The 1,065,894-nt window shown below is 31.4% G+C and overlaps 20 protein-coding genes, 3 long non-coding RNA genes, 6 other non-coding genes and 1 pseudogene across 53 annotated transcripts; 15 read left to right on the plus strand and 15 right to left on the minus strand.

Moving 5' to 3' along the window:
* Positions 1-85,346: 85,346 nt before the first annotated feature.
* Positions 85,347-85,418, minus strand: TRNAE-UUC (transfer RNA glutamic acid (anticodon UUC)). Its single transcript has one exon. It is a non-coding gene; the product is annotated as a tRNA-Glu (tRNA).
* An 882-nt stretch (positions 85,419-86,300) lies between these two features.
* Positions 86,301-86,372, plus strand: TRNAE-UUC (transfer RNA glutamic acid (anticodon UUC)). The gene has a single exon. It is a non-coding gene; the product is annotated as a tRNA-Glu (tRNA).
* Positions 86,373-90,649: 4,277 nt separating this feature from the next.
* On the plus strand, positions 90,650-90,721 carry TRNAE-CUC (transfer RNA glutamic acid (anticodon CUC)). Its single transcript has one exon. It is a non-coding gene; the product is annotated as a tRNA-Glu (tRNA).
* A 1,003-nt stretch (positions 90,722-91,724) lies between these two features.
* Positions 91,725-91,796, plus strand: TRNAE-CUC (transfer RNA glutamic acid (anticodon CUC)). Its single transcript has one exon. It is a non-coding gene; the product is annotated as a tRNA-Glu (tRNA).
* A 414-nt stretch (positions 91,797-92,210) lies between these two features.
* On the plus strand, positions 92,211-92,282 carry TRNAE-UUC (transfer RNA glutamic acid (anticodon UUC)). The gene has a single exon. It is a non-coding gene; the product is annotated as a tRNA-Glu (tRNA).
* A 19,180-nt stretch (positions 92,283-111,462) lies between these two features.
* On the minus strand, positions 111,463-111,534 carry TRNAE-UUC (transfer RNA glutamic acid (anticodon UUC)). The gene has a single exon. It is a non-coding gene; the product is annotated as a tRNA-Glu (tRNA).
* Positions 111,535-262,872: 151,338 nt separating this feature from the next.
* Positions 262,873-731,247, minus strand: tio (zinc finger domain-containing protein tiptop). Of its 2 annotated transcripts, none has more exons than XM_076397391.1 (3): positions 730,673-731,247; positions 267,284-267,470; positions 262,873-267,195 (listed from the first exon to the last, which is right to left on the minus strand). In XM_076397391.1, exons 1-3 carry the CDS (start codon positions 730,710-730,712, stop codon positions 263,925-263,927), a joined length of 3,498 nt encoding a protein of 1,165 aa, XP_076253506.1. In that variant the 5' UTR covers positions 730,713-731,247; the 3' UTR covers positions 262,873-263,924. The 2 variants fall into 2 exon arrangements, with proteins under 2 accessions (XP_076253506.1, XP_076253505.1); XM_076397390.1 differs by lacking the exon at positions 730,673-731,247 and adding an exon at positions 345,671-346,045.
* On the minus strand, positions 371,191-372,441 carry LOC143191951 (uncharacterized). The gene is made up of 2 exons (XM_076397392.1): positions 371,344-372,441; positions 371,191-371,281 (listed from the first exon to the last, which is right to left on the minus strand). The coding sequence occupies exon 1, from the start codon at positions 372,312-372,314 to the stop codon at positions 371,382-371,384; it is 933 nt and encodes a 310-aa protein (XP_076253507.1). The 5' UTR covers positions 372,315-372,441; the 3' UTR covers positions 371,191-371,281; positions 371,344-371,381.
* Positions 372,328-373,524, minus strand: LOC143191953 (uncharacterized). Its single transcript, XM_076397395.1, has 2 exons — positions 373,427-373,524; positions 372,328-373,324 (listed from the first exon to the last, which is right to left on the minus strand). Exons 1-2 carry the CDS (start codon positions 373,443-373,445, stop codon positions 372,459-372,461), a joined length of 885 nt encoding a protein of 294 aa, XP_076253510.1. The 5' UTR covers positions 373,446-373,524; the 3' UTR covers positions 372,328-372,458.
* On the minus strand, positions 373,524-374,813 carry LOC143191952 (uncharacterized). The gene is made up of 2 exons (XM_076397394.1): positions 374,206-374,813; positions 373,524-373,921 (listed from the first exon to the last, which is right to left on the minus strand). Exons 1-2 carry the CDS (start codon positions 374,704-374,706, stop codon positions 373,529-373,531), a joined length of 894 nt encoding a protein of 297 aa, XP_076253509.1. The 5' UTR covers positions 374,707-374,813; the 3' UTR covers positions 373,524-373,528.
* Positions 569,754-571,132, plus strand: LOC143191992 (uncharacterized). The gene is made up of 2 exons (XM_076397453.1): positions 569,754-570,344; positions 570,629-571,132. Exons 1-2 carry the CDS (start codon positions 569,844-569,846, stop codon positions 571,130-571,132), a joined length of 1,005 nt encoding a protein of 334 aa, XP_076253568.1. The 5' UTR covers positions 569,754-569,843.
* LOC143191954 (ATP-dependent DNA helicase Pif1-like) lies at positions 573,084-574,116 on the plus strand. The gene is made up of 2 exons (XM_076397396.1): positions 573,084-573,223; positions 573,286-574,116. The coding sequence occupies exons 1-2, from the start codon at positions 573,211-573,213 to the stop codon at positions 573,918-573,920; spliced, it is 648 nt and encodes a 215-aa protein (XP_076253511.1). The 5' UTR covers positions 573,084-573,210; the 3' UTR covers positions 573,921-574,116.
* LOC143190946 (uncharacterized) lies at positions 721,098-721,506 on the minus strand. Its single transcript, XR_013004357.1, has 3 exons — positions 721,391-721,506; positions 721,267-721,341; positions 721,098-721,215 (listed from the first exon to the last, which is right to left on the minus strand). It is a non-coding gene; the product is annotated as an uncharacterized LOC143190946 (long non-coding RNA).
* An 8,373-nt stretch (positions 731,248-739,620) lies between the features above and the next one.
* On the plus strand, positions 739,621-841,366 carry LOC143192033 (uncharacterized). The gene is made up of 22 exons (XM_076397490.1): positions 739,621-739,708; positions 785,510-785,629; positions 785,688-785,813; positions 785,864-785,980; positions 786,044-786,151; positions 786,210-786,392; positions 787,518-787,703; positions 787,759-787,884; positions 787,940-787,996; positions 788,049-788,108; positions 788,159-788,215; positions 788,272-788,577; positions 788,637-788,836; positions 790,145-790,857; positions 792,090-792,224; positions 792,279-792,499; positions 792,572-792,680; positions 794,339-794,506; positions 833,653-833,838; positions 840,380-840,533; positions 840,594-840,856; positions 840,911-841,366. Exons 2-22 carry the CDS (start codon positions 785,512-785,514, stop codon positions 841,179-841,181), a joined length of 3,864 nt encoding a protein of 1,287 aa, XP_076253605.1. The 5' UTR covers positions 739,621-739,708; positions 785,510-785,511; the 3' UTR covers positions 841,182-841,366.
* A 23,264-nt stretch (positions 841,367-864,630) lies between these two features.
* Positions 864,631-869,058, plus strand: LOC143191956 (uncharacterized). The gene is made up of 3 exons (XM_076397398.1): positions 864,631-865,305; positions 865,590-866,085; positions 866,188-869,058. The coding sequence occupies exons 1-3, from the start codon at positions 864,805-864,807 to the stop codon at positions 867,051-867,053; spliced, it is 1,863 nt and encodes a 620-aa protein (XP_076253513.1). The 5' UTR covers positions 864,631-864,804; the 3' UTR covers positions 867,054-869,058.
* LOC143191957 (uncharacterized) lies at positions 867,198-869,058 on the plus strand. The gene is made up of 2 exons (XM_076397399.1): positions 867,198-868,168; positions 868,231-869,058. Exon 1 carries the CDS (start codon positions 867,198-867,200, stop codon positions 868,128-868,130), a length of 933 nt encoding a protein of 310 aa, XP_076253514.1. The 3' UTR covers positions 868,131-868,168; positions 868,231-869,058.
* A 6,868-nt stretch (positions 869,059-875,926) lies between these two features.
* On the plus strand, positions 875,927-880,138 carry Myd88 (myeloid differentiation primary response protein MyD88). The gene is made up of 9 exons (XM_076397400.1): positions 875,927-876,062; positions 876,118-876,271; positions 876,331-876,530; positions 876,604-876,898; positions 876,960-877,051; positions 877,123-877,312; positions 877,367-877,411; positions 877,464-877,664; positions 878,423-880,138. Exons 2-9 carry the CDS (start codon positions 876,141-876,143, stop codon positions 878,676-878,678), a joined length of 1,410 nt encoding a protein of 469 aa, XP_076253515.1. The 5' UTR covers positions 875,927-876,062; positions 876,118-876,140; the 3' UTR covers positions 878,679-880,138.
* A 2,721-nt stretch (positions 880,139-882,859) lies between these two features.
* On the plus strand, positions 882,860-914,482 carry Drep2 (DNA fragmentation factor-related protein 2). 7 transcript variants are annotated; one of them, XM_076397417.1, is made up of 8 exons: positions 882,860-883,000; positions 887,537-887,807; positions 887,894-887,985; positions 893,741-893,944; positions 896,114-896,375; positions 896,518-896,780; positions 898,495-898,679; positions 908,994-911,249. In XM_076397417.1, the coding sequence occupies exons 1-7, from the start codon at positions 882,989-882,991 to the stop codon at positions 898,657-898,659; spliced, it is 1,269 nt and encodes a 422-aa protein (XP_076253532.1). In that variant the 5' UTR covers positions 882,860-882,988; the 3' UTR covers positions 898,660-898,679; positions 908,994-911,249. The 7 variants fall into 7 exon arrangements, with proteins under 7 accessions (XP_076253532.1, XP_076253533.1, XP_076253528.1 ...); XM_076397413.1 differs by lacking the exon at positions 882,860-883,000 and adding an exon at positions 883,111-883,286; XM_076397414.1 differs by lacking the exon at positions 882,860-883,000 and adding an exon at positions 883,111-883,286 and having other exon boundaries at positions 887,897-887,985.
* Positions 914,483-915,918: 1,436 nt separating this feature from the next.
* On the minus strand, positions 915,919-919,988 carry LOC143191959 (uncharacterized). 10 transcript variants are annotated; one of them, XM_076397405.1, is made up of 16 exons: positions 919,760-919,988; positions 919,542-919,709; positions 919,283-919,484; positions 919,128-919,228; positions 919,015-919,032; positions 918,721-918,827; positions 918,525-918,668; positions 918,320-918,453; positions 917,993-918,228; positions 917,772-917,940; positions 917,534-917,717; positions 917,262-917,478; positions 916,967-917,126; positions 916,801-916,914; positions 916,409-916,747; positions 915,919-916,296 (listed from the first exon to the last, which is right to left on the minus strand). In XM_076397405.1, exons 1-16 carry the CDS (start codon positions 919,873-919,875, stop codon positions 916,210-916,212), a joined length of 2,496 nt encoding a protein of 831 aa, XP_076253520.1. In that variant the 5' UTR covers positions 919,876-919,988; the 3' UTR covers positions 915,919-916,209. The 10 variants fall into 10 exon arrangements, with proteins under 10 accessions (XP_076253520.1, XP_076253517.1, XP_076253521.1 ...); XM_076397402.1 differs by having other exon boundaries at positions 918,320-918,468; XM_076397406.1 differs by having other exon boundaries at positions 918,320-918,468; positions 919,283-919,481; positions 919,772-919,965.
* A 230-nt stretch (positions 919,989-920,218) lies between these two features.
* Positions 920,219-923,069, plus strand: LOC143191961 (uncharacterized). Its single transcript, XM_076397420.1, has 6 exons — positions 920,219-920,575; positions 920,625-920,882; positions 920,937-921,050; positions 921,103-921,327; positions 921,427-921,578; positions 921,633-923,069. The coding sequence occupies exons 1-6, from the start codon at positions 920,438-920,440 to the stop codon at positions 921,829-921,831; spliced, it is 1,086 nt and encodes a 361-aa protein (XP_076253535.1). The 5' UTR covers positions 920,219-920,437; the 3' UTR covers positions 921,832-923,069.
* Positions 923,070-926,584: 3,515 nt separating this feature from the next.
* LOC143191968 (caspase-3) lies at positions 926,585-931,411 on the minus strand. 2 transcript variants are annotated; one of them, XM_076397432.1, is made up of 9 exons: positions 931,344-931,411; positions 928,351-928,407; positions 928,222-928,283; positions 928,071-928,166; positions 927,727-928,008; positions 927,427-927,566; positions 927,124-927,371; positions 926,934-927,022; positions 926,585-926,873 (listed from the first exon to the last, which is right to left on the minus strand). In XM_076397432.1, the coding sequence occupies exons 1-9, from the start codon at positions 931,379-931,381 to the stop codon at positions 926,668-926,670; spliced, it is 1,218 nt and encodes a 405-aa protein (XP_076253547.1). In that variant the 5' UTR covers positions 931,382-931,411; the 3' UTR covers positions 926,585-926,667. The 2 variants fall into 2 exon arrangements, with proteins under 2 accessions (XP_076253547.1, XP_076253546.1); XM_076397431.1 differs by lacking the exon at positions 931,344-931,411 and adding an exon at positions 928,487-928,702.
* On the plus strand, positions 928,758-939,614 carry NSD (Nuclear receptor binding SET domain protein). Of its 3 annotated transcripts, XM_076397427.1 has the most exons (24): positions 928,888-928,954; positions 929,013-929,064; positions 929,157-930,373; positions 930,455-930,682; positions 930,748-930,875; positions 930,936-931,046; positions 931,152-931,300; positions 931,532-931,901; positions 931,954-932,047; positions 932,126-932,330; positions 932,390-932,707; positions 932,770-933,039; positions 934,697-934,902; positions 934,951-935,053; positions 935,182-935,337; positions 935,404-935,609; positions 935,748-935,875; positions 935,940-936,126; positions 936,184-936,293; positions 936,353-936,606; positions 936,668-936,806; positions 937,684-937,917; positions 937,970-938,127; positions 938,783-939,614. In XM_076397427.1, exons 3-24 carry the CDS (start codon positions 929,166-929,168, stop codon positions 939,062-939,064), a joined length of 5,244 nt encoding a protein of 1,747 aa, XP_076253542.1. In that variant the 5' UTR covers positions 928,888-928,954; positions 929,013-929,064; positions 929,157-929,165; the 3' UTR covers positions 939,065-939,614. The 3 variants fall into 3 exon arrangements, with proteins under 3 accessions (XP_076253541.1, XP_076253542.1, XP_076253540.1); XM_076397425.1 differs by having other exon boundaries at positions 928,929-929,064; XM_076397426.1 differs by having other exon boundaries at positions 928,758-930,373.
* Positions 939,615-941,503: 1,889 nt separating this feature from the next.
* Positions 941,504-941,914, plus strand: LOC143191969 (uncharacterized). Its single transcript, XR_013004680.1, has 2 exons — positions 941,504-941,642; positions 941,703-941,914. It is a non-coding gene; the product is annotated as an uncharacterized LOC143191969 (long non-coding RNA).
* A 4,678-nt stretch (positions 941,915-946,592) lies between these two features.
* Positions 946,593-952,460, minus strand: trbd (ubiquitin thioesterase trabid). 3 transcript variants are annotated; one of them, XM_076397428.1, is made up of 13 exons: positions 952,239-952,460; positions 951,752-951,987; positions 951,556-951,676; positions 951,335-951,506; positions 951,146-951,284; positions 950,860-951,094; positions 950,597-950,796; positions 950,392-950,542; positions 950,198-950,311; positions 949,947-950,142; positions 948,661-948,903; positions 948,452-948,600; positions 946,593-948,272 (listed from the first exon to the last, which is right to left on the minus strand). In XM_076397428.1, exons 2-13 carry the CDS (start codon positions 951,870-951,872, stop codon positions 948,194-948,196), a joined length of 1,920 nt encoding a protein of 639 aa, XP_076253543.1. In that variant the 5' UTR covers positions 951,873-951,987; positions 952,239-952,460; the 3' UTR covers positions 946,593-948,193. The 3 variants fall into 3 exon arrangements, with proteins under 3 accessions (XP_076253543.1, XP_076253545.1, XP_076253544.1); XM_076397430.1 differs by having other exon boundaries at positions 948,392-948,600; XM_076397429.1 differs by having other exon boundaries at positions 951,335-951,497; positions 952,239-952,425.
* Positions 952,461-953,344: 884 nt separating this feature from the next.
* On the minus strand, positions 953,345-966,193 carry LOC143191964 (CD63 antigen). The gene is made up of 5 exons (XM_076397422.1): positions 966,025-966,193; positions 961,965-962,153; positions 961,742-961,912; positions 959,096-959,341; positions 953,345-953,608 (listed from the first exon to the last, which is right to left on the minus strand). Exons 1-5 carry the CDS (start codon positions 966,085-966,087, stop codon positions 953,549-953,551), a joined length of 729 nt encoding a protein of 242 aa, XP_076253537.1. The 5' UTR covers positions 966,088-966,193; the 3' UTR covers positions 953,345-953,548.
* A 4,915-nt stretch (positions 966,194-971,108) lies between these two features.
* LOC143191971 (23 kDa integral membrane protein) lies at positions 971,109-996,322 on the minus strand. Of its 2 annotated transcripts, none has more exons than XM_076397434.1 (6): positions 995,962-996,322; positions 990,690-990,878; positions 977,490-977,669; positions 976,117-976,200; positions 975,864-976,058; positions 971,109-971,833 (listed from the first exon to the last, which is right to left on the minus strand). In XM_076397434.1, exons 1-6 carry the CDS (start codon positions 996,019-996,021, stop codon positions 971,723-971,725), a joined length of 819 nt encoding a protein of 272 aa, XP_076253549.1. In that variant the 5' UTR covers positions 996,022-996,322; the 3' UTR covers positions 971,109-971,722. The 2 variants fall into 2 exon arrangements, with proteins under 2 accessions (XP_076253549.1, XP_076253550.1); XM_076397435.1 differs by having other exon boundaries at positions 971,109-972,001; positions 995,962-996,318.
* LOC143191972 (uncharacterized) lies at positions 980,546-983,093 on the plus strand. Of its 3 annotated transcripts, none has more exons than XR_013004683.1 (5): positions 980,546-980,788; positions 981,223-981,723; positions 981,800-981,917; positions 981,976-982,489; positions 982,624-983,093. It is a non-coding gene; the product is annotated as an uncharacterized LOC143191972 (long non-coding RNA). The 3 variants fall into 3 exon arrangements; XR_013004682.1 differs by lacking the exon at positions 980,546-980,788 and having other exon boundaries at positions 981,071-981,723; positions 981,976-982,190; positions 982,284-982,489; XR_013004681.1 differs by lacking the exon at positions 980,546-980,788 and having other exon boundaries at positions 981,071-981,723.
* Positions 996,323-1,008,894: 12,572 nt separating the features above from the next.
* On the minus strand, positions 1,008,895-1,028,925 carry LOC143191974 (leukocyte surface antigen CD53). Its single transcript, XM_076397437.1, has 5 exons — positions 1,028,751-1,028,925; positions 1,024,555-1,024,743; positions 1,020,844-1,021,014; positions 1,009,585-1,009,818; positions 1,008,895-1,009,522 (listed from the first exon to the last, which is right to left on the minus strand). The coding sequence occupies exons 1-5, from the start codon at positions 1,028,829-1,028,831 to the stop codon at positions 1,009,463-1,009,465; spliced, it is 735 nt and encodes a 244-aa protein (XP_076253552.1). The 5' UTR covers positions 1,028,832-1,028,925; the 3' UTR covers positions 1,008,895-1,009,462.
* A 10,027-nt stretch (positions 1,028,926-1,038,952) lies between these two features.
* Positions 1,038,953-1,040,334, minus strand: LOC143191973 (transmembrane protein 120 homolog pseudogene; annotated as a pseudogene).
* Positions 1,040,335-1,048,944: 8,610 nt separating this feature from the next.
* LOC143191975 (superoxide dismutase [Cu-Zn]) lies at positions 1,048,945-1,055,943 on the minus strand. The gene is made up of 7 exons (XM_076397438.1): positions 1,055,803-1,055,943; positions 1,054,450-1,054,519; positions 1,052,647-1,052,752; positions 1,052,501-1,052,583; positions 1,050,220-1,050,400; positions 1,050,072-1,050,141; positions 1,048,945-1,049,509 (listed from the first exon to the last, which is right to left on the minus strand). Exons 2-7 carry the CDS (start codon positions 1,054,498-1,054,500, stop codon positions 1,049,422-1,049,424), a joined length of 579 nt encoding a protein of 192 aa, XP_076253553.1. The 5' UTR covers positions 1,054,501-1,054,519; positions 1,055,803-1,055,943; the 3' UTR covers positions 1,048,945-1,049,421.
* Positions 1,055,944-1,065,894: the final 9,951 nt, after the last annotated feature.

Below are 1,065,894 nucleotides of genomic sequence, written 5' to 3' on the forward strand. Positions count from 1 at the left end.
TAGTAATGTGACTCAATAATAATATAAATATTAGTTCGTAGACACAAAGAAAGTGTTAGTAAGTTACTAAAGCATGTGTAATAATGTTTGTAAATGCCATTCTCCACCTGAAATATAAAAGATGTAAAAAGGACGAATATTTGTAATTTTCAACAAATGCATGTGCATAAACCACTGTTTAAGAACAAATATAAAGTTACGCCAATAAATAGAACCGAATTAGAAACCCAACGCTGTTAAAACACTGGAAAATCTGTTAAAACAAAGTTCTTCGATGAACGATTCTTGATAACGCTAAGCAATGAACACACAACTACATGACGATCTCGAAATCAAATTTATTCAGGAAATTGTATAGGATTTCGCTTTGAAATATTGAAAAATAGTTATTATATCATAGAAATATAAAATAAATCAAACTGCTAGAAAACACGTAGGAAAGCAGAAGACTGAAGTGAGACAAACCACACAAACTTGTATAAAGTGTTTAGGTGTTACTATCGACACTTAACTGTTACTATTGAACTGTCATTTCAGGGATGAAATCTATAAATTAGAGCGAAACCATAAGATCATGTTACTTTAACAATCGACAAAACTTACATAACGACCTGATATATTTAAAAACGAAATCTAAGAATTAGCCAATTGCCCATACATAGAAATTCTGCATATACAACCTATTTTTTCCTAATCCCTTCAAATGTAACAATTATGGAAAGTTTTCTAGGGAAAATATTAGTAAATATTAACATTTTCCGAAAAGCATCTTTAGATATATTTCTTGGATTTTCAAGAATTCATTTCAGTTTCAGTTGTTTTTATGCAACATCTACATCAACATCGTTTTTGTAAGTAAAAGTTTAAATAGTAAGATTAAAAAGTATTGTTCTGCTCGAATCAGTTATAGAATTAGGTACTTGCAAGTCAGCGATATATTCAATGGTTTTGACATTCCACGACATAAAATGACAGTTTCCCATGTAGTGTTATATTATTTACTATATACAGATTCTAACCATGGAACGCTGAAAATTACATTTTCGTCTTTCTTTTCTTTTACTGCTTGATTTAAACAAATTTATATACCATTATATCCGTATTGCTGGTTTTGGTTTGCAGTAATCCCAGCAATGATTTAATAGTGCTGTTTTTAATGTCAATAGCAAAGAACAGTGAAGATATAAAAAAATTCATCAGTTCATCAACAATGAATGCAAAATCTTACCAAAAGAAACTGACCTCAAATTCTCAAAGAGCTTTCAGACACCCCAGAAGTAATTAATGATTGAAGATGAAGTTATTTTTTCGAACATAAAACATTCTTAATAAATATGCAAGATTCTTAATATCCTGAAATCATACATATTTGTTAACAGTGATGATATCTATAGTTTATTAAAAATAACAGTTAACTCACATCATCAAGATATTTAATGTATTGCCTGCCGCAATTTGTAAATTCGTTTTAGAAACATACAATTTTTTTCTTCTCATTTTATTCTAGTTGAAAAGTGAGACAACGCTGTTTGATAAATTCGAACATGTAACCGAACCAGTCTTACAAAGTCGTCCCATTGTCAAACTTCTACAAAATTCAAAATATTAGTTTGAATAACTATAGGCTATAAACTGACAAACTAAGAATATGATCCCCTCTTGCCAGCACAATTTGTTAGAGAGGAAACATTTCTACCATTAAATATTAAGTTGCTGCGGTTTTTATTAAACATATTTTTATGTTGCAGCTGCCGTGAACATTAGTATGGACAGGGTCAGTGAAATATATCAAGAAATGAAAAATGTAATCTTGAATTCGCCGAAAAGGAACCCTCCTCATACGAAGCGGGTTAGCTCTACTAGAGATCAAATATATGAAATGTATAAAAACAATGAGTATTTTTTTCAATATAAACATAAAATAATAAAGTTATTTTAGAGGAAACTGTTATAATGAGTATTCATAGAAAGCTTTCATGCACCGTTGGGTAATATGAGATTTAAAAGGTGTAAAAATAACCCACGAAGAGGTCTAATGCCATCTCCAGACATTGCTTTTATACAAAATTATATATTATAAAAAAAGGTAAATGTTGGAATAACAATTGATTATATTTTATTAGTCATAACATTTAGTAATAATTCATTACAGATATGTTGTTCTCGATGCTACAAACAGGAATGGTTAATAACAGCTTCGATTTGGATGAACTCGATCAGACACATTGAAGAAGAAATTGACAAATGAGGGAATCGTGAACAAATATTAGATAGATTGGAAATTAAGAGGTTAGTTATTCACTTGCTTGAAACTTTCTGCATATGGAATTATGATTCAATTGTGACAATTTTCAAGGCAGGGTGATGAGAAAGGAAACAGCTAAAGGTATATAAATAATAGGTATATAATTAAATACGATAACGAAATCTTTTGTAGAGTGTGAAAGATTTATGTGCACAGGTATGGGTGTGATTATTAGAATATACATGAGCATTTGTTTAAAATGTGTGAGGAGAGAAATAATACTAACTGTTTTACAGATATGGCAAATATACTAGGGCGCATGCAATTATTAAATCTAGTTTTATCAAGGAAATGTATACATCTAAGGAGAAATGCAGTGGTATCAAAATGACTTTACAAGGAAACACTGTATCGAAGGATACAAAAAGTAAGCGTTAAGGACAAATGACTACCCAGTCTAATGAAAGCAAAATACATTACTTGGATGTACAATTTTCCATTAACTGGATCAAGAGATACCACTAAATAAAAGAAAACGCGCTTAGAACTCAAACTCAGTGGTGGTATGGAAAAGAGTTCAATTTATATATAACAAAACACAGTGCAAACCTACAAACTATTATAACTTTATAATTAAATGTAGTTTTAATATGCATAGTATGCATTAGATATACTATAATATGAAAATAAATAATTTTTGATAACAGTATAATTGTTTATTTATTTTATTTGGATTAGACTTTGTTGTATGTCAAGGCCAAAATGAACTAAAACTCGGCAACATTTCGACCTTTTGAAGTCATGAATTCAGATGATGTGAGTTCACTGTTTTATTGAATGGACTGTATGGGTTGTATCTATGTCTATGTAGATTTATTGAGTGACATATTTGTTTCTTATTGACAATAAGTCGAATTTCAAAATTTTAGTTCATAATTTGATTGAATTTATCAGTGTAATTATAAATAATTTTCAAAGAGAAGCAGAATATATGGGTTACCTTCATAACAGCAGCTCAAAAACATAATAAGGAAAAATAAATCAAAACACCTATCGTACAGCATAATCGGCAAGATGGCATCCACGGTAACTTGCCTTTAATCTAAATCCATTTCGAGGTAAATATAATCTAATTCAAGGTGGCAGCACTCGCAGATTACACGGCTTCCTCCAGGCGACCTTTTGCCTGTCATTTTCCACCTTCGACGTGTGTAGCTCAAAAGAAACGACCGATCGCTGGGGAAATATGCCGTTGCGACGGAGGCGTCGAAGGCAACGGAACGCGTTAACAGGCCCTTATTGCGGTCCTGTACAGCGGCGCACGATACCGGGACTACTTCAAAAAAATAATTTTAAATATATTTCACACCTTTTGTTATTATTAATATAAGTAGAAATTTCAAAAAAAATATGAATCAAAGAGATAAAACGCCTTCAGATAGGAACCTTCTTTACATATCAAAACGAATGGTAGTTCGAATGGTCTAGGTCGGGATTATAATGCTTATAGTGACGTACAACATGACGTTGTGAAAAATTATTTTAATCTGCCCCTTCTTTATTAAATTTTCAGTTTCATTTAATAACTTGTTGTCATTAAGTTCATGTAAATGTGAAAATCAAATAGATTTCAAATATAGAAAAGTGATTCGTTGATCAATATTTAATGATTCTACGAGATTTTCTTGTCTTTATCAAATATTTTTAACAAAAAATTTGAACCGACTTCAAAAAATAAATAAGGAACTCACCAAAAATTAAAAAATAATTAAATTTAAATTTAATAACACAAAAAAAGTTTTAAAATAATATATGTACATAATAATCATTGTAATAACTATTTAAAAATAAACAATTAACCTTACTTAACCTATCTACTACACGTACTTTTTATTCTACTATATACAAACAATTTGGCTTAATAGCCACCTAATTCTAATTATCTAATTACAATCTTATTTTAATCACTACCAACTAACTACTTTGAAGTCGGTGCGGAATCCAAACGGTTAAATTAATATAGATTTGTTTTGTGGGTAATTTTTTTTATATATGTGACATTTTGTATATGTGTACTGTATTATTATTTTTGTATTGATTGGGACTCAAAGTGATGAGTTGGTAGTAGTTAAGATAATATTTTAAACATATGAACATGTTTAGGTGGGTATTAAGCAAAATTGTGTGTATATAGTAGAATATTAAATACGTGTACTGGATAGGTTAAGTACGGTGCTCTTTATTTATTTATTGAAGTTAATTTTTTTTACTAAAATTATATTATTTTTCTCTTTTTGGTGTTAGATATTTACATAGTAAATTACGCAGTTATTTTGTCAAGTATTACAATGGGTAGGCTAAATAAAGTTGCAATCAGTATGAGGAAAAATAGGAATAAATAAAGAATGGTTGAAAATAAGGAGCGCTTCAGGCATGGGGATCTGCTACCTAGCCTAGGTGATTTGACAAATGTTGTAACCAAACGACACCAAAATGTTATTGTCCACGCCTGGAATCGAACCAGCAACCTTCGATTGGGAGTTAAACGCTTAAACCATAACACCAAAGCAGCAGTTGTACACAATTTTTCTACGGCTTCTCATATGGTGGTGTTAATGCTCAGACAGCAAACTGACTGTCGGCTTTGCTTTGAAATCGGCTTTTACACTGTCGATTTTCCGTCACGTCAGCTCAACAATAACATTACAATTAAATGCATTTTCAAAATCGGCCCACAATTGACGGAAAAATATATTAAAAAAATATATATACAGCCGAACATAGAACCTACTCCTTTTTCGAAGTAGGTTAAAAATTGATCATTAATTTGTCGATGTAGTTTCAGATATTATTTATATCCCGTAAAATTTTGCTATGATGAGCTTCTGCAACCTTTATAAAATAATAGTAGAAAAAATTCAAGGAATACGCTTTTTTAACCACAAGAACCGACATATTTATTTCAATAAAAGACTATTTTCTTTTGAGAAACAGCAGTCTTGACTAAAATATCCACTGTGATGTCCACCGTTTATATGAGCAAATCTCTATATGTCCAATAATAACGTAGTTAAATGGAATCAGAATTAATCATGTAGTATGATTTTTTGTCATAAAATATGTGTTTACCTCTTCTACAACAGATATGTCGAAAATGACGAAAAAAGTTTAATAAGATTTTGGTATTTAATTGTGTTAAAATAATAATAATGTTAAGGATAAAATATTATAGCAAGTTAAAATATACTGGAGAAATGTTAGAAAATACTTTCATTTAACTACTTTCATTTTAAGTTATTCTTCCATTATTATTATATTCCATTCCATTTATATATTATTCTTCCATTATATATTATTTCCATAATGTTTTATATAATTAGTTTAAGCAATTATTAAGAAGGATTATATTTTAGTTTTGAAGCTGTCATAATTATTTTAAATTCTTACTAAATTTAAATTACCAGCTTAAAAACTTTTTATTGAAATGAAATATATATATATATATATATATATATATATATATATATATATATATATATATATATATATATATCATATATAATTTGGTGAAATTATTGACTTAAATTCAGTGCATCTAATTATTTTATATTAAGTTAGCACTGGTGGAATAGCATAATATATTATACCTAGGTCTAAAAAATAATCAATACTTTGATATCAGACAAGTTAAAATTATCCTAGCCATAAATTTAACCATAACTAAAATAACCCTTTGTAGCATTGATTAGGAGCAATAATTGAGTTTAAGATATCACGTTATACTATAAGCTATCACCAAGAAAACCAAGAGTAACTACAGCCAATACAAAATGCTGTAAGAAAATATGTTTTAATAAACCCGTTTATTAACATTTTCTTATTTCTATCTTATAAATATATATATATATATATATATATATATATATGTTAGTCTAAAATCTGACCTAGCTAATAATCGACATTACTAGCAGAAAATGATTTTCATTTTAACATACAATATGTCGATTAATATATATTTGTTATTTTGATTTAACATAAATAAAACTTTAAGGTGTGAATTATTCCTTTTACCCCAAGAGCCCTGCCCATTTCTGCTGCACTGACAACTCCCAAGAACTAAATATCTTCAAATAAACGTATAAAATATTTACTGTAGTACACGTCTTCTTGACTATGTATATTGCTTTGTTTCCTACAGATAGCTTTTATATACTTCCAATTTCAGTTTAATAGAATTTAAAGTTTTATCCTTCTATTCCTATTTTTAATATATATGCAATTCGAATTGCCAATTATAAGGAACTTCAGTTAGATCTGTTGTACTGGTATTATTGGAAACAAATTGATCTATAAAATAAAGCATTAAGTTATCATAAACATTTTGTTGACACTTTTTAATTTATTATGCACGGTTGTCGGTATTGCATTTTATAATCTTTGATCCATCATATCTCGTCCACTTAATTGCAAAAAAATATAAGTTCATAGTTTCGTTTTTGTTAAGAAATGATTATTGCCTGGAGAAGTTAATGTATTTTAATAAAAAATTGCAGCATTTCCACTCTTGCTTTGTATGAATATTATTAGTGATTTTCTAACAGATAACTTTACTCTATGGGTAAAGATTCAGTCAGGGTAAAGGTTTTTACCAGTCACATTACGACGCAGCCAGATGACATCGTCTAGAATCATTCTCATTTTAGTAGTCATGATATAACAGATAACCAGTCAATTGAAAAATCCCCGGCCTGACACATAGATGGCGCTACTAGAATTAAATACACAGGTGTTTTAGTGAGCCCTAACCCTCGAACGTTGCGTTTTGCCACGTTTTGGATCAGATTAATCGTGTGCAGTCCACTCGGATGACTGTCGATTGGATTTCGGAGTGAAATTATAGATCCGTGTTTCATCCATTGTCCCATATCGATGCAAAAACTCGGGTTTACTACGCTTGATCGTCTTCAAACACTGCTCCGAATTATCAACTCGTAGTTGTTTTGGGTCAAAAGTAATGTCGCGGGCACCCACTTTGCATAGATCTTTTTCATACCCAAGTATTCGTGAAATATATGATGTACACGTTCAGTAAACATCTTTAAAGTGTCTGCCATCAAGCCCAAGTTTTTTCTTCAACTGTATTTTTTCCCCTTCAAAAAGCAATATTTTATCAATACGCGAAATTCCTTTTTATACATTTTTTTCTCAATAGCAAAAGTTGTTTCAATCAAAATGCTATAATTCACAAACTAATGATCCGACAACTGTAAAAATTTTACACTTATCTTTCGAGGGTTAGGGCCCACTAAAACACCTGTGGATTTAATTCCAGTAGCGCCATCTATGTGTCAGGCCGGGGACTTTTCAATTGACTTGTTATTCGCTTATGTTGTAAGCATATGTTCGATAATAGATTGTGAGTCTCCTCTACCAAAGGTGCACTTTATTGAAGAAAGAATAGACTCTACATAAAGCTTTTGTATGAGTTCTCCATAGTTAAAAGAACATTTTATAGTGTAGCTACCTTGAGGCATGTCGAATTTTACATCATGGAATGACGGTCTACAAAAGTGCAAAATCCCCGGAAATGTAATCCCAAATGTTGAACATAGGCGGGGTGCCAGCAGCGACAGCTAGAACACGTTAGCGAATAGCTGGCAACTCCGAGACGTTTATCTGGGATGTTATTGAAAGGTATTTCAATCATTGAGTAACCGACCATCGTTTGGTTTAGATGTGCCACCATCGACTGCCCAATTAACCATATTAACACCAATTAACGTATGGTAGATTATATAAATTTTAGCATCTGACTGTGTTATACTTCACTGATTATATACCACCAACAGTTCGCTTCACTGTTGGATTGTGAGCATAACAGCTTTGTCCAAATTTTTAAGAATTAATACTCAGCATCTGGCAGTCATAAAAGTACTCATAGAATGTGAAAATTTGTTCTTGTCTCTCCATACATTTAAAATTTTGTTAACTTATTTTGTGATACAAATTTGAAATTACGTTTGAAAATTACCTTATTGGAGAATGATTGAGACGTTTTGGTGTGATTTCTAATAGATAAAAAGCCTCACTATCGCTTTGAATCGCCATTCAACAAGTAGTATATTCTTTTCCGTAATAAAAACAGATCTTAAAGTAAATTAATAGTCTTTATTTACTAATCCTTTTCACAAAATATAATTAAAGCAGTCGGTAGGATTCCGAAAATATCATAAGGCTGTTCTCTTTAGAATTAATTCAATCAACTGGAGTCAAATTAACTATCAAGAAAGGAAGGGAGGTTGAGCTAGCTTCCGAAGCAGTTCAGTGCTAGCTTCCGAAGAGAACGGTCGTGTCCGAGCCTACCTACACTTCCGAGAATTACCCGCAGCTGATTGCCAAACGATCGACTCGTAAACCGCTTCCATCAGCATCTTCGCCCAAAACATCATAAGCGTTTGTAAACGCCGGAAAGCGCCCAGAGTCATCACCTCCTACAGAAAGTTGCCCAAGCCGTCCAACAACCGAGAAATCTGCCGACGATAGCCCTGACGATGCCCGGATGATGGGCCTTGGACTTATCGAGTATCTGCAAAAAGAAAATGTAGTGCTCAAAATTGAGGTTATTCAACTTCGAGTATTGCTAACAAGGCAAGGAGACGAGCTTTCCGCAATGCGGGTGCTGCTACAAGACGCCCTTGCTAAACACACCTCGCCCCTGTCAGTACATCAACTTCCTGAGGCACTAAATGCCAATGAACTGAATGGAATTACCGTGGTGGGAAAGTGAAAGAGAGATCCCATCACCCCGCCACAACCTAGTCAGTTGTCGAAGGCCGTCGATAAGGCTAGATAGGCAGCTGCAACCAAGTCGCTGCCATGCCGTCTGCTCAACCCATCCAGCAGAGAGCCAAGGCCAACTCGCAAACACCAACCTCCAGAAATGCCATCAGATCAGCGTCCACCAAGCCGATAACTACGACAGCTACCCAGCCAACGCCCAAATCAGCGGCCGCAAGACGACCCAGCCTACTCAGGTAAGTAGGTAGGCTATTAATTCATCAAACACTTCTCTTCAAGCAACGACAGTTCCAAACACTTCGGGTACTGTCTCACAAACTCCAAACCCGCTACCTATGCCAAGTCTTTCGACGAAACCAAATCCAACCGCCGGTCCTAAAAAGGAAAAAATCCCTCCCATCGTTCTTCGTGACATGAAGACATATTCAGATATCCTTCGAATAGCAAAAGATAATTCCATAGAGATTACTGCAACTTTAAGCTGAAAGGGCGGAATTATATACCAATTATTTATACGTTTAGGCGTATATTTATATATTATCGCGATATTTAGGCGCTTATTTATACCAACTTCAAACGACTTCCGCAAACTGACCAAGCTTTTTGAAGACCGGAAATATGCCTTTCACTCCTTCTGCCCTCCTTCTGAAAGGGCAATACGAGTCATCATCCGCAAATTCCCAACGATATTAACGGTTGACGAAGCCAAAGAACACGCAAGGTTTCCGTTTCGTTGTTCTTAACGATGAAAGGAACATCATTAATCTCACCAAAATAGGCCTGTCAATCGTGAAAGTCAAACTCCAGCGAGGCCGCCTGTGCAGTGCTACAACTGCCAGCTACTTGGCCATTCCAGCTCTCGTTTTAGAGCGCCTCACTGGTGTGTCAAATGCGCCGGTCACCATGAAACCCATTCGTGCACCAAGGTACGCGAAGAGCCACCTAAATGCAACAATTGTGGAGACCCACACACAGCTTATTACACAGGCTGCAGCTGTCGATCTGCTCCCAGGAATCTTAGATCAATCCAATCCAGACAAACCTCCGGCAACACAAACTCTGCGTGGAGCAACCAGTGGGGAAGGAGGTTAGATCAAAAGCTGGCCTCCTCCAATCGGGCAGATCCCGCCAATATTCCAGCCCCTGCCCTAATGCAATCTCCTGCACTGCCAGCGAGTCTTCCAACTACCTTCACACTGCAGCAGCTGCTCAGCATCCTGCAGTGATTTCAATCCCAACAATTCTTTTCCAATTTCAGCAGTTGTTTACTCGTTGAAATGGCTGCTTCGAAAATGCTAAAAATCATGTCGTGGAACGCCAACAGCTTACGTGATCAAAAAGTGAAACTGGAACTCGTTCTTTCGTCTTCAGGCATCGATGTAGCACTTATTCAGGAGACTCTCCTAAAACCCTCTCATCGTTTTTCCTTCTAAACTACACAGTTTACAGGAAGGACCGTGTCCCAACTCGCGGTGGCGGAACTGCAATCCTAGTCAAAAAGGGAATCAAACACAACTTTCTGCCTTCAATTGTATCGTCGCCAAATATCGATGCCACCTCTATCTAGGTGGAAACTCAGGATCGTCCAATCGTGATCACCTCCTCGTGCAGGAAATGCTCCACGCATGACTCGTCTGCCTTCAAAACGCTCTTCGACGGCCCAACCTCAAAAATAATCGGTGGAACGCTCATCATCCCATGTGGGAATGCGAGCGTGCAAATCGAGCAGGCAACGATATCGTAGCAATGAGCGCAAACTTAGGACTTGGTCTCGCCCTGCCGGATGACCCTACTTATCACCCCGCTATTGGACAACGGGGCTATCCACGCATTCTGGATTTTTTGATTCTCCAGAACATCAATCGTCCTTCTGATGAACAAGTTCTCGACGACTTACATTCGGATCATCGTCCGATTATATTAACTCTCGGGGATTGTTGTGAAATCGAAATTCCTCGCTTCAAAATCAGAAAGAAAACCGACTGGAAGAGATATCAGAAAACTCTCTTGGAATCCTATCCAATCCCGAAGATTGATCGACCTGGTCAAGTCGAGCGTGATGTGTCGAATCTAACGCGAGACATTCCATCCGCCTATCAGAATTCATTATTCGAAGTTCCAACTTATTCAAACTCTCAAACTGAGCCAGTTCCTGAAGGCATCAAGTCACAGTTCCGACTCAAAAATCGTCTCTATCATAGAGCTCGTGCCACCCTTAACTCGGCAGACAAAAGGGAGGCCAACAGAGTAAAACGAGAAGTGAAGGAAACCATTAAAGCCCTCAACTTTCTGGCAACTTTCTAAAAGCCTCGTGGGGAAGGCGCAAAACGTCATAGCCCCCCTAAATTCAGCGCAGACAGGAACTTTCGCAGTCACCGACCACGAAAAGGCCGAGCTCTTCGCTAAAACCTATGAGGCCTAAATGGAACACCTCCCTCCTGCTACAAATATAAACGCTGTTGAGAACGACGAAATCATTAGGAATGCCAACTCCGTTCGTTCTCAAGTGTCTCCGAGTTATCTTTTAAACCACCTAGTCACTGCTAAAGCCCTCATGCAAATGACCAGCAAGATTCGGAACAAGAAGGCCCCGGGTTTCGATATTTCGATAGCTCAACTCAAAAATCTTCCCTACAAGCAGCTCGCCGAACTAAGTAATATCATCAAATCCATTCTGGGGCTGCAACACCTTCCATCCACATCGAAACATGCATTCATCGCAGTTATCCCCAAAAAAGCAGCTAAGCAATCACTTTGTGACTACAGACCTATCAGCCTACTAAGTTCCATTTCCAAGCTTGCTGAAAGAGCAATTCTTTCAAGACAAACAATATAATTTCAGATGAGCAATTCGGGTTCCGCGTCAAACACTCAGCCGTTCATCAGACCCATCAGTTGGTTGCAAAAATCAACCGTGCTTTTAATCGACGTGAAAGACTTGGAACAGTCTTCTTGGACGTAACTAAAGCCTTTGACAAGGTTTGGCACGAAGGCTTAGTGGCGAAATGCATCCGATTAGGTCTACCTGATGACCTAATAGTTCTTTTCAAATCATTTCTGTCAGGACGATCGTTCCAGGTGAAGATTAAAGATATTCTCTCCAGCCGGAAAACCATCGACCTGGCATCCGCCCTATTTAATATTTTTCTTTCAGATATCCCTAGGAGACCAAAAGTTGAGGCAGCTTTTTACGCAGACGACACTGCTTATTTTGCTTCTTCAAGAGTAGCACCGTACATCCGAAGCGGACTCCAAAAACAACTCGATGAGACGGTCCAGTGGCTACATTTCTGGAGGTTGCAGGTCAACCCACAAAAAACCCTGGCCATGTTCTTCCACAAAAAGCGTTTTGTACCGAGTATTTCGCGTCTTACAATTGAGAACGCCGAAATCCCATGGTCAGAAGAAGCCCAGCTATCTCGGTCTTGTCTTCGATCGCAAGTTTAGGTGGAATTCCCACATTCAAAGGTCCCTCCATAAAGTTCAAGGTATTCTTAATTTGTTCTCTATAAAATCTCTCCTGTACAAGATGCTTGTTTGATCAGATTGTCGTTATATACGGCTCCAGTGTCTATCTAAAATACGTCTCACCTAGCCAGGTGGAACGTCATCAAGTCTTTCAAAACAAAATTCTCATGAGAATAATCAATGCCTCCTGGTTCGTCAGGAACAATCAAGTTCATAGAGAAATGGGCGTCCCCAAGTTCACGATTTTATATCCGAGGTCTACTCGAGATATTTTTCCACTCTTCGTCTCTCGGACAATAGATGTATTATCGAGCTGGCCGATATTTTAGGCCAATAACTCATTCGGCTCTTCGTGGTCTTATTCTATCACAGCCGACACTTTCCCGTCGTACTCTAATTCCAAATTGTCTTTACCTTCTCATTGGATCAGCTGATAGGGTAGCGTTTAGTGGGTAGCCCAGAGGCAGTCTAGACATAACCAGTCCAACTCGCATATTCCTGCGGGTCTTCCCGACCAGGTATCCGTAACAGGATTCCCCTTCCCGATTCCAGGCAAAAAAAAGACAGGTTGACGACGTTGGATTCGATCGTTCCGCAATTACTCAAAGCATTTCTTGGTGTAATTTTTTTAACTGGAGGAAGGTAAATTAATAAATTGAGAAGCAATAAAATATTTAACAAAAAAAACGGTCTTCAAAAAATAAATAAAGAGCTCACTAAGATGTAAAAATAATAAAACTGAGATTTTTAACACAAAAAAGCTTTAAAATAAAATATGCACTTAGTAATAGTTGTAATAACTAAATAAAAATAAACAAAACCATTATTAGTTATCTATTACATGTATCTTGTGTTCTATTATATACACAAAATTTACTTTATTACCTACCTAAACCTATTTATCTATTTACAATATTATTTTAAGCCGGCTTGGTAGTGCAGTGGTAAAGGCGATGGGACGATCCTCCTAGTGTTGCGTTAGCGGCGGGTTCGAATCCTTCTGGGGCATGGTCGTAATTTAATGTTTGTAATTGTTTAATATTTGTGAATGTTCTAGGCAAGAGTGTAAAATCCGACAAGGAAAATGATCCCAGTCACACCAGTAACCAGTCTGGGTAAGACTGGATGTCTTCTGGGATGATTTCTAAAGTTGGTCATTCGCCAGTCGTTAGGCTTAATGCTGAGGACCATGGTTCGGAGCCCACGTTAAACTGTAGATCCAGTCCAGATAAACCCACAGTTGGTAAAAGGAGACTTTAAAATATATATAAAAAATATATTATTTTAACTAATACCTGCTACTAAAAATTTAGATTATATATATATATATATATATATATATATATATATATATATAAAATCTAAATTTTCTATTTAACAACATTATGAATTTCTTAGAAAAATAATTTCAGTTGCGTCAAGAAACTAAAATATTTTTCAATAGAGGCGTCAATATTTTTACGGCGTAACTAATAAGTAAACTATTAAATATTATGCTAAAATAACTAAAGTGTAAATTAGTGTTTTCACTTTGATGTTAGTAGTAATAGGTAGCCATTCACTTCAATACCCGTACATTTTTTCATCAAAACTTAATGAAGAACTCGTCAATACCTCCTCGTAAGTAAGGAACAGACCATATGTTTACGTTGGAAATGATGCGCGAACGACAACTACATGGAATTAAAACAGGCCGTCGGTTTAAATCAGACCGTAAAATTGCAGAAATTAAACACCCCGTCAAAACAAAGTAAAATATTGGTTTTTCTAATTTTAAACAAAGCATTCTGTTCCGAATGATTGACCCATAAAATTGTTCGATACGTATTTACGACGGCCTAAAATAATAAGCTCACAATAAATTCATATATTTTCTATTTATTAATCATTCATTTAATGATAATTTATAATTATTGTTGTTTAAGACTGGCTTTCACAGTGCGCATCCATAATTCCGGAATTATTTGACGGATATTTTATTTTAAAAGTGCCGGAATAATTTCGAAAAGTTTCCACGCAACGTCCATTATTTATGAATCGTAATTTATTCGTTTTGTACCGATGCGACCGGTTTAATTATAAAAATAAATTTTGTTGCGTTTAAAAATAAATATAATTTTATATGAGGGTGGGGGAGGTCAGACCCACCTATTTAAATCAGTCTTTTAATGCCACCCTTAAAATATACTGTTATGTAAAAATATCGGATATTTGGTATTAAAACAGTTCTGATTTAACATTTTAATATCTTTTAAATATTTTGTGCATAGAAGTTACTGTACTAATATTCAGACTCAGTTGAAAGCTAAGTAAGTCCTTGGAATATCTATTTAGAGCAATAGGAAATTGAAGCATTGTCTGAAATGTATTTTTTTGTTATATTTCAGCAAACGTTTATATTGTTTGGATCTAATACTATATTTTGAACCACTGTCGTTGCCAATAAATCTACCGAATGAACCCGCGACTATGACAGTAGTAGTAAAAGGACCATCCCAACAGTGAAGGCACGAAACAGTGAACAATTGGAAGACGCACCACTGCGCCAACCAATCCGGCGTTTTTCTTCTTTTATTATAATGTTGTTGACCGGATGAATTTCTTATCACCTACATCTTTATTGTAAATTTTCTCTGGCAATAACAATAACCGCTTTGTATATTTTCAGTGAACTTAATAGTGTAGATAATTACCTATTAAATTATAATTTATTTTGACTAACATTTAAAAATTTTGGCAGTAAGAGGAGCTTAAGCTCAGTTTTTGTTTTTAGCATCAATATTTTGAATATAGTAAAATGTCATATGATTTTATAATATTTTAGATGATAATATTTTAGTGAACGTCATATTATCTACATCTAATGATTGTCGGTTAACTAAATCTTCTGGTTTGCTCACCCTCAGGTGTTTTGTCAGGTCAGATGACGATATTATGTCAGATGTGATTCAATCCAATACTATTTGGAATATTTTGACTTCATTATTGTTCTGTTGAAGTAACTTTTTTAGTTCTTGGTTAATAGCTCCCTTCAATATGGGATTGTGAGTACAATGCCTATTAATTTCCGTATTTAGATTTTCCATAAAATAAATGTGTAAAAATTGATGATCTGTATTTGGTAGTAGTTACAACGCTCATGGTGTGCGATAAATTTGTCTTTGTATCTGCAAACTTTTTTTTGACACAAATTTGAATGTTACCACAAATCTTTAAAGATTATATTATATTATTAAATTATTTAATGATTAAATCTTTATTGAGTTGTTTTTGCGATTTTTTTGTAATTACTTCGTCCATACCATTACTTACTTTACCATTACCATTCCATACTTCGTCAGTGTATATATATCTTCCATGAAATTCGATAAAAAATTTAAAAATCCTCCTAGCCGTTCTTTAAGTCTTCTCTTTACCAACTAGGGTTTATTTGCACTAGTGATCTGTTGGGCCCATTGGACAGAAGATATCTAGTCTGGTTGGAATCATATTCCTTGTCGGATTTTGTACTGTTACAATATATACAGACATAAAGCCCATTACCTTACTGTGGGTACAAATCCGTCTGTTTAAAATGTAATTATATCTTTGAACACCCTTACGTAGCGTTTTAAAATATTGAACTCTTTATCGTGTAGTTATTAATATTTAATAATGTGTTCTTGGTGGTTTCTAATACCGTAATTTAATGTTATTAGTTCATTTATCGACAAGGTTATTATTCCATTATCATACATGACTGATAAGCTAACTTTTGCTCGTAAACATATTTATTTTCTGTTAAAAAGAGTTATTGGAATGATTATTCAATTTCTTAGAAACAAAACAAAACTTTCAATTAATTTTAAAAGTTGCTTCTAATTTTTTGGCCGCAAAATATGCCACTATTACTTCTTCATTATATTATTGGGCGAGCCAGTGTGTTATCTGTGTGGAAAACGTCTTTCTTTGTTTCGACCGTGTCACAATTTTTTTCGTCTATCTAAAAGGAACCTATAATATTACGAATGGGTAATGATTTTATAACTCTGGTGATTATAACCGAATAAAATATATATGGAACAAGGATAGTGATAGAATTATTGAATGCGACGAATAATTTTTGATAATTTTTAAACTCACATTCTAGCATGCACCTGTTCAATTGTTAGCGAATACTTGAAGCTCATTTGACGTGGAAAGACTCATATTGAAAAGGTATATAGATTGATAAATAGTAAATTTATGTCTGTAAATCGATGAGATTCCAATACAGTTCCTGTGTTTCAGTGATTTTTCTGATATTAAGAGAGCTTTTGGATGTTCTTAACAAGGTTTTTCCATGTCTTCAATATTGTACAGGTGCTCACCCAATTATAAACCCTTATAAATCGAACTGACCTCATTATAAACCATTGTTTTCGAAGGAGCAGAATTGCCCAGCCCATTTCCCACTTTGTTATGAATTACTCTATATTTTAAACGTTTTTAAATAAAAACAAATAGTTTTAGAACTATGTTACTTCTTTTCTTCTTATTATGAAAGCAATTCGCGTAATTTACAAACGTTATAAACTCAAACAGGCAACTGCGATATTTCCCTAAAACATGGGAACATACAAACATAATCATAATTACTAAAAAAGGAGCAAATTCATCGCTTTTAAACTATACACTACTTTCAAAGTACTTTCAAACTTTCTACTACTATTTTCAAAAATTGTTGAAAGAGCGATACTTTTTGCGCCCAATAAATTTACTGAACAAAACAACATCATACCACATGAACAACGGGGGTTCCGTGCAAAGCACAGCACGTATGCACCCATCCGCCATTCATTTAGCTGCCGAAATTCAATATTAATTAGCAACAATCGCAAGTTCTGTGCAGTATTCCTAGACCTAAACGAAGCCTTCGTTAAACTCTGGCATGATGGTATTATACACAAAGCCATTTAAGCATGTGTAACCGAAGACCTGATTATTCTTCTACGATCATTTTTGGAAGTTTCTCAAAGTTCCCCATTAGCCTCAGCCGTTTTAATTATATTTCTGTCCGACATGGCAATGACGAAAATATTCTCAAAGATAAAAATACAGACTAAATTACGCGCCACGCCACAAAATTCTGGAGGTCTTAAATTAACCCACAGAAAATATAGGCCATTATATAATACAGAAAGAAAGACATTCGCGTGGACCACCTGAAAGTGGAAAAAAATCCAGTACCATTGAGGTTGTAGGTTGATGAGTTCTCTACGCATATAAACCAAAGGCCACGGATCTGCAGAAAAATCAAAAAACAAAAGAAATTACTAAAAGCTGTCTATAGCAATCAAAGTTCTGATGTATAAGTCACTAGTTAGATCTATATATTTACACTCATCACACATCTGGTCCAAGTCAGCCTAGAACAGATGGACGGGCTTCAAGTAGAGCAAAACAAACTTCTAAAGCAATTTTTGAGCACCCGATGAATACCTCAGAAATACCCAAGTACAACAAAAAACTCACACACAAACGGTTCAGGATATATCAAATCCCCTTTCAAAAATTGGATAACAGACGCAGCCCAATCAAATCATTATGGTGATCCCTCAAAAGTGGTGAATTAATTCTTCATCTAAGGTCCTCGTACCCACTAAAACAACAAAAATACTAACCATATACCAGTAAGGAACACATCAGCTGTTCAACCAGGTTAAAGACATCTGCCTCTTTCGAATGCTTATCTTGCTAGTCCTTCTGTATGGTTCCGAGAATTGGACACTCTAATCCTAATGTATTATGAGATCGTAATAGAAATGAAGCCATTTGTTTAATAATATATTTAAAATATTTTTTCGATATTCCAAATATTTTCGATTGTGTAACTATTTTAACTTGGCATTTTGTAACACCGAATTAATTGTTATACAAAACGAACAGCTGATACTTTAGAGGATTATAGGTCGAATAAGACAAATATTAATAGAATATTTTATTATCAAGTAATATAAAGTAAATTGCCAATATTTCAACTTATCTGAAAAATTGCGAAAAGCCGAAATGCATATAAAAAGGTCTTATTTTTCAAATTTTTGCGAAAAATAAAAAGTTTTAAAAGAAACTGTCCATAGCTGCCTCTTCATTAATTATAAATTTGCTTCTTTATATAATTAGAAGGGTTGAAATTAGGTCAGGTTAACTTCCGGCTGTAACCTTTTATGTTTTGAATGTTTTTATTTTTTCTTTGTATACTCAAAGCTTCATATTCAAGAATCAACATGTACCTGGTAAAGCACTCTTGTTTGTTTTTTATTGCTTCAAAAGCACCTAAAGCTTACCCATCGAAACCAGAATAACCCCTTTAGCCATTTTTATAAACTCTTTAAAATTAAATTTCTAATATTATTCTGTTTTCGCTTAATTATATTGGACATTTTTATTCCATTTCTCTCCCACCTAACTATAGTCCTTCAGATAAAACAGCCAATTGACGACATCAATTTAAGTCGCAATATTGCCGGATCAAATTTAGTTTTTGGGATTATTTTGATTTTGACATAACGAACATGCAATGAGAAAACAATGAAACAAAAACAACATTTTAAAATATAATATATTTTAACATTATAGTACATCTAATGCATATTTTATCAAAGAACTTAAACTATGTTACAGTTAATTATACAGACATGATACCTTATTGGTTAGAGTTGTTTTATTATATTTAAACTGGTTAATTTTCCACACCACCTATAAATTGAAGTTCTAGGTACGTTTTTTATGTAGTGGTATTCGCGTTAATCCACCTAATCCACAATTGTATATCCAAGTAATGTATTTTTTTCCATTAGAGAGCATATTTATTTTTTGATGTTCAGCTTACTTCCTTTACATATTTCCTGTGTTTCTTTGTCAAGACATTTTAATATCACTTTATTTCTGTTTCGTTCGTTATATTACTGTCTGTGTTTTTATTTTTCTTCATAAAATTAGATTTAATCACTACCATCTATCTTATGCATTGCCTATGAGCACAAATCTTTCACATTCTATAGTTAATCTATTTACTATTTACGTTTTCTATTTACGGTTATCCTATATTGTTTACTACTATTGGTTAATATTAATTTAATACTCATATTTAGTTGTTTCCTTTCTTATCACTCCGTGTTGGCAGGTGGTATTGGCCTAAGCCCATAACAAAAAGTTTTATTCACTCACTATTACTTTCACTCCCAGAATTACTATATAAGTTAATTATCAAATTGTCAGTTTCTAAGCTATTAACTGCCTGTCTAATGGAGTTTGCCTAACCTGAGCATGTTATTGCAGTCAATGATTATTTCTACTCTGTCTTTTTCCAGACTTATTTCTAAGAAAAGTAAATTGAACATTTTGAACAATAATATATCTGCAATGAATTATTATAATATTATATATTATATATTAATAATATTATGTCTAATAAAATATAATTCTAACTTTTTGCTTTTACTATCAACTTTTGTTTTTTTACATGCTTTATTAATATTTTAAATGAATAATCTTTGAAATATCCATGTTTTATGTAGATACATAAATATTTATGATAAATTATGTTTATGTAGAACATAATTTCTTAGTGCTTATATAAATCGCCCGCTTAGGTGCTTAGATATGCACGCTTTCCTTTCAGTTAATTCAATATTATATTGTTTTTTACATATTGGAAGATTTTAGCCACAGTGCTTATATTAATATTAAGTTCCGCTGCAATATGCTAGAAAATATTTATAATAAAATCTCATCTATTTAATATTTAATAACATAATTACGCATAATATCTCTAACGCAGGACCTTTTACTGACAAGAGGAGGTTAAAGTTTTAGTTTTAAGTTTACTACCATTATCTCGTTTGTGTTGGAAGTACTATTGACTCAGACTATTTAATGGCTTCGGCATTTTCAACCTTAGTAATCACAAATATTGAACAGCAATTAGAAATGTATTAAATTAAGCTCTAAAGTAAAATTTGCTGTAGTGACTAATAGTCGGTAAACTTAGGTAGTTTCCGCCTGATTCTGCGACGTTGCCATTTATAAGCAATCGAGAGCCACTGCAGCAGCCATTTTGAATTTGACACTGGTACTGATAAGATCTGTTTTATAAGGTTAACAATTTTACTATTATTTATATTATGTCTATTATGTTATATGGGATGAACATTATACCAATAAACTTAGATAAATTTGAACTTGAGTTTCAATAAAAAAAGATTAGGTTAATTTGTAAATTCGAGTATAAAAAGATTAGGTTAATTTGTAAATTCGAGTATAAAAATATATTATATTCTTCAAATGTACAAATAATATACAAGAACTGTAACTTTTTTGCTGTAATGTTTCATTTACTGTAATTAGATATTGTTTGATTTTCTCTTCATTTATTTCCAAACTGTTTTAAAACGAAATATGTTTATAAAAAGTTCTTCATTTTACCTTTTCTTATATGGTAGATCAAAGATGTATCAAGAAGATTTAATTTGAGTCTCAAAGGAAATGTTAGGTTAATTAGTGATTTCAACATTATTCTATTTATATTATATTCTTTATAAATACGTATTATTTTCAAGAACTGGCAATGTTGCAAATTCAAATCCTACGTACTCATGCCATGATTCTCCAGATTTAGACTCTAGTAACGTTTGCTGGTTAATAATCTCTAAATATTTTGGTTAATACTTTGAATAATTTTGCAAACATCTGACAAGTGTCCATCAGTATCAACACAAATCGAATATTAAAGACAAATTCGGCTCGTTCCGACACATCAGACAGCTTGCTGTCTCTTTTTAACTAGAATAATTCGAATTAATAAAATGAGAAGGAAAAAGCCACCTACATCTTTAAAACAAATTTTACGTTTTTACAAAATGAATTTCGAAGTACATTCGACGTCATCTGTAATGTGAATTGGCTGTTTTATTACAAGAATTATACTCTATAATTTTTAAGGTTTTGTTTTTTTGTTCTACCTCGCCATTTTTTATAGACTCTACTGCAATTTCAACTATCGCAACTGAATTAGAGCGTAGAACTCAAACAGGTTCGGAAATCGCATTTCGGTAAGCGAGCGGAGACAAAATCCGCGAGAAAAAGCAATTTTTCAACTGTCGCCCGGAAATATTCCGCTGATCTGTCGACGCTCCCAGCGAGACCTGTCGACAATAAAAACATCTACTTTATTACCGAAACAACGGATCACGCGGAATCCAATAACGATCGTACTTCGTCACCGCTGAAGAGTGATTTCCATCCTGTTTTACATACCAATCGCGTCGCGATGACGACGAAAGTCTTTGCAGTAAAAATTGACTGATCCATCGTCGAGAAAAATGTCTTTTCTATGCTGTTCTTGGAGCGTAATGATTAGCCCTATAGACGCATGGAGAGATAACTCGTCCTATATAACTAGATTTTATAGGATTGTTCTTCTTTGTCAAATATATTTCGCCGTTTTTATCATAAATAACCGATTTTCAACGAATTGTAAAGATTTGCTTATCAAAATGCTTTGTTTCTTTACCAGTAATATGCTTCAGAACTAAATAAATATATTGTTTTAATTACTGAAATAATGTAAACAAATGCAAACTTATTTTTAACATTAAAACATTAATAAATCTGTATGAACTGTGGTTTCTGGGGAAATATTTTAACCTTACGAATGAACAAGACTTGTTTTGACATATTGGAACGTGAACTGCGAAACATTAACTTCTACCCTAACAACCCTAACAACAAGTAACGTTTATTTATTTTTACTTGTACATCAGCTACTGGTCAGTTATTCCTCCACCGGTTTCCAAGAAAATATATGAAGGCTGAGCTAGTCGACGGAGCACCATTCCAGCTTGAACTGTTTACAAAATAGCTGAAATATTTCATTTACATAGTGAAACCATCTAAAGAAGATCCCATTGTACTGTTATTAGATAGTCATTACGCCCATACAAGAAATTCAGATATAATTGACATTGCACGTGCTTATGGTGTATCTATAATATGCCTTTCCCTCATTTAACTGATCATCAGCCTTTGGATGTCTCATTTATGTTTCCTTTTAAAAGGTATAATACTACGCCCAAGAGAATTGGTTGCTAAATCATCTAGGGTGAATTGTTACTTACCAAGTTAGAGGACTAATATGAATACAGAAAAGCAGCAAGAAAAAAGTTTTCACAAAAAAGGACCATATTTGGCTACCATGCCTGATTTAATTGCTGGCTTGGTAGCCGCAGTAGTCAAGAGGGCAGGACGACTCCTCTATGGATATGGATGGATGTAATTTATATTTATTGTTGTAAAAGCAAATGCATCTAGACAATAATGTAAAATTCGATAGTGGATAACCATCCTAGTGACCAGGTCGGGTGTGACCGGATACTTATGGGGATGATATCTAATGGTGGTCATTGGCCGAGTCGAGAATGGAAATTCGGAGCATACGTTAAGTTGTAGTTACCGTTACTAAAAGGCTAGACTAAAAAATGTAAAACATACTTAAATGTCTTGAATGTATGCCTTCTTCAGTCACTGCCTTCACATTGAGTTGTTGAGTTGTTGAGTAGTTCAAGTTCAAGTAGTTATTATATTTAATAATTTCAAAATTTGCCAATTTTTTTGAAACATTTTTTTCAAGAATTATTTAATTTATAACATTCCTGATATCGTAATTACATTACAAATAAATTAATGAATATAAGTCATCAAAAAGCAAACGAAAAATAATAAAATGCCCACACTCGCTCTAATTACTGTCTCAAATCAGTAGGCGAGATTGAAATTAATTGAAATTATTCGCTAGTGTCTCGAATTCCCTATAAAGCAGAAATTATTTCTTAAAAACATTTTATCAATTCATTCTGTTCAATTTTCCACTTCGCAACAGTTTTGTTTAACCATAAATCGTGAATAAAACTATATGTCCCAAAGAAATAAGTCTCATATAAAATGCAACAACTTCAGACATAATAGGCTCCGAAATAAACAAACATAAACGCTATTAAAAACTTTTAAAGGTATACTTTATAGGGCATTGTCAACATCAACAAAATGAATGAACTATCAATATATCTCCTGAAATGAACTTTGATAATGTATTAGTGGAACAAATATTAACTTTATACAAACATGACCAAAAGAAAATTGCAAAAATTCAATGGGAAATAATTGCAACATATTAACATTATCTCAGTTTAAAAGAATTTTTGTATTATTTGGTTACTGGTCATGTGTTCCATCAATTTAAATTGCATCATTTTTTTTTCATACATATAACTTACTAAAGAACTCTTCATCCTTCAGCATATCACATTTTCCAGCTAAAATACACAATAAAAGTAATTAGTATATCAACCTTTTTTTAACAGATAACGTATTTACCTATATTCTTCAATAGAAACGATTTTTTTTCCTTATTTCATCTTGTTCCACTCTTTACTTATTTTACATTAAAACCATGTGAGATGATTTAAGGTAAGGTATCGGTCGTATTGCTAAGCTCTATATTATATTTTTTTCATTAAGTATCTCAAATCTCTTCTTGTTTCTAGTATTTTTTATTTTTAATAATTATTATAAAGCTTACAGAATTATATAAATACCTTTTTATTATTTGCAGTATTTGGTTGGTGCTTTGTGCATTTACTTAGGAAAACTGAGATGAATTTGAAAGTAGTTCTAATATACTATGTCTTTGTGTAATTCCGACTGCTATAATTTTACTTATATAAATTAGACTCCTTAATATTTGTATTATGAATCTGGAAGAGACATTGTGGAAATAAAAATGGGTGAAGATATTCCTCCCTTATGGGCGGGGAGAGTAGATGATATATTCTTATTTTTCAATTTAGTCAATATAATTTAAACATTTTTGCAGGCTTACAGTCGGGTTTTAGAGAAGGTATTGGCTGTGGAAACCATACGGATGTGTTTGTATTAATTTTTGCTCCGCTTTCAACTGTATGCATTTCACCAGCCTCATTCTGGACAGTTTGGAAGCTGATCATGTCCGCCTTAAAGTTACTAAATTCTTTCAGACCCCTTGCTCTGATTCCACTAAATATGTTCGAATGTAAAATGATTTTATAAATCCCTTTGAGGTTCCAGTCGGTGTTCGCCAAGGAAATATCGCCTCTCCGCTGTTTTTCAAGAATTAAATTGATATAATTATGCGAAACGTTTTTATAGTCAAACATAAAATTCAATATAATGTTATACATCCCTTGAGCGATTTAATGTTCCCTATACAGATGTTGCAGCTTCTAGCATTTTTCACGATATAGTTCGCATCGTAGAACTACCTACCTTGAGAATAAATAAAGAAAAGACTAAGGTACTAAGAAGTGATGGATCACCTGTTATAGTAAATCTCAACTGAATCCAGTTAAAGCAAGTGCTGGAATTCAGGTATTTGGGATCTGTAGTACAGGAGTAAAAAATAGCTCTTGGTTCTCTAAAATGGTGCGTGTGGAAGAGAAGAAGCATTACAATCAAGAATAAAATCCGCCTCTCTCAAACGTTTATCTTGCTTATTATTCTGTATGGAATCTCTTACATTTACCTCTGACATATGCAAGCTTGAGATCTTTAAAAGGCGACACTTAAGGCAAATATTTTTCTTCAACATCATATTAGATAACAATCCGTTTAAGATGTGTTTTATCTAGATGCTAAGTCATGCTACAATAAGAGCACAGTTGAGGAATAAATCAAGAGGAACAGTTTATAATGGACCTGCCTGGATATGTCTGTCGAATAAAAGCTTAATTAATCCCTCACAGACTTATATGACAATATCGAGCTTCTGGGTTGAAGACGCAGTGGACAGCTCCGAAAGAGACATGAATTAAGATCATTGAAAACGATTAGAATAATAGTAGACGGACATTGTCCGAGACCCGAACATTTGCAACCAATCGCCAAAATTTTCAGAATTTAGTGAAGAATGTTCAAGGGCTGATTGATTACGATGAGGAACTATAATCTGAAATTTCAAATTGCTTCGTTTTTGAAAAGCTAGACACAGTTTTCGCCTTAGGATTATCTACTCTATTATGACAAACTATTAGCACTATTTCTATTTCTTGCCAACAAGTTCTTTTCACAACAATTTAAAATAGGTATATTCCTATTAGAACCTTATTTGCTGTACTTTTTCTCAATATTCAACAACTTTACAGAAAATTCGATGTTATTTTATAATAATTGTTCCTATATTAACTAAGCGTAGCTACAATAATTCTTAGGATTTAATTCTTAAATGGTATCTTGTGATGCACCTTATTCATTTATTTATTAATTTTTTATTGATTCATTTATTTGACTCTAACACTATAGCTGCGATATAAGAGTTTAATTAGCTGATCTATTCACTTTCGTGATGTTTAAGAGATCTAATGGATTCTACATCAGAGTGTGCTTTCATAAGACCTTGTCGAAAGCTTGGCCTATCTCTAGTTGGCCTATACATGAGCAGACTATTTCCTCTTCGCCAGCTTGATTCTTTTCGACAATTATTGAGTGCTTTTTTTTACAACTTTATATCCCTATTCCTCTTCTCTACGGCTAATTTTAGTTTTAGTCTGAAAATATATGGGAAATGTTTTGTTTGCGGATGTTTTAATGGCTACGTTAATCTAATTCTGTAGAGAAAAATTCAAGAGTTATAGACCCATAATTAATACTTCTTGAGATTAATAGTTCCACGAAATAACACATAACAGTCAAATAATATTGTTTATTAACAGTTTGGCTCAACGAAACTATTTCATTATGAATAAAAGTACGATTTACATAATACTATTTTTATATCATAGCAGTGTGTTTTATCACACTTACTCTATTGATAAAAAAGTTCGAATTTTTCACACGAACGTTTCATTCTAAGACGCTGTGCTCGCCTATGCTTTCGAGACAATCAATTTGTTGGTTATTCGAAAATCGGGAACGACGAAAACAATTTTCATCTCTCGTTGCCAAACGGTCGGCGTCTTTTCGCGGCGGGCGGACGGCTCCGTTAATATCTCAGACAAAGTGTCGTTCCATAGATCACGGGACGGGACAGCGCGCCCGTACGTCATCCCTATATGGACAGCTTTACTGCTTCACAGAAAACGGTTTTGAAAGATGGCCGCCAGCAGGTCATGAGTGCGGAAAAGTTTATGGCGTAATGCGTTTTTGGTGCAGTTTAAGGGAAAGATTCATGGGCTTTTGCCCTTAACCAAGGGGAGAGCTATTGGAGGTTATTGTGGGGAGTGGACTAGATAAGCTTAACATCTAGCTAACACGGGTTTTAAATTAATTTTTATAAAATATTGATATATATTTATAGATTTAATGTAATACACATCCCGATGGTAATTAATTTGTGTTAAAATTAAAATTATCGTAAATTTCAGTATTTTTTTTCTTATACTTCAAGTAACATAATGACGCTGTATCGAACGAACGATGTTGGTATAGCAGCGACATTAATTTCAATTTTCACAATTTTCGTAGTATTTCGAGGAGTGTACCAGTCAAGCCAAGTGGCATCGATTAGAGCAAGTGGAGCTACATCTGGCGATCACGATTGAGTGGGGCGAAACCTAGACCGGCGTTAATATATCCTTCAAAATATCCGCAGTGTATGGTCGAGAGTTGTTATGTAAGATAAATTTGTGTCTGTTACTCACTAGTATTGCTGATATTTTGTATAGTGCAATCGACACTAGTATTCCATATTCTAACCAAGACTTTATGGACGTGAATATCCCGGAGTTAAGCCATGAGTTTTGTTCATGAATGTTTCATTTAATCACTGTCACTTTCTGAGACACTTTTCAAGTTAATATCTAAACTGTTAATTTCCAATCTAAACCTAGTTCACAATTTCACCATTTTTCAATATCAAGTAAACGAAGGAAGGAAGATGGTACTTGAAAGTTTCAGATGATACATTCTGTATTCAACCATGTGATCCAGTGTGTATCTTTTTTAGATCTATATCTAAAAAAGAAAATTAAATAAATCGCAATTGAATTTATGTTTACCAAAATTTACGAAGAACCATTTGAAATACTTTACTCGTTAACATGGTATTTTCAAAAGTTAATTTATGTTATGCATCCCTTAGTTATAGCCTTTGCAGATCCACTTGTTGGGATTTTTTTGTTGGATTCTTGTTTCTAGCATGTTGAAGTGTGCTAAAGTATGTTGAATTATCAATGACAATAACTGATGGTTCCTCCAAATTATTCAAAATCTGATTTATGAAACCAGTGCAATAAAGGTATGCTTAATTTTGTTTTAGTTGTCATACTTGGAGTTGGAGGAAAATTCTAACTCTGCTTAAGGAATAAAACCAGTCATATTTCTACCACGAAGAGCAATATAACTGCAATAAATTACTTTAAAAGTAGTATGATTAACAAACCTTAATCAAATTTTATTTTAACATTTATCTTTTTCGATCAACTTTTATTGTCTTTACACTCTTCTTATTAGCGTATATAAGAGTGACCTCATGTTCCATTTTCAATACACAAAATAAAATAAGAAATCTTATTACCTAAATTTTATTACATGCTATTAAAATTTTTTTCTTTTATAGCAATTTCTGGAAGTCTCCTTAGACCTCTTCATGGGTTATCTTTTCACTTCTTATTTATTCTAAATCCTATGTTTCCTAACATATGATTCATAAGATTATTCATAAGAATTAGGTGTATCATAACACTCACATTCTCCAAAGAGCTGAATATCCCTAAGCTCTCTAAGGATAGAGAGTAACAGTTATAGAGTAACAGTTATCTCTGAAATAATTGTATTAAATAATGTGTATATCGAAAAACTGCTCACTGTTTTTATACATTTTATAAATTTTATCTCAAATAGAACTAGAGATGTAGACTTCTTTTCGGTGAATCCAACGTTCTAGTTTTTCTTTTTTGAGAGATTTTAGTTATAATATTCAATGAAGCTGCAACACAATAAAAATATTTAAAATAAAAACTCCAATAACTTAATATTTAATAGTATTCAATTCTTTGCTAACGAATTTTATTGGTAAGAAGGGGCTGCTACTGTCTCGTCCCTGTTCGAAGTTATTGTCTAGAAACGTAATCTGTATCTAATTGACTATTTATTGGCTTCGCGTATTAAAAAAATAACAAGGAATATATTGTCTGATATCTGTATTATACGCCTTGATAGTGTGAGTTTATTGCTATTTTAGATAAACCATATTTCTCGATGCAAGACTTACATAACATACATACCAAGGATGCTGTTTTGAAATGTCTGAATCTTGTTCTGAAATATTCGATTTTTTTCCTATTCTGCTATATTGTTGTTTGTAGTTGCTTGCAAATCATGATCTTATTAATTGACTTCGAAAAAGTTGCCGTTTTTATGTTCGGCTGTATATATATATTTTACTGTATATATATATATTTATTAATGTTCGCCGATTTCTCCGTCAATTGTGGGCCGATTTTCAAAACTCTGTTTTTATTCGAAAGAGTGCATTTCCGAAGTGGTCCCATTCAGGATGTCAGGAGGATTCAGGAGGTCCCATGGAACCAAATCAGGATCTGTTGAGGAGAAAGGAATAAAATCGAAGGAAATGCTCCAACTTCAAAGGCACGTACAATGTTTTCACTTTTCGGTACCGACTTCAGGGTGATCGGTTGGTAGAAGTTAAAATAATATTGTAAATAGATAAGTAGATTTAAGTAGATATTAAGCTAAATTGTCTGTATATAGTAGAATATAACATACGTGTAGCAGATAGGTTAAATAGGGTTTTAGATTATTTTTATTTAGTCATTACTATTATTATATTATATGTACATATTTTTTTTTAATACTTTTTTGTGTTGAAAATCTAAGTTTGATAATTTTTTATTTTTAGTGAGTTCCTTATCTATTTTTTGAAGACGGTTCAATTTTTTTGTCAAAAATAATTTGATATACTAGCATTTCATGTTATATTTTATTTTATATATAATCTATTATTTATATTTATTTCGGCTAATTCCTATTTACAATCTCCTTACTTTTCGGTTGGACATTTAATGTCATCTAAATATTTGTAAGTAAAATAGTTACAATTTACATTAGTGTGTAAAATGTAGTACCTTTTTGATAAGAATATAATTTATCTCATTTAGTTTAAATTAAATTAAAACTTGTAATTGTTTACTTCGGTCTATTATTTTAGCGTTAGCTGTCTGAAGTTTCTTTATAAATTCTTGTTGACTCTTATACATACGGATGATGAGCTGCAAATAGACGCAAATGTGGCTATTGTAATTCTTGCCAGTTTGCTTATATCTCAAAGCTCAGATTTCAGGATGCTATCATATCTTCTGTTTTGTTAGATATTATTTTTTCTCATCAAAGCCACGGATCCTGTGGATGTCGGACGTCTGAATAATAACATTGTTTAATTTGGCTTGCTTGAATATCTAGAGTAGAAGCAAGATTTTTAGTGTGAAAAACCATTAGAGTGAAAGCATATTTTTTGAAAAAGTTTTCTGTTTATATAAATTGATATTTGATCCGAGAAATTTTGTTATCCGTTTCTCTCTATTTCGAGATTTATATATTTGAGATGAGCTTTAGCGAAAAACACGTATCAAGGACAACTCCATACGAACTCAACGCATTCGGATTTCAATTAATCAATTTTCAACTGTTTTTCGAAAAAAATAAATAAATCTATCGCAGCCTCCCATGATGCGTGCGTACGTCGTCTCGCTGTATACATCAATGTGTCATCCCGAGAACAGATAACGTATAAATATTGATACGATTAATCAGTCATCAGGATGGGATGATAGACAACCACGACTTTTTCCAAATAATCTTCGGGAAATCATTTGTTTGGAAACTGTTGTAACAGTGGCGTGCTACTAATATAAATTGGAATGCTCTCATGAATAGTTATTTTATGTATATAACAAGTAAATTGTTTACTGTTTAAAAAACGGAAATTTTCAGATACCATTTTTCTGGATTCTACAGTTAGCAACGTTAGAGGATACCTTGCAGTTTCCTTTTTATTATATAACTTCGTTAACTCCTCGGTATAACCTTGACATAACCTAATATCATGTCTATCCTCCCGTCGACCACATGGAGTCTGAATCGAAATAAATAAGTTTTAAATCAATCGGTATTTTCTGTTCCAGAACAAATTCCTTCTACAAAATAATGGGGAACAAACAAAGTCAAAGCACAAGCAACAAACGAATATTCTTCCACATGTATTTTGGACATATATTTAAGAGAATGTTCAGTATAAATATAAATAACTGTGAAATTTGTTCATATGTCAATTACTGGTTTTGGTTTCAAACATTTAAATATGGCGATTTTGATACCAACAACAAAGAACGACCAGGAGGGCCACAAAAAATCGTAGAAAATAATCTACAAAACTTAGAAGGCGAAAAGCTAGCTCAAGCTCTTAAATAAATTTCAGGTAGCTTAGGAACTGATGTAAATTGATAAATCTACGCTTTCGAGACGTTTCAGATAGGAATGATCTAAGAGGAGGGAAAATTCCTGAAAATATTATTTTAAATCGTTTCAACATCGAGATTGGCGAAGAAAAGTGGATCTACTGCAAAAATATCAAGCTTAAAAATTCGTGGGTCAGTCGAGAAAAACCACGTGCATCAACGTGCACGTGCCAAAGTGGTATACAGAGGGTTATATAATCTTGCTGTGTATGTGGTAGAATCAGCAAGTTATAGTGTATTACGAGCTACTAAAGTTGAATGAAAGGGTTACAAAGGTGAACAGATCAGTTAACGTATTGCAGCAATAAAAACTGCAATAGCGAATGGCAGGCGTAAAACCATCCTCTTGCTCGACGATGCTCGGTCAGATATAGCCCCTTGTGATTGCTAATAGTTCGGATCGATTAAGTATTGCTTAGCTGGTAGACGGTTTTGAAATACTGAAAGTTGTATTAATTGATGGAAAATAATTTGATTAATGTATTCGTAATAATTTTTCTTATTAAATGCCCTTTATAACAATTGACCAAAGTACATGCAAGTGTCTAATATTTGTGAAATACGCGTTCAAAAAGAAACAAAATAATTTTTATTAATTCTACACATACCACACGAAATAAAAAAATACTCCCTTTTTGAAAGTTTCTTACAAAAAAGCATTGAAAAATTAGAGCGGTTAGAAAATATTACTCTTGAAAGAGAGTATGTTGAACAATAAAGTCATGTTTCTAAAATATATATTACCTGCTTAATTAGACCGGAAATTTATGCAGTGATGTGTTATGCCGTATAAAACATTTTTAATAAATCATTATATTAATAATGTAAACCCCATTTTCATGATAAATGTGTTTACGTCTAGGTATTTATATGTTCTATAAACCTACAATAACTTTACCGAAGGCATCTATCTGTTCTAAAGTGGATATTCGTACAAAAATTGACGAGATTTTACATCCTCCTCCCATGGTAGCAATGCGTGCAACATTTTCCATCGACGAGAACATAAATAAGTCGATAGCAACCGCGATTTATAACGCCTTTCCAACATTCTAAATAAATCCGGCTCTTTTTATAAATACCATAAAATATATTTCACTTAAACACTTCTATAAAATGTAGTTATTTACGATGACGGATTCTATAATTTACATTTTTTGTTCGTCTTAATACTCTCGGCTCGGAGTGATATGGACCAGGCATCCGATTACTGATGGAGGAGACGGGCAAGAAACAATCGACCAGCTGTCAGGGTGTTTGGTAGGAAGCTGCTTGCAACTATGCAGACAACCGGGCTAAAAACGTCTTGTTTAGTAAATATTTTGTCATTCGAAAAGAATTCATAAACTTAAATCAAGTTTGCAATAACAGGAAATAACATTATTCAGATGCTGCTAAATAATAAGAAAATAAAGTCTTGTTATAATTAATAATAGAATAATCTATTAATAAAAATTAAAAGAGGTTCGGAAATGTCAACCTTACTTCAGAGGTTCAACTTGGGCGTTTGATTTGCTATACCCTCAAAATAAATAACGTAACATATAAATTTTAAATAATACAATTATGTAACTCTATTCAATATTCAAATTCAAAACTCTGTTGTTCTGCTTTTTGTTATGTGCTATATTGAAAAAATATAAAACAAAGTCATTACAAGTGAGGTTTTATTAATCTTATTTAGCTTAAATGAAAACCTTATATAAAATATTTTGTTCTATATATAAAGGCTAGGTTAAAACATAGGATAATAAGCTTTATTAAGAGAAATTGATATATGTATTTTACTCAATATATTCTCCATTATTAGTTATGATTTTATATAATCTTTTCTTCAAAATGTATCTTGTATTTGGTATTTCAATTACCTGATATTGAGGTATTTTGTATTTAATATTTCAAATATTTCAAAATACATATGAACACAAATACATTATAATTTAACCCAAATCAACTGATGTTAAAATACTCTCTTGGATACTAGTTAAAATGGCCCTCGACGTTTATGGCTCCCCTTACGTTTCTATAGCCCAGCTTGTGAAAAAGTATATATTAAATGATTTATTTATTACTATGACAAACTTCTGCCTATTTTAATGTCTGTAGAAGCCAGATTAAATCGGTACAGGATGCAATTTGAAACAAAAACAAATTTTAAAAAAAGAGGTTAAAAGATTTGCTAATTTTTTTTTAACTGTTACTTAGAATAAAGAGATCCATATTAGCGTTATTCTACCACCCTAGTTACAAAATGGGTTAGTTATAAGACATCGTCACAACAGATAAGAGGCAAAGGACTAACAATTTACAATTCATGCCTTAGAGGCAGATTACAAAAAACATTAAATAATGCATGGTAGTAACATGAGTAGAAGTACTAGTAAAGAAGATGATAATTTCATGGTTTTTTTTGGCGTACAGGGACAGTGATCTATCACATACATAAAAAATAATGATATAATAAATGAGCTTCCTAAACGATCAAAAATAAAAGCTTACCCTCTTTAGTGAAGTACGTTGGGTGGTAAAGTAGATTGTTTAAGCACTTTAAACTTCTGCTTTGATAATATATTTTAAAATTGACTAACTAACTATTAAATGTTTATTGGGACACCTAGATCATTAATCAGTTATTATCTTTTCTATCTTAATTTCCTATGTAATCTTTTCTGACATACTAATTCATTTTAAATCCAAAAATGATGTTCAGTATGAAATATGCTCTATCAATAAATGTGTAAAGAAATCAGAAAATGTAGGAAAGCGATTTATTGAAAAGAATGAAGGGAAAAAATATTAGACTGACATTTGGGATCAGCTAAGATATTCTTACGTTTTGCAACCATTGTTTTGCATTAACTGTTAACCGGTAGTATTGGGGAAACAATAAACCTGAAAAAATATCAAATGTTCTCATTCTCAACATATGATTCGTATAACAATCACCCCATTTGTTTTAATAATTCAGATTCAATTACACCAACGAAAACATCAACAAATAGTATATATGTGAGGATTCATCCTGTCTCAGAACATATAGCCATAATAACAATCTGAATTGGTTTTTGCAAGTAGTATGATATCCAGGAGTCAAAAGCTTTTTAAAGAATTATGGAAATCCCAACAGTAAAAGGTAAAACACCCAAGTTCCGCCCTCAATCAAGGACCCAAGAATGGAGCCGTATTTAATATAAACCACGACATAGATACTCCAATTCAATCCCCAGAAAGCGACTCTGTATAAGATGCTAGTCCATCCAGTCTGCCTTTACAGAGTACATGTGTGGTACAGGTATGTCTGTGAGGCACAACTTGCACTACTCCAAGTGTTCCAGTATATAAAAATGCGCGCGTTACTCCATGATCCGTGCTTTATGAGGAACGTGAACCCTCATCTCGAATCAGGCATTCCGTTAGCACGAAGCACATGTTATCAATTAAAATTAATGCTTCATTGTGAATTTATTCATTCTAAAGAACATTATTTATCTCCGCGACAAGAAATAAAGCTAACAATATTTTGTATATGAAAGCATTATAATAAACGCTGTTTTTGAAATATTTTTTTAAAATGATTTATTCCATTTCGAATTGTATATTCATAGATCGGACAGGGGAATGTCCGTTGAGCTAGTATAACATAAAAATTCTAGGAAAAATCAGTTTTGGTCATTTATTGTAAATATCCCGAAGCTATTTTTGGATAAATGTTTATATTAGTATCTTATTGCAAGCCTTCCAATAATTTAAGAGTACACATATAGTTCGGATAATCGAATCCCACTATGAGGGTATGTCCAATTGAATAATAAACAGAACACTCCCTTGCCCATCAACCCCTCGGGTGGGAAAAAATCGAAAACGCACATGGAAACAATTACATTCGGCCGAAACCGGTCGACATCACCCTTCCTCCGCGATAAATAAAATTAGAGTGTCCCGTCTTCCGGCAGCAAAAACTCCTCGTGACGTTTGTTGTCAGCACTAAATCAGTGACCGCAAAAAGGGGCCGAGGAGACGGTTGACGGCGCCGCCATCGCCGCCTCCATCTCGCAGAGCTGACTTATCGCGACTCTGCCGACTCTTTGTGCTAAGGAGATTTATGTTTTTAATAAAATCGAGGCCGCCATGTTCAGTTTTTAGTTTTATAGGGCTTAAGACGAGAATTATGCGTTTTTTCATTCTTAGTTCGGCGGAGGTTGGGCGGCTGGGTGCTCTTCAATCAAACATATCCAGAAGAGAATTATTTCGTCATTTTCGCTAGAGCGATTCAGAATTGTCTGGGTTATTAAATGGACTCACGAAGTTGGTAATGCATTTTAAATTTGCTGGGTTATATATTAGCTTGGTGAATTATTTTTAACGATTTTATAATAAACTAGATGACCCGTTAAATTTCATATGACCATCACCATCTGTCAAGTTTTCTCCTACGATAGCAACGGTCAAATTTTTTGTAGCCACCAGGTGTTTTATCAGATAATATTCGATCCAATATCATTTGAGTAATGAAGAAAAGTTTGTACTTCTTAAACAATAATTCGCTTCACTGCTGAATTGTAAGCACAACGCCTATCAATTTCCGCATCCCGAATGCCCATAAGATGAAGTTTTGATTATCTGCATCTGGTAGTGGTAACTGCGCTCCTAGTAAGTATTATTTTATGATTTCCGTTATATAATATAACTATCCTGACATGTAGAAGATCACTTCAGTAAGTGACCTGCTATAGAAATTATAATCTAATTTTTATTCGAGATAATATTCTAACTTATTCTAACGTCCATTCTAACTATTCTAAAGACTATTCTAGAGATTATCTCACTATTAAATCTCAATCTATAGGTCTATTAATCAGTTCCTATGGTAATTTGCGTTTGAACCTACACACTACACTGTCATCGCGAATATTTAACTGCTTGGCGAGTGCATTGGGATGAACTAATAGTCCCCCTAACACTTTGAATCACACTCGTTATGGGTTTTAAGAGGATATCGCGCTGAATCAGTTTGTTGGAGACGTAACACGAGCATCGACAATGACTCATACCATATTATTCTGGAACCTCTCGAGGATATCTATATTAGATTTGCTAGTAGTACCCTACAGTTCAACACCATAGATCCAAATGGGCCTAAGTATTGACTTATACAGCAAAACCTTGTTATCTAAAATACAATAATGTTCATATTTACGCCCTATCAGCCAAAAAATTTCAGCTGTTTGCATTTTGTCACTATATGTTTTTTCCATGTTATACGTCGACCAAAATGTATTCCCAGATATTTAAAGTCTTTTATTATTTAATTATAATAATATTAATATTTTCTCCCATATGATTTGATACACCACGTTTCCAACCACAATTCGACTTTGGTAAGATAAAGTTGTAGGTTTCTTGTAGTTGATATTGGATCCTCGTGTGATCATAAAACCGCTGTATCGTCAGCATATATTGAATCAGTAGTGTTTCTTGAGGTCGGTTAGTCAGCTGTATACAATAGATGTAACTTAGAAGGAATACCCAAATATATAGAATGTAGGTCAGTGTCTTCGTCACCTTGTTTTATAATAAAATATCTGCCTGGGAGGTATTATTTTAGTAGTTGAAAGTACGTATGGGGCAAAAGCTTTTTCCAGTCCAGTCCAGTGTGTTCACAGTCCAGTGTGCCACACCTTGTCGAAGGCTGAGATATATCGAGAAATTCAGCGCAGCAATATTTTTTGTCATTTGGGTTTTTATTAATTTTGTTGGCCAATCTATGTAATTTTTCTGTTGTTCTATGTTTAATTGATGCCAAAGCCAAATTGATGGTCCGGAGTAATATTTCTCTCTTCAGCGATTATTTTGAGCATATTAATGTATAGTTTTTCAAAAAATTTAGAGATCACAGGTAATAAGCCTATAGGACGATAAGAAGTGACGTCTTCTGATTTCTTCCCGCTCTTAATGTTAAATAAATAAAAAATAGTTCTTGACAATATGCGTTGTACCAAGCGGAGCCATTTGAAATAAACTATTTTATTTTAGAATTTTGGTCAAGAAATGTTTAGAATTATTTCTCATCCTAGAAATTAATGAGCGTAATTGATCTGGTTGGGGCCAATTGTGATAATTTTAGTTTTCCACTAGTACAATATAACCCTGTAGATTCATCGCTATATTTAGTGCCTTACAATATTAACAAACGATTGGCACTTTCCCAGTAGTAATTAATTTGTTGCCGCCATAATCTTGTTCCAGATTGTTGTGAAATGTGCTTATTCTTGGATCACAACCATCTCTCGCTGGTTATCAGTGCGGTTATCACGTAAGGTGGCTGGTTGAACATTTGATTGACTTTGACGACCAAAATCAGGTCGTCTTCTCTTGGTTAGTAATAACAGTAAAGAAATGTTGGCATGACCTTGATTAGAGTACAATTCTAAATTACCATTAAGAACATAGTCCTATCATATTTTACATATATGTATTATTTTTTATTTGATTTTAATGTTATCGAATGCATACACTATAAAAGTTACCTAAAAGAAATATTATTTCGATACAAACTGACAATAACCTGATTTAGCCAAAGAGTTCGATGAGTATTAGTACACTCAAATATAATGCTGTCATGAGAGGTCATTATTTATAGCGATTGCTGCCTTTCAACCGTTATAATATTAAATATAAAACCGGTCACCAATACACCAAAATGTGATATAATATATTGTACAATAAAACTGCATACCATCGCTATGCAATCTAATATACAAGAATGAGATAAAATTTCTCGCACTGCCAATGCAAGACGCCGATTCTCGGATCATTTGAAAACTCTTGGTTTACCTTTTCTCCAACGGTATTGTTTCTTCTCTAATAGTCTAGAAGAGTAAAAATATGTATACAGTCTCCTTAACATCATTACTGAAGGCAAAGTTTTTTCAGAAACAAAGTTCTCCAAGTTTGGGAATAGACGAAAATCTAAGGGCACCAATTCGGAAATTAGGTAAAATGGTCAAGCTAATTGTACCACAAGTCTCAGTATATTCCCATATCTTATGATTCTTTTCAATTCTCAATTCTTTTCTTGTGATATTGAAAGGAGATTTGTTATTCTTCAAGCAAGTCTTATGAAGGTTGAAGTAACATTCGCCTGTAACTATTCAAAGTTATCAATTAACATTATCCCTTTCACATTCCAAAATACCCTTTCCGACAGTCGACTCGCCAATTGGTAGGCTGATGAGGACCGTGGTTGGGAGCCCACCTTATACATAAATTCATTCCAGATAAACCGTAGTTGCTATAAGGGAGACTCTCATAAAATTAAGAAAGCAGATACCAGTTTTATTTATTTAATACCTTTTCATAAAATATAACGTACGTAATAAAAAAATGCTACCTTCTAACTTTAGCAATACATATTAAAAAAAAGAATCTTATGTTTACATTTTGATACAATAAGTAATTTATAGAGGAATGGTAGATGAATGATTATTTGAAGTTGTCAGTGTAACAAAAAATAATTTAAATAAAGATCAACAAATCATTATTATGTCAATATTCAAGAGAACATTCTTCACATATTAGACTAAAGGTAAAAGTAAAGTAAAATTGTCCGGCAAAATAATCAGATCCTGTATGCATCGTATCTTGTCGTGTCTTATTCTCCGTCGCACATTAACTATAACAAATTTCTGACCAACTCAAACTCATTATTTTTCTCGTTCATGAACCCCTCCCGCTCTTTGCTCTTCGAAGGCGCTAATCCTCAGCGAAGGACCGTTCATTAGAACGGCCGGCAATGTGTCACAATTAATTGTTAAATATCGCTTATCGCCCGGTGAAGTAACGGGGGATGACAGCCGTAATTAATCTGCGTTATTTCCGCCAAGACGGGGATGTCCCTCAGGAGTTGGCCGGCCGCCGAGATGGACCTTCACCGAGAGGCAATCCGTCGGGATCGACCAGCGAAAGAAACGAATAGTGGGGAAACGGGCATATGGATATGCTGCTAAATAGTAACAGATGGGCGGTATTTATCACTATTGTTATGGTTGTCGTTACTTGGGGTGAAATTTCATATAACGATGTGTTCCCGTTCTTCGTAACTGAAGTTTATTCATTTGTAACAGGTCAAGCAATTAATTATGTGGATGCTAGGATTTGTAGCATGATTTCAATGATTTGACAGTATTGACATGATGTCCTATATTTCATTTTAAGTTACTATACTTTTTATTTTTCCAAATTACAATATGTGACAATTTAATTTGATAATGTTAAGAAAGAAATATATTTTAATATTTACAAGACACAAGAAACCGGCGCTAGCAAGTTGGGCATTTTTTATGAATTCTCTTTGGAGCCAAGACCCGAGTTTACACTATTGTTCAGCCTTTTATATTGATTTTGATCACGGTGACTAACGAGAGAGGATAGTAAGTTTGTTTTTTTTTAAATTAATTTAAAGTCAAGCAGAATTCTAAGCGAATGTATTGAACATCACTGATCCATTATTATATCTTATTACTATCTACCATCTAATTATATACTTTTTTAGCCGATATTTGTACTTTTCGACAAAAAGATGGATCTATGGTGAAGGTGGATTATGAAGATAAGATTGGTGATTATGATTCGATGTGTCACGTTGCAAAGAAACATGGGAGGATGAAAAAAAAGTTATTCTGCAGATATTTTTGAGGCATTACCTGTTTATATTTTCATATTTCTTCATTTCATTCTGATTTTTTTTCAGGCATATTTTTTAATCATTTTTCATTCTAAAAAGGCATTTATTGAGAAGAATTGTTAACACACATATTAATCCAAATATTTCCTGTTGTGTTCTGCTGTTCGACATGTTTACCTATTTTCTGGTGCGGGTGCGGCAGAACTTTCCATTCGAGTCGCAAGAGTGTATCCTTGATAACTCTAAGTTTTTTCAGCCGGCTTGATGGTACAGAAGTCCATCAGAACGGCCTAGGCATGGTCGCAAATGTATGTTTGTGATTGTTTAATATTTATGATTGCTCTAAGCAAGAGTGTAAAATCCGACAAGGAAAATGATCCCAGTCATGCCAGTAACTAGGCTCGGTAAGACCGGAAGTCTTCTGGAAAGTTGGTCACTCGCCTGTCGGTACCCCAAGTTAAGCTGTAGGTTTGTTTAGATCTTTTATCGTTAAAATATTTATTAAGCCAAACTTTCAATTATTAAAGTCACTACCAAATGTTCCTATCTGTTTACCGTATGCGTTTCATCCATACAGTTTATAAGCTGTGAGACTTTTGTGGGCGTTCCAATTATAAACAAATGAGGTTATTATATGCGTTGACAGGAGTGGCACTTACAGTTTGTTTTGAATGCGCTATAAATTTAATCTTATGCGGTGTACACAAGCAAAATATAATACAAGATGGGTAATAAATAACAAGGTTTTGTTTTCGTTAACTATTAACTAGTAAGAAGCATAACAAACGATTAAAAAAGAATTATTTCACAAGAGTTTAAAATCACTTTAAAGTTATTACAACCGACAAGATTATTTAATAGTATTCATTAGACGCAGAGAAGTAACTGTTAAAATTATGTAAACGGAACCTTTTTACTGATATAATTTATACGTGTACAGCATATATAATAATTTAGAACTGTGACTTGCTCTTGTTGTCGACATCATGTTTTTACTACCGAAAAATTGTCTTTGGTTGTTTTCTTTGTTTGATTATTTAATGTTATAATAGATTAGTTGTTCGCTTTGTTCAGATTCGATTCTAATTATTGTTTTGTTAGTTATTGAATATATTATGATATGATGTGATATATTAAATGGAAGAAAAGTGTGTTGATTTGTTAGAAAAACCATTCAATGTATTGCTGTATAATGGATACAATAGTTCTTGTTTGTTTTCACAAAATATCAAAATTGATTTATTTATATTTTTTTTGTACTTTTCTCACTTCTTCAGCATTTTGGAAAGGGTATGCCAGACCATGTTGTATTTATTTTAACAAGTGATAAGCAAAAGACATTTGACGAGTATCTTAAATATTTCATTGCAATAGTAAACCTTTCACATCTCTCTCAAAGTGTTAGCTTGCATAATCATAAACCGAATATGTTACATCACAATACTTCTTCTTTGTATATAGATGTAAAACAAAAAATATGTTGTATATTCAGTTTCTATTTATACTTATCAACTATGAAAATTAAATTATTGTGGAAAATTTAAAGTTAACATTGGTACATCTCACGAGTTTAGTTTTATGCGAATTTATTACTTCATACGGCAAAGAATTTTTTTTACTATAATAGTTACAAATGTGATGACCATTTTTTCATTTCATATATTTTCATATTTCTAGGAACATGGCTAAACACGCAACCATGTTGAAATAATGATGTTGCTATTTCCGCACTTCTTGAGTAACACGTCGAAACCGTGCGATATTTATTCTTCACAACTCTTAAAACGTATGGCCGAATGTTGTCACTCAAGAGGATGAATTTACATCAATTATTCAACACCTCAGCTGAGATTTCTATACCTACATTCAATTTTTTTAACTGACGTATGTAAACAACTGCAGCAACACTCATTTGGTTTTGGCATATATACCATACTGACCCACCAGTATACAATACTAGTCATGAATATAACTGTTCGGTGTTGATATGGAGAACTTCCATGGACTACATCATGACTTTTCGACCTTGGAATACCTTTAGTATATACACTTCCTATCGTCAGTAAGAATACATCACAACAAATTTTCAATTTCTGAATCAAGTCAATTTGGGCAATAACTATTTTGTGTCTTTTTGGATCTATTCCATCGCATATACATGTTCAGAAAAGTTACTGAAGATCTTCTTTGAAAGCTTGAAATTAGTTTTCGTCCAATCTTCCAAGTCTTTTTGGTCCTCCCGTTGCTTTACCATTAACATTAAAATTACCACTTTTAAATCGTTAAAACCAAAAACTACATTTGTATTATGCATTCTTATTCAAATCGCACAACAAAAGTAATGAATATCAAAAATGGAGCGTTCCATGATTAGCGTCTGTACACACAGAAAAACTCAATAATGCTAAATTAAAATCTGTTATTTTTGAAGACATATGCTAAAACCATATAAATGAACAGTTATTGAACAGATTACAATGTCTAACAGTTATTTACATTGATACTTTACATTTTCACCAATAGCGCTGATCAAAATACACCCAAGCACCTAATATATAGGGACTGGTAGAGATCACATTCTTGAGATAATATCACTCCACCATATTGATATAAGATCATCTGGAAATTCCTTGGTACCACGGGATTATTATTTAGTATACAAAAGATAAATGTTTTACTTCACAATTATCAATTAGTTTACTTAATTTTATTACGCTATACACGCCAAGAAAATCACATGATTTACTTACATGAAAGAAAACATGAAGAAGATGAAGAAAATAAAGGGAGAATATTATTATCCGCCCGTAGTATCAATAACAAAAATGTCCATTAAATGCACAGAAAAAAATCTACTCCATCGTCCCTTTTATTCACTTACATCCTAATTGATCCCAAATGACGACAAATGTCCGCCATCGTTCAACGTCATCGTCGGGATCCGACGGCCTAAACGGACCCGAAATAATTAATATGAGCGATATGTCCCCGGCAAAGATGGAGATATCCTTCTTGGCTGAACGATAGAGATGTGACTCGATGGAGACGTGATTGACGGGCAAAGTCCCGGACCAGCGACGGGAATGAAACGGGCCCGTCCGCTGGAGTGATGCCGACAAATTGCCTGTCGGCCGAAGAGGACCCGCCATCACCGCGTCTGACGACGGCAACGTGGTGCGTCTTAATTGGAAGGTCCAGGTTCAGTCGACCGTCATCGGTGAATGGAAATGTCGGTTAAATGGGGCTTTTTGTTAAATAAACCTTTGTCCAAGTAAAAGTGGAATGTATTTGTACGAATAAATTATAGCTCAAGTTTAAATATTAGTTAAGTTTTTGTCTATATTAAACAACATTGTTAACCACTATTGATTCAGGCATTCCCTTGTCTATCTCTAACGGCTTCACTAATATTTGAGAACTAAAAAAGACTATAATAAATTTACTATTACATAAAGTAGTAATATATTAATGTTTTTTATATTACTAGTGATAATTGTCGTGTATGCATAAATGGGGCGAGCGAGAACTATCTTAACACTTAGACTGAAAGTACCGGACGTATCAAAGAAAACGCGTTTTTGTTTTGTTCTAAACTGGCTTTGTTCATCAACGTAATCTCCATCAAGAGCTTCATAATCATTCAAGCGCCGCTCTAACATTTCAATACCACTTTTGTAGAACGATTTATCTTTTGCCTCAAAATAGTCCTCTCAGATGACGATCGTTTAAATTCCGGAGTGAATTGATGGATCCGTGTTTTATCCATTGTCACATATTGATGCAAAAGATTCGGTTTGTTACGTTCAAATATGGCCAAACACTGCTCGGAATCGTTCTTGTTTTTGGCCAATAATGAGAAAATGCGACCGTCACTTTGAACAGGGCTATCTCATATTCAAATACTCATGCAATATAAAACCACCACGCTCTTTTGATAACTTTACGATGTTGGCTATCTCACACAACTGCACTTTTGAAGTCAGCGTACCAACATTTAACTGTTGTTTCTGATGAAACGGAGTCTTTATAACAGTTTTCAACCCATTGCTTCACTTGAACGGTATTTTTTCCTATCAAGAAGCAGAGTAAAATTAACCCACAAAATAGTTTTGATCCATTGTTTTAAAAATAACAGAAGTAGTGTTACTCCTAGCATAATATCTCACAAATTTATGATTAGAATATCATGAAATTTTAACGGTCTTTTTTCAAGGTTAGTACTAACTTAAAAATCGGTCGATGCTATAAAACCAGTCCCATCTATTTATTGGGGCCGGAACTTTTCAGTCCATGTGTTATAACTTCTAGGTAACTTGTCTCAGGGATTAGAAATTTCGTTAAGTGAGATACCTGCCCAAGAAGAAACCATGTCTTCAAAAATATTCGGGTTGAAAGCATGACACTCTACATCAATAAGACCTTAATGATTATTTTCCAAATAGATTAATATCTAGGCCATTAAGTCACTTGCTTCAAGGGTTTTATGAAAAGTTTTAGAAACAATTAACACTAGACAAACCTAAATGAAAACTATGTGAAAGGCACTGTAGGAAATTGAATCCAAATCACTGTTATGAAGCTATCGTCACTGCATAGGCGGGCGACATAATTTTTAAAACTTCTACATACTTTCACCACATCCATCAATACCACAGATGTCAAGTACCTATAGAAGTTTTATTAATTCGCAATATTCTCCCGACTTATTTAGCTGCTTCAAATAGATAAAAGAAGATAATTAAGTTGCTTCGAATCTTTTCTATTATATTTGTACATTATTGAAATAGATTTTATATTCAAAATCGTTGTACAAAAATTCTTCATTACTGGCTTGGTAACCGTTCTAGTTAAGGGGACAGCACGGTCATTCTACTGCTGCGCTAGACATAGGTTTGAATCCCGCCGAGGGATGGTTATTTATTTTTAATGGATAAATTTATGTTTGTGTTTGTTTCTAATTGCGATTATTCTTCAGGCAAGAGTGCATAGTAATTAAGATGGATAAGACCAGATGTCTTCTAAGATGCTCTCTAAGTTCGTCACTCACTTGTCGGCAGGCTTAATGCCGAAGACCGTGATTCGGAACATACGTTAAGCAGTGGGTCCAGTCCAGATAACCCCTTAGTTTGATAAAGAGACAAGTTGTTATTGCGTCCACTTTTGTTATATTTGATGTGCACTATATAAGTCTGCCCATTTCATTTCCAGTCACCCTTGAAAGCAATTGTGACATTTCTCTATCTCGCTGATCATCAGTGCGGTTAGTAGATTAGGTAGCTTGTTGCGCATTTGATTGACTTCGTGAACTTAAGTGAGGTTATCTTCTCATTAGCATTATAAATCATAAAAGTAAGAAAAGTTCTCGATCCCCAAATTTGTGACTAGATCACAGTCCGTGCCGAAAACCTATCTTCTATGCTTAATACATTACATATTTTAACACTTGTTATAACAGAATCGTGGCAACAAAACAGCTACTGGGCAACGTGCAGGGAATTAAAATATTGAAGCCAGCCAAACCATAAGAACTTGTATAATGAAGCAGCTAACAAGATTAACGAGCTTTTGATCGACTGAAAACAGTCGAAACAGTCGATAGTCAAAAAACTGGTAACTGAAAATTGTAATTACTATTTTACTAAAATAGTAACTACCACTGTAAAAGCGAATTATTTTTTAAAACTTTTTTTTTAATTCGTCTCTAAAAAAACAAACAAAAAAAACACTTGTCAAGGAGTTGTAAATCCCAGAATAGACCCTTAGAAAGTTTACGCTTACGGTAAAACATCGATCATATTTTAAGGGTAGTTGGATATTTTATTGGTGTGATCTATGCTTCTGGGAAAATCTGCTCGATTGGGATTTGCCATCCTTGCTGACACCCAGCACCAAAAACAATTGCCATAATTGGCAACATGCTTAGCCTCCTTCTCGAACTGCAGTTGCCAAATGTGATAACTTAATATGCCCACGGGCTTTTCGAGCTCTATGAAAGTTCATTTATGCAACCGCAACGGTCAGAGTAACTACGTTTTTCAATCGTGTCGATTATATAGTGTCTTATGCTGAGTTTTTCACAGAGTATTCCAGTTTCCTTTTTATTTTAATTCTATTCATTTAACTATTTATTTACCTATTCATTTACCTATTCATTTACCTATTCATTTATCTATTCAGTTATCTATTGATTTATCTATTTATTTACCTATTCATTTATCTATTCAGTTACCTATTCATTTATTTATTCAGTTATCTATTCATTTATCTATTCAGTTATCTATTCAGTTATCTATTCAGTTATCTATTCATTTATGCATTCAGTTATCAGTTTATTCTGAACATTCGCCGCTATTTATTTATTTAATTATTATAATTCATAATCACTATAAATCAATAATAATAATTTTATGGTTGCAACTGTAAATATAAATTCTAGCTACCTTAAACCAGAGGCTGATGCCATAGTGGCCAAAGTTACTGATGTATAGTTATAATTTATGGATAATTTGAATCCTACATAAACGCCACTGAAAGTGGTTTCTACTGGCTTTTGATGGCAGCGTATCTAGCGTGTGGCTTTTAGCTTTCTCCCTTCTACGTATTGCACGTCCATCATAGCTGGAGCTGGAGAAGTGAGTGCACTAGTAACAGTACCGTTCATTTGTTAATTTGTTTACTTCTTTTAAAAATACAGCTTAATGATAGCGAGGCCTACAAACCTTAGTGTGAGTAGATCCCGTGCATTATCCCTTGATCACATTGCACGTCATTATTGTTTAGTGTTAGGACATAAGCTGGTACGTCGCGTGCTATCCCTTCGTACCGTGTGCACATCTCATACTTCATCCAAACATAGTTTACCATTGCTACCAGATATCGCTATTGTTTTTCATCATTATTCTCTAATGACACATTTTGGCATTGTTATACACATAACACTATCGGCATTGAAAACTCAACAGACCGACGTACAAATTCAATTACCAGTCAATTGGCCTTAATCATCAGTATCATCACCGTTGTTAATCAACCTGGCCGATAATTACTTTAATAATTATACGGCTGATTTAAAGTTCTTTATATTTTACTTTATTCTCGAAAATTGGTTGCTCAGGTACTTTTTTATCTATTTCAGAACTGTCGCCCGACTATTTCCTCATTAGACGTTTACCACCTCTACTTTTAGTTTAATTGATTTATTGTTGCTTGAAAGTACCTTATATGATGTTTATTTTTATTGTGTATATATTTTCTTGTAACTAAAATAACCAAATATCTTTTAAAAATAATTTATATTTTTTATTTACGCCCACATAATAAAATTCGTTCTACACTATTTTCAGTCAAATACACTTTTCGACTGTTTTTTTCAATTCGCGATGTCAGACGAAAATGTACGAACCCTTTCCTGTATAAAATGAATGGACGGAGATAATTGCTTGGAGCAGTTAAATTTATATGTGCTTATATTTTAAAATGGTAACATAGCATAAGCGAGACGGAGGTTTACATATTCCTTCATATACTAACTTTAAAAAAGAAAAGGAAAAAAATTATTATTGAATACTATTAACATGCATGTTCTGTGTATCTGTAAAAAGGAATTAAATTTTTCTATGGAATGGATCCCCACAAATATTTTCAAAAACAGTCGATAGTAAAAAGTAGTCAATTACTAGCCATTCGATAGTTCCGAACACTAATACTGATGTAACCCACACTCGTCTTTCAGGTGTATTCCTACGTGTAAAAAGAACAATAGTAATACATTTGTAAATTAAGACTGTACTAAGCATATTTAAAGTAAATTGTAATAAAAAAGTTAATAGTTACAGCTGTATATTGATTTGCGTTTGTGTCTTCAATAAACTTAGCCAACAAAAACAATTGTTCAGTTAACGACATATTATATAACTTTTCAGTTGTGTTATTATAAAAAAAAATGATCAATTTTATCGGTATTTTATTTTAACTGGTTTTATACTAATGTCATTAGTAATTTAAGCATAACTGACTCTGAAAAAATTTAAAATCAGTAAGCTACGCTTTCCGTTAAAATGCTCGATGCTAATTGGACTGAAGAAATAACTAAAACTGCGATCGAAACGGAAACCCGTTTCATACTGCTCTTCGACGAAAATAATAAATCGCAAATGAAAAAAGCTGCAAAATTAAATTACGCAAACGACTCAATTCAATTTAGCCTGCAACTATAAAGGAAGCAAATTATTGCACAGTAGACGAAAGAAGTTACTTAGCCATAGGACGCCTTTCGTTTTAATTTGTGTCGTGCCGCATTAAGAAATGCCAATACCAGCATGGCTCTAAAATTATATTATACTCACTTATCACATTTAAGTTAAATACACATAACAATAAACACAATTAATGTTACTTTTCGAAACATTTGTATAATTAGTTTGTGCCATTTTCGCAAACCGTCGAACTATACGGGTCCACAAATACTTCGAATATGAGTCACAATGGTTTCAAGTTTATACTTAATTTGCTTATTTACTTCAGTTTCTCTTTATCACTTTATGATATCTCAGAAAATGCATGTGCGATTTTATCACGAATACAATTAATTAGTTTCAATTTATAAAAGAAACAAAAACTTTTTGTTATGTATTATTTAGGGAAGAGACATTAGAGGAAATAATTAAATACTACTTAGAGTTAAAGAAATTTACTTAAATATAAACGAGATACTATTAAAAATGCATAGCCTACCCTATGACCCTGTATGATCGATTAAATCAGTTTCGGTAACATTGACATTTAATGTTGTTTATTTTTATATATATATGGAAAACAATTTCCCTCCTCATTAAATCTTACGATATATCAAAACTGGTTCTATTTACCGATACGGCTAATATATATTTTCCCGAAAAACACGAATTGTTTGTAAATATTTAGATTACGAAGAATTATCAGGCTTATCTTGGAAAGAATAGTCCAACAGAAATGAACGATCCTGGTACGCACAATCCCCTTGAAATTATATAAAATATTGTTACTAAAAAAAATTGAACCGACTTAAAAAAATAAAAAAGGAACTCGCTAAAAAATAAAAATTATCAAACTTTGATTTTTAACACAAAAAAGCATCTTAAAATAAAATGTGTACATAATAATCGTTGTAATAACTAAATAAAAATAAACAAAAAATTATATTTATTTAACTTACCTACTACACGTATTTAATATTCTACTATATACACACAATTTAGCTTAATACCTACCAAAACCTATTTATCTATTTGCAATATTATTTTAACTACTACCAACTGATCACTTCGAAGTCAGTGCCGAGCAACAAATTAGATTTGTTTTGTTCGTAATTTAATTTTATGTATATGTCACAAAATTATATTATCATTTTAGTTTTGTTTAGGTTTTTGTTTACTAAGTATTACAATGGATAGCCCAAGAAACAATTATTGAAAAGAAGGAATGTTTCAGGTCCTGCGTTCCCCTACATAGTCTAGGTGATTTGGCAAATGTTCCAGTCAAACTAGAACAAAAAAAGTTGTTGCCGTTGGGAATCGAATCCACAACCACCGTGTGTGAGCTCTATGTTTTAACCATTATACCATAGAAAGAGTTGCGCATAAAATTTCTACAACGTATGAGCGTTACGGTTAATGCTTAAAAAGCAAACTGATTAAGTTTTACACTGAACTATTTCCGGTTTTTCGTCACATCAATTTAGCAATAACATTATACACCAATATCTGATTATTTTAGATAAAAAAATATATGAAGACATTGTACGAGCCTTTTAAATTTGAGGTTTTCCATCGTTTCCCCCCTTCCCCCCAACAGATCCTAACTTGGTTCCAATAGGACCACACCGTAAGTGCACTCTTTCGAATTAAAATTAATTTTTAAAATCGGTTCATAATTGACGGAGAAATCGACAAATATACGTTAAAAAATATATATACAGCCGAACATAAAACCTCCTCCATTTTTGAAGTCGGTTAATAGAAGCGACCGCAAAACTTCAAGTAGCAAATAGTTGTAGCGCATTTACATTTTGAGTAACTCCGGTCCAATTATTTGCCCTAGTCACATCAACATGCAATGGATTATATTAGCTTATTCGTTAGAATTCGTAACAATAAACATAACTAATATTATTTTATAAAAACTATTAGTACTATTACAAATATTACCTCGCATTAGTCTCAATTATTCAAATTCTTATTTAATGTTTATAAAAGTTTCATTCAACATATCTTAAGATTATGCCTTAGGGCAGGGTGTTAACTATTTTATAGTAATTATATGCAAAAATTAAATCCAATAGTTTTAATTTGTAATAGTAAATTACTGAAGAAAAAGAATTATGAAATTCAATAAGGAAAACAGTTATGACATTAACAAAGTCGCCAATGGTTTGGTGCGCACGATAAAGTCAGATAATTCTCAGTTTATCCTAAATGCTTGCATGTATTTTGATCAGCGAGATCAACTGATTTATAATGTACCAAAATAAAAGCTGTTAGAGTTTAACATAATAATTAAATTCGATATTTCTTACTTTTTTTAATAAAATAAGAGTTTTCCATTTAGTTATTGGGTATATACAGACCTTAATTAAGGGACAAGCATAGCCTTTTCAACATTTTTAGATATTACCAGTTGAATATCAGTATTAATATACTATTTAATTATACCTATTTATATCATATTTTTTAAAGTTGCTTTAGTTTCAACAATTTGAAAATGGTAATTATGATGTTAGTGACCAAGAAACTGCAGAATAACAATTTCAAATATTTAGAGAATTGTAAGGCTTATATTGAATGCAGACGTTTTCATAAGATTTAGAAGATTCAAATGGACGAAAAGTGGTTACGACACTAATTGACTGAATATAACTCTTCAAACCATTTCAGCATAGCGGCTTTATTGATTGGCAAGTAAAAAAGAAGACTTTTCTGTATCGTGTTATGATGAACGAAAAAATTTTTTGCGATAATTCCAAGTTGAGTGAAGTCAAGACACGCTGTTGCAGCTCGAATGGGAAGTTGCCATCATGGAGTGAAATATTAAAATTGATGTGATAATAAGATCGCTGGCAAATCAATATCACTTTTTGATATTGATACAATTGAGAGATTTTTTTAAATAGAATTATGAAAATTCTTGATTAAGTTATCATATATTGTATCAAAATTTCTCAATAAAAGTCTTTTTAACGTGAGAATACATGCAATAATAACTGGGAGAGTTTAATTTGTTGTGAATATTTTACAACCATAGAACTGAATAAGTACTGTTATTTTTAAGGTTTTATTAGTTCTCTATTTCAAGTTTTATTAAAAAATACTTCTTTCTACATATTTAACTACTCTAATACTGCAATATCACATACAATTTACATAATTTTTTGAATAATACATCAATACATATTTATCAAACTTGGACATTAATTACGATAGATCGTCCACGAATACGAAAACATATTTTAAAAATTTTTGGTATATGTAGGACTATAGGTATAATTGTACTTATATAATAAATAATATATTTGAATTCCAACCAGTTTTAAGCTTGAACTTAAGAAGATTTTCGAGATTCAAGATTTCTGAGTTTACGATATCTTAAAACACCTCGTCAAACAATACAATACTAACGATCATTAAATGATCGTTTTGTCTAATTATTAAGAAAGATTCTATACCTAGCAGAATAGATAGTTTCAGTCATTGCAGTAACCACGCATAGGTGATACCGCTTGTCTTTCGAAACGATGTCCTTTATTTTTATGATGCGCTAGCTTAGTAGCAGCTCCAAAACTAGGTTTCTTCAATAACGTCTAGTGATATAAACATGTACTGGAAATCTATATTACTGGAAACCTGGAAATAACAAGAACGTCATTATTACGAGAGGGTACGAGAAATATTTACCCCATAAAAGCAAAACGAAAATATTGGAAAAGTTACTGTTTCTGAAAGGGATAGTTTCAGAGGAATTATGTTTGTGCCACTATAGAGGTGACAAGATTAGAAATGCTTCTTCATCACAGCATTACTCTTATCAGTAGAGTGAAGTGCCGTATCATCGTCGTGGTGAATCGTAACGCCTCTGCAAAAACTCCATGTTAAACTCCCAATCAGGCCACCAATCTCGCTGCAAACATCCATAACTCTCTTCACCACCGTAAAAGCTTGAATCGAACCAAAGATTTTGACAAGGTCCTGCACGACGGTTTGATCCCAAAATGCGTACGTCCTCACAGAAGACTTAACCACTCTCATAAAGTCCTATCTATCGGACAGATCTTTCCAGGTCAAGACTTTTTCCAGGAAAACTTTGTCCATTCGAAAATCATTCAACGCTGGCATCTTAAGGTTCCAAGCTGGCCCTATTTTTATTTAGCCTCTTTCAACTCTGCCGAGAAAAAATAATTTTAACGTCGCGTTTTACGCTGACGAAATTACTTTTTCAGCGGCCTCTAAGACCGATTATACCATTCATGGACGCATTACAGAAGCAGCTCGATCATGCGATTAAGTGGTTAAAATTCTGAAGGTTGCACATCAACCCCCTTAAAACTCAGGCCGTCACTTTCCATAAGAAGCATTACTCATTGCGCATTTCGCAACTCAAGATCGACACCACAACAATTCTATGGCTGGATAACCTCACGTACCTTGGTGTCCACTTTGCTTATTTTACAAGATATTCTGGTCAAATTCGTGAAACCCAGTAAGGTGAAAAGTTTAAGTTTTCCAAAATAAGCTTCTCAGGAGAATCTTAAATGCTCCATGTTTTGTCAGAAGTAAATAAATTCATAGATTCATTCACAAATTCACATCACTTCATTGGAAATAATAAAAGCATCATTAATAGTTAGAGTTTGGTTAGTCATTATTAATATCAATAAATCAAACAAATGAATAAATTATATCAACTAGTTATATTCAAAATTCTATTGTTAAGAACTTCATATCTTACGCGTCCTCTACATTTAATGTATTTTAAACTAACTATTTTAATGAATCAAGATAAATCTCGATCGGCACATCTACATTTGCATTTGCGGTCACTTTACGAAACAACTTACTGTTTCTGAACGGGATAGTTTCAAAGGAATTACGTTTGTGCCAGTATATAGGTGACAAGATTAGAAATGCTTTTAAATTCAAATAAATGCGTCTATTAAAGCACGGCATTCTTCTTATCGGTAGAGTGAAGCGCGCTATCATCGTCGTAACGCGTCTGCAAAAACTCCACGTTCGTCTCCGTGGGATGCAGATATGTCGTATTAAAAACCTGAATAATTAACCGAGTCGCATTTGTTTGATATCGGTATAAATTAATTTTTATCGGTGACGGTAAATTTATGAAAAGTCATTTATCAGGCTAGTTTATAGGGATTTTATTTCGTTAACGCGTCCCGGCCGCAGCGAAAACTACTGGGCTACAAAATAAATCAATCAACTGGAATTTTTATGTGATTGCAGGTTTTTCCTCTCGTTTTAGCACTGTGAAGCAATTTTTCTCGTTGATATATTACCAATAATTATTTAATACCCCTGTGCAATATATATATTCGAAAAACAAAAAATAATATAATTTTTCGAGAAATTAGTATTGACGTAAAAAAATGTACCTATTTTGATACAATACCTATTTTATTAAAGAGCATCTATCAGTAAAATATTAACATCATTAAGAAAGCAATTGTAACTACAAGATCCCTTCAAAAAAACCCTTAGAAAGTCCAGAGGTTGTAGTTTATATCATCCTTAATAATTAGTTTTCTTTTACTAGGCATCATGACTCACTTGCTATCATAGTTGTAGATGACTAATGTGATAGCATGTTGACAGTTGTTAAAATCTCATTTCATTCCTTGACATAGTTTCATTTTTATTAATAATTAAGCCATAAAACTTTCATATTCAATTTCAGAAAATTTCCAGAGAATTTCAGCTTACAACTAATATATATGTTAAATTTGCTATATTGTTTCGTCATATTCATTTTACATTTGATATATGAGTTTAAGTATTATCGTACATACACAAATTGATGATTACAAAATTCCAACAAAATCGATGTAAAGTTGCTGTTTTAGTGAAGAATAATCATAAAATATTTTTTCATCGTGTGATACGTTTCTGAGTTGATCCGTAATTTGAGGTGAGATGTAATGATATTGCTATACGTCTGGTAAAATATAATCAAAATAGTAGTTTTTCTAGACGAGCGAGCTTCAAAGGAAACGAAGACGATAAACTGAAATTAAAGTCCTTTTGGTAGTGTTGAACCATTACCTAACTGGAGAAAACTAGATGAAATGGAAATTGTACGAGTCCGCAGTGCTTGCACATCTTACTTGGAAGTAAATGTTTATTTTTCTATGCTCACTGTAGTCGCTATTTTGGTCAAACAAATTGTTATGCAAATCTCCCTTCTGATCACCTTCAGATACCTTGCTTTTTAGAGGTTAAACAAATTGGAAAAACGCTTAAAGATGTATAGAGCTTAAAAGAAACAATGCTAAAAAATCGACCTAAAATAATAAGTTTTTCTAACAGGTCAATTGAAAGTCCCCAGCCTGACACATAAGCGGCGCTACTAGAATTAAATCAATATATATATTTTTAGTTAGCCCTAACCATCAAAAGATACGTGTATACATTTGACATATCTGCCGGATCATCAGTTTGTGATGGCATTTTGAGTGAAACAACTTTTATTTATTATTTTTTACTTTAATTTGTTATTGTGAAAAAAATGGATAAAAAGGAATTTCGCGTGTTGCTATATTGACTATATGACCGTAAATTGAAATTGAATAAAATAGCAGATACTCATTCCTGAATATTTAGGTATGAGAAAGCTATTTGTAAAGTGAGTGCAGAGCGAGCTTACTTTTGACCAAAAACAACAACGAGTTATGATCAAGTGTAATAAACTCAATTTTTTGCATCGATATGTGACAATAGATGAAACATGGCTCCATCACTTCGCTCCGAAGTCCAATCGACAGTGGAAGAATCGACAGAGTGGACTGAACACGATAAACCCACTCCAAAGCGTAAGAAAACCAACAGTCGGCTGGCAAGGTTTTGGCCTCTGTATTTTAGGATGCGCAGGGAACAATTTTCATTGATCACCTTGAAAAAGCAAGGACCATCAACAGGGACTCTTAAATAGATTTATTGGACCGTTTGAAGGACGAAATCGCCGAAAGCAGCCACATTTGAAGAAAAAGAAAATGCTGCTTCACCAAGGCAATACACCGTGTCACAAGTCAGTGAAAATGATGGCGCCCAAAATTTTAATTGCTTCCTCATCCACCGTATTTTCCCGATCTGCTCCCCAGCGACTATTTCCTGTCCTCAGATCTCAAAAGAATGTTACCTGGGAAGACATTTTAGTGGAATAAAGAGGTAATCGCCGAAACTGAGGCCTATTTTGAAGCAAAGGACAAATCGTATTACAAAAATGGTATCGAAAAGTTGGAGGATCGCTATAATCAGTATATCCCTCTTGAAAGGAATTATGTTGAATAAAAAAAACTAATTTTGCAAACAAATTTTATTTTACTATGGTAGGACGGAGACATTTCAATTGAACTGTTGTATTACTTTATATGATATTTTATTTTATGAATTATTTAAATGTGCTGAATCTCATATAGGTCTTCGTTAGATGCGATCATTATTTACATTAACTGAATTTTAAAGTACATTCTAAAAGACACAGCCGCAAGGATCTACTCTTTCACTATTATACATCTCTTATTTGCGTTAATATATCTAGGATGTAGGAAAGGTTTTTTATATAACTTTCATAATAGTATTATTGAACTAGTAAAACACTTTAAAAGTGTTAAATGAATGAAAATACAATAGTTTAAGAGAAGCAAAACAACAGCGTAGCAGTATAAATAAGCGAGAATTGCGATAGAGTTATCTAAGTTTACAAACATATAATTAAAATCTGTACAAAACCATTAATATGCAAAAACATATGATATATTTATTATATGCATAGAGGAAGAAAAATAAAGATAATTTAATAATTTAAATTTACTTCTGAAAATTTTCTTCAAAATTTCCCACCTAAATGACTGAAAGAAGAAATGTATACAGACTTATCATATGACTAACAATATTATTTCGAACATAATATAATAAAACATATTATATGTGAAAGCTATAGTCCTAGAAATCGATTAAAACTTAGTATGACGAAGCAATAAAACCAAAATAATTTTTAATTATAATATTTATTGTTATTATAATTCATTTAATTATTTTAATATATTGTTTCATAACTATATATTTTTTGATACATTTTTGGTCTACTTTTGGCGAACTGTGGCTTACCTGCATTGGACCTACTGCTTAACCTGGGCTCCAAACCATGGTCCTCGGCATTAAGCCTACCGACTGACGAGTAACCAATTTTGATATCATCCCAAAAGATTTCCGTTCTTATCTAGACTGGTTACTGTCGTGACCAGGACCATTTTCCCCGTCGGAGATTTTGTAATCTTGCCTAAGAACAATCACAAACATAAATTTACGACCATGCCCCAGTAGGATTCGAACCAACGACTATCGCAACAGCAGGAGCACCGTAATGTCGCCTTTACCACCAACCCATCATATAATTTATTATATTATTAATAATATAATTTCTATATTAAATATACTGAAACTTTATAATAATTATAGGATATATAAATGATATATTTAAACATTACATTATTTAAATATAAATTATAGACTAAGCAAATAAATATCTTTTATTAATGTACGTTATCTACCTTATTCTTATTTTATAAGTGGGAGTGATGTAAACCGACATGCTTGAAGCTTACAAGAAATTATACTCCAATATAAAATTGGGAAGTTTTAATACAATGTTGCAAATTAATATGTTTGTTTTCGAATTGGTACATTCGCAATAATTATTTATTACAGTTGTTTGTTATGCAGAAAACCATGTAGCTCGTATAAAACTTATAAAATAAAATTTATTATTTTTCAGCGAGTGTCATTTATATCTTATATATGCAAATTGTGATTTCAAAAGTTTACGGATATACTGACTTATACATTAGTAATTCAGCATATATATTGATATTGCATATATTGTGATGTAGTGTTTTATATCCTAAATGTAATACAGCTAACGGGGGATAAATTTAATATTTGAAATGTCAAAAATAAGGAATCGTTGTAAATTGCCCCGATTCCTCTAGGAATTATGAAGAAAGGATTTTAAATAAATAACCATTCTTCATCATCTAATTCACATAAGTGATGAGAAATATTTGATTGTAATTATTCATGAAAAGTTGATTAGAAATTGAAGTCATATTTTTCAAATATTTTCAATATAATGGTTAATATTACAATTTTAATTTAAAATGTTAGACAATGTTTAATGTGGTGTAGTGAGGAGTAATTTTGGTCGACGCACCATAGAAATGGCAAAAGAGTTTACGTGAAACACCAAAGTGTTTTCCTACTCTTTCAACACAGCATTCAACACAGCATAACAGAAAGGGCACCAAACACACGATTTAGTTATCTTAGACATCTCTATGTCGAACCTTCACACCACTCAATGTAAGATTTTAGATAAAATATTTTTAACAAATAAATTGAACCGGCTTCAAAAAAAGAAGGTTTCCACTTAAAGATAAAAAAAATCAAACTTAAATTTTTAACACAAAAAAAGCTTTAAAATAAAATATGTACATAATAATCATTGTGATCACTAAAAGATAATTAAAAAACACCTTAATATTCACCTAAACATATTTATCATCAGTTCAGATCAGTTTGAAGTCGGTACGAGCAACAAATTAGATTGGTTTTGCTCGTAATTTAATTTTGTGTATTCGGTTTGGCCTTTTAGTAAGTTCCTTATAAATTTTTTGAAGTCGGTTCAATTTTTTTGTTAAAAATATTTTATTTTATATTCTAACCAAACTAGAAAAACAACAAAAAGTTGCTGTCTCCACCAGAACTCGAGCCCGTGATCTCCGCATATAAGCTGAACGCCCTAACCGTTACACCATAGAAGCAGTTGTCTGCAATATTTCTACTATTTCTAGACTACTCATATGATATGTTTGGTGCTTAAAAAGCGAACAATGGCACTGAACGACTTCTGATTATCCATCACATCAGCTCAGCAATAACATTAATAAATAACAATTATTTGATTATTTTAAATAAAAAGATATGTGAAAACTTTGTACGTGCCTTTGAAATCAGAGGGCTTCCCTCAATTTATCCCCCTTCCCCCGACAGATCCTGACTTGGTTCCAATGGGTCCACCTACGAAATGGCCGAATAAAAAAAGATTTTTGAAAATCGGTTCATAATTGACAGAACATTTAAACAAATATACAGTCGAACATAGAACCTCCTCCTTTTTGAAATCAGTTAAACAATCATTATGTTTGGAAAGAAATTTGCGCTAAAGCAATACTGGAATATTTTTCACTGATACAAAATGTAGATATTGGACCGAAATTACCCCAAAAGAGAGATATTAAAATTACTATTATCATTAGTTTTTCAAATCGAAGCAGCATGTCCTAACTGATGATAAGTTTCCAAAATGTTGAAATGCGATAATGGTAAATAAACAGATGGTAGTGAAACTAATGGAAAGATGAAATAAAGTTGTAACAAGCTTGTTACAATTCTTTATAAATGCTTACTCAATCGGAAAATTGATAATAATAACAAAATATTTTTAACATTTAAAAAATTTAATCGAGTTTTAATTATAAGTAAGAAACTCACTAAAAAGTAAAAAATAATAACGTTTTAAAATAAAACAAGTATATAATTATCGTTGTAATAACTAAACAAAAATAAACAAAAACCTTATGAAACCTATCTACTACACATATTTTATATTCTGCTTTATTCATACAATTTAGCTTAATGACTATCTAAACCTCTTTATCTATTTACCTTATAACCCGTTGAATGATGGATATATTAGATTTGCAGGCGGTACCCTATAGTTGGAAGACCAAACTAATAATAACTTGGGTTTGCGCCCGATGAGCCAATACATTTGATATAATTTAAGTCCAAATTGTTTTCGTTTAGAGAATATGTGCTTCTTACAGGTTAGTCGTCGATTTAAGTGCATACCAAGATATATAACATGCTCTGCTTGCGGAAGTTGACGATGATTGATATTCACCGGTGGACATGTTCTTCTACGCAGGGTAAATTTTACATGGGTGGATTTTGTTTCATTGGCTTTAATGCGCCATGTCTTCACCATAATTCTTCTTCACCATAATTGTATTTGATCCAGGTGGGTTTGTAAGTTTATTGATGCTGTGACTGGATCTTCATGAGATGCTAAGATTGTTGTGTCATCTGCGTATGTTGCCACAGTAGTTATTTTTGTGGTGGGCAGATCGGCCATATACAGAAGATGCAGTACCGGACCCAGTACACTACTTTGTGGAGCTCCTGAATATATAGGATGTAATTCGGTATGTTCATCACCTTGGTGTACAATAAAATGCCTATCTCTTATGTTTCTCTAATTTAACCTGCAAGCCCGTATGCCATACTTTGTCAAAAGCCTGAGATTTAACTAGGAAAGCAGCCGAACAATATCTTTTGACATTTAGGTCAGTGTTCATTTTGTTTACAAGTCTTTGCACTTGCTCAATAGTTCCATGCTTATTGCGAAACACAAACTGATTTTCTGGAATAATTTTTCTTTTTTCTAATATATAGTTTAGCTTCTTTATGTCTAGTTTCTCAAAAACATTCCATATTATCGGTAATATACTTATAGGCTGGTAGCCGATAGAAGGTCACATCTTCTTTTTATTTTTCCAGGTTTGATAATCATTAATAAATTAACTACTTTCCAGATGCTAGGGAAGTAATTAATTAATAAATGTTAATAGTTTTATACCCTTCTCTGATAGTTCTTTTGAAATTTTAGCGGTAATTTAATCATAACCGGGACCTTCTTTAATATTAACCTCTCTCATTAGTGTTTGCTTAACTTTTTGGCCGTTAATTTCTCAATAAAATCAAAAATAAAGTAATTTTATTTTCGTCATCTTTATGTAGCTGAAACTTGAAAGGTTTAAAACATTTGTTAAGTGTTTTAAGAAAATGTCGGATTTCTCTTTATTCCTTCTAGCCCAATTATTTTTGTTTGTTTTAATAGGTGGGATATGCTGCTGGGGTCTCTTAAGCTTTTTTGTTGCTTTCCACAACGAATAGTCTATAGCTTCAGTTGGTGTCAAATTCTCTTCTAGTTATTCTTGAATACCATGGCTTTGTTGATTTTGGATGAGTTCTTTCAGGCTTTTATCGCCCCATTAAATTCTCTTTTATTCTCTTCAGTCCTTTTTTGTAGCCAATTCCGTCGTAACTTTCTTTATTCTGCAATCTTTTTCTCTATTGCTGCTATTTCTATATCAATCTCAGTTTGTTACTCTATATAAGGGCCAGTTAGTGCTATTATTGCACAGAGAAGAGGGTTGAAATTTGATTGTAATTTTTGAAGAAAGTGTTATTATTATTGGTGAATGATCAGAAGACAAGTCGAAACATGATTCCCCATGACACTTTTTTTATCAATATTTTTGGTAATACAGAAATCTATAGTATCTGGTTTTTTAATTCTGTCTGAAGGCCAATATGTTGGTTTGTTTTTATTTTGTTTGCTTTTTTGCTTTTAGCAGTTCTCTACCTTTTGAGGTTATTATTCTTGAACTCCAGATTAAATGTTTTGTATTGTAATCTCGTCCGGCTATAAATCTATTACCTAGCGTATTAAAGAATTTTTAGAAATGTTCTGCCTTGTTGTTATGTTTAGGTGGGCAATAAATCGCAAACATTGTTAATGGTCTATGGACTTCCTCTGTGGTTATATTGGTTGCTTGCAGGTAGTCTTTGCGGAATTTTTCTATTTCCAAATGCTTTATATCATCTCGAATGATTATGGCTCTACAGCCATGTGCTTTATTATCAGGGTTATTTGTGTCAGGGTAAAATGTGTTTCGGAAACCATCATAACGTCAATATTTTGTTCAGTTACGAACTTTTAACCTTGGGATCATTTAAAATGGACCGATCTCTACGGCACAGAGATTCGAGCAAATATCTCCGTCGTTCTTATCTCCCATCTTAATTATCTTCCCGCTCAAAAAAGTAATTTGTACACATTCATCTATTTACAATTGGAAAGAATAGAGAAAGCGCGCATATGACTGAAATAGTTACTACTATTTCCAGTCGAATGATCCAGTTGGAATATTTACTATTTTATTATTTATTATTACTGTTTATTTATTTATTGTATTTGTAAGTAACTAAGTATGCTGCATCACACATCTATGATGTTAAATTGTTTTATATTGTTTCAGTTTAAATTTTTTTATTTTACAATCAAGATTAATTTTAATCTAAAATAAGTAAAACAAGATAACAAAGGCATGATTTTTTTGTTACCAATCCAATAAATATAATAATTTCACTAGAATTGTCTATAACGTCTTGTCCAAAGGTCTATAAGCTACTTAAGAATCTATAAAACCAAAAGAAATAGAAACCGTACAAAAGGAAAATTGTTATTTACGATCAAGTTACAACGAAAAAGTGATTTTAGCCTTTTAAAGAATCCAGCGCGGAAAATATGCCACTTATGTCAGATTCGAGCCTAGTGGGTATATTTTTACGGGATATGTTTTTTTTTCACTTTGGTGTGATAGATTGATTATTTCCGGACACAATGGCACCTGCGGGGCCGCCGGCTCCCGGCCCGGTCCTGACGCCTCTGCCGGCAGCGGCCGTCAGCCGCATGATGGACGTCCGCGCATAAAGCTGACGAGTGAGTCATGGCGCCTTCACAAATGGCCCTGCGGAGCCCCGTATATCACTTTTATTACGGCCATCTTCATTTTCATATTTCATATTTGCATTTTCTGGGCCGTTATAAATCAGCCGGTTTATGGCTAATTAGGCCTTTGTGCCGGCGGACGGGGCCGTAACGGCTTATCGGACGAGGCCCGGGGGGCCGCGGAGGCGCCCTAACGGCCGGGGGGTAGTTTTTGTTTATTCGAGGCTTTGCGCGTTTTTTTTTATTATTACGAACGAGAGGGACGAAGAGAAAGACGCCTACGATCCGTAAATTGAAATCGATACAGTTTGGAAACTTTGATATCCGCTGTTTAATAACTCAATTTTTCGCTCTTAACGACGTTTCTTTCGTTCCTCGAGCACTATAAAAATAATTTATTAATTTATTCCCCTCTAAACGTATCTGATTAATATGTTAAATTCTGTCCTTAAACGATTTTCACGTAAAATTTCTGATAATAATTGGATAAGAATAAAAAGAATAATTTAACTATAGAAATAAGTAGGTCACTGAATTTTTATATTTGGGACATGACTTTCAATAGTAAAGATTAGTAATAAAACATATCATATTGCTAAAGCGGTTAATACTATGCCTTGTTACGTAAGAGGATTTTTGTCAGTTTTTTACCCCCTTCACCGCTAATGTAAGAAAATATAAAAATAATAAAATCTTATCTGGGCTGGACCTACAGTTAAACGTTGGCTCCGAACCACGGTCCTCGCCTTTAAGCCTAGCGACTGGCGAGTGACAAACTTAGAAATCCGTTCTTACCCAGTCTGTTTGCTGGCGCAACTGGTATCATCTTCCTTGTCAGATTGAGAACCCTTACCTTTTGGTAATTAGAAGAAATCACAAACATAAATTTACGACCATTTCCCAGTAGGATCCGAACCCGCGACTATCGCAATAGTAGGAGGATTTTCTTGGCGATTTTATTTTAAAATATAATCTTAACTTTGCACATTTGTATGATCTTATGTATAAACTACCAAGACCCCCCTTGTGAGATAAAGTAAGTCATTGTCAACCCCTCCAAATCATTTTAAGGGATAAATAAATGGCCCCATATTAATTTTATTATTTAGCTGATAGTCACACTACAAATTAATTAATATCATATTTTTTCAGTTTCCTGTTTAGGAATCTACATTGATCTGACTATTAATGGCTTTCGACCTATGGTCCTCAGCATTAGTGTAGGATTGGCGCACGACTTGAAACAAATTCCAGAAGATATCCGGTCTTACCTAGTCTGGCTACTGACATAACTATAATGGTTTTTCTTATTGGACCATTTACTAATTTACAACTATGCCCTGGAGCTCGAACGGACTACTATGGCAACGATACAAAAACCTTCCTGTCGACTTAGCCACGTCGGATATCAAGCTAATATCATTTGTTTTTTCTTCCAACTACAAAGAGTCTTTTCGCTAAGACTTAAAATTTTTTAAATTTTGAACACGTACTTGACTTAGTTATTAAAGTCTTTAATATAAAAAATTACAAATTGTGACTCTTATGTTTCTTATTACTTAATGATATTCTTATATTAAGAGTTTGTACTATCATGTCTAAAATATACTGTGCATATTTTTGTCCATCTTCACTGGCTTTAATAATATAAGAATGATATTAGAACCAAATTTTTCAAATATATATAAACAATAAACAATTTGCATAGGTTATTTTCTAGTACATGTTTGAATGCTTTGAAATTGTTGATAGTTTTTACCAGTATATATATATATATATATATATATATATATATATATATATATATATATATATATATATATATATATATATATATGTAGTTTTTTAATCATTTATGGTCCGGGTTAATAACTTGTTATGGTCATATTATTTTGGTGGCGTCTGTTTAATCTGATGTTTTCTATTTAACCACTGACGGAAAATCAAAATGGGTGGTAATTGTGTTGTAACTAAAATGTTAATTAATTATTTAAATTAATTATTAATTAATTAATTAATTAATTAAGATTTATTTCTGGAAGATTTTGACTTAGAAAAAAAGAAATTAGTTTATAGTACATTGTTACAAATTGTAGCATAAAAATTGTTAGATATTGTCTTTCAGTGTTGGACAAGTGAGATTTCTTTCCAACAAAACTAAACCTTTTGGTAATTTTTGAATTAAAATCCATAAAACCATTACATATTTTCCCAAGAAGTAATATAAATTAATAAGAAAATGTTTCAAGTAGAATACAAATTGTGTTACACTAATTTGTTAAAAATACATTTTCCACATACTTAGAACTCTAATGCTATTTTATACACTAAATTAAGACTTCTTGATATTTAGAGATAATCCTTCAGGATAAAGATATTGTTTTTTATTATACAAACAAATTTAATTAAAATTAAACAGATAAATATCATTCACTTTTATCAGTTATTCTATAATTTCTTATGTCGCCGGTTCTGAATTACTAATAATTTCATCATATTAGTTCTGAGTGACTGTGACGAAGTTCACTTGAAGAATATCTTTTCATCCAACATAAATTTTTAAATTTTGACGTTTTTTTGGAACGATTACTTCGAGAAATGCCTATATAATATCTGTATGATGAATGGCCATGGTAGTAATAATTGCAAAATAGTCACTCAGAGCTAATTTGATGAAAGTGTTATTAATTCATAACCGCGAACATAAGAAATTGTAGAATAACTGATAAAAGTGAATGATCTGTATAGTTTTAATTAAATTTGTTTAATATGATATTAATTATGTCAATATGCAAAATATGTAATATCACTAATTAAATAATCCATTACAGAGACTAGTTCTTATATATAGAACCGAATAAATAAGCTAAGTAAAATTGATGGCGAGACCGAACTAAAAGAAAACAAAACATATTGCAAGAAGTATGTGTTTCATGAGCTTGTCAAAAAGAATAAATTTAAAAAATACTTGACCAAATATATTTAATATCTCGCGAACAAGCTGCAATAAAATCGAGTGCATTAGCGTCCAATTTTATTAAATATTTCCCGGTATTAATTAGACTGGCGGACGCTACAAGCCACTGGGCTTATAAACCTCTCACGGATGCTCGCCGTTGGTATTTATGGGAGACGGGTTGGTCCAAGTTTATTTTCTTTGTCCGATGCTGATTTTGCTGGGATATCTTCCAGTTCAGATGGTTTATTCCTTTTGTTGGGGAAGCCATATTTTGTAGTCAACTCGGCTATTATCACCATGGAATGACTTTTAATTGGCACTGCTGCTTAACACAACTCTGGTTAGTTATAAAAAAAATATTTTCAATATACAATATGACTCATCCAAATTAGGTCCATTTTGGAAACACTAATTTATCATTAAAATACTAAGAAATGGCATTATATGGTTAATTTACAGCACATATCATATATTGTTAGAAAATGGACCATCACATATTTGTTCACACCTTTCTTGCTATCATTAATATAATTTCCTGAAATTTTTATTACTAACTTTTATTATGGAGATTCACTTGAGAAACTAAAATATTAAACAAGCTAGTTAAGTCATTTTCTTTTATCTTTGTCCTCTAATATTCCAGATTCTCCTATATGTCTCCTGATGCCTATAGTTGATTTTCCTTACTCCCTATTGGTCTTGTATCCTGTATAACAAGGAATGTCAGGTGGCTTCTTGAGGTTTATTCTTGATTATGTCCTTGTTTGACTTGAATTTCTAAATTATTTATCACTATATGAATGACCCAAAATCTAAAATATAATCAAATGTATTTATATGTGATAATCATATGCTGTCATAAATAACGTCATAAATCGCACATCTGATGTATCTTTGTTTCCGAAATTCTACTTGGTTTCTACCGTTTCTTATTTGTTTTTATCCTATTGTTACTTTACGAGTCCTATTGTTAGTTTTAATTTAGCCACTTAGCTGGTTGCAACATATAAGCTAGGTTAGTAGTCGCAATGGTTAGGATAACAGGATTCTTCCTCAACTGCTGCTATAGTCGTGAGTTTGAATCCCACCAGTGCATGGTCATAAATTTTTATTTGCGATTATTTCTAATTATGATTGATCATAAGTGATAGAGTGTAAAATCCAAAAATTGTTAGTCACGTCAGTAACTTAGCTGGGTAAGACAACAATCAGGGATAATCTCCAAACAACATATATGAATATAAGTTTGATTTTTTATATAAATAAGTTTGATGTAATCACATGCACATAAATATAAAATAAAACAATTCTTTGCGGTATTTATACAAAACATATTAACTAGAAATGTGAAAAAGAAAGTATAAATCAGTGATTAACACTGAAGAATTATATGTTGGCATATGGCACCCATTGTTCTAATAATTAGAACGGGAGATAAAAGAGACTGCAATAATTAAGAACCAGCAATAATTGCTAAAAGATTCGCACTGCTGATTTCGAAAAGGAAGAAGTATACAAGATTAACCTGATAAAAGTGGTAGAAAAAGTAGAATGGCTGAAAAAAGCTGCTATGACTTAAAAGGAAAATATTATGGGTTAAATTGGAACAAAGAGGAGTGATCTCTATGGGACAAGCACAAATTTCATATAATTAAGTTTAAGCAAAACATTGTTCAATTTTTTATTGAAGGAATAACAAAAAAATGTGGAAAATATAAGAAATAAATACGGCATATCGGATATGTTAGTAATCAACATAAACTTAAATAACAGAAGAAGTTTTGCTTTTGATAATGTGTGATACGAAGTGAAAACAATTTTGTATAAAGCCAGTGATAAATTAGGCCACCTAGAGAAAATCTTTAGCAGATGGAACATGTTGTTAAGGAATAAAGCAAAATACTTATGAAAAAAGCTGTAGTGAATAAAGTAAATGTGTCCAAATAGAAAAATTAAAAAGTATAGAATAAAAAATTGAAGATAACGAAGACCAGGAAAGGAAAATTAATGCTACAATTGGAAAAACTATATTGATACTCTACTATGAATAGTAAATTTATAAACAAAAAAAGCGATATGAATTAAAGCAAAAATTGATGTATCCATTGACAGACTAATTCTAACGTAATGATACATAGGTGCTATCAGACAAAATCTAAGCAGCAAAACATCTTAGAAGGGTCAGAAGAGTAATAAGGATGAACACAATGAGAAATTCTGAAATAAAAAGTACCTTCATATAGTGTTTGGTAACTACTGCATGCAATTTTGGGTCAGCTGTGAAAAAGCGGGCATGAAATTGTCCTGTTAATATGTATAGCGCCAAATGATGTCATTTGGAAACAGTTGTTATATTTCTGAATGTTGGCCAAGAAGTGTTTAGAATCATTTCCAATCGCAGAAAATAAAGAGCTTAAAGGATTTGGTGGTGGGACCAATTGTGACAATTTTACTTTGCCTCCAGTACAACATAATCCAGTAGATTCACCACTGTATTTTAACGCCTTGCAATATTTACAAATTATTGTCATTTCTCCAATTGCTACAGGTTTCCCCAATGATCACAGGAGCACTGAATCTAGGGAATCGCTCAATTTCATTATGTCGAATAGAATAATTAAAAGATTATATAGACAACCTAATCGATTTGGCTCTTTACCTTATAGACGAGGCAAGACAGGTCGGAAGAATTAGCCAAGTGTGGACGAAGAGAGTGTAAAAATCTTCTACTAATCTATTATAGATTATACGAGTATATAAATTATAGGTTTTTCATACCACTATTTACTGAATGGTAATTTTCAAAAAAAAAATAGAAAGTGATACTATTCTGCTCCTCAATAATATACCAACATTGCAAAATATTTCAATTATAACAAGTAAAAACAAATAGTCAAAATGATTGTAATTAGGATTTCTCACAGCAAGACGGAGGCTATCAAGTCTAGGGTGGCTTTAACCATCGCGCCCCCGTTCGGTTCTTCCTATCGCAAACAAATTAATCATAAATTACGGCCATTGCCTCCACTTATGTCACCCTTATAATTATAAATTTACTTTTACGGCTCAGCTTTATCAGATATTTGTAGGAATTGCTATTCCGGGTGAGCGCTCATTTTGCTCATTAAAAAAATGAGACACGTGCGTTGTTTATGTCTTTTAATCAGAATTTGCCGGGTAATTAAATTTATCTCACTTTTTTCCACTGGACGCATTTTTTCCTGTACTCCTTTTATGTTTTAGAAATTCATTATTATATCTCCTTATATTTAAATTATAGTAGGTATTATAATTTTATACCATTATAATAGGAATAACATTTATTTTAGTATTTATAATATTATAATACGTATTATAACATTTTTAATATTATAATAGTTATTATAGTATTTATAATGTTGAAATATTTATTATAGTATTTTAATTTACTAAATGTTTATTATATACAGCAAAGAAATAAAAGACAATGTACATAAAATCAATTTTTCTATGCAATCTATAATTGTTCAAAACGCCCAGAATATAACGCAAAATGTAACATTTGTTACACTGCATCAAAGGTCATTTAACCTTTTCTGTTACAAATTTATGATAAAAAATAAGGCATAGAACACTTAAAAAGCTTTATTCTATATTTTGTGTCACCGATCTGACGGTTATTCCTTGTTGCTTGATTTGGTAGTATTTCGTTTTATCATAAATTTCTTATTTGTAGAGCATATTACACAATCATTTTAGGCTTAAAAATTCTTCCTCAGTATAATCATTAACCGTGCCAAATTTCATGAGTCTGGTGTTACCGTTTTCCTCAAAAAGGGAGGCAAAATATTCGCAGAGTCGATGAGTGTATAGACGATTAAGAGCCCCTTTATCACTATAATGTTTGTGTCCATAATATAATAGTGAGGAAAACTATTTTCGAAGACCTACAAACGATTCTCCATCAAAAAAATATTTTAGAGAAAATTTTCAAAATAATAGGTTAATTGAATAGTCCCCGGCCTGACACATAGGTGGCGCTACTATAATTAAATCCGTACGTTTTTTAGTTAGCCCTAACCCTCAAAAGATGCGTGTATAAATTTGACAGCTGTTGGAACATTAGTGTGTGAATTATAGCATTTTGAGTGAAGCAACTTTTGGTATTGTGAATAAAATTGATAAAAAGGAATTTCGCGTGCTGATAAAATATTGCTTTTTGAAGGAGAAAATACAGTTGAAGTAAAAACTTGGCTTAATGCCGAGTTTCCGGACACTGCCCCTGGAAAATCAATTATCAAGGATTGGTATGCTAAGTTTAGACGTGGTGAAATTAGCAGCGAAGACGGTGAACACAGTGATCGCCCAAAAGAGGTTGTTAACGAGGAATACATTAAAATATCCACAAAATGATTTTGAATGACCGTTAGTTGAAATTGAATGAAATAACAGACACTTTAAAGATATCAACTGAACGTGTACATCATATCGTTCACAAATCTTTGGTTATTCGAAAGCTCTGTGCAAAGTGGGTGTCGTGCGAGCTCACTATTGACCAAAAACAACGACGGGTTGATGATTCCGAGAAGTGTTTGAAGATGATCAAGCGAAATAAACCCGGGTTTCTGCGTCGATATGTGACAATGGAAGAAACATAACTCCATCATTTTACTCCAAAATCTAATCGATTGTCATCCGAGTGGACTGCACACGATGAACCCGCTCCAAAGTGTGGTAAAACGTAACAGTCGGCTGGCTAGATTATGGCGTCTGTATTTTAAGATGCACATGGGATAATTTTCATTCGCTACCTTGAAAATCGAAGGACCATTAACAGCTACTATTACATAGCGTTAGTGGACCGTTCGAAGGACGAAAAAAATACGCTGGAAAACGACCGTATTTGAGGAACAAGAAAGTGATGCTTCACCAAGACAATGCACCGTGTCACAAATCAGTAAAAACGATGGCAGAAGTCCATGAATTGGCCTTCGAATTTCTTCCTCATCCACCGTATTTTCCAGATCTGGCCCCCAACGACAATTTCCTGTTCTCAAATCTCAAAAGAGCTCGCTGCGAAGAAATGTTCGTCGAACGAGGCCTATTTTGTAGCAAAGGACAAATCGTACTGCAAAAATGGTATCGAAAAGTTGGAGGGTCACTAAAATCAGCGTATCACCCTTGAAGGGAATTATGTTGAATAAAAAAAACTAATTTTGCCAAAAAAATAAGTTTTACTATGATAGGCCGGGGACTTTTCAATTGACCTGTTAGCATAGATCGTGAGTGTGATGCCTTATGTACGGGTTCAGATGCCGATATTATCTGCTATTTGCTGAAATTTTGATGGTCATTTTTCAATTCAGTTTTCTTTTTATGTCATAATTCTTTATGGAAAAGTACTAAACTTCATTCATTTTAGTTCTAATTACGCTTTATTTTTTCATTGTCACATTTTTCTTCGTTTAGATAAAGTTTTAAAAAATAGATATGTATTTTTAAACCAGGCAAAGTGGTTATATTTATAGTATAACATAGCAATTTTGTTCAAGTGTACATACACGAATCGCATATAAATAGGACAGTTTCCTTCGATATTCACAAGAGTGTCGATCAAGTTGGGGTTTGACTTCAGCCGTTAAATGCTGTCGCCCCTATGCCGCTTTTTCTCCCTATCGCAAACAAATTAATCATGAATTACGGCCATTGCCTCCACTTACGTCACCCTTATAATTATAAATTTACTTTTATGGCTCGGCCGTATCAGAAATTCGTAGATACTGCCGCGGCTGTATGCAAATCCGCGCTCGTTTCGGTCGTGTTTTATATTCGGGTTCATTTGCTTGACGTGCTGTGAACGATTCCCGCTTTATTTACGACGGAATTTTAATATACAAAATGTCGGTTAATGTACCTCTGTACCGGCGAATTTTCGCCAATATAGACCGCAACTTGGCAACGTATCAACGTCTTCTACACAATCATATTTTCAGGATTATAGTTGTAGTAACGAAGCTGAACAAAGTTTAATGAAAAAGTTTCTGAATTACAAAACTTCTCAGTCCATCAGACTTAAAAGCATTCAAAATTACTATCGGAAAACATTCTAAAATACATGTAATAAAACAAAATTATAAGGAAAAATAAACAAAAACACCAGTTTAGGTTAAAATCATTTATTGTTTAGACACTAATGAATCTTTTAGTTATCTGTCTTTTATCAACGGGTAACGAGAATTATTACACAATAATAAATAAAATTAAACTTATTTTTATTCTCATAACAGGACTCATAACAGTAATCAACAAAACATAATTTACAATAAAAATATCATATTTTAAGGTATTTTAGTATTTAAAGAAGAAAAACAATATGGAACCATAATTCTTAATTTTTTACCAAAATCGTAACATATCATCATTGTCCTCCTCTGAATATTTAGAAACGTCATTACATATATTATTATCATCAACAAATGATTCTTCAATTGTACTATCTTGGATAAATATCTAGTCATTCTGCTTATGCCTCAGATATCTTTTTCAGGACCCTTTTTGATCTATTCTCTTTATTGTTGATTTTATTCTCTTTCTCTCTCTTCTCGAAACCTGTCTTTTACTTTTTTCTGTTCCTTTTTGTTGATTTTGTGCAGTTGAAGACAATTTTTTTAGGGTTATGAGGTTTCTCTTTGTCGCACATTTTTCTGTTATAGTTAATTGCTTGTATGTTGAGGAGGAGTAGTGAACATTTGCAGTTACGGTGGAAAGGAACTCACTGATTGCAATATAACTATATTACAGAAATTGTTTCTGTTATCATTATATTCATTGTGATCAAGAACAATAAAATATTTATCTGTATAAACATGGATCGGCCTAATACAGGAAATATGTCGATTGTTTTAAGAGCACAAGTTTTAAAAGGCACAGTTTTTGAGTACTCTATTAAACGGTACAGTTATTTCGTATGGAGTTTTTTTAATCGTGTTTCTTGATTTCAGGCACATTTATAGTCAATCGCATAATGAGAACTAGTATCTCAAAAGGTAATCATGTCAAAATAATCAAGCTAACTTTAAACAACATTGCGATATAGCCTATCTTCGACTTATAAAATGATAATCTCATATACAAAAAGGTCTTCAAAAATGTTAAATGCGAGAAGGTATCTTTTTCGCGACTTGATAAACCTCACCTTGACAGTGCTTTAGTGAAATATATTTATTTTTTTGTTATTAATTAATTAATATGTTGTTACTAGTCAACTTCTCTTAATAATAACTTAAATCTAGTTATATAACTAGGAGGACCATCGGCCTTATCTTAGTCTCTGGTGAAATAATGTTTATACATGTCAGTGCTGATTTTTTTAGTATATGCACCTCACTACACAACACCACACAAGATCAGATGGTTTGATTCTTTTGAGTCTGTGTCCTGTTCTGGTGGTATCAAATAGTTGCAATAGTTCAATATTCGTATGAGAATGGAGTCTTTCGTCATGCCCGCTTGCAATTATCTTTATTTCTTGACTGACTGTGGGTATCTGAAGGTCTCGATGTAGGTAATCAGTCCTATAATATTTGGGTACACCCACAATACCTCTCAAGACTCTGTTATGAAAAATTTGTATTTGATTTATTTTGCAGAACATCCCCATAACATCCCTCCGTATGTCCATATTGGTTTTAGTATTTGCTTATACAATAGCAATTTATTATGTACTTTTAATTGTGATTTGCCTATATTTCAATTCTAGATATTTTCTTTTCTTCTATATATGTTCCTTCCAGCGAAGTTTTGCATCGAGATTTATTCCAAGATATTTATTGTTGTTGCTATATGGAATGATAGTGTTAATTAATGTTATTGGTGCTTATATGGTCTGTTTATAGGTGAACTGCACATGTACAGATTTACTTTCATTAATTCTTATTTTCCAAGCTTGTGTCCAATTATTTATAATGTCCTTTGCCTGTTGTAATTTTTGTGAGGCTTTTTCACTATTGTCTCCGACAGCTATAATCGCAGTATCATCAGCAAATGTAGCCATCCATTTGTGGTATGGTATATCACAAGTGTAGAGTAGATAAAGCATTGGTCCCAGTACACTTCCTTGTGGTACACCTGCTTTAGGTACACCTGCTTTAGCTTCTTTTATTGTAGAGTAAGCTTCTTCTTGTTTGACTCTAAACATTCTAGTTGTAATGTATGATTTTAATAGTTCGATGTGTTGTTTTGGTAGCATTTTCTGTAGTTTATGAATAAGGCCTTCATGCCAAACCTTATCGAAGGCTTGTGCTACATCTAAAAATGTAGCTGAGGATACTTTTTTACTTTCGGAGGCTTTTTCAATAACATTTGTTATTCTGTGGACCTGGTCAATTGTTGAGTGCTTGTTAATAAACCCTAATTGGTGTGTTGGTATTAAGTTTTTTCTATCTATGATCGATTTTATTCAGTTTTATAGTTTTTCAAAAACCTTAGATATTACCGGCAGCAGTGATGTAGGTCTATAGGTTATTATTTCGTTTTGTGACTTCCCAGGTTTTGGGATCATTAGAAATATATTAATGTATCCGCCATATTATTGTCTATATAAATTTTATTCAATCGGAAATATTAATAAAGTTTCAAAGATCATGACTTTTTGCCGCGAAAATAACGTCTCTTGCTGTGAATTGCTTGCCAAAAAGCTATAGAAAATTGATTCTGCATTGAAATTTCCAGTTCAAATAACGACAGTATAGAGAACCACTCAAATTCACTTTATTTATTATTTATCAAATATACTAATTAAAAGTTATCAAATGTAATGTATGTAATGTATGTATGTAATTCTTAATAACTCCCTTTATTGGGAGAAAGGTTCCTTAGTTAAGCTTTTTTTGGTTAAACCGAACTTTTTTGACCAGAGTTGCGAAACCCGACACTCTGTCCTGATGTAATATAACATCACACCAAGACATAGTGTTATTACACGATAAAATTCATATAATGTGTCTCTGGTAAGTGGTTTTCATTTGCTTACGTTGAGATTTGAGCATAGAGTAGGTCGAGAATGGTGAATGTTTAGTTTTGAAAATATCAAATCTTTAAATAAAATGTAAATCTACATTATCTAGATTCTATTATGTATGTATTGTATTCTATTATGTTGTATGTATTGTATTCTATTATGTATGTGTATTTTTAGGTGACCTATGTGCCTTATCATTCTTTATATACAACTAGTAGGGCTTGGCAATACGGGCCATATCATGTACAAGCATCCTCAATATTCGTGTCGGCGAATATAGCCCTATCATCAACAAGCCAGCGAAGAACTTATTATCGTCACTTTAAATGCCATACCTGTTATTAAAATTGCTTGCATAATTGTATATTCTTCACTTTGTTAATTGAAATAAATCTATAGATTATCTATTTAAATCTTAAATGCGGAATTTTGGAAGAATTTCGGTTATTTTTAGTGAAATTACTCAAAATATATTATGATAGCACATCTCCATTAGTCTTCGTTCTGATGTGATTCGGGATCGTAGGAACCTGCAGGAATAACCAAATTGTATATCATTCTAACTATTAGTTAACAAGTTAAAATAGTTTTAGTGAAAATCATTTTTAAATTTTCAAAACAATCAATTAATTTTATTATATAACTCCGTATTTTGAAATCTTGTTTTCTCACAGGAAACCTACTATTAAAGCAGAATAGTATATAGATTGGTCAATAGGTTTGGAAAATAAAGTGAATTTGCCAAACTACTGAACCAAAACAACATCGTATCGATGATTTGAAATGTCTTAAGCCGTAAGGCGAAATAACATTACTTTTTACGTTCATATGTGATAATACAGTCTAACCAAAAAATGTTTGCACTTACGTCATCAATATGTTCAATATATTGTCTGCCGAAATTTGTAAGTTTATTTCAGATTAAGAAAATATTTTCCTTCTCATTTTATTCTAGTTAAAAAGAGACACAATGATGTCTGATAAGTTCGATCGTGTAACCAAACTAGCCCATCAAAGTAGTCCGGTTATCAAACGTATGCAAAATTCTTCAAAACAATAGCAATGTAGGAATGTTCGTCTGGTCGGTGGGTCGGAATGTGTGGCTGTCAATGCGATTGTTTGTCCAAATACTCGCTACTATTTTGTGGAAGGAATTTGCACGAGAACTGAAAACACTGGTTGAAGAAATACTATACGATATTATTTCGATGTTTATTTCGATTTAAATTGATACATGTGGTCGACGGGAGAATGGGCATTATATTGGGTTAGGTAAAGGAAGCACGATAGCGCCGTGGAAGTGGTACTGTTACAAAAGGGTAGTGAAAAGAAAAGAGAGGGAGACGTCGTCGTGGTGGTATTTTATAGGTAGGAACCGCATGGTACCAATCCACCAGCGTTGCCTACTTTAAACCTTGATGTAGGTGAATGCGTGGTGGCCTAAAGGGTTGTCGCGGTCGCTACAGTAATAAGAGGTTATAAAACGGCAAGTATTATTTTAATGCTTTCCTTTTTTAGATAAATTTCAAATCGCTGCTTATTATTATTCTGATTGAAAATTTCAAAGCCAGACAGAACAGATTGCGTCTCTAATCAGTTATTTTGAGCACGAAAGAGATAATGGAAGCCCTCTCTTGCCTATAAAATTCCTTAAAGAGGTAGGTATTTTACTGTTAAATATTAATTTGCTGCTGTATTTACTGAAAATATTTTTTGGCGTGTTGCAACTGCACTGAATATTAGCATGGACGCGGCCACTAAAATATCTAAAAAAATGAAAAATATGATTGAGTTCATAAAATAAACCGCCCTCATACGAAGCGGGTGACCAATCAAGTTCAGCTTGATGTTTCCTCTATCGGTGATATATTTAATGAAATGAATAAAAACAGGGAGTATTTTTTAAATACAAATATAAATTTAATACAATTATTTCAAAGGAAACAGTCTGAAAAGTATCAATGAGCTCAAATGGAACTTTTGGATATTGATTTTAAAAGAATAAAGATTGTAAAAGCATATAACAACATGAAGGAAAACTTATTACTTCAATTTATGTATATAGATGAGACATGGATATTTCATAATGTGACTAACATACCCTCTTGGCAAGATGATAATAAAAATAGTGTTATGACAAGAAAAATGATTAAAAAAGGTAAATATTGGAATAACAATATATTAGATTTTATTAGTAATAACATTTATTAATAATTAATTGCAGATATATTGCACTTCATTTAGAACAGAGCGGTTGGAACAACCGCTTAGAACGGTCCTGATGACTCATTTTATAGTACAGGAGCAAGATAATGTTCATTATAATGTCTTATTGATTGCTTGTATTTAATTTACCAAGAAATAAAAGTATTTCTTATATGAGAAAATATTTCTTGACGCAGCGTTCTTGAAGAAGAATATGTCAATGAATATAAATACAGGGCATGGATAAAATAATATGAACAGCTGACTTATAAACAATATTTATTTATTAATAAGGGGTTGGGACATCGGCTGCTCTCAAAAAATCTTCAAAACGGAACGTTGTCCCATTCTTGTACCTAAACATCCGCCAGTTCTTTCAACAATGTTGGAGATGAAATTCTACTTCTTATTCTCTACTCTAAAGCTCACCACAATGGTTCAATTATGTTGTGGGAGGATTTTTGATGATATTCTGATTTTCCTCAAACCAAGACTGAAACTTTTTGGTTGTGTGTATGCATAGAACTTCTTTGTTGAGGATATCTAGATATTCTTTCGCAGTAATTTGAATAGGAATGTGAATGACATGACCAATTGAATATCACGATATTACGGACCAAACGAAATCGGATTCTTCCCCATGCTTGACTGTAGGAAGCAGACAGTCGAAATTTTTGGGGTTCTCCATACATAAACACCACCTTTTTTAAGAAAGAGTATAAATTATTCAGTGGACTATACCACATTCTTCTAGTCATTAAATGTCCAGATTTTAAGATCTTTACGCCACTTCTTTCATAGCTTAGCGTTGGCTTCCATTATAAAGTTAATAGCAACCTTTCCATGAACCTTAGCTGTGTGGTGCTACATCCATTATGTTTTTGTCAAAACAGTATTATATAAGTATATTGAGTTCTGTCAGTTAACGCTATTCTTCTTTGCCGGTTTCGGAAAAAAAGTCGGCAAAGAAGAACAGGTTTCTCACACTATTCTTCTTTGACGACAATATTTTACAATATGTTGAGTATCTATAAATGCCATGGGTACTGCCGCCTGTAAAACAAACAATTCAACTATAATACACTGAAATATAGCCAACAAAATTTAGCATATAAACTGAACAATATGTACGCGTCGCGATATTTATACGGAAGGACTGTTATCAATAGACAAGTAGATGTAGTACATTGTATGATTTTCATATTATTATCTTTTATATGTCAAATTACCAGAAACAATTTGTCAGACCTATAAATTAATTTTAGAAAATTTACAGACATGATGTTACTTTGTCTAAATCGCATCGGGTACTTTTCGTTGAGCTGTAGTTTTGTTGAGGGTCAAGCGTGAAGAAGAAATGTTTTCAGTGCGTTGGAAATGTCTGAAATTATACTGAGAAAATCACGTTTGGCGGAAGTTTTACTTTTCTACTTCATTTTGATGAAAAATGCGACTGAAAGTCTAAAGGAATGCTGTGTGAAGCTTATGGAAACCAAGCTATATCGATTTCAACATGCGAATATAGGTTTCAACGTAAAAGTAGTGATTTTGATGCTAAATTTTGAAGACAAAGAACATTCTGGACACAGAAAAAAAATTGAATGCATTACTAGATGAAATTATCAATGGGGATCGATATCGACCACATTTGCGTGATGACATTCAATGCGTTCATGTCGAGCTCTACGAGAATGCTACCTAACTCGTCGTATTTTCCAAACCAACCGCATTTTACTTCTTATGAACAAACAAAAAAAAGGCTAAGATATTCTCAAAAGATACATGATTCTTTCGAAATGGAATCCGTAATTGCCTGAATGACGGTTGTAATTGACAATACTTTGAATAAAATTCGATTTACCAATTTCTCACAATAAAGCTTCATTTTAACAAAATGCTTTAAAACTCGTATCTAGGCCTAATATTTTTGCATTTTATTGCCTAGACCTATTGAGTGATGTGTTATATGTATTATATTTAAACCATATAGTCGGTAAATGTTGCTGGAGAGCGATGATTTGAGCGAGTCCAACCATCAAGCCGGTCTAGGTCCGTCCTAGTGGCATTAATTAGTCCCCGAGCTCGGCTCATAAACCCATCGCCAGACGGTGGCGCTGCCCGTGTCCGGTTCGTATTTATGACGGACGGGCCTTGTTGCTCACCACGGCAAAAACTCACCGCTCAATCATATTTTAGGGATTTTATTGTTCGATCGCGATGTAAAGTGGCACGGTCGATTGTGCGCAGAATATAAAGTTACTTATTTATCGCGCTATAATTTATAAGACGCGTTTATTATGGCGTTGCGTGGTCGAGACGCGATCCTCCGCTCTTATGGGCCTCCTTAATCGACCGATCAACTGCGCACCTCAAATAAACCGTGTAGTTAAAGATTGATGCATAATTTATCAGCAATAAACCGCGCTGTTTATGCGACTTTTGTCATTTTAATAGAGACCGGCCATTCGGGCCTATCGCTTTTCGAAAGTGCTTTTGCTAATAAATATCCGCGACCGATATCTCGGATGAATCGCGCGTTTTTTTATGGCCTTCGTCAGCGTTCTTTTATTTTATTGCTTTGATTGGTGCCGTTTTTCAGATACTCCGGCTAAATAAAATCAGATAAGGAGTCTGAACAACAGGGCTCGTTTTAGTACTACAAAATGATTAAAAGGGGACGGTAACGTTCTTTTCTCTGTGCGGTCTGATCGATATTGTACGAGATATCGGTTGAAAACTCCCCAGTCTGGCTATAAAATCGTATTCATTATAAGAACTATACGTAGAGAGTACCTGATGACTCATTGGCTAATCGAGACCAATGGATATGGAGACGACAGTCAAAGGACACCAAAGGACAACATCAATAAGTGTTGATTGGAAATAAATAATAAACCTAAGCTAAATATACCTAAATAATAAATCTTCAAATCTTATGTTATCAATTTATTCCAACCATTTTCTATTAATTATATCTTATATTTACACTATCCTGAAAATTCATAACACTTCATTTAAATATTCAACTTTTTTCATCTTTTGAAATATCTGCAAAATCAGAAAGATATAAATAAAATTACAAATAAACAAAAAACGTATAGAAATATGACCATTTTTCATTCTTGCCTTTACTGTAATATACAAACAAGTTCTTTTTTCAATTTATTTAACATAAAATTATAGTTTTGTTCCATAACAATCCACAAAATTAGTGTTATAAAATGATAACATTTTACTAATAATTCATACCATATACACTTATTTTTGCATTGCATGCCGCTAATTTTCTCTATGAAATAATAAATAATTATATTATTATATTAAATGTTGGGATATAAAATTAACCTAAAAATAGATTCTTAACCACAACTCAGATAAACAACAACGTGTAGCTGTGAAATCGTTAGGCTAGATTATTACAAATGCTCATGTGCAGTTCTGGCCAATCAACACCTATTGGGGGATCCTTTTACGGTCGTCTGGGATATGGTATCGGGACCGGGCGATGGAAATCCTAAGATGAACACTTTTTGATACAAAGCACGGCGCGTTAACTGGAAATCATGACTCAAAGTTTCAATATAAAAGAATTAAGAATACTCTTCATTGGATATGCTATATTTAATTTTATATCATTTATTGTTAACCTGTATATTCTGTGACCGAAATAATTCATAATTTTGAAGTAAGGAAGGTTATATAACAATTACTATTTACATTAGATAATAAAATATATACATCAAAAAGTCAAAGAAAGTTATTAACATTAGATTCCAGCTTGTAGGAGTGGATTGTTATAAAGTACTTGATAGAATATATTAGTGTTTCTTTATATAACAAGTCAATTAAAAAGTCCCCGGCCTAGCATAGTAAAACACATTTTTTTGGCAAGTTTTTTTTTTATTCAACATAATTCTAGTTCTATTCTATAAATAAATTCTAACTATTTTTGTAGTGCGATTTGTCCTTTGCTTCAAAATAGACCTCATTTTCGTCGATCACCTCCTCATTCGACGAAAATTGCTTCCCAGCGAGCATTCTGTTGAGATCTGAGAACAGGAAAGAGTCGCTGGGGAACAGATCTAGAGAATACAGTGGATGAGAAAGCTATTTAAGCCCAATTCATGGATTTTTGCCATCGCTTTAACTGACTTGTGACACGGTGCCTTGTCTTGGTGAAACAGCACTTCCTTTTTCTTCAAATGCGACCGTTTTTCGGTGATTTCGCCCTTCACACTATCCAATAATGCTATGTATTAGTCGCTGTTGATGGTCCTACCTTTTTCAAGGTAGTTAATGAAAATTATTCCATGCGCATCCAAAAACACAGATGCCATAACCTTGCCAGCCGACTGTTTTCCCACGCTTTGCAGCGGGTTCATCGTGTGTAGTCCACTCGGATGATTGTCAATTGGACTTGCCTAGAAGCAACCACAAATGTTGAACATTCATAAAAATAAATTTACGACCATGTCCCAGCAGAACTCGATTCCGCCACTATCTCAACAGCAAGAGAGCTGTCCAGTTGCCTTTACCACTGCCCCAAGCGAGCCGGCATATATCACTGTTACATTACTATAATGGATTATTTTCCTTGTGATCACTAAGGTATATTCAAATATGTCCAAGTTAACCAACATTGTTGTCCAGATATTTAATTGAAGCATGGTTTTAGCAATACGCGTGATAAACGCATAAAATTAAATCACGTACGTATATGAAACAAAAAGTAAAAGAACAGTCAAATAATAGCAATCGTAATTATTCTGGAGTGCTTTGGAACCACTAAAGAGCCGGAGGTATAAAAGTAAAAATAACTGACAATTTTTTGGTTTTGGTTCTATCCTATGCTCTGAAATTTTCTAGGATGTCTTTTATTATGCTTGTTTATTTTCAATTTTTTATATGATTTCAACTAAATTTGTTTAAATTCATTTTTGAAGGTACAAATAGAGTATATTATTTTCCAAAGGATCCTGCTTTAGCCTTGGAATGGCTTATAATGATAAGCAATGATTATTTTAAGGAAATTATCCTGCAACAGTACCGACCGAATTATTATAGATCGAAATGTCGAAAAGCATTGCTTAACCAAAATTCATTTCCTAGTTATAAATTAATTAGTAAGCCTTTTGTTATTCTCAAAATGTTTTCAAAAGGTGTCTCAATTAGGAACATCTTATAAATATGCGAAATTAAGTACCGGAATAAATTTGCTACAATAACACTTGCTACAACTTAAAATAGTTGTAGCAAGTTGAAAAAAATTTGAAATGTTTAAACGATCTGTTACACATTAACATGATAAAACTTTTCGTGACAGTTCAATGATGAGTTTTAGTCAAGTTTAAAAAAATTACAAAAGGAAAGGCAAATCTTTAAAAATTAACTCACACTTTTTACGACATATAATATAATTTAGAATTAATTTAAATACTCACATGTAATTACTCTGAATATTTATTGTTTTTATTTATTTTAAAGTATATTTAATTCGCACTTCTGAATTATATATTTTTTTTTGCTAATATATTAAAATAAACCTTATTAAAATGAAACTTGAATGAACATAGATTATATTTACATTGTTTATATTACAATGTAATGCTCGCCCTTATAACAATGATGCTCTCATCTACCTTTTGATTCTATTTAATAATTTAATTCAAAAATTGGTTCAATAAATCCTGGTCCTTTTGTATAAATCTCGAGCTTTCCGCATATGTCTTTTCTTCGCTAAGAGCGTGTTAATATTAATCACCTAATTCCTGAGTTTACACGCGCTCCTGCTAGGCCATTCCGTTTGCTGGAGTCCTTATATCATTCTGTTTGTCTTCTGTCCAAGCTGGTTTATTTTTAATTAGGAATTGGGACGTGATAAGTCCATATACAGCGTTAATAGACAATAGAGTCACGCGAAATGTATTCCTAGGTAAAATAATTTAGTGTACATGCATTCATTACAACAGTGACTATTCAGGAATATAAGCAATGTTGCGCAATATTATTTATGGTATTGCACCTGAATTTAAGAATGTTTAACGGTTTATTCAAAACGATAACATGATTATTGATAATTTTGTAAACTTCCAAAATTTAGGAGAGTTTACTAGATTTTAACTTTCGTATAGCTGATCAATTAGCATAATAATAACATTGAAATTAATTTTAATCTTTCAGGTCTGAGATGAAAACTATTCGAACTATTTTAATTAAAAATTATTATCAGTATATTCTGTTTATGGTATTAAATTTTAAATCAAATTTGTTTTGGAATTTGTTCTTAAAACGCGTCAAATCAATTATTTAAGAGAAGCAACTCATCGCGGATCGCCAATTTGGATCTTTTGAAAAATCTTTTGAAATTTAAAAAGAAAATGTTTAAAAATTGTTCTAGATATAGCCCAAGTCTATATATATATATATGTATATATATATATATATATATATATATATATACATATATTTATATATATATATATATATATATATATATATATATATATACATATATTTATATATATATATATATATATATATATATATATATATATATATATGTATATATATATATATATATATATATATATATGTATATATATATATATATATATATATATATATATATATATATATATATATATATAGCTATAGTTTACACTAAATGTTCGTATGGTTTTGTTCGCTTCAATCTCCTGACATCATCGTGCAGTTCTTCGTTGGTTACATAGCGATAGGCATTGGTAATAAATCGAAGAACCTTGTTTTGACAGCGTTGTATGACTAGTTGATTTGAATTTTTAGTGCAACCGAATATTTGCACCCTATGGGTCCAAATTGGCTTTATAATTGTATTATAGATCAACCTCTTTAATTTTAGCTCATGTTGAGTGTATCTTCCAACTAACCAGTATAGTTGTTTTATTTTGGCTCTAATGTGTTTTGCTTTTTATCTAACGTGATGTTTCCAATTTAATCTGCCGTCAAGATGGATTCCAAGGTATTTAGCTGATTCTGCTTGAGGAATCGGGCATCCATTGAGTGATAATTAAGTTTTTATTATTTCGCCGCAATGTAAAAGCAACGTGGGCAGATGTGGAGCTATTAAGTTGAATTTTCCAATCTTTAGTCCATTTGTAGATTTTGTTGACTGTCACTTGCACTTTTTCTATTGCCCTAGGCAGAGATATATATTGTGCCACAATAACTGTGTCGTCAGCAAAGGTTCCAAGTAGTGTTTCTTTTGTTGTTGGAATGTCAGCAGTGTAGAGCAGATACAGGAGAGGCTCTAAGACACTACCTTGTGGAACTCCAGCCGAAATTGTTTTAAATGTCGAGAACGGCATTTCGTGCAATACTCTAAATTTTCTTCCGAATAAATATGACTCCAGCAATTGACAATAGTTACGCGGTAACAATTTGCTCATCTTACAGATTAATCCCAAATGGCAAACCCGATCAAAAGCCTGTGAGACATCTAGGAATATTGCAGGGCAGTAAATCTTTTCCTCAAACGCTCTTTCAATAGCCGTAGTTACTCTGTGCACTTGATCGATTGTCGAATGGTGATTTCGAAAACCAAACTGGAAATCTGGTATTATTACCAAATGTTTAACACGTTTATACGAAATATTCCTGTAAGTTTCGGCTTGTTCTGCAGGTTTGTCAGGTTTTTTGAGCATAATTATTTGTGTCATCTTAAAGCATTCCGGAACATGCTTCAGACTTAAACAGGCCTTAAATATATATGCCAATATGATGAATGCTTTTTGTGGTAGTTCTTTCAATAATCCAGACGAAATGTCATCTATACAAGGTGCTTTTTTAGGATTAAGGTTATCAATTTCAGTGACAACTTCGAGTGGAGAAATTAGATTTAGGGTCTACATCGGCTTGATAAACAGGAGATGTATCCATGGTAGATTCTATATAATTAGGTTGAAATATGTCAGCTAAGTATTGTGCGAACAATTCACCTTTTTCATTGTCGCGTCGAACCCATTCATTTCGATCATCTTTAATTGGCGGTATTGGAATAGTTGGTCTTTTAAATCTTCGAGTAGCTTTCCATAGCGAATAATCTTTGTCTGCTTGTGGGTTTAATTCACTTACATACTTTTGAAAGCAATTCTGTTTATATTCTTTGATGTTTTCATTTATAATTTCTCTAATTTCGAGTGGGTAAATTACTTCATATTCTGATTTCTCTCTTGCTATTGGGGTAGCTACTACTACAGTCAGTATATTTGTTGGTAAGATTAGGCTTTTTTGCTTTTCTTAGGATTGTCGCGCCCAGTGTTAACAATACTGGAGTGTGATCAGATGTTAGATCGCACAAGCTTTCCGTACTAATTTGATTTAATGAGATGCCTTTTGTAATGTAGAAATCCAGCAGGTCTTTAGCTTGTTTTGGGTAGTTTTCTCCAATCCGGATTTCTAAAATTTTTCCACACTGTCTGTTAACTGTCTGAATTTCTGTCCCATTTCAGTCTGGAATTGTTTAAGCAATTTTGCCATATCAATGATAGTTGGCTCGTTAGCTTTCTTCGGTATATGACCCATAGTTTCAAATCAGTCAGGACAAGATGATTTACTTCTGAATAATATACAACTAGGAATAATCAGATTTCAATCCCGTATTTGCGGTAATAATACAAAGTAGTGTCTTTGGACCAATGACCTTGATTACATTGGTTGATGACACTACCTTACTTGTTACAAGTAGCAACATTAAGAGAATTATAAATAATATTAGTGAATGAACTAAGAAATGATGAAAATTAAATACTTCGATGTCTAGGCATGTAGGTCTCAATACAAGAAGATAGACTACCTGTTGGTAATAAATGGTTTTAGGGTGATTCTAAGTGCGAGGAGAATGTTAAAAAGAAACTAGCAGAACATTGTGAGGCTCTAAAAATGTGGGAGTTTCTTTGAGTACAATTCGAATTATCACTCAGCAATGAATTGTTATTATATAAACAAATTGTGAAGCCAGTGTGATCCTACGTTATGCAGCTATACGGTTGCACAAAGAAATCTATTATCAATGTGATCTAAACTCTTTAAAATAAAGTACATCAAACTCTAATTAAATTTTACGTTATCGTTTAACTTATTAAGTTAACGTGAGGATCTGAAATTTTAGATCTGTACTTTAAGAATAATATTAATAGAAATTAGATATTCTATTTTCATAATTTAAAAATATATATATATATTTATTAGTTTATTATTCAACAACATGGACTTACTGCTTAAGATGGACTCTACCACACCCCTTAGCATTAGGTGTATCACTCGATCAGTGTCCAGCTTAGAAACCACCTAACAAGATGTCTGGTTTGTCGTAGGGTTGAAAACAAACAAAAATAAGTAAAGCCCCTTTTAAGACAATGCTACTAAACTTACGCAATCGAAGAACTATTCTATCTAGAATTATCATTAAGGAACTACTAAATATTAATAGCTATAAGTATTTGAAATGTCTCATTAACAAAAACTGACTGCAACTTCTCTAATTCTATTGACAACCATATCAAAAATATATTATAAATATATAATAAAAAATTGAATTCCGATACCGGGAATCGAACCCGAGCCTCCTGGGTGAAAGCCAGGTATCCTAGCCACTAGACCATATCGGATATAGCACAAGTATTGTGAGTATCAGTAGCCAGCAAGAAGTATTTTTACCTTATTACATAAACATTCTGTTTCAATTCAAGATCAGATTAACAACTTTTCACTCCCCTTTGAAGAAACTGAACCAAAAAAATGCACTGAAATAAATTAGTTTAATGCAACACGATTACAATATATTAATATTAACATAAATTATATATTTTATACTATACATAAAATATAATAATGCAATAATAAAAATAAAATAAGTATTAATAGTAAGAATGCTTTAGCTACAACATGTTACGTTTACTAATTCTTATATTAAAGAATAATATATTGTTAAACAGGGTATTTTTAGATCGGCTGAACATATTCTTGTGACAAATTTTGGTTTATAGATAAATAACTAAGATCATAATGTTAAACACTTAATATTTAACAGATTTATCTATCTTTCTTCTATCTACTCTCAAATATCAAAATAAAAACTGAAATGTTCTTACTTTTCCTAAAGATGTTATATTTTACATAACATTTGTACATAGGATTTTTCATTCGTTATTTTCTGTATAACGATATGGTCTAGTGGCTAAGATAAGAACTATTAAAGACCTAAAGTTACCGCTTCATATTAATATACTTACATACTATATATGTTTAATGTCTTGTGATTTATTCATATATTTTAAGATAATTGTAATATAACATAATAATGTTGTTTTAATAAATTATAGTACATTTGAATTTATACACAATACACTGAATTTAAAATCATACTTTTCGTTCTATAAATACTTATTATAATATATTATTATAATTTTTATTTATTTTGTAGATCTATTTTTAGTATTATTTTAAAATCTAATTTTTGGTCCTCTGGCCTATATTTTTTACTTGCAACATCCGATATGGTCTAGTGGCTAGGATACCTGGCTTTCACCCAGGAGGCTCGGGTTCGATTCCCGGTATCGGAAAACACTTTTTTTTTAATACTTGGGAGATTGTTAAATGAAGGAAAATGGCTTTATTAAGTAGCTATTCCTGATATTTCATGCAACAGTACGTCATTTAATTTGTTCTATTGTTCTCGGTAGACATCTGCAATAAGAATTTAGTTTTACATACTATACATATAATATTTTACTACACCTCGACATCACTACCACATATACCGCAAGATGTGGTGTTAAATATGAATGAATATCCTGGACTATCGTAATAAATCGATATTTCATAGCCAGTCACAATACGTCACAGCTCTCAATACTTCTTCTTTTCCTGACAAGCAATGTAACCGTGTTGTTGGAACATATCTGCATTTTCTGTAAATTTGTGTGACAGTCAACTTCCTCTCTTTTGAATTATGACCTGAAAACGCCAGGAAATAGTTCATTCATCAACATATAAGCTAATACATTCAAAACATCCCTAGCTGAATAAGACCACGAAGTTGTAAATATACATAATATTAAACATCATGTAACAGAAGAGCCACTGCCAATGTTTTATGTAGGGTGTTGTGCAAAGCAGTGTTCTTGGCCCATTGCTATATCTGTTGTATACAACTGACCTACCGACCTCAAGAAATATTACTGTTGCAACATATGCTGATGATACAGCGGTTTTATCATTAACCGAGGGTCCAATATCAGCCAGAAGAAACCTCTAACTTCATCTTAACAAATTGGAATTGTAGTTGAAAACGTGGCATATCAAAGCAAATGAGAGAAAATCTACCTATGTGACATTTACTCTTTGTAGAAGAACTTGCCCCTCAGTAAAATTGAATAATTATGAACTTCCATAAGCAGACAACGTTAAAAATCTGGAAATGCATTTTGATCGACGCTTGACATGGAAAAAATATATGGTAACAAAACGCAAACAACTTGGGCTCAAACTAATCGAAATGTATTGGCTGATAGGTCGTAAATATAAATAATCATTAGATAACAAGGTTTTGCTTTATAAGTCAAAACTTATGGTATTAAAATGTGGCGTACTACTAGCAAAGCTAACATAGCTATCCTCCAGATGTTCCAGAATTATGCGAGTCATCGTCGATGCCCCATATTACATCTCCAGCAAACTGATTCAGCGCGATATCCCCTTAGAACCTATAAGTGCTAGTGGATCCCAATGCAAGCGCCAAATAGTTAAATGTGCACGATGACAGTGAAATGCTCAAACGCAAACTACCATACGAACTGATTAATAGACACATAGAGCAAAATATAATACTTTCTAGAATAAGTTAGAATAATCTTTAAAATAAATTAGGATAGACTTTAGAGTAAGTTAGAATAGTATCTAGAATACATTTTAGATTATAAGTTTGTACAGCAGACCACTTACTGAGGCGATATTCTAAATATCAGGATAGTTGTATTGTATAACGGAAATCATATAATAGCACATATTGCCCACGGGCCGATTGTTGAAGTTCTAAGACATTAACTAAAAAGGCATCTAAGATGCCTGAAAGTTCTTTGAGAGTTTGAGCAGGATTTTTGTCGAATTACTCTTTATCTTCGAAATTTTGCTCGTCCAGAGTTGGTTTGTAATAGACATCCAAAATCTGCAGTTTCGAATCATTGAAACTATAACCGACAATTGGGATATGTCAAAACAATATAATCATAAGTTTCTATCGATTATAAAATATTGTAAAAATTGATTTTCTCTAAACTAATATTGACTGAAGGAGATATTATTTATATACACAATATTTTATGTCTTTATATAATATTAATATTCTAATATATTAGTATTAAAATATTTGGTATTCAATTGTTAACTAATAATAATATTAAAATATTTTCCCACTAAAAATATTCTCGCTTGTGGTGTTCTTTGTGGCTCTGAAGCACATAATAATATAATTATTAAAACTTTTAATATAGGAGATCGTCTTTTATATGTGACTATTCTTATGACTGTTATTTTATGTAGAGACATGTCAAAACAATCGAGTATAATAGTGAATTAATTTAATTAACATTAACATTGATAGTTCACATTTTCACCCATACATATCTCTCATAAATTTCATTCTAAATATATAAGGATGATGCCATAAGTTATATTACTAACTTCAACAAGAAAGGTATTTTTAGTTTCAATTTAAAAAAAAAATTGGCATTTCCACCTATATTTTAAAATCGCAGCGTCCGATATAAGCTAGGATACCTGGCTTTCACCCAGGAGGCTCGGGTTCGATTCCCGGTATCGGAAAATATTTTTGTCAATTTTAAAAAAGTACGTCAGTGTTTTTTCTTTTAATAATTTATACGTATATGTATTTTTTTTATAGTTACTTTAGTAATTTCAAGAAAATATCAATTGTGTCATAGGTCAACAATATTTATTGTTTCCAATAAGATTGCTATGTGTTAATTAAAATTAACTGTAGAAATGTATTTATTTATCAAAATAAATATTCAGTGGGTATTAAACTACTGAAAACATATAAACTTTACCTTAAAGTTCATCATGTGAATTTTGTGTGGTTTGTTATCGACATTTTGTGGTCATCTATATATATCGAAATACCGATATTTTTCTCTGCGGCCGGCATCACTAATGCACTCGACACATATTTTCTTCCTTTAAAACAGTAGGCACATATTTTGGTGTTGGTTCATTTCGGAGAGAATCGTTTCAAAGAACTTCCTTATAAAAATTTTAAACAAACTAACACTAGAGGCATTTCGTGGTTGCTATGGTTTAATACTTGTATTGAGTACAAAACTAATGAAAAACTGCATCCTACGGATCACCACTCTGAGAATATGTGTGATTTGCAAAAACGCCTCACTTGTTTAAAAAAAAAGAGATAGTCCAGATTATAGAAACTTCCGAGAAAGAACTCTTAGAAAAGTGTCTACCAAAATTATACAAATGAGACTTTAGAGAGCTGACGAATGCTTATAAGCTCAGAAGAATATGCAGGATTTGGAACGTATAAAATGTGGAAAGTATACGATTATCGCTTTTATTAATATTCGTTCTACCTTCGACTATAAGCACTGATTCTTATTTGATTTAGAAAGATGAACATGTTTCCTAAAAATTTATTAAAATCCTTAATGAATCTTACGATGATGCCAAGTGAGTAGTGCAACTTAATTTGTTCCATTCATTTGAAACTCGAGCTGATGTTCGCCAAGATGTTTTCGTTCGATAGCTTTTCAAGATAGCGGTCCATCCAATTATTTAAAAAGTATTTGAACAGTATAGATTCCTTAATTAAAATGATTTGCTAAAAACAACCGATAATCAATGATGCGGATGTTGATGCTTTGTGTACTCTTTATGAAGAAATTACCAAATTTAGATAAGCAATTGCTCACCTGCCATGTCCAATTTTAATGACATCCAGTTAGAAGGAGTGAATGCGTTCTAGCGCTAGGAATCAGTAATTCAGGACAAGAAAGTGGCATCTACGGTTACAATTACAACGAAAATCCCGCTCTTACGCATATTTATATTGTCAACAGTTCTGTATGGCTCGGAGATTTTTACTCTGAATAAATATAATGCTTAAGATATAACAATTAATGAACGTATTTTTAAAGATCAAATCTAAAGGCGCAGATTAAAATGTATTCAAATTACATATCTATTAAATGAAGGGGAAGGAATTCCTCAGATGTTTGTATGTTGTAGTTGATCATTAAGAGGAAAGACATGGAATAAGATCATCAAAATCTATTTCAAAATAGGAAACTGTACCTGATTTGTTGAAGTATATTTAAGATCCTGTAGCAGTAAAAACTGTTAGCTGTGATGGTGATATCTTAAACTCCACATTGCGAGGGTTGATCAGAAAAGATGTTTTACAATTATTTTGAAAAGCCTAAATATAGGCAAGATATATTTTCTAGATATAGATCTACTGCAAAAGATGAAATAATATTTTTACTTTAAGCTTAACATTTTAGTATAATATTTTATTGTAGCAGAAAATGAAGTGCAGTATTTATAACATGAGAAATATTATGTCATAAATACTGTAGCCACCCTTCATCATTTAACTTTGGTTTTTCAAGTCTTAGTTTCTAGGAAGCGTCAAACTATCACGTCATGTATCTATCATTCACACGAGTATCCAACATGGGTTTGGAACTTGGATAATAATTGGAAAGTAATTTACTGATATTGTCATTTATAAAAATATGTTTTAAATATCAAATATATATTGAAAGGGAATATTTATAAAGACTTTTTATGTTCAAAACATGAAAAATCATCCGATATGGTCTAGTGGTTAGGATACCTGGCTCTCACCCAGGAGGCTCGGGTTCGATTCCCGGTATCGAAAACCCTTTTGTTTTCACTAATTTGATTTCTCAAAATATAGATATTAATTTTGAGAATAATATTGTATGTTTTTTTTTGTTATACATTATCACAATAAATTTTAATCTATTGGCATTGCATTCCATTTTAATCCAAAATCTCAAGAACGCTAAATTTCGGTCCATTCTTAAAAGCTTAATGATCATAAATATTTTGGGGAATTTTGAAGATATTTGACAACTTGTCCCACCAGCTTCAATCCAAAATGAGGTTTATAGACTGATTTGAATACACAATCCGACGCATCAGACAGCTTTTTATCTCTTCTTGACTAGGACGAAATGAGAACAAAAATCTGCGCCTAGTTTAATATCAACATTTCATTTTTGCAGACTGAGATTGGCATTATTTTCAATGACATTTATGAAATGAATTGATAATGTATTAAAGGTTATATATTATTGGAATAATTGGTTTCAGTCTTCATAAGACTTTAATTGATAAAATGTAGTTCTCTACCACCCTCACAAATATTTTTCAACATTATAATATATCCGATATGGTCTAGTGGCTAGGATACCTGGCTTTCACCGAGGAGGCTCGGGTTCGATTCCCGGTATCTCGGAATCACCTTTTCTTCTAAAATTAATATTTTTAACAGTTTATGCTAGATTGATAGAAGTAATTTTACACTATTTAGTTTAACTATAGTTGATTATTGTTAATATATTACTACTAGTATTTTTCTTGATAGTAATTTATTCCATTGTATTATATATCCATCAATTTTTCATGAAATAAAAATAAGACAATCTTTATTACTGAATTATAAGGCAGACACTGTAAAACTTCTTATATAACTCATTATATTATTTACGTTTTGACGCTATATGATATCATTACATTTCTGCTATTAATATTACAGCTACAAGTATAAAAAAATATAATTTAGTCTTATAATCTAACTTAATACAATATATCTCTAATAATGATAAGTTTTCAACCCGAAAACAAAGCTAGAAGTATCCGATATGGTCTAGTGGCTAGGATACCTGGCTCTCACCCAGGAGGCTCGGGTTCGATTCCCGGTATCGGAATAACTTATTTTTCATTAAAATATAAAATTGCTTCATTTTAAATGCACTATTGAATAAAGTTACCGCTAGTTATTATTACTTTGAAGGTGTTTCATGTTGAGATCATAGTAAATTTTATAACAGATATTTTATAATCCACTTAGTATTCCTCTGTACTTTTTAATTTAATGTAATTATAGGAGCAGTTGACTCATCCATATAAATAAATTTTACATTAATTATATAAGATATTTAATATATTTTTCATTGTTTATTTGAATGGCTTTGCTTAATTGAGTATTTGCGATTTGATCTGACTTAACTGATATTAGTATATTGCAGTATAAATTAAACATATTATATATATTATATCTTTAATTATAAACAATTAACATATAGTCTGTTTAAATAATAGTTCTAAAATTACTTAGCATATCCGATATGGTCTAGTGGCTAGGATACCTGGCTTTCACCCAGGAGGCTCGGGTTCGATTCCCGGTATCGGAATTAGCTTTTTTGTATTAAATGAATTGTTTTGTGCTTATCATTAAACTGAATAATTTGAACGATAATCAGTCAGTTTTATTCTACATAATAACATTTCTGGATGAATTAGTTTCTAACATATTTAAAAGCCTCTGAGTTATTGAATTATGGAGTAAATTCTAGAGGAAAAATATATAAAACTATCTGTGGCACCTTATTTTAAAATTTTTAGTGTTAGTTATCCTATAATAATCAAGAAATAAAATTATTATAGACATCTATGGTTAATTGGACCGTTGTAAATGTATTGTTACGTTATTCGATTATTGTATTGTTCCTTGATTCAATGCAAAATTATGTGTATGTATGGCATTCAGGAATATATAGCATTCAAGTTTTTGTTTTAGTAATATACATATTTAAATATTCATACCTATTCCTATTTATTTTCTCTACAATTATTTGCAATTTATATTCATAATGTATCAGTCGAAGATAGACTCTTTAAATCTAAAAAGGGTAACGTATCTCTCAAATTTGCAAAACAACATAATTCCATCACTGTAGAACTTTGGGTCTATAATGTGTGCAGTCTATCAATGTCGTGAAGAAACACAAGACCTTTCCTATCACATATTTGCGATATTTTCCTAAATCATCTGTTTCAACGCCATCAATCATTGATACTAGAGAGTCTGTTTAAACAGCTCATGATGAAAAATTCGTTTTAAATGTCATCTAATGCTTCCATCCATTAGATTCAATGTGAACTATACTATCGCTCGGTTTTTTTTATTTCAATAACAATTCACAAATGAGTAGTCGGTTTTATGGAAATATTTTAAAATCATTTTATGATCGATTTTTATTTCCGCATCGATATTGCTTGATGAAATATTTGGGTCAACATTGATATTTTTTAGAATTTCATCATTCGTTCATTTTTCAACTATTTACCATCTAGAACGATGTTCATATTTAGAGCACATTTTTTAACATAAAATTTCCTAGACGTTAGAAAGCAAACCAATTTTGATACTGGTTTCTCCTTAAGCACTCATCGCCATAACACCAAATAATTTTCGATGACCCTGTGCGATACTTTTCCCTTTTTAGAAGTCTTAGTCTATTTTGAAAGCTTAATCACTTTTGATCGAGAACACAAATAATGATCATTCAATCATTCTCTATTATTTCATGTTATAAATATTGTTATAGATATGGTTTTTTGCCAATATTATATTTTTAATTTATATATTACTTAATTTATATGTAATAAATATTAAATTTAGCAGAAATTACTATTAATATTTCGTAATACTAACTTTGCTAGTTTTGTAACACTTTTTTTTGTACTTATATATAGAACAAATCAAAACTTCATTAGGAACTGATAGTGAAACTAAAAGTGTCTTTTTCTCTGAGTTAAAATATAGTTAAATAAAGTCTTATAACGAATAAAATAATACTTAAGGTAATTATTATAGAAAGAATAGTATACTAATATAGTATATAGTATATATTAATATAGCATATGAAGAGAGTTATACTTTAGTCATTCTGAAGCCCTTTTAATAGTAATAAAAGAAAACCTATGGTATTCTACTTCGTGTGTGATTGTGATTCATAAATTTATTATTTTTCAAACTATCAAAGACAGAGTCATATTTCTTTATCGTTTATGGCACAAAGTTTACTTTATTATATCAAATAATTTATGGCATAATAATAACTTATGTTTTCTCTATAAACCGAAAGAAAAAAAAGTGAAATATCCACCGCGAATAACTTTAATTTTTTCTTCGTCTACTTCACTGTAAGGCATTTGCTTAATCTCAGCTATAAAAAGTGCACGTATAAAACAGTGCTTGAACCGAAGGGTATAAATTTTACGATGATGTTATTCGGTAGGTTTGATGACAGGTTCGCCTTCAAAGCACCAATAAAGTCGGCCGTAAAAGACTTTACTGATGTAAATAAGTGTTAGCTTAAATTACTTAAGGAGGTGTTTTATTAACGATAAAAGTTCGGCGATTATAGACAAGTAGCGGTATGGATGTTTGATGTGTATTGTACAACTTAGACACTTTGTCAGTCGAGTCGCCGGCTTTTTAAGTAATAAACGAGAATATTTATGCGTATTTAACTGCTATAGAGGCGAAATGTATCATATTAATTTAATATCATGTGTACTACAATATACAATAGGGCGTTATTTATAAAGGGTCATTTAATAAGTTCTTTGTCCACTAAGAGATGCTATAAGGTCGAGAATAATGTGTTTTTAAGAAAGTCTTCGGTATCTTATTAAGCAGTTTAAGTAAAATTTGCTTAAAGTTCCATATTACAAGAATGTGTGGGCGCAATAGATGTTAAATTCGCACTAAAAAACACACTTAAAAACTAAAAAAACCTAAAATAATATAAAAAGGAAATGTGGATCGTTTCATTGTAATAGAAGGGTTGTACTACTATGACTGTGAATCAAGAAAAAAGGTTAAGAAGAGAGGTGAATCCAGTAGTTGAACCCGAACTAATCCGAAATAAAGTGAGGTTTAGGCATCGATTTTTCTTGGGATGCCAGAAGAATTTTGTTCCAAGATATCTAATAGGTTTTCAACTAGTTAGGTTTTACTACTAGTAGTACTAGTTTCTATTCGCTAGGACTGCGCATGCGCTCTTGTTCTAATCTAACCTGACAGTTTTCAAAACTCGCGTCCTTTTCTACCACGCCTTTCGTACCACAGTCTTAGTTGTGGTTAGATGTCATTTTTAGGTTAATTTTATATTAACATTTTGTCGATGTAATATAATTATTTCATAGGCAAAATTAGCAGCAGATAATGCGAAAATAAGTGTATAAGGTATGAATTATTAGTAGAATATTATCATTTTATAACACAAAAATAATTTTGTAGTTTGTTATGGAACAAAGGATTTTACATTTTTAGATTAATTTTCTATTTATATTTTTTGTTGAGGTCAAATAATTATTTCATACACAAAATTAGCGACAGATAATACGAAAATATTGGTATAAGGTATGAATTATTAGTAAAATATTATCATTTTACACACAACACACTAATTTTGTAGATTGTTATAATACAAAATTAACATAAAAATGACATCTAACCTTAACTAAGACTGTGGTAGAAAAGGACGCGAGTTGTGAAAACTATCACACTAGATCAGACAAGTGCGCATGTGCAGTCCTAGCCAATAGAAACTTGTATAGGAATGAATGGAGAGGTCTTTTACTGTCGTCTCTTTCCATCATTCAGTAATCTTTTGGTTTAGACGTGCCACCATAGACGGGCCAAGCTTCGTCAACAGGTAAACCCAGCGCCGATTCCTTTTGTCACTAGTATTTTCTATATTTTATATCGTCAGTAAATAACGGTCACATAATGTAAACACCATTGTTTCATTTCATTTTACCTCCATTCACTGAGCCATATACAAACCCTAAAGTTTGTTATTAACTATTTTGAACTTGTAATTATGTGTATGTATCATAGTTATCAATATCTATTGGTAAAAAGGCAGAAGAAGTATCAGTGTAAAAAACTACCAATAAATCTAAGCTAACACTTAAATTCGTGGTTTTTGATACTTCTTTACATGAAATACAGTATATGGAGACACTACTCATGGAAGATTCAAAATTCCAATTTCGATTTTGGTTACTTTTGTTGGTTGATTTTAATAAATTCCATTAAATTGAAAAAAAAACTATTAAATTCGAAGGTTTTAACACTTCTCTATATGAAATAACAATTTTACATTTATTACTATTAAGTTATTCATTACATGGAGACGCTAATCATGGAAGGCTCAAACATGCAGTTCCGATATTCGTTAGTTTTGCCATTTAATTTGAAAACATTTGATATTTATTATTTTAATATATATTGATATTTTTGATAATTATTATTCTTATTATATGGAGATAAACTTGCTATATCCTAGATGTCTGTGTTTTAGTTTCAACGCTTTAAAAATGGTGATTTAAAATCAATGACAAAAAATTATTTGAAGGAAACATTTCTGAGAACAACGAATTGCGAGACAAAGTTTTCATCATCGCAGTCCAATTGCTCTTCTGGTAAAAAAAATCTTCTCTGGTCTATTGTGATTGGCGGTAAAATGAAGGGTTTGCTATGATACTTAAAAGTGTAAAAAAGTATGGGTTAGTCCAGAAAAACCATCCACATAGACAACGAAGCGGAATATTCATGGTCATAAAGTCAATAAGGTTCAGTGAATTAGGAGTAGCTCAGATCTAAGTAAACTATTATATCAGATGTCAGTTGAACAAATTGAACGATATATTGTTACAAAAAAACCAGCAATAACGAGTAAGAAACCAGTCAACAAGTTTTATATTTTGTTTGTCACCTTGCATGACAACGCTTGGTCAGATATCTTGTGACTGTAGGAAATCTGCAGTAATAGTTTCATTCGATTTAATCATCTCGTCATACTTTGATGATCATGAAGTTACCATTTCGGTGTGGATGTGGATGGTTTTCTTGACTAACCCATAACTTTTTATGCTTGGGATAATCGTAGAAGACCTATTTTTCATCGGCAGCCATAATAAATACCAGATAGCTCTTTTTTGCCCCGAAAGCAATTGAACTGCGATGTTAAAACTTTTCGGAATGTCATTTTTAGTTATTTTGTGTGGCAGCTATTTTCTCTCCATTTCGATTTTATATAGCACATATAAATATCCAGAAACAACTGATTTACATATATGTTGTTGATAAAATAGAGCAGCATCACTATAAGTATATAAAAGCGTCTGATGGACTTGGACAATAAGTTTCTTCAAATAAAACAACAAGAATATAATATTTGAAATTTTTTTAAAGTGTTCCATTATTACTATCAGTATACACTGAATCACCCAATAATATTAAATGGGGAAATATTATTTTATATAAAGGGAGGTTAAAACCATCAACAACCATTTAACAATTAAGATGCAAGTATTTTGTATTGTATTAAAACGTTATTATTCATTTGGACTAATTCATGAGAATGATTTTTTTGTGTTTTTAATAAACTTGATTAGTTAGGAATATATTTTTTAATTTTTGGCTTTATATAAGGTAATTATCTACGACTTTCAATCTAAAAAATGTATTAAATGTAACTAAGAAAAATTCTAAATGAAAAACGCATAGTTTTTAGGAAACATATTTTCTTCGTTTGAAAGTCCATTTACAAGTAAAGCAGTTTTCAAGAAAGTACAGAAATTCCACCCTCAGGAAAATATTAAATGCAAATATAAAAAATATTTAAGTACTTTTAGTTAAAATACAATTTTTATTTCTAATATTTTATCAAATATGTATGCAAAATTGCCAGGTTGATCAATTATTATTGGTAACAGTTATACTGATTTTGATAGAAATACCGAAAATTAGATGTCAGACAAGAACTAAAACTAGAAAAATATTCAGTTAGAAAGAGAAGTTGGCTGGATTGGTGTGGCTGCCGATTTGGAACCAACTAGACAACAACATTTGTAAATCAATCAACAACATTCAAAAAGCAGATGGAACCTTTGTAATACGATGAGCATCTCAAACAATGAGTGAAATCATTTAGCTGTCTAATCATGGCCTTCCACAAGATTTAGCATCCACCAGCAATTTCCTGATGATCAGCCAAGAATAGACGCGATTAGACAATAGAATTGTAAACGGCAATAAAATCATTAAAGTAAAGTAAGACAGCTGGACTCGACCAAGTCACGACAGAAATGAGCAAGGCCGCTGGAGAAACGTTTTAACAACGGCTTCACGTAAGATAACGTAGAGAAATTTAGCAATGACATCACCATCAGCATGAAACAAAGCGATAACTGCTCGTATACCGAAAAAAGACAATCATCAATTCTTTTGAATAACTTGTAATTCATTGAGTTGTTTCGGGCTAATCTACAATTTATTTTTACAATAAGCTTCTCCATCGATTCTTTCCACATGCTCTTTGAGATTCTTTTGATTTTCTGAGTAACAGCGGGTATCTGAAGGTCTCGGTGTTCCTTCAATATCTGGGTGTATATCTGATACCTTTTATTAACTTTCAGACTAGGACTCGAACTTCAACTCCTAGGGATCTCTTAGATGCCTTTTAGGAAAATTATTATTTTATTTATATTAGTTTTCGCAGAACATAGCCGCAACTTGATTTCATAGGTCTATATCGGCTTTAGAAATTTGCTTATACAACAGGAACTTATTGTGTTACGAAATTATCTGATTATATGATAACAGTTTGAGTGCAGTTTATGTAGAAGAAACCGTGCGTGTTTTATTGAATTAAAATTATTTATAGCGATAGACCTTAAGTCAAACTAACTAAAACACGAAATAAAATTGATAACGACGGGAAGAGTAATTTTTATTATCCGAAATATCCTGCAGATTCGTCAACGAAAGAGAAAAAACCGCCACCAGAAACGGCGTGAATGCAGGAAGAAAAATCGTTTTGTTCCCGTGTGTCAGACGAGGGGTGCAGAGGCCAGGAAAAACTCCCCAGGCCGCGTTACTAAGTGAGCTGTCACGAAACCGCTCAGGCACCGCCGCCGTGCCGCCGCCGACGTCGGCCCGGATCAACAGTTTATTCAATCCGAACAGCTTTTGCACGAGATTATGGGGCAAGTCCGCCACGAGCAACAGGCCGCGAAAATAAACCAAACAAGACGGCAGATTTGCGTTTGAGTGACTGTCTGCCTCCATTAATAAACGTTTTGGAGTTGATGCTTTATTCCGCGTCACTGATAAATGACTTATTTATCATTTTTAAAGATGATTTTTAATAGTTGCTATCGATCATGATTAATTTATATTGATAATTTTATATTAATCAACTGAAATAATTTTAAATATCGAGGCTGCTAGAATTTTTTAGATATGTTAATCAATTAGTAGTGTTATTACACCAGTGATTGCTAATATAGGTAGGTAATTAAATATCATTAGTACAAAAAGAGTACTGAGTAAAAAGTAGTTCCGTTTCTTGTTGAAAAAAAAATTGAACATTTAATGCGATAGAACAAAAAGTCCTGTTTTGATTAAAATATTCTTCATTGACATTACCGCCTTTTAGTGAGCATACTATGTCGAAAACTGTACCTGGACCAATGTTTCATCCTTTGATGGTATTTAAGAAATCAACCAATTTTTGATATCCCAAGTTTCTCGGTAATATTATTTTACTAACATTAACTTCAATAATGTACAAGTTATATTTCATCAAATTAGCTTTGTTATAGATTTATAATTTATTGAAAATATTGAGCCACAAATGTGAGGCACAAAGCCTGAAAACTGATTAATGTTTTATATCAAAGAAGAAAAACTGCTGAAACTCATCGTTTGATAGTAGAAACTCACTGTGAGCATACTCTGACCATAAGAACATGTGAAATGTGGTTTCGGCAATTCAAATATGCTGATGTTCAAGACAAGGAATATTCTGGTAGGTTAAAAGCATCTGAAGATGCGCAATTGTAGGAGTTATTCGATGAAGACCCAACATATACCCAAAAACAATTGCGAAAAAATTTTAATGTTATCCGAGTGGTAATTTGTGCACTATTACAAGCGATCGAGAAAACCAAAACGTTGGTTAGATCGCTTCGTGCATTAAATGACAGGCAATCAGAAAAAAAATCGGCAATAAAATATTATCAGCTGTAAAGAATAATAACGGGTGAAGAAAATTCTTGCAAGATCATGATTTCTGGCATCGTATATTACGAACTAGTGAAACTATTGAACTAGTGAACTAGTGATTTATAAAAAGTTGATTTTGCATGATAGCAACATACGGCCTTATATAGTAAAACCAGTCCAAGAAGTGTTAAAATCTCTTGGATGGCAAGATTTATCGCACCCACCGTACTCTTCAGATCTGGCTCCACCCAACTATCATGTTCTCGTATCGACGGAAGACGCCCTTGTAGGACAGCACTTAATCGATTTCAAAAAAGTTAAAAAATGGATCGATGAATGGTTTAGCTTAAAGGAAAAACTGTTCTTTTGGAATGGAATTCATAACTTGCCTGAGAGGTAAATAAAAAATATAGAATAAAATGTCCAATACCTTGAATACATACAATGCATCTGCCCATATTAAATAACATGTGTTATTTAGAGAAACATTCAACAAACTTTTTTCCTTCCGATTGTAATATACCTCTATAGTAACTTTTTTTACTTATATTAGCTTTACTATACGCTTTTAAAGAGATCGATTTATTTCGTTACTTAGATCTCGACTATAAAAGAAAAAAATTGGTGATGCTGATATAAAGCCATTAATACTTAAAAATTATACTGTTGGCAGATCTGATATTTTACTATATAAATTCTTAGTTCCGATAATTCTGTTATAATTTACTCATACAAATTTATTTCTTGAAACGGCAAAGACTTATTGGTACACATAATAATTACCTATAATACTAAGCTCTAGATGATATTTATAATATATGTTAATTCATTCTTAAGTGTCAAAAATTAGTCATTATTAACATAATTCGAAGACGCTTTTTATATCTTATGAACGCGATCTTGTACCATTTAATTTTCATGGTAGAAAAACTAAAAATTGTACAAGAATTGATAAATTTTTATGTAATAATTGAAATGCTATATCTTCTCTTATAATAAATTAAAATAATCTGTGATGAATTAATGTGAAATTATTCTTCAGAGAGAAGTAAAAGAAAATAATTGAAATTGAAAGCGAAAGCAATTAAACCACGCTAACTTTGAAAATAAATAACAGTAAATAAAAACTGTCGACATATAATTTCTTACGAATTATTTTGTTTTTAGTATAACTACGGTTTTAGAACTAGCGAACAACTGCTAGTTGATCATATTAAAGTTTTTAAAAATATTTAGGGATCTCTCTTACCAACTTGGTGTTAAGACTGTTATACCCGCCGCATACCTGTTATGTTAAGAAGTTATACCATTTTCTTAAGGACAAGTGTATTATAAACATACATTTTCAACCTTCCCCTAATAGAACTAGAACTTGCGATTAAAGTAACAGTAGGAGAACGGTTCTATTACCTTGTGTGCCACTGGCATCACAACTAAGCTAGTGGTTTGGAGTCTTAATGAAGTCTGAAGTTATAATTTAACACCAATTATAGGTGGAAGTGTCAATAATTAATAAATTATGTTATTTTGAACTAATGCATATAATTGTTAATTAATTAGAAATTATTCCTGTTATACCTATTTGTTCAATCACTTCTCCATCAATTTTCAGGCCACTCCTTTTCAGTCCATTATTTCTCCTTTAACAAACATACCGAATAGGTATATAAATTATTATTCAGTACAAATGGTTAAATATGCGCATACCGGTATCCTTCAGGATCGGCAAGGAAATATATTTTGTTACAAATTCATTTTAGAATTGATTATAAATTGGCAGCGGAGCCTTGTAAGACTTAGTATGCAGTTGATAGAGAGTGACAGAAATCGCCAGGCTCTTCCGTGATAAGATTAAAGTGACACTTTTCATACCTTATAAACGCGATCTTGTACCATTTAATGTTCATAGTAAGAAAATTAAAAATTGTACAAGAATTGATACATTTCATGTAATTATTCAAATGTTATCTTCTCTATATAAATATAATCTTCTCTTATTATAAATGAAATTAATTTGTGATGAATTAATGCGAAATTGTTCGAACCAATTGATCGGAGGAACACCAGTAACGTTTGGTCGATAATGCTGAAATGCTAAAAAACCAAAATGGATAGACCTATTCATAGAATCGAAACCAAATTAATTATACGATACCACCAATACGATATAACTCTTTTACTGTAAATATGGGAAAATGTATATACGAGGGTGGTTCAAATATGATGAAGACAAACGCTGTAGATGCCGCGCATGTATGCTTTGAAGGTAGTGGATTGAGTATGTGATAGCTGAATCCCTTACGAACAGTGTGGCATAGTTTTCGTCGGGAGTGCGGTTTCAATTGCGTGCTATCACCATGAGTGAACGTCAAGGGCTGAGCGCTTAAGTGGCCCAACGCATTAAAGTATGGCCGCGTAATTCTCGTGAATGAGCCGCATGATCGTCGATCGCTAACCAGCATCACACCAGACAATATTCGCATCAAACTCGGCATTAGTATTGCTGGTGTAGAATCTATCATCAACGAACAGCTTCAATTGACTGATGCGAGACGAGGCGGAGGGGGACGGTTTTTTTTAACGCGAATCTTCACTACAGACGAGACATGGGTACTCTCTTATACTCCTGAAAGCAAGATGTCGTCTAAAGAGTGGAGGAAGAAGGAGGAAGGGGCGCCAGTCAAATCGAAGACAAACAGGTCCGCGGATATCGCTCGAAACGGAGGAGCATTACAGCACGAAGGATAACGCTCGCCCTCGTACTGAAACACCCGAATAGATATATAACTTATTATTCAGTAGAAATGATTAAATATACACATACCGGTATCATTCAAGATCGGCAAGGAAATATATTTTGTTACGTTAATTTTAAAATTGATTATAAATTGGCTGCGGAGCCTTGTAAGAGTTAATTGGCATGCGGTTGATAGAGAGTGGCAGAAATCGACAGGCTATTTTAGGATAATATTAAAGTGAGCTGGAATTTGCGAAAACGCCTAGTTTGAGGTAAGCTCTTACAGCCGTCGCTATACGAAGATCATACTGTTTTATAGTATAATATTGTTCTAGAGTTTAATCTCTCGCTCATGTAACATACATGTATGACTTTGAGGTAGGATGAAACGGAATGCGGTTGTGTTATGAAGGGGACGAAGAAAAAGGGAAAAAAGGTAGTATGTCTAATGGTAAGAAGATAATGACAAGGGCTTCATTTATACGAATATTACATCGAAGACTGAGATTGGAAGGAGCAAGGTAATAAGTTTATGTTAAGAACGAATAGTGTAAGATATCTAGAGATAAAAGTTTGCTATATGTTACAATAATTTTAAACCCCCGTTGTCCTCTGTGTCACCGTTCAACAAGTTGGCTCTTTTTTTCGTCTGCAAGTTTTTTTTTTGTTACTTTACACTCTCCACGTTTCATAACTTGTGCAATCGGTTGTGCAATGTATCCACGGGGTATCATAAAGCTGTTCTCAATTGAATGTTTTCAATCAAAACATAATAAAATTAATTGTCAAGATAAGAAGGCAAGTTGATGTTGTATAGGTGATCGTCCCGCTGTTACTCGAAGTATTCATTACTCTAATTAGGTGAAGTACCGGCAAAAGTATAACAGGTGACACTGTAAAGTCACAACACGTAGTTTGAAGTGGCTTAAAGATCGCTATATATAAACTATTCTAATTACGAAATATTCACATTTTAAAAAACATTCCTAGTCCGAATCCAACCATCCCAATTCAAGGTGTAGTAAAAGGAGAAATTATGTAGCTGTAAACTGACATAGTATAATGGAATAAGTCGTTTCTTAGCTATAGACTATTAAAATTTGGTGTCATTTGAGAAACTATTCCATATAGATAGTACAAAGCAAACTGGTGGATTTAGATACCGGAGATATTTAGAAATAATTTTATTACAATTATAAGTTGACTAGACTGTACAAGGACCACGTATGTCCATTGGATCGTTTCTGTAGGGAGGAGGTGTCGAAGTCTGTGTATTTAATGAAACGAGGTCATATATTTATATTAAGTCTAAATGGTGTAATAAGTGAGACGTCTAGAGATAGGGGTTTAGTTTATATTAGAATAAATTTAAATCCTCAATGTCGTTTTGTACCTTTGTTCGTTAAATTTCTTTCTATATATAAAGCAATGTAGATTTTGAAACAAAACAAGCATCTCGCTTGTTTAAACTTTAGTGTTTCGGTGAAAGGAAGTAAAACGAAATGAAACAGTGGTGTTTACATTATGCGACCATTATTTATTAACGATGTAAAATAAAATGTGAAAAATACTACTGATAAAAAGGCTCGGCGCTGGGTTGACGAGGCTTGAGCAGTCGATGGTGGCACGTCTGAACTTAACGCTGGTCAGATAAATGATTGAAAGTACCCTTCAATTACATCGCAGATAAACGTCTCGGGATTGCCAGATAATCGTTATCATTTCATAGTTGGCGCTACTAGCACCCCCCTCCCCCTGTTCAGCATCTGGGATTATATTTATGGATATTTTGTAAACAGTTATTATTCCACGATGTGAAATTCGACATGTCTCAAAGTCGCTACAAAACCATTCATATTTCATATATTCATATTTCATTGTATAAATTTATTGGTTTAATGAAACCAATTTAAGGATACATAATGCGTAAATTTATCAGAAAACTCAATTATATAAACAATAGATTCTGAAATGAAAATTACTTAATAAATTCAAATTTAAATAGATACCGTAAGGTATCCCACTCGCGAACACTTTAAATAAATGAAACAGAGATCAAACCGTGCCGGCGCGAGATTCCAAGCCGTTCGATTTCTAACAATAACGTCTGCGAAATCCCCCAGCGCCGGCACCTACGCCCGACCACTATAAATACCTCTTCAGCGGAGCGATTCTATTTCCTTTGACATGTTTAAACCGGCTCGGTCAGGTTTCAATCACAATTCACCTCCGGTCCAAATCCCGGCCGGTAATCCTCGGCCCCGACTACCCGAAATAAGTCTTCATCTCTCCGCGCTTACGCCGTGATTTGTATCTGTTGATGCGTTTGAAGTTTAGGGCCAGATTTAAGGGATTTTCCGTTTGGGGGGCGGCTGATGAGAAAGAAAGGCGGGAGCGGGCGTTACGCGCCGAGTTACGATTCCTCCGACGTTTTTCGAATGAAGTTTTATTATAACGGCAACGACTGACTCCGAGTTGTAAAAGAGATTCCTATCTGGAACGAGAGGCAACTGAACTAGTCTATAAGTAATTAGTTTCCTTTCATCAGCATACAGAACCGTTCAAGATTTACTGGAAGGTACAATTGCTTTTTCCAACAATAAATATTTATGTTACTTGCTGTTAAATTAATTAAGTTCTTATAGAGCATTTTTACTGAACAGAATGAACGATATTTTGTTGTGTAACCTTAATATGTAGTCACTCGTAATTTGTGTAGTAAACGTAAGTCGCTCCAGATGTACTAATGAATTTCAAAATTTGTCATTTCTCAAAAGATATTTATAATGATGGTGTACTCATATCCATCACGGAATTGGATCATGCTTTACATGTGAAAACTAGAGAAACAAAACAAAGACTACTATAATTACATTTCTGATTTTCTATGTTTTTATGTGAATGTTGAGATATCTAATTTGACTGTGTTTTCATTATAGTATGTCCTCATGTATTAGTTGAAATCGTTCGCTTTAACAGGGAAGCAGATTTAACGAATATTTTCTAATTCCTTGCAGTTTTGTGATATCGAAGTCGTTGTAGTTTGTTTTTAAATAACTTAAAAACTATGAATATATCTCAGAGAGCCCATCGGTGCTTACCTAGTCTCTATAGTAATAATGTTCATATATTAACACTGCTATTTTATATTTCAGTTAAATACAATCCGCTGCATTACAAGATTAAATGGGCTTGACCCTTCTGAATCTGTGTTCTAAGCGAGTGTTCTCTAAGAGTTGTAAGACTTCAGTATTAACAAGAGAATCAAGTCTATCCTCGTACCTCTTTGCAATTCTCTTGATTTTCTGAGTAACGGTCGGTATCTGAACGTATCGCTGTAAGTAATCATTTTTATAGCGATATTCTTCCAATTAACTAATGCAGTTTTATATATTTCAGATAGAATTATTTTTTCTTCTTATTAATGAGCTCCTTCCAGCAGAGTTTCGCACCCAGATACATCGCGAAATTTTTAATGGTGTTGCTAGATGAGATGGCAGTTTTATTCACTGTTACTCTTGTATCCATAACTTGACCCACGCTTGAATCCAGCAATATATAACATAGTGTTATTCGTCAGTTGTAATTTTCTGATTGCTGCGTCACTGTCCTCTCCAGTAATAGGTGTCGCGCTTTTATTAACAAATATATCCATGGTGATATTCTTCATTCACATCACCTAGGAGTACGATGTATTGCTTTGGTAAGATTTTCTGAATATTGTGGATAAGTTGCGCATATTAGATCTTGTCAACGACTTGAGTTACATCTTAGAATATAGCTGAGCAGACTTTTTGTTTTCATAGGTTTTTCAATGATGTCTGTGATTCTATGAATCTCATTAATTGTTGAAAGTCTGTTCATAAAACCAAACTGAATCTCATAAGTAAATTCCACACAAGCCAGTAGATTAGCGACTATACAGTATGTTTACTTACAGATGGATCTCCTGTGTATCTCCCGTGCAAATTATAATAGTTATATTGCTAAATCTAATGATGAGCTTGATTAAAAAAATTAATATCTGACTACTACTAGCTTAACAGGTCTTAGTGTATATATTATTTAAACTTGATGATGTATATATGCAAGGTTTGTTAATTCACGGCAGTATTCGTATATTTATATATAGTGATATATATGTAAGGTTGAGGAATCCTTGAGCATTAGCATGACAAACTCATAAAATATATTGGACGATCATCTGGTAGTATAATTTTATATATAATATTTTCCCTCTTAATTTGACAAATGGTCAAAACCTGGCTCCAAATATCCAAAAATTTGTTCAGGCTGCATCAAAATCTGTGCCTACCTAACTGTGGTCCCCTAAGATAAGCTAAACTCAACAATTTGACTGGTATACAAACATTTGCTCGCCAGAAGTCTTCCAAAAAGCTCGGAAAAAATTGATGAGGAGAAATATTTGTCATGACAAGGCACTCATAGTCTCATAGACTTAAATAATGAATTTTTTGAATATCGAATTCATAGGTCATCGGTTGTCCTGATTTGGCTCGTAATGACACATTTTGTATTACATTAAGTATTCTATTTCTTTAAGCTTATCGTTCTATGCATATCAACTTATTAGGTTTGTAATTATAAAGAGAAAAACTCTAATACCAGCACCAGAGTTTATTAATAAGCATTCAACAATTGATCGCATGCGTAGAATAACACATGCCATTAAAAACGCTTGGGAATATAAAAGTGCGTTACGCTATATTCTTAAATGTACCACAAGAGTGTGCTATGGTTTGGTACGACAGTCTAATTTATGTATTACAGAAAACACACTGAACTATTAAAATCTTACATCATAGCCAGAATGCTTAGAAAAAAGCATACACTAAAATAAACAAAGCTAGGAGTTGTACCAGAAGGCAGTATATTGGGGCCAATTCTTTACCTACTTTACATATGTGGTATGCCACAAATGGAAAATATTACGATGGCATGTTGCTGAGGGTACTGCCATTCCTGTTGTCAGAGGCAATAGCGAAATAGACATCTGTAAAAAGTAAATAAATACAGGCCAATAACAATAAAAAGAATTGGACTCAAACCTGAAAAATAAAAATTAACCAAAGTAAATTTATGCATGTGCAGTTGTTCTAAAATCAGGCTGTGCAAACACCAATAACATTAAATAACATTATCATTCCTTATAATACATCATGTTAGACAAAAAGCAAAACCATTTAAAATCAAAATAAAACAACAATACCGGTTAGTTGAAAGACACTCTCTACGTGATCTAATATCAAAGAGATTGATTTATCAGACAATCATAAAGCCAATTTAGGCCTATGGGGTGCAAATAGTTGGTTACAATAAAAATTTAAATCAACTAGTCATCCAACGCTGTCAAAACAAAATTATTCGATTAATTACCAATGCTTATCGCTACGTAGCTAACTGCACGATGACTGGAAATTAAATGGATTTACGAAGTTATACAAGATTTCGCCTTAAAACACGAAAGATTACTAAATTATACTAAGGTGGAAGCAATACAACTACTGGACAACGCGTTGGATATTAGAAGATTGAAGCGAACCAAACCATACGAACTTACATAAAGTGTACACCTTTTGTGCAACCGATAGCTTAAGTTATTATAATTTTAAAATTGAGGAATACATATTGATGTATTTATCTCGTACTCGTCTTGCCTGTGAATAAATCCAAGTACAAATGAAATGTAGTAATAATTAATTTATAATTAAGATTGTGCTAAGCATATCTAATAAAAATGTTATCAAAAAAAGTCCTTATAACAAGAACACTAAGTATTTAGGAAGTTCTCTTGATGTAAAACTTCCGGGAAGGAACATTGTTAAACGTTAATTGAAAGAGAGTCACAATTACTATTATACAAGCAAATTTTAAAACCTATAGAGACCTACATACTTCTATTATATGTAAATGTAATAAAGGTTGCCTAGAAGGAAGTTATCAGAAACACAGTAAATGCACCCAAAGACTCCAGGACTGATTATTTACACCGACATGTTCAGATACAAATTGTCATTCAGGAAATCAAAGTAATCTCAATGAGATATATCCTGGAGACTGTCCAATATCATGTTAATATAAACACCAGACATATATACTCAAAAGAATCAAACTATTTGATCTTGTGTAGTATAGTGTAGTGTACTGAGGTATATTTAATAGAAAAGACTAATACATAATAAATATTTTAATATATAAAATTTATTAGGATAGAGATTAAGTAAGACAGATATCTGCCATAAAGACTTCCGAGATTTAGGCTATTGTATAATTTTTAGGCTAATATATAAATAATTTTTTGAACATTAGGCATTAGAAAGATTTATTTAAAATATTTGTTGATGTATTTTTGTGAGGATATACTTTTCCGAGAGATCGATTATTTTATATCATAAACATTCTTGTAAATACCTGACTTTTGTATTGTTAGTATAATAATTTACATTATATTTGTCTTGTATTTAGTCAAATTACCGAATGCTTGTTGGCTCCTTAACCTTCGATCCTTGAACGGCCGGCGTAAAAGCGGGACGCGCTTTTAGATCTGCGGAAATCGCTCACCGGCACCTGATCTCCTAAAAGCCGGCCGTCGCTTCCGTCACTCAAGCTCCGCTTTATCATAATTAGTGGCCCATTAACCGCCAAAAAAGACGGGGGGGTCCGACCGGTACCGTAAGAGCCCGTGTTTACGGTGGCGCTAATGACGTTACGTCAAATTACGTCAAACAATTAACGGTAAGTATGTGCCGGTTCGCCGGCAAGAAGTAGGCAAATGTCGGCCGTCAGGAACGTTTAGGCCGTGCCGTCGAGCGTCAATAATTGAACAGGAGAATTGCGGCTTCTGCACGGGAAATAGTCCGGGATACTCAATCGGCAGTGGGTTTTCTGCACCAGCGGTAATCAGGGTAAGATATCCAACAGTGATTTAAATGATTGTCCAGCAAATGATAATAAATTATATTTTTTAATTATTATCGTGCAGTTTCTCGTTAACTAGCTTTAAGCGTTGGTAATTAATCGAAAAACTTTGTTTTGGAAGTGTTGGATTACTACTCGATTTGATGTTTTAGTGCCACCCCATATTTGTACCCCATAAGTATTGTCAAGTTGGGTGTATCTTTCGATTAACCAATTAGGAAATTTAGCCAATTACGCATTCCTCAAGTGGTATAATTAGTTTTTGCCTTTTGGCCGCTGCGTAAAGTTGGCACGGACAAATTTAGAGCTATTAAGCTGTGTTTTCTAGCTTCCAGCCGATTTTTTGGATCTTTTTGATTGCTATTTGTAAGGTTTCTTTAGATCTAAGTTGTCCTTCATTATAATGGCTGATTCATTATAATAATATAATTTCACATCAAATGCTCCAAGTAATTATTCTTTTCTTGTTGGAATATTGGCAGCGTAAAGCATATAGAGAAGTGGTCTCAAGGATTATAAAAATATTTAGACAATTTTGCAGATGTTAAATATAAATAATCTAACAATCATAATAACTAATATTACTAATATATGACTAATAATTAATGATAAATAAGTGATAATTACAAACAATTCGAAAAAACTTTCAGAAAGTCTAAGTCCAATATTTTTCATAATAGGGATGATATATAATAAAGAATAAAGAATCAGATAGAAAAGACATGAATGCATGTAGGATATTTTGCTAAAATTGTAATAACAAATGATAGTCTAGGTTAGTATAGAAAAACGTAAGAAGATGAACCATAAGACAAAAATTATGGTATGATATCCAGTAGAGATCCAGAAAAAAGAGTGAGGATAGAACAAGTAAATATATTTAAATATCTGGGGAAAGGGAAAATTATGATAAAATTTGAAGAACTTTCGAATTTATACTTATACGCAAACAAATAAACAAAAATTATAATATACGAAACGATTAATCGACCATTTCTAGAGTTCAGCTGTCAGACATTGGTATTACAAAATCAGCGTAGCGCATATGAAATATCTCATAAGTGCTAGATGAGGTTAGAAGATGAACAGGATGAGAAATATTGAAATCAACATAGAGAATAGATCAACACAGAATTAGTCAGCAAAATACAGCAAAAAGAGGAAAAACCTAACCGAAGCAAGGATATTGTGCAAAAGCAAAACAGAATGTGCGGAATTTGTGAAAACAGGTACAAATTTTTTCTCAGTTTAGAACGCCATCAACCTCTTCAAATGAAGTTAACATCACTGAAGTAAAGGTAATAGGGAAAAACAAATTCATGGATAAAAGTAAGATTTGTGGGAAAATTGTATGAGAAATCTCTTGAATGTTGTATCGTAACAGAGCAACATTTCAAACTCAGTTGTCAATTTAGGCAAGACTTATCAGGATTTGAAAATTAATGTTAAAGGAATTAATTAGGATATAAAAAAGCCTGAATTACTAACGTAACTGGGATAAGTTTAGGTTAACTTTAGGAGATTATCCAAATATGATATCCTGTTTAAAGTTATTAAATAATATAACAGTATCTACATTTCATCAAATATTATTTATTTGGTATACGACACCTAATATTAAAGCCAATTTACTTTATTTAATTTAAAAGGAAATGCTCATTAGATAATGAAGAAAAAAGCATAATTTCGATACCAGAAATCAATCAACAGAAATATTAATAATAATATATTAATAATAATCAACTATAATTAAACTAAATAGAGCAAAATTATTTCCACTGGTTTAGTGTGTATTGTTAAAAATATTAATTTTAGAGAAAAAAAGTTATTCCGATACCGGGAATCGAACCCGAGCCTCCTGGGTGAAAGCCAGGTATCCTAGCCACTAGACCATATCGGATGATGCTTAAATATTGCAGCCATTGGTATCCTCATTGTAATAAGAATAGTTATTTTAAAAATAACTTATATTTTTAAGTGACAAATAATAGACATTAAATTATTTTCCTTGGTTATTTTTAACTAGTTGATAATGTCTATCGATAGAAAAATAACATGATGTAAAATCTATGTAAATATCATGGTGGTATCAGTACGGAAAAATATTAAAATTTTGGAAATAAGTAACCTCTTAGCGTTTTATATAAAAATTGCTACAATTTCTATTTCTTATATGGTCTGTAGTCTTCTATATTATAATGTTAACGGGGCCATAATATTATATAAACTCAAAAAATGTATGTAATTAATACCTTTAATGGCATTTTATATGGAATTGTTTTTTTATATTTTAAAGGCTCCTTTTTACCAACGATGGTTTATCTGTACTGGACCTACTGTTTAACGTTAGCACCTAACCGCGGTCTTCGGCAATAAACTTACCGATTGGCGGGTGCCAACTTAGAAATCATCTCAGAAGATATATCCAGCCTAGTTACTGGCGTGACTGGGATCATTTTCCTTGTCGGATTTTGCACTCGCAGCAGGATTCGAACCCGCAAATATCGCCAAAGTAGAAGGACCGTCTTGTCGCTTTTACCACTGCGCCAACCAAGCCGACATATTAAATTGTTACCGAAATAAAATCTACCCATGTACTCTGCGAGAAGAACATGCCCACCAGTAAATATCAATAATTGTCAACTTCTCCACGTCGAGAATACTAAATATCTTAGTATGCATCTAGACAGATTCCTAATTTGAAAGAAGCACATACTCACTAAACGAAAACAACTAGGACTTAAACTATATCAAATGTACTGGCTTAACTTATTGCCTAAACTAAAACGTTTAACACCATCCGATCTGGTTATAAGACATATATAGACTATACTACTAATGAACTATAAATATCCTTTTTAATGACTATTGACCATTGGCGCAAATAACTTGTGGTCTAGCTCCTTTTACTGTCCCTTGACGCTTATACTAGTTGATGCGGCTCGTCTGCCCCTTTGCGGGGCAGCCCGGACTCCCCTCTCGTCCTGTTCTTTACGGCCAAGTACTCGATCTCAGGTGTGCACGTGCTATTAGCGCCATCTACAGCTGCTCATCATTTAAATTATTTACCAGTTTATTATGTAGGTGGATTGTTGTGATGGCATCACTACTTTTACAATACCCACTTTTAAACTTTGTTGCGTTTTATGAAGACTACGTCCACGCATAATGGGGCTGAGTCATAAAAATTCTTACCGCAATTCAAAATAAATTTTTCCACTCCATCCGATTACAAGATAAATCTCTTGGGTTTATCGTTTAGATGATTGGCTATTTGTGCCGCATTAGGAATCAGTAACAACTATTTTGTAGGAGTTTAAATGGCTACAAATGAATATCTTCGTTTAATGTTTATCTGAATATTAATTAGAATGTGGGATGGTTTACATTTATATTATACTAAAACAGAAATAGTTATTTTATTTATACTTCTAATTTTTTATTTTGATATAGTGTTTGAATGACATATATACAAAGGCTCTTTATTCTGCAACTGGTATATTTGAATCAACATATAAGCATCATTTACAAGGTATTTGTAGTAAGTTAAAAAAAGGAAAGAATGTAAATGAAAATGAACAAGAAATTAAATCGGAATATGCTAGCTTAACGTCTATTTAAGAATGGATTAGTAAATATTAATACTATTCCTTTTAACATGCTACTGTTACAATAAAAGAAAACATTTTATATTGCTGTTGGTAAGTATTCAGTATCATGTTAGTTTTACTTATAACAAAGAAATAACAGCTGTAACTGATAATGATAGCTGGCTGAACTCTATAAAATTTTTGACGGTTATATATGATCGGGATTTCAGTAAAATCAAAAAGCTGTTCTCTATTAAATTCATTTAATTAACTAGAATCCACCTGTTTATCCTTTTAGAGAAAGAGCGGATCAAGAACAGAGGACAGGCGGACGTTGGATTGACAATAGTTCCGTAGTTGCTCGAAATATCCATTGACATTGTTCTGATAAACCAAACGTAGCACAGCTCAGGCTCTATGATCATCAGAGGTGATTTGGAAATATTGGAATTAAAAAACATAGGTACATTGAAATACAGTTGTTGTTCGTGGATTTCTGGCGCAGGCATCAGTATGAGGTTACCATATACTATAACAATTTAGGGTAAAAGGCTATTAAAAATGGACTGAAGTTTATGTTAACTTGCCTATGATATTAATATGACGGAATTAGGATAAAAGCTTGAAGTTCAGACTGTACAGATCCCAAAGGCGAATTGCAGTGGTTTTATTGCTCAGCCATAAATTATTGAGGATACGCAACTTCGGAAACAATACCATACAGTTTATATTACGGAAATTTAGATAAACAATGTAATTCACAATATCACAAAATGCAAACTGGTAAATAAAGCTATACTCTCTATATGGGACAACGACTACGTACACCCTCTGGAACTTTGCTCAAGAGAGAGGTATTAACATCGCTCATTTGATATGGCCCTGGTTTTTGGGGAAGTGTTTAGAATTATGGGTTCAGCTTATATATGAATGGAACTATTCCCACTTATTTCCATTAATATAAACAAGTTTTTGGCAAATAACAATGACAAATACATCTTGTATTGTCATTGAAATATTGTAACAGTTATCGTTGAAAACCATACAGTTTGTTAATTTAACATCTATATAAGAACTTAAGAATTCAATAAGATACAAGTTAAAGATCAAGAAACAAATAGCAGTTAAAATACTGAATATGGTGCTAAAATATATCTGAGCTAATTGTTGCAGAATACGCTATCAAAACAAGGTTCTTCGATTTATTACCAATGCGTATCGCTACGTAACCAAAGAAGAACTGCACGATGACCTGGAAATCAAATGGATTAGCGCGGTTATCCAAGATTTCGCTTTGAAACACGAAAGAAAATTACCAAATCGTACTAACGTGGAAGCAATACAACTGCTGGATAGCAGGATGTCAGGAGATTGAAGCGAACCAAACCATACGAACTCATATAAAGTGTTTAGGGTAACCTGATATGGCTCGGTGAATGGAAGTAAAACGAAATGAAACAGTGGTGTTTACATTATGTGACCGTTATTTATTGAAGTAATATAAAAATGTGGAAAATACAAAATAGATAAAACGAATGGCAGCGGAGTTACCTGGAGACGAGGCTTGAGCAGTCGATGGTGGCACGTCTAAACCAAACGATGGTTGGTGGAACTGAATGAGTGGAAATACCCTTCAATAACATCCCAGATAAACGTCTCGGGGTTGCCAGCTATTCGTTATCGGGTTCTAATTGGCGCTGCTGGCACCCCGCCCGTCTTCAACATCTGGGATTATATATCTGGGTATTTAGTAGACCGTTATTCCACTATGTCAAATTTGACATGCCTCAAGGTCGCTATAAGTGTATACCTTTAGTGCAAACCATAGCTATAAGTTGATATAATTTAATAATTGAGGAATACATATTGATGTATTTTCTCGCACTCGTCTTGCTTGTGAATTAATACTTAAATACATAGGAAAAATAGTAATAAATTAAATGTAAATTAAGATTGTACTAAGCGTATCTAAAAAAGATGTTATAAAAAAAATTGCAGAATGCCTCCTTCTAAAAGTAAGAAATTATAATTATCCGATGAAGATTTTTCACTAAAAACATTTAAAGTATATTACTTTTTTTACTAGTATTAATACATGTGCAAAATATAATAAGACAAAATCAAGACAGGTGATAGCGCTTTAAAGTATTGATAAATAATTATTTAAACTAACGATTTCTGTAAATTTACATGGATTGTGTAAATTATAAACACAATTTTTGAACAAATCTGTGTTCTACTATTTTTTTTCTGAATTTTCTTTATTTTTCTTCGGTATTCAAACACAAAACACTTTTTCTTTTCTTTTTATTTGAAAGTCTGATTATTTAATTTCCTCGATATTTTCAATCAGAGTAATAATAAGGGGCGATTTGAAACTCATTAAAACAAACAAAGCCCAACAACATCTTGCCGATTTATAACCTATGATTATCAATAATATTATTTTGAAGAATTTGGAGACGACTTTTGTACACTGATTTGGTTACATGTTCGGACGCATCAGACAGTATTCTATCTCTTTTTAACTAGAATAAAATGAGAAGGAAAATTTAATTTAATTTTAAAACGAATTTATAAATTGCGATAAACTATACATTCGACATGAATTCGTGACAAACCTGACAAATAAAATGTGCAAAATGTAACTATGACCAAACTAATAGTTAAATAACATAAGAAAAACTGAAGTCAACAGATATTTTAAAATTAAATCTTAATATATGTTGCTGAAAGAAAGGAGCCCTGTATTAATTTTATGGTAAACATTTAACATATAATCAAATGGCATCTACATGAGAATCTTAATAATACTTTTCTCTTAACCTAAATTAGTGGCCAATTCAATAGTACGGCCTTATTATTGACACAATTCTCATAAGGTCAAATTACTAATAGGCAAGTGAGCAAAATCAAAAAACAAACAACAACAAAGTATCTTCCTTATGAGGTTGAGTAAGACTGAACATCTTCTGGAATGGTACCTAATTTGGTTACTCGTCAGTTGACATAATAATCCAATTGATATAATAAGGTTATATTGTTAATTTTAGATTTTGGCCTTTTGTTTTTAGTTGATCACCTTGAACATTATAAATTACCATATATTTATAATTTTAAAATGTTTAGTTATTTATCTCTATATATATGTGAGCATCCATCCTGTAAGAGAAAAAATGACGGTAATAACAATATGAATAGGTCTTTTCAAATAGTATGGAATTCCACAGCAGATAAAAGATTCTAATAAAATTATTGACACACAACACTAAAAAAGAAAACTTCCAAGTCCCGCCTCACTCAAGAACTTATGGATGGGACTTAAAAAACCCCACACAGATATTCGACGATATTTTTATATTCAGGTATCCTTTAGTATCTTTGTTTTTCTGTATGGCACTATGTCACCATCCTCTATTCTCACATGTATGTTATAACTATGTTATATGTTATAGAGTTTATGAAAATCTAAAATATCGAACATATCATACTAATATCAATTTTAGAAGAGGTCGGTCTAGTTTGTGCCGTCTCAGATGCAGACAATGTTGTGTCAAATGCCAAGTCACTTTACCGGAATATATTTTATCGCGTAAACTAATTCGGGTTGGATGGCATTCTCAAAGATGACTGTCACGTCATGTTAGTGCAGTTTCTGAAGCTTTACGTGTCTCTACAGCTCCGTTATATGAAACGTTAGAGCGACACTTTTTGATCGCAGTGGCGTTTCGTTGCATCATATAATTATTTAGAGCCATAAAAGTCTATTAATTTTCTTTAAACTGACGTCAATTTTTATTTTGAGTTAGTTTACTCTCGTAATTTTAATTGAAGTTAAAATATTGTTTTTAATGTATGTAGTTACGAGATACTTAATGTAAGCTATAATGCTGAATATTTACTGTGTCTATAGGCAAGAATTTTAAATGTTATGAACGACCATTCTTCTTACAAGAGTAGTTAATCTGGATAGGCAGCATCAACATGTGAAGTTTCAGATAAAATTAGTTATTTTCCAAAGGATTCTAGTCTAACGAAGAAATGATTTTTAAAAATAAATAATGATAAACTTCTGAAAATCCGTTATAATCTCCTACATGAAGTTTTTGAACTGGAAGGTTTAGTCTTTGCATTTCAGACAACCATCATCATATCAGATGATAAATATGGAAGACCATTATTTAGCTCAGATGCAAATCTTGATTGCAATTTTAATAGTAAAACTTTCATTAAAATTTACATCAATACTTGAATTAAAATGCATAATATAATTCAGCAGTCATTCAATCAGCAGTTGTTCAGCCCACATTAGAATCTTCAAAAAAAATTAGAACTAAGCACAAATATCATATTTTTTCAAAGGAAGAAAATTGAGAGAATTGAAAACTGAAAATTTTAGAAGAATTTTGAAGAATTATAATACATATTTCTCCACAGATGCTTTTGAAACAGACGAATCTGTTTCTTCAACTTCACGCTTATTATTAAGAGCCAGATGGTATATTAAAACAGTATAATATCAAAAATACTAAGAAACAAGTGTACTTGTGGTAATATTATAAACAATAATTGTTATATATATTTTTATGATTCTGCTATTGCGTTATATCATCCAAATGCTATTTAAGAGTACCAGGAACCTATTTTAAATCGTTTGAGTGTGAAGTTATCTCTGATTCTATTATTTATTGGTAAATAAGATTACGAAACCAAATTTAATGAAAATTCTCATTTAGATATTATGTCAGCAAATGGTGATTTTTTAAACGATCGATTTTGATTAGGTTGCTTGTTCCTGTGGATGAAAGAAAAATGAATAGAAATGGAATAGCATGGCAAAACTGACAATTTTACATGGCTACATTTAATATGGATAGTATCCAATTAAATGCCTATAAAAATATATAAAAACCATAAGGAAGTGATCAGTTGATAGATTAAATATTTTTTTACATGTTTTGAAAATGTTTTATACAAATGTTACTACCACTTGCTTACAAATTTTATATCGATTCTAAGCCTGTCAATCCTTGGTTGGCACAGGGGTAAAGGCAACAGGACGGTCCACCTACTGCTGTGATAATCGTGGGTTCGGATCCTGTTGGGGCATGGTCGCAAATTTATGTTTGTGATTGTCCTAGGCAAGAGTGTAAAATCCGACAAGGAAAATGATCCCAGTGACGCCAGTAAACAGGCTGGGTAAGACCAGATGTCTTTCGGGATGACTTCCAAGTTGGTCATTGCCTAGTAGGTAGGCTTAAGCCAAGGACCGTAGTTCGGAGCCCATAATAACTGTAGGTCCAGTAGAGATAAACCCTCGTTGGTAAAAAGGAGATTTTAAAATATAAAAAAATATATGTATCAATCCATTATATAATTCTGAATAACGAATGAAGTATTCTTTCGTCATATAACTTTTCATAATTTAATCTTCACAATTTTTTAAGTGCAATATTTTCAGAATTTGCATTTTATTATTACTAATTATTTACTTATGTCTATATTTAGATTTTAACAAAACCTGAACATATTTAGCAGGAAAGTAATTATTTTTACTGTTACATTAAAGAAAACAATGAGCGGTTTCTCGTATGCTCTATACTACGCCTCTGGTATGCTCATGTCACTTTAATCTATCACAGCATCTCCTGATGGCCTGTCAGACGCTTGTCTCGTCTCGGCGACACAGTTTTGCTATAGAAGAGGCGGTATTGTGTCACTTTACAATTATTGTTCTAATTATTCCTAGAGGTGAAGCGACTCTGACACCCTTACGCTAAAATGGCGTCAGTTTGTCGCAAACAAACTCAACTCAACGTGTGGTACTTTACATAGGACGACAACAATAGCAACTGATGGATATAATACTATTTTTCTATTTTCATTAAGGCTGGAATACATATATGAAATTTAATATTTTGAATAAGATGATTTTAAATTAATAAAATTGGAAGGAAACTGCACCAGTTACTCATATTTACTTGAAATTGTAGTGGCTGCTTAGTAGAGCAGCTTATTTTTAAATCAGTTTATCTGTATTTATTAATTAATGTATTTTATAATTTTCACGTGATTTTAGAAATATGATTTTTTCGGTGGCAGAAATCTAGTAATGTAAATGTAGTATTGTGTAATAATGTATCTAGTAGTAAATAAGTAATTCTAAAGCGTTTAATGTCATTTTAAAAATTAGATATTGGTAATATTAACTAAATCAGAAGACTGCTTCTGCTAAGTTATGTACGATGGAAAAAAGGTGTCTAATTTTTGAAAACCCTGTAGTTCCGAGTTAAACTGGAACAAACATATATGAAAGAGACAAATAGAACAGCATTTTTTAAAATATTTCTTTCATTTTTTATTCTGTCTTAGATCTATTTAATTGAAGGTTTCGGGAACTATGTAATAGTGAAAGATAAATTATATTTGAAAATTTGCATTTTATAAGAAAATTATAATTGGCAGTAATATTATAATTAAATAATCAGAAAGTAGCGACATAATAATAAGTTGGCCTTCGGCTTTTCCGGATAGATTTAAAGTTGTATACACGTAGGAATTGTTAATGACTCCTTACTCTAATGTGGTAAATATTGAGAGTACATATTTTATTTATTCAGCTAATTAAACTTCGAAATTAGAGAATTATCTGGTATTTGGCGTTGAAGGCTTGAAGTGTGTCCGAATTCAATTGTTGGGTTTGAATTAAAATTGTGAAATTAAATCTGGTTCTGAACAATCAGTTGTAGAAAAACTCGATGAAACTCAATATTTGAGTTCCATATGAATTAAAATCCAAAAACTTAATTATGTTCGAGTATAAAATTGCTCTGTCGCGTGATTTGCCACGGTGATTTGTGCCTGAAATAAAAATGAAAAAATAACAAGTTAAAGGAATGCTGCTAATACAAAATGAAATCGATAAACTGTCAACATCGATCTGCCTTTATAGAAAAGAAGTTACTAGTCCTTTATTAATAAAGCAATATTAATATATTTTGAGGATTATTATTTTGATTTTTCTTATAAATGAAAAATTGCATTGGGAAAATTTTAAACTAGTACTCTTTTTATTTTTCTAACATTATTTGGTCTTTTTTGATCATATATAGATAAAAATGGTAATATTGGTGAAAAATCCACTGATAAGGGTTCCCAGCAGGCTTTAGCAGATTTTATTATAATTTGTATAGAATTCAGTTTAATGCTAAACGTCATTTTGTTGTGCTTTTGCTTGCCATAAGTTATTGAATATGGTTTGTCGTTTGACTATTGAATAGATTAGGTTATTTTACTACAAATTGTGTTGCTGTTTTAATTATTATATATGCATGACGGTTTATAAAGATCTGTAAAATAATTCGTATATACATTATAATTAACAGGTTATATTATTTTTAAAAATAGAAAAATATGTGTTACTTCTATTCTATAAGTATTTTCAAGCTGATTTCATCTGTAAATTCAGTATTCGTTACCTCTGAAAAAACATTCAAACGTTTGAATCCTATAGCGCACTCATGCAACTCATTTCAAATTAAGATCTTTAATTCGTCCTCCTACAATTTCTGCTGATATATACGATAGGTTCCTTATCTTGACCTTCACTCTTTCATTTCTAATTCACCTCTTGACTGTTCCTCACATTTAAGCTTTATAATACTATACAATCGATAATAACGGTATGTAATCGATGCTTACCACCCACAAATATATTCAGGTTATAGAGAGTTCTGATATTATGAGAAACTATCTTTATTTGAAACCCCTGGAAATAGGATTAGGACTTCATATTTGGGGAAAAATAAGGGTTTGTATGTATTTTGATAGCTTTTTCACTCATTTCCTTTATAAACTTTATCACACATTTTTCCGGGTACCCTAGAATATTACAATTTTTGCAACATGTCGCCGAGCATTGTTAAACAAGAGGATACTGTTATAGTTAATTACAATACATTTTATCCAATTAACTTCGAAAGAGGTTTATAGTAATATATTCTCTAGGTTTTCTGCAGCTCATAATACATTACTTCTTGCTTTATATTTTACCATATGCATAAAACTTTATGGACATGGATATTCCGGTTTTGTACTAATGTGAATGGCTCCCCGATAATCACTACGTGACGAGTGTGAGATGTAGTTGGGATTGTTGTATTTTATCTACTTCTAATGGCCAGTCATAACTTTTCTATTACCTGGAAAGCATTGAATATGCGTTGCTAAAAAGATTCTAAATCGATATTTCCTTTCCTTTGGATCTTTCCCATATTATGTAAACTCCTGGAAAGATATTTAAGAGTTTCAACAGGCTTTTCGACCAATAAGTTTTGCAAATCATTGCCTCTGAAATGTCAAGGTCCTCCAAGCCCTCCTATGTCACTTATATCCAAATCACTACTTTCAAATGGTTGAAACTGTTATAACTACCAAGGTTCTAAAAGTATTTGATGGTTTGATGATTTCTTCAATTAATCATTTTTCCTTGTCGGATTTTGTACTTTTGCTTAGGACTGTCACAAATATTACAATTACAAACATAAATTTACGATCATGCCCCAGCAGGATTTGAAACCGCGACTATCGCAACAGTAGGTGTACTATGACCAAACCAAGCCGGCTTGCTCAAGTTGTGTTTAAAAATGTATAGCCCTATAATTTTAAATAATATATAACAACATAATATTTTTTGGGTTATTTATTTAAGAATTACATATTAATTAAACGGGGTAGTCCATTAGCAATGTAACTATTTTCCGCACAAATATATTAACTTAATTTCCGTTAGAGTCATAAATAAAACTAATAAAGATTGAGATCCGGGCTTAATTGGAGTTTCTAAAGGTATTTGATGGTTTGATGATTTCTTAAAAAAAACAAAATTGCTGAATGTGAAAAAGTAAGTTTGTTGCTTTCCATAATTTCCCAAACCATACTCAAACATACATAAACAATCCCTTAAATGGTGTAATGAACGTGGAAAATGAAGTGTTGGAAATCATCCCAGAAGACATCCGGTCTTTCGCAGTCTGGTTACTGGCGTGACTGGGATCATTTTCGTTGTCGGATTTTGCACCATTTGCCTAGGACAATCACAAATATCAAACAATCACAAACATAAATTTACTACTATGCCCCAGCAGGATTTGGACCCGCGACTATCGCAACAGTAGGTGGACTGTCCTGTCGCCTTTAGCACTGCACCAACCAAGCCGGCTTGCTCAGGTTCTGTTTAAAAATTTATAGCCTTATAATTTTAAATAATCAATAACAATATAATATTTTTTGGGTTGTTTCTATTTGAAGAGCTTTGCTTTAAAATAAATTTAATTGTTATTTATAATTTAGATGATGTTGAGGTTCTATGTTAGAATTATTTAGATTTATTTAATGAAGCAAAGACTATAATCTTACGATCATTAAATCTTTATTACGTATTTTAAATTAAACTTTGCGCTGAAACTGAAATAATTTATAATACACAAAAATGTTAGTTTTTGTAGATATCGATAAAGAATTACATATAAATTAAACGGGATAGGCCATTAGCAATGTACCTATTTTCCGCACAAATATATTAACTCAATTTCCGTTAGAATCATAAATAAAACTAATAAAGATTGAGCTCCGGGCTCATTCGGATAACAGAACCGTGCTAATAAATTAAACTTGTATATTTTAAAGCGGCAACCGTCACGTCCTGTCCTGGATCCACTCGGATAGAGCGCGAACTTTGGCCATAAATCGCCATAATCGGTTAATGTTACTTAACCTCGTGATCTTCGAGAGCCTTATCTACGTACGCAAGATAACACCTTAAGGTGGATCTGGACTAAAATGTAAGCGATCCATTATGCGCCGGCTCGAAGAAAGGGTTCGGATTCGACTGCACTAAATTATAAAGTTATTACGGCTCGACGCTGATCATTGTTGCAGATAGTATGATGCCGGCTGAATTAATCGTTTGAATTTATAGAAATGGCTCGTGAGGTTAACCTGTCAAAGCCGCTTTGCAGAATTGCTCTTGGCGTACAATATCTTATATGTCATTAATAGTTTTTTAATTGCCGATCTGCTGGTAAAAATGCATTTGCAATTAAGTTGATGTATCAGTTTTATTTAATTATTTATTTTATTCATATTTTCAAACTGTTACCGATATTAATAGGTGGGTATAGTGATATGCCGTAATATTATACACATTTTATGTTACATTATATTAGGGATGCATGGGGATATAGGTTTCATGCAGTGATTGGTTTGAAGTATAGGTAGATTGTCCGCTAGGCTTATCGAAACCTTATTGTGATTATCTGGTACATACACTTAAATTTGCGGAAAAATAGCTAGTTCTTTCTGAAGGTTAAGGATCGATGATCTCAGATACAATAGCACATTCTTATATAAGACAGATGATTACATTTGTATGTGATGTTGGCAATTTACATGTTGTAATGAATTTAAGGATAAGGTATATAGAATACCTTACTCTACAAATATCTCCGGATTTGGCACAAAATGCGCACTATCCTGCATACAAAAACCATAGAAAAAATAAAGTATATTGCCTTCCTTCTCTAATGGTAGTACATTCTTTTCGAGTCGATCAAGTCAAAACAATAAAATAGTCTAGAATATTTAGATCTTGTGTTACATTAATAATTCTATAGTAAATTGTTGTGTTATTCTTGGTGGTTTAACATACGTTGATTTTAATCTTCGGAAGAACAAGAGTAAGTGCAGAATGTAAGGTTGAATTTTTAAAAGTTTTAAAATCCAAACAGCATCAATTGTATTTATACTGGGAATGTTAGCTGCCAAATTTAGAACACATTATTTTCAACGACATCGAATAGGTATCAGCATATGCCAAAATTTAATGATAACAACAACAGAGAAGACAATGATTCTTGTTGTGTTGGAAGTAGTCGAATCATTAATGAGGTTATTATGTCCATCAAGAATAGTAGCAAAAATTGTAGTAAGTAGTAATAATTGGATATTTATTTCAAACATAATATATTTTAATAATGATATAAATTTTATTTTATAGATGAGATGTAGCTAGAATTTAGTGAATCAGAGAAGAAGCAGTTAGACAATATTTTGCCGAGATGTATGAACAGTGTACAATGATACTATGAAGTAATTAAATTTGCTAACAAAAGTAGACTGGATCAAATAAACAAAATTTAATGATCTAATGACAAACAAGAAAAAGAGAAGACATTTGTATATAGAAGTATAGTAAATAAATTATTGTTTTGTAAAAATAATGACGTATGTTATTGACTGGAGTTTCTTTTCAGCTTGAAAGTACCATCATCTAGTCATCTTAGGCTAGTAAATGTAACATATAATATGTTACTCAAAATCACAAAGTAGTCCATTCATTAATTTGGTTTGTGGATAAACTATAGTTACAAAATTTGCAGTACCGATCATAGTTGATCATATTTGGTGATTTCTATGATAATTTCACTGCTATCATATATAGTGGTGGTTATAGTCGCTTTTCCATTTGGTTTTAACTATATTGGCTGGGTTTGATCTAAACGATTTTGTTGTTTTCTATGGTAATGTTTATCTACATGGTTCTTGGAGTTCTTGTTAATTGTTTAAATATCTACACTAATTTAAATATGATGTTTTTATAAAAATAGAATGGCATATAGAAGTTATTTTTATTATTTCATTTTATTAAATAATTTTTTATACAATGTGTTTTGTCAGAAAGGATGGTAAGTATAATGTGTATTTCCCTCCTTATATATAGTTTCAACATTTAATCAATTATTTATCAAATTTGTGTATATTTATATGTAGTAAATTAAGTTGTATGTACGCATGCGCTAAACTTTAATTATTCTTTGTTTCAAAAATAAATGGAGCCCAGTAAGCGCATGCGCTAAATCCGGATATATTTGTTGAGTAATGTATCTTAAGGTATATAGTTCTTTAAAAAAAAGTAGAGAAATGACAGAGATTTGACAGAATAACATTTTATGCAGTATTTATTGAATTTATAGAAACTTTAAATCACTTTTTCTAATTTAATTTGAATCCCACAAAATATTGTTAACTTATTATATTATTTAAAATGTCAATATATTCAATATTTCTACACTATACAATAAGAAAAACAAGTTGAAAAAGAAAACAGGTATTATAGGTTGAATTTGGAGCTCCCCTGAATATTTCAGACAGCACATCACGTAAAATAAGGGCAATTTTCCATCTGGACTTTCAATAAATGTAAAGGGACAACATCTTATGGACCGACCGACACCTGGCGTTGACTAAATTCAATAACTCCGTGACTTCTTTACGGTATTCGACGTCCTCGAGGCCAATATAGAGCCCTTCAGGAATTCCAATCTGCACTTGAGGTCGGCAAGACCGAAATAAGAACCCGTGTCGCGGACAGCGTGTTATCCGGCGAGTTTTTTTTACTGCAAATGTGTGATGATTGCAATTTTCTGATTCAGTAGATTTATGAGAGGTATTACTTGTAATAGATTATACGGACACTTTTTGAATGCAAATCTTAATGTATATATCCAATAGAGAAAACAATACACTGATTCATGGATAATTCACCTACTTTTATTTAGATAGATAACATATAGTCTATTTAAAGTATATTTGTATATGCGTCATCAAGATGTTTAATGTATCGCCTGCCGCAATTTGTTTCAGAATCAGACAATAATTTCTTTCCCATGATTTTATGCTAGTTAAAAAGAGACATAATGCTGTCCGAAGTCTGTGAACACAGAATAAATAAAACCGAAACATAATTTAATATAATTATTTCAGAGAAAAGTGTTAGTTTTGAAAGTATCCATAAAAAGCTGAAAGATATGCAGCTAGTTGAGGGATGTTGAACATCCCTTCATACACTGTTGGATATATAGGATTTATAAAACCAATTTAAACAAAACCGAGGAAGAATTATATCAATTTGTATATTTAGTTGAGACGTAGATATTTCAAAATGCTACATTGTGTCACTTATGGCAAGATGATAATAAATATAGCGTGAAGGCAACAAAAGTTGATGGAAAAAGGTAAACGTGGGATTATAACTATCGACTAGGTTTTGTTAGTCCTAACATTTATTAATATAATTATGTCATGAAGAACTATTTCATGCTGGAAACAGGAATATAAATGAAATAATTTTATTCCTGGTGCAGAATAAGTGTTTTCCTCTAAGTCCAAGTGTTACTGTCATGGAGAAATGAACCCTAACTAGTTATTGCAGAGGTTTGAGAATCAACATTTAAAGAACTTCAGTTATGGACCATTCACCATATCTTAGTACACTGGTGGAGAAGATCCCAACAAGTGCATCAACAAAGGCGGCAATTAAGGAAAGGCTTAAAGTAGATGTAATAAGTTTTGAAAAAACCCTGTTAAAAAATGAACTATTTCAAATTGTTAATATACATATAAATAAAACGTTTCATTGCATTTTTTACAATTTACATTTTTTAGACATAAACCCGACAAAAGATATACAGTCGATCAGATAGCTGTACAATATGGTCACATAGTATTACGATTTAATCCCTATCACTGTATATTCAATTCAATCGAGTTGATATGGGGGTAGCAAAGACTTATTATAATAGACATACTGGTCGAGAAGGATATTCCATCAAGAACTGTTTGGATATATGGAAGGAAGCATTGTCGATCATAACACCTTCGATTTAATGAACTCGATAAGACACAGTAGAAGAATTGATAAATGGTGGAATCGTGGAACAAATTTTGGACAGATTGGAAATTAACAGTTTAGTGATTGACTTGGACAGTAACTAAAAATAAAATACATTACTTTGATATATAATTGTATACTATTATACCTGTGTTCTTAATTGTAGTTTTAGTCCTTCGATAATATATGCATAAGATATACTATAATATTAAAATAATCTAAATATGTTTCACAACTATTTTGTTCAAATATTTTATTTAGTTTAGAATTTTATTGTATGTCAAAGCGAAACTGAACTAAAACTCAGGGTTGATACGGCAACATTGCGACGTTTTAACGTCACAAATTTCGATGACCCATATACAAAAAACGCTTGACTATAATAGACTATAATCATTTTAATTATTCTTCTTATATGAATTTACTTCTTGTAAAATATTAATAACTATGCAATTTTTATATAGTCTTGTCATAAAAATGGGCAATGTTATTTGCATAGATATTTTGATTTTATGTAATTAGTTTATGAAAATAAATCGGAAATTTCCAAAAACGAAAATATATCTAAAGATCTTTTCAGTGTTATGTTTGACGTTTGTAAAATATGACGAAAATAATTTTTCGAAAGAGCGTTGCTTTAGATTCGAAGAAAAGTTAAGAGTCAGAGGGAATACAATTTGACGAATAAGTTGAATATTGAAACTTGTATCTTATGTCGTTGATTTTAGTGCTGTTTTTGAGCTGTGTGGCTGAATGGGCTGAATGAGTGTTGAGCATTACCCAAATATTTTTTGCAATTTTTTTATCTAATTAGTTTCCCAATATTTTGTTTACTGTTTGAATTATGTTTAGGTAAAAATGCCCATGATTTATTGATAATTGTTGTATCCAAGAGTTATGTTCTTTTCTTGCCATCATGCTTCTTCAAATAAACATATGACTTAATGAGTTCGAAATAATTCAATTTAGTTTGGTATTCAGAAACGTGAAGGTTTCAGAGCCATATTTAAATAATTAACTTTGCTCACCGCTACACAAGTGCTGACATAGACTTGACCCATTCATGCGAAGACCCAAATATTTGTAGGATAATTCATATAAGTTTATTATTACTATTTATTTTATAATATTTATTTATTATTATTATTATTATTATTATTATTTATTTTATAATGTTTATTTATTATTATTATTATTTATTTTATAATGTTTATTTATTATTATTATTATTATTATTATTATTATTATTATTATTATTATTTATTTTATAATGTTTATTTATTATTATTATTATTATTTTTATTATTTATTTTATAATGTTTATTTATCATTATTATTATTATTATTATTATTATTTATTTTATAATGTTTATTTATTATTTATTATTATTATTATTATTTATTTTATAATGTTTATTTATTATTATTATTATTATTATTATTTATTTTATAGTTTATTTTTATATTAGGACGGTAAGAGGCTATTGTTGCGATAGTCGCCGTTTCGAATCCTGCTAGGGCATGGTCGTAAATTTATCTTTGTAATTGTTTTACATTTGTGGTTGTTCTTAGGCAAGTAACCAGGCTGGGTAAGACCGGATGTCTTCTGGGATGATTTATAAGTTGGACACTCGCCAGTCGATAGGCTTAATGCCGAGGACCGTCGTTCGGAGGCCACATTAAACTGTAGGTCCAGTCCAGATATGCCCTCGTTGGTAAAAGAAATGTATATTAAATTATATTCTCGAATCTTCGTTTACCAACTAGTGTTTACCTGAACTGGACCTACTGCTCAAGATTGGGCATTAAGGGCAACCCAGCCTGGTTATTTGTCTGACTGGAATCATTATTCCTCTCTGAATTTTACTCGGTTGCTTAGTGAAGTTTACAATTACAAGTATAAAATACAACTATGCCCTACGATATTCGAAACAGCGACTACTGCAGCAGTAAGGAGCTGTTCTCTACAAGTAAAAAAGTAAAGTAAAGATCCACTACAAGCAAAGGCAGTTATCTATTTTGAAAAGTCTATTGCAGTGGCTTCAAATATTAGAAGATATTGTGTTTAAAATATTACGCGAAAATGAGGCCACCAAAGGCGGATTGAAGTTGCCTAAACTCCGCTAGCCATGAGACATTGAAATTACATGTTTTAAAATCTACCTCTAATTTGTGAATTCCTGGCTCTAACATCCCATATTGGGGTGTAAGTTATGCAATTTTGAGAAAAGCTTCCAATTCAGGGAGTATGGGTAACAATCAGATTACATACACATACTACAGATTACCAGAAGTGGATTACATTAGCTTATATTAGAACAGGACTGAGTTGACAATACTACCAGTTCGGTCGTTCTAATAAGTCGTCTCTTATTTACATAAAACAAAAGTTTTGTTTCAAAACGCTACATATTTTATAACTGGTGCAATAAGTATGATCCCGATGAGATAAAAGTGATAGCAATGAGATTTTCTTTTAAATTCAATCAGTTTTTCTGATGAATACTATTAAATGAACTTTCAGAAGTATCACACTTGAAACCCTAAGATCACAAAGGTGAATTGAAGGTGCACAAAGATCCCTAGCTATAAATTCATAGATTTAAGATTAATACGACTAAAGGCGGACTGAAGTTGCTGTATACTAATATAATCTACTGGAATTTGGGAATAATCTTGCAGTTCATGATGTACGAGTTCCAAAAGGGTATTGCAATATCTCATTTGTTTATCTCTAGACTATTAGAATTTGAATTTAACAAAATACAGGATATATTGATAGAATTTGAGAAAAACTTTGGTTATATTCGAAATATGACCAAAAGCATACTGGCGCACGAAGGTAGCGGCAAAAATCGCAAATAATTTACCAAAAAAAAAATCAATTTAGTTGGGACACCGGCCACGTATATTCTTTTGGTCATTTCTTCAGGACTGAAGTTTTATATCGCACTACATATATGGCTATGGTTGTTAAAAGAATGGTGTGTTTAAAAAAATGCTGCAAAAAGGCTTAAGGAATGGCTTGCATAACATAAGTTTTAGTTCATGCTAAAGACGGAAGCATCTCAAATTGTTACTTGGTAAATATGAATGAAATATTTTATTGCCGGCTTGGTGGCGCAGTGGTAAAGGCGATGGGACAGTTCTCCTACTGTTGCGATAGCCCCGGGTTCGAATCCTGCTGGGGCATGGTCGTAAATTTATGTTTGTGATTGTCTAACATTTGTGAATGTTCTAGGCAAGAGTGTAAAATCCGACAAGGAAAATGATCTCAGTCATGCCAGTAACCAGGCTGGGTAAGACCGGATGTCTTCTGGGATGATTTCTAAAGTTGGTCACTCGCCAGTCGGTAGGCTTAATGCTGAGGACCGTGGTTCGGAGCCCACATTAAACTTTAGGCCCAGTCCGGATAAACCCATAGTTGGTAAAAGGAGACTAAAATATGTATAAAAAATATTTTATTGCATTTTATATCATTTACTTTTCTAGAAATAAGCCTGAAAAATATACAGATCTGATTCACAGATGGCTGAACAATATTGCCACATAGTGTAACGTCTTCCCCCTTATCACAGCATGTTCAATAAAATCGAAGTGTTATGGAGCTTAGAAAAGAATTACTATAGTATATATGCGGGTCGCGAAATATGTACAAGAAAAAACTGCTTGGATATGTGCAAAGAGGTATTATTCCAGAATAGCCCAAATGGATGAAATCATCCACAGAAGAAGAAATTGATAAATGGTGGAACTGTAAACTAGTGTTACATTGGGAATTAACAGCTTAGTTATTATATTGAATAAAAGCTCAGAAATTGATAATGACCGAATTAATCTTATATAATAATATATAATTATATATAATTAATAATTAATAATAACTGTAGAGAATCGTATTTTAGAGTGTGAAAGATTTATGAGCAAATATATGAGTATACTTTTATCAGAATATAGATTAAAATTTGGTCAAAATGGATGAAGAGATAATTAGTACTAACATTTTGTAGATGTGGCAAATACGTTAGGGAGAATGCAGTGATTAAATCTAATTTTATCAAGAAAATGTACCCAGGTAGTAAGAGAAGAAATTAAGGAGAAATACAGTAATATCAGAATGGCTTGACGCAGAAACACAGCAACTAGAGAAACAAGAATTAAACGTAAAAATACACTTTATTAAAAGTAAAATACATTACGTGGATATACAATTGTTGATTAGATGGATTAGGCCTTCAGTGAATATTATATATGGTTTAAAAAAGAGTTGTTACAAATGAAGCCAAATTTAAGTTCAATAAAACAACTCTTAACCATAAACTATTGTTGCTGTTTAATTAATTATAGATTAGTCCTTCGATAATATATACATTAGATACTATAATGTTAAAATAAGTTATATTTTTTAACATTTTTGTTTCATTACTTTATTATTTATAATATAATGTAATATAACAAGGGCAAAAAAACTAAAAGCCAAAGTTAAATGCGACAACACTGCGATGTTTTGACGTCATAAATTTAGATGACTTGAATTTCCTGTTTTATTGGATAGCCTATATAGTCTTGACGGTTATAACGTTTCAAGAAAAATTATTTTTTAACTATATTAAAATAGTATAGAGCCTCTACGCGAGTGAACAAAACCTCACATCAATTTCTTCGACGTCAAGCACTTTAAACTTCCGAACGGGCTTTGTTCTCGATCCGAAGAATACGCCAATAAATTGATATATTTCGTTCGACGAATGAAACGAAAACATAAAGAGATATCCAGCGCCATTCCTTCAGATCGGTTTTAATTTTCAGGCGTTCGAAGTCGAAAGTAATAAATAATAAGCCGAGGCCAGATAGCATCTTCACGTATCTCAAAACTAACAGAACTCGTCCACAGGATGGCCATCGGTATAAATAGTGGGAGTCGGTCGACAGTTATAAATAGCGTTGCGAGTGAGTTATGTCGGCGGCGATTGGGCGGATTTTTCCTCTGACGTGCGGGGCGATTTATGCGTCCGCGAACCGACTGATGGGAGGTAACCTGGGGCACGGTCTTTTTCGCGTTTGGCTCGAATTCGATTTATGGCCAGCTCGGCAATAACCAACCAGATATATATCATCCTTATTTCTGCCTTTCTCTTAATTAAACTTGGCTATCAGTTATAGATACAACACATAACAAAACCTCGCTCTTGAAATATTCTACCTCCCAATCATCCGTTATGAACATTCATAATTGTATACGCCAGTACTCTGCAGTATACTTTGTGATAAGAAGTAATTCAAATGAACCATCCATGTAATTCTTATTTTATCTTTGTTGGTACAGGTGCTAATAGGTCAACTGAAGTCCCCTGCTTACCATAGTAAAAGAAATTTTTTTGCCAATTTTTTTTACATAATTCCGTTCAAGGGTAATTCACTAATTATATCGACCGATACCATTTTGTAGTACCATTTGTCCTTTGCTTCAAAATAGGCCTCAGTTTCGTCGATCACCTCTTCATTCGACGCAAAGTTCTTCCCAGCGAGCATTCTTTTGAGATCTAAGAACAGGAAATAGTCGCTGGGGGCCAGATCTGGAGAATACGGTAGATGAGGAAGCAATTCGAAGCCCACTTCATGGATTTTTGCCATCGTTTTCACTGAATTGTGACACGGTGCATTGTCTTGGTGTCCTTAAAACGGTTCAATAAGGCTATGTAACTTTTTTCAAGGTAGTCAATGAAAATTATTCCATGCGCATCCCAAAATACAGACGCCATAGCCTTGCCAGCCGACTGTTGCGTTTTCCCACGCCTTGGAGCGGGTGCATCGTGTACAGTCCACTCGGATGACTGTCGATTGGAATTCGGAGTGAAATGATGGAGGCATGTTTCATTCAATGTCAGATATCGACGCAAAAACTCGGGCTTATTATGCTTGACCATCTTCAAACATTGCTCCGAATCATCAACTCGTCGGTGTTTTGGTCAAATGTGGGGTCGCGCATCCACATTATACAGAGCTTTCTCATACTCAAATATTCATGAATTATATGATGTGCACGTTCACTTGATATCTTTGGACTGTCTGTAATTTCAATCATTTTCAATTTATGGTCACTCAAAATCATTTTGTGGGTTTTTTAAATGTTTTCGTCGGTAACAACCACTTTTGAGCGACTACTGCGTTCACCGTTTTCGGTGCTCATTTCACCGCGTCTAAACTTAGCATACCAATCCTTGATAGTTGATTTTCCTGGGGCAGTTTCCAGAAACTCAGCATCAAGCCAAGTTTTTGCTTCAACTGTTTTTTACCTTGAAGAAGTAATATTTTATCAAAACGTGAAATTTTTTTTATCCATTTTTCACTTAAAATGCTCTAATTTACTAACTAATGATACGACAACTGTTGAATTTATACACGCATGTTTTGATGGTTAGGGCTAACTAAAAATCATATGGGTTTATTTCTAGTAGCGCCAGCCATGTGTCAGGCCGGGAACTTTTCAATTGACCTGTTAGTATCGACATATATATATTTTTGCTTAACAAACAATGAATCCGCAGTGAACACAATTCGAAAACCCTTCTTTGAATCTTTGCTTTCGCTTGTCTGTCAAGACGTCAACAGTCAGCAAGATTTTGTGCTGGATTTTCGTCCAAGAAATCTAGACTTTCATTGTTATCAAACTTTTTTGGTCTTTAAATCCCCTTTCCGTTAATATTAAAATAAACTCTTTTGAATCGTTGAAACCAAAATCGATAGTTGACAATATGACGGAGCAGCGTCACAGTTACTTTCTAAATGTCTTAAAAATGTTTGTTGGGCTTCGGTGGCAGATTTTTTCAAATTAAAAAACGAAATTTTGATTTCAATTTAAAGCATTCCATGATTAGCGTTTGTATACGTGGAATAAGACAATAATGTTAAACAGAAAACTATTATTTTATCTTAAGAAATGTTAAAACATGTAATAATAATTTTGTTAGTACGTCCAACAATTCTTTATAATAACACATATATATTAATTTTAAAGGATTTACAACAGGTTCGGGTACTGTATATTAAATCACATTGGGTACATTTAAAACCAATTTTATGTTGAAGCCTCACTAACAATATTTGTACCGAGTAAATCGGTTATAGTTGTTTTAGTAACATGGTTTCTAAACTGAGGCATTTCAAAAAACGAAGATTTAAAGGCATTTCTCTCGAAATTATTTTTTTCAAGACGTCTGCTATGTAACATTTATTTATTCAAAAATGCTGTCTAAAATATTGTGTTTCCATTAAAATGTGCGCAGAAACGATAATAATATAATGGTAACTTATAGAGATTCCATAATGTTCAATTAATCCAATTAATGAAAAAAATAAAAATCAACAAAAAACAGGAAATTTTGCAGAATAAAGGTTTTGCAAGCTTAAAAAAATAGCAATTTATTTTTTGATTCGTTCAGATCGGTGCATTATACGTTATGAAGTTTTGCAGGAACAGTCAAATTAAAATGGTTAGAGGAATATTTTCTTTGCTTGATGATGAGACATATATCTTTGAATATGATATTGGAGTTAACAAATAACCATAATGAAAATTTGCATATCTAGTGTGAAATTAATCTAAAATCATGATTTTTCTGGTGGCGTTCTTTTTCGAGCTCTTTTCCTCCAACCGTAATAGTAAATTAAAAATATATCACCACTTGTGATTGAAAATCTATGCGATTATTATATTTTGTATTATCTTTATACCCTTATATTAACAGTCTTTTAAATCTACATATCCAGTCTCTATATCTACACACTTGAAATGACTACCTTACCATAATTTTCCCATCTTTGATATAAAAATATATACACGTTGTGATGAGGATCTTTAAAGACTTTGCAATATACGATCTATGATGTTTTAATAGTCAAAATTATGTGATCGTATTTTTGCCGCTCTATTTCTATTAGTTTGTATTCAGGGCTTGTCTCAAACTCATCTTCAGTTTATTCATTTTGGAGATCTCCTATGAAGATTTTGTTCGGCGTTTCAATTACCTGACTTCTTACTCTTTCAACCTTCTGAGATTTTTAAGCATTTGGGATTAAAGCTTGCATCACCATGTGCCTCTGGAACTAAGGGTGTATCTTAGTTATCTATCGTAGATATCTTTAAATTGAAAATGTAAAATAAAAGTTCTTTAGAGACGATGCTTAGTCGACTAAAAATGGAAATAGGAAAGATGTTAATTTTATGTTATTGATAAAATGGATGTCCAATATGTGAATGACGTTTTAAATCTTATAATATAACGTTACTCAACAGGTGGTGTCTCAATTGTTGAGACTGGTGAACGTTAGTGTTATTCACAAGGGTTTTAATAAAAAGGTTAATAAAAAAAACCAATTATATAGAGATTTCATTATTAGTTTATATTTGTATACAATTTAGGAAAATTATTCTACCCTGATAAATTACATAAATCATAGACTAACAGTTTAGTTAATCATAGTCTAAGTTTGAGTCTAACAAGATGTTTTCTATTTAGAATTTGTATATTATAAGTGTTATCTGGTAAATAAAATTTCTGTTGTAAATCTTGATATTTTTAATTGTATATATAGTCAGAAAGTAGATTTACAAGCATTATTTGTTGTTTTGTACCTTGTTTAACTTGAAAAACAATTATATTTACTAAATATAGATTAAGCATTCGATGCGTATGAACTTTCGAACTCGTCAACAGTACAAGGATGAATATTTCAATTATTTGAATAAAGTAATTCGACCATAGCCATTCAAGTATTATAAAAGACTCAGTTTTTTAATAGCTTATTTACATTAGATAAGTTCTTTTAAAATTAATTCTAGTTACATTGATACTGTAAATAAACTGGTACTATGTATATTCAGGGAATTTATCAGTAAACCGACTTGTAAAAGGTACTTTTAGTATGCTTTAGAAATTGTTTATTCAAAAAAACAATATGTCAATAATTTTTTGTATTATTTAATTATTGCATTGTTAATAGTCTTTTCGACTAACCTACAATTTGTCTTCATGATAACTTAAATCTAGGTATACTATATTACTAAGAAGACCTATCGGTCCTATCTCAGTCTCTGATGAAATAAGGTTTATACATGTTACTGTTGTATTTTTTATTACATGCACCTCACTACACAAGATCAGATGGTTTGATTCTTTTGAGTCTGTGTCCTGCTCTAGTGGTATCCAGAAGTTTTTTTCTCATGCCCCCTTGCAATTCTCTTTATTTTTTTTTTGACTGACTGTGGGTATCTGAAGGTCTCGATGTAGGTTGTAAGTCCTGTAGTATTTGGGTGCGCCCACAATACTTCTCAGGACTTTGTTCTGAAATATTTGTAGTTTGTTTATGTTACTCTGCAGAATATCCCCATAATTGAACTCCGTATGTCCATATAGGTTTCAGTCTTTGCTTATATAATAGCAATTTACTATGTAATGATAATTGTGATAATGTAATTTTGTTTCAGTTAGCCAATATATTTTTCTAAAATTCAATTCCAGTTCTTTTCTTTTCATCTTTATATGTTCCTTCTAGTGAAGTTTTGCATCAAGCTTCATTCCGAAATATTTAGCATTGTTGCTATATGGATGTATTATTTAATGTTAGTGGTGCTTGTATGGTTTGATTGTAGGTGAACTTCACATGCACAGATTTACTTTCATTTAATTTTTATTTTTATTGTCCACTTATTTATATTGTCACTTGCCTGTTGTAATTTTCGTGTGGCTTCTTCACTATTGTCTACGACAGCTATAATCGCAGTGTCATCAGCAAATGTAGCCATCGTAATATTCTCCATTTGTGGTATATTCCAAGTGTAGAGCAGATAAAGCATTTGCGTCAGTACCCTTTCTTTTGGTACATCTGCTTTAGCTTCTTTTATTGTAGAGTAAGCGTCTTCTTGTTTAACTCTAAAGTCCAAGAATATCCAAAAAAAAACATGTTAGTTTACTAGTAAGTGACGTTTAGTGTTCTTGTAAGGAAATTTGCTGAAGATGTTTTTTTTAAGCTCTTACATTAAAATTATTTTAGTGTTTATAAATTTTAGATCATTTCTATGTATTTAACCAAATTAGCTATATAGAGTAGCCAGTGCTCAATTTTTCATTGAGTTGATTGAATGTGTTTGTATCTATCCAATATTCAATCAAAGATGACCATGCCGTATGTCCATATTTCACACATCGTTGGTGCTTTCCGTGTATGTCATCCTCCCAATTTCTCTTATATTTCCCCCTTAGTTTTGCGGTTAGAAAGTGACTGACATCCTGTGCTGTGAAAATTTTAGTAGGGTGTCGGTTAGTTTAGAGCTGCATGAAGATGTTAACTATGATAAGAAACATGGAGAACCTTTCATAGAACTTCTCGTGACACAGGAAATATGTCGAGAAAACAGAGGAAAAACAATAAGGAAAAGGTTGCTTGGCACACTTGATACCTTCTGGATAATTTCCAATGTCTCATTGGTGGAGGCTAAATAGGAAAATAGGTAGAATACATCAAAACCAACAAGAATATCCCCTGAAATTATTCGCATAATTCGTATGTTCTTATTATAAAATTAATAAATTTAATATGGTACGGTTTGGTATTCGGTCTCACTGTAAAGTATAGTAAGTACTTAGATCGGATTTTAACGTGTTCGTAAAAACCAGATGGGGATTTGAAATATTCGCTTGTTGATCATGAACATTTTCTATTTTATCAATCTATAATATTTGTGAAACTTCGGTTAATTTTTAGAAAATAAGCACGACTCCAATTCTGAAGCCAATATTTTAAATATAAAATATATCTATATACTTTTAATATCACTATTTATTTAATTTTCTTGAATGTCATGTCACCTATCAATGTCTCCACAACCCTTAAAAATAAAGACACCCTCGTTTTCATTAATCATCACATCAAAGGATTTAAAACAATTATAACTCACACAAAAGTTCCGTCATTTGTTAAAAAATCCCCCGTAATACAGAAATCTCACGTAATAAATTTGGCTTTTAAAATGTATGGAGTCAGTAAATTACTGATACAACACAAACGACATCAATTTAAGACACATTTCCATAAAGTATAAATGATTTTATTTGATTCGGTCTGCTTTTCATTTCGATGTTCTTTGTCGGAAAAATCTAGTCACCTGCAAAAAAGGAAAAAAAAATCGGGCGGCGTGTGTGCCTTGGAAAACAAATGAACGCGGTTGTCAGTTGACAAACTGATCGAGTTCAAGTTCAACCCTTTTGCGTCGGGGAAAATACGAGCGGGATCTGATAAATGGCGGAGTGACACGAGTGACTGATCCGACAATACAAACACTCAAATACGTAGTAAATTCATATCCGCGGTCGGAGCTAGCGGCGCACGGCCGCTCTTTGGTCCTGTGGCGAACGACGGATTGCACGATGGGACCTTTAAATTTTAAGATATTCAAGATCGTATTTTATAAGACATTATTCTTTTATTGAACCGCACTATAAATAGTTGTTCTTTTTAAAGTTCATATTTATTCCTGTGTTTTTTATATAATACTATTTATGACATCTTATATTCACATAATTTAGGTAATGTATACATTTTTTTATTTTAAATATTACGTCAGAGTACCTCAAAATATGAGCCAACAATACTACTATCTCTATTATAACTAATAAGTTCTAACACTACTCGTTAATAAATATGTGAGTTTTGATTTACACTTTCGAAATAATGTGTATAGTTTACAAAGAGCCTAAATATTGAATTTATGTGTGTGGTATTGCTTTCAATGGCATTTGATGTATTTATCTGTGTGCTCTCAAAATTGCTGAAAATGTTAAAAGGCTTCGATTGTTTTTTTAATTATTATTCGATTCACTAACAAGTTATAAGACTTCATTGAGCATTACTTACGCTTTATAAAGTCATCTCGGCATATTTTTACTGAGGGGTTTGATACCTTGAATAATAATACTCAAGTTTTTTGAATTAAATATTTAATGCAAAAATGTTTTAGATTGATTTGCGGTCGTTACTTATTCTCATTTAACTAAGATGCGGTTAAGGCCATCAGCGCTTTGATAAACTAACATTTCTAGTATTTTTTCTCGAAAAGTATGTTAATTCATTTAAATGGCATTTTGTCATTTTATTACACTTATACATTGATATACACAGGTATTTATATAAATGTGTGATATAAAATACATGTAGGTAATGAAACAACCTTTCGAACACAAACACTTTCAACCAACCAGAATCGACGTATGCTGTATCCAATTCCGTGTACCATCTGAAACATAGAAATATTTTAAATTTATGTCTCGTTGGTGTTTCTTTGATATTTTTATTTGCCTTTTCAGTAAGCATTGCAAATTTTATAATGAATTTAATTTTCGAGTGAGATAAAGTCTTTTGAGGATTATTTTGGAGCATTTATGATTGCACACTATTTATTTATTCTACGTACATCTATATAAATTAGTTGTATAACAGTAGTGAGATATTTATTTGTAACAGTATTTGTATAAGCTTGTTACGGCAATATTTTTAGTAAAAGTTATTTTTGCAAAATTAGGGATTAACAAATGTTGTCATGAGCTGTCATCGAGATGATCTTGCCTATTCTCATATAAGCTCTGAAAAATATGGGAAACCGTCATAGAATATCAAGGAGTGAAAGCTAACAAAAATCCAACACTAGATCTAAGTATGTTGTTGATGTTGATAATGTTCAATTTTATAACTACAAAAAATATGTATATAATAAAGAAAATGTCTGAGAAATAAAAATTCACATATAATATATACTATTCAGTTGAGTACATTTCCAATTCAAGTGATATAAGTATGCCAATGCTGAATTGGACAATGCAATAACGGGCTTGATACTGTTGCGATAGTCACTAGTTTAGTCACTGGTTTGCTAGAATCCTTCTGGGGCATGGCTGTAAGTATATGTTTGTTATTGTTTATAATTGTGGTTGTCCAAAAGTAGCAGTGCAAAATACAAATCAAAAAATCATTCCAGAACGGATGTCTTCTGGGATGATCGTAGAAGATCTAGATCGTAGATCGTCTAGGAAGAATCGTAGTCCCAAGCCCACAGGAAGCTGCAGATCCAGTCCAGATAAACCCTAGTTGGTAAAAATTAGTTATATTGTTCAATGTATTTAGGAAATATTAAATAAATTTTAATAAATTGAAATGTTGAATTATACAATCTACAAATTTGAAATAAGAATCTGAAACTAAAGTAAAGAATCTGAAAACTAAAACTAAACTGATCTAAAGGATCTTGTAACAGCTAATAGCATGCAGTAGGTAGAAATAGATAACAATGCAGCGGGCATGCACATAAAAGATTTTCTTCCATCTAGCATATGCTTTTTCCGAATAAACTCTTCTTGCATTTTATTAGAAAATATCCTGCTATACAAGAATATTTTCTAGTCTTTTTTCAGATAATACAGTTTTATAATTGCTTTAATTCCTAGCACTAGAAAAACATTGAATTAATGTAGATAATCAAGTCTCAAGGTTATAAATGAGCTTCAGAAAGCTTTTTCAACATTTATTAGCAATATCTATATGGGCTTTAAAATAAATTTTAAAAAAATACAGTTAAGTTGAGAAAAAATATTTTTGCTTCAAATAGTTTTTGAATATAATTTTCATTATTTAATTCACTAAAAAAAAGTGGAAAAGTATTTGAAGGACTCAAGACCTAAATATTTACAATATTTAGAGTGATATTCAATATTATATTAAATATAATTGTACTTCTTTTAAAGACGTGATATTAAATGTTTATATATCGTGTGGACGGTATTATCCCATTGCGCACCTCTGCCTACCCCGCTTGATGGATGAATGTGCAAACAGTGCATCCGGCGGTTTCGGTTGGCAAATCGGCTCGGCGACCTGTTGATGCCGACGGGTCGACGGGATGCTGCCGAATGCATCACCATTAAACGAAAAAAAAAAAAACGAAAAAAGCCGCCCTGACACTGATATGTGTTCGACAAATTAACGCTTGCCGCTCGACCATTTTTTACCACGGGCTTTTCTCCGTTGTGTTTTTCGACAGGAAGTCGGACGCGGAAATTGTCTGGAAAATCAACCCGGTCTTTAAAATTGAATCGTTAAATGCCTTTAAAATAAACATAATTATAATGATCTGGGTAAATTACATATATATTGTTTTAGTACTATAAATGTTTGTTATTTACTAACCATATTTATTAGGACAAAAATACTTGGTAATGGAAGTGGTTAGAAATTCGGTGAGGATTTAGTTTATAATCTTTATGTGCGCTATCAAATAGTTGGGAATATTAGAAATATCAGGTCCATTATTATTAGTGTTACTATACTCCTTTGTTTCCTAGTTCTGATCATCTCAGCAATGTAGCATTGTGTTCCAACACCATTGGTGTTGAATTATGTCTTCATTAACTTTCAGTTTCATTCGACGCTCAACGATGTAAGGGCGATGTAAGAGCATGTATCTACAACTCCAACGGACAAAACGTAATAAATCGCATACAATCAATCGCGACTGGAGCTACTCGTGGAATCCAAAACATCTGATGGAGCTTCAAACAGCAACGACAAGCACATTTCAGACACTAAAAGATGTAAATGAGGCAGCTATTGAGGCAACAGAAACGCAGACATCTGAAACAGTTGTTAAATGTGTATGCATTAAAATGTTTATGGATTGTAGAGGAACGAAAACGAGCAAAACGAGTTCTTAAATGGGAAACACGGCAAATTAAGAAGGAATGCTAAAAACTAAATCTAACGAGAGAATCATGGAGTAGTGAAAACTACTACATCGCTGCCGTCGATCTGTGAAGTCACATGATGAGCATCTCGAATGATGGAAAGAGGGCCACCACAGTGTTAAGAAAATTCGCAAACAATTAACATACCCAAGACTTTATTTTCTGATGACGAACCAACAATTGACGAATTGAGCACGACAATAAAATAATTGTGACTGAAGTGTGACTGAAGTTGATGACGTGATCAAGATTGGCGAGTTCATGTTCTGTCATGTCTGAATACCGTCATCATGGAAGAAATCAATCATTGTTCCTACAGTAAACCTATCTTTTATCATTTGTTTATATACAAATTCGTAAAAATTACACCTCAAAAGGTTAGCGTGGAGATAAGCCAAGGAGAGCAGCCAGAATTTGGACCAAATCGAGGGACTTCGAAATACTTCAGTTTATGGAGACACGTCGTACTGGATATGAAAATTGTACGATTGTCGTTTTTATTGATTTTCGTTCTGCATTTTTACTGTATACATTAGCCTTCAAAAGTGAAGCTGAAGAGTTTTGGAAGCTGTACACATTCCACTAAAATTATTACATTTCTTCAGGTATCTTGCCTTGGTTTTATTAGCTGCGTGCACAATGATTTGATAAATTCGCTGATATAGATGTTGAGACCTTTAGTTTTCCTTATGATGTAAGTTTGACGGGTGGTCTGCTATTTTAAATCTCGATGGGATTCAGTCATAGGTAGTTCAAGAGATCAAATTCAAGCTCTAAGGATCAGTAATATATTAAATTAAATTGACAGTTAATGCTGAAATAATAAACCGAATCGTTAAAGTAACCAATAAGCTTTTGCTTCTTCAGGATGGTGCGGTTGTAAGAGAGGTAATATTCCAATGAAGACTAAAATGTGTCTGTTGTTTTCTATATGCTATATGGCTTGAAAATTCGGATTTCAATGTTGATATCCAAAGAGTAAATATTACCGAGCTTTTGAATCTAATATTGACCGATGATAAGAGAGTACGAATATCTGATTTGAATAACCGTAATTTTCATTTCAATGTTATTTTTGTCAGTATTTAACAGTAGAAATACAATCAATAGGAGATTAAAGTTTGTCCACATTGGGCTATCGTGTTTTTCAGGATTGTAATGATTTCACTAGTGAGGCTATCCAAAATTGGTGCGTCGATATTAATTCTCACTTCGTATGTTAGTGAACCCTTACTTGTTATATTTCCGTTGGGAACCACAACTAACCGGCTGGTTGTTTTATAAGGATTTGATAGCAGTAGAAACTGCTACAAAGGCTTTCAACAGCTTCGATGCGAATGTGTGTATATATTTAACATAATAACAAGTACTATAATTCTAATAAATGAAGGATTTCTAAAAGAGCCAACGTCTTATAATCTTACCATAATATTCATTAACTGGATTAGAATTACAGCTTCGTTGTTTGATTAATGGAAGCTTATAATATATTATTTTTCAAAATACCAAAAAATAATTTCATTGAATATGAATTAATTATGAGGATCTCTTATGAATGCACCGTTAGTTAGTGAATATAATAATGTATCATATGATTATGAACATGTGCCTCAAGGTTTTCATTGACATCATTATGTTCATTTTGTTCACTTTGTGATTGTGAATGCTTACATTCGGGAATTATCGGTGGACTTGAGAAATTATTTTCAAAAGATTGAATCTAACACATTGTCAATGATATTGGCATGAGTTTTCAATATTACAATACCAGTAAAATACTACTACGATGAGGTAAAGAATCTAAGAAAATGCTTACATTACTGATTATATATACCGCCTTTCAAGCAGGATATGAATCTCAAATCAAAATATAAATTTTTTTTATAAAACAGTAGGAAATACTAACCTCCTATTGTATAGCCCATACCTCAATATTGCTTGTTTTGAATAAGCAAAATCACTTCCTTTAAAAATCAGTTTTTTCACCTCTTCAAAATTTTCCTGTGAGAATCGAAAAACATTCTTGGTTTTATTAGTTGATTACATACATTCTTTATTTCATAAAATTTATACATTATTAAGAAAGGTGTTGGTTTGGCAGCAATCCAATTAATCATCCAACATTTTTCGCACCTCTTCAGCATTTCGAAACTTTGTGCCAAACCATGCTGTTTTATCTGAACAAGTGCTAACTTTACAACTGTTGCAAAATGTGACCAAACGTAGTCATGCAAGACGACGACTTTACGTTTGCTAACACTATTGTAGCTCTTTTTTTAACAATAGCTCGTTCAACTGATGTCAGCAAATATCTGGTGTAACAGTTTGTTTCGACCTTCAGATGTTTCGAATTTTCCCGCAATTCCCAGCAGCCCACAGATCTACTCGAGGCATTGCACATACCTGAAGTTAGCACCCACGGTGAGGTGGCAACAAGTGGTACTGACAGAGGGTACGACGTGGCAAGCTCGAGTGGTGAAGCTAGGGGATGACGCGACGCCTCGAGGTGCTTTCCGTTCCTGACCCTGAGAGTGATCAGACGTGTCCACTGTTCGTAACACCTGAAGGTAACCCTGCCACATGCATTTCTTTCTTTTTAAATTCTTATAGTGTGATCTTGTTTAGTGTTTAATATCTTGTTTATGGTTTAATATTTGTTCGTCTAAAAATAAGTATTTCTTCTGCATATAATTAGATTCCATTTGTACCGAAATAAATCGCCGAATATATTGTCTTTATCTAACCGCACCTGTAACCTACAAGTTCATTGGGTTGCAGTAGTTCGTAATACACTAAACTTTGTTGATCACACTATTTATAGAGTAAGATTCTATAGCCATGATTATTTCATTCCTGTATCGATATTGACGGCCTCTCTCGATTTTTGCACTTGGTATAATGAAAATAGATTAACATTTAATTGCTGGTCACAATATGCCACTGCAAAAACTCTTGTTTTTGCCTAGCAGGCAATGAAACCAGGGTATTGAAAGGATTTCGAACGGAACTTTCATTAAATCCTAGGAAGATATTTGAAAGTTTGAAAGATTTTGAGGTGAGTTTACTTTCAATAAGTCTTACAATTTATTGCCTTCAACCCTTTTTGGTGTTTCGCGCTGATCTCCCTTATTACTATCAAAATCATCCTTAGATGAAGTGAAAATCAAAATCAATCAAATCAATCTGTGAATAGCATCTACATATATTAAATAAGAAACACACATTGAGAAAATGTCAAAATCATCGACTTTGACAATGAAATTAGGTCGTTTCACAATTCTTTATATTCATACTTTGAATTTTACAAATAAAAATAACTGATCAAAATTCATACAACCATCTAATATTTTGTTTGTATATACTATTACATAAAAAATTGTTTTCAAACTGAAAGGACTTATTAATAGGGTTGAACACATTTAAGTTTTTATATATCTGTATTATGGTGTAAATTGTATTGTTGTTTAAAACCTGATTATTAATTAGGTTTCTGGATATATAGGTTAGATCGTTATGAATTATCAACCGGTTGAGGCAGTTCATCCCCGTTTAATTGGATGTAACATTTTTACCACAGAAGATAAGATATATTCGGGGACGAAGACTTATGCCGAAATCTTCCGCCTAGATGGAAATCTTGCACGTTCTCCCGGACCGGGAGCATTCCTAATCCCAATTAAACTACTTCTGGTTATTATGAAGCAATAAAACCGTCACCTTCGCCTCGTCAACCCCTCGGCGGATCCGGAGGGTCGTATTTATGCCCCAAGTTGGCTTAGCTGTTGGATCCAGCGCCGTCGTTCTGGCAGACATTAGTGAGACTAATGTCAGAATATATTACCGGTTGGAGCGGGAATCGTAGACCCCGTGTTCCATAAATTAGCCAGATATCTTCTTAATACGAGCCTGCCAGCCGGAGATTCTGGCAATATTGTCGATTTTAAGCCGTGGCGGCAAACGTCACAATTAAGGTTTTCTTCTTGCCGCAACGTAAAGTCGGGGGGCGGTACACGGTCGCTCTTAAATTTTCGACGATGGATGCGTGCAAAGATCCAACTCGATGTGCGGGTTCCCGGAGCTAATTTGCGGTTAAGGATTTTGATGCCGTTTTGGGTCGCAATCCGAATAAAGACACGTTGGCAAGTCACCAAAAATATTTACTTATCCACTTCTTTATTTCCTCCATTAATTCTGCATCATTTTATCCGAATATAAATCAGAATGTTACCGCCAATATTACAATATAGTCATCATATCGCATATGTATCGAATTACTACAGTGTTTAATAAATTAGTGGAATAGAAATGAGAACGAAAATTATATCAAAATGATTTTAATTATCAGAATAACAAGTCAAGACACATAGATGGTGCTACTAGAATTAAATCCGTATATTTTTTAGTTAGCCCTAACCCTCAAAAGATGCGTCCATAAATTTGACAGCTGTCGGATCACTAGCTTCTGAATTATAGCATTTTGAGTGAAGCAACTTTTGTTGCGAAAAAATCGATAAAAAGAATTTCGCGTGTTGATAAAATATTGCTTTTTGAATGGAAAAAATAAAGTTGAAGCAAAAACTTGGCTTGGTGCCAAGTTGCCGGACACTGTCCTAGAAAAATCAACTATAAAGGATTGGTATGCTAAGTTTAGACATGGTGAAATGAGCACTGAAGACGGTGAATGCAGTGGACGCTCAAAAATGGTTGTTGCCGGCGGAAACATTAAAAAATTCACAAAATGATTTTGAATGACCGTAAATTGAAACTGAATAAAATAGCAGATACTCTAGATATATTAACTGAACGTATACATCATATTATTCATGAATATTTGGGTACGAGAAAGCTCTGTGCAAAGTGGGTGCCGCGCGAGCTCACTTTTGACCAAAATCAACGACAATATCAACGAGTTGATAATTTGGAGCAGTGTTTGAAGGTGATCAAGAGTAAGAATGTGGAGTTTTTGCATCGATATGTGACAATGGATGAAACGTGGCTCCATCAAGTTCACTCCTTGAAAAGGGAAGGACCATCAACAGCGACTATTACATAGCGTTATTGGACCGTTTGACGGAAGAAATCGCTGAAAAACGGCCTTGGTGAAGTGCTGCTTCTCGACAATGCACCGTGTCAAAAATCCATAAATTTGTCTTCGAGTTGTTTCCTCATCCACCATATTCCACAGATCTGGCCTCCAGCGACTATTTTCTGTTTCCAGATCTCAAAAGAATGCTCGCTGGTAAGAAAGTTTCGTCGAATGAAAAGGTGATCGACGAAACTGAGGCCTATTTTGAAGCAAAGGACAAATCGTATTACAAAAATTGTATCGAAAAGTTGGAGGGTCGCTATAATCAATGTATCAGCTTTGAAGGGAATTAGGTATCTTAGAAGTTTTCTGTACAATTTTTTTAAGTATGAGAATAGCCTAGAATCAAAATCCAGCTTAATCTTGAAACAATTTGTACCTTGCCTTAATTTGAGCGATAAATTTTAGAGCTGTGAGAACAGAATTATTTTTATCAAAATATTGTTTTTCTTCTGTAACTCTGAATTTAATCCCTAGCTTCTCCAATTCAATTATTTGATTAGTCAAAAAGGGTACCATAATAATTTGAATGAATTATTTTAAGAGTTTGAATTATTTTTTTCGGATCATAGGAGGAGTTGGGTTCGTATCACTCTTTAGTCTCTTGTTTTTGATTCGGCTACAATTATTCCAAGGCTCTTCCAATTTATGGAGGCAATCACAGTGGAGGTTTCTGGAAGTTTAATAAACGTAGCTATAATGAATGTTTGATGAAGAATTATTCTCAACTTTTTTTTTGGTCATTTGTTGGTCGAATCACCTTAAAATTTACAATGATAATCCGAAAGTTATTTTACTAATTTAGTATCTCTTTGGGCCTATTTTTTGAATTTTAGTTCCAGTGTGAGCCGTTTCTGTCTATAAAATTCTTTCAATAACATATTATCATTACTCGATGATGGTTTATAGAATAAAAATAGGTTCATAAAGATAAATGAAAATTTTAGTATATTAGAGAAACATTTCTACATGATTGACATTTCTACCAATATACTTATCAAAAATCAAAATGTTCGAGACCTATTAGAGAACGCAGCATTAATTTCCAAGAGAAGTGTGGTTGAATATCATTTTTACATTATCGGAATATTCGTTCCAGAAGAGTAATGTTGAACTGACATATTATCAAACTGGAAGTCTTGGTAAGTAGTTTTATTTCGCGTACATTAAAATTTGGGAACATAGCAACATTTTAAAAATTATTTAACATCTGTATCTCTCTCAGATTGTTCGACATATTATTTCCCAAATTACTGAAGCAGATAAAGTTGGTTATATTATATATTATTCCCAATATCAACATCATTAAATTTTATAAAAATTCTATATTATACTCAACTAATCTCTCTACATACCATAATTTGTATTTTGCTAATGCCAAAGATACCATATGACATCGTAATGAATTGATCAATGGCTAGATTAATATAAAAGTAATTTAAATGAATATTTAACAATTGATAAAGGTATAGAAATGTTGGTATATTGAATATTTGACTCCTCCTCTTTGTGAATCTGTCAATTTCAAACCGACTCACCATTATTTTGTAATTAAAATGTTCATATAATATTGATATCGCAGTTATCACTATATCATAAATAAACCAGTTGTCGTCTCCAAGTAGTTTATACTCTATATAATAAATAAACCAGTTCGAGAGACTTAGATACGACCAAGCAGTTTAAAAAGGACTCCTGTTATTGCGGTATTCGTGGGTTCGAATCCATCCTACGGCATGATCCTAAATTTATATTTTTGATTTTTTACAATAGTGGCTATCCTAAACCCAAGGCAAATCAAGGCAAACTGAGTTATACCAGTAGCCAGGCTAGGTAAGACCGGATATATCCTGAGATGATCTATAATTTGGTCACTCGCTAGGCTGTAGACTTAATGCCGAAGACCGTGATTCCAGAGCCCACATTAAGCAGTAATTCCGTTAAGCAGGCCAGATAAACCTTTGTTTTTAAAAGAAGACTCTAAACTATAACAAAAAAAACAACTACTAACCATAACTCATGCAAAATATTATTTTTAGCTTCAATTCGTATGGTACTTAATTTCGTTCTTTTTTTAATTCTTTTAATCGGGAAATCAGGCTTCAAAGTTCTGAAAATGGCCAATTGATCAATATGAATGACTTTACCCCTTGTTTGGTATAGATATGCATGCTTATATTTTTGTGGCCTTTTTCTGTCTCCTGTCTCATTTTTTTGAATTTTACGATACCATAGTTAATTCGGTTTTCAGAATACACCACCTTATTCACTTCAGCAGATCAAAAATAACAAGATACATGCTTATTTAAATAATTAATTGCTGTAAATTAAATGGTATGTTAAATGAATTATTGAAATATTTGAAATATTAAGATGTTGAATTTAATTAATTATAATATAAATTAAATTTTTTTTTAAAATAATTAAAAGCTTAAATTCTTCTACCATTTCTACAAATATCACCTAAAAAAGGCGCAAGATAGTTAATGTCCAATATCTAATGTTCATGCCATTCTTGAATTTATAATATATCATTTTGAGGAAGTTTCTTGGAATCAAATTAAATTTTCTACAGTTAGTTTATTGTATTATATGTCGTCAACAAGGTATTATTTTAACATTAGCAAACAACTTTTAAATATTTTGCAACTATATATATTATATGGTTATTAGAGTTGTTAGTTAAACAATTTTTAGTAATGTTTAGCTTGACTTTAGTAAAGATGTAATTAATTTTAAGAGCAACAAATGAATAACAAATAAAAAAATAATATAAAATAAAAATTAATTTCTAAAAAGATTATTATATATCTACTTTGTCTGTATTACTAGATTCAAATAATATTATATATAAAAACATTTTTAACCCACAGCTGAAAGAAAAATGCGCCTTGAAAAATACTCTTTAATATAAACAAATTATCCGACGAAAAGTTTGACCGTAAAAAACACCTCGACTTGAAAACAACGAAAAAAAGAAGTATTCCCAAACCGCAAACTTTTCAATCAGTGTCATCTAATCAATCTGCTCTCTGATTTGGCACATTTCTTCGAAGACGCTCAAAAAGCGAACGTCTAAAACACGCCTGACAAAGTGTGATTGATAGGAATCGATCGGGCTGAGGACCCGAATGATCTTCATGTAGGGATATTGGCGATATTTAGGGCATGATTTTCAAAAACAAAGATTCAAGGTTGACTATTTACTGAAAAGTCATATATTTAAATGATAAAAAATAGGTGTTTTAGTAAATATGCTTATTACTTTTTTCATAAGGAAACATTGTTTAACTTCAAAATAGGAATTTACTTAGTTGATGTGTTATTTTATTTAAATATATTTTTTAAATTTTATCTAATTTTCATGTTATTTTTCGACAGCTTCTTATTACTGTAGACTAGATTGTATATTATTATTAATTTTATCGATTTGTTATGGAGAACTATCTACTTTTTAAAGCAACCAATGAGTAATGATGATATTTTCAACTTGATGTTGATGATGAGGGTCAAAATAATAAAATCAAAAAATTAAAAGGATATAAAAATTGAAATTTGACAGTTATAGAAAGACTATATAGTTAAATAATAGATTTATTATGTATTTGTTTTTTTATGACATATAAAATTTATGATACATCAAATATTACGCTGTTGCTTATGAACTCTCATAGCTAGAAACAATCAATATTTTGAAGTAAATTTAAGATACTATATTGGAAACATTTGGGTAGGTAAAAAGCAGAGCAGATCAGATTCAAAATCATAAAACTGTACTGACTAATCTGATACTTTCACCATAACCTAAAATCAAACAGATTCGTTTATGATAATTATAAAACCTATTTAGACTTATGGAGTTCAAATAGTTATGGGGTTGCACAAAAACATCCAGCTAACTAGGGATGCCAAAGCAAAATCGTTCCGTTAATTACTATTACTTATCGCTACGTAACCAACGAAGAACTATACGATGACCTCGAAATCAAATAAATTTACGAATTTATGTAGAAGCAGCACAGCTACTGGAACCCAAGCAGAAAATCAAAAGCATGCTTCTATAATGATGAAGTAACATATCACAGAACAGTAGCAATAAATTAATTTCCTAATTTAAGATTGTACTAAGCATATCTAATATCTAATGTAAGAAGTAATTAAGAAAGTGATACATACAATAATTATCTATAGAATGATTATTTGAATGAATGAATTATTTCATGTACAACAATTGTTTTGAATAGTTGTTGAATTTGTTGATATTAGCTATAATATTTCCTATTTTTTACGTTTAGAAATATTAAAATCTGCATATTTTATTATCGGTCTCAATAGAAATAAAGCTATTTAAATTTTATCAATGTATTATAACTTCAATAGTTTTATATTATTTTTCAAATCCAGAAATTCACTGACTCAGAGATACATTTTTTACAGCACCTGCTAAATAATCAAAAAAGAATTAATGCACTCAAATCGGCAGAGAAATCGGTATTGTTTTTCTAAACTATAAAAATAACGTTTCCTGAAAATACAGTTTTATTAGAATATAACGAAATGATTAATATAAAAAGAGCATAGTAAGTAAGTAAAATAAACCGTTAAATCCTTTAAGATGAAGAAATACATTTGTACTACTATTTGTAATTATATGCAAAATCCTAGTTTAATGGTACCACTCCAGATTTATGAATTTGACGGATTTTAGATTAAAAAAAGTCATGCATTGAAACCATAAAAAAATTTCTAGTCAGGGCAGTCAAATTATGTGATAGTAGTAAACATATTTCCTATAATAGTATTATGTATTTTAATATATAGAATATTATGTATTTTAACAATAAGCAATTTCATTTGTTTGCTACTATTACAAATTTCTATACAGATTTCATATTATAACACTATGATTTTGTTATTCAGGAAAACAACATAGTTTTACCTCCTATTTTAATTTAATACTTATTTCGTATATTTACCTACTACTAATAAACTTTTTACGCATGTTCTTTTTATATTTAATCTGGGGGTTAATATAAAAAGTTCATTCACCCGTAGAACAGTTTTCAATACAAATATCACCAGTTCTAAATATTCCGCAAGACAAGCAAATTTTAAAGTGTGTTTCAACAAGCAAATAATGTTTTTATTGACGGTACCTTAAAATAATTTAATGTAATAAAAGAATGTTTGTATTTTTTGGTATAAAAATATTAAATAACTAATACTAATGCCCATTAATAGGTAGGAGTTTTGTTTATTAATATATCTAGAATATATCTGGAACAACAAAGACGAGATACTCATATGAACAAAATATACAAAAAGAAATCATATCAAATAATCATCATGACATATAGACCTAAAACATCGCAGTTTCAAACTTGATAGTGTACAAACACATTATTTAAATAATCCTCAAAGCCACAACCCCAAGATTCCAGCACTCAAAATCGTCACTTTTGCCGTTATCGTCAACGGGATTAGCACCCCGAATAAGGAGATTGATGCGTTTTGTACCCGAGCCCCATAGTCGGTATATAATCTAAACCATAATGCTGTAGAATGTATTCATTACTTCGCATTAGTTCGCGAAGGTCATTTGTAACTCCCGCGTACCGACTGGGAACATTTCATTGGTTAGTTGTCTTCGGTCCTGGCTTAATATGTCGCGTGGGATTAGCTTCTCAATTTTTGGGCCGCCGAGAAGGTTTGTTCCGGTGGTAATGTAATTTGTTCTTTAGGGTGGATATGACTCGGTATATTTGTCAGTTTCTTTGATGGCGGTGAATTAAAGTTTAAGTAGAGTATAGTTGGGTAACTTAATTATATATTAAGTTATTTAATAATCTAATTGAAAATTGAAATTATATATTTTCAGCCCATACGAGGATCCATCAATAAGATATTATGAAATCATTAGAGCGTAATTTAGCGACCACACCAAAATTCGACATAAAGTGATCGTGAATTATTTAATATGAGCAAATTAAAGTTTAAATTTCGGTAAAGTTTAGCAACAATATCTTGCCCACTTTGAAACTCTTTGAGGTTTTTCCGTTGTAGTCTTGAAGCTTTTGCGTTAATATTGTAACTATGAATGTATATGGATTTTAGTGCTTTAGTTTATTATCAAAATAACAGTAGCCGGCTTGGTGGTGCACTGGTAAAGGCGATCCTCCTAATGTTGGGATAGCTGCGAGTTCGAATCCTGCTGGAGCATGGTCGTAAATATTTGTAATTGTTTAAAATTTGTGAATGTCCTAGGCAAAAGTGTAAAATCTGATAAGGAAAATGATCCCAGTCACGCCAGTAACCAGACTGGGTAAGACCGGATGTCTTCTGGGATGATTTCTAAAGTTGGTCACTCGCCAGTCGGTAGGCTTAATGCTGAGGACCGTGGTTCGGAGCCCACGTTAAACTTTAGGCCCAGTCCACATAAACCCATAGTTGGTAAAAGGAGACTTTAAAACATATATATAATAAAAACAATAAAAGTAAAAATTTTAGGATTTTGAAGGTAAATCAGCTTCGACGTCAATCCGTAAGGTGATTATCAAAATCAATTACTTACAAAAAGATATAATTTTTTATTTCAAAGTTTTTATTTCAAAACTCTTCGACGGCGTTTAGATGTCAGCAACCCGTTTGTCATTTGGAGTTATGATATAGACAAACTCAACAAGTTACTAAATGTGAATTGACTTGAATTCTCTCTCCAAACTTCCAATTCGCGATGAAGACAGGGTACCTTTGAGGTTCCTAACATGGATTTCGCCAGGTTGCCAGAAATATAAGAATCAGTTGTAAAACTACGGGAAATTATATAAGATATATTTATTAATATTAATTAATACTATGTATGTGCTAATTTATCTCAATAAATGCGTTTTTAAAGTACATGTAAATATAAAATACTGTGAATTTCTCTCTATTGGGCAATGGCATTGTTGTCATTACTTCTAGTATAGCACTTGTTCTTAGCAAGTTTTTCATACAAAATTTAACTTTATCATTCCGTAACCTTGTTGTATTTGTAGTTATTCTCTAGAGTCAAAAATATATAGTTCATGTACGTTTTATTTCAATAGTTTAACTATCAGTGTCATACTTCTGAGTCCGAGTTGATTAGTTTTTTAAGATGCACAGCAATTAATATTACAAAATATAATTATTATTTACTGCGGAAACCGACTTACTGGCCTACAACAGTAATGAGACAAATAAAAAGATTAAAGAATATAAACATAGTTATTTAAAAAAAAATAAGTGAATTAAGCCCGAAAGTAGACAAAAATTATTAGCTGTTGAAAACAACTCGAAGATTTCAAAGACCAATTATTAAAACCTATATAAAACGATCGGAATGAATGAGTTCGACGCAACGATGAAATAGCTGAATTATTCGCATAACATTTAGTTAGCTTGTTCAAACCGAATTATGTAGAATTTTCAATATATACAAATCCTGTTTATCAGCCTGATGTAGCTGTAAATCTGATTTTCCAATGGAAGTTGCCATATAAATTAACAACAACTTCAATCCTAAAATGGTTCCTAGAATTGATATTATTTTACCTAGATTTAATCATCATGTTGACCTACATATTCAATGCCTGTTTGAAACTAAAGCATGTTCCGGAATGTTTCATGGTTGCTAGAATATTTATGTTCAAAAACCTGACAAACCGGCAGATCAAGCCGAATCTTGTAGGCCTATTTCGCTACTACATGTGATATGCACATCATTTGAGAAACTGCTCTTAAAAGGTGTTAAATCATTTATAGAAATAACATATTTCCAGTTTGGATTTCGAAATCACCAAGACTACAACCGATCAAGAATACATAGTAACAATAGTCGTTGAAAAGGCATGTGAAGAAAAGAAATACTACCCTGCAATATTCTTGGACGTCTCACAAGCCTTTGGTCAGGTATGGCATTTGGGATTAATCTACGAATTGTTACCGCGAAATTGTTGTCACGTACTCGAATCCACTATTCGAAATAAAATTTAGAGCCTCGTATGAAGAGGCTTTCTCAACACTTAAACCTATTTGACTGAAGTTCTCCCGAATTGTGCCTTGGGACCACTCTATCTATATCTGCTCTATATTGCTGATATCCCAACAACAAAAGAAACAGTACTAGTAAGGTTTGTCGACGATACAGTTATCATGTTAAAAGATATATCTCTACCTAATACTGTAGAAAAAGTATAAATAGCCTTCAACAAAATCTACAAAAGGACTAAAGACTGTAAAATACAACTTAATAATTCCAACTCTGTCTATGTTCATTCATCTCGATGGTATCTTAAATTGGAAGCATAGTGCTTGACACAAACAGTGCAGATTAGACTCAAAGTCAAGCAACTGTAGTGGTTAATCTGAGGATAATCTCAAGTTGTCCTAAAAACAAAGAAATTGGTTTATCATAGAGCCAAGTTGAACCTACAGGGTCAATATATAGGGATACACTAAAACATCGAACCGAACGAATGCTCGTCGCTACGTAACCAACGAAAAGCAGCACGATGACCTCTAAATCAAATGAATATACAAAGTTATTCAAGACTTTGCCTGAAGGCATGAACTATGAATACGTTTACTAACCCACAGCAACATTGAAACAATACAGCTACTGAATAACGTATAAGTGTAATAAGTGTATAAGTGCGTTCTCAGCTTTAGCTTATGTAGTTCAGTTTTATTTTAATTTCGGAAATACAAAGTGATGTGTTTATTCTGTTCTTGTTATTCTGTTCTGTTCATCTTGTTTATTTATTAATGCAAGTCAACAGAATAATAGTTATAAATTAGATTGGAAATCAATATTATACTAGGTATATTAATACTATACTAAGCAAATCTAAAGTAAGATATAATTAACGAAAAAATAAGTTAGAATAAGTAAACATTCTGTTGCATATACTTGAAACATATATATTACAAATCTTAAGTAAAAAATCTGGTTTAACATTTTATTGTATAAAGTCATTTCTACGAAGTAGTTTCCCTCGATTTAACAAATATTAATGGAAGCTCCTGGGGCAACAACTCGCGGCAGGAAAAATCTCCTGCGGCGTGTCACGACCCGCATTGTACCATCCAGCGCGCGTACGTTATCCCGGAGTCGCACCGCTCCCCGTAAATCCCGAGTATCTGGACTATCCTTTGTCGCGGTCCGGGGAATGTTCGGTCGGCAATCATTTATCGGGAAACAATGGTCGGTGAATATTTCATTAGAGCGGAGGTGCCGCCCGCGCCTCGTATTTCTCGCCGAGGCCCCGTGCACTGGATGCCTTGGAGTCGGTAGCGCCTGCAAAATAGCCGACTACCAGCGATCCCTCTACCGGATTCTTACTTTATTGCTAGTAGCTTTGTATGTTGATGGTTTTTTTTTGCTTACAAATTCCAAAATACATGCATGTTATTATATAAGGCCACATATTAAGAAAGTGTGAAAGATATTTTATAATCTTTTATATATATAAACGATGAAATGCTGTTTGTTAGTCTCGCTAAAAGTCGAGAACTGCTGGGTCGATTTGGCTAATTTCGATTTATGAAATATTTATGGAAGTCCAAGAAAGGTTTATAAGGTGAGAAATTAGTGAAAAGTTCTGCAGAAAGTAGCAAAAGCAACAATTTTTTCACTTATGTTCACTCTCACAAAGGGTCGACATTGTTGTTGGCTGTCCAACATTTATGAATACATTTTAAAAATATGTTAAATACTGATTAAAACTACCGACCTCTAACATCAAACCGCGATTGAAATATATAGTTAGAGTATTAATGTTGAATATGGTTTCTTAGCACTGACTTTTTAATACTTTACCCCAATTTATTTTTTATACAAATGTATTTTGCGTAGTCCTACTGAGGAAGATAGCTTTTTGATTAGTTCGTTTGAATATCCCTACAAATCATTTAATTGGCTTATTTCTATAAAGCGATTGTTTGTTTCTGTGGTTTATTTCAGTTTGTTTATGACACCATATTTTTGTTCCTGAATTAGGGTACGTTTAGAATTTTTAATTATTAATTATAATCCCTATTATTTCATTATAATCTATCTTCAGTCTCAAAAGTATTTTGTATCCAGTGTATGTATGGAAATAAAAAAAAGAAATTAAAGAACCATTTTTATTTAGCTAGATTATGAATAGGTGTGAGATTTAGTTGTTTTTGCCAGGTACATAAACAAATATTGATATAGAGTATTTATGTCATATATGTATTTTTTTATAGGAATGCAATAGAAGAAATCATGGAAATATTACTTTCATCTTAGGGGCAAAATGTGTCCAAATGGAGCGATAGCAAAATTACACTAAATCTAAATGTGATTATACTACAGCAACACTAAATCTAAATGTGATTATACTACAGCAACAGTTTTAGTGTAAAGCCATTCAATATGGACCCAAATTTTGTTGCCCTTTAAAATATTTTTTGTAATGTGCCATCAGTTAAATACTTAATTATACTGAAGGGGTTTATTTACTGAAACAAATGCGTATTGTTTAAGATATTTATAATTATTATTTTGCCTTAAGACTACTTAACCGATAGAGGTGGGATTTTTTTGGGTCTACGCATGGGACTAGAAAAATTAATACTTCAACAAGTATGTTTTAAAATATACGTTAATACACAATAAAATAATAAAACTCGTAGACCAACAAGTTAAGATTGATTTTATAGACCAGATGGTATCTCATGATTGTTTTATTATATTGTTAACAGATCTTTAAGCTGTGTCTTTAACGGACACAGTATGAAGGAATAAAATGACAGGAGCTGTAATACATCTTATCACTACATAGTATAAAACAAAGTCGCCTTTTCTGTCCCTATATCCCTATGTGCGCTTAAATCTTTAAAACTACGCAACGGATTTTGATGCGGTTTTTTTTCAATAGATAGAGTGATTCAAGAGGAAGGTTTATATGTATAATACATGCATAATATACTAAGGCAACATTGCTAATTTTAGAGGTTTCTAACGTGATGTCGTAAATTAACCTATTTTTTTAGGCTTATTTAGCAATTAGCAAAAACGCTGCCTAACCCTACGAGTTAGATCAAATTAATGTACTACAGTATTGTACACCATAAAAAGGTCTACAAAAAAGTCCGTGATGTTATATGTTTATCTTTTAGGGATAACCCACATTAACCATTTTTATTGTTTACTTTTTACGTGAGAAAATGGCTTATTTACGAAGCTATTTTAAGCAATACGGCATTAATCCTTATCGAATTAAGTAACTTAAATACAGTGTGCAATTAATATAGATCAATATGGTTCCTTACAGCGTGTAAATTAAACAAATATTTTCGGAGATATTACAAATTTAAAATTTGCGTTTAAAAATGTGTAATGTAATAAAAATTGTATGAATTTAGATATTCCAAAGATAGCAGGAAATCTTCATAGTAAGTATAGGGGAAGAGGAATTGTTTTACTCCAAATTTAATGCGTGCAGGCCAAGGGCAGTAATGAATGAACCAAAAATACTGGATCGATTTTAATCATGTTTTCATTGAGTGACCTAGGCATATATATTTTATGCCCGTGCAAAGTCGGAGCGGGCCGCTATGTTTTTATATACAACGTTCATATTTTTTCTGTAGTGTATTTAATTTAGTATCAGCATTGCACCCGTGCGAAGCCGGGGCGGGTCGCTAGTTTATATTATAAAAGTTTTTGGTTTTAAACAATTGCATAGACAAGGATAAATTTATTACTTACTAGGACCGCTGTTATCACAACCAGATGTAGATCATAAATTGTTACAAATTTATTTTATGGGCAATCAGGATATGATAATACATAAACGTTGAATTTACAATCCAACAGTGCAAGAAGTTAACTATTGTCTAATAGGTACAAATGTTTCCGTATTAGTATTCCGTAACGATTGAGTTTAAATGTTCAAAATAGCATTGGATCGGATATCAGATGTCATGATCATCAGTCATAATATCGTCACCAGACCTGACCAAATACCTAGTTGTTACATAGCAAGTGGCTATTATTAAGGTCGGTAAAAAATTGCAAGAGATGTAGGCGATATGAAGATATCAACCAACAGTTCTGGCCGTTTACTTAACGTTTATGATGAGTTTCATCCGAAAAAAATATTCTGCTGTCACAATACACGTTTTAATCGACTAATTCGTTTCCCACAGTAGATATTTCACACTAATCAACATACTTGTCTTTTTAAGGGTGGTTGTGTTGGCAATATCAAAATATTAACAATTTTGTTAGCACTAAACGAATCAGCGTCATGTTTTACACGATTGAAATAATACATAAATATATGAAAATAGTTTATAAAAAATTTTTAGCTCATTGAATTTTTTTCTAGGAGATGGAACAGGTCATCAGTCGCCTAGGGCTACGGTACGGTATGGCAAAACCGGTAGCAGACGTGCGGCAAGTACCGACCTCGAGTACCATTTTAAATCTCGGTACCACCACGGTGAGCGTTTATACGTCGTAACCGCTGTCAGCGAACTACGTAGAAGCCGGTAGCGCCTTATTGGGCTGGAAAAAGTGCTCGGAATCGTGACTGGACAACCGACGACCGTACAGTATCGAACTCGAGATGAACAGAGATCATTGAAGAATTGATTTGTTATTTTAAGCAGGCTATATATGTAACTCCGAAATATAGCTTCAGAAAATATATCTTTATATGGTAATTAGCCCACATCTAATGTAAGAGTTATGGTAAATGTTCCTATTACTTTCAATATAATAGAACAAATCTCCTGACTGATACTACATACATTGTTTTAAGGTTCTTCTATATATAGCATTAGCTTCTTAAAGCTGCAAAATTAGTTTGTCTAAAACTGAATTTTTAGCCGTAAAAAGACGTTTTAGACGTTTAATCAAAATGCTGTTCGCCAACTATACCTAAGTTCGTCTATACCTCTTCTACTAATCATATTCCATATATATGGAAAGATTACAATACAATGGAATAATATCTCGAATTTAGAGAGAAATCTAGAAATTTAGATATCGTGAGTAGGATGCACTGTTTTTACTTCTCATTAATTTTAATGGGTTTTTGGTGACGTTGATAAATAAAATGCCTGAAAATCTGTTATGTTTCTCTATGTATTTCGCCATTTACTGAAATTGTATGATTTTGTCCTTTCTAGTCTTATGGAATAGATTGTATGAACTTGGAACAGCGTTTGTTTGATGTAATGAATTATCATTTAATTATAAATCATTTTTTAATCTTCGATGATAATCTGGTGTGACACAAGATTAGAGATGAGAAATTAAAATTTAAAATGTATTCTGATAAATTTTTCACTCTAAAAAGGTATTTATTGAGAAGAATTAGTACAATATATATTATTTAAAATACTTCCATCATATACTACTGCTTTTTCCGTGGCGGAAGAAAAATGCTGTTATGGGAGCGATCCAATCATCGATCGATATTAATGATTCTTCATAATTTCTTGTAATATACTATATGCCATAACATAATATCTTGCTGATCCCACAATAAACACAATAAAGCTTTATTTGGTTTTCTTAGTATATCGATTTTTCAGCGTTAGTCGTAATACGTTACAGGAAATTCTTATTTGTTTTTCTGTGAAACAAAAAAAAACACGGTAATGTTAAAACGGTTGAACAATTTTCCCAACTTTTTTATCGCATCTAAATTGCATCGCGTTCCGTCGCATCTCAATCTTTTGAGAAAAATATTTTAATTGTATGAGCTGGGTTTTCGTCCAGTAAGTCCTGAAATTTATTGTTTTCAAGCTTTTTTAGTTCTTTAAGCCGTTCTTTGTCATCAACTTTAACGCCACTGCTATTAAATAGTTGAAACTGAAACCAACAGTTGGGATAAGACAAAGCAGCATCGCTATAAGTTTCTAAAATAGTCTGATGGGCGTAGGAGGAGATTTATTGAAAGTAAACAGAGAATACGGCCATTCCATGATTAGCGTCTGTATTTACTAAATAACTCAATAGTACCAAATAGAAAACTGCTTTTTATATAGAGATGTGTTAAAACTATCGATGAAAATTGATGCTTCGTATTTTCGCCACTAAATAGACTGACTAAAATGCATGCAAGTACCTAACATATAAATTTTTATTTGATCCCGTGACTATCACAAAAGTAGGTAGACCGTCCTGTCGCCTTACCACTGCGTCAACCAAGACGGCTGATAGAGGATTTTTTCAAATAAAACAGAGAAAGCATCTTGTTAATGTCGGGCAAAAGATTATACATGGCAAACGAATGGCAAAACTATCAAATTTGGTAATGTATGTTGTAGTTAAGCTTAATTATGATTATGTAAAAATATTGTCATTATTATTTGTTATTTAATAATATATAAATATTTTTCAGAAAATATTAAACTCAGCATTGTATTATATTTTGTTAAAGTTTACTTCTTTTGTTGTAATAAATGTTGAGTTTATAGCATTTTATTTTTCTACATTCAATAAAAGGGCTTAGCCGATCTAAAAATAGGAAATTTTATCCAAGTGGAGTTCATCAATAATGAAACGTGCAATTAATAAAAACAAGCGGTAATTCAATTGGAGGGCGCGTTTTTAGTTCCGAATTTTCAAGAATTGTTTAAACATTAATTTTTATTGGTAGTCTGCGACAAAGGCTGCGACACAAAATTGTAATAAATATTATAATCCGCCGTTGGAAATTAATTTATTACGCAAACATCACCGGAGAGAATAATATTTTTCGGTTGGCGGACAAAAAATTAAAAGCCCGCCATGTATGATTAATCCTTCCATTTCGGTAATGTAAAATAATTTTAATATTCCATAAATTATTGAAAACTTTCAGTTCTAAATCATTTCGCGCATAGAGGAGTCAGCCAGATATCAAAAACGTTTGAAATATCACTTTTATTTATATTAGGCCGTTCGGGACGGATATTTATTTTAATAATCGAACTGTACGCCGAAATGAAATTAAATGGATTATTTCGGAATGCTGTTCGTATTTGGTTAGTCGATATTTGTAATACTGTAAACACCATAAGATTCGCCTTTAAAAGGTTTTGCCAGTTTCGGTAGCCTGTTGGGAATATGTATGTCAGCGGGTACTGTTTTAGGTTATTGCATTTTTATATTATAATATTTGAAATTCATCTACTGGATTAGTGTAGTATCATCTGAACATATAAGCATATTATTATTATATATTTAAATATGAATTTGTAAATAATTATTCATTATTCTGTTGACTGTATCATGTAATATAGACTATGCTTTTTTATTAACCTTGATGGTTCAACAATCTGCCCTATGAACAAGAAGTATTTTTAATAATAAATACTATATACATAACATGCAGAAGATCACTTCTGTATATGTTGCTTGAAAGTCTATATTTGCCTATCAGATTGGATGATTATAAAAGTTTTTGGTAATTAACTACATTTGGATACACTTTTTCCAAAGTACTTATCACTAACATTTTGAATTACACTCGTTATAGGATCTAGAAGAATATCACATTATATTACTTGTTACTATAAAGAATTGAGTTTACAGGCAATTTTGAAAAAATGTTTTGCGACGCCCAATAGATGACACTATTTAGAACTTATTACTTCTTTGAATCGCTAAGGTGAGAAACGCGTAAGTATTAGTTTGGTTCATTTCATTTCTATTTTTTTAATATTGGGCGCTATGTACTGCCATGCGAAAGTAATGAAAAGTGCTTTACCCTTTTTGTTACGTTTTCCTGATTAAATTATCATCAAAAATAGTTCGTTTTAATGAAGAATTATAACCTGGAGTACAGAAAACATAATAATGAGAAATCGTTTTTCTTTCAAGAGGTTTCTGACTCACTTAAAAAATTGGTTATGTAAAGTGTGTGACTTAGTTTTGGGTTATTACTTAGCATTATTCTGGTTTTTTAGAATGTTTATTTTTAGAAAGTTTAAAAATCTGTTTTTAACCTTATTACTAATAATATTAACTTGTTACAAAGATTTGTATCCTAAAGTTAATCAATATTTGAATAAACTCAGAATTTTAAAAATATGCATATTGAAGTGGAATCAATTTTTTAAGGGGATACTTTATGTAAAGAAACATATTTTGTTTTTTGAAAATCAATATTGTCGTATAGATATAATCAACCAAGGCAGTTTCCATTTTTGATTTTGACCTATCAGAAATCATGCAGTCAAAAATACACATGCTTTAAAAATGATGATAAAAAAAAAGAAATGAAATTTTTCTTTATAATTTGTTATATCTAACCTATGTAGACCAAGATTGGATAAACCAATAAAGGTAATATATGATGCCAAATTTAGCATATCCATCAAGATTGTTTTATTATATTGTGCGTAGGTCTTTAAGTTATCTGTCTTATTTTATTCCTTATTTATTCCTGATTCCTTACCACTTCTATGCCATTAACGTCACAATAATTTACATTTTTTAAATACAAATTTTAAATCTTTTCGTTGTATAACACGTAATGTTTTTATCAAAAATGTTCGTTTATCCTTCGTTATTATTCTTCCTAGGTTATTCTTCGTTTATATTATTCTATTTATTGCAACATAATTTGTTATATGATATATATTATTTCAATGTTTTCTTTTTATTCTTTCTTCTGCTCCGGACAGTTATATGTAATTCATAAAGCTTCAATATTATGTGTTCAATTTATTCCACACACCTTTTATTAACAACTACTTATATTTTCACTACGCTTATAATTCATGACATTTCCTTTATACATCTTCTGCCTTTTGTTGTTAATCTTTTAAAAATATCTGCAATGTCAAAATTAGGAGCGGACTTAGAAATCTGTATACCAGCTACGTCATCGTTCGTAGGAAAAAGCAATATTTATTCCTGTAGAAGTGATATATTAAAGAATTGTTCCCAAAACTGTTGAGGTACAGGTCTAGATAAAGAAATTTTTAGGCAAATATTTATGAAAATTATACAAATTAAATCTCTGCAAAATACCTTGGCATATATTTTGATAGTAGGTTAAATTGGAAATCATGTTAGGCAAAAAGCAGAGCAGATCAGACATAAATTCAAGCAACTGTACTGGTTAATCCGAAAACACTCTCAAATTTTGATCTATATGATCTAAAATCTAGTCATAAAGACAGCTTGATCCTAGGGGGTGTTGCCCTAAAACATCAAATCAACTAATATTCCAGGGTTCTACGATTAATTACCAAAGCTTATCGCTATGTATCCAACGAGCTGCACGATGACCCAAATCAATGGTCCACAATTAAATTTTCAAATCAAATGGAAACATGAAACGAGATTACTAAATCACAGTAACATGGAAGCAATACGTCATCTAAACAACACGCGAGACATCAGAAGATTAAAGCGAACCAAACCACACGAACTTCTATAGTATAAAGTGTTACTTTTAACTTTAGCTTAAGTAGTTTATATTCATTATAATTTGGGAAATACATACTGATGTATTAATCCCGTACGTGCCTTGCTTGTGTATTGATGCAAGTACAACAGAACAATAGTAACGAATTAATTTCTAAATCGAATTGTATTAACCATACTTAGTGTAAGATGTATTTATTTGAAGTAAGAAATGAGTTGTGAAAAAAATGAGTTAAATAATGAATAACAGTTTAAGAGACAACGCCAAAACCGCTGCCTCAGGCATCCGCTGCGGACCCGCTCTTTTTGAAAAACCTTTTGTTATTATAATTGCACGATCTCCGTTCTATACAAGCAGTATCCTATAGAAGTTAATTTTTATTACTCGTTCTTTAACTGTATGAAAACCCTGTTGAGCATCGACCAGTAGGGCTAAGATATCAAAAAGGAACCCTTACGATGATTTCTTCCAGCTCTTATAGGAAAATGTTTCATTATTTTTGTATTTGCACGATTCATTCCGAGATATTTAGCGTTGTTGCTAGATGAAATGATAATATTATTTAATGTTATTGGTACTTATACGGTCTGTTTATAGGTGAACTGCACATGTACATATTTATTTTCATTCATTCTTATTTTCCAAGCGTGTGTCCAATTAATTATATTGTTACTTGCCCGTTGTAATTTTCGTGACGCTTCTTCACTATTGTCTCCCACAGCTATAATCGCAGTATCATCAGCAAATGTAGCCATCGTGATATTTTCCATTTGTGGTATATCACAAGTTTAAAGTAGATAAAGCATTGGTCCCAGTACACTCCTTTGTGGTACACCTGCTTTAGCTTCTTTTATTGTAGAGTAAGCTTCTTCTTGTTTGACTCTAAACATTCTGGTTGTAATGTAGGATTTTAGTAGTTCGATGTGTTGTTTTTTTATCATGTTCTGTAGTTTATGAACAAGGCCTTCATGCCAAACCTTATCGAAGGCTTGTACTACATCTAAGAATATAGCTGAGCATCCTTTTTTTATTTTCGTAGGCTTTTTCAATAACATCTGTTATTCTGTGGATCTGGTCAATTGTTGAATGCTTGTTAGTAAACCCAAACTGGTGTGTTGGTATTAGGTTTGTTTCTCTATCGCTTTTATTAAAAAACCTTTTATTATTATAATAACACGTTCTATATTCTCTAGAGTAATTTTTCCCTATAAGTTCATTTGTATTATTCGTTCTTTAATCGTATGAAAACCCTGTTGAGCATCGACCTGTAGGGATAAGATAAGAAAAAGGAAACCTAACGAAGTTTTCGTACCGCTTTTATTGAAAAACCTTTTATTATTGTACTTACACATTCTACATCCTATGCAAGCATTGTTCTTTAAAAGTTCATTTATATTATTCATTCTTTAACCGTATGAAAACCCTGTTGAGCATCAACAAGTAGGGGTAAGATAAAGAAAAGGAAACCTAACGAAGATTTCCTCCCGCTATTATTGAAAAGCCTTTTATTATTATAATTACACGTTTTACATCATATACAAGCATTTTTCTTTAGAAGTTCTTTTACCACGACCAGTAGGGATGAGATAAGAAAAAAGAAGCCTCACGAAGTTTTATGTGAGATCTTTGTACACACACACATTGTTTTCACTATTTCATGGTTAATATACAAATAAAATAAGGACACTAGTTCAACATAGTGATTGCATGGTGCTTTGATTTCAGTATGTTGACGGAATGATATTGAGTAAATTGTAGAATATTGTTGGTAAATATAATATTCGATGTGGTTCAAAGTGACTAAATTATATAATAACAAATATATAAAGTATTCTTATCCAATTGAAAGTATATCTCAAAGTAACCATTACCACCGAATTATAAATTAAATCGCGTTTCAATCGCAATTGTATCACTGCCAATGGTCAATCCTTACCCATAAATCTCGCATGCCGAAATAATCAGCGTCAAGTAGGCGCGCATCTCGGTGTCGTCGTGCGGTGGCGCGGGCGCATTCCTGTGATTCCTGCAAAAGCCAAAGACTGAACCGACGGCAGACCACCGCGCCGTTAATGTATAGCGAAACGGCCGTGATCGCTGTCGAGTATTGAAATGCCACTATTTATTGGGCCATTAGGGCCCCTCTTAAATCATACCCCGGCCATAACTAACGACGTGTATCTCGCAGGAGGAGCGGGAGCTGAATCGGCCGTCGCTACAGCCGCCCTCCCCCCTGTCGGGGGGCCGTAAATAAAACTATTCGGGAGGTAATGTATGGCCGTATTGGGGAGAAGCAAGCGGTACGGTCAAAACTGATTAAACCTGCTCGTTTTCTTCTAATGAGGATATTTTGATAAATGGTTCTCATAGAGAGCTCCAATACGAAATGGAGACCTTACCACGCTAACATTCAATCAACGCGCTAAAATTTATTATGTGTCAAATTAAAGACAAATTATATTCAGTTAATACCGTTTCTTCGTCATGACTGAGATGGATAGAGTGACGTTATTCAAACACAATAGTAACATTAAATATACTAGTACATTTTTATTACTATTTCACTAAATTTTTTGTATTACTCCTAGTAGTTCCACAATCTACTTTGAGGACAATAAGTGTTTGTTATGTTTATATTATATAGTCTTCAAAACAGCAGTGAACTCACGTCATCAGAATGTGCCCGTCAAAATTTGTAAATTCGTTTTACACTCTGACAGTAGTTTCCTTCTCATTTCATGCTAGTTAAAACATATAGAATGCTGTTTGACAAGTTCGAATGCACCTGCAAAAGTCGTCCGTTTCTCAAATGTCTGCAAATTTTCTGAGAGTATTATAATTACGGGTTATAAATCATCAAACGATGTTTTACTAAATTTAAAATCGTTGCGGTCTTACTGAAAATATGTTTTACTGTTACAGATGATGATACAGCTGCTCGAGGAAGTCCGGAGAAGAAGAGATCGTCTAGTTTTTTTCCTATTCCAAAATTACCAGCTGGAACCAAATGGTCTTTTGCTGATGTCGCTTGCTGTTCGGGTTAGAAAAATATTTTGCGGGCAACACAGACCCTGGCTTACAACTGGGATTGTCGTAGTTGGTTATCTACCGGGGCTTGTGGATGGGTAGGGAATTTGTCAAGATATTATTGTGCTCTAAGGTGTCTAGAGAGAACCTTACACCGAGCATTTTCGTGACACTCTTCACTAACGGGATGCCTGTTTAGAAGTGAATGTTGACGTTTCTCATAAACCATGGGGTTACGAGTAACGCGCGGTCTTTTTTGGATTAGAATACTTGGAGTAGTTCAAGTTGTCTCTCAGAGGTGTTTTAATAAGTCCAGCTCCATCGTTGGGTCCTTGATTGAGCCCGGGACTTGGAAGGTTTCTCTTTTAGTGTTGAGAATTCCATAATTTATCTCCTAGGAAATACCATACTATTTACAAAGACTAATTCAGATTCTTGTAATCGCTAATTGCTCTGATACAGGATGGATGCTCACATAAAATATAACCTTAAATTCACTAACAAGAAACCTTCTTCATGCGAATCGAGTGATGGACGAGGAATCAAGATCAGCTTGATGTTAGCTGTATCAGAGATCAGATATACGAAATATATGAAAAGAGTAAGTAGTTTTTCCAATTTAATACAATTATTTCAGACAAAATTGTTAGTCTGGGAAGTATCCATAAAAAGTTTAAAGTGCAGCTATTTGAGGGATTTAAAACATCCCTTTATACACTGTTAGGTAAAATAAGATTTAAGTGGTGTAAAGATAACCCACGAAGGGGTTTAATGGAACTTATGTCTAGAAAATAACTTATGTCTACTATATTTGTTATTTGTATATTTATATGATATACGGATTTTTCAGAATGGTACATTGGGTCACTCATGGCAAGATGATAATAAATATAGGGTAAAGGCAGTAAAAGTTGATGGAAGAAGGTAAACGTTGGAATAAATATCGATTAGGTTCTGTTAGTCACAACATTTAATCGTAATTCATTACAGACATATAATTATTTATGCGGGAAACAGGAATAGTTTTATTCCTGGTTCAGAATTAGTATTTTCCTCTAAGTACAAGGGTGACTACCATGGGGAAAGGAACTATAACTTCTTTTGCAATGGTTTGAAAATAAGCTTTTAAAGAACCTGGAGGAACCATCAGTTATTGTTATGGACAATGCATCATATCATAGTACACTGGTGGAGATGACCCCAAATGCATCAACAAAGGTTGTAATTAAGTAATGGCTTAAAGTACATAAGATAAGTTTAGAAGAAACCGTGTTAAAGAATGAACTATTTCAAATTGTTATGTGGTAAATAAAAATGAAATATTTAATTGCATTTTATGTAACTTACTTTTTTAGAAATAAGCCTGAGAAAAGATACATGGTCAGATTGCTGAACGTAATAGTCACCGAGTATTACATCTTCCTCCCTATCACTGCATATTTAATCCATTTTAGTTGATATGCGTATTGCAAAGAATTATTACAATAGACATTCAAACTAGAACGGTCTGGATTTATGGAAAGAATCATTGTCGAGAATAACACCTTTTGTTTGGATGGGCTCGATCAGACACACAGAAGAAGAAATTCACAAATGGTGGAATCGTAAGCTAGTTTTTGATAGATTGGAAATAAACAGCTTAGTTATTCACTTGAGTAGTTATTCTGAAAGTGTGATGAAAGAGGAAACAACTAAAAGTTAGCATATAATTAATACACTTAAAACTGTAGGAAATTGTATTTTAGAGTGAGAAAGCTTTATCCGTATGTGTGTTATTGCTCAGAATACACTTGAAGGTTTGGTTAAAATGTATGAGGAGAAAAATAATACTAACTGTTTTGCAGATATTGCAAATGCATTAAGGAGATCGCAGTGATACTCAACAAACTAAGGAAAATTACAGTGAAATCAAAATGTCTTTACAATGAAACACTGTATCGAACGACACCAGAACTAAGTGTAAAAGGTAAATAAGCTTTTTAATGAAAGTAAAATACATTACTCATACATATAATTGTTAATTAGGTGGATTAGGTTTTCGGGGGATACCAGTACCGAAAAGAGTTCAATGTAAATATTATATATTATATATATTATTATAAACAACTCTAACCTACAAATTAATGTGGCTCTATAATTAATTGTAGTTTTATTTTTTATGATAATATGTGCAATAGATGTACTATAATGTTAAAATAAATTATATTAGATGATATTTTTGTTTAATTATTTTATTTGGATTAGAATTTTATTATCAAAGTCAAAATTTACTAAAACTCAAAGTTGTTACAGCAACATTGCATTAATTCAGATAACGTGGGTTCACTGCTATTTTGAACAGACTATATATACATGGCATGTAGAAAATCACTTCATTATTTGATCTCCTGTACAAAATACTATTTTAATTATATTAAAAGTTTGTTTTAGTTTTATTAAAATTATATTACTTAGTCTATATATGTTCAATAAGTAGATCGGATGGTGTTAGACGATTTAGTCTACACACTTCACTGTCACTTCGCATATTTAGCAGATTATCGAGTACATTGGGGCGCACTGACACTCTTTCGAAATACTTCACAGAAACAGGATGAATTACACTCGCGATATGAGGAACATCGCGGTCTATCATTGCATTTGAAACATAGTACGGAGCATCTACAATGCCACGCAACACTTTATTTTGGAACCGTTGTATGATTGATGATTGTATTTGCTAGCGGTTCCCCATAGTTGGATTCCACATGATCAAATAGGCTTGAGTATAGATTTGAAAAATAATACCTTGTTATCTGGATTTGCGGCCGATAAGCCAATATATTTGGTAGTAATAGAGCTTAAGTCCAAGTTGTCTCCGTTTGGCGAGCTTCCAAGTTACGCGTCGACCTAGGTGCAAACCAAGATACTTAGCCGTGATATGGATTCATATATATTTCTTATTATTTAGTAATGTTTAAAGGATATCCACCATATTTTTTGGTCAGTTTTGACTCGAACTTGTTTTTATTAAAATATTATCTTAAACCTCGTTGTTAAGCATCACATTCCAAGTTCGATAAGTCTTCATCTTCTTCTTCCAATATAACTGATATTATATTTTAGCTTTGTGATGCTAATAATCTATTGATTCATTTACACTATAGAATTTGTATCTTAAATGACGTATAATGCATAAATGACGTCAAATGTTTTGCTAAATGCAGTTTCTAATTCAGAATTTTGCCTCTCGTTTTATCTTTGTTAAAAAGAAGCAAATCAGCTTATAGAATTGTCTTTAGGTTGACATTCGTGGACCATGTTTTCAAATGTCTGCAACAATCAAAGTATTTAAAGAATTAATGATTATAATTAGACCAACAAACGTTGTTTTGGCGTTTTCCTTGTTTGGATAAATTTCAAATCGCTGCCTAATGGTTAGTAGTTTAACCCTAAGTTGATGCAGAAACATTGTGATGTGCGGGCATCATACATTTTGTTTTTGATTACAAGTTTTATTATTATTATATTTTATTTATAGTTTTATTATATTTATGATGGGCTCTATACTTTAACAGTGTCCAGGAAGCTCTGCATAGGAATACTGTTAAAATAAGTCTTAACCTCAATAACAATTTATTTTTAAAACATTTCCCTTGGAAATGTTGTTTGTTAGTGCTACTGTATAAACTCTGACATGTTCTAATGTTTGTAGCTCATTCAAGTGATGGAGCATCCAGTATCCTGATCCATTGTTCTATTTGGACTCTGTTGCAGGATAGGATTAATCCACTATGTTATATATATGTCATATCATCAGAGCTTGAAAACCATTCAACATCTAGAACGTTTGACACAAGAACCTTTAGTAATTCGGATTTAATAATAACGAATTTGACAAAGAATAAGATTATCAGCCCAGATTTTTTGTGATATCCAGTGGATGATAGTTTTAAAGAAAATGGAACTTCTGTGTTTATTTATTAATTACACATACTAATAGCATTAAAATTCTTTTTTAATTTTATTTTTTTTCTTTTATTTTCTACTTCAGAATTAACAAAATTGAAATATAGGTATGATGTGTAAGATCACTAGTCTTTTGTCACTAGTTTTTGTTTTTGTTGTCAATCCGGCTTTTATAGCGTTAAGCAAAAATAGCAGTCATTTATATGCTTTATAGGCTCTTAGCAAAGCTTAGGTAGTGTAAGAGCTTATATATATATATATATATATATATATATATATATATATAATATATATATATATATATATATATATATATATATCTTTTGAATACTTTTGAATCTTTTGAAAACATACAACTAAGTATTATGTACCAATTACAGAAAAAATTCTATGAAATTCATTATTACAGATATAGTATGACCGTTCATAGCAGATTTGTTAATATCGAAACTAGAAATATAGAACATAAGAAGTATGAAATGTCAATCTCCAAAAATTAAAGGTAGAAGGTAGACTTTATGGTGAATATTTAATAGACAGCCCTGCTAACTAGATTCTTTCCCACTGAAGTCAAGTTAAGTCAAGAGGCTAAATAGAGACCTAGTTTAAGAATTCATATATGTACAGTTAAGAAAATTTAACTTATTAAAACATGTCTAAACACAAATATGAAGTACTAGATGAGGTATTGTAATTTTATTTAATTTTGTAAATGTTCAACACTTTTGCTAATATTATATTTATGTTTGTATTTTAATTATTGAAATAATACAAGGTATTTTGATACGATATGGGGTAAACCCTTTCCGCGCTCTGGCTTGCTAAATGCTTGTAATAATGTTCATTGTTAACCAGCTTTATTAAGAACGTTATTATTTTGCATGCAATTATATATATTATAACTATCGTTTTGTAAGTACCCTTTTAAAACTTATAACTTTAGTGAAGTTGCACCTTGGGTGACATATGGTGATCATACAAAAATATTAATTAAAGTATTGATGTTTAGTTTCATTAATATAGAATTTTATTTTAACTAAACATTTTCAAATCATACTAATTTTATAAATTTATAATAATTAAGTAAATATGCTAGTATGTAATAAATAGTAAATTGTTTGTTATAAAACATCTATTATTTAGATTTATTAATTTATTTATAGTCTGAATCTACATGTTTAATAAAAAGTAAAATTAGTATGGAAAACTTTAATAACCAGTACCTTTAATTTCCTATTAATTTACTTTAATAATTTGTTACTTATCTTACTTATCATACTGAATACAATAAATATAATATTGATTAAAAAACTGGGTAGGTTGTTCTGTAGTCGATCGTTTCCCCTTCTTTGGTTGTCGAGACAACCTCCGCAGTATTCGCGGTGCAGACGAATAGGTGGAGCCCATCCGGTTGATGGATGCAGCGACAAGCGACAGATAAAGGCAAAACACTTTGATTTAATGCCGGAGGTTTGTAGTTTGCTCGGAAAAATGGGGGAAATAAGTTCCTTTTTTGTAATTAAGGACCTCCCGAGCGGGAATTTATGGCTGGCAAACAAATTCTTCCTTAATGGCTGCTAATGTCTTCGGTATTTATGGCTTCGACCGTAGATACGGCCGTTTATCGGTGCTAGGGTGGACGGAGGGGGTAAGTTTGAGATTTGGCTGGCTCTGATATCCTGCCAAAGGTTTTTATTATGTCATATATATATAGTAATGGATCTCGCCCTTACAGATAGCTCATCTTTAATTTGCTTTCTATGGCGTTCGTTAATCTGCTACATTCTACTGTGTCTTTTATTCCATGTGCGAACTAACAACTGAACAAAAATTTTAATTCGATGAAGCCATTTTGTTATTGTTAATATTTTTTGCAATATTCATTTTAACACTTGATACACAAATTGACGTATTAATTACCTCAACATTTTGTTAGTGTTTTGATAAGAAATGTATCTGTTAATTAAATCTGAAATGAATTAGAAGTCAATCCCACCAAAACTTATAAAAAATAAAAAGAAAATCTTAATAACCTTTATAATTACCTCTAGTACAATGGTAGACTATGAAATTTTGTCATGTATTGTTAAGGCTTTATCATTGAGAACTTATATGGGACTGTTTATAATAAATATTGAATTCTGGGCTTGAAATAGAAGGCTGATTAATAAAAGTTAATTATAAAACAGTCTATGGTTGAATTATAAATCAAAAAATTAAAGCACTATTCAGGAAAAAGTCTTCCATTGTACAAAAAAAAATACACCCAAATTAGGATCTGTAATTGGAGTTCCAAAAAGTGGTTATTTATATCTCTTTAAAATATTTTAATTACATAGAAATGCTGATATAAATAAAATCATATCCGTTATAATATGAATAATACAAGATCAAAGCAAAATAACATAAATAAGTCACCTATATATTAAGCGTGTCAGTGTACTTTGATCAAATTCATCATGTATTAACTATTGGTAAAAATGCGAGGTATTAATTTATGTAAGTATTAAACATTCTAACCTAGCTGTTGAGTTTGATGGTTTTGACATTTCTCTACATAAAATAACAGTTTACATTTAGAATCCGATGTCCATCGAACATTTTTAGAGACTGCTGCTGATGCTGGTTTATCATATCTCAATAGTCGGATTTAGAGTTTACTCTAATATCAGCTCGAATGGGAAGTTCTGCAAAAATAATCATATCGACTGGCTAGACACGATTTCGAAATGATGAAGAATTGAAAATGGTTCTTTAAATACGGTACTGTCATGTTATCAGAAAGCTGGGAAAGTGCTGTGGAAAGTGATGGAAAATATTTATAAATAAATATAAATATTTTTTAAAATATTGTTGTAGGTCCTTTAGTTGAATTATGTTAATATACACAGTTAGAGGAAGCCCTTATTATATTGGTTCAATACCATATCAACATTCCATGAAGGTGAACCAAAAATATGTTCAAGAATTAGTTATCTTAGTACCAATCCTCTTAAACTCGGCGGTACAACCCCTAGTCGATCACTACTTAGCCCCCTTTGCGATAACGTAATGCATCTTTAACTCGATATTCGCATTAAAGAGATCAGAGAACTCGATAAAGTAATCCGAAGCAGAAATTCAATCTGATGGCTTCTCATGCATATTTAGGCCGAGCGCCGTCCGAATTAAGACGGACGTTCGCGACGCCAACTGTTCTTTTACAGGCCAGAATACGAAATATATAAATATGTATTGTTTAAAACTATGTGTGATAGTAGGTCTCCTACATTCAACAAAATAAATCCTTACCAGTTACCAGACCTAAGGAATTTTTGATTTGATACATTATATAGTAAGATTAGTCATCTATCAACAATATAAATTATTATTTATTTTGATGGCTACATATTTTTTCTATTTTCTCATATATAAATTTTGGGATAGGTAAGCTAAACGTTTTGGGGAATTTTTATTTTATATATCTAATTTGACAAAATTCAACTTAAGTAGAATCTGTAGTCGAGAGTGAAGAAATATTTATGCGCAGATTTGGTTGGCGTAGTGGTCAAGACGACAGGATCGTTGGTCTATTATTATGAAAGTCGGAAGTTCGAATTGTTAGTTATAAATGAATATGTGTAATTGTTTGTAACTGTTATTTTCCATGAGGCGATGGTGCAAAATTGTTCAAGGAAAAATAGCAGGCACGCCAATAACCCTGGTTGGTAAAATGGAGATTCCAAAATATAAGAAAAAGCATTTAAACAGTAGAATTTGATATAAATGGTATATATATATATATATATATATATATATATATATATATATATATATATATATATATATATTATAATTATTTAATAGATTTAATAGATAAAACATATAGTTAAAAACGCTTATGGTTTCTAATAACTTGCTGTTAGCTGTATTGAAAATACCAAATTTGCTTCCTGAAATGGTATCATTTTATGATTCTGATATAAATAGTGTATCGCTTTAGTGAAATGTTCCAGCAACCATTCAAACTCATCGATAATTCGTCACCGTAAATATATTATATATTTCGGACTTCATTTCAACTGCTACCTAACCTAGTCAGATTAAGTACAACAAACCACTTCGAAAAGTTACGTTGTATCGAGAGCACTGTTCCCTCTGAAATCGATCAAATAAAATACCAGTCTCAGTATCATTCACTAAAATCGTTATATATCCAGCTATGGTATGTTTCTTTTTTCTATATGGTTAACAAGCATAGTTTTTTATTCTTAATATCTACTCAGATAAAAAAATGTGTTTCGAAATAGGATGTTGAAGATGATTCTAAAAGCCTCATGGTATGTGAAAAACACGAAACATACCATCAACGAGACATGAAATTAAAAAAAACACCCATCACCTATCCTTTATGTTTTCTACCACCGATCTAATTCCAAATGCTAAGTTGCACACTGTTAAACAGGTTAATGAGATCCAATAAATTATCTACTTTGATCTTTGTTATTGTTAATTCTATGAAACTACTCTCAATAACCTATTTCACTTAAGGCAGCATAAAACACTTGTAAAGATAATCAATATATTTTGAAAAATTCACCAAAAAATCGTTAACTCAATTCAAATTTGGTAGTAGTAAAAAACACATGCAATACTGATAGAACACCGCTAATATTTAAAGTTTGTCGACATACCATGTGACGTTTTAAACAAAGAAAATTATATTGAGTGACCAGTGATGTGATAGTTTGTTGAAAATAATTTAATATATTTCTAGGCGCAATAAAATTAATGAATATTAGTGATTTATTATTCAAATATATACTATATATTATTTTTATTTACTTTTATGTTATAAACATAAATATGGGATATTAAATCAAGTAATACTTAATTAATTATATTAAATTAATTAAACAACAAATTAAACACAAATAGGAATTTAATTTCAATAGTGCAGGAATTATATTAAAGAAATGTATTTATAATCATTAAATAACATTATAACATAGGTCATATTACTAAAATAATTAAAAAAACTTTCAAAGAAAAATATTGTCATGTAGTTATATATGTTATTATATTAATCGTTAAGCTTCTTAATAATTATCAGCGGTTTAAAATATTTTCCGAATTGCTGTTAATATTTCATATTAATAATATAATATTTATAATATATTGATATAATAATATTCATATCTTACATATATTAAAATTATTGAAATCAATATATACACCAGGCTGATTAAAAGAATAATTTCATCGTCCTTTGCATCTGGCTCTACGATCTTTGAAACAGCAGCTGTAACTTTTTTTCTGGAATATCGCCCTTACAGATAGCTCATCTTTAATTTGCTTTCTATGGCGTTCCCCACATGCGAACTAACAACTCATCAAAAATTAAAATTCATTGAAGGTATTTTGGTATTGTTAATATGTTTTGCAACATTCATTAACTCTTGATTCACAAATTGACGTATTATTTACCTCCAATATTCGGTTAGTGTTTTGTTAAGAAATGCATTTACTTATGAAATCTGAAATGAATTAGATGTTAGTCCCACCAAAATTTACAGGAATGAATATGTCAGTTCTTAAGCAAGAATAAATTTTCTGTAGTTCAGTGTTCCATAGGCATCAAATTAATTTTTTTTTATTCTCAACAAAAAATATAAAATATACCTGCACGATGATACTATTCTTAGTTGTTTTTCCCCAAACTTGTCATAAGCCTTTAATAGTTTTAACAATACGGAAATAAATCAAAGTGATAAAAAATCTTGAACAATACCGCTTAGAATTAGTTAACTTTATTTAATAATATATTAACAAATCCACTTTCCGTTTTAATATAATTTCAAATATAAGACTTAGAAATTGTTCTGTCAGCGCTGCCGGATTTATATATACCAATAATAATATTATATATATTATACTTATATTTGGTGTCACCGATCTGGGTGTTACGACTATTCCTGGTTGTTTGATTAGGACGCATTTCGTTTTATTGGAATTTACTTATTTGTAGCACATAGCACATGACGTAAAAAATTTAGGCCTAAATATTCTTCCTCCATCTAAACTTTTACAGTGCAAGATATTGCTAAAAAGGGTGGGAAAATTTTCGCTAAGCCAATTAATATATAATGGATAGATTAAAAACAAGAATTGCTTTAATAAAATACCTTGCAATTAAATAATATATATACCTAAGGTCACCAAAATACCTTCCGAGAGCCAATTTATTTGTTATAGAACATGATAAAATACGAAATATGATAAGCAAATTGAAAACTGATAAGAAATATTATTTCAGGTACGGCGAAGGTAGACGCCAAAAATCATAAAGAACGGAAAACGTCTCGCATAAATTAGCTCCCGAACATTTTTATTTGTGATAGCCTGTCTCCTGGGTTTCTTATTATCAAAAAGTTCCTTCTGCATTGTTGATCCGCGAGGTCCCCGAACAATGGTCCCGCCATCGGTATCGCATGCCTTAATTCGCCGGGACGCGATGCTGCCCGCAGATAACCAGATACGGTTTCCGTGCGAGCCGGCCATAGATCTGTCAACGGGAAGTCGTTTACGTCTCGCCGCGACGATAAACAAATCCGTATCTGCGCATGCGGCCTGGCCCCAGTCACGATCCGCTATTTGAATACAATGGGCCGGTACGGCCCGCCGCTACGCAAGCGGACTCCATTCTTTCAGTCAATCAAAGTTCGATCAGCGTTTGCTGCCGTCGTCTCTCGCTCGCTCCCCCTCGTTTTCGTTCCGTCTCGCTCTCTCACAAGATACCACCATACATGGTACTGCCGACAACCAATCGTACATTGCCTGCGCTTGTTAAAGGGTTTCCACTCCCCGATATTATTTGATTCTAACTTCTATGACTTGTTGCTCGGATTAGTGGTTTGAACTTATTATCTCTAATTTTTAGCATAACTAATTAACTGTAGGTACAAAAATTACTCATATAATGCTAAACTTGATGTTGGAGGTTCATTTTTTAATTACATATGATTAGAAATACTTTTTTTTATAGTAGATTGACTGCATAAAAGTAAACCAATAAACGTGTTTATATCAAATTTTTAAAAAAAATTATTATGTTTACTTTTTGGATTAATTATTTATGTTTATTAATTATTATAATACATTTAAAATGATATTATTGCTAGCAGCATTTTGAATATGATAAAATATTTACACTTAAAATATTTTTTAAATTAATTATATGGATATATTGAATATGTTTAGTATAAAATTAATTCACATATTAATTTATTAGTACTGTTTTGTTGTATTTGCATTAATACACAAGCAAGGCAAGTACGGAATTAATACCGGTATGTATTTACCAAATTAAAATAAAACTTAACTACTTAAACTCAACAAACAAACAAACAAACTTAACTACTTACTCTTCAATTTTCTAATTTCCTGTATGCTATCCAATAGCTGTATTGCTTCCACGTTGGAATACAGGAGTTTATTTCGAGATAATTGTGTAGCTCTTTGTTGATTACGTAGTGATAAACAATGGTAATTAATCGGACAGTGTTTTGGGTGCGTTGGACCACTAGTTGGTTTGATGTTGTAGCGAAAACCCCCAGGTCCAAATTCGCTTTATGATTGACTGATAATAATCTCTTCGATTTTAGGTCAAGCTCTGCTCTGCCTTTTATCTAACGTAATAACAGGTCAATTGAAAAGTCCCCGGCCTACCATAGTAAAACACATCTTTTGGCAATTTTTTTTATTTAACATAATTCCCTTCAAGGGTGATACACTGATTATAGCGACCCTTCAACTTTTCGATACCATTTTTGTAGTACGATTTGTCCTTTGCTTCAAAATAGGCCTCAGTTTCGGCGATCACCTCTTCATTCGACGAAAATTTCTTCCCAGTGAGCATACTTTTGAGATTTGAAACAGGAAATAGCCGCTGGTGGCCAGATCTGTAGAATATGGTGGATGAAGAAGCATTTTGAAGCCCATTTTATGGATGTGGAATCGTTTTTACTGACTTTGGACAGGGTGCATTGTTTTCTAAATATTTTTCTAATTTCTAAATATGAATATTAGTTTTGAATATGACGTCATCCAATGACAAAACTGTGATCTGATTGAAATTCTATAGGGAATCATGAAACCTTGATTCTAAAAAGCCGTATGTCGTTTTTTATGAATAACAGCTCTGAAGTTGGACGCCTTAGGCCGTGTAGACTATCTGTCCCCTTTTCACCCCATGATTTATTGAGACATAAGGTAAAGACAATAAAAATTAGACAAATAATAAATCATAAAAATATTTCTCAACTTTCGATGTATTCGATGCTGCGTAGATCTGAATAAGTCAGCCTATGTCTGGTGAGTACGCTAGATGCGAAAGAATTTCCCATTGGGGCTATATTTATGACTCGCTATTTCTGGCCTTTTCTACAAGAGCACATCACTCAATTTCTTCAATTGACGTCGGTAGATATCTACAGTAATATCATTTGGTTCGGCATCTCGTGTAGTGTACAGACAATATGCATAGCAACATTTTGTTGTTCGTCTTAGTGTCGATCTGGATGGTTCTTTTGGTTTAACCATTGATTTTTGCACTTGGAATTATCGTAGTGGATACACTTTTCATGTCCAGTTATAACACGTCACAGAAAATTATATTTTCTGTCATCCTCCTTTTAAGTATTTTTCATTGAATTTAGACCTCTGGAAACCTTTTATTCTCTAATTGTCAAGCTCAGTCAGTAACAAACCAAATCAGCGCGATATCCTACTGGAAAATATATCGGGTGCCAAGTGGAAGTCACGAAGTGGCAGTGTAACAGGGCAACTGAAAAGTCACCCAAGTTTAGACGTGGTGAAATGAGCACCGAAGACGCTCCGGTGAACGCAGTGGACGCCCAAAAGAGGTCGTTACGGACGAAAACAATAAAAAATCCACAAAATGATTTTGAATGACTGTAAATTGAAACTGAATGAAATAGCAGACACTCTAAAAATATCAACAAAAAATATCTGGGCAAAGTGGGTGCAAGCTGATGATGAAGCGTAATAAACGCGAGTTTTTCCATCGATATGTGACAATGGATGAAATATGGCTCCACCATTTCACTCAAAAGTCCAATCGAGAGCCATCCGAGTGGACTGAACACGACGAACCAGCTCCAAAGCATGGAAAAACGCACCAGTTGGCTGGCAAGGTGATGGCATCTGTATTTTGGGATGCGCATGGAATAATGTTCATTGACTACCTTGAAAAAGGAAGGACCATTAACAGCGACTATTACATAGCGTTATTGGACCGTTGGAAGAACGAAATCGCCGAAAAACGGCCGCTTTTGAAGAAAAAGGAAGTGCTGCTACTCCAAGACAATGCACCATTCAAAAATCAATGAATTGGGTTTCTAATTGCTTCCTCATCCACCGTATTCTCCAGATCTGGCCCCAGCGACTATTTCGCGTTCTCAGATCTCAAAAGAATGTTCGCTGGGAAGAAATGTTCGTCGAATGGAGAGGTGATCGCCAAAACTGAGGCCTATTTTGAAGCAAAGGACAAATCGTACTACAAAAATGGTATCGAAATGTTGTAGGGTCGCTATAATCAGTATATCACACTTGAATGGAATTATGTTGAATAAAAATTACTATATGGTAGACCGGGGACTTTTCAATTGACCTGTTACAATACTCTGAACCGAATCAAGTGCACCCGAATTCACTCAATCAAATTGTACGCACTGTCAGTAAGATGCTTATTCATGATAGATCATTAACACCATCTCACCTGGTTAATAGACACATAGAAAATTGTTTAGTGTAACATATGCTAGTTATTAAGTTAAGTATTAGTTTATAAATTTGTAAAGGAGATAACTTACTGAAGCGATCTGTTACATGTCCTTTTATAATACAAATCCCATAATCCCACGAATTGTTGACAGTCCTGAATTGTAAAATTATTTTCGAACAGTTTTCTTCCTTTTGATCTTTCTTTGCCAGTCGCTATATTGATAGAGATTTCTAAATCATTGAAACCGAAAATGACAAGTGAAATATAACGGAGCTGCATCACCTTAAGTTTAAAAAATGTTTGATGGATTTCGTCAATAGCTTTCTTAAAGTCAAACAACAAAAGTAATGGCACTCGAATATACAATTTGAAGTATCAGTATATACTGAATAACTCAATAATACTAAATAGACATGTAGAGATATTAATTTATGTAAAGAGAATGTCAAAACCATCGAATTTAACTGTTAAGTTAGGCCGTTTAACCACTAACATATACTAATCAACATAGACCGCTGATGAAATTACATGCAAGCACCTAAGAATTGGATATATTCTTATAAAATGAATCATTTATTCTGAAAACTTACGTAAACATATTTCTAGGTATAAGTGAAAATAAGTGGGACGCAAGTATGATTAGCATGGTTGAGTTTTTCATTTATTTTAATATCTACCGAGACTTTAGCATTAGTTCGTCTTTCTTCGGACTATTGGCCGAGCGTCGTCCATTGCTCTCAGCCGATGCCAACCCGCGCGATTACTATTATTTATGAAACCGATCGGCGCACCAGAACGGACAATATAAAATTTATACACCGACAAGCCGCGTCACAATCATTAATTAGAATGCAGATTTCGCGGGGTTGTGTCTACTCCTTATCGCGATCTCTTTCGCGGGGAAATAAGTTATTTATGGGCGGGGAGGTGCCCACTTTGACTCGTACGATTCAATGCAGGCCGGCGGCGGCATAAATCAGAAACACCACTATCGTGATTGGACCTGCCCAGCGATCACTCACTATGCCAAGCGTAGGTATCTGCCTTTACCTTTTTACATTTCTATTTGGACAATTTCGCTTCGAACAATAACGTAGTAAAGTGTCACAAAACAAGTTAATTTGTTTCTTTTCGAATCTGATTCTATTATTACATTATCAAAGATTAATACATTTCTTTAAGAGATTAGTTTTAAAGAATATTTTTTGGAACTTGAAGCTTTGTTATGAACAATCGATACAATATATTTTAATCAAAATATTGTCCATTTATAGCTGTTTCTTTTTTCTATCGTTCAGAAAGAACGATGTATTTTTTGAGGCTGTTCAAAATTCAATCCATTTCTTGGTATCTTCATAAGTAGTGAGGGGTCCCTCAGATACGTTAGGACTCAAATGTCGGAATAAGTAGTATTCAGAAATAGGAAGAACTATAGAATACGGCGCCTAGTGTAGCATTGTCATGCTGAAGAATAACTTTATCATGCCTTTGGTCATCATATTTTGTTCGTTTTTTCTGCAATGATTGGTGCCAACGCATCAACTGTAGTCTGTAATCACTAGCGATCCCCCTTGATGATTTCATCGAATAATGCCTTCAAACCCTATCCCTATTTTTTACCCGCATAGTAATCTGTTTGTCGTTGGTTGCCAAAATTGCTACTTTTAGAACGTCGTAAACAATATTCTGATATTGAAATCGATGGAATATGATTGCCGTAGATCCATACAACATTCAATGAACATTAGCTGACCTTTATTCGAATTAAAGTGAAACAGCAAAATTTCTGGCAAATGCCAATTTACATGGTATGGTTTCAGACGCCTTCAACTCACTGAAAACATTTTTGTTTTCATTTCGACGCAGCATCGTTACATAATGAAAAAAAGCCTATTAATGTTTCTTCACCATGAAGTTGGTTAGAAATATATCCCATGCAATCTAACGCCCTAAATCCTTTAGAATTAGTTGATAGAACAGATAAAATATATAATACAAATAAATACTTCTCTTCCTATTTTTATAATTATGTTAATTTCAGTGGAAAAGTGAAATAACACAAAGAAGATTAGCATGACTTGACAAACATGATGCAGAAGGTTATTAAGCGTTCCACATTTTCGCATGAAAGAAATCCATTCATATCAGCATCATTCCTTCCCTTTCATTTTCATAACATACCAATAAGGACGATTTTCAAATCGTCTCCGATACCAAAAGCTACCAATAAGAAGAATATTCCTACTGAGCTGAAAATACCGTCAATATCCTATTATCATTATAGTAGTGTTATCAGAGAAGATTTTTTTAAAGAAAAGAAAAGGAATCTCTTTAACCTTCAAAATACTTTTAAAGACAAGCCTGAACCCACGGACAAAAAATCTTAAACGATTTATTTATTTTTAGCGCAAAAAACTATATGCTTTCCTGATGAATGAACTGTAGGTTTATTAAAAGAGGTTTGACAACCTTCGCATGATATTGTGATAATGGAAACGTCAAAGCTAAAGCAGGCGGGTTAATAAATGAGTAGATGAGATCCTAGTTAATATTACTAATCAAATCGAAGTAATCGTAATTAAATGCAAATCCTTTTCTTTGGAGTTAGATGAATCTTTGATGAATAATGAATAATGAACATTATATATCAGTTGGGTATATTTGTGCTTTAATGAACATCTTGCAATGCAAGAAAGGGCTTATCAAGGAACAAAATAATAAGCATTTGCACTGTTGGTGCGCCTGTAATGACATGAGACAATAACGGTTGCGTTATTATTCTTATTAACACCTTGCTTTTGCTTGTACAAATGTTAGAAAGAATTCTACCATACGATATCTGCAATTGTTAATGTATTTCTAAATATCAACATAACAAAAAATCATATAATAGTAATAACATACAAAGATTTCTGAGATGATTTTCCAGCAAAAGCCTTTATTAATTACTTCTTATTTAAGTAAACATTCTCTGTAATTTTTCCCTGTCTAGCCGTAGCTATATGATGTATTACGTTGGGGTTTGTAAAAATGAAACAATAAAATATCTAAACATTTATCAGTACAAATATATGATTTAATCTTTGCTAGATCGGGGACCATCACCCTCCAACACATCACATTATACTGACTACATATATAAATTCAACGTATACAATCGGACATTTATTTCTGATAAAACAAAATTGTCAAACGGTTCCCAAATTTAAATAAAATGCGACAACCTACTGAGATATATTTATATTAGATAGAGCAGTCAAATAATTCTGAAATTATGAGTGTTGTTCGGCTAACGCTACCGAAGGGTAGACGGCTGCCAAATTTACACCCCAAAAATATATAAATTATCGGGGGGTCGGAAAGATATCGTCCAAATTTACTGCTCCTTAGTGTTTAGCTTTTTTCCAGGGGGGAGAGAATAAATTTTAACGAAATTGACGGGCTAATAGCCTTCAATTTTGGCTTCATTTCAAGCGTTTAGAGGAAATTTAATAGTTTTCCAAGTATTAGAATTAAAATAGTATTGTGTGATACTATTCAGAGCGAAATACATAAAGAAAATTAAGATTCTAAATTTATTCATTGGAGTTAAAATAAACCTCGTTACTGCCAGTATACATCAAGTATTTATTCTCAATTATTAATCTTAATTTATTACTCTTTTTAAGACGATCTGTACATCTTTCATTCAAAGGATTGAGTTTTTGTGTTATAGTTGTGTTCGGAGTGTAAACATGCTGAGACAACATTGCAAAGTCAATTTAAAGTGTTTTGGTTAGATATATGTATAATATATGCTCGATTAACGTGGAAAATCATAATAAATGCACCTAAATAATAAATCAAATGAAAAGTCCCCGGCCTATCATAGTAAATTTTTTTTTTGGCAAAATTAGTTTTTTTAATCAACATTTCCCTTCAAGGGTGATACACTGATTATAGCGACCCTCCTACTTTTCGATGCCATTTTTGTAGTATGATTTGTACGACAAAAATTTCTTCCCAGCGAGCATTCTTTTCAGGTCTGAGAACAGGAAATAGTTGCTGTGGGTCAGATCTGGAGAATACGTTCGATGATGAAGCACTTCAAAGCGCAATTCAGCGATTTTTGACACGGTGCATTGTCTTGGTGAAGAAGCACTTTCTTTTTATTCAAATGCGGCCGTTTTTCGGCGATTTCGTCCTTCAAACGGTTCAATAACGCTATGTTGATGGTCCTTGCTTTTTCAAGGTAGTTAATGATAATTATTCCATGCGCATCCCAAAATACAGACGCCATAACCTTGTCAGCCGATTGTAACTTTTTCCCACGCTTTGGAGCGAGTTCATCTTGTACAGTCCACTCGGATGACTATCGATGGGACTTCGGAGTGAAATAGTGTAGCCATTTTTCATCCATTGTCACATATCGACGCAAAAACTCGGATTTATTACGCTTGATCATCTTCAAAGTCTGCTCCAAATCATCAACTCATCATTGTTTTTGGTCAAAAGAGAGCTCGCGTGACATCAACTTTGCACAGAGCTTTCTCATACCCAAATATTCGTGAATGATATGATGTACACGTTCAGTTGATATCTTCAACTTAACGTTACAAAAGTTGCTTCACTCAAAATGCTATAATTCACAAAGTAATATACAAGCTGTAGAAGTGAATCTCTTAATGAAGATGATACTTAGTGTTAAAGAATTGGTATTTTTTCTCGATGAATTTCATCAGTATACGCGGAAAAGAAGGTATAATTATGATTCCCAATCTCTCCCGGTACAAATACAAAAATGAAATTCGTCTTTATCACCGATGAGCAATAATTTCATTAAAAAGGGATTTCGTTAAAAAATCGAAGAAGATATTTGTCGGACCTTATATTCTAAAGCTAATAGCTGAAGGCTAGTTTCCAATATTTTTAAACTGATGTAGCAGCAGCACGGTCATCGTTTCAAAGTGTTGTTCACAATTTTCTCGAAAAACTACAATTCACCCGGTTACACGCACGTGATCGACGTTTTGAAAATTAAAACAATTTCTGCAATCACATTTTCAGTCTTCCTTTGAAACTTACGTGAAACGAGCGTTAACTAAGCGTTTAATAAATATAGTTGAGTAACGAAAGACGATATCAAGCATTTTGGGCCAAGGTATGATGAACGACTACTAATGGACCCTAATGCGTGAAACAGATCCCAAGAAGTACCAAAGACTCAATTCTATTCATTTCTGATTTATACTTTGTAGTTCAATAAAGGCCGGTTAATGCTAAAAATAGTAAAAGCAATTTTAAAAACGGGCTGCTGATTTGGATTCAGAAACCCAATTTATCCTATAATATAGCGTAGACCGGGGCATTTCTGTATCCGCTACGTCCATTTCTGTAATGCGTTGGTGGTAAAAAATCAACCGTCGTTTTTTGTGGCAGTTTTCATTATGAGGTAAGTTTAAAAATGATCTTTTTACAATAATTTTTTGACTGAATAACTTAACGAATTGTTTTACGGACTCAAGCTTCAATATTTTTCGACAATTTATATAAGCTTATATCTAAGTACAAATCTCCAGCAAGCCGAACGTACAAACGAAATTGACGAAAGCGGTACCTCAACAGTTCCCCATAGGCTACCTAAAGTTACATCAAGCAAAGGCGCATTGGCTGAGAGGGGACAGTCGTCCATCCAGCCTTGATTTTTCTTAGAAAATGTTCTAAACATGAACTTTTGTCTGGTTCACGCCCTGAGCTACTTCAGCAGTGGTTGAAACATTTCCAGAAACATGTAGCAGCTTCCGAAACCGACTCAGTGTTGTTTATATTAGATAATCATATTTCACACTGCAGTCTAGAAGCAGTCGCATTTTTCAAGGCAACATATATTCATTTATTGAGCATACCACCACATTTAAGCCACAAAATTCAGCCGCTAGGTCGACGGTTTTAGAAGTCGCTTAAAGATTTCTATAGGCACTTTTGCGACTAGTGGATGCTAAATGATCCAGGGAAAACACTAACTCAGATGGAGGACGCAAATTACCATCGTCCATGAAAAAAATGCAGACCAGGTTCCGTATTAAACCCCTTATATAATGAATGTTGAATCCTCTAGTGATGACGATATACCTTTAATAGATTTTACTAAAGAATCTCAAAAGAAAAACAGGTGGTGGTGGTGGAAACAGGATTGGCTTTATTCCAGGAACTGAGATAATGCTTTGCCACTCAGTAGATAGAAATTAAACTGTTGTGTTTTATTTAATTTACTTTTTTAGATACATAATATATAAGCCTGAAAAAATATACACTGTAGTAAGAAGCAATGTCTACAATCATATTTAGATTTAGATAAATTCCATTAGACAGACAGAGAAAAAATTGACAAATTTTGGAATCATGAACAAGTCCATACATTAAAAATTAACAAATTGGTAATTTACTGTAACAGCGATTCTGATAGTAAAAGTGACAGCGACTGAATGAAACTTATTTGTTGTGGGCTTATGGTCCAATGCCAACACACTGTGATAAGAGCGGAGCAACTAAATATGAATATATAATTAATATACCCTATATTAACTGTAGACAATTGTAATGTGGAATACTAAAGAATTATGTGCATAGATATGTGTGTAATTGTTCAGAATATACATGAGCATTAAGCTGGAATTTATGAGGAGAGAACTAATACTAACCTTTTCGCAGATATGGCAAAGCCATTTGCATTAGGAGAATATAGTGATTATATCTAATTTTATGAAGGAAAATGTACACAAGTGGTAATAGAAGAAAGTAAGGAGAAATACCGCGATATCAGAATGATTTCACAAGAAAACACAGCACCGAAGGAAACAAGAACCAAATTCAAAAAGGTAAGTATGCTGTCTAGTGAAAGTAAAGTACATTATTTGGATATATCTAAACTTCCACTCCATAGGTAATATGCAAAAGAGTTCAATGTAAATATAATGAAACAACTCTAACATACAGACTATTGCTTCTGTATAATAGGCTAGATGATCATTTTTAACAAAGTATTTTATGACAATTCTACATATTTACATTACTACATTTACATTATTATTATACATTACACGGAATTACATTTTTTATAAGCTTTCATCTGCTTTTAGCAGCGACTATTATTAGAATGAACTTTTTTATAGAAAATATATTAAAATTATAATTTCTGTAATTTATTTACCCAAATATTACAAAGTAATTTGAGACAATACAGAGCTGCATCGTCAAATGTATATAATTTAAACTTTTTTAATAATTTAATAATAATTGAAGGTTGGGTTCAAATAAGTAAACTGGATATTTCAGTAACCTTGTTAAATACATTTGCGTCTGTGTTGATTTTAATAATAGTATTCTCACATTTTCCTAGTGACGATTGAGCTATTATTGGCTACTCTTTAGAGTTATGACCTGCATTTATGAATTTATTTGCTTAGTGTTATACTGATAGTAATTTTACTTAACGTTTCTCAATGTTCTAGCACATTTCATAGTTGGTTTAAAAATCCTATTAAAGTTACGGTCATAGAATTTTGTCATATCGACTAATAGATTATCGACAAATTTAAGTTATTGGCCTTAATAAATACCTGTTCAAATTTTTTCATTTATCTTTTCTTTTCGCCGGTTGCATAATACCATTTTTTACTGGGATATATAAGATAAATAATCTAAATAAAATCGAAGCGCGCTAAAAACTCAAACTCTAATTTGCAAAAATAATGGCTAAGAAACGGTAAGTGACGTCAATGTTTAGTAGCGCTTGTGATAGCTATTTGACCTAAAATGGCAAATTTTGAAATTTTGGATTTTTATATCTGGCAATTTCTTGATAAACCTACTTTTCATTTTAAAATAAATGCATTTTTAATAATCTGTCTATAGTGTATTATTATCATAAATCAATATTTTTGTTATTCTTTGTTACAGTCATCTAACCTAAGATTGTTTAAGTCATACGATGATATTTACTTTAGATGTACTATAATGTTAAGCTAAATTATATTTGGTAACATTATTTTTATATTATTATTTTATTTTCTGTATAAATACCTCATAAATTTTGATAACATGAATTCACTGTCATTTTAGAAGGACCATGTGTATGGAAGATATAACCATTTCTGTGTTGAAATGATGTGTGACCGACGAAGTCATAAAACACGTTGGCGTCATCGGCGGTTCTGATCCTCACGAAAGTTTTTTTCTTTCGCGCGAACCTATCAACCGCCGCCACATTTCCCCACCTGCAGCGCCACCGACGCGGCCATAAAACCAGCACTTATCAGTCTTTTACCGCGCCCATTAGCCGGCGTTTAATATTTAACGGTGCGGCGCCCGGTCTGACGCGAGGCGTCTTTTTAATACCCCCCCGGCTTTCATTAGCGCCGTCTTATAAATCTCTATTGTAACGGAAGCGCGTCTAAATATCAGATAATATCCGGAGAATTATGTAAGCGTTAAGTTTTTACGGGCACGCCAGCGCCTTTTTTAATTTACTTTTTACGGGCCCGGATCCATTTGGGGAGTAACGAGTTTCCGGAAGTTTTGCCGTCGATGGCCAATCGATGTTCGCGGCCAGATTGTTTCGGGCGCATCTTGGCACTTTGTCGCGTCCTATCTACGATCTCCGAGAAAAATTTGTCGATGCTGAAATATTTTTACACGGAAAACTTGTTTATATTTACGCTCCTTAGATTCTGCACACTTTTTAAGCGATTTCGTGGGACGATCTCTTTGGAAAATCCGAAACATTGGTTAAAACATGATAGGTATGTTTAAAATATATCATAAAATACATAATTAGGCAAATATTAGATTTCTAACATCATGTTAGATAAAAAGCAAAACATATTAGAACCAAATTAAAACAACTATACTGGTTAGTCGAAAGTTAGTATAAAGCCAATTTGGATCTATGTGGTGCAAATATGGGGTTACACTAAAAATTCAAATCAACTAGTCATCCAATGCTGTCAAAACAAGGTTTTTCGATTGATTACCAATGCTTATCGCTACGTAACCAACGAAGAACTGCACGATGCTCTGGAAATTACGAAGGTAGATTTGCGAAGTTATCCAAGATTTCGCATTGAAACACGAAAGAAGATTAGTAAATCATACTAACGTGGAAGCAATACAACTGCTGGACAGCGCGCAGGATATCAGGAGATTGAAGCGAACTAAACCATACGAATTTATATAAAGTGTATAACTTTAGTGTAAACTATAGCTATAAGTTATTATAAATTTATAATTGAGGAATACATATTGATTTATTTTCTGGCACTGGTCATTCTTGTAAATTAATCCAATTACAAATGAAATGTGGTAATAAATTAATTTATAATTAAGATTGTACTAAGCGTGTCTAATAAAGATGTTATAAAAAAACTATTAGACTTCTAAATAGACTACTAGTATAGTAGAATACTATAAATATAAAAGACTACTATAAACTTTTGACCAGCGTTTCTGAACATTTTTCAGTCCGTCAACCCCAGGAAATCAAGCACAAATTTATAAGGACAATTTATTTAATACTGGAAAATATACACAAAAAAATAATTCGGGTTAATGTTTTTCTTAGTTGTAAGATTTATAATAGTTGTAAGGTTAGCGTAAGATTAGTTGTTGATGTATACAGGAGCAAGAGCTGGCATTTATTTATTAATTCAAATGTTCATAGATGAGAGAGCAAATTTTAAGAAACTCTGCTTTAGACTATTAAATATTTAAAAAACATAAACAGGCTTTGTTATAATAACTGGAAAAAACTTATATTTAATGCGCTGTTACGACTAAACAACTATATGAACCATATCACTGGGATTCTAAACTCAGGGGCAAATGAGGATACGTCTCCTTTTATCATCGTATACGTCAGTTACCTGTAATATTAAAAGTTTTGAGATACTAAACATCAGGAGGCTGTGGCGTTCACTTTTTGATCGTGTTCTGTATCTAGTGTTATCAGAAATTCGTGCCATCGGATCCGAAGAGGTACATCCGAGAACATTTGGTTCATTCCCTGTCGTGGCGCTGTCTGAACTGGTCGCCTGCCGATTGCTCGAACGGTTTTTTTTATTCCTGATTGACCAGCTAGAACCAAGTGGTCTTTTGCTGATGCTGCTTCGGGTTAGTGATAGAGATGTGTTGTGTGGGCAACAGAGATCCTGGGTTACGACTGGGATTTGTGAATGCTAGGGATCTGATCAGATTGTTCGTGAAACGCTTCACGAACGTAATGCCTGATTCGAGGTGAGTGTTGATGTTCCTCATAAACCATGGGACATTGAGTAACGGGCGGACCTTTTTGGATTGAAACACTTAGAGTAGTTCAAGTTGTCTCTCAAAGACGTACCTGTACCATACCTGTGCTCTGTAGAGGCAGACTGGACGGACTAGCATTTTATACAGAGTCGCTTTCTGGGAGATTGGAATTTTATTTTTTTCTACAGAGAAGTTTGGAGGCGATAAGCACGGAACTGCTTCTTGCGGTCGAACAAAATAGCTTGAGTTTTGCTCGAGTTAATCTGCAGCCGCCAGAATTTTTACCACATAATCGGCTGCTTCAGTTGAATTTGAAGACTGTCGCGATTGGCGTCGGAACTGTAACAGTTGGTAAAGAAAGCTATATCATCTGCATACAATGCTGTCTGGGAATGTTTGCGAAGTGAGAAATCAGCCATAAAAAGGTTGAACAGAGCTGGGGCCACTGTAGCACCTTGTGGGACTCCTGTGGAGATGTGTTTTCGAAGGGAGATTAGTCATTAATCTCTACTACTACATTTAGTTTTATGATCTATCTATATCAATCACAATGTCTGATTCTTTAGCAGTTGTATTGAGATGGTTTCATTAAGACAGTGAATATACTTTTGAGTAGGGTATTAGTTGTTAGTTTAGATTATTGTGAATATTATTTAAGTTAATATAAGTCATTGCTTTCACCTTTCCTTATCATCTCTCTTTAGTCCGCTTATTTAGAGCATCCCGAATCCTTTTCGAGATTTAGGATATCGGAAAAAACCTCATAATCAGATGGCGCCTTTTAACACAACACCATCTAAGAAACGATACATTAGTTCAACCCAAAACCTATAGATTGCGCCGCCGTATGCATGACCTGAAATCCATCACAGAAGTAAGAAATAATGCTCCAAAGCATCGGTGCTGAAACAATAGAATAAGTCAAAAAAAATTGTCAACCAAATAAATACAAACATAAAATAACTTTAATTATAAAAATATTGCTCCGTTGCGTTTCTGGATATATTTCAAGCTTTTGTGAACGTATGGTACATTAGATCCCAAGTTAAACTGAACAATTCTGTCCCAAACATATTTCCCGTTCTCGAAATTTTATCTCGCGGATGGACAGTTTGAAACATGAAACAGGGTGACGAATACCTCGAACTATATCCAATGTATTCAAGTGTTCTGCAGAGCAGAGTATTTGGCACATTACTGTCTCATAAAGAGCAGAACTACCGAAATTAATAACTATTGCTGTGACGACATATGCCGACAATACGAAGTTTTATCATCTCACGAGTGTATAATATTAGCTATATTAACCTGCAAATTCCTTTAAAGAAACAAAATCCCATTGTTGTTGAAAACATTACGCATCAAGGCGAATGAGACAAAATTTGCTCACGTGACGTTCCTTCTACGTAGGAGGATTTGTATTTCAGTAAGCAACATAGTCATGAACTCGGGCTAGCGAAGAATGTTAAATATATGGGAATATTTCAAATCGAAGCTTAACTTAATGAAACATGCATTAATAAAAACCAACAACTTGGAGTTAAACTGAACCAGATATGTTTCCTTATGGGCGAGACCGTAAATCAAATTATAAAGAACAACTTATTGCTATATAAATATGGTATCAAACTGTGTAGTACTACTAGTAAATACAACATAACCATCTTTTAAAGTGACAACTAGAGAGTTCAAGGGGGAACCCATCTGATCTGATCCAAAGTGGTAATATAAATTATTCTAAAAAAGTATCGGTGTACTCAAAACAATAGTCAAACAACTAAATGTACGCAATATCAGTGAAGTACGCAGGCTAAAATTTGTATGTATAATAGCCTTTAAAATAAATAAGATATAATATAAATGGTATTAAGTTCTGATTTATACGTTTGTACAGTCAAGAACGATCTTTGCATGTTATTCTCATATACCGTCACTCTGTCAGGCGAGCTAATTCTCAAACATATAACTTCTGATACCCTTAACATAACCTTCTTTTGGTTTATTATTCAACGCCAAACCAGGCTAAGATAGAAGCAATCTCCATTATCCAACCCAAAACAATATATAAGATAATTATATCTGTATGATATAATTATCTATAATGTAAGAATTAATACGCCAATTGAAAAATCCACGGGCTGACACATAGATGGCGCTACTACAATTAAATACATATGTTTTTTAGTTAGCTTTAACTGCGTGTATAAATTTGATAGCTGTTGGATCATTAGTTTGTGAATCATAACATTTTGAGTGAAGCAACTTTTGTTAATGTGAAAAAAATGGATAAAAAGGAATTTCGCGAAATATTGCTTTTTGAAGGAAAAATACAGTTGAAGCAAAAACTTGGCTTGATACCGAGTTTTCGCGCACTGCCCAGGAAAATCAACCATCAAGGTTTGGTATGTTAAGTTTAGACGTGGTGAAATGAGCACCGAAGACGGTGAACGCAGTGGACGCCCAATAGAGGTTGCTACCGACGAAAACATTAAAAAAATCCACAAAATGATTTTGAATCGCCGTAAATTGAAATTGAATGAAATAGGAGACCCCCTAAAGATATCAACTGAACGTGTACATCATATCATTCACGAATATTTGGGTATGAGAAAGCTCTGTACAAATTGAGTGCCGTGCGAGCTCACTTTTGACGAAAAACAATGACGAGTTGATGATTCGGAGCAGTATTTGAAGCGTAGTAAACACGAGTTTTTGCGTTGATATGTGACAATGGATGAAACATGGCTCCATCATTTCACTCTGAAGTTCAATCGACAGTCATCCGAGTGGACTGCACACGATGAACGCGCCCAAAGCGTGGGAAAACGCAACAGTCGGTTGGCAAGTTTATTGCGTCTGTATTTTGAGATTAGCATGGAATAATTTTCATTGACTACCTTGAAAAAGGAAGGACCATCAACAACGACTATTAGATAGTATTATTGGACCGTTTGAAACACGAAATCGTTGAAAAACGGTCGCATTTGAAGAAAAAGAAAGTGCTGTTTCACCAAGATAATGCACCGTGTCACAAGTCGGTAAAAACGATGCTTATAATCCATGAATTGGGCTTCGAATTGCCTCCTCATCCACCGAATTCTCCAGATCTGGCCCCCAGCGATTATTTCCTGTTCTCAGATCTCAAAAGAATGCTCGCTGGGAAGAAATTTTCATTATATGAAGAGGTGATCGCCGAAACTGAGGCCTATTTTGAAGCAAAGAACAAATCGTACTACAAAAATGGTATCGAAAATTTGGAGGGTAGCTATAATCAGTGTATCACACTTGAAAGGAATTATGTTGAATAAAAAAAAATAATTTTGCCAAAAAAATTTGTTTTACTATGGTAGGCTGGAGACTTTTCAATTGACCTGTTATATTTGAACTGTATCTAATTACTAATAACAATAACGTACTAAAGTGATTAATGAAATATAATAACAATGGTAGCATTCGACCAACGAAGCTATGCGGAGTTGTATATGTAAATTACTTAAAGATAAAACAGATTCAAAAATCCATAAAAATAAGATAAAAATTGATGATCCATTCGAGTTCTAAAAAAATCGCTCAAAACAGAGGAGCAAGCAATTAGTAGATCGGTTTATTAGAAACATTTAATCAATAGATAGTTAATTTAAGGCATTATTTGAAAATAATTCGAAACATTACTGCTATATCGGGAATACTTAGGTTATATCCATCTTAAGTAAAATTGGTCTAAAAGGAAGTAAGGAAAAGCGATTCATAGAAGGTAACCAGGAACTATCTGAAAATATATACTTTCGTTCCAATTGTTAACGATTTCAAATTTACATACGGACGCTAGACTGTTGTATCTATTAAATATATTACAGGGCGCTGAGAGATGTTCACATCAACCGGATACAAAGTGTTAAGATAATCCACCAGAGACTCGCTGATAAGTTGAAAATCAGCTAATCCACCAGAGACTCGCTGATAAGTTGAAAATCAGCTCACCAAAGAAAGCTCTTTATCATCAGAACATATCAGATGTTATGTTAGAAAATCATGAATATAAAATATACTGAAACCCTACAGTGCTCACAGTAAATAAACCACAATAGAACAGCAATGTGTTGCTTACTTATTGATGTAGCAGTTCCAAACAACACTAGCCTATCCATGTTATAAAATACGCTAAAAATATCAAAATATAGAAATCTAGAGAAGCACATAAAGAAATCGACCCCAGCCGTTCTGACCTCAAACAAAAATAGTTTTCTATTTTTCAGATCACTTTCTTGAATTTAGTCCGGTGTTCTATGTTCCGGTGGTTTGATGCATTTTCGCCATAGAACTCTGCGAGGAAATCGTTTACTTTTATTCGGTAAACATGTCCAAACTATTGCGATTTGTGCATCATCATTTCTGAAAGTGATTGCCGCATCTTATACGAATTATTTCACTTCTAATATGATCTCGGAGTAAAGTGTGTTAAGCATCGCATTTAAAAGACTCCAAGCCTACAGATATCAGACTGTAACATTGTCCAAATCTCAGAGTGATCATCTCCGAACAATTAACTTAATTCCAAATGAATTCTTGACCAATACTGAAAAACTGGATCTATATAAATCACTACATAGTATAAAACAAAGTCGCCTTTTCTGTCCCTAAAAAGTCCGCGATGGTATATGTTTATCTTTTAGGGATAACCCACATTAACCATTTTTATTGTTTACTTTTTACGTGAGAAAATGGCTTATTTACGAAGCTATTTTAAGCAATACGGCATTAATCCTTATCGAATTAAGTACCTTAAATACAGTGTGCAATTAATATAGATCAATATGGTTCCTTACAGCATGTAAATTAAACAAATATTTTCGGAGATATTATAAATTTAAAATTTGCGTTTAAAAATGTGTAATGTAATAAAAATTGTATGAATTTAGATATTCCAAAGATAGCAGGAAATCTTCATAGTAAGTATAGGGGAAGAGGAATTGTTTTACTCCAAATTTAATGCGTGCAGGCCAAGGGCAGTAATGAATGAACCAAAAATACTGGATCGATTTTAATCATGTTTTCATTGAGTGACATAGGCATATATATTTTATGCCCGTGCAAAGTCGGAGCGGGCCGCTATGTTTTTATATACAACGTTCATATTTTTTCTGTAGTGTATTTAATTTAGTATCAGTATTGCACCCGTGCGAAGCCGGGGCGGGTCGCTAGTATCTTTATAAAACCACGAAGAAAACAATTCTGTTTGTATTGTTGCAGAGGATTCTTATCGGCTTAGACATCAACAGCATCAGGGGGGGGGAAACTTGTAAATAAGTTCGACAGAACTTAATGCTTTTGATATTTCTAATATCTAGAATAAATCAGCGCTTCTTCCCATTGAGGCGGAGTCATACAGGGTTATTAAATATTCTGTGAAAACCTAATTGGTTCCCTTTACGTGTCAAGTGGAAATTCTTACCTTGCTAGGCGTGTTTACCAGGCATTATCCCTTTCGATTGTAACTTGTTCTGATCGATACTAGCCGCACTATTGGATAGCTCTAAAAGAAATAGTAGGTACACTTTAAAAAGTAAAGCGTTTATATGTTACAACTAAGCTTTGTATTTACAGATGAGTTTAAAATTTGAACAAACAAAAAATTCTTTAGTTTACTTCAACTCAGATAATATTCACCAAAGCATTACTTGCTCATTAAGTATTACTTATAATAATTAATTTTAAGTAATGAAGTTATTTTTGTCTTAAACTAATAGACACTTTATTAAATCTCCTTTTAATAGCACCAGATCTGGCCATGTTAATTTTGCGCTGCAGCGAAACTACAAAATCCTAAATATATCACTCGACGGATATCAAATTCCCTTGGCACCTTGGCATCCATCTTGACGGCAGGTTAAATTGCAATAACAACTACAAACATGTTAGACAAAAACCAGAACAAATCAGACTTAAAGGCTTTAACTAAAATCAAAAAGATTGGTTAATGTCATAATCCTACAGTCAATATTGACGCAAATATGGGGTTGCACTAAAACGTCAAACTAACTAGTAATCCAACGTTGCCAAAAGTGATCTTCGATTAATTTTTAATCCTTACAGCTACGTGACCAATAAAAAACTGCACGGTGACCTCTAAATCAAATTTATTAACGAAGTGATGGGAATTATGTATTAACATTTCGCCTTGAAGCATGAAATAAGATTACTAAATCACATCAAGTTGGAAGCAATACAGCTACTCGATAACATGCAAAAAAATCAAAGTATTGAAGCTAACTAACGAGCGACACGGACTTCTATAGTGTATAAATGTTACTTCTAACTATAGCTTAAACATTTAATTTAATTTAATTTGGAGAATGCACAGTATCGTATTTATCTCGTACATATATTTAAGTACATTATGATTGTATATTTATGCAAGTACAACAGAACTGTAATAATAAATTAAGATAGCCATGTCTAACGTATGATGTAATTAGTTGCAAAATCAAGTGGATTGACGAAGTGATGATAATTATGAACATTTCGTCTTAAAGCATGAAATAAGATTACTAAATCACAGCAAGTTGGAAGCAATACAGCTACTGGATAACACGCAGGAAATCAGAGTATTGAAGCTAACCAACGAACCATACGAACTTCTATAGTATATAAATGTTATTCTTAACTATAGTTTAAATAGTTAATTTATTTTAATTTGGAGAATGCACAGTGTCGTATTTATCCCGTACATTTATTCAAGTACACTATGCTTGTACATTTATGCAAGTACAATAGAACAGTAGTAATAAATTAACATAACCATATCTAACGTAAGATGCAATTAGTTATAAAATCAAGTGGATTGACGAAGTGATGAGAATTATGAACATTTCACTTTAAAGCATGAAATAAGATTACTAAATCACATCAAGTTGGAAGCAATAGAGCTACTGGATAAACGCAGGAAATCAGAGTATTGAAGCTAACCAACGAACCACACGAACTTCTATAGTATATAAATGTTACTCTTAACTATAGTTTAAATAGTTAATTTATTTTAATTTGGAGAATGCACAGTGTCGTATTTATCCCGTACATTTATTCAAGTACACTATGCTTGTACATTTATGCAAGTACAATAGAACAGTAGTAATAAATTAACATAACCATATCTAACGTAAGATGCAATTAGTTATTAAATCAAGGGGATTGACGAAGGGATGAGAATTATGAACATTTCGCCTTAAAGCATGAAATAAGATTACTAAATCACAGCAAGTTGGAAGCAATACAGCTACTGGATAACACGCAGGAAATCAGAGTATTGAAACTAACCAACGAACCATACGAACTTCTATAGTATATCAATGTTACTCTTAACTATAGTTTAAATAGTTAATTTATTTTAATTTGGAGAATGCACAGTGTCGTACTTATCCCGTACATTTATTCAAGTACACTATGCTTGTACATTTATGCAAGTACAATAGAACAGTAGCAATAAATTAACATAACCATATCTAACGTAAGATGCAATTAGTTATAAAATCAAGTGGATTGACGAAGTAATGAGAATTATGAACATTTCGCCTTAAAGCATGAAATAAGATTACTAATACACAGCAAGTTGGAAGCAACACAGCTACTGGATAACACGCAGGAAATCAGAGTATTGAAACTAACCAACGAACCATACGAACTTCTATAGTATATCAATGTTACTCTTAACTATAGTTTAAATAGTTAATTTATTTTAATTTGGAGAATGCACAGTGTCGTATTTATCCCGTACATTTGTTCAAGTACATTATGCTTGTACATTTATGCAAGTACAACAGAACAGTAGTAATAACTTAAGATAACCATATCTAACGTAATATGTAATTAGTTGTAAAATCACGTGGATTGGCGAAGTGATGAGAATTATGAACATTTCGCCTTAAAGCATGAAATAAGATTACTAATGACAGCAAGTTGGAAGCAATACAGCTACTGGATAACACGCAGGAAATCAGAGAATTGAAGCTAACCAACGAACCACACGAACTTTTATAGTATATAAAGGTTACTCTTAACTATAGTTTAAGTAGTTAATTTATTTTAATTTGGAGAATGCACAGTGTCGTATTTATCCCGTACATTTGTTCAAGTATATTATGCTTGTACATTTATGCAAGTACAACAGAATAGTAGTAATAACTTAAGATAACCATATCTAACGTAATATGTAATTAGTTGTAAAATCACGTGGATTGACGAAGTGATGAGAATTATGAACATTTCGCCTTAAAGCCTGAAATAAGATTACTAAATCACAGCAAGTTGGAAGCAGTACAGCTACTGGATAACACGCAGGAAATCAGAGAATTGAAGCTAACCAACGAACCACACGAACTTCTATAGTATATAAAGGTTACTCTTAACTATAGTTTAAATAGTCAATTTATTTTAATTTGGAGAATGCACAGTGTCGTATTTATCCCGTACATTTGTTCAAGTACTTTATGCTTGTACATTTAAGCAAGTACAACAGAACAGTAGTAATAACTTAAGATAACCATATCTAACGTAATATGTAATTAGTTGTAAAATCACGTGGATTGACGAAGTGATGAGAATTATGAACATTTCGCCTTAAAGCATGAAATAAGATTATTAATGACAGCAAGTTGGAAGCAATACAGCTACTGGATAACACGCAGGAAATCAGAGAATTGAAGGTAACCAACGAACCACACGAACTTCTATAGTATATAAAGGTTACTCTTAACTATAGTTTAAATAGTTAATTTATTTTAATTTGGAGAATGCACAGTGTCGTATTTATCCCGTACATTTGTTCAAGTATATTATGCTTGTACATTTATGCAAGTACAACAGAACTGTAGTAATAACTTAAGATAACCATATCTAACGTAATATGTAATTAGTTGTAAAATCACGTGGATTGACGAAGTGATGAGAATTATGAACATTTCGCCTTAAAGCATGAAATAAGATTACTAATGACAGCAAGTTGGAAGCAATACAGCTACTGGATAACACGCAGGAAATCAGAGAATTGAAGCTAACCAACGAACCACACGAACTTCTATAGTATATAAAGGTTACTCTTAACTATAGTTTAAATAGTTAATTTATTTTAATTTATAGAATGCACAGTGTCGTATTTATCCCGTACATTTGTTCAAGTACATTATGCTTGTACTTTTATGCAAGTACAACAGAACAGTAGTAAAAAATTAAGATAAACATGTCTAATGTAAGTTGTAATTAGTTGTAAAATTGTCGTTCTTAGGATAAGACATTTGCCGATTCGGAACTAAATTTTAAAAATCGCCAATCAATATTGATCATCCACTAATAAAATTGCAACCGGCGCCTTACAGTCGACATCTCGGCTTTTCCCAAGAATGAGGCATATTTCTGGACCAATCGGAGAGTCGCATATATCAAATAGTCGGTCAAAGAGAGAACTGTAACCACCGTCCAAAAGGATTTAATTCGATCAGTGTCGACGTCGAGATTCATTGCGCCATTAGACGAATGATTTAGAGTACTTTTAGACGCTGCTCAACGACATTTATGCCAGATGAAGGCCGCCGGCTGGCGGACGGAGCGCCCATCATTTACGCTCCGCCATAAAACTGTTTTGGTCAATGAATAAGGAGTCGATGTGTCGACGCCAAAATATTCCCCGTTAGTTTCAGCTTTTCGGTCTTGGAGTCGGCCCATATTCCACCCCGGGTGGAGACGCAACTTCCATCCGTCCAACATAAAGATCCACATATACGAGCCTTGGGAATTGAGTAATAAATTTTGCGGGGATCGAGTCCATCGCGGCTCCAAGGCAGAGTCCACCAGGTAATAACGATGGAGATCGCGTCGATGGTGATTTATACCGCAGGTGTCTTGATTTGTGACGAGGCGGACCCGGGGATATGTTTCTTAATCGCCGTTTTAATTGCCCGTTACCGAAGATATTCGGTCGGATTGAAAGGCCGGCTCGCTGATGGACCGTTTTAATAATGGGGGCGGGTACAGTCTACACGGACAACTAAACTGTTCTAAATAATCCATATTAAATTTCATTGGTATCAGTGCTTTTTTTATAAATATTGTTTGTCTAACTCAAATAACACAAGTGTGCAACTAAAATCTTTTTAAGTATTTTCCATAAATATTCCGGGAGTTTTAATTTTTTTAACTAAACTGAAAATTTATTACGGTCGAGCACAATGGCGTTTTTTTCATAGATTCATAAAAAAGTTACTTTAAAACAATTTTTCATCACAACGGAGGTTTTTATGTTTCTATTCCTGTAGCTACTTCTGTAAACCTTAATGTAACCTACAAGAACTTGAAATTGGTTATTCGCAAATTAAAATATGGAGCCCATGGTTGGCAGGCATGCGGCGATTTCAAAATTTTGTGCATACTGGTCGGACAACAAGCTGGTTTTACGAAATTCGCTTACTTTTTGTGTCTATAGGATAGCACAGACTGAATAAATCAATGGACCAAAAATACTTAGCTGCCAAGGGAGCTTTAATTTGGTGAAAAAAATTCTCCAAAAACTATTGGTACCGCCAAATAAAGTTCTGTTACTACCATTGCACATACATTTGGGATTACTGAAAAAAATTGTAAATTCACTTCCCAAATGTGGAAATTATATACATTGTTCTAAAAGCCTTTCGGAAGCAAAGGTAAGGGAAGGGTCTTTGGTCGGATTACACATTATATGGCTTACGAATGACCCACGATTCATCACAACCTTAAAGGTTCCTAACAAGAGAATTTTTTTGGTAATTATAAATATCTTAACTATAAATAAACCGTCAAAAGAATGTTAAGTGCTAAAAGAGTTTCAAAATTTAGACTGCTCAATAAATCTAAAAGTACATTTTTTCATTCCCACCTCGACTATTTGAAAGATAATTTGCAAGATATGAGTGAAGAACAAGCTGAACGATTTCACCAGGAAATTAAAGAGATCAAAAACACACTAAGGAAAATGGAGTATTTCAATAATATTGGACGACATCTTGGATACTTTAGAGGGACTTTACATATTCTTCCCATAAGCGAAAATATACACTGCGAAAAAGAAATGGTTTAGTGTATACTAGTGAATGTATACCAGAAAAAAATATATTCTTAATGCACTCTTATAATAATGTAAAAACTTGTTTAACATAGTTATCCAAATTGTCAAGATACGTATTTTCTTATGACAAAAAGAAGTCATTTTCCAATTCAGTATACCAAAAATACCACAAGACCTAAGCAGATGTAAATGTGGTGATCAGTATTGATCCAAGACTAATTACACTTGAGTGTCCATATCTCACCCAGCGTTCATGATATTTTATCCGTGTACTTATCATCCTCCCAGTTTCTTCTATGGACGCTCAGAGGGGATATCTCCTAGGCTCATTTTACCATACCTTTAGCTAATCTATTTTAGCTTTGGAATTAGAGAGTATGTAAAACATCTTCTGTTGTAGTTTGAATATTACTTTTATAATTTGGGACTGTGTTCCCGCGGGGGAAGAGTATTGAAGGTATCTATAAGAGGTATCTTCCAACAAAATGTATTCATTTGTTATAATTCTTGAAAATGAGGTCTGAAACCAAATATATCAACTTTATAGCAGTTGTTTTTAGGAATCAAACTGCAAGATTCTATGAGTATGACGCACCTATTCAAATTGAAATATGGTGTCAGGCAGGGTTGACCATTATCGACTGTTCTATATAAAATCAATATCAATCAAGTATAAGATCAACATCATTGATCAAAAATCAAGTGATTGTTTTATAACATTCTAACTGGAGAAAATGGACGCTATATCCACAACTTACAATATAAGGATAAAATTATAGAGCATGTTTAATAGAATTGGTATCTGAAACCAAAATGTATATTAAATCTTAAACGATACCCAGAGAAGAGTAAATAACGAGAAACTGAAGAAATATAGGATTCTAACTGCCTTTGAGTAATAATAAACTATCAATATATTCCAAAATTAAAGTTTATATGAAATATGGTGAATGCGCCATGACGTGATATGTCAAGAATACTATTTATACAAAATTCATAACCAACATGTGAAAAAACAACTTTAATAACATGACTCAATAATCTACTGAAAACGTAAGTTTCGAATATTAATCATTACATCGTTATGATTGATTTTTAATCCTCTGAATTTTATTTCTGAATTCATATCGATTCACTTTTCATTTTCGAATTTAAGCATTAGGTGGTATATTAATGTTTATAAATGTATACTAGGGTGAGCAAATTTTAATATTCCTGAAATATAAGACTGAAACTGCTGGGAAAATTGTGTGTTATGTACTATCGACCTAAAAACCCAAATCACTTTAAATATTTCCTTCCTAATTTTTCTTTGGTAAATTGTCAATAAAATCAGCCAAAACTCTTCAAATGCCAGCCTTTATGGTCATTATTTATCGATAGCCTGTGTTTACTAGATAACATTACATAACTTTTTCTCATTAGCTATAATATATTATAATATTTATTAAATATTTATATCATTAAATGTTAACATTGAATTTTCCTAATCTGAGGTTACAACTAAAACTTGAGTTAAATATCTTTACACAATTATAAATTCGAGAATTGGTCCTTATATTTTATCCAAACATGGTTAAGAACATAAATATAAACAAAATCAATGTAAATATTTTTTCATTATTCATACAAAAAAAATGGAAAAACTTAAAACCTATAATTTGTTTTATCTTAATTCGCTTTAGAAACATATTTTTATTTATTTATTAACCAGTAACAAATGTTTATTATATTATTATATTATACCACGCTAAACTATTAATTTTGAAAATAATTATAATGCACAGGCATTTATTTATGATGTTTTAAACAGAATCGAAATACTACTTTATATTGGTAAGATTATATTAATTACCCAGTTAATTAAATATTCCTGTTAATTTGGAAATATAGGAAATATATAATGTAAAATTGTAAATGTTTAATCATTTTATGGTATTAATACAATATCAATAAGTTAATAGGAAAATTAATGATATATTTACTTAAATAGCAATAGTTTCGAATGAGAATAATAAATATTGTTGATTTAAAATTTTTATTAATATAAATGGTTAGTATCAATTATAATAATTGCATTAACACAGTAATAAACGTAGAGCGAAATTATTTGTTTAATGTAAATATTGTCATTCAAAATTATGAACAATATAGTATAATTTATAAATAACGATATATATGTATTGAAAAAATGATGCGCCTGGGCAAATAAATTATTCAATTTTGTTTCGTGATTTATAACAATGTTTTGTTTTGGTTTATAGAGGATAGTACATTAATAAACATAAATAAAATATATTCTATAAAGATGTATTCATTATATAGGTAATAATGCATTATTAACAATAAAAAAGTGTTCCAAAACCGAATAACTGATACAAAAGTTCAAGGTTAAGCAAAAAACTTAATCAATATTTCGAAGCTAATTGCAATATTTACAATTGAGTAGTAACTAAATTATAGTAAGTTCTTCAATAATCTTGACTTAGTAGAAAGTTTCTAGATATCTGAATTGATATCTAAACAGAGAGTATGATTAATATTTTGACTAAAATTGCAGTGAACATAATCAATGCCGTATTTATTAACAGTGGGAAAAAAGATGATCATATATTAATTTATTACATATCTTAAATTACATATTAATTTTTAACTATTGTTGTGCATATCAATACATCGAAATATATTTCCCATATAAAAATTAAGTTAGACTGCTTAATCTAAAGTTGAGACTAAGACTTAATAGGTCATTTAAAAAGTCCTCGGTCTACCATTAGTAAAACACATTTTTTTGGCAAATATAGTCCTATTTATTTAACATAATTGCCTTCAAGGCTTATACATTGATTATAGCGACCCTCCAACGACTCTTCGATACTATTTTTGGAGTACGATTTCTATTTTGCTTCAATATAGGCCTCAGTTTCATCGATCACCTCTTTATTCGACGAATATCTCCTCACAGCGAGCATTCTTTTGAGATATGAGAACAGCAAATAGTCGCTGCGGGCTAAATCTGGAGAATACGGTGGATAAGGAAGCCCAACTCATTGATTTTTGACAGGGTGAATTGACTTGGTAAAGCAGCACTTTCTATTTCTTCAAATGCGGTCGTTTTTCGGCGATTTCGTCCTTCAAACAATCCAATAACGGTGTAATTGTAGCTGTTGATGATCCTTCCTTTTTCAATGTAGTCAATGAAAATTATTCCATGTGCATCCCAAAATACAGACGCCATTACCTTGCCAGCCGACTGTTACGTTTTCCCATCATTGTATCACCCTTGAAGGGAATTATCTTGAATTAAAAAAAAATTGCCAAAAAATGTTTTACTATATTAGGCCGGAGATCTTTGAATTGACCTGTTAAATAAGATGCACCACTTTCGAAAGCTTATTTTGTTAATCCTTCAGTATATCTTCAAGACTTGGGTACGGTTACAGTCATCATATATACACTTTTAGATGTAAATAAAGCACAATCAAATCAAAGAAGATATTAAAAAAGCTCCTTGATAGAAAGACACGTTAAATAATAGTTTCAGACCCTAAACATCTAAGATATGGACTCCTTTAATACTTCATTCATTTACAATCATAATAATTGATATAATATTGCTATCTATAACAATAAATCTTCGTAGGGTGAGCTAGTTGTTGACTTTTTTTTATTATATTACTATTTTAGATATACCTACAAATAATTAAAACTTGGTGTTTTTTTTTAAGAATCTACCAGTAAAATTGTTTGAAGAGAGATGGTAAACTCTGTTTTTCTAATTTTACACACACGTAGTTGATATTTTTGTGTTTCTATTTTACGAAAATTAATTGTTTGTACATCGGTGGCCTAGCATCTCTCTACGAACATTCCAATATCATACCACAGATTTCTACCGACCAGTAGATGTCTCTAAAACTCATTCAAGGTAGCAAACTTTCAAAATTTAATTATTACTCTCTACTGACACCCCAAAATGTTGTCACTGTAACGTAGCCTTTTTCTCATAAAGCTGTTGCTGTCAATGTTAAGCGCAATAGAAGTAAAGTAGTAGCTAATTTTGGAAAATCATAGACGGTATTCGGTAAACTTCGGTACTTTAAACCTTAAAACCACCTGATTTAGCGACGTTACCATTTACAAGCAATGGAGAGATAGAAAGGAATTATATTATCCCTTTTTGTTTAATCCTGGCACTGGTAAGAGATCTGTTTTGTACAGTTAACACTTTTAATGTTTATAACATATTTGTTCTTGTATTAATCATATTTTCGTTATAAACAACAAGTAGTAATGAATTATCAAATTTTAAATATTGTCCGAAAGGTTTTTATAACACTTATCATCTGATTATAACAATTATCAATTATATATATATATATATATATATATATATATATATATATATATATATATATATATATATATATATATATATTTATTTATTTATTTATTTATTTATAAATTTCAATTTTTATTTTTATTTTACAAATTGGATTCAATTCTACACCAAATTCATTATATGTTATCAGGGTAATGTGTTAAAATGTGAGAAGAAAATGTGAGCATATACAATCACAGCTTTTGAGTGTTATCAATTAGAAATTTAGAAGAGTGTATCAACGCTGAGAGGCATTCAAAGGTCCAGAATTGTTAATATTAATTTTTATTGTACGGCTGGTATAATATTGGCAAAAAAGGGTAAAAAATGTGAAATGGTTGATTGTGTTTTTATATACTGATAAATAAATAACATTTGTTATCTTACGTATTGCTTTATTTTCTAATTATCCTCTTAAACTTAAATATGTTTATGAATTTTTTCATATTACATTTATTATAATATAGAAGATGAAATTTGTAGCAATATACTTAGTTAAATCTGAACTTGACTCTCAAAGAAAATCTTATATTCATTAGTGAATTCAAGATAATTTATTCTATTTACATTGTATTCTTCAAATGTACGTATAAATTACAAGAACTGGCAACTTCGCAAATTCAAATCCTTGTACGCATGCCATGATTCTCTAGAATTAGACTCTTGCTAGCTATAAGACTTCAAAAATCTGCCAACATATACGCCATATTTATAATATATTCTTATTATATATTTTATGATAAATGTAGGTAGGGGTACTATTAATGCAATTTATCCATGACGTCATGTTATTCAAAACAAAACAATATAATAAATATACTTTATCTATTAAATTACACAGATAAAAATATTTCCTAATTTGTAGCATATAATTACGTTACAAATATAAAAATAATTAATTGTCATGTAGTCGGTCCTGTCCCGCAATCAACGCTAAATCAGTTTCTTATCTTCCCCGTATAATTTATTTTCGTATCATTTTGATTCATGCCGAGGACTTGAGTGAAATATCGCCTTTTTTTGTAAATCATCAAAATTTAAAATCCGTTGCCCCGCAGTGGATAATAAATGTCAAGGAATTTATTATGTACTGGATGGAGAATTATTTATTTGCAACAATTTCCATACGGATTTCGAAGGAGGCAGGTTTTGACGCGAAATTAAACCGAATTGATTGCTTTTGTTAAATAAATTTCCAACCTGAAGTATCGAGGCCTCATTATACCATATTTTATTCATTTTCGATAACCCCAACGAGTTAACAAAGTTCAAAATAGCAGTTTACTGTAATTCACAATATAAATTAGTAGCGGCTTTAAATATATATCGACGTTAAAAAATTAGAAACAATTCTGTATATTTTTTTGTTTATATCGGATTATTTGTATTAAATTATATAACATTGTTTTATCCAATTAATCCTATTTTATTATATTGAATTTTTAGCCAGTTATTATTTAGTAACTTTTTTTTCAGTTAGAAGTTAGTCCTTATTCATTATATTTGTTAAATATAATAATACGACATTATTGATCATATATGAATGAGTAGAAAATTACATTTTAATTATAATTCGTCACAGTGTATTGTTAAAAAACTAAATTTAGCTTTTGTACCAAGTCAATTTGCGATATGTATCAATAAAAAAAAAGATTTTAATTAATTCCTGTGTCATTTTATCATCAGTACCATTTAGAGAATAATATTAAAAAGCCATATTACGGATCAGTTTTTTACATTTTAATATTTTAATATCGAAAACAATATTAAAATAAATGTTATTATCTATGGAACTAATTATGATTTATAACTTGTTGCTCATTCTGTTGAAATGTACGAACATCTTCGATTTGAACTACTGATTGTGGGGAACTTGTGGGGAATTTTCCAATCTGCGAGAAATATCATGTTAATTGGAGATTATGCGGGTATTATGCAGGGAATATGTATTTACGATATCGGTAGTGTTGATTGGAAAATTTTACAAAAAGAAGGAATATGTTTTAGTGGACTTAGGGATATCGAACAACTCTCAGAATATGGCATTATAAACATATTACAGTTCAGACCAAATTGATTTCAGAGACCTTGTTTTTGATCCACTGTAAATCCATCACAAGATCAAGCTATAAATTAAATCACTGATGCCAGTTCTGAAGCGATTTCCAGTGCTTCTTAAATCTGTAACGACACAAAACATTGATGACGAGTGGCGAGCTCATTCCTTGCTAGATATTAATAAACGTGATAACACTGATTATAATTCATAACATTACACCTTATACCACAATATGAAAACATCAAAAAATAAACATTATTTAAACGGTTCAGGCTTCGGTGGCTTCAGACGGAGCTGGAGCGCTGATTGTGGGATCCCATTGATCTGCAAAGGAAATTTAAATAATTTTCATCTTTTATATTTCAGTGGGATAGCAAACCGAATCATCAACATTGGTTCAAAGAAAAAAAACAAATAATGAAATGCCTGAAATTCACATAATAAAAAAAAAAATGCCTGAAAGACTTACCTAATGATAGTGATTGCCTAAAGTTTTTGTGCAATATAGAAGTCTAACAATAGATAACACCAGAAATATATATATATATATATATATATATATATATATAGATGCGTAAACTATACCAGACAAAAAGGTATGTTAACATGGTAACTTTACAGAGAACTTCACAGAGAACATAAAATGAACTATAAAATGAAGACAACTAATATTTACCTTTGTCGGCTTGGTGGCGCAGTGGTAAAGGCGATGGTACAGTCTTCCTACTGCTGCGATAGCCACTGGTTCAAATCCTGCTGGGGCATGGTCGTAAATTTATGTTTGTGATTGTTAATAATTTGCGAATATTCTAAGCAAGAGTGTAAAATCCGTCAATGCCAGTAACCAGGCTGGGTAAGACCGGATGTCTTCTGGGATGATTTTTAATGTTGGTCACTCGCCAGTTGGTAGCTTAATGCTGAGGACCGTGGTTTGGAGACCACGTTGAACTTTAGGCCCAGTCCAGATAAACCCATAGTTGGTAAAAGGAGACTTTAAATATATATAAAAAAAACATTTGCATTTTAGTTATTTAATATTATTTTGAGTGTTAAAAGTACTAACTGCCGGCTTGATTGGGGCATGGTCGTAAATTTATGTTTGTCAATGTTTAACATTTGCGATTGTCCTTAGATAAGAGAACAAAATTCAACAAGGAAAATGATTCCAATCAAGCCAATAACTAGGCTGAGTAAAACCGTATGCCTTCAGGGATGATCTCCAAGTTGATCATTTGCCAGTCGCTAGGCTCAATGCCCTTAAGTGGTAATTCCGGTCCACATAAACTAGCTGGTAAAATGGTGACTCAAAAAATATAAAAGAAAACTTACTAAACACGATTTTTTAAAAAATTTATACATCTAATTCACGTTGAATAAAAACTTAGGTCGATCAAATTCCAAATTAAAAGAACTATTCTGATTAGTCAGAAGATACCTCCAACCTACCCAAAATCAAAGCAATTGATTTATTACTCAATTATAAAGTATATTTAGACCTATGGGGTTATAGGACTAATGTAAGATGTAATTAGAAATAATCATATTTTCATATTTTTTGACAGACAACTGTGGGTAATCAAAAAAAGCTAATATTAAATTCGATTTAAGAGCCCAAAAACTAATAAGATTTATTTTATTTGGTTTAAAAGGTTTTTTCAAAAATTTTTTGTTTGACAATTTAATCATCTCCACACTATTGTTTTATATTAATTATTGTTTCATCTTAATTATATCAATTAATTCTTAATAAGCCTTTGGAAGTCCGCTTTCAGACGTATTTCATTTACGAGGCAAACTTTTAAATCAGAACGCGCAGCTCAACATAAAAATATATTATTATATATCGATGTTCCGAGACTCTAACCCAATAATTAACCGATCAAGATTTTCAAGCAATAAGTTAAATTTATCGATACGTTTCGAAGTCGGCTGTAGCCTGTAACATTTAAATGTATTGGTTAATAGTGCATAAAAGGAAACATCAGATCTTATAACAGAATAATACCATTGATGTTGCATATGTACCTTTTTCTTTGTTTTAAAATAATTTTATACCGTTGGTTGATAAACTTTCATGTAATTGTTTACAAATTTGCTAAAATATTAGATTTTTAACGTTGTTACCTACTATTTTACAATCGCTTAAAAACTAAGTATATAACACATGGCCCGAAAATTCACAGGTCTAACACATATATGGAGCTAGCTTTGTTGCATTCACCACCTTTTTATTGAGCACTAACCTTAAAAAGAAAGCTGTTAATTTTTCATGATATCCTACTCATAAGCTTGTGAGTTATTGTACTAAAAGTGACACTACTTTTGTTATTTTCAAAACAATGGATCAAAAACAATTTGGTGTTTTATTTTTCCACTGCTTCTTGATGGGAAAAAATACCGTTCAAGCGAAGCAATGGTCTAAAAAGTGTTATAAGGATTCCGCTTCATCAGAAACAACAATAAAACGTTGACTTGCTAACTACTTAACTAACACGTAATAGAAACACCGATGATGCAGAACGCAGTGATCCGAATGAGGCAGTAACAGCTGAAAACATTTAAAAAATTCACAAAATAGTTTAAAATTATCGTAAAGTTGCGTTGGTTAGCTATCATCGTAAAGATATCAAAAGGTTTTATCATCAGGTTATATATTGCATGAGCATTTGACTATGACTGTTCAAATTGGGTGCATCGTTTGTAAATTGTTGACCAACAACAAGAACGTGTTCATGTAAGTTCATTTATAACACATATAATGAACTAACACTGCATTTGTCTCCATTAAATATATTTCAATGTATATATCAATCTTATCCAAGAGTTGCAATATTTCGGTACGAATACGAGATTCATGTCATTACGATTATCTTGATTTCTTGAGTAGCAGTTCTGTAAGAGGTCAAGAGTAATTGCGCTGTGAGGTGGATACATGAACTCCTGGATACATGAAGGGTTGGAAGAATATTTCACTGAAACAGTTAAAGCATTTAAGGAATTAGTCATCATTTTGAGAAATTGTTACTTGTATACATGTCCATCTACCGTCACTGTAGTTTTTTAGTTTAGTTCCTAGCAAGAAACATTCTTGATATCTACTTATCTGATAGTGTATGCCCAAGCAACACTTAATCCAAGCACTGCAAAATTGAAATACATTTTTAAATTCCCTCGCTTTCTTAAAACTATCTATGAAAATATAACCTTTAGGAAAAACTAAAATTCAATTTATCTATATAACAGATATTATATATAATTTCTAGTTTTCTCTTCTAGCTTCTCTACATAACTTTTAACTATACTAAATTTCATAATCCTTGGTATACCCAACATTCTTTGAAAGGAAACCAAGGGTTTCGCTACACTATTAATGACGATACGTACTGATGAAGTGACGCGATAGTGATTTGTTTAGGTTATAAGTAATAGACTAACATTAAAACGCCAATGTTGTCTGTTTAGATGTTCCAATATAGTGTTACTTTTTCTTTAAAATAAAACAGTTTCTAAGTAATTTAATAGTTTTTTTGGTAGAATTTCAGAGATGTCATAAAGCTCTTTTGAACTCATTTATTTAACCTGAATCAACTTAGTTATCAAGTAAAGTAGCATATCATCAAGAAAAGAACACATACGTTAACGTTTGATTAGCAATCGTTCATAGCAATATAGTCCAAACAAGAGAATCGCTAACCAAGCTGTAAGATAGCCAAATTTGGACTGAAGATCCCCTTTGTTATAACTATCAGCATTAGGAAACATTCATACTTAAAATAACTTCTAATCCATGGATTCCTAATATAAACATTGAATTTCAGAGCTATCCAAAGCGAATTGCAGTGGCTTTGTTGGTTAGACGTACTATTATACTTTGTAGTTGCCAAAAATTGAGAAATCGCTCCATACAGTCTCATACAGTCAGATATACAGTGTGTATATCGCGGAAGTTTCGGTTAAGATAGTGCAATTTAGAAGACTAATGAAAATAAGCTGAAGGACTAAGGTAGATGCGATACACACAAACAATTTAACTCTAAAAGTAAGCTCTTCAGTTGAGACAAGAATCATGTACATCCCGTTGGCTGATCCATCAGGTGGGAGATATTATATAGCGCAATTAATAGAGCAGTAGATTAATACGGATTTCGTTTACATTAGAATAGTCATCATGATTCCTAAACCAGGGAAAAATCAGAAGACGCCTTCTCTTATCGTCCTTATTAAGCTTTTTACTTGTGATCTCTAAAATTGTTGAAAATCTATACAAATCAATCAAAATCTATCAAAATAATCATGGAAGAGGGAAATATTATTCTAGACCATCATTTTGGCTACTATAATAAACACGGAACAACAGAACAAATACATAGATTAATCAACAAAATTAATGAATACCTAAATGATAAAAAATATTGCTCCGCTGCATTTCTAGAGGCTTGAGATATTGCCATCGACAAGGTGTGGCACACTGGACTGCATGTTACATTGAAAAAGCTTTTGCCAAATACGCACTTTCACTACTCAAATAATACCTCACAGACATGCAATTTATTGTTCTCATCCAATATATTTAGGTGTTCCGCAGGCCACTGTTCTTGATCCACTGTTATCTCTATTGTGTACAGTTTACCTACCGACCTCAAAAAATACTACTGTTGCAAAATATGCCGACGATACAGCGGTTTTATCATCAACGATCCAAGATCAGCCACAAGAAATCTCCAACTTCAGAGTAGATGAGACCAAATTTACCTATGTGACATTCATCCTTTGTAGAAGAACTTGTCCCACAATAACATTAAATAATTATTAACTCCCGCAAGCAGACAACGCTAAATATCCGAGAATGCGTTTTGATCGACATTTAACATGGACAAAACATATAGTGACAAAATGCAAGCAGCTTGGGCTTAAGCTAAATCAAATGTATTGGCAGATATGGTGTAAATCTAAATTATCCTTAGATAACAAGGTCTGGTTGTATACGTCAATACTTAGGCCCATTTGGACTTATGGTATTGAACTGTGGGGTACTACTAGCAAATCTAACATAGATATCTTCCAGAGGTTCCAGAATAAAGTGTTGTGAGTCATCGTCGATGCCCCATAGTACGTCTCCAACAAAGTAATTCAGCGCGATATCCCCTTAGAACCCATAACGAGTGTGATTCGAAGTGCTAGTGCGAAGTACTCTGAAAGACTATTAGTGCATCCCAATGCACTCGCCAAACAATTAAATGTGCACGACGACAGTGAGGTGTGTAGGCTCAAACGTAAACTACAATACAAACTGTTTAACAGACACATTGAGTTAGATAGAATAATCCATAGAATAAGTTATAATAATATAGAATAAGTAAATAAAATAGTAAAGTGAATTAAGTTTTTGCTTTTAAATTAAACTTCACTAAACTTCACTATACCTTAAATTTAATATTTAGAAATAGTAATTATTAGAGTAACTCTGATGAAGAATATTAAATTAAAGATAGACCTGTAAATTTATCAAATGGCAATATGTTAGAAATAAATATGATAAAATAATTATAAAATAAAAATAAGTTAAATAAAATATATATTGGGACTCAACATTTTAGGACATATTTTTTTGTATACGTATGGTATCAATTTGTAGGTCAGACATTCCCAATTCTTCTACCTGTTAAAGAACCTTCATATCTCGAACTCGTTTCCTGGCATTAAACGTGCCTGAAGTTAGAGTTTCCTAATGTCACACAAATCAGTAAGGACGATGAAAAAGCCAGGTGAAAACAATAAAACAAATAAAGCATGATGCAATTGGCGCGGCTTCCTCAATAAAAACGTACAAACGACTATGATTTAATCACTGTTAAACATACAGTACCCACGGCAGCACCTGCCGCATCACCTGTGGAATAAAAACCGCGACCTAAGCAAATACAGTTCCCGAGATACGGAGGCAAACACTCAAATTGAGCAATGACGGTGTGCGGTCGGTTTTTGATGTCGAGTCAATATTATCCCCGTCCGTACCTTAAGCGACGCGGTTTTCTCTGTCGGGAGATTTAACAACTCGGTTTTGATGTACCGCCATTAACTTCTACAATTGTTTCATTATCAAGGCCATCTATGATGGAAATTTTCATAATTTGAAAATATAGCCTTAGTATGACTTAGTTTGCAAACTATATTACTCTTTGTGCTTTAAAAGGGTAATATATTTGTTGGCTATTTGTGTTTGTTATTGATGAGAATCTAGTGATGTAGTTGGGATGTATTGAATTTTTCAAATGTTTTATGCGGTTTAAGTTTGATAAAAACCTAAAAGCATTATTCAAAGTATAGTCCAGTGGGTGTTTTTTTTTATAAGTTCAGGCTTTTATTAGTGCTCGTAGAAGTAAATTTTAATAAGTTTTTTTTTAATGAAGTAAACAATATAGTAGAGGTGTTCTGAGTGGACTAAAACAAGACGAGGGTGAAACTTGGCGTTACAAAAGCTTATGCTCACAAGAGCAGAAACTTAATGTTTTATACATAATATTTAGTACATATATATTTGGCAATTATTTACAATTAAAAATTTCATTTTAATACTATCTGATTATTATTAATAATTTGTTTTATTTAAGTTCGAATTTGTTAGTTACAAAAGGTCTATTCAAAATAGCAGTGAACTCACGTCATTAATAAGAGGCCAATTGAAAAGTCCCCGGCCTGACACATAAATGGCGCTGCTAGAATTAAATCCATATGTTTTTTAGTTTTCCCTAACACTCACAGCCTGACAGCTGTCGGATCATTAGTTTGCAAATTATAGCATTTTGAGTGAAGCAACTTTTTTTATTGTGAAATAAAGGATAAAAAGGAATTTCACCTGTTGATAAAATATTGCTTTTTGAATGGAAAAATACAGTTGAAGCAAAAACTTGGCTTGATGCCGAGTTTCCAGACACTGTCCCAGGAAAGTCAACTATCAAGGATTGGTATGCTAAGTTTAGACGTGGTGAAATGAGCACCGAAGACGGTGAACGCAGTGGACGCCCAAAAGTGGTTGTAATCGACAAAAAACATTTAAAAAATCCGCAGAATTATTTTGAATGACCGTAAATTGAAATTGAATGAAATAGCAGACACTATGAAGATATCAACTGATCGTGCACATCATATCATTCACGAAAATTTGGGTATGAGAAAGCTCTGGGCAAAGTGCGTGCCGCGCGAACTCACTTTTGAACAAAAACGACGAGTTGATGGTTCGGAGCAGTGTTAAGGCGTAATCAACCCGAGTTTTTGCTTCGATATGTGACAATGGATGAAACATGGGTCCATCATTTTACTCCGAAATCCAATCGAGAGTCATTCTAGTTGACTGCACACGATGAACCCGTTCTAAAGCGTGTGAAAACTCAACAGTCGACTGGCAACATTATAGCGTCTGTATTTTGGGATGCGCATAAAATAATTTTCATTCATTACCTTGAAAAAGGAAGAACCATCAACAGCGAATATTAACAGTGTTATTGAACCGTATGGGGGATGAAATCGCCGAAAACGGCCGCTTTTTAAGAAAGTGCTACTTCACCAAGAAAATGCACCGTGTCAAAAATCCATGAATTGGGCTTCAAATTGCTTCCTCATCCAACATGTTCTCCAGATCTGGCCCCCAACGACTATTTCCTCTTTTCAGATCTCAAAAAATGCTTGCTGGGAAGAAATTTTCATGAAAAAACTGAGGCCTATTTTGAAGCAAACGAAAAATCGTACTACAAAAATGGTATTGAAAAGTTGAAGGGTCGGTATAATCAGTATATCACAAAGGGAATTATGTTGAATAAAAAAAATTCTGCCGAAAAATGTGTTTTACTTAAAACTGTTAAGTTTATTGTATTGCCTGTCAAAGTTCCTTCTCAATTTATTCTGGATAAAAAGAGACATAATGGTATGTGATAAGAACTGTAATGAAAGACCAGCCTGCAAAAGTTGTTTGATTGTAAACAATAGCTCTATCAGATATCAAATATATAAAATATATAATATATAAAATATATAAAACAGTGAGTAGTGTTTTAAATATAAAGATCAGTTTATAAAATTTTTAAAAGCATATGATAGAATCAAGGAAACCTTATTATTTCAATTTCCATCTAAATATATGAAACACCGATATTTCAAAATGTGACCTATATACCCAATGGTCACTGATGGCAAGATGATAATAAAAACACTATTAAGACAATTGAAGTTGGCGTAAAAGGTAAACGTTGAAATAACAATTGTTTATGTTTTGTTAGTCATAATAATTATTAATAATTCACTGCAGATATTGTTTTTCATGCTGGAAACAGGAATGGTTAATAATACATTCGGTTTGGATGAACTCGATCGAACACATTGACGAAAAATATAATAAAAATGAAATTGTGAACAAATGTAGATAGATCGGAAACTAACAGCTTAGCTATTCACTTGAATGAAATGTTCTGAATATGGGATTATGACTCAATGTTGACAATTTCCAAGACCGGGTGATGAGAATGGGTACCAACGAAAGAAAGAACTAACCGTAAAAAGGTTAATATGCTCTCTAATGAAAGTAACATAGATCACTTTGATATACACTTGTTAATGAAGTGGATTAGGCCTCCAGAGGATACCACTACATAAAAGAAGCGCGCCTAGAACTCCAACTCATAGGTGGTATGGAAAAGAGTTCAATGTAAATATAACGAAACAACGCTAACATACAAACTATTATAACTGTATAGTTAATTGTAGTTTTAAGTTGTTCGATAATATATGCATTAGATATACTATAAAGTTAAAATAATTTATATTTGATAATATTATTGTTTGTCAAAGCCAAAAGGAACTAAAACTCAGAGTTGATACGGCAACATCGCGACGTTTTGATGTCAGCAATTCAGATGACGTGAGCTCACTGTTTTATTGAACGGACCATAGATTGTTGATATATACTTAGATTGATAATTGTTGATATTATTTAAGTTTATCTAAGTTATTTTATTATTTAGTAATTTTCATCAATTAACATTTCTGTAATTACAATAATAATATATAAACAATATTATATATATATATATATATATATATATATATATAATGATATAAAAAATATTAAATAAATATAAAAAACTAATGAAATATTGCCAGTACTTGATTGATTGATTAATTTTACTCGATTAATGATTTAACATCCTTTTGATTTTGACTTTTTTTGGATTGGTGTGTGCATAGCTAATAAAAAATTGTGCAGTAAAGATAATATAGTCACACTAATAATGCAGATATTATATAAACATATAATATTGAAGATATAGTAATATGAAAATTGATATAATAGAGTGACAAGGACAAATGTAAAACAGACCGGAGCAAAAGTAAAATAAATACTTTATAAAAAAGTTAAACCTCGATAACACTATCAACAATATAAACATATAATGCAAATACGAATGTAATAGAAGTAAATATTGGAGGATATTTTAATATAATGTCAGTTATGTTTCAGTTTATTAATTATGTTATATCTTTTGCAAATTATTTTAATTCATAATAGTAGAAATGCTGTATAAAGTTGACTGTGCCAATTTAAATCCTTGAAGTAAGAGGATTTCTATATTGAACAGATTCGTTCTCAAAATAAAGTTTCCTAAAACTAAAACATACGCTTGTTTATTTCTATCATTTCTTTGTGCGAAAAAATGTTATTATTCATATAATATATATGAGAATATAATTTTCAAGACCTTTAGTAAACGTGAAAAATTACATTAACAGAAATTTCACACAATTAGAATTTAGAATACTATTTTAAAGATCAATTTCAGTATAAAATAAAAATTTTATTTGTGAAAGTGACAAATTGGCACAAACTCGCATGTAATGCAATACAACACGTCCTAAAATATATGCATCTATTTTACAAAATAAAAACATAACTTAATGCATAACAGTTGAATTTCAACTATTAGACAAACTCACTATTAGACACTATTAGAATCAGTGGTACTCGCCCGTTGCTAGTAAATTCGCACAAATACTAGCGCGGTGGCAAATGCGACAGGATGGTCCTCCTACTGTTGCAATATTCCCAGGTTCGAATCCTGCTGAGGTATGGTCGTAAATTTATATATGTGATTACTTAATATTTGTGTATTGTCTTTAGCCAACAAAAGTTAAAAACTCCAAGTTATATGGATTATACATAAAGAAATTGATGAATATTATCAAGGGTGACACCTATATTTCAATGTTAAATTTAAAGTTACTGTCCCTTGACCAAGCAGTCCTGGGGTAGTTTTTATATTAATATATTTATATATACATACATATTGCTTTATATGTATTTATATGGCGGGCTAAAATATGAAATTAATCATTATATTTTACAACAACAACAAAAATTTGCAGACAGGAATTGTATGTGATTAAAAAAGGCATTCACTTATATAAATAATGTACAATTTAGCTTTTGTTCAATTTAATCAAATAAAACGAAATGAGACACAATCTAAAACTTCTGGTTCTCGTTTCCTTGTAATTGGCTAATTCAGTTTAGGTGATAAAACGTTACATTACAAGTTCGATCAGTTTTGAAGGAATTTATTTCCATCATGAGAACTTTGAGTAAACTAAAACTAAAATTACGTATTTTAGAATAAATTTAACGATTAGTTACATAAGTTTCAAATAAAAGGGTTTACATTATGATTATTATTACATTATCATTATTAATTACAACTGATACAAAATTTCGATACAAGTAAAATTTAATACTATTATGACTTCTATTAGTTATTATTAGTAATAGTTTTAAGGGTGTTGGCCACTGAGAAAAATATCGATATATCCTTTTGGATTTGTAAAAAAAATATTGACATATCGATATGTCGGAGTAAAAAAATATAGGTATATTTTCGCAAAAATATATAGACATTTTAAATAAGCTCTTACAATCAAATACCAAAAATGACTAAACCTTTAAAATGAGAAACTAAATTATACTAAACACATAAAAATTAAGTACCAATTTAAACAGTTTATAAAAAAATTTAAATTACTTTTTTTTAAATATCGAACAATATCGATATATCGGCCAAAAGTATCGATATTTATTTCAAATAATATCGTTATATCGATATTTTTTCTGCATTCCTAATTAGTCTTTAGTTTCTACGTATCTTCTATGTCTTGATGTTTAAGCCGTTTTTGTTTGTTTATTATCGGAAACGAGTCCGAAGATTATCTTTATTATATTATGTTATTATTTTTTGATGTCTTTTATTTCTTTATGGTAATAAGCATCCATCAACACCGGTCGCTTAATCAACTGTTTTGAAAGGGACTTACGAAAATATGAAATCAACATGGAAACTAACAAATTGCAAATGAATTAGTAAAAATAATTAAATAGGAATAAAAAAAAAGTGACACTTGATATTTTTTAAATTTGTAAGGCAATTTTATTACATTGATAATATTTCATGATTTTGTTAGCTTTTTTGTCTTTAGTTTAACATTTTTTTCTTTCATATTATTATTTTACTAATTTGCTGAACAATTTAAAAAGGAAAATAATACTTTAATAAATACAGGGACAGTATAAATGGACATTATAAGAAGCATATTTAATTTCGGTATCCCATCACCATTATGGCGTCCTAGCTTTTTTTAATAACATAATTTCCGATGACGGTCGAATATAAATAAAAAAATGCTTCATTTCCCTTTGTAAAGTGAAACGAAGTGCCCGCAACCGAAAAACAATATTCTAATAACCGACCAGTCGCAGCCGTTGGGTGTGTTCCATCCCCAAATATCATAAAATACGTGTTCCACAAAATAAAAGTTATTATTAAAATCATAATTTACTGCTTTTAATTTCTACATATTATTATTTATGGGCGAGGAGTTCTCCCCCTTGGTCTGGGTTTCTCATGCGGGTCAGAAGAAGAGCTAAATGCCATGTTGCCGCCTATAGCGATATTTCTGTAATGTATACAGTGTTGGCAACTAAGTTAAAATAGTTAATTCTAAATATAATGTAATATGAATAGGAATAAAAAATATTTAGCCAGCCTTCAAACAACGTTTAACTGAAATATAAGTTATCATTTGGTATATGTTAATACATTATTATATATTGGCATTATTTTTAAAACAGCCCATTGTTTAGTATAACTCTTTAGTATTCTTGTAACCATTAATTTATTAATATGTATGTTTTATTATATAGTAAATGAATTATAAGTGAATATAAGTAATTTCAAATTAAGTATATTACAACTTTAAGATTATATATTAGGCCTAAAAATAATTTTTGAGGGTTTAAAATAATTTATTGAGAAAAATCTGTACAATGTATTTTATTCAATTTTGTTATTCAATATTGTTTTATTCCAAGTCTATAGCCACTACTTTTTCCCATCCTTCAGACAATTTACCGGGTATTCCGTCTCTAAAGAACGATGTATCTCTCGAGGTTATCCACGACACGGCAAATTTTTTGATATCTTTATATGAAGTGTAGCGCTTCTCAGACAGACAGCAACTCAAATGCCAGAACAAGTTGTAATCAAATGGTGCAAGGTCTGGAGAAAAAGACGAGATGCGTAGCACTTTCCATTTTAATGACCCCAATTATATCTTCACCGGTTTTGCAACATGTGATCAAACATTTTAATGCTGAAGAATAACACTGTTGGGTATTTGCTCGTATTCCGCGTGTTTTTCGTGCAGTGCTTAGCTCAAACGCATTAATTGTAGTCCAGAGCGGTCCCCAATAATAATTTCATTGAGAAATCCTCTCGCCTCCAATGCCTCTTTGTTTTCGGTGTCAAAATCATCACTTTAAAACTTCGAAACCAATACTCGCACATCTTTCGATGATCTTCATCTGTCATTTTATGCAATTTGAAGTAAAAAGTCAAATGCGATTTATTGGTTACAAATTCAGATTTCTTTTCTTCTTTCTTTTCTTCAGTTTTCTTTGCACTTCGACGAAATGACATAAACCGAAACGTGGAGCCTGTCAGTGAAGCTTCAATATGAGGTTAGTTGCAAATGAACTAGATGCGATTAATATACAGTAACACCTTCTCTTGTAAATCCTTTAAAATAAATAATCGGCCTGATAAATTGTAGGGATTATTAGAGTTTTGAATCATTTTGATTAATTTTTTGAAATATCTTAATTTAATTATTATTAACTAATTACACTTAATTTAATTTATTACCAAATTGTAATATATTGATATTTTAAATTAAATTAATATGATGTATTGCGCTGCTTTATGTAAAATTAGTAATTAGATTGATATTAAAATCCTTTATCGATTTCGATACGGACTGAAAGGAAAAGTGACCGTCTGAGGACGATATGGCAACGCGGTCTCCCGTCCGAACTTCGTCAGCGTTTCACCCCGGACCGAGAAGTGACAGGCCGCCACAAAGATCGGCGAGGATTTATGTCACTGGTTCCTTTTGTGTTTTACCTAACGCACCGAACATTAGTCGCCATAAATCAATTTTATGGTTTTGTAAATCAAACGGCCTTAATGGGCTCACACGTTTCTCCTCTCTGCATCCGTCTCTGATCGAGACCATTATGCGCAGAGATCGGTCGGAGGAGATGCTCGCTCGTTGCGAATTTACGGAATGTGCTCCTCTAACAAAGAATGAAAAAAACTGTTTCATCACGGTAGTTTCGTGCCATTATGCATTTAGCCGGCTAATTTGGCTCGGTGCACATGTCTTTGTCTGGCAAATAGACCAGACATTTAAAATTGATGCTAATTAACAATAATTGGCAAATATAATTTGTTGGGAAAAGGGAGACGTATTCTTACATTCTTAGTTGTTTAATCCATTATCCTGATAACAAGACTATTAAGGGTATTGTTATGGTGCAGTTAAATTAGCAGAAACAAAATATTTAACAACCTTATTGTTCTTAAATTGGAGTTAGCAATTGCTGAATAACTTCTATCACGAGCATATTCGTAATAGCATCAATTTAATTTACTGAAAGATTCTAGGCCTTATTACTGAACAACCGACCAAGTATTAATTCTTACCAATGGTATCTATTGATTGTAATTTTATTACAATAGAACTTAGCAATAGTCAATTATATGAAATTCGATTGTTTTCACAATTAGTCTTTTTACTTTTCATCATTAGTAAACTTATTTTTATTAATTATCGCCCTGTGGTGGAAAGTCGACCACAATTTACAAAGTTAATCATGTTTCTATCAAAATAAACTAAAAATATTAACTTAATTATTGCATTAATGGTCAAACAATCTAAGCATTTATTAGCGGTTTAAAATATACACAAAATTACTAATAATGATTTCTTCTATTTGCCCCATATGTTCCATTTAGGTAAATTATGTAGTTACTTTATCTACATATTTTTCTTACTTCATTTATGTATTATGTATTAGTATTTTTTAAAAATATTTTATACATATTTTTCACGTAAAATATACATTGAGAAGCAATATATTTAATAAAAAATCGGGCTTGTTTGATAAAAGGATAATTTCTTTACTTACATTTTTAAATCAAATCGTCATTTGCTTTTTATTCCACTATTTAATCTTTAAAAGAATAACTATCGCATTTTTTCCTGCCAGTTCAACTATCATTTTATATAATATTCTGGAATCTTGCTATTACAGATACTCATCATTAATTTGTCTTCTATGGCTTTCGTTAGTCTATTTTGTCTTTCCACTTTACCTTGTGCCCACATGAGGGCTAAAAATTCGCCAACAAATGAGAAATTAAACCATTCATTTGTAAACAGAGCACACACGATTCTTGTTATTTTGGAATTTTGTTATTCTATAACTGGATGAAATTTTCGCATGTTATTTTTTTCTTTTATAGCTGAATATAGATTCCGATAAAACTGACAAATTAATTTGTTGCCCCTACAAATAATGTAAAATGTAACTTTATGTGATCATACTTTTCTTAATCGTTAAATAATAACTACCATGATTGTATTTAATGGTTCCAACCATATGAGTATAACCATAAATTAAATAAAATAATTTAATACCTTAACTGGTTCACTTGCCGTGTTAATTTCGTTTCAAATAGAAAACTTTAGGACTTGTCTTCCGATTTATACATGTTCTGCCGCCGTTTTGCGGTACACTGCTGCCAAATTTACGTCACAACGTAAAATTACAATGTCCATATTCGATTTAGGTACAACAGAAACGGCTAATAATCTACCCTATTGGAATTAGAGGTAGGCCGTCGGCCAGGTTGTGAAAATAAATGTTTATATATTATGTGTCACCACTCTGACGGCTATTTCTGGACACGTGATTTGGGCATATTTTATTGTATTGGAATTTACTTATTTGTAGTGCATATTACACAAAAATTGTAGAGCAACAAATTCTTCCTCCGTGTCGCCAAACCGATTAATATATAGAAAATTTTTAATTTCTTAGTCTAAAAATGTTTGTTTATTATCTTGTGTTGGGTTTCGTACATCTTACACCACTCACCACTCAGGTATGATCTCGGATCTTCAAATCGATCAAACCAACTCAAAGAGTTTTAAACTTTCTGAGAATTATTCTTAACGCCTTTTAGTAGAAATTCATAGTATCTAAACAATCTTGAATAACAAATGATAAGTATGGAATAACAAATGATAAGTATGATTCCTTTCTGTCTTTGGCCTTCTTCAGTATCATTTCCCATTAGCTTGATTTCTCTCTTTCTCTACTTCTTTGAATCTATCTTCTTCTTGTTTTTGTTTTTATTAGTTTTATTAACTCCTTTCGGGCGGCCTTTAGTTTCTTGTCCTTTCCTATTTTTAAACTATCAACACTAGACCTGTTCTTTCAGTTCTATATTTTCCAAATTTGAATTTCATGTTTTTCTACCGTTCTATTAATTTCGATTGTCATCAACCTCATTTTTCATCTCCCTCCAATTTCTGATTTATTGTAAGTCCCGATATTTTTTTTCCATCTCATATACTTCATCATACTGCTTACCCATTTGAAAAATAATTTTTGCTAAATTGCTGATAATATTAAATAAACCACGCTTACTTAATATCTCTCAACATATTATTTGCTAATATTGCAAGCCAATCGGAGCCTCCTTCTAGTAGGCTCACTTTTATTATTTACTTTTTACTTTGGTAATTGTTTTTCTATTTTTTCCCCACTTTTCAAAATTAGTAATGTTAGAAATTATGTTCATATACATGAACAAATATTTATTCCCAGAGGTTATCCACTTTGTACAATACAAGATGAACAAAAAGATTCATAAAAGTTAAGCCTATCAAATACTGATTTTTTTGCGTACTTATTTTATTTTGAATACCTATTTGCATCAATACATTTATTATATAGAATAATTGTAAGATAAGGCATTCAGTGTGTTACCAAGTAAAATTTGACAACTCATTATTTATAAAAGTTAATGTTTTTCAGCCATAATATTGATGAATAGAATTTCAACAACTCCTAATTGATCAGTTCCTTGAATTTGGAATAATCACCACTAGGAATTGTAAACCTTCTTTTAAAGTGTAATATAGTATTTTTGTGTATAATGAAGTTGAGTTATTGTTTTCAACATTGATACAGAATAATACAGAAATTAACAGATTCTATGCTGCATATTATTTAGCTTCATGTACAGAACTTTCGAAATTATGGATCTTTACTTATAAATATTAAGTATTTAAATCTACATATATTTTATCTTAATTAAATTTTAAAAAAGTAGTATATTAAAATTTTGGCTTTTTAAAATATTAATTATAATATAGTAATTCAACTGCAGTCACAATACCATTACAGTATTTAATTAATATGCCATAAAAGTAATGTAAAAATTAATTATCCAATATTAATTAATTTATTAATTTAGTTTTCATAAAGCAAAATGCAAGTTATGCATAATCAGTTAATTCTATGTATAGAAAAACTTAAAACTAACGCATATATGCGCAGTATTTACAACTTCCACCTTGTATATGTACTCGTACTCTAATTGAAAACATAAATTGAGATATAAATTACGCAATAGCATCCTGTTTCGACTAAACATTCCCTAAAAACTCGAAATCGTTCTCATCGGCTTGGAAATTGCTGAATTTTACTTAGCCAAGTAATTGTTTGATGGTCATGTAACAATGCCCGCGGGATAGGCTCTCGAACAGCAATAATGAGAGCCGTAATTTATGGTGGTACATAAAATAATGAAGATATCAATACGGTACATGCCGCCAAGAAATCTATTGCCCATCGAGTTGGTTATTGTTCGGCGAACCCATGATTCTCCTACAGGCCAGCAGTTTGTTATCAACCCTATTGTTTTTAAATTTTGTTCGTTCATATTTATTATATTTTATTTATTAAATACTAGTAGAAATACCAATAAATATCATAGGAAATATCATTAAAAATATATACTGACTTCGGGAACACTTATGAAACTAAATCCATTACATGATACTGAAAATAATTTTTCATGTTATTATATATATTACTTGATAACTGAAACAATAATTAAATTATTTATTCAAATACACAACAAAATAAACAAATAAATGGAACCTAACCTCATACTTCGTCAGTGTTATTTATTCGGTATTAGTTTACAAAAAATATTATAAAGATATTACAAATAGTAAATAATTGAAATTACCGATGTTGAATTTATATCTACAGCTTCCCGCCTTGCAACATTTAACTACTTTTCTGTATAATTGATTTATAATTAAGTTAGGAAACTTCACGCCATCAATATACATTAGAATACCTAATTATAATACAAAATTTTTAAAATTATGTATAAATAAGACTTGTAAACATACAAACCGTTCAGTGCAATCAAAACAATTACGTCAAACAAATATTAAAAGGTTTGTTTAAATTTGCTTTATTTCAGACCTCAATTTTTTTGCAGAAATAACATTTATTCTGGGTAGAGTTTTACTATATAGGGTTGTCATAAAGTTGTGTTTCAAAAGTTGTCATCATACCTATTCTGACGGGTATTGTTCATTCTCTAGAATCGAGAAGATTCTCTACGTTGGTTCTAGATTCCGCTTCAGGGACAGTAATCTTTGAAAGTTGATTAAACAATGATTTGAAATAAAACTATGTATCAAAATAAATGTTCTATTGCAATTTATTCAAAATATGTTTTGGAAATTTTCAAATGCTTTGAGATACATATTTTCTTTGTTACATATTATGTTTATTTTCAAAGCCAATTCTGTTTTTGTTATTGGTTCAAATTAAAACCGCGCATTCCATATTTGGCAATAACCGTAAAATTCTAAACATTGATGTTTCTATAATTCTATCAATAATAATAACTATTAATAATTACTATCGATGAATTATTGTGAGTATACCGACAAATATGATTCATGGTAATTTTAAACACAGTATGTACTATATTACTTTTTTTGAATTATTAAATTTTGAATAATTTGAGATTAGTTTAGTACAGTTTAGAAGTTATTTTTAAATGAACCAATTGGTTATAAGTAATATCGAATTTAATATATTGTGTTATTGAAGTAGACATATATTATCTTTCTAATATTTTTTGACTATTTGGTTTGATGAATGGATTTATAGGCTAACTGCTACATACACTTTTATAAATTATATTGTTATGTATTAATTCCAATTTATTTGAACACAATTGGGCACAATTAGGTTACTGAAATTAGACTATTTTTTATGAAGCTGTTTGCTGTCAATTATTTTAAATAATATTCCATCAACTATTTAAAATTAATCTGTTTTGAAAATATAAGCTTTAGTTCCTTTTAAGTATCTGCATGATTTATTATTTCAAAACTGTAAATAAATAAGTATTTGTCAAAAAGGATTATTGTTATTTATGAAACGAAAAAGACTAGTGAATTCAAACAGTATTTGGCGGTCACATACACCAGTGACCAAGACAAATTTTAAGGAGTTACTTTCTCAAAGGTATAATCGAGTTAAAATCAAAAAAAGCAAAGTTAATTTATTTGTGGAGTAGTTTGGAATGTACATAGAATGACTGATCTCAATTACCTCCAATATAGGGATTTCCTTTCACAATAATATGTCATAAGTCATACAGCAATAAATCAAACTGCCAAATCTGGTATGTGAAAAGGATATTCTATAGGCTATTAAAAATAGCAATGAACTCACGTCATCAATATGTGTCTGTAGCAAATTGTAAATTCGTTTTAGAGTCAGACAATGTTTTCCTTTCCATTTTATTCTATTTAAAAAGAGATAGAGTGTCGTCTGACAAGTTCGAACATCTAATCGAATCAACCTTCCGAAGTCGTCCGGTTGTCAAACGTCTGCAAAATTCTTCACAATATTAATAATAACAACAACAGGTCATAAACCACAAAATACAGAAAATTTCTTTTTTAAGTTACAAAAACAGTATTAGTTATTCTGTGGTTATAAACCGGCAAACGTTATCTGAACACTTTCCTTGTTTTGATAAATTTTAAATTGCTGCTTATAACTCTGATTTAAAATGTCGAAGCCAGACATAACAGATTGCGTTTATAATCAGTTACTTCAAAACAGGAACGAGATAATGGAGTAAAAAATTGCCAGTAAAATTATTTACAGAGGTAAGCATTGTTACTGTTAATTATTAAGTTGGTGTGGTTTTTATTGAAAATATTTTTAACTTATTGCAGCTGCACTGAATATTAGTATGGACAGAGTCAGATCAGAAATGTCTCAAAAAATGAAAAATAGAATCTTAGATTCACTGAAAAGAGACCGCCCTTATACTAAGGTTGTGACGAATCAAGATCAGCTTGATGTTATTTCTATCAGGAATCAAATATATGACATGTATAAAAGCAGTGAGTAGTTTTTTTGAACATAAACTTATTTTAATACAATAATATGGATATGGAGCTCTTTGAGGGATGTAGTGCATCCTATCATAGACTGTTTGGCAATATAGGATTTAAAACGTATCCAGATAACCTGCGAAGAGGTCGAATGGAACTTCCAGACTTTGCATTTAAAATAATACAATTTTTAAAAGCATATAATAAAGTCAAAGAAAACTTATTATTTCAATATGTATATTTAAATGAGTCATGAATATTTCAGAAGAGGACCAATATACCTAATAGTCACTCATGGCAACATGCTAATAAAAATAGTGTTGAGAGAACAAAAGTTGAAGGGAAGAGGTAAACGTTGGAATAAAAATTGATTAGGTTTTATTAGTCATAACATTTTTTAAAAGTTCATTGCAAATATGTTGTTCTTTATGCTGGAAACAAGAATGGTTAATAACCCCTTCGGTTTGGATGAACTCGTTCAGGCACATTGAAGATGAAATTGACAAATTGATTTACAATTGGGATTGTAAATAAATGTTAGATAAACTGGTAACTAACAGGTTAGTTGTTCAATTTAATGGATTCTCTGGATCATGATTCAATGCTGAAAATTTCCAAGGGAAGATTATGAGAGTGGAAACAACTAAAGGTGTTTTGCAGATATGGCAAATGCATTAGGGACACTGTACTGATTAAATCTAATTTTATCAAGAAAGTTGTATACAGGAAACACCGACCGAAGGAAACATTAACTAAGCGTAAAAACTAAATATGCTCTTTAATGAAAGTAAAACATATTACTTGGATATATAATTTTAAATTAGGCGGATTTGGCCTCCATGCATTATATGTATTAGATGTACTATAATGTTAAAATAAATTATATTTTATTAAAATAGTTTTTAATTTGGTATTAGAATTTTTATTTATAACAATTTAATTATTTTATTTAGATTAGAATTTATATAACTATGATATGTGTTTTTAGAGTCAAATATTGACCTGATATATATTGATATTGATATTGAAAGAATGATCTCTACTTTTGAGGTGATACATTGTAATGAAGCAACATGATATTTATATTTCTTGACGTAATAACTTATAAGTTTTATAATAGTATAGATTTAACGATAACGGGATTTCTTTAAATTCAATTAAAATGCTTATATGTTAAATGTATAAATGTATAAATGCCTAATCATAGATAATGTTTCGTAGAATTTGGCAGCTCCAAAATAAATATTATTAATGAAAATACATCTGTAGAAATGATTGGTGTTAACCGTCATCGGCCTGGTGGTCTTACCTCGATATAGTAGGTCCGTTGTGCTCCTCCAATTATCTCCCATTATCTTCTGAGCTTCGCGAATCGGCCGCTCCGCCGGTAATTAAGCAATCCATCAGCACTGTCGACTTTCGGTGCGACTTCGACTCAAAATCCGCGGATTTTCTTGTCCGTACCCACTGGAACTTTCATTTCGGATGGATGATTTACTATCGACGGCTTCGGTAGAAGTAAATAAAACAGAACTGCGAATAAATAGTCATATATAAATCACTGATCGTTGATGTACAGTACGGTGGACCTAGGAATAACTATTGCGGTTTTTATACTCCTCAAAATGTTTTTCTATAAAATGTATTTTTAATAGGTCTGTAACCTAGACATATTATGATATTTTTAATTAATGTTTTATCGCTAACCATTGCCGACCAACTCAAAATTTCTCTCTACAGTGGCTTAGAACTAGGTACTTATCTACAACGATCCATTTGCCCTTATTTAGACTCCAATAAAATGAAAGTTAGTAGCAGTATTTAGTACAAATCACTATACAACTACTCAACATCACACGGTTAGATTCTATTGTGTCTGCGCCCTGGTACAGTATTGTTCAAGAGTTACTGCACTTCGGTATTAATATTAGAGCGTAGTTTTTCATCATATCTTGTTCTTGCGAATCTATTAATTTTCAATTAAAAGACGATGGGACGGTCCTCCTACTTTTGCGATAGCCGCGGGATCGAATCCAGCCTGGGCATGGTCGTAAATTTATGTTCGTGATTGTTTAAAATATGTGAATGTTCTAGGCAAGAGTGTAAAATCTGACAAAGAAAATGATCCCAGTCACGCCAGTAACCAGGCTGGGTAGGACCGGATGTCTTCTGGGATGATTTCTAAAGTTGGTCACTCGCCAGTCGGTAGGCTTAATGCTGAAGACCGTGATTTGGAGCCCACGTTAAACTTTAGGCCCAGTCCAGATAAACCCATAGTTGGTAAAAGAAGACTTTAAAATATATTAAAAAAAAATAGGTTAAATGAGGTTTTTGTTTATTTTTATTTAATTATTACAAAGATTATTAGGCACATATATTTTTTTGTTTTTTCTTGTGTTAAAATCTAAATCATATTATTTTTTACTATTCAGTTAGTTCCTTATTAATCTTTTGAAGTCGGTTCAATTTTCTTGTTATAAATGTTTTATAACATATTGACATTTATTATTTTAATTAATGTTATCTATTAAATACATTTACGATCTTATATTAAAAAGAATATGAAAGCAAATTTTATCAGCACATTATGTTTAAATTATTTCTTCTACTCTATTATGATATAAATATGGTTAATTTAATAAAATGTGGTCGAATTTCGACCACAGGGCGGTCATTAATATTCAAAAAAAGGGAGAATTTACATACACTTATAATACAAATCATGTATTTATTTATTTATATATTAATAAATTACTTCAAAGAATATAATTTTAACTATATCTTTTCAAATCCCTTCAGAGTGAAACATTGTATTGTAAACGACAGATATAAAAATGAAACTGTCCGTCCGAGTCTCGTTTTCGACCCTGTACATGCACTCCGGACAAAGAGGGCGAGGCGGGACCCGCCGGAGGGGTGTTTTCTAAATGTTTGTCGTTAATTCATCATAATGATTCATATGCGTTAGAGACCGGGACCCGTTTTTACTCTGCGAATGTTCAGGGTGTAAATTACAACTTCAAGACAGATAGTCAATAGCGGCCTCGTCTCCGCACTGTTCGAGCCGAAGGCCCGAGCGGACGCTTTTTAATTTGAATTTTATTCGTAGAGAACCTGGGGAGTTTTTAAGGTGACGGACGAAACGTTAGAGCCATGTTAATAATAATAAATATGTTTTAATATTTGTTATTTAATATATATTAATAACATTGTTGTTCGAAATATAACCGACAATACTGGACATTACATTTTCCCGTTTCTATCGTATAATTTCTTATGTCCAGTTATCATAGATTAGTATATATAGTCAATCCAATGTAGGTGTGAACATACACCATCTAAACGTATCAAATTCTGAGTTTTAGTTCAGTTTAGCTTTGACATATAGCAAAATTCTGCTTCTGAATAAAATAATGAAGCAAAGATGTTCAAAACTACAATTTGTTATACAGTCACAAAAATTTATAGGTTAGAGTTGTTTTATTATATTTACATTGAACTCTTTTACACAGCACCCGTAACGTAGAGTTCTAAGAACATTTTTTATGTAGTGGTATTTCCCTAGAGGCCTACTCCATTTAATCAGCAAATGTATATCCAAATAATATAGACTTTCATTAGAGAGCATATTTAACTTTTTCCGTTTAGTTCTTGTTTCCTTCGACGAGGCTTTTCCTTGTCAAATCGTTTTGATATTATTGTATGTTTTTGTTTGTTATGTTACTACCTGTGTACGCCTTCCTTAATATAAATAACTGAATTCTCCCTAATGTATTTACCATATCTACAAAACAGTTAGTATTCCGCCTCTTCTCGTGCATTTTAACCTAATTCTCGTATGTAGTTCTGAACAAATACACACATATCTATGCACACCAATCTTTCACACTCTACATTAGAACTTCCTACAGCTATCGTATTATAGGAATGTTGCATAAGGCTGCAGTATTAGTCTGTATAAGGCTGCAGAAAAAGTACAAGTAGCGGTCAAGAAGATCTAGAAATCGACTAGAGACAGGAAAATACAGCTTTGCTCCAAATTGGTTCATTTCAATTTTGCATTGCGACGAAGTCACAAAGCCTTAATTATATCACTTGGATGACCGATTCCTCAATCAGAATCAGCTAAATACCTCAGAGTATATCTCGATGGTAGGCTACTACATTGGAAACATCACGTTATACAAAAAGCAGAGCAAATTAGGCTCAAAGTCAAGCAGCCGTACTGGTTAGTCAAGATATATTCCCAACTTGACCTAAAATCTAAAAAATAAAGAGATTGTTTTATGAATAAAAATCAGCTAAATCCCTCGGAGTATATATCGATGGTAGGCTACATTTAAAACATCATGTTAGATAAAAAGCAGAGCAAATTAGACCCAAAGTCAAGCAGCTGTTCTGGTTAGTCGAGATATACTCCCAACTTGACCTAAAATCCAAAAAATAAAGAGATTGTTTTATCAATCAAAATCAGCTAAATCCCTCGGAGTATATGTCGATGGTAGGCTACATTGGAAACATCATGTTATACAAAAAGCAGAGCAAATTAGACTCAAAGTCAAGCAGCCGTACCGGTTAGTCAAGATATAATCCCAACTTGACCTAAAATCCAAAAAATAAAGAGATTGTTTTATCACTCAAAATCAGCTAAATCCCTCGGAGTATATGTCGATGGTAGGCTACATTGGAAACATCATGTTATACAAAAAGCAGAGCAAATTAGACTCAAAGTCAAGCAGCCGTACTGGTTAGTCAAGATATACTCCCAACTTGACCTAAAATCCAAAGAATAAAGAGATTGTTTTATCAATCAAAATCAGCTAAATCCCTCGGAGTATATGTCGATGGTAGTCTACATTGAAAACATCATGTTATACAAAAAGCAGAGAAAATTAGACTCAAAGTCAAGCAGCCGTACTGGTTAGTCAAGATATACTCCCAACTTGACCTAAAATCCAAAAAATAAAGAGTTTGTTTTATCACTCAAAATCAGCTAAATACCTCGGAGTATATCTCGGTTAGTCAAGATATACTCCCAACTTGACCTAAAATCCAAAAAATAAAGAGATTGTTTTATCACTCAAAATCAGCTAAATACCTCGGAGTATATCTCGGTTAGTCAAGATATACTCCCAACTTGACCTAAAATCCAAAAAATAAAGAGTTTGTTTTATCACTCAAAATCAGCTAAATACCTCGGAGTATATCTCGGTTAGTCAAGATATACTCCCAACTTGACCTAAAATCCAAAAAATAAAGAGATTGTTTTATCACTCAAAATCAGCTAAATACCTCGGAGTATATCTCGGTTAGTCAAGATATACTCCCAACTTGACCTAAAATCCAAAAAATAAAGAGATTGTTTTATCACTCAAAATCAGCTAAATACCTCGGAGTATATCTCGGTTAGTCAAGATATACCCCCAACTTGACCTAAAATCCAAAAAATAAAGAGATTGTTTTATCACTCAAAATCAGCTAAATACCTCGGAGTATATCTCGATGGTAGGCTACTACATTGGAAACATCATGTTATACAAAAAGCAGAGCAAATTAGACTCAAAGTCAAGCAGCTGTACTGGTTAGTCTAGATATACTCCCAACTTGAACTAAAATCCTAAAATAAAGAGATTGTTTTATCAGCCAATCATAAAGCTAATTTGTGCCTGTGAATTGCAAATATGGGGTTTCATTAAAACATCAAAACAACTAGTAATCCAACGCACCCAAAACAAAGTTTTACGTTTAATTACCAAAGTTTATCGCTACGTAACCAGTGAAGAGCTGCGCGATGACCTCGTATTCAAATGGACACTCGAAGTGATCCAATATTTCACCTTAAAACGCTAAATTAGTATGCTAAATGACAGCAATGTGGAAGCAATACAGCCACTGGACAACATGCAGGAATTCAGAAGATTGAAACGAACCAAACTACGAACTACGAACCTGTTTAGTGTATAACGGTATTTTTAACTTTAGCTTAAATAGAGTAGGTAGTTTTATTTTAATTTGGGAAATACGCACTGATGTATTAATCCTGTAGTCGCCTTGCTTGAGTATTAATACAAGTACAACAAAACAGTAGTAATAAAGAATGTAGCAAGCGTATCTAATTTAAAATGTAATTATCAAAAAAAAAACTTTTCAACGTTATCACTGTAGGGCAGATACGGTGATATGTATAGATCAAATTACTTCTATCTTATTAATTTAAATATCTCCTATGTGTTAACCTGTACCTTCTAGAAAGTACCATGCAAACTGTTCTTGCAATTGATGTAGACCTTCACCCAAGTTGCTGTCATAAAAATCATAGGCACTGGAATTGTCATTTCGAATTTTTCCAAATTGATATTTAAATATTCTGCCTGTAAGACTTGATTTTTAAATAAAATGCATTATAATAATAAAACAAATAACAAAAAATTTATAATAATTAACAACATAATCTTTAGTATTTACAATACTAACTTACATATTACTACCCTTATTACTTGGTATTATAGATAGTAATTAATTTTCATTTAGAAACACAACAAAACTCTTCTATGTTGAAAATTAAAACTTATACATTTTATTGAGAGCTCCAAACGTGTCGATCTTTGTTAATGTCCCTTTTTACTTTTACCGGGTCAATATTTGTCCTAAATGTCCCGTTAAACACATATTGTCAATAGCAGAGAATCATAATTTACAGTCGTTGCAACTTGATCTGTCTGAGAAACTTATTTTCGGTCAGTGTTTAACCAGAATAAATATAATCTCGTCAAAATTTTGACAGCTCTACGTATAAACACGTTCAACGTTTGAAGGTGTGTTTGTCAATGCATCAACTTAAAACGTTTTTTTATGTATATGCCAGTCTTTACTCTAGTTGTGTTCACAAGTTTAACGCTTGAGTTGCTGAAATAACTTTTTTCTTTCTCGAATGTAGCACGTTTTATGCATTATAACAATAATTATATGTAAACATGCTAGAGACCCCCCCAAAATATTTTAAAATTAGTATATTAAATAACATAAGTCTTTAACATATAGGTATCTAGCACAATATAAACGACAAATGTAAGTAACCGACTCCAATCAGCCACATTAAGATATCTATAGAGTTGATAAAACTAAAATTTTTTCAACTGTATGCAAGGTTTTAAAAAAATACCATTTTTAAATTTAGTTTAAAACTCAATAACTTATTAATTGTGACGAAAACAAGTGGCAACGTATTGGATCACTCACTTTACTTCTAAGCAGATTGTTTTTTCTTAACATGATTTAGCAATCTGTCGGTTTATATAACATCACTCTCCTGAAGAAATGACCAAAGGGATATGTGGACTGAACAGCTTACAGCTGCAGTTACTTGCCCGCTTGGTTGGCGCAGTGGTAAAGACGACAGGACGGTCCACCTACTGTTGCGATAGTCGCGGATTCGAATCCTGCTGGGACATGGTCGTAAATTAATTTTTGTGATTCCTTAATATTTGTGATTATCCTGGGCAAGAGTGTAAAATCAGACAAGGAAAATAAATTTCAGTCACGCCAGTAACCAGGCTGGGCAAGACTGGATGTCTTCTGGGAGGATTTGTAAGTTGGTCACTCGCGAGTTGGTAGGCTTTATGCCGAGGACCGTGGTTCGGAGCCCACGTTAAACAATAGGACCAGTCCAGATAAACCCTCGTTGGTAAAAAAGAGACTTAAAAAACGTAGAAAAAAATAGTTCCAGTTACATTATTATTAAATAATTTTTTAGTATTTGTTAATTTTATTTATTACTAAGTATTTTTAAGCATTGGTTACAGCGTCGCTTGCTAATTTGCCGTTAATGGTTTGGTTTTTCTACCTTTGGTGACCCAACTTTTAATAGTCCACTACTTAGTAGATGTTATAAGTCATTGGTAGCTTTAGACCCTAAACCAAGATGCTTGTGCGAGAAATTCACGTATTAGAGATTTTTTTTTAACCAGGTTAATGACTTTACATCTGAACTATACCATTATGTATTAAGAAATTATTCGAATAATTACGATATGTCATTTTTCTTGCTTACTAAGTTTATTCCAGTTATGAAACATGCAGCCGAACAAAGTGACTGAAAATAGGTGCCTCGAATCGATAATTGGAGTTGGAGAAAAAAAATTAAATCTATCGGGGCCATATAAGGAGAGTATGATGGTTGTCGATTGATATTTGATAACTATTTTGTCAGAATTTCATCCACAAGTTTATGAGATAGAGCAGTATACTTTAATATCCAAGAGCTTTCTTTTCATGAATCTCTTCTGAAATTCACGAGTGAGCCTTATGGGACGAATTTACTTTTAATTCCTAATTTGGTTCATCTTAACATTAGTTTTTTAACTCGACAAGTTAAAAACAATATTTTCAGCGACTTCATGAACAAAACTGTATTTGCAATGTAAAATTTAAACAAATCGTTAGTTCTGTGTTTTGTCCTCTGTTTAAGATATTTATCAACTGAGAAAATGGAGCATTGAAAATAAGCTAAAGGCCGGATGACGTAAAAAGTCATTTACATTATAGTAGAATAAAAGAGTACCAAAAATTATCACATAAAATACTTTGAACCTATATGTTACATAATAATATAAGTATGATGGCTTATTTAGTTTTTCAGAATTCTGACTAATTTCTCATAATTGCTCTAATTTTAAATTGTCATATTATTCACAATTAATATTTTTCGGAAATTATATACCATTCGTTCCACATAGGAATATATTTGAATACTTTTGCTCTTCAGATACCAAAAGGTATCTTGTTGACTGATAACACCAATCATATATAAATTCCTTCCATTTTTCTTTCTGTATTCAGTCTTCTTGCCTCTGTCGAACTTTTGCCTTTCTTTTGAAATATTTCTCCGATACATTCTCTCTGCCTGTCTTGTTTCCTCTATAGGCCAACTGAGTTTTTTCCTCTCTATGTAATTTTCTACTGATTCAATATTGAGGTTTTTTCATATTTATTTATCTTTTAATCTGTCCATCTTTTTTAACATCCATGACTCTTCTGAGGTATTTCACTTATGATGTTTGAATTTTACTTCTCTTTGACCAATACCCACGTCTGGCAACCGAAAGTTAGTGTTAGTCTGTAAGTTAATATTTATTTTTATTTATGAATTTGTTTTTTTAAGATTCGTGGGTTTTCAATAACGGCATTTATTTTCATCACCCAGCTTCCATTACTTTCGAGTTATATACTAAATACCAGATACCTAAATACATTTACTTATATTTTTATAAGCATATTGCCGTATTAATGCGCTTTAATTAGGTTCAATTAGTTTTTAGATATAGGCTAATGAACATTGTTTAGATAAAGCCTATTTGTTGCTCAATAATTCAACAGTAAAGAAGGAAAATTAGTGATATACACCATTAACCAAACAATTCACTAATAGTTTCATAAATCGAACCGTTATGTGTGAAGCAATTAAATTTCTAAATTCTTAACACATTAATTAAATATCTATATTTGAAAATTATTATAATGAAGTTATTATTAAAAATTCCGCCAAACTGACATAAATATCAATATAACCTAATGCCGTATAATTATACTATAATATCTATAGGCTATATACAAACTGTCCACCTGAAAATCTTAGAATCTGGTTCTGATTTATCTCCGTTTGACGTATATACCCACACAAAAACCGCCTGTTTTAATCATGAGATTCCCACTGAAACCCAACTGACGGCTATCTGAGTACAGAGGCATATTTTAGATGTAATTTGTTCGCTGCCTCTTTTCTTTTGTACCAGAAGTTCGCGGCAGGATGGTAACGGTCAAGAGATGTACCTGACCGCTGCTCTTATTCACGTGTCTTTTTACTTATGACACTCATAAATAGTATGTCATGTTCGTGGCAAATGTGCTGTAGTAAATAATTGTTGGCAATTTATTTTCATTTTTATTTCTTTATTATTACGGAGAGTTGTTTATACGTCGCCCTCACTGTTATGTCGTGATATCTTAATCTAATTTATCCATAAAAGGTTACTACAATATTTTCTTAAGTATTTTACTAATGCTGCCGTTTATTGGTTGCTATTTTTCATATTTTCTCAAGCATATTTTATGGATACATAAGGAAAACGTACAGATTAAATTTCATTAAGGTTGTTGTTTATTATATAAAATTATGAAAATAATGGTCTTATTATTTAGGTAGATCTTTTGGTCGCACTGGATGGATTATATGTGTACAGGTATAGGTCCAGCTGTAGTATAAGCGAAACAAAGATGTATATATTCCTTCACGTATTAACTTTAAAAAAAGGAAAAAATATTACCGAATACTATTAACATGCAATTAATAATTTCAGTTTAAACGAAGTAGAATTAGTTTTATATTTGAATGTTCTATGTATCTGTAAAAAGGAATGAAATTTTATATGAATTTAATAGAATAATACCCCACAAATGGTTTATCGTATTTCAATTTGTTAATTGCTATTTTTAAATAATATACTATAATAAATATAGACAATACGATAGAAGTGAAACAAAACCTAAAAACTAAATATATACAGTAATCATAAATACTAAATAAATATTAAGCATATACCTAATCATAGAAAAAAATATTAATCCATGACATAATTAAAAATAATCGCAGTATAACTTCCAGAGCTTTTTTAAATAAAGTAAATGCTTTATTTATTATTGAATATTCTTTAACAAAAATCGAGAGAGTAATTTAAATATTACCTATTAATGCTATAGAATCAGTTAAAAGTATTTTACTATTTATCATTTACAATTTTAATCCTTTTACCCTATTGCATTAACAATCTTGAAAAATATCTATATACAAAATCTATAAAAATATTAATGTACAATATAAAGTTATTTACAACCAACCTCCCAAAAACATCATAAAATTATATATATTACATATAAATCTATGTAAGCATAAATTGGGTACATTTTTGTCAAGATCGCGGCTAGAACGACATAGCTAGAACGTTAAATGTCGGTCGAATGAAACTAGCAGAACCAAAATAATAACTAAAAGTATACGACTGGTGAAAAGTCACTGGTAAAAAGTAGTAAAATCAGTCGAACCAGAAATAGCGACAGTCGATAGTAAGAAGTAGTCAATTACAACAATCGATAGTCGCTTTCAGTCGATGGTTCCCAACGATAATATATATACATCGATACTACATTCACAGCAATAATATTAATTATGTCATTTGAGATTAAGCTTCATTTGCTTTGTTTATTGTGTTAAGGGTGAGTTCACATATTTTATAGAATAATGTGAAGTCATCAAGTTTGTACAGTCTGTCAACATATCAAAAAACTTCATCTATAATAAAAATACATTTCATCCAGTTTGAACAATGCTTAATACAGACAATATATATGACTGTATTAATAAAGTAAAAGTAAAGTAAAATAGACTAGGCATTGATCTAGGACTTCATAGAAGAACTTAGTATGTTAAAGCATGTCTAAACACAGATTTGGTAGTTGACGAAGTTTTGTAGTTTCACATTCTTATAAAATTTTAATACTATTATTAAAATTAACTTTAAAATTACAATTTATGCATTTTATTTACCCTGACTGTTACAAGAAAATTTGATACAATACAGAGCTGCGAAATATTTAAGGAAATCAAATTTTCATCATGAAAGGTATATAATTTGAACCTTTTTTGTTTTTAGTTATTATCAACTGTGTGAATCAAGTGAATCAATCAAGTGAATATTTTGGTAACTCTGTCAAATATATTTGCATCTATATCTACAATTTATAATCAGAAATGTTTCAGTAGGTTTGCCATCCATACAATTTTGGTATAACCTAGCAAATATAGGGAATTTGGTTCGTAGAAAATTAGTAGAATAAAAGTTCTAGTATTATTTTAGAAATATTTCAATTGCGGTCACAGAGTACAGTCATTATTGACGAATTGATTGTGTGAAAATTTAGACTATTTACTTTAGTAAATCCCAGTTCAATTTATTAATTTATCTTTGCTTTTCGTTGGTTGCACAAAACAAAATTTGGTTCTAAAACAAACTGCGAAATATAAGATAATTAATCCAAATAAAATCGAGACGCGCTGAATAGTTCAAACGTAGGAATGCGGAAAGGATGGTTAAAAAACGGTTGTCAGTTGAAGTATTTCAGCATATTAATATTTGTGTTTAACTACTACATTTGTTTGTTTGATCCACTGTTTATTGTGTTTGATATATCACTTACTATTGACAGTAATACATCTACATATTCAGTTACTTGTTTAACTCTTAAATCTTTTAAATGTTTAATACTTATTGTTAAGAAGACATACTTTACATTGATATATATGTTTAAACGATTATTTGCAGCTCTAAATAGGAGAATGACACATCTAATATATATTTCTATTTAGTCATATTGTCACAATTGTTCATTTGATTATTTCTCAAAGGTAGTTAGGGAACAAAAACTCAAATTAATATTTTGCCAACGGTTTCATTAAGTTATCAACCGCTGTCCTGGCCGTTTGTTATTTGAGCGTCGCTTCGACCAAACTTTGTACGTTAATGGCGTTTGGCAGAAACCGTAAGCCGTATCAATTTTTCGAATTGAGACAACGCCCCGTCAACAATGCCTAATAAGAAAACTTCAATATAACACAATCAACTTTTATGACGGGGACATCAAAACTCCGAACTTTGAAGCATCTGTATCCGTAGCATTTGTCGTTCTCCGATAAATAAGCCGCTATAAATAAAGATTTTTAATAAAAGAGAGCGTCGCAGAAGTCGTAACAGATAATTCCCCTAAAGAATTGCTGGAAATATTCTGATAAACATTTGGTATGTCTAGCCGCACCTTCGACATATAGCGAAATGTTGTTTTATAATCTGTAACATATTTTTAGATTTTTTCTTGTTCATTAATGTTAACCTCATTATAAATTATCACAATTAATAAACAATATAATTGGATATTATTAGTAGCATTGATGAAAAGTAATTATAGGTAAATATTAATATAAATAACTGTTAAAATACAATTGGGTTATAATATATTTTGTTAGTTATCTACATGAAATAACAGTTTTCATTAGAATTATGGAATTATACAGTGTATACATATTCTAATAATGGAACACTCAAAAAATTACACTTTCTAGTTTCATTATTTTTGTTGTTTAATTGAGTAAATCTACTACCAAAACCCATCGAATTCTTTTAGAACTTCATCATATCTCAGTTGTCGATTTTGGCTATAACGATTTTAGAGCATTTATTCCGATATTAATGACAAGAAGTCAATCAGTTGCAGCATCAATTTATTAGACGAATTTCTTAACGAAAACTCAGAGAGCAATTTCAAAAATGTTTAGAAAGTTTTTGTTGTTGTTAAAGAGTTGTTGAGTTAACTATTTTCATATGTTTACTTGTAATGGGAATGATCCAAAATGGTTGCCACACGAAGTGATTGAAAATGTAATTTAGAACCATTTCAACATCGCGATTTAAGTATTTGACACAAAAAACATGGTTTCCTGAAGCGACTAGCAATGAAATGTAAAGGTACGTGTGAGAAGCGAAAAGCCATGGGTTAGTGCAGGAGAATAGTCAATAATGAAGCGAAATATTCATGGAGATAAAGATAATTGATTTGAAGAAATGCAAAAAAGTTTTAATATGTGTATTTATACTCCAATATGTATATGCAAAACATATTGGAGCTATCACCTAGCAGTGAATTTTGACAGGGAAGTGCACTGAAATGAGTAAAATTAGTAATACGAATGAAAATATTTTTGTGCTGAAGCATCTTTATCAACAACAGCGAATACATTTAAATTCGATGTTAATATTGTAGTCAAAACTATTTTAATGTAACTTTTGAATGTATCATACTTTAGAAATCCTCAAATGTGTAAAGGATATATTAACATAACAATCATATATTATATGATACATGATATGATGATACATATTATATGACATGATAATACATATGATATTTTATATAATTATGATACAAATACACATTTTAGTTTTTGATTTTTGTATCTAGGGCAGTGTTACTCGACATATTTTTTACTAATTATATCTTACATTAGGTATACTTAATACAACCTTTATTTATAAATTAATTTATTACTACTATTCTATTGCAGTTGGATGAATACAGAAGACAAGGTCCTCTGGTTTTGATGCGCTTCAATTCTGATTTCATGTGTGTTTTGCAGTAGCTCTATTGCTTCCACGTTGTTATTTAGTAACCCTATTTCATGTTTTAACGCGAAATCTTGGAGAACTTTGTAAATACATTTTATGTTGAAGTAATCATCCAGCTCTTCGTTGATTACGCAGTGATAAGCATTTGTAACTAATCGTAGAACTTTGTTTTAACAGCGTTGGGTTATTTAGTTAATTTGATGTTTTAATGCAACTCTATATTTACACCTCACGAGTCCAAATTGGTTTTATGAGTGACTGATAAACCAATACTTTTAATTTTAGTTCCAGATGGAAGTATCATGCTAATCAGTATAGTTGCTTGATTTTGAGTCTGATCTGTTGTGTTTTTTGTTTACCATGATGTTTCAAACTTAATCTACCACCGAAGTAATTTAGCTGATTCTGCCTGAGGTATTGAACATCCGTCAAGTGATATACTAATGTTTCTCCATTTACCCGCAACGCAAACTTATCATGGACAAATTTTTAGCTATTAAGGTATCTTTTACAGCCTCTAGTGCCTTTGTAGATCTTGTTGACTGCCACTCGTACCTTTATTACAGCCTTAGGCAGATATACATCTATTCATTTAATAATATAATTTAACAAATTTACTAAAAACCTAATTTACGTATTACAGTTCTGGCCAAATGACCGCTGTTGAAAACGATATATCAGGACGTACAGCATTCGCGAGTATGCATTACAGACCTAAATTCAGCAAGTGACTTGCGTGAGAAAATCTTAACGTAGCTATCTTGGATAAAGTTATCTCATCTATAGAGTATGCAGTATTCTAACGCTAAAACCCAATGAATAAAGTCTTAATAAAACTGTATATAAATTCTATACAACAATATTTAATTGAGAACATGTCGACACTGAATTTATAACATGTTCAACACTTGTCAACTCTTTTCATAAGCATTGTTTCATATTCATTTATTATCTGGAGCTGCATGTTTTATCTTGGGGATAAACTTTCCTCAAACCCATAAAGAACAATGCTTCTTCTCTGAAGCGATCCATAAATAAGTTTTCTTATTTTCATATGTGATAAAATGCAACTCAAATATGTTTTGCACCAACGATTCAACCAGTTAATATTCAGAAAGTGCAATGTCTAATAAATGCGGTGAGTAAAGAAAAACTTCCCTTTAAAACGTTTTCACATATATTTTCGCTAATTTTATGGACAACATTTCTTTCTATATTCAATAAATACTAGTTAATTAAAACATATAGTTATCTATGGTTTCCTTCGGTTTGAACCTAATAGGGTTTGTTTGATTCCTATGATTCATCAATTAGTTGTCAGTAATATTTCCCTTTTCAAACTTTTGAAATCATTCGCGACAATATTTCTGAATTAAGCTAGTCTTCAACTTTTACACGCAATTGATTGACTATAGCTGCTCTGAAGATTTTATAAAATGTTTCATAAATGACATTTAAATTTAAGAAAGAAAAAATAATTATATAAAATGTCGATATAAAATCCTTAATATTTTGTGTTTATGTTTCTTTTTTAGTTATAACTATATAATAGATAAAAATTAACTTCGTAAGTGATCGCCTATGTAGTAAAAGTTTTAGCCTTTTTAGCCTACACATTATATATATATATATATATATATATATATATGTATATATATATACATATATATATATATATATATATATATATATATATATATATGTATATATATATACATATATATATATATATATATATATATATGTATATATATACATATATATATATATATATATATATATATATATATATATATATATATATATATATCGCAATATTTATACGAATCATTTCTTCAATACCCAATAAATATTGGTATTAAAACGTTCTCAAACATTTCCGCCCATAATTTTAATTACATTTAAAGTGAAAAATAACTTAATTTTATTATTTAATGTGCTTGACATCGGAATGATATTGGTGATTTTACATTAAAGCTTACGACAAGGCGATTTTTATTCCCGATTTATTATCCGACATATAACTATTTTCTCAGAATATTTTATTAAAATGAATAACAACCGCATATGATATTGACTCGTAGTATATATCACGACGCGTAAGATGGCATGTGTTATTCGGAGTTGCCGCCAATCTCTTATAAATCAAAAACATCTGAATTAACTGTGGCCCGTCGAAAAAAAACCCGCTGCCTACTAAATCAGATTATAAACACATCTAAATCACGACCGTACTGCATGACGGCCAACGGTGTCCGGCCATTTTTCAAGGGGACACCATTATGAATGGGCCGCCCCATTGGGCCATCTATCTGAAGATGCGACATCTTCGAAATGATGCCATCTTTACCATGACAATGAACGCCATATTTAACCCCCGCACCCCGATTCAGACGAACACACGTCCGGTTCAATCTTATGCGAGTGAAATTTACTGAACCGGTCCAGGTATAATATTTGACTTCATCTTATTAGACTTAGAAGGAATGTTAAATAACCAAATGACATCGGGAAGTATCAGTTACAGGGCCGTAACTTGCTATAACTTCATTAATATTTTATATAGTGGATACGTTACATGTCACTAACATTATTTAATACATTTTTGAACTCAAAATTAATTTATCAACAACGCTTTCAGCCATATTCTATTTTGGGTTATATATTTAATATTAAAAGTGCTGAAGCACACTAAAAAGAAGATAAAATAACAGGATTTGGAATGTAACAAAATTATTGGTTTCGTGGACAAAAATTTTATTTATACGTACATAATAAGTTGCTAACATCATGTTAGACAAATAGCAAATCACATTAGAACCAAAATAAAACAACTCTCTAAAATACTCTCAACTTGATCTAAAATCAAGGAGGTTGATATATAAGACAACAATAAAGCCAATTTGGACCTATGGGGTGCAAATACGGAGTTGCAATAAAAATTTAAATCAATTAATCATCCAGCGCTGTCAAAACAAGGTTCTTCAATTGATTACCAATGCGTATCGCTACGTAACCAACGAAGAACTGCACGATGATCTGCAAATTAAATGGATTTGCGAAGTTATCCAAGATTTCGCCTTGAAACACGAAATAAGATTACTAAATCATACTGACGTGGAAGCAATACAACTGCTGGAGAGCGCGCAGGATGTCAGGAGATTGAAGCGAACCATACGAACTCATATAAAGTGTATATCTTTAGTGTAAACTATAGCTATAAGTTAATAATTAATAAATACTTATAATTTTATAATTGAGGAATACATATTGATGTATTTTCTCGCACTCGTCTTGCTTGTGAATTAATTCAAGTAAAAATGAAATGTAAAATAATTTATAACTAAGATTGTACTAAGATCGTAGAAAAAAAAATAAGTTGATGTTGTATAAGAAAATTTTAAAACCGATATGGACTTAAGGGATCCAATTATGGGGATGATACACGAAAGGTTTTTTTTATTTTTGTTACATTGTTACTAGTCGCTGCCGACTAACCTACAGTTTATCTTTACAATAACTTAAATCTAGGTATATATTTGTGTTAGGAGGACCCATCGGCCTTATCATAGTCTCTAAAATAATATAATAATATTTATATATGAATTAACACTGCTGTTTGTCCAATGAATACACCTTAACTACACTATACTACTCAAGATTAAATGGTTTGATTCTTTTAAGACAGTTTACTTTTCTGGTGTTATTCAATAGTTGTTTTACTTCGATATAGACATGACAATGGAGTTTGTACTCATATCTGGGTGCAAGTAATTAGTCTTGTGGTATTTCGGTGCACCTACAATACTTCTCAGAACTTTATCTTGGAAAATTTATATTTTATTTATATTAGTTCTCGCGGAATATCCCCATAGTTGAATTCCGTATGTCCATATAGGTTTTAGTACTTGTTTATATAATACTAATTTATTATATACAGATAATTGTGATGATTTTAGTTACTCCTTTCGACGCGATTAATGGATACGTCCAATTTTCACCTTCTCATGTCCAGTTTTGAAGGTTTTTTTTTAGATGGTCAGTAAGAACTTTCATTTCCGTAGTTCCTACGTAGGTTTCTTATAGGTAACCATGTAGATATAATCGTTTTCGGCATTTTATGGTTTTCCAGAGCGAATAATCTGTTTCCTTGACATCTGATAGATTTATCAGATTCCTTTTCAACCTTTGGATTATATTGTTTAAAATAATTTTACTTTCACGTGTTCACTTTTGTTGCCAATTTTTTCGTAGCTTTCGTTTTTGAGCTACAATTTTCTTGATTTCTTTCGGATAATAAATTCCTTTAATCATATATAATTAACTGTTGTTTAAGTTCTTCGATATTATATGCATTAGATATACTTCGATATTATATGCATTAGATATACTATAATGTTAAAATAAATTATATTTGGTAACATTATTTTTGCTCTGTTATTTTATTACATCAGATTTTGGTTATTCGTCAAAGCCAAAATAAACTAAATCTAAGAGTTCATGCGGCGAAATTATAAAGTTTTGACGCTATGAATCTTTTAAGTGACGTAAATTCACTGCTATTTTGGATAAAATTAATATACCATAGTGTTCATATTATTTCGTCTACCTCCTGCATCTTTACGTCTCTATGAAAACTTTCATTGAAATAATATGTTTATGATAGAATGTTTAATTTGAGATATATGCAGCTTTTAGATAGATACTGAATTATTTACTGTAACTCTAGTATTGAGTACATCACCTTAGGATTTGCGTTTTCCAATTAATTTTTAATTTAGAGACATTTCTTTTATTTAATATCATGCCTAATATATATTTGTTATTTACTGAGTGAATTTATAGAAATTTAACTTTACCTCATTCTATCTTTAGTATATTAGAGTACAGCATTTTAAGGTTTCTTGAAAAGTTCTTCTTAAATCTAAAGGGACATCTTTTATGAACTTATTTTTCTTAACATTTTCCTTACTGACTTTCAGATATCCACAGTCAGTCAAGAAATCAAAATAACTGCAAGAGGGCATGAGGAAAGACTCCATTCTCATGAAAATATTGAAATATTGCAGCTTTTGGATATCACCAGAACTGGACACAGACTCAAAAGAATCAAACTATCTGATCTTGTGTAGTGTTGTGTAGTGACGTGCATATATTAAAAAATACAGCAGTGACATGTATAAACAATATTTTCACCAGAGACTGAGATAGGGCCGATTGGTTCTCCTAGTTATATACTTAGAAAGTTATCAGAAAGACAAATTGTCGATTAGGCGGGAACGTCTAGTAACAATGTATTAATTAAATAATAATAAAATTTTCCAGTGTAACAATATTATTGATTATATATTTATTTTTTTATTACACTATTAGAATGAAATAAATGTTTCCAAAAATATTATATAAGTGTTATGGGCAACATTATAAATAATTCCCTTAAAGCAACATTAAAACTAAATTAATATTTATAAAATAGTACATTATCTATTTTCCTAAAACGAGTGAAATAAAATAATAGTATACAATTAGATTTTTATATGAAATACTACCCTGTAAAGTAAACGTAATAGATAATCGAGTCTGGTAAATGACAAAATATATTCGATTCTTTGGATAACACACACCATGACGTCCCAGGCTACCGTCCAATGTTCAATTTCATGCTTATTTGTCATATTTTAACAAGCTGGACTTGTTGGTTGAACTCTGCGCTATCAATGCACGCCGCGGCCGTCATAAAGCACTTGGACGTCGAGGTATTCGAATGTTCGATGAAAAAGATACTCTTTTATAAGAAATTTATTTAAGGTGTGATGTCAATGAGGACGGGCATGTTGAACAACTTCCTTTTTTAATATGTGTCCGTTTTAATATACTTTGTCTGTTATGGTTGTGATTTAACTCGGTAAGCGTCCATCCCAGGAATTGTGTAATAATATTAAACAGGACTGTACATGTTGGAGGCTTTATACATTACCGTATTTATTTTACTATAAAAATTGCTTCTGCAAATGTATCTGTTAATAAATATATATTCATATATATTCATAACGGAAAGGGAAAAGTAATATATTAAAATTAATAATAATAAAATAATATTAATAATGAAACCATGGAATGATTTTGAAGGATTCTTGAGGGATGACAAAATGCGTATATAACTAAAATTTATGTAAAGTAAATATATCTACCTTAGCCTACAAATTAAGTTTAATTAATTGAACAGATATTCTTCTGATCTTAATGATGTTTAGTTATATTTTTAAGGAAGCAATTTTTTTTTGGATTTTCTATTAATTTATTATTAATTTTGCTGCTTTTATATTCTATTGTCTTACGAATCAATACTTAGATATATTTGGTATATTGTAATCGAACTATGGGGTATTGCTAGCAAAGCCTAATGCAGCCGTCATTCAGCGGTTCCTAAATAAGATGATGCGTGCTTTTGTCAATACTTGGAAGTATATCTCTAAAGAAGTGATATAGAACGATATTTCTTTAAAAATCATAAGGAGCATAAGTGTTTGTGTTAAGTAGTTTAAAATAATGTTAGCTGGCTTGGTTGGAGCAGTGGTAATGGCGACCAATATGGCGATAATACCTACTGTTGCGATAATCGCCTCTTCGAATCCTACGGAGGCATAGTCGTAAATTTGGGTTTGTGAATGTATAATATTTGTGAGTGTCCTAGTCAAGAGCGCAAAATCCCACAAGGGCAATGAACTAGTCCCGTTAGTAACCAGGCTGGGTACGACCGGATGTCTTGGGACTGTTGTCCGGGACGAAGTTGGTCACTCGCCAGTCAGTTGGCTTAATGCCGAGGACCGTGATTCGGAACCCACGTTAAACAGTAGGCTCAATCCAGATAAACACTCGTTGGTAAAAAGGAGACTAATATATAAAGAGAAAAATTAAAGAAATGTTGGTGCACCCCAATATACTTGTTAATCGGCTAAATATGAAATTGAAATACGTAGGCTAAAATTTTTACGTAGTACGATATGATTAATGGACCTCAACCTTAAGTTACTAAGTTTGTTTCATTGATTTATTTTATTTATAACAAAAAATATACACCTTATTCAGATTCTAGTTTAACCACCGTATCAACTAACTAAACTAACTTATTTCGATGAACAGCCCTTATTCACTAAACACAACATTCCTGGAATTAACATATTAATCAAGACGCAGATAAGTTCAAACCATAATATGATTTCAAATCGATATTATTAATATGAAATTTTCTAAGGCATAACATTTATTTATAATAACTTTAATGTTCTAAAATATAATAAAATCCCTCACCGACATAAGGTAGTCGCTAGGGTATTTTAAACTACGATTGAAAAGCATAAAACCTATTATATAGAGCAAAATCCTAAAACCAACACACTAGCTTTGGATTATTAGCAAATATTTAACAATTGATTAGGTGCGTAAAATAACATATATCTCTGAAAAATCCTATCAAAGTAAAAAAAAACAATCATAAACAAGCATAAATCTGTCATAACGTTTCTCACGAAGCCCTTGTTCACAAAGTGCAGAAAATGAACCAAACTAGTTGAAAACAAGCACACCGAACTATTAATGTCAGACATAACTGCCAAAATGCTTAAAGTTAAACAAAAGGAAGCCAACCCTACAATAAAAGTTAAAGCAAGTGTATCACCTTCTTCGCATGTGATTATCAGCAAAGGCAAAATATGATAATGGTTACATATGCTGATTATACTACCGTTCTAGCTGTCAGAGAAAATTATGAAATTCAACCCGGAAATTCTAAGAAGCTATAGACGACATAAAATATTGGACCCAAAATAAATATTAAACAAAATAAATAGTCGTATTTGTATGTTTAAAAAACATTAACCAACAACAAGGAACATATTAAAAAGAAAAAGAAAAATGTAGAATTCAAGTATATGAAAAAGTACTGGTCAATTGGAAGAAAATCACAATTAACAGTACATAATTAATTGCTATTGTACAAGAAAATATTGAAACCTCTATGGACATACGGATATACCTCTATGGACTATACTCAATTAATCAATCAAGGGAATGTTTCGCGAGCAGCAATGTAAATATAATGAAGTTTTCCAGAACAAAGTTTTAATAATCATAGTAAGTTTCCCCTGACTATAGGACTAATTACTCACACCGAGACCTACAGATATCGAGAGCTAGTCATGGAAATTAAGATAATTGCAAAGATACACGATGAAAGACTTCCTTTTCATGTTTATACTGAAGTATTGCAACTCATAGGTAACACGAGAACAGGATACATACTCAAAAGAATTAAATTTGTTTATTACATTTTATTTGATTTTGTATTTAGTATTTTTAGCACCAAAAACCATGGTGTTAAAACATAAACATTATTAGACCAGAAACAACGTTAGGACCAATAGATACTAGACTGATAAATACCTAGATTTAAGCTATTGTAGAAACAAATGATATGTTAATTGGTAACAACTACTAAAATGTAACAAACTATTAAGGTACTATTTTGGAACAATGGATTTCAATGTAAGCAAAATAAAATTCAATTAAAAATATAAACAATTTTAGTAATAATATAGAGAATTTGTGAATTAATCTAAATATGCATGTGATATAAATAAAATTGTTTGTTCCCACACGTGAAACAAATTTTACAAGTCCTACATTGTATTCGAACGGACTTGGCACTTTAATAAAGACATCACACTACGCGACAAACGATAATACTTATTTATTTAGTCGACATTATAATCACCTGCGGACAATTTACAGCCATTTACACACAATGTAGAGTACAACGTCGACCAGAAAAAATGTGTGAAACCAAACCGGAATAGAGAAACAACTTCCGCCCGCACGCATCCGCGTTATGGGCCAACTAAAATTATGATGAACTTTAAAAGCTTCTTATGGTTTAAAAAAATAATTAATTTAATTTTATCGTTTTTTTTCTGAAACGATAAGGTATATAGTACAGGAAATATAAAGAGTAATGTTGTTTTTTTGTGAATTGTATTTTATTATTATTTTTGAATATATTTACTGGTGTTATTATGCGAACACAACCGACTGCATCTATAAGGTGAGTGGTTTGTTGGTTTGTTTTAAATTATAGGCTTCGAAATTAATTATAAGGGATTTAGAACAGATGGTAACTGTTTGACTAACAGGCCTAACTTTTCAATATATGTCATTTCATTGAAGTGTGAAGAAACATTTTTTTTCAACGTGTTAAAAGTGTCTTACGTGTTAAAGGCGGTTGAAGGTCATCGATAACAACCATGTTCCATCGATTTCAATATGAAACATTGCATGCTACATGTGAATACTGCTTTGGAATAGACATGATTTTGACACCGATGGTAAACAACGTTTAGGGCAGAGAAAAATAATTGAAGGCATTATATGCAGAATCTTGGATGTAATAGAAAAAACTATTTCCAATCACTTAAAGAACATGGGAATTATTTAAAAAGTTGGATATTTTGTACTGTATGAATTGAAGTCAAGAGTCATTCAAAACATTATCATGTGTGAAATGCTATTTCAACTGCAAAATTGGGAAAGTTTCTTACATCGTAACGTTATTGGTGATGAAAAGTGGATCTATTACGATAATAGAAAGCAAACAACAATAATGGCGAACACCTGGTTCTGCATCAACATCAATGGCTAATCCGAGTATCCATGGTACCAAACTTAATTAAAGCAGCAATGAGGATCGCCATCGACTACAATTCGTATGTTTGCGTTCAGACCTGCATGAAACGAGCAAAGACACAATAATGTTAAATTTCAGCATCACAACTCGATCACATGTTGCAAAACCGGTGAAAATATGCTTAAACACATTAAAATGGGAACTGCTACCTCACCGGTCATATTTTTCAAACCTTCCTCCTTCTTATTACTGGTTATTCTAAAATATGAACAACTCTTTACTTCTTATGAAGATACCTGGTGGAATCCGTAAATTGCCTGAAAGATGGGTAAAGTTTATTTAAAACAATCCTTCAGATCTTCTTCAAAAGATCAATCAAAAAAGCAATCTTCAAACAAAAAACTAATTTATTGGCCCATATGCTATTGACTATACTATACTTACAAATATTTTTACAATAATCTTATTTATAGATAACATTCTTAGTTAAGAGGTTGCCGCATCTCACATACAATTTTGTAGAATCGGTTGTTTGTAACTCTGTATCACTTATATGCACTGATTGACTATATATTTTGTTACTGGCTTGAGGCATTACCAATCTTTATAACAGCCTAATAATTTTTAACAATCTGACAGTCACCAAAATTGATGCATAAAAATACATAGTTTCATGGCTAGAGTACTCTGGGTCATCCTGTTGAAATCAAAATTGACTGAAGACTGAATCGTGTATGTACCGGTTCCAAAATATTAATTAGCGTAACTTTATATTAAATATTACACTTTATTAACTTAATAATCTAATTACCATCAAAGTTAATATTTTAAAATCCATCACTGTTTCAGGCTGTAATGGTTTTGTTTATTTATGTGATTCTCGAAATTAAAATATTTTTCTGGCAAAATCATTATGGCCCAAATCTATCCCAGCACTTTTCAAATGCAAATAATTTTTACATATTACAAACGCAAGAATACATCACAGAATATGCGTACTGTGATCAAAGATAGTAAGACATAACAAATATGGAACTAACTTCAACTCATATCCTTTTCTATTCAGAGGGTTCTGTTTTATCGGACAGAATATTCAATATTCTAGAGAGACTGCTTCCAGTACATTGTTATTAGTTGGCAAAAGGTATTAAAATCGATCTAATCAAGACAGACTTTATAATATTTTTAATTATTCAACAATTGCTTCGAAGATTGAAAAAAACTTTGGCGCAAAACAGTTATATTTAAAGCAGTACGTAGAACGTAAAGCAGTACGTAAAGTAGTACTTAGAACTGGATAAAATACTTTTGTGTGATTACAACCAGAGTAAATGTTAAGAGAACCTCTTGTGTAAAGCAGGCTCCGAAGCATGGTCCTCAGCACTAACACTGCCAGAAGGCGAAAGATTTAAAATCATAAAGCAAACTTTTCATGTCAAGAATATATACGGTCTCATTTTTGATGTATCTAGGATAGTTATCAGATTACATATACATTGAAAATCATAAACTAAACATACATTACCAAAATTCGAAACCCACAACCAACCCTGCTTCTTAATTAATTATTTTTCTTTATATCGTCTATAGATATACTGAGTGCACCAGTCCCACAGACCGTTTTAAGCATCATCAACATTTTCTTTTTAATTTCTCTTTTTCCATTTGATAGTCGTAATCCACTAAATATATAGGAACTTCGACATAATGTACCAGAGACCTCAGCTTTCGTTATTTGTGAACACTTACAGCACCTTGAATTATTAAGATCATAACGGTAAAAAGTAGTTGTTTTATGTGTACTGATGCCAGAATATTCGAATACGAAAAGAAAATGAGCTTAAGAATTCAAAAGGTTTAAGGGGTAGTTGAAACCAACAGCTTTGCAACAGCAATTGTATGATAGTCGTAATCTCCAGCTAAAGGCAATGAAAAGGGAGACAAAAGTGAAGTGGTGATTAAAAATCTTTGACTGCAGTTAATAAGTGATACATTTTCAAGCAGGAAACAGGAAACAGATCATAATAGTTACGAAAGAAAAAATGATGTCTACAAGTAAAAAAGAAGCAGGATATTTTCCAGGACGGATATAAACACTACTACCTTCATGAATAGGACACGCTGTACAGATCTTTGAAGAATTTTGCAGAAGAGGGATTCGCACATGAACTTCCATTAAAGCTTAACATAAATCGAGATTTTTCTGGAGTTCCTAAAATGTACAGAACCTTTGTATTTACACTTGTGTCAGTATATGAATTTAACAGTATATGAATCTCAAGATGAATTATTATATAATTTGTAACTTTAGCAATATTATGAGCTTTATAGTACTTAGGATTTACATTACACTTTAAAACTGATTTGTTGTGACTAGAAACATTCGTTTTTAATCGAAAAATATACAATACAATTAAGAATAGGCTACTTGATTCTACTACAAGTAAGGATTATTATATACTTTTGCAATGAATGTTGCAATATTCTAGGTACATCATAAAAATATCATTTCTAAATGTCTCTTAAACCTTATATTGATAAAATAAAATCATTAAAACAAAATAAAAAATATACGATTTATAAAATTGAATAATAAAATTAAAATATCGGATATATAAATCCCAATGTCTGTTGCTTGGAGCTGTTTTTAATTACCTTACAAATCAAAGTCTCGAAATCCTGAAGGACATTTCGGCCATTCTTTCTTCATCTGTCTCAGTCTGAGGGCCATTGATGATAACAGAGTCGGAATTTATTCGCTTTTTAAGACTCGAAAAGCCAGAGAAGTAAATATTTATCTGCAGTTCATGCTAATGGCGCCAGGGTCGGTATTCCAAGATTAGGAAACATTTAGATTGTTTTATTTACTGAGGGGGAGAAGGAAGAGGATGACGAAGGGACAATGAATGAAAAAGGACGAGAACGAAACAGTTGGGAATTCTACGAACTCGAAAGTGGTATTTGTTTAATTATTGTATCATTCAGATTAAAAGTGATATCACTATTTCGAAAAATAATGTACTATTTAAGAATTAATATTACTCTATTTAATATATAATTCCATATAATTACTTAAATTATGCCAATGAAATAGTTTATTTCATGTTGGTAGAGTTTATACGCCATATTAATTAGTATACTAATTATACTGATAAGTTTGTTAATTTTTGCAGATAATGTGCAATGTCACGATATGTATTATATACTTCGTAACAGCGATGGTTAAGATATCAGGGCAGTCCTACTGCTGCGATATTCGTTTGGTCCCTTTGCGGATATTTCTAATTATGATTGCCATAGGTTAGAGCCGAAAATCAGACCAAAAGTAGTAAGTATGTGAGATAAGATAGCCAGTTTGGTTTATATTCGTATACATTAATAGTTAAATTAGTAGTTTCCGACTTTACAAACCTTTGCTATTATGTAATTGGCGCAGTCGGTAGGATTCCGGGTAGATAGAAGACTGTTCTCTTTTGCATTCAGTCAATTAACTGGAACCAAATTAACTATTAAGAACAGAAAACCGGTTGACGTTGGATTGGAAATAATTCTGCATTTACTCGAAGCATTCCTAATTTAAGGGTTTGAATGTTAAAAAAGGTGGATTTAAGGTGATCAAAGGCCTCTCATAAATTTCAATTAGAACATTCAAGCTTTAAAAAATACCCCTGGTTCAGGCACAAGCATCACAGTTCAGGGTGAAAGGTCACCAAAGGCGGAGTATGGTAGCTCAGATTCTGAGCCGCAGACTATTGGAATCTGCAGTCACCAAAACTTTTTTGTATTACTATTTTAGTTTCACAATCTGCCCAGAAGGCAATAGGTACTTGTTATGTTTATATTATTAGTCTATGCTATGTTTTAGTCTATACACTTCACTGCTACTTCGCATATTTAGCTGTTTGGCGAGTATATTGGGATGCACTGACACTCTTTCGAAGTACTTCATACAGACACGTTGAATTACAGTCGTTAATTGGTTCTAGATGAATATCGTGTTGAATCACTTCATTTGAAACGGAGTACAGAGCATCGAAAATGACACGCAACACTTTATTTTGGAACCGTTGTATGATGGATGTATTAGACTAGCTAGCGGTACCCCATAGTTGGATTCCATATGACCATATAGGCTTGAGTATAGATTTATACAGTAATAACTTATCTTGTTATAAAATGTTAACTTGGGTTTGCGCCCGATAAGTCAATATATTTGGCAGAGTTTAAGTTGTTTCTGTTTGGCGAATATATGCTTCATCCAAGTTAGGCGCTGATCTAGGTGCATACGGATGCTAAATATCCTCTGCCTGCGGGAGTAGAAAGTTATTGTTGAAGACTAGTGGACATGTCCTTCTATGGAGCGTAAATGTTATATGGCTGGATTTTGTTTCATTGACTTTAATTTGCCATGTTTTCAGCCACATTTGTGTTTGATTTAGATGTATTTGTAGGTTGAATGATGCTATGGCTGGATCTTCACGAGAGGCTAAGATTGCGGTGACGTCTGTGTATGTTGCCAGAGTGATTATTTTTGTTGTAGGTAGATCGGCTGTGTACAGAAGATACAGTAATGTACCCAGTATACTACCGTGTGGAACTCTTGAGTATATTACATGTAATTCGGTATGTTCATCGTCTTGTTTTGCATTAAAATGACGATCTGTGAGGTAAGATTTTAGTAGCTCATAATCCGGATGCGGGAGCAGTTTCTTTAATTTAACCAGCAATCCCGTATGCTATACTTGGGTGATATATGTCTAGAAATGCAGCTGAATAATATCTCTTGGCGTTTAAGCTCATCTTTATTTTGTTTACAATTCTTTGACTTTGCTCTGTGTTTTCGTTCTTATTGCGAAACCCAAATTGGTATTCAAGAATGATCTATTACACAGCTTAGCCTCTTTATGTACAGTTTCTCAAAAACTTTCGAGATTATCGGTAATAAACTTACAGGCCGCTAGGAGGTGACATCTTCTGATATTTTCCCTTGTTTAAGAATCTTTTTTAAGAAGATGTCGGCCTGTTCCTTATTGCTTCTAGCCCAATTATTTGCATTTATTTTAATAGGACGGTTATGCTGATGTTGCTACCAAAATTTTGAAAACCATTCCGTAGGAGTCTGCCATAGAAACAGTTCTAATAGATTTAAATCGTCAGTGTCGTTAGTATCGCCGTTTACCAAGTCGAAAGCTTAATCTTCATAATTTTTCATTATTTTATTTATTTTACTCAACTTTGGTGAGTGATGACATTCTTAGTATTTTTATTATTCTATTATCGGATTATTATCAAGGTATATTTCAAAGAATTATTTTATAATAGAGAGTGTGAGCAAAATTTAGTCAGGTTCACTCGCTGAGAGTGAAATACAAATATATTCAAATGCAAGTGATGCGTCCAATTAATACGAATAAGATTTAAAGATATTGTGTATCGTTGATTACGCATTAAAATTAGAAGGGATGGTGTGAACCTATCTGTAAAGCTAGACGAATATCTAAAGCGCCAAAGATCTGTTAAGAAAATATTAGGACACATTATTGAGTTGCTAAAAGCATATTAAGCACGGCTTAAAGATTTAAGTGTATACCTCTATTAGATTGCTCAATACGTTTTATTGTTCGCTCATGGACAAACTACTCATTTTGAATATATTATTTTATTCATTATAATCTCTCTTAATAGAACTATTACAACAATTTTCTAATTTTTGGATTTCATCTCTGTTGTATGTATCCAGATTATCAAAATATCAGACATGAGTCTAATGAGTTTAGCTGGAAATACTACAATATTAATCTGAGTTTAATATTTTAAAATTTAGGAGTTCCTTCCCATATTTATAAATTTTTCTCAAACAATAACTTAAGATAACATTTTTCACATTTGCTGAGAGGTCTAGAGAAATATATTATTAAATTATATGTCTAAGTTAAGAATTTTTACCATTAAATTATTTGAAATTAAATGAATTCCCAATTCAAGCGAGAGATCAGAACATACATTGTTTCATGCATTTTATTGATAAACTTACGTAAATACATGTTAATTAATTACTTTGAGAAAGAATAATTTTGTTTTGCAAACAATACAATTGCTTGATTTAGAGGCAGCGACTAAACAAACAACTATTTACTTGCTTTGAGTTTAACAATATTTAGACAGACGAAAAAATGGCTATGAAATATTAATTATCCATGATTTAAGTTAACAGAGAACGAAGATATATGTAGAGAAATAAACAAGAAGGGGTTTGATATTAAGTATTCCGAATTATCAAGAGACTGGTTTCGGATAAAATTTGATACTGAATAAAATGATCATTTACATCACTCATAATAATTTTCATAATAAGCATATGATTAGAAATATTAAACTTTCAACTTCTACATATTTTGTAAAGATAGTGTTGAAGTTAAATACTGGATTGATACGTTTGTTCGTATTTCGGGCAGATTGAAGTAGGAAAATTAATAGGTATGCTAAGTTTAGAAAATTTTGTATAAACAACATATAATAATCAACGCTTTGCGTATTAAAAATAGATCAATGGATCTGTTCAAACAACAAAAAATTATTTAATTTGTTAGTGATACATGGATCTACCTGGTAAATACCTGAATACAGATGATATTTTGTTCATCAAATATCTTGAGAAAAATAAAACTATCAATAGTGAATGCTGCTTGGCATTATTGAATACATTCCATATAAAAGAATAAACGACACTTACATAGAAACGACAATGGACAAATTGAATGAATTATATCTCCAATAGTTTGCTGGTTATACCTTACTTTATAGATTAATTCTCCATTAACTACTGGTTTTCTGCAGAGCCTATGAATAAAATTACTACTACGAATACTACGTGACTTAATTAAATACCATTAAGGTTATATATGGATGTGACCAAAAAAAAATTAAACTCTTATTAAATTATTTTCTTATGTATCTTCTAAAAATTTGCAATCTTCTAAATTTATCAAATTACTCACACTGATTGTTACTAATTACTACACTAAGTAGGTATGTGTAAACTGTTGCCATAATCATTTCATATAGTAGTTACAAATGTTAACTCCATTATTTTTAAATGTATTCCAAATGAAAATATTAATATTTGTTATTCTGTAAGAGTTATGAATATAATTCCCCTTTATAGAGAGGCTATTAAAGCTAAAGAAGGCGATCTTGTCACAAACCAAAAAAAATGTTTGATATGTTGCATCGTAGGCAAGGTATTTATAATGATTTAGTCATTAATTACTCTGGCTGTGCAATTGTCATGGCGAAATTAATAAACAATAAAATTAATGTCTATTATTAATAATCGCGTTTTTACTGCGAATAACCGTAAAATATTATTAGAGAAACTATCAGGGTGTGGTTTTTATGGGCTTCGGATTTGATTAATTGCAGAAAAGCACTTTTTCACCGTGAGGAAAAGGTTATTTTTAATGGTTAAGCGAGTGGGAAAAATTGCAATAAATTTGAAAAGGATAGCTGAACGAAACATTCTGATGATTGGGCTGGGCACCTAGTATTGAATGATTCGTGATTATTTGCCACGAGAATATTAGTTATTTAATACCAGTTAATAACAATATAGCATATGACGAAATATATATATATATATATAGTCCAGTAAATTAAAAATTAAGATTTTCCAATTAATTTCAAATCTGACGTAACTTATAATTATATGAGACTCAGAAATATTAATGAAAATATTCCATCAAGAGTAAATCAGAAGAATATACATGAATCTAGAAATATATGCTGAAATAAAATCCTTCGTAATAATTTCTTTCTAATATATTCAATCAATAAAATAATAAGAGATAATTAAATATATTTTAATATTAAAGTTTCAATATATAATTAGACAGTATGGTTTATTTGGAAGATAAATTGCTCGTCGTCCCATTGGAATCGCATTTATTGAACGATTTATAAGATAAATTTGTTTAGCATTGTTGCTGCAATTCATGATATCTGAAAAAAAAACAATTTAAAATTATTAAAGATTGATTGTATATTTTTTCGACTCTATTTATCTTTTATCTGGCTGGATTTGTTGCTACGTATACGGTGAACCATAGCTATCGCTCTCCAACTTACCTAGTAATTTGTATATATAACATACAGCAGAGAACTTTTAACGTTAGACTAATATTAATGATCCAATAAACAATGTTAAATATTGTGGGTTGATATATTATTTTTTACCATTAATTAGTTTCAAGTACTTCAACAATATTAGCATGAATGCGAATATGCTCTCGATTGTTTTGTTAGATCCTGATAAGGAATTGAAAAAACATCAACTGATTATATATCTCAGTTAAAGCAAAAACTGCACTCTCCTTATTCTGAAATGCAATCTACTGTATTGAAGACGTACTTGATGAGTTCAGTAGAAAAAACGATTAACAACAATAGATATAGTAAAAACACAAAATTCATAATTTATTGTCATTTCTGCATGAAATAGGTACACGTTGATCTTTCTGTATCTCACGAATTATATAATAGCATATAGCATTAATAGCATATAGCATATAGAATAGCATTCTCTCATATATTACGACAAAACTTCGAAAGAAAATGGGATTTTCCTCTCGAATATAGAAGAGTCAAAAGCTTATCAACAAGAACAATAAAATCGCAAAGAAGCTTGATATATGTGGACAAAACCAAATATAACAGTTTGCCAAGAAAAACAAAAAGCTGGAGGTTGGTATGTGGAGAAAAATCTAATAGTTTATTTACTTTGTTACTATTTTAGTTTATTTTGTTTTTAGTTTTAATTTTTAGTTGTTAATAAAAAATTGTTTTAATCATTTTAAGCGATTGTCGTTGGTGTATCACCAGACTGTGTCAGCAGACCTTTCTTCAGAAAATAACATTCATTTAGACCTCAATTCAAAAATGCCTTGCAACAGATGCTAAGATTTTTAATCAAAACAAATAATTTTTAAGTAAGTATATGACAATAAATGAAATATAGAATCACTAGTCAATAGTCCGTTCAATAGAGGATATTTTTATTTGATTGCTCGGTAGCAGATGACAATAGTTCAAAATGGCCAGAAACAAATACATTTATAATAAAAAGTTATAGATAAGTTGGTTTAAATATTCTGCTACTACAATTATATGTTAAGTACTTGCAAGTATAGTGGTATATTGTAGTATATTGTAGAATAATGGTCAACAATATTTATCGCTGAAATTACGAAGTATCAATGTAATAATACTATAATGCTATAATGATAATTACTAACTGCTAAATTTGTTGTTCTTGATATATATATATATATATATATATATATATATATATATATATATATATATATGCATAACAACGGTTTAACAACAATTTAGTACTACGGAGTTGTTCAACGTCTCCTGTTCCATTATATTCAATTGTCAGTTTTGATATGAACAACTTAATCGTGCTAAATTTGATGTCTATAACAAAGAACATCCCAGAAGGCTAAAAATCTTCGGAGACAATGAATAGAAAGATAAAAACGCAGTACAAACTTTGGCAGAACTTCCAAATGGTTTAGCGGTTGATGAGTCAACTGTTTAACGATGGAAAAGATCAAAAAGTAGAGTTAATGAAAATATGAATTTGCTAAAAACGCCATTTTAAATCGTTTCAATTTCACGGTTTTATTGCTTACTACACAAAGAAAAAGTTTTCTGAAATATGTTGCGGTTGGCAATGAAAAATTGATCTACTACGATACGCTACCATAGTGCAAAGAGCCGTGGGTTAGATTGGATCGCTACCAAAATTGCATTGTTCTTTCGACACGATATTGCCATGGTGTCAGAAAGATGAGTACTGTATTGTAGTTGTAAAAATATATTGAATCTATATTTCTCAAATACGTATAAAGTAAATACGTATAAAGTGAATAAATTATCAGCATACATGCAAGGACCTAATAATTATTGTAAAATAAATGACAAATAAAAGTAAAATGTTTGAGACTTTGATTTGGGTTTATAATTTATCAAAACAATATATATTAAGTGTTATAAAACATTTATTGTGAAATGCTAGGTAATTTGTTGTAAATAAAGTATACTACTTTATTTACAACAAATTATTAATTATTAATTTTTTATATTATATCTTATATTTTACAATGTTTCACTTATACTTACCTGTATTTATACTTTCAACAAGAATATTGTACAACATATAATATGGATGAAAAATAAATAAAAACCATTTATTCATAACATATATTTTATTTGAGCCTTCATTGCGATCAAATACAACAAAATAATTAAATAAGTTTAAATTTTTCAATATAACATAAAAAGAGCTTTGCCAAGATTATCAGCTAATGCGTATACATTTTTTGTATTATTCAGTGTAGTATATTTATTGATAAATAGTCATTTTTTTTCTTAAAACTTTTCATGGAAGAAGAGATATTTACGACATACGTATACTTAGTTCTTGCGATTTCGAAGGTGGTCTATCATAGATTCAGATAATTATACAATTTGTTCTCGCGGACACACGTAAAGTTTTGTAACGTTACAAAAAAAATCAGCAGTCGTTTAAATGATTTCGATTAAAATAATCGGCTATTAATAAACCACCAGCAAAAATCTACACTTTTAATTATTTTCGAAAAATCACTTCAACAAAATAAATCTTTTTAAAAAATGAACATCATCCAAACTGAAAATATATTTACCACTACAACTCTTGTTAATACTTTAAACGATTCGGTTTTTTCACCAACAACTAGAGTTTATCTTATCATCGAGCGAAGAAGCTGGTCATCACGAATTGGATTTTCTGTTCAAATCACCGACGGGAAATGTGAGAAAAATAGTACGGATTAGACGGCGGTCTGAAATCGCTTGGGACGTATTTAACCACTTAAATCGTAAGTTTGGGTTTTTTGATTTCTTGCCTCGAAGTTTTGTATGATTCCATTTTAAAGACATTCCAAGTGGAAAATCTGATTCGCTCGATACCAGGTTCTTCAATGAGAAAAATTAAATGTATCCTTAGAATACTGACTTATACAATATATACACAAAGTTATGACTTGAAATTCGTATAACAATGATAATCACTGATTTTTTCTTGCATTTTGCAAAGACTTTACAACCTCAACGGCTATGCTACATCGTATTACTACTGGTTGTTTTCTCTGTTTGACGATATGATAACATCACAATATACCGCTGTAGCGGTCGTTCGCCTTCAAGACTACTTAAAACTGTATCTTTACAAAAAAGGGGGAATGTATACAACACTATTTACACATATTTACTAGAAAGCTGCTTGGCCAATTCAGTATACTTGAGAAATTTCGAGTGCGGACTTTCCTCAAATCCACCCGCAGTCGGAGGACTCTTCGGAGCCGCTGAACTCGCACTTGAGCCCGGAAGAACGGCGGTACCTTTCAAAGGCACCCCCACGTTGGCTCCGCCACCACTACTTGCATTCTGACCTGTCGCTTTGACGGTGATCGGGTCTGGAATCACGCCATCTTTGACAAAGTGCATCTTGGATAAGTGATGTCTGTATGCTCCTTTGGAAATGAAAGGGGTATCGCAGAACGCGCACTTCATAATGGAGTCGGGAGTCATAACGGCATCGTTACATGCCCAACTGAAAGCCAGAATAGCTCCTGGAGTAGTTCCAGCTGCGCTGGGCGTGCTGCTAGCAACATTCGCCGACGTCACCGTAGCAGGATGGCTTCTATTATTGGTGTGCGTTTCAGTCTTGTCACATAGTTTCTGTAAAGCTGCTAAAGGGTGGCTGGAACCTTTCTTACCACCTCCACTAGCAGGTCCTTCTCCGGAATTATTCGCGCCGGACAGGTTATCGAACATGGAACTCAGAGCACCTAAGCTACCACCGGCACTTTTTCGATCGCTGTTTGTACTGCGTGGTGTTCCGGACCGATCACTACTTGCTGGACTGCTGGTGGAATTCCGACATGGACTAGTTGGTTGAGATGGTTCCACAGCTGCTACTTGAGGTGAAGCAGTATGACTTCTTCTCTTATCATCATCTTCCTTAGACACATCTCCATTACTATGAAAGCTCTGCCTTTCGTCATCTTCATTATCGTCCTCTTTTTCTTTCTTAATCTTTACTTCTACTGGCGCTTGATTCTCGGAAGATCTATGTTCATCATCATCGACTTCTTTTTTTATAGTTACCGGTGCTTCAACAGGCTCACTATCATTGCCACCAGGTGTTTTATCTCCAAATGGACTTTTTTCGCGTTTAATATCAGGAGTTGAACGAGGCGTACTGCTTAATGGAGCTCCAGGAGGTTCCATTTTTCTCTCTGGTGTTAAGGAATCTACTCTACTGCTACCTCTCTCTGACATTGAGCTGGACTCACTACCACTCCTTTCCCGCCTCGCATAGTGGCTTTGCTGTTGATGATAGCTTCTCAGTAAACTCATCGTTTGAGCATCAACTAAAGGTTTGGTATAATCTACGCTCTCATCGATCCCTAACCGCTTTAATATACTAGATCCCATGGGGGCTTGAGTATGTCCGTGACCAGCATAACCTGGGTTTTGCCTTGTCCTCGAATCAAAACTTTTTTCAATCAACTTCTCTATGGCATTTAAGACTGATGGACTGGATCCATTGTTGGTTTCAGCTGGAGGGTTAGATTCTTTGTTGCTCATGTCTGAGACTGAAGGAGATCGTTGCTGGGGTGATGGTGACTGATCTGACGGTGTTTTCATTTTGTTTCGGTCAGGACTTTCGGGAGGTAAAATATTATTGGACATAAGAGCGCTTTTCAAGAAGTTTCTCTGATTGCTAGTCATTCCACCAACACATTGTCTTATATGGTCGACAAACATAGTTGTTTCAATTTTGTTTCCGCACTTTTCGCAAGTTATTCTACCAGCTCCAGTAGGGTCACGCATTTTATCTAAAATGGTACTACTATCTCCGTTCTTAAATTCATGCTGAGCTCGCTCGAGCTCAAGAAGTTTCCTGACAGGTAAAGACTTTTTACGTTTCTCTCGAGTCTGTCGTCTTCTTCCGCCACTCTCAGTGATCGATCGCATTATGTGCTCTTTATAGTGAGAATTTTTAACCATATGGTTGCTCAATTCCTTCAGCGAGCTGAATGCTTGATCACATACTTTACATGTTAGAACAGCGCTGACGTGACTGCTGGTGCTTCCTGGTGGAGTTTGGTTATTGGGGCCGCTTCCACCACCACCTTTACCTTCATCTGAAGATCTCCAGGATATAATTTGCTCCTGCGAGATGATATTAGTATAATGTTGAGTTTCTTGCATATGACTGGTCATTTCGGCAAGCGATCTGAAGCTTTGGCCACACCACATACACTTGAGGATTTGTCTGGTTTGTTCAGCTCCTTTACCTAACCACACATCTTGTCCGCGAACGAGTTTTCTTGGAAGAGGCATTGTTTCTTTAATCAACATATTAAGATCTGACTGATTGGGCTTTCCACCACTCAAGGAGGAGGCGTTTGAATTTGTATTCGATGGAGATGTCATAGGTGACTGCGACGGTAAGTTATTTGATTGCATGGGAGGGACGGGCACATTTACACCACAATGTTTTGCTTCTTTCATGTGCGTTGTTAAAGCTGCTAAACTAGGAAAACTTTGCTTACACCAAACGCATTTAAGCACATCTTTAGCTTGTTCCGCACCTTTATTTAACCAATGGCTTTGCCAAGCGCTGTGTCTGTTACTAGAAGAATTTCCAGGAACCGCATTGGCCATGGTTCGAAAAATATCATCGCCGCCAAGCTTGCTCAGTTCACTCATTTTTTCTAACGCTTTGGTTGCGTCGCTGGGCGCTGGAGTACTATGTTTAAGTTTACCATTCCATAATTCAGCAGGATTATTCTTGGGTGATAAACCTGCGGCAGCAACAGCAGCTGCGAAATAAGGTAAGTGTTGAGCACCAAGACCTGGTGGCCACTGTGGAATAGTTGGTTTAAAATCCATCTTGGGTTTCCGCTGTGGAGGTTGTGGTAATGGTTCTTCCGAAGTACGTTTTCGACTGCTCACTGATAAATCCAATGGCCCATTGCCGGATTCTCCACTAGGGGGCGTCTCTGATTTCCGCAAACTAACCGAATCACTCTCACTGTCTTCGCTCTTATTTCTCCTGCTAAAATCTAATATTCCTTCAGCCATGTTTTGAGACAAATCCGCGGCAGCTGATGAATTGAGGATTCCGGGTGGGCTAGACGCACTTATTAAAGGGGACACTGGAGCCCGCGTAAAACCACCAGGTAGGGGTGATGTCATCATCAGCCTATGAGATTGTACAGCAGCTGCAGCTGCGGCATTGAGATAAGCCGCCATAGCAGCCGATTGTGGCGGCAATAAAGCTGCTGGTATTGAGGGAGGTAAAGCCACTCCAACAGGACTGAGCGACGCTCCTAATGGCACACCTTGAAGTAGAGCCGCACGTTCCGCCAACATTCTTTCGCTTTCACCAGACGGGCAACGTGGTAGGGTTTGAGATTCAGATGAGTCCCGGGAGTTACATCGAGAAGTTGATTCCCTGTAACAACAAACGTATTATTGTAGACAAAATAACCAAAAAAATAAATGAATAATTATATCAGATTAAGTATTTGTAACTTATCTACCTTATTAAAGTTGAATCGTCGTTAACACTCCGAGGACTGGTAGGAGATGGGACATCCCCAGCCTGTGGTGACTGAGCGTCTTCTTCTGCTGGCGTAGGCGACGTCGAAGTCGGAGTCGCAGAGCCAGCGTCCTCTTCGCCTTCAAGTTTTTCCCCTTCGTCCGGTGATCCGTCTTCTCCGCCTTCCCCTGAAATTAGAAATAGAATTTAAGATATAATTAAAACTCACAATCACAAATTACATCAAACTTATTTTTCGAACCTGGCTTTTAAGATGCATTAAAGTTTATGGCGGAAATAGACGATTGGGCTAAAATTTATATGATATAATAGTGAGATATGATAAAATGAGATGAAACAGTGATTCATATTAGATGCTTCAAACACAAAACTGGTCCTAATTTAATATCCTTTACTGCAATTTTGAATCAGGAAACCCATTATTCACTGTTTATGTACCATATATGACCACTAGAGATCTGTATATTTGAACTCAAGTACACAGCTACAAACCATGTTATCGTGTGCAATTTTTTTCAAAACCAAGTGTTTTTTCACTTATGATCACTAACTTCCTAAACCCTCGTTTCAATGCTATAGAGCCAAAAATGTGGACTGGTTTTTCCCAGCGAAAAATTGAATTAAACTGCTGATATTCACCGACGTCAAGACCTGCAATAGCGAATAACAAACACAAAGTCTTCATCTTGCATGGCAACACTCGATCATGCGTTGCAATAGTTGTGAAAAATGCACTGCAGCAGCACCAATAGGAAGTTTTGCCGCAACTAGCGCCTTCTATTACTATTTTTTCAGATCGATGCAGCATGGCTTGAGTGGCGGAAGTGTTATTGAGTCGATAATGGATTGATCCCAAATCAACATCGCTCTTTCAACTCGGAATCACCATTTTCCGAAAAAGACAAAAAAGTGTTATAGGAAATTATGGAGAATATGTTAAGTAATATATATAGTACGACTTTTTCTAAAAAATGCCTTTTTAAAATGGTGAAAAGATCAGGATACATAAAAGCACCTAATATATGTATATAATTGTAAATAACAGAAAAAGTGTGAAAATCTTCGATAGACGATATTTCACCTCTAATTTCAATAGCAATTCTTTATCAAAATCAGTTAATATTATAATTTTCAACAATGTCATACGTTAACTCTCCAGCCATTTTCAGTAATTTGTAAACTTATTTGGTGGAGTATATTGTAATATTAATACATGAATATATGGTACCTACGAATATCATAGAAATTTCTAATCATCGTTCGATCTTTTTCAAACATAACTTGTAAAACCATACACAAATGGAGTCACTGTTATTAAGAAACCAAATTCATGATATGATTATTACTGACATTATGGAATTAATTAACAGTTTTGTATCCAATTGGGCATCCAGCTGTGCTATTTTAGACTAATATTAGATATCTAGACTTACAGTTTTCCACAAATATCAGTGCTGAGATTGCTATTTGACTAAATGGTAAGAAAATATCGAAATAATGCACTAATATACGCAGTATCGAAGACAGATCGCCTCCGCGAGCAAAACAAATAATATTAAGGTCGATTAATGTTCGGCGAACTAGCATTTCCCGCTGCGACTTCGCGAGGCCTTGGGAGTGTAATTTGTAACAAAACGCGCGCTACGGACACATTAAAAAGCAGGATGTAAGCTCCCATATTTCAATGTGAAACACGCTCGCCTCCATCTTTGATAAAACTCAGACGAGCGAGCGCGCTAAATTTATTACGGTTTTCGTTTTTTCCGCCATTAACGCCGGATCACAACGATATTAGTTGGCAATTTAATGTGGGACGACGGAATTGAATGAATAACGAGAGGTTACACCGGGCTTCAACGACTACAAATATCACAAGTATCAGGCCTTTTTGTATATTGATCATCTTGTCGACTTATGGTTCTCTATTACTTTCAAATACAACATAGCTTAAAAATGTATATTATTGAATTAAATATATCTAGACATAAAATATAATTTAAATATCCAGTTATTAATTTTTTAATGCATTTATATTGTCATTCCATATATCACATTAGACAAAAAGCGAAGCACATCGGACTTAAAATCAAATAATTGTTCTAATTAGTCGTAATTAGTAGGAAGATACTTGTAACTTGACCTAGGCTCAAAGTGATTGGTTTATCACTCAATTATAAAGCATATTTGGGATTATGAATTCGCCTGAAAACAAAAAATTACATACTAAATTACAAAAATGTGGAAGCAATATAACTAGTGGACAACGCGCAGGAAATTAGAATAATGAAGCTTTCCAAACCACATTAACTTATACAAAGTTGGTTGAAGCATTACTCTTAACTGTGGCTTAAGTAGTCTAATTTAATGTTAGTTGGAAAAATACCTATTTAGATATAAAATTCCTGATGTCATAACAAATAGGACCAAAAACAAAAACGGAAGATAAATACTCCTACGAGATATATTTGCAACTTTGTCATAATTTTTAGCACGGTATTGAATACACAATAATAAATTTTAAGAGAATTTCGCAATTTTATAGATTTTTTAACATAAATATGGTTTATTTAGAACTAATATTATCAAGATATGTATCAATGGTGAGACTGGTCATGGTTTAAAATTATCATAATGGTATTCTAACATATGATAAAAAAATTTAAGCACCAATAAAGTGGTTTTCTTTCCTCAGAGTTATTCGGAAATAATTACATTTAAATTAAATTAAAGAAATCATAGAAAAATAACCTACAAAATCATTAGTGAGATTAACAGTCTATGCGTAAAATACAATTCATCATTCATTTTCTCTGAAACAATATGACCTCCTCTGTATAATAAGATTACCGTGTCTACTGATACGTATCCTTGAAGAATCACACACAAAGCCCAGTTTCTTCAGGTAGTTTAATATTTTCAGAATTTTTAATTTGATTAAATTAAGATACTCCTTATCACCAAATTCAATCAAAAATTTGTTTATCATTTTAGCAAATATTGAGTATTAATTACTAGACTATTACTATTTTTACTATATTGATATAGATATAACAGAATGGTTTCTCCAGTCCTCTCTTTTCGCACTCTGTCTCTAGGAACATAAAACCAAACAAGCAGCAAATATTTCCTAAGGAATGTTAATTTGGAAAATATGTAAAAAGACAGACAGCTGATATAAACCAAATATACATTATGTATGTACGTTTACAGTTCATATACAAGCAGTTGGTACTGTGTGTTACTTAATCAACGTCACGAAAATAAAACAAATGAAATATGAGGACTTCAATAGCAAACTGTTTTAGCAATGATATCATTCACAATTTATTACCGACATCAACCGAACGGAATTAATGATGGCGGGTTTTGTGTCATTTATGAGCTTCAATAGGTCGAATATCTGCGATTATGTGTCCCGAGTCTTCATCGTTCGGCATTTCTTTTCCATACCTACGTGTGGATCAATCCCTTCCACTCAAAAATTCCATCGCTCCGCCATAATAAGCTGGACCGCATTAATAAAGATTAATTTACAACGAGCTGCAGAAGCACTAAATCACTCAGCCAGTGACATCTGCAGGTTCGCCTTGAACTATCACGTTTTTCATCGTCGTCGTCGCCGTCTCTCGCACATACTCCAGGTGTTACCTGGCAATAATTGATGGGCCAGTCTGTTTATTGCTGTTTGCCCAACGAAAAATATTTTGAATATCGATATCGTTCAACATTCTCGATCGTATTTTCGAAACTAACTAAGCCGTTACAAATTTCAATAAATCCTACCGATCTGTGTGTATATAAATATAAAGAGATAGAGAAAAAGCGAAATTCTAATAATATTCGAGAGTTGCTTTTTATGATCCTATTTCAGAGTTCAATAGCAATTCTTTATCAAAATCAGTTATTTATCGTACAGGTTTGATCATTTTTTTAAAACAAAACTCTAGTTCGATTGAGGAACCATTATATCAACGTCATTACCTTATCAGATCTGCCATTGTTGTAAAGTGGAAAAAACTGATCTGTTCATAATAGGCAAATTTTCAGTTCACATTTAATGTCCTGTGGCAATGAGTATTTAGAGATGCTTCAATTGTGATCAATTTAATGATAAACAGTAACATCTGATTATGCTTGGTCATCGTGGGGTACATGTGGACCTTTCTAAACAATATGTTTTTAAATTATTCTTTGTTACTAGTTGTCGACTAACCAGGAGCCTCGCTCTCGCTCCTAATTTAGTCTCTGATCTAATAATATTTATGCATTACCATTCCTGTTTTTCGTTCTGGTGTTATCCAAGAGTTGCAGCACTTGGATATTAACATGGGAATGGGGTCTCCCATCATGTATTCATGCGATAGTTTTGATTTTCTGGTGTAAGTAAGCAATTCTACTATATCCAGGTGCACTTACTATGCTTCTTAGGTCTTTGTTTTGGAAAACTCTTATTATATTTATATTGCTTTTTCGTAGAACATCCCCATAATTGAATTACGTAGGTCCATACTTACATAAAATACATACATAATTTTTTTTTGTATAAGAGCAATTTATTATATACTAATAATAATGATTTTCTTACAATTAACCAATACATTTCCTATATTTCAAGTCCACAGATCTTTCTTTTTCTTTTTAACATGTTCCTTTGATTAGTCTAGCCTCAAGTATCACTCCGAGATACTTAACGTTGTTGTTATTAATGTTTGTGCGGTCTGATAATAGGTGAACTGCTAATGTACATATTTACTTTGGTGAATTTTTATTGTCCAGGTTTCAGTACAATTATTTATGTTGTTAATGGAATGTTGTAATTTTCGGGTTGCTTCCTTATGTCTCCGACAGTAAGAATCGGAGTATAATCAGAGCAAATGTAGCAATTGTGATATACATCATTTGTGGTATATCACATGTGTAAAGTAGGTAAATAATTGGCGCAATATACTTCCTTCTGGTACGGCTGTTTTAGCCTCTTATATTGTAGAGTATACTTATCTTGTTTGAACATTCTGGCTGTAATGTAAGATGTTATTAGTTCAATGTGTTCCTTCGGTAAACTTAAAATGCCTGTGATATGTCTAAGGATATAGCTGAACATATTTATCATCTTCATAGGCTTTTGTGATTACATATGTTATTTTATGCACCTGATCAATTGTTAAATATTTTTAATAAACCGAAACAGGTGTGTTGGTACTAAGTTTTTCTCTCTGTAATCGGTTTAATTTTTTCCAACAGGGATTTTTAACATTTCAGCTATTAGGTTTTAGGATTATAAATATTTCAACAATCTTCCAAACGTCTGGAATTTTTTTTAGTTGAAATGCTGCATTGATCAAGTTGGTGAGTAACTTAATTCCCATTCTTGGTAGCTTTTGCAAAAATTGTGCTGTTACTAAACCATAGCCTGATGAGTTATTTAGATAGATGTAGAAAACTTTGATGATATCTTGGCGTGACTAACTGAATCGTCGTATTTTTACAGTCTATGTCTGGTCGAATTATATTCAATTTCACTTTCATTTGGTTTGAAAAACAATAAAATAATAGCTCGAAAATGTCGCCTATATAATTTCAAATAGTTATTTATTAGTACCAAACGTTCAAGCGTCAAAGTTCAACCGTTATTTGCCAGCTGACGACAGTAATTTACCACAACATTGTAACATAAACACCAACCTGCACGTAAGATTATTAATATAAATTAGTTTCCCAAATAAAATCATAATTACATAACTTAAAACGGCATTTTAAATATTTTATCAAATTTACAAACAAACGTCAGTCGAAACCCTAACTGACAACACCCAATAAGCAATATTTATAAAGCTAACATCATTTAAAGGAAGTCAAAATACATTTTTTAAAACATTCTAAACTCTCATTTTTACCAATGGGAGTTTATCTGGATTGGACCTAGATTTTTATGGTCCTCACCATTAAGCTTACCGACTGGCCAGTGACCATCCCAGAAGACATCCGGTCTTACCCAGCCTGATTACTGGCATCACTGGGATGGTTATTCCTTGTTGGATTTTCACTCTTACCTAAAGACATTTACATTTACAATCACTAACATAAAATACATCCATGCAGGATTCGAACACGCGATTATGCCAACAGTAGGAGGACCGTTTTGTCGCCGTGATCACTACGTTAACGAAGACGGCAGTTAAACTACTGCATATATACTTTATGAAAAGACAAAAACTCAAATACTGAAAATTATTATTTGTTTAAGTTGTTGTACAAATAATTAAATATTACCATTATAGCGAAGACGAATAAAAAGTAACTAGAGTAATAATAGTAAATACCTATAGAAATAATTATCCACCGAAATTAAAATCATCGATATTCAGTTGATTGTACCATGAAAGAACGATATTGGTAAAAGTGTATGTCTAAATATCTGATATACATCCATAACAATATCGTAAAGTGAAAGATAAATCACATATCTTAGTTTCTGTGGCTAGTGCGGAATCCAAAATCAAAATTAACTGAAATTGTCAGTTAAAGAGAAGGAAAGAATTAGCATAAAATATCACTTTGTTACTAAGTATACCAGGTGGTGCCTACCTAAGTATAATTTCCCAGCTGTTGTTTTATATTCACCGTTATAGTCAATTTATCGAGCGGGGAATATTTATTAACAAAAATAACTTTATTAGGCAAGTCGGACAAGGCTACTTTCCTTTTCTCCCACCCCAATTGGACCGTTCGATATGTCAATTTGCTAACATTCATAATAATTTCCATCTGATTTATGATTAAACTTTGAAACACTCCAATGACAAAACCAATCATAACAAACATCAATTTCCTCTGATCCGTCTTCTTCTCGAACAATGTAAATTTACTTCACTTTGTGCCAGTTTACTTCCTTATCAACTTTTCATTCCAGATGTCGTGAGAAAAGGGTAATACCATTGGTGTAGGAGAAAATATTTAATGATTAAAATTAAAAATAATTAAAATATGTTGGAGATAAAACATAATTATATTAGATATTAAAAAATAATCTCTAGTCTATCAAGAGTAGCAGAGAACTCACGTCATCAAGATTTATAATGTATCGCCTATTGCAGTTTGTAAATTCGTTTTAAAACCAGACAATATTTTCTTTATCATTTTATTCCAGTTAGAATATGTAACCCAATCAGCCTGCAAAAACTGTTCGGTTGTCAAATGTATGCAAAATTCTTCAAACTATTGGTTATAATAAGAGGTTATAAATTAAAGAGCTCAAATAAATGGGTCAGTCGGAAACACATTACGTCTATAAGGGTTCGTTCTCAACCGTAAAATGCGTTAGAAAAGTAAGTATTGATACTATTAAATATTAAGCTGCTGGGAATTTTATTGAAAATATTTTATTGGGTTGCGGCTGTCCTTCATATTAGTATCTATACTATGACTAAAATCTCTCAAAGTAAAGGAAAGGTATATAATTTCACCGAAAAGAAAGTATCTACATACCTTTATGTTAGCTCTATTGAAGAGTAAATGTATGAAATGTATAGAAACGGTTAGTAGTTTTTCCAACAAAAGCACAATTCAATACAATTGCTTAAAGGAAACTGTTGAAGTGCAGAGTATCCATAGAAAAAGTATATACGATATGCAGCATACGCAGCTCTTTGAGGGATATATGACGAGAGCTGTTAGGAAACATAGGATTTAAATAGTATAACATTTATACATTATGGGTTACTTAAACCCATAAAGATATCCAAAGTAAGTACTAGACATTGCTTTTAAATTATTATGATTCTTGAAAACATAAAATAAAATTAAGGGAGACTTCAGATTTCGGTTTATGTACAGACATAGGTACAATACATAGGTATTTTAAAACAGAACATTAGGCCAACATTTATCGTTGAATAATATGGCCACAGAGTGTACGGAGACGTCCGTCCCTATCACTGCATATTCAATCAAATAGAATTGTTATGGGACGTGGCAAAAATTATTACAGTAGATCGACCTTCATGGTCGAAAAAGATATACAGGCAGGAACTATTTGAATATGTAGCATTTTTTTAAAATTATTTATAATATCACCCTACTGTTTGGATGAACTCCATCATACACACAGAAGAAGATATTAACAAATGGTGGAATGGTGATAGTTCAACATCTAACACTAGTGTGTTAGACTGAAAATGAACAACTTAGTTAGGAATGAAATTTGTGTATGTGGGATTACGATTCATCACTGACAACACCAATATAGGGTAATGAGAGTCGAAACAAATGGGGGTAAGTATATAATAAATATTGTAGTATTAATATAGTATGAACCGTCGAAAATCATATTGTAGAGTGCGAAAGATTTATGTGCGTAATCACTGATCTGTGATTACTGTGTAATCGTTGATAATACATATGAGAGTTTAGTTAAAATGTACGAGAAAATGAATACTAACTGCTCTGCGGATATGGCAAATGCAGTAGGAAGAATGTAGTAATTATATCTAATTTTATTAAGAAAAATGTGTACAGATAATAACAGAAGAAACTAAGGAGAAATACAGTGATATTAAAATGATTTAACAAGAAAACACAGCAATGAAGGAAACAAGAACTAAACATAAAAAGGTAAATATGTTCTGTAATGAAAATAAAATACATTACTTCGCTGTGTAACTATTAATTAGACGAATTAAGCCTCCCAATGATACCATAGGTGATTTATGAAGGAGTTAAATTTAAATATAATAATGTAGCTATAACCTACAAACTACCGTGGCTCTTTATTTTACTCCAATATAAGTCCTTCGATAATATATGCATTAGATGTGTTATAATTTTAAAATAAACTAAATTTTATGACACTTTTCTTTTATTATTTTATTTATATTTTAATTTTACATATTGAAACTAAAATGTGTAAAATGTGAACGATAAATACGGTAACATTGCATCGTTTTAACGTCATAAATTGAGATGACTGCTACTTTGGATAGACTATTTTCTAATTAGAACAAATAACACTAAAATAATCATTGAAACAATATGTTTTTGAAAGGGAAACATGATTTAGGTGTTATATATGTTATAATATTAATGCATAATGATAAATATAAATACTATTCCATATAATATATATAACTAAATGGGGTTTAAAAATTAAAATTAAAAAATAGAATTCTGAAAATCTGAAAAACTGAACTATCACAATCCAAATCAATTTTTCAAATGTCTACGCCAATGGCATCACCTAAAGAAGGTCTAAAGAAAACTGGAATAGTCTCACAAAGAGGCGGGAAGAGTATTCCTGATGAGCAATAATAAAACTTTATAATGAACACCGTCGAGATGAGACAATGAATCACATTTTCGTTCGGCTGTCAATCAGGTTATTACTGGAAACAAACGGAAAAGGGAGATTGTGTGAAATGATGGGCGTCCGATAAGTTTGAATATTGCAGGCGAGATGACAAGGACCCGAGATAGAGTTGTTTTCGTTTGCGATCGAGAAGAAAAACAACCTTTCTACGAAACAATAGGGAAGCGTAAATGTGAACTTACGTGAGAGTAATGAAAGGCACCAGCTATTTCTTTCACTTTAGCGGCTGATGATGTACTGGTGAGGAATAAAACGCACCGGTGAAAATAGCATCAAGATAAACCGTGTTTGACTATCCCCGCTATAAAAGAGATAAGGCTTTAAAGATTGTTTATTAATGTTGATTGTGAAAATGTAACTATTTAATTTTGCCGACGTCGAAAATTAAATAAAACGAAGATTAAGTGATGTGTAATTTGAGCGGCTTCGGCTTGAGAGATTGTTTCAAGTTAGAAACTATAGATTAACCTACTTAAATAATTTTTTCTCGTAGGCCTGTTTCATAATTATTTCAGTGATAATTTATATTACTATATTTGAATAGCAAAAAGATAACGCTCGCGCATATATTTTGGACATGCAAAACTTATCTTCAAGTATAATTTGACTACAAGAATACAAATATTGACTTTGGGTGTAAATTGTAGAAATCTTCTCTATAAATGTTGTTGAAATGTCTCTCTATGTTGTTACATTTTATTTTCTAAAAACATGATAAACCGTAGAAATGAGCTTAAAACGATGAAATGTTTTTTAAAATATGTCTGGATTGCTTCTATAATGCGAAAAGAAAAAACTAAACAGAGTTTGTAATGATTAGCATTCATTTCATAATTACGGAATAACAATTTGATTATAAAGTATGGATTATATATTGAATTATGGACAAAAATCGTGCTTTTGGTTAATTAGGTTTCCTGTGACGTTGTAATAAATTTTTATGCAAATACAAAAGCTGTCAAAAAGACATACATCCAAATTATCTGAATATTTACATATATTTTAAAACACTTTTAAGAAATGTGTAATCATATTCTACAAATATTCGATTGTTCAATAAAGTTACGACAATAAAACCTAATCTTTATCACTGTAATGCGTTTCTACAACAGCCATTTCTTTTTAATTCCTGGTCCTTTTAATGAAAATTCTTTCTCTTGAAATAATTTCTGGGGCATTTGATGAACCAGAAGTCTGAGGAAGACGGGACTGTGTAGTACTTTCGAGAAAATGTTAAAAATAAGTGACTGCATTTTATTATAATAATATTTTTTCGAAGTAAACAGAAAACATCAAATATCGACTTGGTAATTGCAGTGGTTGGAGCGAAAGAACGGTTCATCCATTTCTGCGATAGTCGGGGGTTCGAATCTCACAGGGTATGTGCTTACTGTATGTTGGTTTCGATACAATAGTGTAAAATCTGACAAGAACCAACCATCCTAGTCACGCCAGTAACCAAGCTGGATAAGACTGGATATATTCTGCTATAGTTTCTAAGTTTGTAGCAGATCTGATGGTAAGCTTAACATCGAATACAGTGATTCGGAGCCTACGTTAAAAAATAGGTTCAGATAGGCAGAATAAAATATTGATGTATAATTTATATTTATATATATTTTTATTCATATAATTATAAAATATAAGTATAATTATATAATTTAAAAATATGTAATTAAAAATTATAATAGTAATGAATATTATAATATATATTATATATATGTATATATATAATTTAAAACAATATATAAAATTGTAAAATGTTTGCAACAACTTTGTTTACTTTTCCAAGTACATGTTATGAAACCTTTGGTTCATAACATGTACTTGGAAAACTAACTCAATTAAACAAATAAATGATGACATAAATTTGTAACTGCAATAAATTCTAAATAAATTTTCTTTGATTTATTGGTTTACGTTTTCTTTAAGTTAATAAGTTGTATTCTCTAATTTCATTCATAATATTATAATATATATATATATATATATATATATATATATATATTACATATTTATATTACATATTTATATTATATATATATATATATATATATATATATATATATATATATATATATATATATATATTACATATTTATATTACATATTTATATTATATATATATATATATATATATATATATATATATATATATATATATATATATATATATATATATATATATATTACATAATATACAAATTTTTGAGAACTTTCAATTTTATTGTAACGCAAGTGATATATGGATATATCAATAAACATTATGCAATTAATTAAAACTTAATAAGTATTCTATGCCAGTTCAGGAATGATGCATATGACAATAAAAAGTCGCATAATTCCTTTGTTTGGTAACGTGTTCTGAATATGTATTAATCAAACAATGAATCAGATTGGGAAAAAGGAAATTACCTCACATCAGAACGACATTAAATTTATTCCGATGCAAACTACCAACAAGCAACAACGACAAAAATCCCGCGAAAACATCACGAAGTCGACCAACGATCGCCGCGGCCATCCCCACCACAAGCTCTCTCCTTCTCCATCGGCCGGAAAGAGGGCGTTCTCGTCGCTACAATGAACAATGCAAACATAAATCAAAGTAATTAGTATCGTTAAGCCGTTGTATCTACATGCTGAGTCGCTTCGCCGATTCATTGGTCAGAATATAGCAGGATTCACTCCGCCTTTCGATGCGGCTGCTGCCGTATAGCAGGAATGCCTGCTCCGCGTTTTTTATCGCACAAAGCTGATTTGTTCTAGATACGTTCGTGCATGCCACTGCAACGGCCTCAGTTCTTTTTTTTTTCGTTGTTTTTTTTACGGACCGAACCCCGATGCGCCGCCGTTCTTTTCCTGCTGGTTTATCGTGGTGTTTTTGTTTTATTTTTTTAGCTCTGTAATTATTATCGTATAGAATGTATGTTTTTGTTAAGTGAATTTAATTTTCAACGGTTAATAAGAATTTTGAGAATTTTACTGAGTTTAAAACAAATAAAATGGTAACTCCTGTTAAAGTACAATAATAGTAACAAAACTAATAAGTATAAGTACAAGGTCGGTCTCTAATATTAATGAATTCACATGAAATTTAAACCAATCTATCAAGAGAAACAATATAATAACGATAACAACTTACGTAAATGTACTGTATTATGACCTTTGAATAAATTTCACACTGCTATTGTACTGAACCAAATTTGCAATCCACAGAAAATTGTTTCATAAAGGCAATATATTTAAATTAGTCATCAGTTTTCTAAAATACATGTTTTGGAATCAAGTATCACCTACTTTATCTAAATGAATCATTATGCAAAAGTTATTTCAGAATGATAGTAAATAATTCAAATAATGGCTAAACTATAATAATAATAGTATTTTATCAATCTAATTAACATAGTTGTGAACGAATCTATAAAGGCTCTCTTTTACGATCATGCAAAGGAGTGTTCTGATACGGACCCTAAGTGAATTACCGCTCCCAGGACAAAAAGCGCCATCTCACGCTCGTCCTAGATATTATCAACAAATTGTCCATGTCTGAATCCGGTTACGGCAGCCGCGGACAAGTATCCGGGCTGCCGATTCTATAAATTGGCGAAAGATCGGAATCGAGCTCGCCGAAGCTCCTCCACAGCGTTCATTAACGGCAATCTGATATGGGCCCTGTCTTGAGATATTGAGTAAGTCGAAGTCAGTATGGACGGTTTTTACCTACAGAAAGAACTTGCTCTGAGCTAATGTGGTAAACGTCGCAGCAAGGGCATATAGAACATAAACACTCAAAATAAATTAACAAGAGAACATCCACGGAACTCCACTTTTTAATATTCAATACAATAAAATAATAATAGGGTTCATATATTCAACTACATTTACAAATACATCTGCAAGATTCATTATAGAATTATAGAAGAGACTATAAACGAACAAATTTTAAAGAATTTATATCTAACATGCACAAAATTTTTAAAATATTGTTTGTGTTAGTTTTTATACAGAACTATAAATAGTTAAATTACTTAAGCTCTATTATTACTTAACATATGTCTCTCTGCTATCATTTAAAGTCTCTGGAGTTAGTAGAAACACACCACTTAATGCTGCTTGGCTACTCTAAATTCGATAACACATTTATCAAATATACTGATATACAGTGAATAATAAAATAAGGCACTTGGAACAATTGCTGAACGCAGTCACCATAGAAAAAAAAATATCATTACCTCTAGCCTTAGAAAAAGTACAAGTGAAGTGAGTAAATAAGATACATAAATAGACTAGAGACTTGAAAATGCAGCTTAATTGCTGGAATTATGTTAATTTTGAGATGAGGCGAAATGCCAAAAACCTAATTATATGACTTGGGGGATGCTCAGAATCAGAAAAATATCTTGCAAATACGTTATATAAAAACTTAACAGATCATATTCAAAATTAAAGAACTGCAATGGTGTGATGGAGGATACTCACAATTTGACCAAGGATCAAAGATATTGGGTTATGACTCAATTTGGACTAAAACATCATATCAACTAGTAATCCAGAGCTGCTAAAACAAAGTTATTCGACTAATTACCAATACTTATTGCGACGTACGAAGTAGGTACGATGACCTCGAAATAAATAGAAATATTACTGTTATCCAAGATTTGGCATTAAAAGTCGAAAGAAATTTACTAAATCACAGCAATGTGAAGGCAATGCAACTGGACAAAACGCGGGAAATTATAAGATTGAAACGAGCCTAAACAAACTTGTTTAAAAGCGGCGGTCTTAACATTTGCTTAAGTAGCCTAAGCCTAATTTATTTTTATTTGGGAAATACTAATATATTTATCCCGTACTCGTCTTCCTTGTGTGTTAATACAAGTACAAAACACACCAGTAAAAAATTAATTCGTAAATTAAGAGTTTACTAAGAATATCTAATGTTATAATAAACTATACTGAATTATTTAGTGTTACTGTATTTAGCATTAACAAAGAATCTTAATAAGGTGGAGAATTGAGGTGTCACACATCTTTACATGTCTGCACCAACATATAGTGAAACTCTCACAATGGTACTGAACGAGACATTCGGTCAGCTACAAATCTATTTTAACATGCTGTTGTAAAAGTAATTAACAATATACCAAATATAAAAAATATGGCAGAAAAATAAATGAAACAGAGTGGATTTAATGTTAAAGATATGTAATTAGAAATCATCATTACCGTAACAATTCATTTATTAGCAAATATAGAAACCTCTGTAGATGGATGTTACTCATTTCTAAATTTATATATATATTCAACGATTCTTCATGAGTCTTTTTTAAAATAGCGTTGTAGATCATTAAAAATGGATTTACTGAAATATTCATAGGGGCACCGACAGTAGGTATACATTTATTCCACAGAACATTTATCTACTGATGCCCTTGAATGAAAATATGTAAAAAATAGCTTAAGACCCATAATTTCCTTAATAATATTGCCCCAATATAATAAATATTAAACTTTCATCGTTACTAAAGTTACGGGAAATTTATTCATAAAAATTCATTAATTATATTTCATGAATATATCACTATTAATTTTTACATAAATTTAATAAAACATAAAATAACGAAAATATGGAAGTGAAAGTTTGAATTAAAACTAAAATACAAAATTTCTCTGATAAGATTGATATTTTCAAACCAATTAATAAAGCGTGTCGTTTTTTTCCATGACTGTCCGGTTACATCCTGTATATATATATATATATATATATATATATATATATATATATATATATATATATATATATATATATATATATATATATATCACTGGGCGTTATTGCTTCCAGATTCCTTGTACTCAGTTCTAAATAGGACCGTTTCCCTCACAACGCCATGACGACTTCCCGGAGGTGGAGGCAATAAATCAATCACATCAATAAACCAGTCTGATTTACGATCATGCAGGTGGTAACGGCGGTCGCCAATTAATATGCAACAGGGTCGGCAACCACCCACGCACATGTGTCGGTCTGGTTGCAAACACGTAGCGTCTGGCGCCCAAGATGTTCGTACGCACGGAAAATGTTCGGTATGAATGATCAGAAACGAGTTTATACTGATAATGAAATTATAATGATCGTTTTTCACTAACAAGATAATATGTTTGTTGATAGAATATCTAGCATTGACCTTTTTCAGTTGTAATTTAATTGATGCTGATAGTTCATCAATACATTATACATGTAAAACACTATAGTTCAAAGATATTTGTACTAATTAATAATTTGTCTCAGTAATGAACATATGTTAATCTCATTGGTTTTTTTTAATATTTCATAACACAACATGAATGTAACTGTCGGATAGTTTAATGCATCAGAACATACATATATATTTTTTAATTATTACTCTTAGTTGTACAATAATCTACTCAAAGAGCAACATGTAAAAATGAATGAATGTTTGAAAATGAATCATCAAAATTAAAAGTTATTAATGTTATTATAAATAAAATGAAAAGAAAATATTTTCACTAAAAAAAGTATAGTGGGTTACATAGAAAACTTTCACTTGCATTTTAATTTCTAATTTATTATTACAATTATCTTAAACCGAGGGTATATGCTATTATATGTTCCGTGTAGTTATATCGTGTGTGACTTACAAAATATTCTTTAAAATTAATACACTTAAATTCAAATAAAAATAAGCAATCAAGTTAATGAAAACGTAGAAATATTATTTAATTTTTTTAAATCAATATTTATTGTTTTAATTAAGAATGTCTATATAATAACAAGTACGGAAAATAAAGCAAAAACAATTTTAATTTGTATGAGATATAAATTACACAGCCCAATAAATAGAAATTAAATTATTTCTCCACACAACACTAAAACAACGTTAAATTTAACTGAACTGCTGGTGGAACTGTAGTAACATTTTGAAATATCATAAGGTATAGTATGAATCATCAAGATGTTAAGGAAATCCGCCGTCATTACCAACAAATGTGGTATTATCCAAATCCTTACAAAAAAAGTAAACAACAAATTCGGTTGAATATTTGTGGATATTTTCTGTGTAAGCTTGAGGAAACAACATACAAATATGATGTTAAGCTATGTTAATTCATTGTGAAATTATTTCAAATAAAAATAATTACTTAAAGCTTGGTTATATATCTATAATTGTAGTTTGCAAAATTGAGAAGATATGCTAGAGATTCCTTAAAATACTGAGACGATCTTCTTGGTTTTCTGTACTTCCCTCATACGCAAATAACATTAAATTGAACTAAACTGTTGATGTACAGTAGTAATAATATCGGGAAAGATTATAATATGATAATTAAGATAATACATATGGTTACTTGGGCGACAATCCAAATTAACACTCCATAATAAACTTTTATTATACCAGCAAATCTTAAAACCAGTCCACACCTATAGTATGCAATTATGGGACTGCACAACAGCACGAAGAAATCCATTGATACCATGATCAACTTTCAAAATAAAGTTCTCCGTATCAATGTTAATGCTTCGAGGTACATTAAAAAGGAAGATATCTACAAAGCAGCAACGGTCGGCGAAGAAATTAAAAGTTTTACGAAAAACTGCAACTGCTCGACGTTATTGCCCAGAGATAGACCAACTAGAAACTAAAATAGATATTTGCGAAAATTTTGCCATATTTTAAAACAATGTGGAGTGCACCACTGAGGGATCCATCAATGGTTAGTTAAGTTTAGGTCTTAAATCATGACATCAAACAAATGAATATGAAGGAAAAACTACTGGATACTTATAGATTATATACTTAACTAGCGTCATAGGCTTTTAAATAGAAAAACGATTACATAAATTTAATAAATCTGTTCATGCCTAAATAGAAATGTTAAAATAGAAATATATAAAATATTAGATATTAAATGAGGAACCCTCTACATGATGCTACTAACAAATTACGAAACCAATAGACACATAAAACTATCAATTGTGGGGCCATACAAGCAGTTGTAATTCCCCATAATATTATCCAAAAGTAAGTACCTAGATATGATATACCAATGATAATACTATCAATAATATAAAGTAAATGGAACCTTAAATAAATCTCAAGAAAATATATTATTACAGAAAATTAGGAAAAACCGAAAAAAATATGCCTGTTAATCGTGACATTATGTGCATTATGATCAATTAAATGAAAAAAGATTTATCTTGATATACTAAAACAAAACAACTAGATAGTTAGAATTCTGCTTTAATATATCACAATCATTCAGTTGTTCGTTTATCATTAATCATCAAGTGGAGAAAAACAATAGAGAACCTGACCGTTTTAGAACACGTATCGCCTGACAAAATTGTGGCGCCTCAAATGACAGGACGTGCATGAATGCACTCCGAAAATGATCCCCGCCGATGATTTACTTTCAAGACCTCGCCTCAGTCGAATCGCTAATCGATTGTCGTATCGATTTTTATGCATCTAATGCCACGCATTCCTAAAATGCGCATCGCTTTATCGCTACAGTTGAATTATAGCGTTATCCTGTGGAGAAAAAGCGCGAATGATCGTTAGAAGGAAATAATAAATCTAAATCTTATCTAATTATAATGGGCATGTACGTGAATGAGGCGAGCGGTATAAATTGAGTCGCGAGTACATCCAATAGGAAATTGTTGCTTGAAATAAAAACCCTTTTAATAGGAATGGCGTGTGAGTAATGTCTGTATTACGATAGTCCGGTAAGATTATTGTTTTTGTTGTTTCTTGCGCTCACATGCTGAACTGACCGAGACACATTCTGATCACGATTTATTCAAAAAATCAATTTTAATAGTTTTAGTTCTATTTATTCATCTTAGGTATCGATTTTTGTCTATTTGTAATTAGTTATATGCAAAAAAAAACAAATATTATAATATTCTTTACTTTCATTACTCATTCAGTCTCAATAGTAGCTTTCGGTAGCTAGTTTTCAAGTCCGAGTTTTTATTTTATAATAGTTGCGTTAACTCATCAACCAACAAATATATTGTTTTGAAATCCAGATGGCCCTGCCACTTTGCCGCTGCACTGCCAACTTATTTTCAAACATCTGTTTTTATTAAGATGGTTGAGATTATATACAAGGTGTATTCATAAAATAAAGAGTGTCGTAGTATGTAGAAATGAATAATTCATTAATATCCATTAAAAAACTTACTGTACATGCCATTTATATTTATATATAACAAATGAAAACACGTCAACAGTCCCAGTCTCTTATTACTCCTAAAGCTAGCGAAAAGTAAAAAACACGTACGTATTTGATGTGTATGTATCAATAATTATAAACATTTTTAGGACATACATTATGTAGGCAGCATAAAATACAAAAATCGTGTCAATCATAACACAGTCATTTGTTATTGTTGTTTATAAAATTGAAAATACAAGAGTCAAAAAATTATGAAACTATCCGAAGCAATATATCTACTTTGACATATATATATATACTATAACATATATATATATATATATATATATATATATATATATATATATATATATATATAATTAGGATTTTGTTATTTTGCATCAATGCAAAATTAACATGGAGAGATTTGGAGCTATTAAACTGTATTTTCTAGTCTCTAGTCCATTAGTAGATCTTGTTGACCGTTACTTAGACACATAGAGTTACTTCTTTTGTCTCGATAATTGTGTAGTCGGCAAATGTTCCAAGTACTGTTTTTTTTGTTGTTGGGGTATCAGCAGTATAGGGGAGTGGTCACAAGAATTCCAGCCGAAATAGGTTTAAGTGTTGAGGGTCTCCCTCCTTCTGATACTCTAAATTTTCTTTCGAAAAAATATGATTCCAACAGTCATTCCCACAGTAATTGCGCGATAGCAATTTGCTCATTTTGTGAATTAATCTCAAATGTCATACCCGGTGAAAAACCACCAGGAATATTACACGACAGTATTTCTTTTTTTCGAATGCCCTTTCAACAACCGTTGTCACTTTATGTACTTGGTCGATTGTGGAGTCGAAAAATGATAATTAAAATGGAATTAAAACTTTCAAACTTGTATAGTCAACATTATGAACATAAAATTTAATTTGTAATTATGATACATAACACGTTGATACAGCTGTAGTCTTTCTATTGTTTATGTTAACTTAACTTAAAAAATGGAAAAATATTAAAAGTGTAAACAGGTTAAATTATGACCATTGCTGTTATAGTGATTTCGTGAGCTTGAAACATTACATGCACCGTTCATTCAACATTTAGCATTCAGCGATGAATTACTTTTTACCAAGATCTAGCACATCCTTCCAAATCCAAAACGACCCAAAATGATAGATTACGACTAAAATATGATTTAAATAAGGTTTAGTAATGACTTGCTATAGAAATCTGTTTTCGTTACTGAAGAAGAGGTTATTGCATCCGAATTATATTATGTTTAGTTATAATAAAAATATTGGTGGTATTAAAGCATTCAAAAACATATTAATCTTTGTGAAAATTATTTTGGAAAGCAATAAGCCCATTTTGAAAAATAATTGATCGATACTGAGTTAATAATTCTTTAATATCTTAAATTAATATTTAATATCTTAATAAATCAAATTTATGGAAATATAAAAATCATCCGGTGTATTAACGACGGCATTTTGAAGATTATACCCACTTATTATGTTTGACCCGCAATAAAGATTTTTCAGGATACAAACGTAAAATGTATTTATAAAAACGAACTTCCAATTCAAAACAGAAACTACAGACGGGAGATGGAGAAAAAAGAAGATAACGCAAGATAACCCAAATAAAGGTATAAACGAAAGTCTGAAGTTGATGAGCTCAAACGAGTGAGGTTGACAAGTAATAAGAAGACTATCAGAGAACGGACGAGCCGAGATGGGAGGTGGCGGGGGCGACGGGGCATTTGAGTGACAGGGCTCATTGTGGCCCGCTTCGACTGATGGACGGCTGAATGGTTTCGCTAAGACAACAGCGCGGAGTTGCCAAACATCTAACGAACGCAATAAATGCAATTTTTTTCTGTTCCTTAATAGATCGCCCGATTGATTCGCTCAACTTACCACCGTCAGATTGCCAGATCTCCGATGACGAGTACTCACCTGAAAAAAATAAATAAACTATTAGACCCAATTCTATTTTAACCACAAATAGTGTTTTATTATTTAATAACGGCGATAATGAAAACGTGTAACGAAATTGAATAATTATTTTAACAAGATCTGGCAACACCGTTCAACCTAACAAAACAACATCGCGATGTTCTCCTCATCGTCGACAGGTGAAAAGATGAGTGCTTTCCAAGCGGGGGAAAAATTAGCGGCTATTCCTTTGTTTTGTTCGCGATTTCGTTCGGTCAAAATAAGGGAAAAATTCGATGAACATAGGAAAAAATACGTTTTCTTTATAGCATGGATTTATGCAGTTAGTCCGTTTTTAGTTTAAATATATTAAGTCGCAATACATTTGGTTCCATATATTTCTATAGTGTAGGGATTGTGGATTAATGTTTTTAATTTTATCAAATTAATACTGTGTTGTGAAAATTGTGGCAATAATATTTCTTAAGTATTATCAGTCCCAAACTTTTTAAAAAATTTTATATTTACATACGTTTAATACATTTCCGCTGTTAGATATTCAATGGCTCTAAATTATTGACAATTTCGTTTTGTGTTTATACAAAGCTTATAGTCAAAATAAACTATAGATCTATAAAAATAAGTACCCTTTCAGTGCTTATGTGAACCATTTCATTTTGCACTATGTCATCAATAGTAATGTTTCTCACATTTCTGTTTATTAGCATCATTATAATCGTCGGTAATGTCCAATCATCAATTTAAAAATGTCAATATTTGTTGTTACTATTACTTCAGGGTGGGTTTCATGTGTGTTGATCTATGCACAGCTTCTAGCTTTATAGGTTAAAAACAAATTTATTCTTCTTCAGTTTCAAAAGTCCTAATCACATTTTTTAATGTTAATGTTACTGAATGTAATAATGTTAACGTAAGTGAAATAAGTGTTAAAAAAGTAAAAAACCTCAAAACTTATTTATACCCCTATATAAAGTATATTAAAACTGATCAGAACACAATAATATATTATACACTAAGAAATAAGTCACGACTTCCTTTTCGATAAACTTCAAGATCACTTACGATGAACGACGTCCACCTCAAACTATTAAAAAAATTGCCCAAAGCATACACGAGCCCCCTCCAGGTCCCACCGGTGCCGGCCAACCGAACAATACGGTCGCTCGGTGGCAGCGACGCAATTTATACCCCATTGTCTTTCATTTGAGCGCATATTTCTCCTATAAGGCATTCTCCCGATGGCATAAGGTATTCTTTCAGCCTCCGTGTACCGTATCTCACGAGGGCCCCGTATTTATACTGGCGTTCTTTCGCTATCTAACGTCTTATCAAGGCAGGCTTGTCAGGAGCCTTAGCGTTGAGCTACGACCGTACACCTGGTACAATTAGTTCTTGGAAGACAAACTGAGACGCAGTCTATACGATATTTGACAAGATTTTTGCTGGCTGTACGAAATAATTATTTGCAAATAAAATGAAGCTAAAAATATAAGTTGAGAATCAATAGTTTATAGTTATATATAATAACTACTGGTAGAGTCACTTAATATATTTCTAACAATATCAGTCTCATCTTTCTGTTTTAAATATCTTTTTAAACAAACTACTGAGATCAAAAGATAATATGTATAAAAATAGCGGTTGTGTTAACTTAAATGCTTGATTGAGTCCTGAATTACTATTCTCTCATTCCAATAATAAGTATTCTCAGAAATTCAAAATTGTTTTGTTTTCAATGTTCCTTCTTCTACTCAATTGTTGTTAAAGAAATTGAATGTTAGTGAAACTCAGTTATCTATATTGTATGCAAGAGGTGTTATTCTGTAGTAAAACTTTTTTGCATTTTATTAGAGTTTCGCATAAAAGACCATTCTCAACATTTATACCTATTTCGACTGGAGTTCTACATATTATGATGTCGACAAAAGTGACATAAGAGCTATAAAAAAAGTATACAGGCATTATAACTGGAAAATACAGCTTAATGCAATACAATATAATATAAATCTGTCAATGCCAATTTTTGTCGATTTTTGCAATATTACTCAAGCAGAATCAGCGAAATATTTCGATATACATTTTGATACGATGGTTACTAAATCATAGAAACGTGTAAACAATAAACTTACCGGACAATCTGCATAAGGGATATTCCCAATTTTAGTTAAGTAGTCTAATTTAATTTTTATTTGGGAAATACTTAGTTTATCTATAACAATAATAATAAGTTAATTTGTAAATTGAGATTGCATATCGAATATACGATGTCATAATAAAATCCCAGTTCCTTGGGTTGATAATTATATGATAAATTGTTTTAATAATTTTTTTTCTTTATCATTAATGCTTCGAATCAGTCGTGCTACAATTTAGGTGGACTAAAAATAAAATTTGATTTTTCAGTATTAAAATAGTAATAAATTAAAAAATTATGTTTATTTTAATATGTATCTAAGAATAAGACACAAAATTACACATAGTATATATAGCAAATTATTGATGATTTATCATAGCAAAAGCAAAAACGTGTAACATAAAACTAAATTAATAAGAACTAGTATGGCGTTTTAATATGCACCAGACGTTTTCGAAGTCGAGAATACAGTCGAAGCAAACATGCAAATGGGCCGAAGAGGTTCGTTTTCCAACATCTCGAAAACGCGCAGCCGGAAGCATTCGACACCTGTTAGGCAAACAACGATCCTCGATGCTGATCAGCCAGTCAACCGTTCTGAAGTTCCAATTAATCTTCTTTTGGAGTTGCATTGATAACGGTCACACAACAGCATATAATTGGCTCGATTTTGCATACGTCTCGATGGCAGATTATTTATTAATAAAGCGAAGGTTATTCAGTTCATTTCTTTGCTTCAATCACTCGCCTTTTTGCACAACGATAATTACCGTTAGACTAATCGGAGCAATCGATATGGTTTATTAATTTTTAATATAGGAGGTAGATCTTAACAAGGTAGCAGAATTGCAAAAAAATCTTAAATGCTAAATAATATATTTTTATTTATTTTTACAAATGGCTATTTCTAATGCGATATTATCATATGTGATTGAATCATGTATAAAAATATGTTATTAACATAAAGTTATATAAACGCCAACAAAAACAAAACTGGCAATATAGTAAAACACTGAGGGTTCTATTATCATTTCTTCTAATTAATATATAAAGGTGAAACAAAAATTAGACTAAAAAACCTTGATATATCAAGATAGAGTTACACATATATAGCATATATACGTCATATCAGAAGATAAAACTAGTCAATTTTTTTTTTAGATGATTACCTACATGTATTTTGATCAGCAATATCTATTGTGTGTGAAGTTTATCTAAGTGTTGTAAATTCAATGCTTTTGATGTTTCTCTACTTTAAATAAGTTTTTATTAGGTATTATTAAGTTATTCTCTGTATATAAACGCTCAAAAATGCCTTTTCGACATTCATTATTTTCGCTGCGAAGCCCATCAAATACTTGTAAAAATGTATGGTGATGCTGCTGCGTCATATCCCAATGATTGGTTTTAGTTTCAACAATTTAATATGTATTATTTTGTCATTGAATACCAACAACTCAAAAAGATGAATCAACTCATTCTAGAGGTTTACTTTCAATAGGAAAGGTCCAGGAAAGATGGAACTCATTGAAAATGTCATTTCGAATCGTTTTAACATTGCGGTTTAGTTGTTTGCTAGGCAAAAAAGAAAAGTATTTTAGGGAACTGAACAAAAGCAACTTAACACAAGCAAACATTACTTAAAATATAGTGAACAATATTTTAAGCAATTAATGTGTTTGTTGTTACAATAACTATTAACTTTAGTAAACAGCAGTATAGTAGACAATAAAATATAATATAAATAATGTTATGCCTTACAAATAGGTAGCACAACATATAAATTGACAATAATTGTCTACAGTTAATATATTTAAATAAATTAATTTTGAATAATATTAATCTAACACACATTTTTATCGCAAAATATATTCAAATTTAAAATTAACATAGCATTAATTCAACATATTGCTTTAGGAAATATGTACATGTTTGCTAATATTTATCGCTGTTTATTATGTTTATTATAATCAATAATAGATAGGAAATAATAGATTGAATGACTGTAATAAAGAATCACAAAAATATTTATTTACAATAAGAACATACTATAGAGAGATTATCAAATATACATTTATTTTAAAATTAAAAGTGGGACTTCTAAGATTTTATCAGAAATATAAACATTTCAAAATTCGCCATGTTAAGTCTAACACCAATCAGAAGCGTTAGAAAACATTGACGTCACTTACCGTTTTCTAACCATCATATCCGCATTCAAATATTTTACAGCGAAAAAATTGCTTTGAGCGTTCGTTTGGAAAAAAAGATAAATGAAAAAATTGAACTGGGATTTATCAAGGCAAATAATCTATATTTGCAACCAAGAGATGGATAGATAATGACTGCACTGTGTGACTATAACTGAAATATTATTTTTAAAAAGAATACGAGAACTCTTACATAATTAAGTGAGTATAACTAATCACACTAACCATGAAATTGTTGAATATGAACATGAAAGAACTGAAAGTAAAATTACTATCAGAATAACACTTGACAAGAAAATTAATAAATGCAGGTAATAACTCTAAAGAGTACCCAATAATGGCACATTTGCCACTTGGGGACTGTGTCATTATTGAAAGCAAGTGACTTAAATTTACTAAGATAAATCTAAATTGTATCGATGACAAACCCACTGAAAAATTTTACTATGATACTTTGAAGATACAGATGCAAATGTTTTTGACAGGGTTACCATAATAATTATATTACATAGTTTATAGTAACTACAACACAAAAAAAGGTTAAGATTATATTCAATTAAAGGACGGTTCGATTTTCTTGAAATTTTAACAGCTCCGTGAAATAGAAAGGTGTATACGATTTTGTACTAAGTTACCTTGTAAAATTTGGGTAAATAAAATGCGTAAAATTTAATTTCGCAGTTTATTATAATAATGGTGATATAATTTTATAAGAATGTGCAACTACAATACTTCATCAAGTGCTTTACGAAATCCATGTAAATACACTAAAGCATGTTTAAGCTTTAACATAATGGATTCTCCTATGAATTCTTAAACTAGATCCCTGCTTAGTTTCTTTTACTTTACTTGACATCAGTGACAATATTTAGGTTCATAAATGGTTTGTACGTAATTACTGTGTAAGTTTATAAAATCACGATGTTTAATCAAATACATGTACATGAAACCAGATATTTGATATTGACTTTTCGTAATCTAAACGTGATGGGAATTGATTGACACTTGTTGAAGGCTTGGATTTAATTAATATATTTCTTTATATTTTGAGAATACATGGTGGTTCAGTAGCGAACTATCTAGTTAGCATTCCAAACTTGTAGAAACATATACTGACTTCATGCACACTTGTACTAGTAAACCAGCTCATTATATTAAATAACGTTCTATATTATTTAGCAACTGAAAAAAGAAGAACATTATTTGGACTTACATATACAATGAACTAAACAAATGACCCTAACTCAAATATTATCAACAGTGTTATTTCGTTCGATATTAGATTAATTATATTTTAGACATAATTAAAGGTACTTCAAATAGTAACACAAACATTAGGGGCCCCCGCACCATCGATACACATTAAAATGTCCCATTGTAACATAAAATTATTAAAATAGTATATAAATAAGACCTGTACTCATGCTTACCCGTCTAGTGTGACCAAAACAATTACGTCACCAGCTCGCAGACCTGAAGCATTTTAGAGTGCATTTAAAATTTCACTACTTCAAACGTCAAGTTTATTTTCAAAGCCATTTTTAATAAATACGTAGAATTGTCTTAAACTATATAGTCAAAAATAGTCATCTCACATCAGCCTAATTAGATGATTAAAAATAAATGTTTAAAAGTAAACATGTAATTACTGCAAAAATGTGACGGTATTAGTTGGTGGAATCTTTATCTTAAGACCATACAAATCGTAGTCAAAGCGGAGTCCAAACACGAAAAAAAAACGGCACGGAAGAGTTGTCGTAAATCGCGAAGTCGATTCGCCAAGCTGCGCGGTCGGTCCTAAAACCGTCACGGGCAACAGCTCTAAAACAGATGTAAACAATTACGGCAGCAGTAAATTAAGAATTATTTACAATCCATAAAGAACAATGAAGCCGAATCCGAAACGTCTGCTGGAAGAAGGTCGGTGTTATTTACACTGCGCGCTAGCGGCGCTTCCGAACGTCAGATAAATCGTGAATAAATAACGAACAACAAACGAACGCGCGTATTTATTAGCCGTAAAAAGGGTGGGGTTAAAGGGGTGCAAACTAATACTAGAAAATGGGCAACCATCCCTTTTTATCGAGTATCCAATTTAAGATCATATCAAGAAAGTTTTGTTTTGTTGATCATACTAAATACAGAAAATTAAAATATAAATATCACTTTAAAAAAATTTAAATAACATATTAAGAAATAATCCATCGATCCTATTATCTATACATTAAAGAAACGAATATTGATATTTATTGAATAAAAAAGATAACTCATTAAGTCTTAAATTCAATGAAACTTTTTAGATCATTTGGGATGTACCAATTTTTTCATTGTTCACAGTCTTGTACTTTTATTCCCATTTTTGTTCTATCCTTCACATTACGTGATGTTTCTAACTTTATTTTACCTAACTCCCCTATTCCTATCTCCTACAAATGCGCACTAACATTTTTTGAGTATTACTTACGACTCGATATATTGTCACGTAACATACTTCATAACCTAATAATTACTTTGATTTTATCGCATGCTAAGCTTTATTACTGTTACCATTGGTTTTGACTAAGACTCTTTACCAATACTTTGAGATGCATTATCCTAGTTATGTTTATAACCTTGACATTATATTGTTTGATGCTTAATCAATACATAAGATGCACGAAATACATTTAGTTACGCTTCACTATAATTTATCGAAAAGATCCTTTTTGGGACTGAGGTTAAATTGTTCATATTCTCACATGAGTATTTTCATGTCAGCATGGCAGTTGAAGCCGTGTAAATCCTTATTGGTACCAAGTTAATTGTTGAATAGTCAATCTTAACAACATATTCTTATTTCTTATTACGAAAGTATTTTTTAACACCACATTAAACGGAAAACTGAGCAAATCAGACCCAAAAGACCCTACTTAGTTACAAGTTACATATATAATTATAAGATACTCCCAATTTGATATAAGATGATAGAGATTCGCTTATCAGTCAATTATACAGCCTATTTGGACCTACAATAGGAGTGCAAATATAGAAAAAATATTTTACAAACCTTATTTTGCATTGCTATTGAAGCCACATTGTAAAATGTACAAAAAGGTTTACTGAAGCCCATAATTTACATATTTTTTCGTCGTATTGTACTATTGTTATATGTGCAGATAATGTTAATTGTTTATTTTTTCATAACCTATTATTTTAATTAAAATACCAGCAATTGTAAGGGTGAAACACTATCCATTAAAACAAACTTGCATTCAATATTGTTTGTAGTGTTCATATTAATTTATCAAGTAAGCCAGGTATGCAAAACAATTATTTTTTCGCGCTTGATCCACACACTTTCAAAACTCGATCAATCACCGCTCACTTCACTGCTTAAAAGTCTCTTCTGATCAATCATCCGCTATCTGACAATCACTCCAGTTCGACTAGTGCGCCGATCATTCCAATCCCTGATCGCCTTACCGATATCAAGACGATATTTTTTGACTTTAGAACGTAACGCCACGCTCTTCGCTGTAATTAATCGAATCTACAGTCTAACCGACGCAAACTTTTAAGTTTGAGAATAGGCCTCCCGAAGCTTTTTTTCTCGGGGCTCATTCATCTTCTCGTGCGTCGACAGTTCGGCCAGTCATGACGATGATGTGGAGACAAGAGCTGTCACAATGCGATACTAACCCGGTACGTCAATCATCGATAAATTTCGTCGGTCGGTCGTTGTGTTTTTTTTTCGGTGTGGGTTGGTTTTGGGTTGGGTGGCCGTTGATAGGCTTCAATATTCCTTTCAGCAATTTACATCGTATTGATATCGCCTCATCAAAGTAATAAACTATATAGAAAATATAGATAAATTATTTTTAGTTATATTAAATAACTTCTAAAATGTACAACAACAAAATAAAACAGTTATATTAATAACAAAATCTGAAGGATTTAAATACAGATTACATATTAAACAAACTGGGATTAAATATTTTGGGAATATTTAAACTTGAATCCATCTATTAATAAACAATTATATCTTATTTTGACACGTATAAATTATGTTGACTATATTCTATATACATAAATGTAATTATAATTAATAAAACTTAATTGATACCAAAAACAACAATTCGAATGCCGTAGATTTGATTTTTATGATTTGGTAGGATTATGAACCCAATGCAAAAAAATCAATAAATAGATATATCTAGAACGTCAAAAATATTATTGTCAGAAATATTTGGCTATGTATTTCCTAAGTAGCCTGTAGTGATAAAATTATTGTTGTAGTGAGAAAGAAATTTTGTACGAGAATAATTAATAAAAACATATAAACGGTTAATTAAGAGTAACATGAGTTACATTTGTCCTTGTGTCATCTGTATGTGTTTACCAACTACTATATATCTAGACTGGACCTACTGTTTAATGTCGGCTCCGAACTACGGCCCTCGACATTAAGATTACTGACTGGCGAGTGCCCAACTTAGGAATCATCCTAGAAAAGATCCGGTCTTACCCACCGTGGTTACTAGCGTGCCTGGGATCATTTTCCTTGTCGAATTTTGCACTCTTGCCTTTTGAACAAATACAAATATAAATTTACGACGATGCCCCAATAGGATTCAAACCCACGATTATCACAACAGTAGCAGGACCATTTAGTCGGCTAGACAACTGCGCAAGCCGGCTATACGTATTATCACTAGTATAGTAAAATTTTATTACTGAAAAAACCAGTGCTACTTGGGGTGGGCCATGGGACAAAAACACTATAACATCACTGTTCATAATTAAGTCAATTAAACAATATGGTGAAGAACTGTCAGCACAAAGGCTAGCAATATATAGAGAATATTGATTCAAATCTGCTTGTTAAAAAAATTCAACAATAATACCGTATCGATTAATTGAACCAATGTTTTATAAAATATGGCAAATCTTATTATTAAGCTTATATTACAACAGATCTTGAAACGATGTGAACTGTAGATATTTATAGTACTTTTTGATGTTGGCAACAAGTACGATGACAAATAATTAAGAATTTAGTGGTTCAATATGTTCAACAAAGTGTCACTCTCAACTGATGCAAATCGATTGCTTTAAAAATAAATATCTAGCCAACCCAGGGGAGAAAATGCATTCATCGTATATAAACTTTTTCACTGTATATCAAATAAGTTTTTTCTAGAGATAAAATTTATCATAAATAAGTATATTTTGCAGCAGTACATTATAACTGAAGTTCTGTTTACTCGAAATTGTCTATAATAAACCAAGATATTTTAAACAACATAAAATCTGCTCAATAATAACACGTCACAGATAAATTATTCCCCATCAGTTTAATGAACAGAAATTATCTATTTAATAACACATAATAAAGTTCACTAAATTGTTTATGATATATTTTTCCTACACAGATACATCATGGTGTCGGTATAAATGATGTTAGACATAAGGCTTTACAGCAAATATTTGCAAATATATCGTTATAAAATATTCTCAAGTATATAAAGTCTATTACGATTGCTTATTGTAAACACTTAAATTACCGAGCACCATAAAATATAATGCCTAGGATATTGACTGTTAAATAGGTTAAATTATATTCGAATAAAACTGAATTTGCTACTGCAAAAGTGGTTATGGCGTACTTAGAATAAAACGTTTATTCACGGGTTTAGGTAAACACTGCAAAGGGTGATATTAAAACATTAGAACAAAACGTTAATTTCTTGCTTTAGTCAGTGGTCAAGGCGACATTACGGTTATCCTACTATTGCGATAGCCGCGGGTTCGAATGGTGCTGGATCCGCACTTTATGCTTGTGATTGTAATTGTAAATGTCTTTATTAGAAACAGTAGAAAATGCTACAAGGAATAACCACCCCAGTCACAGCAGTAATCAGGCTGGGTAAGACATGATGTCTTCTGGGATGGTCTCTAAGTTGGTCAGTCGCCAGTTGGCAGGCTTAATGCTAATGACCGTGGTTCGGGGCCCACGTCAAACAGTAGGTCTAGGCCAGATAAACCCTCGTTGATTGCTTGATATTTATATTAATATGCACATACAATAAGATTAAGAAGTTGAAGAAGACTGAATGTTGATTTTTTAGAGTTGTTTTAGATTTGCAAATTATCGTTTGCTTCAAAACTACTGGTCAAATATGGACCAAATTTTAATATTAGCTTAATAAATCATTGAATACAATAAATATTATCAATGATTATAAAGTATTATTAATACAAATATTTTCTCTTGTACCTCCACTGTATATATTACATGTCAATCGAAAAATATATGGTTGCCCTTTAACACGAAAATCAACTTTTGTCTGCTGTTCACGTAAAACAGAGAGAACCCTTTTGAATAATTATTTAGATTTGTAATCTGTAATTTACCGAGTTGAATTGTAGCAGAAAACCCAAAGAATGTCTTAAAGGTGTTTGTTACTTTCTGGACAAGATAACTCGTAAATAGTATGAAGACCTTCCTTAATTAGAAATTGGTATACTGTTGCAAATTGTGCAAAATGACTAGTGGAGCAGATTGATAATTGATTAAATTAGCCTGAAATTGATGGTGGAAATTCCTTTTATGACGTTTCAGTTATTGTGTCTGTGAATTCAGAGCCACTAGTGGCAAATCATGGAATATTAAACGTCATTCTCAACATCTTATTTCGAAATTCATGTAGTTCTTTTATCATAGTCAGGTTGAGGCGTTTCCTATATACCATATTTGCAAGCCACGTAGATTATAATTGATACTTAAAGTGCTACTTGATATACACAAGAGCGGTACTGTCAATACGCAAGTTACAGTTTACAGTGGCTTACTGGTTTTGATCTGAACATCTTAGACGGTGTTTGGTGTGTAAAGTTTTGTAGCCTTTTTTACAAAATTATTTATTTGGTGTAAATTTTTTTTTTGTAAATTAATTTGAAATTCCCCTCTTGAGACTTTGAAAACTCCCCATTGCTCATATTTAGCATTTTGACTGCTCTTATAAAAGGTGGTATTTACTGTTTCAACTGTATATATTTTATAGACTACAGAAACAGTTTAAGTTGCTATAGCCACCAAATATCTATATATTGACTTTTTAGTGAAATTGTTAAAAATAATATAGGCAAAAAAATAGTTTTCATAAATGTAATAAAGGTCAAACATAAAATTAGAAAAAGATAAATTAACACTAATTCGAGTACGCCACTGGACCATTGTCTATTGAACACGATGTCATTCGCTTTGGATAACAACAGCTGACTACCCGCACCTGTTCGGCTTTCCATCAAGTCTCCGGCCATTTTTCTTTTTCGAATTATGAAAGCTAATTAAACATAGTTTCCTGGCGAACCAGCGTTTTCCATTAGGGCCGATCGAGACTAATCGCTGACGATCAGTTTTAACCGGTCATTGTTGTCACCGTTCTAATTCTGTACGAGTTGCATTCGGGACCTTCTCGATTTTTTTCCAAATATTTAATTCATTCAAAACTATGGATATTACGAATCGATGATAGACGCGATGCTAATGATTTAGTAATTATAATTTATAATATTAACAGAAATTCAAACGGTTAATGCAAATGCATTATAAAACCGAAGTGCAAAAGAAATTGAGGTTACATGCGCAGTAAGATACATGATATTTATTACAATATATGTTAACACTCGACTTTATGACTAAACATATATGTTTACATAAACAGGACATTAGTCAGTAGTTTATTTTCGCATAAATGTTGTTTTTCACTCAGGAAAGCCATTAATGCCACAAAACATCCTTTGAATTAAAGATATAACGAAGCACAATTTCCTTATATATAAACAAATTGAAATAAAACATTTCGCAGCTATGAAATATGATCTATAGTGGAATACAATGGGTCAGTTTACAAGATTTTGAATTGACTGTATTATCTTTATTATAATAAGAAATTTTATTATATCAATTTATTTACGATATATCAGAAGTGTGTAGATTAGATATCGATATATCGATTTTTTACGAAAAAAATATCGATATTTATTTGGCCGATATATCGATATTTTTTATCGATATAGTTTTAGCCGATATTTTTTCAAAATAAATTAAATACAATATTAAGTCGTGTCTATTAAACTCATGATACTAAGAAAAGCATTCATTTATATCAAAAATAAAATACTGATATTGAGTTTCACATTATCTGAAAAAAATCGGGTGTATCTGCATTGGAGTAAGAAGATATCCAAGGTTTAGATTTAAAACACGAAATCAGGTTACTAAATAACAGCAACGTGCAAGCACTATTGGACAACGACAACGCAGGAAATCAGAAGATTGAAACGAACTTGTATAACAAGTCAATTGAAAATTCCCTGGCCTGACACATAGATGGCGCTTCTAGAATTAAACCCGTATGTTTTTTTTTTGTTAACCCTAACCCTCAAAAGATGCGTGTATAAATTTGACAACTGTCGGATCATTAGTTTGTGAATTATAGCATTTTGAGTGAAGCAACTTTTGTTATTGTGAAAAAAATGGATAAAAAAGAATTTCGCGTGTTGATTTTGCTTTTTGAAAGGAATAAATACAGTTGAAGTAAAAATTTGGCTAAATGCCGAGTTTTCGGACAGTCCAGGAAAATCAACCATCGAGGATTGGTATGTTAAGTCTAGACGTGGTGAAATGAGCACAGAAGTCGGTGAACGTAGTGGACGCCCAAAAGAGGTTGTTACCGAGGAAAACTACTAAAAAATCTACAAAATGATTTTGGATGACCGTAAATTGAAATTGAATGAAATAGCGGACATTTAGAGTCAGTGAGATGTAAGAGATGTAACTGGTTTAACAGTAAGATCATTCATCAGATCATTTTAAAATTGCTCTGATTGTAAATATAACTTTTAAGTTACTATGCAATTAGTAATAATTCCAAACTCAAATGGATAAGAAAGCATTTAATATATATCCAAAATTTTAGTAAAATTTTAATGGAAAATCAACTATTATAACCTTTAAGACCAATGGGATAACGAATTCCGGAATTACATCAACGCCCAGCCATAAATTTTAGTTGAATACTAAAAAGGACCTCTCTGTGGCCGCCACAGAGATGACCAATACAGCTTTAATTACCGAGACGAGTCTTTACCCTCTCCAGGCCAGAAAAAGAAATCGGAAAGGTCCTTTCTCCAACGTCCAAATTTATGAATGTTGGTCCGATAAATCGTCGCGTGAGACCGAAAAAGCGCCCAGCCGGCCCCTCGCCAAGAGGGTATTTTAAGCCGGCTGTCATAATTTGATTTAGAGCTGTCATTATCTTGCGTCACACGACGGATATAGTGCTTTTTGCAGATGTGACGCCTGTACGAAGCATACACTGAGTACCAATAAATTAGCTTCCCCTGACACATTTAGATTTCACTGCAGCGACGTTATATAGAATAAGGTTTCGGACGTAAATCACGCTACGTTTGACGTTATAAAGTGCGCCGTTGCTTCTTTTCCCGGCCGGTCGGTCTGGGGGGCTACGGGGGCCTCCCGACAAGTCATCACTTTTAACGTCAACCAGCAGGGCATTTTATCAATCCTGATCTATAAAAAAAATCAACCCCTGCTAAACCAGTTACATCTCATTTTTTACTTGCATCGTGTTCTGAAATAATTTTAACACTGACATAACACAAAATATTAATTGATATTATTTTAACGAATCTTTAAATAGCCCAACTAGAATATAATTAAGCCCTCCAGTTAGTTACCAATCTTTCTAAAATCAGCAATTTTATAATATTATCAAGTCACAATATATTTTATCGATTTTATGTTTCTTATTAATTTAATGAAACACTTAATTTCTTATTTCAAGTTCAAGTAATTTTGTTCTAACCTAAATAAACAAAATTCAGCTTTTGAAGGGCGTCTCCTTTATTTCTGACTTATTTTAGCTACTTCAACTTTTAATAGGCGACACTTCCTTCTATTAAATGAAAGGGATAGCATGAAAATTTCAATAAGTAATATTTGGTAGTAACATATAAAAATAAAATTGAGCTATTATATCTTGAATAATGTCAATCGCTCTATATATCATATTGTGTAAAGAACATGAATACAAAAATAAGTATTTTTAAATATTTCCTGTAACTCTTACATGAAACTAGTAATTAATTTGGTATTTGCTTTAAGAACATATTCAAACTTTTCATAGTTAAATTAAATATTATACAATAATATTAAATTAATAAAGGCACAACAAGTTGCGTGCACAATGGATTCCCAAATTTAAAACGATTAAGAGGATTTATTTTATGCATGCTTTTATTGCTCATCCTCGTTATTTTTTTATGAACTTTTTTAATCGGACTTGGAGTGTGTAATTTGCCATTTAAGATCGGGATTACGACAATGAACCCAAAGGATCGGTCAAGGGCCTTTATACAATTCTGGGCAAGATAATTCGATAAGGGCATGAACATATTTTTTAATTACTTATCGGAGTACTATTACAAATTATAACTAATGACATTACGATAGTAGAGCGGAATCAAAAGGTCTTTTTGATACTGAAAATTTCTTTGATAGACTTTTCCCGAGTGTTTCTCGATGTGTTTGGTTGGTGCTAACATGACATGGGGTATAATCTTCCCCACTCTATTATATTTTATTTTATTTATATTATATTTTATATAAGTGAGATGATATTTGAGATACCAGGACACAATGATACAAAAGTACGTTAATTTAGACTGATTATTCACTTGAAATACACATAACTGATATTGTTCCCTAACCATATATTTAATCAGACAATCTTAAATTGTGATGAAATAAAGTCCGAGATCTACATAGCGGGAATTTCTTCAACTATTATAATAAATTAGTTACAGTAACGGAACGTTTACTGAAGAAAATGTATAGCTTAGATTTTTGCGGATCAATTTGAAAATTTCATAACTTGAAACTTCGATTTTAGCAACTTCTCTCACTAGGTCTTTCGCTATATTACTGAATCAAGTTTATATCCTGAAAAGAAGGGCTAGTACGTTTCTTCAATTGCATTTAGTTTCTTCAAAAGTATGATGATTAAAAACATCATGATTGAAAACCTGTGTTTAGATAACACTCGCACAGCCAGTGAATTAAAATACTATTTGTTTTAACATCCAGTTAATTCGCCAAATATTTCCGTTTCATTTCTCAGAACATTTAAAATATTTTTAAATGAATAAGAAATAACTGAAAACAAACGAAACTAATCTATACATAGACTTGAATAACATTCGAAATATTAATGCTTGCTAATTCACTGTATATTAATTTAAATCACCCTAACATACTAACGGAAGAACTATTTACGCAGAAGACATATGATAAAATAATTAATGATATAATCTTATGAATTAAAAAGGGGCTATATGAAAAAATTATCCAAACAATATGTTTTCATGATCAAACGTATCATTCAAGGGACAACAAATAAAGTAGAATCAGGTTAGACAAAAAGCAAAAAAGATCCAAGAACTGTACTGATTAATCGGAAGATACTCCCAACAAGATCAAAGAGATTGGTCTAACAGTCAATTAATGAGTCTATTTGAACATATGAGGTGCAAATATAGTGTTGCGTTAAGACATCAAATCAACAAAGTAATCCTAGGCTGACAAAATTAAGTTCTTTGACTAATTACCAAAGCTTACTGTTATGTAAACAATAAAAACCGCATGATGACTTCGAAATTGAATTGTTAAAAAGTTATATAAAATTTCGGTTTAAAACCTGAAAAAACGTTACTAAATGGAAGCAATACAGCTACTGGACAACGTACTACAGATCAGAAGTCTGAAGCGCCTGATCACCTCTTCATTCGTCGAAAATTTCTTCCCAGCGAGCATTCTTTTGAGATGCGAGAACAGGAAATAGTCGCTGGGGTCAGATCTGGAGAATACGGCGAATGAGGAAGCAATTCGATTCGTTTTCACTGACTTATGACACGGTGCATTGTCTTGGTGAAGCAGCACTTTCTTTTTCTTCAAATGCGGCCGTTTTTCGGCGATTTCGTCTTTCAGACGATCCAATAACGCTATGTAAAAAATTGGAAACAATGATGTATATGAAATATCGCTGTTGAAGGTCCTTCTATTTTCAATGAATGAATGAATGAAAATTATTCCATGCTCATCCTAAAATACAGACGCAATAAACTTGCCAGCCGACTGTTGCGTTTTTCCACGCTTTAGAGCGGGTTCATCATGTGCAGTCCACTCGGATGACTGTCGATTGGACTTCGGAGTGAAATAATGGAATCATATTTCATCCATTATCACATATCGATGCAAAAAATCGGGTTTATTACACTTGATCATCTTCAAACACTGCTCCGAATCATCAACTTGTCGTTGTTATTGATCAAAAGTGAGCTCGCGCGGCACCCACTTTGCACAGAGCTATCTCATACTCAAATATCCGTTAATGATATAACGTACACGTTCAGTTGATATCTTTAGAGCGTTTGCTATTATATGCAATTTCAATTTACGGTCATTCAAAATTATTTTGTGGATTTTTTAAATGCTTTTGTCGATAACAACCTCTTTTGGGTCCACTGCGTTCACCGTCTTCGGTGATCATTTCACCACGTCTAAACTTAGCCCACCAATCCTTGATGATTGATTCTCCTGTGACAGTATCCGGAAACTCGGCATCAAGCCAAATTTTTGCTTCAACTGTATTTTTTTCCCTTCAAAAAGCAATATTTTATTAACACGTGAAATTCCTTTTTATCCATTTTTTGTCACAATAACAAAAGTTGCTTCACTCAAAATGCTATAATTCACAAACTAATAATCCGACAGCTGTCAAATTTATACACGCATCTTTTGAGGGTTAGGGCTAATTAAAAAATATATATGAATTTAATTGTAGTAGCGCCATCTATGTGTCGGGCCGGGAACTTTTCAATTGACCTGTTATTGACCAACAGAACCATAGAAATACATTACTTTAGATTGTACTGAACATATTTAATATAGGATGTAAACAGATGGATAGTTAATATACAGCGACTGATTTTCCGCAGCGCACTATCCCTAATGAACGTCCTGGGGTAATCCGCCACCCACTCCGTTCTTCTTCGGCCATAGATAAAGGTGGACATCCACATGAGCGGTGGCGGCGGGAAGCGAGAGGCGATCGGTGGGGTCATCCAGGACCGGGCGTTGGAAATCCGCTGAGTGCCCGAAAGTCGTCCGGGCCAATAAATTTCCAAGACACGCGGCAAATACGTAATCAGCATCGGCGGTGGCGCGAGTGCGGCTCGAAAATTAATTCGGCTCACGTTAACGAACGTCAGTAAATTAAAGGAGAGGCCATGCAGAAGGACCGGCGCCGTTTTATTGCAGGCCTCGGCCGCTGCGGTCAGCGCTGACACGCGTGCTGCAACTTGGTCGCTGATTTATTTGTTGTTCTAATTTGCGTTGCCGTTAATTAACGAAATTCGAACGTTGCGCAACCGTTCAGCTTCTAACGCGATACTTCTTTTGCGATTCACGTCTCGCAGGCCACCTCACTAATGAATTCTGGCAGTTGCAGCCAGCAGTCGATACTGCTAACTGAGAATCGCGATGGTGATGAATGCAAGACCGGACTTGCTGGACCTCTAAGGCTTTTAGTTATTATCAGTCAATCACAGTTAATTTAATATTCTTATATATTTGTTAAAACCTACATATAGTTGAAACGTGTTTACCTTTTATTAATTACACAAAAAATAAATAAAATATATGTTTGACGCAACATTATTCTGTATGTGATAAACATATGCCATACTGTAAATATTATTGAGGATTATTATTATAAATTTAACAGATGGTGCGATGGTTTTTGGTAACTCTTAATTTAATTCCAAATTCTTTTATTTTGCCAATTCTACATTTTGGGATTTTAAAGTTATCTTTTTCTCTATATTAACAATTTGTGATTAAGTGTTTTTATACAAATTCACCTTTATTTTGCAGTTAAACCTCATGAAATTATATAATAAATTGCTCGTTTCTGGATACTATATGCTCAATACACGTGGAAAATCTTGACAAATGTACTCCAAGATGCGTACTTGCAGTACTTTGAAATTGATATGGTAAACACCGACAAGCCATGTGGTCAGTGGTCACTTGGTGAAAATATATACTTTTCATTTTCTGTGGCAACGAAAAACTAGAGAGAACAGAAAAATATCCTGACGTACCATCATCCGGATTTTTTCCCACAAAATTTGAATGACGACACATTTCTGATATATATTTTTTTATTCAATAAATGGCCAGTAACGGTTAAAAATTGTAAATAAATGATATTATTGAATATTTCTTAAACTAGAATATATTTTATCCAATCCTTCCATTCATTTATATGAGCCCATAATTAAGCTTATAAACCGTATTTTTATACATTTTAGAGTTTATATTTCACGAATTTTGTTGGAACGAAAACTCTACTTGTCAATCATACGGAATGACGGAACGCAACATACTAGTTTACTACGCAAGGGTTTTAATTAGGACTGGTACTTTACTAGATCTGCACAGGAAAGAAAACAATGCTTACCAGTATATTGGTTCGAGTAATAAAAAGTTTACGTTGGAAAATTATCACTTGGGTTTTTTTGTGGATTAATTTACTATTATTTTCATACTCACTGACTATTATATTTAGTTGATCTTGGAATTTGGTACGTAGGCACCGTATTCAGTATATCGGTTTCAGTAAGGCAACGTCTATAGTGGAAAGGCAAGAGTTATCAGCTCATAATTCAGGCCTCTTGACACTCAAGTGATTAATAACATTCACAGTTTTGCGTATTTGATCACAATACTATTTTAACCTATTATTGATACTGAATTTCGAAGCATTGAAGGCTTTTTCCGAATTTGAATATCCAATAAGACATCACCTTATACAGATATATAATAGTTATAAACATTTTTTAAATTATAGGGACATGTCACTTTTAAATATCTAACCGATAATAGAACGTTACAAAAGGACCAATGATTAAGTTAATTCGAAAATCAGAACTGATTGGAGTATTGAGCATCCTGTATAGTATTTCTAAAACCAGTAGAAAGTATGTTTCTACGCATTAATTTCAAAAGTTATAAAAATAATGGAAATTATAATTATTAAAACATGATAACAAAAGTGTAAAAATGTCTGCAATCCCTTATAAAATACTTCCAAACAACAAAAAATTCTTGCTAAAATCATACCGTAAAAAGTTAATAGTCGATCATAACTCTTCATTAGGTAAATCCAACACTTTTTAGTTCTATTTTATCGAATGCAGAAAGAGTAGTTTTTTTTCAACGTTAATTGAACTGGGTCGAAGACTCGAAACGGAAAAAAGCTTTAACTGCATTATAAATTAAATTAATAAATCAATATCTGAAATTTGCTCATTAGCAATCATACATAAAGCGACATTAATGGCAATTAGATATAAATTATTGCTGAAATTGTTGTCCTATTTTAAAATAGTTTCAATCATGTGAAAACCAAGAGAATTATTTCGAAAAATTTTATTTATTGTGGCCACTCAGGTGTTGCATAAAACAAATATTCTGTAGGTCAACAATATCGTCAAGATAAAAATACGTATATGTTTGAAATTTAGAAGTCGAAACGCACAATGGCACAACAGACAGAATACACACAAACAGTTCAGCTTCAAGTGACTTAACGTAGATTACGACAACGTTTAATCCTGAAACTGATTGACAGGTCCTCTTTACCGCACCTGTCATCTCTAAATCACTTCGAAACGGCTAAATGTCATCCGAAGAAAATCAATTACCGAGCTTCAAACTAGGACTACATTAGCGAACATCCAGGGGCGTACCTGAATGCAATATATCTAAACTGAAAATGAGTACATATGTGATTCCTTGGTAATTTAAATGATTGTTTCGCAATGTGAAACACTGTTTATTAACTTTTATATCTCTCTCTTCAATTTATTTTAGGAATAAACTAAAATTAGCCATAATGAAAGCAAAAAATACATTAAACCAATTTGTAGTATTGTAGAATAAGACTAATCACTAACAATGGCATTGCAACCTTGCATATAATATATTAGAATTTCATTACATAATTCCATGAGATCCAACCGCAAAGTAACATTGAACATACACACAAATTTTAAATAACCTATTCTTAAATTCTTATATAATAATATAGAAAACATTAAAATCCCAAAAAATGGGAAGGTAAAAGAAGGGGGGTAAAAGAAGATGGGAAACAAAAAAAAAATATGAAGAACAAGAAAGCTTAAAAATGGATAAAAAATGCTCGAAAAAATATAATATGGCTGGTAAAATTAAGAAGCATAAAGAAAAGCGCTGCTTGGTAGTTGGCATGACGGTGTAAGGCGACAGGACGGCCCTCCTATAGCTGCGATAGTCGCGGGTTCGAATCCCGCCGAGCCTTGGTTGTAAATATGTACGTGTGATTGTTCTAACTGTGATTAGAAACATGCAAGTAACAAGTCATGAAAATAATCCTACTGGGTAAAACGGGGTATCCTCTAGGATACTCTATAAGTCGATCACTCGTCATTTGCCGGGGTTTATGCCGAGGACCGTGGTTCAGAGCACGCGTTAAGCATTACGTCTGGTTCAGGTAAACCAGAAAAACAAATTTCAGTAGAAACTAGAAGGAAATAATTTACAATTTAGTTTTTAAGGTGGTACATTTATTGCAAGTAATCCACAAGTATGCTACGTAATTAGGTATAAATGTGCTATATTTAAGGTTCAATCAAAATCAGTTAGTTAATTGTAAATTTATTTTGTTTTGGAGATTTTGATGTTGTTATCATAGCCATAGGCTCTCAGGGACCATCCCTCTGAGAGTTGACTTACTGATTTAATTTTTTTTTTTAATATTCAACAAGTCATCGTGCTTTCGTGACTTTTAAGAACATTGATGAAATATATGATACAATTAAACAATTCATAAGTGTGTAATTGAAACCGAAGAAAATACAGCATAAATATATAACAATAAGAGATAATTGTGTAATTGTACATAACAGAATAAAAACTACTATTGGTAGAATAGTAAATACATAAAATTAAAGGGTAAAGAAAAAATTACATAAGGAAATAAAAAACAAAAGCAATACAAAAATCATGAAAATTGTCAGCATTATCAACTAAATAAAGAGAACTGAGTGAACATTTTTCTTAAGAAGCCCAATAAACTGTGTTGTCACCGTTAGAATATTTCTATTTATAATTCTGTATATTATACGTAGATTTAAAGAAAATAAGTTAAATTCAATGGTTGAGAAGGCACTAAACGCATGTAGAGCCTATTTTAAGTCTAGTCTAGTTATTAGAATATGATTCAGGATGATGGCAAGAAACTGAGAGGATAGGTCAAAGGCGTTTGTTGATTTCTGGACAAAATTAACTGGGAAATTATAGGAATGCCTTCTTAATAACATATGGGCATAATGTTGCAGAGTGTGCAATGAGTTTACAAGCACAACTTCCGCCACTACAATTTCTCGATGTATTTGGTTGTTTCTGGCATACGATGAGGCATTCAGAATGATTTTTGTATATTATTTAGTTTAGTGGATTTGAAGAATGGGAACCATTCTTGCAAACCATATTTAAATTGAAAATTCTGATGAGGTGTCAAGGTGAAGACGAATCAGGATATTCATATACATTATTCGAAAAAAAAATTGAATTGATTGATTTGATATGATTGATACTGGTAGTTTTGGATGTAGAGCAATGTTAACAGAAATTGTCTTTGAAGTGAAGAAATTATGATAAAGCGTCAGCGACACAGTCTAAGATGATTCGGGATATTAATATACATTGTATGAAAAGAAACGGAACTAGAGGCAAAAAAATGTTTATTAACCGAATTAATTAATGACGAAATGAATGCGTTAATGAAATTAACAGAAAAAGCAGGCCCAAAATAGCTTCAAACATTGAACAATTGAATAAAACTCCGGTCATAAATTTGAATTAAATATTATTACATTAATAAAGGAAACATATTTAATAGATGGAATAAAAAAAGCAAATATATAAATGATTTAACTTGTCATGATAATTAATTTGACGAATAAAGTTTCGTGTAAGCGTAATTTTTGTCTTGGCTGGAAATAAAATTGAAATAATTTGCAATTATTTTAAATATAAACTTCAATAATGACTACAATATTCTTAGAGGAAATTTTTAATTTAGTAAGACAACATTTTTTTCAGCATCAGCAACCGTATGTAACCAACTGAGTTTTTTTAAACTAGAGGTATCAATAATTCAGTTCGAATCCTACTGGATAACGGAAGCTTTTATGGTCAATTATAGAATTCGACATAGATGGGTGAGATCAGATGTCTTCAGAGAGAATCCCTGATTGTTAGTTGGTTATTAGATAGTCAGAAGAATAAGGACCGTTTTTCGAAGCTCACCTAAAAAAGCAACATTTTCTAAATTATTTTTTAATTAATTCTCAATTAACTTAAAGTATCTCCAGAAAGTTCACCAATTAAATAAAAGTCCGGTGATAAATTTAAATCAAATATTATTATATCAATTAACGAAATGTATTTAATAGACACAGTAGAAAAAAATATAGATTTATGAATGTTTCAACCTGTCATGATAATTATTTTGACGAATAACGTTTCATGTAAGCGCGATTTTTGTCTTGGCTCGAAATAAAACGGAATCGTAAAAATTGAAGTGAACCAACATGAAACGTGTTTCCTTTAAGTTGCAAAATAGCATGTAATGTATAATAATGTGTAAATAAGTGAAGGTCGCCGCCGCTGAGCTGAACAGTAATCCCGGACGAACAACAAATAATTTTAACACTTGTCACGCTGCTAGACGATTTATGTGAATTGTGTTTGATGCATGGCACAGATCGCCACACACTATTATATTAATAGACCTTTGAGTGCCCAGACATGTTTCACGCAGCCAGTGAGACCATTTAAAAGTATTTTCGTCCGTCGACTCGGGTATTCTAATGGGTAGTATCGTACAGTTTACGGAGGAAACGAACACGCTCTTGTATTATCCGGAGCGGATCCTTTCAGGAAGACATGACGTCACTTCCAAGAGCCATAAATCTGCCAGGAACAATATTGATATCACGTCCGTCCATGTTATGACTCATCAAAGCACCGAAACGTGACATCGGACACAGGGTGTTGATTGCTGGAGGTCTTCCTGGTCGCGCAATTGTTTAGTATGTTGCTCGCCATTCCGTGCTTATAGACTTGTCTAGACGTTATTGTCATTATAGTTGCTGCTTTAACTGTACACCGTTAGCAAAAGACATACACGTACGTGATTGGCAAATGTATTCATATTTTTTATATAAATAAATAATTCCCACACAACGAGAGGTTGTGTAATCAATCGTCAAGCTCGTTAAATATTAGTACATTATTACAATATTCATTTATATTGTTTCTCGAAACTGATTTTTCCAGTAACATATTAATGCGATCAAATATCAATGTGCCTATTCTTCGAACTGTACAAATGCTAAAATTAGACTCAAGTTGATTTTCTTTAAATGAAAAATTAGTATTGGTTAGCCTTGGATTAGTTGAAATGTATTCTGTAGAAACCGAATTGAAACACCAAGAACGAACTGTCTGTTCAATGGTAGATTACAGAAATCCTATATATAAAATAAATATATAAAAAATGGTCAGATCTTCTTGCCTGAAAGTGAAATGGAATCAACAACCGGTTGAAATCGGGATTGGGGTAAAAAACCCTAAAAAAGGTTTGTTTATTTGTTAATTTCTAGACAACATAACTCGAAAAATATATGAAGATCTTTCAAAGAAAAATTATAAATCGGTATACTGTTGATAATAATATCAATGATCATGCTATCGAATTGTGTAATATGTCTACAATATCAGAGAGCACAGGAAAGAACTTAATTAACTTATTATTAAAAAGTTTCGAAAGTTTCATTTATTATTTTTCAGTGACTGTATTTGTGAATCCAGACGCTCATAGAATCCGCGTTTATAGATGCGATTGGTTGTTCTTGATATCCAGTGGGGGATTCGGAATTATTCTCAATATCTTATTTTGGAATACTTGCAGTATTTTGTCATAGTCAGTTTGATAAAAGGAGAAGATATATAATAATAAGAGAAGAAGAGGTATGGAAAAATTATTATAATTCCCAGATAATTTAATCTGACTATTAATCGGCGGTCAAAGTGAATTCCAAGGTATATATTTTTGTAGCTACAAAATGGTTGGAATATTTCTTAATAGGTAAAGTGGTTTCAGTCAGGGAATATGATAAGTTATTTCTTAAGTTTTTATGGCATTTTAATTTGCAGCTTTCAGTTTCCACCAAGTTGAGTCAGTCATTTGCTTATTATATTTAGCTGATCTTGAAACTTAAGGCTTAACCCTGTGGAGCTCCTGGAACCTTCTAGGAGAATCTGTTAGTTGAAAAACTAGTATTAAAAAAATAACTAAAACTTTGAGTTGATATTATCGGTTTTCGAGAATAAAAAAACAATAGTGCTTTGAATTTACACTATGATACTACACTGAAAATGGATCATGAGTAGTGTTTGGTACGAGACCCAAACTACTCATCGTGGATGTTTTTTTCATTCAGCCATGAGGAATATTTATTTAATGGAGTTTGAATTAATTTAAATTATATTTAATTTCAACCATGGTTCTTTAAGCAAGACACTGATTATCATTAAAGAAAATACACTGAAATTATTTTAAAATTTTTGAAATCTAACTTGCAGTAATGATTACTGATAGTTCTAGGAGGACCAATGTATCAAAATCTTAACTTAGTAATTCAGCATCTGTTATCTTATATATGACATTGTACAGAAAACATCACGAAAGTACGTAATCATCTCAATTATTTTTTAGACTACTGGTTTCAATTAATTCAGTTCGAATCCTAGTTAATGCGAGTTCTTATGTTTAATTACAAAATTCCACAAAAATTACAAGTTTAAAATTACTAGTTACTTGAAAGTCAGAAGAACAAGGACCGTAATTCGAAAGAAAATGTTTGTCAAATTATTACCTTAGTGGCTTTACGCTCTATCCAGTGAGCAATAAGCATGCCTTATATTATATTATATTATATACAGGACATTATATTATATACAGAACATGTAGAAAATAACTTCATCAAGTGATCTCCTGTTTAATATATTATCTTAATTAGTTATTCTTATTCTAAAATCTATATATATATATATATATATATTATATAATCAGATGATTGCTGTTAAATGTTTTAGTCTATTTGGTTCACTGCCACGCCGTACATTTAGCTAATTAGCGAGAACATTAAGGTGTACTAATCTTTTATACTGACTTTTTAAATTAATAATTATTTTAAATTACTTAACGCAAACATACTGGGGATATTATGGGTTCTAGAGGGATATAGTATTGCATCACCTCGTTAGAGACATAGTACAGTACAGATTCCATATGACCAAATAGGTTTGTTAAGTATTGTTTCGTATAGCGATACTTAGTTATCCAATGATAACTTAAATTTTCGTCCGATAACCATTTGATATAGTTTAAGTTTAAGATGTTCTCAATTAAGAGTTACTTCTCAGCTTGGAGAAATTGACGATTATTGATATTCACTGGTGGGAATGTTCTTCTATGCAGAGTGATTGTTACGAGTAGATTTTGTTTCATTTGTTCTAATACGCCATGTCGTCAGCCACAATTGTATTTTATCAAGTTGTATATAGAAATTATTTCATACTATTATAGGTTCTTTGTAAGATGTTAAGATTTCTATGTCATCTGCATTTGTTGCCATAGTTCTGATTTTTGTGACGGGTAAATATACGGGAGTATATAGGAAAAAGGAACATAATATACTTTCATTAATTCTATTGACCAATGCAATATATCGTAAACGAAAATTCAACGAATAACGAAATAAATAAATGCACGTAATTGAGAATATTAAAATAAAAATATGAGAGGGGACTGAAACAATAGGTATTGTTTTATTTCACCCTAGATTATCGAAGGCAGGCCTACAGGAAGAAGGAGGACGGAGGGAGAGGAGGGGGTGATTGCGGAGGGCGTCAAGGGTCGGTCGAAATTTATAGATCAGCGCCCGACTGACGTGCCTTTTAATTATAATACTTTATTGGCCGATAAATCTTTGACCGACCTGCCCCCTTTGAGGGACGGCACTCAATTCGGCACCGAGACGTACTTTATGCGCGAATTATGCATTATGCCGTTCGGGCCGTCGTTCTTTATCTCTCCCTTTTGTGTCGAGCCGCCGCCTCCGTTTGACGGCGGTGGCGGTGGCGGCGGTGACGCGGTCCCGGAGATGTTTTGTGGCTCCGGGGGGACGTATTAAGCGAAATTGGGCCGCTACCGGGCCGGAGATCGACTGGCGGCAGCGAAAATTAGCCGGAAAACGGCGGCGGCATTCCCCCCCTTCACCCTCTTGCCATTGTTTTTGTTTATTGGTATTGCTTGATTTCTGTTGATTGCCGTAGATATGCCTCCGTTGGATGAGGATATTCCCGGACGAACGATGCTCCGAATATAAAGCTACGATTACGGTATCTGTTTCGGCTTATTAGACTTCACGTAATGAAATATTCGATTTTATTTCCTAAGGATTTATTTATCAGCATGAAGATACTCTCGAACAGAGCATCTATACATAAACTGGAATAACAAAATGTATATTATTAAAATCAAATAAATAAATAAACAAAAATGGCTTACTTATACTGTGAATTACTATTGGGGGATTTACAACAGATGACGTAATTTTTGTAATATCACACTAAAAACTTTTGAAATTTTATTCGTGTTAAAATCCTATTTCTTACTTAAATCTATATTATAATGTTTTCATCACCTAATAGAACAAATTGTAGTAGTTTTAGGCCTACATAAACGAATATATGAGGCTAATAAATTAATTTTATGGTATTTCCAACAGATGGTATTTTTGTTTATTAATCCGCATCGGATACATTTGTGAGCAACAAAATGTAACTACTCTATAATTTACTCTGTACAAGTTAATTTCCACAGAGTAAATCGCATCTGAACCGACTTTGTTGGCGCAGTGATGAAGACGACAGGACGGTCCCCCTATTGGTGCGATAGTCGCGGGTTCGAATACTGCGCTGTCGCAAATTCATTGTCCAAAAAGCAATAATGTAAAATCCGATAAGGAAAATGATCCCACTCCCACCAGTAACCAAACTGGGCAAGACGGGATGTCTTTTGAGATCTTCTTCAAGTTGATCAGTCGACAGTCGATAGCCTATACCGAGGACACCGTAGTTCGGAGCAGTAGATCCGGGCTGGAGAAAACCCTAGTTGATTTAAAGAGACTAAAATACTTATAAAAAATCGCATTTGAGGGAAGCTATATTTTTTTATTTCAGTTTGAAGAAGAAGGTGGCTGGAAGTTACCGAATCTGTATGTATTATTTAAACAAGTGAGTGCTGGTTTCGACGTTTTAAAATAGCGATGTTGACATCGTGACAAAGAGCGTTCTGGATAGACGAAATTTGAAGCCGATGATTTGAAGGCATTACTTGATGAAAATATCAATGAGGATTAGTATCGACTGCAACTGATGTGATTTTATTTGAGCAGTCTGGGCTAAAAAGGCTAAAAATTGTCGGAGTATGAGCAAAGACACAATAATGCTATTCTTCAGTATGGAAAACATAGTAGGAAACAGTGGTACTAATACTAGTATATTGGCATTCATGGCTTTTATTCATGGACAGTGTTTGTTCCGATATATGAGTGGTGACCTGCCTAAGCAGCGCTTCACATTTTATGAAGACACAAAAAAATGAGTGGAATCGCCATTGTGGGCTTTGCAGACTTTTGCTTCAAAAGCAAAATGGATGTTTCTACAATTTTTTTCAGTTTTCATACACACTTTTCGATTTTTGAGAAAAATAAGTCTCCCAAAATATTTAAATATTAGATCTACTAGTTAGCCGAAGGGATATTCTAATAATGAATAGTAATTACATGTTCATTGACGTATCATATTTTATGCTCCCATCAAAATGAGATTATAGATTTTATTTTCTTTTTCGGCCACTTACATAAAAAGGCTGTACAATTTTCGAACACAAATACAATGCCCTGTTTTATGATAATATAATGTTGGTTTATATCATGTGGACCTATGAATATTTTTGCATATATATAATAAAATGCATTAAAGACCGTTACTTAAACCAAATTTCAAAAATTTTTGTTGGATTAAAATACATACTGTAGAAAATTATATTAAAGACAACGAAATATAATCTATTCAAAATAGTAGTGACGCACGTCTTCAATATGTGCCTGTCGAAAATCCTTAAATTCGTTTTACAGTCGGACAATATTCTCCTTCTCATTTTATTCTATTTAAAAAGAGATAGAATGCTGTGTGAGAAGTTCGAACGTGTAACCGAAAGAGCCTGCAAAAGTTGTCCGTTTGTCAAATGTCTGCAAAACGTATTATAAATACGAGTTATAAACCGGAACACGTTGCTTCAACGCTTTGTTTTTATAAATTTCAAATCGCGCCAGTTTTTATTAAAAATATATTTTTGCGCTTTGCAGCTACACTGAATATTAGTACGGGTACGGGCATATATCTCAAAAAATAAAAAACAACATAACCTTAAATTAACAGGTGACGAATCAAAATTAGCTTGATGTTAGCTGTATCAGAGATCAAATATAGAAAATGTATAAAAACAGTAAGTGGTTTTTTCAATCGAAAAATAATTTAATACAAATATTTCAGAGGAAATTTTTTCAGTCTGTAAAGTATCTATAAAAAGCCAACAGATATGAAGCTATTTGAGGGATGTAGAATATCCCTGCATACGCTGTTGGATAATACAGGACTAAGTGGTGTAAAGATAACTCACGAAGGGGTTAATGGAACTTTCAGACATTGCCTTTAAAAGAATACAATTTTTAAAAGCATATGACAAAATCAGGGAAGAATTATTATATCAATTTATATATTTAGATAGGACATGAATATTTCAGAATGGTACATTGGGTCACTCAAGGCAAGATGATAATAAATATAGTATAAAGACAACAAAAGTTGATTAGGTTTTATTAGTTCTAACACTTATTAATAATTTATTGCAGACATAGAGTTCTTCACGCTGGAAACAGGAATGACTTTACTCCTGGTACAAAATTAGTATTTTTCCAAAAGTCCAAAAGTGACCACCATGGAGAAATAAAGCATAACTTATTTTTTGCGGTAGTTTGAAAATCAGATTTTAAAAAACTTGGAGAAACCATCAGTTATTGTTATGTATAATGCACCATATGGCTGTAACAAAGGCTGCAATTAAGGAATGGTTTAAAGAACATAAAATAAGTTTCGAAGAAAGCATGTTAAAGAATGAAATATTTGAAATTTTTTATTTTATGTAATTTACTTTTTTAGAAAAAAGCATGTATGGTAGATCAGATTGCTGAACGTTATGGCCACATAGTATTATGTCTTCCTCCTTCACTGCATATTTAAGCCAATTGAGTTGATATGGGGCATAGCAAAAATTGTTAAATAGGTGGATTATGCCTTCGGGGGATACCACTACATAAAAAATACGCCTATAATGCTACCTCTACTAGTATGGAAAAAAGTAATATGTAAATATAATAAAAGAACTCTGACCTCTATATTATTATGGTTCCATAATTAATTATAGTTTTGCTTTCTTCGATAATATATACATTAGATGATACATACATAGATTATTTTATCTGAATTAGAATTTTGTTATATGTCAAAGTCAAAATGTACTAAAACTCAGAGTTGCTGCGGCAACATTGCGACGTTTTGACAGGTCACGTGGGTACACTGCTGTTTTGAATTGACTGTGGATTTGTAAATATATATATATATATATATATATATATATATATATATATATATATATATATATATATATATATATATTGTTTATCATTTAAATAATTTTACCAATTTTTGAACCAATATATATATTAATGGATATAATACAATTAAAACAATATATATAGCTTGTTTAGTGATCATTTTCCTTCGTTCTTCTTGATCTAAAATCAGAGAGATTGATTTATCAGACAATCATAAAGCTAATTTGGACCTATAGGGTGCAAATATGGGGTTGCACTAAAAATTCAAATCAACTAGTTATCCAACGCTGTCGAAACAAAATTCTACGATTAATTACCAATGCTTATCGCTACGTAATCAACGAAGTTATAAAGCCATCTAAGATTTCGCCTTAAAACACGAAATCAGATTAAGAAATTATACTAACGTGGAAGCAATACAACTACTAGACAACGCACAGGATATCAAAAGATTGAAGCGAACCAAACCACACAAACTTATATAAAGTGTATCGCTTTAGTGCAAACTATAGCTTAAGTTATTATAATTTTATAATTGAGGAATACATATTGATATATTTATCGCGCACTCGTCTTGCTTGTAAATTAATCTAAGTACAAATGAAATGTAGTAATAAATTAATTTATAATTAAGATTGTATTAAGCATATCCAATAAAGATTTTATCAAAAAAAAAATTGCCCGCGCAAAAATAATTAAAACAATGTAGAACATTTGTTAGATTCATTCCGAAACTGGAGCATTACAAGCATATTAACCTGGCGGGTGGAGAAGCTGTCTCCACGATCGAGAAGTTGCGAGGTGCGCTGATTGTGGCAATCGTCTGGTGCGCTTTCCCAACGAACGAAAATGGAACGAGGGGAGCCCGCTAACTTCATTAGACGCGTCTAGTCTCGATTATCGCTTCAGCCCGGCTAAACGAAATAAGATTTTTCACATATGGTCGCTGATTCCGGATTGCCGTCGAAAGAACTACACGGAAAATAAGATTTCTCAACGGAAAAATTACCGGAACGAGTGCTCCTAATCTTCCCCGTGCAAATTAATGACCAGACAAGGTCGAAGTGATCTGGAGAGGAACTGAAAGAGGGAGAGAGAGAGAGAGAGAGAGAATGGAAGAAAAAGAAGGTTCCGTTCGAAAATATGAAACTGCCAAAAAAGCACCTTTCCGACTAAATTAACTCGTTGATGGTTATTGATAAATTATAAGACAATAAAGTAAACGCAAACGATTAGCGACTTGTCAGTTGACGACGTATTTACTCATTTTCAAAGTCAAAAATAACGTTGTGTACGTTGGATGCGTCTCGGATGCAGCAAGTGTATACCTTAAGAGTCCCAATGCAATGAAATTATTTTAATTCATTCTCATATTTTGATACAATCTTTAAATTAATGAATTCATGAGAATTAATGAATGAATTAATTCAGAATACATTCATTCATTGGTATTAACAAGCCTAGCACAGACAAAGAAAGAAGAGAAAAAGAGGAATGTAAAGTTGAAAATTTTCTGAAAGTATAAGACCGCTAAAAACCTTAGAAAGTAACCATTTATCCAAACAGATTAAAATTTAAGAATATCATATATTTCCAAACCATTCCATAGCTAAAAATTGGGTCAAAAATTACTAAAGGTTCAGTTAAAAGATGAACACCATGGTTATTAATTGGCAATTAACATAAACAGTATGTCTATTCTTGAAATAAAATTCAAACTCTTTTTAACAAAAACAGCGTTTGGTAGATGTTTCTCAAATATTAAAAAAAAACTTTCTTTAGATTGAATAGACCTTAGAACCGCCTTATTAATCAACAAATATATTTCTGTAAATACAGATGCTTCAGTAACACATTTTTTGGTTTTATTCTATTATTTCAATATTGTCCCAGACATTTGGAAGATGGCGGAAATTATAATGATCCCAAAACCTGGGAAGTCAACAAACGAAATAAAATCCTATAGACCTATATCACTGCTGCCAGTAATATGTAAGCTTTTTGAAAAACTCCTCTTGAAAAGAATAAAACCGATCATAGAGAGAAAAAACCTAATACCAACACACCAGTTTGGGTTTATTAACAAACACTCAACAATTGACCAGGTCCACAGAATAACAGATGTTATTGAAAAAGCCTACGAAAATCAAAAAGTATGCTCAGCTATATTTTTAGATGTAGCACAAGCCTTCGATAAGGTTTGGCGTGAAGGCCTTGTTCATAAACTACAGAAAATGTTACCAAAACAATACACCGAACTATTAAAATCATACATTACAACCAGAATATTTAGGGTCAAACAAGAAGAAGCTTACTCTACAATAAAAGAAGCTAAAGCAGGTGTACCACAAGGAAGTGTACCGCGACCAATGCTTTATCTACTCTACACTTTTGATATATCACAAATGGAAAATATTACCATGGCTAGATTTCCTGATGATACTGCGATTATAGCTGTCGGAGACAATAGTGAAGAAGCCTCACGAATATTCACAACAGGCAAGTGACAATATAAATAATTGGACACAAGCTTGGAAAATAAGAATTAATGAAAGTAAATCTGTACATGTGGAGTTCACCTATAAAGAGACCGTACAAGCACCAATAACACTATCATTCCATATAGCAACAACGCTAAATATCTCGGAATGAATCTCGATGCAAAACTTCGCTGGAAGGAACATATAAAGAAGAAAAGAAAAGAACTGGAATTGAAATATAGGAAAATGTACTGGCTAATTGGAAGAAAACCACAAATATCAGTACATAATAAATTGCTATTATATAAGCAAATATTGAAACCTATATGGACATACGGAGTTCAATTATGGGGATGTAACAATAATAATATGGTAAGAGTAACATTAATAAAATACACATTTTTCAGGACAAAATTCTGAGAGGTATTGTGGGTGCACCCAAAAACTATAGGACTGATTATCTACATCGAGACCTTCAGATACCCACAGTCAGTCAAGAAATCAACAGAATTGCAAGGGGGCACGAGGAAAAACTCCATTCTCATACTAATATGGAAATATTGCAACTTTTGGATACCACCAGAACAGGACACAGACTCAAAAGATACAAACCAAACTCTGATCTTGTGTAGTGTTATGTAGTGAGGTGCATATATTAAAAAATTCAGCAGTGACATGTATAAAAATTATTTCACCAGAGACTGAGTTAGGGCCGATGGGTCCTCCTAGTTATATACCTAGACTTAAGTTAGCATAAAGACAAATTGTAGGTTAGACGGAACGACTAGTAACACTGTATTAATTAAATAATAAAAAAATAAAAAAATAAAAAAATTCAATATTGTTTAAAATTTTAAACGCGGAAGTGACATAGTACATCACTATGGATTGCCCGGATAGTGGATCGGGAAAAGGCAAAGAAAATCAAGGAAAAAGAAGGATATTATTCAAAGGCTGCCGCGCTCGAGTCGCCTTTATTATGAATTTTCGAGCAATTATGGTACCTTATATTATATTATATACAAGTAGTTTTTTTTTAGTTTTTCGAAACTGGAAATTGATTAGAGGGAAAGCGTTTTTAATTTTTCAAAACAGTTCTACAGAAGTAATATCTTCAATCGACTCAAAAATAATAACCTCGTAGTGGCTTTTTGAATTTGAGACATAGACAAAAATCTAAATATTATGAGTAACTCCATTATCTTGATGGCAATAATGTCTTGAGACCAATGGTTTCATGCTCAATACTCAAATTTCTATTTAAATTCATACTGAACGATGTAGTAGAATGAGACAAAGAGAATTGAATTTTTCAAATAACCTGTAACAATTTTTTGAGCGAGGTATATGTGGATGACTAATTAATTCTTAAAAGGCAATATTTAGCAAAAAGAAATAAACATTTTGATGTATACATATTTATTACGATGAAAAATTATCGGAAAATAAACGCATTAATAATCCTTATTAATAATGTATTATTAATCTTTTGTTAATCCTTGCCAATGTCGAAATGAGTGGGGCAAGTACAATAACTTTATTGGTAGACTTAACATGCATCGACCCAAAATACATTTTCACAAGTAAAATTTTGAGAGTGGGCAGAGTACATTGCGTGTCGGAATTATTTATTGTGTTTTATGTATTTCCTTGGTCTGACTATAAATAACGTAATAAATTATTTTGAAATAGCTTTGGCATATCTTAATTTAGTTATTAGTTGATAACAAAGGAAAAAAAAAAAGATTCCGTTTGCTAGAAACCTTCCCATGTAGACGATAAATTGTATGTGTTTTTTGTTATAAGCGGTTTTTATACCATCGCGATGTCGAAATGGGTCATATTAGTGAAACCTTGAAACTCGTCATAAAAAAAAACTACTTTATCGATCCGTTCGCGCAGCGCTGTCACCTGGATATTAACTTGATTGATTGCCACGTATCAATCAAACGTTATTGATGAAATTCCGTGAAAGGTGACTGGCAACGAGGTAGCAACGTTTCAAAACTAATAATATGTACATTTACAAAAACTGTCCATCAATCATAGTGACAATACGAAATGAAAATACTGTTTGCTCTATAAATAGATGCCGTAGATGTAATTTATGACATGTCTACCTGTTCTGCGTACTTTGCCACTGCCGTAATCCCTCCTGAGTGATATTTTGTTTGTATCGAAAATCGGTTTGAAGCGTCACCAGAAATTGTTTAGAATAAAACTCAAAAAAGTCAATGGGTAGAACAAACAAACGCTTTATTTCAGTTGAGGATATATTTTTATTTATAATAGCAACACTATATGAATGAAATGGACCCATTCATATTTGATCGAAAAAATTGTTGGCCTAAAATATCAAATAAATATTATATTTTAAAATATATTAAGCTAAAATAAATAATAACTTTAATGTATAGGAAATTGACATTTAGCACATTAAAACTTTTCAAAAATTTTTTGGATCAATATAACCACAATAACTGTTAAAAGATAAAAAAACATTAATAACTTTCAAGATATTTTATAATGTTTAATCAATAAAACTTTTGAAACTGTTTGAGTTGTACCTTGTAGTATATAGGAAAAATTCTATAAACCGCAACCAATAATTTATGTAACCAAAGTTTAAGATTTCTGACCATAATCTTCCTCAAAAGGCTTATATAAAAATTGTGTCTAGGCAATAAGTGTAAATAAGTCCATTACATAATTTCCTTCGACAATGACGTACATAAGAGCCTGTCAATCATACAATAAAGTCATGAAGCTACTGTAATATTGATATAGGGAAAATATTGCTATATATGTAAACTTATTCCCTTAAGACATTCGATGTAGATTTTCTTTAAATTTATATCTGCGTTTAAGTCCACTTTTATAATACGTATTGATATTTTTAGAAAACCAACATTAATTTGAGATTCTTCTGATTTTGCTTTAGACTGATCATGATTATATTTTGACAGACTATGTGAAATGTCACAGATTAGTGCGAACTTTAAACGTATTATGGAAACTTTTTCAAACCATAAGGTTTATTGGAAATTTTAAGCCAACATAACTTAAGCCATTGCTCATATTCTGATGGATATATGCGACATGGACCACTCAACGTAAGAAGCTGCGCTAAGTATTAAACAATGTTTTGTTGTCCTCCAAACAAAAAATTAATTATTTACACGTACTTCACGCGTAGCTTGTTTCATTCTATTACGATATCGACACTTAATGAAAAATCATATAACATATACTAAATTTAAAGTCGGTTAGGTATATTAAATTATAAACCAAAATAAAAAGAGAGAAAATATACTAAATAGTACTAAACTATAAATAACAGTTACATTATATATCCCTAGTTTATTCGTCTTCCGAAACATTTCTATTAATGAAAACAGGACTGTCGTTCGCAATGCGGCTGTTCCGCCCCTATAATCCGAGACCGCTTCAAAAAGTGCATATCTGGCACATCCAACTTATCGATTGGGATCCAACGAGAGGTAAGTCGCCGTAGACATCTTCGAGAGTGACAGCGTCGTTGTCCGAGTGACGGGCCGGCGTCCCCCCGCCCTCCAACCCTAAGCGCGTCCGCCCCGTCCCACCGCCGCCTGTCCGTCCGCAGATCAATGTCGACGCCGGCTGCAGGGCGCCGTCGAACTGTCACCTGCAGGTCCGACGAAACGATCCCACGTCTCCGATTGATTGAAGCGACACAGACGGGTTATTGGGGGTCACGGCTTCTTATTCGGTTAGTACGAATTAACAACCGATTGTCATTTACAATCGTAATTCATAAAATGACAATTAATTTAATATCCATCAATACAAGTTTAATTTCGCCCCATTAACATTTCTGAATTCGCTTCAGTATCGTTCTTAAGCGTTATTGATCTTAATATGACTGTAGTATATACATCTTTTCGACCCATCCGACGAGGCCAGTTGGAGGTGGATCGCGCAGCGGCTGCCATCCATCTCCATGATCCGGCATCATTTTTAACCGTCATACAGCGCGATGGACAAACACGCGTAAGTGGAGAGGTGTGCTTGAGATAATGGTCACCATAAGTCATGTGTTAATTGTGGTTTTTGCGCGTGGGTGCTAATGCAACAAACTGGCCAGGGTCGGACTAAGGGTTGTGTCAGTTTTTATCTATTTTTAAAACAAAAAGCGCTACTAACTTACAGTAAGTGGCTAAATGATTAGGGACAGCACTTGCACATATTGCATATATTATGTAATTTATAATTTGTTACACTTGCTTGAAAAAATTATATTGTTTTTGAGGGGTTCAGGTATCTTAAATAGGTAATGGTATCATTACTATTGTCTATGTGAAGTGTCAACACACCATATCCGAGACATTTGTCAATTAAATTGCACGCCTTGCAGTATTGTTGTTGTGTTGTCTAGACATATAATTTCTTTACTTTTACCAGACTTTTGATAAGGTAAGTAAACGGAGCATTACTTAATAATAGTTTTGCTATGTTTTGTCTACAAATTTACACATTAGTAATACATTATATAATTATTATTGGGCTCGATGCGATTACCTCAAATTTTCAACTTTTCAGGATGGGTAACGTCTCGTCTTGAACACGTCTCCAACAAGATGCAGAAACATACAAAAAATGTTACTGTACTCCACACATTCCCGGAGAGAGATTGCAGTTACTGCTGGATTTTCAGCTTGTCGTCGGTCGAATTATAATTAAAATTGATACTAAAAAGCTTCTTGAAATTATGGCAAATTCTCGAAAATCGGAAAAGGAGCGTTGCTCATTTGACTACGATGAGATACGGTTGCTGGAAGAGGACGCAGTACGTCAGCAGCCTACCAAAAAAACTACGCCTAATCGATAGCATGAAAAAGGACTTCAATGGGCTAAACAATATCGAAATATGACTGTTGCAAACTGGTGTGGAGTACGTATAAATTTTTTGAACAATAAAATTGGTCAATAACGATTTTCTAGTATCAATTCTATTAATTTACAGGTGTACTTTTCCGACGAATCAATCTTCCAACAAGAACAGATTTACTTTACGCTACTATTAAGAAAAAGTTTATTAAAGACAGACAGTTAACTTTACCATTATATTTATATTTGATAGCATGGATGCAGGTTAATTGAAAAAATAATGGTTACATATTATTTATAAAATATAAAACAAAATAACCTTAGTATAAAGTTAAATAACAGCTTAATTGTATTCAATTAAGTGGTCATATTAACAAAATACAACAATTTTATAAATAAACTCATATTATCAATATAAAAATAAGAATAAAACGTTCCTATTAAAAAATAAAATATATTGTTTTGAAACCTGTTTTAATTTAGTCATTACGAATGTATCGATGCAGTTAATTATGCAATGTCAATTAAATAACCTTAAAATCATTGTATATATAGATCTTGGTAATAAACGCTTTCTCTAATAGAGTAATAGATGATACTTTCTGGGCGACCTTACATGATGCTAATTTTATGATTTTAATGGCAGCATAAATGTAGACTTCAAATAATATTATGTAAGTTAATACATCCAGTGGCATGATGATTGAAACAAATTATTATTAAACTACATCTTTCGTTTGTTTGCATTGCAAAAAAACGCATTACATCATCGTATTAAAATATATGACTATATTATGAACCATAACAAAACGTGATATATTAAATTACGGATTGACCCATTAACCCACCAACGTTGCAATAACTAGATATTTTTATACGAAAAATACATTCGTTTATAAATTATTTTGCCTAGATCTTGCTGTAAATTAGTGTATAAATAAATTGGAATCATACAGATTGAAGAAATTTCATCACAATTGGGTATCAGCTATGGAAGTGTTCAATTCATCATCACTAATTAATTTGGATTTAAAAAAGCACACCGCAGTTTTAACAAGGACTAAATTGGAAAAAATGTATTGGGAAACCCTCGACACCCTCTCTATAGCCCTGACTTTTCACCTTGTCATTATTTTGTTTGTTGATTAGTTGCGCCCTTGAAAGAATCACTTGGAGACAAAATATTTGAAAGCAATGAAGAAGTAGTAGAGCACTGAGCTGACTACAGTGAAAAATGTTAAATGTTTAGTTTGTGTATACGATTGATACAATAATTTAATTTTATCAAATTACAGTTCATATTTGATTTTCCTCGTATGCATCAACAATTCTACCTTTAATACATCTAAATTTTGTCAAAAATAATAACGTTTCTAAAACTAACTATTATATTGCATTATATTGAAAATTTTCTATAGTAAGTACTACATTAGTTTCTAATATATTCACAAACACAAATCCTAAGTTTGCTAAATTACTGGTTTGATAATGTGCTGCATTTATTTCAGATTTCAAACAAGTTCCAAAGAAGTGAACGAAATATTGGATAATTAGTAAATCTGTTTGTTTTCGAGGTTGGTTACGTCGGGGTAAGCATTGCAATATTGTTTTGTCATCATTAGATTACTGGTAGGTTTGATATTTGCAATCCATAGATCAAAATTGGTATTATGATTGACTCAAAAACCTACCCCTTTGATTTAAGGTCCAGTTGGGAGTATATTCCACCAAACCAAACCAGTACCGTTCTTTGATTTTAAACCTGATCTGCTCTAATTTTTGTCTAACGTGATTATACAAAATACGCATTAGATATTAACAGTGATAGTGGCTTGAAATTGGTTGAAAGGACTTTTCATCGAACATAATTAGAGACAGATATAAGATTCAGCAACTAGAGACTATATAACAACGACCTCAAATTTTACAAATATTAAGCTATTGCATCTATTTAGATCATTTTTTAACTTACTATTAACAATTAAGTAAACTAATACAATATGTGCCATAATTTCTGCAACTTTTTCCTATATTTGGCATAATGGACGTACCGTGTTGCAAAAACGATGTTGGTTTGGCAACAATCCAATCATGGATCTACTTTCGCAATTCTTTAGTCCTTCATTGTGTTAGCGAAATTATGTTATATGAACAAATGGTAACCAGAAGGACCTATGTCTGGTGAGTCCTGCAATAGTGTAGCCTCCACAATATTTGCAACTAGTGGCCTATTATCATGCAAGAGGATGACTTTATGCCTTTTACTCGCGATTGCTTGATATTTTGCAACAATGACGTCAGATATTTGCACCCATATAGCACCTAATATAATATGATACAAAATTTCACAGTAGATAGTCAATGCGCATTGAGGTAAAGTAAAATTTTAAAGCACTACATATTTGCAATATCCTAGTGCACATGGCTTTTCATGATTGGTCCGTCCCATTACTACTAACAAATAGTAATTATATTATAAAAGGTTGCTTAAAAGTTCATGTTCTTGCTTAAAATGCAGATTATCAAAATAAACTTGAAATAATTATATAAGAATTGTAAATTGCTGTTTTTTTGTTCTAGTAATCCATGGATTCCGGAACACCAGAAACGCCAGACATGCCAGAAAATGTGAATATATTCATATATATTCTAGATATTGTAAGATGAAGCAAATTATTACAGTGGAAAAAGTTAATTAATCCAGCATAACGTAGCTTTTCGATTAGCAATGGTTATTATGAAGAAGTACCATGTTGACTCAGATCATCATCTCATAATTATCTAACAGGTATTGATGTAGCCGTAGCTGCATTGGGCGAATTCATTACTGGGAATATTTGACGTAATAATAAACCTGACTGTATGTGCTTCCAGTTTCAATAATTAATTGCTTAATTGCATCATAGGTAATTTAAAACTCAAATCAATTTTTTACTAAAACATCATTAATATAAACATTAGGAACACCACATATTAATTACCAGATCAACAGTGCTAAAGTATCATCATTCATTCATATGGAAAAAAGTATCCTCTTAAAACGCAATTTGGAAAAGACATATTTAAATGATTATTTAAGTCAGAAATAAGAATTTGCAAAAATAAATAAAAATATTTAAAATAACAATGCGCTCTAAAAAAGCCTTTTTTTTTCGTTGTCGCTAACTTCTACGATAGTTTCTAAGCGTTAATAATAGCAAAGGTCAACAGTTAGTGCCTAATTTCGTTTGCACAAGGGCCATTCTTCACCAGTTCTCGGCCTAAGAAAAAGTGAACTTCAAAAAAGCGTTACGTGCCCATTAATCAAGCCAGTTTACCGGTTGATTTATGTCAGGTACTAAATTACACCGGCGAAGATTTAGAACAGCTTTTGTAGGAGACATATGACCCCATCTGGAGATTTAATATCAAACTCTTGACAAATGCGGTCATAATATCTCCTGGCTCGTATCAATTTTAAAATGTAAACGTTGGAAGTCGCGTTGTCGGGATTTCAAATCTCCCCCCGCCACCCCACACTTCCGTTATTGAGTAAAATTAAAAATAAGGTTTCGAAAAATATCGAAAATTATTTATATTTGAAATTTTTGCAACCGAAATCAATTACTCGACAATCAATAAGTCGGACTGAGTTTAAATAATTTATTTTAGATTATTTAATGAAAGAACCAAGAAAATATTTCAAATATAATTATCATCAATTATCGAAGTAATTAAAGCAATTTCTTTCTGGTCGATTTTCTATTCAAGAAGTACAGCGCACTATTCGATCAAACAAGATTGATTATGACAAATTAACAGCATTGATTGATGCTGATCGTCACTTAACGATATATAACATGGCTAATAGTCTAATAGTTTCGAATATAATCAATGATACGGTCAGCAGGAAAATGTCAGCTTTAAAAAATTAATGTACCACCTGAACATAAACTCTACAATCTGAATGTTCTGATTGCGAATAAAAAACATCGTAAGATATCTACACCGAAATCTTCAGCTATACCTAGTCCGTAGACTCATGTTTTGTATCTAGTGTATTGACATCGACAGTGGTCTTTAAGATTAGAGAGATCGATAATGAGGTTAAATATATTATGCGTAGGTTGATATAAATGAAGGGAACTTCATATATTCTTAAATAATGCGCACTTCATTTACCAATTAAAATATTAATAACAAATATTATCTAAAGAGAATATATAGTTAATCTAATTAGTAATACACTTAACTCTACACCATGTTTCCAGTACTAAGTTATCGAACAAAGAAAATATGTTTTTAGTAAGTGGCTAATCAAAAACGGACCGTCCCTGATTCTGGAAGAAAATTCCTCCAGGGAATTCTCGACTAGAGGTTGATTTTCGGTGACGGGCGACAAGAAAATCTCTTAAAATTCTGTTCGTGTCCGGTCAGACAATTTGCTGAAATTGCATATGCGATGAGTAGCCCAAAATCATGTTTCAGTTTAATTCACGTCCAGGCAAGATTTACCATATATTTTTCATCTATATTTAACAAATGTACTTGTATTGAACGAATAGATATATAATCGTTGTTTTATAGAAATTAGGTAATGATACCAAATCACCAACAATTTAATTTAAAATAAAATGTATATGTTTCTTCACTATGTCTGATTGTTACTGAATTTTTGAGAAAATTAGAACTACTAATAAAAGATCCAGAGACTCGTATGTTTACTGATCAATACTAATATTGATATTGTGTCAAAATGCCATGTCACTCGATTACACGATCTAATAAATTAAACTATTTTTTATTATTCTTATATTTATAAAATATATATATATATATATATATATATATATATATATATATATATATATATATATATATATATGGCATGTAGAAAATCACTTCACTAAGTAATCTCCTGTATAAAATACTATTTTAATTAATTAGTCTTCTTCTAAAGCTTATTCTTTATATATATTATATAGGTCCAATAATCAGATCGGATGGTGTTAGACATTTTACATTCTCCTCACTATCACTTCACATGTTTAGCTGATTAGCGAATACATTTGGATGCCTGTGGATGACACTCTTTGATGCTATGGCTGGATCTTCATGAGAGGTCATTCCAGTTAAACTGTAATTTAAACAGAGTTGTTGATATCTTAGGAAAAGAAATAAATTATTATTGACTGGTATGCTGCATTGAATGCATATAAGTTCACAGAATCATTTCTTGATCAATAACTGATTCAGTGAAGCTGCATAAGATAACATAGTTGATTATTATTAATATCAGATGGTACAGTATCCTAAATTCGATAAACATTTTGATTATTCCTTTTGAAGCAGGTGCAACAGCAATTGCAATATGCAAAAATATATAGAACCCCTGTTTTGGGTAGCATTATGTCTCCGATAGACAGCTTACCTTCAAGACTTTCAATCAAGAAAGTTCATGCGATGTTCAACGCTCTATGTTTTATGAGGAACATTACCACGACACACACAATTTTAACACACACACATCCAGAACCAGACATCCCATTTGCGAAGAGAAAATGGGATGCCTTATGCCATAAAATATGCTTAGTGTAAGGTTTTCCTTAGCATTTTCATTTTACGTCATCCCAACCCGCTGATAAAAGCCTTACCCATTTAAAAACTCGTGGTTAGTAGTCCAACTACAACAGTCCCAGAAATAGCCCAGGCTGTCTGTCACTGGTAAATATATCATTTTGAATTTTAAACAGTATCAACTAAAGGTCATTTAGATCTAGCAATCTTACAACAAGAAAACACATGTTTTATATGGATGGATATTATGAATCCACATCCATCACTACACAACTGAATTAAAACTATTAAAAACTCTTAGAAATTATTATTAGATCAGTGAAGAGTAATCGGTGAATATTATCCATGGCATTGTTGAATCTAGTGAGCATCTAAATGAAGAAAAAACAACCTTACATACTAATAAAGTGATTTCACTCATACTTACCTATCAAAGCAAAATTAAATAATTTTATAAGCAAATTTTTTGATAAATTAATTTAGTTGATACTTTAGCTGATTATTGTTTTACAAAATGTAGTAGCTGTAAATCTTCATTACCATCTTCATTACCCATTATAATACTGTCAAGAAACACTGCTAATCTGCACATGTTTTTTTAACTGAGTTAGATATTTCATATACCTTTGGTATATTTAAATAGTGTAAAAATGATACTATTTATTTCTAAAACTGTTTTTTACGATAATTATCTCATTTAGAGAAGTTCTCAATTCATAGTATGATAATGATAAACATATTTCTAAAACAATATATTTTTTTTATTTGATTAACAGCCAAGAGAAATTATTGAGTATTGAATTATTATACTGATTAATTCATAGTGTGTCATAGTCTAGTGATTTTACCTTTATAAAATTTTCATTGAAAAGTTGTGCTGCATGAATATACCAACTCAAACTAAAAATTAAATAAAAATAGCAGAATAAAATCGATATATAATTTCTTCTGGTTCAGTGATTTGTGGTTAACTATAATGTATTAAGTCGCCTCAGTTTGTTTTCAACGGTTGTCCGCGTTAAATCAAGCTAAAACCTCGATCGAAAAAAAAAAGAAAATCCAAGTTGCTTCTGACAAGACCACTCAGAATTCCCAGCACCAGACGTCTTTATCTGCTCGAGATAAGCCTGCGACAGTGGACGTCCATCACGTCCAATTAATCGGTACCTATACGATGGAACAGAGTGTCGATGCCGAAAAAATACTAATCTATCCCGTCAATCTTTCCTCACATTACCACGACAGCCAGGTAGATGGGTCCCCTTGGCCACAATTTTAATTACTCTCTTCTGAATGAAAACAATTTTAATTATGTCAAAGCTGCAAGCCTGAATTGTTGGCAGTTTGATGAACGAACCCGATGGTGCCTTTCCTATATACAGGATGTACTTAATAAATGGGAAACTACTTATTTTAAATTTATATTATCAATAATTTTGTATGATTCTGGATCAGATCGTTGCCTAACTATAAATAATAATTTTCTAGTCACTTATCAGTCACTTTCAGTTTCTGGTTATAAAGTGAAAATAGAGATTTAATTTTTGTTATATTTATCTATATTTTGTAGTCAGATACAAAATTCGGTAGCTATTTTATAGGAGGGCCAAATTCACTATATTTTAATTAAATAATAGAAATAATTGAATAATAGAAAAAGGTAGTAATTTTAAAATAAAAACGGGTAATTAATGTAGCAACGAAAATGTTTTAAAAATTTTATAATATTTGGAACGCTTTTACAATTTAAGGTAAGTAGTACACGAATTGAATGTATGTAAGAATATAGCAGTTAAGTGTGTAGGAATAAACAAATACGTATTTTAAAATGATTCTTTCCTAGTCTAATTTTTAAAGCTGCATAGACCAAAGAAGATATTATTTAGGCTGAAAATAACCATATTATGTTTATAATATTAAAAGATTCCGCTAACAAAATCGTTAAAACACAATAACTGTTTTTCACTGTAATCGTATAAAACCATATTCTGCCATGTTTGAAGTTTTTTAACTCTCTTTTATTCATGGTTCCCGTATTCAGAGAGCCAATGTGATACAAATTATTTAATTAACATTTGTTTTATTTTCTGTAGTGCTTTTCTGAAAAACTGCAATACAGGATATCATATTATTTGTTATTCACACAAGCAGCACAATCAGAATTAGAAAAGATACAAAAGAAATAATGACGCGAATCGCTGGTAAAAGAAATTGTAACTGGAATAGAGGTGATAAAGCAATAATGTTAACAACTATTAATGTACTGATTTCAAATACGGTGTATTTAAAAAACATATAAAAGACCACCAGATCATTGGCATATTAGTATATCTCTTTCGAATGGGGTGTAGCTTGAGTAACATCAAATCAAAAACAATCAAATAAAATTTTAAAAAAATCGTCTATCGTCCATTAGAAACCCATTAATTAGAAGGTTAGAATTGCTTTAATTATATATATATATATATATATATATATATATATATATATATATATATATATACTCACTGAAGAAACAGTATTCGATTAAATAACAGCCATCAAATACCAAACGGACGATAATAAGTCGACGGGACGTCTTCGCGGACTTGTCCCAGAGTTAATTTCGCAGTCAGGCCAGAGCCTGAGTGACGGACAGTTTTATTGTCGCCCAAACCGACCGAAAGAAGAAGAAAAGTATGTCCTAATGGAATGCAATATATAGGGGAGCAGCATTTACTCCCCCGGAGATTTTTAACCGGCGACAAACGCAAATAAAAAAAGCTTCTGAGCATTTCCTAAAACATCTCCAGTTCATTTTAGACATTGATTTTTATTCGTGTAGTAATCAACACGACCGAACCGCCGGCTACTTACGAGAACATTTCTACCGAACATTATAAGTGCATGCACCCCTATTTTATAACGTAAAAGCGACGAATTGATAAGTTGAAGCACTTCATCCGCCATCATAATAAAACGTCTTTAAAAAAAAGTGGAACAAAAACGAATCTCCTTTAAACCGGAAAAAATAAATCCTCAACTCGGGGGCAGACTAATTGGTCCCGAAATACGTCGTCTGTCACTGTTTTATCGAGTCGTGAACGAAAAGAAGATAAACTCAAGCAGACGAGACGCCATCAGGCTTGCGTCACTGGGAATTAGATGGATGGAGTCCCTGGCGCATCAATGACAGTCCTTCTCGTGTGGTCAGGTACTCCGATTAGAATGAGAAACGTAATGAACAAAGGGAAAAGGTGACCGACAAACAAAAAGAACTGTCACATTATTGGCAGATTAACGACTAGGAAGAGATCGAATACAGTTCGGTGGGAAAATAATTGGGCGAGATTTTTTTTGTTTATCAAAATATTTAAAATGGGAATAAAAAATCTTTCAGTGTAATTAAAATTATAACTATAATTAACTGGATGTACACTTGTTTTATTTTTTAAATAATTAAACACCTACTAATTATCTAGTATCTTTTAAATACTAAAAATATTGATATTAAAGTATTTAAATTATAAATCATATATTATTTATATAATTATTATTAGGTTCCTAGCTGTACTTTAAACTTATATTCTGTTTATACAGTTGAATTGTTGCATGAAATCTCATGATACTTTCACTTTTTGGCACTGAAAATGGAATTTATTCGAGTTCGGCATAAATCCATTTTTGACCTTCTTTACCATTTCGAAACCGTGAAAGACCCTTAATAACGAGTAACCTATTTAGTAACCGATTGTCTTTTTTTCAACAATACTTCATTTCAACTATCCAATTTAAATCGGTGTGCATCCAACAGTGCAAGTAACAGTTTCATTCGGTTCTAGTAACTCGTAATGCGCTACACCTTGCTGACTGCACTGCAAGGCTTTACACTAATATTAATGTGAATAGCCCTACTGGAATAAGCTACAACATTTTTCGTTTTTCGTTTACATTTGAGATTGTGGTAGCAGATCCAGTTTTCATAGCCATTCATAACGTTGTTGTTGTAAATGTTGAGACGGTTGGAAATGGCACTTTCAGTCAATTTGCGTCGTAGATATTTTTCCTACTTTTAGGTCTTTCCTACGTGTTTAATGACTGAATATAGTTTATTCATTAATAGTTAAGCTACATGAACGTTCCTTGAGAGCTTGAGGTGAATTTTCGACCGGTAAGTCTTGTAATTAATTGCCTTAAAACTTATTTGTTCCTCCGGACTCAGTAATTTCACTCAAATCGTTGGAACCAAAACAAACAGTTAAGAAAATGTGACACAGAATCATAATAATTCGGAAGCACCTATCCTTAACTCAGAGAGGAATAGTAATAGCTTACAAAATGTTGGCTCCTCCATAATTCAAGTCTGTATACACAGAATAGCTCATAAAAATATTAAATGGAAAACTACTATTTTATACTTATTTGTTCATGTTTATACTTAGAATTTTCTTCGACTTTGAATGCAAGTAAATATTTAGCAAGATATTCTTTGCTAATAGTATAACGGTCTCTCAGCGGCACTACTTACGCTTAATTCTAATACTCCTTTAAAAAGTCTCCAATATCTTGTCTAAATGATAGCAAAAATAACGACTACAGTCAATACTTCAATCAATAATTATATATCAATACTTAAATATAAACTAAAACTGTAATATATGTACCATTAATTAGTATTTTTTCTAATTAATGCAGTATTGTTTTGACAACAAATTATTTTGCATAAATATTTCCGAAACCCAATCATTTTCAAAACGTCTAGCCCAATTCCCACAAAAATAACCATATTGTTACAGGTGAATGAATGAATACGCTCAGACAGTTTAACAAATGCCTTTCGAAAGAATGGAACTAGGTTTCGCTAGTTCGATTACCTAAACATAACCTTGGATGATATAAAAATATATTATGTTACAAACAGAGTAACATTTCCTACTTCCTTGTTTAATTTAAATCAAACTAATGAACCAGTTTCGAGTTGACACTTGACTTGAAGAAAATTGACAAGTTGATGTAAATAAAAGATAAATTAATTTGTTGTAGACAAAAAATATTAAAAATTGGGTCAATAACCAATATATCAATGAAATATGTAACAGGTAAGTTTACTGAAAGATAATACAATAAATATCTGGCAAAATGCAGTAGAAAATAGAAGATGGGACTGGATCATTTTACTATGGAAAATATATGAAATAATTTGGATAGTAAATAATAATAAACTAATTAAAAATAATCCTTGAAAATATCAGACTTTAAAAACACCTGATAAAGTATTGTTATTTTATTAGCTATTGAAAAACTAGGGAGACTAGCACTAGGTGTTCAACAAACTATTTTATATTATATACTATTTAACTATATCTATTTCGTTATTAATTATAATTATTTTATATTATTACTATATATGTTCGATTAATTATAAAAAATATAAATAATATATTAGAAGGAAGTCTACTTCAATTACATATTCAGTAACAAATATTATAAATTAATATAATCAAGTAGTTAAAGTCTAACAAATTTCTAAAGCAATATATAGTCATTATAAGAACATTGAAACTGAACAAAGCTAATTAGCAATCACACGTAGAAAAAAATCAGGAGCTACAAACATCCATTCTCTGTAGCACATGGAATACTCACGAGCCTTCCATTGCCAAAAGCAACTCACTTTACAACCAGTTACACAGATACAACGTAAAATGCCAGCAAGTTGTAAAGTCACTCATACACCATTTAAATATAAATTAGAAGGAAACAAAAAGAAATTTTCAAAAAAATCCTAAAAATAGAAAAGTAAAGATGAACATGGAAATCAAAACCAAGCCAAAGACGAAAAATAATATTAGGATGCTAGATGCTAAAACTAAAGGTAATAAGAAAAATAAATGTTTAAAGCAACAGTACGGAGATGCTGATTGGTATGGATTGAGTGTAAAATTTGTAAGTCTTGTGGTCTTGGGCCTTGGGAGTTATAACTGAACATATAACTGAATTTATTGTAACAAAAACTAAGAACCACTGTCTTACTCAAATTATTTCGATTATATTTATATTTTGGTATTAGGTAATAAGAAAAATAAAGTATTATTCATCGATATCTGCTACTTTTCTCACCTTTTAGACAATTTACGGATTCCATCGCATAGGCTATCCATGAATTTTTGGTATCTTCATAAGAAGTTAAGCGCTGCTCAGACAGGTCAGGACTCATATGCCATATGTCGAAATAAGAAGGAGCAAGGAAAAACACTTCCCATTTTAATGTTTCCCACTACGCTTTTATCGGTTTTGCAAAATATGGTCGAACGCTTTCATGCTCAAGAATAACAATGTTGGGTCTCTGATCGTATACCGGTTGTTTTTCACGTCGTATTCAGCTCAAACGCATCAATTGTACATGATAGATACCATAGTACACCACACCAAGCTGATCCCACCAACTACATAGGTTCTGTAGTATTCGGCTTTGTTGTTGCATGAACAGACGATCTCTAAAATTTTTCATTATCTCTATGACATTTCGCACATCAAACACCTTTTAATATCTCTTTTCCTTCCTTCTTATGTTCATGGAAATGGTTACTTGTATTACTTCCAACAATTCTACATCTTCTTCTGGCGTTTTACATGGATCACCGAGTAATGCCATCAAATCCTCGCCTTCAATTGTTTTGGCTGTCCAGAACGCACACGACTTTAGTAAAACGAGTAAAACAATATTACAATATAGTTTACAATATTTAGAGAATATCGATATATTTTTTGCAAATTATAGATATTTATCGTAGCTGTTTTTCCTGTAAAAAATTTGACATTTTTTATTTTCCGATATAGCCATTTTTTTAAATATTTATATATAAAAAAAATCTATTATATACCAATTATTTTTTAAAATATCGATATTTTTCTTGGCGATCGACAACCCTAATCTGTTATAAATTCTTTAAAATGAATTTAGAGGCCTTAAATCACTATAAGTATTCACAATAATTGTAGAAAAATCATTACTTTATAATAAATAGTGTCCAATATTTCGAACAGTCATTTGTTTAGAGTTATTCATTATATTGTTAATCCATGACCTACCGAAACACTTATCTCAACCTCAAATTATTCTTTAATATTTCTTGTGAGGGCGCGTGATGATTCCCGAGTCACCCTCGTGCCTCTCATTACCCGCCCCACCCGGCCAACGGAATTCGCCCCGACCGATTGTTAACCACCGCCGTTCGGTGTGTCGAGGGGACCCCCGAGACTTCGAGGTACCGGGTTAACTCGATCGCTGGCGTTGTAATTCGCACCGACAGGGTTAATTGCGTTCCGAAAGCGGTCCTGTTCGGCTTTTTCTGCGGTTTATTAATTCGGCCCCGTTGGTGGGGATGGAAATTTTGATCTGGCGAAAGCTTCCAATTTTCGGCTCGCCAGTTTTAAACTCAAATAATAAAACTATAATTGTCTGATAATTAGAATAAACAAATAACCCCCTACTTTTCTGATTTTCTGATTAAATCTGTCTAAGTATCAAAAAATCAATTATTTGACTAATGGTGCAAGATACTTGAAAGTTAAACTTTAAGGACGTGCATTACTTTTATTTTATATATGTACTGCGAATTAATTTTTAACCATTTTTTGGTAAGTCCATGATATTCTCAATATTATATTCCAAAATTCCCAGCTATACAATAATGTTACAGTTATCTTTTTTGTTATATTTTTATATTATAGAGCCTTCGATTCCTCCTTTTTACCGACGAGAGTTTTTATCTGGACTGGACCTACTGCTTAAGACTACTCAATAGCAATTGAAACAATGGACAGTATATATAAATACATCTGAAAAAATAAACAAAAGCACTATATACTTGTACGAAATTTGCAAAGCAAAAACGTAAACTGTTAAATTTCATAGATTTGACATTTCCGACCTAAAACTAACAATTTTCCATTAGAATTAATGAGTTATTCAGTATAAATAGAATCATGGAACGCTGAAACATTTTCGGGCACTCATTAGTTTCATTGTCTGTTGTGAAAAAATGTGTTTGTTTTAACGATTTGACACTGTCTATTTTTATGTCAATAACAAAAAAAAACGGTCAGGAGGACCAAAAAAAGTTCAAAGACAATCAATTATCGGCTATAACTGGCAAGACTTATTTAATGGAAACCTAAATGAAACTCTCATGGAACTTCCGGATAATTTAGCAGTTGATGAATCAACTATGTGCAAATATGTGTGACGAGAAAGCACAAAAAACGAGGAAAATATACGGAAAATTTTCTTTTGGACCGTTTCAACGTGACAATCTTATTGTTTAATTAGAAGCGAATAAGCTAAGAATAGCCGTTTTCTGCGACATATTGTAACTAGAATTGAATATGGATTTACAACGACAATCTTAGCAGCAAAAAGTCATAAGCCCATTGCAGGAAAGCCGCCCAAAGCTGAATATTCATGACCCTATCATCTTTTTGTGCATAAGATGGGATTATCAAGATATAGTGTACTGCCAGCTACTGAAACTGAATAAAACTATTACTGCTTAGATTTACCGACATTAATTGAACAAATGTAACGACCTATTATTGCAAAGAAACAGCAATAGCGAATAACAGTTATAAATTCGCCCTCTCGCCTACCACGCTCAATCACATGTTGCAGCTATTGAGAAAGAAACACTGAAACTCGAATGGGAAGTTCAGGAGTACTTTTCAAACAATTATTATTACATTTTTAAAGTAAAATAAATGTAAGAATACACGCAAGTGCCTAATAAATAACGATCGAATCAGGTGCTGTTCGACTTGAAGCCTGAAGTTTGAAGGCACAATGAAACATTTGTAAGTATATTTTGAGACATATAGCCGAGGAATGTCATGTTTCATCTTTTTATAAAAATATCGTGGTGTCCTCCTTGTAAACCTTATGATTCCAATTCCTCATCTTAAAACAGTTAGGTTAGGTACTCAACTGACATTTATTCCTACATCGAAAACAACACCTCTAAAAGCTCTTACATGTATTTATTAATTAAATGTATCTTCACCATAATGCTCTTATTTGATCCCTTTATCCTAATATAAACGAAAACAGAACATAGCGTTTTATCAACTTCTTCAATTTCTTCGACATCCAGTTTTGACATGAGTATAATACCACATATATAATATCCATAGATAAGTTCAAATCACCACAAAACGATATCTATATATGTTTCGTCATCTGTTACCGGTAGTTAGGGAGCAAATTAGTTGAAAGTGACTTAGAAGGGTGATGCACAAAAATCCAAAGATGTAGAAATATTAAAATTTAATTGTTACTAATAAATTAATTATATTATTTTCGTGAAATATAAAAATTCCTGGTAATATAAAAATATGCTTTTAATGTATTAAATTATCAGAAATAGCCCAAAAGATCTAGTTACAATTATTTAAGGCGCTTGGTTTTAATATAAAAAAACATCAGAAAAAATCTGATCGCATTGAATAAATATCTCATCGTATTTTATTGGCGTTAAGTTGAAACAAAACGGCAAGATATCACTAATCTAAAATAAAATATTGCAATAAAATAAATATCAAAAATCAAAACTAAACAGATGTAGGAATAATAAAGAAACCATATACCATTCTCTAACAACACAGTTAACGCTGGCTATTATAAAATTTGATGGCTTTGAAGAGACAGTTTAACTTATCGTTATTGTTGTAAAGCCAAAAAAATGTTGAAAAGCAATAAATTCGGTTGACCGGTCGACATCAACGGCGCGGTATTTTTGAATAAAAAATATTTCGGTAATAAAAATCCGTATAATTTCCGAACTATTTATAATATCCAATAAAAAGTTAATTTTATTCCGTATAATTAATACGCGTATTCACAACAAAACACAAAACGTACGATTATCATCTCAGTTTGACATAAAATGTCCAGTGTCACAGCGGGGACAATTAATTCCGGCTCGTTGCGACAGGAACATCTATAAACGGTCTACGGCCGTTGTGCATCGTAGTAGGGTAAGCGACCAGGCTTGTTTTCCTGCCCAATCAGTCCAAAGATTTATTGCGAATGACAATTTAACTGGCAAATATTTAAATTGTTTAATTTAAACTTGTTTAATAGTCTCCGGTAAATAAGTTTTTAAACTTTTCGCAGCCGTTTCGATTAAATATTTGTTCGACGGTCATAAACAGGTCCCGTCAAGTCACTTTCGTTTGTTTCACGTTGAGAACATCGACAAAGCAAACCCATCCACCTTCTCGGGACGTTGAAAATAGTTCGGATTCGCACCAGCACCACTTCGAATTGACATAGACCGGCTTATAGCAGGAATCATCGACTGCGCTTAATCTCGAGCAAATATCGGCTGCATGACAAACAACGTTACAGCGAAATGATTTAATGATGCAGGTGTTATAAAGTCGAAAGTTAATCCCTATTTCGTATGTTTGCCCTTTCGTTCGGAGTTTACAGCGCAAATGTTGATTCAAACATTTCAGTCGGTCATATAGCAACAGCTCAACCATTATTAAACCGACTTTTTTATTTAACCTTTTAATTATACCTCTATATTTTCTGTGATATTTTTACCACTATCAAATTGTATGAATTATGTCAGAGTGAATAGATATAAAAGTCAGTATAAATATTATTATAAAAATCAAGAGGTTTCAAATATAATTGTAATATACAAAACGGTCACTGAATTTTATCTGGTATCAATGAGTTCTTTCTCTACAGGTTATGATTTTTGTTTCTAAAGAATATAATTGGAAGCAGCTCAAAAATGCTTCTGATTGGGTTAAGAAAATTTGTAACATTAGAACTTAAGTTATCACGATTTGACTGATTCAAACATTTCAGTCGGTAACATAGCAACTGCTCGAGCATTATTTAACCGACTTTTTTATTTAACCTTTCAATTATACCTCTATATTTTCTACCGTATTTTTGCAATTATCAAATTGTATAAATGATTTCACAATGCATAGATATAAAAGTCAGTATATATAGATAAAAAATATATCATAAACATTTAAAAAACGCAATGATAAAATAGGATAACATATTATTATAATAAATATTTACGTTTGAAATGTAATTGTAATATAGAAAACGATCATAAAATATTATTTGGTATCAATGATTTCTATTTTGTAGATTAAATATTTGTGATTTCTGCGGAACTTTCTAAAAACAACTGGAAGCGACACAAAAATGTGTCTTATTGGACCACGAAAATAAATGAAATTAAGACTAAATGATCAAGATTTGATTGATTTCAGTCGGTAACCTAGCAACTGCTCAAGCATTATTAAACTGACTTTTTTATTTAACATATAAAAGTCAGTATATATATTCGTTATTATAATAAATATTTACGTTTAAAATGTAATTGTAATATAGAAAATGATCATAGAATATTATTTGGTATCAATGAGTTCTATTTTGTAGATTATAATTTTTGTGATTACTGCTAACTGTGAACTTTCTAAGAACTTATGAAGAAGTGACCCAAAAATGCTTCTTATTGGACCAAGAAAATAAATTAAATTAAGACTAAACGATCAAGAGTTCATTGATTTAAATATTTCGGTCGGTAACCTAGCAACTGCTCAAGCATTATTAAACCGACTTTTTATTTAACCTTTTAATTATACCTCTATATTTTCTGTGATATTTTTACCACAAGCAAATTGTATGAATTATGTCAGAATGGATTCATATAAAAGTCAATATAAATAGATAAAAAAATACATCATATACATTTAAACAAACATAATGATAAATTAATATACAAAACTGTGACAGAATTTTATCTGATATCAATGAGTTCTTTTTTTTATAGGTTATAATTTTTGTGATTACTGAAAAGTTTATAAAAACATAACTGGAAGCAGCCCAAAAATGCTATGAATAGGTCAAGAAAATTAATGAAATTAGGATTTAACTTATCAACATTTGATTGATTCAAACATTTCTATCGGTAACCTAGCAAGTTCTCAACTAATATTAAACAGAGTTTTTTATTTAACCTTTTAATTATACTTCTTTATCTTCTGTGATATTTTTACCATTACCAAATTGTATGAATAATGCCCGAGTGAATAGATATAAAAGTCAATAAAAATACTAAAAAACACAATGATAAATTCGGAATTCGGTTAAGGTGTAATTATAATATAAAAAACGGTTATAGAATTTTATTTGGTATTAATGAGTTCTATTTTCTAGGTTATCATTTTGGTGATTACTGTAGAACTAACAACTAAGGACAACTGGAAGTGACCAAAAATGTTTCTTATTGGACCAAAAAACAAATCAAGTTAGGACTTATCAACATTTGATTGATTACATTCAAACATTTTAGTCGGTAACCTAGCAACTGCTCAAATTCTATTAAACCATTTTTTGATTTAACCTTTTAATTATTCTTCTAAATTTTCTGTAATATTTTTGCTACTATTAGTATGACTTATTACAGAATTTTAATTTGAATCAATGAGTTCTATATTCTAGGTTATAATTTTTGTACAGCTCTCTAAAAACATAACTGAAAGAGGAACAAATAATAGGAAACAAAAGGATAATTTTGATTGGATCAAAAAAGAAAAAATAGGACTTATAGTTCATGACAATATTCACCTCAAGATTACTACCATATTATTCTCGATAGCCCTCTTCTAGTTACACATGACTTGCATTACAATATAATTCTACTGATTGTGATACATTTATAAAGCTAAAGGGTAAATGACAAATAGAACAAATTCGAAAACCTGCTGGATGCTACAGAAGTTGAAACGAATCAACCAGTCATTGGAATCTACAGTCTACAATCTACTTTTTTACTTACAGACTAATTATTCCTACACGATGGGCTCTAATTTTTCATTTCAGAAATGTAAACAGTTAAAAATAAAAACCTTAAAAGTAATTTAGATTTTAATATATATCAAATATATATCTTCTAAAATATATTTATTACCAAATATATCGATGTTCTGCTATATATTTTAGTACAATTTAATTATAATTTAATGATTGAATGATTGAATATGTTCTAAAATACTGTTTTTTGCATATATATAGGTGAGCACGTTGAATTACGATTTATTTTTAATGTCAGAGTATTATATAGTCAACCAATGACTTATAGCTTAAAACATATAAGATGCAATTTTAGTTTAATAAGTGTTGGTTATTATATATATTTAATACTTGAAAATACTGAACCTTTAATTACATTAGCCATGTTAATTCATTACAATATGATTTTATTTGATTCTATAAAAAAGTTTACTTATTTCATTATAAATACATTGTTTATCTAACTTATCTGTTAATGTAGACTAAAGAATTATAGTAGAACTATAGGTAGAGTAGAAATAAAACTATTGACCTAAAAAAATACTTATACATATGTTTCTCTTTAAGAATGAATGTGTTAAATAAGAAAAGGAATAAGACATTTATACTAAAACAATGTTTGGCTCTTTTCTTTTCTAATACCAACAGTAGACCAACTAAGTAAAAGCCACTATAATTTGTGTTTGCCATTGCCACTTGTGTTTTTCTTGTTCTGAGAAAATTATTTGAAAAATTGTTTAAACGATTAGCAGAATATTCTTCCATAAGATAAAAAGTGACAGAAAATAACACCAGTGATAACACTGATTTTATTAGTTTGCAAAGTCAAGAATTCTTTGACATGTAGGCATAAGACACAATAAAATCATAACATGGTTTCTACAGTGTATAAATCAGTATAAATTAGTTTATTTCCAATTTCATATCCTCATCGACACTTTCTTATATAAAAGTTATATATTTTCAACTATTCACATATATTATAATTCCATAATATTTCATCACATTCTGTTGGCAACATAACCACCTACTTAACGAACATCATATAATGTGTATTAATTTGTATAAGGTTAAACAATTAGTACACAAAAAACGCGGATTAGATAAAACAGACTATTAACAAATCAATTATAACAAGATTTATTGTATTATAAAGGCAGATTAAAAACTTATTAGGGATATCAAAATCGATTATGATACATTCCCACCTACTCGAACTAATCTTAGAGATAGGTTGACAGATCTTTTGGATATCCAAAACAAAAAAATAACTTTGGCAAATTAAAAAAGATCCGATCGCATGGGTGGCTGAGATGAATAACGATGGGTATTTCCGACAAAGTTTTTCACCAAATGACTTATGAATTTTTGTAAACAAATGTCATGACATCAATAATTAAAATGTAAAATACGATAAAAATTGTTTTCATCTGAGTCCCATAAACAACTTAAAAGTAAACGGTGCTGTTTATTTATTAATGATTGTATTTTAAAAGTTAATTGATTAATAAATAGATTCAATATTCAGAACGAAATCTGAGAAGCTTTTAAATAAAATATATGAAATAATTCTTCCTTTTATTGGTTAGAACATATCTAACTTTAGTTAAACGTTTGAAAACAATATTCCAAGAACGCTATGAAAAAACTAAATAAGTTTTTTGGTGAAATTTTGTGATATCTGTAAAACCAAGAAGTAACAGTACTTTAATGCATCCTGCAAGTGTGAAAGGAGCGCGGTATGCCAAGGAAACAGGAAAAACTTACCTAAAGCTGTGTGTATCTTCCTAATCAACAAGTTCACAGGGACACTTTTGCTTCTCATTTTCGTCAAACTAATAAAAAACTCAAAAAACCATAACTATGTTGGAAAAGTCTCCAAAGGAACTTTCCTTTAAAAGCCGAAAAAATAAACAAATAAAAACTAAAAAAACGTCCAGTCACTTAGAGCAATATCAACGCCATCAACTGTCACGATATCAACACTGTACAACAAACGTAATCCGTGACGTTCTTGTATGTTTTTTCCTATTTTAAGGAAATAATCACTGAAAAGCCGAATCGGTCTCAGAGCCGAACGTGCCCGAATGCTAAACCGACGACAGAGATCCGTCCGCGGCGAGAGCTGCCTTTGGACTGTTTACATCGCGCGCCGGAGACCCTTCCGCCGCGTTTAGGACTAGAATCGGGTGGGGGGCGCCCTTTGAAAAGTCACTTTGTGAGTGGTCGTGACAGCGGAACGCTGCCCTTCCCCGTCCTCCCGCGCGGCCCCTCAAAGACTCCGTCGGAGATGGACAAGTGGCAGCGGCGTCGCGTTGGCAGGTTGATCTTCGGGGATGCCATCGTCACGCGGTAACGAGTCGGGTTGCTCTGTGGTGGGGAGTGATTGTTCCGGAAAAAAAGCCCGAGTAGTCTCGGTCGAAGATATTGACGGTCTTTCGTTGTTTTAAGGTGTAAAAAATATATAATTTTTAATTAACAAAGTAATTGTACTTAAATATAATTTAAATCAATAATGAAACTAGACCGTTAATAAATTATTAATATTATAACACCGAAATACTCATACATATAATATAAAAATATTTTTGATTAATTGTTTGAAAAATTTTAAAAAGCGAACATCTTTTAAGTAAAATAATACAATATATAATTGATTAACTATCAGTAGTTGTTATGTAACAAATAGATATAGATATATTCTTTCAATACTTAGATAGTTTTTAAGCCATTATAAACATATGAATTTTAGTTTATTTAGTCTATTTGCTGCTTCAAATTACTTTTTGGTAAAAATGTCTTTAACATTAATTCATATTTAACTTTTCATATTTTTTAAAATATTTGGAATATTCTATCAAGTATATTAAGTTGTGCATTGTCACAAGTACTCTGTATCTATTGTGGCTATTTATATTATTTAAAACCACTTGCTACTGTAAATATATTTATAGATAGCACTAGGTTTCAGACATTACCTATTTCTAATAGTGGAAGTAAAGGTCTAAGCAATGAATAATTTTCAGATCTATTCTTCTCTAACCTGCTTTAAAATATAATCTAAAAAAAGTATATACAATATAAGGCTTTGATAGTATTTCTTCTATTTTAAACAAAAATATTGTAGTGAATAATGTTAATTATTTTAGATTATGTTTTAGATAAAACATTTTTCAACACACATATGGTTCAACACAATTATATCTTCTGCTTTGGTGATTTATAATGAAGTCTTTAGCTTCTATTTATATGTTTTATATATACTCGTTCCGTGCTTTCTGTTTGATTGATTCTTGATTTGTTGTTGATTTTCTTATTTTGAAATTTTATTGTGGAAAATTGGTACAATGTATTATATTTAAAGTATGTAAGGATTAAAAGTAATTTAAGGATTCTATGTCGAAATAACGATGTATCTTTTCAGGCTATTCAGGAATAGACTCAATTTTTGGTATATTCAGTGCTGCTTAGACAAGTCACGACTCATGTGTCGAAGCAAAGCCTGGAGGATACTGCGGATGGGGTAACACCTCCCATTTTAATGAATCCAAGTATGTTTTTGCCGGTTTTGTAACATGTGGTTAAGTAAAAAAGTAAATATTCCCGCAAATTTACTACTTCTTACAAATTCGGCCATTTTCAACGCACTAACACAAATTATTGCTCACATCTCGAAATTACACATACTGGCACATGAAGAAGAAATGTGTGAGTAGGGCCTCAATATGAAGTTGATTACAAATGTACCCGATGCGATTTAACACGCGGTACCTCCATCTGTAGATCCTTAATGTAAAATTAATTTATTGGTCTGATAGTTAAAAAAGTATTATCGATATATTGGAAAAACCCGTCCTGCAATAAACATTTTTACTGTAATATTTTAAAACAACTTGAATCAATACATTTTTTAAGATTAATCTTTTAATTATACAATAATTGTCAAAGATATCTTCCTCTAACCGGCATTAATAGAGAACTAGAAGTATCTAAAGTGTATTGAATATAAGAACACTATTTTGAACAAAAATACGTAATAGATAATATTTTGGTATTTATTTTGATCGATCTTTCAATATGGTTTGCAATTGAAACTGAAGTTCAGTTTATTAGGATTATATTTACATATATAGTATAAAATTCTACTGTGCGTGTGTATGTTTTCTAACTCCTAATGACCGACTTTGATGATATTTGATGTGTGCGTTTATATGGATTCGAAAATAGTTTATATTCACAATCGGACTTGGTAGATGACACTCCTATAGGTTTACAGATTTTTTAAGACATTTTTTATCGTTTGTTTTATAAAAAGTTTTATTGTGGATATACATTATTTTAACGAAACAAAAAGTTAATTTTGAGGCTGTCCTGTCTAAGATAAGATCATGTCTATTTGGTCAGGTTCTAACTTTATAAAAATTACGTACATCTCGATATATCTCGATATATCATTATAGTACAAAAATATAGTACATTGTAGTGATTTTTAACGATGTTTAATGATGATGGTTTGATTTATATTTGATAATATAATGAGTACAGCTTTAGTTATGAGAACAAGAAAATAAGAGAAATATTAAACTTAAAAACATCCATTATGAACATAATTATTTATAGTATATTTAACACATTCCACAACACATTTAAAATATTTAAAAATATAATTTATGTTATTTATGGAAAATAATTTCACTTAAATAGTCACTTCTATCAGTTTGGCAATACTTTATTCTTTTGACCCAATTTTGTAGGAGATTATCGAGTGATATCCTATTTTTACAAATGAGGTTCTATATTTACAAATAACTCAATGGATATTTTCAATAAGTGCCTCAATAACATTATCTCAAATTCGACATATTAAATTGTTTAAATAAGCAATAATATTAAAATTAGGTTTGTCCAGAGTCAGGTGGCCAATGCAAGAAAATTAATACACTCCTTCTTTTCAATATTTTGCAAATTTGTTTAAGAATAAGCCATTCATTTAGCAAATTTGTTTAAGAATAAGCCATTCATTTATTTCAGTATTAATTCGCAACTATAAAAAGATCGAATAAAAAATTTAAAAGAAAGGTGAAATAAATGAACGTTTAAGTAAATATAACAAAAATTATTATTGAATAATAACATTCAAGGTAATTTTTTCTCTTCGTTATTTACTGTTGGACATCTCAAAAGTAGTCCTAAATGGTAGATTATCATAAACATTGTAATATTGAACTTAACTAACGGTTTTTCAATAGTTCACATTTGCATAATTATTCCCCAAAATTGAATATTCCCGATTCTTAAAATATAAGCTTTCATTATTAAAATGATAATTTGATTTCTATTCCTCCAAAAGCAGATTGTTCAATTCGACGAATGTTTGTCATGTCAATGACTCACGAAACACGAGAACTGGCCGAACGTCAACAAATAAATTCTAATTTATCGTTGACTAAAATGAAGTATTAACATATTTCTCGATGACGATAATTATTTGGCGCCTGTTTTAAAACGGCAGCCCTACATACCCGGCCATGCATATTCATTACTTTTTATGTGTTTTTATTGCTCATTTTATTATTCAAAGACCACTAGATTGAATGTCAAAAATAGACGATTATGTCATGAAATGGATCTCTCGATATACATCAAGACATTATTTCACTCGTTTAATTAAATTTGGCTAGTCAATTTAAATTATTTAATGGGGCATTCTGCATGATTATTTTTCTCTTATTAAATGGACTTTATATAACTTGACTATCTTGAATATTAATTATATAGGGTATTATGACCGCCCATTCTAAGGATGTCAAAAAATATCTATTTATCGATATACAAAATAATATTTATATTTTTATCCGATGTATTGATTTTTTTTAGAAAAATACCGATAGTTATAAAAGAGAGTATTGAACTTTGAGTGTTAAATTTAAATAGTGATATTAAAAACTTAACTTTTGTTTAGATATTTCTCCCTTGGCCATCAAAAGGTTTTTTTGGAGAAAAGTGGGACTGGAGTGGAAATAGTTTGATATGAAAATCTAGTGTTTTTGAAAGAGCGCATCGAACTTTTGTTTTGAGATTTCTCTCCTCGATCATCAAAATAATTTTGAGTGCAAAATTAGGTTTGCAATTGAGTTTATAAATATCGATAATATAAAAAAGAAGTTTTTATATTTTGTGCCCTTCGTTATGTCGACATATCGATAATTAAGAAAAAAGCCGCTGCCCGGCCTGCCATAGTAAAACATTTTTTTTTCATTATTCCCTTCAAGGATGACCTCACTGATTATAACGACCTCCCAACTTTTAGATATCATTTTTGTAGTACTATTTGTCCTTTTCTTCAAAATTGGTCTCAGTTTCGGCGATCACCTCTTCATACGACGAAAATTATTTCCCAGCGAGCATTCTTTTGAGATCTGAGAAGGAAATCAGGAAATAGTTGCTGGTGGCCAGATCTGGAGAATACGATGGATGCGGAAGCAATTCGAAGTCTAATTTAGGTATTTTTGCCATCGTTTTCACTGATTTGTGACACGGTGCATTATGTTGGTGAAGCAGGACTGTCTTTTTCTTCAAATGCGGCCGTTTTTCAGCGGTTTGGCCCTTCAAACAGTCCAATAACGCTAATCTTTTTAATATTTCCGTCGGTAACAGTATCTTTTGGGCGTCCACTGCGTTCATCGTCTTCGGTGCTCATTTCACCACGTCTAAACTTAGCATACCAATCCGTGATGGTTGAGTTTCCTGGGGCAGTCTCTGGAAACTCAGCATCAAGCCAAGTTTTTGCTTCAACTATATTTTTTCCCTTCAAAAACCAATATTTTATCAACCCGCGAAATTCCTTTTTATCCATTTTTTTCACAATAACAAAAGTTGCTTCACTCAAATTGCTATAATTCATAAAATAATGATCCGACAGCTGTCAAATTTATACACGCATCTTTTGAGGCTTAGAGCTAACTAAAAACATATAGATTTAATTCTAGTAGCGCCATCTATAGGTCAGGCCGGGGACTTTTCAATTGGCCTGTTACTTTCAATTAAAATATGTAATCGAAATACGAATGCATATTTGGTATTTTCAATTTAATTAGTTCCGAAAAATATAATTTGTATTTGGTATTTCAAATACCTAACGCTGGGGTATATTGTAGTCAGTATTTCAAATAGTTTTTGTTTCAAAATACACTTGAGTGCAAGTACATTTATTGATATTAATAATTGGTGCGTTCTGCAGAAAGTAACAATTGACAGTATTTAGAAGCCAAATGGCGACCGTTACAAATATTAATATTTAAGGTTGGTATCCCTTCATTGTTTCAAATTGTCAAGTCTTTTGTCAATTGTCATTGTCACAGACTCTTATCAAGAAACTTCTGTATATTAATTAAGTTTATTAGTAGGAATATCCCGATAATTGGTCAAATTCACTTGATTCACTATGATATCTGACGGCGATGGAGTTAATCAAGCGAATGCTGAGACGGATGCAGAACTTGAGGCCTTCTATTATTGTCATATGACAACTAAAAGAGAGCTTAGAAACAAGATTTTATAAATTTTTAGACAGATATCTGAAATAAATGGAGCCATATTGGTACCATACCCCTCTGCTTACAAAATAGATTGGTTACCAGAAAGCACCATAACATATGGGACGCAAGATATACAACATCTTACTAGTAAAGAAAATGATTATTATTGTCTTTTTGTGAACAGGGACAGAGATCAACCGCAGGAACCGCTCAAAAATGGAGTTAGAGTTAGTTAACTTCTAAAACGGTAAAAGTAAAAAACCTATCATCCTCGAACGCTATCCAAATATAAAAATCTGTCGATACAATATCACATTTTGTGGTCTTCAGCACTTATATTGCCTTCTTTAGCAGATTTTATCCATACCCCAACAAGATGCTTTTTGTCTGATAATAAATTTAAATATCTAGTCTTTATGAAAGCAATTCTTCCTTTACTAATTAACAGGCTGGATTGCAATAGTTCTGTTCTTTTTAAATAACCTAACACCGGATACTTTTAGCAACCGACTAACACCCATCAAAACAAGAGAGACAAGAAACTTCACTTTCATGTTAATACTTAATAATTTAAGTATTAGAACTCTCATATAATACTTAAGCAGGACATAGACATACAATTTATATACAGTTTTTAAGTTATTGTAAAAAAAATAGGATTTTAGCAATGTATTAATTTTAAACAATGTATTTAACAAGACTGTGTTATAGAGTTATATAGAGTGAGTAAAATATGTGATTTATATATTTATTTAAATATATTTATTTATTATTTGAAAAGAAGGCGATTTGAACACACAAATGCATATAGTGACTTAATGTACCTATTGAGTATTACTTTGGTCCAAACTAATTTATACATTATACAAGTTGCTACTAATAATTCCCGCAACTGCGATGACTTCTAGAACTGAATATTTTCTTCGCTCCATATAGAGTATTTTTAAAGATTTTAGATTTTCCTTGCATGAATATTAATAGTTCACGTGCTCGGAGAAATTCTTGGATGAAAAATAAGCAGACCGTTGATTCTGGCTGTTTATAAACAGGATCAGCCGTTCAAGTCCACTTCATTTCGCCGAAAGTCGTTTCTCGATCCATAAAATTCAACGACGTTAGCAAAGGGCCATCGAAAGCACACCCTGCAGGACATTGCAGCGATAATGGCGGCCGTTTTGCGTAATGTTGCGTACACGGTCCTGTCCTTCTCTCCCACGTGGTCGATTCCAACAAATTGGGCGACGTTTCGATTTATTCCCCTTTTATTTTTGTTGCTTGTCTTTCAAACTGTCTATGTCTTTATCACGAAAATATATCTGAACAAAAAACAGTTAATAAAAGGTGAGTCCACCCTGATCATTATTCACCTGAATGTTTTAATGGGCAACACTTTTGAAAATGGTATTCGATATTTTCAGATAGTTAGTTTATGTGGAATAAATGTTATTTCTGAAAAAAAAAAGATTTCAAATAAAAATGGACTTTTGAAATAACGTAATTTTATATGTATATATGTTTTAAATCTATTCTTACACACGATAGTTGTTAGTCAAAATAAGTCTTACGCGGTGAGACTCACTCAGATATAACTTCACCATCAGTAATTTATTTCTGTGACCATCTGAGGACCATTTTGATGCTAATACAAAGTTTTTATGTAGTTTTTATTATCTGTTACATTTATAATATTTACGATGTGTCTTACAAACGCAACAACGGGGTAAATAACACTGCCGATAAAATTTTGCGTTAGAATCCATTTCTTTCTTGTGTATTTTGTGTATATGAGTGAGAAAATTATATTTCAATGGGCATGAATAGAGAAATTTATTTCTACACGATTTGAATGAATTTTTAATGCCAATCAGTTAGAAAAAAAATTGTTTAAAATTTTATTGAATTACCACATGTTCAAATAAACAATGAATAATATTAATTGAATTACAAGTCTCCAAAAAGAGCTAATTAACTTTCATCATGGTGAGGTTAGAAAAAAATAATACCATCATGTTGAATCATGCCATTTTATCAAATTTTTACAGCCTTTTTACAGAATGTTTGTAATGTCATGTAAAGCTTTCAATCATTTCGAACAAGTATAGATAGTGTGTGGTTCCAAGTGTTACGAGGAAAGTAGGTTGATTGCAAGTATAAGAATTTATATTAAAACAATAATTAGACATTGAGATCACAGTAATTTCTAAATATATGTTATAAGTGCAAATTTTTAGCGTTCTTTGGTTTTATTCGGATTAGTTATCATATATTTCATAGTTTTAAAATCAGTTTTTATTTACTACCAGCAGTATAAAAAACAAGCAAAAAATGGAGTTATTTGCATTTGCTCAATATATATATATATATATATATATATATATATATATATATATATATATATATATATATATATATATATGTATATATATATATACATTATCTCGTTTTAAAATAAAACATTTATCTGTAAAATAAGACAATATAGTTTCAAGCAGGGATGAGGGAGAATCTTCCTTAGTTAATCCGAGTCCAACTAAAGTTTACTTTGGAAAAAGAGAATCCCGTATATAACAGTAAATTAAAATAATATAAGTATTTTAAATCATGGCCATAAAAAATCCAAATTAGGGTCAACTTTTGGACCTAAGCAGATGAGAACGATTGTTTTTAGTTAGTGAAGTTATTTTATGAGCTGAATTCAGACCTTCTATCACTGTGTTAAGATTGTTTCTATTTTTTGGGTTCACGCATCAGCTGACGACATTACATTAAACATCATCTGGAACTTATTTTTGTGATGTGATTGCGCTTGGAAACATGTGCAAATACAGAGACAACGTTGCTAAATCAATTCAAAATGTTTTTATTATGTTTGTGATTGTTACTAGAGACACTCGGAAAAAATATTGCCACTTTACCGTAGGTATAAGTACAAGGAAATATCACAGTATAAATACCCTGGTGCATCATCATTGTCGAAGACAGTTCAGAAGAACTACATTTAATTTGGCAAAGTGAACTGAGTGATTCTGAATGGCTGACGCAAAGTCTACAATATATTTAACGCTTGATGAAGCAGCAGCATGGGCATCGGTTTCAAAGTGTTGTTCACCACTTTCTCTTAAACTCCAAGTCATCGGTCTACAAGCACGTGATCGATAATTTTTTTGCAAAATTACCACCACATATTGGAGCTCGCATGTCTCTCAAAATACATTTCCTGCATTTACATCTTCATTTTTTTCCAACAAATTCTACCACGGGCACCGAGCAAATAGTGCGGCTACAATAAGATATATCGATAGCTAAAAGGCGATACTGAGCATTTTGGAACAAAAGCATGATGAGCGGTTACAGTTGGACCTTAATGCATAAAAACGATCCCACCGAAAATAAAAAACTCAATTCATTTCTGATTTATACTTTTTTCTTCAGTAACAGGCCGTTAGTAGTCAAAAATAGTAAAAAAATAATTTACTAAATAATTCGAAAACTAGAACCAACATTAAAAAAACGGGCTGCTGATTTGGTTTTAGCTCCCAATCTACTTTGTGTTATCAATATACCATAGATAATGTAATGTTAATTAAACATAATAAATTTGATTCTAACCATCATGGAAGGATATAAAAATTCATCAAAATATTGATCAACAAAAAAGGTATTAGAAATAGTGCACATATTGCTACTATGGGCAATAATAAAATTGATTTATGTCATATTATATGAAGTTAAATGGAGTCAAATTTAAAAAAAGCTATTTTAGTTATATATAAGTTTTAAAAAATGAAATATATCATAAATTCATAAACTACAGAAAATGATAAAAAAACTACACACCGAACTACTAAAATCGTACATTAGAGCCAGAATTTTTATAGTTAAACAAAAAGAAGCTTACTCTACAATAAAAAAGAGTTAAAGCCAAGGCAGCCAAAAGCTAACCACAAGGAAGTGTACTGGGGCCAATGCTTTATCTACTCGACACTTGTCATATACCACAAATGGAGAATATTACGATGTCTACATTTGCTGATAATACTGCGATTATAGCTGTCGGAGACAATAGTGAAAAAGCCACACGAAAATTACAACAGGCATGTGACAATAAAAATAATTGTAAAAAATAAAAGTTCACCTACAATCAGACCGTACCAGCACCTGTAACATTAAGTAATACTATCATTCCATATAGCAACAACGCTAAATATCTGGGAAAGAATCTTGATGCAAGACCTCGCTGGAAGGAACATATAAAGAAAAAAGAAAAGAACTGGAATTTAAATATAAGAAACTGTATTAGCTAATTGGAAGAAAATCACAATTATCAGTGCATAATAAATTTCTATAATATAAGCAAATACTTGAACCTATATGGGCATACGGAGTTCAATTATGGGGATGTTCTGCAAAGAGTAACATAAAGAAAATACAATTTTTTCAGAACAAAGTCCTGAGAAATATTGTAGGCGCACCCGAATACTACCGGACTGACTAGCTACATCGAGACCTTCAGATATTCACAGTCAGCCAAGAAACAAAGAGAATTGCAAAGGGGCCTGAGGAAAAACTCCATTCTCATGATAATATTGAAGTATTGCAACTTTAGGGTACCACCAGAGCAGGACACAGACTCAAGAGAATTTGATCTTGTGTAGTGTTGTGTAGTGAGTTGCATATGATAAAAAATACAGCAGTGACATGTATAAACATTATTTCACCAGAGACTGGGATAGAGCTGATGGGTCCTCCTAGTTATATAACTAAATATAAGTTATCATAAAGACAAATTGTAGGTTAGTGGGAAACGACTAGTAACAATGTAATAATTAAATTATAAAACAAAATATCATAAACAGTACGAGAAAATTAATTTGCCTTATTAACGATAAACAAATCAATACGCAATTAGAGAACCATATCATGCCATTCTCGGATAATATTCGGGATAGTTCGGAAACGTGTTCGTCGGGCTTAAACCGAAAAACAAACAAGATTGACGCGACGAACGAACAAATCACCGGGAATGGCAGGAGGGTCAGCGGCTGTCGCAGGTTCTGGTTTACCTGGTCTGGCATATCGCGCAAATTCCGAAACAAAACGGGACGGAGTCGTAATTCACGGCACGGGATCGGGGCGAAGGCATCAAACGTTGGCCCGTTCCGGATTGATTTACCGCAGCGGCCGCAACACCGACTGGCCCGTGTTAACATTTCACCAGAAGCGTCCGAAACGGACAAAACCCATTTTATTGTGTAAGCCCGATCGTGTTAAATGTCACCGTTATTCAGTGTATTTTAATACAGATGTTGGATTAATGTACTGTGGCAAAGAGCGACGAAATTTCCGCCATTCGGCATCGACTTTTTCAAACTTTACGTCATAGACAACGACACGGATAACACATTGCGGCGACATCTTTTACACCGCTGTAAATGAATATAATTGAGCTGTCTTAAATAATCTGATAGTATATAATAACATGAAAGTCACTTGGTATGTGGATTTCGATAACATGTAACAGGTCAATCGAAAAGTCCCAGGCCTACCATAGTAAAATACATTTTTTTTGGCAAAATTTGTTTTTTTTTATTCAACATAATTCCGTTCAAGGGTGATACACTGATTATAGCGACCCTCCAACATTTCGATACCTCTTTTGTAGTACAATTTCGGCGATCACCTCTTCATTCGACGAAAATTTCTTCCCAGCGAGCATTCTTTTGAGATTTGAGAACAGGAAATAGTCGCTGGGGACGAGATCTAGAAAATACGGTGGATGAGCAAACAGTTCAAAGTCCAATTCATGGATGTTTGGAATCGTTTTCACTGATTGGTTACACGATGCATTTTCTTGGTGAAGCAGCACTCTCTTTTTCTTCAAATGCGGCCATTTTTCGGCGATTTCGCCCTTCAAATATCCAGATGCCATGGTCCAATAACGCTATGTAATAATCGCTGTTGATGGTCCTCCCTTTTTCAAGGTACCCAATGAATATTATTCCATGCGCATTCCAAAATACCTTGCCAGCCGAAGCGTTTTCCCACGATTTGGAGCAGGTTCATCGTGTGCAGTCCACTGGGATAATTATCGACTGGACTTCGGATTGAAATGATGGAGCCACGTTTCATCCATTGTAACATATCGACGTAAAAACTCCGGTTTATTATGCTTGATCATGTTCAAACACTGATCCGAATCATTAACTCGTCGTTGCTTCTGGTCAAAAGTGAGCTCGCGCAGCACCCACGTTGCACAGAGCTTTCTCATACCCAAATATTCGTGAATGATATGATATACACGTTCAGTTGTATCTTTGGAGTGTCTGCTGTTTCATTCAATTTCAATTTACGGTCATTGAAAATCATTTTTTGGATTTTCTAAATGTTTTCGTTGGTAACAACCTCTTTTGGGCGTCCATTGCGTTCACCGTCTTCGGTGCTCATTTCACGACGTCTAAACTTAGCTATCCTTAATGGTTGATTTTCCTGGGGCAGTGACCGGAAACTAGACATCAAGCCAAATTTTTGCTTCAACTGCAGTTTTCCCTTCAAAAAGCAATATTATATCAACATTCGAAATTCCCCTTTATCTGTTTTTTTTTTCAAAATAACAAAAGTTGCTTCACCCAAAATATTATAATTCACAAACTAATAATCCGACAGCTGTAAAATTTATACATACATCTTCTGATTGTTAGGGCTAACTAAAAAACATATAGATTTAATTCTAATAGCGCCATCTATGTGTCAGGCCCGGGACATTTTAATTGACTTGTTATATTTTAATCGACATTGCAAAAAGTTTGTCTCCCCTCTTGAGGAAAATGAAGGCATTTGGAGACGTGAAATTTGGTACGGTTAAAGTTTAGGACAATTTTAGGCCTCATATTTTTGTGTAATATGCGCTGCAAATAAATATATATCAATAAAACGAAAAACATCCCAATAAATCAAGCTGCAATAGCGGTCAGATCGTTGACACAAAGTATATAAATAATATTTAAGCTCTAGTCGAGGCACTGCCAGCTGCAACTTCTAAACGGTAGATTATTCGTCGTTTCTGTTGTACGTAAATCAATAACGAACACGTAATTTTTAAAATCAAAATATGGCAACGTTGTACTGCAAAATACATGAAGACAAATCCCTAAATATTACATTTGTAATGACAATAAAAAAGAGAGTGCGTTTGTAACTTTATTAAAAGGAGTTATTTAATATTAAGCAGTGTTATTTAAGAATTTGTATTACTTTTGCTTATTCCCGTATTGTAAGTTTGCGTAAATAATAATTAAGAATGGTATGGCCAGAGGGAACAAATTAATGATTTTCGCATTATAGGAATATACATGCAGCTATGAAAGAAAACCCGATATATAGAGTACGATAATTTGTGCACCAAGAATATTAACAATTATAAAATAATTTCATAGAATTTTAATTCCTCATTTGTTAGTGAGTTGTTAATCCCCATGTGGGATATCCGACAAAGTAGATAGCAGTAAATGAAGGAAAGCCAAGGAGGCTCTTTAAAAATATTTTAAAGTCTCCTTTTTGTCAATGAGGGTTTATCTGGACTGGACCCACAGTTTAACGTGAGCTCCAAACTATATTCAACATTAAGCCTACCGACTGGCCACTAACCAACTTAGAGACCATCCCAAAGGACATCCGGTCTTACCCAACCTGATTATTGGATTGACTGGAATGGCTATTCCTTGTGAGAATTTCCACTATTGTCTGTAAAGACATTTACAATTACTAGCACAGACATAAAGAACATCCAAGTCCCAGCAGGATTCGAACCCCCGACTATTGCAAACAGTAGGAGCCAAAGTCATGCGCCAAAGCCGGTAGAAGGCAAATTAAAGATAAGCTATCTGCAAGAGTGGAATCAAAGTGTGAAATAAATAAGCAAGGAACTTCATTAAACTGTTGTCAGTTGTCTGTTAGCAGTAACAGTTGCTAATCTTCGGCTAATTATAAGATCAATGCTTATTGATACGTAACGAAGGACTGATACATACTATGATCTCGAAGTCAAATGATTTCACCATAAAACTTAAAATAAGATTACTAAATGACAGCAATATAGAAGCAACACAGAAACTGAAAAATACGATTAAGTAGTCTAATTTAATATTAACTTGGGAAATACATATCCTATTATATACATACATATTATACATTTATCCCACCTTGGTCCTGCTTGTATAATGATACAAGTACAACTAAACAATAGTAATAAATTAATTTTATAAATTAAGATTATACAAAGCATATCCAATGTAAGATGTAATTAAGAAAAACTGTTTACATATTTTCATATTTACGAGAGTAATAATTAGATGGTATTATTTTAGGTAAATTTTATATTATGCAAAAAGGAAAACTAGCAGCATCATACGTATATTGTATGTAAGGTATTGATTATTAGTAAAATATTATAATTTAGTAACACATAATTTGTAGATTGTTTTCGAACATAGGGATATTTATATTAAAGAGTATGAAAATTAAAGTTAAAATAATAAAGGTACTAATGAAAAATTGCCTTTACTTAAGTCTTCTTTTAGTCCTAATTTAAGTCTTAATGATCAAAGACACAGTAGAAGAGAACGTTATAATCGTTGTGTTGCCGTTCAAAAGACAATTGCCGAGGTATTAATATAAAAACATAAAAAAATCTGTTTAAAACTACATCATTTCAGTTGATGGGATTGATAATAAATCACTGGTTAAATGGGATATCAAATTCTGTTGATCAGACCTTAGTAATCAGTCCATCTTTACCTGAGAAAATTTTTATATCTGAATAAAAAAACTACAGAAAATTAAGGAAAGAATTGAAAATTAATATTACTTACTGAATAAGAAACAGTCGGAAAATATATTTGTTGGTAACAAACAGCAATAAGAGCTATAATTTTCAGGAAATAAAAATATTTTACACATATATTAATTCGAGGTATATTAACCACAACGGTATTTACTTTCTATGTTATATAAGTTAGTGATTTTTTTAGTGAGTAGGCCTGTGAGTGAGAATCGCACTTTTTGGGTATTTAAGCTTTTTTCACTAAATATTCTAAATGGTTTTAGTAATTATCTTCTTTTCATACTATCTTAAAAATGTATAACATTCTATTAAGGCATTTACCATTTGATAACAAAAACCAACAAAATTACAAAGTTATCAATTTAAACGTATACAAGTAAGTTTTATTTTATTTCTGTACCATAACACTTTATTTGTTTTCATATTGCTGCTAATTTTCTCTATGAAATAATAAATAATTAAGAGGTCAATTAAGGAGTTCCCGGCCTGACACATAGATGGCGCCACTAGAATTAAATCCATATGTTTTTAGTTAGCCCTAACCCTCAAAAGATGCATGTATAAACTTCACAGCTGTCAGATTATTAGTTTGTGAATTATAGCATTTTGAGTGAAGCAACTTTTATTATTGTGAAAAAAAAAAGGATAAAAAGGAATTTTGCGAGTTGGTAAAATATTGCTTTTTGAAGAGAAAAAATACAGTTGAAGCAAAACCTTGGCTTGATGCCGAGTTTCCGGACAGTGCCCCAGGAAAATGAACCATCAAGGATTGGTATGCTAAGTTTAGACGTTGTGAAATGAGTACCGCAGACTGTGAAGTCAGTGGACGCCCAAAAGAGGTTGTTACCGATGAAAACATTTAAAAAATCCACAAAATGATTTTGAATGATCGTAAATTGAATTTGAATGAAATAGGGTCACTATAAAGATATCAACTGAACGTGTACATCATATCATTCACGCATATTTGAGTATGAGAAAGCTCTGTGTAAAGTTGGTGCCGCGCGACCTCACTTTTGACCAAAAACAACGACGAGTTGATAATTCAGAGCAGTGTTTGAAGATGATCAAGCGTAATAAATCCGAGTTTTTGCGTCGATATGTGACAATGGATGAAACATGGCTCTATCATTTCACCGCGAAGTCCAATCGACAATCATCTGAGTTGACTGCACACGATGAACCCGCTCCAAAGCGTGGGAAAACGCAACAGTCGGCTGGCAAGGTTATGGCGTCTGTATTTAGGGATGCGCAAGGACATTTTCCATGCTTGGATAATTTTCATTGACTACCATATTTTCATACTTACGTAACGTTATTGGACCGTTTGAAGGACGAAATGGAAGATATTGAAGAAAAAGAAAGTGCTGCTTCACCAAGACCGCGTGCACCGTGTCACAAATCAGTGACAACGATGGGAAAAATCCACGAATTGGGCTTCAAATTGCTTCCTCATCCACCATATTCTCCAGATCTAGCCACCAGCGACTATTTCCTATTTTCAGGTCTCAAAAAATACTCGTCGCATGAATAGATGATCGCCTAAACTGAGGCATATTTTGAAGCAAAGGACAAATCGTACTACAAAAATGGTATCGAAAAGTTGGAATGTCGCTATAATCAGTGCATCACCCTTGAAGGGAATTATGTTGAATAAAAAAAAAACTAATTTTGCCATAAAAATGTGTTTTAGTATGATAGGCCGGGGACTTTTCAATTGATCTGTTATAGTATAGCCAAATAGAATTAACCTAAAAAAAGATTGTCGAAAATTGAAGTATGTGTAAAAAGTAAATCTCCTATGTACCTGGTGAGTTTAAAAATGGGCAATATTTTGATCGATTCATAGTATAGTGACGTATTTTTATGCACACTTTCAGATTACCTCTAAATAGCTTGAATCTAATATTAATAAAGACATATTTAACTGTTATTGTTAAAGTTATTTGAACGAAAAAATACGATAAAATTAAATTATAAATGACAGTGGAAAATCCTCATTGAAGGCTTCATATATTATTCACTTATTGTTAATTATATTGCAGTTTTGACCCACTTTCATATGTATTTTAAATAATATGTTTTGTAATCAACATATTTATGTTAGTATATTATAACTATTTTTATGTATTCTTGTTAATAAAGAAAATTTTAATCTGACAGTAAACAATAAGCAATAATAACTTATATTTATTATAAATGTACTTATGCTATTTTGATTTTCATTTTTATTGAAATGTTGTTAAGCACTTTGTTGTGTAACCTGCATTCTCCTATTATATTAACATACTATGGGGCGCAGATGGAATTTATAGTTTTTTCCCGCAGACAATGGATATCCTCACTGAGGAATTTGATCATCAATTTTATGCTTAATAAGCTTCATCATTAATATGCTCCTGCATTATTAAGTATTTGCACAGTATCTTTAGTCAAAGTATCAATTTACTTATTTTCTGAGATTCTCACTTAGCCAAAAGTAGAAAATCCTATTTATCTTCTTGTTTTCTAAATTCCAAAATTTCAATTGACAGTGTCTATTACTAGAGAAAAAATCCATAAATATGTTTAGTGATAAATTCAATATATATTACACGCAAAGTTATGAAGATTTCTGATTAATTCAGAGTTGATGTCATAACACATTATTATCAACAGTATCAACAAAGCCATGTTCGAAATTATTTGTTTTGTCCTTTATAATCTTACATTACAAAAGCGGTCTGCAGTATCATAAAAAAACTTAGAAGCCAATAAATTGCATGACTTTCAGAAAGTTTAGCGATCGATAGATTCCAAAACAGGGGTAAATTGACTAAAAGTGCCATTCTCAATTTCAACATGTTTGTTTTCACTGCCAGTCAAAACAGAAGAACTTTCTGCGTGTCTACATACTACGACTGGGAATAAAAAATCTACTACGACAATCGCAAGTGCTGAAGTCATTAGTCCAGACCTATCCGCATCGACAACGAATTCATGGGCATATAAAGTCTTGCTGTGCATATGGTTTGATCAGAAAGGTATGGTGTATTATAAGTTGCTTAAACAGAATAAAGCTGTTAATGACGTATGCAAAAAAGAGCAGCAACGGCTAGGGACAAACGCAAAGTCATTCTCACGCATGACAACGTTCAGCCACACGTCGCAATGGATACTGTTACACCTCAAAGTGCTGCTGGATTCAGCGTGTATACCAAACATTCGCCTTTTGATACGAATCATACCATGATTGTCCAGATCGACGCAGTATGACTTGAGTGACACAATGTTTGAAAATACTGTGGATTGGATCGCTACCAAACCAATATTGATGTTGTATAAAATGATGGCTGTATAAAGCTTTATACAATTATTTATTCAGCTGAATATTTTCATTAAAAAAGGTCAATTGAAAAGTCCCCGGCCTGACACATAGATGGCTCTACTAGAATTAAATCCATATGCCCTAACCCTCAAAAGATGCGTGGTGTATAAATTTGACAGCTGTCGGATCATTATTTTGTGAATTTTGCAGTGAAGCAACTTTTGTTATTGTGAAAAAAATGGATAAAAAGGAATTTCGTGTATTAATAAAATATTTCTTTTTGAAGGAAAAAAATAGAGTTGAAGCAAAATTTTGGCTTGATGCCGAGATTCCAGACACTGCCCCAGGAAAATCAACCATCAAGGATTGATATGCTAAATTTAGATGTGGTTAAATGAGCACCGAAGACGGTGAACGCAGTGGAGACCCAAAAGAGGTTGATACCGACGAAAACATTTAAAAAATCCACAAAATGATTTTGAATGACCGTAAATTGAATGAAATAGCAGACACTCTAAAGATATCAACTGAACGTGTACATTATATCATTCACGAATATTTGGGTATGAGAAAGCTTTATGCAAAGCGGGTGCCGCACGAGCTCACTTTTGACCAAAAAGAACGACGAGTTGATGATTCGGAGCAGTGTTTGAAGATGATCAAACGTAATAAATCCGAGCTTTTGCGTCGATATGTGACAATACATGAAACATGGGTTCATCATTTCACTCCGAAGTCCAATCGACAGTCATCTGATTGGAGTGCACATGATGAACCCGCTCCAAAGCGTGGGAAAAGGCAACAGGCAGCTGGCAAGGCTATGGCGTCTGTATTTTAGGATGCGCATTGAATAATTTTCATTGACTACCTTGAAAAAGAAAAGGCCATTAACAGCGACTATTACATAGCGTTATTGGACCGTTTGAAGGACGAAATCGCCGAATAACGGTCGCATTTGGAGAAAAAGAAAGTGCTGCTTCACCAAGATAAGGCATCGTTTCACAAGTCAGTGAAAACGATGGCAAAAATCCATGAATTGTGCTCATTTGCTTCCTTAGCCACCGTTTTCCCCAGATCAGACCCCCATCGACTATTTCCTGTTCTCAGATCTCAAAAGAATGCTCGCTGGGAAGACATTTTCGTCGAATGAAGAGGAAAAACTAATTTTTACAAAAAAATGTGTTTTACTCCGATAGGCCGGGGACTTTTCGATTGACCTATAAAAAAATTAATCAATAAATATTTTATATCTCTACAGAGAATGTAGTGTATTAATTTAAATGTAAACATTAGTCATACAAAACCACTTTATTAAAAGTATCATCAAAACAATATAACTTTGTGAGGAAAAAAACTGAAATAAATAAGGTATTAATAATTAAAGATGCTTGAACCGTAACACCCACATAAATTTAAGATAATTAGTTAATAATAAGGTAATTATGAGATATTTTTAATTCCATGTCGAGTATTAGTTTGAAAGTTTCCAGAAGAATACGAGAGGTCTGATAAGACTTAGGATTTCTAGATTCGAGGGCACCCATTGTAATAGGTAAGGGCTTTCTAAAATGGTTTAGTTAATTTCGACTTCAAATTCCGCATATATTTTTTTGGTCAGTTCCATCGAGATCACAATTTTTTGGAACTGAAAATCAATATTATTATGGATTTATTTATTTCCTCGACGAGATTCGACTCTATATTGTTGTCCAGACAGATTCTTAGCTCACATAGCTAAAGTTATCGAAAAAATGTTAAATTGTTACACCGATAGTATTTTTGAATATTTTTTTGTCATTAAATTATTCGAAATAATAAAGCTAGATCGATATTTTTAACTCAGTAAATATTTGCTTAAATCGTGCATTATTGGATCATAATTTGACATATTCGGAGATAATAAAAATGTACAGTCAGATTTGGGCAAAATACATGCTTTACTTTAATTAAAATACAATTATATTAATATGACACAATCAAATTATATATATACAAACACATATATATATATATATATATATATATATATATATATATATATATATATATATCCGATTGTAGACCGATTTGGATAATTTTGGTCTTGAATTACTTGTGGAAGTCCATGAAAGATTTAAAACGTGAATAAATATGACAATGCTCGAAATTAAATAAAAACAACAATTTTTTTTCTTGGATGTCGAGGATCGAATCCGACAATCTTCGTGCGCGAGAGCTTTTTTCAGTTTGATTAATTACAATTTACTTTACTGCTAAGTGCGCGAGAACTTTTCTTACTTTGATTAATTACAATATACGATTCCGAAGAGAAGACGACCTGACTTAAGTCGTCGCAGTCAATCAAATGTACGAAGAGCTACCTCATGTGCTAACCGCACTGATGACCAGAGAGAGACAGATCAAGAATATAGTCGCATTGCTATGTCAGAATTGCGTTCTTTAGAGAGTGACAATGAAGTAGATAGGCTTAGAATGCAACGAGTTCTTACACATCAAACACAACAACAGCGTGCAAGACATAATGAAAATGAGCGATGCCGCAGACACAGTGCACCTGTTATCCTGGAACGAGCCGTATTCCACTATGATACGGCAATAGATTATTGTGCCGACAAATCGGTAACAATTGGGGAAATAATAATAATTTGTAAATATTGCAAAGTGTTAAAATACAATGGTGAATCTACTGGATTATGTTGTGCTGGGGGCAAAGTAAAATTGCCACAATTGGTCCCACCACCAGACCTTTTGCGCTCTTTAGTTTCTGGGATTTGAAGTGATTCTAAGCACTTCTTGCCCAACATTTATAAATATAACAGTTGTTTCCAGATAACATCATTTGGCGTTATACATATTATACAGGGCAATTTCATGTCCATTTTCCCACATTTGACCCAAAATTGCATGCAGTAATTACCAAACACATGATAAATAGACCTTGCGGGGTTTTCAACTATAATTCACCCCCAGTATGGTTGACGGTAAGTGTCCAAGCGATACCCAAGAGACCTGATTGCTAAAACCATAACGGGAAATGATGGATACCCATTGTATCGTCTGCGATCAGTTGCGGACAATGGGCGATCGGTAGTTGTGAAGGTAAGTGGACAAAATGTTGATGTAGACAATCGTTGGATCGTGCCATACTCGCCAATATTATCCAAAGCTTTTGAGACTCACATCAATGTGAAATATTGTAACACTGTGAAGTCGATAAAGTACATATGTAACATATGTACATATATTAACAAAGGTAGCAATATGGTTGTCTTCGCTGTAAACAATGTAAATGACGAAATATTAATTACCATATGGGTCACTATGTAGGTAGCAACGAAGCAATTTGGCGTATATTTTCATTTGTGATCCATGAAAAACACCCTACAGTAGTCCATTTGGCAGTCCATTTAGAAAATGGCCAGGAGGAAAAAAGTGGAGGATTCGGGATTGTCGAGGATCTCAATGCGACCATTCAGAATTTTCTTCAGGGACAGTTGGTTTCCTTCAAATCAATCGACACCGTTATGAACCAGGACGACGTAGTTAACTATCCCATGGAGTTTTTAAATTCATTGAAATTGCCTGGATTACCACTTCACAATTTGAAGTTAAAAGTAGGATCAGTTGTCATCATGCTGCGTAACATTAATCAACCTCCACTGTGTAATGGAACAAGACTGGCTGTGAAAAATATGATGAGTAACGTCATTGGGGCAACAATCATAAAGGGAAAATACAAAGGAGAGGATGTCTTGATCCCGCGTATACCGATGATTCCAACGGATTTACCATTCGATTTTAAACGTTTACTATTTCCAGTACGTCTGGCCTTTGCGATGACCATAAATAAATATCAAGGCTAGTGGTTGGAAGTTTACGGAATCAACTTGGAGTTTCCCTATTTCGCACGTGGACAGTTCCACGTCACGTGTTCGCGCGTCGGAAAACCGTCATCTTTGTTTATTTACGCACTACAAAACAATACAAAATATAGTTTATCAGAAAGCTTTAAATTGATTAACAAACTGTATCATAACTGTGTGTGTCTGTAAATATCTAACTGAAACCTTATAAATAGCCAATATTTCAGGAAAACTCTGTTTTTTAAGTATGAAACATCATGTGTAATTAATCGAAAATAATAATAAAAATTTATTCATACCGAGCATTTTTTTATTAATTACGGATTATTAGGTCTTTTATTTATCGATTGAGGCAGTACGAAGTCTGCCGGGTCAGCTAGTTGGTAATATATATTGATCATAACAAGCAATAATATAACACAGTTAATGGTCACCATATTTAATTAATTCCAGTTAAAGCGCAAAATGTTCGGTGGGAACATATTGTATCAAGACAATGAGGCGTATTTAATTCTGATAAAGTTCGAGTATATTTTTTCCAGAGAACAGTCGCGGTAATAAAGATTAAAATTTATGAGTTATGCGTGCACTGCCAGACCGACGTCTATCATGGTAAACGAAATTTATGATAATTGGTATAAATCACTCTATTTAAAGCAATATGTTGATTTATCGAGACGGGTCCGCGTTCTGGGCCTCGGCATTTACATACCGAAACACTTCTTCGCTTGGCCCGAGGTTATTGACATCTTGCCGCAATTAGGGCGGGTGATTGATAACTGACAACCAGGGACAAGCTAATTTCATCGATTCGTCATTTTTACCTTCGATCGATTTGCATTAATGAACCAGAAAATCGTTCCCAAACGATCCGTGAAATCTATTCGAGTCGTTTTACTGTCCCTTGAAATATAATTCCCGACCATCAATCTTACTAGATAACCAGTTTTCCTAAGTTTTATGTCGTAAATATTTCTTATAATAATGTGTATTAAACCTCACATACATTAAATGTAAACTTAACCAACTACTAATAGAACCTAAAAAGTAATATTCTTATTACAATAAAATTCAATTATTATAGGAATAATTGAATTAAGGAATTATGTCTGCTTGGTATCCAAAAGAAGTCTAGTCACTATTTTTGTAAGTATTTTTCAAATAAGGTTTCATAATCACCATACCATATGTAGCAAATATTCAGGAGCGAACACATATTGCTAAACACAATAAGAAATTGTAAGGACCCTTCTCACCGCATGACTTCTCATCACAGCATCACTGTCCGCTGGAACACTAACGAGAATACCTCGAAACAACACTTTTTTATAATATACGTGACTCTAGCTAGTAAACTAGAGCAGCTCTGAGTTTTTACTTTCTTGCAATATGATGACCGTTCGTTTCGTTTCTTAAACAACACATGACTTGATCATACACTATGGCTCTCATGACGGAGCTTCAATCGCAATAGTAAATCGAATCAATAGTTTGGCCAGATTCAAGCAGGTCATGATAAGTAAATCCCTTTCAATCCCATAAAACATAGCACTTTTGCCAGCTTTTAAAAAACTTCTGCGTAATGATTTATTTGAAAAATACACGATTTAGATTCTATTAATTAGTGATATACAAATAGAAATTCGACCAAATCAAACTTTCGCTGTTAATTCAAATGGAATTCAGAAGCATTCATGGCACAGAGTTCCTTTTGGAACCCAGTTACGTAAATGATTCAGAATTGTGATCGTTTTGAAATTCCAAAAATTTCATTATCATTTCCACAACTTTTCAAATTTGGCCAATCATATTTAGCATCGAATTTTTCGGTATTAAAACCAGCAAACCACTTGCAACACGAACTTGTTTACTGTATAAGTGTATTTAAGCTTATTTTAGCTTAAGTAACAGATCAGTTGAAAAGTTCCCGGCCTGACACATAGATGGGGTTACTAGAATTAAATCCTTATGTTTTTAGTTAGCTCTAACCCTCAAAAGATGCGTGTATAAATATAACAGCTATCGGATCATTAGTTTGTAAATTATAGCATTTGTTATTGTGAAGAAAATGAATAAAAAGGAATTTAGCGTGTTGATAAAATATTTCTTTTTGAAGAGAAAAAATACAGTTGAAGCAAAATCTTTTTTCCGGTTCAGTACACTATCCCAGGAAAATCCATCAAGCTCTACTTAAACACTATCTTCTTAACTTACTTTATTTCTTAACTACATCTAACACTAACTTTAACATTTAACAATTTTAGTTAAATCTATTCGATGTCGGCATTTGAACAATGCGCTATTTTTGGAAACGATTAATTTCCTGTACATTTGTGGTTTTACGACTTTTAGTCCTCAGGGTTGCTCCAGAAAATTACTACTTCGGACACCTCTATGTTATTATCCATTGAGGGAATGATTACAAAGAATATCCCCTTCCTTCTCCGGATTCCTTAATTATCTGTAATGTAGATAATTTTGACACCACATACACCATATATAAATATCAACATATTTTAACTAACATATTAGTTCACAGAATTATTTTTAAATTGATAACCAGGATCAAATTCTCATAAATCACTAAATTTGTTAAATGATTATATTTTAAATTTTTGATAGTACATTGATGGATCACTTATTTATTATTAAGCTCATATTCCTTATGAAATCGTTATTAAATTATAAGCCTTTTCAATTAATATATGAATATTCTTTTTTACGCGGCATTAAAAAGTATTTATAATTATTACGTACCGAATTTATTTATATAAAAAGTATTTTTTATTTGATGTGGCAGTGTTGTTTTAGCAACACTAATGTTACAATGCATTTTAAATATATAAAATACTAGCTGACCCGACAGACTTCGTCCTGTCAAAAAGATTTGTAATGTGGCAGTTTTTGTGCCTACGTATTTTAAAAAATTCTCCTGAACAGAACCATCACCCTGGTGATAGGGCGTTGTGAATAAAAAATAATTAAATAAAACATATATAAGGATTGAAAAGTAAGTAATCGCTTTATTGTTAATCATGTGAATCATAATTATTATTATTATTATCATTATATTGCTTTGTGGTATACGATGTTTTTTGTTTGATTACCTGGCGCATAGATAAACAAATCTGATGGTTTTCCAACACGGGAACAGGCAACATACAATTGACCATGTGAGAAACATGGGTTTTCTAGATTAATACCACAAACACTTAATGATTGCCCCTGGGACTTGTTTATAGTCATAGCAAAAGCAAGCCGTCAACATGTCTATAGGAAATTTGCCATTACCAATGTCAATGAGTTGTTTAGAGAATATGTTTCCAGATTGGTCATTTTGCAACTCGACACGCATATTCTTGCTTAAATGAAGTACTTTAACATGTTTCCACAAATTGGAGGACTTTAGACATGCATTGAGTTCATCAGCTGGCGTTGATCGTGGAATCACTGGCAATGTTTGACGAAAATCTCCTGCTAATAAAATCATTGCACCACCAAATCGGTTATTATTGCTACGTAGATCTTTTAAGGTTCTGTCTAAAGCCTCCAAAGATTTTTTATGTGCCATCGTGCATTCATCCCAAACAATCAATTTACATTGCTGCAAAACCTTTGCCATTGCAGAGTTCTTCGAAACGTTGCAGGTTGGAGTTTCATTGCTTTGCATATTTAATGGCAATTTTAGTGCTGAATGGGCTGTTCGACCACCTTCAAGCAAAGTTGCTGCGATTCCCGACGAAGCGAGTGCAAGTGCAATTTTATTTTGTGAGCGAATTGTTGCTAATATTAATGAAATAAAAAAAGTTTTTCCTGTACCACCAGGTGCATCTAAGAAATAAATCCCTCCAGTTTCATCATTTGTTACTTTCATAAGAGTTTCAAATACATACTTCTGTTGTTCATTTAACAGTGGAAGATTTGTTTGAATTTATTCTTTCAAAGCGTTGAGATCATACAGTCTTTCTCGATGCAACTCTTGGTTAAAAGCGTCATGCATTGGACGATTGGGCGCGGTCAGGCCTAATTGAATTAATAGTTTGTTTGACATTATCAAGCACATGTCCTCAATTGAAATCAATGCTTCATTGTAAATTTCTTCACTGATTTGTATATTTGGATTTCCCATTCTATTCCGTATTTGATACAAAATATCATCACACATATAATCTTTGTACTTCATCCACAAATCAATTGGGTTTGATGGGAAGCATGTAGATATGATTATAGAAAACAATGTTCGTATTTGATGAGTGTGTGATGATATTACAGCATCATTGAGAGTTTGATCCCAATGAGCGTCATTTTCAAGCAATTGCAAACGTTGACAGGCTTCTCTGTAGGATCCACACAATTCACCATCAACAGTTCGTAACTGTTGGAATGATGTTGGGCCACGTACATTGACTAATAGCAGTCGTAAATAAAAACATTCATCATTGCTTGGATGTACTGAATAAATCCGGCCAATCGCATCGGTGGAATATACATCTGTATATCCTGGAACTGGTTTTCCTTGTTTCCGTCGTATAAATCTCCTTGAGGATTGATTCCAGGTATAATATTTTGGCATTTCAGAATATAGCAATGTTTGTGCGAAATCATCGTTTTGGCATGTCTCAAAAAAACTGGTTAATGTAGTAGATGGTGGCTGAGCAGCTCTTTGTACTGCGTTCTGTGCTGTAAAATACACTCTTTGTCCATTTTCTAAATGCACAGCTAAGTGAACAACAGAAGGGTGTCTCTCATGAATAGGAAAAGAAAATATTCGCCAAACTGCTTCATTACTACTGACATAGCGGCCCATTTGGTATTGGGTAACTTCATCATTAGAATTCTCTGCACCAATTCCAATCACAGCCATATCACTTCCTTTGGTTACATATTTGCAAATGTATTTAATCGATTTCACTGAATGGCAAGATTCAACATTGATGTGTGCTTTGAATGTCTTTGATAAAATGGGTGAATATGGAACAATCCAACGATTATCTATTTCAATATCTTGTTAATTTAATTTGACAATTGTTGATTTTCCATTGTCTGCTGTCGATCTGCGACGATACAATGGATAACCGTCATTACCAGTAATTGTTTCCGATATTAATGTCCGTGGATATCGTTTTGAACATTTACCATCCATCATACACGGTGAATTTTGATTAAGAGTTCCACAGGGACCATGTATCATGTTTTTGATAACTACCTCATGCAATCCAGGATCTACTTGTACATTAGGGATTTCAGCTGATATCACTGCATCAACTTCATTTGGCCTTATCTTTTCAACCAACCAAATCAAAATGTGTGCATGTGGCAATCCTCGTTTCTGCCACTCCACAGAATACATCCAGCAGCGTGTCTCACCAAACACATTATGTTTTACGATGAAATTCATTAAAGATTTCAACTTTTGTCTAAAGACTCTGGCTGTAATATCATGACGATCAATGGATGATTTCCCAGGTAATAACTCCTGCTTAATTTCTATCCATTGCGGATTGCATGTAAATGTGATGAACAAATCTGCTGTACCATAATGACGAACATACGACATGGCATCTTGAGCATATTCGTGCATATGCCGAGGGCTTCCGATGTATGTTGCTGGAAGAATAGTCATCCGACCGACATTCTGTGCATTTCCATCAGTATTAATCGCATCTCGAAGGTGAATATACTCTTCAGATCGGAGTTTGGTTTGATTCAACCTGATGAATGTTAATCTCTCCGTTTCAATTTTAACATACATGTCATCAACATATTTGTGATATAATCGCCGACATTTCAATATGTGATTATCTGCATTTTCCCGAATCATTAGGCGGTATGAATAATAGTTCATTGAACTGACTTTTTTGTTGGTTTCAGAACCTGTAAACAGATTTTGTTTTAATAACATTCAAATATAAAATTAAAATACATAATATAGTGACTGAGATATTATCGCCATAGCTAAACTAATATTTTAGTTACCTGTAATGGGATTTATCATTTTTATTGATAAATCGTAGCCATCTTCACCTTGCCAAAATATAATGGGATATTGCAGTGCATCATATGAGCGGTGTGTTTCCTTTATAGGTTGTAATTGAAAATTCCGACGATGTAAAAAATATCACGGGATTCCAAGTTTTCTCCAACTACAACGATAGCAACTTCATCAATAGTTGGTGCATTAAAACGTCTTGTATGTTGACCTGCAGGTGTTTTATCAGCTCTGATTACAATTTTGTGATTATCGGATGGCATCAGATCCAGGGCAGTTTTAAACAATATAATCAATTGATTGTGTTGATGAAATAAAGTTTGTAATTGTTCTACAATAGACCTTTTTACTAAATTGTTATGTGCACAACGCAGATCAATTTCTTGTGGTGAATTGCCCATAAAATAAATTTGCAGGAATTTGTTGTCGCTATCTGACACTGGTAACAGTGAACCTGCTCTGTGATATATTTGCCCTTGTATCTGTAAATAAAAAAAATATTATGGTGTGGTATAAATTAATGGATTGTCAATGATCAAACTTAAATAATATTTGATCTTAAAAAGTATATATTTAGTTTTAACTAATATCTATCAAATATAAAATATAATAAAAGTGTCACTGAAACTGAATCACCATATAATATGATGACTAAGTGATATATTTCGTAACGATTAAGAAATTGAAGATTAGTAACACATCTTAACTTTGGTGACAGAAAATTTTGTTCGCTAAAATAATTATGAGTAACTGCTATAATACATACCTTGAAAGTTGGCATAAAATTTTCCCGAACTGCATTTGTTGCCCCAAATGAAGTCATTTGAAAGCAATTGTTATATTGTTGAATATGTGTCAAAAAGTGTATAGAATCTGTTCCTATTCCTGAAACCAATGAGTACAATGGTTCTGGTGGTGGATCCAATTGTATCAATTTCACTTTACCATTTGCGCAACACAATCCATTGGCTTCGTTTTTGTATTTTAATGCCTTACAGTGTGAGCAAACCAAGTTCATAGAACCAATAACAACACATTGGTAGTTACTGTAGTCAATTGACACATCGTAACTGAAAGCAGCTGGATTCAAACTTGCGCGATTATTAGTTGAATGTCGCGCTCGCGCTTCACGCGTTTGTGATATCCGAATTATTTCACGTTCATTTCCGTCGTCACGTTCTTGTGCAGTACGATTAGATCGGTAATTAGCTTGGTTTATAGCATTTCTGGTTCTTCTACCTAAATTGCTTCGTCTTATAGGAGGCATATCAAATATAAATTATTTTTTCACTAATCACGAACTAAACAAACACTAACTAACTAAACACTCTGCACAAAACACGATATACGAATTTGTTTCGTGTATCACTTGACAATTCATCTGTCATCTGTCAAAAGTCATCTGTAACAGACAACTTTTTTTTTTAAATTTGATATGACTTGAACTCAAATCCTTTTAAGCCGTACGAATTGTTTTATTTATTTAAAATTTGAATTAAATTTTAAACAAATAAAAAATTTTAAATAAATAAAACAATTCGTACGGATTAAAAGGATTTGAGTTCAAGTCATATCAAATTTAAAAAAAAAAAGTTGTCTGTTACAGATGACTTTTGACAGATGACAGATGAATTGTCAACTGATACACGAAACAAATTCAAACAAAAAGGGCTATTTTTAGGGTTTTTCCAGCAATAATTCTAATTTTTCTCGCCGTAAAAACCATCCCTGAACTTCAACGAACATTTTAAAAAAAGATTTGGCCAAATTGGTCCAGGCGTTGTTGAGTTATGCGCTTAGGAACATATTTTGCGATTCATTTTTATATATAAGATAATGTATAAACACCATAGGCCCAATATAATTAAAAATGGATAGTTCTTCTTATTGCACCATATATGGTAAACGTGGATTATACGTCAATGACTAAATAGATTTTCAGAATAATCCTAGCTGATGATACGAAATATGCAGTAAAAAAGACTTTTACATCACATGGAAAATTGAAATTTATTGTTTTAGGACGAATAATTAGTTCTTATTAGATCACAATTATAATATTGTGAAACTTACGAAGTGCCATCTAATTCTAATGTTTTTCTTTACTATGACTTACATACGTTAATGGCTTTTGCGATCTTCAATAGTTTACCTGTGTGCGTTGAAGAAATCCATCAAACACTTGCGGAAACTTGGTGGTGTTACTACGTTGTAACCCATCAATTGTGCCAAACAGTATTATTATCATAACATCGCTAGACATATAACTAATGGAAATTGAGGGAACACTTATTTTTTTAAATTAATTTATGGATCTAATAGATCTAGATATAATGGCTGAATAGATAAAAATTTCCACTTATCAAATATCAGAACTGACGTAGTTTCTACGATAATTTTAATAACCTCTAATTAACCTTTAAATTTGCATTCAAGAGAGCACATATTACTGTTGTAACTTTTGGCTCTTGCTAGTACGCCTGTGCCATTGGAATTTAGGTATCCCAATCTAGAATAGTAGAAAAGCTTAAACTACGAAATTAGAGTTATTCTTACATACGAAATTTTTTCAAGTCATAATAACGTATAAATACTTATGAACATAATGCTTGTACATATGCAATATTGGAAAGACTAATAACACAAGTAATATATTCCGATATATATTTTATAGATACAAAATACTTATTTTTTTATTATTTCACTAATCTAAGAAAAACCAATATTTTTAAAAATTTAGCTGGTATGTATTGATATCACCAACAAAACCAAAATATGTTTATATCGATGGATTTTGCTTCGGCAAATTAATGTTTAAAACCTCGATACACGATTCCCTTAGAATATAAAATGGACATAAAAATAGGGATGCAGAAAAAATATCGATATATCGATATTTTCTGAAAAAATATCGACAGTTTTGACCGATATATTTTTGGCCTATATATCGATATAACCATATATTTTAGCTGATATTTTTCGGTATTTTTTCAAAATAAATTAAATATAATTTTTAACAAACCTTTAAAATTGGTACTGAAAAGATTGGTGAATCTATCACTACTTAAAATATTTAGAAGATGGCCAACACCACTACATGAAAGGTATAATCACTAGAAAACAGACAGAAAGAAAACTTGACAGAAAAAGTTGAATATCGACAAGTGGTAAAATATTTATTAAAAAAAAACACTGAATGTTGAATTAAATATTAATCAAGACGAAGAATCAAGAATCTGAATTCAAAAAGTTACTTTTTTTCTGCGTTAAGATATGATGTTCTCCATGAATCACGTAACTGATACTTGTAGGAGTGTTAACACGAAAGCAATGCTGTGTGATGAATGCAACCGAAAAAATTGTATTGGGTTTAAAATTTCTAATGGAATTTAAAATCATCAAAGTAAACTAGTGACCTATAATCAATTGAATTCCGAATTCAAACTGAATCAAAGACGGCTAAAATTTTTATATTGTTAATCAAAGTCATAAATTTTAGATATTATTACTACTTCTAAAAAATGTTTTATATATTTTAATAAGTTTTGCAATTACCCATTAGAAAAAATACATAATAGTAAAATGTTTCCATGTACTGTTTAACATAATGGATCACATTATAGTTCCCCTCGACTATAAAACTATTTCGAACAATACTATGTCATGAATTATCAGAGATCTGCAAAAGAGTTTAAGGCCACTATCAACAAGCACGAGACACAATGAATAAGAAGAAACCTAGGAGGGTTATAAAAAAGTTTCGAAAGAATGTAAGAACGACAAAAGGCCATCAACAGAACACGGCTGGTGCGAGTTTTAAATTTCAATTAATCAGATCGGAGTGTCAACGCTGTTGCCGGCGAGAGGGACCGGAGCTGCTGTTTCGCCTGATGACGTAGTTACGTTTGGCTGCGCGTACATATTGGGTCCATTCAAATCATGATAAGAATGAACATCTAAGTATATGAAATTATTATATAATGCAATAATTGTTTACAATATAAGAGCTTTTTTAGGAATTATTATTGTATTAGATATATTACTTGATTATTTCGAGCTTAAAATTATATTGAATGTAGATATATTTTAGCATTTTTTAGGATTTTTGGTTTCAGTGATTTGATAAGAAACTTTTAAACATGGAATAAACCAAGTTAGTTACATAATATTTCATAATAGCAGCGTTTACGATGGCGAGTGCTAATGAACATATATGGCACTATATCTTATACGAATTCCAACAAAGCAAAATGTTTCTAAGTGACGGGATTCAATTTTGAGTTTCCTTGGTGCCGACGATGGATTCATTTAAAGGTAAGTTAAAGGTTTTTGTAATTACTAGCAAGGCCTTTAGAAGCATCGAAGTCTTGCCAGGTAAACTACTTGGTAAAAAGAAGATTTCAAAATATATCAAAACAAGAAAGTATGAATCCGTCTGATTTTATAACTTGCAAATGATAGGTTGAACAACATGTTAAATTAAGTATATAGTAATAAATATAATTTAAGGAATTATAAAAATATATTTTAGATATATATAGTTAAAATTAATTTATATATTAATGTAATTTAGGAAGCTTAATTGAGAAATACCTGGACATATTATACTCCAAAGATATATTGTCTAATATTAATTTTAAAAATAGAATTTAAACTATAAATTTCAAAAACTAATATAAACTTTAATCGTCGTTTTCGTATTAATAAAATTCACAGTTTATTCTGTAACGAAACACCTAGAAATGAAAGGTTCTTTTCGTTCGTCGTAAAGCAGGTAAGATGATGAGAGAAATGCGGGAGGTCGAGTCATGTCAGATAGCTAATCTGACGTATGAACACAGTGGCAACGTCGATGGGAATTTGCGAAGACCCACCGACGACAGGCGGCATGCAGAAATTATTCCACTATTCTAGATTGATAGTCGCGTATAAAAATATTCAAAAATTAACTTACATTTCAAGAAGTGAACGTAGTTTCGAGAGAAAGGAGACTGGCAGCAGACTTACCTGAAACAATGAAAAATAAATAATATAGTTCAAATTTATTTTTTACTTCATTAATTTATATCTAAGTAACGATTTATTTACAACTATATCAAGAATTTTAATATATATATTTTAACATTCAAATAATTTTAATCTAATTTTAAACTAAGGTAAAGTATATAACTAAAAAATATTTTTAACAAAAAATTTAAACTACTTCAAAAAATAAATAAAGAACTTATCTACTACATGTATTTTATATTCTACTATATACACACAATTTGGCTTAATACCTACCTAAACATATCTACTTACAATATTATTTTAACTACTACCAAGTCAATGCCGAACCCAAATAGATCTAGCAATATATATTTGTATCTAGCATGTAACTTCATCAGCAATATCTATAGATGAAAATGCAGAAAGTATCAATGCAAAAATCCTAACCTAACAATTAAACAGTTTTTTACATTTATCTGCATAAAATACTATTTTTTGTTATAGTATTATTTAGTTATTAAGTGTATATAGAAGTTAATCATAACTTATATGAAGAAATCTGCTGAAAAAGAAAACCATATAAATTGTTTTCAAACACTTTTGAACACTTTTCCAAACTTATGGTAATACTACTCTGTCATATCCCTATTGCCAGTTATGGCTTGAACTATTTAAAAGTGGCGATTTTGTTTTCTATATTGCGAAAAAAAAACGGTGTGGAGTATCTAAGAAGCTCCACGATCTGGATCACTTTAGCAGTTGGATAATCACCAGAAGTTGCGGTTTCGACACGTTCACATACACATACATATTGCGTATCACACATACTATGATAGAGCTCTAAAAGGTGGAAAAGTGGCTATATATATATATATATATATATTCTGATTATGATATGATTATGGGTATCAAATAATATATCTGAATGTTTTAAATTTCAATAATTTCTAGTGCTAATCTAGAACATTTTTTATTGTAATAATTGGATTTTCTGTAGAGTCATGTGTTTGAAACCGGAAGTCCGGTGAATCTTAGAAACCCTTCCCCCCACCCCCGTATTTCGAGCTTTATGTTTCTGATTGATTATAAGTGGCATTATTTATAAACAAAAATATGAAATCCGACAAGAAAAACTAACATAATTACGCCAGTAATCAGAGCTTTTGGTTGGTGCTTAGTTCTGTAGTTGCTGATAAACCCTAGTTGTTAAAAGGGATGCTTGATGGAATCGATACAATTTGAAAGTAAATTAATCTACTAGTAGTAATCAATCTAATACAATTTTATATATAGTCAAATTACCAAAATTTTTTGTTGTAAGCTCCAGTTTAGAGAATGGCCCTACATAAAGCTAAAAGAATAGTACGCGCTAACTTATGTCCTAATCCAATACAACTATATATATCTGCAAAGATAGTTATGCTGTTTATTTCTATTTGTGATCCATTATCTATAGATATCAAATAGAAATTCTAAATGTTTTTCAAGAATTTTCAATAATTTCAAGCATTTACAATTATATAGATCTTCCGATAAGTCGTATAGTCGTGGGTTTGAATCCCATCGGGACTTATTTCTAAATTCATGTTTACAATTAATTATAAGAGCTATTATCCATAAACAAGACTACGAAAGCTGACAAGAAAAACCTGTCATAATAACGTCAGTAACCAGGTTGAACTTTTAGTTGGTTCATCGGTAATGCCTTGGAGCGTGGTTCGAAAATGATGTCAAGTAGTGCATCTAGTACTGATAAGCCCTAGTTGATAATAAATATTTTGAACAAAAAAAATTAACTAACTTCAAAAAATTAATAATCAAACTTAGATTTTTAACATAGAAAAAAAACCTTTTAATTTAAAATATGTACATAATAATCGTTACAATACCTATATAAAAATAAACAAAAACCTTATTTAACCTATCTCCTACATGTATTTTATATTTTACTATATACACTCAATTTAGTTTAATACCTACCTAGATCTATTTATCTATTTACGATATTATTTTAACTACCACTAACTAACTACTTTTAAGTCGGTGAAGAAACACATAGAGTACCAACTTCAAAGTGGTTAGTTAGTAGTAATTAAAATAAGCCGAACATAGAAACTCCCCGTTTTTCGAGGTCGGTTAAAAAGGATGCTCGATGGGATCGAAATGATTTGAAAGTAAATTAATCTACTGTGGAAATATTTAAACCTTTAAGATCTACGACGTCAATAAATACAATTTTATGTTTAGTCGAATTGCTAAAGCTTTTTATTGTAGGCTCCAGTTTAGAGGATGGTCCTACATAAAGCTAAATGAACAGTACGCGCCAATTTACGAGCTAATCCAATACAACATTTCCGAATTAACTACTTTTCAATCAAACGACCCTCGACTGAGAGAATAACAAAATGATTCGTCATCTCCCTCGTCCGAGGTGCTCATGACGGAGACGGAAAAATCCAATATTACTTTAAATTTCGAAAGAGTGATTCAATGTTCCCTTTGGAGTGCCGTAATCGTAAAAAACTACGACTATCGTTTTTTACGAAGCCCATCGAAATAAATAACGCGGGCGCACGGTGTATATTCTCCAGCCGACTGCTCTTCCTCATTGTCCCGCAGACGGTCTGATGATTAATTAAAACATCTTCATAAATTCGGGGTTAGTACGCCGGGGAGACGAGGCTCCCGCATCTCCGTCTCACCACCGGGGAGGAGTGCCTCGTTTTGTTTTCCATTTTATGTTTTTAAGTGCCTGTTTCGGTGACTTTGAGTGATGCGAGACTCTCAACGTCATGTGATAAAATGATTTTTATACGTTTCCTTTTTTCCATATTTGGGTGAAAATAAAAAGCCGCCATTAAATTGTTTTTATTTTCCAATATTACTGCAATAATTTGTCAATATTGTACGTACGTGCGAAGAAATTTAATAACTAAATATATAAACTGAGTAATTTAAAAACACAATTTATACTTTTTCCATCGTACCACTTCTGGCTTTGGACTACACTGCACTACATATTCAAATGCATGTGTTGTGTAACGATTAAGTACCGTCAATGTCATTTTGTATTCAACAGCTCGCGTCTTTTTTCAAAAAAAAAATATTTTTTTTGTTTCCTTCCCCTTCACATTTTTTAACTGGCGCGCTAAGTAGGATTCCGGGGAGATGATAAGTATGTTCTATTTTAAATATATTCTATTAACCGGAATCAAATTAGCTATTAAGAAAAGAAGACAGGTTGATGTTGAATTGGGAATCGTCCTTCCGGTACTTGAGCGTTCTTTGGTGTGGTTAAGTGGAATTCTGGAAACAGTATGGCAGCTAGTAATAAATTATTACGACTAAGAAACATTCCAGATATAGAAAACACCCCTAATCTGTAGAAGCATCTCAGTTCAGAGTGTTTATTATTCTCAGCCGTAGACTATTGGTATTTCGAGTCACCAAAGACTAGAGATACTGTTCCATACAGGGTAATGCCATAGAAATTTTCCTAGAAACAGTGCGATTTAAAAGACCAATAGACAACGTCCTTACCTGTGGTTATTTATTTAGAAAGGAGGTGTTACATCGCGTGACTTTTTCCTACGGTCTACATTGCGCATTCAACTACATATGTTATATAAAATTAAAATGATGCAACGAGTGAGTACCTTCAGTTTCATTCTATAAAAACGTTCAACAAATCCTCTACTTTACAAAAGAATAAAATATTTTTTAATAAAATGAGTTTATTGTTTTAAACCCCGTTCACACTTTATAACTCATTTCTATTTATTTTTTGTCGCATTAACTTCGTCCTGTTCAAAGTAGCATTAGAAACGTAATCTGTTTCTGATCCTGACTATTTATTATCTTGGGAAATTTCAGAGCAGTCATAAATATTTAGCATCAATTTATTAAAACAAGCAAAGCACGAAAACAACGCTTCCTGATTTATAACATCCTATTATCACTAAGGTTTTGAAGAATTTTATAGATATTTGACAACGGCTACATTGATTAGGTTGCATGTTCGCACCCTTTAGATAGCATTGTGTCCTTTTTTAAATAGAACAAAATGAGAAGCAAAGATACGGTCTGATTTTAAAACGAATTTACAAACTACAAATTGGCAACAAAATTCGGCGTTGTAGTGATACGAGTTCAGCGCTATTTTAGACGAGTATACTAATCTTTGATATAAGATTTGCCAAATATTGGGTATATAGACCAAAATAGCAAGACTTTTGAAATACAATTTATACAAGTACTCAGTTTTATACTACTTAAAGTGCATCTGCGTCAGATAAAAGATTTCCAGTCTTAACAAAATGAGTTATTGGATTAATTTCTTATTAATATAAATTTTAAACTCTTTTGAGGACAACGTGAAAGTTGATTGATTTCCGACAAAAGTAAATTAAGCGAATAGGACGTCAATATAATTGTGCAAAGAACTAATATAGTGATGAAAAAACCAATATTTATATGCCATAACCTGCCTGGAATTCTTTTTTAAGCATTTTACATCAACATAGTGCATAAAACTGAAAATAAGCACCAGGATTTTTATTTATTATGAATAAGTATTGTATTTAATTTTGAATAATTAAACATGTATTAGGCCTATAATTTAGTTTTAAATGTAAAAAATTAGTATAATGTATTTTATTCAAAGTATAGTACATTGATACTTTCAGATAATTTATGGACTCTATTTCGAAAAAACGATGTATTCGATGAGACTATGCACAAGTCTGCTTGTTTTGTTCGCATCTTCATAGGAAGTGAAGCGCTGCTAAGACAGGTCACAGCTCATGTGTCGGAATAAGTAAGAATCAGAAGGAACAGGGTTTGGAGAATAACATTATTGTGTTTTTGCTCGATAGCGATCCCCATTAATGGTTTAGTTAGGTTTTAGCAGTTCACAGGATACCACAGCAAAGCTGATTCCACCAAACACAGCTTGGAGCACAGCACACAAAAGTAGCTTGGAGCCACGAATATTCGGCCTTACCGATGATGTTGTTACATTACCAGGTGGTCCGCATGAATTATTTCGCTTTAGATTATCGTAATGGATCAACTTTTCATCACTAGTAATAACATGATACAAAAAACCTTTTTACAAAAAACCGATTTTGCTGTTGAAGTAGTATTTCGCACATGACCAAACGCCGTTATCTTAGCTTCAAAATTAAAAATGTCAATATCACCAGTCTTCGCCAAAAACGTCCTAGGCAGTATTCATATATTGAAAAATATAACAGCGAATATATTATTGGAATAATTATTATAATTTTAGAGAGAATTTTAGAAGTAGATTTTAAAAATGCTTGTTTGGGAATGAGTATTACTATTTATTTAATATAGCTTTCTACCTGAGTCAAATTTCTTGGACATATTTTAGTATACGGTATGACTACAACTAACGACAACAACAACTAACTACAAGAAACTCTCTTGTGATAAGTACTTAATTCATTCCGCGTTTTACTCGTATGTATATCTCGTTTACTCATTTACGTTAAAATTGTTCAGACATCCTGAATTATCGCATTTCTCTGAAAAGTGAGAAGTACCTTGTCAAACCCCCGAGATAAAATAACCTGGCCCAAGAATTTTTACCGAGTTACCGAATGTTGAGTAAACATTTAATTTAATTTTGAATTTTTAGTTTTCAAAAAGTTTAATTGATTCTCTTAAATAGATTATAAGATGGAAAGGAGGCTACCTCAGAGTAATCTAAGAACATCGTATCCTTCGAATTTTACGACTGAATTGAATGTCTTATGGAAATACTTACTATACAATTGTTCGTTAATACATCCGGTATGTTAGGATGGACAATGAGTGTTTTATATTATTTAACCACAAATTTCTGGTATTTATTTCCAGTCTTCCTGGTATTCATTTTGCTTAAATTATCTTTATTTTGATTAAATAATCAATTTAAGATGTCATATTTCGTTACATTTTTTTATGAAATGTCTTAAATTCCATAACTTTATTTCTAAATAGAACGTAATATGAAATATTAATTAAATGTTATATAATATATTAACACCTTTTATTTTCTTATCTGTTTAATTCTGTTGATCCTCAAGGCAAAACATATTTGTATATTCATAACTTTCGATTAATTTAAAGCAATTACTATTACAGTTGTGGTAACAGATGTAGTCTTTTACAAAATTGTATTTAACATATGTAGGTGGATTTTAATTAATTTGCAAATTGTCATGTTTCAAAATTTGCGAACATTTACGCAATTCATGAAGGTAATTATAATACATTGTATTTGTAATATATGACAAGATCGTGATTTACCGAAAGTTCCGTTTATGTATTTAGTAAATCATCTTTTTATGACAGAACCCCGATGAAAGACAATATGGAAAATAGTTATGTAATTTTCTAGTTCAATTAATTGCTATTAAATAGATACTTTTAGGGTTAATTCAGGGCTTTATATAAAAGATGGCGTAAATAATCAATATTCTTTTGTTCTGTCTAATAATGTAGCCTCAACAAAATGGTTGTTATTAACAAGTCAATTGAAAAATCTCCGGCCTGACACATAGATGGCTCTACTAGAATGAAATCCATATGTTTTTTAGTTAGTCCTAACCCTCGAAACATCCGTGTATAGATTTGACAGCTGTCGGATCATGCTTGTGCCTATAGCATTTTGAGTGAAGCAACTTTTGTTATTGTGAAAAAATGGATAAAAAGGAATTTCCCATGTTGATAAAATATTGCTTTTTGTAGGAAGAAAATACAGTTCAAGCAAAAACTTGGCTTGATGCTGAATTTCCGGAAACTGCCACAGGAAACTCAACCATCAAGGATTGGTATGCTAAGTTTAGACGTGGTGAAATGAGCACCGAAGACGGTAAACGCAGTCGACGCCCAAAAGAGGTTGTTACCGGACGACAACATTTAAAAAATCCACAACATGATTTTGAATGACCGTAAATTGAAATGAATGAAATAGCAGATACTCTAAAGATATCAGTGAACTTGTACATCATATCGTTCACGAATATTTGTGTATGAGAAAGCTCTGTGCAAAGTGGATGCCGCACGAGCTCACTTTTGACCAAAAACAATGACGTGTTGATGATTATGAGCAGTATTTGAAGATGATCAAGCGTAATAAACCCGAGTTTTTGCATCGATATGTGACAATAGATGAAACATGACTCCACCATTTCACTCCGAAGTCCAATTGACAGACATCCGAGTGAACTACACACAATGAACCAGCTCCAAAGCGTGGGAAAAAGCAACAGTCGACTGGCTTATAATTCCTCATACAGCGCTTGTTTCACTCATTCCATATTAATATCAAATCACTCATGTTGAAAAATGCTCACAGAACTTTAAATTGTTTATAAGTAACAAATGACCTTCTGAAACCTGACCTGACCTGATTCTGAAATGAAACTTTAAGTTATATTATTATCGAATTGATGGCGTTTCGTGAAATCATTGAACAATAATAGAAACGTTATTGAACTATAATTTGTTATACGCTCATATTTAGTTTAACCGCTGATTAATTATTTTTTACCATATAATCTCTCGGTATCAAAATATGACGTAGTTAAGCTTAGGAGCTGATGTCCTAAACACGAGAATTGGCTATGAAAATAAAAATAAACCTCCGGCTATAGCTCCGACATGAAAATTTCAAAATGAAGCCGACTGCCTGCCCTCACTCCCTGCTGCCCCGGAAAAGGCCCCGCTGAAAGGATGACATTAAAGCAACTTAAATAACCTGTCAATCAAGGCGGGGCGGAACGCGATCCAAAGAAAGTCCACGTCCCGCCAAATCCGAGGTTTTAATGATGTGTCCGTCGCACGTGACGTTTCGTCGATAAAAAAAACGCCCCGAACACATATACAGAGGACTTGTCCGGATGGAAAGCTGGAAAATTCTGATGGCAGGTGACGGGCCGACTAATAGCCGACTGGACGATAGAAAAATACTTAAGTAGATCGACGTTATGGCAGTAGGATAAATTCGAGATCATACTAACAGGCGGTACCACTTCCCGTTTTCATTAGAACGCTTTCGTAAAGAAAGGATATTAGTTTTTTTTTATTATAGCAGTAAAATTTTTTTGGGTCCATTTTTTTAAATAAAAATTAGCATTTATTATGAAAATAGAGCATACTAAAATATATTCGAACTGTCAGTTTTGGTTTCAACAAGTGATAATTTTGATGTCACTGAGAAAGTAGAGCACATGATCTTAAGAACCGAAAAAGATAAGAGAATCAAAATCAACTCGAAATCTCAAAGAACTTTCGAACAGCTTAGCAGTTGACGAATGATCTATTTCTGCATGTTTACATGCGCTGAGAAAATTCCAAAAGGAGGAACAATAGCTAATATACGAATTGAAAATGTTATATATTTATAGCCATAATCCTTCTTTTGGAATCAGCAAAGTGTAGTGTAACAGGAGCTACTAAAACCGAATAAAATAATTACTACAAATATCCGCCAAAGTCAATTGAAGAAACTGAAAAACATATGGTTGGTAAAAAAGCCAGCAATATCAAATAACAGATGCAAAATCATCCTCTTGTATTATAACGCTTAGTCACACGTTGCAAGAGTTGTGTGGGATATAGATGAAGACGAGCAGATGAAAGTGGAAAGTTCTGCCACACCCGGCGTATTTACCAGACATAGTGCCTACATACAATTTGCTAATATCGATGCAGCATGACCTGGCACATGGCCTCGAAATGCTGAAAATGTTCTGATTCCAACATCGTTCTTTGACACGGAGTCATCATGTTGCCAGAAGTTTTGGAAGCAATGGTAGAAAATGATGTATACATTTTTAATGTAGAAAAATAAACAGAACATATCAACTAGCGGATGGAGATGTTCCGGGACAAATAATATAAATTATTTTTTTAAGAAGAAAGTTAAAAAAAAGAAAAAAAAGTTTACTTAAATTCCTATAGGTGCTATAGCTAATGATTTTAGTGTAGTGTAATAAAGTAAGAATCGATGAGTTCTCCTAGATATAATATAAATTTCAAGTTTTACGTGATTGAGAAAACAAAATCTAAGTTATTCGACAATGACTAGTAAAAATGTACTAATAAAATGATATATTGTGAAATAACGTGAAAAGAACGTCTTATGTTTTGACCAAAATATGGTCAATCCCAGTCACTACTTTTTTTAATGTATTTTGGCAGTAACCGAAACTTCTCGAGTTATATATCCATATTTATCAGACAGTTCGTGGGCTTTCGCAAAATAAATAACAATTAGAAAAATCACTACTATCTGGCACCTACAGCTTTTAAGGCGGGACGTCCTATTTCCACCTAGATTCAGCAATATATCACTAAATGTTATCGTGTTACAGAACGAGTTAAACAAATTTAATTTTAAAAATTGTTGTTTATTTTTACAATCAAAACATATGAACTGTATAATATAGCAACATTTCTCTATTATTTTCATGGCCTCCTGTAACATTTTTCCCCAGTGTTTTTACCCTTTTGTAACCAATTACAACAAATTACAATATACTTCCAGAAATAATTGATCTAGAGATTTCGTCAAGTTAAAGAAAGTTAATCAGACCAGTTAAGACCCAAAATTCGAACAGAACTGAAAGTCTCTGATAAAAACGTCATTAAAATATCCAACCTACATATTACTACATACATGTACTATACCACCAACCCTAAAATATCAGCGATTGTGTTTTTTTTTGTGTTATATAGATATGATACGTAAACTAATCTTCATTTGCTTTATTTTGAATACCGATCTCATGTTTCGTCTGCGGCCATTGTCCATTTTCGAATATTGCTTATTAAAGTTGTGTTCAAGTTGCATGACAAAATATATTATTTTAAGTTTTTATTCAGTTGGTGATATATATAAGGCCAAATATGTTAATAATAATCAGATGATTCAGTAGTTTTGATTATTTCAACGAATTTAAAACAATGTTGCATGAAAGTAAAAATTATGGAATTTTTCGGCATTTTCTTTGGAAACATGTATCCATTTTAGAATAATAAACAAATTAATTAATTATTTTTTTAATATTTTTAAAAAAAATATTTTAAAGTCTCCTTTTAACTAATGAGGGTTTATTTGGACTGGATCTACGGTTTCATGTGGGCTCCGAAGCACGGTCCTTAGCTTAAGCCTACCGACTGGCGAGTGACCAACTTAGAAATTATCTCAGAAGATAACCGGTCTTACCCAGCCTCGTTACTGACGTGACTAGGATTATGCCCTCTTTGTCGGATTTTGTACTCTTGAATAAGGACAATCAGAAACATAAATTTACGACCATGCCCCAACAGGATTCGAAACTGCGACTATCGCAACAGTAGGAAGAGATCGTGTCATCTTTATTACTACATCAACTAAGGCGGTAATTAGTTGTTTGGTAATACGACAAAAATTATTCTTGAAATATACTACGTGCATTTGGCCTAATTTTTTAAATATCTTTTTGGATATTGCATAAAAAATTTTTAGTTCTGTGTATTTTGGGATCCCTGTAGTTACAATGAACAGTAAACTTTCTCTTTATATGCAATAATAGCGATAAATAAATGATATACTTTCATTATAACTAATTAAAGAATGCCTGGCCGAATTTTCCTTTGGTATTCTTCTGGACACCCAGTTTTCAAATTTTTCAATATATCTACTAGTTCGGGACGTCAAAATGCAATGTTAACTTCTGAAGACATTTAGCAAGGATTTTCCGAAGAGTGATAGAACAATTATGCACATAATAATTTTGTGGTTATAATATTAATACCTTTTTTTAATTTAGTTACAAATAGGCAAAGTAATCAATACTAAGAACTAGCTGTGAATAATTTACCTCCTGAAACTAATCTGGTTAAGTTATTAAGAGTTATTAAGAGTTATATTAAATGAAACCGCTTTATTCACTGCTTTCTTTTGTTACTCCATAATGTCTTCTCGTATTGTTTCGTCTGTCGGTAGAATGCATACGTCTGGTTTAAAATATTTGATCCAACGTGTTTTATATATAACAATATAATTAAATTATATCACATTGAAAATTAAAACTTATAGATTCCATATCTAACTAAAAACCTTTTATTTCCTTGTTAATTAGACTTTACATATTTCCAAGGTTGTTTATAACGATCTGTTAGTTTAAATCGATTAATGCTACAAATGTAACAATCGATACAATCTTTTAACTTAATTTAAACATATGTAGGTCGGCATTAATTAAATATACGTTGAAATATTATTTTATCTGTAAATTAAACCAGATAAATCTTAAACAGAGTTTATAAAAATTCGCAATGAAACAATTGAATAAAATAATATTTAAAAAATAGGTGTTAACGTTTTTTTTAAACAAGTTTAATGCATTACACGGGGTTGAAAGAATTCGTTTTTTTAACATAACTAGTTATTAAAGCTAATATAAGGATATATAAATGGAACAACAAATAAAATTATCATTTCTTCAGAACATATTAGTTCACTCCGTTTTTTCATCAATTCGTAGCGGGCGGTTAGGTTTACTTCTCAATTAATACGCGGGTGCTATACCACAAGACTTCGAATATTCTTCACCAAGTCTCTGGAATTGAACAATATTGATTTGTCAGATTGCATTTTTTGATCTTAATGTCTTTTTCCGAGCTGTTTGCTACGCCTTCTAGACGGAAAGGTCAATTTTGGTCAAGTCTACAAAATTCGTTCACCTTTCTTTGGACACACATAACCATTGTTATCTGCGCTCTCACTTTGTTCCTCAACTTTGCACTAATTGTCGTATATTAACAAATGGGTTAGTTTTTAATATGATCTGATGATCTCAGGACCCCATGATTACAGGTTACAGTCCAAGTCTCGAAATACTGAAGGATTGACAAGAAAAGCATTCTAAAGAGCAGGACCTTAATTTTGAATGGTAATTATTTCTCTCTTCCGCAAGCACCATCTTAAAGAAACAAAAGCAGCTGCTGCTTGGCCAAATCGGATTGGCTGTATTATTGGCAGCAGCCATTTTCTTCTATTTTATTGCTAACAACAAATTTTTACTAAAATCAATTATTGTGAAACCTTATTCAAAATATTGTCAGCTTCTAATCACAATATCCTGCTATGTTTTTAATAAAATATGGTTCCCCACACGCCAGCATTATTTTTTTAACTTATAGAGGAATGCACAAAGTTTTTGGTACTTTAAGTGATATGAAATAATTCATAAACACATTACGCGCTTTCGTTTGAAGTAAGGAATAATCAAAAGGAGCAATATGCTGTTAACACGACAGGTGTAGTAACTCGTTCTAATTAAGTATTTTCATGTGCATTTGTCACCATTCATCATATATTTTGCAACATTCAACAAAATGTTTTTCTTTCAATGTACAACTCTAAACTCTTATTTGCAATCTATAACAATTTGCTATGATGGTTTCATTCAGTCGGTATTTCTAACTCTACGTTTTCTTAATACTAATATTTATTTAAATAGCCTTTAACATATATTTCTACATCAAAAGAATACTCATTAGTTAGAAATATTTTCAAATCAAAGTTCATTCGAAAATCCATTGCTCTATGCTAGCAATATACGCTTATTCCTTCGAAATGTCATAAGAAATTAACAAAAATAAAAAAATACCTGATTATAGAAAATTATAGCTGGCTATATGAGTACAACAGGCCGTGACGGCTCATTACTGATAGTTTATGCAATAATACAGCCAATGCATATCATCAAAAGTTATGACGCCAACACATCGCAATGTTGCTGCATTGGCTTGTAATTCTGGTGTACTATATTTGTCTGTTTGTAAACTCGAATTATTATCACTATAGTTTTGAAGAATTTTGTAAACATTTGACAACAGTGGCAAGCAGTACCGACACAAATCGAATTTTACAGACTAATTAGGTTAGATCTTCTGTCAGCATTCTGCATCATTTTAGCAAAGGTAAAATGAGAAAGAAAAATCGGCCTCAAGTTTAAAACGAATTTTACATTTTACAACTGCAATCGGTAGTATATTTGACGTCATCTATGACTGTTTCATTGGAAGGCCTATACAACTTCTGAACTTTACTTCAATTGCATTCATTACAATTTGTTACTCCAAACCTTTACATCTACGATCACCGGATTCAACCATCTCTCCTTACTATTCGTCTTTTCTATCAATCCTTTTTATATCAATACTCTCTCGCTATGCCTGTATTCTGATATAGGGATATAAGACGTGAAGAAAAGATAAATATCGATATTTTTTCAGCATCCCTATTCTGACATTCTAGTGGCATGCCCTACTATGTACATGCACACTAGTTTAAACAAATTTATTATAATATAATCTATTGGAATCACGTTTCCTCAGGCGATGGTAATATATTTGTAGACCGCATCCGATTTTCAAAATTATGCATTTTTGAATTTTTGGTGACGATGCCTGAAGAAAGTACAATTACGGGTATTCTATTCTATTCTATAAGTCCTATTTATATTGCCTAATAAAATTTAGAAATAAATAAAAATGAAGGGCTTTAATTAGTATTTGCCCAATCAATATTAATAATGAAAAAATACGTAATTTGAGGAAGATCTAATAGCCACTGGAAATATTCGCTGTACAGACCAAGCTTAATGGAATTAATTTTCTAAAAACTTTCTTATTGCCTTATTTTCAGTGAAATTTTATACTTTTCTGATAAGAAATAAAACATTATATAGAAAAATTAATAATATTTATTTTATAAAATAGAAATGTTCAGTAAAAGACAAATATAGCTACGATTTTCCCAAATGTTCAATATTTTTTGAAAGTGAATATAAATTTCGCGAAAATATTGTGTCTTATGAGAAGCCGATATTGTTTCCATCACTTTTAAAATAGGAAAATGAAAAACTGTAAGATATATTTAAGGACCTGAGGTCTAAATTATCGACCAAAAAAGAGATCTTCACGATAATGATCTTTAAGGGTCTTTAGAGATAAAGGAAATAGTCTTAAATTAATCGAGAATTTAAAATATAAAAAACCGAAGGATGATTTGCAACTATTAATTGTTTATTTACAAAAGTACCTCGGTATAATAACTCTAGAAAATCTGTACAATAAGCGGAACTGCGTTAAGCTGCGAGAGCAACATGAAAAATAAAATGACTGAACATTGAAGAAAAGATCAAAGTATGTTAATTTGCTGTTGAATATTGAAGGAAAATTTAGTTGAGTTTTTTGTTATTGTGATCGCTCTATTATTAGAATAATTAATACTACCAAGGCGTAATTACTTTTTCGTAGACAAAAATTTTGTATTATTACTATTCCTAGTATTCAAATACCAGCACATATTAATTAACAACGTATTTATAACAACACATAAAAGAATCTATTTTCATACTCGAGACAATGTCTTACAAGAGAGTCTTCCGGAGGCAGTCAGAAGCAGACACTTTCGTTTCCGCGATACAGCCACCGTAGAACTGAGGCGGGGAAAGCGTCCACGTTTGGTATGCTCCGCGTCTCGCGTGACAAACTGTCACTGCCAGCACCGTCTTCTGCTGTCTTGGTTTTGGCGACAAGTAATCCATGCGTGATCTGGCTTCACTTTTCCAAATGTGTTTAAAGGAATTATTATACCTAACGATTCTTCGGACTAGAGTAGGGCAATTTCATAGACAAAGTATAAAATATCAATTTATCTAGTTTATTTATATTCATTGAATTTTACTTTATTCATAGTTTTACTTGAAATATAAGTAATACTCAAGTTATGTGATGATTTTGGCTTTCTCGTTTGAATTTTAGTGACCAGGATTAGTAAATTATAATCTGTTGTTAACATGTTTTAAATGTCTGTTTTAAAGTATAAAAGAAACAAGCAATGTACAAGAAACGGTTTGCTTCTCTATTAAAAAAATCCTGAATTTTACACTAAAAAATCTCAAACATCAATTTTTCAAACGTTAGACTATTAAGTACTTTTAATGTACTTGAAAGATCTACGGTAGATTCGAGGACTGTAGAAATCTTTTGCATTTCGAGTTTTCCGTTGATAAGAATGTGACTAAAAATGAAAAACTGGCAACCAAAGAATTTTTTGTGCTCTACTACTGGAGAAAATCGGGTACTCGCGGTTGTTTAACTGGCAACCCAATAGTTATTTTGTCTCTGGTAAATACGTTTTGATTTACATAATTGCTTGCATAATATATTCTTCCTTAGATTATGTCCTATTTATAATACAAGTTAAAATCTAGTTTTAACTTCTGACAATAGATGTTTGAATAAATGGTTTAACAATGTGCTTGAAAATGGTTACATTTTGGGTCAGTCATTCGAAATAAAAGTTATGCATAAAAAGTAATATTTAGTTTTGTTTTATTAGTTTGCATGTATTTTAATGAGCATAATATATCGGCAAAAATATGTAGAGAATCAACGTACACAACTATTAGACAATGTAACCTCTTAAATTCGACGGTTTTGAAATTTTTTTACATATAATAACAGTTTTCAGTGTATGGAAATGGTAATCATAGAATGCCCAACATTCTACTTTCCATTTCAATTTATCAGTTTTCTAGTTTATATCATTTGAAGATATCTTAACGAAAACCAACTATTTTTTAGCTTTAATTATTTAAAAATTGCGATTATAATGATAATGAAAAAACAATCTAGAGGGCAAAAAAAAGTTCAAGATAATGCATTGCAAGACTTACTGGACGAAACCAAGCTCAAATTCTTAAACATCGAACCTTCAACAATGCGGTTTCATTGGTTGCTTGGCAAAAACGGCTTCATTTGCTGTAATATGACTGCCAATAAAAAGGGAGTCTAATACAATAATCACAAACGCAAATAGGCATAAAATATTCCAGAAAATCCTCCCACATCGACAGTGAAGTATAATATTCATTGCCATAAAATTTTACGGTATATATGGTAGGATCAGTAAGGTGTAGTACATCATAACCTGCCAAAATTGAATGAAACTATTACTGCAGATGCCTACTGATATCAATCGTATGATATATTATTTCAAAAAGGAGAACAGACACAAAGTTATCCTTTACATTACAAAGGAAAGATTGTTGTCTCGAATTGAAAATTCTGCCTCAATCAACGTACTCGCCAAACATAACGCCATTTGATTACCACTTATTTATCACTTGCTGCCAAACCATGGTACACCCATGTTTACAGGAAGAAAGGAATAAGTTGTAGAAAATATTTTTATTAATATTTTAACAATTTTTCAAAATAAATATCGTCTTAAAGTGAAAAAATTATTAGATTACATGCACACACCTACTAAATATAGAAATATAGAATCCACGAAACACAATAAAACATTTTCCAAGTACATTTTCATCAAATTTTACTGAAATGCAGCCTTCAGTAGTAGTAAAGGCCATATAATTTTATTTTTGATATGTTATCGGATACAAAATCTGATCAATTCTTGGTCAAACTCAATCATCAATAAAAAAAAATTATAAATTCTTCATCATGGAATCCATATGCGGTCTGAAAGTGGGGGAACTTTAAACTTTGTAATATTTTAGGCAATAGAAAAACAAAAAACTTATTTGTACATCCTATATATACAATTGCAAATATATCTAACATTGACCTAATCAAGTTACAATAATAATTCACTTGTAACGGCTCTATATCCCTCTTGAACTAAAATAAACCCCCCAATTCTACCCCCTAAAAAACAAATTAGTCCAGAATTTACTTATCCCATCTTGTAATAATTCGTACGGCTGGCAAGCCTAATATGGCGGGTCTCTGGTGCACCGGAGGTCGCATATCTCCTTCAGGACGACACTAATGGTCTTGAATGTTTTATCAATTTTATTGTTTTGGGGCTGTCAAGAGGAGCACCGAGAGCGGGAGAACGGAGAAGGGATAAATTTAGTGTTAATGTTTGTAAATTGCAGCTTTACGGTTATCATTCAACGGTCTGTCTCGGGTCACTGATCGATGAAATGCTTTATCGTAATTAAATCTTGATAAACGGATGGATTAACGTGATATTCTTTATTATAGTGGTCAAAAATTAATTGCGTTTTGTCCGTAAACCATAGAACATTTATATTACGAAAATTAAAGTTATTTAACGCCAAAAAAGATGTTTCTTTAAAATTTATTGAGAACGTGATGAGAACTGAGCCATGATGAACTTTTGGAAAGGATTCGAGAAACTTTAAGAAATACAATTTTGTAAGATATCTTAATCAACTCACAACATCAAGAACTATTAATTCTGCAACAGAGAAATAAATAATTGTATAATAATTAAAATAATTAACAATTAATCTAGGCCTGTAAATTAGTGTTAAAGGTTTTTTTTCATTTAAATGTTTATTACTGTATTGTGCATTTATGTATTATTCCCCATCTTTCGATCTCCCATCTCAAAATCTTTTAAGGCTATCCACTAATCGACCTCGAAACGACTAGTAATTAGAGTACGGCGAATGGTGTAGGTAACGCAGCCCATTTTAATATTTTTAAGTATATTTTCACCGGTTTAGCAACATGTGGTCAGGTGTCGTCATGCTGAAGAATAACGTTGTTGTATCCGACTCCTATTGCTTTCATTATTCCCTCAGTTATTGGCTCAAAGGCATCGATTGTAATCGATGGCGATTCCCATGTATGATTTCATCGAGTAATACCTTCAAATCCTAATCTTCATTTTTTCTTGTCAAAATCAATTTTCATATGTTGAAACTGATAGAGTTGCCATAAGTTACCCATTAGAAATTCAAACATTTTCAAAACAGTTGAAAATAAGTTGTTCACACTTATTTTAGACGAAATGGCGCATACAGAAAAGTGAAGACTATTAGTGAGGCTTCAACATGAAACTGATTACAAAGACGCCTTTTTTTGTCCAACACTAAATATGCGACTGTATAAGAAAATTTCTTCAATTTTCAGTAATTCTGTATATTTTATTTTTCAAATTACATTGATATTATAAGAAACAAATTAAATGCTTAATTGAGTTATTTATAACCTAACCTAAATAAGATGTTAATGTTTATGGTCTTTTTGTTTTCTTTTATGGTCTTTCAAATTCGCTTGTTTTCTTCTTCTTTCTTTTTTAATTTAGCAAGTGACCTATTTATTTTCGTAGTTTATCTATCTGTTAGACTGCAAATTGCATTACTACATTGTTGCTGCTGCCTTGGACTTCTGCAATTTATTGTAATTTTTAGGTTGCTATTTTCCTATTTTTCTGTCGTCTATTGTACTGATAAGGACATTTCATTACCTTTTTTGCCTTTTTACTACCTTGAGTGTTCTTTGTCAAATTTAAATTTTTTATCTGTCCATTTGTATTTGTGCACAGTTCCTGACTCATAATATGTCTTGATTTGGTTCCCATCTTTAGATTTGTACTAAAGGAGATACTAGCCAATTCATCATTTGTCCGTGAATTAAATTACCTCTCGTGTTTACCGACAGGTGTTTTGCCTAGGTCTGACGATATTATAGCTTTCATATGGCATTCGATTAAATGCTATCTTGAAATTTTGACTAAATCGCTGATCTGATGAAGAAACGTTTGTAGTTTTTGATCAACAGATCGCTTCACTGTTGAATTGTGAGCACAACACTCCTTTCACTGATTTTCGTATCCGGATTTCTCATAAAATAAATTCGAAGGCTTTAGGACTTTCCTGAAATGAATGTTTCAAATCCAAAATTAGTCAAATTGGTTCAGATTTCGCCATACTGTGTCATTTAAGCATCCTAACTTATGTTTGTTGCTTGTTCTCTTACCTTTTCATGTATATCACCATAACCACACCATAGGCTTCTAAACCAAAATAATAACATTTTAAGAGGACATTAACAAACCAGATATTTAAGAAATATCAAAAGTTTTATGATGTGATTATATTGCTCATGTTATTCTGTAACTCTGTAAAGATTAGGGTGATTATTCTTGTGTATGAATTATCAGATTTGCAGTAAAAGACTGTTGACGTTTTCTGTGTTGCCTTATTAATTCTACTGAATAGAGCGCCGTCCGAAACTACTGTGGCGCCTCTTCAACAGATACAGCTCTCGATTTTGCATGGATTCTTTACACAGAAAAGGACGTTGATTATTGACCTGACAGGGGAAGTGTGTATCATTAGTTTATAATTATTATGTTTTTTCAAATTTGATAAGATACGTTATTCCGTGAAGCGTGTTCCGAATAAAGCTAGAGCTTGAAAAAATATAGCAAATATATCTGCATATAATAATATTAATATTTACTTTATTTTTAATTATGATATGCTTTTAATTTAAAAAAATATGATAAAGAGTTAATTTAGCTAAAACATGATGTTACTGTATGTGAATAAATTCAGTATTTATTTTATCTATTTGGCATGAGAAGGGCATCATAAACTTTTATGATATTATGTATTCCATCTGATGTGCTTACATATATTTGATAAGAGCCAGAACCTTAAAAGAGCTCAGAGTAATATATCGCAGATTGCCTGTGACATAGCTCTCCATATTGGAAGGAATCAATACAATCCCTATAATTGAAGAGAGAAAACAAATTGTTTCCTTATATATGTTTTCTTTTTCTTCAGGTTTATCGATGCTTTTACCCTTCAGCTCCATGAGTGAACCATTTCCCAAGCTCGTAAAAATAAATTCCGCGTGCCCAAACGTACGAAATTTACTATTTCCTGGATGGGTTTCACCCGAAACTCTCCAACGTCTCGTAAACACATCAGTCGAATTCAGTAGACAGCGCGACATTTCTATCAGGCCTTGCGACACGTGCGGATCCTGCTGTTATTCGCGAGTGCGCCAACGACGTTTTTACTGCTAAACTTTCGTTATTGATGACGACAGACGATTGCGTCTCAAAACTGCTACGACAATAGGTTGGCAGTGGTTTTCTTGCTGTTGTTTTTTCTCACGTAACGATAGTTTTTGAGATCGATTCTTTGACGGGACAAGTGTACGCCCTTGAGTCACATTCTCTAGAAATCGTTATCGTTTTACTTAAAATTATTTTCAAGTTTATAGTTGTTAAGATATTAAATTTTGATATTTTATGATATAACATTTTTGCCAATTGAGTTTTCCGTACTAAATTTTGCGTTTTTGTCTAAACATCAACGTTGCAACGGTCAAAATAGTATTTGCTTATCATTAAATTTTGAGAGTTTTCGATCTATATATATTTCACATTTCTGTAGTACAGGTTAAGACTAAAGAATGTGTTTAAATACTTCGTATTTCGATATACTAAGCACTGATTTCCGTAGCTTTACTATTCCATAATTCTAGAAGTTCAGGACTCTGGAGTTTTTCCAAAAATTCACATATTTAGCTCATTATACAACATTCACAAATAGTAGACCGGAAAATTCGATTAGCCATCGATCTAACGTTAGGGAGCCGTTAGCTTTTTCTGTGTTTTTGATTCACGGGAAACGAATTCGTATTTTAAAAACACAGTAACATCCTAATATACTACTCAGAGTTCTCATGTTTCTTTGGGTGGTGTAAAGGATGGAAACAGAAAATCTGAACTTTTTATGGTTATAAATAACATTTTTTATATTCTAATACTTACACTTACAATTACACTTAGTTAGATGGCCACTGATGCAGTCAACTTTAGTATTAAAGTAATATATAAACCTATATATTTTATATATCACTGTTAGCAATGATAATAAAGGAAACGATTTATCAAATGAATAGATAATCATAGATTTGACTACTGATATGTATTATATATATATATATATATATATATATATATAATACATATCAGTAGTCAAATCTAAATATATATATATATATATATATATATATATATATATATATATATATAGTATATCATTTACAACTCTTGCGAAGAATGGTCGAACGTTTTCATGTCCAAGAGGGGATTTTGTGCTTTTTACTGGTTAGTGCTGGCCTTTTTGAAAACAATGCATTATTCATAGTGCTCAACTGACGTCGGTGTACAACATGTTCATTATGATTAGCTGTTCGTAATACTCTATACTTTACTGATCCCTTAATATGAATAGCGAGGTTTTGCTACCATGCACTAACTCATGCGTTTTTGCGCTTGGGACTGTATAAAAAATCCAATTTTTCTTCTCCAGTAATAATACGACAAAGAAAATTCCTGTTTTCCCGAAAAAGAATAAAACAACATGAATGAAAACAGAATTTTATATCATATAGATTCAACTAGAACTGTTAATTCAACAACTGCTAAGCTATCTTTCCAAGCTTTCATTGAGTTTTCATACAATTCATTGTCTTCGAACTTTTTCGATTATTCAGACTGTTCTATGTCATTGCCAACGCCATTTTTAAATCGTTAAAACTAAAACTAATAATTGGTATATTAATTGGTTATATGAAAGTTAAAAACCAAAACTAATGAATATCGTAAATGCAGTTTTAAGGATTCCATTATTAGCATATGTATAGTTATTTTATGCAGAGTTGTAAATAAGTAAAACCTGCAAATTTAACAGTTTGACATGAGACAGTTTAACATGATATTTATCCATAATTTTGCAAACAACAAAATTACAAAAACGATCGTAACTAAGTATGCGAAGATTAATGTTATCCAGAAATAATATATGAACAGAAAAGTGGTGTTATCTTGATGATGGACTGTAGATTAAACGAGCTAATTCGAAAATAATTTACATCTATTAGTTGATAATTATCGTATTATATGGTAAGATCTAATTTCAAGCGAACCATTAATTAAAAACAACCAAATATTAAAAAAAATCAAATAACCCAAAATCTTGAAAAAGTATTTTAATACATTAAATAACTAGAAATTCAACCATAAAAAATTATACCGCGTTTATTCAAGATTTAACATTTGAATCACTAAAAATAATAAATATTAAATTATTATTATCTAAAGACATGCGTTATAGTATATTAAATAAAAACTGTCTAGGATACATAAACTAAATTAATTTTACGAAACAAAATTTAAGCTATATTTAGATAATTATGCTACGCTGACAAAACGGTTTAAATAACAGTTTAGGAAACGATAATCAAACACCTATATTTGTTTCATACGATTTTAAAACTATTTTTTGGTGAGGTAATACTAATTTGTATGTTAATTCTTGTTGATGATTCGTTGATACTACCAAATATATCTAGTTTGATATGAATAATTTTCTAACCGTAAATATGTAAATCATTCTTTCGTTTTTGTTTTTTCTCTGTTCGAAACATTCGAGCCGTCACAATCGAAACATAAACAACGAATAAATAAGGTCAGATACATGCAAAATGTTCCGAATTTCTTTCTTTATAAGTTGGACGTAACAAAGTACAGTCATCTTCTTCAAGGAAACGACGCACATTCTTCTGGCACCGTCATAAATTTGAACGAAAACAGCGCAGACCCCAAGAAAGATGGCCGTCAACCCGTCTTACGATCGACGCTTGCTGCCCGGGAACTTTATTATTTATAGATTTGTTTATCGGGACAACTTTCATATTCGTTATCGAACAGACATTAATATGTCACTGGCTAGTGCTGATTTCTCAAAAAAAGACAAGAATTATGGTGATGTTCCGCGGCGTTTAGGCCGACGATATATCAAAACCCACGCAGCCTCTTGACGATGGGTCATTCTCAGAAAAAATGCTATTTTTTACGCTATTATCATATAACATAAATATGTCCTGTTATATAAAAATGTCTAATCAATTTATCATATTAGATATTTTAAGAGTATTTCTCCGTTTTTAACGCAGTATTAGTTTCCAAACAGAACTACACTAACTAAATCTATTAATTATAAATACATATAATTGTAAATAATTATATTGTATATTTATTATTGTTAGTAAACACCATTATCCAATAGTAATGTAGCTGACGTTAGTAACGATATCACTAATATGATCAATTTGCATTTTTTTAAATAGATTTAAGAAAATAAATTAGCAAACCTGTAGTATGTAGTAATCAAAGAATTTTTTTTAAATTAAATTAATTATATTTTGATAATAATTTTAAAGCCACTTACTATAGATGGTGTAACTGTGTATTAAATCGCATCGGATGCATTTGAAACCAACTTCATAATGAAGCCTCATTCACAGGTTCTACTTTTCAGTAGGTGTCATTTCGTTGTAGACTGAACAAAATAATTTTTCAGTGCATTGAAAATTTAATATTTTTACTTCAATATGTGAAGACTGGTTTCGACGTTTTAAAAGTAGTTATTTTGACACCGAAGACAAAGGGCATTCTGGAAAGCCAAAAATTCTTCAAGTTAATGATTTGAGAACACTAACAACTCGCCTAAACTATTAACAGTGATCGATATTGATTGCAATGACCAGAATACGAATAAACACGCAACAATGTTTTTTTTCAGGATGATAACGCTCGGGCGCATGTTGCAAAACCAGTGAAAACATACTTGGAAATGTTAAAGCGGAAAGTGCTACATCACCCGCGTATTCACCAAACCTTGGTCCTTCTGATTACTAATTGTTCCGATATATGAGTTGTGATCAGTCTGAGGAGCGCTTCAGTTCTTATAAAGTTACCAAGATTCGTCGCTAGTCTTAAAGAATATATCGTTCTTTCGACATGAAATCTATAAATTGCTTGGAAGATGGGAAAATGTAGCAGCTCGATGGACAATACTTATACAGATTACACGATAAAATATGTTGTATCGATTTTTCGCGATAAAGCTTCAAACATTAAAAAAATCATATAAAACAAAATTATACATTTTATAAACTTCGTACCATTTTAACTATAAGTGAATAAATAATTATCTTTCTTTATTTGTGCCGGATAAATACATCAGTATTTAACTTCTAATTTAAAATTAAATTAGACGAAATTAAAGTAAAATCGGTAATAACACTTATACCCTTTACATAGTTTTTGTGGTTTGATTCGCTTCAATCTACTAATTTGCTGCGCATTGTCGAGTACCTATATTGCTACCGCGATGGTGTGATTTATTAACTTCCGTCAGGTTTTACAGCGAAATTTTTCTTAATTTCGTGAATTTTGAGGCGACCTTGTACTTACTCGTGACTACATAGTGATACAAATTGTCAATTATTTAGTTTGATCACTTACTGCATATTTGCATCAGTCTAAATAGACTTTATTATTAATTGATGAATCAATATACCTATCCAAATGCCTTCCACCTTGATATGCCAGCCAGCACACCAGTTCAAGTAAAGTTGTTTAGCTTTGAAACTTGCTCAGTTTTTGGTCACTTTTGTCGTCAAACATGTGTTTCCAATTAAGACCACCATTAAGGTGGAAACCGAGGTATTCTGCAGTGTCAGATTAAATGCTTCTGTTGAAGAATTAAGCATCTCTCAAGTAATAGAATGACTAATAAGATATCTGAAATAAATGACAATTGAAGCTAAAATTGATTCAGCTACTTGAAGTTGCATTTATACAGGCTTGCTACGACCCGTTTCATATTCTAAACAACAGCCATAATTTCATGAATGTTCTCTGTTCATGGATGTGAGCATAAGAAAAGGTAAGGTTTGCAATATTATTAATAATATATTTGCTACTATAAATATAATAATTTAATATACGGTATAACGCCTCTGTTTATAAAAATGCAAACATTAGTAGCTGATATGTTGAGTTTAAGGAGACAATTTGATCTCTCTGGACAGCAAAATGCACCAGGGGGATAGCGATTGCTCCTATTTTTGTTTCATTAATTACATCTTACATTACATCTTACATATTTATTTCTACTGTTCTGTTGTACTTGCATTAATATAAAAACAGGGCGAGTACAGGATTAATACATCAGTAACCGTATTTCATGTTTTAGTGAGAAATCTTCTATCACTTCGTGTATCCATTTGATTCCGAGTTCATCGTGCAGCTCTTTGTTGTTTACGTAGCGATAAGTATTGGTAACTTTGTTTTGGGTGCGTTGATTTACTAGTTGGTTTGATATTTTAGAGCAACGCCATATTTGCACTCCGTAGGTCCAAATAGGCTTTATGATTGATTGATAAACCAATCTCTTTGATTTTAGGCCAAGTTAAAAGTATCTTCCGACTAACCAGTACAGTTGTTTGACTTTTACTCTAATCTGCTCTGCTTTTTACCTAACATGATGTTTCCAATTTAACCTACCATCGAGATATATTCCGAGGTATTTAGCTGTTTCTGATTGAGGAATCAGGCATCCGTCATGTGTTATAATTAAGTTTTTGTCATTTCACAGCAATGCAAAATTAACGTGGACAGATTTGGAGCTATTAGCTGTCGTTTCAAGTCTTTACTCTATTTGTAGATCTTGTTGACCACTTTTGTCATTATAACTGTGTCGTCAGCAAATGTTCCAAATACTGTATGTTTTGTTGTTGGAATATCAGCAGTATAGAGCAGATATAGGAGTGGTCCCAAAACACTACCCTGCGCAACTCCAGCTGAAATAGTTTTGTGTTGACAATGCCCCTTCATGTGAGACTCTAAATTTGCTTTCGAAAAGATATGATTCCAGGAGTAGCCCAAATGCCATACCCGGTCAAAAGCTTGTGAGATGTCCAGGAATATTGCCGTATTTCTTTACTTGGAATGCCTTTGCGACAATCGCTGTTACTCAAAATTAACAACTATTACTTACTTGGTTTGTCAGGCTTTTTAAGCATAATTATTTGAACAACCTTAAGACATTCCGGAAGCTCCTAAAATGTAAATTTAAATATATCGACAAAATGGGTTAAAATTACTATTATGTATGTTACAATAAACTAAAATGAAGAAAGGTATATTATAAATTTCGCCTTCTCCTCTGATAATTGATGAAACATTTATGAGAAAGATAAACGGGCAGGAGCTAATGGCTGTTATACTTGAGTGGAATTCGAATAAATGTTTAATTATGAAATCAACTAAAGTTAGGAAGCGAGGGGAATAGTACTAGAAGCTATGTGTCACCAATCTAACGTAACAAAAATCGATGTTTGTTTCTAATGTAAAATTTTAATTATTGGAAAATAAATTACATCGCTATTTGCCATACTTATCTATTAATAAGCAAAAATTATTACAGGTTTCCACATATCTCTAAAACTGTTCTTGGGAACGTCATTTCTTCTTTTAAACTGAATTGTTTGGTGATGGAGCTATTAGCTTAATTGATTTAATTTGTAATTAACAACGGATAAAGTGCGTGAAAGGGCACAAGTACTCCCAACCATTTACTATTTGTCGCATACAATAAAATGTGTGCTTTTTTAGTTCTTACCTTGATAAAACCTATCTTCAGCGGGGTCAAGTTAGCTCAGACCTAAATCTTATATTCGCTACTAGATGCAAATTACCGATATCGAATCACCGGTCACTAGAAAATGATATACTTTCAGCTCTACACATTAGATCTTGGTACACAAACCCTGCGACTGTGGTATTTTTGAGCATGACTTCATCAATGTGAATACATTTGAGTCTCCTGTGATAATCTTGAATCATAACAAGAGACTGTGAAGCGAATTAATATCCAGAAACTAATTAAAAAGAATGTCGTTTATTATAACGACCTGTAAATTAGTAGGTCACTGAAATAAACGTAGTGAAGTTTAAACAAATTTATATAAATAATAAAAATTATTTGTTCTTAACATATTTCAAACCCTACTGTCGTATATTGATCATCTATAAACAAAATGTAATGAACATCCTGTACATGTAGTAAAGCATTATCAACAAAAAGTAAGGAATGACCCAGCTCATTACAACTAACTTGTAAATATAATGTCAGCACTTTTATTGGACAATTAATGATAAATAGAAATCATTCGGTCAACATTATCCGTAAGTTATTGCCTGCATTTTTCGAAAAAGCCTGTTTTTATTGGCACCTTATGTCGTTGAAGCTCTAAATTCGTCGAGGGACGGACTGACTCGGGATATACAATGACTCATCGGATGATATTCATTTAATTCCTACCGTCCATATAAGTTCAGAAAAAGAAAAATTCGATTATCGGGACAGAAAATTATATTTATAATGAAATCATTAAATCAATCCATAATAGCGATATAAAATCATTCACAATGTATTTTAATTAATTCGGAAATGTCACGGTTAAAACTGTGATTAATTAAAAATCTGCTTGATGTTATTTTCCTATTTATTCCAAGTATTTTGTTAGATTTATTATTTTACTCGTAGTTTAAAACAAACTATTACGTTATAGTCATCATTTTAATATCAACAATTCTTCATTGTTTAAAACCTGTCATTTACAATTAATATATCATTAAAATAAATGATTCAAGTCATTTAATACCAGTAAGATAGATAAAATAATCATCACAAAATATTGACAATTTAGAAGAGTATCTTATATGGGCGCTTCCGTTTAATTATTTTCGGCAAAGCTTTCCTGTGTTTTATGGTTCTTTTTTACTTAAAATCATTTGTTTAAATCTGAAGACATCTCAAGTGTTGCGTCGCAGAATGTAGTACCGTTTCAAATAGTACAGCTTTCCTAGTGATCATGCTCTATGTCAGAAATAACTTTTAGCTTAAATAATGAAAAACTGATGGAAATATCTTGTGAGATATTAAATAAGAGCAAAAGGGTTTGTAGTGTACATTTTACACAGGCTGGCTACAAACCGAAATGTGGAAGAGTATTGCTTAACAGGGATGCGGTTTCACGTTGTTATTTTAATTGTAAGTCTTTTATAATGTTAATTATATGTAACTGATCTGAAAAACATAATGTGCCTCTATTTAAGCTGTGGTATAGAAAAAGGGAAACATTGATCCAAATATATCAGGAAATGCTATTGAGTTGAACAGTGAAGTTATTGAAGCCCGGCAGTATGATATATGTAATTTGACAAAGCCATTTTTTTACCTTGTTGGTAAATGATGTCTCGACTGTTCTATTTACTTCCCAGATTATGAACAAAATTTAACTTAACAAGCAGTCTGTCCAATATTTTATATCAGAAAATGCCTGAATTTATCAACACTATCAACTGTACTGAGCATTCTCAACGAGACTTGATTAGAAAGATAATAGTTAGGTGTGGTTTACTTTGGTGGATGAGAAAAGTAAACAGAATAGCAAAAAGCAAAAATTAAATATTTTTGACCAAAAAATATTTGGAAAAGACATTTTAAAATAAATAGTCGTCAAGTCGTCACTCAATATTGTGCTGTACTCTATATTTGGCCGAGTAATATTTAGGATAATATAAAATGTTCTATATTCAATATTTTATTAAGCTTTGTGTATTTAAAAGTATAAGTTTTGTGTTAAATTTGTTATATTGCATTTTAATGTATTGTTAGTATAATACTGTATTCTAAAATTGTCATTAAACATAGAAAATACTATGAATCCTTCTTTCAAATAATATTCGCAATGTAAATTTTACATATATTTAAATAAAATGTATTTTTAAACTTTTATTGCATTTTTATTTTTATTATTTTTGATACTGCTATTACTATTAATAAAATATTTTAAGTTTCCCGCTACTCATATTCTCAGTCCCGCCCTCTGGTGGCAAATGAACGCTAAACTTGTTCACAGCTAATTCATGGGAGATACCCTCATAATTCCTCTATATCTTGTGACAATCAATTAGATATTTGAACTGGGTTTAGCAAGAATAGAGTGGTCACATCAAAATATTTTACTTATTTTATTTGTTGTCTTTTAATAATCCTACAATAATATATACAAATACTAAATAGTATTTAGTGTTTATCGTATATTTTCTTAAATATATATAAATTCATAGTTATTTAAAGGTACTTCAGAGTTAAAGGAATCTCTTAACAGTTAATTATGGAAGTTAACAGCGTTTAACATGAACAAATTTCAAAATGTTTTACATTACATTGGTCCTTTGTTTATATATCCCAATTTTGTTTACTTTATATATTAACATTTAAATAACAACATATAACATATAACATTGAAAACTATAGTACTGCCAAAAGCAATAATAATGAAGAAGAAGGGGATATTTTTTTAGTATTGCTAGGCAGCCTAACGAAGATAAATCTACAGGTCTAAATCTCTGAAAAGCAAAGTCCACAATTTGGTGAGAACTTGGCTGAACTTTTTATAGATACATGATTTCTGTAGGCGAACCAGTTTCAATAAATCTTTATTAAATATAATAATCCTATTCTGTCTAGTGCTGAAATAGAACATCTTTTTTACGGAAAATATATTTAACAAGCTAAGCCATCATCAATTGTAGAGGATAATTTTAAAGCATGGACTAATGCAACATTATGATCACCAATAATATCATACTACATAGCTGGTTTTTCTTTTATTTATCTAATATATTCAAGCCAAAAAGGCAACATATATTTGGATGGTCAACTTCAAACGATTAATTATATTTAAGTTACATTAAATACCATTTTAAATTTATGTTATTTAAATCTCGAAAAGTTAAAGCCAGTTAGAGATTTCGGATTAGCTCTGTCCATTTATAATTATATTAAGCCTTTATATACATTTTGGTAAGCGATATATATTAGCCAAAATGCGAGGTATTATTGTAAAAAATTATTTCTCACTAAGGCGTTTACAGTAAGTACCATTTCGAATCGTTCCCACATCGCGATTTCATTGCGTGTTGAGTAAAACAAAGAGTTTTCAGCTGCTCATTGTGGCTATCGATCATAAGGGGTTCTTCTACAAGAATCCCGAGCGTAATAAGGCATAAGTGCAGCAGATTCATACACATCAACACTAAGATACTCACGAACTGCTGAAACCAAATAAAACTATACTATGCAACTTCAGTAGCGACTAGTGCCATATTCAGCTTACTCACAAGAAAAAGCACTTTTAGATTACCATTTTTTTAAATCGATACAATGCTGTCTGATGCACACTATGTCAGACATTTTCTACCAGAGTTCTATCATTTCATCATCTCATTATTTTGTCATCAACATTTCCGTCAGAGTTTCGAAATGCTTCGAAAATTGAAAGCGCGGCGCTTTGGGACTATTATTGGAATCGCTGACAACTGAAATGTTAACATGGTATCGCCATGAAAGATGGCAAAAATTTCAAAATTTTTGTTTTGAAAATATCATAATAAACTAAGAAACGAAAGTTATCACATCACCAGTTAAGTGAGATCAGCACAATCTAATGTTTTTATATATAATTCATTTTTCCATATAGTTTATCCATCCATAGGCAGACATACCGCGTAGCCAAGTACCTTCTCAAAACACAAGCTTTCCAAAAAGATCGCACATTTAAAACAAGCCATTTTAAAGTTATTTAACTAGTTTCGTTAGCTATTATAAGCTCTATATATTGTGTTTTGAAAAGGTACTCGGCTACGCGGGATGTCTGCCTATGCATCTGTATGATTTTAGTGATCATGGTCAGTACATTCATCATAGTAGGGCAATATGATGATGAACAAATAACTACATGTTTTAGTACCAGTTATCTTTCAATTAGTAATATTTCACTTTCAAATAAAATCGTGTCCTTTTCAGATTTGGTTTGTTAAATTTAAAATTGAGTTACTGTTAAATATTATTGAAGTTTATTATATACCAATTAATTATGTCATATGACAAAAATATAATATTAACAAAACGAGATACGGATCATTACATAGGAAACTTGCTTTAAAAGAATTAAAGGAAGTAATAAAAAAAATATGGAGATCTTTTGGAGTATTCGCATTTAGAATACTAATGTGGCAATATCTTGTCAAACTTTAAAAAATATTGCATAATTGGTCTTCCAATTTTATAATATTTCTTCATATTAAGAAAAGGTAATTAATAATAACCAACTTCGCTGGCACAGTGGTCAAGGCGATAGGACGAATCCTAATGGAGCATGGATGTACTTCATGTTTGTAATTGTAAATATCTTTAGGCAATAGTGGAAAATCCGACAAAAAATAACCATCCCAGTCACGCCAGTAACCATGCTGGGTAAGGCAGGATGTCTTCTGGACACTTGTTGGTCAAGTTGGTCGCTTCAAGCGTCAAGTTGGTAGGTCCAGTTCAGATAAACCCTCATTGGTAAAAAGGAGTCTTTAAAATATTTAAAAAAATTAATAATATATTCAAGATTCAAAATGAAGGGTCAATTAGAAACATTCTTACAACCTATTTATGTAGAAATTATCGAGACTATATAAACAAAATGTATGGTATAAGTAAATTTCGTAAATTTCACATGCTGAAATAACCACAATAACTAAATTACAGGTGACAATAATTTATTTATCATATTTCTTTAATTGTCAAAGTTTGTTTCAAGACGTGTTAAGTCGCAACAGAATCTAAAATTCTATTATATTACTTATATCGTGAATAACAAAGATTTTCGTTAAAATAACTTTGATACTACTTATAGTAAGTGTTAAGATAGCTGTGTGACTCATGAAGAAGCAATCATTCCCTTTCAGCTAGCTATTTTGTGTTCATAAATTTAAGACTGCATCGGAACAGAAGAATGTCACGGACACATTAACAGGTTTAATGGTAGAAGAGTTTCAAAGGTCTCGCTAACAGCGTATTGTATCACAGGCCCATCAAAGCACAAACAATTACTCACACAAATCAAGTGCCACCAACTCATTACCGTCGCTTGAAGAGGAAAAACCCGTTACGGAGGGCCGTTTATCTCGTGACACCTTCGCAGTTGATGCATGGGCCGGACTTACGGTTGATACCGATGAATCCGGCTAATTAATTTACGTCGAAACTGGCAATATGGCGGCCAACAGCACGTCCATACTTCATCTTGCCGGCGTTATGTCTACCGCCGTGACGGATTGGCCCTTTCCATTGCCATTCGCAAGGAAATAACGGTTGTGCGTCGCTCTAATCCATTCTCCGGTTAATTCGTATACACACAAATAAATCTGTATCAGATTTCGTATGAGAAATCCATTCTCCTCATTATGAGAACCTGCACGTACCTGGCCGGATGAAATGCCTTTGCATCAACGTATTTTATTTTCGAGACGGATACAACAATACTTGAAAGATATAAAGTGATCTAGTATTCAAAAGATGAATTTCCTTTTATTTCCATATGCAAATAATGAAACAGTGAGAATTTTCTTATGATAATTTACAATATCATTACATAACAGAGCTCATATTTTTGTAAATACATCCAGTTTTTTTTTGATAATTTCATAATAACATGAATGAATAACATCTGATAAAATTATCTGCAGTTGACCACTTTGTCACATCTGTCACATAACGTTATTCAAAAAGTTGAGCAGATCAAACTAAACATTAAATAGCTGTACTGGTTAGTCGGACGATATTCGCAACTTGATCTAAAGTCAAAGATGTTGATTTATCAGTCAACAATAAATCCTATTAGAACTTACAAGGTGCTAATACATTGAGACATCAAACCGACTGGTACTCCAACGCTGTCAAACCAAAGATTACCATTGTTATGTAACCAACGAAGATCTGCATGATGACCAATGCAGCAAGTCTTGGCTGACGCACAGATTCGAAATACGGAAGAAGCGCGAAAATCGATCGCTAATTGGATCACTGCCAAAACAAAATCGTTTCTTCGACATGCAATCGCCATAAAATTGAATGTATCCACGAAGTTATCCAAGATTTCGTCGTAAAATATAAATGAAAGTCCAATCATAGCAACATGAAACCAATACAACTACTAGACAACACGGAGGATATCAGGAGATTGATGCTAACCAAACTACACGAACTTATATTATGTATAAATGGTACATTTATACTTAACTTTAGCTTAGGTTAGTTTAATTTTTTAAATTAATGCAGGTGCAACAGAAAAATAGTACCATATTAATTTAATAATATCTTTTAAATTAAGAATATACTGTCATAAAATTTATTTTATTTTACGCTTTCTTGTACTTATTTCTTTATTCCTTTTTCCTTATTTTATTCATCCATTCCTTCTAAATCATGTTTCGCTTCATCCAACCGTTTCGATGTTGGTCTTGCCTTTCTGTTTCCCTTTCCCATCAGCTCTATTATTATATTCACATCAATTTCAACTATTACAATAATTTGTGTCTGATTATGAAAATATAATTAAAAGAACATGTTTTATGATGAAGTGTATGGTCCGTTAAAACGTTTTCTACTACTGTAACGATGAGATGAGGGAAAGTGATTTAGTTTTCTTTATATCATTCAAAATATGATGAAAACGATCTTGATTTTCAAATGCTTTGTATATCTAATTTTCTAAGGCTTGTTACCTTTTAACAGCTATAATTCAATAGCTCACTACTATAGTTCACGCTATAGTATGCCTGCTTTGAATAAGAATTAACCAAGAAAAAGAATTACTAACTAAGAAAAACCGATTTTTTTCATCAACCTTATATATAACTTAAACCTAAACAGGCCATAAGTATTTATCTAAAATACGTGTAGATACATAATAAAATATCAAGTATACTTAGGATGAATTAATGTTTGTTCCTATTTTTTACCTGGTAAAATCAAAAGCTCTGGATAGTATTATTCCAAGAAGAATACAGTGTCATTAATGATAGCAATGGATAAAATATAAGTAATGCATGGAAGAAACATATAAATTTTATATAAAAGTTGGTGGCTTAATGAATGATTTAAAATATCTACATTGCTTTTTAACACCTGCTGAACTAGATCCAAATTATTTGGCTTTCAATTATCCGTAATTAATGCAATCTTCTGTGATTTATCTTGCATTTACTTTTTAACCTACTTCAGAAAAGGAGGAGATTCTATGTTCGACTGTATATACATTTATATATTTTTTAATGTATGTTCGCCGATTTCTTCGCCAATTATGGACCGATTTTCAAAATTATTTTTTTACTCGAAAGAGTGCACCCCCGAAGTGGTCCCATTAGAACCAAGTTAGGATAAGATGGTACAAAGGGGGGAATCCAGGGAAAATCCCAAATTTCAAAGGCGCGTACAATATTTTTACATATATTTTATCTAAGATAATAAAATATTTGGGGATAATGTTATTTCTGAACTGATGTGACGAAAGTAGCGAGGTAACTTAGTGTAGAAACCACTTAGTTTGCATTTTAAGCATACACCATATCATATGAGACATCGTAGAAACATTGCAGGCAACTGTTTCTATGGTGTAATGGTTAGAACGTTAATTTCACACGCAGAGGTAGTGGGTTCAATTCCCAACAGGGCAGCAACTTGTTTTGTTTTAGTTTGGCTGGAACATTTGTCAAATCCCCTAAACTAGGTAGCGGACCCCAGGGCATGAAACGTTCCTTGTTATTGTAAACGTTTCAATTATTATTTCTTTGTTCCTATTTTTACTGTACGAGCTGTACTTTTATTTGGGCTATTGTAATACTTAATAAAATAACTGCGTAATTTATTGAGTAAATATCTAATACCAAAAAGAGAAAAATAAAACAATTTTAACAACAAAATTGAACCGACTTTAAAAAATAAGGAACTCACTAAAAAGTAAAAAATAATTAAATATAGATTTTTAACATAAAAAAATCGTTTTAAAATAAAATATGTACATAATAGTCGTTGTAATAACTAAATAAAATTCTTAAAATGTTCATTAAAATTTTCCTAGCCTTTTGCAGAGATAAATCATTCGCTATCATGTCAACAACAAATATTCCATATTCAATTTATTGTCATTTATTGTCATGTCAATTTATTAGTTTAGACATTAAGAATAACTGCTCAAACTATAGTTGCCTATGAAGGTAAGAAGGTATGCTCAAGTATATTCTTACATATAGCATAAGCCTTCAATTAACTGAATTGAACTATTACTATCTTTCATTATAGTTTGAATGTTTATTATCAAGCGAAACAAGAGGAGAATACTCTACAATAAAAAAAGCTAAAGCAGATGTACCACAAGGAAGTGTATTGGGGCTAATTATTTGCATACCCTACACATTTTATATGCTACAAATCGAAAATGTAACGATGGATATATTTGCTGATAACACTGTTATTCTTGCTTCGGAGACAGTAGAGAAGAAGTAACACGAAATTTACAACAGACAACTGATAATATAAATAATTGAACCCAAATCTGGAGAATAAAAATTAACGAAAGTAAATCTGCGTATGTGCAGTTGACGTAATCAAACCGCACACGCATCAATAACAATATATAATACTCATTCCATATAGGAACAACCTTAAATACCTCGAACTGAATCTTGATGCAAAATTTCGCTGGAAGGAACATGTAAAAAAGAAAAGGGAAGAACTAAAATATAGGAAAAAGTATTGCTTAATTGGAAGAAAAAGATAATTATCAGTACATAATAAATTGCTATTATTATACAAACAAGTACTAAAATCTATATGGACATGCGGAATTCAATTATGGACTTCTGCCGCGAAAAGTAAAGTAAATATAAGTTTTTCAGAACTAAGACCTGAGAAGTATTTTAAGTGCATCCAGATTCTATAAGACTGATAACATAAACCGATACCTTTAGATACCCACTGTCATTCACGAAATCAAGAAAATAGGAAGGATATATGAGTACAGACTCCATTCTCATGTTAAAATTGATATAATATATCTCTTGGATAGCACCACAGGATACAGTCTTAAAAAAATCGAAGCATTTGATTCTGCAGTAGTGAGATGCATTTAATAGAAATATAGCAGTGTTAATACATAAACATTATTACACCAGAGACTAAGATTTACGAAGATAATTTAAACCAGTTTCAGTGTAACAGCTCTCTCTCTGCTTGATTTTCGAACGGTGATTTCAAACCCTAAACTGAAGAAATAGTATATTTGATTTGTATAAAAGTTGTAAAATGTGATTTCACGATTTGTCAGATTTCTTGTACAAAATCACTTCTATAATTTTAAATAAGCCAGAACATAAAATAACATTATATTTCTATCTGATTTGAAATTTTATAACTTCACATTAGCAGGTCGCTTACTGCTTTCAGTCTGACATTTCGAATTTAACACGTGGATCGTGCGAACGCAAACAATCATAGTAGGCTTTTTCAGTTTTGACGCCTGAAAACTATAGCTTTCATAACACTATTATAAAGTTCGAACCAAACCGAAAATCGAATACAAGGAAACGCTATAAATAAACGTATCTTGAACGAGGACGAATTAAGTCGAAGTTTGTAGAGGAATGATGGATTTGTGAAGGACAATCTATCTTGTCAGAGACAGTGCCAGCCCATATCAGTCACTGTCACGCCAGAAGGCCTTTCCCTGAAATATATCCGTCACTATATCAGGGACTTTTTATATATCTATTTCTGGCCCGCGGTAAATCAAACAGTGGCGCCGAGCGCACTTAGTCAAAATGAAAAAAAAACAGTTAAAATGGTTTCATATGTCCTTGAGACGTGATATTACTATTGTTCGAATCCAAAATTTATTTATATATTCATTCTTATCTTGTACGTTAACCTTTTCAAAAGTTAATTTCACTAGACTTGTCATAATGAATAATAATTATATCTTTTGTTTCATTATATACTCACTTCAACATTATTAGTATAACCAAATGTATTTTAGATTATTCGAAAATACATATACATATATTTGTTTTTATTGATTTTCAACATATTCAAATGCAAACATCTATGGATCGATCTGAATCAGGGTATGTCGAATATCGTCGTAAGTCAGTTCTTCACTTCACAATGCTTACTGAATGTTTACCGACCAATAAAAATCTTAAAACGCAGCCAGCTTTACCAGCCGAGATAATGAAACTATATTTTCTGGTGATATAGTAACAGGTAAATTGAAAAGTCCCCGGCCTGATACATAGATTTTGACACATGTTTTTTAGTCAGCCCTAACCCTCAAAAGATGGATGTATAAATTACACAGCTGTCGGATCATTAATTTGTGAATTTTGGGTGAAGCAACTTTTGTTTCGGATAGAAAGGAAAAAAAACGGATAGAAAGAAATTTCGCGTGTAGATAAAATATTGTTTTTTGAAGGAAAAAAACACAGTTGAAGCAAAAACTTGGCTTGATGCCGAGTTTCCGGACACTGCCCCAGGAAAATCACCATCCAGGATTGGTATGCTAAGTGTAGACGTGGTGAAATGAGCACCGAAGACGATAAACGCAGTGGACGCCCAAAAGAGGTTGTTACCGACGAAAACATTAAAAAAATCCACAAAATGATTTTGAATGACCGTAAATTGAAATTGAATGAAATAGCAGACACTCTAAAGATATCAACTGAACATGTACATCATATCATTCACGAATATTTGGATATGAGAAAGCTCTGTGCAAATTGGGTGCTGCGCGAGCTAACTTTTGACCAAAAACAACGACTAGTTGATGATTCGGAGCAGTGTTTGAAGATGATCAAGGGTAATAAACCCGAGTTTTTGCATCAATATGTGACAATGAATGAACAACATGGCTCCATCATTTCACTCTGAAGTCCAATCGACAGTTATCCGAGTGGACTGCACGTGATGTGCAAGCTGTGTGTGAGCTGCAAAGCGTGGGAAAACGCAACACTCGATTAGCAAGGTTATGGCGTCTGAATTTTGGAATGTCCATGGAATAATTTTTGTTAACTACATTGAAAAGAGGGACCATCGACAGTATCTATTACATAGCATTATTGGACCGTTTGAAGGACGAAATCGCCGAAAAACGGCTGCTTTTGAAGAAAAAGAAAGTACTGCTTCACCAAGACAATGCACCGTGTCAAAGTGAATGAATGAGTGAATGAACGAATGAATTGGACTTCGAATTGCTTCGTCCTACACTGTATTCTCCAGATCTGGCCCCCAGCGACTATTTCCTGTTCTCAGATCCCAAAACAATGCTTGCTTGCAAGAAATTTTCGTCGAATGAAAAGGTGATCGACGAAACTGAGGCCTATTTTGAAGCAGAGGTCAAATCGTACTACAAAAAATGGTATCGAAAATTTGGAGGGTCGCTATAATCACTGTATCACCCTTGAAGAGGATTATGTTGAATAAAAAAACTAATTTTGACAAAAAATTTTGATTTATTGTGGTACAGTACAGTACAGATGTCGAATGTATTGCCTACTGAAGTTTGTAAATTCGTTTTAAAGTCAGACTGTATTTTTCCTTCTCATTTTATTTTAGTTAAAAAGACATAAAATATTGTCTGATGCGTCCGAACATGTAACAAAACCAGCGTATAACATTCACCTGGTAGTCTAATGCCTGCAAAATTCTTTTAAAAAATTAGTAATAAGAATTAAAAGTTATAAACTGGCTAACGTCACTTTGATGAATTGCTTATTTTGATAATTTTAAAATCGCTGCTTAAGTCAAAATTACATTGAATCTCTAACCATTCAGTTCAAATAGGAACGAGATAATGAGCCAGTAAAATGCGTTAGAGAGGTAAATATTGATTCTATTCAATATTAAGTTTCCGGGGTATTTATTGAAAATATTTTAGAGTGTTGCAGCTATATTGAATAGTATAGGCCTTATGATTAAAATCCCTCAAATGTCAAGAAAATTACTCAAAAAATTAAGAAGAATATAATGTTCGCTTATAAAACTAAAGATAAAATATTCACGTGCGAAACTGATGATCAAGATCACTTTAATATTGGCTCTAATCGCAATTAAATACATGAAATATATCAAAAAATTGAGTAGTTTTTTCCCGATATTGAATTCTCGATGTAGTCATAATTTAATACAATTATTTCAAAGGAAACTGTTAATCTAAGTAATATTCTCAGAAACCGCAGATGCAGCTCTTTGAGAGAGAATTATTTCAAATTGTCACTCGGAAAATATAATAATATTAGAATAAGATGTGTAAGGAATAAAATATTCTGAAGAAGAAGAAATAAACAATAGAAGAAATGGTGAAATCGTGAAGTTTTCGATAGATTAGAAATAAATAGTTTAGTAATTGACATGAATAGTGACAGTGGCACTGACTGAATGAAATATTCCTAATGGCCTAATGCTGACGATTACTGAAATACAGTGATAAGGGCGGAAATAACTAAAAAGGTATATTATGTTCATAAATATGTGTTTAATTGTTTAGAATATACATGAGCATTTTGTTGGAATGTACGAGGACATGAAAAAAGCCTATTTTTATCCTTATTATTGCACAAAAGGTTGAATATAATTAATTAAGAATATCTTCGTCTATGTAAGTCTACTTAGCTTTAAAATTGGATGATGAATATTTCAACATAATCGTAATAATATATTGCATAAAGCAATGTTTAAAATCTTACTGTGAGATAGGACGTTTTGAAATAGGCATTTGTTTTAAGATATGAACTTTTTGCAGAAATCTAAACAATTTCATGTTTTCTTAGAAATATATTCATATAAAAATGACTTTACCAAGAAACGCATCAATTAATGGAAAAAGAACTAAACGTAAAAAGTTAAATACGCTCTCCAATGAAAATAAAATGCCTTACTTGCATATAATATTTTTATGTGATTTCAACCTCCAAAGGATACCATTACATAACAAAACCTCATCTAGAACTGTTCTGAAAAGAGTTCAATGTAAATATAGTAAAATAACCTTAATCTACAATCAATTGTGGCTGTATAATTATAATGTAATCAAATAATATAATTTAACATTATTTTTGTTTCGTTATTTTATTTTCATAAAATTTTTATTATGGCAAAAAGGAAACAAAACTAAAAGTCAATGTGGCTACTTTACTCCTTGTAACGTCATAAACTTTGATGATGTGTGTACACAGTTATTTAAGAAAGACTATAGATAATATTGTCGCACACCGCCAGTGTATGGAGGAACCTATTATTTATTAAAAGCAAAGCTCTCTTTTTCTTTTAATGCTGTTCTCGAAATGTTTTAAAAAATAGACATTATTTTGATGATATATAACAATAGCAATACGCTTATGGCTTCAGAATTAATGAAGAAAAGACCAAATATTGAAAATTTACGTATCACTGACCATTATAAATATCAATGGGATCCAGTTAGAATAAGTTCGGGGTATAAGACGTAGGCAAGTAATTAGTGTCAGTACTGCAGGAGGGTAAAATGGCATCATCAAATGGCAAATAAATTTTTATTATCTAAGACAATGCGTGTGAAACAGCGTGAAAGAGAAGAAATATTAAAATCAAGACTAAATTTTGGTTCTTTCGAACGTTTATTTTGCAAATCCATCTATATGGCCCCGAGACTTAGACACTATTATAGTCTGGCATCTGAAAGGTTTTCATTCTGATAACACAAAATATTGTGGATTTTTCACTTTCCAATTAATGTTAGTGGCTCATCGAGTTTAATTTTCTACAGTTGGTAATGTTACAATGTATATTACTTTTTTAATATCCAAGAAATACAGTAAATAATGCTGTATTTTATTTTGTGGGAAAAACTAGTACCTTTTCTTGTATATCATTTTCAAAGTTTTTAAGCATTTGCCTGTTTTGCACCACTTTCATTTTATGTATTTGCTTTTTCTTTTGAACGTTTATTTTGCAAATCCATCTATGTGTCTTGGAGACTTAGACACTATTACCTTTTGGCATCTGAAATGTAGATCTTTTTTTTAAGATCTTCAAGTCATTCAATAAGACTTTCAGTACACAGTTGAAGAATATATCCACAGATGCATGTTTAGTCACGGTAGTCACATAAAAGATGAATGAATTCCTATAGGATTCGGTGGCGAAATCGACTTTTTGCACGGAAGACAATGAAAATGATCTGAAAAACAGTAGAATAATATCATACTGAACAGTTCTGGCCATCGAAGTCCTGCGGTTCCAACAGCAATGTGGTGTTAGTTGAGACGTAGACACTTTCCCTGAACGGCGGCTATAGATTAAAGATGACAAACTTCAGACGAATAACAAGAAAAAATATTAGATAATTTGGAACAATACAAATTATTCATTAAAAATGAAAACAACGTTTCACAAATTGGCGAAAATTATTCATTCTATTAAAATCTAGAGATCATGACGATGACATTACAAACAAATTTACGATGTAGCACGTAGATTAAAAAAAGTGAACGGAATTTTTAAGTAAAAACGAGAAATATTCTACTACTTGATATTGTTATCTTTATTGTTGTGTGAAAGGTCAGATAAAGTTAATTAATTAAGAATATCTTCGTATACGTAAGTCTACTTAGCATTAAATTTGTATGATGAACATAACAACATAATATATCCTATGCAACAATATGTAAAATCATTACTGTCAGATACAAAGTTTTAAAATAGGCATTGCTGTTAAAATATTGTTATTTTTGTACAGAAACTAAACAATATGAAGCTTTCTTCAGAAAAATTTATGGTTAATAATATAAATGATAGTTTAAGGCACAAACTTATTGAAAGTATCACCAATAATTATTAGATATATGAAGAGTTTAGGAAAAAAACTCACTATGGTTAATGCTGTTTTTAGTATAACACATGTCTTAAAAGAATAGAGAACAAAATAAAGTTGTTTTATAGATAAGGGCTCTGTAAGTTTGTATAAGTGAAAAATGTATGGCAGCGTTATTATATTTCTAAAATTACCTCAAATACAATTAACAGCAAAAAATAAAGCAAGCCAAATAAATAATATGGTAACGATTCAAATAAACTTACTCTAAAAAATGGTGGTATCAGGTGGTTGACCAGATCCATTGTTATTAGATGACAGAAACCGTTACTATTGTATTTTTTAAAATGTTTAGTTATTTTAGTTGTTTCGCTGTTTGATATGGGTATAAATATGCATATTACTTCATTCAAAGATATAAATACAATTTTATTTAAAACAATAATTATATAAAAATAATAATATATGTTTTACCAAAGTTATTTCTCTATATCCATAGAAGGCACTCACCTGAAACAAACAAACATTTATTAATTAATACTACTACATATAAAATATATCGCAAATAATGTTTGTTTAATTAAAATAAATGCCAAAATAAATTCAGATTTATTTCACTACTACTTAACATTAATCCAAGTTATGTAAGCTATAACCACTTATGAATTAAGCATGAAATATCAATTTAAATCTGATCTATTTATATTGTATCTATTAATATGATTCGACACTCTTTTAAGTTCTAGCATTCAAACCACTAATATTAATCTGCTCAAACATTCATCACTCTATGATTTTAATAAGCCTGCAGCAGATTACTGATATATTTCTATTATAAAAAGTATTACTATATTTGAGCTATGAAACTCTAAATTAATAAAATTTAATTAGAAAGATAATTCTACTTTTTTTTAATACGTTCGTTTGATTGAGATATTTTATAACATATAGTTTTTAATTAGGGATATATTATGATATACCTACCTAGCGTTCTTTTAAATTTATTTTTATTACATTTGTTTAAGGAATAATCAATACATAATAGTTACTTATAAACAATCGATTATTAAAAGCTAGTATAAACTAGACGAAATCAGAAAAATGGGCATCTGCTCAGAAAGAAACTTATGCAATTTATTAGAATAAATGATAATATGATGGAACATCATTTAGAGAATACAGTGAGTGAAATAGAACTTTTTAACTTTTACTTTTTCCAAATATTTTAAACTGATTTTGAGTCATAGAGGCGTTGTCTGGTCTGAAACTATATTTTCGTGCTCTGAGGAACATTTGCTTCATATTTTTTCAATATACGATACGATTTTCAATATCCTATTATGGTTTTATTTGATTCTAGTAATTCATAGTAGATTACATCTTTCTGATAACACAAAATATTATGGATATTTTACTTTCCAATTTATTTAATTTTAACTTAACTTTACTTTACTTTTTTAATATCCTGAATTTTAATTTGTGGAAGAAACTAATTTCCTTTCCTGTATATCATTTTCAAATTTATTAAAATTTGCCCACGTTTGATAAATCAACTTTCATATTTATATCATTTTGTGTTAAGCACAAATTCGCACTGTCGAATCAAAACAAAGCATCTTCCATAAAATATTTCTGTTAAAATATTGTGGTTTTTGGCAGTAAGTCCGCCAAAACATAATATTTAGTTTAACTTGTTGTTATTTACCTATTAATAAAAAAAATGTTCTAAAATTGACGTTTAATAACTAGTTTTGGTTAAATATAGCGTTGGGAACTATTGAGTGAAAACGGTTATCGACTGATTAGTAATTGACTACATTTTACTATCGACTGTTTCAGTCGCTATCTTCGGTCCGACTGATTTTATTACCATTTACTATTAACTGTTTCAACAGTGTACTTTTAGTTACTATTTTCGGTTCTACCAGTTTCATTCGACTGATTTTTAACATTCTGGCTGTTCTCCTAGCCGCGACATTCACAATAATTTGCCAAAATTAGGCTTATATAAATTTTGTATAGTTTTATATTTTTTATATAGATTTACGATTCTTTTGGTAGTTTGCTTGTAAATAACAATATATTGTATATTAATATAAGAACATGTTGGAACGATATTTTTCAAGATTGTTAATGTAATAGGGTGAAAAAATTTAAATTGTCAATGATAAATAGTAAAATACTTTTAACTTGATTGTTGAAAAACTTCTTTTCTAAAATCTTGAAAACAAAATTTAGATCTGAAAGCTTCCAGGAATTGGATCGATTGCAAAAGATTTGAAGAAGTTTTTACAGTAGCAGTTAAATTTCGTAAAAAGTATTAACCGGAAATTGATGATAAACTATATGCAATATATATTCCAAATATTTCTAATAAATAAATGTTCTGATAGGAAAACTCTAATATCCAGCAATATTCAACAATTTATTTTCTTGGCAATTAAAAAATACAAGAAAATAATGATGATCGCGACACTTTTTAGTTAAGATTTATTTTATCAGCAGGTAAGGCAGATAAATATTCTTACAATCTATTTTTATTATTTTATAATTTTTCAGTAGAATGATGCATCAAGCTAAACGTTCTATTATTTGAGAATATTTTGAAAGAGAATCATCAACTTCCGCTATCTGCAATCCTCGAATTCAATAATCACTATTTGGTATTACAAATAATTCCGAGGCGATCCAAGAAATTGTCACAAAAGAGATATATTCCATGCAACTTCAACAAATACAAATACAGTACTACAACTCGGAATTCAAGATACAAATACTAACAAAGAATGTATTTCACCTGAAGAAATTTGGATAAAAAAACTAGCTAGAATGAAAGACATAGTTACACAAGGTGCTACAAAAACTTTACTGATTAAGCACTAATTGGAAATGCCAGTTATTGGGCAATTAGAAAACCCATTGGAATTTTGGCATGCTCATAAAATGATATTACTTGATTTATGTCAGTTTCATTAAAAATAATCTGGTATACCTGCACATCTATCCCCTCGGAATAAGTTTTTTCCAAATCTAGCCAAATTATTAACAATCGAAGAAATCTCATCATGGGAGAAAAGCTGAACATGTATATTATATTTTTGAATAGCGATTAAAAATATATTTTTTCAAATAACAAATAAAGCATTTATTTTATTTAAAAAAGCTCTAGTAGTTATTTTGCGCTCATTTCAATTATGTCATGGATTTTTTTCCTATTATTAGGTATATGTTTAATTTTTATTTAGTATTTAGGGTTATTGTACATCATTAGCTTTTATTTAAGTGTTATTGTTGTATATACATTTATTATAGTATGTTATTTAAAAATAGCAATTAACATATTAAAATACGATAAAACATTTATAAAGTTATTATTCCATTCTTTTTTACAAGTCCACAGAACATTCAAATATAAAAGTACTTCAGTACTTCATTTCAAAAGAAATTATTAATTGCATGTTAATAGTATTCAGTAATTTTTTTCCTATTTTTTAAATTATTACGCGAAGGAATATTTACACCTCCGTCTCTCTTATACTACCGTTGGAAAATATAAGCACATTTAAAATCACTCCGAGCAATTATCTTCGTTATTTCCTCTCTTACAATTTATGGAGCAAATAATTCGTACATCTTCGTCTGACATCACGAATGGAAAAACTCAGTTAACAGAAAAATAATTTGGGATCGTTCCTCGGATTTGTTGTTTCACTGAAAATAGTATTTACTGTAATTTCTTTTTCGCTAGATTTTTGACTGTCGACTGTTTCGACTGTTTTGCTTCTATCGACAGTTTCGACAGTTTTCAGTCGATAGTTCCGAATGCTAGTTAAATGGATTATTCGAAAATATAACGCAGTGTTATCTACGACATCCTCTGCAACAAACTGAAAATGTATTAGCTACAAAGGCCAATAAAATCAAGATATTAGGATATTCCCAATTGGAATGATACAGAATCGTACACATTACAAATTGTCTACTGCTAGATAGTATTTCAAGGATAATTAACATAAGTCGAATATTCTAATTCGAAAAATTTTGTGATTTATAGTAATAATTGCTTATGTAGATATTATGCATGGTTTTAGTTATGTATTGGTTTTATTGTTTACCTGATGAGTGACTAAAATTAGTTTTCCTTATTTTATTTTACTCTCTTGTATATAAAGAAACACAAGAATTAATATCTCAGCAGGATTCAAGCGGCGCCCCAGTAGATGAGTGGGTTCGGCTTTATGTTATTTACATTAAAAATGTGGGACAGCTTAATTCGAGGGACTTATCAAGAAAGGAGCAATATCAAGAAATTTAAAGATGTTAAATTTAAAACAAATATATATTTTAAAATAGAAAATATCGACATGATATGCCAACACATTAAAATTTTATTCTAGTGTAGATAATTGACAGTTATAAATGAAGAAAATTTAATCTCGTAATGTTTAATTTAGTTTTTTCCATTTTATAAGAGAGTGCAAAAAGTAGTACATAAATTTGCTGACGTATCTATCTATATTTAACGGTCAGTGTAGTTCAAAAATATATATATATAACTCATGAATAATAAATAATGAATAATGCAATTGTTGAACATAACCGGACTCTTTTAAATGCATCTTCTGGTCATATAATTCTCATTCTTCCTGAAGCTGTTATACACGCCTTTGCAACGTTTCTGCATCCATAAATCTTTAAGAGCTAGGAGAAAGCTCTGCTAATTCATATAGTGTTTCCTAAGACAATCAGGTTACCATAAATTATTTTTTATGGTAAAATAACGAGGATTATATATCATCTAATATGGCAATTACAGGTAAAGCTCGTTTAGCATTACAATTTAGTGGTTTTTCACTTTATTATTAATTAACGATTAATAATGTAATATCAATGAGCAGCAATTTATTTACTATTTTTAAGAGCAAAATAAATTTACTGAGCTACATTTCAATTTATGTATAATGTAACCAAATTTGTCAAGAAGAATATTGAAGTTAAACTTGGCCCATGCTAATTAGTTGCCCATTAATGTTTTTCATCAGAGCCTGTCTCTAAATGATATTTTATAAAAACACATTCATAAGTATTTTAGTAGCTTTTATTATAAATGAAAAAGTTACTTCTTATTTACCTACATACTGACGCCTAACATTAAGCCAGTTACATATAAAGCAAACATACAGATTACAAGATTTGTTAATATTAATTTTTGTTAGAATTCAAATATGGCTTCACAAGACTGCAAAACCCAATGATATTTTTTCGCTCATCCATATTTTATTAGTTGACAGAAAAGATATATTACTTTTAGAAATACGAAGAAAATACCCAATAATTATATGGAAGTTAGCCCAGTATATATTAAACATAGAAGTGTTTGAAAAGTTTACCTAACGGTCTTCAGTAGAAACACCTTCAGGATTACAGCTGGTGTTTTGTTTTTTATAATATAGTTTAGAATGCACTATTATTTTTATTATTATATTTAATATTATTTTACCTGCTACGATTTTGTTACAGTGTAGCCTATTTACGAAAACAGGACATTTTTATATTCGCTGCACATAGCAAGATAGATAGTGTTTTAAAACTATAGTTCTAGTCAACTTGTATATGCTTATTTATAATAAGGTTAAATTCTGTGTCTTAATTTTCATAATTGATGACTTTGCTTACGTTCTCTTCTGTAATAATAGAAAACAAGAAGTGAGCTGATTGCTATTCTAAAATATTAACTGCTGGAATCCATATATGTTAATATTAGTACAGTGGCACTATAAGGCTTGATAAACTAAGTTTCCCTACCTCTATCATAAAACGAGTCAATTACAATCTGCACAAGACCAAGATGTAAAATGGGAAAGGGTTTCAATAAAAATAACCTTATTAGAGCTAAGAAACTGAGCTACTACAATCCGACTGTGGTGGCCGTTGACCCTGAACTGCAAGTTTCTGTCCAAATTCCAGTATGCTATGTTAATTCATAGCAACTTCAGTCCGCTTTGATGGTTTTACGCCTTGAACTGTGATGCGTGTGCCGGGAATCCACGGATTAGAGGTTTTTTCAAAGGTAAAATGTCTTACTTCGAATTTGTTTTGGCCTTTGAGTATCTTCAGTCCACATTTTGTAATCTTACAGCATTACTTGCGATACTTTTATCTGAACTCCACTGAACTATACGAAGGAACGCTTCGAGTAACTACGGAACGATTGCCGATCCAACGTTAATTTGTCTTATTTTCTTGGTAATTAACCTAATCTCGGTTAATTGAATAATTTTAAATAAGAACAGCCTTATGATCTCTCCGAAATCCTACCGACTGGGCCAGTTATAATATGGGAAATGATTTTAAAAACAAAACTATCAATTTACAAAGGGATACAGGAGGAAAAACAGGTTACAGGTTACTGTAAACTAGCATTAACCTATCATAAACTACCACAGCTTGAACCAGGTCTGGCTGAAGTTATCATCTCAAGGTCAAACCAGAGTATGCAAAGTATGGTCTTAGCCTGGCCCCATTGTACTTTCCTATATGAGCAGCGATATAGAATGTAGTACAGTAGGTCAAAAAGTACATTTTATGCTAATTCTAATCTCTAATCTAGCAGTTATTTGTACAAAACTCTAAACATAATATTTATATCAGAATATTATTTTCGTAAAATACTCGTCATATGACATAAAAACGATACTTGATGTGTTCCTGCATCTAAATTATTAACTTACAGAAGTAATAAAAAGCGATTAGTTTAGTCTGTTCAAATATTACCAAAGCTTAGTTTTTAGAATTCCTAGCCATATATACTATCTTTATTATTATTCTATATAGAAAATACATAACATATCTAGACTGTATTCCAACGTAAGGATTTAATACAATCTATATTAAATATTATTATACAATTGAAATGTCTATTTACCCTTCTGGATTATCAGTTTTCTTTATCAAAATATATGCAATTAGTGGGGTGTTCGATAAATGCGTGGAACAAAACAGATTTATTCCACCACTGTGTTGTTTTGAAACGATTTATAGACAAATTATTGATTAGAATTGAGATAATGTTTATGTTCCAAAAGATGATATATCAATAGTTCCACTGTTGACGACTAGATAATCTAGTATATATTGATGTACAAAAATATGTGGAAAAAGGAATCCTTGATATTAGATGGTCGGTTTCCCCAATAGTCGATGCATATAATACAGCTAAAATCTGTTTATATGCTGACTGCGATATACAACGTCTCCATTACAATAGGTCGAAGTGTGCATTTTCGGATAATTAGCGTGCACAGTAATCTTTTTCTGATTGTTCGCACAAAATTCTAGAAGTAATATTTACACTAGATGATAACGCAATTGCGTTCCTTTACATTGATTGCTCACATGGTTAGTATAATCACGTAAGAAGAAACCAAACGATAAGACTTTTTTGTATCATTTTTTCATGTTTAAATAAAAATTCGCACACTAAGTTGAAACGCTTTATAGAGAAATTATTAATTAGAATTGATAGATTGTTTATGTTCTAAAAGGTGATATATCAATAGTTCCACTGTTGACGATTAGATGATTTGGCATATAATAATGTACGAAAAACTGTGAAAAAGGTATGCTCTTGATATTAGATGTTCGGTTTACTTAGGAGTCGAAGCATATAATACAGCTAAAATCTGTTTATTTACTGACTGCGATATACAACGTCTCCATTACAATAGGTCGAAGTGTGCATTTTCTGATAATTAGCGTGCAGTGTACGGTTTTTTTCTGGTTGTTCGCACAAAACTCTAAACGTAATCTTTACACCAGAGTATCATGGCCGGCTAATCTTCATAAAGTCATCGTAATATGACAGAAACCCGATGCTTTATGAACACCAGAGGACGGCCTAAGCACTGTTTATGCGACACACCGAGGCGTTCCCACTAAAAACAGCCAGGACGTCTTGTTTATGAGACGGTGCGCGCCGTCTTGTATCGTACGTACTATATGGACATGCGAAGTCATCGCTTATGACACTTTATGGCGGCCGGTGCACCACCTGGACATTCAATTAAGTGACGCAGCCACTAAAAAAGCCGGACTTACGTTGTTTTCGAGGCGAAGAGGCGGTCGCCTGTCGATTTATCTCTAATATATCGTTTTGATTTCCTCGGGTTTATTACGTGGATCGTGCTTTATTCAAATGGGACTGTTGGTCGGTAATAAATGCGTTAAGAGTGGTCCATTCTCGACGCCAACGTTGTCCCGGTACCAGATATTTGCAAAATGCCTTTTATAACAATGTCTTTTTCGAAACAACTGCAAAAGAAGAAAAATCCTTTAAGAACCGCGCTCCGTGTTTATTTTGCATCAACATAACTGAAGCTGAAAGGAAATAATCTTCCTACGTTATCAGTGGGTTTAACTTGATCAGTGTTTATTTTTCATTTTAATGTTTGAATTAAAGAATAAAGTTATTTTATTACTTTATATTCTGTAAAACATATATATCTATCAACCAAAAAATTCTGATTTAAATATTCTAGATTTTAGAAAAAAACAAATAATTTTAAAAAAGTCACAATGATAAATATTAAAGTAAACGACTTATAAATGAACGTTAAAATATATTATATAAACGGAAATATGACTCAGAGCATGTTATTTCGATTGAAAATAATGATAACTAAAAGGAACAATGTTTTCTGTATATACCTATTGAGATAGGATTTCCCACTTTCACACCATCATGTATTCCTATCTTTCTAGCATTACTTCAAGTACTTGTTAGATAAACGAAACCACATTTGAAATATTGGCTTAAAAATGTCCTATCGCTTTTCAGTCTCAAAACTATTTGTTTGTGCACTCTTCATATACGTTTGAGCTTTTACATTATACAATTATTATTTAGAATTTTAATTGAATATTATACCATTCCATCAATTCAATATAGACGAATCACTGTCTCAAAAATCTTTACTAAAATATGTTTAGAATCTCTAAATATTCGCGAACTATTATCAATCGCTGGAATCACATATTTTCGGAAAATGATTTAAAGCTTCGTATGAAGAGGCATTCTCAACATTCCAACCTATCTGTCCTGTAGTTCTGTAGAGTAATCTCTCCAACTATAAAAGAAACTTGGAAAGTACTTGGAACATTTATGGACGATATAGCAATATGACAAAAAGCATAGCTCTGCTCTGACATAGACAAAAATAAAGTACAAATGGTAGTTGACAAAATCCACAAATGAACTAGAGACAGGAAAACAGAGATTAATAGTTCGAAATATGTTCGTGTCAGTTTGAAATATAGTAAAATAACAAAATCGTAATTATATCACTTGAAGAATGTCAAATTTCTCACGTATAATAAGTAAAATACAGGTTAGATGGAAGATACTCACCAGTTGACCACAGATGAAAAAAAATGATTTAGCAGCCCATTCGTCCTGGTGGGGTACAAATATTAGTTTACTAATATGCCAAAACAAATGTCTACGATTATATTACTACGAACTGCAAAATTAAGTATATATATTTTTCTAAATCGCACCAACGTGGAAGCAAAGCTGAGAATATGTGCTAAAGATCAGAAGACAGAAACGAACCAAACTATACCAACCAGTTTAATTTAGAAATATAGAATACATTTGTTTACAGTAGTTATTTGAAAGAACATTCTCGACACCTTCAAAAATATATTGATTAAGATTAGAATGGTTAAGGATTAGGATGATAAGTCTGTCGCGTACACGCTAATTTAATAAATTCGTACTACACGTTAATAGGGTCTATTTAGATAACTCATAGTTTGTAAAAAGGATTTGTAAAATATTATTAAAAAGTTCTTATAAAATATTGTTAGAAATTTTATTCTTATAATATAATCTAATATTATTATTGCAGAAATATGAAAGAATTGCACAAAATATTTTTTAACATTATTGCCAACCGTCTAGATATTCAAGTAGAGGATTGGTTATCGAAAGTAATTTATAAAAAAATATTATCTAAAATTAATTTAGGAACACTAAACTTTAATACCGTATTAAAACACACATGATCAACTTCAACTAAAACGTTCACATACCAATTAAAATGTTACTTCTACAAGACTTCCAACTAACGAAACACAAGTGACATGCAATTAAAGTCAAATAACTCTTATCAAAGTGGCTATTTATATGCAGGTTGGTGATAGATATATAGATCAATTTAAGTATTAAATATCAAAAGTCAGTAATTGCTGTACGTCACGCTGGGTAACGTTAGTATGTTCGCTTTCTTACTATTCATCTACACGGTATCAAATAATAACTATTTATTATTAACTATTATTATCATAAGAGGTCAATTGAAAAGTCCTCGGCCTACCATAGTAAAAAACATTTTTTTGTCAAAATCAGTTTTTGTTTATTTAACATAATTACCTTCAAGGGTGATATACTGATTATAGCGACCCTCCAAGTTTTTGTTACCATTTTTAAAGTACGATTTGTACTTTGGTTCGAAATAGTCCACAGTTTCGGCGGTCACCTCTTCATTCGACGAAGATTTCTTCACAGCGAGCATTCTTTTGAGATCTGAGAACAGGAAATAGTCGCTGGGGACCAGATCTGGAGAATACGGCGGATGAGGAAGCAATTCGAAGCCCAATTCAAAGATTTTTGCCATCGTTTTCACTGACTTGTTACACGGTGCATTGTCTTGTTGAAGCAGCACTTTCTTTTTCTTCAAATGCTGCCGCTTTTCGGCGATTTCTTCATTCGAATAACGCTATGTAATAGTCGCTGTTGATGATCCTTTCTTTTTCAAGGTAGTCAATGAAAATTATTCCATGCGCATCCCAAAATACAGACGGCATAATCTTGCCAGCCGACTGTTCATCGTGGAGCGCAGTCCACTCGGATGACTGTCGATTGAACTTCGGAGTGAAATAATCGAGCCATGTTTCATCCATTGTCACATATCGACGCAAAAACTCGGGATTATTACATTTGATCATCTTCAAACACCACTCCGAATGATCAACTCGTCGTTGATTTTGGTCAAAAGTGAGCTCGCGCGGCACCCACTTTGCGCAGAGCTTTTTCATACCCAAATTTTCGTGAATGATATGAAGTACACATTCAGTTGATATCTTTAGAGTGTTTGCTATTTCAATCAATTTCAATTTACGGTCATTCAAAATCATTTTGTGGATTTTTTATGGGCTCTTTTGGGCGTATAACTAATGATCCGACAGCTCTCAGATTTATACACTAATCTTTTGAGGGTTAGGGCGAACTAAAAACATATGGATTTAATTCTAGTAGCGCCATCTATGTGTCAGTCCGGGGACTTTTCAATTGAACTGTTATATAGTATTATTATACTTTATAAACGTAGAACTAAAATTAACAATAGTTTTGTAAAATTCCTCTTTAGTCAGCTTACGCTTCATTTTCTAAATCACTCTTTCGAAAATTTTCACAGAAAATAAGACAATTTGATTTTCCAATTTCATAGTAGAAAATATTAAATGTGTTTCATGAATTTTGGTTCTAATATATTGTGTTGTCTAAAAATATGAATTCTTTACGAAGAAGATGCAAATATAGCTCTGAAATATTTTGAATCACATATTTTGTCAAGAAGATTTATAGTGGATTCTCTCGAATTAAGTATTGAAATAATAGATACTATGGCTTCCTCATAAGATTAGCAGATTGCTACGACAGAGCTTTAGACAAGGAAGGGCAATGTTTAAATTCATTTACCCTAAGCTGGGCATGGAAAAGTCAAAAGCTGAATTGATGGTTGAATTTGAATGATTAAGATGACCCTCAAATTCGGACCTTGATAAAAGATACAAATCGAAGTTATGATGATTTTCAAAGTTTAGCTTGAAGAAATTTTGTGTTATATGTGTTTTGTATTGGTAGTTAAAAAACTTTTTAAATAAATAAAAAACCAAATTAGTTACACTTTCTCCTCATTCTAGTGAGGAAAAGGGAGGTTCCTTTGTGCAGAGTCTAAATAGTATTTAGGTAAAGGATCAGGGTCACTGTGGTCTTCAGATGAAAACAAAAAAGTGCTAGTTTTTAGGAGAAAAGCTTATAAAAGATGATAAAACATAACAATAAGTTATAGTTTCCAATAACTTGTTATTCAATAATATAGATAGAGAAAAAGTGTGTCAAGTATAATTTTATTATTTAAGTATATCTGGGTAACCGAAAGGAAACATATCGTTAGAAATAAGCAGATCTTAAATATGTACCTGTTATTTAGTTCTATTTGAACGGGTTAGATTTGCAAAGATAGGTGCAGCATTGGCAGTGTTAGGAAACAGGTGTGAAATATCAGCAAACTGTAAATTTTATCTGTCTTTTCGAATTCTTAGGCGTGATTAAGCATAAAGAAATTAAGACAATATAAAACAATCGACGTTGAATTAATCAATTGCGTTAATCACGACGTACTTTGAGATTTAAACAGAAATATCGCTAGGTAAACTTGAAAGTTCTTAGAAATATATCTAACTGATTTATGAATACAGTTATTTTCGTATTTGCTATTTCTTTCGTAATAATAATCATTTCACAAATCAATTGAATATAACAATATTTCAATTTCAACCAATAAATGTTTTAAACATTATTACGATTCTAAAATGGGTACGTATTTATTTATTTTATTTGTTCTCGTTATGTTTAGATTACCAACTAACTATTTCTATAAATTGCAGTTCGTATATTTTGCTAAACTGATACTATTCTTCCCCAATCTGATTTTTACACAAGTAATCGTTTATTTATTCATTAGATAGTGCTTTAGGCCCAATTAGTGGCATGAATCGTGTGTTTATTAGGATGGTTTCAAAAATTTAAAGGCAATGCGTTTGGTGTAGATAACAGAAAACCTATCGGAAGGACGAAGAATTGAAAGGAACTGATAATTCAAACTTAAATAAACAATCGTGGAGCATCGCTATTGGTTGAAATGGGTACGTTTTAGTCAAATATTCAAGAAAAGTGTGCCTTTCAAACCCTCGTTCTAGAAATAATTATGCGATCAGGTGACTTTTCAGCTTCAAAACGAAAGTATATGGACATACTTGAAAATAGCGCAATGCGCATTATTCTATTTACCATATATTGCTTCTCTTTAGTAATAGTTATTCCGGATGATATCCAATTTCACTATTCATATAGAAGGCAAAAATCCGATCAATTCTCGGATAGTCCCAAAAGAGAAGGGTTTTCTCTCAACGAGATATTCGTGTGTTTCCTGAGAAAGCGGGAAATAGCGTGATTAACGATAAAGTTTTCATAAAGCTTTAGACTAAAAAAATCTCTCAAAATATCTACACGCTATATATTACGGTAAAACCTCGAACTTCATCTTAACAAAGTCGAACTGTGGTTGAAAACATGACGTATCGGAGCAAATGAGACAAAATCTACCCATGTGACATTCACCCTTTGTAGAAGAACTTGTCCCTCAGTAAAAATAAATAATTAAAAACCCCCGCAAATAGACTACATTAAATATCTAGAAATGCCTTTTGATCGACGTTTAATGCCCCATATTACGTGTCTAACAAACTGATTTAGCACGATATCTTCTTAGAACCCATACCGAGTGTGATTCGAAGTATTAGTGCGAAGTACTCTGAAAGACTATTAGTGCATCCCAATGCAATCGCCAAACAAAATATTCGCGATGATAGTGTAATGCATAGGCTCAAACTCAAACTACTACGAACTACCATACGAACTATTAATAGACACATAGAGTAAGATTTAATAAAATGAATAGAATAGATTTTAGAATAAGTTAGGATAGTACCTAGAATAAGATTTAGATTATAAGTTGTACAGCAGATCGCTCACTGAAACGATCTTCTAGATGTCAGGATACTTTTATTATATAAAGGAAATCATATAATAATACTTATTGCCCATGGGCAGACTATTAACGTTCTAAAAAATTGTTTGGTTGTCGAAAAAGGAAGAGTTTTTTGAGGCGCATTGGCGAAGAAAAATAGAGCTGCTGCGAAATTCCCAAGTTCAAAAAGTTATGAATTGGTCTAGGGGAACCATCGACATCGAGAGCAAAGCGGAAGATTCATAAAGTCTGCGAGCCATGTAATACTTACTGAAGATATCTAATAAACAACAAACAAATGTCAACTAAACAATTTGAACGACGTATTGTTCCAAAAGACCTCTAATGTAATAACAGGCTTAATACATGTTTCAACAATTTTAAGGAATACACTGTTGCAAACATAGTGCCTTCTGACTATCGCTTACTCAGATCACTGCAGTTTGGTTTGGCTAGCACGGTTTCAAAATGCTCAAAAAATGTGAAAAATATTCTTTCCCCGCTATCGTTATGTTACCAGAAAAATGGAAAAAATTTGTGGGATTCTGTGCCAATTTTTCTCAATAAATGCTTTTTTTAAAACTGAAAAAATTATCATGAGTATATGCAAGTAATTACAACTTAAGCTTTTGTTTTTTAGAGACTATTTTGAAGAAGATTTTAGAGTCAGTCCAGGGGAATCAAATTCAACAACTGTTTAGAGAACTGAAAGACTAGTAAATTTCATCCGAGAGATTACTACGAGTGTAAAAAAATTAATTTGGAGAAATAAATAACCCGTTGATTTGTTATTTCAAAAGTCCTACTATTCATAACATTAATATATCTCCATCATTCTCAGAAAGTGACAGAAACCATTAATTAGAAATAAAATATAACAGTAAAACGACAAGTAAATTAAAACCGTAAATCAACTAGTACTAACAGGAGAACAATCTCGTTTCCTTACATTGTTTGCCTGGTATAACAGAGAAAATAGTAATTAAGCGTCGAACTAGTGACGAAACGCTATCTTGTATAATGATCCCGTTATTGCGGAAACAAAATTGCCGCGTCTGCAAATCAATCCCCGACAAGCGAGGCCCATAACTTCGAGGGTCCCCATTTAGAAGACGTCGTTTTTATTATTCCCGCGCAATATTTATAGCGATCATATCGGGAAAAATAATGCGAATTCCCTGTGTGACTTGAGTGAGCACGGGCTTCAATCAAGCTGCGCGCCGACCGATATTGACTTACGGCTAATATTTATGGGCAATTTGGTGTCATTTCGCAGGGCGCCGATATCGCTTCGATAACCGCCCGCCGATAAATCAACGTAATGCGCTATTATTGCACTGTCGGCGAAAGTTGCGGGGGCCCCGGTAGAGCGGCCCCTATATTCTACTCTTGCGGGGGGCGCAACTTTCTTGTCAACTTTTGATCTTTACTATCGAGGTGAAAATTCCATTATACTACATATAATCCAACACATAAGATGCCTTTTCAATATATATATAGAGTTTCAGCTATGAATTCAACCACCGGAAGAAATTCAAATATACTTTTAAAACCAGCCAAATTAATTTGTAATGGTATGACAGGCTTCTTATTAATTCGTATCGTATATAATTCGATACCGTCACTCTACCTTAATATGAATTAATATCTCAAATCAGAATCCAATAATTATTTTAAGGGCTATATTGGTTTATTTTTCAAGATGTTACTCTAAGTTTATTAATATAGACTATATCATATGAAAAGAACCAAATCAGCAAATATCTGAGAGGCCAAATCAATACAATAGCGTTATGGGAAGAAGTTTAACATGACTAGTCAAAGAAGAAGCATGTTATAGTTTTACAGATAGTATTATACCTTATAATATTTTACACTTTCGTGTTTTATGGTGAAATATTGGCTAACTTCGTGGACTCACTGATTTTCGTGGACATCGTAGCGACAAGCATCGGTAGTAAATGGAAATACTTTATTTTGCGTTGGATTACCAGTCGGTTTGATGACTTATGTTGCGCTGAGTACAGCGCATCAATGTGACATATACAAGAAACTGACTGCGATTCTCTTGATTGCCTGAATGGCAGTCGGTATCTGAAGGTATCTATCTAACTAATCAGTTCGGTAGTATCTAGACCCACAGCCACAATATTTCTTAGGACTTTTTTCTGGAACATGTGTGTTGTATCTACATTACTTTTCGCAGAACATCCCCATAATTGGATTCGGTATGCCCATGGAAGTTTTAATACTTGCTTGAATTTTCTACTAATTGACCTATACATTTTTCTATATTTGAACTTCTGTTCTTTCATTTTCTTTTACAAAATCCTTCCAGCGATGTTTTATATCGACATTCATTCCGAGATACTTTGCATTGCATTGTTGCTATATGAATATATTATTTATTGTTATTGATGGTTCAATGATCTGATTATACCTAAACTGCACATGCGGAGATTTACTTTCGTTAATTTTTATTTTCTAGATTTGGGTCCACTTATTTATATTTTTTCTTGCCTGTTGTATTTTTCTTGTGGCTTCTTCATAATTGTCTTGGACAGCAAGAATCGCAGTAACATCAGCAAATGAGGCCATCACTACAGAAAGCCCTAATACACTTCCTTGTGGTACACCTCCTTTAGCTAATTATATTATAGAGTAGGCTAGCTTTGGTTTGAGTCTAAACATTATGGCTGCAATATAAGGTTTTACTAATTCATTCTGTTGTTTCGGTAACATTTTCTGTAGCTTATAAACAACGTACATATGCCAAACCCCTTCAAATGCTACACTAATAACATAACTGTTAACCTTTCTAGGCCTCTTCAATTACATTTGTTATTATATGCACCTGGTCAATTTGTGAATATATGATAATAAACCAAAATTGGTGCGAATTTATTATATATTTTCTTTCTATTATCGAATAAATGAATATTAACAAACAGGCACAAAATCTGTATAAATGTATGACGTAAGTAATTTAATTATAAATCTTCCTTTGCACCATTGCACAATTTTTCAGTACATCAAAGTATGTTTTAAATAGCATGTTCAAATATAGGAAGTTATCTATATATTAATTTTTCGTCAATTGGTTAGGTTGGATTGTTTTCTTGAGGGCTGTTCCTGTTGAAGCTGATTGAATGTATTTTAGTTTAATGATTTGAACCGGTTAGTTATTTTATAAATAGTACACTTTTTTCAACATTATCAATATTAATTCGCTTAATATTGACTAAACTAATGACTAATGATAATATCTTGTAGTTATCGGAATTGTGACATTACTGGTCCTTATTTCCCTAAAGATAATTTCTTATAAATAAAATAACTAATAAAATGTTTACAATAAATGATATACGCTATAGAGATGTGACTGATTCTTATGAGAGATTTCGGAGCCAGAGTGAAGCGTTGGTGGTAATCCAATGAAAACAACTCATATGTACAGAAATCAAATAATGGCAAATAACGGCTTTTATCCGGATGGAGTACTTTACAGAAATCTGTTACTTGATTTTTACAAGCACCTAAACAACAGAATACCTTATTCATAAACTACAGAAAATGCTACCAAAACAACACACCGAGCTATTAAAATCATACATTACAACCAGAATGTTTAGAGTCAAACAAGAAGAAGCTTACTCTACAATAAAAGAATCTAAAGCAGGTGTACCACAAGGAAGTGTACTGGGACTAATGCTTTATCTACTCTACACTTGTGATATACCACAAACGGAAAATATTACGATGGCTACATTCCATGTCGGAGGCAATAGTGAAGAAGCTTCACGAAAATTACAACAGGCAAGTCACAATATATATAATTGGACACAAGCTTGGAAAATAAGAATTAATGAAAGTAAATATATACATGTGCAGTTCACCTATAAACAGACCGTACAAGCACCCATAACATTAAATAATACTATCATTCCATAAAGCAACAACGCTAAGTATCTCGGAATGAATCTCGATGAAGAACTTCGCTGGAAGGAATATAAAGAAGCCAGTCGTGGCAGTAATTGAACTAATTTCCAGAAATTATACCTTATCAAATAAAATAAAAATTAATATAAAATATTTACCACTAATAAGTAATACTATGGTGCCACTAGCATAATAAATGAGAGAAAAATCAAAACACAGATTGCCCAACCTATAAAAAAATATTGATTAAATATAAAATAAAGTTTACGGGCAAATAACTTAAAACATCGATAAAAAATATACAACTTAAAAATGTCGCAGTTTCATTGCAAGTGAGGATATTACGAAACTGAAGTAACTAACATATCAAATCGACTAATGTTCCAACATAAAAAAAAGCTGACTGAAAAATTATGTCTTGTAGTATAAAAAGAAATACATTAGACAATTCTTAAAGCAGTTCGCGTATCTGACCATCTCGCTATTCTCGGACGGGTGTCAGTGACACGCCAACATCTTCCAGGAGTCCCGCGAACAAGCCGCATTCACTCACTGGACTGGGACGATAATGGGGCCCCTTTCGGGTGGTCAATCAGCCAGAAACGTCACATAATGGACTTCCCAGGACGATAACAATCCAACCGACGGATTTGGCAACGGTGCCGCTGACAGCTAGCCCAAAACTCGCATGGATGAAGGGACAGTAACTAGATCGAGCTGACTACGAAGAGTGATAAAATTCCATTCTGGAGTGCAGTTTACTTTTCCGATATAGAGAAAATATATTTATTTTCCTAAACTTACCATGGAAAATAATTATATTTCATTAACATATTTCATTTTAAAATATGTAAAATTAATTTATACTAAAAAGCATAAAATTAAAGTTTTTTATACAACTGATACAAGTTTTAAGACTATTTTAAAGTATCATTGTTACTAACAAGAATTGGCTTCCGAGAAGACCTTCGGTTTTACCCAACCTGATTAAAAATATTATTCTTGTTTGAATTTTTTATCCTCCCTGTAAACAACGCTGAGCAGGTTTTGAACTCACTAATATAGTATTACCAGAATGTTCATAACCTCAACTGCTGTGCTATCAATATGCTTGATACAATTTTTGCATTAATAGAAATGTATTTAAGCAAATATTTCTTTACTTCTTCTAAAATAATCTCTTTTTTAATCTTTTTTTTTTTGGAAATAAATAATAATCACTGTAGGCTTGAAGGTTTTGACGGTTTGTTGTTTTAATCTACAAAATTGGATTTCAACGAAACCTATAAATGTTGTGACCGTAGTCCTAGCGAGTAGCCTACTACTGTCCTACTAACTTATCTAAAATACTGTCAATATTTGTATATATGCGGTATCACCTGCTGCCTGCTGAACTATTTACTAGATCACATTATACGAATAATATCATAAATATATAATATATAATAACCACAAGATTAACAGTCAATCCAATATGTTCCAACTAGATCTAGAAGTATGAAGTTACCAATTTAAAATTAAATAGGACTAACTTAAAATAAAATGAACACTAATACTTATATATTTTATAAATATTCGTTTGGATTGGTTCGCTTTAATCTCCTTATATTATTCGTTTTTTTTTTTCATTTTCAGTCAAAATATTAGATAATTACTAAACCTATTTGATTTCTAGATCATTGTACTTCGTCTTCGTTAGTTACGTAAGGATAAGCATTGGTAATTAATTCAAGAATTTTGTTTTAGTCTTTGTCTTACCCCATATTGGTATCCCATAAATCCAAATAAGATTTATCATTGACTAATAAATCAATCTCTTTGATCTTGAGCCAAGTTAGGAGTATCTTCCAAACTAACCAGTTCGGATGTTTAATTTTTAGATTAATGTGCTCCGATTTTTGTCCAACGTAATGGGACAGATTCAACAGACTGACTACAGCTACAGCAACTTGACTTGATTGACAGCATTGGGTTACTAATCAATAGAATAACTTCCGATGATCTACCAACGAGATAGATACCAAGGTATTTCGCTGATTCTAATTGAGGAATCATGAAGCGTCTAAATCGACCCTTGAAAAAAATCTGTGAAAGTAAAAACCGAACAAAAATCGTAACAAAAATATAGTCAATTCAAAATAGCAGTGACATGACTGTCAATATATGTCTGTCTAAAGATGTAAATTCGTTTTATGGTCAGACAATATTATCATTGTTATTTTATTCTATTTAAAAAGAGATATAATGCTGTTGCCTTGCAGCTGCACTTTATATTAGTACGGACAAGGTCACTAAAATATCTCAAAAAAATAAAAAACAATATAACATTAAATTCGCCAAAAAGAAACCGTCTTTATGCGAAACAGGTGACGAATCAATATCAATCTTGGTGTTTCAGAGATCAAATATACGAAATGTATAAAACAGTACAGCTATTTGAGAGATCTAGAACATGTCTTCATACATTATTGAATAATATAGGATTTAAGCGATGTAAAGATAACCCACAAAGGGGTTTAATGGAACTTCCAAAGATTGCTTTTAAAAGAATACAATTTTTAAAAACATAACAAAATCATGAAAGAATTTTATCAATTTATATATTTAAAAGAGACATGAATATTTCAGAATAGTACATTGGCTCATGGTAAGATGATAATAAATATAGTGTAAAGAAAACAAGGGTTCATGGAAAAAGGGAAACATTGGAAACACTATTGATTACGTTTTTTATTGAACATTTATTCATTGCAGGCATATAGTTCTTCATACTGTAAACAGGAATGATTTTATTCCTGGTACAGAATTAGTGTTTCTCTAAGTCCAAGTGACTTCCATGAAGAAATGAACCATAACTTTTTTCTGAAATGAACCATAACTGTCTTTGCAGTAGTTGGAAAATCAGCTTTTAAAGAACTTTTGGTTGAACGTTTGGTTAACATGTATGAGTAGGGAAATAACACTAACTGTTTTGCAGATATGGCAAAAGCATTAAGGATAATGCAGTGATTAAATGTAGTTTCATCAAGGAAGATGTATACAGATATTAACGGGATAAACTGAAGAGAAATATAGTAATATCATAATGACTTTACTATAATATTAAAATAAATTATATTTAATAGAATATTTGTTTAATTATTTTATTTATGTTAAAATTTCGTTATATGTCAGCCTAAATGTACTAAAACTCAGAGTAGCTGTGGCAACATTACGACGTTTCCCGTGTCACTGCTATTTTGAATTGACTATATATGATATGACTCTTAAAGGCCATGGAATGACCAAGATATATTTAGTATAGTAGGCGTTAAGATAACGCTACCATAAATTAATTGGAACTTGAGTGAAATATAAATAACCATAGTAAAAAAACTTACTTTCTGAAATCAAAATGTTCTAATATCTTGTCATGAACACGGTATCTTATTTTAACATAAGATGAAGCTATAACTAGCTTCAATTATAGATCGAACTAAATGTTTAATTTCCTCGACTAATTAATATGAAAATTAAAAAATTCTAGTTACAAAGTCTTTCGTCGACCACCAACATTTGAAATTGGCAATCGACGTGTCCTTCCGCGCCAATAAAATGTCGCATGTTGCAAAGTTCCTTTTATCATCTCGAACAAACGCCCGAATGGCCTGCGAACCCTTTTAATTTGCCTAAATTATTAAAAAGACCCATCTTTCCACCAACTGATGGATCAAACCGATCAGACGTCGGCAATAGCGCGCCGAATTAAAATTCCAGCCGGTTTCAGCACGAGCCGTCACTCGGCCTGTCACTTATCCAAAGATGACAAGAGACGAGCGACTGACGTGACGGAGGTTCGCGTCAACGTCTTTGCCGCTGCCTTCGGCTGCGGCGACGTTAATTCCCGGCAATGTTGCCAACTTACGAAAAAATACTCATTTAGTTTGTCTGATTTTTCTCTCCAAATTCGTTAACTTAACTAGAAGTTTAGCAGACAATTAATTAGCATTTTTCCTTAATCGTGCAAAATTATATATCTACTGTAAAGTAAAAAGGTAATAGAACCCACAAAGTAAAAGTTGGTGGCCTTTTTCCTACTAGGTGACTTCAATTGCCAATAACTCAGCTTACTACATAGTTAATTACCTTCATTGGACGCTCGTTGTAAAGACCGTACTTCGAGCATTAATTTGTGTATCGAACATTAAGACCGGTGTAGTGGTTGGAAATTTATTTATGTTTGAAATAAAAAGAAGTAATGCAGAATTTTTCCATAATCATCAGATTACAACAAGTGGAAGAAAGCTAAACATATTTTTAAAAAATATGTTGGTGCAGCAAAACATCTTCTTTAACAAAAGCTGCCGTTGGTATTCTGGTAATTTTCACTTTAGTCTTCTAATAATTTGAAAACCTATATAAATTATTGCAAAAGCCCATTAATATTAGCATGCCAGCTATGTCGATATTGATATGAAGCCATATGAAGCGTATTGCGTATTCTTTGTGACTTGAGTGCGTAAAACAGGAAAATTCAACAAATATCTACAAGGAGGCTATTTTGAGGTAATAAAATTAAATAAAAATAATAAATCGATTTTCTGAAATATGTCATAACCAATCAACAAGTATATTCAGGATAGGTAACAAAATTAGAGATTTTTGAGAGATTTTGGAGCTTTACATATTGGTTATTAACTATTTCTTATATTTGTATCTTTCTACAACAAAAGAGAGATGAAGATATTATATGATAAGTCTTCCCAAGAACCAACTCAGCTGACCACCCATTCTGAAATAATTACCCCAGATTAGAAAGGAAAAATACTCGAATCACCATTTCACTCATACTTGACAATACATAGAAATATCATTCAAGAACTTAGAAAGAGAACCCTTCATTCAGATTCACACAAAAATATCTTTACATTTTTATTTCATTGATGCACGCAAACAAAAATCAGTTTTTTCTTTGGTATCTGATATAAAACCATAAGCAAATTTTTAAAGATGGCAACACCGCTTCATTATGCAGGTCGGAAAATTTGATGAGATTTCTGTAGGAGTGCGGATGCCATGCGAAATTAACAGGAAAATGTCTCGGTAGTTTTCTAGAATATTAACCAGCCGACTGGACTTGTGATGTGATAATAAAAGGTCTAGCTGAATTGTTCTCTAGGTTCTACGATTTTGTCCCCATTTATTGTTTCTTCACGTCACGCGGTCTTAATAAAGGTGAGCTTTATATACCATTTAAAACTGACTTTCAGGGAAAGGAAACAGAATAATTTGTAAGCGGTGTTTTATCAATATATTTATAGCAGATGCTTTATAAATTTAAATTTTACAATGTAAATATTTGCACAAGATGCATTTAAAAATAATAAATATGAACTATAATTGACAGAATGTAAAGCTGAACATCACAGTTTGTAAAGATGTGTTATATTTTTATAAAATGTAAAGTGTGGATGTTGACATCGTCATGTGGACTTCCCTCACTGGAACGTGGGAATATCGCCTTTAATTAGAAATAATCAAATCCTGAGCACCAAAGTTCGGAGATTAATCCGAAATTGATTTAATTTATTAAAAAGTCCAAAAGCTTGACATCACTAAAATATATGTACTTACATTTATATAACATATATATTTAAGTCATATGTAAATTTCTGTAAAAAAAACCCAAAACAAAATATAATTATGTTCTTTTTCAATTCTCTTCAATAGCCACCTACGTTGGGTAAGTGCTTCTCTCTAACCTAAGAACAATTATAAAACTATACAGTTTTGTAAACAGTTGTCCTGGTACCATCACCGAGATGGTATCAGATTACACTGTTTGTCATCCGGACTTATCCTGATTTAAATGTAACGATAGTATTGGCCCAGATGGTATAACAATAAAACATCTAAAAACCTCACTAGCAAGCAACTATCTGAACTTGCTAACATTATCAAGTACATCCTGAGGTTAAAGCATTTCCCAAAGAACTGGAAACTTGCGCTTGTCGCTGTCATTCCTAAAAAATGCCAAGTCAAACCCATCTGACTACAGGCCTATCATAGTGATTAGTTCCTGATTAGTTCAGTCTCCAAACTTGCCGAAAAAGAGATATTAAACGCATTAAACGATTTCACAGACGCACATCACATAATCCCGAACGGACAATTCGGTTTCCGTGCTAAACATTCATGCCTCTATCAAGCTGCCCGCGTCGCAGCAACTATCCACCAGCCACTGATAAAAGGTCGAAAAACTGGAGCCATCTTCCTAGATGTCTCAAAAGCGTTCGACCATGGTCTAATATTAAAAGCGAAACAACTAGGATTCATACTTGGATGGTACGTCCTTTCAGGTGAGGATCGGTGACGAAGTCTCCTCTCATAAACAAATCTCCGCAGGAGTCCCGCAATGTGCTCCATTAGCCCCAGCCCTATTCAACCTTTATAAGGCTAATTTTCCGCTATACAAACTTTCCCACACAGCATTTTATGCAGATGATACCGCTTTCTTCACAACCGGTTACTGTCCCGACGCATAATACGCAATAGACTCCAAGTACAACTGAACCAAGCGACAGCGTGGTACAAATTCTGGCGGCTACAGATTAACCCGAGCAAAACTCAGGCTATTCTGTTCCACCGTAAGAACGGAGTTCCGCGCCTACCGCCTCCAAATCGATAAAGTCCCTATCCCATGGCTCCAGAAAGTTTCACACCTCGGTCTCCAGTTCGACTGCAGATTCCAACAGTCTGCCCAAATTCAGCACGCCATTTGCAAAGGAAATGGCGTGTACAGTCTATTATTTCCTCTACTCTGAAGAAAAAGCAAACTCCCAATCCCACAGAAAGCTACGCTGTATAAAATGCCAGTCCGTCCAATCTGCCTCAATGGAGCACAGGTGTGGTACAGATATGTCTCGGAACGACAACTTGAACTACTCCAAGTGTTCCAATCCAAAAAAGTCCGTGCGTTACTCGAGTCTCGACGCGAGTCCCATGGTTTATGAGGAACGTCAATACACACCTCAAATCAGGCATCCCGTTTGTGAAACATTTTATAAACATGTGTGAGGTTCTCCATAGGAACCTTAGAACACGGCAATATCAAGAAGACGAAATAGATTCCAAGGTACAGCATATATAATCTAAGGTGCAATGTAAAGAAGCATAAGGTGTAAACAATCTAATATAAGCATACTAGTTTGTACACAGTAAGTAAACTTTATACATCGACAAACACTACGATCAAGATTATACGATACAAGATATATTATATATATGATAAATTTAGTAAGTGAATATGTTGTCTCTTTCCTAAGTAGCAAGCCTCCAAATTTATAAAAAGGCGATAGAATATAGTTAGAGCTTCAAGTAGATGGATATTTTAGTAGTAACAATAGCAACATACATCATTCTGCAGACGCCCTATTCGCCTGATTTAGCTCCTTCGGACTTCTGACTACTCTATTAAGTCAAGAAAATAGTGCAACGGCGTTGTTTCGAGTTGAATGGTAAGATTACCCAATGGAAAAATGCTTCCAGAATCATTTCTAAACTCTGAATTAACAACGGTCCTGTAAGGCGTTAAAAACCAAAAACAGTTCGAAATAAATATGAATAAATATATAACTTATCATCTACTACTATCTACCTATATACTCAAATACTATAATAGACATTGTTATATGACGAAAATTTGTTAAAAAATATGTTAAATGTATGCAATGTTTTCTAGTAGTAATTCTTTACATACAGATCTATACAGCTTATAAAAACCTTCCAAATATCACAACCATATGTTATATAGATTCTATATAAATTTATATCTGTTGGCGCATTACAGCGTTCTTAATCGATATAAAGTTTACAATCCCTACAAACAAATAAGAACATCCCAAAAAGTAATTGTATTTGCCTGCAGTGATTGACTGCAAGCAAATATAACAGTACGAAAATTAGCTTTTAATAAATATTATTCATCAGATTCATCCAACTTTCATCTTGAACGTTTTTTTACACGGTCCACGGCAATCTGGCCAATCATCTCGGACAAAGAAAAAACGTCGACGGTAATGACACCGTTCTATTGTCCGCTAGACAATTCCAAAAGAACAAAAAGACGCAATCTGCCGAAGATATCTTAATAATCTTGTCCGATACGGATCTAATAATTTGCCCATTACGGTTCGGTACACTGCGATCCAATATTGGGATTCGTTTTGATTGATAGATTCGATACGACAGGTAGATAGTTTTGATGGATGGGTTCGTGATTGGCAGCAATGCTCGATTCTACGGGATGCCCCAGTACTCTAAGCGCGAGTGCACAGTCAAATGAACTCCAATTATATTAGAATCGTACGGAATTAATTATTATGAAGAAGAGAAAAAAGTAATTGATGATCAAACTCCGAGTCTGACGTCCAGTCGAATAAATCTAAATTAAATGATTCGAGTTGCAGGTTTGAATTGAAAGCTAAATCTTTGAAAGTGATTCATATCGATGTAACAAAATGTAAAAAGATTATTTGAAAATATAGTTTAATTTGTTAAGCTTCGTAAAATGTTAGTTTATTTTTGATAATGCTATTGAAACTATTGGGTTATATAAATTACTACCAGGTGATGTTAAAACTATGTCAGATGACTGTATGTATTCTGATCATTGTTTGACTTTAAACATTAAGAGGAAATTGTATAGAAAAGATAAAAACTTTTAGAATATATATTAGTACAACTTTTTCTCACATCTCGGGCTATCAAAGAATTTTGGTTGGACATCAGTTTTCGCACTTCTTTCGCAGAATTTCGAAACCATATGACATCCCAAGCATTGCTGCAATGATCTGGTGTAAATCAAGTTCCATATCTAATGAGTATGCTTTCACAACTCCTGCAATATATGGGCTAGTGCTCTCATGCAAGAGCATAACTTGGAAGTACCTGTTACTCGCTTTTGAGGCTATTTTGCAATATGTCATTCAATTTGTTTAATCGATGTCGGTAAATATTATGCAGTAATAGTTTCACACGGTTTTAATAGCTCTTAATACACTACATCTTCCTAATCCTATTGTGTGCACAGTTAAATTTTATGGCCTCGAATATACATGATTCATCAGCCATTACGCTGTCTGAAAATTCTTTGAGATTCTGTGATCATGAACCTTTTTGGTCTTGTAGGATGTTCTCTGTTATTGACATCAAAATCAATCACCCAAATCGTCGAAATTAAAACTGATATTTCTAATATTACGAAAGGATATCACTATACATTTCAAAGTCTTTGATCGGCTGTAGGTTTATTAAAATTAATTATGAGAAGTAATGAAGGTCGAAAATACAGTTTTGAGCATTCCATGTCGTAATGTGTATTGATATTGTCAATTGATATTCTTTACCTCATAAATACCCAGGTGTATCAATTATTTCTTTATCGTTGAAGGATTACTACTTTAAATATATTCCTAAGAAAATAATTCGACAACATTCAACAACGGAGCTAAATTCAAATTAAAACAGTCAGAATTGATAAACCAAGAAGGCCTTGAAGTGTTTCATAACGAAAATAGCACCAAAAAATATTCGGTAATCTTCCAATTACCAACGTTGACAGGTGCGTTGTTTAGGTGAAAAATTATATCTCAAGCCCAACCTCTTCTCAACAAATTTTACTCAGCTATAATCGAACGCGATACCATGCACTTTAATGGTGGTTTAATTCCATCGTCCATTTTTGAACAATTAACATGAAAGTAGCATTGTCCCTGTAAACTTTTACCAACTTCGGATTTCTTAGGGATTAATTAATACAAAACGAAAATTTTTATGACCGCATATCTATTTTAAAGAGAAACTAACAAGATGTCTGCTGCACATAATTCATGTAGATAAACTATTTGAAACTTGTTCAAAAACTAACACGTACACTCACACAGAAAACATTTTTACTGCTTGGATCAGTCTCTGTATCAGGCCTATAACTTTTCACCTTACCTTCGTATAAGAGTACGGAATTAATTTTTTCGAGATACTTGCCCATTCTTGCCATAATAAGATGCTAGATTGCATGGGACATTTCTGTAACTATATTCATGATTTGTCATTAGGTTTCAATTTTCACATGTCACTTTCCTGAACTACATTTTTTTTTCATAAAAGCAAACTATTTCTAAGCTAAAAAGTGAGTCAAGCTAATTGGAATAGTTATTTCATCAATGGTGCAATTATCTATATATAATTGTAAACATAAACTTAAAACAATGGAAATCTATCTGCTGACCGATCCTTAATCTTTATCACTGAGCTACTAAAAATATGTATATTTAAATGTTACTACAAAGATTACAGAAAATGCTGGTTACTTGAAGTATAATATGAAAAAAATTAATTATTGTCTAGACCTCGAATTTACAAAAAAAAAATACACGTAAAGCATGCTATAATAATACAAACATATATGTAACAATTTAGGATCTAAAAATGGTATTTAAATGCTTAACGTATAGAACCAATTTTGAGCAGGTAAATTATTTTGTCACTGCTAAAACATCATGTTATTCCTGATAGAAAATTGATTTGACAGGCACCGACATTTTTTCTCTCTAGTTATTATGTAATTGTAAAGTGCAAAATAATGTAGCTCCTAAATAGAACGCTTGATTGAAACATTATTATATATATTTCATAAAATTTACCTTTCCAATAAAAAACATTGCAATACATGTAATAAATATTGATACTTGTGTCTGTACATCAATGTCTACATGACAGTTTGTAAGCTACTGAAATCAAAATAAAAAATAATAAAAAACATTTCTATACGTTAATGGGCTTAGCGAAAACTTTGCTTCCATTATTGAAGAAAACTGAGGCATCTGGAGTCGTGAAATTTGGCAGGGTTAAAGCATATATGGAAGAATAATTATTAGACCTCTGTATGTGTATATGTGTAGTTTAAATAAGTAAATTCCAATAAAAAAATACTCCCGAATAGATGAAACACATAGAAGAAACATAAAAAATAATTATTGACAGTAATTTTGTAAAGTACTACTTTAATTAATATTTTATATTAAATATATTTTTGGTTTTATGTCGAAAATATTTCCGAAACAGGTTTTATCAGGTTGAAATGCCATACAAATTATTTTTATGTAGATAAATATATATTTTATATAAAAATATGTTGTCCTTTTGTAAAGTTTGTCGAGTTTTACAGTACATCAACCAGCTGACCTCTGAAAAGAATCAAAGCACTAATCTTTCTCTCCTAACGAAAAATCGCTAAAACAGCCGCCTTTGATTGTTTCCGACCTCTCCCCCGTTATCTTTCAGCCGTCGCCGCCAGTGAACCGTTTCGTCGAGATGACAACAATCGAGTCCAGATGGCCGACGAGATGCAAGTCATGGCACGCCGAGATGAACTTGTGACACGCGGGTAATTCAAATCAGTTGCCGATCAGGAACCGAGATGGACGGACCGACAAAAAAACTAATTTGCGAAATAAATGGGGACTGACGTGAAGGAAAATTGCTGATTGTTGCTGAATTTAATGTTACGTAGAACTGATTCAGTGATTTTCTATGTATATTATCACTGATAAGTAATATTGTTGTATTATAGCGCTTTTTGGAACAGTTTTTACATTCTATTTAAATTATAAATTAGTATATTTTTAAATTTATTCAATTATTAAAAAAGACTTTTTTATATTTGAAGCTTTATTCTAAAAAATCCGTACAATATATTTTATTCAAAGTATTATCCATAGATAGCCGCTACTTTGTCCCATCTAACAGGCAAGTTACGGATTCTATCTCGAGAGAACGATGTATCTCTTGAAGCTATCTAAGAATCCGCGATTTTTAGTATCTTCAAAAGAAGTGAAGCGCTGCTCAGGCAGGTCAAGACTCATATGTATAAAAAAGTAATAATCAGAAGAAGCAAGGTTTGAAGAATGCGGCAACTGGGGTAGCACTTCCCATTTCAATGTCTCCATGTCAAGATTTCCATTTCAAGTATTTCCACCAGTTTTATTACATGTGGTTCAGCGTTATCATACTGAAGAACTATATTATTGGTCATTTCGGTCATTTTTCGAACAGTATCCGGATTAAACCTATCAATTAGTAATCGATAGAGATTCCCGATGACGATTTCATTGAGTAATACTTTCAGTCTTATGTAATACGTCGCACATTTAGCTGATTAGCTAGCCCATTGGGACGCAAGTATTTCTTAAAAGTTTAAATACATATCATTTTGATCAACAGATTTATTACGTTGTATCCAGTACATTATAGAAATAGCACGAAGCATCAACAATGACACGCAAAACTTTTTGTTTTGTTGGAACCGTTGAATGATGGCTATATTAGACTTGCTAGCAGTACCTCATTGTTGGAGTCCATATGACCAAATAGGGTTAAGTATTGATTTGTATAGCAATACCTTGTTAGCTAACGATAACATATATTTGCGCCCAACAAGTCAATACATCTGATATAGCTTAAGTTCAAGTGGTTTTCGTTTATCAAGATGTGCTTCTTCCAGGTTACGTGTCGGTCTAGGTGCATACCAAGAGTTTTAGCGTCCTCAGCTTGGGAATGTCGCCACTTATTTATATTCACTGACGGGGATATTCTTCTACAAGTGAACGTTGCATGAGTAGATTTTGTTTAATTTGTTTTAGTAGGCCATGTCTTCAGCAACAGATGTATTTTATCATATTTTGTAGGTATATTAGGAGATTCTTTGATATTGTTATTTGATCTTCAGGAGATGCTAAGATTACTCCGTCGTCTATAGATGTTGCCAAAATGTAATGAATGTAATTCAATGAGTTTATAGTCTTGTTTTATAGGGAAACGTCTCTGATAAGATTATAGTAATTGAAAATTGAATGAGGAAGCAGTTTTTAAAATTTAACGTGCAATCCTATGTAATACATTTTATCAAAACCCTGGGACATGTCCAGAAATGCAGCCGAATATTTTTGACCATTTATATATATTTTTTTTTGTTTACAAGTCTATGCACTTGTTGTATAGTCTCGTGTTTATTACGAAACCTAAATTGATGTTCTGGTATAACCTTTATTTTTTATATTATATTATGAAGCCGCTTTGCATGTAATTTGCCAAAACTTTCCAGACTATTAGTAGTAAACTTATAGATTGATAGGAAGAGGCCTCTTCTGCTTTTTTCCTGGTTCGAGAATCATTATTATTTTCTCTTGCTTTCAAAAGGCTAGGAAAATAATTTATAATGTATATGTATAATAAATAAGAATATCTATTACAGTGTAAATTTGAAATACGAATCATGTTAAATGAACAATTATTCGCTGATTATTTTTTAAATAAATTTTTTATTCATTAAATAATAATCTGTCGTCTACCAATGCTGCATATAATATTCTACTAGAAAATGATGACATGATAGTCACAGACCGAAACGAATGTACCATTGTAGAGGGTACTGCATGAGACTGCATAGTTTTGAGTGCGCCGCAATTACTCTCCCCACTACTAGCTGAGACGTCCTTTTGTTCCAACCACCGTGATTGATGATTTGTCCGTCAAGCGTCAGCGTGGATCAATCAATCTTCGCGATGACGCGGCTCCGGCGCCCCGTTCAGGTAAAAGTCCGGAACGACAGATGCCCGGATGACTGATGGGCCCGGTGACATGCAGAAGTCGACCGAAAAGGGCGGTTAATTAAAAACGGGAGACGCGAAAAGACGGACGAAAGCGGACGCTGTTTGTGTACCTGCGAGTCGAGCTGGCGTTTTTAGGAACCACCAAAACGTTTCATTTATCATTGCGAGTGATTGATATTTCTTCTCGGCTTGTTTTATGAACTTCGATTTCGAATTAAAGGTTACCTCACCGTTTCTTCGTTCTATTCTTCGCACATTATCGTAAAACTTCTTTCAAATTCTTTGAATAAATTTTGAAAATTTACCCAAGGTGGAGACATCTTTACAAATAGTTTTGGATGTACAAAACGTTAAAGCTTAATTTTCAGAGAAACTTATATAACGAATTTTATTCGAAGTATAGTTAGAAGCCTCGTTACCTAGTCTGTTGAAAAATAAACAAGTGGTAGTCAGAAGGACAAATTTCTAGTAATCTATCAAAAATTTCCATATAGATTTTCACGGAAAAACGTTTTGCACTTTGAGTAATGTGTTTTTGTAAAAATATCAATTTCAATTCATAGATCAAGATTTAGTTCCATTTGTTTCACTTAAATCACAGAAAATGAACAATCGATATATTTCATATGCATTTCATATTTAGACCTACTTCTATTTCAAATAAAAGGTTACCTCACCGTTTCTCCGTTCTATCCATCTCTGACTATTGTAGACTGTCTTTCAAATTTTTTGAATAAATTTTGGATATTTGCCCAAGGCGGAGACATCTTTACCAACAGTATTGGGTATACAAAACATTGAAGCTACATTTTTAGAGAAATTGATATAAGGTATTTTATTTGAAGTATTATTAAAAGCCTCGTAAGGAGTAAAATGTTTTAGGTAAAATAAACAAATGATTGGTTGATACGTCCATCAAAGGATTCCGATGTAGATTTTCACTGAATCTGAAAGATGTTTTGCAATTTTAGTCCTATAATGAGAATTTGTATTCAATGCTTCATTCAAAATTGTCAAACCAATTCATAGTTCAGGATATGCTTCGATTTGAACTTAAATCAACATGCGATGTCGCAATACTTGAAATTGATTCTCGTGGCATTCGGTTCCGTGTTTTCGTACACTTTCGGCTATTAACTGTAACATTCACCTTCCATGTGAAATTCTACGAATATAACTGGTGTGGCCTTCTTTATTTACACCTATTACTTCTGATTCCTTATTTATTACACAAGCCAATCTAGGAGTTATACTTTATGTTTCGAATTCAACTAACCTTATTTTATATCCGCTAGAAGTAATTTTTGTAAACAAAAATATGTAAAATGTATCAAGAAAAAATATATGAATTGAAACATTTGTAAAGAAAATATCAATTAAAATTACAATGCCTTTACGTTCCATAAAAATCGGATTTCAGATTTAACTGTTACAAGCAGTTTCCATAACCTTGTTGCCCATTTGATATCCATATATTATTTTCCAAAAGCACAAAAAATGTAGCAAGCATTTTTCGAAAAATCTTTTTTACATTTTGACTACTGTATTAACCATTTAATATAAATAATATGCAGTAAAATTTATATCTTAAAATAATCAAATATTATTTAATAAAATCGTTAAATATTTTTTAAAATATTTGTTAATTTATTTTTTTGCTTCGAAACGCATTGTCTATCAAATAAGCCGGACTATTTATTCATATTACTGGAGGTATTTTATTTAAATATTGTTCAAAAATAAGCTATTAATATGTTTAACAGCTATTACCATAACCATATGTTTTCAAAACAAACATTTCAATGTGTATCACCTGTAGTGTCTATTCAAGTGCAAAGTGCAAATTAATAGCATTGTGCAACATTATTTCCAACAAAAAAATAACGTCGAAATAACTGAAAAAAGGGTCATGATTTTATTGCTAATCTGATGTAATAAAATAAAACAAATAGTGGATTCACTATTTACTATAATTCAAATTTTAATGTTAAGAAATATTATTTAAATATCCCGAAATAAACTTAAATCTTAACTTCAAGTCAATAAAGATCAAAAATATACCTTGAAATGTATTAAATGATTAAATTATATGATTATTTTCTATTTGGAGAGGTTCGTGACAACAGTCGTTTTTACTTGACTTTTTGGAAAATTTATAAACGTAATAATTTTGACAAACAAATTAACGGAAATGTTAACTGTCATTACTTTGTATATCGAGTCCTCCACTGTATATCGTTCATAAAATCAAATTAAAGTGAGTTAATACTAAAGTAATCTGAATTGTAGGCATTTGGTTTAATTTATAGTTTGCAGTTGGTCATACAGCAGGATGCACACCAAACCCAACAACTAACAATACATAATGAAATTGATCGACTTCGCAGAAGCAGTGCTCCTATGATACACGAGCGCGCATTCCACTATCTGGAAATATATTATGATGCCAACAAATAAGTTACAATTGGGCAAATAGCTTTTTAATATTATAAGGAGTTAAACTACAGCGGTTAATCTACTGTTATGTTGTGCCGGTGTAAAGATAAAATTACCACAGTTGGTCCCACCATCATATTCATTACGCGAATTAATTTCTGAGATTCTGAGAGGAAAAACATTTAAAAATATAATAATTACTTCCAATTAATTCTATTATTTCGTTTGACGCTACGCATATTGTACCGGACAATTTCATGCCCACTTTCTAAATGAATTATATCGGAAATAAGTAATAAAATCATAACCAATTGAAGATACCATAACACATTTAGCACTTACAAGAATATCAGATGCAGATCATCAATTCTCCTGACATCCTGCGCGCTGTCCAGCAGTTGTATTGCTTCCATGTTATTATGATTTAGTAAGTCTTCTTTCGTGTTTCAAGGCGAAATCTTGGATAATTTCGCAAATCCATTTGATTTCCAGGTCATCGTGCAGTTCTTCGTTAGTTAAGTAGCGATAAGCATTGGTAATCAATCGAAGAGCCTTGTTTTGACAGCGTTGGAACCTACTTTGTATGTAGGGGGGTTTTCTTGGATGAATCTAACGAATTATTCTTCATTTTGTAAGCGATGTTATTCACAGTACGCACACTAATTATAGCACGGCAGCAACCCGCTAAAAACATTTTCAATAAAATTGTAGAGACTTATTTAATTACATCAATAATTACATCTCTAAGGGAAATTATAGGCAAAAGGGGGCCTCTATTATCTCGTTCTATTTCGAAATATTTTATTAAAGCCACAATCAACTTATGACCCCGACTATCTATTGTTTTCGGCATTTTCAAACGAAATCATATCATATATTACGGAGCCATTTAAAATTTATCAAAAGAATCAAAGCGATAAAATAACGTTTGTCAGTTTTTAATCTGTAGTTAAAATAACTAATATTTTGAATAATTTTGGGTATGTCTGACAACCGGCCGCCGTCGGTTTGTCAGTCGTATGCAAAATTCTATGTTAAGAGGTTTTAACTATAAGCCTATAAGTTATTGTGGCTGTATAATTAACTGTAGTTTTCAGATATATTATAATGTTAAAATAAATTATATTTAATAACATTTTTGTTCAATTATTTTATTTATATTAGAATTTTGTTGTCTGTCAAAGCCATACTGACCTAAAACTCAGAGTTGATGCGGCAACATTGCAATGTTTCGACGTCACAAATATTCATGACGCATTACTAAAAAAAGCTTTGAATAGACTATACTCTCCCCATTCACTGAAATATTTTAACATTAAAACATTGCATGATAAAAATTTGACCAAGTTAATATGGGAAAAAAAGCGTAATCCAAATCTGCAAAACTACTCCAATCCCACTTATGGAAATAAAATGTAACTGTGAATACCTTCCTCGAAAAGTTTACATACATCAGATAGCCCTTATATGCACACGAAGGGTGCTCGAACACTCCCGCCTCAGCTATTACGTTGATTATCTCGCCGAACTCGGCTCTGGACGCTAATATGGTCAGTCGCCCGGGCCGGTGGACGGTTATGGGAACCCGTTTTCGTGAGATATGGTCGACCCCCTTTATAATGGAGAGTGGAAAGGAGCATTTCGACGGGCCGTTGTAGACTCCGGCACCCCAATAAGACGTAGTGGCCGAACACTTTATGAACTGGAGGCGAAAAAAAAGAACAAAATAACGAGCGTTGTTGTCGGGGGCGGCCTCCACCATTCCGGAGCGAGGGGGGCGAAGATACATTTAATTTAAGGAGATGAGGAGAAAAGCGATGAAACGGTTTGTTGAATTTAAGGTTATGTTTGCAGTCGTTCGTTTTTTTTTCAGGACTCGTAAGACTTTAATCACATTTCAGTCGAAAGCTTCAATTTGAATATTGGTTTGGCAACAAGGATCGGCTAAGTCTATAGAGGTCGAATATAAACTGTTTATCAGTAAAGTTTTATAGACAACAGTTTTTATAGCCAGAGGGAATATATATTCAGTTATGTAACAATTGTTAAGTTCGTTTTATTTGATATGTATCTTTAGTTTTTTTTGTTTTCTGTAGTTTTCGTTGTTTATTCACTACGAAGATCAGTACTTCGATGTCATAATTTAACTAAACAATGCTCAAGGTATTTTTCCAAGTACTTACTATTTATTAAGATATATAAAATACAACCGATTAAACATACTTTCCATTTATTTCAGTTTAACATGACAATATTTTCTATAAAAAAATCACTTATCGTTTGTAGGAATGTTCGTCGGGTCGGTTAGTCGGTCGAAATGTGTAGCTGCCGCTGCGATTATTTGTCAGAACACTCACTACTATTTTTGGAAGGAATTTGCACTAGAACTAAAAACACTGGTTGAAGAAATACTGTTTATTTCAATGTTAAATTATACATGTGGTCGATGGGAGAATTGACAGGATATTAAGTTAGGTAGAGGAAGTACGGTAGCGCTGTGGAAGTGGTACTATTACAAGGGGATGGAGAAAACAAAAGAGAACGAGACGTCGTCGTGATGGTCTTTCATCGCCTGGAACTGCATGGTACCAATCCACCGGAGTTGCCAAACTTTGTACTTGCTGGTGGTGAATTCGTGGTGGCCTAAAGGGTCGTGGCGGTCGCCACATAACTCCCCTCATAGTGGAACTGCCGTGAAACGTACCTCTATGTGGTGCAAGTTCCGGAGTGCACCCGCAATCACGCAAACAAACGCCCGGGGACTGCTGATGAGATGGGGATCCCAACCTGAGCCAGGAGTTTTACGGGATCAGCTGCCATCGGAGTTGTAGCAGGTCGTCGTTCATCTTGGGGCGTTTAGTTTTGTTTGAGGGTACGTATAAGTGTGTTATGTGTCCCGTTTCGTGATGCGAGGGTGTTCATGTGTTGATGGTATACATGATGGGCTTCTGTGGTTTTCGACCATCAGGCTAGTCTCGTGGGATGTCGTCGACCATATGATGTTGATGGGTTCCGTTCCTCGTGCTATCCTTACATGCACGTGTCAAGCACCTTTCGAGTGGCTTATGTTGAACAGATTTACCTATTAGGCACTTTGATCACGTCGGGGTCACCAATTGTAGGAATGTTCGTCGGGTCGGTTAGTCGGTCGAAATGTGTAGCTGCCGCTGCGATTATTTGTCAGAACACTCACTACTATTTTTGGAAGGAATTTGCACTAGAACTAAAAACACTGGTTGAAGAAATACTGTTTATTTCAATGTTAAATTATACATGTGGTCGATGGGAGAATTGACAGGATATTAAGTTAGGTAGAGGAAGTACGGTAGCGCTGTGGAAGTGGTACTATTACAAGGGGATGGAGAAAAGAAAAGAGAACGAGACGTCATCGTGATGGTCTTTTATCGCCTGGAACTGCATGGTACCAATCCACTGGCGTTGCCAACCTTTGTACTTGCTGGTGGTGAATTCGTGGTAGCCTAAAGGGTTGTGGCGGTCGCCACACGTTCATCAAAATTTTCTAAGTAGGTCTGCTAAATTTGTGTAGTTTACCAACAATTCGTCAGCGGCATTTTCAATCTATTTGCCTATATTTATTATTCAAAATGACCAATTAGAAACTCCCTTCTAAAATTTAGAGAATATTGATTTAGAGTCTAAATAAATATCTCCTATAGGTTAGATATACTCCCATATTCACTAGGACTATCGAGTAAATTTGAAAGATTTACAAACTTATTTATGCCAATACCAACGAAGATATCGAATTATGATCTCAAATAATAACAAATTAGAGCAAACAGATTAATTCAGGAAAGTTTTACTTTTGTTATTTAATACGAAGAAATTAACTACTCAAACATATCTAGTAGTATTTGAAGCGTATAGTGATTATATTCCCACTGATAAAACATGTTTGCATTTATATTTGTTTTGTTGTCTTAATTAATTGGTATGAGTCGCATGTTATTTTTGCTAGGTTCGATTAACTTGCGATTTATTTCCCAGTCACTGGTACCTTATCTCCATTGTAAGTTACACGACTGAACAGCATGTCAAAAATTTAAAAACTCATGATTATAATTCTAAAGAAATATTTTTAAGAAAAAAATTGAACCTACTTCAAAATATAAATAAGGAACTCACTAAAAATTTTAAAAATTCAAACTTAGATTTTTAACATAAGAAAAACATTTTAAAATAAAATATGTGCATAATAATCCTTGTAATAACTAAATCAAAGTAAACAAAAACCTTATCTAACCTATCTGCTACACTTATTTTATGTCTTAATATATATATATGCACACAATTTAGCTTAATACCTACCTAAACCTATTTAACTGTTTACAATATTATTTTAACTACTACCAACTGATCACTTTGAAGTCGATTCCCTTCCCTCCAACAGATCCAGACTTGATTCCAATAGGACCACCTCGGAAGTTCACTCTTTCTTATAAAAAAAAAATGAAAATCGGTCTATAATTGACGGAAAAATCTGCAAACATACATATATATATATATATATATATATATATATATATATATATATATATATATATATTTGTTTATATGTATGTTTGCAGATTTTTCCGTCAATTATACAAGTACAATAAAAGGTGACCGAGAACATTGTTAAATACTATGAAGATATGCTGTAGAACCAGAGGCAGTGAGTATTGTGTGTAGTATTTCCCGCCATTTGCAAGTCATTGACGTTTTACTTAGTATATTGACTTCAAGTTGGTATATTTTACATCTAAACTTACATTTTTATACCAGACCCCAATTTATGTATATATATATATATATATATATATATATATATATATATATATATATACTATGAAGATATGCTGTAGAACCCGAGGCAGTGAGTATTGTGTGTAGTATTTCCCGCCATTTGCAAGTCATTGACCTTTTACTTAGTATATTGACTTCAAGTTGGTATATTTTACATCTAAACTTACATTTTTATACCAGACCCCAATTTATGTATATATATATATATATATATATATATATATATATACTATGAAGATATGCTGTAGAACCCGAGGCAGTGAGTATTGTGTGTAGTATTTCCCGCCATTTGCAAGTCATTGACCTTTTACTTAGTATATTGACTTCAAGTTGATATATTTTACATCTAAACTTACATTTTTATACCAGACCCCAATTTATGTATATATATATATATATATATATATATATATATATATATATATACTATGAAGATATGCTGTAGAACCCGAGGCAGTGAGTATTGTGTGTAGTATTTCCCGCCATTTGCAAGTCATTGACCTTTTACTTAGTATATTGACTTCAAGTTGATATATTTTACATCTAAACTTACATTTTTATACCAGACCCCAATTTATGTATATATATATACTATGAAGATATGCTGTAGAACCCGAGGCAGTGAGTATTGTGTGTAGTATTTCCCGCCATTTGCAAGTCATTGACCTTTTACTTAGTATATTGACTTCAAGTTGATATATTTTACATCTAAACTTACATTTTTATACCAGACCCCAATTTATGTATATATATATATATAATTGATAGGCTAGAAAATAATGTTAATAGGTCGAAATATTGTCAACTTTGTATTAGAGAGAAATGCTAAAATAATAATTAAATCACTTGTGGGATGCCAATTCTTCCAGCAAAATCAGCTATATACATCGGCATCTATACCGATGGTAAATAAAAATGAAAGAAAAAGGTAATCATCACTTTGACCTAAGATCAAAGTTATCAGTCAATTATAAAGCCTATTTGGAATACAAATATAGGGTTGCACTAACACATCAAAACGACTAGTAATCCAATTCTATTAAAACAAAATTCTTAGTTAATTACAATACTTATCGCTACATAATAAATAAAAGAACTGTACAATGACTTCGATATTAAATAGTTTTACGAAATTATCCAATGTTTTAAAACCATGGAAACCATGAAATAAGGTTAAATCACAGCAACGTGGAAGCAACACCGCTACAGTACAATACGATTAAAATCAGAAGATTGAAGCAAACCAAACCAAAAGCAAGTGTTACTCTTAAATGTAACTTAAGTGGGCTAATTTAAATTTACTTTAATATGCGTGTTCTTGTATTTACCAGGTGCTCATCTTGCTTGAGTACTGATATAATTATAATAGAACAATAGCAATTGAAAATAATGGTTTTACAAGAAGTTACTATTTAGTTTGTATGTTGGGTTCGAGGTCTTGTTAGTCCGGTACGTTTTTTTACAAAAATACGGTTAGTGAGACCATCATCGTCAACACAGAACTACAGATCAATAATAACGACAGGACAGCGCTTCATAAAATACAGAAGGGGCTATAATAGACAATCAGCATCTCTTGGGTGGCCTGACTATTTCTGGTATGATTTCTGTCCGCAACCCAAATTATCGAAAAATTGGACCACTAGAATCAGGGCTATTGCGTGAAGGTAAGGCATTTAAACAACCTTAAATTTGCTATAAAAATCGCCCATTAGACACGAGTGTAAAATCTAATAAGGGAAATCATACTAGTTATGCCAGTATTGAAGCTGGGCAAAGCCGGATGTTTTCTGGGACGACCTCTAAGTGGGTCTCTCACTATTCGGTAGATTTAATGCCTAGGACCTTGATTCGTTAGGCAGTAAATCCAGTTCAAATAAACCTTAGTTGGTAAAAAGGAAACTTTAAATTATAACAATAAATTTGTACAAAAATAGTAATAATAAAAACCCTTAAAATAACCAACAATCCATGAACATTAATTCACAGTTCCAATACATTAATAATTTCACTCGTGTCATACGAACGTAGAAGATCTAAAAATTGATCTCACCAAAAAACCGATATTATTGATAACTGGAAATTAACCGACTAACTCAACCGCACAAATCACAATTCCGAAGCGCTGCCCAACGCGCCCATTACCGATCAATTAAGCCGTTTCAACAGTTAAAAAAGCCTTCCCATGGACAAACAGTTTTTAAACGCAAAAGCAAAACAGAGCCAACCGGCGAAATCGTGCCAATTAAAAGGTTCGATAAGCTCTCGGAATCGTCCGGATCAGTCACAAATCAACGAGGCTGTGTGCGTTTGGTACGGTCGGGAGAATATTCGACCGACGAGAATGAACCACGTTTGAAAGTAATAGTTTCTTTTTCGGGCTGTTTAATTAACTTTTTATTAGGACTCGTGTACGGGGTGTTGGTTTTATCTTGTTAGATAACTATTAGTCACTACCACGAAATTATCCATAAAATAAACGCTAATCGGTTTTAATTTAACATAAAATGTTAATTACCATTATTAATCCTTAACATTCCGAAACGAACATGATGTCGGTTAATAACAAGAATAATATATTTTATTAATTTATTGAGTAAGCAAAATATTTGTAATTTGGGTAATATATTCTAAATTACTGAAGTATAATAATTTATCAATGGATATGAGAATAATACGAATATTAGAAACAAGAGGTCTTACATTAGATACGCTTAGTATAATCATAATTTACAATTAATTTATTAGTACTGTTCTGTTGTACTTGTATTAATACACAAGCAAGGCGAGTACAGCATTAATACATCAGTATGTATTTCCCAAGCGAATTGAACTGAAAATGAAACAATTATTTGAAAAAATCAACAAAAAAATCACTGTCATGAAACCGTCATGATACCTATCATGAAATCCTGTAGTTGAGGTGAATGGTAGCGGTATCATAAAGGACAAAAAGTAATTAAATTTTATACACGAACTAAATATTTACATTAAACATTTTACATTGAATATTTACATTGATATATGTGGTTTTGTGTGAAATGATTTGGCTCAATTGGGAGTTATACTAAATTATGCTTAACTAAAGACTACACAAGTCATTGAGGTCACCTTTTGAGGAAATATTTTTCTTAAAAAGTTACTCAAAGGAAAGTCGAAAATATTTTTATTCCCTGAAAGGTAAAGTTATATTAATGTAAACCAACGTGCTTCTGTTGGCGACACAAGATATGAAATATTCTTCCGCCAATTGCATCCTTGCTGTTCTAATTGGGAGTCTACAGTCCCAATCTCACTATTTTAGAGTGGTGATTACCTGTGTCTCTGGGCCCATTCATCGTCTTTGTGTTGATTGCTGCATCTCAATCCAATAATTTCAAGTTTAGTACGATTTCAAAACAAAATATAACCTTAAGCATCGCATTTAGAATACTAACATATATAAAATTGTAACAGTGTCCATATCCTAACAGAAACACAGCAGCTGAGTTTATTCGACTTTTTATTTTCTCCTTCGGTGTTTCTAATAACAACAGATGTCATTGGCATTTTCAATTGTAGGTAATGCATGTGATGTTAATACTAAATTCCTGGTCCTTTTTTATTATCGTAAAGAGATTTCAAAGTCTCAGCATCTGTATCAAGATGTATAATGGTATTGTCAGGGAACATAAGATTGCTTATACAGTTTGTATCGTCATACTGGACGCCATATCTGTTGTCAAATAATGATTGCATTATTTCATTCACTATTATGTTAAAAATCAGTGGAGTGACAACATCTCTTTGGCGAAACCTTGTTTGAAACACAAATGTATCCAACACATTATTTCATACTCACATATAGCAGTTTTGGCAAAACCTTTTCAATTCTTTTCTCTGTGGTATCCTCTATAATTATCATAAATAAAAATGCCGCCAGTGATTGACCCAAATCTAACTGAAAAATAAAGTAGGTAGTAAAAAGAAGAAGAAGGTTACCACATTGAAAAACTAGGAAACCAACGGAACCAATAATGATATCAATGTTTTTTTTGTTTGGTTATATTTTAATATCTCCTTTTTACCAACTCGGGTTTTTCAGGACTGAACCTACTGTTTAACGTGGGCTCCGAACCACGATCCCTGCATTAAGTCTACCAACAGACCAGCGTAGAGATCATCCCAGAAGATATCCGGTATCACCTAGCCTACTTAGCCTAGTCACGTCAGTAGGTGATCGGGATGTCCTTGTCCAATTTTGCATTCTTGCCTTTTGGAAAATTGTAGATGGACTGTTCTATCGCCTTGACTACTGCACCAACCAAGCAAACAGCTTTTTACCAAATGAAATTAACACAATCTTGCAACAATTGTGTACTTTTCTATTTCATTACTACTTTGCTCACTTTGATATTACTGACTAACTAGCATAGTTGTATCTTAGCAGATTTTACATCGTGCCTATAAACAATCACAATCAAATCCATTCACGCCGCAATGGCAGCGACGACACCATTACATCGATTATCAACATGATTGTGTCAAATTATCCAGATTAATTTTCGTTTTACCACACTGTTTTTGCTTAGAAAGTAATCCTCATTAATTCATAAACATTATCATATTGAATATAGATTATCCATAGAAAGTGGCTACTTCTCAACCTGCTGGTAGTTCGCAGTGACATTCGCATATTATTTCTCAAATCTCGCCACAGTTGGCATCTACTTTAAAAACGTTTTCTATTATCTTTATGCACGTTTTTCTCGAAGATATTCGCTGTGTCTTCCAAAAGTCTTCTAAAAGGTTCATTTAGTCATAGAAAACTGTGTGGATTTCGTTCGTTTTTCACGATATGGACATGTCTCAGCTATTTTAATTTGCGTTCGTGGATTATTCCTTAACTATATACTTATTTTCGCCCCTTAAACGAATGTCATAATTTTTCCATTGTTGGCTCGTCACTAATAATGAATTTCTGGGAGATTAATCACTGGCAGAGTAGCCCCTGCGTAAGAACTCCATCCATCGTTCGAAGTGCTTATTGTATGACTTTATGAAGGTTTCATATGATTTTTTGAATATTGTAGGTAGATTTACTTCAACCAGTTAATCTCCTAAATGCTTGATACAACTTCCGATATTCACGTTTCGATGCAGCACTATATCCGTGGCTATAGTGGCTATAACCATTCCAGTAAGCTTGCCTATCAAGTCTTAGTACCTGCTTAAATGCCACCTGTAAACATTCGTCGGATATCTAGGGTTGTGTTTTAACGGCACGCTCAACAATTGTGTCAGATTTTACATTTGTATTATTTCAATATCTCCATCCTTCACCTGCCCTAGTATCTTTTTAAACGTCGTCCATTGGAGCCGTATCGCTCTTACGTCGTTGTGTCTCGAAAGAACGTTCGAGCGAACGACAGTTATGATGACTGTTAGATAAAATTAAGTGATATATATCTGATCACAATAAGTTCATTGAAGCTTATAGCAGAATAAGCCATCTGTATAACTCACCATATTCAAGTCTCCAAATAAACCGTTTCTCTATCACTATAAAATAAAGCTTTATTTATATTTCGATGACATGAGAACGTGAAAAATTTGACGTAGAGTTATCAAAATTCGCGACCTTAAAAATGATTTGTTGTTCGTATGTAGGTTATAATGGATGATTTTATAATAAGATTAGCAACACTATTCTGGGCCTCTCCAATGCAGCATATTTCAGTGCGGTCCGTGATTTATACGATATGACAAAATAGCGCAAAACTGTGATTAATATAAATGAAATGTTAACATTAGAGAAAAACAGAAAAGCGGGCAAAAAGAAGTTGGACGGAATTGATGACGATTTATTGTCTGACTGTTGATATTAATCAGGCATAAGCAAAAACGCGCAGATTTATGCGAAATACTTTAGCAAATTCGGCGCAATAAATCTGCCGTTGCCGCATACTTCGCCGTTCCAAATCCAAAACCGAACGCGTTGAACGATACGTATCCATAATTTTGACAAAACATGGCGACCCAGGCCGACTGCCAGAGCATTAAATCAAAAATATCGAATGGCCCTATCCGGTTTAATGGTAGTAAATAACCGCGTAATTTCAATAAAAAGGAAACGGTAAAAATGGAAATTTACTGCTCGATCTTCGCACCCCACTGCACGCGACAACCACCATTTCCCACTTTAACATACAACACCACCGAATATTATTGCTAAACATGGTGTTGAGTTTCACAGACCCATGTAAATATTCACGGCTAACTTGTCGCACTTTTATAAATTCTATCGTTTCGATATTCTTGCAAATTTCATTGAATTCAGACGTTCGTGATCTGTCTTGCAATTTATCTTAGAGTGTTTCATTTTTATTACAAAGTACCTTGAAACATTAATAATTAAAGGTCAATAAATAACAAAATATATTTAGAGATACACAATTTTGATTTTATTAAGTATCTTCACATATTAAAATTAGATTATAATAATTTGTAAGGTCAAGTACGTTATATAGAGTGAAAGGTACGAATTTCTCAAACACTGCTGTAGTGAAATCAACCTTTGGATTTTAGAAAGCCATCTGAAAAATTGGAGACTAACATTGTCCGAAGGTAGAACAGTTGTGCCGATCGTCAAGTCTATCGAGATTTGGTGAATAATATTGGAAGTCTTGCAGCACCAACAGCAGCTTATTGGTTAAGAGATCCAACAACAACGACAACCTCTTCAAAACCGGCTAGGGTTGATAATAAAACTCCAAGAATTTAACCTTTCAATATGGAAAATCTCTCAAAAAACATCTAGTCTTTTCCAACCTTCTAATTATGTTTCAATGATATAATATAAATGGTTTCTGGACCCTATTTATATTCTTAGAGTATTCGAGTTGTCCAGTTTAAAAATATAGATAACCCATATTTGTAATTTTTCATTGTTCCTGGCGAATCGTATAGGCCTATTTAATGGGCCATTCCAACATATATTTAATTGAACTTTTAGAATTTTTGGTACCATTCTTCTCCATTCTCACATATTTGAAATTATCCTTCAAACGAATCTATGAATAGACTTATATATATTAAGTATTAGAAAAAATTCATAATACCATTCTTTGAAAAAATGAATTGTTATATGCCAATTATTTAAACAACTAAAATAAACTTTGTCGACAGTCTGGGTCATTCATTTTTTTTGAAAATCAAGATCACTTTTCTACATTCGCAACACAGTAATACAGAATGATTATGAAGTCTTTCAAGCCCTCTTGTCAGTAAAGTGTTACTAAAGGTAAATAAAGGTAAATATATATACATATATATATATATATATATATATATATATATATATACATATACATATATATATATATATATATATATATATACATATATATATATATATATATATATATATATATATATATATATATATATATATACAACTTATTGCAGATATACTGTTATTCATTCCGGAAAAAGGAATGTTTTTAATTCTAGCGCAGAGTTAGTAATATCCTCCAAATTCAAGGGCGACTACCATGGAGAAATGAACCATAATCAAAGATCTCAACAATACACTGACAAAGACCGCTATTACCGAATAGCTTGTAATAGATTCATTTTTGAAGAAACTCCGGCAAAGAATGGACTATTTCAAATTGGTACTCGGTAAATATGAATAAAATGTTCAATTGCGTTTTACGTCATTTACTTTTTTAGAAATAGGAGTGAGAAAAGATATGGCGTACATAAGGTGGTCGAACAATATGGCCACAGGGTATATCTTTCTTTCTATCGCTGCATTTTTAATCCATTTCGATTTGATATGGGTGTGGCAAAAACTTATTACAATAGAAATGCAGGTTGAGAAGCAAGCAAGAACTCTCTGGATATGTGGAAAGAAGAAATGGCTACAATAACACCTTCGGTTTGCATGAACTCCATCAAACCCATTGAAGAAAAAATTGGCAAATGGTGGAATAAGTATATGGAGTAAGTATATCGTAATCATGTGTTAGAAAGAATAAGTTAGAAATTAACAGCTTATTTATTAACTCGAATAGCGTCTTAGAAAGACAGTGACTGAATGAAACTTTCTAGATGTGAGAATATGATTTAATGATAACAATTACCGAGACGGAGTGGTTGAATGTATGAGAGGAAGGAATGCTGATTTATAGATATGGCAAATGGACTAGTGAGAATGCAATGATTAAATCCAGTTTTGTCAAGAAAGTTGTAGACAAGTAGACAAACAGAAGAAACTAAGGAGAAATACAGTGATATCCAAATGATTTAACAAGGAAACACTGCACGAACGAAACAAAAAGTAAATGTAGAAGGTAAATATGCCGTCTAATGAAATAATTGTTAACATTTTGTTGAACTAATTGTTGATATAATAATAAATTGTTAATTGGGTAGATTAGGCCACCATTCATAGCTGGAATGGAAAAGATTTCAATGTAAGTATAATACAAGCCTAACCTACAAATTTTTGTGACTGTATAATTATTTATGGTTTAAGTCATTCGATAACATATGCATTAGATGTACTATAATATTGAAATAAATTATATTTGATAACAATTTTTTTCCTTATTTTATTTAGATTATAATTTAGTTACATATTAAAGCCAAAATGAACTAAAACTCAAAGTTGATACGACAACATTGCGACGTTTTGACGTCTTAAATTTAGCTGACGTGAGTTCACTGTTGAACTGGTTATAAAAAGCATAGTGTTGCAAGAAACAACAAAGTGTTATATCATCTTTAGATCACTTTTGGTAAAAACCTACTAATTATCCCATTACCTAATATATATTCATTTTCAACATTCTACGTTAGAAAACTCCCTTAATGGAATAAATTGGTTATGTTATCGACTTTTAGTAACGCTCCGATATATCTCCTCGACCACCTCAAAGACGTCGGCCAACTTTGACGTGACCTGTCAACCTAACTAAATAGCCGCCATTAATTCTTCTTATTACTAATCACCGAAACTAATTACGAGTTTGGTCGAGCAATTGAGACGGGCCGCCTGGCGTCTCGATAGGTTCGCGGGACCATAAACGCGAAACAATAGACTATCGGCCTGATCGCATCGCCAGATATCAATCATAACGTTCAGCCATTTGCAACGATTCAGAAATTGAACCTGTCGATTCGACCGGCACATCAAAGAGGCCGAAAAGTTCGTAGATGCAGAGGTTCTAGATTGGTATTTATTTCGTGGCTTTCGAACCGCAATAAATACAATTATATTGTCCCTTATTGAATTATTATTTAGTACGACGCAAAGGTGGATCTCGGCATGCTAAGGAATGCCATTTAAAATATTAATTTAAATGATTGAGATAGTAAGTTACTAATTGATCGCATGAACGAGACTATTTTTATTAATGTTCAGTACATGATAGAAGTAAGACAGATTATTTACTAATGCTACTAAAGAATGGATCTGAAGAAAATTAATTTCGGTAATTTTACATATTTTTCAAGTCCAATTTATTTATATTATTTTAAAATAATTCGTAATTCCTAAGTCGACATTTATTTCCGTTAAAATAAAAAAATTTTATAATAAGTTAAATGTTTTCGCTACAGGTTTCATAACAGGTACAGTCCAGTTAATACGATTCCAGGTGACCAGATTATTCGAATCATTTCTTTATATAGTTTAGCGGAGTTCGAGCAAAACTATCACAATTAAAAGTGCAAAAGTGTTTAACGTATGCTAAATTGAAGGTCCCTAGCTGAAAACTATTAGCATTAAAAATATCAGTGGAATCAAAAAGGTGAATTGAAGATGCTTAGAGAATACTACAATTAGGAAACATATATGTTTTGAAAAACAGAGTATGTGGATTGCTGATACAAACATGGCAGTTCAGGGTGTTCAGTCCACTAAAGACGAATTGCAGTAGACTATTGGAATTCGGGGGAATTATTTTTCCAGCTATACTTTACAAATTTTGGCAAAAACAGTGCAACATATCAAAGGTAAACTTGCAAACTAAATTACTTACAAAAAATTTTACTACACTGAAAGCAGTCCTAACGGAACAAAGACCACACCTATCCCTTTGGTAATTTCTTCAGCAAGGAGGTCCCCAATATATTTGCACTATAAAGTGCTATTTTTTTTTAACAAAATACTGATTAGATATTTGTTCTATCTTCTATATTAATAAATGTGTTGCGAAAGGAAAAACTTGCCAAGGGTGACTGCACCAATTCCATTTTTTTAAAATATTTATTGAAAATTTTTTGCTCTGAAATATTTGTTAAAAAAGAAGAGAAATGTTAAATAAACTGTATGAACAAAAAGTACAAACCATATTTATTTAACCTATTGAAACTTAAATATAAAATAAATTACGTGATGTATGCGTAAATACATACTTAAAGTGGTTATAAGGATCTCGTTTATATTAGAATTGGACAGGACTGGCAGCTTCTGTTATCAATAATTCAGTTACCGTAGAACTAATAGATTTTTGGACGTAAAAGTGATTTGAATTCAATCACCAATCAGCTCCTAAGCTAAAGTCTTTAATTGTCACTAGATATGTGTGTTCTGCAGCCTTGTCGTCTTGGAGACGTCCTTTTAATGATTCATAGCTCCAGTTACACTAGTAATTAACACTAGAGAGTCAAATTAATGTTTCGAACTTAACATAATAAGAGGAAGTGAATTTATATCACAACACTCAACCACGTGTTTTTGATAAATTTACTTGGAAACTCTTAAATTATAAATATAGCTTTATTCAATGTCTGCTGAAAATAGATTTTGATTTGATGTGATTGTATAAATATTTAGATATTTTAGATTTAGATCTTCCAAGTTACGTACTTCACTATTATGTCGTACACTAAGCCCATTAGCCAGCCCATTAAGTTGTTGTACCACTGTTTCTGTATGCCCAAGTATTTTGAACAAGCATTATGAATTGCTCCTTATGAACAGCGTTGTCAATCTGTGAGAAATTCCCAATCTGCGGAAAATCTCACGTTGGTTAGGTGTTTATTGGAGAATGACATTATCTAGTAAATATAATATAGATTATTCGGATTGGGATACTTCTACAATAGCTCCAAATAGTTAAATAAATATTTTAAAACATTTTTTAGATTACTTATGAATATCGAATGGCCCTCCATATTACAATACAACATTTGAACTCTATGGAACGCTATTGTTTAATTTTACTCGATATTATTATTTAATATAGATTATTTTCCAATGTTACATTCGGTCGTTGACAATCATTATTAAAATAATCCTAATCTAGTTCGGGTAAATTGTACTGGGATAAAAAGAATCTCGCATAAAAAATACTGTAAAAGAATATTTGTTCCCAATATAAAAATTGTGATGTCCTTACTGCTGATAAAGCCGTTTTTGAACGCATCGGTGGAGCGAAAATTTTAAAACAGAGAACCGCAATCGATTAAATACAGTTACTGTTGTGTCTTTAATGACAACAAGCAAAAAGCTTGCAAAAAAAATATGGAAAAAATAAAATAAAATGATTTATAACATTACATTTTATATTTATTTTTAACTTGTTTCATTTCTTATAATAATTTTGATAGGAATTTGTGGAGTAACAGAAAATTTTTCACCCCAATTTGGGGAATTTGCCTTGGATTATTGAGGAATTTTGCTTTGGCAAGCCTGCTTATAAAAGATATATAAAGATATATTTGTTCATACCACTAGACTAAAGACGTAGTATCGACAATGGCAGGATACATTTTATTTTGATGGCAACTGATTTTGATGACAACTGATGATTATGGATAGATTAGAATTGTTAACAGTATGCAATAATTGGATTTTGAATAAAATAATATTCAATTCAGAATAGTAAGTTTTACAAATTATGTCATAAAAAATCAATATATGTTAATATTACAACTGGAATATTTTAAATAAAAAATATACATTACCTAATACGAAGCAAATTTAAAAAAATAAGCATCATCTAATATTTATGTTGTTATTAACCTCCTACAACGTGAACAAATCCAAATGAACAGAGATCAAGACAAAAAAATACAACACTAACATGCAAAACCTTTTTCCGATATCGGCGTGACCGGAATCCTCGGAAATAGACCCACCAGCAGCTTTGCACTGTAATTCTTATGGCTGAGACAAGTTGACGATAGCTACAACTTGAACGTCTTGTTCTTGTTAGCGACTCCGTCGAAGAGCAGGATAGAATAGTTTTATGATTTATTTGGGATCGCTATACCTAATAGAGTTGTAATCATACCGGTTTCATCTAGTACCATCATTCAAATCAATGTATATGTGCTTCGTGCAAACCACCTTGAGCGATTGATTCATTCGTAACAGAAAAAATGTTAGGTCATTGAACAAATATTGTTTTTTTCTATTCTTATTTGAAACATCATTTAATCATCTATCACATGGGCTGAAAAGTCCCGGGCCTAACACCTGGGTTACCCTTTTTTTAATTAGTATTAACCTTCAAGAGGAAGCTGCTAAAATCTAATGTTATTCTACTCATAAGTCTGTGAGTTATTGTGCTAGGAGTGACACTACTTTTGTTATGAAGGCAATGGATCTAAAGTAATTTCGTGTTTTCAGTTTACACTGTTTCTTGGTGAGAAAAAATAACGTTCAAGCGAAGCAATGGCTTGAAAAGTATTATAAGAACTCAACTCTATCAGAAATAACAGTAAAACGTTGGTTTTCTGGCTTCAAACATGTATATAGAAACACCGATGGTGCAGAACGCAGTGGACGTCCAAATGACGTGGTAACACCAGAAAATATCAAAAAAATCCATAAAATCATTTTGAATGATTGAAAAGTGAATATTTGCATAAGTCAGCTAACAACGTAAAGATATCAAAAGAACGTGTTTGAGGCATTTGACGATGAGAAGGCTCTGTTCAAAGCGTTTACCGCGTCTGTTCACTGTGTTTGGTCATGTTTAAAGGTAACAAACCGAAATTTTTGCATCGATATGTGACAATGGATGAAACATGGATCCATCACTTCACTCCAGAATCAAAACGATCGTCATATGGATGGACAGCATCTGATGACAGGCTTATTATGACGCAAAATAATATCATTTTTTAACCTATTTTTGACAAATAATTGCGTTTAACCAGTTTCATAAATTTTTACATTCTTACTCTTATCATTTGTACAATATAATCCTTAATATTATTATTGACATTAATTATTATGTTCAATATAATTATTTCTATGGACAATGTATTGCTTTGGTAAAACAGTCTAGTTTTTATTTTTTTTGCAGTTTATGGTCGCCTTAGCTTTTACCAGCTGCACTCATCTAACGATCTTCAGGCATCTAGAAGTGAATCCTTGTTTCAGCCATTGTTACATATTGGTGCAAAATTCCTGTTTATTTTTTGCGTAAACCTCTCCAAACAACGCTCTCATCATCGATGCGTTATTGTTTTAGGTTTCTGATTAACAAATGTCTCTGTAAAATAATGTCTCTGGTATCTCGTGATCTCAATAAAAACTTTAAACTGATTGATCTGAACAATAAATTGAAAGTTCTTATGATCTTATGAAAATCAGTCATGTTTTTAACGTGTGCACATCACCTGTTATCCATTGTTATTATTGAGGAAGTAGAGTCCGAGTAATACCATCAAGACATGATTTGGTTTGAACTGTATTTTTTCCCGTCAAAAAGTAATGTTTAGTCAACAAAATAAAGCATTTTTTATATGCGTAGCATACGTAATATGATATTTTTTATAAAATGTTTTAAAAATAACAAAAGTTGTTACATTTAAACCAACATATTTTTTTTAATTTAAATTTTGGTAAGTGTCCCTGGAGGATGATAATCATGTTAAGAGTTTTAGAATAGGCTGTTTAGGAGGCGGAATCATCTATATTTCTGAAACGAGTATTTAGTGTGTTAGAGTGTTTACTTCTCAACAAAAATGCTGCTAACCTCATTTTTGGATATGGTAAGTAATTTTAAAGAATTTTTAAAAATTAAAAATAATTATTGTTTATTCTATAACATTCACTTTACTTTAAAAAATGTATTACACTGTTTTCAGCTAATTATTTTAATATACTTATGGTAATGAGTTTTGTGATAAAATACTTAAATTGTACATTAACCGACGCATTCTTAACTTAACGTGTAGATATTTTATATGCTACTGACCGAACTATGTGATAATTTTTTAGCGTTTGCATTAAACAGAACGAGTGAAATTAAGCCTAAATAACTTATTTCCTTGGCACATTTTGTTAAGTTCGAAGCCAATAATAGCCGTTTGCATAATTTGTCCGTATATTTCTTACATTTTATGATATTAAAAGATACTTCTCTATTGGAACTAGCACTTTTAATTTAAATTATAACCGATAATTCTATTATGCATCATATAGAGTTAGTTCATCAAATATATATAATATATATAGTATATATAGTATATATATATATATATATGTATATATGTATATATATATATATATATATATAATATATATAGTATAATCATCATATATATATATATATATATATATATATATATATATATATATATATATATAATAAAACATTCTAGGGTTGTCAATATAACATTTGAAAATGATTGCGAAAAAGTTTGCTTATTATTTCACCGTCCATTACTCACGACTATTTGTTAGGTTCCATTAAAGGGTTGATCAATTTTTAAGTTGAATTAATAAATAAGTAAATGACAATGATATAAAAGACTATACATTTTATTTACTATCCAATTTTATAGTTTAAATACTTTCCATTTTCATCATCCTGAGAATAAACTCATTATTTCGTGAGTATAACATACTTCTCAATTTCTATTCAACATAGCACATATTTAGTTCCAGCAGAATTACTTTTATTTCATATACAGTAGTAAAAACTCTATTACGCCTGTTAAATGAGACAGAACAATATCTCCCAGCGTTTTAATTTAAAAACGAAACCGTTATACATAAGAGGCAATTGTGTAATGCCGCTGATTGGTTTTTATTTTTACGTTGTAGAATTATCAACTGATCTATAAAAATATTTCGTTTATAAGCTTTACGAGTGTTTGAAAGAAAAATCAGAATTAATTAAAGCACAGAGAAAATATAACAGCAATATCTATGTTTTAGATAAAATGTGAAATGTTAAATTATATCATAAAAATTATAATTTTAGAATAAAAATCTTTAAAATAAAAAAATACCATTTTTTTACCTTTTTTGTTACAGTATAAATTCAATATTCATTTTAAATTAATGCTGCCGACATTTTGAGATTATTGAAATAATATAATTAATGTGATTTTGGTTTTATTTGATCTTATAAAAATAATGGTTTGCGTTGTTTTGTCTTTTTTTGTCAAACTAAAGTGAGATACGACCATATGAGTGGATGCAATTAAGCAATTTTTTTTAATAATATAAATACAAACGAAGAATTTGATTTTCCACCACTAAACTAATAAGGCGAACTTTTGCTTCTCTATAATGTTGCGGAAAAAAGAATATATTATAATTAGCGTTGGGAACTATCGATTGAAAACCCTCGATAGTGCCAAAACTGTCGATAAGTGATAACAGACGGAGATGTACAAATTCCTTCCCGTGTTAATTTTTGGTGAGAAAAGGAAAGAGATAACTGATTAGATCTTTGTGCTGTAGAGATCAGTTTATTTCTAATAATTTTAAATTGCCAAGTGGCAATGCAAAATTAATTTTTATGCTTTGGTATTGCTTTATATTATAAAAAAAGAATGCAATATGTTTCATCATATTTTAATATTTACAAAGTAATAATGACATAATATAATAAATGTAATTGTTTTATTTCTATTTCAATGGAATGTGCGTTTTCATGATGTTTGTGCCATAAGTGAGACGGAAATGTAGTACGGTACGTATTCCGTCTCGTACTAATTTTGGGGCATAAACGAACAGTATCATTTGGAACTCTGTAAAATTAATATGATATTTTACATATTTGATTTGATTATAAAGAGAAATGGAACAATAACGTCAAAATATTTTTATTGTATTTTCTATAGAGAATATAGAAATATTCTATATAGAATCTAGTATCTAATAGTATTTTATGATTGAAATATATATAATATTTATCTTTTTTTATTATTTTGTATTTTATATTTTATATAGAATATTTTATAATTTTTTTATATATATTTTACTCTCCTTTTACCAACTTGGGGTTTATCTGGACTAGATCTACAGTTCTCCGAGGACCGTGGACTCCGAACCACGGTCCTCGGCATTAAACCTACCGACTGGCGAGTGACCAACCTAGAAATCAACCCAGACGACATCCGATATTATTTTTTTATTACATTAGTAAATAATATAGAGTTCCCAAAGTCTGCTATATAAATCTACGTTTACGTACAAATATTACAAACATAAAATAAAACCATATATTTACATTCGGCACATCATTTTCAAGGTTACGGCTAGGACGAGAAAGCCAGAACGTTAAATACTAATTAATTTAAAACTAGTAACGAATGTTTCAGTTAATATAATATATAAATCATAATAATATATAAAACAAATAATATAAAAATAAATTGCATTTACATATTGAAATTGATGACTTTCAGTTGACTTTTTCTTCAAGTTGCTGTAAACATGCTTGTAATAGTTAACTTCCCGCAAAAGCTATTTATTCATCTTGTTAAAAAAAAAAGATTAGTTTGAAAAATGTTTTGTTCCCACTTCAACGAAATGGCGCATACTGAAAAGCGAAGCTTGTCAGTGATGCTTCAATGTGAAGTTGATTATAAATGCACCTGATGCAATTTAATAGGCAGTAACACCATCTGTTGTAAATCTAAATTCAATCTCTACTTGTACAGAAATGAACGGGCAATAGCATGACCCGATAAATAAATAAATGCTGCAAATATTCATTAATCTCAGACGAACTAAATAAGAACACGGGTCATCGAAAGACTTAACTAACCCTCGTTGACAAATAACATCGGAGACAAATTCAAAGCCCATATATATGTTTACACATTTCCGATGACTCAGCTGACTGATCACTGTTGGCAGACAGTCGTCGAAACCTTTCCGAAACTTAATTCCAGTAATTTATTTAAATAAATTTAATGCGGTTAATTAAGAACCGAAAAATAAGGAGCCGAGACGGGTCGTTTTCGGATTTTGTCGCCGATTAATCAGGGTCGGCCGACATTCTTTTGATTCTAATTGACAGAACAGACCCGGTCCCAGAAGCTTTTCATCATCTGTAGAAGAAATTATTTAAGTGTCGAGTGTTTTCGTTGACGCTAAAAATTAACATTCTGTTTCGGAATATTCAGTAATACAGACTTGGCTTTATTTATAATTATTTATTATGCCAATCTGGCAAATTAACACTGATGAGCTATTTGTGTTTTCTAATTTGATACGATTTCAACTTACAAAGTACTTATTCTACGATAGACATAGGGCCCTTGATAACATGATCAACACTTTGTACCTTCTGGTCCTTATGCAAAACCATGCTAACGGTGTATCTTGGAACATCAACAATACCTCGCAACACCTTGATTTGGAATCTTTGTATGATATTTCTGTTCGTTTGGCTGGTACAATCCCAGAGTGGAATACCATAAGTCTATAACTGGTTTCAAAACTTGCTGGTAAAGCAAAAGCTTATGATATACTTACAGAGCTGAATATTTACCCAATAATCAGTACATTCTTTTTTACTTGAATTTTATACGTTTTTTCAGTTTTAACTTTATCATCAAGGGGTTTACCAAGATATATAGCTGTAGTTCTATAATAGGCTCTTTCCTCATTTATATATGCTACCTTGTGCTTGATTCCTTTGTTGGTGAAATCAATATGCACTGATTTGTTTTTATTTATTTTGATGCCCCATTTTTCTGTCTAACATTGTATTTTAGCAATAGTTCCTTGTAACTGTTCGACTGATTCAATGTTGGTATCTCCAATGGCCAGAATTACAGTGTCGTCTGCAAATGTAGCAGCAATGTTTTCATTGAATATTACTGAAAGTCCCGACTATACAGAAAAAAAAGTCTAGCTGGACCCTGTCTTTCTTAACTGAAGTTATAATCAGTTTCATCAGATCAATCAGTCAAGTGATATATAACAGACAAGTAAACAAAACAATATACGACACAAATGTTAGTTTTGCTCCCACGCAATTATTACAGTTACTAATTTTTTTTGCGATATAATTTGCTTAAAATTTTTCCTAATTTGTTTTAATGTGTGATATAATATAATAAATGTAATTGGTTTATTTCTATTTCAATGGAAAGTGCGTTTTCATGATGTTCGTGCTATAAGTGCGACGGGGATGTAGTATGGTACGTATTCCGTCTCGTACTAATTTTGGGGCATAAACGAACAGTATTTGGAACTCTGAAAAATTAATATGATATTTTACATATTTGATTTGATTATAAAGAGAAATGGAACAATAACGCCAACATATTTTCATTGTATTTTCTATATAGAATATAGAAATATTCTATATAGATTCTAGTATCTAATAGTATTTTATAATAGAAATATATATAATATTTATCTTTTTTTATTATTTTGTATTTTATATTTTATATAAAATATTTTATAATTTTTTTATATATATTTTACTCTCCTTTTATCAACTTGGGGTTTATCTGGACTAAACCTACAGTTTAACGTGGACTCCGAACCATGGTCCTCGGCATTAAACCTACCGACTGGTGAGTGACCAACTTAGATATCATCCCAGACGACATCCGATATTACCCAGCCTGGGTACTGGCTAATTTGTTTTAGTGTTTTGATATTTTTCTTGCGTATTAACAAGGTTAGGTTATTGTGCAATATATGATTTCAATGTAAAACATGACAAATTACTTATGATTTTGCCAACTAGAGTTTATCTGGAGTGGAGCTCTATAACAATGGCATTTGACATTAAAATTATACTTTAACAAGAGTGCATCTCAGAAGGAATACAAGCTTGCCAGCCCGGTTACTTACGTGATTTCATGACTTCCTTATCGAATTTTGTACATTGTTCCACCTCCTTAAGTTCTGTTACCAAACCATCCCCACTATGTACATGTATCATGTAAGAAATTTAATAGCTTTCTTTATAAAATGTGCAATGTATTATAATATTTTAATTTCGAATAAGAATAAAATTCGGAGGAGCATCATCTAAACGTTAATCTGATAAAACCTAAAGAATATATAAAGCCAACCCGGAAAGAGTATATGCGCATTGAAAACATTGAATATGGAAGAGGAATGTACAAACATCTATTTTTTTTATAATGAAAACTATGTACATTTTGTTACGCGTGATATTTATTTAACAAAAAAATTAATTAAAAAGTTGAATTCACCAGATCTTCGGAATCTGAAAATCGTTATAGCTAGTGCTAAACTAAAGTATAATTGTATAATATCCTTGGATAATTTAGAATGAAAATATATTTATTTATGTAGGTTATCCATTGAGAAAATCAATGTGAGAAATTTTAAAAATTATAAATAAAACAAAAATAATAGCAAAAAGTGTTATTGTTTTATTTATGGTTTAAGTCGTCAGTTATTCAGTTATAAGTTGAGCTCCAAATAATTTTGATTAATACTTAAACATTAAATATTGTCTAAAAACTTAGTGTGGCAAACTGTCGCCTTCGTACTGTTTAGCAATATTTTATGTCTTTCTTCTGGATTATAGTTTTGTTATTATGATTTTTTTTTATAATAAATGAAAATGGGCTTCGCCACTGACGATTATATATTCAGTCAGCTTAAGCATTTTCTTAAATATATTACAAATTTTCTTTAAACCTGGTACTAACAAAAATTTTTAAAAATGAAGATGAAATTTTGTCTTCGTAGTCACGTTACCATCGACTTAGGAATATATAAAATGACTAAATATTTATGCAAAGAATATCATCGGTATGCAACAATTGAATCACGCAGTCGGCACAGGTTTCCTTATGTTCAATTAGTAGCACTGAAAAGGTTCTTCATAAGTAAAAACACATTTGGTTACTAAAATTCCTTTTTAAACACGTCATTAAGTTCCCACCCCACTACCCCTAATCGTTTCCATGCAATTCAGATTTAAATTACAATTTTGTGAATTGAAGTAAAAAGTGTAACATAGTTTCAAAAACATTCAATTGCAACCAATTATTAATCAGTTATAAATATTTATTTATAGTATATTTATTTACTAGTCGTTACCTATAATTTATCTTTACAGTAACTTAAATCTAGAAGTCTAGACTATCAACCCTATATTAGACTCTGTGTAAAAATGTTCTTGTACGAACTGGTGTGATCCAATAGTTGTAACACTTCGATATTGACATGAGAATCGAGTCTCTCTTTATGCCTTCCTGAAGTATTTCTATTTCTTATTTCCTAGTGATAGTCGGTATCTGAAGATATCGGTGTAAATAATCAGTTCTGTAATATCTGGATGCACTCATTTATATATATATATATATATATATATATATATATATATATATTTAATCCAAAACTAAATAAAAACACAAACAAATATTAAAATTTTTACTAACCTTCAACATATCAGCAATCATTTTTGTGGTTTCAGTTATTGCCTTCGCCGAAACCATACGCCATAATTAAATTAAATGGTTCGATAAAAAATATATTTGCCTAAAATTAGTTTATGTCCATATACAGATATAATATTCGCAGAAATCTCTTTAGTAAATCCACGGACTGTAAAAGTTACATCACTTTAAGTAGGTGGAATTTAAAAACAACTGCTAGATATCCCTTTTAAATGGTTAAAGACGTTGAAATAGTGAATTGCGAAAACAATTTAAAAAACTTCTAGATGCAGTTCGGCCCTGTGTCCACCGTGACGGCTTCGCCATTAAAAATAGTACACGTTCGGGCAGGTTCTACCGCCTGATTACTTAAATTAATTGCGGGACACTTAAATTGTTTGTGGCGCTGTCACTTTTGAAATTTTCAACACCACCGACTGACGGAAGATTTGTTGGTTGTTTCACGTGGAATTTTGCACGGAATTATTCCAGAACGACAACAAACACAGTGACAAACTACATTTTAGTGCCGTTGAAAAGCCTCCAGATAAACGTTTTAAAAATGAATCCACTCTTCGTGTATTATCAAAAGAATGTTTCCTCCCATTATACATAATACATACTTGTATTTACATGTTAACAACGAAACATTGTTTCCTTATGCCATATTATATTATTTTATAAGTACAACATCAGAAATTTTAGTTGATTATGATATATAACTGTAAGTGGGTGTACAAGAACCTTGAAATTTTATTATCTAGAGAGAGCATACCAAAATAATCATATGATATGATTTTGGATCATCAGTTAACCGAGAGAGATTTAGGAGAGGACATCTCACTAAGTAGCTTAAGTAATATAAAGTGAGTTTAAAAAGTTGGGTGCATTAGGTACTGAAAAGGCATTTTGTTTTGAGCGTTTTTTTCATCGACATGAATGAGATTTAAGTGTATCATTATAATCTTGAATTCAAGCAAGAAGTTAAATACTGTCATTAGCCGAGTATGTCAGTGAGCTATAAAACTGGACTAAGATCCAAAAATTAGCCAAGAAAACTTTTCAAGAAGGTACTAAGAACTATTTTCTAAACAAATAAAACAATAAACTTCATTCATTACGCATCCCTCAAAACATAAGTAAATTAAAATACCAATTTTTGCGCACATCCAATCCTATAGATTTATATCGGACTGTTAACACTCAAACTCTGACTAACATCTCAAACAATTCAGACATAGACAACAAACTAACTATTGAAACTGAAATGTGATACATAAATTATAAGATAAATGATTATTAAATTATTACATCATTATTAAATAATAAAATATATTTCGTAAAATACCAAAAAAAAAGGTTTTTCCCTGAAACGACAAAATTTATTGAACAACCTGGTATAACATACTAGACTATTAATTATGTCAATGACTATCAACCAATGTACTATGTTCAGTAATCAGTTCTTATATTCAAAATTTAATAATAGAATTCAACTAATCTTTTATTTATTTATTTCCAGGTCAGATGTATTCCTCGCGTTAGACAAAAATCATAGCAGATCAGATTTAAAATATCAAATAACTGTACTGGTTAGTCGAAAGATACTCCCAACTTGACCTAAGATTAAAGAGGTTAGTTCATCATTTAACTAAAAAGCCTATTTAGACTTATGGGGTACAACCATTGAGTTGCCAAAACAAAGTTGAAAGGTCCCCGACCTGACACATACATGGTGCTACCAGAATTAAATCCATATGTTTTTCAGTTAGCCCTAACTCTCGAAAAATAAATTTAATAGCTGCCGGATCATTAATTTGTGAATTATAGCATTTTGATTGAAGCAACTTTTGTTATTGTAAAAAATGGATAAAAAGTAATTTCGCGTGTTGATAAAATATTGCTTTTTGAAGGGAAAAAAATACAGTTGAAGTAAAAACTTGGCTTGATATACAGTTTCCGGACACTGCTCCAGGAAAATCAATCTTCAAGGATTGGTATGTTAAGTTTAGACGTGGTGAAATGAGCACCGAAAACGGTGAACGCATTTGACGCCTAAAAGAGGTTGTTACCGACGAAAACATTCAAAAAAGTCCACAAAATAATTTTGAAAGACCGTGAATTGAAATTGAATGAAACAGCAGACACTCTAAAAATATCAACTGAACGTGTACATCATATCATTCACGAATGTTTGGGTACGAGAGAGCTCTGTGAAAAGTAGGTGCCGCGCGAGCTCTTTTTTGACCAAAAACAACGACGAGTTGATGATTCGGAGCAGTGTTTGAAGATGATCAAGTGTAATAAACCCGAGTTTTTGCGTCGATATGTAGCAATGGATGAAACATTTTTCCATCATTTCACTCCGAAGTCCAATCGACTCCGTCATCCGAGTGGACTGTACACATGGAATCAACACATGGAACCAAAGGATAAATCGTATTACAAAAATGGTATCGAAAAGTTGGAGGGTGGCTCTAATCAGTGTATCACCCTTGAACGGAATTATGCTGAATAAAAATAATAATTTTGCCAAAAAAATGCGTTTTACTATGGTAGGTCGGGGACTTTTCAAATGACCCGTTAGTCTAAATTAATTTTAATTTGGGAACTACATACTGATGTATTTATCCACCACATGTCTTAGTTGTTTACTATTGCAAATGCAACACAACATACTAATAAATGAATTTGTAAATTAATATTGTATTAAATATGTCTAGTAGAAGATGTAAGAAAAAATCTGGTATATGGGAATGCATAATAACTTCTTAATGAACAATCATTCTAGTAAGCTATAGATACAATAAAATTATACCATATACTAAAATTGCACAACTAGATTTATTACGAAGGAGGGGAGGCGCCCATAAATAGGGATATGTTGCCAAATAATGGCGAGACATTTTCATTTTAATGGCAAATAAAGCTCTAAAATATAATGTTCAAATATTGCATTACGATATTTAAATCCTACCAATGCATATGTAGGACTCAAAAAACATTGTCAATAAAGAAATGTAAGTATAATATAAAAGAAATATATATCTTACCAAGCAAACATATTATACGCTATTTATATATAAGTTTACACCAAGAAGTCTTACATTAAATTTAGCCAAACTTTTGACATTAATTGCCTATAATCGACACTCATGGAGTAAATATAAGTAAATATTAAAATAGAAAATTAGAGCAAGTAGACAAACAAGAGAATATCGAATTTTATATTATATTATATCACAACAAATAAACGCTAAATTAAGATTCAAAAAACATTTTCAGATGGATGAAATCTAGCTTGAATACTCATCTTTCCACTATTCCTACAAAAAAAGGGTTATGATTGAAATCGCTATTAATAATTTTTATCAATAATTATTTAATAAAGAATTTAGGACATTGCTTTCAAATAGTCGAACAGGAACAGTCTTGTCAAACCTTATATTTAATAAAATTTGTCACGCATATTACATATTGAAAATATTCTTTCGTATGATGTCATATGATTAACCACATAATGGTACCGTTACTACAAATATTAACGATAGCTGTTTGTTACAAAGTAGTTCCATTTTTTATTCTAAATATTTTACGTCTAGTTATCAATATCTCTAAATTATGAATATTTATTTAAAACAATTATTTATTTGAAACATTACATTTTCTATATTTAAACATATAACTTTTGAGACGGTATGAAAATAATTTTGGCTTTGTACATTGAAATAATTTTTGTTGATGCATTCCGATAAAATTCTCATAATTTCGTACGAAAAAAGATTTTATATTACAGGTCTTGAATGTGACAGCATAATGCAGTTTTGTAGTCAACATACATAAAGATACCTTGATATCCTTAAATTAACTTAAATTAACATTAATTTAATAATTGAATATTTTTGTTAGATGATAGAAAGATTAGTATATATAAATTGAAAATTTAACAAGAAATAAAAATCAAAGGAAGCCTCTACTTCGATTATATATAGAGTAGAGTCAAATTCCGAATAAAATACTGTAACAAGCACATTATATCTCATTATACCGAAAGGGTATTCATAGAACTGCTCCGTATACAACAAACTTTTGTCCCCCATAATTGCATACAAGTATATTCAGAAAGTAGTTTAATAATGATTACTAAACAGATGCATTTTAAATCTACAATTATTATTTTATTACTTATTAAAAAATAGACGATTATGACCACAATGCCCTAAAGTAAATATTAATCAATTGAAACTCAAAGCTGCTAGTAATAGTACTAGCTCATACAGTAAATAAATTAGGATTTACTTGGAATAACAATTTTTTTGTGACACAAAATAGCCATGGAATACAAAACCACCAAATACAATCACCAACACAAAACATTTGACACCAAACTATAGCGCAAAGTTATCTTTTAGCTCTAATATGAAGCTCTTATTGAATTCTCTCAAATCCTACTGAATCACCTATCGCTTTTAATAAAACAGTATGAAATAAATGGCTTCAACTGTTCAGTACTGTGGTTTTATGTTGAAGAATAAAAAAAACGTAGTGCAACAAGAAGCTCAATGCAACAGTATTTCTATTTTGACTATTTCTGTAGGTGAAAATGGAAAAACCATCACTCATACAATTAACCATATAACCTGGGCTTGGAAAATAGAAATGACCTCATCCTCAATTAATAACCGATAATACCAAATGATAAAGGTTATCTGTCTGAATGATTTCATATTTATTCAAAGCATTGGTACAATTAGCATATGCCAGTATTACAAATATTGTTTTATTTTATATATTACAGGCTGTAATAATTTCTTCTGTAAACGCAACAATTTTTCTTCGGATTCGGACATGTTTGTCGAATGAAAATTGAAAGAATTCCTCATGGACTTTTGTTAACGGAAACAGCTCGGAAAAATACATGGACAAAGATAAAGACGAGATTTAGTGAAGAATATTCGAAGTGGTACGACACCATAAACAGCGTATTGTTTATTATTGGATTATTGATTATTATTGAAGATTAAAATTACTGGATTGATGATGATGATGAGCAGTTGAAGTATGCATCGACGATAAGCAAATAACCAATTATTTTTAATCTCATTTACCTGATAACTAATCTAATATCCCATAATTATCAGTGAATGGGTATTTAACCTATTGATGAAATAGTTTCTATCAAATATTCGTAAAACACCGATATATATAATATAATATTTAATCAATACATCCAATATCGTTCGCGTATCCAATACGCCAATCACTGCGACTAAATAACCAAAATTATAAAACAGAATTATTCGTATTTGTAACGGAATTTTGGATTACCCCTGAATTAGACTTTTGTTTGGGATTCATTCAGTATTAAACAGATCGCCCGCACCAATACACCAGCTCCCGTTCGATCTGACACTTCTTTAAAGACGAGCGCCTAACTAAGATGTTTATTCGCTATAGTACATCCTGGTCCTGTGGGATTCGAACCTTAACCACCTTAACCATCGCAGTTACCAAACCAGCAGAATATTTTTATATAGAAAATTTTCTCTAGAATCTTAGATACGCAGCACAACGTTCCAAAGTTTAAATTCAACCGGATGAACAGTGATATCTAAACGGTTAAAACTCAATCTAAAAGGTTAAAAACAGACTCGATATTCAATATGATGCTACATTGGCTTGAGGATTAACGAAGAAACGACGAATGTATTGACAACTATCGGATCGGCTGCTATTATATATCAAAACAGGATCCAGTTAGAGCAAGTACGGGAGTTCAAGTATTCTGGATCAATGTTAAAACCGAAGAATGCAGCACCAACCGCCGAAGTGATAAGCCAAATCGGCCGAATTACAGGAACTTTTGCTCCTCTGAGATGATGCGTGTGAAAGAGAGGAAATATTACAATGAAAACTAAAATTCGCCTTTTTCAAACGCTTATCTTCGCAATTCTTCTGTATGGCTACTATACTTGGATATTGTTGCAGTCTGACATTTGTAAACTTGAGGTTTTTCAAATGCGATATCCGAAGCAAACTTTATATGTTTCTTTCCGACATTATATTAATAATGGACTTATTTAGATTCAGAAACACAGATTACAAAGATATAGGCATATCTTTCGAATGAAAACTGAACGAATTCCTCACAGACTTCCGTGGAGAAATCGACCTTTTGTATAAGACAGGGGCCAAGCCGTTAGAAAGCGATCTGAAAACAGCCTACCACCAATTGTGGCGAGATTTGGTCAATAATGTTCGATATTGTTTGATAAGTATTGGACTGTTGGTGTTGATTGATGATGATGATGTTGAACAGTTGAGCCATGCATCGAGAATAAATAAACAAACATTCATTTCTATATCAAACTAATAATTTAAGGGGACAAATAGATGCAGAGGCTTCAAAAATAATTTTTTTAATTTAACACATCGATAGTACTGCTATTCAAGAATATACTCTGAAATGTTCAAATTAAAATTCTAAACCATTGAATAATTATGAGCGTTTTAGTGAGCGTGTGACGTAGTACGGGCGGAAAAATAGAGATTTTGGATATAAATATATAGAAGTATTAGTGTCCAAGAAGAACATTTACATTTTAAAATCAATTCTAATTTAAGTTTCATAGTGTGCGTTTCATTTATACAAAATATACTTTCATATCCGAAAAACCAGCATGGTGGTTCAAGTCACAGTACTAAATCTCGTAAAATACCATTTCACGGAAATCAATATACGAATCGGTAGTCAGATAATTGTAGTAAAAATGAAGAAGAAGAAGAAACAGTGAAAGAGGAAGATTAAAAGAAAGAAAAATGGAGAAGAATAACTAACGAAGAAGCAAATAAAGATTTAGCGAGAGATGATTTACTTCATACGGTCATACTTCATAATGCATACGAAACGAGCTTAATATTACCGTTGGTTGCAATTATGCCCAAGAAGTTAACAATCGACGCATAATCCGACAAAATCGACGCAGCTCTCTGGACAGTAAAGAAGCTTGAGAATGACACATATAAAGCTGATGAAGGACTGCAATATGGTGCCGGGATAGCTAATTAATTATTAAGTCGTGTAAATTAATTAATTACTGCCGTAAACTTATCTCTTCTGTTACTGTACATACTAGCTCTTAGAGTTTTTATTTTATGTGTGAACTAGAAACTAACCAAAAATTTTCATTTTTACTATTTTTTATTGCTCGTAAATGTAAAAAAAATGGTAAAAAATCGTATTTGATTTCCACATTCCGAGAAAAAAATATTTTTTTCGCTTTAACCTTAGTTCACGTAGAAGAGACACTTTAAAAAAAAACAAAAAATTAAATTTGTTTCAGATGAAAATGGTGACCTCCAGAATGTCCACAAATCACCTACCTGGATGAGGACAGGAGGTAGCCGATATCTTCATTGTATGATCAAGAGAACTTTTGAAAATTTGTTTATACACTCTCAAATACATCTACAAAATATAGTTTGTATAATGTTTTCAAAATATGTTTTCAAAATATAGTTAGCCGCTAACTTTACCTGATACCTCATAATTATCAATGAAAGTTTCCATCAAATATCAGTACGATATGAACATATTTGCTATATCTATAATATAATATTTAATCAATACATCCAATATCTCTCCCACAAAACGCCAATCACTATGACTAAATAAACAAAATTATAAAACTGAATTATTCGTATTTGTTACGGAATTTTGGATTATCCCCGAATTAGCCTTTTGTTTGGGATTCGTTCGGGAATAAACAGACCGCCCGCACCAATACACCGGCTTCCGATCGATCGGACACGTGTTTTAAAGACGAGCGCGTTCGCCCGTTTTGAATCGGCGGCCGCGCTTTTTTTTCGGCCGCCCTGCATTTACGGCTGGCGAATAAATCACGGCCGGCTGGAAATAGGCCATAAATTCGTCCATTTTTTTAAATCGAGTCAGTTGCACGCACGATAAATAGAGTTCGGAAAGGTAAATCGCTGCGATTTTATGATGCAAAGATCCTGTTTTGTTAATGCGTTTTACGGGGCAGTTTATAATGCAATTTGCTTGTATTTTATCGGTGACATTTTATTAAAATGCGTTAATGCGTTAGGCAGCGGACGAGCTGGTGGGCGGAGGGGGTGTAGTAAATATTTTGATTGCAACAAACAGATCTTATGAGTCGTGTCATCATTTCATAATTTAGTCGCGTCATCATTTATTAATATATGGCGATCATTGTGTTTATCATAAAACATTTATAATTGATTTTTTGACAGAGAATTGAAGAAGAGAATTTGTAGCATAAACATTCGTTTCTTTTTTTCATATTATTAAAGTTTAATCCTTTTAGAATATACCTTTTCTGTTCTATTTCTCATTATTTTCATTTTTATTTCACTAAATTATTTTCACAGTTATATTGAACCAATTTACAACACATTAAAACTATAGCAAAATGTTAAACTATAATAAGATTTTCACTGTTTTTAAAAATTTATTAAAAGTTAAAAAATGGTATTCATAAAGCATTTATAAAATTTTTTATTCAGCATTTTTGTGGCATAAAAACTTTTTTAGTATAAAAAAAGTTTTTTTTTCATATTTTCAAAGCTTGATCCTTTAAGAATAGGGCATATTCCATCCTATTTTTAAAATTTAAATTATTTTCAAATATATAGCTCCTTCAGTGACGCTGCTTCAAACCGGCTAGTAACTAATCCGTAACATTAAACCCGTTTTCCTTGAAATTACTTTTGAAAGATCTCAAATAATATTGAACCGATTTACTTAAAATATGGCGTGATCCTTCTCTATATATTCTTCTATCGTAACAAAGTAAAACTATAGCAAAATTTGAAACTATGACAAGATTTTTAGTATTCTTAAACAATGATTAAATATTAAAAAATGTTAATCATTAAACATTTAAAAAGTTCATTATTTTTGTAGCATAAAATATTGTTTTTCTTTATAGTATAAAAATCTTCTTTCTTTTTCGAATTTCCAACACTTGAACTTTTAAGAATAGGCCATTTCAGTTTTTTTTAATTTTTCCTGTGTGACCAGCTAGAACCAAATAGTATTTTGCTGATGTCGCTTCGGGTTCGGGATAGAGAGGTTTTCCGGGCGATAGAGACCCTAGGATACGACTGAGATTGTCGTATTTGGTTTAACTACCGGGGTTAGTGGATTGGTAGGGAATTCATCAGATTGTTTTTATGTTCTAAGACGTCAAGGAGAACCTTACACTGAGCATATTCGTCTGATTATTAGTATGTACTGACATTTGTGTTCACGTTCGTTCACCTGGAGTGGTGCAAGTTAGCTCTCAAAGACGTACTTATACTACATCTGTGCTCCGTGGAGGCAGAGGGGAGGACTAATATTTTATACAGAGTCGCTTTCTCGGAGATTGGGAGTTTGCTTTTTCTGCAGAGGCGTGGAAAGAGTAGGCTGTACACACCATTGCCTGTAAATAGCTTGCTGGATTTGAGCTGACCATTGGAACCTATGGTCTAATTTGTACCACGCAATCGCCTGGTTGAGTTGCTCCTGGAGTCTGTCGCGGATGGCGTCGAGACTATAATCGGTAGTGAAGAAAGCTGTGTCATCTGCATAAAATGCTGTGGGTGAATGTTTGGAAAGTGGGAAATGCCATGTAAAAGTTGAACAGGGCTGGAGCTGGTGAGGGTGGATCAGAGAAATTAGGTCATTCGTTTAAAAGACTAGAGCGTTGTGCCATATTTGATCGAAAGCTTTGGAAACATCTAGAAAGATGGCTTCAGCTTTCCGACCTTTTATAAATGTCTAATGGATGGTTGCTGCGACGCGAGTAGATTGATGGGGCTTGAATGTTTGGACGGAAACTGAATTGTTCGTTCGGAAATATGTGGTATGCATAAGTGAAAATATTTAAAGCGTGTAATATCGCTTTTTTGGCAAGTTTGGAGATTGACTGAGGAGCCTGTAGTCAGAAGGATTTGACTTTGACTGAAACTTGCTTGATGGTGAGGTTTTTCAGATGGTTTACTGTGATTCCATTTGAGCTGAGCTTTTTACAAAGACGTTTTATTGATATCTCGAGGTCTCCAGGAGAGACTATGCCCTTCAGAAGATTATCTGACGGGACATTTTCCCTCTTTAAGGAGGGGATAGTTCCAGTTATGAAGGTTAACATCTATTGTGATAGGCCAAGTGAAGGGTTGCATTTAATTTGGTTCTCAAACGATTCAGCGAAAGCTCGGACTTTCCGGATTTGTTAGGGCGATATCCGAATTTTTTCACTCTACTTTTACTTGTATGTATTCTTTAAACATTATTCATCTAATAAAACAAACAAGGGTTTATATGAGCTTGACCTACTGTTTAACATGGGCTCCGAATCACGTCTGTTGTGATAGGCCAAGTGAAGGTTTGCATTTCATTTGGTTCTCAAACGATTCAGCGGAAGCTCGGATTTTCCGGATTTGATAGGGCGATATCCGAATTTTTTCACTCTACATTTACTTGTATGTATTCTTTAAACATTAAGAAGCATCTAGTAAAACAAACAAGGGTTTATATGAGCTTGACCTACTGTTTAACATGGGCTCCGAATCACGTTTCTCGACAGTAAGCATATCGTTTGGCGAGTGACCAACTGGGAGATAATCCCAGAAGACATCCGGTTTTACCCAGCCTGGTTACTGGTGTGACCGGGATCATTTTCCTTGTCAGATTTTACACTCTTGCCTAAGGACAATTACAAATATTAAACAATCACAAACATGCACGACCACGTCCCAGTAGGATTCGAACCCGCGTCTAACGCAGCATCAGGAGGATCGTCCTGTCGTCTTTACCACTGCGCCAATCAAGTCTGCAGTAAAAATATTGTTTGTTCTCATTAGTTTCGGTTGAAAAAAATACGTAAAATACATGCCTCTAAACTAGAATACCCTTTTAAATTATGTATTAGCGTCAATAGCAGTTTTTTTAATACCAATTATTATATACCCAGGGAAAGTAAACATTATTAATTTAATTTTCTAAACTCAATGAATTATTTTGTAAGGGTCTTGGCGTTAGCTTGATTTTGAATAATCAAATATTTGTATTAGCGATGATAACTATGGAATGAAAACTATCCAAACATTCTATAGTCACAAAATATTCGAACCATTCAATAGTTAAAAAGTACTTGAATGAAAACAGTAATTACTATACAATTCTGATGAATATTTATTTATTCTTGAATGCCTAAGTTAGAGATGTAGAAATTCCTTCTCGTGCCCATTGAAAAAGAAAAGCAACCAATATTTGTCAGATTCCTTATGGACTGAATAATTTATTTAAAATAATTTTTATAATTAAGGTGCCGAAGATTAAGTATAGAATAACTATTGCAAATGTTTATATTAATGTTTTATAAAATAAATTTTTGATTAAATATTTTATTATTAATGTAGTTTAATAATATTTCGAAATGAAACGGATTATATAGTAGAATTTAGAAAAAAATAAACTAAAAATCAGCAATATTTGTTACACAATTTATATTATATAGAGTATACAATAATATTTTTTAAACTTAAAATATGAAAAATTGAAAGAATTGTTTTATAAAGAAGTGATGTATCAAATGCTGGAATACTATTAAAGAAATAACAAAGTCAGTATGACAATACTCACTCATGCTTCAGAAAATCGACCTAAAAATGTTTGTATTAACGGCACTCAAGTAGGAAGTCTTACATCACCCGTCGTATTTTCCAGATGTTACTACGCCCAACAGACATTTGTTTCCATCATTTCGGCATGTCAGAGGTAGTAGTTCACTTCGAAAAAATGATTCTTATCAGGGATTCGCCTCTTACCCAAAAGTGAGAAAAGTAGTAATTAAATATAGTAGTAGTTATAGTAGTAGTTATATTAAATTTAAACTATACTTAACAGGTCAATTGAAAAGTCCCCGGACTAACATAGTAAAACACATTTTTTGGCAAAATTAATTTTTTTTATTCACCATACTTCATCATCACCCTTCAAGGGTAATGCACTGATTATAGCGACCCTCCAACTTTTCCATACCATTTTTGTAGTACGATTTGGCCTTTGCTTCAAAATAGGCCTCAGTTTCGGCGATCACCTCTTCATTCGATGAAAATTTCTTCCCTGCGAGCACTCTTTTGAGATCTGAGAACAGGAAATAGTCGCTGGGGGAGAGATCTGGAATTCATCGCTTTCACTGACTTCAAACGTAACACGTCTTTCAAACGGTCCAATAACGCTACGTAATAATCGCTGTTGATGGTCCTTCCTTTTTCAAGCTGGTACATGAAAATTGTTCCATGCGCATCCAAAAATATAGACGTCATAAACTTGCCAGCCGACTGTTGCGTTTTCCCACGCTTTAGAGCAGGTTCATCGTGTGCAGTACACTCGGATGACTGTCGATTGGACATCGGAGTGAAATGATGGAGTCATGGTTTATCCGTTGTCACATATCGACGCAAAAACTCGAGTTTATTACGCTTGGTCATTTTCAAATACTGCTCCGAATCATAAACTCGTCGTTGTTTATTTTGTGGATTTTTAAAATGTTTTCGATGGTATCAACCGCTTTTGGGCGTCCACTGCTTTCACCGTCTTCGATGCTAATTTCACTATGTCTAAACTTAGCATACCAATCCTTGATGGTTGATTTTACTGGGGCAATGTCCGGAAACTCGGTATCAAGCCAAGTTCTTGCTTCAACTGTATTTTTTCCCTTCAAAAATCAATATTTTATCAACGCACCAAATTCCTTTTTATCCATTTTTTCACAATAACAAAAGTTGCTTCACTCAAAATGCTATAATTCACAAACCGACATTCATGACCCGACGGCTGTCAAATTTATACACGCATCTTTTGAGGGTTAGGGCTAACTAAAAACATATGGATTTAATTCTAGTAGTGCCTTCTTTGTATCAGGCCGGGGACTTTTTAATTGACCTGTTACTATATAAAAAAATACGTTAGGAATTAATTCCCGCATCTATGTTGATATATTTACGGGATTTGCACACTCTACATACCATAAAAGAATATTTCAAGATAAACTACACATTAGAGATACTTGTTAATGTAAATATGTAAAAGGTAAATATGTATGTTTTTGACAAACTTCACAGCATTATGAATTTCGTATAGCCTTTTATAAGTCAGCAAATATTTGCGAGGGTGGATTAATACATTAGTATTATGAGAATTAAGTTCAGTTTAGATTGACCTGTCGAAGATTTTTCTAAGCATTTTATTGGTATTAATACCTTATTTATTTAATATTTTGTCATTAAATGCCTTTTGCAACAGAGCCCTCACCAAATATTGCAGGTAATATGTACATCAAGAATTAAAATGAGCATTGCAAAAAATATTAAATTAAGTATTTTAATTCAAATGAGAGATGGGGATGAAACAACAGAAATGCAAATGTAACCTGTAACTGCCTGAAATAAATAAATGTGCTTATAGAAAATAATTTGAAAAACTGGTGAAAAATATAATATAGACAATGAGTAAATATGATAATCATTATCTTGAGGGTATCTTGAAGAAATACTGCAATTTCATTTAATTATAGGTCAACTGGTCTTTCTCAAATAAGCCATGGTAAAATTGTTTTGAGTGTAAATCTTAAGTAACAGATATTTTGGAGTAAAATATGAAGATTTATAATAGGCTAGTCGAATTAGTTACTGAAAGTATACAGAAAAATTAAGGAATTAACCACATTATTTACATTGTTGGTCCGAAATTGATGCTACAATTAGAAGATATTATGCATTTTTCACAGTAATTAATTTACCCAGTGTTTTGAATTTTTTATACATTTCGAGGTTATGCAATAAAATACGTCTCTAATCAATTGTTATTTTAATTAATTACTTGATAAACATAGTTGTTTATAAGCTAATAGTCATTTTTTATACCTTTATTATACCTTTCCTACCTTAATCTTCCTAATTTCATACAGTAATATTTATCATTTATATTTATGTATAGTCCTTTTGTCATATTTTCCTAGAATTTATACTTTCATTAACTGAAGAAGTTATTTTATGAAAATGTTTAATTCACCAAATTGAAACAATACTAGGGCTAGTCTGTGTTTGGGATAAAAATATGTCAAATTCATATTTTTTCATTTATAGTCGCTCTCAACACTGTTGTAACATCCAACAAATTTCAACACACTCGACTACTAACCGACTTCAAAAAAGTAGCAGGTTCTATGTTCGGCTGTATATATTTTTTTAAATGTATGTTCGCCGATTTCTCCTTCAATTATGGACCGATTTCCAAAATTATTTTATTATTCGAAAGATTGCACTTCCTAGGTACTCCCTTTGAAACAAGTTATGATCTGATAAGGGAAGGGGGGGTGGAATCGAGGGCAAAAATCGGGACCCTCAAATGCACTCAATTGCTCAAAGGCACGTATAATGTTTTAACATATTTTTTATCTAAAATAATTAGATATTGGTGTATAATGTTATTGCTGGACCGATGTGACGAAAAATCGGAAGTAGTTCAGTGTAAAAATCAGTCAGTTTGCTTTTTAAGCACTAACAAAATCATATGATACGTTGTAGAATGGTGTAATAGTTAGAACGTTGAGACCACACGCGGAGGTCATTGATTATATTCCCAACAGGGCAGCAACTTTTTTTGTTCTAGTTTAATTGGAACATTTGTCAAATCACCTATACTATGTAGTGGAACCCAGGACCTGAAATATTCCTTATTTTCGATCGTTGTTTCTTTATTCCTATTTTTCCTCATACGGGCTGTACTTTTACTTGGGCTATCAATTGAAATAATAAAATAACTGCGAAATTTATTGCATGATCGAAAATGAGGAATGTTTTAGGCCCTGGGTTCCGCTACCTAGTATCGGTGATTTGATAGGTGCCGAGTATTTGTATACACAAAATTAAATTACGAACAAAACAAATCTAATTTGCTGCTCGGAACTAACTTCAAAGCGATTAGTTGGTAGTAGATAAAATAATATTATAAATAGATAACTAGGTTTAGGTAGATATATATATATATATATATATATATATATATTAGGCTAAATGGTGTGTATATACTAGAATATAGAATACGTGTAGTTTTTGAAGTCGGTTAAAATTGATTGTTAATAATATTTTACTCCATATAGTTTACTCCATTTTTTTATAACGTTAACGAATATTAGTAACTATAATAATAACATAACTATCTTAATAGAGCGTGTCCGACAAAAAATTACCGTATATTTTATATGATGGTTCTTACAGTTGATGGAAAACAAATACATAAATATCATTAATGTGAGTTTTAATAGAAGTAAAGCCTGTTAATAATGAGCAGCGCCAAATTCAATTCTTCAATGAAATCCAGAATTCAGTAAAAATATCTATTCAATTATCTTGTTCTTATTCAATGAATTAGTATTTCTTTACAGTAACATACGCACGGAAATCATGTTTGTTTTTTGTTTGGATCTAGAAAGGTTAAGCTTTTATATATCCTTTGTCCCCAGCAGCAAATAACCGCGTTTTCTTGCAATAATTTTAAAAAACGTAACAGCCCCGAACCAACAAATACACGAGTATATACAAATTCCATCCCGTATCAGCACAATCTCATCCTAGAAAAACAATAATACCGTTCCTATCTCGCACCCTGACCCCGACCCCTACCTGCTAGTTCCGCCGCCACGCACCTGTCCCCTCTCCATTACCAGAAACAACTGATGCGGCCCAACAAAACCGTCCCATAAACAAAACACCGCGACCGTAATCCTAAACAAATAACAGGCATGGCCCACTGGATATTGGAGCCTTAGAAGAACGGCGTGGCGGTGGCGGCGAATGGCGAGGTATCAGCATCGGAATTGCCCGATTACCGATCAAATGGACCCGAAAAGGTCTTCGGGAGAATTTTCTACCGGCAATGTTCGCTTGCGTTTGTTTATGTTGGTTATACTTACAGGCCAGGAGCGGAAAACTTATCATACACTTATTATTAGATAGTTAAATAAGTTCTCAAATTAAATATAAAAAAAATATTGATAACATTATTTTATTTTTTAATAAAATTTTCCTAACTTCAGTAAATTTATTTCGAAGATCGTCCGACTTACTGATCCCATCATGGTTTTCAATAAAATAATCCTCTACGGCAATTATTACCTGGTTTGACTGAAATCGTTTTCCTCCAAAATTATTTGAAGTATGCGAAAAGCCGGAAGTCAGAAAGAGCCAGTTAAATTTGCTGATTTTAGCGATGGACTTTGAGTTGTATGAACAGCTGTGTTATTTTTATCAATAATTTTTAATTCATTGTTATATAGATTCTTAGTATGTAAAGTGTAGAGTATATAGAGCCTTTCTTCAAGAATACATCAAACATACAATATAACATCAAATTGTTTGACTAAATCGAAACAATATCATTTTATGATCGATGGGAATATAATGGACATTAATGTTTGAATTTGTGAACTAGTCTACAGTAGTGACTAAAACTAGCACCTGCTTGGCCATATACATTCACTTTAACTTTTACTATTATCTTTTCCTCACACTATTTACATCTCTTACGATCGCATAAGTTAATTTTTGATACATACTCACTGTTGAATATATTAGTATATTAGCCGTCCATATATTTAGCTCAAATTATTGTCTCAGGTTTCAATACCATTAATTTCTGACCCTCCTGATCAAATGCCTTCCTGGTGTTATATTATAATATGACTTATGACTTGTTATCTAGCAGTTACAATTAATAATTAACAATAGTAATTACATCAATTAACACAGAAACTGAAACAGTACCGTGAACAGTATTGGGAATTCTATTTTCAGTAAGTATCAACCAAAGGCAACTTAATTAAGTTACAATTAAATGAAATCTATCTAGGTAACTTTTATTTTACATAGAATGTCTACCATTGAGTATTAATGGTCACCAACTCCTTATCGCAGGATGCTAAATATTTTGGCATCCATATAGAACGAAGTCTAGGAAGAAGAACATAATTACTAAAGAAAAACAATATGGAAACTACACCAAAGGTCTTCTTGTCGTATTCTTGTCGGAAGCCAATCAATGTTATCCTTAGAAAACAAGATATTGCTTTACAAGTCAGATCTTAGAACCATTAGATCTACGGATTCCATCTATGAGATACTGCTAGCAAAATGTAATATAGTTAGCATTTAAGAGTTTCAAAATAAAGTATCAGTATACCCCATGTACTTAGTTGTTCAGTAGTTAGTTGTATGGTCATGGTTGCTTGCAAATCATTTATTAACTTGCTATAACGTCGGCTTGATTGGCGCAGTGGTAAAGGTGACAAGACGGCCCACCTACTATTGCGATAGTCGCGGGTTTGAATCTTGCTGGGGCATGGTCCCAGATTTATGTTTGTAATTGTTTAATATTTGTGATTGTCCTAGGCAAGAGTGTAAATGATCCCAGTCACGCCAGTCTTGCCATGTCTTCTGAGAAGATTTCTAAATTGGCTACTCGCCAGTCGGTAAGCTTAATGCCGAGAACCGTGGTTCGGAACATATGTTAAACTGTAGGTCCAGTCCAGATAAACCCTCACTGGTAAAAAGGAAAGGATTTTGAATGTCTGTTAGTTTCTATTGATTTGAGGCTCGATAGATTTACTTGTATTATTTCCATCGGTTAGTGTAAGTCATGTCAGTCATTTTAAAGGCTGACAATAACGTTTAACGAGTTTGAATGTTTAATTTAATACTAAAATATTTATATATTTTCAGTAGTACCACTTCAGTGTTTGTGTTTCTAAATTTGCCCTTTTCATTAATTACATTTGTAGTTGTTACTTGTTATTAGAAAATCCATTTGTTTTTTAACGTTAAAATGCACAACAAAAAGGTATAGTTTTGAATTTAAGTTAACTACTATCTTCTATCTTAATTATTCCTCACCAAATATATGGTGTGCCTTAATTTTTTTTGTATTTGTTTTTATACAGCTATACAGAACTCTTCTGTAGAAACATCATTTGCTTGATTTTTCATTACCGTATTACCTAATTATGTACTAACATAAGCGCAATTATAAGAAACGTATATAATTAGATATAAAAATATTACATAGCATATACAACATTTACAGCAAGTATTCACAATGGCTGAATCCAACTCTGGAGGACCAAATATACGAGAAAAGTTCTACGTTGATATCGGTGTTTTGTTCTTATATTTGCAGGATAAGAGAAATAATATGCAACGACTAGAGAAATAAGATATTCAATGGGGTAGTTCAAGAACAAAATATGGCCACCGCTCTTTCCTGAAGGGAAGGATTACACTGATAATATATTTACTTGTTTACTGTTACTCCCGCTTCTTAATATACGCGGTGTGTTACCAGTAATGAAATTTGCATACGGAGGAATATAATAATAAATTAACAATAATAAACTTCCATTTATACAATTTTATACAGTTTAGATGATTTAAAGTTAATTCTATCCCAGGAATAAACAAGATTTAGTTTTATCTTTATAACAGTATTATGTCTTAGACGTTTTTTATTCAGTAAGAGTATAAGTCAGATATTTTATTTAGGCAATTTAATTATAACAGTTTTTATAAATGAATATGTAGGATCGGTCGAAATGTGTGGCTGCCGCTGCGATTATTTGTCAGAACACTCACTACTATTTCTGGAAGGAATTTGCACGAGAACTGAAAACACAGGTTGAAGAAATACTATTTATCTTTAATATTAAATTATACATGTGGTCGACGGGAGAATTGAAAGGATATTAGGTTAGGTAGAGGAAGTACGGTAGCGCTGTGGAAGTGGTACTATTACAAGGGGCGGAGAAAAGAAGAGAGAGCGAGACGTCGTCATTATGGTCTTTTATAGCCTGGAACTGCATGGTACCAATCCACCGACGTTGCCAACCTTTGTACTTGTTGATGAATTCGTGGTGGCCTAAAGGGTCGTGGCGGTCGCCATATAACTCCCCTCCTAGTGGAACTGCAGTGGAACGTGGTGCAAGTGCTATGTGGTGCAAGTTCCGGAGTGCACCCTCAATCACGCAAACAAAGGTCCGGGGATTGCTGATGAGATGGGGATCCCAACCTGAGCGAGGAGTTTTACGGGATCAGCTGCCATCGGAGCTGTAGTAGGACGTCGTTCATCTTGAGGCGTTTAGCTTTGTTTGAGGGTACCTATAAGTGAGTTACGTGTCCCGTTTCGTGATGCGAGGGTGTTCATGTGTTGATGGTATACATGGTGGGCTTCTGTGGTTTTCGTTCATCAGGCTTGTCTCGTGGGATGTCGTCGACCATGTGATGTTGATGGGTTCCGTTCCTCGTGCTATCCTTCCATGCACGTGTCAAGCACCTATCGAGTGGCTTATGTTGAACTGATTTACCTATTAGGCACCTTGATCACGTCGGGTATCACCAATTGTAGGAATGTTCGTCGGGTCGGTCAGTCGGTCGAAATGTGTGGCTGCCGCTGCGATTATTTGTCAGAACACTCACTACTATTTCTGGAAGGAATTTGCACGGGAACTGAAAACACTGGTTGAAGAAATACTGTTTATTTTTAATATTAAATTATACATGTTGTCGACGGGAGAATTGAAAGGATATTAAGTTAGGTAGAGGAAGTACGGTAGCGCTGTGGAAGTGGTACTATTACAAGGGGGCGGGAGACAAGGGGGCGAGAAAAGAAAAGAGAGGGAGACGTCGTCGTGATGGTTTTTTATAGCCTAGAACTGCATAGTACCAATCCACCGGCGTTGCCAACCTTATTAGTAAGCTAAAATGAGAAAACTAAAGATCCTTTCGACATCATTATTAGGCACATCGAATATTTGTGAATATTTTTGGATAATTATTAACCGCAATAAACCAACTACCTTCGCCTATTTGCCTTTGCGATAGTCACATAACGTAAGTTTATTTTTGGTTCACAGTTATTATTGTATTCACAGTACAATACATGCCATAGCTGTTTACATCTAATTGATTAACTTGCTATAAAAATTGATCATACTCAAGAGTTTCGATTTATAAAATAAATTAGTTACTATTAACTTTGTGGCTTTCCATATTCATCCATTATTCTACTAGTACTTTAAGAATTCTCATTATACTCATTATATTACCATTATTCATAACAACTCAGTGTGCGACAAGTTACGCGATTGGGCAGAATATCTAAATGAAAAAATATTATTATTTTTTGAAAATGAGTATTCGTTAAGATGACCTGTTTTGATCCAGAAATTATCATTTTAGACAAAGCGCAATTCCAGTTAAGTGACTATTTAGTAGATATAATACAATGCCGTAGAAGGAATGACGTTAACCAACACGCACTTCACCATGTAACAACGCATTGGTCGATCGATGCCTGATATAGGTTAAAATATCAAAATAAGCCACCATTCATATTCAATCTTTTCTACTGGAGTTCATGCTACTATGAGAAGCCGCTGTCGATATTAGAAAGGTGATATATTTTATAGCTAGTTTCATTAAGTTTCATCGACTCGTCCTTATTGAAAATTTCAATATTTGAAAATCAGTACTATCAGTACTTTCTCGACGCAATAGTAAATATATGTTTCGATAATTTTATGATTTTGTCATATATTTTTGAAATACATTTCATTATCTCAAGTAATAACATATTCTGAAATATGAAAATTATTGAAGGGTTTGTATATTATATTTTTATTATAACTATGTTTTCCCTTAACCGCTTAATTATCATTAATCTGTTATTTATAGTACATGTAGACGTACTTGGCAAAGAAAGTATATTTATCTAAAATATGCTTTTAGGAAATACATTTTCCAATAATTTATATTTTAATTTTTAATAATTTTATTTTATTAGTATTCGCATTATTACAGTATATTTTTATATTAAATCTATCTTTTTGGTCCTATGATATCTACATTTAATAGTGTGTAACAATTATTATATGTAATGAACTACAAGGCGTAACGAATAATTCTATTATAGAAAATTATTTTTACTAACCTGCGATGCTTATACAATTAATATTGAAATTATATATTGTTTTATATTATATTTGTAGATTATATAAAGTAAAAACAAATCATTAGCTCAGTTTATTTATACACAATTATATAGAATAGTTATAATATAATTATACGAATTATAGAATAGTTTGTTCTAATAAACAAATATGTTATAATAAGTAAATCCAGTAATATTTTAGTTAACATTTTAAGTTAATATCGAATATCAGCTATCAGAAATCACATTAAGAACATTTTTAGATGTTTTAATTTTATTTAAAAATTGGGAAAATGAGTAATTTAAAATCGCACATAACATAACAAGTAGACAATCATAAAATTTTATAAAATCAATCAAGCTTAGAGATCTCGGACTATAAGAGTGTCCAAGTCTTAGAGCCATATAGCGAAAAAAGGGAAGAAAGAAGTTGGAGAAAGACGAATTTTAATCTGGTAAAAGCTCCTGCAACTTAGCTCATTGAAATTATTACTTGAAGTCCTTCATTTGCTCTAACTGGATCTTATTGAGAGATACAATAACAGGCGAATTTCAATTTTCAATATTTAATCTCAAGCCATGTGAGATTGCAGTCCGAACAAGATCTTAAAGAAGGCTGGAAGTATTAACTTCTATATCATCGAATATAGTACTATCATTAACTATCAAAAAGTTCGTAGCATCTTATTACACTGTTTTGTTGAAAAGCAGTGGAGAGACGACTTCACCTTGGAGAATACCAGCTCAGATGAATTTGACAAATCATTTCTCGCTCTGTAACTATACGTTTTTTCCATGTCAAACGTCGATCGAAATGCCTTCCCAGATATTTAACGTTGTCTGCTTGCGGAAGTTCATGATTATTCAATTTTACTGAAAAACATGTTCACGCAAACTGCTTGGGTTTAAACTAAACCAAATGTATTGGATGATAGGGCGTAATACTTAAGCCCATTTGGACTTGAATTGAATATTGAATTGTGGGGTACTACTAGCAAATCTAACATAGATATTCTCCAGAAGTTCTAGAATAAAGTGTTGCGAGTCATCGTCGATGCCCCATATTACGTGTCCAACAAACTGATTCCATAGAACCCATAATGAATGTGATTCGGAGTGTTAGTGTGAAGTACTCTGAAAGACTATTCATCCCAATGCACTCGCAAAACAGTTAAATGTGCGCGATGATGAAGTGCGTAGGGTTAAACGCAAACTGTCATTCGAACTGGTTAATAGACACATAGAGTGAGATTTAATTATCTCTAGAAGAGTTTTTACAATACATTAGGATAGACTTTAAAACAAGTTAGAATATTATCTAGAATAAGATTTAGATTATAAGTTATAAAGTAGATCACTTACTGAGGTGATCTAATACATGTCAGGATAGTTACATTATATAACTGAAATTATATAATAATACTTATTTCCCACGGGCAGATTGCTGACGTTCTAGGTGATTAATAAAAAAAAACAAAACAAAAAATTTCACTCGCGCTGGCACACCGCTGCTCATGTAACCATCGTAAGATGCCTGAAGGAGTTTAAACATTTTTACAGGAACATGTACAGCTACCAAAGCTGTACAATTAAGCCCAGTGTATAAAATCGGAAGCAGAGCAAAAATTAATGTTTAATCAATGGAATGTTTACTATCTTATTTTTTTAGTTTAGAAACAATAATCGTTTTACTCATCGGAAGGATGTTCATCAAATACCATCTAAAAACCGTTTGGTACACTGGTGCGGTTTCATTGGCAAACTGCGGTTTTAGTAACATTCAAAGAAAGCATGGTTCAGCAGGCAAAAACACTAAAACGTTAATCGAAGTAAATGTATGTCATAATTGACGTATAAGTCACGGCTGCAACATTCATAAAACATTCTTCCTTATAATCAGATTATTCGATTATAATACCTGATTTATGGTATTTTTTGAAACTTTCCTAAAATCAAGCTGATTCTTGGATAAACTAAAAATATATGTCGTTCTTTCTATGCGGAATTTAAATGCTGCTATAACGTTGCTACTGAAGAAAAATGTATTAATAATGTACGTGATTTTTCTCTCAAAATTAAATCAGATTCCTTATATGTACAAACTATAGCGTTAAATATTAGCTGTCATTAATTTTGTCACTATTATATTTACTTGTGACCTTAATAGATGGCTTTCTTTTTTCATCTGCACACGACCTTTCAGCTACCCTGTAACTAACGGCACCAGCCGGGGGCTTAAGGTTTATTATCATTGTCAGTCGCAATCTTTCACCCCCCTGTCCAAGGCACTACTCATAAAGAACCGGTGAGTCACGTGTAATCGAACCGGTGATAGATATATGCCATTATAGACTGACAGGTTTAAAGCTACGTCGGTGGCGACCTCTGACGCCAGCTGGCCGCGCGTGTCTACTACCCCCTGTGGTATCTTGAATGAAATAAATACACAAAAAATGAGAAGTCAACCAAACCATTTAGGTACAATGCTAGTATTTATTTTGTTTGTAATACTCTAAATCTCAGCAGTACATAACATTAACGGCAAAATTCTTCAAATGGTACTTAAAATTCTGTTATTAGATGTTGGTGTGGAATTAATGTAACTTTATTTCAAAGTGGCCAACCCTGCAAACTCCGCATTACCTACATCTATCTTTCAGATTTTCTGTAACAATAACATTATTCGTGTGTTCTTTCTGTGCTCACCGGCAGGTGTTGTGTCAGGTCGGATGACGATATTATGACTGTTAGATAGCATCCGATATTTTAAACATTTTGCCCATATCGTTGTTCTGAAGAAGAAACGTTTGTAGTTCTTGGATAATAATTCGCTTTACTGCTGAATTGTGACACAAGGGTGAACATCTCCCTTAGTAAATTAGAACTTCTTTCTTGTATCTGCAGTTGTTGCATTGACTTTGCTAACTTATTTCTTATTCAATTTTATATCAGGATGTTATTAAAACACTTACCTTGAGAATGGGCCTGTAGAATGGATTGTGTCAAACTACGTTATTTAGAAACAACTATTATATTCTTTAATATTGGTCAAAAAGTGGTTAGAATTATTTCCCACCCCTGAAACTAATAAGCGTAAATGATCTGGAGGTAGTACCAATTGTTTTTACACTTTTACATCAACACAACATTACCCAATAGATCCACCGTTGTATTTGAATGCTTTACAATATTGACAATCGACTCTCATTTCCCCATTTGTAACTGATAGTTAACACTATTTACAGACCATAGTGAAATTCGGCTTGATGTGCACGAACTCCTTGCATTCTAAGTCGATCCGGTTCATTTACAATCACTTTCGAAGTCAATTGTGACACATCCATACGACTACTATTATTTGCTGTCCCTCCGGTGATCACTACGAATAGAAAGTAAGGAAAGTGAGGTAAATCGTCGCACATTTCATTGATTTCGAGGACCTAAATCAGGTCATCTTCTCCGTGTAATTGTTAATAATAAAAATAAATATATCTATAAAGTATAATTTACTATAAACGGTTACTACATATTTTAAATGTATTATTGGTCAATGATTACTTAACGTGTGCGCCTAGAATTTGACATCATGTGTTATGTAGAAGATATTTCAAAACCATCATATTTGAAGTCTAATACAAATATAAATAATATTAATTCTATTTGTTGTCATAAATCTTGTTTTATATTATGTTTTCCTCTAACGAATATATTTATATACAAATATAAATGTTAGCTTAATTTGTAGCAGGAATATAGTACATTACATTCTTGAAATATGCGCAGAATTTGAAGAACTGGCACCGTGACAATACAATTTTTGTACCCTTGATTCACTTTAAATACACTTTTAAGCAAGCCCTTTATATATTTATAATATACGATGACTTCCGGTAGCCTTTTTATTATTACGAAATTAATTTACGGAAAGAAATATTTTTTAAAGTTTTTAAGAGCTTTTTGTAACTTTATTTAAAATAATGGTTAGGTACGAGTACAATTTTCAGAAAGTACTCAAATTCTGCATTAAAAATATTTTAAATTCGAAGTAAAGAGGCAATTACATTTCTGGCATTTTCGTAAGGTACTGCTCGTTCAACCCATGAGTCATTCACCAGACCAAGCGGAAATCAGAATGAACGATGCATGGTATTACAGTTAATTTACAAATTACAAATTAATATTGCAACCTCTAGAATTTCAACCACTTGACCGTATCATCGAGCTACTTCTGTAAACGTTCTTGAATGGTAATCCTGAACCTGGACATCGTGAGGAAAGCTGTGTCGTCAGAATAAAACGCGACATCAATGTGCTCTTTTCTTGGCAGATATGAAATAAAGAGTTTAAATAAGGCTGGGACCAGCGGGGAAACTTGAGGTACGCCAGCGTCGAATTGTTTTCGACTGAAAAGTGTTTTCCTGACCTTGACCTGGAATCGGATAGATAGGACTTGATGAGAGCGGTGGGTCTTCTGGCAGGCTTAACGACGCGCACTTTGCGATCAAACCGTCATGCCAGACCTTGTCGAAAGCTCTGGTTAGGTCCAGGAGGGCTGCTCCAAGCTTTTTACGTTGGTCAAGAGCGTGATAGATGTGTGCGGCCAGACGGGTGGTCTGATGGAAGGATGAATGTTGAGCGCGAAAAGTAAATTGTTCGTCAGGTCCTTTGTGAAAGAGTTGGGAGCGTAGAGTATTGCACTCTCGGATAACTTAGAGAAATGGCATTGTAGTCCTGTTATGGAACATTCGGTAATTGTGAACTGTTGAAACTTGAATTGAAGAGAATGACTCCCTCTGGAATGGAGAAGCACTCCTGGACCCTGGTGATCGTTTCTGACATAGTATGGGGCTCTCAGAATCATCCTCAATATCTTATTTTGGAACACTCGCTGGTATTATTTAAATCAATCTTGTCATTGTTTCTATAAACAATATATAATCAAAATTTGAATTGTAGAAAAGAAATACGTAATTGCCATATAGTCAATCTTATGATATGACGATTTCAAATAGACAATTTCTGCCTTTGTTGAATTAAAAAATTAGGTGCTAAGGACCTATTAGAACAACTAATACTTTTGCTATTATATATTGAGTATAGACTATTGGAGGGGATTTTTATGAAATGGTACTATACGATGAAATTAATACTCTAACACGTAATAAACAACAACTCTCTAAACTTTGTAACGTTTTTTTAATATAAATTATTTTTTCAGTTAAAATGTGGGTAAAGCTTTGTATCTGTCGTTTTCCAAATAAAGAGAATTAAAAATTCATATTTTTTCTGGGTCAATTATATTAAATAAGCCTGAGAGTATTTTAAAACACTCTTTTATATCGTTAATTTTAACAATACTCTCACCAACATTAATCAGGGGCTAAAACGATCAAAGCGAGTGAATCCATAACTGACCTGTCATCCGATGTCAGTTCACAATCAGTAGAAACAGAAATTACCGCTGAAATTACAGGCTGGCAGTTTTAAAGCTTGGCGGACGGCGATCTCTCACGGCATTTGGCCGCGCGTGTCAACTGCAACAAACGATCCCTCTTTGCCAAAACCGACCGATGTTCGGGTTTCCTTTTATCGAAAAATTAAAATACCTACGCATATCGAAAAAGGGAAAAAACGAAAAACTTAATTTAAGGAAACGTAATTCCGGTTGTTTCTCGGTAATCCGCGAGATAAAAGGCGAGTACCCTCTGGCGGCGTGGACATCAAAGGAACGAGGTATTTGATATTCCAAGATATAATTGAATGTGAAATGTAATTTTTAAACTTCATCAACAGCCCTGTTTATCCAGTTGACATTTCGATAAAAAGGCCGTTAAAGGAAAAAATTGTTTTTGGTTTCTTCAGTTAGGGAGGCAATTAATTAAGCGTATATATATATGACGTATAATGACGAGGAGTATCTAGAATCAAAATTATTATATATCATCATAACTAAAGTGATATTGTGTGACATATAGTATTATACAGAGATTTAACTTAAATAGGCGAAACCGAGATAATGTTTGCGAGGTCCCGCCAATGCAAGATTAAGACATTTGATTTGCTTATTTCTATAACGCGATTATTTGTTTCAGTTTGTTTATGACAACATTTTTGTGGGCCTGGTATTATTATGTATATTCAGTCTTAAAAGTGTTGTGTACCCAGTGTATGTGTGGAAATAAAAAAAACCAGACGTCGTTTTCCTTGGAAGAAGCAGCCCAAGTTAGCTAGATTATGGATGTAACTGATCTCTATTTACCTGACACGTATACAATTAGTTATATAGAACATTTGTGTTGAATTTGCGACGAAATCATGAAAATATTACCCACAGTTTAAACCCAAAATGTGCCCAAATGAAGCGATGGTAAAATTTCATTGATGATAAATGTGATAATAATACATGAAAAGTTTTAGTGTAAAGGCATTAAATATATATAGAGCCAATTTTGAATAATCCTGAATTTTAGCTAAAGTGCACTATTAGTTTATAATTGCATTGATTGCATTTATTAGATATGCTTAGTACAATCTTAATTATTAATTAATTTATTACTACATTTCATTTGTATTGGATATATATATATATATATATATATATATATATATATATATATATATATATATATATATATATATATATAATACGAGGCTATTCGAGGCCTTCGTGGCATAGTTTATCAAAGAATTGAGATATTAAAATATATCTAAATATAAGCTTGGTAAGCCAGGATGAGTTGATTTTCTTCAATAATTGTTTTAGAGCATTTAAAGAACAACTTCTCGAACAGTATGTATTAAGTTTCTAGCTCTATTTTCCTATTTATTTAGCTTAGGTATGCTATGATATGCGTTAGCACGGTGTGGTTAGTACTCATAAAGTAATTCCACCCTCTCGGTTTATCTTTTTGTCTACTGTGGAAAGGAATGATTAATCTTAGATCATGTCTTAATTTCGTGTTGTAATTCGGGAGTGTTACGTATTACAAGTATAGGTGTATGTATTATCTTTTAGTAGGATGTATTAGTATTACGTAGAAGTATGTGTGGAAATTCAGAAAATAATTTATGTATAGATATATGAATTTTCTGTTAGATTTATTGATACAATTTATTTAGTATATTTTAATTAGTTGTCTTGCTTTGTTACCATTTTTTATCCATTCTGGACTAAGATTCATAGTATAAGTTTAACTGATAGTTTGAGATAACTTTCGGTAAACCGTGGCTGAAAACAACACACTTTAAAAACACGATACAATCATTTTTATTTTTATATAAAATAAGGTATTTTCGGGATTATATTTTGAAATTGTGTCTTGTTACGATTTTCTGGTTTGAATTTGTGTTGATAGTTCAACTAGATTAATAGTAGAATTAATAGCTTAGTGACACAATATTAATTACTACAAGCTAAACTATTTTATATTAAATTATTTTCTTACATAAAAGCTAAAAAAATATTAACCGTGACGAAAATGTTTGTATTACTTAGTCCCAAATGAATTCAAAATTATGTTATTGCGATATAAAAGCCGTAATTGGATAATCATTATGTGTTAAAATTTAATAATGAGTTTCACTTTGCAGCGTTTAAGTAAAGAAATAATTGCGACAGAAAGTATTTCTTTCTTACAAGTAGGACGCTCACAAGCTATAATTTTCAATAATTAATTTAACGCCGCTTTCCTGGTGAATATCAAAAGTCTGTTATTATTGTGTTTAAAATAATGATCAATAAATAATATAATTAAAAATCACTTTTAGACAGTTTATATATAAAGTATATATATACTGTACTATTGTAATGTTTTTCTCTCTCTTTTCTATTTACTCATTTTATTTATCTTCTTATTTCAAAGAAATTAAAAAAAAATATGAAAGAATTTTCGATTTCGATATTGACTTCTTTAGATTCTTTAAAATATATTTTTGATCTTCACATTGTACTCAAAACTGTATCCACAAAATAGTTTCACGGAAAAGAAAGTTTCAAAATAGCTAAATCAGAGAAATTGACCAGTATAAGAATGATATGGGCTAAATATTGTATGAAAAAATCACAAGAAATCTATGCTGTGTGAAAAGCTTTATACCGGTATATAATTTCGATGAACAGCTACGAGGAAATTAGGAGTAAAAATTAAATAAAATTTCTTATTGATAGCCTGGTTTGATGGAGTGAATTCATAGTGTATTCATAGATAAGTGTAGCCAATTTAAATGAGCTATAAATACTTGCTTTTAAAGGCGTTTATGTTTTTTAAGGAATACATCCAAATATAACATGTTCAACTCCTTCAGTAGCACTATTACTTACTTTTGAAATGACGCTTCAAAACAATGTTGTAATACTTTACGTTACGTGTTACAGCTATATGAAGGAATTATCCAATAAACAGTATTGTCTATATATATTTCATTTGTTAATTTTTCACATTTCATACAATAACTGAAAAATAAATTATTCTCATTTATTTTTAACTGCTATATTCAAAAATTACCTTAAAAGGTACTCATATGCGCCAATTTTATAGATACAAGCCACATTATATTCTATATTCTACATTTTTGGTTTCTGGGAAATTGATTTTTCCGTATTGGTAAACCTATTAAGTGTCCAAATATAACTTAAGCTGTATCAATTTTATCGTAATTAATGCAGCATATCTTATTTTAGAGCCTTTATCTTATTTTAGAGCAATTACTTGCTATCAACAACTTTTGTTACATTAGTAATGAAATAAAGTTCTTCTCACAGGACTGAAATTTAATGCCACTTCTGAAAACAGTTTGGTAGCATTATTTTGACATGAATAAATCATAAGCTCCATATATAAGTTATAATCCATATTTAATTATATTAAGAGAATAATTAAGTGATAAACAAACAATGATTTTCCGAAACCCTATAAATTATATAGACGATTGCTATTTTTGCTTAAAGTACCACCTGTAAAAGGATTACCAATTTAAAAAAATAGATCCTCCAAATTCAGAAGAAAATTTCAGTTGGAAATAGAAATTGAAGAAAGAAGAACAATAAAAGCTGAATAAAATCTTAATTTATTATAGGAGGTCAAAGCTACAATAATAAAACTTTATACAAATGATGAATAATATGTCTTAAAAGAGAAAAGCTAAACGACAGCTATTTTATGAGTCCCTAAGTTATTTTTTGTAGATCCAACAAATGACATTAAAAATAACTACTTTATAGTTTAAATAATGTTTCAATAAGTTTTATTGAACTGTACCATTTCCATTAATGTTTCTTTGCGATAGTAATTATTTTAATTACAAAAATAGAAACTCACGAAAGAAAATAGTTAAATCCACAAAAGAATAAAAAAATTAAGAAACATTTTTTTGCTCGGTGGAATTATTTGTAAGAATTTTTATATTTGAATTTTCTTTGTCATTATATATTTTATGGCAAAAACGGAAATGATGTTATATTAACACGTGTCTAAAAGAAGACAATAAATATTGACATTCTCATTGATTATTTATAATAATAGTGATTTATATCAAATAATATGCTTAATTTTGATTAATCTATAGCTTGTTCATTAACAAACTAACTGTAAACTAAATAAAAAATGTCCTTAAAATTCTACAAATCACTGTCAAAAACAGACCTCGAGACAGTTCTCCACTTTTCTAAAAGTTTGGAAATTCTAAGAAACTATTAAAATAATTTAATAAAGTTTTTATTTGCACCTTTCAAACATTTTAATTCATATTTTAAGCGTGGTAAGGTATCGGTAAAACCCCGCGGAGTAAATCACGAATCGCGGTGTTGCCACGTTCACGCAGCGAGCTATAAATTTGGCGACGGACTGGTAAAAATTCAATAAGGAAGGGCATCTGCCGCGTTGCTCGTCAACAAATTAACGGTGACGTTTTTACAGTCGTCGTCGATTTTTCGCCGCGGTCCTGGCATATTTATGTGCCGACAGTTGCTGCGAAATAAACTGCATGATGAATGCGCGGGCCCTTTCGAGCAAAAGACGCCAATGCTTTATTGTGGCGGGTATAAATCATCGCACTTAAGCCTCAGATACACGACGCTCAGAAATAGACTGACGAAATTCGCTCACATCTCTTTGATGGGTCCGTTTTTAACGGCACCATCTCAAACTAAAATACTTGCGACTTGTAATGGCCTCTTAATTTCTTTATATTATTGCAGCAGTTACAGAACTGACTGCTAAAGACATGTTCTTCTTCGTAATCTAGGGAGACGATGGTAATGACGATAAATTGTATTGCCTTATACCAATGTAGTAATAGCCCTAATAATAAAGACATTTTTAATCATTAGGTGCTTTCATGTACCATTTATTGTGACAAATTGGTACAATCTTTTTCCATTCTTCTGACAAAAATGGCAATACCGTGCCAAATAGATTCGATAGATAGAAATTTGTAATAATGCTTTTATTCACTTTTAGCAGCTCATAATGCACTACACCTTGCTGATACCGCCATATACACAGCTATGTTTTATGGCCATTCATATTCCGCTTTTATGGCTGTGGATGGCTCTCCTGGCCTAACCCATGACTTTTTGCGTTTGGGATTACTATAGTGGATCTACTTTTTATAGCCAATCACAAAACACGACAGAAAATTATTCTCTTTGGTATGCATGTAGCAAGCAACGAAACCGTAATATTAAGTCAGTTCGAAGTGACATTTTTAGTAAATTTATATGGTAGCCATTCTTTTCTCCTATTGGAGTCCGTAAAAGTCTGAATGTAGTTCATTTATCAAACATTATTTTGCCTGGCAGTTTTCTAAGGAGTTGAGCTAGGTTTTCATTCAATAAGTCCAATAATGCATTGTCTTAAAACTTTTAACTCATTCTTTGACATAGTTGAAATCAAAACTTATAATTGAGATGTTATAATCATGCGTTTCTAAAAGCATTTGAGTGGCTTCACAGCTGATTTTGAAAATAGAGTTTCTTATTATCAAATAACAGAAAGGACTATTCATATTAAATGGACGAGTCAGAATTTGGAATTCCTTTATATTAGGACTGTTTTATTTTTCTTTATTAAATTAATTTATTATTAAAAATAATGGATAAAAATTGTATATGGATTAGTTAAGTTTTTAATTTTCGGTATGGAAATGTACTATTGAATAGGAATGACAACTTCATATGCATTACAAAAACTCTCAGGTATCTAATTATTATTAATAGGTGGTATACTGAATGTAAGTTCTAGAATTGTTTCAGAATATGTATAAGATTCCATGTGATAATTTTGGAAGAAAAAATTGATAGAAATGAAATAGAAATAAATTTGAAAGAGATACAGCAGGATATCATGAGCGTGTATAAATAGAAGCTCTGGTTTGTGCATACCGGTAAAAACATGAAAAGGGAAGGGAAATAAAAAAGATTGATACTCTTTGCTGAATAGTTAAAGAAAATGAGGTGCAAGCGGTGGAAACCGTTTTCAATGAACTCTGAAGATAGATGAAAGATGTAGAAAGGAAAAACATTAAGAAAGACTGAATTTCAGAGGAAAAAACATTGATTTGAAAAAGTGCTATGATTGTGAAAGGGCAAGTATTGTAGAAAGTAAATAACTAATTTGAATAAATACTCAAGTATGAAGACAAAATATAGGCGTAGATTTTTAGTTCAAAGTAATTTTGTATACCCCATATATAATTTTTAAATATTTTGTTACTTCCTGAAGGCAGAAATATTAACTGTCCAACCTTTAAAATCATAGATAATCTTATAAATTGTTATTGAAAAGCACTAACATGAAATAATTCCATAGAACTTAATATCGTCGTTGGCACATTTAAAAATCAATAAACTACAAAAAGAATATAATAATACAAATACCAACATGAAATCTGTAATCATAAATATGCCATTAATTAATAGCTAAGTGTTTTTTCAACTGGAATTATCCAATTCATATTAATTCAGGAATTTCAGCTATCCTTTATTGCTCGTGAAATACGTATTTCAATCAATATTAATCATATCTAGTCACTTAATAAATTTCATAAAAAACAAATGTGTTTATACCAGCATATTTATATATTATAATCATATTCCAATAGCCTCATTATATCAAATATCCATAATATATCGAAAACAACATGTTTTTATATTTAAAATTCCTTTTAGTTAATGTGAAATATGATTGCGAATATATTATGCTGATATATAGGCAATATATGAATGTAGGTCAAATGCTTAATACTTATTTGGTAATTAAAAAGGTTTGATTCAATTTTAGATACTTCCAACTATAATATTTAAAAAATTAGTTAAATAAATAAGGAGTGAATAATTAGGCCTAAATAATGGAAATGGTGTCTGTAATAAACAAATTTATTACTGTTTTGAAAGTTATGAAAAAGTTCTTTACTGTATTTAATGATTCAACAGGTCCTGATTAGTGTAAACGCTTCATTCGTCAGATCCAGAGGATTATTAATCTCTTTATAATACACACCTCTCCCTGTAGAAATAGTTAACTATTATTGGTACTTTATTCTGCCAGTTCACCCTTAAAGATCTTTTAAAAAGAATTCAGATTCCAATAGTCAACGGTTGAGAAACTGAGCTACTTTGTTATTATTGTGTACAGCAAGCTTCTGCAAAACTCTAGTACCCTATGTTATTTCAGAGTAACTCCAGTACGACTTTGCTGGCCTTATACACGTCGTCATATACGTCTTTGTGTTGTGATAATGCACCAGAAGTTCATGCACTAGGGATGTTTTCAAATCATGAGTTGTTTTTTAATTCTAATAATTTATGGTTAGGTACCTTTAGCACTTTCAATCCACCTTTTGTAGTCATTTGAATTCGACCTGACTACTCCAAAGAACTTCGAGTAACTACGGAATGATTACCAGTTCAACATAAATCAAGTTGAATGAATTCAGAAGGGCCTGAAAGTCAACCGTGAAATCGACAGAATTTAATTTTTTCACAAAATTTTATGAAACAGTTCATTTGAAAACTATATTATTTCAAGAAAAAAAAAGAGGTAACTTTTTGATTCAACGGTACAAACAATAATACCGACCCAATCGTATTTTAATGTAGCCCGTTAAAAGGTAAACATATTAATTATATATCCAGAGCCAGTGTATATTATTATGATATTTTATTCAAAACACTTTTCAGGGTGCAACAGATGAACTTCATTGTTGCTAAGGCAATTAAGGAATTGATATGATCATCACAATATCTTAATTGGGAGTTACCTTCAAGCCCTTTCCATAAATTTTTTGCATTCTTACCTCTCATTGCAGTTTTACTTTAAAAATTCAACTTAGAACAGGTTCCCATTTTTTTGCCAGTCTCAAAAACTAAGTAGTTTATATATTGATGATTACGCAGGAGTATATTGTTCATAATTAATACAGGTTACAATACTATTTTTGTTACAGATTCTATAATATCAATATTAAATCAATATACAAAGAAATTAATAATACAAGCAAACTATATATTTAACTCAATATTGTATATAATACTTATTTCAGAGAAGAATTTTAAAGAAGACTTGATTGTTAATTATACCAAGAGTTGCATTATTTACTTATCTAGTATAAGTAAATACAAATGTATGTCAAATCTATTATCCACACATATCATTATACTTTATTTGCTCGGTGAATATTCTGTATTTGATTATTTTCCAACATAGAGTTAATACGATGTTCTTCCATATAGTTTTTATCTGATAATATTTTTTTATTATTTAATTATTACATTGTTACTAGTCGTTTCAGTCTAACCTACAATTTGTCTTTATGACAACTTAAATCTATATAGGAATATAACTAGGAGGACCCATCGGCCCTATCTCAGTATCTGGTGAAATAATGTTTATACATGTCACTGCTGTATTTTTTATTATATGCACCTCACTACACAACACTACACAATATCAGATGGTTTGATTTTTTTGAGTCTGTGTCCTGTTCTGGTGCTATTCAAAAGTTCAATATTCAAAAGCAATATTTCAATATTCCAATGAGAATAGAGTCTTTCCTCATGCCCCCCTGCAATTCTCTTGATTTCTTGACTGATTGTGGATATCTGAAGGTCTCGATGTAGGTAAGCAGTCCTATAGTATTTGGGTGAGCCTACAATACCTCTCATGATTTTGTTCTGAAAAATTTGTATTTCATTTATGTTACTCTTTGCAGAACATCGCCATAATTCAACTCCATATATCTATATAGGTTTCAGTATTTGCTTATATAATAGCAATTTATTATGTATTGATAATTGCGATATTCTTCCAATTAGCCAGTAGATTTTCCAATATTTCAATTCCAGTTCTTTTCTTTTCTTCTTTATGTGTTGCTTTCAGCGAAGTTTTGCACCTAGATTCATTCCGAGATATTTAGCGTTGTTGCTATTTGGAATGATAGTATTATTTAATGTTCTTGGTGCTTGTACGGTATGTTTATAGATGAACTGCACATGTACAGATTTACTTTCATTGATTCTTATTTTCCAAGCTTGTGTCCAATTATTGATATTGTCACTTGCCTATTATAATTTTCATGAGGCTTCTTCACTTTGTCTCCGATTAGTAAATATAGCCATCGTAATATTCTCCATTTGTGGTATATCACAAATGTAGAGTAGATAGAGCGTTGGTCCCAGTACACTTCCTTGTGGTACACCTGCTTTAGCTCCTTTATTGTAGAGCATTGTATTGACGCTTCTTCTCGTTTGACTCTAAACATTCTCGTTGTAATGTATGATTTTAATAGTTCGGTGTTTTGTTTTGGTAGCATTTTCTGTAGTTTATGAATAAGGCTTTCATTCCAAACCTTATCGAAGGCTTGTCCTATATCTAAGAATATAGCTGAGCATACTTTTTTAATTTCGTAGGCTTTTTCAGTAACATGGTCAATTATTATATCATATCAAATATCAAATGTATATAGATTAATTACTTCTTTTATTTTAGAATAATATTTAGATAATGTATAATATAAGGAAAACTTAATCACAACATAAAGTGTAATATAAGGAAGAAAAATCTTACTTAATTTACACCAAAAAATTCTTAGGAAATCACTGATACTCTACGAATAAAATGTTTAATTTACGAATGTATATATGAATATTTACGAAATGACCAAATCAATTACCAATAAATTCCCATTATACATAGATGTAAAAATTTAAATTCTGGGTTTTTCCATATGAAGTGTTTCAGGATTTATTGCCATTGAAACATGGTACCTCAACTTTTATTAATTTATGATGTTTCTGTTGTAACGCAATATTCAGATATTTAATTAGTTAATTAGCTTCATTTAAAATATTAAACAATTTATATAATATAGTCTTCGGGTAAATACATTTATAATAACGATATTTTTATTTATTCTTAGTATTCATATTCATGGCAGTTCCCAAGACTAATTGAGATTGCATACTTATAAAAAAGGTCCCCATAATATGTAAAATAACATATTAACTACTTAGTAAATGAATATTGAATTTATCGACGAGTAATTTGCTAATCAAGACCTTTAATTGACAATAATGTTCAGACTGTCATAAGGGCTGAAATAACTGAAAAACAACCATATGACTAATACGTAAACCATAGGGCTATCTACTTCATCGACAAGGAAAATACAAAAAGAGCTGAAAATACTCAAGCACCTTATAATTAATCAAATAAGAGATTCATTATTAATAACCCAGTTATTTTTCTTTAATTTAAATCTGTTAGTATTTCAAAAGGATTGAATTATAGCTTATTAATTGTTGAGTGTTTAATTACTAGGTGATATTTATATAGATAAATGAACTAAACTATGAATAGTTTCAACTACTTAAACAAACTAATCTACCAAAGTAACAATTATCGCTATAACGCTGTGATATCGTTTATTTAAAACTAAATCTGAAATATTTAATAAAACCGTGTCGCAACCGAGATCTGAGAACAGGAAATAGTCGCTGGGGCCAGATCTAGAGAATACGGTGGATGAGGAAGCAGTTCGAAGCCCAATTCATGGATTTTTGCCATCGGTTTCACTGACTTGTGACACGGTGCATTGTCTTGGTGAAGCGGCACTTCCTTTTTCTACAAATGCGGCCGTTTTCGGCGATTTCGTCCTTCAAACGGTCGAATAACGTTATGTAATAGTCGCCTTTGACGGTCCTTCCTTTTTCAAGGTAGTCAATGAAAAGTATTCCATGCGCATCCCAAAATACAGACGCCATAACCTTGCCAGCCGACTGTTGCGGTTTCCCACGCTTTGGAGCGGGTTCATCGTGTGCAGTCCACTCTGATAACTGTCGATTGGACTTCGGAGTGAAATGATGAAGCTATGTTTCATCCATTGTCATATATCGACGCAAAAACTCGGGTTTATTACGCTCGATCATCTTTAAGCACTGCTCCGAATCATCAACTCGTGGTTGTTTTTGGTGAACAGTGGGCTCGCGCGGCACCCACTTTACACAGAGCTTTCTCATACCCAAATATTCGTGAATGGTATGATATACAAGTTCTGCTGATATTTTTAGCGTGTCTGCTATTTCATTCAATTTACGGTCATTCAAAATCATTTTATGGATGTTTTAAATGTTTTCGTCGGTAACAATCCCTTTTGGGCGCCCACTGTGTTCACCGTCTTCGGTGCTCATATCACCACATCTAAACTTAGCATACCAATCCTTGATGGTTGATTTTCCTGGGGCAGTGTCCGGAACCTCTGCATGAAGCCAAGTTTTTGCCTCAACTGTATTTTTTCCTTTCAAAATGTAATATTTTATCAACACGCGAAATTCCTTTTCATCCATTTTTCTTTCTGCATTATAACAAAAGTGGCTTCACTCAAAATGCTATAATTCACAACCTAATGATCCGACAGCTGTCAAATTTATACACGCATCTTTTGAAGGTTAGGGCTAACTAGAAAACGTATGGATATAATTCCAGTAACGCCATCTATGTGTCAGGCCGGGGATTTTTCAATTGACTTATTAAAATAAAGCAGTGTTGGTTAAAATTAAGTGAGTGTTTGTTTATTTACAATTGAAACGATGTTAAAATGGAATGTGAGTGTTTAAAGCATTATTGAACCAACTTCTTTAATTTTAAGCTGTATTATTAAAGGTTTCTTCTTACTTTCAGTTATTCCCGTATTGTTGGAATTAAAAGTTATGGCAAGTTGAGATAAAAAAACATTTAAGAATAATATAGTAACAGAAATCATTGTACAAGATGTAATTCTGAAAGTTATTAAAACCTATTTGTAAATTTTTGCAAAATGTAAATGTATCTGTAAATTCAGTATTAACAAAGCACTAACCGAGTCTTGCAGGTAATAAATACGTTAATTTGTGCATCAAGAGAAAATGAATATTGTATAGAATATTAACAGTTATAAAATAGTTTCACAGAATTTTAATTCCCCATTTGTTGGTGATTTGTTAGTTCCCACGTAGGACCTAAGAAGTGGCAGAAAGCAAAAGATAAATGAAAGCCATAGCAGACAAACTAAAGTTGAGTTATCTTGCAAGGAGGAGATCGAAGAGTGAAATAATTTAGGTAACGAAATTATTCTTTTAATAAGCCTGATGTATTTATTGTTCTTGTAAAATATATTTCAGGTGAGATATATGGGCAAAAGATTAAAGGACCATACGAATACATAAATGAAGTAATGAAAATATATAGGAGTTAAAACAAAACTATCTACATAATTTACATACATGGAACACATAGGACAAATGGAAGAAATTATGAATTATTAACGGTACATATACAACGGTTAGTTCTTAAGACAGTTATTTTTATATGGTTTAATATACATACAATTATTTATTTATTTATTTTTATTAATGTTATATATCAAATGCATTTCTGATTAAATTATTTCCTTTACTCTGTTGTGAGACACACAATTTCGACCACAAGAAGATCGCTAGTTTTTATTATTAAAAATTTCCCTTAACGCTTATTAAATTGAACTATGTAAATAAAAAATTTCTTGACCCTATTGTTACTTGAAGCAAATATTTTATATATTAATTCACGGCACCTTAATTTTTGTATTTAAAAAAAATATGTATAAATAACCATAATGTCAATGTCCTATTCACGTAGGTAAAAAGAATTGAAGACAAAAACCACCGTTTCCGTGATAAATTTGCTAGAAAAGAAGAAATGGTTCCTAAAAACGGTGACGCATTTATTAGTCTGGCAAAGTCCTTTTAACCTTTCAGGTGGCAATGACGGCCGACGTCCCTCGGGAGACAGTGATGGCCGCGGCGTAAGCAAATGGAGAGATATTTCTTCGGGACGCCCGGACGCCCTTAATGTCCATTCCTATCCATCACCTGGACGGCGAGATGCATTGCAGCTCAACACCAAAGCAATATATCAGATGACCAAGATAAGAAAAACAGTCCCCGATGTACCTTACCCTTTTTGAAGTTTTTATAAGAGACGTAAATAATGTATTTGTAAAATTCACCCTACTATAGTTAAGTCGCTTGTAAAAAGTGTTTAAAGATATTAGATAAATTTCAGTTTAAAATTGTAAGTTCTTATTTTTTGAAATAATACGTTTGAAATTTTCTATATTATATTTTCGATGATTAGGTTCTCAATATAAATTAAAAATATATTTTTGAAATTATATCTTATATTAATTATGCTTAGTAATTAGTTAATTTCTTACTAATGTTTTGTTGTAACATCAATATACAAGCTAGACAAGTGAATGATAAATATATCAGTATGTATTTCCAAAACTAAACTTAAATTAGACTATGGACCATCAATGTATGGACTTCCTGGGCATTGTCCAGTAGCTGTATTACTTCTGCGTTGCTGTGATTTCTTAACCATATATTTCTTATTTCAGTAAGAAATCTTATTACTTATTTTAAAGCGATATATTGGATAGTTTCGTAAATAAATTTGTAGATCCATGATTTCGAGGTCATCATACAGTTCGTTATTTATGTAGCGAAAAGCATTGCTAATTAATTTTTGAAAATTTTGTAGGTAATAAATTAATCCACAAAAAAAAAACTATTAGAAATTTTCATGGTAAAAATATTAAACCATTGGATTACTTGCTAAATTGCGCATCAAAAGTCTAATTAAGCTTTATAATTGAATGATAAACCAATCTAATTGATCTTTTATCGAGTTGGGAGTATCCTCCGACTAACCTGCGATTTTAGATATGGTCTGCTGAGCTTCTCACCATCTGATGTTAACAATAAAATTACTATAATTATTAAAAACCTTGTTGTTTGATCTCACACTGTGCTGTTTACCATTTGTAGTAGGGATTATGAAAATTAAAAGAGCTATTTCATATAGAGAGGTAAAGAGCATTTTCAAGTACAATATTTTTATTTTGGCCGCTTTTCTTAAAAAAATTATTAAAATATCTCCATATAATTTTGAAATGTAAAATAGAAACACCAAACGTAGTATGCTTGATATGATTACTATATCTAGACTTAAATGTGGTTGTAACTGAAAAAGATACTTTCAGCCCAACCTCCTAATACCAGCAGCCGATGTAAATGTTGACATATATCAAGAGATTCGAATAAAATCAATTGAAATGAGTTAATATTGCGACTATAACAACTGCCATAATATTTAAGTGTTATTTGACAATCATACGCTTAATATAAAACAATTTAAAAAATGTGATAATTTAACACTTTGCAGATACTCCAATTATTTCCGAAAGAATGCTTTACAGGGAACAATGATCATTTAGATGTTAAAAATTTTAAATAAAAGACCATTACATTATCCATTAGTTTATAAGACACGCATTTTAAGAGTTATATCATTTTAATGCATAATAAAAATAGAAAATATACACTAGAAAACTATTATAAAATAATATTATTTATAATGGTTATCATAATAACAGATAAATATGTCAATGATAAATTAATAATTAATTTTAAAATCAAATTGTGCAAGTGTAGAAATAATAGAGGTATTTAAAACAACGCTAAACAATTGAGAAAAATAAAATTACCAAGTTTATTGTAATATAGTGCTATATGATAATATTGTAAAAATGCAATTATAAAATTTTCGATTATAAACATCAGAATATATTGCATTCGGTGTTCGTAAATCGACTCATTCGTGAACTTTCAGCCCCACTGACTGTTAACTGTTGACCTATTAAATTTTTTCTAATTGATCACAAATTATTCCCTAACATACGTATTGCCGATAAATTATGCTAATTAATGTTAGTTTATTCACGAGTTGACTTGACGATATTTACAATTTTGACAACTATCATGTACATCAGATAAATTGTATTTTGATAGAGAAACAATATTGAAGTACACGGAAAGCTATCGGATATTTATAATGTAAAACATACTTTAAATGTACAGTTTTAAGATGTGAATATCATCAAGAAAAGCATTATATAATTGTAAAATTATACTTATATCCATGTTTGTTGTATGAGGCTCAAAAAATATGATGGTTGCTCGGTCAACAATCCAAATTATCACTCCACAAGATACATTTTGAAGCAATTTTGAAATGATATGCGTTCCATTTTCTTTTTAGTAAAAATGTAATAGATAATTTAAATACATATTTATAAAAAATAACTAACACGTTCAGTGTTTCAAAAGTACTCATTTAACTTTTCGGAAGCGTTCACCCAGGCTAGATATGTCATGTAACACAAATAAATAATAATCAAAAGGTGCTAAATCTTATATTTGTGCCACTGGGTGCTATTGAAATGTATGTCGAGCAAAATTATGCAATATACTGGAAATAATACAAGGCCGATGAATAAGAGGCAGGCAGTGTCAAGAGTTAGAATTTTCCTTCATTAATTCTTAAGCTAAATAGTTCTTCAACAGAACTTGCTAATAATATCCTGAAAGATACGTGGAGATCAGTCAAGAAATCCGTGGCATATTACTGAACATCCTGTCCATGTTCTAATTCTAGCATAATTGTAGCCACTACTATGTACAAAAAGTACTAATAAGATATTTTAAGAGAATATATTCAGCTTCGGATGCTATCCAATGTGAGGTCCACTCTGTACAGTCGCAAGCAGAATAAAACAATTCCTGTATAAAGTCGTTCCTATATAAACTGACTGAATGCGAAAATCTGATCTACAAAACCGCCATTCGTAAATAGTTTCTCGGTACAATTTTTTGTTATATTTTAGAGTCTCCTTTTTACCAAATATTGTTTATCTAGACTGGACATACTGCGGCCATGGTCTCCTAACTTCGGTTCTCAGCACTTAGCCTACTGACTGGGTAGTGACCAACTTAGAGATCTCATCCATTACATCCAGTCTTATCCAGTCTGATTACAAGTATGATTGAGATCATTTTTACTGTTACGTTTTGCATTCTTGCTTCTTGAATAGTTACAATTGTAAACAATCATATACATAATCATGCCATGTCAGTATAATTCGAACCTGTGACTATCGCAACAAGAGGAACCGTTTTGTCAACTGCCTTGTCAACTGCGCTTGAAATTGATGCCTTTTTCAGGAAGTAACTTATTTCATATTTTAAGGCGAAATACTGGATAACTTCGTAAATAAATTTGTAAATGTAAAGCATTGCTAATTAATTTTTGAAAATTTTATAGGTAATAAATTAATCCACAGAAAAAAAACTCAGAAATGTTCATGGTAAACATTTCAACACCAATGGAATACTAGTTAATTTGATGTTTTAGTGCAACTCTATATTTGCATATCATAAGTCTAATTAGGCTTTATAATTGAATGATAAACTAATCTAACTGATTTATTATCGAGTTGGGACTATCTTCCGACTAACATGTGATTTTAAATATGCTCTGCTCAGCTTCTCATCATCTGATGTTGAAAATAAAATTATTATAATTATTAAAAACCTTGTTGTTTGATCTCACACTGTGCTGTTTAACATTTGTAGCAGGGATTATGAAAGAAATTGGTAAAGAGCATTTTCAAGTAGAGTTTTCTTATTTTGGTCGCTCTGAGGAACTAATTTGCATATTTCGGATGAAAAAATTCTCCTTGCGCTTTTCGTAAATGAATTTACATCTTAAATGGGAACATTTATGATCTATTAAAATAAAATAAAAATCAGTAATAATGGTTGTACTTATTTAATTACTATATGTATATTATTTTAAGTCTTAAGTTCTCTTATTTTTACTATTGTATAAAAATAATTTATTATATATTCATTATATTTTAATGTAAATCTTTGCTAAATTAAAATTTGAATCAATATAAATCAATTAATTGATTAATAATGGGACGATTAAATAATAATTTAATATTACATTAAATTAAATATATTAGAAAGCTTATTCACAATTTCGCAACTATAAGATTATTATACTAAGCTAAGTTGGAAAGTCGATCATTCCAAGTCAAAGTCATTCTGAGATGATTAATTTAAGATCGTTTTATGAGGATGATGTTATATGGTATGTCATAAACAAAGAAATAGAATGAGAAACGCCGACAATTTCTTCTGAAAGAAACTGGCGGCATTAGGCAATAAGTGAATTCGGCTCATTCTAACTCTGCTACCGTAATCATGTCGCACATTTTACAAAAGTAAGCCATTTTGTAATTAAAAATCGTCTCTTTACCATTTCTGAACTAATATAGTTAAGGAATTAACAAACGTCCTTGGCCCATTTTTTTGGGTTTCCTACCTCAATCCTGATTCCAGCCGGTAAATTGCACACTGAAAACACAAACTATAAAACTAAAAAACCATCAGTGGCGTTTATGTTCCTATTTAAAACACTGACTTCAAATCACTCAAACTTTAATAATATCTAAAATTATCGCATCAATAATCATTCGAAATCAATCCTTTCCTACGTTACTCCGTGATGTAAAGTATCTATTATTAATTTAAAAGGCATTGTTACTCCACGGTAATGTGTTCAAATATTAAAAAAAGACATTGAACCATCGTACATCGTACAAAAATTGTACAATCCATATCATTGTTGAAAATTGTGTCAAAATAAACCATAACACTTTTTAGTAGATATAAATGATATAGTATGTTTACAAAGTGAAAACGGGTTAATCATTTTGCGAATAATATTTCGGCAAACAGAAAAGAATAATGAAGCTAATGATAAAATAGCAATACCGAGAAGCCGGTTGCATCGGTGAAAGTTACCGTTAAGCACCTACCCGCAGACAAATGCAGAAATATGACTACGATTTTTCACCATTAGTCCCATTGACAAGCGGCCTCCAAAAGAGCAAATCTATCCATTGTTCGACATCTATTATTTATTTAAAATTTATGGGCCACAACTGCCCGTCAATCAAGCAAATGAATTGTTACGCTACGTTGAGGGGTGGGGGACGATATTTGATTTATGCCCGTCGAATGGGGAACAGTTGATACGCTTTTGCTAGAAAAAAGGGATATTTTTATATTAGCCGTGTTTGAAAAAAAATGGTTATAACTCATCGATACAATGTACACATCTAAACCAATGCATCGCAAATTTCAGTGGGGTCCATGATATATATCTCATCTATGACACACACATATGTATATATATATATATATATATATATATATATATATATATATATATATATATATTCTCCACTTTTTTGAAATTAAACATGTAAAGTAACATTTTCTTTCCTGTTTATTGTTTGAAAGAAAAGTGCTGTCTTGAATTTTAAAAAAAATCGTCGGACTCAAAAATGATACATTGGAATAGATATTGGAAGCTCAAGCTCAAAGATATTACTTAGAAACAATGTCTAAATGAAAAATCCTATACCGTTATCTATTATATGTATTAAGCTGGGCCAACTATTAGTCTGACTGAAACAGGCGATAAAAAAACATAACTAGAACGAATAAAGTACACATTTTTAGTTATTTAACAAAAACTGAGAAAGATTGGCTGGAAAATGTTGATGCAGCCAGCGTATAGCCCAGACTTTGCACCTATCATTTGTTCTGGTCTCTGAATTTGCCCTTTTGGTGTAAAGCTGGTTTTGGGAAAGCTTTACAGATAGAGAGAGGTTATCGAGGGCACGTAAAATATTTATATGTTAAAATTTATATTAGTAAAATAATTCTGAAAAATAAATGAAAAAAAAACAAAATTACTTTTCCCCAACCCATTAATATTACTTACAAAAATAAAAATATACTTATCAAGTGAACTGAGTTAATATTGCGACTATAATAATTATGATAATATTTATGTGTCATTAGACATTCATGTACTTACTATTAATTAATAAAAAAATGTGAAAATTTAACACTTTGCAGATAGGGAAGAATGATCGTTTAGATATTAAAAATTTAAAATAGAAGACCATTACTTCTTAATTTATCAGACACGTATTTTAAAAGAGAGATATGTGATATCATTTAAAAATATAATAAAAATAGAAAATATTCACTAGAAAACTATTATAAAATAATATTATTTGTAATGGTTATCATAATATGTCAATGATAAATTTATAATTAGTTTTAAAATCAAATTGTGCAAGTGTAGAAATAAAAGAGGTACTTAAAACAACGCTAAACAATTGAGAAAGATAAAATTACCAAGTTTATTGTAATATAGTGCATTATGACAATATTGTTAAATGTGCAATTATAATATTTTCGGTTATAAACATCAGAATATATTGCATTCGGTGTTCTTAAATCGACTCATTCGTGAACTTTCAGCCCCATTGACTGTTAACTGTTGACCGATTAATTTTTTTCTAATTGATCACAAAATATTCCCTAACATACGTAGTGCCGATAAATTATGCTAATTAATGCTAATTTATTCACGAGTTGACTTGACGTTATATACAATTTTGACAACTATCATGTACACCAGCTAAATTGTATTTTGATAGGCAACAAATGCTGAAGTATATGTAAAGTTATCGGAGATTTATATTGTTAAACATACATTAAACGTACAGTTTTAATATGTGAATATCACCATAATAATCAAAAAGTGCTAAATCTTAAATTTGTGCCTCTGGGTGGTAGTGAAATGTGTAGTCGAGCAACATTATGCAATATACTGGAAATAATACGATGGCTGATAATACTGGCGATGAATAAGAGGCAGGCAATGTCAATAGTTAGAATTTTCCTTCATTAATTCTTAAGCTAAATATGTTAGTTCTTCAACAGAACTTGATAATCATATCCTAAAAAATACGTGAAGATCGGTCAAGAAATCCGCAGCATAATACTAAACATCTTGTACTAAAGTACTAAAAAGAAAAGTACTAAAAAGGTATTTGAAGAGAATATATTCCGGTTCGAACGCTGTCCAATGTGAGGGACATTGTGTACAGTCGCAAACAGATCGAAAGAAAAAAGAAAAAAATACAAACGTACGTTATGACGTGAATAGTTTCTTCGGTAAATTTTTTTGTTATATTCTAGAGTTTCCTTTTTATCAAATAGGGTTTATCTGGAGTGGACCTACCGCTGGCCATGGGCTCTGAACCACGATCCTCAGCATTAAGCCTACCAACTGACTAGTGAATAATTTAGAAATTATCTCATCCATCCCATCCAGTCTTGCCCAGCTTGGGTACGGGAATGATTGAGATCATTTTCCTTGTTGGGTTTTATATTCTTACTTTATGGACAGTCACAATTGTAAACAATCATAAACATAAATTTTAATCATGCCTCAGCATGAATCGAACCTGTGACTATCGCAACAGCAGAAAGACCGTTCTGTCATCTTGTCAACTGCGCTAACCAAGCCGGCAATATTAAAACAATCGATGCCTTTTTCAATGTTGACGTTACTCCAATCGCCAAATTTGCGTAATTAGAACCTGAAGCCAGTGAAATATTGCTTTGCTACTAAAGCTATTCATTTCTGTCATGACGTTTTAAAGGTTTTATTAGAGCTCGCTATGTGTCTATTGTCCGCTACTCATCAAGTAATGAAGTTTTTAGAATATCAATTATTTAATTTTTTAATGATCATTTTTGAATGAACTTTTAATGATCTGCATGTAAATATTGAAGGCTGTTTTATCAATATTTTATTTGGTATCAATATAATATAATTATCATCATTCTATCGTAAATTTATTTATTATTTAAATAGATTAGTTAAGATAATTGCGTGCATCATTATAATCTGATATCCATTCAATTAACTCATTCCGACGTCTTTAAACTAATACGAATGATTAATATTTAGTTCGACTGCAATCGAGAGGTTCTCACACGAAAAGCAGAAAGGAAATGGAAACATCAGCACCAACAAATACATTAGGGTCTTATCAATAACCGCGCATTTCCGACGTCAGTTGTCATAACACTAAATTATTCAGCACAACAGCAAAAGGAAAACATCCATTATGATGGTTTACTTTCTTTAAGCGATACGACAATTACGAGAAAGAAATTGGATTAATAGTTTTCCTTAACGATCTTGAAAAATGACGATTATTGTGAATTTCCACGATAATACAAAACAAAACAAATTATACATGTTTGCAATAAACATTACGAGACAGTCATCATTTCTCTTATAAATATTAATTTAAAAAAACATAAAATATCCTTCCTTTTTTTGAAACTGAAACATAAAAATATTATTTACATAAATTATGTAGTGGTCTTTCACGATTATCAATTGAAAATATTAATGTAACCTAATAATGTAACGTAAATTTTAAAATACTATACAAAATTTTTAGTTAGTTAGCCAGTTCCTATTTTGAAAATAAGAATATGAATTATTTAAGTTCAGAAAGTGGTTGTGAATTGTTCCAGTAACACCAGCCCTTACCAAATCGCCATAATATATTCTTGGTGTCTATTCGCATCAACAAGATAATTAATTAACTCAATGAGTAAATTGATACATTTTAAGAGTAACTAACATTATCAGACCTTTCATTAAATATATAGAAAAGGAGAGGATATGTAAAGTTTCTCTGGAGAATATCGATTAATGATATAATTAATTTGTTCTTGGTTATAGGCGCTAAAACACACAAACAGTACAGATATTGATGTAACAGAAAAGCAAATATCTGAGAGACTTACTGAGTGTGCCAGTTTCTTATAAAACACAGCTCTGGATGTTCAATGAATGTCTACAAATGGTAGAAGATCGAGGGCATGCAATTCTCTTTTTAATTTTAGATATCTACTCAATAAATTGCGCAGTTATTTTATGGCAAACATCATGAGACTGCAACACTTCCCGGCGTCTTGGAAACACGCACATATAGCGGTTCTACCCAAGAAAGGAGCAAAATCATTTCCATCTGAGTACAGGCCTATCAGCCTTCTCAGCGCCATTTCGAAGCTTGCCGAGAGGGCAATATTCTACGCTCTCAACTCTTTCACAACGGAAAACAACATCATTCCAGATGAACAATTCGACTTTCGCGCTCACCACTCATCCTTCCATCAAGCTTCCCGTCTGGCTGCACACATCCATCATGCTCTTGACCAACGTAAAAAGCTTGGAGCAGTTCTTCTGGACCTAACCAAAGCCTTCGACAAGGCCTCCCAGAAGACCTAACCGCTCTCATCAAGTCCTATCTCTCGGACAGATCTTTCCAGGTCAAAATCAGGGCATCACCTTCCAGTCGTAAAGAAATCGATGCTGGCGTACCTCAAGGTTCCCCGCTGGCCCCAGCCTTATTTAACCTCTTTATTTCAGATATGCCGAGAAAAGAGCATATTGACGTCGCCTTTTACGCTGACGACACTGCTTTCTTCACGGCCGCCAGGTTCGAAGTTACAATTCATGAACGTTTACAGAAGCAGCTCGATCATGCGGTCAAGTGGTTCAAATTCTGGAGGTTGCAAATCAACCCCCTGAAAACCCAGGCCATCATTTTCCACAAGAAGCGTTACGCACTGCGCGTCTCGCAACTTAAGATCGACACCGCAATAATTCCATGGCTGGATAACGTCACGTACCTAGGTCTTCACTTCGACCGGCGGTTCGGTTGGCATTCCCAAATCCAGAAAGCAATCCAAAAAGGTTCGGAGATAGCAAACCTGCTATCTTCTCTGATCTGCCCTTCTAGCAGACTTCCCATCTCCATCAAATGCTTATTTTACAAGATGTTAATTCGGTCCGTACTCCTCTACGGATCTAATGTCTACTTCAAGTTTGTTACACCCATCCAGGTCAAACGGCTTCAAGTTTTCCAAAATAAGCTCCTCAGGAGAATATTAAACGCTCCATGGTTTGTCAGAAATAATCAAATTCATAGGGAAACTGACACTCCAGAAATCAAACACTTCATATCTCAATCATTCCACAAACAACAACTCAGCTCAAGTTCTTCTGAAAACGCGCTTGTTCGCGAGCTGGTCGACATGCTGGGAGCTTAGCACCGCGTCACCGCTAAGTTCTCCCCCTTTTCCAGGCTGAAACGACCTCATCCGTCGCTACAGTCATAACTTTTGCCCCCATACAACAGTACCCAGTTGTGTGTTAACTCAGGTTCGCGAATCAATAGAATCGCCGGGCCCTCGTGCCCAATAACGGCTGCCCGATCAGCGGGTGCCATATCCCCAAATTTAATGCAGTAGCAGTAGTGATCCACAGGGGTCAACTGTGAGGCGGTTTCGGTTCAGTGTATTAGTAAGCCCAGAGGCAGTCCCACATAACCCGATCCAACTTGTCACTCCAGGGCAAGTCTCCGCGACCAGGTATGCATCATGCATTCCACCGCCTGGTTTTTAGGCCAGAACAAAAAAAAGCAGTTATTTTATTTAATTTTACAATGGGTAAGCCAAGTAAAGGTGCAGCCTGTAAGAGGAAAAATAGGAATAATTAAACAATGATTGAAAAAAATGAGCGCTTCAAGCCCCGGGGTCCGCTAGTTAGCCTAGATGATTTAACAGATGTTGTAACTAAGCAACAACAAAGAGTTTTTGTCCCCGACGGGAAACGGACCCGCGAACTCCGTTTAGGAGCTAAACGTTTTAACTATTACACCATAGAAGCAGTCGTCTACGAATATTTCTACGAGTGTTTCAAAAGCAAACAGAATGGCTTTTGCACTGAACGACTTCCGATTTTCCATCACATCAGCTCAGCAATAATATTATACCTAAATATCCGATTATTTTAGATAAAAAATATGTGAAAACTTTGTATGTGCCTTTGAAATTTGAGAGTTTTCCCAGATTTCCAGCCCCCCTACCCCCAACAGGTCCTGATTTGGTTTCAATGGGACCACCTTCGAAGTACACTCTTTGGAACAAAAACGTAATTTTAAAAATCGGCGCACAATTGACGGAGAAATCGGCGAACATACACTAAAAAAATATGGAACCGAACATAGAACTTCCTCCCTTTTCGAAGTCGGTTAAAAATTAAATAGAACGTTCGTAATTAAAGTGTAATAAGACCACTGGAGTTGACCAAGTCGCATCACAAATAATCAAGATCGGTGGGGAGACGTTCTTTCAACGGCTTCACCTACTGGTTACAGAAATTAGGTGATAGCAAAAAGATGTAAAGAAGTAAAGGGCGACACTAAACATTGAGAATTAGTGAAAATCATACCAATGAGACTTCAACAAACTCGCGAGAAGACAAGCCTAGAAGAGATAAGATTTTAGTTCTACGCCAGCTAATGGAGAAACCCATTAGAAACAGAAAGCATACGCTTGTCGTTGTCATTGATTTTCGATCTGTTTTCTTCTGTATACACTGGCCCTCATTTTGGTCACTTTTAGAAGCTGATCATGTTTCCTAAAAATTCTTGAACTTCTTCAGCTCTCTTACGATAGTTCCAATGGTGCGAAACGATTTGTCAAATCCATTTGTAGTCCAAGCATGTGCTTCGCCAAGGAGATGTCTCTCCACTGCATTTCAAGATAGCAGTGGATTCGCAGTGGTTCAACATAATACTACAAAGTCCATGACCAATCTGATATTACGATGGTTTAGACAAGGTCTACAATAAAAACTTAACAAATTTCTCCAAGGTTTCTGTAGCGAAACCGAATGTAGCGAGATTTAGTGAAGAATTTCCAAAGTCCTGCGGCACCAACAGCAGCATATTGATTGAGAAGTAGATAAAACGACTCCCACGCAACTGCTATAGATTGATGATGATGATGATGATGATGATGAAGTCTTGGTATCAGAATAGTTTTATATAGCGGCAAATATCATGAACATATTTTATACATCAATGAATAACCAACAACATTCAACAACTGACAGCTGTGACAGTTGCTACAGTTAAAATTGTTAGTGGCGAAATATTTGAATAACTCCATCCAACGAGCTTCATCAGTTATATAATATATTATTTTGTAGCGACCTTGAAGCATGTCGAATTTTACATAGTGGAATAACGGTCTACAAAATACCCAGAAATATAATCCCAGATGTTGAACACTAAAAAAGAATTACCCTAAAATTTCTTAGTTGTTTCATAAAATGCAGTAATCAAAATTCCTGTAATTTCAAAGCTAAGCAGATTTCTATTTTTAGTTGCTATTTCTATTCTAGTTACATCTATTTGCGGAAGGAATATATTTTTGCGACCACTAGAGACAGCGAGGCAGATTGTTCTGACTTAGAGGTACGTAGTCATGTTAGATATGAGTTAATCTGACCTAAAAACCGAATATGCTTTTCCAAATGGCATATAATTCTACTGAACGCTGATCAGAACTGAATTAATCGATTTACCATTAAAATTTTATATAAAAAACAAATTCTGAACCTAAACACTTTAAATATGCTTCAACAAACTACATTTCTACTTCCCCATTAGATTAAAATTTATCAAAGTTATTTTCGAAAAATTTTTGAATTGGTACAGATTTTATTGCAAAGTTACAATGTTAAAACGTATATAATGATTATAAGAAGATACTATCTTATAATTAATTAAAATTTCATTTAACTTCGTCGTTATTATACATGCATGAGCTTCAGCAACTTGTATCTTTCGCAATCAAATCTACCGCTTAACGTGGTGTTCGAAATACCAATCACGTGTAACAATTATCCCCGATTAACATACTTTGAAATATTGGACTGTTAATATTTTTTAATTTCCAAAGTTTACAGGCTGACCTAGGGGTGTCAGCTAAAAATAGCAATAGCTTTTAATAAACCTTTAAGAAAAATTTAACTATCAAAATGCAAACTAAAACTTTAAAATAATAAACCAATTTTAAAGGTTTATTGAAAATAATTATAAGTTTATTATATTTAAAAAGAAACATTTTTTTTAATATCGAAATATATCGATATCATCAATTTCAATCTCAATTATTAGCCTCACTGAAATAGCTATCCTGTATCAAGCTTCATAATCAGTATTACTTTAAATAAATAATACATAAAATATAGCATAAACAATCGTAATGAAAACTTCTTCCAACACTATTCCATAACAGAATGCACCAAAATCCCCACTCTAAAAGGGCATCTCTGGCAAAAGCAGCATCCAGAAGTTGTACTAGGTAATTATATTAAAATATTACATAGAGATAAATGAAAGACTTGTTGGATTTTAGTGGTTTTGCTTTATATTTTGAAGACAACAGAAATAAAATGTAGATTAAGGTTTATTAAGGAATATTAGTTGAAAGAATTTGATTGAGAATGGATAAAAATTATAGATTAAATAATTTATGTTAAGCGATTCCTTCAAAATATACTTCAAATATCGAGAAAATAGAATCAGTTTTAAAAAAATTGGAATTGAAAAATTTTGAAAAATGATGAAAATGTCATACCGAAATAATCGAAAAGAGAATATACAGAATATACAAGACTCAAACATATTTTATATGTTTGCAAGAGGAAAAAATATAATTATATGTCACTTATTAAAATAGTCAGTACACTCATAAATAATTACACTCATAACATAAATTCTCGCAGAAGTTACCAGGGATTGATAATTTGAAAGTTTCCTTAAACGGATTGCTAATATTTTTTCTGTCACTAAGTTGGCAAAATGTTCCGTACTCTGAAAGCTTAGGCATCATGTGTCACTTAATTTGATTGTCATAATCAATTTAGTCAGTTCCACTTCAAGAATATAGTGAGTCAAAAGCAAATTGATCGAGAAATACTACATTCGAATACCCTACAACAATGCACTATCTTCTAAGAATAAAAACTAAACAAATACCATCATATTTACTTGATATGGCTATTTACTGGATTAAATAATATATGTTAAGCGATTCCTTCAAAATATACTTCAAATATCGAGAAAATAGAATCAATTTAAAAAAAATTGGAATTGAAAAATTTTGAATTAGCGGCAATAATATAAAAACAAATAAATACTAAAACGTAAATAGATACATTTGAAAGAGCACTATATATATATATGACAATTTCGTAACATTAATATTTCTATAAATCAAATATTATTAATTGATACAATAAAATAACAAAATAAAAAAACTTAAGTAATGGTAAGATACAATTTCAAATAATTAGCAATTGCAACACCGTACGGCTATTAATATTGTTTATTTAAGCTGAATACAAATTAATAGATAAATTATGATCGAAACGTGAATAAGTAAGTCTAAAATGTTATTGATGTAAAACACGTCTTAATAGGAAAGATTTATTTTTTATTATTGCACAACATAGTATATACAATTGCAATAAATAAAAGAAAGAGCAAAGCATAAATTACAATTTCCATTAAAGCAGTTTTAATAGAAACTAGTTCGTCTCCATGATGCAATAAGTCATATCTACATATAAATAATTAAATCGTATTGATTTTACTGTAATCGCCTATTTATTCTGAATAATGTTAATGTTAATGTTCACTCGAATAATGTGTAGACTGCTAAACAAATGTGAGAACAAACTTAACAGTACTGCAAAATAACTGTTCGCCATCGAGAATTGAATTAAGGTGTAGACGAGTTACGGCGACAGTGATTTACATGTTATGATAAAACACGAAGCCATCCTCTCAGGGTGTCAGTGAAAATATGTGACCCGGTATGTATTCATACTTGCTCGAGTCAACGATCCTTTATGGATATGTATTAATTACATTTATCTTGATGTGATCTTTTATCTTCTCCATTAAAAATGAGCTTCGTTGAAACTAAATTAGCTCAAAAACGTTCTTAAATATTTAGCCATGAAATGTGAATTAAGTGTAAAAAATCATGAACAGAATATCTTAAATCAATAAAAAATTATATTATGATATTACATACACGAAAAATACACCACACCGTTAAAAGCGATCTATATCGTATCTTTTTAAATTTTTTGTTATTAATAAACAGAGATATGTTGAATAAATCCTAAAAGTAACTTTATGTCGAAAGAATTGTTTTATCTGCCTAGTGGAAAATCATTTTTTCATAACATAAGTATTTATAAGAAAAACATGTAAAAAAGCACGGCGACCTGTGTAAAACATTTTATACTAAATCTTATGTTAAATTCAATTCACTACCATCTCCTGGTTTAGCTGATTAACCAGTACATAGAAGTAAAATTCTTTCAAAGTAATAGACAATAACACCTTGCGCTCGTTGGGTCATATAGGGTAGGGCGTTCTATCATTTCATTAGAGATGTAGTATGGAGCATCCACTAAGGGTAAGCAATACGTTCATTTGGATCCGTTGAATGATGGCTGTATTAGATTTCCTTGTACTCCATATTTAGATTCTGTTAGGCCAATTGGAAAGTATTGATTAGTACAGCAAATTGTTGTTATTCAGGTTTAAGAATTTTAAAGTTAAAGTTATTTTCGTTTAGAAATTATGTGCTTCTTCCAGGTTTGGCGTTAGTCTAAATGCATGACTAGATATTAGCATCCTACACCTGAGGGGCTAGTTAATCATTAAAATTTACTGGTGAGCATGTTCAATAGTAAATAAAGCTTACACGGATAATTTTTGTCACATTGCCTTATACCAAGTTTTCAGCCACTCTTATATTTTATTATAGTGTTATTAGATATTTTTTATATACTTTAAAGTCTCCTTTTTGTCAACGAGGGTTTGTCTGGCCTAGACCCACTGTTTAACGTGGGCTCAGTACCACGGCTCTTGGCATTAATGCTACTGGCATTAGCTAGTGACCAACTTAGAGATTTTCCCAGAAGACATTTACAATTATAATCACGAACATAAAGTACCGTGATGCCCCTGCAGGATTCGAACCCGCGACTATAATAGGAGAACCGTCCTGTCGCCTTAACCACTGCACCAGCAAGCCGGCCTTTAGATGTTTGGATACTATTATTAGGCCTTCGTGAAATGCTGCATTCGTAACTCTGCTGTCGTTTGTGTATGATGCAGTAGTAGTTTTTGGTGCTGAATCAATTCACATTATACAGGAAATAAGATATTGAACCGATTAACCTGTCTTACGTAACTCCTGAATATACAGGATATAGTTCAGACTGCTCATCATGTTGGTTATAAACCAACAAACAAACGACAATAGTTTACTATATAAACTATCTAACTGTAAGGTAAGATGAAAATTAAGAGCATTTATTTCTGTTATAATTAACAATTATACAAAATATGAAAATGTCATACCGAAATAATCGAAAAGAGCATATAGAGAATATACAAGACTCAAACATATTTTATAAGTTTGCAAGAGGAAAAAATATAATTATATGTCAGTTATTAAAATAGTCAGTACAATTACACTCATAACATAAGTTCTCGCAGAAGTTACCAGGGATTAATAATTTGAAAGTTTCCTTAAACGGATTGCTAATATTTTTTCTGTCACTAAGTTGGCAAAATGTTCCGTACTCTGAAAGCTTAGGCATCATCTGTCACTTAATTTGATTGTCATAATCAATTTAGTCAGTTCCACTTCAAGAACATAGTGAGTCAAAAGCAAATTGATTGAGAAATACCACATTCGTGGAAATAAAACTCTCGGATTTTGCCCCACAACAATTCACTATCTGCTAAGAATAAAAACTAAACAAATACCATCATATTTACTTGATATGGCTCCTCGCCATTTCCTGTCCTTTCGAAAACCTAAATTATTAGAGGATCTGATATTATTGGGAGTATTATTACAATATACTAATACTCTGTTAATAGAGCTAGTTTTCTTGTTAACCATTTAACCAAGAAAATATTAGCCTTTGGAAAAACAACAAAAATCAACCGAATTATTCATATGTTGAGAAAGTCTAGGTTAAACATCGGATTATTACTACTAGTGAGTGAATTCAATTGAAAAGTCTAGCATTTTGAGTGAAGCAACTTTAGTTATTGTAAAAAAATGGATAAAAAGGAATCGTGTTGATAAAATATTGTTTTTTTTTGAAGGGAAAAAATACAGCTGATGCAAAAACTTGGCTTGATGCCAAGTTTCCAGACACTGCCCCAGGAAAATCAACCTTCAAGGATTGGTATGTTAAGTTTAGACATGGTGAAATGAGCACTGAAGATGGTGAACGCAGTGAACGCACAAAAGAAGTTGATATCGACGAAAAAATTAAAAAGCCCACAATATAATTTTGAATGACCGTCAATTGAAATTGAATAAAATAGCAGACACTCTAAAGATATCAACTGAACGTGTACATCATATCATTTACGAATATTTGGGTATGAGAAAGCTTTGTGTAAAGTGGGTGCCGTGGCCAAAAACAACGTCGAGATGATGATTCGTAGTCGTGTTTGAAGATGATCAAGCATGATAAACCCAAGTTTTTGCATCGATATATGACAATGGATGAAACATGGCTCCATCATTTTACTACGAAGGCCAATTGACAGTCACCCGAGTGAACTGCATATGGTGAACCCACTCCAAAGCGTGGAAAATCGCAACAGTCGGCTAGCAAGGTTATGGCGTCTGTATTTTGGGATGCGCATGGAATAATTTTCATTGACTACCTTGAAAAAGGAAGGAGCAGTAACAGCGACTATTGCATAGCGTAATTGGACTGTTTGAAGGACGAAATCACCGAAAAACGGCCGCATTTGCAGATAACGAAAGTGCTGCTTCACAAAGACAATGCACCGTGTCACAAGTCACTGAAAACGATGGCAAAAATCCATGAATTGGGCTTCGAATTGCTTCTTCATCGACCGTATTCTCCAGATCTGGTCCCCAGCGACTATTTCCTGTTCTCAGATCTCAAAAGAATGCTCACTGGGAAGAAATTTTCGTTGAATGAAGAGGCGATCGCCGAAACTGAAGCCTATTTTGAAGCAGAGGACAAATCGTACTACAAAAATGGTATGGAAAAGTTGGAGGGTCGCAAGAATCAGTATATCACCCTTGAAGGGAATTATGTTGAATAAAAAAAGTAATTTTGCCAAAAAAAAATGTGTTTTACTATGGCAGGCTGGGGACTTTTCCAATGACCTGCTAATATCAAGTGAAAATTTAAAAAAATGTGTATATCCTTGTGTATCTTTGTGACGATGAAAAACTTCCACTCGAAAAAAAAAATGTTAATAGAGCTATATTAGATAATATTTTTTCTAGAATATATATTTTATCAAAGTCAAACTGTAAATCAATATAACACGTTTAATGAAGAACTGCATTTCAAACATCAACGATTTTATATAAATTGGATTTACATTATTTATGTCAAGTTATCTAAATGTTAATATCGTGTTATTTTTGATAACTATTTCCATAACAAAACACTCATAACCAACACGCACACAGCCAAGAAGTTAACAAGGATGTAAATGTCCACTTAAAGCTCAACATAAAGCCATAAAATCAATAAAATCATTTTAGAGCTCTGTAATGCCTTTTCTGATTGACGCGCACTGGCAACTGGTCTTACCATATAGGTATAATAGATGTCATAACTATGGAATTATTTACATAGGTCAATGCAGAACATTCAGAAATCAAGTAATATCACTGAGTTAAATGCTTCATTGATTTTGATCACGGCTTTAATGACAAATATTAATATAAATTAGTACTAAAAAAGGCACAATTGAGAACATATGAGAAATCTTTTGAAAAATTTTAATTTGTTAAGCTAGATTAATATATATTAAAAATATGATATGAAGATCTCGAAATACAGTTTACAAACAAATTCCATGCCGACGAGTCAGATCCCCAGAACCTTATGTCAGAATAAGATACGGTCTATACAAGGTGAAGAATATACAGATTTGAAAGCTATCTACGTGGGTGTATCAAAAGTTTGCGTCTGTGAATCAATATTGCACTCTATACTAATGATATCCCTAAATATAAAGGAATAACAACAGCCACATTTACTGATTTGTGGGCTAACACTCCACAACAAAGTGTTATTATTCAAGCAAATCTAGAAGGCAGTGTGAACTTACGTTGTGCAATTATAGAGTCGCACAATGAAATAATATTAACATGCTCCAAACTTACCAAAACAAAATGCGTCGTAGCATTGTTAGCTTTCTTGGTAGATTAGATATGAGGATATCCGTGATGCTCTAAGGGTACAAACTAGGGATGCAGACATATCGATATATCTATATTCTTTTTGCCGATAATTTTCGATATTTTTTCAGAATAAATTAAATATCATTTTTAATAAACCTTTAAAATTGTTTAAATTGTTCTTAGTTTTAAAACTTTATCACAAATATCACTACTTTTTAAAATATTTAGAAATAATATATATTTTTTTAGGCTAATACTTCACTATTTTTATTTTTTCTTAAAAATATCGATATTTTTTTTGTCCCATATATCCATATATCGACATTTTTTTTTAATATCGAAAACAAAGTAGTACAAACGAACAGAGAACACATTTTAAAAAAAGTTAATGGGAAGTAATGTTCTTATAAAAAATGAAATTAGGTATGTTTTACTCTTTTATTTTTTGTTTCGTTTTTGTTTCGTTTCATTGTAAATCCATAACATTAATAAGGGTTTTTTAAATAAGCAATACAGGTAATTATTTTATGAGTAGGCGTTTTAATGGCTTCTCTTTCCTCTCTGATCATGTGTGTTTGTAATTTTTTATTAGTTTGCTACGTTGCCTCGATTCAGCATTTCAACATTTACAGTAACAGTAATCACTAAAAAATTTACATAGCATGACAAAAAATTATTATAAAATATCCATATCTCTAAAAAACCAATGAACACAGTGAACAAAGCGCAAATTACTGAAGAATCCTTTATGTTGTGATAAAACATAACAGGATTTAAATTAGAATGTTTATAAAATGTTTTTAGGTTTATATTTGCAGTTATGTTATCGATTCAAATATTGCATTGAAATGTTTAAACAAATCCGTAAGATTGTTTTTTAAAATGATTTAAAAATTTAAATTTAAATCGTAGGGGATTCTCTAATATGGGAAGATGTAACTGTCTGAATATATCATTAAATGACGAAATCGATATTAACGGTTTGTTTTGTTTTTTAAATAACTAACATCGAATGAATGCTTATTTAGGTCGTTGTTCGCTAGAAAATGAAAAAAATTACTAAATATAATTTCTTCTAGTACTTCAGAAATATTGGGGATTATTAAAAAAACAATAAATAGCATAAAACAAACCTTTTAATATTATTCTGATACTAGAATATAAGATAAACCTAATTATATTTTATTAGAGTTCAAAATATTCACATTTAAAAGAAATCTAGTTTTTATGTGAAAGAAAATTTTAGTCTTTATTAATCAGAGTTTGGGATTGATGTAATCACGCAGATCTTGAAATATACATTATTTGCTGGTGAAAGTGTGAAGCATCAATATAAACAAATATTAAAAAACCTAACCAAATTCTCGTATCCCTATATTAATTGTATTTTTTGTATTATGTTTTCTCTATTCGGCGAATAAAGATGCTAACAATGGAATAAATCTATTTTCGAAGTATTCCAAATAATTTTTGAAATTTATAGTTGCTGTTCCGTAATATCCCAATTGTCTGTTTTGGTTTGGTTTAAAAAGTGGTAAATATTGATATCAATGACAAAAGCGGTATAGAGAACTAAAAAGAAGAAGTAGGAACGCAAGAAATAACAAGACTTGTTGGACGAAAACACAGCTCAAATGCTCAAATAACCTTCTTTGTTTTGAATAGTTTTTGTATAGTTTAGTAATTAACGAATCAACTATTTCGAAACGTATATATACGATAGGAAAGACACACAGGAGGGATGAAAATATATAATATTTTGAACCATCTCGGTTTCATTGCTTGTAAGGCAAAAAAAATTGCAAAAGGTTATGAACATGGATTAGGTCAAAAAAGCCATCCACATCGACACAGAAGCGAAATATGTATGGTCATAATGTTTTGCTGTACATACGGTGTGATGAGTAAGTGTACTACAAGATGCTAAATCCTAATTAAACTCTTACTTCAGACGTATACCGGCGTCAAGCGACAAAATGAACGACGTATTATTGTAAAAAAGACCAACAATAGTGAGTAACAGCCGCAAACTCGTCCTTTTGCTTAAGAACGCTCTGCTACATGTAGAGAATAGTGAACGAATACACTCTTGCAACTCGGAAATTCTACCATACCCAGAGTATTTGCCAATCATTGCACTTTCTGATTGCCACTTATTTAGATGCAGCATGCAACATCAACACGGTTTGACCACGTTGTCACAAATATTTGTATTAAAAATTAAGGAAAACCTTTCTCGATAAATGTCGTTTTGAAGTGAAAAAAATATTAAAATACATCAAGCACCTAAAGCTAGAACCGAACAGAAAACAGATCGTTTATTTATATATATTTACCCCAAAATTTTCACTAATGGAGAGTCTTGCATGTGCTTTCATCGACACAAAGCGATTGAACTTTATCAATTAATTTAACTGAAGCTAACAACCATCACAGCAATTCCCAGGATATGGTTGTCGCAACAAAAGCACCACATCACAAAAAAAAGATACTAAAGCTGATTTTTAATTTTATTATTTTATTGAGACTATTTAAGAAGTTGTTTATCGATCGAACAATTGTGAAGTAAATATAGCTTTGTTAAAACGTTAAAAACACTAGGTTAGGTAAACGAAACCTTTCAAAAATTGCACCATAATAAATTATCAGAGATCAATAATATATTAACAACCAGAAACCCAAGAGTCAAACAATATACTGGAAAGAGTATATGTGTTCACTTAGTAGGCCACACTACCAAAATATCCCATAACGTTAACCTAGATACCCAATATGTAAAGCCATTGTAATGGATACACAATACGAAAAATGGAAAGGAGACGACATTTTCCATACGATAACCACCGGACATATGGTGTAGAGGTTTATTTGCTGAACTGGATATAACCAGAATTAATTACATAAATTAATTGTGTTGAGAGGTGAAACAACTTTTGAAATATTTGTTGTATATAGTAAAATTTCAAATCAGCCTATTTAATAAAAAGTAGTACAATAATAAAGGAACCGAATACAAAAATGAATCAAAGTAATCATCTACTATAACAAAAACCTTGTGAAGCGTTACAGAACATAATATAAAACAAAACAAAGCAATCCTAATGCGATCAGTTTAAAACCAGATTATATCAATACATGAAATTTCATTAGTAATTTAATAAGATTCTTATTGAACGAACCGACGATTTTCAGTTTACTAGATACGAGTTAACCGGATTTTTCCGAGGAAAACCGTAGGGCGCCACGAGACCGCTAATTAAATCAAAACTAACCTTTGATGACTGAAACAGACCTTCAACATCACAAACATTAACCGGCGCAAAGAACGCCTTCCATCAATATGTAATTTCACAAAGGCAAAGGTAGGCAAAGATCCATCCCCGGCAGAGTTCGACGCCCGCAGGCGACGCTCTTCTAAATATTAATCCGGGGAAAATTATTATTTCCCATTGACGGCGGTCGGTTTCTTTATTGTGTCATAATCGGGTCTGAACATCGTACAGCGATTATAGTTTCAGTGGATTCGCAGACGCGATTTTTGGTGGAAAGATTCATAACATATTTTCTATTGTTTTTTAGCAATTAATAAATTTAACAAAATCGCATTAGGAGACAGCTGATTAGACTAAATAAGTATTAAAAATATCCATTATACAAATTTAGAACTTTAATCTTTTAAAATTATTTACATCATACCTTTGATATGCTTTATATATAACTAAACTGCTTAAGCTAAAATTAAGAATACACTAATAGTTTAAACAAGTTCGTGCGGTTTGGTTCGCTTCAACTTCTGATTTCCTACGTATTGTCTGGTAGCTGTATTGCTCCCACGTTGCTGCCTTACAACTTTATTTCATGTTTAAGGTGAAATCTTCGATCGCTTCACGTATCCATTTGATTTCGAGGTTATCGTGCAGCTCTTCATTGGGTATGTAGCGATAAGCACTGGTAATTAATCATAGAAGTTTGTTTGGGGCGCGTTGATATACTACTTGGCTTAATGTTTTAACAACCCCATATTTGCACACTATAGGTCCAAATTGAGTTTATGTTTGACTAAACAAATCTTCTTGATTTTAGGTCAAGTTAAGATTATCTTCCCACTAACCAGTACAGTTGCTTGATTTTAATCTTCTAAGAGTCTAATATGCCCTGATTTTAGTTTAACATGATGTTTCCAATTTAAGGTGCCATCGAGATATATTACAGCGTATTTACCTGATTCTGCTTGAGGAATCAGGCATCCCTCAAATGATAAAATTGACAAAAGCTTCTACGAAGTAAAATATAATTCCGACACGTCTCCAATGCACGAAACTAAGTGAGAAGTATCACAAAGTAGCTTACTAGATTCACTTCTCTACCTAATTTTCGCAGCAGATATACCCACTCATGCTTATACAATTACAGCGACGTATGCAGATGAAAAGCAGATAGAAGCATGGCTCGAGCAATGGCGTATTAAAGCCAATACTGATAAGTTGTTTCAAAAAACCTTCACATTGAGGAGAAAAACGTATGCACCTCTGAAACTTTCTTTTACAGAGATTCCACAATCAGATGACGCTAAATACTTGGGTACGTATGTGGACCGACGCCTTACTTGGTGCAAACACAAATGGACTGCAAGCTCTGGAGTAGGTACATATCATCGAACGCAAGTCACAGTTGTCAGAGGCTAGTAGAATGACCACCTAAAAAGCTACACTGGAGCTTGTATGGACATATGGCAGTCAGATATGGAACAGATAATATCGACATAGAGAACTATGTTTACCTAGACAATTGCTAGAAAGGATGTATATCATATCTAACACAAATGTTCAAAGTTGTATCGCTTACAGGAATGAAAATCCATTCTCAAAAAATGGTTTATATGTATAAATTCCAGCTGATAAATAATAAATAAAGAATAAAATACACAAAAGATAATTAAAATAAAAATTGGTTTATAGTCCTGATAACTAGAACATAACAGAGATATTTTAAGTAGTAGTATATATAATGTTTTCATAAATATGTTACTAATAGACAACAAGCTTTTTCTCAATAACGAAATCTGGGAATATTGTTACAAATTCGATAAAAAATATTAAGGAGGTCAGAGTTTTAAAAACTTAATTTTTAATAAAAGAAAAAAAACACAATGTAATACATTAATAAAAAATAATTATATAATAATGTTATATTATTATTTGCGAAATTATGAAATATTGTTTAGTACAACAACTTATTGTTTCAGACAACAAAAACTACAAGAATAAATATTTTTTAAATAATTAAATAATTTGATACTAGAAAATTGGGAGGTTAAATCTGTTTTAAAATGTACGAAAGAATAACAAAGGAGCAACTGAAGACGAGTGAAATACATTTGTAACAGGCACAGAGACCCAGAATGCAAGTATATTATGATAAAATCTATTTCTTCTTTGAACTAAAATTAAATTAGTAACATTAATATACAGAAACAAATATTTTAATAAAAATTAATTCCTTAATAATATAAAATTTAAATGATAAATATTTTAAATATTGTACATAATTTGTATTTTAAATGAAAATAATATACAAATTTAATAACATGACTAATGCATATCTAAGGTATATTTAAATATAACTTTAATTTTATTTTAGGAAATTATGCTTGCTGCTAGATATATATACACTGAAGTTTTGTTGGGTTACGATTAAATAATGTTAATCCTAATCGAACAACACAAACCGAATAAAAGTATCGATTATGATAGTACTAGAAAGAAAACAAATTATGTAGACATTTCTTGTGTTCCTTTTTTGGTATGTTACGCTCACCATCACGCGCTAGTGCTAGGCGCCAGTTACAGCATAAATTAAGTTTGTGGTATTTTCGGAACGATAGCATTAATTATAATTTTCATAGACTATTACCATTCTAGTTTATGAATATTGTGAAGATGCTATACATACATCTGGTTCTTTATATTTGTTTCGAATTGAACCATTGTTTTTCATGTAATAGAATTTAAATATGATGACCATTCTAGTTTTGTAGTTCTATTCGGTTCTATTGAAGTTTTGTATGTGTCCTTTACACAGTTACGTAATTATATTTCCAAAATTATTTTATCCCTTATGAAGTAATCCCCTTTACATATAATGCATAATATCCTCAAAAAAATGTCCTCGCCTAGTGGTTAGTTAATCAGAAAATATTCAGAAATTCAACAGATCTTCATACACTCGATATATAACACTATCCCAAAATTATTTATTAGCAGACTAAACCATAATGAATTCGTAACTATTGATGACCAAGGCTACTATTATCATATTACTGCCATTAACCATATCTTGTATAACTTTATGTCATCCGTGTTTAAATAGCTAATCTGCCAAAGGAGTATACTGTGTAATATTTTGTCAATAGCTTAGACAGATTTATTATAATTTAACAGATATATTATTCAGCTTTTAATATGTATTAATCTATAACAATGTAAAATATAATACATTTTTTTAGTAGAAACATTATTTCTAATTTAAAACACGTAAGTTTTGCTCGAAATTATTAAAAATATAATTTTTATCCCATATAATATTTTTAAAAATCTAGAGGGAATATTTCATTATTTTTAAACATATAATATTAAATTTATGAAAAACTAATCCACTTTTTAGTAATTTTAAATAGCTAATGTTAAAAAAGTTCTCATATCTTTTAAATTAAACATTTCTATTATTTACTTTTATATCTAGTATGATTCAAAAATAAATCGGAATCCACATAAAACTAAGAAATAAAAATTCAGTTAACGAGCCAGATTTTTTATCAGACTTTTCATAGTAATAATGAATCTTAGGAGAGCATAGCCAGCCTGATAAAAAATCGCAGTGATTAAAAATCGCCGCAATATTGATTAATGGTAATAAATTAGTAACATAAGGAACTAACTGTATATATATATATATATATATATATATATATATATATATATATATATATATATATATATATATACAGTTAGTTCCTGTTCCTGTTATATATATATATATATATATATATATATATATATTTAAGAAGGTTTCTTTTTCCCTGATAGCTAAAAAGGGTTTCTAATGGATTAGGTTTGTTACAGTTAACTCGAACTAAAAATGGTCTAAGGGTCTCATATATCAGAAAAATAAGCTGGACAAAACTGTTTAATCACAGTGGTTGTAAAATGGTGGAATTTCTCTTGATATGATATATTAATATGTACAGTCGTAACGATGAAAGGTTTAATGAAAATTACTTGCTTATAGTTATTGGGGGCTAATATTATTGGTGGTTCCACCCAAGTTTTGCTTGAGAGTTCCTAGTTTTTTGTTGTTTTCTAACAAATCCGACTCCAAATAAATCAGGTTATTTAATTTAGATTTTATAATAAGTAAGTAGGGCAATAGGTAAGTACATAAAAGTTTTATCGTTGGATATGACTTTTTGGTTCCCATCCATCCTCACACCACTGGAAACCCAGGCGATTTAAATCCTTCTGTTAAGCCTGCAAGGCGTTCCTTGAGTCTGAGCAGACCAGTCACTCATAAGATTTACCCCTAAAGAAAATCTACAGTGCCTTCCAAGTGTAGCTACCAGTGAGTCTTTGAATATAATTATGAGCCAAGTGAGTTGATGAACTCTCTTGAAGAACTTGGAAACGTAATTATAAGTTAGTTGCTAAGTGTGATGAATAAATCCGGATTAAAGGGCATTTTGCTATATCTTTGGAGCAATTTATTTATGGGAAAGAGAGGGAAGATCCAAAATAGGAAATGATTGCAGATATTAGCCAATGACCTTGAGGAGTTTAGTCTGATGGAACAACACCTCAACATTTACTTAAATCACTAATATACTGCAATGAAATATTGTATATCATTCGCCTTAAACTCCAACATTTTCATTAATACATAATTACTATCATTGAAAAATATTTAAATTAAAATAATGTTTAGCTCTGAAGAGTAGTGTAAGGAAAATATTATTTTTTCCATGTAAAAACTAGTTCATGAAAGTACGATATGTTGAAATTTCCCTTTTTAGTATTAAATTATTCTTAAAATATGTAAAATTAAAATAACCTAATTGTCACTTAAATACATAAACATTTCCAAAATAATTGCAATGAAGCAATTAAAATGCAGACCCCTGAAAAACGCGCGCCACTGGCAACAGTCGTTGATTTCATAAAAAAGAAAGAAATCAAATAACCGAATTTGCCCTCGACGATTGAAGCTTTGTGCTTAATTCGATCATTTTATTGCGGCCTTTTGAGCGAGCCAGTAGCGCTGATTTTAGTTTTTAGCCTCTGATCTCGTTCTGGAATTGTCAGGAACAATGAACACTTTAACCTAGTTAAATGTGTAAATCATAAATATATGCAAATTGGGTTTGAAGGATCGATCGGCTTCAATTTCTAATATGTATTTATTAATACTTAACTAATTCTATTTAATTATCGATTATGTTTTAAATATATTAACATTTTTAGTGGTCGATGCAGAACAGTAATTTTGATAATTGTTTGTTCAAAATTACTAACAAAATATTGTTTTTATTAATAAAAATTAAGCCGATATTCGTATTAGGAATTGAAATATACTTATGGAACGGTTAAACTGTTACATTATTTATTGTCTCCAATCCTTGTTTTTTTTTGTATTTTTAGGGTCTCCTTTATATGAATTGTACTTAACTCCCAACTAGAGATGTCGGCCACAGAGAAAAATTTCGATATTTTAAAATATCGATATTTTTTTGTAGTATATATTGATAATTTTAATAAACCTTTATAACTAAATAAGAAAATAACTTAAATATTTATAATTAATTACCAATTTAAACAAAAAAATAATTAAATGGTTTTATAATGTTTAAGAAATATATTAAGTTTTTTTGAAAAAATATAGTCAAATATCGGCTTACAAAAATATCGATATATCGATCAAAAAACTATCGACCAATAATTAGTATCGATATTTCGATATTTTTTCGATATCCCTACTCTCAAATACGGTCCTTAACATAAACCGACTGGCGAGTGGCCAACTTTAAAGGCTTTAAAGACTTTTAGATTTTTCATTCTTGCTTTATGGAAAATCACAAACGAATATCTACAACCATGCCTCAATAGGATTCGAACCTGTAACTGTCGCAAGAATAGCACAACCGTGTTGCTTTTTTGACGACTGCGCCAACCAAGCTGCTTTCAACCTACGTAATCATTTTAGTCACATTACAAACAAATTGATATTAGATAAGTTATGTAAAGTTATGTATTGAAAAATTATTTTTTATAAACTAACTAATAAAATATATATGGTAAAAATAATTAGTGACAATTCTAATTAATTTGATCTGATATAAAACATCAGTTGAAAGACAACTTCAAAAGCACTTTACATGAAATATTTATATATGGAAATGTTTTTCAAATTTTAACAACTTCAAATTCCAATAGTTTATGGCTGAGAAATTGAGCTACTGCAATCTGCCTTAGGGCCTTACAGCTTGATCTTCTGCTCAATCTCAAATATTAACTCACAGCAACTTTAATCCGCCTTTAGTAGACTTACACCATGAACTGCTATGATTATGCCAGGAATACACGAACTAGGAGTGCTTTTCAATGAATGAATGTTTCATAATTCTAATAGTTTATAGCTACGCGCCTTTGAGTGCTTTCAATCCAACTTTTCTAATCTTACCGTTTCAGCCGATATATTTTTGCCTGAATTCCACTTAACTACACCAAGGGATGCTTCGAGTAACTACTGAATAATTACAGGTCCAACGTAAACTTGTCCTCTTGATAAGTAATTTGATATATATCTTGATAAGTAATTTGACTCTGGTTAACTGAGTGAATTTAAAACAGACCAGCCAAAAAGTCTTATTATAAAAACAAATGTTTAAGTTTATGGAAATAAATGGCACCTGACATCATAAATGATACTACTGGTACACTCCTATCCTAATGTATCCAACCAAACTGTAAAGCCAAATATATTTATTTCAATTACTCTCATGTCTTTTAACTATTCTAAATTGATATTAAAATGTTATGTTAATTAAAAATAAGGCATACTGGACATGATTTACAATGACGTTAAAAAAGAATAAAACCTATAAAAATAATTATGTTCATTTATCAACATAAGAAACAAAACATAACATAAGAATAGTTTTATTTTATATACTCTAGGTTACTTGAAAAACAAATCAATGAAACATAGTAACCCTGTTTCAGATAATACGTTTCTCTTATTTTACATTCCGTTTCCTCCGATTGCTTGCCAGCGAATGCCGAGCAGTCAATTAAAACCCCCATTTTTTACCGTAAAGAACCCCATTCAGGAATCTTAACGACCAGTCAGGCATCAATAGTCAACGACTAACAAAAGAATCCGTCGGGAAGAAATGCAAACACACCCGAAACGGTGTAATTCAATCAGTTCGGTTCGCAACTCGTATGGATATCGTCCCGGATTTGGCGCAGATCCGGGGGTAAAAACCCGATAACCTGGAGTGCGGATCGAGGCAGCGAGTCGGTACAACAAACTCATACTCGTTCGTCAAGCAGCGGAAAACGACAAATATATAGTAACATCTTTATGTTTGATTCGAAAATGATAAAGTTATGTTAAACTGTATAAAAATATACCGAATACTATTAGTGTAATAGGAATTATAATACAACAATATAATCAAATGAATGTAACTAATTTAATCACCATATACAGAGGACAAAATACTATGAACACAATGCAAATAACATGCAAGTACACATGCAGTAACAAGTCAATTGAAAAGTCCCCGGTCCGACACATAGATGGCGCTACTAGAATTAAATCCATATATTCTTTAGTTAGCCCTAACCAGCAAAAACTTGACTTGAAGCCGAATTTCCGGACACTGCCCAAGGAAAATCAACCAGCAAGGATTAGTATGCCCAAAAGAGGTTGCTACCGACGAAAACATTAAAAAAAGAAAGTTTGAAAAGAAGGTTTTGAAAGACCGTAAATTGAAAGTGAATGAAATAGCAGACACTCTAAAGATATCAACTGAATGTGTACACCATATCATTTACGAATATTTGGGTATGGGAAAGCTCTGTGCAAAGTGGCCCGAGAAAAACAACGACGAGTTGATGATTCGGAGCAGTGTTCAAGCGTAATGATCAAGCGTAATAAACCCGAATTTTTGCGTCGATATGTGACAATGGATGAAACATGGCTCCATGATTTCACTTCGAAGTACAATCGACAGTCATCCGAGTGGACTGCGCTCGATGAACCCGCTCCAAAGCGTGGGAAAACGCAACAGTCGGCTAGCAAGGTTATGGCGTCTAAATTTTGATATGCACATGGAATAATTTTCCTTGACTACCTTGAAAAAGGAAGGACCATCAACAGCGACTATCACATAGCGTTATTGGACCGTTTGAAGGACGAAATCGAACAAACGGCCGCATTTGAAGAAAAAGAAAGTGTGTTTCACCAAAACAATGCACCGTGTCACAAATCAGTGACAATGATGGCAAAAGTCCATGAATTGGTATTCGAATTGCTTCCTCATCCACCATATTTTCCAGGCCTGGCCCCCGCGAATATTTCCTGTTCTCAGATATCAAGAGAATGCTCGCTGAGAAGAAATTTTCGTCGAATCAAGAGGTGATCGACGAAACTGGGGCCTATTTTGAAGCAAAGGATAAATCATACTACAAAAATGGTATTTAAAAGTTGAAGGGCCGCTACATTCAGTCTTTGAAGGGATTTATGTTGAATAAAAAAAGTAATTTTGCCATAAAAATGTGTTTTACTATGGTAGGCCGGAGACTTTTCAAATTTCCTGTTAGTTTTTGTTCTCCTTGATGATTAGATCCTCCTAAAATACTAAGATTTCAATGTCTACGTATTTTGCTACAGCAGTAATGTTTGTAGTCAGAAAATTAGCAGCATAGGGTAGCAGATAACTGTCTTGCTGAACTGAATACAAAGATTAATATATCAATCACAATCTATCGGTAAGATAAGATTTTAGCAGCTGAACTTAAAGTTTTAAGATGTATCTTAGTTGTTTCAACATCCAATCTATTTTACAAATTTGCTAAAACTCAGATCTTTTCTGGAAGATGGTTTTTATAGAAGAAAGATAATAACTACCATAGGGGGATAGTTTTGCTTGGCCAAACTATTAAACTATTTCATTAACATTTAACTGGAATTAAACTATCGACTGTTTAGTTCACTATCCACTGTTTAGTAAGTGACTATTACTTACTATCGACTGGCCCACTGGTCTCTTTGGACTAGTTTTTAACGTTCTGGCTTTGCTGCTAGGACGAATTTACGCTTTGAATGAATTTATTAATTTATTTGGTTTAATCTTTTGTTTGTAATAGTATTGTAAATAACAATACATTAATACAGCAACATTTTGGAACTAATATTAGTGTAACAGATTAAAAAGAACAAAATTTTAAGTTATGTATAGTAAAATAAATTTGACTGCTTTTATATCATGTTGCCAACTTTTTTTTATTGACTTTTTCGATTTTTTAAGTTCCTCGGTGTTCAAACATTTTGAATCTTAAAACCTCTTTCGTTGAAGATTCAACGTATAATAAATTAAAATATTCCTGATTAACAATAAGTATAATTATTATTGTATTTAAGAAGGATGCGATGATTAAACAGCTGATGAGCATAATTCAAAATTAAACTGTTCTTTTGAGCCTAATCGAATCCAGCAATTGTATTTTTCATTTTCTTTCCAAGACATCCCGGTCTCATTTATGGCACGGTTGAAAAGAAAACTAGTAAGCAAAACGTTGTAATGAAATATACGAATTACTTTAATCATATTGTATCAATGTCAAACAATACGATGAAATATATTTAGGATCTTTATTCCATTCCATTCTTTACACTGTTAGTTGCCAATTGAAAAGTATTTAAATCGAATTGATATATGCAGCACAAAGAATCAAACTATTATCTCCGTCCTTTCCTGTCTTAAAATTAATACGAGAACGAATTCATATATCTTCATCTATTATCACAAACATAAAAACAATTGAAGCGTACATACGACTGAAATAGTAATTACTATTTTCAATCGGTAGGTTTTTGACTATCGACTAGTTCGACTACATTTAACCCTTCTTGAATACAAGCATTGACAACGAAACTTTATTTTATTTGTTTTGAATGAATATTTACACATTTAAGAAAATATTTTACAACACTGTCGCTATGTACACACATATACAATTAGTAATTAAAATATCCACCTTGTATGCATTCTTCAGAACCATGCACTGGCCATCTTTCTCCGCCACTGGAGCGGCCGTCATGGCCCGGTCGTCTCGCTCCTTAACAGCCTTCAGTCTAAAAGCATGCACGCGATATATGGAGGGACATTACGTCAGGGGGAACAGATGTATAAAATAAATATCCGCGCTGTATGCGCCCCGACGAGAGCCATGATTCCGGAATGGCATAAATCAGGGCAGCGGGTTGCCGCCAGGGGGCGCTGGCCGCCACCCCCGCTCCTTCCTCACTGTTTCAAGGAAAAGGCGATTTTCCTTCGATACGCGAACGATTTATTGAATGAGAGGTGTGTTTGGGTGCATTTAAGGTCTGGGATGGAAAACGTTCGAAACAAAATTATCTTTCTCGTGAGAACGCTATATTTATTTATTTTAAGCTGACGCTAAGAGCAGTTTTCCATCCGGTGGGGTAAATAAATTTCTTGTATGAATATTAGGGACATCAAATTGGTTTAAAATAATAAATGGTATTGTCTAGATAGTAATGGACTTATAGACAGCTCCTCTTACAATGTGAGTGGTGGTTGTTTGATAAAATCGTCACATTTATCATATCAATCACTATCACAAACACTTACCAGGACAAAATTCTAATTCGCGAATATTTTAACCTTAGACGAGTCTTGTAGCCTATTATAATTTATCATTAATAAAAATTAGGGTATATATAATATACGATATTTTACAATATCAAATAATTTAATCTAATTTTGAGTAACATATATTATTCATCACCACTAATAGTTGATCTATTATGTACAATTATATATATATATATATATATATATATATATATATATATATATATATATTTCTAAGGAAATGTTTTGCATGATCCATTCAAGGCTGGCTCTGAGACCACTTTTTTGATTGGTTCATTTGAATAGGCCTACAGAGGCATTTGATTGGCTCATTTCTATAACGCGATTGTTTGTTTCAGTTAGATTACGACGCCATTTTTGTGTGTTTGACATAAAATTATTTACAGGAGGAATCATGAAAATATTATACACAGTTTAAACACAAAATGTATCCAAATGTGGCGATGGCAAAGTGATATTGACGGTAAATGTGATTATACTACATGAAAAGATACTGCTTAAAAAGTTGTTTGTAAAGTGCCATCAATTAAGAACCTAATTATTTTGAATGGGTTCATTTGCTTGACATACATGTATATTGGTTAAAATACTTATAATTAATATTTTGGCTTAAACCTTGGTAACCAAGATAACCTTTTCAACAAGGATATTAATAAAATACATTAATACAAAATAATATAATACAATTTGTATACCAAAAAGATGAGCTTGATTTTATAGACAAGAGGTTATCATGCCTGTTTTATTACATTGTTAATAATAGATGCTTAAGCTGACATTTTAAATCCTCGATTTTACAATAATAACACCACAGCAACAATTTTAATATATATATCATACATTTTAATTTTTTGTTGCGAAGTATTACTTTCTGGTATGTTTTCTCCATTCTGATGTATATTGAACTGTTTTAATTATCCGTTCCATAATTTTCAATAATTTCAATAATTTTCGCAAAATATTACATATAGCTCTTAAGCTTCATGCCAGTAGAATAAAATGACATATGTGTCAAATGATAATATTGAATCATTTGTTAGAAAACCCGTTAATGACTTTCTGTTATACCTAGTAGGTGAGACAGAGGGTCAGTCGAAAGAACAACAGAGTTCTAAACCATATCATATACTTTTAGGGAAGAGAAAAGAATAAGAAAAAGATACATCGTATCACAGATCAAATATCAGTCACATTGACATTGACAATGTTTGACAACTATTGCTATACATTAACATTATTTTCAGGTTCTCGGATAAAAATATGGTGTTGTTTCGATTTATTGTTTCATTTCTGTTTTGTTTTTTTCTGGACTTGTCATGATATCCTGCTAGATCTTGCTTGTAGTTGCATCGGGAACCTCTGCCCCCGCGTCCCATTTATCGACGCCGATACCGGCAACAACGCGAACGGCTGGAAAAACTTCGGCTGTAAATAATTCGACATCGGTCGACAGTAAATTACGTCAGCGTCAGTGACACGACGCCGACATGCGACATGTCGAAAAACACGGCGTGTCCGTGGCAGACCGGTGCGCGACCGTGATGGACAGCCCGGGACGGGACTATTACCGGTCGGTGGCCGTCTGTTCGGCCGGACGGGACGTTTTTTCACATCGTCATCGACATACAACACTGTATCGTTTTAATTTTTGATTATCCGCGCTTTTCCTTTACTGACATCTACAAATCAAGTCAAATTTTCACAAAAAAAATGCAACTGCATTTTAACTAAATATATTTTTCCAAAATGATATCGATCGTTCTCGCAAGTTCTCGCTAACGTATTAAATACGCAGAAAATCACTCATTATACATTAAGGCTTTGGTGTAATTAAGAGAAACATTTTTTATTCAATATTTTTCATAGTTTTATTATGATATTTTTTAAACATTTATTTTTGGTTGAGTTGGATAAACTTCATTGGCTGCTCTCCACTAAAATGACATAATAGTTTTTATTCAAAAAACTGATGCAACAAAACTGCTCCAAACTGCTGTCAGTCGTCGATACCAAATTTGTTGTTATTGGTTAGGTGGTTTGGTTTTTGGTGGCATCAACTTGGTCAATACCTTCTAATAACTTTAAATATGATTCCGATTTTATTCGACTGGAATAAACGGTATCTGCCTAATGGGCCTGTACTACCTTTAAATTTAGCATGCCACTTAAAAATTTCTGCAGAGATTAGGTCTGCAGAAATTCCATTTTCCGTATCAAATTACTCTCTGGTTTCAACATTAATTTTCCAATAAAAAATAATGCTTAAAAATCATTTTTCTTAAACTTACTCTTAATACATTTTACATTATACAAAGTTGTAATACATTCACATAATAATCCATATCTGGGACTTCCTTCATGTCTAGTCCTAGCTGAGCTTTGCGAACAGTTTTTGTTTTAAAGATATTTCAGAATCAGATGGAATCAAGCTCATTCCACAATTCGGAATCACATTTAACAATTCCTCTCGTCATATAGTAATAAAATTCAAATTTTTGTACAAAATATCGTAAATTAAATCAAAACAATTAAATCGTCAAAAAATTGTAGCGAAATATGCATGGCTATATAGTGTTGTTGCACTGTAAGGTATAGTGATTATATATACATAGGTGTTAATGGACAAATTCAACGATATATTGTTGCAGAAATATCAATCCAACTCTCAATTACATGATAAACCTCATCCACGCGTAGCAAGGATTTGAAAGGACACAATTGCAATCTAAAGGGAAAGTACCGCATCCAGGGTACTCACCAGGCATAACATGTTCTAGTGATAACTTGTATATCAAATCGGTAGACAATGGCTTGGTTTGAATTATGTGAAGCTGAAGAACTGCGAAAGTGTTACTAGAAATACGAGCAAAATTGTACAGAATAATGGAAAATATCTTGATCAATATATATGATGCCAATTTTCTGAGTGGATGTCTTTTGGAAATGATCAGAAACATCTGGTATATAACTTTAAATATTTATTGAATTATTTAGTCTTCATGCTTTCTTTTCGGTCTCTCGACCATCCAAAGATATACACCTCGAACTCTAAGAGCAGCTGAATATAACAATCATATTCAAACAATCACAAAATAAAGATAATTTTCTAGCGCAAACGTTCCATTACTGAAATCAATTTATTTACTTATCGAAAAAGTTCCCATCCCGTAATAAAAGTTATAATTTCAGACTTTATCTCGATCGCCAAATACAACAAACCACTTCGAAAGGTACTACCAATCTCAATTAAAATCCTTATATATTGGGTTATGGTACGTTCTGTATTTCTATAAGATTTACAAGTATGTTCTCGATCCCTCAAACATACCAAGATAAAATAATGTTCAAAAATAATATATAAAGGGTGATTCTGAATACCCCATGGTATATCTTAAACAACCAAATACATCGAAAAACAGTGGTATCATTAGTTTCTGAATTCACAAACTCAAGCATCGAATGCAAAGGGAACTTATAGCATCAATAATACATTAATTCCCTCCATTGCGACTCTGCTACCATAGTCATGTTGTACTATTGTGCAACAATATACCGAATTGTAATTCCCGAGTCATCGAGTTCAGAAATTAAAAAACGCCGTGACCCATTCTTTGGTCTCGATTTCAAATAGTAATATTATTCATTGCCAAATACCGATGCAAAAAAATACAAAACGAATTATAAATTCCATAAAAATATAATTATATATATTTTGCTTTCACTACGTTTTCATTGAAATGTCATTTCAGTACCGTTGGTACTATAGTAATATATAAGAAGTGTTTATAACATTTGTAAATCTGATATTAGAACAGAATAAGTCTATGAAAAAAATTGAATTGTCGAAGCCCATCAAACAACTTTATGGTGATGCTGGATCATCATATCCCAACTGTTGATTTTGAGTTTTTGTTTTTGTGTGTATTGTAAGAATACTCAAATAGCTTTGCAGCTGATGAATCAGCTATTACGCATAATGAGAAAGATCCAAAAGGGGGGGAAATGTGGGCTATCAAACAACTATTTCCATTTCGAATAATTTGAACATTGGAGTTTTTTATTTCAAGACAAAAATTAATACTTTTCTGGGCTGTATTGTCGAATTGGCGATGAAAAATAGGCCTAGTATTCTATTAGGACAGTCCCAAGTGCCAAGGCTTCCAAAGAACCATCCGTCGAAACCGAACGCTAGGCTATAAAATATTGATGTGCATATGGTGGGATCAACAAGGCCTAGTAAGTTACGGGCTACTAAAACGGAATGGAACTGTTACTGGCTATCGACATCAATTAGATATATTTAGTATCGCCATGTTGATAGAAAGATGGGAAAAATTACATAAAATCGCTAACTTGATGAGAGATCTGATGATCTCTGCTTGTAATAGTAATACAATTACTAATACTACTCCTTTACTTAACAAAGAGTGAGATAAGGAATAAAATTAATCATCAGATTATTCACGAGGCACTACATAATTATTTCAATTGATGTAAGAAAATTCCACTTCTTTTTAAAGCAATGAAATCTAGCTGAATAATAGAATTACATACCACAAGGACAAATTTATAAATTTGTTTTATTTTCCTTAGGATTTTCATATATCTTACACTATTAAGGATATCAAAATTTGGTACGTCGCTTAATTTACCAGACAAAAATATTTGAAAATAACAAGAAAAGCGACGAAATAGAGACAATTAATAATACAACAAAGAATTATTTATTAAAATAATAATTTAAATACATAAATAATAATTAAATTTTAAGTGCAAGAATAAATTAATTAACAGTGTATCTAAAAATCTGACGAGCATTCTGTTAATAAAACAATCGATTAAAGGCATTATGAAAACGTAACAAGAAAGGTAAAATCGATATTGATCTCGCCGCAATCTAAACCCATTAACAGACCATCGCAGACCGCAAGGAAACCACCGTCGACTATGCCGACGTCTCTTCGCGTCAGCGGGACGCTAACGACGCTCATTGCTCACTCACTCACCGCCTTTATTAGGCCGTGGCGGGACTGATGGACAGCATCCATCAGAGCCGGCCCGTTGACAGGCCCGATTGATTCTGGAAGCTACTGGAATTCCCGCTATTTATGGCGACACCATTAATAACTACCGTGAAAAATCATCATATTAAGGCTTTTTTCCATTACAGACATTTGCCCTCCGATTGCCAGCTACCTGACTCGATTCGAAGGATGCTGTCGGAGAGATGAATTATCATTCATCACTCTGTCGGCGCGGGGTGTCTTAGAAGAGTCTTCTTTTTTTTCGTGAAACACCGATACCGATTGTTTACGCTAGTATTTCATTCAGTACTTTTTTTCAGATCCCTCTAAGTTTATTTTCAGCTGAAGCAGTTATTTAATTTTAAATATTTTCTTTAATATAAATAACATTCAATAAGTCAGCGTACTTTAAAAAACTCCAAATGCTCCAGTTTCCAGCATGTTCTGTCATTATTGGTCTCGCACGATGCGATGTTTCAAAGTAAAGGTTACGTTGAATGTTTAAGCTTCAATAAGCTCGTTCTCGCGTTGTGCCCAAATAGCTTGCAATGTGCAATTTACAGGTTCAGGGCCCTCAGAGCTCTCAAAGTTCACATAAGCCCTAGTTAAGCATTAGAAGTACTTTATTTTCTAAAAAACTATACAACTATATACCATTCCAAAAATTTTCTAATTTATCCAATATTAGAAATTATTTGCAAGCCCAAAATAAATACCGTAAAGCATAAATATCTGGTATCATATCTATATGTTACAAGAAGTATGTGACCAAAGTTTTATGTTTATGTTCAATTTGGACATCAAGTAACAGGTGGCGCTAGCATTTTGATTACACGCCATCTTGGTTATGTGTAGACGATAATTTTATTATAGATAAATATATGCCACAAGAACGAACAGAAATAGTGACAATATTTATTGAAAATAATGGTTCCATTATTGCCACTCAGCGGAAATTGCGTCAAAAGTATCTTAATCATCCAGTGCCTCACAAAACCACAATTTATCGTTTGTATGCGGATTTTCGACAGTACGGTATGACAGCAGAGAGGCCTCGTTCTGGAAGACAACGGACGTCTCGTAATGCTGAAAATGTGGCTCATGTGCGCGATAGTGTTGTAGTCGCCAGAAACATCAATTCGGAGACGTTGTTTCCAGCCACACAGTTCTGCACGCAGTTTAGGGCGAATTTTGAAAAGTGATATTAAAATATTCCGGTACAAAATTCATTTAGGCCAAAAATAGCTACCGAGGGATCCTGATCAACAAGTTGAGTACAGTAACGCAATCCTAAGACTGTCTGGTGAAATTAAAGATTTTTCATCTAAATTGATAATGAGCGATAAAGCATATTTTCTTCTCAGTGGCTACGTTAATAAACAGTCGGTTTTGGTAAATACAGAATCATCAACTAATTCATGAAATATCGTTGCATCCACTTAAAACAACTCTATGGTGTGGCATTCATGATGGAATCATAATTGGTCTGTATCTTTTTGAAAATGACCAAGGTGGTGCAGTTACTATTGCTGCTGAACGGTACCAAAACATGATTCGAAATTTTCTTGTGAAATGGAAGAGCAAGGACTAGAGGACATGTGATTTCAGCAAAATGAGACGATAGCGCACACAGCTCGTTCAACAATTTTCTAATTTCACGAAGTGGCGACTTTTCTTATGGGGGTTTCTAAAATAAAAATTTTATGTGAATAAGCCCCAAACGATTCAACATCTTAAAGGCAATATTCGTTACGAAATTGAAGAAATTCAGCCTCAGATGTTGCAGGATGTTATGAAAAATGCCTTAAAAAGAGTTGAAAGTTGCATAGCGAATCGCGGTCACGATTTAGCTGATATAATTTCAATCACAACGGAATTGTGAATTTAATTTAGAATTTAATATGTTTAATAATATTTAAAACATCTTTCAGAACAGTTGAGAGAATACAGAAATGTACATAATTAAACATATCACCATCACTTTTCACCGAGTCTTACTATTTTTTGAACACTGTAGTAAATATTAGCTTAATAATAAAGCTATAAATAAATTAAAGTCATAAATATATTTTATATATAAATAAAGCATGTATAAAATGTTACATAATTTTTACATTTGTTATATTAATTATAAAATCTAACTGTATTATATTAAAACAAATATTTAGCTCGTGTTTTAAGCTTTGAACAGATGAAATGTTTCAATTTTTTTTCTATAAAAAGGGGAATTAGTGCTAATTTTACTATTATCACGAATTTACTGTTGAAATTACACAAACGCATCGGTGAAGTTATTGAACACATGAAATGATGTACAAAAGCCATTCGAATGCACAATACCTTTTTGGACTTTATGCCATTAGCGTTGTGTAAATCAGTAACTCACCTGTTAATTATTTAATTTTCTTTGTTTTGCTTTTGAAACGGATATTCTTCCTGAACCAGTGGTTCAAATTAAATTAATACATTTAATGTTGTATATTATAATTTTTAAATACAATCCATATTGTTAATTATTTAATTAATATGTTGTACGAGCATTCACTGCCTTTTCAATTTTGAATTCTAATTAATAGAATAAACGCAGAATTATTTTTGTATTTAGATTTATTTTATTATATAATGATGCAAACTAAATAATTTAAATGTTAACAAAACGATAGATCTGGGATACATGTATGTACTGGGTCGATATTTTTAGTTTTGTTTTTGTATTTCAATATTAATCATTATTTTTAAATCAATTTCGCCACAGATTTAGCAACACTTTTGCACATCTACTTATTATATTGAAATAGAACTATAATAAATTGTAATATATAATTCTATCATTGTAATATTTTAAGAATCTTTATTGATTGACTCTCAAATTAAACTGATGCTTCAAGATTTTCCAATTATATGAGTGCTTTAAAAAGGCTATTTCTTTTTAATTATAAGGCCTATAAATTAATTTTATAGTATATACAACACATGGTTTAAATGTGTATTAAATCGCATCGGGTACATTTATAGCATATTGAAGCCTCACTTAGAGGCTACACTTTTCAGTATCTGTCATTTAGTCGAAGTTCAAACAAAAAATGTTGGAACTGCATCGAAAATATTTCGATTTGTAACAAAAAAGTCGCATTTGTGGCAAGATTTACTTTTTATTTCAATTTGAAGAGATATACGACTGAAGGTAATCGAACGAAGTGTGAAGCGTTTGGCAACCTTTACCGGTATTCAGGTTTTAAATGTGCTGATTTTGACATTGAAGACAAAGACCCTTTTGGGCAGCCAAACAATTTTGAAGACCAGGATTTGATGGTGTTACTCGATAAAATCAATGAGGATCACTATTGACTACTATTGATGCGTTCGAGCCGAACACTGTATGAAAAAACGGTCGGGACACGAGAAGAGACACGAGAATGTGAAAAACTGGTGAAAAGCTGGGAACCACTGGAAAGCTGGGCTACCCCACCCGCCCTATTCTCTAGATCTTGCCCCTTCTGATCGCTACTTGTTCCGACGTATGAGTTGTGACCTATGTGAGTAGCGATTTATTTCTTGTTACGATACGACCAAAAGTGAAATACCCGACAAGGAACATGATCCCAATCACGCCAGTAACCAGGCTGGGTAAGACCGGATGTCTTCTGGTATGATATCCAAGATAAACACTAGGTCCAGTCCAGATAAACCCTAGATGGCAAATCGGAGACCCTAAATATAAATAAAAAAATAAAAATTTCCGTTTTATGGGAATCTTATTTCTACGCTCTTTGTACGTCGCATGTTCTAAGAACAGTCAAATAAAACCATTTGACTTCACAACTGCTGGTTAATATACAAAAAAAACCCAAGTACTCCGGTGTAGAAACCAATTAATTGGTTGGAAATTTTCCATTCCGTACATACAAAAAGTTTCATGATTAGCATCCCGCAAACAAAGTGAAGTGAAAGGAAACGTAAAAAAGAAAGACATTTTAGTAGACTACAGAGCAAACATCCCAAAAACCATTCAGTTCCTAATCCGTTTCAAATACCAAGACTGGTACATCTGCTTCTACAAAAACCAAATTACGTAAAAATACTATAAGTATTCTTTCCTGGAAAGCATGTTCAATATGATGCAAAAGAAGATCTCATGCACGTACTAATGTCACGCAACATCGATGTGGCAGTCAAACGGGAAAAAATGTTTAAGTCATCACTCCACTTCTCAGTTTCCAATTACAAACACCACCGGTACGATCGCTCTGTAGGTATTGGACCCACAATGATTCAACGCATCAAAACTAATATAAAAATGTATCTGCCTTCATCACAAGTCTGCATCAACCTCGAAGCAACTTCGATAATACAACTCACTGACAGGCCAATTCAAGTTATCGATGTAAGAATTCTGTAGAGTAGACTACTACAAACTAATAGATGCAGCTCCTCCCAGCAACACTTCCAGCAAGCTTCTGACGCATCTTTCCTAACCACTAAATTCTAATTCCTAATAATAGGTTAAAATGATCCATTACAACACTACTATTACAATGTATTATTACACAATATGCTACAGAACATCCTATTAATCGGTGTTCTGTTATAGTAAGAAATACATTTTCTTAGTTTGCCGGAAATTAAATTAATAAACGCCCTTCACCAGCATTTCGAATTTTTTATCACAATCCCGGCTCCATTCGGTATTTTGCACACTACAAGACAGAGCAAGGCCCACAAATAAATAATGAGAATGCTTAAAATGCAATAAATTGAATGCTTCATTTGTTATCACATACCGATGAAATAAATAATTATATAGTTTATGTATTATTATATATTACTATGTAATAGAAAATGACATATAAAAATAATCAAAAGCAGTAATGATATATTTATCATATACAAAATATAAAAGATATAGCGTATTCTCCGCATAACACAAAAGCCTTTACATTTTCTTGCGGCTGTTCTTTTCCTTTTGTCGTCCGTTACGATAGACCAAAATAAAACAATGTGCAATTGTAGCACCGATCTGGTAAGAAAAGTTCTTTTTTATCGAGGGAATAATGTATGTTCCAGTTTCTCGGCGGCGTTATCGCGCCAAATATATATCAAAATCGTTTTTCTGAAGCGCGATCTTTTTTTCATAAGCCCAGATAGCTTCGGACCCATATTCCGGACGTGCCATTTGGCCGGATCGCACTCTCCATTTACACACAATTTAGCGCGGCCGACATAAATCAGTACGACGAGTCGATCCATCAGACCGACCATTGTACGTTGCCACGTTTCATCCTTTGGCCGATCGACGGCGATTTTTCACGCGTCCAGCCGTCGCTTTCCCGACGCATTGTGTTGCGATCCCGTCGTTTTTGACGAAAATGACCATTTAAAAGCCTCCCTTGGACAGTAAGCGATACTGCCATGTATCCAAGCTATTTAGAGAAATATCATCGGTCAGAAAAACCAGCAGGAACTTTTAAATATATGAGGAAGCAAACTTACGTTACTTTATACGTTGTATAAAAAAAACATAACATCAACAAAGTAACATACCATATTTTTAATATTACAGACTTAAGCATTTATATACAATAGCAAAATATTTCTTCAATTTTGCTTATATAAGATTGATTTATTTTCGCAACAACCTATGTTTCTGTGTTGGGGAAAATGTAATTTCGGTTTTTGTATGATTTTCAAAGCAAATTTAATAACATAGATTTCATACAGAAATCATGACATGTCTTAATCGAAGACATTTTACCACTTTTCCGGTAAAACCAACTGCGAGTGAAAAAATGAGCCAAGCTGTTTTCGAAAGCTTCTTTTCAAGTTAGCTTTACACCATTGAGACAGTTTTACAGACACTAAAACAAATGGTAGTCAGACGGAGCAAGATGCGGACTAATTTTTTTAATACGATACTCTTTTAGGGTTTCCGTGAATGGGGGTAAAACGAAATGAAATAGTGGTGTTTACATTATGTGACCGTTATTTATTGAAGTAATAAAAATGTGGAAAATACAAAATAGATAAAATGGCTGGCAGCGGTGTTACCTGATGACGAGGCTTGGGCAGTCGATGGTGGTACGTCTAAACCAAACGATGGTTGGTAACTGAATCATTGAAAATACCCTTCAATAACATCCCAGATAAACGTCTCGGGGTTGCCAGCTATTCGTTATCGGGTTAAAGTTGGCGCTGCTGGCACTCCGCCCGTGTTCAACATCTGGGATTATATTTTTGGGTATTTTGTAGACCGTTATTCCACTATGTAAAATTCGACAGGCCTCAAGGTCGCTACACTCTATAATGACTCTTCAACTAGCAAATACAATTATTCTCTTAAACCACGAATTGGTAGTTTGATCGTAAAATATATAATTTACAGCATCCATAGGATATTAAGAAATATATTTGCCGGCTTGGTTGACGCAGTTGTCAAGGTGATAGGATAGTCCTCCTACAGTTGCGTTAGTAGCGGGTTCAAATGTTGCTACCATATCCTAGGTCGCAGTTTTATGTTTGTAATTATTTATAATTGTGATTGTCCATAAAGGAAGAGTACAAAATCCGACTAGGAAAATGCTCCCAATCACGCCAGTCTGGGATTTCTAAGTTGGTTACTCGGCAGTTGGTAGTGTAAATGTCGAGGACCATGGTTCGGAGTCCACGTTAAGCTGTAGGTCTAGTTGATACGAAGGAGACTTTAAAATATAACAAAAAAGAGACAGATACTACTCAATTATGAAGAAGTACTACAATTAATAAGTTGCATATTACTGGAAAATTAAAATGGCATTAATCACTTTGTTTAATTCTAATGTAATTCCCTTCATCTCTATTTTAATATGCTTCCAATGTTAAGACTTATTTTGATTTATAAATTAATTGAAAAGCAGATATTTATTATTTTATTGAATTGTTTCATTTATCATTTTTATTACTATTACTAGTTAATTTCAACAGAATTTTTCTTTTCTGTCTTTTCTGAGTTCTGTCTTTTCTCATTGACTTTTATTCGCCCTTTGAAGGTTCTGTTTTATATTTTTATTGTTAGTTGCACACAGCAGATAATTGACTGTTTCCTCCCTTTTGTCACGTTTTAATCGTTTATGCTAAAATTTATGAACTTGTATTGTTGCATGTAAATTCAATACGCTCTGTTTTTTCTCATTGACTTTTATTCTCCCTCTCTATGTCCATATTTTATCGATCGTAAAAATCAGATAAATAATTAAAACAAAACCATCACATCACAGGAGCCTACACCAAATTCAAAATAGTAAAATATTTATTTAAAAATCTAGTATGTCATATGGAAATTAATTCCTTTTTGGGGAATCGTACTCAACAAAGGATTAATTATTTTTTCTTAAGGAATGTTAATTCGAAATGTAAGTTGTTAAAATAAAATGTAATAAACTCTTTTATTATTTCTATAATTTTATTTATATATATTTCAATGGATGTAAAACGAGCAAATCATAAAATTAATATATTGAATAATCAACTATAGAAGCAAAGAGCAATCTATACAGTATAACAAAAGTTATAGTACAATAAATCAAAAATATTGCGTTGGGCAATAATCAATTTCTAGTAAATGAATTATGCTCTCTTCATATCAAGTAAGTTTTGGATTGTTAAATTTCATTGAAGAAATAACATGCGGAAATATGCGGCTTTAAAATAATCTATTTGAAAAAATTATAAACAACCAATACTTAAAACAAAAAAATCTTATTATATTGTTGAACATAAATAGGTAATATCACCATAATATTTTTAAAAGGATGCCATGGTATATATGACAATTCAAGAGGGTAATACCAAGTTTCAAATAAGAGGAAAGATTATTGTTATATCCATCGATTATAGAATGTTAGTACTAGCCTAACAGCAGGTCCTCAAACCAATTCCAATTTTGAAATTATAATCACCATCAAATATACCGGAAATAAAATGTACCCTTTTGATATATCCAGAATTATTATCTTTAAAAAGAGTAATGTAAATGAAGAAAGTTATATACTAAACGGGACTAAAAAGGATAGAAATATCCAACTTTTGGAGTCCTTGCAGTTTTCATCAATAAAAACGTAAAAAGATATGTTCGGATTTGAAGTATCTCAAAAGGAATCTTGACGGAAAACTTCGTTAAAAGGAACATGTAAAAAAGAAAAGAGAAGAATTAAAGAGTTAAACTATAGGAAATATATATTGGTTAATTGGAAGAAAATCACAATTATCAGTTCATAATAAATTTCTATTATGCAAGCTAGTATAGAAACCCATATAGATACACGAAAATCAATTATAGGGATGTTCCGCAAAAACTAATATAAATACAAGTGTTCCAGAACAGAGTCCTGGGAAGTAAAGCCCTGTAGTATGGCCCGCAACCACTAGTAACAATGTAATAAATAAATTTTAAAAAATTATACCCAAAATAATCAGAAATCAATTAATTAAAATGTACTCAATATAAGTTCGCGGAGCATAATCAATTCGTTAAAAGTAACTAATAAACTAAAAATTCGACAAAATTTTAATATTTCGTCTTTCGTAAGAACCAAAAAATAATATTCCATGGAGATAAAGCTACTATAATAGATACAGTTAAAATAAGTATCACTAATATTGGTAAATTGATATATGAATTAATTTTTTAAAATATATTTTAAAGCCTCCTTTTACCAACTAGAAGTTAATCTGGACTGGATCTACAGTTTAACGTGGGCTCCAAATGACGGTCCTCAGCATTAACCCTACCGACTGGTGAGTGACCAACTTTAGAAATCATCCTAGAAGACATCCGGTCTTACGCAGCCTGGTTACTGGCGTGACTGGGATTATTTTCCTTGTCGGATTTTACACTCTTGCCAAGGACAATAACAAATTCTAAACTATAACAAACATACATTTACGACCATGCCCCAGCAGGACTCGAACCCGCTGCTATCGCAATATCAAATAATCATTATCAATCAAAATAATATTAACTTTTCCTCTTGTGAAGAGTAGAATTTCCATTAATTATAAACCAGCAGTAATCTGCTAATATTTTAGCATTTCATCTTCCTTGATAACGCTCTTCTCTCTGTTTTATATCCTGGTATGCACCTTATTCGTCACTCACTATACCAAGATTTAAGGCGAAAAATAAAACTGAGAATGTAAGAAATGTATTTTAAAGACATTCCATCATTTCAAATTCTTTTAACACGTCATTCACTAAAAACTCGGCATTTTCTACTTTAAATTGCTTAAAATCCTTGAATTACTTTCTTTAGAAATAATCAAGCCCTTTCGCTGTAAGATTTTCATTGAATTCATTGATTTTTATAAGTTTTCTTATTTGTATGCCTATAAAAATAACGTCTTTTAATTTGGCACCACTTAATTTAGAGAAAACGGTTTTCAAATACAAATATTCTTTACGATTCTTATCCATAGCCTTGACAAAATGTTTGATTAAACCGTGTTTTCTATTTAAGGGTGGAAGAACCACATGTTTTCTGGAAAAAGAGGTTCATATATAACGTATGATTTACCACAAATAAAGTCAGTTGTTTTTGGCGAATATTTAACTTCATAGCTGTCCCACAAACAGAGAAAACAACAATATTTCGAAAAACCTCCCTATAGTCCAAGCAATATAGCAACAACTTTTAAATAACAAACACTTTTCAGTTGTACTCTCTGTATTTGATTAAATCTAATATTAGTTTCACGTTTTCATACGACTCTTTCAAAAACAGTGAATGTGCAATAGGTATGGAAGGATATCGGCTGACACAATGGAGTAATACAGCTTTTAAGCGTAAATAGTATTCACACCATTACTAAGGAACGTGACGTATTAGATCACCATATCAATAGACAGTATTTTCAACAATGGAATAAGGAATTCCAAATACATAATCTTATTTATGTGAGAAAAATCGTGTCACATAATGTTATTAGTCTAGAGCATAATTGTCGTAACTGTAATAGATGCAAAATAAAACCTCTCAAACGATACGGTATAGTCAAAATTAAAGTAGAGAATTTTCCTAGAAGCCACGTGTTGGCCGTGAATCAATCAGACGTCCCGCGAGCCCCCGAGGATCAAAGAGGGACTGGCGACGAGACGAGGTCCCGCAGGAGCGACTCTGACGGATGTGCCGTCTTTGCCACTGCAGATTTACGACTGGGCCGGATTAGGACCGCACGAAAATAATTCACAATTAATATTTCCGCGGCCGTATTTCTCGTTTAATGGTCCGAAGTGCGGTGATAGATAGAGAAAATTATTATTTATCGTCCAGGATTTGACGAGCGAGCCATCATAAAACACTCGAGGCTTTGGTCCGAAATCTTCCAGACGCTGCCGTTTGATCAATGGATGAAAGCCGGTTTGTTGCTAGGTGGCGGCAATAAACGATAATATTCCCGAAATAAATGTGCATTTCAATAGAAATTTGTTAAATTCCAAACTAAAATTAAGTGGTTATTAATAGATGTTTACTCTCAATATTTTAAAAATATAATTATTATTTCACATGACATTCTCGCAATTACTGATAATTTTCTAATATTAATCTACTTTAATTTTTTTATTTCGCTCTTATGAATTATTTGGTTTGAAATTCACTAATGAAAAAGGGAAGAAGCTTTTCAAATCAATATCAAAAATCCTTGAAAACATTTCTGTCTACTGTATGATGTCGACGCTTTCATCAAAGTCGCGAAAAAAAAGAACATCATACAAACGTACAGTTTGGATTTTAAGCCAATTTGCATCCAATTACAATGTGAACAGACGAAGTAACACTTTTTCCCCAAGAACCTTATGGTGGACAACCATTTAGAGCTCTCTTAGGAATTTTAATAAAGTAGGTTTTCAAGGCACTAATATTAAAAATCTGTTGAAATACCGATCATTCCTAGTTGATTTCGCTGATTTTCTTCAGCTTCAGCAGCCTAGATTCAGTAACCCGGCTGAGTAAGACCCCACGTCTTCTGGGATGGTCTCTAAGTTGGTCACTGGCTTCCCGTAGGCTTAAAACCGAAGACAATGGTTTGGAGCCCACGTTAAACTGTATGTCGTTGATAAAAAGGAGACTTTAAAATATATTTAAAAAGTCTGTCTTCAACTAAAATATTGTTCTACTTTTTTTAAGAGCAAAATGTTTAATTGCTCTATTACTGTCTATAGCATCAGAAACCTCTTACTTTCTAAACCAACTGGATATTTTGATTGATTAGACTTGAAGCAGGTATTGTTGATCATAAATAGTTTTCCATTTTTACACTTGGACTTAAACTATATCGCACGTACTGGCTTATCGGCCGCAAATCCAAGTCATCATTAGATTACAAGGTATACGAACATTCTATACGAATCAATACTTAAGCCTATTTAGGCATATGAAATTCTTCTAGAACCCATAACGAATATGTATATAATATAAATAAATCAATATGTTTTAAAATAACGTTAGTGCACAACAATGTGCTCGCTAATCAACTACATATGCAGCACTATGGTGAAGCAGGTAGACCAAAATGTTTAGCACCACCCGATCTGGTTTTAGGACATATATAAAGTCAGAAAACTTAGAATAGGATTAAATAATTAAGATAATATTTTAGACAGTAGACCACTGAATGAAGACATGTAATGCTTATTGCCTACTGGCAGATTGTTGAACCACTAAGAGTAAAATTAAAAAAATTAATTGGTCTGAATTATAGGTATGTAAAAATTATGAAATTATATAAGAACATATGTCGAAGATTGTTAACGTACATGCAACAAGTTAATGAAAAGGATTAAAAGATATCAAAAACAGCACTAGATCAAGTGCTGTGCACTGTCTAGATCAAGGAAATTACCAGTAGAAGTAGAAAAACCCTTCTCAAGTAGAAGAAAAAAACCCTATCAGTTTTCAAAATAGCATATTGAAGATGATTTTGAATACTCGGAAAACAACCAAATACATGGAGAGCCAGTGGTCATTAGTCTCTGTGTTCGCAAATACAATCAAAAATTCATAAAAGGAACTTTCGCCATACATTGAATTAACTTATTCAACCAATTTTTATTTTGTTACTGTATTGTCTTTATTACATTATATTAGATCATATTATTGCTACAACATTAAGCTAATTGCTAATTAAGAAAAATTGGTACTTTTCCATACCTCGTCACAATCGCAAACCACTGCAACAATGAACCACAAGATACAAACAAACTTGAATTTCATACAAATTTAATAAGAATAATAATAAATTTTAACAAATATTATAGAATGAAATCGTTGTAAAAGAATATTTTATCGAATGTCTAAAAACACAACCAAAATCACCATTTCAGAAACGACCAACCTTCTATGGAGAAATCAAAGAAATATAAGAAGACATCTTATATCCTATATAACGCATATATATTTAATCATTGGAACATAATTCAAAGTAGCACAAAACATTTATACATCAATAAAATATAATCAATAGCCATAGCATATATATATATATATATATATATATATATATATATATATATATATATATATCTTATATATAAAAATGAATCGCAAAATATGTTCCTAAGCGCATAACTCAACAACGCCTGGACCAATTTGGCCAAATCTTTTTTTAAAATGTTCGTTGAAGTTCAGGGATGGTTTTTACGGCGAGAAAAATTAGAATTATTGCTGGAAAAACCCTAAAAATAGCCCTTTTTGTTTGAATTTGTTTCGTGTATCAGTTGACAATTCATCTGTCATCTGTCAAAAGTCATCTGTAACAGACAACTTTTTTTTTTAAATTTGATATGACTTGAACTCAAATCCTTTTAATCCGTACGAATTGTTTTATTTATTTAAAATTTTTTATTTGTTTAAAATTTAATTCAAATTTTAAATAAATAAAACAATTCGTACGGCTTAAAAGGATTTGAGTTCAAGTCATATCAAATTTAAAAAAAAAAGTTGTCTGTTACAGATGACTTTTGACAGATGACAGATGAATTGTCAAGTGATACACGAAATAAATTCGTATATCGTGTTTTGTGCAGAGTGTTTAGTTAGTTAGTGTTTGTTTAGTTCGTGATTAGTGAAAAAATAATTTATATTTGATATGCCTCCTATAAGACGAAGCAATTTAGGTAGAAGAACCAGAAATGCTATAAACCAAGCTAATTACCGATCTAATCGTACTGCACAAGAACGTGACGACGGAAATGAACGTGAAAGAATTCGGATATCACAAACGCGTGAAGCGCGAGCGCGACATTCAACTAATAATCGCGCAAGTTTGAATCCAGCTGCTTTCAGTTACGATGTGTCAATTGACTACAGTAACTACCAATGTGTTGTTATTGGTTCTATGAACTTGGTTTGCTCACACTGTAAGGCATTAAAATACAAAAACGAAGCCAATGGATTGTGTTGCGCAAATGGTAAAGTGAAATTGATACAATTGGATCCACCACCAGAACCATTGTACTCATTGGTTTCAGGAATAGGAACAGATTCTATACACTTTTTGACACATATTCAACAATATAACAATTGCTTTCAAATGACTTCATTTGGGGCAACAAATGCAGTTCGGGAAAATTTTATGCCAACTTTCAAGGTATGTATTATAGCAGTTACTCATAATTATTTTAGCGAACAAAATTTTCTGTCACCAAAGTTAAGATGTGTTACTAATCTTCAATTTCTTAATCATTACGAAATATATCACTTAGTCATCATATTATATGGTGATTCAGTTTCAGTGACACTTTTATTATATTTTATATTTGATAGATATTAGTTAAAACTAAATATATACTTTTTAAGATCAAATATTATTTAAGTTTGATCATTGACAATCCATTAATTTATACCACACCATAATATTTTTTTTATTTACAGATACAAGGGCAAATATATCACAGAGCAGGTTCACTGTTACCAGTGTCAGATAGCGACAACAAATTCCTGCAAATTTATTTTATGGGCAATTCACCACAAGAAATTGATCTGCGTTGTGCACATAACAATTTAGTAAAAAGGTCTATTGTAGAACAATTACAAACTTTATTTCATCAACACAATCAATTGATTATATTGTTTAAAACTGCCCTGGATCTGATGCCATCCGATAATCACAAAATTGTAATCAGAGCTGATAAAACACCTGCAGGTCAACATACAAGACGTTTTAATGCACCAACTATTGATGAAGTTGCTATCGTTGTAGTTGGAGAAAACTTGGAATCCCGTGATATTGTTTTACATCGTCGGAATTTTCAATTACAACCTATAAAGGAAACACACCGCTCATATGATGCACTGCAATATCCCATTATATTTTGGCAAGGTGAAGATGGCTACGATTTATCAATAAAAATGATAAATCCCATTACAGGTAACTAAAATATTAGTTTAGCTATGGCGATAATATCTCAGTCACTATATTATGTATTTTAATTTTATATTTGAATGTTATTAAAACAAAATCTGTTTACAGGTTCTGAAACCAACAAAAAAGTCAGCTCAATGAACTATTATTCATACCGCCTAATGATTCGGGAAAATGCAGATAATCGCATATTGAAATGTCGGCGATTATATCACAAATATGTTGATGACATGTATGTTAAAATTGAAACGGAGAGATTAACATTCATCAGGTTGAATCAAACCAAACTCCGATCTGAAGAGTATATTCACCTTCGAGATGCGATTAATACTGATGGAAATGCACAGAATGTCGGTCGGATGACTATTCTTCCAGCAACATACATCGGAAGCCCTCGGCATATGCACGAATATGCTCAAGATGCCATGTCGTATGTTCGTCATTATGGTACAGCAGATTTGTTCATCACATTTACATGCAATCCGCAATGGATAGAAATTAAGCAGGAGTTATTACCTGGGAAATCATCCATTGATCGTCATGATATTACAGCCAGAGTCTTTAGACAAAAGTTGAAATCTTTAATGAATTTCATCGTAAAACATAATGTATTTGGTGAGACACGCTGCTGGATGTATTCTGTGGAGTGGCAGAAACGAGGATTGCCACATGCACACATTTTGATTTGGTTGGTTGAAAAGATAAGGCCAAATGAAGTTGATGCAGTGATAACAGCTGAAATCCCTAATGTACAAGTAGATCCTGGATTGCATGAGGTAGTTATCAAAAACATGATACATGGTCCCTGTGGAACACTTAATCAAAATTCACCGTGTATGATGGATGGTAAATGTTCAAAACGATATCCACGGACATTAATATCGGAAACAATTACTGGTAATGACGGTTATCCATTGTATCGTCGCAGATCGACAGCAGACAATGGAAAATCAACAATTGTCAAATTAAATCAACAAGATATTGAAATAGATAATCGTTGGATTGTTCCATATTCACCCATTTTATCAAAGACATTCAAAGCACACATCAACGTTGAATCTTGCCATTCAGTGAAATCGATTAAATACATTTGCAAATATGTAAGCAAAGGGAGTGATATGGCTGTGATTGAAATTGGTGCAGAGAATTATAATGATGAAGTTACCCAATACCAAATGGGCCGCTATGTCAGTAGTAATGAAGCAGTTTGGCGAATATTTTCTTTTCCTATTCATGAGAGACACCCTTCTGTTGTTCACTTAGCTGTGCATTTAGAAAATGGACAAAGAGTGTATTTTACAGCACAGAACGCAGTACAAAGAGCTGCTCAGCCACCATCTACTACATTAACCAGTTTTTTTGAGACATGCCAAAACGATGATTTCGCACAAACATTGCTATATTCTGAAATGCCAAAATATTATACCTGGAATCAATCCTCAAGGAGATTTATACGACGGAAACAAGGAAAACCAGTTCCAGGATATACAGATGTATATTCCACCGATGCGATTGGCCGGATTTATTCAGTACATCCAAGCAATGATGCATGTTTTTATTTACGACTGCTATTAGTCAATGTACGTGGCCCAACATCATTCCATCATTCCATCATTCCAACAGTTACGAACTGTTGATGGTGAATTGTGTGGATCCTACAGAGAAGCCTGTCAACGTTTGCAATTGCTTGAAAATGACGCTCATTGGGATCAAACTCTCAATGATGCTGTAATATCATCACACACTCATCAAATACGAACATTGTTTTCTATAATCATATCTACATGCTTCCCATCAAACCCAATTGATTTGTGGATGAAGTACAAAGATTATATGTGTGATGATATTTTGTATCAAATACGGAATAGAATGGGAAATCCAAATATACAAATCAGTGAAGAAATTTACAATGAAGCATTGATTTCAATTGAGGACATGTGCTTGATAATGTCAAACAAACTATTAATTCAATTAGGCCTGACCGCGCCCAATCGTCCAATGCATGACGCTTTTAACCAAGAGTTGCATCGAGAAAGACTGTATGATCTCAACGCTTTGAAAGAATAAATTCAAACAAATCTTCCACTGTTAAATGAACAACAGAAGTATGTATTTGAAACTCTTATGAAAGTAACAAATGATGAAACTGGAGGGATTTATTTCTTAGATGCACCTGGTGGTACAGGAAAAACTTTTTTTATTTCATTAATATTAGCAACAATTCGCTCACAAAATAAAATTGCACTTGCACTCGCTTCGTCGGGAATCGCAGCAACTTTGCTTGAAGGTGGTCGAACAGCCCATTCAGCACTAAAATTGCCATTAAATATGCAAAGCAATGAAACTCCAACCTGCAACGTTTCGAAGAACTCTGCAATGGCAAAGGTTTTGCAGCAATGTAAATTGATTGTTTGGGATGAATGCACGATGGCACATAAAAAATCTTTGGAGGCTTTAGACAGAACCGTAAAAGATCTACGTAGCAATAATAACCGATTTGGTGGTGCAATGATTTTATTAGCAGGAGATTTTCGTCAAACATTGCCAGTGATTCCACGATCAACGCCAGCTGATGAACTCAATGCATGTCTAAAGTCCTCCAATTTGTGGAAACATGTTAAAGTACTTCATTTAAGCAAGAATATGCGTGTCGAGTTGCAAAATGACCAATCTGGAAACATATTTTCTAAACAACTCATTGACATTGGTAATGGCAAATTTCCTATAGACATGTTGACGGCTTGCTTTTGCTATGACTATAAACAAGTCCCAGGGGCAATCATTAAGTGTTTGTGGTATTAATCTAGAAAACCCATGTTTCTCACATGGTCAATTGTATGTTGCCTGTTCCCGTGTTGGAAAACCATCAGATTTGTTTATCTATGCGCCAGGTAATCAAACAAAAAACATCGTATACCACAAAGCAATATAATGATAATAATAATAATAATAATTATGATTCACATGATTAACAATAAAGCGATTACTTACTTTTCAATCCTTATATATGTTTTATTTAATTATTTTTTATTCACAACGCCCTATCACCAGGGTGATGGTTCTGTTCAGGAGAATTTTTTAAAATACGTAGGCACAAAAACTGCCACATTACAAATCTTTTTGACAGGACGAAGTCTGTCGGGTCAGCTAGTATATATATATAACCATTGATTTCATATTTTCAGTTAACATTGTTAATGTTACTTTCTCACAGAAGGGAAACGATAATACTCTCTGGTACTATAGTATAAAGAATAGATAACATACCAAGGATAAGTCATTAAAACTCTTTCACATAATAACCTAACGTCTAATGAGCGTCGAAAACGTTAAGCAGCAATTTTCAGTTCTCCAAACTAATAAGACTTTTAATAACGCCCGAAAAGAAAGTCGACAAGGCATCAACAGTCCATTGACGGCTTCATCTGGTAAACATAACGCTGATTGAAATCAGTAAAAGGTCGGACTAATTAAACGTCTAAAAACAGGCCAGCAAGAAGCTACATGATATCCAAAAATTCTTCAGAAGAAAACTAGCTCATTTATGTCAATTAGTCCAAAAAATGATGCGATAAATGTTGTTATAACAAAAATATATGAATCAAAAGTTCGAAATATATTCCAACAAAAATAATCTGGCTACTGATCTCGGGTTGTTTGTTTTGAAATAGATACTGGCTAGCTCGTTCGTAATTTACCATGGGAATTTCGATGCACCGATCGAAAAGTCATGGCAAGAGATTGAGCTGAGTCATCTGACGTCGTGTACAAACACTACGGGCCGGAGTCTTTCGTACCGCCATCGATCTATCTTACGAAACAAAATATTGAAGTAATTAGTTAATAATCCAGTCGAATTTATTCGAACCCGTCAATCAAGTCAAATTTACTGGTTCGTCGTAACCGAGTAAAAGCACGTTTTATCATTGGCGTAGCAACATGATTTTGAGAAGAATTACGTCAAATTATTATCCTCAAATTTACATTAGATATTAGTTGTCTAACGAGATCCTAACATATAACTTAATATTTATTATTTTTATTAATTAGGCCTGTCAGCCTTTTAAACTTTTTAGGGTCGTTGTTACATGTTTTGTAGTACATAAAATTTAATAATAACATTTATAAACTAGATATATAAAGGAGTCAAAACTGCGTATTTATAATTCCGAATAACAGATATAACTAGTATAATAATATTAAATAGTTGTATACAAAAGCATAGTATTAGTAATCTATAATGTAGTAAGCCGAGTCCTAGTATTTGATTGATATGAATGAAGATTTTTATACCAGAAGAGTAAGTTCACTGTTATTGAGTTTTGTTTTATTTTTCGTTTTTGTATATTTTTCTGCTAGGTATTGCATTTGTTAATTAATCATGATTTTCTCAGTCAACTTATGAGTTATCACGCGTATATCGAACTTCCTTCTGTAACTTTGTGCAAATTATTCAAAACAGTTTTGTGGTCAATGCCTGGCTCCATGCCAATATCGCCTGTGCTACTATGATTATCTTGTTGAGTTTTATCAAGACTTCATTAGTTTTTTCACTGAATGAACGACAACGGTGAGTAATCATTTGACGTTAAAATTATCAGAATTTTCATTATTTCCAATTGTGATTTTTCCATCCTATTTCCATTTCCAAACCATTCCCATAAAATGTATTTTTACAAAATAGCTTTGTAACTAATTAACCAACAAAACATTTTTATGATAATGTAATCCACAGCATCTCTCATTTTTTATTAACTTAGAAAAAAAAGGGAAAAAATTCACTACACTCAGAGGGTACCACTTCTAGAGATGTTGCTACGATATCTGCTTCCTGAATTATTTGGAAATTTGACAGTATTGACGATCAGAAGAGATGCCACATTCTCCAAAGCCAATAGCACATGAGATATATAGTTGAATTGCATTATCTTATACTTGTAATGCATTTTAGATTGTATATTTGGGCTGTAATAATCTGTTCATTTTAAGAGATATATGATGAATTGCGTAAATTCAAAACAATTAGGTGCTTGCATGTATTCTGATCAGTAATACATACAGGTAAAGGTGCAAAATAGCTATGTAAAAAATATAATTAAACAATTTAACCCAACTGTAAAATTCGATTATTTTGACATTTTTATACATATATGATATTTTAATACATTTAAATATAATAGTAGACTAAAGAAATCTGCTGGAGATGATGCTGCTTCATCATATCTCAATTGTTCGTTTTAGTTTAAATGATTTAGATATGATCATTTTCATGACAATTGCAGAAAACGGCCTAAAGTACTAAAAAATTACGAACACCATGAATTTCAAGACTTATTGAAAGAAAACCTAGCTTAAAATCTAAAATGACTTCCAGACAACTTGGCACTTGATGCAGCAAAAAAAGAGAAAATGGCTACGAGACCGGTGATATGGTACGACAATCTCAATCGTAAAAAGTCATAGACTACTCCAGGGCAGACATCCACATCGACAAAGAAGCGAAATATTCATGGCCATACAGTATTGTTGTGCATATAGTAAGATCACCAGAATGTAGTGAATTATGAACGAGATGTCAGTTAAACAAGTTGTTGAATGTATAACCTATTGACCAAGGACGACCAGCAATAGCGAGTAGCAGACGCCAACTCATCCTGTTGCATGGCAATGCTGGGTCATATATCGCAAATATTGCTGAAAAAATGCGATAATGGATCGATGTCTGAATCATGCTGCCAAAATCATCATGCTGGCAATAAAAAATAGAGAAAGGTTCTAAAAAATGATTTTTGGTTAATGTATATTATTGTACAGATTTTCTCAATGAATGCAATGAATGTCAAGCACCTAATATGTTAGAACATATGTTATGTTAATATGTTAAACATCAGAACAACAAATTAGAAATAAAAAATATGAGACAAAATAATCGATTTTAATATAAAAACGTAAAAAATTTTAAAAAATATTCCCATCATACCTGTAACGCCACTGACCTGCCGATCACTAATCCCATCAATTACCGACAGATGTTCTCATTATTTTCAGACAGTGCCGTATTGTTTCCAAATTTATTACCCACTCTCATAATTAGAAGTTTAAATATCGTTGGCCGTGATCGCACAGTAAATTTGACGGCGATACTGCTTGAGTGGGAGTGAGGTTGTATTGAGTAGAATGTATAGTCGATGACGAATTGTCAACGTTGGGATTTACGAAGTATTCTTTCGGAACTCTATCAATTTAACCTAAAGAATAGAGCGCCGTATTGTATTATATATTTTATTCGATTATTATTTGATCTAATGGTTTTCCTTAAATTATAATGAATAATAAAATAATTTAAAATATTTGCATGATTTCAGTAGTATTATCAAAGAGAAATCGACGAATGAACCACTCTATTGAAGTATATATAACGAAAAACATATTTTTTATCCAAGAATACAAAAATGTATTTATGCTATATGCATAGAAACAATGAACAACCTAACTATTCCCATCATATATTAAACACAAAATGCTTAATGCAGTACTACTCAATATGACGATCTGTTAGGTCATTGAGAATAATTAGGCGTGTTTCATGAACCTTGTTCCTTCAATTTGCCCGACGCCATGTACAAGAACTCGAAGCCCAAAGGAATGGCCCGACTGATGCTAGATCTACAAAAGTATGGAACTCTTCAAAATGACTTGTTGAGGAATGCATAACGTAGAATGAAGGAAATTTGGTAAAAATATCGATTTTCGTATGTTATACAGCGCGATTTCTCCGGATCAAATTATTCAAAGTCTGCGTTTACATCATAGCGACTGTAAGTGTGAGGAATGAAATGTCTACAATATAAAAGTTCCACTTATATTAAAATAGATTTGGGAAGTCATTGTTGGCTCTGCAATCGCCCAACAATCTGCCACTTCTTTCATGAACTTTCTGAAATGTTTTAAATTCTGAAAACTAATCCAGAACTACATTTTGTCAAAGGTGCTGGTATTAAACATTACCAGGTAAGGCGTGTTTGTCAAATAGATAATTATATACAAAATCTGCTCAGAATCGCACTCCTTGAACAACACAAAATCTATAAAATATCTAATAATCCAATAATAAATGAAGAAAATAAAAAGTAACAATATGGAGAATTAGCAAATACGCAAGAACGTCCCCATACTGATTTTGAGCAATTATGAAATCAAATATATGTGATAACATTGATGCAATAAGAAGTTCTGAAGCTCTAATATGGACAAATATGGATACATATGGACAATAATAAAAAAAAATTTATCGCACTGTAAAAGCAGTAACGACTCATTGCCATCAATAATTTAATTAAGTATCGATAGCAATCAATGATTTTTGCTCCCTGAAATCGTATGAAGAAATATACTATCCCATATAGGAAATATCCGATTTAACTAATGGGTTACTACTATCTTTTTACACTCGGTTGACTAACGCTACTAGTCGTAATTCCAATTCATAAAAATGGCAGATAAGTTTTAAAAAAGATGGACGACGTCGTTCAGATTACTGTTTACAAGACAGTCAACGTTTATGAAGCCGTAAAACGTTTCAAGGAAACAGATATGAACCACGCCATGACACGGGAAAGCCAAGTGTGATGTTAGCCTTTAAATATCTCTTCTCAGCTATTTCATGGACAAGATGACCAATAACTTGGAAATCATCAGTAAATATCGTCAGAAGAAAATGCTTGCACATACAGTTATGTAGTTAAATCTTTGATAGCGTTACTTGATAAAGTCCCTATTATTCCAGTGCAACTGCAGTAATTCGTTAATATAATTTTTAGTTTCGATAGAAGCACATTTTTAGAACAATTTGCAATAATGTTATAATTAAAAACTACTGGGCAAATACAAATACAGTTCGAGAACTATATGATCTGTCCACTCGAGAATGAATATAATAATTTCGCATATTTTCTTTCAATAAGCTAAAAAAATTGTATATAAAGGGTACGGACAAATTAAAATAGAACAGATCATATCCTGAGATACACACAATATTTACTTATTAATAAGTTACTAAGCCACTTGACTGGCTGCAAATCGCCTAGAAATAGAATCGTAGAGTGTTTCGTTGAATTGTTTACAACGGTATGTTCTACCATTGTTGTACAAAAAATCCGTCAATTGCTTCAAAGATGTGGGAAATGGAAATCTACTATCTGACTCTGTTGTCTGGCAATTCTGATTTCTAGAGATAAGATGTTTGATGACATTTTGATGCCGCTCTAATAAAGACTGAACCATTTTGCCTGTATTTATGGATGCTTTATCATCATGGAATATAACAGTGTTATGTTATCAAAATATGAAGGAACTTGAGGAAACACTGCTGCAGCCAAGGCAGTAACTTTTCATAGAGGATCTAAATTTAAACCTGCATCCGTGGAAAATTCAGTTGACCCGCTCTAGATAAACCATACAGAACATCAAACTATTCATGGCTATTTTATGATCATTTCATTTCGGAATATATGTGTTATTGGTTTATACCCATTCTAAACTGAAGCAGGCTCTGTCAGGCCAGTCTTTGTCTATTAATATTAATTAGGAACGAGAAGCAATTCCTTGTCACAGTTTTCGGTTTTTTCGACCCCTGATTTTAACTGATGGACTGACCTTGAGACTGATCTATATGGAATAGATTTCAAGATAATAAACTGATTCTCCTTGAGTAATTAGGTATCCGTTAAGTGATTGGTCGTCTAGTACCACGTCACAGACTACAACAATTAATTTAAAATGTTTTACCAAACCAAACCAATTTATTGGTTGATGAGATCCATAGCTTAGTTACAAAAACCTGTTTAGGACTTTCAATTGCGGTTTATGATAGTCAAATTATATCCAGCAAACAATTACCAAAGATGTAATGCTTGTCGAAAACAGTATTTCCGCATTTTTTCAGATTAATCAGCCTTAGTCAAAATCAATGTGACAACATATCGTTTTGTAATTCACTAAGTTTTGAACTGTGTTTCAGTTTTTCAAACTAAACCATAGGACATCAGGTTTCTTAAAATAACATATTAGGTATAATGATAATAAATCCTAAGCTATGTGCGAAATCTATGTATATATATAGCTAACTATAGCTTAGATGTACATAACACGATAGTTATCTTACAAATGAAAGGACAAAACAAGAAGGATGAGCAAAGTATCCAAACCAATACAATATCCAATGAAAATAATATCATCAAAAAACTATAGTTGATTCAACTTGAATCCATAATTGAATCCGGGGCTAACTGGGCCCCTTAATTAAGGCCCACGGCGTCGCTTCGCTCTTTTCTGCAGCCAATTACCGAGAGTGTTGTTGTATTTCTTCTTGGCGGAGCGACAGGGGCCCAAGACGGCGACCTCCATGCATCACCCGGCTGCCACGCGGTGCCCCGTATATCACGATCGTGACGATCCAAGCCCTGCGAGCCCCTTATGCCCCCGCCATTTGCATATGGCGATGTCGTCGACGACGGTTTTTTGTCTCGCGATTTATGGGCTCGCTAATGCGGAACGAACGACTGACTGGTCGCTAGTCGATTAGAGGGCGCTGTGTTAGAGTGATTGGCTTCGTCGGATGTCAAGCGAAAGAAGCTCAAGCAGAGGAGGAATGTTCTGTTATACTGTATTATTCTCGTTCTGTCTTGGTCTATCGATTCCGAACAATGCGACTGCGGCTCGTCGTTTGATGACTCTATCAGACAGTAAAAGCAAAATTAGTTATGTTAACTTAAAAACAATAATTACTAAAATATTTTTAACAATATTAATAGCTATATTTTGCAATGTAACGTCTTTTATTAGGTACACTAGTAACATATATCCAAGTAACATATATTTAACACATATCCAAGTCCATGAGGTTTGGTTCACGTCATACCTTCCAATTTCCTGCGCATTGTCCTGTAGTCCACTGCTTCCACATTGCTATGATTTAGTAACCTTCATTCATTTAATAATAATAGTGACCAGAATCTTTTGATTTCAAGGTCTTCCTGCAGTTCTTCGTCAGTTACGGTAAGTTGTTTCATTTTGCTGATCTGATCAGCATTTTGGCTTCCAATCGAGTTGGATCGAGCCAAGGCATTTCTTTGATACTGGTTAAGGAATTGGGTATCACTGAAGTGATATAAGTTTTTTTAAGTCTCATTATTCAGGCTTGCAGTAGTTCGATCAATCTGGTCAAATCAAATACAAAAAACCACTTCGGAAGGTTACGGTATATCGAGAGCACTGCTTCTCTTGTGTAGGTCAAGTAAACAAGCAAACCCCTGTAGTACCTCCAAGATTTATTAAGATCATCAAACCTACCACGATCAAACACCTGTAAAATAAGATGTTAATCATGATTCTAAATGCCTAGTGGTACATCCGAAATAACCAAATGCATTGAGAAATGGGGGTGCCATTAGTCTCTGAATCCACAAACTCAAAGGGAGCTTCTAGTATCGGTTATATGTTAATTCGCTCCATATCGACTCTGGTACTATAAACATGTTGCACCATTGCGTAGTATTATACAGATTTGTAATTAGGAAAGAGTTTTCTTATCAGGTAAAATTTACCAAAATTCGGTACTGACATTTTATCCCTAATATCACCAGCTAAAGAGGCTTGAAATATACAGAAGGATGATCAGATTCTACATAATCTAAAATGTAATGAAATTTATATATGAATTTGCAGAAGTGTTTATACAGTTACTCATTCTGTCTTTGAACGTCTGTGCACTCGCTTCTTTTTATTTAATTTTGTATTTTTACGAAACTTTAAAGGGTGCAATATTTACCTTAGTTTATAAAGGTAAATATTAAGGTTAATTAGTTCCTAGATTATTGTTGAAAATGACGAACTCATAATTTAAAATCAGTTGAATATATAATAATAAATTACTACAAATATCTATCATAAAACATCGTAAAATACAAAATCACTATGAGATAATTGTTATTTTTAGAATGTATCCTTTTTATTCTTCATAAATACAAATGTAAATTATGATTTTAACTGGACTTTAATCGCCAATTTATCAACCGAGATTCAATTTATTTAAATAAAATGAGGTACAGGTTTATTGAGATTATGAGTTTTAAGAAAAAGTGAAATCAAGTATTTATTTAATGCGAAATAAACTTTTTTTATTACTTACTTTTTAATTATTGAGCACTAAATACGAAATACATTATAAATATAATTATTTTAAATGTATATCATTAAATCAATACAGATCTTTTGGTTATTTATGACCTTTTTTTTATTATTTTGTCGTATAATTTGTGTACAAAATGTGTTATTCGAGTTTCAGTTAGTATTTCTATTCTAGTTGGAAATATAAGTAAAAATTATTATTATAATTGGTCTTCAGCATAAAATATTATATTTATTCGACATATTATTAAAGAAAGTTTGAATTTCTTATTTAGTTTTTTTGTGTCTTGTTATTTGGGCTTACAATGTGTAATTTATCGTTTGGAATTTGGACTGTGGTAAAAAACCAAAAGGATGGGTCAAGGGCATTTATTAATTTAATTCTTTTTCTTTAATTTTAATTTCCTATTAATTAAGACCTTTCTTATTTACTTATCGGTATAATGTATCAAATTTTGTGGCATTACGTTGTGATAGAATAGCGGGATTTATTAAATTAGAGCTATTATTGATGCCTGAACCTCAGTAATTATGTCGTGAACTCAGAGACCAACAACATCACTGTTTCTCGATGTATTTGGTTATACCCGATATTCCATGAGACTTTCCGAATTTTTGTAAATATATTATTATGGTTATGGTTAACACTTTTCATCTTGGTCGGTTTGAGGACACGAAGTCATACTTGCAAAATATATGTACTTACTATGAACTTACTTCAAAATAAATTTTACTTTATGTGCACACGAAATCAATAAGGAACAATGCTCTCGATACCCCGTTACCCAATAAATTTGATGTGATTTATTCCTTAAATGAAATATGTAACTTTTTCTGACCACTGAATGGAAACAGAAAATTGGTTTTTTGGATAAACTGCATATTAGCCAAAATGTTTGGATCTCCTATTCAAAATCAGAACTTTTTCAAAGGCCCTAGTAAGGACCCAAATCCTTAAGATGCTTGTCATGAAAACTCCTTAATTTCTTAAGGTGCTACTCGTTACTTGATGATTGATAATATTTGTCATATTTCCGACTTCAGTATAATTATAATGGTACACATGTCTGGTTAGAAGTTCATTAAAAATTGTAAGCTTTTGATAACTAAAACAAAATACACGCATATTTGTTGCACATGAAAATAAATTGAAAGTTTACAGGTTACTATTGAGAGAGACTAGGATGTATTATCCTGCTAAACTAAAATATATGTGTATAAAAAGAAATAACAACAAGCTTAACGTTTGAATGTAGATCCCCTATATAAAAAGAAAATGATCCAAAATGACTTCGCTTCTTAGCTATATATAATTATCAGTAAGAAACGGAAACTAATTATTATTTAGGAGTCAAACTCGATTTATAAGATTCTTTTTGGAACGCATAATAGCTGGCTACACCCCTCAATTTTTCATACCTACCCCGTACGACTGGCATCGGCATACATAATAAACTGTCGTAAATAACTCAAGTTGCACGTTAGGAAGCAGCCGGCTTCACGCCACATCAGGCTCTGAGTGACGGCTATCGAGATTTATTGCCGGTTACTTTCTCGCTAATAATTCATTTTTCGCAAAGAACTCTGACACAAATAGAACAAAGGGACGCCGCGAAACCATTGGCGGGGATAGAAAAATCTCGAATCGACCGTTATTCGATTAAAACAGTTCATTAATTTCGACTTCAACGCATACCTCAGGTTCTGGTATTAAATATATGATTGCGGTCAATATATCATTCTACTAAATAAAATGGTAATCTTATTACATTCCTTCTGCTGTCCAAACCCTACCTCAACAAATGCCTCAAAGGAAGCCATCAATAGAAACATATGTGAAATCAATAAGAACGAAAATTAAAAATCAAACAAATAATGTGACGGTGCTAATGTTACTGTCTAATTTTTTTACGAAAATGCGAAATAAAAAAAACATAATGAAAACTGAATTATATTTTAAGGTGTTGTATAAACACAGAACAAAAAATACATGATAAACTATTTTAACTAACATTCTAATGATCAATTGAAAAAATTTGATTACTGATTGAAAATGTTCCTATTCCGCCGCTACAAAAAGTTACACATCATGGTTTAATACTTACATTCGGTTAATTTAATAAATTAACAAATGGAAAATTGCTGAAGATTTAGTGACACCAAAACCTGTTAAAAATCTAAGTGAAGTTACAGCCCAATTTCTTAATTATTAGTTATGACCAAATTACTACAAAAATTGATTATGAAACGCCTCAAACCTTTTCTTGAGCAAAGAAAGCTGGAAGATTGGTTTCAAGAAGGCCCACTAAATATCAGGACCAAGTACATCAAAGTACAGATGTAATTGAAAAACCTCTAAAATATAAAGGCTCTGCTATATTTCTCGATGTTGCTCAAGGTTTTGACAGAGTATGGTATGAACGTCTTCTATATAGTCACATATGCCTAAGCATTTCTACCTGTTGTTAAAATTTTATTTGATTAATCGATACTTCAGTGTTAAGCATAAAGAAACTTACTCTGGTCTCAAACCGATAAGGACTGGAGTGTTTCATGAAAGTATGTGTACAACTGCTACCTTTGCTAAAATTACGTCAATATTTACAAGTAATAGAGACTGTAAAGAGCTTAAACCGGAAACCCCAATTTTCTCTTGATAAAATTGCTATCTGGGCTAAATAATGGCGAATCAAATTGAATTAATTAAAATCTACTATCATTAAATTCACAAATAGAAGAATCACGCCGCAGAGTGTCTTTATTAATAGCCATAGAGATTCCACATGCCAAAACAACAAAATACCTTTACATAATCGCCAATAATGTACGCCAAGCTTAGATGGAAGGAGCATTTGAAAAACAAACGCGATGAACTCAACATCAAACTCAGGAAAATTTATTAGTTGCTTCGCCTACACTAGCAGCTATCAACCTACACTTTATTTCGATTGCCATCCAAATCCAGCAAGGCACTGCAAAGGGTTACGGCTTATAGAGGACACTGTTCCTTCTCCTATGTACGTTCCGTTTTTCTGTGTTGTTCACAAGTATGGCCTAATGAATTGGTGGCCTTATGCCTCGATACGTCGAATGCCCCATGATATATCAAAAACAAACAAACATATTGAGAAACAGGGGTTCCATTACTCCTTGAGTATTCAAACCCAATCATTGAAAAGTTCATAAAGTTAATTAATTATATGTGATGTGTATTTTCAACACAGAGAATTTATAGTAGAAAAAATGATGGAACTTTAAATTGGCTTATGAGGGCAAACTTCGAAGAAGCTATTTTTGTGTTTGAGGTACTGGTCAATTGGTGTTGGAACGAGTACACAAATTCACTCTCGAATAAACCAGCTAATCCAATTTTTCTGTACGTAGCAACAAAAATCAAAAATAATCAAAAAGAGAAGCGGGAAAATATTTAAAAATAGTTACTATTTAATGTTAAGATATTTCTGTGCAGTTAAAACTTCATTGGACAAATTTAAATCTAATAACTGTAATAATGACACGGGTTTGTTTACTAATAGTGATTGCGTGTTGTCCTGGAGTAACAATATACTCGGTAAGATATGAATAATACATATTTTAATACATGTTTCTGCACTATAGACTTGTAAAGTATCAGATGGTGTGATAAATCATATACATACAATAATTTTACCCTTCTCCACACATTACTCGAATATTCCAAAGTTATCACAATTTTTTCATTAGAAGTAACATTTCGACCAATAAATATAAAGTACAACAAATGTATTGTACCCTTCGCAAAAATGATTTCTTTTGACAGAATGATAATCTACTGTTTTTCATCCAACTGGGGAAAAATATTGCTGTTCTTTAAAGAAAATAAATATATAATTATGTTAGAAATGCAACAAAAAAGCTTAGAATTATAAATCATTTCCAAAAGAAATTTACCTTTATAAAATTCAATTAAAACAAAATTGTTATTTCTTCTGTTATTCAAAACAATTATAATAACACACCATACCAATTCATAAAATTTGAATGCCTTTAATGGTAAACAAAAATAATGCAAAGATTATTCGTATTAAATATATAATCATATTTGAAAATAATATATTTTTAAATTAATTGTTATATTAAATAATTATGAATTTATATTAAAGTTTTAAATGAATATTGGCATTAAAAATATTTTATGATATACTACTTATTATATACTCTATTATATACTACACCGAAATACATGTACAGTTTAAAAGCATACTTACAACCCATTATATGTTGCCTTGGCCAAAGACCTTTGCCACTTACCTGAAAGAAAAAGAAATCAAGATTAAATAAAATAAACACAAAACAAAAACAAATGTATGGGACTGTTTTATGTGTTTTATTCGCATTCTAAGTAAAGTATCGACCAACAAAAATCAATATTGACCCATCAACATAAATTGCTTCCAAAAATGCCACCGATAAATCTAACAACGTATGCTAATTCCGAACGATTCGTGGACTATATTGTCTTAGTTTATCAGCAGGACAATCTTTATTCGTTTAGTTCTTAGCATATTTCACAGAAAAATGTTTTCTTTTATTTTACCATACATAAGAGACAACCTTCTTGTGATTTACCACATATTGACTTTTTTATCAACCTTACTGTTCCATCTCGCACTTTGTAATCCACAAAGAAGATTGAAGAATTTGTAAAAGAAACCCAAATGATTGGCCTGTATTGTTTTTAATTTATAATTTCATAGTCTTTATTTATATTTGTAATATACTCTTAAGTAATAATCTAACTAGCTGAGTGCCAACAATACACAAATAATAATATGATGTGACATATACACAAAATTATATTACGAATAAAACAAATCTGTGATGTGTGAGTGATCACTTGGTGGTAGTTAAAATAATTTTGTAAATAGATAAATAGGTTTAGGTAGATATTGAGCTAAACTGTGTGTATATAGTAGAATATAAAATACATGTAGTAGGATAGATTAAATAAGGTTTTTGTTTAGTTTTATTTAGTTTAGAAATCATCTCAGAAGACATCCGGTCTTATCCAGCCTGGTTACTAGCGTGACTGGCATTCATTTTCCTTGTCGGATTTTACACTCTTGTCTAGGACAATCACAAATTTTAAACAATCACAAACTAAATTTACGACCATGCCCCTGCAGGATTCGAACCCGCGGCTATCGCAACAGTAGGAGGACCGTCCCATCGCCTTTACCTCTGCGCCACCAAGCCGGCTTATTTAGTTATTAAAACGATTATTATGCACATATTCTATTTTAAAATGTTTTCTTTTGTGTTAAAAACCTAAGTATGATTATTATTGACTTCCTTCCTCCTTATTTATAGTTCTTTATTAATTTTTTGAAGTCCGCGCAATTTTCTTGTTAAAAATATTTTTTATATAATTTATTTTTCTTATTAATTTTAAACAAAAATGTTTATTATATTCATTATGTAATTTTTCATTATCACATAAGAGAGATGCCCAACACATTAAAAAAATATAAAACAAAAATTAAAAGTGCTTTCGTCTATTCAAACTAGCCGGATTTTATTTCAAAAGTGTACCACACAAAAGCCAAGAATACACATCTGAAGAACCGTAATCCCAAATAAATATTAAAAACACCACCTTTCGGGATGACAAAGCTAAATTTATTGCGGTTTCTGAAAGAAATACATACAATGGATTATTGACACTCCACCTAATTTCCATTTTACGCTTCGAGAGAGAACGAACTACCACCCAATCAAGTTTACTAACTGACTACCGGCTACCTGGCCAAGTTTTGGTTTCGGTCATAGTTAAAAAGTGTTGCGTCATTCACTATAAGAATCTTTTGCATATAACGAGATTTTAAATCATTACTAAAATGATATTCAATTTTAACAAAATATATTATTAATTGTACTATCAACATTGATAAATAATTAATTGATTGATTGATTTTAAAATTGATTAAAAATAGTAATACAACTAACATTTAATGTTAATTTGACTTAACTACTAATAAATATCAACATATAATAAAGTTTTCAAATTTTGACGTGAGTTGATTGAACAACATTGTACAGATTACTACCATTATTTAGCACTAAATAAAGATTTATGGGCTACAATTTTCGTCTTTGCTCGATTTTTTAAATATTTTTTAAAGTCTCCTTTTACCAACGAGGGTTTGTTTACACCTACAGTTTAACGTAGGCTCCGAACCACGGTCCTGGCATTAAGCCTACCGACTGGCGAGTAACAACAAGAAATTACAGACATCCGGTCTGACACACTCTGGATACTAGCGGGGCTGGGACTATTTTCCTTGTTGGATTTTGCACTCTTGCCTAAAAACAATCACAAACATAAATTTACGACCATGCCCCAGTAGGATTCGAACCGGGGACTGTCGCAGCATTAGGAGGACCGTCCTGTCGCCTTTACCACTACGCTTACCAAGTCGGCATTGCACGATTTTAATCAACTCTCATGAAAATAGTTGAAAATCCATTCTCCAATGTGCTATAAGTATTGTTGCTCCACGAATGTTGAGTTGCTGAATATTTGACAATAAATTGCTTCTACATTCTCTTGATGTAGATTTTCGTATTTCAAACCTTGTTAAACATAATGTGGGTGAAAATGTAATTTCGGCTTTTATAATTAGATGGAATACGTATTCAATGAAATCCACAAGTTTGAAAAATAACAGTCCACAGAACATTATACATATAGAGTAAATTAACTCGCTCGCTCGTAAAAATCGTGTTCAGTCAAATTGAATGCTTTGATATGTCAGATTTTCATTTTTCGTCATATTTTGCTCCTTTGAACTGAAAAGGGAAAAATGAAATGCAGGCTCATCAAAAATTGTATGATATTTATGGCGAGTGAGGGCTAATGTCATAATAGTTTGTCGAACGCGTTCGTTGAAAAGTTGATCAAATTCTTAAACCTATCAAGATAGACCGACATATTTCGCATAACGACATCGTTACGGAACTAAACATCATAAAACAGTCAAACAAAACAACAATAACAATCATAAAGCAGTTTTAAATCATATACATCAAAGTGGATACTCAATATAGTAGGTCCAGCAATTTCACGCAAAGCGGCAAAAGATCATAAATTAAAATTGTACATATATTATTGATATTATTGAATTGTTTATAAAATTTATATGAATAAACTCTTAAATACCTGATTATTATCAAATATAAACATATAAACCAAATATAGACTTGTTTAGTACAGAATTATGAAATTGTCCCATATGTTATCATGAAAAGTGATAAATCTTAATTTTATGTTTTTGAACCAAGATTCAGTCAACAGTAAAACTAAATATTCAACAATATTGTAATAATTCAACTTTTCTAGCCGTGATTTCAAGATGTGATTAAATTCGGTCAATTTTTTATATGTCTTTTCGGGTTACCTCTTAAGTCACAAAGTAAATAAACTTAAATGAATTAAATGAATACTGTTATTGCAACGTAACTTTGAATTACTCATTCATAAAAAATACCTTGGTTCTAGCCGTTATAGACCGATATTTTGCAGACTCCGGGGATCTATGAGCAACCTACATATTTCTGGTATGCTTCAGTTGTATAGGATATTCCTTTAACAATGTCTAAATTTTAGAGTCTAGAGTGAAGGAATGGATACCTTCAGCTGAACTTGCACCAAATTAAAGTCAGATTACTACGTAGAGATACAAGATTGGGTTGTGTAAAAATAAGCTATATTTACCATCATTTATCGATCTATCAAAATCTATACAAAATGTGATAATATATAGATTATTCAATTTTTTTTACATCGTCAAGATGTTTAATGTATTGCCTGCCGCAATTTGTAAATTCGTTTCAGAATCGGAGATTATTTTCCTTCTCATTTTATTTTAGTTAGAAAGAGACGCAATGCTGTTTGAGTAGTTCGAACACGTAAACAAATGTGCCTTTCAAAGTCGTCCGGTTGTCAGACGTATGCAAAATTCTTCAAGGCAATAGTGATAAGAGGTTATAACTCTAACCCATTAACTGTTGTGACTCTAAATTAACTGTGGTTTTTAGATATACTATAACGATAAAATAATTTTTTTTTGATTTATATCTGAACATATTTGTTCAATTATTTTATTTAGATTACAATTTTGTTGTATATCAAAGCCCAATTGAACTAAAACTCGATGCGACAACATTGCGATGTTTTGACGTCACAAATTTAGATGACGTATGTACAAAATAATAATAATTTTAATATGATAGTTGTATGCTGCTCTAGTAGATGTTAAATATATTTAATAATAATGGAAAATCTGAGTAATCACGTAATAAAAATGTCTACATTTCTGATCATTAATACATAAAAGTATTCAATGCCCACATTGTATAGATAAAAATGTTTAAGAACCGACTTGGTTATCATAGTTGTTAGGACCACAGGAACATGATTTTTCTACTGATGTGATAGTTGCAGTTTGGAACCCCACCAAAGCATGTAGGAGCATGTACACTTAAGTCCGTAATTGTTTATCAATGGATTGTCTTTAAGCAATTGTGAAATCCGACAAGAAAAACTCAGTCTTGTCAGTAACCAGGCTTGGTAAGCCCGGATGTTTTCTGGGAAGATCTCCAAGTTGGTCACTCACTAGTGGGTAGATTTAATGCCCGATGCCCGAAAACCGGTTTAAGCAGTAGGTCAAGTTTAAATAGAAGCAGTTAGTAAAAACAGTCTCTAGAAAGAAGACTTTAAAACACAACAAAAATTTTCATTTTTGTTTGAATTCTGATTTGAGCAAACTTCAACACTCTAAAATTATATGATCGTTCCACGTAGCCGATAAATTTCCGAAAAGTCTAAAATACAACCCGAAGAACAACTTAAAATGGGTCAAAGAAATTTACGACTGAACATACGGCTGCTTAAAATAATGATTCTTATTTTATTGCGACAATAAAGTTTTAAACGAGGTGAAACGTATCGTTGATCTCGCGGTATTTATTGGATTTTTTCCCTGATAGTCTTCCCTCTCCTTCTCGTTTTTTACCACTTATTTATTAATATTTTTTGCAAGAGCTGACATTTATTTAATGATACTGGATTATTATTGCGATGGGTGTTTTAAAAATTGTAAACATAAATTTAAAGACATTACGTTCTTAAAAATAAGTAACAGTAAAATTGGAATTTTTATGGCGGAAGGTAAATTTACATTTAATTATTCAGCAAGGTGTCCATCACGTAGCAACTCGTAACGTGATATGATCTTGTTATAAATATATTTACTAAGATAATTTGAAGTTAATAACGGATTCTGGTAATTTCCATTAATTCATGGTTATATCTGACTTAATTAATAATACCAACGACAAAATTTGACGTGAAAAGCACACTGGACCTCCGTGTAGAAGCATAAATACAAAGCAGAGGTCGCATGATGACAGAATACGCTGATCTGTAAGGAATTGGCGCATGCGTACAATTGGCTATATTGCGCTCTTTCTTTCCTCACCTTTAGTGTATAATCGGCGATTTTAAAGTCAACCATTGATCGACTGAGAACACATAATCTATAATATTTAGAGTTTGTGATGCATTAACAAGTTTATAACAACAATAATTAACTTGTTGTGTTATTCTTAGTAATGTAACATACTTTGGTCTTAAAATCAACATCATGTTAGACAAAAAGCAAAACACATTAGAACCAAAATAAAACAATTATACTGGTTAGTCGAAAGATACTGTCAACTTGATCTAAAATCAAAGATATTGATTTATCAGACAATCATAAAGCCAATTTGGACCTATGGGGTGCAAATATGGAGTTGCGCTAAAAATTCAAATCAACCAGTCATCCAACGCTGTCAAAACAAAATTATTCGATTAATTACCAATGCCTATCGTTACGTAACCAACGAAGAACTGCACGATAGCCTGGAAATCAAATGGATTTGCGAAGTTATCCAAGATTTCGCCTTAAAAGCCGAAGGACGATTACTAAAACATACTAACGTGCAAGCAATACTACTACAATACTAAATACTGGACAACGCGCAGGATATTAGAAGATAGAAGCGAACCAAACCATACGAACTTATATCAAGTGTATACCTTTAGTGTAAACTATAGCTTAAGTTATAATTTTATAATTGAGAATCACATATTGATATATTTATCTCGCACTCATCTTGCTTGTGTATTAATCCAAGTACAAATGAAATGTAGTAATAAATTAATTTATAATTAAGATTGTACCAAGCATACCTAATAAAGATCAAAAAGAAATTAGTCTTAAAATATGAAGAACAAAGGTAAGTACGGAATGAAAGGTTTTAAGTTTTATAATTTTATTTATAGTGAGAATATTAACCGCCAAACTTGTAACAAAACATCTTGGACATCAAATAGAAGTCAACATATGCCAATATTTCACCTCGACATAGCTGCAGATCTTAAAACCATAACAAGAAGAAAAGAAGAAAATATTTTTTTTTGTTCATACAAAAACGTTACAAAGGATATGAGAGAAATAATATGCAATTGTACTAGAAGTAATATTAAAGCTGATTATAACTTTTTTGTTGCAATTAACCATTAGGTTAGTAAGTGTACAATGCGTCAATTAAAAGATAATCAGTTCAGTAGGCGATTCATTACTGGGGTTTGTCCCTCTAAAATAGTAGCAAAAATTGCGAGAATTTATAAAAATTTTACATTTACTCCAATCATGATATATTTTAGTAACGATTTAATTTTTCTTGTACAGATGAAGTTTCCAGTAGTTGTTGAGGCAATTCTGATGAAAGTTAAATTAGAATAATAAAAAAAATACATTTTGCAGTATCCTAGGATAGTGAAGAATAATATTTTAACAAGATCAAATTTACCAGTAAGAGTTGACCTGAATCCAATAAACAAAACAAACAAGGAAACACATTTTTATATAACAATATGGGTAAATAAATTATTGTTTCTTAAAATAATGATGTGTTGTATAGAGATTAGCTTAAAGGTATGCTCATCCCTTCGTTTTAGCCTAGTAAATGTACAATATGTTAACCGAAAGCCCGAGGTGGTCAATTGTTTATTGGGGTTTGTGGATCAAAATAGTCAAAATAGATAGCAGCAAAAAATGCAGTAGGGATCATAATTGATCATATTTGGAAATATTTAGGACAATTTTACTGATTTCATATATGGTGGTGGAGTTTTCGTTTGGTTTTAACTATATTGTCTGGATTTGATCTAAATCTTCAAATATGTAAATTAATTTAAATATGGTGCTTTTATTAATGAATATACTAAACGACCAGTCAAGAGTAGACAAATTTCGAACGACAATCAAATCACTAAAGTGTGATGACACTACTGGAAACGACCAAATGACAAGAGAAGTGATCAAGGCCAGTAGGAAACTTTGTTTCAATGGCTTTACGTTTTTCTCATACAAATTTAGTGATTGGAAAGAATACTCTCAATTTGGAGTAAAACAATAATTATTCCTATTCTGAAAAAAGAGGACGCTAAATATTGTAAGAAGTGTCGAGACATAAGTCTCTTATCAATTATCGGGAAGGTGTTTATGGAGATCATACAAATGAGACTTCCAAGAGTTTGCATGTAGATAAGCCGCGAAAAGCAGGCGGGATTTAGACCGAATCCCGGTTGTGTAGATAAGATTTTTGCACCCTGTCAGTTAATAGAGGAACGTATTAAATGTGGAAAGCGTGTCATTGTTGTTTTTACTGATTTTCGTCTATGTATACAGTGGCCCTCACTTTGGACAGCTTTCGAAGATTTTAAGGTCTCCTTTTACCATCTACGGGTTTATATGGACTGGACCTACAGTTTAACGTGGGCTCCGAGCCACGGTCCTCAGCATTAAGCCTACCGACTGGCGAGTGACCAACCCTAGAAATCATCCCAGAAGACATCCGGTCTTACCCAGCCTGGTTACTGGCGTGACTGGGATAATTTTTTGGGATGTACAAATGAATGAAACGTAAAAAAAATCAGACTATTTTTCAAATGTCTAGTTTAATATTAATAATTGTTATTATTATAAATATGGTTCATAAAAATTCGATCAAGGTTCCTGTCGATGGTAAAGATTTACCCTTCTTCAATATCATGTTCCTCCTATTCATTTTCTTTCATATAAGCCTTTCTCACAAACAATCAGAGATAAATCAAGAACTTTATTTTTGTATATTCCATATTGAAATGGCTGGCTCTAAATAACCTACACCTGCATCAAAACTTTAATTGTCAGGGACATTATTTTCGATTAAATAATTAAAAAATAATCTCTCAATCAGATAACATTACAACTCCTCATTAAACTCCTTTTAAAGCAGCTTAAAATGCTAACTTAACTCCAAGCGGAGAAGAAAATATTTTTTTTTATAAAAACTTTTGTCTCTGGGCAAATCTTTGGCCAATGGAAGGAATAGAATGTAGACGGACAGCAGTATTCAATCTAAAATCCCAAAATGTAGCCAATTAATAGATTCCATTCAGCAGAGTATGTTGTTATGTTAATGTCATAACAAAAATATTTTCTGTTATGTTTGGTTTTGACCCATCCTTTGGGTTATCTGTCATAATATCTACTTCAGAATGCACACGAAATGACCCAAGTACAAGACCCATGAAGTGTATCTTTTACTTTTATTGAAGTTATAGTCGTAAGTTCAAAACAAAGTGTTGCGTGGTATAGTAACAGGATAATTGGAAAGTCCCCGGTTTTACACATAGATGACGCTACTTGAATTAAATCTATACGTTTTTTAGTTAGCCCTAACACTCAAAAGATGCGTGTATAAATTTGAAAGCTGTCGGATCAGTAATTTGTGAATTATAGCATTTTGAGTGAAGCAACTTTTGTTATTGTGAAAAATGTTTAAAAAGGAATTTCGCGTGTTGTTGAAGCAAAAACTTGACTTGATGCCGAGTTTCCGGACGCTATCATAGGAAAATCATCCATCAAGGATTGGTATGCTAAGTTTAGACGTGGTGATCAAGCGTAATAAACCCGAGTTTTTGCGTCGATATGTGACAATGGATGAAACATGGCTCCATCATCTCACCCCAAAGTCCAATCGACAGTCACCCGAGTGGACTGTACACGATGAACCCGCTCCAAGCGTGAGAAAACAACAGTCGGCTGACAAGGTTAGAGCGACTGTATTTTGGGATGCGCATGGAATAATTTTCATTGACTACCTTGAGAAAGGGAGGACCATCAACAGCGACTATTACATAGCGTTATTGGACCGTTTGAAGGACGAAATTGCCGAAAAACGGACGCTTTTGAAGTAAAAGACAATGCACCGTGTCTCAAGTCAGTGAAAACGACAGAAAAAATCCATGAACTGGGCTTCGAATTGCTTTTTAGCCATTTTTATCCATTTCTTGAGAATAACAAAAGTTGCTTCACTCAAAATGCTATAATTCACAACCTAATAATCCGACAGCTGTCAAATTTATACACGCATCTTTTGAAGGTTAGGGCTATCTAAAAAATTATGGATTTAATTCTAGTAGCGCCCTCTATGTATCCGGACGGGGACTTTTCAACTGACCTGTTATATAGACTTTATAAGTGATTTCATATTAGTCCTGTATATTATAATTATCATAAGAAATACTCTGGACCTATTCAGCAAATTTATTGGCTTCAGTTCCAAAATGCTTAATAAAATATTATTTAAGTATTAATAGTGCCATCTACTGGAAATCATTCAGAATACTGACTGACTTTTTTAAAAGATATAAATTATATAATATTAACTAACAAATAATTATGGATGTATGTGTGTATTTAGGCTGAAAATGTGTGTACGGCCCTGCGGACCAACAAATTCCGTTCTATTGTTACAAACAAGCACGATCCCGTACGTCACCGACTTAGAGTGGAGAATCCCGAGGCCAGGCACGAAGATAAAGGTTGTTTTTTCTTGCGGAGATCTGTGACATTTGCTTAGTCGCAAATCTTGTGCAGTCAGCGTTCTTGACGTCACCCTGAGTGATTTACGCGACAGGGAGGGCCCCCTTGTCTCCTTTCTTGGCAACGGATCGTCCGTCTGGAACTATACAACTGGTACATTATAAAAATTGTTTCGGGGTGCTCTAAGTCAACGTATTATTTTACAAGAGAGTATCCCTTTTCTTAATTTTTATACGCTTCAACTTAATTTTGACCATTTCGCAATATAACTGATTAAAACTGTGCTGTAAGTATTTATTTTAGTAGAATAGTAAAGATATTTTAACTGAAATATTAAGTGAGTTAGAAAATTTAGTGAGTGAGGAGATTTATAGAACGTCAGGTTGATTGAATCTCTTTATCGAAAAAGACTCATTGATCTTGACTTTTCTTGTTCATTTCACTAAAATACATCTAAAATATTTGTCGAAATGTCTTGATGGCACATATTGTTAAATACCCTGGAGAAGATTAAACAGATCACTTCCGTAGAATCCAATATATAACAATAAATCTATTATTTAAACTATTTATAAGTCCGACTATACCTCAGGAAATCAACAGAATCCCAAGGAGAAATGAGTAGAGACTCCATTCTCATTGAAGTTATATAATTCTTGTATAATGCCAGACAAAAACACAGGCTCAAAAAATCAAATAATTTGATCAATGAAAGGTATTTAATAGAAAAACACTGGCGTTAATACATAAACATTATTGGATACTAAAATAGAGCCGATGGGTCCTACCAGATATATACGATGATTTATTTATTGTAATTTAACAATGTAATAAACAAATATTTTTTAAAATGTATATAAAGAAATGGTAGTTACAGCAAGTTATGTTATAACATTTTTTATTGTGAAAGTATAGAGGCTACAGACTTTGGAATATAGTGTATAATTAAAATTTGAAATTTGGTTCTTTAAACAAGAGCAGGAGACTAGTTGATTGGCCATTATGATCCAGACTGTATTGCATGCCGGTGACGGGTTTATGCAATTGGCAGTCCGAAACCAGGCCAAACAGTTGCAACAGGAACAAAACCAACAAAACGGACTAGCCGAGACCGAAATGACAATGGCTGGAGGCAGAAAAATGAGCCCACAAAGGTCTGTTTTCTAAAAATATCGACCGGGGGCCACAATGGGCTCGTCGATAGGCCGATAGACGGCCGACTCAATCGAGAAAGCCGCCAGCGGGCGTCATCCTGCGAGTTATTGTTTCTTCGAGACCGATAAAGTAGGAATTGTTGTTCCCTGCATTTTATTCCGCGTGGAAAATAGCGCTTTTGACGCGTTTACAGATAAATACACCTGCTTTTCACACCCACTTAGCAATCGGACAGGACCGGGCTAAATTTCGACACATAGCTTTTATTGCAGCTTTAAACAAAATGTTTATTCAACCAATGCAATTTTACAACACAAAGTAACTTACTGTTTTTCATTTTTTTTTGTTATATGTTAGAGAGTCCCTTTTCCAAATAGCGTTTATCAGTACTGGAGGTACTCTTTAACGTGGGCTTCGAACCACGGTCCTCGGAATAAAACTACCGATTGGCGAGTGATAAACTTGGAGATCATCACAAACCGGGATCATTTTCCTTGTCGGATTTTGCACTTTTACCTTATAGCCAATCACAATTATAAACAAACACAAACATAATTTTACGGCCATGTCCCAGCAGGATTTCAACCCGCGACCATCGCAACAGTATGACACATTGATCAGTGTGACAAGCGAACTGGCTTGTTCCTATTTACTTATTAAACAAACATATTTCTTTACGCTCATGTTGATGAAATATTATTTTTATGTCATATAGTGTATTGATGCGCAACAGTATTTTATTTAAATTTATCAATCAAGTACTTAATCCACATCCATCTGTAATATCCACAACAAAAAATAGAATATAGTTGACTTTCTTAACACTGCGTTTCTGCCACATAAGAAATTTACTGTTAAGTAAGTAAAACAAACAATAATGAAATAAATCACTCCTGAGTTTGACTTAATCACTGTAAGAATCTACATCAGTCTGTGGCCTATGATCTGTGATCTAAAAATGTCTCAGAATGAATCTAAGAATAAAACTTCCAGTCATTGCTCTAAAAAAATACAATTTTTAAAAGCATATAATAAAATCAAGTGATACTTGTTATTTCAACGTATGTATTTAAACGTTGATATTTCAAAATGAAATACAAAATAAAATTAACAAAGACAAAGACTAAGATTATTAAAGACAAAAAAGGTGATGGAAAAAGGTAAACGTTAGAATAACATTTGATTAGCTTTCTTTGGTCATAATATTTATTAATAATTCATTGCAGATATATTATTCTTCATGCTGGAAATAGAAATGGTTTTATTCCTAGAGCAAATTTAATATTTTACCCCAAGTCCAATGGCGACCACCATGGTGAAATGAATCATAACATATTTTTGGCTCTGGTTTGAAAATCATCTCTTACAGAACTTGAAGGATCCACCAATTATTATCATGGACAATGCAGAGTACACTAGTGGAAAATATACATCTAAAACAAAAAGTGCATCTAAAAGGATGTAGCAAATAATTATTACAATAGACATGCAGGTCTAGAACGATATTAACGCAACTGTTTGGATATGTGGAAAGAAGCATTGTCTCTATCAGACACTCTGAAGAATAAATTGACATGTGAAATAGTGGAATAGTGAACAAGTGTTAGATAGATTGGAAATTAACAGAATAACGACTTAAAATGACAGTGACTGAATGAAACTTTCCGCATGTAAGATTATCATACTATGCTAACAGTTAGTGAGACAAAGTGATAGGAGAGGATAATTAAAGGCAAGTACATAATTAATTTAGGTTAACCGTATGTATAGATATGTGTGTATTTTTCATAATATACACGAGCATTTTGTTAGAATGTATGAAAAGAGAATGAATACTGTTTTGCGGATATGGCAAATGCATTGGGAATAATGCGATAATAAATGGGTGACTAAATACAATTTTATTTAGAAAGACATGTATAGGTAGTAGCAGAGGAAACTAATGAGAAATACAATGATATCAAAATAATTTAACAAAGAAACACTACAACAAGGGATGCAAGAACTAAACGTAAAAATGTAATTATGCTCTTTGATGAAAGTAAAATACATAACTTGTACATACAAGAGTTAATTGGTCTCCAAAGATACCACTAGATAAAAGGGGCCTAGAACCTAAAATATAAATCTAATAAAACAACTTTAACATACAAACTATTGTGGCTGATTAATTAACTGTAATTTAAGTCTTCAATAATATAGGCATTAGATGTGATATATTTGATAACACAATTTATGTGTCATTATTTTTTTAGATCAGAAATTTGCTATATGTCAAAGCCAAAATGAAATAAAACTCAAAGTTGATGCAGTAACGTTTCTACGTCATGGCAATGACGTGGTTTCACTCTTTTATTGAACAGGCTATATAACAGGACAATTGAAAAGTCCCTGCCCTGACACATAGAAGGTGCTACTCGAAATAAATCCCTATGTTTTTTAGTTTGCCCTAACCCTCAAGAGATGCGTGTATATTTTGACGGATATTTTGAGTGAAGCAACTTTTATTATTATGAAAAAATGGATGAAAAGGAATTTCGCGTGTTGATAAAATATTGCTTTTTGAAGGGAAAAATATAGTTAAAGCAAAAACATGGCTTGATGCTGAGTTTCCGGACACTGTCCCAGGAAAATCAACCATCAAGGATTGGTATGCTAAGTTTAGACGTAGTGAAATGATCACCTAACACAGTGAAAGCAGTGCCTGCCCAAAAGAGGTTGTTAGCAAAATAGCAGACATTCTAAAGATATCAACTGAACGTGTACATCATATCATTCATGAATATTTAGGTATAAGAAAGTTCTGTGCAAAGTGGGTGCCGCGTGCGTGAGCTCCATTATTTCACTCCGAAATCCAATCGACAGTCATTCGAGTGGAGTGCACACGATGAACCTGCTCCAAAGCGTGGTAAAACGCAACAGTCAGCTAGCAAAGTTATGGTACCTATATTTTGGGGTGTGCATGGAATAATTTTCATTGACTACCTTGAAAAAGGAACGACCATCAACAGAGAATAAGTGAGAAAGTGCTACTTCACCAAGACAATGCACCGTGTCACAAGTCAGTGAAGACGATGGCAAAAATCCATGAGTTGGGCTTCGAATTGCTTCCTCATCAACCATATTCTCCAGGTCTGGCTCCCAGCAACTATTTCCTGTTCTCAGATCTCAAAATAATGCTCGCTGGGAAGAAATGTTCGCCGAATGAAGAGGTGGTCGCCGAAACTAAAGCCCATTTTGAAGCAAAGGACAAATCGTACTACAAAAATGGCATCAAAAAGTTGATGGAGGGTCGCTATAATCAGTGTATCACCCTTGAAGAGAATTATGTTATGAAAAAAAAACTAATTTTGACAAGAAAATGTGTTATGGTAGCCTATGGTAGGCCGGGGACTTTTGAATTGATGTTACAAAATAGAAATTGTTTTAAAATAAACATATAAATGGAATAATGCTACATTATAGTATTATAAATGTTATTAGTTATACAGATATCATACGTATCAATAGAAAAACCTAGATGTCATGTTCTTTAAAACAGCAACCGAACGACCATGTGCCATTTCAGGTTGTCAGAGCCAACAGAAATTTCCTGGCCGATGTCGTCGCATCGATACCGCCACCGTTGTACGTTAGGAATCGCTCACATACCCGCTACCGCTCTCTTTTTATCTAATAAATTTAATATATTAACGCGTTCCTTTTTCCCATCGCGAACTGTCGATAGTTTTACAGATCACGTCGCTTTTTATTTCCGTCATAAAGCGAAACGTTTATTCACAGGTCGATCGTTATCATCTCGCCACCGACGATCGGCGTTAAAGCTGCATTTATCGCCGAGAATGTTCCGGGCTGTTCCAAGGGAATAGATTTAGAGAATACGCTGTCTGTTTTTTCATGTCGGATCCTTAGCAGACGCGAAAAATTTCATCCCTGAAATATTACTTGGGTACGAGCAACACTTTCCCCTGAGATTTATATTCCTTCGGAATGAATTAATTTCATTTGTTGCTCTATAATGTTATAAAATTATCATAATTATATTATCAAAAATATTATAATTACATTAAAATTTAGCTATTAATGTGAGACAAACAACTAAGCAGATCAGACTTGAAATTACATAACTATACTATTAGACGGAAATTGCTTCTAACTTAAACCCTATATGGACTAAAGCAGGTTAAATTTAGGATTGCAGTAAGACATCAAAACGACGAGTAATTCAACGCTGCCAAAACAATGTTCTTCGATTAAAACCTAATGCCACGTAACCAATAAAAACTGCACGATGTTCAAATGACCCAATGAAGTTATCCAAGTTGTTGCCGTAAAACATGAAAGAAAGTTGCCAAATCACAGCAACGTCAAAGCAACACAACTACTGAACAAAATGCAGGATATCAGAAGATTAAAGCGAACAATGCCACTTGAAATCCTATAAAGCATACTTAGCATACTCAGTTACTGGATTGGTTACTGGAGTAAAAAGTAATCTTTAATCTTTACTAAGCTTATCTAAGAAAGGATGCTAAAAAACAATCATGATTTCAAAATTCACCTTTCTGAAATATTCGTGCATGAAAATCTTAATAATCTTCGTCAAGATATGGCTATCTTTTCATTGTAAACGTTTGTCCAATTAATGAGAAATGTGTATCCTGCATTAGTGAAAACCATCAATTAGAAATTGAACAGGGAAGATTATCACTATTATCAATCCTTAACCATCAGTCTAAATACACATTTTAGTTATTAACTAATAAGCTGTCATTGATGCCACAAGTCTTTAAACGTCTTGCAGCTCGCCATCACTGACTATCGGCCAAAAAATATTATGGCCCCAAAAACTATTTGTAATCTAAGACCTTGAGTCGCCCGATCTTCAAAACACGCACTGTTCAGGTATCGCATTTGGAATATTTCCAACTAACTGAAGTCAGATTACAACAGTTTCTTCGAGAAGAATCAGTAAACTTTAGTAGTTTGAGGGAATTAAAACATAATTGCCAATAATTAAAATTGTGATGAGGAATCATCCACAGCGTATCTATTTATAGATATAGCTGAGAACTTTTGAACATGTTGAATAATGTCAGCTAATTTTACAGAAATATGTTGGTAGACCTCACTTTTTGAAATCTTTATATGAATATTGAATTTGAATAGTTTAGCGTCATGGATTTAGAATATGTAAGGATTAAAGTTCAGTCTGAAATATGCTAACATGTAAAACAATAAATAAAACAAAAACATTTTTGTGCAAATATATGATTTTAGTAAATGTATTAGTTTTCCATTAAAAGTTTGTTACTTTCCACGGAAACATTTTGTAAGTGGAAAAATTGAACAGTTTCCCTTCCAATGTTCTCTAGGTCCCAACATTCTATAATTCACAGTACAATAGCAATACTTTGAGCAATTTCAGTTTCATTTTGCTGGTCTGGAATCTTAGTAGAATCACCACTGTATCACCTATATTTAACTAAGCTAAGTTAATATCGTATTGTTTTAAATAAATTTGGAGCGGCGAGTAACTTTACGTCAAACTGCCCAACTTCGTTTAGTTGAGTAATTCATGTAATTCAGTAAAGTGAAAACAGAACAACGCTATAAACTGCCTGTAATGATCTTGCTAACTGCATCATTTTTAATAATTAATCTTGTTATAACTCTTATACCTTTATAAAATAATTTTTATTACACTTTATTGTTAGGAATTTTTATTAGGATGATGTTACTGTATATTAGATCGCATCGGGTACATTTGCAACCGACTTCATATTGAAGCCTTACTGTCATGACATTTCTTCACTTCATTTTTCAGCATCAAATGCCATGTGAAGCTTATGGTAACTCTGCTCCATCGATTTCAAGATCTAAAAACTGGTTTTGATGTTTTAGAAAAAGTGATTTTGATGTGAAATGGTAAAAGACAAATAGCAAACCGTCAATAGAGATCACTATCGACCACAATTAATGCGTTTGATCCGAGCACTGTGTAAAGAATAACCGGAATACGAGCAAAGACAAGACACATTTATTCTTGAGGAAGAAAACGCTCAACCAAATGTTGCAAAATCGGCGAAAACATACTTGTAAATAATAAAATGGGAAATTCTATGCCACCCGCCATATTCCCTTGTTCCTTCTCATTACTTTTTCCGGCATATGAATCGTGACCTATCTGAGGACTGCTTCAGTTCTTATGAAAATGCCAAAAAAATGATCAATTCGTAGATTTCCTCAAAAGATACATTATACTTTTGAAATGGAGTCTCTAAATTGCCTGAAAGATGGGGAAAAGTATCGATGAACAATACCTTGAATAAAATACATACATGTACCGATTTCCAAAATAGAGCTTTCAAAATAGAGACATTACACTTTAAACCAGATACTGATACAAATATTTCGTTGAAAAATTACTTGAAGACCAGTAAATATTTTGTCTTAAGCTGTTCATTTCTGTGATAGATTTCCAACCACGGTGGTTAGCATTAAGTCTACCGATTGACTGGTATCACTGAAATGTTTGTTTTTTGTCGCATTTTTTGACTGCTTCTAGCATGCTGCTTGCTTCTTAAACAAGCGACACGAACATTTTTTGTAGTTTACTTTTTACCAACTATGATTCAACTGGATTCAAACTTAAATTAAAAACATCACAAATTTAATTTTTATTAGTATTATATTTAATTTAAACATAATTAGACATCAAGTTATAATAGATGTATTTAAAAACAGTTTTACCGGCTGTTATCATGTATAGGTATATACTCACCCGAACATAATTATGACAAAAAATTTCGTAAAATGTTCATAGATAAGATACATAATTAAATTAAATACATAAAATATATTTAGCTAAAATAAATGGGTAAATATCGTTACTCAAGCATTTGAAAAATCCTATCGACCAATGATAGTACTTCTAACCATTGAATTCCAGTACCATTAACCCTTTTTCAAGCAGGCACACTCCAGACCACACCTCCTATTCAATTGGTTAAACCAATGGTAAATCTGGTGCCGCTGTCTTCGCCATTCACCAACCGAGACGGAGCTGGCTACGATTTCGGACGTATGCAAGGCCTATCGGTGCAAAAAAACCGAAACGATCTTGCTACCGACAGCTACGCTTCGACCTGATACTTTATCGGCCGCCGGTGGAATTCGGTAATAGTAGCGATTCCGTAAGATGTGTATCTGAAAGAATTCTACAAATTTAAATCATATGGGACTTCTTAAAGATGCATTATACAATTGAGATAATCTATTAATTAGTACTGAATGTCAGAAAACTTTTGAATTTAGGATAGACATAATATCATTGAGAACAAAGTTAAAGAAATGAACTATAGGTGAAAATGTTCCATTTATATATAAGGGAATACAAACCTCAAAAATAAGGCATAAAACTCCTTTAAGATGACCAATTAATGCCGAATATTCTGTTACGTAAAAGTAAGATGCATGATAATATATAATATGTAATATTAATTATAATTATAACTTAGTTAATTAGAAAACTATTGTTGATTTAGTTGATTAGGAATAAACCCGGCACTCCGAAGTGCAATCGACAGTCATCCGAGTGGACAGCATACGATGAACCCGCTCCAAAGCGTGGGAAAACGCAACAGTCGGCTGGGAAGGTTACGGCATCTGTATTTTGGGATGCGCATGGAATAATTTTTATTGACTTCCTTGAAAAATGAAGGACCATCAACAGTGACTATTGCATAGCATATACTGGACTCATTTGAAAAAAGAGAAAGTGCTGCTTCACCTAGACAATGCACCGTATCAAAAATCCATTAATTGGGCTTCGAATTGCTTCCTCTTCCACGGTATTCTCCAGATTTGGTCCCCAGCAACTATTTGATGTTTGTCTATGGTAGGCCGGGGACTTTTCAATTAACTTGTTATATCGATACCAGGACTAAATTTTTTCACTTTATTAGTTCAAATTTTTTACACTATTTTAGAGTTTATCGCAATCACATGCAGAACAATCTTAGAGTTAAGATTCCAAGCCAAGTTGATTACAGACCACTCATGTCTATGCAATAATTGGTTGATTGATGCCAAATACAATACGTTTTTAACAGGCTAAATCTACTCTTCATAAATTCATTTTTCTAGTTTCATTTTTATTAATTAAAGAATAAGTTTTTTTCATCAATTTTCAAAAATTTAGAAAAATATACTTATACTAAAAAATAGAATTCAATTTTCAGGTACAAAACAAACAGTGAATAACAGTTTTAAAAAATAGTCTTGTACACAATATTTCGCAAAAAAGCTTCTTCTATATTTATCTATAGCACCCCTCATAAAACATTCTTTGAAACGATATCATTTTTCCTTATATTTCGAAATTATCGAAGACATCGCATAAACATCAATATTAAAATAGAATTCAAACTGTGTACTTCACCGAAATTAAAATGGGACCATAATTAATGAAATGAAAGTATATTGAAATAACGTCCAGTTTTATAGCATACTTTTATCAGCGAGTAAATTATTAATGTACAAGATTTAGAGCACTCTTTAAATTGCATCAGGCCATATATTTTTTTAATGGGCCATAAAACAGATTTATTCCAAACAAGTATCATCATAAACAGAATACAGCAGGAACAGATTGCTGATCAATATAGTTTTGTCATAAAATAATTTTATCTCGTAGACTACTTACATTCATTGATTAATTCCTGGTTCGTGCTCCGAATACATTGAAAATGACCAGTGATTTTCGCACATTTTATTAACTTTAAGCTGCAAAACTTAAAATTCAAATGATATAAGACGTCAAATACCCGCAAACAAATAAATAAATATCCAAAATGTATTAAAGTGTTAGGTAAGAAGAGTTTCATAGTTTCAAAAAAAATATTCTTTAATCTAATCAAATGGTACATATAGTATCAAATATATATAGAACATTTTCCCAAACTTTCAAATATATTAGATTTATTACTCCATTTTTGAGGTTGGCGGGCATGATTTCTTAAAAAAATATGAACCGATTGTGTTCAAATTTTACAGATTTCTTCAAAATAACATTTTCTAGTGTGTAAATGGAACTTGTTTTTTGAGGCAACATATGGTGAAAATTACGAGACCAAAAATTTTAAAAAAATTCTAATAATAATAACTTCTAATAATTAAAAATTCCAATTTAAATATGGTGTATTTTCTTTCAAGTGCGCGCTTTATATATCTACCAATAAAAAATATTTAGTATTTTAATTTAAGATGTACGAGTTATCTTGACTACGCCGGGAGAACTGTTTATAAGATGTCAAGAGAGATGAGTAAAAACAACAAAAAAACATTTCACAAAGTATTTGTTAAACAGGTATCTTTGATTTACTAAATAATAAGCAAATAACAACAACAATAAATATTTGATTTCATATATAGAAACATTAGAAAGAATAAGATTTTTTAGACTACAATTATTATTACCTTAAATTATTGTTGTATTAAATCTACAACACTGATAGTAGGATAAAAGTTTGTGTTATTTCTAAACAACATTTAGGTAATAGTAGGTAATAATTATCGTAAAAATCAAGTTACCTTACAAGAATATATTTGAATTTATTAGTTTACATTATAGTTCTTTAAATTGTATGAGAGGGTCCGTCTATTTAATACAAATAATTTTTTGCCAAGATACGAAGTATAAGTATAAACAACCATACATAATTATTAAATATGATAGTTTTGATATTTCCCTAGATAATAAAATAGCTAGCCCATAAAATCCCATTTAATATTATTGAGTACCCAGTGAATTATATGGTGAAGCTGTTCCTTCATAGTCTAATTGTTAGACTTACTTGACGATAACCAAGCTTAAATTCAAAGAAATTTCAAAAGTTTGGGAGTTGATGGTTAAAATCTACTATTTTCGAAGAGATAGTTATTAATTGGTTCACTGAAATGGGAAAAAAAAACGATCGTTAATGACCAATAGTGACGTAAATATACATTTACTTAATTATAATTCGAGATTATATTAACTTATTAATAATTTCAAAATGTAATTATTTATAAATAGTGGTGCTTTCAGAAGAAATCAAGTACGCTTTATATTGGTTTTTTCACACATTTGTTTTTGTTACTCAACTACAATTATTATGTAGGTCAGTGTGCAAGATAGGTAAAACTATAGGAATATATAATAAAATTTCTTCTATATACAATGCTTAAATCGAAATATATTCCCAATAACAAAATTCTGAAGTAAATTTAATTACGTTATTTTGATATATTAGTTTCCAATTAAGTATAGTTCGTTCTGGACGAATTACAATTTTACATAATAACTAACGCATTGACTACACAACAGTGTATAGTCGGTCCAAAACAGCAATGTACCACGTCATCACAACGTCAAATTTATTGCCAAGAATTGAAGCCATTGAAGTTTGTAAATTTGTTTTAATGTCAAACCGTATGTTTCCTGCTAATTTTATTCTAATCAAAAAATGATACAAGGTAATTAGCCTAGCTGTTAAAAGTCTTAAAAAATTCTTCCAAACCTTAGTGCTAAAAATTAGAGGTTACAAAGTGGTACCCATTGTCAAAACCACAAGTTACATTCGATGCGATAACATTGCGAGGATGTGGCGTCATAAATTTTGATAACGTGTGTTCAGTGTTATTTCCTATTTACTATAGTGTTGAATTTGTCGTTAAAAATAACATATTGATTTTCAAAATGTTTTACTTCATTATCAGCATACTTTTGTACGTGTCAAACGTTATTCCTGTAACGGTATTTGTCCTTATTTATGCAATTTGTTCAGAGATAGATAGTCAATAATCCGTTAAAATAATATACATAATTTCTGAATGACAATTATTATATTTCTGAAATATTTGGTAGCATGCTTCTACATGAGGCTACGTGCCTTTTTGTCAAATTTCAATCAAGTAGCAAATTTAAAACAGTTTTGAATACAGTTTTATATTTTCAAACACAACAATTGATTTTGTACGACCTGTAAAAATTGCAAACTCTCCATTAGGTCTTATAATTTCTAGTAATAGTATTGCAAAGATTCAAAATGTATTTTTGTCGCTTTTGACAATTCTAACCAAATTGAAGCTAATTATCTTAATAAATTCTAACTTAATCGCCGCAGTGGTCAAGCAACTGGACAGTCTTTCTACTGCTGAGGTAGTCCCGGGTTCGGATCCTGCCCTGTGAGATCCGAACTATAGATGTACTTTATGTGTCTATAATTGTAAATGTTTCTAGGTGATACTTTAAAATCCAATAAAGAGTAACCTAATCTCAGCAATGCCAGCAACCAGGTTGGGTAGGACCTGATTTCTTCTGGTACTGGCTGGTGCCAAATTAAGCAGTAGATCTAGTTTAGATAAACCCTGCTTGGTAAATAAGAGATAAAGTATAATTAAAAATGGTTTTCGGTTAATCCTTTTTTTTAATATATTTAAAAGTCTCCTTTTTTTCAACGAGAGTTTATCTGGATTGGGGGTTTATCTTTATTGTTTGACGTGGGCTCCGAACCACAGTCCTCGGTATTAAGCCTACCGACTGGCGAGTGGCTAACTTAGAAATCATACTAGAAAACATCAGGTCTTACCCAGCTTGGTTACTGCCGTGGCTGGGATCACTTCCCTTGTCGGATTTTACACTCTTCCCTCGGAAAATCACAAACATAAATTTATGACCATGCCCCAGTAGGATTCGAACCCACAACTGTCGCAGTAGGTGGACCGTCCTGTCGCATCTACCACTGAGCCATCCAAGCCGGATCAATCGTTTTTTGTTTGAAAGATAAGTTCATAGTAGCTAGCAATAAGCAATTTTATTTTAAATAAGCTATCTTTTTAAAAGATCTGAAAACAAAATATTAGTACATAAAATCATGCTTTTATTTAAAACTGAATAAAAATAATAAGTTGGTAATAGTGGCATAAAATTGCAGCGCTAAAAAATGAAGCAGGTGTAATGCAGATAACAGTAGTAAAGTAGTGAAAAAAAAGCTTTTAAAAAATACACCAAAATAATAAATTTTAAGGGAATTTTTAAATAAACTCTCGTGTACGTTTTCGCGGACGACATTACAAAACGTTGATAAACCGAGCTTATAACCGAATCTGGTGTTATATCGTCGCTTCCACAATAGACTAGGGAAAAAATGCGCGATGCGAAACCTCCTTTTTATCCAGTCCTGTGTGACGGTGGCTAACAGGTTCTCGTTTTAATCTGATTTGGGACAATTACCTGCTTTATGCTGTTTTATTTAAAAGTGCAACGTTAAAAATTTTCTGGGTAATTAATTTAGTCGACGTCGACCTTGTTTTTAAATATTTGCGTTGCTCTGCCTTTGTCTCTCAACGTTTTTTTTATTTGCATAGGATAACGTTATTGTTGATGAAATTTCGTTTCATTCGAAAGGAAAAACGTGTTGACGATTCTCGAAATGTTTCTGACTGCTTTTTTTTTAAATTCGTATTTAAATATTTTTTGTTTAACTTACAAATGTGTAGTACATTGGTTTTAATGAAGGTCTCAAATTGGAGGCGTATTAATATAAACAATACTGTTTGTTGACACGAGAATCTCTTTCATTTCCCTTTGTAAAACTTGCGTTTTAAATTGCCCCAAAACCCGCAAAAATTACTTGGTTAATTAAATAACTTTTATCAAGACTTTTCCAAATAATAATGAAACTCGGCAATACAAAGACAAAAGATTATTTCTAAATAACACCTTCTAATGGGGCTATCTATTAGAGCAGTGTACTGGTTCCCTGAAAATATTTCGTGGGGATTGGACGTACCGCTTAACGTGGACTGCGAACCATTGTAAGCTTACAGACTATCGAGTGACCAACTTGATAATTACAGAAGATATCCGATGTTAACCAGTATCCGGTAACTGGGATGACTTTCCTCGTCGGATTTTGCATTCTTGTCTTAGGAACAGATATAAATACATTTAGGTAAAAGGAGATATGTTTTTAATTTAAATTACTTTTAGATATATAGATGTTTTAGTAATGCAGCATCTACACAGACTCGGCCGGAATGTATCAAACAATAGACGATAGATATCTAAAATGTACTTGCGATCGTATTCCCTAATAATAGCTTTTAGTGTTCGCCGTCCGAAATCTTACCGCAGAAGTTTAGTTTCAGAATCGCAAAACAATACCTGAATTCATTAATATGGGCTTTTGCACTTAAGCATATACATTCTGGAACTCACATGATTGAAATTGCAAATTTTACAGCAGTTTACATTTTTAATGCTGAGTTTATTCCCGTTTTAAAAATTATAACCCTTGTGGAAATAACAATTAGCTCAAAAGCCTATGTATTCGTTGTTAAATGCGACAATAACGAAATAGAGCATTCATAAATAGGAACTTTTTGAAGTCCAGGAAAACCCAATGTTCGGAACTTCGCAGATTCTTCGCAGAAAATCCCAGATTAAAAAAAAATTAAGTATAAATTACTATTGTAAGGCCTAGACTCTGAGTGTAAACTTTACCCGAAAATTTGAAAGCGTTTCTCTCGAAACTAGTTTTTCCGATGCCGTTAAAGATATCTCGAGTTTTACTGAACCCACTTCCGCGATAGTCGAATACCGTATCTATCATTTCGTATCAAACCAACACTATCACAAGATTTAATTTTTATTATTTGAAAAGAAAGAAAAGAAAAAGAAAGATGTTTACTGTTTTACTATTTGAGCAGCCGTAATTTGGCGAAAACAAAATTTGTTTCAATTTTGTACACAAGCAGCAGTTCTCTAGATTAAGAATATTCTTTAATTTTTGTTACAGATTACGAGGTTACAATCTTACGCTATCATTTTAAATCGGTCACCATCACATTATTTAACTAATTTGTTCTTTTGTTGGATGAGAAAAACCCAATTTATATTAAAGGTATGTAAAAATGTAGAAATAATGATTAAAAAGAAATATTAATTTTTACTCATATATTTATATATTATGTTAACTTATAATTTATTAAAAATATCCATTTCCATATGATACATAGTATAAAAATTAAATTATGATATAACCGATGAAAACACATAAAATAACGCAAGCATAATAAAAATTGACGCCGCCACTGACAAGACCAAAGTTTATTGAAAATGAACAACCGATATCGATTCACCATTACAGACCCGATTCGCACTATAGACACAAAGAACCATCGCAATAATTATAATTCGATTGTGCGCGGCCCAAAAATAATAAATTGCCTTCACATTACGCGCTATTACAATACAAAACTGGGCTATTATCCCCTAGAAGTTTATAGTGTATTGAATAATGTACACGAGCCTATATCATACCGCGTTTTTCATTCGGCACATGAAGAGAAATTGTCATGGAAAGAGGAGCCCTTCTATTTATTTCTATTTGTATTGTTGTGCGTCCATATTTTTCATGAGCGTATTATACAATCAGATAACAATGAATATTCCGAAATCACAAATTATTTATGATATTTATTAATATTTAAGATTTTGATGTCTTTGCTAGAGGAGTGGACAGAAAAATATATACAATTCTGAATAAAAATATTATGAAAATAAATCCAAAATTCCAAAAATTATTGATAAAATTATATAATATTTGGAATATGTTGAAATTATTACGGTTCCACAACCAGGAAAACCATTAAATCCTCCAAACTATTTCACTGCTATCGAATAATTAATATTTAATAAAAAACGTTCACACGTTCAAGTCTTCGACAACGTTTGGCATGCGAACTTCATCCATTAATTTCAGATGTCACCAAAGCAATTCACTAAACTATTAAATTATTTAATTACAATCAGAATGTTTAGATAAAAAGAAGAGGAATTCTACTCTGTAATAAAAGATGATAAAGGGCTAATTCTGTACCTACATTAGTCAGGTAATATATTACAAATGGAAAGTATCACTATGGCAATATTAGCTGATAATACTGCGATACTTACTATTAACTCGTACAGCATCAGAATATTACAATAGGTGAGTTATAATATAATTAGCTGGACCAAGACAGAGAAAATAAAACTGAACAAAAAGCGAACTAGTGCACATTGATGTTAATAATAACTTTGTTCAAAGAAATGTTTTAAAAGAAAAAAAAACAAAATTATTCAAGTCCCCTAAATGTTTTTGTTGTCTCAAAATTATTTAAATCTTAGGAATCATCAAGTTTTATATTAGATCTTCAAACTCAAGTAACTGTATCAATTGTTCATTAACGACATTTACAGATCGTATTCCAGATTGTTAAAGTGATTGCTAGCTTGTCACAAATTAACATTAAGCGAATTCTAAGGCACTATGATATATCACACGTTATGTATCATTACTATTAATTATACATTACCTATAATAATACATGTCAAATATATACATTAGATGTTAGACAATGACATGTAGAAAATCGTTTCTATAAGTGCTCTCATGTATTATTAAATCCCAAAAGTATCAGACCAGTTATGCCAAAAGAACTAAGCAAAGAAAGGAGAATAAAACTCCAAAGGAACAACAGGGATAGGTTCCAATCGTTAATGAAATATTCAAACAATTACATAAAAAAAATATAATAAAGCTTACCAAGCTACTTAAAGCACTTTACATAGACTGAAACATGTAGTACTTGCATATTGAAAAAAATTCCGGAAATGTTTATGATACTAAAGACTTTCGGACATTTCACGAGCGACAGTAAGCAGAGTAAGGCCTTTTATAATGAAACTCTTTATAATAGAAGCCAACGCCAGCCAATTGAGAAAGAATTGGTGCAACGATCTTAAAACCTGGGCTCGACATACCCACTGATGGAGTTCTTACTATGACTCGCATATTACTGCTGCATAAACGCTACCATATTCCAAGATGATAACGCGCGCATGCAACGTAAAGGGTTCGGTTTGGGTTTGAGGAACATTACAATATCATGAAGCATCTTCCTTAACAAGCCCAGTCGCCAATATTGAATGTTGAATATTGAATTGGCGGATTTTTTGGCGAATATATATATATATATATATATATATATATATATATATATATATATATATATATATATACTAGCGACCCGCACCGGCTTCGCACGGGTGCAATGCTGATACTAAATTAAATACACTACAGAAAAAATATGAACGTTGTATATAAAAACATAGCGGCCCGCTCCGACTTTGCACGGGCATAAAATATATATGCCTATGTCACTCAATGAAAACATTATTAATTATGATTAAAATCGATCTAGTATTTTTGGTTGATTCATTACTGCCCTTGGCCTGCACGCATTAAATTTGGAGTAAAACAATTCCTCTTCCCCTATACTTACTATGAAGATTTCCTGCTATCTTTGGAATATCTAAATTCATACAATTTTTTTTACATTACACATTTTTAAACGCAAATTTTAAATTTGTAATATCTCCGAAAATATTTGTTTAATTTACATGCTGTAAGGAACCATATTGATCTATATTAATTGCACACTGTATTTAAGATACTTAATTCGATAAGGATTAATGCCGTATTGCTTAAAATAGCTTCGTAAATAAGCCATTTTCTCACGTAAAAAGTAAACAATAAAAATGGTTAATGTGGGTTATCCCTAAAAGATAAACATATACCATCGCGGACTTTTTTGTAGACCTTTTTATGGTGTACAATACTGTAGTACATTAATTTGATCTAACTCGTAAGGTTAGGCAGCGTTTTTGCTAATTGCTAAATAAGCCTAAAAAAATAGGTTAATTTACGACATCACGTTAGAAACCTCTAAAATTAGCAATGTTGCCTTAGTATATTATGCATGTATTATACATATAAACCTTCCTCTTGAATCACTCTATCTATTGAAAAAAACCGCATCAAAATCCGTTGCGTAGTTTTAAAGATTTAAGCGCACATAGGGATATAGGGACAGAAAAGGCGACTTTGCTTTATACTATGTATTTATACTATTTATACTATGGAGTGATATATATATATATATATATATATATATATATTATTTGATTTCTGAGTATGCAAGTCTTCATGGCATTCAACATTTCAAATATATTGAAGACGGGACTCAGAAATCCAAAGAACTAATCCAAGAAAAAAACAAAAGGTTCGCCGGAAGACAGTAAATCATATATGAAAATGTAAATCTCCATGAAAATCCAGAGGTTCTACAACTACTAGATGGACAACACATAATTCCCATTATTTGTTATCGTTGGATGAACTGTTATGTTACAGCTCTGTATGACTAAATCTACGTACCATACAGAAATAAACTTATATTTGTTATAGAAGGTCGGTTTTAATAAAAAATTAAATTTAAAAAATAAAGATGAAGAATAACTTCTCCAAACTTAATGTTTACAACTCGATACATGGTTATGTATCGAGTTGTAATTAACAATTATCAAGTCAACGATTAATTACATTTATTAATTTATTTTAATTGGACCATTTAACAAAAGAATCCTTTATGAAATTTAGAGGATATACATTTTATCATACCACACATCCAGCTAACACCGCAAGAGGAGGAAGTGTAATAATAATAAAAAGAACATTTCTCACCATCAAAAACCCGGGCTCAGTACAGCAGAAAATCAGGTAACGATAGTAAATCTTAAATTAAGCAGATACAAGGTTACAATAGCCGCAATTTATTGTCCTCCAAGATACAATCAAAAAAAAGAACATAACATCCAACTGTATAAAAGTCGAAGAAAATTTTGAGCTAAGTTCAGATAATAAGCCAGTGATTCTAACGTTGAGCGAAAAAATAATAAGAAAAGAAAGAAACCCAACGTTAACAAACAAGAGAACAGACTGGGAAGAATTTGCTGAAGAATTGAACAAACGAATTCAACAAAATGTACCCCTCAACACAACTGAACAATTAAATCTTGAAGCAGAAAAATTCGTAGTAGATATTCAACTAAAGGAATTAATAGAGTACAACTAAAGGAATTAATTATCCAAAAGAAGTGAAGAAAATGGTATAAACATGTGTAGAAATGTCTACACAGTCCACCTATAAGAGACCTATGTGGGAATTGGTCACGTGACAATCGCCAAAAAGCAGAAGCCTTTGCTGAATATCTAGAAAAAACTTTCAAACCAATCGAAACTAATATTGAACATAATTTGCCGGACATAGAAGCTGAAAATTCGATGATTGAATTAGTCACGCCGAAAGAGTTAATCAAAGTTATTAAAACTGATATTAACTCCAGGAAATCACCAGGCTACGATTTAATAACAGGAGAATTAATGCAAAAACTACCCAGAAAGAGAATTATAAAACTCACCAACTTGATTAATACAGCATTTAGATTAAAACATGTCCCAGACATTTGGAAGATGGTGGAAATTATAATGATCCCAAAACCTGGGAAGTCACCAAACAAAATAAAATCCTATAGATCTATATCACTGCTTCCAGTAATATCTAAAGTTCTTGAAAAACTCCTGTTGAAAAGAATAAAACCGATCATAGAGCGAAAAAACCAACACACCAGTTTAGGTTTATTAACAAACACTCAACAATTGACCAGGTCCACAGAATAACAGATGTTATTGAAAAAAACCTACGAAAGTTAAAAAGTATGCTCAACTATATTCTTAGATGTAGCACAAGGCTTCGATAAGGTTTGGCATGAAGGTCCTATTCATAAACTACAGAAAATGTTACCGAAACAACACACCGAACTATTAAAATCATACATTACAACCAGAATGTTTGAGTCAAACAAGAAGAAGCTTACTCTACAATAAAAGAAGCTAAAGCAGGTGTACCACAAGGAAGTGTACTGGGACCAATGCTTTATCTACTTTACATTTGTGATATACCACAAATGGAAAATATCACGCAACATTTGCTGATGATACTGCGATTATAGCTGTCGGAGAGAATAGTGAAGAAGCCTCACGAAAATTACAACAGGCAAGTGACAATATAAATAATTGGACACAAGCTTGGAAAATAAGAATTAATAAAAGTAAATCTGTACATGTGCAGTTCGCCTATAAACAGACCGTACAAGCACCAATAACATTAAATAACACTATCATTCCATACAGCAACAACGCTAAATATCTCGGAATGAATCTCGATGCAATACTTCGCTGGAAGAAACATATAAAGAAGAAAAGAATAGAACTGGAATTAAAATATAGGAAAATGTACTGGCTAATTGGAAGAAAATCACAATTATCAGTACATAATAAATTGCTATTATATAAGCAAATATTGAAACTTATATGGACATACGGAGTTCAATTATGGGGATGTTCTGCAAAGAGTAATATAAATAAAATACAAATTTTTCAGAACAAAGTCCTGAAAGGTATTGTGGGTGCACCCAAATACCATAGGACTGATTACCTACATCGAGACCTTCAGATACCCAGAGTCAGTCAAGAAATCAAGAGAATTGCAAGGGGGCATGAGGAAATACTCCATTCTCATACGAATATTGAAATATTACAACTTTTGGATACCACCAGAACAGGACACATACTCAGTACAAAAGAAACAAACCATCTGATCTTGTGTAGTGTTGTGTAGTGAGGTGCATATATTAAAAAATTCAGCAGTGATATGTATAAACATTATTTCACCAGAGAGTGAGTTAGGGCCGATGGGTCCTCCTAGTTATATACCTAGATTTAAGTTAGCATAAAGACAAATTGTAGGTTAGACGGAAACGATTAGTAACAATGTATTAATTAAATAATAAATAAAAAAATAAAAAAAATTGAATAGAACAAGTGTTTTTAGGTGCATAAAAATTATATGTTATTTTGGATTTTTACGAGAAACTGTGAATTGGTTGAAATTATTCTCAAGTTCAAAAAAAAACCGGAAATCTATATATATATTACTTAATACCAGCGTAATTTGATAAACTTATACAAATATCATTAACATCACGTAATTAATTAGTGATTTCGATTTCCTTCCCGTATTTTTATCGATGGATTTTGTAAATTATACACGCTCGTCTTTAACCGCTGTTGATTTTCGGGTAACCGCTAATGAGAAATTCCGGTCTCTTCCTTCAGATGCGGAGAGGTCGCTAACGAAGGTTGTTTGTTAAGTTGGAATCGAGCGGCTTTATCGGATTCGATAAATTGATTCTTCGATTTCACCGTTTCTTCTTCATGCTTTTGTTTCGTTTGAAGCGGGCGATGCGGTATTGATTTCGTAGAAAACTGCAAAAATTTTAACAGTAGCATATACGTACGAGATAACTGAAGCTCCTTTATCTTTTATGTATATCTATATATTTCAGCATAACAAAGACAATTATTTATGTATCGGAAAAAATGCTAAACTAAGTAGAAAACAGTTAATCTGCCTTTTTTAATTACTAATTTAGTAGAAATATATTTAAACGAAAATAAATTATGGTGGATACGTATATAAAGTGAAGGAATACTTAACAATACGGTGAAGCAATACATACAGGAATATTTTTTATACCAGATAATTTATACGAAATACGACATCATACAATATTAATTTCATACAAAAAATTGTAATTATAAAAAATTATAAAAATGAATAAATTTATGTGAAACTGCCTAAAAAATACATCTTATTGAATTTATTTAAAAAAAGTGGTACAATATAAATATTAAAAAAAATATGTTCCATCACTTTCTACATTTTCTCATCTTTCTAGCAATACGGTGATACCGTATCGAAAGAACGATGTTGGTTTGATTCAATCATCTCTCCATTTTCAAACTTCCTCAGCATATCATAACCGCGTGCCAGCCAAGCTATACTGCAATGATCTGAATAATTTGTAATCAGAAGGGGCTATATCTAGTGAGTAGGCTGACAGCGATTTGCAATTCGAGCTACAGTATCGTATACAGTACCAATATCGACAATTAGAGTATGACGAAACAGCAAACCTAAATTTTCCAAAGTGCTTGGCAGCTTATTTCTGAAATGAAACAAAATGAATGAATGTCAAAATGAAATTCTATGCGTCCAATAATTAACGTCTGTGTACACTTAATAAATAAATAATAACAAATTTAAAACTGTTATTTTATATAGAGAAATATCAAAAAAACATCGATTTAAATGGTTAGGCTATGTTTTTTTTAACATAATAAACATAATATATAATTTTAACATAATCAAATTCATATTCATATACTATCAACAGATATCACTGATCGAAATACATGCAGGTCAATTGTTTTCATAAAATTCCGTTCAGTTATCTATTCACACTTTAAAGTCTAAAATGTTAATAAATGTAAGTTGATATCTAAGGAAATTTAAATATAACAAGGACCAAGGATAAACCAATTGGCGATAAAATGGAAGAGAACCAAATAAAAACGAGAATAACAAATCCGACATCACATCTATGCTCTCAAATAATTTGTTAATAGAAAATAATAAGAAAAGTAAAACAATATGGGTACCATAGTATTTACATCTCTACTGTCGGAAGACTATAATACGGCATCAGATATTGTGATTCTTCGATTCTTCAGATCACTCTCTATGATCCTAAAGTATTGCAAGTTGCCGCTATGGACGCTATGATGCTCCTCTATCGAGTAGCCTAACCAACGATCATTATCATATTGTGATCAAATAACTTCATCTGAATAATATTGCGTTTAAACTATTTGAACATCCTAGCTTCAGTCTCGAAATTGTACATAACTACTACATATAGTAGTATAAAATTGTGGAATAACTAATAATATGTTAATGGTAATGAATAAAAGGTAGGTTAAGAAAACCGTCATCCTTTTGGACATATATTTTGCTACAAATATTGCTACAAATAACTGAAATCAAGCATTGTATCACACATGTATTAAATAATTTATAATATTTTCTTAGATATTGCATGTAGAAACAGTCCATAAACCTAGTGTTTTTTCATTCTTGGATTTCTGTGATGAATTTTTCTAGGCGCAGTTTATTAACTTAAGACAACAAAAGTTAAGATTTATATAGTTTCATATAATTTGTATCCAGACTATTAATTATTTAAAAAATTGTACTTAATTTACATAATTACTTCAGTACTTAATTGCTTAATCATTGAAAAATTTACAAATATAGAATATACAATGAAGATAAAAATGTAATTATATTGCTCAAACTTATGATCATATTCTGTAGTCGTATAAAATCATTTATTTATAATATATATATATATATATATATATATATATATATATATATATATATATATATATATATATATATATATATATATATATATATATATATATTACTTTAATGCATTAAAACAATTGCCTTATTTTTACAGTAAATTATGAAGATATAGATAATTTATTGGATTCAATTGTCATGTAGTAACCATTATCTAACTAAATTCAAATAACAAAGTAGTATCGTACATGCAAGAAAATGCATTTAAATAACATTTAGACAATTTCAAGAGTGGATAAAGCGTGCATAAATCTTCGGATTATACCTTAATATTGATACAACTGGTTAGCATTGATGACAGAATATATTAATATATTCTACCACTAAGGAGTTAAAATACATAAAAGGTTGAAGCAGTTTACGTGGTATTATTAAATGTATCTTAATCCTACATTATGAACAATTTCCTTCATAAAATATATTTAACAAATTCTGTGTGTAACCGCTTTTAGGTGTATCTGTTTACCTACGTTTAAATATACAAATATCAGCATATCCTTATTGCACTTTATATATCATAATAATGATAGTAGCACTAATACATAATTCTATTTATATTTTTACGTGTTATTTATACTGTTTAAGAGAAGAGGCGATGTGACGATATGAAACATGTTTAAGAACTTCATGAATATTTTTAACTAATGGTGAAATAAACCAATTCAACACAAATTTCCACTCAATGAGCCTGCGTTGCATTTTTCGTTTTCGAAAATGGAAAAGGGTAATATTTCAATCTCAATTTTCAAACCACAATAATTTTTAGTGATATATAAATTTGACTGTGTAAACTAATGATACTATCTCTGTATCTAGAATGTTGTATGTCTAAGCTATTCATTCTAGCTCAAATTAGTTAGTTATATTGGTTAGTAGTTAGTAGTTAGTAACTCACGCTAAAAGTCATAATCTAAAAAAAATATTTTCGTACAATTTGCCATAAAATAAACTATTGCCAGTAATTTTTAGTAAATAAACAGTCACTCCCTGCAACGGAGGTAAATTCTCTAAGTAATCTATTTGACTTCTAAATATTTAAATATTTATTATATTATATTTCAATATTTTATATCTTAATGTATAACATTAGAAAAAAGTTATTATTTCCAGTGTCAATTAAATGTTTGCAATATCGTAGAACATAAATTAAAAATTATGTTTGTTATTGTTTATTAGCAAAAATATGATACCCCATAGAAAAAAAAACACTTGTCATGCTAGTAACCCGGCTAGGTTTGGCCGTATCTCTTTTGAAATAGATTTAAAGTTCGAAAAGGAACAACACCTTATAAGGAAAAGTTACATTAACTGAAGATATCAATTGATTCAAAATAACAGTAAACCCGCGTCATGAATATGTTTAAAGTATTGCCTGTCGCAATTTGTAAATGCGTTTTAGAATCCGACTATGTTCTCATTTTATTTTAGTTAAAAAGAGATACAATGCTGTCAGATACGTTCGAATATGTAACCAATTCAGCCTACGAAAATCGTCCGGTTGTCAAATGTCAATAATTGACATTTGTCAATGCAAAATTCTTCAAAATATTAGTTGTAATAACTTATTTTGATAAACTTCAAATCGCTGCTTATGATTACTCTAATTAAAAATTTTGAAGCCATACAGAACAGTAAAATGCAATAGAGAAGTAAGCAGATTTACTATTAAGTAATAATTAATAAAAGTTGCGGCGGTTTTAATTAAAATTTTTTTGGTGTACGGCAGCTGCACTGCACCGAAAACAAACCGTCCTCATACGAAGCGGGTGACGAATCAAATTGAGCTTGATGTTAGCTCTATCAGACATCAAATATATGAAATGTATAAAAACAGTGAGCAGTTTTTCAACACTAACATAATTTAATACAAGTATTTCAAAGGAAACTGTTAGTCTGCAAAGTATTCACAGAAAGCTTAGAGATATACTACCTTTTCCTTACACTGGTGGTGTATGAAAAAATTTGTGATTATTGTGTTGGTGATTTAAATGGTGTAAAGATTGTGTGGAACCTACGAAAAGATCCAATGGAACTTCCAGATTCAAAATAAAACAATTTTTATAAGAATATAATAAAATTAAGGAGGGCTTATTACATCAATTTGTGTATTTAGATGAGACAGGAATATTTCAGAATGGGGCACTCATGGCAAATAGCGTTAAGATAACGAAAGTTGATGGAAAAGGCTAAACATTGGAGTAACATTTGATTAGGTTTTATTAGGATTGCAGATATATCGTTTTTCATGCTGGAAACAGGAAAGGTTAATAACACCTTCGGTTTGGATAAACTCGATCAGACATATTTAGGAAGAAATTGACAAATAATGGGATCATGAATAAGTGTCAGATAGATTGGAAATGAACAACTTGAATGAAGCTTTCTGAATGTGGGACCAATGCTGACAGTTTCCAAGACTGGGTGATGAGAACAGAAATAACTAAAAGAGATTATATAATTAATATCTGATAGCTGTAGGAAATGTGCATAGATATGTCTGTAGTGGTTCAGAATATACATGAGCATTTAATATACTAACTGTTTCGCCGATATGGCGAATGTGTTTGGGATAATGCAGTGATTAAATCTAGTTTTATCAGGAAAGATGTATACAGGTAGTAACACAACAAACTGAGAAGACACACAGTAATATTAAGTTTTGACTTTACAAGGAAATACTGCACCGAAGGAACCAAGAACTAAACGTAAAAGGTAAATATGCTCTTTAATAAGAGTAAAATACATTACAATTGTTAATTAAGTGGATTAGACCTCCAGGGAATACCACTACATAAAAAACATGCTTAGAACTCTACCTCATAGGTGGCGTGGGAAAAGACTACTAATCTACAAACTATTGTGATTATAATAAATTCTACTTTAAGTCCTTCCGTAATATATGCATTAGATGTAGTAATGTTAAAATAATTTATATTTGATAATATTCTTATATCATTATTTTGTTTAACTTGGAATTAATGCCGCGACATTGCGACGTTTTGACGTCATAAATTCAGATGACATGATTGTTGAACGGACTATATATTTGTCATCACAAAGTAATATAAAAAAATGTCTAACTATCAATTTTACAGTTGCATTCGTTTCATTTTTTCATTGCAGCAATTTTAGTTGATACATGATTTAACGAATTAGAAGCTCCCACGTGGGACCTATAAATCGTCAAAGGAACAATGTTGCTGTTGCTATTGATTTAAATCGGGAAATAGCACTATGTAACTGAAATGGATTGCAAAAAAAGCTTTTATCGAATGACAGCAGTCAGTCGCGATCCACTTTTTTGTCATTATTTATCGGGACGGTAGTCCGCATCGTTCCAGCATGAAACCGAACCCCGCCGGTTCCTGCGAAATATTCATGAGCGGCCGACGTCGAGCAAATGGTAAATGTTCGATGATGTCGTGTCGCAGGAGTGAATCACTGCCGGCGTGTGGCCTGGCAGTCAATCAATTCGTCAGCAGGATACGCTTGTCTGCAACCTGGCGCACTACACTGACGCGGATATAGGATATATCAGATGTTTGTTGCTGTTGTCCTCTAGGTTGTAAAGCTGGAGATATTTTTTATTGCTACTATCCTGATACATTGCATTTCTATACAGAGTTTAACTAAAAATATAAATTTTGTTTGTGAATTTGTCTTGAAATATTTGTAATATGTGAAAAGGGATATAAAATTAGCTTGCTAATTAATTGAATAACAGTAACATATGTTTTAATCCAATAAAAATAAAAGCAAAGATGTAAATTATACCGCAAATCATATTTATTTATTATTAATCTCTGAGAACTTCCACAATCTGCCTGTAGGCAATAAGTATTTCTTTGTGATTTCTCTTATACAATAACATATAACAGTATTGACATGTAGAAGATCGCTTTAGTAAGTGCTCTGCTGTACAAACTTATAATATAAATGTTATTCTAGAGACTATTCTAACCGATTCTAAAGACTATTCTAATGTATTCTAGAGATTATTATATCTCACTGTATGTGTCTATTAATCAGTTCATATGGTAGTATGCGTTTGAGCATGATTCCTTCATTGTCATTGAGCACATTTAACTGTTTGGCTAGTGAATTGGGAACCACTAACAGTCCCTCAGAGTACCTTGCACTAACACTTTAAGTCACACTCGTTAAGGGTTCCAAGAGGATATCGCGCTGAATTAGTTTGTTGGAGACGTAATATGGGGCATCAACGATCTGTCGCAACATTTTATTCTGGAACGTTTGAAGGAAGCTACGTTAGATTTGCTAATAGTAACTCACAGTTCAATGCCATAGGTCCAAATGGCCTTAAGTATTGACTTATACAACAAAATCTTGTTATCTAAGGATAATTTAGATTTTCGCCCCATCAGCCAATACATTTGGTTTAGTTTAATCTCAAGCGTTTGTGTTTTGTCACTATATGTTTTTCCACGTTAAGTAGCGATTAAAATGTATTCCCAAATACTTAACATTCTCTGCTTGCGGGAATTCATAATTATTCATTTTTACTATTGGACCAGTCCTTCTACAAAGGGTGAATGTTACATGGGTAGATTTTATCGCATTAGCTTTAATACACCATGTGTTCAACCACAATTCGACTTTGTTTAGATGAACTTAGAGGTTTGTTATGGCTGGTATTGGATCTTCGTGTGATGATAAAACCGCTGTATCGTCGGCATATGTTGCAACAGTAGTGTTTCTTGAGGTAAATCATATTTATAAATCTAAAATATAATAGTGTCTGTGGAAAAATAATATTTATAAGATTATTCTTATATTAAGTTTGGATTGCTCCTGGATTTCAACAGTTAATGAAGTTTTCACATATTTTGCAACAAGTACTCGAACTCGATTATTGTGGTGCAAATTCACTTGAACGTATTTTATCTGCGTATTTATCAATGCAGAATCCACAGTCCATGAATTGAATGCCATGATCCATGATCCAGCCATGATCTATGATTTCGCTACGTTTTTCTACTTATCTCACCAGAAGTATATAAGAGTACTGAACGAACTAGAACTAAAAAAATATGTATTTTGCTGCATGACGTATATGATTTATGTATTTCTAACTCTATCTGCTATATAACTTACTACGAGAGGTATTCTGATACTAGTACGAAGATATGAAGTTAATAGATGGACATCTTAGAGTCTGAAATTGTCTTTAAAAACATTATAATGGCATTCAATATTAACTGATTTACTTCAAATATTTAACGTAGTAAGTTTCTAAACGATAGAAATTTACATGAATTAGACATAGGAAAATTTGCATATTCTTCGTTTCTTATCAGATGGTCTGTGGAAATCTGCAGTGAATGTCCGTTCAAGAAAATGAAGAACTTATAAGGCTAGTACATATAACTGAGGAGATGGCCTTAAAGGTTAGAAAGTAGGTAAGTGCTTCTCATATAGCTTAGGATTCCTCATATTTTGAAACCACCTATATAAATTCTTATATAATCTTTAACTACCCATTTATTAAGAGGGACAGTGAGATCATCTTAATGAAATATTCAGTAAAAGTTTCAAATGATTAGTAAAACGTTACTTACATTTTAACAATCAGTATTTTCTTACAGATTCCAAGAAAATGTGTCAGTTGTCAAGTGAACTCTGGTGAGGGGTTTCAATTCTCATTATTTTGAGTTTGTATGGTATATTTTTGTATTACTTTCTCCCACTAACAAAATTAGAAACCATGAGTGTATTTCATTATTGAATATATAAATGAATCATAAAATGCAAAATTATTATATAAAAAAAGATTTTATTTTAATGTATAATTAAATAAATTAATTAACAAATTAAGACATTAAAATTCTAAAGGGTATTCGTTTTTTTTCTACAATTTTTCAATAATATATCACGATTATTGTATATATGTTATTATACTTAATTGGACCGCTAACAACATATATTTTTTTGTGAAACTAATATGTTACTAATTTATTATTAAATCAATCATTTGAACTAATGGTATCAAGTAAACAACACTAGTTTAATATGATACGGAATTTCCATTACTAAAATTATACAGCCTTAGGCCAGGTGATTGATGTAGTAATTGTATCATTATCATTTATGGAATATACGAGGAGTGATCGTTTGCTAAACGATCATTTCAAAATTATTAAAATCATGCACTATATACCAAATAATTAACGTATAAGTTATGTTCCATTTATACCTCAACTATGGACTAATTTAGAAAAAAAATTAGTAAATTTAATTAAAGTAAATTTAGTAAAAATTAGTAAAATAGTAGTAAAAAATTAATAAAGAATTAGTAAAATATACTTTCGAAAGAGCTGAATTTATATTATTTACGATAATTCATTGTTATTTTTCCCAAGAAGTGAGCAACGGCGGTACAATTGTCAATTTTTAGCTACCAGAGCATTCATCATTACCTCTGTTTTTATGACCGCATTTGTATCAAATATAACGCTTATATAGCCTATATGACTTCAATACTTTTACCTATAAAAAATTTAGTGATCATACAAGGTTCTTTCTTGTTATTTTTTTAATAATATAAAAATTGTTTCACTAAAATCACTGTAAAATATAACATGATCATTTTATAGTAACATGACCTTTTTATAAGCATCGTTTGAAATTTAGTCCAGAAATCATACAAGTTAATTAACAATGGTATTATGCCACTTGTTTCAGATTGATAACTTACTGAGTTTTTTAAATAAAAAGTTATAGGAATAAATATAAAATGCATAAATCAAATTAAATAAATTAAGAAAATTATTTAAATTAATTCTTTAATATTAAAATAGAGAACTGTACTAGTGAGCTTAATTAAATATTTAGAGAAAACAGAATGTATAAATCGACGGAGCGGGAGTTCTAATCAATATTAACAGATATAAATAAAAAATCTATTTTTGTTGTAATAATATATTAAAGTTTATAATAATATATTAACTGATAACGAGAAATCAACAGTATCGTTATGATGTTAATAAGTGCTTATTTAAAATATAATTGACTGCTTCTCAGCACTCTCAAAGCGTTAGCGTTTTTTGTAGAGCATTTATGGAAAAGTAAGAAATGTAAACAAAGAATAAGAGATTAGAGCACATGTGTATATTGGATGGTCCAAACGAAAATAAATATTCAAAGTAGTAAGACAGCAATCCACTGTTTAAAATGTATGATGGTTTACAATAGGGTGAATGCAACGACATAATAAGTAGTAAAACAACAGTCAGTACAATGTCATTATCTATCCATAACCACTACTTGTTCCTATCTTTCAGGCAATTTACGAATTTCATCTAGAAAGGACTATTTTGAGGCTATCTATGAATCGATCCACTCATATGTCGAAACATATAGTAATTAAAACGAACAAGGTCTAGAGAATACGGCTGGTGGAGTAGCACTTCACATTTTAATGTTTCTAATGTTTTAAATATTGTTAAAAAAATATAATGTTAAATATGTTTATATATTTTAATGTAGTATTTCGCGCAGTGCTCGCTCGAACGTAGTAGTAGAGGCGATTCACCGATGGCTTGACTAGGTCTTAGCAGCTCATACAATGTTAAGCTGATCCCGCCAAATATAGAGCAATAACTTGGAGCCATGGAGTCTTGTTATCGTAGGGATTATCGTAGTGAATTTGAAGCAGCATTTCATATATGACCAAGCGCCTTTTAATGTATCTTTTCTTCAATTCGTACGGTACATAATATATCAGCTTTTAGATTATTCTCATGATCTTCAAGCAATTGGAAATAACTTCTTCTGTTACTCTCAATAATTTCCAATATGCAGTTCTTCTTCTTGCAGTTTACATGGGTCATCATCAAGTAATGCCTTCAGATCCTCGTCTTAAATTTTTCTGCCTGGCCGGAATGCCTTATATTATTTCTCTTTTGTCTTTGATATCAAAATCAGCACTTTTAAAACGTTGAACCTAATATACATGTTCAAATTGATGGAGCGTAGTTGCCATAAGCTTCGCACAGCATTCCTTAACCTACAGCTGCCTTTTTCTTTTGAAAAGTGAAGCCTGTCAGTGAGGCTTCAACATTACTTCAATAGTTACACCATCTGCTGTAAATCCTTCAAACTTACTTTATTGATCAATAATTACAATATAATAATGCAGGTAGATTCTGTGGAAAGTTTCTTCAATATACTAGATAAACCATAACTTCTTCTAATAGTAATAAGTTATTGCATTTAGTTAAAAAGCGTGATACGGACATATGTTACATAATAAGTAAAACTTTTGCATTTTATTTATAGAAAATCAATCATAGCATTTGTTATTTATTGAAACAAGTGATGCTTGGAAGAAAAAATATCCAGGAAAGGTTATGAGAGAAAGACCACATCAATTCTAATCGCCAACCGCCCTGTATTATAGTTTTGTCCCATTTACAAAGTTTGAAATATCAAAAGTTTTGAAGTTTGAAATATGTTAAAAATGTCTCTATTTTAATTAGGCGAAAAGTAATTAGTTAGTTACAACAACCAGCACTTAGCACTTAAACTATACTAAATGTTGTTGGACATGGACCTTTGATAAAATAATAATATAATTCTAGAACCCAAAAGGAATGCAATTCAAAGTATTAGTTTTAATTAGCTTTAAAGAGTGTCAGCGCACCCAGTATATTTTCCAATCAGTTAAATGTGCGGAATGATAGCGAAGTGCGTAGATATTTTGGTATCATTCGATCTGGTTACTGTCTGTTAATGTTATAATTTCCAAAACCTGAGAAGTCACCAAACGAAATAGAAGCCTATAGACCTATATCACTGCTGCCAGTAATACATAAGGTTTTTGAAAAACTCTTGTTGAAAAGAATAAAACCGTTCATAGAGAGAAAAAACCTAATACCAACACACCTGTTTGGGTTTATTAACAAGCATTCAACAATTGACCAGGTCCACAGAATAACACATGTTATTGAAAAAGCCTACGAAAGTAAAAAAGTTTGCTCAGCTATATTCTTAGATGTAGCCCAAGCCTTCGGTAAGGTTTGGCATGAATACCTTGTTCATAAACTACAGAAAATGTTTTCAAAACAACACATCAAACTATTAAAATTGTGCATTACAAGCAGAATGTTTAGAGTCAAACTGGAAGGAGCTTACTCCACAATAAAAGAAGCTAAAGCACGTGTACCACAATGTACTGGCTAACTGGAAGAAAATCACAATTATCAGTACATAATAAATTGTTATTATATAAGCAAATACTGAAACCTATATAAATATACGGAGTTCAATTATGGAGATGTTCTGCAAAGAGTAACATAAATAAAATACAAATTTTTCAGAACAAAGACCTGAGAAGTATTGAGGGCGCACCCACAGTCAGTCAAGAAATCAAGAGAATTGCAAGGGGGCACGAGGAAAGAATCCATTCACATGAGAATATTGAAGTATTCCAGCTTTTGGTTACCACCAGAACAGGACACAGACTCAAAAGAATCAAACCATCTGATCTTGTGTAATATTGTTTAGTGAGGTGCATATAATAGAAAATACAGCAGTGACATATATAAACATTATTTCACCAGAAACTGAGATAGGGCCGAGAGGTCCTCCTAGTTGTATACCTAAATTTAATTGATCATAAAGACAAAATGTAGGTTAGACGGAAAGGACTAGTAACAATGTAATAATTAAATAATAAAAAAATTATAATCCACATAGACTTTAGAGCAAGATATTTAGGTAAGAGATCACTTACTGACGCGATTTTCTACATAATAAGAAATAATTATTGCCCTCTAAGCAGATTATTGAAACATTACGGATAATAAAAAATATATATTTTTCTTAAAACTTCTGAGTAGCTGAATCAATACTGACTTAATTTTTTTTAATAAAAATAGTTTTTGTTTATTTTAAATTTATTTTTAACATAAACAACATAAGTTAATACCAATATATCATCTTGTTTAAACACTTTATAATACATATTTAACTTAGTACATATTTAAGCAAAATATCTCCCACACCACAACCAACACCTAGCCGCATTCTTCTGAAGACGGGGCCGTCCGTCTTGCAGGTGACAGTCGCGCGGTATTGCACACTTTCTCACCGATTCGTGGTTGATCGAACTCGTGGACATCGTACCCGTGCCTTAACTCACAAAAAATCTAATATCCACGCTGACACCTTAAACGAGACCTATCAGTGCCCATTGTTGTAAAAATCACAATTACGTATCGGCGGGCGATCTCGCTGAAAAGATGATGAAAGTAGAACAGAGCCGAATCGAGATAATATCTCGCAGCGCATGACTGATTCTTGTTAATTTTACGTGACGAGTTCAATGAGATTCTCGGTTCTATGATGGGGAGCGTTTGTATTGATCGCCTTAGAAATGATATTACTTAAAATGTTTTTGGATTTGAAAAGAAATAGTTTAAATTCATTATAGTATTATCTATGCTGGTTTTGTTCTGATTTGGTACAATTTAAATGTTTTATATTTAATTGTTTTGAATGAAACGAAATAATGAAAATAGCTTATATTTTCCAGGTATTAAGCAACACATGTTGATTACCTGAGACTTGGTCAGTTAAACTGAAAAAAATTCATGTTAAACTTTATTTTTAAAATTATTTTGTGACAGAGAGAAAAACTATACCTTTAATCGCTACATACTCAATGTCAAGTTTGTTAATAAAAAAAGTTTATTGTCTTGTATATTTGCCTGGATATTATAATAACTTTACTGAAAAATAGAACATACTCTAATATTAACAATATTTTCGTAATATTGATATATTGTGGCAAGCTAGAATTATCCACAATATAAAGTAGTATTGAGTATTTTTATTTTAAATATGTTTAAGAAGAAGATGTGATCAAGAACATACAGCTTGGTGGTCTAAATAAATATACATTGAAATAAAAAAAGAAGAACATCTGAAGAAACTACCTGAACAAAGAGATCCTGAAAAATGTTAGCTACAAAATATATAAAATAGGTGAGTAAGAATAAAGCTAATGATATAGAAGAAAATACGAAAAGGAATTGATGAGATGATGGAGACAAACAGTAAAGAAAACCAGAAACTTTTTATATATCTTTAAAATCATTATGTTATAAACAGTAGTTACTTTTTTACTTTGCTTTACAAAAGTTTATTCCTAGCTCTTCCCGCTAAAAGAAAGCCCACCTAAAACTATAAATTTTTTCGTTATTTATATAGCAATCAGCTAAAATAACATTAATAAGCTATCTATTTCTATTCTAATCTCCTACGATTTTAATGTTATAAAATACTTAATCTACGACATACACTTTGGGTATTATATCCATATCAATGTTTTTAATGTGCATTGAAATTTATTTATAACTTCACTGAAGATATCAAATGGAATTTGGTCTCTTTAATCTTATGACTAAGCTATTATTATTTAGGAGCTGCAGAACCTCAGCAATAATATACTCATTCCACCTGAGTTTCATATCATTAACCGGGGTTAACCCGAAGAGAAAAACAGCTGTTATCAAAATATAACACAATGTTGGACAGAGAAACGGCGGATCTAAATGCATCAAAATAAATCAGTGCATATTGATTTCACCAACAAAAGAATCAGGCCCAAGCCAGCATTTGTAAATTAGCAAGTAATCCCGTATGGAATATCGTGGCATGTGAAATATATGATGTTCAATATTTTAAATCAGTTGAAACATAACGTTATTAAACATATTTAAATGATATCCAATATATTTTAAATTGCATATGATATTATTAGATGCTCGCATATTTAATGATCATTTTTTCACATTAAAAGGAAATTTACTGAGAAAAATAAAAACATAGAAATGAAAATATTTTCGTGTCAAAAGAACGATGTTAGTTTGGCAGCGTTCCATTTTCGCAGTTCTTGAGCATTTCGTAAGCTTGAGTACCACTCAAACAATTCCGCATCGATCAGAGTATCTGGCCTGATAATTTAACATTATTGACTTGAAACTTCCATTTCGATTTTCTACAGTGTATTCACAAAGATGCATTTTGAGGCAAAAAGAGGACTTTCCATCTGTTACTCGATATTTTGTAACAGTACGACGTATAATTTGTTTAAATGACATCGGTAGACATCTGCAGCAACTTTCATTCGGCTTTAGCAGCTCATAATATATAACCACACCAATGCACAGTAAGATTTTATGGCCATGAAATATTATGCTCTTGAATCCATTAAAATAAAGCAATGAAATTTAATTGTTAAAACGGTACGAAACGCCATTTTAAATCATTTTGTGTGGTAAGCATTTTTTATCGCTGACGTAAAAATAGCCACTTTTAAATAATTCAAACTAAAACCGACAATTAGAATATTCTAATTATATTTTAATTATAAGCTCTATCATATGACCAGCATCACCAATTACAAAAAACTCATTATGGCCTTCGGCCGCAGAATTCTTAAAATGAACAAGCAGACATGTATTTCCTATTTTTCTATGCTTATCGCCTATATACACTGTATAACTTAATAATACGAAATGGTTTAAATGTATACTTACCACTTTCATCAGTAGAAACCTCTGATCAAAATACATGCAAGCATCTAATAGTTAATGCTGTTCAAATTATATCCTGATATCAATTGCAAATTAAAATACAATACAATTATCCTAACATGAATATTATCAAGTTAACAATTACTTCCATCCCATTTTAAATATAATTAAATTTCTTTTATACCCAAATTTATATTACCTAATCTTATTACCTATAAGAAACAGTATACTTGGTACTTATTCATGAGCCCAGGTATATCAGTTTAACTTGCCTCCATCAAAATCCCGCCGATTCGTAATCATTCATCACCCGCAGCACACGCGTAATTTATACGCGTTCGTTGAATTGTGCAGAAGAATTATGACGACTGAAACGGATAATGGCAAATGAGAAACCGAGAAACTTATAAACATGGTGCAGTCGGGACCTGCCCGCCCACCTCCAGAACGGTGATTGATAGCGCCAGTAAACTACCCGCGAAAGGTCAGCAGATGGAGGCGAATCCTGCAAGTCATGAGCCGGTTCGTAAGTTCGGCGGATTGCCATTGTAATATCTTGACGACTATAAGATGAACCATCATCAGTTAATAAGAGTAAATGTAGCGTTTGCTTATAGAAAAAGTTAAGCGGCTGAATTAAAACGAACGGTTTTATTTATCACTAAATCAATTAGATGCAATAATAAAAATATAAGAACGTACTTTTCTTTTGGAAATGGATCGTAGAACCATTTTATAAAATTATTTTTAAAAAATCATACTTGGCCAAATATCCAAATTGTATATTCAATCGCTAGCTACTATTTTTTCCAATTAACAATTCATAATTCTTGTTCCTTGTTACTGAACTAATACGTAACAAATGTAATATCATGGTCTGTTTCGTCCTGACTCTTAACTTTAGAGAAGCCAATGTCAATATTTATAATTAAAAAAAGATTCTAGTGTGTGATATTAAAAAGCGCCAGTCTCCAGTTATTCCTCTAATTGTTCATCACTCAATCTTATGCCTTTCTGGTGTCGAAAATCAAAGTCAACACTTAAAATACTAAACCATGACTGTTACCAAAACACGATGAATTTCGGCAGCAATTTTCAGCGGTAAAGTTAATTTTCTCTCCTGTCTTAGAAATTATTTCTGGACATGGATTCATGGAACATGGATTAGACATGGATTATTGAATAAACTCAAGAAAACTGTAAATATTTTGGAAAATTTAAATAATTATTCCTGTGTAATTATATCATTTGCACAATTATATGTGATACTATTTCAATTTTGTCACAACTCACAAACTATACAAGCTCTAATTTTACTGCGTTTCATTTAACTGAAGTGTAAATAAAACTGTGAGAATTTTCGATTTGATATGATAAAATATCAAGTGGTCTGTTTGAGCTCAATCTTGAAAGGCAAAAAATCGAGCAGAAACGCTATAAAGGGTTTTGCAACATGATAATACAGCCACAAATTCGTACAATTCCACATGGAAATTCTTAAATTAAAAGACCTAATCCCCCCACTGTTAATCGACAGATCTTAACAAAAAGAACCCTGTGATGAAAAGGATTGTAAAATGATAGTACTTATAAAGATATGAGTATTATGAAACTTATTTGTACGTTGCCTTATTTGTAAAAATTCAACTCCTAACATCCTACAATTATCTTATTTCCCTGATTTAGTTCGTTCCCCTGTTTAACTTTCCAAATATTTTTTAGGTCGATTAATATTAAATGATAATATAAGAGAATATTTTAAATATAGATATATAAAAAAACTAACAATATTAAAATCATGTTAAAACTGAATAGAAGAAGAACTGAAAGTATCATGCAGTTATCAAATTAAACTACATCTAAATCATCAAAAAGAGGAAAATGCTACCCTAATAAATTGAGCTGGGGGCTTATTTATTCACAAACATTTTTGATAAATCAATCTTGATTTTAAATCGCCCACATTTCTCATTGATTCTATTTGTCAATTCGTGTTTCACCAAGAATATATGAAGCAACAATCGGAAAGTTTAATAGATTACGAACGTTAATGAGTTATTAACACACTCAATTTTGATGACTGGTCCAGATTTCCACCAAATTAGATATCCAGATTTTGATATTGTCAATGTTGCACTGATCGCTTTTTTTTTTAGTTTTCCTAAAGATTTTAAACAGCAATCCCGAGCTTCAAAATAAAACAGTTCAGTTATGTTTTCGAAGATTCCTTATTCCCGTATTTCAACACTTCATGGGTGTTTAGGTAAGTCATTGCGAATTTTAGTACTAGGCAGTTCATGAAGCACCCCCTATTCCACAATAATAGAACTAAGATTTTTATGGAAACATAACCAAAATGTCACCTTTTATCATTCGATCTGTCGATGGTTCATTTCTGAGCCATTTAAATTTAAAGACTAAATCTATTTCGGTAAAGAAATTTTTGTGAAAAAAGTTTTAAGGGCTATGGAAATTCGTATCGAAATAGGGAATAGATAATAAAGATTTTTAAATGAGTTGAAACAATTGATTCATCCATTGCTAGGCAGCCTGGAAGTTCTTCAAGAGTTCCTCGAAACTGTGTTTATACATCAAACTTTATTTTGAGACACCTAGTACATACAGAAAAATGTTTTCGATAAATTGCATCGTGAGACAGGATTCGTTATAGGTCTGACGGTCTATCCACAAAATAATGCACATTAACATAAACGCACCATTGTTGATTAAATATATTTCAAGTATATTTAAAATATTCTTGAGGCTAATTTATCCAATTTAAAACAATTCCGCAATCCATTTTATTTGTCACGATCACAGAATATATGCGTTTTAGCCTCTCAAATCATAAATTTACTAATGAACCCCGAGTATTTCGTCATTTTTAAAAGTATCCACCATTAGTTCTCGTGAATTACATTGTAATAAATATTATCACGGTGCAGAAACAAACATATTTATCGAATGAACATGAACAGGCCTTCTTTTTAATCATTCATCGTTGTTTAATTGATTTTATGATAATTATTTTTAATTATCAATCGGAATGGCGGCGTTCGAGATACGAATTGAAAAGAATCACTTTATGATTGATGCGTTTGGAATAATAATGTTATTTGCATTTATGTTTTATTATTATTAATTGCTGTATACGGATATATAGACATAATAATAAATGACAATGAAACATACCGGTAAATACAGTAAGTAAATTGCATTTGATGGTAAAATTCTAAAACCTCATGGTCATATGTATGTATATGTTAGGTCATACGACCGCCGATGTCGTCAGGTTGTTCGATGTTCGATATACACTTAGCCTCCAACTAGTGTCAAAGACATTCAGTATAAATATATTAGGTGCTTGTATATATTATGTTCAACTTTATATATTGGTCAAAGAGCGAAGTATCAATGTAAGCAACTGTTAAACAACTAACAAACTGTTAAATTGGATACTTTTAACATTTCACTGCATAAAATCACAATATTCTATATAATATTATTGAGTAACTAATCATGGAACGCTCAAGTGGCATTTTCGATACTATTCATTACTTCTGTTATATGATTTGTATAAATCTGCTGCTGATAAATTTTCAACGATTCAAAAACGGTGATTTTGATATCGTTAACAAAGAACCGCCTGGAGAACTAAAAAGAAACCGAGCACAATAAATTGCAAAACTTATTGGACAAACACCCAGCTCAAATACTTAAAGAATAATCTATACAGCCTAGAAGTTGATGAATGAACTGTTTACAGGCGTTTACATGCAATAGGAATGACCCAAATAAATGAAAATAAATCCTACTCGCATTCAATCCTTCAAAATTCACATCAAGTTACTTAAATTCTTCTAGCTATGGAGTATGGAATAAGTAAACAAACAATGAATGTTTTGTTTCAAAAGTTTAGAAAAACAATTATTAATATATGGAAAGAGTACTGTGCGTTTAAAAAAAGAATAACAATTAATTTCTATACAGCTCAGGCTTCGATGTAAATAGATGGATTCACATGACACCTACACCTAAGACTGCTTAAAATATCATCATCAATTCTTTGACCAACAAAGCCTTTCGTCGAGTTATTGAACTAATGTCCACCATTTAAACTTTTGTCCTAAAGTTGTTTGGATGCTTTGTAAAATGTTACATTGTATGAGTATATTACAATATACAATTCTAATTTATAAATTTAATGTATTAGCATTTCTCTATTGTATTTTCATCCCTAGAAAAGACGAGTACGGGATAAATAGGTCATTATTGATTTCCCAAATTAAAATTAAATTGGACTACTTAAGACAAAGTTAAGAGTACACACTTATACACATGTTCATCTGGTTTGGTTCGCTTCAATATTCTGATTTCTTGCAGGTTGTCCATTAGTCGTTTTTCTTCGTATATCAATTTGATTTCGAGATCATCATATGCCATCATCATCATTTTGTTGATTACGTAACGATAAGCATTGGTAACCAATCGAAGAACTTTGTTTTAACATCGCTGAACTACTAGTTAGTTTGACTTCTTAGTGTAACCCCATATTTATCATACGTCCAAATAGGCTTTATAATTGACTGATAAACAACTGACTGACTGGTAGTCAAATTGGGAGTATCTTACGACTAACCAGTATAGTTATTTGATTTTAAGTTTGATCTGATCTGCTTCTTGTCTAACATAATGATAAATTGTTTCGAATGAATAATGTTTATATTCTCAGACCTTTAAATTAATAGTTCGAGATGTAAAATGGGGCATCGACTATTTTATAAAGACTAGTGGTTTTTCACAGTTAAATGTTGTACCAACCAAATGAAATGTATGCAGCAGTACATTATTATATTATAAAAATAATTTTGTCTTATTAACAATTACAACCCTATCGGTTTGTCATTATAAATAATAATATTCATGAATTAATTAACACCTCTAATTTCTGTAAAATACATTACATTACTGTACAAGGTTAAATAGTCTGATCCTATTGTGCCCTGCTTGAGAGTTATTCAAGATTTGCAATACTTCGATAATAAGATGATAATGAAGTCTTTCGTCATATCTCTTTGGGATTTACTTGATTTTCATAGTAAGAATCGGTATCTAAAGGTTTGAATGTAAACCCCTTAGGCTTTTGCTCTGAAAATTTTGTATTTCATTAATATCAGTAACATCACGTTAGAAAAATAACAAAACACATTAGAACCAAAATAAATCAACTTTACTGGTTAGTCAGAAGATACTCTCAACTTGATCCAAAATCAAAGAGATTGGCTTATCAGTTAATTGTAAAGCCAATTTGGATCTATGGGGTTCAAATATAGGGTTGCATTAAATATTCAGATCAACTAGTAATCCAACACTGCCAAAACAAATTTATTTTATTAATACCAATGCCTATCCCTACGCAATCAACGATGACCTGAAAATCAAATGGATTTGCGATGTTATCCAAGATCTCGCCTTAACAGATGAAAGACGATTACTAAATCATACTAACGTGGAAGCAATACAACCACTGGACATCGCGCAGGAAATCGGAAGATTGAAGCGAACCAAACCATACGAAATTATACAAAGTGTACCTTTGGCGTAAACTAGAGCTTAAGTTATTATAATTTTATAATTGAGAAATGCATATTGATGTATTTATCTGGCACTCGTTTTGCTTATGAATTAGTCCAAATACAAATGAAATGTAATAACAAATTAATTTATAATTAAGACTGTACTAAACATATCTGATAAAGATGTTATCAAGAAAAATTAATATCAGTTTTCATGGAATATGCCCATAAAGAAACCCTTAAATCCATATCGGTTTTACTATTTGCCAATATCACAGCAGCTTATCATTCAGGGATAATTGAGATTTTCTCCCAATTAACCAACACATATTTTCATGTTGATGTTAATCCAGTTTCTTTGTTATTAATATAGAAATTTCTTTCGAGGTCCATCAATTGTTAATCGCGTTTAACTAGCAGAAATATCACGTGACCGTAATTATTCTAATTTTATGTCCCGACCCTGCAGTAAATAACACTTTAAATCGCTCACACTTCGTCGGGATGACATCAGTGAAGCTTCTGTTCTAAAGTTGTTTTGAATGAATCATTTTTATATGCTCTCGCATGACAAGCCACTAAAAGCGTCCTGTCACAGACGTAATATAGATTTATAGGGGCATTTTTATAGGCCGAGGAATTAGGCTACATTACACGATATAAATAGTCGGTTCGTAATTTAAGTTCTAGTTTTGTTTTCGGCCGTAACGAAATTACCTTGGAAAATGAGGCGTGAAGATACGCATTTTTCATGTCGAACAGAATTTTGTGTCTGCTTAACTATTTTTGTAATTCTATTTCTCAGAGCACTTTCTGACAAAATTTGGAATCCCTCCCGACAACTCATTTATTTTAGTTCAAACCTAATGGAGACGAGTCAGATTTCAATTACCATTAGTTTGTAAATACGATTTAATTTTATTGAATAGTCGTTAATTTTGTTTGGTATATTACATGCTAAAAGATTTAAAATTTAGGTGAATGAAAAGCAATATTATTCCAAAATAATCTTCAAGATATAAAAAATACTATATAAAAATATAACAAGTTGCCAATACTGGTATGATCCTTAAACTGATAAAAATATTATCACCATTACATTAAGTGCTCGGATGTGTATTAATCAGTAACAACTATCATTTCTCAACAATCTAAGTTAGCTGCTAAATCCGATATCATTAACATGATATCGCTCTACATAAATTGCATAGTTTGCCACTTATCATTGAGATTTTAAGCATGTAGTAGCGTCGCTACATGCGTAGAGCTCCTAAAATTACATTCACATTTTCGACATATATTAGCTCTATTTTTGATAAACAAAATATCCTGCCAACTAGCAATTTTAGAAACATATGGTGATACTTTTCCATCAGATACTTATATATGCTTATGCATTATAGGTTGTGGTTTCTACGTTTTATTAGACGAAAATTCAGTTCGAACTCTTAAAGAAATTTCACACGCATCTGAACGTTTAGATGAGATAACAAATATTGAAAAGGAGAGAAAATCACAAGAATTAAATGAAAATGCCATTTCGAAAATGAAGGTGGATTTACTAAAGCAAAATGTACAAACAGTCATGGGTTAGTTCAACGGTGCTATCTGCATTGACACTGAATTCATGCTTATAGAGTTTTGCTACGAAAATGGTGGGATGAGTAAGATATGTATTACGAGCTGCTGAAACTTAATAAAATTGTCGCTGCAGACGCCCACCGATATCAATTGTACACATTGCACGACATATTCTTGAAGATAAAACCAGCCATAATGAGTAACAGATGCAAAGTCTTCCTGTTGTATGACCACGCTCAGTCACACGTTGCAAGAGTTACGAAAGATATACTGTTGCACCTAGACAGAAGTTCTGACGTACCCAGTACACTCAGTCATGGCCTTTTAATTACCACTTCTTCAGATTAATCAGCTATTATTCTCAATAAATAAGTTTTTAAAATAATTTGAAAAAATAATTCAAACTGCTAGTAGTCGCTAGGCGTCAGACCTGGAATATAAGATGGTAGCAAAGCATTTCCAAGCGCAGTTGGCTTGTCGCACATTATCTTTCAATAAAAGTGATTTAACTAAAACCACAATAACTTTTAAATTAAACGAGAAAGAATTTGAATCGAGTTTGTTATGAGATATCGACAGGTGCCGTTTTAAGGTTAATACTAGGAACTTATTATAAATTTTTTTTTAATTAACAGTTACTAATTCTAATGAAAAATAATTATTTTAATGTCATTTTCAATGTTAAAATCATAAATTTATTTCATAAACTGATTTTATATAAATTTAAATATTTTGAAACAATTTCTATAATGAAGAACATTGCATTATGAGTTAAAATACGATCAAAATAATAAATATTACACAATATACAGCCTCTCACAAATTCCTACGACACTGTAATATAATCTAATTAATCAACATCCAATTTTGCCTACGACCAAATTTATTAACAAAAAGTGCAATAAATCAATCATTAATTCAACAATTCGGTGCTATTTTTATAGCCATTGCGTGGTTTCATATCGAGTTAATTAACATTATTTTTAGGTCAAATGTAATACTGCCTATAACAATTATATTTAATCACAAAATATCCACGTTAAATAAGATCTTAACCATTTTTAAATTTTAAATTATTTTTTTAAATATTTACATATATTAAAAAAATTGTTGCTCTTGGATAAAAATTATGAATCATGAAGCTTAATGGCCACCATTATTAATTATAAATTGAGAGTTTTTAATCAACAATAAAGCCTACTGACAAAGATTTAGTATCAGAAAGCTTTCAGATTTACTCAGTTTGATTAATAACACGTGTATGTTAATGATGTAAAGCTGATCCAAAGAAATTACTATCAAAATCACTTTGTGGAGCATTTATCTGCAACATAAGTTTGATAATATAAAAGTTTCCACTTGATATGTAACGTTTATTTAAACTGTATATCTATTTTAATGAAGATACCTAAAACGTTTGAATAGGATAAAACATTTCCTAGAAAGCAAATGTTACCGAGAAGCTAAAAAACAATTCAGGCATTGAGAGAAGCAGAAAGCAACAATGTCTCACAATTATTCATAATAAAGTCTTAAGTATACAAAATATTTGGAGAGATAATGCCACGAAATCAAATGTCAATAAAGTAGAAACAACTAAACTTAAAAACACAATAATCATCCGCAAAAACAACTCATTCTCAAGAAGCCGTACTCGCCAAATCTATCACCCTAGCAAATTGAAATTTAACTCAAACGACAGTAGAGAGTAATATGGGCATTTTTTTCTCTTATCCAAAATGACCAGTTAGGACCTAATGGTATTTTGCTGATGTCGCTTCGGGTTCGGAATGGAGAAGTGTTTTGCGGGCGACAGAGACCCTGGATTACGACTGGGGTTGTCGTAGTTGTAATAATGTTATCGTGTTCTAAGGTGCCTAGGGAGAACCTTACACTGAGTATGTTCGTGAAACTCTTCACAAAAGGGATACCTGATTCGAGGTGAGTGTTGATATTCTTCATAAACCATGGAGCATTGAGTAACACGCGGACTTTTTTGGATTGGAACACTTGGAGTAGTTCAAGTTGCCTCTCAGAGACATACCTGTACCATGCCTGTTCTCCGAAGAGGCAAACTGGACGGACAAGCATTTTATATAGAGTCGCTTTCTAGGGGATTGGGAGTTTACTTTTTCTACAGAGGAGTGTGAAGAGTAGACTGTACACGTCATTAACTTTGCAGATAGTGTGCTGGATTTGAGCTGACCGTTGCAACCTACAGTCAAACTGGAAACCGAGGTATGATATTTTCTGGGGCCAGGGGATGTGGACTTGAAGTCTGTCGCATATGGCGTCGGGACTGTAACCGGTGGTGGTAAAGAAAGCTGTATAATCTGCATAAAATACTGTTTGGGAATGTTCGTGAGTCGGAAATCAGCCGTGTAAATGTTTAACAGAGCAGACTCCTTCGGAGATCTGTTTTCGAGAGCAGACTGGGTCACCGATCCTGACTTGAAACGATCTACCGTCTAAGTGTAAATCAATCAGGGTGGTTAGGTCATTCAGTAGATAAAGCTGGTTCGCTTTGAAGGTTATACCGTTATTCCACTTGATCGAAAACTTTGGAAACATCTAAAAAGATGGTCTAGCTTTGCGACCTTTTTTTAATGCCTGGTAGATAAGCGTTGTAAACTAATTGCATCTTCAACAAAATTATATTAATAAATAAAATGATTTCGTATTCTGATAATTTAGTAACTATAACTTTTTTTACCGCACTTAAATTATATTATTTGTTCTACTCCTTCACTAGTTGTTTAATAATTAAATATTTTATAACCGCTGTGTTATTGGAAAAAAATAATTTGTCATGTAAAACTGTCATCACAATAAGCTTAAGTTTATCCGTATCTGTTAAGTCAAGCATTTGTTTGTGCGGCTATTAAATAATTTTTAGTCGAATCCGAACTCAATGCCATTGTATACCTGCCAATAATCAAGCTTAAAGTAGTCGAATACACGCATTCTAACGGCGATTATTTTGAAGAGTCGCATGACAAAGAGGCGTTCTGTCGGTGTCGACCTTTGATATTATGCTAATGGCTTTTAAAACTTCCTCGAGTGAAATGGGTCTTCATGTTACACAAGAAACACACAGGCGTAGATCAAACCAGCATATTTTCCTAGACAGCTCGCACTATGTTTACTTTATTTATATAAAATTAACAATGAAAATATTTATTTATATGACACTTTTTATGAACACATTTTTCATGACGAAAATATAGATACCATTATACTGTCATTATGTAAATATTTAATCTTAACTTAAATTTACGTTAAACCGAACGAAAACGAGATTCTGATCATCAACTAAATCGTCCGGATCAAGTAAACCCTAAAGGAAAAACATCTGGAGATACTAGAGGATGCCCTAACCTGCTCTCTAAAAGCTAACTACAAATTCTACCAAAAGTATAAACTCCCAAGGGTAGGTTATTTGAGGGACTTGAAGTGTTGATTTATCAAGTGTATATTTATCGGCAACAAAATGTCTAAAAAAATATTTCTAAAAACTAGAGGCAGATCATGTAAACCACTGAATCAATTCTTTGTTGTCAATAAAAAAAAATTAAAATAAATCAAATAAAATCCATCAATAAAGATCTTTCGTTATGATAATTATGCAAATTTTCTACTCCATTTATGTCCGCGTAAATTGAAGAAATAAACTGAAATCGATTAATAAATTGGCAACTGAAACTCAAGATACTTTTCCCATACTTACATATTTAGTCTGAGGATAATAGCATTGAATAATGGCACTGATAATTGATTTAATAATGTCTGTTTCCATCTAGCTTCATCGCCTTGACTATTAGATCTGATTGAATTAGGTCAACATTAAAATGACTGTCGTGAAGGAGAATGCACCAGGCTGATGGCATAGCTGATAATTAAATCGCGAGATTCGACTCTTACCGACCTAAAACATTTCGAAAATGTACTCCGCTTACTTTGTATTGATATACATATGTCGATGCGATATAAATCATTTGTTTATATGTAATATGAAATAAACAAACACTTTAGTTGGAAAATTACCTCTCTGATCTATTATATATCGGACTATTCGTCTCAGGACACCAGAATTATGAAGGAATAACTCACGCAGCATTGGTTCTTCCAGACTTTCCTTCAAAATTCCTACTGGTATTACTCTGCAACCGACACCATTCACCTAATTTTTCCTCGTCGTTCTTTCGCATATTCTTTAATCTGAAAAAACTGCTTCCTGGGCATCGTTACAAGTCCATTAAAATCAGAAAATGCAGAGTCTGAGAAATGAAGCAGTGATTGAAAAAACTTTAACATAAAAGCCTCAAATTCTTGTGACCTTTTCAAGAAGAATGTAGCCAATAAAAGGGAATCCCTATACAGTATTTTTGACATTTCAGTGTTTGGTCTAAGTAGAGTATTTGTATTATTAGGTATAGAGATTTGAATACTACGTCGAGTGTCTCGACCTTCTCCGGCGAGCGATTAACTCATGTACCGCAAGCTGCGTGGTGTGATAACGACGCCACGTCCTTGCCTGGCCCTTGTGCCTCTTAACGGTGTTACCAGTTACAGGCACCCTCCTTACTAACAGTAAGAAGTATCAGTTAGGGTCACTGGATCAGCTGATAGGGTAGGGTTTAGTGGGCAGCCCAGAGGCTGTCTCCACATAACCAGCCCAACTCGCTTATTCCTGCGGGTCTTCCCGACCAGGTATCCGTAACAGGATTCCCCTACCCGGCTCTAAACAAAAAAAAAGAGATTTGAAATAGTCTTAATGATGTTAATTTGGCACTTTAAAAGTGAGTTTTACCAAGAAAATTATAGATTACAATTCACTTTTGGAAATGATTCTTTATAAGGAAACTGTTTAAAATTCTATAAAAATTATCAAGAAATCCTAAAGTAATTAATTTAAATGTCAATATATAGTGTCACATTCATACCAAAGACTATTGATTGAACAATAAGAAGTCCACTTAAAGTTAAATAAAATTGTACTCAATAGCCTTTATTAACTCTGAATGGCTTAAATGAAGCTGCAATTTAATAACACTGCATTGTCATGTTCAATTTTTAAAATTTTTCTCTCTTTCATATGAGCAACTATATTAAAATCATCACTTTCGAAGTATAAAAACCAATAATGATACGATTTTAAATTAGTAAATTTCTAACAAAAAATCTACTATGACTTTCAACAAAATAACTGAAATATTATAATTCCGTAATTGTCTTTTAAACTGCCTGAAAGGTTCCGTTCATTGGCATCTTTTAATTCAAAACTATAGTGGTAGATCTAACCCTAAGGCAAATTCCGTAGGTCTCTCTCGAATATTAGAACTTCTCCAATATACTAGAAACAAAACCATTCATTTAAGATGTGACAATTAGTGTAAATTTCAGAAATAATTTCAAAAACTCAGATTGCAATGCTTTGAATGTCTGTCTCACGTACTACTGCGCCAAAATCGGTCAAGAACAAGGGAATTTAAAAATAGGAGACTGGCATACTAAAAGACTATCCCAGGATAGGACAGATGCGGCCGACAGCCAGCTGTGTTGAGATTTAGTGAAGAATATTATAAGTCATTGGGCACCAAAACCGGCGTAACTGTGGAGACGAAGTCATCCTGTCCGAACCCTTACTATGGATTGATGATGATGAGACCTGTTTCATAATGTTTCGTCTACTTCTATTATCAATTAATGTGATACCAATTATTCACACAGTTATCTGGATCTTAAAATTTTAACGAAAATAGTCCCTGTACTATCCAGTGAGCTACCTAAGTTGACAAAACAACAAACCTAATGCTGACTTTATCGAACACGAAAAAGATTATAATCCAAATAATATGTATATATCCGAATAATTCTCGGAAGATTTATTTATTGTGCAAAAAATGCACAACCTTGAGGATTTTCATTTGATATTCCTGGTATCTAAAATCCGCCTATAAAAATGTCAATGTCTCTTGATATATCGTCGTAAATGATTCATTATTAAGACAAAAACTATACACATATAGACTAGTCAGCCACTTTTGAAAACAGGAACAATATATTTTTTATTATGGCAATTAACATTCTTCTAGTCATAAATATTGTTCGTTTGCTTTGCGATAAAACATTCTAATTGTCCAAGTAACTGATTTATGAATAATATGCAAGCGTGGGGATTATCAGCCGGATTTATCGATATTGGTTGTTGTCAATCATTCGCGACAACAACGAGCTACAATCTTTTTTGGAATGATGCGAAAGTCGAACATAGTAACAAAACGCACAGTTTTAGTATTGTATTATAAAACTTGTATCGTAATTTATTTTGTAAAATATTATATACTGCGCATACACACTACCTCATTTATAGATAGATAATCATAGAAATCCATTCTTTTTAAAGTAAACTAACAAATTTATGAATATAAGTTCCAAACAAAATGATATATGAGTTATTTTTATCGATTACCTTTTGTCAGTTTTCTTGTGAAATTATATTAGGAATAACTACATATAACAATGAATATAATTAAGTAAATGTGAATATTATATTTACCTAATGAAATTGGAATAATAGATTTATAAAATATTGCTAATAAAAGCAATCTGCCATGATAAGTTGAACACCAATCGGAGCGAATTACGTCAGTGTTCAGTGATCGTAACTATAAAGGTGGCGGGCTGTGCCAAACATAAATTATAAATGTATCGCCAAGAAGAACATTTATTTTCCATTTCATACAACACCATTTATATAATTTAAAATACAAAGCATCAAGAATAATTTTTTTGATGTCTTCGCCATTAACTGACCGTATATGATATAATCAAATGTGATACGAATTCACAAGGGTTGTTCGTCTTGACGCGAAATTAAATTTTACGATATAAAATAACATTCTTCTCTCGAAAACCTTTTACCCTGAAACCAATTACACCAATGTAGAACCAATTCCTGAGATTTCTGGTGGATAAAATTGACCAAGTGATTTTCAGCGGTCAGGTAGTGAGGAAATGGCAGTGAGACGGAGCAAGATCCGGAATATACGGTGGATACAATAAAATCCCTTTCAATTTTTGATGGGTCACTGGAGAAGTAGCGCTGTCTCAATGGAAGACAACGGCTATAGTATTGATCTATTCTGTTCGATCAATAGTATTAGTTTTTAATAGTAGAGAGTCGAATTAAGAGTTTGGTTAGAGTCGAGTAGCCCATAATGGGCAATTCGGTTCTAAGCCCACCAAACACTTAGCATCTTCCATCCATTAATGTGGATTTTGTAAACGTTTATAAATTTTCTCCAGGCTTAGACCCCAATCTTTCTCCAATATTATTGTCGGATGTGATCCATTTTAAAACACCGGGACTTTTAAAATCTTGACAGAGCTAAATCATACATACAGGATAGTTGTGGCATAATATGAGTTGAGTTCATGATGAGAAACTTGTGAATTAAACTGCGGCATGAGAAGGTATTCTAGACAACCAAAAATAATATAAATATGCTTATTATCTATAATTAAATTTTTCTTAATTTCTTAAAACAATTCTTAATTTTATTGTTGTAGGTTGAGGATTAATGTTAGTACTTCTTGATATATTTAAAATCAAGGAATTTCTACCAAACAACATAGGAATGCAGACAAAGAGCCAAGAGGCTTGCAAAAAATTTCCTCAAAGATCTAAATATTGAGACACTTGAAGTTTGAAATATTGAGTTTAGGATTTTTTTTTGAAGCTTTATTGCGATAATTCGGAATAATGTATTTTATTCAAAATATTGTCGAATGTATATTTGGAGGCTATCCGGAAATCGGTCTATTTTTGGTACCTTCATAAGAAGTGAAGCGCTGCTCTGACAGGTGACGACTCATACGTCGGAGCAACGGAACAAGTAATAATCGGAAGGAGTAAGGTCTGGGGTATACGGCGAGTAGGGTAACACTTCCCATTTTAATGTTTTCAATGGTTGTAAAATACGCGTTCAAGCATTGTCAACCTGAAGAATAACATTATTGTGTCTTTGTTGTCATTCCGGCTATTTTTCACTCAGTTCTTGACCAACTTACAATCAATTCATTTTTTATAACCAGTAACATCATCATATAATAAAGTTTTTCTATTCTGTAGTTGAAGTAGCATGTCACACATGACCAAAATCTTTTAAATCAGACGTAGTGAAAAGTAAAGCCAGTCAGTGTGGCTTCAACATGAAGTTACAAATATACCCGATGCGATTTAATACTAGTAACACCATCTATTGTAATAAATCCCTTAAAACTAATGTATAGGCCTTATAGTTATAACCTGATAGTTAAACATATAGAAGAAGCGTAATAGCGCTAGTTATCAGTAAATACAAACAATCTGCTGCGAAAACCAATAAATTAAACCGTTGTACTTAAATATATAATTTTACATTGACCATGATGGCATTTTATTATCATTTCGATAAAATTTTTAGTAATCTTATAATGTATATGACACGTCTACCTATAATAATCAATATTAGTGCATTCTGAACAGGAAATATAATACTGAGTACAAACATGATAGCCTTTCGATTCGACATCAAACATAAGAAGTGTATTCAAACCTTGGGTGGTCAACAGAATAACTTGTTTAATTATAATTTATTCAATAAACAGAAGTCAAATTTATAATTTTTGGCATGTTAAAAATTTACATAAATTTCAGACCGGAATTCATTTACAAATACAATCTCATTGTATTAATATTTATAAAAACAAAGAAACGACAAAATTTAATTATATTAAATACAGTTTGACAGTTATATTAAATAAATGTACCACTCGTGTATTTATCTTCCTCTGCCTATAACAATCCAAGAAAACATTTTTAATCTTTAAATTAAGTCAAATGGTTAAGAATTATTTAATGTTCTGTTATATATTATTGGTCAGACAATTTATTTGTTTGATTCAGCACTGTATATAAATATATGCACTTGCGTATATGTTTGATGCCACTAGTAATTATTTAATTGAAGAATTAGTTCTGAAATAAAGAAATGTATTGTCCAATTGGAAGAAAGTGTAAATTATCAGTACATAATATGTGTTGTATAAGCAAATTCTAAAGCCAATGTGGACTTATGGAATCTACCTGTTACCCCGAAAATTAATATAATCAAAATTAAAAATATCAAAACAATATACCTGATACGTATCGTAGATGCACCCAGATAATATAAGAATGATTATTTACTCCCAGACTTTCAGATACCGACTGTAACTCAGAAAATCGAGCCAATAACAAAGAAATATAAAGAGAGAGTTCACTGTAATGTTAATACGGAAGTATTGCAACTCTTAGAAAACACACGTGCAGGACGCAGACTCAATAAAATCAAATCATTTTATCTTGCAGACCAGCGAAAAGTATTTAACAGAAAAAAACAGCAGTGTCAATTAATATACTTGCTATAGACACTAAGTCAAAATCTGCATGTTCTCCTAGGTAGAATCTTTATCTAGTTCACCTATTGTTTAAGTTTCATAAAAAATTAGTAGTCAACAACTAAAAACAATAAACTAATTTTAAAGAATTCAATTCAACAGTTGTTCTTAAGAACAAGAGCAAATTTGTCATAATAAGTCATGATACACTGGTATTATACTTGATGTTTTTCAAATATATACAAATATCTGCTTCTAAAGGCTTCTATATCGATATTAACCCATGTAGTAAACTGTAACCAAACATATCGAGACTAATTCCAAACTACTTACGAAGAAAAATCTACCCTCGACACACACGTAACTCTTATCTAAACTAACATCGTTGTTTTATCGACAACCACATGTAGAGATTCATATAGACGTTTAAAGGCTAGTAGTTTTAATATTGAAGATAAATAATGCTCTGATACAATGAAAGATGTGAATAAAAAAATAGAAGCATTACTTTGGGAATAAGTATATCGACTGCGTGGAATTCAAACATTATGAGGAAGATTAAGAAAATTACAGAAATAAAATAAGAATTAATAATGATTAATATTGATACTTTGAAAGCAACTTCGAAACAATTGAATGATATACAAAAAAATCCGTATAAAATCCGTATTTAAATATTTCAATATTTAAAGAAACCAATTTATCTCTAGCCATAAGTCAAATGTAATGTTACGTTTCATAAAGTATTTATGTAGGAGATATAAAGTATTTATTTCATTAAATCCCGTGAAACATATAAGTTGGATCTGCTGGCTTATTAATTTTATTTAAGATCTAATCGTTTCACACTTACCTCAACACAGACTAATATGAAATTCGAACTAAACATGCATATATAGGCAGATCTTATTACTGCAGCCGTAAATTACGATTATCTGCATTAAATATTGCACAAGACTGAGTTTAAATTGAATATGAACTTTAATAAATAATATTTTTTTCACTGTTGCGTTTATAGACCTTAATGGATATTAGCACGAATTTCTAAAAGTACAATATTCTGGTTTTAGTTAAGATGTTATACTATAACTAGTTGACATGAAATATTAATAAAATATAAGGAGAGAACAATCTAAAAATCAACATGTAATACATTAACAAAATATTAAAGGTATAAGTAATAAAACCAAGTGGTTTATTTAAGTTACAGCTTGAGAAAGTAAATGTTTAACATAGCATGTACATGTTTGGGTATTTAAGTCAAATATGCATTATCCGATATAATTATTTAGTCACTTTTCCATACTAACTTATGCGGTGAAAGCTCAATTAAATTACGTTGTAATAAAAAGTGTATCAGCAGTACAATATTTATTAATTAAATACAATTAGTACAATCAGTAAGTATTGTGTTCTCGATTCGTTAGTCAAAAAAGTAGTCGAATAAAAATGTAATCACTATTTCATTCGAGTACACGTTTACAAATATTTTTCCCAATCGTGATAAAGACGGAGACGTACGAATTTCTTCTCGTACCAATTTAGAGAGATAATAGAACATATATAAAGCCTATAAATTAGTTATAAAGTATTTCTGATGAATTTGTAGATTCATTATAAAAAATCGGTATTATTTATTTTATTAAAAGTATTATCCTCCAATAGCCGCTATTTCTTTTATCTTTCAGGTAATTTATGGATTTTATCTCGAAAAACGATGTATCTTTTAATGCCAACCAAGAATCGACCCATTTTGGTATCTTCATAAGAAATGAAGAGCTATTCAGATAGATCACGACTCATATGTAGAAACAAGTAGTAATTAGAAGGTGGTAATAATCAGACAAAATTACGTATATTCATACTGGAAAGTGAAGCCTGTGAATTGAGACTTCAAGGTGAAGTATTTCTATAATACAATGACATAATGGAATACCTTTTGTCTTCCATGCGTATGACGTTAATGTATTTATTTGCCCTCGTGCTAATTTTGAGAAAGAAAAGAAGAGATAATTGCTAGGTTCTGCCGTATTTTAAAGAACAATTTTCAAGACTTAAGACTCAGAAAGTAGAAAAAGACAAAGAAAGAATATTACCTAATAGTTGCCAAGGTAACCTAAAAACAAAGTATTTTGCTATTCATCACTCAAACCCAAAACCAATTGGCAGACGAACTAAATGTGGCCCAAGAAACGATTACGAGAGGAGACTGATTACGAACAAAGAGAAAAATCCAAAAGATGGGAGATGTGTTTGTGAAATTCTGCTTCTAATACGAAAGATGTTTTAACATTAAGACTAAGAAAATATAAAAAGTCAAAAAGGGTATTACCTAATAGTTGCCAAGGTAACATAAAAACAGTCAAAAGTGTTTTGCTATTTATCAATCAAAATTTTAATTTAGAAAATCTAGTAATAGTTAAATAATGTTGCTAAATGCTGCTATATTAATGTACATTATTATTCAGAATAATAACAATAATACAAACAAAACATAAAATCAAATATATATGTACATGCACGTAAGTCCAAATAAAACTATATTCCACAATAATATTATTAAACATTATAATTCACAAGGTCAAAGGTATGATAGATATGATGGCAAAGCAAAAGCTAGTTACTATAAAGCTAATAACGAATGAAGTAGTCGCGAATAAAACATTCAATATTAAAAAGTAGTAAAAGTTATTTATTCGATTAATTTGATAGTCGGTTTCATTTGATGTTTCTCAACTCTAAATATGATAATTTTTAAACTTTTAAAAGGCATTTATGAAAAAATTTGCTACAACATTTATTTTAAAAATATTTTCCACCGTTTTCGGTAATACTTGGACATTTTTTTGACGGCATTGGTTTGGCAGCAATCCAATCATCGATCAATTTTCATACTTCTTTACTATTTTGAAACTTTGTGCCAGTGAAATCATTCGGTATCAATCCGAACAAGTCGTAATTAAAAGGCGTTATGTTTGGTGAGTTCGCTGGGTACGATTCATCTCAACTCTTGCAATGTGTGGCTGATGGTTGTCAAGGAAGTCATGCATGTGGTTCTGATCTTATGAAGATAGTGTATTAAAATGGCAACTTGGTTAAACTATTGCTCAATATTATGTATATGTAATGTACATAAAATATTTTCTATCAAAATATAACAAATGGTATGTGCACTCAAGAAGAAACAAATTAATCATATGGAACTAATTTTATGTGTAAATAGACAACTAATAATATAATACTATTTTATTCGAGCACACGTTTACGAAAGTTTATCCCAATCGTGATATAAAACGAAGACGTATGAATTCCCTCTCGTACTAATTTAGAGGGAGAATAGAAAATATATTGGGCCTGTAATTAAGTTTAAAAGTATTTTTGACGAATTTGAAGATTTATTTTGAAAAATCCATACTATTTATTTTATTCAAAGTATTATCCTTCGATAGCCGCTATTTCTTTTATCTTTCAGGTAATTTATGGATTCTAACTCGAAAGAACGATGTATCTTTTAAAGCTATCGAAGAATCGACCCATTGTTTTGGTATCTTTATAAGAAGTGCAGCGCTGCTCAGATAGGTCTCCGACTCATATGTAGAAAAAACTAGTAATCACAAGGTAGTAGTAATCAGAAAAAATTACGAATACTGGAAAGTGAATTGTGGCTTCAAGGTGAAGATGGTTTCAAATACACCCGATGCGATTTAATACACGATGACTCAATCTGTTTTAAATCATTTAAAATTAATTTATATGCCTTACATAATTGTTTGAAACTCTGGATTGTAGAAACCTGTTCATTTTAAATTATTTTAAATTAGCAAGCGGCAGTGTTAAATTAATTTTATATTTTAGTGTTATTTTGGTTCTCTAAAAAAGTAATATAATACTATAATATTATAATATTAAATTATTTAGAAAGTAACAAAGACAAAGTGGGATGTCTTGAGTTTTCCATACGTATGACGTTAATGTATATATTCGCCCTCGTACTAATTTTAAGAAAGAAAAGGAGAGATAATTCTATCGTATTTTAAACAGCAATTTTCATATTCATTTTATATTTTAATGCTAAAAAGTGCTTAAAAAGTCAAAAAAAGTATTACTTAATAGTTTCTAAACTAACATTAAGACAGCCAAAAATATTCTGCTATTTATCAATCAAAATTTTAGATTAGAAAATATAGTAATAGAAAAACAGAGTTCCTTAAATGCTGTTATATTAATGTATATTATTTTTCACGATAAGACAAACACAACATAAAACCAAATATGTATATACACGTAAGTCTATATAAAAATAAACACAATTTTACTAAATATTATAATTCACAAGGTTATGGTTGTGATGGATATGATGGTAATACTAGTTAATTACTTATCGCCAAAAACTAGTTACAACAAAGCTAATAACGAATGAAGTAGTCACTTCATATAGAATGAATAAAACATATATTTTCCACTATTTTCGGTAATTTTTGGACCTTTTTGTTGAAGACATTGGTTTGGAAGCAATCCAATCATCGATTAATTTTCGCAGTTATTTACTATTTAGAAACTTTGTGCCAGTGAAATCATTCGGTATCGATCCGAGCAAGACCTAACCTTCATCACAACTCTTGCAACGTGTGGCTGATCGTTATCATAGAAGTCATGCATGTGGTTCTGATCTCATGAAGATGGTATATTAAAATGGCAGCTTGGTGAAACTATTGCTCACTATTATATATATGTAACTTACATAAAATATTTTCTATAAAAATGTAACAAATGGTAAGTGCACTCAAGAAGAAACAAATTATTCACATTAAATCAATTCTATGTGTAAATAGACAACTAATAATATAATATAAACAACACAGATGCCAGCATATATCTCCATATAATTCCACTGCATTTCATACGGTTTCTACGTGTAATATCAAATTTATTTCCTCACCAGCTGTTTTTATACGAGGCCTCCCGTCCTCTTCAAATATCCTCTTAATTCCAAAGACCTTCTAAAGGATATCAGAGTAAATTAATACGTCGTAAAAAACCTCTGACGCTCTAAACTTGAATACTAAACACACGAGAGAATTTCTGACATTATTACGCTTTGATTTATACGTCACTGATACCAAAAAATATTTAAATAATGTATAAAATAACGATTCAAACATTTCTGTCTTTAATACCAGATATATTTTCAATTTTTTATCGGTTAGATAATGGAGTCTAGATATTATAGGGTATTTTATAGATTAGGAGATATTATAGATTATTAAAGGGTATTTAACAAGTTAATAACACAAGAATAAAACAAAGACTAATAGAGTAGTGTTTTACTGACATAATAGTTAGTTATTTTAAAATATTACTACTATTGCTAGAGTCCCCTGTTTCTACACTGGTAGTAACAGAAGAAAGCGGTGTCAAAACGGTTTGATAAGGAAACCCATCAACGAAAGAAACAAGAACTAAACATAACAAAGTAAATATGTTATCAAATGAAAGTAAAATAGATGACTTGGATTTATAATGAGTTGTATTACTACATAAAAAACGCTCCTAGAACTGCACCTCATAGATGGTATGGAAAAGAGTTTAAGGTAAATATAACAAAACAACTCCAACCTACAAACTTTTGTGGCTGTATAATTAATTGTAATATGCATAACATTTGCATTAGATGTACTATAATGTTAAAATAAATTATATTTGCTAACTGTTATTTCATAATTTTATTTATATTCGGATTCTGTTTTATAACAAAGCCAAACTAAATTAAAAGCCAAAGTTGATGCAATAATATTGCGACATGTTGATGACGTGAGTTCACTGTTTTATTGGACTATAGGTAATGTGTTAAAAAATAATTTCTGACTTCTTACAATAAAACCTCAAATTTCGCGATGAAAAATATATTATAAACCTAAGCTAAATTTAGATATAGATTAGTTAGAGAAAAAAAAACAGTGGTCTAAAGAATCTAAAGCATCCGATAGCCGAGCTCAATGAAGAAGGTAAAAAACGACAACGAAATGCAACTTAACGTTGAGGCAGTGTCGACGGGAATGTATCGACTCGGCTATTTAATTTTTCCACAGGTATTCAAATAAATCCGACTAAAAGACGATGAGTGCGATGCGTTAGGGAACCGGTATGCCTCGCGGTCGGACGTAAAAAAAGGTCCGATCTAAGATAAAAGTAGTTAACCGCGGAGGTACGGCACTAAACGGGCTTGGCCTAAGTAAATACAGTCGTCGGCTTGGCGCGCAAATAAGTGTTATTGTCATAACACCGGAGACTGGCCCGCGGCCGAGACTTAATGTCCACTAAGAACTGACATAATGGACGTCGTATCGGAGGTTTCATCGCCGCCGTTTACTTCGGATGATCATCGGGGGACTATGCATTTTTAAAACGGGTGGAACTTTACTCTTATTTTCTTTAGGTAAAGCTAATTTCCTTCTGAATTAATTATGTCAAACCACTATGGAAATATGCTGAAATATTTCCATCTAATTATATAACTATATAATTATATATATATATATATATATATATATATATATATATATATATATATATATATATATATAATTACTATCTTGACTTATCTGGTTTATCTGGACTGGACCTAGAGTTTAACGTGAGCTCCGAACCACGGTCCTCAGCATTAAGCCTACGGACTGGCGAGTGACCAACTTTAGAAATCATCCCAGAGGACATCCGATCCTACCCAGCCTAGTTACTAGCGTGGATGGTATGATTTTCCTTCAGAACAATCACAAATTATAAACTATCACAAACATAAAGTACATCCATGCCCCAGCAGGATTCGAACCCGCGGCTATCGCAACCGTAGAAAAACTTTTGCCTTTGCCGTCCTCAAGCCGGCCGAAATATTAGTTGTTTTGAAATATCAGTTATTTCTCCATGTTGATTTTTCATCATTCTTTGATTCTTTGGTACCTTTCTTTATTCGTTTTTTAAAAGAATTTTTGTATTTTTCTTGATTTTATGTTAGAAATTTTATTATTTATATTATCTCTTGGTTATTTTTTCTGTTTAATGTGCCATCTATTTTATTTGTCTCTTACTGTCACGTTGTAATTTTCAATTATTTCTTGTTTTTCCTTATTCCTCTCTTATTTTCTCTTCCTCTCTCTCTCTCTTTCTTTTCCCTCTTTCTTTTATTTCAATAAATTCAAATGTTTTGTTCCAATATTCTAATAGAATATTAATATTCCTATAATTTTCATAATCAGTGTTAAAACAGTTCAGCTCGTGTAACGAGCAGTAAAAGACTAGGAAGCAAGACTTGAAATTGGCAGATGAAATTCTGGCGAAATTCTGATACTGAACGTTAGAAGCTGTACTTCTATCATCCTTGTCAGTTTTTCCATTTATTTTTATATATATTTTAATATGATCTCACAAAATAGGAAAAGATCGGATTTGTGTTCGTTATTTACCCTATTTCTATTACTTATAATAGTAAAATAATAATAGATGGTACAATTGATGTGTTATTTTATAGCTTTATTAGAAATTCTATGCCAAATAAAATATATTTGGGAAATCGTTAAACATTGATCCGTCAATAATATTTAGACTTTTGAAAATTTGTCCGACATATTCCTCATGCTTCTAATGCCATCCTTTCCTTATTGGAAAAAATAACGTGTCACTCTTCACATTTAGCTTAGTCATTAACTTATAGCCAGTAATGATCAACCACAATGGTCCCTTTGTAAAAAGATACTTATTAAATCAACTTATTATATTCTTATGAATGTTGTTCTTCGTGAAACCGTTTGTTTTATATAACAATATTAATTGTATTTCTGTTATGAACAACTCTATTAATAAAGATCTATAAATTAATAAAAATAGCGATATATTTAAAATAAATTAATTTAAAATGCATCAGAGAGAATATCGTGTAGCTTATTTTGCTTTTTTTTTTTTTTTTTTTTTATAATTATATACATTGTTACTAGTCGTTGCCGACTAACCTACAATTTGTCCTTATAATAGCTTAAATCTAGGTATATATCTAATAGGACTCATCAGTCCTACATAGTCTCTAACATAATAATAATTGTTTTAACACTTTGAGTTTTTTCTAATGCACCTCACTGCACTACACTACAACACACTACACAAGTTCAAATGGTTTGGTCCTTTTGAGTCTGCGTCCGGTTTTGGTGTTGTCCAAGAGTTGTAATACTTCGAAATTAACATGAGAGTGAAGTCTCTCCTCATGTCTCTTTGCAATTCTTTTAATTTCTTGATTGACAGTCGGTATCTGAAGATCTCGATGTAAATAAATGGTCCGGTAATATCTGGGTGCACCTACGATGCTTCTTAGGACTTTGTTCTGGAAAACTTGTATTAGATTTATGTTGCTTTTTGCGGAACATCCCCATAATTGTATTCCGTATGTCCATATAGGTTTTAATATTTGTTTATATAGAAGTAATTTATTATGTATAGTTAATTGAGATTTTCTTCCAATTAGCCAATACATTTTTCTATATTTTAACTCAAGTTCTTTTCTTTTCTTTTTGACATGTTCCTTCCACCGTAGTTTTGCATCAAGTGTCATTCCGAGATACTTAGCATTATTGCTGTATGGTATGACAGTGTGGTTTATGGTCAATGGTGTAAGCGCGGCCTGTTTATAGGTGAATTGAACATGCACAGATTTGTTTTGGTTAATTTGTATTTTCCAGATTTGGGTCCATTTATTTATAGCGTCAGTAGCCTGTTGTAGTTTTCGGGTTGCTTCTTCGCTATTGTTTCCGACAGCAAGAATAGCAGTATCATCAGCAAATGTAGCCATTGTAATGTTTTCGATTTGTGGTATATCACATGTATAAAGTAGGTACAGAATTGGCCCCAGTACACTTCCTTGTGGTACACCTGCTTTAGCTTCTTTTATTGTAGAGTAAGCTTCCTCTTGTTTCACTCTAAACATTCTGGCTGTGATGTAAGATTTTAATAGTTCGGTGTGTTGCTTCGGTAATATTTTCTGTAGCTTATGGACGAGGCCTTTGTGCCATACCTTGTCGAAAGCTTGTGCTACATCTAAGAATACAGCTGAGCATACTTTATTATCTTCATAGGCTTTTTCAATAACATCTGTTATTCTATGCACTTGATCAATCGTTGAATGTTTGGTAATAAATCCAAACTGGTGTGTTGGTATTAGGTTTTTTCTCTCTATAATTGGTTTTAATCTTTTCAAGAGGAGCTTTTCAAATACCTTAGCTATCATCGGTAACAGTGAGATAGGTCGATAAGCTTTTATATCATTTGGTGATTTTCCAGGTTTTGGAACCATTATTATTTCAGCCATTTTCCAAACGTCTGGGACATATTTCAGTCGAAATGCTGCATTGATTAAGTTAGTGAGCTTTATAATACCCTTTCTTGGCAGATTGTGCAGCAATTGCCCTGTTATTAAATCATAGCCTGGTGATTTATTTGGCTTGATGTTAGTTTTAATAACGTTGGTGACTTCTTTCGGAGTTGTTAATTGAATTGTCGAATTTTCGCCGTCTATGTCCGGTAAAGTATGTTCAATTTCACTTTCGTTTGGTTTGAAAGTTTTCTCTAAATGGTCAGCGAATGCTTCTGCTTTCTCCAGGTTGCTGCGTGCCCAACTTCCATGCATGTTTCTTATCGGAGGACTATGTAGACAGGATCGTTTTAGGTATTTAGTGGCTTTCCAGAGCGAGTAGTCTGTGTTCTTGTCATCTGTTAAATTTCGTAGATAGTTATTTATGGAATTGTTTTTAATTTCCAAAATTTCCCTCTTCAACCTTTGTGTTATGTTGTTTAAGATATTCTTATTTTCAGGTGTTCTATTTTGCTGCCATTTTTTCCGTAGTTTTCGTTTTTCAGCTACCATTTCCTTGATTTCTTTCGGGTAATTTATTCCTTTGGTTGAAGTTTTAATTTCTGGAGTGTTATTCCAAGCAGCCTGTTGGATGTCTGCAACGAATTTTTCGGTTTCATAATTTAATTGGTCTTCTGTCTTAAGGGGAACATTTAGTTGAATTCGATTGTTTATTTCTTCAACAAATCCTTCCCAGTCTGTCCTCTTGTTGGTTAATGTTGGATTTTGTTGTTTTCTTATAATGTTTTCACTCAGCGTCAAAATCACAGGTGTGTGATCTGAACTTAAGTCAAAATTTTCTTCAACTTCCATGTAGTTAGTGGTTATGTTTCTAGCTATAAAGAAGTCTAACAGGTCTGGAGTTTTCTCTGGATCGGTAGGCCAATAAGTTGGTTTTCCTGTCGACATGTAACTGCACCCTAGCTCAGCAGCTGCTTTATGTAATTCATTACCTTTAGTTGTCGTCATTCTAGATCCCCATCTTGTATTTTTAGCATTGAAATCACCACCGATTATAAATTTTTCTCCTAGGTTGTTTAGAACATTCAAGTAATTTTCTTTTTTTTGGTTGTATCTTGGAGGGCTATATATGGAAGCTAATGTAACCCTGTATTTGCTAGATATAACAGTTACTGCCGTTACCTGATTTTCTGCTAAACTGAGTCCGGGTTCTTGATGATGGCATATATTATTTTTTATTATTATTGCACTTCCTCCTCTTGCTGTGTTAGCTGGATGAATGGTGTGGTAAAAGTAATATCCTCTAAATTTAATAAAGGATTCCTTTGTCAAATGGGTTTCAGATATTAAGCAAATATCTATTTTTTGCAATTCTAGGAATACTTGTAGGTCAGCGTGATGTTTCTGAATCCCATTAGCATTCCAAATTGCGATGCGGATGTCTTTACTTGCCATTTTTAGTTCTTGAGGCCACCGCCCTATTGTTTTCGAGTTTAAGTAATCTTTCAGAAAACGATTCAATAATCTTTTCCTGGTTGTCCAGCTTTGCTATAAGTTTCAATAGCAGTTCGTTGGTTGTAACGTCTTCTTTTTTTGTTTCTTTTTGAGCGGTTTGGTTTATGCTTTGAGCATAGGTCATTTCATCGTTGATTTCGTTGTACATTTTTGGTTGTTTATTTTGAGTCACTGTTTTTTGCTCTTTAGCCTGACTGATTTTATTTCTTCTCTCTTGGAATGTTTTCGCAACTACGCATCCTCTGTAGCTTGCTGGATGCGCTTCATTGCAATTCGCACATTTCGCTTTTGTTCCTTTGGGTTTTTTGCATTCTCCCGTGATGTGTTTTCCTGAGCATTTTACACACCTTGGTTCCCTTTTACAGAATTTTTGTGTGTGTCCATGTAATTGGCATCTCTTGCACTGTGGCACAAGATTTGCCTTTCTAAGAGGTTCTATTTTTACTTCGACTCCTAGAATTTGTTTAATTTCATAAATTGCTTTTATGTCCGTGTTATGTTGGAATGATAACATAAACAGTGGTAAAGGCTTCTTCTGGACAACTATTTCTCCATTGTTATTTTTATTTCGTTCTTTTTTCAGGATATTTGTGACGTCAGTACATTTAAGTCCATTTTTTATTAACTCTTCCACTATTTTAGTAGTTTTAGCTGTCGGTGGAAGCCCTCTTGCCATTACTTTAATGTCTCTGGTTTGCTTATCTTCATACGAGTGCCATTGTAATTTTAGGAATTCCAAGCACTCAGCAATTTTCGTAAAAGTTTTACGACATTCGGCGTTTAATTTGATTTGTCCATTGTTTAATGTTGTTGCTCTAAATAGTATATTATTTGTTTTCATTGTTTCATATAGCAAGTCAAAGTCTGTGACATTACTTACTATAATTGGAGGTGGTCTCGGCACTTTTATTTCTTTATTCAATTCTTGTGCTTTAATGGTTTTTGGTTGTTGTGGTGAAGCTTCAGGTGTGTAGTTTGCTTTTCGTTTCTTATTTCTTTTAACTGTTATCCAGCCTACTTCTTTTTGCAATTCTTCCTCGTCTGTTTCATAGTTTACAGGCAATTTGTTTTCAGTGCACTGGTTCACTACGGGAATGCTAGTTGGATTGTATGTGTTTTGGTTTTTTATTAGGAGTTGTAGTGCATCTAATTGTTTTTGCATATTTGTTAGTGCAATTTCCAGATTCCGTCGGGCTGTTTTTTCGTTAATATACGCATTATAGAGAGCTTGCTCATTTTGCGTTCTCTTATGGTTTTCTTGACAAAAGATTTGATTCTGTTGTGCCAGATAAGCTTCACCTGACGTTGAGGATTGTGTTTCCATCTCATTTAGTCTCTGGTTCTCTCTATTAATCATTTTTATTTAATGAATAGTTTAATTCACGTTTTTACAAAAATTTCAGTACCGGTATTTGTTTCAGAACCGTTATAACGCCGCATTTGTGGTACAGATGATGCACCTCCGACCCTTAACAGCCCCCAAAATTTTACCTTTGTTACTTTATTGCAGTGACCATCGTTTTAAACACATTTTCACTAAACATTTAACGCGCAGTTTTAACACTGTTATTGTCGTCACGGTTTTTACTTATTTTTTAAAATCGCATTTGTGGCACAGGTAGTACACTTTCAAATTTATTACACTGACCGTCGCTCCAAACACGTCTTTACTCTACGAAGGTCGAACGACAACTAGCTTATTTTGCTAAAGATAAAAATAGATTTCATGACATATTAATTACAAAGCAATTTTTGCCTGGAAACCGTTTAACTTCAATATGCACTATATTATGAAAATTACTGTTATAAGAAACTTTATAATTCACGATATCATTACCGTATAATCAAATAAAGTATATGCGAACAGCATAAACTTTTACCTTAATTATAACCCTAATTAGTGGTTTTTGTTAAGAAATATTCCTATGAATATGGAGAAGGTACACGATGAAATAATATAATGTATAAATTATGGATCAAAATAGTATATATTGATGATTCCAGTATTTTATCGCTATGGTTAGATTAGATTTCAAACTTAATTATATTACTTCATCATTCACTTATCAATCATATTATATTGACGTTCCATTTAGATAATAGAGAGTGTTGATAGTTGATCTAACTATAAATCTGCTCTTAAAAACATTTAAAATAATTATACACTGAACATAATAAATATAAATTTAAAAAAACACAATATATCACTGTGATAAAAAAACAGTAAAATATAAAAATTATGGTGTCATAATGAATTTCTTCCACCGGAACAAACTGATAACAAAGATTATTCATTTGAGTGTTGTGCATAGTTTGGGTGAAGCTAGTTTGTAATATCAGGAGGCCATAATTATCGGCCTTGTTTTGCTCTTGTTTGCTTATTCAAAATTAATTTTTAGCAACTCTTCAAAAATTCAACTCCACTCAATCAATTCACCTAATATTACCCCACAAACATCTAGATAATCCATAACCTTAAGAAAGTACTTCCAAGATATGGTTATTATTATTTTATTTTAAGCATTCACGCAACAATTTCGAGGACCGGAAATCTTCAGTTTTTGTTATAAAGTTCAAGAAACAATTATTTCTTATAAAATATAAAAGTAACTGTTAATTGAGTTAATGGATGGATACAATATATTTTAACCAAAAGATTTTTTCCATCACTCGGCCATCATGGTGAAAATGTGTCTAAAGAGAAATGTATTCTAGCAATCCAATAATCGATCATTTTTTATACATCTTCAACATTTCGATACCGCGTACCTATCAAGTAATTCTGAAAATCATAATCGAAATGTGTTATCTTCGATGAGTACGCTAGGTACCCTTCGCCATAACTCTTGCAAGGTGCAACTTGTGGTAATTAACATCGTAATAAGTAATTAAATCATAGCGCGATTTTGCTTCTGTTGCTCACTATTGCCGATATTTTGTTTGCAACAAAATCTCGTTTCTATTTATTCCATTGAAGTTGGTAAAAATCTTCAGTAACAGGTTAATTTGGTTTTAACAGCTTGCTACACATTGCTGATATGACCATATATATGGAAACTTTATTACACACAAGTAAAAGCTTTATGGCGTTATGGTGGCAATATAGAATAACGTTTCTGTACTAACCTAAAAAAACTCTTCTGGATTGACTAGACAAGCAATAAAATTGTGTGTAGAAATTACTCGAAATGAGATTTAGTTTTAGTGGTAACTATTTTCCCCCGTTTTGGATATTTCCCAACGTGTGTGAAAGTGACAGACCAACTGATTCATCAACTTCTAGGCTGAAAATTGTTTAAGAGTTTAAGTTGGATTTTCGTTTGAAAAAAGCCGAAAACCTCAATAATAAATTAAAAATTATAATGTTATATAAATAAATATAAAAATAATCAAATTCAACTGTTCCGTTAGCTTGTTCAAATGTTATTTGAATTGATACTCCATCAAACTGTTGAACAATAGTCATTACCAGTAAGAAACTCGTATTGCGAATGTAATGCAAATTCTTAACAAGGCACTTGCATTTTAATAAATAATCAATATATCCTACTAATCCTCATTAAATGACGTAAATGAGCAATATCCGAGTTGTTAGGTACACAACATTATCCTCCGCCCTGTTGAACACCCTTATACAACCTGCTACCATGTCACGTACAAAACTTGTATCTAAAGGAATATTCAGTAATAAAATTCAACCTAAATTACTGGATAGTAATGCTTCAATAAACTGCCGTGTATTGCAACTAAATTTATTTTTACACATATAGTACATCAAACAAAATCACGACAACGTATATACATATATTTTCGAGCAAATTCCATTACAATCACCGTAAATACGGCCCTGTGTAATTCACAACGCATATACACAGTCCCAGAGCCCGGTCCAGTTCATAAAATCGGATGGTGACGGGCCGACCGAAGTCCTGTCTCAATAAATTCACCTTTTTTACTGGATTAATTTTCGGCGATATTCGGCCTCATCGCCTGCGATGCCCTCTGTCGGCCGTTATGCCGCTTTTTTCGATTAAACGGTTCAAACTTAATTGAAAAATTCACCTACGGATCGTATGCTTCAGTAAAACTAGCTTGATTTTTGAACACGAAACATATATAAAAGCAATATGCATGAAAACATACTGACGATTAATGAAAACTGAATGGGCCCTATTTACAGCCCAATATAAATTAATAATTTAGTTCAATAAATTAGGTTAATTAGTTAAACGCATTTACGCATTTAAAAAAATATAAGTAAATGAGTAATATACCAGGATGTAAATGAAAACAACAGGTGCTTGTAATAAAAAAAATCTGCCTAAGAAGCGTTCGCCTGTTTGGTTAATTTTTTTAGAAATTTATTTGCCTACAATTGAAATTAAGTACGCTAAATTATGTCAACCAGAGACTTGACTCCATAAACCAATCATTTAGGTGCCTTTACGCGTTTGACAATATCTTGTTTTCAGATGTAGATAATTTTCTTCTCAATGAGCAGGTATACGAGGGTCACTATCTATATTTCGGGAATTGGCAACACTGTTGTCATGTCAGTCCATCTGACGGTTCGATTGTTTGACATTTTTTAACGATATACGTACACAGAGCATTTTGTCGCACGGACGCTCTTTGTTTATTTTATATTTAGTTGAAAGTTTTGTCTCCGCAAAAAAATGGAACTAAATCGTGAAAATTTTCGTGCGATGATTTTTTACGATTTTCGATGTGGATTATCACAACAAGAGTACATCAATCAACTTAATTTGACTTTTGGCGATGAAGCTCCATCAAAGACCACCGTGTATCGCTGGTTTAGTGAATACAATCGTGGTCGTAGTTCGCTGTCTAACGAGTTTCGTGAAGGCCGTCCAAAATCGGCTGTTGTGCCAGAAAACATCGATGCCGTGTGCGAAACGATTAAGCAAGATCCTCATGTCACCTATTGTGAGATTGAGGCATCCCTAAGCACTAGTTCCACCAGCATATGTGCGATTTTACATGAACACTTAGCTGTGTGAAAGTTATGTTCGCGTGGGATCGCATACAATTTGAAAATCGCTCAAAAAAAGGCTCATGCCGATTGGCACAAAAAAATTCTTCGAAAGACGTTTATAAAATAGTGATAGGTGACGAATCATGGATATATTCGTATGAGCCCAAAAGTAAGCAGCAGTCGACTGTACGGGTCTTCAACAATCTTCTTCAATGAACCAAATCCAACAAAATTTGTTCACACACGAAGCCCTTCAAAGAAAATGGTGGCCTGTTTCTTCGGGAAAACTAATCATATTGCAACGGTTCCTCTAGAAGATAGTAGAACAGTAAATTCTGATTGGTACACAACCATTTGTTGCGTGGTCAACGATTTTCATCGCCCGAAGAAGCTATTGAAGCGTTCAAAAATCATGTTTTAAAGATACCTCATTCGGAATGGAATAAATACTTCGTGGCGAGTACTTTGAAAAACAATAAAAATATATTCGCAACTTAACTATTTGTTCTTTTTCCTATTCCCGAAATATAAATAGTGTCCCTCGTATACGGAGAACTGCTGCTATTTTAACCGACTTCAAAAAAGGATGAGGTTCTATGTTCGACTGTATATTTCTTTTATTGTATGTCCGCCGATTTCACCGTCAATTCTGGGACGATTTTCAATATTTTTTTTTTATCAAAAGAGTGAACCTCCGAGGTGGTCCCGTTGGAACCAAGTCTATTGGGGTGAAGGGGGGGAAATCGAGGGAAACGCTCAAATTTCAGAGACACATACAAAGTTTTCACATATTTTTTATTTAAAATAATCAGATATTTGGGTATAATGTTATTGCTGAGCTGATGTGAAGGAAAATCGAAAGCCGTTGAGTGAAAAAACCATTCAGTTTGCTTTTTAAGCACTAATTATAGCATATATGATCTCGTAGAATTATTGTAGAAAACTGTTTCTATGGTGTATGGTTAATGCGTTTAGCTCCAAAACGAAGATCGCAGGTTCGATTCCCGGGGCGAAAAATAACTTTTTATTGTTGTTTAGCTAGAACACTTGTCAAATCTAGGCTAGGTAGTGGACACTGGGGCGTGAAGCGCTCCTTATTTTCAATTATTGTTTTTTATTCCTATTTTTCCTCATACGGACAACGACTCGGTCTATCGATTGTAATATTAAATAAAATAACTGCATAATTTATTGAATAAATATCTAATACTAAAAAGAGAAAAATAAAATATTTTTAACAAAAAAATTGGACCGAACATAATAATCGTTGTAATAACTAAATAGAAATAAACTACTAAACCTATTTATCTATTTACAATATTATTTTAACTACTACCAACTGATCACTTTGAAGTTGGTGCCGAGCCTAAATAATACAAAAATTATAATATAATTTTGTGACATACACAATAACTTAAATTAACAACAAAACAAATCTAAATTAATATAACTCTTTGGGTTCGGCACTGACTGTTAGCTCTTTGTAATCTAACCATAATAGAGCTTGATTCGACACTTTTCATTGAAGACTTTTGATGTATTTCAAAGAATATTCTTCGTTGTTTGTTAGAACATTACATAATATAATATATAATTTTTTTGTTAACAGATACAAGAATAAAGTTAACACACATGTACATATATAGTACTGTGATTACAATAAATAAAATTATTGTATTAACACTAACTATAATTAATCTCGATATATATTTGTAACTTTATTCTTCGTTGAAATTTTAATTAACAACTTGTTTGAAATGAACAATTAAACAACAAACAATTTAAATAATTTATCACCACAATTTTGTAATCATATAATCTGTCAGTGGTTACGGAAACATCACGTCACACAGAGAAGTCATTAAAACCGTAGAGTTTCCACATATAAATATTTTATTGCATCATCTCTGTTTCTCTATTAAAAATGTCTATTGCCGACTTAGAGGCGTAGTGGGTAAGACGAACGTGCTCCTACTATTACGATAGTTGCGGGTTCGAATCCTGCTGGGGCATGGATGTACTTTATGTTTGTGATTGTAATTGTAAATGTCTTTATAGGCAACAGTAGAATATCCAACAAGGAATAACCATACCATACATAGGATGATCTCTAATGTTGGTCACTCGCCAGTCGGTAGGATTAATGCTGAGGACCGTTGTTCGGAGCCCACGTTAAACAGTAGGTCCAGTTCAGCCGCTAAACTACTACAAAAAACTACCAAACCTTGGTTGGTAAAAGCGAGGCTTTCAAATATATAAAAAAATCTCTAATTTTGCGTAATAATAGTATTAGATAAGTATGTAAAAATATCAAGGAATAATTTTTCAAAATTGGTTATCCATCATGGCCATTGCCACAAGGAGTGATTCTAGCCTTAAATGGTTCTGAGCATTACCTAACACAAGATAATAAATCCCGACAAATTTTATGGAAGAAAGCGCAGAAGGTGTATGCTGGATGTATTGGACGCAATGAAGTACTAAATTGCCAGATTAGTGAAACTCTACTACATAATATATAGGCATTAGTGGGACTAGTGTATACTGGAATGGAGAGAAATACATACAATCAAATATTTAAATATGTACATTACAAATTATGCTAACAGGACATCAAAATTATTTTTAAAATGAAATATGAAGATTAATACATACATATTTTCTGTTATAGTTCCGAAGCAATATCCTGTTTGCAAGCGAGAAACACGCGCAATGTTTTCGTGCCATTCTTCGTTAGCAATTGAATATAATTTGTTTCAAATATGTAAGTGTCTGATTATTCATTTCCAAGCTAAATTTCATTCTCTCGCACCAATCATTAGTTAGTGTCAGCTTAGATTTCTGAAACACAAAATTTATTCAGCCAATACACGCTTAAGAAATTTATTCAATTGCCTGAGTCGGTTTATTTATTTAATTACATTACCTGTCAACTACTTAAACATATAAGATGGCTATTATATGTGATAATTCAAAGCCATTTAGAATTAAGTTATTTAAGGTATTGTAGGCGGTAGTGAACTTTTCGCGCCTTACGTCAATATATAAAATAGCCTACTTTAAAATAGAAACTTAAGGTGTGTTGATTGTTTAGTGATACCTTAAATGAACGTACATTTTACAAGAATTAATAAAATCATCTTTTTTTTCATTTCTATTTTTGCCCTCTATAATTTATAACAGATTGTTAACTATATAATATTAAAATAAATTAATTTTCACCAAAAGAAATCAATCGTTAAAAAAAACAATATACAATGAGTAAGTTTTTTGAGTTATAACCAATTAAATTGCATTAAAGATTTAATAAACAGTAAATATTTTGCAGTAAACCACAAACAGATTAAGTAATTTATCTTAATTACATTGAATTTATAACCAAGGTATTTCTTCCAACTTCAAAAACTAGTCTTCGATTTTAGTCTTCTCAGTGGATTAAAGACGCTGTCCTTGAAGTAGTTCTAGAAGAATATAGAGAATAGCTCGTAGAAACAAACAGCGTGATTATAGAATGATATGAGATAACAGTTTGATGATATAACGGTTTGAGATAAGAGATAATTCTTGGATATGCGCTCACTTCCGGTGGGATACATGCTTGGTTCTAATCATATGCTCGAATTCATGTTTTATCTCCCACTATAATTCTCCTACTAATGTTTTGATAATTGATTTAACTATTACGCTTATAAATTAAATTGAAAGGTTTTGTAAAAAATTGTGTTACTTTATAATAAAAGGCATCGAGTACATTTAAAACATACTTCATATTGAAGCCTCACTGGTTTCACCTTCCAGTTTGTGCCATTTCGTCGAAGTGCGAAGAACATTTTTAATGTGTTGAAAATATTTGAATCTATATCGAGTAAGTCACATTTGCTAAAAGTTAGTGGTGAGTGTTAGATGTGATCAAAAGACACATCCTTCTTTCGAGATAAAATTCGAAAATTTACTGAAAGATAAGAAAATGTAACGGCAATCGATTGACAATAATTTGAGTAAAATATATTATATCGATTTTTCACAGTAAAGCTGTGAGCTTCAAATTTAAAAAAAAATCCTTTTAAAAGTTATTCATTGGCCAAATATGATTTCTTAATTTCAGGGAAACAAACATAATCAAAAATATGTGATCTTTTTAATACCTAACGAGATAATTAAACGCATTTTTGTTTAATTCGTAACTTTTCTATAAAATAGATTGAATTGTTCCAATAAATAAGTTGGTGATTCTAACCTTATTGCAATTGTATGTAATAACCAACGTTATTTTTTGTTAGTTTGGATATCGCTCTAACACATTAGACAATGGGTTGGACAAATATTCACATCTACTGGTATATTGCTATTTATAAACTTAAAAGCGTTACTATATTTTGTTCAAAATGATAATTGTAATATATATTATTACAACTTTAAGTTGACGACCCCAAGTATTGTAATCTGCAGCAAAATAACATATTATACTTTTTATTGCACTTTTACATACATAAAAACTTTACGACTTGACAAAACATATTTCAGATACACCAACGCCAAACAATGACAACTATTTTGATATGGTAGGTATAAGTGACTCATTAGGTTCAGTGTACATGGTAAAAATAAATGATTCAACGTTTAAATATGTTTCTAACTTTGTAAAACGTATAATACTACATATACAATTTTCGTAAAATATTTTTACATAGCTCTTAGACAAGCTTAATTTGACTGAGGCTACTTAACATTGTAAAGTAATTCCATTAAGTATTTTATGTACCCTAATCGGAAAGATCTAGAAAACCAATTCCTTCCAGTAATAAAAATTAAAAAGGCCATTATGTAAAAGAAACAGATAAGTTCAAAACATATTTAAAGTTTACAAAAAAGCACGTTAATTGAAATTATAACCGAGAGGGACGAATGATGATGGCATATATAAATTATAACAGGATCAAATGCAGTAAGGCTTGGATTTCCAACTAACGAAACTGTTTAATTCGGGAATGCTTCATTGACAATAGAAATAAACAGAAAAAACAGCTGTTAAAATAGAAAATATAATGGATAGTTTAAAATATGTTGGTGCTAAAGAATATACCTATAAATGTAACCTATGTTGACAACAAGTTGCCCGTGGTTTGAAAATTTAAACTTACAGTGATCCTAAATATATAAAAATATATATATAGGAAGAATTTTTCTTTAATAGAATTTCTTTAATGTAAACATAACTGTGTAAATAATCATTAAAAGACATTCTGAGAATCATATTATAACTATGGATGAATTTTCAGTTTTAATCCTGGATTAAAACAAGATACTAACATATAGTCTGTATACTAGTTGTCAAAAATTGGGCAAGAGAGTATTGTTAGAGGAAACTAGTAAAAAACTCCAATTATTATTATAACCTTTTGTATAAATTGGATACAAAAAAACAGATAAGATCCATTTACAAAACATATAAATGGTATATCAATAAATGCCTTATATCAATAAATATAACGCTTCTACGTATGTCATGTAAAATTTTCAATAGTTATCTCTTTAAGGGTGTAGAAAAGGTACAAGTAGTGGTCAACAAGATCTACAAATAGACTAGAGACTGCAAAATATAGCTTAATAGCTCCAAATCTATCCATGTTAATTTTGTGTTGCGAATAAATGACAAAAACCTTATTATATCACTTGACGGATGCCCGATTCCTCAAGCAAAAGCAGATAAATACTTCGGAATACATCTTGATGATAGGTTAAATTGGAAATAACAAAGACAGAACAGATTAGACTTAAGTCAAGGAACTGTACTGGTTACTCGGAATATACTCTCAACTTAACCTAAAATCAAACAGACTGGTTTATCAGTCAATCATAAAGCCAATTTGGACTTATGGTATGCAAATATTGCGCGAAAACGTCACAACTAGTAATCCAACGCACCGAAAACAAAGTTCTAAATCTTAACGCTATGTAACCAATGAAGAGATGAACGATGACCTCAAAATGAATGTACGAAGTGATTCAAGATTCACCATAAAAACATGAAATAATGTTGCTAAATCACAGCAACGTGGAAGCAATACAGCTACTGGACAAAACGCAGGAAATGAGAAGATTGAAGCGAACCAAACCACACGATCATGTTTAGTGTATGTATTTGTTTGTATGTTCAGTAATGTATTCTTAACTTTAACATAAGTAGTTTAGTTTTATTTTAGTTTGCGAAATACATACTGATAGATCAATCCCCTACTCGCATTGCTTGTGTATTAAAGAAAATACAACAGAACAGTAATAATCAATTAACTTGTAAATTAAAATTGTACTAAGCATATAATAGAATGAATTTGTTATCATGCGGCCAAAATTAAATCATCTGTTATTAATTAATGTTCTCATATGTTAATAATTAATTATGGTTATTAATGTCAAATAACTGCAATTAAAAATCATATCCTATAAAAAATTTTAAAAAAATCAAAAATTTACTTATCGGTTAATTAAGTACCGGACATTTTCTGTTTTAATTTTTCTCCGAGTAATTAAATCAAGATGCCGATGGAGCGTCTTATATCAAAGTCGCCGATGTCGCATCGACATGGGCTTCAATAAAACAAACCAGTGACGTTTTCTGTTTGATTTTCAATAATGGAGGGCTAAAAACGAGGGCTGTCGCCGCCGGCCGTCAAAACGTCCTGGAAACAAGCAGGAAGCGAATCAAGAAAACTAATTAAAACATCAAAGATGGCCGAGCGACGTCGACGTGGACCGTAACTGACGTCGACATCGGATTGAAACGTCAACCGGGAGCGGGACGTGGAGGCGGCCAGTCTGGGGGTAAGCTTTGATGGATTAGGCGGGCGTGTGACGTATTTGACTTGTCAAACAAATTCTATTGTTTTAAATATATATTCTTAACATCACTGACAAGATATCTTCATTTTATATTATCACGTAAATACTAAGCACATATTATATATAATTTGTGCAATACTAACAAATACAATCAGATATGGAGAGCTTAATACAATGAAAGTTTAACATTTTGATCATAGTTTTCGTCAGACTTTGAACTTAGACTCACTTAGTTGTCCGACAAAATGTAATGGTCAAATAAAAAGGTAAACCATTTTTTGCCGCTTATACTCACAAAACATAGAAATATAGAATGGGAACATAAATGAACATAACGAAAGGTACATCCCTAACTATGATCTCACTGTGCAGCCTTAAACCCTAAAGGTATTGAGTTTATAAAAGCACGAACTGACAGATTTCTCCTCTCTTTCGATTTAAATTTTTTTTTAATTTCTTGATGTTTCTTGAAATGTTGAATTTTTTATCTATTTCTGTGAACAATTTTAAACAAATATGTTGTAGTCAGTTTACTTCTGCAGTATTTATTGTTTAAGTTAACATAATATATATATATATATATATATATATATATATTATGTATATATATTATATATATATATATATATATATATATATATATATATATATATATATATATATAAATTGGAGGTTCTGTAATCAAAATTAAAATATGTAATTAATCATTATGATATGTATTATATCAGTAAATTAAAATCTTATATTTTGGAAGAAATATGTTTTAGTTTATAGTTTTTTACATTATTATAATTACTATGTGTATTATATGTTTCTTTATATTATACTTACACTAACTATGTGTCGTCATGTCACTACTATTTAACGTTTTCTGTAATGTTGACTCACATTATTTTGGTAAAACATTATATTTTAAATATAAACCTATTTTTTTCACAAATTTTCAACATGCAATTGACCAAATATTTTAAAATAACCTGAATATAGGGTTTCACCATATTCACCATTCATAGGGGGAGGAAATCTAATCTATTCTAAAAATTCTAAAATATAGTAAAGTTCATTTTGCATTCTAAAAAATTCATACATCACTGCTTAGCCTTTCATCCAGAGTGATGAAGCGACGCTCAACTTTTTTTAAATAATATTTAAAGCTACATATGATTTGTTCCGTAGTTACCCAACACAATATACCCTTTGAGACATGAAGCTTCAATGATCAGGTTCTTCTTTTATCAAAAAAGGCACTGACAGGTCAGCTTTTAACAGCATGTTAAAAATAATTGACAAAATTTGTTGTCGTTAGGATGTTATGTAAAATAATACAATTTCAAATAGATGGTATATTACACCAAAAAATACATATAATAAAAATATCTAATAGTGGTGCTTCAAAACCCATATATAGCCTTGTAATGAATGATGAATCAGTGATCTATCAACTTATGGTAATGTCTCAAGCACAATAACAAATAACTAATTTCGCAGAACACAAAGTATTCCTTAATAATAGTTCATATATGATTATCATCTTCACTGTATTGATTAAGCTTTCTAGCAACAAGTCGCCAGTGGATAAATCATTTATCACTTTAGGCTATACATCAATCAACCCAATGTTTTGTATCTATAAAATATAAGATGCTGCTCAGCTAAATTATAATATTATGCTCGAACTAAATAGTAACCAGGAGGAACAGCGTCCGGTGAATCTGACGTATAGAATAAAATGTCCTATATAGCCCCATTTATGTAGATTTAGTAACGTATTACTCTATGGGATATGTCGATAACAAATGTCAAAATCGAAGTTTAATTGTAAAGCTAAATTGAAGATGAATGGGCAACGATTAGTAACAATCTAATAAATTTTAAAAAGTCACCATATAGCCGAAATATATAACGATAATAATAACAATAATTTAAGTATCGATAGCATATAAAATGTGACTGGCTCGCAACACCTATATATTGTAGGTTGATCTTTAATTAATACAATATCTTTATTAAATAATTATATTTTCATAGACAGAAATATATAATAAAAACTAATGTTTACTTAATATTCTCCCTCATCTGGATTATGAGCTACTAAAATCTTACCCCACAGATCGTCATTAATTTAGAGTAAAACAAGGCAATGAACATACTGAATCACATGCGATATGTTCAGGAGTTCCACATGGTAGTGTACTTGGTCCAGTACTACATTTTTTGTACACAGCTGATCCACATACAACAAAAATAGTCAGTGTCGCGACTTACGCAGAAGACACGGCAGTCTTAACCTCTCATGAAGATCCAGCCATAGCATCAATTAACCTACAAACCCACCTAAATCAAATACAAATATGGCTGAAAATATGGCGTATAAAAGCCAACGAAACAAAATCCAATCAAATAACTTTTACGTTCGTAGAAGAACATGTCCACCAGTCTATATCAATAATTGTCAACTCCCACAAGCAGAGGATGTTAAATATCTTGGTATGCACCTAGATCGATGCCTAAATTGGAAGAAGTACATACTCGCCAAACGAACGCAACTTGGACTTCTCTGCCAAATGTATTGGCTTATCGGACTCAAATCCAAGTTATCATTATAAGTACTTCGGAAGAGTGTCAGTGCATCCCAATGTACTCGCTAATCAGCTAAATATGCGAAGTGACAGTGAAGTGCGTAGACTAAAACGTTTAGCACTATCCGATCTGATTAATGGACATATATAGACTTTAAAATAAGACAAATAATAAGTATATTAATTATAATAATATTATAAGAGTTAATGTCTGGCCGATTATTCATAATAGGCCGATATATCCGCATCGTAGGCCCGATCCAGGCCGTAAATCCGTCTAGATAATGTGACGGGCGACCATCCGAATCGAACAACGGCCGTCACAAGCGCCCCGTCCTCACTGTAAATTTACCAACTTCCTACGTGGGCCCCACGACAAGCTCTTGGGGGCGAAACGTCTCTGGTCCGTCATAAATACGGCGGCTTTACGACCTTCTGGGGCACGTGAGACAGGCCAGCAACTCGACACCGCTGAATTTGAATGTCAAGTGATGTCCAGAGTTGTCGGAGAGCTTATGAATGCGATATGGACCTTGGGTGTATGCTCTCAACACTTATCTGTAAAAAATTATCTGTGAAAGAACTGCTGGCGGTATGTAAATGTTTTTTATTACAATATGTAAAATATAATAACCTTAACTCCTTCACATTTTTTGTAATTAGCATATTTTATGTTGTTATTAAAAATCAGATATCAAACATCTAAGCTATTTCATATAATCCTAATTACTACAGGAAAAGTTATTGCGAGTTTTTGTTTATGCTAACAGTTTCTTGTTATGCATTTAATATTACTTAAATTTAATGAATCAATTTAATATTTTATTATATAATGTACTAAATTAGATTTAAAAATATATTAATATTTCAATTATTGAAAACGAAGCTTAAGAAGAAAAAAGTTTGCTCAAAAATATTCTTGGACATAGCGCAAGACTTCGATAAAGTCTGGTATAAAGGGCATATGTATAAACTTCATAAAATCTTACCGAAGAAAAATGTTGAACTCTTAAATTTCCACATCTCAGCCAGCATCTTTAGAGTTAAACAAGAAGAAACTTACTTGACAGTGAAGAAAACAAAATCAGGTGTACCGCAAGGCAATATGATTTGGGTTTGTTATTTACCGACTCTACCCATGTGTAAGTAACCAGAAAACTGCAATATGTAAGTAATAAGTAATACAAATGAATGGACCCAGATATTAAATCAATTTCCTATGCCAATAAATACGAATAATACTACTATTTTATAGAGTAACAATGCTAAGTACCTTTGGATGAATCTTGATGCAAGACATCGTTGGAAGGAGCATATCAAAAAGAAAAAAAAGAATTAAAATATAAAAATGTATTGTTTATTAGGAAGAAACTCTAAATTATACGTACATAATAGGTAGCTATTGTATATCCAGATACTAAAACTTATATAAACCTATGGAATTCAGTTGCGGGAATGTTTTACGAGAAAATAGCAATATAATAAAAGTATTTCAGAATAAAGTTCTGAGAATTACTGTGGACACATAGAGATAATTTAGAAACAATTACTTACTCCAAGACCTTCGATTTCCAAACCTCACATAGGAAAATAAAAAATTCCCAACAAGACATGAGGAAAGACTCTACTCTCATATTAACTCGGAAGTGCTGAAACTCTTGAACAACACTGGATTAGGACGCAAATTCAAGAGAACCAAACTGTGTCATCTTGTTTAGTTGTGTAAGTTCATTAAATGACAAAAACATTGAAAAGTTCTATTAACTTTTATTTTATTACAGACTAAGTAAGGACCATTGGGTCTTCCTAGATAAGTACTTTATTCTAAAACACTGTACAGATAAATTCTAAGTTAATCGGCAACGACTAATAATAACATTTTAGTATATTCAATAAACAATAAAAAAATCTGTTTTTGATTATAACATGGAAGTAAATTGTCAGCGATATTAGAAGATAATATTGTAATATAACTAACAGAAATATTTTGCAATATTATCCTCCCACCCTCCCGAATAGAGGATTTTAAAAAATCATTTTTGGAAAGGAAAGACATTTTGAAGAAATATACCAAAAGTGATCTGAAATGAATCACTCTGAAAAGCACACGAATAAATGATAAAGTCGAATTTTTAAAATAAAAGTTGTTTACTCAGGGTGTAGCTTTATTAAGTGAAAACTATGCTAAATTTTAATGGTCAAGCAATTAGTTTTAATAAATATTTTAAAGTTTTATACTTTGATTTCAGCTTGTAGCACTTTTATTAAATGATAATAATAGGTATTTTCTACAGCAAAGTTCCTTCATGAAAGAATGATATAAATGCATGATCAACATCACATCTTAATCCAAAACTTATATTATATATGATAAATCCATCGAGTTTATTCTGAAAACTGTATGTAATAATAACCGAAAGGTAATGCCGAGTGTTAATATTACTACCATCTTGTGTATACTAATGCTCAGTCATATCTAAGCAATAACCGAGCAAGAGTAGTGTTCTCCGCAATGTGTTTTATTTGTACCACCAAAAATGCCGCCTTTAGTGAAGGGGATTCCAATCCATTTTATAATGGTATTTATTGATATGATACCTGTATCACCTGTTTTGATATATTGATTGATAAAAATATATTGGAAGCCTTAGCTGCGATAAAGCAGGCTTTAATACAAAATACTCTGAAAGGATTACTAATCCATACTATATATGACCAAATTCATGGCCATTAAATACAGACAAAAATGACCACAAGGACAGCGTATGAGAAAAAGGTTATGATTATAAAGGTCAAACTAACAATTGTAACATCAGATGGAGCTTAACAATAATTAGAATTAACAAGGTTCAAAATATAAGTAGCAACCCTCGTAGGTATTTTACTTGTATTCACCAAAACATTACTAAATATTAATACTTCCCTATATTCCATAAATCACTTACAATGCAATTTCCATTTTAATTACAATTAAATAATTACATAATAATTATAAGTTGTACACGCTTGTGATAGAATATTTCTTCATGGCCTCTATCGTAAATCTATCACAATGTATTATAATTAAAAAGGTGCTATTATTATTTTTCTGTTGCGTATTATAACTGGCGATGAAAAGCGGGTATACAACGACAATCTAAAAAGCAAAAAGTAATGGGTTAGTTCAGAAGTATCATCCATATCGGTACCAAAGCGGAATGTTCGCAAGGTTCAGCGAGGTGTAGTGTATTTCAAATGCTACTATTACTACGGATGTGTACTAACGTCCTTCGTTAAACGGCATATTTTGTGACAGGTTACCAACAACACATTTGTCAAACGTAGTATCACCATGTTGCCAGAAAGATCGAAAAAAGTCGTAGAGAGTTATGGAAAATATTTTGATTAATATATATTATACCAAAATTCGTTTACATATCTAATATTTGGATCCAAGAAAAGTATTCAATTTTAAACCGTTATTATGTCTAAATTATTACTTCTAAAAATTATGGTGACAAATGCAATAAACATGTTGTTATGGTATTTTATGGTAGAATTTTATAACACGGATTAAAAAGAGAATCGTGCCTACACAGACCCATTTTATGAAACATCTATTTATAAGTTATACAGACTTGTGATACAATATTTCCGCATGGCCTCCATCGTAAATCTATCACAATGTATTATAATTAAAAAGGTGGTATTATTAGTTTTGTTTCCAAACGGTTGTCACGACACGGTAATGAAATTTATTATCACCAGTAGGCGCACTATGCCGATATACTTTCAGGCTTTCCTCGTCTCCGACGACCGCTTACTTTCCGATCCATGACCGAAACAACGTGCCCGTCACTGTCCTTCTCACCTGTAAAATCGTAAAAATTTAATTGACGTGTAATTCTTTTTTATATATGTTCCCCGATATTTACCTAATAAATTAAGGAGATTTCGTTTTTATGTCACTAATAAATTATAAACTGTGTTGAGTAAGAATATGTTTATGCATTAATATTGAAACTTTCTCGCAGCTGTGGCGGTTCCACTCGTTTGAATAACTTTTTTCACGGATGCAATAATGATTAACAATTAATTTTAAACGGTTTATGTGTCAATAAATCTCTTATTAATCATAGAATCGCAGAATAAATAAGTTCTTATATGAAATTAAGGGAATAAGAAAATATATATCACAATTCTTATTAACATTAATTTTATAATTTTTCAAGGAAATTTGGAAAAAGGGAGTAATTAAAAGCTTTGGAAGCTATGGACTTAAAATAGTCTAAATAGTCGATAGTCGCAAAACAGTCGAACTAGTCGATAGTCAAAAAACTAGCCATTGAAAATAGTAATTACCATTTCAGTCAACTGCAAGCTTCGACTGTTTTTCTATTTGTGATAACAGATAAAGATGTACGAATTCCTTCCTGTACTGATTTTGAAAGAGCAAAGGAGGGAAATAATTGTTTTATTCTCTGTGCTGTACAACTCAGTTCATTTTAACTAGTTTTAAATAGGCAAAAGGCAGTGTAAAAAAAGTAATGGTATAATAATCGCAAATATATTTAATTGTATTTAAATATACAGAAAGGGGCTCTAACACGGGATTAAGAATTTCTTTCAACCGTGCCAAAAGTGGGATGGACATAATCCTTTTCGAGCTTTCTTTGGGAAAGAAAAGGAAAGACATAATTGCTGGAAATTATTACGTTGAAAATAACAGTCATCATCAATAATTTTTATTTTATATTTTTGACGTAATTGTAAAGAGGAATGGAGTAATGACCACTAAATATTTGTACAATATTTTTTCAGTCAATCTTTATCAACTATGTAACTATCGCTACCTTTTTAAATAAAATAGTAGTTTTGTAGCTTATTCTTCGTTGAAACTTGAACGAAACAACTTGAACATGCAAAAAGCTTGAATAAACATCGAAAGACTTAATCAAAAAGTTTATCACAAAAAGATCTATTAGTTGTCAAGATAATGTAAATGCAGTCAAAGTTAGTTTACTATTATTTACTATTTGTTAACCAAAATGTTGTTCCTTTTACCATATTACGCTAATAAATATTTTGGAAGAATAAAGTTGCAAAATGCTACTATATTAATATAAATTAATATAAAACCATATATATTACATAACATCTATGTAAGCATAAATTCGGTACGTTATTTTCAAGGTCACGGCTAGGACGGCAAAACCGTTAAAACGTAAAAAATTAAGTCGAAACCGAACGAAACTAGTAGGACTGAAAATAGTGACTGAAAGTACGCAAACTGAAACAGTTAAGAGTAAAATTTAGTCAATTACTAAACGATAGTCGTTTTCAATCGATAGTTCCTAATACTAGTAACTAACATAGAGGCCATGTTCGAAAACATCTTCTCTTACTTAGCCTGGTTACTGAAAAAATTTCACAATTATAAACAATCACAAATATAAATTTACAGTCATGCGCCAGCAGGATTCGAACCCATGACTGTCGCAACAGTAGGATAAGGGCTATGACTCTCCTCTAACCACCAAGCCTATTTCTTATAAAAATAAAATACAATGAACTAAGAAATATGGTCCATTTTTTGGAAATATACTTGCAGAATTCGAGACGATAAGGGTTTGAAGGTATTATATTATACTTATTATCCAAAGGAAACTCATTGGGGTCTTCTGTAGTATGATTTGCTTGCTTTCTTGTCTCCAAAATGACCTTACCTGATTGAATTATTCGCTCAGTTTTTTTCGACACTGTCGGCTAGCTTCCGGTACATTTCATTTCAAGTAGACACGTTTTGCGCCAGTATTGGAGTGACCTGATCTTCTAACAATTTTTATAAAATATATTTTTACTATTTTTAATAATTACAATTTGTTATGATCCATTCCTATAAGCAAGTTATCATGTGTTAATGAAAGTTGTATCACACATTTTTAAAAACTGCTGACGGTGATGCTACCCTAATATATTCCAATTAATTTCCAGTTGTCCCTTTTGCTTTCAAAGATTTAAAATTAACCGTTTTGACAACAATAACAAAGAACAGCCTGGAGGGCAAAAAAAGTTCTAAAACAACGAATTCCAACAGTTTTTGGACGAAGCCCCAGCTCAATCTCTCAGAGAACTTTCTAACAGCTTAGCAGTTGATGAATCAACTGTTTCTGAAGATTCACATGCGATTATAAATATCCAAAAGAAAGGAAAATAACTATCACACGAATAGACTGAAAATGTAATTTCTAACCGAAATGCAAAAAAGTAATATAGTTTAGGAGAATTATCCGCATCGACACGAAAGCACAATATTCAAATATTATACTATCATGTAAAATGTATTGTAGTTATATAACAGCAAGGTGTAGTGTATTCCGACTACTACTGGTACTACATGTGTTTTGACGTCAATTATTAAACTAGCTACCAGTTGCCACCTTAAATTCCGCAACTCAGAGAGGTTATATGCTATTAGAGGTAATACCTGATATATAGTTTTCACTGGATCAAATTTTGTCAGAGCTACAAAAGACTTTTGAAGCAAAGAAGAATTAAACAGATTAATTCATACACCTTTTTAATCTCATTTTTAAATACGTATATCTTGATAATAAAAGTTAAATAACAATGCTGCGAGAAAATTGGTGCTTTTAAATAAATACATTAAGAGCATGAATTGCCCTGTTATTTCTTTATGTATTTTCTTACGTTTAATTTAATTAATATTATCAAGGCAAATAAGTGGGATATGGTAAATTTGGCATATATCAACACTTACCAATTTGTATTGAATCTAAAAATACGTCAACACTAAGATAAGATAAACTAAACTGTTCATTAATCGCTTATCAGTCTATTGACCTAGGTCTTGATCGCGGCACCCCACAGCATGAAATAAAAACCAAATTATTGTCGTTTGTGCTAGATTTTAATCATCTGCCTCAATATGATGAAATGTGAGACTCATTTGCCGCTATTAGGTATTTTAAAAAGCTTATTCTGAGCTTGCTGATATGACAAGGACAACTCATAAGATGTTTAAACGCTTCAAGAACTATGACATAATTAAAGACAACTTGACATAGTGCTTAACGAAAAGCTAAAAATATAACATGCATTACATATTCACTTTATAAAAGTGAATTATTCGATAAAGTTTGCGAAGAAGTCTTCACAAGCTGAAACATTCCAAGGATGATGTTCAAATTTTCAAACCGAATGAAGTCCTTGAAAATGACTACCTTACGTGCGTAATGTTCAATCTCAATCACCAGACCATTTTGTTTAACTTTTTTCAATTAGTAGAATTAAATATTACGTAAAAATAACATTAAAAGACTGTAATGGATATGGATATCTAATAGCAATATTATTACAGTTTTTCAAACTAGTCTTGAATTTGCAAAAGGAATATTCTCAAAATTAATTCAGCATCAACCATGTGAATTCCAATTTACCTATATATAAACCATCTTACGGTTTTCTCTCAAAATATAATTGTAGAGTGACTGAAATCTTGACTCTATTAAACTGAGTGTCATAATCAATAGCCACCCAGTGTGCAATCAAAGCTGACTGTACTGGACACTGATTGGCTGACTTTTACCTTCTGTCTACACTTTTCCACTTGTACAGGGCCTCCTTAAACACCTGTTACCTTTAGGGGATTCATTTTAGCTTCGATATCTTCCTTTGTGGCTTGTATTTTATTAGCACCCTTTCACTGTGGTTTGGTATTCTTCTGTTCTGGTGTTAAGTAAGAACTGCAATACTTCAATGTTAATATGAGGATGAAATCACGGTGTCGTACTATTCTTCTTAGAACTTTGTTCAAGAAAGCTTTATGAAATATTTGCTTATATAATTGTAATTTATTATATAACTACTATATTATTATTATATAACTGTGATTTTCTTCCAATTAACCAATACATTTTCCGGTATTTTAACTCTTTCAATTCTATGCTTTTCTTTTTAACATGCTGTTTCCAGCGAAGTATTCTTTCGAGAGTATTGGAAAAGTTATTCAAGGTATTTATTGTTTTCGCTATATGGAATAATAGTATTATTTAGTGTTTTTTATATCTATTTTAAAGTCTCCTTTTACCAACGAGGGTTTATCTGGACTGGGCCTACGTAGGCTCCGAACCACGATCATCGGCATTAAACCCACCGACTGGAAAGTGACCTATTTAGAAATCATCCCAGAAGACATCCGGTCTTACCCAGCCTGGTTACTGAGATGATTTTCGTTGTCGGATTTTGCACTACTGCCTAGGACAATCACAAATATTAAACATAATTAATATTAAACATAAATTTACGACCATGCCCCAGCGGTATTCGAACCAGCAACAGTAGTTGGACCGTCCTGTAGTTTTTCGTATTAGTACCAATACACTTTCTTGTGGTACACCTGTTTTAGCTTCTTTTATTGTAGACTAGACTATATCTTGTTTGACTCTAAACAATCTGACTGTGAGGGAAGATTTTAATAATTCAGGCCGTTGCGTCGGTAATATTTTCTGTAGCTTATGAACACAATCGTCGTGCCAAACATTATCTAGGGCTTGACATATAGGAATATAGCTGAACATACTTCTTTATCTTTTATTATATGCACCTAAATAATTATTGAATGCGTGCTAACAAACCCAAAGTGGTGGGTTGATATTAGGTTTTTTCTCTCTATCTAAACATAATTGATATAAGTTTTTAATTATAATCTAATATAAGTCTTGGCCCTTGTCAAAAAGAAACAATTATTATATCAAAACATTCCCTAACTCATATTTCAAAATAATATCCAAACATTTTTTTACGCCAGAGTCACGGTAATAAACAATTGTCATATTTACGAAAACAAACGAGCTCACTTGACTGATATAAATTGAACGTTGAAGTGAAAGGATCAATGCAACACATTTTTTTAGTTCAATTGTGCTTTAGAAATATAGTCATATTGTTAACCTTTTCGATCGGAAATTTTTGCATAGTAATCGAGACTAGCTGGCCATAAAACCGTTTTTCCTTTTAAATTTTGCAATAAATAACCGAAAACAATCAAATAAATTCTGTTTCATCAGCAGATTAATCACTGGACAGTATGATGAAACGTCCCAGTTGAGTGAATTAATGTTTTCGGCTTGTCAATGAGCCGCCCGGACATATTTTATATAAAATAAAACCGTTTCTATTCGTATTTTGTTTAAATTTAGCAGCGCAGACGAATTAATTGCGAAATTTTTTAATGAATACGGAAAATTGGATTGATTTCAGTTGCTGTGCCGTCCGATAAAAATATTTGTTTTATATTTGGTATTACTTTTAGCTATATTCGAGAGGAAAAAATATATAATATATATTCGTTGACGTGAATCCTGCAATGTTTTCAATATTGAACGGAACATAATCGTTGTTAATTTAAATTCTAATTTTAATTACTAAAAATTGGATGAAAGGGTTTTGTTTGTAATTTTGTAATTATATTTTCCTAAAGCAAATAGTAAAATATTTTCTAATTATAAATAAAATAGAACTTCGAGGCATTCTATACAGTATAATATAAATAACTGTTTTTATTAGGTTTGCTCCATTTAGCTTTTATTGTTTGACTAAGAATATTTTATCTATGTTTTTGAAAATATGAAAGAGGTTATTTACTTGTGATGAGATACGTAATCTTAAAGGAAACCTTATGTATCAAATTTATAACATTGTGATGAGTACATTTAAATTCACCGTCATCATCTATCCAACTAAATATCGCTACAGTTGGTGCCCATCAAATCTGATTTTAGATCGCTTTCTATGATGTTTATCAATGTCTTTTGGTATATTGTCAAAAAAAAAAGAATTATTTCTAAATAATTCCTATAAAATTTATAAAACATATATGTTTGATAATTTTATTTCAAAACAAAGCAGAATGTATATCTAATTGAATATATTTAAAAACCAAATTTTGCATAACTTCAATTGAGCATCAAAAAATTTGTAAAAACTTGGAAACCCTAACAGGAAACACGTATTCCATTTACTGTCAATAATATGCCATAATTTTTTAAATATATTTTCGACAACGTCAGATTCAATTAATCCTGGAGAAACCTTTAACTAGAATGCGTTTAAATTACTATGAATTTTGTGAATGTCAGTGGCCTAAATAGAACAAGTTTTGTAAGTGTTCAACAACCGCCAAATTTTAATAAAATGCAACAAAATATTTGATTTTGGAAGTGGCGACATTAAAACAGAACTTAGTGAAATTTATAGAAACTATGCACTGTGGAATCAACAATAAAACAATGGAAGTTGATTTAAGTTCAAACGTGACTAAATAGACATTTTTCATAGATTGACAATAGCTCAAAGGTTCATAAATAATTCTTGCAACCTTAACAACTGAAAAGCGAAGTGCATTCCATTTTTGAAACTGGAGCCAAATTGCTTACAATTAAAACACTTGGCGATTTAGTAAACTAATAAACTTAAAATGAACTCTTCTGACTCAGCAATCATAAACCTGAAGAAAGAATATATCCAGCAATCATTTTTTAAACGTAAATAACTCCAAGAAAGGCTAACACTTTAATAATAAAGAACCAAAAATTAAAAGTGAAGTATTTCACAGTCTAGAGTATATAATTCACTTTTGTTAATAGTAAAAACACTAGTGCAGAAGAGTATGTAAGCATATGTTTCAACTATTAGAATATCTGGATTTAATTAATAGAAAATTAAATGAGATCAAGATAAATATAAGTAAATTCTTGAGCTGTTAGCATTCTTGAGCAAATTTTAATGAGCTAAACACGAATTTCGTTCACATATCATAGACAAAAATAATTGAAACTGAAAGGTAATTATAATGTAAAATTAAACATATTTTACAACTACTCAGATATTTATTATACGACCGTCGTACATATCAGGTTGTTATACCAACCATTTTAATTCTTAAATAAACTTCTGTCTGGCGTATCTTCAAAATGATGAAATAAAATATTTTATAAAGCTACATCCACATTTCACATCCCACATCTTCCAACTCATACACATTCTCGACAAGACCTTACTTTAGATATACTGCATATTGACCTATTAACATTTATTGAGACCCGAACCATCAAATTTACTCTCACATCGACACGTAGGTGGGGGAATCCGGACGATCTTCTCGACTTGGGGTTTAAATCGGAGTCCAGGGAATACCTTATTCAGACCCATTCACGTAACTCTGACTCTCATTATAACCGATGGCGGTTTGAATGTCCAAGTCAAACGATACTAACATACAAACGACTAAAAAAATACTGTTTAGCTGCTATTTAACCAGATATAATCATCTCTGAAATACACGTACACCATGTACGCCATATCAACGTTAATCTACAAAATATTGAAAAATATTATATTTCATGAAAAGATTTGTTGACTAACTACCTTAATAATCCTTTAAGTAATTTTGTAGTAATTTAAAGTAATTTTTTTTTGTTGGGTGTCATATATTTATGAATGCGTTGGGTCATTTATTTTGTGACTAAAATGTTTCATACTGCCGAACTTGAACTACCGGCCATATTTCATATAAACATATATACCCAAACCGCCGTATTTTTCAGACCTTGCTCCTTCTGATTGCTACTTGCTCTGACATATGGGACCTGTCTGAGCAGCGATTCATTTCCTATGAAGATACCGAAAATTGGTCGATTCGTGGATACCATCAAAATATACTGTGAATGAAAAATGGAAACAAGGAGCGGCTATCGATTAACATTAGGTATCGATATTTTTACAATAAAAATTAAAATTTAAAAAATTCTTTAAAACTAATTTATAGGTCCATATATAACTGAATAGTTTTATTATATATTATATTAATCCGAATATACCAACAATTCTCCAACCCCATATTTTAATGCCACTTTATTAGAGAGTACTGTAATATATTTTTAAATATCATACAATTTTTTCTAACTAAACTATAAATTATAGTCTCTTAAGGCAACATTTAATGAAAACGGACCAGGAATCGACCTCGACGCCGCCCTAGCGTCCCGATGCACTTGCAGCGAGTCCCTGTCGGTCTCCAGATTGAAACGTCGTCTCAGGACCTGACAGGCGGGCGGCAAGGTGGTGGCCGGAGGGGTGACGGAGCGAGGGGAACGGAAGGCCACGAAGAAGGGGGGACAAGCGCGGGGGTATTGTCGCCGGTGCCCGGGCAGACGTCTTTTGACCTGAACGTGCATCGCTTTGAGCCACAGACTGATCGATCGACGGCTGACGCTGACGGGAGACGGACAGCTCGGAGAGGGGATGGGGGGATGTAGGGGTGCCGCCCGGCGACGCTACTGACTGACCTGGGAGAAAATGCAGTTGAAGAGAAGGGGGCCGAGGAGCAGCGGGAGGCTATGCGGCATTCTTTGTTCTGTTTGAGGTGTGACCCCGGGCCGCAGGGGGGTGACGCCTTCAAAGGATAACATACAGATCGAACCCTTACTTCTCATAGGATTTTAGGTCAACAGTAATAGTAAAGATACTGATTAAATATATTAGTCACGAATATATTTTTTCAGTTAAAGAAATCTAGTTCAATACTATATCACTACTCAAACGTCTTGGTGAATTTAAATGTTCTGAGTAATTATGTAAAAATAAAGACTTACTATTTTAATTAAAGTAAAGATAGTATTTTAAATTAATTATTACTCTTAAAGCATCAACAACTTGTCCAGGGGACAATAAGTATTTCTACAACGAAAAACTGCATATTTTTTAAGAAAATGGGATGTTTTATTTACTCAAAATATTGGCCATTTGGTTCTAAACACATTGCCAGTCTCTCAGGTAATTTATGGATGGCATCCTAAAAAAATTCTTAGTCCTTTGAGCAAAACCATTTATTGAGCTATTTTTAACTTCTTCGAAGTAGGCGAAGAGTTGCTTTGCAAGCGAATGACCCCTAGGTGCATTTCTGGACATTTTTATCTGGTTTCACCAGCTCGTAATACACCACGCCATTTTGGTCTTAGCAAACATAGATTACTGTCTTACCAAACGTATGTCATGACCAAAACGATTTGACAATGGAGTCGATCGGTCGCTTTCAAGAGGTTTTTTGACTTCCGATCATACCTTTGAAGCAGCAGTTCAGAGGCAATTTTTCGATTTTCCATTTGCCTGTTATTCACTTAATGTTGCACCTATCGTTCAGATTTTCCCCATTGCTCGTAATCGGTCGCTAATCATTTCTTGGGCGATATTTAACACTGAATCTGGGTTGGGTCTTAATCCAATAACTCTTCAGTAGAATAAAATGATTTATATGCTAAATCATATCATTGCATACTTAAGCAACGATATGTGTTAGAAAAGCCGGTAATGGCTTTTCGGTACACGTGGTATTATACACTTGACTACTTATTATAAAGTCTATTATAAATGTCCTATAACCAGATCGAATGGTGTTAAACCTTTTTAGTCAACGCACTTCACTATCACGTTACATATTTAGCTGGTTAGCGAGCACATTGGGGTGCAGTAACACTCTTTTAAAGTAAGTTGGTTTTGTCTCTCTCCAATCAATCTAGTTCGATGTTCCATGCCCACATCTCCACACCTATTATCAACTTCTGATTTCCTTTTAATGTCTTGCCCTTCTGCCTTTTATTTTTCTTATTTTTTGTAAGTATGGCCTCATTAATATATATTCTTTAGTAATATTTAACCGATTTTTTTTATTAATTATAATCAGTTGTTTATTATTGATATTTTTCCACTCACTTCTATTTTCCAATTTTCTGATATTTTATGTTAATACTTCTATATCCAATTTACATTTCATGAATATCTGCATGACATTCTTCAAATTTCGTCCTTATTTTCCCTTTTCACAGCCAGTCCTTGAAAATCTACATCGCATCTTCTTTTCTCCCCCTCCATATACTCAATCCTATTTCCAATTTGCTTCAATTTCATTTTAATTTCTTCATTGCTCTTGTTTAGCCTCTTATGTTTCTCTCTGATTTTGTCCTGATCTTCCCTGTAGATTCTCTATTCCTCCCTTATTTCTCTCAAGTCTTATTGTACTTCCGCCTTCAAAAAGTTGATAGTATGGCATCTACATGTGTTCATAATCGAATAAGAATAATTTGCAGCCTTATTTGGAGAATTTATTTTATTATTTAATTAAATGTATCTACAGGTCATGCCTAGAGCTTATGTGACTTAAAAAATTTGGAAATAAAAAGTTCAAATCGAATCACTATATATTAAAAATTATATATTTGAATCAAATATTGAATACAAACTGACATATAACTACAGAAATAAAAATGTTAACATTCAGTGACATCTTGCAAAATCAACCATTCATAAGTAGCCTAGCCGGATAAGTCATTTCTTATGAAGCTAAACAAAGGATCAATTCAAAACATGAGGACCTTTTCATAACGGAATTCTGTACACTGCTTGAAAGATGGGGAAATGTCGTAGCTAACGATTGAGAGTATCTTGAATAAAAAGTGGATAATTTTCTTTGAATAAAGCTTCAAAGTTACTAGAATATCATACAAAGCTTATTTGTGCATTCTGTAACATTCTAAACCAGTCGATCATCAAATCAAATATGACTCTTGAGGCATTACTCAAAGTATGTCATAAACCTGACAGGTTTATTCAATAAGATTATTTAATGAAGCTTAACACTCTAAAATTAAATTGTTTTAAATATCGCATCTCCATGAGAATTGACTAAAATAAACGACTAAGTAATTTTGTTTTTTAGCACGCAATGCTAATGTATTCATCCAAATAATTTAACATAATTCAAATCGTACCGAAACTTATTTCTGGGTTCTGATTTAAGTAGACGGGAACATTATTTGAGTCATACGATTTTTATTTCACGTACATACACAATTTTGATTAATTTAAAATGCCAAATGGGACTGTTAATCACTTCTAAATCACGTAACTGCTTGACTTTTAAATAGGATCGCTCTTTATTTTTAACTGGTTTTTGACGCTGCATTTGAAAAGCAATTTTTAATAATATATCATTTCAGGATATTTGGTAACCATCCAAGATGTTGTCATCAATTTATGTTTTATAGTTCAGCGAATATCAAGAATGATGGCTATTATCGATATATATTATATTGTCACGTTTTGATCTTCTAAAATTAAAAGCTACAAATTATTTTATCTAAATATTATAAAGTCAAATATAGCTGTATGAACACGAATAGGACTATTTCATATGATATTTATACCAATTCAGTTTTTGTCTACATAAAAATACAATAATTATTGCATTATGGGCTAAAAAGTGTTATTTTTAATACTTTTTTGGTCAGATATTAATTTATCTGTCGAGTATTCCTCTAAACCATAAATTTTTATCTTAATTGCCTTTTTATCGAATGAATTTTCTTGGCGTTCTTGAATTGACTCAAATCTTATACCAAATAATTAAATATCTGACAAAATCCCATTATTTCATTTTAAAGTTACAATCCAGTGTATGTTTGTTCCATTATGAGCGAATATGTACAAATTGTCTCTAAACTTTAACAAAACTTAATTAAATCATAATATTTTGGCTACCTGGAATTATAATTCAGTTTATGCTATTTTTAAAATATCCTTAACATGATATTGTTAATTGGTAAAAAATTTGATGTTAGGTATATCTAATATAACTGTCACTCTTAACTTAACGAAAATCAGGAACATTTTTAATTGTTAATATCTTAAACTCTCGTAAACAACTCATTGAATATTAATTTACAAGAGAAAGACCTATTGTTGGCACTACCAATTCAAATATTATGTTGTCATATTGCATTATAAATGTACAACATCTGGCAGTTGTAATAGAATTTTTGTATTATAGCTTACTGCAGAACTTAAATTTTCTTTTAACAATTAACACCCCCAAAACCTTAATCTATGACAAGTTATGAAATTAATTGTGATCCGGGGGATATATGTAAACGTCATTTCCGAAGACATCCACACTCAGAAACAGAAAAATTGGTTAGCATCGTGACTGAAATGATTTTTTCGTAACATTTTACAGTTTGCTATAAACAGTACCAAACAACTTCAAATTCATAGAATGACGTTTTTTGTGACAAAGCGAGCGAACTAACCGCTTATCTACATCATGAAGAATATTAAATATTTCATTTGGCAATAAATCGCCGTCCTTTTCAATGCAAAAGTGGTAAAACTGTGAATAATAAAATGAATCGTGACCACCTAAAAATCTTCCTAAATTAGTTATTGTGTCAAAAACATGCATATATACAAAAACCCATTGGTATGGTGTCAGATGATTATATAATGGGAGTAGGATGAGACTAGGTGCTTCAAAAGAAATACAACACTGCAACAGGTGACGAACATTCTAAAAACCATTTTGCAATTTCTAGTTATGTAAATGCAACTGGAGTTTTAACATACATCTTTTGAAAATATGTCGTTTCAAGGTCAATTTTTTTTCTTTAGTCAGGCTAGCATTTCAATATAGCTTCAATTACGAGAGGATTTTGAACGGGTTACCACTGGACCGTATAATGGGTCATGAACATGTTCAGTAATGCACTGATGATACGTAAAAACATACTGTTCTAATCATAAACATACATCTTTTATACAGAGTTGCCTTCGTGGGAATGGATAGTTTAGAGCTCCTTTATAGATTGGATCAACAATTTGCAGAATATGTATTATCACAACGAAAGACCAATGCAAAATTTCTAAAATTATTACCAAGTGAAACGAAATTGATTATTGATTATATTAAGAGCTATTTAGTTGACATGTAAGTAAATTATCAAGGAACATATATATTAATATATATTTACTATATATAAGATAATAAAATATCTTTTACCACTTAGGCGCATCTTTTTTCTTAATCATCGATCCATTTTGCATTCATTTGATTTTAAAACTACTAAAATTGCAAAGTCTAAAAGATCTCAATCCTATCTTATTTAATAATGTGGTATTAATTTCAATCCTTTTAGCCATGATGATTTTACATGTTTCCTTTGCTTAATTAATTTAAGAAATATGTGATTCTGGTAGTAAAGACATTAAAGAATAACTCAACAGAAAGAGACATATTTTACTTACATAATTATGCGCAATAAATCATTAGTGTAATTTTAATGAGAATGAATAACGTAATTAATTAAATAATTAAATTTAAGAAAATAATTAACGTTTATTCTTCGTATTTTTCAACTTATCATAAAAATGTTTTAATTAAACGCTAATACTTATAATTTTAGACAGCTAATTAATTATTTATTAGAAATAAAATACTTATATCTCGAAAATTATTAATTAGCCAACAGGAATAATTTGATATATGTATATTTAGCATAAAATCATTATTATATCGTAGTTGATTCAGACGTTAAGGAATATTTAAAAACCAAAATCAATCAAGATCAAGTAGCCATTATAATCTGGATTGTTCGTTTTTAATACATGAAATTATGAATTAATACATTTTAAGATGTGACATTCATTATGGACTCAAATTTTATATTAAAACTAGCTATTTGATTTGACAAGAAATAGTTATTTGATTAGGTAGTTTAATTTTATTTTTTATTTAATTTTAAGATTAAATGGAAAAAAAATTTAGTACCATTTTAGTCATGTTATGTAGACTAATGTCTATATAAAGATATACATAAAATAGCGAAAAAGGATCAACCTTTAATTCAAGTTTTCTAGATAATGTGATAACAAATTTGCTTCCGTAATATTATATAGTACGATTAACATGAGTTCGTAGATAAAAGAAAGCAGAAGTGTTCGTAGCTCAAGAAAACCAAAGCTTTGGATGCATTTTGGTACTCAAAGACTGTAAATAAATAAATAATGAACAGCATTAATACAATATAGAATAGAGTTCAGCAAAAATATATCCTGATATAAAATATAACTGATAAAAAAAGTTTTTTAAAATATATGTTTAGTAATTAATAATAATGCATAACCAGATGGCGTTCTAGGTATTCCGTAACATATTTCATTACTGTGATTGTCTTTTTAACATTCAATCATTCTAAGGAAACATATTTACAAGAAGTGCTTTACATTACTAGATTAATATTAAACAGAGCCATTATCAACATTTACTTGTTGTAATTTAGATCTAAAAGTGACGATTTCGATGTAAAAGATGAATAGTAGGATAAGAGATCTAATTATTAGATGGAGATGATCCAAGACAAAAAGAAACATTTTTCAGTAATACGAAGTATCAGTTAAAAACAAATATTTGATCATCACAAAAACATCATTTGATTTATTGAATTTTGATCATAAGATTGTCAAAAATGTAGACATATTTGGTAAATCCGATTAAAAATAACTTTCAATTCTCGTCTATTAGAAACAAGACTATTAGCACTACTACCAACAAAAAACTGCTTATGTTACACGAATACCTTCGATAAACCTTTTATAGTTTATTCTCTAAAGAATTGAACAAAAATTATAAGGAAGAATATTTAATTATATGCCAACTCAACTATCATATAGTCATCAAAATAATTCAAGTAATATTATCGTATCCTTATATAACATTTTTTGTTTGTTTTTAATGCTTTAGAGCCTCCTTTTTTCAAACTAGGGTTTATATGGACTCGGCCTATTGCTTAACGTGGCTTCCAAAAATATGGTCCTACCATTAAAGCCCACCGATTGGCGAATGACCAACTTAGAGATCAGTCCAGAAGACATTCGGTCTTACCCAGCCTTCTGTAGCAGCTCTGCTTTAAATTTAGAGTTTTAGCTTATATTAAAAAATGTAGAAAAAAAAACAATAAATGTACAAAATATTTATTTATGAAACTAAATATATATTTTATGAATTAAAGTAATGCACCATTACTGATATCTAAACAATTTAAGCTCTATAGAAACGAAGTTTTGTAAGAATTACTTAAGATTTTTATAAAAAACGATTTTAATAACGATATGAACAAAAGTAACATTAAGTTCATAAAATAGATAATGCAAGTACATGAAGAGCTCAACTGATTAAGGATTGATCATTTGATCATTTTTAACTAATTAAAGCCTACCGACTGGAAAATGACCAACTTAGAAATCAGCCCAGAAGATATTCGGTTTTAACCAGCCTGGTTATTGACATGTTAGGGTGATTTGTCTTGTCGGTTTTGGCACTCTTGTCTTATAAATAGCCACAATTACAAAAGATAAGAAACATTAATTTACAACTGTGCCTCAGAAATAGTATCCCTGTAGTCTTGACCACTGCTTGACCAACCATTCAGCTTCTGTTATAAATTTGGAGTATTAGTTTATATAAAAAAAATGTACAGAAAAAAACAATACATGTACAAAATTACTTAATATTTAAAAAATGTAAGCTCTATAGCAACGAATATATGTTAGAATAAATTAAGATTCTTGTAAAAAACGATTTTAACAATGAGACCACTTAAAGTAATATTAAGTTCATAAAATAGTTATTGCAAGTAAATGAAGAACTCAACTGATTAAAGAAACATTTGATCATTTTTAACTAATCGAATGCGGTAAAACAAAATAAATTTTAAATTTACCGTACCTACATTAGAAGAAAAAGCAATTACGTCCGCTCGCAGAATCCGTAAGGATCGCACACGTTTTCCGTCATTAAAAATCCTTCGGTCAACCTCGGTACGTCGGCAATTAAGCAATATCCATCATTACGAGTAGCACAGACCTTTTTCGCCGTAATGTGTGTATGTGTATGCAACATGGCGGCCGAGATCTCAGATAACCTGCTGCATCCCAAGCATTTTTGCATCAGAACCTGTTTCTACACTTTCGTTTTGCATATCGCTCGCAGGAACGACAGAACTCGAGAGAGAGATAGAGTGAGACGGAGAAGGAACGATATCGAACCGCTTCTATCGAGACAGGTCGAAAAATTACATAAAGCTATAATAATAGTGTATCAGGACTGTAGTCCTTGAAAACTGGATTAAAAATTGGATATTTTTTCTGAAACAAATATGTTATTAAAATAAAATTTTCTTGAGAAACTTATCAACGTATCATAAAGCGTAGCGTAAAATTTGAAAAGTAGAACAAACTAAAATGAATGAATAAATAATTAATTATATATATGTAATGTATATATTAATCGGCTTAGTAAAAATGTTGCCTCCCTTTTTGACGAAAGCGGTAGCACCTAGGGGCTTGAAATAAAGCACGGTTAAAGCATATACGGAGGAAGAATATTTAGGCCCAATATTTTTGTGTAATATATAAATAAATATATTCCAATCAGCCCTCAGATCGGTGACACAAAATATGTAAACAAAACCCAGCCGGTAGCCGTGCGGGCTAAGATCTAAGCTTGCCTACAATAATGTTCTAGGATCGAATTTCGCTGGGCTAAGAGTTTTAAAAAAAGTTGATAAAATAAAATAAAGGATAGTGTTCGTTAAAATTAAGTAAGTATTTGAAAACAACTATAAATAAGTATACTTAGAAAAATATATTTAAACAATGATTAAAGAGTAATGACAAGTTTGAATGAAAAAAAATATTACGATTAATATGGTAACGTAAAATCATATTTTACATTTTTTGCAGAGAAAACAAATTAATGTGTCTGCTTTATCGGAAAGCATATACATCTCGGAAAGGAAAGACATATGTAAAAATTAGTGTTGGGAATTATCGACTGTTTAGTAATTGGCAACAACAATTTAGTAATTTTTTACTATCGACTCTTTCATCGCTATTTTTGGTTCGACTAATTTTACTACTAGCAGTAACTGTTTCAGTCCACTGTTTTCAATCGCTATTTTCAGTCAGACTGATTTTGTTACTATTTACTATATATATTTCCGTTAATTATATCATGAATTAGTTTTTTTTTCTATGATAAGGTGTATGTTATAATTATAATGTTATCATTCTTATGCAGCAAAGGGTTTGTACATCTTCGTCTGACATCACGAATTGAACAAAACAGTCGAACCGTGCATTTGACTGAAAAGAGTAATTACTATTTTAAGTCGCTAGTTTTTTTACTATCGACTGTTTCGACTGTTTTGCTATTATCGAATGTTTCAATGGTTTTCAGTCGATAGTTCCCAACGCTAGTAAAAATGTTATCACAACATAGATAAACAAAATTCTAGAATAACAATAATCGTGATTTCTTTGCTTACGAGATATTAAATTGTTTATGTTTAATTAAAATATTTGATGAAGAATTAGAAAAAAAGAAAAATTGTTCTTGCTTAAGGAGTGATATTTATTGATATGGTTCTGGAGACAGAGTATATCATTGCACTAGACGTAATTCTAAAGGTTGTTAAGATTTTTCCATAAATTTTAGTGGTATTGACTTCTGATTAATTTCAGGTTTCGTTAGTAAATTCATTACTGAACAAAGCACTAAGCGAATATTGTAACTGTGTTAATTCTTATATCAAGAGTAAAATATTAACGAGTTGATGAGTTGTTAATTCTCACAAAGGACATACCATAATACAGAAGGCAACAGATAAATATAAGTCATAGAAAACAAACTAAAGATTAACTATATGTAAGGGCGAGAACAAATATCAATGCAATTTTATTTAAAAATTTATGTAGAGAAATTATTCTTTTAATAAACATGGCATAATTATTGTCTTTGCTATATATATTTTAGATTAGAAAATATGGATAAAAGATAAGGGCTGTATGAATACATAAATGAAGTAAAGAAAATATGTAAGAGTTAAAATGATAGTTTCATTTTTTGACTACATAATTTGCATGGATGGAACACATAGGACAAATAGAATAAATTATGAATTATTAATAATATATTTGCAGACATTATAAAGCAATGTGGTGCAAATTTCAAAACATGTGGTCGAGCGTTGTCCTGCTGAAGAATAACATTGTTGTATCTGTGATCGTATTCCAGCCGTTTTCGAGCAGTGCTTAGCTCCAACGCATCAATTGAAATCGATAACGATCCCCAGTGATGGTTTATCATTTCTTATCTTCAAATTTTGTTTGGCTACCCAGAACTCTCTTTGTCTTCTCTGCCCAAATCACCACTTTTAAAACTTTAAAACCAGTATTTACATATTAAAATAGATGGAGCTTGTTTCCCATAAGCTTCACACAGTATTCGATGACCATCAACCGCCTTTTTCTTCAAATGGAAGCCAAAAAATTGAACTTCCGGGAAATGCGGTTTAGTCTGTTCAAATAAAGACATTTTGAAAAAATATTTTAATCACATTTCGATGAAATGACACATACTGAAAAGCGAAACCTATCAGTGAAGCTTCAACATGAAGTTGGTACAAATGATCCCGATGCGATATAATACACAGTAACACCATGTGTTTTAAACACTTTAAAATAGTTCATAGACATGATAAATATGTGATAAAATATAAATTAAAATATGTGATAATATGTTTTACAAAAGTATTAACTGTTGTGTTGTAGATACATTACTATAATATCACGCTGTATATCATTTATCATGTCAATTCAATTCATCAAAACGTATATATCCAGTTACTGAATATCAATTATATACTTCTTGCTTTATATATTATATATACTACTATTTTAAAATTAGTATCCATAAGTCATTATATATTTATATAATCACTAGATAGTGATAAACCAGTATATTTAACACTAAATACTGTTGCTCATCATAATTTTCGGGTTAATTACATCACAAAATAAATTTTAATGATACATTTTTTACTTTACAACTGCTGTAAAGATTTATTAATAACTATAAAAAATGAGCTTATATAAGTATAAAACAAACTATTATATCATAAAGTACATTAATCATAAACTATATTACTGAACAAAACCTCTACATATTCCTTTTTTTTTGTTTTGGCGATGAATGCAGAGTTTTGGACGAGTTTGCCTTTTAGTCAAACTGGCGATTTCTACAAGATTAGCCATTGTAAATCAAGTCCACTGAAAGTTTCCACAGTAACATCATCCAAGAAAATAAACTTAAAAATTATGAAATATACATACTATCAAATTCAATGAATATTCAGCCTATAAATGCTGAAATATGTTGATTATACTACTTGTTTTAACACTCATAACAATAATTGTTATACACCCCTATAACCCGTAAATATTTTATCGTTAAATATTTTATACCCTTCCAAAAAAACCAATACGAAATTAACATTAACTTTTAAAAAATTACAGGAATACTCAGTTTTAAACTGAGCCTAAATATGTTGAAAAAATTATTGCAACAAACGACAGATTCTCAATGTTTATGGAAATTATGTAGGGTTCCTATCTGATTTTCAGTTTTTAGGGTAAAATGATGTGGCTCGGTGAATGGAGGTAAATCGAAATGAAACAGTGGTGTTTACATGATGTGACCGTTATTTATTGACAATATAAAAAATGAGAAAAATACAAAGATAAAAAGGATGGCAGCGGAGTTACCTGTTGACGAGGCTTGGGCAGTCGATGGTGGCACGTCTTAACCGAACGAGAGTTGAGCACTGAATGACCGAAATACCCTTCAATAATATCCCAGATAAACGTCTCGGGGTTGCCGCCAGCTATTCGGTGTCGGGTTCCAATTGGCACCCCGCCCGTGTTCAACATCTGGGATTATATTTCTGGGTATTTTGTAGACCGTTATTCCACGATGTAAAATTCGACATGCCTCAATTCGCTACAATACTCCCCTGCCAGAATTTTACATAAAATCACTTCAACAAAAATACAAAAATGTTTGCAAAAAAAATATCAAATACAAAAAAAAAAATATACCAAACAAAATGTGCTGTGTAAACTGGGCTTTGAAAAAATATGATAGTTCGAAACGGTTGTGATCTGGTACGGCTGTTGATATCTTCCGGTCCTACAGATACCGTTGCATCATCGTCGCTTTGATACTTGAATGTGGTCCATCGACGACGTTGAAAACAAGCTATTCTTCAGACAGGGCTCCCGTAATCGACGCTGTGGGAGGATCGACTGTTCGACGACGTGGTAGCTTATTTTCTTCGACAACGAGACGTTAGCAATTCTGGTACCTCGGCGAAGACATGACGAGTCTACGGTGACTGCAATCGGTACCTAGCTTCTGGAGCTGCTCTGTGACTAATCCGTAGTCACATACGTTAGGTTAATTCAGAAAAAAACAAATAACGACGGTATCCGACCGAAGCTGCCCAAAGCCTTTCAAATCAAAATATCTGCCATTATGACGGAGACGGCGAGCGAAGGAAGACATTATGATTTAAACATAGCGCCGAAAGAAATGTTTAGCCGAGACGCTGATGATTAAGCAGTGATGCAAAAACATTCCAAAAGATTGTGAAATAAAAATTTTGACAAAAAAAAATTTTTAAAAATTCATTGGAAATAATGAAATTAATCGGAATAAAATGAAAATGAATCTTGAAGGTAAAATTGAAAAGGAATCGAATTAAAAATATTTAAAATTTTGAAACAAAAAAATATAACGGTCACGTAAAATACACCATTTTCTACGTACCCTCCATTCACGAGTCCAAACCCAATTATGTGAAAGATCACGTCGGGGTCACCACTTTAGGGTAAAATGATGTGGCTCGGTGAATGGAGGTAAAAGAAATGAAACAGTGGTGTTTACATGATGTGACCGTTATTTATTGACAATATAAAAAATGAGAAAAATACAAAGATAAAAAGGATGGCAGCGGAGTTACCTGTTGACGAGGCTTGGGCAGTCGATGGTGGCACGTCTTAACCGAACGAGAGTTGAGCACTGAATGACCGAAATACCCTTCAATAATATCCCAGATAAACGTCTCGGGGTTGCCGCCAGCTATTCGGTGTCGGGTTCCAATTGGCACCCCGCCCGTGTTCAACATCTGGGATTATATTTCTGGGTATTTTGTAGACCGTTATTCCACGATATAAAATTCGACATGCCTCAATTCGCTACAAGTTTATATATATCTCAGAAATATATATATATATATATATATATATATATATATATATATATATATATATATATATATAAATATATATATATATATATATATATATATATGTCTATAACAGGTTAATTGAAAAGTCCCCGGCCTGACATATAGATAGCGCTCCTAAAACAAAATCCATGTGTTTTTCAGTTAGCCCTCAAGGGTACGTGTATAAATTTGACAGCTGTCGAATCATTAGTTTGTGAATTAGAGCATTTTGAGTGAAGCAACTTTTGTTCTTGCGAAAAAAATGGATAAAAAGGAATTTCGCGTGTTGATAAAATATTGCTTATTGAAGAGAAAAAAATACAGTTGAAGCAAAAACTTGGCTTGACACCGAGAGGTTATTATCGACGAAAACATTTAAAAAATCCACAAAATGATTTTGAATAACCGTAAATTGAAAATAAATGAAATAGCAGACACTCTAAAGATATCAACTGAACGTGTACATCATATCATTCAGGAATATGTGTTCACTTTTGACCAAAAACAACGACGAGTTGATGACTTGGAGCAGTGTTTGAAGATAATCGACCGTAGTAAACCCGAGTTTTTGCATCGATATGTGACAGTAACATGAAACATGGCTTCATCATTTCACTCCGAAATCCAATCCACAGTCATCCGAGTGGACAGCACACGATGAACCTGCTCCAAAGCGTAGGAAAACGCTACAGTCGGCTGGCAAGATTATGGCGTCTGTATTTTGGGATGCGCATGGAATAATTTTCATTAACTACCTTGAAAAAAGAAGGACCATCAACAACAACTATTACATAGCATTATTGGACCGTTTGAAGGACTAAATCGGCGAAAAACGGCCGCATTTGAAGAAAAAGGAAATGCTGCTTCACCAAGACAACGCACCGTGTCAAAAATCCATGAATTGGGATTCGAATTGCTTCCTCATCCACCCTATTCTCCAGATCTGGCACCCAGCAAATATTTCCTATTCTCATATTTCAAAAGAATGCTCACTGGGAAGAAATTTTCGTCGAATGAAGAGGTGATTGACGAAACTTCAAGCCTATTTTGAAGCAAAGGACAAATCGTACTACAAAAATGGTATCTGAAAGTTGGAGGGGCCCTATAATCAGTGTATCTGTGTTGAAGGGAATTGTGTTGAATAAAACAAGCTAATTTTGCTATATAATATGAATAAAGTATATATATATATATATATATATATATATATATATATATATATATATATATATATATATATAAATATGGTAGTAGATTGTTTTCGTAACCCAATTCTGATCGTTTTTTTGGTTATTTTCAGATTTATGTCAGATACAATTATTTATATATCGTTAGAATAATTATAACTCATAATTTAAATGGATAAATTCGAATACAAAATTTTAGTTTTAATCGGACCTGGTATGTAGTGTTAAAACGCGGACAAAGACAAAGATAAATAGACTCCACGATACATTGCGGACGTGGAGTAATTCCTCATTCGGCAAATGCCAATTAACCATGTCAGAATTCCAGCAAGATTATGTCAAACAACGGTGAAGCAAACAATTTTCCCAGAATCTGTCCGAATATCAAATATGTCCATAGAAACATAAAATGTACGTGGATTTAAACGTAATTTTTCAATGTAACGCATCATATTGAAATAATAATAATATTTATAAAAATTTAATAATAATACAGATTATGTTATGTTCTTTAATACGAAATATGTTTTAATTACATCTTACATTAGATATACTTAGTACAACGTTAATTTATAAATTTATTACTATTTTTCTATTGTACTTGTATTAATACACAAGCAAGGTGAATGTGGGAAATATATATCATTAAATTATATTAAGTAGTTCATTAAGCTAAAGTTATGATTAATCACTTAAAAACTATACAAAGTTCATATGATTTTGTTCGCTTCAATCTTCCGACTTTCTACGTCCAGTAGCTGTATTGCTTCTTCGTTGCTGTGATTTTGTCACCACCTTATTTAATTTTATGGTTTAAGACGAAATCTTGGATAACTTCGTAACTTCATTTAAGTTCAAAGTCATCGTGTGATTCTTCGTTGAGGAAGTAGCGATAAGTATTGCTAATTAATAAAAGATTATTGTTTGAGATCATTATTAGTTGGTTTTCTCTTTTAGTGCAACAGAATATTTGAACGCCGTAAATCCAAATAGATTCTATAATAGACTGATAAAATCAATACCTTTGCTTGTAATGCAAGTTAGAAGTATCTTTCTACTCACCATTATAGTTCTTTTATTTTGAATTTCATCTATTATGTTTTTTGTCTAACGTGATATTTCCAATTCAACATGCCTTCGAGGTGGATACCGAGATATTTCGCTGATTCTATTTGAGGAATCGGATATCCGAAAAAGGTGACATAAAAGTAAAATATCTCCACTTTCATATGAAAAAATTGTATTGCCAATATATGAAGATATAATATGAAACATCCCCATAATTGGTTCATATGAGACTTTCTCATATAAGAATAGCTTATTAGGTACGGATATTTAAGATTTTGTTCCAATTAACCTATACACTTCCTTACATTTCAATTCGAGTTTTTTTTACTTTATTATACTGATTTCTAAAGAGTTTTGCATTCATTTTGACACTTGCATATTACATACCAAGATACCCCACAGAATGATGTAGCAACACATTGCACAATTATATACTGAGTAAATTTGTATATTGTAAAGCAGGTTCTGGCTGGGATGTAAAAAATTGTGTAATTTATGACAAATCTTATCGAATTTGGCAGGTCTAAGAATATAACCGAATTAAGCAATAGTAATATTCATGTCATTTTTCAACCAAGTTTGTTAGTTTTTGGCTTCTTCAATACTTATTAAATAACAACTTTAATATAATAAATATATGTAAATAAATCTTCAGAGGAAAAATATTGAAAGATAATGAATATATATATATATATATATATATATATATATATATATATATATATTATATATATAAATGTTTTGTGTAAAGATCTTTGATCTTCAAATATAGGTAGATTTATTATAAAAATAGGCCGTAATTATAATATGTTTAATAAAAATTACAATATATAACTTGTATATATGAAATATATATTTTTATATCATGATTTACCAATTTTACCAATTTGGACTTATCTGAATTAGACCTACTACTTAACATTAGTTTCGAACTACACTCATCGGCATTAATCCTGCCTACTATGAGCGACGGCAAAGAAACTTAAGGAACATCCTCAAGGTACTCCAGTCTTACCCAGTTAGCTATTGGTAGGGCCGTGATAGTAGTTCCTTTTCAGATTCCACACTTATAAAGATAATTTTAAAATGTTTATAAACATAATATTATGAGAAGCTTCGATGTAATATTATTTTAAAAAATATTAATAATACTAAAAACAAAGACAAAAACTACATCAAAAGCCTATTTTAAACGAAACTAAACTCTAATCTGAAAGAAATAGTTTGCTATCCTTTGGTATTCAAACCCAAATTTAATAATAAATTAACCCTAACATAAGCGAAAACGAAATAAACGTCAACAAACGAAATTCGATGTGTCACGTTCCTTCACTTATTTAATAGGGCTATTAAGTGTGTCATCTATTTTTAAAAATGACTCGCAAATTGCACATGAATATTGCACACGGTTTCTAATTAGAATTTACCAACTAAATCAGATACTGATTATTTTAAATTAATCAATTGACATTGTGACTTACAGACATCTGCTTAACGGTATTGTCTTTTTAATTAATTAATCCTATAAATAAATACGCAGCCGAAAGGTAAATGTAATTATGTATTACTAGCTTGAATTGATTATAAATTTTATAATTTATAATTTAATGAATAGAAACTTAAATATCAAACCTACAGGTTATTGATCATGAATTTAAGCCTTCTTATAAAAATAACTATTGTTATACTTATTTTCTATTAAATGCATTTTATTAGATCGATTATTATTTATTAGATTTTATTTGATCTTTATTAGATCTAAACAGTTCATGTAATAAGCTTTTCTGATTCCCTCAGGCATATAAAGTTTTAAGTAAAACAATGTATGGCAAAAAAATTTATCAACCAGAACGGTGCAGTCAATGGCAACCCCTGAGCAGTATCGATCAGCCAATGACAATTGATGCGTTGGCCAAATTGGATTACAACTGAGTTAACCATACAAGCCATATGCCAACAATCATACTATAATATAAACATCAAGTTATTGAGTTTCTAAAAAAATTGGTTTATTAATATTATTACAAATTAGTATTTAGAATTATTACCCAATAATTTACTTAATGAAACTTTTTATTTCAATGTTGAAACCTCTACTAATATCCAAACTAAAAATTTCAAGTAAATTTTCCAGCATTCACACAGTGAATAGATTATTAAAAAACAGGTCTATTGAAAAGTACCCCGCCTGACATATAGATAGCGCTATCAGAATAAATATGTTTTTTAGTTAGCACTAACCATCAAAAGATGCGTGTATAAATTTGACAGCTGTCGGATCATAAGTTTGTAAATTATAGTATTTTGGGTGAAGCAACTTTTGATATTATGACAAAAATGGGCAAAAAGGAATTTCGCGTTTTGATAAAATATTTCTTTTTGAAAGGAAAAAAATACTGTTGAAGCAAAAATTTGGCTTGATGCCGAGTTTCCGGATACGGCCCCACGAATATCAACCATCAAGGATTGGTATGCTAAGGTTAGATGTGGTGAAATGAGAACCGAAGGCGATGAACGCAGTGAACACCCAAAAGAGGTTGTTACCGACAAGAACATTTAAAAAATCTACAAAATGATTTTGAATGACCGTAAATTAGACCTGAATGACATAGCAGAATCTCTAAAGATATCAACTGAACGTGTACATCATATCATTCACGAATATTTAGGCATGAGAAAGCTCTGTGCAAAGTAGGTGACGCACGAGCTCACTTTTGACCAAAAACAACGACGAGTTGATGATTCGGAGAAGTGTTTAAAGTTGTTCAAGAGTAATAAACCCGAGTTTTTGCGTCAATATATGACAACAGATGAAACATGGCTCCATCATTTCATTTCGAAGTCCAATCGACAGTTATCCGAGTAGACTACACACGATGAACCCGCGCCAAACGTGGGAAAGGGCAACAATCGGCTGGCAAGGTTATGGCATCTGTATTTTGGGATGCGCATGGAATAATTTTCATTGACTACCTTGAAAAAGGAAAGACCATCAACAGCGACTATTACATAGCGTTATTTGACCGTTCGAAGGACGAAATAGCCAAAAAACGGCCGCATATGAAGAAAAAAAAAGTGTTGCTTCACCAAGACAATACACCGTATCACAAGTCAGTGAAAACAATGGCAAAAGTCCATGAATTGGGGTTCGAATTGTTTCCTCATCCACCGTATTCTCCAGATCTCGCCGCCAGCGACTATTTTCTATACTCAGATCTCAAAATGCTCGCTGGGAAAAAAATTTCGTCGAATGAAGAGGTGATCGCCGAAACTGAGGCCTATTTTAAAGCAAAGGACAAATCATACTATAAAAATGGTATCAAAAAGTTGTACGGTCGCTATAATCAGTGTATCACCCTTGAAGGTAGTTAATTATGTTGAATAAAAAAAAAATAGTTTTGCAAAAAAGTGTGTTTTACTATGGTAGGCCGGGGACTTTTCAATTGACCTGTTATACGTAATCGTAGCACAAATATGGTCCTAAACATTTTTCTATGAAGTAACAATCCGTTTTTGCTCTAAATTATCTAAAATAATATACCACAAATGTTAAGAAACAATATTCTGTCAAAAAGCGATTATTATTTTATCTGAAGAGTATCTATATAAAATATATAAAAAAGTATGACACTATAGCCAACATATATAAAACATTGAATATATGATATTGACGTTGTGATATTGTAATATTTGAACTGACTACAATCTACACATTATTTTTCCCAAATATTAATTTAATTATATTCGTAAGTTATTAATAAAATATACATAACCTGGCAGTAAGGAATATACACTTAAACATTTTATATAAAAATAGCTTTCAATATTTCACCGTGATCAGGTAATACGTCAACTAATTTATTGTCATATTGTAAGAAAAACGAAAGACCTACTTCATTATTTTGAGGAATGAACATTAATTTTCTAAATATATATCTCGATTCTTCAACTAGAATACAGGAGAGTCCGACATGCCAAACTATTTTTACTAGAACAATACAAACATGTCGTAAACTGTGCTATATGAAAACTAAAATGTCAACAGAGATTTACTTGGTGAAATAATGGGTTTAAAAATATTTCGAAACAGAGAGTAAATGAAAAAAAAAAACGTTTAATGTCAGCTATAAATGTAGTAGATTTTTTGGATAAAGCGTTTTATGAAAACGTTTTAATGTTATACTATCATAAAATGCACAAAATTTATATATTTGTTACATTCTAGTTAAATAATATTTAACAAAATTTAGAAATATCCTGTAATCTACGTCATTGTTATTTTTATTATTATTATATTTTAAAGGCTCCTTATCGACAGACTAATTGGTAGGGTTTATCTGAACTTGATTTATTGTTTAACATATGCTCTGAGCTAGGGTAGTATTTAAGCCTACCTACTAGCAAATAACCAAAATTGTGAAAATATATTTATCGCCATATCAAAAGGATAAAATCCATTGACGTTGTAGTATGATAAAAGCAACTAAAATGTATAGCGACTTAATTATTACTAAGGAATTTTCTTCATTTTCCCTATTTCAGAAAAGTTCACTATTTCACATTTATGGAGTACCCATAGATGCTGTATAAATGTTAGATTTCATTTCACTTAGAAAATATTGTTTCAAATTTGTATTAAAGATTTCCAATTCAATTATTTAAAATACGCAAAAGCTTCTAAAAAAAGCTGTAGTAAGTTTGGTATAAGAAAGCATTTCTAGAAATAAACACATATACTCAAATTTAACAAATATAACAATGTGTTGATTAAAACAAAGCTCCAATATCATATATATCATATATATAACACCTAATGTAGCTAACAAATAAAAGAATATTTCTACAAAGAAATATTTTATCAGTTAAATATATATCTATAACGATAACAAACAACTGACAACTGACAACCAGCTGACAGCATCCAACAAGATATTAATCTAACCCCTTTAACTGTGTTGAATGGACCACTTACAATTTGACAAACTGCCACTTATTCACGCTATTTTTAAAACTTACATGACAATGAATACTCAATGATGACAATGGTTTGCCTTTTGAAAGAAAATTAAAGGTAGGCAGAAAGATCACTATGGTACTATGGTACTAAAGCGTTCTATCGAATCGGGTTGCTAGTTGTTTGTTCTAAGAAATCTAAATCAATATTTATAAAAATTGTCAATAAAACAGCCAATTCACATTATAGACGACGTCAAATATAGTGTCAATTGAAGTTGGCAAAAATATAACATTCTTTTAAAAGTTGTCCTTCTGATTTTGACATAGATATAATAGATAGACCGCTTTATGATGCGTCAGAATATGCAACCAAATCAGTCTATAAAATTTTATTTGGGTTTGAAACCGGCATCTCTCAATTACTTCATACAGGGATGAGATATTGAGGTCATTAAACTGCATAAAGTTGAGTATTGATTATATGAAATATTAAGTTGCTGGGTTTTTTATTGGTTATATGATTTAGTCTTATACAGGTACACTGAATATTAATATAAGCACTGTGGCTAAAATCCTTCAAAGAATTAAGAACATTATAATGTCGGATTCACCAAAGAGAAAGCGCCCGCACACGAAGAGAGTGACGAATCAAAATCACCTTGATGTAGGTTCTATTCGATTTCAAATTTATTAAATCTATAAAAGTAGTGAGTAATTTTTCGATATGAACATAATGAATATATAATAATTATACTTATAATAATTATACTTAATTGTTAATATGCAGCTCTTTTAGGTATGTAGATCATTCCTTCATACGCTATTAGGAAAGAGGTTTTAAATAATCTAAAAGTAACCCCCCGCTTGCTAATATAACTTCCAGATGTTACTTTTAAGAATACAATTTGGGATATATAATAAAATTAAGTCAGATTCATTATTTAAATTTGTATTGTGTGTTTAAGTCAAAGTGAAATATTGAGCCAAACATGGCAAGACATTAATAAAAACTATGTAACTAAAGTTAATGGAAAAAGGTAGAAGTTTGAAGAGCATTTGATTAGGTTTTGTTAGTCACATGTTACTATTTTTTGTTGGAAGGTTTTATTCCTCGAATAGAGTTTATGTTCTCGTCCACATCCAAGGGTGACGACCATGGAGACCAAACAAACCAAACTAAAATATGTTTTTGCTCTGGTTTCAAAGAATTTCGAAGTGCCATCTCTGACGGTTATGGATAACGCACCATACAATAACACACTGATGGAAAATATCTCAATAAGTGAATCGGCAAATACATTGGTTAGAACATATAAAGGGAGAATATATACTATTTTTTTTATAAATAGCATGGCAAATGCATTAGGGGGAATGCAGTAATTAAATTAGAAGATACGAAGAAAAAGTGGAAATTTATTAAGAAAAATACACAAGTAATTACGGAAGAAAATGATGAGAAAATAAATTATATCAAAATTATTAGACGAGGAAACGTAAAATAGAAACACGACAAAGAAGGAAACAAGTATTAAACGTAAAAATGTATATAGACGCTCTCATGAAAAGTAAATATATTACTGGGATATACAATTATCAATTAAGTGAACTAAGACTTAGGGGATATCTCTACATAAAAAAGAGCCTAAAACTACACCTCAAGAGTTAAATTTTAATATAATAAAACAACTCTACACTATAAACAATTGTGGCTGTATAATTAGCTGCAGTTTAGGTGAAGTATAATATATCCTTTGCATGATTTCTGATAATATTATTATTGTTTCTTTATTTTATTACATATATTATACATCAATATATTTATATACGAGTGAAAATAAACCGAAAATCAAATTTGATACGGCAACATTGCAACGTGCTGACATTATAAATTTTGATGACGTGCATTGGCCGTTTTATTGAACGGGCAATATACTATGCACTATAATATGCTACTGCATTTTTGAATCAAAACGAATGTCAACTGATTGAACAGCAACCTACTTCGAGAGCAAAAACAAATCGTTCTATAAAATAGAAAATTTAGAAGTGTAGCGACCTTGAGGCATGTCGAATTTTACATCGTGGAATAACGGTCTACAAAATACCCAGAAACATAATCCCAGATGTTGAACACGGGCGGGGTGCCAGCAGCGCCAACTAGAACCCGATAACGAATAGCTGGCAACCCCGAGACTTTTATCTGGGATGTTATTGAAGCGTATTTCGATCATTCAGTAACCGATCATCGTTTGGCATAGACGTACCACCATCGACTGCCCAAGCCTCGTCACCAGGTAACACCGCTGCCATCCGTTTTATCATTTGTATTTTTCACATTTTTTATATAGTCAATAAATAACGGTCACATAATATAAACACCACTGTTTCATTTCGTTTTACCTCCATTCACCGAGCCATATAATTTACCACAAAGAAAAATATTGAAACAGTAATGCTGATTAAAACCGGAGGTCATTCTACTACGATCTGGAAATAGTTCATGTTGCTCATAAATCAGTTACAAATTACAGTATTTGTCAATATTGTAAGGCATTATATGCTTATAGATATATATATATATATATATATATATATATATATATATATATATATATATATAGATATATATATATATATATATATATATATATATATATATATATAGATATAGATATAGATACATGTTATTTTCTGGGATAGGAAATGATTGTAACCACTACTTCCAAAAAACCACTAACTTCCACTTCCATTAACCACTTCCAAAAAATATAATAGCTGTTTCCAAATAAAAGTTTTTTGGTGACATTCAAATTTACCTCAGAAATAAATTAACTAAATCACACCATCCAGCAGTGTTGGAACACTAGAACTATTGTCCAAAAACTACAAATGTCTCTTCCTCAGAACAACGATTTAGCCAAAATGCTTAAAATACCATTGGATCAGATGTCGTCATCAGACCTGACAATCTGCCGGTAGGCACACGAGACGGTTTAATTCATCGACAATCCACGAACTGACTATTGTTATATTTTATTGTAATATAGATATTTTTAACTTAGATCGGATAAGGCTTGATGAAATAGAAGTTTATTAGTTGCAAATAATATACTGATTTTACTCGATTCATTAATATCAAATTTTTGTCCCAACTCTATAAGAGTTAACACCATGATGCCTTATTTGACAAAAAAGTAAAGAAGAGCGGTAAAACAGAACGCTATAAATATATCATCAGAAAATCCTTTCCAAATTATGGCATAAAATATGAAAAATGCATATCAGGTAATTCGTTGGCGGTGAAAAAAAGCCTAATCAGAAGGACAGGAGGCCACCCCGGCCTGTCTGCGAGACCGTAAAACATTTTATTACGCAATAAAGCGCCGGTTTGATCTCGTAAATGACAGGTTACGGACCAATTTGCGGACCGAATGGGATCGTTCCGTTTTTTCTCGGCGCGATTTTCGAAATTGGCCTTCGTCCCGATGAAATTTCGATGACGATAATAGGCCGCGACACAATATTGGTTTTAATTTGGCGCTATTAACTCAATGGAGATGGAAATAATTGGATTAAACAAGGAGAGAAAATAATGATGATGACGATGGCTCATTCACAGGGCGAGATCAAATTTATTCTTTCCTATATATTAAAAAATGGTATATTTTTATATCATTCTTTAATGGATGCGCTTAGTAAATCTTAGTTACAAATTAATTTATTATTACTACTGATTTACTTTGATAAATAAACAAAAGTAAGTGTGGGATAATCACATCAATATGTATTTTCTGAAACTAAAGTTAAATTAAACTGATCTTAGCTTTAAAGTTAACTTTTACAACTACTTAACTATTAATTACTTAACTATTCATATACATCAACATAATTAACAGCAACTACAACATTTAAACCAAAATTACGAACTATAATCGTTGTTTATTCAAATAATGAATAACAAGCATCTTCATCAAGCGAGACGTTTCAACATCATCTGGAACTTATTTTTGTGTTGTGATTGTGCTTCAGAAAGTATGTTAGTGCAGAGACACCGTTGAAAAATCGCTTTAATGGGTTTTTGTTACGTTTGTGGGTATTATATGCTCAGTAAACGTGGTACTTTGGTTTTACTGTAGTGAACACTGACAAGCCATGGGTACAGAAATCGCTTTGTAACACGTGGGTAACAAGTGGTCACTTGATGACAACATATATATTTTTGTATTAGTTACATCTTACATTCGATATGCTTAGTACAATATTACGAATTAAACTAGTGATCTATTGTACTTGCATTAATATACAAGCAAGTCGTGTAGAGAATTAATACATCAGTACGTATTTCCTAATTTAGAATAAAACTAATCTACTTAAGCTAAAGTTAAAAATACGCTTATACACTAAACTATTTCGTGTGGTTCGGTTCGCTTCAATCTTTTGATTTCCTGCGTGTTGTCCAGTAGCTGTGGAAGCAATCCACGTTGCTGTGATTTAGCAAACTTGTGTCATGTTTTAGGAGGAAATCTTGGATCACTTCGTGACAATATATAATCATGAATGTCATTTTCAAATTTCTTATGATATCAATGCAAAACATCATAAACAAAAATCAAAGAATGAATCTTTGTCGGATCTGATTTTCGAAAAGTTTACTAACGCAAAGTTTACAAAATGTTTAACGCCAGATGAAGCAGCATGGACATCATTTTAATTTATTGCTCATAACTTTACACTCACACATCGCTGGATTACAACCACGTAATCGACAATCCAATAAGTTCAAAATGATATAAAAGACTTAGTTCAACATCTGTTCATTTCTGATATATACTTTTTAATTCAATATATAACCGTTAATGGTCAAAGATAGTAAAATAATGAATTTGTTGAGTATTTCGAAAACTAGAACTAATTTTCATTACCCCCCCCATTACTTAATTACTTTATAAACAGCTTTTGGTTGCTCAGATTCAAAACCGTGTATACTTGTGTAATTGTATGTATGTATCTTAAATAAAAACTAAAAACTAAGATACGCAATTGATATAATCAATATGATTTCATTGCTTGATTCTTGTACACTGATTTGTTGAGCAATAAGTCACATTTCATAGTTTAGTTAGTTATGCGCGATATTTATATTTTACATTATAAAGATCTTAGAAAACTTTTTCAAAATAAATGTTAATCCTGAACTACCTAAAAATAATACTACAAATACAAAGGCAAGGTCAGTTATGACAAGAAGATCTTCTATTGATACTAAATTCCAGAAAGAAACCAAATCTTTTGATACAAAAATGCAATTTCGACAAAAGGACATTGGTAGGATGTAAGTAATTATTTCAGCCAAACTGTTAAACTCTTAAGAGATTCATACATATGTATATCTTGTTTTATACTCCCAAAGTCCGGAAAGGTTTCAAAAGACTGCAATAAGCATCTAATTTTAGTATCTTACTTAGATCAATAGATGGTTTTAAATATTTGATCATGATCATTCTTAAATTAAATTTGAATCCGCTTATCAAACCAACCATAGTGGAAAAACAATCTTTGCCGTGCATTTTGTAACGCCGACCTGGATATATTCTTCAGTAAATTCGTTCTCTAAAGCTAAAACCCCTTTTTCTTCCAAAAATTCCAGCACCTCTCTCAAGTTGTAGCTTGTATAGATCGCCATAGTTCTTATTATCCATTAAGAGCTTCTGCGTACTTTGGCGCACCACTAGATCCATAAAATACGAAAAAATGATACGGGTGTTCGACCTAAAAAATTATGTAACAAAACCCACATATACTTTGACATAAAATTTGCATTCGATGATGCAATGAAGAATATTTGCTCTTTGTTACAATTACATCGATCTGACTAGTAATATCAACTGCTATCTCTTCCAACCGTCTCGTATCAGTCTGTTATGATAATGAAACACTGTATGCTTTAGCTTTTATCATCACAATTTTGTGCAAAGATTGCCAAAGAATTTTTAACACTTTCTCCATCAGAAAAGCATTCTTTCTTTTTCGCTAAAAATAAAAAAATAACGTAAAATGTTTTGAATATGGATTCAAACTTCTTGTGTGTATTTTAAAAAGTATTCGGTTGGTTGAACAAATCCCTTAACTATCTTGTTCTTAAAAAAATCTCTGAATTTGAAATAACTACTATAGAAAAGCAACTGTTGCTACTACTGTTTGCGCGGGCTATTTGAAAACTATTCGCTGATCATATCATGTTTCACAAACGGTCATAGGTCACATGTTTAAGTACCTTTGCTTTAACGATTTATTTTAGCTGATGTGATTTAGTTTCATTTTAATTCCATTCAGCTTCTAATTTTCTGCAAATGGTCCGATAGTTATATGGTTTCCACCTTAAGACGATTGAGTAACATTTAATTTGTGAGTTAATTTTGTTGTAAAGAAGAAAAAAATGAAGATCTTCTGAAGAACATTACAACAATTTCAAGAGCAAACATTCATGGGTTAGTCTAGCAGTCGACACTGAAGCCAATCATCATAGCCATAAAATCTTACTGTGCATAACTAATATATACCTATTACATACGTAAATATACATAGATTCATATAATTATGTCTGATAAATTAAATTGTTTGATCGTAGGACCAATTGGAAGTAATTTTCAAGCAATCAATACAAGTGATTCTGATACGTTTAGATTTCTATATATTTCCAATTTAGTCTATTATTGAGATGCGTGTCAAGGCATTTTGCTAAATCTTCTTGAAGAATCGGATATCCTCCAAGTGACATAATCAGAGTCGACAAAATTGATAAAAAGAAATTTCAAAATATTAGCTGTATTTTGTGATATCTAGCCTACTGGTAATGTTGATTCTTATAGACTTCTGCTGCTCTAGACAGAAATACATTTTTTGTCATAATGTGAGTGTTGTTGTTGTTTTTGTTGAGATAGCCATAACGTAGATCTGCTGTATATTATACTCCAAAGCTCTATACTAAAATTAGCTGCAATGAAAAATAGTAAGAAACAATTATTTCAACATACTTTAAAAGTGGATTTGTTATTAAATAAAATGAAATAACGTTTTTTGGAACAAGGATTTATTAACTGTTTACAAAACATTTAAATAAAGAAAATATGTTGTAAAAATATAGGTACATATAAACCTATAAATCTATAATTTCTATTAGAGCTTAAAATAAACTAAAAAATATTTCTGATAAAATCCAAATACAAAAAGTAAAATAGAATATATGTGCTTTAATTGCACTTACTTAAAGGCTTTGACAGGTAAGGTATTTGACATCTGTATCATTAATACTTTTGATTTTATAATAACTCTTCCAAACAGAAAAAAAAATACTTATATATTTTTTGAGCCAATTCTACAGATATCAAACATTAAATACTATGCACTAAACAATTTTCTACACATTAATAAAGAGTGTGATAAATTATTTTGATAAAAAAAAACATAGATTTATAAAATTATTTATTGCAAATTATTTTAAAATATATACAGTATAGAAGGGGAAAAGACAGAGATAAACATAGGCGTATAATCGTTCTATAAATTATTTAAATCGTAATCAACCAAAAGTGTTATGTAAACAACTAAGAGCTATGTAAACAATAAAGTCGTAAACCTTCCCATGAATGGAAAATGAATGAAAATGAAATTCACGCGGGAAATACCAGAGTACGCACTAAATATCGACCGTCTTGGGGGCAATATAACTCAAGGTCACCATCGTATAGTAGGACAAACGTATGGTGCCATTGGCGTATATATTTTGTCTGTGATATATGGCACAAATTTTTGGAGTAAATTCGTCTGGTTTCTACCAAAATAGTGTAAACAACAGAGGAAAAACCTTTTATCAAAATATATTACATGGTTTGGCTTATTACTATAGATCCTATTAACCAGAAGATTCTGTTTAAAAGTTAAAATATATAGAGATCAATTAATAATTCTAACAGTAGTATACGATAGAAGTAAGAAGTAACAACTAGTAAGAAGAAAATTTAATGAAATTTCCATCAATTTACACCAAGGTAATTAATTAAAAAGTACATGATAACAAAGAAACTTTAGCATTCAACGAATAATTAAAGAATTACAAAATATTTAATATTAATAATTGTAGTAATACAACATATCAAACTCAATGAAACTTAATAATTTAAAACTAGATATGATTTTTCCATACTTTATTCATTTATTATGTTATTTGTATCATTAAATTCTTTTCAATGGTCTGACTTTTCTAAAATGGATATTGGTTAATAATTTTTATTCCCAAAAATGTACCAATATTACTACAAATTTACCATCCTTGTATGTTCCATCTCAGTTCTCTCCTTCAATCAAAACATCTATATTTAAATATTAAATAAATAATAATTTCAATCTGAAAGTCAGCTATGATATTACTATTTGATATTTTAAAATACTGTACTGTCATTCCAACAAAGTGATTAGCAGTTAATAATATTTTTAGTAATTCGGATCAACTTTTGGACACGATCCCTGAACTCTAGATTGGTTCTAGTTTTCGAGTTCGCGCATAGTGGCAGCACTGCGCTTTTATAACAGCCGTCAGCTAACGACGTTTTATCCAACAATATTTGGAACTTGATGTTGTATTCTGACTTTGCTTCAGGACGTGTAAAAATGGAGAGATAATGTTGCAAAGTCGACTCAAAGTGTTTGTGATTAATGTTACGTTTGTGCATTTAATATGCTAGATAACATATATATATATATATATATATATATATATATATATATATATATATATATATATATATATATATACATATACATATATATACTTTCCATTATCTAGTTCAACGTTATGGAGGGAACAGAAAAATAATGTAGATGATTACTACTTTTGCTCGATGTCCTCGGTATATATTATCAGTGTCGAAGTCAGTTCTATGTACGGACAGTGATCGATTGCCAAAATTTTCAGGTACAAGAGCAAATAATTCCTTAAGAACTTCGTCTTCACCTGATGTAAACTAAAAAAATTTACATGTTTAACGAATATATGATGAAGCAGCAGGATGGGCATCGTTTCAAAGTGCTGTATACAACTTTCTCGATAAAAACAATTCACCGGGTTAAAAGCAAGTAATCCACAATATATTGCAAAATTATCACAATATTGTAGCTCAAATATATCTTAAAATACATTCTCTGCATTCACATCTTGATTTTTTCCCACAAAACTTGGGTGATACGAGCGACGAGCAAGGAGAACGGCTACAACAATATATAGCTAAAATAGAAAAGCTACAAAGAATTTTGAGACGAAGGCATGATAAGCGATTACTGCGAGACCCTAATGCGTGAAATACATCCCCCAATTTACCTTATAAACGGAGTAGTGTCATTAATTACTTGAATGTTAAGTATTTTAATGACAAATTAATTTCATGTATTAATTTAGTCACTCAAGCAGAGGCTGAAGTAAAATACTGTACTTATGAACGATGATACTCAGCACCCTAAATGATTACAGTTAAGTATAGAGTTAAATGTTAAGGTGTTTTGTGATTTCTGCAAAGCATAGAAATGAATTAAAGTTTGTATTCATAATAGGACTTTATGTGCAGTAACTAAATGTTGAAGAAACACAAGCATATAACTGGCGTAGTTCATTCAAAAACGGTCGAAATATGAGAAAGATTTGCCTCGCTCTAGTCAGTCGTCAGCGTTTTCACCTAAATATGAAACCGCTAAAATTAAAAAACAAATGGTGAAAGGAAGCAAATTCGTCGAAAAAAGAAACGGATTTACTGAAAAAATCGACCAAATTCTCAACAAAAGCCATAAAAAGCCAAATACCAGCGTATTTGACATGACTCTGGTCGACTGATTTCTCTTAACACTTCACACCTTTTTTCAGCCGATATAAAACATCACAAGGAAAAGTAATACAATGAAGTTAGGTAAATGGTAAACCTTTTCTGCTTTATTGACAACAACACGACAATATCAACATTAGAATGACAAGTCCCTCCTGGACCTACATAACAATCGATAACATCATGTTGAACATGAGTTACTATTAAGTCAATCATCAACTACATCACTTCTTGCATTGCTTTATTAATCAAGTATATAAAACTCGTTCATACAAGGCAAATATAATATAGTCTATATAATAATAAAAGCAAATCTACAATATCATTGTATTTACTGAATTAACTGACTTAGAATATTTATTAACTACACGTCCACAGAAGTTTTTTTCTATGAAAAAAAGTTAAATGGCTCAGGTAAACACCTGAAATCTGAAACAAATTCCTCTGGTGAAGTAGTGATATCATTGTATTTATATTCATTTTTTAACTTTTGGTAAGCAGTTATTTTTTATTAGAAATATCATACACAGGGACTGCAGCGTCAATGCGTTCGATTTCAACATATAACTTCATCTTAATTAATTAAAATTGTTTGAATATCATCTAAACAACACCTTTATCAATAATAATAACCTATAAGAAATATATTTATATCTTTGTAATTGTTTTTATTATTTTTCATAACTACAAATATTTAGAATAAATCGCAGCCGCTTGAATTTGGGAACAAACAAAAAGAAAATCCTCCACAATTACAATGTCAAGGTTGCGACAACTAGGTCAGGCTCCTTTCCCAACCCCCAGGCTATTCGCACGGATCATTAAAGAGGGTGCACCCGCAACACATGTTCGTCGCCACCCCTTCGCGCACACTTCGTTGGGACAGGTCGCGGATCGGGAAGAACGGCAGTCCCACGTGGAATGCTATTAATATCTCGCAGTCCATCGGGCTTCGTACAGAAATGGTTCTCCGGCACCATGTAACATAATATTCGACCGGGTTTCTAACGTGATTCGAGGGCGTTGCTTTGACGGCACCAATTAATCAGCTGTCGGCGTGACAATGGTCATCAGCAGACTAGCGTGACATTTGAAAACAACCGCAACTCGTCAGGTATTTTACGCGCGTCGACCTTCATTGTACATACAGGGGCCTATACTCTTGTTACAGCTTCTTTAGAATGAAGCGTAATATATTGAATTAACACGAAGGTATTTTTGATGTCAGTCATATAGAAAGTTTGTTTACAAATATTATGTTAGGACAATTTTCTCACAAGAAACTCAAACTAAGAATTATTTCTTACTAAAAAAGTATTTTTTTCATATTCAAAATTTGATTCCGAAAAATTTCCACTTCTCCTCGAAGAGAAAGTACTCGTGTAAGAGTCGTATCTATTTACAAGAAAATTTTCTAAATTAGAAGTGCTACTCATCCATATCAGGAGCATGAGGCATGAAACAAAAATGTGCACAATAAAAAAACGTTTTTTGAATACTTTCTCCGATTTTTTGGTGCCTAGAGGTGCTGCTTAACGTGGTCTTCGAACCACAAACTTCAGCATTAAGTCCATCGACTAGCGACTGTAAATCGAGTGTAAAAATAATCTGTAATATGTCAACTTCATGCAAACATTATCTTTAATCTGATAAAACATTCTGATATTGAACAGCATTCTCTTCACTTTTTATAGGTTGTCACCAAAAAATTACGAACAGCAAAAGTTATAGCTTGGTGTTATAGTTTTTTAGAGTTTCTTCTTATACAATCATTATCACTTTAGTAATATTAAGAACTAAGTACTTATACTCAGTAATGTAGTGATGATATTGTAGCACCCTTGAGGCATGTCGAATTTTACATAAGTAAATAACGGTCAGACCATGTAAACACCACTGTTTTATTTCTTCTTACCTCCATTCACCAAGCCATATAGCAACCCTAAAATATCATAAGGGATGATATCAAGGATATATGAAAAAGTCAAGTAAATCAAGGATGGGTAAGGTAGGAATTCTCATTTAATTCCATTTCCACATAAGCGACAAGACTAAAATATATTAACTGTAAATTAATTTTGAGGAATTTACTATAGATGGCACTATGGAATCGTATCATATTTAAAACATTTATACCATAACACTCTTGAAACATTAGTGATTGAATCTAATGCTTAATGTGCTTAATGTTCACGATCATTCACCAACAATTACGTCGTTAATTTTTTTAATTTTATTAGGTGTCAACTAGAAACAATCAACTAAAAACATGAGTGATATTCAACTTGCAACTAAATACACTTGCAAATCGGATAAATGTTTACTCCAAACCAATTAATGGATATACATAAACTGTCAAATAACATTTAGATTACAATTGGCCCATATCACTGACTATAGTATTTGTACGTCACTTTCAAACATAAGAAATGTCTAACACCAATAAGGCAGATTATGGATAAAAGAAGCATATTAACATAGCCGGTAATGAAGCCGGTATGAAACTTACAGCAAAGGAAAGAAAGCAACAAAATCGACAAATTTGAATTGGAAACACCTTATGGATTGATTGCTTGCTTTCTTGATACGTTTCATCGACTGGCGATAGCTGCGAATTCAAATTATGCTGATATACAAACAGTCATGCCAGTAAACGGTCTGTGTAAGGTTGAAAATCTTCTATGTTCGTTTCTGGGTCGATCACTTACCACTCGGTAAGTTCAATATAAAAAATCGTGGTTCATTTCTCATAATAAGCAGCAAATCCAGTTTCATATTGCAGTAACCAATTCGAGCATTATTCGCGAAATAATTCACATTGCAAAGCCATAACTTGCATAGCTTGAATTTTTTTTTAAATTGACAACTTATGGACCACTTTCTGCTCTGAATATTCACGAAATCCAGTTATTATGAGTGTAAAAATTCAAGTATTTAGCTTGAATGCTACAAGCGAAGAAAGTGGAATCTACTACTAAAGTAATAAGCCAAGCTGCAGGAACTTTCACTTCTATAACATAATACATATGAAATAGAGAAAATATTACAATTAAGACATAAACCTGGATATTTCCAATACTTTATTTGATAAATTTTCCGTTTAGTTTATGAGATTTACTTAAGATGCGATGCATGAAGAAAATTCTACATGTTTCTCTTCGAGATCGTATTAGAAATGTATCTATTCGATTGGGATGCGACAATCAGTGTTTAAATGAAGAACATTTACAGAAACACAGATAGCAAGGATGGCAGTAAAAAACCTATCCATCTATGCCTATACAAGTTTCTATTGGCTAGGACTGCACATACACACTTGTTCTAATCTAGCCCGACAGATTTCACAACTAATGATCCTTTTCTTATCTTATATACGCTTTGTTATTTACCACAGTTGTGGTTAAAAGTCACTTTTAGGTTAATTTTGTATTTTCATTTTGTTGAGGTAATATAATTATCTCATAGGCAAAATTAAAGGCAAAAATAAGTTTATAAGGTATGAATTATTAGTAAAATATTGTCATTCTATTATTACACTAATTTTGTAGATTGCTATTTATTTTTATAATAAGTAATATGGAATTGAAGATTATAGTAAAGGTACGAATAAAATATGGTCATGTTTCAATACGTTTTCTGTCTATTTGTTATTATATTCATATTTTTCTGATTTTACAGATATTTTAAAACATATTTCGAATCAATACAAATATGGCTATAGAATCTTTGAACAATGTATTAAAGACAAATACACTAAAAAGTTGAAAAACAATTAGATTCGTTAGACGATCAGATAGATTTGATAATTTGGAAAAGAATTTTGAACATTGTTTGAAAGATCAAACGCTAGTATCTATCAAAATCGTATAATTATTAATACATACAGTTCAACAAAATTCAGGCAAATTTGAAGTCAAATATTACAACAAAATATAAAATGTAAATATTAATCAAGTCTGCGAGAATAGTTGTAAAACTTTGTATTGTAGTGTGTAAGATTTGTGGGTATAGGTATGTCTGTAGCTGTCCAGAGTATATGATAAAGAATACTATGTACAAGCATGTGCATTTGGTATATATCTATGAGAAGATAATGGGCGCTAATTCTTTTGCAGATTATGAAGCTAGTGCTCAGGGAGAGAAGATACGTATTAAATTGCAAGACAAGGAATTAGAAAAATCATACCAAAAAAAAAAACACACACTGAGAAGCAGAAGAAGCAAATAGGGAAAATGCCATCAATAACAGAATAGACAATATAACTACAGATTCCAAATCAGTCAATCAAGAATGTTAAATCGAAATTGTTAATATCATAGAAGTGGTGCTTAAGACATTTAAACAAAAAAGCTATTCGAAACGAAAATGTAAGATAAGTTATTTTAGTTCAAATATTTGTTTTCATATTTTATTTATATAGTTTGCCTGTATGTCTCTAAACGTGTATTGTTTAGATTACATTTTCTTTATTTATTTTATGCCATTTATTGCAATAAAATTTGTTAAATGATGAAATATTTAACTTAGTTTATTTAAATTAGTTATATAAACTGAAAGAAATAAATCACAAAGAGTCAAATCCTATGTTATCAATTTATTCCAACCTCTTTCTATTAAGTACACCTTATATTTACACTATGCTGAAAATTCATGACACTTCGTTTAAGCATTTATCTTTTTTTTTTCTTCTTTTGAAATATGTGTAAAATCAGAAAAATATAATAAACCACAAAGCTGCAAATCCTATGTTATCAATGTATTCCAACCCCTTTCTATTAAGTACATCTTATATTTACACTATGTTGAAAATTCATGACACTTCGTTTAAGCATTTATCTTTTTTTTCTTCTTTTGAAATATCTGTAAAATCAGAAAAATATAATAAACCACAAAGCTGCAAATCCTACGTTATCAATTTATTCCAACCTCTTTCTATTAAGTACACCTTATATTTACACTATGCTAAAAATTCATGACACCTCGTTCAAATATTTAGCTCTTTTCTTCTTTTGAAATATCTGTAAAATCAGAAAGCTATAAGTATAATAACAAATTCATTCTTATGTTACCTTTACTGTAACATTCAAATAAGTTCTGTTTCCATATTATTTAACATAAAAATATATCCTTTGTTCCATAACAATCTACAAAATTAGTGTTATAAAATGATAATATTTTACTAATTATTCATACCTTACACACTTATTTTCGTATTATCTGTAGCTAATTTTGCCTGTGAAATAGATATATTACCTCAACAAAATGTAAATACAAAATTAACCTAAAAATGAGATTTAACTACAACTGAGACTGTGGTACGAATGGTGTGGTAGAAAAGGACGCGAGTTGTGAAAACTATCAAGCCAGATTAGAACAACTGCGCATGTGCAGTCTTAGCCAATAGAAACTTGTATAGGCATGGATGAATAGGTTTACTGTCGTCTAGATAGCAATGGTATGTCAACACATCTGTCGAATGATAATACCATAATGAGTGTGCGAAATTGACTATTTTGATAGACGGCCAGCTAAAAAATATATGGATCAAAGTCATAGCGAGCGAAACATAAATAAACAAATACGAAAATGTGTAAAACAAATGAAAAAAATATTTAGACAGTCTACAAGGACAAGACTCGCGACATTACCATATTTCACATAGGAGATAATACAACGTGGTAGCGATAAGTTAAAAAGAAATGAAGCAGAAGAGGGGTAGATGGTCGGTTTTCGATTCGGCGACAAGATAATCCCCAGAAGATCTGTTCGTAGCCCGGGGCCGAACGGTATTAAAAATAGAGTCCCAGCGTTGGCATAATAAAAACGGACCAGTAAATCAAAACGATTTTCTAAATAGCTCTCGCGCTCTCTCTCTCGGCCGACTTGACGGATTTATTTCGGAGCAGCGCACCGGTGCGCGGCTAACGAATGTTTTGTTTTAAATTATAAATAAACAAAATTTTTCGTTAGGGAGGATTAATTCGCGTAAAAACGGTTTCCTGTGATAGTTTTTAATTTTTTCGGGTTGCGCTTCCGCGCTTCCTGTGCGAAATTAATTTTCTAAGAAGATTAATGACTGTTTTAAATATGCATGACAAGGAGTAATAATAAAATATCACGTAATCAATATATGCTACTTCTCGTAAGAATCTTTATATCGAGTGTTTAAAACGTGTTATAAATTGCAGTGTTCGAAACTGTGTCTTAAATTCGATTTTTGAAATGGCCTTTTAGTCCTTATTCGATTCGATTGCAAGGCAAATTGCTTTCTCAATTATCACCTTTAGTGATAATTAAATAGTCACCTGATCAAGTATACCACAAAAAAAACAAAATAATTTGCATACCACTACTGTGTTAAGAAGCTTAATTGAGAATGTCTGGAATAGAAGTGGATAAGCTGGGAATGCAACGAGTTCGGAATCCAGGAATGAATAGTATTCCACTACAATGCGTATTTACACGAATGGCCAAAGTTATTTACACGAATCAGAGAATCTGTTTCAATATGGAGTTTATTGAAATGGAATTATGGAAACACATTGAAAGGAAACTTACATACGTCTCAAAATGGATCCCTTCAAAATAGACTGATATAGCTTTTTCTCTAGGATAGATTTTAATTTATCTCTGATTTACAAATGTATCAAATAAACCCACAAGTTTTCACAAACCATTTGTAGTTCGTTTTCTATGCAAAAAATACTATATGTTCAGTAATTGACGAAACTAAATATAGTAATATTTCAAGAATAAACAAATTTTTATGAACGCCAATGAACAATTAAACATTAAATACAAAAGAGCATTGATTCGACAAGTGTGGAGAATTTAAACAAAATTGGAGAATTTATTCAAGAGTAATGAGTTATTGAAAGTGAAAATACATTATAATAGTCATCTATAGTATGATTCAGCATCAGTAATCGCCTAAGAAATTTGTTAAAATATTCGTTGTTGATATGACAGCAACCATCAACAATTATAAATTAAAATTAAATCTATTTAGGATTTGGAAGCAACCAGCAAGGATTTGATGGTGATAAATAACTTACATAATTATGTGAACTCCATAAACGTATGAATGTTCACACCACACCCTTGGGTTTCATTTGAAATATAACATCAAAATTGAATGACGTTGAAGCTTCTATAAATTATGATTTTAATTTTTGATTATAGTATGATACTTTCATATCTACATTTCAACAATTTTATTGACCCAAACTACATTTCAAAAATATTTCTCTCAATGGCTACAGCCACATTATAAATAAATTAAGTAAACAAATATAAATAACTAATGTGTCTCTAAAGTAATTAATTTAAGCTCATCATCATAATGGAATAAATTATTCAAATTGTTTTTGTTAAAAAAATAACATTTTTCCAGTGTTGTAAACGGTTTATTAATGAGTCGCACTGAATTACCATTGTGTTTATTGGCATTCTGTATTTGCAAATAAATAAAATTTTAAATATTTATTTCTATATTTCAGTAAGGGCGTGTTGATGTCAAAATGGAATAAAATAAGCTGGGCCTAAGTTTTGAACAAATTATATTTTATTCGAAAGCCAATGATGTCATTGACATACTGCAACCGTAGACCTGTAACAGATATCAGCTCAAGAAAAAAATATAAAGGTCAAAAAGCTTCCGCGAAAGAAGAACCATCAAATAATTTATGCAAAATATCTATCATGGCATTAGCTGCGTGGCACATAGCATCGTCACAATCTTCCACGTCCATATCGTTATCATCACGCTAAAAGAAATCGATTGTCAAAGTTTGATAGCGCTCGCTATAGATCTGACAAAAAAGTACGGACCAATAATGTCAGCGCAAAATCCATACCAAAGAATAATTTTGTATATATAGTCAATTCAAAATAGCAGTGACGCGAGTGTTAATATATGTCGGTCTAAATTTGCAAATTTGTTTTACAGTCAGACAATACTATCCTTGTCATTTTATTCTATATAAGAAAAGATAGAATGTTGTAGAAGTTCAAACATGTAACGGAATGAGCTTGCAAAAGTTGTCCGTTTGCCAAATTTCTGAAAATTCTTCAAAATATTATAATTACGGCTTATAAACCGGCAAACGTTGTTTTAACGCTTTGTTTTAATAAATTTGAAGATATTTGAGAACAGCTATTTGAGAATTGTAGAACATCCGTTCATACATTGATGGATAATATAGGATTTAAGTGATGTAAAGATAACCCACGAAGGGGTTTAATGGAACTTCCAGAGATTGCTTTTAAAAGAATAAAATTTTTAAAAACCTATAACAAAATCAAGGAAGAATTATATCAATTTATATATTTAAAAGAGAATATTTAAAGAAATGAATTGAATTTTAAAAGATGAATATTTCAGAATGGTACACTGGGTTGCTCATGTCGAGGTGATAATAAATATAGTACAAAGACAACAAAGTTTCATGGAAAAAGGTAAACGTTGGAATAACTATCGATTAGGTTTTGTTAGTCAGAACATTTATTCATTGCAGACATATAGTTCTTCATGCTGGAAACAGGAATGTTTTTATTCCTGGTGCCGAATTAGTGTTTCTCTAAGTCTTTGCAATAGTTTGAAAATCAGCTTTTAGAGAACTTTAAAGAACTTAACGTAATTTACTTTTTCGAATTAAACTTGAGAAAAGATACATAACTGAATGTATATATATATATATATATATATATATATATATATATATATATATATATATATATATATAATTTAATAAAACTGACAACGTCTTATATGTTAATGCACATCATTAGAAAATCATCATTTGTTATTATTATTATTAATAAAATAAGATATTTGATAAAAAAAACAAAGAGTCACAAAAATTAATTTGCTATCGATCTGTAATTTTTCAATATAGAAATACTATGGAGCATAAAATTACATTTAAGTTTCTGTATTTATATGCTGATGTCAGTTCGTACAAATAAATAAATTTGATTGAAACAGCCGTTACCTACCGAGACGTGAATTGTTCTCAATAATATGAAACGCATAATTATATATCAATATTCGAAATTCCATAAAATATCGACAGAATATGTATATTAGAATAAATCTAGTGACTACCAATCAACAGAAAGCGACTAAAATGAATATAGAGATTGAATTAATAATAAATATTTGAATAATATTCAAATAATACAGCTAATTACTCAGGGTCGTGTCTAAATCACAGCTCCTATATTATTTAATTACGAATCTATTTGGCATATTTTAAACAGGATATCGATTCAGATGGATTTATACAGTTAGCGTCAATCATCCGTGATTTACGAATTTGTTTGTCGAATAAATCTACAGATTTTGACGGGCCATTTGTAGTTCTTTTTCTATACGGAAAATACTTTATGTCCAGTAATTAAGGAAACTAGATATGGTAATATCTCGAGGATATGTGTTGAAATATTACACCATTGATTATTAATAGATTTGATGATGAGAAAGCTAGAGATTAGTATTGATTTAACGATCTGAGAATATACGAGAAATGTGACCGTACTAGATAAATTTTGATTTTATGTGGTTAATAAATGTTTAAATGTTAAAGGATAAGGTGGAAAATAAAATACAATAAAATGTCAATGTTTTAAAAAATACTTAAATATCAGTTGTCTATCTTTTATATATCCTAGATTACGATGTTAAGTTGTACTTTAACTTTTACTAACGAATATAAATGAATCAAGATCAATATCTAAATTTAAAATTTCCAAATGTAGAAACCATGTCAAATGTGTATTATATTTCAAATAATATTATCAATTAATCTCCGTTGAAAATCTCTCCCTCACAATATAACATCATAAAACGATATTGTTAAACAATATATTAAAGGTTTTTTGTCTCTTTGACGGATGTCGTCATTTCGCGACTATAAAACAGTCCGGCGTTGATATAAAGGAGACGGGGACAGACATATGTAAATATAAATTTTATAGTGTATATATAAAATAATAAATTAACAAATAAATAATTTTTTAAAAATATGTTTTAAAGTCTCCTTTTACCAACTATGGGTTTATCTGGACTGGACCTACAGTTTAACATGGGCTCCGAACTATGGTCCTCAGCATTAAGACTACCGACTGGCGAGTGACCAACTTTAGAAATCATCCCAGAAGACATCCGGTCTTGGTCTTACCCAGCCTGGTTACTGGCGTGACTAGGATAATTTTCTTTGGCGGACCATGCCCCAGCAGGATTCGAACCCGCGGCTATCGCAACAATAGGAGGACTGTCCCATCGCCTTTACCACTGCGCCACCAAGCCGGCTCACAATGTTATAGAATTATCATAAAACATTAGACTACAGTCAAGAGCGAGTAGGTTGAGGAGAGAAAACTTCCTGAACAGACTAAGAAAGACCTGTTGCTGAGAAAATTCTTGACAAAGTCCAAGATATTACTCATGAGTCCGAAACAATGTAGATTGTTGATTATCAAAGACCTATTGACCTATCAAATGCATTTTGTAAATCCAATAATAAGCCCTCTAATCCCTCTAGATGATTAACTGTGGACCGATCAGAGCGAAACCCACACTGAAAGTCAGATATTAATGAATGGGTTTCCAAAATGATATTCAAAGATATACCAATAAATCTCTTATTTTTTTCAATTGTTCTAGCTCGAGTTTTCAACTGAGTTACGTTTACTCAGTTAAAAATAACTTTTACTATATTGCTTTAACATACGGATATCTGAAGATCAAATGCATCAGTTGTTTTTAGGACAACTCATTGTCAATTTTAGTGTCGCAGGTAAAAGGGTAGTGAAATATTCTGACTATGTGAATGAAATGAAATTGTTATATTTAAATCATTTTGTCCGTCAAAATTCCGTCAAATAATTAAGTGCATTTTTGCAACATCCTTCAAAGTCTACATAAAAAGAACTATTTATTCCTGCTACTGCTGACCAAATTTCTTACTACTATGATTTATTCTAAATAGTTATTAGTAAATTAGTACTTAATTTTTAAAAAGTACTAGTAATTTCGACACCAACAACGAATAGCTTTCTGGTTAACTGGAATTTCTAAAATGGGGAAGTAAATCGTGTTGGAAAATTGATACTAGTGAAAAATGGACGTTCTATCAGCAGAAATATCGAAAAAAGAAGGCAAAATGTCGAAAAAGAAATCAACCTGCTATTAAAATATGCTGATACCGAACCGATCCCACTCTATCGTAGAACAAAGAGTTCACTAGTCAATATTATTATAAAAATAAATTCCATTAAAAACTCCATTCTAATAGAACTGAACTGTAATTATAGTAAAAGTAGCTATTTGATTTATAAAACATGAATAAAAATATCTTCAACAAATAAGAAAGAAATAATTCAAATATATTTTAGTCTATTTTAAGAAAAACTTTCATATAATTACTCATATATCCATATGATTTATTACTACTAATTGCTAGCCAAAAAATGTATCAATAAATTGAAATCATTCATTCTGGCTTTCACTAACTTGTCAGATATAGGCTATGCTAATATTCACTTTCCAGTAATAATTTATTCGATCACCAACAAAAAAAGGTAACTTAAGATATTTCAAATCTGAGAAGGTTTAACAAAGGTTTGCGAGGTTCAAGTTGTTATTGTTTCTTTCTTCATACATACTGCAAAATCACCGCCTGTAAAATATCGAATAAAATATATGTTTGTATGGATGCTGTTTTTTCATTGAAATTGAAATTTTTCAACAGCCGAGGTACTGAATTACATGAATGAGATGAATACAGCAAACAAAAATCCTTCAAAATTAAATCACAGACCGAATCTTACTATATTTAAAGAAATTAGAGATTACAAAACTGGCGTCGTAATGTCGTGCTATTGCTTACATAATGTTGGTTAAACCGCTTGTGTCTCCCAAGAATTCCTGATAGGTGATGACAAATTTATCTTGAATACAAAGCGGTTATATCTCCAGATATTATTAGGTCATTATAGTACATTAAATTCCTAGTTCATCGAATGATGAATGATATTTATATTTTTGGTGAAAGTTGTCTAGATTTATAGAGGTGAAACTACACCCACGCTCCATTAAGAGGATATTAACAATTGCTTAACTTCCCCTTATCTATTTCTTAATATCTACGCAATATTAATAACAATAAAAGCAAAGTTCAATGAGTCAATAAGCTACAAATATTGCAGTATCTTTCACATATTAAAGAGCTAGATAATAGACAATTTCGGTTAAAATATAGTAAAAAGGAAAGAACCAAACCAATAATATCCAGTATGTTTCATTACTACTTATATTTAATTATTACTTGTTATATCACTAACAGAGTAGACGGTATTTCAAATAATACTTTAACAAGGAATAGCCTTTTCTATCTTCTTTCGACTGAAAACAAATACTTGGAGGTAATAATGTGTGCTTTGGAAAGAAAAAGAAGTCGACTCTAGCCTTATCAGGTGAATATGATGGTTATTTCGTAGTCTTTATTGAATTCTTGACCAGAACTTACTTAGCAGTGATAGCCTATTAAGATAATACATAAAAGACAGTTATGCCAACTTACTGCAAACTTTTCAAGTATATCAAATGTTCAATTCCCAATACTTCAGTAATATCTTCCAGTGATATTTTTAAAATAGTTTTTGTGAACGTATTTCCCAACTTGAAGGTTAGGAATTAAATATCAGAATAGACCCAATCACATGAAATGTCGAAATGACCATATAGTAATACCCCATTAGAAAGTTGGCCCTTTTAAACAATTAAAAGAGCAAAAGCCTTTAGAACTTGCATAAAACAGAGGAGTATTCATTTGCATAACTGACTGAGAAAAGTATATGGAGTATGGAGACTTTATTCATGCCATAAGATTACAACATCTTCATCTATTAAATATAAAATTAAAAATGTATAGATATGTTTAATAAACTTACAATATTTAATACAAGTAGGGCATTTTAGGGCAAATATTGATTGTATTACTAATAAATCATTTGGTATTATCAATTTTATGGCATTAGTACATTTAATTAATAGTAATATATACTTGAAATAAATCAAAGCTATGAATGGATTATTAACTAGATTAAATTTGTAACTAAATAAATTATTCATTATTAATTAAATACATAGTATATCAATTAAAACTATAAAACGCGAAATATAATAACTACTAATAAATAAATATAAAATGTTAGCTTATTTTTTTTAATTTTAACAGCTAATTTAATTAAAAATATTATATATACTTCTTTTTTAAAGTGTTTATTAGTGTACCAAAATTTGTACAAAATTGTTAACTAGATTGACAATCAAACTATGATTTTGATTGAAGTAACCAATATATAGAAAATTACCTTAAATGTCAATATATATCTCAAATATTGATTCTCATTAATTTACTATTATTGACCATGATAATTGAATTATATCAATAGACATATATGATTATAAAATAAACAATATTTGACAGGACCATTAGATAGTAATTAATTACTATTTAAAACATAATCGCACTTGCGCTAATATCAATATTTTACATAACTTGTTTTTTACTCCATCTAAAGTTCCTATTAATTTTGAGGAATTTGGAAGAGAAAATAATTTGGAATAATTATAAACTTATTGAAATAAAACACCAAATCAATCCAGGAATATATTTTATTAAACTGTTTCACTTCATCAACTACGAATTCGTCGTTTATTTACTACCAAATCAGCTTTAAAATAAATATATTATAATTATGTACAAATAGGAACAAAAACACAGTAATATTTCTTTATTTAAGGACTAAATCTAAAATCAACTAAACAAAATAATTTGATAATTTTGTTGTTATTATTTTTTTTAAATATGTTTCTATGATGCTTAATTCTAATTATAAATCCTAATTACAGCCAATACATCACTGAATACAATCCTAACTACTGTAAATGTATTCAAATGTGAAAATTTTAAAATAAATCTTATGTCGTAACGATCATATGTCATTCCCGTCGTTAATTTTATTAAATCGTTGGCAAAAACTTTTGCCGAATTTTCATCACAAATAGCTCTAAATTTAACTCCCGAAAACAGCGTGTTTACCGAATTACTCCAGGCCGCACTCCCGTCCCGAACAAACCGGGAGAAATTCCGACAGGCGACCGACTACATTTTTAAAATTCTCTCCAGGAATTTGTCAAGTGGATTTTTTGAACACGTGGTTTGGTAAATACACGTGCTTTTCCGCTATTTTAGCGTCTGGAAAATAATGTTGCAAAAAATACGATAAAATAACGTGTACTTTATCGTCTTCAAATGTAGGTAAGTTATTAGAAAAAATACAGTAATGAACTCAACTTTTCAAAAAAGAAATAATTGAGTGAACCATATAGAAATCGATAAATCGTTCGTATAAGATTTTTTTAAATTTGTTAAGATATCTGAACGATTAAATTATTATTTCACTCACATTTCATTCGCTTTGGACAGTCCTGCTTCCTTCTGGTCATCTTGGTGGTCGTGGATGGACACGCCGCCTCTAACCTCCTCAGGTGACGCAGAATTTTGAATATATATTTATGAAAAAATTCTCACAGGTAACAGTCCATTACGTTACAAAACGATCTGTTCGAGAATGTTTATGAACAGTCAAGTTTTTCTTAAATTATCGTATAATTTAAAACACAATAACATACGGTGATGTTTTGTCAAACATGAAAATCTTGTATACTACCTAACATTCTAGACGACGTAAAGCGGCAAAATGTCTGAATGCATTCAGTCTAAGCCTACAATATACCGCAATATTAAAATTACAGTCTAAATAAAATCGCACATCACAAAAAGAATCGTATACATCGTACGAGATCGGGCCGAATCGGTGTTATCAACTGTCAACCGGTGAGAGTTGCGTCGAAACAATCGAACGTCGCGACTGTCACTCGACGCTGATGTGTCAGATTGGACCAAGAACAAAAAAAAACAAATGGACGTCAAGCGAAACGGCACCGAGCGACCTTCCCGCGTGCAGCGCCTTCGCGGACTGAATGAGTGACAGCGCGAAGCGCGGGCTTCCCCCACCACTCTCGCTCGGACGACGCGCCGTTTCATCAGGTTCGAATGTGTGCGAGCGCGAGGCGCCGGTGGCGTCGCGGCATCCGCGAGAAGAAGATTCGCGATGACGCGACTCGCTGTTGCCGCTTTGTTCTCAGTCAATTAATCGCAGATCACTTGGAAATCTGAATTAATGAACATCAAGCAGACAATGATTTAGGGACTATGAAACGGTTTGGTATGATTTTATATCAAACTAACTTGCTTGTATTTTTTTATATTCGATAATTCAGTTAATTTTGGATATATTTATGTAAATTAAACACTTGATCGTGAAAAAATATATGTTTTACGTTTTTTTGCAACCATTTGACTTATTTTCGAAGATATTTATAAAAATAGTGCCGTTCATCAAAACGAATGATAAGATTTGTTTGATAATCGATATAGCGATAGTTGAGTTTAGAGTAGAATATCACATTTAAGCAATTCCATAAAAGTTTTCACTTTATACGCATATATATTTTAGTCACGATAACCTTATACATTTTACAGTAACTGGATCTACTGCTTGACTTGAATTTCGAACCACGGCCTTTTACGGTTTTACTTATATATTAGATCTCTCTGGTTACTAAAATGACTGAGATGCTTTTTCCTTTTTCCTGGGGACAATCCCTATCACAAACAAGCTACAGCCGAACCCCGCTTGGGCTCAAATCCACGATTGTCGCAGGAGCAGTACGACCATCCTTTCGTCTTGGACACAACAGGTACTAAGCCAGCTCCCAGGAACATAGAGCCAAGAGTAATTTTCATGCTGCTTCGTAAACTCTTCTAGTACATTAGATTTTTCTTATGATGAGGAAGAATATTTGCTCCGTATAAATCGTATCAAATTCATGATTTCCAGACAGTATCAACCAAAGTTCAGGTGGGTATGTTTACCGTAAGTTTTATATAACATTCAAAGAATTTTAACAACACTTTTTTTAAATTCATGTTACTTCAATTGTTACATTGTTACTCGACTAACCAACAACTTAAATCTAGGTACATCTCTAGGAGTACCCCTCGGCCCAATTTTACTCCCTGATATAAAATGTTTTTGTATTAACACTGTTGTCGTTCTATTAAATGCAATTCACTAGACTACACAACAAAATATCAAGAAGTTTGATTCTTTTGAGTCAGTGTTCTATTCTGGAGTTATTCAAACGTAGTAGTACTTCGATATTGACATGAGATTGTAGGCTCTTTTCACATCCTCTTACAATTCTTTTGATTTCTTGAGTGATAGTTAACATCTGAAAGTCTGAATCAGCCGCAGCTGGTCGGGCTTTGGTCAATGTCAGTTTCCTATTTTTCAGATCATTGTCGATCTTGATTCATGTTTTTTTTTTTCTCAGAACTATTCGCTACGTCCTCTACAAGGTTGATTTCGCCACAGAAGTCAGTGGAGAATACGTTCAGTTTTAAATTAACAAACATGTCCAAGCCATTATAATTTGCGGTTTATCATTATAAGTTGCCTTAAATATCGTATTTAAGAAACATCAAACTTTTAGATAAATGAATGTAACAAATCTCGGAGCCGTACAGAAGAATTGGTAAAATGATCATTAGAAGTAAGCAGATTTTAATATTAATAGTAATACTTTCTTTGCATACGTACTAGTATCACATAATTAATCAATACTTATACCATAATATTTTAATACATAGTGTTACAAGTGACTGTTTTATACCTTATAACATGATTCTGTAGGTTTTCGGAAATATAAGAAATGACATAGACTTCTATACATAATTTTAGCAATATTTAAAAAAATATAAACTACATAAGAATATTGCTGTGTTTACTCCTCAAGTGGATATTCTATATTGTGTAGTAATCGGGTTCAACGAAACAATATCCGCTAAATATGCTTTTAAGTTGTCGCATGAATAACGTTTTGTATTACATCAAATAGTTATTATTAAATAACCATAACAGTTTATATATGAGCTACTCCTAAAATATTTCATCTACATTTACACATTAGATTTTACAATATTTAATCGTGTTAGTATACTTAAAATTCCAAATTGGCGCTGGATTAAAATTCTAATTGATGATTTATATATACTCCATATCAGTGCAGTATATAGAAATTTATTTGTACATAGAAAATGGGTGAGTTTAGTTTAGTGAAAATTTAGTAACATTTGTGAAATTTTCGAATTACCTAAAAAACAACAATAAAATGTCGAATGACTAGCTTTAAAAAACGATATAGCAAATAAAACGAATTTTTAAAAGTTTATTATATTTATTGCATATTCCATTAAGAAAATAAACTTAAAATTAACTATTATCATAAACTAGGAAATATTCATTTTAAAAAATGTAATATTAAGAATAAGATACTATTTGTAATGTTGATCTAAATAATATTGATATACATTATAAAAAAAGTTTATAGCGCATAAATTAATATTTATTGAATATCTATTTAATTAAAAAAGAAATTAATTCAAGACATCCAAATAATTTATTTATTTTCATAATTACATACATACATACATACATTACATCCAAATCATTACATAAATTATTTCCTATTAATATTTTTAGTTTTTTTAGTTTAAAATACTAAAATATATTTATTTAATTTTTATTTCAATTTAAATAAATATTTATTTGGGGTTACAGTCATATTATATTATTATTACAGTTAGAATGACATACAAACTAGAGTTCTTAATAAACAGGTTTTATCATGATGGAACCTAATGTTTAACATGGATTATATTCAATAGCCCTTAGCATTAAACCTACCTACTGAGGAGTAAGTAATTTAGAAACCATCTTAGAAGATATTCAATTAAAAAATCTATGCTGCAGTAAGCACAGCATTATTTTCTAAAAGAAATCACAAATTATCACATATATTAAACATTAAATCAAAATCATCGCAATGAATAGAATTCAACCAAAAAAGTAGGAATAAATGTGACCACTGTATAAAGAAATACATTCAAAGTTTTATATTTAAGAATAATCTTAACATTTTGATATATAATCGGTTATACCTTGCTGTAATAAGTTTAATTAAGAAATTCTATACATTTAAGTATGTTATATGGGTGCCAACAAAACTAATTTATCAATTTTTTTTCGAAAATCATCCGTCATTTCTTAATATCTATTTCTGAATAATATAATTTATTAAAACATACAGTTTTTTGCTTATATCACATAAATTTCATAAAAATTTTGATCCGTATTTATGCTAACCTTATTTAAAAATGGTTTCATTAACATTTGTATAAAATAACAGTAAATTCTAACGATAATTACCCTATTTAATCTAGAACAAGCAATGTTGTCACGTGTTTTTCATAGTTTTAAAAATATATCTACCAGAAGGTTATATCATATATTTATTATCAGAATCACTTTTTAAAATAATTATAATATCGAACTTTCCATCTCCTATAATATCCTATAACATTTTTATAAAAATTCCCTGAGAAATTTTGATATGTAATATACATTCCCATTATTGCAGACATTGTGAACGTACTGGCAACGCCGGTCTGTCAGCTCTCATCATGTTAGCAATCACATCGCTCACCGATGCTAATGCGCACCGGTCGGGGTCACTTTGACAGGTGGGCGGAGCGACCGACAAACTCCGCCCACCACAGACGCCACGAAGAGGTAGTGCCCCATTCTGGGCGCCCGACCAGCTGTCAATCCTCGCGGCGGCGGCGGAATGTAGCGGCGTGCTTTATTGCTCCTGATAATGTAGGAAAGCGGTAGCTTAGACCCGCCAAAAATGCCGGTCAACAGGTGATAAAAATTCAATTATACCGTTCATATCCATACGGCGTAAATCGTATATACATTCTAAGCGATCGCTTCTTATAATTCAGGTATACAATATGAAATAACGCTGTTTCTTTCAAAGGACACGCAAACATATTCTAGAACGTGTGTAATTTTCATTTAATGGATTCGTTGGATCATTGCCAACTGGATAATAACATAAATAATCTGTAACCCGACTAAAACCTAAAAAATTGTGGAAAAATAATTCTTCATTTTATTAGCACAAACATTAATAGCTGTTGCCGGATATATAAACATTAGTGATGAATTATTAATTGTTTAATTATCTCCTTAATTATTTTATTATGTAAATTTCCTTATTTTTTAACTAAAATTATACTAATTGATAACTAACAAATTTATCAGGTAAAAATATTATATCATTGGATAAGTTCAAGGATTGCCATATATTTGCCGACAGGAAAACTAAACACTGAAAGTCATATAACATAAAATATTGGTTTCATAAGAACTTAAACAACTTCTAATTAAAATTAATACAATTTGAACATTTTGAAAACCCAGAAACCTGTATGTAAATAGCTTTGTATAAAAATGGAACAAATTATAGAAAGGGACTACTTCAAAAAGAGCTAAAAAAGTATTTTATATCGAATTGTCTCTCAAAAAATATTGTTTTCAAAAACCTATGAAGGGTGTGTCCGTTTTTTGGAAAGCGAAATACTATACAAACTCGTACAACAATAAAATAAAATAATGATTGCAATGTTTTGGTCAAATTGACCGCAAAAATTCTTAAGAAGGGTTTCCGTTCATAGAGGAAGAACATTATTTTCCACCAAGAAATAGCACCTGCTCATACAGCTTAAAAATTATAAATTTAAACACAAATTGTTTCATCATCAATTATATTCTCCATGTTTAACTTCCTCGAACTCTCGCCTAATATCCTACCTAAAAGTTATTTCCTGCAAAATAATTTTCATCAAACGAAAAAAAAAATAGATATTAGTTATATTATATAATTAGATATTAAGAAAATGTCGAGAAGTCCACTATAGTACTTGGATCCATAAATTGAAAGATCCTTCAATAAATTTTTTTTAAAACTATAATTCTGTCTTTTCGGTATCGTTTCGACACAATTTTTACAGTTTTAAATTAACAATCACTGGTAGTAACAAAATGAGTAAGTTACATCCTCATAAATATTCATAAAATAGCACAAACCTTCAATCAATAACTACACTACACTTCAATCACTACTACTTAGGAACAGAAATCCATATAACAATTAATTTAATTAAATTATATAATTTAGAACACCTTCCAATAAACCAACAAAACGATTCAGATAAATTTTCAACAATAATTAAATATATTTGACGTTTATAGAAATTAAGATTTGTTAATTGGATTAATTGTATTTTACAAGAATACAATTAAATATACATTGTGAAATAATAACAAACATTGAACTTTTAATGCAACTATCTTTATCTGAAATATGCTTATTATATAATTATATTATATAATTAAATATTTCAGGGACTAGTAGAAAGTAGCGGAGGAAAAACAATAAAAAATTAATTAATTAGACGTGCGACTCGAATTATAGACAAATAACAATAAGCATAATAATGATCAATAATAAATTTAGGCTATTAGATATTAATATTTAGATAATAATAAATCTAAATATAATATATGAAAGCAAAAATATTAATAATATTTAATATAAACTTTAAAGTATTTAGAATTATTTAAAATCATCAGCATTAAATTAAAAAAAAACAAACTCTATAATATTTACTCAAGATAAAAAATAATAATTATTAATATTTTTGGAAAAAGTATTATAATTTTATAAATGAATCGAATATTATACACGTACTATCGAAGAAGTAATGAATAATTAATTAAATAATTTATATAATATAGGTGACTATCTACATTCATATATTAACCATGGACATATAAGCTTGAAAATATAAAATAAAATAATTATTAAAACTTAAATAATTGATTAGTTACATCAATTATTTAAGTTTTAATGACAATTAAAAAAAAAATTTCATGAATAAAAAGGAATTTCGCGAGTTGATAAAATATTGCTTTTTGAAGGGAAAAAATACAGTTGAAGCAAAAACTTGGCTTAATGCCCAGTTTCCGGACACTACCCCAGGAAAATCAACCATCAAGGATTGGTATGTTAAGTTTAAACGTGATTAAATGAGCACCAAAGACGGTAAACGCAGTGAACGTGTAAAAGAGATTGTTACCGACAAAAATAAAATACCAGACACTCTAAAGATATCAACTGAACGTATACATCATATCATTTACGAATATTTGGGTATGAGAAAGCTCTATGCAAAGTAAGTGCCGCGCGAGCTCATTTTTGATCAAAAACAACTTGAGTTGTTTGTTGTTGGACTCGGAGTTGATTCGGAGCAGTGTTTGGAGATGATCAAGCGTAATAAACCTGAGTTTTTTCGTCGATATGTGACAATGGATGAAACATGGCTCCATCATTTCCCTTCAAAGTCCAATCGACAGTCATCCGAGTGGACTGCACACGATGAACCCGCTCCAAAACGTGGGAAAACGCAACAGTCGGTGGCGTCAAAGATTATGGCGTCTATATTTTGGGATGCTCATGGAATAATTTTCATTGACTACTCTGAAAAAGAAAGGACCATCAACAGCAACTATTACATAGCGTTATTAAACCGTTTGAAGGACGAAATCGCCGAAAACGGCCGCATTTGTATAAAAAGAAAGTGCTGCTTCACCAAGACAATGCACCGTGTTACAAGTCAGTCAAAAAAAATGGCAAAAATCCATGAACTGGGATTCGAATTGCTTCCTCATCCATGGTATTCTCTATATCTGGCAACCAGCGACTATTTCCTGCTCACAGATCTCAAAAGAATGCTCGCAGGGAAAAAATTTTCTTCGAAAGAAGAGATGATCGACGAAGGCCTATTTTGAAGCAAAGGACAAATCATATTACAAATGGTATCGAAAGTTTGGAGGGTCGCTATAATCAATGTACCTTGAAGAGAATTGTGTTGAATAAAAAAAAAATTGCCAAAAAAATATGTTTTACTATGGTAAGCCGGGAACTTTTCAATAGACCTGTTAGATCTATCTAATACAGCTTCACTTGAACACAGTATTAATATTATAAGAAATTTGAAATACCCAGGTATTTTTATGAAATACTACTTGCCTCAATTAATGATTATGAACATATATGTCATAAGGTAGTAAGCAGAAACTTTGATATATAAAAATAATAATTACATATATTATTATATTTCAATATTATTAACATACATCATATTAAATAATATGATAATATAATATAAACGTGTCTACAAAAATATAAAACTTTTTTTCGAAATAAATTAATCAGTTAAACTCTTTATTAAATAATGATAATCCTTGTAAGAAAAATATTGCAAAATTTATGGAATAAGAATAAAGTTCCATTAATAATAAAGATGTAGTAAGGATTTGTACGTTCAACGAAAGAGGGCAGCACCAGTTAAATTATGTAAAATTATCAGATTTAAAACCTGCTATCTTAATATTAAAATCATCATAATCTTCAAAAAATAATAATCGCAATTTTCTTTACTGCAATTTTGATACTAATTAACGACAATTACAGAAAACTTTTAATTTAGTTCTTTAATTTGAAATAAATTTGCAGATAACACATATAAATGTTTTTCGAAGCATATAACAATTGATTAAGGTGAAACAGGTGTATGAGGTTAGTTTCAAAAACCTATAGGATGAAAACTTGGCATGGAAAACAAAAAACAGAGTAAAAAAAGATATGTATGTTGACAAAAGTATGAAGTTAAAAAACCAAACTATTATAGGAGAACGCTATAAATTCAAGTTGATGCATTTCAAAGCTTTAAATTCACAAAACCCTTCCACATAATCGGATGTCAATGGGCATGGCAATAAAAGAAAGTTAACAATATTTACTAGAGCGCTAATAATACTTAAATTATCGGTATTGATTTTCATCGGTAACAATTTTACGATAATTTCGGAAAAATATCATAAAAGACTATTATTATAAAACTACTAAAACTAATAAATGTATTATTTTGAATTATTATTTTTATTGTTATATAATTACTACTATTTTACCCCTAATGAATTTAGAAACACAGATGTAGTATTAAAATATAATCAGGTAATTCGAACATAACTCTAAACAAAATTAAAATACTATATTCTCAATCATTATTGTAATTATTGTTATTAATTCAATTAATCAAAAATAAATTAACTAGTATTAATTACTTAGAATAACAACACACAAAATGATATTCGTACCTAGGCATAAACATATAAATAAAAAAAATCAAATCGATTTCAGTAATATATAATATACAATCTTGTTGATAAGACAGCCTTCCTTTTTACCGACGTCGGAATGGTTGGATTAGCTCTGTCGCGCTCGGTTACAAGGCTGACCGTATCGATGCGCGATGGTTAGTCGAGTGTAGTTTTGTGTTTACGTTTCGTGCAGATTTTTAGGAATATAAAGTACGTAAAGACTTCGAAACATATTTTTTATCAAAGGTAAGTAAAATATTAATTTTATTTTAGCTTATATTACATCTATTTTATGATATTCTGCAAGAGATCGTATTAAATAGCACATTTTTATTCCGATCAAAACGTTAACCTCAAAATTTAGCGTCAGACATCTGTAGTTTTCGTTACCTTCTCTTTTAATTTTTTTAAGACATATTACCATAAATAACAATGAATGCAAAATTTGATGTTTCCATATATATGATATATAGTAATATGTGTATAATTATAATAAGACATAGTGTTATAAAAAGGTAGATTTTTTCAGGTTAAATTAAATATAATGTAACTTTATAAGCATAATCTGTATCAAAAAAGAGGTTATGTTTAGATTTCCTATACAAATGTCTAATTAATGTAAAATATGTTTTTATTAGATATGTTATTTAGTTTTAATGATATAAAAAGTGCCGTTTATTATTAGAGAGGAGTATTATTTCAATAATATTTATAAGAAATGATCTTTCAAAACAATCCAATACTTTATGGAAATTTAAATTCGTACATAAATTATATTTTCGTATCTATTGGCAAATTAATTTTAGTTTCAGGAAAATAGCTTCAATTCGTCTTTAAAAACTATAAAAGTATATTTCTTAATTCCATCAAATATATAATATATTATTTGGACTATTCGAATGTTTATATTGTGAATAGCATTTTGTAGTTTGTTTTGTTGACAAGTCGTCCAAATGTATTTCTGGTGTATATTTACTTTCGTCTGAATCACTCTAATGGATTGTCAATTACAGCTGGATAAATCCACAATCCACTAGAGAGAACCAGTTCCAGTTATACTTTTTTTGTTATTCTATTATATTATTTTGTTGCTCTATTGCTATTTTGTTAACTATTGTTTGTTAAGAATGAATTTCAAGATTTATGCATTTATATGTAATCTTTTATTGAATTCAATGACTTTGACCACTCTAGTATAGTGTTCAGAACATAACTTCATACGCGTAAATTCAGGCAGAGCTAAATCTGACAAATAAGAGAAATAATTTTTATGTTATGTTACTGATTTTTATGTTTTCCAGAACTGTGTGTACTGTTTTAATATTTTTTTCTTGTGTAAACATGTTTTCTCAAATCTTACATCCACCATTAGAAAAATTTACAGTAATGATTTAGGTTTGTTCTTTGACCACATTCAAGGTAATCCATACATACTGGTACCTAAAAAAACTGATAAGTATATTTGTAAACAAACTCACTTCAGAGCCGAAAGTCGGAATTCAAATCATGATATATGGTGATGATAGATTTAAGCCACATTTTTTATATCAATAATAAATCCCAATCAACAACATTAATATTATTACATATTACACGTTAATATTAGGTGCTTGCATGCATTCTGATCAGCCATATCTTTTAGCAAAACTGCGTATTAATCAAAGTTCCAATGTAGCAACTGTCAAATTCGATTGTTTTGGCATTTCTCTACATAAAATAACAATTTTCCATTTAGTATTAGTGAATTATCAGAATCTCATCAAGATCAGAATATATGCAAGCACCTAATAATAAAATTAATAATAATAAAATATGTTTGAGCAATATGTTCCTACTATTAATTATATTTATAACTATTTTCATTCGTATTGCAACGATTTAGAAAAACCATCAACCGACTTAAAGTAGCCACATAAAATATATACCTAATTGAAGAGGAGCAAACTCAATAATCAGAACATGGAGAGCTTTCGTTTTGTAGAAACGCAGGTGGTTATTCGTTTCAGTAGCAAATTTTATTGGCTGTAAGACGATTCCCCGATGAAATACGATGGAATGAGTTCTCGGTATTGAGAATAGGCGCGAAAGCCTGATCCGCGATCTGCAAGTTCTGCGTCGACCTTGCGTAGGTTGTAAGTCACCATAAGCCAGCCTTAAGCTACGTCTAATTAATACGTGTTAAAGCCACTCTTGACTGGCGAAATGATTAAGTTATTTGCACAACGTTGCTAATGTAATTACCATTGTCCTTTGAAGGTATTTATTGCCAGTATGCAGAAATGTGCATGGTTTAGGTGGAGATTGCGGAGGAGTTCACCGAAGATTTATAACGAACGTCACTGAATTTGTAATACAAATTATGTTATTCTCTTTTAAATTGCCAATTAATATTATGCTTGCATTTAGAGAAATACTTATAATAATAATAATTAGTCTTGAATTACATATATAGTCTATTCAAAGTTTGTATATGCGTCATCGATATTTGTAACGTCAAAACGTCGTAATGTTGTCGTATCAACGGTGAGTTTCAGTTCAGTTTAGCGTTGACATACAACAAAATTCTAATCTAAATAAAATAATTAAACAAAAATTTTATCACACATTTTAGTTTATTTTAACATAATAGTATATCTAATGCATATATTATGGAAGGACTTAAAATTACAATTAAGAACACAGTTATAATAGTATGTAGGTTAGAGTTGTTATATTATATATTTATATTATATTTACATTGAAACCTTTTCCACACCACCCATGAGGTAGAGTTCTAGGCGCGTTTTTTTATGTAGTGGTATCCCCCTGGAGGCCTAATCCACCTAATTAACAATTATATATCAAAGTAATGTATTTTACTTTCATTCAAAAGCATATTTCCCTTTTTATGTTTAGTTCTTGTTTCCTTCGATGGTGTATTTACTTGTCAGCTCATCTTTATATCACTGCATTTTTTATTTCTTTTGCTACTACTTGTGTACACCAGTCTTGATAAAATTAATCACTGAATTCTGCCTAATGTATTTACCATATCTACAAAACAGTTAGTATTCATTCTCTCCTCATGCATTCTAACCTAATGCTCATGTTTAATTCTGAACAGTTATAATCATATCTGTGCACACAAATCTTACACGCCCTACAATATGATTTTCTACAGTTATATTCTATTAATTATGTGCATACTTTTAGTTGTTTCCACTCTCACCACTCGGTCTCGGGAATTTATAGCAGTGCACGGCATTATCCTGAAAGTTTCCTTTAGTCTCTTTCACTTTTCGAGTCACTGTCCAATCCAATCACTAAACTGTTAATTTCCAATCTGTCTAAAACATGTTCACGATTCCACCATGTATCAATTACTCCCTCTGTATGTCTTATCGAGTGCATATAAAACGAAGGTGTCCTTCTCAACCAGCATGTCTGTTATAATAAGTGTTAATAATATTTAATAAAGTAATGGGCAGGAAGTCGTAATATTATGTAACCATATTGTTCAGCTATCTGATCTACTGTATATCTTTTTTCGGGCTTATTTCTGAAAAAAGTTAATTGCAATAACGTTAATTGTTAAACGCGATAAAACATTTCATTTATATTTACCTAGTAACAATTAGAAAAAGTTCAGTTTTTAATATACCCTCTTCAAAACTCAATTTATGTTTTGAAAGCCATTCCTTCATTACAGCCTTTGATGATGCTATTGTTGGGAATTTTTTCACCCGGTGTGCTATGATATGGTACATTTTCGGACCATAACAAAAATATGTTATGGTAATTTCTTTTCATTTCTCCATGGTAATTGCCCTTAGATTTGGAATAAAACGCTAATTCTGTACCAGGAATATGATTCTGTATCAGGTGATTTTTATTCCCTGCATACATAACAATATATCTGCAATTAATTATTAATAAATATTATGACCAATAACATGTAATCAATTGCTATTATAATGTATATCTTTTTCCGTCAATTTTTGTTGTCTTTACACTTTTTTGTTACCGTCTTGCAAAGAGTGCCCCAATGAACCATTTTTAAATATCCAAGTTTCATCAAGATACACAAATTCAAATAATTTATCTTCCTTGATTTTATTGCACACCTCTAAAAATTGAATTAGTTTTAAGACAATGTAGGGAAGCTCCATTAAACCTCTTCGACGGTTATCTTTATACCATTTAAATCCTATGCCCTGTAAAAGTGTATGAAAGGATGTCTTCCATCCCTCAAAAAGCTGCATATCCCTATCTCTTTTATGTATCCTTTTCAGACGAACAATTTTCTCGGAAACATTTTAGCTAGAATAAAATGAGAAGGAAAATATTGATTCTATTCTAAATCTGATTCGAAAACAAATTTACAAATTGCGGCGGGCATTACATTAAACATCTTGATGACGCATATACAGAAAAACTTTGAATATACTATATGTATATGGACGTACTATGATAATAAATTATCAATATATATTGTATATTAAATATCTCTTTTTACACAGTTGCTTTATCACTACCTACTACACTATCCACATTTTAAATTATTATTAATATATAAAGACTATCAATATAATAATAACCTACTATAGCTTTTGTAGTAATATTTGTGTTTTACCAATTATACACCACTTTCACGTTCATAATATGCTCTCATATCTGATTATTTGTAGGTAAATTCTCAAGGTTTAATCATCTTAATGATTCAAGTTTAATTGAGGAGTTGGTGGACGTATCGAAGCTTTCTATCGAATATTTTTAGTTACTTACTTGAACAATATCAAATATTTTAAGGAAGTTAAGGTGTGAATATTGATTTTGACCTTTCAGAGAGAACTTCATACAGTAAAAAATGTCTGATGATAAATTGGAACGAGACCAGGAAAACAGGTCATCGTTCGAGAAGAGCATTTGAGGAAGAACAGGTCGTTATAAAAAACGAGACAATATTATTTTCTAACAGGATAACTCTCGATCACGTATAGTAGTATTATTAATAACACATTGCTCCAAGCGTTTATCTTCCATTTTATGAACGAACGAATGAAAAACTTAATACCATTTCTTCTTCAATTTTGATGATACCCAAAAATAATTAGCTGGAAAAAGGCAATTTTGGTTTTTTCATATTGTTGAAAGCTAAATTTCATATTAATCTCAAATATTAAACAATGATATATTTGATTTTTAAGAACGTTTTGCCATTTTTCTGGTGAAACTATAAGTCAGTTAGAGAGAGTAAAAGCGCCTCTTCCCTCAAGAAGCCTCGTACGGAATACGGTGGACAAACTTCCCAACCAAACTGTCATAAGTTTTCCCGATTTACTAAATATGTATGTGGTCTAGCGTTTTCATAATGGAAGACAACGCCATAACTATTTACCGATACTGTTTTTTTAATCGTATGCTTGAATGGCATGCTAATGCAACATATTAGCTCTTGAGAGTATAGACTCGTATTAATGGTTTGACTAGTTTTATTTCCATTCTCTCCATATTCTAAGAATCACCATTCTTGGTGTTATTGGCTTTGCAATCCTTTTTAAAGTTTATTTAGGCTTCATCTACGAACTATTTCACATATTATAATAGTTTATTGTTTATTGTTTATAGTATTACATTAAATGTTTATTGTAATCATTCGATTCAGAAATGTCTCGATTTAGTTTTATTTCGGGAGCGATTCATAAATGCAAACTCAATTCATAAAATTTTTCACTGTTAATTAATGTCGGACCCAAGTGCCGACCTTCTCTGTGTATTCAACATTTCATGTTAAAAGTCACAATAGTAGTCATAAATTGTTCAAAGGTGTTTAATGAATGAATTTAATGAATTTAATGAATGTTTAGTCGCTTAATGATACTGCAAGGTGAAATTTGCAGTATACTTCAAGATGTCTAAGAATTTCATCGATTTTTTGCCGATAGGCTTTGCCAGGGCGAGGTTCATCTTTTAACATAGAAATTTCCGGATAAACAGCCAATTCTGACTACATTAACTTATAACCATAAACTTTTTTATACATCAGTATGTATTTCCCAAATATAACCATAAATGCCACACCATTCGTTATAAGCCTGAGACGCTTTTTTTCCTTAGCAAAATATGATAAAAGTGGTCTTCTCGAATCTCCCTTTTCAAAACCCCATAGCTCTTGACGAAGTCTTTATATTGTTTGAAATATAAGTTGTATATTTCATGTACAAGTTTTTGCAAACATCGTATTACATGAAACGGTTATTTTTCCATGTGCATCACTAATTTATTGATTACAGCCATCCTCTCTTCTTTTGACCATAACAAATTTATCCTCTGTCACTCAAACAAATTAATTATTCAAAACCCACTCGCCGAATATTTTCCAAGCCTATTTTTGATAAATTATTTTAATAAGATTTACAGTGAACATTTAATGTTTAAGTATTTATGATATATAACATATTTTATATACATTATAGTGCATATAAAAAAGTATAAATGAAACAAGTTGATTATATGCGTCAACGAATTAAACCAAACTTCATGAATCCTCAGAAGTGGAGATACATTATTAACGAGGACCACAAGCTATTGCAACTACAATAGCATATAATTTTGGGACACAATCTGGGTCAAGCACAATCTAGGGAATAAGGAATAAATATTTATAAAATGAACACAAAGCATTATTTGAAACTAAGTACTTTGAGATATAACGTAAAAATTATATAAATAATAAAATAAAAGTGTCATTGCTTTAAAAATATTTTATTTTATTTATCTCAGCATATTAAATAATCTTATACCATGTTGTAGTTAACAAATATGTATATGTGTACAATTTTTCAATTTTCAATTTCAATTTCAATATTTGGTCAATATTTTTTATAGTCGAAACCTTGTTATACAATTTGTATAATAAGCAGTGGCTGTTTTTTCCTATCTTCGTGGTAGTACTTAAATTCAAGTTCGACAATAAATTTGTCTATATATCACCTCATTTTTAAGGATTTTCACAAAAATTTTAATTTTATATACTTTAACTAGATTAAGAAGAGTCAAAGCAATATTTAAAGTTTTCCAACTACATCTTGCGACATGTTTGATAATTTTTTGTCGAATAACACCTCCATTTTCAACTTTTCGTTAACCCAGTGTTATTTGCATATATATATATATATATATATATATATATATATATATATATATATATATTGTTATATATATATATATATATATATATATATATATATATATATTGTTATATATATATATATATATATATATATATATATATATTGTTATATATATATATATATATATATATATATATATATATATATATATATATATTGTTATATATATACATATTTTTATATTATTTTACAACACTCGTTGGCTGTGTAAGTCTTTTCTTTGAATTAAACAGGAAAAATTATATTACGGAATTAAAATATAAATGATATTAAAAAGTTGTTGTTATATATTAATAGTATATTAACATATAATAAAATGTCAAACTTAACGACAAATATAAAAGCCTCTTCAAATTTATTTAGTGTAATATTTTGTAAAATGAAATTGCATTGACAATCTCAAAAACATAACTATAGGTTAAAATTTAATACATGGATGTTTTCTTTTTTAGTTAAACTGAAATAGTGGATTTAAATTGAAATTGAAAAAAAAAATTATTAAATATTGTTGAACACTTTCTCTTTCCTATTTTAGAACTGGTTACCACTTCCATTGCGTCCAAATGTTAATTACTCACATCTGCAGATTTACTTACAATAATTATTGGCAGTATCAGTAAATAATATTATTATAAATTGTATTGTATTTTATTAACCGACTTCGAACAAGGAGGAGGTTCTATGTTCAGCTGTATATTTTTTTAAAGGTATGTTCGCCGATTTCTCCGTCTTTTGTAGGCCCATTTTCAAAATTCGAAAGAGAAGCTCTTCCGAGGTGGTCCCATTGGAAGTAAGTAAATCAGGATCTCTTGGGGGGAAGGGGGGCTGGGAATCGATGGAAACGCTCAAATTTCAAGCACTAACTGCAGCATATAAGATTTCGTAGAAATATTATAGACAACTACTTCTATGGTGTAATGATTAAAGCGTTCAACTCCCAAACGAAGATCACAGGTTCGATTCTCGGCAGAGACAATAACTTTTTGTTGTAGTTTAGTTAGAACATTTGTCAAATCACCCAGGCTACCTACGGGACCCCGGGGTCTGAAGCGATCCTTATTTTCAATCATTATTTCTTTATTCTTATTTTTCCTCATACGGACTGCATCTTTACTTGGTCAACCCATTGTAATATTAAATAAAATAGCTGCGTAATTTATTGAGTGAATATCTAACACTAAATAGAGAAAAAATATTTTTAACAAAAAAATTGTTTTAACTGTATTACCACCAACTGGTCACTTTGAAGTCGGTGCCGATCCCAAAAAATAGAAAAATGATAATATAATTTTGTAACATATACAAAAATTTACATTACCAATAAAACAAATCTAAATTAATATAACTGTTTGGGTTCGGCGCCGACTTCAAAGCAGTCAGTTGGTAGTATTTTAAATAATATAGTAAATAGATAAATAGGTTTAGGTAGTTATTAAGCTAAATTGTGTGTATATAGTAGAAAATAAAATAAGTGTAATAGATAGATTAAATAAAGCTTATGTTTTTTATTTAGTTTTTACAAGTTTGATTACAAGCTTATGTATTATTGGAAGTGGCTTCAATGTTTCTGTTAAAAATATTTTTAAATTAACCAATGTATTTAACACTGAAAGCTCTATCTTACATATAAGACTAATAATTATGTGACTTTTCTGTTATATTTTGAAGCCTCCGTTTTACCAACTAAGAGTTTTATCTCGACTGGATCCACCGCTTAATATGGGATCTATACTACAGTCCTCCTATTAAGCCTACCAGCGTATGATCAACTTAGAGACCAAGACCTCTGTTCTTACACAGGGTGTAACTGGGATGGTTTTTCATGTTGAATTATATGCTCTTGCTTATGCACAATCACAAAAAATAAAATACATTTATTCAAAGTATCCGGCATATGATTCCATAAATTTTGTCCACCTCTCAGGCAATTTATAGGTGCCGTTTTAATAACTGTTTCTCCTTTGATGTAAACTATTTATCGAGCCAGTTTTTAACTTCTTCGAAATCGGCGAAGTGCTGCTCTGAAATCAATGCGATGGAGCTCAAGATAATATTTCCCATACAAGTGTTTTCCAAACTTCTTTGACTAGTTTTGCTGTATGACACAGCGCATTGTCATGCTGCAAAATTACCTTATCTTGTCTTTGAGCATATTGAAGACGTTTCTCTATCATTATATAGTTGAAATTGATCATTTCGGATACTATTGGACGCTTCTCAAATGTAAGAAATAAATTGTTTCCTTTTATTCCTTTGAAGCAGAATTTCACTGCGGTTTTTTCGATTTTATTTTTACCTGTCCTGTTGATATGGCACCAAGCTTCCCAAGTTTTGTATATTTCTCATCGATTGTAGTTATTCACAAATTGCGCGCACAATCGCGCTGTTAAGTTCACAAAAAAGCTCACATTCAACTTTGTTGTTTGGTTGGTTGTTTTTAAGCTTGTACTGGGTCTTCATCCAGTAACTCCTGCAATTTCCAATCTTTGAATATGTCGTTGCAGAAAACAGCGGAATTCTAGATCATTTTTTGTAAAATGCTACGGATGTATTCATCATATTAAATATAATAGTATTATACTAAATTTTTACTGTAGTAATTATTTTTACGCTAGTAATTATTTAAACTCAATAAGATTCAATGATTCATATTTTGTATGTTTTCTGTCATAGTTTTTTGTTACGATCAATTCGACCGAAACAATTTATCGATCTGGTCTCAGCTACACAAGCATCATTAGTATAGTGTAAATCCATTAAATATGATGAAAAAGAGGAAAGTTTCTGCGAAGAATCTCATGTCTCGACCGCGGTCAGTCTCTCGAAGCTCAGCACCAATTAATTTCCTCCCGGTAAAATCATTATCAGAAGAGTCGGCAGTTGGGTCGTATATCTCGACCGGACCTGAACCGAGACCAAACCATCAAAAGGTTTCTTAATTAGTAGGTTTCCTCCGTTAATAAATTCGGTATTCATCCGTCGCCGATGCGGCATAAATAACGCCGGGAAAAATAAACCCGGCCTTTTAATTATATTCATCACCGTAATTCCACGATAAATATTCATCTTTATGTTACGTAGCCTTGGCTGTGTTTCCATTATGTTGAATTACAATGAGAAATCCGTAATAAATACTTCAAATCTCACAATAAATCGCGTCACAACAACAAAAAGAACGGAGCGCCGAACACGGATTCCAAAATCACATATCAACTTTGTGCAGTGCCGTTCGTCATCGTGCTTAATCTCCATCTCTATATTTGGGATTAGCTGCAAGAAACGAACGTGACAGTTCCTAAATTATTATATTCGAGCTGTGCGCGTTCAGGTCTGTTCGAAAGCTCCGATGCGGTAAAGCCGGAGACATTAAAATCGATACTTTCTTTTTAATTAATTCGATTTTAATTAATTCGAATGAGTTTTCGTTTACTTTGTTCTAAGTTAGACTCACAACAAGCCGACTTTAATTCTATGTAAACCATATGTAGAAAGATTTCGAATTATTTCTTCTTATTTGATCGTTGATGTCAGTGGCGAGTCTTTCGTAATTATGTTGTAACTTCTACAGAAAAAAACCAAATATTTCATTTTCTGTCGACATAGACAAAACATACTGTGCAAAATATAAGACTTTTTAAATTATTTGTGGTTTATTTTTTCAAATTTATTTCGACTCTCTCACATACATGCCAAGGTTTCTTAAAGAAACAGTTGTTGAATTTAGTTTCTGCATTTGTTTTATCCTACTCAGAGCTTTGTCTTACAAATGATTTTACTTACCGACGATTAAGGCAATTACGGCATAATATAAGATGATTTTTTGAAGAAGTAACATTATCGCGAAAAAACAGCAGTTCTTAGCCTATAGATTACTAACTATTTTTAGAAAAAATTGCCATTTTGGATCATGTTTTTTAACAGTCGCCAGGCCAAAGCTTTTACCCTCACATGATTCTTTTACTACAAATCTGCCCTTTTTGAAAATGTTGAATGAACAATGGACATTATATATAATCTATTATACGGCTGCTGTAATGTATTAGTAAAAATTAAGATTCATGGTCATAGGAAAATATATGATTAATTTAGATATATTATTTCGACCATCATCACGTCATTATTACCTGAATGAATATTTCATGATCCTGATTTTCTTTAATATTTCTATTTCTAAACAAAACTGATTATCTTCGTAACTTACATTATTTTAAACGAAAAAGCAGATTTAATAACCAGATATACAATTTTGAATGACTTCATATGAAATTAATTAGATTTTAGTGTGAAAAGTTATCATTTATATTACGTCCATCAAGAGAAGTAATCCATTTACTGAACCTTTGAAAAGTATTTTGGATTACACACAAAAATCAAGTACTTCTTTTTTACTATTAAAATTTAATTTATTTTATTTTATTTATAAATTACATATACTTAATTTATCATTCTGTGCAGTGCATAGAAGGACTACTATATTTAGCTATAGTCCTTCCAATAAAGTAGCTAATGCACGTCATCAAAATTTAAACATCAGCAATGTTGCTGCATTAACTCACAGTTCTGGTTTACAACGTTTGTCGGTTTGTATCTATGGTGTTATCTCTAATGTTTTGCAGAAATTTATATACATTTGACAAAGAGGTCGACCAGTAACCACTGAAATGGTCTCTTATAGACCAATTTCGGTTACGTGTTCCGACGCATTACAGAGAATTCTGCCTCTTTTTAACTAGTATAAAATGAGAAAAAAAACCACTTCGAAACTTAAATGAATTTTATATTTTTACAAACTGCATTCGGCAATATACTAAGTTTTTATGACATGCATTGACTGTTTTATTGAAATAACTATAGGTATACACATTTTCCTTCTTCGGGTTTTCTTTTATTCTGTTAATTCGTAATAACTTTAATACAAGTTATATCAAGTCTGCAGCGAATAGATATAATACTCAAAAGTTCAAACAATGTCTGTCCGATTTTAAGTTAGGATTAGATTTATAATTGCCATTGTTCTTAATTGTACCTTTCTCTTTTGAGTAAACACTTTTAAAAAAAATCAGAAATATGTCATTACAATTTATTTAACTACAACATAAAATGTATTGAACAGAGCACAGAGGAAATGCAGCTCTCTTAGTCATTACGTTTTGTAAATATGACTAAACTTTTAACATAAATAAGAAATATAAACAGAATTACTTTTAATACAGGAGAAAATATATCAGGGAGACATTAAAGTATTAAAATATTAGGTGTGTGAAGAGTTAATCGATGATTTCGTAATTATTTTGTTCATTTAATTTTGTCATTAAAATAAACCAATCAAAACAAAGGACCGTTTCCAGCAACAACATTTTCTGTGTAATTCCCATTGCCTCTTTTAAATCGTCATCTACAATCAATAACCAAAAGTATATGACTTTTAACTGTTCAATATTTAAACCAGTAAAAATATGTATTCAACAATTTTCAATCTGAAAACAATTGTGTGAAAATTATTATTATTAAGCAATTTTAATATGTAACTCAAGAAATTACAAAATCAATTACAGTTAATCAAAACTTTGCTTTTCTAGCAAATATACTATCTAAGGTAATAATCAGTAATAACAAATTTATAAATCAAGTTGTTTTAAAATTGTGTTGTTGTTAAAAATTATATATTTAGATGGCTGATTCGAGTGCTAAATTGGGCTGCAATATTTGGAATTGTTTATAATCAATAGTGGAAAATCTGACGTTTGAAAATCCCGACGGTATAACCATCCGACAGCTTCAAAATCTTCTTCCCTACAAACATCTTGCTGAATTCACAGATATCACAGACGAATCCGCTTTTCTCAGCTACCACTCAGTCGGCTATCAAAAATCTACTTTCTGCTGCTGGATACTAATAATCAAATTGTCCAAACTCCTTGGCTAAAACCAATTTAGTGATTAAAAATCCATTTCATGGATACCAAAAGTTCCCATACACTGTAACACCTAACAACAAGGTTTAAGAATAAAAGGGCGCATGGAAAACAAATTAATTGTTGGTCACTCGCCAATCGGTAGGCTTTGCGAGCATCAGAGATTAATACTCCAAAGTTATTAACACAGAGTAACCTCTTAAATATTATTTACAATATTTCTTGTTAATAATATTTTTAAGATTACCTTAGACAAAAAGCTGAGCAGATCAGACTCAAAATCAAAAAAATGTACATGTTAGTATGAAGATACTACAAACTTGATCCATAATCAAGGAAATTGGTCTATTTGGACTTATCGGGTTGCACTAAACCGTCAGACCAACTAATAATGCGCAACGAAACAAAGTTCTTCGATTAATTATCAATATTTATCGCTATAAATAAGACGTAACCAATCAAGAACTACACCATGACCTCAGAATCAATTGGACTTAGTGAATGAACTAAGGCATCGAAAAATTCTCCCTAAAGGATGACATAAGGTTACTAAATTATAACAATGTAGAAGCTACACTGCCACTGGACAACACGCAGAAAATCAGAAGATTGAAACGGACCAAACCACATGAACTTATATATTGTATAAGTGTTTAATCTTAACTTTAGCTTAAGTAGTCTAATTTTAATTTGGGAAATACATTCTGATATATTTATCTCACACTCATCCTACTTGAATGTTAATACAAATACATCAGAACAATAGTAATAAATTAATTTTTTAAATTAAGATTGTACTAAGCATATCTAATGTATGATGTAAATTAAAATACATTTGATATTTAGAGATTTACATTCCTTGTATTTCGAAGTTTTAGAAAAGCTCCTCTATTATTGGATTATTTAACTATATAAGTATAAAGAATTAGTTTTGATATAGATAAAAAAAGAACATAAAAAAGTCTTAACAATTTTGTTAGGGGGTAGGAAGGCCCGCCACTGTTCAAATTAAAAATTAGCATAAAAATCACATAAAATTCGAGACTGCGGCCGACCCAGTGCTGTCCGTCCGGATGGACTTGACGGGCACAAAAGGCAGCCTGTCCACCGTAAATCACCGATACGATACAGGACCAGGTCGGTGAGGCTTCGATTCGAATCTCCTCCTCTGATGGGAGCACGATATTTATGAATTTCTCGCTAGGAGTCTGAGAAAAACGTCAACGATGGAATCTTTTTTTCTAGAGGGTTACTATAACATTCCCTATCCAACAGTGTCATTCATCCGGAATCAGTATATCAAAATGATTATCTCCTTTGTCCGACAGCTTCAAGTGACTTACTAAATCAAGAGAACGAAAGAAAATTTTTTGGATTAAACAGATATATAAGCTTGTCTCATGAATTTAAAATCTGATGGTTTCGACTTAATATCCCTATATCCTTTTAGTTATAAATTTATTCATTTGAAGTGTCCCTTGCATATAATTATTGTTTAGCAATAATAAACAATGTTTTTATTGCTTTTAATGTATGTTAAGAGTGGTTTTATACTAACAGTTTACGAAGTTATGATTGGTTTTGGAATATTGGATTTGGTGTTTTTTAAATATCCATTTTCATAATGTCATTCATATGTTATAGGAAGAACTTTTATAGGTTTTTCTGTTATATTTCTTTTGAGAACAATATATTTCTTTTGTTTGCCCTGATACCTTTCTTACATCTCCATTAGATAAATCTTCTCAAGGAATTTATCCAGTGACATTGAAGAAAGTTAAGAAGCAACTTGTCAAAATCTTTAGCCTAACTTTTTCCAACATAAAATGTTTCCTGGTTTTCTGTAGTCTATAAAGACTTCTAACAAGTTTCTATCCTTCATCAATGTTCGAATTTGAAGGCCATCAATCATCCAGCTCTTAACTTTTTCAGACTCATCTTGCAGACGTTTTAATGAGCTATTTCATCATACTTAATTTGATACGTAGTACTGGAAGTATAATTTCTCCTCTAGTTAACAATTTTTGTAATTAATTATATCTTAAATTAGATATGCTTAGTAGAATCTTAATTTATAATATTAATTTATTACTATTGTTCCGTTGTAATTATTTCAATATACAAGCAAGACAAGTACGTGACAAATATATAATTATATATTTCCGATATTAACATTGAATTAGACTACTTATACTATAGTTAATATTAAAAACATTCACTATACGAGAGTGTGATTTGGTTCGGTTCAATCTTCTGATTTCTTACGTGTTATCTACTAGCTGTATTACTTATGTTGCTGTGATCATTTAATGTTATAAGGCAATCTTAGATAACTTCGTAGATCTATTTGATTTCTAAGTCATGGTTTAGTTCTTCATTAGTTACGTAGCGATAAGTATTGGTAGTTAATCGAAGAAAAATATTTCGAGATTGTAAAGAATGTTTTGGGTCGTTGGATTACTTGTTGGTTTGATGTTTTAATGCAACCCCATATTTGAACCGCCAAATGGTGAAAGTCAAAAAAGCCTTTATAGCAGACTGACATAAGAAAGGGAACAGACTCTTTTGTTTTAACGTTATATTTTTTTATGACTTTTTTAATGAATTTCATTGACTTTACCAACAGTTAAGGATTCTCTCAAGGGCACAAACATTTCCAGTAAACTTGCTTTGCTCTGAATCCTACAAACAATTAAAAGAACGGTATTTTGTATATCCACGTTGCTGGCCTTGTAAAAAATTACCTGTTTTTCAATCAACTCAAACTGACCATTTAGATTCGCTATAATTATGTTTTGAAGAACCAATTTAATATTTTTAGATTTTTCATACATCAATATTCCCGCAGAAAGGGAATTCCAAGAAGATAACAAACACTAAATAGTAATTGACGTAAACTGTTAATTATAGAAATACGTAGAGATATCTAGGGCAACAAGGGTTATTTTATATAGATTCCTGAGAACTTGTACATTGTATTTTATAAGAATTAACATTATTATCTTTATATCTAATTTAACATTCTACATATTTTATTCAATTGAAACGTAACTGAAATTGTATTGTTATGTGTTATTTATGTGTTTTCTGTGTAGAATTTTACTGGGGACAAAAAATAGGAAGACGTAAAAATTTGGGTCTTAATCCCTATAATTTCCCTCCGCCTGTCAGATATGTTAACAAGGTATATTACTGAAATATTATGCATAAAGTTATTAGCTTCAAAATATCAAAATTATGAACTGATCACTAACTCTAGGCGTTTTCTCACACATCATCAATTCATCGCTATGTCTCAATAAGATGAGGGGAGTCGTTTTTGTTTCAATTTTCAGCACTTAAGCTTAATTGCTATTAGTGCTTAGGCAAAAATAATTTTTCTTTGTTGTTCTCTGTTCACTAGACATCAAATTAAATCAAGAGCTTATTTCGAAATTCCAAATATCTTGTAAATTCTAATATCTCGATCCACGGCTATTCCTAGTTGCTTGTTTTAAGCGTATTTCGTTTTGTTGGAATTTATATATTTGTAGCACATATTAAACCATAATTTTCAGCCTAAAAATTCTTCCTCTTAAAGCTTTAAGCTTTTAAAGATATAAGCTTTAACTGTGCCAAATTTCACGTCACCAGGTGCCCCCGTTTTCCTAAAAAAAGAGGTAAAATTTTCGCTCTCCCTATTAACTTATATAAGAAGACTTAATAACTAAGAATAAATATATCTCAGGGTAATAAAAATCACAATAAGAATTCACCCTGGTATAAAACACATTACTATATACGTCAGACGAGGTTATACATCATCACATCGTATACAGAATTATAATAGTCGTCGCTAATACTTTTAATGACACATTTTTATGAGCCAACGGCCTTATTGACGTCGTCTGAAAGTTAGTCTATAAGAAATATCACTCCAGGGCACGCAACATGCTTCAGAAAAATTTACCGTAAAAGTACGAATATATAGATTAATATATACTCTATATGTCTGTGTGAACTTTGTTCTGTTGTGTGTGAATGTTTAAAACACAAATATATAGTTAACAGCAAGTTTCATTTTATTATATTATGCAGTATGATTATGACGTTTTGTTAATCGAATTATTTGTTATTTGTATTTATGTGTTACACTAAACCACTTTTAATACTTCTGAACCATAATTACTAGACGGCATATGTAGAGACATTTACCAATAAATCTCTTTCTTATGAAAGAATATGGTAAAATTTACTGAGTAACGAGAAAGTAGTAATACTTTAAAAAAGCGTAGTGTGAGGTTTTTGGATAACACTATTAAACTACATATGTGAAAATATGTTAATAGTTATTGTTTTTCTTAAGAAAGTATAATTCTTGTCTGTTTATGGAAAGCAGTTTTACTCACATACTCACCATGAATAGCGTGATACAAGCCTATTCTCGTAACTAAGTTTTGTGGCATATTGTGGATTATTTGCGGACGTTTTTCTTGACTAGATCTGTCGTTTGTGGAACTTTAGTTGTAGGAACTTTATAATCAAACGGTGTCAAATTCAACTAGCTCCATGAATACCAAACAATTGTTACAAAAGCGCAGGTCACACCTAAAAAGTCAGTCTAACTACCTTCAACAATACTCTATCACTACACATTAATTTATGAAACATTAAATTTATGTGATGGAACAATAACTTTAGCATGAAAGTGATATATAGTAATCACTCAGAATACAGGTATATCACTAATTAGTGTTTGAAATGTATATAATATAACATGAAAAATGCGAAATTTATTTTCGCCCAACGCGTTATATATGAACGTCAAAGTTAAATGTCGTTTTGTTTGAAAGTAATTGAACATTACTGAGACAATAAAAAGTTGTTTTTTCTATTATATATCTTTATCATTTATCTTTTATTTACGGTGTTTATTTAAATTATGATTTCGTTGTGTTTGTATTATTCATTTAATATGTTGTTCTTATATTTGATTATTTCATTTTATTTTATTGGTTATTTAACATAATATTGTTAATTCGTCTTAGTTATTCAATCCTTAAAATTCAATCACCAAAGAAAATTATTTTTAATACATTTACTTACAATTATTACTAAACAGTAAATAGGACTTTATTTGCTTTTCCAAAATTTGTTCAAATTAACTTTTTTCTTACTGCTTTTTGACTTTTTCAAATTAATCTCCCCAGACAATATTTGTTGTGTTATCCTAACGTTTTTTTTTCGTCTTCCAGATTGACTCTGTACTCACACGGGTCCAAAAAAACAAATGCATTAATATTCAACTTATAATCCTTGATGACAATTTGATCGGTCAAAGGAATTCACAATAAACAACACCATGATTTTAAACGTATTACTATTTTTTAAATATTTTTTAGTTACATTTATATACTGATGGTAAACTAAATATGAATTCCTTCCTCCAGTTAAATGTATTTTTCAATACAGTACTTGATGAAAACAGCGAATAATATTCATTATTCATTATGGATAATAAATATATCACTCCGTGCTTGAGATACATTGTGTGGAAGTAAGTTTTCCATTTTTTTTTTCAAAATTGGTCATGGTTTCTTTCGCTACTAATCTCGGACGCGAGTGTGACGTAAAGATGTTTTTCGGTAATTCCCTGGTTACGATGATGCATGGGCTGGAGCAAGAAAAGCAGTTACATCAGAGATATTCCCGGTGTCCGTTCAATCATCCTCAATTAGCCGACCGGGTAAGTTGCTGATAATTACCTTACCGGTCGAGAAGGCAGAAAACTGACCACGTTGCCAAACATAAGTATGTTTCCTAAAGAATGCATTGTATCTTTACAATTGTGATCGCACTTTCAGATGCTCGTATCATTTCTGAGATTAAATTATGCTGTAATAAGGCTTTAGTTACCTAACATAATTGATAAGATGTAAGAGATGATTGATAAGATGTAAGATGTCAAATATCACTCTCATATAATTTAATAGTGAACGAAATATGGTTTTAAATTAAGTTATAAAGATTGTACATTAATTTGCAGTTTTTATAAATACATTTTTATAATATTTTCTAAGTCTATACTTTGTTCATCTCTATAATTTCTTTCGTTGCCTTTTTTCTGTCTTTCCAGTAACAGTTGGAGTCTATGTGATGGCAGGGTAGTAATATGGTCGACAAAAATATATTTTAATTAAAATTTTACAAATATTTGAAACAACTATTAATTAAAAAAGAATCGCTAGTTTTATTGGGATTACTTGCATGAAACAATTACTTTTACCCTTGTCAGTAGCTTTAAACTTTGAGTATTACCTATATTGAATGGTTAAGTATATGTTATCTTTTTTAAATGGTTATCCATAACCCTTTAATATATAGAGGATGGACAATATACCATGAACACCAATAACATACACAATGTTTTTTTTAGTAAAGTATTGAGCCACTACTTTTAAAATAGCTGCAGTTCTTCGGGGAATAACATCTGGATAGTTTCCAACGGAAATATGGCTTCAAAGTGCATGCTGTTGGAGATGGAAATGTACTCCTCACTCTTTGCTTTCAAACTCCCAATGGTGGTTTAATTATGTTGAGGTCTGACGATTGTGCTGGCCAGTGAAGATGTTTGATGACATTATGATGCTCCCAAACCAAGATTGATTTTTTTCTGTGTATATGGGCATATCATCATTTTTAAATATAGCAGTGTTAGTTATTCTCAGAGCTTCACCAATGGGGATATCGAGATATTCATTCGCCGTAATTCGGTCAGTAAAGTGAATTGAACCTCCACCATTCTTGATCGTAGGATACCAGGCAGTCCGGATCGTAGGCTCCTTCTGATAATGTAAACGATCATTTATCGGACCGTCCTACAGTACTCTAATTATCTATGTAATAATAACTATATTAAGTGTTCAGGTTTTACGAGCGTTGCATCTTTCGAAGCTTAGCGTTCATCACACTAGAATATGTAATTGTAACAAAATAATTAATAATGCACAATACAAGTGTAGGATTTTGATGAACATTTAAAATTATATTACTTTAATTGGTCAATTATTAAGCACTTTTCAAATTAAGCGCAGATGAAATTAATTATGTAATATATTAATTATAATAATGCCTCATTAAAATTATAATTTTTAATTCTGTATCTTATTTTATTTACAACAACTTGTCATTATATTTAAATATATTATTATCATTAAAAAAAATCATATTTCCAATAAAATAATAAATTCCATGATGTGCGAGAAATTATCTTTTATATATATTTATGTACGCTGTTGACAGAATAATATCAGTTATCGTATGTCGTTCAAGAAAAGGCGTGAAAGTTGTTTATACAGCGTGCTAGGAATAAGAGTATAATCGGCAACAATGAGCGTCCATCCAGCGTCTTGCTTGACGAGCTAAAGTAATGGATCCATCATCCCAGCGGACAGCAGAGCCACAACATCTCGTCCGAATTAGCGGATTAGCAGGCCGCTTTGTCATCCCGAACTGGCCGCAATAATTGATATATGGTCATTAACGATTACCTCCTGGCGTCGCCTTTCCTCATATTGAGGAAATTGCCACGGGAATCTCTTAGGAGATTTTTTTTCTTCAATAAATATTTTACCGTGTGCCGAAATGTCTAATATTTTCTCTAATGGATTACTTCATTGCTATGAGGCATACTGTTGTCGGAGAAATATTTTTCTAATGTTTTCTAAAATATCATAGATACTTAATAGGGTATAATGTTGTATCATTTTATATAAATAATATAAATAAGTTAGGACTAAACCCATAACTTGAAGGACATGTTAATACTACTAGTAAGGTGCGGTAATAAAATTATATCGATGAAATTTCAAAGAGCCCGCAAAGAAACACCACCCCTTCACTTTATGGAGGAACCTATTAGTTGTGAAAAGCGTGCCGTTGTAGTTTTGAATGCGTTTTGTTATACTTTCGTCTATATCTACATAACCTTACTTTGAACAATTTCTTAAACTCAACTGAGTTGGAAAATATTATTGAATACTTTTAGACCATTTAACGACAATTCTATTGGTTGTGTACGAGCGCAAAACGAACAACAAATTCCCCAAGTAATCTAATGTTCGTTGATGATAAATCGAGCATTCTTCATGATACATTACAGAGCGAAGCGAAGCACATTGAGAATAAATTAGGAAAATGCCAAAGTGCCAATACTTGGAGTCACTAATACACGCAAAGAAAGTGGTATCCACGTCTCGTTATTGTGTCGAAGTTGAATCGTCTAAGTGACCGGAGCTCTTCGAAGAGATTAAATATTACAACCATGTCAAAAAACCACTTATTTTGATAATTGTTCTGTATATAATTTGATAATGCTCCGAAACATGCAGTCCAACAAATCCAACAAATTATGTAGAATTATCTGGCTAATTCCATGTTTTGAATGGTGCCTCTTCCATTCAATTCTGTAGTACAAATTTCAACATATTTCTTGACAAATAGACATTCCCACTGAGCGCCCACTATGAATTGATTATTCTGTTTAAGTTAAAAATACAATAAAATTACGACAAGAGTACTTTCTCGCCTCGCTCTCTTCGTTTCGGTCTCCAATAATTTCAATCTACTGAGGTAATTCTACCAAACCCAATAGATCAATAAATATTTTTGTCGTGGATTATTTATGCAACCTTTATCGTTAATTATAAGTCTGGTTTATATAAAGTCGCGACTATCATTTGTCTTATCATGATCTTAGTAATTAATCAATCTAATTCGTTTATCTTATAAATGATGGTCTTTATGAACTTATCCTCTATATAGCTTACAGAAAGCTAGACAAATTCCACAAGAACTATCAAAGAAAGGTATAAAATTAATATTATTTATGTTTAATGCAATAACGAAATAATGAATTTGGAAAATGGCTGAAAAATCATTATGCAGGATTATAAGTTAATTACTCATAATGTCGAAAGTTGTCCATCAATAATTGGAAATAGATATGTTACTCTAGAATATCAATTTGAGCTTTGAAATAACGATAGATATAGAACAAATACATAAACTGGTAAATAAATACCAAAAAGATATTGCTCGGCTAACATACATTCATGAAAACATCTTAGACTCTTGATAAAATCTAGCACAAGCAGGTTAAATTGAAGGAATTTCTCTATTCTTACTAATAACAAGTAAACTACATCGAATCTATTTAGGATATCTGCCTTCTGCTGAGAGTTCTAGTGACCTACCAACTAAAAAAAAACTACCATCGCTATATATTCAGACGACAAAACATCTCACGAAATTCCACTAAAAGAGTCCAAAAAAATTGTCTAAATAAAATATAAGTGTAGCTGAGTGAAATTCTCTGTTAATGTTAGGTACTTTGGAAGGTTCTCAATGCACCCCAATGTACTTGGCAATTAGACAAATGTGTTTATTAACAGAGGATTATCGGACTGACATAGATTTAGATTAGCATAATTTACACAGGACATCATATACTGAATATCGCGTATGTAATAATTATTACAAAAATACATAATGCCGACTTAATAGAATGTTGAATCACTAAGAGGTTATAAACAGTAACAAATATCGCTAAATACTCATGTAATCACTTTTGTGGCTGATTTCTAGACCTTAACCAGCTCCAGAGCTAAAGTACTGAGTTAATACCACAAGCGATGGTAAGTTCAAGTACCAATGTTTGAAAAAAACACCAAACATATAGAACCACCATAAATTTATTAAACTATAATAATATGACATAAAAATTATCGTTAAAATAAGAAAATAATTGCCAATGTACTTAATTCAAAATATTATCATTATTTTTAATTTTAAACGATTTCAATAATTGTTTTAATCAATTAGGGTAAATTTACTTTACGTCAATTCGCTATCTTATTGGAGGAACATATCCAAAACCCTTTACTCTCGACTCCTTAAACTAAACGAAATTATTAAACCTCACTTATCTCAAATTCAATCAGCTCATTTGCTATTTTATAATTAAAAGATACGCACTAAATTCCACCTGTTTATCTCGAGATATTCCATACGCGTAACATACGAATAAAGTCCATTCGAACACGGCTTCTGTCGTTCTCCGTGCCCCCTCCAGACCAGCCAATTTTATATAATATTATAAATTTAATCGAGATACGATATGGTAGTCTTATTTACTCGAAAGCCATACAGACTGGTTGTTCGCGTACAAAAGGTTCGGATCGATGTAAGGAGCCATTATCAGGACGTCACCCTCTCTCACTGCCAATGATGCAAAACAAGACTGATATCACGCTGCTGAATCGGATTTGAAGCTCAATCGTTCGAATTTTAAATTCTCTGGAATATAAATGTGAAAGAAAAATCGTTTAAGGACTTGTTAATAATTAACCATAAGGCACCTTTATATTTGTCATTATATGTTCATAGGCATTAATTAAGTTGTCTTAATTTGGTATTTCTATTCTAATGGTTCTAAATTTTTTTTATCACATTGTATGTTATGATTTGAATGATTTGTTGTAATTTTTTCGTACATTTTATCTGGACTGAATCAAACTGCTTAACGTAGACTCGGAACGACAGTTTTCGACATTAGGCCTATCAACTGATGAATCAAGATCGTCTTAGACAGTCTGATTGATTATTGAATCACAAATACAACTACAAATAATCATAGATACATTTTACATACATACTTATCTATTACAATTACGAAACCGGCTTTTTGACCGTTTTAACTAACTATTTATTTAAAAGGAGTGAAAATCTGTATATACAAAATTCTCCAAACCTCATTTTATTGTCAAACTTTATATAGTGTAATGAACATGTCGAAGACATCATACATCTCACCGCACCGCAGAACCATATGACTTGAAAATTAATTAGAAAAATCGAAGCCCTGACAGAAACCTGCTAAATCTCAATGAGACCCAATTGGAACAAGTGCAGGAGATCAACAATAACAACACCATGGAGGAACAGAAGTATTATAATCAAGTCTACAATCCACCTTTTTCTAACGATTATCTTACCAATTCTTCTGTATGGCTGTCTATTGTGTTACACTCTGACATATGTAAGCTTGGGGACTTTAAAAGGCGATGCCTACGGCCATTTCTGTATCATATTTCTCTCTGAGATCATATTAAAAGTGAAGTCATTAAGATACCACGACCAGAGTACAGTTGAGGAACAAATACAGAGACGCAGATTGCAATGGTTTGGATACGTCTGTCGAATGAAAAGTGAACGAATTCGGGGGGAAAAGACATAGATCAAGATAATTACCACTTTGTCCATATGATATTGATAATTGCCAACTTTGTCGAAATTTAGTGAACAATATCTAAAGTTCTACAGCACCAACAGCAGCATTTTGGTTGAGAAGTAGACACTATGGATTGATGATAAAGTCATCATAAATTTTTTTTAAATTTCGTCAAATTTATCACTGAAAAATCAATAATTACTAAAATGTTCATTACATTTATGAAATAGTCACAGCAGAATATGTATCTAAGTGAGTAAATATGACTAATTTTGAGCCCAAAAAACGTCGTTTCTGGGAAGTGTTGCTTTTTACTTTTAGAACTAAATCCTCTAGGGAAGAAAAAAAGGTTTTTCCACAGCTACTGGAAACCAACTGTGGATACGCTATCACAACTGACGCGAAGGTTTTATTATTTATACAATAGCGCCAACTCAGCCTAATGTATTGTGAGTTGATAGAAACTAATTACTGAAACCATTACTGGTGATCTCAGCTTATGCAATTGAACCTAGTATTAAAATAAAAGAACTGCTACATCAAAAGAAAGACATAACAAAATAACATTGTTACATGAAAATGCCCATCCATATGTGCCTCAAAAGGTTAAAACTTAGTTTGAAAAGCTAAAATGGGACTTTCTACTCCATCGACCGCATCCTTCATATGTTGCTGTCACTGTTACATGGTCTTGTTGGACAACAGCTTCGATTTTCGAAGATTTGGTCCTTTTTGGGCCGATTCTTGGATCGCCTCCAAAGAAAACAAAGTTTATCAACACAGAATTCATATATGTTACCCTGAAGGTAGGCCCGGTTGTGGACAATGATGAACTTTATTGGAATATGATGAATTTATTCCTGGAATAAATATGTAAGAGGTTTCGGATAATAAAACTCTAAAATTTTATAAAATATATTTTTTCTAATTTGCGCTTCTAATTATAAGTACTCCATATTCACCCTTCGTCCTTTATCACTTGTTTCGAACAATTCAATACTGCCATTTAGTTAAGGAATAATTCCATCCTTATGAAATTCCCGAAAATATATAAACTTTTGGATAACAGATCATGACGTCTATCAAATATACGTAGCTCTTTATGGTTAGAGTGAGATTTTCCTAAATTTTTGGAAAAATATTAAAATTTTAGTTTCAACGGTTTAAAGATGTCAAAAAATGATGGCAAAAAAGATCGAAGATCCAAAAAAACTTTCAGACAGCTTAGAAAGTCATGGATCAACTATTTCCTGGTACTCAAATGCGTGATTGCAAGCGATGGTAAAGATCTAAAAGGAGAGAAATGTTTATTCCTCGAATTGATTCAAATTACCATTTCGGACCGTTTCAACATAGCGGTTTCGTTGTTTCAAAACAAAACAAGAACATTTTTCTATAACGTATTGTAGCTGGCGATCAAAAGTGGACTATCTCAAGCCCAAAGAGCACTGGATTAGCTAGTGGGAGCCATCCACGTTGACATCTAGCGGAATATTGACGTCCATAAAGTCTTGCTGTGCTTACAGTGGGATCATCTAGGTACAATTACTACGAAATGCTAAAACTAAATGAAGCTAGTGTTACACGTGTCTACCGACGTCAGCTAAACAAATTTGATTTCGTATTGTTGCAAAAATACCTACATAAGCGAGGAACAGACGCAAACGCTCATCTATGTTGCATGGCTTGGTTAACACCCAAATTTGCAATACTGAAACCAAAATCCTTCTTTTGACATAGTGTCTCAGAAAGATAAAAAAAGTAGTAGTAGAAAATGTCGGAAAATACTTCTTTTAATATACATTGTACCAATCTTTCTTAATAAACATCTGATCACTCTATAAATGAACAAAAAATATATACGCAAGCACCTAATAGATAGTTTTTTTTGTTTTCAAGAGTAACTCATACTTTAATTCATCTGTCAATATTAATCATTTGCGCTGTCAATATAAATATGATAAAAAGCTGAATAAAAAAATATATTTGTATAAAAATGTAGATATACGCCATTGTTTATCCTACCGCTTTTTTGTAAAACAACCAATAAAGTGGAACGAAAAAGTGTCTGATCTGACATCTATCGGATAACATAACCTCTAACCCTCCATGTTCGACGGTTTTGCTATTCAGAACGAGCGCCGTTTTTCTCCGTCCTGAACGGCAGCTGCCGACCATAAAGCACTCTGCCTTGACTAGGAAAGAAAGGCGCGTCGGTCCCCGGGACTTACGCGCTGGATTATGTTCGGTTCCTGTCCATAAGTCATATTAAGACTACACAAAACTCGCCATAAATATGTCAAATGCGCGGAGGGCGATGGCAGGCAGCCATCATGCTACCGACGCTGCCAAATCTCCGACCACGTTGCCGTGTCGGAGTACTTTAACTGATCGTTTCCTAATCGTGACAGTAGAGTTTAAATTGAGATTAACCCACCAACGGAAATAACTCTAATTCCCGATAATGCCTTTGAAATTGGGCGAAAGGGATATAAAAACGTTTTAAACTTTTGTCTAGTTTTATATTATTCTTTTGACAATGCATTCTTTGAAGTTTTATATAGTTTTTATTATCTAAAATGATTATATATAAACGTTCATATATACAAAAATATACAAAATTCCCCGAGTTTAGCACAATAAAAAGATTAATATCTATTCTTAATCATTCCGAATAATTCAGATTAAAGGGTAGATTATTTTTTCACAACCATCTGAATAATTAAAGGGTGATCTAAATTATTTTCACTATCAATATTATATAGTTTTTATAAACGTTCCTACCTGAAATACTGATAGGATAAAAAATAGTAAGATTTTTGAAATAATAAGGGGTTATTCAAAGTAATCGTCTTGCATCATCAGATCAGAATCCAATTCAGTTATAAATATAGATTTCTGAAGTGAAATGGAGTTAAAATGATGTAATTGAAAACTTTTTTTTGAGTTTATAATATGAAACAGCTAGAAATCCAACGGAATTAAAGCAGGTGAATAGGGTGTATCAATAATTTTTAATAAAACTTAAAAAAAACCAACACTGTAGAGTAAAATGGCAAAGAGTTATCAAGTAAGAATTTCGCTTAATCACTCAATCATTTGCAGTAATTCACTTATTAAATTATGTTTACAATTAATTAATATTAGTACCCAAACAAATTTTATAGATTATATCAAATTTACCACATAATAATAGTAATTTTTAGATAACTCTAGGTACTTACTATTATAAAAGAACTGTTATAGTTTGAGATTTTTTTAAATAAATACAAGGCTTATTATGGAATTTTTCATACAATAGTGTTACTCAAAGTATTGGAATAATGACAGTAAACAACAATGACAAATATATATATATATATATATATATATATATATATATATATATATATATTTATTTATATAATGAAAACGGATTAATTAATTTATGAAAATGAGCTACCTAGATGATCAAAGAAAGAAATTCCATTGGCCTGGAAAATATATCGGTTTGTTGAAAAAAATATCGTTTTTGATACCTTCTATATTCGGAACAATATATAAATATATATTTATCGATATTTTTTCAACAATCCTACCTTTATCTGCATTTGTATACGACTGCAGATCCCACCATGATAAGTTGAACATCAATGAAAGCGAATTATGCCAGTGATACAAAAGAAATATCAGAGAATGAAATATTGATACATTCCTATGTTGTTTTTAGACCATAACCAGAGCAGAGGAAGAGGCCCTTGATCTGGAAAATATATCAGCTTGTTAAAAAAGTTGTTAAACTTTTGATAGATTTTCTACATTCCGAAGTATATGAATATATATATTTTTATCAGTATTATTTCAGTTTGGTCGTTTTATATGCGTTTGTATAAAATTACGCACCACATAAATGGTTTTGATGTTTTCGCATCTAATTTCATTGTTCACTAAATGTATACTGACGTCTTAAGATGCTGGTGAACGTTTTGGCGCGAATATGATTCTCGAAATACCAAAAAGCTTTTTTCCCTTAAACGCTTTATTTACTACAGAAATAAAAAATAATGAGAAATATTTAAGAAATTGTAAATGTATTTGGTTTTTCAAAATCATCCCAATTGTTATAATATATATCATTGTTTTTGATGATCGACTGAAACATAATTGTGGTGGCTTTGCTCAATCTAAGCTTGTACTTTCTTATCTTTTAACTTTTTTTCGACAGTATATAATAATGTATGTTATAGAGTATATACTCTGTAAGACCAATGAGTCAATAACTTTTGACTAAACGTAAAATACAAAAATTGTTAAGCCAGGAAAATATATCAATGCTGTCATGGTGTGTTGTATTCTATTATTATCTTGTGTCGTAATATGACGTCTTTGAAACATTGAATACATTCCATTGCCATTACTATAAACTAATAGTAATAAATTATTTAAATGTAACAATAGAAACAAATACAAAAATACGAATTGAATAAATATTTGAAAACATTTTAAATAGAAAGTAGAAAACGTTCAATTCGTGTAACACAGCCGAATAAAAATATTTTCAAAATAACAAGGGAGATAAAGGGGATATTTTGAAGCCAATTAACTATTTTAATTCAATCGGATGAGGTTCTAATTAATATTCATGAATGAAATTTATATAGAGAAATAGCTTACCGGTGCACTTAAAAGGAAAAATATTTGTTTAACAAATCAGCTGAAATAAACATCCTGAAATATAGTCATTAACAAAAAAGGGTGCATTGTTTTAACCAACACTTATCAAGGGGGTGAAACAACGATGGCTGAAAAATAAATATGCTCAGCGGCGGTGCATATTAAGCTTGTGAAAAAACGACTATATAATTTGATGATTTTCTAAACAAAATATTTTCTTTTTGAAAATTATTTTAATGACTTTTTCTAATTATAAATTTACAGTATTAATTTGAGTACAATAAATTGAATATACTTTACTAAACCAAATACGTACCATTGTTTTTAATGATAATAAATATTGATTATAAAACCGTTTCGATTTAGAAGGCCTATATTTAAGACTTTTTTCTATTAACAAAATTGCTTATTCGTTAATTTTCCATTAGATTTCACCATGATTACTCAGTTACACATAGGTTAATTATCTTCAAAAGCTTCACTTGTTGTTTCCATAATTGGTTAATCTGATTATACATATTTAGTATGATCCGGACCAAAAACATTTGAGATCATGATATTTATGTTACGCACAAACGTGCATATAAAACTTCTCTCTCATATTTAACTTAGAAAAAGTGCCTTAATTGGATCTACAGATATATACTTCATTTAATTCCATTATTAAAAACATTATAAGTTCAATACAGATAACAATAGACTATAAAAACTTCGTTAATGAGAAAATAAGAGCTAACACCGAACAAATTTCCTTCATACTAAACAGAGAAATTTCAGTATTAGATGATTTATCAGATATGCCAATTCTCTATGGTAATTCAAAGAGCAATTTTCATATATACGGTATGAATTTCAGTTTTTTCTAAATTTCAAATCAACTTAAAGTTGTTTTGAGTAATTTCAATTCTTAACTACTCTGCATTTGATAATTTTGACTATATCGTTATTATTACATGCATTTTCTGGTATAATCTAATACTAAATTTACATTATTTCTTATATTATAGCTTCATACTGTAATACAAAAATAACATAAAATTAAAATGAAAATAGAATATATATCTGTATAAATGGCTTACCATTAAACACATGTACTAATATTCTTTTTCAAATTTATTAATATATTATTACTAGTCGTTGCCGACTAACTTATAATTTGTCTCGATAGTGACTTAAAACTAGGTACTTATTATTATTATTAGGTATGTTAACGCAGTGTTTTTACCAGTTAATGTACTTCACTATGCAACTATATATGATCACATTGTTTGGTCCTCTTGAGTGTTAATCTTCAGTCAGTGTTCGTTAATAATCGTTCAGTGTTGTCCAAGAGTCCTTCAGTACATACTGTAGAGCATAGGGAGTAGAATCTTCGCTTATCTCTTATTGTGAGTATTGTAACATATAACAGATCCTTTATGACACTTGGAATACGAAGGTCTCGGTGTTAGTAATTGTTGCCGTAGTATGTAAATGAATCCACAATATCTCTTAGGACTTTATTCTGAAATATTTGTATTATTTTGATATTATGAATCTGAATTATGCAAACCTATATAGGTTTTAGAATCAGCTTATACAACAACTTATAATGCCTTAATAATTTTTACTAATAAATAATGTGTTGTGTTTTATATGTCATCAAATATATAATAATTAAGACCATATCATTAAAACTAATAAATTAAAATAAATAAATATATTTATAACACATTCATTTATATAACACATTCATTATTTTTCAAAATTTCTACATAAACAAGTCAATTTTAATTGTGTTTGAGAATAACTGTGGTTTTAGTAGACAGTAGAAAATAATATATTTTATAGCTAATTGCATGAAATGAGTATGTCCAACAGAAACCCACAATATAGGCAATTGTTTATAGCTTAGAACTTGATAATAACAGTTGTAAAATTTTACAACTGCTACTATCCACTGAACCTGAATTTATAAAACTCATTGGATAAGAGATAACTGTCGAAATAAAATTGTATGTTATCACTGAATGATGTCGTCATGGAACATCAGTCAAACGCAGAACACTTGAATAGTGAATTTCTATCTTCTAATTATTATTTCTTCCGATCACTGAGACAGATTCAATTGAATTGGAATTAAATGGAATTTAGCCTTTATGAGGATAGTTAAAAAATAAGGGAATACTAAACCATTTGTTTGCGACGATTTCGAATACTGTCAAAGTTAAAGTCAAAGTTTAAAAATAACAAAGCTGTATACGATATTTCAGAATCCCCAAAAAATACCTTCAAATACCTTCTGAACTAACCAAAGCACTAAATAAGATTTATTGTATTTTCTCCTATAGATTTAATTCATTGGTACTGTAAATATTGATATATTATCATTATATCATTATATATTAATGTATCTTTCAAGAAGAATTGTTAAGTTAGTTGTAGAGCCGCCACTGAGTGCTCCTGTGGCCGAACGGACCCATTAAGGTGCGTAATGGTCTGCCGCGTAAGACATGGCGCGCAGAAATGCATCGATTAGACATAACAGCGTCCCGAGACAGACTCACCCGTGATACGAGGGACGTGAGAGGGGTGAGGATGGGGGAGGTCGACGACGACCCTTTTGTCGAGGGGACGCTGTCCCGAACCGACTTTAATCAGTTCACATTTGAGTTTTTTTTTGTTTAAAGAAAATTTGCAGATTATTTTTCTCGCTTCTCCGTCCGTTCCTTATTTAGGCCATTTGCATTCATTCCGAACCATTAGATCGTGCAGTTTATTTGTCTAATATGACGGTATGGTTTAAAACTATATAATTAATTATAGTAATAAAAATATAAATTAAGGTATAGTTAAAAATCGACTTTTTTAGTATTAACATAACCAAAATTGTTTCCTTTTTTACAAAGTCAATTGTTAATTTATTATTTGTTATTAAAATTGATATATCAGTGAATTTTTGTGTAAACAATGATCCCACAATTATTGAATTCTTTACAGAACAATGGTTTAAGTGTTATATACCAATTTGATAAATGTGTATGTAATTCCTTCAAATATAATGTTTATGGGTGAACAAAATGAACCATAAAGATTATCACCGTGAACTAAGTTTAAAAACATCATCAGAGTCAAAAATGGCGACAAAAACACAAGGTTTGAATAAATAAAGGTATACCTTAGACATTCAGGGAAATTTTGGGCTACAGAAAATTTGTTTGCACAATAGGTGTCACATTTGCTAACAATGGAATAAAAACACACTTGAATACTACTTTGTTTATTAACATGGATACTGTGTGATGATCCTGAATTAAAATAAGAAGCCGAAGAACGTTGCGGAACTTATATTTTGGCTCCTAAACTACTTGATTTATAGATGTTAGCCAAGGAAATGTTAAAATAAGTCTTTCAGAATCCAACTGGAATTTTACTTATCGATTCCTCCAATCTCGTGAAACAAAAAGAAGTCAAATAACTGTTGATTATTTCTGACCAACTGGATGGAAATTTGCCCATTTACGGGAAAACAATGTATCAATATAAGACCGGTATTTACAGATCTCGAAAGACGAAGTTTCACAACAAAAAGATTTACTAACACTCTAAAAATTTTTCTGTGGGACCCATTTTCACCAAATGAGTAGATTTTTCGAAATAGTAGACAACGGGAAACGGCATTTTCGTTTCATTTATGCGAAATTATTGGACACCCTAGTAGTATACCAAATGCTATTTTATAATTAAATACAATTTCATTCGAATAGTTGGCTAGAAATATCAGATTTATATTGAAAAAAATAGTCAAAAACTTTTTCTGTAAGAGAATTAACTCATTGTTTTTAATATGTTTACACTTCTTATACAGATATCTTTTCTCTATGATTTTAATAAAATCTTACATAATTATAGATGATCGAAGTATTTTTTCAAAATATAAATAAATAAGAAATTTAAGGACTAAAACTCCATTCATATTTGAAATTACAAAGTTTTGTTCAATGCCATATACAGATCAACAAACTCTTTAATAACTTTATTTATTATGACAATTAGTGTTATTAAAGATGGCAAAACTATGATTAATATTACTAGGAACCCACCATACTTCCATAAATTGATTAATGGGGTAAACATACCCATTACATACCAGTTATAATTGTCAATCACATTTATAACACATCACTATTTGGGTCTCTAGTGCCATTCGAACATTTTAAAGTTAAACTTTCACTAAAAATCCTTTCCATAACGTATCTTCGAACGGGTCAGGATATTCTATCCATTTATTCTTTTTTTTTTTTTTCACTTTCACGACAGATCTACACAGCGCTCTAAACTATAGACGCTCTCTTATTTTTCATCTCACCTCGAAAGTAATTTCATATAAAATCGTGGACAGATTATCTTCTTTTTAAATTTCTTAAAAACTCCAGCTCTCTGCGAAACTTTGTTTCCAAAAGTATTTTGTGTGCTTTTTATATTCTCTGAATCTGTATCAATTTTTGGGTTGTATCAACAGCATTTATATGATGGAGTTTAAAGTGTGCAATCATAATTATTTTCTATCAATTTTCACTTCGCAGGCAATTATTTTTTTCATTAAAATCACTGTAATTTGTAAATTAATAGTTGGAATAATCTTTTATTTTGATATATATGGTTAAAAATACAAAACGATAGAGAAATCGTATGAAGATATCAACAATGATGACTGAATAATACATTATTTTTACTAAAAAAAATTATTTTTAAATAGACAGCATTGCTATAATTGATTTAAAAATATCGTCAATATCCTCTTTTATGAAACCAATATATCTAAGTACTTAGTAATTGAAAAGTTGACAGATATACTCTGTATCAGACATAAACAAATATCGAATTAAACTATAGGTCAAAGGATTTTCTGTACATATTTTATGTTAAGGTAAAAAATGACAACATATCGAAATATATCATATAATAACTTGGCATATCGTTACTAAAACTAGACTAAAGGAAATAAATATTAATTTAGATTTCGGTCCCAATTAACCCACCATGACAAACAACAAAATTAATTCATTCAAAGTATAAATTAAATATATGCCTAGAACCATAGAAAAAAAATCCATGATATAATTAAAAATGATCGCACAATAATTACTAGAGCTTTTTTAAATAAATTGAATGCTTTATTTATTATTGAACGGAAATATTTTTTAACAAAAAATCGAGAGAGTAATCGAAATATTACCTACTATTGCCATAAAAACAGTCAAAAGTATTTTAATATTTATCATCCACAATTTTAATCTTTTTACCCTATTACTTTTAACAATCTTGAAAAATATCGTTCCTAAATCCTGCTATATTAATATAATAATGTAGTAAATAGTAACAAAATCAGTTGGACCGAAAATAGCGAATGAAAACAGTCGACTGAAACAGTCACTGGTAAAAAGTAGTAAAATCAGTCGAAACAAAAATAGCGACTTAAACAGTCGATAGTAATAAAAAGTAGTCAATTACTAAATAGTCGATAGTTCCCAACGCTAATTAAGACGTAACTTATCAAATATGAATCGCATGGTAACTCACTTGGGATAGGAAACAATGTATCTCTTATTCTACAACAAATAATCATGTTTATGTAACCATGCTTTCGCTCAATTCGGCCATTATCTAGCTTTGTATCAGGTCATCAATAAAATGTGTAAATATTGCCCACATGTGTTGACACGCCTAATGCAAAACATACCATAGAAACACGTAAACTAATATTTACCTTTTGACATTCGCATAAAACGATGTGAGAAACAGTTCAATGCGCAACAAAAGTAATAAATAATGTCTGAATCAAATGGTATATGTTTTGACTATCGATGAATTATGTAAAAGATATAACTTAGTTTTTTTCAACATACTTAGTTTAACACAATCGATTTCAATGCTATAAAAATATATTTATTACTAAAGGTATGAAATAGCTTTGCAATATTTATCTAATATTATAATATGTACTTTTTATTATAATTAATATATGTATTTTGTTAACAAAAAAAATCATTTCAGTAAAAAGTATTATAAAATACATATTATTATAAACTGATAATATTATCAGTAAAATGGAATGTTTTCTAACTTATTCATTCAGTTCACTAGTTTATTTTCTTTTAGTGATATTATTTTAGATCAATAATAATATCAAGTAGAAAATAAATTCATTCATAATTTTTTCTAGTTTTATTATCGTAAATCATAGAAGTTGCAGAATCTGGAAAGTTATGTGAAGTTTATTTTACTTAATTATGCCTGTGTCACCAGAGTAATTCTATTTTGTACATTTTTATGCAAAACTGATCAAACTAAATGTCATTATTATTTACTTTATTTATTTATTTACCTAGATTTAACTTTATTGTTACACTTCATTTTTTGACTGAGATGATATCTTCACATTACAAATTCCAATTCCAATTGTCGTAACTACTACTAATTACATATTCTATGATTCAGACAATTATTTATAACTATAACATATTTTATTAACAGTAGCCATAACTAAAATAAGTAACAGATCAATTGAAAAGTCCCCGGCCTGACACATAGATGGCGCTACTAGAATTAAATCCATATGTTTTTTAGTTAGCCCTAATCCTCAAAAGATGCGTATATAAATTTAACAGCTGTCGGATCATTAGTTTGTGAATTATAGCATATTGAGTGAAGCAACTTTTGTTATTGTGAAAAAAAAATGGATAAAATGGAATTTCGCGTGTTTATAAAATATTGGAAAAAATACAGTTGACGCAAAAACTTGGCTTGATGCCGAGTTTCTGGATACGGCCCCAGGAAAATTGACCATTAATAATTGGTATGCTAAGACGTGGTGAAATGAGCACCGAAGACGGTGAACGCAGTGGACGCCCAAAAGAGGTTGTTACCGACGAAAACATCCATAAAATGATTGAATGACCATAAATTGAAATTGAATGAAATAGCTCTAAAGATATCAATTGAACGGGTACATCATATCATTCACGAATATTTTAGTATAAGAAAGCTCTGTGCAAAGTGGCTGCCGCGCAATCTCAATTTTGACCAAAAACAACGACGAGTTGATGATTCAGAGCAGTTTTTGAAAATGATCAATCGTAATAAACCCGAGTTTTTGCGTTGATATGTGACAATGGATGAAACATGGCTCGATAATTTCACTCGGAAGTCCAATCGACGGTCATCCCAGTGGACTGCACACGATGAACCCGCTTCAAAGTGTGAGAAAACGCAACAGTCGGCTGGCAAGGTTATGACGTCTGTATTTTGGGATGCGCATGGAATAATTTTCATTAACTATCTTGAAAAAGGAAGGACTAAAAAGATGGCAAAAATCAATGAATTTCATTTCGAATTGCTTCCTCAACCACCGTATTCTCCAGATCTGGCCCCCAGCGACTATTTCCTGTTCTCAGATCTTAAAAGAATGCTCGGTGGGAAGAAATTTTCGTCGAATGAAGAGACGATCGCCAAAACTGAGGCCTGAAACTGAAGCAAGAAACAAATCGTACTACAAAAATGGTATCGAAAAGCTGAAGGGTCGTTATAATCAGTGTATCACCCTTGAAGGGAATTATGTTGAATATAAAAAACTAATTTTGCCAAAAAAATGTGTTTTACTATGGTAGGCCGGAGACTTCTCAATTGATCTGCTACATAACAAAAGCACTTTTCTCTTTCTTTTTATATTAAAGTATCGCATATATTACTTTATTCAAAATTAATAAACATTTTAATTTCATATAAACTATATTCACCAAGACATTACTAAATATTAGCGTCATTATACAACTTCTTTATGAATAAATGTCACTCTGAATCAGCTGATTTATCAATAACGATGTCATTTATCTGCCTGGCCAAAGAATTGTTAATTATATGCGCTTTAGTAACAGTAAGTCAAAACTAACACAGCTAGATCAAATTCTAATGAAATATTACCATATGAATATATACTTTTTCTCAATTAAAAATTATTAATATATCATTTAATTGACATGTAATCATTTCGAAATTGACATCAACAAAATTTAAATATCATTCTCAATATATGCTGTGAACTTTCTGTTGTGAGTATTCTGTGAACATTTGCTATGAGAAATAGATCATTTTACTCTTGTACCAATGATTATAGTTTGTAGGGACCCTTTGAACTATTTCCCTTAAAACAAAATAATCAAATTTTACCAATTCGGCTTTTAATGCTAATTACTATAACAATGAGTTTTAAAAATATAATAAATAGTGATCATACAAAATGAAAATTATTATTATTATCTTGTAAAGTTTACTGATATGTAATTTTTAATTGTATATTTATAGATTTAATTTAATTTTATAATTAAAATATATTAATACAATTTTCCAAATATATTAAAATTGTTTGTAAAAAAAGGTCACAAAAATTAAGTAGATTCCCAGCATCAAATTCGAAAAAAAAAGAACTTCTAGTAGAATGTGAAAATTATCGATAATTAACATCTTTACCGCTTAGTAACAATTTTAATAAGGATATAAAAACAGATCTTTAATGTCCATTTTATTTTGGCTGTTTCCTGCTATCAACCAAGTTTTTTGATGAAATTTCCCGTACATTTATAGGTTCCGTTATGATTATATCAATTTCCGTCCAGTCCATGCAAATCCAACTCTGGAAATATCACATATAGAGTCCGACTAAATAGCGGTAAAGGGGGTAAAATGGGGCCGTAGAGGGAGTCGTGGAGGCGCTTTTGCATCCGCGGCGATAAGGGCCGAAGAGTGGACAGCGAGAGGTCTAAGGTATAGCCAGTGACAGGGATGGCATCATAAATTTGGTCGATAACGCAGATAAAAGGCTGTAAATTTTCGAATATCTTTTATGTTTGTGTGGGCCGTTAAAGTATATTGAAAGGAGAAGGCCGGGAAGTGGAACCAATGAAATATGGAGTCTGCGTTCTACGGGGACCATCGAAAAGATATCCTCTGTATTGCTCCGGTCTTGTTTCTCCAGTTCGAATAAATCAGACTTATTGCTGAATATGATTTGTGGTGAAAGTTCATTCCGTTATTATTATCAGGCCTCCATTATATAAATCACCGAATTCCAAATCTATTTTCGTTATATATTACATATTTGAAACAACAGATTAATACTTTATTTATTCAACCGTGTTGTACAAAAATTACTTTTATCCACAATCCACAGACTGAATAAATATGTCTAAATAATTTATCATTTTATCGTCACTGTCAAAATTGATAAAAATCTTTAAATTCAATAAATATTTATTTGATATCATTATAAAGAAAACTGTTTGTCCCTTAACAACAGGAAGCACCATATGAAAAATAATTGATTTTTATTAAAAGCAATTTTTGTAAACTGTAGTGAATGAACAAATAATTACTAGAATATTATTTTTGTACATTCGTACATTTAATTAAGTTATATAAGTAATTTAATTAAACATTAAGTGACTTGCTCTGACAATTTATTCTTGTTCTCTTAGCCGAAATGAAGAACATTAGTAATTAGCCAAGAATTATTATACAAAAATATTTCTTTAATAGTTTATTTAAATTCCATTTGACATCTCCAGTATCTAATAATAATTGAACATTATACCTCTAAATTTATAATGACATCAAATCACGATAATCTGATTTAGGTATAAGATATTTTCAACAAAAAATTAATTCGTTTTTACACAGAGTTTGCGTCACAAATTCATTACAATTTTCATAAATATACAAACAATACATTAAGTTGACCTTTTAATCACAACAATCATGAATCTTTTTATTTATGTTCTAATTAAAAATACAAATAAAAAACGACTTTATATTCTCAAATGTTTCACTGATATTTTGAAAATCTAAATGTTATAATAACATACCAATATATAAATTATATACCAGTACATATAATTTAAGTGAAATTAAAATACTTCCATTAAACGGATTCATTTAATATTTGTAAATTGCCACTGAAATGAAACAAGCTTAGGCTATTTTTTAAACAGAATAGTACAAATACAAATGAAGAAAAATGGATCACGTACCACAAGAAAATGCAATAGAGCTAGCAAAAAAGAGCGATGCCAATTGTTTAGCGAGATCGAAATGCAATTGTTCATCGGAAGCTACTTGATCCTGATCAAACTATAAATTCGTCCCTCTACTGTGAACAGTTAATACAATGATTGAAAATACAGAGTTGATCAAGTACATCTTTACTAATTGGGCAAAAATTGAAAGTGATTAAAAACGTTCTTCGTTACTACGTACGCGACTACTATTTGTTAATCTTTAAAATCAAAACAGTTTCCTTAATTTTAGTTTTTCAAAAGGAAATCTTCAGAATTTTACAGTGAAATTAGGTTTTTTTCCAGAAAAATGACAAAAGGTCATCGATCAAAATAGCATAGACATAATTAATTAGTGTTTAACATTTATATACATAAAATAAGTTTTTAAATACATCAAAAAACTCGAAATTACTTTTTTGACAAGGCAATATTTCAAAATGTATTTCGGATATTACAATATTTCTTTCCTCTATAATAATAAAATATTATATATGGTATTTGTTCATCATTTCGCCAATCGAAACAAGTGATGAGGTTTGTTAGATAACCGATATAGCGACGGGTGAGATTGGAATGGAATATCTCATTTAAACAATTCCATAGAAGTTTTCGCTATATATAAGATGTATGTATGTTTTAGTCATGATAACCTCATGGATTTTTTACTCGCTAGAATTACTGAGAAGTTTTTGCTTGTCGGATTTTACACTTTTACTCAAGGACAATCACAGTAACAAACATAAAGCTACAATCAAACCCTATCTAGATTCGAATCCGTGACTATCGCAGCAGAAAGAGAATTGAAAATCGAAATCTAATTGAAACATAAAATTTGCCTCAAGCATAACAAGTCAATTGAAAAGTCCCCGGCCTATCATAGTAAAACAATTTTTTTTAGCAAAATTAGTTTTTTTATTCAATATAATTATTATACATTATATTTCCCACGCTTTGGAGCGGGTTCATCGTGTGCAGTCCACTAGGACTGTCTATTGGACTTCGGAGTAAAATGATGGAGCCATGTTTCATCCATTTCGATGCAAAAAATCGGGTTTATTACGCTTGATCATCTTCAGACACTGCTCCGAATGATCAACTCGTCGTTGTTTTTGATCAAAAGTGAGCTCGCGCGGCACCTACTTTGCACTGGGCTTTCTCATACCCAAATATTCGTGAATGATATGATGTACACGTTCAGTTAATATCTTTAGAGTGTCTGATTTTTTATTCAATTTCAATTTACGGTCAGTCAATATCATGTTGTGGATTGTTTTAATGTTTTTACCGGTAACAACCTCTTTTGGGCGGAAACTCGGCATCAAGCCAAGTGTTTGCTTCAACTGTATGTTTTCCCTTCAAAAAGCAATATTTTATCAACATGCGAAATTCCTTTTTATCCATTTTTTTCACAATAACAAAAGTTGCTTCACTCAAAATGTTATAATTCACAAACTAATGATCCGACAGCTGTCAAATTTATACACGCATCTTTTGAGGGTTAAGGCTAACTAAAAAACATATGGATTTAATTCTAGTAGCGCCATTTATGTGTCAGACCGAGAACTTTTCAATTGACCTGTTATATGTGTCGGACTGTCACAGAATGCATCTATCAAAGCTATATAAAAGAATTGGTAAGATAAACGTTCGAAAGTGGCGGATTTTAGTCTTGTTTGTATTATCTTATAATAATAGTTTCTATTATCAAATTTTCTTTTGCTACTATCAAATATATTATTTTTTTGCTTAATCGTTTATTTTTTAGAAGCATACATATTTATTATCTATTTCTTAACAATTTTTCTAATTGTAACCTTCTGAATAGCAAGTAGATTTACATAATAAATATATTGAATAATTAAAAAGCGTAAAAAGTGAGATTTTGTCAGAAATTATATTTACCGTCCCGAAAGCCCGCAAAGAGCGAGACAGATAATGCAGGCCGAAATGCAAATTGAAAATGTGAAGTTATGCGGCCGCGCCAAAGGTAAATTTTCCATAATCCCGGCTGGTTTTGGCCATATATCTTGATTTTATGGGATGGTGAGGAATGCCAGTGGTGACGTAAATCAATCTGCGCGAATTAACGGACTCGCAGTCGGTAAAACAGCGAACTGCAACGATAGAGCGCAGACACGCGTTGATTAAAGAACGCGCCTCGTTCGGCGCGATAAATCCTTATAAATGTTAATTGAAAAATTAGATGGAGTAGATAGCGGAAGGCCTGGTGGGGAGTTGCTATCGCGGTTTGTTGCTTATAGATTTATTCGCGCTATTTATTTATTTTTTCCTTTTAGATAATTATAAAGGTAATGATCTAATTTTATAACAAATCGGTTCCTCAGTTATAATCTAGATTTAACACATAATTATTCTATTTAGTGTCTGGTAAGTATGTGATTTCTTGTTTTCAACAGCTTTTTTAAACTTTAGACTTATGCAGTGATTCATATTGAAATTATTGGCTTCCGGCTTGGAGCCACGTCTATTAAATGAAAATAGCCGACCATTCGCATTCCTTAAAAATTGCATCATCTGGACGGGAGCTCTGATATGGAAGCTTTTTTTTTGTTCTAAAACTAGGTGGTGGAATGCATGATGCATACCTCATCGCGGAGACTTGCCCAGGAGTGACAAGTTGGACTGGGTTATGTGTGACTGCCTCTGAGCTTACCAATACACTAAACCGAAACCGCCTTACAGTTGACCTGTGTGGATCGCTACTGCTACTGCATTAAATGTGGGGATATGGCGCCCGCTGATCGGACAGCCGTTATTGGACACGAGGACCCGGCGAAAAAACTTATAGTGAAACTAACTATAGATTTTGAAACTTAACATTAACACAAGACTGAATGCTGCCGTATAGGGTCAAATATTATGACTACAGCGACGAATGAGGTCGTTCCAGCCTGGAACAGGGGAGGTTAGCGGTGACGCTGAACTAAGCTCCCATCATGTCCACCAGTTCGCGAACAAGCGCTTTTTTAGAAGAACTTGAGCTGACTTGTTGTTTGTGGAAGGGTTGACGTATCATGTGCTTTATTTCTGGAGGGTCAGTTTCCCTGTGAATTTGATTATTTCTATGGTTTTATTAACCATGGAACATTTAAGATCCCTTTTACCTGGTTGGGTGTAACAGACTTGAAGTAGACATTAGATCCGTAGAGGAGTTGGGACCAAATTAACATCTTGTAAAATAAGCATTTGACGGAGATGGGAAGTCTTGGTAGAAGGGCAGATCAGAGAAGGCTTGCTATGCCCGAACCTTTCTGAACTGATTTCTGGATTTGGGAATGTCAACCGAACCGTCGGTCGAAGTGAAGACCTAGGTATGTGACGTTATCCAGCCACGGAATTGTTACGGTGTCGATCTTAAGTTGTGAGACGCGCAGTGCGTAACGCTTCTTATAGAAAATAATGCCCTGAGTTTTTAAAGGAAAGGTAACCTCGAGCCTGGAGCCGTGAAAAAAGGAGTGTCATCAGCATAAAACGCGACGTCAATGTGCTCTTTTCTCGGCAGATCTGAAATAAAGAGGTTAAATAAGGCTGGGGCCAGCAAAAAACCTTGAGGTACGCCAGCGTCGATTTGTTTTTGACTGGAAAGTGTTTTCCCGATCTTGACCTGGAAAGATCTGTGCGATAGATAGGACTTGAAGAGAGCGGTTAGGTCTTCCGGGAGGCCCAACCGCACGCATTTTGTGATCAAACCGTCGTGCCAGACCTTGTCGAAAGCTTTGGTTAGAATCAGGAGAACTGCTCCTAGCTTTTTACGTTGGTCAAGAGCGTGAAGATCGAATGACGAGTACGAAAGCCGAATTGTTCATCAGAAATGATGTTGTTTTCCTTTGTGAAAGAATTGAGAACATAAGTATTGCCCTCTCAGCAAGCTTCGAAATGACAGTGGGAAAGCTAATGGTCCTGTAGTCAGATAATTTTGCTTTGCAGTCTCATGATGGAGTTAATTATGTTTGCCAGTTGCGCGAACTGCTTATGTGGGAGCTTTTTTAATTGGGTATCGATATTCCGTCGAAATCCCGAGATTTTTTGGTTTGAAGTTTGCCGATCATAGTCTGTAGAAACTTTGGAGACACCAGATGGTTGAGAAGAAAGACTGGTCTTTTGATGGAGTTGGATTGGTTGATGACAGTGTCATTGTCTTTAGGTTTGGTGTTTTCTGCGAGAGAGAGGCATGATACGGACCTCATAATCAGATTATTCTAGTCAAGAAAGTGCCTATCACGACTGAGCGATAAGCCAAATAAGGTTGATCTTATAGCCCTTGTCTTTGTTAAGATTATATTGTAAATCTGAAAACCCTTTCTTTGGATCTTTTTTTACTTTAGGCTTGACATTTGACATTTGGGGGACATTCTCCTGTATTGCTTCAATATAACTTTAATGTTATGTTGAATGAGGTATGTTGTTGCCTGAAGAAATGGGAGGAGTGCTAGTAAAACTTTTTCAGTCGTATCTTCTTCTATTTCACTTATGATAATAGGTGAGCATTTGATTCTATTATTCATTTGGACAACAGTTTTATTTATATAATTAATCTGTACCCATTTTCAATTTGTTTTAATTCATTTGTGGTAATTAAGTTAATTATTTAGATAATATTGTACAAATATAATGAATATAACCTATAAATTAAATAATTCAGAGCGAATACTTTTTAGTATGGTTGGTGGTGTGAGATGGACTGACCAATGCATTTTGTTGAACTAAATCATATAAAAATGTCTTAATAATTTTAAGTTAAAAGTTTCTTTCAAAACACAAATCAAAATTGACGCAATCGGTAACATTATTCCAAGAAGATGATGAAGTTGTTCGTTCAATGTTGAATTCAATTATTAATCAAGATATAGAGAATGATTGAGATCGTGAGATCACCAATTGTTGTGAAGTTACTCAAAACGTCCCATAAAGTAGTTAAATCGAGTCGAGGTAGAAATATCCAGTTCCTATCCTATACCCTGATCCACAATCCACAATCAAGTCGAATCAACCCATATCAAAGTTACGGCCTCCATTATCAATATTTACATCAAAGAAGTATTTATAAAGTTCGAAGTACTAATCTATTACACTAATAAAATAAGTATTCACGGTTTTGAACTTGAGCAACCAAAAGCTGTTTATAAGGTAAATTGTGGGGCTGCATATAAATCGATAGCCCGTTTTTACAATTGGTACTAGATTTCGAAATATTCAATAAATTAATTATCTTGCTATTTGTGACCATTAACGGCGGTTTATTGAACTACAAAATGAAATTAAATGAGAAATGAACAGAGACTGAATTGAGTCTTTTATATTGATTGGGATCTGTTTCACGCATTGAGGTCCTACAGTAATCGCTCACAGTGCCTTCGTCCCAAATCCTTGGTATAGCTTTTTCATTTTCGCTTCATCCTAGCGTATCCTCTCTCCTTACTCGTAACTTATATCAAGATATGAATACAGAGAATGTATTTTAAGAGATATTCGAACTTCAATTTTGTAGTAATTTTGCAACAAATTGTCGATTACATGCTGATAGTACGGTGATTTGTTTTACCGAAAAAGTTGTGAACAGCACTTTGAAACGACGGCCATGCTGCTGTTTCGTCAGTCGTTAAACATTTTGTAAACTTTGCGTCAACCATTAGTTTTCGAATATAACAGGCCCGACAAATATTGCTTAATAAATTAAACGATTTTCTTCCATAACGAAATCGTTACCCACTGGTGATGAAGATGAAGATCTTGAAGATCTTGCACTTATATCTGGACAAATTAGCAATTGATCGCTGTCCGTACGGGAAACTGATATCGACACTGATGATAGGTCCATACTGATGATACAGTGCCATATTTTTCCATTATATTATACCGACGATATTCATCGAAGAAAAGTATCATCTACATGATTTTTGATTCTCTCCGAATCATTGAAAAGTATATATTTTCACCAAATGACCACTTAACGGCTCTGTTCTCCAGGTGTTACAAAACAGATTCTGTACCCATGACTTGTCAGCAAAATAAAATTATCTTTGAGTGCATTTGTCATGAGTTTTCCACGTTTACCGAGAATCTAACATCCACAAGCGTAACAAAAAAATTTAATAAACTTTGCAACGTTGTCTCTGTCTGTCTGTCAACGTTATCTTGTCTCTGAATTTTTACACGTTCCGAAGTATAATCACAGCACAAAAGCAAGTTCCAGATGATGTTTAATGCAACATCGTCAACTGACAACGTTATAAGAGCGCAGTACCGTCACCATGCACGAACAGGAGAACCAGAACCAATCTTGACACAGAGATTGAACATCTGAGTTCAGGACGTGAAATACTCAAACCCGTATTTGCAAACTTGCGCAATAAAATTATATTTATACTCTAAATACAATCACCATCAATTTCTATCACATATTCTTTGTTTGATACGCTTAATACAATCCTAATTTAAAAATTATTTTGTTAGTCTGTATTTAACAAATTAAAGCTAAATTAAAATAATTTTAATTAAAAGCCTAAAATCAATAGTAACACTTTAAACAAGTTCTAATTTTCTGTGGATTGTCCAATAGTTTATACTTCATTTGCGAAGCAAAATAGTCCACTGTTCAATCAAAATTTGTAATGAATTTCGAATTTCGAGCTATTAAGCAGTCTTTGCAGTCTTTTTTCTATTTTTAGATATTATTGATTGCAAATTATAGTTTCTCTATACACAGAGATATGTCTTTGGCCATAGTGACTATGTCGTCGACAAGTGTTCTAAGCAGTGTCCCTTTTGTTATTTGGATCGTCATAAGTTATATAAATTATACAATATGAATGAAAAAAATATTTAAATTTAATCCCAAATATGTTTAAAATATACATATACTTATACTAGTACTATACTATCATTTCTCGGCATAAAATAAACATCAACTATTATTTATATTACAGACATGATAGCTGATTATGATGACGATACGCATTTTTGCCTAAAATGCCACTCCACCATATTAGGCCTAGATAACTATGTTACGCATAGAAAATCTGGCTGCAACAAAACTATTCATCCAGGTAATGAATGTAATAGAATAAACCAAATAAATTTTATCTAAACATGATGCACCTTCAGATCCATCAAAGTCGCCTTCGCCCAGTCAGCTGTTACCACCAGACGAGATAGGCTTGAAAGCAGATGATTTCTTTTCATCCCTAAAATTGAGAAGTAGTTCCAAAAAAGTTCCTCAGTCCACATCCGGTAGTATAATTATTTCTTTGTTCGTTCATTTTAACAACATCACATTCCAGGTAAAAATTTCAGTGGTATATTAACAAGAAGTAAAACCACCGCAGTAATACAAGCATGTATCAACAAAGACGCATCGGAGCCCCAACAATCGAAATCGGGGAAGAATGTTTGGATAGGTATCACTAATCAGTACCCTTTCATAGCCATATTTTATTTAAATCCGCAACTTATTGTTTAAGGTGGAAGTCAAATAAAGGATTTGGGTACAGGCGATAACCAGTCAAAATTAATTAAAGCGGTAGCAAATCTCGAACGAAGAAAAGAAAATGCATCGCCACCTAGATTAGGTGATAATATTTTATTTATTTAGTTTATGATTTATTTCTTTTTAATTTTAAATTTTAGACGATGTCTATGAAGCTTATGATGACGACTCAGATGAGTATGAGTACGATGATGAAGAGTCATCAGAGGAAGATTATGCACCACCCAGAAATCACACAGGTGGTAAATGGAAACCATCATCACCAATTCATTGGAATAATCGAAACGACAGAGAATGGAATATTCCTCCACCTTCTTTTACAGGTACATATTTGATTGACAAGGAGTTGTAGTTTTTGGAATATGAAAAAAATCTGAGAGTTGTCTTCCATATTCGCAAAACAAAATCATATCAATACAGCTAATGCTAATGGCCATAAATATTCAGCTTCGATGTCGATGTCGATGTTGATGGCTCTCCTAAACTAACTTTTGACTTTTTGCACTTGTGATTGTCGTAGATCCAGTTTTCATCGTCAGTCGTAATACACCACTGAAAAATATTCTTTTTGCCTGACAAACAATGGAACCACGATGTTAAAACCTTCATCAAATTCTTAGGTGTCTGAAAATTCTGAAATTGAGAGTTTAAGCTGAATTTTCATCCAATAAAAATTTAGTTTTTTGTTTGTTTTGTTCTCCAGTTCTTTGTCATAACCATTTTTAAATCATTAAAACCAAAACCAACAATTGTAATATGATAATATATAATTTTCAACGGTGTTTGATGGGACAGCTGGTTTCTGCAGCCCAAACGAAACAAAAGAACAAAAGTAATTAATATCGAAAATGTTATTTTGAGGGTCCCATGATTAACGTTTGTATATACTATAATGATGTAGAGAAAAAATTAGATTAGATTAGATTAGGCTTGGTTCTTCAACAGCTGTTTGCTTTCATACTTCACATTTCCATGAATAGATTCGCCGACCTAAATACACTAAAGCACCTAATATACACGTATTGTAATTTAATTCAATTCCTTGTTAGATACGAGATAAGATCGAATGTCACATCAAAATAACTCATGTTATTTTTACAAATTTATTTTGAGTGTTCCAAAATAGTACCCATTAGATACAGAATGCATTTATGCCAACGTTTTTTTCAGCATTAGAAATTCTTGTCGAATTCAATTTTTGGATTGGCGTTTCTAATTATTAACCCTTCCGTATCTCCTTAATTAAGAAGTCACTACTATTCAACGTAAATGTAAATGTAAAGTCCTGCCTCTTGAGAGAAATAGCCTCAGGATAACGTATAACAATCAAATAATATTAATTGTTGATAATTTTATTTTAAAACAATCAATTTTACACAATTTTTTTCATTTCACCTATTATGTTTTATCACGATAGTATTAAACCATCGTTAAATCTGAATATGTAGGGGGAAAATGGAAACCAAAGCGACTCTCTTCACCTCCACCATCATATACAAAAGGTAAATGGAAACCACTTGAGGAAGATAGCCATCCATCAACAGGTGGCAAATATCCCCCACCCGGTCATACTAAGGGCAAATGGAAACCTATCCGAAATGAAAACGAGGAAGAAGACGGAAATCAAACGAAAGGTTAATAACTAAATTACATGATATATTTTTATTTATTTCATTAATAATTTTTCAGGAAAATGGAAAGCAAGACTCGATATAAATGAAGATAGATACCCTCCGCCATCTCACACAAAAGGGAAATGGAAGCCTTCTTCCAAAGCGGATGATAACGACGTTCCTCCTCCAACACACACAAAAGGTAGTCATTTTAGAAGGTTAATTTAATGTCTATAATGATTTCTTCGTTATTTCAGGAAAATGGAAACCTAGAGTGGATGATGACGATGCACCACCACCAACACATACTAAAGGTACGTTTAACAACATGCTTCGTATTATGTATATTGTATTGTATGCTTTTAGGAAAATGGAAACCTAAAACAGAAAAAGATTACGACATACCCCCACCAACACATACTAAAGGTATTTCTAAATTATTTAAAAAAAACAATTGAATAACATTGCAATTTTAGGTAAATGGAAGCCCAAATCAAGTGTCATTGAATCACAAGATCTTGATATGTTAAAAGGTAATGCCACATTGACAGTATTTATTTCACTTATATTATATTTACTTTCGATACAGATAAATCAAAACAGTCAAAGCAAACAAGCCCAGGAACATCTTCAGTTCAAAAAGCTAAAGAAAAGCATGAAATAGCACAGACTACAACAAGTACTTCTGGCAGTCATCTGAAGGAGAAATCACAACAAGAACAACCACCATCCCCATCAACTTATAAAGAAGTTAAAACTTTAAAAACTAATAAACTTAAAACATCTATAAGGAAATTATCAGAGCAAAAGTCTTTAAAGAACGATGGCTGGTTACCAACTACTTCTGGTAAAAATTTTAAGATTATGGATGACTCTCCGTTTAGAAAATCTAGCGGTAAAATATATATATAAAAAAAAGTGGAATTACAGTAAGTAAAAGTCACACCATTTCAGGTACGATTCACTATTGGTGCAGTACATGCAACAGAAAGCTTGCATCTAAGCTAGTATATGAACGTCACTTAAAATCAGATCTTCATTTCAAAAGAACTCGACCAGAAGGCGAATTTGATGATGGAGCTACAATAAAAAGAAAAAGACTCAAAATTGAAGATAGTAATCCATCTGCAATATTCGAAGCTTCTTCAATTAAGGTAAAGCTAACGAATATTTTAATTTCAACTAATTGTAACATTATTTTTTCAGTTATTCATATATTTAATTTTTTTAAATTTTAATGTATTTCAATAAATTTTATATTTACGTTGTTTTGGCACAATACAAAACTGCTCAAAGGATTTAATGTACAAGTCCCCAATAACATTTTTATTTTATCACATAACTTTTGAGAAAATAAAACAAATTTATACTAGCAAAAACACCAACACTTAAAATTCTCGAAAGGTTTTGAAAATAAATTTGGAACACTAAAAAATATCTCAAAGAATAAACTATAAACTCTATATATCGAGTATTCCCTCAACATAATCATTGAAATATAACTCTTAGATAGTTTCTACATCATTTTAACCAACAAAAATTAAACTATGATGAATAAATTAATTGAAATATAAAATATCTAAGATCGTAAATCACAAACAGTTATATTTTAATTAAGTTTGTCATGTTTAATTTTATTGAAATTCGCTCACTGTTTTTGAACTTTGGCCTCAACTAGCTAGGATATGTCAGTTTTAAATGTTTTACGATTATGTAGATTTACTGTATGTCAATTTACTATCTGATTTTATATTTTCGTATCTCCGAATCTTCTCTGTTGAAATTGATCTGATTATGCAACTTAATCTCAAACATCATAGCTAGAAGTCAAATAACTACAAATGACAAGCAATATGTCAAATTTTAGAAACCTTGAGGTTGTAATAGAGTGATAGCAAGATTTATAAATTGATTTTTTTATTAATTATAAGGCAAGCTCTCATTCAAATTATTAAAAAAATCTGAAACGTCTTCATAGTATGATCTGCTTCCAATGAAACTCCCGCTCTAGCTTCCAAATAAACTACCAGTAAGATACTTAGATATTTCAAGTTTTCAATACCGTTTCACTAAACTACCTAATATATTTCTCTAACGAACACTAATGGAACTAATGGAACGTTCCCATTATTAATAACACAAATTTGAGTTGGCAATGCAAGTAGTCAATGAAACGCTAAAATGTCAGCAGCCTTGACACCAATATTTTTCTGATAAATGTTTGCTTGTTATCCTAAAATAAAGTTTCAATAAGAATGTCAATAAATTAGAAGTTCTCTCTAATTAAAAACAAATTACAAAGAAAAACACTTGCACGGAAGTGTTCTGCATTTTAAGTGATATTCTGGGACGTCATTCTAGTAACTTGATGTACTCAAAAACTAACTTGTTTATGTTAAATTAAAGAAATGTTCAAACAGTTGAGTGGTCATTTTATAATTTTAATTTAATATTTATTTAAGGAAAAACCAGTGCAATTGGAGAAAAAAAGGAAACGGAAGAAGATATTCCAAATATGTACGGTGTGCCATTCGAAAGTCAAGAAATACATGATGGGCAAACATTTGATTTCTCATTATCACTGTCGAAAAGGAGATATAACGACAGGGACCGCAAAAGGCTTAGTTTTAGAAAATATCTACAGTATAATATTGGAGAGCCCATTTCAATGCTGCGTCTGCAAATTTTACTGTAACACGCACGAACAATTTTTACAGCACTGGCAATCGGATTTTCACAAAGAGAAAAACAAAACCTATCCAGGCTACTTTTTGTGCGCCATCTGCAAGCAACGCTGCGAAAACTCGGAGAACATGTTTGATCATTTAAAATCGCCTGAGCACCTTGAAGTCGTCTCGGTGATTAATCGTTCTGTACCGATCACAATTAAGAAAATCAATGAGCTCTCCTGCCTGACCTGTAACAAGAAATTCACACTAAACATACAGCTACTAAATCATTGCAGAAGAACCGGTCATGATCAGATGAACGTGAGCGCCCTCGAGAGCGACAATTTCAAGTGCAATCATTGTAACAAAGTGTTTTTGAGCGCGATTTCATTGCAACGCCATAGAAAACTTAAACATAAAGAAAACTATTTCTTTTGTAGTTTTTGTAAATTAAAATTCAAGAGCAGTTGGGAGGCAAAAAAGCATCGGATGTCTTCCTCACACAGGTAAATATGAATTATCATTTTTAACATAAAATTAAAATTATACCAGTTCAAGAAACATACTTCTTATATACAAAAAATATGTAATAATTATTGGTAATATTTATAGATAATTTAAAAAAGCTTTCGGGTAGAAATTAATGTACAATTTATCATTATTTTTATCATATTCACCTATTGAAATTATAATTAATCCTTATTAAAAATAACCAAAAAAGTATTGAAAATCATTTTGTTAATTGTTCCTTCCAAAAACTACCAACTCTAACGATATATTTTTACCAATGACAAGAGATGATTAAGAAAAAATATTACCGTGTCAAGTTCGTCTTCAGATGCTTCACTTCCTAATTTCGTCTTAGAGTAGGCCAACTAAGTATTCAGTCATTAAAAGAAACTCTCTGATCTCATATGGCAACTGGCAGTTTTAATCTACTCTGCAAGAAGACAATATTACACATTATATGTTTAGTCATTGCTCAAGGATTCCTTAACTATGGTTGAAGTTTCATCAATACATCAAGTATGTGTTGATAATTCAATATATCAGGTATTTCCATGTATTTTCAATGATATATATTGGTAAAAAGGCAAAGCATCAATGATAACAATTATTTAACAATATAATCTAACTGTTAGATGGTTTTGACATTTCTCTACATAAAATAACAATTTACTCTTATTTAGTTATTTAGTGTATATAGACGCTAATCATAAATCGCTAAAATTACTTTAGCTCAAGCTCATCAATTACTTACAGAAACTTATGGTGACGCTGTTCGCCTTGGATAATTATTTATTATAATTAATAGCAGTAACGCAGAACTGCATAAAGAACCAAAAAAAGTTAAAAGACAATGGGCTTATTGGAATTTTCCATAATATTTCCATATATAATTTATGCCATTTGTTCCTCATTTTGAATCTTTCCCATCGCATGTAGACACCTAGAAACAGCTGATTCATCAACTGCTAAAATATCTGAAAGCTCTTTTATCCTGATTATCCACTAAATGAAACCATTTGGATTTGTGCCACCATGAGAAGTCATGTCGAATATTCCATACATAATGACATATTCGAATAAAAACTATTCATTTATACCTCATATACAACTTGATTTATTCCATTTCTACGACGATCCAAACTTATTGAACGCTATAGAATGTAGAGATACACTTTAAAAAAATTGTCGAATGGACCAATGGAATTATAGTGCAATTTTAATCTTCAAGGTACGCAACATTAGAAAAGAAAAAACCAAAGGATGGCAATTTACGCAGGCAATGTGAACATTGTAAGGAGTACTTTGCGAATTTCTTAATCCTGAAGGAACACCTAAAGGAAAGCCACCCGGAACATAAAATAAGGTATGGATTTTTAACGTTTCTATTTTAAACACATTGTAACCCATTATCATATAGATGTCCTCACTGTGGAGAAAGATTTATTGTGACCCAAGAATTAACTAACCATCTTCGAACAAAATCTTGCAAATTTTCTGATAATGCCGAAACAAGCGAAGATGCTCTCAAATGCGAAAAATGTCCCTTTAAGTCTGATTCTACTGCCGAACTATTGTTTCATGTGGCCCTACACGATGAACCTCTGGTCATCAATCCATTGGAATTCTTGGAATTGACAGGTACGTTATGATATTTTATTATAATATGTTGTAAACTAGCATACTAACGAAACATGTTTAATTACTTTTTAGATAACGACGTCAAGGCGAAACCCATTATAAAATATAAATGTCCTTTATGCGATAAATTTTTCCCAAAACACTCGTTACAGGCTCATTTGAGGTTGCATACTGAGGAACGGTAAGTGAAAGTGGAGAACCACGCCCTAGACGAGAATACTTATAACGTTAAATGAGAGATAACAGCATTATCTATACATCAAACAACCTTTTACAAAAACAATTGAATACCGTTAACACATTCATTTATTTTATTTTCGATTTCTTATAACTAACATCGAATATTGATATTTTAAAAATTTATGAAAACATTTTGCACACAAAATTACATTTTGTCTTGAAAGGTTTACGTTTACAGTTCAGTTCATTGAAGAATTCATTGGTAACTCCATTTATCCTAAAAAAAATTCTGTGATTTTCTAAGAACAAAATTAATTTACTTCTTAATTACTTAACTAACTTCGAAAAATTATCCCAAAAAATAGAAAGGGTATGTATGTTCGGCATTACAATTTTAGTTGAAACTTGAATTTATTATGAAAACAACTGTTTCAGGAAATCCTTTTATACTAGACAACTTTGTAATCTGCTTTTACTTAAGCTTGAACTCATTTATCAAAATATTTATCAATTTTTATCAATGTAAACCAAGTTACAAGCCAAATTTTCGTAATTTATTGGATGCTATCACATTCTACTTACTATTCATATGTCTACTTATTTAGACTTAACATGAATATGAAAACATTGTAGCTCAGGTTTATCGAATGTTGTTAGAATTTTAAGATGAAGCTGTTGTTCCTGAAATTCCTGAAAGTTTCAAACTTTCAGGAATAGCATATTTTACTTTAAAAACTAAAAAGTGGCACAAACCGAATATGGACAAAAATGTTAAATGAGCTTCAACACTAACAAAAACATTACGAGGTATCCTTATAGGTTATAATTAATTGATAACGCACTTCGAATCGAACTTGATATGTCTTAGCATATTCATTAGACAATTTCATCAATGCACAATATTTCCAATATTAATTTCACTATTTTCTTCTTATTTCGTTTAAAACTAATAGCTTACTACTTCTATTTTCCACCTTGTATAATTTATTTATGTATTTTTGTTAATAACAACCGGTATTTACCTTATCGGGGCTTATATAATTAATTAACACAATGTAAGTATTAATTGCTTGCTTGTATTCTGAACATTTTTTCATACATTGTTTTCTACTTTTTTCTCACATTTTTGGCAACATTGCGATAAGGTATCGAAAGAACAAAATTAGTTTAGCAGCAATCAAGTCATCTATCCATTTTCAAACTTCTTCAGTATCTTAAAACCATGTAAAGGTCAAGCTACGCTGTATCAATCTGAACAAGTGGTTGTCAGAAGGCACTAAAGTCTGGCAAGTACGCTGGATTTGGACTTCCATTGTTGTTTAAGACAACGCTCGGTTGATTGATTGATTTTATGTCTATTACTGGCTATTGCTGAAATTTTTTACCAGAATATGCAGTTCAGGTTGTTCAACTGACATCGATAGACATCTGCAATAACAGTTTCATTTAATAAATGATGATGATGGCTCTCCATGACTTATAGTTAGTCACAATACGGGCCAGAAAAATTTTCTTTTTGTCTGACTAACAATAAAACCCAAATATTAAAACGGTTCGAAATGGAATTTTAATAATCCTGTTTAAAAGCCAGTCATCTAGTGTAAAGATCAAACCAACATATGTAGAGATTATTAAGTTATTTTTATTTCAATTTTACAGACCCTATGCTTGCAAGATTTGCGATGCTACATTTACTCGAAAGAACAATTTGCTGTACCATGAAAAGAACCACGACAAGAAAGACAAATCGAAGCCGAAATCACAAACACAAACTCCCGGTGAAAAATCCTTCCTGTGTTCGACTTGCGGAGCGGGCTTTGGCAGAAAGTAAGTAGCTTTTTTTTCAGTACGAGCGTAAAGTTATTTTGGAGTGTTTATAAAATACGGAATTAGAAAGTCCGGGATAAAAACTTACGATAATCCCAATCCAGAAAAATGCATGGCTGATGTAAGCAGCCGAGACGCCCACTCGGAAATTATGGGACTGCGCCCCAGATAAACAGACGTGAACGCGCGGCTTTTTAACTGGCCGTATTTAGTGGGCCGTTTTTGCACTGAATACAGTATCATTCGCTTCCAAAAATTCTCACTCTAAAATAGTCAATTTACAGAGTGTTGCAAGTTAAGTTAAGAGTCTTTTAAAACATTTAAATAGCATAAAATTATTGCAAAAGTAATTCATTATTAAAATAGTGTGAATGGCAACAATTTCGTGATGAGTTTCGAGATAGTCATTTATAAATAAATCAGGAAACATATATTGCAGCTTGATTCTTCACTAGATTCTGCTTGGAAAACTGTTACTAAGACTATTACTAAGTTACTACGTTAAGTAAGTGAGTATATATATAAACATCAACATTGATATAGTTAGAAAATATTGTTGTACTTGAAAATGGAGAAATGTGATATACATTCGCAATCTTTGGCAAAATTGTTACGATAAAAGGACGAGCGCGTGCATTGCGTTTTCTGAAGAGTATACAGACGAAGAAAAATGTCACATACCACAGTCGGAAGCGCCAAAGATCTTGGACAAGATGGCACCTTTTTATCCACCTTTATCCAAAAAATTGTAAAACGTTATGGATAATAAGTGAGTTTTGAAAAGTGGACTTAATTTTGATATTATTCAACTATGCCAAAAAAGCATATACATTTATTTATCATCTTCCCAGGAAAGGTACTATTGTTATTTAGTGTCATATGGTCATCATAACATTAAGAAAGCAATTATAAAAATTACAGAGCATTATACCTTTCATTCACGCATTATACTTTGCCTTAACACAAGTTCAGGTTTAATTTTCTTCAAGCGGTAGTTATCAATAATGAATTGATTACGATTGATTTTATTTTCAGTATTTTTATGTTAAATATGGTTAATATTCAATAATAATATTAAATATAGTAAATATTCTTTTAGAATAATTACTTGTCCATTATACATTTCTATACTTTAATAAATGTTCAGCCAACTGTTTTTAGGAATAATATTAAACTTGACAGCGATATCAATCTCTTTCGTCTAGGATTTTTTATCTTCCAAATGTTTGTTTGTGCTTTAAGTGTTTAACACTTCACTGCTCATAGTAGAAATGAACTTTCATATTCAATCATTTAGCAGTAATTGGCTTCTGCTCTTCCAATTTATTTTCGATTAACTACTTTAAAAAGTGAAATAAATAAAATCTTTACATGTTTTACATATCTTTTTTTTAAGTCGCGATGAATGCATTTATTTCGAAGGTAAGAAGATGTTTTAACTAACGATACTAAATAAATTAATTATAACAATTTAACTATTGAAAAACTTTGCCGTTGTATTTTTGGACCACCCTCAGATTTGGAACCTATATCGATATATGGCAGACTTCGGGATTTGTGTGTCTGTGGTAACAATTTTTCTCCGTTAACTGTCATTTGTGTTTTACGTTATGTTAACTTTTATGTTGATTGTTTGGGTAAAACCCCATAATATTATACAATGTTACTCGTAGATCCCATTCTTTACTTGAGTATGTACTAATTACTAATTAAGAGGTTTAAAAAACCGAATCAATATTAGTCATAATTACCAAAATTGGTTCTAACTGGTGGCTGCAAAGACAACAAGCCTTGTTCCACAATCCCATACACAAATTCCCGGTAATCTCTTTTTTTTCAGTTTATAAATATATTAATTGAAAAAATGTTTCTACAACTTTTTATCATTTTTCTGGCAACATGACGATACCATATCGAAAGAACGATGTTGCACACCTTGAACCATCTTCAGTTTTTCGAAATCATGTGCCAGCCAAGCTAAGCTGCATCGATCTAAACAAATGGTGGGAAGGCACTATATTTGATGAACACACTACAACAGTGTGCAACAGAACCCATTCGGGGTGCAACGGTGTGTCTGTTACTGGGTCTTTCAAAACAAGAATGTATCATTCAGTTTATTCAATTGACGTCGACAGGCATCAGCAATAACAGATGCATTCAATTTTAGCAGTTGCCATTACAACTTGCTGATCCCACCATGCTGTGCGGCAAGACTATGGTCACTAATATTCTGTTTCGGTGCCGATATGAATAGTTCTGAGAGAGCCATTCACTCCAGAATTTAGTTTAGGGACTAACCCATGACTTTTTGTACTTGTGATTGTCATATCTTTCATCGCTAATTACAATAAGCTACAGAAGAAGATATGCTATTATTGCAGTTCTTATGGTAGCAATTTTTCCTTTTCTTTGTATATTTTCCATGGCATATATACGTATGAAAACAGTCGATCCATCATTTGCTAAGCTGTCTAAATGTTCTTTAAAAGTTTGGGTTGTGCTTTCGTCCAATAAGTTTTGCAATTCTTTATCATCAAGCTTTTTGGCTCTGCATAAGTTCTTAACTTTCCGTAACCAGTTTCATTATGAGTTCTTAAAAGTATGAGATGGGCTTCGGTAGTATATTTCATCATATCAAATAATTTAATTAACGAATGACGATAATGTAGTTTTGAACTTTCCAATGTAGACTATACTAACTGTATATACTTAATAAACCCATATTAAAGGGAAAACTATTATTTTATATTGAGAAGACTCAGAAACCTGAAATTTAGCTCTTAAGAACAGCACTTTGGTAGAAAATAGTTTGTTAGAGGAACTAACGCAATGTTGTATTAGCTATACCGTGGCTAGTTTTATAACACTACGAATTACAATAATCACACATTCACATTGCTACACGAATATTTTTATGGGACGTTTCTAACTAGTGCAAACTAAAACAGCCAATAAACAAAATTGCCATTATTTGACGGTAGATATATTAAACAAACTGCAGCTGCCTATTATGGCGCCGTCTATTTTCAATTATTTATCGCTTAATGTGATTTTAGTGAAGGCACGTGAATTCCGCTCTCAGCTCTTTTTTCACGGTTTTAATCACGTAAGATCTTTATCGGGCAATATTGAAAATAAGTTTCACGCCAGAGCGTGTCCTATAAATAGCAGGTTGATTCTGCTTTCCGTTCCGTCAAGATCCAATTTAACGTAAGATGAAAAAAATCGAGCCGATTCTCAACGCTAAAACTCCCGGCATCCAGCGAGCTCACCTGTGGTAATAACGGGCCGAGCGAATTTATTGTAAATGAAACAGTATCTAAAGGCTATTTATATCTGTTATTATATTTCTTTCTCATTAAGGATATATCTTAGTTAGCGATATAACCGTGTGGTTCAAATGAATATTTTTCGCTGGTCGCAGGTTCGACTTCTAGAATGTTTTTTACATTAAACCAAATGGGAAAATATGTCTGCTTAACGGGTTTCAAGCTGCTTTAATGTGGAACCTTCAATCTCATAATTTGGAATATAAGTATTAGATATATAAATATAATTTAAAACGTGCTCCCCTTTGAGATAAATGATTATTCCATTTTAAGACAATATCGAAGTAAATACGTACTGTTTTTTGTATATATTTCACAATTTAAATATAATTTTCCTTATTTTATATCCTACTCCAAACATGGTGAACCCTAGTAATATAACTTTTTCTAAGAAGAGGAGATAAACATAATTTTTTAGAGCATTGGTAATATTAACAGTTTCATGAAGGAAATAATAATTTCATTAAAATTAAACATTGTTACATGTCTGTTATATATAGTTATGTTATATTTATACTAATTATGTTATATATGTATATGTTAAGTTTCGCATTATGCAAATTGGAAACTGTATGGAATCATGTAGTTTCTTTAGACATCGAAACATATATACAGTTGAATTTCATATTTTTCATATTATGTGTTTTTATTCATTCAATAAATTTCCGTAAATTCATGTCTGTTATATATAGTTATGTTATATTTATACTAATTATGTTATGTATGTATATGTTAAGTTTCGCATTATGCAATCTGAAAACTGGATGGAATCATCTAGTTTCTTTAGGCATCGAAACATATATAGAGTTGAATTTCATATTTTTATAATTTTGATATTAGGAATTACACTCGCGTTGACTGATATTGTTCTAGTTCCGTTATAATATCGATTATCTTTTATTGTCTCTTAATTATGTGTTTTAATTCATTCAATAAATTTCCGTTTCATTTTCTTTCATATAATTATGCGAATAACTGCGAAGTACACACTTCCTGCCACTCTGATAATACTGCTTGAGGTCTGCATTTAGGGTTTTATTAATGTTCGGTATTTCAGAAAATCTAAAAATATAAATAAAGTTTCAAATATTTTCTGTGTGAATGATTTATTTCAATATGCGAAATATTATTATTTTTGTTAATTTCTGAATCTCAACCTGATGAAATCTAAGAACTCTGCGCTGGTTTTTTTCCTAGACTCTATCATGTATTTTTTTTGTATAACATATTAGATACGCTTAGCACAATCTTAATTAATTTTATTACTACTTTTCATTTGTATTTGGATTAATTCACAAGCAAGACGAGTGCGAGAAAATAATCAATATGTATTCCTCAATTATAAAATTATAATAACTTATAGCTATAGTTTACACTAAAGTATTTTATATAAGTTTTACACTAAGTATTTTATATAAGTTTGTATGGATTGGTTCGCTTCAATCTCCTGACAACCTGCGCGCTGTCCAGCAGTTGTATTGCTTCCACGTTAGTATGACTTAGTAATCTTCTTTCGTGTTTCAAGGCGAAATCTTGGATAATTTCGCAAATCCATTTGATTTCCAGGTCATCGTGCAGTTCTTACGTAGCGATAAGCATTGCTAATCAATCGAAGAACCTTATTTTGACAGCGTTATTTGACTAGTTTATTTGAATTTTTAGTGCAACCCCATATTTACACCCCATAGGTCCAATCAACCTCTCTGATTTTAGATCAAGTTGAGCGTATCTTCCGACTAACCAGTATAATTGTTTTATTTTGGTTTTAGTGTGTTTTGCTTTTTGTCTAACATTATGTTTCCAATTTAATCTACCGTCAAGATGGATTCCAAGGTATTTAGGTGATTCTACTTGAGGAATCTGGCATCCATTGACCATCATGTATTGCAATTATTTATATGTTTCTACATGTTTTCGATATCTGACATTCACTTGTTCTTTTTTGCGTTTCTCTATAAAAAAGAACAGCTTTTCCATTTAATATTATTGAGTTATTCAGTGTGTACAAACGGTAATCATGGAACACTCGAAATTGTGTTTTCGACATCAAACAACTTCGGAGTAGATGAATGTTTTCATTGCCTGCCAGGTAAAAAAGGAGTATTCTTTGATGTATTGTGAGTGGTAATGAAAAATGAATCTACTACTACAATCCCAAGTGTAAAAAGTCATGTGTCAATCTAGAAAATCGACGACAGAACGATATCAAAAGGGAAGCATAAATATTCGCCAATATCCATGACCATAAAATCTTACTTGTATATATATGATGGGATCAGCACAGTGTAGAGTAATACGAGCTGCTAAAACAGAATGAAACTGTAACTATTACTGTCTATTGTCATATTGTTAACAAATAAAGTCACCCTCTTGTATAAAAACGCTCGGCCACACCTTCCAAGAGTTATGAAAGATAACTGTTGCACTTTGTATAGGAAGTTCTGCCGCGACCAGCATACTCACAGGACATAGCGCCTTCTAATTAATCCGCCTGTTCAGATTGATAAAGAATGGCTTGGCTGGTGACCATGTAGCAACACATGTCAATACACGAAAGATGTGCGACAATAGTAACCATGACGGGCTTGCTGCCAAACCAACATCATTTTTATGACACACTATGACGTTTGACGAAAGATGGGAAAAAATTCTGGAAAATATTTTCATTAATATACGCATTGTTATACATTTATATATTATTACATTGTTATATATTTATATACATTATATATATATATATATATATATATATATATATATATATATATATATATATATATATATAATATAAAAGATTATTTGTATATGCGTAATCAAGATGTTTAATATATTGCCGAAATTTGTAAACTCGTAGAATCAAGCAATATTTTCTTTCTCATTTTATTCTACTTAAAAAGAGGCACAATTCTGTCTAATTAGTTCGAAAACGTAAACGAATTAGCCTGTCAAATTCGCCCAGTTATCAGACGTATGCAAAATTCTTGAAAGTAATAGTGATACGAGGTTATAACTCTAACCTATAAACTATTGTGGCTGTATAATTAACTGTAGTTTTTAGATGTACTATAATGTTAAAATAAATTATATTTGATAACATGTTTGTTCAATTATTTTATTTAGATTAGAACTGAACTAAAACTCAGAGTTGGTGCGACAATATTCCGACATTTTGACTTCACAAATTTCGATGACGCATATATAAATAAACTTTGAATAGACTATACTGGTAATTTTCTTCCAATTAACCAATGCATTTTGCTATATTTAAAATCCAGTTGTTTTCTTTTTTACATATTCTTTTCAGCGAAGTTTTGCATCAAGATTCATTCCAAGATCCTTGTTTGCAAATGAAATCATCAATTTTATTACGACGAATTTTAAGACACACAAAACCCAGTTAATACAAAAAAATCAAAATTGGTTTTAAAAATAATAGTAAAGACCTTATACTGTTAAATATGTAAGTTTTTATAGTCATCGAATGGGAGTATCATTTATATAACATTTAGACATGGTTACGCTTCAATGAGCTGATTATATAACCAATTCTATTTCTAGCTATCCATTGTAATCTAGATATTTTGATTGATAATTGATCCATTAGAGGTATATTTTCGATTGGATCAAATCAACAGTTTAAATCAAAAACAGAACCGTTACCAAAATGCCAAATGTTAAAATGCTTTATAGAGGATTTCGTTTCTTGTTTTTCAAATTGTCAAATCTCCATTCTTCATAGGCCTTTACCAAAAGAATATGTTCACCATCAGCTATCAACGGCAATCAGTGATTCCATAGCATAATTCCCACAAATATTGTTTTGTTCGTAATTGTGAACATATTCAAGCCTAAAAAACTGTATTATGAAATATGATTTTTCCAGAAATTGTGTGTTTTGTATTTATTTACATTTTTCATTGTCGGAATTTAGAATCTAATGAGGTAGTAGAACCAGTGGAGTGGTTGGGGTGGTTGGTACAGAACTAAACGTTAAACAGTGGGTCCGCAAGCCCGTTAACCATCATCTTACGCTCGTATTTAACGTTGGGGTCGCAGACGGAGGCGGCAGTCGGCCTAAACAGACATTTGCCTAACGTATTATCCCGTAATTCCCCGGGCAGGCCGTATTTAAGTTGCCGGACCAGGCGCGTGATATATCGGGGCCGGCGCCACGCTAATGTGTGCCTAAGTTATCCGCCGGCAGATGGGGCCGCGGTCGCGGACGACGCGCATTTCGGCGCGCTCGAGATTTATGAAGGTGTTAGGTTAGTTTTAGAAGGTGCTTAATACGTGAACGGAACCCTTCAAATACATAATACATAAATTATCAATGCCAAGACAAATATTAAGTTAATGCTTCCTTATTTTCGATGAAATGAGTACAACGAGAAAAATTTTGGATTATTTTTTGAAATCGGTAAAATTCTTGAATCTGTACATTATTAAAATCAAGTTATCATCACAATCAAGAATATTTTTCTAGACAACACTGGTCTGCAAAGAAAATGTTTTTCACCTCATTATTTTCATACATGATAACATTAAATTTGATGCTCTTAACTCGAAATTTAACATGAAAATATATACGCCACATATATTTTATTTATAATATTTATTTAATTAAACGGTATTTTTATAGCAGCATTAATTACAAAAATCTATCTATTTAGCATTAATCTATCTCTTTATATAATTCAAGCTATTTTGTAGTTGTTTTCCTTTTCATCGTATCAATTGGAACTTCTCAGCAAAACTGCCAACAGAAATCGCCAAATATTGCTTTTAACCTGATATAACATATAATTCTAATAGGGATACATCTTCCATACTTATCTGATATTATCTGAATATTAGTACTATATTTTCGGGAGACATATTTTTTACAGTGCGATTTCAAAAAATTAATTTTGAGCATCATATTGAAGGTCATGTCTGTTTTTGAACACTTTTCGTATAATTTATCGCACGGAGCTAATGGAGTAACGATAAGATACCTGAAAAAATTATATAAATCAACATGGACATACTGTATTATTGCATTAATTATATGAAAAGAGATTACCGACTTTTAAGGCTATTTAAAACCTGTTGGTACTTGCGTGTATTCTGATCAAACTGTGACAAAAAAAATGACAAAAAATGGTACAATATATATTAAACAAAATATTTTCCATTACTTTACATAACGTTCTCCCATTTTTCTGGAATTATGACGATGCCGTGTCGAAAGAATGATAACTGAGCTTTATTTGTGCAAGAGGATGGCTTTGCATCAGCTACTCGTTTATCATCTGAAGTAATACTATAGAAAATGTTACCAAAAAAACCGAACTATTAAAATCCTACATTACAATCAGAATGTTTAGAATCAAACGAGAAGAAGCTTACTCTACAATAAAAAAGCTAAAGAATGTATACCACAAGGAAGTGTACTTGCACCAATGCTTTATCTACTCTACACTTGCGATATACATAAAAGGTGAATATTACCACGGCTACATTTGCTATTGATAGTGCGATTATAGCTGTCGGAAACAATAGTGAAGAAGCCTCACGAAAATTACAACAGACAAGTGACAATATAAATAATTGGACACAAGCTTGCTTAGAAAATAAAAATTAATAAAAGTAAATCCACAAGTACAAGCACCAATAACATTAAATAATACTCTCATTCCATATAGCAACAACGCCAAATATCTCGGAATAAATCTTGATGCAAAACTTCGCTGGAAGGAGCATATAAAAAGAAAAGAAAAGAACTGGAATTGAAATATAGGAAAATGTACTAGCTAATTGAAAGAAAATCACAATTATCAGTACAAAATAAATTGCTATTATATATGCAAATACTGAAACCTATATGAACATACGGTGTTCAATTATGGGGATGTTGTGCAAAGAGTAACATAAACAAAATACAAATTTTCCCGAACAAAGTCCTGAAGAGTATTGTGGGAGCACCCAAATACTATAGGACTGATTACCTACATCGAGACCTTCAGATACCCACAGTCAATCAAGAAATCAAAACAATTGCAGGGGGGCATGAGGAAAGAGTCCATTCTCATGAGAATATTGAAGTATTGCAGTTTTTGGATTCCACCAGAACCGGACACAGACTCAAGAGAATCCATCTGATCTTGTGTAGTGTTGTGTAGTGAGGTACATATAATAAAAATACAGCAGTGACATGTGTAAACATTATTTCACATAGACTGAGATAAGGCCGATGGATCCTCCTAGTTCTGCAGTAATAGTTTCGTGTGGTTTTAGCAGATCGTAACTGCATCTTGCTGAATAAACCACACGAGTTTAATAGTTTGATTGTTTAACAGTTACTGATAAAAATATATGCAAGCATCGTTTCACTTGATGTCCATTAAGTCATCCATTTGAAAATACTTTTGATCTAATTGCACAATAATGTTAATATAGTTATTGGGTTAAAAATGCAAGAAAATTTAAATAAAACTCTATTATTGTCATGTGGCAAATATTATCCTACTAAATCGTCAATCTCCATTGATTAAAAATTTGAAAACTTAAATCAAATTATTTAAATACTGCTTTTCAATAATTCCCTCGAATTTAAACCCCTTCGGACCCAGTTCAATATAAAATATAATTCAACCCCAATATAAAAGTACAAACTACAATAGCAATAAATCGACAAATATGATATTTTCCTTTCGAGTTTAATTGGACGAACATTCACGAGCTGCCAGCATAAATATTCATTACGGAATGTTATAAAATATCAAGATCAATGCAAAGCCTTGATGTAAGCATCGATTTCGAATAAAGAGCAAAAGTTATGTCTGTGCTTTATGCGGAACCCCCCCGGTATATTCGGGCATCTCCTCCTCGCCGAGTAATTTACCTTTATGGGCTTCCTCCTCAAAAAGCGGCCCGATAAATCTGTCTCCCGATATTGTGCAGCCGTTATTTATGTGTACGAATCAAACCGCCGCTGCCCAGTTCCCATCAAGCGCATCAATCGCGGGGCCGGGGAACCATGACCGCCCGCGCCGCCTCCATAACTTTTCGGATATGACGTCGGATTAAAAGAGTTTTTACGGGGTGGGCTTCGGTACAAAGACGCATCGCTTGACTCACCCAAGAATAATTAATTCTTTTTAACAAAGTATACTATGACCCGGATATATTTTATTTTCGATCTTGGTTTTTATTTAAACCAATTTATAGATTAACAGAACTGATAAAAATATCTAATTCTAATAAATGACCGTATTCGTACTTACATTACTGTTGACAACTATATGTTATAAGGGCTGCATATTTGTCATTATGATTTTTTTTATTAACTTAGATTCTTACGTTAAATATGCTTCGTACAATCTTAATTTATTACTATTGTTCTGTAAGATAAATACACAAGCTCGCCCTGGTTGCGTATGGGATAAATACAATAGTATTATATTAAATTAGACTGGTTGAGCTATAGTATGATGACTTATACTTTATACAAGTTCACGTGGTTTGGTTTGCTTCAATCATCTTATTTACTGCATGTTGTTCAGTCCAGTATGGCATCCTGGGCGAAGACTTCATAAATCCATTTGATTTCGATGCTATGATGTGGTTCTTCGTTGGTTTTGTAGCGATAAGCACTAGTAATTAATTAAGGAACTTTGTTTAGGCATCGTTGGATTACTAATTAATTTGATGTTTTAGTGCAACCCCCTGTTTGAATACCATCTAAGTCCAAATAGGCATTATAATAGACTGATAGACCGAGTTATTTGAGTTTATATCCCGTTGAGAGTTTCTTCCAAATAACCTGCAAAGTCCTTTGGTTTTAAGTCTGATTTGCTCTGCTTTTTGTCCAACGTGATGCTTCCAATTTAACCTACCATCGAGATGAAGGCTTGGAATTGTATTTGGCTAATTGTGGTTGAGAAATCATTTTGATCAGTTTTTATAATTTCGCCGTAGCGCAAAATTGAAAATGTGAAAAAAGCTATAATTTTTCAGTCTCTAGTCCATTTGTGTACTTGTATCTCTGCAGCCCTAGACAGAGATATGTATTTTGCTTCAACGACTGGGTCGTTGGAAAATGTTTCAAAATTTACCTCTTTTATTATTAGAATATAAGCAATGTATAGCAAATATAGAAATGGTCCCAAGGCATTACCCTGCGGAACTCCACCCTAAATAGGCTTAAATGTTGAAAATGCTCCCTCATGTAAAAATCACATTTCTTTCGAAATGATATGATTCTAACAATTGTCCATAGTTCTGCATAACAGTAACTCTTCTTATGCATTAGTCCCAAATACCATACCCGGTTAAAAACTTATGAGACGTCTAGATATATTGCAGGACAATATTTATTTTCTTAAGACGCTTTTTGACTAACTGCATGCACTTGATCGATTTTTGAGTGGCGATTTCGAAATCCAAACTGAAAATCTGGCATTTTGATGGTTTAACATGTTTTAATAAATATTTTTTTTCTCATATATTTTTGATATCGCTGGTAGCAGAGAGGTGAGCCTTTATTTATGTCTTTAAAAATAATTATGTAGAATTATAGATCCTAGTTGCCTAAGCCATTTACTATTAAATCGAAATTATATTTAATAAAAATGTCAAATGTCTATTGAAAACGACATCTGAGGTAAGATGTTCATTCCGATCGTTTTCATGTAAATTTTCTTCGATTTTTTTCAATGATGATTGGATCTGATTAAGTTAAACATTAAAATTGTTATTTACCTAGCTAGCACTGGTGAACATAATAACAAACAGCAGCGAGTTTTGGCTCAAAGATAGTTATTTTAATCAGTTTAATTATTAATAATGCGGATAGATCTATAATACCATAAAGAACTAAACTCAATCGATTCATTTCACAAAAAATGATACAAAACGCTACTAAACCAATATCTCACTCAGGAATAGCACGAATTATATGATAATGATCTTTGGATACGGATAGACTCATCATGTATACAAAGCAGTACGAAAAAAATCTCTTTCTCCAATGATAGACGAATACAGTTGGGAAAACCTAACATTTTATAGTCTATAAAAGACAATATTATTTCAAAGTAATGTTAAATTTTCACTAGCTCTACTAATTTTACTAAAATGGGTGATAATTTGGTTTATCACTATCGTAAGAGCAAATCTACTAATTAGACCATAATAAGTAGTTGCAACCTTCATAAAGTCGCAAAATGAATGTTTCGAGCAATGGTGGGCTTCATGAAGCTCTACCATCATGACTGACTACAGCAAGTCCATCAAGACTTCGTATTCCAGAAACTTAATTTCTTGATGACGGGTCGACCGATTGATGTCGACCAAGTGATATCAGAAATATTCAAGGTTGATAGCCAAATATTCATTTGACACCTTCACCTTCTTACATAAATTTTCCGATTTAGAATTTTGATTAGCATAGAAAAAAAACAACAATTGTTCGAATTTTGAAAAAGTAAGACTAAGAGATCAATTGTTGAAAAAATATTTATGAAATTAAAACAAATGAGTCTTCAAACAGCTCGTGAAGAAACAAGCCAAGAAGAGTAGTCAGGATTTAAAACGCATCGCGGTTGTGTAGATAAGATTTGTATATCCACCAGTTTATAGAATGAATGAGATAAGGTTTATGGACGAATAAATTCAAAGACGCAAAGTGCAATATTTTGAACATGTCTGTCGAATGAAAGGTGAACGAATTCCTCGCAGACTTCTCGATGCAAGATATATAGGAAGATCATAGAAGGCGTTCTGAAAAACAGGAGACTAACATTATCCGAGGTCAAAAATTTGCGGTCGGTTGCCAACAGTGACGAGATTTGGTGAAGAATATTTCTGCGGCACCTACACCACTACACGGCAACTACAGCCTATTTGTTGAGAAGTAGACACTATCCCTGAACACCAGCTATGAATGTATGGTCCTGAATCAAAAAGAGACTCAGAGTTCACTGCTGAGGACCACTTAACTTTAAAACAAATTCGTGTTCGAGAATGGCCAAGAAAGTAATGTCGGTCTTTATGGAATACACAACTACTTTCAAACAAAAGTTCGTGGATTATCAAACTGATAAAACAATAAACTCAGATACTTATTGAAACCTTTTAGATCAATCGAATAAAAATGCTCGATTGGCGAAGAAATAACAACTAATTAAGAACTCGCACGTATTCACACAGCTCAAAAAAAAACCTGGCTGAAATTAGTGAAATAGAATTGAAAAATACTACGAATTGTTTCAACCTTTTACTTATTCAACATCCTCTCACTACTTGCTCTTATTTTAAAATCATTATCTTTGCAAATGTTGTTCGTAGAAAATTATTTTGATCAATCTAGGAAGTTATAAATGCTGTAGAATGGTATTTGGTAGATATTCTGGAAAATTTGGTATTCTGTGATGAAATTCATAAACTCCAAGATAATTCAAATGAGTGTAATGAATTTATGGAATATCGTATTAAAAAAGCGGTCATTTTTACGACTGTAAATATGGTGTCTGGAAACTGAATATTTACTATTCACCTTTATTGGTCAAAACTACAATTTGTCAGCAAATTGAACATACTAATGAAGCATACCAATACAAAAATATACAAAAAATTAAATAATTGAAAGATCACTGATTAAAAATCAGCAAGTTAATGCTTGTTTAAAAGCAAAATGATTGAAACATAAACTAGTTGATTATAGTAAAGACCTACCATGTTTTAATCTTAAATGGTTAAATGGATAATATACAATGCTAGAGATACAATCAACGATATTCTCCAGATAAATGCAAAGTAAAGTACCTCTTTTGGGCAAGGAAAAGCACCCACCCGCAACTCGACGAATTCCTTTTCAGCCATACCGTTACCAGGGCCGGCATCCCAACAATGGGTCATCAATCGCTGGGCCAGCCTCCATCCTACACCTGCGATGGGCGCGTTATCGACCCAGCGCCGATGCCCATCTGCGCATTTTTAAGTCGCGCCGCGAAACGAGATTTATCGTCTCAAGTCCGCCAGAGGCGCTTCGATCGCTGCCTGGCGATTCACTGCGACTGATATACGATGGGAGCCCATGGGCGAAACGCGGTTTGTTGATGGTTAAATTCACCGAAAGAATGGTAGAGATTAATTATACGATATAGTACCACCAAACAATCTCGAAGATCAGCAGGAAAGATCTTCTTGCGCTGATATAAGTCATTGCAATTTTAGGAGGAAAAGAGTTATTTTAAATGAATTTTTGATGATAATAATAATATATTAAACGTATTATTCCATTATTTAAGCAAAGCAATAAATATAAATGTTATTGATATCCCATACACTAAACATATCAAGTACCTTGGTACGAATCTTGATGAACTCGAACTAAAATATGAAAAACTGTATTGGTTATTTCGAATAACATCTAAACTATCCGTACAAAATAAGTAGCAACTCTACAAGAAATTACTAAAACCTATATAGGCCTATGGTTTTAAATTATAGGGATATTCAAAGTCATAGAGGAAATAAGGGGTTCTTAACAAAACATGAAGAAAAACTCCATTCCTTTGTTAAGATGGGACTTCTTAAAGAAAACGGGGACGCTATATTACGAACTGAAGTTTGACGTGTCAAGGCAAAACATTTGTCCACAGTTCCTCATCATTAAATTTGCAAATTATACACAGCCTAATATAGAATAAACATGACTAGTTTTGAACTCAACTTTGCTTGCTTTAATTGCAGAATTAAAGAATAAAAAAAAGAAAAATACTACATATACGATAGTTTTTTCTTGAACTTATTGATAAAAAAAAATACAAAGATTTTGGTTTTTCTGTTTGGTTCTCTCGAAGTACTCCAAAACTACAACTTAAGCGGGTAAAATAATGACAGAGACGAAGGTATGTGGTGACAAGGGTATTAGTGGAAAAACGTATCGAGAATGGTTCCAGAGCTTCGAATCAAAATTTTTTGGAGAGACGGAATTGGATAGATTGCTGGTTGAAGATTCTTACCAAACTGAACAAGAACTTATTAGATGTTAGTTAACAAATTATTTCCCTCGGTAATAGCTCAAAAAGAAGTACATTGGCTACTGTATAAATGAAAGCCTAAAGACGTTACTTGTTAGTAACTTATCCAATAATAGAAAAGCAAGACATATTTCCACATAGATGGCAAAACCAAATAGCGCGAATATTTTGTTGTCACAGGTTATTAATCTAAGGGTGGCAAAATTGTGGACCAATAATAATTTCCATAGATAACTTTCATGATATCAACCTTCTTTCGTTTGTTTTTATTGATTCATTTGTCTGCCTATAAATTAAAGAATAAAAAAAAGAAAAATACTATATACGATAGTTTTTTCTTGAGCTTATTGATAAAAAAATACAAAGATTTTGGTTTTTCTGTTTGGTTCTCTCGAAGTACTCCAAAATTTTATCAAAAAACAAAATTATGAAGCCGTTCATTATTCTATCATATACTCAATTTATTTTCTCAACTACTCATATCTATATTTCAATTACAACTGGCTATTCAACAATCAACATATCAATCATTTGTATGGGAGTGGTACTAAACCAAACGATCTGCCATATATCTAAACAAATACAATGAATAATATCTTATAAATATGACCAAACCGTAATTAAGCGTTGTTATATTGCAAAATCATGAGAAATTAATAAATTGTTACTAATAGTAATCTCTCTTCCTGCTTACCTTCAGTCTGAGTAGCTCCTCCAGCTAATCATACAAGAAGTCCAGAACTCTTGACCTATAAATATTGGACTTTATCCCATTATATTTTACGCTTATGAATCCCTCTTCCATTACAGTTCAGGATAGGTTATTCTGTTTCTGGCGTTAAATCAGTTATTCAAAAAAAGACGCGATTCGACCTTTATAGATCTCGACTCCAGCTCGCACAGTAGCCAGTATCCATTCTTTTACAACTTTGATAATGATTTTAAATATTCAAGTTATGTAATCAAATAATCTTTTTGATAGCATCTGAGATAACGCTTCTCTTATGAAAACTGTACGTTAACTTGATGATGTTTTTGACTACATTGTAAATATAAAAATTATACACATTATGTTTCAGTTTTATACGCATACATTTTCTGAGATTTAAAAGCAGTCAGTCAGAAGACAGAAACAGCTAAGTCTAACAAATGGGATAGGTATTGCAACCATTCCTATTTTAATTTTCCAGGTATTCTTAAGCCATAATAATTTGAACATTCACATACCACTCCTTGTTTGTTTTAATTCTGAATTATGGAGATATACACAAGACATTTTTAAAGTAATTCAATTCCGAAATGTTTTTGTTCCACTGTTAGCGAATTCAGCATCTTCATACAGAGTTTTTCCCTCCTGCATCAAAATCATAAACAAGCCGAATCAACTCACCCCCGATAATTTGTTTCACTTAAGTCAATGTTACAAAAAACAATCAATGCGTGCCATGTCTATCTGCTTACACATGCCCGATGTTACGAAAATTTTGCTTGATCTAACTGATGCCGTTTTCTTACTTCTCAGTATCGTCAGACACCAAAGTAAACTTTAAAATGTTTATCACTTCCTGTATTATCATCAATAATTGATTTTTGACAAACTCGCATCTTATTTATGGCTTAATATTGTCTAATTAGTCATTCATTAATACTAAAATATTCACCTGCTTTACCTTTGCCGCCGATCTCCAACAGTTTCCTAAAGTAGAAGACGAGCAAGAAAAAAGAATAATATTCATCAAAATTTATCATCTCCATATTTCAGTCAAGCTCGTATTTATACGAATTAATTTCGTCGGATACAAGCCAAGGTACCACCTCGAAAGGAACCAATAAATTTATGATAATGACGAAATTTCGAAGCGACAGTTATTAGTGACGTGGAATTGTACTTTTCGAAGAAAACCGGCACTAAACAGAACAGTTTATGGACTCGTCAGTTTTTGATTAGGCGGCCCGATGACGGTTTCCGAATGCCTTCGTATCGACTGGTTTTTCTGGGAGATTGGAAGGTACTTTTTTCTCTTAATTAATGGCAATATTATGCGGGTTTTTCGTTCACCATACAATACAGATTTATGGAAATGCATGGCATTTCAGATTACCTAAATAATGGGTAATTTACTTTTTTATATTAAGTAGGATGCTTTTAACCAGAATATAATTATTTCTTGGTTTATTTTATTTCAAAAAAAATCTATTAAAAAATAATAGAAATAAGAAATTAAACCATTTGAAATTAAAGAACCTAAATTAGTTTATGAATAGTAATGGTAATAATACTGTTTCAATAAAAGGTATGCGGTGCCATATGGTATAAAATCTTCTTTAATGATATAGGGAATGTAGCAATTCTGTTCTACACCCATATTATATAAGATTTGTTATATTTCCTTCGACACTAAAGTACATTTCAACTTTATCAAATCAAGTTTCCTGTGGCCAAACCAATCACCAAGATAATAACTCTACTCATTATGTCGGTCAGCATGGATATTGTAATTTGATGTTAATTGTAAATAGTGATCATCGTGACACCAATTGTGTTCTTGCCCAAATCCAAGTCTATAATCGAATGTGTCTACATTAAAACGTAGATATAGTGAGTGACTAGTTATTACTTCCACGCTCTTCTTCGTTCTTCATATCAGTGTTTAATATTTAAAATTCGCATTAGAGTAATAATGAAATTGGTATGGTAAATAGAATTCAAAATAATGTAAGTACTGGAGAATATGCGAATTTGAATAGAAACAGAAATAAGACTTATTCTTGATAAACAATTAGAGTGACTACAAAATTACTAAAACTGTGTACAATAGAAAAAAAACTAAATAAATCGGCCAGATTAGAAGAGAGTATACTTACATCAATAATAAACTATATACCATAAAAAATCTAAGCATTTAAATAAAAGTGAAACAATAAGAGGAACGGTAATATCGATTCAGTCATAAAATCACGAAATTTACAATTAAGTGTGAAAGCTTAAAGGAAAAAATAAAAAACTAATACTGAAAATAAGCAATAAAAACGGAAAAGGAAGATGAATATTAAAATATACAGGTAGAATATAAGCGCAATACTGGAAACAGAAAAAATAAAAGAATGATCTAAAACTTCATTAGAAATTTCAATACCCTTTCATATATTATGATGTATAGATAAGAAAAATATTTCTAACAAAAAAATTGAACCGAATTCAACAAATAAATAAGGAATTCACTAAATAATAAACAATAATCAAACTTTTTTTATATGTCACAAAATTATATTATTATTTTTATATTGTTTGGGCTCGGCACCGACTTCAAACTGATCAGTTGGAAGTAGTTAAAATAATATTGTAAATAGATAAATAGGTTTAGGTATGTATTAAGCTACATTTTGTGTATATAGTAGAATATAAAATACGTGTAGTAGATAGGTTCAATAAGGTTTTTGTTTATTTTTTTTTTAATTTATTTAGTTATTATAACGATTATTATGCAGATATGTTATTTTAAAACGTTTTTTTTTTTGTGTTAAAAATCTAAATTTGATTATTTTTTACTATTTAGTGTGTTGCTTATTTATTTGAATATTGAATTCGGTTTAATGTTTTTGTTCAAAATATTTTATTTTTCTCTTTTTAGTGTTAGGTATTTAGTTAGTAAATTACGCAGTTATTTTATTAAGTATTACAATGGCTAAGCCAAGTAAAGGTGCAGCCTGTATGATGAAAACGCTTCAGGCCCCGGGGTCCGCTACCTAGCCTAGGTGATTTGACAACTAAACTAGAACAACAAAAGTTTACTGTTCCCGCCGGGAATCGAACCCGCTACCTCCGTTTGGGAGCTGAACGCTCTAACCATTACACCATAGAAGCAGTTCTCTACTATATTTTTACGAGGTCTTGTATGGTACGGTTAGTGTTTAAAAAGTAAACTGAATGGCTTTTGCTCTGAATGACTTCTGATTTTTCATCATATCAGCTCAGCAATAGCACTATACACAAATATCTGATTATTATAGATAAAAAAATATGGGAAAACCTTGTACGTGCCTTTAAAATTTGAGGGTTTCACTCGATTTTCCCCCTTACCCCCATCAGATCCTGATTTCTGGTTCCAATGGGACTACCTCGGAAGTTTTGAATATCGTAGAACGTACGTAGAACCTAATATACTGAGCAATTTCTGCTATTTTCAGTATATTAGATGTTCGCATGTATCATTTGAAGTATCAATGTAAATAACTATCAAATAACCTTTCCATTGGTCATTTTTCTATATAAAAATAGAGTTTTCAATTTAGTGTGATTAAATTCTTCAGTGTGGAGAGGAGACGCTAATCCTCGAATACACAAAATTGCACATTCATTTGTTATTTGATTTAAAGAAATCTGCTGTTAAAGCCCATCTATGTATGCATCTTGTATTGTGCTGCTTCTCCATCATATTGCAGTTGTCGTTTTTGCTTTGAACGATTTAAATAATGGTTATTTTAATATTAATGGCCAAAAACTAGAAGAGCTCCAAAAGGGGCCAAAAAAATCGAAGTGCATAAATTGAATGATTTGCACTCTAATTGGTCTCAAAACATTTTCAGACAGCTTAACAGTGAGTGATCAACTATTCCAAGACATACTATCTAGATATCAAATAAGATCGAAAATGAATTGTGATGAATGAAATGAAAAAAAAACCATTCGAATCGTTTAAACATCGCGATGTTATTGCTCCAAGTAAAAAGAGAAAAACTCTCTGTGGCGTATTATGATTGGCAATGAAAAGAGAATATCTACGGCTATTCCAAGTGCAAAGTCATGGGGTAATCTAGGAAAACCATTCACATCCTCTTCGAAACGGAATATTGCCATAAAATCTCGCAGTGCTTATAGTGAACAGAATTCAGGTATTGTAGTGTATATATTACATATAGAAAATTATAAAAAGTTGTAGAAGTATTTTTGGTAAATGTATATCGTACCAACTTCTTTTAATAAATGCCTTTAAAAGTGAAAAAAAATCGAAACACGCGTAATGAATTACAATATATTATATTTTGTAAATTAAATTATTTAGCGTAACATCTGAAACAATGCCATGCTTATGTGTTCAGGTATTTTTTATTCATTTTATAACATAAAAATGATGAGTATGTACTGACCATTCTATCAAATTATTATTGTGCATGAGTGTGATCGAAGCCTACATTTATACTTAAATAATGATTATTTTTCCCTCTACCCGTTCCCATGCAGTGAAACTAAAATCATCTGAGAGTAGGACACTATTATTTCCTGTACAGTCACTTGCTGTCCTCAAGCGCTGCAACGAGCTGTGAATTTTGTGACCAATCCCGAGTCTCTGTCTTCCTTCCATCTTTGGAGCGACTGCTATCGCCTTTCCTCTATAAGAATATGATTCTGGCTGAATTATGATTAACTCATATGAATCATTCCGTTAATTATCAATAATTATCTTTTGTCTTGGTATACTTCAACTGTTTATCTCAGTTACTGTCATCCTGAACGATGACATTTCGCTATTGACATTACTTTTATCTATACCAAAAATGTATCTAGACACACTTTATTTGTCATATATTTAACTTTACTTAATTATATAAAATGTTATTTATACACGTAAAAATGTATGTTTGTCTATGTCCTGTGAATGGAACGTCCTATTTTAAGCGCAAAAGCACAATTCTACAGTCACGAAATGATGATAAAATTGTCCAGAGCGACAAAAAAATTCTTCTAGTTTTCTGAAAATCGACAATAATATATCATGATCATGTAAGTTGATAATAAGCACCATTTTGTTCACCTGCACTTGAACTGAGAAGAACTATGTTTGTTACAGACCGAAACACTATAGCTTAAATTGCGACATCCATCGTAAAGCTTTCAAAATTAATCCAGGTCCAAATTAATGCATGCTGAACTAAAATGGTATTGAAAATATGAAGTTTATTAATAGTCCCAATTGTGTTAACTAAAATTGATATTAACGATCTAAAAATACTAATTATTATGTAAATGCACTGAATAAACTGAATTCTGAATATATTAAACGAATTCTTAAACGTTAAAGCCAATTAACGGTGGCATTTTTGAGGGAACAACCTGAACAAAAATAATGCGTCGTTTATATGAACCTTGTTAGTCTTGTATGAACACCTGCAAGTATATTAATTTCTGGTAAATTATAAATATCCTAGTGTGCATTTCCCGAGACACAGATGGGCAGTTATGCGTGAAATCTCCATCAATCGAATTCCGTCAGTACATGGTTTGACTCTAATTTAAATTGAAGGAATTTTTATTTTATTCTCGGTGAAAACCCACAACAGCGTACTGTAATGAGATAGTCAGATAAGATATATTTACAACAGTATCAGGCAATAAAATATATCAAAACTTATTATATGATTAAATTTTAAAAAGTATTAACATTTCTATTTCCTTTATCATCATTAAATACAACTTAGACTGGAATTGCTCTCTAGGCCGTACACTGCTTTGAATACCAATGACTGGCACATCTCTTTTATAATATTAATCCATTCGTGCTGTCTATGATAGCAGCATTAATCAAAAAAGGTCGATACTTGATACTTAGTTTATTTTGTATCACATTATATGGTTATGTTATTTTTTCATTATAATTATATTAGCATTATAGTATTCACGAACCTGTCCTTCTTAAAGAATGCCTTATAACGACCCAATCAAAGAGAAGATAAACCTAGTGATCATCCATAAACTGACAATAAAGAGTAAATGATAAAATTGGAAAATATTATTATCATCGGATATACGAAGTTAAGTCAAAGGAACATTCTACGGGAAATAATAAAAGAACAATACAAGTATATCAGAATAAAGCCTTAAGAAATGTCATGGATATACCAATATTACAAAAAGACCTGCCTATCTCAACACTCATTGAACAAATAAACTCGCAACAAGACATAAGAAAATACTTCACCCTATTTTAACATCGAACTTTACAACATTTGGACAACATTAAAGTACGACTGAGCAATAAATAATAAGCAATTCATTGTAAAGGCAAGTTCTTGATTAGTAGGTTACCACTTCTAACAATATAAAACTTATCAAAATTCCTAATATATAACATAGATAATGATAAGATTTTAAGCTTAGAAAAGTCAACTTTAAGAAATATCCAAGTTTTTACGGAAAAACTAATAGGAAATATCACATAAACCATATAGAGATCTGCAAAATTACATACATATTGAGAAATACAAAAAATATATAAGTACATATTGGGTTGCTTATAGTTTCATGATCAAGTCAGGATAGCGATTGCATATATCATCATTAGGAACACAGTTGAGACTGTTATTTGAAAATAATACAAAGCAGGTCAACTGCAAATATGAGGGCAATAATTTAACTGTATAAAATTTTAAGAGATGGACAGCATATTTCAATAAGTTTGTTTAAAAACTGATGTATCAATAACTGATGAATTACTGATAACTGGAAGAAACGTTAACTTCGAAGTTTGTTGACAAAAAGGCAATCATTTTCTATAAATATTTTTAAAATAAGGGTATCATAGATTTAGAATAGGATAAAAAGTAGGTTAAAGTATTTTAGATAATAAGACAACACACAATAATAAAATTGAGTTAAAGATACAAACTTATAGAAATATTTTTTTACTCTTTGTGATTCTTCTTAATTAATTAATTAGTCTTATTCTAAAGCTTATTCTAAAGTCTACATATGTCCCGTAATCAGATCAGGTAGTCTTAAACGTCTTAGTCTACGCACTTCACTATCACGTCGCATATTTAGCTGGTTAGCGAGTATGTTGGATGCACTGACACTCTTTCGAAGTAGTTCACACAAACACGTTGAATTACACTAGTTATAGATTCTAGATGAAGATTTCTTTTATTTGAAATATAGCACTGGTGGGCATGTTCCTCTGCGTAGGGTAAACGTTACATGGGTGGATTTTGTTTCATTGACTTTAATGCGCCACGTCTTCAACCATAATTGTATTTGATCCAGGTGGGTTTGTGGATGCTAAAATTGCTGTGTCGTCTGCGTATATTGCTACAGTAGTTATTTTTGTGGTGATCAGATCGGCCGTATTCAGAACATACAGTACTGGACCCAGTACACTACCTTGCGGAACTCTGAATATATGGGATTTAATTCGGTATATTCATCGCCTTGATTTACAATAAAATGTCTATCAGTGAGATACGATTTTAGTAACTGATAGTCCGGATGAGGGAGAGGTTTCTTTAGTTTAACCTGCAAGCCCGTATGCAAGTATGGCATGTCAAAAGGCTGACATATGTCTAGAAAAGCAGCCGAACAATATCTTTTAGCATTTAGGTCAGGAATAATTTTTCTTTTTTCTATTATATAGTTTAGCTTCTTTATGTATAGTTTCTCGAAAACTTTCGAGATTATCGGTAATAAACTTATAGGCCGGTAGGAGGTCAAATCTTCTGGTATTTTTCCTGGTTTAAGAATCGCTAGGGAAGTAATTAATTGGTAGCATAGCATTAAATATAAATGTTAATAGTTTCATACCCTTTTCTGATAGTTCTTTTAAAATTTTACCAGTAACTAAGTCATAACCAGGAGCCTTTTTAATATTAATTTCTCTCATTAATCTCTCTCATCCTATTTCTCTCATCTAACTTTTTTGGCCGTTAATTTCTCGTGCGGTAAGTCCATTTGAAATGGCGAATCCAGAAAGCCAGCAATTTTATTTTCGTCATCTTTATGTAGCTGAGATTGGAAAGGTTTAAAAACATTTTTTAAGTGTTTTGAGAAAATGGCGGCCTTCTCTTTATTGCTTCTAGTCCAATTATTTTCGTTTGTTTTAATAGGTGGGTTACGCTGCTGGGGTCTCTTAAGCTTTTTTGTTGCTTTTCACAACGAATAGTCTGTAACCTCAGTTGGTGTCAAATTCTCTAAGTATTCTTGAATGCCTTGGTTTTGTTCGTTCTGGATTAGTTCTTTCAGCTCTTTTATTGCCCTATTAAATTTTCATTTATTCTCTTCAGTCCTTTGCTGTTGCCAATTTCGTCGTAACTTTCTTTTTTCTGCAATCTTTTTCTGTATTGTACATAATATATGTGTATCTTTTCTTGGAAATGTTTCATTGTTAGGAGTCGCGGAATGTGCTGCCTCCTGTATATTTTTTCTAATGTTTATTGCTGCTATTTCTATGTCAATTTCAGTTTGATCAACAAAAAAACCTCTGCCTATGTTCTATATTGATTTGAAACCTAATAGAGATAATAAGGCGGTGTATGGAATCACCAAATTAGAAAAAAAGATTGTTAAATGCGAACCACCACATACAAAAAGAATTATACCACAATGCACAAGTTGTCAAGCGCACAGGCACACAAAAACTTACTGTCACAAATCATTTAGATGCGTAAAATGTACAAGAGAACACAAAACAGGAGACTGTACTTACTGGTAAAGTTCGCGATGATAAAGTGAAATGTGCTAACTGTAACGGAAATCATCCAGCGAACTACAAGGGCTGCGCAGTTCAAAAGCAACTATAGCGGAAACTATATCCTGCCTTTAGAGAAAAAAGGCATAAACCTCAACAAAAATAATGCACACCTACCAGTCTATCCATCAGACCAAGTCAAGCAGACATAAATTATGCCCAAATGGTTGAAAATGGTTCAACACAAAAGCGAGAAACCACATCAAAACCTACTGAAACTAGCAGCAATATCTCTAGATTAAAAAACATTTTTTTTTATTACTCTTCGTGAGTCCACAATCTGCCCTATTGGCAATAAGTATTTCTTCTGTTTATATTATATATACATGGCATGTAGAAAATCACTTCATTAAGCAATCTTCTGTATAAAATATTATCTTAATTAATTAGACTTATTCTAATGCTTATTCTAAACTCTACATATGTCCAGTAATCAGATCAGGTGGTGTTAAACGTTTTAGTCTACGCACTTCACTATCACGTCGCATATTTAGCTGATTAGCGAGTACATTGGGATGCACTGACACTCTTTCGAAGTACTTCACACAAACACGTTGGATTACACTCGTTATAGGCTCTAGAGGAATATCGCGTTGTATCACTTTATTTGAAATATAGTACGGAGCATCAATAATGGCACGCAACACCTTATTTTGGAACCGTTGAATGATGGATATATTAGATTTGCTAGCGGTACCCCATAGTTGAATTCCATATGTCCAAATGGGCTTGAGTATAGACTCATACAGCAATACCTTGTTATCTAATGATAACTTGGATTTGCACCCAATGAGCCAATACATTTGATATAATTTTAGTCCTAGTTGTTTCCGTTTAGAGAGTATGTGCTTCTTCCAGGTTAGGCGTCGATCTAAATGCATACCAAGATATTTAACATGCTCTGCTTGGGGGAGTTGACAATGATTGATAATCACTGGTGGACATGTTCTTCTACGCAGGGTAAACGTTATATGCGTGGATTTTGATTCATTGGCTTTAATGCGCCATGTCTTCAACCATAATTGTATTTGCTCCAGGTGGGTTTGTAGGTTTATTGATGCTGTGACTGGATCTTCATGGGATGCTAAGATTGCTGTATCGTCTGCATATGTTGCCACAGTAGTTATTTTTGTGATGGGCAGATCAGCCGTATACAGAAGATACAGTACTGGACCCAGTACACTACCTTGCGGAACTCCTGAATATATGGGATTTAATTCGGTATGTTCATCGCCTTGATTTACAATAAAATGTCTGTCAGTGAGATACGATTTTAGTAGCTGATAGTCCGGATGAGGGAGAAGTTTCTTTAGTTTAACCTGCAAGCCCGTATGCCATACTTTGTCAAAAGCCTGAGATATGTCTAGGAAAGCAGCCGAACAATATCTTTTGGCATTTAGGTTAGCGTTTATTTGGTTTACAAGTCTATGCACTTGTTCTATAGTCCCATGCTTATTGCGAAAGCCAAACTGATGTTCTGGAATAATTTTTCTTTTTTCTATTATATAGTTTAGTTTTTTTATGTATAATTTCTCGAAAACTTTCGAGATTATTGGTAATAAACTGATGTTCTGGAATAATTTTTCTTTTTTCTATTATATAGTTTAGTTTTTTTATGTATAATTTATCGAAAACTTTCGCGATTATTGGTAATAAACTTATAGGTCGGTAGGAGGTCACATCTTCTGGTATTTTTCCTGGTTTAAGTATCATTAATATTTTAGCTACTTTCCAGATACTAGGGAAGTAATTAATTCGTAGCATAGCATTAAATATATATGTTAATAGTTTTATAGCCTTTTCTGATAGTTCTTTTAAAATTTTGCCAGTAATTAAGTCATAACCAGGAGCTTTTTTAATATTAATCTCTCTCATTATTGTATGTTTAACTTTTTTGACCGTTAATTTCTCGTGCGGTAGATCCATTGGATCAAATGAGTACGATGCTTGGCCTACTCACAACCGTCGTCAGCAAACTTGCCTAATGCCTGAAATCATTAGCTACAAAATCGCCGTGTGGGAATGCCAATGGGCTCCAACAATACGACAGGGAACTAAAAATGTTCGTAACTGAACAAAATATTCATGTTATGATGGTTTCCGAATCACATTTTTACGGACAAACATTATTTGAAAATTCCCAAATATAAACTTTATCATACAAATCACCCTGTTGATAAAGCACATGGAGGTACAGCCATAATCATTCGAAATGATATAAAGCATTTCGAAAAAGGAAAATTCCGCAAAGACTACTTGCAAGCCACCACTATAACCATAGAGGAAGTCCTTGGACCATTAACAATGTCTGCGATTTATTGCCCACGCAATCATAATAAGGCAGAACACTTTCAAGAATTCTTCAGTACGTTAGGTAATAGATTTATAGCCGGAGGAGATTACAATGTAAAACACTTAATGTGGGGTTCAAGAATAATAACCTCAAAAGGTAGAGAACTGCTACAAGCAATAAAGATAGAAAATGTATAACATATACTGGTGAACCAACATATTGGCCTTCAGACAGAAATAAAAAACCAGATACTATAGATATCCGTATTACAAAAAATATTGATACAAAAAAATGTCATGCAGAATCATGTTTTGACCTGTCTTCTGATCCTTCACAAATAATAGTAACACTTTTTTCAAAAATTACTGTCAAAGATAAACCCCCCTTCTCTGTGAATAATAGATACTAACTTACTCAATCAATAACTTACTTCAATAATAGAATTAACTGGCCCTCATTTAGAGAAAACTTAGACCGAAACATCTCTCTAAACTTACCGTATTTTTTTGTTGTGCGATGTCGTATATTATGAACATTTACGACCTCCTGGTCTTGTTCAGCTAGAACTACCTTGATGGTGTTAAAGTCCGTCCCGTGATCTAATCCTTTTAACACGAATTTAAATGTTCTCTCGAATTTTGGCCTGAATGTATGGTACTGGGTGTTTCTTTCGTCTAGTTCTTTTACTAGAACTTTAAAGTGCTCCGCTTCGAACAATTGGATTTTTATTGTTTGATAGCTCACTGTTTTAATTGTGTAGTTCGTAGTGATGGTTTTCAATAAGTCATGGATGTGTTTTATTACTCCTACCTTATAAACTGTTATTGGTGGTGGTTTGGGAACAACTTTTTCAGGGCTTGGTTGTTTATTCCCTTCAGTTTCTTTCGATAGGTCGCTAAAGCTGTTTTTGTCTCTATTGGTTTCTGTAAACAATAGTCACTGATCCTTGTTTGTTTTCTCGCAATTTCTTCTTTTGGGCTTCTCAATCGTTTTTTTGTTAATGACTGTAGTGAATTCTGATGGTGGAGTTTGCGTTATTGCTGATTATTCTAATCTTATATAAAAGTGTGCAGGTGATTTGGTTGAATCGCTGTGGTTTGCCTTTTTTAGATTTTTAATATTTTATTTTATTTAGCCCCAGGGGATAAAAAATTAAAATAAATACATTGTTTATTTCATGCACTTCATTTTTCACTTACGTTATTTTTTGCAGTAGTTTTTGACCAAAACTACTATTAATGAATTTCAAAAGAACTGTTGTGAAATAAGGGGAAATAATTTTAAAACACTAATAAAAATGAGACACAGTCTTTGTGCCTGGTCACGTAAACACGTATTCACTACACTTTAGGTCCGCTGAGAGACGGATAGCCGTTATGCGTTTTTAACACTCAATTAAATAACCGTAATAAAATACTAGGTTTTTTTAAAGAAAGGTATCTTTCTAGAGTCGCTTAGTAGCAACATTTCAACTCGATCAAGTTCAAACTAGCAGAGATTGTGCAACGATCATAAAACCTGAAACCTTGATGATTGAAAGAATATGGTATCATCTGATGAATCATCGTTTATGTTGCCTCCTACAGACTGTCATTATGGTTTATGTATGAACCCCAATAGTTTAGAATCTAGACTGTCTGCTTTCTACAGTCAAACAAGAGTAAATTCCGTCATTATTTAAGCGTAAATACGTATTTTTAACCGACTTCGAAAAAGGAGGAGGTTCTATGTATGTGTTTATGTATGCCGATTTATCCGTCAATTATGGACCAATTTTCAAAATTCTTTTTTTATTCGAAAGAGTGCACTTCCGAGGTGATCCTATTGGAACCAAATCAACATCTGTTAGGGGAAAGGGGGCAAATCTATGGAAACGCTCAGATTTCAAAGGCACGCACAGTTTTCACATATTTTTTGTCTAAAATAATCAGATATTTGTTTATAATGTTACTACTGAAATAATTTGACGAAAAATCGGAAGTAATTTAAGGTAAAATCCATTCAGTTTGCATTTTAAGCACTAACCTTATGATATGAAACGTCGTAGAAGCAAACTTGGCAACTTTTTGGATGGTGTAACAATTAGGAAGTTATGTTCACACGCAGAGGTCGCGTCTTCGATTCTCAACGGGTCAGGTACTTTTTGTTCTAGTTTGGTTAGAAAATTTGTCAGATCATTTAGACTCGGTAGCGGATCCTGAGGCGTTACTTATTTTTAATAATCGTTTCTTTATTGCTATTTTTCGTCATACAGGCTGCACTTTAAATTGGGCTACCCATTGTAATACTTAATAAAATAACTGCATAATTTATTGAGTAAATATCTAACATTGTTGAGCCCAAATAATACAAAAATAATAATAAATTTTTGCATATACACAAAAGTAAATTACTAACAAAACAATTTTAATTTGTTGCTCGGCACTGACTTCAAAGTGATCAGTTGGTAATAGTTAAAATAATATTGTAAACAGATAAATAGGTTTAGGTAGGTATTAGGCAAAATTGTGTGTATATAGTAGAATATAAAATACGTGTAGTAGATAGGAAAAATAAGTTTCTTGATTATTTTTATTTAGTTATTACAACGATTATTATGTACATATTTTATTTTAAGACGTTTTTTTTATGTTAAAATTCTAAGTTTGATTATTTTTTAATTTTTAGTGGTGCCTTATTTATTTTTTGAAATCGGTTCAATTTTTTTGTTAAAAATATTTTATCCAATCACTGACTGGATTACTCCGAATGAAGCTCGGCATCCTCACTGATGAAGTTGTTAGTATGACTAGCATATTGCTGCCAAACACTACCTAATTCCACGATTATAACTCTTATGTACACCGTCGAAAGAGTTTAGTCTCGATTTGAGGAATGTTATATATAATGAACAGAATATAATCAAACATCTTCGCTGGCCAGCATGATCGCTATACCTCAACATAAATGAACTGTTATGGAATCTTTTAGAGTACACAATGAGGAAGGAGTAGATTTCCATCTCCAACATCACTCAAATAATTAGGGGATATTTTGATACTGGAATGCAACAACAACCTGTTGTAAACTATTCAGACACTCCACGAATCTATTCAGTAAAGAATTGCAGCTATTTTAATAGACTCAACATTTATGCGTAGGTCAGATAATATCTTATTTTGTCCAAGACCCGGAACATATTCTAATATCTTAAAAATTATAGTTGTAAATCCTTTTAGATAAAAAAAATACAATTTAAATATTTGAAAAGTCTGTTAATAAGGATTTGTTGCAGTGAAGCAATGGTATTGATTTGTTCTTTTAATATATCGTTGACAACAATGGACTTAAACGTCCACTATTCGGAGGACCTTTTAATGCCAGCTGATTAAAATCAGTTAACGGTCGGGAAAATAACGGGAAAAATCAAATCCCCCTCGGACAGCCATACCGCCGTGAAACAAAAGGCAGCAATATCTGTCCGACGAACGGGACTGGGACAGGATGGGACGCGTTTACTCGGTAATATACTGCGCGGTGTTAACAATTAGTGCCTAAAAAGTGTTGTTTGTGGACCAGTCGGTGAGCGGGCCGGCACCCAAAGGACATAAATCGGACACTGAGCATTTGCGCCGTTATTTACTGCTCATATTTCGTCGTGAACGGCGCGTAATTGGAGAAGTGCGGTCAGGTGAAATATTGGTGGGACGAGGTAGGATTGGGGACGGTGGGGAGATCGGGGAGTTCCCAAGGAATGATGTTACGTCAACAAAAGTAGCACTAGAAAATATTAAGAAGATATTTTCTGGTATACTACTATTAAAATATGTAATTTTCCGTCTATTTTAGAAGGCTATATATTTCACACTGTTTTTTTGACCAAAATATAATATCAGTTAGCTATATCCTAATAATCCAAATAATGTTTATATCTCCTTTACTGAATTTATGTAAACTGTATTTTCTATAGAGTGTGTGTGAAAGGAACTAACAAATGCTTATTTTTTATAATTAAACGTAATTTCAGTTTTTCCAACAGATATATTTTACTTATGTTTTTAGTAATACTTATTCAATCAAGGCGTACTATAGAGAATTTGAAACCAACAGGACACAGAACATTCTAGATATAACGCATATTATCCTTTAGATGGGTTTTAAAAGGATATAAAACTATATAAAAATATATACTTAGTCAAAAGTTATTACGCTTTGAAAGTGGAGGTTCCAGATGGTAACTTTCGTCATATTTTGCTATATTACTTCTGAATAAAAATATATGCAATAAAGACTCACCGAAAATTATATGGTGTTTATGTTAAGTGAAGACTAGTATCATGATTGATTCTCATTTATTATAAGAAAAATCCATGAAATTCTTTCACATATTTCATCTCTCGACATCGCCATTGAACTGAAGATCGATAAACAGTTTTCAATTATTTACATCATCGATGAAAACGGTACATATACAATTAATAAGTGTTAAAACAAATGAGGAGCTTTAAGTTTAAGTATTCCAAAAACATCAGTTTCTGTTCGATAGATCATAAACACATCGGCGATCAAAAATCGCATCTTAGATAACCAGCCGTGACACCTTTTATTTAAAAAAACATACAAACAGACAAGACAACTAGACAGGACAAGTCCAACTAACAGTTTAAAACTAAATACAAAAAATAAACTTTTAAATAAGATTGTTTGAGCTGATGTTAACTTCGTCGCAACCAAATTTTAGACTTTTCAGTAATTATTTCGGAATATTTAGTTTTATCGTCTACTTTTATTATCGTCTTTAAAAAATTATTAATTTTCTATAACAATAAAAATTGTTACTTATTTTACACCAATTATTCTTCACATATCTATTTTGATCAAAATAATATATGCAAAATTGAAATTGAAAAAACTTATTATTATAATATTGCCGGCTTGGCTGGCGCAGTGGTAAAAGCGACAGGACGGTCCACCTATTGTTGCGGTAGTCACGGGTTCGAATCCTGCTGGCGCATGGTCATAAATGTATGTTTGTAATAATACAAAAAAACATATTATAATATTAGTATCTTCACTTTATAAGTATTAATTTTACAAACTTTTTATTTAACATTTTATTAATTACGTTTTAAAAAATTATAAACAGGTTTAATTTTGATTTCTTGCTAAGATTGTTGAAATTAAATTTAAATTCAAACATTCAATTTATCAGATATCAGTGAAATGTCTGAAACTGCTAAAACATATTACAAAACAAATAACAACTTATTTACAGAAGTACTTACTATACTGGTACCGGTTACCCGTTTTGTATAACAGCAGGCCGTAGATCATCCACATCAACGGTTCAAATGTTGAACCCTACTAAGCTGGCAGTGAGGACAACATAAGTCACTTTAACTGCAGACAACTCTTTTATGACTTGCCCATTATAAAACGTTGAGGTTTCAGGTGTTTTTCTTTTATTTTATACCCATAAACATTTTACGACTACATAAAAATTATTTGTAAAAACACACATAATAAATAAACATGTTGCATTAACTGACGTCTCTAGCGAAGTTAAATTGTTATCACTAAAGATTATCACTAAAAACGAACAGCAAAAACCGAAGTTACTATACGAAGTGCCACAGTTAAATAAATGTTAGTAAATGTTTATAATAACTCACTGCATTTACTCAAAGTTCTTAAATTCTAATATAGAAAACTTCTCAGGCACTATTTCAAATTCTAAACAAAAAAAACGAATGATACAACTGTGTATACTGTATACTTATATTGTAAGGGCTACTTTAGTATCCACTTCAGATAAACTAGTGATTTGACATATTGAAAATGACTGATGACATTTTATCATCTTCACCAATAATGAGTAAGATCGGATGTCCTTTGTTTATATATACAAGCCAGTTTGGTTGATCTCATGGCTGAAATGGCCTGGTTCGCGATCAATAAAGTTCAAAGACAAATGATTTGCTAGACTTATTGGACCAAAACCCACCTCAAACTCCCAAAGACCTTTCAGACAGCTTAGCAGTTCATGATTCTATCTGAACTATCTGACTTTGCTTATAGTTTACATATGATGACAGAGATCCAGAAGGAAGGAAGAATAATACGAATTGGCTGAAGATCTTCGAACCGTTTTTTCACCGTTTGGCGTCTTTTCGAACCGTTTCAACATGACAGTCTAACTGCTCACTAGGCGAAGAAATTAGAGATTTCTATAAACTGTTGTTTCTATAAACTGTTGATTTCTGTAAACTGTGGGATGAAAAGTGAATATCTAGAATAAGTCCAGAATAGCCATCCACACCAAGACACCGAGGCAAAATATTGATGGCCATAAAGAAGCCTTCGTGGGTATATAGTGGAAAAAGCAGTGTAGTATATTACGAGTTGATGAAACCAAATGAAAATACAGATGCCCATCATTTGAATTACGTATTGTTGCAAAGAAAAGATGAACAAAATCATGCATGTCTTGCAGGACAACGGTCAACCTCACCTAGCAATAATTGTAGACTGTTGCAGCTCGAATGGGAAGTTCTGTGGTGAATGTCGCATGGGTTGGTTAGCGTATGGGTTCGAAATATTAGGTAAGTTCGCCTGATCGCTGAAAAAACGGCATCGTTCGTTTTTTTTGATACGGTATCGCCATGTTACTAGAAAGATGGAAAAAATGTAGAAAATGATGGAAAAAGTTTTGATTAGCATATATATTACCATTTTTTCTCAATAAATATCTTTTCACAACTAAACATTTTCAGAATACATGCAATTTAACAAAAACACAAAATAACGAAGACCATTATATTAATTTCTACAATTTCTAAATATATCTGTACTAGGTGAAGAGATATAGACCATAGTAACATTTTATATATGATTTTGTAGGAGTTAAATAAATTTCTCGTTAACATTTATTTTACAGTATTTGAAATTTTTTTTAGTAAGAAACAATGGATCTTCATAATGTTGAAAAATTAAATTTATAAAGCAATAATTTATTTTTATGGAAACCAAATTCTAATTTCTTAGAATAAACAATTTTCAACAAGCCCTCAGTTATTGTAAGCATCATTTTTCGGTTTCTACAATAATATCATACTTGAAGCTGTTAAATTCACCTTGCCAGACGGAAAATTGGATTTTATTATATCTTCATCAAGAAATACAAAAAATCCATATATTATTTCTAATAATTTGATAAAGTATTTAACGTAAAATAAATACACAATCTCGCAGGTTCCTAGTTATCAGTAAAAACTTTTAGTTAAACCGGCAACTCCAGATTTTTTTTGTTATATCTTGGAATCTCCTTTTTACCAACTAGGGTTTATCTGAACTAGACCTACTGTTTAACGTTGGCTACAAACCACGGTTATTATATTAAACGGTTATTGGCATTAAACCTGGCGAGTGATCATCTTAGAAATCATCATACAAGACATCTGATCTTACGCAGCCTGGTTACTGGCGTATCTCAAATCATTTTCTTGTTGGATTTTACACTCTTGTCTTTTGGTACTCTGGTTAACACTTGACACACATATTAGTGTGCGAACTCAAGATCTATGGTTTTTGAGCTTAATTACTGTTTTTAAGTTTTAATTAGAATCTCTTCGGTGTTTTTTGGTAACTAACTAAGGTTTTATGTAATTATAACTTTAATTTTCCTTGATACAAAATCAAAATACACTCTGAAATAACAATTTTAACAATAATCAAATTTAAAAGTATATATCAGTTATGCTTCAGAACTAAAATTGCCCGGTACTTAGATACAGAAGTACTACCGCACGCCATCTATATTTAGACACAGGCCGTAATGTTTGTGGCTAATCGCGGACGATTGAAGGGAAGCCGCCAAGCCGCTGGCGCTGAAAAGAAGAGACTTTTAACTCCCCATAACTCTTTTATGGCCGCCGCAACCCGCCATAAAACACCGGTATCGTTGCACCTCTAATTTATGATGCTTTTAGCACATGCTAACCTTTTGTTGGGAGCGTATTAAAATAATTTAAACCGAATAATACGCTATTTTCGCCATTGCGACGCAATAAATAATCGCCAAAAAGAGATAGCGGCTCGATTCGGCGACGACTTTAAATTTTCCCGCGTTCTGCTATTTTCCCGAACCGAAAATGGCCGCTGTCACTGCCGAGGCCGTCTGCCTTTTGCAGCTACAACAATTCACAATTTCTGTTAATTTATATTTACACATATTGTAAATTTAGCTACGTTGGTTTATTTCGTATGTTACGGAAATTACCGAACGTACGAAGGACACACATTTTCATTCGGATGGCTTGTCATTATTTATGTTTATGATACACGTTTATGATTAAACTATGTATTTCATTAAACTTATGACAGCAAATTATTACATATAATATAATTCAAAAATTATCAAAAGACTTGTTGAAAGTTTGTGTCTAATTCGAACTGAAATTTCTAATATTGTTCATTTATGTTCGATTGTTTATTTATAATGTTGGAAACTATCGACTGTTTAGTAATTGACTACTTTTTACTATCAACTGCTTCAATCGCTATTTTCGGTCCATTTAATTTGACTAGATTTTATTATTAACCATTTCGGTCGAGTACTTTTAGTTATTATTTTCTGGTTTTACCTCCTAATTGCTTTTGTTTTGTTTGAAGGATGATTATACCTAACAATATGCTATACATTAATATAACAACATTTTACAACTATATTTTTGAAGATTACTTATTAATGTAACAATGTAAAGAGAACAGCACTGATAAATAGTAAAGTAATTTTGGCAACTATTTAACTTTTTCGTTTATCTAAGTCTCTCGATGTTTCTTCAAGCCTTTTGAATGTTAATACTTATTTTATTGAAATTGCAACGAATAATAATCTTAAAATATTTCTTATTAACGAGAAATGAAATTATTATTGTATTTAAAATGGGTGCTATGGTTAAATAAGCTGATTGAGAAAATACGTTATAAATATTTAGTGCTTATTACATTATTTCTCTTTGCAATCAAGTCAAATATATAAAATATAAAAATAATTTTACATCTTTGGAAATTAAACTATTAATTTGAAGGTAATAAATTCCGATTGTCTCTTTCTTTTTCTTTCAAAAGTTCAAAAAGAAATACGAGCATCTCCGCCTCACTTACGACAAGCTTAAAAAAATCGCAAACACATGTTGGGATGAAATAGGAATTATTATAGTATTGAATTAATTATAATAGACTTTTATTATATTCTATAATTGTTACTTTTTAAATATTAAAATACAATAAGACATATTTAGGATCATATTTTATTGTCTTTTTTTGCAGTGTCACTTGCAAATTTGAAATTATTTAAAATGAATTACTTATAATAATCTTTATCTCTACAGCACAGAGAATCAACCAATTATATCCGTCCCTTTCTCTCCAAAATTAATACGGGAAGGAAGTCGTACATCTTCGTAGGTTATCACGAATAGATAAACAGTCGAAACCTGCATTTGACTGAAATAGTAATTACTATTTTCAGTCGATAGTCAAAAAACTAGCTTCACTGTTTGGCGACTATCGACTGTTTCCAACGCTATTTATTTATTAGCTGAGTTCTATATTATCAAGTTTAATAGAAGAGTTACTCTATCTTATTGAAAGTAGATATTCTGTCGATGAGTAGAATAATTATATCGTATATTGACAAATATACGGAATGGAAAATTATATCGTACATTGACAAATATACGATATAATGAGAAGTACTGATATCGTTACTATATCGAACGATATATTATCATTGTGAGTGATCACAGGACGGTATATTATCATCGTACTTAGTTATAAATAACAATTACAGCGTGCCTAAAATAATTAATTACAAATAATCTTCACTATATGCATACAGGGGATAGACATATACATAATATTTATTTATTAATATGTTATGAAAAATAATAAGCGTCCATTTTATTTTAAAACAGCTGAAATCGTTCGCGAATTTGGTATCATTATTATATCACACATCCGGCCATCATTGCTTCAGTAATATTGGATATGAAAATTTTCTCGTCACTCCTTTAAAAAAACTTAAAAAAAGCTTTAAAATTCCTCTTAACGTTTCAATTATGTTAAGATCTGGCGAATGTGCTGTCCAGGGAAAATGTTTGGTGATATTCTGATACCCCTCAAACCAAGATTCAACCTTATTGACTGTGTTTATGAGTACATTACTATCTTGAAATATAGCACTGTTTGTGAATGAGATAATCAACTGAATATCACGATATTTGAGACCAAATCATAACAGAACCTCTCCATGCTTGATTGTAGGAAGCAATTCCTAATTGGTTTCTGGTTCCTGATGGTTCTTATTACATAAACACTGCCATAAAATAGGAAACAATGTAAACGATTATTCATCGGGTAATACCGCATTCTTCCAAATCAAGTGTTCAGGTTTTATGATCGTTTCACTACTTCTTTCGCAACTTAGCGTTGGATTCCGCTATAAAGGATTTCGCAAATGCGGCCCTTTCAAGCATTTTAGATTTATGGACCTCACGCTATACTATTGTTGTCAAAACAATATCACTCAAGTGTGTGTTAAGTTCTGCTGCCACTGCGGATGATTAATGTTCTCTGGCCACATTTTTTAACATTCGTCGGCATCTGTCTGTTAACTTTGGTTTTCACTCACTATCTCTTTTCGCCGATAATATTTTACCATGTTTTGTGTATGCTTTCATTACCGTTATGCATATTCATATTCGTTAAACCTTAAACATCTGACAGATCACATGTCTCACTGATTGAATTTATTTAATCGTCGGGAAATAATAATACAATGAATAATATACTGAAATATAGCCTACAAGACTTGCCATGTAAACTAAGCAATACATACGCATCACATTTTTTACAAGGAGGCAGTATTGCCAACATGCAACAAGATGTATTATATTGCTATTAAATACGTGTCAATATAATATTAACATATTTTGTCAATCCCTTGTATATAATACTCAGTAGCCTTATTAGCTTTCGTATTTCGTTTCTTTTCGTAGCCTTATTAGTTTTTATTTTATTTTTAGCGAGTATACATAATTTGATCTGAGTTGTTGGAAGGAGTGTACAGTGAAAATATTCCAATCCTATTCTAATATATATGGGGACCTAGTAATGTAAACACATCACTCGTCACATCATCGTCAATCACCCGACCTATTTTTTAGAATATCCAGTGACATATTAAGCGCTCTTCAAAAACAATTGTATATGTATTGATGTCAATTACAGAGATCCAAGGTACACGATAGTCCATCTTCCCAGCACCATCTTCTTTATTGAGGCAATATTCTATTGGCTAACAACAGTTGAATGAAGCCGGCTTGGTGGCGCAGTGGTAAAGGCGATGGGACGGTCCTCCCACTGTTGCGATATTTCTAAAGTTGGTCACTCGCCAGTCGGTAGGCTTACTGCTGAGGACCGTGGTTCGGAGCCCACGATAAACTTTAGGCCCAGTCCAGATAAACCCATATTTGGTAAAAGGAGACTTTGAAATATATTTTTAAAAAACAGTTAAAGGAAAACCATCTCCTTATTTTTCTATAATCAGGTTGCAACCTCACTTAAATTCTGTATTTCACCTATTCAAAAAATTCATGCCAATTGAAAACTTTCTCCAGCTACTCATCGCCCATTTTTGAATCGAGTTCCATATTTTCTGATGACAATTACATATTTTCGATGATGAATTGATTATTTCGCTTTCGTAATGCTATTCACCCGATAATTACGACTAAAGCTGACAATAGACAAGATACTTCACCTATACATCATTCACCAAGTCATTTATTTTGCGCGATTAATTAGACTTTTCTATTCTCAATAATTATACCTTCAATTTTCTAGATTTAGGATCAAAAAGTAAATAAACTAATAAAACAGTACATGTAACAAGTATATTTTTAGTTACTATTATTTTAATAATTATATTTTTTTTTAGATTCACACTACAGCAACATATGTTAACGCATAGCGGTAAAGTATGTCGATGTCCAGAAGAAGGTTGTTTCTACACAGCCAGAAAAATGAGCGAGCTCGAAGAGCATTTTAAATATCATAGCGATGAGAAAAATTATTCATGTAATGTGTGTGATTACAAAGGAAAAACTATGAAGCAGCTGAAAAGGCAAGTATTTTATTATTAAATTCATAATTAAGTCCTAAAATAATGCTTTTGTTTATCGTTTAAGATCACCATTTATTTTCTTATCCCCCAAAACACTTAATTTTTTATTATAATATCCTGTTGAGTATATTGTGACAGTTAATTATATATTAAAAAAACACTGGCTGTGTTATTATAAAATATGATTCTGATAAAATATGGTACATAATTCTGGAAATATTAAAAAATACAGATATAGCATTTATAATAAGGAATTAAAATAGTTAACTATTAAAAGCAGAACAATAATAATAGCAGATACCAAAGGCATAATTTCGTTTGATTCAAAATAATTTGTGGAAAGCACTATAATTGTTATAATTTTCAGTTTTCACACACTTCAATTTACTTCCTTTGAAAAAAAAAATATGCGTCTTTTTCGAGATTCTAAAGTGGACTGAACTACATCTGCTGATTTCAATATCGTCATATTGTGAGACTGTGATCATATTTTCTTATTCGCTAAGTTAAGATCAAAAAGGAACAATTACAATTAGAAATTGTATCCTGATTAAACAACGCTCTTTCACACTTGGGTTTATAGAGCAACTAATTATATATAATTAATAATATATTAAAATTAATATAAAAAAATCCAACCAAATATGTTGTCAAAGCAGAGGATTTAAATAAATAAGTCTGTTTTTTGCTTGGTCTGAGTTGATGAACTAGTCCTAGTGATTTTTACTGAATTGGCGTGAGGTTGGCAAAAGGTGGTTTGTAGGTATCTAAGACCTAGGATATTGTTGTATTGTTGTTTGTTTGATTTAAAAATGTGCGAAAAAAGAGAAGAGTATTTTAGAATATGTTTTCTTTTTGGTTTGGAATTATCACGTGCAAGATGGTAGATGCTTGGCAGCAACAATTAGAGGATTATGCGATTACTTTACATTTTGGATGAAACGAACCCACAATAACACTAGGAATTCCTAGAAATCCTAGAAATGCTTGTGTTAGTAATGGAATGATGACTGTGCCGCTGCAGTGACCGGGGGTTCTTTCATTTCCGTAGAACTTGTAAAAGATCCTTTAATTGAGGGTTTGAGGAAATTTTCCTGGAATAACACAATATGGACGTCGGCCGTCCTCTGTAAGGGTATAATCTCATCGTTCTTATTACGTGCGAATTCGAAAAGTGGACGTTTAAAAAGTTTTCCTACAAATAGTAAAGTAACTGCTGTATATGGGGTTTTATTCAACGGAATAACTGTGGTGGACTCATTCTTTGTTGCGCTTGGTAATGCCGAATATGCCCGAAGGAAACCAGTGCTTGATTTGTTCTGAGTTGTGTCTTATTGGAATATGGAGGATTAAAGGTTTTACTAGTATATCCTACTGATTTTGACAGTAGTTGCTATAGGGTCGTATTTTCCACTGGTGGGAATTCTTTTGTTTTCAGATTCTTTGGTATTTTCTTTCTTCGTGTGTTGGTAACTCCAATGGTCTACCTTTCTGAGGATGTTTCTCAGCACCTATGCACTGAATTTTTAATTTCATTTAAAGAATAAGCTAGATGACTGTAATAAAAAATCACAAAATATATAGTTTATTTTACTTTGCTTGACTTCAGTAACAACATTTGGGTTCATATATCGCCTGTACGTAAATATTGTTCGATATTTTTGAAAATTCTGTTTGCCATAACGCACAAATACCACACTTTAAAAACTTGATAAAATCACATTGTTTAATGAAATATATATCAGATACCCTAAACCTGGCGAAGTATAGTCCATCGAACTACTTGATGTAGAAGAAACCAGTTATTTGATATTGGCTTTTTGTAAACTAACCATGATGGGATTTGAATGGCTGGCACTATACTAGACTAACATATTTTTAAAAAATTTTAACAATTTCAGCTTCCAAGTAATGTTGATACTAGAGGAGTTTTTGTTATGTGATAAGTAATTATATAAGCGGTATTGTAATTGGTCTCTATGGCAGTTTCTATGCATCCGCCACTGACCAATTCCTTCATGGGCCAGACGAAGCCGCGCCAGTAAATTCCTATAACGGCCGAACTTTATCCGCGCGCGAGCGTGACAATAAAGTCCGCTCTTGACGCAGAGACAAGACCGGGCCGCGATCTCGCCCTCGATAACGGCCTAATTACACGGCCGAGACTCACCGAACGTCAATTAATTCGGCCGCGGCCGCCCGAACACGTGTTTCCCGCCTAATTTATGCCCCGGTACCGATCTGTATATGTAGTTCCTTCGAGATTTATATGGAAATTCCGTCCAACGAACCACCGCCGACTGCACCTCGGATTCGTCTTCGAACTGGATTAATCAAGCCCTGGAACATTCAATACTCGTCGGCGTCGGAAAAAATACTCGACTAATGTCGGTAGTTAGCGCCGCTGCTACTGTCAGTCCGCGGAATATTTACTACATCCAGCTATATCCGAACTATTAGGTCTCGTTTCGATTTTGTTGCCCCAGTGGTTTACTCGCCATTAGAAATTATATTTTATTATATTATATTATTAACAGTTTACGCCGTTACACAAAAAAAAACTATCTACGTCATGACACGTACTGGATATAATTTTAATATTGAGGGTGTTTTTTATGGTTTATAATCATTATAAACCTTGAGTTTTCAAGCATAATTGAACCCTTTCATAGAGTTTTTTTAAAGAATTCTAATTTTTAATACTTTAGTGTTGTTACAGTGGGTGGGTACATTAGGGACTATATTGATATTATTTAATTTTTTAATTTAGTTAGATTTCTGTAACAAATGATTATTTGGGGGTTTGCTAAAACATATATTTTTAATTTAGATCTGCAATCTGTTGAGATCATAAAAACTACAAAACATATATACAAATCAATTTTATAAACTTCGTTTTAGTATCTTTAATATTATCAAAAAAATAATAGAATTGATTTTAATATTTCAGTTTTTTGTCTTGTTTTAATTTTAATATTTTAGTGATGCCACGCTTTGCTGCAATAAAAGCTCTCGCATCTTCCTAGAGTTTGGAATTGTGATGCTATTCTTTAATGGGAATTTCAATTAACGACTGCTTAGCGGTAATCACTTCTTTTGCAATCACTCGATTGATGATTTTCCACATATTTTCTATGGGTTAACTTGTCCTGGCCAAGGCAAACAGTGATTTTTTTCGCCAAATATGCAGTAACACTTCTGGCTTTGTGACATGGTATCGGATGATGCATAAAAATCTAGTGGTCCTCATCAGGGAACCATTCAGTGATCTGAGATAATAACCGGGTTTCTATTACTCCCTTGTATTGGTCTTTTTTCATTGTCCCTCTACAATAAATAAGCCTAGCATGCCTTATAGTATGATATAAGAGGCCACACCATGACACAACCGGATGTTTAACCCTCTCTACAGGGCAATCGGTGTGGAATTGTTCACTAGAGCGTCGTCTTACAAAGGAACTTTTATCAAAACAAATTTGGAAGGTTGATTCGCCGGAAAAGCAAACCTGTAAATTAATAGAATCAATATTAGAAAATCGTTATTGACCCCGTTGTATTATCTAAAAAGGCTATACTTATTCGACTCTAGTCAACCACAGCCATATTTCGATGTTGTCTAGTCCTTTGGAATCGTCTCTTTTTCATGCCATCAGTTAAGTGTATTTTTTTGGAGGGCCACCATTCTATTAGATTCTCAAGAGATTTTTTATTATGAATTTTAACGGTTGACTTTTTGTTGAATTTTAACTGTTGACGCTGTTTAACTCGATTGACAACAGACTTTGAATCTCCAGTAATAACTGCTGGGAATGTATGGATTACAGTAACAACGTTTGTATCTCTCTATATTTTCTTCAAAGCTTGTCGAAAACTTTACCTATCCTAAAAAGTTAAAAATTTCAGGTAATCGCGTCGAACCGTTAATAAAATGTAAATTCGCAGAGAAAATATAGCAAAAGTATTATTATACGGAGCATTATTTACTTTTTGTTTGCTTTAGACACAAAAGTCGGTTTAAAGTAATGAAATTATAATATATAGACAATTCAACAACGAAACGAATTTACTTAATAAGAAGAAACGTCACACAATTGACAAATGACGCGCGCCACCTGTGTTGTTACTCCACAAAAACAATAATAACGATGACAGTACCCATTTAAGAAAAAATAACGCTTCAAAAACAACATCGTTTATTCAAACAAATATAATAAACTATAAATTACATAAATACGAGTACTCTCCCTAATAATTTGGCCACCTTCTGTATCAGTTTATATAAAATCAAAAGTCTTAAGTCACAAGTTTCAATACAAAAAGATAAAAATGGTTGCAACCATGGATTGGCTAAGGAAAGTGGCCTATCTATTTCAATCTCAGGCGCAAGAGGCCATGGGGAATCAACCAGATGTAGTGTTTCAACAATTAAAATGTGATGATTTTTATGTCACCTATAAAGGACGACCTGGAAGATTAAAAACAACAAATTGCAAGTCTTTTTGAACAAAAACCTCAAAGATTTTTCAGAGATGACAAGTTAACGGTTTCCAGAAAAAGAGAAAATGGCTACCACACGAAATTGATTATATATAAGTGCTTTCTGTCGTGTATTATGACTGCAGCAAACTATCCTTAATATTGTTTAGATTAATTTCTAAAATCTAGCTCTGACATGGTAATCCAAATGTTGCAATGCTGATTGTGTACAGATTCTTTTATATTACACAAGAATGGCTAAGTTTTACGGTAGGCAATGGCGTGTATAGTAAATCATTTCCGCTACTCTGCAGAAATAGCAAACTCTCTTTTCCCTTAAAGGCTACCCTGCAGACAATTCTGATTAGATCAGTTTGACTTCACGGAGTCCAAGTCCAACACAGGTATAACTCCAACGCCCAAATTCAAGTCTTTCATCTTATAAAAGTTCGTGCAATATTGAATGCTCCTTCAGAAGAACTTCCCTGTGAAGAACTTCAGAAATAAGATCAGTGTGAGATGCTCTCTTAACACCTGATATCATATGAACTCCTTGATTAGAACCCTAAATACTCATATTAGTCGTAGTCTAACCTAAAGTAACATCAACTAAAGACGATTAGGTTCTAGTTAACGACCCTGCATAACGAAAAAAATTTAACTAAGCTTAACTAAGAAGATATCACTAAACTATTCCATAGTAATAAAATACAACTCTTCTAGTTATTTTTTATATATTTTAAGTCTCCTTTTTACCAACGAGGGTTCATCTGGACTAGACCTAATATTTAACATAGGCTCCGAACCACGATCCTCGGCATCAAGCCTACCTGACGACTGACTGGTGACCAACTTAGAGACCATATCAGAAGACATCCGGTCTTACCCAAAGTGGTTACTGGAGTGACTGGGATTTATTCCTTGTTGGATTTTGCACTGTCGCCTATAAAGCCATTTAAATTTTCAATCACAAACATAAAGTACATCCATGCAAGATTCAAGTCTGCGACTATCCCAACAGTAGGACCTTTAATAATAATTATTGTTGTTGTAATTAGATTTACTAATCAATGACATACTAATTATATACTAATTAAGTTTGAAAAAATTTGGAAAATATTGTAAGTCGTATTAAATTGCATCAAACTTTTGTCGTAATTTTAGTCATATTAATTAAAGTAATATTATTCCCGTCTAAAAATCGATGTAATTTGGTTGAAATGTAAATTAAATCATTTATTTTTGCTTTAATCATAAGAGACGTCCAATGTTTTGTTCACGTATTTTCGCCTAATTTCTGCTCTAATAGGAAAATGAGGAACGCATTACCTCAAAGAATAAACCAAATATTTCTTATAAGATGATAACGCTGTACATCTACTAGGAGCTTCCAGCCTAATTAAATGATGCAATTGAACCAAATCTATAAATACCACCAATTGGCCAAATGATATGACACTGTAATCTTTCAATACAGCTCGTCCGTATGTTGTAAAATTCGATAAGCGGACTTGGAAAGAGTTTTGGAATATTGTACTCCATCCATGTGCCTCTTGAAAGGTGAGGTGGGTAGTTAAATATGGACAATCCAAATAAAGTCCCACCGATTGATCTGAATAAAGCTTGAACATTACAAATTACTTATTTCTTACACCGAATGTCCATCGCTAATCACTACTTGATTTCCTCATCTTCAAATACAAACCTTTTTCAGGCTCATTTTCTAGTATCTATAAATAGAAGTATTGCTCAGTCTAATCAAAAGTTTTCTCAAATTTTATGTCTTGTTTTTTAAATTGTTTTGTTACAGCAGGATAGATTATATTCGTTTAATTGAATAGAAAACGAAAAATGTCACATTAATGATGATTTATTATTTCATAACTGGAGATATTCAAAACTAGGTATGATAATTGGTTTACACTTTCAAAAAAAATTATAATTCAAAATTAAAAGCTAATTCTTTTTCAAACTTATTTGCAATCTTAGTATTTAAATTATATAAAGAATTATAATAATATATATAATGCATATGATTCATTATACATTTATTTTGATATTTCAGACATGAGTTAGTACACGAAGATAGTAAGCGATACCAATGTAGTATTTGCGACTTCAAAACTCGAACATCATCACATCTGAAAAGACATATTAGATTACACACTGGTGCTAAACCATTCAATTGTCCCCACTGCAATTACAAATGCAATAGTTTGGTAACATTTTTTAAACAAAATTAATTTCCTAAAATATCATAATCCGTTTATTATTTATAGGAAAATCTTAGGAAACATATTCTCTCAACCACGAAACATCCTGGTAAATGTATCTATGAATGCAAATTTTGTACAAAGTCCCCACCATTCGAGACCAATTTTGCTAAAGATTTCAAAAACCATTTATTACTGGAACACGAGAAAATGTTCTCAAATAGCAAAGATGCAGCTTCCTACATTGTAGGAATATATGAAGCTCAAGAGGATACTACCTACTTAATCAACACAGTTGATGGAATGGAACCACCAGAGTCAAGTGAAAGGTATATATCATTACATTTTATCATATTTTTTTCATTCCCTTTTATATTTAACAGAATTAATACCAAATCGGATGCGAACGAATGTATTTTGAGACTTAAAACTAATGAGGACCCGGTGGTTGCGCAATTGATTACGACCACTGAGCTAACCAACAAAGATCGCACATTAGATCAGATGCTACCTATGTTTATTATACCGAAAGGTGATCAAGGGAATATCGATGCAGCATCAGATTCCTGGAATCTTATCGGTCAATATGACGTTGAGGAATCGGGAACACTTGTACCGTTCCACAATGAAGAAGACCAACTATTCTTAGTATAAGCTTATTGAACTATATGACTATATGACGACCAACATGATGTTGAAGAATCGAGAACATTTGTACCATTCGATAGTGAAGAAAAAACCAACTATTTTTAGTCTAAGGTTATTAAACTATTGATTAGCTTCATTTTTTTTATTTCTGTTAAATTGCGCGCAATTATAATAAAAATATATATTATACAAGTACTTATGCATTGTCTTTTGTTTCTCCTATCCGGAAAAAAAATTATATTATACAAACATCATCAACTATGAGTTTTTGAGTTTTAGTTCAGTTCGTCTTTAATATACAACAAAATTCTAATCTAAATAAACTAATTGAACATAAATTTTATCAAGTATAATTTTATTTTAACATTATAGTACATCTAAAACTACAGTTAATTATACAGCCACAATAGTTTATAGATTAGGGTTATCACCTCTTATCACTATTGCTTTTAATTATGTTTACGCCTGACATCTGAACGACTTTTACAGGCTCATTCATTTACGTGAATTAGAATTTAGAATTACTCAGACAGCATTGTTTCTCTTTTTAACCGGAATAAAATGAGAAGGAAAATATTGTCTGATTCTAAAACGAGTTTACAAAATGCGGAAGGCAATATATTAAACATCTTGATGAGATATGTACAAAAAAACTTTGAATAGACTATATAAAGCGCATGTTCTTAAATCTTGAAAAACCTAAAATGTTTCTAATTTTCCATTGGAATAGGTGTTCCTTATTCCAAGGGGAAATTTTTATTGACTTAAAATTCTGTGACTAAACTGATTCAATAGGCAAGTTTGATGTAGGTGTATGTATATATTCAATGCCAATATAAAACATGATATACCTGCAACAATCTCTTCAGAGTTCAATAAGAAAATGAATATTCTGATTAAAAAATGTTTTAAAGAAGTGCCTCAAGTTAGCAACATACGAAATATCCTCAAGTTTTTCAGTAATATACCTAAATGGAGGGATAATTTCCTAATTCCACATTCATAGATGATACAGTACCTTTAGCAGTGAACAAGAACTAAAAAACACAAATACCTATTAAGACAGCTAGCGTTAAAATAACCTGAATTCGACAACAGTGCAGAAAACTAAATCAGCTCAAACCTATTCCAATAAACTTTACTAACATGAATCTAAAAAACTGACTGGTATTGAATTTAAATCGTGTCACCATACAATACGGTAATATCAAAAGTCAAATTGAAATTAAAGGAATCACTAAAATCAGAAAATAAATCAAAAAGTTCGACCGGAGATACGAAGACAAGCTATCAGTTCTATTAGGACCCAGAAGCTCTTCATCTACTATTGACAACATATCGTTCGCAGAATGAAGAGGACCAAACCATGTGAACTTTTGTAATGGTTCGAATACCTCTCAGAATATTGATATGTTTAATTTATACTTGCGATTTCTCATCAAATTCGTATCCATTTTGATACAATCACATGAAAAAAAAATGTTCCTGAAACAAATAAGCTTATATTATAATAATGTGGTACTATATGACTGGATAAGAATTAATTATTGTTGTCATTTTACGATCTCTTAATAATTATATAAGTTCCCCTAGACTGGCGTGAGTCTAACATTACAGTAGTTAAATCAGCAAGAATATATATTGTAATTTATTGAAGGATTAAAATTTATTGATTGAGTACTGACAACAAAAAGCTTATGAGCAGATTGTTGTAGATGTAGTTCCGAGTGTACAAAAAACTTGTTCCATTAATTTCTTCCACTTGTTTCTTATAATTTACACTATTAAACAGAGAATCCAGAGAATTGGCGAAATATGCTGATGCATGATTGGTTAGCTATAATTATATTAACTTGAGGAAAAAGTAGTAGAAAAGGAAAAAAGAAGAAACCATACTATAGCTTGTTATAAGTCCATTAGATATTCTAGACATAAAAGTATTTGTTTACCATTTTCGTCCTGTTTGCTTCCTTATTTCTGAAAAAGTCATAGAGGAAATTAAGAGAATCGCAACAAGATATGAACAAAGATTCTACTTCTATGTTAACCGTGAAGTGCTGCAACTCTTGAATAACACTAAACTAGGACGGATACTGAAAAGAACCAAACTAAATGATCTTGCGTAGTTATGTAGTGAAGCGTTCTAAGGTTTTATTTTTTTTATCAGAGACAAACTAAAAGCCAATGGGTCTTCCTAGATTTAGAAGTATCTAGTTTTAAATAATTGTAGACACAAATTGTAAGTTTGTTGGCAGCGACTAGTAATAATATATTAATAAAAATAACTTCCGAAGACGAATACGAAGACTTTCTACAGTGATGGAGCTATGGTTTTAAAAAATGATAAAAGATTATCAATCAACACGGCATTTTGATTAGTGTTTGGAAAGTATATGAATGTTATGAATAATTAAATTTTTTCGTTGTTAACCATCACCAGCGAAGAGGTATCTACCTTGAAATTAGAAAGGAGTACATTGTTAACTGCTAATTGATATGCTTTGTTAACTAACTGTATAGCTATATTTATAGAGGAGATGTAAAAAATAATATAAACACATCACATAACAGGTCAATTGAAAAGTCCCCGGCCTACCATAGTAAAACACATTTTTTGGCAAAATTAGTTTTTTTATTCAAAAAAATTCCATCAAGGGTGATACGCTGGTTATAGTATCCCTCCAACTTTTCGATATCATTTTTGTAGTAAGATTTGTCCTTTGCTTCAAAATATGCCTCAGTTTCAGCGATCACCTCTTCATTGGACGAAAATTTATACCCAGCGAGCATTCTTTTGAGGTCTGAGAACAGAAAATAGTCACTGAGAGCCAGATGTAAAGAATACGGCGGATGAAGAAGCAATTCGAAGCCCAATTCATGGATTTTTGCCATCGTTTTTACTGACTTGTGACACGGTGCATTGTCTTGGTGAAGCAGCACTTTGTTTTTCTTCAAATGTGGCCGTTTTTCGGCAATATCCGGAAACTCGACATCAAGCCAAGCTTTTGCTTCAACTGTATTTTTTCCCTTCAAAAAGCAATATTTTATCAACACGCGAAATTACTTTTTATCCATTTTTTGACAATAACAAAAGTTGCTCAAAATGCTATAATTAACAAACTAATGATCCGGCAGCTATCAAATTTATACACGCATCTTTTGAGGGCTAGGGCTAACTAAAAAGCATATGGATTTAATCCTAGTAGCGCCATCTATAGTCACGCCGGTGACTTTTCAATTGACCTGTTATACACAATGTTTATTTATTAACAAGGTTCCATTTATTATTATATTAAGTTCCATTTGCTTTTAAATCAGCATCAATTCTCCGCGAAATAGATTTGTAGAGTGTCTGAATAGTTTCTGAAGTTTTCCCACTATTCTACTTCGACGATGATGCTTTACCATATTTTGTTCATGTTCATTCATTACCATGGATATTGTAGCTTGTGAAAAATTAAATAAAACAAGTATTTTCGTCACAGATGCTCTTACTAACCGAGCACCAACGGTTTGCACTCTTGCAAAAACTGAGACATCACACATTTCACCAATCTCTTGTTTTAACTGTCGCAGAATAAAACGTATTAGCACTAAAATATAACATACTAATCCAAGGGTACTATTAGTAGTAATGCATATACGCCGCATTATTTACAAGAATGCAGTGCTGCCACCATGCAATAAGATGTACTTATTGCACAGTGTTCGTATTATTTTGTCTATCCCCTGTATATCTCCTACGAACCGTTGAGTCACCAAATTTAAAACCGTTTCCAAATAAGAGCATTTCCAGCGGACGGAATACTTATAACTAGCTTAATTATTCATTAATTATTAATATTAATGTTCGCCTGCCTGATTCCGTTCCATACTTCCTCGGTCACCTTTCTTAATCACATCATAAGTACATCAACCGTTGCACGGATCTGAATGGTGATTTCAGCAAATACAACGTAATAAATCTATTTAATAAACTGTCGAAGAAGAGGACCCGACGGAGCGACTGGAGACATTCACAAGACCGATAAATAACCAGCCAAGAGTGTGATTAATGTCAACGGAATAAATAACGTTAAATCTTCAGAAATGCGGCATTAATAATCTGACATGGAATATTATTATACTAAATTATTAACATTCTTCGAACAGCGTCCCATAAAATACGTGAATTTATTCCCTTCAGAGGAGACGCGACTACGGGAAGGTCTGCCTGCTCTTTACGGTAGGTTCTTTTCGTTTTTTTTTTCCTTCTCTTTTATTTTTTAATCGGAGATACTATCTCCGTTCCGATTAATCCGACGAAGCAGGATGGGACGATCATACTTTTATGACAGCGCGGCCTTGTCCGCCTCATGAACTTGGACAATGTAAAGCGTTCTGGTACCTATTTGAAATCTATAGCGTATTTTGTAACATATTCTTCTAAAATTAAACGAAAAATTAGTTGAATATTTAACTGACGCAGAACAAGCAATAATGTATTATTTTCATTCATGCATTGCAATAGGGATTACCACAACTGGAAAAAATACATGTTTTCTTTAAGGATAATTTGCATTTGGATAGAGTTTTGGATAGTAAGCTTTTTAGTTTTATCATTTAGGAAGCTAACTTACTCTAACTCCATTTTTAATCACTCTTCCTGTTCGTAAAAACAGTAAATTCATCATCTTCTTTACTAGTACTACTACTCCTGTTACTTTCAGGCTTTCAGGCATGAATTAAAAGATTTTGAATTATTTCCCTCCTATCTGTTGTGATACATTCTGGCAAAACAACTCACTTTCTTTTGAGTTGTGATGAAAAAACGTTAAAATGCGTCAAATCCTGCGGCCGACCTAATCTGGCATAGTATACATTAAAAATAATCGTGGTCCGGAGATTCGGCTACTTTCGGAACTATTCGTATCTTCGTCGGCTCAATCTACTCGCCGCAAGCCGAAATGCTAAAAGTCGATGTTGCCAAAATTACAGCTAGGCTATTTGCTTTATGGATGTATTTTATTTTAGAAAAATAATATATTTAACAAGACTTTCTGACATTAACTTTTATATTTTGTTTTGAAAAAAAAATAGAGTAGATACGTTTTTTTATTAGTATTAGTATGTAGTACAATATATAGTCTTGCCCTTAGGTTTGGCAACACTGCATGGTATTGCAAGCCAAGCGTTTCCCAAAAGAAATGGCAATGTACCGTATTGCTTTGATTAAGCGCTGGCCTTTATTTGTTTAATTATTAAAGCGTTTGATATGGCATTTTTAAAGTTATATTGTGATGTTCCTTTTTATTTAAAAAGAAGGCATTTTAGTTTAACATTTCATCGTTTTAACAGGATTACAAATATGGGAGTCTAAGGCAGGTTTAGTTTCAGTTGTTACAAATAGGATAAATAATTAAATTAATTAAATGTTGCAGTGAAAGTAAATTAATATGTCAAGTTTGTAATATATCATACTTAGTAGCAAGAGAAAGAAAAATTTGACCATGAGATTGCTGCACAACTAAAGCCGATAACAAGAAGGATTATCTGCCTTCTCTGTGTCTCCAATTTAATGATTTTAGTATCCATACATACTGAATTTCGACAGTATCTTTGTCAGATCCATAATATAGATGTTAAACAATATAATCCATATTTTAAGAATTTGTAAGGCTTTGAAAGTTGGAAGCCACAGGACGATAAAGAAAAAAAATTGCTTAAAGAATTTCTAAGAAAACGAGAAGTCAAGAAGCTTATATACCACTGTAGAAGGAATTATCATCAAGGTAGTATTTTCCATAAAACTATCGATATGATTATTATCTTAGGTGAAAAGGTAGCTATTTAGAAAAGGATTGTACTTGCTACAGCTGTATGATTTGTTGATAAGGAAAAGTAATCTGCCAAAATATCAAAGAGAAAGAAAAACAGACCTAAGCAGAAACATAAGAAAATAGTTATATTATATACGTTGAAAGGTACATATATACTAAAATAAAACTCAAAATATTAACATCATTGAGTTTTTAGGTACTTGAGTCCTTGGTTTCATTAATTATGGTGGTGTTTTTTAAGACGGTAATCTCTTTTTCCATGAAATATATTAACCTTGACTTTATACAGCTGTATGATTTGTTGATAAGGAATAGTAATCTGCCAAAATATCAAAGGGAAAGAAAAGCAGACCTAATCAGAAACATAAGAAAATAGTTATATTATATTAGTTGAAAGGTACATATATACTAAAATAAAACTCAAAATATTAACATCATTGAGTTTTTAGGTACTTGAGTCCTTGGTTTCATTAATTATGGTGGTGTTTTTTAAGACGGTAATCTCTTTTTCCATGAAATATATTAACCTTGACTTTATACAGCTGTATGATTTGTTGATAAGGAATAGTAATCTGCCAAAATATCAAAGGGAAAGAAAAGCAGACCTAAGCAGAAACATAAGAAAATAGTTATATTATATTAGTTGAAAGGTACATATATACTAAAATAAAACACAAAATATTAACATCATTGAGTTTTTAGGTACTTGAGTCCTTGGTTTCATTAATTATGGTGGTGTTTTTTTAGACGGTAAGCCCCTTTTCCATGAAAAATATTAACCTTGACTTTATTTGGAAATTTTCTATTGCAACTTTTATTGTATTATAAATAATTAGTAATTAGTGTGAGAATTATAAAAGACTGTATCTACAGGAAAATTGTTATAAAATTTTATTTATATATAATACATTTGTTGTATTGTATATTCAAATATGTGGTTATTTTATAAATAGTTTATGGCATAGTTAAGGTTCATTGTTTTATATCCTCTAATTTATAATTTAAAACTAATATTAAATTTTAATATATATAAATGAATGTTATATAAAAATTTAGTATTATTCTGTATTTTTCTTTTTACCTCCTCTAAAATGTTTCGTAAATTAATGTCATGTTCTTACTGTTTTTTTAAGTCATTTTTACTATATATACATATGCATGGTATATATAGCTTAATATAAAACTTATGAACATTACCCTTTATTTTAATAACTAATAGAGAGTATATTTCACGCCTAACTCTATTGAGATATCAGAAGTTTGGTTATAGATAAGACACAGTCCTACTCATACCAAGCAACACTGAGAATATTCAAATATTTCTAACACTAAGGACGCGCGCGCCAGCGCAGTATAATCGATCTACCGGACCACAATGATTTTTAATGGCATAAAATCTGGCATAGTAACAATAGTCCTATCTAGCAACAATATTCATACTAATACAATTAATTAATACACAAAAATTTCGTCCAAATAACCGTTTAAGAATGAAAATGGCAATTGACAAGATATTTGACAATTTGAGGTACAGGCGCAGTGTTGCCAGCTTTAAAGTTTGATATATTTAGCGATCACCGAGAGCAATATACGAGAGTTATCGAGCGTTATTTTCTGCAGAAGGTACCTGGGTTAATGGGTATAGATCGCTATATATATTTATGTTCAAATGTATTTTAACCTTATAAGTATTTCAATTATTAACTACAAAATATTTCAGCGTCAGGTATGTGAAACACCAATTACAATACTTTCTTTAGTCAGCAATTGAATTACAAATACCAAATATGTATTTGTATTTCAATTAAAAGAAAATGCAATTAAAGTAACAAAAAAGGGTATTTGTTCATTGGAAGAAAATATCTCCATCTCTCAAAATCTTGACCGAAGAAAAAATCTCACCGTCTATTATAAGTTGCTATTATACAAGCATATTCCAAAACCGATATAGACTTATGGAATCCAATTATGGAAATGTTTTGCTAAAAATTATATAAACAAAATACACATTTTCAGAACAATCTCCTAAGATATTAGTATCAAAGATGCACCAAATGCAATATAGAAATGCACAGGAACTACTCCACTTTCACGTTAATATCAAAATGTTACAACGCTTGAATAAGATTCCAGAAGGATATGGATTCAAAAGAATCAAACAATTTGACCTTGCAATACAGTAAAGTGTCTGAGATCAGAGATCAGATCTCAATTCAGAGAAAGTAGCGGGAGCTTCCAGTTTATGAAACCCATCACTGTGGTTTTTTAGAAGAGCTGCAAGTACCCCTCTATGGGAACCATTACCACTTCATTTGAGATTGTAAAATCCAACGAATAGGCTGGATATTGAAGCAATTCATAATTTAATTAACTGATTTTGACAGTTGAATTAATGTATTTGTTTTCTTGTACAAACCAGCCCTTTTAATATTCTTGCATACAGTTGATCTAAAAAGTTACCATAATAATATGATTTTATTACCGCATTATATATAAAGCAACAAGCACATATCTTTTACATATCTAAAACTGATGCCAACACTTTTTTGGTCGATTCACTTCTTGGTTTAACTCAATATAAGGGTGACACTCACGTTTCATTCATGTAGATAAAACGACGCATAAAATATATTATTCTATTATTAGAAGAAGCAGCATCTGTTGTGCACACACCCTGCTATTTCTTTGCTCCTTTCTATTTCAAGTTGAATTTAGTATACCATACCATAGTAAAACACATTTTTTGGCACAATTTTTTTTATTTGATTCAACATAATTCCCTTCAAGGGTGATACACTGATTATAGCGACCCTCCAATTTTTCGAAACCATTTTTGTAGTACTATTTGTCCTTTGCTTCAATAGAGGTCTCAGTTTCGGCGATCACCTCTTCATTCGACGAAAATTTCTTCCCAGCGAGCAATCGTTTGAGATCTGAGAACAAGAAATAGTCGTTGGGGGCCAGATCCAGAGAATACGCTGCATGAGAAAGCAATTCGAAGCCCAATTCATGGATTTTTGACACGGTGCATTGTCTTGGTGAAGCACTTTATTTTCCTTCAAATGCGGCCGTTTTCCGGAGAATTCGTCCTTCAAACGGTCCAATAACGTTATGTAACAGTCGCTGTTGATGGTCCTTCCTTTTTCAAGGTAGTCATTGGAAATTATTCCTTGAGCATCTCAAAATACAGACGCCATAACCTTACCAGCCGACTGTTGCGTTTTCCCACCCTTTGGAGCGGGTTCATCGTGTGCAGTCCACTCGGATGTTTCATCTATTGTCACATATCGACGCAAAAACTCGGGTTTATTACGCTTGATCATCTTCAAACGCTGCTCCGAATCATCAACTCGTCGTTGTATTTTGTCAAAAGTGAGCTCGCGCGACACCCACTTTGCACTGAACTTTCTCATACCCAAATATTCGTGAATTATATGATGTACACGTTCAGTTGATATCTTTAGAGTGTCTGCAATTTCATTCAATTTCAATTTACGGTCATTCAAAATCATTTTGTGAATTTTTTTAGTGTTTTCGTCGGTAACAACAAATTGGTCAAGTCGGTCAAATTTATACAAACATCTTTTGAGGGTTAGGGCTAACTAAAAAATATATGGATTTAATTCTACTGGCGACATCTATGTGTCAGGCCGGGGACTTTTCAATTGACCTGTTAATGATCTAATATTTTTTTAACTAAATATCGTTTCTTAGAACGCTCTTCAAAGGAATGCGCTTCTCTTGAAAGGATCTAGTGAGTCAAATTAAATTATCACAATGATTCAAAGTTAATCTACAAAGAAAAGAAAGGCATCAAAGCCTTTTCTAACTTTGTGTACAGAAAAAGAACCTAAAATATTCCTGTAATAATTTAATTTAAAAGGTCAATTTGTATCGCACCATCTAACATATATTCAAAGAGTAAAACCTGTTTGAAAAAATTTACCTACTGTGTTTAACAATAGTCCCAATAATGGAATAATATTACTTAACTATTTAACTTTTAAATTAGAAAGAGGAGAATTTTCGAGAGAAAGAGAGAACTGAAAAAGAATATTATTGCAATCAGCAATTCTTCCAAAGTAAGAATGTTTCAATTGCATTATAATTAATTATACAATTTCTAATATATCCATTATTTATGAAAAAACTTAAAAAACATATATTTTTTGGATTCTATTTTCTAAAATATTTTAATGCATGGCATTAATGCTAATAAATTAAATTATTATTGTTCAAAAATATTTTATAAATACACTGATAGGTATGTTTGTTCAATAAATAATGAAGATTATTATTTAACATTTTACTTTATATGTTAATTTAAGTTAAACTATTGGGACTGGTTTTCCTAACATATATACAATTTAAAAATATTTTCTATTTAATTAACTTTTACCAGATGACACCATTGTTTAAGTTGTCAATATGTTATCTTCTTTGATTTATATGTATATCTATGTTAATTATAACTATAATTTTATTATAGATTATATATAAATAAATATAAATAAAATAATAATAAGTAAATAATATAATAAGGTCTATAAATTGATTTAAAGGATTTTGAATTTGAAGGCTTATTCTGAGAAATTGATAAAATGTATTTTATTCAAAGCAATGTCCATCAATAGCCGCTACCTTTTTCCATCTTTCAAGCATTTTACGGATTCCATCTCTAAAGAACGATGTATATTTTGAGGCTATCTACCAATCGAGCCATTTTTTGGTATATTCATAAGAATAGAAGCGCTGCTTAGACAGGTCACGACTCATATGTCTAAGTAATCAGAAGGGACAAGGTCATGTGCAACATGTTGTCAAGGGCTGTCCTGCTGAAGAATAACATTGTCTGTAACAGGACTTTACTTTGCAAATTCAAATATTTTCAATGCACTGAAAAAAAGTGTTTCACTTTTCATTATATTTCAGAATATCAAATCATCAGAGGAGAGGGTGCCTTTGAAAATTTTGCTTATCAGACCATATATCAGATCCAAAAATTGAATAACTTTTTTCTAAAAACACTAGATTTTGAGAAATAATAGTAATACTATTCAAAATAAAATCTACTTGAATAATGAAAACAGAACTTGATTAAAACATTTTAAAAATCATGTGTTTAATTTTGATGGATTTTCAGAAGCCAAACCTGATTTTGTTCGAGTTGAACAGAATTGTGTAAAAAATAGCGCACTTTTATGTTGCTAAATAATTTAACAAAAAAAACAAAGAATACATATATATTCATAATATAACTAAATAAATTCGTACATTAGTTAAAAAACAATTTCAATACAAGTAGTTCATTAAAAATGGTCTCACCAATTGTCTTAATTATCATATACTTAAACATTATTAACAAAATATCATAATTATAATATTAAAAAGGTGCCATTTTCTGAATTACATAGGTATCTTGTATCGGCCATTTTGTAATACACACGAGCCCGAACGCATTAGTAAAAGTCACGAATAAAGGTAGGCCGTGGCTCCGGTGATTGACACAACAAGTGAACGCGGAATAACAATCGACGAATGGGGCTCGGACATCCCGGAGCGCCGGAAATTTATGCGGCGGCCAAGATGGAACCCCGCTGACCAGATGGATGGTCTGCCTTACGACTAAATTTCGAATGCGGAGATTAAGATGATTTTCATTTCACTTTATGGCTATCATGCTTTCGATGTTCTCAAATTCTCATGTATGACATACATATTTAAACGGCATAAGATTTATTACTCGAGTCAGATGTTATCTTGTTGGTTGTGATTTCTTATTAATACTAAACAATAAGTCTATGGGTTTTTATTAACCTCGGACATAGTTTACCAAATTGTTAGTTAATTAGGTAATTATATTTTTTGTTTGGTGTTTATATGTTGTATATATGTTTGGTGACTTCCCAGGTTTTGGGATCACTATAATTTCCGCCATCTTCCAATATACATATATGTATATATATATATATATATATATATATATATATATATATATATATATATATATATATATATCAACATTTAGATTAAAACATGTCCCAGACATTTGGAAGAATAAAACCGATCATAGAGAGGAAAAACCTAATACCAACACACCAGTTTGGGTTTATTAACAAAAACTCAACAATTAACCAGGTCCACAGAATAACGAAAGTCAAGAAAGTATGCTCAGCTATATTCTTAGATGTAGCACAAGCCTTCGATAAGGTTTAGCATGAACGCCTTGTTCATAAACTACAGAAAATGCTACCATAACAACACACCGAACTATTAAAATCATACATTACAACCAGAATGTTTAGAGTCAAGCAAGAAGAAGCTTACTCTACAATAAAAGAAGCTAAAGCAGGTGTACCACACTATACACTTGTGATATACCACAAATGGAAAATATCACGATGGCTACATTTGCTGATGATACTGCGATTATAGCTGTCGGAGACAATAGTGAAGAAGCCTCACGAAAATTACAACAGGCAAGTGACAATATAAATAATTGGACACAAGCTTGGAAAATAAGAATAAATGAAAGTAAATCTGTACATGTGCAGTTCACCTATAAACAGACCGTACAAGCACCAATAACATTAAATAACATCAAATCAAATAATCATTCCATATAGCAACAACGCTAAATATCTCGGAATGAATCTCGATGCAAAACTTCCCTGGAAGGAACATATAAAGAAGAAAAGAAAAGAATTGGAATTGAAATATAGGAAAATGTACTGGCTAATTGGAAGAAAATCACAATTATCAGTACATAATAAATTGCTATTATATAAGTAAATATTGAAACCTATATGGACATACGGAGTTCAATTATGGGGATGTTCTGCAACGAGTAATATTAATAAATTCCAAATTTTTCAGAACAAAGTCCTGAGAGGTATTGTGGGTGTACCCAAATTCTAGAGGACTGATTACTTACATCGAGACCTTCAAATACCCACAGTCAGTCAAGAAATCAAGAGAATTGCAAGGGGACATGAGGAAAGACTCCATTCTCATACTAATATTGAAATATTGCAACTTTTGGATACCACCAGAACAGGACACAGACTCAAAAGAATCAAACCATCTAATCTTGTGTAGTGTTGTGTTGTGAGGTGTATATATTAAAAAATTCAGCAGAGACATATATAAACATTATTTCACCAGAGACTGAGTTAGGGCCGATGGATCCTCCTCGTTATATACCTAGTTTTAAGTTTTAATTATTTTCTGATGTTCCATTAAAACCTTTTTTATTTATGTTTTCGTTTTTTTACTCGTTGTTTTCGTTTCGTTTACTTAATTATTAATTACTATTTTCAGTCAAATACACAGTTCGACTGTTTGTTTCATTTCGTGATGTCAGACGAAGATGTACGAATCCTTTTTTGTATAAATTGTGTTAATTTTATATGTGGTTATATTTTCCAATGGTAATACAAGCGAGACGGAGATAATAACCATAAATACTATATAAAATGTAAACATATACCTAATCATAGAAATTAAACTAATCCATTACATGTTTAAAAATGATCTGAATGAAATTATATAAATGCTTTATTTATTATTGAACGGAAATATATTTTAACAAAAATCGAGAGAGTAATCCAAATATTACCTACTATTGCCATAAAAACAGTTAAAATATTTTACTTTTTATCATTTCCAATGTTAATGTTTTCCAAAATGCTGTAATATTAATATACAATATATTGTTATTTACAAGCAAACTACCAAAAAAATCATTAAAATTGGGTACATTTTTGTCAAGGTGGCGTCTAAGACGACACAGCCAAAACATTAAAAATCAGTAGAAAAGTACGACTGAAACAGTCGATGGCAAATAGTAACAAAATCAGTCGGAGCCGGCTTGGTGGCGCAGTAGTAAAGGCGATGGGACGGATTCCTACTGTTGCGATAGCCGCGGGTTCCAATCCAGCTGGGGCATGGTCGTAAATGTATGTTTGTGATTGTTTAAAATTTGTGAATGTTCTAGGAAAGAGTGTAAAATCCGACAAGGAAAATTATCTCAGTCACGCCAGTAACCAGGCTGGATAAGACCGGATGTCTTCTAGGATCATTTCTAAAGTTGGTCACTCGCCAGTCGGTAAATTTAATCGGAACTGAGGATCGTGGTTCGGAGCCCACGTCAAACTTTAGGCCCGGTCCAGATAAACCCGTGGTTGGTAAAATGAGACTTTAAAATATATTTTTAAAAAAATCAGTCGGACCGAAAATAACGACTGAAAACAATCGACTGAAACAGTCACTGGTAAAAAGTAGTAAAATTAGTCGAACCAAAAATAGGGAGTGAAACAGTCGATAGTAAAAAGTAATGAATTACTAAACAGTCGATAGTTCCCAACACTAATATAAATGAATTGATGTGCGTTAGTCTCGCGAAAACTCGAGAACGGCAGGACAAATTTGGCTAATTTTGGTGAAATATTTGTGGATATTCAGGGAATGTTCATATGGTGAAATAGTATAGAATAATTGTGACTTTTTTAAGTGTTTTCCCGTACAGAGTGTCACTACCATTATTATCAATAGTTTCACTATTACAAAGTATGTAAAAATGTTGTTGTTGGTTGTTAAATATTTATGCGAATTCACAGAAATGTTGAATAGTGATAAAAACTACCGGCCACTATTATCAAACCGCGATTCAAAAATATAGTATGTTAAACATTAAAGGTAATTTCTTGGTACTAACCGTTTAATACTACAATTTATATTTAATACCATTGTTTCATAAGCACATTGATTATGGTAATTTCTAATCATATTTTAATTGCAGTCGAGTATACATTTACCAAGATAAGATATACAGTGACTGTTTACGGTAAAGCATACTTTGTACATGTATTTTAAATTTGTTATTACTTAGTCACAAATTTAGTGCGCGAGATTTTTTTAAATTTTAGCAACTTGTTTTGGATGGTCGAAGTCAAATAAATGTACGTCGAGGTACCCCATATGCTTATAGCACTAATGACCCGTAAGGGATAGAAGAGTGACTCAAAATGAACTGAATAGGTGGAAATAGTGAAAATGAAGTGAATCTAAAGCACAACAGAAAGCAGGACACAATAAAATTGAGCCAATCACGTAGTGCTTTTGTGATCCAGGAACGAGCAGCATTCCACTACGATACGGAAATAGATTATGGTGCCAACAGATTAGTTATGATAGAGAAGTTAATAAGTTATGAATAGTTATGATTAGAGAAGTTTATCGCACATTAATTTCTATGATGGGGAATGATTCTAACCACTTGTTGGCCAACATGCATTCCAAAATATAGTAATTGTCTCCAAATGACGCCGTTTGGTGTAACGTATATTCTAAAGGACAATTTCATGTCCAGTTTCAAGGTATTATACCATGCAAGTCTGTTGGTATTATTTAAGTTGGTATCAGAAGCAAATTAAGTGAGATACAATTTGACAGACATAATATCGTCATCAGATCTGGAAGAACATCTGCCGGTAAGCATGCGACAATTGACTATGCTATATATATGACTTCTAGATATAAAAGCAGTATCATTCGCTTACACAGTCAAAAGTTATAGAGTTTTAACAATAGAGATTCCAGTAGGTCATTACCGTTATATTTTGCTGTTCAACTACTAAAACGGGAAAAATAATGGAAACTGATGAATACTTAAGTGAACATCATTAAATTAAGTAAGCTCATTTTCATTTCAGAAAAATCGATGTCATAGATGAATCTCTTAGATGAAATATATAGTTGTATCTTATAGTTGAAAAAGTCTATGAAATTCTTATACATAAATTCTTAAAGGTAGGCCAACACATCTCATCTAGCGATATCGCTACGGAGTTAAACATTGGCCATAATACAATTTTGAACGATTTGCATAAGACTGGTTACCAAATGAATGTCAATATTTGAGTTCCACATGAATTAATAGTCAACAATTTAATGGATTCACGTCATCAATGCTGGGAGGCCATGGAAAGTGTTTGTTGAAATTAGATAGGAATTGTTCATCATGAGCTATTCGAAGATGGCCAAACTATCAAACAGCTAATGCAAATATAAATAGCCATTTAAAAAGTGGTCAGAATTTGCAAGATTTCTTCAAATATTTGTCTTCAAAATTTGACATTGTTCGAAATCATCCGTAGCTAATAATTGTCAATAAACATAAGACATGTTGGCTGTTAGAATTTTGTGATATTTTACAAAAGATGTCGTACATAGTAACGTAACATATTAGCATCCATTTCTACAGTATTTCTTATGTTCAGGGGATCTACCGACCACAATGGCAACATATACAGATGAAACAGCCATCTTAGCATCTCATCAAGATCCAATAATAGCATTATAGAGTCTCCAAACACAATTTGATAAAATACAACTGTGGCTAAAAACATATCGGTATTAAAACACAAAATCAACCCCTCTAATATTCACTCTGTGTATAATAACATCTACATCAGTGAATATCAATAATTATTAGCTTCCCAAAGCTGGGGATGCTAAATATCATGGTATCCATCTAGACCGACGCCTAACCTGGAAGAAGCACTCACTTGCTAAACGAAAACAAATTCCACTTATACTGTATTAAATATATTCGCTTATAGAACGCAAATGCAAGTTATCATTATAAAATAAGGTATTGCCAAACGAATGTGTACTTAAACCTATTTGGTGATATAGAATCCAATTATGGGGTACTGCTAGCAAGTCTAATATATCCTTCATACAACAGTTCCAAAACTATTAAACTAAAACTAACGTACTAACTCTCTAATGAAGCAATAAAACGCGATATATCTCTAGAATCGAAAATGATTTAATGTATAATTCAGAATATTTGTGTCAAGTATTTTAAAAGACTGTTAGTACACCTCAGTGTACTTGCTAAATGTGCGACGTGATAGTGAAGTGAGTAAACTAAGATCACTTGTTATAGAACATATAAGAGATCACTTAATGAAGTCATTTTCTACATACCATGTACATAATATGATTATAAAGAATTCCTATTGCCCACTGGACAGATTGTTAAACCACTAGAGTAATAATAATAAAAAATTGACGTCAATTTCAAGATATTTTATTTGGTTAAAGAATAAATAGCAGTAATTTATGCTTTATTGTATCGGATTTTGTCTTAAATACATTGTTTTTAAGACAAGTTTATGAAATGAATAATAAACAAAAATTAACCATGAAGATGCCGTAATGCCAGCATTTATTTCAATTTAATCTTAAACAACCCATTTTTTAAAGGCTTTGAATTAATTCGGTCTTAACATAATCATGATCTTAATATGAATGAAAAATAACGGTAAGTAAATACAACTTTAATATTTTAGAAATTCGTAAATGATTCACCAGTTTCGAATTATATTGAAGTTTTCAGCGTTCTCTGTGGTCTCGTTACGAAATGTATAGATTAAAAGTAAATAATATACGAAACAAAACTAATTGTGCTAGTTACGACCACCAACCCAGGCCACGATCGACAATCGAAATTGAACACATAAATCACGCCATCATTCATCTGGCCGTCCGTCAGATGGCGTGCCGTTCGACCATCCATCAACCGGTCTCAAGATGGCGTCTGGGGTCCTTAAATCATCGCAACCCGCAATCACCCGCCATAAATACCGGCCTACTTCGTTTGTTCGTTTCGGTTCGTTCTCGGTTTCTCATCAATGCTGATTGATTTTTTTGATTAGCGCTCTCCGTGCAGGGGCGCGCCCATAATTTTCAGCTGACGGGTAATTAAATTTACAGTCGGGGATAAATCAGAGGGACTCGTCCAGTCGGCACTTCCCCACCTCATGCCACCCTACCCCACACTCCCGTCTTTACCACAGTCCTGCTTTGTTTTCCAAGGTAAAGGCGATGTTTTAATCATTGACAGTATGATTAAAAAATTACCTGTTGCGTCCTTTGTGCGTAGCTAATATATTAAGATTGTAAATCAGATGTCATGGAATTTTTGTATACATTCTTAACTTCATTACCTTATTGTTTTCCTTCCTTCTGATGACTTTTAAGCATATACAGACATCGAATATTTTCATAAATATGGAAGTGCACTCAATTATGCCATATGGCGTTAATTTAAAAGGGTGAATGAGATAGGACTAAACTCATTTAAGGCTTTCCAAGTATGTTTTCGTAAATTTCACAACAACCTTCCAGTTTATCATCACCCAACTTTTCTAGTTCTTTCTTTTCCTTCTAGTTTTCTAGTTTGTCAGGATATTCCTATCATCTATATTTCATATATTATAATTCATATTATATATTATATTAAATACATTCGTATTCGTAAATTCGTATATGTATGAATGCGCCAAGTTCTCAAAAGTGTTTTTTATTTTGGGTAGTATTTTTCTTTCGATTAAATATTGCCACAAAAAATATCCCACAAATGGTGTTCACACAAATTGACTCCTTATTCAATATATTTAATTTCAGATTACAGGCAGTAATATTAGGTTTTTTTTTTCGTCATATAACAAGAAAGTGTTATATGTTATGGCTTATTCTGTGGCTTATACCACACAGCGAAGGAACGTTAGACTTTAGAAGGAACAAATGGGGCATCTGCATCCTTGAAATATCACTTATATTTACTTCCATCCATCTCTCGCGGTTTTCCTCTAATACATTTCACTTTAATTGATCAAAAAAAAGGAACTATCCCCCATTTACTCTACACGGCTGATATTTCAATAACAAAACAAACAGTACTTGAAATATTTGCCAATGATACAGTCATTATGCCATTAAAATGTAACATATAACTGGCAGTCAACAAGATCCAGAAATGGAGTAGAGACTGAAAAATATGGCTTAACACTATGACTGCTACTTGGTGAAAGTAAGATATGACCAGATGCAGACACCCATTATTTTACTGAATGTTGGAAAATCTGTGTTTAGACATGTTTTAACAATCAAGTTCTGCTATGAATTCTTAAATGAGGTCAATGTTAGTTTCTTTTACTTTACTTGACTTCAGTGATATTTTCTGTACGTAAATATTGTTCGAAATTTTTGAAATTTCTGTTGGTCATTATTGATAAAATCACATTATTCAATCAAATATGTGTCACTTCTATAGTCCCGCCCCTATATAACTCGGTGAAGTATAGCCATCGAGTCATTTGATGCACAAGAAACCATATATTTGATATCAGCTATTCATCCAATCATGATGGTATTTGATTGACAGTTGTTGAAGGCTGAATTTAATTCATATTTTTATTTGTATTTTGGGAATATATGACCAGTAGTGAGCAGCAGTGAATGTTCAGTGAGTTCATCCAGAACTACATGGAAATGTTATTGATTAATTGATAAAATTCTAGATATAGGAAATCGGTGGTACTTGGTGTCGTGGTTCATAATATAAGGTGGAGCAAAAGTCCCGCTACCATTTTGATTTGATACTATGGTGGGGCAAAAGTTCCGCAACCATTTTGATTGTGCGCTATCTCAGTTATGTGACGTTTAGCTCGAATTGTTTTAACCATTTTGTTGTATAGACGTCCGAATTTTATTAAGGATAAATATACGCCACAAGAACGAGCAGAAACAGTGACAATATTAATTGAAAATAGTCGTTGCATCGTTGGCTTTTGCCCCATCCTATAGAAGGACAAACATTTAGAAATGTTCTGTAATAGCGGTCAAGCTCCTGTTATTAAGTCGTACCCTAAACCCTTTGTCAGGAATAATCGGGATCTGCTCTTTCTATGACCGGTTTCATGCTTTCGAATGACGTCTCTCGGAACAAAAGAAGTAAGTACTTTACATTCCAGGTTTCGAATCCAGGAGTAATACTTTATTTATGTTATACACAGGCAAACAGGTATCAACTATATTATAGTATATCCATTGACTATTGCAGTTTGTAAATACGTTTTAAAACCAGACAATTTTTTCTTTCTCATTTTATTCCACTTATAAAGAGATACAATGCTGTCTAATACATTTGAAAATGTAACCGAATCAGCCTGCAAAAATCGTTCGGTTGCCCAATGTCTGGAAAATTCTTCAAAATATTAGTGTTAAGAGATTATGAACCGGCAAATGTTCTTTTGGGGCTTTGCTTGTTTTGATACATTTCGATTCGCTGCTTAATATTTTTTATTACTCTGATTGAAAATGCCTAGGCGACATAAATAGCCACTCATATAATAAAATCAATGAAATGGAACATCAGGCTACCCTTGGCAAAACGCTAATAAAAAGAGTGTAAAGAAAAGAAAAGTTGATGCGAAAAGGTAAAAGTTAAAATAATGTTTGTTTAGGTTTTGGAAATCATATTATGTTTTAATAATTCATTGTTTTTCATGCTAGAAACAGGAATCCAATAAAATAATCCCAACAAATGATCGGTAAAGACTTTAATTAAGGATTGGCTTGAAAAATATAAATTAAATCTTGAAGATTCCATGTTAAATAGTCAAATTATCACTTAGATACACTCACAATAGATCAGACGGTCTTCCTCCCTATCACTACATATTCAATATGGGATGGTTATGGGATGTGGCAAAGAATTACTATAGTAGATATGCCGATTGAAAAATATATACAAGCAAGAACTGTTTGGATATATGGAAAGTATTATCTACAATAACACCCTTCCGTTTGGATAAAATCTATTAGATACACTGAAGAAGAAATTGACAATTGGTGGAATTGTGAACTAGTGTTAGATTGGAAGTCATCAGCTTACTTATTGACTTGAATACTCGCTTTGAATGTGGCAGTGAATGACTGAAACTTTCTGGATGTAGAATTATGATTCAGATAATACCAAGGCAAGATGTGAGACTGGAAAAACTATATGAAAATAAAAAAGATGAGTATATAATCGCTGTACTATAACAGTAGGAAATCGTATTTTAGTGTGTGCAAGATCTATGTTTATAGGAATGTTTGTAATTGTTCAGAATATACATAAGCGTTTCGTTAAAATGTATGAGCAGAGAAAGGATACTAAATGTTTTGCAGATATGACAAATACATTAGGAAGAATGCAGTGATTAAATTTAATTTTATCTAGAAAAATGTACACGTGTATAAACAGAACAGGAGTAACAGAGACTAAGGAGAAATTCAATGATATCAGAATGCTTTGGCAAGAAGATACAACATCGAAGGAAACAAGACAAAAAAGGTAAATATGTTCTCTAGTAAAAATAATATATATATATATGGATATATATATATATATATATATATATATATATATATATATATATATATACAATATATATATATAATATATATATGACAATGCTAAATGCGGCAACGCTGCACTGTTTAGACACCATACATTTAAATGATGTGTGCTCAGTACTAGTTTGGATGAACTACATATACAATCAGTACATTAATATGTCTTATTATTGTTTTGAAGCTAACGAATTTGTTCATATTTTACACTTTGCATTTCTGACTGCATTTCCTATGCTTATCTAAACGGACCGGTATCAGCTAGTTATATAATAAGAATAAATTGTAATTAAAACAAAACCTCACGTCCCCCTCACCTATTTTTTTTTCATCTTTATTTTATATATAGCCATAATTTTACATTCAGCAATGAAAGGAACATATTAAATCATAAAAATTATGAGAGTGAATTCGGTAGAATACGCAAAATACCCTGCGACCGTAAAAAAACACAACCTAAGCAAAAAATAAACGATTCCACCCTCTAAAGACTAAATAATTCAAGATAATTCCGACGACGTAGAACGTCGCGACGAAACGGGCGCGAATCGCCCCATTTAATGAGGCATATATCATTAGGGGGCTGCGGGGGCTCCTTTTGATGGCCCGTATATCAAGGCCGTGACACGCAGAAACAATAACTCAGCCGCTTTACGGCCCCGATAGACAGCGGAGACCCCAGATAAGGTTCAGTGTGCGCGCGGCTTTGTCAAACTTTAATCTAAAGCTGCTAGATGGCTGACGCGCCTTTTAATTTATGTTTAATAGAAAAGAAAATTTTACTGAACATCGAAAAATACTTGGTCGCTTTGTTGGAGCAATACATACGAGGATACATCAATATACTATAAATAATATGTTTTAATCGGGTTTTTAAAATAAAACACTAACGGATAAACTGTTTTAAAGTAATCCTCCTTAGGCTTTTTTGCAGTGGTTTGGTCAAAATCAAATGGTTTGATTATTTTGAATCTGTGTCCTCTTCTAGTGTTATGCAAGAGTTCACATGAGAATGAAGCCTCTCCTCATGTCTCCTTGCGATTCTCTTTATTTCTTGAGTGATGACTTGAAGACTTTGTTCTGGAAGACTTGTATTATGTTTACATTAGTTCTCGCGGAACATCCCCATAATTGATATGACCATATAGTTTTCAATACTTACTTGTATAATAGTAATATTTTATGTACTGACAATTGTGAGATCCAATTAACCAATAGATTTTCCTATATTTGAACTCCAGTTCTTTCTTTTTCTTTTTTACGTATTCCTTCCGAAGTTTTGCATCAAGATTCATCCCGAGATACTTAGCGCTATAGCTATATGGAACGATATTTACGATATTAACTATATTATTTATTGTTATTGGTGCGTGTGCGATCTGATTATACGCGAACTGCACATACGCAGATTTACTTTCGTTAACATTCATTATTGATAATTTAAGTTACGGCTACTTTCAGTAAGTAGTGACTATTTCTAGATGATTCCAACAGGCATTCGTTAAACTTCGGCAATTCTCGTCCGATTTTTGCGACGTTGTCGTTTACATGATAGAATCCAATGAACACAGACAACCATTTTTATCTTGGCCCTGGCTCTGGTAAGAGTTCTTGACTATTTATATCCATTTATAGTTTATTTGTTGTTGTACCGATCATATTTTAATTATAAATAATAGGCAATAATGGATAAATCATTGATTTGTAAATATCGTCAACAAGTTTTCATAGCAATTCTATTGTGAAGAGACAGATGAGGTAATTCAATCCAGGTGCGTATCTATTCAATTTTTATTTTAATTTTACGAATTACAAAATAAATTTTACGATAAATATAAATATATATAATAAAAGATAAATGAATGGATGGAAGTGCGCCTAGAATGTTTACTTCATATTGTTATTTTTTATATTGATAAATAAATTATATTTGTTGTTTTATTATACATATTGTTTTATTTTCTCTTTATTTCCTTCCACAATTATTTTAATCTTATATATAAAAATGAATCGCAAAATATGTTCCTAAGCGCATAATTCAACAACGCCTGGACCAATTTGGCCAAATCTTTTTTTAAAATGTTCGTTGAAGTTCAGGGATGGTTTTTACGGCGAGAAAAATTAGAATTATTGCTGGAAAAACCCTAAAAATAGCCCTTTTTGTTTGAATTTGTTTCGTGTATCAGTTGACAATTCATCTGTCATCTGTCAAAAGTCATCTGTAACAGACAACTTTTTTTTTTAAATTTGATATGACTTGAACTCAAATCCTTTTAAGCCGTACGAATTGTTTTATTTATTTAAAATTTGAATTAAATTTTATACAAATAAAAAATTTTAAATAAATAAAACAATTCGTACGGATTAAAAGGATTTGAGTTCAAGTCATATCAAATTTAAAAAAAAAAAGTTGTCTGTTACAGATGACTTTTGACAGATGACAGATGAATTGTCAAGTGATACACGAAACAAATTCGTATATCGTGTTTTGTGCAGAGTGTTTAGTTAGTTAGTGTTTGTTTAGTTCGTGATTAGTGAAAAAATAATTTATATTTGATATGCCTCCTATAAGACGAAGCAATTTAGGTAGAAGAACCAGAAATGCTATACACCAAGCTAATTACCGATCTAATCGTACTGCACAAGAACGTGACGACGGAAATGAACGTGAAAGAATTCGGATATCACAAACGGGTGAAGCGCGAGCGCGACATTCAACTAATAATCGCGCAAGTTTGAATCCAGCTGCTTTCAGTTACGATGTGTCAATTGACTACAGTAACTACCAATGTGTTGTTATTGGTTCTATGAACTTGGTTTGCTCACACTGTAAGGCATTAAAATACAAAAACGAAGCCAATGGATTGTGTTGCGCAAATGGTAAAGTGAAATTGATACAAGTGGATCCACCACCAGAACCATTGTACTCATTGGTTTCAGGAATAGGAACAGATTCTATACACTTTTTGACACATATTCAACAATATAACAATTGCTTTCAAATGACTTCATTTGGGGCAACAAATGCAGTTCGGGAAAATTTTATGCCAACTTTCAAGGTATGTATTATAGCAGTTACTCATAATTATTTTAGCGAACAAAATTTTCTGTCACCAAAGTTAAGATGTGTTACTAATCTTCAATTTCTTAATAATTACGAAATATATCACTTAGTCATCATATTATATGGTGATTCAGTTTCAGTGACACTTTTATTATATTTTATATTTGATAGATATTAGTTAAAACTAAATATATACTTTTTAAGATCAAATATTATTTAAGTTTGATCATTGACAATCCATTAATTTATACCACACCATAATATTTTTTTTATTTACAGATACAAGGGCAAATATATCACAGAGCAGGTTCACTGTTACCAGTGTCAGATAGCGACAACAAATTCCTGCAAATTTATTTTATGGGCAATTCACCACAAGAAATTGATCTGCGTTGTGCACATAACAATTTAGTAAAAAGGTCTATTGTAGAACAATTACAAACTTTATTTCATCAACACAATCAATTGATTATATTGTTTAAAACTGCCCTGGATCTGATGCCATCCGATAATCACAAAATTGTAATCAGAGCTGATAAAACACCTGCAGGTCAACATACAAGACGTTTTAATGCACCAACTATTGATGAAGTTGCTATCGTTGTAGTTGGAGAAAACTTGGAATCCCGTGATATTGTTTTACATCGTCGGAATTTTCAATTACAACCTATAAAGGAAACACACCGCTCATATGATGCACTGCAATATCCCATTATATTTTGGCAAGGTGAAGATGGCTACGATTTATCAATAAAAATGATAAATCCCATTACAGGTAACTAAAATATTAGTTTAGCTATGGCGATAATATCTCAGTCACTATATTATGTATTTTAATTTTATATTTGAATGTTATTAAAACAAAATCTGTTTACAGGTTCTGAAACCAACAAAAAAGTCAGTTCAATGAACTATTATTCATACCGCCTAATGATTCGGGAAAATGCAGATAATCACATATTGAAATGTCGGCGATTATATCACAAATATGTTGATGACATGTATGTTAAAATTGAAACGGAGAGATTAACATTCATCAGGTTGAATCAAACCAAACTCCGATCTGAAGAGTATATTCACCTTCGAGATGCGATTAATACTGATGGAAATGCACAGAATGTCGGTCGGATGACTATTCTTCCAGCAACATACATCGGAAGCCCTCGGCATATGCACGAATATGCTCAAGATGCCATGTCGTATGTTCGTCATTATGGTACAGCAGATTTGTTCATCACATTTACATGCAATCCGCAATGGATAGAAATTAAGCAGGAGTTATTACCTGGGAAATCATCCATTGATCGTCATGATATTACAGCCAGAGTCTTTAGACAAAAGTTGAAATCTTTAATGAATTTCATCGTAAAACATAATGTGTTTGGTGAGACACGCTGCTGGATGTATTCTGTGGAGTGGCAGAAACGAGGATTGCCACATGCACACATTTTGATTTGGTTGGTTGAAAAGATAAGGCCAAATGAAGTTGATGCAGTGATATCAGCTGAAATCCCTAATGTACAAGTAGATCCTGGATTGCATGAGGTAGTTATCAAAAACATGATACATGGTCCCTGTGGAACTCTTAATCAAAATTCACCGTGTATGATGGATGGTAAATGTTCAAAACGATATCCACGGACATTAATATCGGAAACAATTACTGGTAATGACGGTTATCCATTGTATCGTCGCAGATCGACAGCAGACAATGGAAAATCAACAATTGTCAAATTAAATTAACAAGATATTGAAATAGATAATCGTTGGATTGTTCCATATTCACCCATTTTATCAAAGACATTCAAAGCACACATCAACGTTGAATCTTGCCATTCAGTGAAATCGATTAAATACATTTGCAAATATGTAACCAAAGGGAGTGATATGGCTGTGATTGGAATTGGTGCAGAGAATTCTAATGATGAAGTTACCCAATACCAAATGGGCCGCTATGTCAGTAGTAATGAAGCAGTTTGGCGAATATTTTCTTTTCCTATTCATGAGAGACACCCTTCTGTTGTTCACTTAGCTGTGCATTTAGAAAATGGACAAAGAGTGTATTTTACAGCACAGAACGCAGTACAAAGAGCTGCTCAGCCACCATCTACTACATTAACCAGTTTTTTTGAGACATGCCAAAACGATGATTTCGCACAAACATTGCTATATTCTGAAATGCCAAAATATTATACCTGGAATCAATCCTCAAGGAGATTTATACGACGGAAACAAGGAAAACCAGTTCCAGGATATACAGATGTATATTCCACCGATGCGATTGGCCGGATTTATTCAGTACATCCAAGCAATGATGAATGTTTTTATTTACGACTGCTATTAGTCAATGTACGTGGCCCAACATCATTCCAACAGTTACGAACTGTTGATGGTGAATTGTGTGGATCCTACAGAGAAGCCTGTCAACGTTTGCAATTGCTTGAAAATGACGCTCATTGGGATCAAACTCTCAATGATGCTGTAATATCATCACACACTCATCAAATACGAACATTGTTTTCTATAATCATATCTACATGCTTCCCATCAAACCCAATTGATTTGTGGATGAAGTACAAAGATTATATGTGTGATGATATTTTGTATCAAATACGGAATAGAATGGGAAATCCAAATATACAAATCAGTGAAGAAATTTACAATGAAGCATTGATTTCAATTGAGGACATGTGCTTGATAATGTCAAACAAACTATTAATTCAATTAGGCCTGACCGCGCCCAATCGTCCAATGCATGACGCTTTTAACCAAGAGTTGCATCGAGAAAGACTGTATGATCTCAACGCTTTGAAAGAATAAATTCAAACAAATCTTCCACTGTTAAATGAACAACAGAAGTATGTATTTGAAACTCTTATGAAAGTAACAAATGATGAAACTGGAGGGATTTATTTCTTAGATGCACCTGGTGGTACAGGAAAAACTTTTTTTATTTCATTAATATTAGCAACAATTCGCTCACAAAATAAAATTGCACTTGCACTCGCTTCGTCGGGAATCGCAGCAACTTTGCTTGAAGGTGGTCGAACAGCCCATTCAGCACTAAAATTGCCATTAAATATGCAAAGCAATGAAACTCCAACCTGCAACGTTTCGAAGAACTCTGCAATGGCAAAGGTTTTGCAGCAATGTAAATTGATTGTTTGGGATGAATGCACGATGGCACATAAAAAATCTTTGGAGGCTTTAGACAGAACCTTAAAAGATCTACGTAGCAATAATAACCGATTTGGTGGTGCAATGATTTTATTAGCAGGAGATTTTCGTCAAACATTGCCAGTGATTCCACGATCAACGCCAGCTGATGAACTCAATGCATGTCTAAAGTCCTCCAATTTGTGGAAACATGTTAAAGTACTTCATTTAAGCAAAAATATGCGTGTCGAGTTGCAAAATGACCAATCTGGAAACATATTCTCTAAACAACTCATTGACATTGGTAATGGCAAATTTCCTATAGACATGTTGACGGCTTGCTTTTGCTATGACTATAAACAAGTCCCAGGGGCAATCATTAAGTGTTTGTGGTATTAATCTAGAAAACCCATGTTTCTCACATGGTCAATTGTATGTTGCCTGTTCCCGTGTTGGAAAACCATCAGATTTGTTTATCTATGCGCCAGGTAATCAAACAAAAAACATCGTATACCACAAAGCAATATAATGATAATAATAATAATAATTATGATTCACATGATTAACAATAAAGCGATTACTTACTTTTCAATCCTTATATATGTTTTATTTAATTATTTTTTATTCACAACGCCCTATCACCAGGGTGATGGTTCTGTTCAGGAGAATTTTTTAAAATACGTAGGCACAAAAACTGCCACATTACAAATCTTTTTGACAGGACGAAGTCTGTCGGGTCAGCTAGTATTAAATATGTTTATTTTAATACAAAAGAATTATAAATATTTAGTTTATAATAATTATTATAGAAGATGAACATTGTACAAAAAAAAATATTAACTTGAATTTTGAGGGAAATTTTAGGTTAATTTGTGAATTGAAGATAATTTATAATATATTCTTCAGATATACATATAATTTCCAAGAACAGGCAACGTCGCATGCAAAAATTAAATTTTGAGCCTTTCGGGTCTTTCACTAGATCTCTCAGTGACTCATTAATACTCGTTTAACTTCGGCAGTTTTCGCGTCATTGTGCAACGTTGTCATTTAGAAAAAATAGAGAGCAAGAATCCAATCAACTGAATGCCGGCTTTTTGAAGCTGAGACTGGTAAGATCTCTAATATCACTGGTTTGATTATATCTGAAATAAAACTATTACTTATATTCCTTGCTTTCTGTATTGTATGTTATTCTCAATTTATCGTTATTTTATATATAGGGTTATATAATATTAGCTTCTTGATTAATTTTATATTTTAAATGTAGAATTAAAGAAATTATTAATTTAGATATACCGTTTAAATTAAGTATTATATTGTTATTTCTTCATGTAATGTTGGTCAGTCTTGTAATTGTGAATATTGTCTAAACACCGAACAGATATTTATGGAAATTTCATCCGAGTGAGTGTTCTATTATTTATTTTAATTTTACAAAATGGATTTAATTCTATAATAAATTCATTATATTTTAGACAATGTTAAGCCTGTGAAAGTACAAGTAAGTATCAGTCGATATATTTTATGTGAGAAAATTAAAAAAGAAGCATTGAAATATGACTCGATTAAAAATGTTTAAATGTCAAAAGATAAAATTCTTCAAAACATTAGAGATAATAAATAAAGGTTATAAATCAGCAAACACTGTAAACCAATTCTAAGTTAATGCGGCATCATAAATTTAATAATATGCATTGGCTGTTTTATTGGATAGACTAAAGATTTGATTGTAATGTAATAGAATATGACATTTGAACCAATAAACTTATCAAAATTGTAACTTGAAATTAAAGGGAATTTCATTTAATAATTATAAGAGTCTAGTAAAATTTAGATTACAGGAAAGTAGAGTTAATTTGTGAATCCAAGTAAGTATATTCTATGCATATTATATTCTTTAAATACACATAAAATTAGCAAGAACTATAATATACCCCAATTAAATATTTGATATAAATAATTTCACATTAGGAATTTAATAAAAAATCAATAAACTCTCTGCTGACAAAAATAAATCTCTGCGTTCTTTTTTTTTACTCCAAAACCGGTCAATTGAAAAAGCTCCTATGAAATATCCAGAGGATGTGCGAAAAAATTGACCAATTAAAGAAAAAGACAGTGATTAAAGTTTTGAGGAAGAATGACAAATCGTAGTTCAAAACAGCTCCTCGACCACACATTCGTGTCTTTGCTTGGCGACTCAGTCAAAGTGTCCTTGCCGTCACATTCGCGCCTCTCGTAGATTTGTATGCGGTGTCGAGATAAATTGGCCGTTTTGTTGCGCTGAATTCGTCGATTTCTTTTAGATAAGCGCCGTTGAAGCCTTTACGTCGTAAATAATAGGGTGGGATGAGACCGTGAGACGATCGAAGAACTTTACCCTCGTTTCAAAATGGGAAGGAAAGACTAATTCCCTCCTTTGTTATTCTATAACAGCGAATAAAAACAAAATTTCCAATTTTAAAATCAAAAGTTATTGGGTAGTTAATTGTGCGTTTTTGTGATATTTTCATATATTAGGCGCTAGCATATATTTTGATCAGCGTTACCTATTGATAAAAATGCAATCATTAAGGTATCAATGAAATCAAATCAATCAAAGTATCAATAAGCATGTTAAACAACCTACCCAATTTTTAAATTGAATATTTCTGAATAATGTCATAAAAGTTTCATAAAATAACAGTTTTCCATTTAGTGTTATGAACTAATGGTGGAATGACCAAATTGCATTTTCTACATTAATTGCTTGTTGTTGAATTCTGAAGTCGAACAACACTTTTAAAAATTGGTTTTGGTGATGCTCCGTCATTTCCCAGTTGTCGCCTTTGGTTTCAATGATTTAAAAGTGATGACTTTGATGCCAATGATAAAATAGCTGGAGAGATAAACATCTTCAAATGCAATGAATTAGTTCCGTCCTGTCTCGAACCATAAGTGATTCGTAACAGATTATGGACCAGATCTCTTGGTATAAATGGGAAGAAACAGGGGGCTGAGGACGGAGATTGAAGGGGTATGGAGGTCGCGTAAAGTTCGAGTTAGGTAAAGTATATAAATTATATATACAAGTTGACAGATGGATGTATGCAATAGATAGCGGACACTCAAGGACCAATGAAACCCTATAAAACTAGAAACATGAGATTCAGATAAAAAGAAACATTAAAACCAATGGAGGAGAGTTTTTAACTTGCAAGGACTAGTTTTAATTAACAGCACTAGAAAACTATAAATATGGGGTTCAACAGAGTTACAGGTAGGATAAAAAGTCATTGATACCAATGTAGTTTATAGAAAAGTTGAGTTACAAAGTATTAGAATTTTGATATAAATATCAATTCAACAAAATTGAAAGATAAAGCTCGTATTTTTAGATGAAACAATGGGTAAAGATATCTATATCAGGAAATCAAGGGACCTAACTGAAACAAGATACCAACAATTAAATCAAACATTGTTTGGCTAAGCTGCATGTAAGAAATTCACCAAAATGTAGGCACATAAGATTCAATGAAGTGACGAACAAGTTACGGTTTGAAAGGAGATAACTTTAGCTATTGCTTGTTCACAAAGGGTAGTAATTATTCGATAATATTTAATGCTGAACAGCCGAGTTAATGGAAAGTCTTTATGAAGTAAGATGTAAAATGCTTGTTTAGAATGGAATAGAGTAGAGAAGTAGAGAAGAGGGATTAAAGATTCATTAAAAACACATCACTTAACGACTGATCAAGGAATTCAACATGAAAGAAAGCAACACCGATGGGATATATTTGGATATACCAATGGAAAGCTCGAAAAAATAATACTTGAAAACCCAAAAGACCATGGACTAATGTAAGGCGATAGTGGATTAGAAAGCATGAGCGATGCAGATTGGGGAGGTGATAGTACAACAATGAAGAGTGTTAATGGTTTCATAAAGAGAACCCAGTGACTTGGAACAAATTAATTCGAAAGCAAATACACATAGTGAATTGTTATACACATTACGAATTGTTTAATACGTTTGTTTATCAGATAATTGTGCAAAATTATTCAATTAAATCATTAAATAAAACAAAATTAAATTCTCACCATGTAGAAACAGAATAGATCTAAGTTCATATTTATATGTAATATGTAATAGTTTTGTTCTCGAAATTTAAATGTATTTTTGTAATGATCTTTGTTTATAATATTAATTAGGTTAGTTGTTAGGTACATTTAAAATGAGATGGGGTATTAAATATATGATTCGCGTCGATACAAGAGCCAATTCCTAATATGTAGAAAAGAAGAATAGCAAGTAGAGAACGTTGTAATTCGTGTAGAAGTTGTTCAAAACGATAAATTATTTCTACGATAATCCCAAACGCAAAAAAAATGACCCTCCTGATTTATCCATATCACCAAAGTTAAATATGTTTGGCCTGCTGTGCATATGGTGTCTTCTTACCACCAGCGCTTATATCGAATCAAATTGAGCAAATTGAACGACGTATTGTTGCAAAAGAGACTTTTAGGACTTTTTTTTATATAGTTATTAGAAAGATATATAAGTGTCAGTTAAGAGAAAAACCACGTTGTTGTTATAGATTATTCATTTTTCGTTTATAGTCTTCTAAGTTTAAGTAGGTGTATTAAATCAATAAACCTGGTTGTTAAAGTAATCTCAGAATATCAATTAATAACCTAAAATCTCAACAACAAATAGCGAGTAAGAGACGCAGACATCCTCTGAGATGACAACTTGGGCATATGTAGCATACACCCGACAAACATATAATAATAAATGTAATAACTAATGGAAATCCTTAAATATTTTCTGTTAATATAATTATTACAGTCACTAACATCCATGTAAACAATAACAAATAACTATGAGGAAAACGCGATTCAAAACCACTATATTTCTAACAAAAGAAAAGTGGTTGCAAAAAACCATACAGACTAGTTTCAAGTTCTCTCCAGCATAGGCAAAAATTGAATGTATCTTTGAATTGACGTATTCTGTTTCGTAGGAATCGTTTACATTTAAACGATTTTCTAAACCAAAACTCGTCAAATTCTATAAAATGTCAGTTCAAGCCTTTTACCTAACTTAATAGTAATAGATAATTGAATAATATTGCCCAAATTTAGTTTTATTTTATGACTTTTCACTGTTAATGTCAGCTATTAATCGCAAATCGCTATAATTAAATTTGCTAAAAGTCGTTAAATGCACATAATTAATAAAACTTTTTATAATAATAATCCTTACTAAACGACGTATTACGTATTAAAATAAATAAATATTTATATTCAAACAAGTTGGTGTTCCAGTATTGGTATGAATATTAGTTGAACCAACATCAAATCAAATCGATATAGTCAGTCAAATAATATATCCTAATATAAAATTTTTACTCCTACAAAAATATACACTTTTACTGAATTACTGAATAGATATTGATTTTAGATATCCAAAACAAAATGTTTGACATATATTATATTATTTGGTTGATATTATACTTTAAAGCAATGCTTAAACAACACGAAGGACATTGGAAACCTCAATTCTGAAAAATATTCAATTTTATAGTTTTAGAACAAAATTAATGTTAAGTCAGGAAATGCAATTGTCATAAACTTGTTGGGATTATAAAACTTAAAAATATTATAAATTATTAATATGTATTATGCTTTTAAATTCTTTTTTTTTTAATAATAACAGTAGTTTAGTTGTTAGTAATAGCAGTTGTACATAGGCACTAAATAAATCTGGCTTCTGTAACCTATGCTCATTGGCAACAGCTAATAAATTTCAACTATTTAAGATAAATATAATAATGATACATTAATAGATGAATTTATTGCATTCAATTAATTTTACTCAATATCTTGGTGAACTCTATTCATGGTATTCAGCAACCTGCCACCAAGGAAACCAACATTTTCAAACAAAGTAAATTTAATCTTTTCAATTTATATAGTCCATTAAAGGTATGGATAGGTAGATACTTTCATTCTACTTGGAGTATGTCTCAATATATTTTTTCTAAAATAAATCTAAAAGTATAAATAGCATTGTACTTATAGATAGTGTCCCTCTACATTTATAATTAAATGTCATGGTATTATATGTATCAGTTAATAATGCAAATATTATAAATAAATTTAATAAAATAATTTGATAATTTAAATAACAAATATTTAAATTCACCTGGTATTTCAGATTACAATTTATTAATTTACTATGTATTTTTTATCTGTATTATTTTATCTAATATAAACAATAATTGTTATGATTTAATAAAGCTAATTGTATCTTAATTAGATCTGTTTGAACCTTTAGAGATTTACCACAATGTGAGAATAAACTATAAATATATTTAACTGGATTTCAGATATATATCTCTTTTTATCTTGAACGTAACTTACCACAAAATATAAAAGTTTTATAAGCATAAGACTTTATGAGCATTAATTTTTTTTACAACTTTTACAGCCTTGCTTTTCAAAAATTAAAATTCACTTTTTGAAAAACATTTTTTAGGCTTATTGACAATATAGAATAATTCGTTGGGGTCTGTGACATATATGACATACTCAAGAGAAATGACATTAATGGTTCATATCAATTCAATAATTAAAAAAGTGTAATAGTCTGTTTTCATGAACAGACTTTTTTCCAAGTTAATTAGATACTTCTCTGATATATTTGAATTTAATTCTTTATATTCCTTTATAGTATTCTTGAGAAGTAAGTGATTAAACCTGTTGATTGAATGACCTAAAATATTTAATTTATATTATATTCGACATATTCCTATAATGTCTACTCACAAACAAATATCCTTATTAATGTTACTATATATGTATATTTTCATATATACTACACATATGCATATATATGCACTTTCTAAACAATTTATAAAGGAACAAAATTATAATATATATATATATATATTATATAAATTATATAAAATTATAATATATATATATATATTATATAAATTATATAAAATTATAATATATATATATAATATTACTAATAATTCGAATGTAAAAATATATTCTCAACATTTAAAGGTTATGAAAAACTGTAATAGATCCTGCGTTCTGAATAATATTATCGAAATACATCGTTTAAATAAACTAAATAATCGATTTTTCGAATATAAAAACTTAAATATTTAAATATGAATTACAGAATAACAAAGCAAAAATTATTACTATATAATTAAATTTACCACACTAACAATAGCGTCCTATTATTATAAAACAACTAAATGAAATATGATAACCATCATTAAAAGAAGATGAAAATATATTTCTAAAATTCCTAAATTTAATTACAATTGTTTTTTACAGTTTGTTGTTTTCATTATACAATAATTTAATATTCATTAAAAAATAAATACATTTAATTTTAAAAATCTGTAGCAAAAGACAATTTTGTGTATAGCAACAAAACTAATAAACTTGTCAACCTGGTGATGTCAATTAGTAATAATTTTCGAATTAGGAAAAAAATATTTGTTGTTATATATTTTGAAGAATTTGTTTAGAATCTCATTATGTTAAAATAAACAGATTATAACTATTTCTAAACAATAAACGAAGGTATAAATAATATACCTTCTTTATATTGTTACAAGACATTTTGTTAAACCCCAAGGTTAGAGGATCTAAATTGAAAATATGGATGCCTCAGGAAACGATAATAACAATGCAAATAATAGCATTTTAGTGCTTAAAGCTAATACTAGAAATATGATATCTAACTTGCTAAATCCACATAAATTTTTAAAAACTGATAAAGGGATTCCTCGGTAAGTCTTTTGCTATTCGTTTACTGTTTACAATCTAATATGTAATATAACAATTGCAGGGACTGGCAAGGTTTAGCTGAATTGTGTGGAATATCAGGAGTGCTTATACCTAGTATATCAAGCGATCATGATCCAACAGCCAAAGTTCTACAAATATGGGCGGAAAAATGTAAATCAGAAGCAACAGTAGATAAACTGTTAACTTATTTGGAGCAACTAGATAGAGAAGATATAGTTGATGATGTTTTACCATTAATAGGTTTGTAAACATACCTATATAAATACATATATCATATTTCTCTCACATAATTATATCATAAAAAATATTTTAGTTGAAGATTTGAAAAGTTTCAAGGATCATCCAGAAAATGCAATAGGTGTAGAACCCTTCAATTTTGAATATGATAAATTAATAGTTACGATAGATGATTTAAAGCGTGTTAGCAAAGGGTTAGGTCCACAGATGTATGATGCTTTTGTTTTATTTGAAGATGATGATATTGCTTTTGCAACAGAATTGATTGAAATTATGGAAAAGAAATATAATTTAAAATTCTGTGTTAAAGAAAGGGATTTAATTGCTGGTAAATCCGAACATGAGGCCATTATAAAACTAATCACTGAAAGGTTTGTAAAAGGTCAAAGAACTAATCTTATCTATCATTAAATTATAATTTATTTTTATTAGGTGTGGAAGGGTAATAGTAATATTATCTCCTGAATTTCTTCAAAGTAATGTAAATAAATTTTTTTATAGCCTGACACAATCAATTGCTATTGGTAACTAACGAATATATATAAAAATATATATATATATATATATTTATATGTACTGTTTTATATTATTTTAGAACAACGACAAAGAAAAATAATACCTTGTATATATAAAGACTGTGGTACATTGCCTCCAGAACTAAGTTATTATTTCAAATTAGATTTCAGAAGAGCTGGACCATTTTGGAATTTTTGGGATAAACTAAGTGATTCAATTAAAATACCAGAATATAAACCAAAGATGAAACTCAGCTTACCTGATAATAGGTATATTACTACAATTTACTTTTTATCAAGAAATTAAATGTATTTTATTTTTAGTCTCTTTAGTAATAATGAAAATGTGACTCAAAATGTAGTCTCAAGGTATGTACATTTAAATTATATAATACTCTAAAATAATAATAAATTAAAATAGATCATTATCAAATGCTGAAAAATTGACCCTTCCAAGTAATATGAAATCTGCAATGCATTCTGTTAAGTTTAATAGTATGACTAATTTGCCAGTGACAGATGTGCCTCGTGAAAATATTGTTCCATCTACAAGTGCCAATTGTTTAGAAAAATATGAAGATAAAAATGTTAGGAAACCTTCCTTTTATCAAAAAATTAAAAAGTAAGTAAATAAAAATATATTCAAAAGTCTCACTCTAAACTACCCCTATAAAGTATAGGTGGTAGAAATGTTTCCCATTAAAAATGCATATGAATCTAAAGGAACAACGCAATGTATTTCTACTTTAACTGTTTTACACAGGAATTGTTTAGGATGTTTCAATAAGGGTGAATCCATGTTAGCCTCTGACTGCAATGTTGTTTTGGCAGACCTCGTCTTTTATTCAATAACTGATACATAATTACCATGTTAAGTTACCCCCAAATGATAAAACTTTGTTTATCGAAATTGGCATTAGTAAGGCTATCATCATTAATGGCGATGTCTACAGAGTGATAACAACCGATTTGTTTTGACCCAAATTAAACAATATTAAGATAAACATGTTGCTTTAGCCACTCAGGGTAAGGCACTATAGACATTCTACATAGGAGATTTAAGGGTATAATATATATCTCTTATATAAATGACATTGAACTAGCCAGGAAGCCGACTAAAAGTCGCAATGAAAGTGAACATAGCTATGTGTGAACATATGTTAAACCATTGCCCAAAATTCTACTAGATCTGTGTGACAGTCATTAAAAATTGGACTCAGATCCATATATATCTATATATACGATACCCTGGTTGATAAAAGCTCGCTACTTTATCATGTACAGCTAATTTCAGTCCATTTCAACATCGACCCGCCTTTATTGGAAAATCCTATTTATAAATGATTGAAAAATCTCTATTATATAAACATTTATTTTTAGATTGAAAACAATTTTTCCAAAATCGAAAATAAAATCAGAAAATCCAATAACTAGTGATCAAAGTGCACCAGAAATAAACAATCAAGAAGAAATTGCCATAAGTGTGACAAATAAAAATGAAAAGAAAAATTCAAAAAGTGAGCAAACGGCTCTAAATAGTAATTCAACAGATATTAAAAATCAGAAGAAAGGGAAAAAATCAAAATTTACTTTGAAAAGAAATAAGAAAAAAGTTGCCTTATTAGCAGATACTTGAAATTCAATTAATTATGAATCACATGATTTTTGACGTAATCAACTTATTTGTGATATGTGAATGAAGTAATTTTTTTTATAAAAGTGACATAATAGAAATAATCACATTTATTTATTAAATGTGAAAATAAATATATTTTTCATGCTTTGGTCAATAATTATTTTTCTACAGAAATTTAATATGAAATTGTTAATTCTATCCTTGATTATTTTATTACTGACTAAAAAACTGTAACAAAAACATAAAATATTTTGAATAGAAGCAAATATTATTTTCATACCATGGACAATATTATTACTACTCTGTTCAAATAATACGAGCACCAAAATTATACTTTGTTTTATTCTATCAATGTATTAAAATTATACTTTTGCAAAAATACATAACAATAAATATTGAATGTCATAGGTACATGTATCTTATGTAATACTTGCGTATCTATATATCACTTTATGAGATGCCCTATATATATCTCTTTATCTTAAAATGAGAAATAACCATATTTTTGTGTCATACAAAGAGGAGTCTGGGCATAATTGACTTTTTGTCCTAACTGATTAAAGAATGTTTTATTTTTCATAAAATCTGTCATAACACACACCTACTAAGTTATTAAATTATGAGATGTAATATGTGTAACATTTAAATGCAATATGTGCCTTGTAAAATGTTGATACAATATATATTTAATACATTTTTATCTTATAACTGTTAACAAACTTGATCATATAATAAAAACCAAAACTACTTTTTAAGCAATTTCTTACAGATTATAAGGAATTTTATAAAATTTGCTTTGTAATAATTGTACATGTTTGTATTTAATAATTCATTAAATTTGGTTTAATTTGTAATTTATACTTCAATATTTTTATATATAGAGACTAGAATAGTGGATTGAACAAAATACTTTTACAAACATGTACAATTAATACACAGTATACATCCTTTTATATGTAATTTTACATTATTGTATTTATAATATTCCTCCTCCTAACTCCTTATTGTATATAACATGTTAATTTAGGTAGAATTTTCAAAAAGTATAGAGGCATAAAATGTAAATGAAGTAAATGTATATATGAATGTTCTCGAAATATCAATCAATCTATATTATTTGTAAAACTAGAACATAATATATTCTTATGAGACCTATTTTTGTTATAACATATAGAAAGATAAAGGAGATGTATTTTTAAAATCAAGACTATCAAACTTTTTTTACTCTATGCCATTTACTTTATTGGAAAAATAAGAGGATTATATTAATAGGTTATAATTTTCTCTTCATTCAATGTTGTGATTAATTTTAGCAAGCTGATTATATTTATGTATTTTTAGATTTAAATATTTTAACATGTTAGCGAAAAATGTATGGCTTGCTGTCTTGTGGTTGCACTGTATAAGAAAAATTAAAAGTATTGTCGTTTATTTTTGGATAATAAATTTATTTTTATCTAGTTGTCTGCTTTGATTTACTACTATGCGAAAAAAATGCGTTAAATACGTTTTCGTTACACAATATTTTTAGATATGGCTTTTGATAGTTTGGCATGAGAGATTAAAGCATGAGATTAAAATGCTTCTTCCTGATCAGTATTCAAAAATTCAATCATATATAACTATTTGATACTTGGGAAGTATATTGCCAGTAATTTATATGCTTTACACTCGAGCCTATATTCAATGGAAATGTTGCTACATTGCAATTCTAGCCGTTGGAGATAACAAAACTGAATCAACCGAAAGCTTAGACAGCTATTGCCAAAATACATGCTGGGCAGAAGAATGGCGCATCAAAATGGATAAAATCAAACAATCAAGCATAAGCCAGTAACAAATTGTATGTAGTTCTCTTAATATTAAACTCAGATGAAAGCGACATGTTTAAAAAAAATGTGAAGAAATGAAGCTGAAATACAAAAAAATCTACTGGTTAATGGGCAGATATTAAGCCCTTTCAGTATATAATAAACTTTTATTTTACCAACGAGTCGTGTGGACTTATTACTAATTAAAGCAATTAAAATATCATACAAAGATTCCAAAACAAGGTACTACAAGGCGTCGTTTATGATCCATGGTACCTACAGGTAAAAGCTGTTTATAATGTTGATATTCTCCAGGTCCTAGCTAATGATGGCTTAGTCAAAAGATTGGAGAGTAAAACTATTTGATATAATTTACTGAAGTTATAAGTATAACATAACGCATATTAAAAACAGTCATATAGATGTCTATCATAAAATAAGTACTTCGTAATTTTAAACTGTAGCATGTTGGGGTTAAAACAAATAGCTTATTAGAGTTAATTTGCTAGATTGCTATAATAAATAATAATAAAAAGATTTCAATAAAGACAGGTTAATATCGGTAATCATATATTTGGCGGTGTCTGTTGAACCTGTTTATTATTTAGTCAAAGTTATCAAATCACAGGGCAGTTGCATGATTTAATAGCACATTTAGCTGATAAAACTTTGTTATCAAAGTGATTGTTCGATAGAATGATTTTGATCAATAATAATCTTTAGAAGTTAAACGCATTTGAATGATCACAACAACCATGATTAGCAATGGAATAATATCAATCCACATCAAATGGTAATGCATCCAAAAAGCTACTGTGTGATGGGAACTTCGGAGAGGCGGCACCTTTTTCATTCCGTCAGTTGTGTTATACGAAATGGTCCAATGGTACGACATTATACAATGAGCATTCTGCATTAACAATTTGATATTATTTCTCGCAAAAGTCAAATTTGTCACGTCTATCAAATTTGTGCAGTTTGATCCTGTTGGACTTGTAGGGGTTCTGATGATACTGTTAACTATTAGGCTATTTATAAATGTGTAAATGGCATTTTAATAAAGAATTATCGTTAATGCAACAATTATATCAATTTTATGTCGCTATATGTTTTACTTCATTTTTTCTTCAACACATGCTTACGTCACTTCCAAGAAACGGGAAATTGAGCGATCGAAGTAATTAGGCTATTCGATATTACCAGTGCGTTATTGTGTCGATTCTTAATTTTACTGCTTATACTCATAAAGGTGGCAGTCATATTGCATAAAAGCGGGGAGAGTGCAGGATGTCTTGGATTATAAATATGTTAGTTCAAGAAGGAACAGTGTGATTGTTATTTTCAATTCGTCTTTATGATATTACATGAGATATTTTCATTTTTGCATTTAAAACATAGTAAAACATAGAAAAAAGTATAGGGGTTCCTATCCCAAACGTACTATAGCGTTTCCTGGTCACACAAGCTAGGTATATTTTGCTATAAGACCATTCTGATTAATATTGACGTGATTCGAAGATGCTATAATGTAGCTATCCGTTATGAATAATATGCAACAACGCAATTCAACATTAAACTACTAGAAAATCGCTTCAGCAAAAAATATATATGCATAAGAATTTTATAATGTTGGTAGCTAGAAAAAATTGAACAATAGTCAATAACTTATGATATTATATGAGACGTTTTCAATTACGCATCTAAAACATAGTAAAGAACAATGAGATCATATCCCAAAGGTCCTATAGCATTTACTGGTCACAAAACAAGCAAATTATGTTTTGCTATAAGACCATACTCATTGATATTGATGTGATCCCAAGATACTATAGTGTAGCTGGCCGTTATGAATAATATGCAACAACGTAATTCAAAATTAAACTACTAGAAAATCGCTTGAGCGAAAAAATATATATGAATAACAATTCAATAATGCTACCAAGCTAGAAAAAAACGAGCAATACTCAATAACTCAAAGTTTTGAAAATGTTGGCCATTGAACAAAATCACAATTTCATTAATTATATATCAGTATTAATTACTATATCAATACATTCATATAATTAACTTTTATATCAAAATATGGCAAGACTGCAAACGATAACGGAATTAAAAATCCAGCAAATATTATGTTCATATATAAGCAGTTATCTTGAATCCTAATACATATTTTTTATTTCAACATAACGACAAAACAATGATCCGGCAACAGGAGCGAACGTTGCGCAAGTGCAACATCCAGTTTACTTCGTTGGGGTGGCAGAATTTCACTACCAGGGCAGGATATCGATCGACCGGCAGGGGGCGCGCGAGTAGTCCGTACGGCGGGTCACAGAATCGGCAGCCAGCCATTGTGCCCGAAATGGACGTGCCACGACGGGGTTGCTTCGGTAGCGAGGGCCCGCGGCGTCTCGGGGGCCCCCACCCCACGATCCAGTGAGTGCGGGAGTGAAGGACGCGGCCGCGGCCGGAAACGGGCCGCCCCACGACGATGCCGTGATGGCAAGAGAGGTACATGTATCACCCCACCCGTGTAACCCCACAAATCTGCATGCAAGTGTTGCACAGCAGCTTGGCCTTTGCACGAACCTTTGCCTCTGATTTTTTCAGTGTAGGATCAAGCCAGTGTCGGTTAAAAAATCGGTGACAGGCTTTACTATCGCCCACACACATTCACCTAGGTACACCCTACAATGACAGGATCACTGCTTGTGCCTGCAATTTATCTTGCTTTTGTAGGAGTGTTCGTTTATTCAAAATGTATTATATTTCTTGTTTATACAGAATTGTTGTCGATGTGAGTAAGAAACCATTTATATGAAATATGTATGTATATTTTTAGGCAATTTCAAGTATTATTAATAGTTATATACTGGGATTTATTTCCAAACTATTTTTATAAAGTATTAACGATAAAAAGGTATCTGTGTTTAAACATAAATATTATAAGAGATCATAACATGCCCGTTAACTGGCGTGTTATCGATTAAAGTAAACTAAGACAATTTTTACTTTTATAACCAAAATATTTGAAAAAAGTTTTTAATATGCCTCAATTTCAAAGTCGAACATATATAAAACATAATGAAAAGTAAAATAAATATTGTTATATTATAAATTAAACTTCAACTATTCATACTTTTAAATAAATAGATTTTATTGAATAATATATCAGTTTAATATTATTTAAAATATTTATAAATATATACGTTTAACGGGCAATCTTTATTAAATATAAAAATTTCATAGGAAAGTTAACCGTTAAAAATCTCGGTTTATCTATTACACACGCGCCCAAGTGTCTTGGCAGCGCCTTGAAATGCGCCTTTTTTTGAATGCAATCCGATAAGACTGGCGAATACGATCGGCTCCTTTCGGCCGTTTTCGGATGTACTGGTTTACTGAACTTTATTAAGGTGTTGCCGAATTATGTGCCTTTTGCAAAGTTATAAAGAGGTCGAATTTTTAATGATCGAAGTTTATGACAAAAATAACTCGTGAATGAAAGAACTGTCATTGAAGCGACATTACAGATTATTCTTTTTGACACAGATTATATATTTCGATTTTATCAGTTTTATTTTACCGTAACTTGAAAATATTGTTAATAACAAGTTAATGGTGAATTCAGTCAGCTAGTTAGATTCTTTAGATTGTTGAAATTAGATTTAAAAAATGTTCTTTACCAGAATATTACTGTTTAATGCAGGCATAATAAGACATTCAATGTATTTATTATTTTAAAAATTTAATATTATCGCTTTTTCTTATTAATGTTCATTTAGTACAATGTTACATATATTTAAACATTTTTATTGATTGCAATGTAATTTTAATACCAAATAAATAAATGGATAATTAACAATATTTTTTTGATAACAATTTAATATACATTTATATATTTGTTGCCTGATGTTTATTTGAACAGTTATCTATTTAAAACGATTTTTCTTATTGTTAATTTTATTTTTGTTATTATATTGTTATTATATTAATTGATAATAAAATATTATTGTTGTATGATTGTATTACATTTATATAATGTAATGTAAATATAATATAATGTAAATAAAAATTTCGTATAATATATATATATATATATATATATATATATATACATATATATATATATATAAGTAAAATAAAGATATAAGTAAGATATCGCTGACAAAATATTTTTTCTTTTGTTTCTAATTTATTTTTATAAGTAATATTTAAATTTTTATATTTAATAAATTTAATAAAATAAAACATTAAACTTTTACATTTAGTTTCATATTATTTATTACACTGTAAACTTACAAATCGCAAATAATGTTTACACATTACTACACAAATATGTTTTACAATATCACTATATTTCATATACTTACAAGTATATTAGTAATAACAAGGAATAAGCATATAATAACCTAGATGTTAACTTCAAACGTTTATTAGTATTTTATAGTATTTAAATTTATTTTATAGAATTTCATAGTATTAGTATTGAAATCTTCATTATTTATTGGTTTTTGAAAGTTATATTAAATTATTAAACACAGCTATATTAAAGCCTTATTTTTGCCACATTTCATCAATTTATTTATTTTTTATATTTCGAATTACATTGTCTTTTCACAATTTTTTTTACAAATTATTTTAATTAAAAATTAAAATATTAATGCCTCAATACAATAATCTAGAATAGAAAATTAAAAGCATGGGTTTTACTCATAATTTATATGTATATGATTATCTTTTTGTTATAGAAATAATTTAAAATTTTATATTCATCTTAATATTTAAAAGAACATTTTGTTTATAGTATTTACTATATATTTATAGAATATCTAATTATTTGAAGGTATTCAAAAATTTATTGCATTAAGCAAATTTATTAAAGTAAAAATAAAAAATGTTTTGTTAATGCTAAATAAATATGTCATTCGAAATGATTATGTCGAAAAATTTCCATTTCTGTGTTTTTGTTAGAGAGCGATTTTAATAAAAGCCAGCTTTCTCTAATTTTAGCCGGGCTTTGTCTGTCGCAGAATGTAACGGCAATGCTGAAGCGTCACAGTTTATACGCCACAACCGTTACGAAGGCACCCTGGCCCGTTGGCCCACTTTCGCGTACTACGTCGCGTAAATGGGGGTAACACGGCCCATAGCCCCGTTCCGGCCTGGACGATTGACGTAGGCCAGGGCATCGCACTGGCTTGGCCTGGCTCGGATTCGTTCCGAAACGCGGTACTTGACGATTCCAAAAACAGTTTGTTTTGCTCGTTTTTTATTGAGAATTTATGCCAGATATCGACAGCCTCTATAAAAATAGAAACTTGCAATGATTTATAACATGAAATAATTTAAGTTATACTTGAATAAAACAAACCATTTATACATTGAAAAATTATTAAAAACATAAATATTGACGATATTTGTTTTAATTTTTCTGATTTGTCGACAAATACAATTATATAATTTATTATGAAATTACCGTTATAAACATTAATACATTTTCATTACTATTATTAACAATATGAGATATCTTCCTAAATAATAAAATAATAAAATCTATTTTAGATGAGAATCTTGCTTTACCTCATTTGCGAGTAAATAGGGAAACGGGTCGTTCCAGTGAGTTCATAGAACTGGAGTGTTATTAATATTATTATTAAATGAGTTTATTTATAACAAAAATATAATGTTACACATATATTGACGGCAAAAATGTTAATTCATATATATATATATATATATATATATATATATATATATATATATATATATATATATTTAGAAAGAGCATGTAAATGTTATTCGAGACCTCTAAGTGAAACATCGTTGGTTGGAGAAATCCGGCCGATGACGCGCATTGTAGGCCGGTTCAACGCACCCGCGTCACCGTGTTCCGCCGGGGTAGGTCAGGTCCAGTCGTGATGCGGCGGCCGGGCGCGGAGCAGGCTGTCTGAGCCACCGGGCCGAGATGGGCGTGTTGCAGGTAGTGTTGGTAACGAGGCGTGTGTTGGGTCTAGTGTTTGATCATAATTTTCGTTAAAATAATATTACCGTTATTGCATATGTTGTATTAGCGGCTAAAAATATCCTGCGCTAACATGCTGGAAAGATAAACAAACTTGTCTCATTCAGTAATCTTACTCATTCAACTATGACACACAACGGATTAAACTTAATTATTATTTAGCATTATCGTTTTAAAAGGATCGTTATGTTATTATTATTATTATTATTATTAGTATTATTATTATTATTATTACTATTGTTATATTTTTATTTGATTAATAACATTCAAATTATTAACAATATACAGAGATAATTTTGAAATTTGTTTTTGTTATATCCGATTGCCACATTTCATGTGTATTGCCATAACTATTTAAAAATAACATCCTTTGCATAATTTATTGATGTATGAGACACGTTTTATTACTTTAATTAAATAACTATGCACTATTTAAATTATAAAAATTTAGCCTTTTAATAAAACTTAAACAACTTTTAAAATAAAACAACTTATCTTCTATTTATTAATTATATGAAAGAATATTTTTAAATTAAATGTTGTAGGGTTTGTGTTATGACTGCATCGTCATTATTTTAAATTAGCTTCTTTATTTACGTACATACCATTCACTTTTCTTCATTGTTACTTGTATTAATAACATATGAAACAAATGTTTGGGACTGTATATTATTTTGTTTAATTACATTTTTAATGTACTGAATGAAAACAATATTTTTGTTTTTATTTTTTGGCTAGATACTCTCGATAAATATATTTATGTTTTACTTGAATGTTTTCTGCATTAAACTGCAATTAAAACTTACTCATGCATACTCTGATTTTTACAATTTAGGAATGCTTTGTTCTTTAATACTTTGTGATTTTTATGATTTAAAACTATATCAATTTATTTTAATGCATGGAATTGTTAAGTGTACTTTAAATATAATACCGTGTAACCTGTCACATGAATGTTTAACATTGTTAAGGTAATTGATAGCTTTTCAACTAACCTAACATTATTTTGGTTGTGATGACAGGACGCGCGCGGCAAGCGACCCTTCAAGCTATGGGACGGGCAGCGTAGCGTGCGCAAGGGGCTGGTGGTGGGCAGCCTCGAAGAGTTGGTGGCGCGTGGTCGGGATAAGTTGGGCGTCGCCGCGTCCGAACCGGTGCGACTGGTCTTGGAGTCGGACGGCACGCAGGTGGAGGACGCCGAATATTTCCGGACGTTGCCGCCCAACAGTGTGCTATTATTGCTACGCCCAGGGGAGCGGTGGTTGCCGGCGGGGGTTGATGTTATTCGTGCAGGTCAGTACCCTATCATCAACGTCTTGGTGTCGTGACCGACCCTACCCGATCCGCCAATGACAAAGTAACACTGACATTTGTTCTAGTAGTTTCGGCTATTCCTCGCATTGTGTGCGAAACGATCAATGCGCTGGAATTACAGGATGAAACGCCTTCATGGAAAATCATGGACAACAAGGTAATAGTATATGAGGTCGAAATACCTAAACGATAATAGCTGCTTAATGGAAGAACATGGAACAAAGGACTGAAATGATAGATTATCTAAGTATAACAATTTTCTGTTGATAAAATCATATATACCTGACAAAAAAAGTATTTAAACCAAAAATACCTACTGAATAGTTTCACATAACACCCAAACAATATTCCTTCTTGACAGCTTAGCCGGGTGGAAGAATAATATTTATTATCTTTTATAGATATATAAAAATGAATTACTGTTCGTTAATCTTGCTAAAACTCGAGAACGGCTAGACTGATTTCAATAATTTTGGTTTGCAAAAAAAGCCTATTATATGAAGAAAGGATAAGCATTATGTGGTGAAAAGATGTAGAATGATTGCGAAAAAAAAACAGTATGTATAACAATTTTACTTTTCCAAAGTGTCAATGACACCAATAGTTTCACTTTCACAGAAAACCGACATTTTTGATGGTTGTTAAATATTGCGTGCGGAAATTTATTTTGTGACTAAAAATATTGAATTTTGATTGACATTGACACTGAAGAGAATTTCTAATGAAGAAGAAACGTTCTGAACCGTTCATACATGAAGACCATTCAATACTTTACCACCATTTATATTTCATATAAATGTAGTTATTTTTTCTAGATTCGATTCGATAACATGAAAGTCAAGTAACAAATAACGAGATGTATATCAAATATAATCTGCTAACGGTAATTTAGAATCGTATTCTAATTGCGGTCGAGTGAACATTTACCAAGAATGGAATTGAAATATATAGTAACTGTTCAAAGCATAATTTGTAAAGGTATTTCATATTTGTTATTATTTGGTCAAAAATTTAGTGCTCGAGAACTTTTATTATTAACAGTACCAAGGAGAAGACGATCTATTAAGGTCCGACTTAGGTCGTCGAAGTCAATAAAATGTATACATGACCCCCCGTACTAACGGCACTGATGAGCAGCGAGAGACAGACAATAATAATAATGGTCTTGGTATCTCGCATTTGAGTTTTAGAGTGACTAAATAAAATATATAGGCCTAGAATCGAGTTAGCGCACATCAAAAAAAAAACAAGCGAGCACGACACAGTGAAATTCGTCCAGGAAGAAGCAGCATTCCACTACGAGCGGTAGATATCTAGTCCGTTATATTGTGCTGGTAAAAAAGTAAAATTGTCACAATTGGTCCCACCACCACATCCATTCCCCTCATTAGTTTTTGGGATGGGAAATGATCACCACTTTTTGGCCAACATTCAAAAATATAATTGTTGTTTGCATGTCATTTGGATCCGGATACGGAAACTGACAGGCGCTGTGCTTACAATTGAACGGTGAAGCGAGCTATTGTCCAAGAACTACAAACGTTTCTTCATCAGAACGACGATTTAATCAAAATCTTCAATATATTAATGGATCGGATACTATCTAATGGCTATTAAAATAAGTATTTTAAGAAAATTTGTAAGATAGATGATTAGCCTACCAAATGGTGAAGTGGTTAGCGAATTTGGATATCACTGGAAATTTTAATCCACTTTGACGAGGAATTATAATGACAATTATTAACTGATAGTCATTAATGATCGTCATTAACTAAAGCTGACACATTACACGATGGTTTTTGAGACGATTCTTACGTTGATAATTCGTTATTCAATAGAATGAATTTTTAACTTCTAATGCCGTTACAATTACCTTTTGTAGTTCAGCAGTAACAAATAAAACTTAAAGTTAACAGCAATAAACTGTTATAAATTAATAAAACAAAATAGGACTGTTAAAAGCAATAATGAAAAGCTACAATCTTGTGAAATTTCATTTTTAAGAAATATTGAGCGTCAAAGAGTCGTTAATTTATTACCATTGCTTACAACAATTGGTTCACCGCAACATAGATCTTGTTTAGCTATACATATATATATATATATATATATATATATATATATATATATATATATATATATTTATATATATATATATATATATATATATATATATATATATATATATATATACATTTAACTATCAGTACATCAACATCGAAGTTTCATTGCTTCATTGCAGACAAATAGAAGGGTTTTCTATGGCGTACTATGACTGGCGATAAAAAGTAGATCTACACCATAACCTTAAGCTTAACAAATCGTGGGTTAGTCCAAGACAGTCCACAGCCAAAATCCACATCGACATCGAATCGGAATATTAATGACCCATTATTACCAAATGAAACTGTTACCGCAGATATGTACCGACATTAACTGACCACATTGAATGATGAATTGTTGCAAGAAATGCCAATAACAGTGCTAGTAATATAAAAATGCTTAGTCAAACGTTGCAAAATTTGTGAAGGATATATTGTTGCAGTACAAATTAAAAGTTATACTGCACCCACCGTAGTCACCAGGTATAGCGCCTTCTGATCACTACTTGTTTATATCGTAGCAGCAACCATGTCGACGTCATGAAACAATGATCCTTCCCAACCTCACTTTGAATAGCCAAATAATCGATAATGACGAGTTGAGGCATTACTTGATCAAGAAAGAATCAAATTTAAAATTTTATTTATATGTTATAATTATTTTACAGTTTCACCTCTTAGTTCCTACGTTCTGTGTGTAAAAATTATATTTATATGTTATACTTATTTTACAGTTTCACCTCTTAGTTCCTAAGTTCTCAAAGTTTCAAACTTTTTTGGAAAATTAATTAAAAGATCGCCCGAGAGGTATTTAGAAATATTAATCAGATATGGGTAATACTTTAACTAATCTGCTAATTCATTTTTTTTCCTCAAATACACGTATATAACTTCAAACAATCTTATAAGCTATTTTTTGCTTAAGTTTTTTAAGTTTAAGTTTGTTATTTAAATAACATGCCAAAGCATTTAATTATTTAATTTATTTCTTACCGTTTACAAGATCTTGAATGAAGCCCTGCATTACATTAAGACTGCCTCAAGAGATACTATTTTTTCGTATATTGTAGGCCGCTATTATAAGATTCGACATACCTCAAGATCCCGGTGGCCATTAATTTATTACATAAAACCATTTTTGCCATTTGGCAAGAAGAGACCGACCCCCTCACCCTGTTTAATATTCATTAATAATTATTAAGACTACAAAGGAATTAAAATACACGTTTGGTTAGTTTTAATTTTAATTTTTCAAAAAAAAATTACGGTCGTTTAGTTGTATCTAGAGAGGAACTTCTTTATTATTTATCTTTTTATAAGTTTTTGGTCAGACCAGTGGCTCAAAAACCTCATAGCTATCTTTCAAATATTAAAAAATTAGAAGCTAAAGTTAAATATTATGCAAAAATTAAAATTACTATTTTTGTTATATTTTAAAGTCTCGTTTTTAACAACTGGGGTTTATCTGGACTGGACTTACCGCTTAACGTGGTTTCTAAATCATGGTCCTCGACTTTAAACCTACCGATTGGCGAGTAGCCAACTTAGAAATCATTCCAGAAGATATCTGGATTTACCCAGCCTGGCTACCGGTATAGCTGGGATCATTTTCCTTGTCCGATTTTAAACTTTGCGCCTTGACTTTTTGACCATTCACAATTATAAATTTACTACCATGCCTCAGCAGGACTCAAAAACGCAACTATTACAACCCTAGGAGTTGCGCCAACCATATCGGCTTAAGAAAAATTACTATAGTCTATCCGATAAAACAGTGAAATTACGTCACCTAAATTTATGACATTAAAACATCACAACATTGCCGAATCAACTTTGAGCTTTAGTTTATTTTGGCTTTGGCCTATAACGCATTTTTAATGGAAATAAAATAATGAAGCAAAAATAATGTATTTAAATATAATGTTTTTTTTTTAATATCACAGTACATCTAATGCATATATTACAAGAGAACTTAAACTAAAGCTAATACAGCATCAATACAGAGTTCTTTTATTATATTTACATTAAACTCTTCTTCATACCACCTATAAGGTAGAGTCTGGATGCATTTTTATGCAGGGCAATGGATTTTACTTTCATTAGAGAGCATATTTAGCACGTTTATTTTTTGTTTCCTTCATTGCTGTGTTTTTTTGTCAAGTCTTTTTCATATCACTGATATTCTCCTTAGTTTTTTCTATTACTACCGATCTATATCGCAATAAAATCTATATTTTTCTTGGTAAAATTATATTTAATCACTGCTTTCTCCCTAATGCATTTGCCATATATGCAAAATGATTATTCATTCTCTCATACATTCTAACCTAATGCTTATGTGTAATTCTGGTCAATTATAAACATTTATCTATTCACTCAAATATTTTACACCTTGTCTTGGTATTTCACACCATTGGATTGTAATCACATATCTTGAATATTTGATTGTATTGAATATACGCTGATAGAGATGAAGATGTAATACTTTCTAACCATATTACTCAGTCATCTGATCTACTGTGAATTATTTTTTACACTCTTTATTAACGGCTTAACGAAAGTGGCCTAATGTACGTTTTTTAAAATATCTAAGTGTCGTCTAGATACACAAATTGAAATAAAAAATCCTTGATTTTAACATATACTTTTAAAAGCAATGTCTAGAAGTTCCATTAGACATCTTCGTGGGTTATCTTTACACCATTTAAATCACATGTTCCCTAAGTAATCCATATCCCTAAGTTTTCTATGGATACGTTACAGGCTAACGGTTTCCTCTGAAATAATTGTAACAAATTATATTTATATGGAGAAAACTGTTTGTTAATGTTTGTTACTGTTTTTTATAAATTTTATTTCGAATAACGAACATTAAGGTGATCTTATTTTGTTGGCCGCTTCAATATTTAGTGCAGCTGCAACCCGCTACAACATATATCTTTACAACATCAATACTTTTTTTAACTGGCAATAGGGGACCCCTCATTATCTCTTTCCTGTTCGAAGTAACTGACTAGAGACGCAAACTGTTTCTGACTGACTATTTATTGGCTTTGGCATTTTCATTCAGGGTAATTACAAATATTATGTGGCAATTTAAAATTTATCAAAACAAGCAAGGCGAAAAAACAGCATTTGCTGGTTTATAACATCTGATAATCATCATTAATGTTTAGAACAATTTTACAGATATTTGACAGTCAGACGATTTTTATAGGCTGTACAGCGTTTATATGTCGGATCAGACAGCATTATATCTTTTTTCAAAAGTCTCTTGCTATCTCACTTTAAAACGAATTTACAAATTGCTATAGGTAATACATTCGACAACATGTTCACGTAAGTTCACATTTATTATGGATAGAGTATAATTTCTTTGTAGGTACAAGTAAAGGTTCTTAAAAATTGTTTCTTTGAATAAATAAAATTAAAATAAACCATACGTGCTCTTTATTTCTTTAGGTTCTTACGTAATAAATATTACAAGAAGATGGTAGTCGGTTCAATCCTTATTTTTTCTTACGTAGGAGGGGAGGGGGCCACAAACTGTAAAAAATTGTCTTAAGTGATAAATTAATGGCACCTTCTCGAACAAAATAGCGTATATTTACGTTACCTTTCCATTATTATTATTATTAAGTTAATTAAACTTGTTAAATAAAGCCATCAAATTTTTTTTAATATACGTATTACATTGTCACTAGTCGTTACCGACTAACCTAAAATTTGTCTTTACAATAATATTACTAATATATATTATTGTTTAAAATATGTGCTGTATTATGTTCTTTATAATGACTCTATTTTTAGGGCCGGGTCACGGTGGTACTGCACTGGGATCAGCGACCTGGAAGAGGGCCCGCCGACGTACCATCACCAGCCAAATTTTCGCCTAGCAAGCGACCGCCCGGTGGTGTGCAGACGGCCGCTCCTAAAGGCCCACCGTCGAGTCAGGACGGATTCACACCGCCTCGAAGGGCCAGCCCGCAGATCACTGTGATAAACCACGATGAAGTCAGTAACATAACTCACAAGTTATCAAACCAAATTCATTTCATATCGCATTCAAGGTTTTGATTTATATCGTTTATTACTACTCAATGGATATTAAACAGCATCATGGACAAGATACCAAGAATAATTATAGTAAAGAAAGAATTATTTACTAGAGCGCCAACGCTTTTAATTAATAATTTGCAACTATTTTTTATATGCAATTAAAATACAATTCGAAAGACTTCTATGTCGATTGAGGCTAATACAAGTCATACATTTTAAAAAATTATTTGAAATGAGTAAAAATAATGGACCATAGCTGCAAAATATAACAAATAAAATTGGATGTATGCTGGACGCCTCAATCTTAAGATAGGTTGTAGAAGATTGTATCACATAATCTTGAAATAATTATTAAAATACAACATTAATCAACATATTAGAACAATTGATTATCAAACAACTTATTAAAACAACTGATTCCGACTTTCACAAAATTTTCACAAATTTGGTTGTAAAAAATATCAGTTAATAATTTGTAACATTAATTTAACATAATCTAAATATACAAAGGAAACCTTCATAATTCTACATATTGATCGCTGAATCTTTTTGATTCGAATAATTTTATGCTAGAAATATATAAAAAATATCGGACCCATTAATTATTAATTTCTATTTTAAAGGATTTATAACAGATGGTATTACTGGGTATTAAATTGCATCGACTATATATTTGTAAACAACTTTATGTTGAAGTCTAATAGGCTTCAATTTTCAATACGTGTCATTTCGTCAACGTGTGAACAAATTTTTGAACAAACAAATAATCCTATTAAAAATGTAGCTATAATTATTTCTAAATTATTACTACTTAATTCATGAGAGCATGATTTCCAGTTCTTTATGGAGAATAATTTCAATTATGGTTGCCTTTGTCGACCAATTCATTTAACCTAAATTTGTTTGTAACCTTTTTATTTGTATTTAAATGTATTGTTTTATAACTGAAGTGATACGTTCCTAATATATATCTTTAAAAGACGGTGCCACCAAGCGAACCAGCTAACATAGTTTCTGTAACTCATCCGTCTATTGAAATGCTGTATTTCTAAAACTATTATCTTAAAATTCTATTATCAAAAACTATTAACTAATAAATAGCCTACACTATAAATTACTAACCTTGTTACCTAATGATAATTTAGATTTACGCCCTATCAACCAGTACATTTGGTTTAGTTTAACTCCAAGCTGTTTGCGTTTTGTCACTATATGTTTCTTCCATGTCAAACGTCGATCGAAATTCATTCCCAGATATTTAACGTTGTCTGCTTGCGGAAGTTTATGATTATTCAATTGTACTAAGGGACATGTTCCTCTACAAAAAGTGAATATCACATGTGTAGATTTTGTCTCATTTGGTTTGATACGCCACGTTTTCAACCACAATTCGACTTTGTTAAGATGAAATTGCAGGTTTCTTGTGGCTGATATTGGGTCCTCGTGTGACTTGGTACTTTCATAAGAAGTGAAATGTTGCTCAGATAAGTGACGACTTATATGTCGAAACAAGTTTTAATCAGTATGAGCGCTTCCAATTTTAATGTTTCCAAAGATGTTTTCACCAGATTTGTGATTGAGCATGTCGTAAAGAATAACATTGTTGTGTATTTGCTCGTATTCCGGCCGCTCGCAGTGCTCGGGTCGAACGGATCAATCATAGTCAATAGCGATCCCCATTGATAGTTTCATCACGTAATACCTTCAAATTATCGTCTTTAATTTTTTGAAATGCTCAGAACACTCTTTGTCACCAGTGTCAAAATCACCACTTTTAAAATGTCGAAACCAGTATTCACATTTTTAAATCGATGGAGCATGTTTGCTATAAAAACAGAACTCGATGATTTTCAGCTGTCTTTTTCTTAAAATTTAAGTAATAAAGTGAAATTTGAAACTATTGAAAAAATTGTTCGTATTTCGACGAAATGACACTTGAAAAGTGACACTTCACGTGAAAAGTGAAGCATCAACATGAAGTTGGTTACAAATGTACTCAATGTGATTTAATACATAGTAACACAATCTCTTGTAAATCCTTTAAAATTCATTTATAGGCTTGATTTATAAAATAGAGAATTTTTTTTAAACTGTTTAGATTTGTATTTAACGTTCGATGTTTAGGTTCGCCCCATGGGAGCCCGTCGTGCCGGTTCCTTGGAAGCACCAGTACACGTGCACACGCCGGAGTGTATGCACCACGCGCACCTTCCTCGCGCCGGCAGTCCCCAGAACGGCGCGGTCGAGTGCGATTTTCACTGCTGCGCGCTTCACGAGGAAGGCCGGCGAATTGCCGTTCACAAATCGGTAGCGACGTCGCCCATCCAGGAGGCGGGCGCGCAGCAAGCTCAAGCGTCTCCACAGCCACGTCACGTCCGTTTTTTAGGTATGTATCCGCGACGCGTCAACCTCAACGACCCCTCGTCCTCAATTATCGAACATCATCACCCGCAACAACCCAACCCCACACAGTCCAAGTAAGAATCAACGAACGATCTCAAAATAGGCAACCTGCACCCGTTTTCCAGACGTTGAAGGTGGCGGCCGGGGCGGGGGCCTCTCCGAGCATGAGTCCTCCGAGTCCGAGACGGAGAACACCGTCATGGAGGACGAGGCCGTCACCTCCGAAAAGTTCCTGTTGCTCATCGACCAGCTGAGCGTCGACCAGAAACGTCATCTTAGCATCAAGGACATCGGTATCATTCTCGAACGGCTCAGCTCTAAGATATTGGACGTCGAACGTTTGGACCGTGAAAGCGAAAGCGACGACTGTTACAATTGGACGATTAAGGTATTATTACCATATATCTATTACTATAGTCTATCCAAAGTATCTGTGAACTCACGTCATCTCAATTTATGACGTCAAGACGTCGCAACGTTGCCTCATTTAACATTGAAAATTTATCCATTTTATTTTATTTTAGCTTCAATATATAACAACATTCTACTATAAATAAAATAATAAAACAAAAATGTTATAAATTATAGTTCATTTTAACAATACAGTACATCTAATTCATATATTAACGAAGATCTTAAATCACAGTTAATTAAACAGCTATAATAGTTTATAGCTTACAGTTATTCTATTCTATTTATATTGAACTCTTTTCTAAACCACCTATGGTATCTCCTGGAAGCTTAATCCAACTAATTAAAAATTGTACATCTTTTTATGTTTAGTTCTTGTTTCCTCCGTTGCTGTGTATTCTTATAAAATCATTCTGATATCACTCTATTTCTCCTTAGTTTATTCTGTGACTGCCTGAGTAAATTTTTCTTAATAAAATTAGATTTAATCACTGTATTCTCTAATGCATTTGCCATATCTGCAAAACAATTAGTACTCATTTTCTCTTCTCACAATTTAACCAAATGCTCATATATTCTGAACAATTACACATCTGTGAAGCTACAGATATGTATCTATGCACATAAACCTTTAACACTCTACAATACGATTTTCTACAGTTATTCTATATAAATTATATACTCACCTTTAGTTGATTCCACTCCCATCACTCTGTCTTGGTATTGTCAGCATTGAATTAATTCATTTAATTGTTTAACCCACTCACTATCACATTCTGAGTTACTATTTAAGACAAAAACTAAGCTTTTAATTTACAATCTAACACTAGTTCACAATTCCACCATTTGTCAATGCCTTCTTTTGTGTGTCTGATGGAATTCATTTAAACTGAAGGGTGCTTTTAGAGAGTGTATTGCCTTCTACATAGTTCCAGTAAAAAGATTTCTATGGGTACTTTCTCTACTAGCAGTTATCTCTGAAATAATTATACTAAATTATATTTATCTTAAAAAAACTACTTACGATTTCTATACATTTCATACATTTAATCTTGAATAGAACGTATCAAGTTTTGTAGATTGTTTTTTTTTTTTCGGTGAACCCAAAATTATAAAAATTTCTCTGTAATAGTGATCATATTCAATAAAATAAAATATAATATTTCGCAACACAATAAAATATTTGTAATAAAAACCCCAGCAGCTTAATATTTAAGTATCAATACTTACCACTCTAACGCATTTTACTAGTATGAACGGGCTCCCATTACCTCATTTCTGTTTTTGTTTAAGTTATTGATTAGAGACGTAATTTGTTTCTGACTGTCATTAAGAGTAACCAAAAATATTAAGCAGCGATTTGAAATTTATCAGAACAAGCAAAGCACCAAGAATTTTGCAGACATTTGACAACCAAACGACATTTGCAGACTGATTTGGTTATATCTTCGAACTTACTGAACAGCATTGTATCTTTTTTTTAACTGAAATAAAATGAGAAGGAAAATATTGTTTGGTATTAAAATGAATTTACAAACTGCAATAGGCAATACATTATATTTCTTGATGACGTAAGTTCACTGTTACTTTGAATAGACTATATGTCCATGCATTTAATCAGTGATATAAATGTAAACAATTTGTAGGTTCCTTTTTTTCAATTTCTAATCTTAATATAAACTAATTATAAGCAAGCAGGTCACGCGAATGACGCTCATCTTCGAGGAAATCTATGGCTCAAGTGTCAAACCAATTTAATCTTTCCTTCGGGGGGAGGGAGTTTTTTCAATGGGCGCTACGTGGTTCTTGATTCTCTCCAATATCTCAAACCACAAAAAGGATACGGGATGCACTAAATAAAAGGGACTAACAGACGGTACAAGGATATATCTATATTAAATTATGTCATAATCTATATTAACAATATTGACAATTCTATACTAATAACTAATAGTAATCAACTCACTAATATAATCTCTCATAAAATGTCCTTATATGGAAACATCCAGTGATAAAATATCCTTTTGTGAATGATATCATATCATGAAATTCTGTGGTCAAATGATGTACCTCACTTACCAGAAGGAAAAGCTCTCTATGGGACTGGGCTCCCTTTGGGTGAGAGTCACCAATCGGCAAGCGCCGAAACTAAGCCGCTTCAGATGGAACCAACTCCAAGAAAATTCTGGACATTCTGTAATTTTCGCGATATACATGGCATGACGAAAAACGCGAACGCTACAAATTATACAACCTAACCTATCTATTCGAATTCAATGATTTTAGCATTTCTCTACATTAAAAAAACAGTTCTACATTTAGTGTTACTGAGTTATTGGCAAGTAAATATCATTCATCATCATTCATCCATTACTTTCGTTCGATTTAAAGAAATCTAATGCGGAATCCCTTCAACAACTTTTTGATTTCAATAATGAGGGAAAAAGTTCGGAGAGAATGAATTACAAGATATATGATTTATGATGCGGTTGATGACTACCACACGAATTTACTGAAACAATTATTTAGAACATTTCCAACATGGCGAATTCATTGCTAGTCAAAACTCAGTGACTCTTACGAAATAATGTGTAGAGATACGTAGAGAGATGTAGAGATGTAAGACTTTTGCCATAATTTAAGAAGCATTGTTTGCATTAAAAAACATATATATATATATATATATATATATATGTATATATATATTCGTAAAAGAAAATTAAAATACGGACCACAGCTTAAATAGTATGACACTAATAATGGTCCGTAAAGGTAAGGCAACAAGCCTGTTAAATTTTATAACAAGAATTTATATAAATAATTTTTTTCTGAAAACTAATGACTAGAAATCAATAACTTAACTACGCCCATATGTTTTCTCTTAATATGGCTTCGAGATAATTAGATTATTTGCTTATCACGAATTGAATATATTGAATTTTAGAATTTATATGAATTCCTATTTTAAATAAGCTAGACAGACTTGACAAGTATATTTAAACTAAAAAGTCATCTTTCTTAATTGTTCCATGAGATTTATTTCAGATTAATTTAGACCAATTTAATTCATAATTATTGTTTTGAAATATTTATCTAAAATACAGAGTATATTTCAATTTCATTTCAGTAACAATCAATTACAGATTTGTTAACAATTAATGTTCGATTTAGAATGTAATTTTGTTGCCTTATAAAAGATCTAGTTTTATCTCTAAGAAAATCATTTTTTATTGATTTATATTTTTAAATGGACACCTTAACATGGATTGATTTATAAACAATATAATATTTGATATTGTATATAGTTTCTAAAAATGTTTGTTTTGAAATCCATCCCACGCAAAACCAGCACAGGAAATCTCTCTCGATTATAACTGATACTTTTGAACCGGATATTGAAAGAGAAATCCAGGCATACAAACAGAAATGCGACATTTCAATAACTGTTATTTTAACAATCATGTTATAAAATCACTAAAAGACTTGAATAAACTGAATAAGCAGTCCTACACTACAAAATTTCAAATTCAAGTCATTTCTAATACTAATTTACAAGCACAGAGTTTACAATTTACAGTGATTTTATAAAATGACTGTAACTTGTGGCTTGGGTTGGACTCGGATTTATTCTCGTTCAAAGATTAACCCATCTAAGTAAGTGCCTATCACGGTTGAGCGATTAACTGATTTTTCATGGCATTTAAAAAAAACTCAACCTCAAGGATCAAGAAAACCACTGCCCTAAATCATTCTTCTAAGGAGATCTGGCCATGAATATGTTTAATAACCGTCATTACTACCCCAGTTATACGGAGCAATTCATAAATTTTCCATCTGTCTTCTCTCAGTAGTCAAGAACAATTAAGTTTTAATCTACGACCTTACTAATTAACTAAATAACCTTCTTCAAGAGCTGACAGATATCAATCCGCATCAAATAATAGAAAAAATCAGAAGAAGTACCAAACAAGCCCTTCCAGTTCACAAGACTAAAGAAATTAAATCCGCAGTGCCAACCAAATGCCCCCGGACTTCGCCCTCTGCTTCTAACCTAAGTAAAGAGGCACATCTAGTAATATCTACTCTTAAAGATTACGGGGAAATAATCATTCTATCAGTCACAAGGCCGTTCCGAACATTACCAGAAATATCGATTTAATTCGAAATAATGATTACTTCCAACTCTTGTGCATATTACAGGCCATCAGTAAATATCAGCAATCGTTAGTCTGCAGACCCTATGCGTTCGGATATAATCATAATTTCCCTTCGGGTATAATCGTATACTCATGGCCGATCAATTGTTTTGCCATATGGTCGGAATTTACTATGCAGCATCCAAGAGAAGTAGATCGTTGAGGTTATACTTCTGATAATAAAACTTGTCTGCTGTTTCATAATTTTTTTCTATATTCATTATTGGATGTTTCGTGTTTACTAATGGGTATTAGATTAGTAATTGAATATTAGTCATGTTCGAATAAGAAAAGGACATTTTTAAATTAACTACTTGCTTAGTTGATTTTTAATTAAAAAGTATGAAAATTTTATTGAAGAATGTTGATGAACAATTTTGTTAGATTATGTGAGGTTAACCTTGTCTTCATATCAGTTATGAACTAATTTAGTTGTAAAAATAACTTATTGATACTGAGTAAATTGGTAAAATTAAATATAAATAAATGTATGCTATATAAAATCAAAACAGTGAATAAGTTAAAATTAGTTTTTTAAAGTCAAATAAGTTTTTGATTTAGATATTGACATAAAGACTAATACATTTGTCAAATTGTAAACATGAATGGAAGTGTATTAAAGTAATATGTATGTTAACTTGATAGAGATTGATATAGTTCTTTTTATAGTTCACAAGGGTAGAATTACAAAAGTATATGAATAACAAAGATAAAAACACATATTGAATTGTAAAATTTTATTGGGATTTAACAAATATTCATGGAAAATTGTATAATAACCCGCAAAAAAATATAAAAATGGAAAAGTTATTTTTAATTTGTTTGTTAGAATGACTGTACGACTCTTTTTAGTTGTATCTGATCTATAAAAGTAATTAAATTATTAGTCAAGACATCACTGTACAAAACATGAACTCATTACCTATATTATTTTAAATAGAAAGGCTCTTTGTTTCCCTTTTCAACCTTTAAAGTAGTAGCTTTTAGATCATTAGGGTGTCGTTAACAATTAATATTATGTGTTTTATGAAACGATTTGTCAATTCTTGTTAGCACATTTATCCTTAGAGTATTATTCTCTACCACTCTAGCATTCTGCAAAATCCTAACAACAGTTAGACCTGCAGTTAATTGATCTTTGAGTTTATTCTCTTCAACTTTTGTCCATTTTTGTAATAAATTTCATATTTATGCCCCGCATGTGTTTCAATATATTCAAGGGATACTTCACCTAAAATAGATGTTATTACTAATATATATAACGACTAAAATATATTTCTAATTTTTACCAGTCAATTTTTGTTATTATTCTTGACGGACAAACTCCATTAATGAATTGACTACCTCTAGCTAGTGACTGACGTACTGTAGATGTGTTTTCATAATGTTAGTTGAAATAATGGATTATACCCAGGGTTTTTTTCTTGCAGAATTGACACACTAAATTCATAGACAGAATTGTCATATTTATTTTAATAAATTTATTGAAAATAATTTAAATAAAATAAATCAAAAAATTAAAGGATACTTACTTTTAAACCAATTGTTATGGCTTTTATTATTAAAAATATGCTCATGCGCGTCAAAAATGACGATCGTCCGGCGATCATTTCCGATTGCAAATACCGATTTTACCCGCACGCACAGGGTCTATAGTTTAACGAATATTGTAAATATCAACGGGACTGAATTATTTTAAAACACTAAATCAAAAAGCTTATAATTTAAATAAATTCCTATCTGGTAGTTTTTTGTTATTGTTTCAATTAATTAGTCAAGAATTTAAATGATATCCTTTATTTCATATTTCGTAAGCTATACTATTTTCTGCTAGTTTCCGCTAAATTGTATTTTATTATATTTACACTGTTATAACCACTTTTATTTTTTTATTCTCTTGTCATTTGTACTAGAAAATAATACGCCAATAAATATGTTTCACTAAATACTATTTGAAACCATTAACATCAGAAATATTTACAAAGGGTTCCTTTTTACAACGGGTAAGAGATCATTTCATCGTGCTCTGAATGGAATAATGGATCCATTCTTCACTCAAATTATCCATTCTTGTTTTAGAAAGTTGTAAAATTGAGAACAAATAGTTCTGAAGTAATGTCCAATGTATAAATTTTAATAGCTATAGTGATGGGGACAGCGAATCTCGACAATTTTTCCCAACATATGTATAACTATACTCTGAACGAGCATTATCTGAACGATGACAACCAAATGATCATCTTGGACCCTGGTTGCACGCTCCGCGACAAGACTTTAGCACATTACAGAATATTCATTTCAACTCAAAACACGTTTTAGGTTTCTACGATTTATCCAAACATTACAAATAGGCAGCTATTATTTACTTATAGACCCTTTAAACTGAACCTATATGAAGGATGCGAAAGAGTTATAGTACAATTAGGTAAAAACAATAGAACTGACAAATATTGTTAATTTTTATATCAGTAATGGGTACACCCATCTTTATTGTTGTTGTCTTGCTAAAAATATAATTCTGACCGGCAGTTTGTGTTCTCTATTTGATTTTGAACCATTTTTCGATCAATAATAATATAATTTATAATAGTATAAATTTTCCCAGAAATTAATTGTATTTCAATACTTTCTATAAAACGATAGCCAACTGTTTACGACTTAAAAGCATCTGATCTTTTGGTAACCAGCACGCTTCATTTTACTGCGTACTCAAATAGTAAAGAATTTAATAATATTGACCGACGAATAGGCGTGGTTGTGACAAATAGAGTGTAATATATTAATCGGTCCTTTTTCTACCTAACTGTGATACAGTTTTTTCACGACATTCAAACGGCAAATTATCTACTAATAGGTCCCGCGCTAAAAAAACCTGTAAATAAACAATAGCTGTGGCTTTGTAAGTCTACATGAATCGTAGAATCTAAATTCTCTTAATCTAATTCCAAAATCTAAATTTTTACTAAGAGTCGATATGAAAAATGATGCGCTAAAATTTTGTCGCTGAAAAATAATCCTTAATGGGTTCTGATAGGCGTTGCTAGGGATGCCGAAAAAATATTCTTTTAACCGATATATCAATATTTTTGTAAGCCGATATTTATCGATACTTTTTCAAAAACATTAATTATATTTCTTAAACATTATAAAAACCCATTTAAGAATTTTGTATAAATTTGTACCTAATTTTAAAGGTTTAGTTTTTTTTAGAGTTTATCATTTTTGCTTAGGGAAATGTAGCAGCAAAGAAATTTAAATGATTGCAATTGAATGAATTGGCATAATTAAAGTCACGTAAATCTAAGTGACAAATACTAATGTGGCGATACCCAGAAAGTGACATTAGATATCAAAATACAACTCGTTCGAAGATTATAGCAACATGAGTAATAATAAGCAACATTTTAATTCATATTTATGCAAGTTTACATATATTACACAGCCCTGTGCAGATCAACACAGTTCTGCAAAAAAATTCTAAGAGTTGTTTAGACTTTGTGACGAAATCTTTATCTTTTTGGGTGTGCTGACTCCAAATTTGACTTTTCTTACAGGAACGACATGTTTCTTGATAATTTAGCTACCTATATTAAAGGAGTTATTACATTAAAATAAAAGAGAATAGTCTTGGAAAATATTTTATTCATATAACCATACACGAAATATATTTTTCTAATATATGTTGACTTGTTTCCCAGTGAGGCTCTTATTTGTGCATTTTTGCTTGTGGGAAGAATCTGGAATATCTTTCTCAAGCGTCTAACAATAGTCTGATATCCACCATTTTCTTTGGTATCTTTTCTCCATCTCTTTAATGCCCTAGTTGGAGTGGAAATGAAGAAAATCTACTTTAAGACTGATTGAACAACGTAAAGCTCGAAATGCTTTAAGCATTCTTTTGACGATGTGTTTATAATTAGATACTTTATGATTGTCTAAAACTTTCCCTTAAAATATCTCGTACCGGTCAACTCTTTTTAATCCAGTAATTTGCCCAGTCTCCGCTATAGCGTAGATACCAACCATGGTCAACCAACAGTGGTATCCATATATTAATTTGTGAAAAATCAATTACACGTTATTGTAGGATTCTTTGAGGTGTACAGAATGACCTACAGGAATTGAATCATAAAAATCGCCATTACAAAACGGAACTACTTTAACACTTCTTTTTGATGAGTCTATGAAAAAATCCTGAGGCCCTAGAATTTTTCAGCCTACTAAAATACAAGAAAACAGCTGTTTTGTTGCAGAGCTGTGTAATTTATAGATATCTATGTCGATCAAGGATTGTGAAATAATGATGTACTATAAATACATTTCAAATATCTAAATGAATTTTCTAAAAATGTATAAAATAAGTGTCTAAAAATTTGAAGATTAACATGAGTTGTAATTAAGTCAATCACTGTACTGAAGGAAAAACATGTATTTCATTTAAGTACAAAGTATGTAAAAGTTATATATTATTAAGGGGTTTTAAACAAAACAAAAACATTATTTTACTCAAAAACTGATTTTTTAAAGAAAGACGAGACGGCGATATAAAACGACACTGGTGATAAAAACAGACCAACCAGTCTCACTCGTTCACCAGTTAGGTAATCAGAAAAATAGATGGCCCAAGAGTCTTGGTCGTATTACTTAAGACCTTCCTCCTAAAAAAACACACAGGAATGTACGCGGACGTTATTCCGTCTGGAGGACTTATAGTTATTACAAAAATTGTTTTTGAGTATCGATTGTACCTTCGTCCGCCAGTTTATTTTTGAAAGTCTTCGAAATGCCACTGTTTCTACCCAAATTTCCATAGTACCCTTCTACGGAATGGTCTTCCAAATTTTGATAACACCAGATTCCAATAATATACTAAGAAACTGAGCTAGTGCAATTTGTATTTGATTGCAAGTTGCAAGCTTTTATTCAAATTCCAATAAACTCCGTTAATTCGCAGCGTCTTCAGTCTACTTTGGTAGCCTTACACTTTGAACTGTGATGCATGTGCCGGGAATACATACAATCATACTTGGAATAATTTATGACTAGGTATCGTTGAGCATCTTCAATTCACCGTTTTTGAACTTGCAGCTTCAGCTGTCAACTTTTGCTCGAACTCCACTTAACGACACCAAGAAAAGTTTCGAATAATTAAAATAGTTTATGGCTAGGTGTCATTAAGCACCTTCAATCTACCTTTTGTAACCTTATAGCTTCAGCTGCGATACTTTTGCACAAACTCCACTTAACTACACCAAGAAACTCTTCGAGTAACTGCAGAATGATTGCCAATTCAACGTCACCTTGTCTGCGTTTCTTGATAATTAATTTGGTTCCGGTTAATTGAATTAATTCAAAAGAGATCAGCCTTATGATCTCCTAGTTACACCTACACTAGTTATATTTTATGACAGGATTTGAAACAAAAAAAAGAATTTACTCAAAAATTGATTTATTGAAGAAACAAGGTAACGGGTTCAGCGGCGACACAAAGCGACTCTGATGGTAAAAGAGATCAACCCGTTTCACATGTTCACCAGTCAGTTAGTTAGAACAACAATTCGACAAGACGAGATATTTTGGGTCAAATTATATAATAAATACATTTTAACAATTATAAATATTATTTTTAACGAGTAAATAATAATTGAGAAAAGATTAAAATAATAAAACATATTGTCTTATAATTCAAATTCCGCCAATACGACGGTTATTGTCTTTACGTGGACAATCCTACCAAATGTAATTCCAATTAAATCAGTGATTCTAATTCTTTCGTTCTTTTTTACTCGTACGTTAACGTATTAAAAATGAAAGTTTGTTTTCATCTTACCAACATAAAATACGTGCAAACTTAAATGAAATGTAAGCATAAAAGCAAATTTCATTTGTGTAGACAACCCCACTGCTCCTTATGACCTCTGGCCAAAGGCGTAATGGGAAAAACCTCGAACGCAATCCCTCCTCTAAAAACCGATTCCTTCACGGATATCGCCCTAACAAATCCCGAAAAAGCCAAGCTCCTCGTTGAAACGTTCGAAAATCAAATGAAATGCAACCCTTCATTATTGACACCCCTTTGAAGAGAAAAAAATTACCGTCAAATCAACTGCTAAAGAGCATAGTCTCTACTAGAAATATCCAGCTCTCAATAAAACGTCCATCCTCAAAAATACTCAAGGTGGTGCAAGCAACTTTCAGAACTTGCCGATATCACTAACTCCGTATCCTGAGGTTAAAGCATTTCCCAAAATATTGGAAACATGCGCTTGTCGCTGTTATTCCCAAGAAAAGAAGCCAAGCCAAATACTTCCTACAGGCCCATCAGTCTGATTAATTCAATCTCTAAACTTGCCGAAGGAGCGATATTACAAGTTCTAAACGGTTTTACTGACACGTGACCACATAATTGACAAACAATTCGGTTTCCGTACCAAACACTCAAGCCTCCATCAAGCTGCGCACGGCGCAGCAACCATCCATCAGACACTTATAAAAGGTCACAAAGCTAGAACGATCTTTCTAGATGTATCCAAAGCTTTCGATCAAGTATCTCACAACAGTTTAATCTTTTAAGTAAAACAACTGGGTCTACCGGACCACCTAATTTCCCTGATCCACTCACACTTAAAAGATAGTTATTGTCAAGTTTTCAAGATCGGCGGTGCGGTCTCCTCTCGGAAAGAAATCTCTACAGGAGTCCCGCAAGGTACTCCACTAGCCCCAGTCCTGTTCAACCTGTACATGACTAATTTACTATTTCCCAAGTAATCACACACATCATTTTATGCAGACAAAACAGCTTTCTCCACCGCCGGTTACAGTCCCGACACCATCCGCGACAGACTCTAGGTTCAACTCAACCAGGTGATTGCGTAATATAAATTCTGGCGACTGCAGATTAATCCGAACAAAACTGAGGCTATTCTATTCCACCGCAAGAAGGACATTCCGCACATACCGCCTCCAAATTGACAAAGTCCATATTCCTATCCAATTCGATCGCAGGTTCCAATGGTCTGCCTAAATTCAGCATACTATTTGCAAAGGCAATAGCGTATCCAGCCTACTATTTCCACTCTTTTGCGGAAAAAGCACACTCCCAATCCCCCAGAAAGCGACTCTGACAAAATGCTGGTTCGTCCAATCTGCCTCTACGGAGTACAGATGTAGTACAAGTACGTCTCGGAGACATAACTTGCATTACTCCAAGTGTTCCAATCCAAAAACTCTGCGCGTGCCCCATGGTTCATGAGAAACGCGAATATCCACCTAAAATCAGGCATCCCGTTCGTGAAAACCTTGACGAACGTGCTCAGTGTGAGGTTCTCCCTAAGCGTACATTTTAGTACGGCGTACTGCAAATACATTTCAAATATCTAAATCAATTTTCTAAAAACCTTAAAAGAAATGTCTAAAAATTTGAAAATTAACATAAGTTGTAATTAAGTCAATCACTGTACTGAGGTATAAATAAATCACGTATTTCATTTAAGTACCAAATATGTAAAAGTTATATATTATGAAGGGGTTTGAACCAAGAAAAAACATTATTTTACTCAAAATTGATTTATTTAAGAAAAGAAGAGGCGACTGGTTGAACGGCGATATAAAACAATACTGATAGTAAAAACAGACCAACCTGTCTCACTTGTTCAACAGTTAGGTAATTAGGCGCCTTAGAGCATGATAACAATCTGATCAAATCCCTACCCTTCCATAAACCCCTGTAGTTAAACCAAATACGACAATCCCAATCGTAACCCAATCCCAGACGGGTCTCTCACGCCCGCAAAACCTTACTATCCTGAACCCGAACCGACATCAGCAAAAGACTATTTGGTTCTAGCTGGTCATCTTGGAAATAGCAAAAAAAATTAACATCCACTAATTAAAAAGCGCACTGACGCTCATCCAATATAACCTCGGCTAATTATACACCTATAGAAAAATTAATTAAATTTGCGAGAAAGATTTTTAATTTGTCTTTTTTCAAGGCCACCATACGCGGAGCCGACATGAGAGAGCTTGGCGTAATCTACAACGGTAATTATTACGCCATATCGGAGCATCCGGGCTATCGCGAAGAAAATGAAGGAGTGCTGGAGGAGGGTGAAGAAGAGGAGGAGGAGGAGGACCGACTGTGAATGCCACTGCCAAATTCTTCGCACAATCGAGCGCGCGGGGCACACATATCTTTTCGCGATCGTGGTGCGGATACGAAACAAAAGATCGTACGTTAGAGCGTCGTCATTTTAATCATCACCAGGCAAAACATTCGATTTAGTTATCTGAAAATCCCGACGAAATGTTATAACAGGCTTATAACACCTAAAATATCCTTTATACATTTTATTAGATATGTTTTCCTGGATGTTTACAGAATATACGAAATTAAAATGACTGCATTTTAGGAGGTGGGTCCATTATCGTTCTTATTACTCAGCTTTTAAAGGTAAAATTTAATGTTACTTTATTTTAATGACTTATCGATTGAAACAAACTTAGGTTCCGCCTCCTATATTAATTATTAATTGGAATGATAACGGTTTGTTGATCTCGCGACTATCTGTTAACTTTATACTTTAACAGATTATCAGGTGTTATGTACTGCGTTAACATTGTTATCGAAATTAGTTATTTAACAGAACGTACTAAAAGAAGTTTAAATAAATCTAGTTTTCGTTTTTACGGAATGTACAGTTGCATATATACAACTAAATTTAAGATTCCCGGGTTCTTTGATAAACAAAACACACAAACGAAGCAAACAATGTTGACAACTGAAGTGCGGCGAGATGATTAATCGATCCTTATTCTTCCCATTGTCGACAAACCGCTACCGTTCCATCGAAACACTTTTCCGAATCCGCTCCGCCACCTTGTGATGAAACGGACACTGCGTCGAGTGACGTTTTTTTTTCATCGTAGTCGCCGTGCACGGACTCAAGACCCAACAACAAAAAAATCGCTTTGTACTTTTTATAAGTGTTAAATACACGCGAATAGTCGACTAAGGTTAATATTTTAAGACATTACTAGGCAAAAAGGAAACAGGTTCATAGACACAAAATATTTATAAACAAAGTTGTTTAGATAACTAAAAATATTTATAATTGAGTTACGATTGTACATTGCTCAATTGACACTTTTGGTTCTGTTCATTAAATAAATCACACCGTATACTTGTCAACATTTCGAGTGTTCTCAACTCAGGAATATCGGACGGGAAGAATTGTGCCAAAATTAAATAGTGCTTAAGGGGTGCCAAAGTATAATCAGTATTTAATCACTTTGTGTAAATTTAGGGGTTTGACTTTGTATTATTATCTAATAAAAATAAAAAAAGAGGCACATAATTCTCGATATAGGGTTTTTCGAATAGAATGCTATATTTTACATACGTTTTTTAACCGAATTTAAGAACAGAAAATAATCAACGTTATTATCGGCAGACAGAATATCGACAGTTATCAACATAACGTAAAAATTGTGCCAATTACACATTCGAAAATTTGATTGGTATACGAATTTAATAGGCGATTTGTGCGAAACGACCTACTATATGTACATCGCATCAGAATCGTTCATGTTTTGAACAGCAGCGGAATTGCGTTTCCCCAACATCATTTTTGTAAGAGAAAAAAGACGGTGACGACTGTGACTGGTCGTAGCGGCATCTCTTTTATTAAACGGAACCCGCAATTCCGCACATTCTGACTTAATAATTAGTTAATTTTTCATGTGAATGAAAAAAGATCGTGTAGGTCTATATTAGATAATCTTACTAAATAGGGGGCAGTCAGTCCTGGTCCCCAGTTGGGCCTGATTTTTAAATATTGTAAGAGGCGTGGGGCTGTCTGACTACCCTCGGTCCCTCTTTTATAACACTGCCAAGAATAGGAAGCGGGCGTTGCGAGATGAAGTGGAGTTCTGTTTCGACCTTACATCACAGAACTTGTGCCGTTGTGTGGGGTGAGTAGTGCACTTAACGAAGACTTTTTAAGTAAATCGCCATCTGAATTAGAAAAGTTCACGCACAAACTGACTGACTTCATTACCCTCCGGCTACAACCAGCTAAAACACTTTTAAAAGCTAGCTTTTCGTTTCAAACATTTTATTATAAACTCCACAACTATACCGAGTGTATACCGGTAAGATGGTACGATTTTTCTAAATTAAAACAAGTTCCTAATAATTCTTTTTTATACAACCGAAAAGAGTAAGTGTATATATTTTCCATTTAAAAAAATAATATAAATAATAATTCACTTTGCCAAATCCACAAATATATGGCCTGTCCAATAAAACGCCTAATGAATATCATAAAAATTTATGATTAACGTCATACATATAGATGATTATAATATGATATATGATCATAATATGATATAAAGTCGGTCGCAATGTTGCCGCATCAAATTTGACTTTTGGCTTATGACCTCTATCTATCTAACGCTTTAAAGAATTTTGTAGACATCTGTTAATATAGCCCACCAGTCCCATCCCAAATCGAATTTTATAGATTGATTCAGTTACATGTTCCGACGCATCAGACAGAATTCTATCTCTTTTAATCTAGGCTAAGATGAGAATGAAAAATCTGCTCCGAATTTAATACGAATTTATATCATATATGCCGTGCATTAACAGTTTTATTGGACGGGTTATACTATTGAGACACCACATTTTAAAGGTGTTTTGTAAAAATAAGTTGACACTCAACAAAACTATTTATTAATAATACAGTCAGTACGCACGTCATTGCACGTGAACTTTTTATCATTAACATTTTGTATTAATATTAGTTTTAAATAAGTTTATATATTATTTGTATATTGTTTTATAAATATTGATTTTAAATTTTAAAATTTTTTGAAAATTTGAAATTTACTCCCCAATTTGCTAACAAACCATCAGAACACCATGGCGTCTTCATATTAACGTTGACTGTGGTTCATGGGCGAACATCGGTAAAAATCGCATAACGTAAGATCATTCACCCGCGCCAAATTACACACTGACCCAATTGTGTCACCGGCTGAAGGGTGGGCCGATGTACGTCGGACACATTCTACCATTTCTAATACCAAATTTTTGAATAATTACTCTGAACAGCTTCTAATTTAAAATAATTCCATGTCGATTAATTAATTCAACATATTTAAATAATCTGCGAAGTTGTCAAAATTATCATATAATATACCCAAATAAGCCTAAAAGGAGAAAGGTAATTAGCTGAAAAACTGTATAAGCCTTTTTTGGTTTTGCTATTCAAAATGATGTGTCAAAAATCTCATATGACCGCATCTGAGATATGAAAAGTCGAAGGTCACAAGAAGGATCTAAGAAGAACAAAAAATGGAGGGTATATATTTTAATTATATTTTTATTTAGTAGCCATTTATTATATATTTATTGCAGTTGAAATTAAACTAAATTATTAGCTTTATATGGATATCGAATGTCGTTTTCTTTTGAATTCATTATTATCATCCTCGTTATTAACGATATTGATCTCTATACATTCTAGAATTTTAGAATCATATACTCTTTCTTCATAGAAATCGTTTTGATACAATGATGCATTAAAGCAAGTCGTCCATCATACTGATCACAAGCTCAAGAAAAATAACGAAAAATGCACGATTTCTTACTATTGGCTTCAAAAATTCATTCTAAAGCATCCAACACCTCGGGTTTCTAAATCGTTTATTAAAAGTTTGTAATTAGTACAATTAATATGTTGAGCTACTGTATTATTAAGTGTAGACTTGGTAATCGTGCAGGTTTACTATATTGATTATATAGTACTATATTGATTATATAGTACTATATTGTTAATATAGTTGATTTTATGAAATCGAAAGTAATCGGTATTGTCTTCGAATTTTGGAGGCCAACAGTAAGATAAGTATTCAAGAGTTTCCACATTTAAAGGACGGACTTAATTTCTTTTAATATATTAATACGAGTGCATGACGATATATATTGGAATGTTGCACATTATTCAGAATACCTAATAGGAGGTTTTTACATTATTACCTTCTTCCCTCAGCGAATACCTAATTTGACTACAGTAATAAATCTACTGGCAACATTGGCCCGCCCCACTTTCCGCAATACCACTTCGTTTTCCTAGGTCTTTAGACGCTGAATTGAGACTGTAAGGGGATGCAAACATAATCTTCCAGTAATGTTTCCAGTTTCCGAACAAAACGTATGTGATAATATTAATTCAATGAGATACGATAATAATCAATCACGTAATAAATTATAATATTGGTTTTTATACAAACAATTTAAACATGTTATACACACATTTTTAATTATTTTTCATATTAAATTAATAACAATTAGATGATTGAGAAATAATATTTCGATATTTTGAGAAAACAGATCAGAACCCTTACAGTCGCAATAATTTAATATATATAAATAAATATGCATTCCATTAAAAACGAACTATTACATTTTCGAATGGTTACTATCTATATCAATTTTATTTCCTCGGAAAAAAAATTGTTTTCCTTTTGTGCATGTAATATGAATCATGATGCAAGATATTATTACAAATAGAGAAACTGCAATGGATATAGATAGTTTACATTACCTAAATTAGTCTAACCAGTTTTTAATTTATTATTTAACTAGTGAAAAATTAATGTTATGTATTTATATCTAAATTGTTTTAAAATAAATCATTATATTTAGGAGCAACTATTGTAATAAAACCGCATTTTATAACATTATTAATTTCAATTTGATATAAAACGAAGTGTAATTTATACAAACATTATGAATTCAAGTTAATATATGTAAATGAGTACAAAACTTCAGTTAGAATGTTGATGAGGTTGCACTAATCAATTTACTAGTTCTCTTTGGGTTTGCCAAAAATTGTTTTCACCTATTAATTAAATATTATTGGTTAAGGTTTGTTTGCTAGGTTTTAAACATGAAAATTAAAAATTGTGTACATTTAAATAAATGTGTACTGAATAGTAAATAATTAACTTAAAAAACAGTGGGTTACCATTATGTATATTACTTCAATTATTATAGCTTGTTTGTAAAAATATTATAGTATTTTCTGGAGACAGTTTTTGGTTCACACTATTGTTATGATTAGTGCTCTAAACATATAAGTCAATCACAGTTATGGCAGAAATAGAAAACGAATATCTTCCTTAGAATTGTGAACGAATGTGGTTTTTAAATTTTTCATCTTTTTAAACATCTAAGTGTACACATGTATTCATTTTATCATTCAGTCTTCTTTATACCAGCAACAAAATCTTATTATCATATCACTAATCATATTGTTTTTCTTTGTTGCAGGTTTTTTAATTATACACATGTGTGGATTTATAACAAAATACTTGTATCTGATTGTTTATAAGAGAGATTAAGATTTTTCTGCTAACAAAAGAAGACTTATTGATGATAAATATACACGGGACTATAATACATTTTCGTTATTATACCCCAGCCGAACTTAAGACGTGTATATGTAAAAATAACAAGTTGTGTATATGGACTGCAATATTACGATGCCTCAGCGGTTTCGATAAAATTAAATCCAAAATTGTCGATTTTGGTTTTTATAATGGAAATTTAGTAGTATGCAGTTAAGTATCTCGAATAAATTGTATTCGTTTTCGTTTTGATAAGTTTTGTTAATTGTTAAGATAAAATAAATAAAGATTATTTATTACTATTCTAGTTTAATTTATAAACAACTTTAAATTATTTCTAATGTTTCTGTCATTTTTATTACTAAATTTTTCAGAAATTTTATTTTACATGAAAAACAGACAAGGAACATCTTTTTGGAAATATTATTCGTTGCTTTCTTATGTGTGTATGTAAAAGATATTTCTGAACGTTATTAACTGTATACTCTAGTGGTCTTCAATTTAATAGGTTATCTATTATAAATATTTTAAAACTCACAGGAAAAAGGAAACTACATGGCATTGTTATCGATAAATCGAGTGTACGTAGAGGCAAAACTTAAACACGTAAATTTAATAGAAACACTTATTCAAGAAATAAATGGATTTGTTGATGTAGCAAAAAATAGCATTATAATCTTTAATGGCTATAAAGCTTGAATGAAAATATCGTGTATATGAGCAAAGAATAAATGTATGTTTTATCAAAAGATATAAATTACTTTTCTGTAGCCTTGGAAATGGCTATTCGAGGGCACGATGACAACATTTTCGAGAATATTTCGTGAATTTGCAATTTTTTTCATTTGAACTAGGTGCGCTTAAAATCTTTTTTAATCAATATTTAGGGGTATCTCTAAAGAAATACAGATCCATATGTTAAAATGAATTAAGATTGACACGAACAAATAATTGAGGAAATGAATAATTTAAATATATAAACCTATGCTACTGGAAAATCTCAACTTATAATTAATAATAAATCTTAAGTTATAATTGGTAATTGAAGGTTTTTAAAACTGTATAGCTCCACTAAGACATTATGCAGAAATATTTAGTAAAACAATTTTAGGTCTTAAGCAACAAAACATACTTGATAATGAACATAATTATCCGTTATTTATACAAAAAATGATTATAGGACATTAATTGGCTCACTTTTTTAACATTTTTAACATAACAGCAAACAATCTAGGAGATATGTTGAAGGAGACTAGAAATTGTTGTAACAACTTCTATTCTCACATAGTATATGTATTTATATCACTTCCTACTTTTGTTTATTCCACAAAATCCAAAGACATTACCTCGATCAAATAGTCCATTTAGATTAAAAGCAGATCGATATATAATTTGTACACAAACAAGACTTTAAAAGCCATTCCAGAAATCAAAATCAAACAGCTTTCAAACTCGAACATATTTTGTATTCCATGAAGCCGAAATTAATTAAAAAACAACCCATTTACATTTCATTTTAAATATATTACTATTATTTGGATATATCAGTAATTCCTACATATAAGACGGTTGATATATGAAAATAAACTGTATAAAGTATTTGAGCTAGTCGCATTAAAAATAAATGTATTAGTGTCTAAATTTATGTGTTTTATATATGTTTTATTATAGTTTTATATCCTTACAAAATTGTAGTCAAAAATGGTCTATATCTATTTCAACAAATAGAAAGCAAGAATAATAAAATTATGTGTGCATACGTTAATAAAATTATAATGTATCATGTGGCATATGTCAGAATTTTAAACTGAAACCAGCTCCGCCCCTCCTTACATCAGCCCCCATGCCAATTCTAAATCCATAGGCATCATCATCTCCACCCTAAAAATATACATACAACAATATTTGAAATAAAAAAAAAATATATATATATATATATATATATATATATATATATATATATATATATATATATATATATATTTAAACTGACCAGTTTCTTATATTCTCGACCACCAGATGGAGCTTTAGGACTAGCAGCTAACGCTCGTTTATGTCCAAGTTCACTTTTAGCTGGCCAAGTAGGGAACATGGCAGGTTCAATTGGTAAAGGCGGTTCGGTGAAATATGCATGTTTTAACGCGTCCTCAGCTGTAATTCTTTGAACTGGATCATAAGTTAAAAATTTTATGAGTAAACCTAAACCTATTTCACTTAGGGTACTAAATTTAGCTCTTAGATTGGATACTGGATAATCATTAAACTTCATTTTCTTAACTGCTGGTAATTCATTAAAACCTGGCCAAATGCTTTCACTTGGTGTACCTAGATCCTAAAAAAGTTACCATAAACAAATACCATTGCCATAGTTACCATAGAACATACCTTAAATATTCTATTCAGCTGATCAACCTCCGATTTTCCTGTAAAAAGGGGATTCATTAACAACAATTCTGCAAATATACACCCCACTGACCACATATCTATTGGAGTAGAATACTAAAATAATTCAAAATTAAATAAAATATAATGATCAAATATAAATAATTACCTCCTTTGTGCATAACAATAGTTCAGGTGATCTGTACCAAAATGTTACAACAATAGAAGTATATGCTTTAAGAGGAGATCCATATTCTCTGGCTAAACCAAAATCGCCTACTTTAAGAATTCCTTTATGGGATAATAATAAATTTGATGTTTTCAAATCCCTAAAAAATTCAATAAGTAACAATATTTTATTTATTTGTATATTTTAAGAGTGACATATTATAATAAAATTGTATATTCTCATATTTTTTGGTCTTTAATTATTTTCTACTTAAAATAACTAATGAAAAAATTACCTGTGTAGAATCCAGTTGTCATGTAAATGTGCCACTGCTTGTAATAACTGCTTTAAAAGACATTTAATTTCTCCAGGCATAAAAGTTTGTTTTTTAAAACGCATTGTCTCAATTAAGGATTTTAAATCATGTTCAATATAATCCATTACAATAAAAATTTTATCCATGTTACTGCCAACCACTATTTCTCTAACAGTAACAATATTTACATGTTGTGCTAAAATATGTGTATATATAAACACAAATGATATTTATTTTATTGATTGTGGTACCTTTCAAAAGTGTATTTATTTCTCTGAGTGAGGTGATAGGAAATCCTTCCTTCTCATTCTCCATTTTTAATCTCTTTAATGCAACAATTTCATCACTGCGTTTGTCTTTTGCTCTATATACTACACCATATGTACCCTCATCAATTTTGTTAAGACATTTAAATTCTTCAACTGATCTGCAACCCTTTAAAATCAAAAAAAAAATAAAACAATGAAAAAAAAAACATATTTCTATTACTTGAACAGCAGGAAAATATGGAGGCAAATCTTCATCAATTTTATTAACATTTTCCTCCTTCTTTTCTTCCTTTTCTTCTTTATTTTCCAACATTTCGTCTTCTTCTTCTGGACCTTTAGAGGGGGATCTGGATTTTGATCTTTCAGAACTTTTACTTCTACTCTGACTTCTATGGTCTATTGATTAAACATTCATACTTAATGTTTTTCTATTTTTCTTACCTACTACGACTCCGACTTCTAGATTTAGTTCTAGACCTTCTCTCTGAGTAAGGGCTTTCTTCTTCACCAGAAGAACTTTTGCTGTTACTTCTACTTCTTGATTTACTATGACTACGACTGCGACTTGGGCTTTGACTTCTGCTTCTTTCACTAATTACTTCATCTTTATCAGAAAGACTCTTATCTGATATATCATTTTCCTGTTCTTGATCGGATGTGTCAGATACAGTTACAACCTGGAAAAAAGATATTTAAATATATAACAGAAAAAGTATTCTGAGATTGAAAATATGTTTGATATAAAACAATAATTTCATTAAAATTTACCTGAATAGAATCTTCAGGTTTTAACCTTTTGGAATAATTGTCATCTTCCTCCTGTTTACGTTTTGCTGCTCTCTCTAAATGTCTCCTTACACGTTCCACTTTTGATTGTTCTTTTAATCGAGCCATTTCTCTTTCTGAAACATTACACACTAATCATTCAGTACATATAGCTATAGCATATGCAACAAAAAATATGAATTCTTACCAGCTTCTAAAAGTTTTTCTTTCCTATGTTCTTGTTCTAATCTTTCCTCTTCTGTTAAAAGTTTTTCTGGTTCTCTATCTCTCCTATGTCTCCTCTCTTCAGTTGTTATATTTAGTATTTCCTTAACATAGTTACCAGCTTCACCTTCAATTTTAAAACATTAATATTTTATTGCATTAAATTTTAATAAAAACACCTTCTAATGGATCTTCATGATTCTCAATATGTTCTCTGTATTTTTTGTGTCTTCTACTTTCCTTTTCAGACTTATATAAATCATCGTTTCTTTTTTTTTCAATCAACCTACAAAAGAATGAAAATAATGTCTATAACATATTGTAACAACTTTTATTGTAGTACCGAAATATAACTATACATATTTATAATTTAAGATAATATAATTTAATATAATTAAACCTATTACAAAAAGTTACTACAATATGGGAAAACATGTATTTTCATCTTAACAATAAAATATACAAATACAAACCCTAGCTGTGATGTCAGTCTAAAACAAAAATCACACAAAGAGTTATTGAAATATATGAAATTTAACATATACTGTATAATACAAATATACATTAAAATTAAAAAAAAACATACCTTTCTCTTAAATCTGCTAAGGTCCTACTTGCTCTATCACGATTTTCTTCATCATATCTAGAATGTTTATCATGCATATCTCTACTATGACCACTTCTACCCTGCAAATAAAAAAACTAAATAAGCAATATCAATTTTATATCTAATAATTATACCTCTCTAGATTTTTTTTCTGAATGTTTTTTGTCATGCCTGGAACGTGCTCCATCTGACTTTCTATCTCGGAAAGTTCTTTCACTTATGTATTGTTGTTCTGTATAACTTATCTGTTCATATGTAGGTAATTTGTCCCTATAATATCGCTCTTTTTCTCTTTGATAGTTATCTCTATCTTTTTCTGTTTTTGACTTATCCCTACTACATATTGATTATAAAGTATATCTCAATAAATATTAATGTTCATAAATATTATACCTATGATGTTTTTCTCTATGACTATGCCTGTCCTCTCTGTGTTTCTCAACTTTCTCTGATTTCCTATGGTGTCTTTCATGTTCCCTTCTTTTAGATTTATGATCAGATATTCTAGCCTGTGGGGGCTTAATATCCAATGAATCCATATCGCCAATATCCTCTTCTTCACTAAAATATATTTTTGATGAATTTAAAGTTTCAAATTGCTTTATATATACCAAAAGATAAACCTTTCGTAGTCCATTCGTCTAATTTTTTGTTTAGACGTTTCTATCGGACTTTGGCGTAATTCCCCATCTTCACTTTGATCATCTCCTGATCCATTTCCCGACATAATCTATTGATTTTAAGTGAAATCTGAAAAATCAACAAGACTTATTGGCAAACCAGTTTTATAGGTTAGTTCGAAATTCGTCTATATCAATATCTCAATGATATATTATCTTGAATACATGTCATTTTGAGTTAAAAGTCCTTATCATGGAATAAAGAAACTTTTCTTTATTCTATGGCCCTTATTTAAAAACAGATGAATTAAGCATATGTTATGAATGCAATAAATATCCATAACTAACTTATTTAATATGTTACATATATTTATATTTTAATGCTATTTCTTTTATGTCCCATTTTATTCTTCTTCTTACAATATTACTATTTTAGTATTTTGTAACCCTGTCATAGTAATTTAACCCTGCGTTAACCTTAACATTTTTCATTTTTCTCACAAACAGTAAAATTTTGTGTAACTATGAATGTGTTAATATTGAGGTAGTTTGTAGACAATGTTTTAGTTCTTCGTAATGTGAAATTCTAAGCTATAATTAAAGAAATTAAAACAAATGGACATGAAAAATACCGCCTAAGATAATCATATCTAAATATTTTGATTACAAATGAGAATAAAAAATTTTGTAACAACATTATGTGTTATTTTAATAGTAAGTTTTTTTTTTGTAATTCTTGGTCAAAATAAACATCAAACTATCCAAGATATTGTGACAACTACAAATGAACAATTTCAAAGTTTTAAAGTAAGAATACAAATGTTAAATAATTTGTATATAACAAGGTTATTTCTAGGAGAATCTACGAGATGCTGAAAAAAAGGCATTAGTTACAGATCAAAAATTACTAGATATTCTAGGCTTTACTGATGATAGTCCAAGATTATATCCAAAAGATGTATGGAAAAATTCATCTCTTCCTATTATTGTTACATATGTTTTAAAGGGTGAAGAAAGTCAAGCTATAGGGCTTATTAATAATGTAGCCAAAGTTCTGGCTAATAATACTATCTTAGTTTATAATTTAGGATTATCAGAATATAGCTTAAAAACTGTAAGTTGTTCTTAGTTAGTTTTTGTATTATGTATTCAATTTGTTTTAAATTAGCTACAGAATTATTGCAACAGTTCAAAATGTCAAGTTATGTCCTTAAATTTTTATGATTTTCCATCTCATGTACAAGATGAAGTTTTACATGCATATAGACCATTAATAATACAGGTAAATGTTTATATCATTATTTATTTTGATGGTTAACTTTATATCATTTCAGGATGCTTTAAGTCGAACTGGTGCCATATTATTTTTAGAGTGTAATTACAGATTTATGTTTAATGTAACACCTTCAATGATAACAGATTTGTTTGAAAGAAGAGTGTTAAAAAAGGGTGTCTTAACATTTCCCTTAGAAACAAAACATCCAGTCACAAGTTTAACTCACAAAAAAATGTTTGAGTATTTTAGAACAGACGCAGAAAATTTTCAGTTTTTACAAATGGTAGGTACTTGTGTATATTGTTAAAATGCTAAAACCATAGCTTTCATAACTATTTTTTTAATTAAATTGTTTTATTATATTGTTGCATTATGTTTACAGGTTAAGGCAGATGTATTGTTCTTTGTCAATTTGAAAGAGATTCACCAAGAAATAATATTGCCTTGGATACAGTGTGCTTTAACTCATGATTGTATATTTCCAATTGGAGCTCAGTCGGTTGGCTGTAAATTTGACAAAAAACCTTCATATAGGTGTAAAAATGCATTTAATTTTATATAACATATCATTAATCTTAATTATTTCAGATATTCTGGGTGTCATAGTTATGATGTGTCTGCATTAAATATAGTCTTAGGACTTCGTTTCAAATTTATGAATAAAGATTATACTTTTACTAGGCCAGTCAGCTACTTCACACAAATTTCTTTAAGCAAGGCAGATGCATTATTAAAAGAAATGGAACAGAATACCACAACAGAAGGGCAATTGTCAATAACATCTTAATATGAATATAAAACAACTACCAAAAATAAAGTGTGTGATACTTAGATGTAAAGAATAGATTTAGATAATATGTTTTTTAATTAAAGTATTTAAGTTTGTAAAAATGGTATGACATGTCAGTATGAAATTAAATTGGGCACATATTTATATCATCTCATTTATTTCATTCTATATTAATTTGCTCATGTGTATTGTAATGTATAAACACAAACACCATACAGAAGTTCATATTTAGGCTTTATAACAGTCATTCAAGCAATTCAGTTATAGTAAAAGATATTAATCACAAAGTGTTAGCATAAATGAATGAACAAAGCTTTTTATTTTCAGAGAAATTTTAGAGGTAGTTTTGCAAACTTACACAATAGTGGAATATACTGATGTATTTGTATGAAGATGCAATGCAATATGACGAACATTTATAATAGCACATTGGCATATTTTTTATATTTGTTGAAATTGATTGATTTAAAACAGCAGTCATTCCAAGTTTAAAAGTAGAAGTATGCAACATTAAAAAGGTAAATATTTTTTATTTCTTATTACGTTGTCAACCTTCCTGTTTTACAATTAGATATTGAATTATTTCGATCGATTTAAAATTATTGTTTGATTTTATAAAGTTCAAAAAAAAAATGCTGCTGAAAATAAACTAGCACAATACCGTAGTATACCAATATACATATATGAAAATATAGTATTTTATATTGTTTGTCTATTTACAATGCAATATGATGAACATTTATTATAGCACATTGGCATATTTTTAATATTTGTTGAAACTAATTGATTTAAAACAGGAATCATTTCAAATTTAAAAGTAGAAATATATAATATTAAAGAGTAAATAGTTTTTATTATATTGTAAACCTTCCTGTATTACAATTTGAAATTGAATTTAATTATTAATAACATACGATAAAATTAAGACAAATCATTTTTGTAATGAGATATAAGGAAACCATTATTAGAGGATTTTTATTTTATGCTATTAACATGGCTAAATTAAAATACTTATTTTTTAATAAAAATTACATCTAACATGCGAAATTCTATAGATATATTTTTATTTTATAAAACATATGCAACATTTTTTTGTATTGAAACCTGTTTTAATACCAATTTATTTATAATAAGTTAACATAGTCTGAAGGGATTTAAATATTTGCTAAATAAAACCGATGAAATGTTATATTTTTTGTAATATTGAAATAATATAGTAAACAACTAATTATAAAGCAATCTGATTTTTAAAACCCATATCCACTACTAATATAATCGGATAAAAATAATTTTGTATTGTGTTACTGGCGTTATATTACGTATATTCACTAGCGTGTTCAATAAATATGTGGAAACGAACACAGTACACACGATGGAGCTGGACCTATAAAAACCCCGACACAGATACTCGATGGTCTTCAAAGCAGGAGTTGCATATCAACCCCCAAAAAACCCAGGCTATAATCTTTCATAATCAGAGAGACATCCGCGTCTACCAGCCGAGAGTGAAAAAGTCTCAATCCCGTGGCGACGGAAAACCATATATCTCGGCCTCATCTTTGACCGAAGCTTCCTATGCTCAACAGAGATAAATGAAGCAATCTTCAAACACTACGGTGTCGCCGCAGTGCTTAACCCCCTCATCTGCAGAAAAAGTAAATTGTCTCCGATGATTAAAGTTTTTTCTTTACAAGTTGCTTATCAGACCCGTTGTGTTATATGGATCTAACACTTGGTATCGGTTTGTTGGACCGGAACTAGTGGAAAAGCTTCAAGTAATACAAAATAAACATTTCAGATAAACTCTTATCGCGCCATGGTTTATCAGAAATACCCAAATTCATCAGGAAACAGAAATAAAAGGGTTCGTTTTCTCCTTATACGAGAAATTTTATGCAACCTCAGCTCTCTCCAAAAATTCCCACATCAAATCCCTGTTAGAGGCATTTCCAATCGGGTAACCCCGAAGACTATCCGCCCAAAAGCGGCTATCCAAGCCGCCTCAGGTTCTCATGCCCCAAATAAAGCGCCTTCTCTTCTAAATTGAGTTAACATCAGCAAGGAAACCTTGTCAGATCGTAAATCAGGACCAAAAAACTTGACGGTCCCTTCTTCTCCGAGCACCCTCAAGTAGCTGTGCCGTCAATTGTCAATCACTCGAATAAATCATAAATAATTATATTAGTCTCTCTCACCACGTGCCCATCTTCAATTCTCACATGTATGATTTTATGTTTTGTTTGTAGAATACATTGTACATAAAAATATAATATACATTAATATAGCAGCATTTTGGAATTCTATTTTTCAAGATTATTTTTTTATGTAGTAAGGTAAAAAGAACAATATTTTGATAAATAAATTATTAGATTAACAACTATTTATGTTTCATTTAACTGACTTTTTCGATTTCTAGGCCACTCAATGATAAATGTTTAAATTTTTGAATATTAAAACGTTTAAATTCTTTCATTGAAGTTTCAAGGAATAATAAAGTTAATGTATTCCTGATAGAAGATAAATAGTATTATTAAAAAGAGGGCGATGGTTAAATAGTTGATAAAGATTGATTGAGAAAATACGATACAAATATTTAGTGGACAACATATTTGGATCATTATTCCATTCCTTTTTTCAACAGACTTCAAAAAAGGAGGTTCTATGTTCGACTGTATATTATTAGAACCGATCTTGTAGTTGGTAAAGGTGTTTGGGCAATTAAAACACTGAATTCAACTGAGTCGCTCTCTATTTATATTTTACAAAAAGCTCGGTTAAAGCCATAGAATAGAGAATGTCTCTCTATTCTAAAGCCACAACACAGAATGAATCAAAATGAAGGGATCCTCATACTATCCGGGTGGCTTTAACACGAACATGCGCCGTAGCGTTCATACATTTTTATATTTACAAGCAACTACTCTAACATCTACTTCATCAGGCGCATTCACCCAATTATTTATATATACTTTGCACTGTATACTATTTTCGTCATATATAAATATAAATTTGACTTACTGGCAACGTTCAGTCGGAAAGACGTCACTGGGAATGACAGAGTCTCAATGTGAATTTGATCCGCCCACAAAATATACGGACTGTTTTGTGAATCTGCCTAGGGGTGTAGGCCGCCAAGAAAAATATTGATATTTAGATATTTAAAAAAATATCCATATATCCCAGAAAAAAATATAAAAATATATTTTGTAATAACTGAGATTTTTAATTAAGCTTTAAAATTGAGTACCAATTTTATAATGTTTACGAAATGTCTTTAATTTTTCCTTAAAAAATATCGAAAAATATCAGGTTAAAAAATATGGATATCTGTCGCATCCCAATGCACTCGCCAAACAGTTAAATGTGTGCGATGACAGTGTACTAATTAACTATACGAACTAATTAATAGACATAGAGTGAGATTTAATATTCTCTAGAATAAATTGAAATAGTTTTTAGAATAAGTTAGGATAGACTTTAAAATAGTATCTAGAATAAGATTTAGATTATAAGTTGTACAGCAGATCACTTACTGAAGTAATCTTCTACATGTCAGGATGGTTATATTATATAACTGAAATCATATAATTATACTTATTGCCGACGGGCACATTGTTGACGTTCTAGAAAATTAATTTAAAAATTATATAAAAGTTAGCATTTAAATCCAATATCTAATCCCTGTGCAACAATCAGATACTAAGTCAGCATAAACGAACGATGTCAACACCAGGGAATGATACCAGAACAGTCTCCCTTGGATATAGATAGACATTGACACATGATCAACAAGCAAACATCAACAACGTATGATATTAACAATCAATCAATTAACAGCAACTTATAGTATGTTGCTGCAATTTTATTGAAAATGTTTTTTCCGTGTTGCTGCTGCGCTAAATATTAGTGTAGGGACTGTGAATAACATCACCTCCAAAATGAAGAACAATAAGTTAGATTCAACCAAGAATACATAATATTCTTCAACAACCTGCTTTGACTACATAGAGAATCTATTCAAAATAACAGTGTACTCGCCTATCTCAGATTGTAAATTCGTTTTAAAATCAGACACTATTGTTCCTTCTCATTTTGTTCTAGTTAAAAAAAAAATAAAACGCTGTCTGATACGTCCAAACATGTAATAGAATTAGCGTATAAAATTCGCCCCATTATCAAATATCTGTAAAATTCTCTAGAATATTAGTGGTAATCATTAGAGATTGTAAACCAATAAACTTTATTTTGACTTGTTTGATAAATTTCAAATCCCTGCCTAATATTTATAATTGGCCTAATTGAATATACCGAAATATAAATCACGCTTAAAACTATTCTTCATATTATAGGTGGTGTGGAAAACCGTTCAATGTAATCATGATAAAACAACTCCAACCTGCAATCTATTGTGGCAGTATAATTATCTGTAGTAAAAGTCCTTGAATAATATATGCGTTAAATGTACTATTGTTAATAAATGTAATGTTGTTATATATCAAAGCCAAGATAAACTAAAACTTAAAGTCGGTGCGGCAACATTGCACCGTATGTCTATATAATATACCGTTAGTCTATATAAACCTTAAATTTACTATACCATATATATAGTATACCTTAGCATCAACCACTGTGTTTGTATACAGTTAATAATAAATTATTATACATGGATTACCATTTATTTTAATTGAATTTTATTTAAATAAACTCACATATTGTAGGAACTCTGAGTATGAAAGAAAATAATCAAAACTTAAATTGTATATCTTATTATTATTGACATGGCACATATTGTATATTATGTATTACAGAAAGTAGTAAAAAACAAATGATTTGTTATTGTGGATATAAGAAACATCTTTTAAAACCTCTTGACTCATAAGTAGAAGTTTGGGAATATTGCGAATCCTTTTTCGACAAATTTTCATTAACCATCTTTAACATATCTTCTATATGATGGTCCTTATACATTTTAGAAAATATTTCACAAATACTTTGAATATACCACGTACCATCGTTTGGATGTCGATTGGAAACAAATCCTAGAAAGTAATTAAGTAAATGTATAGATCTGTACAAGCAAAATATATATATATATTTACCAGGTAATGTAGAAAAGGCTAATAATATGTCCGAATGTTGTGTTTTTTTAAATGGAACTGCATCCACATGAATCTGATTTGATTCTCCCCTAAAGAGTGAATATTATATTAGAACATATAGTACAAAAGTGGTGTTAGTAACGTGCTATTATTCTAATAGAAATAAATGGAAAAATATAAAGAAACTAACCGACAACATTGAAATATAAAAATTTTTGGTATCCCTTCTATTTGACCAGCATTCTCAGAGAAAATGTCAACTACATCATCTATAGAAATTCTGTTACCATCTGTGCCTACTATTTCTGTGTATCCACCTCGTAATGGTTTGCCATCTGCACTACTAAAGTTAGTCCCATGGCTCATTATAACAATTATAGATACGTCGATAGTTCTGGATAGTCCTTTAGCAAAGGTGCTAATTTTTTTCTTCATACCCTAAAACTTACGTTTTATATATACATATATATATATATTTAAATATTTTTTTTACCTCTGCGGTTAAATCAATGTTATTAATACAGGAAAATCCTATAGCCTTTAAAGTATTTTCTAAATCTTGTCCATCTTTTTTAGCACCTTTTCTCTCATGTTTATTTTGAAATTTTATATTATTAATAATTAAAGCTTTACCTGCAAATATATAAAGAAATATGAAAGGAAAGAAGAAAAGGTCTAGTCACTAATTCGCTATTATTATTTAGTGACAATTATAACACAGGTTATAGTCACTAAATAATAATGTGAATAATGTTTTAATTTAAATATTATTATTACATATCATAAACAATACCTTTTAACTTTGAACCTTTTATTGAATAGGTCGGTATTGATTCTGCTCCTAATGTTCTTAAACATGTTGAGGGTAAACTAAAATTCGTGGTTCCAGCTACAGATGGTGTTGATGATAAAGAATATGTTTTTATAGGAGAAATTGGCGATTGGTAACTTGAATTTGCTTTAGTAGGTTGAGGTGGAGATGAATAGGTACCAAAGGTATTCTTAGAATTAAATGCTGTTCTGTATGATGGCTCGAATGCAGTTGAAGTTCTTCTAGTTGTAAAGGGTACAGCGTCTATAACACATTTTTTATTACAAGAAATACCCTTTTTTAATAGTAATAATTAAATAGTCTACCTTTATTTTCAGGATTATTAAAAATTGACCTATATGGCATAGATGTATTAATTCTTCCTATCTCCAATGCTGGATATCCAGATACTGAGGCTGATCCTATAAATGATAAATAATTATTATGAAAAATTATAGAACTTACTCCAGAACATACTTTGTTTTGATGAACTTTGAATATTAACTGAACTTGTTACTATGGTGTGTCGTTCCTTATAACTAAACAAAATAGAAAAATAGATTAAACATGGTTATATAGAGAAAATATCTATATACTGTATATTACCTTACTCCTGTTATGTTATGACCTTTATGTTCTGTTACTGCCTTTTGATACTCTGCACTAAAATAATGCATAATAACGATAATAAAACAAAGGAAATCAAAATTATTAGTTATTATAAATACGGTGAGTCACATACCTGGATAAACTTTTCTTGATATTCTCAAATGTATCCATTTTGGAAAACTTTCCCAAATAAATGTAATATATGTGTATATATATTTAGAATCAAACAGCTTTAAATTGTTACATAGAATAGCTAACAACTTTTATCACAAAATAACTAATTTAAATAAAACACCACCATATTGAGTTGTTGCACGTTATCTTATCTGAATAAAATTTTATCTGTACTTAGAATTGTTCCAAAATAATTTTTTCAATTGTATGATACAATTTTGATATATTTAATCAGACTGTTTAATATATTGTACATAGATATCACATATTCTATTGTCATTCTGATACTCATTATTACTTATTTTAGAGTTTTATATTATAGTATACTAGAATATTAAATCAAATTTCCCGCGGCTTTTAAATAAATAGAAGCAAATGCGCGGGAAAGTTAGGTCTAACTTCACATTATTGCATTTATTAAAGAAGTGTATGTTGAGTGAATTTTTTCCCTTATTGTAAAGATTGTATAGTTTGTTTGGTTATAGGTATGAATTTACAAATGTTTTAAGTGATAACAAAATTTAAGGCATTTATAAGGTATGGTTAAAATTATAGTGTATTACTTAACAGTTTTTAGGTTAATTTTTAAATTGTGTAATTTGTTTTGTTGTATTATTTTATACTTTTAGATTGTTGACATGAGCATTTCACCAAATAGAAGATCATTACGTTTAAGAACAAGATATTCACCGCACTCAATCAGTAAAGATGATTCTATGTTACTGAATTTGTCAAAACCCAACATAAAGAAAACTACAAATTATGAAATTCAACAAAGAAATAAACCAAATAAAGATACTCAATTAAATGAAAAAAGAATAAATTATGTTTGTGTTACACAAGATTTGAATTTTGGTGACAATACAGAAAATTATTCTGAAGAGTGTTTATTTGGATTTTGCAATGAAAGTAATGAATATAAGCAATTAAACCACAAATATTATGGTTGTAGAAAAAAAACATCTCATGAATATGGTGAAAGTTTTGGCTTACCAGATCAACCAATTTTTTCCAACACTCCAATGTTTTCCAACCAGAAAGAAAGATCACCACTAGATACACATTCTGTTGATCCTTGGGATATCAATGTTTTAGATTTGAAATTAATTGACCAGCCATGGTTGGTAGAATATCCCGAGGTTATAACTCCATATTGGGATGTGGAGAGTTTGTTTCCATTTGATGATATTAGGAAAAAAAATGAACCTGAATTCATCGATTGTTATAATGAATGGACCAATGAAAACTTAAATTTCTCTGTTGAAATAATTGAAAATGCACCAAATAATTGTATGTATACATCTACACCTCTAAAAAAAAAAAAATTTAGTACATCACTAATAAGTACAATAAATATAACAAAAGATGGGCAAGATATAGATATAGCACATTTAAAAAATCAAGTAGTAAAAGCATTAGAAGAAGCAATTAAAGATAAAGAATTAGCAAATATTGATATGAAAATTAAAGTTTTAAAAAAATCAAAGTATAAGAATAAAAGCTATAATGAATTTGAGGATATACAGAGTAATATTAGAACTATAAAATTTTCAAAGCCATATAATTCCCTTGGTAACATTAATATTTCTGGAGGACATATTATAGAAAGAAATAATGAAGTTTGTAATATGACAATACCGAAACGAGCTTTAAGATCTAATGTAGTTTCCGAGGAAAGTGTGTCTTTTAATGTGACTAATAAATCTGTAAGCAAAGTTGTCAATGATACAACAAATAAAAGAAATCCTAAGCGATCACCTTCCAGTTTACACAATAAGTTTTTAGATCTTGATTCTACTGACAATTTTAAGAAGAAACAACATTCAAATAGTTTGTTTAGTACCAGGTAATAAAATATTTTCTTCTATTAACAAATAGATTGATGTGTGTAGTAATAGTATATTTTATTACTTTAATATTATTTCAGATCACCAAATATTCAAGAACCTATACAATATGCTGTAGATAATCTACAATTTAATAATAAAAATTTGGATGAAAATGTATTTGAAACAAGAGAACTAAGATCACATACTTTGAAATCGAATATAGTTTCATGTAAGATTAATAAGAGCGAAGAAATATGCATTCCATCATGGAAATTCTATAAAAGTCCAAGAAAGGCATTTTTAAGTTCTTCACTTCCAAAGTTAAAGTATATTATTATAGTTTAAATTTAATGTTATACTATATATATTTACATTTATATATATTTTACAGGTTTAAGGAAAAAGATGAATCAGTCTGTGTTAAATTAGAAAATTTCAGTGACTATGAATCACATGATAAGGAAATTGATTTATACAGCCATTTAAAAATTAAAACAGAAATTGATGATTATCATCAAGGTATATTTTTGTAAAAATTAAAATAATTTTTGAAATAAGTTGTAACATATTCTTTTTTAGAGGTTTTTCCATACAAAGCTGGTGAACTTGTTTGGGCACAATTAGCCAAATATCCTTATTGGCCAGCATTTATTTGTTATGATCCAGAAAATAATATCTATTGTAGACATGGTAAAAATATCTATTTTTTATGTTTAAATTGAGTATTAATTCAATTTAACACTAAATTTAATCATTTATCAGTTTCATAATTTTAATCAAAACCTTCAATTTTAGTAAATAAGGAAAACAAATTGACCACAATATATTATCATATTAGGTTTTTTGGCGATAATGGTAGAAGAGCTTGGATACATAAAAATCATCTTATGCTTTACTGCAGCCAACATGATTTGGAACTGATTGTTAGTAAATTGAAATCAGAGGTATAGTATACCCTATTTTGTTGAAATGTTATAAAATACTCACTTTGTTTTACTGGCTAACTTGCTTTCACTTTTACCCATAATCACTATTATAAGTTTTTGGATATTTCATATAAAAATGTTTTTGTTTGATAAGATATCTTAGTTGGGAATTCTGATTAGATAACGTATTTTGATATGGAACAGTCAAAATTAATGGTAAAATATAATTTTAATGGTAATTTTTTATAGAGGAAAGCATACAATGCTTTAAAACCTTATATAATTAGTGGAGGACAAATTATTCAGAAATGGAATAAAGCCATAGAAGAGCTTGAATCAGTTAAGGGTCAAACATATGATAAAATCCATGCCTATTTATTAAATTGTTGGGATAAGTTTCGAGACTTTAAGAAACAGAGGAAGGCGGAAAAAAATAAATCAGTTTCAATTTTGCAGCCTAAAAGCTCTAAAAGAAAACAGCCTACTACTGAAAATCTTAATTCTAATATTGCCAGTAAAAAATTTAAAAAAGATGTTGCTACTTATGTTGGTCAGAATGTACAACTCAAGTCTAACTCGAAAATAAAAAATGCATCTCAAATAAATTCAGTTGTTAAAGGTATATATAGGATATTTTTAATTTATTGGTGGTTAAGGATTATTTATTCTAGGAAAAAGTGAAAATTTAAAAACTATTGAAGAAACAGGAGGTGAACGGCCAAATGTAAATGTTATCCAAGAAAAAAATGTATATGCATTTCACAGGTATTTTATAAGATGCTTTTTTAAACAAAACCTAATGGAATTCAAATTACGATTGGAACTAATTTTTTTCACTTTCAGTGATAACCAGAGGAAACTTGATAACCCAAAACAAAAAGACAATCCCGCTGATACAATACACGGAAAAAAAATTGAAAAACATTCATATTTAAAACCTAAGCCAAATGCTGATGTAAATCATTTTATGTCAAATTTATATTCTTTTGAGTATCAAACTGAACTTCATAGAAAAAATAATCTATTCAATGGCTTTAGGAATATTAAGGTTGTATAAAACTAATTATTAGTATCATTAGCTTTAATAATTGAAACAAATTTATTTAGGTATGTGATTATTGTCTAAAACAAGATAACATTTTTAAGTGTAAAGGAAAGTGTTGTAATTATTACCACTTAGAATGTGCTTCTAATATGTATCAAAAAAATATTATCAAAAAAAATGCCAGGAAGATTGAATATGCCACTAAACATAACGATCAATATGAAACTTCAAATAAGACAATTCAGGGTTCAAGAAATGAAATTAAACATGAGCAAGTCCAAATTATAACTGTCAAATCAAATCATACCATTACGGCTCCATTGAAAATGGATGTACCTCCAGAATTGTCTTTAGCTGAACAAATTGATTATAAAATGAAGGTAATTATATTTTAGTATTACTTTTATATGAAAATTTATGTATATAACATTATTTATGTTAGGAAGTGATGAGTATATTGGAATATTCTCATAAGTATCAAAATTATTCAAGTTCAGAGGAGTGTTCAACTACATCTTTAGAAAAAAGTGACAAGGGGTCTCTTTGTAATGTAGATCTAAATTTATCAATAAGCTCAGATAAAGGAAATTGTCACGTCACTGCCGATTCTGAAATATTAAATGAAGAAAAGTTTTATTTTGATCCAGATAACTTTAAATGCTCCTATTGTGTAATTGATGGAATTTCAATGTGTTTTGTTTGTGGTTTAGAGGTAAGCAGTGTTAATATTTAGTATTTAAAAAATGTAGCATAACAAACTTATATTGGTATTTAAGTTTACACTAATCAATAATTCCCTAAAATATTCAATAATTGATATCAATCTAAGCCACTGTTACTTTTTTCTGCGATCTTTTGCCGAAGTTTACTTATAGCCAATGGTTTAATGACGTATTCTACGCAATGTGTAGCGCTTTTAAATAATACAGCTAAAATATAAATGAATATTTAATTTTACTTTATTATTAATAACTAGTTGCTTTGAGAACACCACGTAAATTATCGGTTTAGATAATGATCAATAAGCTAAATTGCCCACTTCGATCGCTGTTAAGGCCTTGTGTTCTATAAGGTAATTGGAAACAGGTAATACCTATATTTAAACAAATCCAAGTCACTGCAACGGATATTGGATGAAATCGACGGTTAAGGAAGTCACACCGTGTGTTGGGTGATTTTTAGCTTTTTTAGACTTTTTCACGAACAACAAGAATATGGAAGTCTGAACTATACTATATATTGATCGATATTTCAGTAGTAAGTTAACATATTTTAAATGTAACATAACATATTTTAAATGTAACATGTTAACTCAGCTATGTTGAAAACAATTTTTGTTTTCGGCTGATTGGCTTTTCCAAAATCAAAATACCAAATGGAGTTTTAATCTGTGAAGTTGTGGTTATGGAATAAACTAGAATAATTAGATAATATTGAAAATTAATTTTCAAATTCATATTTTTTTATTATTTTATTATGATAGAACAATCGGTGCCAATAATATTGAAATTTCAGGGGCATCGGCCAAGCCGATATCGTGAGACCAGTTATAAAAAGACTTTAAAGGTTCAAAATTAGGTACGAAATTTTTACTCACTCTTAATCTACTATATCTCCATAGAAAACTTGATGTTCTTCCTTGTGGTATTTTTTAAAGATGCTTCATGGTTGCTTCAATTTTGGCTATATTTTATGCTATAGTTTACGCACTGCTCGAAAGGAGTGATACTTATCACTTAATTTACAAGATTATTTTTGTACGCTTCTGCTTCTAAACACCAGGTTAACAGTTGGGGTTCAATTGACAAGTATTCATATATGGATTTAACATTTTGATGTTAAAAGCGACTTGTCATAATTGAATTCTTCTTAGCTTCAGACTGCCACCATTTGTACCATTTGTAATCGCTCTCTGGACAGATTTGATGCTGATGATTCTTATCTGGTAAACTTTTGGAAGAGAAAATAATTCAAATGTATTTATTCAACAGAATCAGAATGACAACAAAAATGTCCAACTTCAAACCAATTGAAAGGTCTCAGGTAACAAATTGACATGTCTAATAGGTCTACTTCATCGAGCGTTCAGCCAAAGACTAACCGAACAACTGGTTTCTTAACCGTGATACTGCGACTCTAAATACTAGAAAGTCACTGGCAGTATATTCTTTACAGTATATATTGGTATACATGTTTTGAAACCTATTTATTCACAAACAACAGATTTTTTCAATATACAACACGAGGTGACCCTCTTAAAGTAAAGGGTAGTAGAATATAATTAATCTAGAGATTGAGTAAATTTAACATTTCTAAACTATAACTTTCGTATGTTATACAGTCATATTTGTCATAAATTAACATTTTAGGTATCAATTAAAGGGACTGTTAAAAGAAAAAAATGTTCTTATTACCGATGTGGTAAATATTTTCATGAACAGTGTTTAAAAGCTTGGCCTCAAACTCAATGGTCAATTGGAAAATGGTCAAAGAATAATGACACAGAAGACACATTTACATGTCCTAGTCATACATGCCACACATGTTTTTCAGATGAATTTGGATCAAATTCTAGGTAAGTAGGCCAGATTTTAAATTAAATGTACTTATAAATAATTTTTAGATCAATTAATGAAAAATTAGCAAGATGCGTTCGTTGTCCGGCCGCATTTCATGCAACTAATTTTTGTATTCCTGCTGGTTCAGTAATTTTAGGTGGATCACAGGTTTGCACTTTTTATATTACTGGAATTTAATTATTAAAGTAAATAATCACTTTTAGGCAATGTCTTATTATATGTGTTTATTTACTTAAGTATTATACACTATATATTGATTAAAACTGATATTTTAGATTATTTGTCCAAGACATGGTAATAAAGCTAAGCAACCCATTAATACCTTTTGGTGTTTTATTTGTTCAAAAGGGGGTAACTTAATATGTTGTGATACTTGCCCTACCAGCATACATCCAGAATGTCAACCAATTACATTAACTGATGATGATAAAGTAAGAATATATCTTAATATATCTTATTTAAAAACATTTATTTTAATTATCTTTATTTATTTGTAGTATATATGTGAAGATTGTGAATCTGGTCGATTCCCTCTTTATGATGAAATTGTGTGGGTAAAATTAGGTCACTATCGGTGGTGGCCAGCCCTAATTTTGTTTCCAAATGAAATACCTGAAAATATAAAGTCAATAAAACACCAAGAGGGTGATTTTGTTGTTAGATTTTTTGGTACTAATGACCATTATTGGGTTAACAAATCAAGGTATTTGAAAATAATTTGTCTTCTATTATAATTTATTATGTCTATAAATATTTTTCCTTTATAATCTTCCATTATAATTGGTATACCATAAGTTATCATACTGAAGAATATAAGATGCTGATAATAGCTTAATTTTAGGTCATTTTTGTTTCAAGAAGGTGACACGGGAGGTAGTTTATCTGAGTTGAATAAACCTAAAAATAGAATAAATACATGTTTTAAAAAAGCAATTGAAGATGCCACCTTAGCTTTTAAACTTAAAAAAGGTATGCTTAAAAATAAAGTACTTTTATATTGTTTTATTGATATTTGTTATATATAATTTTGTAGAATATAAAATGAGGCGTGAAGCTGAAATTATCAATAATTTAAAACCTCCACCTTTTGTAAAAATAAATAAAAACAAACCTATAGGAAATGTTAAGACACTCGAATTGAATGTAAGTAGCGTTAATGCCTGTGAATGTGATCCTAATAAGCCTTATCCATGTGGACCAGATAGTGATTGTATCAATAGGTATTTATAAAATGATTGTAATATATATTATAGGCAATTTTATATATTATTGTATAGGCTTTTGATGACTGAATGTGACCCAGAGATATGTGCAGCAACTACTAATTGCTGGAATCAAGCGTTTCAGAAAAGAGAATATGTACCTGTTGTTCCTTGCAAAACTCAAGGTTAGTCTTGTATATTATTGCTAATATAAACATAAGTAATTATCTTAGAATGTCGGTAGGAAGAGGTTGGGGTTTAAAGTGTTTGGCTCCTATCAAGAAAGGTCAATTTATAATAGAATATGTCGGAGAATTGATAGATTCAGAGGAATATCAAAGGAGGATTTCGAAAATGCATGCCCAAAAAGATGAAAATTATTATTTTATGACCATTGATAGTGAAAGAGTCATTGATGCTGGGCCAAAGGGTAATTATTCAAGATTTATGAATCATTCATGTGATCCAAATTGTGTTACTCAAAAGTGGACGATAAAAGTAATTATTTATTGATAGTTATTTTAGGGTAGTTTTTATATATAGTATATGTGTGTTTTAGGGAGAAACTCGAGTTGGACTTTTTGCAAATTGTGATATTGAAGCAGATTCAGAGTTAACATTTAATTACAATTTAGAAGTGGTAGGTCAGGAAAAAAAAGTTTGCAAGTGCGGTGCACCAAATTGCAGTGGTTTTATAGGTAAATTATAAGTATAATTACGTTATTTTTCAACAGAACTTTGTACCAGTAGTTTACGATGCAAATATACTTAACTATTAGTAAAATTCATACAGTTGATCCCATTACCCTAACTGATACTTCCTACTGTTAGTGAGGAGGGTTCCCGTGACCGGTAACGCTAAGAGGCACGAGGGTCATGTAAGGGCATGGCGTCGTTATCACACTATGCAGCTCGCGGTACCTGAGTTAATTACTTGATGGAAAAGCTCAACACGATTGAGAGTAAGAATATGACTTGGTAGTCTTGGCTGCGATAGGATAAGGCCACGAAGAGCCGGATGAGTTAATGGTTTAAAATATCTGCCAACCCTATAATAGATCTATTACCCAATAGAGGAAGAATGAACGAAAATCTCGAGATATGAATTTGATTATTCCTGATGAACCAGGGGCATTGATTATTTTCCTGAGAATTTTATTCTGAAAAACTTGGGGACGTTACATCTGACTAGGTGGGACGTGCTTGAGATGACACTGGAGCCGTATAGAACGCCTGATCAAACCAGCATCTTGTATAGGAGATATTTTATTGAGAGAGGAAGTCTGTTGGCTCAATTGATGATCGCCAACATTATATTGACAATATCTTGACCTTGAGTTGGGTATAGTTTATTACGAATTATCGAGGGCGAGTAAAATCGTCACGAAAGAACATTTACATCAGTTGTCATATACAATGCCCGATTACATATGATGTAAAAACGCATTTCAAAATCAAGGGATATTTTTAAATAGCCTTAAAATATTTATTTAAAATGAATATATAGAGTTTAAAAATTATAGTACTTATTCACTTTCAATTTTCACCATTAACTTTCATACATTCATTTTTAAGGAGTGAAAGCCAAAATCGAGAAGCCTGAAAAATTGCAGAATGAGCTAAAAATTCATAACGCGAAAAATTCATCCTCGCGATCAAAAAAATCATTAAAGAAGAAATCTGTTTTACCACAAGCTGCGCCAAGTTGTTTCATATGCAATCAAGAAGATGCTAATATAATTTGCAATAATAAAGCTTGTAACAAAGGATACCATAGGAAATGTTTAAATTTAAATTATACTTCTGATGGTATTTATTCGATTCCTTTAATTGGCATAATTTCATTGTAATTTATTTTTAGCATCGAAATTTATTTGTCCACGCCACAACTGTAATATTTGTTCAAATAGAACAATTAGGTGTTGCGTTAAATGTACAAATTCCTTTTGTCCTACACATGCAGAGACCAATGTTCGTCACGATAAATTTCTAGGGTTTGTGTGTCGTGTTCACGATCCGGTAAGTGTTGCTGTATTTTTAAGTATTTTAATGTTAATGTATTATATATTCAGTAACTACACTGCTGCATAACAAAACTATTGAATAATTTATATATAATTTATATATATATATATATATATATATATATATATATATATATATATATATATATATATATATATATATATATAGTGTATTGATTTATTTAATTAAAAAAGCTACAAAGTAACTTTATTTTTTAAGCAGCAAAGTAACTTTATTTTTTAAGCAGCATTGATCTGTAGTTCTAATTATGTATATCTATGTTTGAGTAAGCAGTTAGAAACCATGTTTCAAAATTCCTCGTAGATTTGATCAGAATAAGTGCTTTATTATACATTATCTTGTGATATTATAAATAATGTTGTGATGTCCAGGAAGCATTTAATCAATTTATCCTGACACCGCATGTTAGTATTTATTGCGTTTTGGCACCAACTCGTCTTAAGGAGTTAATTTTTGTAGTAAAGGTACAAATTCATAATAATATATAATAAACAATAAACGTTAATATAAACAGAATCGACATATATACTAATACATTAATGTTAATGTCATCAAAATCAATATAACAGAGTGTAATTCAAGACTTTTGTTTTTATAAAACTATGATATAATTATCATTTGTTTGTAGGAAAAGACTGAAATAGGGACCTTAAAATCAGTCAAAAAAAGGCGACGAACTTCAAATTTAGATCAAACCCATGATTCTGAGGTTTCTTCAACAACTCTGGATGAAGAATTACATATAAAAAAACAAACGAGATCTAGAAAAAATGGAGTATTTAATTCAAAAGCAACTGTGGAATCAGTGCAATTGGATTTAGTAACATCATCTCCATTAAAGTCGCATTCATTGCATAATAGTAACTCATTTAAACATAAGAAGAATAGAAGAAAAAGAAAGAAATGTTAAGAAACAACTTCCAACTGGAAATAATATGAAACTCTTATTGTTCATGGTGTTATACACTTATATTGTACATATATCAACATTTTTTGTGTTGCAGTGGAATACTTCAATTTATCTTAATGTTATTTTAGCAAGTAATTGTACATCAACTATTCATTTATTTTGAGACAATGTTAATGTATATCAGATGTGTTAATGTGTTAAGATGTATCAGTAGATTTTGTACTATTTTTCTGCTGGGTTGTTCCTGTTTTCTTAAGTCTTTTTATAAAATAACTTTTCAGTAGTATTCTCTTTTTTAATGCCGGCTTAAATATATTCTGTTCAATGTGTTAATTGTGTAGGGTAATATATTTTGTTCTTTAACAGATATTGAAATGTAAATTAATAGTCATTTGAAAATAAATAATTGTGTTCATATATTTTTGTCATCCAAATAGATTTAATTGTTTTAGTACTTATATTTTTATGGTATAATGGCAAGTAACTTTTGATATTACAATTTTTTTTATGGTTGACAATCCAATTTATTAAATAAACGCCAAAAATCTTATTTGTTTGTTTCTTATTTGGTTTGGTTATAAATTACATAGTTTGGACTTTATAGCTGTCTCTGGCATTTTTTTAGAACAGATGCTTTTTTCGTTTATATGCTAATAACTATACTATGATATATGATGCTGTTGATGTAACAACGTCATTTGTATTATTGTTGTTTACAGCTGCAACTCGAAAATTAATGTTCTTCAGAGCGAAACTTAGTTTGATTTAAAATGATGAATATTCAAAGTCTTCAATATTTAGAGCTATTAATTGGTATGAAAAACGGTTAAATGTGCATTTCTTATTTATTTTTCTAACTGAATATGGTTTTTAGTCTTGGAAAATTTCGACTACGTTTTTCGAACCGAAGCGTTTACAGTTTTGAAATACCATAAAATTTTGATAAAGAATTGGGTAAGTTCTAATATAATCCCAAATATTAAATAAGCGGCGCGAATTAAGATCAGTGAATACCTTATGTGTTTGTTAACATTTTGTAACAGTATGTCATACGAGAAAAAAAAGGCCATGGATTCAAATTCGAATGCTTTGGGTTAAAATTTCGAAAAAATCATTGAAGAAAATTCTAAACTATGCAATTTTAACATTTTTATTTGTCATATATCGAATGTCTCCCCTGTTCTCATGACAAGTCTTTGATAAGCGACAATGGGGACTAATATTACTTAAGCAATGTTCTCTAATATTTCCAAAAATCACTAATACGTTAGATATAACGTGGTTAAGTTTTATTGTGGGTATGTTAATCGGTAAACCTATAGTTGACAGAAACGGTTAGATTTACGGTTATTGGCTCAGGGTTACTAGCAGTCAAAAGAAAACAAAACATGGTTTTCCTATATATAAAATTTAAAATAGTTATCTCTATATATATTAGTCCGCTTAGCGAAAATTTTACCTTCGTTTTTGACGAAAATGGGTACAACGGGGGAGGCGTGAAATTTAGCACGCTTAAAACTTGTAATATTAACATCTTGAAGATTTTTTAGGGCTAACATTTTTGTCTACTATGAGGTAGAAATAAATATATCTCAATAAATACGAAATACGCCTAACTCAAACAACCAGGTATATCTGTTAGATCAATGACACAAAATATATAAACAAATACTTGAGGCAACCATCTGGTAGCCAAGCGAGCTAATAGTTTATCATGGCGACAATAACGTCTTAGTATCGAATATCGTACTAATTAAAGGTCGTTTAAAAAAGTTTATAACATATTATATATGGTTATATTTAAATCTAAATAACACAGCTGAGTTGGTTAATATATATATATATATATATAGTAGCACTGTTGTTATTTCGATTACTATCGTATTGATGGAAATATTAAATACTTAGGGTAAGTTTGGACAAAAAACAATTAAGAATGATTAACAATTAAACAATTAGTATGGTTACGTAAAATTATATTTTATATTTTGTAGAGAGAACAAATTAATATATCTAAAGGTATTCATACAGTTGTGAAAGAAACACCTAACAAAAACTGAACATTTCACCCTAACATAGATTAACAAGAATCGTCCGCCCTTTTTAATATTTAGAATTTCGAAATCAACTTTCGATAATTTGAATAATTGTTCTTGCTTAAGAACCGATAGTAATTGATATGGTTCTGGAGACATAGTATATCATTGTACTAAAGTAAATTCTAAATAGTATTAAGATTTTTCTGTATATTTTAGTGATATTAACTTCTGATTCATTTCAGGTTTCTTTAGTAAATGCATTTTTTAGCATAGCATTAACTGAATATTGCAAGTAATAAAAACGTTAGTTGTGCATCAAAAGTCAAAATGAATATTGTTAACAATATTAACAACCATAAAATAGCTTCATAGAAAATTAATTCGTCATTTTTTAGTGAGTTGTTATTTCCTGCGTGGAACATAAGGCAAAGCAGGAAGTAGATAAACGAAAGCCACGAGCTATCTGCAAGGGTGAAATCGAATAGAATCGGAGTGGAACAAATAAACAAAGTACGATGCAATTTTATTTAAAAATTTAGGTAAATAAATTTCTCTTAATCATCCTGGTGTATTTGTTGTTTATGCAATATATATTTTAGGTGTGAAATATGGATAAAACATAAAGACTATATGAATACATAAATGAAGTAATGAAAATATGCAGCAGTTAAAAATAAAACTAACTATATAATTTGAATAGATGGAACACATAGGACAAATAGAAGAAATTATGAATTATTAACAGTAAATTTGTTAACACTTTTAAGCACTAATAAATATTAAGTTGTTTAACAATTAATGTTATAAGATATATGACATTTTATCATTTGAACTTTATATCGATTATTTTGATTATTTACTGTATAGACATAAATTTCGAAAAATCAATAGTTAATTTAATGATTATAAATACTGTGGTTTTAATTGTCAAAAGTAAATTACCTAATTATGTTCGTTTTTGTTTTAATATACATGTTAGAGTATACAAACATATATTACTTCATTTGTTATTTCATATGTATGTTTATAAAAAAAAATTAAAGAAAGATCATCATTTATATTTGATGCTCTTCGGTTCTGAAAATAATCTTATGACACTTTGTTATAATGTCCAGTGGCGTAGTAATTTAAACTTATCAATACTTTGTTGATTAATGAGACTAATTAAAAATGAGATTTAATTTTTTTTTATTATTTAATTAATATATTGTTACTAGTCGTTTCGTCTAACCTACAATTTGTCTTTATAATAACTTAAATCTAGGTATATAACTAGGAGGACCCGTCGGCCCTATTCCAGTCTCTGGTGAAATAATGTTTATACATGTCACTGCTGAATTTTTTAATATATACACCTCACTGCACAAGATCAGATGGTTTGATTCTTTTGAGTCTGTGTACTGTTCTGGTGGTATCCAGTAGTTGCAATATTTCAATATTCGTATGAGAACGGAGTCTTTCCTCATGGCCCCTTTTAATTCTCTTGATTTCTTGACTGACTGTGGGTATCTGAAGGTGTCGATGTAGGTAATCAGTCCTATAGTATTTGGGTGCACCCACAATACCTCTCAGGACTTTGTTCTGAAAAATTTGTATTTGATTTATGTTACTCTTTGCAGAACATCCCCATAATTGAACTCCGTATGTCCATATAGTTTTTAGTATTTGCTTATATAATAGCAATTTATTATGTACTGTTAATTGAGATTTTCTTCCAATTAGCCAGTACATTTTTCTATATTTCAATTCCAGTTCTTTTCTTTTCTTCTTTATATATTCCTTCCAGCGAAATTTTGCATCGAAATTCATTCCAAGATATTTAGTGTTGTTGCTATATGGAATGATAGTGTTATTTAATGTTATTGGTGCTTGTACGGTCTGTTTATAGGTGAACTGCACATGTACAGATTTACTTTCATTAATTCTTATTTTCCAAGCTTGTGTCCAATTATTTATATTGTCACTTGCCTGTTGTAATTTTTGTGAGGCTTCTTCACTATTGTCTCCGACAGCTATAATCGCAGTATCAATAGCAAATGTAGTCATCGTAATATTTTCCATTTGTGATATATCACAAGTGTAGAGTAGATAAAGCATTGGTCCCAGTATACTTCCTTGTGGTACACCTGCTTTAGCTTCTTTTATTGTAGAGTAAGCTTCTTCTTGTTTGACTCTAAACATTCTGGTTATAATGTATGATTTTAATAGTTCGGTGTGTTGTTTCGGTAGCATTTTCTGTAGTTTATGAACAAGGCATTCATGCCAAACCTTATCGAAGGCTTATGCTACATCTACAAATATAGCTGAGCATACTTTTTTACTTTCGTGGGCTTTTTCAATAACATCTGTTATTCTGTGGACCTGGTCAATTGTTGAGTGTTTGTTAATAAACCCAAACTGGTGTGTTGGTATTAGGTTTTTTCTCTCTATGATCGGTTTTATTCTTTTCAATAGGAGTTTTTCAAAAACTTAGGTATTACTGGCAGCGGTGACATAGGTCTATAGGCTCTTATTTCGTTTGGTGACTTCCCAGGTTTTGGGATCATTATAATTTCCGCCATCTTCCAAATGTCTGGGACATGTTTTAATCTAAATGCTGTATTGATCAAGTTGGTGAGTTTTATAATTCTCTTTCTTGGTAGTTTTTGGAGTAATTCTACTGTTATTAAATCGTAGCCTGGTGATTTCCTGAGGTTAATGTCAGTTTTAATAACTTTGGTCAACTCTCTCGGCGTCATCATCGAATTTTCAGCTTCTCTGTCCGACAAATTATGTTCAATATTAGTTTCGTTTGGTTTGAAAGTTTTTTCTAGATATTCAGCAAATGCTTCTGCTTTTTGGTGATTATCACGTGCCCAATTCACATATAGGTTTCTTATAGGTGAACTGGGTAGACATGAGCGCTTTAAATATTTTGTGGCTTTCCAGAGTGAGTAATCAGTTTCTTTATCATCTGTTGAATTTCTCAGATAGTCATTTATGGTTTTGTTTTTAGTTTCTAGTATTTCTCTTTTCAGTCTTTGGGTTATATTGTTTCAGCAAATCCTTCCCAGTTCTGCTCTTGTTTGTTAACGTTGGGTTTCTTTCTTGTCTTATTATATTTTCACTCAACGTCAGAATCACTGGCGTATGATCTGAACTTAGCTTAAAATTTTTTTCTATATATAGTTATATTTCTTTTATATAGTTGGATGTTATGTTTCTTACTATGAAGAAATCTAACAGGTCTAGGGTTTTCTCTTGATCAGTCGGTCAATAAGTTGGCTTTCCAGTTGACATGTAACTACATCTTAGTTCAGCAGCTGCTTTATGCAGTTCATTGCCTTTAGTTGTCATTCTGGATCCCCATCTTGTATTTTTGCCTTGAAATCACTTCCAATTATAAATTTTTCTCCCAGGTTGTTTAGGACATTCTAATAATTTTCCTTTTTTTGATTGTATCTTGGAGGATAATAAATTGCGGCTATTGAAACCTTGTATCTGCTTGATTTAATAGTTACTGCTGTTACCTGATTTTCTGTTGTACTGAGCCCGGGTTTTTGATGGTGGGAAATGTTCTTTTTTATTATTATTCCACTTTCTCCTCTTGCGGTGTTAGCTGGATGTGTGGTATGATAAAATGTATATCCTCTAAATTTTATAAAGGATTCTTTTGTTAAATGGGTTTCTGATATTAGGCAGATATCTATTTTTTGCATATCTAGGAATACTTGTTAGGATTCCATTAGCTTTCCAAATTGCTATTCGGATATCTTTATTTGCCATTTAGGGTTTTTGGGGCCACAGGCCTAATGTTTTTCATTTCTAGTTTTTCAATCCTTTCGGAAAAATATTCGATTATTTTTTCTTGTTTGTCCAGCTTTCCTATTAGTTTAAGTAGCAGTTCGTTGGTGGTTGCTTCATCTTCCATTGTGTCTCTTTGGTTATTTTGACTGATACTTTGGACATAAGTCATTTCACCATTAAGGTTGTTATATTTTTTCGGTTGTTTCTTTTCACTCATTGTTTCTTGAGGTTTTACTTGAGCTATTCTATTTCTCCTCTCTTGTAGTGTTTTAGCAACTACACATCCTCTATAACTTGCCCGATGCGCTTCATTGCAGTTTGCACATTTTGGCTTAGCTTCTTTGAGTATTCTACACTCTCTGCTGATAGGTTTACCTGAATATTTTACACAGTCAAAGTCAGTAACATTACTTACGATAATTGGGGGTGGCCTGGGCATTCTAATTTCTTAATTTTGTTTTATTTTTATTTGCTGTGGTGAGGATCCTGGGGAATTATCTGCTTTTCTTTTTTACTTTTAACCGTTATCCAGCCTACTTCTTTCTGCAATTCTTCTTCATCTGTTTCCTATGTAACAATTGGACTGTTTTCTCGTTGGCTTGGTGGTTTTTCGTTTTGTCCTTGCTCTCAGAGCTTTGTTTATTTAGTTGTAGCTGGAGGGCATTTATTTGTTTTGCATATTGATTAATGCAATTTCAAGACTCTCCCGAACCGACTTTTCGTTCATCCACGCATTGTAGAGTGCCTATTCGTTCTGGGCTCTAGTTGTGTTCTCTACATTCAAAGCTGCAATATGTGATATGCCTGATATCGATATTTCCATTTGATCTGTTTTTTATGCAGTTATTTGTATGTTTCAAATTTTCCTACTCTGCATTTGTGGTCCAGATGTTGAGTTTTCGACCCTTAACGTTTTATGGCATTTTGCATTTATTTTCTACTGTACTGACCTTTTTTTCCGATCGCACTGTTACTTTTTCAACAGTCTTTAGAATGTTATTGTTAGACTTTTTTTAACGCCTGCACAGATGTTGCATTTTTGTTTCGTTTCACTGACCGTCTCTCCGAACATGTCTTTACTCTGTGAAAGTCAAACGTCGACCATTTAATTATATGATAAATCGAATTTAAGTAATAAATACCTGGCTAGTTAAATAAAGCTGCATGAAACGAACTGTGCACGAAATTATTTGAGATCCGACCCGGTCTTCGTTAAGTTGATGTCTTTTCACTGCTTTCAACATACTTTTTAAAAACAGACATTGCATTCATTATGATGCTACAAACTCCTTGATCAATCTTATGTTCGCGCTATGGTTACTGATACAGATACTAAGGTTTCTAGCCTTCTTCATGACATAGTTCGCATTGCAGAGCCGTATGGATTGAGAGGACCAAATTCGACAACGAAAGACATGGACCATATTCAAAGAAAGAGATCTGAAGTCACCAAGAGTCTGAGTACTGTATCACCAACAACAACCTATTGGTTGAGAAGTAGATACTCCGCTTCAGCCTTGGTTATGGATTGATTATGAAGATACAAAAAAAGAGTTTGCAATATTATGGTTATATATAGCAAAACACATATAGAAACCATTAAATAGGAAATTCTATCACTTTCATTTTTCAAATTGTGTTTTTGAAAATTATAGAACTGGTAATAAATATGATGAAAAAATAAATAAAATACATATTACAAATATAGTTTAAATTATTTAATTTGGTTTTTTAATAATATATATCTTCTGTAACAGAGTGTGTTAACAACGAAATATATTACATTTAGTTTCAGTTTTAAGTAACTTCTACTTTATTTAATGAAAAACTATAAATTTATATAATGAGATAATTTTGATTCCATCAGAATAAATTAATACTTAAATATACACTAAAAAGTCCTAACTAGTGCAAACTATTTACAGCAAAACAACAAAAAAGAAAAATAAAACAACATCCCAACAAAACAAATGGAGCCCACAACAACAAATAATTATCTTTGTCAACAAAATAATTGTAATGACTAATACCAACCATAATTTTTTCCCTTTTTTTTATAGTGCTCAGATACTATGAGTTTCAAATAATAAATTAATTATATATTACCCTGCATTAGAAAAATATAAATTGGTAAAACTGTTGACAAACATTTAGACAAATTAAAGGTTTGAACTGTATATATGTTTTTATTTGTACTGGATCTACTCATTTCAAATAGTGATTGAATTTAGAAAACAATCAACATTCCTGAAGTGCCACTGATAAAACATTCCAATTTTTATTTCAATTTGTCATAAAAGACATGAAATAAAAATTGCAGTTTGCATTAATATTCGCAAGTAATATATTATTTACTTGAGCTCAAATATTGCATTAGTAGATCTAGGAATTAAACTATATATAGTGAATTTACACAAAATCATGTAAAGTGGTTTAATTTTATATAAAGGATTCAATTAGTAGGTTGTTCTGTATATATATTTAAATATAATAAAATTATTTATTTAAATAATAAGATAAGAATTTATTATTTTAAACAATACGGCCACTCCATTATTATATTAGATTGAGAACATTTCAAAGTACTTAAGCAATATTTTATCTCATATCTAATATATTAACGGTATATAAATATATTCTGATAGTATAAAGTCTTTAATATATTAAATGATTATGTGTGATTCATCCATATAAATTAATCAGCTGTTTTTAACCAGCTACTTGATCATCAGGTATTTGTATACCTCATACATTTGAAAATGTATACACAAAATGGATGGATTTAAATTAATAATTACAATTTTATAAATGTAGAAGAGGATGCCAAACACCTACTTTGATACAATTAACGTCAAAATGGCGAAAAAGAAAGTGTGATTAACTATTGAAAAATAGTTTATGAAAACAGGTTCCACATTCTAATTTAATCTAAAATTATATGGTGTTAGTATTGATAAGAGAATAAAGCATATTAACTTTAACACTAATTTAGGGTTATTTCTACTCTCAATTCAGACAAAACATTACTACATTTATTAAACCATTATAATTGTTAGATTATATATATTTTACTTACATATCACAAATTTTAAGGTTATATAATTTTATCAAAAGCTGACGCATCGTGTATTCAAGTTGAACAATATGTTATTTACCACAAAATAACCTGTTTTACCCTATTTGCAGGAATTGTTCATTTATCCACTTTACATGAGTTTGTAATTATGAAGGAACACTTTAAAATCGGTCACCTATATTTTGAAGCAGTTTTCTATACATCAGTAAGATGATAGTTTACCATACATCATTCACAATCTGTATCACCTTCACTGGAATAGTCCTGTTTAGGTATTGGTCGAGTGAATGGAGCTGATGTCATTTGACTAAAAAATAAAATTTTATTGAAATATTTTCTGTAAGAGTCAGCAATAAATAACATAAATTCTATTGTGATAAAGATATGTATTATATATGTTATCCTCTGATTATCAGAGAAACTTACTAAAAATTTAATATTAAATAGTAGCAATGTACTCATTATATAGCTACAGAATTTACTAACATAATTCGCCTATAATGATTCAACCATTCTTCACACATCTGCGCAACTAGTAGAGGTCTTTTGTGTAATGGCTGCTGAGCTACTAGAATTCCATTTTCTGTTTCTGATACATCCATCCATTGTCTAAGAATTACTTCTTCCATTCCAAGCTAGATATACAATAACAATAATAAGATAAAATATGTGTCTTAATTTAATTCATTGTATACCTCTGATTCCATCAAAAAATGTATTGGTAACGGTTTTCTATCTCGATCAACTAGTGGTAATAAAGAAGCCCTAGGTCGTATATTTGGTGATGGCTCAATTGGTACTAAGGCTGAAAAGTGTCCTCTAGTATATCCTAATGCTATAGGACAACGCGAGCAGAAGCTTTGATCCCATAATAAAGGAAGATAAACTCCTTCAAATCGAGCTGGGCCTAAGGCTTCGCCACGAAAGCTTTTGACGATCTATAAAAATCCATGTTAGTAAGAAGTTGTTTGTTATTTTGTAGTCATATTACTGGGCAAAAATATGACATTAGTATTGTTTCTCAGTTTTCACTTAACACTATCATTCAAAAGTTTGTAAGTAGCCTATTCTTAGATGATAAAAAATACTGTAATTAATCGTTAAATAAACTTGTTGGTCTTGGAGGAGTCCAAATTTCAGATTTTTGTATCTAATAAACTTGTATGTGTGTGCTGATCAAAAGGCGAACGGGCTTCAGAAGCGGGCATTCTGCAGACTGTTAAGCATGATGTCTTGGTAATAATGAATAACTAAAATTGAATAAAGGAGGCTATCTGAAAATACTTTAGGAAAATTCATGCTGGAGTGAATCTGAATGGCCAAAGTTTTGTTTTCAACAAAAGAGACAGAGTCCTAAACATTTGTCAAGATTATGTCAAGGGTTCCTAGAGCAGAAAAGAAATGAAGAAATTTTGTAAATAATGAAATCATAATCGACTTTTCTCTCCAATCGAAGTAGTACAGAACGAACTTGATAGCACAATTGTGAGAATATTCAAAGTGAATGGAATAATACTAGATACCCAATACTTAAATAAGTTAATAAAAAGTAAGAGTAAAATTTGTGAACAGGTAATTAAAAACAAGAGTGACCATTTTGATCGGGCCAAAATTTGATGAAAAATGTATTAAATTTTTTTATTTGTACTAAATATAGAAACTAACTTTAGCTAAATGTTAGTCTAAGGTATACATTATGAGTATAATATATCATAAGTATCTTTTTTAAATTACCTTTTTGTCTCCAAACTTTTGAATGGTAGTGTGAGAGTTTATTGTAAAAATGTGTAATGTTCAATGTTGTGACTCCTATCCTTAGATTAAGCACAATTATGTTTGAGGACAACCTTATGTAAAGACTAGCACTATAAATACAATACACTTTATAGATTTAGTAATTAAAATATACTTCAAATTACAAGGATAAATAAAAAATGCAATATTTTTGTGCAGCCTATATGGCATATAAATAGTCTGTTACCTTAACCCCATATACTAATATGGGCCGTCTTAAAATATGAGCAAGAGCAAATATATGAAGTTGTTCCAAGCTTGAGCCTGGTTGTGCGGCTAATGCTACTAAAGTGCTCCAATCTTCTTCCCATTGGGCTTCTTCCAAAGAGTATTGCAAAAAAGAAGCGTGAGATGACTCATACTCTTTCCATCTTGGATAGAAACTAAAAATTATTGGACTAGTACTTCATAAATATTTAAATTCATGAAATTTCCTACCAATGACCTGCATGAACTAATGTCTCCGCTAAAGCTCTCCTTAAAGCATTATCTCTATCAAAAACACCCCATGTAGCTTGCATTACACTATCTAGTAAACAGTCTCCTGCAGATCTAATTACATTAGTAATTAAAGTAATTAGTAATCAAAATTAGCTTATTTTGAATAGTAAACTTAAATGAGTATTTATTACCTATTCCAAAGAGTATGAAGTCGACAAACACCATCTCCTATAGCCCAATTAATCACAGCTGCATCGCCAGCTTCAAGTTCTTCTTGAGCATCCTTGTCAAGTAATTCAATCATTAATTGCTCTTTGATGCTATGAGGAAGATTGTCAATCTCTAAATAAAACAACATGTATGTATAATGATTATGTTAAATAAAAAATATTTAACCTGCTGGTAAAGTAAATGTTGGAAATTCTGTAACATAGTGACAAGGAAAGCTGCCTTTCCTCTGTCGAAAGGTAGTAGCAAAATGCCGTCTTATATCAGCTGCTAAATCAGGTGCTACATAACTAGGTACTCTTTTAATACCAGAACCAGAACCTTCAATTTGTGAAAGTAAAACTGCTAGTAAATCTTCCCTTTGAAACCTGGAAAAATTGTACATAAATTCTATAATTCTTTATGTAAAAACTTTATTGCATTTTTTATACCTTATTGCTAAATGAACTAAAGTATGTCCTACATCAAAAGCAGAATTTCTATTTAATAAGGCGCACTCTGATGCTGTTAATGTACGAGCAGGATCTCCACCAGATGAAAGGTAATTTTCGACAGGTATTGGATCACCATCTATTACACCCATGCAAGCATTTAACCAGTTCCAATCTGCATTTCTACGTAAATTTCGAAGCTTATGTTCTTTTTCAAAGTTATTCTGAGAGGTTTCTAAAAATTAAAAATATGAACACACCATTCTGTAATAAAGCTATTATTTACCATCTTGATTCATATCATCATTATTTTTATTTCTTTCAGGTGACGGTATTATAAGACTACAGGCTTGTGATCGTTGACTATTTGAAGTACCACACATCGCACATTTTGTTGATTTTGGCCAGTTTTCGTAAGTACACATCTAAAAATTAATTATAAGAATTTTGACAATAAATATAATGTACCAATTACTTGACAAATCCATTTTCCTTGAGAAGTCCTTTTACTATTTTCTAAATTAATAACTGTAGATGAAGGACTACTATTTCTTGAAAGACTTTGAGCTAAATCTGAATTTTGTGTTATTCTAAGGGGTTGGATGTGTTCGTGTAGATTATTTGCTAATGGTGGTGGACTTAAAGAACTGAAATCAAATATCAACAAATAATCTTATATTGTAATATAATATTTACTTTATGCAAGATGAGCAATTCAAATAGTTACTGCAGTTTTCACATTGACATTTGTCTTTTAATTTTTTTAAATCTAAGGAAGCACCAGCACCTACAGGTGAACATCGATCATCTCTGTCTTCTATAATTACAATAAAAAAAGTCAGTTTTGAGGCTTTTTTATTTTGGGTTATAAATTATTAAGGGTTGTATTTACCATGTAATCTATAAATATTTTCGAAAGGTCGAGGTCCACGGCACATTGTACACTTTATAGCTGATGGATAGTTTTCATAAGTGCAATATTCACAAGCCCATTTTTTATCGTTATCACTCATTTTCACTACACACTAATTCAAATAATGATGTGATTTTAATTGTCATGAATATTTCATAATTATCTTTCTAAATCAAACTACAATTACTTCCCAGTTTTTGACACCATTTTTGTATCTAAAAATATATAATTTTTACGATTACTATTGCTTTTTTAGTTGTAATTTTATTAATTATAGGTAGATACCGTGTTGAAACTTAAATAATTATAATATAAATAAAACTATGTTCATTAAATGTCAATCAAGTGTATATTCATTTATATTCCTATAATTCTAAAGTAAATGGCGGGATATGCGTTTTACAATAAAGAAAATTACAACTTTTATAAAAATAGTATCGCAAAATGACTTTTGATGCTCTCTCACCTTTGCAAATAAGGTCAAAAAGAGTTATTGTTGTTAAGGCACTACGGTTAATGTTTTGTATACTTTTGTAAACAATAAATTTAGATACCATTTGTATGCCAATCGAGCTAATTTTCAGTTGACAAATCAATGTAAAAATATTTATCCAACGTCAAAATAACAAGCTATTTTCAACTTTTTTCACATTAGTATTCCTCTCCTTTCTCTTTGACATCTGTCAATTGTGATTGTCCTAAAATATTTTAGCAAGATAAATAAAACATTAACCACATCATTTATTTTTAGCAGTTTTATAGTAATACAATTATAATACATATGAAATATAAAATATCATTTAAAATTTACTTTATATTGCTGGTTGCCTATAATACTACTATATGTATATATAGATACTACGATATATATATATATATATATATATATATATATATATATATATATATATATATATATATATATCATATAAATTTGCAAAAGAACCGGCTTGACTGCTGCAGAGGTAAAGACGACAGAACGGTATTCTGTTGCGATAATCGTGAGTTAGATTCCTGCTGGGGCATGGTCCTAAATTTATGTTTGTGATTGTTTAATATTTGTGATTGTCCTAGGCAAAGCGTGTAAAATCCGACAAGGAAAATGATCCCAGTCACGCCAGTAACCAGGCTGGGTAAGACCGAATGTCTTCTGGGGGATGACTTCTAAATTGGTCACTCCCCAGTCGGTAGGCGGCTTAACGCCGAGGACCGTCGTTCGGAGCCAAGGTTAAACAATGGGTTCAGTTAAGATAAAACACTCGTTGGTAAAAAGAAGACTTTAAAATATATAAAAAAGTCTGTAATTAAAATAATTAAAATTATTATTATGTCTGGCGTATCAAAACTAAACTTATTATACATTCTCGAATTCTGTGAAGTGGAAGTGTTAGTGATTGAAGATATTATAAACGTATAAAAGTGTTTTTAACCCTTTCCGATATTAATTATATATTTATTGAAATAACTTTTAAATGATATGCAAATGACTTTTGTAATATTTATTAAAAATAACACAGGATACATTTACAAATTAATTATATAAAATATGGAAGATTGAACACACGCTTGAAATTCTAAATTGTTGTTATTGATTTTATTGGTGAATAATAAATTATATAAATAAATTAATGAGTATATATATATATATATATATATATATATATATATATATATATATATATATATATATATATATATATATATATATATATATATATATATATATATATATATATATATTCCTATATTAATTCCTAGTCACTTCAAAGATGTATTTCATTTTGTTTCATTTTTAATAGTGTATGCCAGCCAACATGATAGAAGGATACCGATAACCTAAAACAGAATAAAAGCCAATATAATATTTTACAGGATATGTGTTTTTTTAAATTGTCATAAAAGAAATATACAAAGGTAAGTGCCCAGTTGTAAGCTTCGTTTTTACAATGTTTTTTAAGCGTGCATTATATAAAGATAATAATTATTTTCATTCATTTGTCAGTGAAACGGACTATAAATTACATAATGCCCTGAATCACGTCAAATTCAATAATTCCGGTTAAACATTGGTTTTCAGATTTTTTGCATCAATATATCTCACTTGATAACGTATTATGAAAGAGTTTATTACAGATAAATTAATAAATAAATTAATATCGTTTCAACGATAAATATTAAAGGACAGAAGATTTGTGTATTTTGCTTTCCATTTGGACGAAATAATCGCGAATTTGACAGAATGATTATTTCATTCAATCATAATGATTTTTATTACATGTGCAGAGTAGGTAATTGGTCTCAATACGTACACAACTTGTGTGGGACACCTTCTTAAGCTTATTTTATTGTAGACTTCCTCTTATTTGACTTTAAATATTCTGGCTGTAATATAAGATTTCAATGGCTCAGTGTGTTGTTACGGTAACATTTTCTGTAGCTTATGAACAAGACCGTCATCTGAGAATATAGCTGAACATATCTTTTTACCTTTATCGGTCTTTTCAATTATATCTGTTATTCTATGCACTTGGCCAATCGTCAAATGTTTGTGAACAAACTCGAAGTGATATTTTGGGATTAGGTTTTTTTTTCTCTATAGTAGGTTTTATCCTTTTTAAATACCTTATATATTTCTGGTAGCAGTGAGATAGGTCTATAGGCTTTTATTTCAGTTGGAAATTTTGCAGATTTTACCAAATATTGACATCAACAAACTGTTTAAATCTTGAAACCAAAACCGAGAATTGATATAGGACGTAATGTCTAAAATGCAATAGTGGTTGTTCTATGACTACCGTCTGTATATGCATAACTGAATTATTTCAATGATTTTATGCAGAGAAATGAATAATTTATCGATTTTAATCAACATACATTACTGATCAAAATACACGCAAGCTCTTAATATTAACTTATTGAACAACCCTTAACATTGGATTGCTTCGCTGGGATGTTCTATTTTAGTATATTCATGAAGTAGTGGTTATTTCTGGAGAATCTTAACCGCTCTTCGGTTCATTTCGGTAGTTTCCGCCTGATTTTACGACGTTGCCATTTACAAACAATCGAGAGGTAGAATTCAATGAACTACAACAGCCATTTTACGAGCTGCTCTGTTTTGTAAGCTTAAGAATTTTGTTGTTTATACTTTATTGGTTCTTGCACTGTTCATATTTTAATTATAAATGGTAGGCAGTAATGAATCAATCATCGATTTGTGATTATTGTAAAAAAACTATTGTAACACTTTTAATCTGAACATATGTATGAGGAAATTCCATAAAGGTGCTTATCTATTCAATTTTAACTCTAGTTATGGAAATTCCATACCAAATTCATTATATTTTAGGAGTAGTTGATTCTGCGAAAGTAAAATACAGATAAATATGACTCGATCTCCTTTATGTGAGCATATCTCATCAAAACCACAGCTTGTTGTTCATATAGTGAATCCTCAGTTTTATAATTGCGGAGATTGCAGAGATAGGGTCGAGTTCGGCAAAGTATAACATATATATATACCAGTAGGAAAAGAAAAGTAGAAGTAGGAAGACACTAGAGCACCCGAGGACCAATGAAACCCTACATAACTAAAAACATGGGATCCAGAGTTATCGGTAGGTTAAAAAGAAACATTGAAAGCGATGAAGAAGAGTTTAGTTACGCAGCCGTGTGTAATTTACAAGCATGAATGAAGCATTAGAAAATTAGAAACAGTGGCTCTAACAGAATTACCGGTAAGATAAAAAGAATTATTGAAATTAATAGAGAAGAGTTTAATTACAAATTATTGGAATTTTGATACAATTATCAATTCAACACAATTGGAATTAAAGTGGAAGATAAACCAAATTGGCGTTGGAATAGTATTTTTAAACAATAGATAAAGAGATCTATATCAGGAAATCAGAGGATTTAATTACTGAAAAAAGATACTATCAATTAAATCAAGTATTGTTGGGACTAAGCCGTCTGTAAGAAATTCACTAAAATGTTGGCAGATTAGATTCAATGAAGTGATGTACAAGTTACCGTTCGAGAAATCACATTATGACTATTGTTTGTTCAAAAAAAGGTAATAATTATTCGGTAATATTCAATGATGATGATTAATGCATCACGAAGACACATCAAAAGGACACGAAGAGCAATCAGCAGATAAAGTCTTATGAAAAGTTTATGAAATATAACTGAAATAAAATGCTTTTTTTGAATGGAAATAGAGGAGATTGAAGAGGGATTAAAGATTTATTAAAAATATAGAATTTAATTCGACAGGAAGACTGTAACACCGATCGAAATTAATATTATCAGTAAAAGGGAAGAAATAATTTAAAACGTACCGAATATAAAATTCAAATGCAGTCTAATATACTTTTCGCTAGTTAGGAGATCAGATGTTGCATGTACTATTTCATATTTAAACAAACATTTGATAAAGCAATGGAAACCTGAAAAAGGAATACTTGAAAACTCAAAAGGTTCTAATAGACCCATGGATTAATTAGACCAGTGGACTTGAGGAGAATGTCATGCCGACTGGGGTGGTGAACAACTAGAAAAACTTAATGAATTCATACCATTTCATAAAGACAACCCAGTGGCATGGAATAAATTCATTCGAGGGCAAATTCATATATGTAGGTTTAGCAACCCAAGAATAAACTAAATAATTGGCATTAAAAGTGGAAGAGTGTGTGAGTGAAAAAGTTTTTAAGAGTGTTTAAAAAGAGAAATATGTCTAAAGAAAAAAGTTAATTGTTCATTACGTTTGTTTATCAGATAATTGTGTAGACTAATTCAATTAAATCATTAAGTGAAATTTTCATCATGTAGAAATATAATTGTTCTAAGTTCAGATAAATCTATATGTAGAATGTAATAATTTTGTTCTAGCATTTTATTCATAATTTTGTAATGATCTTTGTTTATAACGTCAATTAGTTTAGTTGTTAGATACATTTAAATTGAGATGGGGTGTTGAATATATGATTTATGTCGATACAAGAGCCAATGTAGAAAATAATAGCAAGTAGAGGGCGCTGTAATTTGGATCGAGGCTGTTCTAATATGTATAAAAACCAGCGATGTAAATGTTCAGGGTGTCAGAGAGATAAATTAGAAACATTGTTAAGTATGCTTATAAAATTCTTATATGTCTTTCCCAAAATACCGTTTTTATAACATCTGCCTTTTTATAGCTTTATGTCGGTATTTTGGGTCTCTCTGGCAGGACATTTTATTGTCACTGCTTGGCAAAAAGGTGATTATCCGATACAGTATAGTTTCAGAATGGGTGTGACATACACACACCTTAAACAGGGCGAACCAAGAGGTTCGCAAGCTTTCACGATGAGCTTATATTCACGACTAGTTATTAGTCAAATTTGTAAAATAAGATAGATCCGTATGATCGAAGCTAGTTCAGGTATTTTATAGTGTTGCATTGTATTGTAAGTGTATAAATAAGTAATATAAGTAATTAAGAAACAGTTTACTTTTATTTAAAGAAAGATACCCAGGAACTAATTGATGTCAGTTTCGTGAATCACTGACATCTCTAAGAAAAACTTTTTTTGAATAAGTTTTTGACCCTATTAAACTAGCGTTCCGGAAATTATTTATGAATTAAACAAGTAATTCAACCTTCTAGCCGCATAGAAGTAGCAGATATCGAATCAACATGGTCCTTGGAGCCGGATAGAAGTAGCAGATAATTAAATAATAAATAAAGTTTCTTTTTTGTTCCAAAGCCATAAGTCGTGTCCCGTCCTTATATAAGGGGTTCTTATGTTGGTAAAAATATTATCACTTTTAAATTTGAACGTGATTGATCGATTAGGAATTCATAAGAGTGCATCAAAGGGTGAAAGTTGTTAAAATTAGATAAAAGTATGATTGCAACGAAACTAGCTGCTAAAATTCTAATGGATGCTATATTGATGAAACCCAGCTACTTCAAGTAGTGGTAATTTGGAAAGACTAGATTTATTGGCTCATAAAGATTTATATAAAATTCAGCAAGCAAACAAATTGAATTGAAAAATTGAAAAAGTGACGCTACAAGTGTTGAAGTATGGGTAAATGAGGTCAAAAATACAGGATATGTGTTATATAAGCCACAATCTTCAATCTTATTATAATCATACTAAATGAAGGACAATATGTAATGTTAAAAAAATATAGTTAAAGGAATATATAATGTATACGTGTATGTTATATACACAGTTTTAATACACATCGATTTGAATTGTATTCCTTGCTTTTTGGATGAATTGAGAGAGGGGTTTCCATGCTATTTTTGGATAAGGTGGGGCAAAAGTACCGCTACCATCTTTATTTCACACTAAGGTGGGGCAAATGTCCCGCTGCCATTTAATTGAGCGCCATCTTGGTTATATGACGTTTAGCTCAGTTTCAACATTGTTGCAGGCTCAGCTTTAACCATTGTGTTGTGTAGACGTCCAGATTTTATTACAGATAAATATACGTCACAAGAACGAGCAGAAATAATGACAATATTTATTGAAAATAATCGTTCCACTATTGCCACTCAGCGGAAATAGCGTAAATGGTAGCGGGACTTTTGTGATGAATCAGTGATGAGGAATCAATTAAGGTGCTTTTTAGTGCCGTGCAAGGTGTATCACTGAGTAATTTTAAAGATAAATGAATGGTTGTGTTTTTATGTATAGATAAATAAACTATATTTGTTAATTTACATATTGTCTTATTTACTCTTCTTTCTTTTTAAATTTAATTTGTTTATAAAAAGTTAAATAACTTAGACATAATATATAAACTTAAGATAATAGACCGCAAACTTAGTTAAATTTGAACTGGAATGACAAGTGATATTTTATGTTAATTTATGAATTCGAGATACTCTTCAAGTACATGAATAATTTACAAGAACTTTCGTTTGTTATTAATAATGTTGAATATGAAGAAATATTTTAAAATGAAAGATGCTTATAAAAGGTTCTTCATATTATATTTTTTTATATTATAGGAGAAGAAAAGATGTACAAGAAATGTTAACTCGTGTCTCAACAGAAATATTACGTCAATTTGTACATTCAAGATTTATTATATTTATTATTATATTCTTCAAGTGTATGTATAATTTTTAACAACTGGCAACGTTGAAAATTCTAACCCTTGCATGCCAGGATTCTCTAGAACTACACTATTGTTATTTAACCGGCATCGCTTCTTTTTCCTATTACTGGATATTACCAGAAAAGGACGAACTAGCACTTTTGAGTTAAGATTATTCCTGAATTAAACACTATGCCTAATATTTCATTTAAGTAACGTTACCTCAACGAAAGCTATTCCAATTCCGACACCAATTAAGACTTTGGTGTTATTTTCAATTTTGTCCTTCAATTTCTGGAAGCATCCTTTCGAATATACATTGTCTCCGAAATTCATATCTTTGCAATGTTTATCCGGTTGAATAATGTCAAGATTGAGAGTATCGAGGTTTTGTTCGTAACAGCAAGATTTTGGCCAAAGGTCTGGTGCTTCCCAATCGGTAGGCTTATCGATTCCGCAGCATTTAAACTGAAAGAGAAAATATATTAGTATAATACCAACAGACTGTTCAAAATCAAGAATGTTCAAAATTGAACAAATATCTATATCAATTATAGACTGATTTTCAAAATTCTTTTTTTATTCGAAAGAGTGCACTTCTGAGGTGGTCCTATTGGAACCAAGTCAGGATCTGATGATAGAATCCGGAGAAATCGAGGGAAACCCTTTCAAAGGCACGAATAAATGTGAGTTACATGCTATCTTATATTTATTTGTTTAACTATCTATCAGTTGTAAACTTATTTGTGCTTTTTATTTTAGATGTTCATATAATTGATAGTTTTAGTTTCTTTAAAATGTGTTGTGTTTTGAATCAGTCCTAAAAATTCCATGAGATCGATAGGTAGAAAATTGTTATAAGAGGTCTACGTAATTAAAAGAGCTCTAATATCGAGAGCCAGTAGCAATATCTGAAAATAGGTGAGATTGAAGTCAGAACCAAAATTAGACAGCGAGTCTTGTCCATATTGCGTAAAATTTGGTAATAAAAAATAATATAAAAACAATAACTAAATAATGTTAAATTAAATTAATAAAGGTCCTAAAACTTATCATTGAATATAATTAATAAATTATATGTAAAAGAGTATACATTGAGTACAAACATGATTGAAAATGAAACTAAGCTGTTTTAGTTGCAATTGTATTATGTCATCCGAATAAAGATTGCCTGGATACTGTCGTCTATTAATATCTTAATGTGCCCAAAGAAAGCACTAGGCTATGATTTAATAAATAGACAAGTGCTGAAAAATCTACCAAGAAAGGCAATTATAAAAATCATCTACTTGATTAATGCAGTTTTTCGATTAAAATATTTTCCGGATGTCTGGAAAATGGCTGAAGTTATTATGATTCCGAAACCTAGAATACCACAAAATCAAGTAAATTATTGTAGACTAATTTCAGTGCTACCAGCAATTACTCAGTAATATCCAAAATATTTGAAAAACGTTTGTCATTATTAGAAAATGTTGCTATGGATACATTTGTTGATGATACTACGTTTTGATATTGGAGACAATAGCGAAGAAGCAACCATAAAACTGCAACACGCAAGTAATAATATAAGTAGACGGAGCCAGACATGGAGAATAAACGTCATATCAGCAAGTATATAAAAAATAAAAGAAAAAAAATCCACTTACAATCCAAGAAACGTATTGGTTATTTGGAAGAAAAAAATTATCCGTACATACTAATTTGCTACCGTATAAGTAGATACTAAAACCATATGGACCTATCATATTCTACGAGTATTATTTATTAGTATTATTTTTATAAGTCTTGGGAAGTGTAGTGAATGCACCCAGATACTATAGGAGCAATTGCATACACCGAGATCTTCGGATTCCAATTATCAAAGGAAATTAATAGATTCACAATAAGACATTTGGAAAGACTCCACTTCCATGTAAATATCTGAGGAGAAGTGCTGCAATTCTCGGATAACACTGAACTAGGACGCGGATTCAAGAAAGGCAAAGTATATTAAATGGTAAGAATACTAAAAGGTGTTATTAACATTTAATTAATTTTATTTTATTTTATTAGAGACTAAGTAAGGGTCAATATTTCACCCGAATCAGAATTCTTAGAAAATGAACTTAATCACATCAGACCTTCAGTTCAGCTATCATGAAAAGCAAATAGAAGAAGATAAGGCCAAAATAGTTTCGCTAACAGTCCTCCCCTTTCTTCAAGGGGCGATAAACCGTATTGGAAGGAACAAATCAATTAGCTTCAAGCTATTCAATTTTACGTTTAGACATAAATAGTTCATAAATAATAACATAAACTCAATAAAGACAAGGTCAAAAACTAACCCATCAGACATAAGACTAATTCTATCTGGTATAGCATCGTCCTAGTTCTTACTTATTCAACGGGCCATGAAAAGAATGGGTCTTTGGCTTATGACTTGGCTGTGAGAGGAGAAATAGAATAATCCTATTAGGAGAAAAACAGAGCTCTAATTCTGAAAATGCAATCTATAATGATTGCGAAACTTAAGACCTGTTGAGAGTTGAAATTTTATAGGGTACATTTCCAAAATATATATTATTTTAGTGTTAAGCGTTGTTCGCGTGAAGTATTTCCTCTTAAGTGGTTGAAATTTTAGACCTAGACAACAATAATGCCTATTCCCACATAACATTAGTTCTTCATAAATTTTTCTTCAAAATTTGGCTTTCTAAAGTGAATACAGACAAAAATGATGATAGTTACAACTGCAAAATGATAGATTTCTCTGGATTTTTATTATTTGTCTTTTGTCCATCTAATTAATCCAAACAACAATTTTTATCATTAAATATAAACTTTCTTTTAAGTTTCTTATATAATTATAATAGTTATTGGTTTTACCTTCTTTTGTAAACTGTCCCAAGCTATTTGTTCAACTTGATTGCTCGTGTAGTTCGCCATAGATGCATGTAATGTTTTCTTTAAAGTTCCTTCAAAATCGCCTTTGTAAACTGCTGCGGCAATTCCAACGGCCAGTTCCAAAATGAATATTAATACAAGTAATCCTGCAAACTAAAGGAAAAAATGTAAATTTTTACTGTAATATTACTTTTGAATTACTTACAGCTACAAGCAAGTTGTACGATTCTCTGATGGCTCCGAAACATCCCAAGAAAGCAATGATAAATACTATGGAACCGGCAATAATTAATACGATTGGTGGACCTAAGAGGTCACTGTTCGTAAAATGTTTAAAGTCAGAAACATCTGAAAGTACCAGTCCACCTGCAATAATGATACCTAAACCTGATATCTGGAAAAGAAATTTTACTTTAAATTTCATTTTATCATGTGTTTTAGTGCTTTATCATTACTGTGTGTTTTGTATTTAAAATAAACTTTTAATAAATGATCTTTCTATGTTTGAAAACCTTTCTATGTTTAATGAAAATTATATGTAAACCTGAATATTTCAAGAAATATCTGTTTGCTTGAGCTATATTAAATAGCCACGGTCCACCATATCTAATAAGGTCAAAAAATGCCGAAAATTTAACACCACTGAAACCCATGTACATATAAGTTATGAGGGTCATAATAGCGTCATAATTCATATAGGGTTTAAAAACAAAAACTTTAAATTTACTTTAAAATTATTTTATTTTAATAGAAATCCACACTACTGTGTTCTTTCTTACAATATCCACTATAATCACGTGATTATTATTCCATCTGGACAGCTTATAGTTATTGTCAAATTACTTATGAGTATTGCCTGTAACTTCTTCTGCTAGTTCAACTGCAATAAAAAAATGAAAGGCAAACTGGCAGACGAAGGTATAGGAAATACTCAAAAATAATTGTATAACACGTACATCCCTGTGGTCGTTTCTTTAGAAGAAATATGTTATATCACGCCACTATTGTGGTCCTATATTGGAGGAATCATGTGTTTTAATAGTGAATGCAAGACAGTTTGACGTTGGATTCACAATCGTTGGAATTACTCCAAAAACATCTCTTGGTTTGAAAGAGAAGCTCGAGTAAAAATAACGCAGCTGAAGCTGTAAGGTCGCAAAGGGTGCATTGAAGGTACTCAAAGACCCTTAGCTATAAACGATTACAAGTAAGAAATATTCAAGCTTTGAAAAACACCCATAATTTTCACAGTTCAACTTGTAGGGCCACCAGAGGCGGACTAAAGGTGTTGTAAACTAAAGTAGTCTACTGGAATTTGGACAGAAGCTAGCAGCTCGGGATGAGTGGCCACCAATGGCACATTGTACTAGTTCAATTTCTTATCCGTAGGCTATCGGATTTTGGAGTAACCAAAACTTGGGAAACTATGTTATACTACAAAAAGAGTACCATGGAAATTTGGGTAGAAACAGTGTCATTCACTAAAATCATCATTAAAATCTATCAACATTGAAGTTTTGTTTGAGAGAAAACTGAAATATATTTTGTAGACTGACTGTTTTTTGTACACCTCTTCTGATCTTTTTACTTCTGCTGCGGTTAAGACGACCTCATGAGTGGAAAGTTCTGCAATTAGAACAAAGCAAAATAGTGATTGAGAACCTAGATGTTTATTTCAAAATGTTTGGATATTCAGTGGCCCAACGTCAAAAATGAAAAATTAGGAAAAAAGAATAAGAAAAATAATTTAGACGTCTATTGAACCTTTTATTTCTCAGAATGTTATGTACTTAATTTTATTAAAAACAGTAATTCCTAAGAATAGCAGGCTGATAATATTTACTTTTCGTTGCGTGCTAGGACTATATGTTGTCATGATGGTATTGATTTCTATTTTCTGCTTGTAAAATAATGATAATTTATTATTCTTCTAGAAAATCGAATTGGGTCATCTATTCAAATTAGTTACATTATAAGTTTTTTGGGGCTTTTTAATTATTTATTAAAAATATTATTCTTTTAGATTTATCATGACTGTGCGATTATCTTACGGTAGGTATGGTAGTCAACTTAGAGCTCAAATAGAAATTTATATAAATAAAAATAAACAGAATGATTGCTTATAATTAAATATTTTTTCGAATTTTATGTACATTTATTAAAATATTCTGTTGTCTTTCTGTGTAAGTAACCTAACTCAATATTTTTGTCAATGCACTTTTTTAGATATATGTTTTAATATAGAGATATTTTAATAGAGAATTCTATATAAAATAACTTTGTTTTGTTTTTCAAGGGATACTTGAATGATTTTCAAAAAATTCTTCTGACAGAAAATTCAATTACTTTCATTATTGAAATAATTACTTGGATGTCTTAAGTGAGTATTTATTTCATGAAAATATTTAATTTCATTTTAAATCAACAAATCTATTAAGCTAGAGCTCTTACATATAGTCCAAATTCTCAGTAAAATTTTTAGATATTAGATTTCCAGAATGGATGTGGTATATATGGATGCGGATAACAATTATATATAGTTAATTTACAAATACCTAATTTAACTGCTGAAAGTCATCTATCAATAACGATGAACAACTATGTATAAGATTACCATACTGCTGTATGTAGGTGGTGGTAAATATTGATACAAATGTCTGCTGGAATAAGCATATTAAATATAAAAGTAAAAAGATAAGGTTAATATTAAATGAAGAAAAGTGTAATTATCACCACATACTAAGTTTTGACCCAGATATGGGAAATAATATTAAATAATATAAATAGCATGACAATGTTATACCGATACTCTCGGATATTAACTGACATTTAGAAAATCAAGAGATTTGCAACATTATTCAAGGAAAGATTCTATTACTGAAATAGGACTTTTAGGGTTGTTTTATACTAAGATTATTTAATAGAAAAAGTACAACAACGTTATTTTATTAAATCAAATACTAACTAAGCACCTATGCTATATAAGTATCTAGTTATAGTTTTATTTTGTTTAGTTACTGTATATTAATTTGTAAACTATTTGACAAGAATGTATTACTGGTAAATGGTATTTCGTTGATTATATAAAATACTTTTCCGAATATTTTTTTGACTATATTTGCACCAAACATGTCAATAGCAACATATATAGTATATAGCCTATTCAAAGTTTTTTTGTATATACGTCGTCAAGATGTTTAATGTGTTGCCTGTCGCAATTTGTAAATTCGTTTCAGAATGAGAGAATATATTCCTTCTAATTTTATTCTAGTTAAAAAGAGACACACCGCTGTCAGTTTATTTCGAACACGTAAACGAATGAGCCTGTCAAAGTCGTCCGGTTGTCAGACATATGCAAAATTCTTTAAAGCAATAATGATGGCTGTGTAATTAACTGTAATTTTAATATATATATATATATATATATATATATATATATATATATATATATATATATATATATATATATACTTTGACAGGCTCATTCGTTTACGTGTATATATTAGAATAATATATATATATTAATGTATATAATTTGATAACATTTTTGTTTCATTATTTTATTTAAACTTGAATTTGGTTGTATGTCAAAGCCAAACTGAACTAAAACTCAGAGTTGATGCGGCATCATCGTGATATTTTAACGTCACAAATTTAGAAGACGTATGTACAAAATAACTTTGAATAGACTATATGATATCTATATTATAATATCTTTGTGTGGTGTTTATGGCGATGAATGCTTGTAGGTGAACATCAGAATTAGTTTATTTGATTTCCTGCAAGAAATATTTATCTTAAAGATGAACCTGGTCGGTCAATCGTTGAAATGATCGATCAAATACTTAAATATATTGAAGTAGATCAATATACGGAACTAAACATCAATCGTAAAAAGTTTTGGACCAGTTACATAAGATTGGATACGAGAATAACTTGAATATATTTGGGTTCTACATAAATTAACAGTGAAAAACTTAATAAACTATGTGTAAATCTCTAATAATACGAAACGAAACTGATTCATTTTTGAAATGAATAATTATGGAATAAATGTGATGTGATAATTTACGAGATTAGTATGCGAATGTGATAGTATTCAAATCTCGCTTGATACTTTTCAAAAACATGAAAAGAAAATAAAACCAAAATTTGTTTCCTACTCACTATCAACTATTTCATTATCGTTTAATTCTATTATTCATATTAAATCATGCAGTGTTTAAATTTAATAGAATTAGTATTAAATTATCAATAATACTTACAGCAAACACTAGGTTAAAAACGAATAGAATATATTTTATCAAACTCATTCCACATGATTCCATGTTGTCTTCTTGCGTTTAGCTCCAGAACTGCGACGTTGGTGTTGAAAAAAAAGTGGGTAGGTACTCTATTTCCTAAGTTAGAGCCGATTTGCGTGTTAAGGACTGGATTTACAGACAGCTTTTCACATTTTCGTGGGTAACACCGACCATAACAAATTAGAGCAGACGTTGCCATGTTTATTTGTTATTATGTATTTTAATATACTAATTACGAACTTAGATATTTATTATATGGCTGATTTTTAATTACACTGCGATTTTTTCTTTTTGGTATAGTATGAAAGGTTTTTAGAAAATATCGTAAAACTTTGCGATGATTGATAAGATTTGGAAATGTAGAGATGTTACTAATATGTCTCAGATTATTTGTAGTTCTATTTCACCAGTACATATTCCTTAATACGTGAATTTTTTGAGTGATATGTGACTTCAATATATTCCCGTAAAAATAAAAATAATTTGTGTAAATGTCAAAACTTAGCTGTCAAAATATTGTTTGTTTGACTTCAAGATAAGAATGAGCTACATTTGAAGAGGTGATTTGCAACCAAAGCCCACAGACTAATTTTAGAATTTTTAATATTTCCAGTGTTGTTCAAGAATAAAACAATTCATTTTTGACCGGCTTGGTTGCCGCAGTGGTAAAGGCGACAAGACGGTCCACCTACAGTAGCGATAGTCGCGGGTTTGAATCCTGCTGGGGCACGGTCGTATAATATTGTAGTTGTATAATATTTGTATGTCCTAGGTAAGAGTGTAAAATCCGACAAGGAAGATGATCCCAAACACGCCAGTATCCAGGCTCTGTAAGATCGGATATCTGGGATGGTTTCTAAATTATTCACTCGCCAGTCGGTAGGCTTCATGCCGAGGACCGTGGTTCGGAGCCCACGTTAAACAGTAGGTACAGTCCAGATAAACTCTCGTTGGTAAAAAAGATACTTTAAAATATTTAAAAAATAATTTTTGGGTATTTGATATATCAAGAGTGTGTTCTATTGTCAATGTCGAGATTGCATGAACTTTATGTATATTTTCTTAGCTGACTGTGGTGTTTTTGGTGGCTTTGGATGACTTTCCAAGTTTAATAATATAATTATCTCAAATCTTAATGTTTTTAATCTTAATTTGTAGCTGTCGGAATATTATAATATTGTATATTTATATAATTTATATAACAATATTTATTCTCTGCAGCTTAGTGGTAGTAGTGGGCGATAGGACCGTTCTCCTACTGTTCTAATCGCTCATGGTATGGGTGCGCAATTTGTAAACTCCTTTGCGCAATATTGTAAAATCCTACAAGGAATAACAATTCTGACAACACCAGTAACCAAGGCCAATCGGTAGGCTTAATGATCGTGTTTGAAGCCCACCTTAAGGTTCGCCACCGGTAGTTTCTGTCCAGATAAACGGAGATTTTTTCATAGTTCATTATACTTTTCTCAAGGCACCTTCGGAAGTTTGATACTAATTGGTTATCGTATGTATATTATAATTGTTTTTTAAATCATAGTAATTTTGATTGTATATATATATGTAATAGTTAGATATATATAATATTATATATAGATATATATAATATTTTCATTAATATATGGCAACGCTGTTAAATTTTGACTATTGGAACGAGGGTATGTGGGGGATAGTAAAAATTCCGTCACACACATCATTAATGTTTCCACATATAACTTCTCAACGATTTTTATTGGCTTGGGAAGGGTAAAAACATTTCCCGTTACCATGGCACCTTTTAACCTATATACCTAATTCGTTTGCTTTTATGATATAAAATAATGTTTATTCAATATCAGCTAATTTACAATATTATTATATTTATATAATTCTAGAATTTTCATATATAATATAACCTTAAAATTATTATATCATGTTGATTTTAATTAATCATATTGTTATTACATATTTATAACGCAGAGGTTCATTAATAATAATCTGTTTCTTGAAAGTTATGATATAAAAATAATAAATACAATATCGTTTTATTTTTGATAAGTTTTCAAAATAATTCAGTAAAATTTATTTATAGATATGCAATTTTTGTAATTTTTGAGTTGATTGAGAAGTTGTATCCTGTAGAAAATGTATGAGATCAGTGTTGACAGCACGTTTCAAGTTATTTAGTCTCATTATGAATAATAATCTGGCACCTACGTTAATGTCAGACATTTAGGAACAACATAATGTATAAAAATAGATCCTGATGACATCGATTCTTCTAAAGTTTTTGTAGAGATTGTTTTTTAAATCGGGATTTATGTTGTGGAATGAAGGACTATTAGACAATAAATAATTTTGGCAAATTTGTAATGAATTGTATAACTAATATTTTTTATAATTAACAAAAATATATAGTAGAATATATATAGTAGAAAAAGTCTGAATTCTGTTTTTGTTGGGATTATGCTGTTATTAAATTGTTTTTCTATATGAATATATGTTATCAAGTGAAAAATACACATATGTATGGTATATTTTTTAGAAATAATTGTTATTTGTGTTTTTTCTAAACATTTTTATTGTTCACGAGTGTTGGCTTTGTTGATTCTGTTGGCTCTGGCACTCACTTAAATTATTTATTTGTTTTATATATGCGTCAGGTGCTAATAAGATACCATCTTGCTTTTGTTGGTGGTGTCAACCAAATCATTGAGGTTTCACTCAACATCCATTCTAAAACGAATTCATTATGATTTTTCTACAACAATATTTACGGAGAAATACCTATAAAAATAAATTTGTTTAAATCGTTTAAGGTTGTAATTTATCAGCTTTTATTAATGTTATACTTTATTTGATAGTGTGACACTTGCAGCAAAAATAGTGTAAATTGTGATTGTCTTACTTAATAATGATCAAAGAAGGGAACCAACCAACAACAAGGGAAACATGACCAACTTCGTTTCCCTTTTTCTTTTGATCAGGTTTATATAGTGTTTTAGTAGTGTGCTTTAATATTTTCTGAAAATACTAACGATTTTGGACTACTCAGCATTATTGCTGTTTATAGGACAGTGTTTAAAATTATTATACCAATCAGTAATAATCGCTAATAGTGCATCAGTGGGGAAACAGATAAACAACTGGGAAAGCAACATAAAAAGATACAGTTTAATCTAAAAATTTTGTTGTTGTTTATTTTAGAAATAGCAAAAATTATTGCACTAATATCATTGTAAATTGTAAACCAATTGAAATAAAATGAATGTATTTATTTAAATGTTAGTATTATTATTTAAATAATTTTTTTAAAAGTTTAGGTTTGCTTACAATGATACAATTTATTTGCCAGAGGGGATATTGAAACAAATTGTGATACTATAAAAAATTAAGTATAAACTTAAAAAAAGAATATTGTTATTGTATCTATTAGGATTAACAACAGATGGTGTTACTGTGTTTTAAACTGTAGGAATGTTATCTACAAAATCACATCGGGTACATTTGTAACTAATTTACTACTGAAGCCTCATTAAGAGAAGTTAACAGACTTAGTATAAAAATTTTTTTCAGTGCATTGAAAATGTTTAACTGACTAACTCGTATTTACGGGAATAATAAGAAAGAAAATGGAAAGTAATGAAGTGCTGTATGAAGCTTATGGCAATCATGCTCCATCGAATTCAACATGTGAATACTAGTTTTGACGTATTAAAAGCGATTTGGCTCCGAAGACAAAGACCGTTTTGGACATGAAGAAACATTGAGAACGAGGATTTGAAGGAATTTTTCGATGAAACCATCAATAGGGATTGCTATCGAATACAGTTGATGTGTTTGAGACGAGTTCTTCGTGGAAAACGGCCGTAATACGAGCAAAGACACAGCAATGTTATTCTTCATTATGACAACGGTCGAACATATGTTGCAAAACCGGTGAAAACATACTTGGAAACATTAAAATTGGAAGTGCTGTACCACCTGCTGTATTTTTCAGGCCTTGTACTTTCTGATTATTGCTTGCTTCGATACATGAGTCGTGACCTGTCTGAGCAGCGCTTCTTTGTTTATGAAGATACCAAAAAGTTGGTCGATTCGTGGATAGCCTCAAAAAAATACACCGTTTTTCGAGATGGAATTTGTATATTACGTGAAACATCATGAAACATGAAAAAGTAACGTCTATGGATGGACAATACTTGCAAAAATATGTGTAACAAGAAATTGAATCGACTTTAAAAAATAAATAAGGAACTTACTAAAAAGTAAAAAAATCGAACTTAGATTTTTATTACAAAAAAACCGTACCGTAACAATTGTAAAATAAAATATGTACATAATAATCGTTGTAATAACTAAATAAAAATAAACAAAAAACTTATTTAACCTATCTACTACCCGTATTCTATATTCTAATATATACATACAATTTAGCTTAGTATCTACCTAAACCTATTTATCTATTTACAATATTATTGTAACTACTACCTGATCAGTTTAAAGTTGGTGCCGAGCAACAAATTAGATTTGTTTTGTTCGTAATTTAGTTTTGTGTATACGTCACAAAATTATAGGATTAACGATTATTATATACATATATTGTTTTATATTGCTTCTTTTTGGTGTTAAAAATCTAAGTTTGTTTATTTTTTACTTTTTAGTGGGTTCCTTATTTATGTTTTGAAGTCGGTTTAGTTTTTTTGTTAAAATATTTTATTTTTTTCTTATTGGTGTTAGATATTTACTCAATACATTACGCAGTTATTTTATTAAGTATATGGATAGCTTAAGTAAAAGTGTTAATAGAACTCAAGAGTTCCGCGTGTGACGTTTAAACCGTTACACTATTAAAGGTGTTCCTTGTAATATTTCTATGGATTCTCATATGGTATGGTTAGTGCTTAAAAGGCAAACTGAATGGCTTTTATACTGAACTACTTCCGATTCTTCGTCACATCATTTTTGGAATAACATTATAACAAAATTGAAATTAAAAATATCCTTTAAAACTAATTTATTAGCCTAATATATTCAGGTTTTATTAAGTAGTAATAAAATTAACATTCTCATATATAGAAATATGGTTTATTTATAAAATTATTGGACATTGTTCGTTTATTTACAATAATACCTTAAAATTATTACAATAACATAACGAGTATTGCTATTGGACGTAATGCTGACGATTTTAATGTCTATAAAATTTTTAGCACATATAACACTAACAACTAAATAATTTGTACAAAGAAACAACTTAAAAGCTAAATTAGTTCTAGTTGAAACATACAGAGATATTCGACCAACGTTTTATAAATATAAATGGGTAACTAAATAATAATTGTTTTCTTAATCTAAGCGATAACAATAACTATGAGATATGGCTAGTGCTGTTTTTTAAACATTATGATATTTTTAAATATCGTTCTGATTCGGATAAAACAAAAAAAAATACAACTAATGATGATGAAATTATGATGTTGATGAAACATTCTCTATTTCATGAACACTATTTGGTTTGGTTGAAAAAAATAAGTTATATATATTATTCAACCAATAATTAAATAATATATTCAACTCGTTCGCATGTGATGCTTTTGATATATAGCGAATCAACGATAATATCGCGTTTTGGTATCAACATTTAAATTACAATTGTGATTTTTGTTTCGTTGGTTCCTTATGACTCCGAATGTCCTTGTAAATCTCTGCCGTTGTGGATCTTTATGACCTCGTCTTCTTCGCTTCGAATTCCATTCGCCAGCCAACATGTTAAAAATATGCCTAAAATCTGCAAAGGAAATTTGTGTAGTGGTTAATGGAGGCTTTAACTCCGCGACTGAGATAAAGGTGGTGGTTTGATCGTGGGAATTTTTATAGCGGGGGAGATTTTAAGCTTATTTTATTATTCTTCTCGACACATGCTGGCCAACACGCAAGTTAAGAAGATCCCAATAATCTGAAAATAATCAAACTTTCGTCAGTTAAAATCTCTTTATATTGTCGAAGATCCCGAAGAAAACCACCACCTGCAATCAGAATCATGTAAAGTGTAAGCGGAAGTAAATTACCAATTCGAGAAGTCATGTATATTTTGTTATATTCTGAAATCCATGCTGGGAAAAAGGAGTTAATGAATTATACCTGGTATATTATGATACCTTCAAGAACAATACTTTGAAAAAAGAGTTGGTGTTAGATTTTTGCATGTATTTTGTTCAGCGATATCTATTGGTGAAAATGGGATGTAATAATGTAAACAATTGCTAAACAACTTAACCTAACTGTTAAATTCTATGGTTTTGATATTTTTCTATATAAAATAACAATTTTCACTTAGTATTATGTTACATAGAATATGATACAAGGATTAGCTCAACTGAGAATGAATACAGGTTGCTTATTGGGGTATCTTCAGTGGCTGTATTGGTATGGTATATCGTTGTTGTCAAAACAGTATTCTGCTTCTTAGAGGAAGTCGTGATTATGACATTTTTTGCTGACCTTTAGGCTCATATTTAAATTCGAACGAAGTAGTATTAAAAATTTAATTAAAGTCATCATCAGGATCAATGTAATCAGATTCACTAATGAACAGAGATTCCCTGAAAAGCGTGATGTAGTTGTAACCATAGTTGGTGGAGGAAATCCTCAATATCGATACCTTATGAGTTCGAATATTCTTATGAAACGTAAAACAAGCATGGTAAATTTTAAAATGTAAAATCTACTAAGAACGAATAGAGTTATTAACATGGTTGAACATATATTTTTATTGGAAACAGGTTTTTCTACGGAAAGACGATGTGCAGGTTGAATAATTAGCATAATTAAGATAGTGTTTTTAATTATACTTGGAATTTTCTATAATAAAGAGTTTGAAATTGTTTATTTGAAAAACAACAGCAGAAGGTAGTCAGAATGTTTATATTTCTGTAGCTATTGTTTGTTTTAGTTTTGCTGTTGTGCGGCAATTTGTTTGATGTTGTCCATACAATAGCCTTACCAACATTATTTCAAAATTAATATAGATAAATAAAAAATAAAAGTTATTTATAAATTATATAACATTTATAATTTCTGTTTATAACATTCTGTATTGAAACTGATATTATTGTTTCATAAAAACAATGGACTTGTCCACTGTCAGATTATAACAAACATAGAAAATATGAGAACTGTTTTTCTATCTATTATATACTGTAATATATATTTCTCTAAAATCATTTTATTTATTTTTTCAATCTATTCTTATCTCAAATATTTTAAATATTCTCTTCAGTCCAATTTTCAACCAATTTCTGAAGGCTTCGTTTACGTATTATATCCAATGCTAAAGATATACAATTTAAAGTCAGGTAAATATAAGTCTATTCAAAGTTTTTTTCTACATACATCATCAAGATGTTTAATGTATTCCCTGCAGCAATTTGTAAATTCATTTTAGAATTAGACAATATTTTCCTTCTTATTTTATTCTAATTAAAAAGAGACACAATGCTGTCTGATTAGTTCGAACCCGTAAACGAATGAGTCTGTCAAAGTTATCCGGTTGTCAGACGTATGCAAAATTCTTGAAAGCAACAGTGATAGAAGGTTATAACTGTAACTATTGTGGCTGTATAATTAACTGTAGTTTTTAGATGTACTATAATGTTAAAATAAATTATATTTGATGACATTTTTGTTCAATTATTTTATTTAGATTAGAATTTTGTTGTATGGAAAAGCCAAACTAAACTAAAACTCAGAGTTGATGTGGCAACATTACGACGTTTTGATGTAACAAATTTAGATGACGTATGCACAAAATAACTCTGAACAGACTATATTTAGTTAGATCAAAGTTATTATAAGGATTAATTTTAAATCTAATGAACAAAGACACTATACCCAGTATGTTTTATCGTTGGCATTTAATTTAGTAAGTAAATGTAAAAGGAGAATAATATTTCAAAATGTAAACAATTCTTTTCTGAATATCTCGTTGAATGTTGTGATTGTATAAACTGAAAAACTTGTTCTTGATCAAATATTTTGCCAAATACCACTATCGTTTGCATATTAATTAAGAGGTGTTATTTTTTCACTATCGAGTCTCGAGTGACGAAAATATTTCTTTTACCGTCTGTCGCTAAATAAAATAATTAACAACATTTTTATTAAGTACCTGCGTTTAGACATACCCAGTTTTTATTGTAAGCAAAAGAACATGCTGATTATGCGGCGAGAATAATTATAACCTTGAAAACAATAATCGGTCATTATTTATTTTTAAAATTCTCGATAGTAGGTTGAATAATTCGTCACTTACGCGTACGCGTATTTATTCAACAAATTTAAAAGCCCTATTCTGAGAGTTCAATGGAATCTCCTTGTTCACTTTCTATTCGATGTTGTGCCTACGTTTTTTTTCTGGGCTAGGTGGCTAGGCTATTCATATTGCGAAACAACGTTAGGCCTGTTTGTTGTTAATAAATTAGCATACTATATACAGCGTATTTTTTATGTATACGTGAGAACGTTTTAAAATTTCCATCATCTTTATTTTTAAAAATATTCAATATTATTTTTTGGTAACTAGAATTTATTTTTGCCAGTTTACAGATTATGATTTAGTTTTGAGTAGAATTAAAAAAAAGCGCTATAGAGACTTTGCATGTATCTGGTGTATTAATAAAATGGGGTGAATTTTGGTTTTGACCTTTCGATTATTTAACATTTTCTATAAAAAGGTTTCAAGCTCAAGAGTAATAGTTTAAATCTAATTGAATTAGCATATTCGAGAATCATTATCTATCGACCATCGATTATCATTTCCATCGATGTCACATTATCTGGTTAAGTGGTATTTGAATATACTCGAAATACAAATACAATTACATAGGCAACCGAGGCAACATAGGCATTGTGCGGCAACCTACTTCACAGATCATATTTTGATATAATTAATGTTCTTTATTGATTGTGATTTCGATTTCGTTTCTATTATGACAACTTGTGTTTAGCGTTATATGAAACATATGTCATTAGGATTGGTTCATACATGAATTCTCGCTTCACTGGTCAATAAGGACTCATAAGTATGGTAATTTGCATAGGATTTATGATTTTTGAATGTATAGATCTCGATTTATTTCTTTAAATAATCAATAAGAAATTGTAAGGTTAATTAAAAACGATATAATGTCAATATAATTGGATTGGGTTTTCGCCAGTTATGTTTAATAGTTGTTGCTGCTTTCAGTTTTAGCGTATGTATATGTAAAAAGCCATTAGAACGAATATTAGAATGTACTATATACATATTGAATAATGTTACTCCAAAGTAATTTGTCTAGAAGAATGTATTACAGTTTTTATTCGATAAATAATATCTTTTGAAAGTTCAAATTTTAAAACATATTGGTAAAAATAATCTTGAAACTACTAGTTTTGTCCAAATTTGCAATAATTCGTATAAGAACGAAAATTAAAATAAAGGTTTTATTTTACATTATTGGTTTAAAAATTAAAGAAAGTAGGCTTCTGAATTAATTATTAGACACCAAAAATTTAAAAAAATAAATAAATTGAACATGAATAAAGTACGAAACTAAAAGCATGGTGTTCATTCAAGTTTCTAGATGTAAAATAAGGTGATATTGAGTTTAATATAATTCATCTAGATGTGGTAAAATATTTCGGATATTCTACTTTCATCTCAGAATAATAAAAATACGGATAAGAACTGTAATATTCTTTCATATATTATATCTAATACTACATGTTGAAAAGTTACGTGCATTAGGATAGCTCAAGTTTATGGCAAGAATACATACCTCGATAAATGCTATTCCAACTCCCACATAAACTAAGACTGTTGTGCTAGCGTGAATTTTTTCCACTAATGTGTCGTAACATCCAACTTGGTGATATACGGAATTGTCTCCCCAGCAAAACTTGTCCAAACAGCAAGAAATTGGTCTGATTTTGTCAGGCCAATCTTTAGGACCATCAACGCCGCAACATTTAAACTGAAAAAAAAAGGTTACGTCAGCATAAAATGGTTTGGTTTTGTTTAGTAAGATTTACTTGTCTTTGTAAGACGTCCCAGTAGTTCTTGTCCCTTCCATCGATGGCATCATAGGCTGTGCCGTAAGTACCAGTTCCGGTGTTCTAAAATAAATTTTAAATACATTTAGTTTTCTTGTCATACTTGTAATAACCATGTATGGTCAATAGTTGTATTTTTTATTATTATGTTATTTAATATGAATATTACTCTAATAATTAAGATATTTATCAAAACTCTCAATACTAAAATAATTTTAGAAAAGTATTATACTTATCAATTTCTTCATAACTTCAGATATTTATATATCTATACAAAATATACCTTCAAACGTAAAAAAACGAAAACTGCATTAAACTGGTAATCAAATTAGATATCTGTAATATCTCTCTCTTGGGTTAGTTGAAGCCTTCTCCTTTCTCTAAGCACTAAAAATTTTCCTTAACTTTGTAATGTTTAAGTTTACAAACAGTGTATGAAGTAGGCGTAGGTCTCAGCGTCGTTTTATTGAGTGCAGAACCTATATGGAATTTCTTTATCCACTTATTTTACGAAATTAACATTATGTGATATTTCCGTATTGACTCATTGAAGATCTTTTATTATGTTAACAAATCTTTGATTTTTACACATGAAATGTGGTTTAGTAAATCTGATAAATTAAATGAAATATTAAAACACAATTGAAACATTGGATCAAAAGTCAATAAGGAACTCTTGACACTAAGTCACGCCGGGTAATGAAGAATGTCCGGTATTGAAAATATATCAGTAACTTCATATCAGATAGAGATATATTGCAAAGGATTTGCGGCAAATTAGATTTACTTGTGTGATAACATAAAATCCTTTGAAATTTGATACTATTCACAAAATATTTAAAAAGTGATAAACAAAAATTACTCATACAATAAATCTAATTTTTAGTTATTATGTAATTTTTACTATGTTAAAATATCATTTGCAAATAGACTAAAAGAAACCATTAGCATAACATGCTTAATTATATATTCATGGGGTATTGATTAGCACTTAATTTTAGACCAAAATTTTACACATATTATATTATTGTTTTCAAATTATTTGTTTCAAAAACTTTGAAACTTGCTGTTGAATCCGAAATATAATATATGAGCTTTATAAATATTTTTGTTTCAGCTATAATAGAACTATTTGTTTGATAGTGTAGATTTTTTGTTAAAAAGTAGTCAAAAGGAGCATATATTTATATTGATAAGAAACGTTACCGCATCCTGTGATCGGATCATCATCTTGCATGGTAAGAGTATATTAGTCATGACTATCATTAGTCATTATTATTTAATATTGAGTCACTGGACAATGTAACCTAGTCACTCGGGTTTTTTATTATAATACTTAAACATCTACTTACTCTATCTCTAGTTCCAGAAACTTCGTAATAACTATCCCTATCTCTTGAGTTTGCCAGTACATGTCGTAATGATTCGGAAAGAGATTCTTTGAAAGCTACTTTGTAGTCGGTTTTGAATACAGCAGCGCTAATTCCTACTGTCAATTCCATGATGAAGACAGCAACCAGGAGACCTGCAAACTATAAAAAATTTCATAATTTTTTTTATTTTCAAAATTAATGTTTAAATTATTTGTTTAATAAATTAATTGTCAATTACACAAATGGGGTCAAATATAATATTTTAAGTAGTTGAAATGGTGATGCGAAAAGTGAAAGTGGCAGTTAATACGATACAGAAGGAGAAATATATATTTGGTTATTTAATATATATAATTTTGTTTTGGACTTTGGCTAGCCCGTTGAATATTTCACTGTTCATTGGTGAACATAATCGATTTTTAATTTACAGATTCTCACGCTTTCCCAAGTAGCACTGTTTTTATTTCGTTAATTAAATATTATCTATACCATCAAGGTAATTTTTCCTTTTAACAGCTGCTTTGAAGATTACCATTTGGCATTATGTAGTTATTTTCCATTCTAAATCTATACCGATAAATGGTAACTGATACGCTACTTATTACCGACGTTATAAACTGTATAACATGAAAATTTTGGTAGAAACATTGCAGTCCAGAATATTATCAAACACGAAGTGTTAGACAAAAGTATAATCAATATTCACAAATAATTTTGTTGTGGTAGCTATTAAAATGTAAACTACACAAAGTGACCAAAGTGAAATCGATGTGTTACATACGTCATATTTGATTAAAATAAAAATGTGTGTTCACCCTTTAGCTTTTCTACTTAATTTCAGATTATTTAGTTGCTTTTCTCTGTACATATTATAAAGGACATGCGCTTTCTCGTTGTCAGTGCAGTGATGATACATTAGTTTTGCTGTCAGCAACGGCCAATTTTGGTAAACTGGCGGATGAAGCAGAGTCGATATTCATAAATAATTTTACTACAACTATAAGTTGACGATAGCACGACTACTATATCTTTTCGGTCGTTTTTTTGTGATGTGTAATATTGCTCGACTGTTACGGCTCTGGTTATGAAAATTGTGTATTCGAAGGCTATGTGGCGTGTTTATGTTAAGACTGAACTGTTGTGATGAGGGAGACATTTAAGGTTTACTTTATATCAAAATTTTATTTCCATTTCTTTACTCTTCAACGTCTTTGTTGTGTTAAACCCATTTCCAGATTTCATGACCATGGACACAAAGACATCCTTGATATAGAGAAATTGATAAACAGGCCCTGCTATAATTTGATTTAGATATTGTCAGAACACGGTGGTTTCAATAAATATCATCCAATAAGAACAATACCAGTATTTGCATATATTATGCGGAGGAAGATGATGATGATGGATGTGAGATGGAAGATAGAACATACACTATTTAAATGCCTTCGTTGAGACAGCATCAGAGATATTTTCGAGAGATACATGATGTCCAGACTACTCAAAGGTGTGCACTATTATTGAGACCAGGGAAAAGGAAACTACAGCTATCAAGATATATAACAAGAGCATCTAGTGTATCGTTTTGAAGTAATGCTGTAGTGTTTTCTGATATGATTCGTCATATTGGGAAATGGAGTGGTTTTTAGCAGGTCAAAATCCTGCATTTCATAGAAACCTCAACGACGGAAGTCTTATTTGAAGATTTTTGACCTCAAGAAAATAGAGTATGAATAAAAGTAAAACTATAAAATGACCACAATTAAATGAACATGATAGACAGATTATCAGTAATGGATGCTTTTGTTTACATTAACAAGTAATTTGAAAACTTCAGATGATTTCCACGTAGGTCAACCTATAGGTTTTACGAATTTCTGAAGATTCTCAGACGAATATTAATCGGAGGTAGTATAAGGTCGAGATTTACATCCCCGGAGGCCACCTTAAGTGGCGGTTATAGTTTAAATTGCATTAACGCGTAGTAGTTGACCGTAAATAATAATTAATTGATAGACAATGTATTCAGTGGAAAGTTACATTTTATTGCTTATACCTTTGAAACCAATTTGACATAATTTGCATTAATTAATATACATATATTATTGAGAATAATTTATAATAGTATATTCTAGTAAATTAAGGATTATTTTAAGGAATCAGGGAGAAATAAAAACATTTATTAATAACAGCTTGATTTTGATGGAATTTAAAAAAGACGACAACATTAAAACTGCTAAATGAAACTAGTTAATATACGAAAACAAAATTAACATAGTTTAAAACCTGTTTATCGTTTAGCAATCACTTCCATAGATCGTATAAATAGATTTTCGTCATCAACGACATTTGTAAGTATATGCTATGGCTTACGTGGAATCTCAGCATTCTTTATTTTGGTAGCTTCTTCAACATCGTATATATGTATATATATATATCTTAAGCATCATGTTTCTTGTATTTATTTACTATATGCTATCGAATAAAAAAATACCATAGGTATTTTGCAACCACAAATAATTAATTGTGAGTCAATGTTGAAAATAAATGTAGGTATGCTCTTTTCAAGGCTAATAAACAAGCTTGTAAATTGCATGTAACAACTAAGATTGATTCCACAGTAATATACTTGAAGGTATTGAAAAAAATTACGAGAAATACAAACATTTTTTATTTAAATAATAAATGTTTATTTGTATTTTTTATTTTACAATAATATTAATTCGAAAAATATTTCTTATAATAAGTGCGAGTTGAAAACGGTATTGTTTTAGCTCAAGCATATTTAAATATAAAATTCTGTAATTATATAAATGGTAATAACTGCCGTTAAAGATTATGACAAGTAGACATGTTTTCTTCCATTGAAAAAAAATAACTATAATTTAAATTGTGGGTTTCAATAAATTTCTATAAACTGATGTTGGAATTTTTTAGCTAACTCCCATGATCAACAACATTCTTCTAATGTATCTGGTAGTTATAGGAGTGCATAATGTTTAATATATATATATGAGTTTGGTGTTACAAAATGAAGGTTTGGATTTCAATCAGTTTGATGATCAAACTAATTGCCGTTTATAATAATTTAGTTCACCATTCGTTGGTTTTAGGAATACTATCAATATAATCAAAATATAAAAGGCTTAATAGTTATATCAATTTTCTGATTGATATATTTTTCTTCAAACATGTTTGATGAGTAAGGAAGATGGTCTACCACTATAACTGTGTCGGTTAAAAGCTGAAAAGGGAGAAAGACACTATACTGAACATAACAAGTAAATTATTTTTAATATCCCATTTAAAATGATTCAATTTTCATTTGGGTTCAATTATGCTATAAATAATTTGGTCATAGTTCATCTTTTTCACTACCATATTTCCGGGGTTATGTAAAGTGGAGGCTAATTTTCTCTATTGTATAAGCGAGATGCAATATTATTTAAATTGATTGTATTATTTTTAAACCCATTTACATGTGATTTCATCCTTCTGATCATTTTTAAAATTTTATCATTTATCAAAATTCATCCGTGCTGTCTTTTTTAAAATCATACTCACTCATTATTCAAATTTCTCTTATTATTTATTATTTTGAGTTATTTTTTAATTTATTATTGTTCGTTAATGAAACTATTTTGCTAATTAAATGATGAAACTCTACGTTCCTCTCGATTATAATGAGGATAAAATGTGCCAAATATATTTTCAGCTAGCAGTAATGAACGCCTACCGTAATATATTGTGTTTTGCTAAGGTGTGTTTATACAAGCCCACACGAAAACATTTCATCTAGGGAAAAAAAGGCTCGACCACGTTTGTATCAAACTAATTCTGTAAATAGTATACTATATAAGGTTTGTATTTACGTTACTATAGTCTATCGAAAGTTGTTGTGAACATACGTCATTAATATATTTAATATATTGCCTGCCGCAATTTGTAAATTCGTTTTAGAATCAGACAATAGTTTCCTTCTTATTTTATACCAAGTAAAAAGTTTTTATAGTTCATTCGGTTGTCAAAGGTCTGCAAAGTTTTAAGGCTTTGTTTGTTTTTGATTAATTTCAATTCGCTGCTTATTATAACTCTGACTGAAAATTCCGAAGACAGACAGAAGAGATTGGTCTTTAATCAGAAGTCACGAAGAATCAGTCACGGTCAAGAATGAGATAATGGAGGCCCTCTCTTGGCAATAAAATTCGTTAGAAAGGTAAGGATTATTATTGTTAAATATTAAGTTTTCTCTTAAAAAAATAAGTTGCGGTTTTTATTGAAAATACTTGTAGCGCATTGTGCCTGCACTGAATATTAGTATAGACATGACACATGAAATATCTCAAAAAAGCGGATGGTGAATCAAGATCAGCTTGATGTTAACTCCATCAGAAATCAAATATATGAAATGTATAAAAACATTGCGTAGTTTTTTCAATATTAATATAATTTAATCAAATTATTTCAGAGGAAACTGTTTTCTGAGGAGTGTGAAAAGTATCGAAGAGGTCTAATGGAAATTCCATATATTGCTTTTAAAAGAATACAATTTTTAAAAGCATACAGTAAAATCAAGGAAGGGTTATTATTTCAATTTGTTTATTTAACTAATCTACCCAATGGTCACTCATAGCAAAATGATAATAAAAATAGTGTTAAGACAACAAAAGTTAATGGAAAAAGGTAAACGTTGCAATAACAATTGGTTAGGTTTTATTAGTCATAATATTTATTAATAACTCATTGCAAATATATTGTTCTTCATGCTGGAAACAGGAATGGTTAATAACGCCTTCGGTTTGCATGCATTCGATCAGACACATTGAAGAAGAAATTGACAGAAGATGAAATTATGAAGAAATGTTAGATAGATTGGAAATTAACAGCTTAGTTATTCACTTGAATTAAACGTTCTGAATCTGGATTATGACTCAATGCTGACAATTTCCAAGACAGGGTGATGAGACCGGGAACAACTTAAGGTGGGTATATAATTGATATATGATAACTCTAAGAAGTTGAATTGTAGAGTGCGAACGGTTTTTGTGCATAGATATGTGTGTGTAATTGTATGTTGTGATGTATGAGGAAAGGATGAATACTAACTGTTTTGTAGATATGGTAAATGCATTAGTTTTATCAAGAATTGTGTACACAGGTAGTAGCAGAAGAAATAAAAAATACAGTGATATCAAAATGACTTGACAAGGAAACACACAATCGAAGGAAAGAAGAACTAAACGTAAATAGGGTAAATGGCTCCCTAAAGAAAGTAAAATATATTACTTGGATATAAAATTGTTAATTAGATAGATTAGGTCACCAGGGAGATATTACTACATAAAGAACACGCCTAGAACTCTACCTCATGGAGAGGAAAAAAGTTCAACGTAAATATAATAAAACAACTCTAACCTATAAATTATTGTGGCTGTACTGTAGTTTAAATTATTCGGTAATATATGCATTAGATGTATTATAATGTTAAAATAAACTATATATATTTGATAACATTTTTGTTTCACTATATTATTTAACTAGAGTTTTGCTATGTCTCAAAGCCAAACTGAATTCAAACTCAAAGTTGATACGGCAACATTGTGACGTCATTTAATGTCATAAATTTAAATGACGTATCTTCACACCTACTTTGGATAGACTATATGTTATAAAATATCGATGATCTAAGTTAATTTTAGTAAGTAGTGTTTATTTTAGTCTTCATTTCCCATAGTTTTTAAGATTCTTCTAATATTTACTAATCATTTAAATTTATGTAAATTTCTTTGATTGCCGTTAACATTTGTTTAAAGTCCACGCATGTATAACGTTATCAAATAAAGCGTTTTATTCGTAGCTGTGAATATTGGTTATTAAAATATATCGGAGCACCTTGCTGTTTCGCATCATTTATTCAAAATTCTTCTGTTCTTAGGTAATACATTTATTGAATTATTCAAGAATAATCGTCCCACGTGTGCTAGAAAGTTAAAAGATGAAGTTAACGTATAATGTTAATTAAATGTTTAGAATATGTTTTGTTGATTTAAATACATTATAAATCTATTTCATTAATCATTATTATTTTTCTGAAGTTCGATGCTCTAACATACTGGTGTTATTACCTTTTCGTTTGATAGAAATCGTCTCTATGCACGATTTTTTTCCAGATTTCAGAACAGAAGTTAACATTGACGAATATGCGACTTTTGCAATAATCTGTAATTTTGTTAATTAATTTTATGACATATTTTTTGGACTATGTAAAAGGGTGCTTTGTTTTGGTAAAAAATGATATTTTCTTCTGTATCATGAATTATTATATTCATCTATTCTTAAGGGTTACTGCAATAAGCGTGATCTACGAACACAGTTTTTTTTACATAAAAAAAACCATTTATAAATCTAACAGCTTCTTGGATTCAAATCAATGCAATTTCTAAACCTTAAAACAAATATTGTACATTGTTTTCTATAATTTTTTTAGATGCGGTAGCTTGCAGGATTCGAGGCGACAAAATCATCGAACAAACGAATTTACCCACAGCATCAAGTTATAGGCATTGTTTATGGAATAAAGCGTATTACACTATTGATAAAAATGCGTATTTGAATGTTTTCAACTGTTAAACCATCTAAACTAACTATTAAGTTTTAGGTGAATATGGTGGAATGAGTAGGATAAGCTTGATAAATTGAACAAAGGGTTGTTGGATCGGCCCCGATGAATATGGCGCATGCAAGAGTAGTTCCAATTTCAAGTTCAAGAGAGTTTTGAGTTGCGCGGGCAACTGTAATTTCTCTGATGGTGATCAATACCTTTGATCAGTTACACTAACCAACGATATTTACAATAGGCTTAGTTATATTACATGTTCATCATGTTACTTCAAAAGATGTTATTCGGTATTTTTTTAAATCGTACAATAAATAATATAATTAAGAATGAGTAAATTAACCAGGATAGTTGGAATGTAATACAATATACTAAAAATGTGATATTAATATATTTTTATATTCAAGATAAATTCAAATATTTTGGTACTCAAATGGTTTTTGTGCAAACTATATTGTGTCAACAACTGTCAACACAACGCTGTTATAACTGTCACATGTACACGATATTTATTTATCAATAAGGTGTAGAGCCAGTATTAATACGATTCGTAGAGTGTCTGACGCTGATGTTGTTTCATTCTTGTGCCAAAACTCCGTCAATTGCTTCAATGATGATCATCATTCTCTGATTCTGATGCTCCTCATACCAAAATATGCATGGGCGCATTATCACCTAGAAATATGACAGTGTTTGACATCAATATGCTAGTCTTCATCTACTTCATCTTCATCATTGAGTATGCTGAGATATCCGCAGAAATTCGGCCAATGATTTGACTGAAAGGATCGTCTGAATATTACTTTAAAGCCGGGTAAATCATAACGGAACCATCCCCATGCAGACCGAATCTTAGGCTTCTTTTTGGGTTCTTCATACATAAACTCGGTTCTTGTAGGAAATAATATATATGATTATTTATCAGATCCTACTACATTCTTCCAATTATCAAGTGTCCAGGTTTAATGATCATTGCAACATTCCTTTCCATCTCAGCGCTGATTTCTGTTATAAAGGATTTCGCAATCGCAATCCTTCCATGAATGTTAGCTTTGTGGAGCTTCCAGCGTACTTTTTTCGACCAAATAATATGACTGAAGTGAGTGTTGAGTTCTACTGTCACTTTTACTTTGACCGTTCACATCACTCATTTTCACCAAAAGTCTTTTTTTTAAATTGATGGGTAATCACAAAAAATATTCTACTAGCACTTGTAGGATCCATATTCAAACTACAAAACATGGTAATTTTAAGAATAAAAAAATTGGGTCACACACCGAATATATTGTTTTTTTAAAAATATTTCGGACAATATTTTTAAACAGAAACAATTTCCAGCTAGTGATTATGACAATTATTCGTAACAACTGAAAACCGACGACCACAATTGCGCCATGGAAAATCTATCGAGCGGTAAAGTTACAATTGATATTGTAACAAATAATTGCATTCATCAGGTAGCTCGAACTGACCGCAATTCCAGTTAGTCACATAACGAGTGAAGGCGTTCGTTTTGCTTTTCTGTTGGGGTATTTTCTATTTCATGCTAATTCATTAATATTCCTGGTTTGTTTCGTGCATAAAAGAATTTTAACACGGATGATGAATACATTTCTGAAATAGGTTCGGCAATTAGGTTAGAGCTAGTGGAGTTATTTTTTATCAGTGTACAGTGCTTATATGGAAAACGCAATTTAGTTTATAATACTTTATATTATTTTTACATGACTGCCAGCTATTTATGACATTAAAAATATATGATAACATAATATATTTTGAGTCACCACAAATTAAAATGTAGAGGGTATAATGGTTATGTTAAACTTTGTCAATTTTGTTTAGAAAAATTGACAACTTTTCCTCTCTTTTTGGCAACATGTGGATACCGTGTCGAAAGAACGATGTTGCTTTGGCAGCGATCCAATCATCCATTCATCTAGCACGTCAGCCAAGCCATACTTCCCATTTGAGTTTCAACAGTATATCCTTCACAATTCTTACAACCTGTGGTCGAGCGCTGTCATGCAAGAGGATGGCTAAACAATTTGTCATTAAAGTTGCTCAACTGGTGATGGAAAATATCTGCAGTAACAGTTTCATTCGGTTTAGTCATACTGTATTATATGTATATCTATATCTTGTCCACCATATTCACTTAAAACTTAGCAGTTAGATGGTTTAACAGTTGATTACACTGAAAATTCGCATTTTTATCAATATATATCGCTGATGAAAATACTTGGAAGTACCTAAATTGTTTTGGTAGTAAAATTCATAAAGTATAGGGTAATTTGTTTGTTTATTAATCAGATTGAATTATTAGTGATAAACTATAATACTTAAATAATAAAAAAGGGGAAACTTAAATAACTTAAAAGACCTAGAAGACTGATGCCTAATTACAAGAAAACTTAAATCGAGTATATTTGTAACCAAATTCATTCTGAAACCTTGCTGATAGGATTACACTTCAGTATGTGAAATTTCGCCAAATTGTCCGAATTTGTTCCGAATAAATTACTTTTGCGGAAAATACTACCCCTTCAGCCGTATTTTCCAGACCTTACTCCTGCTGATTACTATTTGTTTCAACATAGGAGTCGTGATCTGTCTGACCAGCGATTCATTTTTTATGAAGAAACCAAAAAATAGGTTGCTTCGTGGATAGCCTCAACAGATACATAGTTCATTCGATATGAACTCCGTAAATTGTCTGAAAGATGAGAAAATGTAGCGGCTATCGATGTAAAATACTTTCAATAAAATATATTGTGCCAATTTTTCATAATAAAGCAGATTAAAAAACTGTTTTTAAACTAATTTTTAGGTCTAATACCATAAGCTTAATTTTAAAAATTAAATTGGTATCTAATTTTAGTTCATCCATCAACTAACACAAAAGTGAAAAACAAATTTGGTAACATTGTACGACATACTTTTTCAATTTACTATCTCTTCTTTCCTACTACTACAGCGGTCTAAAGATTTCACTATCTACGGATTTTTTTCGTAACAGTTCATTACGCAATACGAAAACAACTTTAGTGTTGGATTTAGTACTTTCTCTTTGATTTGTTTAGCATAATGGGTTAAAAAAATTATTTGACTCTATGAATATAAAATAAAAATTTGGTGATTTTAAGACATTTTACCTATATTTGTAGTAAAATATCAATGCCAAAAAATTAAGAAATCAATATATGGATATAAGAATAAATATATGCCAGTTCATAAGCTACAAACAATGTTATCGAAACAACACACTGAAATATTAAATCTTACATTTCAGCCAGAATATGTCAACATGAGGAAGTTTACTCTATAACAAAGAAGCTAAGGCATGTGTTCCACAAGGAAGTGTTACACATGTGATATACCACAAAATGGAAACTATCACGATGGCTACATTTGCTAATGATACAGCTATTGTTGTGTCGGAGACAATAGCAAAGAAGATGCATGAAAATTACAGCAAGCAAGTGAATATATAGTTAAATAATTGGGCCCAAATCTGGAAAATAAAAAAATTCGGAAATCGTATAAGCACTAATATCAATAAATAAGATTATAATTCCATATAGCAAACAACGCTAAATATCTCGGAATGAATCTTGATGCAAAACTCCGATGGAAGGAAGAAAGAAAAGGAGGGAACCGGAGTTCAAATATAGGAAAATCTATTGTTTAATTGGAAGAAAGTGTACATAATAAATTGATATTATGCAAGAAAGCAAGTCCTGGCAAGTACTGTAGGTGCACCCAGATACTATAGGGCTGATTACTTACATCGAAACCTTCAGATACCGATTTTCATTCAAGAGAATCGCAAGGATTAATGCATAGACATTATTATATCAGCGGCTGAGATAGGGCCGATGGGTCCTCCTAGATATATACCTAGATCTAGATTATTGTAAAGATAAATTATAGGTTAGTCTTCAACGACTAGTTGTTATGTAATAATGAAATAATAATTATAAATTTAAAAATAAATTGATTAAAAATTATAAACTGAAAATCATAAAGGTGAGTTTCAACTTTTATAGCTTTATTACACAAAGGTTTTCGTGGAAATACTATCTACAACCCTGGCTCAACATGTAGATTTTGCATCGTGGAGTAAAATTCGTTCTTTTTAGACGCGATCCGAGTGTCGATCGAATTTTTGATATCTAAAAAAGCCAGATCGTGTGCTGTTGACCGAAATATGATAATCTGAAGAGGTATTGTTTATAAAATACAGCGGTTGGTTACATGTTAAACGTGCTGTTCAACATCTCTAGGTTAAATTAGAAAAGATGGTAGTCTTCTTTTTAACCCTTTTCCGAAGCATCGGTAGGACATTTCTTACTTAATAACCTCTAATGAGTGCGCTGTTAATGAGCTTAAACTTGCTGGGTTAGTCAACAATCTTCGCCCAGCAACTCCTCTAATTCCGTATCTTGAAACTTCGTTGTTTACGTGGAAATCACCTAGATTGAACCTCTGGAACTATCCACTACACGGTCTAATACTAACACACCCGATATCTTATATGTCTATTGTTATCCTATGTGCTTGAGTTGCAGTTTTTTTGCACTTAATAGTAAAAAAGATTCCTGTAAAGGTGATTGTTGGGCTCAAAACTAATCATCTTTATTCACGTACATGTATATCACACTGTTTCTAATTCACAAATGTAACGATTCTAAATAAATGTTTTGTCTTGATTTTTCTAATTCCCATTGATTGATATTATATTTTGTAAAATTGTTTCAAACAAGCTTATTTTTAAATTGCTATTCCTTGTGTCTTAATTTTTATTTGATTGTTTTGGACTGGAATTTATTTGGACTGGATCTATTGTTTGATGCAGGCTCTAAACCATTCATCTCGGCACTAAGTCTAATAGCTGGTGAAGAACGATCAATTTACAGTCCATGATAGAACATATCGTTTGCAGTCTGCTTTCTGATCAATCACAATTATAAAAAATCAATGACCTAATTTTACATCAATTCTCTGGAGGGGTTGAATCCAACAAATGTGCTAATAGCAAAGTCGCCTTGTAATAGAACGACACATGTGTAGAGCAAGTAAAATATGGTTAGGTTACCTTGCGGAATGCTAGCTTACGTCTGTGTCAGTATCCTTGAATTTAATTCTAAAATACTTACTGATGCGGCATGGCTTCAACTCTAACTCAGTATGTCAACGGCTTGTCGATAGAATCAATCGAATATAAAAATACACTCTATAAAGACAACTACAGATTAAATTAAACAATTAAAAATATATTTAATCTTGCAATTGCTTGTTTTGAAAAGTTAACCTTTCGGCCTTTAAATTCCATTCAATTAATCAGGATGACATCATCGTTATGGTAATCACGTAGAGTGCAGGTGTGGCGCGTAAAACGCCAAAACAATTTCAAAAAGCCGAATTTTTGCCATTGTGTCCCGCTTTGTGACCTCTGTCGAAAGAAGAATAAACATTCAACGTGTGCTTTGCTGACCAATAATTTGTGCGTGGTATACAAATGTCGAGAATCCCGTTAATAAAGAAACCGTAAACAACCTGATGATTTTATTAGTGTAATAATGTTTTCATACCTTCTTGTATTGTTCGATACTTTGGTATTTTTTAAGTAATTACTGTTGATATTAAAGAAAAATACAGGATAAGTTATGCAACTTTATCGCATACATTTCCATTTAATTTATTTCTTATGTAATAATTAAATATTTAAATGATATGGGAATACATTTAGTACTTGTGTAATTTGTAAAACATGCATATGCACAAGAAAATGAAAATCTCACCAAGGGGATTCTTAAATAAAAATAAATTAGTTCATTATTCATATAAGAAGGTTTTTCAACAAGAAATATTTGAAGACGACAATTGGAAGATAGTTGAAAATCGAAAAGTTATTGGATAATTTTAAAAGAAGTGTATATTCTTTCGACATGAAATTCCAGCACTTGCAAGAAATTGTCAATAATAGGGGCAATATTTTTAACGACATATTTTTAAAGATTTAAATAAAAAATGTATATAAAGAGATAATAGCTACAAATATTAGAATTTAGAGAAAAGCTCTCACTTTATGGAAAAGTATAATACAATCAGAGAAGTATATTTTATATACGAATTGATTTTTTTAGTGGCGTTTATTGAGATCAAGGTAGTTCGTTGACTGTGGTTTAAAATGGATAAAATACAAGCGAATACCGAATATCGTTGAGTGCGTTGGTCAGCTATTGATTTTCTGTTATTTTACTTTCATATATAATGTGGTGAACTCGTTGGAATTAAAAAAATCAAGATAATAAACTTTATGGCTCAACTGACATTTGGTATTTAAATTGTTTTAGAAATTTACTGGATATATTATTAACATTATATATGACAGCTTAATCGATAAAATAATAAGTGCATTTAGTCCTAATGATTTTAAAAACTGAGTGAAATAACGAGGTAATGTATAGGTAAAAGTATTAAATAGAAACAAGAAAAGAAACTGAAATCTTTTTAAATACTCTAACAATTACAATAAATAATTGATATCAAATAATATTACTTACTGCCATCAGAAGAGTATATGATTCTCTCATAGCACCGAGACAGCCAATGAAAGCGACAATTGTGACAATTGCTCCACCACATATCATTGCTATGGCCATTTTTACCAAGTCACTTTCAGCTATTCTGTTGAAATCTGCCATTTCGGTTAAAATAAGGGCCCCAGCTATGATGATTCCTATACCGGATAGCTGAAAATAAAAATAAATAAATATGTTATACATTTGTTATAAGTAAATTTAAAATATTTTTTTATAGTTATTTCTAAATATTATATGATTATATATTGAAATATTGATGCTCGAAGAGATGTTATATAATTTATAAGGAAAAATATAAAAAAATATTGAACAAAAGATTTGAGCTTTGAAGAGATAGTTAGATTTTGTCTTTGTTAAACAATGTTAATGTGTTAACGTACAAATGTTGAACCCTATGGTTTGTTCTGATGACCAAATAAAAGGATACCTTTTTAATAAACTTCATCATTCGCTTTTCTAAATTGAGTGTGCATTAAATTATGATGAACCAACTAACAAAAAATTATATGCCGTTAATTAAATGAGTAATAATTATATATGAAAGTTAACATCATCCCTAAATAGATATTATTTTATCACTTCATGAATATCTGCGACCACGTTTGTTATTCTTCAATATATTAAAAATGTTAGAGGGGGAGGTTAGCTGTATTTATTATATACATTGAAACAAAACATTGGTGTAATTATTATTCATTTTTACGTGGATTCATAAAACCAATCATTCACGAAAATGTGGATTGTTTCTTCAGATATCTGTTCTTTTTAAAAATGATACTATTGATGTTTTCAGTACACAAATCATATGGTATCAAGATTATGAGTTTTTTATATGATTCTTCTCATGTTAAATTAGCAATTTTGCTACTGAATAGCCAGAATACAAAAAAGAACGATATGCCTTACAAATTTATAGATATTGTATTACATTTCCGGATTTTATAAATTTGTAATGATGCCAATCTTCTCATACTAATTCGGGATTAGTAATCATATACCATAAAAGCACGTATAATCAGTTGAAAAGGAGGTATTATATATTGTTTAGAGTAGGACACGTCATCTTTCAAACTATCGCAATAAACTGATCTTTCAACCTTCAGATAATTTGTGTGCAGTGTCAAATCGTTGGTAACTCTTATTTAATTTGTCCAATTAATACTGCTGACAGACTTCGTCGTGAATCAGATCAATATCCGGAGATTGGATACCATGTGACAATAGAGCTTGTGGACAATTGAACTTTTGTAGAGAGTAATTAATTCTTTTTATAAAATATGCTTTTCCTGTTGGTTTTTGATATTAGCGAAATTACTTGGTATTGTTTTTGAAGACTTGTTTTGAAACTATTGGGTTAAACTAAATAATAAATAACATAAATTATTTGCGTATTTTAACTAGAATATATTTTACTTAATTTATTACTATGTACGTTGAAAAAACAATATAACAACATCCGTATGGAGGATACGTTGTAATTACTGCATTACATTTATTTCAATTCAATGAAAATTCTGTGGAATTTTAAATGATTTTCATGGCAGCTTTGATGTGGGACTGAACATGAACAATGTAATAGTAAAAAAAAATGACTGGAAGGTTATTAGAACCGAAAAAAAAGACAATGGTAGATTTTATACGGAAAACAATGTTTGTCTTGATTGATTGTGGCTGACAATGAGATATTGTGATTATAATTAAATGCTTTTAACCCGAGCTGAGAACAGTTATCTATGTTATATTCATATTAACATATAACAGTATTTTTAAAGAATAGATTCGTATATCATATATCAAAGAAGTGAATGATGATCTTAGAGTTGCGTTGGTTGTTATTAATTCAACAATAATTTAATTTAGTAATATGTGAACAAATTAATTTATGATAAGATTTAACATATATCAAGATCATAACCTTGAAATATTAATTTTATAGTATTATATATACTTTTTAAATTGTCTTCGAACATAATAACATTACTAACGGGGATTTTTTAATTTGAACAAATCTGTCGTTGTTGAGAATTGATTACTTTTAGAAGTATATGGTGCTGATTTAAGAGTGAGAAGTTATTGCGGTTGTTAAAGCCACCGGTGTAGATATAGCGAATTTAACGTCTAAAACAAGGCACATAGATTTTGAAAGTGTATAGAGAATTGAAAGTTCATGTCTAAAAAATCCGTAATAAGTTGTAATTTATGAGTTTTCATTAAGAAATCCTGATCAGAAATGGGAACTAATTATTTGATAACGTGTCAAAGTTTGTTTAAGAAATGTTTAAATGCTATCCGACACGTCTTATTCGTCGGACATTGCTCCTTCTGATTTTTATTTAGTTCGAACGGAAGCACATCATATCTAAAAACTGCTCATATACCAGGTGTGTCGGCAATTACATTCTAGTTTCTGTAATATATTTCCAGTCGTAAGTATGTAATGTTTTTGTTTCACATATATGGCAAAATTAGATTACGATTTACAATTTTTCGAAAATGTCAAGTTTTGTGCCTGAAAACATGTATTTGCGGCATGCATTACTTCTTATGTTTCATCAAAATAAAAAATTCACTGAAAGTCATCGTTTTCGCGTAGATACTTATGAGTATGCTTCAGCGATAAGAATATGAGAAAAGTATGTGGGGAGTAGTTGTAATTTGTGAGCGATTACATGGAAATGATTACAGCGATGGAAAAAATCCAAAAGATGGCAAATTAGATGCTACATGAATTGGTTGACAAAAAATCGAAAAGTCGTCAGTCAACTACTTTTTCAAATGTATGAAAGGAAGTCACTATCACCTGGCGAAGTGAACTCATGGACTGTAAGGCAGAATCGCTTTGGTCGTTCTATGCCTGTTGGAACTAGGTTGGTGTCGTATATTATAAACTGTTAAAACCTGAAGAAACGGTTAATTCTGAGAAAACAAATGATTAACTTGTATTATGAATTGATCGAAACTCAATACTCTTAAAGATATGTCAAGGTGATTTTGCAGCATGACAACGCTCTGTGAAGCGCTTATACAGCAAAGCTAATCAAAGAACTCTTGATATCACTTGAATGGAAAGCTCCATCCACTTCTTTATTTATACTCTTCAAACCTGTCTCCATCCGATTATTTTTCACATCGATAGCGTACCCATTTGAAATTGATTGATTGATTTAGCTGAAAGACGAAACAGTTCTTTTTGAATAAAATCCATAAATTGTCTGAGAGATTGGCAAACTGTAAAGAACCAAATGGTCTAGACCAAATGGCCATGACTTCCAATTATAAAACATAACTCTGATGTTGTAAGTGTATGCCACCAGAAAGATGATAAAATATAGTAAGTTATTGTTCAAGAATATTTTTAATAAAATATAAGGCTCTGTTCTCTCATAATACATTATTATATAAAATAGACCAACCTTATCAATGTATTTTATTTAAAATTTAAAGTAATTTTTCTATTTTATTTTCTATATACTTTTTAGCTTCTTTTTCACAGGTGTTCGATCAGGTTATGGACCACAGTCCGGAACAACTGGTAATAATAAGGAGTAACATCTACTAAATAAGGCGGATGGGATAACAAGCGAAATTCTCAAAGTACCTCCAAAGTTTCCTTGACTACTTTCAACTACTTTAACATGCGGTCTAATGTTGTTTTGAAACATCATTGTCATTGTCATGACTTTTGGCATATTGAGTGTGTTTTAGCTTCAGTGTTCAGATCAATTGCATAATTCTTGTTGGTATGTTTCCCAGTGATGATTTTGTTAGATTGAAGCAGCCAATAGTTATATAACTCTGAGTAGATATCATTAAATACATGCATGATGTTAGTTGCTGTTATCATATCACGATATTATTCTATGCAAAACATTTTATTGGACGCTTTTTTGCTTGAGTTCAATGGAATTCAATTTCCTTATCTCTATCCCATGACCTTGACATGACATGGGTCGTTTGTTTAGTCGTTCACGCTAGCTCCATTGTGGTTGCATATATATTTTAGTCTAATAATTTAAGACAGTATCTTCATACTTTTGGTTTTCCCCTTAATGACAAATTTGTCATCTTTTTTAGGAGGAAATATTGATGCCTTAAATTGTACTTTTTATTCCCTTTGTACATTTCTGAAGAATATTAAACAACAAATTTTTAAATTTCTACCAATGCAAATCTTAAACAAGAAACGAAAAGTGGTTGAAATATATATTTTTTTTAAATTCTTATTAGTAAACCAGTTTGATAATATCCTAATAGCAAACCAGTAATTCGTACATTTAAAACATAATAAGTATTAAATTTCAATTTTAAGTTCTTACGTTAAGAGACCTTTCTAATTTCTGTTTGTTAGAGTTATAATTAAACTTGAAATGTAATATTCAATGGTATTCATGTAATGCATTCTTTCAAAAATAGGCGCGGTTCAAAACTAAAAAAGAAAACTACTGCCATGCCCAATTTATTGTAATTACATTCACTACTTAATCTGGATTAGTGCAATAGTTGCAAGAGAACTACTGTTATTATATAATCTGCAAAAATATAAATCTTCAAGAATTAGAACAATTCAATATTTAATATTAACTATATTAAGATCTATTTATAAAAAGAGAAATGTCAGTATATAAAGTCTGATGTATAAAGATCAAACAATTGTTAAAGCTAGATCATGATAAGGATATACTAATTGACTCTTATTCAATCAGAGCTTTTTGAATTTATATAAAATAATCTTAATAAAGAAATTGGTTATTTTTAGCTAGGTATTTAGCCTGTTTCACATTCTATATGTTAATATTGGTTAAATATTAAAATATATATTTAGTTTATCAAATTATTTTTTCTTGTATCTCTTGATTAGATTGTGGGACAAATTTAAAAATAGTTCTGAAGGATATATTCATAATTAATTATAATAAAGTTCGTGGTTGATAATTATAATTATTCTTGATGTAGTTTAATGCATGAATATAAAGAATAATTAATCATTTATTGTTGTTTCCATTGATTAATATTAATTTTCTTATGTTTAAAGAAGCAGGTATTTTTATTTAGGAAAAAATATTCAAATATATTTACCAAAAATGCATATGATTAAGGAATATAACATATAACTATCATTATTAAACCTCTAATAAAAAGAAAATAATAGAAATTATATTAATTAATAATTAATTTCCACATCATATTTAATATTTTTATTACAATTAATTTTAATTTAAAATTAAATACTTACCGTTAAAAATATATTGAATATAAAGAGCACAGTTTTCATCATCTGAATTCCAACCCCCATTTTGCTGCTTCACTATTAAACAACAAACAATAAAAAATGGCACTACGTCACCGCCGACTTGTCGAAACCGATATAGAAAATAATCTCTTTAATATTTAAAGACCTAAACGGTTACAGTGTTGACGCTGATATTCTTCTGCTGACCTCTTTCGGTACCACCACGAAAACTGTTGATCCTTGTGCAAGGACAGACCGTCAAATGAGTACGATCGACTAGCAAGTCAGCTTTTCGCTGAAACCTTTATTAACTTTGAAAATTAACTAATGATTTTCATTGGTGGGGAACGCTATTTTACTCACATACACGACGTAAGGTGTGCGACGTACTTAAATGGTAGATTGAGTCACTTCAAATTATTGTTTCAGAAAAGAAGAATTGTGAATCATATTGTTTTTCGCTGGAGCAATGTATGACGGTTGTCAAGAGGCTGTTCTATGCGGTTGATAAACAAATTTTTCGCAGGTGTTCTTTGTGCTTTATTCTAGTTTCAAAATTATGGACTAACAATGTTTCGAACCAATATAGCAATGATATTGTTTTAAGGCTTGCGACTAAGTATTAGTCAGCTTCGGGGATTAAAAAAGATGCCCGAATTACTCACTGTCATTGTATTGTTTTTTTTAAATTCAATGGAATTTCAAATCAGTGAACACTTTTTGTAATAAATATGTATGTAAATAATTACTATTTTTACCAATATTAAAATGTTGCCATTTTTGTTGATTTAATTTGCTCATTAGAATGTCTGTATATGAAACTCCAACTTTTATTAGTAAAGATGCTTAATTAAAATGTATATTATGAAAATGAACTTGGACACAATACCTTTGTTAATATTTGTTTCAGTTTTTCTGTTGTTTGACTTGGTTACAAAAGTAACGTGCTTTGATTGTTTTTCAAAGGTCTTGATGTACATATGAATGTACATACAAAAATTGATTATAATGTATACGTAAAAATATCAGTGGAAAATGTTCAGGAATAATACTGAAGAACCTATGGAAGCTAAACCTATTAAAATCATTGTTTATGATAGAGGTACTTTCTGCACTGAAATAGGATTTGATTCACAGTTTTAGAGCGCATTCTGCGAAGACGGACACCCATGGGATATTCTGTGTGCTCAAGAGGGTGTCCAAGTAGGTAGATTACTCTCTTTTAGAGATATCGAATGCTTTAGCTGTTAAAGTAATATTATTGTGGGAAATTAGATTTTTTTTTGCTTTTCGTTCATGAAAGCGAATCAGTTTATATTATTTTAACTGTTTGGAGATTAGGGAATAGTGAAAAATACGATGGAACTAAGTTAGGGAAATAGGGCGGATAATAAATGATTTGAGTTTTTTTTATAAAAAAGTTGCAAAGTACCAAATATTACCCTTACTCCTCATGTTTTACTATTATAGTTTATATATCATACGATATCTTATGTGAAAATATTCCACGTTTTTTACATTTAAATATGGTCAACATTGAGAAGAACACATTTTAGCAATAGTTAAAGTAGCAGTATTATACGGTTATAGTAATTTTGGTTCCTAGAGGTAAAGAAAATAGTAATTTCGATTTATTTGGTAAGATCTGAAAGTAAAAACGAATGAAGTAAAATTTCTCATTTAAAATCGTACGGTATCATATAGTAATAAAACATCATTTGGGTTTATCAATGATGCATGCTTTCGGCTAGTTTTTCATGAATTTTGTCAATTTCGGCCTGACTAATTTCCATTTTCAAGTTTTTCTTTACGTACCACGTCCACCAAATTGTTATTAATTGTTTCACGGATAAATATTTCATAGGCTTTTTATATGTGATGAAATATATATTTACTACCAATTCCAAAAACTTTGGATAATACGAAAAGTATGGAGAGTCAAACATACTGGTATAATATGTAAAAAAATACTATAAAAATGATGAGAGTTGACTTGAGTTGAGTTTACATAATCTTTTTACCTCTTAGTCAAATCATTAATTATTAGATATTAAATAATTATTTAGAAATTGATTCCATTTATAAGCATTGCCGATAAAGCACATCACTACTAAATAGGACAGCTGGTTTGACAATGAATAGTAAAATGTGACCCTTTGTCTGCCTTATTACCATTTTTGACCGCTAAAGAGATGAGAATGCAATTGAATTAGGATGTTTTGGTCCTAGCTTTGTTTTGGTCTGTTTTTAGTCACGTGTTTTGGATATTGAAGTCTGAAAAGAAAGCACCAACATTTTCACTATCGTAAAATGTTATTAATTTCAGAATGTTGAGAAACAGGTTCTATGATGATTAAGATTGAAAAACTTTATGATGTTCTATGTATTTATGATACTTGAACTTAAGAAACGTTCAACATTTTTTCATACATCTAATGTATTATATTTATACGTATAAATTAACGTAACTTAAATTAAATAAAATATATCGAATCGAAAGTCTATTTAAAATTAAAAATTTTGTTATTCATTTAAAAAGAAATGTGTTTATAGTTAACAAACAAATATTTTGTGTTGTAGGTAATTTATTTTCTGCGACCTAATATTATAGAACTTTCACTAACTGTTTCGTTCTTTATGTTCTACTGCTTGGGTTTGAGTAGATTTTTTAATATAAATAAAACTTTTAGATGTTTATTAATTTAGTATATTTAGATTTCTTAAGTTATAAGTTCCGCATACATGCTGTGTTCAAATACATCTGGGAGCAAAGCGCTTGAATTCTTTTTTGTATTTTAAGCTTGTTTCTACTTTTTACAGGTATTATAAATAAATACTGTATATATTGTATTCATTATAAAATTTCACATAATAAATTTTTAATTATATATTTAACTAATATGCATAGATACTATATTTTAAGCCTAATACTAAAAAAAATCCATTGTTACAAGTTGTTTCATCAACGGAGACTGTTGAAATTAGGATTAGGATTTAGATCAAAACTTGGAAACCTGTATAAACACTATTCAGGTATTCAGAAGAGTATGAAAGGCAAACTGGTGTTCGAAAGTACAGGCGATCCAGATGAGATAACGACCACATAGTAGTTTTGAACACATTTTTTAATAGTATCTTTTATAGGGAGATGTCATATCATGTGATATTGTCCTGGTTCTTCAAGAAAACGATGTCTTTATGTTAGACTAAAGGATGTAATGAGTGATTTTTTTAAACGTAGGATATCTAGACATAAACATTGATCTATACTAAGCTAAGCTGAATGTTCGAAATGAGTTTTCATTAAATAAGTTTTACAATTCGTTGTTTTCGTAATTTGTTGGTCTTCCTAATTGTTTTTTTCAAAAACCATCGCTTTTAAATCTTTGAACAACAATTGGTTAAATTTATGCAGGCACCTAATAATTTGAGTTGTTTCGCATATTAAGAAAACAGAACTCAATATTTGTTTTCTTATTTTTTTGTTATTAGATTACTGAGATGTGACAACATTATATTATGGCTATGTAATGATAAGAAGTTTATTATCAGAATTAAGAAAGGTTATTCGTTTTTAAATGTTAACGTAATATGCCCTACATAATAAATAAATAAATTAATTCATTTACTTCTGATTCTCCTTTCGGCATATTAAATTTAAAAACTGGGTCGCCTCCGTGGAATACGGGAGTGATTATAATAATTGCCTATTTAAGTCAGCTTTCCAGTGAATGAACTTTCAACTTTCAACCAGTCTAATTTTAACTAACAGTAAAGTTAGATTTGTTTCTCGTAAATTAAATAGACGTTTTATTAAAATACTAAATCAGATTCGTTTTTGAATTATTATATATTTGTGTATATAACTGCAGAAAATCAAAATGACAAAGGTAGGATGAATCAGTTATATTTATTGGCGAAAATGAGAAGTATTAATGTAAAAAACTGTTAAATTCGATAGTTTTGACATTTTTAGTTTTGGCTTCAACGATTTAGAACTGGCAATTTTGTTGTCTAGGAGAAAGAACGCCTTGGAAGGCCAAAAGAGTTTATTGTTAATTAATTAAGTCCTATCGAACGAAGGCCCAGGCCAAACTCTCAAAAAACTTTCAGCAGTTGATAAATTAGAATATTTCCAGATATTTATATGCCATGGGTATAATCCAAAAAGAGGGAAAATATTTAAAGTTGCTCTGCAGACAATAAAAGAAGAATTTTCTGTAGCGTGGTTACTGTAGGTGGAAAGTAGATTTATCACAATAATTTCAAATTTAAGATGCCATGGGTTAGTTCAGAAAAAAGGCAATTATTGAATCCGAAGCGTACTATTCATGGTCATAAAGTCTTGATGCGTATATTAGTCAGCAAGATATGGTGTATTAGGAACTGCTGAAACCAAATGAAACTGTTATTGTAGATGTATACCAACTTCCACTGGCCAAATTTAACGACTCTTTGTTGCAAGGAAGGCCAGCAATAGCGTGTAATAGACGCAAAGCTATCATCTTGCATGAAAACCCTTGGTCACGTGCTGGGAAGGATACGTTGCTGAGGTTCGAATGATTGATAATTTATTTTTATTAATTACATCTTATTCAATATGCTTAGTACAATTTTTAATTTACAAATTAATGTATTACTACTGTGCTGTTGTACTTGCATTAAAATACAAGCAAGACGTGCACGGAATTAATACACCAGTATATATTTCCCAAATTAGAAAAAAACTAATCTACTTTAGGGAAAATAACGCTCAGGAGCTGTCAAAAAGTTTAAAGACGCCAATTTTAATTTGAAGCAGGTCAAATATGTTATTAAAAGTAGTTTCCAAAGTTTAAGAACAATAATTACGATATCCAAGATTGAAAAAAATGTAGCGAATAATAGAAAGTTAAATTAAAATTAATACGTTTTGGACTTTTTTTTAGTCGAACATTAATACTTAACATAATTAATTATTTCGATTCACAATGCCTAAGAGATATATTAAAATAAGTTCCAAATCGAGTGGATTGATGGATAACTTTAATATGAACCATTTGTGGTATATGTATGATACAGAAGTTGACATAAGTAGTGCAATCAATACAAATCAAACAGAAAGCTTTGCATTTCGCAATGGAGAATTAATTTTTGATTAAAAGGGGATCCAATTAATTTGTACTCCCAATAATTAGTAATCTCAGTTACAATATATTTTCTTTTATTTAATTTTTCCAATAAGTTTAATAGAGATTAAATATTGCAACATATTCTCTAAACTAAGCGAGATCTCAGATTTTAGATAGCTTTGACATTTTTTTTTATTTCCTTAATTTAAGTATCAATTACACAACAAAAACAAAACGCTAGTTTATACGCAAATTGTACTGCGCAATCTGTAGCCATTTATCCCGTCCAGTTCTGCTGCCGAGCGGTAAACGATGCATAGAAATTGAAATTATGCGCATTCAAGGTTTTTCGTGTGTTTTATTACTTGTTTGTGATGTACACATCGACTAACACCTGAAAAACCCAGCTATGTAGAGGTGTGGCCTCTCAGATTTACTGATGAAGAAAGAAATTTATTTGAAAATTCATCAAGAAGATTCTTTTAACCAATTATGCAAGTCTTATAAAACTGATATAAATATGCACTACAAAATTATGACCGCAACTTTTTGTTTTCATAAAATAACTAATAACATAATATTAAATAATTGCGTTAAATTATTTTTTAAATTAATTATGTTGACAGAAATGTGTTAAATATTAATTAATAAGTTAAACTATTTTTTATAAATAATACTAAATAATTAATTAGTTAAATGGTAATTTAAATCTTTACCATTTGTGGTGCGCATGAGTATTTAGCATAAGAAGTCGCAGTAATTCTACGTCACAAAATATAACACCAACAAATTAAACATGACATGTAAATTTATAACAAAAAAATGTTTAGCTCATACCAACGTTTTCCATAATTATAATATATTTTCATCAAATCTATTTACAGCTTTTGAGTTTAATTGTTATCGATATTAATGGGCGTTTAATTTTTATACATTGTAATTAGACTTTATAAAATGTTATAATTAGAAAAGGAGTTTAATTTAAAAGACGATGCCATTAAGATGAATAAATGTTAGTTCAATTATAATTTTTTGCAACTTTTCTGGAAACATTTGTTAGAAAAAGCTAAAATATAAACATATAGATTGTTGGCTTGATTGGCGCAGTTGTTACGGCTATAGGACAGTCTACTGTTGCGATAGCCGCGGGTTCGAATCCTGCTGCTGCATAGTTGTAAATTTATGTTTATAATTGTTTATAATTGTGATTGTGCAAAAGGCAAGAGTGTAAAGGCAAATGATCCCAGTCGCATTACTAAACAGGCTGGGTAAAGAATGGGTAAACCGGATATGTCTTCTGGGATGATTTCTAAGTTGGGTCTTAGTTATAATTTCTAAGGATCCGCGCCTATGTTAAATAGTAAGTCCAATCCACATAAACCCTAGTTTATAAAAAAGGAGGCTCTAAATTATAACAAAAAATGTATTTATACATAGTCGAAAAGAAATGTTAAATAATACTGATAAACTGAACTCTTCAATTCATATATCTCAGTAAGATAATGAACCATAATAGAAAGTAAAGCAGTTGTACCCCAAGGCGGTGTATTGAGGTATCATTATTTACCCTCTTTAGACTTCAAACAGCAACGTTCTTCAACGAACAAAACTCCGTTGGAATGAAAATATCATAAAGGAAAACGCTCAAATGTATTGTTATTGATGTATTGGTTAATTGGAAAAAATCTCCGTGTATAATGAGATGCTGTTGTACAAACAAGTTTTAAACCCGCATGAAGATACCTTCAGTCTCATGTTAATACGGAAGTATTGCAAATTTTAGATAATACTGGAAAGGGATGTATAACGTGTAACTTTTAACGTATAACGTATAACGTATAACGTATAACGTTTAACGTATAACGTATAACGTATAACGTATAACGTATAACGAATAACGTATAACGTATAACGTATCACGTATGACGTATAACGTATAACGTATAACGTATAACGTATAACGTATAACGTATGTAATAATGTATAATGTAATTATCATGTATAATATTATACCTAATGCTCTACTGATAAATATAAATGATAGATGATAAAAAGTGCGATGTCTCGTGAATACGACAGGTAAAGACTTTTTAGCGAAATGCTTTCAATATGTCTCATCCATCTAAATACAATGCATAAATTCTGTGTTCTTACATGGTGACAGTTTTTTTTGCATACATAATAATAAAAATTAACCCCTATTGGATCATTCAATATAATAATAAATATTTTTTATATTCAAAATAAAATTTCCGAAATTTCTTAAATTAGCAGATAATGTATTTTAATGACGTCAATAGTAATATTTCCATACGGTTTTAGTAGTTTTTATCATACCAATCTACGTAGAACATGGAGTTTATGACTGTATTGTGTGACAATATCGAGTAACAATACTCGGTCACATGTTGCAAGAGTTGTGACGGATACATTTTGCAGCGGGAATGCAAATTTCTGCTGGACCCAGCGTACTTATCAACCAATCTCATTATAAATTGTTTCATTTGTTCAAGTTGGTTCACGGTTTGGAATTGCTCAAGAAATGTAAAAAGGGATGGATGATTGAATTGTTACTAAACAAATTTCTTTCGACAGGGTATCTCCATTTTATTAGGAAGGCAGTAAAAAGATGTAGAAAGTAAAGGAGAATATTTTGATTAATATAAATTTTATGCCCTTTTTAAACCAAAAATTATTAAAATAATTATCAAAACACATGCAAGTACCTAATAATTAAACTTCATTATTCTTCAGGATTTAAGAAATAAGATATTTTAATTAAAAAAAAAACACTTACTCACCTTTAACTTTTTTAATTCAATAAGATATCTGCTATTAAGTGACTCAACAGATGATGCACGCTTACACATTTTACCTTCATATTGATGGATACAAGTAACCTGATTTGTCAAGGGCAAGTTATTAAATTACTTAGGTATTTTCATGCAGAGAACATATTAAATGGTTTAGTGTAGTTTAAATCGTTGTAATAAAATACACGTATAAAAATTGCATAAAAGTAACCAATAACATTAAAATTTAAAACATGAAATAGAACATTGACTAAATTGAAGTGTGGAATTTATATTTAGAAGGTCACAAGAACATGTTTACTATTTATTCTCAGAGATAATTGTTAATAACAATTGCAAGAATTGATTTACCACTTCCCTTTCATGCTAATGAATGTGACTAATACTAACGCGTTATAAATATATTAAAATTTTTAGAAATCGCCTGTAATGTTACCCATAGAACTACTATAGTTATCATTGAGAATTTATCTGAATTAGAAATATATGAATCAGACTAATGAATGGTACAGATTGACCGGAAATCTAATTCATTCCATACCTACTAAATTTATAGAATAGACATCACTATTGGCTATAATATGTGGTATAGTTGCTTCTGTATTTTACGTACATTTCTTAAGTTTTAAAATATTTTGTCATTGGACTTTTCGATAATTGGATAGCTATTGGCAGCGGCTTGCCAATCACGTTAAAAAAGTCTGCGTTAGATATATAGAAAAAACTACAAAATAAATTTTTTAATTAGGCCCTGGGATACATTTTGTAAGAGGACAATCAAAGAAAAGAATGTGTTAGCATTATATTGCAAGAATATTTATATGTTATATATGTAAATTCTTCATCTATTTGTTCTCTCTATTTCAATGTAATTGATATTTCATTGAATATTGATTATTAAAAAGTGTACTATTAATATAGTACATATTACTATATAAATCACCCTTTGGTTAAGAAAGGACATTATCAGATTGCTAGTTGAGAACAAACTTGTCTTACCAATTTTAAAGAATATTTAAATATTAATATTAAATATAATACAAAATATAATTAGATCACACTGTTTTTTTTCAGCTGTTAAAACCTGCATTCAAGTATTATGAACTAAAGCCGATGCTTTTTTTTGCGATATAAGGAATAATGTTAGGATTATAATGTGAAATCATAAAAAGATTGTTATTCAATATCTATAATTATTAAATGTTATATATAAGATATAATAATTAAACAGAAAGATGTTTGAATCAAATAATACAGTCATAATTAACATTATTTTGATACGGAATTATTTTTAATTAAAATATTTTTAATTATTAAGTGTTTTTTTAAGCATTTTATTAAGCATTTTTTTGATCAGTGCTATTATTTGGTGAAAATGCGAAGTGGTGAAGAAATTAAACGATGTATTATTACAAAAAAATCGAACAATAGACGCAAAATAATCCTCTTGCACGGCAACGCTTGGTTATATATGGTATTTCGAGAGTTGTAAACGATACACTGTTGCAGCCAGAATGGAAAGTTCTGTCTCATTCATCGTACTCACCAGATCTAGATTTTTTCAGATTGATGTAGCATGTCTTGGCTGGCAGAGGGTTTGGAAATGAGGAAGAAGTGCGAAACTGGCGCTGCCAACATTGTTCTTTCAATAGATGGCAAAAAATTAAGAAAATGATGGAACATATTATGCCAATTTTTCACAATAAATATCTTCTTAAAGGGAAATTTTATCAGATTATATGTAATTACTACATAAATAACACAAAAAGGTCACCTTGTACATTTTAGAAGTACTACTTTACTATTAAAAAATCATTAGAAATGTAAATAATTAAAAATATGACAATTAAACATGATAACTTTCATAGTATTATATTAGCTTAGTCATTACTAGCTATAATATCGATATTGCAATAGGTTAAAACATTTATGTAATATAACTTATATGTAATATTAATAAATAACAAAGAAATATTTAACCACATTCTCGATTTAGTAATAAAATGAGATAATATGCTTTTATTGCTTTACTTTTGAAGAAAAGTAATATTTATATAATACCTGTTTGGCGCCATATATAGATATATGAATTTAAAAGAAATAAAAATTTTAATGAAAAGGAAAATGGAAACCAGTCGAATTGAACCAAATTTATTGGTGTCATGGTTAGTTGACTATACAAAAACATTTTCTTTTAACAATACAACGGTCTAGAGTAAAAGCCGAAGGAGGTTACCGTGAAAACTCACTCAGATTTGTTTTCATTTTTGAACAAATAACTTAATTTACATTACAATACCCTTTTTTAAATAAAGAATACAATAAATTTATTGTTAATTTAGTTATTTATTAGATCATATAGTGCTGTTAAAATATGTTGCTTGCTGAAATTTTTAGTTTTTATACGAAACCTTAGTGGTCTTTGTTATTATATGTTTCTAGACAAATCTTGTAGTTTTGATTTATTTATCAGGTGGTGTTTTAGTAGATTATGTTAGTTAAATAAATGAGTTACTGCATTTATCACATGAGTTGTAATCTTTGGCTGATGGGATGTTCGAATCCCATTTTAGTTGTTTTTGTTCAAAAAATCATTAAGAACTTCAAGAGTAAATTTTGTTCTTTTATGTTACTGATAGTAGCAGTATGCTGTCGCTGTCGAGAATTACAATGGCAGATGAACTATTCGTCGTCAATACTAGGAACATTTGGTTATTTGTTCTATATTATATGGGAATGCAACGCTCAGATTATAGCGCTATCATTAGCGAATATTCGATTTGTTCAATAAATTTTTTTTAGATAATATATATATATATATATATATAATCAGCAATTCATTTATATTTCCTATTAAATTAGAATTTTTTTCTTGATAGATGCTGAAGGTTTTTGCTTCAATACATTTTTGGAAAATATTCTAAATAATAATATAAAATGTTTCTTATAGATATCATTTTTAATTTCTTTTAGTGGGATATTCTCGAATCTAAAGAGTATTTTTTATATTTTTTGTGTATTACTAAAGCTTGTATTTATACAATTTTTAAGGACAACATTTAGAAAAAAATCGAAGTTAAATTAACAGAATGGGTTAAATTAAACAATAGATGAAAATAGGCATGGCTACTCAAAGTGTATGCAACTTTGGTAAACTGAAAAAGTTTGAAGATGCGAAACTGCAAAAGTTATTGTACGAAGACCCAACCCAAACTCAAATACAGTTGGCAGAAGTACTAAATGTGACCCAAGAAGCTTTTATTGCTTTATTTTTGAGGAAAAATAATATTTATATAATACCTGTTTAGTGCCATATATAGATATATGAATTTAAAAGAAATAAAAATTTTAATGAAAAAGTAAATGGAAACCACTCGAATTGAACCAAACTTATTGGTGTCTTAGTGATTACCGACCAATTACGAACAATTGGGAAAATCCAAAATATAGGTGCCACGTCACTTGAAAGACAAATGGAAAATCGAACAATTGTCTTTGAAATGCTGCTTCAAAGGTTTGATCGGAACTGATGTCTGCATCGATAGTAACGGATGATGAAGTTGATTTATTTTGTAAACCTTAAGCTCCAAAAATTATGGTTAACTATATTGGGCGATATCACCTGGCAAAGCCGGCCGATCGACTCCAAGGCCAAATCGTTTTGATCGCAAGACAATACTCGGTGTTTGGTGGGACGAGAGTTAAGTGGCGTATTACGAAACCTGGTGAAACAGTGGATATTGATCGCTGCCGACAACTAATGATTAATTTGAACTACTGTTCGAATAACAGCCAGGATACGTTCGAAGACACGGTAAAGTGATTTAACAGCAGAAGAATGCACCGTCTCATAAAACAAAACCGGCCAAAGAAGGGTCAAAATCACATGGATGGGACATATAATAGCACCCGCCGTACTTTCCAGACCTTGCCTAGCCACGCGCTTGCAGAGCAGCACTTCTCCAATTTGGAAGAGTTAGAAAATATCTGGATGGATGGTTTTGCTCAAAGGACAAACAGTTTTTTTGGAATGCCATCTATAAATTGCCTGAAAGATTGGCAAGATGTATAGAATCATACTTTGAATAAATACATTTTTCTATTTTCTTGAAAATTATATATTTTTTCCAAAAAAAAACGGTAATGACTTTCCGGCACACCAGGTATATTCTTCAAACAACTATTTATAGACAAATTTTGACTTTTTCAATAAATTTTACAATTGAGAAAAGGAATTTTAAATTCTATTAAGTTCCAAATCGAACGAATTGTTTTATTAAATAGTAATTCTATTGTTTAATTGAGAATTATTTCATTATTCCTTATGAATATGAATTACTTCTGTTTGGTACATGCGGTAAACATTTTGTTCTGTATTCTGTCTTCTTTGGTATTTTATCTTTCCTGGAGCCGGCTTGCAGTTGGGTGTTTTTGCTTTTAATTTAAAAAGTAATTTCACCTCACTTGTAATTTATTAGTGGCTTTTAGTATTTATTTATATATTTATAAATTTCTAGAATATCAAGACATATTAAAAAAATACTTATTTTGAACGAACCGATGGTATTTTTGACATAAACTGCAAGAAATTAAATACATTGTTAAATTGAAACGACATAAGTGGTGTATAATACTTTATTTAAATTTAATAAATTATATATAGCACAACAACCATTTATTAGGTTTATATATATATTATAATTACAATTATTCAAGGACAAGAAAGGCATATTAGAAAAAAATACTTATTTTGAACGAACCAATTGTATTTTTGACTTAAACTTCAAGAACTTAAATACATTGTTAAATTGAAACGACATAAGTGGTATATAATACTTTATTTAAATTTAATATATTATATATAGCACAACAACCATTTATACATATTGTAATTACAATTATTCAAGGACAAGAAAGGCATATTAAAAAAATACTTGTTTTGAACGAACCAATTGTATTTTTGACTTAAACTTCAAGAACTTAAATACATTGTTAAATTGAAACGATATTAGTGGTATATAATACTTTATTTAAATTTAATATATTATATATATTATAATTACAATTACTCCCTATTACACAATAGATATCACCAATAATATTAGTTCAATAAATATCGAAAAACAATCATACAATATATTTCTTATTTTAGTATACGCATGATCAAGAAGTATAGAATTCAACAAGAATTACATACAGATATATTGCTTTATAAATTTTTACTACTTGCTCATAAGCAATCCATAAAAATACAATATGTTGCGTAACTTTATACCTTGTAATTGCTAGAGGAAATTAGTTCCACATTCTAAATTTCAGATATAAGTTACCTGACTTATTTTATTGAGTTAATAACAATAAATATAGGTATATATAACATTTCGTAACATTGAAATAATTTATATATATATCAATATTAACACACATAATTTTTCAGGCATTAACAATAATATATTATACATATATTAATGAGCAGATACTTAATGTTTTAAAAGCGATCTAAACATCATAATATTATATTTTACATTTTTGTATTTATAGCTGAGTTTTTTTTATATAATATAATTTACCTGAATATATTTACGAACTCTTATTTTTAATAGCTGAAGCTAGCCAACAAGCCAATATGATTCCAATAACCTTCAAAATATAGAAAAAGCATTTAAGGAAAATTTGCTTTGTTTTTTATTTATATATTATACCTCAATAAATGCTATTCCAATTCCAACTCCAATTAATACCTTCGAGGCTCCTTCAGCTTTTTCCTCAATCATATCGAAGCATCCTTTAGAATACAGAATATCTTCTCCTGGTTTTGCGTTCCGACAGTGAATAGGTTCGGGTTCTGGCGAACCTTCTCTAGGGGCATGGCAACAAGAGAGTGGTCTTTTTCCAACATCCCAATCTGTGGATCGGTCTACACCGCAACATTGAAGCTAAAAATTTGAGAATATTCATAAGCATATCTATTATTTATGATTATGAAGTTTTATTTAAAATTCCATAATATTAATAGCTATTATATTGGGTACCAGATAGTTTTAAAACACTGAGGGACAAGTTAATTCACGATCGGTAATAGACACCGGTTTAATGACTTCAAATATACTTAAATATTGGGTTGAATAAAATTTCATTTATGATTCTTACTAAAGTGTTGTTAATAAATATAGATTCTTCAGTATCTATTAAATTTTCATTCATCGCTATGCATCAGAAACCAAACAGTAATCAATGGTTTATAATGGGTATTAATTAATAATATTACCTGTAATTAGCATATCGCAAAAAAGGCCAATATATTACTTTCATAAAAAAGTAATAGTTTTGTTCATATAATTTTAATAAAAGGTGTATTATTATTATATTATTTTCCCGAGGAAGAACATGCTGTCTGGAACAGTCTGGAATTATGCTTGTTAAATTGTATGTATTTTGTTATGAACTGCTTCTACAATCTTACACTATTTGGCATAACTGGCTCACTAGAATTCAGGAATAAGAATATGCTATTAAGTTTGTCTGGAATTGTGCTTGTTAAATTGTATGAATTTTGTGAAATGTACTAGATATATTACTAGATTTTATTTTCTTTGTTATAACATAAATATAAATATATATATATATATATATATATATATATATATATATATATATATATATATATATATATATATATATATATATATATATATATATGTATAATAGAAAAAATCATATTGGTGAAAATATATAACCGAAAGTCAATAAATAATTATTGAAAAATAGAGATATTAAATTAATATTAGAAAAAATATTCTACTAATCACCATCTACGAATTTATTCTAAATCACTGATTTTTCATATTTTGCCATTCTATGAAAAATAGGTTTAAGAATTATACAGTTTCAATAAAATTGTCGTTAAAAAAATTGGGGATATTTTAATTTCATATTTTAACATTTTTAATCTACTAATTACTTACAATCTTAATTTATAATTAATTTATTACTACCTTTTATTTATATTTGGATTCATTCACAAGCAAGACGATTGCGAGGAATACAACTTATAGCTATAGTTTACACTAAAGGTATACACTTTATATAAGTTCGTATGGTTTTGTTCGTTTCAATCTACTGACATCCTGCACGCTGTCCAGCAGTTGTATTGCTTCCACGTTAGTATGATTTAGTAATCTTCTTTCGTGTTTCAAGGCGAAATCTTGGATAAATTCGCAAATCCATTTGATTTTCAGGTCATCGTAAAGTTCTTCGTTGGTTACGTAGCGATAGGCATTGGTAATTAATCGAAGAACCTTGTTTTGAAAGCGTTGTATGACTAGTTGATTTGAATGTTTAGTGCCACCCCATATTTGCACCTCATAGGTCTAAATTAACGTTATAATTGTCTTATAGATCAACCTCTTTGATTTTAGATCAAGTTGAGAGTATCTTCCGACCAACCAGTATAGTTGTTTTATTTTGGTTCTAATGTGTTTTGTTTAACGTGATGTTTCCAATTTAATCTACCGTCAAGATGGATTCCAAGGTATTTAGCTGATTCCGTTTGAGGAAATGTACTTTGTTGTTGTTGAGTGATATAATTAAGTTTTACTATTTCGCCGCAATGTAAAATTAACGTGGACAGATTTAGAGCTATCAAGTTGAATTTTCCAATATTTCGTCCATTTGTAGATTTTGTTGACTGCCACTTGTGCTTTTTCTAGTAGCTGCAGTTACTCTGTGCACATGATCGATTGTTGAATGGTGATTTCGAAAACCAAACTGGAAATCTGGTATTAGCTGCAGGTAGTAGCGAAATAGCCCTGTAATATTCGACTTGTTCTGCAGGTTTTTCAGGTTTTTTGAGCATAATTATTTGTGCCACCTTAAAGCATACCGGAACATGCTTCAATCTTAAATAGGTATTAAATATATATGTGAACATGATGATTGCTTGTCGTGGCAGTTCTTTCAATAATCCAGGTGAAATGTCATCTATACCAGGGGCCTTTTTAGAATTGAGGTTATCAATTTTAGTGGCAACTTCCAATTGAGAAATTAGATTTAGATCTACATTGGGTTGATAAACAGGAGATGTATCCATGGTAGATTCTATATCATTAGGTTGAAATATGTTAGCTAAGTATTATGTGAACAATTCAGCTTTTTCATCGTTGCGTCGAATCCATTCATTTCGATCGTTTTTAATTGGCGGTCGCAACAATGGCGGTAACTCAAATAATTGGTCTTTTAAATCTTCGAGTTGCTTTCCATAGCGAATATTTCAGATTTAATATATATATATATATGTGAATATTCTACTAATCACCATCTACTAATTTATTCTAAATCATTGATTTGTCATTTTTTGCCATTCTATGAAAAATAGGTAAAGAATTATAACGTTTACTCTTAAAAATTGTTAAAAAAAATTCGGAGTATTTTAGCTTCATATTTTAACATTTTTAATTTTTGGCTTTTTCCAACAATTTTAAGTTCCACGAATGTCTATATTAAATAATAAATAATTCTTTTGTTTAATTATGAATTCTTCTATTATTCTTCATGAATACGAACCACCACTGCTTGATATATGTGGTAAATCTTTTATTGTCTATTCTGTTTTCTTTGGTATTTTATATTTTCTGAAAGCAGCTTGAGGTTGGGTGTTTCTGTCATCAATTTAAAATTATATTTCACCTGTTAGCTTAGTTTCAAGGAATGGTTTAAAGACAATTAGTACCAAATATGTTTATTAAAAGGATGTGGTTGCAACTATTGGTAGACTAATTTTTTAAAGTATTACTCGAAGGAAAAAATTCCCCTTATATTTCTATGAATGAACGAGATACTGTCTTTGTGCGATTATTAATTAGCTGCCCACTCAGAGTTATTGCAGTTATTTTAACATTTACTATCGGGCTTTACTTTTTACTATGTGGCATATTGCATATTTTTTAAAATTCCGATGTTGAATCATGAAGTAACTAAACACGTTTGTCACTAGACTCATTGTCAATGAAGCATGTTTTTCATTAAGTTTATGAGGATTATATCTTTTATTACATGTTACAGGTTTATGAATAAATAGGCCAATTTGGTGCTTACTAAGCAATCTTTCGAGTATTATATTGCTTTGTATTAATATTTGTATTAAGTATTTGTATTAGAAGTATTATATTGCTTTCTCGTTGATACATCAAGGCGATTTTATTTAATATTCAGAACAGAACTATAACATGTTCAAAACAAATCTTCAGGAAATAAGTTAATGGGTTTTCAGGTCCTTACAGATAACTTCAGTTTCTTAAACTATTTTGCAAGAAACTACTTTAATTTAAAAATGTTCTGCTTTAATTTACAATTAAAATCCTCTTCAAAGGTTTAGGAAGCGATTATTGTATCTTCACTATGCTCATCTTTCAATAACTCGTTTTTCATTTTTTATTTGAAATATACTTTACACTTTTAAATCTTACAATTAAATATTACTATGATTAAAAAATAGTTAGATGCAAAATTAAACAAAGCTTTTCGTCGCAAGAGATTGGAATTATGGGTTAACAATTTTTAATTTTTACTTTTAATTTCTCATCAAAATTCATTTGATGCCACAAATGCCCTATTATAAGTCAAAACTTTAAAATATTGTTTCGAATAAATGGTTTTGGGGTATTTGTGTACTGTACATTTGGTGTGTGCAATTATTTAACTAATCCAAGGGAGTTGTATGTGATTCGCGTGCGGATGAAACGATGTTATCAACGATATTATTTATTAAGGGGGTACCCTAGTCTACATGCACCCATTTTACAATTGAAATAAAAAATAACAAACAATATCATTAGTATCCATTTTTATATTAAACGTTTAAAGAATACATAAAAGAAAAAAAAAATGGTACAGCATCAGCGGGATTTGAATTGGAGACTATCGCAACAGCAGGAAAACTATCCTGTCGCCTTGACCATTGCACCAACCAAACTGACAAAGAAGTATAAGTGGTTTTTGTGCCTCATTGATAATTTAACATTTTATTTAATATTTGTAAAAATGAAGGCACATAAGCACAATTTAGATAGTATTAATTATATTTTCATTCATTAAATATTAAAGTTTTTTCTGTATTTCTTATTCCTTATCACAACTGAATTTAATAAAAAATGAAAGGTATGTATTATTTCATTGGTAGTCTGAAACAGTACGCAGACTAGCGTACAGATACACCACAGCTTTCTAAAACCAAAATAACAATTGCAACAGATCATTAAGTCTAATAATTGTAGAAATTGGGAAAATGGTGCCGCCCAACTCGTATAAAACCTAACAATGTGTACAGTTTTCACTTCTTCAGACACATCGAGAGATAATAGAATTTCTAAAAACCAATTTTATGTTTATCTTATGATGTGTAAAGTATAATAAAATTCCTTTTCGTTAATACTTTAATTATAATTTAGTAATTATGTTTTTTTATTAATAAACACACACTTCATAAATTATCTAATAAAATAGATTCTACTAAATTACCAAAAACACATTAACATATTATTTAATAAATTTCTCTCTATGATGCCACATTAAACACAGTTTTTATTTTTCTATATGAAGTAGACGTATTATTAAATTAACGTCATCCGGCACCCGATTTGGTTTACTAAGACAATAAAAAACATATCCAATGTACGACAGAGACAATTGCAAAGTTGATTGCTGTTAATTGAGCCACATTACTACGAAAAAAATGTAAAAAGCAACTACAGCTACTGGACCGATGGATGCACCGTGGCGTTAAAACGAATTGACCTCAGTTGACTTGCAAGTTGAGGTGTAGCGTTTTTAATTTCACTCTCATTCCAAACGGCGTGGGCTTAATTAGTGAGTAATATTATAAAAGACAATTTTCGCTGATAAATTAACCGGCTTTAATGAATGGTCATGTGGTTCTATTAAACTCTTGAATGACCTGATATTAATTATGTCTTATGCATGTTTTCCTAATCGTATTTAACCTAGAAAAGTTAATTTGACCGTCGGATTATTAAGATTTATATCCCTGATTTTTTGTATTGCTGCTGGAGATACCGTTACAGAAGAAATTTTATTACGTATGTCATAAATCAACTCATCAACCAAACCCGTAACAGAGTACTTAGTTTGTGAATTTGAATAAAATTCGTAATTCATAAGACTAATATTCGATTTCGTCGAATAAGGAAAAACACTATGAAGTTGAAATAAGTAAATCTTCGATAGCCTATAACATACAGGTTATACGTGATAGTTCGTAGTCAGCATGCCAAAGAGTACTTAGTGTGTGAATTTGAACAAAATCCGTAGTTCACAAGACCAATAATCGATTTTGTCGAATAAGGAAAAATTAGGATATCAAGAAGAATACCGCATCCATCCGTCAGTGCTGGTGAGAAGTAAACCACCGGCCAAGGAACATACGCTACTACATTCAAGTTATCTGATGCGCTAACAGAAACCATTAAGTAAAACTTCCATTATCATGGTGTCAATCTCACACTCAAACCACATGTTACTGCATTCGATAGTATCTGGTGTGCCAACGGAAACCATTGGACCTTCCATTATCAAAGTTTATACTGATTATCATTTACATTATCAAATTACATTGTGATGTCACTTTCACACTCAAACATTCCCTAAATCATCAGCTAAATTAGCGAAATTCGGGAAGTATGGATTCAGCGGCGTCTTGATTCAGCTCTAGGTTTCGTTCGACCCTAAACAATGTAAGGGCGATGCAAGGACCTGATTGTGGATATGACCACTATTTTCTCTATGCAACAGTATAACAAAGACACCAACTGACGAAGTATAAAAATCACGCTTGGAGCTACTTATTGAGTTCAAAGGAACTGAAGGTATTTTAAATTGAAATGACAAATACATTTCAGGAACTTGAAGAGCTGCACAATACAGATATTGAGGCAACATCAGAGCGCTAATATATGAAAGAATTGTTGACTGCTCCTTTAAAGTATGAGTGACCAACTTTTTTGTATATAATATTTACTTTTTATCTTAAAAGCGTGTCGCGGTCGACATGGTAGGTGTAATCTAAGGAAGAAAAAGGGGTGTAAAATGCAGACAGTGTTTCAGTATAAGGAGCAGCGAAGTGTGAGTAGATAAATAAAATGTATGTTCAAAACAATTTTTTTTAATCACTTATTATGTTTTCGAGGTATTATAAAGAAAATACACTTCCAGATGCCACTTTTGATATAATCATTCCGTACATGGCATACCTAAAAAAGCAATTTAATTTAATTAACCTGATAATTTACTTTCAATCTTCCACTTTAGAGTTTTTTTTTGATCAGACAAATTTATCAATAATTTATGGAGTAATAATATGACTTACTTTTTGTAATATATCACTAGCTCGTATTGAAAGTTCACTTGGTACTGAACATAAGGCTTGTAAGATTAAGTCATTTTGGAAAACTATAATTTCATTTTCTAATGCCTTTTGATCCATATGAAATACACACTAAAATCTTTTTTAAAACGAAAAGATATAAATTCCATAATTTCTCAAATGTTTTCAAAATCCTGGAATCTTACTTCAAAATCTTCAATTACTTTTTGGATTGTATCGTATTGTATTGGATGAATTTGATCGATCTTATAGTTAGTATTTTTACGATTTTGTAGGTTATCCGACAATTATTCAAAAATAATTTAGGTTATTTTGTTGCAATCTTCTATTCTTCTTGTAATTTTAGATTTAAACTACTAAATGCTGAAATAAAATCGGTAATAAATCGATCAGTAATCCAAATTTTATTATTTATATTTTCATAGTTTCCATCTCGTTCCTAAAGAAAATTTCAGGCTGCAGAAATTGATCACTGTATAGCAGTTCGGTATGTAGTAATCATTCAGGTTGGCCCACATCGACCTACATTTGGAGGATACGCTATTTGAGGAAACTTCTTCGAATTGAATTAATTATATTAAAAGTTATGTCCATTACCACTTATGTATTTAGTCTCTTGCTAGCTTTGCTGATGAATTATGCAGTGCTGGCTAAAAAGGCTGGAAACGCCTTTTCATTTTGACATAGGTCTATAAATCCATTTGACCTTGGCAAATTCTCAAAATGCATTAAACTAATGTTGGAAAGTTTTATCTACTACAATCGTTCAAAAGTCCATGATAATACTCCACTAGAGACGAGAATTCCACCACACATATTGCGAACGATCGACCATTGATCAAAATTGGCTTCGCAATCGACTTGTTGGCCACATCTCTTTGGATTTCGTGAAATATCGTAAAATAGAGATGTTAGAAGTCTTACAGAATTGTATGGCCATGAATTCGGAAATTGCTGCATGGAAATGTGAATACCAGACGTTGTACAGAACTGGTACATTATCGTGATGAAACGCTATTCTTCCTTATATGTAATTTTTTCTTGATTTCATCATTCGCTATAGTAAAATACAAAACTCTCATCGTTCATAAAATATTGATCTCATAAAACTAACGCTATTAATGTTATAGTTTTTTTAGGAGTCAATTTCCTATTTTTAGATCAATGTTTTAACTGTTCTGTGAACTTAAACTAAGGTTTCATCCGTGATTATGAATTGAGGTAAGACTTGTCAAACACTCACTTGAGGCGGATTCATGATGTTAGCACATAATAACCAACGCAATATCAATCACACATACGCATAGCATAGTTAATTCATACTAAAAATATTGAGCTAATTTTTTTCGTGTTCATAAATCCATTGTGATCATGAAATGTGAAGAGTGAGGGGCGTGGTTTTAAGTAAAATAAAAGTTTTGTTCATTCAATTAGCCTATATCAATTTACTTATCAAGAAAATAAGACTGATAGCTTTTAGATTAGCAAGAGTTCTACAGTTGCTCCTTGGTATAGTTTAGTGGAATTTGGACAAAAGCATTGCAGTTTCCCCTATATGGCTACCAAAAGTATAGACTATCCGAATAGTAACCGAATAAATATGACAAAGTCGGCCGGTTGCCAAACGATTGCAAAATTCTGCAAAACAATAGGAGGTTATAAGTCGGCAGACGTTATTTTAATGCTTTGCCTGTTTTGATAAATTTCAAATCGCTGCTTATTATTACTCTGATTGAAAATTCCAGACAGAACAGATTGGGTCTCTAATCAGTTACTTTGAACAGGAATGAGATAATGGGGGCCCCGTCTTGCTAGTAAAATTCGTTAGAGAGGCAAGCACTTTTACTGTTAAATATTAATTTGCTGCCATTTTTATTGAAAATATTTTTTAGCGTCTTGCAGCTGCACTGAATATTAGTATGGACACGGTCACTGAAATATCTCAAAAAATGAAAAATATATTCAAGATCAACTTGATGTTAGCTCTATCAGAGATTAAGTATATGAAATATATAAAATCAGTGAGTAGTTTTTTAATACAAACATAATTTAACCCAATTATTTCAAAGGAAACTGCTAGTCAGAAAAGTATCGAAGAGGTCTAATGGAACTTCCGGATATTGCTTTTAAAATAATACAATTTTTAAAAGCATATAACAAAATGAAGGAGAATGTTATTTCAATTTATATGTTTAGATGGTCACTGATGGCAAGATGATAAAAAATTAGTGTTATGACAACGACAGTTGATGGAAAAAGGTAAAGGTTGGAAGAACAATTGATTAGGTTTTATTAGTCATAACATTTATTAATAATTCATTGCGGATATATTGTACTTCATGCTGCATATTGGAACGGTTAATAACATCTTCGGTTTAGATGAACTGGATCAGACACATTGAAGAAGAAATTGAGAAATGATGGAATTCTGAACAAATGTTAGATGGATTGCAAATTAACTCAGTTAGTTAGTAAGCTCAGTTATTCACTTAAATGATTCTTTCTGAATATAATATGATTCAATGCTGCGAATTTCTAAGACAGGGTGATGAGAGGGGAAACAAGTAAAAGTGAGTATATAATTAATATATTATAACTGTAGGAAATATTGTTGTAGAGTGTAAAATATATATGTGCACATATATGTGTGTAATTGTTCATAATATAATGAGAATTTTGGTTAAAACGTATTAGGAGATAAAAAGTAGTAACTATTTTGCAAATATGGCAAATGCATTACGGAGAATGCCGTGACAAATCTAATCTAAAGATGTATAGATATTAACAGAACTATTGAAGGAGAAAGGTAGTGATATTAAAATATCTTTACAAGGAAACACTGTACCAAAAGACACAATAACTAAGCGCAAAAGATAAATATGCTCTCTAATGAAAGTAAAATATATTACTTGGATATACAATTGTTAATTAAGTAGATTAGGCCAAATTCAACTACAAATGCGCATGGAACTCCCACAAGTGGATATACTCTATATATATATATATATATATATATATATATATATATATATATATATATATATATATATATATATGTATATATTGTTTAAGAAGGAACAATTGCGTTAAATTCATAAGGAATTCATTAAGCATCGAACTAAGGTTGACATAATACTACAATAGTTAAAGGAATTTTGAAGAAAGGAGGCCAAGTAAAAACAAAATGTGTCAATGTGTCTAAATAGAGAGTCAGGTATTGAATAAGTAGCAAAGTAAAACGTATTAAACATGTATTTGACTTATTAATATTCACTAGAACAGTACACAACATAGTGTCTACAATTACACAGTGTGGGTATAGAAATATGAGAATATATATGAAGATGGTAAATTAATATTAAATATTTTCAAATAGATTTACAGATTATAGATTGATTAAATTGTTTAAAGTGTTATAGACATTAAAATAAACAAATTAATGAATATCATTATTATTTGTAACCAAAAAGTATTATTTATCGATTATGTTTATCATGTTAAATTCGAGGTTTATCACAAAATTGTTAATAAGGGAAAACCGTCCATAATTATTTTAAACCCAACAATTAAATTTTATTCATCAACGTTTTATGGTTTGAACATTTGAAATAGCGATAATGAAATAAGAAACACAATTACAAGAACATATGCATCAGATCATGATCTATGTGATAAAATTCTGGAAATCATTCCATAAATCATAATACGGATAAATTGATGTAAATTCTCAGAAACAGCATGATTACTCCAGACCTAGATACATTGAGATAACTAGGGATAAGAGTAATAACATAACAGACTTTCTTTTTGAACTCCTACATAACTATATGAATATTTGTGCTTTACATTTCAGTTTCGAATGCTATAGGTCCGAATATGGAAGAACATTACGTAACCAAGATGCAATTCGTAATTTTAATTTAAGTAGTAAACCTTTCATTATATTGAATGTACATACTTGAGTTTTACCTTACCTTCTCGAAAAGAAAACATGGCCACAAGTTCAATATTGTAATCAGTTAATTATCTAAATTATGGAATTAATTTTAATTTTAATACAATTAATTGTCTGGCACCCTGAACAGGAATTGTAGAATTTCAAAAGGTAATTATATATATAATTTTACATTAAATATTGTAGATACTTTTTATTAAGGTTAAATTAAATGGATATGATTTAGATACGTTATATTTGATATCTTAAATTATAAAAATGTCCCCATATTCCTATTTAAAATTAGAACTATTACAAAATTTGTCATATTTGTTAAATATAACAATTACCATACTGTTTATATTTAAAGTAATTGTCAAATTAGGCTTTTTGTTGCATTTTGAAAATGTTTCATTCAAATGTTAACTAGTATTTGAATTATTTTTTTAATTAAAACTCCTTTTTAATTTCCCGCTGTATATATTCACGCTTGGTACGTCCTCTGGTGGTTAAGACGGGCATAACTTGGTCATAACTTTATATATGAGAGGTCGCCTTCTATGTATTTTTTTCGAATTATACTTATTTTTTATTCTTGAGAACTTGCTTATTCTACTAAAAAGAACTCACCTTTTTCTGAAGATTGTCCCACGCTATTTTATCCGATTCGTTGGTTTCGTACTGGTCTAAAGAATTCCTCATCAATTGCTTGAGACCTTTATGAAAATCGTTTTTGTATACTGCAGCTGCTATTCCTACTGCTAATTCAATAATGAAGATTATCAGCAAGCAGAGCGCGAACTAAAACAAAAGTCATCGATTAGTTTTTACCTAATATTGATTTGTTTACTTTATATTATTTGTATACACTTGTTTGCGTTAATTTATTATCTTATTTACATTTCTCTTATGTCTAGTCAAAATAACAGAGAACTGACGTCATCACGATATCTAATGTAATGCCTATTGCAATTTGTAAGTTGTTTTAAAATCAGACTATATTTTGTTTCTCATTTTATTCTAGTTGAACAAAGATGCAATGCTGTCTCATACGTTTGAACATGTAACCGAATCAGCATACAAAATTCGCCTGATTGTCAAACGTCTGGAAAATTCTTAGAACATTAGTGATAATAATTACAGTTTACAAACCGGCAAACGTTGTTTTGGTGTTCTACTTGTTTAAAAAAAAAAATAGAATTGCTGTTTATTATTATACTGATTAAAAATGTCGAAGTCATTATATAGTCAGAGCCAGAAACAGACTGCCTTTCTAATCAGTTACTTCGAACAGGAACGACATTATAAATGCATTGTATTATATTTGATAACATTATTTTTGTTTCATTATTTATTTAAATTAAAATTATGTAACTCTAAGTTGATGCGGCAACATTGCGACGTTTTAACATCATAAATTTAGATGACGTCGAATATACTGCCAAATGCAGTATGTAGAAATATAAAATTTGTTTTAAACTCGGAACGAATTTTTTATTCTCATTTTACCCTGGTTAGAAAGAGATAGCATGCTATCTGATGCGGCGGAACATGTAACCGATTCAGTTTATAAAACTCGATCTCTTTGGCACTGTTCAAAATTCGTCAAATATCTACTAAATTGTTCAAAATATTAGTGATAATAATTGAAGGCAAACTTTGTAAACCAAAATTCTAAGTTAATGTGGCAATATTGTGACGTGCCGTTTTGTTGTTTAAAAAGTTGTTGCTATCAAAAAGATTCTACGTCAAATATCCGATATTTTTATAATTTAAGGCATAATTGCCATTGTTTCATATAATGATTACTTTTTTTTTTCATGACAAACATTCCCTTTGAAACTAGAAATTTTTGATGGCTTTGCTTCTAATTACTAAGCAATTATGCTGAGTTTAAATGAGTAATTGTTTCATTATGGTTTAACAGTTAATAATATTATCTTTGAAATTAACCAGATATGCAGCAACAATTTCTAATTTGTTAATTTACAATTTCACGAGATTAAAGATTAAATTAAATCAAATGCCAAAGTATGTGGTATATAGTTTTCTTCTTTGTGAATCTCCTTTATGGTTAGCTTTAAATATTTACATGCTAAAATCAAGTACAATAGTAACATTATTACCTTTTTATCTCAAAATTTATTATAATTTAATAATTTATTATATTTTATAATGTATTAAAACTGCGTTGGAATGGTAGCATTTAAATATTCAGGTCTTATGTAGCAAATATTTTCAAGGCAATTTAAAGTATAAAAGTAAAACTTCCAGCAACTGTCGACAGTTTTTATAGATTTTGTATAATTAGTTTTAGGATAATTTTAAACTGTACTTACTGCATTTAATAAAATTAAAACATACTATTTAGGGCATTATTTAGAGTGGGAACTTTTTTGCTAACGTAGGTAAATAATATGCTTAAATATTTATCCACAATAAAAATGAGTTAAATATATAATATTTTAGGTATATCTTAAATAGTTAACATAATTTAATTTTTTTATCAATGTAACATGATTTACCGCTGTGATCAAAAGATAGTAAGATTTTTAAAACAAAACGCAAAAAAAAATCCAAATGTATTTCGTCTTTTAAAGCAATGCCCCTGGTATTGAATGTATTTATTATGATGCTCTTTCAGTTCTTCAACTTTTTCAGTTTCTTCAGGCAGTTTTTCAGTTCGAATTTTAGGATGGTTTTTAAAGCCCTCTTAGGTTCAACTAAATTCAAATTAATCAACTAAAAAGTGATGTCTACGATGGAAAGTCAGCAGTGTATTGCGATTGCAGAACAATATGAGTTGATTTTTTAAGCACAAAATGTAGAAAAATGCAATGCTATATAGAAAGCTAATATATATAAATAGATAAAATATATAAAAAGCTTTATTGAAATAACTAAGATAATCGACCTCTTCAGCAAATAGCATCAGCTAAACAATGTATATTATAAAATAGATAATAAACCTTGTTGATGGTTTGACCCGACGAAATAAATTCATGATGAACAATACCACCAGGAAAATTGTTTTATATTACTTTGATTTTAGTTTACCTTGGCGTGATTTCTTTGATCTGGGCTTAGGTCTAGCAGGATATTTGCATGATTCTGTATCATATGCGCAAGTCCAGGACTCATCTCCAGTAATAATTTTCTTGATAATATTCTGGTAGATACATAAAGGGAAGGTTCAAGGCCTGTAATCGTTAAACTGTTTGGCTACTTTTGATTACCAAATCAATTTTTGATTCTTGATCAGAAAATTATATTTTTGTTATGTCGAAGGTTTGAGAAACCAAAACAAAAAAAATTAATTAAATTTAATGCACCTTTTTGCTGAATTTGTTCCTTGAAGATGAAATTGAAAAAATGTGCTTTGTTTTGTTGAATGATTGGAAGCGAATGTTAACATATAGTAATCTTAATAAATAGTTAAAAATCATAGTAGTACATAATTTTTATTACATATGAAAATATATTTTATATAAAGAGACTTTATTTGAAAGGTTAATTATATAGTTATAAATTAGTCACAATCGAATTGCATAAGTGAAATTGTAATTCAACACAGTAAAGTGAAATATAGATGATTTATTTACCTTTGTTTATGAATATGGAATGAATACTTAATGAAAATAATTAAACTCCCACTTCATTTAAAATAATCATCGCAAAAAAATGCTTGAGTCATTTATTTTTTAAATTCAAACAACGTATCTATAATCATGTCATATATCAACCGCAGGTAAAATACACGTTTTTTTGAAAATAAATCTAATTCTGTTGCTAGAAATTTTCTAATTAAATGCATGTGATTGTTAATGCGTTTTTCGTCAAGGCTACAAGATCCCATTTGCAGTTAATATGCTAGTAAAAGTACACAATGAATTCCTTGTTATATAATTACCACATGAAACGACATGTACCTACAAACATTTCTGAAATCGAAATATCGGTATCTGTAGGGACTAAAAAGAAATGGGGACAAGGTTACTATTTGGTTACAAAACTCTATATTGGTAAACAAGAGGATTTACCTCCTTATTATTTACAAGCAAAGTTTTTTATGTCTTTTAAACGTAGTCTAGCGCTATAACAGATTAGATATTAAACAATATTAAAGCTAAAATAATATTTCTGATTGATTTAAAAAAAATTAAGAAAAAAATTAATCACAAACAATACCGGCGCATTCGCCATAAAATCATTGTGATATTTGTGGTTGTATAAGTGCCGCCTCGTTTATAATTAAACCGGATAAGCACAAATATTGATTTTGAGTATACGTTCTGTATCATTATACGTTATATTAACAATGCTCTCGTAAGAAATACTTACTGCCATAAGCATCTTTGGGGATTCTCTGATAGCTCCATAGCAACCCAATGATGCCACCAGAAATACTATACAACCAGCAACTATTAGTACTACAGGAGGTGCCAGGACTTGGCCTTCCATAAAATGACGAAATTCACCTACATCTGATAATACTAAGGCTCCAGCAATTATTATCCCAATGCCAGATATCTGCAAAAATATAGAATTATTAGATATTACTTTTAGTTACTAATTACAACTATTAATACAATAGTATTGATAACGATGCTAGAGTAAATATTAATTAAACTATATTGAAATCCGAATAAACGTTAATAAAAAAATTCACTTTAGTTATATTTAGTACTTGTAGGAGTGTCGTTTTCTTTGTGCTGAAAGTAATAAATAATATTTCAAGAAAATATTTGCTTAAATACATTGTCATATCTAAAGTGTATTTTGAAGTACTTCTTATGAAAAAGAATGTTTCATATATGTTCGTTGTTAACAATTGTATTCTGTATTGGGAATAGTAAGTACTTGGATGTATTGTGATCATAGTTTCAATTAAACAGACATTTATTTTAAACATCATCCATCATTTTCTATAACTTTATTTCTATAATGTAATGAATGAATTTGGTTTAGATTCTTTGAATGGAGTCAAGAAATAATAAAAAGATATACAGAGAAAAAATTACACAAAATAATTTTTTTAAGTGTATTCTTAGCATATTACTTTATTCAATCATTTAATCAAAAAACTGACGTTAATACTATCTTAGTTGACTTCACATGACCGCTTGTTTTAATTCAAAATTAATATGGTAGACCATCTCATATAATGGATTTAATTATTTTTTATGTAGCACCGGAATTTGTTTTTGTTGTATTGTTACCCAGACATGGTCTTAATAGGTCATTTGAAAAGTCCCCGGCCTGACACATAGAAAACGCTACTAGAATTAAATCCATATTTTTTAGTTAGCCCTAACCGTCAAAAGATGCATGTATAAATTTGACAGCTGTCGGATCATTAGTTTATGAATTATAATATTTTGAGTAAAGCAATTTTTGTTATTGTGAAAAAAATCGATAAAAAGGAATCTCGCGTATTGATAAAATATTGCTTTTCCAAGGGAAATAATACAGTTGAAGCAAAAACTTGGCTTGATGCCGAGTTTCCGAACACTGCCCCAGGAAAAACAATCATCAAGGATTGGAATGCTAAGTTTAGATGTGGTAAAATGAGCACCGACGACGGTGAACGCAGTGGACGCCCAAAAGAGGTTGCTACCGACGAAAACATTTAAAAAATCCACAAAATTATTTTTGTGCGAAATTGAATGAAATAGCAGACACTTTAAAGATATCAACTGAACATGTACGTATCATGACGTATCATATAATTCACGAATATTTGGGTATGAGAAAGCTCTGTGCAAAGTAGGTGCCGCGCGAACTCACTTTTGACCAAAAACAACGACGCGTTAATGATTCGGAGTAGTGTTTCAAGATGATCAAGCGTAATAAACCCGAGTTTTTTGCGTTAATATGTGACAATGGATGAAACATAGCTCCATCATTTCACTCCGAAGTCCAATAGACAGTCGTCCGAGTGGACTGCACACGATGAACCCGCTCCAAAGCGTGGGAAAACGCAACAGTCGGTTGGCAGGTTATGGCGTGTGTATTTTTGGATGCACATGGAATAATTTTCATTGACTACCTTGAAAAGGAAGGACCATCAACAGCGACTATTACATAGCGTTATTGGACCGTTTCAAGGGCGAAATCGCCGAAAAACGACCGCATTTGAAGAAAAAGAAAGTGCTGCTTCACCAAGACAATGCTCCCTGTCACAAGTCAGTGAAAACGATGGCAAAAATCCATGAATTGGGCTTCGAATTGCGTCGTCATTCACCGTATTCTCCAGATCTGGCCCTCAGCGACTATTTTTTTTTGGCTCATGCTCACTGGGAATAAATTTTCGTCGAATGAAGAGATAGTCCCCGAAACTGAGGCCTATTTTGAATCAAAGGACAAATCGTACTATAAAAAAGGTATCGAGAAGTTGGAGGGTCGCTATAATCAATGTATTACCCTTGAAGGGAATTATGTTGAATAAAAAAAACCAATTTTGCCAAAAAATGTTTTACTATGGTAGGAACTTTTCAATTCACCACTTAAAATATTAATATATTTAATTTAAAGTATCCATTTTCTAATATATTCGAATAAAATTATATTTTGAATAAAATTAATACCTAGTATAGAAGGATAATTTTGTAATTGTGTAGGTGACACAAAGTCGCTTTTCTATAAATAATCTGACCTAAAATATAATAATAGGGTATATATCAGAAAACGGTTGGCACAAATAGGCTCCAAAATTATTTAAGAAAAACTTGTTCAAGGAATTCGTGATGTGAATGATAATCAAGAGATGTGTGGTAATTCCTCGACGGTTTTATAATGGTAATGGTTAAATATTTACATAAATAAGACATGCAAACTTTCAAAATATTTCGGTTTATGACCCCAATAATTTGGCATTAACAAGGTTCAGACCTTAGAGACAAAAAAAAAAGATAAATGCTATATTTTAAAATAAATTAATAACAGAGATTAATAAAAGAATGTGCTAGTAAATAGTATTTAAATGTAAATAGTGTATACTTAAAATACTAAAAAATATAACATATATAATATAAATTTAAAATCCAACTGTAGAATATTTTATATGTTTAATTTATTATTTTAAATTAATATTAGATGGCTGTATGAGTTTTAAACAGCATTGTCCATCTACAGCAATCACCATATAAACAACCTAATCTAACAGTTAAATTCAATGGTACTGGTATTTCTACACAAATACTAATAGTTTCCCATTTCAGTATACACGATTAGAGGAAAAAGTTGAAAACATTACTTTTTTGAGGTTTATTGAAAGAACAGCATACCAAAATACCAAATCTATAAACCATAATAAAATATAAACAGCTATATTGGTTCCTTCGAAGAAAATCGAAAATGTGAATTCACAACAAGATAATGATTTACAATGAGGTGTTAACCATAACCAACTATATGGTATAGAGCTTTGTGGCAGTGCACGGGGTAGCAATGTGAATAAAATTTCAATTCAAGTATTCCAGAATAAGTTATTGCGTAACGCAGTGGACGCAACTTGGTATGTACCCAATGAAGATTTGAGAAATTTTTCATTTTCATTATTATTTTCTTAGTACACTTTATATCGTTCTTTGAGGCTCATTATTGTTTATTGAAGACCATAAATACTCTTTCGTTTATTAATCCATTATTATATTTCAACCCTGATATTATACTTTGGAACAGCTTCTCCAGGCTTGAACTATGATTAATGCATAACATGTTTTCTATGTTTCGGGGAAAATTATACATAATTTGTTTTAAAAACATCAAGTTTCATGTACCTCGATTTTATTGATGTTGAAACCTTTGGTACTTTTCGACCTATTTCTTACCGAAATCTTCATAGTATTATTTATTGTCCTCTGTAGGTTTACATAAATACTTTCCAGGTAATTATTATTAATATGAGAGTTATGCTTCTTAGCACCGTTAGGTTCGCCGTTTTAACAATGGATTATCGGGTATAGCTTTAAAAGCCCATAATTCCAGATCCAGCAAAAAACTAAGTAATGATGTGGACTTGGTGTTTCGTAAAGAGTTTTGTCATTTTACTGGATTATGTTACGTTTCTGGATTACCTCCAAAGTGGTAGAACAAAAAGTTTATTCAAAAGATAATTCTTATTAAATTATTAATTAAAAAATAAAAAAATTATGACGAATGTCGGTAAATTAAAGCACATATGGTTGCAAAACCCACCCTATTCAGAAGATTTAACCTTTCCCGGCTTGCGTCTGTCTCCACATGGGTACAAAATAACGTTGAATGAACACAAAAATAACAGCTTTACAATTTCTCACTTCTGGTTATCTATCTATAAGTTCACCTACTATTTGCAAATGTATTGCAATTCAGATAGTATACCTATATTTGATAACCTTATATAACTATGATACAGTGAGTACATAATACAAAAAAGAAAATTTTGCGGATAATATATATCTATATAGTTCTATATTATTATTATAATTATTATTACTTTATCAAAATTATTATGAAAGAAATGGATGAATAGGAAACAAAATTATCGAACTTACTGCAAATATCAAATTAAATCCAAATAATAGATATTTGATGAGGCTCAACTCGCAGGTCTTCATTTTCGAAAAGTCCAACATCCGAACGAGGGCAATAATAACTGTTGAAAATAGGAGAAAATGTGCGTGTTGCCCTTAAATCGCAACTAACTGACCATTGGTCAAGGGAAAGTCGAAGAAAACTTTTGTTCTCCTTAAAAGATTCGAATAGGGAGTTATTGTCATACCGTGTTTATTATTCCCTTAGATTCACTTATAATATATTTTTAAATTTTCTTTCTATTAGAACCAACCAAATGATTCTAGATTTAACTATTTTTTAACATATTATAAAATATTATTATTTGATAGAATAACCCTAAAAAGGACTATTTTATTTTTGTATTATTTTATTTATAGAATTTATTTTAAGTTTCTTGAAGTAGTCTCACTTGAGTGAGAAGACTTGTTTTAAAGTTAAAATAGAGAAAGAAGAAGGAAATATTAAGTCCTCTAACTTTACTAACTGACGAACAGCGTAATTGCTACAAAAATTTGTACTTTAATTCAGTGATTTTCGTGATAATTTTGAGGTCTATAGGAGGGCACAATTATGTTGATGAATATATTTTTGTCACCTGGTCTTCTCATTTTTATATATAAATGGTCTAAAATTTTAAAGATGTTTCAAATGTTGGTGAGAAAGTAGCATTAAAATATTTTTCATTTTGGCATTCAGCTATTTGAAACTCTAAAATACTTCGTATATGTTGCTATTAATTATGTTGTAACGTTCTTCGTTTTTTTTTCACGTTTTTATTTTTGAATTTTATTTTTCTAATTTTACACTATTAAGAGGGTTTTGCAAATACCAGAATAAATCATAGTTATACAGGGAAGTTTCGAACTATATGGTGGATACATCAAAACTTTCTAGCCAATCTCGTGTGGTCTAGTTATTAGCGTTGTCGTGATAGAATACGAAACATTTCCTATTGATCAATTCTGCGAATTTTTACAAATATATCTGCTTCATTCGCATTAGTTTTTGATAGTATTTCAATGATTTGGCTATATTTGGTTAGAATCCATGACGTCTTTTCAACCATTTGTGAAGTCTTCTTTGGGCCTCGGCCATGCTCATTTTCTCACATTATTGTCGTGTGTAATCCATTTTTATAAATAGTGCGATTTCATTAAACAATTATCACTAAAGATATTTTAACTCCATCGATTAAGAAAAACAAACAAAAAAACTTTATTGCCAACCTTATATATTGAACATGTTTACCATACTTCGAAACTATTCTCCCATATTCTTATTTCAACACTGTTCAACACCATGATATGCTCTATATAAAGTCCTTCCAATATGTTTATTTCCATTTCTTATGAAATAGTCACATTAAGTACGGAAAAGATGAATGATTACCAAATATACACATTTAAATATGCCTTTTGATTATTTTAAGGTGTTATTTAAAGTCTAATCTATGCCTATGTATATGCGTAAGGTTATTGTGTGTTGTTTAAGGTTAGATTATTGTTCAATATTCCCCTTTTTTCTATTCTTTGCCTTCTTCCTTTCCTACATATTTTTTATAGCCTTGATATTTGATGGTTTAAGGGTTATAATAATATAGATATTGAAACTGTGAACGGAAGTGTATCGTTACCAACATATTAATGTTACAGTTTTTTGAATTGTTAACTAGCAAGGATTCATAAAATTAATAACACTCAAACATTTAAGTTAGCCTAAGTATTGTGAACCGTTAATTTTTATTCTATAAGTTAAGTAATTCGCATAATTCTTTAATATAAAGATCATTATTAAGTATTCAAAAAACATATTCATTAAATTATTTTAAATTAACACAAACTGTCAACGACAACGTAATTAATAGTTAGGAATCAATTATAGTAAAAAATAATACATATGGTGGTAATTGTAAACGAATACAACAGTTTGTCCTCTTGTTAGAATAGATAATTGGTTATATTTAATACAACAATAATTACTTTAAATCTTTTGGCATTGAAATATAATTTTGTCATTGATTACATAAACATTTAAATTCGTAAAGTATAAAAACTGTTATACATATTGTTTACAGACTGTAAAATTATATACATATTGAAATGTATAGTATTCTTCATTTTGGAAATATTTAATTTTCAATAACAATTGTTATTTTTTGTTTTTTTAAGCTGATACGTCTGACATCGAGTTGAAAGAGATAAGGTATGCTGAATTATAATTGGACTAGGACCAACAGTACTTAAATTCGCACTTTTAAAACGTGTCAATAGTAATATTTATGAGTATCCTCCTGCTGATGCGATAAACGCGAGTTCGAATCCCGCAGGGTGTGATATATTAACAAGACACAGCTAAAACTCCCTTGAAAATGTTATTAACCCATATCGTGATAAGACTGAATTTTCACGGCACAAAGATTGTTTTGGTTGTGCGTTGTTATGGTAACCGTTTTAGATGTCCGCGAAATCGACGACTAGATGATCTTTCAACTTGGATTTTCACTATAATAAGGTTATTGCGACTGAGTTTGTATTAGATTAATTGTAGTTTTGTTCTTGTTATAAAGGAACTTTGCCCTTATTTATTTAAGCCGATAAATTTATTTCTATGTTGGTTGTCGCATGCGGTTTCTGTCCTTTGAAAATATATTGTGGAGATTATTGCTTTACAATAAAATACACAACTCATTTAGTTGTTTCACTAACGAGTTTATTAACCTAAAGGTGGTTAATAAATGTTTAATTAACATAAATATTTAAAAACTGTTCGGTTTCTTATTAGTCTAATAACATAAAAATATTATTTGACCACTTTGTCCATAATATATTTTATGTATAAAAAGTTGTTTAATATATTTCTGCTCTACCCGCATTCGCCCACCGAGAAATAATAACAAATTCGAGTGCAATTTTAAAAGTTTTTAAAATGATATGCTTTATTTTTTGACTAGATTTAAGCTCCCTAGCTAGCTCCCTTCCATTTCTAAATCTTTTCACATTTCAAAAAATATTTTGTCTATAATAAATTTAATATGACAAAAACTCTTCGTTTGGTAACTACAGTAATGGAATCCATAAGTATATTAAAGTTATTGATTAATTAAATTTGTTGAATACAGCATATATTAACAAAATGAAAACGAGTACTTAAATTCAGGCGTCAGCCAAAATTTCCTGACTAAGTTCAATGACTTATATCTACGTAGTTTTAAGACAATAAAATGAAATACGAAATTCGGTATTCCGCTTTATGTAGTGGACAATTAAAGCTGTTATAAAAGGAAGGAATATATTTTATTTTAGAAAAAAGAAATTCTTTGAAAAATTACTTTACACCACAAAATAGTGTGCTAATGAAACCTTCAGATTTTTCTTTGCATAATAAATATTAGTTTTTGCTTGAAACAAAAATTTAAAACCACTTGCAGCTGATGAAAGAAAAAGGACGTTGCCAAATTTATAAAATACTGTAAAACTTTTCTATAAAACTTTAGAAAAGGGAGAATAAATTAAGGCATCATAAAATCGAATATAGTTAATTTTAGTTCGAGGAAACAACAATAGATTGACGGAAAAATTAATACCATGTATTAAAATTAAGAATACCACTGTCATGATACATGAAAGGTATTTAATCATTCTTTGTACTCTGTTTTAAGGAACCTTTAGGTAAAATTAATTATGGAAATACTATTAAGTTTCAAAGAACATATATACTATACAAGTAAATACATCGATAAAATATATATAAAAAAAATTATAATTAAGTTAGAAGTACCTTCTTGTTTTCACTGATTGAAATAACGATAAATAATTCAAAAATAACATTCAGAAATATTTTAGAAAAAAAAAACGTGTATAACTCATATTTCCAGACATTTTTGACATGGTGGTAGTACTATTTTCACGCCACTGCACTTTCTAAAATAGATAGTGATAATAAATTAAAAAAAACAATAGGGTATTATAATAACTATTTGAGTGAGATGAAAATAGTGCTCATCTCTAAGTATGTATGTAATACTACGTTTTAAGCACCCATTTGTTTTATTTTAATATTTTTCTAGCAGTTTTTTTAATATAAAATAAAGAGAAAGTGTAAGAAAATCAGAAAATCACCAACGATCATTTATTTATATTAATTCGGTTAACCTAGCCTATAAAATTTGTGTGGTTGTCAAATGTCTGCAAAATTCTTTCAAACATAATAATTAGACGTTGCGGACGTTGTTTTAGTGTTTGTTTTGATAAATCTAAAATCGCTGCTTAATATTTGTGATTACATTGTAATGCCAAAGTCAATAAATAATCAGTGACAGAAACAGATTGCGTTTCTAATCAGTAACTTTAATGGGGGACTCCCTCTTGCCAGTAAAATGCGTGCAAGTAATGATATTGATACTATTAAATATTAAGTTGCTAGGGTTTTTATTAAAAATATTTCAGCGTGTTGCTGTACTGTACTGAATATTAGTATCGACACGTTGACTAAAATCCCTCAAAAGGCCAGAAAAAGTCGTATCAAGATCACCTTGATGTGAGCTCTATTTGGAATTAAATATATGAAACATATGAAAAAAGTGAGTAGCTAATACAATTTTTACAGCTCTTTGATTATTTCAAACTTTCACTTGGTAATTATAAATTAAATATTTGGGTTTTTTGAATTTGCTTTTTTAGAAACAAGTTTGAAAAAATTTACACTGTAAATGGCAGTGACATATGGTTACAGGGTATTACGTCTTCTCCCCTATTATAGAATTCAATTGAGGGGGGGGGGTTTAGAAAATAATTATTACAACTGATATTCTGGTCCATAGAGATATACAATGTATAACTATATGGATTTGAAGCATTAATTACATTAACACCTTCGGTTTGGATGAACTCCATCAGACGCATAGAGGTAGAAATTAACTCTTAAATGAATTATTTTAAGATTCGTGTGTATTAATGTTCATAATATGCACGAACATTTAGTTGAATGTATAAGGAGAGAATGGATACTAAGTCTTTTATAAATGAGATGATTCAGTGATTAAATTAAAATATATAGAGGAAATTGGCATTTTCTTGCTAGAAACATGTATACAGTTAGTAACAGAATAACATAAGGAGGAATATATTGAGATAAAGCTAACTTGGTAAGGGAATGGGAGATTAGAAATCAACGAAAGAATCTAGAACCCGACTTTAAAAGGTAAATATACTCTCCTATGAAAATAAAATACATTGTTTGGCATTCTTCGAGAATATATGCTTTAGATGTACCATAATTTTAAAATAAATTATATTTTTGACTAAACATCAAATAATTTAATAACTTGAGATAACGGCTATTTTGAAAGGACTACAGTAGTAATATCATAGGATTATATATTGCTTTAATTGATATATGTGATGAGTCATGGAAATCAAGTTGCAACCTTCAAATGTTCAGCACTACAAAAAGTGTTTGGAAAGACTTGATTATCGTTAAGAAAACGCAGTTACACGTGGTTTAAATTTGTTCTTTTCGAAACTGCGTTTTTCAAATAGCGTATCTGATTGGCCTGATTTTTTTAATTGTAGCCTATTGTTTATCATTTGATCTATAGAAGTTCCTACTGTTTTTGAAATTAATTAATGACAAAACTTCCATTTGTCAATCCTACTATATGTTTTTACTTATAAAATTATATAACCAAATAATTAATATAGACTATAATATATATAATCTTTATACTACAGTATTATATAATTTATAATAATCATAAATCATAAAATACATTGCACATAATCCTTAATAATTTAGGTTTTTATCATGCAATTAATATTAGACAATAAATATATCATATCATCAGTTTTTCAAATTGTCATTATTTAAAAATGATCAGTGACTTGAAAATTAAACACAGTATCTAATGTGAATATATTATAGCAAATAATATAATTATTTAATATTATCATTTATTTGTGTGACTATGGTTAAATATCAGCTAGAAATTAAATATATATTTATGATGACTAAATCAAGTATGTAAGATAAGGAATAATCGATAAGATCAATATTCAGCTTCTTAGATATTTTTATCAAGAATATGTCAAGTCATATAATGTAATGCATTACAAAATATTTTTAGCTAGTAACTAACGTTTATGTCTAGGATATTCTTGATGTTTACTTAAATAATATATATATATATATATATACATATATATATATATATATATATATATATATATATATATATATATATATATATATATATATATACTTAAATTTATATTTGAGATTAATTTCGTTTTAATCTACAATAGATTTATGCTACTATATTTAAATATTACAATTGTTGGCTACATTCATATTGACTGTATTACTGTAGATGAAAACTGTTTTTATAATATTATCAAAATGTTGTTACTGTTTTAAAAAAATATTTTAATGAAGATCTGGAAGAAGATCTGAGAATATCCTAATCAGCCAAATAAGGTCACAACTTGGAGAGTGAAACAATGTGAGATTGTTGAGACGTTTATCTGGGATGTTATTGAAGGGGATTTCCAATCATTCGGTATTCGACCATCGTTTGGTTTAGACGTGCCACCATCGACTGCCCAAGCCCCGTCTCCAGTTAACACCGCTGCCATCCGTTTTTTCTGTTTTGTATTTTCTACATTTTTATATTACTTCAATAAAAAACTGTCACATAATGTAAACACCACTGTTTCATTTCGTTTTACCTCCATTCACCGAGCCATCTAATTTACCCTAAAACTTCTTAATTTAAACTGTAGAACTTAATTAGCGTTTCAAATAGCCAATCGTAATATGAGGGGTTGAAGTTGATATATGAAGAATATGTTCTTAAATAAGCGAATACCCTTATATATATGTATTTTTATTATTCCAAAATTGCATAGAAATTATTAACATCAAATCAAATTTGGTGGGACCAGAATGACGTGGTGTACTACGAAGTGAAATCTGGTGGAACAGTTAATAGTGATCGCTACCGACAACAAATGATTAATGTGGACCATTCATTGATCGAAAAACATCCAGAATGGGCCCAAAGACGGTAAAGTGATTTTACAGGACGATAACGCGCCGTCTCGTAAAGCAAAATCGCCCAATGAAGCGTTGAGAGCACCTTAATAGGACATATTATCGCACTCACCGTACTCTCGAGGCCTTGCTTTTTTCAATTGTCAAATTTTCAATGGGATACACGCTTGTACAGCAGCACTTAAGTTAGAAAATGGCTCGATGAATGATTTTGCTCAATGGTACAAATAGTTTTTTTGGGATGGCATCCATAAATTGTCTGAAAGATGGCCAAGATGTATAGAATTAAAGGGCCAATAGTTTGAATAATATTTTTTTTCATTATCTCGAAAATTAAGTAGTTTTTTTCTGAAATAAACCGGCAATGACTTTCTTCTACACCTGGTACGTAGACATTTTGAATATGGGTCCAGTTCTAATTTCAATAGTGACGTAAAACTTTCCGCAAATTCGCTTCCAGTATAGAACAGTTACAAAGCTGAATAGTTGATAATTTATCGTTATTTATTCTAAGTAAATAAAATTTAGTGGAATATAACTGCTGTTTTGTGGAAAATAGATTGTTAGAAGAAATTATAAAATACCGCATGATCTATATGAGGAAATACGTTAAAACGATTGCATTAAGCTCAAAAGTGGTACCACTGTAAAATATAAAATATATTACAATACATTTTAAAGAAATATATATTTTGCTTATAAAATGTTGCTAAACCTCATAAAACACCCTAGAAAATTGTTAAAGATATATTTAACCTAAATTTTAAGAAATTAACTTTATAATATTTTTAAATATATTTTAAAATATGAATATCATAAACATATTTGGAGAAATAATTTTTATCAATAAAATACAAAACCAAAAAAAAAGAATGGCGAAAAGGAGGAATCAATTATTACCTCGGGAGTAGTTTCCGGTCACGTAATAAAGCTGACTTTGTAGAAGCTTAATGAACTAGAATAACTGTATGTTAGATTACCTGTAAATAGAGTCAAGCGTCACGACATTTTTTGTGTCACAAATATTTTAACGACAAAAGCTCCAAAAAATCAATCTTAAGGAGTTCATTGTTTCGTTTGACCCATAGTTTTTTGGAATCTGTATTTTTAGATTACATTTAACTAATCATAAATGGAGATACTTTTAAATTAAATAAATTTGTGTCATATTATTTTTGCCTGGATTCTTTAGAATATAAGGGTGTGGAATAATTAGTGAAGGTAAATAATAAACAATGTTTATCAAGAATGCTTTCTTGTCGCTATAAATGGATAAATTTAAATTGAATATCTAAAAGCAATTCGATATCGAGAATTTTCGTTTCACAGACTTGTATAATGCGAAAAATGAGTCATTGTCACTTGTAAATGTGTTAGCTTTACTTTAATTGAAAATCTGAGATTTAAATCTACATTCCTTGTGATCAGTATTAATACACACATTTCTCTTGTGTAAAAAATATTTTATTATTTTGGCTGTGTGTATATCTTCAGCAAGTTTTCATTGTATTCCTTAAATTTCATCCATGCCGGATCGATAGTTTTGAACCTTGAATATTTTTTGAAACTCTTTGAAAAACTTTTTGAAAAAAAACATATATTCTATATTGGTTTGAATGTAAGGGGTATAATTATTTATTATTAACCTTTATTATGACATAAAACAGTTCCCAAAGTTGAACGTTTTTTCAAGGTAAAACAAAACCAGAAAAAAGTTTTCAAGCAATAAACAAAAATGAACTTTTGTATATTAAAATACATATTTTAGAAGATGTATAACTAGGATATGTGTAGAGTTTATCACATTGCCACATAAGTGTCATAGTTCTAACCTGTTTTACATTTTTAATGAACAATATTCACAGGATCGATTATATTGTTACGGCCTTCTAATTTATATATGTCGGAGTGTCATTCTGAGAAAATGAATGGTTCTTGGCCAATATGTGTTGGGAGTTGCGAATTGATGACATCATATATTAAAGCTTGAGGAAAGATCCCGAGGCTAATTTTCTTGTTGAGATTGTTTTGCAGATATATTATATAGCTTTTTATACCTGCTCAAAAGTTTTACTGGTGGATTAGAACTCAAGCTTCTGGTACAAATGTGTTATGTCTATTAAAATAAAGCTTTTTGAAGAAATTTGGCAGCTGGAAAAAGATTTAACACCTCAATATTTCCTAGAGGAGAAATAAATGCGAAAATGTGTATCGTCGGTACCGTAAACTAACGGGGAAGTATAGGAAAGTTAAAATATCAAAGTTCTTGTAAATTTCTAGAAAATATTTTAAATTTTTACAATAGATCTTTACAATTGGTCTCTCTTGAGAGTAACTCGGGGTAAAAGTAGCATTCCTATGTGAAATTGTTGTCAGCACCAGTGTAAAAATTAATCGTGTATATTTACATTTTAACCATGGCTGACTCTGTAAAATTTGCACGCAATGAACACAGCTTGATTGTTCTTTGAAAGTCATTTATATATTTTTTCCTTATAATAGTCTTCTAAGATATGTGATAGAAATTGAAATAAATAGATTTTTATCGATCTTATTGAGTATCTAGGAATTAACTAATTCGGATTAGATTTGATTGAAACTGAATTAAATTACATCAACTGTCTTTAAATTTGGCGTTTACTCTACGAAGCATTTTTCAAAATACTCACTATTTACCACAATTGTAATGTTCTATTACAATAATTATGTTTAAAAAATGAAAACTGATCCACTAATATCCGTAACCATGTTTTTTATCTTTCATGAAACTTGAAATAAAAATTTATTTATTTTGTTTTAGTATATGAGAAGATAAGAAGGAGTATTTTACTCAATAAATATTAATCAAATTCTATGTGTTAGTTATAATACTATAGAATAATGATAGTAATTTATATTTTAATATAAAAGTTTCTCTATGTATGATTAGCACTGAATATGTTTGCACATAATTTGGATAGGGTACATTTATTATTTTAATACGATATCATAATAAGCAATAAAATTATATTTAGGGTTTACCTGTAATAACAAATAAATTTGAAGCGTTTTAATCAAAATTATTTATTCAATTTCAGTCGATATTTATATGTCAAGCACAAATGATAAACACTCACAAAAATTGCTATAGTAAAAAAGTACTAATTACATTTATTTAACGTTTTTGCGATAGAGCTATGATATAAATCTAATTTGATATAATTAACATCTTAAACTGTTAAGTAATATTAAATCAAAAGTCAGGAATGTTTAGTTAACTATTAACTCACTATGAGAAATCACTCATCAGTCATTAGAACTATACAATATCACTCCAAATATTTAATCAGTTTTGGCGTTTTTATTTTCACCATTATTCTTTGGAATCTTTCCGTATAAACGTCTTAACATTGTTTTATATTGAACTAACATTTTGTTTTTTATCTTATTCGGTACTACAAGAAGGGTGGTGATGGAATTGCCGAAGAAGAACACCAGCATCAAAGCGCATATAACTGGTGTATGCCAGGTTGCCTCCGGATGATAGGACAACTTCCAAAGGACGTAGGCATTGTACAGCTGGTAAAAGTAAGCAACAAAAAGGAAAGGCAATAAAAAGGTTAAGCCCCTCCACATCCAATAATGGAAGCCTTCTAGTGTTACATCCATGTTGTCTTTCTGTCCCAGTGCCTTGAGGCGATATAAAGCACCTTGCTGGTAGTTAAACTGGAGATATTGGATGAGACATGTGTATATGTTATATCGGAAGAATTGTCCTCTGAATTGATGCCAAACTGCATTTTCTGGCCAAACTAACAAAATTCCTGACGTTAGGGTAGATAAAATGTGATGAATCCTCCACCAGCTTTTTATCTTGGACCCATTAGTTCTCAGTATACTTTCCCTGATAGATACAGTACAATAATACCACACCAAGAAGAAGAAGTAAACCATTTCAAATATTTTATAACTTTTAAATATTATCAGGGATAATAGAACCAATCCTATCACGTGACAAATTAACTTGAACTTTTCGAAATCGTCCTTATACTTAAATTTAGCCTCCTGACTGAGGAAGGAAACATCAATATTTCCCAGAATAACCCTCAGATATTTACTGCCGCTTTTTGGAAGAGTTTCTTCTATTAGCTGTAGCTGAGCCTCTCTTTTAACTAATTCTTTTGTAATGTTTTGTATTTTTTCATCTGTTTTAAATCCCTTCAAGTTTTTCTGCGCTGTTTTTAACCGGTTCCTTTGATGTTTGATTTGTGCCAAACACACTGACTGACTTTGAAGAAACTCTTTCTGCTTGCTAATATACTGATGATGGGCTTGTTCTAACTTCTTGTATTCTTCCGTCAATTCTTTCCAATCGTTTTCTAATTCACTTGCCATAATAAACTTTGTAACTTTTCTAATTTTTGTAATTTAAAACCTGTTGATTCACACGTTACAAACTACACTGAACTGTCGATACAACACTTAACTCACTTCGTCTATAAATGTAATCGAAAGCGAATAATATTTATCTAATAACTTGTGTAAGATAAGATTTGATACGACAAAGTACGGCAAACAGGTAACTTCGGACTCGATGTCCATCTATGAGCATTAACTATCAATATATTTGGAGTTTTGACCTGGGCAAAGTTTTTCAATGACAGAGCTAGTGTGTTAATGGGATGTAAACCAATAGGTAAACTGCTCGACAGTTGAAGTGCACAATTTTTCGACAGGTTTTAAGGGAAATATTCTTATTTAAATTAATTTTATTTCTTTTATACATTTTTTAGCTACTAATAATTATTTTGTAGAATTAATATAAATATACAGGGTGTCGTAAAAAATTGCAAAAAAGTTTTATTTATCTTAAAATGAAAAGAATGTATCGTAATAAACTAATTTTTGTTCCATTTGATACATCATGTGTTCCATAAGTTTCGACTCTATGCTAATTCATTTTGTCGTGTTTTCTAGATGTTAATTAAACGTAGAGCAATTTTGAAGCTGTTGCGATAAGGAAAACCTTAATGTGATGTTTGCTTGCTCAATATTAGATAGTCAACTGTTTCTCGAGCTGTCGATCATTTCAAAGAGCTTGGCCATTGTGGTATACCTCCAGGAAGTGGATGAAATTGCACCTCTAACAATTCCTGATTAACTACAGCATGTGGTCCATTTTAAGGTCAGAGCCCGTGCTACACCCCACAAAAGTTTCGAGTCGCTGAAGCAATCGCTACGTCGATAATTAGAACGATTGTTATCAGATGCATGCCGCTTCGATCCCTACTGAGTATATTATTACTCCATGTCCATGTTATTGTTATTCATTGTTATGTTGGTAAATTTATTTGATTTAATTAAATTATGACGTAAAATGTTTCATGCAGTTTTTTTTGAATATATACCGCAAAAATACGAAGTAAACCATGAAAAGTACGTTTTAAAATAACATATATTCATTCATATTTACGAAATATTTAATCAAATATATAACATATTAGTTCAAGAGTATAAAAAGAAAAACATATGTAATTAACTCATTTACAGATTTCTCTGTTTATTCTACTAAAATTGTCTCATCATCTTATTCATGTAAAACTTACCCGTGTTTCAACATAAATAAACTTTATTATTAAAATTATTTATAATATAAGAATAAGAATTGATAATTCAAGATTTAAAATTTAAAAATATATAATATACTGTAGGGACCTTGAGGCATGTCGAATTTTACACCGTGGAATAACTGTCTACAAAATACCAACACATATAATCCCAGATATCGAACACGAGCGAGGTACCAGCAGCGGCAACCAGTACACGATAACGAATATCTATCAACCTCGAGATGTTTATCTGGGAAATTATTGAAGGGTATTCATGGGTTCAGACATGTCTCTATCGACTGCCCAAACCTCGTCTCCAGGTAACACAACTGTAATTCCATTTATCTATTTCTAATTTCACTTTTTATATAACTTCAATAAATAACATTCGCACCATGTAAACAACCACTCATTCATTTCGTCCTACCCCCATTCACCGAGCCATATAATTTACTCAAAAATATAATATGCAAACTTTTTCTTTCTGTTTCGGTAGGTTTTTTCAAAATTAGCAACTTTATTATATCTTGATTAAGCTACAATGTTTTGTTACTACAAAATATTTTTTTCACAAATCAATTAATGGTTATGCGGACTTAAGTTAATATAGAACTAAGGCCTATTATGTTAATTTATTTATTTAGACGTTATATAGATTAGATTATATTTTTTTCAACTTACCTATATGTATGGCCTTTTAAAAGGTGTAATTCCATCAAAACTTAAAATAAAGTAACTAAAACAATTATAATTTGTATAAAACAAAAAGGAATAAACAGATATATTGTAAATGAAAGGTACTCAAGCAGACAACGGTCATAAGTAATGTAACTACTCACAATGTTATTCCACTTGTCATGTAACAAGTGTTAACTAAAACCCGAAGGATCCGTCTGTCTTGGATTCCACTTTGAATATAAACTGAAGGATATAAATAAAAATATTCCTCATGAACAATAAAGTGTTCCTCACTAACGATAAAAAGGAAAACAGAAAAATAAAGTTTTTCTAACAAGTCTTCAAGGTACAACACACCGCATTGGACGATGACAACGAACAACAGCAAACTTTATTCAAACTAAACATAAAGGAAATGAAAGGGCTAAGAAGTAAAAAGGAACACTAAAATTACCTTAACAAAGATGAAGTCAACGCTATGTATTAATTCTAAAAAATGTAATAATGTTTTTTAAGATGTAATTACTTTGTCACAACTACCAACCCACACAAAGAATCGTATCTTCATTTTTGAACTAAGATGAATACAGAGAGTATAAAAGTTTATTAAATTACTTTGTACTATTGGCGTTGGTTTTTTATTTTAAACATCGCCATATCGCATCGCATGTCTAAAAGCAGGTTTATATTGTGACCAGTTTATATTTCTAATAAGGTGATAGTTGTGAATAAGATAAATGGTATATTATACAATTTACGGTTTGTTACAATAGATTAATTTGTTGAAGTTGTTGTTTATTAATATAATTTTAATGTACTATTAATCTACTGTCGTTATACTAATAGAATATTACCTCTTCAAAGTACAATTACATTAACATTGGGTTTGAAAAGTAGCTAATAATTACATTTTTTTAAAACTGCTTCTGATATAATATAGGGAGTGTATGATAAATAATGAGCGTAGACTAGAGATGGTGTTTTATTGTATTCTAAAAATGATATTTGATTAGTTCGTGGTTTATGTTGTGGTTTGAGATTGACGCAAGAAAACAGTAAGTTGATAAAACACCGTCATTTTGCTAAATACAATGGAAAAGATCTTCGTTAGCTCATGAATAAAACTACCATTAAAGTCATTTTGTTTTAATGGCGTCAAATGTTTCAAGATCTGGCGTCACTAGTTGCCTCTTCTAAACTTCTTGCTTACTCAAATTAAACTTTCACTAAGCCTCAGACCTAAACCTATCAGACCTCGATGCAATCAAAACACTCACAGTATTTAGTATATTTATTGAGTAAACACTTCTGACAACTACTTACGAAACTGTTATACATTGTTCAAAAATGTGAATGTGGAGAAAAATTAAAAAATTCGCCTTCATGAACCAATGCCTTAATAAACACTTGAAAAAACTTCGTTTTTTTCTTAAAAAAAATCTAATTTTTTCTTAAAAATTTGTAAAAAAGGAAATTCTGCTATGAATGCAAATTTACAGAATATCAATTGTATCAACTTATTGAAATGGTTCCCTGTTTTTCATATGTAGATTTACAGGAAGAACATCAGCTTTGTTCAAAGAAAATATATTTTACTCTTAAAATGTAAAGTAATACTAAGATATTTGAGATAAAACGCAAATGGGTTATATCGAGAATTTTTTTGTTGCTAATGGCAGCTTATCTGGATTGGATCTATATTTCATGTGGATTTCCATACAATAATGAAAGCAAATCATATTTTATTAGATATGAGAATTGATTATTCTATGATACTTTTTCATAGGAATATATCTAATTAAAATTATTTCTAGTTATTTATTATTTACAAAGTATTAAAATTCCAGAAAATATACTATAATATTAGCGAATATAAAGTTCAAGGTGTATGATGTTGTAACCATGCACTGGGTATAATTGTTATTTGTTCTCAAAAATAGCAAATAATATTTAAGTACAATAAACAATACAAATATTTGCGAGTGAGATTTATAGTACCCAATATTTGTCAAAATAATACACTTAATCATAATTTATTGCTAATCGTTTATCAATATTTATGACAACAAATTTATCTTAACGAGAAACAATTGTGATTGGAACAACAAAATCGGAAAATGTACGAGACGTACTTTTGACAAATCGTTTTGGTTTTCAAGAATTGTGGGTGGTATATATTTCAGGAACTATTACTAAACTTAGAGGACATATACCGTCCCACTTATGGTACAGTTGAAAAAAAATGCAAACGCAGGAAAGAAAAGAAATGAATCAATTATTTTAATTAATTATGTCATTGTTAGTTTCAAAATATTAAAATGCGACGAAATATATTTGTTATTATTATTGCATTCCTTTTTTCACACTGCCACTTATCAATTTAAAATTATTTATCCGTACAGCACAGAGAATCAAACAATTATCTCCATCCTTTCCTGCCTCAAAATTAAAACGGGAAGGAATTCGAACATCTCTGTCTGTTATCACGAATAGAAAAACAGTCGAAACGTGCATTTGACCCAACATAGTAATTACTGTTTTCAGTCGCTAATTTGTTAACTATGTTAGTTTCACCTGTTTTGCGACTATCAACTGTTTCGACTATTTTCAGTCGATAGTTCCCAGCGCTAGTTTTAAAGTATCTTTTACTGGACGAGATCCATTTTCATTTAAAAGATTATGTCAAATATAAAATATACATGTATTGGGCTGGCTAACACAGAAAAGAAACATTAAAAGCCTCGCTACAATATCAAATAGTTTGATGCGTTTTAGACCTAGAGGACCGAAGAGTTATTGTATTCTAAACTGAAATCGTGAATTGACTGAAAATGTTATTTTGAACATTACGGCTTAATTACCTGTCAGAAAGTTTTCTGCGGACTATTGTACAAATAATAGTATACCAGTTTTTTTCAATAAATAATCTTTATATATAAATAAAACTGTATGTTTATTAAAAGCTTAGATAAATGAAGAAAAAGAACATAATATATCAAATATTAGTATAAATATTATTTTTTACTGAATTATTATATTCGGAATATTGTTTTCTTTATTGTTCTATCTGAGTTGGCATAACTAAAAATAATATTATATTATAATATAATTATAATTATATAATAATGATTATATTAATAACTAATTTGGTTATTATAATATTATATTATATTTAACGACTTTTCAAGACAAATAATTTAACCGCTCACCCGTATAAGAATAATTAATTGTCTTCACAAATATATTCTTCGCTTAAAAGAGCGTAAAAATAATATTTGTAAACATAATTACGATTAAATCAAGGGACATAACTAAAGTTGTTTGTTGATCTAGTAACTAGCAGTTGAGTCGATATTAACGTGTTATTGAAGATGTTACTGATTTTGTTGGTCTTGTCAACTATCGTATATATCAAATTAGTTCATTAGTAATAGCTAATTTTTCCTTTTTTGTATCTGTAATTGTCATTATAAAATTTTCCAATCACTAAATTAGCATCTTAGAAGATTCCTTTCACCAAAATCTCATCATTTAGAGTGAAATGAATATATAAAGTCAAATTAAGGTTATTCAAGGTCAAGCTTTATTACTAATGATGAACAATTGCCTTCTAATTTCACGAGATATAATTAGGATAAAATTACCACAAAATATATGTCAGGAGCCTATGTAATAATATTATTCAACAAATTACAAAAGTTTATAATTTATAATTCGACAAGAAAAATTATCTGAGTCACATCAGTAACCAAGCTGAGAATAATACTTTACATGTTCTGGGATTTTGTCTAGGTTGGTCACTCACTAGTCGGTTAGCCTAATACCGGGGGCCGTGATTCAGATTACATTTTAACCTTAATCATGACCCATTGCACTTTAAATTCCTTGCTTTAAAATAATGTTTACTTGTTCTTTATCGATTATCATCGTAAACTCTTACTATATAATTCACGGTTATCTTAAAGCGTCGTGTTCGATTCTTTTAAAATTACAAAAATAGTCGTTAGTAAACCAAAATATTGTGTTACGATATTGTTGACGATGGTGACTGAAACAAAAATAATAATTTACGACAACAGCGAGCAAACAATAGTTAGAGTTCCTCTATAAACAAAACCAATCGTAAATCTCCTTTTAGATAAATTAGTAGCAATAAAAAAGTAAATAAATTGCTGTAACAATAAAATTTTCAGCTAAAATCGCTTTTATTTATTGCCGTTTTATAAATACTTTATTTTTAGAAATGACCTGTTAGCGTTTCGAACATAAACATGCAATCATTTACCTTTGTATATTCCCGTAATAAAACTGGAAAACGCAATAATTACTTTCATTTTAAATTTTCATATTTTGTTACTTATCTGGAAAGATAAGTATTCTGTTTAAAGGTTTCCATTAAATGAATGATTATAAAAAATTCTTAAAAATAATTTAATCCCTATCTAGAACCTATAACAATATATTCCATATTGCTCTTATTCACCAGATGATTTCTGGATAGACGTAAATGGTTTCCGAATAATATTAATATTTATAGAATACGTGTCAAAATTCTTGCCATTCTAACTATTCATCATCGCTCAAATTCAATCTTAACGGAAGAAACGACAGGGCCGCTTCAAAGACTACACAAGAAGTATGTGTGAGATGTTTTAGATACTCCGTACCCCTAAAAGAAAATCTAAATTTTAAAGGCATATGTACACAGATAAAAGAACATCAACGATATATGAGATATGAGATACACTAGATGGATACTGGCCAAAGCATTCAGTTCAATAAAATAGACGTTTTAACTACTTCAGATGGCTTTTTTGTTAGAAAACATCAAGATGGTTTTGATAATCTCAACAAAGACAATACCTATAAAACTAATCCTATATGGTACATCATCTCCTTTTTTAAATTATTTAACAGACCATGAAGATCAATTAGTAAAGCTTCAGTAAAAAAATACCCCCCCTGAAGATTCAATTTGTTACTATTGCGAAACATCGTCTAGTTTTAGTCATTAAACACAGCTCCAATCCGGAAACCAATAATTCAAAAATGAACAAACGCTTAAACCTTTCGTCTAAAACAAGAATTTCGTTAATATCTCAAACACAGTTTATTTTAAGCACACAAAATATTTTTATAAAATCGTAATGCGAAAGTGTACAACGTAGGTTATACATTAAATATATCACTAGTAGTGCGTTTCCAATTTTATACGAATATTTGAGTCATGGTTTTTGAAGCAGATACTATATTTGCTTCACTAAACTTTAAAGACCGACTCGTATAATGTTCAGACTTATAATGTTGTATAATGTTTGAAATACTGGACAAACTGCGTATCAGCTGTTAATAATCTATTAATCTACTAAGATGTATTCAAATCAGACAACAAAAAACTCCTAAAACTATTATTTTAAGTACTAAAATGTTAACAATTCCTTACATTGAAATTTTAGATATTATAGAAAATATAAAATGAATAAAATGCGAAAATCTCTCCGACTTTGTATTTGTTCTAGTTATGTATTAAGCTAGTAGTAACTATTAGTAGAGATATGTCAGATAATAAAAGAAATTTGTTCTAGGTGACGGTTTGTCCGATGTATTTAATTTTAGCGTTACAGAAAGAAGTATGTTATTAGGTTTGTGGCCTTTCGTGACCAACCCTACTCGGCATTGGAAAACATAATTAAATATACGGTTTTCTTAGTGTAGTCCATAAAAACGAAAAAAAGCCTTTCTTCGCAAATATTGAATGGCCGTAGTTCGTACCTTTAAGAAATATATGTGACAAAGTAATGGAATGTTATATAACATTTTACTATTACGTTTACTATTAATATAAAACCTAATTATACGAAAATTTGTATCTATATTGATATTTTAATACCCTCAATATTGCAATATACAAATGCATATTATTTAATTATATTATCTATTAGAATTTGTAGAAATGAAAATATATCATTGTAACAAAATTCAGAAACAATAACATGATGTATATAACATGATGTAATAACATATGATATCATATTATGAGTTGAAGAATAGGATCGATTGAAGAAATACAATGTTATTATCATAAAATAAAATGTTCTAAAACGTAAACGTTTCATTCCTTTGTGTAGAAAATGCTCACAAGTGAATATCAATAATTGTCAACTTCCTCAAGCCGAGTATGCTAAATATCTTGGTATGCATCTTTAAAAGAGTGTTAGTGCACCACAATGTGCTCGCTAATTAGCTAAATATGTAGACAAAAACGTTTAACATCATCCGATCTAATTATAGGGCATATATATACTTTAGAATTAGGGCCAAATAATTTAAGATAATATTTTACACAGGAGATCATTTAATGAAGTGAGCTTCTAGATGTCATATCGATATTATAATCATAAGAAATGCTTATTGCCCACGGGGGAGATTGTTGAACTACTAAGATTAATAATTTTAAAAAATTAGATTCAGAATTAGCTCACACAAAGCTTTCCTGAATTTTCACATTCTCAAGCAAAATTATAATCAATGAAAAAATAAATATATTAAAACCAACAAATAATTTTTTCCATTTTATCAAAATTGCAAGTATTCTGCGTGTCTAATCCTATGGATAGGATTTTAAAATTGTGTGATTTAATTTGTAATTCCTAAACCCCTATTCATAATTAATTTCAGTAAGTGCTATTTGCAATTAGTATAATACTGCTTAGCAAGAATTGAACCACAATCCGCAAAGGATTAAGAGATCTTTCACAAAATATCTCCACAAATCGGAATTAATCAATGCCTTTGCAGCATTAAATTGTATTAATTGCATGAACTGCGAATATGTTCTAGCTTTGTTTATAAAAGGATACACCTTTTAAGAGTTTATTGAAAATATTTGCACCATTACTTACAAGTAAATACGTATACGTTGTAATTGGTACCTACATTAAGTACTAAATCCAATTTAAAGTGGCTAAACTAGTAAAATAACAATTCTAAATGTTTCGATTATTTAGTCAGATCATACCTAATAAAGTATATGTTATTACGTACTGGATTAATATATATAATAATGAATATAAGTGAATAATTAATTAAATTATTTCCCAAAATCAACCGGTAGCTTATTGTTTAAATCTACGAAAAAACTGTGTTCAGTTATTCAAATCTATTAACATTTATGCAGAAACTCCGCTTCAATTACATAAATATTATTCTTAATATATTTATATATAAGTAATGTATATACACAAATATGGAAAAATTTGTGTAATCTCCATTCTTCATAAGTACATTTGAACATTAGGGTTTTAATTCTTGATTAATTCTAGCTATGTGCTCTTCTCTATAAAATCCTTTGGACGGCAATAGCTATAGCCACTAAGGCGGTAGTTAAAATAGGTATTAGCCCAACAGATCCACTTGTTTCAGATCTAAAAGAAATAAAAATTAGTCTAGTATTTCAAATATAATGCTCATTAATACAAAATTGCTAAAAAGGTTTTTTTTTCTTTTTCTTTTTTTTTTTGTTAAAATTTATTGTTTTCGATATTAAAATTTAATATGTTAAATGTTTGTCATACTCGTGTTAGCCTATTAGCTATTTTTTAACATATATACTATTTTCTTTCATTACAGCAATAAATTAGTGCAAATTACTCGGTAATGACTGATATAACCAAATATTATTAAATTTTACTCACATTAATTTTTTTAAAACAATAAAGCCGCTTATATTTTTTTAAAACTACATAACAACAAATACAAAACATCAAGCCAATATAAAATTTTATTAATTAAGCAACATATATGTGAGACAAAAATTCACAATTAACATTGACAAAAAGAACAATATAACAAGTAATTAATATTGAGGATTGTTTAAATCACTAACATGTCTTTTAAGATTAAGGTTAATCAATTAATGTAATAAAGTGTTATTTCATTAACAATCCTCATTGTCTTTTATATTATTAAACAGCAAATGATAATTACACTAATCCAATTATTCCGCATCCCAGTCTACCGCCAGCATGTCCAGTTGTCAGTGAATCGTCGAAACCACCTAAAAATAAAAACATGTTTTCAGGCGGTCAGCAATAATTATTTAGTTGCTATAAATTAGTTAAAAGTAAATAAAAACCTTCTCCTAAATCATCTGGATCAGCATGAACGACGACAGCTCTACCAACGATATTATTATCTCCACGTAAAGCAATGATTGAATCCGTGATATCAATTAAAGCAATTCCAGAGCTGTTAGCAGCAATGTTTCCTAAGTCGCCAACGTGACGAGTTGAACTTGTTGGTCCCCCATGAGTAACCTAGAAAAGTTGAGTTAGTGTATCAAATATTGTATGCTTATGGTTTAATTAAACAATAATAATGTTTAATAATAAAATGTGTATTTTAATTTAATATAAGTTGCATGCTTAAAGTCACTGCAGCATTATCAGTGAAAAGCCTCGAAAGGCTCGAAGAAAAATAGTAGAAACATTTAACAGAAGTTAAATATAGAATTAATAAGTACAATTTGATTATTTCCTGTTTTTATTTAAAGGGGACTGAAAATTGTTCCTACGTTCCATATGCGTGAGTGTGCGTAATTTTGTAATTTAATATGCATTATTGTTATGAAGTCGTTATTGTGAAATTACAATCTGCAGCAATTATTTTTCTTTGAGAAATATTCCAAAGTAAAAAATTTCCATATGGACAATTTTTAAACAGTGAATCAAGACTAAACTAAGAATGAAATTGCAAATAAATAGGATAGTCAAAAGCGTCAGCACAATGAGATATGGGAAAATTGAAGATCGGATAGAACAAAAAAATGCTCAATACTAATCCATTGCAAATAATTATTTTCCTTGTGGGAATTTTCACATTCTTATATTAGATTAATTCCAAACCAATATTTATACCAAATTTGTGTGAATGCTCTTTTATTGTTAATCTTTTCTGTATTAACAAAACATTTGATTATTTTTTTACTGATTGGTTATTTTTGTTTTTAAACAAAGGTATTTAGAACTGAATATTCAATTTAGAGAGAATATTTATAATTGACGCTAGAATTGATTTAGAAGAGATGTCTCTTTATGTTGTTCATTATTTGTATGAACCAATTTAACAAGTTTTATTTGACATTAATTTTAATCTGCTAACATAATTTTTAAAAAAACAAGATGTCTGATGGTATTCAATGTAATCAAATCTTTTAAAAAATTATAACTGATCAATATGAAAAATTCTTTGGACTTATTAATTTATAGTATTCATTATATATATTTGCTTATGTTATTTGCATTATATTCATAGTTAAAATCAAAAATTATTCGAGCAACAAAAATTATATGCTAATAACTTTACTTGATGTGAATGGAGATTTCATGATCGTAATGAACGATATACCTTAGTTTGTCGCGTTGGGAAACAGAAATCTACCAAAATTAGTTAATAATTAAATAATTTAATTCGTGTGTTATCCTCTAACTTAGTATACAAATAAAATCAGATAGTCCAGGTCCGTAATGAATTCCTCCTTCTAACTATCATTCAAAAAATTTTGTTATGACATATAGATACGGTGTTACATGTTCAAATATTTTTCAAAATTTAGAATTTTGTTAGTTTTCTTTTTGCATTTACACTACTTTGACTTGCTTAACTAGTTCGAAAAAGGAAAAAATTAATAATTGTTTTCATTTTTTATCAGATGTTTTGTTAACGCAAGAAAAAGATACATAAGTTAGAAAGTTAAAGTAGTTTTGTAATATATTTAATTTTAGGTTATAGAATTACAAAATTTCGCAAATTTATCACATTTGTGGTGAATTAGCTATAGAATAGTAACAAAATGGAATGGTGAAAAATTTATCAACTTCAGTTTTTCCTTTGATGAAATAGGTAAAGTTAGCTTAAATATCCAAAAACATGTGGCAATTGCTCAAAAACCTTAGGAGGTTGGATTGAAAGAAGACATAAAAAAATAAAACATATAAGAAAACATTTTCAAATTTCAACAATTTTCTGGAAGCAATGATGAGTTCATTCATTTAGTTAGAAGTTCAATCTAGAGATTGCCGATCACTGCTAGTTTTGTAAACCAGTCTTGTATATCTTCTGGATATAAATATGATAAGAACAAATACATTTTAGCCAAGACAATGTAAAACGTGTAGATTGCAAAAATCAGCAAACTCGCCTATGAATTGTTAGCAGATTAGCTTCGGATTTCCAATGGACGGATTACGGGACAGTTATCACTTCAGCCACGAAATCGACAAAATAAGAGGTCGGTGAAACAAATACATTACGGTTCAGCGTAATGCCCATAGTAAAGTACAAAATTAAAATAGATTGTTGTATTTCATATCGAATTGATTTGCAATAAAAACATTGTACTCGTACATCATACTTACATTAAGCGGATTAAAATGACTACCGGTCGATGTACATCCATTTCTTAAATCTCCCTTACTATGAATATGGAATCCATGATTACCTATTTATAATGATTTTTAGTACATTATTCTAAACGTCCGAATTATTCGTTATATACTATTACCTTCAGTTAAGCCACTCACTGTCCCAGTTATATAAACAGTATCAGATTTCTCGGTAAAGACAATTTCACCAGTAATTGATCCAGTTAATACAGCTACTGCTTGTTGCTAAAAATATATGAAAAATTTAATTATACGTCGGTTTAATTTAATTTAGTGTAAATTAATAAAAGTTTTTGTAATACATTGGTTTAATAAAATAATATTTTACTAAATATTAACCATTATATGGGTGTTGTCCAACAAAGAAAATATCGATATTTTAAAAAATATCTACTTACTTAATTACTAAGTACTTAAATTTAAAGATTTATTAAAAATTATAGTTAATTTATTTTAAAAAATATCGATATATCGATAAACATTATATCAAATGATGACTGGTGTATTTCTAGTGTATTACTTTGAAGATGATTTCTAAGTTGGTCACTCGCCAATCGGTAGGCTTAATACCGTGGTTCGAAGCCCGCGTTAAACTGTAGGTCCAGTCCAGATAAATCTCTAGTTGGTAAAAGGAGACTATAAAATATATATAAAAAAGAAATCGCTCGAATCTTATTTAAACATTTTCAGTTTTCAGTTTATGGTCTAGTAATAATATACCAATAATCTTTACTGCCTGTGTGTATATTCGCCTGAAGGTATATTTTTACCGATTTTCAGTGCATTCAAAATCACCATTTTCAGTTTTCATAACAGTGTTGATGCATAGCTTACCATACGATGTTTTACTTAGAGTCTCTTTAGATCTTAGATCTTAGAGAGTCTTTAGATCGAGTAATCGACACCTTTTCTTTCGACTATTTAAACAACTAAACAAACAAACATTATATCAAATGATGACTGGTGTATTTCTAGTGTATTCCTTTGAAGATGATTTCTAAGTTGGTCACTGGCCAAACGGTAGGCTTAATGCCGAGTACCGTGGTTCGAAGCCCGCGTTAAACTGTAGGTGCATTCCAGATAAATCTCTAGTTGGTAAAAGGAGACTATAAAATATATATAAAAAGAAATGCGGCATCGCTCGAATCTTATTTAAACACTTTCAGTTTTCAGTTTATGGTCTAGTATTAATATACCAATAATGTTTACTGCCTGTGTGTATATTCGCCTGAAGCTATATTTTTACCGATTTTCAGTGCATTCAAAATCACCATTTTCAGTTTTCATAACAGTGTTGATGCATAGCTTCCCATACGATGTCTTACTCAGAGTTTCTTTAGATCTTAGATCTTAGAGAGTCTTTAGATCGAGTAATCGACACGTTTTCTTTCGACTATTTAAACAACTGATCAGTGCAATCAGAATAACAATTCAAAAAGATGACATATTTATTTAATTCATGGTATTCTGTATAATTTCAATATACGATTTACTCTATTCAATTATTGTTGTTCTCATTAATCCTAACTTCAGTAATAATTGTATATTTTATTATATTCTATTGACGAATTAATATTCTAAAATATAAAAATTTAATATTTTATTAAAATCGTTAAATTATATATAAAATTTATAAAAGAAACATAAAACGTTATGTCTAGATTATATATATATTTTATTTATATACAGAATACTTACTAACTAAGCTGTAACTTACATTTAATGTTTTATAACATTTCTTTACGTATAATAATTTACATATATATTAAAAAAATAAATAACGTGAACAATTAAAATAATTTTGTAATTCTGTATTTACTGTATGCTGCTAGTTAATTAACATTACCTTTTAAAACAACAATTATTTTAAATTGCTAAATATAATGACTTATTATTTATAATTATTACAGTTTACTACTCACCTGGGCATTAGCAAAAGACACCAACATTAAACCAACGAAAATCGGCAACATTTTGTGGATTATTCTGAAACTAAATACATTCAGTCAAGGTACTGTACCATATGTGCCAAGGAAATTGAAAGTCTTAAGTCGAGTAAAAATAAAGTGAAAGAGGGGCGTCAATTATTAAAAAATCTTGAAACATGGACCAGTAATATATATATAGTTGTTAAAAATCTAAATTTGGTTCTTTTTTAATTTTTAGTGAGTTGTTTATTTATCTTTTGAAGTCGATAAATTTTTTTTATTGAAAATATTTTTAGTATATATAATAATGACAAACCAAAGGCTTCTTAATGGTTTAATAGTACAATTAAAATAAATGATAACAATTTGTTAAGAATGCAGGACGATTTCTTGAATTCTAGCCTTTATATGTTAGATTTAACTGATTTGCAAACAATAACAAAACAATATTGAAGGTGATATGCTAATTAATGGTATTTATTTCCACTTCGATCTAGCGTTACTTCACTTCAGTGTATTGTTAGTAGTTCTTAATATAATTTATGCAATTACTATTATTTACACTTTTTTTTGTATAATTTTATGTTTGTATAATCATATAATGTTATTATAATGGTGTTAATAGTTTGAAGGATTTATATATTTAACTAGATCAAAATTTCTGTTAACTTTTCTAAATATTGCTTTAATTTTATTTTTTATAATCTGTTCTTATTTATTCATATTATTAGTGTTTACTTGCAATTATTATCCACCGGATCCATATTATTAAAAAAATAATTAAATATAATTTAATTATAATGTATCATAAAACAAATCCGAACATAATATAACCTATGTACATTATAATATGTTGATATTATAATATTGAATTATTTACATCAAGTTATATTTAAATAAATGTTTTTTTATAATTGGCTTATTTAATTTGGATCTATTTGGATTAAGTTATTTGAATAAAGTTTATTAAGTTGACATTTACTTCAATATATGTATATATATATATATATATATATATATATATATATATATATATATATATATATATATATATATATATATTAATATAATATAAAATTGATATTAATCCTAAAGAACAAAATAATTAAATACGTTTCAAGACGAAAACGAATTTTAAACATATAATTCTTGTATCATAACAATAAAAACACAAAAAGAAATGGAAACGCGTCTATGAAATATTTTTAGAACACGAATATAAACAAACGTTTTCCAGTTAAAAGAATTAAATGTCGTTAAAATGATAAATATAATTGCAATATAGACTCTATTTTATATTATAACACCAATATATTATGCCATAAAAATAACAACATATTTACTTACCAATAATGTGAACCTATTACAAATTAACAATCGACAGTCTACACAGCTTATGTGGTTTCATCAACTGGGATTAAACTATGTGTGCTGTAAGTTTTACCGTCAGTAAGAGGACTGATAATTACCGTACAACGTTGGACGTAACTACGATCCAATATTTTTCTATAAATATATGTTTACTGTAAAAATTGATGGTAGAAGTTTCAAACGTTTAATTGGTATATTTTAGATTGGTAAAAAAATACAGAACTGTCATGTTAGGTGAATTATTTGCTATTAAATAGTATTACAATTTATTAAAAAATGTATACCACTTCCTGCTTGTAGTATATTTAAATATCTAATATTAATATGGTTATTAATATTAGGGTTAGTTAATATAGATAGGGTTAGTTCTATTCTACTTACATAACACCTGACTGCATTTTGTATTTTAAATACACGGCTTAGAAATATTTTGTATTTCGTATCACTACATAGTATAAAACAAAGTCGCATTTTCTGTCCCTATATCCCTATGTGCGCTTAAATGTTTAAAACTACGCAACGGATTTTGATGCGGTTTTTTTCAATAGATAGAGTGATTCAAGAGGAAGGTTTATATGTATAATACATGCTTAATATACTAAGGCAACATTGCTAATTTTAGAGGTTTCTAAGGTGATGTCGTAAATTAACCTATTTTTTTAGGCTTATTTAGCAATTAGCAAAAACGCTGCCTAACTCTACGAGTTAGATCAAATTAATGTACTACAGTATTGTACACCATAAAAAGGTCTACAAAAAAGTCCGCGATGGTATATGTTTATCTTTTAGGGATAACCCACATTAACCATTTTTATTGTTTACTTTTTACGTGAGAAAATGGCTTATTTACGAAGCTATTTTAAGCAATACGGCATTAATCCTTATCGAATTAAGTACCTTAAATACAGTGTGCAATTAATATAGATCAATATGGTTCCTTACAGCATGTAAATTAAACAAATATTTTCGGAGATATTACAAATTTAAAATTTGCGTTTAAAAATGTGTAATGTAATAAAAATTGTATGAATTTAGATATTCCAAAGATAGCAGGAAATCTTCATAGTAAGTATAGGGGAAGAGGAATTGTTTTACTCCAAATTTAATGCGTGCAGGCCAAGGGCAGTAATGAATGAACCAAAAATACTGGATCGATTTTAATCATGTTTTCATTGAGTGACATAGGCATATATATTTTATGCCCGTGCAAAGTCGGAGCGGGCCGCTATGTTTTTATATACAACGTTCATATTTTTTCTGTAGTGTATTTAATTTAGTATCAGCATTGCACCCGTGCGAAGCCGGGGCGGGTCGCTAGTTTTAAATATATGCGAGATAGTATTTGTTAATTTTTATTTTAATTAAAGCAAATCATATATTTTGCCAGCTCTGTTTGTAATCGGAAACAAGTTTGGCATATAACTGTTCTACAGCTTAGCTTTGCTGAGGGTAAATTTCGCAACAGTTAGATTGGTAGCTCAATGTTCAAGAAAACTGGACGGCCTTCTTATTCATTCGAATGCCTCAGTAAATGTTTCTTATTGTCTATGATCTAGATTGAAAGATATAACAAAGAAAACCATAATTGTCACGCTAGTAAATAGTCTGAAAATGACCAGATCTCTGATAGTCCGCACTTGCAAGTGACCAACTTAATCGTAAGCCCATCAACTGACAATTGTTCAAAATCCACAGTCCAAGCAGTAGGTTTAGTCCAGATAAATTATAGTTAGTAAAATAAAGGCTAAAATACAATTTAAAAAACTTAAAGTAGACTATTTTTAAATTAAAATTGCCATTTTTTATTTAATTGGTCTGATTATTATCATGTTATATTATATCATTATATCACTATCCTTTTTATATCATGAATTTTTTATGACTCCTGATTCGCCATTGCTTAATGCAATTTCCAATTCTGTTAATTAATTTCGTCAGAAATATATCAGTAGAGAGGATTTTTACGATATATATGATTTATTTGAAAACAATTTTTTCGTTATTGTCGACATTTTATTATATTTAGAAAAACAAATCAATGAGCTATTTATAACACTGAAATGAATTTAAACAAAATATTTAATGACAGTGCTGTTCTCTTTTACTTGTATTTAAAGTGCGCGATAATTAATTTAATTATCATTGTTTATAAGTTACTTAATTAGATATTGAGATATTATTTTGTTAAATATTAGCATAACTTATCATTATGTAATTATAACAAGATCTATCATATTTTTCTTAATTTGGATGTGAGTTAAAACTTTAATGTTAATCATTATTAATATGTTTGTTAATCGTCATTATAATGGTACCAACGAGAGAATAGCACATTTAAATAGATAGTTTATGAAAGTTGATGAAAAGTTAATTATAAAAAATAAGGTAGTTTCTGGTGTTTATAAATTATTTAACAAATTTATTTGATTTAAAAACAAATTAAAATTTCAATAAACAGAATTAAAAGCACGTTTTAATTATTGATGCTGATACATAATAATATATGTTTTTGTAATACTAATATTTTACATAAAACATAAACTAATTAAACTTACTATAAAATACGACTATGACATAATGACTAACTGTATAATAGTATAGCAATATTTACAAATTACTAATACTTTAAATTAACTTTAATATACACTACAACAAATATATTAAAATTAGTAGGTTTTATTATTATTAAAACTTTTTCTATAAACTTAAAAATAATGAAATAATAAACTTAAAACTTAAAAATCGGGTATATATTAACCGAAGTCTTACACATTAAAGTCAATAAAGATGCATCAAAATATAAACTTTGAAATATTCTTTCGGTATTTAATTTTCAATGCTATTTTTTATTACATGGTGTGAGTGGTGACCAAATAATGAGTAATAAGGAAAGTTAACGAGCGCTAATTCTGAATAATAAACATGTTTAAGCACTTCGTACTTAATTCACTAATGTTAACGATAAATTTTTGAGCCTTACCTGCCCACATCTTATCAAAGAAAATTCTTTTTTGCTTCTGTAAATGGAGTCTTTTTTGTATTTGTATTTTTCCATTTTTAGTAGTCATTGTGTCAGTTTAGAAGCAATCGAAGAATCGTTTTTGCCTTTAAAAAATGTTAGCGTAATTATACATTTTCGACAGATTTAACTATTTAGACAGTTTAATTAAACACGAACTCAAGTTATCCTTAATATAGTGTTTCGATTTAAGATCATAAATCAAATTTTATTCATAGAGATTAAAAAAGCAGAAAATATCATTTGCATGCACGGCTTGTTTTTAAAATTCAACTTCACCCAAAATGTTTGATTATGTTCTCACAAAAGATAATATAAGAATGTCTAATTTGTTGTTTTTTAGTATATGTCCACGGACATATTAAACAACCTACTAATGTTTGATATATATGGTACTAAAAAACAAACTAAAATACATTGAAATATGCAAAGTTATTGTAAATAACATAACATATATTTGTTATTTTCAAAATATAAATCAAGATAAATAACAGAATGTCATTGCTAACAACAAGTGTTTATTATTAACAATTAAAAGGTTAAAGAAGTGAAACAAAAAAATTAATGATTTCTCTATACGTATCTGTTTTATCTTTTATTGAATCTAACTTATAACGTATCTAATTGCGGCATTATTATAGTCTGATAAAAATATGCTTCGTAATAAATCACTTGAACAATGATGAAATAAGTGTTCTCAGCTTTGCAAGAATCGTTAGGTTACACAACCACATTTAGCTGGTTTAGCAGGTGGTCAAAATCGATGTCTAGATCTGTAAACCTGTTTTGTTTCTGTAACAGTGATATCATAATGGGCCGTCCTTTTTGCATATGTAATATGTGAATAAACGATCTAAAATTTGATGACTAATTTCCATGTAAAATAGATGGGTATAGGTAATTTTCTGGCTTTCCTTTCTTTCTGCAGATGATTGTGGTTAAACGTAACATTTAAATTATAGGATTATAGTGAAATTGGTAAAACGTTAACTTTCATATTAAATTAATAGTAATTGAAATAAAAGTGAGTTAATAGAAGAAATATTTTTTGATATAATAACGAATAGAATAATAAGTTTAGGGAAAAAATCCCATATATCTAAATATACTCAGTGAAATCATTTAAAAGTTTTTTACTATATTAAAAGTATAGGTGACTGTATTTGTAATTCATTCAGGGTAGATTGCAAAAGAAACTCGATGAAACTGGTTCAGTAGTTACAATTCTGGAGGTTATCAAACGCCAGACAATCTAGACCATCCTCTTCCATGAGAAGCGTTTCGCATATCACGATCGAATATTCCCCCCTAGATCTACTTTTCTAAGGTTCATATGGCCGCCCCAAATTCAAAAATCAATCCACAAAAATCAAGACATATAAAACCGGTTCATTTCCCACTCATTAACAGTGCCAACAGATTCCCTTGTTCTATACGGGTACAGCATCATTGACAGTATGTCTCACTCCACCAAGTGAAACGCCTTTAGATCTTCCAAAATAAACCTTTTAAGAGAACCCCAATGTCCCCTAGTTCGCCTGCAATTCCCATAGTCACAAGGAAACTGAGCTGGACATGCCGTGCTCTTATTTCTAAATCATTTCGCCCATATTTTGATGTAACAAAGACGTCATGTTCTCGCCGAACCGTTGTACCTCCTAACTCTTTCGGTTTGTTTCCTTACTAACTGTGGAATTAACTGAAAGGGTAGAGTTTAGTGAATAGCCCAGAGCCAGTCTTCACATAACTTAATCCTAGTCGCATTTTCCTATGAATATTCCCGGCTAGGTGGTGGGTGTTACAGAAAAAGTGAAGTGTTTGTTGAGAATGGAAATAAATTACTCATTATGAAGCCACTCAAATTTAGCTAAACCATTTGCCACATCACACACATCTTCAGCGACTCGAGCGAAAACGAAAATTGAGTGATATTGGTTTAAAGAATCCACCATATAGCCCGGACATATTCCCGTTCGACTACTATTTGTCCCAGTCTCTGCAAAATTCTGTGTGTATAGTGTAAAGCTCACTTCAAAGTAAACTAATTAAAATTACTTGGATCAGTTTTTTGATAAAAAATCTCAGCAATCCTATAGCGCGACAATTATGGCTTAACCGGAAAAGTGTCTAAAAGTAACTTTGTAGATAAATACAATTTTGAATTTTTGACTTTCTATAGTTTTATATATTTTTATAGCTTCTAATTCTAATGAAATACTTCGAGCCAGCAGATATACTCTCCTTGTCTGGTTCCTTTGAATTACCTTATAATGTATAATATCCTTGTATTTAGAAAATCCCACTCAAATGCAAGATAATGTGTTTTATATTAAGAATAACTATCAGTATTGCCAAATCTGGTCAGTAACAAAACTATTGTGCAACTGTTATCTTGTATTCAACTAAATATCAACGTTTTATTGCTGTTGTTCGGAAAGAAACATTTTATTTATTGATATCTCTGAACTCAAAACAATTTAACTTTAATTTATTATGCCATCCAAACCCGTACTTAAAAAACTACATGCGGAATAGTCTTTAGTGCTTGCTATTCTTTCATATACTCCTATTAGATTTTCTTGACAAATGGACACCACATATAATGAAGCATTTAAAAGATTAAAAATCATTTAGTATTTAAGTCACTAATAGACAATCACCTACAAATTAATATATCATTTAGTAATAAATATATTTAATATTCACTTTAAGTGTAAAAAAATTTACGAAATAAGGTCAATGACTTATTGTTAAATGACAATTAAATCAGTTGGTCGTAGTGGCATTTTTTAAAATATTACCTATGAACAACATTCTATAAAAGACAGAGTATTGACTTTAAAAATATTAACAGTAATTAAGTTGATACTAAGTTTGTCATAGTACGTCCATGTCTAGGTTTTGAAACTCAAAATAATAATGAATTATTAGATTGATTAGATTGGATTCTTGCATCAAAGTTATCATTTTTAATGAAGTATTTTTATTGATTTTGAAAATTATGAACGTTATAGGCATGACTCTCAGTTTAGAAGCAACAAAGCTTCTAAAGCTCGTTAAAATAGTAAACCTAGTTTATGGATAACATTCACGCTTTAACCATACCATAGTAAAACACATTTTTTGCCAAAATTAGTTATTTTTTTCATTTAACATAATTCCCTTTAAGGGTGATACACTGATTATAGCGACCCTCCAACTTTTACGATTTGTCCTTTGCTTCAAAATAGGCCTCAGTTTCGTTGATGACCTCTTAATTCGACGAAAATTTCTTCCCAGCGAGCATTATTTTGAGATCTGAGAACAGGAAATAGTCGCTGGGGGGCAGATAGGGAGAATACGGGGGTGAAGAAGCAATTCGAAGCACTTTTGACGGATTTTTCCATCGTTTTCACTGACGATGTGACAGTGCATTGTGAATCAGCACTTTCGTTTTCTTCAAATGCGGCCGTTTTTCGGCGATTTCGTCGTTCAAACGGTCCAATAACGCTAGGTAATAGTTGATGTTGATGGTCCTTGATTTTTCAAGGTAGTCAATGAAAATTAGTCCATGCGCATCCCAAAATACAGATGCCATAACCTTGCTAGCCGACTGTTGAGTAATCCCACGCTTTGAAGCGGGTTCATCGTGTGTAGTCCACTCGGATGACAGTCGATTGAACTTCGGAGTGAAATGATGAAGCCATGTTTCATCCATTGTCACATATCGACGCAAAAAATCGGGTTTATTACGCTTGATCATCTTCAAACACTGTCATCAACTCGTCGTTCTTTTTGGTCAAAAGTGAGCTCGCGCAGTACCCAGTTTGCACAGAGCTTTCTCATGCCCAAATATTCGTGAATGATATGATGTACACGCTCAGTTGATATATTTAGAGTATCCTTTATTTCATTAAAATTCAATTTACGGTCATTCAAAATCATTTTGTGGATTTTTTAAATGTTTTCGTCGATAACAACCTCTTTTGAGCGTCCACTACCTTCACCGTCCTCGGTGCTCATTTCACCACATCTAAACTTAGCATACCAATCCTTGATGGTTGATATTCATGGGGCATTGTTTTTGCTTCAACTGTATTTTTTCTCTTCAAAAAGCAATATTTTATTAACACGTGAAATTCCTTTTTGTTCATTTTTTTCTCAATAACAAAAGTTGCTTCACTCAAAATGATATAATTCACAAGCTGCTGCCAAATTTATACATGCATTTTTTGAGGGTTAGGGCTAACTAAAAAATATATGGATTTAATTCTAGTAGCGCCATCTATGTGTTAGGACGGAGACATTTCAATTGATCTTTTAGATGCATTGAACTTTGGATGTCCAAATTTTTTTCTCGAAAATACAAATTTCGACATAATTGACATGATACCTTAAGTTCAAGTTTAAAAATGCGTTTGAAAATTAAGAGTAAACTTCAAATCTTCGTATTTTCCGAATTGATTTAACTTCACTAACCTGTAACTCCCTGAATTTTTTTTATTTTTCACAAAATTATACTTAAAATTACTTTTCCTTTCATTCTTGTCGGAAAAACCACAGACAGCATTACAAACCATAATTCTTGGCATTAAACCATACAACATCAAATGATGGCCACTGACATTCCAGGAAACATAGATCTGAACCAGGATGATTACTGGTGTAACTAAAATGGTTAGAACATGCTATACCTTGACCGGCATGCCAACCGGCAAATACTCCAATAATTAGAGTCATCTATGCCATAGAATAAACAGTCTAATTTTAATCATACATTTGAATGTTTACATTTTTCTTTTTTATATTTCAGGTAAAGATAAGAATGTATCGGTAAAAGTATTATAATATCTACACTTAAAAATTTATAGACAATAGTAAACACTTAAAAACGGAAACTTACAGATTACATTTACTTATATATACTCGTGAATGATATGTGTTATCCTATTATCAATAAGTTATAGTTATGTTGGAAAATATTTTTAATATATTTATTACGCTACTTATTGGATGTTCTCTACAACAATATAATATAAAATATATGTTATATATTGTTAAATTGTTTTAAGATACATCTCAATACTGCGTACCAAATTATAACAGTATTATGACATTTTATTCTAAATTTCTATCGATTTTATTATCCTAGCAAATCAATCATGTCTAGCATAACATTGTACAAGATACTTGTAACAAGTATGATCCTAGCTCGTTCAAGTTATAATATTGGTCAAATTATGAAGCAAATAGTACCAAATTTTTAGTGGATATCATGTTAAATGTAGAAAATAAAAGTATAAATTAAAAATTGAATTCGAAACAATTGCCTGTATTAACTAACCCCAAGTAAAGTATATTGTGATGTGTTTGGTAGTAATGTAAAAGAAATTTCGTCCATTAAGATAATATTGAAATTAGCCAAATCGAAATAAGTGCTCATACTCAAAGCTGAAAATAATTGATTCACTTGCTTTTGAGGTCACAGTTTTTTTATTGTAATATCTAATTACTTTTAAAACATTGAGAAAAAGTTGTTTTTTTCGATGTGGTTACTTTGTTGAACAGGTCAATGAAAAGTCCCCGGCCTACCACAGTAACACACATTTTTTTGGCAAAATTAGTTTTATTTGTTCAACATAATTCCCTTCAAGTGTGATACACTGATTATAGCGACCCTCCAACTTTCGATATCATTTTTGTAGTACGATTTGTTCTTTGCTTCAAAATAGGCCTCAAAATTTCTTTCCAGCAAGCGTTATTTTGATATCTGAGAACAGGAAATAGTCGCTGGGGGAAGCAGATCTAGAGAATACGGTGTATGAGAAAACAATTGGAAGCCTAATTCATGGATTTTTGTCATCGTTTTCACTAACTTGAGACACAGTGCATTGTCTTGGTGAAGCAGCACTTTCTTTTTCTTCAAATGCCGCAGTTTTTAGGTGATTTCCTCTCCTTCGTCCTTCCTTTTTCAAGGTAAACAATGAAAATTATTCTATGCGCATCATAAAATACAGACGCAATAACCTTGCCAGCCGACTGTTGCCATTTCCCACGCTTTGGAGCGGGTTCATCGTGTGCAGTCCACTCGGACGACTGTCGATTAAACTTCGGAGTGAAATGATGGAGCTATGTTTCATCCATTGTCACATATCGACACAAAAACTCGGGTTTATTACGCTTGATCATCTTCAAATGCTCCGAATCATCAAATCGTCGTTGTTTTTGTCAAAAGTGAGCTCGCGCGGCACCCACTTTGCACAGAGCCTTCTCATAGGCAAATATTTGTGAATGGTACACGTTCTGTTGATATCTTTAGTGTGTCTGTTATTTCAATCAATTTCAATTTACGGCAATTCAAAATCATTTTGTGGATTTTTTTAATGTTTTCTCGATAACAACCGCTTTTGGGCATCCACTGCGTTCACCGTTTTAGATGCTCATTTCACCTCGTCTAAGCTTAGCATACCAATCGTTGATGGTTGATTTTCCTGGGGTAGTGTCCGGAAACTTGGCATCAAGCCGTTTTATTTCAAGTTTTTGCTTCAACTGTATTTTTCCCTTCAAAAAAAAAACAGTCCACATTTTATCCACATGCTAAATTCCTTTTTATCCATTTTTTTCACAATAACAAAAGTTGCTTCACTCAAAATGCTATAATTCACAAACTAATGACCCCGACAGCTGTCAAAATTATACACGCATCTTTTGAGGGTTAGGGCTAACTAAGAAACATATGGATTTAATTCTAGTTGCGCCATCTATGTGTCAGGCCGGGGACTTTTCCATTGACCTGTTAGGTAGTGAAACTTGTTGTGACGAATTTGTAAAATTAACCACTTTTTGCTGCTCTAGATGCTCTGCATACATATTATATTCGAGAAAAAGTATTCGGGAGAGCTTCCACAATTTGTTGACTTTTCTTAAAAACAACTAGATCAGCAAAATTGAATTATTGATAACATTTAAACATTACTGATATTGTAAACAGAAATATTAGAGAAAATGTAATAATTTATACCTTCTAGATAATTTATCAAATTACTGACCTTATATTAAAAACAGGAAAA

The sequence above is a fragment of the Rhynchophorus ferrugineus genome, unplaced genomic scaffold, assembly GCF_030347505.1.
Source record: "Rhynchophorus ferrugineus isolate W39M unplaced genomic scaffold, kcgeb_rfMv2 rfM2, whole genome shotgun sequence".
NCBI classification, from domain to species: domain Eukaryota; kingdom Metazoa; phylum Arthropoda; class Insecta; order Coleoptera; family Curculionidae; genus Rhynchophorus; species Rhynchophorus ferrugineus.

What these genes read in the sequence shown, in the direction of transcription:
- tio (XM_076397390.1), bottom strand. Translation starts at nt 345,728, where the DNA reads ATGAGAAGCAAAAGTGTCCCTGTGAACTTGTTGATTAGGAAGATACAC. An exon ending in GAAGATACACACAGCTTTAG is followed by an intron (nt 267,471 to 345,670) that starts GTAAGTTTTTCC and finishes TTCTAATTTCAG; the next exon opens with GGGAAGGCGGAGAAGACGGA. An exon ending in GACGATTCAACTTTAATAAG is followed by an intron (nt 267,196 to 267,283) that starts GTAGATAAGTTA and finishes TTGTTGTTACAG; the next exon opens with GGAATCAACTTCTCGATGTA.
- LOC143191951 (XM_076397392.1), bottom strand. Translation starts at nt 372,314, where the DNA reads ATGGCTGTGATTGGAATTGGTGCAGAGAATTCTAATGATGAAGTTACC.
- LOC143191952 (XM_076397394.1), bottom strand. Translation starts at nt 374,706, where the DNA reads ATGCCTCCTATAAGACGAAGCAATTTAGGTAGAAGAACCAGAAATGCT. An exon ending in ATTTTATGCCAACTTTCAAG is followed by an intron (nt 373,922 to 374,205) that starts GTATGTATTATA and finishes TTTTATTTACAG; the next exon opens with ATACAAGGGCAAATATATCA.
- LOC143191992 (XM_076397453.1), top strand. Translation starts at nt 569,844, where the DNA reads ATGCCTCCTATAAGACGAAGCAATTTAGGTAGAAGAACCAGAAATGCT. An exon ending in ATTTTATGCCAACTTTCAAG is followed by an intron (nt 570,345 to 570,628) that starts GTATGTATTATA and finishes TTTTATTTACAG; the next exon opens with ATACAAGGGCAAATATATCA.
- LOC143192033 (XM_076397490.1), top strand. Translation starts at nt 785,512, where the DNA reads ATGATAGCTGATTATGATGACGATACGCATTTTTGCCTAAAATGCCAC. An exon ending in AGATCTTGATATGTTAAAAG is followed by an intron (nt 788,216 to 788,271) that starts GTAATGCCACAT and finishes CTTTCGATACAG; the next exon opens with ATAAATCAAAACAGTCAAAG. An exon ending in TCCGTTTAGAAAATCTAGCG is followed by an intron (nt 788,578 to 788,636) that starts GTAAAATATATA and finishes ACACCATTTCAG; the next exon opens with GTACGATTCACTATTGGTGC.
- LOC143191956 (XM_076397398.1), top strand. Translation starts at nt 864,805, where the DNA reads ATGCCTCCTATAAGACGAAGCAATTTAGGTAGAAGAACCAGAAATGCT. An exon ending in ATTTTATGCCAACTTTCAAG is followed by an intron (nt 865,306 to 865,589) that starts GTATGTATTATA and finishes TTTTATTTACAG; the next exon opens with ATACAAGGGCAAATATATCA. An exon ending in AATGATAAATCCCATTACAG is followed by an intron (nt 866,086 to 866,187) that starts GTAACTAAAATA and finishes ATCTGTTTACAG; the next exon opens with GTTCTGAAACCAACAAAAAA.
- LOC143191957 (XM_076397399.1), top strand. Translation starts at nt 867,198, where the DNA reads ATGGCTGTGATTGGAATTGGTGCAGAGAATTCTAATGATGAAGTTACC.
- Myd88 (XM_076397400.1), top strand. Translation starts at nt 876,141, where the DNA reads ATGGATGCCTCAGGAAACGATAATAACAATGCAAATAATAGCATTTTA. An exon ending in ACTGATAAAGGGATTCCTCG is followed by an intron (nt 876,272 to 876,330) that starts GTAAGTCTTTTG and finishes TAACAATTGCAG; the next exon opens with GGACTGGCAAGGTTTAGCTG. An exon ending in GACACAATCAATTGCTATTG is followed by an intron (nt 877,052 to 877,122) that starts GTAACTAACGAA and finishes ATATTATTTTAG; the next exon opens with AACAACGACAAAGAAAAATA.
- Drep2 (XM_076397413.1), top strand. Translation starts at nt 883,248, where the DNA reads ATGTATTATATTTCTTGTTTATACAGAATTGTTGTCGAT. An exon ending in ACGTCACGTCCGTTTTTTAG is followed by an intron (nt 896,376 to 896,517) that starts GTATGTATCCGC and finishes CCCGTTTTCCAG; the next exon opens with ACGTTGAAGGTGGCGGCCGG. An exon ending in GTTACAATTGGACGATTAAG is followed by an intron (nt 896,781 to 898,494) that starts GTATTATTACCA and finishes ACTAATTATAAG; the next exon opens with CAAGCAGGTCACGCGAATGA.
- LOC143191959 (XM_076397402.1), bottom strand. Translation starts at nt 919,875, where the DNA reads ATGTCGGGAAATGGATCAGGAGATGATCAAAGTGAAGATGGGGAATTA. An exon ending in TACGAAAGGTTTATCTTTTG is followed by an intron (nt 919,710 to 919,759) that starts GTATATATAAAG and finishes AATATATTTTAG; the next exon opens with TGAAGAAGAGGATATTGGCG. An exon ending in AACCTGAAGATTCTATTCAG is followed by an intron (nt 918,229 to 918,319) that starts GTAAATTTTAAT and finishes TCTTTTTTCCAG; the next exon opens with GTTGTAACTGTATCTGACAC.
- LOC143191961 (XM_076397420.1), top strand. Translation starts at nt 920,438, where the DNA reads ATGAGAATAAAAAATTTTGTAACAACATTATGTGTTATTTTAATAGTA. An exon ending in ATAGACCATTAATAATACAG is followed by an intron (nt 921,051 to 921,102) that starts GTAAATGTTTAT and finishes ATATCATTTCAG; the next exon opens with GATGCTTTAAGTCGAACTGG. An exon ending in GACAAAAAACCTTCATATAG is followed by an intron (nt 921,579 to 921,632) that starts GTGTAAAAATGC and finishes TAATTATTTCAG; the next exon opens with ATATTCTGGGTGTCATAGTT.
- NSD (XM_076397426.1), top strand. Translation starts at nt 929,166, where the DNA reads ATGAGCATTTCACCAAATAGAAGATCATTACGTTTAAGAACAAGATAT. An exon ending in TTAGTAAATTGAAATCAGAG is followed by an intron (nt 931,301 to 931,531) that starts GTATAGTATACC and finishes AATTTTTTATAG; the next exon opens with AGGAAAGCATACAATGCTTT. An exon ending in TGTGTCGTGTTCACGATCCG is followed by an intron (nt 938,128 to 938,782) that starts GTAAGTGTTGCT and finishes ATTTGTTTGTAG; the next exon opens with GAAAAGACTGAAATAGGGAC.
- LOC143191968 (XM_076397432.1), bottom strand. Translation starts at nt 931,381, where the DNA reads ATGGGTAAAAGTGAAAGCAAGTTAGCCAGTAAAACAAA. An exon ending in CATAACATAACAGGAGTAAG is followed by an intron (nt 928,284 to 928,350) that starts GTAATATACAGT and finishes TATTTTGTTTAG; the next exon opens with TTATAAGGAACGACACACCA. An exon ending in ACATTGATTTAACCGCAGAG is followed by an intron (nt 927,372 to 927,426) that starts GTAAAAAAAATA and finishes CGTAAGTTTTAG; the next exon opens with GGTATGAAGAAAAAAATTAG.
- trbd (XM_076397428.1), bottom strand. Translation starts at nt 951,872, where the DNA reads ATGAGTGATAACGATAAAAAATGGGCTTGTGAATATTGCACTTATGAA. An exon ending in AATTGCTCATCTTGCATAAA is followed by an intron (nt 951,507 to 951,555) that starts GTAAATATTATA and finishes ATTTGATTTCAG; the next exon opens with TTCTTTAAGTCCACCACCAT. An exon ending in TGATGATATGAATCAAGATG is followed by an intron (nt 951,095 to 951,145) that starts GTAAATAATAGC and finishes TTTAATTTTTAG; the next exon opens with AAACCTCTCAGAATAACTTT.
- LOC143191964 (XM_076397422.1), bottom strand. Translation starts at nt 966,087, where the DNA reads ATGGAATCATGTGGAATGAGTTTGATAAAATATATTCTATTCGTTTTT. An exon ending in CGTACAACTTGCTTGTAGCT is followed by an intron (nt 961,913 to 961,964) that starts GTAAGTAATTCA and finishes TTTTTCCTTTAG; the next exon opens with TTTGCAGGATTACTTGTATT. An exon ending in GGGACAGTTTACAAAAGAAG is followed by an intron (nt 959,342 to 961,741) that starts GTAAAACCAATA and finishes TTTCTCTTTCAG; the next exon opens with TTTAAATGCTGCGGAATCGA.
- LOC143191971 (XM_076397434.1), bottom strand. Translation starts at nt 996,021, where the DNA reads ATGGGGGTTGGAATTCAGATGATGAAAACTGTGCTCTTTATATTCAAT. An exon ending in TTTCTGGAACTAGAGATAGA is followed by an intron (nt 976,201 to 977,489) that starts GTAAGTAGATGT and finishes AATTTATTTTAG; the next exon opens with AACACCGGAACTGGTACTTA. An exon ending in GGGACGTCTTACAAAGACAA is followed by an intron (nt 976,059 to 976,116) that starts GTAAATCTTACT and finishes TTTTTTTTTCAG; the next exon opens with TTTAAATGTTGCGGCGTTGA.
- LOC143191974 (XM_076397437.1), bottom strand. Translation starts at nt 1,028,831, where the DNA reads ATGTTGGACTTTTCGAAAATGAAGACCTGCGAGTTGAGCCTCATCAAA. An exon ending in CCCCAAAGATGCTTATGGCA is followed by an intron (nt 1,021,015 to 1,024,554) that starts GTAAGTATTTCT and finishes CTTTTGTTTTAG; the next exon opens with TTCGCGCTCTGCTTGCTGAT. An exon ending in GGGACAATCTTCAGAAAAAG is followed by an intron (nt 1,009,819 to 1,020,843) that starts GTGAGTTCTTTT and finishes TCAAATTTTTAG; the next exon opens with CTTCAATGTTGCGGTGTAGA.
- LOC143191975 (XM_076397438.1), bottom strand. Translation starts at nt 1,054,500, where the DNA reads ATGTTGCCGATTTTCGTTGGTTTAATGTTGGTGTCTTTTGCTAATGCC. An exon ending in TCCAGATGATTTAGGAGAAG is followed by an intron (nt 1,050,142 to 1,050,219) that starts GTTTTTATTTAC and finishes TTTTATTTTTAG; the next exon opens with GTGGTTTCGACGATTCACTG. An exon ending in TGCGGAATAATTGGATTAGT is followed by an intron (nt 1,049,510 to 1,050,071) that starts GTAATTATCATT and finishes TATTTCTTTTAG; the next exon opens with ATCTGAAACAAGTGGATCTG.